The sequence below is a fragment of the Vulpes lagopus genome, chromosome 4 (assembly GCF_018345385.1).
Source record: "Vulpes lagopus strain Blue_001 chromosome 4, ASM1834538v1, whole genome shotgun sequence".
Taxonomy (NCBI): Eukaryota; Metazoa; Chordata; class Mammalia; order Carnivora; family Canidae; genus Vulpes; species Vulpes lagopus.
The window spans coordinates 92,101,382-93,254,814 of record NC_054827.1 but is presented as its reverse complement, the minus strand read 5'-3'; the positions used below and the strand labels follow the sequence as shown (position 1 = coordinate 93,254,814).

The following is a 1,153,433-nucleotide window of genomic DNA, read 5'->3' as shown; positions in this document are numbered from 1 at the left end:
TTAGAAATAAGAATATTTCTGAAGGCCAGAAAATATTAAGCCAATCACACTTTAGTGTTATTAGGTTTAATAAATACCTCTCATCTGGTTTGATTTATGCACAAGACACCTGCTCTTAAAGAAGGAAGGAGGAAAGTGAACTAGACTATCCTAGAGGAAACCAGATGCACTGAAGACAAGGGTCATCAACTGGAAATGTCAGCAGAGCAGGACAGCAAGAGAAAATCCAAAGTAGTTCAGCCTTCAAGAGAGCTAGCATTTTTTTTCACTCCCAGGTTATACGGTCACCCTTGTGTTTCCTGAACATCAACAAAATTTCTTTCAGTCTGTTGTTCCCTGAGAATACTTCATTCCAAGCCATATTTTACCTTCGATGCTTCAATTCAGTGTAATGGGGCTGGACTGATGAGCTGGTGTAGCAGCTTGCTGCCCAGAGCCCCAGAGACAACATCCAGATCAGCGACAATGACAACAACAACAAAACACATTTAGTTTCTCTTTTAAAAATCACACCACAGGCACGCGAGAGACTTCATGTCATTGATCTCTGTTGTTTTTCCCCTAGTCCACTCATCTGGAGTGGAGTGTGGCAGAGAGTGCTCAACTAACAAGGAGCTTCTCTTTTTACCTGGTGACTGCTCTGTGTGATTGTTTCTCTGCGAAGTGTGAAACTGTGAGCCGAGCTTTCCATTGCAAGTCATAAATGTCTGTCACAGGCAAACTTAGGACCGCATGTTTGCAGAGTGCTAAGATAATTGAGGAGGCATGATACCAGGTGGTGGAGAAGCAGGTGTCTGTGCCTTTTTTGCTGGGTTCTCACCTGCACTGTGTGATGCTGGGAACATTATATTACATCTCTGAATTCTAGATTGCTCAGTTGCTAGAAGAAAAAGAAAGAAAAGAAGGGAGGAAGAAAAAGCTAAAATGAGGGTTATAGTGCTGTTCAGGGTTGTGTGGATAAATGAAATTGCAAGAAAAGAAAAAAAGCAAAAGGGCAACCTCGATAGGTTACATAGTTCTTATTTTCTATAACTATGGCATTCATTTATTTACGCTGCACTCCTAGAATCTTAAGATACGTTCAAGGTTTATACATGTCAGATTTAATTATTTAAAAAAATCTATTTTTAAACAATTAAGAAACACCTATAAAAATGAACACTTTCTAAAATAGGTTATGTAACAATTTCCACACCTTGGAAAGCACCTGTGCATTAGTTTGTACTGTTAGGCTAACTAGTTTGGGGGCATATCTGACTAAAAAGAATGCTTTTCCTGCCAACACTGAATTATAAAGGCTGTATTGTATTAGAATCCTTAAAAAATAAGCCTTCACATAGCTGCAGAGCTAAATTTGCAACTTGAGCAAGCACCCAGTAGAGCACATATGCAGCTGAATTTATTAAAATGTCAGGCAAAGCTCATGGGCACCTCCACCCAATGCCCACCTTCCGCTCCTATGGCTACCCTATGTACCTCAGGCAATGTGCAGAAGTTCACGTCAAGTTGCTTGGAGATGTAAAAATATAATGACATTTATTTGTACTTGTATTCAACTTTAATAGCAAAAAAAAAGAGTTACTGAAATCTTCGATGTATTTTATGCAGTGAAATTTCATAAAATATTTCTGTTATCCCTGTGAAGCTATAATATCATCTTGAAACACTGTACTGTAAGCATATAAACAAGGCTCTCTGTTTCTTTCAAAGATGAAATTCAGGGAAATAGATTGAGACCTGACAATGAAAATGTATTTTTAGCGTAAAGTTACCATTTGATAGGTGAGGGAATGGAACACACCAATGAAGAAAATCTCATTAAAGTATATGCTAGTGACATTGCAGCAGGTATTTATATGAGCTCTCATTGAACAACTATTACTATTGTCTCATAAATATAGTTCAGAGAAGCACCTAAGCATGCATACATGGCAGTGATGGCAAATTGTCTTCTCCAGTACTCTTCCCTCCTTTTTCCTAAGAGAGAGAATCTGGCTCTTTGCTGGCCACAGACCGCCATATAAAGACTACATTTTTTGACCTTCTTTGTACTAGATGGGGTCATGTAAGCAGAAATTTTACATGGCAGATTCTAGGAGCACCTCTGCCATTTCTTGCCTTTTTTCTTCCATCCTACGGCCTGAAACATGAATGTGGCTGCTGGAGCTCTGACAGAAATTCTGCTCAACTGAGGAATGGTGCAGCAATATCTCTGCTGGGTTTGTGGAACCACCTTACTAGCCTTGGGCTACCTATTAATGAATTCTTTTGTACTGAAAAAAAGTAAGTTTCTGTCTTGTCTGAGGCACTATTAGTATGTTTTTTGGTCACAATCAGTTACACAAAATCCTAATTAATATAGATGTCAACTCACTTGAGGACAGAAATTATGGAACATTTTCAGAGTTCTGGTGACATCCAACCGAAAGCTATAGATCACTTCACTTGGCTTAATTGTTATTCTATATTCTGGGGGCTGAATATGAGGAGGACTGCTACTTTTAAAACAAGTAATATGCATAATATAATTAATACGACACAATAGGAAAAAAAATACTAAATTTCAAGATCAATTTTTAACACACTACCAAAGTGGCATCTAGTGGCCTCTGTGCTGATGGAATAGTTACAATAGCAGAAAAATCTGCAGGTGGGGTAGCTCCTGTAATGTAAAAACCAAAACGTTTTCAAGAAGTCCTTGTAAAATAGAGCTACATCTTGTGTGAGAATTGCATTCTCGGGGTACCTGAGTTGCTCAGTGGTTGAGCTCTGCCTTTGGCTCAGGTTGCGAGCTTGGATGGAGTCCCACATCGGGCTCCCCACAGGGAACCTACTTCTCCATCTGCCTGTGTCTCTGCCTTTCTGTGTCTCTCATGAATAAATAAAATCTTTTTTAAAAAACTGCATTCTCAAGTTAGTATTTCTGACAAAAAATCCCATGTAGTCAGTACTACCCTTAGAATTTTTATAAAGTTAGGATATATATTGTTTGGGGATACAGCTCTATTCAAATTTCTGGGCAGTCAAAATATTCCCTGTTTATGTTTATAATAAAATCCCTAATTGTAAGTGAACTAGTAGGGAGAAAACTCTGAACTTCTTCACTTTTCTTCAGGGTTTACTTCAGATTTGTGTATTAAATCTCTAAATCCCAGTACACAATAAGATATTTGTTTTGGTGAAGATTAAATAAAATAGAGGAAATTGCATTTCAACATATAGCTAGATTCAAAGTCAGCTTATGACGCACTAAGAACTCAGGAAATCAGCTTTCTGTACTGCTTATATACCCTCCAGGTTGGGTATGTTGGGGCAGGTACCAACATCTTTCAAAAGAGCATTGCTTATTTTCCATACACAATGTCAATTTTATTAAGGGTATGTTTTATTTGTCTTGTGTTTTTTGTTGTTTTCTTTTTCTTTTTCTTTTTCTTTTTCTTTTTCTTTTCTTTTCTTTTCTTTTCTTTTTTTTTTAAGGGAGTAGGTAGGGGCAGAGGGAGAAGGAGAGAGAGAGAATCTTAAGCAGGCTCCATGCCCAGCACAAAGCCCACTGCAGGGCTCAATCTTACAACTCTGAGATACGACCAGGAGTCAGGGTGCTTAACCTACTGAGCCACCCAAGTGCCCCAGGGTATGTTTTTTAATTATAAGCTTTTCAAAATTATTTGTAATTATGTACACAATGAATTCCAGAATTTTACTTTTTTTTATGTCCACGTTTATTTGCAAGATGTTGGTATGAATAATTCACCATATATGTGATTGATAGAGCATATTAGTTCATTGTTTTTTATTTTTATTTTTTTATTTTCTTTTTAATTGAAGAATAACATGTAGTAAATTAACTATTTTAAAAAATATATAATATGGTTTGCACTGGTTTTGTTTCTTGGTGCTATTTTCAACCTACTGAACGAACTCAATCTGTCGAGGCAGGAATGTAGTTGTATCCTGTGGATATATCTCAGGGATAAAATAAAACTCTAAGTTTGGACTGACATGAAAAATAAATATGATATGACTCATTTGTTGCTTTAAAGGTTTGACAGAAGTGAACAATAAAGAATTTTTTAATTTGAAATTAATTTTTATTTGTAACAAAACATTATGGGGAAACAATTTAAAAAGTCACATAGTGCTGGGCACCTGGGTGGCTCCATCAATTAAGCATCCACCTTTGTTTCAGGCCATGATTGCAGGGTCCTGGGCTTGAGCCTGGCTCTCAGCAGGGAGTCTGCTTCTCCCTCTCCCTCTGAGCCCCCCTTTCCTGGTTCGTGCTCTCTCTCTCAAATAAATAATTTTTTTAAAAAAATCTTTTAAAAAGCCACATAGTACTAAGAGTCATAAAAAAGCATCAGTCTCCTGTCCCCATCAGATATTCAATGACTCCCCACAGGCAAAAATTTTCAATTCTTTAGCTGTTCCTTCTGATATTTATCTCTATGAGTGCAGAGAACATTGGCTATTGCTATTTGTTGGTTCAGCAATTCCAGACATATCATTGGATTTTTTATTTTGAGAGATGAAGATTTGGGTTCGTTTAGTCCTTTCCTTGCCCATCATACTGTAAAACATTTTGGTAAAACCCCTACATATTTTTTCTTGACAAAATATAAATATTATTTACTTTGAGCAAAATAGCATTCTATGATTATATTTTATTCCATGAATGGCTATTTTTTTCCTGGAGATAATTGACTTAAGTTTACATTTACTTCTCTTTGAGTATTTAAACTTTATGCACCATTAAGGAACTCTGAAATTGTTTCCTAGGCAGTCCAGCCTCTTAGATCATTTATCAGTTGTATTTTTGTTCTGGAGAAATGCTCCTTGAAGCCTCTGCCATGCTACTAATCAGAATTCTTTGCTCCGTGGGTGTGACACATAGTTGATGTGGCTGTGCTGCTATTCAAGACTTCGCTTTGACTCTTCCTTTTATTGGATTCTCAGTTTCTTGACTCATGCTTTCCCCTCTTCTGATTTACTCCTGCATTTTGGTGAGACACATCTTCCAATTGCTTCCTGAGAAACGGTGCATGGGAAACAACTTCTGAAATTTTGCATATTTAAAAATATTTTTATTCTACTCTCATATGTGATGGATAGTCCTGTGGTTCTTTAATTCTAGGTTAAAAATAATTTTCTTTCAGCACTTTAAAGGGAAAATATTATTTTATTGTCTTCTAGTTGCCAGGGTTTGTGGTTAAGTCCAAGCCTATTCTTATCTTAGCCAGGATGAGTGCAGCCTATCTGTCACAAAAATTCAGCTGTTATAGAAGCATGCAACCTTGCACTGCAAAAGAAAAGTAGCTGTCTGGTCCCTGAACACCTTATTACACACTCAGGGTCAAAACTCACCTTCTTAGGATTATTTCATGGCACATGGCAGATGAGAAACTCATCTGAATAAAATTCAAAAAGATGTATAAGGCTAACTACCCAGAAGCGACCCAGAGTTTGGAAAGTGAATTAATTCCACATACCAGTCTTAGATCTACCCTCTTCGGCAAGATAGTTTCGATACAAACAAAGTTAGACAGTATGATCTTAGTTTAAGTTGCGTAGAACAGGTAATACTGACCTATCACTCACCTAAAATAAAAAGAAGATGGTAAACGTTTCCAGAAAAGAAAACAGCAACTACTAATGATTAGGAATTCAACATAGATGGCTAACTAATGTCTTCCAATGGGAAAATTTATAGACTTTATTGTACTGTATTTTATTTTTCATCCTACTTTTCAATTGTTAAAATAATACACACTAAATGCAGAAAAACCCAGGAAAGAAATTTATTCTTGTACCAGAGATGATAAATATTCATATTTAATACCTGTTACAGAGAATTGAATGTGTCGTTCCTCACTTTAAGAATGTATCAGGAGCATCTCCTCATGTCACTAAATGTCATCCCACATATTATATAACATGATTTTTGATGGTTGCTCAGTATTCCAGTATATAAACTTGCATTATGTTTATAAGCTTGTTCTTAGGACTTCCACTTTTGTTTTTGTTTTTGCCTTTGCTATCATAAGTATTGTGGTATCTGGAATGGCTCAAGTCTTATAAGTCTATAAATGAAAATGGAATTGCACTAACATTAGTTGTCAAAGTATGATGTGTCACAGCCCCTTTCTGCATGATTTAATCCCACTAGTTATTTCCAGAAGGCCCTGGAGAAGTCTTATATAAAGGGATAAGTCAATAAATGTCATTCCCTTTGTGTGCATCTTCAAGGGATTACCAACCACAGAAATTTAATGAGGGGTCTTGACTCTGTTGCTAATGCTGGTACCTTCTGGAGGGATGTGCTTCTCAGCTGGCCTACACTGCACCTCGGTAGGTCCTTTACAATACTGCAGACTCTACTATCACAATGATCTGCCAAAGAAGGGACAGAATGTGCTTTTTCCCACTTTGAGATGGAATTTGTTTTCTAGGTCCTAAGGCAGCAATGTTTATACCCAGAGTCTCAGTGGGCATTTCTTGAAAACAGTCCTTCAGCTTCTGACTTGAGGGCAGTGGTTTTTCAGCCTGGTTGTACATCAGAACTTAATACAGGACTTTTAGAAGATAGAGATGCTCAGCTCATACTTCAGATCTGATGATATACTTTCCCAAGTAGAACCATAGGATGTGCATTTCAAAGTTGATTAAAGTACATCTGTTTTGTTGTATGTAGTAGATCCTGTTGGTTCTCCTTATAAATCCTCTGTCCTGGAATTATAGCCCTCCCTGAACTTCTGCAAATGCTGTGGTTAACAGCTTATACTTGTGATCTTACCCAAGGAAGATTTACCTTCTTGCCCAGAGATGCCAAGGAAGCAATGCCAGTTCCATAGAAGTTTTATTAGAGAGTACATGGATCCCTGTCACAGGCTCTAATTCTGGGAAATTTGATCTAAGACAATGTGTAACAAGGCTACTCTTCTAGGGGCCTATGAGCAGTCCATGGAACTGGTGGAGGGACAGACATAATGCTATTTCAACCACTGGTCTGATTTTTCTCCTTCTCCAGAGTACTCCTATCAATGAGCATGCACACACACCCCTGCTTCTACACACATGTACACACATAGAAGTATTTCAATCTCTTTTTAACAGAAAAACAAGTCTCATGCATATTAATTCATCTACTACTTCTTGCTGCTACATGTATTGACCTATATTGTTGGACATATTATTTTTTATTTCCTAAGTATCAATAACTATAAATGAAATTGCTGGTCTGATAATAAGACTTTTGATTCACATTGCCGATGGTTTCTCTGAGAGTTAATTCTGATTTACTCTGTAAAAACTAGTGTACAAGGTTCCTAGGACTACCAGTTTTCTACTCTAGTTTCTCTGGGAAGAGGAGGAGTCAGACAGAATATGGTGATGACAGTCTATGGTTGTAAAAATGGAAGTAAATATAGGTAGGAATCACCCTAGAGGCATGGGGGTGGGGAGAAGATTTGATAAATCTTTAGGACAAGGATGATAGCATGTAAAATGACAGATTCTTAGTTTGAGATGGAGGGACTTGGATGTTATCCATGCTAAGATGAAGAATGTATGTTCTTTGAGGGATATTGCTTAGATTTTTTTTTCAGTCACCATATTCTAACTGTACAAGGAGGAAAAGGACTGATGTAATTGAGTTCAGTCCAAGACCATGAGCTCAGTCATGCTACTATGAAATGCACTGGTAAAAGGAAGAGAAGAAATAGCCTTGCATGGAGCAAACACTCTTTTCTCCTTCTTCCTTCGAATATTTTTCCTGTAATTTTCTTTGGCATTGAATTGTAAGGGCAGATATAATTCAGTGTATTTGTGATTTTGTGAGATTTGGGCATAGATACAATGAGTAACTTTATATATAAATCCTTTTGCTCTAGAGGGCTTCAAGTCCGCCCATTATAACCTTCTACTTACTACATTGGTAAATGAATAAAGCAATTCCAAACACCTATTTTGCTAATAGAAGCCACCTTCAAGGGAGATCAAGAGGTAATGTGGGTTCTCTGATATTAAGGAGTCTCTATTCTGTAAGATTCTCATTATCTGAGGATTTTTTAAAAAGATTTTATTTATTCATGAGAGACACAGAAAGAGAGAGGCAGAGACATAGGCAGAGGGAGAAGCAGGCTTTATGCAAGGAGCCCGATGTGGGACTCGATCCCAGGACTCCAGGATCACGCCCTGAGCCTAAGGCAGACGCTCAAACACTGAGCCACACAGGCATCCCTATCTGAGGATTTATATACCTAGGTTTTTGAGAAGAAATGAAAAACTGGAAAAAAAACTTAAAGAACGTAATAGGAATTCTATCCATCTTTGCCTTAATTCTCATGAGAGCAGAAATCTAGGAAAACCTACTCATGAATTACTATTCTTTTGGATCTAGGCCTTGAAGGCACATGGAATAGTTTATTAAAATTTAGCCTGGAAATAGGTTAATATAAAAAGATTCATTATTTGTATACTCTCCCTCTGCAAACACTTTTTCCAAAACATCTTTTTAAAAGGTTTAATATAGTGCTCGCTTCGGCAGCACATATACTAAAAGGTTTAATATGGCCTAAGAATCACAGAAAGCCAGATGCATGCAGGCAGATAACACTTTCTGCTCAGAAGTGGTCACAATCAGGGCATTGTGTAGAGCAGGAACCTCAGATATGGCTGCACAAACACCCTCACAGAGGTGCTGAATCATCTTGGAAAGCCAGAGAGGAGCTCTGTGCCAGCAACTCCCCTAAGCTGCCTTCAAAACTGGCCTTATTAAATTTCTGCTGGGTAATTTGCTCTGGGGATCTCCTGAGTTACTTGAATGGATAAAAATAAGCTGTCAACCTGTGAGCTAACTCTAGTTAGTAGAACAGGGTTCCAGTGGATTCTGCTTCTGCTTTCAGCCAAGTTCACTCGGGGTTAATGTGATGCTAAGGCTCCTACTTGAACATCCTAATGTGATGTTCAGGCTCCTAAGGCTCCCGCCTGAACCACAAACTCCTTCTCACTTGCCCTGTCTAGTTCCTCCTGTCCCTTTTTTAGGTAAAAAGGTTATGTTAATATAAATAAGAAAAAAGACTAATATATTATGTTTCCATCTTTTCCCGCGGAGACCTGACAGGGCATAGTTCTTCAGAAACTGTAGGGCTTGCGACTGGTTTTCCTCCTTTGATTTGATCCCAACATCCCACTATATTTGAGCCTTAGTCACTGAGGTTCTAGCTATCGTCCCAGGATGTTCTTCTTATCCTGTGCAGGTCAGTGGCTGTAATGCACACTTGCTGGATCCAGGTACTGTCTGGATTTATACATGGAAACTGCAAATTAGACTAAACTAGAAGAAGAATGATAAAAAGAAATAATAATTAATGATAAGAAATGGCCCTAACTAGATGTAAAATAACAATAAAACATGTCAGCCCTTGAGCTGACATTCTCACTGAGGTCAGATAACAGCCAGTAGATTATACAGTAGGTTATGGTAGACATAACTGTCTCTGTCCGCTACAGAGAGACTTCCCTACAGGGCTCCCTGTAGGGACACCTAGAAGGGAGTCCAGGTGAGGACACCTGGAACCTCTAAGTGGTGAGGACACCTGGAAGGGAAACCAAATGGAGAGTCACAGGTCACTCTTGTCTTTGAGAATACATGCAAGGTCTCACAGGAGCTGTGCTAGAGCCACACTAAGCCCTGAGATCCCATGCCTGAGAGCAATACTGTGGGCCTAAAGCAAGGCCAGTGTCTCTCCCATCCTTCCCTGCCTGCTGAGGGGGATAAGAAAACACATCTAAAATAGTTGTTGGGTGCAGAAGACTGGGGAAGGGACCAGGCTGACAATTATGCAGTTACTGGAAGGGGGGCTTCAATGAGGAGAAAAGAAAGCAGGAAAATTATTGTCCTGCCACTAAACAACAGTTCTTGAGTTCAAGGAAGAAAGGGTAAAAGGAAAGGAAGAGAGGAGAGGCAAAACAGTAAAGAGCAAAGAATAAATAGAATGGCACAAGTGAGCAATATGAAAGATGGTTATGGAGAGTCTTTTCATAGTAGAAGGAGAGTAAGGAGAAAGCCACTTAACCTTGCCACCTACCTTTTTGGATTTGGAATTGGAGAAGTGGTGGCATAAAATTCAATCCAATTAACAGGATAAAAGGGGATTTACTATATGCCAGATGCCATGTTTCATGCTCTAAGGAATGAGAAAAGGAAAGAACAGTGCCTGCCTGTGGGGGCAATGGCAATATGGCAAGAGAGAGACCTATTCAGAAGGAATAATAATTCCCAACCCACTGAAGTAATACCCATGATAAAGATACAAGAGGGCAGCAGCATGGGGACAGAGGAGAGCAGAGAAATGAATGCTCCCTTAGGAGCCTCATAGAGCAGCTGTGAGTATGACCAACCAGGACACAGAGCAGATACAGAAGAAGGGAACGACCCTCAGATTAAGGAGAGAGTCTGAGTAGAATGAGGCATGGAGCTGGGGAAGGTGGCCTGTTTTTGGAGTAAGGTGAATTCTCATTCAGTGGTAAGGCTGCCAGGGAGGGCGAGGCCAAGGTTGCAAGGTCAGGCTGAGAGGGCTGGATCTGATAATGCACAGGATGGGAACATTAAAAAAGAGATTGACGAAATCACAATTGTGAATGTGAATCTCGAAGTATTATGCATGATGTATCAAAGAAAGCAGAGACTGGAGAGAGGGAGCATTGCATGGCAATCTCCCAGGTGTTGTTTGGATTTATGCATATCTTACAAGCATAGGCACTGCCTTTGTACTGACAAGGATGTTTTTATAGTGAATAGTCTTAGAAGAGAGGTAATGTCTCTCTTTAGAGCAAAACCATGCAGACCCACTGTCACAGAAGATTCAGTTTCTCTAAGATCAGACTTTTCTTTCCTCTAATGCAACCCACTGCCTATGCAGGAATCCGTGGGTGTCTATCTCAGTGCCCTGGTAGAACGTGGAAATAAGGGGAACTGGCAGAGATATGTTGCTTATGTTTTCTGTGCTGTGAGAAATAAATCACTCTGTTTCTGACTCAATAGTCTACGGTGTCTGCCATAATCTATGAAACCATGGCAGGCTAACTCATCACCTGCATGTAGTGTAAAACTCTCAAATTGTTCACAATTTTCAATGGAGGAAGTACTGTGAAGAAGCTTTTTCAGTAATCTAAATGGAGAGTGCTTGTTTTAGGGCAAAAATAGAATTTTATTTATTTTTGTGCCAGGAACCTGACATTTACATATGACTGATTATTTTATTTTATTTTATTTTATTTTATTTTATTTTATTTTTTAAAGATTTTATTTATTCATGAGAGACACAAAGAGAGAGAGAGAGGCAGAGACACAGGCAGAGGGAGAATCAGGCTCCATGCAGGGAGCCCAACGTGGGACTCGTCCCGGGACTCCAGGATAACACCCTGGGCTGAAGGTGGCACTAAACTGCTGAGCCACCCCGGCTGCCCCTGACTGATTTTATAATGTCTAGAAAATACTGTTTCCTTACTACAAACAGCCTGACCCAACCCCGTTCACTGTGGTCAGTTCGTCCCATACTTTTTTTTCCTGAGTCTCACCTGCTAGAGTCTCAGAAGGGAAGTATAGCTCCAGGACAGGATGGGTGCCAGGGGTTCCTATCCTGCAGAGAGTATTTTTACACTTGGTGTTTGTTTTCAGTGTGCCTAAATGATGCCTAAATAGCTGTCCTAAAATGTCTTCCCTATTGTAAATATTCTGGATTCAGCCAGTAGTCTATCCTATCCTAATTAATCAGTAAATATTTACAGCCTGAAAGTGAAATAAAGTAATTAAAATTTTAAAATAGAATAAGTTAGGAAATTCTTGTCTTTAATCATCTACCTCAATTCCAAAGATAGAGTTGTGTTTGAAGTTCTTTAATTTATTGTCTTTATGCAATGTGACAGATTCTAGCTAGATATTTCTAAGTGGCTCTGCCACTCACTGTGTAATCCTGAACCTCCGTGTTCTCACTATGAAGTGGGACTTGATTATTTTTAAGGTCTTTTCCAGGACTGGATTCCAAGAAGCCCAGTTCATGGAACTGAATAACGTTATTTCCAACTTCTTTTCCTCTTGAAAAACATAGCCAGAAAAGTTATTTTATTTGGAAAGAAGGAAAGATGAGTGAGTTGAATATGTATGTTAAACAAGTTTCTTAGTTAATTTTGCTATTAACAGCTTTCTGGTCCCTTTCTTCACTTTGAAGGAAAGCCTGAATGAGAGGGTAGCAATTCTTTAACTTTTGAGTAGCTTCATAGTATCTTCCATCTTTTTTCAAAGATGACAAACAATGGGTTTCGCTAAGATTCTTTCACATGGGCATAAAAATGGTGATAATCTCACCAAAATATAGAAACATAGTTTGAGTAATGAGACTTTAGTTGTCATCTTTATTACTGCAACTAGTGATTAGCTTTTATTGTCAGCAAGAAGTGTGAAAAATCAGATAGGAAGATTCCTCATTGTTGGAAGGAATGCCCTACTAATCATGATTGCACACACAAAAAAAGGCACCTCATCGTGGTGTTTCTTCTGCCAAGTGTAAAGATGGGCATATGGCCATGAGCTTAGTTAGTTGGATCACTGTGTGATAGAGGCCAAGATCATGGGTTTAAGTCCAAAATGGGCCAGTCATCTCTTTTCTCTTCTGCCTAACTAGACATCACACCCTATTGATGGCATGTCAGTTATTACTTCATACATGATAGTAAAAAAGTAATCAAGTCCATTCTGCTGCTGTGAGTTCATAATGTCTTTATATGCTACTACAATTTACTTCAATAATTGCTAATTGCTGCAATGTGCTTGTAGGAAAGTTTGGCCTGATATCTATTCTGGAGAAGCTTATCATCTTGAATGGAAAAAGAAACTCATATTTTCTTTAAAAAGTGTTTTCAAACTATTCATATGTATGTTCATGATCAATGGCTTGATAATTTTTATCAACTATTTTGATAGCCAACTATTTTGAGCCAACTATTGTTTACCTAGAGAAAATCATCTTCACTTCCCACTAAGCTGGGATATCAGCCTAAAAGTAGAATCTGTGTATGATTATGTTCCTGGAAATATGCTGTCATGAATACCCACTTACATAACATTTGGATATTAGGACAGTCTTCTCCCTCTGCTTTTTTTTAAAGATTTCATTTATTTACTCATGAGAGGCATGGTCAACTAATATTCCACAAATAGGAAAGACTATCCACTGGCAAAAAGACAGTCTCTTCAATAAATGGTGCTGGGAAAATTGGACATCCACATGCAGAAGAATGAAACTAGACCACTCTCTTGCACCAAACACAAAGTTCAACCCCAATTTCATGAAAGATCTTAATGGGAGACAAGATTCCATCCAAATCCAAGAGGAGAATACAAGCAAAACCCTTTTTGATCCTAGCCACAGTACCTTCTTGCAAGATACATCCATGAAGGCAAGAGAAACAAAAGCAAAAATGAACTATTGGGACTTCATCAAGATAAGAAGCATTTGCACAGCAAAAGATACAGTCAACAAAATTCAAAGACGAACTTCAGAATGGAAGACTATATATTTACAAATGATGTATCAGGTAAAGGGCTAGTTTCCAAGATCTATAAAGAACATATTAAACTCAATAGCAAAGAAACAAACGATCCGATCATGAACTAGGCAAAAGACATGAACAGAAATCTCACAGAGGAAGATATAGATAGACATGGCCAACAAGCACATGAGAAAATTCTGGCATCCCTGGCCACCAGGGAGATACAAATCAAAACCAAAAGGGATACCACCTCACACCAGTGAGAATGGGGAAAATTAACAAAGCAGGAAACCACAAACATTGGAGATGATTCAGAGAAAGTGGAACCCTGTTGCATTTTTGGTGGGAATGTGAACTGGTGCAGCCACTCTGGAAAACTATGTGGAGGTTCCGCAGAGTTAAAAATACAGTGGCCCAACGACCCAGCAATTGCACTGCTGGGGATTTACCCCAAAGATACAAATGCGATGAAATGCCGGGACGCCTGCACCCCGATGTTTATAGCAGCAACGTCCACAATAGACAAACTGTGGAGGGAGCTTCAGTGTCCATTGAAAGATGAATGGATAAAGAAGATGTGGTTTATGTATACAATGGAATATTACTCAGCCGTTAGAAACGACAAATACGGGATCTCTAGGTGGCGCAGCGGTTTGGCGCCTGCCTTTGGCCCAGGGCGCGATCCTGGAGACCCGGAATCGAATCCCACATTGGGCTCCCGGTGCATGGAGCCTGCTTCTCCCTCTGCCTGTGTCTCTGCCTCTCTCTGTGACTATCATAAGTAAATTTAAAAAATTTAAAAAAAAAAAAAGAAACGACAAATACCCACCATTTCCTTCGACGTGGATGAAATGGAGGGTATTATACTGAGTGAAATAAGTCAATCAGAGAAGGACAAACAGTAATGGTCTCCTTCATTTGGGCAATATAAAAAATTGTGACAGGAATAAAGGGGAAAGGAGAAAACATGAGTGGGAAATACCAGAAAGGGAGACAGAACATGAGAGACTCCTAATTCTGGGAAAAGAACCAGGGGTGGTAGAAAGGGAGGTGGGCGAGGGGGGGGGGACAGTGAGACGGGCAGCAGGGGAGCACATGAAGGGATGAGCAATGGATGTTATTCTATATGTTAGCAAATTGAACACCAATATAAAATAAATTTAAAATTTTTTTAATTTATTTATTTATCATAGACGCAGAGAGAGAGGCAGAGACACAGGCAGAGGGAGAAGCAGGCTCCATGCTGGGAGCCCGATGTGGGACTCGATCCCAGGACACCAGGATCGCACCCTGGGCCAAAGGCAGGTGCCAAACCGCTGAGCCACCCAGGGATCCCCTAAAAAAATTTTTTTTAAAAAAGAAGATGCACTTGTTGTGCCAGCTGGGTGGCAATTCCTTGCAGGCTAGGACAAGCTTCTCCAGAGGGCTATATAGGTTTCAAATCTGCTTTTAATATATGATGCTGTTACTCCCATAGCACACATTCACAGGTGCAGAAATCAAGGCCTGGAACTGGAAGTGGTACCGCTCACTATAACCCTTCATGATCTACTTGCAAAATGTTTAATTTCTGTTCCCATGGTTTTAATTTCTGCTGGCCTAGAGGTCTCAGTTACAAAGAGAGACACAAAAACAATCCCACTGATCTGGAAATTGAAACTGCTGCCTGGCCACTTTGAGCTCTTCATGCCTCTGGATCAATAGGCAAGGAAGGAAGTTACTATGCTGGCTGGGTGATTAATCCCAAATTCCAGGGAGAAATTGGATGAGCTCCACAATGGAGGTTAAGAAGAGCATGTGTTAAAATCAGAGGATCACTTAAGACATCTTTTAGTATTACCTTCATGTTTTCATTTTCATTTCCTTCCATGTATTTTTAAGTTTCTACTTTAATTTCCTGGTTAACCCATGCATAATTAGCAGGAGGATATTCTTTAACCCCCATGTATTTGTGGTATTTCCAATTTTTTTCTTGTGGTTGACCTTAAGATTCATATCATTGTGGTTGGAAAATATGCATGGTATAATCTTAATCTTTCTGTACTTGTTAAGGGCTGATTTGTGATGGGGTATGTGGTCGATTTTGGAGAATGTTCGATATGAACTCAGAAATACGGTGCATTCTGCTGTTTTAGGAAGAAATGTTCTGAATATATTTGTTAAGTTAAAAAAGCAAAAAGAAAAGAACAGAAATGATAAATACCCCCCATTTGCTTCAATGTGGATGGAACTGGAGGGTATTATGCTGAGGGAAACAAGTCAATCAGAGAACGGCAACCATTATATGGTCTCATTCATTTGGAGCATATAAAAAATAGTGAAAAGGAATAAAGGAAAAAGGAGAGAAAATGAGTGAAAAGATAAGTTGAGGATGACAGAATCTGAGAGATTCCTAACTCTGGGAAAGGAACAATGGGTAGTGGGAAGGGAGGTGCTTGGGGTGTTGGGGTGACTGGATGACAGGCGCTGAGGGGGGCACTTGACGGGATGAGCTCTGGGTGATATGCTATATGTTTGCTATGTGTAGGGATTTACACATCAAAACCACAATGACATATCTCTTCACCCAAGTGAGAATGGTGAAAATTAACAAGACAGGAAACAAATGTTGCAGAGGATGTGGAGAAAGGGGAACCCTCTTGCACTGTCGGAAGGAATGTGAACTGGTGCAGCCACTCTGGAAAACTGTGTGGAGATTTGTCAAAGAATGTTAAAAATGGAACTGCCCCATGACCCAGCAATTGCACTGCTGAGGATTTTTATTTTATTTTTTTATTATATTTTTATTTTATTTTTTTTAGGATTTTTAAATTTATTTTCTATTGGTGTTCAATTAGCCAACATATAGAATAACACCCAGTGCTCATCCCAACTAGTGCCCCCTTCAGTGCCCATCACCCAGTCACCAACACCCCCCACCCACCTCCCAATCCCCCACCCCTACTTCGTTTCCCAGAGTTAGGAGTCTCTCATGTTCTGTCTCCCTTTCTGATATTTCCTACTCATTTTTTCTCCTTTCCCCTTTATTCCCTTTCACTATTTTTTCTATTCCCCAAATGAAGGAGACCATATAATGTCTGCCTTCACCGATTGCCTTATTCACTCCTCATAACACCGTCCAGTTCCATCCACGTCGAAGGAAATGGTGGGCATTTGTTGTTTCTAATGGCTGAGTAGTATTCTATTGTATACATAAACCACATCTTCTTTATCTATTCATCTTTCGATGGACACCAAGGCTCCTTCCACAGCTTAGCTATTGTGGACATTGCTGCTATAAACATCGGGGGGCAAGTGTCCCAGCGTTTCATTGCATCTGTATCTTTGGGGTAAATCCCCAGCAGTGCATTGCTGGGTCATAGGGCAGGTCTATTTTTAATTCTTTGAGGAACCTCCACACAGTTTTCCAGAGTGACTGCACCAGTTCACACTCCCACCAACAGTGTAAGAGGGTTCCCCTTTCTCTGCATCCTCTCCAACATTTGTGGTTTCCTGCCTTGTTAATTTTCCCTATTCTCACACGTGTGAGGTGGTATCTCATTGTGATTTTGATTTGTATTTCCCTCATGGGCAGGGATGCAGAGCATATTCTCATGCACTTGTTGATGTGCTTGTTGGCCATGACTATGTCTTCCTCTGTGAGATTTCTGCTCATGTCTTTTGCCCATTTCCTGTTTGGATCGTTTCTTTCTTTGCTGTTGAGTTTAATAAGTTCTTTAGAGATCTGTGATACTAGCCCTTTATCTGATACGTCATTTGCAAATGTCTTCTCCCATTCTGTAGGTTGTCTTTTAGTTTTGTTGACTGTATCGTTTGCTGTGCAAAAGCTTCCTATCTTGATGAAGTCCCAATAGACCATTTTTGTTTTTCCATCACTTGCCTTCATGGATGTATCTTGCAAGAAGTTACTGTGGTCAAGTTCAAAAAGGGTGTTGCCTGTGTTCTCCTCTGGGATATTGATGGACCCTTGTCTCACATTGAGATCTGTCATCCATTTTGAGTTTCTCTTTGTGTATGGTGCAAGAGAGTGGTCTAGTTTCATTCTTCTGCATGTGGATGCCCAATTTCCCCAGCACCATTTATTGAAGAGACTGTTTTTTTCCAGTGGATAGTTTTTCCTCCTTTTTCGAATATTATTAGTTGACCGTAAAGTTGAGAGTCCACTTCTGGATTCTCTATTATGTTCCATTGATCTAAGTGTCTGTTTTTGGGCCGGTACCACACTGTCTTGATGACCACAGCTTTGTAGTACAACCTGAAATCTGACATTGTGATGCCCCCAGCTATGGATTTCTTTTTAATATTCCCCTGGCTATTCGGGGTCTTTGCTGATTCCACACAAATCTTAAAATAATTAGTTCCAACTCTCTGAAGGAAGTCCATGGTATTTTGATAGGGATCCAGTGTCTGGGTGACTCACATGCCTGGAGGCACGAGGGTTAAGAGGGTTCCCAGTCTGAGGGATCCTGGTAGATGCTCTGTTCTGGGGACTGAATTTCTCCGTGTCCTGCTGTGTTCGAGGGTTTGTGGTGTATGGGCTCCTGGTCAGCCAGGAACCTGGAGCATCCATTTGTCCACTAGTGAGCTGGGGCAGGCAGCTCGTGGTCTGAGGGCCCGTGTTCCAATGACCCCCACCGTGTCCAGTGATGTGGTGACTCCTTGCCCCAGGACTTACTTGTTCCATACAATCCCTTCTCTGCTGGGTGCCTGGAGGCACTGCAAGCACTGTACACATGGGGGTGGGGTGGAGGTTTATGGCATTCATGTGCCATGTACTGAGCTGGGTTAAAGAGCCCCAGAGAAGCAGTGAATGCGCTGGGTTCCCTCATGACGGGGACTCACAGCTTTCCTGTGTTGAGTGCCAGGTTGACCCCAGCGGTGTCGGAGAGGCATTCCCTCTGCCTGAGTACCCATGGTACAGATTCCCGGTGTCCCCCTCCCTCAGTCCACATGGGAATATGTCCTGAGCAGCCAGGGCAACCTCTCAGTTAGAAATGGGAGCAGGAGTCACCTGCTGTGGGTTCATGGACTCTCAGGACCACAGAGGGGGATGAATGGATGTGCAAACATGCAGGTGGAGCCCAAAGTCTTGGCAAGAGGACTGGGGCAGGAGGGTGGTCCAGGGGCTTGCCATGGGCATGGGCAGAAAACAGGACAGACAACCTGAGGGAGGGCAGGGAGATTGGTGGCTGAAGTGCCATCTCTGTCATCACGGGCACCTGCGTGGTTGTCATGCTTTTATATCAACCCAGGTGCATCAGAGTGCCCTTCTGTGATGTCACTGCCGTGCCCCGACCAATCATGCATGCTCTCGGAGGGGCCTGGTTCAGGTGGCCAATCACCATGCAGCTCAGGTGGCCAATGTCAGATGGCTTTCTCATTGAACTTCCTGATACCGTTGCCTAGAAACAATTTTAAACAGAAAACAGTGTAGGAGGGGGCAAGATGGCAGAAGAGTAGGGTCCCCAAGTCACCTGTCCCCACCAAATTACCTAAATAACTTTCATATCCTCCTGAAAACCTAAGAATTCAGCTTGAGATTTAAAGAGAGAACAGCTGGAATGCTACAGTGAGACGAGTTCACACTTCTATCATGGTAGGAAGACGGGGCGGGGGAAGAAATAAAGAAACAAAAGGCATCCAAGTGGGAGGGGTCCCACGGGGACGTGGGCTAAAGCCACGGTGAGTGTCCTCAGGACAGGAAAGCCCCATCCTGGAGAATCAGGGGTTTCACCAATCTTTCCGGAAGTTGGAACAGGATCCCAGGAGGGGCGGGGATGCCCTCAGCCTCCCTGGGACACTAACAGAGCACCAGCGCCCCAGGGAGGGCGGGCCCCACACCCGGCGGAGCTCCCTAAAGGGCTGCAGCGTGCACCCACGGGGACCCGGAGAAGCTTGGAGGCGGCTCAGGCAGCGGCTTCGCTGGGAGGGAGCTTCGCAGCCCCGGGCACAGCTCGGAAGTGGCTCAGACAGAGGCTCCGTACAGGTGGCTGCACTGCCCTATGAAATGCTGAGAAGGGTCTCAGACAGAGGCCCCCTATGGAGGGGTTGTGCGGCCTGGAGCAGGATTCCTACAGCTCAGGCATGGGAGCACAGTGTGCCAGGGATACAGCCCAAGATGCAGCACACCCCCCAGACAGTCATAAGCCAGGAAAGCACAGGACAGCAAGGACACTCTTGCAGCCGGGTAGCCCGGAGCTGTGCAGATCAGCGGCCCCTGCACCCAGAGCATCCAGGCTTCTGCAGACTGAGAGCTCCATAGCTACTATGGGAGCTTACTCCAGGGCTCCAGAGCTGGCCGCCTCTACTGTTGTTGTTCCTCCTGGGGCCTCAGAGGGTAAACAACCCCCACTGAGCCTCACAGTGGCCTCAACGGATAAAGAGGTTAAACATCTTTCACTGAGCCCTGCACCAGGGAGTAGGCTGAGCTGCTCCCCCTAGTGCTAAAATCCGAAAATCAGCGCAGGAGGCCTCTCCCACAGAAGACCAGATAGAGGGACAGGGGAAAAACAATTGTCCAAGAAGCACTGGAAAGTTCCAGGGGAAGCCGAGGGATTTATAGTATAGAAAATGAGAGGATACTCCCCGCCTTTTTTTGGTTTTTTAATTTCGGTTCGCTTCCCCCCTCTATTTTTTCTTTATTCTCTTTTTCCTTCTTTTCTTTTCTCTTTTTTTTTATTTGGGCCATTTATTAATAACAAATTTATTTTTTAATTGGTGTTCAATTTGCCAACATACAGTATAACACCCAGTGCTCATCCCGTCAAGTGCCCCACTCAGTGCCCATCACCCAGTCACCAACACCCCCCACCCTCATCCCCTTCCACCACCCCTAGTTCGTTTCCCAAAGTTAGGAGTCTTCATATTCTGTCTCCCTTTCTGATATTTCCTACCCATTCCTTTTCCCTTCCCTTCTATTCCCTTTCACTATTATTTATATTCCCCAAATGAATGAGATCATATAATGTTTGTCCTTCTCCGACTGACTTATTTCACTCAGCATAATAACCTCCAGTTCCATCCATGTCGAAGCAAATGGTGGGTATTTGTCATTTCTAATGGCTGAGTAATATTCCATTGTATACATAAACCACATCTTCTTTATCTATTCATCTTTTGATGGACACCGAGGCTCCTTCCACAGCTTAGCTATTGTGGACATGGCTGCTATAAACATCAGGGTGCCCGTGTCCCGGCGTTTCGTTGCATCTGCATCTTTGGGGTAAATCCCCAGCAGGGCATTTGCTGGGTCATAGGGCAGGTCTATTTTTAACTCTTTGAGGTACCTCCACACAGTTTTCCAGAGTGGCTGCACCAGTTCACATTCCCACCAACAGTGTAAGAGGGTTCCCCTTTCTTCACATCCTCACCAACATTTGTGGTTTCCTGCCTTTTAATTTTCCCCATTCTCACTTGTGTGAGGTGGTATCTCATTGTGATTTTGATTTGTATTTCCCTCATGGCCAGTGATGCGGAGCATTTTCTCATGTACGTGTTGGCCATGACTATGTCTTCCTCTGTGAGATTTCTATTCATATCTTCTGCCCATTTCATGATTGGATTGTTTGTTTCTTTACGCTTTAGTTTAATAAGTTCTTGATAGATATTGGAATCTAGCCCTTTATCTGATACGTCATTTGCAAATATCTTCTCCCATTCTGTAGGTTGTCTTTTAGTTTTGTTGACTGTATCCTTTGCTGTGCAAAAGCTTCTTATCTTGATGAAGTCCCAATAGTTCATTTTTGCTTTTGTTTCTTTTGCCTTCGTGGATGTATCTTGCAAGAAGTGACTGTGGCCAAGTTCAAAAAGGTTGTTGCCTGTGTTCTCCTCTAGGATTTTGATGGAATCTTGTCTCAAATTTAGATCTTTCATCCATTTTGAGTTTATCTTTGTGTATGGTGAAAGAGAGTGGTCAAGTTTCATTACTCTGCATGTGGATGTCTTATTTTACCAGCACTTCCTCCTTTATCAAATTGAAGAGACTTCCTCCTTTATCGAATATTAGTTGACCGTAAAGTTGAGGGTCCACTTCTGGATTCTATATTCTGTTCCATTGATCTATGTGTGATTTTTTTGTCCCCCCCTTTTTTTCTTTTATTCTCTTCTCTTTTTTCCTTCTTTTTTAAATTCTTTTTTCTTCTTTGTTTTTGTTTTCTTCTTTCTCTTCTTTATTTTTCTCCTTTTCCCAATACAACTTGTTTTTGGCCATATTGCACTGAGTAAAATGACTGGAAGGAAAAACTCACCTAAAAAAAATCAGAAACAGCTCTCTCTCCCACAGATTTACAAAATTTGAATTACAATTCAATGTCAGAAAGCCAATTTAGAAGCACAATTATAAAGCTAGTCGTGGCTCTCAAAAAAAGCATTAAGGATTCAAGAGACTTCATGACTGCAGAATTTAGATCTAATCAGGCCGAAATTAAAAATCAATTAAATGAGATGCAGTCCAAACTAGAGTTCGTTACGATTAACGAGGTAGAAGAACGAGTGAGTAACATAGAGCAAAGTTGATGGCAAGGAGGGTAACTCGGGAAAAAAGAGAAAATGACTAAAATGTTATGAGGATAGGGTAAGGGAAAAAATAGCCTCAGAAAGAAAAATCTACGTTTATCTGGTGTTAACGAGGGTACCAAAAGGAACAGAGGTCCAGAATAGGTATTTGAACAAAACATAGCTAAAAACTTCCCTAAATTGGGGAAGGAAACTGGCATTCAGATGCAGGAAAAAGATAGATCCCACCCCAATGTCTATAAAAACCGCTCCACACCTGGATATTTAATAGTGAACCTTGCAAATTTGAAAGATAAAGAGAATTTCCTGAAGGCAGCAAGAGACAAGTACTCTCTAACTTTTATGGGGAGAAGTATTAGCATAACAGCAGACCCCTCCAGAGAGACCTGGCAGGCCAGAAAGGGCTGGCAGGATATATTCAGGGTCCTACATGAGAAGAACATGCAGCCAAGAATACTGTATCCAGCAAGGCTCTCATTCAGAACAGAAGGAGAGGTAAAGAGCTTCAAAGATAGGCAGAAACCAGAAGAATATGTGACCACGAAGCCAGCTGTGCAAGAAATACTAAATGGGATTCTGTAATAGAGGAAGTCCAAAGGAACAATCCACAAAAACAGGGACTGAATAGGGATCATGATGACACGAAATACAGATCTTTCAATAGTAACTCTGGACATGAATGGGCGTCATGACCCCATTAAAAGCTGGGTAAAAAAGCAAAACCCATCTATTTGCTGTCTACAAGAGACTCATTTTAGACATAAGGACACCTACAGCCTGAAAATAAAAGGTTGGAAAACAATGTACCATTCCAAAGGTCATCCAAGAAAGCAGGGGTAGCCCTCCTTAGGTCAGATAAACTAACTTTTATCCCAAAGACTGTAGTAAGTGAAGAGGGACACTATATCATACTTAAAGAATCTATCCAACAATTGAAAGATGAATGGATAAAGAAGCTGTGGGCTATATATACAATGGAATATTACTCAGGCTTTAGAAAACATAAATTCCAACCTTTGGTTTTGTTTTTCTTTTTTTAAGATTTTATTTTTTTTTTTTACTCATGAGAGATACACAGCGAGAGAGAGAGGCAGATACACAGGCAGAGGGAGAAGCATGTTCCATGCAGGGACCCCATCATGGGACTCGATCCCGTGTCTCCAAGATCATGCCGTGGGCTGTAGGCGGCGCTAAACCGCTGGGCCACAGGGGCTGCCCCCCCCCCTTTGGTTTCGACGTGGGTGGAACTGGAGGGTATTATGCTGAGTAAAATATGTCAATCGGAGAAGATCAAATATTATATAATGTCATTCAATTGGGGAATTTAAAAAATAGTGAAAGGGAATAAACGGAAATGGAGAAAAAAATGAGTGGGAAATATCAGAAAGGGAGACAGAACATGAAAAGACTCCTAACTCTGGGAAACGAACTAGGGGTGGTGGAAGGGGAGGGGGGCAGTGGTGGTGGTGACTGGCTGACGCGACTGACGTGGTCACTTGATGGGATGAGCACTGGGTGTTACTGTATATGTGGGCAAATTGAACACAAATAAAAAATCAATTAAAAAAACACTATTGTGCTGTTTTAGGGTGAAATGTTCTGAATATATTTGTTAAGTTAAAAAAAAAGAAAAGAAACGACAAATTAGCAGCATTTCCTTCGACATGGATGTAACTGGAGGGTATTATGCTGAGTGAAATAAGTCAATCAGAGAAGGACAAACAATATATGGTCTCCTTCATTTGGGGAATATAAAACATAGTGAAAGGGAATAAAGGAGAAATGAGAAAAAAATCAGTCAGGAAAATCAGCAAGGGAAACAGAATATGAGAGACTCCAAACACTGAGAAACGAACTAGGGGTGGTAGAAAGGGAGGTGGGTGTGGGGTGGGGGTCACTGGTTGACGGGCACTGAGAAGGGCACTTGACGGGATGAGCACTGGGTGTTATTCCATGTGTTGGCAAATTGAACACCAATAAAAAATAAATTTAAGAAAAATTAAAAATAAAAGATCAGCTGTAGTGCCATATATGTTCCAAGTCAGCTTCTAATGTATGACGTCGTTTCTCCCATAGCTCACATTCACAGGTGCAGGAATCGAGGACTAGAACTGGGAGTGGTATTACTCACTATAACCCATTCATGATGTACTTGAAAAATGTTTACTTTCTGTTCCCACGATTTTATATTCTGCTCGACTAGAGGTCTCAGGTTCAAAGAGAGAAGCAAAAACAATCCCACTGAACTGGAAATTGAAACTCGTGCATGGACACTTTGAGCTCTTCATGCCTCGGAATCAATAGGCAAGGAAAGAAGTTACTATGCTGGCTGGGAAATTAATCCCAAATACCTGGGAGAAATTGGATGAACTCCATAATGGAGGTTAATAAGAGTATGTGAGAAAATCAGAGGATCACTAAAGACATCTTTTGATATGACCTTCATGTTTTCATTTTCATTTCCTTCCATGTATTTTTTAATTTATGCTTTAATTTCCCGATTAACCCATTCATTATGAGCAGTAGGATATTTTTTAACCCCCAGGTATTAGTGGTATTTCCAATTTTTTTCTTGTGGTTGACCTTAAGTTTCATGTCATTGTGGTTGGAAAATATGCATGGTATAGTCTTCATCTTTTTGTACTTGTTTAGGTCTGATTTGTGAACTGGTATGTGATCTATTCTGCAGAATGTTTCATATGCACTCAAAAAGACTGTGTCTTCTGCTGTTTTAGGATGAAATGTTCTGAATATATTTGTTAAGTACAAAAAAAATAATAGAATAGAATAGAAATGACAAAGACCTACTACGTGCTTCGTTGTGGATGGAACCAGACGGTATAATGCTGAGGGAAAATACTCAATCGGAGAAGGGCAATGATTATATGGTCTCATTCATTTGGGATAATAAAAAATAGTGAAAGGGAATAAAGGGAAATGGAGAGAAAATGAGTGAAAATATCAGTTGACGATGACAGAATATGAGAGACTCCTAACTCTGGGAAACGAACAAGGGGTACTGGAAAGGTTGTTGCTTGGGTGGTTGGGGTGACTGGATGACGCACGCGCAGGGAGGCAGACGTGATGAGCCATGGGTGATATGCTATATGTTGGCAAATTGAACTCTTCTCATTTAGGACCCTGAATGTATCATGCCAGCCATTTCTGGCCATCCAGGTCGCTGGGGAGAGGTCTGCTGTTAACCTACTACTTCTCCCATAAAGTTTAAGGGATCCCTTGCATCTTGCTGCTTTGAGGATCTTCTCTTTATCTTTGGAATTTGGAAGTTTCACCATGAAACATCAGGGTGTTGAAAGGTTTTCACTGAGTATAGGGGGGAATCACTCTATCTGCAGGATCTGCATGCCTGATTCCTTCCCCAAGTTAGAGAAGTTCTCGGCTATGATTTCTTCAAATACACTTTCTGGTCCTCTGTTCCTTTCGGCACCCTCTGGAACCCCCTTTAAACATAGATTTTTCCTTCTGAGGTTATTCATTTATTTCCCCTAACCTTTCCTCATGGTCTTTTGTTTTTCTCTCTTTTCCTCTGCTTCCTTCCTTGCCATCAACCTGACTTCTATGTCACTCACTCATTCTTCTACCTCATTAACCTCATCGTTAGGACCTTCAGTTTGGATTGCATCTCATTCAATTGATTTTTCATTTCGGCCTGATTAAATCTATATTCTGCAGTCATGAAGTATCTTGAGTCCTTATGCTTTTTTCTAGAGCCACCAGTAGCTTTATAATAGTGCTTCTGAATTGGCTTTCTGAAATTGAATTATAATCCAAATTTTGAAACTCTGTGGGAGTGAGGACTGTTTCTGGTTCTTTCTTTTGAGGTGAATTTTTCCTTCTAGTCATTTTGCTCAGTGCAGAGTGGCCAAAAACAATTTGTATTGGGAAAAGGAGAAAAAGAAGAGAAAGAAGGAAAGAAAAAAGAAAAAAAGAAGAGAAAAAGAGAGAAGAAAAGAAAAAAAACGGGGTGGGGAAGCAAACAGAAATCAAAAAACAAAAGACAAAAAAACAAGGGGGAGTATCCTCTGATTCTGTATAATGTAAATCCCTCTACTTCCCCTGGAACTTTCAAGTGCTGGTTGGTCAATAATTTGTTTCTCCCCTGTCCGTCTAGCTGGTCTTCTGGGGGAGGGGCCTGCTGTGCTGATTTTCAGTTATTAGCACTTGGGGGCCTGGTTCAGGGCTCAGTGAAAGATGCTGAAGCTGTTTATAAGGTGAGGCCACTGTGAGGCTCATTGGGGGTTGTTTATCCTGTGAGGCCCCAGGAGGAACAACAACAGGTCTGGAGCCCTGGAATCATTGGGGGTTGTTTATCCTGTGAGGCCCCAGAAGGAACAACAACAGGTCTGGAGCCCTGGAATCAGCTCCTGCAGTAACTACGGAGCTCTCAGTCTGCAGGGCCCTGGATGCCCTGGGGGCGGGGATGCTGATCTGCTCAGCTTGGGGCAGGAGTGTCCTTGCTGTCCTGTGCCCTCCTGGCTTCTGCCTGTTCCCGGGGAGCACCAGATCCTGGGCTGTGTCCGCGGCGCCCTGCGCTCTCGCTCCCGGGCCTGCGCTGTTGGATTCGCGCTCCTGGCTGCGCAGCCCCTTCTAAGCGGAGCCTCTGAGGGAGCCGCTCCCTCGCTGCAGAGCCTCTGCCAGAGCCGCTTCTGAGCTGCTCCGGGGCCGCGCCGACCCTCCGTGCGCCTGGGCCGCCCAAGCTGCCCTCCCTACAGCTCCCGTGGCCGAGCAGCATCCTCCCCCCGAAGCCTCCACCAAGCCGCCTCCAAGCTGCTCCCGAGTCCAGCCAGGCGCGCTGCAGCCCTTTAGCATCTCTATCTTTGGGGTAAATCCCCAGCAGTGCAATTGCTGGGTCATAGGGCAGCTGTATTTTTAACTCTTTGCGGAACCTCCACACAGTTTTCCAGAGTGGCTGCACCAGTTCACATTCCCACCAACAGTGCAGGAGGGTTCCCCTTTCTTCACATCCTCTCCAACATTTGTGGTTTCCTGCTTTGTTAATTTTCCCCATTCTCACTGGTGTGAGGTGGTATCTCATTGTGGTTTTGATTTGTATTTCCATGATGGCAAGTGATGCGGAGCATTTGCTCATATGCTTGTTAGCCTTGTCTATGTCTTCCTCTGTGAGATTTCTGTTCATGTTTTTGCCCATTTCATGATTGAGTTGTTTGTTTCTTTGCTTTTGAGTTTAATAAGTACTTTATGGATCTTGGAAACTAGTCCCTTATCTGATACATCATTTGCAAATATCTTCTCTCATTCTGTAGGTTGTCTTTGAGTTCTGTTGATGGTATCTTTTGCTTTGCAAAAGCTCCTTATCTAGAGGAAGTCCCAATAGTTCATTTTTGCTTTTGTTTCTCTTCCCTTGGTGGATGAATCTTGCAAGAAGTTACTGTGGCCAAGTTCAAAAAGGGTGTTGCCTGTGTTCTCCTCTAGGATTTTGATGGAATCTTGTCTCACATTTAGATCTTTCATCAATTTTGAGGGGTTTTTTTGTGTGTATGGTGTAAGACAATGGTCTAATTTCCTTCTTCTACATGTGGCTGTCCAATTTTCCCAGCACCATTTTTTGAAGACAGTCTTTTTTCCATGGATAGTCTTTACTGCTTTGTCAAATATTAGTTGACCATAGAGTTGAGGGTCCATTTCTGGATTCTCTATTCTGCTCCATTAATCTATGTGTCTGCTTTTGTGCCGATACCACACTATCTTGATGACAACAGCTTTGTAGGACAATGTGATATCTCGCATTGTGATGTCCCTGGCTCTGGTTTTCTTTCTTAATATTCCCCTGGCTATTCGGAGTCTGTTCTGATTCCACACAAATCGTAAGATGATTTGTGCCAACTCTCCGAAGAAAGTCCATGGTATTTAGGTAGGGATTGCATTAAATGTGTAAATTGCCCTGGGTAGCATTGACATTTTCACCATATTAATTGTTCCAATCCGTGAGCCTGGAATATTTTCCATCTCTTTGTGTCTTCCTCAATTTCTTTCAGAAGTGTCCTGTAGTTTTTAGGTTGTAGATCCTTTGGTTAGGTTTGGTTAGGTTTATTCCTATCTGTCTCATGCTTTTGGGTGCAGTTGTAAATGGGATTGACTCCTTAATTTCCCTTTCTCGGTCTCACTGTTAGGGTATAGAAATACAACTGATTTCTGGGCATTGATTTTATTTTTTATTTTTTTTTTATTTTTATTTTTCATTTATTTATGATAGTCACAGAGAGAGAGAGAGAGAGGCGCAGAGACACAGGCAGAGGGAGAAGCAGGCTCCATGCACCGGGAGCCCGATGTGGGATTCGATCCCGGGTCTCCAGGATCGCGCCCCGGGCCAAAGGCAGGCGCCAAACCGCTGCGCCACCCAGGGATCCCTGGGCATTGATTTTATATCATGCCACACTGCCGATTGGCTGCATTAGTTCTTGGATCTTGGGCAGGAGTCTTTTTGGTTGTTTAGGTACAGTATCATGTCATCTGCCAAGAGGGAGAGTTTGACTTCTTCTTTGCCAATTTGAATGCCCTTTATTTCTTTATGTTGCCTGATTGCTGTGGCTAGGACTTCTAGTACTGTGTTGAATAGCAGTGGTGATAGTGGTCATCTCTGTCTTGTTCCTATATTCGGGGAGAGGCTTCCAGTGTTTCCCCATTCTGAATGATATTTGCTGTGGGCTTTTCATGATGGCTTTTAAGGTGTTGAGGCATGTTCCTGTTGGACCCTGGCTGACGGGTGCCAACGTGTCCCGGTGGACGCCCCAGAGACTCAGACCCCAGACAGGCAGATGCAATTAGCAAGAGGGTTTATTGAACGTTTGCGCAAACGGGCTCTCCGCCTCCGAGGAGGAAAAGAGCCCCGATTAGCAATTACAGGTATTTTTTAAAAGGCAAAAGGAAAGAAACCGCCTAAAGACAAAAGAACCGCGGGAGTCGCATAGCATCCAGGTCGATTTCACAGAGGGTCAACATGAACCTATTCAGGGACATTCCAATCAGAGTGTGGAGGGAAATGGTTTTCTTATTGTAAACAGAATGCTTTTAGTTGCTAAAATTTCAGGAAGGCGCCTGGATGGGCTGCCTCTGGATTAGGGCTGGCCCTACTTACAAGGGGGGAGGTTTCTTCATTCCCTCTATCCCTACACTCTCAAGAGTTTTGATCAGGAATGGATGCTGTATTTTGTCAAATGCTTTCTCTGCATCTATTGAGAAGATCCTATGGTTCTCATTTTTTCTCTTAATGATATGATCAATTACATAGATTTCTTTATGAGTGTTGAACGGGCTTTCCATCCTGTGGATAAATCCCACGTGGTCATGTGAATAATCTACTTAATGCACTGTTGGTTCGTACTGGCTCGTATCTTGTTGAGAATTTTTACATCCATGTTCATCAGGGATATTGGTCTGTTATTCTACTTTTTGGTGGGGTCTCGGTCTGGTTTTGGAAGTAAAGTGATGTTGGCCTCATAGAAGGATTTTGGAAGTACTCCTTCTCTATTTATCTTTCGGAACAGCTTTAGTAGAATAGGTATGGTTTCTCCTTGAAACGTTTGATAGCATTCCCCTGGGAAGCTTTTGGCCCTGGACTTTTGTGCATCAGAAGTTTTTGATGACTGCTTCAATTTCCTCTCTGCTTATCGGCCTGTTCAGGTTTTCTGTTTCTTCCTGTTCCAGTTTTGGTAGTTTGTGGTTTTCCAGAAATGTGTCCATTTCTTCTAGATTGCCTAATTTATTGGTATATACCTGCTCCTAATAAGTTTTTAAGATCATTTGTATTTTTTTGGTGTTGATGGTGATCGCTCCTTTCTCATTCATGATTTTACTAATTTGAATCTTTCCCTCTTCATTGAAATAAGGCTTCCTAATGATTTATCTATCGTATTCATTCAAAGAACCAACTCCTGGCTTTGTTCATCTGTTCCACATTTCTTCTGGTCTCTATTTCTTTGAGTTCTGCCTGAATCTTTATTAACCCTCTTCTTCTGCTGGGTGTAGGATCTATTTGCTGTTTTTTCTCTAGCTCCTTTAGGTGTAAGGTGGGCTTTTGAATTTGAGTTTTTTCCTGTTTTTGGATGGATGTATTTCCTGGGTAGCATTGCGATGTATTTCCCCCTCAGGAGTGCTTTTGCTGTATCCCAAGGATTTTGAACTCATTTATCTTCATTCTCATTAGTTTCCATGAATCTTTTTAAATCTTCTCTAATTTCCTTCTTGACCCTTTCATCTTTTAGCTGGATGGTCCTTAAGCTCCACGTGTTTGAAATCCTTCCAAACTTGTTCCTGTGATTTAGTTCTAATTTCAAAGCATTATGGTCTGAAAATATGCAGAAGATGATCCCAATCTTTTGGTATCACTTGAGACTTGATTTGTGACCCAGTATGTTGTCTAATCTGGAGAAAGATCCATGTGCACTTGACTCGAATGTGTATTCATTCAATTGTGTTTGGATGCAAAGTTCTGCAGATATCTGTGAAATCCATCTGGACCAGTGTATCCATTAAAGCTCTTGTTTCTTTGATGATGTAGTTATTAGAAAACCTGTCGATTGTAGAAAGCGCTACATTCAAGTCACCACATATAAGTGTATAATTATGTAAGCATGTCTTAACTTTCATTATTAATTGATTGATATACTTGACAACTCCCACATTCGGGGTATGAATATTGATGATTGTTAGGGCCTCTTGTTGGATAGATCCTTAAGTACGATATAGTTTCCCTCTTCATCTCTTACTACAGTCTTTGGGATAAACTTTAGTTTATCTGATCTAAAGCTGGGTACTGCTGCTTTCTTTTGAGGACTATTGGAATGGTACGTGGTTCTCCAATTTTTTATTTTCAGGTTGTATGTGTCCTTATGTCTAAGTTGAGGCTCTTGTAGACAGCAAATAGATGGGGTGCTTTTTTATCTAGTCTCAAACCGCAGCTGTGCTTTTTGATGGGGTCATTAAGCCCATTCACGTTCAGAGTTACTAATGAAAGATATGTATTTAGTGTCATCATGATACCTATTCAGTCACTGTTTTTGTGGATTGTTCGCTGGACTTCCTCTAGACAGAATTCCCCTTAGTATTTCTTGCAGAGCTGCTTTGGTGATCACATATTCTTTCATTTCCTGCTTATCTTGGAAGCTCTTTTTCTCTCCTTTATTTCTGAATGAGAGCCTTGCTGGATACAGTATTCTTGGCTGCATGTTCTTCTCATTTAGGAACCTGAGTCTATCCTACCAGCCCTTTCTGGCCTGCCAAAGCTCTGTGCACAGTTGTGCTGTTATGCTAATCCTTCTCCATAAAAGTTAGAGATTTCTTGTCTCTTGCAACTTTAAGGATCTTCTCTTTATCTTTGGAATTTGCAAGTTACACTATTAAATGTCGAGGTGTTGAGCGTTTTTTATTGATTTTAGGGGGGTCAATCTCTCTATTTCCTGGATCTGAATGCCCGTTTCCCTCCCCAAATTAGGGAAGTTTTCAACTATGATTTGTTCAAATACATATTCTGGGCCTCTGTCCTATTCGGCACCCTTGGGAACCCCCAGAAAATGTAGATTTTTCCTTCCAAGGCTGCCATTTGTTTCCTTTAAACTTGCCTCATGAGCTTTAAGTCATTTTTCTCTTTTCCTCAGTTTTCCTCCTTGCCAACAACTTGTCTTCTGAGTCACTCACTCCTTCTTCTACCTCATTAACTCTCATCGTTAGGACCTCTAGTATGGATTGCATCTCATTTAATTGATTTTTAATTTCGGCCTGATTAGATCTAAATTTGCAGTCATGAAGTCTCTTGAATCCTTCATGCTTTTTTCGAGCGCCACCAGTAGCTTTAAAATTGTGCTTCTGAATTCGCTTCCGACATTGAATTGTAATCCAAATTTTGTAAATGTGTGGGAGAGAGGACTGTTTCTGATTCTTTCTTTTGAGGTGAGGTTTTCCTTCTAGTCATTTTGCTCAGTGCGATGTGGCCAAAAACAAGTTGTACTGGATAGAAGTGTGAACTCTTGTCACACTGTAGCATTCCAGCTGATCTCTCTTTAAATATCAGGCTGAATACCTATGTTTTCAGGATGATTTGAAAGTTATCTAGGTAATTTCGTGGGGATAGGTGACTTGGGGACGCTACTCTTCTGCCATCTTGCCCCCTCCTCCTCTGTTTTCCATTTAAACATGGTTTCTAGGCAACGATATCAGGAGGGTCACTCAGAATGCTCTCTGACATTGGCCACCTGAGCTGCATGGTGATTGGCCACGTGAAACAGGCCACCCTGAGAGCCTGCATGATTGGCCGGTACATGGCGGTGACATCACAGAAGGGCACTCTGATGCACCTGGGCTGACATAAAAGCATGGCAACCTCACACCTCTGTGACGACAGAGATGGCACTTTAGTCACAGATCTCCCTGCTCTTCCTCAGGTTCTCTACCCTGTTTTCTGCCCCTGTCCATGGCAAGCCCACTGCCACCCTCTCCTCCCCCAGGCCTCTGGCCAACACTTTGGGCTCCACCAGCATGTTTGCACCTCCTTTCATCATCCTCTATCTTCCTGAGAGTCCAAGAACCCACAGCAGGCAACTCCTGGTCCCATTTCCCACATTGAGGTTGGCCTGGCTGCTCACAGATATATTCCCATGTGGCCTCTGGGAGCAGGACACTGAGAATCAGTACCATGTTTTCTCAGGCAGAGGGAAACCTTTCCCACACCTCTGGGCTCACCACAGTGCTCAACACAGGAGAGCTGTGAGTCCATGTCCTGAGGGAGCCCAGAGCACTCACTGTTTCTCTGGAGCTCTCCAACCCAGCTCAGCACAGGGCACATGAATGCCTTAAACCTCCAGTCCACCAGCATGTGTACAATGCCTGCAGTACCTCCAGGCACCTGGAAGAGAGGGGATAGTATGAAATAAGTAAGTCCTGGGTGAAAGAATCAACACATTACTGGACACGGTGGGCTTCACTGGAACACGGGCCCTCAGGCATGAGCTGCCTACCTTAGCTCAATTGCAGAAAAACGGATCCTCCAGATCCCTGGCTGACCAGGAGCCCACAGACCACAAACCCTCGAACACAGCAGGACACTGAGAAATTCAGTCCTCAGAACAGAGCACCTACTAGGAGACCACAGACTGGGGACCCTCTGAACCCACGTGCCCCTGGGTATGTGAGTCACCCAGACACTGGAAGGACCAGGAACCTTCATAGCACCAGCTCTCCAGCTGAGCCCAGAATAAGGCAAGTGGGGCCAGGAAACACTGGGTTTTCAGAGTGCCTGAAAATCATGAGCCCTGCATCCCAGATTATCATTGGGAAAATGAGGCACCTGCATAGTGGGATCAGCATGTGCCTTGGACCTGGAGACCAACATCACAGCTCAGCTATACTCACTTAGGCCCCTGGTAAGGGGGCTCCCCTTGTGATTTGGACTTGGGGTTACACATCCCAGACATGGCTAGGCCAAGCAGGCCCCTGGAATGCAGGCTCACCATGTGCCATTGGACCCCTAGACTAACAGCATATGTCAGCACTAGGGAAAGCTGGCCTCTGCTTAAGAAGAATTCATGAGATTGAGAAAACTCTCACAGGACTTATCAAAGAAAAGATAAAGAATCCAAACAAATAAAATAATATATGAAAGAGGTGGATCAAAACCAACTCCAAATAAATGCAATCAATTTTAAAGAATATTATGAGCAATTATATGCCCCCAAATTAGGAATCTGGAAAAAGAATGGATGCTTTTCTGGAAGCTTATAAACTATGAGAACTAAAACAGGAAGAAATTGAAAACCGGAACAGATCCATAACTAGTAAAGTAATTGAATCAATAACTTCCCAGAAAACAACAGTCCAGAGCTGAATGCCTCCCAGAGAATTCAACCAAACATTTGAATAAGAAGTAATACATATCTGAGGTGGGACAAGATGGCAGAAGAGTAGGTTCCCCAAGTCACCTGTCCCCACCAAAGTACCTAGATAACCTTCAAATCATCCTGAAAACCTACGAATTCGGCCTGAGATTTAAAGAGATAACAGCTGGAATGCTACAGTGAGAAGAGTTCATGCTTCTATCAAGGCAGGAAGATGGGGACAAAAGAAATAAAGAAACAAAAGGCATCCAAGGGGGAGGGGTGCCGCAAGGAGCCGGGCTAAGGTCGGGGCGAGTATCTCCAGGACATGAAAGCCCCTTCCTGGAGAAGTAGGAGTTTCACCAATCTTCCCGGACAGAAAGGCACTCCTAGTGAGTTAGAGTGGGATCCCCAGAGGGGCGGGGATGCCCTCAGGCTCCCAGGGCCACTAACAGAGCACCTGTGCCCCAGGGAGAGCGCGCCACACCCCGGGCAAGCTCCCTAAAGGGCTACAGCGCACCCACGGCTGGACCGGGGGAAGCAGCTAGGAAGCGGCTCAGCTGGGGGCTCCTCGTAGAGGGGGCTGCGTGGCCCTGGGAGCAGTTCGGCGGCGGTAGAGGCAGACGCTCTGTGCAGAGGGGGCTCCATGTCCACGGGAGCAGTTCGGTGGTGGCTCAGGCAGTGGCTCGGCACAGAGGGGGCTGCGGGGCCCCAGGAGCAGCTCGGAGGCGGCTTGGGCAGAGGCTCCGTGCAGAGGGAGCTGCGTGGACGGGAGCGCTATTCCAACAGCAGAGGCCCGGGAGCACAGGCCTCCGGGGACACAGCCCAAGATCCGGCGCTCCCGGGACCAGCAGAGGCCGGGAGGGCCCAGGACAGTAAGGGCACTCCTGCCGCCAGGCAGCCCTGAGCTGATCAGATCAGCGGCCCCTGCCCCAAGAGCATCCAGGCTTCTGTAGACTGAGAGCTACATAGCTACTGCGAGCTGACTCCAGAGCTCCAGAGCTGGCCGCCGCCACTGTGGTTGTTCCTCCTGGGCCTCACAGGATAAACAACCGCCACTGAGCCTCACAGTGGCCTCACCAGATAAACAGTTTAAACATCTTTCACTGATCCCAGCACCAGGCAGGGGGCTGAGCAGCTCCCCCAAGTGCTAACACCTGGAAATCAGCACAGCAGGCCCCTCTCCCAGAAGATCAGCTAGACTGACAAGGGAAAAACAAATTATTGACCAAACAACACTGTAAAGTTCCAGGGGAATTCAAGGGCTTTACAATTTACAGAATCAGAGGATACTCCCCCTTGTTTTTCTTTTTCTTTTTTTGTTCTTTTTGATTTGTGTTTGCTTCCCCCCTTTTTTTCTTTCTTCTTTTCCTCAATTTTTTTCCTCTTTTTTCTCCTTTCTTTTTTTCATTTTTCTATTTTCTTTTTCTTTTCTTCTTTCTCTTCTATCTTTTTCTCCTTTTCCCAATACAACATGTTTTGGTCCACTCTACTCTGAGCAAAATGACTAGAAGGAAAAATTCACCTCAAAAGAAAGAATCAGAAATACTCCTCTCACTCACAGAGTTACAAAATCTGGATTACAATTTAATGTTAGAAAGCCAATTCAGAAGCACTATTATAAAGCTACTGGTGGCTCTGGAAAAAAGCATAAAGGACTCAAGAGACTTCATGAGTGCAAAATTTAGATCTAATCAGGCAGAAATTAAAAATCAATTAAATGAGATGCAATCCAAACTAGAGGTCCTAACGACAATGGTTAACAAGGTGGAAGAACGAGTGAGTGACATAGAAGACAGGTTGATGGCAAAGAGGGAATCTTAGGAAAAAAGAGAAAAAACGACTAAAAGATCCTGAGGGTAGGCTAAGGAAAATAAATGACAGCCTCAGAAGGAAAAATCTACATTTACCTGGGGTTCCCGAGGGTGCCGAAACGGACAGAGGTCCAGAATACGTATTTGAACAAATCATAGCTGAAATCTTCCCTACTTTGGGGAGGTTAACGGGCATTCAGATCTAGAAATAGAGCGATCTCCCACTAAAATCAATAAAAACGTCTCAACATCTTGACGATAAATAGTGGAACTTGCAAATTCCAAAGAAAAAGAGATCTTTAAAGCAGCAAGAGTCAAGAAATCTCTAACTTTTATGGGGAGAAGTATTAGCATAACAGCAAACTTCTCCACAGAGACCTGGCAGGCCAGGAATGGCTGACAGGATATATTCAGGGTCCTACATGAGAAGAACATGCAGCCAAGAATACTGTATCCAGCAAGGCTCTCATTCAGAATAGAAGGAGAGATAAAGAGCTTCCAAGATAGGCAGAAACCAAAAGAATATGTGACCACGAAGACAGCTCTGCAAGAAATACAAAGGGGGATTCTGTAATAGAGGAAGTCCAGGGGAACAATCCACACAAACAGGGAGTGAATAGGTACCACGATGACACTAAATCCATATCTTTAAATTGTAACTCTGAACGTGAATGGGCTTAACAACCTCAGCAAAAGGCACAGCTGCAGTTTCAGACTGGATGAAAGAGCAAAACCCATCTGTTTACTGTCTACAAGAGACTCATTTTAGACATAAGGACACCTACAGCCTGAAAGTAAACTATTGGTGAACCATGTACCATTCCAATGTTCCTCAAAAGAAACAAGGGTAGCCAATCTTAGATCAGATAAACTAAACTTTATCCCAAACTCTGTAGTAAGAGATGAATAGGGACACTATATCGTACTTAAAGGATCTATCCAACAACAGGATCTAACAATCATATATTTTTATGCCCCAAATGTGGGAGCTGTCAAATATAGCCATCAATTAATAACCAAAGTTAAGACATTCTTAGATAATAATCCACTTATACCTGGTGACTTGAATGTAGCGCTTCCTACAATCGACAAGCTTTCTAAGCACAACATCTCCAAAGAAACAAGAGCTTTAAATGATACACTGGACCAGATGGATTTAACAGACATTTACAGAACTTTCCATCCAAACACAATTGAATCCACATTCTTCTCAAGTGCACATGGAACTTTCTCCAGATTAGACAACATACTGGGTCACAAATCAGGTCTTAAAAGATACCCAAAGATTGGGATCGTCCCCTGCATATTTTCAGACCATAATGCTCTGAAATAAGAACTAAATCACAAGAAGAAGTTTAAAAGGATTTCAAACACATGGAGGTTATGGAACATACTGTTAAAAGATGAAAGGATCAAGTATGAAATTAGAGAAAAATTATAAAGTTTCATGGACACTAAGGAGAATGAATATACAACGTTTCAAAATCTTTGGGATACAGCACAAGCAGTCCTGAGGGAGAAATACATTGCTTTATGAGTATTCATCCAAATACTGGAAAGGACTCAAATACAAAAGCGAACCTTGCACCTAAAGGAGCTGGAGAAAAAACAGCAAATAGATACTACACACAGCAGAAAAAGAGAGTTAATAAAGATTCGAGCAGAACTCAATGAAATAGAGACCAGAAGAAATGTGGAACAGATGAACAAAGCCAGGAGTTTGTTCTTTGAAAGAATTAATAAGATAGATAAATCATTAGCCAGTATTATTAAAAAGAAGACACAGTAGACTCAAATTAATAAAATCATGAATGAGAAAGGAGAGATCGCTACCAACAACAAGGAAATACGAACGATTTTAAAAAAACATATTATGAACAGCTAAACGCCAATAAATTAGGCAATCTAGAAGAAATTGACACATTTCTAGAAAGCCACAAACTATCAAAACTGGAACTGGAAGAAATACAAAACCTGAATAGGCCAATAAGAGGGAAGAAATTGAAGCAGTCATCAAAAACCTCCAAAGACACAAAAGTCCAGGGCCAGATGGCTTCCCTGGGGAATTCTATCAAATGTTTAAAAAAGAACCCATTCCTATTCTACTAAAGCTGTTCAGAAAGATAGAAAGAGATGGAGTAATTTCAAACCCGTTCTATGAGGCCAACATCACCTTAATTCCAAAACCAGACAAAGACCCCACCAAAAAGGAGAATTATAGGCCAATATCCCTGATGAACATGCATGCAAAAATTCTCCACAAGATATTAGCCAATAAGATACTAAAATACATTAAGAAGATTATTCACCATGACCAAGTAGGATTTATCCCTGGGATGCAAGGCTGGTTCAAGACTCGTAAAATAATCAATGTCATTCATCACATAAGCAAGAGAAAAACAAGAAAAATATGATCCTCTCAATAGATACAGAGAAAGCATTTGACAAAATGCAGCATCCTTTCCTGATCAAAACTCTCCAGAGTGTAGGGATAGAGGGAATATTCCTCAACATCTTAAAAGCCATCTACGAAAAGCCCATAGCAAATATCATTCTCAATGGGGAAACACTGGACGCCTTTCCCCTGAGATCAGGAACAAGACAGGGATGTCCACTCTCATCACAGCCATTCAACATCGTACCAGAAGTCTTAGCCTCAGCAGTCAGACAACTAAAATAAATAAATGTATTCAAATTGGCAAAGAAGAAATCTAACTCTGTCTCTTTGCCGATGACATGATACTCTACGTAGAAAACCCAAAAGCCTCCACCCCAAGATTGCTAGAACTCATACAGCAATTTGGCCACATGGCAGGATATAAAATCAAAGCCCAGAAGTCACTGGCATTTCTATACACTAACAATGAGACTGAAGAAAGAGAAATTAAGGAGTTAATCCATTTACCATTGCATCCAAAAGCATAAGATACCTAGGAATGAAATTAATCAACAAGGTAAAGGATCTATACCCTAAAAATTATAGAACACTTCTGAAGGAAATTGAGGAAGACACAAAGAGATGGAAAAATATTTCATGCTCATGGATTGGAAGAATTCATTTTGTGAACATATCAATGATACCCAGGGCAATTTACACGTTTAATGCAATCCCAATCAAAATACGATGGACTTCCTTCAGAGACTTGGAACAAATTATTTTAAGATTTTTTGTTGGATCAGAAAAGACCCTGAATAGCCAGGGGAATTTTAAAAAAGAAAATCATAGCACGGGGCATCACAATGCCAGATTTCAGGTTGTACTACAAAGCTATGGTCATCAAGACAGTGTGTTATTGGCACAAAAACAGACACACAGATCAATGGAAATGAATAGAGAATCCAGAAGTGGACCCTCAACTTTATGGTCAATGAATATTCGACAAAAGAGGGAAGACTGTCCACTGGAAAAAAGATAGTCTATTCAATAAGTGATGCTGGGAAAATTGGAAATCCAGATGCAGAAGTGTGAAAGTAGACCACTTTCCTGTACCATACACAAAGATAACTAAAAATGGATGAAAGATCTTAAGTGAGACAAGATTCCATCAAAGTCCCTAGAGGAGAACACAGGCATCACCCTTTTTCAACCTGGCCACAGTAACGTCTTGCAAGATTCATCCATGAAATAAAGAGAAAACAAAGCAAAAATGAACTATTGTGTCTTCATCAAGATAAGAAGCTTTTGCACAGCAAAAGATTCCGTCAACAAAACTCAAAGACAACCTACAGAATGGGAGAAGTATTTCCAAATGACATATCAGAGAAAGGGCTATTATCCAAGATCTATAAAGAACTTATTCAACTCAACAGCAAAGAATCAAACAATCCAAACAGGAAATGGGCAAAAGACATGAACAGAAATCTCAAAGAGGAAGACATAGACATGGCCAACAAGCACATGAGGAAATGCTCAGCATCACTTGCCATGAGGGAAATACAAATCAAAACCACAATGAGATACCACCTCACACAAATGAGAATGGGGAAAATTAGCAAAGCAGGAAACCACAAATGTTGGAGAGGATGTGGAGAAATGGGAACAATCCTACACTGCTGGTGGAATGTGAACTGGTGCAGCCACTGTGGATAACTGTGTGGAGGTACCTCAAAGAGTTAAAAATAGATCTGCCCTACTACCCAACAATTGCACTGCTGGGGTTTTACCCCAAAGATACAGATGCAATGAAACGCTGAGACACCTACACACCGATGTTTGTAGCAGCAAAGTCCACAACAGCCAAACTGTGGAAGGAGCCTCGGTGTCCATAGAAAGATGTAGTTTATGTATACAATAGAATATTACTCATCCATTAGAAACAACAAATACCCACCATTTGCCTCGACATGGATTGGACTGTAGGGTATTATGCTGAGGGAAATAAGTCAATCTGAGACAGGCAATCATTATATGGTCTCATTCATTTGGGGAGTATAAAAAAATAGTGAACAGGAATAAAGGGAAAAGGAGAGAAAATGAGTGAAAAGATAAGTTGAAGGTGACAGAATCTGAGAGACTCCTAACTCTGGGAAAGGAACAATGGGTAGTGGGAAGGGAAGTGCTTGGGGGTTGGGGTGACTGGATGACGGGCGCTGAGGGGGGCACGTGAAGGGATGAGACCTGGGTGATATGCTAGATGTTGGCAAATTGAACTCTTCTCATTTAGGATCCTGAATATATCCTTCCAACCCTTTTTGGTCTTCCAGGGCTCTGTGGAGAGATCTGCTGTTAACCTAATACTTCTCCCCATAAATGTTAGGGATCACTTGTTTCTTAGTGCTTTGAGGATCTTCTCTTTATCTTTGGAATTTGCAAGTTTCACCATGAAATGTCAGGGTGTTGAACGGTTTTTATTGATTTTTTGTGTGTGGGGATCTCTCTATCTTGAGGATGTGCATGCCTGTTTCCTTCCCCAAGTTAGGGAAGTTCTCGGCTAAGATTTGTTCAAATACACTTTTTGGTCCTCTGTTCCTTTCGGCAGCCCCTGGAACCCCCTTTCAACGTAGATGTTTCCTTCTGAGGCTGTCATTTATTTCCCTTAACCTTTCTTCATGGTCTTTTTATTTCTCTTTTTTCCTCAGCATCCTTCTTTGCCATCAACATGTCTTCTATGTCACTCATCGTTCTTCTACCTCATTAACCTCATCGTTAGGACCTCCAGTGTGGATTGCATCTCATTTAATTGATTTTAATTTTGGCTTGATTAGATCTAAATTCTGCAGTCATGACGTCTCTTGAATCCTTCATTCTTTTTTCTAGAGCTATCAGTAGCTTTATAATTGTGCTTCTGTATTGGCATCCTGACATCAAATTGTTACCCAAATTCTGTAACTCTGTGGGAGAGAGGACTATTAGTGATTGTTTCTTTTGTGGTGAGTTCTTCTTTCTAGTCCTTTCACTCAGTGCAGAGTGGCTAAAAACAAGTTGTATTGGAAAAGGGATGGAAATAAAGAAACCAGGGGGGGAAACAAAAAACAAAAACAAACAAACCAACAAAAAACAAGAAAATTTTCAAAATTTAAAAAAACATAACCAGGAGGGGTCTCCTCTGATTCTACATACTGTAAGTCCCCCAACTTCCCCTGGAGCTTTCCAGCGCTGCTTGGTCAAGAATTTGCCCTTCCCCTTTCCTTCCAGCTGGTCTTGTGAGGGAGGTTCCTGCTCTGCTGATAGTCAGGTGTGAGCACCAGGGGAGCTGCTCCACCCCCTGCCAGGGGCAGGGCTCCCTGGGAACTGTTTATCCTGTGAGGCCCATGTTCCCTGGCCGCCCCGCTCTGACCCAGACACAATGTGACATAGGGAGAAACAACACTGGCAGCAGCCAGCTCTCCAGCCCGAAAGTCAGCTCCCACATTAAGTCCTGCAGCTCCCAGTCTGCGGGAGCCTGCAGCCCCGGGTGTCGGCGGCACTGACCTGCACAGCTCGGGTGTGCCCAGTGGCAGGAGCGTCCTCAATGTCCTGTGTCCTCCCGGCCCCCGATTGCCCAAGGAGATCGCCAGACCCTGGGCTTTGTCACCCGGGGCCCTGGGCTCTGGGGCCTGCGCCGCTGGAATCGCTCTCCCAGGGCCGCACATTCCCCTCCTCGCAGAGCGGCTCCCAGAGCCACCACCTGAGCTGCTCCCGGGATCCGATGGGTGCGCGCTCCAGGCCTTTTCAGAGCTCGGCCCATGGTGTGTGGCACGCTCTCCCCACCTCCTCTGTTAGTGACCCCAGGAACCTGGGGCTCCACTGCCCTTCGTGGGATCCTGCCTGAGTTCCCTGTGAGTGCCTTTCCATCCGGGAAGATTGGTAAACTTCCTGATTCTCCCGGTCTGGGCTTTCCTGTCCTGGAGTGTCTCCTGCCCTGCCTTACCCGGCTCTTCCTGGGGGTTCTCCCCTCACACGCTGGAGTCTTATTCTTTATTTTTTCGTCTTCCTACCTTGATAGAAGCACAAACTCTTCTCACTGTAACCTTCCAGCTGTTCTCTCTTTAAATCCCAGGCTGAATTCGTAGGTTTTCAGGTTGATGTGAAAGTTATCTAAGTAAGTTGTTGGGGACAGGGGCTTTCGGAATCCTACTCTTCCGCCATCATGCCGACAGCCTTGGCTCTCATTATCTTGATGTCCTATTTTCCCATTCTATTTACACAAATATGTTGTTTTATCTTATTTTAAGTTACTTGTTAAAAATTTGAATTCAATTTGCCAGCATATCATAAACCATTAGTTTCAGATGTAGCGATCCATAAATTATCATTTGTGTGTAACACCCAGTGCTCCTCACACCACGTTCCCTCCTTGATGCCCCTTACCCAGGTCCTGATCCCCCACCCACCTCCCCTCTAGCGACCCTCAGTTTATTTCACAGAGTTAAGAATCTGTCATGGTTTTTCTCTCTCTCTCTGATGACTTCCCATTCAGTTTTCGCTCCCTTCCCCTATGATTCTATGCAATGTTTCTTATATTTCACATATGAATGAAACCGTATGATAATTGTCTTTCAATGACTGACTTATTTCACTTTCTGACTAATACCCTCCAGTTCCATCCATGTCAATAGAAGTGGTAAAGATTCATCCTTTCTAAAGGCTGAGTAATATCCCATTGTAACTATAGCCCACGTCTTCTTTATCCATTCATCTGGCGATGGATATGTGGGCTCGTTCCACATTTGACCATTGTGTACATTGCTGCTGTGAACATTGGGGTGCAGGTGCCCCTTCTTTTCATTACCTCTGTATCTTTGTGGTAAATACCCAGTAGCACATTTGATAGGTCATAGGGTAGCTCTATTTTTAAGTTCTTGAGGAACCTGCACACTTTTCCAGAGTGGCCGCTCCACTTTGCATTCTCACCAACAGTGCAAGACAGTACCCCTTTCTCCACAATCTGGCCAAAGTTTGTTGTTTTTCTGTCTTGCTTATTTTAGCCATTCTGCCAGATGTGAGGTGGTATCTCATTGTGGGTTTTGTTTTGTTTTGTAATTTCCTGATAATGAGTGATGTGGAGCATTTTTTTCATGTGTCTGTTGGCCACGTGTTGTCTTCTTTGGAGAATGTCTGTTCGTCTCTTCTGCCCATTTCTTCATTGGATTACTTGTTTTGGGTGTTGAGTTCCATAAGTGTTTTATAGATCTTGGATACTAGCCTTTCATCTCCTATGTCATTTGCAAATGCCTTCTCCCATTTTGTAGGTTGCTTCCTAGATTTGTGGACTGTTTCCTTTGCTTTTTATCTTGATGAAGTCCCAATAGTTCAGTTTTGCTTTTGTTTCCCTTGCCTTTACAGACATGTCTTGCATAAGTTGCTATGGCCAAGGTAAAAGAGGTTGTTGCCTGTGTTTTCCTCTAGGATTTTGATGGATTTCTATTTCACCTTTAGGTCTTTCATCCATTTTGAGTTTATCTTTGTTGTGGTGTAAGAGAATGGTCCAATTGCATTCTTCTGCATGTGGCTGTTCAATTTGTTGAAGAGACTATCCTTTTTCCGGCGGATACTCTTTTCTGCTTTGTCGAAGATTACTTGACCATAGAGTTGAGGGTCCATTTCTGGGTTCTCTATTCCATTCCTTGATCGATGTGTCTGTTTTTGTGCCAGTACGATAACATTTTGATGATGACAGCTTTGTCGATGACATGCAGAAAAAACCTTAGGCAAAATACAGCCTGAAGTCCAGACATTGTGATATAACCAGCTTTTGATTTCTTTTTCAACATTCCTATGGCGAATTGGGTTCTTTTCTGGTTCCATGCAAAACTTAGAAATATTTTTTTCTGATCTGTGAAAAATGTCAATGGTATTTTGATAGGGACTACTTCGAAAGTGTACATTGCCCTGGGTTGCATGGACATTTTCAAAATATTGATACTTCAAATCCATGAATATGGAATGTTAATGAATCTCTTTGCTCTTCCACAATTTCTTTTATAGGTGTTCTGTAGTTTTTAGTTACAGATCCTTTACCTCTTTCATTATGTTTATTCCTTGGTATGTTATGGTTTCTGGTGCAATTGTAAATAGGATCAGCCCTTAATTTCTCTTTCTTCTGTATCATTCTTGTGTCTAGAAATAAAGCAGATATCTGTACATTGATTTTTTTTATCCTGCCACATTGCTGAAATACAATATGAGTCCTAGCAGAGTTGCAAACTCTCGTGTTTTCCAAATAAAATATCATGTCATCTGAGGAAAGTGAGATGTTGACTTCTTCCTTGCCACTTTGAATGCCTTTATAATTATTTGCATTTATTTGGAGTTGGTTTTGATCCACCAATTTCATTTATGATTTTATTTGTTTGGATTCTTTATCTTTTTTTTTGATAAGTCCTTTGAGAGCTTTCTCAATCTCATGAATTCTTCCTAAGTAGAGGCCAGCTTGCCCTAGTGCTGAGATATGCTGTTAGTCTAGGGGTCCAATGGCACATGGTGAGCCTGCTATCCAGGGGCTTACTTGGCCTAGCCATGTCTGGGTTGTGTAACTGCAAGTCCAAAATCACAAGGTAAGCCCACTTACCAGTGGCCTAAGTGAGTACAGCTGAGCTGTGATGTTGGTCTCCAGGTCCAAGGCACATGCTGATCCCACTATGCAGGTGCCTCATTTTCCCAATGATGAGCTGGGATGTGGGGCTCATGATTTTCAGGCACTCTGCAAACCCAGTGTTCCCTGGACCCCCTTGCCTTTTTCTGGGCTCAGCTGGAGACTGGTGGTATGAGGGTCCCTGGCCCCTTTAGTGTTTGGGTGACCCACATGCCGTGGGGCACCTGGGTTCAGTGGGTTCCCAATCTGAGGGCTCCTGGTAGGTGCTCTGTTCTGGGGACTGCATTTCTCCATGTCCTGCTGTGTTCGAGGATTTGTCGTTTGTGGGCTCCTGGTCAGCCAGGGATCTGGACGATCGATTTGTCCACTACTGAGCTGGGGCAGGCAGCTCATGGTCTAAGGGCCCGTGTTCCAATGACCCCCACTGTGTCCAGTGATGTGGTGACTCCTTGTCCCAGGACTTACTTGTTTCATAATACCCCCTCTCTGCCAGGGGCCTGGAGGCACTTCAGACATTGTACACATGGGAATGGACTGGAAGATAGGGCATTCATGAGCCCTGTGCTGATCTGGGTTGGAGAGCTCAAGAGAAGCAGTTAGTGCCCTGGGCTCCTCAGGACATAGACTCACAGCTTTCCTGTGCTGATCCCGGTGTTGTCCCCAGAGGTGTGGGAGAGGCTTTTCTCATCTGCCTGAGTATCCATGATACTGGTCCCCAGTGTCCCACTCCCACAGGCCACATGGGAATATGTCCGTGAGCAGCCCGGACAAACTCACAGTGGGAAAAGGGAAGAGGAGTAGCCTGCTGTGGGTTCCAGGACTCTCAGGACCACAGAGGTGGATGAAGGGAGGTGCAAACATGCAGGTGGAGCCCAAAGTTTTGATGAGAGGCCTGGTGCAGGTGATGGGACAGGGGGCTTGCCATGGGCAAGGCAGAAAACAGGGAAGCAAACTAGAGGGAGAGCAGGGAGATCTGTGGATGAAGTGCTATCTCTGTCGTCACGGGGGCCTGCGTGATTGCCATGCTTTTATATCAGCCCAGGTGCATCAGAGTGCCCTTCTGTGATGTCACTGCCCTCCTGCGGCCAATCAGGCAGACTCTCGTTGTGGCCGGTTTCAGGTGGCCAATCACCATGCAGCTTAGGTGGCCAATGTCAGACGGCTTTCTCAGTAACTCTCCTGATATTGTTGCCTAGAAACCATGTTTAAAGGGAAAACAGAGGAGGTGGGGGCAAGATGGTGGAAGAGTAGGGTCCCCAAGTCACCTCTCTCTACCCAATTACCTACATAACTTTTATATCATCTTGCAAAGCTAGGAATTTGGCCTGAGATTTATTTTTTTTAATTTTTTTAAGATTTATTTATTTATGATAAACATAGAGAGAGAGAGGCAGAGTACAGGCTCCATGCCAGGAGCCCGACGCAGGACTCGATCCCGGCACTGCAGGATCACACCCTGGCCAAAGGCAGGCGCTAAACCTCTGAACCATCCAGAGATCCCTGGCCTGAGATTTAGGAGAGAACAGCTGTAAAGAAAAGAGTTCACGCTTCTATGAAATACAACTTCTTTTTGGCCACTCTGCACTGAGCAAAACGACTAGTAGGAAAAACTCTCCTCAAAAGAAAGAATCAGAAACAGCTCTCTCTCCCAAAGACTTACAAAATTTGTATTACAACTCAGTGTTAGAAAGCCAATTCACATGAATAATTATAAAGCTACTGGTGTATCTAGAAAAAACCCTAAAGGATTCAAGACACTTCATGACTGCAGAATTTAGATCTAATCAGGCCAAAATTAAAAATCAATTAAATGAGATGCAATCCAAACTAGAGGTCAGAACGATGAGAGTTAACGTGGTAGAACGAGTGAGTGACATAGAAGAAAGTTGGTGTCAAGGAGGGAAACTGCGGAAACAAAGAGAAAAATGACTAAAAGATCATGGGGATAGGCTAATGGAAATAAATGACAGTCTCAGAAGGAAAAACTGCGTTTACTTGGGGTCCCGAGGGTGCCGAAGGGACACAGGCCCAGAATATGTATTTGAACAAATCATAGCTGAAAACTTCCCTAATTTGTGGCAGGAAACAGGCATTCAGATCAGAAAATGGATAGATCCCCCCCTGAAATCAATAAAAACCACTCTACACCTGGACATTTAATGGTGAAACTTGCAAATTCCAAAGATAAAGAGAAAATCCTTAAAGAAGCAAGAGAAAAGTAATCTCTAAATTTTATGGGGAGAAGGAAGAGCATAACAGCAGACCCTTTCACAGAGACCTGGCATGCCAGAGAGGCCTGGCAGGATATAGTCAGAGTCTTAAATGAGAAGAACATGGAGCCAAGAATACTTTATCCAGCAAGGCTCTCACTGATAATAGAAGGAGAGATAAAGAGTTTCCAAGATAGGCAGAAACTGAAAGAATATGTGATCATGAAGCCAGCTCTGCAACAAATACTAAGGGGGATTCTGTAATATAGGAAGTGCAAGGGAACAATCCAGGGACTGAATAGGTATCATGATGACACCAAATCCATAGCTTTCAAAGGTAACTGTGGACGTGAATGGGTTTAATGACCCCAGCAAAAGGCGCAACTGCCAATTCACACTGGATAAAAAAGCAAAACCCATCTCTTTGCTGTGTACAAGAGACTCATTTTAAAAATAAGGACACCTACAGCCTAAAAATAAAAGGTTGGAGAAAAATGAACCATTCCAATGGTCCTCCAAAGAAAGCAAGGGTAGCCATCCTTAGATTAGATAAACTACATTTCTACACAAAGACTGTAGTAAGTGATGAAGAGGGACACTATATCATACTTAAAGGATCTATCCAACAAGAAGACCTAACAGTCTTCAATATTTATGCCCGGAATTTATGCCCGCAATGTGGGAGCTGCCAAGTATATCAATCAACTAATAACCAAAGTTAAGGCCTACTTAGATAATGATACACTCATACTTGGTGCCTTGAATGAAGCGCTTTCTACAATCACCAGGTTTTCTAAACACGACATTTCTAAAAACAAGAGTTTTAAATGGTACACTAGTCCAGATGGATTTCACAGATATTTACAGATCTTTACATCCAAACACAACTGAATACACATTCTTCTCAGGTGCACATGGATCTTTCTCCAGAGTAGACCACATACAGGGTCACATAACAGGACTTAACTGATACCAAAAGATCGGGATCGTCCCCTGCATATTTTCACACCATAATGCTTTGAAATTAGAACTAAATCACAAGAAGAAGTTTGGAAGGATTTCAAACATATAGAGCTTAAGGACCATCCTGCTAAAAGATGAAAGTGTAAAGCAGGAAATTAGAGAAGAATGAAAACATTCATGGAAACTAATGAGAATAAAGATACAACCATTAAAAATCTTTGGGATACAACAAAAGCAGTCCTGAGGGGGAAATTCATCGCAATATGAGCATCCATCCAAAAACTGGAAAGAACTCAAATTCAAAAGCGAACATTGCATCTAAAGGAGCTGGAGAAAAAAACAGCAAATAGATTCTCCACACAGCAGAAAAAGAGAGTCAATAAAGATTCGGGCAGAACTCAATGAAAGAGAGACCAGAAGAAATGTGGAACAGATGAATCCAGGAGTTGGTTTTTTGAAAGAATAACGTAGATAAATCATTAGGCAGCCTTATTAAAAAGAAGAGGGAAAAATTCATAAAATAATTAAATAATTCAAATAATAAATAATTCAAATAATAAAATAATTAAATAATTCAAATTAATAAAATAATGAATGATAAATGAGACAACACCACCAACACCAAAAATAAAAACGATTTTTAAAGCTTAATATGAGCAGCTGTATGCTAATAAATTAGGCAATCTTGGAGAAATGGACACATTTCTGGAAACCACAAACTACCAAAACTGGAACAGGAAGAAATAGAAAACTGAACAGGCCTATAACCAGGGAAGAAATTGAAGCAGTCCTCAAATCCTACCAAGACACAAAATCCAGGGAAGATGCCTTCCCAGGGGAATTCTATCAAACGTTTAAAGAAGAAACCATACTTCTTCTACTAAAGCTGTTCTGAAAGATAAAACGAGATGTAGCACTTGCAAACTCCTCCTATAAGGCCAACATCACTTAAATTCCAAAACCAGACAAAGACCCCACCAAAAAGGAGAATTACAGACCAATATCCCTCAAGAACATGGATGGAAAAATTCTCAACAAGATTCTAGCCAGTAATATCCAACAGAGCGTTCCCTTTCACTATTTTTTCTATTCCCCAAATGAAGGAGAACATATAATGTCTGCCTTCTCCGACTGCCTTATTCACGCAGCATTACACCCTCCAGTTCCATCCACATCAAAGGAAATGGTGGGCATTTGTCATTTCTAATGGCTGAGTAGTATTCAATTGTATAAATAAACCACATCTTCTTTATCCATTCATCTTTCCATGGACACCGAGGCTCCTTCCACAGCTTAGCTATTGTGGACATTGCTGCTATAAACATCGGGGTGCAGGTGTCCCAGCATTTCATTGCATCTGTATCTATGGGATAAATCCCCAGCACTGCAAATGCTGGGTCGTAGGGCACATCTATTTTTTTTTTTTTGGCAGATAAATTTTAATTCTTTGACGAACCTCCACACAGTTTTCAAGAGTGGCTGCACCAGTTCACATTCCCACCAACAGTGCAGGAGCGTTCCCCTTTCTTCACATCCTCTCCACAATTTGTGGTTTCCTGCCTTGTTAATTTTCCCTATTCTCACACGTGTGAGGTGGTATCTCATTGTGGTTTTGTTTTTTTTTTTTTTTTTCATTGTGGTTTTGATTTGTATTTCCCTCATGGGCAGGGATGTGGAGCATATTCTCATGTGCTTGTTGGTCATGACTATGTCTTCTTCTGTGAGATTTCTGCTCATGTCTTTTGCCCATTTCCTGTTTGGATCATTTCTTTCTTTGCTGTTGAGTTTAATAAGTTCTTTAGAGATCTGTGATACTAGCCCTTTATCTGATACGTCATTTGCAAATGTCTTCTCCCATTCTGTAGGTTGTCTTTTAGTTTTCTTGACTAAGAAAACTTTTTTCTTGCACTTTTTTCTTTTTTCTTTTTGCTGTGCAAAAGCTTCCTATCTTGATGAAGTCCCAATAGACCATTTTTGTTTCTCTGTCTCTTGCCTTCATGGATGTATCTTGCAAGAAGTTACTGTGGTCAAGTTCAAAAAGGTGTTGCCTGTGTTCACCTCTAGGATATTGATGGACTCTTGTCTCACACTGAGATCTTTTATCCATTTTGAGTTTCTCTTTGTGTATGGTGCAAGAGAGTGGTCTAGTTTCATTCTTCTGCATGTGGATATCCAATTTTCCCAACACCATTTATTGAAGAGACTGTATTTTCCAGTGGAGAGTTTTTCCTTCTTTATCGAATATTATTAGTTGATCATAAAGTTGAGGGTCCACTTCTGGATTCTCTATTATGTTCCATTGATCTATGTGTCTGTTTTTGGGCCGGTACCACACTGTCTTGATGACCACTGCTTTGTAGTACAACCTGAAATCTGGCATTGTGATGCCCCCAGCTATGGATTTCTTTTTAATATTCCCCTGGCTATTCGGGGTCTTTGCTGATTCCACACAAATTTTAAAATAATTAGTTCTAACTCTCTGAAGAAAATCCTTGGTATTTTGATAGGGATCCGGTGTCTGGGTGACTCACCTGCCTGGGGGTTAAGAGGGTTCTCAGTCTGAGGGATACTGGTAGGTGCTCTGATCTGGGGACTGAATTTCTCCATGTCCTGCTGTGTTCGAGGGTTTGTGGTGTATGGGCTCCTGGTCAGCCAGGAACCTGGAGCATCCATTTGTCCACTACTGAGCTGGGGCAGAGAGCTCGTGGTCCAAGGGCCTGTGTTCCAATGACCCCCACCGTGTCCAGTGATGTGGTGACTCCTTGCCTCAGGACATACTTGTTTCATACAATCCCTTCTCTGCCGGGTGCCTGGAGGCACTGCAAAACACTGTACACGTGGGGGTGCGGTGGAGGTTTAGGACATTCCTGTTTCCTGTACTGAGCTGGATTGGAGAGCTCCAAAGAAGCAGTGAGTGCTCTGGGTTCCCTCAGAACCAGGACTCACAGCTTTCCTGTGTTGAGCCCCGGGTTGACCCAAGGGGTGTCGGAGAGGCATTTGCCCTCTTCCTGAGTATCCATGGTACCAATTCCCAGTGTCCGGCTCCCACAGTCCAATGGGAGTATGTCGGTGAGCAGCCAGGCCAACCTCTCAGTGGGCAATGGGAGCAGGAGTTGCCTGCTGTGGGTTCGTGGACTCTCAGGACCACAGAAGGGGATGAATGGATGTGCAAACATGCAGGTGGAGCCCAAAGTCTTGGCGAGAGGACTGGGGCAGGAGGGTGGTCCGGAGCTTGCCATGGGCATGGGCAGAAAACAGGGCAGACAACCTGAGGGAGAGCAGGGAGATCTGTGGCTGAAGTGCCATCTCTGTCATCACGGGCACCTGCGTGGTTGTCATGCTTTTATATCAACCCAGGTGCATCAGAGTGCCCCTCTGTGATGTCACCACCATGCCGCAGCCAATCACGCAGGCTCTGGGAGGGGCCTGGTTCAGGTGGCCAATCACCTTGCAGCTCAGGTGGCCAATGTCAGATGGCTTTCTCATTGAGCGTCCTGATACCGTTGCCTAGAGACAATTTTAAATGAAAAACAGAGTAGGAGGGGGCAAGATGGCGGAAGAGCAGGGTCCCCAAGTCACCTACCCCACAAAATTACCTATGTTTCATATCCTCCTGAAAACCTATGAATTTGGCCTGAGATTTAAAGAGACACCAGCTGGAATGCTACAGTGAGAAGAGTTCACGCTTCTACAAAGGTAGGAGGACGGGGGAAAAGAAATAAAGAAACAAAAGGCATCCAAGGGGGAGGGGCCCCGCGAGGAGCCGGGCTGAGGCCGGGGCGAGTGTCCCCAGGACAGGAGAGCCCCGTCCGGGAGGAGCAGGAGCTGCACCAATCTTCCTGGGCGGAAAGGCGCCCGCAGGAGTTAGAGCAGGACCCCAGGAGGTCGGGGATGCCCTCGGGCTCCCTGGGACACTAACAGACACCTGTGCCCCGGGGAGAGTGCGCCAAGCTCCCTAAGGGCTGCAGCGTGCAGGGAGGACCTGGAGCAGCTCGGAGGGGATCGGGCAGGGGCTCCGCGGAGGCGGCTGCGGGGCGGGAACGCGAATCCAACAGCGCAGGCGCCGGAGCACAGGGCGCCAGGGACACAGCCCAGGATCCAGCCTCCCCCCAGGACCGGCAGAGGCCAGGAGGGCCCAGGACAGCAAGGACGCTCCTGCCCCGAGCTGAGCAGATCAGCGGCCCCGCCCCCGAGCCTCCAGGCCCTGCAGACGGAGAGCCCCCGAGTTATTGCGGGAGCTGAATCCAGGTTTCCAGAGCTGCAGCAACCACTGGGGTTGTTCCTCCAGGGGCCTCACGGGGTAAACAACCCCCACTGAGCCCTGCACCAGGCAGGGGGCAGAGCAGCTCCCCCAAGTGCTAACACCTGGAAATCAGCACAACAGGCCCCTCCCCCAGAAGACCAACTAGACGGACAAGTTGCAGGGGAAGTCAAGGGACTTAAAGTATACAGATTCAAAAGATACTCCCCCGTGTGGTTTTTTTTTTCTTTTTGATTTCTGATTGCTTCCCCCACCCTTTTTTCCCTTTCTTCTTTTTCTTTCTCTTTTTCTTTTTTTTTCTTCCTTTTTTCTTTTTTCAATTTCTCTTTTCTTTCCTTCTTTCTCTCCTCCCTTTTTCTCCTTTTCCCAATGCAACTTGTTTTTGGCCACTTTGCACTGAGCAAAATGACTAGAAGGAAAACCTCACCTCAAAAGAAAGAATCAAACAGCCCTCTCTCCCACAGAGTGACAGAATTTGCTTTACAATTCAATGTCAGAAAGCCAATTCAGAAGCACTATTATACAGCTACTGGTGGCTCTAGAAAAAAGCATAAAGGACTCAAGAGACTTCATGACTGCAGAATTTAGATCCAATCAGGCAGAAATTAAAAATCAATTGAATGAGATGCAATCCAAACTAGAAGTCCTAACGACGAGGGTTAACGAGGTGGAAGAACGAGTGAGTGACATACAAGATAAGTTGATGGCAAAGAGGGAAACTGAGGAAAAAAGAGACAGACAATTAAAAGACCATGAAGACAGACTAAGGGAAATAAACGACAGCCTGAGGAAGAAAACCCTACATTTAATTGGGGTTCCCGAGGGCGCTGAAAGGGACAGAGGGCCAGAATATGTATTTGAACAAATCCTAGCTGAAAACTTTCCGAATCTGGGAACGAAACAGGCTTTCAGATCCAGGAAATAGAGAGATACCCCCCTAAAATCAATAAAAACCATTCAACACCTCGACATTTAATAGTGAAGCTTGCAAATTCCAAAGATAAAGAGAAGATCCTTAAAGCAGCAAGAGACAAGAAATCCCTGACTTTTATGGGGAGGAATATTAGGGTAACAGCAGACCTCTCCACAGAGACCTGGCAGGCCAGAAATGGCTGGCAGGATATATTCAGGGTCCTAAATGAGAAGAACATGCAACCAAGAATACTTTATCCAGCAAGGCTCTCATTCAAAATGGAAGGAGAGATAAAGAGCTTCCAAGACAGTCAGGAAGTGAAAGAATATATGACCTCCAAACCAGCTCTGCAAGAAATTTTAAGGGGGACTTTTAAAATTGCCCTTTAAGAAGAAGTTCAGTGGAACAATCCACAAAAACAAGGACTGAATAGATATCATGATGATACTAAACTCATATCTGTCAATAGTAACTCTTAATGTGAACAGGTTTAATGACCCCATCAATAGGCGCAGGGTTTCAGACTGGATAAAAAAGCAGGACTCATCTATTTTCTGTCTACAAGAGACTCATTTTAGACAGAAGGACACCTACAACCTGAAAATAAAAGGTTGGAGATCCATTTACCATTCAAATGGTCCTCAAAAGAAAGCAGGGGTAGCCATCCTTATATCAGATAAGCTAAAATTTACCCCGAAGACTGTAGTGAGAGATGAAGAGGGACACTATCTCATACTTAAAGGATCTATCCAACAAGAGGACTTAACAATCCTCAATATATATGCCCCAAATGGGAGCTGCCAAGCTGCCAAGTATTTAAACCAATTAATAACCAAAGTGAAGAAATACTTAGATAATAATACACTGATACTTGGTGACTTCAATCTAGCTCTTTCTCGATAGGTCTTCTAAGCACATCTCCAAAGAAACGAGAGCTTTAAATGATACACTGGACCAGATGGATTTCACAGATATCTACAGAACTTTACATCCAAACTCAACTGAATACACATTCTTCTCAAGTGCACAGGGAACTTTCTCCAGAATAGACCACATACTGGGTCACAAATCGGGTCTGAACCGATACCAAAAGATTGGGATCGTCCCCTGCATATTCTTAGACCATAATGCCTTGAAATTAGAACTAAATCACAAAAAGAAATTTGGAAGGACCTCAAACACGTGGAGGTTAAGGACCATCCTGCTAAGAGATGAAAGGGTCAACCAGGAAATTAAGGAAGAATTAAAAAGATTCATGGAAACTAATGAGAATGAAAATACAACCGTTCAAAATCTTTGGGATGCAGCAAAAGCAGTCCTGAGCGGGAAATACATCACAATACAAGCATTAAGAATACATAAGTATTAATAATACAGAATTAATATTGTGAAAATGTCAATGTTACGCAGGGCAATTTACACGTTTAATGCAATCCCTATCAAAATACCATGGACTTTCTTCAGAGAGTTAGAACAAATTATTTTAAGATTTGTGTGGAATCAGAAAAGACCCCGAATACCCAGGGTTATTTTAAAAAAGAAAACCATATCTGGGGCATCACAATGCCAGATTTCAGGTTGTACTACAAAGCTGTGGTCATCAAGACAGTGTGGTACTGGCACAAAAACAGACACATAGATCAATGGAACAGAATAGAGAACCCAGAAGTGGACCCTGAACTTTATGGTCAACTAATATTCGATAAAGGAGAAAAGACTATCCATTGGAAGAAAGACAGTCTCTTCAATAGATGGTGCTGGGAAAATTGGATATCCACATGCAGAAGAATAAAACTAGACCACTCATGAGCACCATACACAAAGATAAACTCAAAATGGATGAAAGATCGAAATGTGAGACAAGAGTCCATCAAAATCCTAGAGGAGAACACAGGCAACACCCTTTTTGAACTCAGCCACAGTAACTTCTTGCAAGATACATCCACGAAGGCAAAAGAAACAAAAGCAAAAATGAACTATTGGGACTTCATCAAGATAAGAAGCTTTTGCACAGCAAAGGATACAGTCAACAAAACTCAAAGACAACCTACAGAATGGGAGAAGAAATTTGCAAATGACCTATCAGATAAAGTGCTAGTTTCCAAGATCTATAAAGAACTTATTAAACTCAACACCAAAGAAACAAACAATCCAATAATGAAATGGGAAAAAGACATGAAGAGAAATCTCACAGAGGAAGACATCGACATGGCCAACATGCACATGAGAAAATGCTCTGCATCACTTGCCATCAGGGAAATACAAATCAAAACCACAATGAGATACCACCTCACACCAGTGAGAATGGGGAAAATCAACAAGGCAGGAAACCACAAATGTTGGAGAGGATGTGGAGAAAAGGGAACCCTCTTACACTGTTAGTGGGAATGTGAACTGGTGCAGCCACTCTGGAAAACTGTGTGGAGGTTCCTCAAAGAGTTAAAAATAGGCCTGCCCTACAACCCAGCAATTGCACTGTTGGGGATTTACCCCAAAGATTCAGATGCAATGAAACGCCGGGACACCTGCACCCCGATGTTTATAGCAGCAATGTCCACAATAGCCAAACTGTGGAAGGAACCTCGGTGTCCATCGAAAGATGAATGGATAAAGAAGATGTGGTTTATGTATACAATGGAATATTACTCAGCCATTAGAAATGGCAAATACCCACCATTTGCTTCAGCGTGGATAGAACTGGAGGGTATTATGCTCAGTGAAGTAAGTCAATCGGAGAAGGACAAACATTATATGTTCTCATTCATTTGGGGAATATAAATAATAGTGAAAGGGAATATAAGGGAAGGGAGAAGAAATGTGTGGGAAATATCAGAAAGGGAGACAGAACATAAAGACTCCTAACTCTGGGAAACGAACTAGGGGTGGTGGAAGGGGAGGAGGGCGGGGGGTGGGGGTGAATGGGTGACGGGCACTGAGGGGGGCACTTGACGGGATGAGCACTGGGTGTTATTCTGTATGTTGGTAAATTGAACACCAATAAAAAATAAATTTATTATAAAAAAAGGAAAGAAACTACAAATACCCACCATTTGCTTCGACGTGGATGGAACTGGAGGGTATTATGCTGCGTGAAGTAAGTCAATCAGAGAAGGACAAACATTATATGGTCTCATTCATTTGGGGAATATAAAAAGTAGTGAAAGGGAATAAAAGGGAAAGGAGAGAAAATGAGTGGGAAATATCAGAGAGGGAGACATAACATGAGAGACTCCTAACTCTGTGAAACGAACAAGGGGTGTTGGAAAGGGAGGTTGGCGGGGGGGGCGGGTGACTGGGTGTTGGGCATTGAGGGGGGCACTTGATGGGATGAGCACTGGATGTTATGCTATATGTTGGCAAATTGAACTCCAATAAAAAAAAATGAAATTAAATTTAAAAACCCAAACCCTACTCTTACTACTATCTCTATTTCTACCCATAAACCTATTTGTATAACTATTTTTACATTTAACTGTACTCCTACCTATATCCCAGTGGTGTACCACTGCCACTACCACTACCCCAGTGCCTATTCCTATCCCTATGTCTAAATTTATGCCTACCACTATACCATCCATAACCCTACCCCTAACCTTACCTCACAATTAACTGTATCCTTACCAATACCCTATGCTTAAACCTACCCCTACCCCTAACCCTACAATATCACCTACCCTACTACTACACCTATCCCTACACCTATCCCTACTCCTACAACCCATTGCCCAGGCCTAACCCTTCATCTACTCTTAACTCTTCTTTTACCCCAACACTTACCGCTAACCCTACCCATAATGGTAATCCTACCCCTACCCCTTAACTGACTCCTAAACATACCCATACACATCCCACTGCAACTAACCCTACACCAACCCTTACCCCTACACCTAACCCTATGCCTACCCTTAATCCTAGCCCTACCCATATCCGTACTTCTACCCCTATCTCTACCACTAGTCCTACCCCTAACACTACTCCTACCTTATCTCTGAACCTAATCCTACCCCCAACCCCAAACTCTATCTCTGCCTTTCCTGATAAACCTATCCCTAAATCTACCCCAACCACTACCCGTACTCCAACCCTTACTCCTACCACAGGTCCTAATGCAAAAGCTACCACTAACCCTACCCCTAATCCTAAACCACATTTATACCTACCCCTGCCCCTACACATACCCCTAAGCATACACCTAAATCTAATCCTAACCCTGCACCTACCCCTAACCCAATCCTTCCTCCAACTTGTTCGACTATTCCAACCCCTTCCACTAAATCTATTCTACTCATACACCTAAACTTGCCCCTACAGCTACCCTACTCTTACCCATACTCCTACTCCAAGACTATCCCTACCTCTAACCCTGTTACTACCATGCCCCTAACCTTACCTCTACACCTTGCAAACCCCGACCCCTACCCATAACCCTACCCCATTCCCTACCCCACCCATAAACCTACCCCTAGACATGCCCCTAACCCTATCCATACCTATAACCCATACCCCTACTCCATATATCCCTACTCCTACATCTACAAGGAACCATAGTCCTACCCTTAACCTATCACTCCCATATCCCCACTGTTAACCCTGGTCCTACAGCTTCCATTAATCCTACCCCACCCCCTACCCTACCCCTATTCATATCTATACCCATACCCCTACTCCTAATTCTACCCCTACATTTTAACCTACCCAAACCCCTACCCCTACCCTACCACTAACTCTACTCCTGTGCTAATCCTAACAGTATCCCTAATCCTAACTCTACCCTGATGCATAAAACATCTAACCCAACTTCTACACATATCCGTAACCCTATCCAAACTCCTATCCCAACCCATACTGTTACTCCATCCCTACTCCTAACCATATACCTATCACTAAACATTCTTCCCCCACACTTTACCCCTTCCCCTATTCCTAGCTTTATTCTTACCCTTAAAACGACTCCTATCCTTACCAGTACCCCTACATATAAGCCTAACCATAAAACAACCCTTAACCAACCCTAATATTACTCCTACCCCTACCTTACACCTACACCTACCTCTGACCTTACTGCCACCCTTATCTCTAAGCCTATCCCTACCCCTACCCCCTACCCCATATATGACCCATACCTCAACAGCTGCCTGTAACCCTACCTCTACTCCAAACAATAGCCCTACACCTATCCCTGAGCCTACCACGAACACTACATCCCCAACCCCTAACACTAACCTACACCTATCCCTATCCTTACTCTTACCGATAACCCAAGAAATAATACTACTCCTAGCCCACCTTAAACCTACTGTAACCCTACCCCTACCCAAACCACTACAGCTACCCATATCATTACCTATACCCATATTCCTACCACTACCCTTAACCCTAACCTTACCCCTTACCTAACTCTACATCGACCTGTATCTGATCCTTACACTTATGTCTACCCCTCTGCACCCCTAACCCTAATAACCACTACTTCTACTCTTACAATATCTCTACCACTACCACTACCACTAAACCTACCCCTATCCTTTCCATGATCCCTACCTCTCAATCTACCACTACACCTACCACTACACCTACCACCTAAGCCTACCCCTATACCTAACACTAATGCTAGTCCTAACCCTACCTCTAACCCTACTCTGAGCCCTAACCCTACCATTACCCTTAAAACTATCCCTACACATAACCCTAGGCCTACACGTATGGCTACTCCTATCCATACACCTTCAGCTAACCCAATCACTAACATTTCCTTTATCTCTAACCCTAAGCATATACCTACAATTTCCCCTACCCCTAAACATACACAGCCCTTTCCTTACCCCTAACCCTACCCTAACCCTACCTCTACACAAGCACCTACCTGTAACACTAACCCTACCTCTAACCTTAAACCTACCCCTAACCTTATCCCTATGTCTACACTTACCCATACCCTAACCCTGCTGCTTTCCATACCCATAGCTCTAACCCATAGTTCTAACTCTACAAATACTTCTACCCATAACCCTACAATGCCCCTTCCCCTGTACCTAAAACTAGCCATACCCCATCCGTAAAACTACACCTACACCTAAACCAAATCCTACCCCTACCACTAACCATACATCTATCCCTACCCCTACACATATCCCTACCACTACTCTAACCCCAACACCTAACCCTAATCCTACTCCTAACTCAACCCCTATCCCTACCCCCTACCTCTAATGGTATTCAGAACCCTACCCCTAACTCTATATCTAACTGTACCCTTAGACACCTATACCTACCCCTAACCCTCCTCCTACCCTTACCCCACCAATATGATTAAACCCACCCCTAGAACATTAACAAGGCAGGAAACCACAAATGTTGGATAGGATGCGGAGAAAAGGGAACCTTCTTACACTGTTGGTGGGAATGTGACCTGGTGCAGCCAGGAAAACTGTGTGGAGGTTCCTCAAAGAGTTAAAAATAGATCTTCCCTATGACCCAGCAATTGCACTGCTGGGGATTTACCCCAAAGATACATATGCAGTGAAATGCGGGGACCCCTGCACCCTGATGTTTCTAGCAGCAATGTCCACAATAGCCAAACTGTGGAAGGAGCCTTGGTGTCCATCGAAAAATGAATGGATAAAGAAGATGTGGTTTATGTATACAATGGAATATTCCTCAGCCATTAGAAACGACAAATACCCACCATTTGCTTCAGCGTGGATAGAACTGGAAGGTATTATGGTGAGTGAAGTAAGTCAATCGGAGAAGGACAAACATTGTATGTTCTCATTAATTTGGGGAATATAAATAATAGTGAAAGGGAATAGAAGGGAAGGGAGAAGGAATGTGTGGGAAATATCAGAAAGGGAGACAGAACATAAAGACTCCTAACTCTGGGAAACGAACTAGGGGTGATGGAAGGGGAGGAGGGCGGGGGGTGGGGGTGAATGGGTGACGGGCACTGAGGGGGGCACTTGACGGGATGAGCACTGGGTGTTATTCTGTATGTTGGTAAATTGAACACCAATAAAAAATAAATTTATTATAAAAAAAGGAAAGAAACTACAAATACCCACCATTTGCTTCGACGTGGATGGAACTGGAGGGTATTATGCTGCGTGAAGTAAGTCAATCAGAGAAGGACAAACATTATATGGTCTCATTCATTTGGGGAATATAAAAAGTAGTGAAAGGGAATAAAAGGGAAAGGAGAGAAAATGAGTGGGAAATATCAGAGAGGGAGACATAACATGAGAGACTCCTAACTCTGTGAAACGAACAAGGGGTGTTGGAAAGGGAGGTTGGCGGGGGGGGCGGGTGACTGGGTGTTGGGCATTGAAGGGGGACTTGATGGGATGAGCACTGGATGTTATGCTATATGTTGGCAAATTGAACTCCAATAAAAAAAAATGAAATTAAATTTAAAAACCCAAACCCTACTCTTACTACTATCTCTATTTCTACCCATAAACCTATTTGTATAACTATTTTTACATTTAACTGTACTCCTACCTATATCCCAGTGGTGTACCACTGCCACTACCACTACCCCAGTGCCTATTCCTATCCCTATGTCTAAATTTATGCCTACCACTATACCATCCATAACCCTACCCCTAACCTTACCTCACAATTAACTGTATCCTTACCAATACCCTATGCTTAAACCTACCCCTACCCCTAACCCTACAATATCACCTACCCTACTACTACACCTATCCCTACACCTATCCCTACTCCTACAACCCATTGCCCAGGCCTAACCCTTCATCTACTCTTAACTCTTCTTTTACCCCAACACTTACCGCTAACCCTACCCATAATGGTAATCCTACCCCTACCCCTTAACTGACTCCTAAACATACCCATACACATCCCACTGCAACTAACCCTACACCAACCCTTACCCCTACACCTAACCCTATGCCTACCCTTAATCCTAGCCCTACCCATATCCGTACTTCTACCCTTATCTCTACCACTAGTCCTACCCCTAACACTACTCCTACCTTATCTCTGAACCTAATCCTACCCCCAACCCCAAACTCTATCTCTGCCTTTCCTGATAAACCTATCCCTAAATCTACCCCAACCACTACCCGTACTCCAACCCTTACTCCTACCACAGGTCCTAATGCAAAAGCTACCACTAACCCTACCCCTAATCCTAAACCACATTTATACCTACCCCTGCCCCTACACATACCCCTAAGCATACACCTAAATCTAATCCTAACCCTGCACCTACCCCTAACCCAATCCTTCCTCCAACTTGTTCGACTATTCCAACCCCTTCCACTAAATCTATTCTACTCATACACCTAAACTTGCCCCTACAGCTACCCTACTCTTACCATACTCCTACTCCAAGACTATCCCTACCTCTAACCCTGTTACTACCATGCCCCTAACCTTACCTCTACACCTTGCAAACCCCGACCCCTACCATAACCCTACCCCATTCCCTACCCCACCCATAAACCTACCCCTAGACATGCCCCTAACCCTATCCATACCTATAACCCATACCCCTACTCCATATATCCCTACTCCTACATCTACAAGGAACCATAGTCCTACCCCTTAACCTATCACTCCCATATCCCCACTGTTAACCCTGGTCCTACAGCTTCCATTAATCCTACCCCACCCCCTACCCTACCCCTATTCATATCTATACCCATACCCCTACTCCTAATTCTACCCCTACATTTTAACCTACCCAAACCCCTACCCCTACCCTACCACTAACTCTACTCCTGTGCTAATCCTAACAGTATCCCTAATCCTAACTCTACCCTGATGCATAAAACATCTAACCCAACTTCTACACATATCCGTAACCCTATCCAAACTCCTATCCCAACCCATACTGTTACTCCATCCCTACTCCTAACCATATACCTATCACTAAACATTCTTCCCCCACACTTTACCCCTTCCCCTATTCCTAGCTTTATTCTTACCCTTAAAACGACTCCTATCCTTACCAGTACCCCTACATATAAGCCTAACCATAAAACAACCCTTAACCAACCCTAATATTACTCCTACCCCTACCTTACACCTACACCTACCTCTGACCTTACTGCCACCCTTATCTCTAAGCCTATCCCTACCCCTACCCCCTACCCCATATATGACCCATACCTCAACAGCTGCCTGTAACCCTACCTCTACTCCAAACAATAGCCCTACACCTATCCCTGAGCCTACCACGAACACTACATCCCCAACCCCTAACACTAACCTACACCTATCCCTATCCTTACTCTTACCGATAACCCAAGAAATAATACTACTCCTAGCCCACCTTAAACCTACTGTAACCCTACCCCTACCCAAACCACTACAGCTACCCATATCATTACCTATACCCATATTCCTACCACTACCCTTAACCCTAACCTTACCCCTTACCTAACTCTACATCGACCTGTATCTGATCCTTACACTTATGTCTACCCCTCTGCACCGCTAACCCTAATAACCACTACTTCTACTCATACAATAATCCTTCCTACCCACTACCACTACCAAAAAACCTAACATAGAACCTGTGTACCTATCCCTTTCCATGATCCTACCTCTCAACTACCACTACACCTACCACTACACCTACCACCTAAGCCTACCCCTATACCTAACACTAATGCTAGTCCTAACCCTACCTCTAACCCTACTCTGAGCCCTAACCCTACCATTAACCCTTATAAACTATCCCTAACACGTATGGCTACTCCTATCATTCCACCTTCAGCTACAACCACACTCACTAAACATTGCCATTCATCTTCTTTACCTAAGGTTATACCTACCATTTCCCTACCCCGTAAAAACATACACAGCCCTTTCCTTACCCCTAACCCTACCCTAACCCTACCTCTACACAAGCACCTACCTGTAACACTAACCCTACCTCTAACCCTAACCCTACCCTAACCCTACCTCTAACCTTAAACCTACCCCTAACCTTATCCCTACCTCTAACCTTAAACCTACCCCTAACCTTATCCCTACCTCTAACCTTAAACCTACCCCTAACCTTATCCCTACCTCTAACCTTAAACCTACCCCTAACCTTATCCCTACCTCTAACCTTAAACCTACCCCTAACCTTATCCCTACCTCTAACCTTAAACCTACCCCTAACCTTATCCCTACCTCTAACCTTAAACCTACCCCTAACCTTATCCCTACCTCTAACCTTAAACCTACCCCTAACCTTATCCCTACCTCTAACCTTAAACCTACCCCTAACCTTATCCCTACCTCTAACCTTAAACCTACCCCTAACCTTATCCCTACCTCTAACCTTAAACCTACCCCTAACCTTATCCCTACCTCTAACCTTAAACCTACCCCTAACCTTATCCCTACCTCTAACCTTAAACCTACCCCTAACCTTATCCCTACCTCTAACCTTAAACCTACCCCTAACCTTATCCCTACCTCTACTTTATCCTTACACCTACATCTACCCCTCCATAACCGTAACCCTAACCTACCACTACACCTACCACCTAAGCCTACCCCTATACCTAACACTAATGCTAGTCCTAACCCTACCTCTAACCTTAAACCTACCCCTAACCTTATCCCTACCTCTAACCTTAAACCTACCCCTAACCTTATCCCTACCTCTAACCTTAAACCTACCCCTAACCTTATCCCTACCTCTAACCTTAAACCTACCCCTAACCTTATCCCTACCTCTAACCTTAAACCTACCCCTAACCTTATCCCTACCTCTAACCTTAAACCTACCCCTAACCTTATCCCTACCTCTAACCTTAAACCTACCCCTAACCTTATCCCTACCTCTAACCTTAAACCTACCCCTAACCTTATCCCTACCTCTAACCTTAAACCTACCCCTAACCTTATCCCTACCTCTAACCTTAAACCTACCCCTAACCTTATCCCTACCTCTAACCTTAAACCTACCCCTAACCTTATCCCTACCTCTATCTACCCCTACCCTAAAATACTATACCTACCCATATCTACAGCCTTACGGTTATTATGTCACTATACCTTACTCACCTTATCTACTTAACCAATATTATACCCTATCCTACTACCTAACTAACCTACTCTAAAACTTATATTCATACCCTTACTCCCATATCACCCTACCCCTAACATATCCTAAACCTATCCCTACCACTACCCTTACAGCTAACCCTAAACCTACTCCCACCCCTACCTTTAACCTTAACCCTACCCCTACTCTTAAACTTACTCCTATGGCTAACCCTAACAGTACCCCTAACTACTCCTGCACCTACCCATAAAATTTACCTGCCCCTACTTTTAAACATAATCCTATGACTTACCCTAACAGTACCCCTAAGTACTCCTACCCCTTCACCCATCCCTACTCCTACCCTTACATGTATCACTAACCCTACTCTTACCTAACAGTATCCCTACCTTTACTTTTACCCTTAACCCTCCTACTACCCCTACCCCTAACAGTACTCCTAAGTGTAAGACTAACCTTACCAGTACCCTCACCATAACCTACTCCAATGGCTACCTCTAACCTTACCTCATCACCTACCCCTAATGCCCATACCCTTAAATCTACTCATAACCCAACCACTACCTGTAGCTCTACCCCTACTCCTAACCCTACTCCAACCCCTAGCCCTACACCTACCCATAACCCTTCCCCTAATCCTTCACCCTCAAACCCCTAACCTAACCTACAACTATTGCTATCCCTATGCGTACCCATACACTAAGCAATAATCCTATCCCTACACCACTGTAAATTCGCTCCTACACCTACCCATAGCACTGCACCTAAACTATCCCTACCCCTATCCATACCCTTAAACCTACCTTAACCCTACACCTACCTCTACTTGATCCTTACACCTACATCTACCCCTCCATAACCGTAACCCTAACCTACCACTACCCCTACTCTTTCCAATCCCTACCCCTACCACTACACCTACACCTACCCCTGATGGAACTCATAACCCTATCCCTACCCTTATAACTAAAACTAACATAGATCCTACCCCTACCCCTACTCCTAACCCTAACCCTACCCATATCCTTAAACCTAACCCTACACATAACCTGATGCCTACCACTATCCCTATTGCTACCAGTATCCCTACACCTAACCCTATCCTTATACTTTCCCCATCCCTAACCTCAACACTATTCCTACAACTACCCCTACCCCTAACCATACACTGTCCTTTCCATACCACTTACCTTACCCATAACCCTGTCCCTATACCTTCTACTACATCCTAATCCACCATCTATCCCTACCCTTGCCCATCCCCCTACTCCTAACACTACACCTATACATTCCCCTGCTCATCACCATACCACAACCTCTATTTCTACCCTGAACCCTACACATATCTATACTTCTACCCTTAACCATACCCCTAACCCACCAGTAACCTTAGCCCTACACTTAACCCTTTCCCTACCTCTAACATACCCATAGTCCTAGCCCTAACCCCTGCCACTACCCCAACCCTAGATCTATCCTTAACAATACGTCTACCCATAGCCCTACCTGTGCCCCTACTCCTACACCTACCCCTAACCCTATGCGTATCCCTATCAATAACCCTATACTAATCCTACAACAACCCTATCATCCCCCTATCCCTATCCCTACTACTATACCTACCCCTATTTCTACCCCAACCTTACCCCTGTACCTACCCTACCTCTAACCCTAACCCTACCACCTCCCATACCCCCAGCTTTAACTCTACAACTATTTCTACCCATAACCCTACACTTCCCCTTCCCCTACCCATAAACCTAGACATACCCCTACCCCTAAGTGTACCCCTACATCTTAATCTACACCTACTATTACCACCACCACTACCACACCCATAACTGTACACCTAAACACAACCCTTTGACTACTCATACCCCAGCAACTACCCCCAATCCTACTCCTACCCTTACCCCTAAACTTAACCCTACACCTACCCCTAATGGCACTCCAAACCCTAACTCTATACCTAACTTATCCCTAGCTCTACAACTACCCCTAACCTTATCCCCATGTCTACCCTTACCCATAACCCTAACCCTACCACTTCCCATACCCATCACTCTAACTCTATAACTACTTCTACCCATAACCCTACACTATCCCTTCTCCTACACCTATGTAGCCATGCCCCTATGGCTAAAACTATCCCTACACCTAATCCTAATCCTACCCCTACCACTATATATATATATGCTTACCCCTACCCCTATTTGTATCCCTATGACTACCCTTACCCTAACACCTACACCTAACCCTACTCCTACACCAACCCATAAACCTAACCTTATCCCTACCTCTAACGTACTCCAAATACTACCCCTAAATTTATACCTAACTATACCCCTACCCCTACCCCTACCCTTAACCCTACTCCTACCCTTACCCCTACTAATACCCTTATCATTAAAACTACCCCTACATAGTGGAAGGGGAGGTGGGCGGGGGGGATGGGGTGACTGGGTGATGGCCACTGAGGGGGCACTTGATGGGATGAGCACTGGGTGTTACACTATATGTTGGCAAATCAAACTCCAATAAAAATATTCAAACAAACAAAACCCTACAAATAACCTTATGACTACCCCTACAAATACTCCTACCTGTATTCCTAAACATACCCCATCCCTCCCCCATCCCACCACTAACCTCATTCCAACTGCCAAGCATAAGCCTTCACAAACCCCTCCCTAACCCTAACCCTACCCATAACACTACCCATAAAACTTCCCTACCACTACCTTGCCACCTACCCCTACCCCTACTCCTACCCCAATCCCTAACACTACCCACATCCCTTTCCCCACCCCACCCATACACTAAGTGCTATCCCTACCCCAACCTTACCCCTACCACTACTTCATTCCTTAACCCTATCCCTACCCTACGTGTAACCCTACCACTACAACTAACGCTAACCCTAAACTACAACTACCCTTATCCCAAATCCTATCCTTACCCTTATTCCTACTTCTACACCTAACCCCATCCCTATCCTTAACCTTAACCCTACTCCTACTCCTACCATATAACCTAACTCCACAATTACACTTACCCTTAATCCCATTCTTACTCCTATCACTAGCCCTACCTCAACCTTACCCCTACTCCTACATCTACTCCTAAACCTACCCCTACCTATACACCTGACCCAACACCTACACTTAGCCTTACTCCTAGTTCTAAATGTACTCCCACCAATAACCTAATCCTATACCTACCCTACACCTACCCCTAACCCTACTCCAAACCGTAACTCTAACACTAATCATATCCCTACTCCAAAACCTCTCCTACCCCTACTCACCCCTACTCCTACCTCTACCCTTAATCCTACTCTTAAAACATCCCTACCTGTAACAGTAGCTGAAGGACTAGCCAATCATCTACCTTGGCTCCTGACCCTACCTGTTAACCTGTAGGAGTAGGTACTCCTACAGCTAACCCTTCCGCTACACCTCCCACAAACCTATACATGCACCTACCCTTATCCCTACAACTACCACTACCCCTACTCCTATCCCTACACACACTACCTACTCCTACCCTAAAACTACACCTAACCCTACCCCAAAGCTTACTCCTATCTACACCCCTAAAGCTATTCCTACCCCTTCCTCTATATGTTCACCTAACCCTAACACTGCCCCTATACATAAAGCTACCCATAAACTTAAACCTACTCCTAACCCTACCTTTACACCTAACTCAACTCTCCCCCAACACTTACGACTACCCTGAATCCTATCCCTAAACATACATCTACCCCTACACTTAAAGCTAATCCTACTCCTATCCCTACCCTTACCCTTACTGCTAAACTATTTCTTAAAGTTTTTATTCATTTATTCCGAGGGAGAGAGAGAGAGAGGCAGAGAAAGAGGCAGAGGGAGAAACAGGCTCCTTGCCAAGGGAGCATGATGTGGGACTCAATCCTGGGACTCTAGGATCATGCCCTGGGCTGAAGGCAGGCACTAAACTGCTGAGCCAACCTCTACACCTGCTCCTAACACCACCCTTACCACAGGCTTACCCCTCCCCCTAACCCTGTAGGAGTAGATCTTCCTATAGCTAAGGAAGATCTGAAGATCTACACCTACACCCCTACACCTCCCACAAACCAACACATACAACTATCCCTAACCCTACAACTACCAATACCCCTACCCCTACTCCTACCCCCTACACACACCCTACTCCTACCTTAGCACTATACATAGCCCTACCCTAACCTTACTCCTACCATTATGGTTTAACTTACCCCTACCCGTACACCTAACACTTACCCTAACCCAAGCCCTGGCCCTACACCTTCAGCTCTCCATAACCCTAAACCTACTCCTAACCCTACATCTACACCTAACTCAACTCTCCCGCAACATCTAAAACTACCCCAAACCCTATCCCTATGTTTAGGGATCCTCCATCCCTATCCCAACCCCTAAAGCTAATCCTACCCCTACCCTTATACTTACTGCTACACTATTCTTTTCTGCTACACTTACCTCTACTCCTTACTCAAACCCAACAGCTAGTTGTACCCTTAACCCCAACCCTAACCCAAAGTACCCCAACCCTATCCATAACCCTAACCCTACCCATACATGTACAACTACTGCTCCTTCACCCTTACCCCTAAAGCTCCTCCTACCCCTAACCCTACACCTACCTCTACACACTCCTTAATCTACCCTTACCCCATCCCTACCCCTACCACTAACCTTACCCCTTCCCCTACACTCACTCCTACCCCTATACCTACTCCTACTCCTACCACTACACCTACCCCTAGCAATACTCCTCCACATACCCCATTTCTTCCACTACATGACCCTTATGACTTATCGACTCTTGCCCCTACAGTCACACTACTTTCTAACAACTTGCCCTACCCCTACCCCTAACACTACATTTTCCCATACCTTAACCCTACCCATACTCCTATCCCAACCCATACCCCACCCTACCCCTTCCCCTAACCCTACCTGTAACTCTACCCTGCCCCCAAAACCTACATCTATCCCTGCCCCTACCAATACCTGTACTCCTACCCTGACCCCTACACCTACCATTAACTCTATGTATATCCCTACCCCATCACTACTCCTACTCCTACCCTTAGCCCTACCTCTACACCTACTCCACTATACCTACACCTACACCTACCACTTCTACTACACCTATCAATACCCCAACTCTTACCCCAAAACCTACCCCTACCCCTGCCCCAATCCATAAACTCACTCCTATACCTGGACCTACCCCTAAACCTAATCCTACAGCTTCCGCTAACCATACTACTAATCCTACCCCCTAACCCTATGCTTGCCCTACTCTGACACCTAAAACTACCCTTACACCTAAACCTAACCCTAACTTTAACCTTATGGCTGATCCTACCTCCACACCTAACCCTCACACTTTCCCTTCCCTTAACCCAACCACTACACCTACCTCTATCTCTACATCTACCCATAAACCTACTCTTACCCTATAACTACCTCTACACCTAACCGTACCCCTACCTCGAACCCTACCCATACCACTACCACTTCCACTACCCCAGTACCCTTACATCTAAACTTACTCCCACCTCTGTTTCTACACCATCTGTAACCCTACACCTAACCTTATCTGTACAATTATCCCTATCCCTACCAATACCCCTATGCTTAACCCTACCTCTAAACCTATCACTAAACCCATCTGTAACCCTAAATGTAACACTACCCCAATCACAACTTTAAACCTACTCCTAGCAATACTCCTATACTATGCCTACTGTATAGCACTCTTCCATTTTAGCATCACACCTCCTGGTGACATAGTATCTAACTCCCTTATGTGAGAGGCTAGTTGAAAGCTGCATTCAAGCAATGCTTGTTTCTCAGAGTAAGTAGATTGCATTTCCAAGGTGCCTACACACCTCCTATTGAGCTTGGTTCTAACTCCCTCATGTGGGACCCTAGTAGAAAGCTGCATTCAGGGCAGCCCAGGTGGTTCAGTGGTTTGGCACTGCCTTCAGCCCAGAGTGTGATCCTGGAGACCGGGGATTGATTCCCACATCGGGCTCCCTGCATTGAGCCTGCTTCTCCCTCTGCTGTCTCTCTCTCTCTCTCTCTCTCTCTCTCTCTCTCTCTTCTCTGTGTATTCTCATGAATAAACAAATAAAATCTTAAAAAAAAAGAAAGCTGAATTCAAGAATGCTTGTTTCTTAGTGAAAGGTAATAAAGAGGAAAGGATAAAAAATGAGTGGGAAATATCAGAAAGGGAGACAGAACATGAGAGACTCCTAACTCTGGGAAACGAACAAGGGGTGGTAGAAAGGGAGGTGGGTGGGGGGTGGGGGTGACTGGGTGATGGGCACTGAGGGGGGCACTTGATTGGATGAGCACTGGGTGTTATGCTGTATGTTGGCAAATTGAACACCAATAAAAAATAAATGAAAGAAAAGAATGCTTGTTTCTCAGAGTTAAGAACATCACATTTCCAATGTGCCTTCACACTTACTGTTGAGATAAATTCTAACTCCCTTATGGGAGAGGCTAGTAAAGCTCATACAAGGCATGATTTTTTTCACAAATAAGTACAACGGATATACATTTAACTTCCACACTGACTTTAGACATGGTTTCCAACTCCTTTACATGAGAGTCTAGTTTCAAGCCTCATTCAAGGAATGCTTGTTTCTCTGAGTTAACTACGTCACATTTCCATTGTGCCTACACACCTAAAGATGAGATAGCTTCTAAATCCCATACTGGAGGGCAGCCCCAGTGGCGCAGTGGTTTAGCGCTGCCTGCAGCCCAGGGTGTGATCCTGGAGACTTGGGATCGAGTCCCACGTTGGGCTCCCTGTGTGGTGCCTGCTTGTGTCTCTGCCTCTCTCTGTCTTCTGTCTCTCTTTCTCTCTCTCTCTCTCTCTCTCTCTCTCTGTGTGTGTATCTTTGTGAATAAATAAAAATATTTTTATTTTTTAAAATATTTTATTTATTTATTCATGATAGTCACAGAGAGAGAGAGAGAGAGAGAGAGAGAGAGGCAGAGACACAGGCAGAGGGAGAAGCAGGCTCCATGCAGGGAGCCCGACGTGGGATTCAATCCTGGGTCTCCAGGATCGCGCCCTGGGCCAAAGGCAGGCGCCAAACTGCTGCGCCACCCAGGGATCCCAATAAAAATATTTTTTAAAAAATAAATCCCATATGTGAGATGCCAGTTGAAGTTTCATTCACAAAATGCTTTTCTCTTGGAGTTAAGTAGATCATCACCTTTCCATTGAGACTCCACACCTACTGTTGAGATAGCTTCTAACTCATGTATGTGAGAGCTTAGTTGAAAACTAAAAATCAAGGAATGCTTGTTACAGAGGGTTAGGTACAGCGCATTTCAAATGTGTCTCCACATCTACTTTGAGATAGGTTCTACCTCCCTTATGTGAGAGGCAAGTTGAAAGCTGCGTTCAAGGACTGTTTGTTGCTGAGAGTTCAGTACAGCACATTTCCATTGTGCCTCCATACTTGCTATTGAGGTAGGTTCTATCTCGTTTACATGAGAGGTTATTCAGCAGTTTAAAGTTGCATTCAAGGAAAGCTTGTTTCTGAGAGTTAAGTACAGCACTTATGTTTCCATTGCACCTCCAAACCTACTGTTGAGATTGGTTCTAACTCCTTTATGTGAGAGGCTAGTTATGAAGCTGCATTCAAGAAACACTGGATTCTCAGAGGTAGGTACAGTTTTTCATTGCAATTCCATGACGACTGTTGAGATATGTCCTAATTCCCTTATGGGAGATGATAGTGGAAAGCTGAATTCAAGGAACGCTTGTTTCTCAGAGTTAACATTACCATTTCCATTGCACCTCCTTACCTACAGTTGAGATGGGTTCTAAATCCCAGTTGTGACAGGATAGTTGAAAGCTGCATTCAAGGAATGCTTGTTTATGAGAGTTAAGCACAGTTCATTTCCATTGCATCTCCACTTACTTGTTGAGATAAGTTCATAACCAGTATGTGAGAGGCTAGTTGAAATTGTAGACAGGGAATGGTTGATTCTCAGAGGTAAGACAGGACATTTCCAATTAACCTACTGTTGAGATAGTTTCTAACTCCCTTACATGAGAAGCTAGTTGAAAGCTGCATTCAGAGAATGCTTCTTTCTCAGAGTTAAGTACAGCTGACTTCTATTGAGCATCCACACCTACTGTTGAGATAGACTCAAGCTCCTTTTTCATAGAGGCAAGTTGAAAGCTGCATTCAGGGATCGCTAGTTTCTCAGAGATAAGTATATGGAATTTCCATTGAAAGTTAATGCCTACTGTTGAGATAGGTTCTAACACCCTGATGTGTAAGGCTAGTTGAAAGCTGCATTCAGGGATCGCTAGTTTCTCAGAGATAAGTATATGGAATTTCCATTGAAAGTTAATGCCTACTGTTGAGATAGGTTCTAACACCCTGATGTGTAAGGCTAGTTGAAAGCTGCATTCAAGGAAGACTTGTTTCTCAGAATTCAATATATCACATATCCATTGAACATCCACACCTACTGTTGAGAGAGGTTCTAACTCTCTTATGTGAGAGACTGGTTAGCAAGCTAAGTTTAGGATGCTTGTTTCAGAGAGTTAAGTATATTACACTTCCATATCACTTCCACAAGTACTGTGGAGATAGGCTCTAACTCTTTTGTGTAAGTCAGAGGCTAGTTACACCTGCCTTCAAGGAAACTATTACACAAACTTGAGTGTATCACCTTTCCATTGCACCTCCACACATACTGCTCAGATAGAGTCTAACTCCCTTCCATGAGAGGCTAGTTGAAAACTGCATTCAAGGAAGGCTTGTTTCTCAGAATTCCATAGATCACATTTCCATTGAACATCCACACCAACTGTTTATATAAGTTTTATCCATTATGTGAGAGGCCAGTTGAAAGCTGCAATCAAGGAAATCTTGTTTCTCGGAGTTCCTTTGAGCACAGTTCCAATGGGCTTCCACACCTACTTCTGAGGTAGGTTCTAAGAGAGTTTAGTGGAAAGCTGTATTCAAGGAAGGCTTGTTTCACAGAATTCAAAATATCACATTTCCATTGAACGTCCACACCAATTTTTGAGATAGGTTCTAACTCTCTTATGTGAGAGGCTAGTTAAATCTGCATTCACCATTATTTGGTTTCTCAGATTTATGTATATCACACTTCCATTGCACCTCCACACCTACTGCTCTAATACAGTCTAACTCTCTTATGTGAGAAATTAGTTGAACACTGCTCTCAAGGAAGGCTTGTTTACATGAAGCACCTTTCCAATGGGCCTCCTCACGTCCTTCCGAGGTAGGTGCTAACTCACTTATACGAAAGGCTGGTTTCATATGCTTTCATTCATGGAATTCTTGTTTCGGAGAGTTAACTATAGCACATATCCATTACACCTCCACACCTACTGTTGAAATAGTTTCTATTTCCCTTATGTGAGGACTAGTTGAAAACTAGTTGAGGACTAGTTGAAAATCAAAGAAAGTTTATTTCTCAGTGTTCCCTACAGCACATATCCAATGGGCCTCCACACGTACTTCTGAGATTGGTTGTAACTCACTTATATGAAAGGCTAGTTGAAGGCTGCATTATAGGAACACTTGCTTCTGACAATTAAGTATAGCTCAATTCCAGTCTAGTTGAACACTGCATTCAAGGAATTCTTGTTTCACGGAGTTAAGTATATCGCATCCATTGCATCTCTATGCCTGCTATTGAGTTACATTCCATCTCCCTTATGTAATAGGCTTTTAAAGGATGCATTCTGTGAAAGCTTGGTTCTCAGAGTTAAGTACATTTCTTTTTTTTTTTATAGAGATTTTATTTATTTATTCATAGGGACAGAGAGAGAGAGGCAGAGACACAGGCAGAGGGAGAAGCAGGCTCCATGCAGGGAGCCTGACGTGGGACTCGATCCAGGGTCTCCAGGATCACTCCCTGGGCTGCAAGCAGCACTAAACCGCTGAGCCACCGGGGCTGCCCCAGTACATTTCAATTCCATTGTACCTCCACCTTGACTGTTGAGGTAGGTTTTAACTCCCTTATTGAGGAGGTAGTTGAATGCTGCATTCAAGGAATGCTTGTTTCTCAGACTTCAGTACTTTGCATTCCCAATGTGCCTCTACCTGTACCATTGAGAAAGGTGAGAGGTTACTTGAATGCTGCATTCAAGAAATAATTGTTTCTCAGAGCTACCTCTAACCCTACTCCTACACCTAACCCTACCCCTAAAGCTACCCTAACATCTACCCTACCCCTACTCCTGGGCCCTACACTTAACCCTATGCCTGCCACTACCCATCCTCCACCCCAGCCCTTCACCTACTCCTAACTCTTCTGCTACCTCAACCACTACTGCTACCCCTGCCACTAATCATAATCATGGCCCTACACCCACTCTAACACGGACCTCTAGCCTTACCCCATCCATACACTTACCCTATACCTACCCCTGCCCCATACTTCTACCCCTACCCCTAAACCTACCTGTACCTCTACATTAAACCTTACCCCTACCCCTACCCCTCATCCTACCAATACTCCTACCACTAATCAAACACCTAACCCTACCCCAACCCTCAAGCTAGCACTAACCTTAACCTTAACTCTAACCCTTCCCCTATCCCTAACTCTACCCCCTACTCCTAACCTACTCCTCAGCTACATCTACCCCTACCCTTACACCTACTCCTACTCCTGTCTCTACCATTACCCCTACCCCTACCCCCAAACACTATATCTATCCTTACTCCTACTCCCTATAGTCCCTCTAACCCTACACCTACCCCTAACCATACTCTTACCCCTACCCTTAACTCTACCCCTACCGCTACCCTACACCTAACACTACACCTACCCCTATCCATAAGCCTAATCCTACCCCAAATCCCCCACCCCTAACCCTACCCTGTCCCTACCCCTAGCCTTCCCTGTACAACTAACCCTACTCCGACCCCTACACAAAGCCCTACTCTTACCCCTACTCCTAACCTTACCCCAACACTAACCCTCTTCCTAACCCTACACATAGCCCTAACCCTACACCTATCCTGACCCCTACTCATATCCCTAATCCTACACCTACTAACCCATCCCCTAAGCCTACACCTACACTTGGTCCTACCTCTCCCCAACACTATGCCTAGCCCTAAACATACCCCTACCATTACCCGTATACCTACCCGCATACCTATCCCTACAACTACCCATACACATACCACTACCCCTACCCCTGACCCTAAAACTAACCCTACCTCTACCTGTACACCTTCCCCCTACCCATAATCCTACCCCTAAAGCTATCCCTACCCCTACGACCACTGATACCCCTGCCACGACTCTTAACAGTAACCCCAATACCTAACCCTAGCCCTGACACTACCCCTACCCATTCTCTAAGCCTAACCCTAACCCTAATCCTAACCCTAAAGCTAACACTAACACTAACCCTACCCCTACTGCTACCCTTACATCTAACTCTACCTCAAAATGTAAATCTAAACCTATCCTTACACCTATTCCTACCCCTACCCCTAACCCTAACACTAGCCCCAACAATACCCCTACTACTACCCTACCCTTAATTCTAACTATAACCCAAACTCTACTGCTAACCTTAACCCTACACCTACCCTTACCCTTATCCTAATCCTAACCAAAACCACACCCTAACCCTGACACTAACCCTACCCCAACCCTAACCCTCACCCTAAACTTAAACCTACTCCTACTCCTACTCCTAACTCTAATTCTAACCCTAACTCTACCCCTAACCCTATGCCTATGCCTACCGATAACACTACTATAATTGTACCCCTAACCCTAACCCTATCCATAACTGTAACTCTACCCATAATCCCTAACCCTGCCCCTAAACTAACTTTACCACTAATCCTACCCCTACAGCTATCCTTAACCTTACCCTAATCCTACCCCTACACCTACCTCTGCCCTTAACCATAACCCTAACCCTAATCTAGCCCTACCACTAATCCTACACCTACCACTACCCCCACCCCTAACACTAACACTAACCCTAACCCGACCTGAACACCTACTCCTAATGCTACTCTTCTCCCTAACTGAAATCCTAACCCTAAACCTACTGCTATACCTACCCCTAACCTGTACCAACCTAACACTTGACCCACCACCACTGATACTCCAACCCCTAGCCCCAACCCTAGCCATAACCCTAAATCTAAACCTAATCCTAACCCTAATGCTACCAAAACCGTACCACTATCCCTAACCCTAACTCTACCCATACCCCTAACATAATCCTAACCCTAAACTACCACCACCCCTCCCCAACAGCTACCCATCCCCCTCCCCCTCAAAGTACCCACAACCCTAATCCTATCTCTAGCCCTAGCACTACTACTACCCATAACCCTACTCCTACCCCTAACACTACTGCACTCCTAACCTTAACCCTACACCTACACCTACACTTACACCTACACCTACACCTACACTTACACCTACACCCACTACACATCAAAATTTACACCTAGGGCAGCCTGGGTGGCTCAGTGGTTTAGCACTGCCTTCAGCCCAGGCCGTGATCCTAGAGACCCGGGATCTAGTCCCATGTCAGGCTCCCTGCATGTGTCTCTGCCTCTGTGTATGTGTGTGTGTGTGTGTGTGATGAATAAATAAATAAAATCTTAAAAAAAAAACCTTACATCTAAACTTAACCTTACCATAACCCTAACCTTACCCCTATGACTACCCATAACCCTACCTTAATCCTACCACTAACCCTCCCACTAACCCTAACCCTAACCCAAACTCTACCCTAGTCCTACCCCTACCCAACCCTAAACTAAACCAAATCTAACCATAACCCTAACCCTAACCTGACACCTACCCTTTTCCCTACTCCTAACCCTAATCCTACTCCTACACAACCTCTACCCCTACCCCTAATATAACCCTACTACTAATCCAACATCTACCACTACCCCTAACACTAACCCTAACCTGCACCTAAACATACCCCTAACTCTACCCCTACCCATCCCCATATCTTTACACCCACCAATACCCCTATCCCTACCCCTAACCCTGACACTAACCCTACTCCCTAACCTTAACATTACCGCTACCTAAACCAACCCTAAACATAACACTAACCCTAACCTAACCACATCCCTACCCCTACCCTTACCCCTACTCCTAACCCTACATCTAGCCCTAAATATAACCCTAATACTAACCCAAACCCAACCTCTAACCCATCCCTAACCCTACACCTGCCCCTACCCCAAACACTAATCCTAAACCTATCCCTACCCCTAATCCTACCACTAACACTAACCCTAAACATAATCCTAAACCTAAGAATACTATAACCCTATCCCTTTACCTGTCCCTACCCCTAACCCTACCACTAACCTAACATTAACCCTAAACTAACACCATCCCTCCCTCTACTGCTACCCCTCTCTCTCCCCTAAACATACCCAAACCCTAATACTAACTCTAATCCTATTCCTAACCCTACTCCTACCCCAACCCTAACCTTAATCCTAACCCAAACACTAACCCTACACCTACACCTACCCCTAACCCTAACCATACCTTTACCCCATCCTTACCCCTAAACCTAATACAAAACCTAACCCTAATGTAACCATAACCCTAACCCTACCACTACGCATACCCATTCCCTAATGCTAATCCTACCCCACACCTTCCCCTAAGCCCTACACCTAATCCTAACCCTAAACCTACCCCTACACCAACACCGACCCCTAACACTAACCCTAACCATACTCATGCTCCTACATCTGCCCTTATCCTAACTCTAACCCTACCCTTACTGCTTCCCAATCATAACCCTATTCCTAAAAGAAACCCTACTCTAACCCTAGCCCTACCCCTATCCGTACCCCAATCCTAATCCTCACCCTAAACCTGACCCTATGACTACACATACCCCTATCCCTACCTCTAACCCTACCCCATGCCTACACCTACACAATATCTACCCCTATACCTTATATCTACCTGTAAGCCTAACCCTAACCCTTATCCTAACCCTATCCCTAACCATTTTCCTGCCCCTACTGCTACCCCTAATCCTACCTGTACCCCTACGCCTCCCCAACCATACCCCTGCACATAATCCTTCCCTAACATCCCTAACAATAACCTAACCCAAACCCTAGCCCTAACCATAACCCTACCCCACCACTAACCCTAACCCTAACCCTAACGCCCAATGTATTAGTAGGTTGAGCCCTTGGGAGGTGATCAGGTACTAAATGGTAGCCCTCATGAATGGGATTAGTGCCCTTATAAAACAGGCCCCAGTGAGCTCCCTTGCCCCTTTCACCATATAGGACACAATCAGAGAAGTCTGCTCTAGGAAGAAGCCCTTCACAAACCCCATGCTGGCACCCTCATCTTGAATTTCAGCATCTAGAATTGTAAGAAGTAAATTTTTGTTGTTTAGAAGCCATCTGTTTTGTAGTATTTTGTTACAACTGCCCAAATGGACTGACAATGATGTATTGGCTATTACTACAGTAATAAAATGTAATAAACCACATGAAAACCTAGCAGATCACTAAAAGAAAAATACAGAGATCTAGGTTTCTGGAATGGTTATATACAATACCAGGCAGAAAGCTAGTTCAGGAGCGCCTGGGTCGTTCAGTCAGTTAAGCATCTGGCTTTGGCTTCAGGTCATTGTCCCAGGGTTCTGGGATCCTGGGTAGGAGAAAGCCTGCTTCTCCCAGTCCCTCTGCTGCTCCCTCTGCTTGTGCTGTCTCATTCTCTGTCAAATAAACAAATAAAGTCTTTTTTTTTTTAAGTTCGTTCGAAGGTACAGATTTAATTATGAATAATAAAGACAATACGCCACCTTTGGTCAACAGGGATACCTTTGGTCAACAGGGATTATAAAGCCGCTTTGGCTGTTCCCAGAGAGGAAGCAGGAGCAGCGCTCAGCCTGTCTGCCTCTGCCAGACAAGCCTCTTTGCTGACACTTCCTGCAGTGTGGACCCCGTAGTGTCACCTGAGTAGACAGAGTGAAATAGAGATAATTAAGATCAGCTCTAGGAGAACCTGAAGCTGGGATAAGGATAGACAATAAGGGGCCAACGGTACCTGAAAAGGCAGGTGCAAATAAGATGAAAAGTAGTGCTCTCCAAATATCAGAAGTTAAACCACCAGCCAAAGTTAGGCAAAGAGTATTTTTAAAAATATTTTATTTATTTATTCCTGAGAGACAGAGAGACAGAGGCAAAGACAGAGGCAGAGCGAGGAGCAGGCTCCCTGCAGAGAGCCCAAGGCGGTACTGGATCCCAGCACAGCGGGATCACCACCTGAGCTGAGGGCAGACGCTCAACCACTGAGCCACCCGGCGTCCAGGGAGAGGTTATTAATGTGATAAACAATAAAGGCTAAGTTTTTGAGGACGCTCCTAAAAGCACCCAGGAAGGAAAGGAAAACCCAGCCTGAAACACGCAGGAAACACCGGCTCTGATTCTCAAGGTGGCAGGAGTGCGAATTCTCGCGACAGCATCCTGAGCCTCTCGGGAGCGTAAAACCGCGGGAGTGTGAACTCTCGCGAGAGTGGGCGCAACCTCGCGAAGACGGGTTGTGGTCGGAGCTGGAGCGGTGTGTTTCGGCGGGTGTAACTCTCGCGAGAGCAGGCTCACTCTCCCGAGGCGAGTCGCCGCTGGGGGCTGCGCGGAATGTCTCGGCCCGGGCTGTCATGGGGTCCGCAGGACGCACAGCAGGAGCGCGACGTTCGCCAGCTCGTTCGCCATGTGGCAGGCCTTCAGGACGAGGCAGACCCCAACTTCCAGCTAGCCCTGCACTTTGCTTGGTCCAACTTCAGGTAATGGGGTGCGGCTCCTGGGCGAGCCCGGGGACCGGAAGGGGTCTCGCGGTGCCCGGGGCGCGCGGCCCGGTCCCCGCCCCGGCGGAGCTCTGGCGCTCCCTTTGCCGGGGCATCTTGGTGCCCTGAGGCTGTCTGCTTCCCTGTCGTCTGATACGCGCACGCCTGCAAGGGCGGCTGTGTTGGCCAGGCAGGGCGGTGAGGTTGTGAGGCAGAAGTGTTCTTACGGATTCCTCTCTCGAGCTAAGCCAGATTTCTCTTACCTTGGTCTTCTTTTTTTCTCTCTCTCCCCAAAATGCACAGCATAATACACTGGATAGCTTTTATGTTGTTGACTGTTTCTCTCCTCTAACCTTACTTTCAGCTACAATCTAAGTTCCACAAGGGTAGGGATCTTGGTCTGTTTTGTCCATTTCTTACCCCAACACCTAAATGGTAATAGATAAAGTGGTGTTCTACTCAGCCATTTAGAATTAGATATGTTATTTAGTACCATAAGTTATTTCTTTTAAATACAAATTGTTGTCTTTGACACTAAAACATGGAAAACAAGAGTTGAGTGAGCTCTTCTACAATTTTATAATACTTTATCAGAAAAATGAATAATTAATGTCTGCTGCCTTTTTTTTTTTTTTTAATTGTGGCCATGTTCTAGGCCCTAGAAATTCAGGTCAGTGAGACATAGCCTCTATCCTAAAGGAAAAGAGACAAAAGTTAATTACATATGATGTAGGATAGGAGTTTTTAACCTGAGAGCCTGAAGATAGAATTCAGGTGTTAAGAATTTGGACAAGAAAAAAAATTACACTAACCTCTAACTAAAAAGTAGCATTTTCTTAAATTACAAATGAAAGCAACAAGCAATACTGGTTTACCTATGACTATGTCAAAGGTAGAAATCACATAGTTCACATCATAAAGTTATGGCAGATTTTTCTAAATATTTTTTATTCTTTAATGTGAGTTATGGATCCACTGCTAGATCTTGTTATTTAGTGCTTTAATAAATAGGTCTCTTATTACATCACAAACATTAGAAAAATTCATAACTACATTTCAGTATACTTGGTTTTCTTTGTATTTCAATTTATGGTTTAAAAGTGTTATTCGGAGAAGAGATCCCTAAATTTCACTGGGCTTCATTCACTATGGTATAAAAAGATTAGGAACCCTGCTCTAGAGCATTATGGGAAGATGAAGGAATCAGAGGACAAAAGAGGCTAAGGCTGACCTGTGCTTGAGCAGCCTCCTGAGACTACTGAGTGGCTATTTGCTTGGATGATAGAGATGACTTGAGAGGGATCCAGTCCTGGAAATATATTGCTGAATTTAGGGTATCTGTAGGGCTATGGAGGGCTCTGAAACTAGTCTACTTAGGTATATGGCAAGATTCATATAAGAATTGCATTTTACCTTTTAGATTTCATCGTTTCTTGGATGTTAACAGCCACAAAGTAGAAAAGACAATAGAAGGGTAAGTTAGTTTCATATATGTGTGTGTATATATGTACATATTCAGAAATTTATGTATATTCTTGTAGATATTTTATTATAACTATCAGTTTATTTATATTTTAGAATTTATGAAAAATTCATCATTCATTCTGATCTCAGCAAAGCTGCTAGTTGGAAGAGATTAACTGAAGAATTTCTAAATGCATCACTACTGAGCATAAAGGAAATAAAGGTAAGCCTTATATTGTGACATTTCATGTATATTTTATTGTTTCCAATCTATTATCATCAACTTGTTTCTGTTACTGTTTGAGCATTCTGTTTTATAATCATCTGCTAATTGGAGCAGAACCTTCTGGAAATTGACTTAAGCATTGTCATCAAACCCAGTGTGCCTCAGGCTTGTGATCAGTGAAAAGGCACGTTCTTTTTTGTCTTCTAAGCTGAACCTACTATGGAAATTGAAATCGACTGGCACAAATAATAGCACTGTCTGGCTGTCTTAAAACTTTTAAATGGCTTTTCAGCACTTGGTAATAATAGCTACTTATATATTGCTAACTAGATACCAGGTGCTGTTCTAAGCACATTCATATATTCAGCTGAGGGTCTCTAAGATCACCCATAGACTTGATGATTCACTAGAGGGATTCACAGAACTTTTAAAACACTGCTATCCTCACTGTTAGGTTTATTATAGTAAAAGGATACAGATTTAAAATGAACAGAGGGAAAAGATACTTTGAATAAAGTTCAGAAGAAACCAGGTGTGCCTTCCTATTGGAATTGTATGAGAGTGCACTTAATTCTAACAGTGGCAATGTATGACAACATATGCAAAGTGTTTGCAAACCAAGGAAGTTCACCTGAGCCTTGGTGTCTAGCATTTAGTTGGGGGTCAGTCACATGGATGTGCAGTACACATGTGCTTGACCATAGTTCTTTAGTCTCCAATCCCTCTGAGGTCAAACCAAGGACCTCAGGCATAAGAAAATGCATTCACCATAAGTCACATTGTTAACATAAACTAACTAATCAAACTGATACTACATGACCAAAGGAATCAAACTGATACTGCATGACCCAAAGCATACAGAAGCACTCTTAGCAGGATATTCCAAGGGCTCAGAGATTCTCTCAGGAGCTAGTAAAGGACCAGTCTGAGATGATTAGAGTTTGGGCAACTCAGGCTTCCTGAGTATATCCTTTATTTCACATATATATTCATTCACCCTCACAATAAGCACTATGAGATATTCTATAATTGTTAGGCTTTCTCTTTATCTACACTGTGGGAAGTGGTAAGGAAGAGAGCTTCCTTCCTCATAAGGAAGAGAATTTTAGATAATTTTTGAAACTATCAATTTAAGGAAAGGCTATAAAAAGTATTTCTGGAAACGAGAGCTCTACAGTACTTTGAATCCATGCCCTAAGGATTAAAAACACACTTCGGTATATTATTCCTGAAAAGACCATTTTGAAAGAGAGGAAGTAAATCTTTTTTTTAGATCTTTTCTTGATTTTTTTATATAGTTTCTTGTATAGACTGTAGAATTTAATAACCTAGATCCAATGGCAGGGAACCTGGGTGACTCAGTCAATTAAGCATCCGACTCTTTTTTTTTTTTTTTTTTTAAGGGAGAGAGAGAGAAACAGGCAGAGGGAGAAGTAGGCTCCATGCAGGGTGCCCGACATGGGTCTCGATCCCAGGTCTCCAGGATCACGCTCTGGGCGGAATGCGGTGCTAAACCACTAAGCCACTGGGGCTGCCCTAAGCATCCAACTCTTAATCTCACCTCAGATCTTGATCTCAGGGTCATGGGTTCAGGCCCTGTGTTGGGCTCCACACTAGGCATGGAGCCTACTTTTTATTTTTTTAAGATTTTATTTATTTTAGAGAGAGAGAGAGAGAGAGAGAGAGAGACAGCAGGAGTATGGGTAGGGGGAGAAAGGGACAAAGGCAGACTCTCCACAAGCAAGGAGCCTGATATGGGGCTCAATCCCAGGACTTTGGAATCATGACCTGAGCTGAAGTCATGCTTAACTGACTGAGCCAACCAGGTGCCCCAGGCAAGGAGCCTACTTCAACAACAACAACAACAAAAGAAACTGGTGCAGCCACTAGTGAAAACAGTATGGAAATTCTTCAAAAACTTAAAAATAGAATTACTATACAACCTAGCAAGTGTACTACTAGGTATTTATCCAGAGGATACAAACATAGTGATCTGAAGGGGCACCTGCACCCCACTGTTAATAGCAGCAATGTCCACAATAGCCATACTGTGGAAAAAGCCCAGATGTCCATTGACAGGTGAGTAGATACAGAAGATGTGGTATATATACAATGGATTATCATTCAGCCATCAAAAAGAATGAAATCTTGTAATGATGTGGATGGAACTACAGGGTATTATGCTAAGCAAAATAAGTCAGTAAGAGAAAGAGAAAACATGAAAATAAGAGAAGGGAAGGAAAAGTAAAACAAGATAAAAGTGGAGAGGGAGATAAACCATAAAAGACTCTTAACTATAGGGAACAAACTGAGGGCTGCTGGCGGGGAGATGGGCGGGGGGATGAGGTAACTTGGTGATGGGCACGTGAAATAACGAGCACTGAGTGTTACATGCAACTAATAAATCACTAAATTCTACCCCCTGAAAATAATAGTACACTATATGTTAACTAAATTGAACATAAATAAAAATTATGTAAAAAGATGACATAAAAATCAAATTAACATATATTTTTAAAAAGATTTTATTTATTTATTCATGAGAGCTACAAAGAGAGGCAGAGACATAGTCAGATGGAGAAGCAGGCTTCCTGTGGGGAGCCTGATGCGGGACTTAATCCCAGGATCCTGGGATCACGCCCTGAGCCAAAAGCAGACACTCAACTGCTGAGCTACCCAGGCATCCCAACTTATATTTTTAATGTTAAGTAAAATTGTTCATATCTTCTAAATGTAAGTGCCAGAATCCTAACTCTAAGCAGTGTTCTTTTTCTTTACTACAATTAGTAATTTTGGTCAAAGCATGATGTATATAGCTGGTTGGTAGGCTGTGTTTAGACCATTAGTGCTGATTTGTAGTTCAGTGATAACCCAATTGATGAGTGTCTCAGGCTCAAGCTCCTTTATAGAAGTTACTCAAAAAATGAATAAGGTATAGGAGTGGGGAAATGGCATCATTCATGTCCTCCTCCCCTGACGAAGAGCTGCTTTTCTGCATCCCTACAGTGCTACAGGGCAATAGTTATAAACCTTGGCCAGGTAGGGAGGTCTGCAAAGGCGCATTGTGTGCCCTTTCCCTGTACACACTTTATTCGTCATTCACCTTTCACCTCATTCAGGTGCACAGAATCCAAAATAGATAATAATCTGATACTTCCAATTCTTACTGAACATAATAGGTTTCTATACTGAGAGATATTTTCTTTCAGTATTTATATTTTAGACTTTTAATTTTTCTTTCCACTTTTTAAATTTATTTTTACACTTTTATTTATTTATTTATTTATTTATTTATTTATTTATTTATTTATTTATTTATTTTTGGAGTTCAATTGCCAATATACAGCATAACACCCAGTGCTCATCCAATCAAGTTCCCCCCTCACTGCCCGTCACCCAGTCACCCCCACACCTCGCCCACCTCCCTTTCCACCACCCCTTTTCATTTCCCAGAGTTAGGAGTCTCTCGTGCTCTGTCTCCCTCTCTGATATTTCCCACTCATTTTATCTCCTTTCCCCGTTATTCCCTTCACTATATTTTATATAAAAATTTATTTTTTATTGGTGTTCATTTTGCCAACATACAGAATAACACCCAGCGCTCATCCCATCAACTGCCCCCCTCAATGCCCGTCACAGAATCACCCTCACCCCCCGCCCACCTCCCCTTCCAACCCCCATAGTTCCTTTCCCAGAGTTAGGAGTCTCTCATGTTCTGTCTCCCTCTCTGATATTTCCCATTCATTCTTTCTCCTTTCCCCTTTATTCCCTTTCCCTATTTTTTTATATTCCCCAAATGAATGAGACCATATGATGTTTGTCATTCTCTGATTGACTTCATTCACTCAGCATAATACCCTCCAGTTCGATCCATGTCGAAGCAAATGGTGAGTATTTGTCGTTTCTAATGGCTGAGTAATATTCCATCGTATACATAGACCACAGCTTCTTTATCCATTCATCTTTTGATGGACACTGAAGCTCCTTCCACAGTTTGGCTATTGTGGACATTCCTGCTATAAACATCGGAGTGCAGGTGTTCCGGAATTTCACGGCATCTGTATCTTTGGGGTCATTCCCGAGCAGTGCAATTGCTGGGTCTTAGGGCAGATCTATTTTTAATGCTTCGAGGAACCTCCACACAGTTTTCCAGAGTGGGTGCACCAGTTCACATTCCCACCAACAGTGTAAGAGGGTTCCCCTTTCTCCGCATCCTCTCCAACATTTCTGGTTTCCTGCCTTGTTACTTTGCCCCATTCTCACTGGTGTGAGGTGGTATCTCATTGTGGTTTTCATTTGTATTTCCCAGAGGGCAAGTGATGCGGAGCATTTTCTCATGTGCTTGTTGGCCATGTCGAGGTCTTCCTCTGTGAGATTTCTGTTCATGTCTTTTGCCCATTTCAGGATTGGATTGTTTGTTTCTTTGCTGTTGAGTTGAATAAGTTCTTTATAGATCTTGGAAACTAGCCCTTTATCTGATACCTCATTTGCAAATATCTTCTCCCATTCTGTAGGTTGTCTTTTAGTTTTGTTGATTGTTTCTTGTGCTGTACAGAAGCTTCTTATCTTGATGAAGTCCCAATAGTTCATTTTTGCTTTTGTTTCTCTTGCCTTCACGGATGTATCTTGCAAGAAGTTACTGTGGCCAAGTTCAAAAAGGGTGTGGCCTGTGTTCTCTAGGATTTTGATGAAATCTTGTCTCACATTTAAATCTTTCATCCATTTTGAGTTTATCTTTGTGTATGATGTAAGACAATGGTCCAGTTTCATTCTTCTGCATGTGGATGTCCAATTTTCCCAACACCATTTTTTGAAGAGATCGTCTTTTTTCCAGTGGATAGCAGGAAAGGCTTTGTCAAACATTAGTTGACCATAAAGTTGAGGGTCCACTTCTGGATTCTCTGTTCTCTTCCATTGATCTATGTGTTTGTTTTTGTGCTAGTACCACACTGTCTTGATGACCACAGCTTTGTAGTACAACCTGAAATAAATCTGGCATTGTGATGCCCCCAGATACGGATTTCTTTTTTAATATTCCCCTGACTATTCGGGATCTTCTCTGATTCCACACTAATCCTAAGATGATTTGTTTTAACTCTCTGAAGAAAGTCCATGGTATTTTGACAGGGATTGCATTAAACGTGTAAATTGCCCTGGGTAGCATTGACGTTTTCACCATATTCATTCTTCTAATCCATAAGCATGGAATATAATTCCATCTCTTTGTGTCTTCCTCACTTTCTTTCAGAAGTTTTCTGTAGTTTTTAGGGTATAGATACTTTACCTCTTTGGTTAGGTTTATTCCTAGGTATCTTATGCTTTTGGGTGCAATTTTAAACGGGATTGACTCCTTAATTACTCTTTCTTCAGTCTCATTGTTAGGGTATAGAAATGCCACTGACTTCTGGGCATTGGTTTTGTATCCTGCCATACTGCCGAATTGCTGTATGAGTCTAGCAATCTTGGGGTGGAGTCTTTTGGGTTTTCTATGTATAGTATCATGTCATCAGGGAAGAGGGAGAGCTTGGTTTCTTCTTTGCCAATTTGAATACCTTTTTTTCTTTTTGTTGCCTGATTGCTGAGGCTAGGGCTTCTAGAACTATGTTGAATAGAGGGGTGAAGGTGGACATCCCTGTCTTGTTCCTGATCTTACGGGAAAGGCTCCCAGTGTTTCCCCCATTGAGAATGATATTTGCTGTGGGCTTTTCATAGATGGCTTTTAAGATGCTGAGGAAAGTTCTCTCTATCCCTACAATCTGTGAGTTTTGATCAGGAATGGATGCTGTATTTTGTCAAATGCTTTCTCTGCATCAAATGAGAGGATCATATGGTTCTTGTTTTTTCTCTTGCTGATATGATCAATCACATTGATTGCTTAACGAGTGTTGAACCAGCCTTGTATCCCAGGGATAAATCACTTGGTCATGGTAAATAGTCTTCTTAATGTATTGTTGGATCCTACTGGCTAGTATCTTGTTGAGAATTTTTGCATCCAGGTTCATCAGGGATGTTGGTCTATAATTCTCCTTTTTGGTGGGGTTGTTGTCTGGTTTTGGAATTAAGGTGATACTGGCCTCATAGTATGAGTTTGGAAGTATTCCGTCTCTTTCTGTCTTGCTGAACAGCTTTAGTAGAATTACTATGGTTTCTTCTTTAAACCTTTGATAGAATTGCCCTGGCAAGGCGTCTGGCCTTGGACAGTTGTGTCTTGGGAGGTTTTTGATGACTGCTTCAATTTCCTCCCTGGTATTGGCCTATTCAGATATTCTGTTTCTTCCTGTTCCAGTTTTGGTAGTTTGTGGTTTTCCAGAAATGCATCCATTTCTTCTAGACTGCCTAATTTTTTGGTGTAAAGCTGCTCATAATAAGGTTTTAAGATCATTTGTATTTCCTTGGTATTGGTGGTGATCTTTGCCCTTCATGATTTTATTAATTTGAGTCTTTTCTCTCTTATTTTTAATAATGCTGGCTGATGGTTTATCTATCTTATTAATTCTTTCCTGGTTTTGTTGGTCTCCTGGTTTTGTTGATCTGTTCCAAGTTCTTCTGGTCTGTATTTCATTGAGTTCTGCTCGAATCTTTATCAACTCTCTTCTGCTGCTGGGTTAGGATTTATTTGCTGTTTTTTCTCCAGCTCCTTTAGGTGCAAGGTTAGCTTTTGTATTTGAGTTCTTTTGGATGGATGCTTTTGTATTTGGTATTGGTTTTGTTTTTTTTTTTTTTGTATTTGCTTTTGGTTAGCTTTTGTATTTGAGTTCTTTTTGGATGGATGCTTGTATTGAGATGTATTTCCCCCTCAGAACTGCTTTTGCTGTATCCCAAAGATTTTGAACAGTGGTATCTTCATTCTCATTAGTTTCCATGAATCTTTTTAATTCTTCTCTAATTTCCTGGTTGACCCTGTCATCTTTTAGCAGGATGGTCCTTAACCTCCACATGTTTGAAATTCTTCCAAGCTTCTTCTTGTGATTTAGTTCTAATTTCAAAGCATTATGGTCTGAAAATATGCAGGAGACGATCCCAATCTTCTGGTATTGGTTCAGACCTGATTTGTGACCCAGTATGTGGTCTTCTCTGGAGAAAGTTCCATGTGCACTTGAGAAGAATGTGTATTCAGTTGCGTTTGGATGTAAAGTTCTGTAAATATCTGTGAAATCCGTCTGGTCCAGTGTATCATTGAAAACGCTTATTTCTTTGGAGATAATGTGTTTAGAATACCTATCGAGTGTAGAAAGCGCTACATTGAAGTCACCAAGTATAAAGGTATTATTATCTAAGTATGTTTTTTGTTTTTTTTTTCTAAGTATGTGTTAATGTGGCTATTAATTGATATACTTGGCAGCTCCCACATTCAGGGCATAAATATTGATGATTGTTAGGTCCTCTTATTGAATAGATCCTTTAAGTATGATATAGTGTCCCTCTTTATCTCCTACTACAGCCTTTGGGATAAACTTTAATTTATCTGATATAAGGAAGGCTACCCTGGCTTTATTTTGAGGACCATTTGAATGGTAAATTGTTCTCCAACCTTTCATTTTCAGGCTGTAGGTGTCTTAGGTCTATAATGAGTCTCTTGTATACAGCAAATAGATGGGTCTTGCTTTTTTATCCGGTCTGAAACCCTGTGCCTTTTGATGGGGTCATTAAGCACATTCACGTTCAGAGTTACTATTGAAGGATATGAGCTTAGTGTCATCATGATACCTATTCAGTTCCTGTTTTTGTGGATTATTCCATTGGACTTCTTCTTTCTGTTACAGAATCCTCCTTAGTATTTCTTGCAGAGCTGGCTTGGTGGTCACATATTCTTTCAGTTTCTGCCTATCTTGGAAGCTCTTTATCTCTTCTATTCTGAATGAGAGCCTTGCTGGATAAAGTATTCTTGGCTGCAGGTTCTTCTCATTTAGGACCCTGAATATATCCTGCCAGCCCTTTCTGGCATGCCAGGTCTCTGTGGAGAGGTCTGTTGTTAATCTAATATTTCTTCCCGTAAGAGTTAGAGATTTCTTGTCTCTTGCTGCCTTAAGGACCTTCTCTTTATCTTTGGAAGTTGCAAGTTTCCCTATTAAATGTCGAGGTGTTGAGTGGTTTTTATTGATTTTAGAGGCGGATCTCTCTATTTCCTGGATCTGAATGCCTGTTTCCCTTCCCAGGTTAGGAAAGTTCTCAGCTATGATTTGTTCAAGTACATATTCTGGACCTCTGGCCCTTTCAGCGCCCTCGGGAAGCCCAATTAAACATAGATTTTTCCTTCTAGGCTGTCATTTATTTTCCTTAACCTATTCTCATGATCTTTTAATTGGTTTTCTCTTTTTTCCTCAGTTTCCCTCCTTGCCATCAGCTTGTCTTCTATGTCACTCACTCGTTCTTCTACCTCGTTAACCCCAGTCGTTAGGACCTCTAGTTTGGATTGCGTCTCATTTAATTGATTTTTAATTTCTGCCTCATTAGATCTAAATTCTGCAGTCATAAAGTCTCTTGAATCCTTTATGCTTTTCTCTAGAGCTACCAGTAGCTTTATAATTGTGCTTCTGAATTGGCTTCCTCACACTGAATTCTAATCAAATTTTGTAACTCTGTGGGAGAGAGGATTTTGTGATTCTTTCTTTTGAGGTGAGGTGTTTCTTCTAGCCATTTTGCTCAGTGCATAGTGGCCAAAAACAAGTTGTACTGGAAGAAGGAGAAAAAGAGAGAAGAGAGAGAAAAAAAAAAGTAAAAGTGCGGGAAGCAAACAGAAAACAAAAAACAAGGGGGAGTATCCTCTTATTCTATATCCTGTAATCCCTCGACTTCCCCTGGAATTATCCAGTGCTGCTTTGTCAACAACTTGCTTTTCCCCTGTCCGTCTAGCTGGTCTTCTTGGGGAGGGGCCTGCTGTACTGATTCTTAGGTGTGAGCACCTGGGAGAGCTCCTCAGCCCCCTGCCTGGTGCAGGGCTCAGTAGGAGTTGTTTATCCTGTGAGGCCCCAGGTGGAACAAGAACAGTGGCGGCGGCCAGCTCTCCAGCCCTGGAGTCAGCTCCTGCAGTAACTACCACAGCTGTCAGTCCGCAGGGGCCTGGATGCTCCGCAGGTGAGGGCCGCTGATTTTTTTTTTTTTTTTTTTTTTTTTTTTTTGTGAGGGCCACTGATTTACACAGCTTAGGCCGCTTGGTGGCAGGAGCGTCCTTGCTGTCCTGGGCCCTCCCGGCCTCTGCAGGTTGGAGCGCCTTATCTTGGGCTGTGTCCCCCAGTGCCCTAGGCTCCAGGGCCTGCGCCACTGGAATCACGCTCTCGGCACCCCCCCTCCCCGCCCCCCGTGGGCGTGCACTGCAGCCCTTTAGGGAGCTCGACCTACGGTGTGTTGTCCACTCTCCACGAGGGCACAGGTCCTCTATTCGTGCCCCTGGCAGCCTGAGGGCATCCACGCCCCTCCTGGGATCCTGCTCCAACTCCCTGGTAGCACCTTTCCACCCGGGAAGGTTGGTAAAGCTCTTGCTTCTCCAGGCCTGGCCTTTCCTGTACTGTGGGAGCCCTCGCAGTGGGGCCTTAGCCCGGCTCCTCATGGGGCCCCTCCCCCTTGGATGCTCTTTAATTAATTAATTTATTTTTTTCCATCTTCCTACCTTGATAGGTAGGAAGCATTCTCACTGTAGCATTCCACTGTAGCATTCCAGCTGTTCTCTCTTTAAATCTCAGACCAAATTCATCGGTTTTCAGGATGATTTGAAAGTCATCTGGGTAAATTGATCCGGACCGGTGACTTGGGGACCCCTACTCTTCCACCATCTTGCTCTTTTCACTTTTTATTCCACTTTTCTCTGTGGAATAAAAGTTCTTTGTTAAAGGAATTTTAGTCATCTAAGCAGGTGAGAAATTATCAGAAAAGGGCAACTCCTTGACTCTTATTAGTGATATATTTCCTAAACATTCCTAGGAAAGTTTAGCAAGTGTTTAGTGTGTCCCTGGCATCATACAAGGTGATAGGAATACAGAATAAACAGGACATGATAATCACTACCCAGATAGTTTTTTATTTTTATTTATTTATCTTTTCAGATAGTTTTTTAATAGTTATTTAATTATGATAAACGTTATGAATACATATATAAGGTAGTACAGATGGTCCCTGACTTTCAGTGGTATACAGGCAATTCACATTCCGTAGAAATTCAGATTTTGAATTTTGATCATTTCTCAGGTTAGTGATATGCAGGGGGAGAGAGAAAGTGACAAGCAGACTCCCCACTAGCAAGGAGTCTGACATGGGGCTGGATCCCAGGACTCTTGTAATGCTGGACAGTGATAACAAGCCACAGCCCCCAGTCAGCCAGGTGTTCATGAGGGTAAATGACCAATACACTTAAGAGCCACTTTATACCTATACAACCATTCTATTTTTCACCTTCAGTACAGTACTCAATAAGTTACATGAGATATTCAGTACTTTATTATTAAATAAGCATTGTGTTAGATGATTTTGCCCAACAGTAGGCTAATATAAGCATTATGAGCATATTTATGATAGAATAGGCCAAGGGTGCCTGGCTGGCTCTCTTGGTACAGTATGGGACTTTTGATCTTGGGGTTCTGAGTCCAAGCCTCATGTTGGGTGTAAAGATTACTTAAAAATAGTGTAGGCCAAGCTATGATGTTCAGTAAGTTAGATATATTAAGTACATTTTGGACTTAAAATATTTTCAACTTACAATGACTTTCTTGGGATGTAACCCTATTGGAAGTGTGGAAGAAAACTTGAACACAACATAGAATAGGAAAAAGAAAAAAAAAAAAAAAAGAACAGAATAGGAAGAGTTCACCTGGTCTTTCAGCATCAGAGACTTACCTCCTTGAATTTAACCCATCTCTTCTTTCCAGCATAGTTTATGACAGCCCATTTGGGGTGTTTTTATTTTTTGGTAACTTTTAAACATGGTTTTGTTTTATTTTGTTTTTTAAGATTTTATTTTTACTTGTTTATTTTAGAGACAGTATAAGTAGGAAGAAGAGCAGACCAAGGGGAACAAGCAGACTCTGTACCAAATGTGGATCCAGATACAGGGCTTGATTCCACAACCCTGAGATCATGATCTCAGCCAAAATCAAGAGTCAGATGCTTATCCAACTAAGCCATCCAGGCACCCCAAATATGGTCTTTTAAATATCATTAAAAAAAAGAAAAAAAACTTTAAGAGTTAAGTTGAAGAATAGTAAGTAAACTCCAGTGTATCCTTTGCTCAGGTTCACTAATCAGTCTCTTTTAATCTGGAATACTTCCTCAGCTTCTCCCCACCTCCCCCCTTGATCTTGACATATTTTAAGAGCATAGGCCAATTATTTGGTGACTTGTCCTCAGTTTTGGTATTTTTGACAGTTCCTCATTATGATTCAGGTAATGCATTTTTGACAAGTTCTTTATATGTACACATTTGAACTATAAATGAGATTAGAATATATTTAGATATAATTCATGTTTTCTAAAACTAGAAAAAATATTGGGGACATAACTGACATGGGGTTTTCTTTTCTTAAACTAGTTTTGAAAGTTCTCACCAACCTCAGTGATTGATAATATTTATATTTTGTTTTCAAGACAGATGCACATTATTCCATACTGTCACTTCTTCTGTGTCTATCTGATTCACCTTCAAACAGCAATTATGTGGAAACACCAAGAGATAAAGAAGTGGGTACGTTGCCAAATGTTTAATATATAACAAAAGCAAAAACAAAAAGAGTGACATTGAGATTTTTAAAAAGTTGTAAAAATCTATGAGACTAAAACATTTCTGTTGGTTTGAATACAATTGCAATTGCAAATCCTCTGTTAAAATTTAAATTCTGACTTAGTTAACTTTCAATTATTTGAAGAGAAAAGTCACTTTTGACAATAAGTTAAATTTTAAAATGTGTTAGAATATCAATTAATTGAGTGTTTCAGTATTTCTGAATTTCCATTTCCTGAGTGCATTTTATTATTATTTTTTTAAGAACTCATTTATTTATTCATGAGAGACAGACAGAGGCAGAGACACACAGGCGAGGGAGAAGGAGGCTCCGTGCAGTGAGCCTGATGTGGGACTTGATCCCAGGACCTGGGATCACACTCTGAGCCGAAGGGAGATGCTACACCGCTGAGCCACCCAGGCGTCCCACCTGAGTGCATTTTATTTTGAGTTTTGTTAGACTTTTTTCTTATAGTTTTGGGGATTTCTCCCACATAATTTTGATAAAGCTGATTAAATTCTTCTGTTACATTTTAGAAAAGAAAGATGATTTTGACTGGGGAAAATACTTGATGGAAGGTGAAGAAATTGACCTTGGTCCAAATGTAGACACACCAGTAAGTGGCAATAGTTTTACTATTGAAAATATGAATATATGTCAAGTGATACATTTTTTATGATTCCTTTCACCTTAGAGCAACTTAACTAAAACAAGAACGCTGTTCACTAAATGAGAGTAGTTTATATTCAAAGATTTATTGAGATTTTGCAGTGAGTCAATAGTACTAGGAAGTTGAATAGAATGAATGTTAAGTATCCTTTATAGAGCTGTGAATCTTGGGGGTTTTGCCATCAAAAATAATTTCATGTTATAATAGTAACTTTGAAGACATTTAGAAAAAAGTGTCATTAGATATATGTTTTGCTCTTCTTTGGAAGTTTTCTTAATCTTTTTTTTTTTTTTTAAGATTTTTTTTATTCATGAGAGACACAGAGGCAGAGACACAGACAGAGAGAGGAGCAGGCTCCATGCAGGGAGCCTGATGTGGGACTCGATCCCAGGACCCCAGGATCACGCCCTGAGCCGAAGGCAGATGCTCAACCAGTGAGCCACTCAGGCATCCTTTTTTTTTAAGATTTTATTTATTCATGAGAGATACAGAGACAGATAATCTTTTCATCTAACTAGTTCTAGTCACCGTACACTCTTAAGGGTAAAATATATTTCCATTTTGTATCAGAATTGGTCTGAAGAAAGTGAAGACGAAGATGATCAACAGCCATTAAGTAGAGAAGACTCTGGGATTCAGGTGGACAGGACACCGTTAGAAGAACAAGATCAAAACAGAAAACTGGGGCCTCATATCAGCTGGAAAGGTACTGTGTATTCTCAGATGTTGGCATCATTTTCTTGTAGTAGGACAGGCTCATTTTGGGAATCAGTTCTATGTAATTTAAGATATTGGTAAGTTCTGCCATCCTCATAATCTTTAAACCATTAGTAGATCTATAGTGTCTAAGAAGTGATACTATGATACTACAGAATTAATATGAAAAGAGATTTAGAGTAAAATCTGTTCTCTTTTTTATAGTTCTAAGAATTTTAGTAGCCCTAAATGTTTCAGTTTGTTTTTTATTGGAAAAGGGTTGACTTTGCTAAAGTTAGCTAAATAAAATGAAAAAAGATCTATATGATTGAATTTTAAATTGAAATGCTTAAGTTTTAGTGAAGACTATGAATGAGTAGACTCTAGAAAGGACTGGAAGCAGTTTAGAGGCAAGATGGTGGAAGAGTAGCAGTCCTCACCACACCTGGCCCCACCAACTTACCTGGATAACTTTCAAACCATCCTGAACACCTACGAATGCGACCTCAGATTTAAAGAGAGAATGGCTGGAACCCTACAGAGAAAAGGGTTTTCACTTCTAACAAGGTAGGGAGGTGGGGAAAAAAAAAAAAAGAATCAAGTTGGGGGGGGGGGGCCCACCAGGAGCCGGGCTAAGGCTGAGCGGCGATTACAAACTGAGACAGGAAAGTCCGGCCCTGGAGAAGTGAGAATCTTAAAAATCCTCACCAAATTAATTCTTCCCAGACAGAGAAGTCCTCAGCAGGGAAATTGGGCAGAACTGCAGGAGGGGCAGGGATGCCTCCATTCTCCCAGAGTCACTAATAGAGCGCACTGCACACTGAGGCCAATCTCAGTAAAGGGCTGGAGTACGCAGCCGGTGGGGCCTCAGGGAAAAGCTATTGGGTCAGGTGGCAGCTCTGGACGGAGGGGTCTGTGCCCTGCTGCTTTCAAGAGCTGCGGCCCAGGAGTGCAATCCCAACAGAACAGGCCCCAGATCTCAGATTGCCGGGGAGGGCATAGGATAGCAGGAGCCCCCAAGCTGTGTAGGTTAGCGCCCCCCCCCTACCCCGCCCCAGGAGCATCTAGGCCAGTGCGGGCTGGGACTGCAGTCATTACTGTGGGGAGCTGACTCCAGAACTGGAGACCTGGCCACCCCCAGTGTTATTGTTCTTCCCGGTATCACCTTGTGCCCGGGAGAGGTGGGGCCACCATGGAACAGAGACCTAAGGAGGTAAACCGCTCCCACTGAGCCCAGCACCCAGCTGGAGGCGGGACATCTGCCCCAGGTGCACACACCTGAGAGTCAGATTATATTATTAATATAATATAACTAATATTATATTAATATTATATATTAAGTATTATACTTAATAGTATAGTATCTCTACTAATCCCTAGTATTAAAGTAGAGGGTACCTCCTTTTTTTTTTTCTTACTTTTTCTAGTAGAACTCGTTTTTATATCAGACTAAAATTTTCCAGTATTTTTTCTCTTTTCCTACCTTAACTACAATATTTTACCATCTCTTCATTTCTAAGTTTCTTCCTTTCTGACTTTCATGTTTCTACAATAACATGTCTTAGATGTATTTTTCACTTCCAGATTCCCTTCAACATATTCAAATTTAATTTTGGGAGATATACAAGATACGATTTTGTTTTCTGTTTTTTGTTTTCTTTGCCTCATTTTGTTCTACAATGGTGGAAGTTAATACCTTCTAAACCATGACCAGCATGCACCCAGAACCAAGTGGAATACCTTGCTGGTTCATTCTGTGAGATTATATTCTCTCTTAATTTCTCTTCTGCCCCTCTCACGTATATTGTTTCTGTGTTGGTGGTCAATGTTGGGGCTTTCTACAAGTATTGCTGGTTTATACAAATTTGGGACTGAACATCTTTGGACATACAGAACTTAATACACTCAGAACCAAGAGGATCACCTCAATAGACTACATTCTCCGTCCACTACAGCTTAACTACCACAACCTCCCAGTACCCCCCTTCGTTTTTTATTCTCTTTATTTTTCTTTCTCTTTTTTTCCTCTTTAATTTTCTTTTTTTCTCTCTTTTTTTTTTCTGTTCTTTGGGATTTTTGGCATATTGTTTTTTACTACATTGTTTTAAAATTTGTTTTTCACCTTAGTGGTCCTTTTGTTTTATTTTGTTCTGGTCTTTGTTTTCTTTTTCGGGTCTCTGACCGCGTTAGAATCATCTAGGGTGAAATTTACTTAGGTCATGGTTGATATTCTTGACTCAGCTCACTCATACAGCCAGTCTGCACTGAGCAAAATGACTAGAAGGAAGAATTCACCACAAAAGAAAGAACTGGAAACAGTACTCTCTGCCATAGAGCTACAGAATATGATTTGATGTCAGAAAGCCAATTCCAAAGCACAATTATAAAACTACTGGTGGCTCTGGAAAAAAGCATAAAGGACTCTAGAGACTTTGTTACTGCAGAAATTGGATCTAATCAGGCCAAAATTAAAAACAGATTAAATGAGATGCAATCCAAACTGGATGTCCTAACAAGTAGGGTTAATGAGGTGGAAGAAAGAGTGAGCGACATAGAAGACAAGTTGATGGAAAGGATGGAAGCAGAGGAAAAAAGAGAAAAACTACTAAGAGCTCATGAGGAAAGGCTTAGGGAAATAAATGATAGTCTCAGAAGGAAGAATCTACATATCATTGGTGTTCCAGAATCGCCAAGAAGGCCAGAGGGCCAGAAAATATATTTAAAGAAGTCATAGCTGAGACTTCCATAGTTTGGGGAGGGAAATAGGCATTCAGATCCAGGAAATAGAATCCCCCCATAAAATCAATAAAAAACACTCAACACCTCGACATTTAGTAGTGAAACTTACAAATTCCAAAAATAAAAAGATGATCCTTAAGGCAGCAAGAGACAAGAAATCTCTAACTCTTATGGGGAGAAATATTAGATTAACAGCAGACCTCTCCACAGAGACCTGGCAGGACAAAAAGGGCTGGCAGGATATATTCAGGGTCCTAAATGAGAAGAACCTGCAGCCAAGAATACTTTATCCAGCAAGGCTCTCATTCAGAATAGAAGAGATAAAGAGCTTCCAAGATAGGCAGAAACTGAAAGAATATGTGACCACCAAGCCAGCTCTGCAAGAAATATTAAGGAAGATTCTGTAACAGAAAGAAGTCCAAGGGAACAAACCACAAAAACAGGGACTGAATAAGTATCATGATGACACTAAGCTCATATCTTTCAGTAGTAACTCTGAACGTGAATGTGCTTAATGACCCCATCAAAAGGCACAGGGTTTCAGACTGGATAAAAAGCAAGACCGATATATTTGCTGTCTACAAGAGACTCATTTTAAACCTAACCCTGAAAATAAAAGGTTGGAGAACCATTTACCATTCAAATGGTCCTCAAAATAAAGCCAGGGTAGCCTTCCTTATATCAGATAAATTAAAGTTTATCCCGAAGACTGTAGTGAGACATGAAGAGGGGCACCATATCATACCTAAAGGATCTATTCAACAATAGGACCTAACAATCATCAATATTTATGCCATGAATGTGGGAGCTGCCAAGTATATCAGTCAATTAATAGTGAAAGTTAAGACATTCTTAGATAATAATACACATGTACTTGGTGACTTGAATGTAGTGCTTTCTACAATCGACAGATCTTCTAAGCAAAACATCTCCAAAGAAATAAGAGCTTTCAGTGATACACTGGACCAGACGGATTTCACAGATATTTACAGAACTTTACATCCAAACGCAACTGAATACACATTCTTCTCACGTACACATGGAACTTTCTCCAGAATAGACCACATACTGGGTCTTAACTTATACCAAAAGATTGGGATCATCCCCTGCATATTCTCAGACCATAAAGCTTTGAAATTAGAACTAAATCACAAGAAGAAGTTTGGAAGGATTTCAAGCACGTGGAGGTTAAGGACCATCCTGCTAAAAGATGACAGAGTCAACCAGGAAATTAGAGAAGAATTAAAAAGATTCATGGAAACTAATGAGAATAAAGATACAACTGTTAAGAATCTTTGGGATGCAGCAAAACTAGTCCTGAGGGTGAAATACATCGCAATACATGCATTCATCGAAAAACTGAAAGAACTCCAGTGCACAAGTTAACCTTGCACCTAAAGGAGCTGAAGAAAAAACAGCAAATAGATCCTACACCCAGCATAAGATGAGAGTTAATAAATATTTGAGCAGAACTCAATGAAATACAGACCAGAAGAACTGTGGAACAGTTCAAAAAAACCAGGAGTTAGTTCTTTGAAAGAATTAGTAAGATAGATAAACCATTAGCCAGCCTTATTAAAAAGAAGAGAGAAAAGACTCAAAGTAATAAAATCATGAATGAGAAAGGACAGATCACCACCAATACCAAGGAAATACAAATGATCTTAAAAACTTATTATGAGCAGCTTTACGCCAATAATTTAGGCAATCTAGAAGAAATGGGCGCATTTCTGGAAAACCACAAACTACCGAAACTGGAACAGGAAGAAATAGAAAACCTGAACAGGCAATAACCAGGGAGGAAATTGCAGCAGTCATCAAAAAACCCCCAAAACAACAGTCCAAGGCCATATGGCTTCCCAGGGGAATTCTGACGAATGTTTAAAAAAGAAACCATACATATTCTACTAAGGTGTTCGGCAAGATAGAAAGAGATGGAATACTTCCAAACTTGTTCTGTGAGGCCAGCATCACCTTAATTCCGAAACCAGACAAAGACCCCACCAAAAAGGAGAATTATAGACCAATATCCCTAATGAACATGGATTGAAAAATTCTCAACAAGAAACTAGCCAATAGATTCCAACAGTACATTAAGAAAACTATTCACCATGACCAAGTAGGATTTATTCCTGGGACACAAGGCTGGTTCAACACTCGTAAAACAGTCAATGTGATTCATCATATCAGCAAGAGAAAAACAAAGAACCATATGATCCTCTCATTAGATGCAGAGAAAGCATTTGACAAAATACAGCATCCATTCCTGATCAAAACTCTTCAGAGTTTTGGGGGATAGAGGGGACATTCCTCAACATCTTAAAAACCATCTAAGAAAAGCCCACAGCAAATATCATTCTCATGGGGAAGCACTGGGAGCCTTTCCCCTAAGATCAGGAACAAGACAGGGATGTCCACTCTCACCACTGCTATTCAACATAGTACTGGAAGTCCTCACCTCAGCAATCAGACAACAAAAAAGACATTAAAAGCATTCAAATTGGCAAAGAAGTCAAACTCTCCCTCTTCACCGATGACATGATACTCTACATAGAAAACCCAAAAGACTCCACCCCAAGATTGCTAGAATTCATATAGCAATACAGCAGTGTGGCAGGATACAAAGTCAATGCCCAGAAGTCAGTGGCAATTCTGTACCCTAACAATGAGACTGAGAAAAGAGAAATTAAGGAGTCAATCCCATTTACAATTGCACCCAAATGCATAAGATACCTAGAAATAAACCTAATCAAAGAGGTAAAGGATCTATACCCTAAAAATTACAGAACACTTCTGAATGAAATTGTGGAAGACACAAAGAGATGGAAAAATATTCCATGCTCATGGATTGGAAGAATGAATATGGTGAAAATGTCAATGCTACCCAGGACAATTTACACATTTCATGCAATCCCTATCAAAATACCATGGACCCTCTTCAGATATTTGGAACAAATTATCTTAAGATTGGTTTGGAATCACACCATCTCCAGATTTAACGCCAAGAACACACTGTATCTGCAGATGAACAGCCTGAGAGCCGAGGACACAGCTGTGTATTACTGTGCAAGTGACACAGTGAGGCGACTTCAGTGTGAGCCCAGAATAAACCTCCCTGTAGAAGGGGATTGGGACCACCAAAGCATGCACACTCATCACTTCTGTCTTGAAGGCCCAGGAGCAAGTGCAGATGGAGGTTCTGGGCAGGTTTCCTGTCAGGGCCTGGGTTTCCTCTACATGGAGCAGTTTCCCCCAGGGAGCCTCGATTTTTTTAATTACTTTTTATTGCAGTTCAGTTTGCCAACATATATCACCCAGTGCTCAAGGGGCCTCTGTTGACACCAGATGCTGTGTGTACCAATGCAGTGTCTCACGTGATAATTTGCTTCATGGAAAAAAAACAAATATTCTTATATGCACACACACACACAAAAAGATTGATGTGGAATCATAAAAGATCCCGAATAGTCAGGGGGAATATTAAAAAAGAAAACCATAGCTGGGGGTATCACAATGCCAGATTTCAAGTTGTACTATAAAGCTGTGGTCATGTGTGGTACTGGCACAAAAACAGACACATAGACCAATGAAACAGAATAGAGAATCCAGAAGTGGACCCTCAACTTTATGGTCAACTAATGTTCGACAAATCAGGAAAGACTATCCACGGGAAAAAAGACAGTCTCTTCAATAAATGGTTCTGGGAAAATTGGACATCCACATGCAGAAGAATGAAACTGGACCATTCTGTTACACCATACAAAAAGATAAACTCAAAATGGATGAAAGATCTAAATATGAGACAAGATTCCATCAAAATCCTAGAGGAGAACATAGGTAACACCCTTTTTGAACTTGGCCACAGTAACTTCTTGCAAGATACATCCATGAAGGCAAGAGAAACAAAAGCAAAAATGAACTATTGGGACTTCATCAAGATCAGAAGATTTTGCACAGCAAACGATACAGTCAACAAAACTAAAAGACAACCTACAGAATGGGAGAAGATATTTGCAAATGAGGTATCAGATAAAGGGCTAGTTTCCAAGATCTATAAGAACGTACTAAACTGAACAGCAAAGAAACAAACAGTCCAATCCTGAAGTGGGCAAAAGACATGAACAGAAATCTCACACAGGAAGACTTAGACATGGCGAACAAGCAGAGAAGAAAATGCTCCACATCACTGGCCATCAGGGAAATACAACCAAAACCGCAATGAGATACCACCTCACACCAGTGAGAATGGGGCAAAGTAACAAGGCAGGAAACCACAAATGTTGGAGAGGATGTGGAGAAAGGGGAACCCTCTTGCACTGTTGGTGGGAATGTGAACTGGTGCAGCCACTCTGGAAAACTGTGTGGAGGTTCCTCAAAGAGTTAGAAATAGACCTGCCTTACGACCCAGCCATTGCACTGCTGGGGATTTACCCCAAAGATACAGATGCAGTGAAACGCGGGGACCCCTTTACCCCGATGTTTCTAGCAGCACTGTCCACAATAGCCAAACTGTGGAAGGAGCCTCGGTGTCCATCGAAAGATGAATGGATAAAGAAGATGTGGTTTATGTATACAATGGAATATTACTCAGCCATTAGAAATGACAAATACCCACCATTTGCTTCAACAAGGATGGAACTGGAGGGTATTATGCTGAGTGAAGTAAGTCAATCGGAGAAGGACAAACACATGTTTTCATTCATTTGGGGAATATAAAAAATAGCGAAAGGGAATACAGGGCGAAGGAGAAAAAAATGAGTGGGAAATATCAGAAGGGGAGACAGAACATGAGAGACTCCTAACTCTGGGAAACGAACTAGGGGTGGTAGAAAGGGAGGTGGGTGGGGGTTGGGGGTGACTGGGTGACGGGCACTGAGGGGGGCACTTGATAGGATGAGCACTGGGGGTTATTCTATATGTAGGCAAATTGAACACCAATAAAATATCAATTTATAAGAAAAAAGAAAATATAAATACTCTTCTTTTGCTTCAATGTGGATAGAACTGGAGGGTATTATGCTGAGTGGAATAAGTCAGTCGGAAAAGGAAAACATGGTCTTATTCATTTGGAGAATATAAAAAATAGTGAAAGGGAATAAAGGGGAAGGAGAGAAAATGAGTGAAAACATCAGTGAGGGTGACAACATGAGAGACACCTAACTCTGGGAAACGAACAGGGGGTTGTAGAAAAGGAGGTGGGTGGTGGGTTGTGGTGACTGGGTGACGGGCACTGAGGGGGCCACTTGACGAGCTAAGCACTGGGTGTTATGCACTATGTTGGCAAATTGAACTCCAATTAAAAAAGTAAAAAAAAAAAAAAAAAAAAAAACAATGGTATTCAGCAACACCTCTGACCTGGAGGGAGTTTTAGGTATTCCTCTGCCATTTGGTGGACCTTCTAGGGTAGTGAATGGGTTTCCATCAATTTTAGTCTAGTTGTCCTTTTATCTGCAGCTTTTTTTGTGTGTCCTACAGCTGACAAATCTTGAGGGACCAAATTGGTCCCTCAGTACTCTGTCTCCCCACTGCACAGCATTTGGAGTCAGGTTCCTGTCATGACCATGTTTCTGTCTCTCCTACCCCTCTCTGTGTGGTTCCTCTGTTGTTTGTTGTTCAGTCAGCCCTCAGTTTTTTGTCAGGAGGAAGTGCTCCATATGTAGTTGTACTTTTGGTGTGTTTGTGGGAGGAGGGAAGTTCAGAGTCATCCTATACCACCATCTTGGATGCCTCTCCCCGTTAGTTTTTTTTTTTTTTTTTAAATAATAAATTTATTTTTTATTGGTGTTCAATTTGCCAACATACAGAATAATACCCAGTGCTTATCCCGTCAAGTGCCCCCCTAAGTGCCCACCACCCAGTCACCCCCACCCCCCGCCCTCCTCCCCTTCCACCACCCCTAGTTCGTTTCCCAGAGTTAGGAGTCTTCATGTTCTGTCTCCCTTTCTGATATTTCCTACCCATTTCTTCTCCCTTCCCTTCTATTCCCTTCCACTATTATTTATATTCCCCAAATGAATGACAACATATAATGTTTGTCCTTCTCCGATTGACTTTCTTCACTCAGCATAATACCCTCCAGTTCCATCCACGTTGAAGCAAATGGTGGGTATTTGTCATTTCTAGTGGCTGAGTAATATTCCATTGTATACATAAACCACATCTTCTTTATCCATTCATCTTTCGATGGACACCGAGGCTCCTTCCCCATTTCGGCTACTGTGGACATTGCTGCTATAAACATTGGGGTGCAGGTGTCCCGGCGTTTCACTGCATCTGTATCTTTGGGGTAAATCCCCAGCAGTGCAACTGCTGGGTCGTAGGGCAGGTCTATTCTTAACTCTTTGAGGAACCTCCACACAGTTTTCCAGAGTGGCTGCACCAGGTCACATTCCCACCAACAGTGTAAGAGGGTTCCCCTTTCTCCGCATCCTCTCCAACATTTGTGGTTTCCTGCCTTGTTAATTTTCCCCATTCTCACTGGTGTGAGGTGGTATCTCATTGTGGTTTTGATGTGTATTTCCCTGATGGCAAGTGATGCAGAGCATTTTCTCATGTGCGTGTTGGCCATGTCTATGTCTTCCTCTGTGAGATTTCTGTTCATGTCTTTTCCCCATTTCATGATTGGATTGTTTGTTTCTTTGCTGTTGAGTTGAATAAGTTCTTTATAGATCTTGGAAACTAGCCCTTTATCTGATACCTCATTTGCAAATATCTTCTCCCATTCTGTAGGTTGTTTTTTAGTTTTGTTGACTGTATCCTTTGCTGTGCAGTAGCTTCTTATTTATATAGATGATCATTATTTGCAAACAGTTTTATCTCCTGTCAAAAATTTTTTTAAGAGTTATTTATGTATTCATGAGAGACACAGAGAGAGGAGGAGATACAGGCAGAGGAAGAAGCAGGCTCCCTGCAGGGAGCCCATTGTGGGATTCTATCTCAGATCCTGGGATCACATGCTGAGCGGATGGCAGATGCTCAACAGCTGAGCTACCCAGGCATCCCAGTCCTGTCAATTCTTGTATCTTGTATTTTCTTTGCAACACATTAGTGGTGTCTGTTCTGGCCAGGCCTTTAGTCTGAAGAGAAAGCATCAGCAGTGAGAGCAGGTTTCCTGGATTTGTTCTTCTGAGAGGGTTACATCTGAAATTCCTCCATTAAGTGTGATGGGTTTTGTTATAGGTTCTGGGTATGTGGCCTTTATTGAGTTAAGGTAGTTCTATTCCTGTTTTTCCAGGAGTCTTTAGTCATGAATATTGAACTTTATCATACATTCTTCTCTGTGAGATAATCCTATACTTTTTCTCTTTTGTTCTATTTCTACATTGATAGATTTTGTGATAGTGAATCATCTTTGAATTCCTGAATAATTATTCTCTTATTAATGATTAATGAATTAATGATTCTCTTATTAAAGTAGTAAAAACTACTTTTTTTTTTTAATTATTATTTATTTACGATAGTCACAGAGAGAGAGAGAGAGAGGCAGAGACAGGCAGAGGGAGAAGCAGGCTCCATACACCTGGAGCCCGATGTGGGATTTGATTCCGGGTCTCCAGAATCGCGCCCTGAGCCAAAGACAGGCGCCAAACCGCTGCGCCACCCAGGGATCCCCTAAAAACTACTTCAAAAAAAAAATAAGCTCTATGCTTAATGTAGGGCTCCTGCGAACTCAAGACCCTGAGATCGAGAGTCACATGATCAACAAACTGAGCCAGTCAGGTGCCCCTAGGTTAGCTGTTTTTAATTTAGGATTTTTCATTTTTATGTCATTATTATTTCTTCTTATGTAATTATCTGGTTTAGAAGCAAATTTATATTAGCTTTATAATCCATTTAGTTCTTTAAAGCTTAGTCCCAGTCCTAAGGGTTTGGGGGGATTCATGAGAACATCTTTGATTACCATTTCAATTTCTTTCATGATTATTGAACTATTTGAATATACTGTCTGTGTTTTCTTATTCATAGTTCATTTAAAATAGAGTAATTTTTCTTTATAGCCAATGATATTTAAATTTTGAATATACATTTTATATGTATGTGTGTGTGTGTATACTGTTCTTAAGGATTTTTTTTTTTCTGTTCTTAAGGATTCTTTTAATTTAACTTTTGTTAACATACAGTGCAATATTGGTTTTAGGAGTAGAATTCAGTGATTCATCACTTACATACAACACCCAGTGCTCATCACAAGTGCCCTTTTTAATACCCATCACCCTTCTGTAGAGCCCGTCCCCAACTCCTTTCATCAGTCCTCAGTTTATTCTCTATCATTAAGAGTCTCTTATGGCTTGTTTCCCCTCTCTCCTTTTTTTCTTTTCCCCCTTCCCATATGCTCATCTGTTTTGCTTCATATCATAAGAGTGAGATCATATGATATTTGTCTTTCTCTGATTTATTTCACTCTGGCTCCATCTATGTGGCTGCAAATGGCAAGGTTTCATTCTTTTTGATTACTGAGTAATACTCCATTGTGTATGTATACCATATCTTCTTTATCTGTTCATCAGTCGATGGACATTCGGGCCCTCTCCATGGTTTGGCTGTTGTTGATAATGCTGCTGTAAACATTGGGGTATATCTATCCCTTTGAATCTGTATTTTTATATCCTTTGGTTAAATACCTAATAGTGCAATTGCTGGATCAGAGAGTAGTTCTGTTTTTAACTTTTTGAGGAACCTCCATACTGTTCTCCAGAGTGGTTGCACCAGTTTGCATTCCCACCAACAGTGTAGCAGGGTTCCCCTTTCTCTGCATCCTCATCAACATCTGTTGTTTCTTGTGTTGTTAATTTTAGCCATTCTGACAGGTGTGAGGTGGTATTGTGTTGTGGTTTTGATTTGTATTTCTCTGATGGTGAGTGATGTTGAGCATCTTTTCATGAGGCTGTTAGCTGTCTGGATGTGTTTTTTTGTGGAAATGTATCTATTCATGTCTTCTGCCCATTTCTTAACTGGATTATTTGGTTTTTTGGGTGTTGAGTTTGGTAAGTTAAAGGGCTTTTTTAAATTGCATATTTGAATGGAGTCGTAAATCCAGAATTTTGGGATAGCTGCTCCAGTATTTTTTGTTAACTCTCATAACTTAAACTTATTAAATATTCTTTTAGTAGATGAGATAGATGGCCAGAGTTGGCTGGAACAGCATGTGGTTCATCAATACTGGACAGCCAGATCCTCAAGATTTCCTCATAGTTTACATTTGTACTCCAATTTAGCTGCTGTCTGGTAAGAAGCTAAGTTTTTCACTTAATGTGTTAATTGAAGAAACTTTGATGTTTTAATATTTGCTGTTGATTTGTGGCTTATATCAAATACTTCCCTGAAATTTAAACTTGTTTTTTTTTTAACAATTCTAATTGAACATAGTTTTCAGTTATTTATTTTAAAAATGAGGTTATTATTTAATTATAGTCTGTTTTTTTTTTTATTTATTTTCAAAGCTAATGGATTGGTATGAATTAGCCCATTTGATTTCTGTTTTAATGCACTTATTGCAAAAGTACGGTTACTATTTTTCTAAAACAGTGCATAGTTTTAAACACTTGGTTAAATCAATAATGAATATAATAATTGGAATTGTTCTGAAAATACTTCTGAAAGAATTATAATTGACATGTAGAAATGAGTATGGAGGGCATTTAAAGCATGTTATTTGTTTATTGATTACTGGTTAAATTACCACCTAATGCATATGTTACTAAACATAATTTTACTTCATGAGAAACCTTTACATTAACATTTGATGTTTGCTATCTAATAGGGACCAACACTTGTATAGCAGTGACCCGTTATATGTTCCAGATGACAGAGTTTTTGTTACTGAGACACAGGTTATTCGGGAAACCTTATGGTAAGACCTATTAAACTAATAGTGTAGAAGATTTTGTTACTGAGAAGCAGAATTTTGGTTTTTTAAGGAAAAGTATTCATGGTTTTTTTCACATTCATACTAGAAACAGGCCATTAGGTTTAACCCGAAACTGTTTCTAGTAGGCACCTAAGTGTAAATGGGGGGACTCAGGAAACCCAAACTTCAAATTTGATTGTGGAGATTGTGGGAATTTGATATGTTTATTTTTTTTTTCATCTTAAATCATTTAGTATGCTATTAAATTAGATTAAACCAGTATTTTTTTAATTACTGAGTTCAAAGAAAGGCTCCTAGTTTGCTGCTAACTGCTCTTAATAGGCAGAGTATGTCAGTGAGATCCTGTTTCTTTTACCTGGAAACCAGGAACCTAAGAATTTAGATTGTGGAAAAAAAAAAAAATTTAGATTGTGTTCCCATAAAAATGAAAATGAGAAATGCAGCATGTAGTGCTGATACTGCTGAGATTTTCAGGTTTTGATCCTCTGCCACAAAGTATAATATTGACATTCTTAAAAATGGGAAGACTTATTTAGGCCATCACACAGATGAGGAAATGCTTTGACAACGCTGTCTTGACTTCTAAGATGATGTTGAAATGTCTTGAGTCTTATGGTAATCAGATAAAAAGATTGATGCCCTCTATTTTCTAATTATCTGCTCTCTTTGCCCCAAACCCCCAATTCTGAATCTTTCATTAAAATTTTTTAAGCAGTGTTTGCAATGACAAGGATGGAGCTAGAGTGTATTATGCTAAGTGAGTAAGTCAGTCAGAGAAAGACAAATACCATATGATGTCATTCATTTGGGGAAATTTAGGAAACAAAACAGGTGAATGTGTGGGAAGTGAGAAAAAAAGAGAAGGAGAAAGGGGGAGGCAAACCAAAAGAATTCTTAACAGTAGAGAACAAACAGGGTTGATGGAGGGATGTGGGTGGGGATGGGCTAATAAGGAAGGCACTTGTTATGATGAGTGCTGGTTATTATATGCAAGTAATGAATCACTAAATTTTACTCCTGAAACCAATATTATACTTTATGTCAGCTAACTAAAATTTAAATAAAAATTTAGAAGAAAATATTTTTAGGCATTACTGTAATGAATATTTTTGTAGGCTTATCTCTTTTATTTCATTTTAGGTTACTTTCAGGGGTGAAAAAGCTCTTTATATTTCAGTTGATAGATGGAAAAGTAACTGTGAGAAACAGTGTTACAGTAACTCATTTGACACATGTAAGTTATTTGTATTTATTGTAATTAAAATTAAATAATAGGATTTAAATCTTTTTTTTAAGATTTTTAAAATTTATTTATTCATGAGAGATAGAGAGAGAGAGAGGCAGAGACACAGGCAGAGGGAGAAGCAGGCTCCATGCAGGGAGCCTGACGTGGGACTTGATCCCCGGTCTCCAGGATTATGCCCTGGGCTGAAGGCGGCACTAAACCACTGAGCCACCCGGGCTGCCCAAATAATAGAGTTTATGTAAACCATAGTTCTGTAACTTTAAACCATTTTGCAGTATCAAAATTAATTATTAAATACACTTGAGATCCAAAAGGCAAAATTAAATTGTGCATGTTTATAGTGCTAGAGAATTCTTTAATAGTTTGTTATATTCACATTTAGTTTCAATTTATGTTTTCTCCTTTTTATTTCTGTCAATTCTGTATTGGGAAGCTGTGTACTATAAATTTTTTGTTTTTAGTACATTTACTTACCTTATATGTGTTTTTAAAAAGTGTAAGCCACAATTCTGTATTCTGTAGAAATTAATGCTTACATTGTTTCCTTGGAGTATAAAACTATTCATTTTATTTGTCGTCTACTAAGCACACTGTTTAAAACAGTGACCCAAAGAAACCAGTCGTGAAATAAATATTTTAGTGAACAAATATGTATTTGAATGTTTTTTGAGGACTTCAAATGTTTGCGGTTTGCTTCTATTATAGAGTTGTTTACGATCAGTGCTAGAACAAATAGCAGCATATGGCCAGGTTGTATTTCGACTCCAAGAGTTCATCGATGAAGTCATGGGGCATAGCTCCGAAGGCATGTTACCTGGAAATGGTTCTCTTCCCAAGAAGTTGACTGAAGCTCCCTTTAGGACATACCAGGCTTTCATGTGGGCCCTATACAAATACTTCATTAGTTTCAAAAAGGAACTTACAGACATTGAGAAGTACATCATCAATAATGGTATTTAAATATCCTTCCTTTTTACTTCTAAGACACATAAGTAATATTTAGAATGCCATCTAGGTTATTAAATTATACAAAGTTTGTAAATTCTATGACAAATAAGTAATATTCATGATCATTTTAAATTTGTATTAAACCATTCATTCTCTAAAAATCCAAATAGTACAGAAAGTTTACAGTGAAAATTATTCTTCCTGTGCAAGTTCTCTAGCCAAGTACTCAGTTCCCTTCCCCAGAGACAACCAAGTCATAAGTTTCTTTTGCATTCTTCCAGAAATAATATATATTTTTTGAGATTTTATTTATTTATTCATGAGAGACACACAGAGAGAGACAGAGACACAGGGAGAGGGAGAAGCAGGCTCCATGTAGGGAGCCCGATGTGGGACTCCATCCTGGGATTCCAAGATCATGTCCTGGGCCAAAGGCAGGCTCTCAACCACTGAGCCACCCAGGCATCCCCAGAAATAATTTAAACACATGCAAGCAATACATATTCATATATACATACCTGGTAGTCTGTTAACTTCTCTCTTCAAATTATTTTTTTTTCTTTTTTCTTTTTTTAGATTTTTTTTTAATTTATTTATTCATGAGAGACACAGAGAGAGAGGCAGAGACCTAGGCAGAGGGAGAAGCAGGCTTGATGCAGGGAGCCCGATGTAGAACTCGATCAGGAACTCCAGGATCATGCCCTGGGCACGAAGGCAGACGCTCAACCACTGAGCCACCCAGGCGTCCCTCTCTTCAAATTGTTTCCTAATTTGGGTTTTGAGGATTAAACCATACAAAAATGTAAAGAGCTTCCTCATCTTTTTTACAAATTGAGTATTTAGTTGTGTGAATGTACATTTAGGTTGTTTCTGATCTGCTATTGTCAATAGTGCTACAGTGATAACTACTTACTTAATGTGAAGCAAGCTATAGTATAAATTTTTTTTTAAGATTTTATTTATTCATGAGAGACAGAGAGGCAGAGACATAGGCAGAGGGAGAAGCAGGCTTCCCACAGGGACCCTAATGCAGAACTCAATCCCAGTACCACGGGATCATGACCTGAGCCAAAGGCAAATAAATGCTCAACTACTGAGCCACCCAGGCATCCCTGTAGCATAAATTCTTAATGGAATTCCTAGGTTAAAGAGAATGTGATGGCATATGTGATTTTGATACGTATTCCACATGGTTGCCTGCAATGTATATGATTACCCTTGCCAACAGTGTGTTATTAAACCAGCAATATATATGAGTACCTGTGTCCTCACACTCTTGTTAACAGTGTGTTATCAACAGTGTGTTATCAAACAGATTTAAAATGGTAACCAGCATTTTTGGCTTCCCCCTGCCCTCTACTTTCATTTTCAACTACTGCAAAAATATAGTACCCAGACATCCCAGGTTCCCATCACCCAACTTCCTCCAATAATTCCCACCTTACCATTATTATGGTATGTTATCAAAACTAGGAAATTGACATTGGCACATTACATTTATTGTTCTGCAGACCTGACATGAGTTTCAGCAGTTTTGCAGGCACTTGCTATTTTGTGGGGAGGGGAGTGGTATCTTCGTGTATAGTTCTGTGACACTTTATCACGTGACAAATATCACATATATTTGTAAATCCACTTCCATCTTCAGGATACAGAGCTCTTCCATCTCCATGAAAAAACTTATTCTTGCTCCCCTTCGTAGGAACCATCTCCTCATTAATATAATAGCCCACTGAAGTCTTTTTTATTTGCCCAGTGTAGTTTTAATTTGTATTCTTTTATTATAATTGAGGTTGAATATCTCTATATATTTAAGAATCACTTTTATTTCCTTTCCTTTCCCCTGAACTGTGAGTTCCTTTATATATTATTTATCTTCTGAGTTTTCTTTCTTTAGAGAAATTAGCTCCTTATGATGGGAGATTAAAATCCACCACGCCCGGGCAGCCCCAGTGGCTCAGCGGTTTAGTGCCGCCTTTGGCCCAGGGTGTGATCCTGGGGTCCCAGGATTGAGTCCCACGTCGGGCTCCCTGCATGGAGCCTGCTTCTCCCTCTGCCTGTGCCTCTGCCTCTCTCTCTGTGTGTCTCTCATGAACAGATTAAAAAAACAAAATCTTAAAAAAAAATAAAGTGCTTTCTTTAAAAAAAAAAAAAAAAAAATCCACCATGCCCTAGTTTGCCATGTCTTTCCATAAGTGACTTAGCATTTATATCCTTTTCTGAATGCAGATATTCTTCCTTGCTAAAGGGTTTGATTTTTTGATATTTTGCAGACACCACAATAACTCTTGCAATAGTGGTGGATAAGTTGTCACCTCGACTGGCTCAGCTCAAAGTTCTGCACAAAGTATTTAGTACTGGAGTAGCAGAAGTTCCACCTGACACTCGAAATGTTGTTCGGGCATCTCACCTGCTCAACACACTGTACAAGGCCATTCTTGAATATGACAATGTTGGAGAAGCTTCTGAGCAAACTGTATGTAAGACCTTCATCCTAAGTTGTGTGACTCCCTTCTGTTCAGCCAAAGTAGTGGTAGATAGCCTGTCATAGCTCTTTGTAAAAATACTGCTTAAATCATGGTGTGTCATAACAGTTGTTCAGAGTTTTGTTTTGTTTTGTTTTAAAGATTTTATTTATTCATGAGAGACACAGAGAGAGAGATAGAGAGGCAGAGATACAGGCAGAAGGAGAAGCAGGCTCTATGCAGGGAGCCTGATGTGGAACTCAATCCCGGGACTCTAGGATCACGCCCTGGGCCAAAGGCAGGTGCTAAACCAATGAGCCACCCAGACCCAGATGTCCCTGTTCAGAGTTTTTAAATAAGCTTCTAAAATCAGCACTACAGGAAACTGGCTTCTTGGCTTTAATCACAGAGATTATGGGGAGGATGCGGCAAGGGGAAAGCAAAACGTAAAAAGCAAGATGTGAAAAACATCTAGCTGACTTATATAGATGTTTGCAATTACTCTTCAATAAAAATACAGATTATATAAGGTATCTAGAGTAGTCAAATTCATAGAAACAAAATAGAATGGTGGCTGCCACAAACTGGGAAGGGAGAAGAGGGAAGATGTTTAATGGGTGCAGAGTTTCAGTTCCGCAGCATGCCCAAGAAAAACATTCACAACAATATGAATATATTTAACACTACTGAACTGTACACTTAAAAATGCTTAAGATAGGGGCACCTGAGTAGCTCAGTTGATTATCTGCCTTTAGCTCAGGTCATGAGCCCTGGGTTGGGCTCCCTACTCAGGGGAGTCTGCTTCTCCTTTTCCCTCTGCCTCCCACCTTGTCCTTGCTCTGTCTCTCTAGTGCTCTCTCTCTCTCAAATAAATAAAACCTTTCAAAAATGCCTAAGATAGTATTTTTTGTGTTACATGTTTTAATTTAAAATTTTAATACATACCATTTTAAAATTTTTTTAATTTTAAAAAATACAAATCTAACGGAAACTATAGTCTAGAAAGCTGCAGGTTTGTTTGGATACACATTTTAGGTGTTGTTTCCTAGTACGTTGATGTAACTTTGTTTTCTCACCATTTTGGTCCTACAGTTCAGTATAAAATAGTTTTATTTCTTTCAGCTATGCAATTTTTTTCCTACTGGGAAGTATAATAGAATGAAATCATTTCTTCATTCTTTTTTTTTTTTTTTAAGATTTTTATTTATTTATTCATGAGAGACACAGAGACAGAGGCAGAAACATAGGTAGAGGGAGAAACAGGCTCCCTGCAGGGAGCCTGAAGTGGGACTCGATTCCGGAACTCCAGAATCATGCCCTGAGCCAAATGCGGAGCCACCCAGGCATCCCTCATTTCTTCATTCTTAATGGACGTTTTGCTAATAACATGTTTTAGATAGGGTAGCTGTTCCTCAGTTTGTACTATCCAACTTAAGACTGCTCTTGTAACCCTCTTGTAACTTTAATTCCCAAGAGAGTCCTGGTATGGACTACAGATGATATGGTCATCTTATCTTTAGGTGAGTTTTCATAAGGATTTTATAAAGTATGTTTTGGATTTTTAATTTCTTAATTTCTGTCAAAAAGCAGAAATCCCATCACTTTTTAAAAGGTATTTCAGAGGGATGCCTGGGTGGTTTAGTTGGTTAAGCATGTGACTTGATTTCGGCTCAGATCATGATCTCAGGATCATGAGATCAAGCCCCACTTTGAGCTCTATGCTGGGTGTGGAGGTAGCTAAAGATTCTCTCTCCCCTCTCTCCCTGGACCCACCCTTGTGTGTGCACTCTCTTTCCCTTTCTAGAAAAGAAAAAAAAAAAAAGTATCAGAAATATTTAAACTTCATTTTATCCAGGGACAAGGAAGTTCTGAGAATTGACTGTACACTCTGCCCTCAGGTCTCGCTTCTGTTCTCTCTCTGGGTTGAAACAGTACGACCCTACCTGCAGATTGTGGATGAGTGGATCGTGCACGGACATCTATGTGATGGTGCTAGGGAGTTTATCATCCAAAGGTCAGGTCCTCCACACAGCTTGGGAGATGTGGGGAAATGCTTGCACCTCTTTTCTCTCACAGGAAAATCATACACTTTTGTTGGTTCAGGTGATGCTGAGGGAGACTAGTGCAAGTGACAGAGCTGTGTTTTTATCATAAACAAGTTCTTTTGCATTTTTGTAGATGTTAGGTACCCAAAAAAAGTTCCAAGTTTTATGTAAATTTATACCTTTTCTTAGCAAATTCTGTTTTTTAAATGATAGTGCTTATGATTGGCTGATACTGTAAAAGGCACATTGCTTCCCATAAAATGAATTTAGGTAATATCAAATGGCTTCAGTTAATTCCCATTTTAAATTATCTGTAGGATAAAAGATATGAATATGTTACAGAATATGCCTCTAATATGGTATTTATCCAAATTAGCTAGGGGTTTCTTTGATTACCCTCCTTCATATAATATTTAATAAAGCAAGGAAAATCATAAGTCACTTGTTATGATTTCCCCTTCAGTTAATTGATTTTTCTGAATAGAATCATATACACTGCTATATACAACTCTCTTAACTCAGTTTTAAATTAATGCACTCTGTTTAGATGTATGATTTTTATGGATAGCTATCCATTTAACTCATCAAGAAGGAGAGCATTAAGTTCTTACAGTTCTGAAAAGGTAACCTTGTTTATGCAGTGCTCATATAAATTAGCAGACCTTCTCTAACTAAGTCACGTCTGTCATTTTGTTTTTTCATTGATCTTGCATGATAATTTTGCGAAAATAGGATTCTGGATGTTCTTAGAGGGTGATGAGTGACTTGACCATTGTTTCATTCCAATTTAAGAAACTTTCTAGTTAGTTAAATTTTACCTATGCCATTAAGAGTATTTATCTACTTTTCTATGTTAAACTGAAGTCAGATAAACCTCTGCCCCATTTTGTGCTTCATTTTACTAATAATTGATAAAACTGTTTTGGAATGTCTGGACAACATGCCTAAGCTAGAATAGATGTACTCTTGTTTTTAAGGCTGAAAAGTTGAAATTTAAAATTCTTTTGAATCTCTACAGAAACAAAAACGTTCCAGTAAATCACAGAGATTTTTGGTATGCCACTTATACACTATACAGCGTATCAGAAAAGACAGAAAATGAAGAAAAAATGAGTGATAATGCTAGTGCAAGTTCTGGAAGTGACCAGGGGCCCTCCAGCAGGCAGCATACCATGGTGTCCTTCCTCAAACCTGTCCTTAAGCAGATAATTATGGCTGGCAAGTCAATGCAGCTGCTGAAGAACCTGCAGTGTGTGGAGAGCACCACATGCCAGGACACAGCCAGAGGTAGGTAGCAGTTTCCTTCTTCATATATCTTTCAGCATTCAGGCAACTCTTCTCTCTTCACTCTTGTCATCCTGAGATAGATATGTAATTATTTTGTAGTTTGAAAATTATCAAAGCCTTTTACTTTTGTGGAAATTACCACCTTGATCAAATTACTACTCCTGATTGAAGAATATCCTCAATGGAAATTTTCAGCACTGTGTTTCTAATTTTCTTCCATTTCTTAATACAGTGCAGCATTTAGCTGTTGAAGACCATAAATATAAACCCTGGTGGATAGGAATTTGGTGGTTCAGTGGTTCAGACATGATCATAGATCTTGAGAAAATTTTGATATATTTATGGCCTTTTTTTTTTTTTTTTTTTTACAATTTAAGTAATGAAATACTTCAGGTTTTATCAACTGACTTAAAAAGAATTGAAAGTATATATGTGACCTTAATTGTTTGTAAATTATCTTAGTTTTACATTTCTTTGTATTATTTGTATTTAAGTAATATTTCACTTTGTGGAACATTTCCTTTTTGACTCAATAATAAAATGTAATGAGCTTCTAGGGTCACTGTCAGAAGTGTTTTCCCCAAAGAAATTATGACTCCAATTAGTATTATCATAGTGCTATCCACTATGGTGGTTAACTTAACTGTTAAGCATCCAGTTTATGGTATTACTCTTTCAGAAAAAATTAGCTTATGCTTTGAATGTTTCTGAGCTTTGCGGTTGTCTAATAGAATATAAAATTATTTAGTTCTACCATACTGTAGAAGTAAAGAAACAGGGATAGACTCTCATAAGCCAAAGGAAAAATACCAAGCTATATTAAGATAAAACTATTTAGGGCCCCTAGGTGGCTCAGTTGGTTAAGAATCTGCCTTTGGGGGATCCCTGGGTAGCGCAGGGGTTTGGCGCCTCCCTTTGGCCCAGGGCGCGATCCTGGAGACCCGGGATCGAATCCCACGTCGGGCTCCCGGTGCATGGAGCCTGCTTCTCCCTCTGCCTATGTCTCTGCCTCTCTCTCTCTCTGTGACTATCATAAATAAATTTAAAAAATAAAAAAATAAATAAAAAAGAATCTGCCTTTGGCTCAGGTCATGATCCCAGAGTCCTGGAATCGAGTGCTGCATTGGGTTTCCTGCTCCGTGGGGAGTCTGCCTCCCTCACTCTGTCTCATGAATAAATAAATAAAATGTTTAAAAAAAAAAGATAAAACTATTTAGTATTTCTTAATGTTACTATCATTTACCAGAACATAGTTCACCATACATCTTTCTTCATGTTTCAGATGCAGAAAGAAAAAGCTTGTATACCCTGTTTCTGGAATCTGTACAGTCACGCCTTCGACATGGAGAAGATTCTACTACACAGGTCTTCACTGAGCAGCAGGCAACCAAAGAGAACCTAATTAAGATGCAGTCCATTGCTGAAAGGCATCTGGAACTGGATGATGTTCACGATCCACTGCTGGCAATTAACTTTGCAAGGTGATACATACCTGCAAGATATTGGATGATTTAAATAAAATCTGTGCAATATTTAGTAACCATTTATTTCTGCAAGGTGGGGCTTTCCACCCTTAAAAACCTTTGTAGCTCATCTTTTCTAATGACTGAAATGCAAAAGGACATTGTATTCAGTTTGGCCTCCTTGTTTATGAAAGTCCACAGGCTTTTCGATGTGCCCTATATCCATGGGGAGTTGCCATCACTCATACAGAAGATACTTCTGAACATCTGGGTTATGTGCAGGCATCAGACACAAACACACACACACATACCCTGCTTAAAATGCATCTTGACCCTTATGTATTTTTAGCACCCTGTTGTCTAATGGCCATTTTTCACTGCCTGCGGCCCAGTGATTAAAAAGATCTACTCAGTACTTGACCCTTAAGGAAGAAGGGTTGAAATGGCTGAAAAACTGTTTTTGTGTAAAGAATATTTTGGGGGGAAGTTTCTTTCTGTAATATTTGGTAACTTTAAAGGTAAAAATGGGACTCTGGAGTTTTGATTAAGGGAATTCTGTTGACAACAGCTCATAAAAAGAGACTCACATTTTTATCTTAAAGGTTATATTTAGAACAGAGTGACTTTCATGAGAAGTTTGCTGGTGGAGATATATGTGTGGATAGATCATCAGAATCCGTGACGTGCCAGACTTTTGAGTTAACACTGAGATCTTGCCTCTATCCTCATATTGATAAGCAATATCTAGAGTGCTGTGGAAACCTCATGCGAACTCTAAAAAAGGATTACAGGTATTAAGGGAGTAGTTTTGTGTTGGAAGTAGGTTATTGTACTTTAAAACAGTTGAAATTATTTTGAAATCTGTATTTCAAGTTAATAGAGTAACTAATGGGTACATGATAAACAGTTTTCTTCTGAGAGAATCAACTATCAGTGTTTCATACCATTATATTGCAAAATTTAATCCTTTGTATCTGAGACTCTGTCCTGAAAGAAATACAGAAAAAGCTTGTTGCACAAAAATGCCCATCAGAAAGTTAGCTGTCAGAGGGAAGAACATGAAATTACTTAGTAATGGATGATTAGTTCTTTAAATAATGATACATCCATAAATATGATATAGCCGTATAAACTATGGCATATCCATGTCAAGTATAAACTTTGTTTCATACAAATTATGTTTGTCCAGGGATGCCTGAGTGGCTCAGTGGTTGAGTGTCTGCCTTTGGCTTAGGTCATGATCCTAGAGTCTCAAGATCAAGTCCCGCATTGGGCTCCCCACAGAGAGCCTGCTTCTCCATCTGCCTCTGTCTCTGCCTCTCTTTGTGTGTCTTAAATAAATAAATAAAATCTTTAAAAAAGAATTATGTTTGTCCAGAGTTTGAAATAATATAAAATGTTCTTAAAGCTTAAAATGCAGGATATATAATATGATGGGAAGTATATTTTTTTAATGCATAGAAAAAAGGGCTAGAAAGAAATACCCCAAGAATTAACAGTAGAAATTCACTATGAATAGCAGGATTTGGACTAACTTCAGTTTGTTACAGTTTTTTGACTTTTCCCATCTTTCTACAATGTAATAGGAAAGTAATTTATTTCTTTCTATTAAAAACAAACATATACTATTTTTTTACTTAAAAAGTCTTTAAAAGGTGTTAACATTTCTATTTTTTGTAAATGTAGGTTTTGTAAACCTGTTTTAAAATTAGTAGTGTACAAAGCCTGGTCCTAATCCAGAATTCAGTCTCAAGAGTGCAAGATCTTTGTGTGTTTATTTTCTGTTTAGGTTGGTTGAATACTTACAAGCCATGAGAAATTTTTTCTTAATGGAAGGTGGAGATACCATGTATGACTTCTACACATCAATTTTTGATAAAATAAGAGAAAAGGAGACCTGGCAGAATGTGTCTTTCCTTAATGTGCAGCTTCAAGAAGCAGTAGGACAACGTTATCCTGAAGATAGTTTACGGTAAAACATAAGACCTTTTAGTCTAAATAATATAAAATAATCCATGTGTAACACTTCTGCTGTGAATTCTTAGGTATGTTATTTAATCCTCGCGCTCACGCTATGAATTTTATGAGTATTATTTTTCATATTAGAAAACTGAGGCAGAAGGTAGCTAAATGACTTGCCCACTAAGGAGACGATGAGATGGAGCCAGGTAGGCTGTCAGTCTGGTGGCCTACCCTCACAGCCCTGAAGTCCTTGTCCTCCAGCCAGCTGTGCTTGGCCTCCTTACACAGGAGTCTTAGGTGATGTTCTGAGACCTGCCGACGCCTGAGCTCCAGGCATCACAGACTTTCACTTCCACCACAGGCTGTTGGTCAAACCTAGTCACGGGTCAGCCTGCGTTCAGGGTTGGGAAATGGTTTCTACCACTTAATAGATAGAGTTGCATGTTTTCAAACTGTTATGTCAACCCTGGTGGTCTAGTGGTTAAGATTCGGCTCTCTCTTACCCTCAACTGTAGAGCTGATCAAGCCTGTCTCAGTGCCTCTTGGTCTGTCTGCTGAACGTTCAGCTCACCCAGGTCTGTGGGTTGGTACCACCAAATCTTTGTGAATCTAATACACTGCTTGGTAGTCTTTTTTCTCTTCCGCATCCCTGCTCGGTTCTCTTACTTCTTTTCTTCACATCCTCAGAGGTCCTTCACGAATAGCAGTCATAATAATTAACATTACATGTCATTTCCTCATAGCCATGCTAGATTACCAAGCTACTACTTAGTAGATTATTCTAATTTCTTTTATTTTTGTGTCATTCTTTTTTATTACCTTTAATTCCTCCATAAAAACAGAATTTTCGTGAGTTATGTGCCCAGCAACCCCCATGGAAAACAGGGAAAGTTGTTTTTCACTATTAGCAGAAACTCATAAATTTGTTATATTTAAAGTCACAGTCTATTGCAGCTTTTCTTTTTTTGTTGCTCAGACTCCCATTTTTTACCCAAAGGCACCCCTTCATATGACCCTAGTAATCTGAGAGAGTATCTTTACTTTCAGGGCTAATTGGATGTGCAGGCTGGTCCTGTGCACCTCCTGCCTTAGGCTTGTGCACCTCTCCCAGAAGCACTGGGCCCATCTATTTGGTAGCTTAAAAACACCTTTATCTGGGTGCCAGAGTATTCATCAGTATTGGATTGTTAGTACTTCTGGGGTTTCTCAGTGGACAGAGTGATGAAATATGTAGGAAGAAAAAAATTAATCATAATTTCATATTGGTATTTCCAATTTATATTAAAGATTAGTTTTCAACTCTTTGGTTTTCCTTTGTACTTCGTCTCTTGAGTGCTTACTAACACATTGATGTAACGAATGGTTTTTTAATTCTATAATAAGTAATAGTTCCAAAGTAATAATAGCCCACTGAGAGCTTAAATTAAGGTTTGTGATTCTTTTCTTCCTGTACTGTCATCAGAATACTGTATTTCAGGGCCACTTGGAATAATTCTCCATATGATTATGCCACCAGCTTAATATAAGGTCAAGTTCATTTGTTTTCATTTATTTCCTACTTTTAGGAATTGCTTTGTTTTTTTTTTCTTGATTGGCTTTTGTTTCTTAATTATGTAAACAGCTGTATATGTCTTAAGTTAAAATCACTGGTACAGTGGCACTTCTAGGGAGAACTGTCTTCTAGTCCTGTTCCCACCCTTTTTCTCCCTTTCCTTTAAGTAACTGTTTTTATTAGATTTTGTTTTATCCTTCAGGTATTTATTTTTTGGAATCAAAAACATGTGTCTGTATTCCATTTCCTCATTGCCTACTATACAAAAGGTAGCATGCATTGCCCACTCTGGCATCTGGTTTATTTTTCTTATGTTACTAATGTGTCTCACATCCACTCCATTTATAAGCTAGAGAGCTTGTCCTTACTCCTTTACAGCTGTCTGGCTTTCCACTGTATTCTGTCATTTGTCCTGTTGGTGGGCATTTGGGTTTCTGTTCTGCTGTGCGTATATGCAATGACTAACAAGTCTTGTACATCTTGCTTCATATTTTTGCCAGTGTAACTTTAGAGTATATTCCTAGAATGGGATTGCTGGGTAACAGGGTAAATGTGTGTGCAATTCTGCTAGCTACTCCAAATTTCTCTTCATATGGGCTGTATTTTTTCTGATTCCCACCAGCAATATGTAGAGTGGCTTTCTCCACAGTTCTCACCAACAGACTATGCTGCCAGAGTTTTGGAATTTTGCTGATCTGATGAGAAATGGTATCTCCGTATAGTTTTAATTTACATTTTTCTAATTATGAGTGACTTTTATCATTTTCCCGTATATTTATTTGTAATTTTTTTAAAGATTTTATTTATTTATTCATGAGAGACACACAGAGAGAGAGAGAGGCAGAGACACAGGCAGAGGGAGAAGCAGGCCCCATGCAAGGAGCCTGATGTGGGACTCGATCCCTGGGACTCCAGGATCATGCCCTGGGCCAAAGGCACGTGCTAAACCATTGAGCCACCCAGGGATCCCCTATTTGTAATTTTTTTTAACAAAAACTGTATATATCTTTTCCCACCATTTCTGTTAGTATCAGATTATTGGTCTCTAATTCTCTCCATTTTTAGAAACTATTATATTATATATGTTTCCCAAATGACATTTGTCTTTTCATTCTGCTTACATTTATAATAATTTTTTATTGTTTTGTCAGGTAGATTTTTTTTAGTTTTATTATTTATCAGTCTTTTCCTACTTTTAGATTTTGAGTTGAGAGTCAGGATAAGTTTTACTTTTTCCAGATTACAAAGAAAATCACCCATCTTTTCTCCTAATACTTAGATTTTTTTACATTTAGATATTGATCCATTTGGGATTTATCCCCCTAAACACATGAGAAATAGGTCTAGTTTTATCTTTTTTCCAAATGATTAATTTGTTCCCATCAGTTATTAAAAAAATCCACCTTTCCTACATTTATTTGACATGCCCTTTATCATTAAATTTTCATATGTACTTGAGTATCTTTCTAGATTTTCCATTCTGTTTCTTTGTTCTATTTATTCATGTGTTAATAGCATCCTGTTTTAATAATAAAGTCTTTCCTGGCTATTCTTGTTTGCTTGTTTTCCCAAATGTACTTTATCATCAACTTGTCTAGCTCCACCAAAACAAAATATTTGATGGTATTTTTATATCAAATATAAAGAGATTGCATTCTAGTCATAGATTAACTCAGGAGGAATGAGCCACCTGGGGGACCTCTTTTGCTCTGGCTTCCAAGCTTCCATGTGTTCTAGGCAGCTGTCTGCCTCCTCAGGCTTGCTGAGTCTCCTTCTCAATTCCAGCGTCATTGCCAGTGCTACTCCCCTGCCCTGCACAGTGCCTCTGTCTTAAAACTCTCACACATCACTGCTACTCTTTCTATAATCTCCCTTGGGCCCCTTGCTTTCCACATGTCCTTGGCATAGCTTCTTTCTCTACTGCCTCAGCACTCTTACCAGGGGCAATTCCAGTCCCTGTTAATGGTTTCAGCAATGCCTTATGACCTGCAGATCAGTACCTTTAGCCCAAGTGTCTGCTTGTGACTCCACTCAGATGTCTTGTGTCCAAAACGGAGCACTTCATCGTCTCATCCCAAATCATCTCTTGTCTCTTCTAGTTGAGCACCATTGTTCATTCCAGTGCCCAAAGGAAGTGTGTGGCTTGCTCTAGATTCCTTCCTCTTTCCTAAAACTCCTACACCTTCCTAATTGTTCAGTCCTGCCTCTTAGATAACATTCCCCCTTACCTCTGGGTGCTCACTCAAGAGCTCCTCTCTGACACCTCCTGACTATCTCTGTGTCTAAGCTTCACTCCCTTCCATTTAACCCCAACAGGGTCACCAGAGTGACTACAGTAAACCAGCAGTTCCCTCCACCAGTTGTGTTCAGTCTCCTTATTGGTGCCTCATAACAGATGGGCTGAGCTTCTCATAAGAGGGCAAGCTTTTACTACCTGGCTCATTTCCCAACCCCATTTCTAGTTACATGTACCCATATAGACACATCATGTTCTCTCTCCTACCACACTTTACATTTCAGGGATTTAGAGTATTTCTGGTTTGCCAAAGAGCTGTATACTCTCCCTGCTTCACAGCTTCCTCCAGTTATGAGCTCTTCCATTTGCATGGCCTGGCAGTGGCCTGTTCTACGTAGTCCTGCTTGGCCTGGATTGGCGCAGCACCCTGACCCTGTGTCTGCTCTGGGATTTGCTCTGGGCTATGAGCCTGTAGAAGGGAAGGGATTGACTTTTCTTTCACGTGCTTGGCATGGTGACTGTCAAGGTATCCAGTAAGTGCCAACTAAGTACTTAGTGGATGCACATGTAATAGACTTACAAGCTAAAAAACATTCTAACTAGTGCCTATGACATGGAATGAATTGCCTAATTTATAAGTCACACGCTGTGCTTGCCATCTCTGGTTGTAAGGCTGCCTCCCCATCTGTATTACACTTAAACCTTCCATGGTCTGCATCCTTGTTTCATCACTTGATGCCTCTGTAATTGTGGGAGTGTTACACCATTTCCCAGTCCACTGAGAGAACTCTGAGGATTTAATGAGTAAGGGCACTTAAGTGCCCATGTGGTGCCTGGTGCAAGGACATTTCCATGTACATTTGTTGCTTTCAGTTGAGAGTCACATTCAAACCAATGTTAGGAAACAGTGGATGCAGCAGTGTGTATATACCTTTGCTTTAGAAACAGATCCCATTCCTGTCAATAGACTTGCACACACACTCTCCAGGGCAAGGAGAGCAGTCTGCCTCCACTGCCCTCAGCAAAGAGTCTATCTTCTGAGCCTGTTGCCTGAATTTTATCAGAATTAAGCACCCAGGGCATCCTGGGTGGCTCAGTGATTTAGCACCACCTTTAGCCCAGGGCCTGATCCTTGAGACCCCGGGGTCGAGTCCCACATCAGGCTCCCTATGTGGAGCCTGCTTCTCTCTCTGCCAGTGTCTCTGCATCTCTCTCTCTCTCTGTGTCTCTCATGAATAAATAAAATCTTTTAAAAAATTAAGCACCCAGCCAGCGTATTACCATTATATCTTCTTCCCTGACTTCATCTTTTTCCTAAATAACTTACTACATCTAAGTATCTCTTCTCTTTCATAGCTAAACCCATTATTTAAAAACTTTGCTCCTCTTCTAAAACCAAATTCCTATTCTAGAATATATGCTGGAAAACCTTTATTGAAATATTTGCATTCCTTTTATGAAATGAGTCTTCTTTGAAATTGCTGTGGATGTTAAAATGCTAATGGTTTTTAAACAGTATTTTTATTTGAGCATAGTACTTTCACAAACTAAAGCTGAAATCTATTTTTCTAGTCTGTCTATATCTTATGAAAATGTTGACACAACTAAGAAGAAACTCCCTGTTCATATCTTAGATGGTCTCACCCTGAGCTATAAGGTATGTGCTGATACACTTTATAAGAACATTGTTTTCTGTTGAAATTACAACATGCAAGTAATAGATTACTTTCTACTCTAATTTTTTGTTTTTGTTTTCATAGATCCCATGGCCTGTGGATATTGTTATAAGTTTGGAATGTCAAAAAATTTATAATCAGGTGTTCCTTCTCTTATTGCAAATAAAGTGGGCAAAATATAGTCTGGATGTTTTACTATTTGGTGGTAAGATTTGTTTTCAACAGATAAGTTATAATTGAATTTTAACCCTGAAATAAAGAAGGGGGTGATCTTTGGTCATTTTTTATGTATACATAAGTGCCCAAATCACAAGTACTTACAGCAACAGTTTTATAGATGTCAAGATTAACTTCCCTGAATGAAATACCAGAGAATTATACTGCAGTCCATCTGAATTATAACAGCTTGATTAGGAATTTAGCTAGAATTGGGATGAGAACTGGGTGTTATTCTATATGTTGGCAAATTGAAAACCAATAAAAAATAAATTAAAATAAAGGAATTTAGCTAGAATAAGTACTCTTTAATTACACAAAAATCTTTAAAATGACCAGATATTGGGACTTTGCATTTACATGACAGTGGTAATCAGGATGATAAGGGGAACTTTTCACTGTCTTACCTACCTTCCAGAGACACTAGTGTGCCTCCTGTAGTGTGCCCTTTGCAGGTTGGTGACCATATCAGAAGTCCCATCCCTGTGCAATGGCACAGGTGGGCCTTGAGTAGATGTTCTTCCCACCTTCTCTGCTCTTTCAATCCTATATAGAACTGGCAAGTACTGCTGGAAAACCACAACTTAGAGAAGGACTTTTATGTGAACAAGATACAACTGCTCGGTTTGCACCACAAAAGGAGCCAGTAAGACAGCAAATTCATCGTATGTTCCTCTTGAGAGTGAAGCTCATGCACTTTGTGAACAGCTTACACAACTACATCATGACCAGGGTTTGTGCCTGGACTACTTGTGATATATTTATAAGTAAAGAGCCCAGAGAATACTTGTAGACAATAAGTAAGAAAATAGCACATATAAAATATTTGATCATAAAATAACAAGGCAGTGGGGGGAAATTTTTTTTTAAACATGCCACAACATGTGTAACCAGAGATTCCTGTCCCTGTTGTCCGGTAGCCTCCTCTTTTGTAATTATCCAGGTATATCCAGAGCTCCTCTTTTGTAATTATCTTCAGAACTTGAAATATATAGCCTTTTAAGCTTTATCAGTGATGACAGATCTGTCCCTGGAAAATGGCTTCAAATTTTAGTAACAGCCAAAAATCTGTCAGGCTAGTATGGTGTGTAAAGAGGAAGATGCAGCCAGATTATGTATTTTTTCTTTAAAAAAAGAAGCAACTGATTATGAAGTAAATGAAGCTGCTTTTCTTTCTTCCTTTTTTTCCCAAGATTTTTAATTTATTTATTCATGAGAGACAGAAAGAGAGAGGCAGAGATATAGGCTAAGGGAGAAGCAGGTTCCCTGAGGGGAGCCTGATGTAGGATTCGATCCCAGGATCCCGGGATCATGACCTGAGCCACAGGCAGACTTTTCAACCACTAAGCCACCCAGTTTCCCCTGAAACTGCTTTCCTTATACATCTTAAAAACAGGTCTAGAGGAAGTTTGGAATAGGAGTTCAGATATTTGAACAATAGCAGTATTTTGGAAGACAGTACTTATTTGGGATTTAAAATGGCTGCTTTAAAAAAAAACTCATTTGTACATAAGTTCTGAAAATTCAACTTATTTGGAAGAAGTGAGGCTTTGAAGCCTGTGTTTTAGACATGATGCATATGGCAGAGGTGCTTTCTGCTTACCACGTATTGGCCTTCAGAGGCAGCCTTAAACCCTTAATTACTGAGAGTAAATGGTAGGAGTTTTTAAGTTTTTACTTGTTGTTTTCTCGTTAAACATCTATCTTCCTTTTAAAGAAAGATCATTATAAAAACAGTGAAACTTAAAAAAAACACATAAGTTGGGGATCCCTGGGTGGCACAGCGGTTTGGTGCCTGCCTTTGACCCAGGGCGCAATCCTGGAGACCTGGGATCGAATCCCACATTGGGCTCGGTGCATGGAGCCTGCTTCTCCCTCTGTCTATGTTTCTGCCTCCCTCTCTCTCTCTGTGTGACTATCATAAATAAATAAAAATTTAAAAAAACACAAGTTTAATTTACCTGATAATTGTTTTTTTAAAAATCAATGCATTTTGTATGTGGTTTGATGTACTTGCCCCTGGCCACCAGGAGCAACCTGTTAGTACAAACTAAGGCATTCATTTACTGTACAAGTGGATTTCCTAAAGAACTGACCTCCACCATTATTCTAGGATAAGAATGCCAGCCTTTAAAGAAGGTACTTCGGAGCACCTGCGTGGCTCAGTGTTTGAACTGAATTTGGCTCAGGTCGTGAACCCAGGGTTCTGGGATGGAGTCCCACATTGGGCTCCCCACAGGGAGCCTGCTTCTCCCTCTGCCTATGTCTCTGCCTCTCTCTCTGTGTCTCTCACAAATTAATAAATAAAATCTTTTTTAAAAAAGGTACTTTGTAAATTTTACAGATGTAACTATTGAAGAAAATTTGAGAGGAGTAGAAGAGGTTGATAAACAGTTTTGTGTCTAGCACACAAGTCCTCAAAGAAGTCTGCTGATTAAACTTCATCTTTCTCTTCAAGATTCTTCACAGTACAGGACTGGAGTTTCAACATCAAGTTGAAGAAGCCAAGGATTTAGATCAATTGATTAAGATTCACTATAGATACTTGTCAACCATCCATGATCGATGTTTGCTAAGAGAAAAGGTACGTGAGATGTTATCTGCAGATTTGGCCACTGAGGCAGGAGTGAAGCTGGCCAAGGGAAGTTGTCTATCTGCTTCAGAATTTAACACTTACTAAGCCTCTGTTCTGCAGAGTTTCAAATTTGTTACAAATTTGTGCCATATTACTAGAAATTGTGTCTGAGAGAAGCAGATGAGAACTGCATTGTGATCATCTGCACACTGCGCTTGTATTCAATTGGAAAATTCTGTCTGCAGTTGTGGAATGATACAGTGCTTTAGTCAGGAAGTGCATCCAGCTAGCAAGAATATATGGGATAAGTCCATTGGATTACTTGCTCCCTTTTGTGGATGAATTTAAACGGCCATCCCAGGAAATGGTCTCTTGCTCTATTGGTCAGCTCTGTTGCTAATATTCCCTGTATCTCATTCCAAGTGCACTTATTCATAGTCTGGCACCCTTCCATATTATACTGAAGGCTGTCATTGCACTGATGAGCTTTTTCTGTGACTCATGTAGATTAAATGAAAGTGTTGGTGTCCATGTCCAAACATAGTTATAGAGCCTGTATTTTGTCTGTGGTTTTTATCTCCAGGTCAGTTTTGTGAAAGAAGCCATCATGAAGGTATTGAATTTGGCTCTCATGTTTGCAGATGGTTGGCAAGCAGGTCTGGGGACGTGGCAGTAAGTAGCTTGTGGAACCTCTGCATTGTGACTATTTCAGCTTTCCTTTTAAAACAGGCTTTATGACGACTGCTTGTCTATGAGGGCTCACTGAAGAGTGGGGTCACAAACCTTTAGATCTGGGGCTAGAGACTGGGGCCTGGCCATTTTCATTCTCATCAGGGCTGAAAGCCTTCAGGGAGCAAAACAGCGCCACCCGGTGGCGTCTGGAGCCCCTAACCCTGATCTCAGCCCACTGACAAGGGAGGTGGAATTCGACCACCATAAGGGCACCTCAACATCAGCACAGCAGGTGCCTCCACCAGAGAAGCAGCAGAAACAAGCAGTTAACACTGAGTCCACCAACCATAGAGATCTACAAAATTCAGCTCTTGGAGAAATCACTATATAGCATTGGTGATTTTTTTTATTTAGTTAGTTTTTCTGGTTTTTTACAGCTATTTTCGTATTTTTTCAATTCTTTTTTTATATATACATTATATATGTATATATTTTTTATCTTTGCTTTCCATTCATTGTATATTTTACTTTATTTTCATATACATACATTTTTGTTTCTTATGTTGGGATCTAGTTTCTTTTCATTTTGTTTTTTTTTTTTTAAAGATTTTATTTATTTATTCGAGAAAGAGACGCAGAGACATAGGCAGAGGGAGAAGCAGGCTCCATGCAGGGAGCCTGATGTGGGACTCGATCCCGGGTCTCCAAGGATCACACCCTGGGCTGAAGGCAGCGCTAAACCGCTGAGCCACCCGGGCTGCCTGCGATCTAGTTTCTTTTAACAAGCAGACCAAAATAATCCCAGGAGATAGTATTTTGTTTTGTTCAGTTTGTGTCTGGTTTGATGATTTTTTTTCTTATTTTGCCTTTTTGTTTTCTTCTGGTTTGTTATTTTTCTTGTTTTTCTGGTATTGTGTTTTCTTCTTTTCTGGACATAATGATCAAATGGAGAAATTCACCACAAAAGAAAGAACAGGGGATACCACTCACTACCAGGGATTTAATCAATATGAATATAAGTATAGGATAACTGAACTAGAATTTAAACGATTGTAAAGATACCAGCAGGGCTTGAAAAAACTATAGGAGATATTCAAGAATCCTGTATGGAGAAATAAAAGTGAAAATCTAACAGCCCAACTTAAAATGCTATTACTGAAATGCAGTAAAAAATAGAGCTCTAACAGCAAGGATGAATGAGCCAGAGAAGTCAGTGACATAGAAGACAAAATGATGGAGAATAAAGCTGAAAAGAAGAGAGAAAGCTACTGGATCATGAAGGGAGACTTTGAGAACTCAGCAATTCCATAAAGCAACATAATATCCAGATAATATGGGTCCCAGAAGATGAAGAGGGGTGGGGGACAGAAGGTATATTTGAACAAATTCTAGCTAAGAACTTCCCTAATCCAGGAAGCACAGAGGAACTCCCCCCCCCGCCAATCAATAAAATTAGGTCAGATATCAAATACTTCAACGTAAAATAGTGAAGCTTGCAACTTTCAGAGATAAAGATAAAAATCCTGAAAGCCATTTGGGACAAGAGGTCCTTAATCTACAAGGGTAAACACATAAGGCTGGCAACAGACCTGGTCAAAGACCTGGCAATCTAGAAAGGACTGTCATGATATATTCAGGGTTCTAAATGGGAAAACTATGCAGCTAAGAATATTTCATCCGTCAAGGTTTGTCATTCAGAATAGAAGGAGAGATAAAGAGTTTTCAGGAAGGGGGCACCAGGGTGGTTCAGTTGAAGCATCTACCTTCAATTCAACCATAATATTGGGGTCCTAGGATTGAGCTCCACATGAGGCTCTGCTCAGCAGGGAGCCTCTTCTCCCTCCTCCTCTGCCTGCCACTTCACCTACTTGTGCTCGTTCTCTCTTTTTCTGTCAAATGTATAAAACTTTTTTAAAAAGTTTAAAGAACAAACAAAAGTAATTTGTGAACACTAAACCAGCCCTGGAAGAAATATTAAAGGGAATCCTTTGAGCAGAGAGCCCCAAAGTAACAAAGACCAGAAAAGAACAGAGACAATCTACAGGAACAGTGACTTTACAAGTAATACAGTGGCATTAAGTTCAAATCTTTCAGTAATTATTCTGAATGTAAATGAACGAAATGTTTCAATGAAAAGACATATGGTATCAGAATGGATAAAAAAATAAGATCCATCAATATGCTGCTTATAAGAGAGACTTATTGTAGACCCAAAGATACCTCCTGATTTAAAGTGTGAAGATGGAGAACCATTTATCATGCCAGTGGACATAAAAAAAAGAAACCTGAAGTAACCATCCTTTTATCAAACAAACTAGATTTTAAACCAAAGATTTCAATAAAAGAATTGGTATACTATATATCATAATTAAAGGGTCTATCCAACAAGATTTAACAATTGTAAATATTTATGCCCCGAACTATGGAGCAGACAATTATATAAACAGTATACTGTTAATAATAACAGTATTAAAGAAACACATTGATAGTACAATAATAGTAGGGGACTTTAACACCCTGATCACAGCAATGGACAGATCATCTAAGAAGATCAACAAGAAAATAGGAGCTTTGAAATGACACACTGGACCAGATGGATTTCAGTTTATATCCAGAGCATTTCATCCTGAGGCAAAAGACTACACATTCTACTCAAGTACACATGGAACATTCTCCAGAATAGATCACATACTGGGTCACAAATTAAAATATCAACTGGTACCAAAAGATTAAGATTATACATGCCTATTTTCAGACCACTTTATTTTTTTTTAATTTTTTTTTTATTTATTTATGGTAGTCACAGAGAGAGAGAGAGAGACAGATACATAGGCAGAGGGAGAAGCAGGCTCCATGCACCAGGAGCCCCATGTGGGATTCGATCCCGGGTCTCCAGGATCGCTCCCTGGGCCAAAGGCAGGCGCCAAACCGCTGCGCCACCCAGGGATCCCCAGACCACTTTAAAACGTGAACTCCATCACAAGAGAAAATTTGGAAGCGACACAAATACATGGAGGATAAGGGGCATTGCTACTAAGAAAGAACTGGGTCAACCAGGAAATTAAAGAATTTTTTTTAAAACATGGAAGAAAATGAAAACATCATAGTTCAAACTTTTGGGATGCAACAAAGATGATTATAACAGGAAAGTATATAGCAAGACCGTACTCAAGAATCAAGAAAAGTCTCAAATACACAACCTAAACTTAGACCTAAAGGAACTGGAGAAAGCACGGCAAATAAAGCGTAAATCCAGCAGAAGAGAATAAAGATTAGAGCAGAAATCAATGATCTATAGATTTGAAAAAAAAAAAAAAACATATTAGAACACATCAACGAAACTATGAGCTGGTTCTTTGAATTAATATTGATAAACACCTAACCAGATTATCAAAAGAGAAAGAGAAAGGACCCAAATTAATAAAATCGTGAATGAAAGAGGAGAAATCTTAACCAACACTGAAGAAATACAAGCAATTATAAGAGAATATTATGATCAACTGTATGCCAACATACTGGGCAATCTGGAAGAAATGGATGCATTCCTAGAAACATATAAACTACCAAAACTGAAACAGAAAGAAATAGAAAACTGAACATATCCACAACCAGGAAAGAAAGTGAAGTAGTAATCAAAAATCTCCCAACAAACAAGAGTCTAACAAATAAGAGGTAAGCCTCCCAGCAGAATTCTACCAAACATTTAAAAAAGAATTAATACATATTCTGAAGCTATTTCAGAAATTAAAAATGAAAACTTCCAATCTTGCAAAAATTCTCAACAAGATACTGGCCAATATGATCCAATAGTACATTAAGAAAACTATTCACCATGACCAAGTAGGATTTATTCCTGGGACACAAGGCTGGTTCAACACTCGTAAAACAGTCAATGTGATTCATCATATCAGCAAGAGAAAAACGAAGAACCATATGATCCTCTCATTAGATGCAGAGAAAGCATTTGACAAAATACAGCATCCATTCCTGATCAAAACTCTTCAGAGTGTAGGGATAGAGGGAACATTCCTCAACATCTTAAAAGCCATCTACGAAAAGCCCAGAGCAAATATCATTCTCAATGGGGAAGCACTGGGAGCCTTTCCCCTAAGGTCAGGAACAAGACAGGGATGTCCACTCTCACCACTGCTATTCAACATAGTACTAGAAGTCCTAGCCTCAGCAATCAGACAACAAAAAGAAAGGCATTCAAATTGGCAAAGAAGTCAAACTCTCCCTCTTCACCAATGACATGATACTCTACATAGAAAACCCAAGACTGCACCCCAAGATTGCTAGAACTCATACAGCAATTTGGTAGCGTGGCAGGATACAAAATCAGTGCCCAGAAATCAATGGCATTTCTATACACTAACAATGAGACTGAAGAAAGAGAAATTAAGGAGTCAATCCCATTTGCAATTGCACCCAAAAGCATAAGATACCTAGGAATAAACTTAAACCAAAGACGTAAAGGATCTATACCCTAAAAACTAGAACACTTCTGAAACAAATTGAGGAAGACACAAAGAGGTGGAAAAATATTCCATGCTCATGGATTGGCAGAATTAATATTGTAAAAATGTCAATGTCACCCAGGGCAATTTACACATTTAATGCAATCCCTATCAAAATACTATGGACTTTTTTCAGAGAGTTAGAACAAATTATTTTAAGAATTGTGTGGAATCAGAAAAGACCCCAAATAGGGGAATTTTAAAAAAGAAAACCATAGCTGGGAGCATCACGGTGCCAGATTTCAGGTTGTACTACAAAGCTGTGGTCATCAAGACAGTGTGGTACTGGCACAAAAACAGACACATAGATCAATGGAACAGAATAGAGAACCCAGAAGTAGCCTCTCAACTTTATGGTCAACTAATATTCGATAAAAGAGGAAAGACTATCCGCTAGAAGAAAGACAGCCTCTTCAATAAATGGTGCTGGGAAAACTGGACATCCACATGCAGAAGAATGAAACTAGACCACTGTCTTGCACCATACACAAAGATAAACTCAAAATGGATGAAGATCTAAATGTGAGACAAGATTCCATCAACATCCTAGAGGAGAACACAGGCAACACCCTTTTTACACTCAGCCACAGTAGCTTCTTGCAAGATACATCCACAAAGGCAAAAGAAACAAAAGCAAAAATGAACTATTGGGACTTCATCAAGATAAAATGCTTTTGCACAGCAAAGGATACAGTCAACAAAACTCAAAGACAACCTACAGAATGGGAGATCATATTTGCAAATGACATATCAGATAAAGGGCTAGTTTCCAAGATCCATAAAGAACTTATGAAACTCAACACCAAAGAAACAAACAATCCAATCATGAAATGGGAAAAAGACATGAACAGAAATCTCACAGAGGAAGACATAGACATGGCCAACACGCATATGAGAAAATGCTCTGCATCACTTGCCATCAGGGAAATACAAATCAAAACCACAATGGGATACCACCTCACACCAGTGAGAATGGGGAAAATGAACAAGGCAGGAAACCACAAATGTTGGAGAGGATGGGGAGAAAGGGGAACCCTCTTACACTGTTGGTGGAAATGTGAACTGGTGCAGCCACTCTGGAAAACTGTGTGGAGGTTCCTCAAAGAGTTAAAAATAGACCTGCCCTACGACCCAGCAGTTGCACTGCTGGGGATTTACCCCAAAGATGCAGATGCAATGAAACGCCGGGACCCCTGCACCCCGATGTTTCTAGCAGCACTGTCCACAATAGCCAAACTGTGGAAGGAGCCTCGGCGTCCATCAAAAGATGAATGGATAAAGAAGCTGTGGTCTATGTATACAATGGAATATTACTCAGCCATTAGAAACGACAAATACCCACCATTTGCTTCAACGTGGATAGAACTGGAGGGTATTATGCTGAGTGAAGTAAGTCAATTGGAGAAGGACAAACATATGTTCTCATTCATTTGGGGAATATAAATAATAGTGCAAGGGAATAGAAGGGAAGGGAGAAGAAATCTGTGGGAAATATCAGAAAGGGAGACAGAACATAAAGACTCCTGACTCTGGGAAATGAACTAGGGGTGGTAGAAAGGGAGGTAGGCAGAGGGTGGGGATGACTGGGTGACGGGCATTGAGGGGGTCACTTGACGGGATGAGCACTGGGTGTTATTCTGTATGTTGGCAAATTGAACACCAATAAAAAAATAAACTTATTATTAAAAAGTAAATAAGGAATTTAAGAAAAGGAATATTACTCAGCCATTAGAAATGATAAATACCCACCATTTGCTTCAACATGAATGGAACTGGAGGTTATTAAGTGAAATAAGTCAATCGGAGATGAACAAACATATGCTCTCATTCATTTAGGGAATATAAAAAATAGAAGGGAATAACGGGGATAGGAGAGAAAGAGTGGGAATTATCAGTGAGGGTGACATAACATGAGAGACGCCTAACTCTGGGAAATGAACAAGGGATGGTGAAAAGGGAGGTGGGCGGAGCATTGGGGTGACTTGGTGACCGGCACTAGGGGGGACACTTGATGGGATGACCACTTGGTGTTATGCTATATGTTGGCAAATTGAACTCCAAGAAAAAAATAAATAAGAGGATGGGATCTTTCTGCTAATATGTACTCATGGACTTAGAATGAAAACTCAGGCCTTTGTTAGCAAAATAAGCTTAAATTGACATCAATTAAAATATAAATACAATCTAATTAAAAGATAGAATTGGTCTACTTTATACCTTTACAAAATAACTGTTAAATGCCGTATGTTTCTGTATTGTAGTGGACTAAACCCTCTGAGTCTAAATAAAGATTCATCCTTTTTTAAACAAATGGGGGATCCCTGAGTGGCTCAGCGGTTTAGTGCCTGCCTTTGGCCCAGGGCGCAATCCTGGAATCCCGGGACCCACGTCAGGCTCCCGGCATGGAGCCTGCTTCTCCTCCTCCTGTGTCTCTGCCTCTCTCTCTCTCTCTCTCTCTGTCTATCATAAATAAATAAGTAAATAAATCTTTTTTAAAAATAAATAAATAATCATAATTGCAGCAAAAATAAAAGTCTTACTTGCTTTATTATGACTGTCTCAAAGTGTGTAAAGCACCTTTTTCTCTCCGTATCACTGTGAGGTAAAGGAGAAAATAACACTGCTGCATATGCTTGTCTAAAATTGAACTGTTTCAATTTCTTCAAAAGTAAATTGTTAGAAAAATAACAGGAGTTAGGAGGGCTATAAAGCATTATTTGCCATTATAGTTTATGGAAATTAACTTACAGACTTAAAGCAAAAGAATGAAAAATTTCAAAAGCAACTTTAAATTTGAGTACTGACTGGTTTTTTTATTATATTAAAATGTATATAATATATATAAAATATAAAATTATATTAAAATATTAAGGATTTTCAAGTAAATGATACTGTGGCTATGTTTGAAAAAGGGTTTTATCTTTAATGTATACACACTGAAATACTTACGTCAGAATGCTGTCATGCCTCAAATTTGCTTCTAAGTGTGGTAGGGCTGGCTGCGCATAGAACTCCTTGGTGGTACGTGCCTGCTGAAGCTGGATGTGGATATGCGAATGTCCTCTGGGCTCTCTTTCTATGTATGTTGCCTATTGCCCGTAATAAATTTTTATTATTTAATTTAAAGATTTTATTCTTTATGATTTATTTAAATTCAGTTAGTTAACATATAGTGTATTATTAGTTTCAGTGGTAGAATTTAGTGATTCATTATCCTCTATAACACTCAGTGCTCATTACATCACATGCCCTCCTTAATGCCCAGCACCCAGTGACCCCATCCCCCCCCCAGCATCCCTCAGTTTGTCTCTTAATGGTTTGTCTCCCTCTCTGATTGTCTTATTTTTACATCCCGTTTTTTAAATAATTTTAAGATGTAGGGTTTTATGTCTTTAATGTAGTCTTTGTTTCAAAAGAAGGTATGTAAATGAAAATAAAGAAATGTGTAATGGGAAAGGGAACATCCCCAGTCATCTCAGCTTCAGAATTCAGTACCACCTAAAAGGACGTTTTATGTCCTAATGACTTTTTCTTCAAACATTTGGAAAGCTTGTATTTTAAGGTTGGGCAAGAAATTATGTATTTCTTTAGACTTTGGCAATTAAACTGAAGTACATCTGGAATTCCTCTAAAGATATTTTGTAACCTACTCATTAACCCTTTATATACTTAAATTGAAATTTACTTTCTTTCCTAGAATGGAATCTATAGAGAAAATGGAGTCTGATTTTAAAAACTGCCATATGTTTCTTGTAACCATTTTAAACAAAGCTGTCTGTAGAGGATCCTTTCCCCATTGTGAGTATACCATGTTAAATTATTATTGCTTTTGTATTTTCTTGTAGCTAAGTCTGCATGTTATTATTTTGGTACTAATCTCATGAAGAATTAGAAATTTTTATCTATTCAAACTTGGAAAGTCCCTCAGCAGTTGTGCCATGCTTTGACTTATTTTTTCAGAATTACAATGTGGTAAATGAATATCAGATGCTTTTAATTTTTTTAAAGGTTTAGAACTATTATTAAGTAAACCAGAATAGATCTCAGTCATACCCTACTATTATGTGTAGTATGTTTCATCTGTAGAAACAGGACTAAGTAGTATCTTTGCATAGCTTTTTTTTTTCCAGAAACGTATGGGTTTAATCTCTTCCCTTTTTCTGTGTATTCTAATTGTAATATACTAATTAAGAGTAGCTGAACATTTTTAAAAACACGTGTTAGAGCAAACATTAACCTATTTGTCCATTTTGCATTGGGTTATTGTTTCACAAAGAGGATCCATTCATAGGTTAGAACATAGCATTTTGTTATGAACTGACTCCAGATTCTATGACAGAGGAGACAATCGTGATTTGTTCAGTGAAATGCAAGATGTTTTGTTTTCAGCATTAAAATCTTAAAAATGAAGTAAACCTTACTTTTTCAATTTATATTTAATAAGCCTTATTTTCAAATATTTAAACCTATTTGTAACCTTATTTTTATTATTTCCACAGTGGAATCTCTTGCACTGTCACTCATGGCTGGAATGGAACAAAGTTAAATATCTTTAATGTAGTAAATACCTAAGATTGATATTTATACAAATATAATTCCACCACATGCAGCTGAGGAATCAGAATCTCTGTTCTGATTCATTTTAAAAACTATTCTCTACTGTCTAGACAAGTACATTTGCAGATGTTTTCTTTGGAAATTACTGGATAGTATACAAGGTTATGTATATAAAATTTTATCAATAAAGCAAAGTGTATATAAGCTGTTTATACTTATATATTTCCTACTGTAAGATACATTTTTGGTATCATACCTTTAAATGTGAATTATATCATTTGCAGTTACTGCTATTAAAAAGAGGACATTTTAAAATCTTCTATTCTCCTTTTGCTTGGTTGCAGAAATTCTTACATAGTTTTTCTTTGTTTCTGTTTTTATTTTTTTACGTCTTATTTAAATTCAAGTTAGTTAACATATAGTGTATTACTAGTCTCAGAAGTAGAATTTAGAACTATTATTAAGTAAAGTAGATGGCAGAATAGATCTCAGTCATACCCTACTATTATGTGTAGCTTTTGTAACTCTTCCTTATCAGAGGATAGACTTTTTTAGCAATTTCAAAAGCTTCCAGGAGAGTGCAGGTGTAACAGTTCAAAATACCATGTGAGGCAGACAGATGTTTTATGGGCTAAATCAAAGGGAGAAGGTAGCTGTTTCATCTGTAGAAACAGAGGACTAAGTAGTATCACTTGCTTGTAACACCCAGGGCTCATTCCATCATGTGCCCTCCTCAATACCTATCATGCTCCTATCCAACCTCCTCACCTACCTCCCCTCCAGCAACCCTCAGTTTGTTCCCTATAGTTAAGAGTCTCTTATGGTTTGCCTCCCTCTCTGTTTCCCTCTTATTTATTTTTCCTTCCCTTCCCCTATATTCATTGCTTTTGTTTCTTAAATTCCACAAGTGAAATCTTACAGTATTTGTCTTTCTTTGACTGACTTCACTCAGCATAATACCCTCTAGTTCTATCCACATTGGTGCAAATAGCAAGATGCCATTCTTTTTGTTTTTTTTTTTTTTTATTTTTTTTTTTTTTTATTTTTTTTTTTTATTTATTTATGATAGTCATAGAGAGAGAGAGAGGCAGAGACACAGGCGGAGGGAGAAGCAGGCTCCATGCACCGGGAGCCCGACGTGGGATTCGATCCCGGGTCTCCAGGATCGCGCCCTGGGCCAAAGGCAGGCGCCAAACCGCTGCTGCCACCCAGGGATCCCGATGCCATTCTTTTTGATGGCTGAGTAATATTCCAGTATGTGTGTGTGTGCGTGCGCACACACACACACACACACACACACACCATGTTTTTATACATTTGGCTGCGCCAGTTTGCATTCCCACCAGAATTGTAAGAGGGTTCCCCTTTCTCCACATCCTCGCCAACACATGTAGTTTCCTGAGTTGTTGATTTTACCCATTCTGACCAGCTTTTAGTTTTATTGATCAGTTCTGGTTTTTATTGTTGTTTCTATATCTTTTTTTCCAAACATTTATGTATTTATCTGAGAGAGAAAGTACAGTGGGGAGGAGCAGAGAGAGAGAAAGAGAGTCTTAAGCTGACTCTGCACTGAGCATGGAGCTTGATGTAGGGCTCAATCGCAAGACCCTGAGATCAGGGCCTTAGCCTAAAACAAGAGTTTTGGTTTAACTGTGCCACCCATGCATTCCTCTATACCATTTCTTTCTGCTCTATATTCTCTTCTGCTGGCTTTATGCTTTATATGCTGGTCCTTTTCTAGGATTAGGTTGTATATTTGAGACCTTCCTTGCTTTTTGAGAAAGGCCTGTATTACAGTGTACTTACCTCTTAAGGCTGCTTTTACTGTCTTTGTTTTAAAATGTAGTTTGAAAAAAAAATAAAATGTAGTTTGTCTGATGTAAGCATGGCTACCCTGGCTTTCTTTTGAGATCTGTTAGTATGATAGTTGGTTCTTCATCCCCTCAGTTTCAATCTGGAGGTATCTTTAGATCAAAAATTAGTCTCTTCTACGCAGCATATCGATGGGTCTTGTTTTTTATCCATTTTGATACTTGTGTCTTTTGATTGGAGCATTTAGTCCATTTTACATTCAGAATGATTGTTGAACGATATGAATTCAGTGCTGATGTACAGGGGTAAAGGAGGACAGTGGGCAGAATGGTGTTGCCCTGCTCCCTCTATCCCTGAGCAGGGAGTTCACACCCACCACTCCTGAGGAAGCTCTCACAGAAGAGCAAAGAGTCACCTCTCTTCTGCCCCAGCTTCCATCAGATCCCTGGCTTCACCCTCCCGGCATCCAAGCTGTCTGCCTGCCAGGTTGCACAACACTTCTGTATTTTATCTCAGGCATGGAGTTGGGTTTCAAAACTCCACCAACTTTAAAGATCCCTGAGGTGCAGACCCACATTGTTCCTCCGGAGAAGGGTCTCCCCACACTTTTGCCATCTGCCGGTTTGTCCCAGAAATCAGTTGTGACAGCACAGCCATTTGGAGTTTATGGTAAAGATCAGCAAATAGATAGCACCATGGCTTGCTGCCCTCAGCCTTTGTTCCCATGCAAGGGAATAGCACAGCCAATGGTGCCCTTGGAGCAGTTGTACCCGCTCTCCCAAATGCCTTGAAGTGGGAAATTGAGTCCTGAGACCATGGTGCCTGCTCCCAAGCCTCCAAACCTCCTTCCCACCCATAAGGAACAACCCTGGTAATGTCACAGACATCCAAAACTTTAGAGTTTGTGCTCTACTGCTTAATAGTACTTGTGGTAGTCAGCCCCTTTCCTTTTCCTCCCACAATGGTTTAGGGGAAGAGTTTTTCTTGTGCAATGCCGTGCATGCTGATCACTGTTTCTCTCTGTCTCTCTTTGTCTCTCTCTCCAGTCTCCATGATCAGGCCCCCCCTCCCAACGCAGCACCTGTAGGTCTTTTCTCCCCCAAGTCAACTCTCCACAGCTCCTACCTTCTATGATTTTTGGTTTTTTCTACCCCTAGTGCAGTTTGGCTCTATCACTCCTCAGATCAATTTCTTGGGTGTTCAGGATGCCTGGGTGGCTCAGTGGTTGGGCCTCTGCCTTTGGATCAGGTCATGATCCCAGGGTCCTGGGATTGAGTCCTGCCTCGGACTCCCTGCAGGGACCCTACTTCTCCCTCTGCCTGTGTCTCTGCCTCTCTCTGTGTCTCTCATGAGTAAATAAATATAATATTTATTTTAAATAAATAAATGATTTTATATTTACTCCCGAGAGTAAATATAAAATGGGTGTTAAATGATTTTATATTTATCTAATTGTGTTCGAGAGATAAGGCAAGTCTAGGGCTCCCTACCCCACTCCTCCACCGTCTTAACTCCTCTCTGCAAAGGGATTTTCTTTTCTAATATTTTTATTTATTCATGAGAGACCTAGGCAGAGGGAGAAGCAAGCTGTCTAAAATAAAGGAAATACACAAAGGATAGGGCTTCAGATAATCAAAATGCCATTTAGGATGTATTATTATAAACATGGACATTCCTATGTCTGATGGTGAAGATGACAAGGTGTAATATATTGATAATTATGCCCTTTTTATGATGTATTTGTTTCTTTATTTGTGCTCTTCACTGCACTGTGAGATCCTTGGGAACACGTCTGTATATGACCATGTTATGGTCAGCATCTGTCATGGGGCAAGGTGTACAGTAGGTGCTCAGTGTTTGTTGACTGAGTGAGTACCTACAACAATGAAAAATAGATTATCTGTGTCATGAACCTATACATCTTCATATAAACCAGGATCGGAGTTCCATGTTGTATTCCAGCATATGAGAGGAAGTGCAGTTATGCCCTTGTTTTTGTATGCTGGCTTTTACAAGTCAGTCAGCTTCTTTGCATTGAATTAGGACATATGTTGAACTTTAAATTAAGTTTTCCATTTACTGGCTTGTAGATTGACTTTCTCTTTTTATTTTTTTAAATTTTAATTTTAAGTAATCTCTACACCCAATGTGGGACTCAAACTCAAAACCCTGAAATCAAGAGCCACATGCTGTACCAACTGAGCCAGATAGGCATCCATATTTCTATTTTTATTTTTATTTATTTTACTTTTTTTTTTATTGGAGTTCAATTTGCCAACATACAGAATAACACGCAATGCTCATCCCATCACGTGCCCCCCTCAGAGCACATCACCCAGTCACCCCCACCCTCCGCTTACCTCCCTTTCTACCACCCCTAGTTCGTTTCCCAGAGGTAGGAGTCTCTCATGTTCTGTCTTCCATTCTGATATTTCCCACTCATTCCTTCTCCTTTCCTTTATTCCCTTTAACTATTTTTTATATTCCCCAAATGAATGAGACCATATAATGTTTGTCCTTCTCCTATTGACTTATTTCACTCAGCAAAATACACTCCACTTCCATCCATGTCGAAGCAAATGGTGGGTATTTGTCGTTTCTAATGGCTGAGTAATATTCTATTGTATACATAGACCACATCTTATTTATCCATTCATCTTTCAATGGACGCCGAGGCTCCTTCCACATTTTGGCTATTGTGGACAGTGCTGCTAGAAACATCGGGATGCAGGTGTCTTGGCATTTCATTGCATCTGAATCTTTGTGGTAAATCCGAACAGTGCAGTTGCTGGGTCGTAGGGAAGGTCTGTTCTTAACTCTTTGAGGAACCTCCACACAGTTTTCCAGAGTGGCTGCACCAGTTCACATTCCCACCAACAGTGTAAGAGGGTTCCCTTTTCTCCACATCCTCTCCAACATTTGTGGTTCCCTGTATTGTTAATTTTCCCCATTCTCAATCGTATGAGGTGGTATCTCATTGTGGTTTTGATTTGTATTTCCCTGATGGCAAGCGATGCAGAGCATTTTCTCACGTGCATGTTGGCCATGTCTGTGTCTTCCTCTGTGAGATTTCTGTTCATGTCTTTATCCCATTTCATGATTGGATTGTTTGTTTCTTTGGTGTTGAGTTTCATAAGTTCTTTATGGATCTTGGAAACTAGCCCTTTATCTGATACGTCATTTGCAAATATCTTCTCCCATTCTGTAGATTGTCTTTGAGTTTTGTTGACTGTATCCTTTGCTGTGCAAAAGCTTCTTATCTTGATGAAGTCCCAATAGTTCATTTTTGCTTTTGTTTCTTTTGTCTTCGTGGATGTATCTTGTAAGAAGTTAGTGTGGCCGAGTTCAAAAAGGGTGTTGCCTGTGTTCTCCTCTAGGATTTTGATGGACTCTTGTCTCACATTTAGATCTTTCATCCATTTTGAATTAATCTTTGTGTATGGTGCAAGAGAGTGGTCTAGTTTCATTCTTCTGCATGTGGATGTCCAATTTTCCCAGCACCATCTGTTGAAGAGACTTTCTTCCAGTGGATAGTCTTTCCTCCTTTATCGAATATTAGTTGACCATAAAGTTAAGGGTCCACTTCTGGATTCTCTATTCTGTTCCATTGATCCATGTGTCTGTTTTTGTGCCAGTAGCACACTGTCTTGATGACCACAGCTTTGTAGTACAACCTGAAATCTGGGATTGTGATGCCCCCAGCTATGGATTTCTTTTTTAATATTCCCCTGGCTATTCGGGGTCTTTTCTGATTCCACACAAATCTTAAAATAATTTGTTCTAACTCCCTGAAGAAAGTCCGTGGTATTTTGATAGGGATTGCATTAAACGTGTCAATTGCCCTGGGTAACATTGACATTTTTACAATATTAATTCTGCCAATCCATGAGCATGGAATATTTTTCCATCTCTTGTGTCTTCCTCAATTTCTTTCAGAAGTGTTCTATAGTTTTTAGGGTATAGATCCTTTACCTCTTTGGTTAGGTTTATTTCTAGGTATCTTATACTTTTGCATGCAATTGTAAATGGGATTGACTCCTTAATTTCTCTTTCTTCAGTCTCATTGTTAGTGTATAGAAATGCCACTGATTACTGGGCATTGGTTTTGTATCCTGCCACACTGCCAAATTGCTGTATGAGTTCTAGCAATCTTGGGGTGGAGTCTTTTGGGTTTTCTATGTACAGTATCATGTCATCTGTGAAGAGGGAGAGTTGACTTCTTTGCCAATTTGAATGCCTGTCATTTCTTTTTGTTGTCTGATTGCTGAGGCTAGGGCTTCTAGTACTATGTTGAATAGCAGTGGTGAGAGTGGACATCCCTGTTGTGTTCCAAATCTTAGGGGAAAGGTTCCCAATGTTTCCCCATTGAGAATGATATTTGCTATGGGCTTTTCCTAGATGGCTTTTAAGATGCTGAGGAATGTTTGCCCTATCCCTACACTCTGAAGAGTTTTGATCAGGAAGGGATGCTGTATTTTGTCAAAGGCCTTCTCTGCATCTATTAAGAGGATCATATGGTTCTTGTTTTTTCTCTTGTTGATATGATCTATCTCATGGATTGCTTTACAAATGTTGAACCAGCCTTGCATCCCAGGGATAAATCCCACTTAGTCATGGTGGATCAACTTCTTAATGTACTGTTGTATCCTATTGGCTAGTATCTTGTTGAGAATTTTTGCATCAGGGATATTGGGCTGTAATTCTCCATTTTTGGTGGGATCTTTGGTTTTGGAATTAAGGTGATACGGGCCTCATAGAACAAGTTTGAAATCTTCTCTCTCCTTTTTAATAAGGCTGGCTAATGGTTTATCTATCTTACTAATTCTTTCAAAGCACAATGAGATACCACCTCACATGAGGGAGAATGGGGAAAATTAACAAGAGAGGAAACCACAAATGTTGGAGAGGATGTGGAGAAAGGGGAACCCTCTTACACTGTTGATGGAATGTGAAATGGTGGAGCCACTCTGGAAAACTGTGTGGAGGTTCCTCAAAGAGTTAAAAATAGACCTGCCCTATGACCCAGCAATTGCACCGCTGGGGATTTACCCCAAAGATGCAGATGCAATGAAACGCCAGGACCCCTGCACCCCGATGTTTATAGCAGCAATGTCCACAATAGCCGAAATGTGGAAGGAGCCTCAGTGTCCATCGAAAGATGAATGGATGAATGTCCACAATAGCCAAACTGTGGAAGGAGTCTCGGTGTCCATCAAAAGATGAATGGATAAAGAAGATGTGGTTTATGTATACAATGGAATATTACTCAGCCATTAGAAATGACAAATACACACCATTTGCTTCAACGTGGATGGAACTGGAGGGTATTATGCTGAGTGAAATAAGTCAATCGGAGAAGGACAAACATTATATGGTCTCATTCATTTGGGGAATATAAATAATAGTGATAGGGAATACAAGGGAAGGGAGAAGAAATGGGTAGGAAATGTCAGAAAGGGAGACAGAACATAAAGACTCCTCACTCTAGGAAACGAACTAGGGGTGGTGGAAGAGGAGGAGGGCGGGGGGTGGGGGTGACTGGGTGACAGGCACTGAGGGGGGCACTTGACGGGATGAGCACTGGGTGTTATTCTGTATGTTGGCAAATTGAACACCAATAAAAAATAAATTTATTATTAAAAAAAAAAACTAGTTTGGAAGTATTTTCTCCCTTTCTATCCTTTGGAACAGTTTTAGTAAAATAGGTATGGTTTCTTCTTTAAATGTTTGATAGAATTCCCCTGGGAAGCCAAGTGGCCCTGGACTGTTATGTCTTGGGAAGTTTTTGATGACTGCTTCAATTTCTTTGCTGGTTATTGGCCTGTTCTAGTTTTCTGTTTCTTCCTGTTCAGTTTTGGTAGTTTGTGGTTTTCCAGAAATGCGTCCATTTCTTCTAGATTGCCTAATTTATTAGGATATATATATATATATATACATATATATATATATAAAATGTATCTGCTCATAATATGTTTTTAAAATCGTTTGTATTTCCTCGGTATTGATAGTGATCTCTCCTTTTCCATTCGTGATTTTATTAATTTGACTCTTTTCTGTCTTTTAATAAGGCTGGCTAATGGTTTATCTATCTTATTAATTCTTTCAGAGAACCAATTCCTATTTTTGTTTATCTGTTCCACAGTTCTTCTGGTCTCTATTTCATTCATGGGGGTGGGGGGGAATCTCTCTATCTTCTGGATCTGAATGCCTGTTTCCCTCCCCAAATTAGGGAAGTTCGCAGCTATGATTTGTTCAAATACACTTTCTCATCCTCGGTCTCTTTCGGCACCCTCTGGAACCCCAATTAAATGTAGATTTTTCCTTCTGAGGCTGTCATTTAATTCCCTTAACCTTTTCTCATGGTCTTTTAATTGTTTTTCTCTTTTTTCCTCAGCTTCCTTCCTGGCCATCAACTTGTCTTCTATGTTATTCACTCGTTCTTCTATCTCATTAACACTCAATGTTAGGACCTCCAGGTTGGATTGCATCTCATTTAATTGATTTTTAATTTCGGCCTGGTTAGATCTAAATTCTGCAATCATGAAGTCTCTTGAATCCTTTATGCTTTTACCAGAGCCACCAGTAGCTTTATAATTGTGCTTCTGAATTGGTTTTCTGACATCGAATTGTAATTGAAATTCTGTAACTCTATAGGAGAGAGTGCTGTTTCTGATTCTTTCTTTTGTGGTGAGTTCTTTCTAGTCATTTTCCTCAGTGCAGAATGGCTAGAAACAAGTTGTACTGGAAAAAGGAAGGAAAAAGGGGGAAAAAAAACAAGGAGGGGTATCCTCTGATTCTAGATACTGTAAGTCCCTCGACTTCCCCTGGAGCTTTCCAGCGCTGCTTGGTTAAGAATTTGCTCTTCCAAAAAATGAAAGAAAAAAAAAAAAGAATTTGCTCTTCCCCTGTCCTTCCAGCCGAATTCTCAGGTGTGTGCACTTGGGGGAGCTGCCCTGCCCCTGCCAGGTTCAGTAGGAGCTGTTTATCCTGTGAGGCCCCTGCTCCCTGGTGGCCTTGCTCCTCCCAGGCATAGGGAGACCCAGGAGGAATAACAACACTAGTGGCTGCCAGCTCTCCAGCTCTTGAGTCAGCTCCTGCAGTAACTACTGCAGCTCCCAGTCCACACTGGCCGCGATGCTCCTGGGGGTGGTGGGCACTGGCCTGCACAGCTCAGGGTGCCCGTGGCAGGAGAGTCCTTGCTGTCCTCCTGGCCTCTGCCTGTCCCAAGGGGAGCGCCAGATCCTGGGTTGTGTCCCCCGGTACCTTGGGCTCCGGGGCCTGTGCTGCTGGAATCCTGCTTCTGGGGCCGCATAGCCCCCTCCATGCGTAGCCGCAGCCTGAACTGCTCTCAGGACTATGCAGCCTCTTCCACAGGAGCCACCACGTGAGCTGCTTCCAAGACCCCGCCGGGTGCGCACTCCATCCCTTTATGGATCTCGGCCCTCAGTGTGTGGTGCACTTTCCCCCAGGACGCAGGTCCTCTGTTAGGGACCCTGGGAACCTGGGGGCTCCACTGCTCCTCCTGGGATCCTTACCTAGATCTCTGTGAGCGCCTTTCCATCCGGGAAGTTTGGTAAAGTTCCTGCTTCTCTGGGCCTGGGCTTTCCTGTCCTGCGGGCTCTTGCCCTGCGCCTTAGCCCGGGTCCTCGCGAGTTGCTTTTTTTATTTATTTTTTTTCTGTCTTCCTTTGATAGAAGCGCGAACTCTTCTCACTATAGCATTCCAGCTGTTCTCTTTTAAATCCCAGGCCGAGTTCGTAGGTTTTCAAGATGATTTGAAAGTTACCTTGGTAAGTTGGTGGGGACAGGTGACTTGGGGATCCTACTCTTCTGCCATCTTGCCCCCCTGAGCTTCCTACTTTCTATTTTTAAAGTCGGATTTATTGAGGTAAAACTTGGGTAAAAGTTATTCTTTTTAGGGATGCCTGGGTGGCTCAGTCATTTAAGCATCTACTTTCAGCTCAGGTCATGATCCGGGGGTTCTGGAATTGAATCCCACATCAGGCTCCCTGCTCAGCAGGGAGTCTGTTTTTCCATCCTGCTCCACCCCTCCCTCCTATTTGTGCTCTCTCTCTCTCTCAAGTAAATTAAATAAATAGATAAATAAATAAGCAAACAAACGTATTTTTAAAAAGTTATTCTTTTTAGATATGCAGGTCTATGAATCCTGATGTACCCACCACTCCCTCAAAATAGAGGACCATTTTGTCATCTCCAGAAGTTCATGCATGCCCCTTTGTGTCAGTCTCCTCCTTGAGCCCCAGCCCTTGGCAACACCTTATCTGTTCTCTGTCATATTATGTTGATTTTCCAGAATATAAGGAACCATACATTATGTAGCCATTTAGGGATGGATTAACCTAACACTGTTTTTGAGATCCATCCAGGTTGTTACAAGTTTATGTCTTTTCATTGCTGAACAGTATTTCCTTGTATGAATTGGCGCTGTTAATTCATAGACCAGGTGATAGACATGTGTCTCTGGTTTTTGGCCTTTACAAATAAAGCTGCTATAAACATTTGTGTGCAGGTTTTTGTGTGAACATAATTTCATTTCTCTTGGGTAAATGCTAGAGCTGGAATTGCTAGGCCATGTAAAGTGTATTTATAATATTATATAAAAAAGAAAACAACAAAATCTTTTTCCAAAGTGGTTATACCATTCTGTATTCCCACCAGCAAAGTATGAAAATTCCAGTTGCTTTACATCTATGTCAGGTTTTGATACTGTCACTTTCTTGTTTTATTTTGCTGTTTTAATAAGTGTGCAAATGGTATGTAATTGTGCTGAATTTAAATTAATGTTTTTTAGTAATCTCTACACTCGGTGAATAGCTCAAACTCACAACCCTGAGATCAAGAGTTACATGCTGTTCCAACTGAGCCAAGCAAGTGCCCCTAATTGTGTTGAACTTTTTAAAATATTTACTTTTTAGAATTGAGGTATAATTTACACAGTAAATTGCACAGATCTTAAAGCTATATATGTTTTGACAAATGTAGATACTTGTGTAACAAAAAAAGCTACAGAACATTTCCATTACCCCAGAAAGCTCTCCCTTACCCTTTTCAGGCACTATGCCTGCCCAGAGGCATCTACTGTTCCAGTCATCAATATACATTAATTGTTTGTTGTTAACTGTATATAAATGGAATCATATATCATGAATCCTTTTAAGTCTGGCTTCTTTTTTATCAATATAAAGATCTTGAAATGCTTATTATGTGTGTCAGCAATGTATTACTTTTTAAAAAATGGACTTTTATTTTTTAGGGCTGTTTTGGGTTCACAGCAAAATTCACTAAGGAAGGTACAGAGATTTCCCATATACTCCCTGGCCCTACGCATGCACATTCTCCCCTACTATCAACATCTGTACATCATGTACAGAGCTATGTACATTCACTATAGTTGATGAACTTATATTAACATATTATCACCCAAAATCCATTCTTTACATTAGGGTTCACTTTTGGTGTTTTGTTTTGTTTTTTAAGATTTGATTTATTTATTCATGACAGACACACGGAGAGAGGCAGAGACACAGGCAGAAGGAGAAGCAGGCTCCATGCAGGGAGCCCGATGTTGGACTCAATCCTGGGACTCTGGGATCATGATCTGAGCCAAAGGCAGACGCTCAATCATTGAGCCACCCAGGCATCCTCACTTTAGGTGTTATACATTCTGTGGTTTTTGACAAGTGTATAATGACTTGTACCCACCATTACAGGGTCCTACAGAATAGTTTCACTGCCCTAAAAATCCAGTGTTCCATCTATTCATTCCCCTCTCTCTCCAACCTCAGATCTTTTTATTGTCTCCACAGTTTTGCCTTTTCCAGAATGTCATATAGTTCGAATCATCCAGTTGTTCTCACACCATTTGTTTAAAAACTTTCCTTTCCCCATTAAATTTTTTTGATATTTTAGTTTTTTAAAAAATAGACAATATAAGTCTACTTCTGGACTCTTCTATATCATTAATCTATTTGTCTATCTTTTTGCCAGTACCACACTAATCTTGATGACTGTGGCTTTATAGAAAGTCTTGAAATCAGGTAATGAAAGTCCTATAATATTGTCTTTCAAGATTGCTTTGATTATTCTAGGCCCTTTTTATATTCCTATAAATTTTAGAATCAGCCTGTCATAGAATGCCTGCTGGAATTAATTTGGGTTGTGCTGATTTTATAGCTCAGGTGGGAAGAACTGACATTCACATAGAATCTTCTAATTCATATATATGGTATATCTTCATTTTGGCTCTTAATCTCTCTGAGCAATGCTTTATAGTTTTCAATATAAAGGTCTTATGGGTAGAGGAGGGGCAAGATGGCGGAAGAGTAGGGTCCCCAAATCACCTGTCCCCAACAAATTACCTAAATAACCTTCAAATCATCCTGAAAATCTACGAATTCGGCCTGAGATTTAAAGAGAGAACAGCTGGGATGCTACAGTGAGAAGAGTTTGCACTTCTATCAAGGTAGGAAGACGGGAAAAAGAAATAAAGAAACAAAAGGCCTCCAAGGGGGAGGGGCCCCGCGAGGAGCCGGGCTGAGGCCGGGGCCAGTGTCCCCAGGACAGGAGAGCCCCGTCCCGGAGAAGCAGGAGCTGCACCAACCTTCCCGGGAGGAAAGGCGCCCGCAGGGAGTTAGAGCAGGACGCAGGAGGGCGGGGATGCCCTCGGGCTCCCTGGGACACTAACAGACACCTGCGGCGCGTGCAGGAGAGTGCGCCGAACTCCCTAAGGGCTGCAGTGCGCATGGCGCGACCCGGAGCAGCTCGGAGGGGCTCGGGTGGCGGCTCCGCGGAGGTGGCTGCGGGGCGGCAGCGCGAATCCAACAGCGCAGGCGCCAAAGCACAGGGCACCGGGGACACAGCCCAGGATCCGGCCTCCCCCCGGGACCGGCAGAGACCGGGAGGGCCCAGGACAGCAAGGACGCTCCTGCCCCGAGCTGAGCAGATCAGCGGCCCCGCCCCGGAGCCTCCAGGTCCTGCAGACGGAGAGCCCCGGAGTTACTGCGGGGGCTGAATCCAGGTTTCCAGAGCTGCTCCCGCCACTGTGGCTGTTCATCCTGGGGCCTCACGGGGTGAACAACCCCCATTGAGCCCTGCACCAGGCAGGGGCAGAGCAGCTCCCCCAAGTGCTAACACCTGAAAATCAGCACAGCAGGCCCCTCCCCCAGAAGACCAGCGAGCCGGACCAGTTCCAGGGGAAGTCAAGGGACTTAAAGTACACAGAATCGGAAGATACTCCCCCGTGTTTTTTTGCTTTGTTTTTTGCTTTTTGATTTCTGTTTGCTTCCCCCACCCTTTTTTTTCCTTTCTTTTTCTTTCTCTTTTTTCTTTTTTTCTTCCTTTTTTCTTTTTTCTTTTTCTCTTTTATTTCCTTCTTTCTCTCCTCCCTTTTTCTCCTTTTCCCAATACAACTTGTTTTTGGCCACTCTGCACTGAGCAAAAGGACTAGAAGGAAAACCTCACCTCAAGAGAAAGAATCAGAAACAGTCCTCTCTCCCACAGAGTTACAGAATTTGCTTTAGAATTCAATGTCACAAAGCCAATTCAGCAGCACTATTATAAAGCTGCTGGTGGCTCTAGAAAAAAGCCTAAAGGACTCAAGAAATTTCATGACTGCAGAATTTAGATCTAATCAGGCAGAAATTAAAAATCAATTGAATGAAATGCAATCCAAACTAAAAGTCCTAACGACGAGGGTTAACGAGGTGGAAGAATGAGTGAGTGACATAGAAGACAAGTTGATGGCAAAGAGGGAAACTGAGGAAAAAGGAACAAACAATTAAAAGACCATGAAGATAGATCAAGGGAAATAAACGACAGCCAAGGGAAAAACCTACGTTTAATTGGGGTTCCCGAGGACGCGGAAAGGGACAGAGGGCCAGAATATGTATTTGAACAAATCCTAGCTGAAAGCTTTCCGAATCCGGGAAGGGAAACAGGCTTTCAGATCCAGGAAATAGAGAGATTCCCCCCCTAAAATCAATAAAAACCATTCAACACCTGGACATTTAATAGTTAAGCTTGCAAATTCCAAAGATAAGGAGAAGATCCTTAAAGCAGCAAGAGAAAAAAAGTCCCTGACTTTTATGGGGAGGAATATTAGGGTAACAGCAGCCCTCTCCACAGAGACCTGGCAGGCCAGAAAGGGCTGGCAGGATATATTCAGGGTCCTAAATGAGAAGAACATGCAACCAAGAATACTTTATCCAGCAAGGCTCTCATTCAAATTTGAAGGAGAGATAAAAGAGCTTCCAAGACAGGCAGGAACTGAAAGAATATGTGACATCCAAACCAGCTCTACAAAAAATTTTAAGGGGGACTCTTTAAGAAGAAGTTCAGTGGAACAATCCACAATGGATGAGAGATCTAAATGTGAGACAAGAGTCCATCAAAATCATAGAGGAGAACACCCTTTTTGAACTTGGCCACAGCAACTTCTTGCAAGATACACCCACGAAGGCAAAAGAAACAAAAGCAAAAATGAACTATTGGGACCTTATCAAGATAAGAAGCTTTTGCACAGCAAAGGATACAGTCAACAAAACTAAAAGACAACCTACAGAATGGGAGAAGATATTTGCAAATGACATATCAGATAAAGGGCTAGCTTCCAAAATCTATAAAGAACTTATTAAACTCAACACCAAAGAAACAAACAATCCAATCATGAAATGGGCAAAAGACATGAAGAGAAATTTCACAGAGGAAGACATGGACATGGCCAACATGCACATGAGAAAATGCTCTGCATCACTTGCCATCAGGGAAATACAAATCAAAACCACAATGAGATACCACCTCACACCAGTGAGAATGGGGAAAATTAACAAGGCAGGAAACCACAAATGTTGGAGAGGATGCGGAGAAAAGGGAACCCTCTTACACTGTTGGTGGGAATGTGAACTGGTGCAGCCACTCTGGAAAACTGTGTGGAGGTTCCTCAAAGAGTTAAAAATAGACCTGCCCTACAACCCAGCAATTGCACTGTTGGGGATTTACCCCAAAGATTCAGATGCAATGAAACGCCGGGACACCTGCATCCCGATGTTTATAGCAGCAATGTCCACAATAGCCAAACTGTGGAAGGAGCCTCAGTGCCCATCGAAAGATGAATGGATAAAGAAGATGTGGTTTATGTATACAATGGAATATTACTCAGCCATTAGAAACGACAAATACCCACCATTTGCTTCAACGTGGATGGAACTGGAGGGTATTATGCTGAGTGCAGTAAGTCAATCGGAGGACAAACAGTGTATGTTCTCATTCATTTGGGGAATATAAATAATAGTGAAAGGGAAAAGAAATGTGTGGGAAATATCAGGAAGGGAGACAGAACATAAAGACTCCTAACTCTGGGGAACGAACTAGGGGTGGTGGAAGGGGAGGAGCGCGGGAGGTGGGGGAGAATGGGTGATGGGCACTGAGGCGGACACTTGACAGGATGAGCACTGGTGTTTTTCTGTATATTGTTAAATTGAACACCAATAAAAATTAAATTATAAAAAAATAAATAAAGGTCTTATGTATTGTATTAAATGCATTCCTTTAATATTTTCAATGTTACATTTTACGGTCTTTTATCTTCTAATACTATAAGAATTTCAAACATGCAGGAAAGTTCAAAGAATTTTATAATGAACCCACCACCTAGTTTTATCTTACAAATAAACCACTTCACTACATTTGCTTAATTAAAATTTTTCAGTTTGTTTAATAAATACTCTTTTTATATTGACCTTGAATCTTGTGAACTTATTAAATTCATCTATTAGTTTTACTAGTTTGAGATTCCTTTGTATCTACAATATACACAATTATGTCACTTAGGAATAAATACATTTTACTTCTTATTTTCCAATCATTGTGTCTTTTATTTCTTTTTCCTGTTTAATGCACTGGCTGGAACCTCCAGTATCATATTGCATTGAAGTGTTGGGAGCAGATAGGTTTGCCTTGTTCTTGACCGTAAAGCATTTGATCTTTTACCAGTAAGTATGATTTTTTAAAGATGTTTTTTATTAGGTTGAGAAAGTACTTTTCTATTGCTAGTTTGTTGAGAGCTTTTATTGTGAATGGTCGTTGGCTTTTTTTCATATACTACATCTATTGAGACAACTAGATGGTTTTTGTCCATTGTTAATATGTCGATTAAACTGATTCTCAAATGTTGAACCAAACCTGCTTTTCTGGGATAAATCATCTGTGGTAAATTCGATTTACTTAAAGACTTGATTTCATTAGGGAATTGGGGTCTATCTTATGAGAGATGTTTTTCTGTAATTTTCTTTTCTTGCAATCCCCTATAAATTTCTGTTATCAGCATTATGCTGGACTCATAACATATTTTCCATTCAGAATGATCCAGTTTTCTGGAGCCAGCTCTTCTGGGATCAGAGGGGAAATGATTGTTTTGTTTTGTTTTTTATTTATTTATTTACGATAGTCACAGAGAGAGAGAGAGAGAGAGGCAGAGACACAGGCAGAGGGAGAAGCAGGCTCCATGCACCGGGAGCCCGACGTGGGACTCGATCCCGGGTCTCCAGGATCGCGCCCTGGGCTAAAGGCAGGCGCTAAACCACTGCGCCACCCAGGGATCCCGAAATTATTGTTTTTATTACCATGTAGGTTACATTCATCTTCCAGTGGAGTGAATAGAGCCTCCACCCCTCCACCCCTGACAGTCACCTGACTACAAAACAGTACAGGATTGGCTCCTGGGAATACAAATAGGCTCTCTTGCTTCTCATTGATCAGCCCTTATTATGGTCCCCCTCCCCATACCCAACCTGAGTAGGTCCTTAGTAATAAAGCAGTAGCAAAAGCTCTGCAGTTACTAACTCTGTATTGGATGAGTCTTCCCTTGCTTGGACTGAGGACCCATGTCCCAGAAGTTAGGCCACTATTTTTAAGATATTTTTTCTGGCACATTCACTCTGTCCTATCGTTCTGGTTATCAGTTACACATACATTAGACCAACTTATCCTCTATGCTGTGGATACTTTTTCATTTCCAGTCTCTCTCTTCTTAATTTTTAGTAACATGTCTTCAAGTTTATTAACCTTTAGTCAGAATGGTGTTTTAAATTTTAGAATTTCTTATGCAGTTCTAAAGGTTCCTTTTTTTTTATTTCTCATTTCTGTCCTGAAATACCTATTTTGTTTATTTATTTGAGAAAGTGAGTGGAAGAAGCGAGTAGAGAAGGCCCGAGCAGGAAGCCCTGTGTAGTCCTCAATCCCAGGATCCCAGGATCATGACCTGAGCCAAAGGCAGGCACTTAATCAACCAAGCCACTCAGATGCCCCTGAAATAACTGTTTTCTTTGCCATGTATGCCATCTATTCCTGAAAATTCTTCAACCCACCTATAATTTTTTAAAATAAATTTTATTTATTTATTCATGAGAGACAAAGAGAGGCAGAGAGAGAAGCAGGCTCCATGCAGGGAGCCCTATGTGGGACTCAATCCCAGGACTTCCGGGATCATGTCCTGGGCCGAAGGCAGATGCTCAACTGCTGAGCCACCTAGGCGTCCTAACACACCTATAATTATTTCAAAGTACTTGTCTGCTAACTCTGAGTCAACTATTGGTTTTCTTCTATTGGCTATTTTTCCTCAATTATGACATTTTTTTTATATGTGTCATACATGTCTTTAGGTTTTGAGATTTTATTCCAGATGTCTATGAACATTGGACACTGTAGTATAAGATTGTTTTCCCAGAGAATACAAGTCTGTCCTTGCAATATTGTGATTTTTAACAAGAAATACATATATTTGGTCTTTGTCCTATTCCTGGCAAAGAGGTCCTAAAACCCTTGGGATTTCCTGTAATGTGAGCAATAAATGTGTCTTTTGTTATGTTAATGAGATTACTTTTGTAAAGTTCCTGGGTAACTTACCTAAGGATGAGGAACCAGGTAAGTTACCCAGGAACTGGTGTGATTAGAGGGTTGGAACTTTCAGTCTCACCTCCCAGTTCTGGGCAGGGGGAGGGGCTGAATATTGAGTTCAAATACCAATGGCCAAGATTTAATCAATCATGCTTATGTAACAAAGCCTTCTTAAATACCTAAAACCAACAGGGTTTGTAGAGAGCTTTTGGGTTGGTGAACATATGGAGGTGCTAGGAATGTGGAGTGCCCAGAGGGTACAGAAACTCTGCCCCGTCCCATATATCTTTTGTGCCACGCATCTCTTCCATCTGGCTGTTGAGGAATTATATCCTTTCATGATAAATTGGTAATCTACTAAAGGAAAATGTTTCTCGTGAGTTCTGTGAGCTGCTCTAGCAAACTAACCAAACCCAAATAGGGAGGGGGTTTTTGGAACTTCTGATCTATATCTGGTGAGTCAGAAAAAGTGACAATCTGGACTTGCAATTGGTGTCTGAAGTGGGAGTGGGGAGGCATTCTTGTGGGGTTTAGTCCCCACAAAAGCTACTTGCAGATAAATAGTGTCAGAATTGAACTGGAGGGCAGCCAGCTGGTGTTGGAGAATTACTTAATTTAGGGAAAAAACACACATCAGAATTGGAATATAGAATCTGAATCCTGTAGTTTGTGACAGGAAAGGATTCCTCAGATTCCTTCTAGACTTGGGTTGAATTGCAGCTGGACTTCAGCTTTAATTATATTGAATTGACCTGGATTTCCAGACTCTAACCTCCACTATCACTACCTTTTTATCTCATGAGTAATTGAAGTAGGAAGGATTAAGCTGCATTTTCAGATGCTTTTGGTTAACCTTTGGATTTAGGTTTGTTAGGGCTCCAGAATGCAATCACTCTGAGAACACACAGGACTATAGTCCCAGGTTTCTATTTACTGCGACCTTATCAAAATTTGGGGAGGATTGAGGGAGTGGGGTGGAATTGTTGGAACAAGTGATTGATTTTGTATTTGCAATTTTCACATTCTAATCCATCCTAGCAGAACACATTGCTTGTCAGAGGCTCGATTGATTTCTTCTCATCCCAGTATATTCCCTGCACCGATGGCAGACTAGGTCCTACTGCCAACCCACACATTCACCATTCATCCCTCCTAGGGTATGGAAGTTGCAAAGCCTTTCACTTTCTTATAAAGGACTTATTTCTCTCTGGAATTCAGTTCAAGTTTTCTGTATGGACAGTCTGCACTAATCCCACAGAAAAATATAAATTGTATTTTGTCTTTTCTCGTAACCACAGGAGTGAAGGTCTTTAGTGTCTTTTGTATCCTAACCCAAAGTAGAGAAGTAATGTAGAACATTTTCTGAGATAGAATTTGAATCAACTCTCAGACAAAATTTTATTTCAATCAATTTTATTTCATCTGGGAAATAAAAATAAGTAATTCTAGGACACCTGGGTAGCTCAGTTGCTTAAGCATCTGCCTTCTGCTGAGGTCATGATCCCAGGGTCCTGAGAATGAGGCCCTTATAGGGGTCCCTGCTGAAGAGGAAGCCTGCTTCTCCCTCTGCCCTTGTCCCCCCCCACCACCACCCACGCATGCTGGCTCACTCACTCTCAAATAAAATCATTTTTTAAAGTGAGTAATTGTAGATACGTTATACCTCAGCATTTCAAAAAGGCTAAAACAAAACAAAACAAAACAAAACAAAAAGGCTAGAACTGCAAATACCTTAACCAAGTTCTCAGCCTCCTAACAACTAGATTATGATATGACCATGTAAGAAATTTGCTTGCCCTCTGCCTCTTCTCTTCTTCCCTCCTGTGGGCAGTCCTGCCACGCAGGTTTGATCATGGAAACAAGGGCAGCATCAAAGGCAGTGGCAGGACAAGCCATAAGGAACCTGCATTCTGAACAACATCATGGTGTGGAGCCACTCATCCACCCTGAACGACCCTCTGATCTCTGCACTATATACTACTTTCTTCACAGAAATGGGTTTTGGTCTGTTACAAAACTTGTAATATTTGACCTATTCTTATGATTTTAAGAGTTTCCAAGGAAATATTAGCAAGTTTAAATTGGAGAAAAAGGGGCATCTGTGTGGCACAGTTGGTTAAGTGTCTGACTTTAGCTCAGGTCATGATCTCAGGGCCCTGGGATCAAGCCCCGAAATCAGGCTCCCCAATCATCAGGGAGTCTGCTTGTCCCTTTTCCTTTCCGTCTGTTCCTCCCCCGCTCATACGCATGCACATGCTCTCTTTCTCTCAAATAAATACAAATATTTTTTAAAATAAAATGAGAAGAATACACTGTAACCATCACCACTTAGTTTCTCTGGGAAGCAGCCTCCAAGATGGAGTTAGACATGCAGACTACCAATGGAAAGAGGGGAAAGGTAGACTGGCCAGAGAGAAAACCCAGCCTGCAGTATAGGTCAACAGAATTAACCAGAATTAACCCATCAGTTTATCTTGTTTGAAAAATTTGCCACAGCTCCAAATATTTTCAGCAATTACCACCAGTCAGTAGCCATCAACATCAAGACAAGACCCTCCACCAGCAAAAAATCATCACTCACTAGAAGAACAGATGATGGTTAACATTTTTTTAGCAGTAAAATCTTTTTGTCTTTTCTAAAGATTTTATTTATTCATAAGAGACACAGAAAGAGAGAGAGAGAGGTAGAGACAAGCAGAGGGAGAAGCAAGCTCCATTCAGGGATCCTGATGTGGGACTTGATCCTGGGTCTCCAGGATCAGGCTTTGGGCTGAAGGTAACGCTAAACCACTGAGCCACCCGGGCTGCCCAGCAATAAAATCTTTTAAAATTAATATGTTTTCATTATATGGTCTTATTTATTTGAGGAATATAAATAATAGTGAAAGGGAATAGAAGGGAAGGGAGAAGAAATGAGTAGGAAATATCAGAAAGGGAGACAGAACATGAAGACTCCTAACTCTGGAAAATGAACTAGGGGTGGTGGAAGGGGAGGAGGGCGGGGGGTGGGGGTGAATGGGTGACAGCCACTGAGGGGGGCACTTGACGGGATGAGCACTGGGTGTTATTCTGTATGTTGGCAAGTTGAACACCAATAAAAAATAAATATTATTTAAAAAATTAAAATGTTTTCTCTGTAATGTATGATTCTGGGTGATATAGAAAATAAAATGATGGAGAATAAAGAAGCTGAGAAAAAGATAACTGCTAGATCATAGAATAATTCGAAGAATAAGTGATGCCATAAAGGAAAACATTATTATGATAATTGAAACCACAAAAGAAGAGGAAAGAGAGATGGGGGCATAAAGTATAGTGGAGCAAATTATAGCAGAGAACTTACCTCATCTGGGAAAGGAAACAGGTATCCAAATCCAGGAGGTACCAAGAATCCTCCCTCAAAATCAATAAAAATAAGCCAACACCCTGAAGGATAATAGTGAAACCTGCAAGTCTCAGAGACAAAGAGAAAATCCTGAAAGCAGCTTGGGACAAGATGTCTATTGCACACAAGGATAGAAATATTAGACTGGCAGCAGACCTACTCAGAAAAAAACTCAAATACATGGAGGCTAAAGAGCATTCTACTGAAGAATGAATGGGTCAACAAAGCCAATTAAAGATTTTTTTAAAAAAAATTCATGGAAACAAATGAAAAAAACTGTCAAAAAAAAAACTGTCCAAAACTTTTGGGATATAGCAAAGGTCCTAAGAGAGAAGAATAGAGCAATATAAGACTTTCTCAAGAAACAAGAAAGGTCTCAAAACCACAAACTAACATTACATCTAAAGGAGGTAGAGAGATGGAGGCAAAATGGTGGAGGAGTAGGGTCCTCGTTTCACCTGGTCCCCCAAACTTACCTCTTAACTTTCAAACCATCCTGAAATTCACCTACAAATTCAATCTGAGATGTAAAGAGAGAACAGCTGGAATGCGACAGAGAAGAGTGATCGCTTCTGACAGGGTAGGGAGGTGGAGAAGAGGAACAGAGGGGATATATCAGAAGATAAATGGCGGAAGAGGGAACCTAGGAAAGCAGTGCAGCACACAAGCAGGACCTTTAGAAACCTGCACCTAAGAGAGTCTTCTGACTGAAAAGTGCTCAGTGGGGAAATAGGGCAGAATCTTAGGAGGGGCAGTGAGGTTTCAATGTTCCCAGAGACACAGTAAGAATAGAGGCACCAGGAAGACAGCACACTGGAAAACACAGTCAGATCTCCCTAAAGGGCTCAAACACGGCAACCCCGTCAGGGCATCTGGGAGAAGTGTGCTGGGTTCGAGGACCAGCAGCTGAGCTCTCTTTACCCAAGAGAGAGAGTGACCAGAAGCGGACTACCCTCTGTTCCCTCCGAGACAGGTGGAACTCGGGAGGGCACAAGACAGTGAAAGTTATGCCTCTCGGCACCCTTCAGTCTATACAGATCAATGCCCCGTGCCCACCCCCAGGAGGATCTAGGCCAGTATGCACTGACAGACTGCAGTTCGGTGCATGCAGGGACCTCTTGGCTCCCAGGCTGGAGATCTGGCCACAGTCATTTTAATTTTCTTTCTTCTCTCTTTTCACCTGGGAGAGGCAGGGCCACCAGGGAACAGGGGCCTCATGGAGTAAACAGTTCCCACTGAGCCCGGCACTCAGCAGGGGGTGGGGCATCTCCCCCAGGTACACACACCTGAGAATCAGCACAGCAGGCCCCTTCCCCAGAAGAGGAACTGGAAGGACAGGGGAAGAGCAAGTTCTTGACTGAGCAGCACTGGAAAGCTCCAGGACTGAGGGAAAATAGTATATAGACCTCCAGGTTTTTTTCCTTATTTTTCATTTATATTTCAGGTTAAAATTTTCCAATATTTTTTCTCTTTGCCTGCCATAACTACAGTATTTTATCAACTCTTCATTTTTAAATGTTTTCCTTTTTGACTTCCATAATTTCCAATTATGTGTCTTAGATAAATTCTTCATTTTTGGATTCCTATCAGTGTATTCAATCTAATTTTTCTAAATATATAAATTATGGGGGGGGGTGTCTTGTGTTGTTTTATAATTCTGGAATTTAGTATCTTCTAACATATGGACCAAACTACACTCAGAACCAAGTGGAGCACGACATTGGTCCATTCAGTGAGATTATATTCTCCCTTCCATTTCCATCCCCCACTTTTATCTTGTTTCTGTTTCAGGGTTGCTGTTGTGTCTCTAGGTAAGTCTTACTGGTTATATAAATTTGGAATTCAGCACCTTCCAACATACAGAACCAAATACATTCAGAATCAAGAGGATCGCCTCCTTGTTCCACTCTGTGAGACTATATTCTCTCTCCCCTAGCACTTCCTCCCCACCCTTTTTAAAATTAATTTCTACTATTTTTTTAAAAATGTTTTTCACTTTCATGGTCTTTTTTTTTTTTCATTTTTTTAATTTTCTTGTCCCTGGCCCCTATAGAATTGTCTAGGGTATAGTTTACTTAGGTCATGGTTGATTTTTTTTTTTAAGATTTTATTTGGGATACCTGGGTGGCTCAGCAGTTGGGTGCTGAGGTCATGATCTTTGGCTTTGGCTCAGGTCATGATCTCAGGATCCAGGATTGAGTCCCGCATCGGGCTCCCTGTGAGGAGCCCTCTGCTTATGTCTCTGCCTCTCTCTCTCTCTCTCAGTCTGTGTCTCTCACAAATGACTGAGAGAGAAAAACGATTAAGAACCCATGAGGAAAGGCTTCAGGAAATAAAGGATAGCTTGAGAAGGATTAATATTCGTCTTATTGGGATTCCAGACGAGGTAAAGAAAGAGAGAGGATCACAAAGTATATGTGAACAAATCATAATCAATGGAAGGAAACAGACATTCATATCCAAGAGATAGAGAGGAGCCCCCCACAAAATCAAAAACCGATCAACACCCCAACATATAAGAGTGAAGCTCACAAATTTCAAAGATAAAGAGAAAATCCTAAAAGTACCTTGAGACAGGAGATTCCTAACTTATATGGGGAAAAATATCAGATTAACAGCAGACCTCTCCACAGAGACCTGGCAGGCCAGAAAGGGCTGGCATGATACATTCAGCATCCTAAAAGAAAAAAAAAATGCAACCAAGAACACTCTATCCAGCAAGACTCTCATTCAGAATAGGAGAGATAACAAGCTTCCAGGATAGACAGAAACTGAAAGCATATGTGACCACCAAACCAGCACTGCAAGAAATATTAAGGGGGGACCCTATAAGTGAAGGAGGGAGCCCAAAGAAACAATCTGCAGAAACAGGGACTGTATAAGGTAATACCATGGCACTAAATTCATATATTTCAATAGTTACTCTGAATGTGAATGATCTAATCAAAAGATACAAAGTATTAAAATGGACAAAAAAGTAAGACCCATCTATTTGCTATCTACAAGAGACTCACTTTAGGCCTAAGGACACCTTCAGATTGAAAATGAGGGGGTGGAGAACCATTTACCATGTAAATGGTCCTCAAAAGAAAGCTGGGGTAGCAATCCTCATATCAGATAAATTATATTTTAAGCCAAAGACTGTAGTAAAAGATGAAGTATATCTTACTTAAAGGGTCTATCCAACAAGAAGACCTAAAAATTATGAATATATATCCCCCTAATGTAGGAGCTGCCAAGTATATTAATCAATTAATAACCAAAGTAAAGAAACACATAGGTAATAATACATTAATAGTAGGAGACTTCAACACACTCAGCAGGCACACCCAGCAAAGAACAGATCTTCTAAGCAGAACATCACCAGTGAAACATGGGCCTTGAATGACATACTAGACCAAATAGATTTCACGGATATATGCAGAACATTCCATCCTAACGCAGCAGAATACACATTCTTCTCAAGTGCACACGGAACTTTTCTCCAGAATAGAACACATATGGGGTCACAAATCAGGTCTCAATCAATACCAAAGTTTGGGATTGTCCCCTGCATATTTTCAGACCACAATGCTTTGAACCTAGAACTCAAATCACAAGAAGAAATTTGGAAGAAATTCAAACACCTGGAGGTTAAAGTGCATCCTACTAAAAGATGAATGGGTCAACAAGGAAATTAGAGAAGAATTAAAAAGATTCATGGAAACTAAGGAAAGCACAGCTGTTCAAAATCTTTGGGATACAGCAAAGGTGGTTTAAGTGGGAAATATATTACAAGCAAAAAATTAGAAAAATCTCAAATACACAAGCTAACCTCACACCTAAAGGAATTGGAATAAACAGCAAATAAAGCCTCAACCAAGCAGAAGAGAGATAATAATATCAGAGCAGAACTCAATGAAATAGAGACCAGAAGAACTGTAGAACAGATCAATGAAAACAGGAGTTGGTTCTTTGAAGGAATTAATAGGATAGATAAACCCCTAGCCAGATTTATTAAAAAGAGAAAAGACTCAAATTAACTAAATCATGAATGAAAGAGGAAAGATCACAAGCAATACCAAAGAAATGCAAATGATTTTTAAAATGTATTATGAACAACTATATGCCAACAAATTAGGTAATCTGAAAGAATGGACGCATTCCTGTAAACATACAAATTGCCACAACTGTAACAGGAAGAAATAGAAAACCTGAACAGGCCAGTAACCAGCAAGGAAATTGAAGCATTCATCAAAAAACTCCCAAGAAACAGAAGTCCAGGGCCCAATGGCATCCCAGGGGAATTTGCCAAACATTTAAAGAAGAAATAATACCTATTCTACTGGGGCACTTGGGTGGCTCAGTGGTTGAGCATTTGCCTTTGGCTCAGGTCTTCATCTGGGGGTCTTGGGATCGAGTCCTAAATCAGGCTATCTGCAGGGAGCTTGCTTCACGCTCTACCTATGTCTCTGTCTCTCTCTCCTTCTCTCTCAAGAGATCAAGATTACCTTGATCTCAAAACCAGATAAAGGCCCCACCACAAAAGGAGAATTACAGACCAATGTCCCTGATGAACATGGATGCAAAAATTCTCACCAAGACACTAGCCAATAGGATCAACAGTACATTACGAGAATTATTCATCACAACCCTAGGATGCAAGGGTGGTTCAACATTCATAAAACAATCAACGTGATAGATGACATCAATAAAAAAAAAAAAGACAAGAACCATATGATCCTCTCAGGAGGTACAAAGAAAGCATTTGACAAAATACAACATGCATTCCTGATTAAAACTTTTCAAAGTGTAGGGTTAGAGGGAAAATTTCCCAGTATGATAAAAGCCATTTCTGAAAAGTCGACAGCGAATGTCATTCTCAAGGGAGAAAAACTGAGAGCATTTCCCTTAAGATCAGGAACACTCCAGGGACATCCATTCTCACCCCTGTGTTCCTAGCCTCAACAATCAGAAAACAAGAAATAAAAGGCATTCAAATCGGCAAAGAAGTCAAACTCTCCCTCTTCACAGATGACATGATACTTTATGTGGAGAACCCAAAAGACTCCACCTCAAGATTGCTAGGACTCATACAGCAATTCAGCAATGTGGCAGGATACAAAATCAATGCCCAGAATCAGTGGCATTTCTAAACACTAACAATGAGACAGAAGAAAGAGAAATTAATGAATCAATCCCATTTACAATTGCACTCAAAACCATAAGATACCTAGAAATAAGCCTAGCCAAAGAAGTAAAGGATCTGTATGCTAAAAATTATAAAACAATTATGAAAGAAATTGAGGAAGATGCAAGATGGAAAAACATCCCATGCTTCCAATCCATATTGGAAGAATAAATATGGTGGAAATGCCTATGCTACCCAGGGCAATTTACATGTTCCATGCAATTCCTATCAAAATACCATTGACATTTTCACAGAGGTGGAACAAATAATAATAATAATCGTAAAGTTTGTATGGAACAAGAAAAGACTCCGAATAGCCAGAGGAATGTTGAAAAAGAAAACCAAACTGAGGGCATCACAATGCCGGATTTCAAGCTGTATTACAAAGCTGTAATCATCAAGATGGCGTGGTACTGGCACAAAAACAGACACATAGATCAATGGAACAGAAGAGAGAACCCAGAAATGGACCCTCAACCCTATGGTCAACTAATCTTCAACAAAGCAGGAAAGAATATCCACTGGAAAAAAGGACAGTCTCTTCAATAAACGGTGCTGGGAAAATTGGACAGCCACGTGCAGAAGAATGAAACTAGACCATTCTCTTACACCATACACAAAAATAAACTCTAAATGGATGAAAAGCCTAACTACAACAGGAATCCATCAAAATCTTAAAGAGAACAGAGGCAGCAACCTCTCCAACTTCAGTCATAGTAACTTTTTGTGAGACAAGTTTGTAAAGGCAAGGGAAACAAAAGCAAAAATGAACTGTTGGGACTTCATCAAGATAAAAAGCTTCTGCTCAGCAAAGGAAACAGTCAACAAAACTAAAATTCAACCTACTGAATGGGAGAAGATATTTGCAAATGACATATCAGGTAAAAGGTTGGTATCCAAAATGTATAAAGAAGTTATCAAGGTCAACACCCAAAGAACAAGCAATCCAGTCATGAAATGGGCATAAGATATGGACAGATATTTCTCCAAAAAAAACATGGAAATGGCCACCAGATCCATGAATTATGCTCTACATCACTCAGCATCAGGGAAATACAAATCAAAACAAAATAAGATAGCACCTCACATCAATCAGAATGACTAAAATTAACAAGACAGAAAACAATAGTTGTGGGTAAGTATGCAGAGATGGGAACCCTCGTGCACTGTTGGTGGGAGTGCAAGCTGGTACAGCCACTCTGGAGGTTCCTCAAAAAGTTGAAAATAGAGCTACCCTATGACCCAGCAATTGCACAACTGGGTATTTACCCCAAAGATACAAATGTAGTGCTCCATAGGAACACCTGCACCCCAATGTTTATAGCACAAATGATGGACAAAGCCTAGATGTCCATCGACAGATGAATGGATAATGAATATATGTTATATATGTACAATGGAATACTCAGACATCAAAAAAATCAAATCTTGCCATTTGCAACGATGTGGATAGAACTACAGGGTATTAGAGTGAAATAAGTCAATCAGAAAAACAATTATGTGAAATCACTCACTCATATGTGGAATTTAAGAAACAAAACAATCATAGGGGGAGAGAGGAAAAAATAAAACAAGATGAAATCAGAAAAGGAGGCAAACCATAAGATACTCTTAATAGTAGGAAACAACTGAGTATTGATGGAGGGGAGAGGGGTAACTGGGTGGTGGACATTAAGGAGGGCATGTAATGTAATGAGCACGGGTGTTATATAAGACTGATGAATCACTGACTTCTTGCAATGACTTCTAACACTGAAACTATATGTTAATTAATTAACTTAAATTTAAAAATTAAATAAATTTAACATATATACTGGGTTTTTTATTTTTATTTTTTAATAAATTTATTTTTTATTGGTGTTCAATTTACCAACATACAGAATAACATCCAGTGCTCATCCCGTCAAGTGCCCCCCTCAGTGCCCGTCACCCATTCACCCCCATCCCCCGCCATCCTCCCTTTCCACCACCCCTAGTTCATTTCCCAGAGTTAGGAGTCTTTATGTTCTGTCTCCCTTTCTGATATTTCCCACACATTTCTTCTCCCTTCCCTTATATTCCCTTTCACTATTATTTATATTCTATACTGGGTTTTTTAGACTCAATCCTATTACTATTACACACTTAAAAGATACAGTATAGTATAAACATAACTTTTATATTCACTAGGAAATAAAAATTAATTTGACTTGCTTTATTGCAAAATTTGCTTTATTGCTGTGCACTGGAACCAAACCTGTTATTATCTTTGAGGTTTGTCTGTATAAAGAACTTTACCAGGGGCAGCCCAGGTGGCACAGCGGTTTAGCGCCGCCTACAGCCCAAGGTGTGATCCTGGAGACCGGGGATCGAGTCCCACATCAGGCTCCTTGCATAGCCTGGAGCCTGCTTCTCCCTCTGCTTGTGTCTCTGCATCTCTCTCTCTCTCTCTCTCTCTCTCTCTTAAATAAATAAATAAATAAATAAATAAATAAAAAGAACTTTACCGGAAGAGTCAGCCTATCATCATTTAAAACTCAAATCCATCATGACTGCTAAATGGAAGATTTTTACTTAACAGGACCAGATCACAAGAAACTTCACATACCTTACAGTTGTAAGTAAGTAGTTGCTATGCTATGCGAAGTATTTTCTTGAGACCTGGAAGTAGTTGTTCATTCTGTGACATCTGAGGTTCCCCCCACCACCACCAAATTTCTTCCAAAACCTCAGAGTAAAGCCCCATATCTTAGTTGACTCCCAGGAAGAGTTGTTCCCAGGCTTTGCTGTCTGCATGCTTAAAATACTGATGCTGTGAGATGACTGAAATTGTATCTTAGGTAGGCAGGAATCCTAGTTCTCAGCTCTGAGTTTACTTGGGGTCCAGTGGTTTCTTTTATTTTATTTTTATTTTATTTTTTTTCAGTGGTTTCTTTTAAAAGTAAGTGGTATAAATAGTGTTGAATCACTAGTACTAGAAACATGCCAAGAAGTCTACAAAGAAAATTTGGAAATTTTAATGAGGAAGCATAATTTTACTTAAGATATTACTGTCTAGCTCACAAAAATTGCTCAGAAATGTCAACTAATGTTATGTACCAACAACTGACCTAGGTCAAGTCGGACTTTATACTTACTGATATTGGTTAAAGTTATTTTCCATTTTTAAACTTCACAGTTACATAAAAATCCATTTTTAAGACAGCCTAATCTGTCAAACTTTAGAGAAGACAGCATGTAAAACTTTATTTAAGAGAGAGGAGTTACAATGGTGGAGAAGTAGGGGGACCCTGGGTTTTCCTTGCCCCTTGAACAAAACTGTGTTGAGGTCAGATCACTTGGAACACCCAGAAAATAACTCTGAGGATTGGAAGAAAGATTTCCTTGGTGGGAGGGAGACAGTGTGACAGGTGTGAGATATGTGGAAGTAAATTGGGGTGGAGAAAAACGGCCACACCATGGAAGGGATGGGGCCCTTTCCACAGAGAGAAAAGGGAGAGAAAGAGTAGTTGAGACAGTATGGCACTGGGTCCACATAAGGAGGAAACCTGTCTGTACCACCAACTGGTAAGAACTGAGTGTCACAGGGTTTTTGCAAATAGTGTGTAGAGCTCAGACTTTGGAATTTCGGAAGTGTTAAACTTTTGCCGGAGCAGAGCTGTGGCTCCTGCACAAAGTGATGCAGGGATCTCCTGAGTTGCATAGTAGAGAACATTCCCCCTCCTGGAATACATTTGGAAGAGGGTATATTGCCCCTCCAAGGACAAAAGACCCCGCAGGTGCCAGCAAACAGCCTTTCATTGGCAGTGTGCATAGAGGGTGGCTAATCTGGTCAATGCTTTTTGCAGTGCTACAACATACATTCTGTGCATTATGCAGGCATGGGACTGTTTTTCTGGGACAAAGGACACTAGACACAGCATGGCAGGGAAGCTGTTCTCCAGAGAAAGGAGCAAATCTGCAAGGTGGCCAGTCCTTTAAGATTTGGAGTTTTGAATCCAAGCACGTGCCAAAGATAAAACACGAGAGGTGTGGCACCAGGTACACTAACAGCATTCACTTTTCTGGGAGGGCTTCCTGTACAGCAGAGAGGTATGAGATCCCTGGTCCAGGGACAAGAGTGGGGTGGCACCATTTTCCCCTCCCAACCAACATGGTCCAAATATAGAGAACTACACAGTGTCTCCCCATAGAAGTGGGAGCTCCTTATACCAAACCTCATCCCCCAGTGCCTGGAAAGTGCATATTTACTGGAGCAGGACTAACTCTGAACCAGCAAGTGGTCCTCTCCCTCAGAATACCATCACAGGCAGCAACCTGCATGCACCAAGTCTACTGATCATACAGTGCTTCAAATCATCACCTGCAGTTCTGGTGGAACTAGGACCAAGCTGTATTTTTTTTTTTTTTGCTTTGAAATAAGGCTATAGTTTTTTGTTTGTTAGTTTTTCATTTCCTTCTCTCTCTCTTTCTAGAGATAGAGGAAAATATATATATATATATATATTACCATATATATAAGGGATCAGATTTCTTTTTCCTTGGAATCAGGCTATTTTTTGATTGTCAGTTTAGGGTTTGTTGTTGTTGTTGTTGTTGTTGCTGCTGCTGGTGCTGCTGCTGCTGCTGTTCCTTTTCCCTTTCTCTCTCCTTCTCTCTCTCTTGGATCAGGCTTTTTTCCTTCTTTTCTTTTTCCAGGCTTATTTCAACAAATAAAGCACACCTAGTTAAAATTCCAAAAACTCCACAGTGCAAGCAAGGGGAAACTATGCAGAGTATTGACCAGTGGGAAATAACAGCCAAAATGCAACAGCAGAGTGCTTGCAGAATACAACAGAAATTCCTAAAGTACCAGGCCCTGGACAGTGTATGACACCATTCCCCCTTATTAAAAAGTTTGATTGATTTATTTGAGAGAGAGAGGAGGGAGAGACAAAAGGAGAGAGAAAATCTTGAGCACACTCCCCAATGGGAGCCCAACATGTGGCTCAATCCCATGATCTTGAAATCATGATCTGAGCAGAAATCAAGAGTCAGACACTTAACAGACTGAGCCACCCAGATACTCGAACCCCATTTTAATATAGTATTATTCTCAGATGCAGGTAGCAAGTTTTCATGACAAGCAAAAGACAGAAATTTAGCCAAAATGACAAGATGGAAGAACTCTCCCCCAAATGAAAGGTCAAGAAGAAATCACAGCCAGGGACTTGCTGAAAACATACATAAGCAACATATCTGAACAAGAATTCAGATCAACAGTCATGAGACTACTAGCTGGGCTTGAAAAACATTCATTTCAATAAATTATAGCTGAAAACGTCCTTAATCTGGAAAAGGAAACAGGCATTCAAGTCCAAGAGGCACAGAAAACTCCTCTCAAAAACCAATAAAAAGAGATCAACACCATTACATATCATAGTGAAAATTGCAAAATACAAAGATAAAGAGAGGATTCTGTAAGCAGCTAGGGACAAAAGGTCCTTAAGTTACAAGGGTAGGAGTTAGATGGTGGAGGGGTAGGGGGACCATAAGTTTACCCATCCACTTATTCATCCTTTGAATACAACCAGTTATCAAATCATTCTGAATACCTGATAAATCAGAGGCTTCAGAAAAATGTTGCAAGTCTACAAGTAGAAAAGTGATCACTGTTTGGAAGGCAGGAGGTGCAGAGACTTGAATCCAGTGTGATACAGCTGAGGATACAGTGGTGGGGAGGGGGACTACTTAAGGAGGCTACCACAAAGTATTACAATCAATGGAGCACAAAATCAGAACTTTTAGAAGTCTGCTACAATGGGAGAGATGACTGGCTTAAAGGTGCTCGAGTGGTGAAATCCCAGGTCTGACAGTGTGGTCTCAGGATTCCCTGGGTCCCAGAAAGAAGAGGGTGATGCCTAAGTGCATCACAGTTCTCAAGCATAGTATCATAGAAGCCAGTTGAGAACAGCAAGTCTAGGTGCCTGCTTTCTGCTCCATGTTGCCATAAATTGTGAACTGCGGCACGGTCACATGACTGTTTTATATGGATGGCTCCAGCAAAAGGCAGAAGCATGGCAAGAACCTCCCCAGAAGGAACAGTGCAGGACTGGCCAGAAGAGTCTCTAAAACTTGGAGTTTTGAACCTCAGTGGCATGCCTGAGATAAAAATGCTCAGACACATGCAGGGTGAACACAGAGTTCTGATGGCAACTGGGGAGGCAAGAGTTATTGACTGGTCTTCTGTGAGGGTTCACTGAACAGTGGGCAGTGCAAATTTTCAACTCCAGGGCTAGAAAGCAGGTGCCACTAGATTCATCTCACCTATCAGTGCTGAAAGCCTTCAGGGAGCAAAATATCACTATCTAGTGGTATCTGGAGCTCCTACACCAAGTCATGCCTCCCTGCAACCTGGAGGTGCACTTCCACCCAAGAATCAACACAACAGGCCCTTCTCCTAGCAGACCAGCACAGACAACTCACTTCCAGTGAGTTTACTGATCATAGAGGCTTGCAAACATTCAGCTCTAGGGAGAAACAGCATCTAGCATTCTTTGTATTTTTATTCTTTAGTCATTATTTCAGTTATTTTCTTATTTCATCCTTTTTTTATTCTTTTTTAATTTTTATTTTATATATACTTTATAAATTATTACTATTTTGTCTCCTTTCATTGTTCTTTTTTTATATATAGATGTAAATATAGTTTTCTGATTTTGGGGTTCAGTTTTTCTTTTAATTTTTTATTCAAATCCAATTTAATTAACATATACTGTATTATTAGTTTCAGAGGTAGAATTCAGTGGTTCATCAGTTCATACAAAACCCAGTGTTCATTACTTCAAGTGCCCTCCTTAATGCTCATCACCCAATCACACTATCTTGCCACCCACTTCCCCTCCAGCAACCCTTGGTTTGTTTCCTATAGTTAAGAGTCTCTTATGGTTTGCCTCCCTTTCTGTCTTCCCATTATTTTATTTTTCTTTCATTTCCACTTTATTCATCTGTTTTGTTCTTAAATTCCACTATGACTGAAAACATATGGTATTTGTCTCTCTGACTTATTTCGCTTATCATAATATCCTCTGGTTCCATCATATCCATTGCAAATGGAAAGATTTCATTCTTTTCAATGGCTGAGCAATATTATATCTATCTATCTATCTATATATTCTTTATGATATCCAGTTTTGTTTAACAAGCAGACCAAGACATACCCAAGGATCCAGCTTTTTCTATGTGTGTTTTGTTGTTCTTCTTCTTGTTTCAGTTGTTGCTTTTTTTCTCTCCTCTTTTAATTTCTGGATAAACAGAATATGGAGAAATTCACCTCAAAAGAAAGAATAGGACGTAGTACTCACTGCCAGGGATTTAATCAATACAGATATAAGTAAGATGTCTGAACAATAATTTAAACCAATGATTATACAGATATTAGCGGGGCTTGGGGAAAAAAGCATAAAAGACACTAGAGAATCCCTTACTACAGAGCTAAGAGAATGAAAATCTAGTCAGGCCAAAATTTAAAATGCTATAATTGAGATGCAGTCTCAAGTGGAGGCCATAAAATGAAAGAAGCAGAAGAGTGAATCACTGACATAGAAGATAAAAATATGGAAAATAATGCTGAAAAGAAGAAGGAAAGAAAACTATTAGATCATGAAGGTAGATGTGGGATGTTTTCAGCTTTTTTTTTTTTATTGTTTGAAACAAATTTATTCTGAGAATAATGCACAAAAGTAGAGGTTGAGGCTACCTTTGGGAGGCTTCCCCCCTCTTTTCCTCCCCCTCCTCTCTGCCTGCCAGGGAGAACACAGCTGAAGGAAACATGGAATCACAAACAATGATCAACTCTAAAGACAAAAGGTTTGGTCCAAAAGAACTCAACATAATTAATCCAATTACTGTGAAGAGCTTCACTGAGTAGGATTAAGATATTGCAGATGTAGTGTTTCCACAGGGTGGCTCTTCAGTGCACCAAGGGGGCCTGCTTGAGCGAGATGAGGACAGAGCGCATGCGGGAAGTTGTTTTTGTTTTTTTGTTTTTTTTTTTTTTACATCCCAGAAAGAGCACCTTTACTAAACAGAAAGACAAAACGTGTCAGGAACCCGACCAAATACACAAAGCAGCAGGTGAGATTCCTGATCGAAAAGACTCCCAATGGAACATAAATAGATTCCCCCTCGACGTACACGTATTTCACAGGAGCGTGTACATATATATGTAATATATTAAAAGAAATTTGGTTTCTACCACAAGAAGTTATTCAGAAATAATAAATCAACATCTGAGATCAGGGAAGGTGCACATTATGAACCAGGCATGCACCCCCTCCTGCACACCTCCCCTCTGTACACTATGTACACTTGCTGGGAGAGGGCTGGGGCAGGCGCCTCTCTCTGCCCCGGCCCCTAGACCCAGCACATCCAGTGTTTGTAGAAAAGTGTGCCAGGGAGGGCAGGTGTCCATGTGGCCGAAGCCCAAGGCCACCGGCCACCTGCCTGGAAGGCGTCCTTGGCCTTGGGGTGAAAGGGAATTTCTTGGGACCCCAGGAACGGCGTGGGAATGCTCCTGGTTTTCAGCAGCAACCCTAATTCTGGGGTCGACCTGAGGTCCTTGAGCTCTTTGTAGTTTGGCCAGTCTGGACTTCTCTTAGGATCAAATGGCTTTTAGGAAAAGGGCATGGAGTTTCCAGAGCCACTAGGGCTTGGCCATGTGAATGTGTGTTTGCACAAAACCGTGCACGCACACACGCAGGTGTGTGCTTTAAGAGAGGTCGACAAGTTGCAAATGAAGCACTGGACACGTGGGTCTGGGCTGCAGCTTTCCTAAAGAAGAAATCAGAAGCTCCTTCTGGAGAGAGTCGCAAGTTCCTCAAAAAGATGGAGGATGATGAGGAGGACTCAGAAGATTCAGAAGATGATGAAGACTGGGATACGGGTTCCACATCTTCTGACTCTGACTCAGAGGAGGAAGAAGGGAAGCAGGCAGTGCTGGCTTCAAGGTTCCTTAAAAAGGCCCCCACCACAGAGGAGGACAAGAAGGCAGCTGAGAAGAAGCGGGAGGACAAAGCCAAGAAGAAGCACGATAGGAAATCTAAGCGCCTGAATGAGGAAGAGGAAGACAATGAAGGCGGGGAGTGGGAAAGGGTCCGGGGTGGAGTGCCCCTCGTTAAGGAGAAGCCAAAAATGTTTGCCAAGGGAACCGAGATCACCCACGCTGTTGTCATCAAGAAGTTGAATGAGATCCTACAGGCACGAGGCAAGAAGGGAACAGATCGTGCAGCCCAGATTGAACTACTACAGCTATTGGTTCAGATTGAGTCTGAAAACAACCTGGGGGAGGGCGTCATAGTAAAGATCAAGTTCAATATCATCACCTGTCTCTATGACTACAACCCGAACCTAGCCACGTACATGAAGCCTGAGATGTGGCAGAAGTGCCTGGACTGTATCAATGAGCTGATGGACATCCTGTTTGCAAACCCCAACATCTTTGTTGGAGAGAACATCCTGGAGGAAAGTGAAAACCTACATAATGCTGACCAGCCACTGCGTGTCCGTGGCTGTATCTTAACCTTGGTGGAACGAATGGATGAAGAATTTACCAAAATAATGCAAAATACTGATCCCCACTCCCAAGAGTACGTGGAGCATCTGAAGGACGAGGTGCAGGTGTGTGCCATCATCGAGCGTGTGCAGCGCTACCTGGAAGAGAAGGGCACCACCGAGGAGATCTGTTGAGTCTACTTGAGGCGCATCCTCCACACCTACTACAAATTTGATTACAAGGCCCACCAGCGGCAGCTCACCCCCCAGAGGGCTCCTCAAAGTCTGAGCAAGACCAGGCAGAGAATGAGGGCGAGGACTCAGCTGTGCTGATGGAGAGGCTGTGCAAGTACATCTACGCCAAGGACCGCACGGACCGCATCCGCACGTGTGCCATCCTTTGCCATATCTACCACCATGCCCTGCACTCCCGCTGGTACCAAGCCCGGGACCTCATGCTCATGAGTCACCTGCAAGACAATATTCAGCATGCGGACCCACCAGTACAGATCCTGTACAATTGCACCATGGTGCAGCTGGGCATATGTGCTTTCCGCCAAGGCCTGACCAAGGATGCTCACAATGCCCTACTGGACATTCAGTCAAGCGGCCGGGCCAAGGAGCTTCTGGGCCAGGGGCTGCTGTTGCGGAGCCTGCAGGAGCGCAACCAGGAGCAGGAGAAGGTGGAGCGGCGCCGGCAGGTGCCCTTCCACCTACATATCAACCTGGAGCTGCTGGAGTGTGTTTATCTGGTGTCTGCCATGCTCCTGGAGATCCCTTACATGGCTGCCCATGAGAGTGACGCCCGCCGACGCATGATCAGCAAGCAGTTCCATCACCAGCTGCGGGTGGGGGAGCGGCAGCCCTTGTTGGGTCCCCCTGAGTCCATGAGAGAACACGTGGTTGCTGCCTCCAAGGCTATGAAGATGGGCGACTGGAAGACCTGTCACAGTTTTATCATCAATGAAAAGATGAATGGCAAAGTGTGGGACCTTTTCCCTGAGGCTGACAAAGTCTGAACCATGCTGGTTAGGAAGATCCAGGAAGAATCACTGCGAACCTACCTCTTCACCTACAGCAGTGTCTATGACTCCATCAGCATGGAGACTCTGTCTGACATGTTTGAACTGGACCTGCCCACTGTACACTCCATCATCAGCAAGGTGATCATTAATGAGGAGTTGATGGCCTCTCTGGACCAGCCAACGCAGACTGTGGTGATGCACCGCACCGAGCCCACTGCCCAACAGAACCTGGCCCTGCAGCTGGCTGAGAAGCTGGGCAGCTTGGTGGAAAATAATGAGCGGGTGTTTGACCACAAGCAGGGTACCTATGGTGGCTACTTCCGAGACCAGAAGGACGGCTACCGCAAGAACGAGGGCTACATGCGTCGGGGTGGGTACCGCCAGCAGCAGTCTCAGACAGCCTACTAATGGCCTCGCTTCTGTGCCTCCGGCCCAGACCATTCAGCCTTTAAGTCGTAGACCACATCCTGAGTTATTAAAGTTCTGTTTAAAGTTAAAAAAAAATTTTTTTTCAGGTTCATCTCTGTTTATTGTTTTCAAAACAAAACTAAAAATCACCACTCAAAATGTTTGAGAAGAGTGCTCAGCTCCATCACAGTTAAAAGCTTTATGTAATTTGCAGCCAGAGCATCGAGGACTGGTGGTCACCAACGGGAGCTTCCAGCATGGCCCGGACAGGGCCTGGGGCCTGGGATGGCCACTCCCGCCCCGGGAGCTCCAGCTCGGTCCTCTGCACGTGCCATCCAGGGGCACCCACAGAGGACAAGGACAGCTCAGCCCCCACCGGGCTTGCCAGTTGCCCATCCGGCACCTCCCTCCCCCTCCAGAGGTCCCAAAACGTCCACAAACAAAGGCGTCAGGCAGGTTGAAGCCCAGGTGCTAGTGCTGTCAGGCTGAAGGCCAAACCACAGCTGGGCTGCCTGCATGTTCTAGAAGGGGGAGCTCCCAGCTCCGGGCTCAGAGGCGGAGAAGAGATCTGGTTTTACCTCGGATAGAGGTTTCCAGTTTGTTTCCTCATCTCTTCCAGACATCTGTTATCGCTGTGGTGAGTCTGGTCATCTTGCCAAGGATTGTGATCTTCAAGAGGATGAAGCCTGCTATAACTGCGGTAGAGGTGGCCACATCGCCAAGGACTGCAAGGAGCCCAAGAGAGAGCGGGAGCAATGCTGCTACAACTGTGGCAAACCAGGCCATCTGGCTCATGACTGTGACCATGCTGATGAGCAGAAGTGCTATTCTTGTGGAGAATTTGGATACATTCAAAAAGACTGCTCCAAAGTGAAGTGCTATAGGTGTGGTGAAACTGGTCACGTAGCCATTAATTGCAGCAAGACAAGTGAAGTCAACTGTTACCGCTGTGGCGAGTCAGGGCACCTTGCACGGGAATGCACGATTGAAGCCACAGCTTAATTATTTTCCTTTGTCGCCCCTCCTTTTTCTGATTGATGGTTGTATTATTTTCTCTGAATCCTCTTCGCTGGCCAAAGGTTGGCAGATAGAGGCTACTCCCAGGCCAGCGAGCTTTACTTGCCGTGTAAAAGGAGGAAAGGGGTGGAAAAAAAAAAAAAAACCGACTTTCTGCATTTAACTACAAAAAAAAAAAAGTTTATGTTTAGTTTGGTAGAGGTGTTATGTATAATGCTTTGTTAAAGAACCCCCTTTCCGCGCCACTGGTGAATAGGGATTGATGAATGGGAAGAGTTGAGTCAGACCAGTAAGCCCGTTCTGGGTTTCTTGGATATGTTCCCATGTAGGAGGTAAAACCAATTCTGGAAGTATTTATGAGCTTCCATAAACAACTTTAATTTTAGCATAATGATGGCCTTGGATTGTCTGACCTCAGTAGCTATTAAATAACATCAAGTAACATCTGTATCAGGCCCTACATAGAACATAGAGTTGAGTGGGAGTAAACAAAATAAAAAGATGTGTGTTAATGGCTGTGCAAGAAAAATCGGGATAAAGGCCTAAACAAGAACAACTTCACAGCGTTGATGCTGGATATGCATAAGGTGATGGCAAAGGTTTAGAACACATTTTTTTCAAAGTCTAAATCTAAAACCCAGAGTAAACATCTATGCTCAGAGTTAGCATAATTTGGAGTTATTCAGGAATTGCAGAGAAATGCATTTTCACAGAAATCAAGATGTTATTTTTGTATACTATATCACTTAGACAACTGTGTTTCATTTGTTGTAATCAGTTTTTAAAAGTCAGATGGAAAAAGCAACTGAAGTCCTAGAAAATAGAAATGTAATTTTTTTTCTCTATCAAATGTGGTTTTTATTTCAACTGAAATAAATCCATAAAGCAAAACTATATCCATATTATAGGAGTCCCAGAAAAAATAGAGTGGAGGAAAGAGGGCAGAAATTTTACTTAAACAAATTATATAGCTGAGAACTTACCTAATCTGGAAAAGGAGACAAGCATTCAAGTCCAAAAAGCACAGAGAACTCCCCTAAAAATTAACAACATATAATAGTGAAACTTGGATGCCACAACATATAATAGTGAAACTTGGAAGTCACAAAGATAAAGAGAAAATTCAGAAAGAAGGTTAATACAAGAGGTCCTTAACCTACAAGGGTAGACATGTAAGGCTGGTGGCAGGCCAGTCCACAGAGGCCTGGAAGACCAGAGAAGACTAGCATGATATAGTCAATGTGCTAAATGAGAAAATTATATAGCCAAGAATATTTTATCTAGCAAGTGTGTCATTCAGAATAGGAGAGATAAAGAGTTTCCAGGACAAACAAAAAATAAAGATATTCCTGAACACTAGCCCAGCCCTGCAAGAAATATAAAAGGGGACCCTTTGAGCAGAAAGACGAAAAGGAGCAAAGACCAAAAGAGAGACAATCTCTAGGAACAATGAATTTACAGGTAATACAATGGCAGTAAGTTCATATCTTTTATTAATTACTCTGAATGTAAACGAACTCAATGTCCCAATAAAAAGACAGAGGGTATTAGAATGGATTAAAAAAAAAAGACCCATCAAGATGCTGCTTACAAAAGACTCATTTTAGATCCAATAACACCTCCAGATTGAAAGTGAGGGTTGGACAACCATCTACCTTGCTACTGGACATCAAAAGAAAGAATAGCCATCCTTAGGCAAACTAGATTTCAAACCAAAGAGTGTAATAAGAAATAAAGAAGGACACTATTTCATAATAAAAGAATCTATCCAGCAAGAAGATCAAAGAACTATAACTATTTGTGGCCCTAACTTGGGAGCACCCAAATATGTAAACCAATTAATAATAAGATTAAATAAACACATTGATAATAATACAATAATACTCTGATAATCTTTTAACACCTTACTCATAACAATGGACAGATCGTCCAAACAGACCATCTAAGCAGATCTACAGGGAAACAAAGGCTTTGAATGACACATTAGACCAGAAGGCTTCACAGACATATTCAGTGCATTTCACTCTAAAGCAGCAGAAGCCACATTCTTCTCAAGTGCACATGGAACATTCTTCAGAATAGATCACAACTGGGTTACCTAATCAGGATTCAACTGATACAAAAAGATTGAGATCATACCACACATATTTTCAGACCACAGCACTATGAAACTTGAAGTCAACCATAAGAAAAAATTTGGAAAGACCACAAATATATGGAGGCTAAAGAACATCCTACTAAGGAATGAATGGGTTAACCAAGAAACTAAAGAAGAATTTTTAAAATACATGGAAGCAGATGAGAATGAAAACATAACAGTCCAAAACCTTTGGGAAGCAACAAAGACCATCCTAAGATAGAAGTATGTAGTTAATCCTGGTTTTCCTCAAGAAATAAGAAAAGTCTCAAATATACAACCTAATCTTACACTTAAAAGAGGTGAAAAAAGAACAGCAAATAAAACCTAAATCCAGCAGGAGAAGAGAAATAATAAAGATTAGAGCAGAAATCAATGATATAAAAACAAACAAAAAACAATAAGACAAAGCAATGAAACTAGGAGTTGGTTCTTTGAAGGAATTAACAAGATTGATAAACCCCTAGCCAAACTTATCAAAAATAAAAGAGAAAGGACCCAAGTAAATAAAATCATGAATAAAAGAATAGAAATCACAACCAACCCTGAAGAAAAAGAAACAATTTTGAGAGAATATTATGAGCAGTTATATACCAACAAATTAACAATCTGGAAGAAATGGACAAATTCCTAGAAACTTACAAACTAGCAAAATGGAAACAGTGCATTTCACCCTAAAAAAAGTATAAAACCTGATCAGACCCATAATCAGCAAATAAATTGAATCAGTACTCAACTATTTCCAAACAAACAAGAGTCCAGGACCAAATGGCTTCCCACAGGAATTCTACCAAACTTGTAAAGAAGAATTAATACCTATTCTTTTGAAAATATTTTTAAAAATAGAAACGGAAAGAAAAATTCCAAAGTCATTCTCTGAGACCAGCATTACCTTGATCCCAAAACCAGAGTCCACCAGCATGGAGAATTACAGACCAATATCTCTGATGAACTTAGATGCAAAAATTCTCACTGATACTAGTTAATTTGATCCAACAGTACATTAAAAGGATTATCCACCACAACCAAGTGGGATTTATTCCTGGGGCCACAGGGGTGGTTCGACATCTATAAATCAATCAATGTGATAACCGACATTAATAAAAGAAAAGATAAAAACCATATAATCCTCTCAATAGATGCAGAAAAAGCATTTGACAAAATACAGCATTCTTTCTTGATAAAAATTTTATGTTGTGTGAATTTCAACCCAATTTAAAAAACTGATCCTAAATTTTAAAAAGTACTAATTCAAAATTTTAGAAAACTGCTCTATTAATTGATAGTTCTGATTTTTTTGTCATTAATATTTTCCAAGCATATTTATATTTAAGCAACATTATCATTGTCGATACATCTCAAATTGAAATTTGACTTGTAACTACAGTCACAGAAATGCAACATTTCAGAAAGATTAATCTGGGAGTAGCATGCAGAATCAATGAAAAGGAGAGACAGAAATTTCATGTAGCTGATTATTCCAGTTATGGAGATTGGAATGAAGAAATAAAGACTTTGACGATGGTAGTGATATAGTCAAGGACCTTGAGAACAAGCCTCTATATACCCAGGGCATTCCCTGCTGGCTGTTACTGCTTTTCTGGCAGAGCAGAGCTGGAACCAAGAAACAAGGCCAGACTAGTTCTAAGTGATCTGAGACAGGATGGTCACCAAATCTGACTTTTCTTTGATTTTTCCTCTCATTTTTTTTCAAGTTTGATCCAAATATTTGAAAAGCATTTACATATAGTAGATAAATGGTTATGAAATAATACCAAACCAAAACATTGACAGTGATTAGCATTGGGTGATAGAATTATAGGCTATTTCTATTTTCTTCTTTATTTTTTTATAAATTTATTTTTTATTGGTGTTCAATTTGCCAACATATAGAATAACACCCAGTGCTCATCCAGTCAAGTGCCCACCTCAGTGCCCGTCACCCAGTCACCCCCACCCCCCACCCTCCTCCCCTTCCACCACCCCTAGTTCGTTTCCCAGAGTTAGGAGTCTCTCATGTTCTGTCTCCCTTTCTGATATTTTCCTCTCATTTTAATGTTAAAAATCACACTCAAAGGTGGAGAGTTAACATGTAAATGAAACCTACAATTTATGAAGAAGCATGTTCTGTCAACTACAACTGTATGCCCAATTCCCTATATTCCCCACCCCTACATGCTTACACAGCACTCCTTTCCCACCTCAGCCCCTTTAAAACTTTCTGTGGCTATTTTTGGAGGAGCGAGTCTGACACCTCTGTCTTGATTATGCCTCACCCCTTACCTGTAGCTGTTGCCCCAATAAAATTTGCCGGTGCCTTTCAACTTTGAGCTCAGCCTTTCTACTGTTGCTGAATCCAAGGTCCCAAGTCTGGGTATTTTAGTATGATGAGTTTTGATGTAAATAATTTATTTTGATGAAAATAATTTTGCAGATGTAATTAAAGTTCCTAGTTAGTTGACTGTAAGTAAAGGAGAATATCTTTGTGGGCCTTACTTAATCAGTGGGAGACCTGTAAAAGACGCTTAGACATTCTCTGACCTAGAATGTATCAATCAGATACAAAAAGAGTATGTGTTTTTTGTTAGTTTTTTATATAAAATTTTTTTATATTTTAAAAATATAAAAAAATTTGTTAGTTTTGTTATATAAAATTCTTTTTGTTAGTTTTGTATATAAAATTCAATTTGCGGGATGCCTTGGTGGCTCAGTGGTTGAGCATCTGCCTTCAGCTCAGGGTGTGATCCCAGAGTCCCAGGATTGAGTCCCACATCGATCTCCCTGCATGGAGCCTGCTTCTCCTCCCTCTGCCTGTGTCTCTGCCTCTCTCTGTCTCTCATGAATAAATAAATAAAATATTTAAAATAAATAAATAAATAATAAAATAAAATTTGATTAACATATAGTGTATTATTAGTTTCAGAATTAGAGTTTAGTGATTCATCACTTGCATATAACATCCAGGGTCATTACATCAAGTACCCTCCTCAATGCCCATCACCCAGTTACCCCACCACCCACCCACCTTCCCCACAGCAACCCTCAGTTTGTTCCCTATAGTTATGAGTTTCTTGAGGCTTGTCTCTATCTGATTTCATCTTATTTTATTTTCCCTTCCCCTGTGTCTGAACTAGACTCTTAGCATGTTGCTCTGCATTTGTTCTCCCTTACTTAGCTGGCACTTCCTTTGCCAATTACCTGTGAACACCAAATTCAGCTTTTGTCTGCTTGTGATCATCTCTTTCTGACAGTATGTGAACAACAGCATTGGCCCGTGCTCAAGAATTCCCAGCTAACTTTCCCTCCTGATGGCCTGTCCTACACATTTTGGACTTGTTTAGCTCCAGTCTGAACAATTAGGTAAGCAAATTCATTGTAATGAATCTTTTAACCTAGGTGTTATATATGCACATATATCTCCTAGTGTTTCTGCCTTTCTGATTTAACTCTGATTGATACATATTTTGATACTAAACATGGCTCCAAAGAAACAGAATCTTAAGATTAAATTCTCTGAATTGTTTTCTGGGTTATCTGGAATTGGTTCTCTGGTGAGATTTTTTTAAAGATTTTATTTATTCATGAGAGACACACAGAGAGAGAGAGAGAGAGGCAGAGACATAGGCAGAGGGAGAAGCAGACTCCATGCAGGAAGCCTGATGCAGGACTCGATCCCGGATCCCGGGATCATGCCCTGAGCCAAAGGCAACCAACCATTCAACCACTGAGCCACCCAGGCGATCCACTGGTTAGATTTAAAGGCACTAATAACCCTGATTATGACTCTGTAATCCATAGAATCATGTGGCAGGACAGTTACTCAAATTTCACTGCTGGATATCTATAATTGAATAACGTTAGTAGGTGAGTTTCTAGGTGCCCAAGTGCTTGTTAGAATATTTCAATAAAAATAAAGAATAAAATGGAGTTAAATGATTGCTCCTAACTGCACAGAGAAATTGAGGAAAGGAAAGTAAAGAATGAGCCAAAGGGACATCTGTAATAGTCCCCCCTGAGATAGTTGCGTTGAGAGGCACTGATGATCTTTGTCAGGACTTACACCCCCAAACTGCTCTTTCCATCTAAACCTATACACTAGACTCAAATCTCAGCAGAATTTGATTACAAATGGAGGATGAGGAGAGGAGTCAAGAATGTGTCCTCATTTAAAAAAGAAGAAGAACAAGACCTCATTATATGGCTTCAGCAACTGGATGAAGAGTGGTACCCTTCCATGAGATGGTGATAAAAGTGGCTGAGCAGATTTGTAGCTTGGGAGGCAGAGGTGAAAACAGTTTTAAAGAATGTTTGAGTCCAGTGCCTGCAAGACAGAAATATACAAGAGTAAGTTTGACACAGGTCTGGCCAAGAGAAATAGAAGGAAAGGATGCAAAAATATTTCAATAAGGAAAATGTTTTCTGGATGCAAATTGTCTTTTTCCAAAGTTTTTCACAAGAGACACACCTTATCTGCCATTATGGTATTACACACAGCATTCTTTCTGATCAAGGAACTCACTTTAGAACAACAACAAAAACAAAATGGGCCTGTGCTCATAGGTTTAACTGATTCTATCATGTTGCCCATCATCCTAGAGCAGATGCCTTGATAGAATTTACTTAGATTATTTTTAATTCATTTCATCAACATTTTAAACTTTTCAGTGTACAAGTCTTTAACCTCTTTGGTTACATTTACTCCTAAGTATTTTATTCTTTTTGATGCTATTGTGAATGGAATTGTTTTCTTCACTTCCTTTCCAGATCGTTCATTGCAAGTGTATATAAATGCAATTAATTTTTAGATACAGATTCTGTATCTTGCAACCTTGCCAAATTCATTTACTAGTTCTAGTAATTTTTTTAGTGGAGTCTTTAAGATTTTCTACGCACAAGATTATGTCATTTGCTAAGAGAGATGGTTTTTATTTTTTCCTTTCCAATGTGAATTCCTTTTCTTTTTTTTCTAATTGCCTTAGGTAGAATTTAAGTACAATGTTGAATAGAAGTGATCTTACAGGGAAAGTATCCAGTCTGTATGGGGATGTCTATAGATGCCTTTCATTGTGTTGAGGAAGTTCACTCCTATTCATAGTTTGTTAAATGTTTTTTATCATGAAAGGTTATTGGGCTTGATCAAATGTTTTTTCTGTATCATTGAGTTGGTTGTGTGATTTTTTGTATTAATCTATCAATAGTGATGTTAGTTGATTTTTGTATGTTTAAATATTTGCATTCCTAGGATAAATCCCATTTATCCCACCCTTCTACTTCCTAGCTCTATGGATTTGACTACTCTAGATAACTCATGAAAGTGGAATCATACAATATTTGTCTTTTTGTGATTGGCTTATTTCAGGTAGAATTTTGTCTTCCTGGTTCATCCACATAGCATGTGTCAGAATTCACATTTCTTTTTAAAGATGAATATTATTCCATGGTATATATATACCACATTTTGTTTATCCATCTGTCAATGGATAGTTGGGTTAGTTCCACCTTTTGACTATAGTAAAAAAAAAAAAAAAGCTAATATAAACGTGGTTGTACAACTATCCCTTTGAGACGCTGTTTTCAATTATTTTGCATATATGTACAGAAGTGAAATTGCTAGATCATATGATGATTTTATGACTCATTTTTTGAAGAGCCTCCGTATTGTTTTTACAGTGTTTGCACCATTTTACATCCCCACGTATGGTGCACAAGAATTCCAATTTCTCCACATCCTCATAAAACTTGTTATTTTCTCTTTTTATGGGTTAGGGAGTGGGAAGACCAGGTGGTTATTTTGGTAATGGGTGTAAGGTGTAATTTCATTGTTGCTTTGATTTGCATCTCACTAATGATTAGTGATGTTGAACATCTTTTCCTGTGCATATTATGCATTTGCAGATCTTTTTTTTTTTTGGAGAATATTTTTTCAACTCCTTTGCCCATTCCTCAATTGAAGTTTTTTTAATTTTTTAACTTAAATTCAATTTAATTGGGGCATGTGGGTGGCTCAGTTGGTTAAGCCACTGCCTTTGGTTCGGGTCATGACCTCAGGTCCTGGGATAAAGTCCCACACCAGGCTCCCTCCTCAATGAGGATCTGCTTCTCCCTCTTCCACTAACTTCCCTCACCACCCCCAACTCATACTCTTTCTCACTCTTTGTCTCTAAAATATATAAATAAAATATTTTCTTTTTTTAAGATTTAATTTATTTATTCATGACAGACACACAGAGAGAGAGAGAGAGAGGCAGAGACACAGGCAGAGGGAGAAGCAGGCTCCATGCCGGGAGCCCAATGTGGGACTCCATCCCGGGTCTCCAGGATCACACCCTGGGCCAAAGGTGGTACTAAACCGCTGAGCCGGGGGATCCCTGGGTGGCGCAGCGGTTTAGCGCCTGCCTTTGGCCGAGGGCGTGATCCTGGAGACCCGGGATCGAATCCCACGTCGGGCTCCCGGTGCATGGAGCCTGCTTCTCCCTCTGCCTATGTCTCTGCCTCTCTCTCTTTCTCTCTCTGTGACTATCATAAATAAATCAAAATTAAAAAAAAAAAATAAATAAACCGCTGAGCCACCGAGGCTGCCCATTATAAATAAAATATTTTCTAGAAGTTAATTCAATTTAATTAACATATACTGTATTATTAGTTTCAGAGGTAGAATTTAGTGATTCACCGGTTGCATATAACACCAAATGTTCATTACTTCAAGTGTTCTCCTCACACACCCACCCACCCCCCGGCCCCGGTGCTGGAATATGTTATTCTCTGAAGTTCTATGTAATATTTAAATTCTGGGGAAAAAAAAAAAAAAAAGGACAAGCCATGTAATTTTTTTTTTTTCCAGAGTCTTGCTGTCAGCTGTGGAAGTATGTCAGAACCTCTACAAAAACCCAAATCATCTTGAATCAGGGTTCATCATCCCAACACGTCCCTGCACCTTTGCTGATTTAATGACACTCCCCTGAGGTCCAATACGGGGACTGCGGATTCCCCACTGCAGTACTCAGTGGCTTGAAACAACAACAATAAAATATTTGTTATGTTTCTGAGGACACAATCTCCTGGGCAGGGCTGGGGTGGGGCAAGGATTGTCTCTGCCTCCCCCTGCTTTAGGCTTCAGCCTTTGGAAGCTGGGGCAGGATGTATCTGAAGGCTCGTCCACGTGCCCGGCATCTGGGCTGGGGAGACACAAGGCATAGCGGCCTCTATGCGGTCTCTGCAGCACGGTGCCTTCGCAGTGGCTGGTTTCTCAGATAGTGGCCCAGGGCTCCCAGGATACGTGTCCCAAGAGAGACAGCAGAAAGCCAGCCACGGAAGTCACAGAGTATCACTTCCCTGCATTTCCTTCATCATGAGCAGGTCACTGAGGTCTCATATTCAGGGAGAAGGAAACTAAACTTCTCCCCCAGTGGGACGAGTGTCCAAGGATGTACGGGTAATTTTTAAACCATCCCTTTTCTTTTGTATCTGCCAGATTCTTATATACTCCCTCAAGTGTTCTCCTTAAAGCTCCTTGCCTAGTTACACCACACTCCACCCACTATCCCTCCAGCAACCTTGTTTGTTTCCTATATTTAGGAATCTCTTATGGTTTGTTACCATCTCTATTTTATCTTATTTTATTTTTTCGTCCTTTTCTCTATGTTTATCTGTTTCGTTTCTTAAATTCCCCATATGCTCACCACAAAGAAAGAACAGGAGAGAGCACACTCTGCCAGGGATTTAATCAATTTGGATATAAATAGGATGACTGAACTAGAATTTAAAACAATGATTAGGGCAGCCCCAGGTGGCTCAGCGGTTTAGCACCGCCTTCAGCCCAGGGCATGATCCTAGAGACCCGGGATCCAGTCCCATGTCAGGCTCCCTGCATGGAGCCTGCTTCTCCCTCTGCCTGTGTCTCTGCCTCTCTCTCTCCTCTATGTGTATTGTCATGAATAAATAAATAAAAATCTTAAAAAAATAAAACAATGATTATAAAGATACTAGTGGGGCTTGAAAAAGCATAGAAGACATTAGAGAATCCCTTATTATAGAAATAAAAGAACAACCACTGCATCACGAATGGAAACTTCAAGAAATCAGCAATTCCATAAATTGAAATAACAACCAGATATAGGGCTCCCAGAAGATGAAGGGGGTGGGGCAGAAGAGTTATTTGAACAAATCATAGCTAAGAACTTCCCCAAGCTGGGGAAGGAAACAGGCATTCAAGTCCAGGAGGCACAGAGAACCCCCCAACCAATAAAAATAGGACATCTCAATATACAATGGTGAAGCTTCCAAATTTCAGAGATAAAGAGAAAATCCTGGAAGCCACTCAGGACAAGAAGTCTTTACCTACAAGAGTAAACACATAAGGCTGGCAGCAGACCTTTCCACAGAGAGCTGGCAGGACAGAAAGTGCTGGCATGATATATTTAACATGCTAAATGGGGAAATTGTGCTGCCAAGAATACTTTATCCAGCAAGGCTGTCATTCAGAATAAAAGGAGAGAAAGGTTATTTCCAAGATAAACAAAAACTAAAGGAGTTTGTGAACACTAAACCATTCATGCAAGAATTATCAAAGGGGGGGAATTCCTGGGTGGCTCAGCGGTTTGGCACCTGCCTTTGGCCCAGGGCTGATCCTGGAGACCCATGATCAAGTCGCACATGGGGCTCCCTGCATGGATCCTGCTTCTCCCTCTGCCTGTGTCTCTGCCTCTCTCTCTGTCTCTCATGAATGAATAAATAAAATCCTAAAAAAATAAAGAAAAGAAATATCAAAGGAGATCCTTTGAATGAAGAGAGACCCAAAAAGTAACAAAGATCAGAAAGGAACAGAGGCAATCTATAGCAACAGTGACTTTACAGGCAATACAATGGCACTAAATTTATATCTTTCAATAATTACTCTGAATGTAAATGGGCTAAATCCTCTAATCAAAAGACAGAGAGTATCAGATGGATTTTAAAAAAGAACCAACACCAAGGAAATACAAACGATTTTAAAACACATTATGAACAGCTATACTCCAATAAATTAGGAAATCTAGAAGAAATGGATGCATTCATGGAAAGCCACAAACTACCAAAACTGGAACAGGAAGAAATAGAAAACCTGAACAGGCCAATAACCAGGGAGGAAATTGAAGCAGTCATCAAAAATCTCCCAAGACACAAAAGTCCAGGGCCAGATGGCTTCCCAGGAGAATTCTATCAAACGTTTAAAGAAGAAATCATACTTATTCTACTAAAGCTGTTTGGAAAGATAGAAAGAGATGGAGTACTTCCAAATTCGTTCTATGAGGCCAGCGTTACTCTGATCCAAAACCAGACAAAGACCCCACCAGAAAAGGAGAGTTACAAAGCCCCATGTCCCTGGAGAAACTGGGGATAAGGGGGGGGGGGGGGGGGGGGGGGGGGGGGGGGGGGGGGGGGGGGGGGGGGGGGGGGGGGGGGGGGGGGGGGGGGGGGGGGGGGGGGGGGGGGGGGGGGGGGGGGGGGGGGGGGGGGGGGGGGGGGGGGGGGGGGGGGGGGGGGGGGGGGGGGGGGGGGGGGGGGGGGGGGGGGGGGGGGGGGGGGGGGGGGGGGGGGGGGGGGGGGGGGGGGGGGGGGGGGGGGGGGGGGGGGGGGGGGGGGGGGGGGGGGGGGGGGGGGGGGGGGGGGGGGGGGGGGGGGGGGCAAAAAATTGCTAAAACCAATACAGGAATTCAGCAAAATCACGGATATAGAATCAACACACAGAAGTTTGCTGCATTTCTATACAACAACAATGAAGCATCAGAAAGGGAAATCAAAGAATTGATCCCATTTGCAATTGCACCAAAAACAATGATACAGAGTACAGAATCTAGAAATGGACCTTAACTCTATGGTCAACTAATCTTCAACAAAGCAGGAAAGAATATTCAATGGGAAAAGACAGTCTTTTCAACAAATGGTGACGGGAAAATTGGACAGCTACAAGCAGAAGAATGAAACTGGGCCATTCTCTTACACCATACACAAAGACAAACTCAAAATGGATGAGAGATCTAAATGTGAGACAAGAGTCCATCAAAATCATAGAAGAGAAACAGGCATTCAAGTCCAGGAGGCACAGAGAACCCCTCAACCAATTAAAAATAGGACATCTCAATATACAATGGTGAAGCTTCCAAATTTCAGAGATAAAGAGAAAATCCTGGAAGCCACTCAGGACAAGAAGTCTTTACCTACAAGAGTAAACACATAAGGCTGGCAGCAGACCTTTCCACAGAGAGCTGGCAGGACAGAAAGTGCTGGCATGATATATTTAACATGCTAAATGGGGAGACTGCCATGTACTCTTAAATAGAACTGGAAAATCATTCTCAACAAACCGGATGACATTTGATAACACAATATACATGCAGAAATGGCCACAATGCCTAATTGAGAAATCGTGTCTAAGAGAGAAAAAAGATGGGCACAAATACAGGAAATTACTCCATTAGAAATGAGCACTTTGATATTAAATTTTCATGTAAACAAATGAAAATGAAATCATGACTGTTCAGAACCTTTGAGATGCAGCAACAGCGGTCCTAAGAGGGAAGTATATAGCAATACAGGACTTCCCCAAGAAATAAGAAAAGTCATGGGATCCCTGGGTGACTCAGTGGTTTGGCGCCTGCCTTCAGCCCAGGGCATGATCCTGAAGTCCCAGGATCGAGTCCCACATTGAGCTCCCTGCATGGAGCCTGCTTCTCCCTCTGCCTGTGTCTCTGCCTCTGTGTGTGTGTGTGTCTCTCATGAATAAATAAATAAAATCTTAAGAAAAAAAAAGAAATAAGAAAAGTCTCAAATACACAATCTAACCTTACACCTAAAGGAGGTGGAAAAAGAATAGCAAATAAAGCCTAAGCCCAGCAGGAGAAGGGAAATAGTAAAGATCAGAGCAGAAATCAGTGATAAAAAAAAAAAAAACTAGTAGAACATATCGCTGAAACTAGGAGCTGGTTCTCTGAAAGAATTAATAAGATCTCTGAAAGAATTAATAAGGCCAGACTTACCAGAAAGAAAAGAGAAAGGACTCAAATAAATAAAATCATGAGTGAAAAAGGAGAGATCACAACCAACACCAAAAAAACCACAACTATAGGGCAGCCTGGGTGGCTCTATGGTTTAGCGCTGCCTTCATCCTGGGGCCTGATTCTGGAGACCCAGCATCGAGTCCGGCATTGGGCTCCCTGCGTGGAGCCTCCTTCTCCCTCTGCCTGTGTCTCTGCCTCTCTCTCTCTCTCTCTCTCTCATGAATAAATAAATAAAATCTTTTTTAAAAAACCCACAGCTATAAGAAAATACTATGAGAAATTATATGCCAACAAATTAGGCAATCTGGAAGAAATGGATGCAATCCTAGGAACATATAAACTACCAAAACTGAAATGATAAGAAATAAAAATAACCTGAACAGACCCATAATCAGCAAATAAATTGAAGCAGTAATAAAAAATCTCCAAACAAACAGTGTCTAGGGCCAGATGGCCTCCCAGTGGAATTCTACCAAACATTTAAAGAAGAATGAATATCTTTTCTTCTGAAACTGTTTCAAAAAATAGAAATGAAAAGAAAACTTTCAAACTCTATGGGACCAGCGTTACTCTGATCCAAAACCAGACAAAGACCCCACCAGAAAAGGAGAGTTACAGCCCCATGTCCCTGATAAACTTGGATACAAAAAATTGCTAAAACCAATACAGGAATTCAGCAAAATCACGGGATATAGAATCAACACACAGAAGTTTGCTGCATTTCTATACAACAACAATGAAGCATCAGAAAGGGAAATCAAAGAATTGATCCCATTTGCAATTGCACCAAAAACAATGATACAGAGTACAGAATCTAGAAATGGACCCTTAACTCTATGGTCAACTAATCTTCAACAAAGCAGGAAAGAATATTCAATGGGAAAAGACAGTCTTTTCAACAAATGGTGACGGGAAAATTGGACAGCTACAAGCAGAAGAATGAAACTGGGCCATTCTCTTACACCATACACAAAGACAAACTCAAAATGGATGAAAGACCTAAATGTGACAGGAATCCAGCAAAATCCTAGAGAGGAACACAGGCAGCAGTCTCTTTGACCTCAGCCATAACAACTTCTTGCTAGACACCTCTTTCTAAAAGCAAGGGAAACAAAAGCAAAAATTAACTACTGGGACTTCATTAAGATAAAAAGCTTCTCCACAGCAAATATACAGTCAACAACACTAAAGGACAAATACGGAATGGGAGAAGATATTTGCAAATGTTTTATCAGATAAAGGGCTAATATCCAAAATGTATAAAGAACTTATCAAACAACACTTAGAAAACAAAAAATCCAGCCAAGAAATGGGCAGAAGATATGAACAGGCATTTCTCCAAAGAAGACATAGAGATGGCCAACAGACACATGAAGAAGTGCTCAACGTCACTCAGCATCAGGCAAATACAAATCAAAACCACAAGGAATACCACCTCACACCAGTCAGAATGGCTAAAATTAACAACTTGGGAAACAACAGATGTTGAAGAAGAGGAAAAAGGGGAACCCTGTTACACTGTTGGTGGATGCAAGCTGGTGCAGCCAGTCTGGAAAACAGTAGGGAGGTTCCTCAAAATGTTAAAAATAGAAGTGGCTCAGGGCACCTGAGTGGCTCAGTCAGTTAAGCATCTGCCTTCGGTTTGGCCATGATCCCGGAGGCCTGGGACTGAGCCCTGCTTTGGGCTCCTTGCTAAGCAAGGAACCTGCCACACCCTCTCCCTCTGCCATTCCTCTTTGCTTGTGTTCTCTGGCTCTCTCTATTTCTCTGTCAAATAAATAAATTCCAAAAAAAAAGAAGACACTCTGACCCAGCAATTGCACTACTAAATATTTATCCAAAGGGTATAAACATAGTGGCATATGCACTCCAGTGTTCATAGTAGCAATGTCCACGATAGCCAAACTATGGAAAGAGCCCAGATGTCCCCTGACAGATGACTGGATAAGGAAGATGTGGTATATTATTTAGCCATCAGAAGAATGAAATATTACTGGTTGAAATTATGTGGATGAAACTAGAGTATATTATGGTAAACTAATAAGTCAATCAGAGAAAGACTAATATCAGATGATTTCACTGATATGTGGAATTTAAGAAACAAAAGAGATGAACACAGAGGAAGAGAAGGAAAAATAAAGATAAAAACAGAGATGGAGGCACACCATAAGAGACTCTATAGTTAAGGGGACAAACTGAGAGTGGCTGGAGGGGAGGTGGGGGCTAAGTGGGTGATATGTATTAAGGAGAGCACTTGTTTGGATGAGCACTGAGTGTCATATTTGGGTGATGGATTGCTAGATTCTACTCTGAAAATGGGTACTGCATCTTATAAGTTTCGATATGTTGTGTTTTCATTTTCATTTGTTTCAAGATATTTTCTAATCTCTCTTTTTAAAATGATTTGTTTATTTTAAAGAAAGAGAGAAAGCACAAGAGGGAGGGGCAGAGGGAGAGGGGGAGAGAGAATCTCAAGCCAACTCTGTGCTGAGCACAGAGCCCAACATGGGGCTTGGTCCCACAATACTGATTTCATGACCAGAGCCAAAACCAAGAGTTGGATGCCCAACTGACTGTGCCACCCAGGTGCCCCTCTAATTTCCCTTTTGACTTTTTCTTTGACTCATTGATATTTGAATGTGTTTTTTATTTTCATATATTTGTGGATTTTTCCATTTTCATTCTGCTATTTTGGCGGGGGCTTGGTACAGTGTACTTTATTGATGGTACATGACAAGGTAGGGCTCCTCAAACCCCTTCTTCAGACAGTATAGGATCGAAACTGTGTAGGGCTTGGGAGATTATCAGTGTGTTGGGGGATGAGTTGGGGCTAGAACTTCCCAGCAGCTGAGCACCTCTCTCTTTCTCTTGCTCTTGGGAGGGCAGGTGGACTATAAGGTCTACCACCTATTTGCTATAGCCAAATTCACTGTCATACCAGGAAATAAGCTTTGACACAGTGGTCATTGAGATTAATGCCAGTCCTAGCATTGAAAGGGGAAGAGTGTGTGTCACTCTTGAAATCACAGGAGATATCCTGGCCCTCAGTGTGGCCCAGGATGCCCTTGATGGGACCCTCTGATGCCTGCTTCATCACCTTCTTGATGTCGTCATATTTGGCAGCTTTCTCCAGGCAGCAGGTTAGATCCATAACGACATATTGAAGGTGGGGACGTGGAAGGCCATGACATTAAGCTTTCCATTCAGCTCAGGGATGAACTTGCCTACAGCCTTGGCAGCGCCAGTAGAAGCAGGGATGATTTTCTGGACAGGCCTTCAGCCATCATGCCACAGCTTCCCAGAGGGACCATTCACGTTCTTCTCAGTGGCAGTGATGGCATGGACTGTGATCATGAGTCCCTCCATGATTTCAAAGTTGTCATGGATGACCTTGGCCAGAGGGGCCAAGTAGTTGGTGGTGCAGGAGGCATTGTGGACAATCTTGAGGAAGTTGTCATACTTTGCATGGTTCACACGCATCACAAACATGGGAACATCAGCAGAAGGGGCAGAGATGATGACCCTCTTGCCTGTACTCATCAAGTGAGCCCCAGCCTTCTCCATGGTGGTAAAGACCCCAGTGGACTCCACAACATACTCAGCACCAGCATCACCTTACTTGATGTTGGCAGGATCTCGCTCCTGGAAGATGGAGATGAACTTTTCATTGATGGTAAGTTTCCCATGCTTGACCATGTTGTTGAATTTGCAGTGGTTGGAATCATACTGGAATATGAAGACCATGCAGTTGAGGTCAATGAAGGGATCACTGATGGTGACAATACCCACTTTACCAGACTTAAAAGCAGCCCTGGTGACCAGGCGCCCAATACAGTCAAATCCATTTACTGCAATCTTCATCACTGTGTCTTAGGGACATGGCTGGCACTGCACCAGAAGATGCCACTATCTGATGAACAGGGAGGATCAGAGAGCTCCTTCTGGTATTGATTTCTGGTTTCATTCCATCATAATCAAAAAAGATGTTTTGTATGATTTCAATCTTTCTAAATTTTTAAAGACTTGTTTTGTAGCCGCACATATGGTCTATGCTGGAGAAATGTTTCCTATGCACTTAAGAAAAATGTGTATTCTGCTGTTACTGATTTCAGTGTCTGTTTGTCTTTTAGGTCTGAGTGATTTAAAAAACTTACTACAAAGCTATAGTGATCATAACATACAGTAATCATAACAATGTGGTACTGGCATAAAGACAGACATAGAGACCAATGGAATAGAATAGAAAGCCCATAGAGAAACCCTCCCATATATGGCCAAATTATTTTTGACTAAATAAGGAAATAGAATACTTGAACAATATGTTCTTAACATATTAATTAATAATAGTTTTAAAAAATCCTATTCTGATGATTCCAACATCCCTGCCATATCTGAGTCTGGTTCTGATGCTTCCTCTATCTCTTTAAACTGTGTTTTTTGCTTGTTAGTATGCTTGTGATTTCTCTTGAAATACATATATGATGTACTGGTGATGCTAGCAGGCTGGTCCAGAGATCCAGAGGGAATCCTGCAGACCAGCCAAGAGGTCTGTGCATATGGAAATCAGCAGGAGGTGAAAGCAGAGTTTATCAAAGATCTATAGAGAGTGCAGATACAGAGTGTCTGGGGGACCCATCAAGGAAAGGAAGGAGTCTTTGGAGTCTGGGTTTTTTTTACTGAGGACAGTGGTCCAATGTCCATGTCCTCTTAGATATCCAGGAACAGATTAGAACAAAGATGAGGGCCCAGGTGTTATTCCTTGGAGCCAGGGGTCTTGGCGTTGAGATGTTTATCTCTGGTGGTGTGGAATACACATATGATCACTTCATCTGGTCATTCTCACCTGGTCCTTCCTTAGATGCTATCTGTTCTAGAGAAATCATTAGCTCCTTGTCCCTTACAAGGAGGACATATGCTATTTGCATTACAAGGCATGTGTCAAATGGGATGGAGATGCCTGTCCTAGCAAGGATAGAAGCAGGAAATGGAGAAAAAGCAGATTTTTATTGAGCTCTTCATTTTCTCTGTCTTCTTGGGTAAGAGGATCTGTGGTAAATAGACTTTTATTGATATGGCATTAAGATGTAGGGGGAGGTTAAACATTGCATAGTTAATGAAATTATGATTAGTTCTCAGTTTTCTAGTGATGCAGTGTCCCTGGGCTGTGAACTTCACAAGTGTTTCTCAGTTTCCCCCCTCCTTCAGGTGGGACAGGATGGCTAGAGAGGCTGACATTGAATATTTCCCTTCATGCAGGTTGGTTATGCTTTGATAGTACCTGAATGAGTTAGGGTTTGTGATATAGTTCTTTTAAAGGCAAGCTTTGTTAAGAACATAGTGCTCTGGCATATTTCAAAATGGTTCCTTTTTTCTTTTCCCCTGCTGGAAGCACAGGCGATTTATCTCCATTCTTTGCTGTGAGAACATGGTAAGGCTTCTAGAGATAAAAATCACAAAATAGTAGGCACACCTATTTAAGACAGGAGCTCTCCTGGAGTTTTTTCATTTTAGGCCAGTCTACACTGAGCCTCCAGCAGTTTATCAGATTCAGCTTATCAGTTTCCCTACCCAGATACTGGTTCCCCGAGAGGCTTCTGCTCATGGGTTTCTCTTTAGGTATGTTCTGATTCTTTGTATCCACCTGTCCTGTCTCTCTGATTGATAAGTCAGCAGTTTACCCTGTGAACTTACTTCAGTTCTCAGAAGAGTTGTTGATTTTCAGTTCCTTTAGCTTTTTACTTGTTAAGATAGAATGACAGGTTTCAAACTCCAGATGTGCTAGATCAGATACTGGATTTCTAGAATTTCTGTCTCTGTCAAACATTCTCATTTTGTTCATATATTGGCATATAAAAATATGTTCTTATTTTGTTTTCCTGACTTCCTTTAGATCTATATATGTGTTCTTAGTCCATTGAACATATTTAAGGCAGTTGGTTCAAAGTCTTTGCCAAATAAGTTTGAAATCTGTATTTTTTTTTAATTTATGATAGTCACACGCACACAGAGAGAGAGAGGCAGAGACATAGGCAGAGGGAGAAGCAGGCTCCATGCACCAGGAGCCCGACTTGGGATTCTATCCCGGGTCTCCAGGATCGCGCCCTGAGCCAAAGGCAGGCGCTAAACCGCTGCGCCACCCAGGAATCCCTGAAATCCAATTTCTTTAAGGTCACTTTCTGGAGATTTATTTTGTTCCTTTGAATGGATCATGTTTTCCTGCTTCCTTGTATGCCTTGTGATATTCTGTTGAAAACTGAACATTTGAAAAAACTGATGTTTCTCCCAGTTTCTGTAAACTGACTCCATACAGGGGAAGATATTCATTGACCATTGCAGAATGAAGGCTTAAGTTCTTTTGGTCACATATCATTCTTGGGCCTGTGTGTATGCTTTTTATTTCCCCCCTAATTCTCTGTATACATAGCTGCTTTTTAAAAGTCTTATTTTCCTAAGAGTCTCACCCTGCTTCTCCTCAAGGCCTTAGATGTTCTATTGTATTCCTCTGCCCATAATTAATATCTTGCCCCCAGGTACCCAAAAGTCCCCTGCAGCTCTCCACCATTCTCTGGCATCCACCACTGCTTTCATCAGCTTCCGATCTGATATTCAAACTAATCCACTATTTCTGTCACCACTGTAAGCCAGGCAAGACAAAAACCAGTCCCTCCAGTAACCCCTAGACAAGTCAGACCTTTGCAGACAACTCCCACTTTTTCCCTTTCATCCTTCTGGTCCCTACCGTAAGTCGAGCAGTTTCCTCCTAAATCCATGCCAGGGAGGGAGTAGGCAAGGGTGATCAAAAGTGCCATGAAATTTTGTTTGGAATGTTTTGAATGCAACTTTTTCCTGCTTGTGTGTTTGTTGCTACAAATGCTTTTTTTGTTGTTGTTGTTTCAGAGAGAGAGAGTGAGCACACACAGAGAGAGTGAGGGGAGGGGCAGAGGGTGAGGGAGAGAGAATCTTAAGCAGACTCAGAGCCCTGTGTGTGGCCCAAGGTGGGGCTGGTTCTCATGACCTGAGATCATGACCTGAGTGGAAATCAAGAGTCAGTTACTTAACTGAGGGAGCCTCCTAGGTGCCCTCCCTTTTTTAAGTAGGCTCTATGCTCAGCATAACCTATGGAATCACCCAGGCACCCCATGTTGCTGTGGGTTCTTTACTGGTTTATAGAACATTCGTAAAGCTACTTTGGTCAATATTGTGTTTGTGGTTCTGTGGGAGAACAAGGGCCTAGGGTTTCCTACTCTTGCCATCTTGCTCATACTAACCAATATGTTATCTTTTTTATTTTATTTTTAAAAGACTTTATTTATTTATTCATGAGAGATACAGAGAGAGACAGAGAGAGAGAGAGAGAGAGGCAGAGACACTAGAAGAGGGAGAAGCAGGCTCCATGCAGGGAGCCCGATGCGGGACTCAATCCCAGGACTTCAGGATCATGTTCTAGAATGAAGATAGGTGCTAAACAGCTGAGCCACACAGGGATCCCCCCTTTCTTGTTTTATAATACGTGTATTTCATATGTAAACTTTGCCTTTGAGCAGCCATTTAGCAGCAACTTGCAAATTTTGATGCTGTTTTTTCATTATTAATTCAGCATATTTAAAATTTTCCATTGTTGGGACGCCTGGGTGACCCAGGGGTTGATCATCTGCCTTCAGCTCAGGGCGTGATCCCGGGTCCAGGGATCAAGTCCTGCACAGTCTCCCTGAGACGGAGGAGCCTGTTTTTCCCACTGTCTGTGTCTTTGCCTCTCTCTGTGCGTCTCTCATGAATAAATAAATAAAATATTTTTTAAAAAAGTTAAAACTTGCAACCCCAAGGTCAAGAATCCCATGCACTTTTGACTCAGCCAAACAGGTATCCCAGTTAATTACTTTCTAAATTTTTCTGTATCATAACTAATTTCATGTTTCTGTATTCTATCAATTACTAAGAGAGGATAGGATCTCTCATTATGACTGTATACTTACATGTTTCTTCTTTTGCTTTTTAATGACTGCTTCAATTACCTCCCTGGTATTGGCCTGTTCAGGTTTTCTATTTCTTCCTGTTCCAGTTTTGGTAGTTTGTGGTTTTCCAGGAATGTGTCCATTTCTTCTAGATTGCCTAATTTATTGGCATATAGGTGCTCATAATATGTTTTTAAAATCGTTTGTATTTCCTTGGTGTTAATAACAATAAAATAATAAATAATATTATAATTATAATTAATAATTATAATATAATAATAAATAATAAATTAATAAATAATAAATAATAATAATTTTTATTGGTGTTCAATTTGCCAACATACAGAATAACACCCAGTGCTCATCCCGTCGAGTGTCCCCCTCAGTGCCCGTCACCCAGTCACCCCCACCCCCCACCCACCTCCCCTTTCACCACCCCTAGTTCATTTCCCAGAGTTAGGAGTCTTCATGTTCTGTCTCCCTTTCTGATATTTCCCACACATTTTTTCTCCCTTCCCTTATATTCCCTTTCACTATTATTTATATTCCCCAAATGAATGAGACCATATAATGTTTGTCCTTCTCCGATTGACTTATTTCACTCAGCATAATATCCTCCAGTTCCATCCACGTTGAAGCAAATGGTGGGTATTTGTCATTTCTAATGGCTGAGTAATATTCCATTGTATACATAAACCACATCTTCTTTATCCATTCATCTTTCCATGGACACCGAGGCTCCATCCACAGTTTGGCTATTGTGAACATTGCTGCTATAAACATCGGGGTGCAGGTGTCACGGCATTTCATTGCATCTGTATCGTTGGGGGAATGACGTATCAGATAAAGGGCTAGTTTCCAAGATATATAAAGAACTTACTAAACTCAACACCAAAGAAACAAACAATCCAATCATGAAATGGGCAAAAGACATGAAGAGAAATCTCACAGAGGAAGACATAGACATGCACATGAGAAAATGCTCTGCCTCACTTGCCATCAAGGAAATACAAATCAAAACCACAATGAGATACCACCTCACACCAGTGAGAATGGGGAAAATTAACAAGGCAGGAAACCACAAATGTTGGAGAGGATGTGGAGAAAAGGGAAATCTCTTACACTGTTGGTGGGAATGTGAACTGGTGCAGCCACTCTGGAAAACTGTGTGGAGGTTCCTCAAAGAGTTAAAAAATAGAGCTACCCTACAACCCAGCAATTGCACTGTATCCCAAAGACTTTGAATGGTTGTATCTTCATTCTCATTAGTTTCCATGAATCTTTTTAATTCTTCTCTAGTTTCCTGGTTGACCTTTTCATCTTTTAGCAGGATGGTCCTTAACCTCCACGTGTTTGAAATCCTTCCAAACTTCTTCTTGTGATTTAGTTCTGATTTCAAAGCATTATGATCTGAAAATACGCAGGAGACGATCCCAATCTTTTGGTATCGGTGAAGACCTGATTTGTGACCCAATATGTGGTCTCTTCTGGAGAAAGTTCCATGTGCACTTCAGAAGAATATGTATTCAGTTGCATTTGGGCGTAAAGTTCTGTAAATATCTTGAAATCCATCTGGTCCAGTGTATCTTTGAAAGCTCTTATTTCTTTGGATATGTTGTGCTTAGAAGACCTATCGAGTGTAGAAAGTGCTAGATTGAAGTCACCAAGTATAAGTGTATTATTATATAAATATGTCTTAACTCTGGTTATTAATTGATTGATATACTTGGCAGCTCCCATGTTCGGGGCATATATATTGATGATTGTTAAGTCCTCTGGATGGATAGATCCTTTAAGTATGATATAGTGTCCCTCTTCATCTCTCACTATAGTCTTCAGGATAAACTTTAGTTTATCTGATATAAGGATGGCTATCCCTGCTTTCTTTTGAGGACCATTTGAATGGTACATGGCTCTCCAACCTTTTATTTTCAGGCTGTAGGTGTCCTTCTGTCTAAAATGAGTCTCTTGCAGACAGCAAATAGATGGATCCTGCTTTTTTATCCAGTCTGAAACCCTGTGCCTTTTGATGGGGTCATTAAGCCCATTCACGTTCAGGGTTACTATTGACAGATATGCGTTTAGTGTCATCATGATACCTATTCAGTCCCTGATTTTGTGGATTGTTTCCTTGGACTTCCTCTTTCTTTTACAGGGTCCACTTTAATATTTCTTGCAGAGCTGGTTTGGTGGTCACATATTCTATCTGTTTCTGCCAATCTTGGAAGCTCTTTATCTCTCCTTCTATTCTGAATGAGAGCCTTGCTGGATACAGTATTCTTGGCTGCAGGTTCTTCTCATTTAGGACCCTGAATATATCCTGCCAGCCCTTTCTGGCCTGCCAGGTGTCTGTGGAGAGGTCTGCTGTGAATCTAATATTTCTCCCCATAAAAGTAAGAGATTTCTTGTCTCTTGCTGCTTTAAGGATCTTCTCTTTATTGTTGGAATTTGTAAGCTTCACTATTAAATGTCGAGGTGTTGAGCGGTTTTTATTGATTTTGGGGGGGGGGGAATCTCTCAATTTCCTGAATCTGAATGCCTGTTTCCCTTCCCAGATTAGGAAAGTTTTCACCTATGATTTGTTCAAATACATATTCTGGCCCTCTGTGCCTTTCGGCGCCCTCAGGAACCCCAATTAAATGTAGATTTTTCTTCCTCAGGGTGTCACTTATTTCCCTTAATCTAACCTTATGATTTTTTGTTTGTCTCTTTTTTCCTCAGTTTCCCTCTTTGCCATCAACTTGTCTTCTATATCACTCACTTATTCTTCCACCACGTTAACCCTCGTCTTTAGGACTTCTAGTTTGGATTGCATCTCATTCAATTGATTTTTAATTTCTGCCTGATTAGATCTAAATTATGCAGACATGAAGTCTCTTGAGTCCTTTATGCTTTTTTCTAGAGCCACAAGTAGCTTTATAATAGTGCTTCTGAATTGGCTTTCTGACATGGAATTGTAAAGCAAATTCTGTAACTCTGTGTGAGAGAGGACTGTTTCTGATTCTTTCTTTTGAGGTGAGGTTTTCCTTCTAGTCATTTTGCTCAGTGCAGAGTGGCCAAAAACAAATTGTATTGGGAAAAGGAGAAAAAGAGAGAAGAGAAAGAAGAAAAGAAAAAGAAAAAAGAGAAAAAAGGGGGGGGAAAGAAAAGAAGAAAAGAAAAAAAGGGGGTGGAAGCAAACAGAAGACAAAAAACAAGGGGGAGTATCCTCTGATTCTGTATACTATAAATCCCTTGACTTCCCCTGGAACCCTCCAGTGCTGCTTGGTCAATAATTTGTTTTTCCCCTGTCTGTCTAGCTGGTCTTCAGCGGGAGGGGCCTGCTCTGCTGATTCTCAGGTGTCAGCACTTGGGGGAGCTGCTCAGCCCCCTGCCTGGTGCAGGCTCAGTGAATGTTGTTTAACCTGTTTATCCTGTGAGGCCACTGTGAAGCTTAGTGGGGGTTGTTTATCCTGTGAGTCCCCAGGAGGAACAACCCCAGTGGCGGTGGCCAGGTCTCCAGCCCTAGAGTCAGCTCCCACAGTAACTATCAGAGCTCTTCGTCTGCAGGGCCTGGATGCTCCCGGGTGGGCCGCTGATCTGTTCAGCTCGGGACTGGAGCGTCCTTGCTGTCCTGGGCCCTCCAGCCTCTGCCTGTCCCGGGGGGAGGCCGAGGGGAGGCCGGATCCTGGGCTGTGTCCCCGGCACCCTGTGTTCCCGGGCCTGCGCTGTTGAATTTGCGCTCCCGGGTGCACAGTCCCGTCCGCGGAGCCGCCGCCCGAGCCCCTCCGAGCTACTCCGAGCTGCTCCCGGGTCCAGCCGTGCGCGCTGCAGCCCTTTAGGGAGCTCGGCGCACTCTCCCCGGGGCACAGGTGTCTGTTAGTGTCCCAGGGAGCCTGAGGACATCCCCGCCCTCCTGGGGTCCTGCTCCAACTCCCTGCGAGCCTGTTTCCACCCGGGAAGGTTGGTGCAGCTCCTGCTTCTCCAGGACGGGGCTCTCCTGTCCTGGGGACACTCGCCCCAGCCTTAGCCCGGCTCCTCGCGGGGCCCCTCCCCCTTGGAGGCCTTTTGTTTCTTTATATCTTTTTCCCCGTCTTCCTACCTTGATAGAAGCGCGAACTCTTGTCACTGTAGCCTTCCAGGTGTTCCCTCTTTAAATCTCAGGCCGAATTCGTAGGTTTTCAGGATGATTTGAAAGTTACCTGGGAATTTGTTGTGGACAGGTGACTTGGGGACCCTACTCTTCCGCCATCTTGCCCCGCCCCTCTTCTTTTGCTTTTATTTTTCCCAAGTATGCCAAAGCTTATTTGGTGTACACATACTTAAAAAATATTTTTCTTAAGGAGTTGATCCATTTATCTTTATCAAAGTTCAATTTCTTTTTCTTTCTCCCTTTCCTTCCTTCCTTTCTTTCTTACTCTTTCCTTCTTCCTTCCTTTCTTTCTTACTCTTTCTTTCTTTCTTTCTTTCTTTCTTTCTTTCTTTCTTTCTTTCTTCTTTCTTTATTTCTTTCTCTTCTTTTTTTCTTTTGTATATATTTTTTAGTTCAATTTGCCAATGTATAGCATAACACCCAGTGCTCATCCAGTCAAGTGCCCCCCTCAGTGCCGACACCCATTCACCCCCAACCCCTGCCCTCCTCCCCTTCCACCATCCCCAGTTGGTTTCCAGAGTTAGGAGTCTTTATGTTCTGTCTCCCTTTCTGAAATTTCCCAAACAATTCTCCTCCCTTCCCTGATATTCCCTTTCACTATTATATTCCCCAAATGAATGAGACCATATAATGTTTGTCTTTCTCCGATTGACTTACTTCACTCAGCATAATACCCTCCAGTTCCATCCACGTCGAAGCAAATGGTGGGAATTTGTTATTTCTAATGGCTGAGTAATATTCCATTGTATACATAAACCACATCTTCTTTATCCATTCATCTTTCGATGGACACCGAGGCTCCTTCCGCAGTTTGGCAATTGTGGACATTGCTGCTATAAACATCGGGGTGCAGGTGTCCCGGCGTTTCATTGCATCTGTATCTTTGGGGTAAATCCCCAACAGTGCAATTGCTGGGTCACAGGGCAGGTCTATTTTTAACTCTTTGAGGAACCTCCACACAGTTTTCCAGAATGGCTGCACCAGTTCACATTCCCACCAACAGTGTAAGAGGGTTCCCTTTTCTCCGCATCCTCTCCAACATTTGTCGTTTCCTGCCATGTTAATTTTCCCCATTCTCACTGGTGTGAGGTGGTATCTCATTGTGGTTTTGATTTGTGTTTCCCTTATGGCAAGTGATGAGGAGCATTTTCTCATATGCATGTTGGCCATGTCTATGTCTTCCTCTGTGAGATTTCTCTTCATGTCTTTTGCCCATTTCATGATTGGTTTGTTTCTTTGCTGTTGAGTTTCATAATTTCTTTATAGATCTTGGATACTAGTCCTTTATTTGATATGTCATTTGCAAATACCCTCTCCCATTCTGTAGGTTGTCTTTTAGTTTTGTTGACTGGTTCTTTTGCTGTGCAAAAGCTTCTTATCTTGATGAAGTCCCAATAGTTCATTTTTGCTTTTGTTTCTTTTGCCTTCGTGGATGTATCTTGCAAGAAGTTACTGTGGCCGATATTCAAAAAGGGTGTTGCCTGTGTTCTCCTCTAGGATTTTGATGGAATCTTGTCTCACATTTAGATCTTTCATCCATTTTGAGTTTATCTTTGTGTATGGTGAAAGAGAGTGGCCTAGTTTCATTCTTCTGCATGTGGATGTCCACCTTTCCCAGCACCATTTATTATTGCACATGAATATCTTTTTTCCAGTGGATAGTCTTTCCTGCTTGGTCGAATATTAGATGACCATAGATTTGAGGGCCCATTTCTGGAATCTCTCTTCTGTTCCATTGATCTATGTTTTAGTTTTTGTGCAGTACCACACTGTCTTAATGATCACAGCTTTGTAGTACAACTTGAAATCTGGCATCATGATGCCCCTGGTTTTGGTTTTCTTTTTCAATATTCCCTGGGTATTTGAGGTCTTTCCTGATTCCAGACATATCCTAAGATGATTTGTTTCAACACTCTGAAGAAAGTTCATGGTATTTTTGTAAATATTGCATTAAATGTGTAAATTGTCTTGGGTAGCATTGACATTCTCACAATATAATTCTTCCAACCCATGAACGTGGAATATTTTTCCATCTCTTTGTGTCTTCCTCAATTTCTTTAAGAAGTGTTCTATAGTTTTTAGGGTATAGTTCCTTTACCTCTTTGGTGAGGTTTATTCCTCGGTATCTTATGTTTTTGCGTGCAATTGTAAATGGGATTGACTCATTAATTTCTCTTTCTTCAGTCTCATTGGTAGTGTATAGAAATGCCACTGATTTCTGGATATTGGTTTTTTATCCTGCTGCACTGCCAAATTGCTGTGTGAGTTCAAGCTATCTTGGGGTGGAGTCTTTTGGGTTTTCTATGTACAGTATCATGTCATCTGTGAAGAGGGGGAGTTTGACTTCTTTGCCAATTTGAATGCCTTTTTTTCTTTTTGTTGCCTGATTGCTGAGGCTAGGATTTCTAGTACTATGTTGAATAGCAGGGGTGAGAGTGGACATCCCTGTCGTGTTCCTGATTTTTAGGGGAAAGGCTCCCAGTGCTTCCCCATTGAGAATGATATTTGTTGTGGGCTTTTCGGAGATGGCTTTTAAGATGTTGAGGAATGGAGGAGGGGCAAGATGGTGGAAGAGTAGGGTCCCCAAATCACCTGTCCCCATCAAATTACCTAGATAACCTTCAAATCATCCTGAAAATCTACTAATTCGGCCTGATATTTATTTTCTTTTAATTTTTTAAAATTTATTTATGATAGTCACACACAGAGAGAGAGAGGCAGAGACACAGGCAGAGGGAGAAGCAGGCTCCATGCACTGGGGGCCCGACGTGGGACTCGACCCCCAGTCTCCAGGATCGTGCCCTGGGCCAAAGGCAGGCGCTAAACCGCTCTGCCACCCAGGAATCCCTCCGCGTGAGATTTAAAGAGAGAACTGCTGGAATGCTACAGTAGAAGAGTTCGGCTTCTATCAAGGTAGGAAGACGGGGAAAATAGAAATAAAGAAACAAAAGGCATCTAAGGGGGAGGGGCCCCACGAGGAGCCCGGGTAAGGCCGGGGCTAGTGTTCCCTGGACAGGAGAGCCCCGACCCGGAGAAGCAGGAGCTTCACCAATCTTCCTGGGTGGAAAGGCGCTTGCAGGGAGTTAGAGCAGGACCCCAGGAGGGCGGGGGTGCCCTCAGGCTCCCTGGGAGACTAACAGACACCTGCGCCCTGGGGAGAGCACGCAGAGCTCCCTAAAGGGCTGGACCGGGAGGAGCTCGGATGGGCTCGGGTGGCGGCTCCCGGAGGGGGCTGAGCAGCCAGGAGCCCGAATCCAACAGCACAGGCCCCCGAACACAGGGCGCCAGGGACACAGCCCAGGATCCGGCCTTCCCCGGGACAGGCAGAGGCCAGGAGGGCCCAGGACAGTAAGGACGCTCCTGCCCCAAGCTGAGCAGATCAGCGGCCCCACCCCGGAGCATCCAGGCCCCTGCAGAGGGAGAGCTCTGTAGTTAATGCGGGAGCTGACTCCAGAGCTCCAGAGCTGGCCGCCACCACTGGTGTTGTTCCTCCTGGGGCGTCATGGAGTAAACAATCCCCACTGAGCACTGCACCAGGCTGGCGGCTGAGCAGCTCCCCCAAGTGCTAACACCTGAAAATAAGTACAACAGGCGCCTCCCCCAGAAGACCAGCTAGACGGACAAGTTCCAGGGGGAAGTCAACGGACTTAAAGTATACAGAATCAGAAGATACTTCCCCGTGTTTTTTTGTTTTGTTTTGTTTTGTTTTTTTGCTTTTTGATTTCTGCTTGCTTCCCCCACCCTTTTTTCCCTTTCTTCTTTTTCTTTCTCTTTTCCTTCTCTTTTTTTCTTTTTTTCTTCCTTTATTCTTTTTTCTTTTTCTCTTTTCTTTCCTTCTTTCTCTCCTCCCATTTTCTCCTTTTCCCAATACAACTTGTTTTTGGCCACTCTGCACTGAGCAAAATGACTAGAAGGAAATCCTCACCTCAAAAGAAAGAATCAGAAACAGTCCTCTCTACCACAGAGTTACAGAATTTGCTTTAAAATTCCATGTCAGAAAGCCAATTCAGAAGCACTATTATAAAGCTACTGGTGGCTCTAGAAAAAAGCATAAAGGACTCAAGAGACTTCATGAGTGCAGAATTTAGATCTAATCAGGCAGAAATTAAAAATCAATTGAATGAGATGCAATCCAAACTAGAAGTCCTAACGACGAGGGTTAACGAGGTGGAAGAAAGAGTGAGTGACATAGAAGACAAGTTGATGGCAAAGAGGGAAACTGAGGAAAAAGAGACAAACAATTAAAAGACCATGAAGACAGACTAAGGGAAATAAACGACAGCCTGAAGAAGAAAAAAAATACGTTTAATTGGGTTTCCCGAGGGTGCTGAAAGGGCCAGAGGGCCAGAATATGTATTTGAACAACATTCCTAATCTGGGAAGGGAAACAGGCATTCAGATCCAGGAAATAGAGAGATTCCCCCCCTAAAATCAATAAAAAGCGTTTAACGCCTTGACATTTAATAGTTAAGCTTGCAAATTCCAAAGATAAAGAGAAGATCCTTAAAGCAGCAAGAGACAAGAAATCCCTGACTTTTATGGGGAGGAATATTAGGGTAACAGCAGACCTCTCCACAGAGACCTGGCAGCCCAGAAAGGGCTGGCAGGATATATTCAGGGTCCTAAATGAGAAGAACATGCAACCAACAATACTTTATCCAGCAAGGCTCTCATTAGAATGGAAGGAGAGGGGGATCCCTGGGTGGCCCAGCGGTTTGGCGCCTGCCTTTGGCTCAGGGCGTGATCCTGTCGACCCGGGATTGAGTCCCACGTCGGGTTCCCAGTACATGGAGCCTGCTTCTCCCTCTGCCTGTGTCTCTGCCTCTCTCTCTCTCCCTCTCTCTCTCTGTGTGACTATTGTAAATAAATAAATAAATAATTTTAAAAAAATGGAAGGAGAGATAAAGAGCTTCCAAAATAGGCAGGAACTGAAAGAATATGTGACCTCCAAACCAGGTCTGCAAGAAATTTTAAGGAGGACTCTTAAAATTCCCCTTTAAGAAGTCCAGTGGAACAATCCACAAAAACAAGGACTGAATAGATACCATGATGACACTAAACTCATATGTTAACTAGTAACTCTGAACGTGAATGGGCTTAATGACCCCATCAAAAGGTACAGGGTTTCAGACTGGATAAAAAAGCAGGACCTATCTATTTGCTGTCTACTAGAGACTCATTTTAGACAGAAGGACACCTACAGCCTGAAAATAAGAGGTTGTAGAACCATTTACCATTCAAATGGTCCTCAAAGGAAAGCAGAGGTAGCCCTCCTTAGATCAGAGAAACTAAAATTTACTCCGAAGACTGTAGTGAGAGATGAAGAGGGACACTATATCATACTTAAAGGATCTATCCCACAAGAGGACTTAACAATCCTCAATATATATGCCCCAAATGTGGGAACTGCCAAATATATCAACCAATTAATAACCAAACTGAAGAAATACTTAGATAATAATACTCTTATACTTGGTGACTTCAATCTAGCTCTTTCTATACTCAACAGGTCTTCTAAACAGAACATGTCTAAAGAAATGAGAGCTTTAAATGATACACTGGACCAGATGGATTTCACAGATATCTACAGAACTTTACATCCAAACTCAACTGAATACATAGTCTTCTGAAGTGCACATGGAACTTTCTCCAGAACAGAACACATACTGGGTCACAAATCGGGTCTGAACCAATACCAAAAGATTGGGATCGTCCCCTGCATAATCTGAGACCATCATGCCTTGAAATTAGTACTAAATCACAACAAGAGTTTGGAAGGATCTCAAACACGTGGAGGTTAAGGACTATCCTGCTTAAATGTGAAAGAGTCAACCAGGAAATTAAGGAAGAATTAAAAAGATTCATGGAAACTAATGAGAATGAAGATACAACCATTCAAAATCTTTGGGATGCAGCAAAAGCAGTACTAAGGGGGAAATACATCGCAATACAAGCGTCCATTCAAAAACTGGAAAGAACTCAAATACAAAAGCTCACGTTACACATAAAGGAGCTAGAGAAAAAACAGCAAATAGATCCTACACCCAGCAGAAGAAGAGAGTTAATAAAGAGTCTAACAGAACTCAACGAAATTGAGACCAGAAGAACTGTTGAACAGATCAACAAAACCAGGAGTTGGTTCTTTGAAAGAATTAATAAGATAGATAAACCATTAGCCAGCCTTATTAAAAAGAAGAGAGAGGAGACTCAAATTAATAAAATCATGAATGAGAAAGGAGAGATCACTACCAACACCAAGGAAATACAAGTGATTTTAAAAACATATTGTGAACAGCTATATGCCAATAAATTAGGCAATCTACAAGAAATGGACGCATTCCTGGAAAGCCACAAACTACCAAAACTGTAACAGGAAGATATAGAAATCCTGAACAGGCCAATAACCAGGTAGGAAATTGAAGCAGTCATCAAAAATCTCCCAAGACACAAAAGTCCAGGGCCAGATGGCTTCCCAGGGGAATTCTATCAAACGTTTAAAGAAGAAACCATACCTATTCTACTAAAGCTGTTTGGAAAGATAGAAAGAGATAGAGTACTTCCAAATTCGTTCTATGAGGCCAGCATCACCTTAATTGCAAAACCAGACAAAGACCCCACCAAAAAGGAGAATTACAGACCAATATCCCTGATGAACATGGATGCAAAAATTCTCAACAAGATACTAGCCAATAGGATCCAACAGTACATTAAGAAAATTATTCACCATGACCAAGTAGGATTTATCCCTGGGACACAAGCCTGGTTCAACACTCGTAAAACAATCAATTTGATTCATCATATCAGCAAGAGAAAAACCAAGAACCATATGATCCTCTCAAAAGATGTAGAGAAAGCATTTGACAAAATACAGCATCCATTCATGATCAAAACTCTTCAGAGTGTAGGGATAGAGAGAACATTCCTCAACATCTTAAAAGCCATCTATGAAAAGCCCACAGCAAATATCATTCTCAATGGGGAAGCACTGGGATCCTTTCCCCTAAGATCAGGAACAAGAAAGGGATTTCCACTCTCACCCCTGCTATTCAACATAGTACTAGAAGTCCTAGCCTCAGCAATCAGACAATAAAAGGACATCAAAGGCATTCAAATTGGCAAAGAAGAAGTCAAACTCTCCCTCTTCGCCAATGACATGATACTCTACATAGAAAACCCAAAAGCCTCCACCCCAAGATTGCTAGAACTCATACAGCAATTTGGTAGCGTGGCAGGATACAAAATCAATGTCCAGAAATCAATGGCATTTCTATACACTAAGAATGAGACTGAAGAAAGAGAAATTAAGGAGTCAATCCCATTTACAATTGCACCCAATACCATAAGATACTAAGGACTAAACCTAACCAAAGATGTAAAGGATCTATACCCTAAAAACTATAGAGCACTTCTGAAAGAAATTGAGGTAGACACAAAGAGATGGAAAAATATTCCATGCTCATGGATTGGCAGAATTAACATTGTGAAAATGTCAATGTTACCCAGGGCAATTGACACGTTTAATGCAATCCCTATCAAAATACCATGGACTTTCTTCAGAGAGTTAGAACAAATTATTTTAAGATTTGTGTGGAATCAGAAAAGACCCCGAATAGCCAGGGGAATTTTAAAAAAGAAAACCATAGCCGGGGGCATCACAATGCCAGATTTCAGGTTGTACTACAAAGCTGTGGTCATCAAAACATTGTGGTACTGGCACAAAAACAGCCACATAGATCAATGGAACAGAATAGAGAACCCAGAAGTGGACCCTGAACTTTATGGTCATCTAATATTCGATAAAGGAGGAAAGACTATCCACTGGAAGAAAGACAGTCTCTTCAATAAATGGTGCTGGGAAAAGTGGACATCCACATGCAGAAGAATGAAACTAGGCCACTCTCTTTCACCATACACAAAGATAAACTCAAAATGGATGAAAGATCTAACTGTGAGACAAGAGTCCATCAAAATCCTAGAGGAGAACACAGGCAACACCCTTTTTGAACTCAGCCACAGTAACTCCTTACAAGATACATCCACGAAGGCAAAAGAAACAAAAGCAAAAATGAACTATTGGGACTTCATCAAGATAAGAAGCTTTTGCTCAGCAAAGGGTACAGTCAACAAAACTAAAAGACAACCTCCAGAATGGGAGAACATATTTGCAAATGACGTATCCGATAAAGGGCTAGTTTCCAAGATCTATCAAGAACTTATTAAACTCAACACCAAAGAAACAAACAATCCAATCATGAAATGGGCAAAAGACATGAAGAGAAATGTCACAGAGGAAGACATAGACACGGCCAACAAGCACATGAGAAAATGCTCCTCATCACTTGCCATCAAGGAAACATAAATCAAAACCACAATGAGATACCACCTCACACCAGTGAGAATGGGGAAAATTAACATGGCAGGAAACGACAAATGTTGGAGAGGATGTGGAGAAAGGGGAACCCTCTTACACTGTTGGTGGGAATGTGAATTGGTGCAGCCACTCTGGAAAACTGTGTGGAGGTTCCTCAAAGAGTTAAAAATAGACCTGCCCTACAACCCAGCAATTGCACTGTTGGGGATTTACCCCAACGATTCAGATGCAATGAAACGCCGGGACACCTGCACCCCGATGTTTATAGCAGCAATGTCCACAATAGCCAAACTGTTGAAAGAGCCTAGGTGTCTATTGAAAGATGAATGGATAAAGAAGATGTGGTTTATGTATACAATGGAATATTACTCAGCCTTTAGAAATGACCAATACCCACCATTTCCTTCAATGTGGTTGGAACTGGAGGGTATTATGCTGAGTGAAATAAGTCAATCAGAGCAGGAGAAACATTATATGTTCTCATTCATTTGGGGAATATAAATTATAGTGAAAGGGAATATAAGGGAAGGGAGAAGAAGTGTGTGTGAAATATCAGAAAGGGAGACAGAACATGAGAGACTCCTAACTCTGGGATATGAACTAGGGGTGGTGTAAGGAGAGGAGGGTGGGGGGTGGGGGTGAATGGGTGACGGGCACTGAGGGGGGCACTTGATGGGATGAGCACTGGGTGTTATTCTGTAAATTGGCAAATTGAAAACCAATAAAAAATAAATTTATTATAAAAATAGTAATGGATGCTGTATTTTGTCAAATGCTCTCTGTGCATCTATTAAGAGGATCATATCGTTCTTGTTTTTTCTCTTGGTGATATGATCTATCATGTTGATTGTTTTATGAGTGTTGTACCAGCCTTGTGTCCCGGGGATAAATCCACTTGGTCATGGTGAATAATCTTCTTAATATACTGTTGGATCCTACTGGCTAGTATCTTGTTGAGAATTTTTGCATCCATGTTCATCAGGGATATTGGTCTATAATTCTCCTTTTTGTTGGGGTCTTTTTTTGGTTTTGGAATTAAGGCGATGCTGGCCTCCTAGCGGGGCCTCTCCCCCAGTTGATTCTTATTTATTTTTTTTCCATCTTCCTACCTTGTTAGAAGCGCAAACTCTTCTCCCTGTAGCATTCCAGCTGTTCTCTCTTTAAATCTCAGGTCGAATTCATAGGTTTTCAGGATAATTTGAAAGTTATTTAGGTAAGTTGGTGGGAACAGGGGACTTGGGGACCCTACTCCTCCACCATCTTGCCTTTCTTTCTTTCTTTCTTCTTTCCTTCCTTCCTTCCTTCCTTCCTTCCTTTCTACTTCTTTCTTTCTTTCTTTCTTTCTTCTTTCTTTCTTTCTTTCTTTCTTTCTTCTTCTTTCTTTCTTTCTTTCTTTCTTTCTTTCTTTCTTTCTTTCTTTCTTTCTTTCTTTCTTTCTTTTCTTTCGTAAAGATTCATTTATTGTAGAGAGTGAGTACAGGTGGGGAGCTGTGAGCACAGGTAGGGCATGGCAGAGGGAGAGAGTCTTCTAAGCAGATTCCTTGAGGCCAAAAGGGGGCTCCAATGTGAGCCAACATAGGGCTGGAAGAGGAGCCAACCTGAGGCTGGAGGGGGATCCATGGGTAGGGGCTCCATCTCATAGCCCTGAGAACAGAACCTGAGCCAAAACCAAGAGCGCAGAGCTTAACTTTCTATACTACCCAGTCTCTTTTCATTTCTGATGTCTCTTTTCATTTCTGGTGACACTTTGCCTTAAAGTCTTTGATATTCGGGATCCCTGGGTGGAGCAACGGTTTGGCGCCTGCCTTTGGCCCAGGGCGCGATCCTGGAGACCCGGGATCGAATCCCACATCAGGCTCCCGGTGCATGGAGCCTGCTTCTTCCTCAGCCTGTGTCTCTGCCTCTCTCTCTCTCTCTCTCTCTCTGTGACTATCATAAAAAAAAAAAATTTAAAAAAGTCTTTGATATTCAAAGCATCATAGTCAGTAGCCAGTGGAACATATGCTTTCTTCTCTCCATCATTGGATGTTTCCATCAAAACTGGGATCATTTAAACTGGCTATAAATCTAAATATAAATTTTTTTCAACATAAAAAAGTCTTTTTTTTATAAATTTATTTTTTATTGGTGTTCAATTTGCCAACGTATTGAATAACACCCAGTGCTCATCCCATCAAGTGCCTACCTCAGTGCCCATCACCCAGTTACCCCTGCCCCCCGCCTGCCTCCCCTTCCACCACCCCTAGTTGGTTTCCCAGAGTTAGGAGTCTAAAAAAAAAGTCTTTGATATTAACATAGTCACTCCAACTTTCTTAGGATTATTATCTAAGCGGTATATGTTTTCCGTCTTTTCAATGTCAACTTCTTTGATCCTTATATTTAAGGCATGTCTCTTTTGTTATTTTTAGAAGATCTTATTTGAGAGAGAGAGAGAGAGAGAGAGAGAGAGCATGATGGGGGCAGGGACAGAGGGAGAAGCAGACCCCCAGCTGAACAGGGAGCCAAACTGCGGCTGGAGCCCAGGATCCTGGAATCATGACCTGAGGCAAAGGCAGATGCTTAACCTACTGAGCCCTCCAGGAGCCCCTAAAGCATGTCTCTTCTATATAGCACATATTTGGTATTTGTTTTATTCAATGTGACAATTTATCTTTAATTGGAGTATTTAGTGCATTTACATTTAATGTAATTGCTAATATAGTTGGATTTAAGCTTAATAGCTTGCTGTCTATTACTCCTTATCCTCTGTGCTGTTTGCTTCTTTGCTGCCTTCTTTGGAGTAAGTGTTTTAACATTCTACTTTGTTTCCTTTCTTGGATTTTTAGCTATGCTTCTTATTTTTTATTAGTTGTTTTAGGAATTAAAATGTTCTTAAAACCTCACAGCACACCTTGATATTATATTCTATCCCTTCACCTACAGTGTAAAACAAAACAAAACCCTTTGGAATCTAACTTGGAGTCTCAGGCAGGGGCAGAGGGAGACAGTAATCTGACTGAAAATGCGTGGGCTGGGAACCAGGAAGTCAAAGCCCATGTTCTGTAGTTGTGTCAGGGACCTCCGGGAACCTCCATAAAAGCTCGTAACATTTAGGCAACTGGTAGATTTTGGTCTAGTCAGGATCCTTTTGCTGTGACTTTTTGCAGTATCCAGGGGACAGATGCAGTAAGCAAATGTGTTGTGGTTTCCGCGGTCTAGTGGCCAGATTAGAATACTTGATGCCCATCATTACTGCTCTTCATTAGGACCAGAATGCGAATGCGGGTGGGTGGGTGAAGGGGAAGTGGGTCGGTGGGGGGGGGGGTGGAGTTTAGGGCAATTTTTTCTCCTAAACACGCGTGTGAGAAACTCACCCCATTCACTGCTTCCGTACAATCTGTCACTTAATTGGCCTCCCTAAAGACGGATTTTGGGGACCTGTTGGAGACGAGTTTTCTTGTCAGCCATTCCCACAAGTTTGCACGCGCGTTTGCCCCCGGCTCACGGGCGATGGCGCTGGACGACGTGATCACTTCGGGGGCTGCGTCGGTCTCCACTCGCGGCCGACTGGGTGCGGCGTGCGCGTGTGACTCGGTGCCCAGCCGCCAGCGGCTTCCCGCGGGAGGGGCGCAGGTGCGCCCTGCTCACCTGGCCGGGGCGTCGGCGGCGGGCGCGCTGCGCGACCCGGCCCGCGGCCCACAGGTGCTTCCGCCGCTCAGTACCTCGGCGGCGTCGGGGAGCCCCGGAGGCCCTGCGGACCTGCTCCCCCAGGAGCCGGGCGGTTCTCACGGGCGGGCCCGCCCAAGCCGGCCGGTGGTCCTCCGAGACGTCCTGGGAAGCGCTCCGGGCGGCCGGGGCCAGTCCGTCGCCTCGTTGCCGCCCGAAGAGGCTGGGCGCGCTGCCGCGTGGGACCCGGGGGCGGCGGGGGCGGCGGCGGCGGCGGCGGCGGGCCGAGGCTGAGGCCGACGCGGAGGGAGGAGCGCCGGGAGGAAGAGGCCGAGCCGGAGCGCCCCCGCCCCGGGAGGAAGGGGAGGAGGCCGGGCGTTTCCTGGCGCATTCCCGGCGCGCCCGGGTGACTCACCCCGCAGGAAACTCCCGGGCCCGCCGAGACCAGCGAGCCGCCGCCGCCGCCGCCGCCGCCGCCGCCGCCGCCGCGGACCAGGTGAGGACGGCTGCTGTCCCCGCCGCCCTGCGGCCCCCACGGCGGCCCTCGGACCCAGGGGGCACGGAGGCGGCGGAGCCCGGCCGGGGCTGCGCGGGCGGCGGGGCTGCGCGGGCGGCGGGGCTCGGGCTCCCGCGGCCTCGCTCGCTCCCTCCTCCGCGGCCTGCCTGGCTCCCTCCCTCCCCGGGGGGCCTCCGGGCCTCCGCCCTGTGCGCGCCCGGACACCCGCACACTCTCGGCCCCGCCGCAGGGGCCCGGGGCCCGGGGCCCGGGTCCCGACCCCCGGCACGTGGCGGAGCTCCAGGCGCAGGGCGTGCCGGTGTTTCGGGGTCATTGTTGGAAAGGAAGGCGCCGGCCGCCGGCCCCGACAGCGGGAGACAGAGTCGCCCCGGGCCCGCCGGCTGCGGCCCAGGGCAGCGCGGACGCTGGCGGAGCGAAACCATTTTGCAGATTCTTGGAAATGAGTTGTGGGCTTTGTTACGGGCCCAGTGCTGTTAGGTGCGCGGCACTGTTCCGCACAGCCGTGCTGAATTGTGTATTTTAAGCCTGAAATGAGTGCATTTAGTTTGCAGCATATCGTGGATGTAATAAACACGGTGAGAGTCACCTGGAAATGGGGTTTACGGAGCGTTTTTTAAGCTGGGAGAGGCGCCCAGACCGTGTCCACTCTGGTGTTACTCTAAACACTACAGGTAGCAATTGCTCATTAATCCCAATGTTTAAAAAAATAAATAAACCCAGTGTTGGGTGACCTGTTTCTGTGGACTGAGACCTGGCAGTGTTTCTTCTCAGCAGTAGAGGGTGCGTGTGCCGCCTTGGACAGTTTTGCTGCTTCGTGGGCCCAGTGGAATTCCTTGGCCTTTTGGTAATAGTATTCGTTAAAAGGTTCGTGATTGAAGTAGCGGGGATACCCGGTACTGTTTATCAGATTGCTGTGCTTGCCGCTTGGTCACCAGCTGGTGATGGTGCCAGAAAATCCTGTCCAGGTTCATCAGCCAGAGGTGGCAGTTTCTGAACGCCCAGTGCTTGTGCTTGGACCACTGAGGGTGTCCTGCAGCTCATCCGTGGTTCTCCGCGGGAACCTTACATGTGCAGACTCAGAACTGAAGTCACTATTTAAATAGACGTGAGCCACAGCAAGTATGCGTTTGCACGACTTCAATAGGAATTTGGTGCTAATGTTTGGTTCCCTGCTGCCTTCTTCCCCCACACCATCATCTCTGTGACAGAGGCAAACATAATTGTGGTGGAAAACATTTCCTATTTTAATACATATGTTTGTGTGCTGATAGGTCGCTCAAAGAAAATTTTTCAGGTTTTTTTCTTTTCTTTCTTTCTTTTTTTTTTTTTTTTGTATAGGTGTTTATTTGGATTTATTTTTAAATTTCCATATAGTAAAATTTGCTTTTTGGTGTATGGTTATGAGTTTTGACAAATACATAGTCATGGAATTACCATCACAGTCAAGATAGAGAACAGTTCTGTCACCCCCCCCCCCCAATTCCTTCAGCTGTCTCCTTTTAGGCAGCCCCTCCCACATTCTCAACTCCTGGCAACACCTGAGTTCTCCATTCCTACAGTACTACTTTTCCCATATGAGAGGTCTTTGTGGCTTAGTTCACTTAGCTAATGCGATTTGAGAGTAACCGTTTTCTAGTTTGTCCCTGAGGGGCAAAGGCACAAAGTTTTCAAAAGTATTCATTTAGGATACAATCTGAGAGATTCAAATATGTTTTTAAAAAAGATTTACCCGTTTATTTGACAGAGAGAAAGCAAGCACGCATGTGCGAGTGAGGGGAGAGGCAGAGGGAAAGTATCTCAGGCAGACTCCCCACCTAACTGGGAGCCCCAGGTGGGCCTTGATCCCAGCACTACAGATCACCACCAGAGCAGAAAGCCAGAGTTTGGAGTCTGTTTCTACACCCACGGGGCCACCCAGTTGTCCCTCAAATAATACTTTTAAATCATGAGAAAAATTATAAAACTCCCACTTATTAAAAAAATTGAAACAGTACAGAACTATGTATAGTAAAAGTGAAATTCCCTCTAATTTTGTAGTACTATATAGCCTTTTCTGTGCATACACATAATTTTTGTTCTTTTGATAACAGATTATATTGCATATATCATAGCTTTTCACCTAGTGATTTTGGCCCATTGAAAGATCTTGAAGTGGGGCACCTGGGTAGCTCATTCAGTTGTGTTTGCCTTCAGCTCAGGCCATGATCTTGGGGTCCTAGGATTGAACCCCACAAGGGGCTGCCCGCCTAGTGGGGAGTCTGCTTCTCCCTCTCCCTCGGTCATTCCCCCTGCTCGTGCTCTCTCGCTCAGCTCTCTCTTTCAAATAGATAAATATATAAAATCTTAAAGATCATGAATATCTTCATTTTCCTTCTTTTTCTTTTTTTTTAAGATTATTAAGAGAGAGAGGGATCCCTGGGTGGCGCAGCGGTTTGGCGCCTGTCTTTGGCCCAGGGCGCGATCCCGGAGACCCGGGATCGAATCCCACATCGGGCTCCTGGTGCATGGAGCCTGCTTCTCCCTCTGCCTGTGTCTCTGCCTCTCTCTCTCTCTGTGACTATCATAAATAAATAAAAATTAAAAAAAAAAAGATTATTAAGAGAGAGAGAGAGAGAGAATGAACGAACGTGCTCAGGTAGGGTGAGGGGCAGAGGGAGAAGACGCCCTGCTGAGCAGGGAACCCAGCTTGGAGCTCAATCCCAGGACCCTGCTATCATGACCTGAGCTGAAGCAGACACTTAACCGAGTCACCCTCCATTCTTTTTAATGGCAGTGTAGTGTTTCATAGTATGGGTATATTGTGATTTATTTGATCAGCCTCTTGTTTATTGACATTATTGTTTCACATTTTTCACCACCGTAGTCAGTGCTTTTGTTTATATCTTTAGTCTTTTTTTTTTTTTTTTTAAAGATATTTTATTTATTTACTTGAGAGAGTTAACGAGAGAGCTCAGGAGCAGGGAGGAGAGGCAGAAGCAGGTTCCCTGTGAGCAGAGAGCCTGACATGGGGCTTGATCCCAGGACCCTGAGATCATGACCTGAACCAAAGGCACGTGAATAACTGACTGAACCACCCAGGTGTCCTTGTTTTTATTTTTATTTTTATTATTTTGGTTTCTGGAGTAGAATTCAGTGATTTGTCACTTATATATAAGACCCAGTGCTCATCACAAGTGCCATCTTTAATACCCATCACTCATCTATCTCCCTCCACCAACCCTCAGTTTGTTCTCTAGCGTTGAGTCTCTTATGGTTTGTTTCCCCCCTCTCCTTTTTTTCTTTTCCCCTTCCCGTATGTTCACCTGTTTTCTGTCTTAAATTTCACATATGAGATCATATGGTATTGTCTTTCTCTGACTGACTTATTTCACTTAGCATAATACTCTTTAGTTCCATCTACATTGTTGCAAATGGTGAAATTTCATTGTTCTTGATGGCTGAGTAATATTCCATCCTATGTATGTACCACATCTTCATTCATCAGTCGATGGACATTTGGACTCTCTATAGTTTGGCTGTTAATGTTGCTCTAAACATCGGGGTGCATGTACCCCTTCGAATCTGTATTTTTAATTTTTTTATTATTATTTTTTTGAATCTGTATTTTTATATCCTTTTGGTAAATACCTAGTAGTGCAATTGCTGGATTGTAGGGTAGTTCCATTTTTAATGTTTTTTTTTTAATTTTTATTTATTTATGATAGTCACACACACACACAGAGAGAGAGAGAGAGAGAGAGAGAGAGAGAGAGGCAAAGACAGGCAAAGACATAGGCAGAGGGAGAAACAGGCTCCATGCACCGGGAGCCCGACGTGGGATTCGATCGTGGGTCTCCAGGATCGTGCCCTGGGCCAAAGGCAGGCGCCAAACCGCTGCGCCACCCAGGGATCCCTCCATTTTTAATGTTTTGAGGAACCTCCACACTGTTTTCCAGAGTGGCTGCACCAGTTTGCATTTCCACCAACACTACAAGAGAGTTCCCCTTTCTCTGCTTCCTTGGCAAACCTGTTGTTTCTTGTGATGTTGATTTCAGCCATTCTGACAGATGTGAGGTGATATATCATCAGCTTTTGGTTTGCATTTCAAGTGATGGCAAGTGATGTTGAGCTGATTTCATGTGTCTGTTGGCCATGTGTATGTCTTCTTTGGAGAAATATCTGTTCATGTCTTCTGCCCATTTCTTGACTGGATTTTTTGGGTTTTGGGTATTGAGTTTGATAAATTCTTTATAGATTTTGGATACTAACCCTTTATCAGATATGTTATTTGCACCTGGGTGGCTCAGTTGGTTGAGTATCAGACTCTTGGTTTTGGCTCAGGTGATGATCTCAGGGTTCTGAGACCCAGACCATGGCTCAGGCTCCACACTCAGCATGGAATCTGTTGGAGATTCTATCCTCCACCACCACCCACCCCCACCGCCTTTCCCCTCTGGTACTCCCCCAACTTGTGCTTTTTCTTTCTGTCTCTCAAATAAATAAATAAAATCTTAAAAAAAAATGTTGTTTGCAAATGTCTTCTCCCATTCTGAAGGCTGCCTTTTATTTTGCTGATTGTTTCTTTCCTTATGCAGAAGTTTCTTATTTAAACGAAATCCCAGTAGTTCGTTTTTGCTTTTTTTTTTCTCTTGCCATATGTCTTTTAAGAAGTTGTTATAGCTAAGGTCAGAGAGGTTTCTGCCTGTGTCTCCTCTAGGCTTTCTGTCGTTTCCTGTGTCACATTTAGGTTTTTCATCCATTTTTAATTTATTTTTGTGTATAGTGTCAGAAAGTGGTTCCATTTCATTCTTCTGTATGTGCAATTTTCCCATTTGTTGGGAATACTGTCTGTTGAAGAGACATTTGTTGAAGAGGCTATCTTTTTTCCATTGGGTATTCTTTCCTACTTTGTTGAAGATTAGTGACCATAGAGTTGTGGATCCATTTCTGGGTTCTCTATTCTGTTCATTGATCCATGTGTCTGTTTTTGTGCCGGTACCACACTGTCTTGATCATAGCTTTTGTAATATAGCTTGAAGTTTGGAATCATTATGCCTCCAGTTTTTTCTTCTTCAGAATTGCTTTGGCTATTCGGGGCCTCTTGTGTTTCCATACAAATTTTAAGATTATTTGTTCCAGCTCTGTGAAAAATACTAGTGGGATTTTGATAGGGATTGTATTAAATGTGTAAATTGCTTTGGATAGTATAGACGTTTTAACCATGTTTGCTCTTCAAATCCATGAGCATAAATGGAATGCTTTTTCCATTTCTTTGTGTCCTCTTCGATTTCTTTCATGAGTTTTCTATAGTTTTTAGAGCATGGATCTTTAACCTCTTTAGTTAGGCTTATCCCTAGTATTTTATTGTTTTTGGTGCAGTTACAAATAGGATTGATTCCTTGATTTTTTTTTCTGCTGCTTTGATATTGGTGTATAGAAATGCAGCAGATTTCTGCACATTGATTTTATATCCTGCAACTTTGCTGAATTCAGGTACTAGTTCTAGCAGTTTTTTGGTGGAGTCCTTCAGGTTTTCTACAAAGCATATCCTGTCATCCTCAAATAGTGAAAGTTTGAGTTCTTCTTTGCTGATTTGGATGCATTTTATTTTTTGGGGGTCTGATTGCTGAGGCTCTGACTTCCAATAGTATGCTAAATAGCAATGATGAGAGTGGACATCCTTGTCTCATTCCTGACCCTAGGGCAAAGGCTTTCAGTTTTTCCCCCACTGAGGATGATATTTGCTGTCAGTCTTTAGTATATGGCCTTTAGGATGTTGAGGTATGTTCCCTCTATGTTGAGGGTTTTTTATCAAGGACGGATGCTGGGGCAGCCCCGGTGGCGCAGCGGTTTAGCGCCGCCTGCAGCCCAGGGTGTGATCCTGGAGACCGGGGATGGAGTCCCGCATTGGGCTTCCTGCCTGGAGCCTGCTTCTCCCTCTGCCTGTGACTCTGCCTCTCTCTTCGCTCTCTCTGAATGAATAAATAAATAAATCTTAAAAAAAAAAAAAAAGAATGGATGCTGTATTTTGTCAAAAGCTTTTTTTTTTTTTTGCATTTATTAGGTGGATCATACGGTTCTATCTTTTATTAATGTGGTATATCACATTGATTGATTTGCGAATATTGAACCAGCCTTGTAGCCCAGGAATAAATGCCACCTGATTGTGGTGAATAATTTTTCTAACGTACTGTTGTGTTCAGTTTGTTAGTATTTTATTGGGAATTTTTGCATCCGTGTTCATCAGGGATGTTGGCCTGTAATTCTTCTAAAAAGAATTTTTAAAAATTAAAAAAAAAAATTTTTTTAAGATTTTTTTAAAAAGAACTTGAGGTCTTTGCCCAGTTTTGGAATCGAAGTAATGCTGGCTTTAGAGAATGAGTTTGGAAGTTTTCCTTCCATTTCATTTTTTGAAACTGTTTGAGAAAAATGAGTATTATTAACTCTTCTTTCAGTGTCTGGTATAACTCCCCCGGGAAGCCCTCTGGCCCAGGACTGTTGTTTGTTGGGAGATTTTTGATTACTGATTCAGTTTCTTTGCTGATTATGGGTCTATTCAAGTTTTTTATTTCTTCCTGTTTCACTTTTGGTAGTTTGTAAGATTCTAGGAATTTGCCCATTCCTTCCAGGTTGCAGTTTGTTGGCATGTAATTTTTTGTGGTATTCTCTTGTAATTGTTTTTCTGTTTATATTTCTGTGGTGTTGGTTGTGATCTCTCCCCTTTCATTTATGACTTTCTCTATTTGGGCCATTTCTCTTTTTGATAAGTTTGGTTAGGGGTTATCAATTTCATTAATTCTTTTGAAGAACCAGCTCTTAATTTCATTACTCCATTCTACTGTTTTGTTTTTTTGTTTCCACATTGTTTATTTCTGCTCTAAGTTTTACTGTTTCTTTTTTTCTGTTGGCTATAGACTCTATTTGCTATTTCTGTTCTGGCTCCTTTAGATGTAAGTTTTGGGTGTGTTTGAGTACTTTCTTGCTTCTTGAGGTGGGCTTGTATTGCAATATACTTCCCTCTTAGTATTGCCGTTGCTGCCTCCCAGTGTTTTGGAATATCATGTTTTCATTTTTGTTTTCTTCCATGTACTTCTTAATTTCTTCTTTAATCTCTTGGTTAACCCATTCATTCTTTAGTAGATATTCTTTTTTTTTTTTTTTTTTTTAGTAGATATTCTTTAACCTCCATGATTTGAGGTCTTTCCAAATATTTTCTTGTGATTGACTTCAAGTTTCCTAGTATTGTGGTCTGAAAATACGCATGGTATGATTTCAGTCTTTTTGTACTGATTGAGTCCTGATTTGTGCCCCAGAATATGATCTATTCTGGAAAATGTTCCATATGCACTTGAAAAGAATGTGTATTCTGCTCCATTAGGATGAAATGTTCTGAATATTTCTTTTAAGTCCATCTAGTCCATTGTGTCATTCAAAGCTTTTGTTTCCTTGTTGATGTTTTATTTAGATGATCTGTCTACTGTTGTATGAGGGTGTTAAAGTCTCTTACTATCATTATGTTATTATCAATGAGTTCTTTTTTTTTAAGTTTTATTTACTTATTATTTTTTTAAGATTTTATTTATTTTATTCATGAGAGACACAGAGAGAGAGGGAGAGGCAGAGAGACACAGGCAGAGGGAGAAGCAGGCTCCATGCAGGTAGCCTGACTTGGTACTCAGTCCCTGGTCTCCAGGATCACGCCCTGGGATTAAGGCAGCGCTAAAGCGCTGAGCCACCCGGCCAGCCCTGTTTACTTATTTTAGAGAAAGTGCGAGTGAGCAGGGAGAGGGGCAGAGGGAAAGAAAGCCTCAAGCAGACTCCTGCTGAGCACAGAGCCAGATTCGGGGGCTTGGTCCCAGAACCCTGAGGTCATGACCTAGGTTGAAATCAAAAGTCAGCCCTTTAACCAAGTGAGCCACCCAGCACCCTTACCAATGAGTTTATGTTTGTTTTTAATTGAGTTATATTTGGGTGCTCCCAAGTTGGGGGTATATTTACAATTATTATATCTTCTTGATGGATAGACCCCTTAATTGTGATGTAATGTCCTTCATCTCTCATGTCTTTGTTTTAAAATCTGGTTTTTCTGATTCAAGTATGGCTACTCTGGCTTTCTTTTTGACGTCCATTAGCATAGGTGGTTCTCTGTTCCCTCACTTTCAATCTGACAGTGATTTATGTCTAAAATGAATCTCTAAGAAATAGTGAAAGGGACTATAAGGGAAAGGAGGGAAACTGAGTGGGGAAAATTAGAGAGGAAGACAAACCATGAGAGACTCCTAACTCTGGGAAACAAAGGGTTGTGGAAGGGGAGGAGAGTAGGGGGATGGAGTGACGGGATGATGGACACTAAGGAGGGCACTTGATGGGATAAGCACTGGGTGTTAGATGTTGGCAAATTGAATTTAAGTTTTTTTTAAAAAAAGGGAAAAAATCAAAGACACACAAAATAAATAAAATGATTTTATTTTCTTCTTTTCTTCTTTGCTCTCTTTTCTTTTAAAGATTTTATTTATTTGAGAGAGAGACAAAGATAGCTTAAGAGAGCACAAGTGGGGAGAAGAGAGGGGAGTAGGCTCCCCACTGAGCAGAGAACCCAATGTGGGGCGTGACCATGGGGATCATGACCTGAGCTGAAGGCACTTAACCAACTGAGCCAGGTGACCCTAAAATGAGTCTCTTGAGGCAGCATGTAGATGGACCTTTTTTTTTTTTTTAAGATTTTATTTATTTATTCATGATAGACACACACAGAGAGAGAGAGAGAGGCAGAGACACAGGCAGAGGGAGCCTCACGCGGGACTCGATCCCAGGACTTCAGGATCGCGCCCTGGGCCAAAGGCAGGTGCCAAACCACTGAGCCACCCAGGGATCCCCTAGATGGATCTTTTTAATCCATTCTGATATCCTGTCTTTTGACTGGAACATGTAGTCCATCTATATTTGGAGTAATTTTTGAAAGATACAAATTTAGTGCCATCGAGTTGGTGTTTCTGATGAGGTTCTTGGGTCCCTTCTATCCTTGTTGCTTTTGGTGATTTCTCCCCCCTCCACCTAAGCAGTCCCTCTTAAAATTTCTTGCAGTGTTGGTTTTCTTGTCATGAACCGCTTTAGTTTTTGTCTGGGAAACTCTTATCTTTCCTTCTATTCAAATGACAACCTTTTGGATAAAGGAGTCTTGGCTCTGTATTTTTTTTTCCATTCAGCACATTAAATATTTCCTGCCATTTTATCTGGCATGCCAAGTTTCTGTGGACAGGTGTGCTACAACCCTGATCTGTCTTCCCTTGTAGTTTAAGGACTTTTTCTGCCTTCTTTCAGGATTGTCTCCTTGTCTATGTATTTTGTGAATTTTACTATTATTACATACCTTAGCTTAGTTGGCTTTTGTTGAATTTAATGGGAGTTCTCTGTGCTTCTTGTATTTTGATGTCTGTGTCCTTCCCCAAATTAGGGAAGTTTTCAGTTATTTTCTCTCCATTTTTTGGGACTCTGATATTTTTATTATTTTTATTATTATTATTATTATTATTATTATTATTATTATTTAGCTTATTTGAAGATTTTTTTTGAGAGACAGTGTACCTGTGCAAAAGAGCATGAGTGGCGGGAGGCACAGAGAGACAGACTCCTTATTGAGCAGGGATGGGAGGCTCAATCCCAGGACTCTGGCATCAAGACCTGAGCCAAAGGCAGATGATTAACGAAGTGAGCCACCCAGGCCCTATTACAGGAAAAACAGAGCATTTGAACAGACTGATTACCAACAATTAAACTGAATCAGTAATTGAAAAACTCTCAACAAATGAAAATCCAGAACCAGACAGCTTCTGTTACTGTCTTATTAGAACTAAGACAGTACTTTACCTTCTTTATCACTGATTTGCTTCTCTGCTTTTCCAACCTTGTTTTTATGGCCTCCATTTGCATTTGTATCTGCATCTTGGTTATAGCATTTTTGATTTCAGCCTGACTAGATTTTAGTTCTTTTATCTCTGCAATAGGAAATTCTCTAGTATCTTCTATGCTTTTCTATGCCTAGCTAGTATCCTTATGCTTGTTGTTTTTAAATTGTATTTCTCTAGTATCTTCTATGCTTTTCTATGCCTAGCTAGTATCCTTATGCTTGTTGTTTTTAAATTGTATTTCAGACTTATGTCAGTGTTGACTAAATCCCTGGCTGTGAGTTCTACTTGCTTTTCTTTCTTTTGGGGTGAGTTTCTCTGTTTTGTCATTTTGTCCAGAAAAGAAAAGAAGGAAGGAAGGAAGGCAGGCAGGCAAAAAAAGAAACAAAGAATAAAGACAAAATAACTAAATCCTGGATGTATTTTGGTCTTCCAAGAGATGGTTGCTTTTTGTAGACGTGCAGTTTTGTTCTCTTGGACCTCCTATCAATTTTTTGGGGTATTCAGAATGATTTGATAACTATCTACCTGTGTTCGAGGGACAAGATGCACTTAGGACCTCCCTGCTCCTCTGACACTTAACTCCTGATTTCTTAGGATTTTTGCATCTGTGTTCCAGAGATATTGTCCTGTAGTTCTCTTTTTTAATAGTGTCTTTAAAAAAGAAAATAATCAGCAGCAGATGCCCTTTTTGTTTTTTAAGATTTTATTTATTTATTCATGAAAGACAGAGAGAGAGAAAGGCAGAGACATAGGCAGAGAGAGAAGCAGGCTCCATGCAGGGAGCCTGATGTGGGACTCGATCCTGGGATTCCAGATGTCCAGGGCCAAAGGCAGGCGCTCCACCCCTGAGCCACCCAGGCATCCCTAATAGTGTCTTTATCTGGTTTTGCTATCAGGGTAATGCTGGCCTCATAGGATGAATTTGGAAGTTTTCCCTTCTCTTCTGTATTTTGGAATAATTTGAGAAGAATAGATTATTAACTCTTTTAAGTGTTTGGTAGAATTCTCATGTGAAGCTGTCTGGTTCTGAATTTTCATTTGTTGAGACTTTTTGATTACTGATTCAGTTTTATTGCTGGTAATCACTCTGTTCAAATGTTCTGTTTTTCCTGCTTCAGTTTTGGAGGTTTTATGTTTCTAAGAATTTATCTATTTCTTCTAGGTTTTCCACTTTATTGGCATATGGTTTTTCATAGTATTCTGTTGAAATCATTTGTATTTCTGTAGTGTCAGTTATTATTCTCCTCTTTAGCTTGTGATTTTGTTAGAGTCCTCTGTCTCCCTTCCTCTTCTTTTTTAAATGAGTCTAGCTGGAAGTTTATCAGTTTTGTTGATCTTTTCAAAGAACCAGCTCCTAGTTTCATTTATCCATTCTATTGTGTTTTTTGTCTGTTTCATTATCATTTATATTTACTCTAATCTTTATTATTTCCTTCTTTCTACTGGTTTTGGGTTTTATTTTCCTTTTTCTGGCTCTTTTAGGTGTAAGGGCAGGTTGTTTGAGATTTTTCTTGCTGCTTGAGACAGGCCTGCATTGCTACTATAAACTTCCCTCTTAGAACTGCTTTTGCAGCATCCCAAAGATTTTGGATTGTAGTGTTTTTATTTTCATTTGTCTCCAGGTATTTTCAAAAATTTCCTCTTTGATTTTCTGGTTGACCCATTCATTGTTTATTTTATTATTATTATTATTTTTTAATTTCTTTTTTATTTATTTATGATAGTCACACAGAGAGAGAGAGAGAAGCAGAGACACAGGCAGAGGGAGAAGCAGGCTCCATGCACCGGGAGCCCGATGTGGGATTCGATCCCGGGTCTCCAGGATCGCGCCCTGGGCCAAAGGCAGGCGCCAAACCGCTGCGCCACCCAGGGATCCCTATTATTTTTTTTTTAAAGATTTTATTTATTTATTCATGAGACACGCGCACACACACACACACACACACACACACAGAGGCAGATAAAGGTAGATAGAAAAGCAGGCTCCATGTAGGGAGCCCGATGTGGGACTCGATCCTGGGACCCCAGGATCATGCCCTGGACTGAAGGCAGACGCTCAACCACTGAGCCACCCAGGCGTCCCCACCATTCATTGTTTAGTAGCATGTTATTTAACCTCCATATATTTGTGCTAACCAGATTTTTTTCTTTAAAAAAAATTTTTTTTTTATTTTTATTTATTTATGATAGTCACAGAGAGAGAGAGAGAGAGAGGCAGAGACAGGCAGAGGAAGAAGCAGGCTCCATGCACCGGGAGCCCGACGTGGGATTCGATCCAGGGTCTTCCGGATCGCGCCCTGGGCCAAAGGTAGGCGCCAAACCGCTGCGCCACCCAGGGATCCCTAACCAGATTTTTTTCTTGTGGTTGATTTCTAATTTTATAGCGTGGTCAGAAAAGATGCATGGTATGACTTCAGTCTTTTTGAATTTGTTGAGATTTGTTTTGTGGTATAATATGTGATCTGTTCTGGAGTATGTTCTGTGTGCACTTGAAAAGAATTGTAACCTGATGTTTTAGCATGGAATGATCTGAATATATCTGTTAAATCTATTTAGTCCAGTGTGTCAGGCAAAGCACTGTTTCCTTGTTGATTTTCTGTGTGGAAGATACTGCCATTGATCTGTAAGTGGGGCATTATTAAAGTCCCCTATTATTATTGTATTACTATTCATTAGTTCTTTTATGTTTATTATTAACTATTTTATATATTTGGGTGCTCCCAAGTTGAGGGCATAAATATTTACAATTGTTATATCTTCTTGTTGGATTGTTCCCTTTTATTATATAGTGTCCTTCTTTGTCTCTTGTTACAATCTTTGTTTCAAAGTCTTTTTTGTGCACAATAGTGTTGTTACCTTGGTTTTCTTTTCACTTTCTTTTGCTTTTCTATTCCTTTCAAAATTCATGTCTTTAGGTCTGAAATGAGTCTCTTATTGGAACCCTATAAATGGGCCTTGTTTTTTCATCCATTCCATCACTCTGTATGTTTTGATTGAAGCCTTAGTCTGTTTACATTCAGAGTAATTATTGATAAGTATGTACTTATTGCCATTTTGTAACTTGTTTTATGCTTGTTTTTGTAGTTCTCTGTTCCTTTCTTGCTATTTTCTCTCATGGTTTACTGGCTTTCTTTAGGTATATACATATGGATTCCTTTCTCTTTATATTTTGCATATCTATTATTTGTTTTTGATTTGTGATTTCATTAGGTTTATATATGACATCTTAGGCATATAACTATCTATGTTAAATTGATGGCTGCTTAAGTTTGAACCCATGCTTTACTCCTCTTCCCCCAGCATTTTAGGTATATGGTGTCATACATTACATCCTTTTATTTTGTGAATCCCTTGCCACCAGCGTCATTGTATAGATATATTTAATTTTCCTGCCTCTATGCTTCCTACTTTTCTTACTCCTACTTAAGGTCTTTCCTTTCCAGTAAGAGTTCTCTTGAACATTTCTTGTAAGGCTGGTTTAGTGGTGAATTACTTTAGCTTTTGTTTGGGACTATTCTGAATGATTGTCTTTCAGGATAGTGTATTCTTGGTTGCAGGTTTTTGTTTTTTGTTTTCCCAGCATTTAAATACATCATGCTACCCTCTTCTGGCCTGCAAAGTTTATCCTGAAAAATCCACTGACAGCCTTATGAGATTTTCCTTGTATGTAAGTGTCTTCTTTTCTTTTGCTGCAATAATTTTTTTTTCTTTTCACTACTTTTATTACTTCAATTTCTGTGTCTACCTGTGGACCTTCTTGGGTTGTTTTGCTGGTGGCTGTTTGTGCCTCCTGGATCTAGATTTCTGTTTTTCTTCACCAGACTTATGAAGTTTTCAGCTATTTTTTTTTTAAGATTTTATTTATTTATTCATGAGAGACACACACAGAGAGAGAGAGAGAGAGAGAGAGGCAGAGACATAGGCAGAGAGATAAGCAGGCTCCATGCAGGAAGCCTGATGTAGGACTCGATCCCAGGACTCTAGGATCACGCCCTGGGCCAAAGGCAGGTGCTCAACTGCTGAGCCACCCAGGCATCCCTCAGCTATTATTTCTTGAAATAAATGTTCTGTTTCCTCTTTTCTTTCTTTTCCTTCTTGATCCCTATAATGAGAATGTTATTACACTTGATGATGTCATTGAGTTCCCTTTGTTGTGACTTTTAATTATTATTTTTCTCTTGTTCAGCTTGTTATTCATTATTATGTCCTACAGGTTACTGATCCATTGTTCTGTTTCCTCTAGTCTACTATTTGTTCTCTCTAGTGTATTTTTAATTTCACTTATTGAATTCTTCATCTCTAATTGGTTCTTTTTATGTTTTCTATCTCTTTTCTGAGGGTCTCCTTGAAGTCCTCCACTTTTTATCAAGATCAAGTCCACTGAATATATTTTTTCTTTCTTTCTTTTTTTTTTTTTTAAGCCTAGTGAGTATCTTTATTACTTTAAATTCTCTATAAGGCATATTGTTTATTTCTGTTTTGTTTAGGTCTCTGGCTGTGGATTTTCTGTTTTATCATTTGGGACATATTCCTTTGTCTCATTTGGTCTAACTTTCTGTGTCTGTTTCTATGTGTTAGGAAAGTCAGCTATGTCTCCTGTTCCTGAAAATAGTGGCCTTATGAAGAGGAGGTCCTGAGATGCTCTACAGTGCAGTGTGTCCTATTCACCAGAACCTGGTGTTTCAGAGGTGTCTCCTATGTGTGTTCCATTTGCCCTACTGTTGTGGCTGAGCTGCATTTGCCTTCAGTACGGTCATATGCCGTGGCTCTCTGCCTGTTGTGGTCAAGTTTTAGTCCTTTTGTTGTTAATGGGTTAGTCTGGGGCTCTCCCTCTTTCTTTTTTAAAAGGATTTTATTTATTTATTTATTTGAGGGAGGGAGAGAGGGAGGGGGAGAGAAAACACAGGTGAGAGAGCAAACACAAGTGGGGGGAACAGAGGGAGAAAGAGAAGCAAGCAGGGAGCCCAATCTGGGGCTCAATCCCAGGACCCCAAGATCATGACCTGAGCTGAAGGCAGATGCCCAACTGAGCCACCGAGGCACCCCTAAAATGTTTTCTTAATACCTTTTTTGGTTGTTCATTGCTAAATATAGAAATGCAACTGATTTTTATGTGTTGCTTTTGTATCTTACAAAAAGCTTATCTTCAAAGCTTATCTTCAGCTTTGCTGAATTCATTTATTGATTAGCTCCAACAGTTTATATGGAATCTTTAGGATGTTTTGCATATAAAATTATATTCTCAGCAGTTTCATGTATTATAAAGCTGTGTTAAGTACATATGTGTTTATAATTGTTAAATCTTGCTGAAGGATTGGAACTTTTATCATTTTTTAGTATTGGTTTTTGTTTTCAGTTCTCTTTTATTTCATTTTATCTATTACTAGTAAAGCTACTTTTGTCCATTTTTGGTTTCTCTTTACATGTTGTATTTTTTTCCATGCATTCAGCTTCACCCTGTTTTTAACTTTAAAATATGTCTCTCGTAGCATATAATTGGTTCATTTTAAAAAATTCATTGTGTCAATACTGCTTTTGGATTGTCTAGTCCATTTACATTTCATATAAATACTTAACATGGTAGGGTTTATATCTACCATTTTGTTATTTCTCTTCTTCATATCTTGTATCTGGAGAACATTTGCCTGCAAGCGGGGGCCTTAAGCACAGAAACTTCACAGGAGTTAGTGGAGAACCTGCCCTGTGAGTGGAGTGTAAAATGTCATCTCTGGCCTAATTTCAGGTTATCTAATAGGATTGCAGAGCATTCCAGGGATAAGATTTGCATTTGTATGAATTCTGTGCTTGGTGGGATCTTAGAACATGGTCTCAAGGAAATACAGATGTGTTTTTTTATTTCTGTTGGTTTGAGCCTGGTGTGCATTTGTGCTGTTCAGCTGAAGTTCATTAAGCATTCATTTAACTCCTTGCTCCCTGCACCCAGCTTTATCATGACTGCCTCATCTCTGTGCATGGCTGTGAGGATAGAAATGACGGACTTTGAATGTGGCTTTCAGAATTTTTAGTTGTGAATAAAACGAATGGACAGTGATAACTACTGTGACCTAGAAACCAGCATATTTGTGATTTGTATTTGTATCTCAAATATTCCACTAGCCAAGCTTGTTAGGCCCAGTTCATCACTCTTCCTTGGGTACATATTACTCCACAGTGGAGAATGCCCAATGCTTAAGAGAACAGTGAGTTCCCATCTAGGATCCTGATTTGATGGCCAGAATTTTGTGCTCAGAGCTAGCATGATCATTTCTTTTTTTTTTTTTTTTTAAGATTTTATTTATTCATGAGAGACACACACAGAGAGAGAGGCAGAGACACAGGCAGAGGGAGAAGCAGGCTCCATGCAGGGAGCCCGACGCGGGACTCGATTTGGGTCTCCAGGAGAGGACCCTAGGCGGAAGGTGGCGCTAAACCGCTGAGCCACCCAGGCTGCCCGCATGATCATTTCTTTGCCCATGTTGTCTTGGCCAGGACAGTGGGGATGGGCATGTATTCATCCTTCAAGATATTCTTCAGAAGAAGGTACACTTGGCTTCAAAGAACCTTGTAGCTGCGAGTCAGAAATAGTGATGAGGATTTGCATTGTATTTAAATCCCTGACCTACTCAAGCTATTTATTTTAAATAATTTTCTTCTTACTCCACAAATCCCACCTAGAAGAACCAGTCTTCACAGAACCAATGAGCTCTAAAACTACCTGGACTCTTGATTCTTTGGGAGAAGGTATCCCCAGAGATCACTAAATAACTTGTGTGTTAAATAAAGTAAACTTATGCATGCATGTGATCATTCCACAGGCTCTGGAAAGTCAGCTTTGCTGCTGCTCTGGAGACTGCACTCATAAAGTTTTTGTACAGGGGCAGCCCGGGTGGCTCAGCGGTTTAGCGCCACCTTCAAACCGGGGCCTGATCCTGGAGACCTGGGATCGAGTTCCACGTCAGGCTCCCTGTATGGAGCCTGCCTCTCCCTTTCCCTGTGTCTCTGCCTCTCTCTGTCTCTGTCTGTCTCTGTGTGTGTGTGTGTCTCTCATGAATAAATAAATAAAATCTTTAAAAAAATAAATAAAGTTTTTGTACATACAAGCTGTATTTTTTCCTTTGCATTGTTGGACATGGGGTGTGAAGATGGTCCAGACAGATCTCAGCTGATCCAGCCAGCTAAGGAACTCAGAAGAGTTGACCTGGCCTTCAGCCAGGCATATTCCCTCCTGGGGCTAATAGGTCATAACAGGTTCTTCTAGGAGAGCTGGTAGGGCAGTCTAGTGGGGGCATGCCCTCCGATTATTCTAAATGAAATCACGACTCTCTTGAGGCACAGAGTTCTAAGCATACTCTCAAATACACCATCTTGGGTAGCAGTGCAGGAATGCACATGACCTATGCATAAAGGGAGAATTCAGAGGGAACTTGAGACTTTCATACTCAGAGTCTGCAGGAAGGGTGTGTGTGGCCACAGTGCCCAGGACCACCCCTACCCAGTCTGTAGGGCCCCTCCCCCCACTTTCCCCCTCCTCCCCCTAGGCTGAGTCACATGCTAGCAATGGGACAGTACAGCACATCTCCCTTCCTGCCTTGACCTTGTGGCAGAATGGGGGCAACAGAGATCCAAAAGCTTCTCAAATGCAGTCACACAGAAGTGCAGGGCAAGGAAGTCACCAGGTGTGTCTAAAAAACACATTTATAGCAACATCTAGACTGGCATTTGACCAAAAACCGTGTAATACTATAGTATAGCCAAGTTATCACATAAAGTTAACTATCACATTTTTTTCATTTAATTATATTTAATTTTCATTTAATTTTTTAAAACTAATTTTCATTTAATTTTTCTTTTGTGTTTTAATAATTTGCCTCTAGATAATTGGCTCATCCAACGAGGTTGGATGAGTGTGTGCAAAGGGTGGACATGGGACCGGGGAGGTCCTTGACCCCTGGAACTGACACCTGAGTAAAGGGAGAATCAACATCCCCCCACTACCCTCCATCAGGAAAAAGGAACACATCCTTTCACATACGTCACTGTCAGACCATGCACGTGATATGTGGGAAGCTGTAACCCTCTCCGCATGCACATATGGCATCCCCCACACCAGAAGTGAACAGAGTGGGGTGAGTCCACTTGGGGATGCCTCTGCCAGAATGGCCAAGGACTGGGACAGCTACCACAGGGGATGTGACTTCACACTCTTGCAACACTCTCCAAGCTTAAGAACTGGTTTGTTCCTGATAATTGTAGCCCCCATGCTGGTTCATAGCCTCTGCTTATTCAGCCGGCAGCTCCCAGAAAGGAGTGATGGGGTAGCACTGTTTCATCCCCTATCTCCACCCATATGCCAAGTTGATGTTTCTAAGTACCTCATGTTGCTTGGAAATTCAGCTTAAATAAATTATACACACTCAGTATTTCTCTTTTCATCTTTTATCTAGTTTATTAACTCCTCTTGCAAAGAAGAAGAAAAAGAGCAAAAACAATGATTTTGAAAAGCAGAGCATTTCATATCCCTGTCATTTTCATCTGCTTGCTCCATCCCTAAAGTGACTCTGAGCATGAGCTCCTGTTGGTGGCTTATAAATGTAAATTGTCTCTGATTCTGGTGGGTAAATCATAAAACATGTGCAGTCAATAACAGATACTAGTTTGAAAGGATGTGACTAGAATGTAGGAGACAGTGTTGTATGTGCTTGTTGGTTGTGGTGGCCTTTTGCTGGCTGTTTTAGAGCTTCCCATGCCTGCAACTTGCAGTGAGGCCAGTTGTTAGGTGTAGTGGGTGCCGGTACTGCTGGTACCCCTGATTTCCTCCCATCTACGGTATATTTGCAGGAATGAAGCCTTGCCAAGGGGCTTGTGCGTTAGTCCATTAGGGCTCTTTTAACAAAGTACTACAGATTGGATGTCTTAACGACAGAAATTTATTTCATTCAGTTCTGGGGGCTGGGAGTCGAAGATCAAGGTGTTGGCAAGGGTGGTTTATCTTGAAAGCCACTCCTTGGCTAGTAGATGGCCATCTTACCTCTCTCCTCACATGGCCTTTTCTCTATGTCTGTCTCCTAATTTCTTATAAGGGCACTAGCCATGTTGCATTAGAGCTACACTTGAGGTGTAGCTCATTAGGCTTGAGGTCATGACCCTGAGCTGAAATCAAGAGTCGGATGCTTTACTGACTGAGTCACCCTGTGCCCCTATAATGATTAAATTGAAAAAGGAGCCTTTTAAGAATATGTATAAATGAGATGCTACTTGTATAAAAGAAAAAGATATAACTCATTTTACCGTAATTAGTCCTGTAAAGATCCATTCATAAGAGGTCTAAGGTACTGGGGATCATGGCTTCCACATATGGATGGGGGGGACCATTTCAGCCCATAGCAGCTCATTTAGTTAAAACTCAGTGTTAACAGTAGCACTCCTCATTCCATAGGCCGGGCCCTCAATGATGGGGCACCTGTGAGCCCTCAGAGCTGTAGGCTCCCACTGCTCCTTGAGGACAGATGACAAGGAAAGGCTGGAGCGAGGTGAGTAGCTATTAGAGCAGCTGAATTCCTTGTCTTTGTTAGGTAGAAATGTAGTTGCTCCACTGTTTTCTTCCATCATTTCAAAGGATTATATAATGCACCCCATATATATATATATATATGTAATGCACACTTGTCCTGAAATGGTTTCTCAAAGTGTGGGTCAGAGATTCTTACCTTAAAATCAAGGCAAGGGGTTGGGGGAGAGGTTGCGGGGGGCTCTAACACTACCTCTAAAGAATTGGGTTTGAGGTCCGAGATTTGGCATTTGTGCTCAGCCTCCCTGATGATTTTCTGCTGTGTTTATTTACAGCCAGCTAATACCTCAGCTCTGTGGGGACTCTTGGGGAGTTGAGTTGGAGGAACCTACTCAGGATTTTATAGTTTTCTTTTCCTAAGACTTTATTTATTCGTGAGAGACACAGAGAGAGGCAGAGACAGAGAAGCAGGCTCCATGTAGGAAGTCTGATGTGGGACTCGATCTCGGGACTCCAGGATCACACCCTGAGCCAAAGGCAGATGCTCAACCGCTGAGCCACCCAGGCGTCCCGATTTTATGGTTTTCTGAATAAAGTATTGACCTTATAAGCTTTTTAGCAGACTGAAAATGGCTGATTGCAAAAGCTCTTACCTTTTCAAGACTTTTAAATTACCACAGGAAAAAAGGAATTAAAACTAAGCTGGAAGGAACTTAAGCATTTTAAAAGGTGGGGAATGGCTGCCAGGCCATATACCTGGGCTGAGGACCCTTTGTGTCTACAGGCAAAGCCACTAGCTGCTGCCTCATCACCCACAGGGATGAGGGACTTGAAATCTCACATATATGTGTATTAAACTGTTCATTGTGGCAATTCCAAAATGTACAGACACAGAAAATAGTGTCAGGAACCCTCAACAGTGATCTCCGTTCGTCTTGTGACACCCCTACACATGCACTATCCTTGCAACAAATCCCAGATGCAGCATTTCATCTCATTCACAAATGCTTTAGTGCATATTCCAAGGGATAGAGTTCTTTTTAAAAACATAAATAGTGTTGGAATTTTGCTCCATTTTTCTGGGTCAGAAGTGGAAATAGTTCTGCATTTCAAGATCTTTCACTATTTTCTTTAAACTTTTATTTCAGATCTTAAATATCTGGGAAATATAAAATTATTGAGTAATTGAAACTCAAAATTTGAGGAGTGCCTGGGTGGCTTGGTGGTTGAGTGTCTGCCTTCAGCCCAGGTCATGATCCTGGGTCCTGAGATCAAGTCTTGCATCAGGCTGCCTGTGGGAGGCCTGCTTCTCCCTCTGCCTGTGTCTCTGCCTCTCTCTGTGTCTCTCATGAATAAATAAATAAAATCTTTAAAAAAACCACACACACACACACACACAGACGGAGAAAATTTTTTTCCACCAATTTGAGGCCCTTTACCCTGAAGCACATCATTGTATTTCTCCTAAGTATAATAATATTCTCTTACATACTCATAGGACAATGACCAGATTTGGACCTTTTATAGCAAGTTTGCCAACCCCTGCCCTAGTGAATTCATTACACATGTATTAACATACAAGATTTTCCTCATAGTTCATGATAATAAAAACCCTTCTTATCAGCTCAGAAGATTGGGCCCATAGTCTGTGGTCTGTTTGTTCAGTGGAATAGTATATACCTGTCAAAACACTTCAGAGCAACTTGTGATTGTGATTGCCTCTTAGTGATACAAGAGCAGTGAAAAAAGTCAGACAGGGATCCTTGGGTGGCGCAGCGGTTTGGCGCCTGCCTTTGGCCCAGGGCGCGATCCTGGAGACCCCGGATCGCATCCCACGTCGGGCTCCCAGGGCATGGAGCCTGCTTTTCCCTCTGCCTGTGTCTCTGCCTCTCTCTCTCTCTCTCTGTGACTATCATAAATAAATAAAAATTTAAAAAAATTATTAAAAAAAAGTCAGACAAATATATATAGCATGATATTCCTTTTGTAATTATAAAATTTACTTTTTTGTGTGTTTTAAAGATCAATTGATTGACTTTAGAGAGAGAGAGAGGGGTCGAGGAGGAGGGGCAGAGAGAGAATCTCAAGCAGACTACCAACTAGGTGAACAGCTCTACAGAGGGCTTGAGGTCATGACCCTGAGCTGAAATCAAGAGTCGGATGCTTTACTGACTGAGTCACCCTGTGCCCCTATAATGATTAAATTGAAAAAGGAGCCTTTTAAGAATATGTATAAATGAGATGCTACTTGTATAAAAGAAAATGGGGGATCGATGCTTGGTTAGTGTCTGCCACGGATCACTTGCAAGTCCCTAGCTTTTGTTGTGGATGGTGGTTCACCTGTGGTTATGGCATTATTAAACATAACTAAGTTGAAAGTAGATCAGGTTCTAAGAACTATTGTGCAGCTGAGGTCCAATAAAAGAACTGCTAACATTAATCAGCTTACTGAACTTTCTGTGGATCTCGACATTACTTTCAAGTTAGTGCTTGAGGATTAACTGTTGCCTCAAACTGTTTGCCAGATGGGTAGCGTTTGACTTATGGTAATGGGTCAGCAGTTTGCTGAGATGGGGGCTGTGCACTAGAAACTGCTTCCTTCTCTGGGCGGGGCTGGTGGAGTTCTTCTCCTGGGTAAATTTAGAAATGAAAGAGGAAATTCCAATGGGTAAAGGCTGACAAGGTTGATAGGATAATATTTTAAAACTGAAATTTCAGAGGAAAATGTGGCATAGAAAGAAAGGCATGTAGCCTGATCTGGGAAAAATGTTTGCAGCAACTTTCACATGGCTTTAATGTCCGTAATGTCAGTGTTATACTGAGCGCCTTACACATTGATAAGGAAGATGCCAACACTTCAAAGGACAAAATAAGAGGAAAACAATCAAGCTGGCAAGTCACACAAAGAAAAAGAAAAAAACCCAGCGGGTTACTGCATAGGGATTGTGTTCAACCTTAATAAAAATAACAGGAATGCCTATTAAAAGAACATTTAGATACAGTTTCATCTGTGGGAGAGTACCTAACCTCAATCTACCTGCAGCTTTTAAAAATTGAGATATAATTGACATACAACATTATATTAGTTTCAGGTGTACAATGTAGTGATTTGACATATGTATATACTGCAGAATGATTACCACAGTAAGTCTAGGTAACATCCATCACTTCACATAGTTACAGAAACATTTTTTTCCTGTGATGAGAACTTTAAAGTCTATTCTCTTAGGAACCTTCAAATATGCAATACATTATTATTAACTATAGTCACCATGCTGTGTAATATATCCCCAGGATTTATTTATTTTATAATCGGAAGTTTGTACCTTTTGACCACCTTTATCTTTGTCATGCATCCTGTACTCCCTGCTTCTGGCAACTACCAATCTGTTTGCTCTATCTTTGAACTTGTTTTTTTTTTTAGATTCTACACATACGTGAGATTGTACGGAATTTGTCTTTTTCTGCTTTATTTTGCTAAGCATAATGACCTCAAGATCCATCTGTGTTGTTGAAAATGACAAGATTTCCTTCTTTTTTTATAGCTGAATAACATTCCTTCGTGTGTCTACATATATACACACATACCATATCTTCCTTCATCCATTGACAGGCACTTAGGTGGCTTCTGTGTCTTGGCTATTATGAATGATGCTGCAGTGAAGATGGACTGCAGATATTTTTTTGAGTCAGTGATTTGTTTCCTTTATTTCCTTTCACTCAGAAGTGGGATTCCTGGATGTGGCCCCCACCCCGAGCCCCGGAGACTGCCACGGTGGGATGTATTTTACTAGAAAAAGTATACTCAGCTGGACATACTGTGTTCCTTTACTGTTTTACACAGGCATTGGATTCTGTGTGAAAGAAGGACTACTGCATTCACACGAGGAAACATCCAGTAATTCATTAGTAGACCATGCTGTCTCTCTGTATCCCAGACCATGAGGAAAACAACCACTTCACTAAGGAGAGTCTGTCCAATCTAAACATCTGCCAGATGGCAGTATATCAGTTTCTGTGTTCTTGCCCATCTATGTGACTGCATTTGTGGTGAAGAAACTCAGTCATTTTAATTCACAAAAGCTTTAAAGCCATTCTCAAAAGCAGAACTAGTCTCTTTGACAGCCACCTCAAAAGAACCATGGTACTTACCGATGTGCCCCTGGTTTCTAGCATTTCCATTTTCCCAAGGGACCCACATGGGGCCCTGGGAGTGGGAGAGCACAGTACGGATATGTCAGGCTGGGCCTGGGTGTTAGGTTGCTGAGGAAGGGTGGCTGTAAGGAGGGCCCCTGACTTTACCTCAGGGATTGAGACTTCAGTCTGTGGAATACTGGGCCCATTCTTTTATTGATTGATTGTTTTAGCATCTGAGTAGTTTCTTCATAGAAATCTCAGGAGGCGAGCCAGTATATAAAATAGCTAAAGGTGGGGTTGCTTTCCTTTGTGATCACGGAGTACCCCAGAGTTTCATGGAACAGGATTTGAGAGACATAGCTGTTGGTAGCAGTGGCCATGTGGATATGAGCAGAAGAGTAACATGATGAGAGTTGTACTTTCTACAGTTCAAAGAAGTGAGGAAGGAGAGTGGCAGACATGAGTGCAGCTTCGGAGTGCCACAGACAGAAGAGTGGCTGGTCCCACTGAGTGGGGTGGGAGCAGGAGACCTACAGCATGACACACAGCTCTGGTCTTGGGAAGACCCTGTGAGTTGGAGAACCGTGTCCTGAAGGGAAGAGCCCAGAGGCTCAAGATTTCCAAGCATGCTCCATCTCAGACTTCACCTCATTGTGATTTTCAAGCATACTTGATTTTGTTTCTTTGTCAAAGCAGCATTTCTTTTGACGTGATCATCAGAGACTAGTGCTGCTTTTGAGAATGGATTTGAAGTTTTTGTGCATTTAAAACAATCTAGTTTCTTTAGCCACTCAAGCTTGGCTAGAAAATGATGTTTTGTTTTTAATTAGGAGCTTTTTGCCTGATGATACAGCAGCCTCATCCCCACCCTTCCAACTACCCCCTTAATCTGGAGAAGTAAATTGGAGTCCATGCTAGTTGGTGATACAGAAAAAAAGTTGTTTTAATTTTTTCTTTCCAAGTTTTGTTTAAGTTCCAGTTAGTTAACATACCGTGTATATTTAGTTTCAGGTGTACCATGTAGTGATTCAACACTTAACATACATCTCCCAGTGCTCATCACAAGTGCTCTCCTTACTCTTACTCTTACTTTCTTGGTTAAGAGTCTGTTTCTTGGTTTGCTTCTCTTTTTTCTTCCCCCATGTTTGTTTGATTTCCTAAATTCCACATATGAGTGAAATTATATGGTATTCTCTGACTGACTTATTTCACTTAGCATAATACTCTCTAGCTTCATTCATGTCATGGCAAATGACAAGATTTCATTCTTTTTCATGGCTGAATAATATTCCATTGTACATATATACAACTTCTTTATCCATTTATCAGTCAGTGGACGCTTGGGCTGTTTCTGTAATGTGGCTTTTGTAGATAATGCTGCTATAAACAGAGGTGTGCATGGATCCCTTCAAATTAGTATTTTTGTATCCTTTGGGTAAATACTTAGTAAGGCACACTGTTTTAAAATGTGGGAGAGAAAGGCAAGGTTCAATAAAGTATGCTTCTCTTCCTCACATGATTTATTTTACATGTGAACAGATTGTGTAAAAATATGGGACATTTCTACTTTTCTGGGAGGTGCCTTTATTTGCATATAGAAAAGAAAGAAAATCAGTATCCATCTTACACACGTTAGCAGAGTCATTTCATAGTTTCTTGTTTGGTTATGCTGTGGAGTCTGATGAGCAACATACTTTCAATTTGTAAAATAAAAGTTTAGAAATACTGAGAAGACTGCTCTTGGTCATGTTGACTCAGGGTGGAAGCAACACATGCACAGCACTCTCACTGTGGGTGTCACAGGCAGGACACATGAATGGGCACCAAAGTTATCAGCTCTGCATTTCCCTGCCTATGGTTTCACCATGTTGGTGTTCACTTGCCCTGACAGTTCCTAGTGCTTCATTCCTTCCTTTGGGCATCCAGGTGCTAGCTATGGCTACACATACTACTTCCTGCCCCTCCAGAGCTTTGCGGTCAGTTTGTAATCCTGTTTGCGACCTGGTTTAGCTGCCACCCTATCTTATGGACAGTGAGACCTAGCACTGATTCCTGGCCCTTGGATGCTTTATATTTATTAATAGGCACGTACTTAGCAGAACAGTTGTAATTTCATTTCTGTTTTTGTGGACAATAATTTATCTAGGTCAGACCTTGCTTTGATAAAAGTTACAGATCCGTGGAACTATGTGTTGAGTTCCTTTGTGAGAATGTGAGATATATTCGAGTTAAATGTTTGATTTGCTTAAGATTTAAATTTGGAGGCCAGAAGTAACTAGAATCAGTTTGCTTACTGTTTATGTTTTAGGGTTTTTCTCTTGGTGTTTTGTTTTTAAAGATTTTATTTATTTATTCATGAGAGACACACAGAGAAAGAGGCAGAGACATAGGCAGAGGGAGAAGCAGGCTCCATGCAGGGAGCCCGATGTGGGACTCGATCCGTGGACTCCAGGATCACACCCTGGGCCAAAGGCAGATGCTAGACCGCTGAGCCACCCGGCTGCCCCACCTCTTGGTGTTTTTAAGCCGTCCTTCTACATGAGTCACTCTCCTCAAGCTGATGTCCGTTCAACTTTTATTGGCATTTATTTCCTTTCGCTCTTTGTTTTTATTTTTTTACCCTGGTAGATGAATGTCCTTCTTCCAAATACATGCAGATGATTTCACCCAAAAGTATTTTCAGATGTTTTTTTGTTTGCAGAAAATGCTAGGGGAATGATGATAGAACAGAAATACAGCTCTATGGTCATAGCAGTTTGTCCTCCAATCTGCTAAAATGTAAGGCCTCCCTCCCTGGCCTGAGTCTGGCTCCAGGCTGGCCTGGGCTGGCCCCAGAGGGCAGTGCAGGTTGAAGTTGTCTGGGCTCAGAGGAGGCCTTATGTGGAGACTTCACATCAGCTCTGTAATACTGCCCCTTGAGCCCTGCCATCACACCAAGGTACTGTTGAGGATCTGAACCAGGTGAGCAGATGCCTCCATGCTATGCTCTTAGGGACCTTGGCAGGAGTGTCTGGATTGTGGGTCCCTTCAGGAGCCCCTTGTCACCAACCCCTGGTACCTGTCTTCTTGCTTTACCTACAGTGCCCATCTCACACCTGCCTTACCTTGCTCCTTTGTTTTGTCTTGTCTCTTCAGTGGGTTTTCTGACAGTGTTCCATTTTCCTAAGGGTACTGGCTTATTAGAGACATACTCATAACCAGTGTGTGCGTGTGCGCACACACACACACACACACACACACACACACCATACGTACTTTTTTTCTTTCCCTTTTAATTTCTTGGCACCACCCATGCTGCTAGTTGAAAATCAGTCTCATGCTTTAATTTCTATGAATTCTTTGCAGCTTAAGTGTTCTTTTTTCCCAAGACCATTGAGTTATATAAGGACTCATTGTCTGTTATTACCTTTTTATGGAACTGCCCGCAAACAGGGGGCTTCCCTTTCTTCCTTCCCTGGATGCTACCCAGAAACAGGGAATATGATTACATCATATATTTTTAAGCAAGTTCTCTTGTGCAGTATTCTTTGCTTCAAAGTGTGTGGTGACTATTACATTTATAGAAATCCTCTGGCCTTTTCCCTTAGATGCTCACGGAGGCCCTGTCTCCTGTTCCCGTACTCCCCTGGGCAGCTCTGTCTGGGGTTCCAGCTCTTGCTGCCCCTCAGGCCTAGGCTGCTTCCTAACACCCTCACATCAGCTCTGTAATACTGCCCCTTGAGCCCTGCCAAGGGCTCACCCTTTGTGAAACCCGCTTTTTTGTTTGCCTCTGGCCTTTATCCAGGTAGACACAGTGCCTGGCAATGGAGCGGGTGATTCTGTCCCTGCTCTGGCCATGGGACCTCTGAACCTTGCTCTGCTCATCTGTTGGGATGGGATGGCACCACCGTGAGGGTGGCTAAGAGGACAGCTTGTTGAGAAGATGCAGGGTGAATTTGAGGCTGAGGGGCAGACATTGCCAGGTGAGGGAGAAAGGAGGTCAGCAGCTTTGGGGGCCTTCAGCATGTCAAGTAGGCACAGCCTTTCCAGTGGGCAGCTGTGAGGCTCTCCAGCCCAGTGTTGGGAACCCCAGCCTCCTGACTGGGGGAGGGTGACCCCACTGTGGTTGCTTGACCCCACCTAGGGTCCCCTGATGCTCACCTGTGGTGGCCACCTGAGGTGCATGGGGCATGATCCTTGGGCTCTAGCTCTGGGTGGGAGATGAAAGGAAGGGATGCCCCTAGTTTGCACTGGCAGCGTTGTGTGAGAGGGATTTATGTATACCAGTGTGGTGGTCCATCTTGTAGCGGGAGAGTGAAATCTGCAGTTAGATACCTCTTACGGAGGCAAATAAATGCCAGCAGGATTTTGAAGACCCTGCCCTGCATAGACCTGAGCCTCCATTCTGCATGAGTCTGTTCCTGGTAGTGAGCAGGAACCTGTGGTTGCTTGAGTCCCAGCTGAGACACAGCTGGTGCCTGTGTCCTGGGAGTGCCTCACCCAAGGGTAGGGAGTATGGGGCATAGGAGGAAGAAGTACCTCGCTAGGGTCTCCCTGGCTGAGAGTGTTCTAGTGTGTCACACACAGCAGGGCTTTCCCTCCTATCTCCAGCACCCCTCCTCTCCATCTTGAGCTCATGGGCATGAGGTCCCCATGCCAGGGTCATGCCCTAGGGGTCCTGTTGAGCAATCAGCACGGCACCTTCCCCACACAGGCTGAGTGAAGAAATAAGCTGGTTGAGTGGGGCACACGGCACAGTGTGCAGGCTTCAGAATTCAGGCGACTGGCCAGCTCCCAGCCACTAATGTTGACACCAGAGCATAGGTGCCCCTTGAGCCAAGGGGATCCCTGTGAGTGATTCAGGGGTATTCGAACAGTCACTGGAAGAGCAACAAAGTATATTCAGTAAGTCCTTTGAAATCTTTATTTTAAAAACTGTTAAATGTACAAAATCAGTTTGTTGATGGTTTGTTAAAATGGCAGTGGTATACCTTAACGAGCTGTAGAGCTTGGACATGAACCTGAGGGCTGGGAACCACTGCGGGTAGAATCAGTCAGTGGGGCAGCCTGGCTTGACAGTGTATGCTGATTATGTAAACCAAGGAGTCAGTTCACTGCAAGGGGAGGTGGGGGACCACACTCTGGAGGTGCCTGTGCTAGCTCTTTGAGAATGAGGTTTGGGTGGTCCGCTGGCCCTTGTTGCACTCCTAGCCATCTGCTTTTTGTGCACTGAGCATATAGTTTTATATGAACAAAAAACACCAGTACATGGTAGACTTTAGCAGCCAGTTGGTGCAAGGGTACAGGGATCGTTTTGCGGCAATTTTGTGTGACTCGTTCTTATTAGCTCTGTGTTGGTTTGCTTGGGATGCCAGAACAAATACCACAAACAAGGTGGCTTGAGCAACAGGAATGTATTGTCTTATGGTTAATGGAGGCTGAAAGTTTGAGATCAAGGTGTCAGCAGGGCTGGTGCCTTCTGAGGCCTCTCTCCTCAGCTTGCAGATGGCCACCTTCTCTCTCTCTTCCCCTTGTACTTGTGGTCAGAGGCCATCCTGCTGTGAACAGGCCTTGAGTGGTGCACATCTCTTTACATGTTCATGTGAATTGCGTTGGTGGAGACAGAAATGTGACTTGAGTTGTTAAACTGTAAACTCTCCCCTGGCAGCATGGGCAGGATTGAGCACTATTCCAAAGAAGTCATTTTCATTATGCTTTTGGGCATTGGCATTGTCGAAACTGGTTACAAAGTCTTGTCACTCCCTCAGGTGCAGTAGACGCTCTGCCCCACAGGTCATGTGCTGGCTAGGCAGATGAGGTGCCCTTGTCCTGGGGACACAGGCTTTCTCTGGCTGGTGGCAGCATAGGCAGTGAGGGGGGAAGGGAACCAGAGGCCACTGGGGCAAGTGTCATGCCCGGAAGAAAGCCCAGTGGGCTTGAGAGGATGTGGCAGGAAGGAGTGAGGTCCTGCAGCGACGAGGGCGGCCAGAGTGGTTACAATGAGCATGGACATCATTTCTAGAGTTGTGTGTCCATCATGAGCGTAGGGTCTGTTGGTGGCACTTAGAGATGGAGAAAAGTAAGTAGATTTGAAAGAAATCTTGGAGGTAGAACTGTGAGGTATTAGAGAACAAGTCAGGACAGAGACTTTGGAGAGTAGGACCCAGAGCTGACTATTCACAGGTTTCCTTAATGTGGTTGAGGGGAAGGCTGTGCAGATATGCATTTGTGGACGATGCACAGGGTGGAGAGACATGAGAGTGTTTGTGGGGCCCTGGGGTATGTGTGTGCATGTGCTCATGGCAACTGCAGCACTCTATGGGGGGGGGTGGTCTTTTAGGGGGTGTTTATGACAGGAAAACATAAAATACGAAAATGTGACAAGGGGAAGACAGCAGGGAGCTACAGCAGGGCCTTGGCCATTGGCCTACAGGAAGCTGAAAAGGTGCTGCAGAAACATGTTCAACAATGGTGGTTTTTTTTTGTATATAGAATTCCCTTATAATTAATACTTGTTAGAAAATAGAGTTTGACATTACTTACAATTATATCAACATTCATAGAGTCTGAACATCATAGGCATATGGGTGTACTATCACCACAAGATGTCTTTACTTCCCAAGTATTTTTTTTTTTCTTCCCAAGTATTTTTAAACTTTAGCTATGAAGGTCAGTTACCAGAGCCAAATTTGTTCTTGACAAGTAGAATTTTTATGTCCATTCAATCAAAGAGTCTCTTACATCTTTCTGGGCCTATTCATTTGCAGATAGGAGTAGAAATTGTAACTGGGTTCCTCATATCTCTCATTTACATGTGATGCCCATCTTCATATGCTGTCCAATTTCTTTAGGATAAAAGGTACGACTCACAGCAGGGCCACATAGATAAGAAAGTTCTGTATGGACGAGATCACATCCTCATGCATCTTCCGTTTCATCTCCTCTGGGTCCAGCTTCAGTGCAAGACCCTCGATCCGGAACATCACTGCTTTGCTTCTCCGCCTTGCAGCTGCCACATTCTGCTCTCCTCAGAGGCTGCCTCATGTTCAACAATTTTAACTTTTTTTGTTTGTTTGTTTTTTAGTTTTTTAAAGATTTTATTCATTTATTTGACAGAGAGAGAGCACATACTGGGGGAGCCGCCGAGGGAGAGGAAGGAGCAGGCTTCCCAGACCACCCCAATTTTAACTGATATACTGACAGTTGTTTTGAACTCCCTTTCCACCTCTTCCTGTATCTAACCACCAAACCCTTTTTATCTGCCTCTGTGATATATCCCAGATCTGTAATCTTTTGTCCAACATTACTACTTCCACTTGAACTTAGATAATCAGGATTTCTTGCCTGGATTCCTGTGTCAGCCTTCTTTGTACCTAGTCTCCCTATCACATAAGGGTTGTCCCTTTCCATCTATCTTTCCTATCAGTAACCCAAATTACCTGTCATATGAGAAAGTTAAATATGTATATATTACAGAGAGCAGTATAACAAACCCAAAATGACTGTTGTTAATATTATTTGTAATTTTTTATGAAGCAAATATGACAAAGTTGTGTCATTCCCTCCATAAGGGCAAACACCTTCTTATACTCTCCTGATCCTATACTGAAATGTATCCTTGGTATATTTTTAACATCTTTTTAAAAATTATTTATTCATTTATTCATGAGAGACACAGAGAGGCAGAGACACAGGCAGAGGAAGAAGCAGGCTCCCTGTGGGGAGCCCAATGTGGGACTCTATCCCAGGACCCCAGGATCACGCCCTGAGCCAAAGGCAGACGCTCAACCACTGAGCCACCCAGACGTCCCAACACTGTGAACTTTTTTATGAAAGTTGGAAGAAAAAAGCAGCATACAAAACAGCTTGTATCATAACATCTTTCTGTGGGGGATGAGGGGGATTATGGATTTTTTTCCCTTGTCCATATTTTCTAATTTATGTACAGTAAACATTGCTATTTTTTTCTCTTGATTTTTTAAAATTGTAACATCAGATTTACCATTTTGACCATTTTTTAATTGTGCCGTTCAGCAACATTGAGTGCATTCATTCACACTGTTGTGCAGCCATCACCATTGTCCTCTCTAGAACTTTTCCCATCTTCCCAGACAGGAACTTTTTACCTATTAAACACTAACTCCCATTTCCACCTCCTTCAAACTCCTGACAACCCCATTCTACTTTCTCTCTATGACTTTGACTACTCTAGGTACCTAACATAAGTGGAGTCATACATTATTTGTCCTTTTGTAACTGATTTCACTCAGCGTAATGTCCTCAAGGTTCATCTGTGTTGTAGCATGGGTGAAAATTTCCTTCCTTATTTCCTTTCTGATTAATAATATCTCATTGTGTGTATCACACAAATATTGATATTTTTATATGAGGAAAGTGTCTTTACTGATTTGAATTAAGTTGAGCATTTATGTTTTTCCCTGGATGTGACCTAAGTGTGTCATGGACCCTGTGCGAGCCTCCTGCACCACTCTTCCCCCACCGAGGGTGATCTTGGCCTCTCTTGGGCAGAGGTAGGGAGGAAGAAGGGTCTTGTGGGTGTGGGCAGGAGGCCAAGGTGCCTGGTCACATGGGCAGTTAGCCTGACCATTTCCTTAATGGCCAGTTGCATGAGTGTTGTGGGGCATGCAAGGGCTGCAGGAGCCCCCAGGCCTCTTGTGGCATGTCACACGGCGTGGGTTCTGGCCATGCAAAGGCCTAGTGTGGGACTCAGAGCTGGATCTGTAGGATGCATGTTGTCTGGCCATCTGGTGCTTCAGAAGACGTCGCTGGGACTCCCCACACTGCAGAGCAGTGGCCAGGGTGAAGACCAAGCCCCTGCTTTTCTGTGCTTCGCTGTCCTGGGCTGCTTCTTTCATGAGTATGTGGAACAAGAAGTCCTGATGATAGAAGGAAGTTGATGATGGAAGTTTTTAAAAGGCCATCTTCCTTGTTTACAAAAGGACCAGCTATTTTGAAAAATTATCTGCTACATTTTATTTATTTATTTATTTTTAAAATTTATTTATTTATTTATTATAGTCACAGAGAGAGAGAGAGGCAGAGACACAGGCAGAGGGAGAGAAGCAGGCTCCATGCACCGGGAGCCCGACGTGGGATTCGATCCCGGTTCTCCAGGATCGCGCCCTGGGCCAAAGGCAGGCGCCAAACCGCTGCGCCACCCAGGGATCCCTACATTTTAAATTTATAGTTAGAAACACACAAAACAGATCTGTTGTTGAGAGGAGTTTTGTGTGAATGCCAGTTAGGCCCATTAGGTCCCACTGTCTTTGCTCCATGTTCTGGCTGATTTCCTGTCAAGGACAGAAATGTCACTGTCACCAGTGCACTTGTGGATTTACTTTTCCTTTCAGTGTTGGCCTGTCAGTGGCCTGTCTCCTGTCAGTGTTGGCCTGGTGTCATCTGAAGCTGTCTCTTGTCAGATGCATCCATGTTGATCATTGTTCTGTCTCCCTCTGTCAGTATGTGGTGCACCTTGTTATTCCTGGTAGTCTTCTTGCTCTGAAGTTTACTATTCACACAGCTATTCCAGCTTCCTTTGGCCTGGTGCTTGCATGGTTTGTCTTTTTCCCTCTTACTTTCAACTTATGTTGTTATATTTGAGGTGAGTTTCTTGTAACTGGCGTATAGTTGAGTCAGGATTTTTTCATCCTTTCTGACAATCTCTGACTTTTAATTAATGTGTTTAGACTTTTTAAAAATCTTTTCTTTTCTTTTCTTTTCTTTTCTTTTCTTTTCTTTTCTTTCTTTCTTTTCTTTTCTTTCTTTCCTCTCTCCCTCTCCCCCCATTCCTTCCTTCCGTCCTTTCCTTTCTTTTCAGAGTGAGCAGAGGAGGAGATCCTGCTGAGTGAGACTGATCCCACTGAGACACACAGGCACCCCTGTTTAGACTGTTGATGATCAATGTAATTACTGATATGTTTGGATATCACGCACACTTTGTGTGGTTTTTTGTTTTTTGTTTTGTTTTGTTTTGTTTTGTTTGCTTGTAAACAGTAGAAATTTATTTCCCACAGTTCTGGAGGCTTAGTAGTCCAAGATCAAGGTGTTAGGGTCCCAGCATGGTCATGTCTGGTGAGGGTCTGTAATATTCTGATTTTTATATATTTGATCTTTATCTGTTTCTGACAGAGCTCCTAAAACTCATACAATTTCTTAAGTGATAAGGAAGATACTGATATTCATAACAAACCTCTTTCAACCATCCCTGAGTTTATGGTAATGAAGTGACTTTTGGAAAGCCCCTTAAGAAGGGCACTGATTATCAGGAGACCTAGTATGGGATTAGAGGGTTGGAACTTGGCATTCCACCTCCCTGACCTGGAAGTTAAATCCTTTGCCAATGGCCAGTGATTTAACCAGTCATGCTCATGTGGGGCAATCCATAAGGACAGGGTTCAGAGAATTTCTGGATTGATGAAATATTTGGAAAGAGTGTGGAGCACTCAGAGAGGGCACACCCTTTCCCCATATAACTAGCCCTATGCCTCTCTTCCCTGAGTTATATATCCTTTATAATAAACTGGTAATCTAGAAAGTAGAACATTTTCCTGAGTTCTATGAGCCATTCTGGCAAATTAATTGAATCCAAGGAGGGGGTCATGGTAACCTCTGATATATGGCTGGTTGGTCAGAAGCACAGTTGACAACCTGGAATTTTGATTGGCGTCTGAGGTGAAGGGGAGTTTGTCTTGTAGGACTGAGTCTTAGACATGTGGGATCTGATGCTATCTGCAGGTAGATAGTGTTAGGATTGAGCTGAACTATAGAACACCCAGCTGGTGTCCAAGAATTCCTTGGTGGTGTGGGAAAAAAAGTCACAAGTTGGAATTGGTCACAGAATCAGAGGAACCGTTTTCAGGTTGCAGACACCAACTTCTCATTGTGTCCTAAAATAGCAGAAAGAGGATCCCTATTTTTTCATTACTCTGCTTCCTTTTCCTGCCTTTGTTAGATTGTTTGACATTTTTAGCATTCTAAATTTATTATATGTGATCTTTTCATAGTTATATTGCTTTTCATAGTTTCATTTATTAGAGCTGTGAGCTGTGAAGGAAATAATCTAGTCTTTTTGCTCACTGTTTAACCTTTGGATTGCTTTTTGCTTTATTCTACATGTCCCAAGTTTCCTTCTTGTAGTACTTCCCTTTTATTGAAGAGCTTTGATTTGCCTGTTGTTTATGAATCCTCTTTATTTTCCTTCATCTGAGATTTTTTTCTTTGTCAGAGAGAGAGAAAGAGAAAGAGAGCACCAAGCAGGGAGAGTGGCAGGCAGAGGGAGAAGCAGGCTCCCCTCTGAGCAGGGAGCCCGATATGGGACTTGATCCCAGGACCCTGAGATCATGACTTGGGCTGAAGGTGGACACTTAACTGACTCAGCTACCCAGGTGTCCCTCATCTGAGAATTCTTATTTTACCTTCATTCCTGAAGGGTATTTCACTTGATGTAGGATTCTCTGTTGACACTTCTTTTTCTCTCAGACTTAAAAAGTGTCATTCTACTTCCTCAAGTCTCCTTGGTTTCTAAGGAGAAATCCACAGGCATTCAAATTGTTCTGTAGATAATAAGGCACTTTTTCTCTGTTTCTAACACATTCTTTTCTTTTTGTGTTTCACCAGTTAATTTTTAAAAAGAATTTTAGTTGACACAGTGTTATACTGGCATACAGTGATAAGTTCAGCAATAATTTGTATTGCTGTAAACTTGTATAAACAAGTTTATAGATTATGCTGTGTTCACTATAAGTATAGCTACCATCTGTCCTGATGTATCACTATTACAATATCATTAACTGTATTCCTTATTCTTTGTCTTGTGTTCCTGTGACTTAGTCATTCAATTTTTTTTTTCTTTGCTTTAGTTTATAACAGTTTGACTATGATGTGCCTGGTGTGGATTTCTTTAGATTTATCCTGTTTGGAATCCATTAAGCTTCTTGAATTCATACATGAATGATCTGCCAAATGTGGGAGGTTTTTGGCCATTGTTTTCACCCAGTTTCTGCATCCCTTCCACTCTCATGACACAAATATTAGACCATTTCTCTTGTCCCAAAGATCTTCGGAGGCTCCTCATTTTTTTTCCAATCTTTTTTCTGTTGTCCGGATTGGAGAATTTTTATTATTGTCTTCAAGTTCCTTTGAATTTTTCTTTCCTTTGCTCTTGAGCTTGTGTAGGGAGTTTTTGTATAGTATTTTTTAGCTTTAAAATTTCTAGTATTTTCATTTGGTTCTTTATGTGGTATCTTTTCTTCCCTGGTTTTTGATTTTTTTCTTTCAGTTTGGGAGTGTTATTATTGTTTATTAGAGCATTTTTATAATCATTGCTTTAAATTCTGTTACATAATTGTAATATCTATGGTAATATCTGGGTTTTTTCATTGTCGGTATTTGTTAATCATCTTTTCTTTGTGTGCTGGGTAGTTTGGCCTGCAGCTGAACATTTTGGATATTATGAAATGGAACTCTAGGTCTGAAGTCCTAGGAGAATGCTATTTTTTTTTTTTTTTTTTTAGCAGGCAAACCACCTGGTTCAATGTAGGTTGTGGTTCTGACACCTCCTTCTCTGGGGTGTGATTCAATGTCAGTTCTGTTCTCAGAGCCTCTAGAGTGCCATTTGGGTCTGTCCTGTTTGTGCCACCTGTGGCCATCTGGGAGCTGGCTGTGACCTCAGGGGTTGGAGTGTGAGAGGATCAGATTCATGCATTTACAGCTTAGGGGTGGGCCCAGAGTTCATTAGCAACTTTATAATCTCATTCTTCTGAGATTCTTCCTCTCCATACTGTCCCTGGGGCTTTCCGGTGCTCTGGGGTTCCCTTTTTGGTTTTCCAGCCAGTAGCTGGGGGTTTAGTAACTCTCCTCACCATGCACTTCTACACTGACACCTTGTCTGGTGCCCAGTGTTGGGAGGAGCAACTGAGGGTTTCTTCCATTTAGTGTTCTCACCAGCCTGCCTGCTGCTCTTTCCTTTACACAATGCCTATAGCTGCTCCGCGTGTCCGGAGTCAGGGCTGCTTGGTGTATTGTGTCTGAGGATGGAGCTGCTACTCCCTGTATCCCATCCAGGGTCAGAGCAGCATTCTGAAGGAGGCAGGCTTGGAATGTGCTGTTTCCTCTCCCCTGGAGCTGCCACAGATGTTTTTAGATGACATCCACCCCCTTTTTGTGCTTTCTTGCACTGGCCTTGGAGTTTGTGCTGTCAGGCCTGTGCTAACAGTCCCCTCCCTCTTTCATGTTGACCCTTGGCCCCCACCTTAGTAGTCCCTACAGGCAGTGGCTGGAGGAAGAAGGGCTCTGACCTTCTCCATCTCTATTCCTTAGTGTGTTGCCTTGCATAGAAGAACCACTTGGGAAATGTCCATCTGCAGGGAAGCACTCTTGCCCCCTTGGAGGTTGGAGGCTGTGCTGGCTTCCTTGGGGCAGACAGTGGTGTTGAAGAGGACATTCCCTCTGCAGGGAAGCACTCTTGCCCCCTTGGAGGTTGGAGGCTGTGCTGGCTTCCTTGGGGCAGACAGTGGTGTTGAAGAGGACATTCCCTCCTCTGGCCCAGTGAACAGGTTGTCAGACCCTCCCAGAGAGCCCAGTAGGGACGATGGCTCCAAGGTGGGAAGGTGGGACAGGAAGCAAAGGTATGTGTGGTGGTTCATGTGCCACTGTGACACAACTGGAGGCCAGGAGAGGCTACATCATGACTTCTTTGCCAGCAAGTCCTAAGAGAGACAACAGACCCAAGGGATTGGTCATGACCACGTCAGCCATCCCCATTGCCCAAGAGAGGGATCAGGCAAGTGGGGGTCTGATTTCCCCACCTTGGATGATTGTCAGTATCTCCACCCTTCCTCACAGTGCAGGTTTGTGCTGTGTTTTGTTCTAGGCCAAGATGGCGGCCCAGGTGACACTGGAGGATGCACTATCCAATGTGGACCTCTTGGAAGAGCTGCCTCTGCCTGACCAGCAGCCCTGCATCGAGCCCCCACCATCCTCACTCCTCTACCAGGTTTGTGCTGGGTAGCAGTGGGTTGTACTGCCTGCAGTACTGACCTCCACATGATGGTTTTTCTCTTCTTTCAGCCAAATTTCAACACTAACTTTGAAGACAGAAATGCATTTGTTACTGGTATTGCAAGATATATTGAACAAGCGACTGTTCATTCTAGCATGGTAATTCCTTCTGCATGTTTTTGTTTTCCTTGGGGGAATACTACTAGTGATGGCAAATATACACTTTTTGGTGTTATCTTAGTATGATATATACTAAGGAAAAAGAGAAGAAAGTGGATGAAAATGCCTTATGTTTTTAGAGAAGACTTTGTTTTCTTTATTATAAAAATGATACATATTCTTTCTGAAAATTGAAGCAAGAAATTGAGCAAGAAAGCTTCTGTCAGCATTTTGAGGGAGTCCATTCTCTCTTATCATTTATACCTGTACTCATGCATGCAGTTATATACGCAACTGTGATTCAGATTGCATGAATGAATTGTGTTGCCATTACATATTTTAATGATTTCATGAACTTTTCATATGACATATGTCAAAATGTGCCAGCTAAAGTAATATTTAATAGCTATCTATTCCATTTTGTAATTTCCACAATTTAATTATTTTTGCATGTTTAGTTTCCCTATTTTCTTTGTCATAAAAAATACAATAATGAATATTTTTCCAAACACATCATTATTCCCATTGGCTAGATTTGTATAAGTGAAGTTACTAGATCAAAAGTTGTAAACATTTTAAAGCATCTTAAGAACATAATGAAATTGTAGTTGACATTTTTACAACATCTCTGTGCTTTTTACCATTTTTACCAAAGGAAACAATGTGAAAAGAGTAAACACTACAGCAGTTAAAAAATTATGGCAGTCCTCTTTGCATGGATATTGTTCTCTGGATTTTAAGTGCTACAGAAATACTTGCAGCTTTTCCTCCTACACACTAGGGATGATGGAGCTGCCTCAGTCTTAGGAGCCCAGAGGCTCTCTGTAGCATGGTGGTAAGGCCTTGACCCTGTGCGCATCTGCGCTATGCTGGCATCTGTGCTCAACTTCAGATCTGCACTGCCAGCAGGTTGTTTTGGATAGAGCAGAGTTGAGGAATAGCGGCTGTGGCAGGTGCCAAGGTTTGTGTTGGCTCCTCTCCAGCCCACAGAGCCATGGGGGTGTTTCCGGAGGTCATTATGGCCACAGTGCTACACTGCAGCATCACCAACTTCTTAGCTGCCTCGTGGCATGCAGGTCCTGGTACTTGTCTGTCCCTCAGAGTGAGAGTCAGGAGAGTTTATGCCTCTGGATTTTAGCAACAAGGCATCTCCGTTTTTATGATTGTTTTCCTGCTTGCCTCTGATTTGCCCTGTGTACCCTTACAGAATGAAATGCTGGAAGAAGGCCAAGAGTACGCGGTCATGCTGTACACCTGGAGGAGCTGCTCTCGGGCCATCCCACAGGTGTCCCCACCCCAGCCAGGCGCACCCATTCTTGCTGACCATGCCCCTACCACAGTCAGACAGTGCTCTTACCCTTCTGCCCCCCATCTCAGCCTAACCACACCCCTACTCCACCAGCCTACCCTCCCTCCCACATCCCACCCCACAGCAGGCTGGGACTGCAATGACCTAACAATGACCTTCCCTCTCACTTCTAGCTAAGTTGAAGCCTCTTTATGTCATACTTGTTTATTCCTAGGTGAAATGTAATGAGCAACCTAATAGAGTGGAGATTTATGAGAAGACCGTCGAGGTCCTGGAGCCTGAGGTCACAAAACTGATGAATTTTATGTACTTCCAGGTAAAACAGTGAAGTAATCCTAGGACTTTAATGCAGATGAGTAGGAATCTGGCCCACTTTGACATATCACCATGACTTCTGAACAAAGTGCATGTGAACGAAAGCAGCCAAAACAACTTCTGAGATGAAAGAGAACAAATTCCTTTGTCAGTCTACAGCTTTACTGGCCCTTTCAGAATAAATACCTCTTCTGTGTTTCACTACTCTTGTCTCTGAGAGTGAATTTGTATTTCCTTCATGAAGACTGCTTTCTGTCAGTTCCAAATATGTTTGTCTTTCTGCCAATTTATACTTGTGACTCATCTAGTTTTTCAGGTGTTTTCTTCTTCTCACTCCCTCCTGCTGTCACTTGGGGGTCCTTGCCCTGCCTTGGCTACTCTGACCCATTGTTTACATGGAGTTGCCACAGGAGGTGGACTTGCTGGCTTTTTAAAGATCTACTTTGAACATGTAGGGTTCTTATTATAGATTTCTTTAGCAAAGGTGAGAAGATAGAACTTATTAGGAGATGAGTGTTTGCTTTATCTTCAAGGTTGTCAAGAGGAAACATTTCTCTGCGCACCCCTTCCTTTTCATCTCTGCTAAAACATCTGTTGTAGACCTTCTGTTGGAGGTTTTTCTCAGTAACTTTGCTTGAATAATCAACAAAATTCTTTTACTTTAGGGATGTAGTTGGTAAAGTGGAAAGTTAATGATGATTGTTACACAACAAAAGCATGTGGAAATTACTTTTGTAACAAATAAAATTTGTTTTATAAAAACAAATCTCTTTACCTGAGCTGTAAATGTCCACTCTTTTGGGTGGGTATTTCATCAAGGAGTGACAGTGAGTCCAGCCACTGTGCTTGAAGCTGGGCATGGAGTTAGCCCTTCACTGACAGCAGCCTTTTTTGCCTTTTCTTCCTCTGCTTAGAGAAATGCCATTGAGCGTTTCTGTGGGGAGGTGAGGCGCCTATGCCATGCGGAAAGAAGGAAGGACTTCGTGTCTGAAGCCTACTTGATCACGCTGGGGAAGTTCATTAACATGTTTGCTGTGCTAGATGAGCTTAAGAACATGAAGTGCAGTGTGAAAAATGACCACTCGGCTTATAAGAGGTGAGCTTTGACCTTTCCCTCTATGTCCTTGCAGAGAGTGCCCCCGTAGACAGGGTGGTTCCTGGTTAGCTGCATGCTCTGCACATGGTAGGTATGCATCCCATACGTGCTGAAATAATGTCACTGTTTGGTAACAGTTATTTGACAGGCTCAGGACTCTTTGAATACACACTCCTAGGTGCGTAAGGGTAGCTGGCAGATTATGAGTATGGCAATGCATCATGGTGCGTCCTCATAGGCATGTGTACATTGTGGTTTCATGAAGCTAGAGTGGGATCTGATTATCCTCAAACATTTGTTGAGGAGCGTGGGTGCTCAGCACATGTGGTAAGACAGAAGTACATAAGACCAGTCCCTTTTACAGAGGGTTAGGGGCACTGCAAGGCTTTTGGCTCAGTAGGCATCTTCCTGAGGGCACAGGCAGGTTTGCAGCCTGAGAGCAACACCTGTGCATGTCATTTCCTGGTTACACATTCCTAGAAGGTACACACCATCACAGCAGTGGGCAGAGCTGGTCTGTAGACTGTCATGGGATAACACTGAGCTTCCAGCTCCCTGAGACTAGCTCTTCTCCTGGGAGACAGGAGAGAACTTACGGAGAAGAGAATTGGAAAAGGTGGGTGTGGCATGATAGTCTGCTTCTAGAAAATAGTGAGGGTCAGTTGGCAGGAAGATGGAGGGTGATCAGTCAGAACAAAGCCAACTATCTTCTAATAGACTTCTTTATAAAGTATGTGCTTTAAAAAAAAGAAAGTCTGTGCTTGATACTGTTCAATGCATGAATGCAGGAATGAGATGCTGACTTTTGTTTGTTCTGCTAGATAAGGACTCTTGGTTGTGAAATTAAATTTGATGAGGTTTTCCTTTGCATCAGAATGGGCTGGCATTTATACTCAGAAGGGGTTATACTATTATACTGTTAGCTGTCGCTATATTGTATCTGAAATCATATAACTTTTGCCATGTCTTTAAAATAAAATCTACGTGGGATGTGGTGCCAAACTGAGATTTAGGATGAGTTAGCAGTGGGAGTTGGACTAGATCACTTAGAGTTGAAGCCTCACAACTGATGAGGGGATTCCACAGTGTTCACACCCCAGGGGTCCTGCTGGCTGGCTGCTCTGCTGTCTTCATGTGTTATCTCATGGTCCAGGATGGTTGCTTGAACTCCAGCGATCATTTCTTCATTCTAGTCAACAGGGAGGAAGGAGAATAGAAGGGGCCATACTACCTTTTATAAGTAAACTTCCAAGTTCCTTGTGCTATTTTTTGTTGTATCTCATGGCTCAACCATTAGTCACATGGAGATGAGGCACATTGCTATAGCATGGAAATTTGGGGTTTATTTCTAAGGAGGCACAGAGGAAATGACTGTTGGTATAGGATATCAGTCTTTACCATGAGAATTTTTCTTCAATAAAACCCCCAAGTTTTTAGGTAGCAGACAGGTCCTTATGTGGACAGTTTCCACGAAACTTTTGGGGGGGCTGCCCTAGACGTGCAGGAAGCTCACACCCATGTTTACATTGCTTTGCAAGACTCAGACACTCAGCATGTACCTTACAGTTTTATTGTACCTAAGTGTACAGATAATTTTGTGTGTGCTGTTCCCTCTTTCCTCACATCTGCTTTGTGGGTAGACAGATGGACAGTCGTTTGTTACAGGTGTGATAAGTGAGCTTCAGGAGAGTGCAGGGGGTTAATCCAAGATCAACTAGCCTATTAGTGGAGGAAATCGGGATTCTGTCTCTGACCATTGGCACCAAAACTGGGTGTGGCGCCTGACTTGTGGGAGGTGTGGTAGCCTAGGTGATTCTTGGCGGAGACACTGGATGGTGCTAACCATCTCCCTTACCATATTCTAGGAGTCAAAAGGGGAGGCAGTCTTTCTCAGACTTGAGAACAGGTCGCTATGGGGAGAAACCAGTATTATTAGGTACCTGGCAAGAAGGCCCGTGGTTGGCACTGCCACATCTGAGGAAATCTTTCAGCTGTGGACAGTGGGGTGGTGAGCTGTCCCGGCTGGGACAAGAGTGACCTGGAGTCCAGGGTAGAGAAGCTCGAGGAGGCTGAAATTACAACCAGCTTCTAAGGCCCACATTTTTACATTTAACTGTAGCCAGATAAATAATCTGGATTATTTTATGCTTTTTTTTTTTTCTTTTTAAAATCATTAAGCACATTGATTAACTCTTTTTTTTTTTTTTTTTGCTTTCAAAGAGCTGCTCAGTTTCTACGGAAAATGGCAGATCCACAGTCCATCCAGGAATCACAGAATCTGTCCATGTTCCTGGCCAACCACAACAAAATCACACAAGTAAGGCTTGCGCTCTTGCTGCTCTAGCTGATGGGGTGCATGACTGGGGCCACGGCCAGGAAGCCAGGAACAGTCTATGGCATGGATCTCGCATTCTGTGTTTTAGTCTCTGCAGCAGCAGCTTGAAGTGATTTCTGGCTATGAAGAGCTCCTCGCCGACATCGTGAATCTGTGTGTGGATTACTACGAGAATAGGATGTACCTGACACCCAGTGAGAAACACATGCTTCTCAAAGTACGTGTGTGGGCATGGCTGCTTGCGTAACTGTGGAGAGAAGAGGCTGTGTTTTGACTACGATCTTTTTGGTAGCCTTTTCTTATTCTCATGCTTGCCACTGTGTGTGTGCGCATGTGTTTATACACAGTATCCTCCGTGCACTAGCAGCTCTCACCACATTCGTATGACTGTCTCAGGCTTGACCTCAGTGCCAGTTGAGATCATATGCCTCCCCCTGGGAAGGCATGCTCATGGGTGAGGAGGTCTGGGGTGGGGGCTTTTCTTAGCATCAGCTTCTTGCAGCAGAGGATACATCAGATTCTAATTGTTCAGGATGTGATTTCTAGGAATTAAGAATATGGCGTCTTCATGATTATGGTAGACTTTTCTTGGTCAAGAACATGACCATTCACCATATTGGGGAGGTCTGTGATATTTCTTACTGGGAAGAGGGAGGAGAAGGCAGTTCTGCCATTGCATTTGCTTTGCTTTCCACCTTTGGGGAGGATAGCCTTGAAGAACCTTGTGCTAGGTGTCCAGTCAGCCCAAAGCCTTCCCTGTAAGAGTGGGCCCAGTCCCAAGATCTCTTCCTGTAGGAGAGCACCATGGGTGAGTTGGTGCTGGAGGACGCTGTAGTGGACCTCTTTGTGATGGTGGAAATACTCTATGTGTGCCATCTGGGGCAGGAGCCCCTGGCCATGGATGCTTATGGAAATCCACATTTAGTATTGCATTTGCTTGACGAGAGGTGGAGATGGTGTTTGTGCCTGGGGAAGACATTAAAATAGCCACAAGAAATGACACACATAGAAGAATAACTTCATATGAAAGGATATCTATTTATTTATAAGGAACTTTTAAAAGTGCTTTTTGGGATCCCTGGGTGGTTCAACAGATCCCTGGGTGGTTCAGCGGTTTAGTGCCTGCATTTGGCCCAGGGCATGATCCTGGAGTCCCAGGATCGAGTCCCACATCAGACTCCCTGCATGGAGCCTGCTTCTCTCTCTGCCTGTGTCTCCACTTCTCTCTCTCTCTCTCTGTGTGTCTCTCATGAATAAATAAATAAAAGCTTTAAAAAATACATAAATAAATAAAAATAAAAGTGCTTTTTGAAAGAAGAGCAAACTATCATTTTAATTTATGAACTATAGCAATAGAAGAGCTTTTGGGTAACTAAACTTGCAGTTCTGAGTTTTATGTGCCATTTTGTGATTTTCAGGTCATGGGGTTTGGTCTATACTTGATGGATGGGAGTGTCAGCAACATCTATAAACTTGATGCCAAGAAAAGAATAAACTTATCCAAAATTGATAAGTACTTCAAGGTGAGTTACGTTTTTTAGGTTAAGTGTATCAGTTTGAATTTGGGGAGGTAAGCCTCTGTGACCCACATCTGGAAACGTGGGCATAGGCAGTGGGAAAGGGGGAAAGCACTGGCTTCCATCTGCAAAGGCCACTAGTCTCCTTCCTGTTTTGCCTCAGCTTTGCCTGGGTTTGAACCTTTGTGTGACAGGATCTTTTGCATCTGGCTGCTTTCATTTGTTAGATTCATCCCTGGGAGATGCTGCATCTGTTGTCCTTAAGTTTCCATTGTGGTATCCATTTTATGATTAGATCTCAACTTATCCATTCTGTTGTGACATGGCATGAGGTCATTTCTGAGTTTGGCTGGTACGAGCAATGCTGCTTTGATCTATACAGGTTTTTATTGAACATGTATATGCCCAGGGCTAGGATTGGGGGCCATAGGCATATATATTCAGTGTTAGATACAGCCTCACAATTTCTCACATGGGTATGCTGATTTGCATTGCAATGTTGCCTCCGTCATAAAATAGGTGTCTGTAAGGGTGTGACTCTGTCTTAGGTTCTCTGTCCTGCTCCGCTGGTCTCCATTCCTGCTCAGGACCACCCTGTCTTTGTTGCTATAGCTTTCCAATAGAACAGATCTGCTTTATCAGGAGGCTTTCAAGTTATGTTCTTCAGATTGTCTTGGGTGTCATGCCTTTACCATTCAAAATAAATTGGCTTGCTGATTTCCGTATGCACACGTACTCACTACCCATAAACCATTTTTCTTCTTGGAATTTGTTTGGGATTCCATTGAATTTATAGATCAGTTTAGAAATAAATACTAAGCATTCCAATGTATGACCAATCTATGACCTATGGATATAGTTCTCCATTCTCTTAGAACTTCAAAACTTTCTCTAGAATTTTGACAGTATTTTTGTTTAGAGGTCTTTACCATATTTTGTTGGATTTGTTCATATTTTTAGTTCTTTTGATGCTATTGCAAATTGTTTCTCTTTAGATTTTCATTTTGTTACTAGCATATGGAAATGAAAATTGTTTTTTATGACAGATCTAGCAACAAGGTAGGTTAATTTTAATATTTGAATTGGTTTTATGAACATTGGTTCTTAAATTGTGTTTTGTCCTTCTTAACGTGATTGTGTAAGTTGCTTACAGTTTTTTTTTTCTAGTAAATGATTTACAGAGATAGTATTCAGCCCATAGTAATTACCAGCATTACTCTTTTTTTTTTTTTTTTAAAGCATTACTCATTCTTGTGACTATGTTTGGTGACTGAACACACATAATGACCTTATTTTTTTTTTTTTTTTTTTGTGTGTGTGTTCTTTGAATATAGCAGCTCCAGGTGGTTCCACTATTCGGGGACATGCAAATAGAACTGGCAAGATACATCAAGACCAGCGCCCACTATGAGGAAAATAAATCTCGGTAGGATGACAGTGAGCTGTCCAGTTGGAACATTCTGCAGTGTTCTCATTGTGGTTTATAACACTTATCTATCTAGAGAGAACGCCTTTGACATTTTTAACCATCTGGAACCAAATGCCCCATACAGTAGGCCTTGTTACTTGTAACTGCTTACATTTAAATTCACTTTAAAAGTACAGTTTATGTTAAAAAAAAATAAATAAATAAATAAAAAATAAAAGTACAGTTTATTTTCTTGGTTAGAACATTCACATTTCAAATGTTCAGTAGTGGCTACTGTGTTGGACAGCACAAGTACAGAACTTTTCCATCATTTCAGAGAGTTCTATTGAATAGAAGTGGCTGAGAATGTACCAGCTTAAACAAGTGGTGTGCCAGAATGCTTAAAGACTAGCCCTGCTGGGGAAGGGGATATTTGCATTTACATTACAGAGGATGTACAACTAACATACCTGAGGGCCAAATCCAGCCCAGGGCTGTTTCTGTAAGATCTCAGTAGCTTTGAATGGTCTTTCCATTTTTAAAGGGTTTTTTTTGTTGTTATTTTTCCTTTTCTTATTTTTGAAGAAGACAATGATTGTGTGACAGAGACCATATAGCCCACAAATTCTGAAGTATTTACTGTCTTGGACCTTTGGGGAGAAAGTTGGCCAGCAACTGGCTAAAGGATCCATAGCTCGCAATTACAGATGATAAAAAACACACCATACTCTTTTTTTGGATTCCACATAGCCAGTTGGGTCTTGCAGGATGCTTTGGTTGATCCTTGCCAAACACTTGTACCTGTTGCCAGCTTCCAGTTGCAGTTTAGCCATAATTTTGAAAAATGCAATTACCTCCAGTCTGCTTACTAAGGGTCGCCAGTCTTTTTTATTATTTTTTTTAATGCTGAATTGTGAACACTTTAAGACTTGGTAGGCCACTTGTGGTATCTGTCATATATTCTTTTCTGTTGTTGTGGTTTTGTTTTTTTAGACGTACCATCTTGTATGATGCTAGGGCGATACAAACACAGGTTGTATTTGGCCTGTGCTGTAGTTTACTGAGCTCTGTGCTAGCTTATTTCATAATAAATCTCCCATTAAATTTGATATGCTATCCAGTTAGGTGACTTCTCATTCTCCTCTAAGTTACATTCATTAAACTGGAACCTGTTTCTACTTTAGCACCAGTTCAGGCTCTGATTTGAAGCAGTGCTCATTTCCATGGTGTAAGTCCTCTCACCATGATGGACCTGAAGCTAAGGATGTGACCACGCTAGTAGCATGCCATTCCACAGTGTGTCTACCCTAACAAACACAAATGAACTCTAGGTGATAGGTCATGGTAAAACCAGTAAGAGAATCAGGAAACAATGAGTTTTGCATACTTACTTCTGTGTTTTTGATATGATTTATTGTAAGTCAATAGCATTTAATTGGTGATAATAGCTGTGTTTAATAGCCACCTTGGGACTTGCTTGAGCATGTAGCCATCGGCTTTGATGGCCCTCCCCGGCAGCCCCGGCAGCCCTACATCAGCATTTGGATCCAGATGGGGAGCCAGGGAGTGTGGTGTCAGCAGTCAGGTTCTGGGCTCTAGGGCTTCACCTGAGGTGGACACACTCTTTAGGGCCTGCAGGGACACAGGTATCCTGAGGGTGGAATCCAGTGTAGGGTCTAGGCGACAGGTACTCATTGCAGACTCAGGGGGCCTGCTTTGGATGATGGCCAGCATAATCCTTGCATCATCCTACAGAGGAATCAAAAGGTAAGAAAGGGACGCTGCTTCAGACGTGTATCCATTAGTTTGAAAAGTGGTAGCCTGCATTCATTCCCCTCAAAGCAAAGAGGACCCGCTTGTTAAAAACATGGCAAGGGTGTCAGTGCTGAGTGTGAGGGAGCAGAGGTCAGAGCCCCAAGGCCCATGCTTTCTGTTTGAGAGCTCCAGCAGATTGAATTGTTAATAAACTTCTTTCCCACTAAATTGACTGTATGTTTGCTGCTGAAATGATGCGTTGTGCAAGTAAATAGTTATGATAGCACTGTTTAACCTGTCATTGAAAACAATGTCCATTTCCAACTCCCGGTAAGGATAACTGTTGTTTCTGGGTCTTTGGCTGACTTATTTTCTAATATAACATGTGAATAATAAAGAAATATTAGTTCCTATCAAATCTGCAGTATGTGTTAAGTTAAGGGGCCCTTGCAAGTGTGGTGCAGTATCCTATATCCAGTAGCAACTCTCAGCTTTTTTGAAGGTACTTGGCTGGTTAAGCAGAAATTACGACTCCTTTTCCAAGACACATATATGAGAAGGTAGGACAGTGACCCTGATTCAGGTAGATGGGGCTGGCCTGGCTATTTATTTGCAGAGAATTCATGTTCTCTCCAAGCCTCTTATCTCCTCGTCAGCATGCAGGACCAGTAGTCCATCCTGTGTGCCTGCTGTACATGTGTCCCCAGCCCCCCAACATTGTGATGCCTAAGTCTTATGCAGGCCCCCCCTTCACGTAATACATTTCCCCTTTCCTGCCAGATGGATGTGCACATCATCCAGCAGCAGCCCACAGTATAACATATGTGAACAGATGATCCAGATTCGGGAGGATCACATGCGCTTCATTTCAGAGCTTGCACGCTACAGCAATAGTGAGGTAAGTGAGCCTTCTATGCCCGCCGGTGCTGGTACCTAAGGCCAGAAACCATGGGCTAGGTGGGAGTTTATGTCCTGGGTGTCCAGAGAGCCTGGAGTTGAGGGTAGGAAGAAGTACTGTTTCCTCAGCTGTGGGTCTTTTTAATTCCTTCCAACTTGGCAGCTGGGTTTTCTGTGTTTTTGTTTGGGCTGGTCACATTCTCCCTACCTGCAATGCATAGTTCCAGGCTAGCCCCTCCAGTGTATGGGATGGACAGGATGGGGAGGTCTGAGTGCAGAGGACCTGTGGGGATGTCATTTCTCACATCTGAGCAGGCAGGGAGTAAGGTCGGTGGTATGGGTGCTATGCACAGTCTTAGAGGGACCTGGGGACTTGAGTCTGCATACACAAGTCTGGTTTTTGAAATTTTGGTACCTCGGGGTTCCCAGGAGGATCATTGACATTTGGAGGGACAACACTGTGTGTTGGCCCCACCCGATGCAGAATGATGAGCTCCCCTGTCCTCTGCCCAGCAAACACGAGCCATCATGTAACCAGAATGACTGGAAGACACCCCAGATGGCTCAGAGCACACGCTGGCTCCCAGCCGACCCCTCATCGACCCCTGGTGGCCCATTCCCCAGGGACAAGGTGCTAGCTACTGCTTCCCCAGCTGCCAGCACAACCCACAGGATAGAGACAGAGGCAGGGGCTGTGCTGAGAGAATTGTAAACCAAATATGCAAGATGCTCTCAGACAACATACAAAGGTGATTTCTACCCTTAAAATAGGTGTACTTAACAGCATGTGTGGCGCCTGTTTCCCTCTGCTGTCTACTCTAGTACCTTTATAATTAAGATGATAGTTTTATTTTATTTTAAAGATTTTATTTATATTCATGAGAGACCCAGAGAGAGAGGCAGAGACAGAGGCAGAGGGAGAAGCAGGCTCCATGCAGGGAGCCCATTGTGGGATTCAATCCCAGGACTCCAGCATCATGCCTTGAGCCAAAGGCAGATGCTTAACCACTGAGCCACCAAAGTGTCCGAAGATGATAGTTTTAATAAGAAAAAAAAGAGATCTATCTTTGCATGCCCTGCTCATTTATTTTTAAACAAGTTTATGGAGATTTAATCCACATATCATATCGTTCACACATTTAAAATGTATAATTCAGAGGTTTTTAGTTTATTCATTGTATTGTGTAACTACCACCACAGTCCATTATTGGAATATTTTCTTACCCTAAGAGCAACTCTGTACCCATGTGCTTCTGATCTGTATATGAATCAGAGGTTCCAACCACCCTCTCCTTTGGGGTTCCCTTGTGTCTTACAGAGATAAAGGCTCTTTTTAAACATGACTATAATACCATTATTACACCTAAAAAAATCAAGAATTCCTTAATATCAAAGTCATTGTTCAATTTCCTCTGTTGACTCACAAATTGTTTTTCCAAGTTGATTTGCCTCAGGATCCAAATAAGTTTTACACAATATAGTTGGTTGGTGTGTCTTTTTGAAGATGTGTCCCTTGTCCATCTTTCTCCCTGTGGTGTCATTTGGCATGACCACTGTCCCCTATTAGGTCTGGAGGCCTACAAATACCCACCATTTGCTTCAACGTGGATGGAACTGGAGGGTATTATGCTGAGTGAAATAAGTCAATCGGAGAAGGACAAAAATTATATGGTCTCATTCATTTGGGGAATATAAAAAATAGTGAAAGGGAATAAAGGGGAAAGGAGAAAAAATAAGTGGGAAATATCAGAAAGGGAGACAGAACATGAAAGACTTCTAACTCTGGGAAACGAGTGGTGGAAGGGGAGGTGGGCGGGGCATGGGGGTGACTGAGTGACAGGCACTGAGGTGGGCACTTGACGGGATGAGCACTGGGTGTTATTCTGTATGTTGACAAATTGAACACCAATAAAAAACAAATTTATTTAAAAAAAAAAGTCTGGAGGCCTGATGAGAGACTCCACTTCCATCCTCTCAGTTCCCCTGGCCCTTTGTTGATCATGCTGCAGACTGCTCAAGTGTCTGGCTGTCTCTCTCTAGAGTGTGGACACCCGTTGTCTACTGCCAAATGTATAAATTCATTAGGGCTGCCACATGATGTCTTCTAGTCCTTTCACTCCTTTTCAACTCCTCCTCACAGCTGAGCCTTGCTTTGCAGTGTGATTCCTTCAGGGGAGACAGGTCAGAGCAGAATTCCTTTGCTATGTGTATCAGTTTTTCAAATAATTGATTTTCTAGCATCATCTAAGGTAACAAACTTTCTGGAGTACTGATTTGAAGGCAGTCTTTTTTTTTTTTTTTTTTTAAGATTTTATTTATTTATTCACGAGAGACACACAGAGAGAGGCAGAGACATAGTCAGAGGGAGAAGCAGGCTCCATGCAGGGAGTCCGACCGATACAGGACTCGATCCCAGGACCTCAGGATCATGCCCTGAGCCCAAGGCAGGTGCTAAAAAGCTGAGCCACCCAAGGATCCCCTGATTTGAAGGCAGTCTACTTCAGTTTTTATCTTTTTATTTTTTCCCCTTTAATGCTGAGAATGCTGGTTCTTAATGACTACAGCATGTCTTGGTATACACTTAGTCTTAAAATAGCAATACCAGTGCTGCTAATAACAATATAATTACTAGAAACAGTATAATTATATATTATAATATATAACAGTACAATATTATGGTAATATAATTACTAAAAATTGTTTTAAGATTTATTTTGTAAGTTAATTTTGTCCTTCGATTTTTTCCCTCTAGGTATAGAGATCAAATCATTGTTTTTCTTTCATTTTTTCTTTTTTAAATCATTGTTTTTGAAAGTCACTTGAAGTGGTTTGTTTTATGTTGGTCTCAGGCTATTGATAATGGTGCCTGAAGGACTCAGCTGTTTTGGCAGCCTCCATAGGGGACTGATATTGTGGCTGGACAGTCCCTTGTGGTTTCTACTATGCTGGCAAGATACTCTCAGCAACAACCATCTGGGAACTCTGGGAAAAAGAGGCTTATTGCTCACAAGTTCTAAGAGGGCGCATGGCACCCCTCGAGCCACATGGTGAAGTGACAGGTAGAGAGGAAGTGTGGATCTGAAACTGTGCCTTTACTGGGGTCTAGTGTGGGCTTCCTAGGATTTCATGGGTTTATTCTTTATTTACAAATTTCAAACATAAGAGCAGGAATTAGGGTACTAAAGTGGGGTCTCTCAAGTGATAAGTTATCCAGAGCTTTCTAAAATGGGAGCTTCATAGATGGGGCCACCTGGCTCTTTATCTACTTGTAGAGCTGGGACTGTGTGTATTCTAGATGATGTCTTTGAAATGGATGCCTCGGCAATCAAAAGCTTAATTCCAGGCACTTACACTGTAATCAAAAAAGCTTATTGTCAGGTACCTGTGCTACATTGTTCCTCTGTGCAGTCATGAACCCAATTCAGTACACACTTTTAATTCATGGTTTCATTTTGCTTTTGACTTTTAGGGATTGCTTTTATCCTGTAATTTAATTTTTATGTCATAATTATATAAAATATTTATGTGGTTCCAAAGTCAGATGTACAAAAGGAGGTATGTGTCCTTCAAAGGAGCCCACCTTCTTTCCACCCTATGCCTTCCTGCCTTTTAGGTAACCATTCTTTTTTTTTTTTTTCTCAAGACTGATTTTATTTACTTATTTATGTTTGTTTATTTATTTATTCATTCATTCATGAGAGACAGAGAGAGAGAGAGAGAGAGAAAGAGGCAGAGGGAGAAGCAGGCTCCATGCAGGGAGCCTGACGTGGGACTCGATCCTGGGTCTCCAGGATCAGGCTCTGGGCTGAAGGCGGCACTAAACTGCTGAGCCACCTGGGCTGCCCTAGGTAACCATTCTTAAGTATAAGTTTTCATTTTTTGATATAAGCAAATGCACATAACGCGCATGTTTTCCTTTATTAGCTAAGTAGAAGCGTAACTGTGTACATAGTTCTCTTAACCCCATCCCAGAGCTCCCCTCTAGCACAGTCTGCAGTGACATTCTCTTCTTTGAGAGCTGTAGAATGTCCATTGTCAGGACTCTGATGTTCCCAGCTGGTTGCTTAAGTAAAGGCTCATATGCCCCCATCATTTCATAATTTTGCAAATGTGCGTTTCCTGGAGATTCCTAACAGGTTTGCTAGGTCATGGGGTGAATGCATAACTGTTTTTTCTAGATATAGATTGACCTCTTGATGTTCCTGTGGTGCTCTAGGTTGTCACAGGGTCAGGCCGCCAGGAGGCTCAGAAGACAGACGCTGAGTACCGGAAGCTCTTTGACCTGGCGCTCCAGGGCTTGCAGCTGCTGTCACAGTGGAGTGCTCACGTGATGGAAGTGGTAGGCACTCTATTTGCTTTTACAGGAAATGCAGGTCTGAAAGAGCACCTATCATCAGAGTTGGTTAGAAGTGTTTTTCTTCCCCAAATTATCAAGAAATTGACTAAATGATATTTTTTCTGCATTAACTTTGGACTTTGTATCAAGAGCAAATTGGCTTTTTTAATCTTTGACCCTAGAAATAAAAATCTGTATCAATTTAAATGTTTCTTAGATGGCTCAAATTACATTTCTTTTAAGTTTGTTACAAATAAAGGGCCTCATCTTTTAAAACATATAGATAGAATTTGTACCATTATGATAATTTTTAATTCTTATCTTTTGAAAATGTTTTCCCTGTGGAGTTCTAGCCATTGGTTTCTTTTGTTTAGCATTACTAAAATAGTTTCTGATGCCATATGAAGATTTGAATACCTAGAAGTCAGAAGATTTTCCCTTTTGTTGTTTATTTTGACCAGATTAAAATTATTAAAAAAAATTTTTAAAAAGATTAAAATTATTAAAGTAGATGAGTATATGATTGTTTGAAAGGCTGATTTTTTTTTTTTTTTAATGGTGATGAAATACCTAGCCTTAGATATTCAACACAAAATATCCAGGACATTTTTGCCTATGTATTTATTAAACCTGAAGTCACATGGCCAGAATGTTTTGCAGTTTTATGGAGATGGACTCTGTGTGTGAGTGTATATGTGTGTAGTATATGTGTGAGCATGTGTGTGTGTGATTCTCAGATGCAGCTAACATTGGTTGCTGTGATGATGGTCATGTCAGTATGACCAGAATATAAGCATTTTGTATCCAGTGTGAATGTCTCCCTCTTTGTGACCACACCAGTATTCATGGAAACTTGTGCACCCAACGGACAAGTACTCCAACAAGGATTGCCCTGACAATGCTGAGGAGTATGAGCGTGCCACCCGCTACAACTATACCAGTGAGGAAAAGTTCGCCCTGGTGGAGGTGCGGTTTGCTTTCTTTTCCTCCTTTGGCTCTTGCAGGCTGTCTTCCCATTCAAAGCAAAGGCAAAAACCTGAGTAAAATTCAATGCAACAGTTTTTGTATTGTTGCTTCTGTATAGGGAGCCCTTTGCACCTTTCTTAGTGGTCAGCAGAACAGTAAAATAGGATTTGGGTTCCTGGTCTCTGCATCAGTGGCTCCCCTGGGTAGCTCATGAGTGTTTGGGAGGGGGGAAAATCTTCTTGGTGTGGGGACAGAAGAGGAACAAGATGCCACCCTGGCGCTCTGAAAGAGAGAGGAATCCCCCCATGTTTCCAACCATTGTCACCGAGCCCTTTGCTCTCCCATATGTTGGCTTTGGCTCCTTCATGAGCCTTTTTTATGAATAGAAGTTCTTAATTTCAGTGCCATTGAATTTCTTCTCTTTTGTAGTTGGACTGTATCTGGTTTAAGAAAATTTTGTATACACTAAGGTTATAAGATATTCTCCTCCACTGCCTTCTAGATGTTTTATTATTCTGCCTTTCACATTTAGATCTGAAGTTCACCTCAAGTTAGTTTTTCTTTCTTTTTTTTAGTTTATAATTTAAGTAATCTATACCCAACGTGGGGCTCGAACTCACAACCCCAAGATCAAGAGTCACACTCTCTTCTAACTGAGCCAGCCAGATGCCCCTGAAGTTAGTTTTTAAAATACTTCTGCCTCCATTGCTCTATGTACCTTTATTGTCAATTAAGTGACTACTCATGTATGTGTCTGTTTTTCCCACTGTTCTAACCCATTGGTCAGTTGGTCTATGCTTGTTCTTATGCCACTCTGTCTTAATGAGTATAGTTGATTCTGTGTCTGGTAAAGCAAGCTTTTCTATCTTCAAGAATTCCTTGGTTATTCTTGCCTTTTGTATTTTCATATAAATTTTAGATTATCTTTCATATCTCACAGTGAAACCTGTTGAAGTTTCTTATGGGGATATGAATAAATCTGTAGGTCATTTTAGGGGAGAATTGATGTTTACCTGGTATATCCCTCCATTTATTTAGATTTTTTTTTTTAAGATTTTATTTACTTATTCATGAGAGACAGAGAGAGAGAGAGAGAGGCAGAGACTCAGGCAGAGGGAGAAGCAGGCTCCATGCAGGGAGCCCGATGTGCGACTCAAGCCCAGGACCCTGGGCTGAAGGCAAACACTCAACCGCTGAGCCACCCAGGCGTCCCATATTTAGATTCCTTTTAATTTCACTTTTATAATCTGTAAAACTTCTTAAATCTTAAAACTCTTTTTTTTTTTTTTTTAAGATTGTATTTATTCATGAGAGATGCAGAGGAAGAAGCAGGCTCTCCACAGGGAGCCGGATGTGGGACTTTATCCCAGGATCCCAGGATCATGCCCTGAGCCAAAGGCAGATGCTCAGCCACCGAGCCACCCAGGCATCCCTGAATCTTAAAACTCTTAAAACATTTCACCATATGATGTGTTTGCTGTAGGTTTCTTATAGCCGACCTTCATCAGATTAAGGAACTTGCCTTCTATTGCTTGTTTGCTAAGAGATTTTATTCTGAGTTTATATTCTGTTAAACACTTTGCATCCACTGAAGTACTTCTGTGACTTTTCTCTTTTATTCCTTAATGTAGTGAATTTACATTGATTGTAGGGCAGCTGTCTCCCCTGCTCCACTTTTTTTCTTTTTTTGAAACAGGTTTCATGTTAAGGTAGCCTTGCATTCCTTGTATAAAATTGACTCAGTCATGACAGATTATCCTCCTTGTATATTATCGGATATAGTTTGCTAGTATTTTTGCTTAGGATTTTTATATCAAACTTGATGAATGAGAGTGTCTTTTACTATTACTTTTTTTTTAAAAAAAGATTTTATTTATTTATTCATGAGAGACACACAGAGAGAGAGAGGCAGAGACACAGGCAGAGGGAGAAGCAGGCTCCATGCAGGGAGCCCGACGTGGGACTCGATCCCGGGTCTCCCAGGATCATGCCCCGGGCCAAAGGCAGGCACCAAACTGCTGAGTCACCCGGGCTGCCCATACTATCACTTTTTTAAAAAAAGATTTTATTTATTTATTCATGAGAGACAGAGAGAAGCAGAGGTGGAGGGATATGTGGGTCTCAGTCCTAGGACCTCAGGATCATGACCTGAGCCAAAGGCAAATGCTTAACCAACTGAGCTGCCCAAGTGCCCCTATCACTTTTTAAAATAAATCTTTTATTTTAAAATATTTTTAGATTTACAGAAAAATTGCAAAGATGATAGTTTCCATATATTCCATACCCGTTTTTTTTTATTATTGACATTTCACATTAGTATTGTTATAATTAATAAACCAATATTGATAATTATTCCTTTTTTTAAGATTTTATTTATTTGAGAGATAGAGGGAGCATGAGTGGGGAGGAGAGGGAGAAGCTGGTTCCCCATGAGCAGGGAGCCTGATGCAGGGCTCTATTCCAGGTCCCTGGAGTCATGACCTCAGCCAAAGGTAGACATTTAACAACTGAGCCACCCAGGTGACCTTGGTACATTGTTGTTAACTAAAGTCTAGACTTTATTCAGATTTCTTCAATCTTTCCATAATGTTTTAGTTCTGATCTAAGATCCCACATTACATTAAGTCATCATACCTCCTTAGGCTCCCCTGGGTTGTGAGTTTTTTATACTTCCCTTGTTTTGGAAGACCTTAACAGTTTTCAGGAGCACTGGTCAAGTATTTTGTAGAATGTTTCTCAGTTGGTATTTATTAACTTTTTTTTCATAATCAGACAGGCATTATAGGTTTGAGGAAGGAGGACCACAGAGGTGAAGCATCATTTCCATCACATCACATTGAGGGTACATACTGTCAACAAATTCATCGTTGTTCGTATTGACCTTGATCACCTGGCCAAGGAAATATTGTCAGGTTTCTCTATTAGGAAGTTAACCTCCACCTTCCCCTCACTCCTGCTTCCCCCTTTTTATAGTGTACTCTAGAGAAGGAAGTCACCGCACACAGCCCACACCTGTGTAGTGAATAACATTACTTTTTTATAACCTTCCATTCTAGTTTCCTGAGTGCTGGCTTCATAAAGCAGCTCATCGAGGACTCTCTTCTTTTTGTATTGTCTAGAGTGGGTTGAGTAAGGTTCATGTTACTTCTTCCTTTAATGTTTGTTAGCATTTACTGGTGAAGCTTTCCCTTTATGGGATGGTTTTTGAAACATTCAATTTTTTTACCATGTGCATTTTCTATTTCTTTTTTTTATTATTATTATTTATTCGTGAGATACACAGAGAGAGAAAGAGGCAGAGAAACAGGCTTCCCGCAAGGAGCCCAATATGGAACTCCATCCTGATCCCAGGATCACGCCCTGAGCTGAAGGCCCAACCACCGAGCCACCCAGGCATCCCAACATTTTCTATTTCTTTTTTTATCAGTTTTATTAAGTTGTATTTTCAAAGAATCTTTTAAAATTTTCTGATATTTGTCATAAAGCTTTCCATAATAAGTTCTCATCTTATTTTGGTAACAGCTTTTTTCTACACAGTATACAATTCATTTGTTTGAAGTATAAAAATTCAGTGCTTTTTAAAAATATATTCACAGAATTATGCAATCACAGTACAATGTAGAGCATTTTTGTTATGTCAAAAAGAAACTTCACACCTATTAGCAATCACCACCAATTATTCCCTCCCTTCAGCCCTAGGGAACCACCAATCTGCTTTGTGACTCTGTAGATTTGCTTATTCTGAACACCTCATAGACATGAAATCATACAGTATGTGGCTAATTGTGATTGGCTTCTTTCACTGAACATAATGTTTTCAGGGTTCACACATGTATCAGTATTTCATTCTTTCCATTGCTGAATTCCATCCCATCATATGAATGTATCACATTCTATTTATTTTTTAGCTGATTTTTTAATTTGCTTGTTTCTACTTTTCCACTATTATGAATAATGCTATTAACTTTTGTGTACTGTTTTGTATGGATGCATGTTTTCATTGCTTTTGATGATACACCTAGGAGAATTCCTGGGTCATATGATTACTCTGTTTAACATTTTGAGAAACTACTACATGGGTTTTCTGAAGTGGCAGCACTGTTTTACATTTTTATCAGCAGTGTATGTGGGTTCCACTTTCTCTGAATCCTTGCTAACACTTGTTATTATCTGTCGTCTTGGTTCTAGCCATCCCACTGTGTGTGAAATGTATCTCATTATGATTTTGATTTCCATTTTCCTGACAATTAATGATGCTGAGCATATTTTCATTTGCTTATTGGCAATTTATATATCTTCTTTGGAGAAGATATAGAACAATTGATTGAACAATTGGATTGTTTATCTTCTTACTAAGTTCTTTATATATTCTAGATAAGAGTTCCTTATCAGACATATAATTTGCATCCTTCCATTCTGTAGTTGTCTTTTTACTTTCTTAATGGGGTCTTTTGAAGCATGAAGTCTTTAACTTTTATAAAGTTCAGTTTACCTATTTTTTTCTTTTTCTGCTTGTGTTTTTGATATTGTTTCTAAGAAACCATTTCCCAATACAAGTCCTGAAGATTTACGTTTTCTCCTAAGAATTTTATAGTTTTGCCTCTTTAAATGTGTGATGCATTCTGAGTTAATTCTTTAGATGGTGTGAGGTAGGGGCTGTGTTAGAAGTTTCCAAAACTGCCCTCAGGCTTGATTTGCTGGAATGACTCATAGTAGCTGTTCTATTCAAGATTATAATTTATTACGATGAAAGGACACGGATTTAACTTAGCAATAAGACATGTGGGTGAAGTCTGGAAGAAACCAGGTGCAAACCTCTGGGTATCTCCTGCAAGTGCAGCTATGCAGGATATGCCTAATTTCCCTGTCAGAGATGAGTGAGGACATGTAGAAAGTGTTGCCAACTAGGGAAGTTTACCCAAGATCTTAGTGTCCAGGTTTTTTATTGGTGGTCAGTAATGTAGGCGCGCAGCACACCTGCATGATTGACTTCAGCTACTCAGTTCCTAGGAGTTGGCCAAGGGCCAGTCCTGAAAACAGGCCCTTCTTGGGAATATGCAGGGTTTGATCATCTCAGGGCTCAGAGTTAACCCTTTCCTACACAGGAGACCAACTTCATTATTTTGCATATGGATACTATTTGTTGAAAAGATAATATTTACCTATTGATTTGTTTTCACACCCTGTTGAAAATCAGTTAACTGTAAATGTGAGGATTTATTTCTGAACTCATATTTCCATTCCATTGATCTGTATGTTTATTCTACACTGATACAGTCACATAATATCTTAATATCTGTAACCTGTGTGATAATGCTTCCCTTTTCATTCTTGGTTGCTCATAGTTCAGGCCTTGTCTGTGTTTCTTTTGATTAGTCTTGCTTGAAAATTGTCAATTCTATTATTCATTTACTTATTTTTTTTTAAACAGCTTTATCTTTGTTGATCATCTTCTATGAGGTGCTTGTTTTCTGTCTTGTTAATTTTTACTTTTCAGTATTTATTTCCCTCTCGTTTGTGAGGAGGTATATTTTCCTATTCTTTTTACAGATTTGTGATGATGAATATCAGATAATTATTGTCAGAGTTTTTGTTTCCTAATGTATGCCTCTGAAGCTCAAAATTTACTTTTTAGCATACCTTTTCCTACATCCTGTAAATTTGAATATATAGTATTTTGATTTTCATTCATGTTGATTTGAATTTGAATTCAGTTCAACTTGAATTTGAATTGGGGCATGCTTTTGTTTTCAAATTTCCTTTTTTTTTTCCTCATTAGAAAGGCAACACAAAGGGCAGCCCTAGTGGCTCAGTGGTTTGGCGCTGCCTTAGGTCCAAGGTATGATCCTGGAGACCCAGGATCAAGTCCCATGTCGGGCTCCCTGCATGGAGCCTGCTTTCTGCCTCTGCCAGTGTTCTGTCTCTCTCTCTATGTGTGTCTCTCATGAATAAATAAGTAAAAATCTAAAAAAAAAAAAAAAAAAAAAGGCAACACAGAACCATCAAACAAATCCCTAAAGCAAACAAATAGAACATAGGAGCATGCGTTGAGGACATTGTAGTGTCTGTGATGCTGTCACAAAGATGAACTTTAAGCATTTTAGTGTATTTTCTTCCAGGCTTTTTTATGCATATGAATTCAGCATACTATTACTGTTTAATGGATGGGATTTGGGCTACAAAATCTTATAACTTTTTTTTTTCTTTTCCAGCTAATAACATATTTGCTTTCAAGAATCTTTTTTATTCTTTTTCTTTTAAAATCCTTCATAGGCGGGGTATGCCCTTATGCATTTGGGAGTGTTCTGAGTGAGTTGCCAAATGCCCGTTAGCTCCATGCCAAGCTGAGCAGATCTGCCCCTGCCCTTGAAGGCTCTTATGGTCTAATGGAGTTGGACCCAGGCACAGGAACAGCCACTGACAGAGCTAAGCTCACTGCTGTTGGGAAGAGCTACAGGGCAGCAGCTTCAGAGCAGAAACATAGGAGGCCGGGGAGAGGTGCTATGCACTAGAGGGAGGCTGCTTCCAGGTGCAACTTGGCATCACCCAAGAAGGCTACATCTCCTCTCACCCTCCACCACACTGAGAGCCGTGTGTCCCCTTGCAGGTGATCGCCATGATCAAAGGCCTGCAGGTGCTAATGGGCAGGATGGAGAGTGTGTTCAACCATGCCATCAGGCATACCGTCTATGCTGCACTGCAGGACTTTTCCCAGGTTACCCTCCGGGAACCACTCAGGCAGGCCATCAAGAAGAAGAAGAACGTCATCCAAAGGTCAGCCTCAGTATAATACCTCCCTGTGAGCTCAGAGTCTGAAATTGTAGAATCAGCTTAGGTTTAAAAAACGGTATAGTTATATTTTCATAAATATGCTCAGCACATTTGTCTTCAACCTCCAGACATTCACTTCTGGTGAATTTCCTCTAAATGTAATGCAATGGGGGATCCCTGGGTGGCGCAGCGGTTTAGCGCCTGCCTTTGGCCCAGGGCGCGATCCTGGGGACCCAGGATCGAGTCCCACGTCGTGCTCCCGGTGCATGGAGCCTGCTTCTCCCTCTGCCTGTGTCTCTGCCTCTCTCTCTCTCTCTCTCTCTCTCTGTGATGACTATCATAAATAAAAAAATAAAAATAAAAAAATAAAAAAAAATAAATGTAATGCAATGAATCCAGTTATTCACCTGAGCAATGCGTAATAAATCAACCACAGACTGTCTGAACAATGGAGATGCGGGAACAAGGGTGTGTTTATCTCTGGCAGGAGAGTGTCTCAAAATCTGATGATTCTAATTGCCAGGCTTGTGGGAACAGGAAGCCCAGCATCACGTTTCTCAAAGTGTATCATACTCAGTATTTTTGTTTCTGATCCTTTTGGCCTGACCAAGTGTGTTGGTCAGAAACTACGACACTTCTTTCAGAGATCCTGCAGTGATCTTGAGCTAGTTTTCTCTTAATTTTAGCCTTTTAAGGTTGTCTTTCAGAAACATCTGTGTGAAATGAAGCTTACCGGGGCTTGTGTGTATTGATTTCATTTTTTTGCTTTCTAATTGATATGTTTGACATCTGGCTTGGTATGAGTTTTAGCATTAATAAAATTGATACTCTAAATCTTTCCATTTTGCTTATGTTTGCCATCATGGGAGGCTCACCACATGGGAAATGTGAAGTATAATCTAAGAGTAACTCAGGTTTTAGCCAGAACTTTCCCATGAAGTGATAGGATGGGCACATGGGTATGTCTGCCCAGTGTGACACCTATGGAGGGGTCTCTGTATGGTGGAGCCTGTTGGAGATGAAAACATGTTCCAAATGTGTCTGAGACAAAGGCCCGGTCCTCGCACTTGGGTTGGTGACATGTTCCTGTTAGAAGTCAAGGAATCAGCCAGTGGAGGTTGAGTTTCCGCTCCCTAGGTAAATATTTATGGTCTGTCCCCAGCTGCCCTTTGCATGACTCAATATTCAGGAAATATAGCATCACTTCCAGGTTAATCGATGCAAACTGCAGCTAAATCAGACCTGGGGCTATAGTAATGTCCCCCAGAGAATGTTCTATTCAAAATTTCCATTACCATGCCCCTCCACTGCCCTCAAAGGAAATCACGTGTGAGAATCAGCTGTCCTAAGAGTGAAGTGCCAGCAGAGGCAGTATTGTGATTGTAAAAGTCTGGAGGTGCCTCACTCATGACTTGAAGGGGCTGTTTAGTGTCCTGCAGGCCATCAGAAAGACCGTGTGTGACTGGGAGACAGGGCACGAGCCCTTCAATGACCCAGCCCTGCGGGGTGAGAAGGATCCCAAGAGTGGATTTGATATCAAAGTGCCGCGGCGCGCCGTGGGACCTTCCAGCACACAGGTTCTCATCCTCCCTGCTCCCCTGCTCCCCCTGTTCCCCTGACTGGGCTAACCCTGAACTGAGGCTTGGTAAGCAATGCTAAGAGTAAAATGCCACAAGTCTTGCCTGTGCCTTTTCTGCTCCTCTGTTCCCTGCCCAAGTGAATCTGGAGCATTAGCCAAGACATCCTTGTGATTCTCGGGTTTGATCGTTTGCATGCAGAACTTAATTTAACTGCATCAACTCCCATTGGAAAAATGTGGGTGAAAGTCTCTGTGTCCATTTTACACTGTGTTTCTTGATGGGTGTTTAAATGTACGGTTATACTTTTTATATTGGGCCTAAAATGATAGTTTCTGAAGATAAAACTTGTAGGAATGTAAGAATGTAGCTTCTTTGTGTCCCTGGTCTTAAGCCACCACTGCTGTTCTCTCTCCCAGCATGCTCCGAGTTCCCTGTTGCCCAAAAGGAGCTTTCTTCTGACCCTCATATCTGATTTAATATGTCCTTCTGCTTTTCTCTTCCTGTTTTGGGACTTAGTATTTCTAACTCATTGTTCTTCTGTTGGGGGCTTTTATAATCTTTCCTGCCAGTTTTTCGGAGAACTGCCAGCAAAGCATGTTGGTGGCTCTGTATGAAACCTCTCAAATGTCTAGGAGGAAGGCATTTGGCCCACTTAAGGACAACACTTGTCCTGGGTCTGTCCAGTGTGCATGCACCCACCCACCCTCTGTTCCCATGTGTGCCTCCCCACCCCATGATGTGTGTGTCCTGTGACTAACGGCTCTCTCCCAACTCTCCCCCCATCTGTCCGTGTCTAGCTGTACCTGGTGCGCACCATGGCGGAGTCCTTGAGCTCTGCCGAGCTGCTGAGGCAGCTCAAGTCTTTGGGCATGGAAAGACTCTTGCATGTGGTAAACGCGTTTCTGAGGCAGTCCTACACCTATCCGCCTCTTTTAACCTTTGGTGGTAAGACATCATTTGTTTTTCTTGTTGATGTTTATGGCACGGAGATGAATTGCTCTGCTACAAATTCCTTCTCTCAAGCAGCACCAACTTGGCTACTTAGATGGGTGCCTAAGACCACTTGGAGGAGCTGGCATAGTGGTAGGCTTACTGCTCCAGCCTGGCTCTGGTCAGGGCATAGCACAGTAGTCTTCCTCTTGTGGTTTACATAAGTTTGGTGTAACTAATGTGCCATGTATATTTTCTCCCCCATAAATGTTTCCTTGGATAATGCAGCTTTACATGGTGAGAACCATGCTAGAGTCCCTCATTGCAGACAAAAGTGGTTCCAAGAAAACCTTGAGAAGTAGCCTTGAGGGGCCCACCATATTGGACATAGAAAAATTTCATCGAGAGTCATTCTTCTACACTCACTTGATAAATTTCAGTGGTAAGAGATACTGCTGACCAGCGTTTGGCCAAGCATGTTCTAACACTGCTAATACCATCTAGAATGCTTCTGCTGACCATCCCCTGCTCTGGTCCCCTCACATACCCAGATGGTGACCTGTGTTGTGACCTATGTGACATTCCCTCACCTTTAACTGCACATCCGGCCGGGGCCCCTCCCTGTGGTGTGGCCCTTCGAAAGATGAGGGCCTTGGGCCTGTGGCTGCTCTGTGGCTTGAATGCAAAGTCTTTGTAATCCGTATGAGGTCAGAAATACAGACAAATGTAATCTGTCACCTGGCTCAAGAACAAGATAGTGATAAGTATCAGAAACAGCCCCCATGAACAGTGGTATGTGGAAGGTGGCAGTGACCTTGACCAGGGCACTGGTGGACACCCTAGGTTCTTGTGGAGTGCTGCAGCAGCTTGCTTAGGGCAGGAAGCCTCTATTTTGGCTGCAAGTGCTACAGGTTTGGAGTAAATAGCAAGGCCTTTGCTTTTCATTTGTCAAATGATAGAGACAGTTTTTTAAAATTTGTTTCTGTTTTGCATTAGATAGACTTGTCCTGAATAGCATGTAATGCTGTATCTTTATCCTAAGTAAAAAAAGATAACGTGGTTTTTATTTCTCCTTTTAAAAAGACATATTTTTCCCTTTCAGTCCCTCAGAGAGGCTCACAGGATTGACAGGGTCCCATTTACGGGTGGTGGTGTCCGTCCCAGGCCAGCAGGGACCAGATGCTGACTTTGTTCTTTTCATAAGTGAGAATGTGCACGGTCTAGGGTGGCTTTGCTTGCAGCCACATCATGGTTGTCTTATCTTTAGTGTGAGGTGCCACGTGACCCCTCCCTGTTCACGTCCACTCCCGCATGGCTCACAGCTGAGATTAAAGGAGCCAGCACCTCCCACATGCCCCACCCTGTCCTCGATCATCCTGCTCAGTCTTTTCTGCCTGCAGAAAGTTAACGTGATGTCATTTGAATCCTCCCAGAAACACTCCAGCAGTGCTGTGATCTTTCACAGCTGTGGTTCCGAGAGTTCTTCCTGGAACTGACAATGGGCAGGAGGATCCAGTTCCCTATCGAGATGTCCATGCCGTGGATCCTCACAGACCACATCCTGGAGACCAAGGAGGCATCAATGATGGAGTGAGTGCCCTGCAGACCCATCTTAGCTCTTCGTGGTGACCAGGGTCCTTATGGTATTTGGGAGATGGAGGAGGGAGCTGGGTTGTTTGCAGCGTTTCATCTGAAGTTGTCATATTTGGGATAAGACTTCAGGGATTAATACGAGTAACAGATTTCTTGGCTTTAGACTCAAATCAGGGACTCAGGCAGCAGAAGTCCTTAAGCCCCACGTGTCAGGTGCTAGTGAGGCCCTGGGGACTCAGGTAGGGGTCAGCAAGAGGAGATGTGGTTTGGCATCTCATGTGGCATAGCCTCTGAGCCAGATGAATTTGGGAGAGGAAGCTTTCTTTTCAGGTCAGTGCTCAAGGCCAGGACAGGGTGTGATAGACTTTAAAAATATGAGGTCCATGAAGGTAAGTTAATAGAAAAGGAGATGTTTTATGAACAGATTGGAAACTGACCCAGCAGGCTCTTTGGCACACACAGCCTGTGCACGTCAGTTCTTGAGTGGCAATCAGAAGGATGACCTTCCACTTTCTCTGGAGTGGCCGTAACATCTGCTCTGCAGCATTGGGGAAGGTGTGAGGAGCCTGGAGGACTAACACAGAGGCTTTGGCATGCATCTGTGTTGTGTTTTTGGAGTTGAGCTTGACCTCACTGCTCACACAGCCTTCCTGCTGTGAGCTGGGAGGGACCTTGTACTCTCAGAGGGACCTTACTACTGGAGACCACTTGGCTGCTGCCTTTTGTCCAGTTATGGGGCCAGGGGAAAAGGGCTGTTGGTTATGCTGGACATGGTTGTAGTCAGCTGTGGGATTCTGGACCTGTATATGTTCTTCTTATCAGAAAGTTCATTCTTAGAAATAAGAAAATAACTTCTTTTTGTGGTTATAAAAAACACTACATTCTGTGGTGAAAAACTTTGAAACATAAATAAGTGAGAAGATGCCCTGATAGACCCTCTAGGGGCCCTGGGCATGGCCAAGTAAATGTATCCCATCTGTGGGACCATAAGGCTTGGTCCATTAGGGACTGTGGCAGGAACCCCATTTGGTGTTTGAAAAGATTGTTTTTCCTCATGTGAGAGGTCAACAATGAATATTAACTTTCACTGAGAGTGTGGGAAGTGAGAGTCAAGAAGGCCCATGTGGAAGGCTAGGCTGACCACTGCCCCCTCTGCAGGTACGTCCTCTACTCCCTGGACCTGTACAATGACAGCGCCCACTATGCCCTCACCAGGTTCAACAAGCAGTTTCTCTACGACGAAATTGAGGCAGAGGTGAGGGCCTAGCACCTTTAATAAATTTTAATTTCCATATTCTGAGTATACGAGGAAGCAGATTTTCTCTATAATACAAGGAGGTTTAAACAATAGAATGAACTTTTGGAATATTTTGGAGCGAACCCTTCTATTTGTACTTTCTTCTCTGTATCTGTATCTGTGACCATTGGGGTCTCTGCATGTCATAAACACCTGTTTCCTCACCTGTCTTCTGTTATGAACTTAGTTTAAATCAACTCCTATTTTATTTTTTTCATTTTAGCTTTTTATTTTTGCATATTATAAGTAATGCTTTGATGAACTTCCTTGCAGCTAATATTTGAGCTGTGTTTGATTTCTTTTTTTTAAGATTTTATTTATTTGAGAGAGAGAGGTAACAGGAGAGAGCACGAGCAGAGGGCGAGGAGAGGGAGAAGCAGGCTCCCCACTGAGCACAGATTTCCCCACTCAGGGCTCTGTCCCTGGACTCTGAGATCATGAGCTAAGCCAAAGGCATATGCTTAACCAACTGAGCCACCTAGGGGCCCCACATTCGATTACTTTTTTGAGGACAAATTCCAGCAAGTAGAATTAAATCTGTGTACATGCAGCTAAGGAGATAAATCTTATTTTCTAGCTTAAGATTTAAGAGCATTTAACCTCAACAAATTGCATTGTGCATCTAGATTTCCTTCTCTGCCTCCTCACAAAACCACTAGAACATGCTTCTTCAGGGAGATTCATAGACTCCTGGGCCATGTAAGGTAGGCATATGGCAGAAACCTGCAGGTCCTGGGATGACTCCCTTTTGAGCACATGATGTCTTTATCAGTTTTGGGTGGGGAAGCCAATGCCATTTGCAAGGGAGGATACAGTTTTGGGGATGGAGTCACAGGATATAATCCATCCTATGTCTCCTCCCTGACCTAAGTGCCTAGAGCAGCTGGCCATGTTCCAGGGGAGGCCACATGCAGCTCCTGGGATACACAGCCTGGTGGCAGGAGCAGAACCCAAATGCAATGTCTATTAACTACTGGGAACACATGATGAAGAGACTTTTTCATATTCCTTTGTCATTAAGAGATAGGGAGCATTTTTCTCCATTGGTAAGAGAGGTTCTGGTATAATTTTCAGTGTCTGTGTAGTGCTCACTTCTGGACATACCATAATGCATTTAATCTGTTTTTGGACAATGAGGTCATTTCTTATTTCTCTTTTCTAATAAGAGCCTTTGTTAGTTGCCTTAACAAAAGATTTTCTTTTAATTTTATATTCCCAGAACTTATTTATTTTATAACTGGAAGTTTGCACCTTTTGATCACTTTCACCCATTCTATCTATCCCTACCCCTGCCTCTGGAAACCACTAGTCTGTTCTTTATGCATTCTTTTTTTTCTTTTTTCTTTTTTTTAAGATTCCACATACTAAATGAAATTGTACAGTATTTGTCTTTCTTTGTCTGACTTATTCAGTAGCATAATGCCTCAGGGTCCATCCATGTAGTTGCAAATGGCATGATTTCCTTTTTATGGCTGAATAAACTCCATAATATATATATCCATACACCATAATTTCTGTATGTGTTCATCTTTTCCTCCATCAGTGGACACTGAGGTCGTTTCCATGTCTTGGCTGTTGCAGACAATGCTACAATAAATATGAAGGTGCAGATATCTTTTTGAGTTAGTGTTTTCAGTTTTTTTGGTTAAAATACCTAGAAATGGAACTTGCTGAATCAAAAGATTTTTTTTTTAATTGTCTTATTTGATCGTTAGGAAATAGAATTCTAACATGTCCTTTCTTTTTCTTCAGGTGAATCTATGCTTTGACCAATTTGTTTATAAGCTAGCAGACCAGATATTTGCATATTATAAGGTTATGGCAGGAAGGTGAGTTTGTGGTTTATGGACCACATGATTTGGACATGAAATCTTGGGTAATTGGATCTGACATTTCCATTAAAATTCACAGCCTATGAGAAATGTCTTCTCTTCCTCCATACTAGTTTGCTTCTTGATAAACGTTTACGATCAGAATGCAAGAATCAGGGGGCAACAATCCATCTCCCACCGTCTAACCGCTATGAGACACTACTTAAGCAGCGGCACGTGCAGGTAAGTCAGACCTCTCTGGGGCATGGTGAGACATGGAGCTGGCATTGGAATGGTGAGGTTTTCTTAGAGCTTATTGAGTTTGAATAGATGTCACGCAACTTCCTTATGTGTTGAGAATTTTTTTTTTATATGAGAGAGAGAAAGTACAAGTGGGGGACAGAGGGAGAGGGAGAAGCAGATTCCCCACTGAACAAGGAGCCTGACTCAGGGCTCGATCCCAGGAACCCAAGATTACGATCTGAGCTGAAGGCAGACACGTCACCAACCGAGCCACCCAGGTGCCCCAAGTGTTGAGATATTAAAGACATAAAAGAATACTTGCAATGTTCTGCACCCTGCCCTACCCTGCTCTGGTTGCAGGGGAAGACATGGCCCCAGAGGGTTGAGTCCTCTCCACATACCCAAAAGTTGGGGCTTTTTTAAGAATGAAGGTGAGAAACATTTGTCAGCTGAGTGGTAGAGAGGAGCTTTTTCTTGGCCAGCACAAAGAATAAAAATACAGTGCTTATTTTTTATTTCCTTACAAATAGTACATATCATAAATTAGAAAAATATGGAAAAATATAGGGAAAATTCCACTTAATTTTACAGATAATGACCAGTCACATTTTGGACATTTCCCACCAGGATCTTGTTCATATTTTTATGTTACTGAGATGATATTGAGGCACACTTACATTATTAGGACTCTGAGATAGGGAATAACTTTCTCTTCCTCATTCCTGTAACACTGTGTAGGTCAGGCATGCACAAGGTCTCTGTGGTGGCAGGTGGTCACGCATACCATTTTGAGGGTTTCCTCACTAACAGACCCAGATTATCCTGGCTGTTTGGTGAAATTTGGGGTTTCTGTTCATGACATAAGTGTAAATTCAGTGCAAAGGATGCTGCTACAAAAGCTCTTTATGGTTTTGACCTAGAGAAATTTCAGCTCTAGGAAAGTAGGGTATTTGATCATGACAGTTGATCAAATTGATTTAAAATATTTACATTTTGTATATTATTTATTTGTCTTCTCTTTTGAAATTGGATTCTGGGAGAATATATATGTTTTGTTGTTGTTGTTCCTTGTTTGTATTTTATTGTTCATTCTTTTTGCTTTCTCCATCTTCCAGCTCCTGGGCAGATCCATAGACCTTAATCGCCTGATTACTCAACGTGTCTCAGCAGCCATGTATAAGTCTCTGGAACTGGCTATTGGACGATTTGAAAGTGAAGATCTGACATCAATAGTTGTAAGTATTCTCCCTTTTGTCAGCCTTACCAGATTTGTGGGAAACTGGTCAAAAGGGTTGGAGCTAATTTTAGTTTTGACCTTACTGATAAACTGAACCATAGGAATTCATAGGAATCAAAAAGTACTCACTGATCGAGCATGGCTTATCCTGAGTATTTTTTTTCAGTGTCTGCTCTTAATAGTCACAATTCTAAATTGGCTTGAAAGAACAATTAATTCTAATCTTGAATAAGTTACACCTAACTATGGGAAAAGAATAAAAAAAGAAAAATTTTAAAAATCAAAAAGAAATGAACACAAAAAGGATTTGAAAGAAAATGATACAGAAGATAGTAAAGATCTAACATACATATAGGGGCATGCATACATTGAGAAGAACCAAAGCAATAGAATGGAACAAATATTAAAAGTTGTATTTCAAAAAAAAGTTGATAAAATTTAAGACATGCTATTATCAACAATAGCCTAACTATGGAGAGAGCCCAAATGTCCATCGGCTGATGAAATGATAATGGAGATAAATAAATAAATAAATAAATAAATAAGTGCGTGCACAAACACACAATGGAATATTAGTCATCAGAAAAATGAAATATTGCCATTTGCAATGATGTGGATGGACTTAGAGTGTATTATGCTAAGTGAAATAAGTCAGAGAAAGACAAATACCATATTGATCTCACTCATGTGGAATTTAAGGCAGAAAGCAGATGAACCTATGGGAAGGGGGAAAGAAAAAAAGGAGAGAAGGAAACAAACCATAAAAGACAATGCTAGAGAACAAACAGGACTGATGAAGGGAGGTCAGGATGGGAGGTGGGCTAGATGGGTCATAGGTGTTAAACAGGGCACTTGTGATGAGCACTGGGTGTTGTATGTAAGTGATGAATCACTGAATTCTACTCCAGAAACCAATATTGCATTGTATGTTAACTACTTAAAATCTAAATGAAAAAAGTTGTATGTAAAAAAAAAATTAAGGAGTACCTGGCTGGTTCAGTCAGTTAAGCATCTGCCTTCAGCTCTGGTCATGATCCCTGGGATCAAGTCCTACATTGGGCTCCCTGCTCAGTGGGGAGCTTGCTTCTCTCTTTCCCTCTTGCCCTCCACTCTGCTATGCTCTCTCATGCACTTTCTCTCAAATAAATAAATAAAATATTTTTTAAAAAGAAAGACATGCTATAAAATATATATTAAAAGCCTATGACGTATGCTTGGGAAAACTGACCCAAAGTGGCCAACACCAAGGAATATTGAAGTAAAAGTATTAGATTTTAAAGGAAAAGAAAAAGTCCTCTGGATATCTGAGCAGAGTGATCAGAGAAAGAAAATTTGTTCTCAGAGCTTTGCCCATAGCAATTCATACCAGAAGCCAAGGAAAGGAAACACAAATTAAGGATTTTGTGCTAAGCCAAATCGGTCTTCCAAGAATGAAGTCCACAGACAAATGATAGTGAAGATGTAAGAACTCAAGGAAGACTGTACACTCCTAGAGAAGCAGCTCTGGATGAGTGGTGGGTGTGAACAACTTGGTTTGAGCATTTCCACGTAGGGTGAGCAGTGCTCCTCATATTCTTTTACAGAATTAAAATATTATTGACTTGGATATCTTACATTCTTTGTCTTCGTATTTGATCTTTTAAATCTAATGTGTAACTGACATGCACAGTGCACCTCAATTTGGACCAGGCACATTCTCATTGCCATATGTGGCCAGTGGCTGCTGCTATGGATAGCGGAGACCTAGGAATGTTTATGGGCAAACTCTGAAAGCTTGGAAGGCCATCTGTGAAAGTGCTTGCTGACTCTGCTTCATAGCTGTGGTTTTGGGTAACTCCAGGCACATGAGGCTGACTCAGGCTGAGGCTTGAGGACACACAGTGCCCCAGCAAGGGCAGAGGTGGATACGTCCCAGTGGTGTGTGCCCTGTGGGTGGTTGGAGGCTGGGGGGCGGGGAGGGGGATGCAGAGGGGACCTTAGTGGAGAAAGGATGATGGCCCTGTGGGGGTGACCATAGTAAAGAGGGGTGTTTCAAAGCAGTGGAGAGGACATAATAAATTTAGGTGTAAGAAGCAAGCTGCTGTGACCTACTAGATCCCCACTGTGTATTCTTGGCCTACTCCCCAGCCTTACCTTTGTGTGTCCTGCTATCTTCTGCCCAGCCTGCTCTGCCCCAACCATGGCACTGCCCACGTGGGGAATGGAGGCCGCTGTGTTGGGCCCATTTCCGTTCTCATACCCATGTTTTTGTGGTCCTGTAGGAGTTGGATGGCCTCTTGGAAATCAACCGCATGACCCATAAGCTGCTAAGCAGGTACCTGACGCTGGACAGCTTTGATGCCATGTTCCGGGAGGCCAACCACAATGTGTCAGCACCCTATGGGAGAATCACCCTCCATGTCTTCTGGGAACTCAATTATGACTTCCTGCCCAACTATTGCTACAATGGCTCCACTAACCGGTGAGTGTGTACCTCATGAATAGTTCTGGATGCCCTTGCCAAAGGGTTCTTAAATGGGACAATCTCAAGGCTCTGCATCATCCAGTAGGTTGCTGTCCCCTCCCCTGTTCCCCATCATCTCTCATGTCCAGGTACTCAGGCCCTCTTAGTCTCTTTTTGCAAATGTAGCCCTAGGCCAGCCTGTGGGCATGTCTGAGGCTTTGCATGTGGAGATTGCACAGCAGGCCAGTGTTCCTGTTTGGGGCATTTGCTTGTAGCTCAGGGCGGGATCTCATGGGGCATGTGGACAGCAGCTACAGCTTACAGTTGTAAGTCTACCTGATGTTGGGATGTAGTCACTGACTCTACTTGTCATCCATTCTGGGATGTTGGGGTGTATAAAGATCCATCAGCCACCCTCTCACCTACCTATCCTTTCAACAACACAAAGTGGCTAATTAGGTGAGTGCCATGGTTGATAGCAACATTATTTCATGTGGTTCAGCTTCATATGGCTCAGATCCTGGGATGCCTTGCCTTGGCTGCTGTGCGCTGGGCAGCTGCCTGTTGGAGGTTTGTTCCATATGTCTTTAGCTCGGGTCCTGCTGTATGTCAGCATATACCAGGGACATTTATCTGTATCTGTGTGTGTGCATGTGTGTATTATGACTGCTTTTTAAAAATCATTGTCTTGGGGCAGCCCTGGTGGCTTAGTGGTTTAGCGCCGCCTTCAGCCCGGGGTGTGATCCTGGAGATCCAGGATCGAGTCCCACACTGGGCTCCCTGCATGGAGCCTGCTTCTCCCTCTGCCTGTGTCTCTGTAACTCTCATGAATAAATAAATAAAATCTTTAAAAAAAAAAATTGGCGGGGGAGGGGCAAGATGGCGGAGGAGTAGGGTCTCCAGGTCACCTGTCCTCAGCAAATTACCTAGAAAACCATCCAATCATCCTGAAAACCTACGAATTCGGCCTGAGATTTAAAGAGAGACCAGCTGGAATGCTACAGTGAGAAGAGTTCGCGCTTCTATCAAGGTAGGAAGACGGGGAAAAAGAAATAAAGACACAAAAGGCCTCCAAGGGGGAGGGGCCCCGCGAGGAGCCGGGCTGAGGCCGGGGCGAGTGTCCCCAGGACAGGAGAGCCCCGTCCCGGAGGAGCAGGAGCTGCACCGACCTTCCCCGCGGAAAGGGGCTCCCCGGGAATTGGAGCAGGATCCCCAGAAAGGCGGGGATGCCCTCGGGCTCCCTGGGACAGTAACAGAGGAACTGCGCCCCGGGAGATGCGCCGAGCTCCCTAAGGGCTGCAGCGCTCGGCGGGACCCGGAGCAGCTCGGAGGGGCTCGGGCGGCGGCTCCGCGGAGGGGGCTGCGGGGCTCCGGGAACAGCTCGGCGGCGGCGGCTCGCGCAGAGGAAGAAGCTCCGCGCGGAGGGGGCTGCGCGGCTCCGGGAACAGCTCGGAGGGGCTCGGGCGGCGGCTCCGCGGAGGGGGCTGCACCGCCGGGAGCGCGAATCCAACAGCGCAGGCCCCGGAGCACAGGGCGCCGGGACACAGCCCAGGATCCGGCCTCCCCCGGGACAGGCAGAGGCCGGGAGGGCCCAGGACAGCAAGGACGCTCCTGCCTGGAACTGAGCAGATCAGCGGCCCCGCCCCGGAGCCCCCAGGCCCTGCAGACGGAGAGCCCCGGAGCTACTGCGGGGGCTGACTCCAGGGTCCCAGAGCTGCCCCCGCCACTGTGGCTTCCTCCCGGGGCCTCACGGGGTGAACAACCCCCACTGAGCCCTGCACCAGGCAGGGGCAGAGCAGCTCCCCCAAGTGCTAACACCTAAGAATCAGCACAGCAGGCCCCTCCCCCAGAAGACCAGCGAGACGGACCAGTTCCAAGGGAAGTCAAGGGACTTAAACTACACAGAATCGGAAGATACTCCCCCGTGGTTTTTTTTTGTTTTTGTTTTTGTTTTTTTTTTGTTTTGTTTTGTGCTTTTTTTTTTTCTTCTCTCTTTCTTCTTGATTTCTGATTGCTTCCCCCACCCCCCCTTTTTTTCTTTTTTCTCCTTTCTTTCTTTTTCTTTCTTTTTCTTCTCTTTTTCCCCTATTTTTTTCTTCTTTCTCTTTTTTCTTTTTCTCTTTTTTTCCTTCTCTCTCTTTTTCTCCTTTTCCCAATACAACTTGTTTTTGGCCACTCTGCACTGAGCAAAATGACTAGAAGGAAAACCTTACCTCAAAAAAAAGAATCAGAAACAGCCCACTCTCCCACAGAGTTACAAAATATGGATTACAATTCAATGTCAGAAAGCCAATTCAGAAGCACTATTTTACAGCTACTGGTGGCTCTAGAAAAAACCATAAAGGACTCAAGAGACTTCATGACTGCAGAATTTAGATCCAATCAGGCAGAAATTAAAAATCAATTAAATGAGATGCAATCCAAGCTAGAAGTCCTAACGACGAGGCTTGACGAGGTGGAAGAACGAGTGAGTGACATAGAAGACAAGTTGATGGCAAAGAGGGAAACTGAGGAAAAAAGAGACAGGCAATTAAAAGACCATGAGGATAGATTAAGGGAAATAAATGATAGCCTGAGGAAGAAAAACCTACGTTTAATTGGGGTTCCTGAGGGCGCGGAAAGGGACAGAGGGCCAGAATATGTATTTGAACAAATCCTAGCTGAAAACTTTCCGAATCTGGGAAGGGAAACAAGCATTCAGATCCAGGAAATAGAGAGATCCCCCCCTAAAATCAACAAAAACCGTTCAACACCTCGACATTTAATAGTGAAGCTTGCAAATTCCAAAGATAAGGAGAAGATCCTTAAAGCAGCAAGAGAAAAAAAGTCCCTGACTTTTATGGGGAGGAATATTAGGGTAACAGCAGACCTCTCCACAGAGACCTGGCAGGCCAGAAAGGGCTGGCAGGATATATTCAGGGTCCTAAATGAAAAGAACATGCAACCAAGAATACTTTACCCAGCAAGGCTTTCATTCAAAATGGAAGGAGAGATAAAGAGCTTCCAAGACAGGCAGGAACTGAAAGAATATGTAACCTCCAAACCAGCTCTGCAAGAAATTTTAAGGGGGACTCTTAAAATTCCCCTTTAAGAAGAAGTTCAGTGGAACAATCCACAAAAACAAGGACTGAATAGATATGATGACACTAAACTCATATCTATCAATAGTAACTCTGAACGTGAACGGGCTTAATGACCCCATCAAAAGGCGCAGGGTTTCAGACTGGATAAAAAAGCAGGACCCATCTATTTGCTGTCTACAAGAGACTCATTTTAGACAGAAGGACACCTACAACCTGAAAATAAAAGGTTGGAGAACCATTTACCATTCAAATGGTCCTCAAAAGAAAGCAGGGGTTGCCATCCTTATATCAGATAAATTACAATTTACCCCGAAGACTATAGTGAGAGATGAAGAGGGACACTATCTCATACTCAAAGGATCTATCCAACAAGAGGACTTAACACTCCTCAATATATATGCCCCGAATGTGGGAGCTGCCAAATATTTAAACCAATTAATAACCAAACTCAAGAAATACCTTGATAATAATACACTTATACTTGGTGACTTCAATCTAGCTCTTTCTACCCTGGATAGGTCTTCTAAGCACAACATCTCCAAAGAAACGAGAGCTTTAAATGATACACTGGACCAGATGGATTTCACAGATATCTACAGAACTTTACATCCAAACTCAACTGAATACACATTCTTCTCAAGTGCACATGGAACTTTCTCCAGAATAGACCACATACTGGGTCACAAATCGGGTCTGAACCGATACCAAAAGATCGGGATAGTCCCCTGTATATTCTCAGACCATAATGCCTTGAAATTAGAACTTAATTACAACAAGAAATATGGAAGGACCACAAACACGTGGAGGTTAAGGACCATCCTGCTAAAAGATGAAAAGGTCAACCAGGAAATTAAGGAAGAATTAAAAAGATTCATGGAAACTAATGAAAATGAAGATACAACCGTTCAAAATCTTTGGGATGCAGCAAAAGCAGTCCTGAGGGGGAAATACATCGCAATACAAGCATACATTCAGAAACTGGAAAGATCTCAAATTCAAAAGCTCACCTTACACATAAAGGAACTAGAGAAAAAGCAACAAATAGACCCCACCCCCAGCAGAAGAAGAGAGTTAATTAAAATTCGAGCAGAACTCAATGATATCGAGACCAAAAGAACTGTGGAACAGATCAACAGAACCAGGAGTTGGTTCTTTGAAAGAATTAATAAGATAGATAAACCATTAGCCAACCTTATTAAAAAGAAGAGAGAGAAGACTCAAATTAATAAAATCATGAATGAGAAAGGGGACATCACTACCAACACCAAGGAAATACAAACGATTTTAAAAACATATTATGAACAGCTGTACGCCAATAAATTAGGAAATCTAGAAGAAATGGACGCATTCCTGGAAAGCCACAAACTACCAAAACTGGAGCAGGAAGAAATAGAAAACCTGAACAGGCCAATAACCAGGGAGGAAATTGAAGCAGTCATCAAAAACCTCCCAAGACACAAGAGTCCAGGGCCAGATGGCTTCCCAGGGGAATTCTATCAAACGTTTAAAGAAGAAATCATACCTATTCTACTAAAGCTGTTTGGAAAGATAGAAAGAGATGGAGTACTTCCAAATTCATTCTATGAGGCCAGCATCACCTTAATTCCGAAACCAGACAAAGACCCCACCAAAAAGGAGAATTACAGACCAATATCCCTGATGAACATGGATGCAAAAATTCTCAACAAGATACTAGCCAATAGGATCCAACAACACATTAAGAAAATTATTCACCATGACCAAGTAGGATTTATCCCTGGGACACAAGGCTGGTTCAACACTCGTAAAACCATCAATGTGATTCATCATATCAGCAAGAGAAAAACCAAGAACCATATGATACTCTCATTAGATGCAGAGAAAGCATTTGACAAAATACAGCATCCATTCCTGATCAAGACCCTTCAGAGTGTTGGGATAGAGGGAACTTTCCTCGACATCTTAAAAGCCATCTACGAAAAGCCCACAGCAAATATCATTCTCAATGGGGAAGCACTGGGAGCCTTTCCCCTAAGATCAGGAACAAGACAGGGATGTCCACTCTCACCACTGCTGTTCAACATAGTTCTGGAAGTCCTCGCCTCAGCAATCAGACAACAAAAAGACATTAAAGGCATTCAAATTGGCAAAGAAGAAGTCAAACTCTCCCTCTTCGCCGATGACATGATACTCTACATAGAAAACCCAAAAGCCTCCACCCCCAGATTGCTAGAACTCATACAGCAATTTGGTAGCGTGGCAGGATACAAAATCAATGCCCAGAAATCAATGGCATTTCTATACACTAACAATGAGACTGAAGAAAGAGAAATTAAGGAGTCAATCCCATTTACAATTGCACCCAAAAGCATAAGATACCTAGGAATAAACCTAACCAAAGAGGTAAAAGATCTATACCCTAAAAACTATAGAACACTTCTGAAAGAAATTGAGGAAGACACAAAGAGATGGAAAAATATCCCATGCTCATGGATTGGCAGAATTAATATTGTAAAAATGTCAATGTTACCCAGGGCAATTTATACGTTTAATGCAATCCCTATCAAAATACTATGGGCTTTCTTCAGAGAGTTAGAACAAATTATTTTAAGATTTGTGTGGAATCAGAAAAGACCCCGCATAGCCAGGGGAATTTTAAAAAAGAAAACCTTAGCTGGGGGCATCACAATGCCAGATTTCAGGTTGTATTACAAAGCTGTGGTCATCAAGACAGTGTGGTACTGGCACAAAAACAGACACATAGATCAATGGAACAGAATAGAGAACCCAGAAGTGGACCCTGAAATGTACGGTCATCTAATATTCGATAAAGGAGGAAAGACTATCCATTGGAAGAAAGACAGTCTCTTCAATAAATGGTGCTGGGAAAATTGGACATCCACATGCAGAAGAATGAAACTGGACCACTCTCTTTCACCATACACAAAGATAAACTCAAAATGGATGAGAGATCTAAATGTGAGACAAGATTCCATCAAAATCCTAGAGGAGAACACAGGCAACACCCTTTTTGAACTTGACCACAGTAACTTCTTTCAAGATACATCCACGAAGGCAAAAGAAACAAAAGCAAAAATGAACTATTGGGACTTCATCAAGATAAGAAGCTTTTGCACAGCAAAGGATACAGTCAACAAAACTAAAAGACAACCTACAGAATGGGAGAAGATATTTGCAAATGACATATCAGATAAAGGGCTAGTTTCCAAAATCTATAAAGAACTTATGAAACTCAACACCAAAGAAACAAACAATCCAATCATGAAATGGGCAAAAGACATGAAGAGAAATCTCACAGAGGAAGACATGGACATGGCCAACATGCACATGAGAAAATGCTCTGCATCACTTGCCATCAGGGAAATACAAATCAAAACCACAATGAGATACCACCTCACACCAGTGAGAATGGGGAAAATTAACAAGGCAGGAAACAACAAATGTTGGAGAGGATGCGGAGAAAAGGGAACCCTCTTACACTGTTGGTGGGAATGTGAACTGGTGCAGCCACTCTGGAAAACTGTGTGGAGGTTCCTCAAAGAGTTAAAAATAGACCTGCCCTACGACCCAGCAATTGCACTGTTGGGGATTTACCCCAAAGATTCAGATGCAATGAAACGTCGGGACACCTGCACCCCGATGTTTCTATCAGCAATGGCCACAATAGCCAAACTGTGGAAGGAGCCTCGGTGTCCATCGAAAGATGAATGGATAAAGAAGATGTGGTTTATGTATACAATGGAATATTACTCAGCCATTAGAAACGACAAATACCCACCATTTGCTTCAATGTGGATGGAACTGGAGGGTATTATGCTGAGTGAAATAAGTCAATCGGAGAAGGACAAACAGTGTATGTTCTCATTCATTTGGGGAATATAAATAATAGTGAAAGGGAATATAAAGGAAGGGAGAAGAAATGTTGGGAAATATCAGGAAGGGAGACAGAACATAAAGACTCCTAACTTGGGGAAACGAACTAGGGGTGGTGGAAGGGGAGGAGGGCGGGTGTTGGAGGGGAATGGGTGACGGGCACTGAGGTGGACACTTGACGGGATGAGCACTGGGTGTTTTTCTGTATGTTGGTAAATTAAACACCAATAAAAGTTAATTAAAAAAAAAAAAATTGGCTTTGGCTTTGCTGCTGGGTCTGAGCATCCCATCAGGTATTGGTTGAATTGTTACTGGCCCAGAGTTTTGTGTCTCAGGGTGCTGATGAGGACTAGAACTGAGGACAGAAAGGAGGCCCTCCTGTGGTCTGATCAGGTCTGCTATTGCCAACATCAGAGCCCCAAGGGTAGATTTCTCTGTGGGGAGGCAGGCCTGTTCCCAGGTGCAAGGGGCTATGCCATCACACTGGCTCCAGGTGGCTGACATCCAGTCTCAGGCAGCAGTAGTGGAGATGTGGCCATGGGTTTCAGAGCCACAAATGAAGGAGCCTTTGTCAGCCTCCTCCAGTTAAGGGTCTTCTGAGCCTGGATGGGCACAATCCCCTAGAACCAGACTTTATGGACTACTCATCCCTGTTTAACTTCTTTTAAGACACCCAGTTTCCTGAAATAGGTATCTTCCGAGTTAGAGTTTGGATTAACTGAAAAAATATTTTTATTACATTAAAAATGTATCGTAATTATAGAAAAGCTAGAAATCATATATACATATATAGGGGAAAGAATTAAATCCCTAGAAATTTCCTTCATCAAAAAAATGGGTCTGTCTTCTGCAGTTTTTGCCATACAGTCAGATATACTGTATATTTTTTATTTTGCTGAAATGGGTGTTGTTATGTATACTATTACATACACATTCTTACCCCATGTGATATATCACAAGAAGGGTCATTCTGGGGCAGCCCCAGTGGCGCAGTGGTTTAGTGCCGCCTGCAGCCCAGGGTGTGATCCTGGAGACCCTGGACCAAGTCCCACGTCAGGCTCTCTGTATGATGCCTGCTTCTCCCTCTGCCTGTGTCTCTTCCTCTCTCTCTCTGTGTGTCTATGAATAAATAAATAAAATCTTTAAAAAAAAAAAAAAAAAAAGAAGGGTCATTCTGTGTTAAGATCTATATATACTTTTCTCCCTGAAAATCTGTTTAAGTCATGGCTGATGTTTGTAGGTCAAAGAGCTGTTTTGGTTAGTCCATTTGAAACCTTTGGAATTAATTTGTTACCTTAAATCATTTTTGGCTTGTCTGGTGTCTCCAAAGGTAACATGCAACAGAACCCCACTGTCAATGGGCTGAAAAAAGATGTTCCAATGAGGTCAGAATCAGGCAACACAGGGAGCTGTGATGTTTTTTGTTCTATTTTAGAATTTTTTTTTTTTTTTTTTTTTTTTTTAGCTATCTAGCATTTCTTCATCCTTTAAGGGATATCCCAGAGATCTTGCAAAAGGAGCAATTAAAGGTATTCCCTGTGCCTCCTTTATGCTTGCTGCATGTAGCACCCACTTGGCCCTGGTGTCCTTGGTGAGGTTCAGTGGGCTGAGCCCTCAGAAGTGACATGAGCTACTTAGAAGGACTGCAGAGGAGGGTCAGCTTTACACTACAATGAAAAGTCAGCATTTGCCATAAACTCTTGTGATAAATCGCTGTATTTTCTGAAAGACGCAGACATCTGAACAAAAGTTGGGTGAGAAGTGTGGAGTTAGGGAAATGGATCTGATTCTGAGTTCAAGCCTACCTAGGTGGGCCCTACCATGTGGGTGCCCTGTTTGGGGCTATTGACGGGGAACAGGCGGCAGGAGCCTCACTATCAAAGGCCAAGTTGGCAGGGCTCAGGTCAGAAAGCTGGTGCTAGTAATCCAGTGACCTACTCGAGGGTAAAAACCTCCAGGCGTGTGTCCGTTAAAGGACCCTGTGCAAGGAGCATTGAGGCATCCAATATATAACTGAAGAGAGAGGCCCTTGTTTCTTGAGACCACACGACACAATGTTGAATGCAGATGACTCCAAGCAGAAAGGACAGCACCGGTGCCTTCACATGCTGTGGCATATTTTTCCCATGGCCCACGCAGTGCTGTGAACATCCCTGTTTGCAGGTTGAGCACAAAGCCCACAGAGGCTGAGAGTGGATCCCACCTGTGTTGCAGGAGGCTGCTCTGCCCACCGAGGCTCCTGGAAACTGAACTGGAACCTGAGAAGACAGACAAAACTGTGTCACTCAGTATTTTTTTTTTTAAAGATTTTATTTATTTATTCATGAAAGACAGAGGGGGGAGGTGGGCAGAGACACAGGCAGAAGGAGAAGCAGGCTCCATGCAGGGAGCCCAATGTGGAACTTGATCCCGGGTCTCCAGGATCACACCCTGGGCCGAAGGCAGGCGCTAAACCGCTGAGCCACCCAGGGATCCCCCGTCACTCGGTATTTTGATTCCATACTTGAGGGTTTTCTAAGAGCTGCTTGAGGGAAACCTTCATTTGTTCTTGGCGTATCTACTGTTTTTGCTGCTTATTTTTGATTAGGAATTTTGCTGATAGCTCTGGGAAGTGGTTTAGGGTGGCCTGTGACTTAAATTTAACCTATACAGCTAATAGTTGTATGAAAATGCTATAGCTCTGGAAATAGGCCAACAGTTGGGATCAGAGTTAGGCTTCAGAGAGGAAGGCCATGGAAGAAGCAGTGTGTCCTCAGTGCAGTGTACCATGAAGCCAAGGGCATTATTTTGTCCCATTTCCAGTATGTTAACTTCTGCCCCTTTGTTAGGATGGTGGCTATCAGGTTTCAGTTCTGGCTTGTTATCAGTTGTCATTATGGTGCTTGAACAATGATTTCAAACTTCATCTTTCCGTGTATATTACTTGGCTTTCTGCTATTTGTGTTAACATTTGTTTGTTTACTATAAGTAAGGACTCAGGGATTCTAACTCAGCATTAGAATCTGTTCTATCATGACTTGGGTTTGTGGCTCAAGTTGGCCCCATTTTGGCCAGTGAGAGCCCCTTCTACCAGATTTTCTCTGTCTGCATCATTTTAGATGCTAGTAGAGCCAGGAAGCATGGCTCTACTTCCTGCACCACAAGAAGTTCCAGGTTCATCTTCTATTTCTCTTGCTCTGTCCTTGTGATTTGTCATTTCTACAGGATTCCTTAGAGTGGAGACTATTTTAGAACTAGGCTTACTATTTAAAAAGTAAGTCTGGGTGTTAGGTATGCTTACTGCTATTGGAATATCATTGTTTCTAGACCCTTTTGATGTTCAGAGCTAGAAGTACCAGATGTGTGCTGTATTAGGTTCCTCTAACAAACTATCACAAACCATGGGGCTTCAAACCACAAAAATTTCTTTTCTCAAAAATTTCTAATTCTGGAGTCTAGATATCCAACATTAGAGTGTCCACAGGGCCATGCCACTTCTCTGAGACTTTTGGAGAACCTTCTTTTGCCCCCTCCCAGCTCCAGGTGGCAGCTAGCAGTTCTCAGCCTTCTTTACTGTGCAGCTCTCTCGTTCCAGGCCCTGCCTCTGTAGACATGTGCTGTTGCCCTGTGTGTGTCTCTTTTCTTACAAGGACTGGAGTCATTGGATTAAGGAGCCGCTCCTCTTCAGCATGACTTCACCTTGACTAATCACAGCTGCAGTGGCCATGATCCCAAATAAGGATCACGTCCAAGGTGCTGGTCATTAAGACTTCAGATTTTCCCTTTGGAGACATAAACCAATAAAATGCATGCATGCACGGCTCCTCTGTAGCTGTTTACATATTATAACCGTGAATTCACACTAGTACCTTCAGTTCCAGTTCAGCACTGCAGGTGTCATTCTTGTTCTCTCCCTCCCTTTCCATTTCTGTAACTCCTTTCTACACTGAGAATCCTGTTTCATTATTCTTGGTTCCTGGATGTAAATAGTCTTGGTATATTTACTCTCTTGCTCAGTTCTAAAAAAGCAGAAAATGGCTTCAAAATTATTAATGCTTCCTACACAAGCCTACTAAATGGAATTCAGTATTTGTTGCCAATGCTTTTGTCTTTACATTGGGTGGGGGGCGGGGAGAATGTGTGTGTGTGTGTGTGTGTGTGTGTGTGTGTGTGTGTACGTGGTTAAAAATTGTTCGGAAAAAATGTGGTTTACGTATGCAATGGACTATTACTCAGCCATTAGAAATGACAAATACCCACCATTTGCTTCAACGTGGAGGGACCTGGAGGGTATTATGCTGAGTGAAATAACTCAATTGGAGAAGGACAAACATATGGTCTCATTCATTTGGGGAATATAAATAATAGTGAAAGGGAATAGAGGGGAAGGGAGAAGAAATGGGTAGGAAATCTCAGAAAGGGAGACAGAACATGGAAGACTCCTAACTCTGGGAAACGAACTAGGGGTGGTGGAAGGGGAGGGGGGGGTGACTGGGTGGCGGGCACTGAGGGGGGCACTTGATGGGATGAGCACTGGGTGTTATTCTGTATGTTGGCAAATTGAACACCAATAAAAAATAAATCTATTATTACAAAAATAAATAAATAAATAAATGAATAAATAATGAATAAATAACTAAATAAATAAAAATTGTTCCGAAAAAAAATAAAAATTGGGATAATGGAGGAATAGGGTTTGGATTTACTCTTTTGCCCTAAGCAAGTGAAAAATTAGACAAAATTTATGAAACCACTGTTTTCAGGCATTGCTTATTTCCCTGAGGGAAAGGAAACAAAAGAAGTGAGCCCTAAGACTTCCCTGGCTTTCTGCCTGGAAGCACTTCCTGGGCCTCAGTGTGGAGGGAGGGTATCCTAATATAGCCTGGAAGTCTTTTTTTTTTTTTTTTTAATTCTTTTAGTTTATTTTTTTTATTGGAGTTCAATTTACCAACATATTGCATATCACCCAGTGCTCATCCCGTCAAAGTACCCTCCTCAGAGCTATCACCCAGTCACCCCAATCCCCCGCCCACCTCCCTTTCCACTACCCATTGTTCATTTCCCAGAGTTAGGAGTCTCTCATGTTCTGTCACCCTCACTGATATTTTCACTCATTTTCTCTCCTTTCCCCTTTATTCCCTTTCACTATTTTTTATATTCTCCAAATGAATGAGACCATATAATGTTTATCCTTCTCTGATTAACCTATTTCATTCCGCATAATACCCTCCAGTTCTATCACGTTGAAGCAAATGGTGGGTATTTGTCATTTCTAATGGCTGAGTAATATTCCATTGTATACATAAACCTCATCTTCTTTATCCATTCATCTTTCGATGGACACCGAGGCTCCTTCCACAGTTTGGCTATTGTGGACATTGTTGCTATAAACATCGGGGTGCAGGGGTCCTGGCGTTTCACTGCATCTGTATCTCTGGGGTAAATCCCCAGCAGTGCAATTGCTGGGTCGTAGGGCGGGTCTATTTTTAACTCCTTGAGGAACCTCCACACAGTATTCCAGAGTGGCTGCACCAGTTCACAATCCCACCAACAGTGCAAGAGGATTCCCCTTTCTCCACATCCTCTCCAACATTTGTTGTTTCCTGTCTAGTTAATTTTCCCCATTCTCACTGGTGTGAGGTGGTATCTCATTGTGGTTTTATTTTTTTTTTAAGATTTATTTATGTATGTATTTATTTATTTATTTATTTATTTATTTATGATAGACATAGAGAGAGAAAGAGGCAGAGACACAGGAGGAGGGAGAAACAGGTTCCATGCAGGGAGCCTGACGTGGGGCTCGATCCGGGGACTCCAGGATCACGCCCTGGGCCAAAGGCAGGTGCTAAACTGCTGAGCCACCCAGGGATCCCCCTTATTGTGGTTTTAATTTGTGTTTCCCTGATGGCAAGTGATGCAGAGCATTTTCTCATATGCTTGTGGGCATATCTATGTCTGCCTCTGTAAAATTTCTGTTCGTGTCTTCTGCCCATTTCATGATTGGATTGTTTTTTTCTTTGCTGTTGAGTTTAGTAAGTTCTTTTTTTATTTTTTATTTATTTTTTTATTTATTTATGATAGTCACAGAGAGAGAGAGAGGCAGAGACACAGGCAGAGGGAGAAGCAGGCTCCATGCACCAGGAGCCCGATGTGGGATTCGATCCCGGGTCTCCAGGATCGCGCCCTGGGCCAAAGGCAGGCGCCAAACCGCTGCGCCACCCAGGGATCCCGAGTTTAGTAAGTTCTTATAGATCTTGGATACTAGCCCTTTATCTGATATGTCATTTGCAAATATCTTCTCCCATTCTGTAGGTTGTCTTTTGGTTTTATTCACTGTTTCTTTTGCTCTGCAGAAGCTTTTTATCTTGATGAAGTCCCAATAATTCATTTTTGTTTTTGTTTTTGTTTTCCCTGCCTTCATAGATGTATCTTGCAAGAAGTTGCTGTGGCCAAGTTCAAAAAGGGTGTTGTCTATGTTCTCCTCTAGGATTTTGATGGATTCTTGTCTCACATTTAGATCTTTCACCCATTTTGAGTTTATCTTTGTGTGTGGTATAAGAGAATGGTCTAGTTTCATTCTTCTGCATGTCAGCCTGGACGTCTTACTTGGTGGAGGAGATAGATTGGAAACTGAGGAAGCTGAAACAGTTGACACTTACAGGGGAGATTTGCAGGGCGGGAGAGGGGAGAGCTGCGTAGAGAAGCAGCTCCTGAGACCAACTCAGGGCCCTTTACTCTTTGCTCAAATATTAAACTGTATGGTGCATTGGTGAAACTCCACAAGGATAATAAAGAATAACTTTTTAGAGCTGTAAGCTATATAATTCACAGAATTAGAAGCCATTTGAGGCCCTGCCAGTAAGAATGGGGAAACCTCACTGAATACCTACCCATTTGACAGAATTGCCAGAGGGCCTAGTACTAGCCCTCAGGTACTGACCACTAAGCCACCCTAATTAGGAAGGGGTCCAGCTGACTTGGGAGCCGTTTAACAGCCTGGTCAAAATAACTCAACACTTTAAGGGTTAACAACAAAATCCAGACACCTGATGCTGCAGGCCACTGACCTGCCCTCAGACATGCATGTTGATTTCATGCGCTGGTGGTATTTTGCCAATTACATCCTTTTTTATTTTTTAAAGTGTAATATGTGTCAATCAAGTTCTTCAGATTTAATAATTAGCAAATCCTTATATTTTTCTTAATGATGGCTTCTTTATAAAAGTTTACATGTTTAAATGAACCATTCTGATTTGAGAGTATTAGCCAAGTTTGACATGTTTCCTTTAAACTCCAAGCATTTGATTTTCAGTATCCCCTAGTCCATTACGAGAGTGGTTATAAGCACTGAATTTCCTCATTTTCCCCTTGCCTTGAAAATAGTGATTTGAGTGATGACTTGACTGCCTGTGCCTGCCTTCCCACTCCTGTCCTCGAGGTCACTGCTGTGCCCAGAGGCCCAGCAAGGCTTGAGTGCTTGTTCATTACCACTTGTCAAAGGACTGATTTAGGCATGAAATGGTCCTGGTGCAAAGATACAGATGCAATGAAACGCCGGGACACCTGCACCCCGATGTTTCTAGCAGCAATGTCCACAATAGCCAAACTGTGGAAGGAGCCTCGGTGTTCATCGAAAGATGAATGGATAAAGAAGATGTGGTTTATGTATACAATGGAATATTACTCAGCAATTAGAAACGACAAATACCCACCATTTGCTTCGACGTGGATGGAACTGGAGGGTATTACGCTGAGTGAAATAAGTCAATCGGAGAAGGACAAACATTATATGGTCTCATTCATTTGGGGAATATAAATAATAGTGAAAGGGAATAGAGGGGAAGGGAGAAGAAATGGGTAAAAAATATCAGAAAGAGAGACAGAACATGAAGACTCCCTACTCTGGGAAACGAACTAGGGGTGGTGGAAGGGGAGGAGGGCGGGGTATGGGGGTGACTGGGTGGCGGGCACAGGGGGGCACTTGACGGGATGAGCACTGGGTGTTATTCTGTATGTTGGCAAATTGAACACCAATAACAAATAAATTTATTATTATAAAAAAAAAAAAGAAAGAAAAAGAAAAAGAAAAGGTGCTGGTGCCCATAGACCAGACTCTGTCCCGGAGTTTGGAGACTGTGCTTATGTGGTAGAAGGACACAGGTGTTCTCACTCTCTTGATGAACTCTGGATACATGTACTATGCTTGGGAGTATTTATATCTCATGGTATTTGATTTCTTAGAATTTTCCTACGTGATGATTACATCAGTTAACTGGAGGAAGATGTAACTGATGGGTAATGAAAAAGTTTTGAATTTTAAAGAACTACCATTAAATTTGTTTTCTTTTTTCTTTTTATCCTTTTTTTGTTTAGATTTGTTCGGACAGTATTACCATTTTCTCAAGAGTTTCAAAGAGATAAACAGCCTAACGCACAACCCCAGTATTTGCATGGATCAAAGGTAGGTTCTTTTGTGTTTATGTTATGATTTTTTTTAAGTTCACAATGAAGCACATTTTCAAGTTTAGTTTAAATCAGGTCAGTTGCGATGATTTAAACCTATCATGCCATATATGAAAGAAATGTTATTGTTTTCTTCCATTAGCACCTTCCTAAAAAGTACTGTAGTGCTAGGACAGCACTCTAGCCATCTGGTGGGTGTCAGGCTGGGCCTGGCCTCACTCCTGCCCCTAAAATCAGTGAGTTTACCAGCAGAGTTAAAGTTTTAAAAATAGCAAACCAGGCAAATGTGTGGAATAGGCTCAGGGCTCATCTCTGACAGAGGGTCAGAATATCTTGTCCAGGTGTGATGCCATGAAAGGAGAGGTGAGGTGAGAAAGGAGGGGCATGCAGAGGACAGTTGACATCCAGAAACCGCAGGCAGACAGGCTGGCTGAGGCCACAGAACATTGTCCAGTAAGGTAAGACAGGTGTCCAGCCTGAGGATGGCTGCATTTGCAACAGGTTAAGAGTATTAAAGGTTAGTGTAGTTAGTATTTAAAGCATTCTTACAGTGTGATAAGAAAAGATGTTCTATACTAAAAAGGAGACAAATGGAATGAGCAGATATTTCCAAAAATGTAGTAAAAGCTAGAAATAGATATCTAGCCTCACCAGTGATTGAAGAAAAATAAATGAGTGCATATGAACCTGTATGATTCTAGGAGACCATCTGCAATGCTTATCAATATTTAAATGTTCTCACTTGTGGGAAGCTGGATAGGCTAAGGAATGAATCAAACAAGTATAATGTGAGGTCCATTAAGGGGGTGGTCATACAACATTGTCATAAAAAATATGGAAGCAGCCCAACTGACCAGCAAGAATATTCCAATATCTGATTGTCTAGTGGAATGCAATACAGTTGTTAACAAATAATTACATAGATCTTATGATAGTTGTGGGACCTGTATTTTATTAAGTTAAAAAAAATCAAACTCCAAACAGAATGATCCTAATTACAAAAAGGTACATCCAGAGAAAAGATTATTGGCATACTAAACAGTGGCTGTCTTTGGGAGGGCTGAGTCTGAGAAATGTCTTTCTTTTCTGAATTCTGTTTATGATGTGTTTGCATTGTTCTCATTTGGGTTTTAAGTTGCCCTGTCCAATGTTGGTGTGAGTCTCAGTCTTCACAGGGCCCAACCTGTGTAGAGAAATGGGGCCTGGCCCCCTTCCCCAAGCATGGACACTAGCCCCTGTGGTCTCAGAGCCGTTAACGCTGAGCCTTTGCACTGCTGATTAATTTTGCTCTGAAGCTCTGAGGGGCTGAGGTTTGAGCAATATCTTCTCTGTGTTTTTTGCATGTTCTGCTCACAGGTGCAAAAATGTGTCTATTAAAATAATGACATAATAATGACATCTTCAGGTCCCTAGTGGTGGCTCTCAGGAGAGTGTCAACATGTCACTCTTCCCTTACAACTAGTCTTTGAAGACACAGGTCCTTGGCTCACCCTCCTCCTCTTCTCCAACTTCTCCAGGCTCATGATGTCATCTCCTTTCAGCTGCCCACTTCTGTCTTAATCACAACATCATAGCATTTTACAAACTGATGTGTCCATTTAAAGTTTTCATCCTGTCAGCCAAGAAAAAATGATAGATGTCTTAGTGGGACAAGCCAGAGGGCTAAGTAGAGGATATATATGGGGAAACCAGAGTTGGCAGAAATAGAAACTTCCTGTGTTTTGCAAGGATATGTGGAATTTCAAGCTGAAATTGCTGCCAACTCTGTGTTCTGCATTTGAGTGGCACCATGTTCTCCGCATGGTGTATGGAAAGGGCATGTCCCTGTGAACAGGTGTGCTCCTAGGATGCTGTGACAGAGCATGGGTTGGGTTTTGGAGAGGCCTTTTTCTAATGAGATCTGGATGCTGAGAAGAAACCAACCTTACTGAGGACCCTGAGGGCCAAGACTGTGTCACAAGATGGGGGTAGATGAGGGTGAATGGCAGGCAATTTAGGGCCAAGGTGGTTGGGGGGGGGTGGGTGGTCAGGAAGTGGACACAGAATGATGGCAGATGGAAAGATGTTACTCTAGTCCCAGCAAGAGGTGGTGTCTTGGACCAAGTAGCATTGACAGAGATGAAGAGAAGTAGATGGGTTCAATATCCAAAAGGATATTTTGGAAGTGGACTTCACTGGACTTGCTAATGCCCTGAAGATGGAGGATGAGAGAAAAAAAAAAGACCCAAAGATATTTCCTAAGTTTCTGGCAGTTGGTGAGTAGAGGTGTCAGTTTTTGAAGTCAAGGAGGGCTAGATTTAGGGAGGTTAAAGGGAAGAGGCCTTGATCCCTAGGGCCTGTGTCCTCTCCTCTTCCCAGGTCTGTCCATGCCACATGGCACAGACCTTGCTGTGAGTAGGGGAGGATGTTGCCCCACTGAGTATCTCTTCTGGTCACAGCCAGGCTGGCTTCACAATTTACTCAACTGAGGCAAGGGTTGTGGGAGTTGTGAGAGGGTGCAAGGTATGGGTTGGAGTATCACGTTACCCCACTTGGTTAGGGTCAGGACTTTTGCTGCCGTTTTAAGCCTCGTGTTGATGACAAGAAGTGAAGAATGCCAGGCGTCATTGTTCTGTCTGCTGTGTTCTAGGATTGAGCATCATTTTAAAAAATACTAAGTAATGTGTTTTTCTGTAGGCAACAAGTTACAGTCATTGTCTCAGGATTCACTCAGCAACTGTTTCCTATGCATGCGCTGTGACTTGGGCTGTGCCTGGCTTCAGTCAGGGAACATGGTTCTTGATGCAGCAGGATGTGAGTGCAGGCCCTGCTCCAGAGAGGCCTGAAGTTGTTGGCTGGGTGTTGGGGTGCAGACAGGCACCAAGAGCCAAATACGCCTGGTCTGAACAATGGAGGGCACCCTAGCAGGTTTGGGAGCATGACCAGTGGGGCAGGGAAGGTGGAAAGGAGGCTAAAGCTGTTGAGACACAGGCCAGGGACCCCTAGACTCCTGCCTTTTTCCCTCCTTCTGCTTGGCCAAAGATTTCTCACCTGCAGAGGAGTCCCCAGTGGTACCTGCTTCAGAGAAGGGAGGTGGGAGATGAAAACACCTGGCTCAGTGCTGCCACTGGGAAGTCCCTCAGGTCAGACAGGTGATGCTTGTGGTGGGACATGAGGCCCAGACAGTTAACAGACTCTGTCTCATACCCACCCCCAAGTGACACCCAGACTCTGTGGACCCCAAGAGAAGCCTGTTGTCATGCTCTGTGAGCTCCTGGTTGAGTGGAACTAGCTTGCCTAATAGCAGGTTCCCTTTTAATCTCAGTGTAATCAAGGCCAGGACACAGGTCAGGAGTTAGGGGACCCCTGACCTACAACACGACACCTTTTAATGCCTCTAACCCATTATTTCCCAGTTTTTTTAAAATGTGAAACTTTCATTTCTGTCTTCTTTCCTCTCACTAATAGATGGCAGCTTGAACTTGACTGTGGTAGGACCATGCCCTTGGAAAATGGAAACAAACTATAATTCTGGCTGGTGTATTAGTGCAGGCTGCCCATCTCCTCCACTCCTCTAAAAAGGCATGAGGTGGACAATTTCTTTTGGTGGGGTGCAGAGAGAGGGAATCTCAAGCAGACTCTGTGCTGAGCACGAAGCCTGATGCAAGGCTCTCATGACCCAGAGATCATGACCTGATCTGAAATCAAGAGTTGGACACTTAACCAATGAGCCATCCAGGCACCCCAAGGTGGATAATTTTTTAAAGAATTAGAATGTAGAGGCACCTGGGTGGCTCAGTCAGCTCAGATCATGATCTCAGGGTCCTGGGATCGAGCCACATCATTGCAAACGGCAAGATTTCATTTCTCTTTTTATTTAAATTCTAGTTAGTTAACATGCAGTGTAATATTAGTTTCATGTGTACAATGTAGTGACTCAAGACTTCCATTCAACCCCCAGTGCTCATCACAAGTGCACTCCTGAATCTCCATCACCTATTTAACCCATCTCCCCACCCACCTCCCCTCCAGTAACCATAAGTTTGTTCTCTTAGTTGAGTGGTTTTTTTCCCTTATGTGCATCTGTTTTTGTTTCTTAAATTCCAGATATGAGTGAAATCAAATGGTATTTATCTTTCTCTGACTGATACTTTAGCATACTCTCTAGCTCCATCCAAGTCATTGCAAATGGCAAGATTTCATTCTTTTTTTTATGGCTGAGTAATATCCATTGTATATATATGCCACTTCTTTACCTGTTCATCAGTCAGTGGACATTTGGGCTCTTTCCATAATTTGGCTATTGTTGATCATGCTGCCATAAACATAGGGGTGAATGCATCCCTTCGACACAGAATTTTTGTATTGTTCGGGTATACCCGGTACTGCAATTGCTAGGTCCTAGGGTTTTTCTGTTTTTTACTTTTTGAGAAACCTCCACACTGTTTTCCAGAGAGGCTGCATCAGTTTGCATTCCCACCAACAGTGTAAGAGGGTTGCCCCTTCTCCACGTCCTCTCCAACATCTGTTGTTACCTTTGTTGTTGATTTTAGTCATTCTGAGGGATGTGAGGTGATACCTCATCGTGGTTTTGACTTGTATTTCCCTGATGATAAGTGATGTTGAGCATCTTTTCATGTGTCTGTTGGCCACCTGTATGTTTTCTATGGAAAAACTGTTCATGTCTTCTGTCCATTTTTTAAACTGGATTATTTGATTTTGGGGTGTCAAGTTTTATAAGTTCTTTATATATTTTGGATATCACCTGTTTATCAGATATGTCATTTGCAAATATCTTCTCCTATTCTGAAGGTTGCCTTTTAGTTTTGTTGTTTCCCTCACTGTGCAGAAGCTTTTTGTTTTGATGATGTCCCAATAGTTTATTTTTACTTTTGTTTTCCTTGCTTCGGGAGACATATCTAGTAAGAAGTTGCTGCAGCTGAGGTTAGAGGTTTCTACCTGTGTTTTCCTCTGGGATTCTGATGGTTTCCTGTCTCACACTTAGGTTTTTCATCCATTTTGAATTTATCTCTGTGAATGGTTTAAGACAGTAGTCCAGTTTCATTCTTCTGCTTAATGGCTGTCCAATGTTCCCAACAACATTTGTTGAAGAGACTGGTTTGGTTTTTTTTTTTTTTTTTCCCAGTGGAAATTCTTTCCCATTTTGTCGAAACTGAGTTGACCATATAGTTGAGAGTCCATTTCTGGGTTCTCTATTCTGCTCCACTCATGTGTGTCTTTTTTTGTGCCAGCACCATACTGTCTTGATGATCACAGCTTTGTAATAGAGCCTGAAGTCTGGAATTGTGATCCATCCAGCTTTGGTTTTCTTTTTCAAGATTGCTTTGGCTATTTGGGGTTTTTGTGATTCCATATGACCATGTGCATGACAAATATTTCTCTATCCCCTTATTTCAATCTGCAGGTGATTTTAGGTCTAAAATGAGTCTCTGAAGAAATGTGTGGGAAATATCGGAAAGGGAGACAGAACATAAAGACTCCTAACTCTGGGAAACGAACTAGGGGTGGTGGAAGGGGAGGGGGGTGGGGGGGGGGGGTGAATGGGTGATGGGCACTGAGGGGGGCACTTGACGGGATGAGCACTGGGTGTTATTCTGTATGTTGGTAAATTGAACACCAATAAAAAATAAATTTATTATAAAAATAAAATGAGTCTGGTAAAAAAAAAATAAAAAATTTAAAATAAATTAAAATTAGTCTCTTGTAGGTAGCATATAGATGAGTCTTGTGTTTTTTTAATCCATTATGGTAGCATTTGTCTTTTGATTAGAACATTTAGTCCATTTATATTCAGAGTAATTATTGATAGACCTGGGATTACGACCTGAACCAAAGGCAGCCGCTCAACTGCTGAGCCACTCAGAGGCTTCATGGCGTGCCATTTCTATGAAGAGATCTGCTGCTAACCTTATGGGTCTTCTGCTTTTAGGATTTTTTCTTTATCACTATATTTTGCGAATTTAACTACAATATGACTTGGTATTGGCCTGCTTTTATTGATTTTGATGCAGCTCCTCTGGTTTTTAAAGCCAAAATTTATGGGGATTAGTCCTTCCTGTGTGAGCTTCCTGGTGCAAGGGTCTATTTCTCTGCCCTCTTTACAACGTGCATCCCCCTCCTCTCATTGGCAGCTTCACTCTGCCTTTCTGATCTTCCTAAGATTTCAGATGTCTTCTTCCCTATATTTCATTGTGGAGATTTTTCTGCCATCTTCAGATTGCTCTCCATCTTAATAACTTGGAGGTGGATGATATCTTGGAGGTAGGATGGGGGTGAGCTCAGGGTCCTCCTCCTCCACCATCTTCCCAAGCTCCTGAGACTATTAGATTTCATTAATTTTTTCATGGTTTTCTTTTGAAACACTAGAACATACATCCAGAAGGAGAGGAGCCCCCATGAATCACTACTTGTACATCCAATATAAACAAGTTTTCTGCGTGCTTAATTAAATGCCCCAGTGCGGGCAGCCCGGGTAGCTGAGTGGTTTAGTGCTGCCTTCAGCCCAGGGCCTGGTCCTGCAGACCCGGGATCGAGGCCCATGGCGGGCTCCCTGCATGGAGCCTGCTTCTCCCTCTGCCTGTGTCTCTGCCTCCCTCCCTCTCTCTCTCTCTCTCTCTGTCTCATGAATAAATAAATAAAATCTTTTAAAAAAAAGTAAAAATAAAAAATAAATGCCCCAGTGGTAGAAGACAACCTTATCAGTAGGTAACATTCTAAGGGCTGAATTCCCAGGAATTGCAAGCAGGCCTCCTGAAGATACTCAAGAGCTGAGCATCCAGGCCTGCTGTGCTGATTCTTCAGTCACTTTTCTGATGATGTGGTTTTTGGTGTATGTAGAGTAAATATTTAAGACAGTGACAAAGGGGGCAAGGAGAAGATTCAGGGAACCTAAGTGGAGGTGAGGTTGATAACACTTCAAAGTGGTAAAATGTTGATAATTGGATTGTTATAACTTACACAACATATAAGACCTAGAACAACCACTAAAAGATGTGTGAAGAGATTTTTTTCTAAGATTTTATTTATTTATTTATTCATGAGAGAGAGAGAGAGAGAGAGACAGGCAGAGGGAGAAGTAGGATCCCTGCGGGGAGCCCAACGTGGGACTCAATCCCAGGACCCCGGGATCACGACCTGAGCCAAAGGCAGATGTTCAATCACTGAGCCACCTAGGTGCCCCTTTTTAGATATTCTTGAAACTTGATCAAGCATAGTGGAATCTAGAAAATGTTTAAGTGACTCAGAAGAAGTCAGGAAGACTGAAACAGACCCTACTTAGATATCAATAATTACATTATATATAAATCTGCTAAATGTAAGTGGTCTTTATACAGTTAAAATACTGAGGTTTGGCAGAGTGGATTTAAAAAACATGGTACAATAATAAAGGTACTTTATTGTGTCTCTCATGAATAAATAAATAAAATCTTTTAAAAAAAAAAAGAAAATTAAAAGAGTTGAGATCATACAGAGTGTGTTTTCTGACCACACTGGACTCAAACTAGAAATCAGAAAGAAGAGAAGAAAATCTCCAGAGACTTGGAAATTAAAACATTCCTGCATGACCCATGGATCAAGATGAAGTCTGAAGGGAAATTTTTTTTTAAAGACACCTAATTAAATGAAATGCAAATATATCAGAATTTATGGGATGCAGCTGACAAGCGCTGATAGGAAAACACACACTGAATGCCTGTTCGGAGTCTCCCTGCTGGGTGCATCCATGTCCTTAGACAAGATTGGAGGTCCCCTCCTATAGGAGGCCACCCTCATAACATTGCCACCTACTCATCTGGTGGGGGCTGCTGTCCCCAGCTCCCTGTGTGTCCCTGAGAAGACAGTTCTCACTGCTCCATCAGTGTCTGTCTTCAGATGTCTCCCCTAGGAGACTGGGAGCAACTCTGAGGAGGCAACAGTGAAGATGTGTTTATTTCTCATTCCAGGACCTCAAAATGGCTTCTGTAGAACTGGCAGTTGGATAAATCTTTGAAATTTGTCTTATTTTTTCTAACAAACCTTTTTTTTTACTTGGATTTTTTTTATTATTATTTTTTTAATTGGAGTTCAGTTTGCCAACATACAGTATAACACCCAGTGCTCATCCTATCAAGTGCCCCCCTCAGTGCCCATCACCCAGTCACCCCATCCCCGCCCCCCCCCCCCCCCCCCCGCCTACCTCCCCTTCTACTACCCCTCGTTTATTTCCCAGAGTTAGGAGTCCTTCATGGTTTGTCTCCCTCTCTAATTTTTCCCACTCATTTTCCCTCCTTTTCCCTATAATCCCTTTCACTAAACTTGCTTGTCATTTCTTTTTGTTGAAGACACAAATACTAGTAAAAGCAGTCTAACAAATTCTCTGGGATTCTCCACCTAAGGGCACTATATATTGAATGCATATTTGGTGCATTGTATGCACCAAATCTTGTATGCATAGTAACCACATTGAAAACTCTGAAGATTTCATCAGGCACTTAACATTCTTTATCCCCCAGGCTTTGAACTTGGCCTACTCTAGCATTTATGGCAGCTACCGGAACTTTGTTGGGCCTCCGCACTTCCAGGTCATCTGTCGGCTGCTCGGCTACCAGGGCATTGCAGTGGTCATGGAGGAGCTGCTGAAGGTTGTGAAGAGCCTGGTATGTTTCCCTCAGTGTGCTTCCTTTACGTGGTCTAGGGTTCTCTACTCAATTCAAATGTTGGAGGGAAATAAAATATTCAGCCACTCCACTGAGCAATTCTGGGATACGAACTGAGTGTTGTACAATTCACTCCATTCTAACACTATGTACCTGGAGATATCATCAGATCCCACAGTTTAAGGGCTCTGACCCACAAGGCTTCCCCACACCCACCCTTCCACTCAATATCAAGTGTAATTTGTCACTTGTACCTCTGGACCCACTGGCTATAAATCAGAGGTTTCTGCAGCCCCCTCCTAGCAATCTGCTAGGGCAACTCACAAAATTCAGGGAACTACTCAATAGATTACCAGTTTATTACAAAGGATACAAATCGACAGCCAGATGAATCAATACATAGGTCAAGGTCCTGAAGAAAAGAGCTTCTGTTCTCGTGCTCTTTGGGGCATGAGACAGTGACCTATGGAACTGTTCTGGTTTCCCAAACTCCACCCTATTAGGTTTTTAATACATAGGCAGGATTGATTAAATCATTGGTCTTTGGTGACTAAATGAACCTCAGCCCCTTCCCTATCCCCAGCAGTCTGGGGGTAGGACTGAAAGTCCCAAATCTAACCATGGGGTTGGTTCTCCTGGCCACCAGCCCCTATTGGTGAGTGCTTTCCAAAAGTCACCTCATTAACAAGAGACACCTTTAAAGTCTCTTTGGATAATTTGAAAGGTTTTAGGATTTCTGTGCCAGGAACAGGAATAAGACCAAATATATTGCACAGCCTTGAATTCACTGGGGTGGAAAAGCCTGGTCCCTGTTATTTTACCTATTCAGAGACAAGTATCAAAATACAGCTTGCTTCATAAGAAAATGTGGCCTTTATATGCAGACATAGTCTTCCCCACCTCCTTTTATAAAGGACCACTGCTATTGCTTGTTGCTCAAGAGAGACATGAAGCCATTTGGGAGAGACCATGTTTCAGCTGGCGAGCATCTGGGAGGGGACAGTTGTACAAACACTCCTGTTTCTGTTTGTGAAATAAGAGGTTTCTTAAAACACAGATCTCCAAGAAACACTTACACTGGGGGAAACAGAGGAGAGTGTGTTGTCCATGAGGAGTTCTGAGCTGTCTCTGGCAGGGCTGCAGCAAGGGGCAGATGGGCTCCACTGAGAGGCAGTGGTCCTACTGTTGTTCAGAGATTCCTGTTACCCAGGGATGGCTGGTCCCCCTGCAGGGCTGATGGTGTGTGCCCCTTTTCCGAGTACCAGGGGTTAAACTGTGAATAAAGGATTCAGACACTCATCTGTGTAACTTCAGATTGAGGTCAGAAGTTAATGTGCCGAAGTCTTTTAGTTAATTAAGTCCTTTTGGAAAAAGAAAAATGAGAAAATGGTATTTGTACGCTATCATAGATTTAGTTTTCTGTGTTATTTCTGTTAACTAAGAAAGAACTTCATAAAATCTTAATCTTTAATCTGTTTCCATTATTTTCATCATTTTTTTAAAAAAAAGGTTTTATTTGAGAGAATGCATGAACAGGGGGAGGGACAGAGGGAGAGGGAGAAGTAGACTCCGCACAGAACTGGGAGCCTGATGCGGGGCTCTATCCCAGGACCCCAAGATCATGACCTGAGCCAAAGGCAGACGCTTCACTGAGCCATGTAGGCGCCCCGATTTTAATCATCTTTCTGTGACTGTGCCCATTTCTTTAGGATTCTTTATTGCCAAATATAGACTTTCAGGGCATTTCTGTACTTGAAGCTGAATTTATGGCCACAATAATTAAAGTGGCAATCCATCAAGGAGATGGTATGATCATTAACAATGCAAAGCAAAAGCTGACAGAATTCTAAGAAGTTGACAAATTATACAACCTTTTTGGATCAAAAATCAATTAGGATATATAAAAGTTGGATCTTTTGACACAGCCATGACTGCATAACCCACTCAGTCTCTGCTAGGACCCCAGCTACAGCCTTTGCCCCAAAATACATAACTTGGAAGGTGTTCGGCACATGCCGAGCCCAGTGTTGGAGCCTCATCAAGTCCATACGAGGAATACAGAAACCACCCCGTGCGGATGTTGTTTCCCAGAGCCCCTGTGTTGGCCAAAGTTGGATGCAACTAGAGCAGGTCCTCACCGTCCTACTGTCACACTTGAGATCACTTGCCTCCTGAAAGGGGATTGTGTTTGAGAACGTAAATTTGGTTAGTCCTATAAAGTCACCCTACCCTGGTAGACATTTTATTTCTGTGGATCAGATTTCCTTTCCCTGTGGAAGTAATTCTCAGTCCTGCTCGTTGCCATGTATTTTACTAACAGACTCCTTTTTAAAAGCCCCATACACCACTCACAACCTCTGGGGTGGTGGCGGCCAGTGGTTAATGCAGCCTGTCTCTCCTGCAGCTACAAGGCACAATCCTGCAGTACGTGAAGACACTGATGGAGGTGATGCCTAAGATCTGCCGCCTGCCTCGGCATGAGTATGGCTCCCCTGGTGAGTGCGGCCCCTCCCTGGGGGTGAAGCATGGAGGAGACAGCATAAGTGTTCAAACTACAGTGCATCAAACAATTCAGACTTTACTGAAAAGGATAGGATCTGCTTTCCCTGGGTGGGAGGATGCAGGGCACCTAATTAGAGTCTGATTATTTCCGGTAGAATGAACAAACCGCCTTTCAACTGGGAGCAAGCGTGTGGGAAGTGTGCTGGTGGCAGGGAGGCAGTACCCATTAGTCACCGATAGGTGATGGGGCTCTGACATTGTGAGGCCCTGACTATTGTACAGCACTGGGACCTTGAAGATCACCAACTGGGGAGAGGCAGGGCACTGAGCTGCCAGGTCCAACTGCCCTGGGGATCCTTGCCAAATGGCAGTTGGGACCTGACATGTTGGGATGAGGAATTTGAAACCTGTTATATCTCTAACTTTGTTCTTCTTAGAGTTATTTTGGCTATTCTAGGTCTTCTGCATGACCAAATAAATTCTAGTATCAGCTTGTGGATTTTTGGCTGGGTCAGCATTTGAATGTATAGATTAAATATTAACCTTCTTTCCAATTCTTAGGCCTGGTCTTTTGTGCCTTATCACAATGTGCAGGATCTCCAGGACAGTGATTAAAATGTGTTGTCTTGCTCTGGAGCTCAGGGAGAAAGTATGTAGGTTTTACCACTGAGAGTGACATTAGCTGCAGGTTCTTTGTAGATGTTCAGATTAAGTATGTTCCCTTTTATACCTATGAAGGGATGCTGAATTTTCTCAAAACCATTTCTGTTTCTGCTGGAGATGATGGTGTGGTGTTTCTCCTTTATTCTTGCAATGTGACACCTCCTCAGAAGATACAGGGTTGAGAGAGAAGCTTTGGAGCTGAGGCCCAAGGCCCAGGTGATGCACAGACTACTGTTGCAAGAAAGAGGTTGGGTTTGGGGGACATGTGACCATCTCCGTAGCAGGCACAATGGCAGCATCAGAGGATGTTTCCTGGCCAGCACAAGTGCCCCGAGCCACAGACCCCAGGCTGTGCCCCCACCCTCCCCAGTCTCCCCATTCACTCTCTGTTACCATAGGTATCTAGAGTTCTTCCACCACCAGCTGAAGGACATTGTTGAGTATGCGGAGCTGAAGACAGTGTGCTTCCAGAACCTGCGGGAAGTGGGCAATGCCGTCCTCTTCTGCTTGCTCATTGAGCAGAGCCTGGTGAGTGCCCAGCCCATACAAGCCCCAGGCCATGGATTCCCCATAGGTGACAGGAAAAGGTATTTTTTAGAGATCTGATTTAATGGGGGTAAAGGGAGTAGGTATTATAAAGCACCAGTGTGTGTGTGAGAGAGAGAGAGAGAAAGAGAGAGAGAGAGAGACACTGCATACAATTTAATTGAATTTGTCTCCTGTACCTGAAAAACAGAACAATGTAGTTCATCATTTAAGAATGTTTTACTATGTGAGTGCTGTGGAATGTTTTATTATGTTGTTTTTAGTACGTCTAAACAAACATGTGACATATATGTAAGGTATAAAGCTCTGCTGCCCGGGAGAGCTGTTTGCATGATGCAAAGTTCTGTATCTGAGACTGTTGAGCACTTACAGTGTAGCTCAGTGTTACTGAAAAACTGATTTTTAAAGTTTGTAGAATTTTAATGTTATGTTTAAAAATCTACAATGTCCCATGACTATTGCAGTGGACAGCATAATAAAGCAGATGCCAGAAGCTTAGCAATACTGAGAAATTGCACCAGGGGACACCTGTTCTCTCCACTGATTGGCTCCTTGTGGTATTGAGCTGTTCCTCAGTCCCCTCACAAAAACTGACTGTTTGGAATTGGAAAACCTAGTGACTGTAACAGAATCTCTTGTGGCCTTACTCAGGTCTTCTCTCTGTGACTAAAGAGGTGGGCAGCTTCATTTGTTGCTTGCTCTTCCTATTCTGTTAAATCCTCCACTGTGTCTTGTGCCCATTCTTCTACAGCTTATTTATGGAAGTTCTTTGTATATCCTTTGTGTGTTACACATATTACATAGACTTCTCCCTGTTTGTGGTTCGTCTTTTCACTCAGATAGTGGTGACTTTATACACACACACACACACACACACACACACACACACACACACTGATATTCTTGAGCGTAGTCTCTTTTTTGGTATAGTCAGCACTTTTTGTATGTTTTTAAAGAAGTTCCTTTCTACCTAAGAGTTATAAAGATTTATATTTTCATCTGAAGGTTTTAAGTGTTGCTTTTTACATTTAAGTTCATAATTCTTCTGGAATTGTTTTTTTTTTTTTTTTTTGTTTTTTGTTTTTTTTTGTCTGTGATGTGGGAGTAGATGTTTCTTTTTTTCTCCACGGGGTTAATCAGTTGTCCCTCCTCCAGTGGCTGAAAGACCCCTCCTTTCCTTGATAATCTGTAGTGTCACCCTGTTATCTGCCAGCTTTCTGTGGATTCACTGGTCAACATCCAGGTTTTCTGCCATGACCCATTGGTCATATGTCTGTCTATGGCATAACTACACATTGTCTTATTCATTATACCTCTAACTTAAATCTTGCTACCTTGCAGGACATGTTCCCTTACCATATTCTTCTTCGAGGGTATGTTGCCTCTTCATATATCTTTGCTCTGCTCTGAAAATATCAGCTTGCCAAATATATTGAAAAAGCATACTGACATTTCAGTGTTAATTGGTTGCAGCTCTAGGCGTATTTGGGGAGATCTTTTGCTATGTTGTTTCTTAAAGCAGTCTCTTGTCTTCAGGACCCTGGGAGCTTGGCAGGGGCAGGATCATGTCTTGCAGTGACTGGGACCATGGTACCCATATGCACTTCAGGACATAGCATTCAGACTGCCATGCCTCTAGGGGCTGAGCCACTGGATCGACCTCCTTCACCCAATTAAAAAAAAATATATATATATATATATATATATATATATATATATATATATATATATATATATTGTCAGATAGTCCAAGGTTGGATGTGGATACATCTGGGAGCTGATGGCCTCCTATCAGGACGTGTGTCTTCTGACTTTCCCCTCTGTTGCTGTGTTCCTGAATAGACTCTTTCCATGTGGTGACAAAAAAGGAACCATAGGCCATCTGAAAGTCAGCATGGACTCCTAGTGCCACCCTTTCACACAGCAGGAGTGACAGCATGAGGTGGAGGACCCACCAGAGTCACCAAGTTGGCTGGGCAGTTCTGCAAAGAGCAGGCAGACTGGCCTTGGAGGCAGCAAGCAGCTGACATCCAGGGCAGCCTTGCTCCAAGAACATGTTAGGGAAAACTGAATCTTCTACTGGAATATCTGTGAATTTTTTTTTTAAAGATTTATTTATTTTAGAGGGAGTGCGTGTGACTAGGGGGAGGAGCAGAGAGCTCCCTGCTGAGTGGAGCCTGACACAGGGCTCAATCCCATGACCCTGAGATCATGATCTAAGTCAAAATCAAGAGTTAGAAAAAACAAAGAAATCAAGAGTTAGATGCTTAACCAACTGAACCACCCATGCACCCCAATATTTGTGAATTTTTAACAACCAAATAAGTTAGGAAGAATTACTTAATTTCTTTTTTTAGGATTTTATTTATTTAGAGACCAATAGAGTACAAGTGGGGTGGAGGGAGGAACAGAGGGAGAGGGAGAAGCAGACTCCCTGCTGAGCAGGGAGCCCGACATGGGGCTGGATCCCCAGACCCCAGGATTATGACCTGAGCTGAAGGCAGACACTTAACTGACTAAGCCACCCAGGTGCCCTAGAAAGGATGACTTAAAATCATAATCTCTTACCATGAATTTTAAATATTTAATATAGGAAGATTCCCTTCATGTGTGATTTTGCCTGAACACCAACATGAAGTGCATTCTTGTCCACATGTGTCTAAGTCTGAAGGTGCCATTAATCTCTGGCTTTGGGTTATGGCAGGGAGCCCCAAGTTTTGCTGAGGGAAGACTGCCTTAGTGGAATTGATTTAGTGGCAGGGCACCATTAGGCTGATTTTTCCTCTGGGCTACCTGTGCTTTAAGGAAATAAGATAAACTATCAAAAGCTTTTCTTCCTTACAAAAAAGAAGATATCAAAAGGCCTTGTATAGACATAAAGAATTATAGAACCATAGGGGTTTGATACTGGAAGGGCAGAACTCATCTCTTGTCAGTTCAAAGGAACAGACTAAACCCACCATCAGGGCAACAATTGGACACGCATTGACTTTTGGATGGAGTGTGATGCTGTATTAGAAACTTAGGAAAAGAGGGATCCCTGGGTGTTTCAGTGGTTGAGCAGCTGCCTTCGGCCCAGGGCATAATCCCGGAGTTCCGGGATCGAGTCCCACATCGGGCTCCCTACATGGAGCCTGCTTCTCCCTCTGCCTCTGTCTCTGCCTCTCTCTCTCTGTCACTCATGAATAAATAAATAAAATATTTAAAAAGAAACAAACAAACAAACAAACTTAGGAAAAGAGAAATCTGAAACCAAGGTGATCTTTGCTGCCTAGATTTTTAAGTTATGCCTGTTGTGCATATCCCTCACGACAAGGAAATCCCTTGTTACAGTTGTTCAGCACTCTTAATCTCACTACAATCCATTGGGGATTGGTGCCTCAATAGTGGAGGGATCCTGTAGGCCTCAGGGGCCTGGTGAGTGCTGGGTCTCTAGTGCCCAGTTGACACAGATCCCCCTTGTCTCCTCCCTTCTGAGATCAGGCTTGTGTCTTAGGTATATACTCTTGTGCTTAGCTCCTGCAAGCACAGTACTGGGCACACAGGAAAAAATGTTATAAATAGTTGTCAGTTGATTTGAAAACAGACTTTGGCTTATGAGCATATGAATATTTCTGAAACAATGAAAAAAAAAAGAGCATCTACATCTTAGTCGAATACAACAGATGCCGGGACCCCTTGCCTGGGACATACTGAGCACCATGCATGGCTGTCTTGTGGACACAGTTGCCCTGCCCTGCAGGGATGTGTGTCACCGCCCCTCCTCACCCCTTCTGCTCATTATCACCCCTTTGCTTCTCCCTTCTCTGGATTCCCGTGTTAGTGCACTTGTGCAAGTGTTGAAAAGCCACCCTTTCTGTGTTGGGCAGGTCTACTCCCAGGTCTGGCCTGAGATTGGAATTTGGTGGTGTTGCTTTTGTCCTTCTGGAAGTTGGAGGTGGTATTTCCCATAGTTTCACCAAGTGAAATTCTCCAAGGTGGAAGATGGCATGGCTGTTCTACTCTGTCTCAGATGGTTATGCCCAAATCCCATCAAACTCAGGGACAGGTTTGAAGAATCCAGACACTGATCTCTTCTTGATGCTTATTTTGGTCTCTCTGATGAAAGTGGTAAAAAATACATTTTAATATTTGAGTAAGTTCCCACTATTATATGTACACAGACACAAACATACACACACACACTCTGAAATACTACTCAGCCATCAAAAACCATGAAATCTTGCCATTTGCAACAACATAGATGGAACTGAGGGTATTAATGCTAAGCCATGTCAGTCAGAGAAAAATAAATATCAGATGGTTTCACTCGTGGAATTTAAGAAAAAACAGATGAACAGAGGGGAAGGGAGGAAAAATGAACAGAAAAGGAGACAAACCATAAGACACTTAACTTTAGGAAACAAATAGGGTTGCTGGAGGGGAAGTGGGTAGGGAAATAATGGGATAACTGGGTGATGGGGATTAAGGAGGGCACTTGATGTAATGAGTACTGAGTGTTACATGCAAATAATGAATCACTACATTCTACTCCTGAAACTAATAATACACTATATGTTAAGTAAATTGGATTTAAATTAAAAATTTTTTAAACCCCAAAGAACCTAGCCTGGAAAGTTTGATTATGTAGTTTTGGGGGGGTTTTGTTATTTGTTTTTAGTTTATGCATGTGTGTATTTAATAAACTTTTAATTTTAGAATAATGTTAATTGCTCATTTGCTTTAAATGCTGGATTTATAGCTATCCTCAATTTTTCTAGTTTGGTTTGGGAGCAAAAATTTGAGCGCATTGATAATAGCACCTGGAAGCAGCACAACTGGATGAACCACCCCTCTTGAGTGGTTTTGCTGGCCTGCAGGCTCCTTTACTGCTTGCAGAGCTCTGTTTCTGTGTGACTCTGCCCTTAGCATTCCTACGTGGCAGCTGTCATCCCTTAACCAAGTCTACCATCTGCCATCCATTGGCCTGACCACTTTCTTGCAGTCAGCCACCTTCCAGCTGCCCCCCTACACTCTGTTGGTTCAGGCCGGCCATTTACTACTCTCCGTGTTACTTTTTTCACTCAACAGTAAGTAGGTCTGGAGATCATTCTACATTAGGAAATGGTGACATTTCTTATCCTTTTTGTAGCTGCAATAGTATTCCATTGACATTGCCGTCTTTTATGTGTTTACGTAGCACAGAATCATCTGATCCTGTCCCTTTTTTAATCTTGTTTCTCTCTCCTCCCCCAACATCTTCACCTCGAATAGAAAGCCGAGGGGAACGGGTCCTGGGTACACTAGCCCAGAGGAGGTTTCATATATTCATATACATATATTCTGCATGAGGAGCTCATGCTTTGCTGCTGGCCTCAGGAATGGAAGACAGGGTATAGAGGGGTCAGTCTGCTTCTGGAGTGTCCTAGTAGAACAGGTGCACTAGATTTATGTTAGTTGATAATAGGACACTCAATAAGTACAAAGTGTCTTCTCTTTCTCTTGGTCTTAGCTTAACACTCAGTGCCACCATCTGGGGAGATTCTCAGAAGGGAAAATATCACCAATTGATCTATATCTTAACTTTCTGAAAACAGTTTCTTTTAGTAATTTGTATTATTACTGTGGAATTACAAGATTTCAAGATGGGCATAACGTAGGAGGCCTGAAAGAGAGCTTATTCACATCTTCTGGTGAGCACACCAATCTTTAGGGCCCTTCTCTGTTGTTCAGGGCCCTTAGAATCTGGAAAAATGCCTTGTTCTTTGGGTTTATGGTAAGTTTTTAGGAGTTCTGCAACCCCTTGATATTGGAGGGTAAACTTTCCCTCTATACTGCAATATTCTGGAGAATGGATCTTCTGTAGGGTTTTTATTACCTCTTTATTTTTTTGTTTTTTAAGATTTTATTTATTTACTAATGAGAGATAGAGAGAGAGAGAGAGAGAGAGGCAGAGACACAGGCAGAGGGAGAAGCAGGCTCCATGCAGAGTGCCCGATGCGGGACTCAGTCCCAGGTCTCGAGGATCAGGCCCTGGGCTGAAGGTGGCGCTAAACTGCTGAGCCACGGGGGCTGCCCCTATTACCTCTTTAGAGGTGTTACAATCCAAAAGCAATATTCAGTGCTGGTTTTTACTCATGTCTGGATTTACATACAATTTAAAGATCAGTTCTTCAGGTGTAGTACCCACATGTGGTTGGTAACTACAGTGTGTAGCACAAACAGAGAATATTTCCATCATCCCAGAGAGTTCTACTGCACAGTGCTGCTTAGAATATTTATTTTACACTAAATGGCAAAGATCTTGTTTTTAGCACCATACTTATCTGTTTGTCTTTGTGATGAGGTAAACTTCCAAATGCAACCTTCTTTTCTTTTGCTCTAGTCTTTAGAAGAAGTGTGTGACCTGTTGCATGCAGCTCCATTTCAGAACATCTTGCCGAGAGTCCATGTGAAAGGTGAGTCTCTGACCAGGGAGTTTAGACTGCCCTTTGCAGTGGTGACACTTCGTCCTTCTGACCAGAGAATTTAGTGCCAGTTTTGTTTGAGTTTGGTGCCTGTTCATTCATAACTGGAGGTAATTGGTAATGTAACATGGTTAAATTAATATTGAATAATTGAAATAGTAAAGGCTGAAATGATATGTCTTGGATGTGCTTCAAAATAGCTCTCATAAAAAAAATAGCTCTCATGCTGTCCCATAAATACTCAACATCTATGAAACAAGAGTGTCATGAATTGATACTCGTGCAGCAAATGGGTACAGAGGGTTTTGTACTCTTCTCTGATTTTGATTACATTTGGTATTTTCATGTTTTAAAAAAAGAATATTGAACAGAAAATCAGTTCAGTCATTTTGAATTAAAATATCAAGCCAGCTCTGTAGTGTTCAGAGATAATCTGTATAATGTTCATCTAAGAAATCTTTCATTTGTTTCTTTGACAAAATGAAACTTTGGCAGTTGTTTTTTTTTACAGAGGAACAGAAATTAAAATATTTTTTCCACTGCAGAGGGAGAGAGACTTGATGCCAAAATGAAAAGACTAGAATCAAAGTACGCCCCGCTTCATCTTGTCCCTCTGATTGAAAGACTGGGGACCCCTCAGGTAATGGATACTCTGGCAGCTGTCACTGTTGCAAGCTTGGTATCCACATCAGGCCACTGGTGGGCTGGAGCTTCAGCTTACAGGCTCTGGGTGACCCACCCTGGAAAGCATCATGAAGTCAGATGGGCCTTTAGGCCTTGGTGTCTCTAGTGGGGTTCTTTTTATTTTTTTTATTTTTTTTATTTTTTTTATTTTTTTATTTTTTCTAGTGGGGTTCTTAATGGGACTTTGTCACGGGGTGGTTGGGAAGTTTGAGCTAACATGTGCAAAGGGCTTCAGACATCACCAGCACATAAAATGTACACAGTAAATGTTACTTGTTTTTTTCTATCTCTTCATGAAGAGGACTTTTTTCATAAGTTTTTAATAACAGAAGAAAGTGGGAGTCTCATATAGGAGGCAAGGTGTCGGGGTAGACCTCCATGATTTCATATCAACTTAAGCTAGATCAGGGTTTCTCAGTCGCAGCACTATCCCCAGTTTGGACCAGATAATTATTTGTTGTGATGAATTGTCCTATGAACTGTAGGATATTTAGCAGTATCTCTGGTACAACAGCCTCATGGAGGTATAACATAGAAGCAGCAGTTTGAAAAACACCTGGGTCAACTGAAATAGTCATTTGCTTATCTTTGAGTGTGTCCTGGAGGGACAGAGATCCTTGGGAGACTTCTCCGGGAACAAAGGAGCCATCAGGCACCATTTCCAACCCCTGCCCCCCAGCATGAACACATGGTCACCTACAGTAAACAGTACCGTGCTGACACTGACTATCTGACTTGCTAACACTGCTGCCCTGCTCCCGTGTGCAGTGCTGCAGCGGATCTGCACTCTCCAGACAGGTCTGCTTCAATCCTGGCACAGCAGGAACTCTCTTGCAGAGGATTGGTGCTGTGCAAACTTTGCTAACACTGTCATACATGGCTCCCACTTCTCACCATTGTAGCTCTGTCTCCCAATGCACTCTTGGCCAGAGCCCATCTAGAGTGGTACTACAGGCCTGGCAGTGTGAGAGCACCTCAACAGGGACCAGCACCACTTTAAAGTGACTCTTACCCTGGAGAGAGGGAAAGAAAACCACACACACCAGTCAGAGGGCCCAGTAATGGGCTGGGGGCAGACAGCTGGGCTGGCTGCAAGCCTTGCCCACAAGTGAAAGCTCAGGGAAAGCACAGTGTAGTTTGGTGCTACCATATCTCTGGCAAATACCTAGTCCAACTTAGCTCAAGCTGTAGATGGCACGAGACTGGCCTACTAACACCACAGGGACCAAGCGCTGGCCACAGCAGGCAAAGAGAGCCACTGCAGACAGCTAGACTAAGGAAAAAGCATCCTAGCCACAATAGCAGGGCATGCATAACACATATAGGAGACACCCCTGAAGTGCTAGGTTCTGGTGAACAGGGGACACTGCATGGTGGTGACCTCTTCTTCATAAGGCCACTACTGTCGAGCAGGAGACATAGCTGATTTTCCCAACATATAGAAACAGAGAGTTAAAGAAAATGAGGAGAGAGAGGAATGTGTCCCAAATGAAAGACCAGGACAGAAATCACAAGAGACTTAAGCAATTGGAGATCAGTAATATGCCTGATAGAGAATTTAGAGTAATTATCATAAAGATACTCATTGGGCTTGAAAAAAAGAGTAGAAGACAAGAGTGAGACCCTTTACAACAACAATAACAACAACAAAGAACCAATCAGAGATGAAGTACACAATAAATGAAATTAAAGTACACTAGATGGGCAGCCTGGGTGGCTTAGCGGTTTAGCGCCACCTTCAGCCCAGGATGTCGGGCTCCCTGCATGGAGCCTGCTTCTCCTGCCTGTGTCTCTGCCTCTCTCTCTCTCTCTGTCTCTCATGAATCTTTTAAGAAAATAAAATGCACTAGATGAAATAAATAGTAGGCTAGAGGAAGCAGAAGAATCAATCAGTGACCTGGAGAACAAAGTATTAGAAAGTAGTCAAGCTAAGCAGGTAAGAGGGAAAGGATTATGCAAAATGAGAATAGACATAGGGAACTCAGCAACATGATCAAGTATAACATTCACATTATAGGGATCCCCGAAGAAGGGAGAGAAAAGGGGGCAGAAAATTTATTTGAAGAAATAATAGATGAACACTTCACAAATCTGGGGAAACAAAAGTCCAGATCCAGGAGGCACAGAGAGCCACCAACACAATCAAGCCAAAGAGGTCCACACCAAGACACATACTACTTAAAATAGCAAAAAGTAGTGACAGAGAATTTTAAAATCAGAAAGAGAAAACCATTATATGCAGGGAAGCCTGATAAAACTATCAGTAGATTCTTCAGCAGAAAGTTTGCAGACCAGAAAGGAGTGGCATGATATACCTGTTCAACATACTGAAAGGAAAAAACCAGCCAAGAATACCCTGTCCAGTAAGGCTATCATTCAAAATAGGAGAGATAAAAAGTTTCTCATACAAACACAAATTAAAGGAATTCATGACTACACCAGCCCTACAAGAAGTGTTGAAGGGGACTCTTTGAGTGGAAAGGAAAAACCATAAGTAAGAGTAAGAAAAATAGGAAGTGCAAAAGCAGTAAAAATAAACATATCTGTAAAAGTCAAGGGATATACAAAATAAAAGGGTGTAAAGTATGACACCATATACCTAAAATGTGGGAGAAGACAAGTAAAGAATGGGTTCAGACTTAAGAAACCATCAACTTAATATATACTGGTTTGTGCAGAAGATGTTATGTACAAACCTACTGGTAACCACAAATCAAAAACCAGTAACAGGCAAAAAATAAAGAGAAATGAATCAAAGTATATCACTAAAGAAAGCTGGAAAACTGAGAGAAGAGAGCAAGAGAAGAAAGGAAAAGAGATAAACTACAAAAATAAGTACAAAACAACTAATTGGCAATAAATATGTATCTATCAATAATTTGAATGTAAATGGAGAAACTCTCCAGCAGAAGACATGGATTGACAGAATTGATGAAAAAACAAGACCTATCTATATGCTGCTACAGGAGACTCATTTCAGACCTAAAGACACCTGCAGATTGAAAGTGAGGGGATGGAGAAACATTATGCAAATGAATATAAAGGTAAAGCTAGGGTAGCAATATTTATATTGGACAAAACAGACTTTATATTGGACAAAACAAAGACTATAACAACATACAAAGAAGGACACTGTATAATCACAAAGAAAACAATCAGAAGATAAAACAATTGAAAATGATTATGTACCCAACATGAAAGTACCTAAATACATAAAGCAGTTAATAACAAATGTAAAGTGAGAAAGCAGCAGTAATACTGTAATGGTAGGGGCCTTTAACACCCCACTTACATCAATGAACAACATTCAAAGAGAAAATCAACAAGGACACAGTGGCTTTGAATAACACACTAGACTAGTTGGATTTAACATATATTCAGAACATCCATCCTAAAACAGCAGAATACACATTGTTTTCAAGTGCTCCAGAATAGATCACACATTAAATGCCCATAAAACAAATCTCAACAAATTATAAAAGATTGAAGTCATGCCATGCGTCTTTTCTGACCACAATACTATGAAACTAGGAGTCAACCAGAAGAGAAAATCTGGAAAGACCACAAATAACATGATACTAAACAATAAATGGGTGAACCAAGGAATCAAAAAAGAAATAAAAAATTACATAGTGACAAATAAAAATGAAAACACAGTGGTCCAGAGTGTTTGGGATGCAAAAAAGTGGTCTGAGAGGGAAGTATATAGCAATGTAGGCTTACCTCAAGAAGCAAGAACAATCTCAAACAACCTACCCTTAGGTCTAAAGGAGCCAGAGAAAGAGCAGCTACAAAATCCAAAGCCAGCAGAAGGAAGTAATATTATAGCAGAAATCAATGACATAGAACCTAAAAAAACCCAAAACAAAACAATGGAACGGATCAATGAAACCAGGAGCTCTGTGTGTGTGTGTGTGTGTGTGTGTGTGTGTGTGTGTTTAGAGATTTATTTATTTATTCATGAGAGGCAGAGACCTAGGCAGAGGGAAAGCAGGCTCTCCACAGGGAACTCGATGCAGGACTCGATCATCCCAGATCCCACGATCACTCCCTGAGTTGAAGGCAGATGCTCAACCGCTGAGCCACCTAGGCATCCCAGGAGCCGGTTTTTTGAGAAAAAAATCCACAAAGTTGATAAACTGTTAGCTGGACTCATTTAAAAAAGAAGAGAGGAAGGACTCAAATAAAATCAGATATGAGAGGAGAGACCACAAAAATACAAACAAGTATAAGAAAATATTATGAAAAATTATATGCCAACAAATTGGGCAAGCTTGAAGAAATGAATAAATTCCTAGAAACATTTAACTTCCCATACCTTAAGCAGAAATAAATAGAAAATTTAAATAGACCAGTTACCAGCAATGCAATTGAATCAGTAACCAGAAAACCCTAAGTCCAGGAACAGCTTCACAGGTGAATTTTGCCAAACATTTAAAGAAGAGTTAATATCTGTTCTTCACAAACTATTCTAAAAAATAGAGAAAGCTTCCAAATTCATTCTATGAGGCTAGAGGCACCTTGATACCCAAACTAGATAAAAACACCACAAAAAAGAGGAGCTACAGGCCAATATCTCTGAACATAGATGCAAAAGTCCTCAACAAGGGCAGCCCCGGTGGCCCAGCAGTTTAGCGCTGCCTTCAGCCCAGAGCGTGATCCTAAAGACCCGGGATCGAGTCCCACGTTGGGCTCCCTGCATGGAGCCTGCTTCTCCCTCTGTGTGTGTCTCTGCCCACCCCTCCCCCCCCCCCCCCGTCTCTCATGAATAAATAAAAAAAATCTTAAAAAAAAAAAGTCCTCAACAAAATATTAGCACACCAAATTCAACCAATACATTAAAAATCATTGACAATCAAGCGGGATTCATTCCTGGGATGCAGGGGGTGGTTTATCCACAGATAAATCAATGTGATAAATCAACAAGAGAAAAGATAAGAACTATATGATCATGGGGCACCTTGGGTGGCTTAGTCGGTTAAGCGTCCTACTCTTGATTTCAGCCCAAGTCATGATCTCAGGGTTGTGAGATCAAGCCCCATGTCAGGCTCTGCGCTGGACATGGAACTTAGCTTGATTCTCTCCTCCTCCCTGTGCCTCTCCCTGCCCCCACTCTCCCTCTCAAAAAACATCAAACATGTCGTTTCAGTAGACGCAGAAAAAGGGTTTGACAAATACAGTACCCATTCGTGATAAAAACCTTCAACAAAGTAAATTTAGAGGGAACATACTGCAACATAATACAGGCCTTATATGAAAAACCCACAGTGAACATCATACTCAATGGTAAAAAACAAGAGTTCTTGCCCTAAGGTCAGAAACAAGATAGGATGTCCACTCTCAACACTTTTATTCAAGATAATTACTAGAAGTCTTAGCCACAGTACTCAGACAATAAAATGAAATAAAAGGCATCCAGATTGGTAAGGAAGAAGTAAAACTTTCACTATTTGCAAATGACCTGATCACTATATATACAAAATCCTAAAGACCCCACCAAAAAACTACTGGAGCTGATAAATGAATACAATTGCATTCTGTACACTGATGAAGCAGCAGAATGAGAAATTCAGACAATCCCATTTACAATTGTAACAAAAATAGTAAGATATCTAGGAGAAACTTAACCAAGGAGGTGAAAGACCTATACTCTGAAAACTAAAAATATTGCTGAAAGAAATTGAAGATGACACAAATGGACAGATATATCATGCTCATGTATTGGGAGAATAAAAATTATTAAATATCCATATTACCCAAAGCAGTCTACAGATTTAATGCAATCCCTGTCAATGTACCAAGAGCATTTTTCACAGAACTCGAACAAACAATCCTAAAATTTGTATGGAAACCCTGAGTAGCCAAAGCAATCTTGAGAAAGCAAAACCAAGTGGGGGGTGTCACAATTCCACACTTCAAGTTAATGCTGCAAAGCTGTGGTAATCAAAAACAGTGGGGTACTGGCACAAAAATGGAGATCAGTGAATAAACCCAGAGGCAATCCCACAATTATATGATTAATCTTTGACAAAGGAGCAAAGAATATGAACTGGGGAAAAGTCTCTAAACAAATCGTGTTGGGAAACTTAACTACATGCAAATATAGAGACCTCAACATGAGACCTCATTCCATAAAATCCTAGAAGAGAACACAGACAGTAATGTCTCTGATGTTGGCCATAACATCTTTCTAGATATGTCTCTTGAGGCAAGTAAAACTAATAAAAATAAACTGTTGGGACTTGATCGAAGTAAAAATCTTCCACATAACAGAGGATACAACCAACAAAACCAAAGACAACCTGCTGAATAGGAAGAGATATTTGCAAGTGACATCTGATGAAGGGTTAGTATTCAATATATTTAAAGAATTTTAACTCAACACCAAAAGACATCCAATTAAAAACGGGCAGAAGACATGAACAGACATTTCTCTATAGAAGAAAGACACCCAGGTGGCCAGTAGACACATGAAAAGAGTTCAACATCAATCATCATCAGGGCAATGAAAGTGAAAACTACCATGAGGTATCACCTCACATCTGTCAGAATGGCTAAAAGCCCAAAGACAAGAAACCAGTGTTGCTGAGGATATTGAGAAAAAGGAACACTTGTGCACTGTTGGTGGGAATGTGTACTGGTGGATCCACTCTGGAAAACAGTATGGAGTTTCCTTAATAAATCAAAAATAGGATAATAGGGTTATAAGATCCAGTAATCATACTGCTAGGTATTTACCTAGGAAATACAAAAACACTAATTTGAAAGGTTGTATGCATCCCTGTGTTTGTTCAACATTATTTATAAAAAGGTAGATTATGGAAACAGCCCACATGTCCATTGATAGATGAATGGATAAAGAAAATGTGGTATGTATACACACACACATACACACACAGTGGAATATTATTCAGTCATAAAAAATGAAATCTTGCCATTTACAACATGGAAGGAACTAGAGAGTATAATGCTAAGTGAAATAAGCGAATCTTTCCATATGATTTCACTTAAGTGGAATTTAAGAAACAAAGGAACAAAACAAGAGACAAATCAAAAAACAGACTCTACAGAGAACAAATTGATGGTTACTAGAGAGGAGGTGGGTGGGGTGTATGGGTGAAATAGGTGAGGGATATAAAGAGTACTTAATGAGCACTGAGTGATCTATGGAATTGTTGAATCACTGTCTTAGACACCTGGAACTAATTATAATAATGTATGTTAATCGTACTGGATTTAAATTTAAGAAAATTTTTTGAAAAAACACAGTGTCCCTGGCCTCTACCAAGTAGCTGCCGTTCCTCTCACTCCAAGCTGTGACCACCAGAACTGTCTCCACACATTGCCACATTTCCTCTGGAGGCAAAATCACTCCCAGTTAAGAACAGCTATACTAGGCAATTCTTGACTGAAATACATTTAATCTAAGACCTATATGCTTATTTCTAAAAATCTTCTTCTGCTAATTAAGATAGTTTTCCAGTAAGTCAGAAACGAATCTGAGTAGTTTGGTTTCAGCAGTTTCTACCCTCCTGCCATGGCTCATAACGTTCTGTCCTTCCTGCAGCAAATTGCCATAGCAAGAGAGGGGGACTTGCTGACAAAGGAACGTCTCTGCTGTGGCCTGTCTATGTTTGAAGTCATCCTGACTCGGATCCGGACCTTTCTGGATGACCCTATCTGGCGTGGACCTCTCCCCAGCAATGGAGTCATGCATGTGGACGAGTGTGTTGAGTTTCACAGACTGTGGAGTGCCATGCAGTTTGTCTACTGTATTCCTGTGGGAACACACGAGTTTACAGTCGAGTAAGTATGTGCTCAGTGGATGGGGAAATGGGAGCAGGCTAACACAGAAGACTGTGTTCCTCTGGAAGTTTGATGAGCTGCTTCAAAGCCACTTAAGTGGAGGTTCTTATGTGATGCTCAGGAGGTGACATGGGGAAGTTTCCTTCACCCATGGAAACATAGGCACACTGAGTATGTCCACAGACTTCACATCACCTGCTCCTCAGCGTTCCCGTCCTGGCCGGTTCCAAGTAGATTCCTTGATCATTGATGTTTGGACACAAATTTGTAAGAGTTTATAATCTTTTGTTGGTTGTCCATTGAGCTTGCTACTTCCTGTTTGTAGGCAGTGCTTTGGCGATGGGCTCCACTGGGCTGGCTGCATGATCATCGTCCTTCTTGGGCAACAGCGCCGCTTCGCTGTCCTGGATTTTTGCTACCATCTGCTTAAAGTCCAGAAACATGATGGCAAAGATGAGATTATCAAAAATGTGGTATGTGGAAGATTCACAAAATCATCATATTTGTATTTATAAAAAAAGTTCTTTTGGGGGGAATGTTTTTATCCCAGTATGTAAGGTGACAACTGAGCTTTCTTTTCATTTCCAAAATGAATCTAAATCTACGTGATAAGTAAATCAGTCAGGCAGTTAAAGTACTAATTGTTCAATTTTCTTTCTCTTTGTAGGGTACTTAGATCTGCTTCATATTATACAACCTCATGGGATCTGCATTTTCAGATTATTGGCATACTATTCCAGTCTTCTGGCTTGTCAGTGAACTGTGTGTGCTTTGTTTTGTCTGTTTGCTTGTTTTGGCTGCCTTTAAGATCTTTTTCCCTTTGTCATTTTATGGATTCTTTGTAATTGAATTCTAGAGAATACTCAGCCTTATCTTTCCAAATATTTTAGTCTTTCTTCCATTCTCTATTTTCTCCTCTTTTAGGACTGCAATTACATCCTTCTTAACATTCTTCTGGCTCCCTTATCCTGTTAGTTTTCTAATTAGTTTCCTGATCCACAACAGATTGCCACAGACTTAGTGGTTTAAAACTGATGCTCATTCTCTCAGTTCTGTAGGTCAGAAATCTGGGTAGAGCATGACTCAGCTGGGTCCTTCATCATCTCAAGGCCAAATTCAGTGTATCTGCAGGTCTGTGTTTCTGTATGCAGCATCTGGGGATGAATCTGCTTCCAGGCTCATTCAGGGGGATGGCTGGACAAAGTCCCTTGCAGATGGACTGAGGTCCCTATTTCTTCCTGGCTGTTAGCCCACATCTCAAGTCCTACGTATGCTTCTAGTCTTTCAACTTTCAACTTTCCTTTCCACCATACCTCCTTCTCTTCTATGATTGAGTTCACCTGGAAAATCCAGGGTACTTTCTTCATTTTAAAATTTATCATCTTAACTATGTTTTTAAAGTCTGTAGGTAACACGTTCGTAGGTTCTGGGGATTGGGACATGGATGTCTTCCAGGGGCCACTCTACGTCCCGTATCTCCATTTTCTTGTCTCTCTAGGCTGTTCCCAGAGTATTGTATTATTCAGTAACTAATTTACTTCAGCTCTGTCTAATCTGTTTTTAATTTTGAATATAAGTTCATATTTAAAAGTTTAATTTGGTTCTTCAAATCTTAGTGGTGATAATTTTATCTTCAATGAATTTTTATTTTTATACATTTCATGTATTTTATATCATGTTATTCTAATATCTGAAGCCTCAAAGACTTACCTGAAAATCTGAGGTGTTTTGTGTGTTAGGTTTATTTGCCAGCTCTTGTCCAATTGAACTTAATTTGGATTGCCTTTTTTTTTTTTTTAAGATTTATTTATTTGAGGGAGAGAAACTCAAGCAGATTCCCCACTGAGCATGGAGCCCAACGTGGGGCTTGATCTCACAACCCTAAAAAATCATGACCTGAGCCAAAACCGAGTTGGGCACTCAACCAACTTTACCACCCAAGCACCCCATGGATTGCTTTTCTCCCAAGATTATTTTTTTAAAGATTATATATTTATTCATGAGCGACAGAGAGAGGCAGAGATACAGGCAGAGGGAGAAGCAGACTCTATGCAGGGATGGAGTGACTCAATCACTCGGATGTGAGACTCAATCCCAGGTTTCCAGAATTAGGCCCTGGGCTAAAGGCCAGCGTTAAACCACTGAGCCACCCGAGCTCCCCTTTCCCAAGATTTTTATTTGCTTCTCATCTCCATGGACTGTTACCAAATGGGGTCACCTAGTCCTGGCTTTATTGGGAATCTCTACATATAGTCCTGCTTGCTTGCAGCCTAGGCCATCTCATCCCACTGCTGCTGATAGCATCTGTCCCTGAGGAGGTCCTGGCTTCTGCTCTGCCTCTTGCATAAACAAAACCTACAATGCTTTTTTTCAGTGTTTTCCTGTGTATGTGTGTGCACATGTTTTCTTTATACCAGGAGGGTCTGTCAAAGCACCTGTCCACAAGAGCTGGAATTTAAAACTCTGAAGATTACTGGTGTTTCCCTACTGACCATATTATTTTCACCTTTATATTCCCAATTTTTAGTACACAGCAGGTTCTTAATACCTTTGTATTGAATGAATAGTAGGCCTCTAAGTTGTATAGGTAAACCTGTAGTCAGTAGCATAAAACCAGTAATGTAAATGCAAAGCATATTCATTGTCCCAATAGGTACATTAAAGACACGCATGCTAGTAGGTAGTTTGCTATAATTTTTATGAAAATGTGAAAATCCTGCCATTTTGAAACATAAAGGCACACTTTTTTAATAGTAAAACATTCTAATTTTAACTGTTACAGCCGTTAAAGAAGATGGTGGAAAGAATTCGCAAGTTCCAGATTCTAAATGATGAGATAATTACTGTCTTGGACAAGTACTTAAAGTCTGGTGATGGGGAAAGCACGCCTGTGGAGCATGTTCGCTGCTTCCAGCCACCTATACACCAGTCTCTGGCCAGCAGCTGAGGACAGGGACATCATGTTTTTGAAGAGTCCCAGTACTGACTGCATTTAGTAACTGTAAGGGCATGTTTTTCTTATCATAAACTATTTAGCAAGATTTTTAGGGACTATTTTTCAGTATCTCTGTGCCTGTTAAAAGGGGGTACTTTTCGATTAAAAGCTTAATTTTATAAAATTGACCTATTTTTCTAGACTAAAATTGTATATGCTTTTGGTAATTAGCCAAGTCTGAGAATATTGGCCGCTGATTGTTGCCATCATGTTCTTAGAGAATTATTTTCCATTTTTCCATGGAATGTTCCAACAGCTAGCTATGTCAGAGTGCTGCTGAGTACATCCATTTATTCCTTAGCAAAAGGATCAGTATGTTTGGGTAAAGATCTATGGACTTAAGAAACTATCAGTTCATTGTAATAAAATCCACTACCAATTAGAATTAAACTTAATGATTATTTAGCTTTTGTTTAGGGATTTTTCTGATGGTCTTTTATGAGTAACCTTTTCTAAGTCATTGTTCCCTTCCCTTTTGTGTCAGTGTTTCAGAAAATAGTGAACTTGATTCCTTTGCTTCTACTAAATCCAGTTGTGACAAAATCTTAATTTTTAAGGTATGATTTAAATAAGGTTACAGAAATAAAACTAATAAAAAGTTTTGTGTTTATTCTTTTATTGTTGTGACACTGCTGTTATTCCCTGCTTTGGGCAAGAACCTTTATCTGCACAGACCTGGCCCAGGAGATAAGTCTAGGTCACCCGCAGCCTTGCAAGAAGGTCATGATAGGGAGTAACTGCCTTATGGCTTTGAAAACAGAACCCTAAAATCCAGCAGCATCATACATGCTACTAAAAATAAAGTGTAAACTATTTAAACTTGAATATGAAATAGAACTGTTCTTTACAAAAAGTTACCTTAAAATGTTGCTTTTGGTAATATGATTAACTCTAGGGGCAGCATTCTGACACAGACTGAGGTAGTATCCACTCACCCTATACTGAAAGTAGAAAATATGAGTAATTAATGGCTAAATTTAAGTAGTAATTCATATTACTAAGTTCTCTAAGACTCTATTATACATTTTTGGTTTATAATTAACATTTATGTACAACTTCAAGTACTAAAGATGTTGAATTAAGAATTTATTAATGTATGCATGCTGAGTGCAGTAGCACATTCATACCCATGGGAGGTGAAAATTGGTTCTTACTCTGTTATGTACAAAGTACAGATATACAGTACCTAAACACATAGTATATCTGTGATACTGATTACATGGGGGAGACAGGAAAAGAAAACATGTATAAGGGCTCAGAGGATTAAAAATTGCTGGGGAAAGGGAAATTTGTGTCATGAAACTTGGAGACCATTAACTCTGCCCTGATAAAGCCAATGGAGAGCTGTGTGATGGGACACTGGTGCCATCACCACAGTAATGCTCTGGCAACCCCCAGACAAGGACAGTGAGGCACGAGTGGTAACTGGTTACACAGTAGGGGTCAAGCTGTGTGACCTTGAGGAGGAGCAGCAGAGTGGGACCAAGTCCATGTTCTTCCTGCTACACACGTGGAAACGGTGTTTTTTAAGGCCAAGTAACTGCTACGATGATAGGTTCTGAAGCTGAAGTCCATTATACTAGTCTGCTTTTTTGCACACATTTGAAACTTTCCATAAACATTTTTTTCATGGACATTTTTAGGAGACCAAAATACATACTGGTCTGAACAAACTAAAAGTAAACTACTGAGTACAAAGAAACCATATTTTACAAACAACTGTATTCTAAGCATTCAGACTTAGAAACGAACTGTTTCAATTTGTCTTTTTATTATAACATGAGCTAAATTTAAGAAATTAGCCTTTTGACTTTATTTCCCAGAGTTGTTAGAAGATCTAAATGACAACATAACTCATTATGAAAATATACTGAAAAGTACAAGGACTGATGTAAAATGGTAGTCAAGGTTCCAGGTACCAAGGGATTAGAATAAGTGAAGGATGAAACCAGTCAGGCTATATAGCCTGACAGATGCAGGATGTGCTGGTTTAGCAAGGTGCCATCAAGGAGTAGGAAGACCATCAAATGTGTGCTGTTAAGTCACAGCGTGAGAAACCTCTCCAATGTGCAACTTCTTTTTTTGTTTGGTAAATTGAGTTTTTCTTCATTAAACTTAGGATTTCTTTAAGCTAACATTTCAAAATTAATTCATCAAACAGGAGTTATTTTAATAGGTAAGGTAAATCATAGGATAACCAATTAGAAAAATGTTCCTTTTTAAGTCAAAAAGCCTTCAAATGGTCAGGGACTGATGAGTGAGGATGGCAAAATGTACATTTCAGATTTTCAACACCAATGTAAAAATAAAGCATTTTTATAGACTTAAAACTGTCAGTGCATTTGGATTTTGATGAAAGAAAATTTAAAATACCTCTACAATAATACAATGTTAATAGAAATTGGCCATGTACTGAGGTCATTTTAGTGAGCTACCATCATGTAAATATAAGAAAAATAATTTCTTGGTCCAAATCAGTGAAACTTTAAAAAAGATTGTCTCTCGAGAACAATGCTTTTTCAGACACATCCTGATATTCAAAATCACTTTTATAAGACAATTACAGATTAACTTTTTAATTATATTTTTCTTAAAAAGCTGTGAGATTTCCATTTCTTCGGGAGATATTTTCACCACTGTGCTGTTCAATTCCACAGGTTAAGCTTTCTTCATTATTATTCAGAACTTCATACACGTTAGAGAGATTGCCATTCATTGTTTTTTCATCTTTTCGAAAAGACACAGGGAGACTTGCTAGACTAAAGCTGACGTCTTTAAAGGCATGCAACAAGAATATTCCCACAATGATTGTAAAGAAGCCACTCAGAGTACCAATGACATCATCAACAGGCATATCTTGCCACTCTTTAAAAAGAATAGCTGAACAAGTTAAAACTGATGTTGTAAAGAATACGTAATATATCGGAGTCACAATGGAAGTGTTGAATATATCCAGGGCCCTGTTCAGGTAATTAATCTGTGTGCTCACACAGACTATAAGGCTCAGCAGCAGAATCCAGGCCAGGGGATGTCGCAGCACAGGCTTTCCAGCAAACAGCTCTTTGATTGCAATGCCCAGGCCCTTAACACAGGAGACTGAAAATGCTCCAATTACAGAGCAGATTGTTATATACACAAGAATATTTGTCTGTCCATGGCGAGGTCCCACCACGAAGATTAATATCAATGACACAATGACCACAAGTGTTGCAAAGACCACAAAACCTGGAGGCAAAGAAAAGTTGTGTTTAGCCAAATGCAGAATAAAAAAAAAAAAACCTGAAAATCCAAAATAAATATTAACTCAATAGGAAGGAGAAAAGGAGTGGCCTTAAAATAAATACTAGCTTTCTCTTGCTATCCTAGCAAAAGTGCATTCATAAAAATTTTGTTAAAATTTTTTAAAAACATTTTACTTATACATTTGAGAGGGAGAGTGAGAGAGAACACACGGGGGAGGAGCAGGTTCTCCACCTAGCAGGGAGCCCAATACGGGGGCTTGATCCCAGGTCCCCAGGATCATACTCAGGATCACAACCGGAGCCGAAGGCAGATACTTAAGTAAGCCACCCAGGCTTGCTTACACTCATAAAAGTTTAGTTAGATGTATATGCTGGACAATTATACCATGTTTCATATTCATAAACTATGTCATAGAAATATTATTAGAAATAATTATTAGAAATAATTAGGTCATAGAAAATGGAGATCACGTTGATTTGCAGCCATCTACACTAGAATATCTTGCTACTTTCCACCCATTGGAATGCTCTTAACTCCAAGAATGGAAACAATCAGAAACTAGTGGACAGAAATTATGAGATGACCTTGAACACTCAACAATTTATAGATGATAAAAATAACAGTTACAAATCAAGTTTGTCCTAAAAGCAGTACATTTTTTAAGTATTTAGAGAAAACCACTGGGGTAAATAGCAAATCAGTAAGAATCAAAAATACTGTTAGGGTTCTGGTTCAATATGGAGAACTGAACCCAGCATAGTAAGAGCCAAAACTGTGTAGCATCATGGGCCAGGCACTTTTCTCAGCAATTTGCACTGATTTATTCCTTACAACTACCCTATAATATAGATACTACCATCTGCTAAAATGCCACAGAAGTCAAATGAATTTATTCTGTTCACTCCTTAAAGTCTGCTAATAAGTAGTAACAGGACTCTTAAAGAAACAGACACACAAAAGCACGAATGGATACAGGAGATGACAGCAACAACATTATGGAAGCCAGAAAACAGAAGATAAACTCCTAACTGATACAGCACATCCACGAAAGCTGAATCCCACCCACATCAGCAATGATAAAAGATGGGAAAGTAACTCAGTTTGCAGCACAGAACACTACAAAGGTACAATGTAACTCTAGAAGCAGGGTAAAGAACAGACAAAAACAGAAGACCTGGCTGAAAATCTATTCAGCATTAAGACCCCAGGAACTCTGCTCAGCTCTGAGTATCTGACTGACTGTTCTTCCTGCCACAGCAAACTGGAGGACTCTGGCCAGGTGAGTGTGTAGGTGCCACACTAAAATAGGGGGCTAGAGTAAGGTCTAACTCCCTTTTTCCCATCACCTCCTAGGACTCAGGCAGGACACTCTGCTGGGAATGTGATATGCCTGACTTTCAGAAGGCAGCCAAGAATCACTAGGAGAGGCACCAAAACTAACAGAAAAACACAAAGCCTTTGTTTGCTCTATGCAGAGGAAAACTTCACAACAGATAAATCATCATCCTACAAAAACATTAAAACAGTAAAACTACCATTAACATCCTCAAAGAGACAATGATGAGGCCAGAACGTGAAAGGCCAAAATCTGGAGAAAAAGGTAAGGTGAAAACTCACCTTTCTCCCTTGCAATAACTGCCAATTCCAGAGCAGGAAGTAAGGAGGGACATAAAAACCAGCAGAAAGTGGTGACCTAGGGCTTGTGGAAGTTTCAGTAGACTAGGTAAAAATAAAAACTTGGAATCTGGGACTGTCTAGGCAGCTGGGACACCAGGGCCAAGATTCTAGAAAGGCAGGAACTAAAGAGACACTGAGTCCCAATTTCTGTGTGCAACTCCCCCTTAAGGCATTTGTGGGCATAAAGCTATACATGCCCACGTCTGAGAAGCCAAGTGGACAGCCTGCTGAAAAAGCCAGGGAGCTGAAAAGACACCTGCAGTCTTGGAATGCCAACACGAACACTGCCATTCAAAGTTCACCCAGGTGGAGGGTCCCAGTAAACATCCTAGGCTATCAGCTGAGAGAAAGAAGAGCTATGATTAAGACTACAGGCATAATGGAAAGAAATCAGCCCCAACAAAGATTGAAGCAATATTTCAAGTTAAAGGTGACTTGCTGTATTCATATCTCACTGACAAAAGAAATTTTGGTTCTCTCTGAAGGAATTAAAAAAAATCACTTAGAGCCTTTATACTTTTTAATAATCTATATCCAGCATTTAATCAAAACTGCTCAAAGACAAAACTAAATGACTGAAAACAAAAGCAAAAACAGAGCCCACAAATAATCCTGATACTGAACTTTGCAGAAAAATTTTAAAATAACCAGGACTCTGCAGGGACTTGCTGCACAACACATGTGGTTGACAATAATGTACTATACATCTGTGAAATATTGAGAGGGTGAATTTAATGCTGTGGGTTTTTTTTTTTTTTTTTTTTTTGACACACACACACAAAACCAAAGAACAAAAGCTCTTTGGAAATTAAAAAATGTAACAGAAGAAAAAAATTCAAAAAAAGGGCTGGAAGACAATACTGAAGAAATCTCCCAAAAGGTAGAGCTAAAAGGGAAAATGGTAAAAACAGGGGGGTAAATATATATATAAAACAAAAGTCACTGTATGGTTCAGGAGGTCCAGTCAACGGAAGAAGAAGAAGAATTTCACAGAAAATAAAGATGAACAAAGGAATAAAAGACAAATTTCACAGAATAAAAAATGAATTTGATATCCTAGAATAAGATGCACATTTCCAAATTTAAAAAATCTATCAAGTACCTAGCACAATGAATAAAAATTAGCCCACATGTAGTTACCTCAGTGGAAAATTTCAGATGATTGAGGGCAAAGAGGACATCCTAAAGGTTTCCTAAAAACAAAATATGGTTAACATATAAAAGATAATTAACTGTGTTTGATTTCTTAGCAGCAGGAAGTGAGAAGACAATGAGGTCACATTGATTAAAGACAGTTTTATATATCCAAGGTCTCATCTCTTCTGTGCCTGTCTTGTCTCCTACAACAGTGGCTCCAACCAAAATGAAGGAGCAAACCCAGGATTCAAAGACAAGAAAAAAATAGAAAGTGAAGGGGATCTTTCATGATGCTGATGAGGGAAAATCCACAGTGACAAGTGTGCTGGTGGCCTCAAGATACCAATCTAGACCAAGGCCAAATAAGACTCTGGGAGAAATTTCCAGAAGATATGAAACTATAGAATATCTAATGTGTTTGAAATTACTGAGGGTAGAATTAAGACCACTGGAGAAGAATTTCAGGATGGCTTGATAAACTCATAGAAAAGTGATCAAACAAGATCATGATCAGTTAAGAAAAAAGTCAAATAAGGAAGGGAAGGTAACTATATCATAGGTGTAAGCTGGGTATAAAAGTGATATAGTGCTTATAAATAAATCATTTAAACAAAAAAAAGTAGATACAATAGATAGTGGATATAACAGATGATGCCTAAAGCCAAAAACAGTAGCAGCAATGTAAGCAAGTTATTTAAACACATGGTTAAAGAACAAAATAAACAAGGGTTAATTAAAGGCTGCTATGGGAGGAAAATGATCACTTGTTTTTCATAATAAGTAATGGCAAACAACTTACCTCTTGCACATAAAACTTTGGTTAAAATAAAAACTAAATTAAAAAGTAAAATAAGGGGATCCCTGGGTAGCTCAGGGGTTTGGCCCCTGCCTTTGGCCCAGGGCGTGATCCTGGAGTCCCGGGATCGAGTCCCACATCGGGCTCCCTGCATGAAGCCTGCTTCTCCCTCTGCCTGTGTCTCTGCCTCTCTCTGTGTCTCTCGTGAATAAATAAAATCTTTAAAAAATAATAATAATAAATAAAAAATAAAAAGTAAAATAATAAACTCATAAAGCTTTTTTTTGTTTCTTACCTGGATCCCCCAGCTTGTGAGACATTTCATTTAAAGTCTCAATCTCCTCTTCTTTTGGAGCATGAATGACCATAACTGTAGATCCTAGAATACTTAGCAAACATCCAATTTTCCCATGAAGATTAAGTCTTTCATTTAGAAAGTATGAAGAAAGAATGGCACTACAGTGGGGAAGGGGATGGAGAACATTAAAATTAATCAACCACTTTTCTCATTTTTAAAAATCAACACAACTCAATTTAAATTACTGAAAAACTACAACACTATGAACTTGTAAAGATTCTTTGGCTTCACAACAAGGTAAAGAAAAGGTGCATTCAATCATAAAATGAAATGTTTCCAGCAAATTAATGATTTTTTTTTCTAGCACTTGTAGTTTATTTTTTATGACACTTTTAATTTTTAAAATATTTTCTTTAAATTCAATTTGCCAACATATGGTATAACACCCAGTGCTCATCCCGTCAAGTGCCCCCATCAGTGCCCGTCACCCAGTCACCCCACGCCCCCGCCCACATCCCTTTCCATGACCCCTTGTTCGTTTCCCAGAGTTAGGAGTCTCTCATGTTCTGTCTCCCTCTCTAATTTTTCCCACTCATTTTTCCTCGTTTCCCCTTTAATCCCTTTCACTATTTCTTATATTCTGTATGAGTGAAACCATGTGATGATTGTCCTTCTCTGATGGACTGACTTCACTCAACATTAATACCCTCCAAGTCCATCCACGTCAAAACAAATGGTGGGTATTCATCGTTTCTAATAGCTGAGGAATATCCTATTGTATACATAGACCACATAATGAATTCATCATACACTAAACCAGTATAGTTCTATATTTCTACTGTAGAAAATCAGCATGAAATTTAACAATAAATGGAGCTATGGTAGAAACTTATAACCTAGGAATATATGTCCAAATCAATGCTTAAATTTGCTCAACTTTAATTTATCCATACTGGTTTGTGCATCTTTCCTATGTGTTCATGTAATTCTAAATTATTTGCCTGTTAAATTAGCAAGTTTTAATACTTTATAGCCAAATGTATCCATATCTAAAAAATATATAATGTAAACCTATAAATATGGCATAACATACAGAAAACTAAGGGTAAAAGACATGTATCACAATAAATCTTTATATACTACAGATTATATATCATCTTGAAAAATTATGTAACCTGCATGTAATATCGATTTTTACACACACACACACACACACACACACACTATATTCGGGGGAAACAAAGATTTTAAAAAACCTATCAATCAACTTTGAGAATAGTAACCAAAACCCAAACTTCAATATAGTCTTAGCTGTTTGGGCTAATCATTAAGTAACAGAAAAAAGGGCAAGTCTTAGACTGCTCCTTCCAAAGGAAGACCCCAGAGCACTTCGGAGGCATATAATACCCTTGCGCCAATCATTGATTTTCTGTAGGTATAGAAATTGATTTATCACCAATACACCTACTGAAGTGTACATGTCTCATATGATATTGATAGTGACGAGTCCAACTTAAAATTTTTAAAAATTGTAATAAAAACTCCTGCTGGCTCTGAAAACAAGACAAAGCACAGAAGCATTTTCTCCTACAAATTGATAGCATGCCTATGCACAAAAGATAAATTACTACACAGCTTAAAAATAATTCTCAAGATTGTTTCAATGTAAATTATGGTGAGCATGTATAATCAAATGGCACTAAGGCTGTATAGACGAATATACTGACTGTTCTTACACACAAAGCATCCTTACCTTACTAGGACGCTGAGAGCTCCTAATGGAGTCACTAGGGTGGCTGGAGCAAAGGCATATGCAGCAAAGTTGGCCACTTCACCTGCTCCCACTTGGAGAAAGAAAAGAAAACTCAGAACAAGTCACTCAAAATGGAAATGCCCACATTTTATTTTCATATACAGTTGACCCTTGAACTGGAATTTGAACTTTAAGTGTCCACTCATGTATGGATTTTTAACAGCACTATAAATGTATTTCATATGATTTTCCTATCTACAGTTGTTTGGAATATAGTATATAATACATATATAAAATGTGTGTTAATCAACTATTTATGTTATTGGTTAAAGCTTCAGGTCAATAGTATGCTAATATTAAAGTTTTGGCAGAGGGGATCCCTGGGTGGCGCAGCGGTTTGGCGCCTGCCTTTGGCCCAGGGCGCGATCCTGGAGACCCGGGATCGAGTCCCACGTCGGGCTCCCGGTGCATGGAGCCTGCTTCTCCCTCTGCCTGTGTCTCTGCCTCTCTCTCTCTCTCTCTCTCTGTGTGACTATCATAAATAAATTAAAAAAAAAAATTTAAGGTTTTGGCAGAGTCAAAAGTCATATGCAGATTTTCAACTGCACAGGGGGTCAGGGGCCCTAACTTCCATATTGTTGAAGGATCAAATGTATATTTTTTAAAATGCTATTTCATTGTATTTAGTAATTTCTCTATTTTCTCCTACCTATTCAATAAGGGTTCTCCTGTAAATTATTATTAGAATAGAATTCAAACCAATTAGAAATACAAATCCGAAAAAAAATACAAATCTGTAATTTTAATTGAATAGATCTAATTTATGCTTACATATAGATTTTTAAATTTTTTTTAAAAACTTATATCCTATTATAACAGACACAAATTAATTAAAAGCAGCTAAAACTGGTGTGAAACACCTCTCCCAAGTCTTTTTCACTAGTTTTTTTTTTTTTCTTTTTTTTTTTTAATTTATTTTTTAAATTTTTTTTTTTTTTTATTTACTTATGATAGGCACACAGTGAGAGAGAGAGGCAGAGACATAGGCAGAGGGAGAAGCAGGCTCCATGCACCGGGAGCCCGACGTGGGATTCGATCCCGGGTCTCCAGGATCGCGCCCTGGGCCAAAGGCAGGCGCTAAACCGCTGCGCCACCCAGGGATCCCTAGTTTTTTCTTTTTTAAAAAACCCAACTCTTATATTCAAAAGACATCATCAGATACTGATTTGAAGTAATTAAATTTTTGGACATGAACCTTCTGTGGGTTAAAAATATTAGTCTTTTTTAAAGTATTATGTAATTTGCCTCTTCACTCTTTTAAATTCTTCCTAAAAGTTCTCAATTTTAATGTCAAATTTTAAAATATTTTTCTTTGTGGTTGGTATTTCATACAAACTGTATGAGAAATCCTTTTTATTTTTAATTTTTAAATTCTACCAGTTAACAGTGTTAATATTAATATCAGGTGCACAAAATACTTAAGGCTTGAATTTGACAATTCTATACATTATTTGGTGTAGGATCTGACAATTCTATATATTATTCAGTGCTCATCCTAAGTGTACTCTTAGTCCCCTTCACCTATCTCACTCATTTCTTTTATTAGAAATCTTTCTTGAAATTCTTTATCCCCTAAATTCTTTAGTGTTCCACCTTTCACATTTAAGCTTCTGAACCACTTGGAGTTGATCTGATGTTTGGAGTGAGTAGAAATCAAATTTTATTTTTTCCACATGGATTGTTACAGCAACATTTACTGAAAAGCACAGTTCCCTATTTCAATACCACCTTTGTAATAAATATACTGTCGTGTTTTACGGTTCTCCATTCTACTGGTTTATGTATTTTGGCACAGTACCATACTGTTTTAATTAGTGTAGCTTCAGAGTAAATCTCTATATCCAGTAGAACAAATCCTTTCACCTCTTCAGAATATCTTTGCTTAGGGAAACAAAAGCAAAAATGAACTTTTGGGACCTCATCAAGATAAAAAGCTTCTGCACAGCAAAGGAAGCAACCACAAAACAAAAGGCAGCCCAGAGAATGGGAGAAGATATTTTGCAAATGAAATATCTGATAAAGAGTTACCACCCAAAATCTATAAAGAATTTAACAAGCTCAAACTCAACACCCAAAAAACATAATCTAGTTAACAAATGGGCAGAAGACACGGATGGGCACTTTTCCAAAAATTCATCCAGATGGCTAGATACTTGAAAAAATACTCAACATTACTCACCAGGGAAATCAAAAACCATAAAAACCAAAAGAGATACTTCCTAGCACCTGTCAGAATGGCTAAAATTAATAACACAAACAACAGGTGTTGGGGAGGATGTAGATAAAGGGGAACCCTCTTGCACTGTTGGTGGGAATGCAAACTGATGCAGCCACTCTGGACAAGTTCGGAGGTTCCTTAAAGAGTTAAAAATAGAACCACCATACCATCCAGCAATTGCACTCCTAGGTATGTTCCCAAAGGCTTGGAAAAACAGATTCAAAGGAGTACGCCCCCTGTTTACAGCAGCATTATCTACAATTGCCAAACCATGGAGAGAGTCCAACTCCATCAACTGATGAATGGATAAAAAAGATGCAGTATATACATATGATGCTATATTACTCAGTAATATAAAAGAATGAAATCTTGCCATTTGCAACAACATGAATGGAACCAGAGTGCATTATGCTAAGTAAAATAAGTCAGAGAAAGACAAATATCCTATGATCTCACTCATATGTGGAATTTAAGAAAAGAAAAAAAAAAGAGATGCGCATATGGAAAGGGAGGAAAGAAAGGAGAGAGGGAAACAAGCCATAAGAGACTCTTAATGATAGAGAATAAACTAAGGGTTGATGAAGGGAGGTGGGTGAAGAATGGGCTAGATAGGTGATGGGTATTAAAGAGGGCACTTGTGAAAGGGAATATAAGGGAAGGGAGAAAAAATGTGTGGGAAATATCAGAAAGGGAGACAGAACATAAAGACTCCTAACTCTGGGAAACGAACTAGGGGTGGTGGAAGGGGAGGAGGGCGGGGGGTGGGGGTGAATGGGTGACGGCCACTGAGGGGGGCACTTGACGGGATGAGCACTGGGTGTTATTCTGTATGTTGGTAAATTGAACACCAATAAAAAATTAATTAATTAAGAAAAAAAAAGAGGGCACTTGTGATGAGCACTGGGTATTGTATATAAGTGATGAATCACTGAATTCTACTCCTGAAACCAATTTTGCACTATATGTTAACAAACTTTAAAATTTTTAACTTAATTGCTTTGCTTTACTTGGACTTCTGTATTACCATATAAAATTTAAATCAACTTACCATGTACTACATAATCACCTAGTTTTAAATGGAACAGCATTTAGCTTGTCACTATGGAAGAAATGATTTTCCAATAATGAATCTTTCAATTCATAAAAATAAAACACCCCTCTATTTGTCTTTTTCTCAGTAATTATTTCATTTTCTCGGTAGGTATCTTTCCCATCTTTTGTTAGATTTATAATTAAATGATTCCTGTTTTTAAAAATTATATGCAAATAGTACCCTTTTAACATTTCATTTTCTAATTGTTGCTTACAATTCAGCTAAATTTTATATGTTGACTTTGTATCTAACACTCTGCTAAATCTTATTTTGTAATTTGTCTGTATATTCATTGGAATTTTTATACTCATAATTATACAATCAGTATAATACAAGTTTACATATTTCTTTTTTTTTTTAGATTTATTTTTTATTATTCAGATAGAGAGAGAGAGGCAGAGACACAGGCAGAGGGAGAAGCAGGCTCCATGCAGGGAGCCCGACGCGGGACTTGATCCCGGGTCTCCAGGATCACACCCCAGGCTGCAGGCAGCGCTAAACCGCTGCGCCACCAGGCTGCCCAGTTTACATATTTCTAATTCTATTCCATCCCCTTGCCTTCCTACACTGGTTAGAAATTCTTTTAAAAATACTGAAGGAGTAACAAGAGGTCATTTGTTTGTTCCCAGTTTCAAAAAGAAAGCCTTCAATATTTCTTTATTCTGGTGTTTATTGTGATTGTTTTGGCTTTTTTTGTCTTTGAAATCTTTTGTCACATTAAGGAAATTTCCTGAAATTACTTGTTTTAGGGGCACCTGGGTGGCTCGGTGGTTGAGCATCTGCCTTCAGCTCAGGGCGTGATCCCAGGGTCCTGGGATTGAGTCCCACATCAGGCTCTGCACACAGGAGCCTGCTTCTCACTCTGCCTATGTCTCTGCCTCTCTGTGTCTCTCATGAATAAATAAAATCTTTTAAAAAAATTACTTATTTGAGATGGTTTCTTTTTATTTATTTTTTTTTTTAAATTTTTTTTTTTTAATTTTATTTATTTATGATAGACACACAGTGAGAGAGAGAGAGAGGCAGAGACATAGGCAGAGGGAGAAGCAGGCTCCATGCACCGGGAGCCCGACGTGGGATTCGATCCCGGGTCTCCAGGATCGCGCTCTGGGCCAAAGGCAGGCGCCAAACCGCTGCGCCACCCAGGGATCCCGAAATTACAATGGTTGGTTTTCCAAAGTTATGCCAACTTTGCATCCCTAGAATATACCTAATTTGTTCATGATGTGCTCTCTAAAATAAATTTTTAAAAAAACTATAAACTTTCATTACTTCAGTAATATGTTCAAAAGTTAGGATATTTTGTATTTGGCACCCACATATTGTTTTCTAACGTAAACACACTTTTAAAATATTTTCTAGTTTTCATTCTGACTTCTTTGAACCATGGATACATTAAGTGTATTTCTAAATTTCCAAACATGGGGATTTTTATGTAATCTTTTTGTTACTGATTTCTATTGTAATTATAATGATCTGTGAAAATACTCCATTAAATCCTTTGAAAAATTTAAGACTGGCTTTATGATCTAGCAAAAATAGTCCATTATATAATATTCTATTAGCCTTTGAAAACAATGTAGACCAGGTTAATTTGGTTAAATTTATTATTCAAATATTCTATAGCCTTAACAATTTTACTTTGCTTCTCCTATACTGAGTGTTACATTAATATTGTACCATATGATTTTGAATTTACTTCTGTTGCTCTGTCAACTGCTGCTTTGAATCTTTCAAGGCCATATTTTATTTTATTTTATTTTTTTAATTTATGATAGGCACACAGTGAGAGAGAGAGAGAGGCAGAGACATAGGCAGAGGGAGAAGCAGGCTCCATGCACCGGGAGCCCGACTTGGGACTCGATCGCGGGTCTCCAGGATCGCACCCTGGGCCAAAGGCAGGCGCTACACCACTGCACCACCCAGGGATCCCCCTCAAGGCCATATTATTAAATAGTGTTGGAACTGTCAAAGCTTCCCAATGAGTTGAAGTTTTTATCTCTACAAAATAAGCCTCTATCTCTAGTATTGATTTTTGCTTTGAAGCTTATTTTCTAGTATATTCAGCAATCTCAACCTTCTTCAGGTTGCTTTTCCATCTTTTTCTTCCAGCCATTCTATATCCTTGTTTTCTATGTGCATCTTGTAAAAGATGTTTTTGTTATTTGTTTTTATGATTCCAATGCAATAATCTTATACAGGCTCTCATTCTTAGTAGCACCTGACTTTGACCCTTAATTAGCCTAGTTCAAAAGTTCACTCTATCTCTCAGATGCCTGCTCTGAAGTCTGTAATTACCTCTACGGCAAAAATGTCTTCAGTTTATCCTTCTGAGCTCCACACCCTTCCCTGATCTTGGCTAGGTAATTCATTACACGTTTGCTGTTTCATGCTTTGGAAAGGTTGTTTTTTATACTCTATCCAGCCTTTTAACTTATCTTCAATAAATCTTACCAGTTCTACCCTCAAAACACATCTAGAATTCTACCACTTAACACACTCACTACAACTACCCTGAGTCCATACCATCATCTGATTTTTGCAATAGCCTCCCCACTTGGTTTTTCTGCTTTGCTTCTGCTTCTATGTGGTCTATGCCCCAACAAAACAGCCTGGGAGATCTTATTAAAATCTAAATTAAATGTCAATCCTTTATTCAAAAGTCTCCAATGACTACCCACACATAAAGTCCTTTCTGTGACCTACAAAGACCCACAGGGTCCAGGCCCTCATTATTCTCTGAATTTATCCCCCGCTACTTCCCCTACATTCACTCCCTTACTATTCTTGCCTCTTTAATGTTACCTTCACGATTTAATAATCCAGTACTGTATTTATAATAAAGCACTGTAAAATTTGACAGTTTAAAACAAAAGCCATATTTTCTGTTGGTCAAGACTTCAGAAAGAGATCAATAGGTACTTCTCAGGATTTTTTAAGAGGTCTAGAGACAAAGATATAAGTTGGGGCGGCAGTCATCTGAAGGCTGGATTGGAGCTGAAGGACCAACCAAGGTGGCTTAGTCACATGACTGGCAAGTTGGTACTGCCTATAGCCTGGGGACCTTCTATAGGCTGCCTGAGTGTCCTAACACCACTGCAGCTGGTTTCCCTCAGAGTTAAAAATCCAAGCAATCAAGGTAAAACCACAATACCTTTGGTGACTTAGCCTTAGAAGACACACATCATCACTTCTTTTGCATTCTATGATCACACTGGGTCAGCATTAATTCAGTGTGAGAGGGGATTATACAAAGGTGTGAATACCAGGGGGCAAGAATCCTTGTAGGCTATCTTGCAAATTGCCTATCACATTTCAACAGGCTAGGCATGGTCTGCCTCATGGTCTTCACATTTACTGTTGTCTCCTGCTTAAAATGTTCCTCCCCGAAATATCCATATGGCTAGCTCCTTTACATCTTTTATTCAGATACTAAGTTCTGCCCTAGTCCCCCTTCTTAAATATAAGAGAACTGTCTTAGCCTCCCATCTAAAACGTAAGCCTGGGGATCCCTGGGTGGCTCAACGGTTTGGCGCCTGCCTTTGGCCCGGGGCACAATCCTGGAGTCCCCGAATCGAGTCCCACGTCGGGCTCCCGGCACAGAGCCTGCCTCTCCCTCCTCCTGTGTCTCTGTCTCTCTCTCTCTCTTTCTCTCTCTGTGTCTATCATAAATAAATAAATAAATCTTTTAAAAAATAAAAATAATAAAAATAAAATGTAAGCCTATCCTTCACATTACATCCCTTCCCTACTTTACCAATGTATAGCATATACCACTAACACACATTTTAATTAACGCGAGTTTGTTTGCTTCCATCTAGAATGTTAAGGCTCAGAGGGATAAGGATTTTTTTCTGTTTGAAGTTTTATGTCCAGCACCTAGAATAAAAACTGGCATACCAGAAATGATCAATAAATATTTGTTGAAGAGTCAAATCAGTCTCATTATTTTAACTGCTCTTAAGCTTACATAGAATACTTTCAAGGCTCAGTGTCTTATTCATTTTTTATTTTGTACCTTTTTAAAGGTAATCATTAAAATAAGCACACTTATCAAATGTATTATCTCCTTTCCAATTTGGAATGAAAATCATGAAGAAGGAATTAAAAACAGGATATTTTTCTAGGACTTTTTTAAGTTACCTTCTTAAACTGAGATTTTTTTTTTTAAGGACTTTTTAATTATTTATTTATTCATGAGAGACACAGAGAGAGGCAGAGACAAATGGCAGAGGGAGAAGCAGGCACCTCACAGAGAGCCTGATGAGGGACTTGATCCCCAAACTGGGATCACACCCTGAGCCAAAGGCAGAATGGTCAACCGCTGAGCCACCCAGGTGTCCCTTAAACTGAGAATTTTAAAAAACATATAGCTCTATCAGACATTTTAATTAGACAGGTAAAAGAAAGTTTTCTTGGGCAGCCCCGGTGGCGCAGCAGTTTGGCGCGGCCTGCAGCCTGGGGTATGATCCTGGAGACCCGGGATCGGGTCCCTCATTGGGCTCCCTGCATGAAGCCTGCTTCTCCATCTGTCTGTGTCTCTGCCCCTCTCTCTCTGTGCCTATGAATAAAATAAAATCTTTAAAAAAAACAAAAAAAAAGAAAAGAACATTTTCTCACTCAAATTAAACTATTAAAGTGCTAGCTTCAAAAAATTTACTGGATTAAATTTTACATATTTTGAGTATTATTCATTAAAAGAACAAAGGTGGGGATCCCTGGGTGGCTCAGCGGTTTGGCGCCTTGCCTTTGGCCCAGGGTGCAATCCTGGAGTCCTGAAATTGAGTCCTGCGTCAAGATCCCAGCATGGAGCCTGCTTCTCCCTCTGCCTCTCTCTCTCTATCATAAATAAATCTTAAAAAAAAAAAAAACGGTATTAAAAAAATAATACATAAAAAATAATAAAAAAAAAACAAAGGTTTATTTAAAGTTTAAAAAAATGCTAGAGGCAGGGGCACCTGGGTGGCTCAGTGGTTGAGCATCTGCCTTCAGCTCAGGGCACGATCCCGGGGTCCTGGGACAAGTTCCGCATCAAGCTCCCTGAGGTGGCCTGCTTCTCCCTCTGCCTATGTCTCTGCCTCTCTCTGAGTCTCCCTCATGAATAAACAAAATCTTAAAAAAAAAAAAAAAAAGTACTAGGGGCACCTTGGGTAGCTCAGTGGATTAAGCAGCTGACTCTTGATGTTGGCTGAGGTCATGATCTTGGAGTCCTGGGGTTGAGCCCCATACCAGGATCCGCACTCAGTGGGGAGTCTGCTTCGGGATTCTCTCCCCCAACCCCCGCCCTTCCCTTTGCTTATTCATTCTGCCTCTCTCTCCCTAGAACAGATAAATCTTTTATTAAAAAAATTAAATAATAGGGATCCTTGGGTGGCTCAGCGGTTAAAGCATCTGCCTTCAGCCCAGGGTGTGATCCTGGAGTCCCAGGATCGAGTGCCATGTCAGGATCCGTGCATGGAGCTTGTTTCCCCCTTTGCCTGTGTCTCCACCTCTCTCTCTCTTTTTCTGTCTCTCATGAATAAATAAATAAATAAATAATCTTAAAAAAATAAATAATAAAATGTTCTAGTAATATGAGGCTGTATTAGTATATGCAAATATCTTAATATACAACCATAGTATTTCCTTGAAATATTCTCTATACATACTTGATAGCAATCCAGCCCACCACAACCATTCTTTAAGATATGCATGGCCACCTTGACCTGTGAATGAAAAAATATTTCACTTTTTTGGAAGATTATCAGACTTTAAAAATTTATGACAATTATTAGCAATGACAGATTTTAAAATAGCTCATTTGTTGATTATTATTATTTTGAAGATTCCATTATGACCATATAAGGGGATTTCTAAGATATTTTTACGATTATCTTGGAAAAGGAAATGAGGATTAGGACAATGTTAAAATGTTTAGGTTTGCACTACACTGTTGAGTGAAGGAATTATGTCAATCCTTATATTCATAAGGTCTATACTTCATTCTCTTGTTTGCAAACTCAGCTTCAAGCAAAGAAAATGAACCAATAAGAAGCAACCCGACTTCAAGTAAGTTAGCTTTATTGTGGATAAGAAATAGGTGTGGTTATGAGGCAGTAACCATAGAGAAAGGAGTCTTATATGACCATACATAAAAAGATTGAGCATTTCATCACAGGCTACAGCTGCCAGGGGATGCTCATCTTCCTTTTCTACTTGACTTTCCTCCCAACCAAATTAATAAAATCAGGAAGCAACTGGTACTTCAGCCATTGTCAAAAAGATAAGGCCAACGTAAATGAACCCTTTGACAGGCATATCCATCATGGACAATGAGAGTGCTTGCCTTAAGACAAGAATAGGAAATACACTTATTCAGGTAACATACTAATCCTTTCTCTTCTGCCCACTAACCTCTAATAGAGGCTACTATTTTAAGATTGATTAGCTCTGGCCATTAAGATGGCACAGCAAAGAGGGAGAAGGTGATTTTTTTTGTATTGCCAAAGTAGGTCATGTCATGAATGCACTAAATGAAGTGAGAAGGGGGTTTAATCATACTGAATATCCTCCAAGGTCCTGTGACTTGTCAACAGTTTCTGGGTAAACCACCAATATAACCCTTCAGTAAATCAATGAACAGAATACTCTTCAACTGCAGTAAGCCTTCTCTTTCCTTCCTGCTAATTTGAGATCATCAGGAAAAATATCTTAAGGTATAAGTAAAACTTCTATTATCCTAGACAAAAAATCCTAGCCTTCAGCCCGGAGCCAAAGTTGACTTGAAAATACAGTTGTTTGGGCCTAAAAAAAAAAAAAAAAAAAATCCTAGCCTTCAGTAAGATTCTGATTCTATTCATAAATCCTTATTTCCTTCTCTACAGTCATACCAAAATTTAAAGATAAGGCTGGATGCTAAATGGGGAATGGTTCCTATTTCAACTTGGATAATTGCAGGAATGAATAATTAGCTTATTTTGACATTGTCTCACTTTTTATTTTTCTCATTACAAAACTGATGTCTGGGGTGCCTGGGTGGCTCAATCAGTTAAACATGTGGCTTTGGCTCAGGTCATGATCCCAGGGTCCTGGAATCAAGTCCTACATAGGTCTCCCTGCTCACTAGGGAGTCTGCTTCTCCTTCTGCCCCTCCCCCCACCCGTGCTCCTATGCATGCAAACCCGCTCTCAAAAATAAATTAAAATCTTAAAAAAAAAAAAAAAGCAAACTCCCCACCCCCAAATTAAACTGACATTTGATTCTCTATAAGCATTTACAAAGCTTGCAGAGTTAAAAGTTTCAAATATACTAACTAGGAATAAAGATGTGATTGTCATCAAAGAACCTAAGTACATAAGCACACACTGATGTCATTTCAGTCACATAGGGCACAGCCTACCTGCTCTCATGGAGCCCTTCTTGGCAAGTCGCAGAAGACCTTTTTTTTTCAAGATGAAACTCCCACCAATGAAAACGCTGGAGCTCATAGCCAATCCCAGACCAATGTAAAAATCATATTTTCCACGCCCCTGGATCATTTCGTTTGTTACTAAAGAAGTTCTTGTGAGTCACATTGAGCACAAAACAGAGAAGCCACTAGTGCTGGAGGCAGGACTATGTAATCTTCAAATCTAAATGCAAAATAAAACAAAATGAGATTTTTAAAAGCAATCATGATCATCCCCATGCAATTCAAATTTTACTCCATTTCTCTTCTCATAAAGGAGTATTTTCATTACAACCATTGATAATATATTTACTATTTATAATTTACTGCTGATGTATTATATTTCTCATAGTTTTGTCAAAAGATGGGATCGTGATAGAAAGCTATACTTAAAAACCAAACTCACAGAATCAAAGAACAGACTGATGATTACCAGAGGGAGAGTGACAGAAATGGGTGAAGGTGGCCAAAAGATAATAAGTTTTAAGTTTGGAGATGTAATGTACAGTATGGTGACTATATTTAACTATATATTGTATTATATATATTTGACTACACTGTAATGTACAGTATGGTGACTATAGTTGACTATATATTGTATTATATATTTGAAAGTGGCTAAGAGATCTTAAAAGATCACAAGAAAAAAAATTGTAATTGTGATGTTAACTTATTGTGGTGATCATTTTACAATATACACATATATGATCACTATGTTGCATACCTTAAGCTAATACAATGTTATAAGTCAAGAAGAACTCAAAACTGAAAAAATAAAAATAAAACTACTTTTATATGCTAATACTAAATTTAAATTTTAAATCAGTTTTATAAACTCCGGTTTCATATTTAAATAACATTTGAGCATCAGCCTTTGGGTCAGGGCATGATCCCAGGGTCTGGGATTGAGTCCTGCATCAGGCTCCTTGCAGGGAGCCTGCTTCTCCCTCCACCTATGTCTGCCTCTCTCTGTGTCGCTTGTGAATAAATAAAATCTTAAAAAATTCTACAGGATGAAAATATATAAATCTAGTTTATAAATACATTCACCAATTTCACATGTCCTTTTTGAATAATCTATACCGGGAAACTCAAAAGAGTTTTCTTACACATACACTTTCTTCTTAGAAATCTATGTAAACAGACAGTAATTTATTTATTTAGCCTATTTAGGGGCATGCAGAGAGAAGCTGGTTTTCACATTATTTTGTTAGCAGAGGATGATGATTCTGGCAGACAGATGTTTGCCAAAGTACAAGTGTGATACTGGTAGACTTTTCAGGGAGCATGAGGGCTATGGAACTAGAAAGGCTCAAGCCACAAGAGCAGAATGGAAGCAGAGGCTTCCCAAAGATTATACATTATTTTCAAATGGCCAATTCATGACCTCTGCTGATAAATGAACTACAGCAAAGTGTAGAAAGTAGAGGAAAAAATATTACTTAGCAATAAGGTTTATGATTGGTTATAACCAACTTTCTGGTATTTTCTTTTTTTTTTTCTTTTTAAGAATCAGCTTTATCTTTTTTAAAGATTTCATTTATTTATTCATGAGAGACACAGAGAGAGAGGCAGAGACACAGGCAGAGGGAGAAGCAGGCTCTAGGCAGGGAGCCCATTGTGGGACTCAATCCTGAGACTCCAGGATCACCCCCTGGGCCAAAGGCAGGCGCTCGACCCCTGAGCCACCCAGGCGTCCCTGGTATTTTCAGTCCCACAATTTAACTTCCAAGTTCCAGAACTAATCTGCAATTCAGTCAGAATCCTCACACATTAACTCTTGCTAACTAGCCAAGTTTTTCCATCCTTCAAGTTATGAGATTCTGGCCTTTAGCAAAAGCAACTTAACTTCCTATCCACACAGTCCTTCAATTAGTTTACCCATTTACTCAAACAGTATTTACCAAACATATGCTGTGCTAAGTAAACTCTATGGATTAAATAGTGATAGCTAAATTTTAGTCTTCAGTGGGGAGACAGACAAAAGGCAGTTAAATAATGGGTGATAATGTTCTGTAATAACGGTGAAAAGTATTCACACTCCAAACAAAGGGGCCAGTGTTTAGATTTGCCTGTTGAGTCACATGATGGTTCCTGGAACACTTCCTAAGGTACAGTCCTTCCCACCCCAATGGCTTAGAACATGGCCTCTAGTGGCTTACTTTGGCCAATAGGAGGTAGGTGTAAATGACAAGAATGCCAGTTCTGAGTGCCCCTTTGCACTCTTCCATCACCACGTGCAGAGCAAAAAACAGTCATCCCTGCTGATCTAAAGACCTTTGAGCAAAATCAAAAATGCTTATTGCTACATGCCACTGGGATGGCTAACTTGTATACCGTAACAGGCTTATTAAAGGTAAATGTAAAATTCCCATCAGACTTCTGAAAAACCAAAACTTGTCTGCAGAAATGGGGATCAGTGGTAAAGATAGGTGGTAGGCACATCCAGGGGTTCACTGTATTATTCAGTCTACTGTATATACAATGTATGTTTAGACATTTCCATTATTAAGGTTTTTAAAATACATGCTGCAGTGATGTCAAGACAGAACCTACTAACGAGGAACCTGGGTGGGGCAGTCTGTTGGGTGGTCTCAACTCAGGTCTTAATCTCAGGATCATGAGTTCAGGCCTCACGCTGGGCGTGGAAAGAGAGAAGGAAAAAGAGGAGGGGTGAAGATAAAGAGAAACGGGGAGGGAGGGAAGAAAGTAGAGAGGGAGGGAAAGTGGGAAGGAAGCAGGGAGGATGGAACGAAGGAACAAACAAACTACTAACAAGTTCTAAAGACAAAGTCACCCCACAATCTAGAAAAAGATAATACTGAAACATGGAAGGAAGGTAAGACACCCCAGTCAAGGATGTGCTGTGAGTTTTTTAAGTATCAGGCACATACGATATGGGTGTCCACCTGACACCTTTCCAGAACTGAGCTCTTTTACTAGGGATTTGGAAAAGTATCCCCAGTCTTTTTAATGCACTCCTAAGGCAAGAAAATGCATTGAGGAATGTCCTAGGTGGGGAATTTGAAGACTCAGTCCTGCCTCTAACTGAGTACATGACCTGGGTGAGGCACAACCTTAACAGACAGATACACTAACGAAGGAAGCTAAACAATCTATTAAGTTATTATGGTTTTTAAATTTAAAATAAAATAAACTATAGTCTCTTTATGTGCCAAACATTGGCAACCTCAAGCTTCAACTTTATTTTGCCTTTGGAATAATTCTAGGGCTGCCTGGGTGGCTCAGTGGTTGAGCATCTGCCTTCCGCTCAGGGCGTGATCCTGGAGTTCCTAGATGGACATGGGGCTCATGTAGAGAGCCTGCCTGCTTCCCTCTCTCTCTCTCATGAATAAACAGATCTTTTTTTTTTAAAGGAATAATTCTAAACCACGAAAATCAGTATATAGAGATGTAAACATGCAGAGAATCTGGAACAAAATGGTTAGCAGTAAGAATTAGGTCTATGAAGTATAAAAAGATTATGCCAACAACAAATATGCTTACAGTTTTTCCCACCACACTGTAAATGACCAGTTATTTTAAATGTCTATGACCCAGTCTCTCTCACTAGACTGCCAGTTCCTAGGCTCCTACACAAGTCACCTTTTTAATCCTGTGCACCTAGCTATCTGGCAGTCTCAAACTATGTCTTTATATATTTCTGGGTTATTACAGATGAATGGAATAATTATAACAGGCCTTAAAAGTAAAGCTGCCATCATTTAGATCAGCATCCTAAAATGTAACAACTATTTTACAGCCCATAAGCTTCAAAAGTGTAGAAACTAGTTAAAAGTATGCTGGGAAGTAACAGTACTATATACAAGTAAAAATGCAAAGGTAAAGTAAGAAAGTCTGGGGAAAATAGGAGTAAAGAAACCCAGCTACCAAACACTTCAGCCCACTCTGTATTCCAATGAGCCTGGGTCACCTAAAAGTCTTGAAAGAACCCCTTAATGTAAAATCAACTCCTTTAAAAGCACTATCATTACCAAGCAATGTTCTTAATCATGCAAATTATACTGAGGAAGTGACAACTTAAAAGTTCCCAGTCCATAAAACATCCCTATAGAAAATCTGCAGAGAACCTAATGTGTAGTCTCCATATCCTGGAATCAATGAAATGTAGCTTTGTTATCTCCAAATGTGATATCCAGAAATAAGTCAGGTTTATCTACAGTTCCAATCCCAGAATAGTGATTGCCTCACAAATCCAAATTTAGACTTTACTTACGTAAGCTTGACTTTCAAATACGAAATGCGTAATTATTTAGTAATATTTATTTAATTTATTAACACTTAATTAAAGACAATGACTTTGGTTCTCTGTGCTGGTTTTCCCACAAAAGACACTCCTTTATAGTGGCAAATCTGATTTACAAGGTATTACAGAATTAAGGTTGTTTGTTCTCTCATGGAACTATACCAGTGTGGTGGTGGGCAGGATGGGGGAGGGAGGGCGATACAGAATTTGCAAATCCTCAAGTTTATAAAGCAGTCTTCATCACTAAACTAAGTAAATGAATTTTCTCATTTGTTTGAAAATACGACATCAGTGTGAATGTCCTAAAAGTTACGAATGAGTTTGTTTCACTATTCTCAATTCTGCTCCCACTCTGTAACTATAAAGGTCAATCACAGCTGGGAGAGCTTGAAACAGATTATTTTTTTTATTTTTAAGGATTAACTAAGAAGTAGGGCCAGGTTTAAGGATAGCTAAACAAGAAAACTTGCTAAATTTCACTTCAACTGTGTTCCTAAGCCAGAGATGACAAGCTTCAGGTGGTAACCTGCCCATTTACCTCTCAGAGGGACACAAGTGGAAGGTCCCACCCCACACTCCTCCCCTCCAGGCTATTATTAGTTCTTATATGTGGCCATCTGATCAATAAACATATACAGGGCAGCTCTAATATGCCAAACTTTGGAGTTATAAAGATCATTGTAAGTCTCTATCCTCAAGGATTCCACAGCTGAGTGAACTGAAAATTCTGAAGATGACCCATTTTAATTTTAAACATACTTTTAAAGGCTCCTAGAATTATCAGCTTCTTTCTAAATTTTAATTTTCACAACTTACTTTACTAATGTTTATGAATACTTAACGTTAACTTTCATTAAATACAAGTTATGTTGAAAATGAAGTAAATACAACCTAAAACTCTGAAATTGGCCTACCTTCTCCTAAAACAGAATGCATAACTTAAGATAGGAAAAGACAGGGGTCTCTGGGTGGCGCAGCGGTTTGGCGCCTGCCTTTGGCCCAGGGCGCGATCCTGGAGACCCGGGATTGAATCCCACATCGGGCTCCCGGTGCATGGAGCCTGCTTCTCCCTCTGCCTGTGTCTCTGCCTCTCTCACTCTCTCTCTCTGTGACTATCATAAGTAAATAAAAATTAAAAAAAAAAAACAACACAACCTTATAAAGGAAAAGACAGACTAGTATTCTAATATCTATAAAATAAACTGAAATTAAGATTTGCTTTGCAAAATGACTAATAGGCAACAGTTACCAAAGTTAGATATTTTTTTAAAATATACCAACAGGGATCCCTGGGTGGCGCAGCGGTTTGGCGCCTGCCTTTGGCCCAGGGCGCGATCCTGGAGACCCGGGATCGAATCCCACGTCAGGCTCCCGGTGCATGGAGCCTGCTTCTCCCTCCGCCTGTGTCTCTGCTTCTCTCTCTCTCTCTCTCTGTGACTATCATAAATAAATAAAAAAAAAAAAAAAAAAAAAAAAAGGGATCCCTGGGTGGCGCAGCGGTTTGGCGCCTGCCTTTGGCCCAGGGCGCGATCCTGGAGACCCGGGATCGAATCCCACGTCAGGCTCCCGGTGCATGGAGCCTGCTTCTCCCTCCGCCTGTGTCTCTGCTTCTCTCTCTCTCTCTCTCTCTGTGACTATCATAAATAAATAAAAAAATAAAAAATAAAAAAATAAAAATAAAAAATAAAATATACCAACAGAAGTACATTTACAGCTTTAAACTTGTAGCATTTTTGACATTTCATTTTCACAAAAACTTGAAAGATATGTGGTGAGGGCTCCATAATGAGAAAACAGGCACAAAGATGTTAAGCAACTTCTTAAGCAGCTGGTGGGTAGCAAAACAGGACTAGAATTCAGGTCTCCCTATTCTCAGCCTTTTGTCTTTCCAACTGGAGTCTCCATTTAGTCCCAGAGGTGGAACACAAGCAAGTTGCAGCTCCAATCAGTCTCTCCGTATAGATCATGGACTTCTTTCCAAACTGCTCCTCGTATTCTGACCGTGGCTTCTCCATCCTCATTACTCACACTGGATACAAGGGCCAAGTGTGCCAGGTGGAGTCTACCTTTGTGAAATACAATCTTCCACTTCCATGTCTCTCCCAATCCTAATCCAGCTTCAACACAGGATGCTGTCACACTGCTCTATAAAACACATCTGTGCCATCTCATTCTCCTGCCACCCGCTGTTTACGGAAAGTTCAAATTTTGTAATCTGCTAAAACCTTTCACTATTTGTTCCAAACCTAACTTTTAATTTTATCTTCCAATACAGTATTTCACGTACCCTGTGTTCCACCTGAGGTCAACACAGTGCTGCCGTTCTTACTCTATTTCCTCCTCCATATCTTTGTTTCCATTATCCTTTCATTTTTAACAAGCCAATTTAAAAAATATCTCGACAATGAAGCCCTGCTTGAATTCTATAAGCCAGAGCAATCAATCTTTTCTGAATTCCCTGGCCTTTACCCACACTTCTCTTTGGACACTTTTCAGGCCTGTATTACCGTTATTTATGTATACGACTTATATCCCGTTCACTGTGGACAGGTGCTTATCTCATTTACTCAACCAACTAACGGCTGAATACATACTATGCTCTAGGAATGGGGATATGGCAGTGAGTAAAAAAGACCAAATCACTGCCTTCATGGAGTTTCCCTTGTGTTGGAGGCAGAGCAAGACAATAAAAATAAATAAGAACATTATATTGGAAGGTGGTAAATGCTATCTATGGTTAAGGGCACTGGGGAATTGGGTAAGGGACTTCAATTTTAACCAGGTTGGTTAAGAGGCCTAGTGGAGAAGAGAACATTGAGCAAAGGCTTGAAGGAGGAAAAGAACAAAGCAGACAAAAAATGCAAAGATATGAACAAGTAGGCAGTTTTCTAGAAAAAGAAAGGCCACTGTGGCTGACGCTGAGTGAACAACGGTAGGTAGGATACCACTGCGAGATATTTTTATATAAAAGAAATATCCTGAAACAAGTGTAATTCTTTTATTTCTAATAGTAATAGCTACCACTTATTGAACACCTGTGAAGCACTGTTCCGGGTAGCTGATATACATTAATTCTAATACACACAATGAGGTATCATTATCTCCACCTTACAAAGAAACCAAACCTCCAAGGCATTAAATCGCATGCGAGGGCGACAGAGAAAGTTACACAGCCTGAAGTGGAACCTAAGTGTCCACTGGACTCCATTTCTATAGGGGCTGCCCACAATGAATGAAAACTTTGGAGTTCTTTATTTATTTATTCATGAGAGACACAGAGAAGCAGAGACACAGGCAGAGGGAGAAGCAGGCTCCCTAGAGGGAGCCTGATGTGGAACTCAATCCCAGGACCTTAGGGTCACAACCTGAGCCAAAGGCAGAGGCTCAGTCACTGAGCCCCCCAGGCAAAGGCCAAACTTTTGGAGTTCTTAATATTTACTTCTGTTTGGTTTCCACAGCTTTAATTTTTTATTTAACTTTTAAATAGTTTTTAAGTTAATTTTTATTTAATTAAAATTTTTTTTTCCAATCTCTTATTTAGCCAATCATTATTTTTAAAAGCAGTACTTATAAATACTACAGAACCTGCATCTCCAACCCTAACTTAGCAACATTAGTTATAAATTAAAATTTTAACTTACATGTAAATGTAATATGGTCTCATGAAAAAAAAGGCTGGAAGCGGTTAGAGATGACTTATTCACTCTCATTTCCTTGTAAATAACACTCTTTATTCTCATTTAAAGTTTTAAACCCTGGCAGAGTAGCTCTGGCCTGGAAAGAAGAAAGTACAGAGGTAGGCAAAAGCACTGCATAGTTACTAACACTTTCAAACATGTGGCTACTAGTGTCCATACTCCTTTTACTTACCAACATGAAACCTACTCGTCCAACCACACAACACACTGCTTCAAAAGACAGTTTACTGCAATGAAACATATCTCTATTCTCTCATGTCTCCTAAATGAACTGAAAAACCTAGCGAAGAAATTAAAGAGACAAATACGAAACTAAACGTACACAGAGTCATGTACACTTGTAGTAGGAAGAGGGAAACAGGATTAAATGACTCTACAAAGTCAAGAAATTATAAAACAGTCGTGTTCAAAATGTCACAGCCGACTGCTGAGGCTTGCTCCGTCGTTGGCGAGGATCTCGGCGCATCTGAGACCATCTTCTACAAACTCACCACAGAAGGAAAACTACGTGGAGGAGCCCGCGAACGCGCGCCAACCCCCCCCCCCCCCACCCCGCCCCGGGCCGAGCCGGGCTTCCACGGGACTGCACAGGGATTCCTCCATGCAGGACCCAGAAAAGCCCTTCCAACCCCGAGCTCACTTGTCCCCAGAGCGGAGAGGAGCCGCCCTGACGGCCCCTGCCGCCCCGACGCCGGCACAGCGGCCCAGCGCCAGCCCCGTCGCGCTCACCCCGGGCGGTGGCCGGCCATGCGGCTGCCTCTCCACTCTCTGGCCCTCGTCACCTCCGCTTACACGCCCACACAGGCCGCACGGGCCGCCGCCTCTCGAGCTCGCGCGGCCTGGGCCTTCGTCGCCGTACAGAAAGAAGCGAGAGCATTCGGGGCTGCAGCCGTGCGCGCCGCCTCCTCCATGGGGGAGCGCCCAGGGGAACCTGCCCCGGACGACCTACGACGACCGCCGCAGCCGGAACCCAGGGCCGCCGCCGCCGAGAGCCCGGGCGCGGCCGACTGACGCCAGAGGCGCCGCGCACGCGCAGAGCGGCGCAGCGGAGGCCCCTCCGCCGCGAGCCTTCGTATGGTTTCCGGTTCCTTGAGGCGGCCCAGGTTCCGGGGAGCCGGGGGAGCCGGGGGAGGAGGGCGGAGGGCGCGCGGGGCGCGGGGGGCGAGCTTTGCAAGGAAGCTCACCAACCGGTTCATCAAAGTAAAAGTACCGTGTGCCGCTTTCCTGAACTGCGAATTCCCACGTGTGGTTAGCCTGTGAAGCTGCCTTTTCAGCAATCTCCCCAGCGGTCCCCTAGGAAAAGGGAGCTCCGAGGGGGCCAGCGGGGGCCAGGGTTGCGCCTGGGACCGGGGGCCTGGTGGTGGACGCGGAGGACTGGCTCACAGCAGGGCCCTTTCGTAACTCAGACCCGAAAGAGGAGCTCGGGGGCGACTTGGTTTGGTAAAGGCGCTTCTGGAGACACTAGGAGCGGAAATGCGTTTTCAGGAGATACATAGGAAACCCACTGTTCGGCTCTCCTGCGTTGGCTTCTCCAATGGAGAGCGTCCTTAAGACCCACCATCATCATGGTTTTCTCTAAAGATTTGTGTATTTTAGGGACAGCTCCCTCAAGGCAGAGGGTGCGAAGGAGAGAGAGAATCTCAGACTCCCACTCAGAGGGCAGCCCATCCTGGGGCTTGGTTTCAGGATCCTGAGATCATGACCTGAGCTGAAATGAACAGAAAGATAGCTGAACTGACAGCCTCCCAGGCACCCTGGTTTTCTCTAAAATGAACGAAGGCTCAGTTGGCTGAGCCTCCAACTCCATTCAGGCTCAGGTCATGATCTCAGCGTCCTGGGATGGAACCCCACCACCTTGGACTCTGTGCTCAGAGGGAGTCTGCTCGACAATTCTCTCCCTCTCTCTCTGCCCCTCCTGCAACTGGTTTGCTCTACCTCAAAATAAACATATCTTAAAAAAATAATAATAAGGGATCCCTGGGTGGCGCAGCGGTTTGGCGCCTGCCTTTGGCCCAGGGCGCGATCCTGGAGACCCAGGATCGAATCCCACATCGGGCTCCCGGTGCATGGAGCCTGCTTCTCCCTCTGCCTGTGTCTCTGCCTCTCTCTCTCTCACTGTGCGCCTATCATAAATAAAAAAAATAAAATAAAATAAAATAATAATAATAATAATAATAAAATGGGCAAAGACAGTACTCATCTTTAAGACGTGTGTGTGGTAGAGAGGAACAAGCCAGATCAGGTGTGAGGCCTGTTAATATCTTGGTTGGAGGTTCTAAGGTCCTTTGGGTATGTTCTGGTTTCTGAATAGACACTGGTATACGAAATGTAAATAATGTTGGGTGGGAATGTTTTTTAAGTGAATGCTTGTTGAACCAGAAAATGCCAAATATAATTTGCTCTTTTCAGACTCATCTGATTAGCCAGCAACCTCCAGTTTTGTTATAGGTGACTATGCAGCTACTAATTAACTTATTTATTTTTTGCAGCTACTAATTTAAAAGCTTTTTAATCTTCTGTGAGCTGGTAACCAGGCAACCATACATTTAGAACTGGCTCAGAAGACTTTTTTTTGCTTAATTATTTGGTCTCAGCCAAAGTCTACCTAGGTAACATAGTCAAGTAAAGAATTACATATTGAAAGATGGTTGGCATGTTAGTCTCTGATGATATAGTAGATTGATGAAAAATGGCTCTAATTCTCTACCCATCCATGTGCCCATGCATTTTGCAAAGTGACTTTGTGGTTCCACTTCATCCATTGATTCTGCTGAGGCCTTGGGACTGTTTTTTGGCCAAGAAGATGTAGTGGTTCCCAGACTAAATTATGCTAAGAAACCTAAACTAGTTTGCTGGAGAAAGAGACCACGTGGAGCAGAGCAACTTGCAAAGCTACCCAGATGAACCATACTATGTCCAGATACCAGAGACTGAGCCAACAGACTAATATGATTGGTTGAGGTTCACGAATATGCACTGTTGGTCCAGACATATGAAAAACACTAAATGATTGTTGTAAGCCACCAGTTTTTATATAGATGGTATGTAGCAATAACTAACAAATGCCATCATACCTATAGGAGTTAGATGATCACAATGAAAATAGTGGTTAGTTTGTATGAAAAGAATGCTTAGAAATTATGTTAACCTAAGGAATTTGCTTACAGGTCTTTTCTGCCAGTATTCTAATCATCCCAACAAAGCCCTGTCTCATGTACTCGTATTTCTCTCTTTGTTGTAGCTCAGACTCCTCTCACATTTATCTGGACTTCCCACCTGACACTTAAGAGTCATGTTACACAGTGCATTGTTTTTAAAAGTGTATATAATAGACCTGCTAACATTATGTAGGCTCCTTAAATGCTCAGACCACTTCTCCAGCATATGATGTTACACAACTTATATGTGAGTGTTCAAGCAGATATTTTTAAATTTTTAAAAATTTGTTTCCTTCTCGTATACTGCTGGTGGGATCATAAAATAGTGTAACTTCCTTGGAAAACAATTTGGCATGTCCTTAAAAAATTAAACATATGTCAACCATATGACCAGCTATTCTACTGGTAGATATTTACCCAAGAAAAAGGAAAGTATATATCCATTAAAAGACTTGTAAATTAACATTCGATAGCAACTTCATTTGTAATGGCCAAAGGAATGGAAACAACTCAAATGCCCAACAAGAAAGCAACTGTGGATAAAAGCAACTGTGGTATATCCATATAATAGAACACCATTGAACAATAAAAGGGCATAAACTATTGATATATGCTATAACATGGCTAATTCTCAAAATAATTTCAGTAAGTGAAAGAAACCAGACAAAAAGTATATAATAAACAATTATGTTTATATAAAATTCTAAGAAATGGAAGGTGTATATAGCAACAGAAAGTAGATGGCTGACTGGGAGTGGAGAGGACAGTAAGGGCAGAGGGATTACGGTGTGGCAAAAGGAAACTTTGGGGTGATGGATATGTTCACTGTTTTGCTCATGGTGATACTTTATCCTATAACATCATGCAACATACATCAAAACCTACTAAGGGTATATTTTACATATGTGCAGTAATAGAATATGTCAATTATACCTCAAAGCTGTGAAAATCTTTGTTATAGAAGTATAAGCAAGACTTCTTTAATACAGTATTTTTAAAAAATCATGTATTAGTAAACCAAATAGTTTCTCATGTACAAAGTGTTGTTCACTTGCTCTTCTGTGCTTTGGTTTTGTTACTATAGAGGCCAGCCAAGAGCATGAGAAAGCATAACAGATGATTATTTTTTCTTTAGCTCAACTCCCTATCACTGAATTTCCCTTTCTCCTTCTGAAGTGAATAGTGGCAACCTCTAGCATATTATGTATTTTTTTAAAGTTTTTGCTCAAATTCCAGTTAGTTAACATACAGTGGATTATTAATTTCAGGTGTACAATACAGTGATTCAACACTTCCATATATCACTGTGTGCTCATCACAACAAGGGCCCTCTTTAATCCTCTCCTTAACCTGTTCCTCCGCCCATCTTCCCTCTGGTATTTCTAGCATTTTAAAAGATTAGTATTATATAAATGTTTTCCAATTAATACTGTTAAATTTACTCAGGATCGCAGATGACTTATAAATGTAGTAGGGCATTTTCCAGAACATTTGTTGGAAGGAGAGAGGAGACCTCTCTGAAAAAGACAATACTAACTTGCAGTAAGTTTAAGTAGAACACTAGAATATTCATTAAAAGCCAGGAGTTGGCTTTTAATAATTCTCTCACTTGATGGAATGGTGAGTGGAGATGGTAGACAGAATAATGTTCCTCCCCCAAAGATGTCCATAGTCCTAATCCTTAGAATGTGTGACTATGTTGCCTTATAGGCAAAAAGGACTTTGCAGGTGTTATTAAATTAAGGGTCTTGAGATGGGAAGATAATCCTTAATGTCTAAACACGTCCCAAATTAATCACAAGGATCTTTGTAAGAAGAAGGCAAAAGTGTCAGAGTCAGAGAATGAGATATGACAATGGAAGAAGGGTCAGAGAGATGCAACATTGCTGGCTTTGAAGATGGAGAAAGGAGAATGAACCAAAGAATATGCAAGGTCTCTACTGAAAAAGGCAGAGAACAGATTCTCACCTAGAGCCTCCCACACCTTGATTTTAGCCCAGTTAAATCTGTGTTGGATTTCTGACCTCTGGAACTGTAGGATGATACATTTGTGCTGTTTTAAGCCAAAAAGTTGATGGTAATTTGTTAGGGCAGCAATAGAAAACCAATACAGCAAATAAGCACACCAAATCAGAGTAAGGAGGACAATTGAGATCCCACACATCATTAAAAATAAAAGGATTCCATTAGTTTGAATTCTCCATCCTCCATCCCTTTGTCTGAGTTATTTTATATGGATTTGTTGTGTTATTTGATTGGCATCCCTCTTATCCTCCTTGCCATGATACAATTCCAGTCTCAACTTTCAACTGGAATTAGTCTGTCTCTTTTGAACTACTAATACAGATAGAAGTATCTTTTTATTTGTTTCTTGACTATGCCTCAGCTCTCCAACACAAAAAACTCTTATGAAACTACCAGGTAAGTTTGGAAATATGGTGTACTAATGTGATTAACATTAGAATAAAGATGCTAAAAATGTCATGCCTCAGACCCATCAGACAGGGACATGACTCAGCAAGAGAGGAACTAGAGCGTAAGTTCCTCGCAACCAACCAGGACAAGTTTTTGTAGAATTAGGCACTTAACACACTTCACAACTCCAAAAACATTGGTGGTTTTTAAAATGTTTGTTCCTTGAGGCAGCCTGGATGGCTCAGTGGTTTAGTGCCGTCTTCAGCCCAGGGTGTGATCCTGGAGCCCATGGATCAAGTCCCATGCCTGGCTCCCTGCATGGAACCTGTTTCTCCCTTTGCCTGCGTGTCTCTCTCTCTCTCTCTCTCTCTCTCTCTCTCTCGGTCTCTCATGAATAAATAAATAAATAAAAATAATAAATAAATAAATAAATAAAATGTTTGTTCTGGGGACACCTGGGTGGCTCAGCGGTTGAGCATCTGCCTTCGGCCCAAGGCATGATCCCAGAATCTCAGGATCGAGTCCCACATCAGGCTCCCCGCATGGAGCCTGCTTCTCCCTCTGCCTATGTCTCTGCCTCTCTGTGTGTCTCTCATGAATAAATAAAATATTTTAAATAAAAAAATATAAATAAAAAATAAAATGTTCCTGATTTCTGTATAGGTACACTTTGATCAAAATGTAAGTAATTAGGGATACCTGGCTGGCTCAGTTGGCAGATCATGCAACCCTTGATCTTAGGATTGTAAGTTAGAGCCCCACATTGAATGTAGATTGTTTAAAAATAAATATATATATATATATATATATATAAGTAATTAAATCCTTTTGGAAAGAGCCTCAAAAATACATAATTTTTGCTCAAATAATTTTTCTTTTTCTTATTTTGAGCAGGGGGGGGTTGTGGAACAAAAGGAGCAGAAGAGAGAGAGAATCTTAAGCAGGTACCATGCTAGGTGTGGAGCCTGATGTGGAAGTTCATCTCCTAACCCTGAGATCATGAGCTGAACCAAAATCAAGAGTCAGACACTAAACCGACTGCACCACCCAGGCATCCAATATTTTTTTCATTTAATAAAGTGAGTTATAGGACACTAATAAAGATTAATGACAAGATTTCTGATGACACAGTATTAAAATGTGTTATGATTCTCTAATTTTCCATGTGCTTAAAATATAATAAAATGTTATGTATAACATATAAAAGGTATTAACATTTAAAATATAGCTGATTTTCCTTAATACCATCATTTTGTTGTATCAGAACATAATCACTACATGGTTAACTCCTTCACATATCATGGATCTGCTCCCTAAGATGTGCACAGGTAGACATTTTCTATATCATGATGGGGACCTGGGCTATTTGTTTCTACAAAGAAAACGGGACACATTTAATTAAGGAATTAGGATGATATGGAATCTGAGACTACAATATTTCAAGTTGTGGGTAAAAAAGAAAAGCAACAAGTGTTCAGCTAGAAATAAGTTATTTTATTTTAAAACACATACAGATTAATAAATATTATTGGAAAACTTAATAAATAGCCTTTTATATTTACATAAGGCAATTACAACATGCTATGACTACTTCTATAAAGCAAAATATAAGCAAGTCTTAGCCATTGATAAATGTGTGTATGTATGCTAACTGGAAGCTCCCCTGATACATTTACAGGAAAAAAAACCTACACAATCAATCAACATGTTACATTTTTTAATCTAGTCATCGTTTCCTTCATGATTATATTCCATTTTACAAGAAAGTAATAGTTGTCATTTAAAAAGGCAAAAACACTCAGGAATGCTACTGAAGAACAGTACCCTTAAATGATTCCAAAGTGCAAAAACACTGACATGGGGGTAGGGGCCAAATTATTATGTTCCGACAAATAAAATAGTCTGAACTTTTCAACATGACCTTTTGGTACTAGTGGTTTAGGAGCTCCTGACATTTACCTGGTGTCAGGTAGTTCATGTCAGGGATGAACTGCTTGGAAGCAAGAAGTTCAGCATCATTCTTACAAATCTAACACAACAGGATCAATCTGGTTCACAGGTCACTGAATCTTTTGCAGCACATAAACCTAGGCAGAATGTCAGAAAATCTCATCACACCATCAGAATGTGATTTTTCAGTGCAACTTTTAAAGTCCCTGTTTAATTTCCATATTTTATAATAGAATATACAAACCCTTCCTTTTAAAACAAAAAAAGGAAAATTAAAGCTTCATGGAATCATGCAAACTTTACACCCAGCACTCCCTTTGCTTACGCAGAGCTTGAAGCTGCCTATCTATAGCACAGTCCTGAGCAGACTCAGATGGTGCAGCTGAATTTCCACTGCCTCACTCCAAAGCAATCCTGCATATAACATTCGTCTGAGGCTACCAGCACATGCTAACAGTGTGAGCGCTCTAAAACAGGTGATTTGGAGAACCATCTCACCCCTTTAGAGGTAGAGAAACTGAGGCACAGAAAGGTTATGTGACTCACCTATAGTTGCACAATTCAAGGAAAAATAGAGAAAAGAACAAATATGTCCTTCTCCCTGGCTCATGCTCTGGGCCCTAGACTATGTTTTTTTATCATGTTGGGTACGTTTGAAATAGATTTATTTACATGATCATTGTTCTACTGAGTATCAACTTTTTACTAGACAACATTTTTTTTATGTAACATAAAGTTACATTTTTAAAAATATAATTATCTTGTTGCATTTAATAGCATGTGAGAAATGTGTATGAAAATAAACAAGTAGTGAAACAGGCCAAATTCTCATTCTCATTCCTATAATTCTTAATCTTTTCAAGTATACAATGGAGGTATAAGAATCTGGCCAGATGGGAAAAATCACCTAAAAGCTAAAGGACCGATCCTTAAAATTCATCACCAGTACAATTGTGAGGTGGAAGTGAGGAATACAGAAAATTGAGGTATTTTATATGATAAACTGTTTCATGGTGTGACTGGTGTGCAACTTGATCTTTTCTCTTTCTAACTCAAGTTAAGACCTCTAACTATGAATATGAGTAAAACATGAAAAAATAACACAGACATGTCCTTGGGAAGAAGGTCGATACTAAGTTGTAAATATTACGTTTTTTGGTCCCTGAGAAGGCGGAACACCAAGATTCCATCTAATCCTGCTCAATGGGTGAACTGCTTCCTTGGTGTCAAACACAGTGAGAAGGACAACTCCTTCAGACCACTGGAATCAACCAGGCAACTGTGAACTGATCTAAACTAAAGCATTTTTCTCTCCACAGTTTCCTACTGGGTATGAGAGGCCTAAGTAAGGATCAAGTAGACATCAGAAAAGAGCAATGGACATGGCTCTGTAGACAGTCGGAGCACTTTCTCTGCTCTTCTAGATTAGGTGAGAGGTATCATCTCTCAACAAGAACTAGGCAGTTCATCAACACCTTGGTCTCCATGGACCAAATGCTTGTCCATACCTAGGAGACAATGCATCTCAGTGCTTTACAAATGTCTAGGAACTAGCTTCTAGAAGTGAGCACAGTATTTACAAAGAGAGGAGCTGTCAAGGAAGAAGGAAGAGGGGTAACTACACACATTAATAGTATTCTCTTCTATCAGACATGAAACCCAAAGAAAAAGAACAAAGACCAACCTACTACAGCTGGCATGAACTTCTGGAAATAAAATTGAATGTAACAAATTGGCTTGAAAAGGAGGAATTGAAAGAATATATCTTATTGCTGAACCAACAGCAGCAAAGTATATTTCACTAATGTTCTAATATGAAAATACCATAGTGACATCTGACTGAAGAACCATGTGTGGCAAGTAGCAGACGGCCCTTCCTCTCCAGAACCTTCTCTACAGGCATGAAGTAGTCCTCCAGAACAGCAAAATGCTCAGGGTGGTCTTAGTGCTGGGTTTGGGTTAGAATCCTTAATAGGCCTCAATGAGCAAAATAAGAAAGCAATCTTTTTAAATGTAAAGATTCAGATGAAAAACACAAAGCATTGTCCAAGTAGTAGAGCAGAGAAATGACTTAACTATTGCATTGTAGAGAAGCCTTGAAAACAAATAAACAGTAGGTATTTTTCTCTTACTTTATCAGAGATAAAATCCAAAGAATAGTATAATAATGAAAATGTTCCATATATATTTACTTTTAGAGACCAATGAGACCCGTTCCCATTCTAGGCCCTCCTCTAAAACTCTCATTTTGAGGCTTTTTTCCTTGCAATTCCAAATGAATTATGAAAACATGAATTTGTAAAACAAAAACAAAAACTATTAAATCAAGTTATATGCTCTATGTCAAACATGAAATTAGGCTATTAGACTGCTGGTCATGTCAATTATTTTGAGACCAGAGTTATACACTTAAAAATTCAATCATTAGAACTTTGTTCCACTGGAAGGAAAGCTGGACATCCTACCAAAATAATCTGCTAATCTGGGAGAATCTAACTGTTCCAGAACAAATCACCCTTAAGAGACCAGCTATTACTACTTTCAGATTTTGTTTTACTCTAAAAAATCGGAGGTGATCATCCAGAAAATATCACCTCTGAATATCCATGGTATAATTATGAATTAAAATATGATGAGGAACACTAATAAATGAATTTAAACTTAGCTTCACCTATACATTGTAACAAAATAAACAAGGTAATTTCCATAATACATATGAACTTTCTCAGTATACTTGTGTTACCACATATATTCTTTTAATATCTTAAACTGTTTATCTAGGAAATTATTTTTATGTTCAAAAGTATACTGACATTACCATGTGACATTTTTGAGAGCATAGTTCAGTAAATTAAGGCTTGCATTCCTAAAAATACCTGATAATAAAAAAAACAAACCTTCAAGAGCTGACAAAAAGAGTGAGGGACTCTTTGAGTATTTATTAACTATCAGTTAATATAAGATTAAAAAAATGTTTAAACAGTTTTGTTGCTGCTCTCAGTTCACTAATCCCTGACAACCCACATTATCATATGTGCTTTTAATTCATAAGGTGTTCTTCACTCTATGTTAAACTATCCTCATTTTATTTAGCTTTTTTTGTTTAATATTTTAGGGAACAATTTCTTTGGCCTTTAGAGATGTTCTTTTTGCCTGAAAAAACATTTTTCCCTTAGTGAGTAACTTCAATTGGTTATTGTTAAATTTGATATTCTAGTTCACCAAATCACCTCACCCAATCCCATCTTCCAACCTGACATAGTTCACTATTTAGATAAAACACTGCACATGAAGTACATGATATCTTAATGAAATAATTTGCATCACTTTATGCTTTGCTCCCATTTAATATACACAGAAAGTTACTAAAAACAGATGATCTCTTTGATCCAAATACTGGCATAATTCGTGGCTACTTTGCATTTCAGAAGCTTAATTAGAGGTTGGGTGAAGAACTCTAGGGTACTCTGCCTTTTCAAACAACAGGGAGATGGCTAAGTTAATTGCTTTTCTTTTTCCTAGAAATTCTTTTGAAAACTTAGTATATGTGTTCTAATTTGCAGAAAGTCTGAACTACACTGTGTCCTTTAACCTGTTCCTGTATTATAGGGAATTCGATATATGTACTATTGAACAGTTACTCTCTCAACTAACACCCTGTCAAGTAATTTATTTCTTCTCAATGGCCACAATACTCACTGAAAGAGAACATGGATATATTTGATACTGGGTCCGAGGTACACAGACTGAATGCAAATAAAAATACCTTATGTTACCTTAAGTCAATTGTCTTTAATTGGATAATAACTTCATGCTAAAAGGGTCAATTTGCTCTTCTGTGTCTTTCACATTGACTTTCTTCCAACAAATGACTATATTGTTATTTCTAACTGCTTTACACATTTATATTTAGGATAGTGAAATATTAAAGTATAATCAAAGAGTTATTCTAATCTAAAGGAATATACATGTATTAATCATCAAATTAAGTGAAGAGTTCAAGTGATAAAAGGCACTGAAATTGATTTGAGCTATTGAAAGTCATCCTATAAATGGAACTCTGCATCATGTCCACCTATTCTCTATTTTCAATTAAAATATCTTGGAGTAGGGGGTGGGAGAGTCAGCTCATTAGAGGATTAAAAACAATTAAATGTATATACTTCTTATATGGATGAGGTACCTGAATGTTATACATGCCTAATGCAAAATAACACCACTACAGACACATTTACTATATACTCAGACTTCAAGACAACAATTTCTCCCATTTCCAAAGTAATCTTCTAAGTAAGAGTATCTGCGCCCCTGCAAAGACTAATCAGAAAGAGCCCATCTTTATTTTGTACTAAATAATGTTAAAATATTTTAAAAGCAAAGAGTATTCATGAAAGCTTCCAGGTTAATGGCAAAGAACATGAGATTCCTCTCATCGGAGAGAGATGATGCCCAGGCAACCATTTAGCAACTTCAGACTGCAGAGGGCTGGGCCCCCACCCTGGTGCTGAGTGATGCTCCCCACTGTCCATCAGACCACCCATTAATATGCAAGCAACTTTAATACCATTGATTAGGGTCTCTTCCACTTCATATCAAATTAGGGCCAGAAACAACATCCATTTCCTATTCTTGAGCCACTCAACCCCTGTTGGGTTCTAGTCTGTTTTCATATTAGATTTGTTCATCTCCCCAAGGTTGAAATTGAACTCTTTGAACACCTGTATAAGGACAATCCCAACAGAGACGGTGGTGAACCCACAGGCCATACCCAGGAAGTCCACTAGGCCCACATTGCTCCATTCCCGAAAGAGGATGGCCGATGCTAGCAGGACAAGGGTGGTGAACACGACGTAGTAGATGGCCCCAAACACAGAGGAGTCGAAGCACTCAAGCGCCTTGTTGATGTACCTGAACTGGACGATGATGCTGCAACCAAGCACAGCCAGGAGCACCAGGCACAGGCAGAGGGCCCGCTGACTAGATGGGTTGTTGTGGAAGATATCTTGGGCCGCCAGCCCGATGCCCTTGGTAGAAGGCACAGTGAAACTCCCCAGCAAGGAGCAGATACTGATGTAGACCATGATGTTGGTGGGCCCATGGGCGGGCGCAATCCAAAAGATGAGCAGCAGCAGCATAAGGAGCACGATGCACAGATAGCCCACAAACACTGGAAAACAGATGATTTTCTTACTTTAGAGTCAGTTCAACAAGACCCAGGCAGATAATCCTCCTGTACATGTGGCCAGAGTGGGAGGGTTCTTAAAGAACATGTGAGAAAAGCTGCAGGGGAATTTATGTTGGTGATCAAGGGCAATATACAGCAGATGAAGGCCATAAGGCCCTGGGATATAGAGATGGTTTCACACAATCAAAAATCATCCCCTTCTCCTCAAAACTTCTGAATGTCTCCTTGGACTTATAAATGAAAAATATGCTTGTAATTATCAGAGCCTAGAACCCAGTTTATATATGAAACAAATTTTTGCATATATTTAATATGCACTGAATATTTCAGAACTTCATCAAGAGTTATTCTCCATTTCAGAGGATCCCATTGCTGATGGCAATACCCTAAGTATTTCAGTTAATAACACAACACACCATGAGTCTGTATTTGCAACTGCCAGGGTCTCAGCGACTCCACATGGAGTGAGGTCTGCTGGCTTTAGTATGTTTTCTATAGTCGTACTTGAGCATTCTATTTTTTATTTTTTTAAGACTTTATTCGTCTACTCATGAGAGACACAGAGAGAGGCAGAGACAGGCAGAGGGAGAAGCAGGCTCCCTGTGGGGAGCCAGATGTGAGACTCAATCCCAGGACCCTGGGATCATGCCCTGAGCCAAAGGCAGACACTCAACCACTGAGCCATCCAGGTGCCCTCTTAGCATTCTATTTTATTATAAAGTACCAACCTGCCATTTCTCCGTTTCTTTCATCTTATAGTTAGGGCATCATATTGAAAATGTGCTTTGAAATTACATGTACAAGGAGGTTATAATTTTCAATTCAATATGAGTTAGTAAAGGAGGTACTAGGAGCTGGGCCTGACAGGGCAAGGAACAACGTGGACATGCACCAGGCAGGCTGTGGGAGTCCCGTCTTCCCTACAGGTAAGAAAAAGGAACTATGGAGCCTTGTTCTAGGAGAGGATTCAGGAAGATGACCTTAAAATTTCTTCTGAGGCAGGGCACCTGGGTGGGTCAGTGGGTGAGCAACTGCCTTCAGCTCAGGTCGTGATCCTGGGGTCCTGGGATTGAGTCCCACATTGGGCTCCCCACAGAGAACCTACTTCTCCCTCTACCTTTTTTTTTTTAAGATTTTATTTATTTATTCATGAGAGACACACACACACAGAGAGAGAGAGAGAGAGAGAGAGGCAGACACAGGCAGAGGGAGAAGCAGGCTCCATGCAGGGAGCCTGACGTGGGACTCGATTCCAGGTCTCCAGGATCAGGCCCTAGGCTGAAGGTGGCGCTAAACCGCTGAGCCACCCGGGCTGCCCCTCCTTCTGCCTATGTCTCTGCCTCTCTCTCTGTGTCTCATGAATAAATAAATTTAAAAAAATTCTTCTGAGACAATTATTTGACAAAAAAATTCATTCTGGTTTTTTACATTTAGAAGAATTTTTTTTAAAACTAGAAACCTCCTTAACTTAATAAATTAAGTGGATGGGATGCCTGGGTGGCTCAGGGGTTGAGTGTCTTTCTTTGGCTCAGGCCATAATCCAGGATTGAGTCCCACATCAGGCTCCTCGCAGGGAGGAGTCAATGTGCCTCTGTCTGCCTGTGTCTCTGCCTCTCTCTTTCTGTGTCTCTCCTGAATACATAAATAAAATCTTCTGAAATAAATATATAAATAAATAGATAAATAAGTAAATAAATAGGATAGAATAATATCAATTTATATTCCAAGTTAAAACAAAGTTTTTCATGTTAAAAACAAAAATCTTTTTGCTACCATACGTTTATATCAAATTGTTATGGTAGTATTCAAATTAGACATATATTTTGTAAAAGTTAGGACCTGAATACTGACAACATCCAGATTTATCAAAAAGTAATAGGCCTTGGGACACCTGGGTGGCCCAGCGGTTGAGCATCTCCCTTCGGCCCAGAGCGTGATCCTAGGGTCCTGGGACGGAGTCCCACATCAGGCTCCTCGCAGGGAGGAGTCAATGTGCCTCTGTCTGCCTGTGTCTCTGCCTCTCTCTTTCTGTGTCTCTCATGAATAAATAAATAAAATCTTTAAAAAAGCAAAAAAACAGCAAGAGGCCTTGAAGCATCCAGGTGGCTCAGTCATTAAGAATCTGACTCTTGATTTCTGCTCAGGTCATGATCTCAGGGTTTTGAGGTCGAGTTCTGAGTCAGGCTCCACACTTAGCGGAGAATCTGCTTGAGATTCTCTTCCCTCCTCCCTCTGTGCCCCCCAATCAAAAAAAAAAAAGTAAGATATATTGTTCTGAAACTTAAATACAGTAAATCCTTCAGGACATTCATATCCAGTTTACTGATTTTTTCGTGTCTTTGTATTCTCATTTCTCATAGTTTTAGAAATATTTTCACTTTTACAGGGTGAAGTAAATGAAACAATACCAAGTGTTTAGGGACAAAATCTAATAGAAAAATACAGTCTTAGCTAATTTCATTATAAATCCTTTTTCAAATTTTTACAGATGTTTCTGTTGCAATGACAGTCACTGCCAATTGAGAGCTATAAAAGAGTGGTCAGTTTTTTTTGTGACCTAGAGATGTCTATATTTGGGATATTCATGTGGATGCAATTTTGTGCTGCCACCTTTCTAAAATTGTTTGTGAGCAACATAAGATGGTCTACTGGTAATAATTTAGAAGAATCTATATTTTAAGCCAGTATAATTTTGTAAACTGCGGTTTTTTATAGCATTTGTCGAAAAATGTATCTTAAAAATATCTAGAAAAAATAAAGAGAGATTTCTATGGGAGATCCAAAGATAAATCAAATTGAGTCTCAGCTGTCAGCTTCACATCAGAGGGAAGTACAGAGGTGTGGACACACAGTGGTCCTGAGGGGAGCATGGCCCACAGCAGACCCTAGCAGGACTGACACTAAGAGGGAGAGACAGCAGGAATGTGGAAAGGAGGTAGGGTGGGAATATGGGAGGTAGGGAGAGGTAAGAGGCGGTGGGAGGAGACATGCGGAGTGGTCATGGGAGGTAGGGCGGTGGGAAGGCCACAATAAGCTACAAGTGGGTAAGTGTGGGAGGGAGGCAAGAGGGGATGAGCCAACTGTGGCAGGGGCAGATGATGAAGGTACCCATGCACAAGGTCTCTGAGGTCCAGAAGAAAGCAGAAGGGGTCCCAATCTCCAGGGAGCAGGAATGCAAGGTCTGGAATGCAGGGACTGCCAGATCTCTTCCCACACCTCGGGCAGCATGAGTGGGGATGCTACAGCCTGCAGGGCACAACAATGGCCACTCATAGGCAAAAAAGAACAGAGGGTCTGGGAGAACAGACCATGAGTAAGCCAACTCCAGCCTAGGACTGGAAGAATCATACTGACAGCCAAGCTCTCTTGCACCTTTGCTAGAAAAGAGTTACCTGGGTTAGTCAGCTTCTCTTCCAGCTCAGCCTGAGTGGTCACACTCTCAGATTTTGGGGAGTGGATAATCAGCACAACAGAACCTGCACAGCTTAGCAGACACCCCAATTTGCCCAAGATATTGAGCTTTTCCTTCAGAAGATAAGAAGCTAAAATGGACCTTTGTTTTAAAAAAAGAGAGAGAGAGAAATCATTAAAATTTAAACCATACTATCTGATCTGTTTCTACTAATTGTACTTATTTTGGAAAAGCCCTATTTTCTTGACAGCCATATTTATTTTTAATTTAGTTTTTAAGAGCAGAAAAGATTGGGAGTTTATTGAAATTGTTACTTAAACACAAAAGATTTCCATACCAATTCCATGCAGTCAGTACATAGATAATGACTCTTAACCTATATTACTATATATTATTTTGGTAGATAGAAAATATACCAGGATAGAAAAATGTTTATTATTCATAAAGATGAAGTTTCACAATTAAATAAAAATACTGCTTCCTTATTTTTAAAAGCAGACAATCAGGGGGCCTGAGTAGCTCAGTTGGTTGAGCATCTGACTCCTCCTTTCAGCTCAGGTCATGATCTCAGGGTCATAAGATTAAGCCCCACCTCGGGCTCCCCACTCAGTGCAAGTCCGGTTGAGATTCTCTTTCCTTATGCTTCTCCCCCTGATTGCTCTCTCTCTCTCTCTCTCTCTCTCTCTCTAATAAATAAAAAAAAATAAAAGCTTTTAAAAAGTTTATACAAAAACTAAAAGCAAACAAACTATGTTAATGGGAAAGTAAGTTATAAAAACTGTTAAAATAATTACACATCATTCATGATGAAAACACAAGTCAAAATGAATTGAGAAAATGCAAAAAAGACGAAAACCCAAAAATGCAGCAGTAAATGCATTACAATTTTATAACAACCCAAACTATTTTTTGAGGAGGGGGAGAAGGAGGGCATGTGGGGAGGCGGAGAGAGAGGGAGAGAGAGAGAGAGAGAGAGAGAGAGAGGGAGAGAGAGAGAGAGAGAGAGAGAGAGAGAGAGAGAGAGAGAGAGAGAGAGGGAGGGATCCCTGGGTGGCGCAGCGGTTTGGCGCCTGCCTTTGGCCCAGGGCGCGATCCTGGAGACCCGGGATCGAATCCCACGTTGGGCTCCCGGTGCATGGAGCCTGCTTCTCCCTCTGCCTATGTCTCTGCCTCTCTCTCTCTCTCACTGTGTGCCTATCATAAATAAATAAAATCAAAAAAATTTAAAAAAAAAAAGAGAGAGAGAGAGAGAGAGAGAGAGAATATGAATCTTAAGCAGGCTCCACACCCAGCACAGAGTCCAACATAGGACTCAATCTCACAATGCTGAGAACATGATGGGAGCCAAAATCAAGAGTCAGATACTTAATTGACTGAGCCACTCAGGTGTCCCCAATACCCTAAAGTTTTAAAATGTGGTCACATTACTTATATAATGCAAAAAAAAAAGTATTCCTTTAAAAACACCTATAATCTTAAGGTTGGTTGGTAATACGTTTTTATTTCCCTGTGTAACATCAGTATACAATCTGAATTGGAAAACCTCGGCTTTTAGTAATCATAAGACTAGTAATAGTCACTTTGTTGTCTATGGCAAAGGCCCTCAGGGAACACAAATATCCATCAGGAAGGCACACTAGAATTAGATATACTGCATTATTTCCTTCTTAATGCTCATTTTACAGATAAATAGTCTCAGAAAGGATTAGCACTGAACCCAAACAACAAAACTAATAAGAGGTGAAATCATGGTGATAACATATCTATAAAGCTAAAGCTCCATCTTTTCCCTTATACCACTTTGTGTCTTTATCCCTAGACAGCCTAGTCCTCAAGGAAACCTTTGCAATGGACTTGGGGAAATAAACAAAATCATTAAAAAAACCAACAAATAATATTAGACTACACAACTGGGTGTTAAACTGAGGGGTCAGACATAGCTGCACATAGGTGGAAACCAGAGGACTGGGAGGCTCTCAGAAGTAAGCCTGGGATCATGGGCAGGCTATGGGCAGTCTATGCCAAAGTGGAAAATGGCTGCCATGCATGAAAGCAGAAAGGAAAGAATGTTGAAAAAGAAAACCATAGCTGGAGGCATCACAATTCCAGACTTCAGGCTGTACTACAAAGCTGTGATCATCAAGACAGTGTGGTACTGGCACAAAAACAGACACACAGGGGATCCCTGGGTGGCTCAGCGGTTTTGCGCCTGCCTTTGGCCCAGGGCGCGATCCTGGAGTCCCGGGATCAAGTCCCGCGTCGAGCTCCTGGCGTGGAGCCTGCTTCTCCCTCTCCTCTGCCTGTGTCTCTGCCTCTCTCTCTCTCTGTGTGTCTATCATAAATAAATAAAAATAAGTTTTAAAAAAAACAGACACACAGATCAATGGAAGAGAGAATCCAGAAATGGGCCCTCAACAGTATCCTAATTAACTATAACAATATTCTAATTAATTATTCTAGTCAATTAATATTCAACAAAGCAGGAAAGAATATCCACTGGAAATAGGAGAGTCTTCAATAAATGGTGTTGGGAAAATTGGACAGCCACGTGCAGAATGAAACTGGACTATTCTCTTACACCAGACACAAAGATAAACTTGAAATGGATAAAAGACTTATATGTAAGACAAGAATCCATCAAATTCCTAGAGGAGAACACAAGCAGCAACCTCTTGGACCTTGGCCACAGCAACTTCTTGCTAGAACGGCTTCAAAGGCAAGTGAAACAAAAGCAAAAATGAACTATTGTGACTTCAACAAGATAAAAAGCTCTGCACAGCAGAGTCGACAAAACCAAAAGACAACCTAAAGAATGGAAGAAGATATTTGCAAATGTCTTCTCAGATAAGGAGCTAGTATCTAAGATCTATAAAGAACACACCAAAAGAAGAAAATGGAGGAGGAAGAGAAGGAGGAGGAGGGGGAGGAGGAGGAGGAGGAGGAGGAGGAGGAGAAGGAGGAGGAGGAGGAGGAGGAGGAGGAGAAGGAGAAGGAGGAGAAGGAGAAGGAGGAGAAGGAGAAGGAGGAGAAGGAGAAGGAGGAGAAGGAGAAGGAGAAGAAGAAAAAAAAGAAGAAAAGAAACCCAGAAAATCCAAGTCAAGAAATGGTCAGAAGACAAGAACAGACGTTTCTCCAACAGACACATGTAAAAACGCTCAAGCGTTTTCAGAGAAATACAAATCAAAACCACAATGAGATACCACCTCACACCAGTTAGAGTGGCCAAAATTAATAGTACAGGAAACAAGTGTTGATGAGGATGCAGAGAAAGGGGAACACTCTTGCACTGCTGGTGGGAATGCAAACTGGTGCATCCAATCTGGAAAACTGTATAGAGGTTCCTCAAAAAGTTAAAAATAGAGCTACCCTAAGACCCAGCAATTGCACTACTGCGTGTTTATCCAAATGATACAGTGATTTGAAGGGGCACATGCATCCCAATGTTTATAGCAGTAATGTCCACAATAGCCAAACTGTGGCAAGAGCCCTAATGTCCATCAACAGATGAATGGATAAAGAAGATGTGATGTGGTGTGTGTGTGTGTGTGTGTGTGTGTGTGTGTGTGTGTGTAAAATGGAATATTACTCAGGCATCAAAAAGAATTAAATCTTGCCAATTACAACAATGTGGATGGAACTAGAGGGTATTATGCTAAGTGAAATAAGTCAGAGAAAGAAAAATATCAGATGGTATTACTCATATGTGGAATTTAAGAAACAGAAGAAATGAACATAGGAGAAGGGAAGGAAAAATACTATGAAATCAAAGAGGGACACAAACCATAAGAAACTCAACTACAGGAAACAAACTGAGGGATGCTGGAGGGGAGGTGGGTAGGGTGATGAGATAACTGGGTGATGGGCATTAAGGAGGGCATGTGATGTAATGAGCACTGGGTGTTATATGCAAGTGATGAAATCACCAAACTCTACCTCTGACACTAATAATGCACTATATGTTATTCAATTGATTTTAAATTTTAAAAAAGACTAGAAATAGTAAGTGTTGGCAAGGAGAAAAGGGAACCCTCTTGCACTTTAGGTGGATTGTAAATTGGTGCAACCACTATGGAAAACGGTACACGGGTTCCTCAACAAATCAAAAATAGAACTATCATATGATCCAATAATTCCACTGCTGGGTATTCACTCAAATAAAATGAAAACAGTAATTCAAAAATATATTTGTGTACTTCAATGTTTTCTGCAGAATTATTTATCACAGTCAAGATAGAGAAGGTACCTAAGTCCTTATCAACAGATGAATGCATAAAGAAGGAATGGTATGTGTATATACATACACACACACACACACACACACACACACACACACACAAATATTATTCAATCATAAGAAGAACAAAATCTTGCCACCTGTGACAACATGGATGGACCTAGAGGGCACTACACCAAGTGAAAGGAGTCAAAGAAAAATACTGTATCATGTTATTTACATGTGCAATCTAAATCACAAAATGAACAATAACAAGACACACAAACCCCCGAAGGCTCATTAATACAGAGAACAATCTGGTGAGGCAGGGCTGTGGGGAGATGGGTGAAATAGGTGAAGGGGATTAAGAGGTACAAACTTCCAGGTGTAAAATAAACCATGGAGTTGAAAAGTAGAGCATTGGAAATATGGTCAAAAGGACTGTAATAACTGTATGGTGCCAGATGGTAACTTCACTGATCGTGATGAGCACTGGGTAATTCATAGAAATGTTGAATCACTTATGTTGTACACTCGAAACTAATATAACATTGCAGGTCAAATTTAATAAAAATAAATTATTGTAGTTTTCAGTGTACAGATCACCTTCTTGATTATATTTATTCCTTAGCATTTTATTTTGTTGTTAATGCAGAGAAACACAACTGATTTCTATATCCTGAAACTTTACTGAATTTTTAAAATCTGTTTTAATAGATTTTTGGTTGAGTTTTTACAATTTTCTATATTTAAGATCATGTCATGTGCAAACAAAGACAATTTTAATTCTTATTTTCTGATTCAGATGCCTTTCCTTTCTTTTTCTTGCCTAAGTCCTCTAAGACTTCTAGTACTATGTTTAATAGGAATGGTGAGAGAGGGCACACTTGTTTTTTCCCCATCTTAGAGGAAAGTTTTCAAACATTCACTGCTGATTATCTTAGCTCTGAGCTTGTCATATAATGGCCTTTATTATATTGAGGTATGTTACCTCTATACCCAGTTTGTTAAGGCTTTTTTGTCATGAGTGCATATTGACTTTTACTAAGATTTTTTGCATCTACTGAGATGACCATTGAATTTTGATTTTTCATTACATTAATGTGGTATATGACATGTATTGGTATTCATATGGGTTTGGTTTTTTTTTTTAAGATTTTATTTATTCATTTCATGAGAGACACACAGAGAGAGAGAGAGAGTGAGGCAGAGACACAGGCAGAGGGAGAAGGCTCCATGCAGGGAGTTGGACATGGGACTCGATCCCGGTCTCCAGGATCACACCCTGGGCTGCAGGCGGCGCTAAACCGCTGAGCCACCAGGGATGCCCAGTATTCGTATGTTGAACCATACTTCCATCTCAGAGATAAATCCAATGTAATGATAATGTATGTTCTTTTTAATACACTATTAAATTTGGCATGCTAATATTTTGTAAGAATTTTTGTTGATGAATTGAGAATATATTCATCAGGGATATTGGTAATTAGTTTTCTTGTAGTGTCTTTATCTAGCTTTGGTATCAGGGAAATGCTGGCTCATAAAATGAGCTTGGGAGTCCTCTCCTCTTCAATTTTTTGGAAGTTTGAAAAGGATTAGCATTAATTGTTCTTTAAACATTTGGTAGAATTCACCCATAAAGCCAACTGGTCCTGGACTTTTCTTTATTCGGATATTTTTTATTGTTGATTCCATCTCTTTACTTATCATTTGTCGGTTCTGATTTTCTATTTCTTCATGATTCAGTCTTTGGTAGGTTTTATATTTCTAGGAATTTATCTCTTTCTTTAAGGCTGTTCAATTTGTTGCCATATAATTGTTCATAGTAGTGCTTTATGACCCTTTGTATTTCTGTTGTATCAGTTGTTATGCCTCCTCTTTCATTCCTAATTTTGAGTCTTCTCTTAATCTAAAGCCATATCCATTTTATCTTTTAAAAATGGTTGCTCCTAGTTTCTTTAATCTTTTCTATTGTTCTTCTGATCTCTATTTTTTATCTTTCTTATTTCCTACCTTTTACCTATACTGGGTTTAGTTTGTTCTTTTTCTTCATTCCTTAAGGTGTAAAGTTAGGTTGAGATCATTTTTTCTTAAATTAGGAATTTATCACTATAAAATTCTCTTTTAGAATTGCTTTTGCAGCATCTCATAGGTTTTAATATGTTGAATTTCCATTTTCATTTGTTTCAAGATTATTTTATTTCTCTTTAAATTTCTTCTTTGACCCTTGATTGTTTAGGTGTTGTTTCATCTTCACATACGTATAAATCTGCTCCTTTCCTGTTACTGATTTCAATTTCAATACCATTAAGGTCAGATACTTGTTATGATCTCAACCTTCTTAAACTTGCTAAGACTTCTTCAGAAACCTGTAATATTATCTATCCTGGGCAATGTTCTATACGCACTTGAGAAGAATGTGAACTCTGCTGTTGTTGGATAGAATGTTCTGTGTATGTATCTTAGATCCATTGGGTCTAAGTATGGTTCAAGTCTCATGTTTCCATTTTGATTTTCTGTCTGAATGATCTATCAATTACTGAGTGCGATACTGAAGTCCCCTTCTATTATTGTATTGCTGTCTTTTCTTCCAGCATATCTGTTAGTATCTGCTTAATATATTTAGGTGCTCTGATGCTGGGTACATATATACTTATGATTGTTAAATCTTGATGGATTTATCATTAGATGGTGAGTTTCTTTGTCCTTTATTACTGTATCTGCCTTAGTCTATTTTGTCTAAGTACAGCAAGTGGTGCCTAGGTGGCTCAGTTGGTTAAGCATTTGCCTTTGGCTCAGGTCATGATCTCCAGGTCCTGGGACCAAGCCCCGCACTAGGCTTCCTGCTCAGCAAGGGGTCTGCTTCTCTCTCTCTCTCTCTCTCTCTCTCTCTCTCTCTCTCTCTCTCTCTCCCCCTCCCCCAATGCCCCTCCCCACTGCTCATTCTCTCTCTCTCTCAAATAAATAAAATCTTTTTAAAAATTAGTCTAAATAGGGCAGCCCGGGTGGCTCAGCAGTTTAGCACTGCCTTCAGCCCAGGGCCTGATCCTGGAGACCCGGGATCGGGTCCCATGTCGGGCTCCTTGCATGAAGCCTGCTTCTCCCTCTGCCTGCCTCTGTCTCTCATGAATAAATAAATAAAATATATTTTTTAATTTGTCTAAATACAACTATCCCAGCTTCCTTTTGGCTTCTACTTGCTTGGAATAGCCTTTTCCATCCCTCTGCTTTGAGCCTATGTGTGTCCTTAAAGATGAATTGCGTTTATTGTAGGCAGTATATTGTAGGGTCCTGTTTTTTAATCCAGCTAGCCAGTCTATGTCTTTCGATTGGAGAAATCACACCACTTGCATTTAGAGTAATTACTGATAGGTGAGGACTTACTAATGTCATCTAATTAATTGTTTTCTGGTTGTTTTTATAGTTCCCTTGTTCCTTTCTTCAACATTTGTATCTTCCTTTGTGAACTGATGATTTCCCGTAATGAAATACTTTGATTCCCTTGTCTTTATCTTTTATGAATCTACAGCAGGCTTTCACTTTATGTTTACCATGAGGTGTACAGAAAACACTTTATACCTATAACAGTCTATTTTACAACAACAAAAATTTTATTTTAATATCATACAAAAACTCTTTTTACCATCTGCCTTTTGTTTTTGCTATCATGATTTATAGCTTTATATATTATGTATCAACAAAGTATTGTAGCTATAGTTATTTTTAATACTTTTGTCCTCTAACCTGCATACTAGAGTTAGTATTAACACACCACCATATTACAGTAGAATATTCTGAATCTGACTAAATGCTTAACTTCACCAGAGTGTTATATATATATATATATGTATTTTTAAAAGGTTTTATATATTTATTCATGAGCCACACAGAGAGAGAGAGAGGCAGAGACACAGGCAGAGGGAGAAGCAGGCTCCATGCAGGGAGCCTGACGTGGGACTCCATCCTGGGTCTCCAGAATCATACAGTGGGCTGCAGGTGGCGTTAAACTGCTGTGCCACCGGGGCTGCCCCAGAGTGTTATATATTTTCATGTTCTAAGCACCCTTTCATTTTAGGTTGAAGAATTTTCAGCATTTCTTACAAGGCAGGTCTAGTGGTGATGAATTCCTTTAACTGTTGTTCATCAGGGAAAGTCTTTATCTCTTCTTGAAATTTTTAATTCCATTATAGTTAACATACAGTGTTATATTACCTTCAAGTGTACAATATAGTGATTCAACAGTTCCATACTTCACCCAGTGCTCATCACGAGTACACTCATTAATATCCATCATCTATTTAATCCATCCCCCCCACCCACATAGCCTCTGGTAGCCATCACTTTGTTCTCAATGGGAAAACTTAGCAGCAAAAGAATGAAACTGGATAACCTTCTTATACCATATACTAAATTTCATACACAAATATGAACTAAAAACAGATTAAAGGCCTAAATGTGCAACCTGAAACCATAAAAATCCTAGAAGAGAGCATAGGCAGTAATGTTTGTAACATAAGCTGTAGTAACATTTTTTTAGATATGTCTCCTGAGACAAGGGAAACAAAAGCAAAAACAAACTTTTGGGACTACATTCAAATAAAAAGCTTCTGCACAGTTTTTATCTCTTTTTAATTCTGAAGAACTTTGCTGAGTAAAGTATTCTTGCTATATGGTTCCTTTCTTTCAACACTGAATATACCAGTGCTCCATGGTATACCATGTGCTCCTGGCCTACAAGGTCTTTTGTAAGAAATCTGCTGATAATATGGGAGTTTCCTTATGTAAGATAATTGTTTTCTCTTGTTGTTTTTTTTTTTCTTTTCTTTTTTAAAAGATTTTATTTATTTATTTATTTGAGAGAGAAGAGAGAGAGAGAGAGGGAGATAGAGGCAAGACTCCTCTACTGAGCAGGGAGCCCAATACGGGGCTTGATCCCAGGACTCTGGGATCATTACCTGAGTCAAAGACAGATACTTAACCAACCCAGGTATCCCTCTCTTCCTGTTTGTTTGGGTTGGTTCTATCTATCTATCTATCTATCTATCTATCTATCTATCTGAAAGAGAAATAGAGAAATAGTGAGAGGGCATGAGTGGGGGCAGGGAGAGGAGAAAGCAGGTGCTCCACTGAGCAGGGAAACCTGTAATGAGGCTCGATCCCAGGATCCTGAGATCATGACCTGAGCTGAAGGCAGGTACATAGCCAACTGAGCCACTCAGGCACCCCTCTTGCTATTTTTAAAATACTCTTTTCAACTGTCTATTGACAGTTTTATTATATTCTGGTGACGATTCTTTTGGATTAAAATTTTGGGGTGACCTACGAGTCTGAATGTAGAAAAATCTCTCCCCAGGTTTAGGAAGTTCTCCACCACTATTTATTTAAATATGTTTTCTAACCTCTTTCTCCCTCTTTTTCCAATAGTAGTACACTGTTTTCATGAAGGTGCCTCATTAGTCCCATAGTCTTTCTTCATTCTTTTTGCTTTTTCTCTTCTGATTAGATGATTTCAATTGATCTGTCTTCTAGCTAACTAATTCTTTCCTCTGATTGGTCAAGGGTGCTGCTCAAGTTCTCTACTGAATTCTTCAGTACATCAATTGCACTCTTCAGCTCCAAAATCTGTTTGGATCTTTTTTAGGTTGTCTGTTTCAAACTTCTCATTTTGTTGTTATTTTCCAGATGTCTTTTAATGTTTATATGTGTTCTCTTGCAGTTCTCTGAGCATCTTTAAGAGTACTATTTTGAATTCTTTGTCAGGCAATTCCTGGATCTCCATTTCTTTGGGGCTAGTAACCAGAGGTTTACTCTATTTGGAGGTGTCATATTTCTCTGATTCTGAATGATCCCTGTAGCTTTGTGTAGGTATATGTGCATTTGAAAATGCTGTCACCTCTTCCAGACTTTAGAGACTGACATTAGTAAAAGAAGACTTTTACTTATGGATGAGAGCACAGTGGAGCATGCTGTGACTTGGGGGTTAGTGTTGGAGGGTACCAAGAATGGGGGTGTGTGGCAGCACTAGGTCTGGTGGGGTATGTCTCTTCAGCTCAGGCTGCTGGGGTCATCCACATTGACAGCAGTGGTGCTACTGGTGTCCTCAGGAGTGCCTCTAGGTCCAATGAAAGGGATCAGGGCAGGCAGGGGTGATGGCCAGAGCTGGTGTGGACATGGCTGGTTGCAGGGTCCAGTTGCAGACACATACATAATGCTCAGGAGTAAGATAAGCAATAAAGACCAGGGCCAACCACAAGCTCACTGTCAGCTACAAGGGCCCTGGCTGTTGGTGTGGCTGCACACTCTTTCCTTGGGTGTATGTGCTACAGTGTAGCAGTCATAGTGGTCAGGCTGGAAGTGTACAGGTGCATAGGTGGAGAAGCTAGCTGCAGGTGAACATGGTGTTGCAGGGCAGTGACAGATGTGAAGCCCTGATAAGGCCAATAGGTTGCTGCAGAGACCCTGACTGTCAGAATAGTCTCTCGTGGCTGCAGAGAAGTACTCTCACCTGCATGTACACTGAAGTGGAAATTGGTAACAGATTTCAGGTCTACAGTATGGAAGGGCACAAATGGAGAGGCTAACCCTGAACACAGAGTCAGCTGTAGGAGTAGGCTGATGTCTACTCATACAGCTATAGAGTTCTGGGACTGGATCCTGATCTGGCAAGGGTGGGATGGGAAATGGAATGAGGAGGGAGGGATTCTGATGCTAGTATCATTAAATGTGAATACCCCTGGGGCATAAGCTGATGAAATATCCAGGTGTCCATGGTAACTGTGCTGGCCACTGACTTCTTCAGTGGCAAAATCTGCTGGGTTTGTCTACAGAGCAGATGAGTGAGCCGGAGTTGCTCTCCCTGAGTGGCTGCTACTGGTATCCCTTCTTTTCTTCCTTGTTCCTCCTAGCGACCTCTGTCTCAGCTTTTGCAGTGTGGGTGGAATGAAACCAAAGCAGGACCTTGGTGCAATGTCCTGAAAAGCTGGTTGCTCACCCTGCCCCTCCTTCCTGGCAAAGGAAACACTTTCTGGTTGAGAAGTCCCTCCCCACGCCCTGGTGCTGTGCAATGTCAGCTTGGGGGAAGCAATGATACAGACAAATAGAAGTTGTTTTCTTTCTGTTTTTTTGTAGTTATTATCGGGTTTTTGTTCCACAGTACTGCTAAAGTTTCTTAAGCAAACATAAGACCTCTCCCAGAACTATTTTTCTTCATGGATAACTGTCCAATTATTGATCTTTGAGAGGGGGACAGAGGGTGGGGTTCCCATACATAACACTTTTGGTGACATCACCTTTTTTACTGGCTTTTCACTTCCTTGAAGACATTCTTTAAAGCACAAAAGTCTTAAATTTAGATAATGCCCAATTTATTTATATTTATATATCTTTTTTGCTTGTGCTTTAGGTGTCAAATCTAGAAAAATACTGCCTAATCCAAAGTCACAAAAATTTATACCTTTTCTTCAAGGGTTTTATAGTTTTAGCTTTTGAATTTGTGTACTTGATCCTTTTTGAGTTATTTTTATATATAGTGTGAGGGAGGAGTACAACTTCATTTGCATGTGGATACCCAGCTGGATCAGCACCACTTATTGAAAAAACTACTCTTTCCTTACTGAATTGTCTTTAACCATTGGTTAAAATCTGTTGACAATAAATGTTAGGGCTAATTTCTAGAATCTCAATTTTGTTTTATTGATATATATGTCTATCCTTAACCCAGTACCACACTCTTCCGATTACTGTAGTTTTACAAAATGTTTTGAAATCAAGAAGTGTAAGTCTTCTAATTGTAAGTCCTCTTATTTATCATGAATGTTTGGGCTATTCTGGGTCTCCTGCATTCTTTTTAAAGATTTTATTTATTTATTCATGAGAGACACGGAGAGAGAGGTAGAGACACAGGCAGAGGGAGAAGCAAGGCTCCCTGCAGGGAGCCTGATGAGGACTTGATTCTGGGACCCCTGAGCTGAAGGCAGATGCTTAACCACTGAGGCACCCAGGCATCTCTCTCTTGCATTTCTGTATGAATTTTAGAAGCAGCTTATCAATTTCAAATAAGTCAGCTAAGATTCTGATAGTGCACTGAATCTGTAGATGAGTTAGTATCATCTTAACAATATTAATTCTTGTTAATATGTGAATATGGATATATGATATGTGAATTACAGTTTTCAGACTGAGTTTTGTGCTTCTTTTTAAAAATGAATTCTTAAGTATCTAGTTTGTTTTGGTAATATTTTATAACTGAATTGTTTTCTTAATTTCATTTTTGTCTTGCTCACTGCTACTGTATACAGATAGAATTGATTTTTGTATATTGATCTTACATCCAGCATCCTTACTGAACTTATTTGTTCTAATAGTTTCTTAGCAGTTCCACAGAATTTTCCATATGCAAGATCATGTCCTCTGCTAACAGAGATAGTCTGACTCCTTCCTTTCCAAATCAAGATGTCTTTTAATCCATCCTCATTCCAATTTGCTTGCCCAACTATATTGGTTGGAACCTTTGGTACAACGTGAATATAAGTGGCAAAAGCAGATGCCTTGTTCTTGATCTTATGGGGAAATCATCCAGTCCTTAACCTTAAAAATGATATTTGCTGGGGGCTTTTCAGAGGTCCTTTGCCAGATTAGGAAGCTACCCTCTATTTCTAGCATTTTTTAAAGTAGGCTCAGCCCCCAGTGTGGGACCCAATGCAGGGCTTTAACTCATGACCCTGAGATCAAGACCTGAATTGAGATGAAGAGTCAGATGCCTAACCAACTGAGCCACCCAGTTGCCCTCCTATTTCTAGCATAATGTTTTCATCATGAAGGTGTATTGAATTTTATAAAATGATTTTTTTGTGTGTCTATTGAGATATGTTTAACCTTTATTCTATTGATGAAGTATATTAACTGATTTACTTTGACCCTAAATCTACCTTGCATTCTTGAGAGAAACCCTATTTGGTCATGGTGTGTAAGTCTTTTTACATATTAATGAATTCAATTGGCTAGTATTTTGTTAAGGATTGCTCCATTCATATTAATAAGAGAATTGGTTTGTAGTTTTCCTTTCTGGTGATTTCTTTGGTTTTGTTACCAGGGTAATATTACCCCATGGTGTAAGTTGGGAGGGCTCCCATTTCTCCTATTTTTTTGGAAGAGTTTGTGAAGAATTCTATTAATTCTTTAAATGTTTCAAAGAATTCACCGGTGAAACCACCTCTCCCTGAACTTTTCTTTGTTGGAATTTTTTTCATTACGAAACCAATCTTTACTTGTAGGTCTATTCAGACTTTCTATTTTTAAAGCATTTTCAGTAGTTTGAGTTTTTCTAGGAATATGTCCATTTCATCTAACTTATCCAATTTGTTGGTATACTGTGTTCATCTTATTTGCTTATAATTCTTCTAATCTCTGGAGAGTTGATGGCAATATCCCCTTTCTGTTCTTGATTTTAGTAGTTTCAGTCTTCTCTGTCAATGTAACTGAAAGGTTATCAATTTTGTTGGGTCTTTTCAAAGGACAATATTTGGGTCTGCTTTTTGCTATTGTATTTCTAGTTTCTATGTCATTTATCTCTTCTAATCTTTATTATTTCCTTCCTTCTATTTCCATTGGGTTTAGTTGGGTCTCTTTTCCCAGTGTCTTAAGATGGAAAGTTAGATTGTTGATTTGAGATCTTTCCTTTTTTTTTTTTTTAATGTAGGCATTTACAGATATAAATTTCCCTCTGCATATTGCTTTAGCTGAGTCATGCGAGCTTTGGTGTGTTTTCGCCTCATTTTTATTCATCTCAAAGTATTTTCTAATTTCCTGTGTAAGTTCTTTTTTGACCCATTGGTCTTTTAGCAGCAATTTAATTTCCACATATTTGTAAATTAAAAAAAAATTCACTGGTTTTGCTTTCTGATTTCATTCTATTATAGTCAGAAAGTACTTTGCATGGCTTCAATCCTTTCACATTTATTGGTGATTCTTTTTTATGGCCTAGCATATGGTCTATCCAGGAAAATATTCCTTATACACTTGGAATATGAATTCTACTGTTGTTGGCTGGAGTGTTCTCCAGATGTCTATTTTGTCTAGTTGACTTACAGTGTCATTCAAGTCTTCTATTTCCTTCTTGATCTTTTGCCTAGTTTTTCTATCCATTATTGAAAGTTGGGTTTTGCAAGTTGTAACTATTATCATTGAATTGTCTGTTATTCGTTATTCTATCAGGTATATTTCATATATTTTGAAGGTCTGTTTTTAGGTGCATATTTGTTTATAATTGTTACATCTTCCTAATGGATTGACTCTTTTGTCATTACAAGATGTCTCTATCAGTAATATTTTTTTGTTTTATAATCTATTTTGTCTGATATATAGCCTCTCCAACTTTCTTACGGTATTGTTTGCATAATATATTTTCTTTCCTTCCTTTTACTTTCAATTTATATCTTTGAATCTAAAATGTCTTGTGTAGACAGCATATAGCTGGATCTTTATCCTGCCTGACAATCTCTGCCTTTTAAAAAAAAATGATTTTATTTATTTATTTCAGAGAGACAGAGAGAGAGAGAGAGAAGCAGAGGGAGAGGGAGAGAGAGCACCCCAAGCAGATTCTGCACCAAGTGCAGAGCCTGATGGCACGCTCGATCCCACCACTCTGAGATCATAACCTGAGCCAAAATCAAGAGTCAGACTTCTTTTCTACACATCTCATGTTTTTCTGTTCCCAATTCTTCACTTACTGTCTTCTCTTACATTAAGTAAATCTTTTTAGTGAAACATTTTAGTTCCTTATTTTTTTCACCATACTTTTTTGAGTAACTTCTAATGGTTTCTCTAGAGTTTATCAGAATACATTTTAAATTGATACTAAATTAACCCTAGTGAGATATAATGCTATTCCTCTATAGTTCAATTTCTACTTCCTTCCTTTTGCACTATTTTTTGTGATATTTGGGTCTTTTACAAACCAAATAATACTTTATTATAATTATTACTTTATAAAATTTTATATATGTTTTTTAAAGGTGAGAAAAGAAAGAAGAACACGTACGTATTTATAGTTTGTTATATTTACCAGGTATCCTAACATTCTTATTACTTTTGAAATATTTATTAAATATACAGGTATTTATTACATCTGGTTGCTTATGTGCATTTTATTGAAAATGAGGGTTAATATTAGTGGAATAAATGTAGTTTCTTTTTTTAAAAGATTTCTAAAAATTTATTTATAAGAGACACAGAGAAAGAGGTAGAGACACAGGCAGAGAGAGAAACAGGCTCCATGCAGGGAGCCTTTTGTGGGACTCGATCCTGGGACTCCAGGATTATGCCCTGGGCTGAAGGGAGGTGCTCAACCGCTGAATCACCCAGGCATCCCAATAAATGTATTTCTTTATGAAAAAAATTGTCAGGTTTTCCCTTTGTCATTTTATTTACTGGGATTTTCATACTATTCTCATCAATTTAAGAAATTCTTTATGTCATAGCTTTAATTACTGTAATATTTATTTAAATCTTTTTTCATTTTGTTTTTAATGTAGAATGTTAAACTTTTCATTATTACATCAAACTTTAGAAATTTCTTATCCTTTTAAGATCTGAAAGACATTTTTTCAAGTTGTAAAAATAGAAATATTTTTCTTATACATAGGCCATAAGCCAAGCTAACCTTTTTTTCCTGTTCTTTTACAGATTCAACCTCCATAATACATATTCTAGGTTACACTAGAGATGCAGGTTTATTTAGTGAAAATAAGAGACAGAGAATGTCTATAGTTATGTGCAACAGATAATTGGGCACATTAACTGACTGAGTTTACCACAGCTTTACAAAGAACACTCAACTCTGCATTATGAACAGGACAATATACTTCAATATATCACTTCAGTCATGCACTGGAACACTGGAATAGTATCAACAAACCATTGGTTGTATTTGCCTCTCCACATTTGATGGACATTCTATATATAATATTTAATTTACTTAGATTAGATCATATTTTGATGGTGCTATGATTTAAACTGATGTTCCTACAAAATTGTTTACCAGTTTTCCCAACACTATTTACCTAAATAAAAAAATTTCTCTTTTAGAATAGAGACATGAAAATTAAATGCAGTCATTTAATCCCAATACTAGACTGGATCTTGTACTAGAAGAAAAAAATGATGGTACAAAGGAAAAAAAAATGGCATAAAAATAATGGCATAGGGGATCCCTGGGTGGCTCAGCGGTTTGACACCTGCCTTTGGCCCAGGGTGCGATCCTGGAGTCCTGGGATCGAGTCCCGCGTCAGGCTCCCAGCGTGGAGCCTGCTTCTCCCTCTGCCTGTGTCTCTGCGTCTCTCTCTCTCTCTCTCTCTCTCTCTCTATGTCTATCATGAATAAATAAATAAAATCTTTAAAAAAGAAATAATGACATAAATGGCAAAAAATAAAGGAATAAAGGATAATGACATAAAATAAGGATATAATGGGTCATTTAACAAAATTGGAATACAGAAGACAGATTAGATACATGTAATACAACATTAAATTTATTGACATTGATCATTGTACTGTGGTTATTAAAAGAATATCTATAGTGTTAGGAAACACAAATTGATGTATTTAAGGGTGAAGAATCATGATAGATGTAGTCTCAAAGGATAAACAAACATACAAAAAACAAAGCAAACACCACATTTATGGTTCTCAACTGGGGGTGATTTGCACACCCCCAAGGACATTTGCAATGTCTGGACACATTTTGGGTCGGTACTACTGACATCTGATCGGTGGAGTCCAAAGATGCTAAGCACCCCACAATGGACAAATCAGTCCTCACAACAAAGAATGACTATTCTCAAAGGTCAACCGTGTTGAAGTTGAGAAATCTTTTTTTTTTTTAAGATTTTATTTATTTATTAGAGACACACAGAGAGAGAGAGAGGGAGAGACAGGCAGAGGGAGAAGCAGGCTCCATGTAGGGAACCTGACATGGGACTCGATCCCGGATCTCCAGGATCACACCCTGGGCTGAAGGCGGCGCTAAACCGCTAAGCCACCAGGGCTGCCCCAAAGTTGAGAAATCTTGATACAGAGAAAGCAAATGATGGAGGAAGTGGGATAAAAATCAACAGTAGGTGTGCATTGGTGAGGAGTATATGGATGTTGTTTTGATCATTCTTTTAGGTTTTTATTTAAATTCCAGTTAATTAATATATTAGTTTCAGGTGTACAGTATAGTGTTTCAATACTTACATACTACATTTCGTGCTCATTACAACAAATGTACTCCTTAATCCCCATCACCCATTTAACTCATCACCTGTTTTGATTATTCTTAATCTTGTAACTTTTCTGTAATTTGGAAATTATTTTCCAATAAAAAGTGTTCTTAACTTCTTTTCAAAATACTATATTGTGATGATTACTTTATCATACACTGAATCATTAGAGAAAAGTAGACCTATCTGGGGACTCCCTAGTCTATTTCTAGTCTATTCTATCTTCTATATTTCTAGTCTGTCTCCTGAAGACTTTGAGCAGTGAACATTTCTGGTGAGGTGACTTAATTGTCAAAGTCCACGAGAATAGTTCTTTGGAACTTAACTAGGCAAGATATTTTAATATATGCATATTAAACGTTCAATGTGCAAAGACCCCAGCGTCAGATGATTTATTTACCTGATGTTTTTTCAGAAGAACAAATCAAAGAGTGAGGCTGGGCTCTGGGAAGCTAAGGCAGTGATTCCCTGAAGTGGAATTGCATCACTCATGCAATCCAAGTTCTTCAGGCCATCCAAACACAAAGCAACATTATGCTACATGTGATATTAGTCTGCTGTTTAGATAAGGACGACATTCTACATATTTTCAACGTGGAGAAAACATATTTGTGCTTTTTAGGCTACAGACTCTTAAAGCCTAATTGACTTTAAAGTACAATTTAAATTTATCTATCATAGACCCACCACTTCTCTGAAAGGATTTGGGAGTCTGTCTAGAATACAGGAGAATGCCAATATATAAATGAGTTAGAAACTTGGATTTTATTTCTTTTATTATATCTGTTTCTTAATAATTTCTTCAAAGGTAAAACAGAATATAAATAAGCTCATAGAAGGATATATGTTGAGCTATTCAATTAATAGCTCATAAAATCATTTTTGTAGGTAACTCAAATGTAATACAAAGACTCCACTTGTAATACATAATGGCTGGCAGCCTTCACGTCCCCAATCCTACCTTCCTCCCTTAGCCCCACATCTGGGCAACGTGATAAGAAAACCTGCTCATAGTCTCAGACCCTAGTGTCCTCAGTCCATTAGTATTGGCAAAAATTTAACTGAGTGTGGAAACCTTCACCCCATTCACTTTCTAACTGCAATAAAAACCCAAAGCCCCTCCATCCTCATTTCCCCCTGGACGTTTAGACCACAGAAGCCCTTCTCCTGGACATGGGGATTCATCTGCTGTTAACTGTTACGAGTTATAAATTCTATTTTATACCCATTGGTGCCACCTCCACAATTTCCCAGAGTGGAGTGAGAGATTTGTTCAGTGTTTGGTAGGGGATGCTAGGCATACAAATAAAACACCAACTGACTAGTTTTGCTTAGTGATTTCTCAGAATCACTTGCTAAGGCACCAGGAACACCCTAGTTTCTAGAAGTCTTTCAGGATAAAGACAGGAGAACAACAGAATCACATTCACTCATGTCCATGCATAAGTTAGGGTCTGAAATATACTAAAACAAAGTTCTAAGAGAAGGGTAATAATTCACAAAAATCATTTCGAAGGGATAAAATTAAACCACAGAGTAGAATACTGAAGACCTAGCTTCAGTTACAATTTTGCTTTTATTATTTGAACAAAAATACTTAAAATGAAAAGTTTTTTAAAATCTAAACTGCACATTAAAAATCAAAACACAGAATCCCAGTTCTCACCCAAATGGCACTCCAAGGGCACCCAGTGGAGTCACCAGGACTGTGGGGACCGCTGTGTAAGCCAGGAAGTTTCCAATCTGGCCAACAGCCACTGTCAAGAGAATCACAGGATATCACTTGCAATTACAGCTCACTTTTAGCAATCATCACAGAGTTTAATTTGGCAAGGCTCTGCTCTGAAAGGGCTCTTCTTTTCATTTCTTGTAAGGATGCAAATGTGGGGCAATGTTTGCATAATTAAGGGTCCTGAAAGCAGAGGAAAGTAGGCCCTACAGCATCACGGATCCAATCATTCAGAAGTAGTTTCAGCCCTCTGTGGAAATTCCAAAACTAAATGGCAGTGATTGACAGTGGATGCAACAAAGTATATTTCCACTCTTTCCGTAACACATTCTTGTCTTAAGACTAATCATGTAGAATCTCCTGTGTCCTTTCAATGGCCTGGAATCTACTCCAGTATAGAGTACTAGGCCACAGTGACATGCTGCTGGCACACCAAGTGGAAAAACTGCTGCCCGCACAGGACTGCACTGGGACTGTATCAAGACAGAGCTTTAAGATGAGCTCCTCAATAAAAGGAAACATCATCTGCTAGACAACACCTTGCCTAAAAGACAATGTGTGACAAATAAACCTCATGATATTTATGAATTTTCTAACACAATTTTTCTTTATATATGTAGGGCTCTGAACTCCAATCTTATTATTTTTATATGATAGCACATAAACCTCTGTGTGTGACCTCTTTTATATGCTATTACATGATCCTGTACTTAAGGCTAAGTGAAGAAACTCTCCTTTGTAAAACCAATTATGTTCAACAAAATATGAAATTTCACCAAATATCAACAGCCTGACTACAGGTGAGTAAGCAGAAGCTGTTTTAATTTCTTTGGGCCCAGGACAGTCAGACCTGGACTAAATTCAGAACTAATTGCAGGCAGCAGGAACTCTACCTCCTCCCTCCCTCCAATGCCTCCTACATTGGTCTTCAGCCCAAAGATTGGAGCTGTACTCATTCCACCCCCTCCAGTCCAACCAGAGGAATGACTGATCTTAAGAAAGAAAACACACTTTTCACCACACTAGGTACTTACTTGCAATTGTGCCTGCCCACCACACAATGTCTGTTAAATAGGAGGTACCTATGAAAGAGATAAAAATGTGAGAAAAGTATAAAGCAAGGGGTTTACAAACTACATACTTAAAAAGGAGTTTTTAGGGACCCCTGGGTGGCTCAGTGGTTGAGCGTCTGCCTTCTGCCCAGGGCATGATCCTGGAGTCCCTGGATCAGATCGAGTCCCACATCAGGCTCCCTGTAGGAAGCCTGCTTCTCTCTCCGCTTATGTCTCTCTGTGTCTCTGTGAATAAATAAATAAAATCTTTTCAAAAAAGCAGTTTTTACATGAAAATAAAACTAAAAACAATGAATGCCATACTGCTTATTTACTCTTTAAGTTATTCTATAAATAGCAGCACGAGTAACCACTAAAAGTGGCAAATTCAGATTTTTTTTTTTTGCAATGAACACAACCTGACCCAAACAAGTAAAACCTTTATAAAAAATTATTTTTTGGCTCATGATGCCACCCAGAGACACACATATTCTTTGGCATGTAGTTTATGTTGAAGTCCAGTTCTCTCATGCACATTTACTGCAACCCATTTATACGATAATTTTATGAGCATAGGGTTCAATGATTTGATGCTTAAATAGGTTACTCAATTTTCATAATTTAGAATTTATAGGGGCAGCCCCCGGGTGGCCCAGCGGTTTAGTGCTGCCTTCGGCCCAGGGCGTGATCCTGGAGACCCGGGATGGAGTCCCACGTCAGGCTCCCTGCATGGAGCCTGCTTCTCCCTCTCTCCTGTGTCTCTCCCTCTCTCTGTCGCTCATGAATAAATAAATAAAACCTTTTTTAAAAACTTAGAATTTATGATTTAGCTCTTTTTCAACCATTTGGGCAGCAGACCTTTTCACTCACTCAGTCATTTGACATTTTACACAGTCTCTTGTATTGTTAGGTTACCCTAATATATCCCCATGCAGTCAGGCAGAAACATGAACAGGTGCCCAGGCCTTCCCATCACATGGGTCCCTCTTCCTGCCTGTATGACAGGAACCTGCAGCAAGATGGTCTCCTGAACTCTGAGACACATAGTTACACAATTTCAGATATGTCAAAATGCTCATCTGACAGGTTTCTTCAGTTCAAACTAAAGTACCTAATTCTAATAGTGAAAGGGATCCTAAGAGAAGGGGGGGGGGTACTGAGTGGGGAAAAATTAGAGAGGAAGACAAATCATGAGACACTCCTAACTCTGGGAAACGAACATTAAGGAGGGCTTTTGTTTCCCTTGCCTTTGGAGACCTGTCTAGCAAGAAGTTACTGTGGCTGAGGTCACAGAAGTTGCTGCCTGTGTTCTCCTCTAGGATTCTGGTGGATTTCTATCTCACATTTAGGTCTTTCACCCATTTTGAGTTTGTGTGTGTGGTGTAGAAGAATGGGCCAGTTTCATTTTTCTGCTCATGGCTGTCCAATTTTCCCAACACCATTTGTTGAAGAAACTGTCCTTTTTCCAGTGGATATTCTTTCCTGTTTTGTCAAAGATTAGATGACCATTGCATTGAGGGTCCTTTACTGGGTTCTCTCTTCTGTTCCATTGATCAATGTGTCTGTTTTTGCGCCAGTACCACACTGTCTTTATGATCACAGCTTTGTAATACGGCTTAAAGTTCAGATTGTGATGCCTCCATCCAGTTTTGGTTTGCATTTTCAACATTCCTTTGGCTAGTTGGGGTTTTTTTTCTCATTTCACACAAATTTTAGGATTGTTTGCTCTAGCTCTGTGAAAAATGCTGATGGTATTTTAACAGGGAATGCTTTGCATGTGTGGATTGCTTTTAGATACCACAGACATTTTGATAATATTTGTTCTTCCAATCCATGAGTATGGAATGTTTTTTCCATTTTTTGTGTCTTCCTCAATTTCTTTCACAAGCATTCTATAGTTTCCAAAGGACAGATCCTTTACCTCTTTGGTTAGGTTCATTCCTAGGTATCTCTTTGGTTTTGGTGCAATTCCAAATGGGATTGATTCCTTAATTTCTCTTTGTCATGCTTCTTTGTTAGTGTACAGAAATGCAAGTAATTTCTGTGTACTGATTTTATATCCTGCCACCTTGTTGAATTCCTGAATCAGTTCTAGCAATTTCTGGGTGGAGTCCTTTGGGTTTTCTACACAGAATATCATATCGTCTATGAAGAGTGAAAGTTTGAGTTCTTTGCTGATTTGGATGCTTTTTATTTCCTTCTGTTGTCTGATTGCTGAGGTAGGACTTCCAGTGCTGTAGTTAGCAGCAGTGGTGCGAGCAGACATCTGTGTTGTGTACTTGATCTTATGGGAAAAGCTCTGTTTTTCCCCATTGAGGATGATATTCACTGTGGGTCTTTTGTAATGGTTTTTATGATATTGAGGTATGCTCCCACTATCCTTACATAGCATATGGTTTTTATCAATAAGAATACTGTATTTTGTCAAATGCTTTTTCTGCATCTTTGACAGAATCATATGATTCTTATCCTTTTATTAATATGAAGTATCACACTGAATGATTTGCAGATGCTGAGCCACCACTGCAGCCCAGAAATAATTTCCACACAATCGTGGTGAATAATCCCTTTAATATACTATTGTATCGTATTAGCTAGTATCTTGGTGAGAATTTTTGCATCCATGTTCATCAAGGATATTGGTCTACAATTCTCCTTTTTAATGGGGCCTTTGTCTGGTTTGGGAATCAAAGTAATGCTGACCTCATAGAATGAGTTTCAAGTTTTCCCTCTATTTCTATTTTCTGGAATAGTTTCAGAAAATAGATTTTATGTCTTTAAATGTTTGGTAAAATTCCACTGGGAGGCCATCTGGCCCTCAACTCCTGTTTGTTGGGAGGTTTTTGATTACTGCTTTAATTTCTTTACTGATTATGAGTCTGTTTAGGTTTTCTATTTCTTCCTGTTTCAGTTTTGGTAATTCGTATATATCTAGGAATGCATTCATTTCTTCCAGATTGCCTAATTTGTTAGCATATAACTGCTCATAATATTCTCTTATAATCGCATTTCTTTGGTGTTGGCTGTGATCTCTCCTCTTTCATTCATGATTTTATTTATTTGGGTCCTTTCTCTTTTCTTTTCGATAAGTCTGGCTAGGGGTTTATCAATATTATTAAATCTTCCAAATAATCAGCTTTGTTGATGTGTTCTACTGTTTTACCAATTTTTATATCACTGATTTCTGCTCTAATTTTTTAAAATTTATTTATTTGAGAGAGAGATTGCACAAGCAGGGGGAGCAGCAGGCAGAGGGAGAGGGAGAAGCAGGCTCCCTGCTGAGCAGGAAGCCTGACTTGGGGCTTGATCCCCGGACTCTAGGATCATGACATGAGACAAAGGCAGACACTTAACTGATTGAGCCACCTAGGCAACCCCATGATTTCTGCTCTAATCTTTATTATTTCCCTTCTCCTGCTAGATTTAGGTTTTATTTGCTTTTTTTTTCCAGCTCCTTTAGATAGGTTAGGTTACATATTTGAGACTTCTTGTTACTTGAGGAAAGCCTGTATTGCTATACACTTCCCTCTTAGGACCGCTTTTGCTGCACCCCAAAGCTTTTGAACTGTTGTGTTTTCATTTTCATTTGTTTCCATGTATTTTTTAAGTTCTTCTTTAATTTCCTGCTTGGCCCATTCATTCCTTGGTAGATGTTCTTTAACCTCCAAGTATTTGGGACCCTTTCAAATTTCTTCTTGTGGTTGACTTCAAGTTTCATAGTATTGTGGTCTGAAAATATGCATGATATGTTCTCAATCTTTTTGTACCAGTTGAGACCTGATTTGTGACCTAGTATGTGATCTATTCTGGGGAATGTTCCATGTGTGCTCAAGAAGAATGTGTATTCTGCTGCTTTAGGATGAAATGCTCTGAATATATCTGTGAAGTCCATGAGGTCCAGTGTGTCATTCAAAGCCCTTGTTTCCCTGTTGATCTGCTTAGATGATATGTCCATTGCTGTGAGTGGGGCATTAAAATTCCCTACCATTGCTATATTATCATCAATGAGTTTAAGTTTGTTATTACTTGATTTGTGTATTTGGCTACTTCCAAGTTAGGGACATAAATATTTACAGTTGTGAGGTCTTCTAATGGATAGACCTCTTTAGTATGATATAGTGTCCGTCTTCATCTCTTGTTATAGTCTTTGTTTTACTTATTTATTTTTAAGGATTTTATTTATTTATTCATGAGAGACACAGACAGAGATGCAGAGACATAGGCAGAGGGAGAAGCAGGCTCCCTGCAGGGAGCCCAATACAGGACTCGATCCAGGACCCCGCGATCATGTCCTAAGCCAAAGGCAGGTACTCAACCACTGAGCAACCCAGGCATACTATCCACCCCCTCACTTTTAATCTGTAGGTGTCTTTGGGTCTAAAATGAGTCTCTTGTAGACAGCATATCAACAGGTCTTGTTTTTTTATCCATTTTGATACCCTATGTCTCCCAATTGGAGCATTTGGGCCATTTACATTCAGAACAGTTATTGAAAGATATTAATTTAGTGCCATTATATTAGCTGTAAAGTCATTGTTTCTGTAGATTGTTCCTTTCTGGTCTATGTTACTTTGGGGCTCTCATTTCATTCAAATGATCCCCTTTAATATTTCTTGTAGAGCTAGCTTAATGCTCACAAATTCCTTTAGTTTCTGTTTGTTCTGGAAACTCTTTAGCTCTCTACTTTGAATGACAACCTTCCTGAAAGAAATATTTTTAGCTGCATATTTCTCTCATTTAGCATCCTGAATATATCATGCCAGTCCTTCTGGCCTGGACAGATCTGCTACCAACTTTATGTGTCTATCCTTGTAGGGGGGACCTCTTGTCCCAGGCTGCTTTCAGGATTTTATCTTTCTCTTTGAAATTTGTAAGTTTCACTATTATATGTTGAGATGTTGACCTATTTTTATTAATTTTGGGGGGTTCTCTGTGCCTCCTGGACTTCAATGCCTGTTTCCTTTCCCAGATTAGGAAAGTTTTCAGCTATATTTGTTCAAATCAATTTTCTGCCCCTTTTTCCCACTTTTCATCTTCTGAGATGTCTAGAATATAGATATTATTTCACATTATGGAATCGCGGAGTTCCCTAAGTCTACCTTCATGATATCATAGTTTTGTTTCCCACTTCTTTTCAAATTTCTTATTTTCCATTATCCTGTGTTCTGTATCACTGATTCACTCTTCTGTTCCGTTACCCTCATTTTTATGGTCTTCACTTGGGGCCTCTATGCAATAGCATTTTTAATTTTGGTCTGACTAGATTTTAGTTCTCTTATCTCTACAGTAAGGGATTCTCCAGTATCCTCTATGCTTTTTTATGCCCAGTTAGTATCTTTATAGTCACCGTTTTAAATTCTAATTCAGACATCTTATTAATATCTATTATTGGTTAAATCCCTGACAGTGAGTACTGCCTTCTGTTCCTTCTTTTGGGATGAGCTCTGTCTCTTCATTTTCCAGAAAAGAAAGGAAGAAAATGAACAAAAACAACAACAACAACAAAAATACCCTAGATTCTGGGTGTGTTTTGGTCTGCTTGTTAAAAGAAACTAGATCCCAAAATAAGAAAGAGAAAAACATATATGTGTGTGTATATATATCACATATACACACACATATATGAAAATACAATGAAAGAAAACAAATTAAAGAATATGTACAGTATACATAAAAAGTAAAAAGGAATAAAAAATTGAGAAAATAAATGAAAAAATACTAAAACACTAAAGAATAAAAATACAAAGAATGCTATATACTGTTTTCCCCGAGAGCTGAAGGTCTTCAGTGCTCTAAGATCAGTAAATTTGGTAAGAGCAAACTGTCTGTGCTGATCTTCTGGGGGAGGGGTCTGTGGCACTGTTTCTCTGGTGGATTTACCCTGTGATGAAAATGTTTTTCCTGGGCACAGGGAGGCAGAGCTTGCTGTAAGTGGCTGCACACTCCACTAGGTGGTGCAATTTTGCTCCCAGAAGGCTTTCAGCACTGATGAGGGGGATGAAAATGGCTGTGCCCTCTAGTCCTGGAGCTGAAAATTCACCCCCAAAACACAGTCTTCAGTGAGCCCTCAAAGAAAAGCAATCAATCACTCTGTCTCCCCAGTTGCCATCAGAACTCTGTACTCACCCATCTTTGTGATCGAGCGTTTTTGTTTTTTTTTCTTTTATATCCTTGAATAGTTATTTATAGAGATGAATCTTCTAGCTCCCAACTTGATTATTAGAGAAATACAGAATTCTAGGATTTGCATCAAAGTATTCCAGCTCCATTTCCCACCCAACCCCCATCACAAAGGAAAAGTTTGGAGTGGGTCATATAAGACTGTCAAAATGCTGACATATTTTGGGGCACCTGAGCAACTTAGTGGTTGAGCATCTGCCTTCAGCTCAGGTTGTGATCCTGGGGTCCTGGGATCAAGTTCCCCATCTTGCTCCCTGCAGGAAGCCTGCTTCTCCTTCTTCCTATGTCTCTGCCTCTCTGTGTCTCTCATAAATAAATAAATAAAATTAAAAAAAATGATGACATATTTTGAAGTGATCTTAAGGGTAAACAAAGATTCGCCTTATTTTCCTTGATGGAGCGTTTTTATCTCAGGTATGCTACTGAGTTTCAAAACTTGAAATTTTAGGGACTCCCATAGCGTGGCCCTGCCCTGTTCCTCTTGGGGCAGTAGGGGGGGTGCAGGGAGGTGCTCACCACACTTCTGCCTTTTGTTGGACTCCTCCCAGAAAACAGTCACAGGACGACACCACAGTTTGCAGTTTATGCCAACACAGAGCATAGAGCTGACACATAGACTTACTGTTCTTTTTTCTTTTTTTAATATTTTATTAATTTATCCATGAGAGACACAGAGAGAGAGAGAAGCAGAGACACAGGCAGAGAGAGAAGCAAGCTCCATGCAGGGAGCCCGATGCGGGACTCGATCGCGGGACTCCAGGATCATGCCCTCAGCTGAAAGCAGATGCTCAACCGCTGAACCACCCAAGTGACTTACACTGTTCTCAGGTGGCTTCCAAGCTCCTAGGTCTGGGAATTCTTCGCACTCAGGCACTACTAGTTCTTCCTGTGACCTAGGGCATCCTGAGACCACATTGTCACACCTGGGATTCCACAGCACTCACCTCCTGAGCACTTCTAAGCCAGGTACATGCCCCACTGTAGCAGACTTCTAAAAGTACTGATTTTGCACTCTGCTGTTTAAAATACTCGTAGTAGCCTCCTTAAGCAGGTTCCCTCCCCCACCACCATATCCTCAGCTATATCACACTGGATTCAAGTCTCCACACCTCCTATCTTCCAAACGTTGGTTACTTTTCTACTAGTAGATTTGCAGCATTTGTTTTCTCAGATCTCTAATTGGTTTATTGGATGTTCAGAAAGATTTGATAACTATCAAATTGTATCCAAGGGAGGAGATACCCTTAGGGTCCCCCTACTCCTCCAACATCTTAACTTCTCTCTCTGTTGTGTTTCTGTACACCAATAATGAACTACCAGAAAGAGAAATTAAGGAAATAATCCCACTTACAATAGCATCATAAAGAATAAAATATCTAAGAATAAATCTATCAGACATTGATGAAAGAAATTAAAGATGACACATACAAATGAAAAGATATACCCTGTTCATGGATTAAAAGAATTAATATTGTTAAAATGTACATACTCAAAGCAAACTATAGATTCAAAAATCTTTATCAAAAATATCAGTGGCATTTTTCACAGATATAGTACAAAGAATATTAAAATTTGTATGGAACCACAAAAGACCCCAAATAGCCAAAGTATTCTTGAGAAAGAACAAAACTGGAAATGTCATGCTTTTTTATTTTAAACTATACTACAAAGCTATAGTAATCAAAACAGTATAGTACTGATGTGCAGGCACACTGACACACACACAAATTTAAAAAATAGAATAGAGAGCAAGTTATACTGATGTTTACATGGTCAATCTACAACAAAGGAGACAAGAGTATACAATAAGGAAAAAAGTCTCTTCAATAAATGGTGTTAGAGAACTGGTCAGCTACATGCAAAACAATGTAACTAGACTACTTTCTTACACCATTTACAAAAGTTAACTCAAAATGGGTTAAAAAAAAAAAAAAAATGGGTTAAAGGCCTACTGTAAGACCTGAAACCATAAAACTCCTAAAAGAAAACATATGCAGTAATTTTTTGGACATCAGATTCCACAACATTTTTCTGGATATATCTCTTCAGGTAAGGGAAACAAAGGCAAAAACAAACTATTGAGACTATGATATCAAACTAAAAATCCTTTGCACAGCAAAGGAAGTAGTCAACAATACAAAAAGGCAACATGATGAATGGGGAAAGAAATTTGCAAGTGACATACCTGATAAGGGATTATTACTATCTAAAATATATAAAGGGATCCCTGAGTGGCTCAGTGGTTTAGCGCCTGCCTTCAGCCTAGGGCTTGATCCTGCAGTCCCAGAATCGAATACCACATCAGGCTCCCTGCATGGAGCCTGCTTCTCCCTCTGCCTGTGTGCCTGTGTCTCTGCCTCTCTCGCTCTCTCTGTGTGTCTCTCATGAACAAATAAATAAAATCTAAATATATATATATATATATATACATATATATACAAAGAACTCATACAACCCAACACCAAAACAACCCCAAATAATCTGATTTTAAAATGCACAGAGGATATGGATATTTCTCTAAAGGCGACATACAGCTGGCCAACAGACACATGAAAAGATGTTCAATATCACTAATCATCAGGGAAATGCAAATCTAAACCACAGTGAGGTATCATCTCACATTTGCTATAATAGCTATAGTCAAAAAGAGCAGAAATAACAAGTGTCAGTAAAGATATAGATAAAGGGAATCCTCATGCACTGTTGGTGAGAATGTAAATTGATGCAACCACTAGGAAAAATTTTACGATGTTTCCTCAAAAAGTTAAAAACAGATCTACCATATGACTCAATAACTCCACTGCTATGTATTTACGTAAAGAAAACAAAGATATTCATTTCAAAAGCTATATACACTCATGTTTACTGCAGCATTATTTCCCATATGGAATTTCCATATTATGGAAACACCTAAAGTCCCCATTGACAGATGAATGGATGAAGAAGGGGGTGGGGGGTAGATACAGACATAGATACACACACACACAGTGGAATCTTACTCAGTCATAAGAATGAAATCTTGTCATTTGTGACAACATGGATGGACCAGAGGGTATTATGCCAAATAAGGTAAGTTGGACAAAGAAAGACAAATACAGTGTGATCTCACTTACATGGAATCTAAAAAACAGAATAAAAGAAAACAAAATAGAGCAGACTTACAAAAAGAAAGAACAAACTGTTGCCAGAAGGGAGAAGTATGGAGGGATGGGCAAAACAGGTGAAGAGGATTGAGAAGTACAAACTTCTGGTTATAAAATAAAGGAATATAAAGAATAACAGGGAATATAATCATTTATACTTTAATAACTTTGTGTGGTGACACACGGTAACTAGACTTCTCATGATGATCATTTTGTCATGTAATCACTATGTTGAAACTAATATAATGTTGAATACCATTTTCAATAAAATAGTTCAATAAAAATATATACAGTACAAAATTACTAAAGGAATTAACTTACAATAGAAATTTTCACTTTATGCAAATAAAATGATAAATGAGTATATAAACAGAAAATACATGAGACAAATACAACAAAGTGGCATATATAAATCCAACTGTAATAATTAAAATATTAAACAGAAGTTGGTATAATGTCATTCAAGTCTTCTAATCCTGGGTGATCTTCTGCTTAGCTTTTCTACAAAAATCTTTTAAATTTTTGAACCTAGGATACTGAAGTCTCCAACTACTATTGTTTTTCTATTTTTATTTTTTTAATTTTTTAAAAGATTTTGTTTATTCATGAGACACACATAGAGAGAGAGAGACAGAGACATAGGCAGAGGGAGAAGTAGATTCCCTGAGGGGAGGCCAATGCAGGACTTGATCCCCTGACCTGGGATCATGCCCTGAGCCAAAGGCAGACACCCAACCGCTGAGCCACCCAGGTGTCCCTATTTCTTTCTTTATTATGTTAGTTTTGCTTAATGTATTTTGAGACTTTGTTGTTAGGTACATATTGATTTATAATTGTTACGTCATCCTGATAGATGGAACATTTCACTGTTATAACATGTTTTTTGTTTTTAATATATTTTTGTCTTAAAAATCTACGATTTTCATATTAGTATAATCACTTCAGTTCTCTTTTGTGTATAAGTAAATATTCTTATCCATTAATTTAAATAATTGTAAATGTATGTCATTCTACAACATTTTGAAGCTCATTTTTATGGCAGATGCACATAATAATCCACTCAACGTTTTAAAATTTATCTATGATGTAGAAAAATTTTAGAGACTTTAAAATCAAGGAATCACAATCTTTCGTAGGGAGAAACACAGAATGCTGGGGGCAGGGAACACCAACTTTTTTTATTCTAACGAATATAGTTTGGTCATCAGTGCTTATGGAGTCAGGGATAGCCATCATACCAGTTGCTGGAATGTGAGTGACCCTCATGAAGTGAAAACTGGTCCAAGGATGCCAGTGGCCAATGCAATGAAAACCCATGGGCTCTCCTCTTTCACTGCTACGTTTCCCAGCACCATTGACGACCATGTAGCACATGCATTTGGAAGTTTGAAAAAAAAATATGTTACTAAAATGGGGAGAAAGCTGGTACCAAAGGATGGCGAAATGACAAAATTTTGGTCACCCTTTTGTCAAAGGAGCTCCAAATCTCTCAGTCCCTCTCATTCATATGCTCTAGGAGGAGCCTGTATTTGATGAAATCCAAAAGCTGTTTAGAGCACACTCACGTTTAAAGCCAATATTAAGCAAAAATCTTTCTGCTTCCATGGACACTTAATAAATCATATTTTCTATCTGGATACCCATCCTGCTACAAATCAAGGTGAAGCTCCTCCAGATGGTCTCCAAAGGCCTCAAACCAGGAGCATCCCTTGTGCTCTGCCCTGAAGGAGGTCCATGGCTCTGCTTACCCATCCACCTGTGCACAGCTTCTTCATTGAGCTGGCTGCCACAGGTTCCTTCCTCCTTCTGTAGCCATGAGTTCCTCAGTGTTTGCATTCCATAACAGCCCTCAATCTCTATCATAAATAGATATTTTTCTCTATGTTCTAAACCCAGTTGGTTTCTTCAGGTTTCATCTTCAAACATCACTGTATCTAAAGATCCTAAAGTCACTCACCTGATAACCTCAGGAGGCACTCATTCAAACCTCTACCCACACTCCGTTTCCCAGCTGATAGCCACGATACTTCAAGCCCTCTGGGCTCAGCAAGAACAGAGTGCCACAAAATTATAGAATAGAATATGGAGGATTTTCTGTTTGTTTGCCTAAACTCATCTGTCCTCTCCTCCACTCCCAGGTGGAGATACCAAGAGCTAAATTGCAGGGGGTTTGTCTCACACTGGAAAACTTGGGTGCTAACTGGGGGTTGAATGCCTGTTTATAACAGTTGGACTATAAAACAAAGAAATGTTGTACAAATACAAAAGAGACTTGCCAGGATGAGAACATCAGTTGGCAGGGACACTGTCCAACTATGGACTTGTGGCTTTTAAAACATTTCATTTTTAGTTATATAAGTGCATCACAAACATCCTTAAAATATGACTTTCTAGCACAAAAACACAGATAGCCATCTAGTTTATTTACTTTCTGAATTATATCACAGAAAAATTGCTTCCATTTATGTGTGCTCCTATAGTAACAATAGAAGTTGCTGCAAACAGCAAAGCTAGAGTCCATCACTATGTCCTTTACTAATTAAGTAATGCCTTGACTTTAAAACTGTGTAAAAAGAGGCCACAGTTTTCATAGGGTTATTTAAAAAGGACTAGGAATAAAGAAATTTTCTTTCCAAACACCAACATAGCTAGATGAGGGTATTAAGTAGAATCAATTTGAGCACTAGTATTCATTGACTTATATGTGGATTTAATACTTTAAATCATTTTGTATATCAATTATTAAATATGTAGACTTATTTTCCTAAAGAAATAGTTTGGCAGTCTTGAAAAAGAGGAACAAAGCTGTAGGACTTCCACAATCTCACTTTAAGATTTATTATAAAACTACATAATCAAGACAGTATGGTACTGGCATAAGCATAGACATATACAATGTAACAGAACAAAGTTAAAAAATATATCCACACGTGTACAGTCAAAGCACGGACCAGAACAGCAGTATAATTCAATGGAGAAATCTCTTTAATAAATGGTGCTACATCAACTGGATAATGATAGGGAAAATACTGAACCTTGATTCATGCCTCAGCTATATGAAAAAGTTAACTCAAAATAGTTTACAGGCCTGTAGGTAAAACTAAAGCTATAAACTACTAGAGGAAAACACAGAAGGATGCCACCATAACCTGAGTAGAAACAAAGATTTCATAGGCAGAAATCAAATCAAAAAGCACAAATGACATAAAAGAAACAAAATAAAATTATGCAGGTTGGAAGATGGTGGTATGACCCTAGCTTCCCCTCATCCCACAACTACAACTAGATAACTATCACATCATTCTAAATACCTCCAGAAATCTACCTGAAGACTAGCAGAACAAACTCCACAACTAAACGTAGAGAAGATGCCACATCACAGATGGTAGGAAGTGCAGAGATATGTTTTGAGAGAGAGACTGTGGCCATTGTGTTATGGAGGGAGCTGCAGTCGCAGAGAAGGCTGAGAGACGGGCTAGCATATTGGGGATCCTGCAGGGAAAACAAATCCCCACAGCAATTGGTTTGGAAAGAGAGAGAGGCCAATGTTATTGAGTTCCAGCAATCAGCCCAGCTTAAAACCTGGAGTTTTAAAAGCCAGCATCCTTGGCTGAGATAGAGACTGGAGGGCATCCTGCTGGTCTTAGAGAGAAGGCAGGCAACAACCCATAGACATACAATGTGGAAACAAGCAATCCGAAAAGCACCTAGGACACACAGTGGGGAAGGTTACTTACTCCTTTCAGAACTCATCCTAGAAAGACAGTGTTCACAAAGGGAACCCTCCAAGAATAAAGGAACTGCTGGTGCTACTTCCCTCCCCTGCCTCTTATAAGCACAGGGCCACCTGCAGGAACCAGCACAGTGCTAAAACTAACTTGCTGGCACCAAGCCCCCCCCCCCCCGCCCCACTGCAGTGGAACCACTCCTCTCAGTCACCCTTACCTCAGTCCCAGTGCGGCAGGCCACCCTCAGAAGACCAGCCCAAAACCCTACTCACACTATGCCTCCTCTATCTGAGAGGTTTTGCAGAGCCTCAGTTTAGGTAGTGGTGGTGACAGATCTCATTTCATAAACAGACTAGAACACACCTGGTGAAAATGTCCACATTCAGGCCAGGGACTCAACACTGCCCACAGCCTCTGCAGATGACTGGCCTGAATGATAAAACAGCTAGGGCATAAAGCAGAACATATGCAGCACACACTAGAGATACTCCTGGAAGTGCCAGACATTGGGCAACAGAGGACATCACACTGTAGGGTACTATATGTTGTGGTCTTCACAAGGCCATTAGGTGCACAGAGACTCAGACAAAATGAAAGGACAGAGAAATTTATCCCAAGGGAAAGAACAGGACAAGTCATGGCCAGAGATTTAAGCAAAACAGATATAAGGGACTAGCCTGATAGAGAATTTAAAATAATGATCATAAGGATACTCACTGGACTTGAGCAAAGAGTGAAAGACATGAGTAAGACCCTTAACACAAAAATAAGTAATGACATAGAAGAATGTGAAATAAGTCAGTTAGAGAAAGACAAATACCATATGATCTCATGCATATGTGGAATTTAAGAAATAAACAGATGAACATATGGGAAGGGGGAAAAGAAAAAAAGAAGAGAGAAAAAGAAGCCATAAATGACCCTTAATGACAGAGACCAAACTGAGAACTGATGGAGGGAGGGAGGGGGACGATCAGCTAAATGGGTGATGGGTATTAAAGAGGGCACTTGTTGTGATGAGCAATGGGTATTTATGTAAGTGATGAATCACTGAATTCTACTCCAGAACTCAATATTGCACTATATGTTAACAAAACTTGAATTAAAAAATAAATTTTAAAAAAGGCAACATAGCAGAGATAAAGGGATCAATAAACAAAACAAGAAACAAGCTTAACAGAATGAACAGCATGCTAGAAGGAGCAGAGGAATGAATTAGTGACCTAGAAGACAGAATAATGGAAAGTAATCAAGCTGGAAAAAAAAAAAAGAATTATGCAAAATAAGAATAGACTTAGGGAACTCAGTGACTCCATCTAACATAAGAACATTTGTATTACATCAGTCCTAAAAGAAAAGGAAAAAAAGGGAGCAGAAATAGAATTGAAGAAATAATAGCTGAAAACTACCTACTCTGGGAAGGAAACAGATATCCAGATCCAAGAGGCAGAGAAACCCTTACAAAATCAACAAAAGCAGATCCATATCAAGACACCTTATACTTATATTGGCAAAATATAGTGAAAAAGAAAAAAGTTTTAAGTGTAAAACAAAAGACAGTAACTTACATGGGAAACCCATAAAGCTGGCAGGAGATTTTTCAGCAGAAACTTTGCAAGCTGGAAGGGAGTGGCAAAACGTATTCAAAGTAATGAATAAGGAAAAATCTGCAATCAAGAATATTCTATCTAGCAAGGCTATCATTCACAATGGAGAGCTAAAGAGTTTCCCATATAAACAAAAACTAAGAGTTTGTGATCATTAAACCTGTCCTGGAAGAAGTATTAAAGAAGACTTTTTAGGTTGAAAGGAGAAATAAAAAGTGACGGTGTAAAAGTAGAACACCCTAAAGCAGTTAAAATGAATGTTTTGTAAAAACTCAAGGAACTCACAAAAAAAGACATAAAATATAATAACATATAGCTTAACATGGAGAGAAGAGTAAAGAATGGGTTCAAATTTAAACAACTATCAATTTAATAAACATTGCTCTAAGCGCAAGAGATTATATACAAACCTAAAGGTAACCATATATCAAAAGCCGTTACTAAACATGCAAAAAATAAAGAGAAAGAAAGTATATCATTAAAGAAAAATCAGCAAACCTTGAAATAGAAAAAAGGGATCAGAGAAAATCTTCAGAAACAACCCCAAAACAAATAAAATAACAATAAATACATATATATCAATAATTACCTTGAATGTAAATGAATTAAATGCTTCTATCAAAAGACACAGGGTAAAAAAAAAAAAGACACAGGGTGATAAAATGGATTTTAAAAAACCAAAATCCATCTATATGGGAGAGAGACTCATTTCAGATCTAAAGACACCTTCAGATTGAAAGTAAGGGGATGGATATCAAAAGAAAGTGTGCAAAGAATGCTTATATTGGACAAAATAGACTTTAAAACAAATAGACGAAATAGACTTTAAGACAAAAGCTGTAACAAGAGACAAAGAAGGCGACTATATAACGATAAAGAATATAATCCAACAAGAATATACAATTGTAAATATTTAAGCACCTCGCATGTCAGCACTGAAATACATAAAAGTTAATAATAAACATAAAAGAACTAACGGATAATAATACATTCACATCAATAGACAGATCATCTAAACAGAAAATTATGGAAAAAGTTATCTGAATACTGGAAGGATTGGTTTTAACAGATAAAACCATCATGAAAAAAATATATATATATATACACACAGTAGGATACACATTCTTTTCAAGTGCACACGTGAAACATTCTCCAGAATAGATCACAAAGATACTCAATATTGGGGCACCTGGGTGGTACAGTTGGTTAAGCAACCCAACTCTTGTTTTCAGCTCAGGTCATCATCTCAGAGTTGTGGGATTAAGCCCCCCATCAGGCTCCATGGTCAGCATGGAATGTGCTTGAGATTCTCTGTCCCTCTCCCCTCCTGCTTGTGCACTCTCTCTCCAAAATAAATAAGTTTTTTTAAAAATGATATTTGAGGGGATCCCTGAGTGGCGCAGCAGTTTGGCGCCTGCCTTTGGCCCAGGGCGTGATCCTGGAGACCCGGGATTGAATCCCACGTCGGGCTCCTGGTGCATGGAGCCTGCTTCTCCCTCTGCCTATGTCTCTGCCTCTCTCTCTCTCTCTCTCTCTCTCTCTCTGTGTGTGTGTGTGACTATCATAAATAAATAAAATTTTTAAAAAATTTTGATATCATACAGTGTCACGGAAATGCAAATGAAAGTCATGAGATACCACTATACGCTCACCAGAAAGGCTAAAATTAAACAGGTGACAATACAAAATGTTGAAAAGAATGCAGAACATCAAAAACCCTCATATACTGCTAATGAGAATGTAAAATGGTACAATTATAGTGGGAAAATGTTCAGTAGTTTCTTAAAATTTAATTATATACCTACTTCATTAACCAACACTATTACTCCAAGGTATTTACTGGAAAGAAATGAAAACATTATGTTTTTAAAAGACTTAAAAATTTGGAAACAACCAAAATGTTCATCACCAAAGAATGAATAAGCAAAGTATGGTATTCAAACAATGGAACACTATCCAGCAACATAAGAAATGTACTTTTGATACACACATCGTGATGAATCTTCAAACCATGATGAGCCAAAAAATAAGTTAGACATAAGAAAATACATACTGTATTAATCCACTTATATGAAGTTCAAGAATTGGCAAAATTAATTCACTCTATGCAAATAGGTATCAGAAGAATGGGTATTCTGGTTTGAGGAAGACAAAATGAAAAAGGACATAGGGAACTTTTTAGAGTTATGGCAATAATCAATTATTTTACTGGGGTGTCAGTTACACAGGTATATTTATTTCTCAAAACTCATTAAACTGTACCCTTAAGATTTGTGCAGTTTACATAATTATACTCCAGTGTTTTTTAAAAGAAGTAGTTCATAAACAATACATAAAAATTTCCAGGTTAGCCCACACACTGTTGACCATAATACATTAACTGCTGTGATAAAGTTTCACTGTTTCTTCAGAAAATGAAATTCTGTGCTTCAAAGGGAAAATGAATGTGGTATATATTAACACATTCTCCTTTCTCATCCTACTCCCTCCAGGAAGCTCAGTCAATAGTTGTATTCTATTTCCTTACTCTGCTTACCTATTAAGTATTTATTAGAACCACTATGTACACAGTCCTTAGTGAATACAAAGACTTTAAAAGACTTCCAAGGCATGGTTTCTGCCCTTAAAGAGCATCTACTTTCTCCCTGATACAACTGCAAGGCTTTCTCTCCCAGAGATGGAGGCTGCCCCTGATGCACCCTGAGGGCAGAGAAGCCAATGTGGTTGATTCCTGCTTTCATGACAGGTAGATGTCAGATATTTATACCTGTACCAGTGTGATCTTTTGATGTGAACAGAACAATCTACGATAATGAGCTCTCAGTCATGATGACTAGAATGAAACTGCAAGAGATAAGTCAAAACTGTGGAAAATGAATTTGGGGTATACATGTTTATATTTCCACTACATTTAAATATGAGCATGCTTCCCAGGCATTGCTGGTGGGATTGAAAATAGATATGATATTTCTGGAAGTCAATTTGGCTATATATGCATACACACAGTTTATAAGAACATCGCTTTTAAACTTCTACTGCAAGGGAGATACTCAAAGGAAAGAACCCACAAAGATTTACATGCAAGGATAGTCAATGTAACGTATTACATTAACAAAGAAACTAGACACACCCATGTCCTACAAAAGGAGAATGGTAACAGCCACTGAATATATTTTCAAAGACTATCTAATAACATGGGATGAGCTCATGACAGATGGAACATAACCACAAGATATAAACTGACACACACACAGCACAGACACATGTATGTTCTGCTCCATTTTAGAAAGTACATAAAGAGATGTACTACCTAAAAGCAGTATTGGGCCAGAACTGGATCCTGATTCTAAAAGATAAAGTGAGGGAAAATTTGAAATAATCACAGAATATTACACACTGACCATGAGAATATTAAAGATTAACTGTTAATCTTTAGGTATAATATATTATGGCTTTGTCGAACCAAGGGATATTTGCTGAAATATCTAGAGGAGACAGTATGCTGCCTGAAGTTTGGGTCAAAATTCCCAGTGGGCTGAGGGTGAGGAATGACCCTGGGGGACAGATGAAGTAAGATGATTGTTGAAGCCAAGTACAATGAGGGCCCATTACACTGTTTTTTCTATGTATGCGTTTGACACTTTCCATAATAAAAAGCATTTTTTAAGATTTTAAGGATATATATATTTTTTTGAATATCTGTTGGGTGGTGGTCATTACTCTATACCCTAGATATGTGTTAGATATATTTTGTATGTAGAATTTTTCATTAAAATTCTACTTTGAAAGATAACTATTTAATGTGACTAGAAAGAAATACACCCTAACTATAAAAAGTTATCTCAAGTTGAAGAGATGATACTTTTAATTTTCCTATTCATAGTTTTATGTACTTCCCAGATTTTATTTTATTTTATTTTATTTTATTTTATTTTATTTATTTATTTATTTTTACTTCCCAGATTTTAAACAATTACCAACAACTCTAGTCAGGAAGAAGGTGCTTTTTAAAAATATGATTATGTCTGGGAATTTATGATATATTCTGCTGAATCACCCCAAAGAGTTCTGACTGGACATGAACAGCCAGGCAAACCCTCTGCCTAACTGCCGCTCCTGGGTCGAGGGCACTGCCTCTCAGGCTGTTCCAGGCAATATCTAAATGAGGTCAGTTTACAGTCACAAGTTCCTGGGCCAGAATTATTAGGGAGTGTGGACTGAGGGAGTGTGGGATTGTGCATATTACTTTTTGGAAAGTGGTATTTAAGTTTGTATTCAAAGTCCAGTTAGTTACTGTACAGTGTAATATTTGTTTCAGGTGTACAATATAGTGATTCAACGCCTCCATACATCACCTGGTGCTCATCACAAGCAAACTGCTTAATCCCCATCACCTAGGAAGGGGAAAAAAAAATGAGTGGGAAATATCAGAAAGGGAGACGGAACATGAGAGACTCCTAACTCTGGGAAACGAACTAGGGGTGGTGGATGGGGAGGTGGGCAGGGGCTAGGCGTGACTGGGTGATGGGCACTGAGGGGGCACTTGATGGGATGAGCACTGGGTGTTATTCTATATGTTGGCAAATTGAACACCAATAAAAAATAAATTTAAAAAATCCCCATCACCTATTTAATGTGAAAAGTGGTCTTTTCTAGTCCCTCACAGTTGAAATGATTTTTTTTAAAAAGATGATTGCGGGGATCCCTGGGTGGCTCAGTGGTTTGGCACCTGCCTTTGGCCCAGGGTGCGATCCTGGAGTCCCGGGATCGAGTCCCACATCGGGCTCCCGGCATGGAGCCTGCTTCTCCCTCCTCCTGTGTCTCTGCCTCTGTCTCTCTCTCTCTCTCTCTCTCTGTCTACCATAAATAAATAAATCTTTAAAATAAAATAAAATAGAAGATGATTGCTTACTCATTAAGGACTTAATTAAAAGAATGAAAATATAAATACCGTTATATTTTATACTATACCTATAAATATTTTTGAGGAAGAAATACTGTGTCCAACAGGTCCAATAAGACCAAGGGGTATTTTGCTTATATCATATGAAAATAAGAATAAATTATTTTTAAATATTTTATTTATTTATTTTGAGAGAGAGAGTACACAAGCAGAGGAAGGGGCAGAAGGAGAGGGAAAGAGAATCCCAAGCAGACTCTGTGCTGAGAGCCCACCCAGGGCTCAATCCCACAATCCTGAGATCATAAGTGTGTGCCTGGAGATGGAAGAAGAGGCAAGGAGAAAGCACACATGCCTCTCATAGCCATGGAACACACACCCTGCAGAAACAATGCACAGAAGGCTTATGACAGCAAGCAGAATGCCTGAATACCAGTTTCCACTCTCACTCACCTTCTAAGTGTCTTAAGAGTGTGACTACACCTCTAGGCTGTACTCCTCAGCAAGGAGACTATGAAATCTGAAAAGGATTTTTCTATTATGTAAAATATATATAAAACTTACCATTTTAAACCTTGTTAAGTGTGTGATTCTATGACATTAAGTCACACTGTCGTGCGACCATTATTACCACAAATGATCTCCAGAACTTTTTCATCTTTCCAACCGGAAACACTGCACCCATTAAACACTAACTCTCCATTCTCTGCTTCCTGCAGTCCCTGCTACCTCCACCTTACTTCCTGTCTATGAATTTGACTAGATACCTGAGTAAAATCATAAAGTGTTTGTCCTTTTCTGACTGGTATATTTCACTTAGCATATTGTTCTCAAGGTTAATCTATATTGTAGTACACATCAGAATTACAATCCTTTTTAAGGCTAAATAACATTCCCTTGAATGTATATACCACAATTTATTTATCCATTCATCTATCAATGGATATTTGAGTTGTTTCCATGTTTTGTCACACTACATCCTTTTGTTCCTGCTATAACCACGGATGTACAAATATTTGTTCAAGATCCTGCTTTCACTTCTTTTAGGTCTATACCAGAAGTGGAATTGCTAGATCATATAGTAATTCCAATTCCATGTTTAATTTTTTGAGGACTTGCCATGCTGTTTTTTCTTTTCTTTTTCTTTAAGATTTTGTTTATTCATTCATGAGAGACAGAGAGAAAGAGGCAGAGACATAGGCAGAGGTAGAAGCAGGCTCCCTGCAAGGAGCCCAGTGTGGGACTGGATCATGCCCTGAGCAGACGCTCAACCATTAAGCCACCCAGGCGTCCCACCATATTGTTTTTTTATTTATAGCAATTGCACCATTTTACATTCCATGAACAGTGCACAAGACTTCCAATTTCTCCACATCCTCACCAGTACTTGTGATTTTATGTTTTTGTTTTGTTTTTACAATAGCCATCCTAATGGGTATGAAGTGATATCTCCTGGCTTCGATGAAAGGGATTTTAAAAAGATCAGCTGGTTCATCCTAGTCTAGGGCATTCTACATACAGCAACTCACTAGGCAATTCTCCAAAGCCTCCAGCAAATTCAAGCACATGACTTTCCTGAAACTGTTTCCACAAAGCCTGGTCCAGGGCAGGATACCACCTTCATGCTATCATACTCCCTGGCCATCCTCACCTATATGCACAGGAATTCTAAAAGCTGTAACTGGCTTTCCACAAATGTTTTCACACCCAATGGTTACCTTGTTTCTCTCACTTAAGCCCTGCTTTACCTGGATTCTAACACTATAAATGTAAAAATGATCTGTGGTCCCTCATGTCCTCTTCCCATGCAGAGTCCTTCAAAGGTTCCCCAAGAGTCAGGCAGTCCACTATGAGCTTGTGTTGTGCTCCTGGACTATCTGGGTACTCCATTCATTGGGAAAGTCCTTTCAAGGTGTGTGAAAGCCTATAACAGAGGAAGCCTTGCCCCAAAACCCACAGGAGAAGGGCTGAGACCAGAGCTTACCTCTCCTGAAGGTAAAACTCCAAAGAAATGCTCTCATGTGGCAATTCATTTAAAATTGAAACTTTCAGTGAGAGTTTTTTTATAATGTAGGAAACTGACTGTCTTTTTTATGCAAGAACTTGACTTCCTACTTCTTAGCTATTTTCTCTTTCCTCCTAAATCCTCCATTTCAGGCGTTTCATAATGGACAGTTCTGCTGCTTGTTATCAGAGGTGGGAAAAAATTTTAGGGAGAGTAGATTCTAAAACTGCACATCTTCAATAACTACAATAGTTAGTGTCTGGCACATAATAAGAGCTTCATGAAAATCTACTGAACAAATCAAAACTAAATTTATCAAAACAAATGGATACGTTTCTTCCATCAGGATGAACAACTCAGCTAAACTGAATCTGTCGCAAGTGGATAAGTGGGAAAGTATGGAATTAGCAAATATTACACTTTCACTTTTATTAATTTAAAGGGATGTTATGTAGTTATAAATAACTGTATCAATCACGGCCAGATTTTTTTCTAGTTATTTTATTTTCTTATTCATTAATTCCCTCAAATACATAAGCTGAGCTAAAATAACTTTGGTTTTACTCAATAATTGTTTTTTTTTATTAACTAAAGTCTATATTAAGGTTTCGTTAGATTTTCCCCAATATCATCATGTGTCCTTGGACTTCTCCTGTCTGTGACAATCTCTCAGACTTGACAACCTTAGCAAAGGACTGGTCAGATATTTTGCAGGCTGTTCCTCTATTCATGTTTGTATGATGTTTTTCTCATGGGGAGACTGGGGTTGTAGGTTTTTGGAAGGACCATCACAGAGGTGGAGTTCCCTTCTCACACATCTTACCAATGGGCACATGTGTTGTTTATTTTTGAGTCACAGGGCAGCCCTGGTGGCTCAGCGGTTTAGCGCCGCCTTCAGTCCAGGGTGTGATCCAGAGATCCGGGATCATGTCCCAAGTCAGGTGCCCTGCATGAAGCCTGCTTCTCCCCTCTGCCTGTGTTTCTGCCTCTCTCTCCCTCTCTCTCTCTCTCTCTCTGTGTGTCTATGAATAAATAAATTTAAAAATCTTTAATAAAAAAATATGTTTGAGTCACAGCAAACACTTCAGACACTCCTGAAGCCCATCAAACTGGCTCCCTGAAAACTCTGCCACTGCGAGTTGTGTCTTCATATCTGTATCCTAAGGAAATTGCATTTGCTTTGATTTAGATTTTATGTAAATTTCAGTGTTTTCACTCCAAACTTGAGTTCTTTAAATGAATATCCACGATTTTATATTTTCATTTGAGATTACAGGTCCCTTTTATGTCTTTACTGGAGGGGCTCCTGGCTGGACCATCTAGGACACTCTGAGAAAGTTTCACCTGTGTTCCAGAATCAGAACTATTAAATAAGTTTACTTATTCTCAACCCCACGGCTTGGTGGTCTCATTTCCCCCAAAGAACTCTTAATACCGCTCTTATTAAAATACAGCTAACAACCACAAGATTCTGTCTCTCTGGGAGCAGCATTTCTTTTCCGTTTCAAAGCATGCTATATCTCGCATTCAGTAAACTGTCTCAGGCCTCTCTTAGCACAGAGGAATGTCAGCAGAGAACTGCGCTCCATCTCTCACTTTCCCACTCCTAAGCAGTGGGGTTTGGTAGTGAATCCACCGGGGGAATACTCAGTTGGCCCATTTTTTGCTTATTTGAGAAATCTGCTTTGCGCTTTCTTCACACTGAAGATCACTTGTGGTCAGACGGCTCGAGCCTCAACCAGAGAGGCTTAACCAAGGACCCCAGGAACAGAAGCTCGAGAAAAGCAAAGCCCCGCTGCCTAACCCTGAGGCTGCGCGCCTCCGCGGCCCACCTGCCCCGCCGCGGCCTGTCCTCCCGCAGTCTGGCGGGAGAGGGGCGCAAACCGGCGGGGCTCTGCCTCCCGAGTGCGCGGCGGCCGGGGCCACAGCCCGCGCGGAAGGCCCGTGGCTCGCTGCAGGCAGGCGCCGCGCCTCCACTCCTCGGGGCTCCTCTGAAAGAAGAGGCTCCCCGAGCAGCGGTGAGTGCGGGCCACAGCGGCGCTTGGGCTCCAAGCGGAGGGCGGCTGGTAGGCGGCGCGGCCGCAGAGGGAGCGGAGGGTCTGGGCAGGAAGGAGGAGTCAGCGGAGCAACACTACCGGCCCGGCCCGGGGCGCCGCAGCCGATGCCGAGTCCCAGCGGCCAGGGCCCGGGCCGCCTCCGGGAATGCGGGAGCGCAGGGCGCGGCCGCGGGGGGACGCTCGGGACCCGCCCGGGACCCGCCCGGGACCCGCCCGGGCCGCCGCCGCGCTGCAGGTGGGCGTGCAGCCTCCCGCCGGGCGCCAGGCGCTCCGCCTACCGCCGGCCCGGCCCCGAGGGAGGACCCAGGCACCCCCCGACCAGCAGCCGCGCCCCTTGCCTGCGCCCGGCGGCGGCTCCCTGCACCCCCACCTCCACCCGAGCACAGCCCGCGCGGCCCGCCCTACCTCGCCGCTTGGCGCGCACGATGCCCTTTTTTTGAAGCACGAACGTGGACCCATTCACCAAACTCGACACGACGGCCACGCCCAGGCCGAGCGACACGGCAGCGGGGCTCGGGCTGCGGGCCCCCTCCCCGGCCGCCGCCGCCGCCGCCGCCGCTGCAGTCCCCATTCCGCCCGCGCCCGCGCCCGCCCTCCGCGCCTGCGCCTGCGCGCCGCGCCGGGACCCGAGGTGGGGGTGGGGGACGGCCTCGGGGATCCGGGGCCGGCGCCCGGGGAGGGTGGGGTGAGCGTTCGGAGCGTCCTGGGGCGGGCGCGGGGGGGGGCACGGCGGCCCCGGCGCGGGGGGTGCCCTCGGCGAGCGGGGAGACCGGAGGAGCGACCGTGAGGAAGGGGCTGAGGGAGGGAGTCGTAAGAGGGGGCGGTGCTGGGAAAAGGGAGTGGGCGCTCGAGGTAGGCTGGAGGTGAATGAAAATACAGGAACCCCACTTAAGTTTTATCTCAGATAAATCATTTTTCAGCAAGTGTTCCATGCACCGCTTGGGACCAGGAGGGGCCGGCAGGACGCAGGCAGGACCAGGAGGGATCAGCATCCCCGCCAGGGCCTGAACCCTGGACCACCGGCTGAAGACCCTCGGCCGGGACGGCGGGCTGGCGTGAAGCCAAGCGGTCGCCACAGTGCAGCAGTCCAGCTTGCAACCGTAACACCTAATTTCCTAATTTATTTTCAATAAAATATATCAAGATAAAGGGAAGCGTGGAAAACAGTACTAGTTATTTATTTAAAAATTCCACAGTCTCTAGCCTGATTATTATTTAGATATTTTCCCTCAGTATATATACTTTTACATAATATCAAATTATAATATACAAAATATCCTTTTTTACTTAATGTCATAATCAGTTTCCATGTTGCTACATAATTTTTATTTTATTTTTTTAGAGATTTATGTATTTATTTATGATAGAGAGATAAAGAGAGAGAGAGAGAGAGAGGCAGAGACACAGGCAGAGGGAGAAGCAGGCTCCATGCCGGGAGCCCGACGTGGGACTCGATCCCGGGTCTCCAGGATCGCGCCCTGGGCCAAAGGCAGGCGCTAAACCGCTGAGCCACCCAGGGATCCCCATAATTATTATTTTAATGGCAGTATAATTTCCCATAAAGCTAATTACTGTAATTTGTCCGGCCATTTAGCAATTGTTGGTTGGTTGGTTGTTTTGGCTACCAGTTTTTTTTTTTTTCTATTGTAAATGATGCTGTAATAAACATCTTTATAAATTTTGAAAACACTCAGTTAAAGAGTATAAATCTACATCTACAGCATTATTAGTTTGTGGAGCAAACTCAAATAGTATATGAAATCATATACTATTCCCTATGAAACTTTTATGCTGAATGAATCTAGCCCATTGTTTATTCTTTTTTGTTGTAACATACAATTGACCTTTGAACAATATGGGTTTGAACAGCTTGGGTCCACTTATACTCAGATTTTTTTGTTACAATATAGTACTGTAAATGTATTTTTCTTCCTTGTGATTTTCTTGATGTTTTCTGTAACTTACTTTATTGTCAGACTATAATATATAGCACATATAATATATAAGATATGTGTTAGTCTACTGTTTATGTTATTGGTAAGACTTCCAGTTAACAGTAGGTTATTAGTGGTAAAGTTTTTAAGGAATCAAAAGGTATGCAGGGGTGGGAGGGAATCCCTGTGTGGCTCAGCGGTTTGGTGCCTGCCTTTGGCCTGGAGCCTGATCTTGGAGTCCCGGAATGCACTCCCACGTCGGGTTCCCTGTGTGGAGCCTGCTTCTCCCTCTGCTTGTGTCTCTGCCTCTCTCTGTCTCTCATGAATAAATAAATAAAATCTTTATTTTTTTAATTTTATTTATGATAGTCACACAGAGAGAGAGAGAGAGGCAGAGACACAGGCAGAGGGAGAAGCAGGCTCCATGCACCAGGAGCCCGACGTGGGATTTGATCCCCGGTCTCCAGGATCGCACCCTGGGCCAAAAGCAGGCGCCAAACCGCTGCGCCACCCAGGGATCCCTAAATAAAATCTTTAAAAAAAAAAAAAAGGTATACACGGATTTTCCTGTGTGTGTGTGTGGAGGGGTGGTCGGTGCCCTTAAACCCCACATTGTTCAAGGGTCCGTTGTATATAACATAAAACTTGCCATTTTAGACATTTTTAAATGTACAGTTCACTGGCATTAATTATATTGACGAGGTTGTACAACCCTCACCACTATTTCTAAAACTTTTCCATCATCTGAAACAAACTCTGTAGCTATTAAGCAGCCATCCCCACTTCTTACCCCTACTCCTTGGTAACTACGAAACTACTTGCAGTATTGAATATTCCCACTCTGGATATTCCATCCAAATGGAATTATACAATATTTCACCTTCCATGACTGGCTTATGACTTAGCTTGGTTTTCATTTGGTTCTAAGTTTCATTCATGCTGTAGCATGTGTCAGAACTTTATTCGTTTTTATAGTTGAGTATTATTCCACTGTATATACATACAACATTTTGTTTATCTGTTATTTGTTGATCGACACTTGAGTTGTTTCCACCTTTGGCTTTTGTGAATGATGTTGCAAAGATGGGCATGAAAGTAGCTGTTTGAGTAACTGACTTAAAATGTTTTAGGTATAGTGTACTTAAGAGTGGAATCGCTGAGTCATATGCTAATTCTATATTTAGTTTTTTGAGGAACTCCTAAACTTTTCCATAGTCTCTGCACCATTTTACATCCCCACCAGCAATATACAAAGGTTCCAATTTCTCCACATTCTCACCAGTACTTGTCATTTTCCATTTGTCTTTTTTAAAAAATAGCTTCCTAATAGGTGTGAAGTGGTTGCTTATTCTTTTTAAATATACCTGTGAACATAAGTGAGGTTTCCTGATATAAGCAATAACTTCTATCATAAATCTCAGCAGAAGCAAGCAAATGAAAGCAGCAGCAACAACATTGCCAGCATAATAATAATTTACCTTTCTAATAATGCCGTATTATTTAATATACATATATTTTAAATAATGCCTTTAGAGCTTTTGGCAAAAAGAGTCATGCTCATTTAAAAATAAATAAATAGGGATCCCTGGGTGGCTCAGCGGTTTGGCGCCTGCCTTTGGCCTCGGGCGCGATCCTGGAGACCCGGGATCGAATCCCACGTCGGGTTCCCGGTGCATGGAGCCTGCTTCTCCCTCTGCCTGTGTCTCTGCCTCTCTCTCTCTCTCTCTCTCTCTGTGACTATCATAAAGAAATAAAAATTTAAAAAATAAATAAAAAATAAATACATAAATAAATAAATCAAAACTCAGTGAATTCAGTAAATGCCAGAGAATATAAAAACCTCACCCCAGGGCAGCCCGGGTGGCTCAGCCATTTAGCACTGCCTTCAGCCCAGGGTGTGATCCTGGAGACCTGGGATTGAGTCCCACATCAGGTTCCCTGCATGAAGCCTGCTTCTCCCTCTGCCTGTGTGTGTGTGTGTGTATGTGTGTGTGTGTGTGTGTGTGTGTGTGTGTTTCTCATGAATAAATAAATAAAATTTAAAAAAACCTCACCCCAAATTCAATCACCTAAAATAACTATTATTACCATTAAGAACTCCACTCCATGGGACGCCTGGGTAGCTCAGTGGTTGAGCATCTGCCTTTGGCTCAAGGCATGATCCTGGGGTGCAGGATCAAGTCCTGCATCAGGCTCCTTGTGGGAAGCCTGCTTCTCCCTCTGCCTGTGTCTGCCTCTCTCTGTGTGTGTCTCCCATGAATAAATAAATAAAATCTTCAAAAAAAAAAAAAAAAAAAGGAACTCCACTCCAAACATTTTTCCAGATGAGTATTTGGGTAAAATGATAGACATTTATCAAATGGGAAGGCACATGTAGTATTTTAATTCAAAAGCAAAAAATGTATATTACTTGGATTTAATTAACATTTTATAAACTGGAATAAAAATGGAGTGTCCACTGAAGTTGAGATAAATACTATTCTACCACAAGAGACTAGTTCCTAAAAGACGCCTCTAAAATTGTCAGTGAAAAACATTAGGCAGTGAAACACATTAGGCAGTTACTAGGTTTCTCTTAGCTTTTGAGACAGTATCACATGACTCCTTGCGATGACCAATGAGGAAATCAGCTCAGTTACCATCCCCTTGCAATTTTTTTTTTTTTACTTTGTCAAGGCATAAAACATTTAGAGGCTACCTTGTACTCGTAATTCTTTATTTGTATAATCTTAAAGATTTTATTTATTTATTTGAGAGCGTGAACGAGTGAGAGAGAGAGAGAGAAAGAGAGAGACCACGAGCAGGGAGAGAGTGAGAGTGAGAAGCAGACTCTCCACTGAGCAGGAAGCCCCATGCAGGGCTTGATCCCAGGGCCCTGGGATCATGACCTGAGTCGAAGGCAGACATTTAACCAAAAGAGCCACCCAGGCACCCCTATGTTTATATAATCTTAAATATATATTTAACTGGGTTCATTATTCAAATCATCCTTTAGCCAATTTTTTCCTATCTTTCAATTCACAAGAAATTTTTCCAATGAACATATATTAAAAATAAGCAACCATAGGTGTTAGAATCTTTGAGTTCTTTAGTTAAGGAATGTTTACTTGAACCACAAAATGAACAAATTTAATATTTTCAAGACTGTACTTTCTTTCCCAAAAACATTGCGGACATTGTCTCACCTTCTGGCATTAAATGTTAAGAGTCTGAGGTCACATTTAACACAAATGGGGTATGAATAATGTTAAAGAATGATTGTTAATTTTGTAGGGTGTGCTAATGAAATTGTCATTATATTAGTATCTTTATTACAGACAACCACTGAAGTATTTACAAGTGAAATGATTATGTTGGGGATTTGCTTTTTAAATTTTCATAAGGAAATAAAAGGAGTGCGTAAGCATATGTGTAAATGGATTGATCAAGCACGTGACACCTGTTACTACCTCCAGGCAAGAAAGAGTCCTACTGCATGTTGGATAGCAAAATAGGGTATGGATACCTGCCACCCAGAAGAGTAGTCACAAGATGTCTACTCCCTCCATGCTTTATAAATGCTAGGGTCACCAAGAGAGACACATTTCACTAGATAGAATGACACTTTACTCTCACACAAATCAGTTTCAACGTTTTAGTCTATCATGGTCAACAGGTCCCAGCCTGTGGCCAATGCAGGGCAATGATCTACATTCACCCCTCTTTTGATTCAAGCTAAGGACCGCATTTCATCCCTGCTGGGAATGGATATAGTAGTGGGGTTGGCCACATGACCTGCGACACACATGCTCAAGCAGAACAAAGGAATACACAGAATCTGAAACAGGGAAAGAATGCTCCACAAGGTGATAGCAGCACAGGCTGCCAAGGCTCTTTAGGGCTTGAAAAAGAAGTATTCTAGGCCTCTACCCATTCCCATGCAGCCAAGCAGGGGTCAGAAGACTGCACGCATGTGATTGCCTCTCCCATCAAGATTAAAAGAGTAAAAATAGTAGCAGGAAGTTGCTAACTAATTAAGTTGGGCAACAAGTACAAAGTATATGAGGATTTCATGCTATTCTCTCTTCATGTGTTTGAAAACATTCTTTCTTTAAGTGCCCTCCATGCCTAGCATGGAGGCCAATATGGGACCTGAACTCACAATCCTGTGATCAAGACCTGAGCTTAGATCAAAAATTGGATGTTCAACTGACTGAGCCACCCAGGCCCCCAGCAAACATTCCAGTAGAAGTATTTGTGGTGGGTTTTTTTTTTTCTCTGAAGTCAGTCTGATTTTCAAAAAAATATTTTTTATTTCTATGTTTGAGAAGAGTTTAAATACGAATAAGGAATCAGGAAAGATTTAATAATGTTTTTTCTCACCGGCCCAGCGCCTGCTTCCCCGCCCCTCTCCTGCCTCGGAGCTGGGGAGCAGGCAGCGCTGGCGGCGGCGGCAAGGGGCGGTGCACAGAGGGCGCAGCACGGGGGCCCGCGAGCCTGGGCGCTGCTTTGCCTCTCCCCGGAGGCGGCGCCGCGTGGAGCGTCGGGGGAGCCCCGTTCTCCCGACAAGGAACTGGTGCTAGTATGTGGTGACCCGTACCATCTCATGCCACGTGCATGCCACGTACCTATCTTCAACGAGTGCTGCGGCACTGCGCCTGGCCCGTGAGCTGCCCGGGGAGCAGCTACAGCCGTGCGTGGTGAGACCCTCCTACAAAGTGATGTACGAGACAGTGACGGCGCGTGAGTGGAGGCGCGGCCCTGGGCACTCCGGGGTGAACTGTGAGGAAGGCTCCTCTGGCTTCGTGGACCCCGGGTGGTCAGGCCATGCGACCGATGGCATTTCAGCCCACAGCCTTTTCAGGTTGCCTCAACTGCAGCAAAGTGTCAGCTGACCAAGCGACTGAAGGTACTGGAGGGCAAGGTGGCAGCGCTCATTGTCACTGAGCAGTTAGTGCTCCCAACCCCTGCTGCCGACCCACTCTGGGGCTCCCCAGCAGCTCAGGGCAGCCCTGGGGATGGAGGCCTCCGAGGGCTACCCAGAGTCAGAACAGGAGGGCCCCACTGCTCCCTTGAGATGATGGAGTTGGTGGCCAGGGGCTTCCTGGGCCCACTGGCCCTAAGGGAGAAACTGGTAGCCGAGGCCCAACAGAGATGAGAGGCCACCAGGTCCTCAAGGTCCCCCAGGAAGCCCTGGCCAGGCTGGAGCTGTGGGCACCCTGGAGAGAGGGGACCTCCAGGCACACCAGGGCCTCCTGGCCCCCCTGGACACCTAGCCCCTGTTGGGCCACCTCACATCCGGAACACCCAGTATGGGGACCCATTATTGTCCAACACCTTCACTGAGACCAGCAGCCACTGGCCCCAGGGACCAGCTGGACTCCCAGGACCTCCAGGGCCCATGGGTCCCCCTGGACTTCCTGGTCCCATGGGCATCCATGGGAGTCCTGGACACGTGGGACCCCCAGGCCCCACTGGACCCAAAGGAATCTCTGGCCACCCAGCAGAGAAGGGAGAGAGAGGACTGCATGGGGAGCCTGGCCCCCAAGGCTCCATGGGCAGCTGAGAAAACCTGACCCCAAAGGAGACCCTGGGGAGAAGAGCCAGTGGGGGGAGGGGTTGCACCAACCACAGGAGGCTTTGAAGATTTTAGCTGAGACGGCTTTAATCTTGGAAACAATGATTGGGCTCTATGAACCAGAGGGGCCAGGGACAGGCCCTGCTGGCACGGGCACTCCCAGTCTCCTGTGGGGCAAGAGGGGAGGAAATGCGGCCAACTACGCAATCGTGGCTCCCAGGAGCCGCAAAAAGAGAGGCTGAGGGTGGGTCGGCCCTAGGGGCAGACCAGGCCAGTCTTCCCTTCCCAGCCTGAACTTTGCCAACTGCCTCCAGGGAACGCCCATCCATATTTATTAATGTCCTCAGGGTCCCTTCTGTCACCTAGGCCTTTGGGATGGGCAAGTCTTGGTCCTGACTCCCCATGTAAGCCAAATAGGAAACTGAGAAAGGACAGTGGCCTGAGAGGGAGGGGCAGCCCAGGCAAGAGGTGAGGCCTTGCTCAGAGCCCTGTGCCTCCACCTCCCTCTGTGAAATAGGATGATGCAGGTCTGCAAAGAAGGGGTGGTGGGTTCAAGTCTTATCAGCTGCCCAAGCCTCGGGGCCTGTAGGCACTGAAGGGAGCCAGGAGTTGGGGCTCTCCTGGGCCCTTGGCACCTGCAGGGCTGATGGGGAAGGGCTCACCTCCCCTTCCTTCCCAGCTAAACCTTGGGGAGCCCAACATACCCCTCCTCTCCTTGATTTCTGGTGCTGGGTCCCCACCCTGAGCTCAATAGTCAGGACGCTGGGGATTCCTTGCATAGGTCCTGCCCCCGAAGCCCCACCCCCTCCCATGTCCCATGTAGGGGTGGGGGCATGGAGAGGGAGGGGCTCCCTGGAAGTAGACATCTCCAGCCAATAAAGGCCCCCAGTCTGTTGTCTCCTTGAAAAAAAAATGTTTTTTCTCTTTTATTATAAAATATTTCTAATGTATATAAAGGACAGAGAATAACATTTTTATTTTTATTTTTTATTTATTTTTTTTTTAATTTTTATTTATTTATGATAGGAACACAGTGAGAGAGAGAGGCAGAGACACAGGCAGAGAGAGAAGCAGGCTCCATGCACCGGGAGCCCGACGTGGGATTCGATCCCGGATCTCCAGGATCGCGCCCTGGGCCAAAGGCAGGCGCCAAACCGCTGCGCCACCCAGGGATCCCAGAATAACATTTTTAATAAGCCATGTACTTATCCCTTCAAATCTATCAAATCTTAATGTTTTAATGTATTTGCTTCCAATTTTTGAATGAAATATACAATAGTAGAGGCTCTCTTTTATTCCATCTCTCTTTCTTCTACCTGGCATCTGCAGAATTAGTTATTATCCTCAAAGCTCAATAACTCAATTAGAATATATCACACTGAACAATCTATCATTTCTACTAGTACATAGTATATCCTTTCTTTGTAGATTTTTTTCCTTCTTTCAGCAATTTTCTTTTTTAAAAAAAATGTATATATTTATTTGAGAGAGAAAACGAGAAAGAGAGCATGAGCAGGAGAGGGGGCTGATGGGGAGGGAGAAGCAGACACCCTGCTGACCAGGGAACCCAAGGCAGGACTTGATCCTGGGATCTCGAGATCATGACCTGAGCCAAAGGCAGACACTTAGCTGACTGAGCCACCCAGGTGACCCCAGCAATTTTCTACCACTGTGTTTTTAAATATCCCCAAGCTAACCCTCCCCTGCATATGTTCCATCAGGTGAGTTCTCTATTTTAAGGAAAGCAATTATCCTTATGTTGGATAGTCTTTTATGTTATGTTTGTTCTTTTCTTAATTATCTCAATATTTATCCTCTATGTCTATATATTGGTGAAATTCTATGTGTTTCATTAGCTCTGAAATTTTATTTTTCATCAAATCTGTTGTTTGCTATCCAGTCTTTGAGCTCTTCTTTCAATGATTTTTTTGTTCTTATTGAGCATTTGTGTCGGGGGTTTCTAAGACCACCCAGGAATTAGATGATTCACTTAGGAAGACTCACAGGACTGAGCATATAGTCATACTCATGACTATGATTAATTACAATGAAAGGATGCAAAACAAAATTAGCAAAGGGAAAAAGTCCATGGGAAGAGATCCAGAGGAAACAAGGAGCTTCCAAGAGTCATCTTCAAAAGAAGTCACATGCATGTGCTAAATTCCTTCAACAAGCTATGATAATATGCCTGAAATATTGTCTGCCAGGGAAACTTGCCTGAGCCTAGGAGTCCAGGATTTTATCAGTTATCAGTCACATTAAAATTCAAGATTCGGGGCAGCCCCGGTGGCGCAGTGGTTTAGCGCCGCCTCCAGCCCAGGGTGTGATCCTGGAGACCTGGGATCAAGTCCCATGTCAGGCTCCCTGCATGGAGCCTGCTTCTTCCTCTGCCTCTCTCTCTCTCTCTCTCTCTCTCTCTGTCTCTCTCTCTCTCTGTGTGTGTCTCTCATGAATAAGTAAATAAAATCTTTAAAAAAATTAAAATAAAATTCAAGACTAATGGAAAGCACATGTTCAGCATAAACAATATTGTTTGTACAAATAGGTTAGGCACAGTGAGCCACTCTAATCAGTTAGGGAAATAAATAATAATGGAGTAGTAAGTGAACTCTTTAAATCTACATTTCCAGATGCCACCCCAAGGCAAACTTTGCAAACAAGCCTAAGTACAATGGTCCCACAGCTGCTATGCTCTTTTCAGAACAGCATCCTAGAATAAAATTCTTTTTTTTTCTAGAGTAAAATTCTTATTGCGGAGTTTACTCTTATTCCTTGGGTAATATTTCTTCCAGAATGGTTTCTTCATCTATTTATTTATGTTTATCTACACATCTGTGTGTCTTTATCTTTTTCCAGTTGTAAGTTTGTAATAATAGCTTCTCTGATTCAGAAATCAACTAAAGTCAAGGAAGCATGCCCAAAAAAGTTTTTGAGTAGTTAAACTAGATACTAGATACCACAAAGCCAAGAGATTGATTCTATTAATTTTATTTTTTTAAAGGTTTTATTTATTTATTCATGAGAGACAGAGAGAGAGAGAGAGAGAGAGAGAGAGAGAGAGAGAGGCAGAGTACACAGGCAGAAGAAGCAGGCTCCATGCAGGCAGCCTGATGCCCTGGGCTGAAGGTGGCACTAAACCGCTGAGCCACCAGGGCTGTCTGATTCTATTAATTTTAAAAGCAGGAGAAACTCTTAAGTCTCACCCAAAAAGGCTATTTAATCTAATTTACACACAAAATTCATAAGCTTTAAATTTTATTAGAACTTCCCAAACAATTATCCGGTGGAAAAAAATGTTGATAGGCTATGGACAACTGGGTAACCATGTAGCAAAAATTAAATTGGATCCATTCTTCAAACTTATAGAAAGATAAGATCCAATAAGATGGATTCAATGTTAAAAAGAGCCTCATTTGTTTGGTTTTCAGATTCTGCATATAGGTGAAATCACTTTGCATTTGTCTTTTTCTGTCTGACTTTTTTCACTTAGCATAATACCATCCATGTTGTCACAAATAGCAAGATCCCATCCTTTTTTATGACTAATGTTTCATTATGTATATATAAAATAGAATCTCTAAATCTATATTCCCACATAAATATATATATGTATGCATATGTATATATATATATTCCATCCCACATCTTTATTCATTTATCTATATTTTCAAGACCCCTCCCGGCGCGCTGCAGCCCTTTAGGGAGCTCGGCCAGCAGTGTGTGGCGCGCTCTCCCCCGGGGGGCACTTCCTCTGTTAGTGACCCCGGGAACCTGGGGGCTCCACTGCCCCTCTTGGGACCCTGCCGGAGGTCCCTGCGAGCGCCGTTCCATCGGGGAAGATCGGTGAAGCTCCTGCCTCTCCGGGCCTGGGCTTTCCTGTCCTGGGGGCTCTCGCCGCGCCGCCTTAGCCCGGGTCCTCGTGAGGGCCCCTCACCCGCTGGATGCTTTTTTATTTGTTTTTTTTCTGTCTTCCTACCTTGATAGAAGCGCGAACTCTTCTCACTGTAGCATTCCAGCTGTTCTCTTTTAAACCTCAGGCCGAATTGTAGGTTTTCAGGATGATTTGAAAGTTATCTAGATAAGTTGGTGGGGACAGGTGACTTGGGGATCCTAATCTTCTGCCATCTTGCCTGCCCCAACGTTGAGCATTTTTTTCCTGTCTGTTGGCCTTCTGTATGTCTTCTTTCAAAACAAACAAACAAAAGGCAAAAACAGATCCATAAGTGCGGAGAACAAACTGATGATTGCCAGAAGGGAAAGAGTGGGGAGAAGGGCAAAATAGGTGAAGGGGAGTGAGAGATACAGGCTTCCAGTTATGGAATGAATAAGTCATGGAGATAAAAGGCATAGCCTAGAGAATATAGTCAATGGTATTGTAACGTTGCATGATAGATGGTACCTACACTTGTGGTGAGCATAACAACATATAGACATGTCAAATCACTATATTGTACATCTGAAACTAATGAAATATTGTGTATCAACTATACCTAAATTTTATTTATTTTTATTTTTTAAAGACTTATTTATTTATCCATGAGAGACACAGAGTGAGAGAGAGAGGCAGACACAGGCAGAGGGAGAAGCAGACTCCATGCAGGGAGCCTGACGCAGGACTCGTTCCTGGATCCTGGGATCAGGACCTGAGGTGAAGGCAGGCACCCAACGCTGAGCCACCCAGGCATCCCTATACTTAAATTTCTTAAAATAAAAATTAATAAATAAATTTAGAGAAGGAGACTCAGTCAACATCATGATTGCAGCCCTTTACTATTCTAAGCAGAGGATCCAGCTAACCCATACTCTGTCTATCTCAGAAACTGTGAGATAATAGATACTTTTTTTAAGACTTTAAGTTTGTGATAATTTGTTAGTAACCATAGATAACTAATGCAGCCACCTAGTTTCTTTGTGGCATAATTTAATTGGTTCCTTAATTCTCCATATTTTCTATAAATTGAATTTATTTCTAGATTTGATTGGATTACATTTCTACCTTTTAATATTAAAGATATGACATATATGGTGTTAGTGATTTCTATTGCATCAAATCTGGAGGCACTCAATGCCTGATAAGGTCAGTTGGTTCAGGTAGTGAGAACCTGACCCCTCCATGTAAACTACCCTATCATCCTTCCAGCTACTGGTTTCATCCATGGATGATCTTTAATTAAACAAATTAGTTTAATATGGTAAAATGATGATTTTAAAAAGTCAATCAGGTTTCTTCACTTACTAACTGGAATCATTCTTAAATGTACAGCTTCTATCTATATCTATATAATATTTTATATATTTCTATTTCTATCATCCCTCCTACCCAAATGAAAATATAGAGGATTTCCAGGACCCCAGAAGTTCCTTCCTGAAAACTACCAAACTTATTCTATGAAGCAAGCATTACCTTGATCCCCAAACCAAAGACCTCACTGTTTTAATTGAAGAATTACAGACCAGTATCCTTGATGAAAATGGATGCCAAAATTCTCACCAAGATATTAGGCAGTAAGATTCAACAGTACATTTAAAGGATTATTCACAAGCACAAAGTGAGATTTATTCCTGGGCTGTAAGGGTGGTTCAACATCTGCAAATCAATCAATGTAATACACTACATGAATAAAAGAAAGGACCCTCTCAATAGATGAGAAAAAACACTTGACAAAGTACAGCATCCTTTCTTGATTATAACTCTCCACAGTGTAGGGATAGAGGAAACATACTTCAAAATCATAAAGCCATGTATGAAAAGCCCACAATGAATATAATTCTCTAAGGTCAGGAACATGACAGGGATGTCCACTCTCATCACTGTTGTTCAACATAGTACTAGAAATTCTAGCCTTAGCAATCAGACAACAAAAAGAAATAAAAGGCATTCAAGTTGGCAAAGAAGTCAAACTCTCACTTTTCACATCGATGGGATACTTTATGTGGAAATCCCAAAAGACTCTAACCAAAAATTGCTAGAATTCATACAGCAATTCAGCAAAGTGACAGGATATAAAATCAATACACAGAAATCAATTGCATTTCTATACACTAACAATAACACAGAAGAAAGAGAGATTAAGGAATCAATCACATTTGCAATCACACTAAAAACTATAAGATACCTAGGAATAAACCTTAACCAAAAGATTAAAGGACCTATATTCTAAAAATTATAAAACACTTATGAAAGAAATAGAGGAAGACACAAAGAAATGGAAAAATCCATTCCATGCTTGTGGATTGGAAGAACAAATGTTAAAATGTCTATGCCACCCAGAGCAATCTATACATTCAATGCAACCCTATCAAAATAGCATCAGCATTTTTCACAGAGCTGGAACAAATAATCCTAAAATTTGTATAGAACCAGAGAAAACCCTGAATAGCCAAAGGGAAATTGGAAAAAAACAAAAACAAAAACAAAAACAAAGCATCACAATCTGGACTCCAAGCTCTATTACAAAGTTGTAATCAATCAAGACTGGTATGGTACTGGCACAAAAACAGACATATAGGTCAATGGGATAGCATAGAGAACTCAGAAATGGACTCTCATTTCTATGATCAACTCAACTTCAAAAAAGCAGGAAATAATATCCAATGAAAAAGACAGTGTCTCCAATAAATGATGTTGGGAAAATTGGACAGCCACTGGACCACTGTTTCACTACCCACAAAAATAAACTCAAAATGGATGAGAGACCTAAATGTGAGACAGGAATCCCTCAAAATTTTAGAGGAGAATATAAGCAGTAACCTCTTTGACCTCAGCTACAGCAACTTCTTGCTAGACACGGCTCCAAAAGCAAGGGAAACAAAAGCAAAAATGAACTATTGGGATGTCATCAGGATAAAACACTTTTGCACAACAAAGGAAACAGTCAACAAAACTAAAAGGCAGCCTTCAGAATGGGAGAAGATATTTGCAAATGTTTTATCAGATAAAGACTAGTATCCAAAATGTATAAAGAACTTATCAACCTCAACCCCCAAAGCAGAAAATCCAGTGAAGAAATGGGTAGATGACATGAACAGACATTTCTCTAGAGAAGATGTACAAATGACCAATAGGTACATGACAAAATGCTCAACATGACTAGGCATCAGGGAAATACAGATCAAAACCACAATGAGATCCTACTTCACACTAGTCAGAATGACTAAAATTAACAACTCAGGAAATAATAAATGTTGGTGAGGATGCAGAGAAAGGGGAACCCTCTTACACTGTTAGTGCGAATGCAAACTGATAACAGCCACTCTGAAAAACAGTATGGAGGTTCCTAAAAAAGTTAAAAATAGAGCTATGACCCAGCAATTGCACCACTAGGTATTTACCCAAAGAATACAAATATAGTGATCCAGAGGGGGCACCTGCACCCCAATGTTTATAGCCGCAGTGTCCACAATAGCTGAACTATGGCAAGAGCCCAAATGTCCATCAACAGATGAATGGATAAAGAAGATGTGGTATATACATATACAACAGAATACTACTCAGCCATCAAAAAATTGAAATCTTGCCATTTACAATTATGTGGATGGAACATACTAGAGAGTAGTGTGGTGAGCAACATAAGTCAATCAGAGAAAGACAGTTATCATGATTTCACTCATGTGGAATTTAAGAAATAAAACAGCATCATTGGGGAAGGGAGGGAAAATAAAACAAGACAAAATCAGAAAAGGAGACAGATCATAAGAAACTCTTAATCATAGTAAACAAATTGAAGGGTACTGGAGGGGAGGTAGGTGGGGGGATGGGGCAATTGGGTGATGGGCATTAAGGAGGGTATGTGATGTAATGATCCCTGGGTGTTATATGCAACTGATGAAACACTGAACTCTATCTCTGAAAATAATGGTAAAGTATATGTTAATTACTTGAATTTAAATAAAATAAAATAAAAATTTCCTTTCTGATCTATAACCCTCCCTGGAGAATATCACTATTCTGATTTATTGAAGTTTGGCATTCTTGAAATTCATATAAGTGAAATACAGTGCATTTTCTCTTATAGTTGGTTTCTTTCCCTCAACCTAATAGATGAGATTCATCCTTGTTGTTGAATGTTTCGCTACTTCATTCCTTTGTGTGGGGAGGGGGCGGGGGGTGTAGTACTCCATTAGGTGAATATAACACAATATAACTCCATTAGGTGAATATAACACAAACACAACTTCCTCTTGTTAATGAACATTTAAGTTGTATCCATCTGGAGACTATTATGAATAAAAAGGGCTGTGCACATCCTTATACAAGTTTTTCTGTGAACACATGCATTCACTCCTCTTGTGTATACACCTAGGAGTGGAATTTCAAAAGGTAGGCATATGTTTAGCCTTAATGAAAAACATGTTTTCCAATGTGGTTATACCACTCTATACTCCCACCAGCATTGTTTGACAGTTCTGGTACAACCACACCTTTCTGATACTTACATTTAATCTCTTAACTTTTAGCAGAGATAAAATAATGGAAATATCCAGAATAATATGCATGCTCCTGAGGAACACTCAGGAGAGCATTGATTTTGTTCATGTAATTCTGGTACTGGAAGCCATGACGTGGCCAGAATGAAGCAAGAAGCCTGGCAGACCCCTCCCAATAAAGTGCATGTCCCTTTGGTGAGCTATGCATCCCATACCCTCAAGTCCCAGGAGGATGAGTAGGGATTGAGAAGTTTCCTTCTGGACATGCTGTTTCTTCTGGGCTTTTTCACCCCTGGGCCTCTGAGCCAGAGAGAGAGAACTCTGACACCCAGTGGCCAGAAGTAGTGTCTCCTGCCTCACCCTCTATGAGGCGCCAGTCCTTTGGCTCCTCTTTCAGGAATTCTGAAATCCATAGGTCCTTGATATGATCATTTATTAAACATGACTTAATGCAAAGTCTCCCAGCTCTGTAGGATGGGTCTCAGTGAGGGGAGCCAGCACCTAGAAGGTGTCCTTTCTTGAAGGACTTTGAAGTCTTTGGGCCTCCAGGTCTTGTGACTTGGGTGATGTACCCCAGAAAAAGCCTTCTGGGCATGTGGTGGAGCCAAGTGGCTGAGAGGCAGTGTTTGTCCCCGTCCTAAAAAACACTCATGCAAGTTTGAGAGGAGGGCTTGGGGCTGTGCAACTGAAGTTAGAAGCATTTTCAAATGGAGCTAGCTATGAGCAAGGCTGAATGGAAAAGAGCGAGGTCCAGTATCTCTGACCTTGAAAGAAACAAAGCCTTTCCAGGTGTAGGTCTAGGTGAGTCTTGGGCATCTACTCTATAATTTCTAACAATACCCAGAATACTGGCCCCCAAACCAACTAGTGAATTTCTAGAAAAAAAAGGGGGCCTTGGGAAGATCTGTTCTAAATCAACACATGCATTATGTATTTTATACAAACTGTGGGCTTCATAGTGTCTAGCAGCAGTCTGTTCAGAGGTCATGGCAAGTGGATTAGATTTTTATTTTTTTTAAGTTTTTTTTAAAATTTATTTATGAGAGACAAAGAGAGAGAGAGACGCAGAGACACAGATAGAGAGAGAAGCAGGCTCCATGCAGGGAGTCTGACGTGGGACTCGATCGGGGTTCTCCAGGATCACACCCTGGGCTGAAGGCGGTGCTAAGCCACTGAGCAACCCAGGCTGCCTGAGATTTTAAGTGCAATGGGAGTCATGGGGTATGGGCTTTAAGGCTTTAGGAACAGAAAGTTGAATATATTTTAGGGTGATATGGGAAAATTGAAAATGAGGTTTTGAGTTAGATTCATTAAAATTTGGGGGGGGGGATCTCTCACATCCATAACTTTTAGCATTTCTGCAGAGGTGAGTAAAAGAAAGAAGAAAGAATTCTTGGTGCCAAATGATTGTGCATAGCTATCAGTTCTTTTTGTTTTTATATTTTGTTTATTATAAAATATGACACATTTGGAAAAGTACATAAAATAAATGCATAGTGCAACAAAGTATTCTAAAGTGAATTCCCAAGTAACCACTAACCAGGCCAAGAGGAAGATCTGCATGGTTGTTAGCTGCCCAGCAGAACCTGACTGTTCCTGCTTCACAGCTTCCTCCTCCCATTCTAGAGGGAAATATTCTCTTGGTTTTCTTCCAGAGCTTTATATCCTAAGGGTATTTCAAGGGTTGGAAAACTATGGCCTGCAAGCCAAATCTGGCACCCAGTCTCTAAACAAAGTTTTGATGGAATATAATCACACTCATTTCTTTGTACTTTTGTACTGTTTCTTTGTACTGTTTATAACTACTTTTAGGCTACAAGAGCAGAGTTGAGTAGTTGCTGCCCGGATGGCCCAGATGGCCAGTTAAGCCTGAAACATTTTCTTTCTTTTTTTTTTTAAGCCTGAAATATTTTCTATCTGACTCTTCAGAAAAAACTGGGGGCTCCCGGGTGTAGTTTATGATTTGCCAAACTTGCAGTTTGCTGCCCCCTGGTGTAGTGATTGCTCTAATGCTATCCTCCAATTGGTAGGAGGATTGGCTGCTGGAAATTCACTGCTGTCCACTTCTCTGGCTGTTCCGTGGGAGAAAACCCACCAGAGAGTCACCTGATATGCTTATAAATGTAATTGTCTTTTAATTTCATTTTTAAATTGTTTATAGCTAGTGTATAGAAATGCAACTGATTATTAAATATCTCTCTTGTATCTTGCAATCTTGCTGACTTTATTTCTTACTTCTTACCTCTAGTAAATTTTTAGTAGACTTCTAAGGTTTCCTACATAACACTCATGTCATCTGCAAAAGAAATTTTTTCAAAAAGATTTTATTTATTCGACAGAGAGAGAGAACAAGAGACAGCACACAAGCAGGCAGGGGGCAGGCAGAGGAACTCGGAGAAGCAGGCTCCCAGCAGAGCAGGACCTGAGAGCTGAAGGAAGATGTTCAACCGACTGTTACCCAAGCACCTCATTTGCAAAAAGTTTTGGTTCTTTTTCCTTCAAGGTGCCTTTCATTATTTTTCATGCCTAATTACACTACCTAGAGTCTCTGAATTTGTCTTCTGAATTTCAGTCTTCTGAATGCTGAATTTGTTGAATAGCTGTAGCAAGAGCAGAGATCCTTATCTTATTCTTGAAAGCTTTCAGTATTTCAATGTTAACTATGATGTCAATTTTTTAAAAGATTTTATTTATTTATCCATGAGACACACACACACACACAGGGAGAGAGAGAGAGAGTGAGAGAGAGAGAGAGAGAGAGAGAGGCAGAGACATAGACACAGGCAGAGGGAGAAGCAGGCTCCATGCAGGGAGCCCGATGTGGGACTCGATTCCGGGTCTCCAAGATCCGGCCCTGGGCTGAAGGTGGCGCTAAACCGCTGGGCCACCCGGGCTGCCCTGATGTCAAATTTTTTGTAGAGCCCCCTGTCAGATTGAAGAAGTTCCCTTAAACTTCTAACTTGTTGAGTGATTTTTAAAAAATCACGAATGGATGTTAGATTTTGTTAGATTCTTTTTCTGAGTATGTTGAGATGATTATGTGTTTCCTTCTTTTCCTATTAATATGATGTTTTACATGGATTGATCATCCTGTGTTGAAACAACTTACATAGTATAAATCCCACTTGGTCACAATATATAGTCTTTATATATATAGTTGGGTTTGGCTTTTCAGTATTTTGTTGATAATTTTCGCATCTACATTTATAAGGGATGTTGGTTTGTAGTTTTTTTATATCTGATATCTTTGTCTGGTTTTGGTATTGGGGTAATATTGAACTCCCAGAATGAGTGGGGAAATGTTCCGTCTTCTATTTTTTGAAAGAATTTGTGAAGAGTTGGTGTTAAATTTTCAAATATTTGGTAGAATTCACCAATGAAGCCATCTGGTTCTGAGCTTATCTCTGTGGGAAGTTTTTTTGAATGTTAATCAGTCTCTTTATTTTTTATAGATCTATTCAAATTTTCTATTTCTTCTCAAATCAGTTTTGGTGTTTTTGTCTTTCTAGGAATTTCTCCATTCCATCTAGGTCATCTAATTTGTTGATAGGTAATTGTTCATAGTATTCCCTTTTATTTCTGCAAAGTTGGCAAATAACATCCCCAGATCTATTTCTAATTTTAGTAAGTTGAGTCATCTCTGTTTTTTTGTTGGTCTGACAAAAGGCTTGCCAATTTCTTTGATTCTTTCTAAGACCAAACTTTTGGTTTTGTGATTTTTTTTCTATTGAATATCTATTCTTTCTCTCTCTCTCTTTTTTTTTTAAAGATTTTATATATTTCATGAGAAATATAAAACAGAGGGAGAGGCAGGCTCCGTGCAGTCCCGATGCGGGACTTGATCCCAGGACCCCGGGATCACAACCTGAGCCAAAGGCTCAACCACTGAGCCACCTAGGTGCCCATGATTTTGTATTCTATAACTTATTCCCACTGTAATCTTTATTATTAATTCCTTCTGCTTGATTTGGGTCTATTTTGGTCTTTAGTTTGCTCTTCCTCTGGTTTTTAAGATGGAAGCTTAGATTATTTATTTAAGGTCTTTCTTCTCTTTTAAATGTAGGCATGCACAGCTATAAATTTCCCTGTAAGCATTCCTTTTTCTGAATGCCATAGATTTTGATATTTTGTGTTTTCATTTTCATTCATCTCAAAAGTATTTTCTAATTTCCCTTCTGATTTCTTCTTTGACCATTTATTAAGAGTAGATCTTAAAATTTCCACATATATTTACTTAACCAAATTTCCTTCTATTAATTTATAATTTCAATAGAATTGAAATTACTTTGTTAAATTTCAATCCTTTTCACTTTATTGGTGCTTGTTTAATGACGTAACATATGGTCTATCCAGGGGAATGTGCCATGTGCACCAAGGAGGAATATGCGTTCTGCTCTTGTTGTTGAGTGGTATGTTCCTTCTTTTTTTTTTTTTTTTAAGATTTTATTTACTTATTCATGAGAGACACACACACAGACACACACACACACACACAGACACACACACACAGAGGCAGAGACACAGGCAGAGGAAAAAAGCAGGCTCCACACAGGGAGCTCGATGCAGGACCCGATCCCAGAACTCTGGAGTCACACCCCAAGATGAAGGCAGACTCCCAACTGCTGAGCCACCCAGGTGTCCTGGGTGGAATGTTCAGTAGATGTCTGCTAAGTTATCTATTATTTAAATAAATAAATAAATAAATAAATAAATAAATAAATAAATAAAATCTTAAAAAAAAAAAACCTAAGTGTGTCTTTTACAGATAATATGTTGCTGGTTTATGTAGGCTTCCAACCCCCCTTTTAAAATCCATTCAGCCAGCATCTGCCTTTATTTTTTCTTTAATTTTTTAAAGATTTTATTTATTTACGAATGAGAGACACAGAGAGATAGGAAGAGACATAGGCAGAGGGAGAAGCAGGCTGCATGCAGGTAGCCTGATGTGGGACTCGACCCTGGTACTCCAGGATCACGCCCTGAGCCAAAGGCAGATGCTCAACCACTGAGCCATCCAGGTGTCCCTAGCATCTACCTTAAGATTGAAGAATTTAATCTGTTTATATTTAATGTTATTACTGATAAAGTAGGAGTTAAGTCTTTGATTTTGCTATTTTGACATGTCTTATGTCTTTTTGTAATTCTATTTCTCAGTTATTGCCATTTTGTGGTAAATAAATATTTTCTAGTGTGTTGTTACAGTTTCCTTGTTATTCTTTTGCCATATAATTTTCAGATTTTTTTTTTTATTTGATACCTTGGAAGTCACAGTTAGCTTCTTTTAGTTCCCTAGGCTTCAGTAAGGGCAATTACTCCCGTGACATAAAGGCCTTGTTTCTTCTGTTTTTTTTTGTTTGTTTGTTTGTTTTTGTTGTTGTTGTTTTTTGAATGCCAAGTTATAGCTTCTGAATATGAGAAAGTATTCCTAGGGTCCAAATCTTATATCCTTTTCTTGTTATTTCTTTGATGTCTGGGATCTGACTATTGGCAACTCTTCACTGGACAACAAGGCCTTATCTACTTTTTTGGTAGATTCAATGTTTCTAGGTTCTAATGAAAAGCAATTTGTCACAACACCTGGGCTTGTTGCCTTTGCTTCTTGGATACAAGGTCTGTCAGTTTTGTGGGCATTTTTCTTCCAATTTTTTATTTAAATTCTAAGATAGTTAGCAAATAGTATAATACTAGTTTCAGGAACAGAATTTAGTGATTCATCACTTACATGTAATGTTCAGTGCTCATCTAACAAGTGCCCTCCTTTTTTTTTTATGATAGTCACAAAGAGAGAGAGAGAGAGAGAGAGAGAGAGAGAGAGAGGCAGAGACACAGGCAGAGGGAGAAGCAGGCTCCATGCACCGGGAGCCTGACGTGGGATTCGATCCCGTGTCTCCAGGATCGCGCTCTGGGCCAAAGGCAGGCGCTAAACCGCTGCGCCACCCAGGGATCCCATAAGTGCCCTCCTTGATAATCACCACCCACTTAGCCCATTCCCTTCCAACCTCCCTCCATTAATTCTCAGTTTGTTCTCTATCATTAAGAATCTCTTATGGTGGGGATCCCTGGGTGGCTCAGTGGTTTGGCTCTTGCCTTCACTCCAGGGCCTGATCCTGGAGTCCCGGGATCCAGTCCCACATCAGGCTTCCTGCATGGAGCCTGCTTCTCCTGTCTGTGTCTCTGCCTCTCTCTCTCTCTGTGTCTCTCATGAATAAATAAGTAAAATAAAAAGAATCTCTTATGGTTTGCTTCCCCCCCTTTTCTTTTCCATACATATGTTCATCTGTTTTGTTTCCTAAATTCTGCATATGAGTGAAATCATATGGTATTTATCTTTCTCTGATTGACTTATTTCACTTAGCATAATATACTCTAGGTGCATCCATGTTGTTGTAAATGGCAAGATTTCATTCTCTTTGACGGCTAATATTCCATTGTGTATATATACCACGTCTTCTTTATCCATTCATCAGTTGATGGACATCTGGGCTCTTTGCATAATTTGACTATTGTTGATAATGTTGCTATAAACATTGGGGTACATGTACCCCTTCATAAGTTCTGTAAGTTTTGAATATGAGCAACAATGTCTTAGTCTGTTTGGGCCACTGTAACAAAAAAAAATCCTCTGCTTGTGTAAACTTATAGACATCATAAATTTGTTCCTCATCACTCTAGAGGTTAGAAGTTGAAGACCAAGGTACTGGCAGATTTAATGTCTGGTGAGAGACCACTTCCTCACAGTTGGCTGTCTTTTCACTGTGCCCTCACATAGTGGAAGAGGCAAGGGAGCTCTGTTGGGTCTTTTTTATTAGAGTACTAATTCCATTTATGAAGGCTCCCACCTCATGACTAAGCATCTCCCAAATGCTCCATCTCCTAATACCACCATATTGGGTAATGGGAATACTTGGCTCTACTCAGAACCAATAACTTGGGATGCAGAACACAGAGAAAACAAGGCCTTTATGTTCTGGAAGTAATTGCTCTTACTTAACGCCTAGAGATTGAATTACTTTCAACATATGAATTTGGGAGAGACATCAGTATTTAATCTATAGCAAACATGGAGGGTTTCTTTTATTCTTTTTACTCTTCTGTGTCTAGGATCAATTTTGGACAAGTATTAAGGCAAGAAAGCTTTATCTCCTCTTTGTGTTAGATCCAGAATGCGTAGATTCTGAGGATGGGCAACTATCCAGGATATCAAGACATTAAATCCTCTGTTTGGTAGAAATCTAATATATATGTTGTGAGAATGGGCAAGTACTTCTAGTTGCTCTGGACTTTTCCTCACTGCTTTCTTACTCAAAGGTCCCTAGAACATAAACAAGTGGAGCCACTCCTGGGAACAACAGGCCTTTCCCTTTTTACTTCTTTACATCTCAGATCTCTAGGTTCCAAGTATGGACAACAACTTTCACTACAGTTAGGTCTTGTTCCCTGTTTATTGGCTTATACACCTCTAATTTCTGAGTATGTATACCTCTTTCAAGAGTTCCAAAGCCATGTCTCCACAGTTTGTTAGATCCCAAATTGGTAAGATTCAATTATGGGTACTAACACCTGAGGGCACTAAGACCTCATTTCCTATAACTGTTAGACACAAGAGAGACTAGTTATGGGACCAAGGTCTTGTCCCTTCTCTTTGTTATACAACAGTTCTTTCTGTTGCAAGTATAACTAACTCCTTGTCTCCTCTGCTTATTGGATCCCAAGTCTTGGTTCTGAGTATGGGAAATGGCTTCCAGGTCAGCAAGGCACTGCTTGTTGGATTAAATACCTCTAGTTTTCTAATAAGTATACCTACTTCCAGGGCTTTAAAGCTTGTTTCTGCTGCTTGTTAGGTCCCAGATGTGTAGTGTAAGTGCCTGACAATTATTATTTTTTTTGTAAGTGCCGGACATTAAGCTCTTAACTGCTAAGGCATCCATTTCAAAGATATACATCTTATATAAATATATTGCCAGCTATGTGACACAGTACCAGCTATAAAACTAGATAAAGAGCCAGGCTGTCCTACTCATGATGTTTCCCTTTTAAGAAGCTCATAGTGACCTAGAAAACTGACTGAGGGACCGTGCTTTTCCTCCCCCATGTTTTAATTCCTGCTCTTATGTTGTAAATTTACCAATAGTGAACTTGTGAAACCCTAGGCACCCCACCCTCAATCCAATAAAGTTAGTACCCCAGGTTGGCTCATACTTTATCTCTCTCTCTTTATCTGTGACCTCACTATGAAGCCCTGAGCATGCAGTGTACACTCCAGGACCTGTGAGTAATAAACCTTGTTTTTATAAAGTTCCCTGATTCTTGTTGCCGAAGAGTGTTTTCCAATCATTTTAAAAACCACAAGCATCTGTCCAGCCACAATATTGGCTGCAGTTGGAGAAATGTCTGTGGGGGCTGCCACAAGTAATATGGGCCCAGGTGAGTCGCCCAAGAATTCCTTAGCTGAGACCAGCATAAAACAAAATGTCTAGGATTCAACTATGAGAACATACTTCCTAGGCACCCAGAACTTTTCCTATATATTTGTGGATCCAACGTCTGTAGGTTCGAAGTATAGACAGCTACTCACAGGGTACCCAGGGCTGACTTCCTCTCTTATAGGTACCAAAGTCTAGGTTCACAGTAGAGGTACAAATCCCAGCATGCAAAGACCTGATTTCCTCTGCTTGTTGGATCTTAGGCCTCTGGGTTAAAAATACTGGCCATAATTTGAGACTAAGGCCTTGTGTGTATTTGTATAGCAGGACTTTAGATTCTTTTTTTTTTCCCTCTCTCTCTCTCATTAAACTTTTGTTTTAATGGGTCTCAAAATTCTGTGACAGATTTTTGGTAAAGTTTCTATTAAAAAGTACTGATTTTATTTTATTTTTTTTATTTTTTTTTTTTTAAAAGTACTGATTTTAAAAACTAATAACTTAAAACTGCCACACACACACACACACACACACACACAACAAATGGTCCACAAAACATTCTCCTTTCCTTCTGAAGGTTTTATGATGCATTATTATCATTAACCAGTCTTTTACTATTAAACTTAAATGGCCAATTGACACAAACAGTTCTGAGACCAGACTGGGGTGGCAGGTATTGGGGATAATATTCATTTAGCCTTCTGAGCTTTCTGGGCAGACTTGGTGACTTTGCCAGCTCCAGCTGCCTTCTTGTCCACTGCTTTGATGACACCCACAGCAACTGTCTGTTTCATGTCACGAACAGCAAAATGGCCCAGAAGAGGATAGTCAGAGAAGCTCTCAACATACATAGGTTTGCCAGGAACCATATCAACAATGGCAGCATCCTCAGATTTCAAGAACTTGGGACCACCTTCCAGCTTTTTTCCAGAATGACCATCTATCTTCTTCAGCTCAGCAAACTTGCAAGCAATGTAAGCTGTGTGACAATCCAGCACAGGTGCATATCCAGCACTGATTTGGCCTGGATGGTTCAGGATAATCACCTGAGCCATGAAGCCAGCTGCTTCCATTGGTGGGTGGGTCATTTTTGCTGTCACCAGCCACATTGCCATGACGAACATCTTTGATAGATATGTTCTTGACATTGAAGCCCGCGTTGTCCTCAGGAAGAGCCTCACTCAAAGCTTCATGATGAATTTCAACAGACTTTTACTTCATTTGTAACATTGGAGCAAAGGTGATCACCATGCCAGGCTTAAGAACACCAGTCTCCACTCTACCCACTGGGACAGTACCAATACCAGGTAGATGCAAGGGCTTTTTGTAGATGTCCCGGAGAGGCAGATGCAAGGGCTTGTCAGCTGGACAAGTTGGTGGCAAAATGCAATCCAGAGCTTCAAGCAGTGTGGTTCCACTGGCATTCCCATCTTTACGGGTGACTTTCCATCCCTTGAACCAAGGCATGTTAGCACTTGGCTCCAGCATGTTGTCACCATTCCAACCAGAAATTGGCACAAATGCTACTGTGTTGGGGTTGTAGCCAATTTTCTTAATGTAGGTGCTGACTTCCTTGACGATTTCCTCGTATCTCTTCTGGCTATAGCGTGGTTCAGTGGAATCCATTTTGTTAACACCAACAATTAGTTGTTTCACGCCCATAAGCCAGAAGGGCATGCTCATGGGTCTGCTCATTCTTGGAGATACCTGCTTCAAACTCACCAACACCAGCAGCAACAATCAGGACAGCACAGTCAACCTGAGATGTGCCTGTAATCATGTTTTTGATAAAGTCTCTGTGTCCTGGGGCATCAATGATGGTCACAAAATACTTGCTGGTCTCGAATTTCCACAGGGAGATATCAATGGTGATACCACGTTCACATTCAGCTATCAGTTTATCCAAGACCCAGGCATACTTGAAGGATCCTTTTCCCATCTCAGCAGCCTCCTTCTCAATTTTTCGATAGTTCTTTTGTCAATCCCACCACATTTGTAGATCAGAAGGCCAGTAGTGGTAGACTTGCCCGAATCTATGTGTCCAATGATGACGATGTTGATGTGAGTCTTTTCCTTTCCCATTTTGGTTTAGGTTTAGTGGTGGTTTTCACAACACCTGTGTTCTGGCAGCAAACCCATTGCGAAAAGAGGAGGGCTTTAGACTCCTACTGTGGGTTACTACTTTTAGCTTAACAAGGCCTATTCTATTCTGCTCGTTGGATCTCTGGTGTCTAGAAACCAATTTTGAGCAACAAGGCCTGTGTCCTTCGTGTTTCATCCCAGGTCTCTATTCAAGTTTGGGAAAATACTCCTGGGGCACCAAGACCTGGTCAAATCTTTGTTAAAAATGAGCTTCTAGCTTCTGAATATGAGCCACTAATCACCAAACATTAAAACTTAACAAATATATGCTTGTTGGGTGCAAAGTCTCCAGAATTAGAAAAAGAGAAACCATGTCTAAGGCATGAAAGTGTGTTTTCTTCTCCTAATTGGATCCCAGGTCTCTAGGTTCTGGATATGGGCAATTACTTTGAGGACACTATACTTTTCCTCCTCAGTTTATGGGATTCCAGGTAACCATGTCCTGAACATGGGCAACTACACTCAGTGCATCAAGACCTCACTTCCTTTGCTTGATGGATTCTGAATATTTATGTGCCAAGACCACATCTCCTCTGCTTGTTGGAATCCTGGTATCTAAGTTCAGATTATGAAGACTATTTCTATAGCACCATAAAGTTGCATCCTTTGCTCTTTGTTTTCCAGGTCTCTAAGTTTTGAGTGCATATATTTCCAAGGCATAGAAGCTCGTCTCCGTACTTTATGGTTCCAGTTTTTAGGAAGCAGCAGAACTCAAGGCACAACATTTTTGTGTCCCCCACTTATTGGACTCCAGGTCTCTGGATTGCAAAAATTATTATATGCTCTTAGGGCACTAGATATATTTTCCTCTGCTTGTCAGATATCATATCTTTAAGTTCTGATTATGAGCAAATAATCTCTAGGTACAGAGGCATAAGTTCCTCTGGTTGTTGGACTCTAACAACAGATCTCTAAGTTCTACTTCCTAAGTGTAAGAACCTATTCCTAGGGCATCAAAGCCTCTTCCCCTTGATGGATCTCATTTCTATGATTTAGAAAACTCTTTCAAGGATATAAAGCTATCTCCTTTGTTTGTCACACTGTGGATTTCTCAGGTAAGTATGGACAACTACTCACATGTGTCCTCTCCTTGCTGGATTCCAGGTCCGTATGTTTTCAATAGTGGCAACTTCTCCCCAGGCAAGGAAGTCTGATAGATTCTGCTTTGTGGATCTCAGGTCTTTAGAATCTGAGAGGTGGCAAGTACACCTAGGACACAAAGTTTTCTTCTCTGCTTGTTGGATCTCAGGTTCTGATTATGGGAAAATACCCCAGCACTAATGCATAGACCCCTCTACCTTTTGGACTCCTAGTATTTATTCTGGGGGTTGACCACTACTTTGTAGGGCTCTGAGTCTTTGTCTCCACTGCTTGTTTGACTTTATGAGCTGAGGTTCCAAGTATGTGCACCTATTTTCAGGGCACTGAGACCTTTTCTCCTCTGGTTATTGGATCAAAGTCTTTCTAAGGCCTTGCTTCTCTGCTTATTGAAAACCAGTTCCCAGGTTCTGTCTAATACCCCCACACACAAAGGTTATGTTTCCTCCCTTGGTTGGATCTCATGTCCTTGTTCCAACTACGGACAACTATTACCAGGGCATTATAGCTATCTCTACTGCTTGTTTGAATCAAGTTATTTAGGTTCAGGTGAAAAGGATCCTATATGTCTAGGTTCCAAATAGGGTTACCTACCACTCAGGTGTCAAGGTCCTGTCTCTTCTGCTTGTTGCATCCCTGGCCTCTTAATTCTAAGAATGAGCCTCTACTCCATGGGCAACAAGACCACATTTCCTGTCCTTGGTAGATCTCAGGCATCTATAACTTCTCCAAAGTACACAGCCTTGTCTTCTCTGCTTGTTGGTCCTAGACTTAGGCTCCCAGCATAAGCAATTATTCTCTGTGCTCTAAGTCTTATCTCTCAAATTTGGGTTCCCAGGTATCTAGATTTCAAATATGGGCAATGACTTTTATGTCACAAACACTTTTTCACTCTATCATTGCTTTAGCTCTCATTTCTATTTGCATTTGATCCTAGAAATATTCTTGAGATCTTTTAACTTGGCTATATTTCCATATGTCTAGATGTTTATAGTGGTAGTGTTTTCTTTTCCTCAAAAAATCTATTCTGTCATATTTCCACTAATCAAATTTTTCTAGGTAACTAACATAAATGTTTACACTCCATTTTTTGTTCTGAAGTTTTATTTATTTTTAGGATTATAATTTTATTTTTGTATGTTTAGAGAATTAAAAAACACAGACAAGCATAACTAAGGGAATAATAATATCATTTCCCACTGCCCAAAGTTTATCAGTATTAATTCCTTAGAACATACATTTCCAGATCTTTTTCTATGCATGCACATATACATACATATACTCTTTTGCTAAAACATCTCCTCCTATAATTCTGTTTTGCAACTTGTGTTTTCCCCATCAGTGATAGCCACCTATTCAGTATCTATATATATTCACATAATTTAAAATCCAGATTTTATTCAGATTTTTCTCATTGTCTTCCAAGCAGCCTTGAAAAATTGTCAAAAGTATCCAAGCCAGGAATCTGCATTTATATTTGGTCTCTTAAATTGCTTACCTCTTAATTCTCTTTTTATCTGAGACTCTTTCTTCACACCATTGACTTGTAAATGAGACTAGGTCAGATTCTTTTCTTTTGATGACTTTAGCATGTTCTTCTGTTCCTTGTTTCTAATAACTCAAAGGTTATAAGGACCTAAGGATTTAGCTTAATGAAAGCACTTTTTAAAAAACTAAAATGTGTCATGGTGATATTGTGCACTTAATATTGTATCAGAAGACTCAAAATATCTGGTTAACTCTTCTAAGTTGTGCTAAGAGTGGCCACTGAAATTAGGATGATGTCAGTCAGGACAATTAAGGCTTTCCCCTTGTGGCAAGAAAACCATCTGGATGGTGTTGCTGTAGTTCCTAGTTCCTCATCAACCATTTACCTAATGGTTTAGCAGGAGTTGCCTGAATCAATGTTATTAGAATTTACCAAACAATGATTCCTTAAACATATCATTATTTCTACATTTATTATGAGGCTTGTTCTGGAAAGCATATCATCAGAATAGGTAGAAATATGCTGCAGTAACAAAAAACTCTTGAGGGGGATCCCTGGGTGGCTCAGCAGTCTAGCGCCTGCCTTTGGTCCAGGGCGTGGTCCTGGCATCCCGGGATCGAGTCCCACATCCGGCTCCCTGCATGGAGTCTGCTTTTCCCTCTGCCTGTGTCTCTCCCTCTCTCTCTCTCCGTCTCTCATGAATAAATAAATAAAATCTTAAAAAAACCCAAATAACTCTTGCATATTAATGACTAAAATAAGGTTTAGTTCTTGGTCATGCTATATGTCAAATATAGGTTGGTGGTAAGACCTCTGCTCTTACAAACACTGAGGCACTCAGGTTGATGGAGGCTCAAATTCAACACCTGCTCCCATGATTGTCATAAAGAAGAGAATGTTAGAAGGTTTCACAGTAGCAACTTACTGCTTTGGTCTGGAAATGATACATATCACTTCTATCCACAACCACTGATACCACCTTACTTCAAGAGGAAATAACAATCTTCCCATGTGTCTGGAAGGAAGAGGAACTATTGTTGGCACTATTACTGGTTATTGAACAAATTACTTTTTGCCTGCCACCTACCATACATTTTCCCCAACTGGATGAACAGTCCAGGAGGTAAGCAGTGATATCCTTACTCCATAGACAAAGAAAGTGAGGTTAAAAGATTTCTACAAGGTTACATAGGAAATATCAAACTCAGAATTCAATCCATGTCTTTATGACTACAGCTTACAGAGGAATCTTTTGGTGGGATGGTGGGATGAGAATATCTTCTTTCCTCTAGTCTTTCCCTTAGAGATAAGTCTTGGAGTTTGGGATCTCCTTAGGTTCTGGATAATCCTAGGTATAACTGCAGCTAGGATGAGGCCAAGGAGAATGATGATGATAATGATAACCTATATTAAGATGTTACTAGGCACTGTACTAAGTATGTTGTATCAATTGCCTCAATCTTTGAGGTAGCTGTATGAGGTAAATACCTTTAATGTCTTCATTTTAGAATAAGGCTAAATAACTTAGCAAAACTCACAAAGCTAGTAAGTTCAGAAACAAGATTTGACACACACATTTTGACTACAAAGCTTTTCCTCTTAATCATTGCAAACCCGATCAGTCAGTTCTGGCTTTGCCTTAGACTCTATTAATAGAGATAAGCAAATTTTAACAGATAAAAGTGTCTTTTATTTGAGACACTAATACATTTTATTTGAGAATGCATCAAACCTATAGCTTCTGCTGAAGGACTGGGTCCAAGTAGATGTTTTGTATTACATGACTCTCTTCCTGGCTCTGGTGACTAACCCAATGATGGACACTTTTCTCACAAGAGAGAGACCTTCGGTGTCCTGGGAATAGCCAAGGAGATTTTCTCTCTTAGGGATCAGGAGTTGGGGCATGGGGTTAGGCAAATAGTGGTGGGCCTTTGAGTCATGTACAAATAGATTAAAGCCAGATAAATTTATGGAGAAAGATCATTCCAAGAAAAAAGAATAGCAAGTGCAAATGTCCTGAGACAGAAACATGTTTGGCATATCGGAGAAGTAGCAAGGAAACCCATGGATTTGTAGTGAATTGGGTGAAGAGGAAAGTGGAAGTAAATGAAAACAAAGAAGGAGCCAGGAGTAGATCAGGCCTCACCTTCGATATTATTTGATGTATGATGAGAAACTAGTGCAGGGTTTTCATCAGTGAGAGAGAGAAGCTGAAACATATTTGAAAAGTATAATACTGGCTGCTGGGTGGAGAATGGATGATAGGGCACAGTAATGGAAGCAGAGGGTGCAGTTAGAAGGCTCCTGTATGGGCCCAGGTGAGAGATGAAGATACTTTGGTTCACATTATTGAAGAGGTGATGGGGAGTAGTCTAATTCAAGATAGAGCCAATGAGGTTTATTTTTGAATCGGATGTTCAATGTGAGAGAAAGAAAGGAGTCAAGGATGATTATAATGTTTTTGGCCTGAGTAACTGGGTAAATGGTGGTCTATTTACTGAGAGGAATAGGGGATGTACAAGGGAGATTCTACATTTGGCTTTGGACCTATTAAGTTTGAGATATTCTTCCAAGTGGGTTATTGGATATAGGACTATGGAATTTAGAACTGGAGATCTATATATCTTATGTCCTCAATTCTGAGATACACATTTTCTATATACTATCATCTCTAAAATCTGGTTACATCCCATTATCATTGAGGAAAAGATCCAGACATTACCAGGGCAGAGTCCTTATCACAAGCAGTGCCTTCTAAATTTGTTGTAGACTTCAGTGGAGCAAATTATAATTTTACAGCTACATATCACACAGCATTTTATATGGTCTATTATGTAGTTAAATAGAAGACAATATTTGTATGTTTCAATATTTCTATGTTGCTAATGAGCAATTAGCTACATATCCCATAGGACTTAAGCATGACACACAAACATACATATGATATAGTGCACATGCAAGAACCATCTTCAGTTATTGAAATAAACCTGTATTCTCTTTGGAAATCATTTGTTTGAATTTGGTATCATAGTATCATTTTTGTGCATCTGTGTATTTTTCTATTTATAAGACTGTAAAAGTGAAGTGTATTTTCAGTGAACTTTGTGCCAATTAAGCTTATAATTAAAAAGTGGTCTACTCAAAAAAAAAAAAAAAATAAAAATAAAAGTCTGAATATCATCAAAACCCATCAAGTTTGTCCCTTTGAAGAATTCTCATGGTGAAGACCACCCCAAATGCACCACACAAGAGATGCCACTAAGAACAGTGGGAGCAGGGGAGCAAGCAAACGCAGTGGTCCTAGGCTAGAGAGCACCGCCGTCCCCCTCCCCACCCACAGCGACACCCAAATACTGGAGTAGGAGTGGGTCCAGACATGTTCATTTGTTTCCTTTTGCTGCTGGAAAAACTCCCACAAACTTAAACATCGCTCTTGTCAGCTCAATAAAACACAAATTTGTTATTCATAACTTTAGTTCAGAGTCGAAAACGTGCCTCCCTGTGCTATCAGACAAGTTGTAGTTGAGACATAGTTATGACATCTTCTTTTGACACCTTTTAGTAAGATAAAGAAAATAATGGCATCATTGCATCATAGATTTAATACAAGATATCAAACTTGGGAGTTATTAGCATATTGAGAGCCATAAGTTAGATGACCCTTACTACCTGGGGAGTGTTGATAAAGAAGAGAGCTGAGGAATAAGCTTGAGTCATTCCAATATGGCAAGATCAGGAAAATAAGCTTGATGAGGGATTTCCAGTCACAGAGGAGGAAACTGGGAAAATGTGAAGAAAATGTCTCATTTATGAAGTTTGTGAGCAACTGTGAACATACTACTGAGAGTGTACACGTGGTGAGGCCTGATGAATGATGTGAAATTTGGCCAAATGACAGTCATTGGTAACCTCTGCAATAGTATTCTGGTGAAGTGGTAGGAACAAAGCTTGGCTGTGGTGGTTTAAGTAAGAGTGAGATGAAGTAGAGATCATTTGACAAATAAAAAAACCCAGAGAAATGGATGGTTTCTGGAAAGGATATGTGGAGTTCAAAGGAAGGTCTTTAAAGCCAGGATCCTCAGCATATTTATAAGTTGACAGAACAGGTGCAGCAGAGAAGACATTGATGAAAGGGTGGAGGGGAGGCAAGGCAGGGACTAACCCCTGAGTGGCGTCATTGATAGGTGAAGGGGTGGACCAAGAGCACTAAGAATATTGTCTACCCATAAGACAATGGGAAGCTTTATCCACAGTAACAGAAGGGAAGGAGAAAACTACAAACATAGTTATGGAGGCAATTTTAATGGTGAGAATAGTTTCATCAGCTAGAGTGTTCCCAGTTATAATATCTGCTTATTAATTACTCCTAACAACAATAATCTTGTGGATGGACACAAGATTGGGTCAATGATGCATGTATAATCTCCAGGGCCACCTTCATCCTTCTACTTTGTTGCCACCAGCTGGCTGGCTTTTCTTCCTTAGGCCTGTTGTATCCTTGGTATCAGATGGCTGTGCAACACCAGGGGAAGGGGAAGGTCTGTGGCATAGATATGCAGTTGTGTGTCTCAGGAGTTCAGCCACATACTGAGTGGAGTAGATTCACCCAGCATTGAGGTTTGGCAGGCCAGCACAATGGAAAGAAAGAGGAATAAGTGATTACAGATTATGGCCAAGCCATATGCTGAGCTGCAAAATCGACCTTGGCAAAAAAGGAAAGTGAAGATGTGAGTTGAGACTTCTAGAGGAGTTGAAGTTTGTTTGCATAACTACTAGAGGAAGTGAACTAGGAGATAAGGTGCAGTGATCAAAGAGTCAGCAGCTCACAATTGTACTCTCAAAGGTAATTTCATGAACAGAACAGATCCTGGTGGTGAGTGCTCAGGTGGAGCAGGAAGCATGATGGTTAAAAATAAGGCCATGAGGAACTGAGAGACAGAGGTACTGAGTGGGTGGCTCCTGTGGTAGGAAAGGCCCTGAGAACAGGCCAGTAGTAGCAGTGGTATAAAGGTCATGAATAGGGTACTTAAATCTTCAATGAACATGGAAAGTGATGGATGTTCATTGAAGATTTAAGTACCCTATTAAATCTTCAATGAACATGGAAAGTGATGGATGGGGGATCCCTGGGTGGCGCAGCGGTTTGGCGCCTGCCTTTGGCCCACGGCGCGATCCTGGAGACCTGGGATCGAGTCCCACGTCGGGCTCCCGGTGCATGGAGCCTGCTTCTCCCTCTGCCTATGTCTCTGCCTCTCTCTCTCTCTCTCTCTCTCTCTCTGTGACTATCATAAATAAATAAAATTAAAAAAAAAAAAAGAAAGTGATGGATGGTGCCGTGGATTATTGCAATTAGGATCAGAGAGTGGTATAGTCTGATATCAAGTGTCTTAAAGAAGTTCAGTTGTGTTTTGTTTTTAAGTGAAGTGGAGCAATAATAGTCTAAAAGTGGCAGGAATCTGCTTCACGTCCTAAGATGTAGGCATGTGGAAGAGTAATAAGCTATGCTTTCCTCAGGGGACTGCAAGTTTTCATTAGAACATAAGAACATAGTATAAGAATATGCCTGTAAATTCCACAGGGTTCAGGGGTGAGGGTTAAGGAATAGATAAGAAATAGGGACCTAAAAATAAAGATAAGTCTAGGGATAAGAATTAAGTTTAGGGGAATCCCTGGGTGGCTCAGAGGTTTGGTGCCTGCCTTTGGCCGAGGGCGTGACCCTGGAGTCCCCGGATCAAGTCCCGCGTTGGGCTCCCTGCATGGAGCCTGCTTCTTCCTCTGCCTGTGTCTCTGCCTCTCTCTCTCTCTCTCTCTCTCTCTCTCTCTCTCTCTCTATATATATATATATATATATATATATAGTGAATAAATAAATAAAATCTTAAAAAAAGAATTAAGTTTAGGAATATATGAAGCTTTAAATTTACTCATCTTTTTTGGGTTGTCATTGCCTGTGCTTTTGCAGCCATATCTAAGAAATCACTGCTAATCCAATGTCATATAACTTTCCCTCTATGTATTTTTCTAAGAGTTTTATACTTGCAGGTCTTCCATTTAAGTTTGATGCATTTTGAGTTAATTTTTATATATGGTTAAAGGTAAGCATCCAACTTCATTCTTTTGTATGTGGAAATCCAGCTTTCCCAGCACCATTTATTGAAAAGACCATCCTTTCACCATCAATGGTCTTTGCACCCTGTCAGAAGTCAATTGACCAAATATATGAGTGTTTATTTCTGGGTTCTGGGTTTTATTCAATTGATCTAAATGTCTATCCTTACGGAAGTACCACAGTTTGTTTTCTGTAGTTCTCTATCAGGAGATAGGAGTCCTTCAACTTTGTTCTTTTCCAAGACTGGCTTGTATGCAGGTTTTCATAAGATGTCCATTAGCAGGTTCCTTTCTCTTCTTAGTTTGCTGAGTTTTTATGAGATGTTGATTTTTGTCAAAAGCATTTTCTGCATCTATTGAGATGGTCTCATGGTGAATTATGCTTCACTTTGAATTTAAACCAATCTTGAATTCTTGGGATAAACCCCAGTTATAATGTATTATTCTTTCCAATCTTGCTGGAATCCTTTGGAAAAACTTGGCTAAGAATTTTTTTTAAAGATTTTATTTATTTATTCATGAGAGACACACAAAGACAAGCAGATACATAGGCAGAGGAGAAGCAGGCTCCCTGCAAGGTGCTGGATGTGGGACCCAGTCCCAGACCCTGGGATCACACCCTGAGCCAAAGGCAGACTCTCATCTGTTGAGCCACCCAGGTGTTTCTGGGCTAAGAATTTTTATATATAATGTTCATGAAGGATATTGATCTTCATTTTTCTCTCGATGTCTTTTTCTGGTTTTGTTATTAGGGTAATGCTGTGGTTATAGAATGAAAAATTTCACTCCTCTTCAATTTTCTGGGAGACTTTATATAGAATTGGTGCTATTTCGTTATTAAATATCTGGTAGAACCAGAATTCACCACTGAAACAATTTGGCTCTGGAAATTTCCTTTTTGGAAGGCTTTTAACTGCAAATTCAATTTTTAAAGTAGGTATAATCCTGTTCAGGTTATCCATTTTGTTTTGGTAGTGTATGACTGTTGTGGAATTAGTCCATTTCATATAAATTTGTCAAATTTGTATGTGTAGAATTTTCCTAGTATTCTCTTATCTTTTGAAGATTTTGTTTTTATTTTATTTTTTTTAATTTTAAATTTTTATTTATTTATGATAGTCACAGAGAGAGAGAGAGAGAGAGAGGCAGAGACACAGGCAGAGGGAGAAGCAGGCTCCATGCATCGGGAGCCCGACGTGGGACTCGATCCCAGGTCTCCAGGATCGCGCGATGGGCCAAAGGCAGGCGCCAAACCGCTGCGCCACCCAGGGATCCCAGACTTTGTTTTTAATATCTACACCCAATGTGGGGATTTAATTTACAACCCTGAGATCAAGAGTCACATGCTCTACTGACTGAGCCTGCCAGGTGCCCCTCCCTTACTCTCCTTCTTAAGTCTGTGGGGTTTGTAGTGATATCTTCTCTGGGAATCCTGATATTGGTAAACTGTCTTTTCTCTCTCTCTCTCTCTCTCTCTCTCTCTCTCTCTCTCTCTCTTTCTTTTTTTGGCAGCCTTATCAAATATCTTTTTAAAAAAGTAATTACTTTTATTTTTAAAAGATTTTATTTATTTATTCATGAGAGACACACAGCGAGAGGTAGAGACACAGGCAGAGAGAGAGAGAGAAGCAGGCTGCCTGACTGAAGCCAGATGGAGGACTTGATCCCAGGAACCCAGAATTAGAACCTGAGCAGGAAGCAGAGCTTAACCACTGAGCCACTCAGGCGTCCCAAGGATTTATTTATTTTAGAGAGAGAGCCATAGCAGGGGGAGCCATGGAAGGAGAGGAAGAGAGAGAATCCCTGCTGACCCTGGCAGCTCTATCTCCTCACCCTGAGATGGTGACCTGAGCCAAATCAATAGCCAATACTTAACCATTGAGCCACCCAGGCACTCCTATTTTTTTTTCCCCAAAGCACCAGCTTTTAGTTTCTTTCTCTTTTCTTTCTTTCTTTCTTTCTTTCTTTCTTTCTTTCTTTCTTTCTTTCTTTTTCTTTCTTTCTCTTCCTTTTCTTTTCTTTCTTTCTTTCTGTCTGTCTTTCTTTTTTTTTTTTTTTTACCAGCTTTTAGTTTCAATGATTTTCTCTATTGTTTTTCCATTTTCATTTATTTTTCCTCCTGTATTATTTCTTCTCTCTTCCTGCTTTGGAAGTATATTGCTTTGCTTTTTCTAGTTTCTTGAAATGGAAGCTAAGGTCCTTGATTTTAGACCTTTCTTCTTTTCGAAGAAAATCAGTTGTTATAAATTTCACGTTCATCACTGTTTTGGTCGCATCCCATAAATCGTTATATTTTTATTTTTGTTCAACTCAAATAGTTCTATTTTCCTTGAGATTTCTTCTCCGACCTGTGAATTACCTGGATGTGTACTGCTTAATTTCCAAGTGTTTAGAGATAGTCCTGTTATTTTTTATTTTTGAAGCATGGAGCCCAATACCGGGCCTGAACTCCCCACCATGAGATCAGGATATCAGCCGAGATCAAGAGTCGGAGGCTTAATCCACGGAGCTACCCAGGTGCCTCCTGTGAGCTCTTACTGATTTCTAGTTTAACTCCATTATGTCTATGACTTTAGTGGTTTTGTCCCTTAGGATTTGCTTTAGGGTGGTACTAGAAGTAGATTCCTCCTCTGAGGCCCCTGCTGCCAGCCGCGCCAGGAATTGTACTTAAGCTGTTAGCAGCTTTCAAGGGGGTATCCGGGAGGAGGCTCAGCTTGGCTCGAGTGTCACCAGAACCTACGCCCACCGCACCCCGAGGGCTCCCAGTCCAGCACAGCAGCTTCCGCGCGCTCCACCCCGCCCGCAGGGCTTCGCGAGCACTCTGTGGACCGCGACCCGGAGCGCCTGCGTGCGGCGGAAGTTCCGCCCCCACGCGCCTGCGGTTGGCCCTGCCCGCGGCGGCGGAAGTCCCGCCCCCTAAGCGCCTGCTGTTGGCCCTGCCGGCGAGGGGTGAAACCCTCAGAGGAAGATGGGCCGGATTGAAGGAAGGAGGCGGGGAGGGAGGAAGGGCGAGAGGGATCCTCTTCCCCATTGGCTGTCCCGGTGGAGCAGCCTCGCTGTGATTGGCTGGCCATCAGGGCGGTAGTCCGTGTCGGTCCGCCCCTGGGGTCGCGAGAGATACTGGGATCCCCAGGGCCGGCGGCGGACCCAGCGGCGGCTCCGAGGCTCTGTCCGCGCGCCGCCCGCCGGAGGCGGCGGGGCCTTCGCGTCAGGTCCTCGTGCCGGGGGATTGCGGGGGCGGCCAGCCGTGGGGCGGTGCGGGTCGGAGCCCGAGCACGGCCAAGCAGCGGGCGGCGGGCGTTGGTGCGGCCGCCGGACCTGGGCCTGCGCGGATCGCCCGCGCCGCGCGTCTCGGGCTGTGTTTCCATTTCGGAGTCATTATTGTTTTGGATTTTTCCGCAGATGTGACTTTGGGTGAATTTGTTTCACGCACCACTTGCTGGTACGGGATAAAGCGGCAGATGCAGGCTACTGTCACTTGTCGGGCTGTGGGCGTCCGTGTGTGGAAGGGACGGGGTGACATTGTGGCTGGGGCTCCCGTGCCGGTTCATGCGAGGGCCTCGCCCACACAGTGCAGGCGCCCGGCGAGTCCCGGTGCCATACCTGTGCTGGCCGTAGTCTGCTGGTCCTCCCCGCGTCCCTCGCCGGCTCTCTCTTCCTTTCTTCTCTCCTCCCCTCCCCCACCGTCTCTCTTCTCTCATCCTTCCCTTCTTTCTGCCGCATTAAACCTTCGGAAGGCTCTTTGTACCACTCTGAGAAGCTTCAGGTCTTCCAACATGTATGGTTTACCTGCAGGACTGACAACTGGGAGGAACCTGGAGGAAAGATGCCCTCTGATTCTTTCTGTTTGGCTGCCCAGACTCGACTCGATTCCAAATGGTTGAAAACAGACATTCAGGTAGGGTTTGACATGCTTTTTTCTTGGTGTGTTCCTGCCTCCATATTTAAATTTCTGGTTAAGGCTTTTTATGGGATAAGTAACAGGATGCGGATCGGATCTCGCCTATTAGAGAAGCAGGTTTATTTCCTATAATTTAAAACGAACCATTATCATGTCAGTTTTTATATAGATTGTGTGTGCCTGCATTTTAATTGCACTTATGTGTAAGTGCAAGTAACTTGAGATCTGGTTATGGAAACATTTGTTCTATTATTTTAAGAGGTCTGTATTATTCTTAACCATTTCTTGTTGACTGTTTAGTGATAGTTTTGAGAGGTTCAGTTATTTATGAGGGGAAGAAGTAACATGTAGTAATTATGTCCTGAAGAAATGGCCTCATTTATGGGACCCTATATTTGCGTTTCTAGGGAGACAAGAGTTCAGTTGAGCTGTATTTTTATTTTTTTAAGATTTTTAAAATTTATCTATTCATGAGAGACACACAGAGAGAGGCAGAGACACAGGCAGAGGGAGAAGCAGGCTCCATGCAGGGAGCCGGATGTGGGACTCGATCCCTAGACCGTGGGATCACGCCCGAGCCAAAGGCAGACGCTCAACCACTGAGCCACCCCGGACTCCGAGCTGTATTTTTAGTATTTGGAACTGGTCTTATTAAGAGGCGTGTTCAGGTGTTTTCACATAAAGAATGTGTTGTCCTTAGACTTTCTAACGTTTTGATTTAATAATGTAATTGTAAGCTTGTCCAGAAATTATCAATTAAACAATAGCAGTAATGTTTCTATAGACTTTATTTTTTTATTTTTATTTTTTTTTACTCCAAGTTAGTTTCCTTTGCAAATGATTTGGAAAAACTACTTTCGTAACTCTGTATTAACAGCAAAAAGAAGGGTCTGAAATATTTTGTACTGTAAATTGCTTCTTCTATTTCCAGAGATTAACCCATTTTAAGTATTTCTCAAGTAATCTCTACTTTTTTCAGTATAATCTTACATAGTGGATAACGGTTTATCAAGAGTCGTATATTCTGTAAGCACTTGGTTGTAGATACTTGCAGTGAAGTATTATCACCCCTCTTTTTCTTTCTTCTTTTTTTTTTTTAAGTGTTGAGTCTCAGTAGGTGTGAGAGCCAAGTGCTTAGAGCTATGTTTTGGATTTTGGATTGTTATTAATGGGGTAATGTTAGATTAAATCACAAAGATTTGGGTCAAGAATTGGCATAGTAGTTACTCATTTGGTTTGTTGTTGTTTAAACATTGCCTTTTATTTAGCAATTACCTTTTGTTTTCCTTTGTCTTTTTTAAAGTGGGGGTAGGGAGATGTGAGATGAGTAATTTCTTATTTCGGAAATCTTGAGATTCAAGCAAACTGATTTTGAAGCTTGTTTTTTGTTTTTTCTTTTTATATTAGTGTTTGTGTATTTTGCAGAACTTGAAGTAAAGAATTTTATCTCATAAAGTTTTTCTTTTCTTTTTAATAATTGAATAACTGCTTAATATGAGTTTTAGCCTGTGAGCTAAAACAAATTTAATGCTGAGTTGAGTTCCTTGATGAGTCAGGCAGATATAAATAAAAAGAAACACTACTTATGCCTTAGAGTGCTTACTGTTTCACTTTTGATTTATTTAGTGTAATATACAGTGGCCCTTTTTGGACATTTCAGATATTAGTCAAAAGTCATCCAAGCTCATTCTAGGAATATGTGAAGAGACCTAGGTTTTGGAGAGTGCACCAGAGGGAAAATGTGTTGTGGCTATTGAAGCTACTTAATATGAAAAAAATGATTGCTGATGTTGGTTTTATATAGTTTCTCCAGCATTGCTTGTTAAATATGAAGAACAAATGTTGTTTTAGCGTAAGAAATCCTTCCTGCAGACACACGTTGCAGATGCAAGCCTTATACTACAGGTTTTACCCTTACCCTATTGGGGATGTCTCTCCCAACTGGAACGGGAAGTGTCCCATTCCTTAGGTAGGGCTTATGTTTGTGAACAGAATTGACACCTGCTTAATTTATATTATGTGGGTAGAAACATGTTTCTTAGCCTTGGATTTAGCAGATCAATTTTCTGTGGCTATTTTTGCTTGAAATGCCCGTGAAGGTTTTGGTGACTTTAGAAAGGAAATATTTTTGGAGGCTGTGAAAACATGTGTTTATTACACATGTGTATATTATAAAGAACACAGACACTGATCGTAGACTTTCTTGTTTGTAGATTTTTTTTTTTTTGTTTGTTTGTAGATGTTTAAATGTGTCAGGCCTAAGATGTTGGAACAAGCTGCCTCTAGTGGAGTGCCAATTATATGGCAGGCGTATATCTGTTTTTTTTTTTTTTTTAATTTTTAATTAATTAATTATTTATTTATGATAGTCACAGAGAGAGAGAGAGAGAGAGAGAGAGAGGCAGAGACACAGGCAGAGGGAGAAGCAGGCTCCGTGCACCGGGAGCCCGACGTGGGATTCGATCCCCGGTCTCCAGGATCGCCCCCTAGGCCAAAGGCAGGCGCCAAACCGCTGCGCCACCCAGGGATCCCCCGTATATCTGTTTTTTACATACATAATGCTTTTTACTTTTTCAACACTCTTTTCAGATTGTTGTGTGGAGTACGTTGAATTGCCATTTCCTTTGCAACTGTCTTGAAGAGGCTATAAAAGGCAGAGCTAACATAATAACTGCTGTTACCATTTTAATATTTAAAGTAAAAGTTCTGTCTGATGTGATTGGTAGTTTCTCAGTGAACCAAAAAGTCTATTAAGCAAAGGAAGTATAAAAAATGGTATATGATACATTAAAAGGTATGGTATATGATACCTTTTTATTCTTAAATTATAAATGTACATTTATTTGCTAGTCTTGATGTAGGGCTAAGGGTGTGTCTGAGCACCGGTCCAAGAATGGTGTTATCTTTTTCTTGCATAATCTGTACTCAGATGAATCTCCTAGAGTTTCTATTTTTGGGTTCTTTGAAGAGGAGCATGAAATTAGATATGTATGATGCAATTTTTTAAAAACTTATTTTGAAATAGTTTATAGATTCACGGGAAGTTGCAAAGGTCACTGTCACTCTTCATCCAGATTTTCCCAGTGGTTACATCTTATATAACTATAATACAGTATCAAAACCAGGAAATTGACATTGGTACAATGTGTGCATAGTTCTGTGGCAATCCTGTTATCATACCACAGAGATTTCCCTCTGGCCCACTGTATAGTCACACCGTCCTTCTCCCACCCTCTTTGACCCCTGGCAATCACTAATCTGTTTTTTTGTCTTTTTAATTTTATCGTTTTGAGAATGTCATATGGTACATGACCTTTTGAGACTGGTTTTGTTCACAGTCTAAGACCCTTGAGGTGCATCAAAGTTGTCGAGTACATTAATAATTAAACTCTAATTATTTGTCTCTTCTAATCATTAATTTGAAATGAGTCAAGATAAAAGTTAAATTTTAAAATTGAACTTAAAATTATTAAGTGTATATATTGTTACTTTGTGCTTAGAAATATCAGTAGATTAAAGAACATAAATGTGATCATCTTGGTAAATTCTATTTTCAGGTTTTCCAGTTGACAGATGAGATAAATAATAAAATTTAGAAATAAAATAATTTTATAAATATAGGTAACTTAATATTCATAATGACATCTTCTGATTACTTTCTTATCTGTAGAATAGGTAGCATAGCTCACTTTTTTATTCATGATTTTGGTTATTTGTATTTTTTCTAGATTTGAATTAATCTTGTCAGGGCTTTATATGTTTTGTTAGTCTTTTTAAAAAAACTAACTTTTGGTTCTTAGAAAAGACTCATAATATTTATAAGGGAAAGTTAATGAGGTTACCATCAGATTTGACCACAAGACTTTTTTGCAGAAGAAGATTCAGTAACATATTTATGGCTCCCAGGAAAAAAAAAATGTGAGTAGGTTATGTTCTAGGAAAGCTGACTTTTTAGGTAAAAAGGACACAACTCTATCAATGAACAGATACTGTTCCCATGAGCTCTTCCTAAGGAAGTGGGTAGAGGAGGATCTTTAGATGATTCAAAGACTATAGATTGACATGAAGACTGATGGTGACATTGCACCTATAGTTATGAGTGGAACAGAGTAAATGAGTTTTAAACAGGAGAGAACATATTATATAATAGCTATATGATTAGGTATGGTACATTATAGTATAAATGTTCTGCAATATCTAATCTATTAGTCCTTTTGAAGTTTTCACTTTAGGTGTTGTATTTTTCATCTCTGAGTGTTCCATTTGGGTCCTTTTCATATCTGTCATTTCACGTGTCATCGGATTCATTTTTTCCTATTTGTGAGCATCTGGACGTTGTCTATAATAGAGCCTTGAACGTTCTTGTCTCGTAATTCCATCATCTCTGTCACGTCTGGATTTATTTCTGTTGATTGGTTCTGTCATTTCCATTGATTGATTGCTCTGGTTGTGGAGTGTTTTCGCATGCCAGATGCCAGGTAATTTTTTATTGAATGCTGGATGTTGTAAATATTACGTTGTTCTGTGCTGGATTTTATTTCTTTAAAGAGCATTAGTTTTGACTGGCATTCCATCTAAGTTTAAACTTTTTCAAACCTTGATCCTCAGGTTTGCTTGGCTGATCTAGTACAACCTCTGGTCATGTGCTCATTTATCTGCCTTATTAAGGCAGTCTCTTCCTTAGGGGTCTTCCTAATGTTTGGTGTGCTGCGAGGTCCTTTTCATTCTGGTTGGTGGAAACCCAGGCTTTTCTGTGACTGGGAATCCTGGGGGTTCTGCCTTCTACTTTCTAGTGCTTCTTTCCCCAGCCTTGGTGGTTTTCTCAACCCATGCAGAAATCAGTATTCAGTCCAAGACTCAAGGGTCCCCTTGTTCCATCTCTAAAGTTCATTCTTTTTCTGCAGATCCCCCTTCACTTGTATTCTTGTCATCTTAACCTTCTTATAGCTAGCTCATCTGTCTCCTCACCTTAGCAGAAACTTGGTCTTACAAGATCCTTTGAGGCTCTGGGTGATGATTTCCTCCTCTGGAGAGGATCTACCTACCAGTCAAGCATCACTAGCAGTCCCAGGTCACTGCAGAGCAGTTGGGGGCTGCAATTTTTTCAAAACTGGGCTTCTTTCCTAGGAAGGCCATCTGCTTCCACCTTATCCCTGCTTCTGGTGTGGCCCTTCGAAGTTTCACTCAAAGCATGGTATGTCTACCAGGCTTTCCCCCATGAGGACCCTGGCTCCAGCAGCTCTGCTCAGCTATTGGTCTTAGCCCTGCCCACAGAATGGTAGATGCCTCTCAAAGGATCAGCCTTAGGTTCTTTTGGCTATACTTCCCTCTTGGGGCTCAGACTTGCTGCCTGATGTCTTAAAACACAGGTACTTTATGTTTCTGGCTGGCTTCCCCAGTTGCTCTAGAAACCTGTGTTTAAAATTTTTTTGGAGTTGGTATGTTGTCCTGTGTTTAGCAGTTGCTTAGTAAGTGTTTTTCTGCAAGGCTACGAAAAAAAAGCCAGATACCTTTATTTGAGTGTCTGCAAGTACTTGAACATAAGATTACATTTCAGGCATATCTTAAAGATAAGTAAAATAAACATTTTCTAACTATAAGTTAATAAAAATGTCATTTAACCATTTGGCATATTCTGTTTTAGATTATATTCCATAATTTTTTTTAAAAGATTTATTTATTTATTTATTCATGAGAGAGAGAGAGAGAGAGAGAGGCAGAGACACAGACACAGGCAGAAGGAGAAGCAGGCCCCATGCAGGGAGCCCGACGTGGGACTTGATCCTGGGTCTCCCGGGGCTGCCCTCATTTTATTTTTTAAAAAGATTTTATTTTTAAGTAATCTCTATTCCACATGGGGCTTGAATTTACACCCTGAGATCAAGAGTCATATGCTCAACTGACTGAGCCAGCCAGGCACCTCCTGAAGTAGTCATTTTAATAGATATTTTAAGGGTTGGCTTGCCCAATCCGGTTTAGTGTTCAAGTATTAGTAGCACCAATGTGGGGGATTCAGGGGCTCTCCCAGGCCCTTTCCCTGCCTGTTGTGGTGTTGGTGAGAAGAGAACAAGCTTGGGAGTTAGGCCTTTTCCCAAATTCTACTTCTCATAGCCTCAGAGTTGTGTGATCCTGGTCAAATAACTGAGCCTCAGAGTTTCAGTTTACTGTCCCTCAGAACTAGACCTGTTAATACCCCTCTTAACTGTCTGCTTTTCAGGGTGAAAATAACTTTAGCTGCTATGTCATTGTAGGGATAAACTAAGACTGTGAGAGCAAATTGGAAAAGGAATGTAAGACCAAGTAAAGTAATGAGAAGTATTTGGATTCTGTACTAAAACAGTTAAAGAAAATTTAAATCCTGTCATCTGTATCATCACCCTTTGGTTACTTTTTTATGTAAGTTAGCTGTTAAGGAAGACAAGCTAATAATAGGTAGTTGTACAGATAGTCTTAAATTGACAAGTTGCTGATTTTTATTTCCTGTACAGGCTGTTCTTACAATGCTGTGATTGTTTTCAATTTCCTGGCTTTTTCTTTGGGATTCTGTGCTTTCCTTCCAGTGCCCTGGAATTCTTTCCTGTAGGTTCACCTCTTTCATGCCCTCTCTTTCATGCCTTTCTCCAGAGAGGGTTGCTTTGTTGCCTTAGTTCCTCCTTCCTTGAATCCTTTAAGATGCCCAGACCATTGTGCTTTAAATGGTGGTCACTCAGGTCCATGGCTCATTTACATCCTTATGTCCTCAGTTCATATGAGACTTCTATAGTATGTGTCCCTCCAGATACCCAGTCTACACTTTCCACACAGGAGTTCGCCTTCTTTTCTTCCTCTAGACATGGTAGTAACATTTCTTGTTTCCACATAAACTGGGTTTCTCCCTTGGCTTATTCTTAAAGTACTTCATGTTTGTTTTTCATTTTTGTAGCTCTAAACACCAGTGTTATTCAACATGGACTGTATCCAAAAACTGATACAGTCACCTTGTGGGTAATCCCAATATGCAGGTGGGGTGAAGGATGTTGGTTTGGTTACACTCTCCTTGGGCGTTTGGCATTTTCTCCAAGTTGTGCTCTCTATCCCATTTGCTGATGACTCACAGATTTGAATTTCTAGTCCTGACACTCTGTTAAGATCTGGATTTGTATTTGCAGTGTGTGTGTGTGTGTGTGTGTGTGTGTGTGCGCGCGCGCACCTATGCATATGACTGTACACATGTGTACTTGGGGGGAGGATCACCATGTTCATGTTAATAGTGCAAATCTCAGTGGTTAATACTAAATAGTTCTTTCTCATCTGAATCTATTCTTTTCCCTACCTCCTTTTCATTTTTCACATCTACTCTGTCTCATTTGATCTGAAGTGTCTTTTAAGTACTTTACTTTCCTTGTCTTCTTTTAGGCTGTCATCCTTTTTTGGGGAGACTCTTGGCAGAAGCCTCCTAAATTATTTTTTGTTTCTAGTTTGTTCCTTTGTCTCCATCCATTGGACTGAGTTATGCCTTAAGTTATGAGCATTTATTCCCTGGACCACCTAAAGGTGGCATGTAACTGCCAGAGTACAGTACACTTGAGGCTGTTTAGTCTGGCTGTTTGCCTCCCAGCCTTAAGTGGTTGTGTGGGAGCTGGACTGAACTGCAGCAGTATTAGCCCTCTTCTTACCTGAATGAGCAGATGAACCAAGCCTTTCCATTCCCTCATTAAAACATCAGAGATGCTGAATGTTTGTGGCTCACTCTTACTTTTCCCCCTGCCAGGTGATACTTTTATCAAAAGTCATGTTTTAGTTTTAAGTATGTTTATGGCAGTTACCTTGTTAGTGAGGCGAACAAATAAGAGTCCTGAAAGAAAGCTGTTGCTTCTGTGAAAACTAAGTTGGATGCTGATTGGTTCTGTTGCTATGTTATAAATTACCACAAATTTAGCAACTTAAAACAACTCATGTTTATTCTTCCAGTTTCTGTGGGATCAGAAGTTTGGACAAGGCTTAGCTGGGTCCTCTGCTTTGAGTCTAGCAGGCTCTATGCAGTCAGGGTGTCAGCCATGCTGTGTGCTCTCACCTGGGGTCTCATTGGGGTCCTCTTTGGCAGAATTTAGTTCCTTGCAGTTGGAGACCTGAGTCATGGTCTCCTAGATGCTGCCCCTCTGCATATGTAGTTCATGGCATCTCACCTTTTTTTGACTGTAGAGAATGTCTCTTCTGGATGGCTCCATTTTCTTAGGAGCTTTCACCCGATTAAGTAGGGTCCCAGAATTATCTTCCTTTTGATAACTAGAAATCAACATATGTGGGGCTTTAATTATATATAAGAAGTTCGTTGACCTTTGCCGTAGGTAGAAGTAAAACCTGGTCACAGGTGTGATGTTCCATCTTATTCATGGGGCCCACTCACACTCAAAGGGTATTCCACAGGGTATGTGTGCACCAGAGGATTAGGATCTTGAGGACTGTCTTAGAGTTTTGTTTACGATGCATGCTTTGGATAAAATTGAGATGCTAAAAAAATTACTTGTACAGGTTAGGTAAAAGAGAACTATAAAGGATTAGGGAAAATATCTTGAAAGTCTAGAGTTCTATACTGAGATTGCTCACAGAGTACTGTTTAATTCTTGGTACTTTTAAAGAAATGGAGGGGTGCCTGGGTGGCTCAGTCAGTTAAGAATCTGCCTTTAGCCCCCCGTCATGATTTTAGGGTCCTGGGATTGAGCTCTGCTTCGGGCTTCCTGCTCAGCAGGGAGTCTGCTTCTTCCTCTCCCTGCACCCACCTCTCCCCCCCCCCCCCCCCCCGCTTGTGCTCTTTTCCTCTCTCAGATAAATAAATACATACAATCTTTGAAGAAAAAATAAAGAAATGGAGACTTGGAAATAGTAGATGCTTCCTAAAGGTGGTGCATGCTGGAATGATGACAAGGAATGAGTTAGTGGACTTGTAAACAAAGAGAAAGTGCTGGCCTTTCATTAAAAGATGGCCAAAGAGATGTGCCTTTTTTAGTGTAAGGTGTATTGTGTTTATGATAAGAGGGCTTCTGTTGTACCTGCAGTTTTCAGAATGGAGGCCTTCTCTGGGTGTCCACCAGGCCCCTGCCCCTTGTTGGCTGCTTGCTCTGGGAAGCCTGTTCTGACTCCTGAATACTGACAAGTGAGAGCATTTTTGCTTTTTGTTTTTTATCTTTGAATATCATTGTGGACTTGTGTTTTTATTTATTTTTGCAGTCCACTGCAGTTTTGTATTTTGATGCTCAGAATTGTTTTAAATTTAGCCAGCAGGGTCGCCATAAGGCTTTAAACTTTTTTGGTTCCAACACAAAATATTCCAGGCTCATCTTGTTAACCCTGACCCTTGAATCAGCCTTTTCCCCCAAGAGCCCAGGTTTTGTTCACTGGGAAGTGAGACTTGAAAACTGGTATCTGGGTGCTGAGAGTACTTATTGCTCTCAAAGTGTTATTCATTCTAGATTCTTTCCAAAGACAAGCAGATATATTCAAATATAAACTCATATTAAGAATTCAAATTTACTTTATTCTTAAAAATGTCCTTGATTCTTAAATCTCTTTTACATCTAAAAACCTTTTTATCTAGTAACACTAAACTAACTGTTGTAAATATGTTTTATTTTATGAACATTGCTGTATCATGCCATATATATGAGATAGTTTTAATATATATTTTTAAAGATTTTATTTATTTATTCATGAGAGATACACACACACAGAGAGAGAGGCAGAGATACAATACAATACAGGCAGAGGGAGAAGCAGGCTTCATGCAGGGAGCCTGATGTGGGACTCGATCCCAGGACTGCAGGATCACACCCTGGGCCATAGGCAGGCGCTAAACCGCTGAGCCACCCAGGGATACCCCTAGTTTTAAGATTTTAATGTTAATACTACAATTATCAATAAGACCAATGAGTAAAGTTTAAGATTTTTTTTTTCCCCATAAAGTATATTTGACTAAAGATGTGTAATTGAAAGGCTCCTGAAATACTTTTCTTTGTGATAAACATAAATTAATTTGCTTGTTACCAGTTGTAGATTTTGCTTTTTTATGATTTAATTTTAATTTTTGAAGATGAAAATCATTTATGTGTTTCAGAAGTAAAAATATAGTTTACTCAAAATCTTGCTTTCATAAATCTCTACTGCTGTGTAGCCCTGTCACAGTTGTCTTATCATTAGTAATCATTATTATTTGTTTTTGGTTTATCTTTCTAGAGCACATATGTGTTTCTTTTTTCTCGTATCTTATGTAGAAGTTAGCATCATTTATATACTATTATGCGCTGTGCCTTTTTCATTTAACTATTTTTTGGGATGATTTTCATTAAATGATGATTGAATATATGAAAGGAAATGAGATTTTTTAAAAATCATAATCATTCTTTAAGAATTGCATTGTATGATCATTCTGTAAGTTAATGTTATTTATCATTACTAGCTTGCATTCACAAGAGATGGGCTCTGTGGCTTGTGGAATGAAATGGTTAAAGATGGAGAAATTATATATATGGGGACAGAATTAAACCAGAATGGAGAGCTTCCTCCTAGAAAAGGTAAGGACCTTTTACTAGTAGTTCTCATTTTGTAAAGATCTTTATAAGTTGTATTTTATAGAAATTTTGTAATGTGCAATAGGAATAGGAGTGTCTAAATATAACTCTTGAAATTTTGTTTTCACTGGAGATTGTTGTCTGCATTACAGTAAACATTATGAACTACCTGGATTTCATTGCTCTTTGTAAATGAAGGTCTTTTCATTGCAAAGCTACCTTGCTGTGGTGTCCTTCTCAGTTAATATTTCTTTTTAAGTTTTGTAATATATCTTGCTTCAGCTAACTGTAAATAATGATTATTATAAGATTGAGTGGAAACAATGATTTCTGAAATTTTTCCTGGCTCTCCTATGGCAACATATAAAACACTTTTTGGAAGTCTTTCACCCATGGATTGGACTTGGCCCCTTATTTGATTTAATCTTGTATTTTTCATAGGGAAATACCAGCAAATACTCTTGTTTAGGCCTATTGTTATGAAAAGTCAACAAGACTGTCATTCAGTTGTTCTTGACTTTGGCCATGAGTCAGAAACTGTTGAGGCTTTAAAAAGAAATGGATGTCTGTACCCCTCCACCAGACCTGTAGAATCTGAAAGTCCCCTCTTGAGATCTGCCAAAATTTGTTAGTCCCACTATTTGAAAGTCATGAAGGTGGATAAAAATAGTACTTTAAAAGTAGTTATTTTTCTCTTTGTAGAATGAATTGAGATAGTGTCCATTTGAAAATACACTGGAAAACATTAGTATATTTTTTTGGGTATAGCATGTAATAGTTTTCTTTTTTTCCCTGATAATTTCATTGTTAAAATTTCCATACACCCAGAACAACTGAACTATCTACATAGTGAGCAGCTGCAAACCCACCCCACAGATCTATCATAAGTGTTTTTTTTTCGCTTGTTTATTTCAGGGATCCCTGGATCTCCATTCTTCTGTCCATTGGTGCATCTTACCCCAGCTCCCCTAGATACTTCATGCATATTATTTGATTGAGTTCAGTTTAGTTTTTTGTCTTTAAGTAAACTGTATGCATAGTGAAATGCATATATTTTAAATTTAACTGTTGCATGAGTTTTGACAAATGTAACTGTGTAACCTAAATATTATATCTCACTCAGAAAGTTCCCTTGGCTGCCTTCCTGGCCCATCCTTGACTCCACTTTGCAGAGTCAACCACTGGTCTGATCTTTCTTTACTGTTGATTAGTTTTGCCTGTTCTAGGATTCATGTAAATGGAATCATGTAGTAGTGTTTTCCTTTGTGTCTGGCTTTTTTCACTCAGTGATGTTTTAGTAGTTTCAGTGGTTCATTATGTATGTTTAAAAAGTTTTCCAGGGATACCCGTGGCTCAGTGGTTGAGTGTTTGCCTTCAGCTCAGAGCATGATCCTGGAGTCCCTTCAGGGAGCCTACTTCTCCTTCTGCCTGTGTGTCTGCCTCTCTTTCTCTGTCTCTCATGAACAAATAAATAATATCTTTAAAGAGAAGAAGTAAAAATAAAAAGTTTTCCATCACTTCTTCACAGCCCTCTAGTATTTGTTAATGAATTAAACATTTCCCAAAATGTTTTTCATCAAACACTAGTTGTGAAAGATACTCTGAGAAAAACTATTTACATTTCTTATTATATTTGATGAATATTTTTTTCTTTCTCTTTGAAAATCATGTGGTTAGAAAGCAAAGCCTAATTTTTTTTATGTAAGTCCCAACTGAATAGTTTTTTGGGGTCTTGGGTATTCAGTAGGTTTCTATTTTTGGTTTGGCATGTTATGTGCTTTTTATTGTTAGAAAATATTTTTCACAGATAGGTTTATATATACCAAATTCCATTTAGAAGGCTATGTACATTGTATGGTGGTGATATTGTAGCTGATTGTGAGGAATGTACAGATTAGAGTAGTAGTTCCTTAGATACAGTTTTCTTTGCTGCATCTTTAAAGATTACTTTCTTTGGGAAAAGGATCAGTTTCTTTCTTCCACAAGCAGCCATCTTAGGATGAGTTTTTATTATTGTCAGTAAAATCCTTTAGTGGTTTATTTCTGGGAAATAGTGACTTCTAATAATTTCTGCTTCACGGGAGCTAAGCTTTCTTTCTTTGGTAATCACATCTAGAATTTACTGGCCCTACTGGATGAGGAAAGAAAGCTGCCTCCCAGGTAGTATGGTTTTGTGTTTATTTTGGGGGGCCTGCCCCTCAAAAAAGACTGGATTATAGTCTTAACATTTTTTTAGGTGAACGCTTCTTATTAGCACCCCATTTAAGGTTTGTATTTATTATTTTGTGCGAAAGTACGGGAGAGAATATAAAATATAAAAAAAGAAAAGTTAAAGAGGCTACTAAAGTTATGCTAAGCTTATTTTTGTCTAAGGCTGGCCTTGCATGAAGAATTTAAGCATGAGCTGATCATTTATTATAAACCTTTTCAGTCTATGCAGATAGTAGAACTAATATTACCCAGTGCTTTGTGTAGCTGTTACATCTTTTCTTGAAGATATTTTCTCATTATTTCCTTTACTCCTTACTCTACCAAGAAACAGAAGCCACAGTTTGCACAAATAACAGAGGTATAGCTGGAAATTGAAGCCAGGCCTCTTGAGGAATTTTCACTGCTAATTTCTATTATACTACAAATGTAACTTATTGACATCAGGATCAACTTTTTGTGGTTCCATGGAGATTATGACTTTATATTGTAAATAAGTGTGGTAATTGTTTTGAGGTTTTTGTATGTGTGGTATGTGTGGTGTCTAGTCAGGACTCTGTTTTATTTAAAAAAATTTTTAAAAAGATTTTATTTATCTGTCTTAAAAAATAAAGAGAGAGAGGCTGAGACGTAGGCAGAGAGAGAAGCAGGCTCCCTACAGGGAACCCTATGTGGGACTGGATTCCAGGTCCCCAGGATTACATCCTGGGCCAAAGGCAGATGCTTCAACCACTGAGCCACCCAGGCGCCCAGGACTCTATGTGTTTTAATTTTAAGAGTTCAGAGATAAGTTTTTTTTTGAACATGAATGTTTCCATTATATCCTGTGCTGATGGGCAGCATTCCTGCCGGTTTTATAGCTTTTCTTTTTTATAGCGTTAAATGTGGGCTTTCTCCCACAACAACTCATGATTATTTGGGCAAAAAATCATCCATATACCAAGGTATGTAACAGAGGACAAAGACCCTGTGATGTTACCCACATGTGGGGTTGGGAGCATTTTAGGTGTGGAGTGTTAGTTGAAATTTGAGCAACAGTTATGGAGATTTGGTCTGGGCTCCAGCAATGGTGGTTTTTGGGGTCATATAAGAGAAGTGGGCACTGACCTCTAGGTGGAGGACTGTGAAAAGCAGAACTGGCTGTAGGTGTGCAGTGATAACAGAGAACAGTGAGCAGTGAGCAGGAAGCAGCAGAAATGGGTTGTGCCAGACTGGAGTGAAATGTACTCTTTTTTTTTCCAAAAATTTTTTTTTTAAAATTCCATTTATTTATTCATGAGACACACACACACACACACACACACACACACACACACACACACACAGAGGTAGAGACACAGGCAGAGGGAGAAGCAGGCTCCATGCAGGGAGCCCGATGTGGGACTCGATCCCGATCTCCAGGACTATGACCTGGGCTGAAGGCGGCGCTAAACCGCTGAGCTGCCCGGGCTGCCCAAAATGTACTCTTTTACGTGCCCTATTGCATCTAAATTTTGGGAAGTATGTCTGAGGATGCAGTGGACACACTCTCCAGGTAATATACCCTGTTCCCAGGATACCCTAGGATAAGAATACAATGAAAAGCCACTTCAAGAGGGCCATGAATGTTAGGAAAATTAATCAAGACTCTGTCCTCCTGCAGCAGGAACTCAAAGAATTAGATCCTGATTCCTTAGCTGAGGGTTCTCAACCTTTGTTGCTCTTTAAAATCACCTGGAGGGCTTGGTTAGACACCTATGGGTGGCCCTACTTCTTGAGTCTCTGATTCCTTAGAGTTGTGATGAGGCCTGGGAATTTACATTTCTAAAACATTTCCAAGTCCTGCTGATGACACTTGCTTTTCAAAGACTGTCTCATGTTTGAATAGGCACAGTCTGTTGCATCGGGAGTTAGAGACATAGAGGAATGGAAAAAAAGCCTCCTCATGAGTGGCTTAGGAAATAATATTTAAAAAAAAAACAACCCAACCATATTCCAAAGCAAATGACCATAATTAGATTTCCCTCATAAATTTATTCTGTCCTCCATAATTAATTCTTGTTTTGGATCTTGAGTCCTTGCTGGAAGGCTTAACTCACTTCTGGGAGACAGCCTGGTGTCTATTGGAAGGGGTGATGTCAGCTTCTGCTGGAGTCTGTTCCTTACAGGACTGGCAATTCCACTGAGGCTCTGTGTTTGTTCGAGTTTGTTCATGTTTGTTGAAGACCCATTTTTGGCCTTCAACTTTAGAAGGAAGCAGATAAGACATAAAGCTTTGGTTAATTAGTTATACTTAGTATCAGAATGGACAGGACTAAAATTCTTGGCAGAGTGGGCTTCATAGCTGTGCATGAGGATTTGGTTATTGTCCACCCTGGGGGTTAACTCACAAGGGCAGGGAGGCATAGACGTATCTCTTGGGACCTGGAAACTGCAGAGTGTTTGTTTACATAACATTTTACATGTATGAAATTAATCTAGGCACCTTAATTTTCTCTTTCTGATTTGCTAGCTCTTCCCATATTATGGACCTGGAGCATAGGGAAACTTTAATGAAATAAGGAACATCCCAGCTCTAGAGGCATAATTTTATGTTCAGCCTTCCTCCTGCTTGTGAGCATTTCATCATGAATTCTGTTATGTGGGAACCCATGTTTATTATTCTGGTGATTGGAAAGTGCCAAAGACCATTTGGATGTAAAAAAAACACCGTGGTGATTTTTTAGTTCGGAATTTAGGGTCTGATTCTGGGAAGAAGGTATCAAACAGCCTCCAGAGGAGGCTGACCTGGGCTTGAGAGAGAGTAGCTGTTCTGTGACTTTTCCAGGCTGGCATGGAAAAATGGTTACAGAGAGGAAGCTCAGTCCGGTAGGAAAGGGCTTACACTTTGTTTTTTTGAACAACTTTGTGAAATCCGACACATTTTTGAAGGTTTTGTAAACCAAGGCAGATAAAGTTCACTTTCCCTGGAATCTTATTTTATTCTTTACATTTTATTCTATCTGCTCACTTGCTCCTTACCATCTTCTTTCATGTTCTGGTGTAACTAGACATTTTTCTTTAAGATAAAAAATGCTATCTTTTTCCCTTGATAGAAGCATTCATGATCTTGTATATATATTTATATTTATTTCTTTGCCACATTTTTTTCTGCTTTAATAGCAATCATCCATGTATTACTTAAAACTTTTATCCAAATTAAGTAATTTCTAGTTCAGGTAGTCTGTTTTTTTCAGACATCAAATACATGTTTTTCCATACCAGTTCTGTAAATCTCTTACACCAATTGGGTGTCTAGCAATTCAGTTCAATTCTAATAATTATTAGAATTAGTGCGGGACTTACGAATTTACGTCTTAGTCCTACAAGACTGCCTTCTTTTTAGATGCCAGCTGCAAATGTGATACCCAGACTTCTCACACTTTTGCCTGGGTAACTACAATTTCAGGGGTTCCATGACTCCCTTGTTCAATAATTGTCTAGAACCACTTGCAGAATGCAGAAAAACACTTTACTTATGTTTATTAGGTTAATAAAAAAGATACAACTCAGGAATAGGCAACTGGAAAAGATGCATAGAGCAAGGAATGGAGGAAGGGGCTTGGAGCTTCTTTGTCCTCTTTTGGTGCCTCTACCCTCCCAGTGCAACAGAGTGTCCACAACCTGGAACCTCCTCAGTCTTATAGTTTCAGAGTTTCTGTAATTTAATTTCCAAGCTGCCTCCCTTCTTGGAGGTCAGGAGATGGGACTAGTAGCTCTTACTCTGTAATCACTGGTCCTTTCAGTGACCAGGCTACACTGAGACCATCTAGAGGTCCTTCCCTGAGTCAGCTCATTAGTATAAACTCTGGTAGGCTGGAAAGGGGTTTTTTAAGAATAACAGGAGACATGCCTATCAGTAAATTCTAAGACTTTTAGGAGCTCTGAGACCAAATATATATTTTTATTATACCATACATAAAAAAGTGGGAAGTAGGTGTTAGAGCATTTGAGCAGAGCTCTGGAGTCTGCATTATAAGACCCCATTTTGCATGTCTAATGAGCAAAAAGAACATGCTTATTAAGAGTTGCAAAGTTGAGGGTGCCTGGGTAATTCAGTTGGTTAAGTGGTTGACTCTTGATTTCAACTTAGATCATGATCTCAGGGTTCTGGGAGTGAGCCCCGCATTGGGCTCAGTGCTGGGTGGGGAGTGTGCTTGAGGATTCTCTGTCCCTCTGCTCCATCCCTACTCATGTGCTCTCTATCTTTGCTCTCTCTCAAATAAGTAATTCTTAAAAAAAAAAAAAAAAATTGCAGAGTTGTTTTTGCTATTGAAGTAGCAATCTGAGAGAAAAGTATATGTGCTTGTATTTATTAACCTGGTGGCTGCTGACTTAGAATTCTCTCTTAGCATTTGTTCAGGGGTTCACAGATTAGCTATTGATTAAATCAGTTTAATATTGTGATGTGTCTCTAAGTTAATGAAAGACTTGAATATTGTTAAGCTCATATACTACAGAACAATATAATTTTTGTTATAAAAAAGTCAGAATTTTATAATTCAGTTAGAGTGAGCCTATAATCGTATATTTTCACAATTTTAAGCATGTGGAAGTCATGTCAGATTATCTAATAAGTAAAACTCATGTAGGAAGTTTAGAAAAGTCAGATTAACTAGGCCCTCCCTGAGAAAACAAGCCCAGGGTTGATGAAACATGTATGCTCTGTTTTATGCCATTTTGATAGCACATCAGGGAATGGAGTTAGAGCTATTTTTAAGTAGAATTATTCAGTCAGTCTGATTTCTGCAGGAATTCACTTGCATTACGTGATTTTGAATTCTATGTGTAAACATGCTTCTAATTTAGCAGTTTCTAAGTGATTTTTTTTCTAAGCAATTTTTTCTTTTCCTTAGCTTTATTGAAATATAATTGATATATTAAAATTGTGTAAGTTTAAATCATCAAATTATAGTGTGATGATTTCAATGCCCACATATATTGTAAAATGTAAAAAATATATTGTATATATTGTATATGTATTTTACATTAAAATGTAAAAAATATATTGTAAAAAGCAACCCAGTAAGGTTGCTTAATACCTTGATCGTTTCACATAATTACTGTTTTTTTGTGTGTGGTGAAGACATTTAAGATTTACTCTCTTGGCCAGTTTCAAGTATACAAGACTCTACTGTTTTTTTTTTTTTTAAGATATTATTTATTTATTCATGAGAGACAGAGAGAGAGGCAGAGACACAGGCAGAGGGAGAAGCAGGTTGCATGCAGGCCGCCTGACGTGGGACTTGATCTGGGGTCTCCAAGATCACACCCTGGACTGAAGGCGGTACTAAACCGCTGAGCCACCCAGGCTGCCCAAACTCTACTGTTAACCATTGTCATGGTATGCATTAGCTTCCCAGAACTAATTCTTATTGTAACTCCAAGTTTGTACCCTTTGACTGACATCTCCCCATTTCTCTCCTGCAGCCCCTGGCTACCACCCATCTCTTCCCAATGAGGTCCCCTTTTCTAGATTCCACATATACGTGGATCATACAGTACTTGCCTTTCTGGGACTTACTTCACTTAGCATAATGTTCTAATCATCCATTGTTGTAAATGGCAGGATTTTCTTTTTTACAGCTGAGATAATATTCCATTGAGTTTGTGTGTGTGTGTATATATGCAGAGGGGGAAGCAGGCTCCACGCAGGAAGCCTGACGTGGGACTTGATCCCAGGTCTCCAGGATCACGCCCTGGGCTGAAGGCGGGCACTAAACCACTGAGCTACCCAGGCATCCCGAGTCTGAAATATTTTTAATCATCCAAAGTTCCACCATAGTCTCATTCACCCAAAACAAATCTGGTCAGCATATTGTTGTCTGGCCTTGCAGTTGGCTATGAGGTACACAGACCCTGGGACCTCTAGTGGGGTGATGCTGCCTTTACTTGCCCAGGGCTCTGTGTGAGATATGTGCACTGTGCACTATCTGGATGGTAAGAAATACATTTCAACAAACTTAAGATGCCTCAGTAGTAAGATGTGCTGTTATGTATCACAGGAGAAAATTCACTGCTCATGCATGCATCTGATGTATCCCACTTGGCATGCTGAACTTTGCAAAAGGTACATCTTGGGACTGGTGAAACACACACCTGATTTATGCGGTTGAAGTTTATTATTATTATTATTATTTTTTAATTTATTTATGATAGTCACACAGAGAGAGAGGGAGAAGCAGGCTCCATGCACCGGGAGCCTGACGTGGGACTCGATCCCGGGTCTCCAGGATCGCGCCCTGGGCCAAAGGCAGGTGTTAAACCGCTGCGCCACCCAGGGATCCCTGAAGTTGATTATTAAGTTGATTTATGGTGTACAGAGAATAATACCTGGCACCCAGTCTATGCTACTTAATAGTTTGTGCTTCTCCTAGTGGTGTTTAAGTGCAGGCAGGAGTGTCGATGTCCTCTTTCTTTATGAGTTCTCTTGTCTCTGAATCTCCGAGCTGAGTACCTAGGATAAATGATGTCCATGTTCCCATGTTAAATAAGTAGCTTGTGAAGGACATGCCTGCCTAAGAGACTGAAACTCCTGTTTTTGATTAGAGGGGGTATAGCAAGAATGAATTTAAATATTTATTTATTTATTTATGATTTTATATATTTATTCATGAGAGACAGAGAGAGAGAGAGAGAGAGAGAAAGAGAGAGAAAGAGAGAGAGAGAGAGGGGCAGAGACACCGGCAGAGGGAGAAGCCAGGCTTCATGCAGGAGCCTGACGTGGGACTTGATCCTGGGACTCCAGGATCACGCCCTAGGCGGATGGCAGATGCTAAACCGCTGATCCACCCAGGGATCCCCCACATATTTATTTTTAAATTCAGTGTTAGACCTTTTAAACATTTTTATCTTATTAGAAATGTTTACACTGATGCCCAGAATATAGCATTCAAAAGCTTAGACGGAGTTTTCAGTAAAGAATGAATTCCTTCCCAATCCATTTCTCCAGACACCTGAACTTTTTTTTTCCTTCTTAGTGGTATTATTACTAGTTTTAGAATATTTCCAGAGAGGATATATAGACATATAAGTACATATATGAAACATACACTTCATTATAGGTAAAAATTAAAGTCTTCCAGGATAAGAAGTATACTAGAATTTAGGAGAAATGTACAAACGTATCATAGAGTCTAACCCTCAGTCTTTGGCTTGACTTTAGTTTATCTTTCTTTGGAAACTGTAGATTTACTCTTCCTGAGCCCATCTGCATTGAGTTGAGGAGAGATTAGTGAGTGGGAGAGAAGCACAACCCAGACTGTAGTGACCCTGTGAACTATGGGTGGGCTGCTTGGGGCCATGCATCATCCTGAGCAGTGCTGTGGAATTGTAACTTCCTTTTTGTTTTCCACATCAGCCATTCAGATCCTTTTCCACACCATAGTCTTTGGAACTTCTTTGAAAAACACTCTCCTCCTAGAAGACGTGGTGAATTGTGCAACATGTGGATTATTCATTCATTTGCTCATTGATTCACAGACTCATCCAACTCGTTGGGGTCCTCCTCTGTGAGTGAGGGTTCTTGTAGGTGCTAGGGTGTGGTGGCGAATGAGCCGGGTATGGCTCCTACTTCCTGGAGCTTACATTTTAAGTGGGACAACCAGTAGAAAACAAAGTGGCAGCAGAAAGAAGACAGATATGAAGAAAACAGAATAGGATGATTCAAGAAGCTTCTAGGGAAGGTGTCTGAGATCAGGTGCCAAGGCCCTGTGCCATAGTCACATCCCCTCACCCTGCTATACCTTGACATTAATGTTTCACACCCTGCCTGTACCTCTGTAATAACCGTGATCTGTGAGGACAGGCTTTTTATTTCACCATGGTACCGTACCTCAGCACAGAGTAGAGTACTGGCACCCAGGAGGGATCCGATAAGTAATTTGTGTGTGTTGTGAGTTAGTGTGTACTCTTAGCTTCAGGCCTACTAGAGGTGTACCAGTTCCCTGGAGGAAGATGGGACACTGTCCTTTTATGTGTCATTCAGGTAGATGCTTTAAGCTTTTTTTACTTTACCTAACCTACTGAGTATTTTTCCTTAATTTTATTTCTCTGTCTTTTAAAATCCCATTGATTTGATGGATCATTTTTTTCTCTTTTACTTGAGAATTAAATTTTCCTGTCAAATGAATATAGGCATCTTTGTGTTTAATCTGCTAAAACCTGTAAATTCTTTGTAAGACTACCATGTTATGTGTATTATGTTACTAATAATGAGCTAGGCCTAATAGATATTGCACTGTATCTTTATAATGCAATAGGACTCCAAGGGAAATTTGAATGGCCACTTCTTTGTGTTCTATTAGAAAGTTTTCATAGCTAAAATCTCTTAAAATTGTACTTCTTAATAAATAGAAAAAACTTTGGTGTCATACAAAAACATATACAGTATCCCTTTTTAGCTAATGTTTGATTAATTGGGACCCTTAGTGTAATAGTTCTATATCAGCTTTGCTAGGCCATAGCTGGTGCCCAGATCCTTGGTCAAATATTAATCTGGATATTTCTGTGAAGGTGTTTTTTAGATGCAATTCACATTTAAATCCATGGACTTTGAGTAAAGCAGATTACTCTCCCTAATATGCATGGGCTTACTCTAATCAGTTGAAGAGCCTGAATAGAAAAGAGACTGACCTCTTCCAACAAGAAAGAGTTCTGCCTCCAAATGGCCTTTGGATTCAAATTGTAACATAACTGTTTCCTGGGTCTTGAGCCTGCCAGTCTGCCTTGCAGATTTTGGATTTGCACTTCTATAATTGTAGGAGCCAATACCTTAAAATAAATGTCTTCTCTTTCCAACTGTCCCTTTCTGTCCCTCTCCCTACACATTCTTTTGGCTCTCTTTCTGTGGAAAACACTGACTAATGCTTAGTTACACATAGTTTTCTCCTACAATCTATTTTTGAAAAGCATATGATAGTGAACAAGTTTTCTTAAAGGTAATGATTAAGGTAAAAACAAAATACAAGTGAACCTCCTTGAGCATTGAAATGCTGGTCTTCCTGATGGTGGCCCAGGGCTGTTGCAGGTATGCCCCTCCCGCTGTGTCTTGCTACCTGCCCTAGGGAGCCACACTGAAGAGGTGCCTCCTACCTCTGGGCTGCTGCTGCCCTGTGCCTGAAACCTTCACACCTTGGCACTCCGTCTGTAGGTCCTACAGATAGTGATTTGAATGGAAATCACTTTGTTGTAAAAACTTCCTCACTGTGACTGGACAGGACTGTCTGAAAGTCCTGAGGTCATCTAGTCCTAGTTCCTTTTCTCAGGGACCAGGTAGCGGAACTCTTCCCCCCTTCAGTCCTCCGGGTAGGTTGCTTTGGGTTCTTAGGAAGGTCAACTCCCCCACTTTCCCCATCTCCCCAGTTTTCCATGATTTGTGATTTGTTTGTGCAGTTTGTGTTCTGTTTATTATCTCTCTGTAAAACTCCATAAAAAAATACTGAAACTAATGTGATGATGTCTCTGAATTGGTCATGTTAATTTTTCTTATTATTTAATTGTTTTTAATTATTCTTCTCTGTTGTTTTCTTAGCCTCTAGTGACATCATCCTGCCTTTGCTGTTGTGAATGTTCTCATTTATGCTCCTGAGAATAAAACTTGAGGTGTGCTTAGTGATGCTTGTATAAGGGGCTAAATAAATCAGATTTGTTTAAATTTGTGTTTAGTTTCTCTAGTCAAGATAGAGGATTATTTGTTGCAGATGCAAATTTGTTGTCCTCTCACTCTTGATACATTTCCTCAAGTCTTAATGGCCCAAGGCCACGTTCTGCTCATCTGTGGTTGCCCATCACTGTGGTTTTGCCATTTTGAGAGCTGTCATATAAATGGAATTATACACTATATAACATTTTATTTAATTTTTACATTTTTTCAAATTTTATTTTATTTTTTAAAATTTAAATTCAACTAATTAACATATAGTGTATTTTTAGTTTCAGAGGTAGAGTGCAGTGATTCATCAGTCTTCTGTAAGACCCAGGGTTCACTACATCCCCTATCCTTCTTAATATCCATCACCCAGTTACTCTATCCCCCCACCCCAACCCCCAAACCTTCCCCCGCTCCAGGAACCCTTAGTTTGTTTCCTATGACTAAGAGTCTCTTATAGTTTGTCTCCTCTGATTTTGTTGTCTTTTATTTTCCCTCTCTTCCCCTAGGATCCTCTGTTTTATTTCTTAAATTCTACATATGAGTGAAATCATGTTATAATTGTCCTTCTCTGATTCACTTATTTTGCTTAGCATAATATTCTCTAGTTCCATCCATGCTGTTGCAAATGGCAAGGTTCATTTTTTGATGGCTGAGTAATATTCCATATATATATATGTAGATATATATATCCATATATGTATATCACCTATATTCTTTATCCATTCATCTGTGGATGGACATCTGTGCTCTTTCCAGAGTTTTGCTATTGTGAACATTGCCCCTCTAAACATTGAGGTACAGGTGCCCCTTCGATCACTACATTTGTATCTTTGAGGTAAATACTTAGTAGTGCAATTGCTGGATTCATGGGTAGCTCTATTTTCAACTTTTTGAGGATCCTCCATATTATTTTCCAAAGAGGCCGCACCAGTTTGTATTCCCACCAACAGTGGGATACTAGCCCTTTATCTGATAAGACATTTGGAAATATCTTCTCCCATTCTGTAGGTAGTCTTGGTTTTGTTGACTGTTTCCTTTACTGTGTAAAAGCTTTTTATCCTAAAATCACAATAGTTCATTTTGCTTTTGTTTCCCTTGCTTTTGGAGTCATTCTAGCAAGAAGTTGCTGTGGCCAAGGTCACAGAAGTTGCTGCCTATGTTCTCCCCTAGGATTTTGATGAATTTCTGTCTCACATTTAAGTCTTTCATCCATTTCGAGTTTATTTTTGAGTGAGATGTAAGACAGTGGTCCAGTTTCATTCTCCTTCCTGTAGCTGTCCAGTTTTCCCAACACTATTTGTTGAAGAGGTTTTTTTCATTGGATATTCTTTCCTGCTTTGTTGAAAATGAGTTGACCATAGAGTCCATTTCTGGGTTCTCTATGCTGTTACATTGATCTGTGTGTTTGTTTTTGTGCCAGTACCATACTGTCTTCACGATTACAGCTATGCAATAGAACTTGAAGTCCAGAATTGTGATGCCACCAGGTTTGATTTTCTTTTTTAACTTTCCTTTGGCTCTTCTGGTTTTATACAAATTTTAGGGTTATTTGTTCCAGCTCTCTGAAAAATGTTGATGGTATTTTGATAGGGATTGCATTGAATGTATAGATTGCTCTGGGTGGCATAGATATTTTACCAGTATTTGTTCTTCCAATCCATGAGCATGGAATATTTTTTCCATTTCTTTGTGTCTTCCTCTATTTCTTTCTTGAGTGTTCCATAGTTTTCAGAGTACAGATCCTCTACTTCATTGGTTAGACTTTTTCCTGGGTATCTTATGGTTTTTGGTGTAATTGCAAATGGGATCAATTCCTTAATTTCTCTTCTATCTCAGTGTATAGAAATGCTACTGATTTCTGTGTATTGATTTTATATCCTGTGACTTTGCTGAATTCCTGTATCAGTTCTCGCAATTTTTGGGTGGAATCTTTTGGATTTTCCACATAGAGTATCCTGTCATTTGTGAAGGGTAAGAGTTTGGCTTCTTCTTTGCCAATTTGTATGCTTTTTATTTCTTTTTGTTGTATGATTGTGGTGGCTAGGACTTTGGTATTATGCTGAATAATACCGGAGAGAGTGAACATTCCTGTCGTGTTCCTGACCTTAGGGGAAAAGCTCTCCGTGTTTCCCTGTTGAGGATGATATTCAGTGTGGGCTTTTCATATATGATGTTGAGGTATGTTCCCTCTATCCCTACACTGCAGAGAGTTTTTATCATGAAAGGATGCTGTATTTTTTTCAAATGCTTTTACTGCATCTATTGAGAGGATCATATGGTTCTTTTCCCGTCTTTTATCAATGTGGTGTATCACATCGATTGATTTGCAGTTGTTGAACCACTCTTACAGCCCAGGAAAAAATAATCTCACTGGATCGTGGTGAATAATCCTTTTAATACACTGTTGGATCCTGTTGGCTAGTATCTTGGTGAGAGTTTTTGTATTCATGTTCACCAAGGATACTGATTTTGTAATTCTCCTTTTTATTGGGGTCTTTGTCTGGTTTTGTGATGGTAATGCTGGCCTTGTAGAAAGAGTCTGGAAGTTTCCTTCCATTTCTGTTTTCTTTTTTTTTATAAATATTTATTTTTATTTTTATTTATTTATGATAGAGAGAGAGAGAGAGAGAGGCAGAGACACAGGCAGAGGGAGAAGCAGGCTCCATGCACCGGGAGCCTGACGTGGGATTCGATCCCGAGTCTCCAGGATCGCGCCCTGGGCCAAAGGCAGGCGCCAAACCGCTGCGCCACCCAGGGATCCCGCCATTTCTGTTTTCTGAAACAGCTTCAGAAGAATAGGTATTCTTTAAATGTTTAGTAGAATTCCTCTGGGAGGGCGTCTGGTCCTGGACTCTTGTTTGTTGGGCGGTTTTTGATTACTGCTTCAGTTTCTTTGCTGGTTATAGGTCTGTTCAGGTTTTCTATTTAGTCCTGTTACAGTTTTAGCAATGTATATGTTTCTAGGAATGCATCCATTTCTTTCAGATTGCCTACTTGTTGACATATAGTTGCTCATAATATGTTCCTCTAATTGTATGTCTTCAGTGTTGGTTGTAATGTCTCCTCTTTCATTCATTATTACATATATATTGGGTCTTTTTCTCTTGCTATGCTATCTTTTTTTTTTTTTTTTGGATAAGTCTGATGAGAAGAAGTTTATTGATCTTACTAATTCTTTCAAAGACCAGCTCCTAGTTTTGTTGATCTGTTCTACTATTCTTTTGGTTTCTATTTCATTGATTTCTGCTTTAATCTTTATTAGTTTTCTACTCTTGCTGGATTTAGGCTTTATTTGCTGTTCGTTTTCCAGCTCCTTTAGGTTTAAGATTAGTTTGGGTATTTGATGCCTTTCTTGTGTCTTGAGAAAGGCTTGTATGTACTTCCTCTTTGGACCTCCTTTGCTGCATTCCAAAGGTTTTGAACAGTTACGTTTTCATTTTCATTAGTTTCCATGAATTTTAAAAATTCTCCTTCAATTTCCTTTTATCTTTCAGTAGGATGCTCTTTGGCCTCCACGTATTTGAGTTCTTTCCAGATTTCCTCTTGTGATTGAGCTTTGAAGCATTGTAGTCTGAAAATATGCATGGTATAATTTCAGTCTTTACGTACTGATTGAGACCTGATTTGTGACCCAGTGTGTGATCTATTCTGGAGAAAGTTCCATGTGCAATTGAGAATGTGTATTCTTTTGCTTTAGGATAAAATGTTCTGAATATTCAAGCCCTTGTTTCCTTGTTGATCTTCTGCTTGTCTAATATAAGGATTACGTCCCCAGTTTCTTTTGTTGTCCATTAACCTGATAAATGATTTTCCACCTCCTCACTTTCAATCTGGAGGTGTCTTTGGGTCCAAAGTGAGTCTCTGATAGAGAGATATTGATGGGTCTTATTTTTTTTAATCCATTCTGATACCCTGTGTCTTTTGATTGGGCATTCAGCCCATTTACATTCTGAGTAGTTATTGAAAGAGGAATTTAGTGCCATTGTATTACCTCTAAAGTCACTGTTTTTGTTGATTGTTTCTTTTTGGTCCACGTTACTTTTGCGTTTTTTTTTTTAAATAAATTAATTTTATTGGTGTTCAATTTACCAACATACAGAAAAACACCCAGTGCTCATCCCGTCAAGTGTCCCCCTCAGTGGGTCCACGTTACTTTTGAACTCTCTCTTCACTTAATGGATCTCCTTTGGTGCTTTAGTGATCACAAATTCCTTTAGTTTCTCTTTGTCCTGGAAGTTTTTTTTAAACCTCCTATTCTGAATGACAGCCTTGCTGTCAAAAATATGGCTGCATATTTTTCTCATGTAGCACTCTGAATATATCATGACTGTCCTTTCTGGCCTGCCACATTTCTGTGGATTGGTCTGCTGCCAGCCTTATGTATCTGCCCTTATTGGTTAAGGGCCTCTTGTCCTAGGCTGCTTTCAGGATTTTCTCTTTGTGTCTGAGATTGGCAAGCTTCATTGTTACATGGTGAGGCATTGACCTATTTTTATTGATTTTGAGGGGGTTTTCTTTGCCTCCTGGACTTGAATCTATGTTTCCTTTATCAGATTAGGGAAGTTCTCTGCTATAATTTGCTCAGATATACTTTCTACCTCCTCCTTTCTCTTTTCTTCTGGCATCAAATTATTCTAATGTTGTTTCATTTTATGTTATCAGTTATCTCTTGAATTCTCCACTCATGATCCAGTAGTTGCTTATCTCTTTTCCTCCAGCTTCTTTATTTTCCGTGGTTTTGTTTTCTGTATCACTAATTTGTTTTTTTGTTTTTTTTTTTTTTTAGAATTTTATTTTATTTTATTTATGATAGTCACATAGAGAGAGAGAGAGAGAGAGGCAGAGACACAGGCAGAGGGAGGAGAAGCAGGCTCCATGCACCGGGAGCCCGACGTGGGATTCGATCCAGGGTCTCCAGGATCGCGCCCTGGGCCAAAGGCAGGCGCCAAACTGCTGCGCCACCCAGGGATCCCTCTGTATCACTAATTTGTCTTTTGCCTCATTTGTCCTAGCAGTTAGAGGATTCTTTTTTTTTTTTTTTTTTTAATTTTATTTATTTATTCATGAGAGACAGAGAGAAAGAGGCAGAGACACAGGCAGAGGGAGATGCAGGCTCCTTGCAGGGAGCCCGATGTGGGACTCTATCCCGGGTCTCCAGGATCATGCGCTGGGCTGAAGGCAGGTGCTAAACTACTGAACCATCTGGTCTGTCCAGAGGATTTGCTTTTGATTGCATCTCATTAATAGACTTTTTGATGTCAACCTAATTAGATTTAAGTTCTTTTTTCTTCCTCCAGAAACAGGTTCTCTGCTGTTTTTTATACTTTTTTCAAGCTCCAGCTAGTATCTTTATAATTGCTATTCTGAACTCTAGTTCTGTCAACTTAGTTATATCCATACTAATTAGGCCCTTGGCAGTCAGCGCTGCCTCTTGTTCTCTTTTTTTGTGGTGAGTTTTTCTGTCTTGTCATTCTGTCTAGAGAATAATACTTGAAGAAGAAAACAAAATACTAAAATAGCAACAATGACCCCAGAGAATTATATACTAAACAAATCATAAGAGACCAGAAATCGACAAGAAAAAAAAAAAGAATATAATCAGCTGAACACAACAGAGTAACACACTAGATCTTGAGTGTATTTTGGTCTGTTAGGAAACTAGATCCCAAAATTGTAAAGAAAAATGACTTCTATATACACAAAAATAAAATTAAATATAATGAAAGAATAGAACTGTAGCAGTGAAAATTAAAAAAAGACGTAAAAAAAAAGAATGTAATCTGGCAGGTGAACAGAACAGAGCAATATGCTGGATTATGGGTGTATTTTGGTCCATTTCTTAGAAGAAATGACATCCCAAAATTGAGAGAAAAGAAAAAAATATACACAAAAATAAATACAATAAAAGGATAGAATGTAACTGTAAAAATTAAAATTAAAGATTTAGACTTTATAAAATAAGAAATTAATTGAAAAGCTAAATGAAAGTATTAAAATTGAAAGCCTAAAGAATCATTAGAACAAAACCACGAATTCTATGTACTATTTCCACCTAGCACTGGAGTTTTGCAGTTCTGTGTGATAGGTAAACCTGGTCTTAGCTGGTTGTTTTTGCTGATCCTCTGGGGGAGGGGCCTGTTGTGCTCATTATCAGGTGTCTTTTCTGAGGTGGAATGGCACCCCTCTTGCAAGGAGGTAGGGCTGAGTATAGGCTGCTCCACATTGTTCTTTGTGGCTTTTGTTCCTCAAAGGCTTTCTGCACTGCTTTAGAGGATGAAAATAAAAGTGGTGGCACCCCAATCTCCAGGAGCTGAAAGATCACAGCTCCCACTCTTTAGTGCAACCTCAGGGAAAAGCAAACACTTTTGTCTCCCCTAGTCCTCTTCCACACTTTGTGTTCACCCAGCCTGTGACCATGCATTTTTATCACAGGCTGTTTCCAGTCTCCAAACTGCAGACTCTTATGGCATGCACCCCATGCCACTCTTCCTGAGGGAAGGAGGAAGGTCTCAACTAGGTTCTGCCCCTTGCCGGGCCCCTGCTCAGAGAGTGGTTGCTCAACTGGCCCACAGGCCCACAGTTTGTGCTTTGTGGCAACACTGAGCTGAAAGCCAACTCCTGGGCTTCTAAAAGTTCTGATTTGTGCTCCACTTGTATATCACTTTTCAGTAGCTGGCTTACAGAGCCTCCCTTCCCCTGCAGTTCATTTTCTGATACCCTCACATCAGATTCACTTCTCTGTACCTCCTGCCTTGTAAAAAGTGATTGCTTTTCTAGGTGTAGAATTACACAATTCTTTTCTTAGATTTCTGGTTGAGTTCATAGATGTTCAGAATGATTTGATAGCTATCTAGCTGAATTCCAGGGACCAGACAAAACTAGGGTTCCCTACTCCTCTGCCATCTTCCTCTGAATCCCCATTATATAGCATTTTAAAATTGGCTTCATTTACTCACTTGTTATATCTTTAGGATTCATTTACATTGTTGTATGTATCAACAGTTCTTTTTTTTTTTTTTTAAGATTTTATTTATTCATGAGAGAGACAGAGAGAGAGAGAGAGAGAGAGAGAGAGAGAGGCAGAGATACAGGCAGAGAGAGAAGCAGGCTCCATGCAGGGAGCCGGATGCAGACTCGATCCCGAGACTCCAGGATCACACCCTGGGCCGAAGGCAGGCGCTAAACTGCTAAGCCACCCAGGTATCCCCCGTATCAACAGTTCTTTTTATTACTGAGTAATATTACATGATTTGAATGTACCACGTTGTAGTTATCCATGCACCTACTAAAGGACATTTTGGTTGTTACCTTTTTTTGATAATTATAATACTATATTGAACATTTCTATACAAATTTTGCATGAGTATAGATAGTTTCCATTTCTCTAGGATAAATATTTAGTAGTGTGATTGTTGGGTTTTATGGTATGTATGTTTCATTTTATACAAAACTGCTGAATTGTTTTCCAAAGTGGCTTTATCATTTTGCCTTCCCTCTAGAACTGTGTGTAGTGCCTGTTTTTCGGTATCCTTGTCAGCACTTGGGTATTATCAGCACTTTTAATTTGGACTATTCTTACAATTATGTAGTATGAGCTCATCATGGTTTTAGTTTGCATTTCCTTAATGACACACGATGTATATCTCTTCTTTGTTGAAGTTTCTGTTTACATCTTTTTATTAATTGGTTAATTAGGTTGCTTGTTTCTTTTTTTTCTTTTTCAGTTTGAGAATTTTTTATGGTTTGTATTCTCATTACAGATCTTTTCTCAGATACAAGATTTATAAATATTTTCTCTCAGTGTAGTACTTTGTTCTTTTCTTTTATTTATATTTTATTTTATTTTATTTTATTTTTTTACTTTGTTCTTTTATTCTCAATGTGTATTTTATAATTTTTCTTTTATGGATTGTGCTTTTGGTCTCATGTCTAAGAATTATTTTGCCTAGTGTTTAGTGCCTGGTAATAAAGATTTTCTCCTATGTTTTCTTCTAAGAGTTTTATAGTTTTTATAGTTTTTCATTTTATCATTAGATCTTTGGTCCATTTTGAGTTAATTTTTGTATAAAGTATAAGGTTTGGGTTGAAGGTATTTTTTTTTTTTTTGGGGGGGGTTGAAGGTATTTTTTATTTTTCATATGGATATCTAGTTTTTCTAATACTATCCTTTTTCCATTGAATTGCTTTTGTATTTTGTAAAAAATGAATTGGCTCATTTTGTACATAATTCTTCCTGTTTCATTGATATGTGTTTGTCCCTTTATTAATGCCACCCTGATTACTGTGACTTTGTAGTATTAAAATTGATTCCTCCACCTTTATTGTTACTTTTTGTAACTTTCATTTATTTTGCTCATATATAAATTTTACCATCAGCTTATTTAATATCTGCAAAAAGTCTTTTTTTAATAATAAATTTATTTTTTATTGGTGTTCAATTTGCCAACATACAGAATAACACCCAGTGCTCATCCCATCAAGTGCCCCCCTCAGTGCCGGCCACCCAGTCACCCCCACCCCCCACCCTCCTCCCCTTCCACCACCCCTAGTTTGTTTCCCAGAGTTAGGAGTCTCTCATGTTCTGTCTCCCTTTCTGATATTTCCCACCCATTTCTTCTCCCTTCCCCTCTATTCCCTTTCACTATTATTTATATTCCTCAAATGAATGATACCATATAATGTTTGTCCTTCTCTGATTGACTCACTTCACTCAGCATAATACCCTCCAGTTCCATCCACGTCGAACAAATGGCGGGTATTTGTCATTTCTAATGGCTGAGTAATATTCCATTGTATACATAAACCACATCTTCTTTATCCATTCATCTTTCGATGGACACCGAGGCTCCTTCCACAGTTTGGCTATTGTGGACATTGCTGCTAGAAACATCGGGGTGCAGGTGTCCCGGCGTTTCATTGCATCTGTATCTTTGGGGTAAATCCCCAGCATTAATATCTGCAAAAAGTCTTGATGAGTTTTTGATTGGCATTGTGCTAAATCTATAGATCAGTTTGGGGAGAGTTAACATTATTACTATGTTTTGTTTTTCAGTTCATGAACATAGTATATCTCCGTTTACTTAGGTAGTGTTTTATTTTTCATCAGAATTTCACACTTTACAACATACATTTCCTAAGTGTGTTGTATTTTGTTAGTGTGTACCTAAGTATTTACCTCTTTTGGGCTATTGTAAATGTTTAAAATCTTTTTTGATTTCCAACTGATATTTCCAACATAGTATATATCTTCTACATCGTATCTATTATGTAGAAAAGAGTATGTAGATGCTACTGTGTGTTCTATTTTTATGTGTTGACTTTCTCTCCTTTGTTTTTGCTATACTCACTAGGCAGGTTTTTTTTTTTTTTTTTTTTTTGTAGATTTCTTGGAATTTTGTTGAAGATAATCATGCAGTTTGTGAAGAGGAACAGTTTTTATCTTTTCTTCCAATTTTTCTTGCCTTACTGCATTGACTAGGACTTCTAGTACAGCACCAAATAGGGATGAAGAGAATGGGCATCCTTGCCTTATTCTTGATCTTAAGGGAAAAGCATTCTGTTTTTTACCATAAAGTGTGATAAACCATAGGGTTTTGTAGAGACTCTTGATCAGGTTGAGGAAGTTTTCTTCTATTCCTAATTTGTTGAGAACTTTTGTCCTGAGTGGATGATGTATATAGTCAAAAGCTTTTTATAGATTGATAGTATCAAGTATCAAGTGATTCTTACTTCTGTGGGGGGATTATTACACTCATTGATTTACAAATATTGAATGAGCATTGTATTCCTGGGATAAACTCCTCATGTTTATGGTGTATTATTCTTCCTATATATTGTTGGATTCAATTTACTGATATTCTGTTGAGAATTTTGCATCTATGTTCATGAGGTATATTTATCTATAGCTGTATTTTTTGTAAGATTGACTTTAAGATTTTTTTATTTATTCATGAGAGACAGTGAGGGGGGGGTGGGCAGAGAAACAGACAGAGGGAGAAGCAGGCTCCATGCAGGGAGCCTGACGTGGGACTCGATCCTGGGTCTCCAGGCAGCGCTGAACCTCTGAGCCACCTGGCCTGCCTGTATGATTGACTCTTGAACAACATGGGTTTGAACTATGCCTGTCTGCTTCTTTGCAAATAGTTTACAGTACAGTACTGTAAATGTATTTTTTTTATGTTTTCCTAACATTTTTTTTCTGTAGCTTATTTTATTGTAAGAATGTAAGATATAATACATGTAACATACAAAACGTGTATTAATTGGCTGTTTATATTATCATTAAGGCTTCTGGTCAACAGTAGGCTATTATTAGTAGTTAAGTTTTGGGGAAATCCAAAGTTACGTGCAAATTTTCAACAGTCAGGGAGTTGGTATCCTAACTCCCTTGTTGTCCAAGGGTCACCTGTACTCTTGTTTGTCTAGTTTTGGTGTTAGAGTAATACTGGTTTTGTAAAAGGAGTTGGGAAATGTTTCTCCTGTCATTTTCTGGAAGAGATCATGTAGAATTGGTATAAATTTCTTTTGTAAATATTTAGTAGAATTCTCCATCGAAACTTCCCAGGTCTTGAGATTTCTATTTTGGAAAGTTTTAAATTCTGAAGTAAATTTCTTGAATAGTTACCATACAATTTAGCTTAACCAGTTCTTCTTGGGTGACTTTGGGTAGTTTGTGATTTTGAGGAACTGTTCTGTATCTAAGTTGTTATTTATGTATTTAGGGTTGGTGTATTCTCTTATCCTTTTAATATCTGCACAGGCTATAGAGATATACCTCCTTCATTCTGGATATTAATTACTACCTTTTTTCCCTCTAGTAATCTTGTATAAGGTTTATTAATTTTATTGATCTTTCAACAGATCAGTTCTTAGTTTCATTGATTTGTTTCTGTTTTTGTTTTCAGTTTTATTGGTTTCTGCTCTTCATTATTCCACTCTTTCTGCTTGCTTTTGGTTTATTTTGTGTTTATTTTGGTTTATTTCTCTTTCTAATTTCTTAAGGTAGAAGTTTATTTTTATTTTTATTTTTTTTAAATTTTGTGGATGTTTTATTTATTTATTTTTTAATTTTTATTTATTTATGATAGTCACAGAGAGAGAGAGAGAGAGAGGCAGAGACACAGGCAGAGGAAGAAGCAGGCTCCATGCACCGGGAGCCTGATGTGGGATTCGATCCCGGGTCTCCAGGATCGCGCCCTGGGCCAAAGGCAGGCGCCAAACCGCTGCGCCACCCAGGGATCCCTTAAGGTAGAAGTTCAAATTGTTGACTTCAGACCTTTTTTTTTCTTTGCTAACATAAGCTTTTAATAATACAGATCTCCCTGAAAGTACTATTTTAATTGCACCCTACAAATTTTGATGTATTTTCATTTAATTTTTAAAAACTTCTCTTGAGGCTTCTCTGACCTGTGCATTACTTTGAAATGTGCTGTTTAATTTCTGAGTCTTTTTGCATTGTCTACTTATCTTTCTGTTATTATTGTTTTCTGGTTTAATGCCACATGGACAGGACACATGCTTAGTTGAGTGATTTCAACTTTTGTTAAGATTTGTCTTATGACCCAAGATGTGGTGTGTCTTGGTGAATAGTCAGTGTGTACTTCACAGTTCTAGAGGCTACAATTCTGAAATCAAGGTGTCATTCTTTTTAGAATGCTATTTTGCTGTAATTGGGTGGCTCAATGTGTAAAATGTTGATTGTATCCTTTTGGTTGATGATCATGATATTCAGTTCAGGCCTACTCTAATGACTTCATCTTAATTTGATCATCTGAAAAGATCCTATTTGCCAGTAAGGTCACACTCATAGATACTAGACGTTAGGACTTGAAAATCTTTTTGGGGGACAAAATTCAACCTGTAATAGGTCCCTTATTAAGCCAATTTGTAATTGCTAAATACTTAATTTCAATTACTTATTTATTGTGTCAGAGCATCCATGTCCACTATGGGATATTTCAGGGCAGTAGTTGCTATGACCAGGGAGAATTTAGGCAAGACTGTAGTTTTGATAGTTAAGGCATTTGTTCTCTAGGTTATATGTAGTAATTTTCCTAAGGTTATAGGGGGCACTTTTTAAAATTTAGTGGGATCTTCAGATGTAAATGTAATTTGAGCCCCAGGATTTACTTAAATCCACGAAGGTTTTCTGATTGGTGCATTTTAACAGATACTGAAGCTGAGTCAGTACCTGTATCATAGAGGCACAAAAGCCCATCTGTCTTTTTGTTCTGTAAAATTTTTCAGTAAACTTTGAAGTTCCATTTGGGTCAAACTATGGACCTTTATTTATTTCAATTTGATTTTTTCCCCCCTCTAAGAGCTTCCGTATATATTGTCAGGGCTGTTGGCTTCCCCATGGCAGAGGGCTGCTTTATAAGACCCTGACTTACATTGGGCTTGAATTTACCCCTTTGTTGTGCCCACTGCGGTCCTGGGTGTTTTCTCTACAGTCAGGGTCTTTGTTGTGACAGAGGCATGGTAGTAGAGTGGCTGACACGGTGAACTGGTGCAGGGCCCACAGCTCAGAGCTGAATGCTTTGAAACTATCCTCTGCTGCAGCCTTGCCTTTTCTTCCTATGCAGGCCTCCTTTTCTCTCTCTTTCTCTCCTCCTTCCCTCTCTCCCTCTCCAAATGTTGTCAGTATTTTGAATTTCTAACCTTGTAGAGTCCGGGCTTTCATTTTCTGTCTCTGTCCAGTCACTTATAGTGGGGATCTTCTGACTGGTTATAAGGAGAGATTTGGGGTCCTGGTGACCTGCCTCTTCCTCTGTGGAATGCTAGTCATTCTCCCTGGGGTTGGGATCCACATCTAGTAAAGTCATTTTGTTTATGCCTGGTTAGGAGCAAATGTGGTGACATATGGAAGCGGAGGCCAAGTCTTCCATACAGACACTAGAGTTCGCTTGTCACATAGCAGGCTGAAGGTGGGCTGCTGAGCTTTCACTCATGGCAGAATTAAAGTTTAGAGACTTTGACTGACCTTCTCTGCCTAATTACTTATAAAAGATTGAAATTGGAGAATCAGGTTTTCATTCCAGGACGCTTGTCTCATGCTTGTGCAAAAAAGCAAAAATTAGCAAATCCGTCTTGTTAATTAAAAAACTCAATAACAGGGGTGCTTGGGTGGCTCCCTTAATGCCTCCATTAAGTGTCTGCCTTCGGCTTAGGTCATGATCCTGGGATTTGGGATTGAGCCCTCCATCAGGCTCCCTGCTCAGCGGTGAGCCTGCTTCCTTTGTCCCTCACCCCGCTCGTTTTCTCTCTCTCTCTCTCTCTCTGTCTCCCTCTCTCTTTCTCTCTCTCAAATAAAATCTAAGAAAACCACCTCAATAACAGTTATTTCATTATTCAGTTTTTCACAAAAAGAGTAATTTGTAAAAAATATAAGTGCAAAGTTATTTAGCCTTTCCTCTGACTTGTCTTATTTTTTTTTAAGTTTTATTCTGTGTGGCCTTAATTTGTTATATTAAGAGTGGCTGTGGTATCTAAAACCACTGTTGTTGTTTGGTCAGTTGCATTTACATTTTGTTAGTAAAGTTTTATTTCCTGTGTCAGTGGTCCTTTATCATGGCTGAATATTAGAAATACCTGGGAATTAAAAATGCTAGTGCCTAGGTCCTACCCCAGACCAACTGAATCAGAATCTTAGGCAGTAGAGCTCAGTTTTGGTATTTGAGGGGTGTGTGTGTGTGTGTGTGTGTATGTGTATCCCTCACCCTGTGCTTCTGATGTACACTGAAGGCTCAGAACCTGATTCCAGAACCTGATTCCAAGCCTTTTTCTATGACTTCAGCAAATCAGTAGAGCTTAATTTAGAGGTGCTGTGTGATTTTTATATTTGTAATATATAAAAATTTAAGTATTACAAAAAATAATCTTTTTTTTTATACAAAAAATAATCTGTATTTAATGCACAGTTGGATATTTCTGTAAATAAGAGAGGTACTGTTAGTCATCGCTGTGGCAGGAAGATGAAAGAATGGGACACATGAAGTGTGCCAGTGGCTAAGGCCCTTTCTTTAGCTTCAGGAGCTGAGGGTTGAGTTAATTATGCTTCACAGTTCCTGGTACACCATTTCAAATCCATCTTTTAAATGTTTTCCTTTCTAATATGTTTGTGTATCATTAGGAAACATGCTAATGTTAATGATGCATTTTTAGTTTGTGTAAATGGAATGTGATTCCTTAGCCCGAGTTTCTTCCCTTTGCCATTTAGTACTGTATTTTTAAGTGGTATTCATAATGCATTGGACTGCTGTGGGTTTCCATCCTCTGAATCCCCCTAATTGTGGGCCTGTATGGGAGTTCTGTGAGCATAGCCAGGGATTAGAGGACCTTGCATGTAATTTGGAGGCACTTGTTGGCTGTTTAGTCTGGCTGTGTGAGGTCCACCCCTTTGGCCAGCTATGCCTAAATGTTTATGTGCCCAGCTCCACATAGCCACTGACATTTGACATTATTTAATTATCAAACAGATCATTGAAGGCAGGCTTACTTTCTGGCATGCGTTGTTCTAGGCACTTGGGATTTATCAGTGAACAAAACCAGATGAAACGGGAAAAAAATCCTGTCTTGGAGCTTATATTTTAGCTTTCTAACAATTGCCAATTTGGTGAATGTAAAGTAATATTTCATTGTTTTAATTTATATTTTTCTAAATAGAATTGGAGTATCTCTTCATATCATTAGTCAATTGGGATTCCTTCTGTTTGATATCTGATACTTCTCTTATAGAATGCAGCAGTTTTTTGATATTTGTCACTTGTTGGTTTTAGTTATTTTTAGATACTTCTTACTGTTTGTAATTTGATAGAATCTCTTCCACAGATTAAATGTATATGTCTAATTATTTCATTAAGAAAATAATGAGCGCCTTTGAGGATAGGACACATTTATACTTCAAGGTTTAGGTTCTGTCTTTATTTGCATTATAAGGAGTTTCATGACATTTGTTCTTGACTGAAACTCTATTTTTTAATCTTATTTTATTACTTTTTAAAAAAGATTTTATTTATTTATTCATGAGAGACACAGAGAGAAAGAGACAGACAGAGACATAGGCAGAGGGAAAAGCAGGCTCCCCACAGGGAGCTTGATCCCCGATCCTGGGGTCATGCCCTGAGCTGAAGGCCGCTGAGCCACCCAGGCATCCCTATTATTTTACTTTTTAAAAGATTTTAAAATAAATGTATTTGAGAGACAGAGTGCAGAACAAGAGAGAGAGAGAGAGACAGCGAATGCGTGCACGCGCGCAAGTGTGCGCTCAAGTACAAGCTGGGGAGGGGGGTTGGGGGTAGGGTAGAAGCAGACTCCCCACTGAGCAGGGAGACTGATGTAGCTGCATCCCAGGACCCTCGGATCATGCCCTGAGCCCAGGTGCCTCTTGACTGAAACTTTAAATTGTCGGTGGCACAAAGTCACAGTTTCCAACTTTTTTGTGTGTCCCAAAGCTCCTGAATTATACTTTGTCAGTGATAGTGGTCCTGTATGGCAGTGGTTCTCAGTTGATGGAATATGGCAATATATAGAGTTAAAAATGGTTTTTGAATCATGCTCCCATTTCACATCCTCTGTTCTTTTTGGACACAGCAATTGGGGATCACTGATAAAAGCAGTTCACATGAAATTCAATTAGGTAACATCAAGGACTAAGTTTATTAGTTGTGAAATGTGGTAGGAAATTGATGGAATATTTTAGAAGACCTGCTTCAAGGAAGAATTTGAATGATATGTAAATTTTTTTTTTTTTTAAGGTTTTATTTATTTATTCATCAGAGACACACAGAGAGAGAGAGAGAGAGGCAGAGACACAGGCAGAGGGAGAAGCAGGATCCATGCAGGGAGCCTGATGTGGGACTCGATCGTGGGACTCCGGGATCACGTCTTGGGCCAAAGGCAGGCGCTAAACTGCTGAGCCTCCCAGGGATCTCTGTGAATTTCTTTATTAAAGGATTGCTAGATCATTTATTATTACTTCATAAAACACAGTGTACTTTTTGTGGTAGTGATTCATATTATTTTCCTGTAATCATCAAACATTCAACTAATGATGTAACTTAACCTTTCCATTTCTGGGAGGGACATTTGCAAAGAGACTGACAAGTGGATGCTACAATTTGAAAAGGAATTTATAGATTTTTTAAAAAAATTTATAGATTTAAAAAAATTTTTTTTTTTTCCAGATGATGGTGTTGATACTCAAAGTGGAACAAAGAAAGAAGATCTGAATGACAAAGAGAAAAAAGATGAAGAAGAAACTCCTGCACCTGCATGTAGGGCCAAATCAATCCTAGAGAGCTGGGTGTGGGGCAAGCAACCAGGTATTATGAACTGAGATTCTGGTACTTTGGAAAGCTTGATCTGGCACCTCTTTTCTAGATACCATAGATGGATTTTGTTGTTGTTGTTACTGAATTTTAAAAGTTTAACTTACATTTTTTCATATCATGTTAAACTCTATATACATACAATTTTTAAATATACAGTCAGGGACATTAAACATGTTCACATTGTTTTGTAATCATCACCACCTTCCATTTCCAGAACCTTTCATCTTCCCAAACTGAAACTCTGTACTTATTACATGGTAACTCCTTTTTCTTCCCTTCTCTTAGCACCTGGAAACCACAATTTTATTTTCTGTCTTTAGGATTTTGACTAGTCTAATTATCTGGAGTAAGTGGAATCATATAGAGTATTTGTCTTTTTTTGGTCTGGCTTATTTCATTATTTAGCATAATGTCTTCAAGGCTTATCCATGTTGTAGTATGTGTCAGAATTTCCTTCCTTTTAAAGGCTGAGTAGTATTCCATTATATGTATATATAACATTTTGTTTATCCATTCATCCATGGATGGGTATTTAGGTTGCTTCCACCTTTTAGCTATTTTGAATAATACTGCTATGAGTTAATATAGAAGTTCTTCTTTCAATTATTTGTGTATATACTTAGTAGTGGAATCGCTGGATCTATGGTAATTCCAAGTTTAATTTTTTAAGGACCTGGCAAACTTTTCCATAGTAGCTACACTATTTTATATTCCTACCAGCAATGTATGAGTGATCCTGTTTCTCTGTGTCCTCATCATCATTTGGTGTTCTCACTTTTAAAACATTTTTAGCTGTTTTGTTAGGTGTGGAGATACCTCATTGTGGTTCTAATTTGCAATCCTCTGTGGTTGTTTACCATCTGTGTATCTTTTTTAGTGGACTACCTGTTCATGTCTTTTGCCCGTTTTCTAGTTAGGTTTTTTTTCTTTACTGTTGTGTTTTTGGAGTTCTGTACATATTCCAGATATTAGTCCTTTATCTTATATATGGTTTGCAAATAATTTGTCTCACTTCATAGCTTATCTTTTCATCCTCTCAACAGTGTCTTTAGCACAACAAAAGGTTTAAAATTTTAATAAATTTCAATGGATTTTGCTTCCTCCTCTTCCTTCTCCCTCATCTTACTTGGCTTCTTCTTCCTCCTCTTCCTCTTTGCCTATCCCTAGAACCTGAAGATTTTTCCCTATTTTTTTTCTAAAAGTTTTGTAGTTTTATGTTTTACATATATGTTCTGTTCTGTTTGAGTTAAATTTTGTGTGCAATATGGGTTTTAGGTCAAGTTTTTTTGTCTGTTTATAATAACTAATTGCTCCAGCATCATTTTTTGAAAAGGCTTACTGTCATTCAATTGCTTCTGCACCTTTGTCAAGAATTAATTGGGTATGCTTGTGTGGTCTATTTCTCATTTTTCTATTCTGTTTTACTAATCCATGTGTGTATCTCTCTGCCTACACCACACTCTTCGTGTAGCTAAGAGTAAGTTTTAAAATCAGACTGGTTTTTCCCACTTTCTTCTTTTTTTCACATTATTCAAGCTATTCTAGTTCCTTTGCCTTTCCATAATAAATTATTTCTATATAGTTTTCTTGTATTCTGCAACCTGGCTGAATTGACTAGGAAGTTCTTTTTTTTGGATTTTCTAAATAGACCATCTGTTTTATTTCTCCCTTTTCAGTCTGTGTGCCTTTCATTACATTATCTTTCCTTATTGTTCTGGTTAGAACTTATTTACCGTGTTTCCTAAGAGTGGTAAGAACAACTTTACTTTATTCCTGATCTTAGGGGGAAAACTTTCAGTCTTTTCATTATAATATTAGCATAGGTTTTTGTAGATGCTTTTTATAAAAGTGAGGAAATTCCTGTCTATTCCAGTTTCCTGAGAGTTTTTATCAGAAATGAGGTGTTGAACTTTGTCAAGTGTTTTTTCTACGTTACTTGATTTGTCATGTGATTTTTTTTTTTCCATTTCATTTGTTAATATGAAGGATCTGATGTTTGACTGCTAAACCAGCTTTGCATTCCTGGAATAAATACTAGTTGTTGGTGATGTATAATTCTTTTTATATATTGCCTAATTCTACTTACTAATATTTTGATAAGGATTTTTGTGCCTATATTCACGAGAACAGTATTCTGTAATTATTTTTTTTTGTACTGTCTCTCTTTGGTTTTGATACCATGCTAATATACTAGTTTCTTAAAATGAATTGAGAGTATTTCCTTTTCTATTTTCCAGAAAAGACTATTTAGATTCTGTGTTAATTCTATTTTAATATTTGCTTACTTTCTCCAGGGAAGCAATCTGGACCTTGTGATTTCCTTTCTGAGATTTTTAAAATGATCAATTCAGTTGTCTTTTTAATAGTTGTAGGTCAACTTAAATGATCTGTTTTATATTTGCTGAGTTGAAGTAGTTCGTATTTTTTGGGGAATCAGTTTATTTTGTCTAGGTTGTCTAATTTATACATGTAGAGTTCTACCTCTGTAATTATATGTAGTTCCTGTTTCTTTCTTGATAGTGGTAATTTGTGTCCTTTTTTTTTGGGTGTGTTTTGTCAGTTCTGTTTAGAGGTGTCAATTCTATTGATTTTTTGAAAGAACCAGTTCTTTATTTCATTGGTTTTTCTCTATTTTTTTTCCATTTTCATTTTCATTGTTTCTACTTTTAATTATTTTCATCTTTCTGCTTACTTTTTGTTTTATTTTGCTAGATTTTTCCTATGACCCATTTAGTACTATACATTTCTCTCACTTTATTTGCATTTTAATTCAGGTCAGTATATTTTTGCTTCCCTGTCTCTTTGACCCATGGATTATTTCAGAGTGTGTTTAGTTCCTAAGAGTTTGGTGATTTTTCCCAGTATTTTTCTGTTACTGATTTCTACTTTGTTTCCATTGTTTTGGATAGCATATTCTGTATGATTTCACTTCTTTTAAATTTGTTGAGGTCTGTTTTGTGCCGGGATATGATCTGTTTTGATACTTGTTGTGAATGATTGTGTATTCTCCTGTTGGCTGGAGTGTTCTAAATGTTGATTAGATGCTGTTGGTTATGGTATTGTTGCATTCTTTTATATCCTTACTGATTTTCTTTCTCCCTTCTTTCTCCTCTCAGTTGTTGAGGGAAATGTTGAGGTCTCCAACTCAGACTATATAAATGTTTATTTCCTCTTTTCAAGGATTTTTTTGTGTGTGTGTCACATATTTTGCAGTTTGGTGTATGCACATTTAGAATTGTTATGCTTTATTGGTAGGTTGGCCATTTTCTTATTTTTTGTTGCTCTTTATTCCTAGTAATTATCTTTGCTCTGACATTTATTTGATATAAATATACCCATTTTTGCTCTCCTTTGTTTACTGTTTGCATACTTTTTGTTTTTTCTCTTCATTTACTTAAAAAAAATATTTTTTAAAAGTAGGCTCCAAACCAAGCATGGAGCCCAACGTAAGGTTTGAACTCCTAAAAAAAAAAAAAAAAAAAAAAAAAAAATGAACTCCTAACCCTGAGATCAGACTTGAGCTGAAATCAAGAGTCAGATTCTTAACTGACCAAGCCACCCAGGCACCCCCATATCCATTTACTTTAATTTGCTTATTTGAAATCATTTTCTTATAGATGGCAGAATTGGGTCATGTTGTTTTTTGGTTCACTTTACCAACGTGTCTTTTAACTGGTGTATTTAGACTGTTTGCATTGAATTTCATGTAATTATTGATAAATTAGAGCTTGAGACTGCTGTATTATGATTTCTGTTTGCTGTTTTTTTCATTTTTGTTTTGTTTATGCTGCCTCCCTGTAGTTTACTTGAGCATTTTTAGAATTCCATTTTGATTTATCTATAGAGTTTTTGAGTTTATTTTTTGGAGTAGCCTTTTTAGTGGTTTGTCTAATTAATACATTATATATACATAACTAAGCAGTTTCCGGTTGTGTCATTTAACTAGTTTGATTGACATACAGAAACCTTACTTCCCTTTATGTCTCTTTATCCTTTTCTGTTCATATGATTGCCACAAATATTTCTATTGGTATTTATAACCACATTTAGCAATATTATAATTTTTGGTTGAAGCTTCAGACATGATTTAGAAAAGTCAAGAGATGAAGAAAAGCCTATTGTATTTACCCATGTGTTATTTACAGTGTTCTTCCTTCCCGAGTGCCAAGGTTTTCCTTTTATTATTTCCATTCTGTTTAGAGAACTTTCTTTAGCCATTCTTTTAGTGTAGGTCTGCTGATGACAGATTTTCTTTTCCTTCATTTGAGAATGTTTGATTTTTCCTTTCATTCCTGAAGGACATTTTTGCTAGATTTAGGGTTCTGGATAGACGATTCTTTTTTTCATCATTTCAGAATATTTTGTTGCTTTTAGCTGTTGTCCATGGCTTCTTATAAAAAATTTGCTATTACATGAACTGTTATTCTACCACAGTTAAAGTGGTTTTTTTTTTTTTTTTTTTGCTGCTTTTAAGATTTTTTTTTGTTTTTAGTTTAATTATAACGAATCTTCATGTGGATTTCTTTGGGTTCATCCTGTTTGGAATTTGCTCACCTTCTTGAATTTGTAGATTTACGTCTTGCTAAATTTGGGAATTTTTCAGTCTTACTTCTTAGAATACTTTTCAACCCCATCCCATTCTTTAATGACCAGAGTTCAATGAGAAGAATGTTAGATCTTTTGTGACATTCTCACAGTTGCCTGTGACTGCTCATTTTTCCTTTTTATAAAATGAGATATAATAGATATATAACATTGTTAGTTTCAGGTGTGCATTGTAAAGATTTGTTATTTCTGTATATAGCACAATGATCATCACAGTAGTTCAGTTACAATCTGTCATCATATATAGTTAAAAAATTTCTTTTTCTGTGATGAGAACTTTTAAGATCCACTCTCCTAGTAACTTTCAAATATGCAGTGCGGTATTATTACCTATAGTCACTGTGTTGAACATTACACTCCTATGACCTATGTTATAACTAAAAATTTGTACCATTTGATCCCCTTATCCATTTCGCCTTCTCCTTCAACCACCCCATCCCCTTGCCTCAGGCAACCAGCCTGTTCTCTGTATCCTTAAGCTTGGTTTTGTTTTTTAGATTCCACATACAGGTGAGAGCAGATAGTATTTATCTTTTTGTTTTTGCATTTGAAAAATTTAAATTCAATTAACATATAATGTATTATTGGTTTCAGAGGTATAGGTCAGTGATTCATCAGTCTTATGTAATACCCAGGGCTCATTACATCACATGCCCTCCTTAATGTCCATCACGAAGTTACCCCATCCCCAGACGACTTTTTTTTTTAAGATTTTATTTATTTATTTATTTATTTATTTATTTATTTATTTATTTATTTATTTATTTATTTATTTATGAGAAAGAATGAGCCCGAGCAAGGATAGGGGCAGAGGAACAAGCAGACTGGGGGCTTGATCCCAGAACCCTGAGATCATGACCTGAACTGAAGTCAGAGGCTTAACGCAGACGCTTAACTGACTGAGCCACCCAGGTGCCCCTTATGGTATTTATCTTTTTATGTCTGACTTATTTCACTTAGCATAATGCCCTCAGAGTCCATCTATATTGTTACAGATGTATAGTATACATATATACTATATTTTCTTTACCCATCTGTCCACAAATGGACATTTAGGTTGTTTCTATTACTTGGCTATTGTAAGTAGCAAATGCTGCTCATATTGCTGAAATTTTAATGCTGAAAATGGGGATGCATATATCTTTTCAAATTAGTGTTTTTGTTTTCTTCAGATAAATATCCAGAAGTAGAATTACTGAATCATATAGTAATTCTATTTTTAATTTTTTGAGAAACTTCCTGTTTTCCATAGTGGCTGCACCAGTTTACATTCACAACAACAGTACACAAGTGTTCCTTTTTCCTATATCTTAACCAGCACTTGTTATTTCTTGTCTTTTTGATACTAGCCATTCTAAAGAGGTGAAGTTATATTGAATTATTGTTTCAATTTGTGCTTATTTGATTAATGTTGTTGAGTACCTTTTCATGTATCTGTTGTCCTTTTGTATGTCTTCTTTGGAAAACTATATATTTAAATCCTCTTCTCATTTTTAATTGGATTGTTTGTTTTTTTGCTATTGAGTTATAGGAGTTGCTTTTTAAAAATATGTTTTGGATATTGACCCCTTATCCATTATCAGATGTATTCATTTGCAAATACTTTTTCATTTAGTAGGTTGCCTTTTCGTTTTGTTGATGGTTTCCTTTGCTACACAGAAGCTTGTTAGTTTGTTGAGTCCCACTTTGTTTATTTTTGCTTTTCGTGTCAGATTGAAAAAAATCATTGCCAAGATCTGTGTCAGGAGGCATACCACTAATGTCGAATTCTAGGATTTTTATGGTTTCAGGTCTTATGTTCACATTTTTATCCATTTGAGTTAATTTTTGTGTGTGGTGTAAGATAGTGATCCAGTTTCATTCTTTTGCATGTGCCTGTCCAATTTCCCCAGTACCATTTATTTACGTAAGAGACTGTCCTTTCCCCACTCTATATTATTGGCTCTTTTGTTGTAAATTAATTGACCTTATGTGTGTAGGTTTATTTCTGGGCTCTCCATTCTGTTCCATTGATCTCTGTGTGTTTCTATGCTGATGCCATACTGTTTTGATTACCATATCACAGTAACATAGTTTGAAATTAGGGAGTGTGATGCCTATAGCTTTGTTCTCTTTTCTGAGGATTGCTTTGGCTATTTCGCCTTTTGTGGTTCCGTATAGATATTAGGATCATTCTGTTTCTGTGAAAAATGCCACAGAAGTTTTGATAGAGATTTTGCATCTGTAGATTGCTTTGAGTAGTGTGGATATTTTAACAATATTGATTCTTCTAGCCCATGAGCACGGATTATCTTTCTGTGTATTTACATCATCTTCAATTTATTTCATCAGTGTCTTCAGCTTTTTATAGGTTTTTAACCTCCTTTGTTAAATTTATTCTTAGGTATTTTATTCTTTTTGATGCAGTTATAAATGGGATTTTCTTGATTTCTCTGATAGTTCATTATTGGTTTATAGACGTGCATCAGATTTTTGTGTATTGACTTTTTTATTCTACTTTTTAAAAATTTTTATTTTTAAATTTAAAATCAGTTAACATAAAATTAATATGTAGTATTAGTTTCAGAGGTAGAGTTCAGTGATTCATCAGTTGCATATAACACTCAGTGCTCATTATATCAAGTGCCCCCTTTAACATGTATTCTCCTACTTTACTGAATTTGTTTATTAGCTCTAACAATTTTTTTTGGTGGCCTCTAGGGTCTTCTAAATATAATATCATGTCATCTGCAAGTAGTGAAAGTTTTATTTGTTCCTTGCAATATGGATGCTTTTATTTTTTTTTCTTGTCTAAATGCTCTAGTTAGAATTTCTAACACTATGTTGAATAAAAGTGGTGAGAGGACATCCTTGTCTTGTTCCTGATTTTGTAAGAAAAGCTTCTAGCTTTCCAGTGTTAAGTCAGTGTTAGCTGTGGGCTTGTCATATATGGCCTTTCTTATCTTGAAGTACATTTTATCTGTACCTACTTTGTTGAGAGCTTTTATCTAAAATAGATGTTGAATTTTGTCAAATGCTTTTTCTGAATCTATTGAAGTATCATATAATTTTTATTTTTCATTTTGTTAATGTATATCACATTGATTGATTTGTGGATGTTGAACTGTTTTTGCATCCCTGGGAATAAATCCCACTTGATCATGGTGTAGCATCCTTTTAATGTATTGATGAACTCAGTTTACTAATATTTTGCTGAGGATTTTGGTGTGTATGTTAATTAGGGAAATTGGCCTGTAACTTTTTTTTTTCTTTCCCCTATCCTTATCTGGCTTTGGTATTAGTAATTCTGGTCTCATAAAATCAGTGGGAAGTGTTCTCTCCTCCCCAGGTTTTTGGAGAAGGGTTGGTATTAATTCTTGTTTGAATGTTTGGAAAATTCACCAGTGGAGCCATCTGTTTCTGGATTTTTTTTTTGTGTGTTGTTTATTACTGATTACATCTTTTCATATTTTCTATTTCTCATTCAGTTGTAGAAAGTTGTATATTTCTAGGAATTTGTCAGTTTCTTCTGGATTGTGAGTTTGTTGGTGTATAATTGTTCCTAGTAGTTTCTGACGATCTTTTGTATTTCTGTAGTATCAGTTGTAACATCTCTTGGTGACCTTAGCTACAGGTTTGTCAGTTTTATCTTTTCAGAAACCATTCTTGTTTTCGTTGATGTTTTCTATTGTCTTTTTATTATTTATTTCATTATTCTCTGATCTTTGTTTTTTTCCTTCCTTCTACTAACTTTATCCTTAATTTGTTCTTCTTTTTGTAGTTTCTTGAAACATAAAGTTAGATTATTTGAGTTGTATCATGTTTATTGATGTAGGCATTTATTGTCATGACCTTCCCTTTTAGAACTGCTTTTGCTGTATCCTGTAAGTTTTGGTATGCTATATATATATATATTTTTCATTTGTCCAAGGTGTTTTCTGATTTCTCTTTACTTCTTGGTTGACCCCTTGGTTGCCAAGTAGCATGTTGTTTAATCTTCACATATTTGTGAATTTTTCAGTTTTCTTGTAATTGATTTCTAGTTTCATACTATTGCAGTTGAAAAAGTTGCTTGATGTGATTTCAGTCTTATATTTATTGAGGCTTTTCTGGTGGTCTAATATATGATCTCTCCTGGAGAATTTCCATGTTGACATGAGAAGAATGTGTATTCTGTTGTTTTTGATACATATACATCTGTTAAGTCCATCTGGTCTGATGTGTAGTTTAAGGCAGTATTTCCTTATTGATTTTACTGATGAAAGTAGAATATTAAAGTCCCTTGCTGTTACTGTACTGATGTCTTTTCTTTCTTTAGGTTTGTTGGGATGTGCTTTATGTATTTATTTGTTCCTTTGTTGGGTATGTAAATATTTATAAATGTTATACCTTCAGAAAAAAATGTTATACCTTCTGTTGGGTGGACTTCTTAATCATTTTTTATCATTATGTAATGCTTTTCATTTTCTTTGGTTCTTATACAGTCTTTATTTTAAGTCTGTTTTGTTTGCTACAAGTATAGCTATACCCACTTTGCTTTGGTTGTCATTTGCACAGAATATCTTTTTTCATCCCTTTACTTTCAGTCTGTGTGTGTCCTTCCATCTGAAAGTGAATCTCTTGTAGGCAGCTTATAGATGGATCTTGTTTTTTTTTTTTTTTTAATCCATTTAGCCATTCCATGTCTTTTAGAGAATTTTCTATGTATGTATACTAATTATTGATAGGTATGTGCTTATTGCCATTTTATTAATATTTTTTCTGGCTGATTTGTAGTTCCTTTCTTCTCCTTGCTTTCCTCCTTTGTGGTTTGATGGCTTTCTTTATTTTTATGCTTAGATTTCTTTACCATTATCTTTTGTGTATCTGCTATAGGTTTTTATTTTATGGTTAGCCTGAGGCTTACACATTCATAACAGTCTAAGTTGATAACAGCTTAAGTTTGAAAGTATTCTAAAGTTCTAAATTTTTACTCTCTCCCCCATGCTTTATGTTTTGATGTCATAGTTTACATCTTTTTATCTTGTGTATCTCTTAACTATTATACTTGTACTTACTTTTACTAATTTTGTCTTTTGACTTTTATGCTAGGTTTATAAGTGATTAATCACTTACCTTTACTGTATATTTATCTTTCTTTTTCTTTTTTTTTGAGATTTTATTTATTTATTAATGAGAGACACAGAGATAGAGGCAGAGGCATAGGCCGAGGAGAAGCAAGCTCCTCCCAGGGAGCCTGATATTGAACTCGATCCTGCACCCCAGGATCATGCCCTGAGCCAAAGGCAGATGCCCAACCACTGAGCCCACCCAGTTGTCCCTATATTTTTCTTTCTTTTTTTTTTTTAAATTTTATTTATTTATGTATTATAGTCACACACACACACACACACACAGAGAGAGAGAGAGAGGCAGAGACACAGGCAGAAGGAGAAGCAGGCTCCATGCACCGGGAGCCTGATGTGGGATTCGATCCCGGGTCTCCAGGATCGCGCCCTGGGCCAAAGGCAGGCGCTAAACTGCTGCGCCACCCAGGGATCCCTATATTTTTCTTTCTAATGAGATTTATACTTTCATATGTTTTTTTTGTTACTAATTAATTCCTTTTCTTTTCCAGGAAAAGGGCTCTTGTCCAGGCCTTCTTGATGGACTGCCACAAGACTGGCAGTTGGTGTTTATCTTTGTTTGCCCTTCAAAGGTTGGGGATTAGCAGCTTTATAGATAAGGGCAGTCCTAATGGTAAACCTTCTGCATTTGTACCAGAACAGTGCAGTTTTTCTAGCCTTGCCTGCCTTAAGTCCTAGTGCTCACTTCTCCTCCTTAGTAATAACTGCTGTTTGTGGCATTTTTCCCCCCCCAGAATAGGACAATTTCATTTTTATTAAAAACCTGTGCAGGGATCCCTGGGTGGCGCAGCGGTTTGGCGCCTGCCTTTGGCCCAGGGCACGATCCTGGAGATCCGGGATCGAATCCCACATCGGGCTCCCTGCATGGAGCCTGCTTCTCCCTCTGCCTGTGTCTCTGCCTCTCTCTCTCTCTCTCTCTCTCTCTCTCTCTCTCTCTCTCTCTGTGTGACTATCATAAAAAAACAAAACAAAACAAAAAAACAAACCTGTGCATGCACAGTGACTCAGTGACTTTCTGAATGGCATTTTGAGACTTTGTCTACTTCCTCTTGATTGACAAGCTGCTTTTCCTGTTGACATTTTTTAAGCCAGACCTCTTTTTGAAATTATCAAACCATCTTATTGGCATTAAATTCTCCAACTTTTGATCTTCACCTACACTTTGCTTTAGGTTGTCATTGGAAAATGGCTTTGCTTTTTCTTTAATCACATTAGAGTCTCTATAGGTGTTCCTTTCTTATAGCAATCCTTCACCCGCATAAAATCGGCATTTTCAATACCACATAAAAAGGTATTTCACAGAAAGTACAATGTTTTTGTGTCTGCTGGTGTAGCTGCTGTGTCAGTTTCATGAATTTCCTCTTTTTTTTTTTTTTTAACATCGGTTCTTACACTGGATTCATTTATCTTGAAATGACAGATAGTCACAGCTGTAGACCTCAGTCTATGGTATTTATCAAACAGTTCAACCTTTTCTTATAATGTCAAGAATTTTCTCTGCTTCTTGGGAGCACTTCCAGATCATGAGTGACACTCTGTAGGAGTCCCATAGTTTTATTCAAGGTTTATGATATTGCACTAAACACAGTGAAAAGATATATGAGAACTACTAGAGATCATTTTTTACTGCAGTCTGCAATTTACTAGACAGGTGCTCATGTGGAGATGGTTAGCATCTCCTGGTGTTGTAAGCCGATATTTGCAATCCTGGAGCTCACTACAAAAACAACAGGAGTGGTTATGAAATTGTTATAGTAGTATGTTACATTAAGTATGTACTGTGGTTAATTTTATGTTCTTGTGATTTAATACTGTATCTTTAGATTTGTTTACATTTCTTTCAACCTTGTAGGGACTGTAAGTATTTGTCATAAGTATTGATAAATTTTAACTATAATAGATTTGTGTATATTTTGTGGTAGCAAATGATAAAATAGACTAGTAGTTACATGTATTTTGTCCATTCATGACATACCTAACTTCTTAATTTTTTTTATATTTTTAGGTTTTGTGATTTGTCTGTGAGTTTTTTCAAATTGTTGCAGATCTCCAAAAAAATTGCCAATATATTGAAAAAAATGTGTGTATAAGTGGACCTGTATAGTTTAAGACTGTGTTGTTAAAGTTTAGTGTAATTATTTTATCTTCCTCTGAAATATTCCAGTAAATGTATTACCTTTCATGAGTCATGTGTGCTAGGCAATTTTATTGAAACATTTTTATTTTGAGTTTGGTTATATAACATGAATATAATGGGTAGAGATTTTCTCTGTGTGTAGGAAATATGCTGCTGATAAGTATTGACTTTACAATTTTGTGTTAAAACCTTTAATAGTGCTTCAGAGAGGCTACATACCATGGTGGCTAACAGTGGTCTGTCTCATGTACTGTAATCCTCTGGGTCACCTTGAGTAAATTCTCTGTGCCTCAGTTTCCTGGTCCTTAAAATACATGTACAATATTATCTCTTGATGGGGTAATATCATGTGAGACTATGAGAATTACCTTGTATGTGTAAGGTGCTTAAAACCATTTTTGGCCCATATTAAGTACTCAAGTGTAGATACTATTGCTATTATCCATTTTATTAACATTGTTCCAAACTATATGGAAGATACTGAGAGGTCGAGTATTTTCTTCTCTTGTTTTCTAGATGTGAATGAATTGAAAGAATGTCTGTCTGTGTTGGTTAAAGAACAGCAAACTCTGGCCATCCAGTCAGCCACTACTACCCTTTCAGCCCTGAGACTCAAGCAGAGGCTGGTTATTTTGGAACGGTATTTCATTGCCTTGAATAGAACTGTTTTCCAGGAGAATGTCAAAGTTAAGTGGAAAAGCAGCAGTGTTTCTTTGCCTCCTGTGGACAAAAAAAGGTAATAATATAATGAAGAAGGAATCCTGATACCAGCTAAATATAAAATACAGGTTGTTTTGTTAAGGCAAGTTTAAGTTTGACTTGCAATATACTTAGGATATTTTATTTTAAAGATTTATTTATTTATTTATGATAGAGAGAGAGAGAGAGAGAGAGAGGCAGAGACACAGCAGGAGGGAGAAGCAGGCTCCATGCTGGGAGCCCGACGTGGGACTCGATCCCGGGACTCCAGGATTGCGCCCTGGGCCAAAGGCAGGCGCCAAACCGCTGAGCCACCCAGGGATCCCCCAGGACATTTTATTCTTGCTTTCCTTTTTTGTAGTTTCATATAGTCTGGAGAATGGCTTTGCCCATTTGCTCAGAATAACAAACTGTGCTTCATAATCTGTGCCATTATTTAAAAACCCTTTTCTTTCGGTAAAGAAACTGTGGAAGCCAGCAAAGGTGGAGACAAACATGTCTAGATTTTTGAAAATGGTGTCTGAACATTAACATTCTTTTTGTCTTATTTTGCTACTGGGTAGGGTAGAGTAGTCAGATCATGATATTTAGTGAGGAGCTAGTTTAGATGTTTATTTTTTTCTTCCTAATGTGATTTTCTAATTCTTTTATTGTAAGAGATGCTTTCAGGCATATAGTTTTTTAATATATTGGTATACATTGGCAGATTTTCTGAGACATTAACTAGAATGCTTAAGGCTTTATATAAAGTTTTGTTTTTCCGAATTGTGGCTGTCTACCACAGTTTTGTTCTCAGAAGGCTTGACTAAGATATTTCTAGGTATAACCCATATTTTATGTAGCAAAAAGAGTTGGTTTTATTTGATTGTAATACTGACTTTTATTCCCTATGGAGCACATGAAATGTACAGGGGCAGAAAGAAGCAGTGGGCAAAAAAACAAAAAACGCGAAACACCTTATTATCTTGCTGCATGGAACAATAAGTGCTAAATGAAGCATTTTTCATGTTTTGTTTTTCTTTTTAAATCTAGCTGAAATCAGATTACATGTTCTATATTTGATAGTTTTAAGGTAAACCAAGTGACAGAGGATTCCTACACATGTGATGATAGCCAGCAGCACGGTTCTTTCTTTCCTTCTTGTCTGGAAAGTGAGTGGTCCTTTGTGGTGATCACTGATCATAGAGGGGTTCTGCCTATGGAGGTGGTAGGTTTTAAGACTCTTTAAGCACTTTTATGTGTTTGTTAAATGAGACTGAATATTCTGAGATGCAGAAGTGACTGAGACCCCAACTGATTTTTCTCTGTGCTTTTTCTTTGTGGTGACATAAGTGTTGATGAAAATTGAAATCTACCTTTCACTAGGTCAAGCAAATTCCTAAAATTAAAAAAATACGTATTTTGAGATGATTGTGGGTTCATATGGAGTTGCAAGAAATAGTACAGATTCCTTATACCCTTCACCTGGATGTGAGGGTGATCTGGCTGCGACATCTGTCACCCCATTGATCGCCAGGGTTGATTTGGCTGATCTGGCTGGCTAGGCGGGTGTCCCGTTCCTCCCTCACCGCTCCATGTGCGTCCCTCCCGAAGCTGCACGCTCGGTCGAAGACGACCATCCCCGATAGAGGAGGACCGTTCTTCGGTCAAGGGTATACGAGTAGCTGCGCTCCCCTGCTAGAACCTCCAAACAAGTTCTCAAGGTCCTTATACCCTTCACCTACTTTCCTCCAGTGGTAGCCACTTACAAAACTATGGTTTACTGTCACATTGAGGATATTGACTCTGATCCAGATGACTTCTCTCACTCAGATTTCCTCAGTTTTACATGTTCTCAACTCGTGTGTGTGTATGCGTGCCTGTGTGTGTACAGGCACATATGCGTGCCTTTCCATATGATTTTATCACAGGTGTGGATTTCTGTTACCAGTGCCATAGAGTACAGGACAAGGAGCCTTTTTATAATGACACTCACTTCCTTTCCCTTGCCGCCTTCTGTCTCCTTGGGTAGCCCCTAGTCTGTTCTTGATGTCTGTTCTGTAACCTTGGCTTATATCAGTCAGTGTTATCTCCTTGAGATTTTTCCAAGTAGTTGGCATGTATCATCATTACATAGATTTCTATGACATGGTTGAATTTCATTTTGTTTATTCATCTATTGAAGGACACTCAGTTACTTAACAATTTTGAGCATTATGAATAAAGCTGCTATGAATATTTGTGGGCAGGTTTTTGTGTGAACCTAAGTTTTATTTTTTGGAATAAATGCGCTGGAGTTCAGTTCCTATGTCTTATGTTTAGGTTTGCAGAACATTGCCATGCTCTTTCTAGAATGGCTGTACAATTTTACAGTCTAATCAGCTATGTATGAGTGGTTTAGTTTTTCCACATTCTTGTCAGCATTTGGTGTTATTACATCTTTGTTTTAGCTATTCTGTTAGTGATATGTTCTACATTTTTATAGATTTCTTTTCCTCATTTCTCAACTTACTGGTTAGTGGTGGGTTTTACCTTTTTTGTGGAACTAGCAATGGGTTGGATGGTTGACTGGTGTGGATGGGCATGGATCCAAACTATTTGTGTGTTAGTGTTTCTTGAGTATTTGTAAAACAGAGAGTGACTTACACTGTACAGATTTAGGACTGTTGGGCTCTTTCTCCAGGGCCAAGGTTATGATTGCCTGAGGGGAGCCCCAGTTTCATGCTTCTCTTGAAGCAGTTTTCTGGTGAGGGCTCCTCGTACCTCATCTGAATAGATTCAGCATATGTGTTGCTAATTTAAAGATCATTATATTTCTTATTCAGAAATAAAGTGTAAGTTTCCTTATTCCTGTCTCGTAGGCACTCAATTCCTTCATTAAAGGCAGTTATTAATTAAGGTTTTTTTTTTGTGTGTGTCTTCTCATGAGCTCCCCTCCTAAAGCTCAAGATTCATAGATATATACATACTAGCTGCCTCTGTGGGGTCCCCACGTTCTTCCCTACTAATTTTATTTGACATCTCTATGGATGATCATTCCATATCATTACCCATTTAAAAAAAAATATTTATTCATGAGAGACACAGAGACATAGGCAGAGAGAGAAGCAGGCTTCCCACAGGGGACCCCAGGATCATGCCCTGAGCCAAAGGCAGATGCTCAACCGCTGAGCCCCCCAGGTGTCCCTCATTACCCATTTTTAAAAGCAAATCTAGTAAGTTTGAAGGATACTGTATATAGTAGAAATATTCAGCTGTGTAAAGTTGAAAATAAAAGTACTTGCTAAGCATGATTAAGTTTATATTGTATACTTTTTGTATTGTAGTTTGTTTTTTAGAATGATTTTTATTATATGCTGTTTGTATAACTTTTTAAAAACATGCATATCTTGTTAACTTTATAAATATAAATGGTAAAAAACTTAAAGGATTCATGAGAATGATAGGCACTAAATTCAGGAAAGGTTAAGCTCAACAGGATAGGGGCAAAAGAGAATAGGAGACATACATGGATCTCTATTCCTCGTCATCACATAGATCTAAAAGAGTCCAAAGTATAGATTCCATAGCCCTGGGTGCAGTCTCAGGCATTTGTCATATTCTTTGTGTGTTCTTCAATCACCTTACCTGCCTTTTCTTTACTACATGCCATTTAATCTCCCCATTTATGTATTTATGTCTATTTTCTGCTTACCCTGTGTTTCTCTCTAATAATATCAGCTCTCAGATTATTTTGTGAATATTTTTGCAATTCACTTAAAATTCTAAATGTTTTCTTAAAGTAAAAATTTCCATTACAAAGGACATTTGATAAGTTTTTAAATATGAAACTAAAAGTCACACAGTGTCTTCCTGCTGTCTGAAGAAATCCATTGATCACATTTTCATATAAATCCTTCCATATTATTTATCTTATTTTAGTATTTGCACATTACTCTGACTGACCAGTTATTACAACTCCCATATGTGTTGTCCACAGTTCCCGGCCCACAGGCAAAGGAGTGGAAGGACTTGCAAGAGTTGGATCCCGAGCAGCTCTCTCCTTTGCCTTTGCCTTCTTACGCAGGGCCTGGCGGTCAGGTATGTAGGCCTAGAGTGTTCTGTTAACCCCAACACATCAGGAGACTTGGGTGGTCTTCTCAGTTCTGCCACCACATGTGCTTGGTCTGATCCCATATGCTCTCTGTGCCTCATTTTTTTTTTGTTTATAGAATGAGGGGCTTAAGTCTGTTTGATTTTTCAGGTCTGTTCTTTAAAAAAAAAAAAGAAAAAAAGCGCATATGTGTGTACATCCCAGGTGAACCACTGCAGTGCATCAATGCTGATTTATTTTCTAGGAGAACAAGAAGTTAGAATTGCTCATGGGCGAGTTGAACTGACTTTGGGGCACTTGTATTAAGTTTTAATCTCTTGAGTTCTTAGAGTATCTTGTTGAGAGAAAAGTGAGGGATTGAAAATGTGACAGTGGCATACTCTCACATGGAGGAATAGGAGGCCTCTCTGGGAAAGTGGGGAGGGCTTTACTTGTCAGTGCTGCTTAAGGAGTGGGTGGCCTCCTCTGATACACGTGTGTGCCCAGGGGAGGATGCAGATCTCTGCAGCGAGCTGTTGCAGGAGTCCCTGGATGCCTTGAGAGCTCTGCCTGAGGCCTCACTCTTCGATGAAAGCACTGTGTCCTCTGTGTGGCTGGAGGTGGTAGAGAGAGCAACCAGGTTCTTGAGATCCGTCGTGACAGGGTAAGTTCTTTCTTTTCACATCTTACTGCGTGAATGATCCTAACATGCTTCAAAGTCTCATCTCACTGGCTTCTCTTTAGAGCAGGTTTGTGCTGTTTCCAGCTCACCCTTAGCTCTGTGATTCTAGATCTTAGTTTTTAGGTTTTCAAATATTTGCTTTTGAATCTCTGATTAGACCCAGGATTAGACCCATATTGTATTGAATCAGGTGGAAAATGAAAGATGTTTTTATAATGTATTTTTTCAGATATTTTATGATTTGGGAATTAGTCATTCATAAAATGTTTGAGCACTTATTGTGTGCTTCTTGGTGAGAATGTGAATGCTGTCATTCTGAGTGATGGGTGTTGTTTTAATAGACAATGTAGGACTAAATAACCACCCAAGATCAAAATGTTTAAACCTGCATCTGTTCATTTTAGTGTAAAAATATTTTGAACGTGAATCATTTTTCTGTAAGGAAAGTCATGAACTTTGGTCTTAGGTGCTATATGTTTTTGTTAACCATTTTTAAATTTATTTTTATTTTTAAAATATTTATTTATTCATGCAAGAGACCGAGAAAGAGGCAGAGGGAGAAGCAGGTTCCATGAAGGTAACCTGACGTGGGACTTGATCCCGGGTCTCCGGGATCACGCCCTGGGCTGAAGGTGGCGCTAAACCGCTGAGCCACCCAGGCTGCCTCGGTTTTTAAATTTAAAGAAAAATGTATATAGTCAATATATAATTCGGCAGCAAAGGCATAATTAGAGCAAAAGTGAATCTTTTCCCATTCCTTTTGCCTAAGGTCACTGCTGTGTCCTTTCGGTATTCAGGGAGGGACACCCGAGGTCTCTATGCCAACAGGCCATGAGTTCCCCTCCCTAGCGTGCTGATGAAGGCATTGCAGCAAGATTTAGGGCCGTGGGCCCTGAAATAGGCTTCGAATTTGATCCTTGAACCCTGTGGGGATTAGAGGTGCTATCCCCCACACAGTTTAAAATCCATATAGCATACTGTGAACTGGAAGCCTGACCGGTAACATAGACAGTGGATTAACAAATATGTTATTATCTGTATTATATACTGTATTCTTATTATACTATCTAATCTTAAACTTTTTGGTGTTTCTAGGCTACATAGTTCATCTGTGAGTTTTTTCAAATTATTGAAAATCTCCCCCAAATTTTTCTATATATATATATATATATATATTGAAAAAAATCTGTATAAGTAAACCTGTGCAATTCAAACTTGTTCAGGGTCAACTGTAGTTTCAAAAATTCAACTGTAATGGTGATATCAGAAGGTCCTCTCTTCCCCATCTTGGGTTAAGAAGACTTGTTATTTATCATTGGGGAAAAGTTGAAATATTTCTTTGATCAGAGAAAAATACACATAGACATTTTGCTTGTGTTTGCCAGGTGGTTTTAGAAGTTGATTTTTCTACGTTTACATAGAGGGATGTTAATATTCTAATAGCCTTACATGTCATTGAAAGTGGAAACATCTAAACATTTTTCTACCCATGATTTGAATAATGATAAAAAGAATTTTATGCTATGGATGCTGGAATGTTTTCTAATATAGTCATAGTATCTGAATTAATCCGTTCAATAATGTTTACAAATTAATTGTATACTTTAAAATCTCGGATTAAATTTTTTTTTTTCGGATTAAATTTGAGTATTAAGTCTCAGAAACTTGATTCTAAATATTAAAAATATACATGCTGTTTTTAAGATCACATGTTACTTTGTTCTTGGGTCTACTGTTTTCAATTCAGGGATGTTCATGGAACACCTGGTACCAAAGGGCCTGGAAGCATCCCTCTGCAGGACCAGCACCTGGCCCTGGCCATCCTGTTAGAGCTGGCTGTGCAGAGAGGCACGCTGAGGTGAGGAGAATCACAGGCTGGGAGTATGTCAGGGAAATGCTTCTGTATCTGAACATTTGTTTCATTTTATGGTTATTTCATTGAATCATTTGTGATTATAGAAAACGTGTGGTGTTCTGTAATCAAAGAACCACTTCCTAGGACTTTCTCTTCTGTCTAACCTGGGTACACGTATGTTTTCTTCACTTTTTTTATGTTCAATTTTCTAGTAATGTAGGAGCTGTTTTTTTTTTTTTTTTTTTTTTCCCTTTGAATTTTCCTCAAATGATCTTTATTCCATCAGTTAAGGTCCTAGAAGTTCCCTTTAGAAAGTGCTGTTTGAGGGATACCTTGGTACCTTAGTAGGCTAAGCGTCTGACTCTTGATTTCTTTTCTTTTCTTTTTTTCTTTTTTAAAGATTTTATTTATTTATTCATGAGAGATACAGAGAGAGAGAGAGAAGCAGAGACACAGCCAGAGGGAGAAGCAGGTTCCATGCAGGGAGCCTGACGTGAGACTTGATCCTGGGACTCCAGGATCATGCTCAGCACCGAAGGCAGGTGCTAAACCACTGAGCCACCCAGGGATCCCCTCTTTTCTTTTTTTTTTTTTTTTAAGATTTTATTTATTTATTCATGAGAGAGAGAGAGAGAGAGAGAGGCAGAGACAGGCAGAGGGAGAAGCAGGCTCCATGAAGGGAGCCTGTTGGGGTACTCGATCCCAGGACTCCAGGATCACACCCTGGGCCGAAGGCTGGTGCTAAACTGCTGAGCCACCCAGGGATCCCCTGTCTCTTGATTTTGACTTAGCTCTTGACCTCAAGGTTGTGAGTACAAGCCCCCGTATTGGGCTCCATTCTAGATGTGGAGCCTACTTAAAAAAAAAAAAATTGTACTGTTTGAGTTTCTTTTTCTTTTCTTTTCTTTCTTTCTTTTTTTTTTTTTTTTAATACTGTTTGGGTTTCTTAAATGGTTTTATATTTCTTATCCTCAGAAGATGGATATCTTTGCTAAAATCTTGGTATTTATTCAGTGATTTTACTGCCAGGAATTATTTTTTTGGTATTACTTTAGTGGTATCCTTTCAAATCTAAAGTATTTCTGTTTTATTTCGCTGTTTGCTTTTATTTTTGACAGACCATGGTGATAAAAACTAATCTGTTTTGCTAGAGAATAAAGATATTTTCTCTTTCAGCCAAATGTTGTCTGCCATCCTGTTGTTGCTGCAACTGTGGGACAGTGGGACACAGGAAACTGACAATGAGCGGTCCGCCCAGGGCACCAGTGCCCCCCTTCTCCCTTTGCTGCAAAGATTCCAGAGCATCATCTGCAGTAAAGATGCCCCTCATATAGAGGGTGACACTCACGTAAGTATCATAACAAGATTTTGCATTTAAGTAGCTACCTTGATTCAGTTTTTCTAAAAGAGTTATTTAGCCTTTTATAAACAAGATGGGAGTGCACATCTGTGGCAGTAGTTGTCTCTAGGGGAGGGTGTGTATTTGGTGATTACAGCAGTGAGTCAGGTGTGGAACAGGTATGGGCTATCATGGGGTGAGTTTCAGTTGCTGTGGTAGAGTATCACACAAGCACGTAACCTCTGTGTGTGTTCTGGATTGTGTGTACCTAGTAGGAAGAATGTATTTCTTGACATGTATCAGCTTGAACTTTTAGAGAGATTCCTCTGCTGCTTTTTTTTCTTTCTGCTGTACTGGAGCCTTGAGCCCTTCACGTTCGTGGGTTTAGTGCTTGTGTATTTCTAGCGGCCTGGAAACTTGGTTTGGCTGTGCTTTGGCTGTGATGGGGAGTGAGTTTAAGATGCTGAGGAAGATGTAAAGAAGTCATGCTTATGTCCGTGAAGGAGTTAGTTAGAAGGCATGAAAATGGGTAAAAATTCGGACAATATTTCAGGAACAAAGTGTGAGAGTCAAGCAGGTCCTTTTGGGCACTTGCAATGATAATGTGGGGAGGTAGCACAAGGACTTGAGGCTTAGCTTGTGTGGGATAGAATGTGTGTTTAGTTCAGAGGACCTGCTTTACCATGAGGTTGCTTAGTGGTTTATGTTTATTTGTTTTGACCCAGCTTGGAGAAGTCAGGTAAGTCTTCCTCTTTCATGCTCTTCCATATACCATTTATGGAGAAGGCCTCAGATCAGTGAGTACCAGCTGGATTGCAGCACAGAACTAAGTCTGACATACACACATTTTAAAATAAGATTTATTTATTTATGACAGAGAATGTGTGTGTGAGTGCATGAGTGCGTGAGTGCAGGGAGAGGGGGTGGGGAGGGAGAGGAGAAATGAGAGAGAAAGAGAGAGACAGACAGACAGACACTCAGTCCACTGAATGCAGAGCCCAACTTGGGGTTTGATCTCACAACCCTGAGATCATGACCTGAGCTAAAATCAAGATTCAGAAGCTTAGCTGATTGAGCTACCCAAGTGTCCCTGATCTGCATACTCTTAAACACATACTAGAAAAAGAGCGTTGAAAATAGTGGCCTACTTTTTGTTGGCCCTTCCTGTGTGCGGGGCATTGTGTGGAGCATGCCACCTAAGTCATCACTGTGTTTAGTCCTAGAACAGTAAGGCTGGTCACAGAGAAGGGCCTGCCTAGGTCCTGGGTCTGAACTCTGGGACTGCTGCTTTTTAGAGACACAAGTTTGATCTTAGAGGTCTTTTCTACAAAGGCCATCATTCCATTATAAAGTTAATTTTTCTATCACTTGGCAGTCTTTAATGGGAATAAGGCTACTCTGCTTTTAGAAGAATTATATTTGTTACTTTTTTTTTTTTTTTATTTGTTACTTAATGTGTGAGTAACATTAGGTTACTCCAGGGTGGGTGGCATTTAGGTTAAAATAAGTGGTTTTGGTTTGCAAAACCAGGTTAAGGTGCAGTGCTGTGTTCCTAGGAAGCTTGCTTTGTATTCTGAGGGCTCTTGGAGGGTTGAGCCTACAAAGTGTCTGTGCCATGTCATTGACCTGAGTGTAGTATGCACATGGGTAATAGATGTGCAAAATGTGCAGGCACTGCTGTGTGTAGTGTTTTATAGCAAATGTGTAAATATGTAGATGTGTAGTGTCACTGCATCAATAACACTTCTCATTTGATGACCAAAAGGAGTAGATTTACAGATAATGCCTAACTGTTGAGTACCAAAATATAAAGAATGGTTAAGGGCTAATTGTATTACTTTAATTTTTCCACCATTCTCAAGAAGCCTGTTTACTTTTCTTCTGTAGCTTTTGTCTGGTCCTCTGAGCCCCAATGAGAGTTTCCTGAGGTACCTTACTCTTCCACAAGACAATGAGCTCGCCATTGACTTAAGACAAACTGCAGTTGTTGTCATGGCCCATTTAGACCGCCTGGCTACTCCCTGTATGCCACCTCTGTGTAGCTCACCAACATCTCATAAGGTACGTGTGATAGCAGTGTTTCTTCTTTGTATGTTGTATAGTTAGTAGCACTCTTAGATTCTCACTCTGTGCTGATATGGAGACTCAGTTTCTCTGGTGTTGGGGCTAGAGCTGGCTTATAGCTTTTTAAATCTTGTATATGGTTTAAAGTGTTATCAATGATCAGAATGAGTGATGAGCAAGCTGAGGTACACAGGGATTTAGGATCCAATCCATTGTCCCAGTTCTAGAATCAGGAGATGTGTCCCCAGAGAGCTCTCCTTTATCCAAACAACTGCATGCCATTCTGCTTTCCTCACAGAGGTTCCAGTGCCATTTTTGTAAAGTAGGGGCTCAGACCATGAACTGTCTTGATGCTGCTAAGAGCAGTGATAACACTAGTCCACATGTATGAAGAGCCTGCCATGCAGGCCCCTTGAGGACTTCCCACATGTAGTTGCATCTGATCATCACAATACTGCCCCAGTGTATTGATTAAGAAGACTGTCATTTGGGATGGCAGTGGATTTTTCCAGGGTCACACAAGAATTTGGATTTGTATCCAGGTTTTCCTAACTTTTAAATTTATCATGATGTATATTTTAATTTCATTTTATAGTCATAGTCATTTGTTTCTTTTCCAACTAAGTATATTCACATGGTTCAAAAATCAAAATTAAGTGCAAAGATGCTGTTACTTCCTCCTTCCTGTCCTCTCATCTACTGGTTTTACACCTGCTGCTTTTTACTTCTCTAGTCTCTCACATATCCTTTCAGCATTCTCTGGAATAAATGTTATTGGTAGCATGTCGTAGCTTGTTCTTTTCACTACACAGTATATACTGAGGAGCTTGCTCTATTAGTAAACAGAACTTTTTTTATTTTAAAGCAACTCGGTATTCCATGTTTGCATCTATCATGATTTTTGTTTGCATGTAAACTGCTTTACTTTCTCTTGCTGTTTTTAAAATTCTCTTTTGACTCTCTTATTTGCTTTGTGTCTTGATGCCAGACCTCTTTGGGTTGGTTTGGTTGGGGGCTGGCTCTCTGTGGCTCCCAGATCTGGATTTTTCTTTCCTTCCCTATATTCAAGAAGTTTTAAGCTATTATCTCTTCAGTCTTCTGCCCCCTTTTCTCTCTCTTCTTCTGGGATCCCTATCATGTGACCATTATGCTTGACAGTGTTGCGGAGTTCCTTGGGGTCCGTTCTCATTTTGCGTATTTTTTCCCCCTCTCATTTGCTCAGCTTGATTACTTTCCATTACTCTGTCCTTCAGGTTGTTGATCTGTTCTTCTCCCTCCTCTTTTTTGCTATTTATTCCTGATGGTGTATTTTTAATTTCACTTAATGAGTTATCTCTAATTGGTTCTTTCTTAGGTCTTCTATCTCTTTGTGGAGGGTCTCATGGAGGTCCTGCACTTCTTTCTCAATTCTATCAAGTATCTTTATGAGCATTACTTTATATTTGCTATCAGACATATTACTTATCTCCATTTTGTTTAGGTGATTTTGTTCTGCTCTTTCATTTGGGACATGTTCCTCTGACTCCTCATTTTGTCTAAGCTGTGTCTTTTCCTATGTGTTAGGAAAGTTAGCTATGTTTCCTGCACTTGAGAGTAGTAGCTTTATGAAGAAGGGGTCCTGTAGGGCCCCACAGTGCAATGTCTTCTTTTCACCAGAAAATTGTGCTTCAGGATGTCTCCTATATGTGTTGCTACGGGAGTATCCTACTGTTGTGGCTGAGCTCTGTTTGCTTCAGTCCAGTTTGTGATGGTTCTCTGCCTGTTGTTCAGAGTCTGGTGCCTGTGGTGTTAGTGGGCCAGTCCAGGGATGCCTTGGGTTCAAGTCGAGCCAGACCAGGTAGCACCAAACTTGTACGTACTTGCCCTGTTTTGGTCCCTGAGAAACTTTTATTGGTGGATGGGGGCTGTAGTCAGACTAACTGCCTGCCTCTAGCCCATTGCTGGGGTCGCGGTCAGACTAGTGTGTGGTTATCTTCCCCTCTCCCTGGAGCAGGACTCACTTTGGAGTGGTGTTGGCCCTTGTCTGGGCTGCTTGCACACTGCCAGGCTTTGCTTTGATGGGATCTTTGATGGGATCTTGTCCAGAGCTTATCCAAGGGGATGGATCTGCTTTGCTCTGGCCTCTTGTTTATGTCTGTCTGCAGAAAGTCTCTTCTGCCAGTCTTTGGGCTGCTTTCTGGGTTATTTATACCCATGGTGTTCTCTAGGTGGCCACACTGTACAAGGTGAGCCCTGGGTCTTCCTACCCTGCCATCTTCCTCTTTATATTTCTCTTTAGTGGTTTCTATTAAAATGAAATGCTGTGGAAGAATTAATTACCTGTTCAGTTACTTCATCTTACCTGTTAACTAAGGTAATATGGGATGTTATGAGTTATTTTGGTATTTCTTTACATGCTTTGTTTTTATCCTGTGGTATTTCAGTGTTAATCATAGCATAAATTTTTCTTTCTTTTGACTAAGAAGAAAATATTCTTGCTACCATAAAGAAAATGTTTACTTACGTTGTTATCTTACAGGGATCATTGCAAGAGGTCATAGGATGGGGGTTAATAGGATGGAAATACTACGCTAATGTGATTGGTCCAATTCAATGTGAAGGACTTGCCAACCTGGGGGTCACGCAGATCGCCTGTGCAGAGAAGCGCTTCTTGATCTTATCGAGGAATGGCCGCGTGTACACGCAGGCCTACAATAGTGACACACTGGTGGGTGTTCTTGGGCCCAGATTGCTTGCCTTTGTGGATACTTTTCTACTATAGTGCTGCAGAGTTCTAGTCTTTAAGACATTGGGTTTCTGAAGATTTAGAAACACTTGTTCATTGTTTTATTATTTTTATTTAATAATCTTAATAATCATTGTCAAGATTTGGGGGCAGAATTTCTTAGTTGTTAATATTGGGAACTCCTTACAGTAACACTTATTATTGCTTGTCATGATTCCATTTGTATACTAATTTTCCACGTGTAAACTCAGTCAACTATGGGGGGAGTTAGTAACAGATGAGAGAATTTGGCCTCATGGGGATAGAGCATGTTCCTGTTAAAGGAAGGTGCTTTTCACCTTGACTTGTGAATTTCCGTTATGTGGAGGTGGCCTAGTCATGTCACATCACTTGGAAGCTGCCTACTCCTCTGTTGGTAATGGGCAGGTCATCTGGACAATTGGATGGCAGCCTCATGTTCTTTCAGTTCGAGGAGGGTTTGTTAAAATGAGATACATCAGTGAGAAGAGTCATGTTGTTTTTGTTTTCATTGTCCTAGGATTGCTTACTAATTTTTTTCCTGTTTGTACTGTTCTAGGCTCCACAGCTGGTCCAGGGTCTTGCCTCCAGAAACATTGTAAAGATTGCTGCCCATTCTGATGGTCACCACTACCTGGCTCTGGCGGCCACGGGAGAGGTGTATTCCTGGGGTTGCGGGGATGGTGGACGACTGGGCCATGGGGACACTGTGTATGTATGGCCCTTTCTTGTAATTGACATGTTCTCTCTTTGAGTTGCTCTATCCAGAATAGGTGGAAAAGAAAAGTGTGGCTGGGTTGTTTTCCATTTGCTCTGACATGTAGGGCTAGGATGGAGAAGGCTGTCAAGATATGTCAGCCCCTGAGTGACACTATGGGAGTTCTGCCCACAGCACAGAGGGTGACATTAGTTGGCCTTCATGTTCTTCTCTCCCATATTCAAAATTTCCAGCTTTGGTACTCCTGTTTTAACTATACATACCAATACCCCACACGGTGGAGTTTCTTTTTTTTTTTTTTAAATTTTTTTTTTTTTTAAATTTTTATTTATTTATGACAGTCACAGAGAGAGAGAGAGAGGCAGAGACACAGGCAGAGGGAGAAGCAGGCTCCATGCACCGGGAGCCCAACGCGGGATTCGATCCCGGGTCTCCAGGATCGCGCCCTGGGCCAAAGGCAGGCGCCAAACCGCTGCGCCACCCAGGGATCCCCACGGTGGAGTTTCTTAAAGCAAATCCCACATTACTTATTTCTTTATTCAGAAATACTTCAATATGTCTCTATCAGATAAGATCCTACTTTCCTTAGGCCATTCCATTTTCATAGGTACAAAACTCAATAGTTTCTTTTTTCTTTTTCTTTTTTTTTAAGATTGTATTTATCCATGAGAGACACAGAGAGAAAAGCAGAGACCTAGACAGAGGGAGAAGCAGGCTTCCCTGCAGGGAGCCCGATGCAGGACTCGATCCCAGGACCCTGGGATCACAAACTAAGCCAAAGGCAGATGCTCAACCACTGAGCCACCCAGATACCCCTCTGTAGTTTCTTACTGTCCTATTTTGTAGAAGCTTTTGATTATTGTGAGAGACTAGGAGTGAAACAAAATGGTGGGTTTGTAAAAATGGAGAATTCCCACAGCTGCCACAGAGTGGTGGGAACCCTTTTATATGTTTCGGGTTTGAGTAGGGAGCCTGATGGAGAAAAACTTAGGCTTTAGGTTAAAATTGAAGATGCAACTCCACGTCAAGTGGGTTAGAAGTATGAACAGCCGAGTTGAGAGGTGTCTGGCGTATTCTAACTGTGGTGGGATGGAGGTGGGCCCCCCCTAGGTAGAATCTCATATTGTCAAAAAAGCTGAGCAATGTCTGTTATGTGTTAGCATTCAGCAGAAATATCCTAAACTTGACAGTGTTGTAAGGGATTCAGACAAATGTGGTAAAATGATTGTTAGAAACAAAGGAATGCTAATTATGGAATTTAGAATTTTTTTTTTTAAAGAATGATTGTTATTCTCAGACTAGAAGGGAGTGAGATGGATGAGGCACCGAGGACTTGAAAGATGGAGATACAGGCTGGAGACATTAGTTTTTGGCTTCCTTTATGTCATTTGTAATTTGTACTAAATTACAAAGCACAATTTTTTAATTAAATAATACTCAGTTGAGATTAAGTGCTAGATGCTAGATTAAGTAACTTGTCCATTGCTTGAGAAGTTGAGGGAAGGGAAAAAAATCAGTAGAGATGTTAGGAGTTGGAGGGAAACTTTGGGAGGTTGAAACTTGAGCTGAACAGGAAGGAGAGGGCAGCCTCAGTGGCGCAGTTTAGCACTGCCTGCAGCCCAGGGTGTGATCCTGGAGACCCGGGATCGAGTCCCATGTCGGGCTCCTTGCATGGAACCTGCTTCTCCCTCTGCCTGTGTCTCTACCTTTCTCTGTGTGTGTCTCTCCTGAATAAATAAATAAAATCTTTTTTTTTTTTTTTTTTTAAAAAAAAACAGGAAGGAGAAGTGGTATGAGAGTAGGTTTGTTCAGCTCTCCTTGTGCCTGTGTATGTCCCTTCTTCTGTGTGCGTTTATTTATTCACAAAGTAGTAAACCATGTCTTTGGAGAGGATAGACTTGAGTGTTGTCAATCATTTTCTGGATTATAAGCATAGGGCATTTTACTAGTTTTGAAATGAAGAGCCAACTACTAAGACTTCTACCTAATTAGCCCATACTTCCTCTTTTCATTTGTAAAATACAGATTGAGTGTGATTAGTAAACCTTGCTCCTTCATTCTTTCCTCATTTATTTAACAAATGTATAAATTTTAACCATCTGTATGAGGTTTACAAATCCATTAGTTTTAAATTTGATGAGTTTCAGTAAATGTGTGCACATGGGGGAACTGCCACAACTGAGACAAAGAACATTTCTGATGCCCCTGCTACTTTGGACCCCTTTGCAATCATCCCCTACTCCCTACCTCCAGTTTCTGATCTGGCCTCTGTCACAAGTGGTATTTTATCTCTGGCTCTTTGACGTATCAGGATCCCTGAGTTTCAGCCAAGTTGTTGGGCCTGTCAGTAGGTGCTTTGTGCCTGTTGCTGAGTGGTCTGTCAATGGATGGGTCACTGTTTTGCACCACTGTAAACAATGCTGCTCTAGACTTGATTTTACAAGTCTTTAACAAACCTGTTCTGATATTCCTGCTGCATACCATGTTTGGCATTGGGTGCTCAATTAACAAACAGTCATGGAAGTGTTGGGTGTTCGAATTCTATGTTCCTTAGTTACTTCATAAGGCACCTGAAAGGCAAAACTGTTCTGACACTCTGCCAGGTTATTCAGATAGTAATTTTCTTTGCTATCACTAATAGGATCTGTGTAAAAGGACATTTACATTTGTTTTCTTTCTCTCCACAGGCCTTTGGAAGAGCCTAAGGTGATATCTGCTTTCTCTGGAAAGCAGGCTGGGAAGCATGTGGTGCACATCGCATGTGGAAGCACATATAGTGCGGCCATCACTGCCGAAGGGGAGCTGTACACTTGGGGCCGAGGGAACTACGGCCGACTAGGCCATGGTACATTTGCTCTGAGCCAGCTTGAGCATGCAGTGGGAGGTTATTTCTTTTGAGGGACTTAAAATAACAATTGTCCTATCTGTTTGAAGGCTCCAGTGAAGATGAGGCCATCCCGATGCTGGTAGCTGGGCTTAAAGGATTGAAGGTCATTGATGTGGCATGTGGGAGCGGGGACGCTCAAACCCTGGCTGTGACAGAGAATGGTACGCAGTGCTCATGCTGCCCTGGGCATGTTCTTAGGATGAGGAGTGCCGCTTTCCTAAAAGGAGTGAGCTTTGAAGAATAGTGGACCTCATTTGGCTTACCCTTTGTCCATCTTTAAGTGGTGTGCATCTCAGTGTCTTAACTCAGAGGTTAAGAAGTTATATGACTTTTAATTTCTGTTGCCCAGAGTCAGAGAGCTAGTTAGCTGCTATATCCTTCCTATTTGGGCATTTTATGATAAAAAATGAGAGTTACAGTGGAATAATTGACATTCTGAATTGTTTCTGGTTATTATTATTATATTTCCTAATTTCAGCTACCTTTGATTCCCTGTAGTAAATCCTGCTTAGTCTATGTGGATTCTAGTATGATGCTACAATGTTGACTTGTTTTTAATTTTACTTTTGTATTTGTGTTCATTACTGAGATTATACTCATTTTGCTTTTCCTTTGAGGATACATTTAGTGGGTTTGATGGTTAGAATCATAGTAATTTGGGGGGGTATTTTTATTTTTATTTTGACTTTTTTAAAAAATTAAATTCAATTAATATATGTATTATTAGTTTCAGAGGTAGAGGTCAGTGATTCATCTTATGTAATACTTAGTGCTCATTACATCATATGCCGTCTTTAATGCCCATCATGCAGTTATCCTATCCCCCCAGCCTCCTCACCTACAGCAGCCCTGAGTTTCCTATGATTAAGGATCTTTTAGGGCTTGTTTCCCTCTCTGGTTTCATCTTGTTGTATTTCTTCCTCTCTTCTGCTATGATCCTCTGTTTCTTAATTTGTTTCTTAATTTCCACATATGAGTGATCATATTGATAATTATCTTTTTTGATAGACTTATTTTGCTTAGCATAATACCCTTTAGTACCATCCACATCATTGCAAATGGCAAGATTTCGTGTTTTTGATGGCTGACTAGTATACCATTGTATATGTATATACCACACCTTTATCCATTTATCTGTGGATGGACATCTGGGGTCTTTCTATAGTTTGGCTATTGTGGACGTTGATGCTATAATTATTGGATTGCAGGTACCCTTTGTATCACACTATATTTGTATCTTGGGGTTAAATACCCAGGTTGTAGGGTAGCTCTATTTTCAACTTTTTGAGGAACCTCCATACTGTTTTCTTTTTTTCTAAAATTTATTTATTAGAGACAGAAGGAGAGAGAGAGAGAAATAGGCAGAGGAAGAAGCAGGCTCCATGCAGGGAGCCTGACGTGGGACTCGATCTGGGGTCTCCAGGATAATCCCTGGGCTGAAGGTGGCACTAAACTACTAAGCCACTGGGGCTGCCCCTCCATACTGTTTTCCACAGTGGTGGTACCTGTTTGCATTTCTACCAACATTGTAAGAGGGTTCCCCTTTCTCTGCATTCTCACCAACACCTGTGGTTACCTGACTTGTTAATTTTAGCCATTCTGACTGCTGTGAGGTGGTATCTCATTGTGGTTTTGATCTGTGTTTCCCTGATGCCAAGTGATGTTAAGTGTTTTTTTTTTTTTTTTCTTATGTCTTTTGGCCACGTGTATGTCTTCTTTGGAGAAATGTCTGTTGAGGTCATCTGACCATTTTTTGACTGGATTTTCTGTTTTTTGGATGTTGAGGTTGGTAAGTTCTTTATAGATTTTGGATACTAGCCCTTTATCTGTTAAGACATTTGTAGATATTTTCTCCCATTCTGTAGGTTGACTTTTAGTTTTGTCGACTGTTTCCTATGCTGTGCAGAAGCTTTTTATCCTGATGAAGTCCCAATAGTTCAAAAGCAAAAATTTGCTTTTGTTTCCCTTGCCTTTGGAGACCTGTCTTGCAAGAAATTGCTGTGGCCAAGGTAGAAGAGGGTTGCTGCCTGTGTTCTCCTCTAGGATTTTGATAGATGCCTATCTCACATTTACGTCTTTCATCCATTTTGAGTCTATTTTTGTGTATGGTGTGAGGAAATGGTCCAGTTTCATTCTCCTGCCTGTAGCTGTCCAATTTTCCCAACACTATTTGTTGAAGACACTGTCTTTTTTTCCATTGGATATTCTTTCCTGCTTTGTTGAAGATGAGTTGACCATAGAGTTGAGAATCCATTTCTGGGTTCTCTATGCTGTTCCATTGATCTGTGTGTCTGTTTTTGTGCCAGTACCACACTATCTTCACGATTACGGCAATGCAATAGAACTCGAAGTTTGGAATTGTGATGCCCCCAGATTTGGTTTTCTTTTTCAACAGTCCTCTGGCTGTTTGAGGTCTTTTCTGGTTCTATACAAATTTTAGGGTTATTTGTTCCAGCTCTGTGAAAAAAGTTGATGGTATTTTCTTTAGGGATTGAATTGAATGTGTAGATTGCTCTGGGTAGCATAGACATTCTAACCATATTGTTTTTCCAATCCATGAGCATGGAATGCTTTTTCTATTTCTTTATGTGTTCCTCATTTCTTTCATGAGTTTTCTGTAGTTTCCTGAGTAAAGATCCTTTACCTCTTTGGTTAGACTTATTCCTAGGTATCTTACGGTTTTTGTTGGAATTGTAAATGTGATTGATTCCTTAATCTCTCTTTCTTTGGTCTCATTGTTAGTGTATAGAAATGCAGCTTGACTCTGTGGATTGATTTTATATCCTGCCATTATGCTGAATTCATGTATCAGTTCTAGCAACTTTTAGGTGGAGTCTTTCTGGTCTTCTGCATTCAGTGTCATGCCATTGTGAAGAGTGAGAATTTGACTTCTTTGATGATTTGGAGGCTTTTTATTTCTTTTTGTTGTATGATTGTGGTGGCTAGGGCTTCCAGTACTATGTTGAAAAAGAGTGGAGAGAGTGAATATCCCTGTCGTGTTCCTGACCTTAGGGGAAAAGCTCTCAGTGTTTCCCTGTTGAGGACGATATTTAGTGTAGGTTTTTCATATATGGCTTTTATGAGGTTGAAGTATGTTCCCTCTATCCCTACACTGCAGAGAGTTTTTATCATAGAAGGATGCTGTATTTTGTCAAATGCTTTTTCTGCATCTGTTGAGAGGATCATATGGTTCTTGTCTTTTTTTTATTGATGTAACATGTTGATTGATTTGCAGCTGTTGAACCACTGTTGCAGCACAGGAATAAATCCCACTTTGTACTGGTGAATAATACTTTTGTTTTTTGTTTTTTGTTTTTTTTTTTTTTAAATTTTTATTTATTTATGATAGTCACACACACAGAGAGAGAGAGAGGCAGAGATACAGGCAGAGGGAGAAGCAGGCTCCATGCACCGGGAGCCTGATGTGGGATTCGATCTCGGGTCTCCAGGATCGCGCCCTGGGCCAAAGGCAGGCGCCAAACCGCTGCGCCACCCAGGGATCCCTGAATAATACTTTTGATGTACTGTTGGATCTTATTGGCTAGTACCTTGATGAGAATTTTTATATCCATGCTCATTAAGGATATTGATCTGTAATTCTCCTTTTTGGTGGGGTCTTTGTCTGGTTTTGGAATCAAGGTAATGCTATTCTCACAGAAAGTGTTTGGAAGTTTTCCTTCCAGTTCTGTTTTTTCTAACAGCTTCAGAAGTGTAGATATTTTTCTTTAAATTTTTATTTATTTATGATAGTCACACAGAGAGAAAGAGAGAGAGGCAGAGACACAAGCAGAGGGAGAAGCAGGCTCCATGCACCGGGAGCCCGACGTGGGATTCAATCCCGGGTCTCCAGGATCGCGCCCTGGGCCAAAGGCAGGCGCCAAACCGCTGTGCCACCCAGGGATCCCTAGAAGTGTAGATATTAATTCCTCTTTAACTGTTGACATAATTCTGCCTGGAGGCCATCTGGTCCTGGACTCTTGTGTGTTGGAAGATTTTTTTTTATTACTGCTTCAATATCTTTGCTGATTATGGATTTGTTCAGGTTTTCTATTTCTTCCTGTTTCAGTTTTGATAGTTTATGTATTTCTAGGAATGCATCCCTTTTCTTCCGGATTACCTAATTTGTTGATGTATAGTTGCTCATAATCTGCTCTTATAATTGTATTTCTTTGGTGTTGGTTGTGATCTCTCCTCTTTCATTTATGGTTTCATTTATTTGAGTCCTTTCTCTTTTCTTTTTGATAAGCCTGGCTAGAGATTAATCGATTTTACTAATTCAAAGAACCAGCTTCTAGTTTTGTTAATCTGTTCTACCTTTCTTCTGGTTTCGGTTTCATTGATTTCTGCTCTAATCTTTATTAATTTTCTTCTCTTGCTGGATTTAGGCCTTATTTGTTGTTCTTTTTCCAGCTCCTTTAGGTGTAAGGTTAGGTTGCATGTTTGAGACTGTTCTTGTTTCTTGAGAAAGGCTTGTACTGCTATGTACTTCTCTCTTAAGACTGCCTTTGCTGCATCCCAAAGGTTTTGAACAGTTGTGTTTTTATTTTCATTTGTTTCCATAAATTTTAAAAATTCTCCTTAATTTCCTGATTGACCCATTCATCCTTTAGGAGGAAGCTTTTAACCTCCATGTATTTGTATTCCTTCCAATTTTTTCTTGTGATTGAGTTCAAATTTTATAGCACTGTGGTTTCAAAATATGTATGATATAATCTCAGTCTTTTCAAACTTGAGACCTGATTTGTGACCCAGTATATGATCTATTCTGGAGAAAGTTCCATGTGCCATTGAGGAGAATGTGTATTCTTTTGCTTTTAAAAAAAATACTCTGAGTATATTTGTGAAGTCCATCTGGTCCAGTGTGTTATTCAAAGCTCTTGGGATCCCTGGGTGGCGCAGCGGTTTGGCGCCTGCCTTTGGCCCAGGGCGTGATCCTGGAGACCCGGGATCGAATCCCACGTCGGGCTCCCAGTGCATGGAGCCTGCTTCTCCCTCTGCCTGTGTCTCTGCCTCTCTCTCTCTATGACTATCATAAATAAATAAAAATTAAAAAAAAAAAAACAAAAAACAACAACAAAAAAACAAAGCCCTTGCTTCCTTGTTGATCTTTTGTTTAGATGATCTTTCCATCTCTGTGAATGGGGTGTTAAAGTCCCTTACTATTATTGTATTATTATCAACATGTTTCTTTAATTTTGTTATTTATTTGCTTATATATTTGGTTGCTCCCATGTTAGGGGCATAAATATTTACAGTTGCTATATCTTCTTGTTGGGTAAGCCCTTTTGTTATGATACAGTGTTCTTCATCTCTTACTATAGTCTTTGGTTTAAAATCTAGTTTGTATGACGTAAGGATGGCTATTCCATCCTTCTTTTGATGTCCATGAGCATGGTAAATGGTTCTCCACCCTCTCACTTTCAATCTGGTTGTGTTTTGGGGTATAAAATGAATTTCTTGAACATGGCATATTGTTGGGTCTTACTTTATTTATCCATTCTGATACCTTATATATTTTGATTAGAACAATTAGTTTATTTACATTCAGAGTACATTTTGAAAGATGTGAATTTAGTGCCATTGTATTACCTCTAAAGTCACTGTTTTTATAGATTGTCTCTGTTCCTTTCTGGCCTTTATTACTTTTCGGCTCTCTGCTCGCAGGATCCCCCTTTAATTTTTTTTGCCTGGGTGGTTTGTTTGTTTGTTTATTGATTGATTGATTGCATGGGTGGTTTAGTGTTCACAAATTCCTTTAGCTTTTGTTTGTCCTGGAAACTTTTTTTTTTATAGTTAATGGAGTATTTATTCTTTATTAAGTAATAGAGTACAACTATTCTGTGTGTGAAGTGGGTTTGAAATATTGTCCCACTTTTATATATCTAAGACTGAAACTGAAGTGTTTTAAATCTCATTCCATGCTCTCCCACTTTTTGTTGACAATATTTATCTATCAGAATATGGCTAAAATATGACTAAAATGTATCATACTTTTTTCCTTGATCATCTTGTGACTTCATGATATGTGAAAAAACAGCTTCTTTAAGAGTTAAAGGAAGCTCTTCAAACATGCTTATAATTGATATCTAACAATTTGTTTGCTGATCTGTCCTGGAAGCTTTTTATCTCTCTTTCTATCCTGAAAGACAGCCTTGCTGGATAAATTATTTTTGGCTGCATATTTTTCTCATTTAGCACGTGGATTATATATATCATGGCCGCCCTTTCTGGACTGCCAGGTCTTTGTGACCAGGTCTGCTGCCAGTGTTATTTGTCTACCTTTGTGGGTTAAGGGCCTCTTGTCCCAAGGTACTTTTAGGATTGTTTCTTTGTCTCTGAGATTTGCAAACTTCATGAGGTGTTGATCCATTTTTATTGATCTTGAATGGCATTTTCTATGTTTCCTGGACTTAAATGCCTGTTTCCTTCCCCAGATTAGGGAAGTTCTCAGGTATAATTTGTCCAAATGAACATTCTGCCCCTTCATCTTCTGAGGCCCCCTATTATATGGAATTATGTTGCTTTATGGTGTTGCTGAGTTCTCGAAGGCTCCCTTTGTTATCCAGTAGTTGTTATTTTCTTCTCTTCTACTTACGTTCCTTATTTTCCATCGTTTTGTTTTCTATGTCACTGACTCCTCTGCCTTTTTCATCCTTGTTGTTAGAGACTCCATTTGTGATTGCATCTCAGTAACAGCATTTTAAATTTTGGCCTGATTAGATTTGAATTTTTTATTTATACCTTAAAGGATTCTCTAGTGTCTTCTATGCTTTTTTCAAGCCCAGCTAGTATCATAATAATTGTTAGTTTACATTCTAGTTCTGACATCTTATATCTGTTTTTGAGTAAATCCCTGGCAGTGAGTACTACCTTCTGTTCTTTCTTTTGGGGTGAATTTCTCCATCTTGTCATTATGTTGAGAAAAGAATAGAAGAAAATGAGAGAATAGACAAAAATAACAAGAACAACAGAAAAAAAATGCAGAAGTAAACAAAAAGCAAACAAAGTAAGAAAAACTCAAGAAGTAAAACAATAAAACAACAAACTAGATCTTGGGTGTATTTTGGTCTGTTTGTTAAGAGCAACCAGATCCCAAAATATCAAGGAAAGATAAACTCATATATATACAAAAATAAAATAAAATACAATGATAGGCAACCAAAATAAAATATATATGTATGTGTGTATATGTATATGTATGTATATTTGTGTTTTGTATATATAATATATTTATAAAAATAAAAATTAAAAAAGAATTAAAGAATTGAAAAAATAAGAAAGTACCTGAATGAAAGTAAAACTGAAAGACTAAAGAATAGAAAGAACTCCACAAATGCTATATAGTGTTTTCCTCTAGAGCTGAAGTTCTGCAGATCTCTGTGATTGGTGAACTTGGTGTTAGCTGGTTGTTCCTGCTGGTCTTCTGATGGAGGGCCTGCTGTGCTGATGTTCACATGCCCTTGCCTTCCCTGGTTGAATTTTTCTTCCCTTATAAGCGGCTCCAGATTGCACTGTGTGCACTGTTTTGCTCCTTGAAGGCTTTCAGCACTGGTTGGGGCAGGCAGGGGATGAAAACGGCAGTGCCCTTATCTTTGTCTCCAGAGTTGGAAGTTTGTGCTCATCGCTCTTCAATGAGCCCTCAGAATAGCAGTCAATTACTCTGTCTCCCTGGTTTCTGTCCGAACTCTGTGTTCACTCAGCCTGTGACTGAACTATTTTATCTGAAGCATATGAGTGAGTTTCGAATCTCCAAATGTTATGGATTCGTGAGGTATGGACCCATGCTGTTCCTCCAAAATTCCCTCCAGGTTGGAGGGCCGTCTCAACAAGCATCTGCCTTTTGTGCTGAGACTCTGCCCAGAGAATGGTCGTGCGAACATGCAGCAGTTTGCAGTTTATGGCAACCCAGAGCAGAAGGTTGGCACCTAGACTCATTGTTTACAGCTGGCTTCCCCACTCCTATGTCTGGGAACTCTGTCACACTCAGCCACCTCCATTCTTCTTTTGACCCCTGGGATCCTGAGATCCATGCTTTCCCATGAAGGATTCCACCCTGCTTTGCCACCTCAGCACCTTTAATCCAGTGATGTCCCTCACTGTAGCAGACTTTTAAAAGTTCCGGTTTTGTGCTCTGCTGCTTATAATACTTTGTTGTAACCTCCTTAAGCAGGCTCCCTCTCCTCCACAGTTTCCTCAGATATATCACCCCAGATGCCAAGTCTTCCTACTTCCTACCTTCCAAAAAGTGGTTGCTTTTCTATTTGTAGCATTGTAGCATTTCTTTTTCTCAGATGTCTCCATGATTTTGCAGGTGTTCAGAATGATTTGATAACTAGCTGAATTCCAGGGATCAGATGAGCTTAGGGTCCCCTATTCCTCCACCATGTTAAACTCTCCTCCTCCCTGGGAATTTCTTTAGTGAGAGGACAAACATCATTTCAGGCATCTTCATGTTCACCTAGGCCCCTTCTCCTTCAAAGGGAGAGACATTTCTTTATAAGTCTTAGAAAAAGATGGTTTCATCAGTCATCTTAAAGTTCTCTTCTTCTGGCATGAAGCTTTCCATTTGACATCTTGTTTTTATGTGTCCAATGTTGAATGATTGATAGATTTTATAAACCTCTTAAACCAAGAAGTGTTTTCTTAAATAAGCCTTATTAGGATTTGTTCTTGAATTCTTTGTGTGAAACTTTATGTATATAAAACTGTGTTGTTTTGACTTAATTGCCTTGATTGGAAACTGCATGCTGTTTACTTCACAGCGGTGTTTCTTTGGTGCAGATGTCGTATAGGGAAATGTCCCTGCTACATTATGGTTTTTTGAGATGACTGGTAGAAGCATCCTGTCCTGTGCGGTCTGGTTCTAGGGTGACAGGGTCACTGAAAGCATTGGAGAAAGTGGGAATTGCCAGCTGGGCTGTGTGAACAATAGGCATTTTGCAAAACATTTAAGTGCATGTGCATATTCTCTGATATTTGTGTATGGGTTTACCGAGTTGAGCATTGGTGTGTTTATGTCATTGACTGCCTATTAGTGTATCATCTCCAATTTTAGTTCAGGGATTGGCTGTTTTTTCAGATAGACTTGTATTGGAATGCCACCTTGCTTATGTATTGTTTGTGGCTGCTTTCCTGTGACATTGGAACAATTGAATATTTGTGACAAAAACTACCTTGTCCACAAAGCCTAAAAATACTTACCATCTGAACTTTTTGTTAAAATTTGTTGATCTTTAGTTGTTTATCTAAAATAGAGCAAGAACTTAGTCACTTACAGAGCAATTTAGTTTCTTTTTTTTTTTACATTTCTTCTCATTTCTCTTCCTCTACAGTTTTTACCTGTTTTTTTTTTCAAAAATTCATATTTTTTTTGCATTTTTACAAAGCTTTTAGCTTAGTTGTCAGTTTAAAAAAAACCAACCACATTTTTGTAATTTACTTTATTCCTTTATTTAATATTTAATTAGATTATACTAACCAAATGTTATTGGAAAAAAGTGCTGTCATGCAGCTAATTTGTGGTGGGTATGACAGGAACACTGTGGAGGCAGACCTGAGAGACAGTGGCAGAGAGCTGCAACTGTGTATGATGGGCCATAAATTTATGGTATTTTATGGAGGCACTGGAGCTGTGTTCACTACTTGGTTGATCTGAACCCAGTCATTGAACCCAAACCAGTTAGAGTCAGGACTTTATAATTTTTTTTAGCTAAAACAAAAAGAAAACCCAGCTATCCTTTTCTTAATTGGTTCTGTATTAACCTGAAGTATAAACTAGATTTCATTTGGTTAGTAGTCATCTATATTGTGTTAACTGTATATATTAGTGGTCTAGATTTGTTATCAGTTATATTCAGTATTTGCAGCCACTTAAAAGTTGCGTTAAGATATACAGTTATTTTTACTTAAATATAAATATATTTGTATTTTTTAGGTCAGGTGTGGTCTTGGGGAGATGGTGACTATGGGAAATTGGGCAGAGGTGGTAGTGATGGATGCAAAACACCAAAGCTTATTGAAAAACTTCAAGACTTGGATGTTGTGAAAGTTCGATGTGGAAGTCAATTTTCTATTGCTTTGACAAAAGATGGCCAAGTTTATTCATGGGGAAAAGGTGACAACCAGAGACTTGGACATGGAACAGAGGAACATGTTCGTTATCCCAAACTCTTGGAAGGCTTGCAAGGTGAGTGAAAAATGTAAACTTTTAAAACTTTTTGAAGCTTTTTCTTTAGGAATTTTTTAAAGTTTGCAGGTTTTTCTCTTTTTTTACATAATATTTTATGAATGACTCCTCATTAGAAGGCTTTTACCCATATTTTCATAGGTATAGATAATGAATGGAAAGTGGTTTTGTTTCTGTTAAAAATGGCATAGAATTATTCTCACCAGATTTCATTTGAAACTTATTCAGTTTTACTAATATTGATAAGTCCTTTTTTGGGCTGGCATCTATTCATTACTAAGTAAGCGGGTGTTAGTGAGATTAACTTCTGTTGGTGAGGTCATCTATAGTAGACATTGCTAAGATGATGGATATGCATGGTGCTGTGGGACCACAGTGGGAGATAGGATTAGTGTGCTTGGAGTGGTCTCATTTGAGCTTATCCTTGATGGGTAAATCCTGCTTGTCTGGTTACAAGCGCATCCAGCATGCATTCTAGATAGAATGGGAGCCAAGGCATGTACTTGTGCTTTGCAGATGCCTTCTGAATTGTGGGAAAAGTTGGTGATTGGTGTATCAGGTGGCCTGTAGTGCTAAAGGGGGTTGGCAAACTGTTTTTTTTTAAAGGAGTAGACTAATAAATATTTTAGGTTGGAGTACCATATGTTGTATGTCTCAACTACTTTCTTCTTCTGTTGTAGCCCGAAAGGAGCCATAGATATAGACATAATAGATAGATATAAACATGGGCCTGTCTGTGTTGTAGTACAACTTTATGCATAAAAATAGTCCTTGGCCTTTGTTTGGCATAAGGGATAAAATTTGTTGAATCTCTGAGCTGGATTCTACTTTATGTTTTTGCTTTTTTTCAAGGGAGTTTGGAAGTGAGGCTTTTACATGGGACTTGCTAGTTTCTTTTCTCATCATTTTCATTTTATAACATTAATACCTTGGGGTGACTGGGTGCCTCAGTTGGTTAAGCATCTGACTCTTGGTTTTGGCTCAGGTTGTGATCTCAGGGTCATGAGATGGAGGGACTGTGCTTGGTATGGAGTCTGCTTGAAATTCTCTCTCTCCCTCTCCCCTTTCCCCACTTATGCATGCATGTGATCTCTCTCTCTCTCTCTCTCTCTCATATATTTTTAAATTGGAGTTTGATTTACCAACATACAGTATAACACCCAGTGTTTAGATAATCCCATCAAGTGTCCTCCTCAGGGCCCGTCACCCAGTCACCCCATCCCCCTGCCCACCTCCTCTTCCACTACCCCCTCCCTGTTCACTTCCCAGAGTTAGGAGACTCTCATGTTCTGTCACCCTCTCTGATTTTTTCCCACTTACTTTCTCTCCTTTCCCCTATAATCCCTGCTACTATTTTTAATATTCCCCGTATGAGTGAAACCATACGATGAGTGTCCTCCTTTGATTGACTTACTTCACTCAGCATAATATCCTCCAGTTCCATCCATGTTGAAGCAAGTGATGGGTGTTTGTCATTTCTAATGGCTGACTAATATTCCATTGTATATATAGACCACATCTTCTTTATGCATTCATCTTTTGATGGACACCGAGGCTCCTTCCACAGTTTGGCTATTGTGGACATTGCTGTTATAAACATTGGGGTGCAGGTGTCTTGGCTTTTCACTGCATCTGTATCTTTGGATAAATCCCCAGCAGTGCAATTGCTGGGTTGTAGGGTAGTTCTACTTTTAACTCTTTGAGGAACCTCCACATAGTTTTCCAGAGTGGCTGTACCAGTTCACATTCCCACCAATAGTGCAAGAGGGTCCCCCTTTCTCCACATCCTCTCCAACATTTGTTGTTTCCTGTCTTGTGAATTTTCCCCATTCTCACTGGTGTGAGGTGGTATTTCATTGTGGTTTTGATTTGTATTTCCCTGATGGTAAGTGATGTGGAGCATTTTCTCATGTGCTTGTTGGCCAAGTCCATGTCTTCCTCTGTGAAATATCTGTTCATGTCTTTTGCCCATTTCATGATTGGATTGTTTCTTTGCTGTTGAGTTAATAAATTCTTTACAGATCTTGGATACTCTCCCTCTCTCTCTTAAAAAAAAAAATCAATAAAATACTTGAAACATATTAATACCTTGATGACAAGGTATTATGGTGTTTATTATTTTCTAAGTTTCTGAGATAAGTTGTAGGATAATACCACTGGTTGTATGCTATGGAGCTGTGTTTGAATTTCATTAACCTTCTTGTTTATATTTTTTTCACTTAGTAAAGGAAATCTGCTTCCTCAGCTCTATTTATTAGATACAGAGATAGCTTACTATGAAAGCATTTAAATGACTGATGGTACAGTTATTTTGGCCCGTGTCAACTTATGATAGGCTCTTAAGAAAGAACTGTTCTCCTTCTTCTAGTAGAGTTTTGCAGCTGAATTATATTTTATGTCTGTTTTCAGACTACAATCTAATTATACTAAAAATTAATAACAAGGATGGTTGGAAAACCCCCAAATACATGGAGATTCAACAGCAAACTTCCAAATAACTCATGGTCAACGAAAAAAATCTTAAGAGAAATTTTAAAATATTTTGAAATAAATGAAAATATAAATAAAATTTGTGGGATGCAGTGAAAACAGTGCTTAGAAGGCAATTTATAGCATTGAATGTATATTAGAAAAGAAGAAAAATCTAAGTAATCTTTGTGTACAGAAAAGAAAACCATTAACAAAATGTAAAGGTGGGGCATCTGGGTGGCTCAGTTGGTTAAGTGTCCAACTTTTGATATTGGTGAGATCAGGGTTGTGAGATTGAGCCCCACACTGCGGTCTGCACTGGATGTGGAGCCTGCTTAAGATTTTCTTTCTCCCTCTGCTTCCCCTGCAGTCCCTGCACACTTTCTCTCTCTCAAAACAACAACAAAGTAAAGGCAACCTATAGAATGGGAGAAAATATTTGTAAATCATATCTCTGATAAAGGGTTAATATCCAAAACATATAAAGGACTCCTGCAGTTCAATAGCAAAACACACAAAAAAACTAACTCAAAACCAGTTTGATTAAAAGTTGGCCAGAAGACCTGAGTAGGCATTTTTCCAAAGATGACTTATAGATGGCCAACAGATACATGAAAAAGGTGCTCAGAATCATTAATCATCAGAGAAATGCAGATCAAAACCACAAGTGAGAAAACACTTCATACCTGTTTGAATGGCTACTATCAAAAAGACAAGAAATAGAAGTATTGATGAGGATGTGGAGAGAAAGACACTCTTGTGCACTGTTGATAGGAATGTAAATTGGTATGGCCACTGTGGAAAACAGTAAGGAGGCTTCACCAAAAATTAAAAAAAGAACTGCCGTATGATCTAACAATTCTACTTCTGGGTGTTTATCTGAAAGAAGTAAATATGCTAACCCAAAAAGGTATTTGCATCCTCATGTTTGTTGCAGCATTATTCACGGTAACCAATATCTGGAAACAACCTTAGTGTCCTATTGGTAGATGAGTAGATCGAGAAATGTAGTGTATACATATGATGGAATATTATTCAGACATAAAAATAAGGTAATTCTTCCATTTGTGTTAACATGGATGGATATTAAGGGCATTATATTAAGTAAATAGGTCAGATAGAGAAAGAGAAACACTAGATCATCTTACTTATATGGGAATCTAAAAAATACTGTCCCCAAAACTCCCCCCAAAACCATAGATGCAAAGAATAGATTGTTGGTTGCCAGAAGTGGAGGTTGGGGGTTGGGTGAAAATGGGTGAAGATAGTCAAAAAGTACAAATTTCTAGTTGTGAAATAAGTCCTGGGGATATAATATACAGTGTGATGTATAACAGTAATTAATTGCACTTTATTGAATATATGAAATTTGCCAAGAGAACAGATCTTAAAAACTCTCATCACAAGAAAAAAATTGTAATTATGTATGGTTATGGATGTTAAAATATATATCAATAGTTTCCACCTTAGACAAGTGGATAAAGGAGAACAGATTAAATCCAAAATAAGAAGAAGGAAAGAAATAATGAGAATTAGAGAAGAAACCAATGAAATTGAAAACAAAATCAATAGAGAAGATCAAGAAACCAAAAGCTGATTCTTTGAAAAGATTAATAAAATCAATACACCTTTAACTAGGCTAAGAAAAAAAGGAAAACAGGACACAAATTACTAATGTCAGAAATGATAGAGAAGACCTCAGTACAGATCCTATAAACATTGTAAAGATGATAAAGGAATACTAAGAACAACTCTCTGTCCACAAATTTGGTAACTTAGATGAAATGAACCATTTCTTTAAAAGACACATTTGCCAAAATCATACAAGAAATAGACAAACTGAATAGGCTTATATCTCTTAAAGAAATTGAGTCATTAATTAATAACTTTCCAAAACAGAAAGCATGAGGCCCAGATGGGTTTACTAGTAAATTCCACCAGATGTTTAAGGAAGAAATTTCTCTATAATCTTTTTTCAGAGGATGGAAGCAAAGGGAATATTTTTTTAATTCATTCTGTGAGGCCAGCATTACCCTAATACCAAAACCAGACAAAAATATTATTAGAAGAAAATTACAGACCAACATCTCTCATGAATATAGATGCAAAAATCTTGAACAAAATATTAGCAAATAAAATTCAACGGTGCATAGAATTAAACATCACTACCAAATTGAATTTATTCTACGTATGCAATGCTGGCTAGTTCAACATTCAAAAACCAGTTCAATGTAATCCATCAAATCAAGAGAAGAATAAGAAAAATCACTGATCATATTAGTAAATGCAGAAAAAGCATTTGATAAAATCTAATACCTGTTCATGATAAAAAAAAACTCCGCAAACTAGGAATAGAGAGAGAATGTGATTAATTTGATAAAGAATATCTACAAAAATTCTACAGCTAACATCATACTTAATGGTCAGAAATTTAATGCTTTCCCATTAAGATCAAATATAAGGAAAAGATGTCTCATCTCACCATTTCTTTTTAAAATCATATTAGAAGTTCTAGCTAATGCAGTTAAACAGCAAAAGGATGTTAAAGGCATATAGTTTGAGAAGGAAGAAATAAAACTGTCTTTGTTCACAGATGACATGAATGTTTATGTAGAAAATCTGAAAGGATCAACAAAAAAGCTGGAAGTAATAAATAATTATAGCAGAGATGCAGGATACAAAGTTAATATATCAAAATTGACTTGGTATATACTGTAGTTCCTGTATACTAGTAACTAAGCAGTGGAATTTGAAATAAATACAAAATACTGTTTACATTAGTATTAAAGTGAAATAGGTGTAACTCTAACAAAATAAGTACAAGACCTACATGAGGAAAGAGAAGAAACCAATGAAATTGAAAACAGAAAATCAGTAGGAGAAGATCAAGGAACCAAAAGCTGATTGTTTGAAAAGATTAATAAAACCAATGAATAGGTAGGTATAACTCTAACAAAATAGGTACAAGACCTATTTGAAGTCATAGATGTAATTCTAACTAAGTACAGAACCTATATAAGGAAAATTAAAAAAACTGATGAATGAAATCAAAGGAGAACTAATAAATTGAGAGATATTTTTTGTTTATGGATAGGAAGGCTGAATCTTGTCATTTTTTTCTGTCTTGATCTGTGGATTTAGTGCAGTCTCAGTCAAAATCTCAGCAAGTTATTGGGGATATTGACAAGCTTATTCTATATTTTATGCAGAGAGGCCAAAGACCTAAGATAGCTAACACAGTATTGAAGGAGAAGAGCAGGTTGGAGGACTGACACTACCCAACTTCAAGATTTAATATAAAGCTACAGTAATCAAAACAGTATGACATTGATTAAAATATAGACAGGTCATTGGAACAAGATAGCTCAGAAATAGACCACTACATATAGTAATTGATCTTTGACAAGGGAGCCAAGGCAATAAAGGAAGTTGGAACAAGTAGACATTCACAGGGAGAAAAGAAAAGTGAATGGATAATTGATAATGGAGGATGCTATGCATGTGTTGGGGTGGGAAATATATGGGAAATCTCTCTGCTTTTTCCTTAATTTTGTCATGAACCTAAAAATATTCTAAAAGTAGAAAGTCTCAATGAGGCAAAAAAGAATATACTTTGTATGGTTATACCTTAGGACAGGAGAGTAAGATTTACTAATTAAAATGCACTTGTCGGGATCCCTGGGTGGCGCAGCGGTTTGGCGCCTGCCTTTGGCCCAGGGCGCGATCCTGGAGACCCGGGATCAAATCCCACGTCAGGCTCCTGGTGCATGGAGCCTGCTTCTCCCTCTGCCTGTATCTCTGCCTCTCTCTCTCTCTGTGTGACTATCATAAATAAATAAAAATTAAAAAAAAATAAAATAAAATGCACTTGTCTTTTTCTGAATGAAAATCTGAATAAGGAGACAAAAGTAACTTTTTTTGTACTAAGGTAATTTTCAGACTTTAGATCTTAATAAATTGTAGCTAATGAAACATAATGAGTTTTAATAACATACATGAAGCAGATGAATTATGTATAATATTAAGGCAATTAACTATCTTTTAGAAGTTGACATTAAATACCTCCTGACCTGAATGACCTGTAGCAGAAGTCAGGTGTGAAGCTGTATTGTGTCACTCTTTCCTCCTAGGGAAGAAGGTAATTGATGTGGCTGCAGGCTCCACCCACTGTCTGGCTCTGACTGAGGACAGTGAGGTCCATAGCTGGGGGAGCAATGACCAGTGCCAGCACTTTGACACCTTGCGTGTGACCAAGCCTGAACCCGCTGCACTGCCAGGACTGGATACCAAGCACATAGTTGGAATTGCTTGTGGACCTGCTCAGGTACCGTGTAGCTAGTGTGGAATAGATATGTTGTGGAATTTAGGCTTCCTGTCCTCCACTGTTGGTATGTAGAATAACCATTGATATGTGTGTGTGTGTTGTCCTTAGATCCGGTAGTTGTAGTGAACTCACATTACTTACTGGAGTTCATGTTGATTCCCTGGGGTTTTCTTCAGAAACGGTTATGTTGGCCGAACATGGAGACAGTTTTATTTCTTCTTTTCTCTATATTTCTTTCCCTTGCCTTATGCACTGGCCAGGACTTCCAGTATGATGTTGAAGAGTGGTGAGAAGGCAGGGTACATCCTTGTTCCTGATTATAGTTGGAAAGCATTTAGTCTTTCACCATTTGCTAGGATGTTGGCTCTATGATTTTTTTTAGTAGATGCCTTATTATCAGATTAAGGAAATTCCCTTTAACTCCTACTTTTTTGAGAGTTTTTCCTGATCCTGAATAGGTACTGAATTTTGTCAAATGCCTGGACCCTGGGATCAGGCCCTGACCCAAATGCAGATGCTCAACCACTGAGCCACCCAAGCATCCCAAAAATTGTTTCTTTAAGAGATAACAGAACTATTTAGAGTGTTTCTTCTTGAGTGAGTTTTCCTGGTTTGTGGCACTCAGGGGGTTGTTCTGTTTCATCTAAGTTGTCTGATTTTTGTGTATAACGTTTTCCTTAGTATTCATTTACTAAACTTTCAAAGTCTTTGGGGTCTGCAGTAATACTGTATTGGTAATTTTTGTTTTATTTTTTTTTGTCAGTTTGGCTAGAGACCATTTTATTGATCTTTTTAAATAACTAGATTTCAGTTTAATTTCCTCCTTTAGGGCAGCCCTGGTGGCGCAGCGGTTTAGCGCCGCCTGCGGCCCCGGGGTGTGATCCTGGGGACCTGGGAATGGATCCCGCGTCAGGTTCCCTGCGTGGGGTCTGCTTCTCCCTCTGTCTGTGTCTCTGCCTCTCTCTCTCTCTCTCTCTCTCTCTGTCTCTGTGAGTAAATAAATAAAATCTTAAAAAAAAAAAAATTCCCCCTATATATTTCACTGGTTTATTCTCTTGTCTTAATCTCCCCCCCCTTCAGCTTGCTTTGGATTATTTTTATTTATTTATTTGTTTGTTTATTTGTTTGTTTGTTTTCTTCAAGAGGAAGCTTAGGTTAATTTTAGACCTTTCTTCTTTTGTAATATTTAATCACTTGATGCTATAAATTTCCCTCTGAACAGTCCTTTAATGCACCAATACATTTTGATAATTTTCATTTTTGTTCAGTTCAAAATATTCTCTAATTTCTCTCAAGAATTGCTTTATGACCTATGGATTATTCTGTGATTTAATTTCAAAGTGGAGATTTTTCTGTTACCATTTTGTTACTGATTTCTAGTTTAATCTTACTGTGATTAGAGAACAAACTATCTGATTTTAATTCTAGATTTGTTAAGATTTATGTTATGTCTCAGGATATGTTTTCTTAACTGTTCAGTGTGTGTGTTTGTTTTTTTTAATTTTTTAATTTTTATTTTTTTTTCAGTGTGTTGTTTGAAAAGAGTTATGTATTTTGTGGTTGATGTATTTTGCTGATACTGGGTAAAGTGTTCTATAAATGTCAAATCCAGTCATTGATGGTATTATTCAGTTCTACATCCTTTTTGATTTTCCGTCTGCTTGTTCTGTCCCTTTCTAGGAGGGTAGAATTGATATTTCCAAGTATAATTATGTACTTCTCCATGTCATTTTTCAGTTCTATCAGGTTTTTTAAAATATTAATGCTTTTGGCCATTAAAAAAAATTATAGTCAACTCTACAGTGGTGTTGAATATATTCATGAGATTGTATAACCATCACTGCTATTCGTCTCCAGACTTTGTCATCATCCCAAATAGAAATTGTACCCATTAAACAGTTGCTCTCCATTTCTCCTCCTCCGGTCCCTAGTAACCTCAAATTTACTTTCTGTTTCTGCAGATTTGCCTATTCAAGATACCTCATATAAATGGAATCACATAATATTTGACCTTTTATGTCTGGCTTGTTTCACTTATTTGGCATAAGGTTTTCAAGGTTGATCCATGTTGAAGCATGATTCAGGATTTTATTCTTTTTAAAGGCATAATAATATTCTATATGTATATCCCACATTTTACTCAGTCGTTTCTCCTTCGATGGACACATGAATTGTTTGTACTTTTTGGCTGTTGTGAATAATACTGCTATGAATATTAGTGTACAAATGTCTATTTGAGTCTCTACTTTCAGTGTTTTTGAATATATTTCTAGAACGGGGAAGGCTGGATCATCTGGTACTGATGAAGACGTTGAGGAACTGTCAAACTTTCCACAGCAGTTGCATGTTTTTTACATTCCCACCAGATAGACACAAGGGTTTCAGTTTTTCCACATTTTTGTTCACACTGGCTACTTTCTGCTTTCCTTTTTTGTTTGTTTGGAGCCATCCTAGTGGGTGCAGAGTGGTATTTCACTGTGGTTCTGATCTGCACAGATCTTTTTACCTAATAGAAAAGATGTTGAGCATCTTTTCATGTGCTTATTGACCATTTATATATCTTCTTTGGGGAAATGTCGATTAAGTCCTTTGCACCTTTTTTGAATTGTGGTTTTTGTTTTCCTTTCTTTTTTGTTCTTGATATATTGTGGCTATTAATCCCTTATCGAGTATATGATTTACACTATTTTTTTCCCTTTCTTACCTGTCCTTTCATTCTGTTGATAGTGTCCTTTGATGCTCACAAGTTTTAAATTTTGATTAAGTCCATTTTATTTTTTCTTATTTTGCCTATGCTTTTGGTGTTATATATATGTATATCTCTCTCCAAGAAATCCACTGTCATGTAGATTTTACCCAGTATTTTCTTCTAATTAGATTCATGGGAATTTGCCAATGTCATAGGTCTTGTTTACTGTAGCTGTATAAGAAGTTTATATTCTAGTTCCTTTGCCTTTCCATATAAAGTTTAGAATACTTAGCTCTATTGGCAAAAACATCTTGCTTGGACTTTAATAAGAATTGTGTTCAACCTCTTATCAGTTTGTGGAGAATTGCCAGTTTTGCTATATATACTCCTTCAATCAGTGAAAATGGTACGTCTAAACATTTATTTACATCTTCTTTGATTTCATTTATCAGCATTTCCAGTGTATAAATCCTTTACATGTTTTGTTAGATTTACATCTTTTACTTTTAACCTGCCTGTCTCATATATAGTGAGTTTCTTAGTCACTATTGTATAGGTGCTTTTTTTTTCTTTTTTTAAGTTCTTGAGCCAATCTGTCTTTTAATTGGTATATTTACTATAATTTTTGACATAGGTATAGTTCTTCCATTTTATTGTTTGTCTTTTGTTTGTTTTCTATTACTTATTTCTCTATTGTGCTTTTCCTGCCTTTTTTGGAGCATATGAACATTTTTTTAGTATTCCACTTTATTTTGAATTTGACTTTATTTTTTTATATAGGTTTTTTTTTTTAGTGGTTGCTGTAGGTTTTACCATATACATACTTAACTCTTTGTAGGCTACTTAGAATCAGTATTTACCATTTTAATTGGAATGTAGAAACCTGTTGTTTAATTTTCAAGTACTTGGAGATTTTTCTATTTTTTTTATATCTAGTTTTTATTGATGTCTAGTTTCTATTGTTGGTTTCTAGCTTAATTTTACTATGTTTAGAGAACATACTCTGATTTCAGTTCTTTTAGATAATTATTTTATGATTAAATATTCTAAATATGACTGTATTCTGTTGCTGAGTGTTGTATAAATGTCAATTTATTCTACTTCATTGATGATTTTCTATTTGTTCTGTGTTAGTAGGAGGGTAGTTTTGCTATCTTTATATATTTGGATTTAGTCTATTTCTTGTTTCATTTCTATCAGTTTTTACTGCCATATGTTTTATAGTTCTGTTATTAGGTGCACATAATTCAACATTGTTCGGTCTTCTTGGTGAATTGACCCATTTATCATTTATCATTATATAAAGTTCTGTCTTTAGCCCTGGCAATTTCTTTCCTCCAAAGTTTGCTGATATTAGTATAGCTATTTTCTAATCCTTTACCTAGCCCTCTTTAATCTTTATATTTAAGGTAGATTTCTTTAAGGTTGATATCATATTTAAGTTTTTTTTTTTTTAATTAATTTTTATTGGTGTTCAATTTACCAACATACAGAAAAACACCCAGTGCTCATCCCATCAAGTGTCCACCTCAGTGCCCGTCACCCATTCCCCTCCAACACCCGCCCTCCTCCCCTTCCACCAGCCCTAGTTCGTTTCCCCGAGTTAGGAGTCTTTATGTTCTGTCTCCCTTCCTGATATTTCCCAACATTTCTTTTCCCTTCCTTTATATTCCCTTTCACTATTATTCATATTCCCCAAATGAATGAGAACATACACTGTTTGTCCTTCTCTGATTGACTTATTTCACTCAGCATAATACCCTCCAGTTCCATCCACGTTGAAGCAAATGGTGGGTATTTGTCGTTTCTAATTGCTGAGTAATATTCCATTGTATACATAAACCACATCTTCTTTATCCATTCATCTTTCTTTTTTTTTTTTTTTTAAATTTATTTTATTTTATTTATGATAGTCACAGAGAGAGAGAGAGAGAGGCAGAGACACAGGCAGAGGGAGAAGCAGGCTCCATGCACCGGGAGCCCAACGTGGGATTCGATCCCGGGTCTCCAGGATCGCGCCCTGGGCCAAAGGCAGGCGCCAAACCGCTGCGCCACCCAGGGATCCCTCCATTCATCTTTCGATGGACACCGAGGCTCCTTCCACAGTTTGGCTATTGTGGCCATTGCTGATAGAAACATCGGGGTGCAGGTGTCCCGACGTTTCATTGCATCTGAATCTTTGGTTTTTGTACATCTTGACAACTTCTACTTTTTTGTTTGGAGGTTTAGACCATTTAAAGTTAATGTATTTGGGCAGCCCGGGTGGCTCAGCAATTTAGTGCTGCCTTTAGCCCAGGGCCTGATCCTGGAGACCTAGGATCCAGTCCCATGTCAGGCTCCCTGTATGGAACCTGCTTCTCCCACTGCCTGTGTCTCTGTCTCTCTATCTCTGTCTTTCATGAATAAATAAATAAAACCTTAAAAATAAAAGCTAATGTAATTATTTATAAGTTGGATTTATTTCTACCATTGTTTGTTTTTTGTTTGCTTTTTTATATTTCTTTGTCTTTTCCTGACTTCTTTGGGGTTATTTGAATAAGTTGTAGTATTCCTTTTTAACTTACTGAGTTGTTTCTTTGTGTAGTTTTTTAGTGGTTGCTCTAGAGATTAAATATACCTGATCTTTCATTATTATTATTATTATTATTATTTTTTAAAAGCACTTGTTAGCATTTAATGAACCTCCCCCTATGTGGCTTCAAGCTACTAGAACGCAGGCGCCCCCCACGCCCTTTATCTTCTCCTCAGCTCTTGTACTGAAGAATTTGGCCTTCACCATGACAGGCTGTTTTGGGAGCTTTCCCTTTCCCAAAACTTTGTAGTAGCCCCATCGCACCACATCGATAATAGGAGCAGCTCCAGTCTTGTTTTTGGCAGCATTTACCCGTGTCTGCTCACTAAGGTCCACAGTTTATCAAGGTTGACAGTTGGGCAGAAGCTCTGGTTCCTCTTTAAGTGGTAATGTCTCATACCGACTTTTCCAAAGTAACCTGGGTGATATTTGTCGAAGTTGATCCTGTGATGATGCATGCCACCAGCATTACCCCGGCCTCCTGGGTGCTTCCGGTGTTTGTCGATGCATTCGTGGCCATGGCTCACGTGGCCCCGAAGTTTCCGGGTCTTCCTCAGTCTGGATGGCATGTTGGCGGCCCAGAGGAAAAAGCCTGGTCTTTCATTATTTACTTACAGTTACTTTTAACTGTTCAGGTGGATTATGATCCTCTTTGTCATCCATTAAAGTGCATCAGTAATTTTGAGAGTGAAAGGATTTTCAACTTTTTATCTTTTTATTTCTGGCACAATGAGTTTGGGTCCTAAAATGAGAGAGAAAATTGGAATCTGATAGTATATAAACTAGACAGCCATGAAAGTACATGTGCATTTAGGACAATCAGAGGAATGAATAAGTAGTAATTTAAGGCATGTTTGTGATTCATAATGATGAATATCTCCTTTAATGCAATCCAGTTGCTGAATGTGTGGGTTCATTTTAGGTTCTTATGATTCTTTCATAGAGTTTTGCTTGGTCATCTTGTTCTGAGTGGTCCATTGGCCTCCGTGTCCCTTTCGTGGTAGACATCTGCTCAATGACTTTTGAGCAGCTGGACCTCCTACTACGGCAAGTGAGTGAGGGGATGGATGGTACTGCTGACTGGCCCCCACCTCAAGAGAAAGAGTGCATGGCTGTGGCAACACTGAATCTTCTACGACTTCAGGTATTAATGATTTCCTTTCCTCTCTCTCCCTTTGTTAAGTGTCTTAGGTATTTGTAATAATGTTTATGTATATTTATTTATGTATATATGTTTATTGTTCTTGTGTGTGGAGAAACAACTGGGTGAGACAAAAGATGATTGAGAGACTAGCTGGATGTGCTAGCCAATCTCTCTTCTGGAATGTGAAAGTTCAACTCAGTAAGCTTGGACTCCCTCTGGTAGTACCTCCTCCACTTTGTCACAGGGAAGGTTAAGGTTAAAAGTCAAAATAAGAAAAGATACACAGGGCAGCACGGGTGGCTCCACGGTTTAGCGCTGCCTTTGGCTCAGGGCTTCATCCTGGAGGCCCAGGATCTAGTCCCATGTCAGGCTTCCTGCATGGAGCCTGCTTCTCCCTCTGCCTCTCTCTGTCTCTCTGTGTCTCTCATGAATAAATAAATAAATCTTAAAAAAAAAAATAAAAGAAAAACTACAAAAATAGTTTTCTTTCTTTTTCCCTATCTTTGTTTCTTTTTATAAGTAAAACTATATCTGAAATCCTTGGTCATCCTGTTTCTCTTGGTAATAAAATCCTATGAATGTCAAGAGACTAGTTTTTCTTAATAATTTTTCCCTTTGTAATACAAGGATTTCTATGTAACCCATCATCTTTGCCTTTGCTCTCTCCTTTTTGCCTTAGTTTCTTTTTTTTTTTTTTGCCTTAGTTTCTAAAAAGCACATAGATGAATGTAATGTTTAGTTGCATTAATCGAATTATCAGAAGTTTGGAGAGTACTTCTCTCTCCCAGAAGTCTATAGGAGCTCATTTATTAGTACTACTGTGGTCCCTTTCATGAATCTACCCAATTGTCACTTTCCCATGGTTTGTAGCAGTGTTGCTATCTGGTCATTGCTATGGTAAAAGACCTTGTACATGTCTCAGGCTGGATTCCATATACCATATACCTGGTGCCATAGTTTTTCTCTTGCTTTATTCCATTTTTTAGGTCCTTAAGCTTTAGTTCTATCATTTAAAAAATTCACTTAACAAAGCTTAATTCTTAAAAAGCATACAATTTGAGAATCTTTATTCATTAGGTGAATTTAATATTTTAATAGTTATTTTGATTCCTAATGTGTTTGAATTTAGGTGTTCTGATTAGTTTTGTGTAAGTTTATTCTTCATTTTCTTATTTCTTGATAAAGTTTCCAAAATAGTTTTTTTCTTTTCAGATACCTTTAATTGTTTGAAGTTTTTCAGTTTGATTTCTGGACATTCATCATGTTTTAAAAAAATTTAATATTTGTTAATTCCACAAAGTGTTAATTTAACCAGCACTTCTCTTCCTGAAAAACATAGGGGTTATAGGGATGCATCACACCTAAACTCCCCTTTCCACTTTCTGTGTTTTAATTGTCAGATAGACTCTTACTACACTGGATCCAGAGTACACTGATTTTTATGTGTGTGTTTGCCCTTAAAAGAAAAACACTCCCAATTGCCATATGTAAGATACATTGCTGATTTAAGACATGAAAAGAAATTTTCCTCCAATTGATTAGTATCAGCATCATCATTTTTAAAAAGATCATACTTACTTGGATAGAGGCTGTTTTTTTTGGTTTTTTTTTTTTTTTTTTTTTTAAAGCAAATTTGTCATGGTTGCTTTTATCCTCCCCCTCCTGGGTATCTCCGTCATACATTTTGTCATCAAGGTCTGTGAGTTAGAGTCTGGAAAATCTGTTTGCTTGAATGCTTCTTAAGATAATTTAACAGGACTTAGCTTTTTAGGTTATGTGTTTAGTTTACTGGCAGTTTGATGATGCTCTGTCTTCTGATTTTTATTGTTGTTGATGAGAATTGTTATATTAGTGTAATTATCTCTTCGTAGCTAATTTGCCTTTTCTTTTTGGTAGCCTTTCAGATTTTTTTTTTTGTTTGTTTGGTAATTTTAACTTACTATGTCTAGGTGAGGATTTATTTTTGTATGTATAACTTGAGATTTTGATTCTCATTAAATTTGAGATTACATGTTTTTGTTAAGTATTGAAAAGTATTCACTCTTTACTATTGAAATTGCACTCTTCTTTATCTACTCTTCCCCTTGGAGAGTCCTTCTCTATGTATACTGAACTTTTCTCATTCTTCCGAAGTATTACAACTTTTTTGATATTTTTAAATCTTTTTATCTTTTAAAATGTTCACTTTCTGTCCTTCCATTTTGCCTTCTGGTTTTAGTGCTCTCTTTTAGTTCACAAATCTTTTAGGTGATTGTTCCATATTTTTGAGTTGTCCATTTATTTAATAAATACTTGTATGATCACGGCACTACAGGTATTAACTTGTTAAATCCATGTGCCCCCTTCTGAGAAGTAGGACTCCTGATGTGTATTGCACAGATGAGGATGTACAGAGAAGTTCAGTTATGTAGCCCAGGTAGGGTATCCGTGCAATCATGGAGGTTCAGGGTTGGAACCTGGGTCCAGGCTTTTCACACTTCTGCCTGAAGGTTTTTATTCTTGTAGCTGTTTTTCTCATTTTTAGAATTTATATTTGGGTCTTTTTCAAGGCTTTCATTTTGTTCATTATGTTCTTCTGGGTTTTGTGCCTTCCTTGGTCTCTAAGAACATTTATTATTTTTAAAGATTTTATTTATTTATTTGAGAGAGAGAGAGAGAGTAGGGGGTGGAGGAGAGGGACAGAGAGAGTCCTAAGCAGACTCCATGCTGAGCTCAGAGCCTGACACAGACCTCAATTTGACAACCCCACGATCACCACCTAAGCCAAAATCAAGAGCTTATCTGATTGTGCCACCTAGGTACCTCAGAACATTTACTTTTTTTATGGAGTCATTCCAGTGTTTATATTGCTCCCTTACTGTAGGAACTTGAGTTCTGTCTCTTAGAAGAACTTTGTCTTTGATTCTCTCCTGCGACTTAGTGTGGATTGTCCTTTCCAACTGTAGTACCACTTTTAGAGGAGGTCTTGCTAGGGATATCTCTTTGCCTTTGGCTCTGGTGATGTTCCCAAAGGGAAGTTTTATATTTATGTCTCTGAAGTGTCATGATTTTCAGGTTCTAGATGTTTTGGTGTTCAGTTCTTGACTCATGGATATCTATACCTGGAAGATTGGTATAAATTTAATTTTACATCTGCTCACAGACCAGGCCAGGTCTCTGATTTCTTGTGGGGTCTCTTTCTACCCAAAGCCTTCAATGGGCAGTGTTGCCTTCAAGTTCTGGTTGGTGATAGACAGGTGATCTTCAGCGGCTTCTGCAGGAACGTCAGGCTCAGTGGGCTGTCATGAGTAGTTTGAATCTCCTACCTGAAGGAGGCTTTGATCTGCTCTTAGAGCCTAGAACCTCTTAGCTCCTGCTGTCTCTCTGAGTTCTGGTATGGCCCTCAAAGAGCTTCCTTTGATTATACTCAGCTTGGCTGTATAATCTTTTAATGGTTTTTTGGTTGTATTATATTCACTCTTTCTCTGTGTTTGGTACAGAGGGTTGGGGGTATGGTAGAGGTTACTCTTTAACCTCTCTGTTGATGCTAAGCTCTTTCATATATGTATTTAAAGTGGGTTTAAAAAATTCCTCATAAAAGTACCTTACCATCAATTCTCAACTAGTATGGGTAAAATTTTTTAGTCTGTTTAAGAAAATTCATATATCAGAAGTTTTTCTTTTATTATTTGAATAAAACTCAATTTGAGGTATTATTTAATCTTTAATAAGATTTGAAATCCCGTTGTTTGTAGGGCTTCTAAATTAAAATTGTTTTTCTCTTTTCAGTTGCATGCTGCCATTAGTCACCAGGTTGACCCAGAATTCCTTGGTTTAGGTCTGGGCAGCGTCCTCCTCAACAGCCTGAAACAAACCGTAGTGGCCCTGGCCAGCAGTGCGGGCGTGCTGAGCACTGTACAGGCAGCTGCCCAGGCTGTGCTCCAGAGTGGGTGGTCCGTGCTTCTGCCCACTGCTGAGGAGAGGGCCCGGGCACTCTCTGCCCTCCTGCCCTGTGCAGGTGGGCTTGGGTGAGGAGCAGGGTTGGGGATGGGGTGAAGGGTTGGGAGCAGGAGAGGGGACCAGGAGGGGTTGATAATTACCTCACTTGGCAAAAGTGCTTTCCCTTTCCAGTTTCAGGCAATGAAGTTAACATAAGTCCAGGTCGTCGATTCATGATTGATCTTCTGGTGGGCAGCTTGATGGCTGATGGAGGGTTAGAGTCGGCCCTAAATGCAGCCATTACTGCAGAAATCCAGGTATGTTTCTGGGAGTGTGTATGTGAGCTGCCTGAGGTGATTTTTACCTGTCAATGAGTTCAGATTGAAATACTATATTCATGTGAGGAAATAACAACATTTGCCAAAAGGTTGCCCTGAAAAACTGAAACATAAAGCATTTAGTAACATCCAAGTATTTCCTATTAATTAAAGCTTTTTTTTATCTTGCTAGTTAAAATAATTTATTGAGATATTAAGTATGATAAAATATACACACTTTGGTCTATTTAAATCAATGTGAGAGATACTATAATCATGTTATGAATCATCATCATGAAAGTGCTGACTTTACTTTCCATCATTTTAGAAAGTGCTGTTGTGCCTCTTTGCACCCAAAGTTAGGACTCCCCTGCCTCTCCCAGATTAAATTAGTTTTGCCAGTTTTGAATGTCATATAGTATATATGGAATCATATAGTATATGTGGAATCATATAGTATATACTGTTTTGTGTCTGCTTTATTTTGCCTTTGATAATTTTCAAACTCAACTACATTGTTTTTACCATTGAGTATTTTATTGTATGATTATGGCACTATTTATCCATTTTGCTGTTAGTAGACATTTGATTTTTTTTTTTTGACACTTGATTATTTTTGATTCTCTAAAGCTGCTTTGATCATGCTGTGTATGGTTCTTTAGTGAACATATGTTTTTTTTCCTTGGGTAAATACTTTGACTTATAATTTGCTAGATCTTAAGGTGAGTATGTTTTTATAATTTCCCAAAGTGGCTATGACATTTAATTTGAACCATCCTGTGTGAGAGTTCTAGCTCTTTCTTGACCTCACCAACATGAGACATGTCATTCTTCATATATTTAGCTACTCTGGGTGGGGTAGTGTGGTTTTTAATTTTGCATTTTTATGTACTTAATGGTCATTCATAGCTCCATTTGTTACTTTCATAGTGGCAGAAGTTTTTAATTTAAAAACTAACACTGATGAAATTAGATGAAGTAAATATATTAAAAATGTCTTTGAAAGCATACCTAAATACTTTGATTAAATTGAAAAACCATAGAAGAAATCATATAGATAGCATTAGGAGCAGTGACAGTTCTTGTGTAGTTGTGTTTTCCAGATACTGTGCTGTGTACTTTAATTTTCTCTGTTAACTTTCTCAATTGCGTTGAGTGGAAAAAGTGGTTTAAAGTTTCATTTTATAGATGTGAACATAAGTACCACAGAAGTATGTGATTTGCTAAGGTGTCGAGACAAGTGAGTGGCAGGCTTGCTGACTCCAAGCCTTTTTTTTCTTTATCTTGCCACACAGCTCTGTATGACAGCTTGCCTGATGGGAGCAGTGATAGTGAACAGCTTCAGGCAGTCCACATGTGGCTCAGACAGAAACCTTGACATGACACAAGTGGGATTTTTCGAACCTATTAATTAATTTTTAAAATTTTATTATTATTTATTTATTTTTCTTAGTTTCAGGGGTAGAATTCAGTGATTCATCATTTGCATGTAACACTCAGTGCTCATTACATTAAGTGCCTTTCTTAATGCCAGTCACCTTCTCTCTACCCATCTCCCCTCAATAGACATTTCTCCAAGATGACATACACATGTCCACCAGACACATGAAAAAAATGCTCAACAGCACTCAGCGTCAGGAAAATACAAATCAAAATCAAGAGACACCACCTCACACTAGTTAGCATGGCTAAAATTAACAAGTCAGGAAACAACAGATGTTGGTGGAGATACAGAAAAAGGGGAACCCTCTTATACTGTTGGAGGAATGTAGACTGGAAAACAGTATGGAGGTTCCTCAAAAAGTCAAAAATAGAGGTACCCTACAACCCAGCATTTGCACTAGTAGGCTTTTATTTAAAGGATATAAACATAGTGATTTGAAGGGGTATCTGCACCCCGATGACAGTTCCAGGAGCACATGGGTGGCTCAGTGGTTGAGCATCTGCCTTTGGCTTAAAGGTCATGATCCTGGGGTCCTGGGATTGAGTTCTGCATCAGGCTTCCTGTAGGGAGCCTGCTTCTCCTTCTGTCTATGTCTCTGCCTCTCTGTGTCTCTCATGAATAAATGCATAAAACCTAAAAAAAAAAAAAAAAAAAAAAGCAGCAGTGTCCACAAATAGCCAAACTATGGAAGGAGCTCAGATGTCCATCAACACATAAATGGATAAAGAAGTGGTGTATATATACACAATAGAATATTACTCAGCCATCAAAATGAATGAAATTTTGCTATCTGCAATGATGTAGATAGAGGGTATTATGCTAGGCGAAATAAGTCAATTAGAGAGGGACAAATACTATATGATTTCACTCATGTGGAATTTAAGGAACAAAACAATTGAACATAGGGGAAGAAAAGGAAAAATAAAATAAGATAAAAAGATGAAAATCGAGAGGGAGGTAAACCATAAGTGATGCTAAACTCTACAACCTATTAATTTAGTTAGCAAATGTTTATTCTTCATTTCCTTTTGGGGGGATTGTTGGAGGGGAGATGTTGCTGGGCTCCAGAGGCTATAGAGATATATAGATTGTGATCTATATAATAACTAAGGTACCTAAAATAAAAGAAAATTAAGGGCCATTTATTTTAAAACAAAATTATTAGTAATCTACAAAAAGGCATAAACAAAAATCTCATCATTTAGGAATTGCTACTATACCAATATCTGTTATTAACAGTTTTGGTATATAGTCTTCCAGACTTCTGAAGATGCAGATGTTTACCGATGATACTGATTACAGTGCTAGAATTAGTCTCAGTGGCTTATCAGTTTGCATCCTTTTTACTCACCACGTTGCCATGTCTTCTATGTTGAATATTTTATTATACTCATTTATTCTGTTGCTTTGGGGAAGTCTGTCATATGGAAAGGGAATTCCTTCTTGTTTTTTTTTTTTAAACAACCTTTATTGACCATTTATGTTTTAGATATTTTTACTACTATACATAATTATTCTTATAGATTAGAAGTCATTGAGTATAAGAATGTTTATTAGGAAAATGTTCTGGAAATGAAATTGTGCTGGGTCAAAAGCATGCATATTTTTGATCTTTCTGATTCATGTTGTCTTCTTATTCTTAAGAGTGGGAGGCCCAGTTACAATCCCACCCCTGAAATTGGGTCTTCATCCCGACACCCCTCAGGACTGGGAAAGGCTATTCATGTTTAGACTGTTCTGGCTTTTGTCATTAGAAAATAAGGCCCAGAAAGAGAACTTTTTTTGCTTTTTCATAGTAAATTTGGTCACTAGAACAATGCTTGGCATGTCCTCAAGAATATTTATTGCATTTAACTGGCAAAGATACCTCCTATTTTTTTTCTTTTTAATAATAGCTTTATTGATATCTAAGTCACATACTCTAAACTTTACTGTTTTAAAGTGTATAATTCAGTGACTTTTTTGTATATTCGCAGAGTTGTGCAACCATTATGACAACTGTCAGAACGTTTTCATTACTCCGGATGCCGCTTAACAGTCATTTCCCATTCCCTACTCCTTCCTAGCCATTGATGGCTACTAATGTACTTTGTGTATCTGAAAGATTTTCTGGCACTGAACTTTTCATATAAATGGATTTATACAATCTGTGACCTTTTGTGTCTGGCTTCTTTTTATAGCCTAGTGTTTTTCAATGCATATTTATGTTGTACTTCATTTTTAAAAATTGCTAAATAATATTCCTTTGTTATGAGTATAGCACATTTTGTTTATCCGCTCATCAGCCAATGGACATATAGTCATCTCTACTTTTAAGTTATTATGAAAATGCTGTTATGAACATTTGTGTATAGGTTTTTGTGTGGACATATGTTTTTTCTTATAGGTGTATGCCTAGGAATGGAGTTGTTTAGTTTTATGGTAACTGTATGTTTAATGTTTTGAAGAATGGCCAGATTTTTTTTCTTAAGTGGGATTTCCGTAGGAATGTATGAAGGTTCTAGCGTTCCACATCCTTGTCAATCCTTGCTACTGTCCAGCTTTTCTATTATAGCCATCCTAACAGGTGTGGATATCTCTGATGACTAATGATGTGGAGCATCTTTTCATGTGCTATTAGCCATTTATATATCTTCTTTGAAGATATGTGTATTCAAATCCTTTGCTCATTTTTAAATTGGTTTATTTATCTTTTAATTGTTGAGTTATAAGAATTCTTTTTGTATTCTGACACATGCCTCACGAAGAATATATCCTCTCATTCTTGGGTTCATGTTTGCAAAACAGATAGACTGTGCATGTATGGGGCAGATCATTGGGTATTTTTGAGATCAGGAGTGAAGGTTTTAGGTACTTCCCAGAAAGAAAGCAGCTAGAGACCATCAGCCGTGAAAGCCTGGACGTTGGATTTGTAGGATAGTCGGTTTAGAAGCTGAGCACCTGAATAATGGGATTTCAGACAAGCTGGGATGGGCCAGTGTCATCGGGTGGTTTGTGAGTTAGTGCACAGAGGCTGGGACATCTAGGCTGGGAGATCGGGGCTTAGCTCATGGTGCCTTCACCCTTGCTGCTAAGATAACTGGTAACCAGTTTCTATTTTATGAATTACAGGATATAGAAGCCAAAAAAGAAGCACAGAAGGAAAAAGAAATTGATGAACAAGAAGCCAGTGCCTCAACATTTCACAGAAGTAGGACTCCATTGGATAAAGATCTTATTAATACAGGGATCTATGAATCTTCTGGAAAACAGTGTTTGCCTTTGGTTCAGCTCATACAACAGCTTCTTAGGTAAATAGTATTAGATATATTTTTACAGGATTATTGATTTTCACAGTGAAATAGTGAGATCTAGCACTAGGATCTGAAAAATGTGTTTGGGTGTTGAGGAAATACTCTGAAATTTATCTAAAATAGGTTTTGGGGTAAAGAGCAGACTTTTTTGATTTTTTATTTTAATTCTAGTTAGTTAATATACAGTGTTCTTAGTTTCAGGTGTAAAATAAGGTTAATTCAGCAGTTTTATAAACTACCCTGTGCTCATCACAAGTACACTGTTTAATTTCTATCACCGATTTAACCCATCACCCTGCCCCCATCCCCTCTGGTAACCATCAAGTTTGTTCTCTGTAATTAAGAGTCTGTTTTTTTATTTGTCTCTCCTTATTTCCCCCTCCACTCATTTGATTTGTTTCTTAAATTCCACATATGGTTGAGATTATACAGTGTTTGTCTTTTTCTGTCTGACTTATTTTGCTTTGCATTATTTTCTCTAGTGCCATTCATGTCATTGCAAATGGCAAGATTTCTTTTCCTTTTTTTTTTTATGGCTGAATCAGTATTGTGTGTATATGCCACATCTTCTTTATCTGTTCATCATTGATGGACTTTTGAGCTACTTCCATAATGTGGCTATTGTAAATAATGTTGCTATAAACATAGGGGTGCACGTATCCCTTTGAATTAGTGTTTTTGTATTCTTTGGGTAAATACCCAGTAGTGTGATTGCTGGTAGTTCTATTTTTAACTTTTTGAAGAACCTCCACTGTTTTAAGAACAGACATTTAAATTACAGATGAGAGGATAGGTTAGAGTATGTGAGGTAGAACTAGAGATTTTAAAGATTTTCACACAAGAGAAAATTGGAGTTTATGAGATAAACAGGAAAAGATTCTTATTTTCATGAGTAAGCAGTAGATGCAAATGAAAATCATGATAATTATTATTTTTTAAACTGTATCATTACCTCATTGACTTGTTAGGCAGATGGATAAATGATAAGTGAATGTTGTCTTTAAGAGTGTCACATCTATATGTAAAATGCAGCTTTGAACAAAAATAATGACATGGTTTCCCACACTCCCACTGCCCCCCAACGGTCTGTTCAGAAGTTTTCTATCATTTTGGACCATTCCACACAGCTTTTAGGAGCACATTTGTAAAGCAAAGGGCATCATTATATCTTTTGTAACTTCTGTCTTCTCTGCTCAGTTTTGACTGAGGTTGTCTTTATTGCAGACACATCTAACACATATTTGAGGAAGGAAGCCAGCTGTAGGTCATCTGGGTGTATGATCTGTATTTCTGATTTTAGTTTATGTCGTGATTTCTTAATAGCTTTTTTTAAACAGATATAATTTTAATTTTGCAATCCTCTTTCCCCTGCATAGGAACATTGCTTCTCAGACAGTAGCCAGATTGAAAGATGTTGCTCGTCGGATTTCATCATGTCTAGACTTTGAGCATCATAGTCGTGAAAGAACTGCTTCATTGGATTTGTTGCTGCGCTTTCAGCGCCTTCTTATCAGTAAACTTTACCCAGGAGAAAGTATTGGTCAGACCTCAGATATTTCTAGTAAGTTGCTTAAAATTAAAATGTCTTTGTGTATTTTGCTTTCTGATGTAGGCTTTTTGACATCCCTATTCTACCTTCCCAGAAATGTTGTTCTTATACTGTTAAATGTAACGATTTGGGGCAACTTCAGGTAGGTAAGTGTAATATGTGGAATGAATCATCATTGGAAGAAGGGTGGGTCTCAGTTATAGCACTGGTTTTTGAGCTGCTGGACATGAGACTAAGTAAGTCTCCTGGAGGGTGTAGGTTGCTCACCTATGGAATTGAAATAATATCGGAGGAGGTCTATGAGAATTAAAATAGGATGATACGTAAGGGCTCAGCTCTGTGTATGACATAGAGTAGAGTACTTTCCATAAGCTCCAAAAGTAGTAGGTGGCTCTCTGTAAGTTGGCTTTCTCTGTCAAGGATGGAAAGGTCTGCTGCTTTTGTTAATATTTTTATAGATAGTATATTTTAAAATATCTTAGTTCCTGAAAGAGTTAGGCATTTGTAGATGATAGAAAATTTCAGGTTGAAATAAGTGAACTTACTTCTAAAGAGGTGCCCATCTCAAAGACATAAAGTCACAAGGACTGAAGAGTCATTAAGAGCCATTTAGGAAGAAAAGTTGAAAGATTTTATAAGATTGAAAAATGCCTAACATTGTTCATTGGGAGTAATTTGCAAGTGTTAAGACTTGAATTTTGATGACATTTGTATTGGATATAAGATTTTAAAACTATATAAATTATGACTTTAGTTTTTATACAACGTTCATACTTTTTTTTTTTTTTTTTAAGATTTTATGTATTCATGAGATACACAGAGAGAGAGGCAGAGGCTTAGCAGAGGGGGCGAAGCAGTTTTCTTGCAGCGTTCCTGTAGGGCTTGATCCCAGGACCCCAGATCATGACCTAAGTCAAAGGCAGATGCTCAACTACTGAGCCACCTAGGTGCCCCTATACTTTAGTATTTATACCCAAAGTTTCTAGGTAGTACAGTGTATAAAAATTGACATAACCAAATTCACTGTATCTCAAACTATGTGATCTAAAAAGAGCCAGGGATTAAGGGTTAATAGCTTCTGTTTGAGATTATTATTATAGGTAAAAGATGTATAGATGAAGGTGAAAGAGTAATTAATGCAGTTTATTTACAAAGTAAATTTTAATGGTAAAAATGAAAAATTTTAAATCTTTCTTGAAGGTCATGAGCTTATGGGTGTCGGTTCTTTACTGAAGAAGTACACAGCCCTTTTGTGCACACACATTGGTGATATACTGCCTGTGGCAGCCAGCATTGCTTCTACCAGCTGGCGACACTTTGCAGAGGTGGCCTGCATTGTGGAAGGGGACTTCACTGGTACCTTTTTTATATCCTACCTTCAGATATGTGTTTATTTTCATAGATTGAGGAGACTTAAAATTTATCCTTTTCTGATAAACCTGCATGCCTTTGCCCCATACATTTTCTAATCCTATTGGCCTTTTTTCTTTTGTTTTTTCACTTGCTGACAATTCTTTTGTTAAGCAACCTGCTGCAGGAGTTGTGTCACTGTATAAATGTTATTAGTGATTTAGAGTTATATCACCATTATTAACATTTTAATAATGAGGTCACTAGTAATTATCTAATTTTATTTCAGCAGCATAAAAATTACTTGCCCCTTTCAGGACCTTAATAAATTCCAGTGTTGCTTAATATGTTAGTTAATTCTGTGACAGTAGAGCATTATTATTGAGTGCTTTTTTTTCCTGATAATAAATTTAGTTTTCTGGAAACAGTTTTCTGAATATAAAACTAGTTAATACTTCTATGTTGAAATAGTGTTTTTGAAAAGCATTCTTGTAACTCAGGGTTCCATTTGATACTTTTATCTGTTCTTTCAAAATGAAAGATAAAATAATCTTGTAGAGATGTGCTAAGAGACAAGCATTCCTTATTTTGTGATTTATTAGAATTGTGTGAGCTTAAAAGTAGTTTTGTAGGATACATGCTTTATTTAGATCTTAATGCTTTTTTTTTCTTTCTTTTAAAATGTAGGTGTTCTCCTTCCAGAGCTAGTAGTTTCTATAGTGCTTCTGCTCAGTAAAAATGCTGGTGTCATGCAGGAGGCTGGAGCTGTCCCTCTGCTGGGTGGCCTTTTAGAACATCTGGATCGGTTCAACCAGCTGGCACCAGGGAAAGAAAGGGATGACCATGAAGAGTTAGCTTGGCCTGGCATAATGGGTATGGCTGCTTAGCTTACAGAACTTCCATTCAGGAGAGTTCTATCTTAGCTAGCCTATTCCTGCCTTTTTAGAGTACTTCACAGAGACCCAATTTTTGCCATTTTCACTGATGGTAGTATAAGTGGAAAATGAGGATAATCCAAATCAGAAGAGATTTAAGTTATATTTAAGGAAGATTTTTTCTTAATAATGGTTGTTACTTTGTGAAATGGACTATTTTAGAAAGTTCTGGAAACCCTTTCTTGAGTGGTGTCTCCAGAAGGTACTGTCGGAAGTGATTAGATATGGCTCAGCTTGGGAGGCAAACATCAGTGTGGGATGACTTTCTGAACTCATTCTATCTGACATTACAGAGTTATGGAATTCCCATAGTCAGCTGAGCACTTGGTCTATAGTGCTTACCAAATTAGAATATAACTTGTTTTTTCAAAGTTTCTAGCTTTGACATTTTTGAACCTAAGTCTGCGTTACCATATGTATGGTTCTGACTTTCTGGACTCAAAGAATTAAATTCAATTTTTTGGTTCAACTTTTATTTTATAGGAAAGCTCAAGGAATGTGGGCTTTTTCTTCTCCCATTATAAACTGTCATATTGTAACATGGGAGCTTCAAGTAAGAAGTAACAACTGTGCTGAAGAAAATAACATTAGAATGTCAAGCATAGTTTTTAACTTTTTATATCACTAATATTTTTAGTACCATTCTTCTACTTTTGTGAACTTAAATGTTACTTTTGTCTCTATACTCACTATGGTTGAGGGCATTTAATCTGATTAGTAGTTTAAACTCATTAATTTAAAGACATTTTTTGTGTGCGTGAAATAAAACACATACTCAAAAGTACAGAGAACAACGCTGTGATTGATCATAGAGAAAATAATTTAACATCCATCCAGATTAAGAAATTGAATGTTGGCGGGACCATCCTACACATCAAAACTGCTTTTTGTCTTCTGAAAGATTCCCCTCTCTGATCTTGTGTGGTCATTGGTCTGCTGCTTCTCTTGATCATTTTATCAGACAGGCATGTACCCCTTAACAATTTAGTTGTTTAAACATTCTTATGTCTATTTCATGGTAGTTTATAGGGTATGCTTTAGTACAAATGCCAGGTTTCCATAGTGATTGTGCTGATTTTCATCTCCATAGAATATGAGAGTTTTCACCGTTCCACTTTGTTGCCAAGAGGTCAAATGTCATTTTTTCTGTAGGTCTTTTGTCCATGGGGTCATCATACTAGCACTTTTGGGTGAAAGGACTGTCCTTGATCACTCTTTGGGAGTATGTACCACTTTTGTCTAAATAAGTTGACTGCCTCTGTCTGTTTCTGATCTTGCAGCTTCCCTCTTTGACTTCTTGCACTTTGATAGCACCCTCTAGTGCATTGTTGAATGGAAATGGGATAGTGGGCAACCTTGCCTTGTTCTTAGGAACAGAAGAAAAGCTTTCCAAATTTCATACATGAAGTATGAAGTTTGTTAAGGGTTTTCTTTGTAGAAACCTTTAAATATTAAGGATGTTCTCTTTTATTCTGCTTTACGTAGAGGTTTTAGTTGTGAATGGATATTAGATTGCATCAAATGCTTTTCTGCATCTCAATGATCATTTAACTTTTCCTCTTTTTTCTATTAATATGTGAATTATTGATTTTTTGTGTGTGTGTGCTGAAACCCGGGATCAAACCAGGGACGAATTATTGATTTTTCAAAAATTAAATCAGTTTTCCATTTTTGGAATAAAACTACCTAGGTTATATTGGTCATATTAATATACATTATTGTTTTTTTTTCCCCTGACATTTTGCATCTGTATTTGTGAATTGCAGTTTTATTTCTTTTTAATGCTATGTAGGTTGCTTATAATCACCACTCCTTCACTAACAAAGAAGCTGTAAATTAGGAACATGGGAGCTTCCCATGCAGCCTCTCAGTTCGTTTATGATCTGTCAGTTGAGAATGTTAGCTAGTTGGGAGAAACTTTCTGATGGATCCGATAGTACAAAAACATAATAGAGTTATGTAAGTTTTGATAAGGCAGTTGTGTTAGTCTCTTAGAGTTATGCTCTTCTTTTTTTAGAAGGGTATGTATAAGATTGGTAGAATTTGCAAGATAATCATCTTGATCTGTAGTGTTCTTTATGAACAATTTCTTTTGATTTGAGGATGGTGAGGTAGAGGAAACCCCCCCCCTTTTAAACTATGATAAAATAAACCTAACGAAATTTATTGTAACCATTTTAAAAAAGTTTTCAGTTCTCTGGCTTTAGATACTTATGTTATTGTGCACCATCACCACCATCCAGCTTCAAAACATTTTCATCTCCCCTCAATTGAAATTCTATACCCATTAAACACTAACTTCCCATTCTCTACTCCCCCTCAGCCCTGGCAACCACCATTCAACTTGAATACATGAATTGCATTACTCTAGGTAGGTCATACAAGTGGAATCATATAGTATTTGTTCTTTGGTAATTGGTTTATTTTACTTAGCATGTCTTCAAGGTTCATCCTTGGTTGAAATTTTTGGTTGCCAGTTTTAAAATTGTATCTATCCCTTAAAATTGTTTTAAAATTGTATCTATCCCTTCCAGATGAACCTCTGCTCTCTCCAACTGCAAAATACCAATGTATACAGTTAAGTGTTGTGTGTTTTATCATATGCAGAAAAGAATGTTCTTAGAAAATTTTACCTGTTTTAATAGGCACTTTCTGATGTTTTCCACATCTACTGGCTCCTCTTTAAGGGCAAACTCAGCAATTGTACTGAGGAGTGCAGACTGTGGATAAATTCTGCTTCAACCATTTGTATTTGTGCACACCTGTAACTGTACTCATCATTGGCTGCCATTTGACACTTGGGTTGTTTCCACTTTTTGGCTGCTGTGACTAATGCTGCTATGAATATAGGTGTGCAAACATCTATTTGAATCTGTGCTTTCACTTCTTTTGGATATGTAGCTGACAGTGGAATCGCTGAGTTATATGGTAATTCTATGTTTAACTTTTTGAAGAACCCCACCATGATGTGTTCTGTAGTTCTATTCCATTTTACATTCCTATAAGCAGGGTACAAGGAAGGGTTCTAATTTTTCACATCCTTGCCAACATTTGTTTTTTGTTTTGTTTTGTTGTTAATAGCCATTCTAATGGGATGAAGTGGTGTCACATTGTAGTTTTGATGTGATTTTCCTTAATGGTTAGTGATTTTATCTCTTCTTGTGCCTGTTGACCGTTTGCATATTTTGGAGAAGTCTATTCAAATGATTTTCCAATTTTTGAATCAGATTTTGTGGTTGTTGAGTTGTAGGAGTTGGTTATAGTTTGTTATATATTCTGGATACATATAATTTACACCTATTTCTTCTCTGTGTGGATTGCCTTTTCAATTTGTTGATAGTGTCCTGTGTTGTTTAATTTGATAAAGTCCAACTTACCTGTTTTTTCTTTTGTTCCCTATGCTTTTGGTGTCTTATCCAAGAAATCATTGCCAAGTCCTATGTTATAAAAGTTTTCTCCTGTTTTTTTTTTTCTAAGAGTTTGATGTTTTATAATTTTAACTCTTTAGCTCTTTGATCTATTTTGTTATTGTTTGTATATAGTTTGTATATTGTCAAGTGTCCAACTTGATTTATTTGTAGTTGGATATTCAGTCTTCATAGCTCCATTTGTAGGAAAGATTGTCCTTTCTCCATTGAATGGTTGTGGTACTCTTGTCTGAAATCATTTGACCATATATATGAGGATTTATGTCTGAGCTGTGTATTTTGTTCCATTGACCTAAATGTCTGTCTTTTTTTTTTTTTTTTTTAAATGTCTGTCTTTATGCAGGTGCCACACTGGTCTTTATTATTTCTTCTTTCTTAGGGTTTAATCTGATGTTTTTCTAACTTTTAAAGAAATGAAAACACAGATAGTAGGGAGAATAGGCTAATTAACCTGGGTTTACCATTACCAACCTCTCCTGCACTTATCTTATTGATTGATTGCATGAATGATTGAATCATCTTAAGCATATCTCTTTAAAACATTTTGACACATACTACCTGTTAATGATCAGAACTTTTTTTGGTGATGAAACCATAATGTTATTCTGTCCAAATTAATGATTCTTCAGTGTAACATGTAATCCATGTTCAATTTTCCTGCATTATCTAAAAATGCCTTTTTGTTAGTGGTGGTTTTTTCTTTTTTTTAATTTAGAGTCAAGTTCTAAACATGTTTTGCATGTTACAGTTGGTTGATACCCTTCCATTCTCTATTTCCTTTAATAGTATAACTCTAGGCCTTCTCTCCTCTTTGGTCATACTATTTATTTGTCAAAGAACCAGGGCATTTGTTCTGGAGAATTTTACATATCATGATTTTGGTTGATTGCTCTCTCTTCTTTTGGTCTAACGTCTATTGGTTATACTCTCTAAATAGCTGGTTATATGTATAGGGTTGATGAGATTTGAGTACAGATTTGGGTTCAGTTTTGGTTAGAGTGTGTCTGAGGTCATGATGTGTGCTTCTTGTTTCATTGCTTCTGAGGCCTGTGATTCAGGGTGACCCCACCTTCAGTTCTGTTTCCATGGACCAGGGAGTTCATATATATAGTCTTACCTATATAATATCCCCTAGCAGCCTTGCTCTCACAATTTGCACAGCTTAGGACATGATCCTAACTGGATTTCCCTCCTCAATCATCTCCCCTTATCATTTCTCAAATATTGAGTTGGTGTCCTAGTGCTTGCAAAGGTGACCAATGAGGTTTCCTCCCTCTCTCCCTCCTTTCCTTCCTTCATATTGTCTCTTTTCTTTTTTTTTCCTTTGTATCATTATGAGCTCATAAAATTTTATTGATTTGATATTCACTAAGTTTTTAGCTTTTCTTTTTTCCAATCATATATATTTAAAGGTATAAATGCCCTCAAACATTTATTTAGCTATATAAGTGTTGTTCTATAGTATTTTTATTATTGTTCATTGCATTTTTTTTCCATAGTCATTTTTTTCTGGGAATTTTGGATGATTTATGTTTCATAATTTTCAAATTTGTAGAGAATTTTTATTTTTGTTACTTATTTGTAATTTAACTGCATTATAGTCAGTGCACATACTCTGTAACTTTATTCTTTGAAATTTTTAAGATTTATTTCATTGCCTGGTATATGGTCAGATTTGCAATTCATGCTACTCAGGTGATGTTGTTTTTGGTATTTGTTTTATAAATTGTTACATATCTTCAGTGCATTTTTGCTTGTGGTATTAGTTATAGTTAAACCCATAGCCATTATGGTTATGGATTTGTCTGTTTCCATTTATAGTTCTTTTGCATGATTTGTTCTGATTGTTTTATCTATTGATTCATTGATTTTGGTTTCTGTATATACAGAGTCTTTTTTTACAGGTCAGAACTGTAGAAATAATGAGGAGGTGACACAGATACGCAAAGCTGATTTGGAGAACCACAATAAAGATGGAGGCTTCTGGACTGTGATCGATGGGAAAGTGTATGATATAAAGGACTTCCAGACACAGTCATTAACAGGAAATAGTATTCTTGGTAAGGCTTCACTTTCCACTTCATGGTTAAAAGTTGTAACGTACCATTTTGAGCAGAGCATTTGGCTTTTAAGTGATTAGTTGAGTTTTGCTCCAGCCTCTATACATTTTAATCTGCTGGTAACTCTGATGTCTGTCCTATCAGTAAATTCAAGCACATTTGAAGAATTTCTCATCATTGTGCATTTTTTGTTTGTGTTTTTTTCAATACTTGTTGGAACTTGTTTCAAGTCCTGAGTTGGCCCATGCAGCTTTGGGGGAGAGTGAAAGATCATTATACTTTGATAACCCTCACTTTGAAGTTAACCTGCCTTATCTATTTCCTACTTGACCTTCCTTCCTTCCTTCCTCCCCTCCCTCCGTCCCTTCCTTCCTTCCTAAAGATTTTATTTATTTATTTGACAGAGAATACAGAGGTAGTAGTAGAGGGAGAGGGAGAAGCAGGCTCCCCGCTGAGCAGAGACTTGCCCAAACATGGGATTTGATCCCAGGACTCTGGGATCCTGATATGAGCCAAAGGCAGACACTTAACTGACTGAGCCCCCCAGGAGCCCCTCCTACTAGACATTTCTAATGTAGGTGTCTGGGCAAATAGCATTGAAGTAATATTGCTTTTGTTCTTTTTTGCTTTAGCTCAGTTTGCAGGGGAAGACCCAGTGGTAGCTTTGGAAGCTGCTTTGCAGTTTGAGGATACTCGGGAGTCGATGCATGCCTTCTGTGTTGGCCAGTATCTGGAGGTGAGGCTGTGTGCAGTAGGCCTCATCATGGATGTCAGGGGAGAGAGATCCTCTCCGTATATCTGTGATAGCTGGTTTTTGCCCTGAAGTACTGATAGCTGGGCCTTTTGATGTGGGGATGGATGTCATTAAGGGACACATATGAAGATATGAAGATCTTTAGAGATTTCTTTGTAAATGGATTTACATTTTTTCATGTTAAGATTTACAAAGTATTGGTCTTGAAAAACCATTTCAAAAATTGTTAATTTGTTGTAAAGGTGGACACTTTTCCACACATAAAAAAGTAGGTAACCTTTGGTCTACAGTTTCATTGTAAACTTATGTAGAAATTTGAAATGCCTTATTATCTTGGTTAGGTTTTTTTGGGAAGAGCTATCTAGTCGCATAACTCTTTAGAATAGAAGTATGTCCTACATATGCTTGAGCTTTGGAATTTATATATTGGGATTGGTTTTCCAGGTATGAATCCAGAAGTAATAAAATTTATTAAGTGCCACTTAACGCTTTCATGAAGGGGAAGGTTATAAATTATCATTTAATACAACTGGCAGAGTTTATTTTCATTTGAACACTTTTCTAATTGGGTTTCCTTTTTGTTAGCATAAATTTATTTCCTCTGCATATGTGGTCATAGTTCACTACGCACAGCAATTCTTGTTATATTTTTGGCTTTTGGGGGTTATTTATGCATGTAACAATTCAGTATATGTTCTGAAGTATTGTTACAGTCACTCTGGAAACTTTGACTTTGTAAGGAATTCTCTAGCTAATTTGTTTATATGAGCTTTGATTTTATCACCAGTAGAACTGTTTGTTTACTGTCTGCTTTGTAGGGTGTGTGTGGTTTATATCTTCTGTTATTTTGGCAGCAGCATGAGCTCACTATAATAGGATATAGAAGGAGGGTGTCCAGAGCATCTGCTTCTCTTCCTGATGAAAGTTTGTCTTGTTTAGGGATATTAGCTGTTGCTCTTTTTGGTTTTATGTTTTTAATTAACCCTATTTTCTCAGACTCATAATGAAATTTATCTTTCCAAGCCTGACCAAGAAGTTGTTACCATACCAGATCTGGGAAGTCTCTCTTCACCTCTAATAGACACAGAGAGGAATCTGGGCCTGCTTCTCGGATTACATGCTTCCTATTTGGCTATGAGCACACCACTGTCTCCAGTCGAGATCGAATGTGCCAGTAAGAAAAATTTTGCTTTCTGCTAACAGCTACTTTAGCTGAGCTGTAAGTGCCATTTAGAATAGGAGAAGAAGAATCAGCACAGTTGTTGGTGAGTAAAAATAAGATAGTGAGATTAAGAGACTAAGCCAAGTAAATAGAAATAGCTGTTAGTGGCTTTCATTTGCTCTCATGACCTGTGACAGCAGGGGAAGCTAACAGGTGCATCGGAAGATTGTGCTATGTGCTCTGACTTTTGCTTCCTGTGACAGATGTGCTTAACTGGGCTGTCGTTTCTATGTGATATGGATTGGTTATTTCTGTTGGTAATGGCATTCTGTTTTAGGATTGTGTTTTTACTAGACTCAAATACATTTTGGGATTTGTAATCTTTTTAATCACCTTAAGTGAAAAAATTTCTCCATTTAAGGTGGATTAAAGTTCTCTTTGTGTATTTGTACATTTCTCAGTCTACCAGCTATTCAGCAAGTATCTGTTGAGTAACTTAGAATTACCATATGAGGTGCTCAATACATTAGGCATGGAATTAAACATATCTCTGCCTTTAGGTGCTTTTTATGTGATGATGAGCCAGATATTATCATAGATCAGTACGCAGTGTGGTAGAGGATAAAATGGAGACATTTATAACTGGTTCTGATGGGGAGGAAAGCCACATCAGAGGTGGAAGAATCATGAAATTGGAGTCGCAGCAAACTGGCTGTATGAACCTTGTGGGCAGAAACACATGTGTGAGGGACATTGTTGAGAAAAGTGGGGCTTCTAGTTGTTCGTGTATGTATACTGTCAGGAGAGAAGGCTAGTGGGCAGTGATAGCCATGGTACCTGGTCAGCTCAGCCTTCTGGAGCAAGCCTTGGTGTGCATGCTGGATGTTCTGCTTGTAGAGCCTTTGGGGGTGGCGGGGAATGGACTCATCCTCTCCCTCAAAGACTTGTAGTACTGTGGGGAAGATAGGCTTCTTCTAAATCAGCAAGGAGGGTGGGAAATGAGAAGAGTCAGAGTAAAGAACAGAAGATGCTATGGGCTCTAGTGAATGAGGGCCTAACCTACTCTAGGGCATCAGAAGCCACCTTTAGAGCAGTATTTTTGAGTGATTAGAAAGAGTTTTAAATGTAGAGATCTAGGGAAGGTCATCATCAGATTTGTGTTTTAGAATTAATGTGGCACTTTGGAGAATGTTTGTGAATGCTCTAATATCTAAATTTCCATTAAAAGAATGTTGAGTACATCCCAGATTTAATTGCTTGGATTTTGGAGGACTATTCTGATAGCACAGATCATTGAAAAAGACTTGTAGCAATGTACAAACTGACTTCACTTTTTTGATCAACCTTTCTTTACTCCAGTTATTATAGCAGTTAGAATGAGCACTCACATTTGCACTGAGGGATAGCATGTTCTTAGAGTCTGGCCATGCTCTACACAGGTCTCCTTTATAGTCGACTGGATTTCCAATCTCCCAAGCATCTCTCTTACTAAGATCCCATGTTATATGTTTAGTAGTCTGCCATTTTTATTACTAGATTATGCTCTAGGGAAATATGGCTTGCCCTGACTGTCTTTGTAGATCCCTTCTCATGTGCTATTTTCCTACCTGGATGCTCAGTGTTTTTGTCTTTATCTAAATCTCAGCTCAGTTGTCACTTCCACAGCAAATTTTTTACTGAATCTTCGAATAGTGGAGGTCTTGCTGCAGACCACTGTTGTACCCACTATAGTACTTTGTAGCATACAGTTATCCCAGTTCAAGTTGAATGATTACTCGTGTAAGTGTTCCCCAAATGCTACTCTCCCTGTTAAAATGCAAAGTCCCAGTCTTCACACAGTATTTGTGGTACCTATCAGCTCCATGCTTGACCAAGTGTCCGAGTAGATGTTGGACTGGAACTATTCTACTGCGTTCTGACACCATGCTTACAGTGTAGTGAAGAACCAGAACTGTTTTCATACAGATACAGGGAAGTATAAGCTAGTTTCTGTAAATATGATAGATAATATGACTCTTTAATATGGGTGATGCTGAATTTCTCCTCCTAAATCAGCTATTCAGTTCCTTATCTTTTATTTCAATATTTATTTCTGAATAGTGCACACTCAAGTTTCTTTTTAATGTTTGCATATGTATTTTCTAGAGTGGCTTCAGTCATCCATCTTCTCTGGAGGCCTGCAGACCAGCCAGATCCACTATAGCTATAATGAGGAGAAAGACGAAGACCATTGTAGTTCTCCTGGGGGCACTCCTGCCAGCAAGTCTCGACTCTGCTCCGACAGACGGGCTCTGGGTGACCATTCTCAGGCCTTCCTGCAAGCTATTGCTGATAATAACATACAGGATCACAATGTGAAGGTGAGTGAGGCCTTCGTTTACTTTAGAACTTTGATGTGTGAATACCTTTATGTTTTTTGGTTGGCTTAGCACAGACTTTTTTTTTTTTTTTTTTCTTAGCACAGACTTTATTTACATATTATTTGTGGGGCTGATTTTGAGGTAAAAGGCTGGTTTGGTACAATATGCCAGTGATGTTTTAGAAGCATTGCTGATTACGAGTATATCAGAAATTGTGGCATGTAGTTTGGAATTCGTAATGGCATGTTAGAGTAGCTCTGAAGTTACCTCCAGCTGTTTCCATTACAGGACTTTTTGTGTCAAATAGAAAGGTACTGTAGGCAGTGCCACTTGACCACACCAATCACATTTCCTCCTGAGCATCCTGTGGAAGAGGTTGGCCGCTTACTCTTATGTTGCCTTTTAAAGCATGAAGATTTAGGTATGAAGCTTGATATCTTAGCTATACTGTAAATTTTTTGACTGACGTGCAATATGCATTCATTCTTACCTTGCCCCTTGTTTAAAATATCTTTTGTAGGTCACGTGGCATTATCTTTAGTTCATGCAGGAACACTTGGTATAGAGCAAGTAAAGCACAGAACATTGCCTAAATCAGTAGTGGATGTTTGTAGAGTTGTCTACCAAGCAAAATGTTCACTCATTAAGGTAAGTACATTTTTATTCTCTTCTGTGCTCTGCAGACAGTTGGTAAAATATTTGGTATCTTTTCATGTTTAACTTTGTAGACGCATCAAGAACAGGGTCGTTCTTACAAGGAAGTCTGTGCTCCAGTCATCGAACGTTTGAGATTCCTCTTTAATGAATTGAGACCTGCAGTTTGTAATGATCTTTCTATAATGTCCAAGTTTAAATTGTTAAGTTCTTTGCCCCGTTGGAGGAGGATAGCTCAGAAGATAATTCGAGAACGAAGGAAGAAGAGAGGTAAGAATGTAAAAGGCAGGTAAGTGCTGTCAAAGTTGTGCTTTTCTGCCATACAACTGAGTCTGTGATTTGAGTGAAGCTATTCGCTACTGGTCAGTACATGTGGATTTTCATGACTGCCATCATATTTGTTATGTGTATTTATGATTAAATATACAGATCCTGGGGATCCCTGGGTGGCTCGGGGGTTCAGCACCTGCGTTTGGCACAGGGCATGGTCCTGGAGTCCCGGGATCAAGTCCCGCGTCAGGCTCCCTGCATGGAGCCTGCTCCTCCCTCTGCCTGTGTCTCTGCCTCTCTCTGTTTCTCTCTCTCTCATGAATAAATAAATAAAATCTTTAAAAAAAAAAAGAAAAGAAAAAGGTAAAGCATTTAAAAAATATATACAGATCCTGCTTATTTTTCCAATATCAGATCATGATGCTAGGATTGAAGGTGTTATGATTTGGTAACTAGTAAATTGATACTGAAAAAGGTAAATACTATAAGCTTTGTTAAATTGATGGGGAAAAGGAAGTATTCTTTTTTTTATCACTTGTCCTGGTAAATGAAATATATGGCAGTGTTTAATTTTTCAGTTAATACTGCCATTCTTGTAAAGAAATGTTTTCCTTTGGAAGTATTGAGTATTCTGATACATGGAGAATTGTTATAAAAGTAGCTAGAAGAGGAGTTACTAATATTTTCAAGAAGCAGATATGTAGTTGCTGGGATATAGAAAAGATTTTTTGCATTAAATGACCAGAATTTGAATAAAAGTACATAAAATACTTGGAATTAGGTTGATTATAAATATGTCTACAGAAATTTTTTTTCTTTTTTTTTCTTTTTTTTAAAAAGATTTATTTATTCATGAGAGACACAGAGAGAGAGAGGCAGCGACACAGGCAGTGGGAGAAGCAGGTTCTTGCAGGGAGCCCGATGAGGGACTCGATCCCAGATCCTGGGATTACACCCTGAGCTGAAGGCAGACGCTCAGCCGCTGAGCCACCAGGCATCCCGGAAATTTCTGATTATATTCTTATGAATTATACTGATTTATTCACAGATCAGCTTATTAAACAATATTAATTAGTTTTTTTAAATTACTGAGTTTTTGATGCACATGAGCAATGATGTCATGAAAGATTAGCTTGTGTTAGAAGCCATCCTGAATTGATTGTTCTTGAGCAAACTGTTAAGCCACAACAATTGCCTGAATCTGATAGATGCTCTAGGTCAGGAGATCATGGTAGGAATGCTTCTGAGATCTTTGGAGCAGAGGCACAGGCTTAGGAGACTGCCATTGCAGCGTGAGGGAAGATGATGTCCTCACCACCCGGCTCTCACCTCCACAGATTCTGAGCCCACATTGTTACCTCTTAAAGTTTCTTGTTTTGGGTTTAAATATTTAGTTGTGTTATGTTTGAAGCTTTTTTTTTTTTTTAAGAAATTTAAGTAACTTATAAATGATTAATATTGCTGGTGCTGTATTAGGGGCACCAAGAGCACCCTTAAATTTGATGATTCACTGATATATGGCTCAATAGGACTCAGAAGAGCTGTTATACTCATAGTTATGGTTTATTACTTTGTAAGGATACAAGTTAGAATTAGTAAAAGGAAAGGTGCATTGAGAGAAATCCAAAGGAAACTGGGCCTAAGCTTCTAGTGGAGCTGTACAGAACCATGCTTAATTCTCTCAGCAGTGAGAGACCATATGTATGAAGGGCTGTCAGTCAGGGATTGGTGAGCCTTGGTGTTCAGGATTATTATTGGGATCAGTCACATAGACATATATGGGCCTGCATGGTTGCTCTTAGTTACTTAAGACTCAAGTCTCCACAGTGTAAACAGATAATACCATACGTCCCATTGTTAGCATAAACTGTGTGATCAGACTGGAAAATATGGCCCCAGACCTCAGGTATACAGAAACTCTTATCAGGCAGAAGAACATGCCAAGGACTCAGAGTTCAGTTCATAGGAGCTGGCCAAGTGCTGAAGGGACAGTCTTCGGAATTTGTAGGGTTTGGGCAACCTAGACCTGCTGTGTTAAGTGTTTTACTGCCCAGGTCTATTGTTAATTACATTGTTTATTATATGCTGAGAAGAAATAGACTAAAATTCTTTTTTTTTTTTTTTAATTTATTTTATGATAGTTACAGAGAGAGAGAGAGAGAGGCAGAGACACAGGCAGAGGGAGAAGCAGGCTCCATGCACCGGGAGCCTGACGTGGGATTCGATCCAGGGTCTCCTGGATCGCGCCCTGGGCCAAAGGCAGGTGCCAAACCGCTGCGCCACCCAGGGATCCCTAGACTAAAATTCTTAAAAGGGAGTAAAAATATGGAAGCAACAGCACATATCACATTGCAAATTCAATAGAAATTTCCCTAATTAAAGAGACTGACATAATAAAAGACATCTAGTTAATTCACTTGCACAGTGATGATAGGTTCATTGCCCTGGTTCAGAGTGGGCCAGCTATGGTCTGAGGAAAAATGCAGCCTGCTGCTTGCTGTCTACTGCCCGTGAGCTAAGACTAGTTTTGCGTTTTAAAATTGTTTTAAAAAAATAAATAAATAAAATAAAATTGTTTTTTTTTAAAAATCAAAAGAATAATAAGTTTAATAAATGGAAATTATATGAAGTTTAAATTCCTGCATCCATGGTTAAAATTAGCTGCTTTTCATTCTGCAACAGCAGGATTGAGTATTTGCAATAGACTGAATGGCCTGCAAAGACTAAAATATTCACCATCTGGCTCTTTAAGCAAATGTTTGCTGATTCTGGGCTTCCCTTTCTGTAGGATCTGCCCTATCATAGCACTCTGTCTTTCTGTTCATGATGTGAAATGACCACATTATTATTGAATGTCATGTGAAAATAATGATAATTTTTACTAGTTTTTCAGTTGACAGTGATATTTGCATATTTGTTTTAGTAAAATATTCAGGTGCTTTATTTAACTTTATGCAGATTTAATATATCGTAATTTAAAATTATGTTTAAATGATTTTATAATTAATGATGTTTTTAATCATAGTTCCTAAGAAGCCAGAATCTACTGATGATGAAGAAAAAATTGGAAATGAAGAGAGTGATTTAGAAGAAGCTTGCATTTTGCCTCACAGTCCTATAAGTGTGGACAAAAGACCCATTACAATTAAATCTCCTAAGGTAAAGCATTTACTATGATTTTGAGGCTGGCTAAATAAAAACAAAGCACCTACAAAGGAATCCACAAGTATTTTATTCTTCATAGAGAGTGTAGCATGTTACTGAAAGTATAGATGACAGCCCCAGTCACACCGAACACACTTGATTTATGGTATCCTGGTCAGACTGATAGCTGGGAAAGTGTTTCCTTTTACATTTAGAGGTACATTGTATCATTATTCATTTACCATTCATTCATTGAATGTACTTTTTGCTCCAGAAGCTGTCCTGGTCTTAGGCTATTAATATGGGTGGTAATTTAACTTTGTCTATTCCAAACTAAGTAAATATAGAGATTATAAATTCATTTATAAGCCTATTTATGGCATAGGTATTTTTGCCATACATTACGTATTAATATAAAGTATTTTACTAATTTTAACCTACTTATATGTATTTTTATTTAATTTGAGTAAGTGTTTTAGAGTACATGTTAATAAGCAAACTAATGGTGAAAATGGTTTTCCTTTGTCAGGATAAATGGCAACCACTGTTGAGTACAGTTACAGGTGTGCACAAATACAAATGGTTGAAGCAGAATGTTCAAGGTCTTTATCCACAGTCTGCACTCCTCAGTACAATTGCTGAGTTTGCCCTTAAAGAGGAGCCAGTAGATGTGGAAAAAATGAGAAAGTGCCTATTAAAACAGGTAAAATTTTCTAAGAACATTCTTTTCTGCATATGATAACACACACAACACTTAACTGTATATATTGATATTTTGCAGTTGGAGAGAGCAGAAGTTCGTCTGGAAGGGATAGATACAATTTTAAAACTGGCAACCAAAAATTTCCTACTTCCATCTGTGCAGTATGCTATGTTCTGTGGATGGCAAAGACTTATTCCTGAGGGGATTGACATAGGGTAAACTTCAGAACATTTTTTTTTATTAATTAAGGGAAATTGTGGCAACAAAGCATTTTTTCTATTCAAGTTAAAAATCTGGCAATATTAATAATATTCTCTATCTTTCTTTGAAAGGGAACCTCTTACAGATTGTTTAAAGGATGTGGATTTGATCCCACCTTTTAATCGGATGCTACTGGAAGTAACTTTTGGCAAGCTATATGCTTGGGCTGTTCAGAATATTCGAAATGTTTTGATGGATGCAAATGCCAAATTTAAAGAGCTTGGTGAGTTAAAAAAAAAACATCTTCTTAAAAGGCTGTATTAAGAATGCTGTTGAAGTGATGTCAGTGATCACATTAGCATTATTTTACAGTTTGGCTCTTAATTATAAGTTGTAGAAACTCGCAAATGCTGATTTTTGCTCTTTGAGAAGACTTTAATAACTGTACATTAGAATAATAATTTTTTTAAGATTTTAATTATTCATGACAGACACAGAGAGGCAAAGAAGAATAATAATCTTTTTTTTAAAAAACTTTTATTTAAATTCAGTTTAGTTAATATGTAGCGTATTACTTGTTTCTAGGTACATGAGAATAATTTGCTTTAAGCTTTCTGAAATTTTAAACAAAACTTTCAAAATTCAACAGAGGACATAATCTTCTTGTGTATCACTGATGCCATAAGCCCTAAAGTTTGTATCCTATATTAATACTTAATTTCTTGGGTAGTTTAAGTACCTGTAGGGAAATGCTAGGATTGGTCTTGTGGAAGAGAAGTGAAATATGATTGTTGTATTTGAAATGAATAAGCCACCAAGGCTATTCAGAGGAGCAGTGTGATAAGGTTTGCAGACAACTAAAAATGGGTATATGTGGATTGATGGTGGTAGGATTATTGCAAAGCAGTGCCTGATGTCCATGCTTTTTGGAAATACACTGAAAAACAGAAATTTTAAAAAATTGCTACTACTTTCTGCATCATGTATGTTTTTATATCCACGCACAAGAAATTTATGTGAGTGTCCATGCTTTTTAGGTATCCAGCCTGTCCCCCTACAAACCATTACCAATGAGAATCCATCAGGACCAAGTCTGGGGACAACCCCACAAGCTCGCTTTCTCCTGGTAATGCTCAGCATGCTCACCCTGCAGCATGGAGCAAACAACCTGAACCTCCTGTTGAACTCAGGCATGCTCGCCCTCACACAGACAGCACTTCGGCTTATTGGTAGGTTGGCACTGCTTTAAGTCATTTGTGAAAATGTCAAGATTTTGCCTTCATGTCTTCTTTCTTTATAATTTCAAAATAAAAGTGACATAAAACTTACCCTCTTAACAACTTTTAAGTTTATCATTCAGTAGCATTAAGCACATCTACAATGTTGTATAAGCATGCCATTATCTAGTTCCGTAACTTTTTTGTCACTTCAAATAGCCACACCCAGTTAGTGATGATTCCTGATTTCCCACTCGCTCAGCTTTTGGCAACAACAAATCTGCTTTTTATCTCTGTGGATTTCCTTATTCTGGATATTTCATATAAATGAAATACAATTTTTAGCTTTTTGTATCTGGCATATTTCACTTAGCATGTGTCAGTACTTCATTCCTTTTTATGGCTAAAAAATATTACATTGTGTGAATATACTACAATTTATTTTCCTTTCATCCATGGTTGGACATTTGACTTGTATCTGTCCACTGTGAATAGTGCTGCTAGGAACATTTATGTACAAGTTTTTGTTTGAACACCTATTTCTAATTCTTTTGTTCTATATCTAGGAGTGGAAGTGCAGGGTCATATGGTAATCCCTACTTTTGGTATGCTAAGGAACCCCCAGTCTTTTCCATAGCATTCCATTTTCCATTCTCCCCAGCAATGGAAGAGGTTTCCAGTTTTTCTACATCCTCACCAACACCAGTTATTTTCCTTTTGAGAGGTGGGGAGGCAGGAATTGAGTCCATCCCAGTTGATGTGAAGTGGTATCTCATTGTGGTTTGATTTACATTTTGCTAATATAAGACCTTAAACATCTTTATACGTGCTTGTTAGCCATTTGTCTGTCTTTCTTGGAAAACTTTTTTTTTTTTTTTTAAGATTGTATTTATCTATTCATGACACAGAGAGAGAGAGAGAGAGGCAAAGAGGCAAAGACACAGGCGGCAGAGGGAGAAGCAGGCTCCATGCAAGAAGCCCAATGTGGGCCTCAATCCCCAGACTCCAGGATCACACCTCGGGCTGAAGGTGGCGCTAAACCGCTGGGCCACCAGGGCTGCCCTCTTGGAGAACTTTCTATTCAAAACATTTGCTCATTTTTAAATTAGGTTATTTGTGTTATTGAGTTGTAGGAGTGCTTTATATATTCTGGATACTAGACCATTATCAATTAAATGATTTGAAGATACTTCCTCCCCTTCTATGGGTTGTATTTTGTTTTACATTGATGCACAGAAGCCTTAAATATTGATGAAGTCCAGCTTACCTGTTTTTCTTTTGTTGCTTGTGCTTTTGATGTTATGTTCAAGAAACCATTGCCAAACCCAGGTCATGAGGATTACTCACTGTGTTTTCTTTTTAAAAATTTTATAGTCTTAGTTCTTATATTTAGGTCTTTAGTCTATTTCTAGGCAATTTTTAATATGGTGTGAGGTAAGGACTCCTTTTATTTCTTTTGGTTATCTAGTCGTCCTAGTACCATTTGTTGAAAAGACTTTTTTTCCCAAGGTCTTGGCCCCCTTGTCAAAAATGATTTGATTATAAATATTTTGGTTTATTTCTAGACTCTATCTTGTTGGTCTGTATGTCATTATGCCAGTACCACATTGTTGTGAACACTAGCTTTGTGGTAAGTTTTGATATCAAAAAGTGAGTTTTCCAACTTTGTTTTTTTTTCTCAAGATTATTTTGGCTCTTTCGGGTCCTTAGGATTTCTATATGAATTTCAGGGCTGGCTTTCTCGTGTCTGCAAACAGTAGCTGTTGGGGACTTTCTAGAGGTTGTATTGAATGTATAGATTGCATTGGGCGAGTATTGCTATTTTAACAAATATTAAGTCTTCCTTTCCATGAATGTGGGATGGCTTTATATTTATTTAGGTCTTCTTTCATTTCTTTGAGCAGTATTTTATGGTTGTATTGTTATCAGGCCTCAAAGAGTGAGTTAGAAAGTGTTGCTTCCTTTTCTATTTTTAGAAGAGTTAGAGAATTGGTATTAATTTTTCTTTGAATGTTTGGTAGCATTTACCAGTTAAGCCATCTGGTTCTGGGTTTTTCTTTGTTGAGAGGTTTGATAATTGATTCAGTATTTTTATTTGTTATAGGTCTATTCACATTTTATATTTCTTCTTGAGTCAATTCAGATAATCTGTGGTTCCTAGGAATTTATCCATTTCATCCAGGTTGGCTAATTTGTTGGTGTATAATTGTTCATAATACTCTTTTAGAGTTCTTTTTATTTCTGTAGAATCAGTAGTAGAGTCCCTGGTTTCATTTCTGTTTTATTTTTTGTCATCTTTTTTTCTTTGTTTAATCAACCTAAAAGTTTGTCAATTTTGTTGATATTTTCCAAAAAACCAACTTTTGGTTTTATTGATTGTTTTATTTTTTTAAATTCCCAATCTCTGTTCTAGTCTTTATTATTTCCTTCTGTCTACTGAATTTGGGTTTACTGTATTCTTATTTTTCTAGTTTCTCCCAAGTGTAGAGTCAAGTTACTAATTTGAGATTTTTCTTCTTTTTTAATGTATGCATTGATAGACAAAAATTTCCATCTTAGCACTGCTTTTCTGCATCCCATACGTTTTGGTATGTTGTGCTTTTTTTTAAATTTGTCTCAAAAATATTTTTAAATTTCTCATGATTTTTTTTTTCCTTTGGGCAGTTAAGTGTATGTAATTTAATTTCCATATACTTGTGAAATTTCTAGTTTTCCTTGTTATTAGTTTCTAGTTTCATTCTGTTAGAGAGTGTAATTTGTATGATTATAGTATATTTTGATTTATTGAGATTTATTTTATGGTCTAGCATGTGGTCTATCCTGGAAAATGTTCCATGTACCTTTGAGAAGATTGAGTATCCTGCTCTCTTTGAGTTCTGTGTATATATATATCTTTAGATGTGATTGGTTTATAATGTTCTTTGCCTGAAATCTGAGATACTGTAAGGCCAGTGTTCCAATCCAAGTAAAAAAGCAAGGCTTTCCTAAGCTCTTTGATCTCGTCAATCTTTGTGTCCACATGACCTGTTCAAAAATATGCATCAGGCTAGAAAACAATCAGCCTCTGAGTCAGGCATCTGGTTTCTTAAGACCTCATTAGTGATTTAAAATGCTTTAGAAAAATAATCTAGAAATTTCCATCTAGAAATTGACTCTCTTTTTATGTCATCTCCTTTTTTTCCAGAGAGGTAAAAGTCGTAGCACAAATCATTAATTATGGGAGCTTTTGTTTAGAGTTTAAATTTGAACCTGCCTACTGGCTGCAGAAAGCAAAGGAGTTGTATATCATGAATACATGTCTATATTTACCACTCTCCTTGATCAGGATGATTTTTTTCTTTCATATAAGAAATTATAAGCATATAAAATTTTATATTAATTTTATGTATGCATCCAGATACAAGAGCCATAAAATACAAAACCACTTAAAAAAAGATCCCCTTTTTTCTTATTGCAAATGTATTCAAACACTTTGCAATAAATTTGGCATTTACAGGGTTAACATTATAGCTGCCAGAGGAGATCCTAGCTGGAATGCAACTCTGGCCCTCTTGGGGCCTCACTGAGGCTCCAAAGAGTTGGGCTGAAGAAAAGAATTTTTTTTGCCCCAGTAAAGCTGGGGAAAAGCTTTACCTTATCCAAAGCTTTACTCCAGCCCTGGGAACTGACAAGCCTTTTTTCTCCCTTTTGATTGAGAGAGGATCATGCACTTTGTACATTTTCACCCACCCAAGCCACCTTTGGGAATGTTTGTGCACCTTTTCCTCCCATTTGGAAGAGTGAACAAAAACTGGAGGAGTTACTAGGGCTGTGCTTTTTTACCCCCTCACATTAGCCAGCAAGGCCAAAAGCAGCCAGGGGATCTAGCATGCTGACTCTTGGGGTTAAATTGACTATTTTAAAATCCATTCATAAATTTTACTTCTTGCAGCTCATAGCTCAACTTCTGTTTTATACTTGTGGATGATTTCACAACAATCAGGAACCAAATATTCATCATGCTCCACCCCTTCATTCTTCCTTTTACCAAACAGGGCTTTTGCAATATTTCAGCAAGTTAGGGTTGTTCTAGAGAATCCTATGCTGCCATCCCTGTGCCAGGGTCCCTAAGACCACGCCCAGATTCAGTGATTTGTGAGGAGGCCTCAGCAGTCATACTGAGGCCTAAGATTGACTGCAGTGAAAGACTAGAAACCAAAATCAGTGAAGGGAAGAAGCACTTTGGAAAAGTCTGGGAGAAACTGACCTAAGTCCTCTGCTACTGGAGTCATACAGGATGAACTTGATTCTCTCAGCAGAGAATTGTGACTACATGGGTGAAATGTCTACCTGGGAAGTTCATGAGAGACTCTGTACCTAGAGTTTGCACTGGGGCAGGTCAAGTAGGCACCTCTGCCTGGCACATAAATCAAGTTCTAGACCCAGAGTAAGAAGCAAATTTCAGCAGAGACCACATTGTACAAACAGTTTAGGCACTGTGAGGCCTCTTGTCCATTAGGGAATGGTAGGAGGAGCCCTTCTGAAATCCAAGTTTCCAGAGGCCAGTTAAGGACTGCCTTGCAAGCAGTCTTTCCTAAGGATGGCAGTATCAGGCCTGCTATTCTTAGCTTTTTTCTGTGTGGTACTATAATTAAAGTTGGTAAGTTTCTCATTGTTCGACAGACAGGTGGTTATATTTTGTTTTTCTATTCTAATAAAAATATGTGATGAGTGTTTTTCTAACTTAATCATTTTGCTTTTTTTTTGGAGAGGGGAGCATAATTACTAGAAGTAGAGTAAATGTCTCTGTTTTATATCTTTTATATCTTCTGATATATATTTATATGCTTGGTTCTTTTACATTTTTAAATTCCCATTAATAAATCTTTCATGGTATTTATTATATTGATAAAGTACTACAGTATACACTATAGGTTCTTTAAAACTGTCATCATCAGTACTTACTAAGTTTTGAATAAGTGGATTAAGATTAGGAAATTGTAACTACTTACTAGCTCAGCTGTTGCATTTGATGATCTGATAGGTCCTAGTTGTGATAATGTTGAAGAGGATATGAATGCTTCTGCCCGAGGAGCTTCTGCTACAGTTTTGGAAGAGACAAGGAAGGAAATGGCTCCTGTGCAGCTTCCAGTTTCAGGGCCAGAACTGGCCGCCATGATGAAGATTGGAACCAGGGTCATGAGAGGTGTTGATTGGAAATGGGGTGATCAGGTACTCAGATTTGATTTTAAACACATTAGCCACACATTAGTCACCATCTTTACTTGCATGCTGTTAGTGAGTGGAAATTGGAATAAATAACTTAACTTAGGGCCTGTGCAGTTGACAAAGGATGTAGTTCGTGATATAGTTTCTGGGCAGGTGAATGAGGTCAAAACAAGCAGAGATAAACAGTGGCTGTAGGGGCACCTCGAGCAGAATCAAGTCTTCAAAGGGTGGTGGCTGTTTTCAGAAAATTCCTTGGCTTGGGCTCAATTTGAGGGGCAGCCCAGAGCAGGAGCAAGAATAAGCAGGAGAGATCAAACCTCATCTTAGTAACAATGTTTTGAAAGCTGTGAGGACCCAGGTGTTCCTTCTCGGAACTGATGGCTATGTGCCCATTAAGTGCCCCAGCCTTGTAGTTTCAGGTGTGCTAGTTGGGCAGTGGCCATTTCTGTTTCTCCTCATAGCACATCTTTCCTAAGCTTCTGTCAGGTCTCACAAGGTAGAGATCATGGGGGCTAGTGCCTGTGTCATTACCTTGGTCACTAGCTAAGGAAAGAGCTCGCCTTCCTGCAGTGTGGTAGTACTCTTGCCATCTTTAACCTCAATTTTAAGCATGGGCCTCATCAGAATCATCTCAGAAGTGTTCTGGAACAGATAGCAGCATCCTAAAAACAGCTTTGAGTCATAGTGTCCTGCAATAGATAGTAGTAGTCTAAAAACAGCTTTTACTCATAGAAGTGAGAGATGGAGTTTCCATTCTAGCTAGGTTCCTGATGAGATGCAAGTAATTATTTCAGGTTTCTGGTGTTTCGAAGCCCTATGGGGGATCAAGGGAGCCAAGGAATAGGACACCAGGACTAGGCTGGAAAGCCTTATCTCTGCATTGGCTTAGGGAGAATGCTGATTGAGACGATGCTTTTTCCCTGCTTAACTCTTGGTAAAGGAGCATAAGCAAGTTATTTCCTGATGTTTGATTTAAGGTAATGATGAGAGCTGTACATGTTGTGAATAGGTTTGGAGCAGTCTGTGGCACAAAGTCTGTACACAGTGACATAGCAGTCCTTACAGGCTTTGTTTGTGTGACAGAACAGGCATATGCCTTCTTTTTTTCTTTCTTTTTTTTTTTTTTAATAAATTTATTTTTTATTGGTGTTCAATTTGCCAACGTATAGAATAACACCCAGTGCTCATCCCATCAAGTGCCCCCCTCAGTGCCCCCATCCCCCACCTGGCATATGCCTTCTTTTAACTAATCTTTGTTTTGGCTTCCTCAGGATGGACCTCCTCCTGGTCTTGGCCGTGTGATTGGTGAACTGGGTGAGGACGGATGGATCAGGGTCCAGTGGGACACGGGCAGCACCAACTCCTACAGGATGGGGAAGGAGGGGAAGTATGACCTCAAGTTGGCAGAGCTGCCAGCCTCCACACAGCCCTCAGCAGAGGACTCGGACACAGAGGATGACTCTGGTCGGTACCTTGGGGCTGTTTAGTCTGGGGGCAACCTGGCAAGCTGTATGCTAATAGCAGCTGGCCATCCTTTTCATCTGGGAATGAGAACAGTGTCAGACTCAGCTACAGACAGTGGTCTGTAGTTTTGGACTTGCCCCTGAAGTTTCAGTGTAAATAAGCCCCAGGTGATTCTGATGCAGGAGTTAAAAGCATGCCTCTCATAACTGGCAACCTAGCTGGATTTGACTCTCTTACTCCCTTTGGAGACAGTCAGAAGGGTTTGGTAATGCAGTGCTTGCTATGTCTTTACCTCTGGTGGACCTTGTTGGTTGGCTCAGAACCTGTGTGTGAGATAGTGAGCCAGCGCCTGGTGGACTAGAAGTAGTGTGGAGATAGTACTGTCTTGCCTTGAAGAAACTAGAGGTGAGAATTTGGAGTGAACCCAGTTAAATCCTATCTAAGGAAATCCAAGGTTGTGGGAGGAGGACATCATGACATTTTTAGATGTGTCCAACAGACCTTGTATGAATGAAGCTTCCCATGGCTCATCTCAGGAAACCAGGGCTGATTCCTGCGGCTCAGGTGCTGGACTTTGGAAGTCATTTGTATGGTCAGGAGAGGCCGAGCTCAGTAGAGAATGGATGGTGTGGAGAGTGGAAAAGGCTCTGCTCAGTCCATGTCACTTGTAGGGGTCTAGGTCCCCTCTGATGTGAACAGGTGATGCCTGCTTTTTTGGGCCGTTGGGAGTAACATATGTGAAACCTAGAGTCACACATAATATGGTCAGGACTGGCTTTGTTTTCAGTCAGGGAAATCAGGGCCTGAGCAGAGCTAAGTGAAAGAACTGTGGCTTAGCTATTCTGTGCCTCCAAGTCAATGCTGTGGACACATGAGCCTCTGGTTCCCCTCCCTGGCTCAGGCACTTCCATCTTTATCCAGGGCATAGCTACCTTGTCAGCAGGCAGCTTCTGACATTTTTTTTTTTTTTTTATATTTTATTTATTTATTCATGAGAGACAGAGAGAAGCAGAGGCACAGGCAGAGGGAGAGAAGCAGGCTCCATGCGGGGAGCCCAATCCTGGGACTCTAAGATCACACACTGGGCTGAAGGCAGGAGCTAAACTGCTGAGCCACCCAGGGATCTCAGCTTCTGACATTTGATAAGCTGTCTTTCTAAAAGAATAAATCTTTGAAATTGTGTGTTTCTGAGCTATATGCAGAGATTGTTTTTAAAATATTAAACTCTAATTTAAAAGGATTATTTTGCTTGAGGAAGGTAGAGACAGAGATAATTAGGGTGTTTAGTGCATCCTGAATCCCATCTTTTCTTGTAAAAAGCCACTTTCCTTTCCACTGTAACAATTGTGATATGAAATTCCTTAAAAGACTGTGTTATTAAAATCTCTTAAATTACATGCAGGGACATTTTCCAGTTCTATTTGGGAGTATAGGTTCTTATTTTGATACTTTTTTCCAGAAGCTGAACAAATTGAAAGGAACATTCATCCTACTGCAATGATGCTTACCAGTACTGTTAATTTATTGCAAACACTTTGTCTCTCTGCTGGAGTCCACGCTGAAATCATGCAGAGTGAGGCCACCAAGACCCTGTGTGGGCTGCTGCGAATGTTAGTGGAAAGTGGAACGACGGACAAAACATGTATGCAATGAATAGTTGTGGGCTTGCCTACAGAGTCCTGGGACTATGTATTTGTGTGTGTGTGTGTGTGTGTGTGTGTGTGTGTGTCTGTGTCTGTGTATGTAAGTGGGTGTGTCCATGGGGGTGAGTGTGCATGTGTACTAGAGTCCTAGGCCTTCTGTAACAACTTACTGCAAATTTGGTTAGTTTGCTTGGGGTGCCACATCAAAGTATCATACACCTGGGTGGCCTAAATTTTTTTCTCCATGTTCGAGAGGCTAGAAGTTCAAGATCAAGGCGTCAACTGGCTGCTTCATTCTGAGAGCTGTGAGGGAAAGACCTGTTCTAGGCTTTTCCCCTAACTTCTGGTAGTTTGCTGGCAATCTCTGGCATTCCTTTGTTGTAGATTACTGCCTTCATCTTCACCTATGTGTCTTATCTGTCACCAAATCTCACCTTTTAATAAGGATACCAGTCATAATTGGATTAGGGGGACCTCCCCCCCCTTATCTAGTTCAACCTCTTCTAAACAAATTACATCTTCCGTGGCCTCATTTCCAAATAAGTCGCATTCTGAGATACGAGGGTTTAGGACTTCAACATACTGGTTTTGGGAGCAGGAGGACAGTGTTCAGCCCATAACAGAATTATAGAACCTCAGAGTTTTGGAGACCAGAAGTCCAAAATCAAGGTGTCAGCAGAGCTGTGTTCCCTTCGGAGACTTCAAGAGAGGATCCTTTCTTGTCTCTTCCAGCTTCTGGTAGCTGTAAGGTGTCTTAGCTTGAGGCTAAAGCACTGTACAGTCTGCCTCATTTTCACACAATGGGCTGACTTGTGTCTCTGTGTCCTTTTCTGCCTCTTATAGAGACTTTCATTGGATTTAATGTCTACTGTGATTCAGTATAATGTCCTCCCAATCCTTAAGTACATCTACAAAGAGTTTATTTCCAAATAAGGCCAAATTCTGAGGTTTTGGGTGAACATGAATTCTGGGGGATACAGTTCAGCCCACTGAAATGTTTGTATGTGAATGTGTACGTGTGAAGAGAATGACTTGATGAGGTGGGAGGAACCAGTGTGTGTGTGTAAGTGTGAGAGTGCTTGTAAGTATGTGACTGAATCTGGGTGTAAGTGTGAGAGGTTTTTTTCTGAGTAAGACTGGGTATTTGAGTGTCTACAGGTTTGAGTATGAAGTGGCAGTGTGAATGTGTGTGAGTAGCTGGGTGTATCTGTTTATGAGTAATCATGAGTGATTGTGTGTGAATTTATCAGTGACTATGAGAATGAGTGTGTGTGATTGTGGTAGGGTGTGACTGTGTGAAAGTTGATGTGTTTGTGTGACTGAGCACAGGCATTTACATGTGTCTGAAGGAGGTGCCCCTGGGAGCCTGGAGAGCAGGAAAGCTGGGCCCTGGCAGGTGGGCCTCTGCTAGGAAAGAGTGGAAACCCGGGGTGACCATGAGCAGAGAACTGGAAGCCAGGAGAAGCAGAGAGGGTCAGTTGTATCAAATTGGATAAACCTCACGAAAACCTCCCTTGTCTTGTTCTATTAATGCAGACTTCTTAAACTTGGATTGGAAATGTACGGTGCAGATGAAATGTAAACAAGATCATGGGAGATATTTAAAACACATATGAGGTTATAAAAAATATACAAGATTCACTCTTAATAATTACTATTTGAATATTGAGTCATTTTCTTATTGTCTAGAAATAATAAGTACCTGAAATGCTTTAACTGGTTTGAGTTACTATAAAGGTTTTAAAAGTGTTGTAAAATGCTCCTTGAGCTATTCTCCCACTGCTCTCACTTTGAGTGACATGGTAATATATTTGTGAAGTAGGTTGTTTTTGAAAATAACATGGTAGGTAAATTAAAAGTGTAGATTGTACGGAGTGTTTATTTCTAGAAATTTGGTGCCAAGCTAGTCTGTTTCATTCTGGCAGCTTCCCCAAACAGGCTGGTATGCCGGGAGCAGCACCGGAGCTGGTGCACGCTGGGCTTCGTGCGGAGCATTGCACTTACACCACACATGTGTGCTGCCCTCAGCTCCCCACAGTGGATTGCCCTGCTTATGAAGGTTGTGGAGGGACATGCACCTTTCACCGCCGCCTCACTACAACGGCAGGTAATTATACTGCTGGGCTGATCCTGCTCAGTGTGAATTTTGGGACTGTAGGACCCCCTTAAGAGGTGGCATCAAGATACCAGTCCTCCCAGTCATTATAATTAGGTGCCTGTACTCAATAATGAGTGCAGAGAAGGACTAGGACCAACCCAATGTAGATTTTCTAGTGTAAGAGGCTGAAGTTTTTTATTATTTTAAATTAAGTCACTAAACTGTACTTGACTTTTTTTTTCTTTGAAGTGATAAATCCTGCCAGCTGCTCTTAGGTGCTTCATAGAAGTTGTAGTATAATTGTCTTTAGAAGAATTAAGCTGAAAATAATTATTTTTTAATTCAATAAATATTTGCATCTGTAATAAAGCTTTTTTTAAAAAAATCCTGATAATCTATATTTTTAATTAACTTGGGTATAATCTAATTTTAGAAAAATGAATATCTGAATTTTCTCATAATTAATTGCATTATAGGAACAAAAAAAAGAAAAATCTGTTATTTCTTAATCTACAATCACAGATAGTGGTTTTCTTTAATGTTTGCCATTTTAAATTGCCTTTTATCAGATCTTAGCTGTGCATTTACTGCAAGCAGTGCTTCCATCATGGGACAAGACTGAAAGGGCAAGGGATATGAAGTGCCTTGTGGAAAAGCTGTTTGGTTTCCTGGGCAGCTTACTTACCACCTGTTCTTCAGATATCCCATTCCTCAGAGGTGGGCAGCTCTCCTTATTTGTGTGAACTGATGAAGTGAACAGGGAACCATGTAGCTCCTCTCTCATACTTCTCTTTCAGAATCTACTCTGAGGCGGCGGAGGGCACGCCCACAGGCCTCTCTGACTGCCACCCATAGCAGCACCCTGGCAGAAGAGGTGGTGGCACTGCTGCGCACACTTCACTCCCTGGGCCAGTGGAACGGACTCATCAACAAGTATATCAACTCTCAGCTCCACTTGGTCACCCGCAGCTGCACAGGAAAGCCATCAGAGGGGGTGGGTGCCACTTTTCAGAGCTGCTAACTTTTCTCTGTCAAATGTTGATTTAACTTTTAAATTATCTAAGTTGATGTGTATTTTGTTTAAAGATATTTTAAAACATATTCAAGTGGAAATAACTATTGAAGAAACTAGTATAAAAATGGCTTAGCTGTAAATGTGTAAGAAACAGGCAGCTCCCCTGGGCTCTCTTCTTCAACCCAGCTGTCTGTCTGCATTAGGCCCTGTTAGAGGACTACTTACCTGACTCTGAAAACCCTGAGGTTGGGGGCCTCATGGCAGTCCTGGCTGTGATTGGAGGCATCGATGGTCGCCTACGGTTGGGGGGACAAGTCATGCATGATGAGTTTGGAGAAGGCACAGTAACTCGCATAACTCCGAAGGGCAGAATCACTGTACAATTCTCAGACATGCGGATGTGTCGTGTTTGCCCGTTGAATCAGCTGAAACCAGTAAGTGAACTTGTGTTCAGTTAATTGATAATAAGGCAGAGGAGTTTTTTTTTTTTTTTTTAAGATTTTATTATTCATGGGAGACACAGAGAGAAGCAGAGACATAGGCAGAAGGAGAAGCAGGCTCCCTGCAGGGAGCCCATTTGGCACTTGATCCCGGGACTCCAGGGCCATGCCCCTGGCCAAAGGCAGGTGCTAAACCACTGAGCCACCCAGGAATCCCAAGGCAGAGGAGTTTTATACTAGAACTGGGTTCTGACATCAGTGCTGGAATGAACTTGATTTTCATAGTTCATGTCTACCATCTAGGAGGCTATGCAACCCGAGGAAAGCCATCTATCTTTTCTTAATTTGTTTTGTGCCACTGTGATAAATAGGGCCTGTCTCATGGTGTTACATGGATTAGTAGTTCATGTCTTATTTTAGCCCCAAAGACATAAAAGGTCATTAGCAACATAGAAGGTACTTCTAAGTATGTTTTTAGTTTTAATTATTTTAAAATTTTGAAGTTTTTTTTATTGAAAAACTCAACTTTTAAAGAAATTTAAAAGTAATTCCTTAAAAAATGACTTTTCTTCATGTAGAAAATGCTTATTAATTGTGTTGAGTGACGTGACTTATGTAGCAGCTATTGTCATCTTAAATTTATCAGGGATATATAGGGAATGTGAGTGATTTATATTTGATGTGATCTAAGTGTAATCAGGCTGTATCTTTCTGTAAAATACTGTTTTTGATTATTACAGAAATGAATATACATGTTGTAGAAAATTAGAAATGCATAGAAAATGCCTGAGAATTATGCCCTGACATAATTATTGTTGACAAGTTGTTAAAGAAACAAATTAATTTAGGTTATTTTCACATATATATGTCTCTGTTTTGCCTTGATGTCATCATTTAAAATGATTATTCTCGGATGTAAGAAGACTTACGGATATGTGTGATAATTTCAGAATTAAGATTCATGGTTATGATAATTTTTAGAACATTTCATTTGTTCATTTCATTGGACAGTCTTTGATGGTTTCTGTGTTCTTGCTTTAGCTACCTGCCGTGGCATTCAGCGTCATCAACCTGCCCTTCACAGAGCCCATGCTGTCTGTCTGGGCTCAATTGGTAAACCTCGCCGGAAGCAAATTAGAGAAGCATAAAGTAAAAAAATCACCTAAACAGGGTTTTGCAGGTCAGTACATGGTGCTTCATGATGAATTAGGTACAGTCTTACCTGGCATTGCCTGTACAATGTTTTGCATTTTGTCAGAGTAAGTTCCTGTCATTGCCAAAGTCTTTGGGTTCCAATGGATTGACCATTTGCTAAGTTACAGTGGGCATGAAACCTTGAGCATGGTGATAAGAGTGTATAATACAAAGAATGACACCATGGTGGGAGTGGCTCCTGAAGAACCCCAGACTTCTCCCCATGCCTGTTCTCCAGTGCTGGCATTTATTCTGAACAAGCTTTGGAGAGGAATCTGTGTTCTCTTTCCCTCTCTGTTAGCCCTCCAGCCATGACCCTTTAGCATTTTGGCTCTTGACCTCTTCTCTGCCAGACCCAGTAAGGCCTGTATGTTTGAACCTGCCTTGCTTCATATCTGTCGACATTGGGCTAAGACCAAGGTCACCTCTGTTGAAAGCCTTCCTTCCTTTGGTCTGGAATACTGCTCCCTTAATTTTCCTTACACTGCCCCTTGCATGTTCTTTGAGAGTTCTCCCTGATTATTCTTTGCACATTGGAAATTCTTATGATTTTCTCCATAACTTCAGGTTCATTGTGCTCACTCTTACTGAGTTATCTCTCCCTATTCCTGTGATTACTGCTGCAGTATTTATGACAGCAATCACCTTTAACTCTAGATATCCAGTTCACATATCTGACTGGAGGGCTACATGCATGTACATCGTAGCATGTTCAGAATTCCACTAACCTTGTCCCTTAGTTCCCATTCCCCATCATAGTGAATAAACTTGTCTGTCAGGCAGTTAGGCTGGATGCCTGAAAGCCACCTATCCTCCTCCATCCTCTTCCATCTTATATTGCTATACTGCCTTCTGTGGCCTCCAACAAACATGTCCTGCCTTGGAACCCTGTTATACAACTGTAGTCCTGCTGTGCTTGTAGTCTGCCTACACTTTTGTGGCAGCTATCTTAGTTTCCTCCTCAATTGGCTGTCAGGCACCTCTGCAGTCATTTTTTTTTAGATAAGGCCTCAGGGAGTGCTATGATCTTGTTGAGTTAGAGAACCGTATGTTGTGAGTGTCCAACAAAATTGTCTTGGAGAAGTTCTGGCAAGAAAATGTGGAACTACTTTGTTTGAAATGTAGGTATCTGGTTGAAATTTCAGCAATGTGGGAAACATTTGATTATGCTAATACCTAACAGATCTGTTAAACCATTTAATTTTCACCCCAACCCATCAAAGTAGTTGCGTGGGGAGCAGGAAAAGGGAAAGACCTGGGGAGGTAGAGGATGCTTATCTAGAAGCACTTAGTCATAGCACTGGAAAAGACAAGTCCTTCATTACTGACAGTATTTGGGATGGCCAGCTGTTTCCCACAGAACCGGGCATTATTTATGCCACTTTGCAGCCATGGCACTGTGGTGCAGAGAACAAAATATCTTCCCCAAGCTGGACAGCTGGTGAGAAGAACCCAAGCAGGATGTGTCATTTTCGCTAAGTCCTTTTCTCCCACAGGACAAGTAGATCTGGACTTGCTGAGGTGCCAGCAGTTAAAACTCTACATCCTGAAGGCGGGCCGTGCACTGCTTTCCCACCAGGACCAGCTCAGGCAAATCTTGTCTCAGCCAGCTGTTCAGGATGTTATAGCTGCTCACACAGGTATCTTTTTAAGGAGTTCATATAGATCTGAAAGGAAGGCAGGTACTCCCATAGAAAACAGATAAAAGACTTGAATAAGTAGTCCATAAAAGGGGAAACAGATGGCTTCTAAATGTATGAGATATGCAACCTGGCCAATAATCAACAGGGTGTAAATGGCAGTGTCATTGTCTTCTAGTACAAAAGATTGATGACATCTGGTAAAAGGGAGGGGGAAAAAAAAAACAGTGCTGTCCCGCATCGTTATTTAAAGTGTGGCTCATGGACCAGCAGCATTGATGGCACATAGGAGCATATTAGACACGCAGACTCTTACGCTGTACCCCAGACCTAAGAAATCAGAGTTTGCATTTTAATAAGGCCTTCAGGTAGTTTATACATGTATAAAGTAGTACTGCTTTAACACATTGCTAGTGGAAATCTAAGTTGGTACAACTATATAATGGGCATTTGAGGAAATGTTACACTTTAAAATGCATATACACACATATCTATATCTGTATCTCTCCATTGACATGTGGGTTATCTTCTGGAAATTTATCACATTAAAAGGCATGTAGATATGTGTTTAAAGCTGCTCATTATGGCTTCTTTGTTGGTATTGCTTTTAGGTTGAAAACTAGGGACACCTAAATGCCCATTATTGGATGGTGTATCCACATAGTGGAATACCTTGACACCAGTCACAGTGATGATACTTACATATGTTCATTGCCATGGAAACATGAACATGATAAAATAAAAAAGCACATTGCTTTGTATATCTCTTTGTAGATACACCATAGATTCCCCCTTTATTTTCAGCTGACTTTATTTTCTTATACTTCTCTATATTGTTCCAGTTTTCTAGAATAACCTTATATCATTTTAAGTAGGAACAAAACCCCAAATTATGAAGTATGTTTTTGATCATCTACTATTAAGGGACATGCTAAAGTATTATGGGGAACAGGATAATCTACTTATGGTTCCAAACTCTGTGGGGTCAGAGTGAGAAGAGGAAATGAATGCAGATGGCTCTTTGCAGCGTATGATGCCAGTGCACTGTGAAATGTGTAATTACACTTCCACGGGTGTCATGGGGACTCTGATGGCTGAGGGCTGCGGAGAGCAGCTTCTGAAGGGTGTGGCAAACACTAGGTGCAGTGTGATGAGGAAGCTCCATCCTGGTGGAAGAGACAGTAGGGACACAGACATATCAGTGAGTGTTGAAGTGCTTCCCTTTCAAGGAGCTCAGGTTTATTGATGAACGTGAGGCAAAAGCTGGAGAGATCACCTGAATTCATGTGATATAATGCCTTGAATCCCAGGGTAAAACTTAAGGCTAATTTAGGACTGTAGTGGGGATTCACATGATAAGGACTGATAATTCAGGATGATAAATCTACTAGTGTGGTATAGCAAGTATTTGAAAAAGAAAGGCCATGGAGATGAGAAAATTGTTTTTGTATCAAGGGATAAGGTGTCTTCTGGGGGAAGGCATGAAAAATGGAAAGAGGGTTCCAAGAGATACTGTGATAGTGTAGTCTTTTTATCATCAAGATAAGTGCATGGGAAACCAGTGAAAAGTCAAAGATGGCTGACGTTTCAAGCTTGAGTTACAGGGAGGGCAGAGGGGAGTGCCTTTGACAAAAATTAGAAAGTCCAGTGGAGTGTGATATGTCTTGTTTTGTTTCTTAATCTTAAGAGTGTATTGTGAATTTAACTTTAATGTGAGTATAAGGTAAATCTAATTAAAGTACAGATTTATTCTGTAGAGACCTTAAAGGTAAGCCGCAGTTGTAAAAAATCAGGAAACCAGAGCCCAAGGAATTTGGTTGGTTATTCTTTGGTCACTCTGGTGAGTAGTTCTGGATGGGACTGAATCAGGGTTACATGCTTGGGACAGAGTAGGGGCTCCAGACAGAGCTGTGTAGAGCAGGGCTTGACAGGTTACCATGGCCACCTGTTTTTATATAGTTTATGGAAACACAGCCATGCCCACTTGTTTACATGTCATTGTACTCTTCAGTGGCAGAGTTGAGTAGCTGTGATAGACATAGGGCTGGTCAGGTGGAAGTGTTCACTCTTTGTCCCTTCAAGAGAAACATTTTCCGGCTCCTGATCAAGAGGGTTAGTTGAAGTTGTCACTAGCCAACCAGCAAACTCAAATGATGAGTTGGCTCAAGGCAATGGGACTCAGTGGGCCCAGGACAAACAGGAAGTGCTAAAGCTTACCCAAAGCTACTCAGATTAAAATAGGCAAAAATATTTTACTCTGACCACACAACATATTTGGGATTGGTGTCAATTTATGTTCTGAACAAAAGTTAGCAGGAAAAGCCAGGGCTAAACATACAAACTTGAGAGTGTCCATAGAAGGGGAAGAGGGTTTCTAAAGCAGTGAGTATGCATCAAGAAAGAGAAAGTATAAGAACTAGACCAAAGGCAAAAATCAGGGAGTAGCTTTTTTGTTGTTGTTGTCTCTGAGGTCTCTAAAGAGACAGATGAACTAATAAAGGACAGATACCAAAAAACCAGGGAGTGGAAAATTCTTTAAAAGAGTAGTTTTTGATATCTGAGCCTTGAAGATTTTGATGGTCCAGTGCTTTTTTTTTTTTTTTTTTGTCCAGTGCTTGAAGAGGTAGAGCTCATACTCAATTTGACACGTTCAGTGCACTATCTTTAATGGTAAAGAGATGTTAGGAGTTGAAATTATAATGTATGCATATTTTGTTTTTAAATTCAGATGATGGAGCAGCTGCATCCCCTGACCTTGGGGACATGTCTCCTGAGGGGCCACAGCCTCCAATGATCCTCTTGCAGCAGTTACTAGCCTCAGCCACCCAGCCATCTCCAGTGAAAGCTATATTTGACAAACAAGAGCTAGAGGTACAGTAACAGCCTCTGCAATTTTAATCTGGTACATTAAATTAGGAACAACTTTTTTCACAGATGTGTGTTTTCTTAAGGATATATTCTGAAATATAAATGATATGCCAAAATAATTCTTATGACTAGCTAGACTTTAATCATGTTTGTCATGGAACATTGCAGTACTGGTTAGAAGATGTATGAGTTGAAGTTTAACCTTATTATTTTAAAAAATATATTTTTTATTTACTTATTTATTTGAGAGAGAGCAAGAGCAAGCTGGGACAAGCTTGACTGCACTGAGCGCGGAGCCCGATGTAGGGCTCATGCTCACCACCCTGAGATCATGACTGAGTTAAAATCTAGAGCCGGATGTCTGACTGAGTCACTCAAGTGCCCTGAAGTTTAACCTTATTTTGAACATATGTGAATTATATGAAACAGTTAATGAGATTCAACATGGTTCAGATGCTCAAATATTTATGGCGTGATCTTTTTTCAGGAAATATTGTTATTGAAGAAGCTCCATTAGACCTAGGAATATTGCACTGGCATGCTTGTTCCATTCACTCCAAGGGCTTTCTTGGGCATGCCCTATTGCTGCCCGACTCTCCGTCCTTGTCCTGTTGTGGAACACATGTTCTGTGCAGTATAACTTGGGGTTGGGGCTGTGGGAATGTTCTCATAGTAGTGACATGTGACCAGGTCTAAGAGTGATGGGGACTTTTCATGGCCTTTAGCATGAAGGATTAGATGTTTCTAAAAATCCTTTTTTCGGGACACCTGAGTGGCTCAGTCAGTGAAGTGTCTGACTTCGGCTCAGGTCAGATCTTGGGGACCTGGATTGGATTGAGCCCCACATCAGGCTCCCCGCTAAGAAGGGCATCTATTTCTCCCTTTCCCACTGCTCCTTCTCCTGCACGTGCTCTCTCTTTCTGAAATAAATAAATAAAATCTTTAACAAAATAAAAACCCTTCTTTCTATATAATACATAAAAAAAAAAACCTCTGGGTAAAATCTCAGAGACAAAAACAAAACCTTGAGTGCTCAATTTGGAAGGCAGAATGTACCCTGATAGAAATCTTCAGAGACCAAGACTCCAGGGAGTTGGGATCCTGAGTCAGGAAGCATCTGCTTCAGGCTGATGGGAGGGCTGACAGCAATCCCATAGTGAGCTAGGAAGAAGGTGGAATGCAAAGGGAGAAGGCAAGAAATGTTGGGCATGAGGATAGGGAGCAGTACCTTCTTTGAAATGGCCTGAATGCCAACTACTTGTTTGTTAGATCTGAAAACCACTAAGATGAGAGCTCAGATCAGGGAAAGAAAGTGGTCATAGTGTGGCAGCATTTCTAGTCACCTATAGAGATAAAAAGAGGACACTTAGAGCAACTAAAGAGTGAATTGGGCAGAATGCAACCTGGAATCACCCTGGGAGGTGCCCAGTGTTAAGAGGAAAGACGTAGAAGGAAATGTAGAGTTATCCTTTAAGAATTGGGAAGGACTTTTGTAGCAAAGAGAGATCTTTCATTGTTTTGTCTTCATTGATTCTAATGGAAATTCAGCCATCATTCTTTTTGTTCTGTATGAAATGCCTTTCCCCCCCTCTGGCTGCATTTAATATTTCATAATTTTTTGTTTTGTTTTGTTTTCTGCGGTTTGGCTAAGATGTGTATGTATTTTTTTGCCCCATCCTCTTGGGATACACTTAACTTACTTGTATCTCTGGCTTGATATTTTCCCCTGCCACCAAATTTGGAAATGTGTTAACTATTTTTTCCTGTTCTGTTCTCATTTTGTTCTTTGCTAAGAAAGATTATTAAATGAGTTTCTGTTTGTTTTGTAGGTCTTTTTCTTTTAGTTAATTATCTTGGATAATTGTATTGGTTTGTTTTCAGGGTCAGGCTGTCTGCTTTGTGGGGTCTTAATTTGCCATCTAAGAAATTCTTTATTTTGTATTTTCAGATCTCATATTTCCATTTGGATTCTTACTTTATACTTCTATAGCTCTCCTGACAGTTTGTATCTCTCCACTCTTTATTTTTTACTGTATGTATATTTACAACATATTCCTGATAGTTATATTAAATTTCTTGTTTGGTAATTTTAACACCTGGGCCAGCTGTCAGTCTGCTACTATTTGGGTGTTTTTTTTTTCTGATTATAATCAGTTATTGGTTTTGCTTCTTCACATATCTACAGTTGTTAATATATTCTAAATGTTTTAGATACTACATTGTATTGGCGCTGTGTCCTGCAGCATTTTCTGGAGAATGTAGCATTTTATTCTCATAGATAGTTCATTATCTGACCTTTCTCCTCAATCTTTTGGAGACTTGGCTCTAGAATTTTTGTGGTGGTTTTTGTTTTGCACTTAGGCCTTGGTTTCTGTATTCTAATTCCTCAGGAGTTAGAATCTTTTCCAAAGGTTCAGTGGAAACCTCTATACTTTGACCAATTCTATCTAACTTGGTTGGACTGGGGCCTCAGACTGTCTCCCTAACACTGGGCAGCTATAGAATCCCTCTAGCCTTCCAGCAATTCCTTACGCTTGGTTCTTCAGGGTCTCACAAATGCTCAGTTTTGGAATAAGTCAATAATTTGGGATAGTCTGTGTGCACATTTTATGATTTCTCCCTCACTTCTAATTGCTCTGGCAAGACTGAATTCCAGCCTCTGACTGTAGTCTAATAACACTGCCCTGTCTGCTTGCTTACTGGCTTCCCCCATGGTCAAGGGTTATACCTTATTCCCCCATGGTCAAAGGTTATACGGCCAAGGCTTTGGCTGTTCTCCAGGACCTTCAAACAGTTTTTGAAAATAGTTTGTCCAGAATTCATAGTTATTATCAGTAGAGGCTTAGTCCAGTGCACTCTCACTCCCCTTTACCAGAACTCCTGGTTCAGTCCAGTTGAGAATTGTAAGCTTTCAAGATGAAGCCTGTCACTTATGAGTTATTCACACTTCACAGCAAACCCTTGGTTTTTGATACTTCCTAAGCTTAAGCCTTAAGGGAGTTCTCAGTTTCTTCTTAATTTCTTCCTCAAATGCTCAGTTTATAAAAATAGTAAGTCATAGGCCCCCTGAGAGTAACTGGAGATGAGGAGCAGAAAGTTCAAATAGTTGAGGGAAAGAGTGTGTACTGGAGGTAGGGAGTCCCAAATGTAGACTCCAGAAATGCATACATTCATTGATTGATTATAATTTGTTTCCCAATCTTCTTTATTTACTTTTTCTTTTTTTTTTTACCATGTTTAACTCTCAGCGGTTTTTTTTTTTTTTTTTTTTTTTTTTTTTAAACCCATGAATCGTTAAGAGTTGATTTGATGGTATATGAGATAATTCTGTGTCCTCTCTGGCTTATCTTAGGAAAAGAGCAGGAGACTGTGGACACTGCCTGATCATGGGGAAGGGGTCAGGGACTCCTTTCTCCCCATCCAGCCCCACTCACTCTGCATTTAATTTGCTCAGCTTGTTTCCCACTCAGAGTGGCTGTGAAGTTTTCTTGAATGGACATTGATAATTGGCTAATTTACTGTGTGCTGTGTATGCTGAAGCAGGAGTTATTTGACCATCACATCTTTCCTCTGCATTAAACTATGAAAGTTGTCATGGTGTTAAGACGTTTTATCCATTCATTTAAAAACTGTGAGTTTTCCATACTTCTGTATTGCATTTCATAGAAGTTCAAAAATATTATTTTTTTATTTTAAAAGGTTATTTATTTATATATATATTTTAAAGATTTTATTTATTTATTCATGAGAGACACAGAGAGGCAGAGACATAGGCAGAGGGAGAAGCAGGTTTCTGCAGGGAGCCTGATGTGGCACTCGATTCCAGGACTCCAGTATCACGCCCTGAGCCGAAGGCAGATGCTTAACCGCTGCTGAGCCACCCAGGCATCCCCTTTATTTACTTTCTTAAAGTAGGCTCCAGGGTCACCTGGGTAGCTCAGTGGTTGAGCATCTGCCTTCAGCTCAAGGCGTGATCCCGGAGTTCTAGTATCGGTACTGCATCGGGCTCCCCACAGGGAACCTGCCTCTCCCTCTGCCTGTCTCTGCCTCTCTCTCTGTGCCTCTCATGAATAAATAAATAAAATCTTTGAAAAAAAAATAAAGTAGGCTTCACCCAAAGTAGAGTTTGAACTCATGACTTCACCATCAAGGGCTGCATGCCCTACAAACTGAGCCAGCCAGGGACCCCAGTCTCTTGACTTTTATAAACCTCCCAGCTCCATTCTCATTTGTCCAGGCTGCGGCGCTGGCTGTGTGTCAGTGTTTGGCTGTTGAGTCTACTCATCCATCGAGCCCAGTGTTTGAAGACTGCAGCTCCAGTGAGGCCACAACTCCTGTCCCTGTGCAGCATGTTCGCCCTGTCAGAGCGAAGAAGCGCAAACAATCACCTGCCCCTGCTCTGCCTATTGTGGTTCAGCTCATGGAAATGGGATTTCCTAGAAGGAACATAGAGTTTGCACTTAAGTCACTCCCTGGTGCCTCTGGGAATGCTGCTGGCTTGCCAGGTATATAATTTTCCTTGTGGGTGCTTCACTCAGTGTGCCCACACATTAGTTTGTAGATTTATCTTGAAATGCTAATGTCAGCAGCCTGCAGGCAGGCTGGTACTGTGGATCCTCACTGAGTGCACGGTGTGTGCTTGCTTGTAGGAGTGGAGGCCTTGGTTGGGTGGCTGCTGGACCATGCTGATGCGCAGGTCACAGATCTCTCGGATGCAGACACAGGGTCTGAAGAATGTTCAGATGAGGAGGTGGTGGAGGATGTGGATGATGTAGCCTACGCTGTGGTCAGTGTCTCCTGTGTGGTTGCCCCACTGCCTGTGTTAACCTGTCCTGTGCTCTGGGTTTCCTGCATGCTGTTCCAGGGGCCTCTCTGCAGTTCTGCTGTGCATGTAGTGAACCTGCTAAGTGCTAACTGGGTTTTCTGTGCCTTAATTACTTTAGTTTCGAAGCAGACCCTTGTTCCAACATCTAGTGATGTTGGGTAGAATATACTATATTTAAAAAACATGTTTTATATGACATAATGACTTCTAATTTAAGTAAATCATTTCATGGGATTAATGTGGAAATGTCAAATTTTCTATAGTTGTATCTTTTTATATTTGTTCTGCTTACTATATTTAATATTTTTAAAATGAATTTTATAGTGAAAATACAGCATAGTATTTCATACTTTATTTTTTAATATTACATACTTTTTTAAGTAGGTTTATCTGGGTCACAATTTTTAAAAAATATATTTATCTTTTATAGTCTACTGGTGCTGTTGTAACAGAGAGCCAGACATACAAAAAACGAGCTGATTTCTTGAGTAATGATGATTATGCTGTGTATGTGAGAGAGAATATTCAGGTGAGTAAATGTTTAAGCCTGGAGCTTTGCTCAGATTTTCAGTCAGCAAATGTTTGAGCATCTTAGAAAGTCAGAAGCCTGGTGGGGGAGGGCACAGCACCCAGCAGCAGGGAGGCCACTGTCACTGGAGCAGAAGACTGAGGAGGAACAGAAGATGAATACACAAAGAGTGCCAGAGCCAGACACACAAAGGTGCTTTCTGTACAGTGACATGGCACAGAGACATGTGCTTCTCAATTATTCCTATTTTGGACACTTTTAAAAATATATTTTTGCTTGTTTTTCTTATATCATTCTTACTTCCATCTAAGTCTTAAAAATCTATTTAGACTTTTTTATATAGTCCTTTATGTATCTTCAATCCTTTATTTTCTTGTTTTAATTCTTTTCTAGTTAGTACTTCAGAGAAAATACCAGAAATCATCTCCTTTCATCTGTAAACATGTCAGTATTTATTTGTAATAGATAAAGGATCCCCCCCCCCCCCCCCGCCCCCGTCAAGTAAGCTGTATTCCCAGCATGGGGCTTGAACTCACAACCCCAGTATCGAGAGTCTTATGTTCTACTGGGTGAGCCAGCCAAGCACTCTGATAAAGGATTTGTTTTTAGCTTAACAACATTACTGTTACCTAATGTTAACTAACAAAATATATAATAATTCCATAATATCATCTTATAGCCAATGGTTGCTCAGATTTTCCCAGTTGTCTCAGAAATTGCTTTTTGAATTTGAATATAAACAGGGCCATACACCTTACGTTTGAGTGATGTCTTTTTGAAGTGTCTCTTAACCTGGAACAGTTTTCCCTCCTTTTTTCCCCCTCCTTTTCATGTCATTTATTGTGGCTAAACTTTGTTGGATCACATATTCCTCCCTCCTCTGCATCTCCTGTAAAATCAGAATAAGGTCTGGTGGAATGGGGGGAGTTGTTGGACTCAGGCAGTGTCTTAGACACAAATGCATGATATGGATCAGCATCCAGTGTTGTTGGTTTGGTCTGGTTAGTCTACTCCCATCTGTTAAGAAGTAGTCTATCCACTTTGGTGCTTTGATAGCCATTTGTGTCATCACCCAGACTCATCATGAGGGGTTGTACAGTAGTGGTTTTCTAACTTTGTCATGGTTTCCAAATTTATTAGTTAAATTTTTTTCTTTCAAGACTTCTTTTTATTTATTTATTTTTATTTTTTAAAGAGTTTTTTTTTTATTTTAAGATTTATTTATTTATTTATTTATGATAGAGAGAGAGAGAGGCAGAGACACAGGAGGAGGGAGAAGCAGGCTCCATGCTGGGAGCCCGACATGGGACTCGATCCCAGGACTCCAGGATTGCGCCCTGGGCCAAAGGCAGGTGCTACACCGCTGAGCCACCCAGAGATCCCCGAAGACTTCTTTTTTAAATCAACTGTAGCTACTCTTTGTAATATAGTTTATGTAGGAAAGGCAGAATAAATGCTTCTTTTGTTTTTGTTTTGCTTTGCTTTATCAATTTTCAGAATGGTGAATTGGTGCCATGGAACTTACAAAGGTGACTGAGAAACTTTGCTTATTATCATTGTGTTGAATTTATTGGCTGATATGGATCTGATGTGTTTCAGCTATTATTCCTGCTGATCAGGTTGTTCTTTTGAGTGAACACTTTGATCTTTCTTTGAGAGTTCACTTGCTTTATGACACAAGTTGATCCATGTTCATCTTATATATTTCCTGCCCCAGACATTGAGCCAGCCAGTTTTCCTAAAGAGCGGTTCTGTTTAGTGTAAAATGACTTGAGAGTACATCCTTTTTTAGAAATAGAATAATGCTCCTTATAATTGTTCATCTTATCTATACAGTGAATTGGATTTTTACTTTAATTTTAATCTTAGGTGGGAATGATGGTTAGATGCTGTCGAACATATGAAGAAGTGTGTGAAGGAGATGTGGGCAAGGTTATCAAATTGGATAGAGATGGATTACATGACCTCAATGTGCAGTGTGATTGGCAGCAGAAAGGAGGCACTTACTGGGTTAGGTATATTCATGTGGAACTTATAGGTGAGCACATTCTTGAGTAAGTTCTTCTGCTTTTTCTGAAGTAGAGAGAGTTCTCAGGAATAAATACTAATTATAGTTTACTTATTGTAATCTCTAGGCTATCCTCCACCAAGTTCTCCTTCTCACATAAAGATTGGTGATAAAGTTCGTGTCAAATCTTCAGTCACCACACCAAAATACAAGTGGGGATCTGTGACTCATCAAAGTGTGGGGATTGTGAAAGGTAATATTATCCAGGCAATAAAATTCCAAATGTTAACTTTTTATCAGCTAATGTATTATACTCATTTTTTTGTTGTTCTTCAATAGCAAAGGAAAACAAGTCTGGAGAAAGTCTATGATATATAAATAGCATTTTTTTTTTTTTTTTTTTTTTTTTGCTTCTCAGTGGTCTCTAGACCAGGAACACACCTATAGTTGAACCCAATCAAGTTTATTAACTCACTACCACTCGGGAGGATGCATATCCTCAAAAATGGGATGTCTCCATAGTGGGTATAACCAGGGACTAATGGGGTTTGCATTGGATATTTTGGGGGAGGATTCAAGGGAATAGGGTAATTCTAAGAATGAGTGTTTTAATAAATATTAATCTATAAGGCAGAAAAAATGGAATTAGGATGAAGTTAATGGTTGTCAAGGAAGCAGTTCATACTAACCAAGATTGGGGAAGAAAGGTTTGGGAGGGTGTCTGGTTGTGTTTGTGGTTTGGATTAGATTTGAACTTGATCAGACTGAGTAAAGAGTGGTTTTGCTTTTGTATTGATCTATCACAGTCCCGGGTAACCTTGTTTGATGTTGGTGTTCTGTAAACTTGTTCAGTCATTCTGCCAAATGGCCTATATGTCAGTGAAAACCCCCTCAGTCGGGAATTGTTTCTCTCTCTCTCTCTCTCTCTCTCTCTCTCATGCTCTCTCTCTGCTATATAAAAATTTAGGACTAAATTTAAGAAATGGAAATATGCAAATAGTGGGGGTTAGGAACTGGAAACAAAATTCTTTTCAGTTTATATTTAATGTGCTATTATTGAGATTTCAAATCAAACACATGGTATACTTTAAAAGATGTGCTGTGTCCATTTTAACAATTGCATGAGAATTAAAAATGCATGTGTTTTTATTTTAAACTCTTCCAAGGCCATAAAGAGATCCTGTTTTGTTTTGTTTGAACTTTGTACAAAACTCTCTTACTATTGAATAGTTTGGATTAGAAAGACATGGTCATAATAGTGGTGCTTCCCAGTGTGGGGGAATGCGAGAATGTCTCAGGTTACATAAGAACGAATGGCTTATTTAACATTTTACTTTAGTTTAACATTTCTCTTAAGACGTTCTTAAAAGCTTTATAAATTAAAACACCCATAAATTTTAAAAATGAGAACTTGGTTCAGAAGTTAGCGTTTTGAGTAGCAGAGTGTACTTACCAAAGGACAAGAGATCTCTTAACATTATTCTTGTGATTTTTATTTCCTAATACTAAATGGAGTTTTTAACTTGATGTAATTAAAAACAAAGAAACATTGTAGAAAATGTCAATCATACACAGAAATAGAGAATATAGCAAAATGAGCCTCCATGTGCCCATCACCTGGCTTTAATAGTTGGCAACCCCTGGCCTAAGTTAATTCCTTCCCTTGATTATTTTGAAGTCAATCCCTGATTGACATCATGTGTTAGTTCATCCATAAGTATCTTAGTATGTCTCTCTAAAAGAGAAGTACTCTCTGTAAAACATAAATAACTACAATATAATTATCACATGATTAGATATAGTTTTAATTTTAACATAAGTTTTTTTCCTTGGTGACCAAGATGTTTCAGCAATTTCTATTGTGTTCTAGCTTTCAGTGCAAATGGAAAAGATGTCATTGTTGACTTTCCTCAGCAGTCACACTGGACTGGGCTGTTGTCAGAAATGGAGTTGGTGCCTAGTGTTCATCCTGGGGTTACGTGAGTTAATTTTTATATTGCTAGATTTGTTTGGGAGGAATGGTTTTCTTTGGGATTAAATTTAATAAATTACCTTAATTTGGGATCCCTGGGTGGCGCAGCGGTTTGGCGCCTGCCTTTGGCCCAGGGCGCGATCCTGGAGACCCGGGATCGAATCCCATGTCGGGCTCCTGGTGCATGGAGCCTGCTTCTCCCTCTGCCTGTGTCTCTGCCTCTCTCTCTCTCTCTCTGTGTGTGACTATCATAAATAAATAAAAATTTTAAAAAAAAGATTTAAAAAAAATAAATAAATTACCTTAATTTAAGAAATGACCATATTTTTTTTCTTACTAACCCAATGGTTGTTTTAAAAATAGGTGTGATGGCTGTCAGATGTTTCCTATCAATGGATCTAGATTCAAATGCAGAAACTGTGATGACTTTGATTTTTGTGAAACCTGTTTCAAGACCAGAAAACACAACACTAGACATACATTTGGCAGAATAAATGAACCAGGTATGGTAGAATGGTTATGCTCTTTTTCATTAAAATATTATTGAAATCATCATTGTGCACACACATTATTTAGTTTGGTCTTTAAAGTTTATCTTTATATGGTGAGCACTGCACGGTGTACACAATAAAACAGGAAAGATGGTCTTACACACTTGAAACCTTGCTCTTTTTTTTTCAAGCAATGAGGGTCTATGGAAATTAGAATAACATGGTTTGTTTGGTTGTATTTCCATAAAGAATATTAAAAGGGTCTCAAGAAACTAATAAATGTTTTGTTGCATTGGGTGTAGAATTGGATAGATGGAGAGAGTCTGCATGTCTTTTATTATATCTTTTTTTTTTTATTGTGGCAGAATATGTACAACACAGAATTTGCCATTTTAAATCACTTTGAAGTGTGCAATTCAGAGAATGTTGCACAACCATTACCACTATGTATTTCCAAAACTTGTTGATGACTATAGGCAGAAACTGTACCATTAAGCGATAATTCCCCATTTTCCCCTTTCCCAGTCCCTGGCAACCTCCAGTCTGCTTCCTGTGTCCATAAATTTGATGACACTGGGTGCCATGTATAGGTGGAACCAAAATTTGCCTTTTAGTGTCTGGCTTATTTTACTTAGGATTATGTCTCCAGGGCTTATCCCATGTTGTAGCATGTGTCAGAACTTCATTTCTTTATGGCTTAATATTTCATACATAGCACATGTTGTTTATCCATTCATCTATTAACAAACATTTGGATTGTTTCCACCTTGCAGCTATTATGGATAATGTTATTGTGAACATTGGTGTACAAATCTGTTTGAGTTCGTGTTTTTAAAATTGGGAGTGGAATTATAGGCTCATATGGTAGTTCTTCGAGGAATCACCAAAATGTTTTCCACATTGGCTCTACCAATTTTATATTCCCACCAGCAGTATATAAGGGTTCCTCTTTCTCCATGTCCTCACCAACATTTGTTATTTTTCATGTTTTTAAAAATTATACCCATCCTAATGGGTGAGAAGTATTATCTTATGATTTTGATTTGAGTTTCCCTAATGACAAATGACATTGAGCCTCTTTTCATGTCATTTTGGCCATTTGTGTATCTTTTTTTTGGGGGGAGGGGGGGATATGTGTGTAAGTCCATTGCTCATTTTTGAACTTTTGATGTTAAGTTATAGGAGTTCTTTAAATATTCTGTGCATTGAACCCTATCAGATGATTTGCAAATATTTCATTTCATCCCATTATTTGGGTTGTTTTTTCACTTTCTTGATAGGATTCAGTGATGCGTAAATTTTTAATTTTAATGAAGTCCATTTTATCTGTTGTGTCTTTTGTGGCCAGTGTGTTTGGTCTCCTATTTGCTTTCAGTGTCCATTTAAGAGACCATTGCTAAAGGTCATGAAGATTAGCACCTGTTTTTCTTTCTAGGAGGTTATAATTTTAGCTCTTAAACTTAGGTTTTGGTCCATTTTGAGTTAATTTTTGTACATGGTATAGTGTAAAAGTTCAATTTCATTCTTATACAAAATGTGTGCTTCCAGTTTCCCAACACTATTTATTGAAAAGATTGTCCTTTCACCATTGAATAGTCTGGGCACTCTTTTTGAAAATCAATTGACCATAGATGTGAGAATTTATTTTTGGGTTTGCAGTTCTGTTCTTTTGGTCTTTTTGCCTATGCTTATGACAGTAGTGAACCATGTGTTGTGGTTATGTTAGCTTTGTAGTAAGTTTTGAAATTGGGAAATGTGAATCCTTCAGATTTTTTTTTTTTTTTTTCAAGCTTGTTTTGGCTATTTCCTTTGAAATTCAGTATAACTCTGGGGATGGATTTTTCTACTTTGGTAAAGCAGTATTTTTATAAGAATTGCATTGAATTCATATGTTGATTTGGGCAGAATTGTTATTTTAATAATATTAAGTTCTCCAATCCATGAGCAAGGGATATCTTTTCCATTTACTTAGACTTTCTTTCAGCAGTTTTTCTTACAGCAATGTTTTGTGATTTTTCAGTGTACAAGTCTTGTGCCTTCTGGATTAAATGTATTGCTAAGTATTTTTTATGCCATATTAAATGGAATTCTTAATTTCCCTTTTGGAATGTTTGTTGCTAGTATATAGGTATATACACTACACTTCAATACATTTTGTGTGTTGAATTAATATCCAGCAACTTGGCTGAATTTATTTATTGTCACTGACAATTTTTTTTGTGTTTGTTTTTTCTACATATAAGATCATGTTATCTATGAACCAAGATGGTTTTACTTCTTCCTTTCCAATCTGAATGCCTTATATTATTTTTCCCTGCTTTAGCTAGTTCTTCTAGTACTAAGTTGAATAGAAGTAGAAAAAGTGGGCATCCTTGTTTTGCTCCTGAATTTAGGAGGAAAGCTTTCATTCTTTCACATTGAGTATAATGTTAGCTGTGGGTTTTTCCATAAATAGCCCTTCAATCAAGTTGAGGAAATTCCTGTCTAGTCCTAATTCGTATTTTTTTCTTATCTTATGTGGGAGATTTGTAGAATCTAGGATTATATCTCCTTTTCAAGGCTAACTTAGAATTATTTCTTTTTTTTCTTGATGGGCCTGCTGTGGGTTTATCAGTTTAATTAGTCTTTTCAGAGAGACAAATTTTAGCTTTTTTTTTTTTTTTTTGCTATTTCTTGTATCTTTATTATTTCTTTTTCCTATGGAGTTTGGGTTTAGGTTGATTATTTTCATCCTATCTTCTTGAGGTTAGTACTGTCTCATTTTCTCACTGTCTTTTCTAATACATAAATTTAAATTTTTTAATTTGTCTTTAAGCAAATCTTAAGGTGTATCCTGCAATACTGCTATGTAGTGATATTTCATTATTTCAGGTTATTTTTTAAATTCCATTAAAATTATTTTTTTGTATTCATTGGTTGTTAAAGTTTCAAACATATCAGAAATTTTACTGGTTTCTGCTTTGCATTCAGAGTATGTGATTTACCTTTGACACTTTGAAACTTGTATATGGTCATATAATTTCTATATGCTGAGATTTTATAAATGCTTTATATGTGCCTAAAAGAATGTCTCTTGCAGTTCTGTGGTAAAGTTAGTGTTTGCTTAATGTATCTTTATTTATTTACTTAATTTTAAAGATTATTTATTTTAGAGAGAGAAAAGAGAGCACTGTGGAGGGGGAAGGGGCAGAAGGAGAGGGAAAATCTTAAGCAGACTCCCTGCTGAATACAAGTCCTGAGATCATGACCTGAGCTGAAATCAAGTGTCTGTCCTTTAACCAGCTGAGCCACCAGCTGCCCCTTAGTGCATCTTTTTTTAGCCTTTTACCCTCAATCATTCTGTATTCTTGTAAATTTTATAATTTCTTATAAGTTGTAAATAGTTTAAAATTCCAGTATGATAATGTTGGTTTTTTTTTTAATGTTGGTCTTTTATATGGATCATTTAGGTATTTACATTAAGACAATTACTGATGTATTTTTATTTAAATTGAAAACTTCTCAGTGTTTATTTGTCCTTCCTGTTTTCTGTTCCTCTTTCTACATTCCATCTTTCTTTTTTTATTGTTGTTAAAGATTTCATTTATTTATTTTTGTGAGAGAAAGAGAGAGCTTGCATATACAAGCGAGGACAAGTTGGGGAGAGGAGCAAAGGGAGAAGAAGACTCCCCACTCAGCAGGAAGCCCAATGTGGTACATGATCCCAGGGACCTGGGATCATGACCTGAGCTGAAGGCAGATGCTTAACCAACTGAGCCACCCAGGCACCCTACATATCATCTTTCTTTGGATTGATATTTTTTAAATTAGTTAACACTCCAGCACCCCCTCCCTCCCATTTTGGCTTAGAAATTACACACATTTTTAGTATATATTTCATCTATATGAGTAGTATATTTGTTACATTTTTAGTATTATTAATAGTTACTCAAGATATTAAAACATCCACCTTTTGACTTACCAAAATCTAATATTTAGTATTTTTACTTTCTTTTAAGCAATGCAAGGACCTTAGTTCTCTTTAACTTTATTTAGCCTCTAATTTAAATTACCATGTTCTTATTGTGTTTTACAATTTTATACATGCACATTTTTAACCATATAATATTGTTATATACAGCCAGTATGTTAGATTCTTTCACATAACCTAGTATTTCAATTTTTTTAGTTTTTCTCTATCATTTTTTTCTATCATTTTTCTCTTGCCTGAAGAATAGCCTTTAATACTTTCCTTAATGCATCTGTGGTTATGAATTACATTTTTGTGTGTATGAAAATTTCTTATTTCTTCTTCATTCGAGAAGAATGTTTTTGTTAGGAATTTTCTTTAAAAATGCTATTCCATTGTTATTCGGTTTATAATATTTCTGTTAAGGTCAGCAGGAAGTATAGTTATTGCTCCATTAAAGCTAATCAGTTTTTGTATTTCCTCTTAGCTGTTTTTGAGATACTGTTTTGTTTTTACCTTACACAAATTTTACATGTGCATAAAAGTGTGTTTCTTTTTATTTATCTTCCTTGAGGTTAGCAGGACTATTTACTTTTATTTTCTTTATTTTTTTTCTAGCTTTGTTTAACTATAATTGAAGTATAACATTGTGTAAGCTTAAGATGTACATTGTGATGATTTTATATATATATGTATAATATATATATTGCAAAATAATTATCACAATGAGGTTAGTTGTTAGTTAACAGATCCATCACGTGTGTGTTTTGGGGAGGTAAGAACATCTAAGATCTACGCTCAGCAACATTCGAAACAGAGCTTTTTAAATCTGTGGCTTGATATCTTTTGTCAGTTCTGGAAATTTTTTAGTCAGTATTTCTTCAAACATCATGTCCTGTTTTCTATTTTTGGGATTCCTTTCACCTGTGTCTGATCTTCTCTCCATCCTGTAAGTCTTTCAGTTCTCTGCTGAAATATTCAGTGACTTATATTTTCAAATCTAAATAAGTATGGTTATTTTAAAACCTGTGTCTTACAACTCTAATCTGGAGACTCTGTGGATCTCTTTCTGTTGTCTCATACTTCTAGTAGTTTTTTTAGTCATGTTTTCTAGTCTCATATGCCATTATGTAGTGGACATTATATTTAAAAAATTATTTCTTGAATCAGTTTGTGGCCTAAGATATTCTCTAGAGATTATGGGGGGAGAGGGTTGGTCTTCTAGATAATTGAGATAAATAACTATCTGGGCTCACCTCAGTCTAGTGTCATTGATTGAGAGGATTTCATGCTAAGCCATAATCTGTAAAAACAAACAGCACTGCACAGTTTACCCTTCCTCTGGGGATTTTCCCTGTTGGGATCCCAGCCCAAAATGCGGGCTTTTTTTTATGGCTATCCCTTTCTCTCCTGGTGGGCTCTGGACTCCAATTCCTGGTCCTCCCCTCCCTTCCCCAAGGCTTTCAAAAGTAGTATGATTTTTTTTTTTTCCTTTGTAAGTTCTCCTAACTGGCAGTTACCATCAGCGAAGAGTAGCCTCGGATATATACGGCATTGCTCATCTAGACATCTCTTTGTCTTAACCTTCCTCAGATTCTGGTCTTATAATTCTTTACCATCTTGTTATTTCTGATACTTATATGATTTATTCATCTTTAAGTATTTTATTTGCCTCCTCTAGTTGTCCTCTGTGGGAGGATGAAAATCCAGGTTTGCTGTTCATGGAATTGGAAACTTTACAGATTTGTTTTTGCTTTGCATTTGTAACAGCATTTTTTAAAAAAGATTTCATTCATTTATTTATTTTAGGGAGAGAGAGCATATGCATGCATATGCGCATGTGAAGGGGGAGGGAGAGGGAGAAAGAGAATCCTAAGCAGACTCCATGCTGAGCACAGGGCTTCATCTCAACCTTGAGATCATGACCTGAGCAGAAACTAAGAATTGGATACTTAACAGACTGGGCCACCCAGACGACCCTGTAACAGCATTTTTAATAAGAACATTTTTTTGTTAGCACTGTTAATAAGAATGTTTTTTGTTAGTATCCCCTGCCCCCCTTGGCTTCTATGTATCCCTCCATCTGGAAGTACATACGCTGTTGTTACTTGAGAATCAAGTAGAGTAAATCATAGCATTCTATGAACTTCATTTCATAAATTGGTGTAAATTACACTGGGCTTTTTGAAGCTGTTTCAGGTATTTATTAGTTCTGTTTATCTGAGAGTGAGTGAGCTAGCCAGAGGTGAAGGAGGGTTGTGAGGAGGGGCAGAAGGAGAGGGAATGAGAGAGAATCTTTTTTTTTTTTTTTTAAGATTTTATTTATTCATAGAGACAGAGAGAGGCAGAGACACAGGCAGAGGGAGAAGCAGGCTCCATACAGGAATCCTGACGTGGGACTCGATCCTGGGTCTCCAGGATCACACCCCAGGCTGCAGGTGGTGCTAAACCACTGCGCCACCGGGGCTGCCCTGAGAGAGAGAATCTTAAGCAGGCTCTCTGCTAGGCTTGCTCTCTCAAGCCTGAGATCATGACCTGAGCCAAAATCAAGAGTCAGACACTGAACTGACTGAGCCACCCAGGTACCCTTATTAGTTCTTTTTAATTTGAAAACTTAACTATTTTCTTGAAGTAAGAAGCTCTTCACCGTTTAGTATTCTTTATTTCTTGGTTGGGAAGGTTTTGCTCTACATGTATTAACACCACCATTTTTTGACCACCATTAAATAGGACAGTCTGCAATATTCTGTGGCCGTTCTGGAAAACAGCTAAAGCGTTGTCACAGCAGTCAGCCAGGAATGCTGCTGGATAGCTGGTCCCGGATGGTAAAGAGCCTAAATGTGTCATCCTCTGTGAACCAGGCTTCTCGTCTTATTGATGGCAGTGAGCCCTGCTGGCAGTCATCTGGTTCGCAAGGAAAGGTAGGTGTTCCATTGGGATACTTCCAGAAATGCTTCTATTTAGATGATTTTATCTTCTAAGCTTCAAAATGAACTTTGAAAAAAACCTATTGAGTTATATTGTGATGGCACCTGTCAGTACTGATTTTGTATTTTAGTTCAGAATTATTTTTAAAGCAACTGAGTAATATACCATCCAGTTTTTTTTAAGATTCTATTTATTTATTCATGAGACATATACAGAGAGAGGTAGAAACATAGGCAGAGTAAGAAGCAGGCTCCATGCAGGAAGCCTGATGTGGGACTCAGTCCCCAAACCCAGGACCACGCCCTGAACCAAAGGCAGGCACCCAACTGCTGAGCCACCCAGGTGTCCCTATCCAGTTTTTATTGTCAGAGATTTTTAATGATATATGTAACAGATTTTATCTAACTGACCAATTGATACAGTGTGTAATAGGGTGCAGTTGTTTTCTGTTACTTTCCCACATAAAATGTATGAGTTCAGATTCTGCTTCTGGAAAGCAGTTTTTCTAACATATCTGAACAAATAGGTGTTGCTCTTCGGAATGTTATAATTGCATGCAAGTGTCTGAACTTATGGTCCAGCTTGGAGAGAGGGGCTGTGTTTCCATCTTGACTCTAGTATTTTTTATAACCCACCACTTGATGAGTATAAAGGCCCCTCCCCCCCCAGATCAGGAGTCTATAAACACATCATTTCTGGGTTTAGAGTGAGACTTTCCTCTAATAAGTAGTGGAGTGGAATACTCCTCTCAGGCCATATTCTGTATTTATTTATTTATTAATTATTTTTTTATTAATAAATTTATTTTTTATTGGTGTTCAATTTGCCAACGTACAGAATAACATCCAGTGCTCATCCCGTCAAGTGCCCACCTCAGTGCCCGCCACCCAGTCACTCCCACCCCCCTCCCCCCTCCCCTTCCACCACCTCTAGTTCGTTTCCCAGAGTTCAGTCTTCCATGTACTGTCTCTCTTTCTGATATTTACCACTTATTTTTTCTCCTTTCCCCTTTATTCCCTTTCACTATTTTTTATATTCCCCAAATGAATGACCATCATATTATGTATTTAGAAAATCTCATGTAGATTTGAGCTTTGGTGATACTATTTTCATGGCTAAAATATGGCTGAATTTTATAAATTGAGAATACATTTTTTTGTTTTTTTTTTTTAAAGCATTGGATTCGTTTGGAGATTTTCCCAGATGTTCTTGTTCATAGATTAAAAATGATAGTTGATCCCGCTGACAGTAGCTACATGCCTTCCCTTGTGGTGGTGTCAGGTAATTGAATTAGTTTATTCAGCATCTTCTGTCATATGATACAACCACCTTTGTCTGATTTCTTTATCCCCTTTCCCCCCCCACCCCAGGTGGAAATTCCCTAAATAATCTAATTGAACTAAAGACAATCAATATTAACCCCACTGACACAACAGTGTCCCTTCTGAATGACTGCACAGAGGTAAGTAGGTGTTCTTTTTTGATAGTTTGCAAATGACAATGGAGATGACTTTTTTGACTGTCTCTATAATAACATTGAGGCTATTTTCCCCCTAAATTAAGTAATTACATTTTAAAATTTGACAGGTACATAACTTGAATTTTCTATTTATCAGATCAGCTTGAATAGGAAACAAAGTAAGTCTCATTCTCACCATCTTAGTAAGAATTGAGGGTAAAGCTCCTAGCAAAATTGTTACCAGGCACTTCAGAATACTCTTTGTAACCAGGACAGGATTGTTTTAATTGTGTATCTACTAATGTGTGATGGTTTTTTCTAACTGCACATGTGACACTAATACTGCTTTTTTGTTTTCATACCTGTTGACATCAAATGCTGAGCTATTGATCTGTTTTGATGCATTATAAGGTAATTTTCAAGATTGAATACAAGCTTCTTACAAATCTTGAAAATGCTATCTGAGAGATCAGTGAAGGTTCTTTTATGTAGTACCTCTACAATAAGGAGCAGTGAGACTTTCAATCTTCCCATAAATTTTTCTACTGAGATGTCAACACTATTTTAACAAATTAAATATTCTTCAAATAATAGCATCCATACTATTGTCTCATGAGGACTTACTTAATTGGTATGATAGTGGATAAAGATATTAAATAAAGAATTTTTATTGATCTAAAGTTAAGTATAAGTAAGTTTATTTTTAAATTATTAAATGTAGTTAGCCATTCATTATTATTATTAGGCTGCCTGCATAAGGCTGTCTGCATTTGCCTGCAGACAAATTCAAGGTGGTCCCAGTGTGTTACTTAAAACAAGCTGATACATAGCCATTAGGTTTGTAACTTGTTTCCAGTCTATGGGAATGTACCAACTCCTTTTCCCAAGGCAGAGAATCGATGATCTGACCTTTATTTCCAATCTTCAATAAATAGAATTATAGAACATCCTTAATTCTTGAAAGTCATTGAACTATTTTATGATATACCAATTAGTTAATTAATAATTATTACCAGTGGTGTTAATGAATAAACTGGTAAATTATTAAAATGAAAGATAATATTGAATTTTTCTGAAAAAGATACTATTGAATTTTCATGCATTTTATTGTTAACTCATTATTAGGTAACTGAAAGCAGCTTGTCTAAGGTCTTAATTATACTTCTAATGTATTTGTACTTTAAAAACTAGAGTTAATTAAATCAGTAACTGAGATTATTGTTCATAAAAGGTATATTGTCCAATAAATTGTCACATGACGTGTGAGAAATATGAAGCATTATGAGTAATTGGAAAACTCATGACCCACTCTCCGTTGCTCCAACCAATTTAAGAACTAGAATATTATCATTCATGGGAAGCCACTGGACATTCTAGCAGTCTTTCCTATAAAAATGGCTTATTATGGTAATTTTTTAACATAACCAAAAATAGAAAGTATACTGACTCCCCTACAAACCTTTGACCTATCTTCAGCAATCATCAACATTTTGTCAATTGTGTTTCATTGTCTCCTTTTGTAAGTCTATTTTTACATTCCTAGAATGTTTAAAAGCAAATCCGAGATACGATCTTATCCATATTGTGTACTTCAATATTAATCTCTAGCAAGGACTGAGAAAATGTAACCGCAATGCCATTATCACAGCTAACAGTTATTCTTTAATATCATACAATATTCAGTCAGTGTATACATCTTCCCAATTATCTCATAAATATTTTTTTGCAGTTAGTTTATGTGCCTGCACTTTGTACTTCATTTAAGTCTTGATTCTCTTGGTTTTTTTCTTGCTAAAGAAGGAAATTGGTTTTTCTTTTCCTGTAGCATTTTTCATTTTTTAATTTGTCTTTTGCATCCCAGTGGTTTTGTTCCCACCTGTGCTTCCTGTGACATCATAGGTAGTAGATCTTGAGGTTTGATCAAATTCAGTTGAAGCAATAGGAAGTCACTTGAAGTATATGTGCTTCATGCTGCATTACTCTTTGTTCATAGGAAATGAAAGAATAGAGGAATACTGTAAATGCCAAGTAGTAGGATATGGGGCATTCTGCAGGACAAAGAACTATCCTTAACAAATGAATGTCAAGGCATAAAAGAGAGAGGTTGCATCCTATTTGGATCTTGATTTGAATAAGCCAACAATAGAAAAATGTTTATGAGAGGATCAGAAAAGTTAATCACTGGTAGCATATTAGATCTGTGAAATTATTGTTTTAGCTATGATAATAGTAATGTGGATATGTTTTTTAAAAGCCCATACTTGTTTGATACATACAGAAGTTATGAGACAACATGCTGCCTGGAATTTTCTTATTATAATCCATATATGAGCAAAATTGCTTATATGTTGATCACTTGGAACTATGTGATAGTGTTGCAGTATACATATTTTTATTCTAAAAATTATGAAGGTGCTTAACTATCTGATATTTAATCTCTTTCCTAATACATCTTGATTCAAGGAAGCTTTTTTTTTTTTTTTTTTTTTTGAGAGAGTGAGAGTGGGAGAGCCCATGTGCGTGAGCATGCAAGTGAGGGGGTGGGGGTGGTGGACAGGGGCAGAGGGAAAGAGAGAATCCCAAGTAGGCTTCACACCCAGTACAGATGTGGGGCTCAATCTCAGGATCCTGAGATCATGACCTGAGCTGAAATCAAGAATCAGATGCTTAACCTACTGAGCCACACACGTGCCCCTCAAGAAAGCTTTAAGACAAAAAGTTTCTAGTCATCCAGTAAGGCTATCATAGTTTCATTTTAGTAAGAAAATAAGTGTGAGACCAATGCCCTGGGTAGACATACTTGGTGATTAATGACTTCTTTTAAACTGTCCTCAAACATGACGGTATTAATTTTGCCTAACTTGCTTGATATTTCCAGAACTTAAGTAAAAGAGCTCTAGTTTTCTATGCATTCCATGTCTCAAATGTACTGCTCCCAGTTTAAGTATTTCATGTATTTGATTCTAAAAAGTCTGTAGCTTACTGTTTTTGTGTCTAGTATCACAGGTATATTGAAATTGCTATAAAGCAGTGCAGGAGTTCGGGAATTGATTGTAAAATCCATGGTCTTATCCTGCTGGGACGGATCCGTGCAGAGGAGGAAGATTTGGCTGCAGTTCCTTTCTTAGCCTCAGACAATGAAGAGGAAGAGGATGAGAAAGGCAACAGTGGGAGGTGAGAGCCATTTGTTACTGGTGGTGCTCATTCCTAAATTCTCACTTTCAAAAGTGAATATTTAATTAGACTGTATTCCATAATGAGAATAGTTTTATGTACTCAGGTAAATTTTAGTTTTTAAAACTTTAATTTTAGGAGAATGTTTAATGTAGAAACATATTGTATTTAGATAAATATTAAAAAGAGGAAATAAAAATGTTGGATTTTTTTTTCTACCTGAAATATTGCAGCTAATATTTTGGTATATATACTTGTAGTTTTCTTTTTATCTGTCCCTAATTGTGTTTTCCTTTGAAATGGATATATGATATATATTTTACAGTTTTCTTTGCTAAAAATTTTACTGTTAACTTTAAAAAAGTTTATGATGATAAAATACATTATACATAAAACTTATCCTCTTAGCTATTTTTTTTTTTTTCTTTTCTCTTAGCTATTTTTAACGGTCTGGTTCTGTGACATTAAGTACATTCACATCATTGTGCAATTATGGGCAACATTCATTTGCAAAATATCCATATCATTAGTCTTCTCTCATATAATTTTATTGAGCGCAGTATTTCATCTTATGACTATGTTCTCATTTTCTTAATTTGATAATTTGCAAGAGTGCTATAGTGATAACTATTACCATTTTCCTTCATCATCCATCTATTAAATACCTATTGTGGGCTAAACTGTTCTACATCCTGTGAATGCTGTGGCAAATATGCAAAATAAGATAAGACAAACTCACACACATCAAGAGTGGCTTTCGATTGTGTAAAGTGCATGAAGAAGTTCATAGTGCTTTAAAAATCTAGAAAAAAGCATTGATTTGTCAGGAGAAAAAGGAAAACTCCCTCTAAAGGCATACTTTCAGGAAAAGTCAGAGTTTTCAAAGCAGAGGTATTTTTGGCAAGCAAATAGCATATACCAAGGATGAAGAAAGATATCTGCCCAGTTTCTGCATGTTTGCTCTTTTAAATTCTGTTTATAGAGGACTCATATGTACGGGGGGTTGTGTTCTGGGTCTTGTTCATGTCCCAGCAGAAAACAATGTAGATGATCTCTCTTCCTCAGATAAGTTGTATTTTCATAGCTAGATGGCTAAAAGTAAATTGCTAAGTCAAACGATATGCAAAATCAGTTGAATACGTGTTACTATTGTTCTGCTGCTGTAGCCTGGTCTTTGCAGATACACAAAGGAGGCAGGTACCATGCTAGCTGAGTTCTTCTAACCACTGCCTTTTGCAGTAAGTGCTTTTCTTTTAGAAATAGAGGAGTGCTGCCTCTCACTGCTATTAAAGCACATCCTTTTAGTCATGAATGAGTGGCAACTGTGATAATAAGTGAGACTATTCTAGGGTTCTGTGATCTTGGGTTTGGATTCTGTCTTGTTTTATTTTGGAACATTTGCATTAAAACTGTAAAGAAAATAGTATATATTATGTAACATTACCTCATCTAGAATATATGTTGCACTGTATATTATGATTCAAACTGATGGTATCTGTGTACATTAAAGGAAAATACCAGTTCATTTATATGAATCATTGAGATTTCCAAGAGAAAGGATTATGGCTTTGCATATTTTTATTCAGTAGCTATGAAAATGAGTTGGGTGAATATATACATGTACTGTATATGTGAGATAACTAAAAAAGTTTGAGCTTTACTCATTGATTAAGTTTTTACAAATATTGAATACATTAATAGAAGAATTCTGGGTATTTGAATGTAATGTTTTTCTTTTTCTGTAAGACCAGCTAATGATTTCAAGGTGGTCCAAACACCCACAGGGTACACACCCAACTGGGGTATGCCCACACTGACTGCCTGCTGGCCTCCTTTCTGAAGGGTTGGTCATTACATGGTACCAATTACTACATATTTTGAGTATCACCCTTGGTGTTCCATACATACTTTTGACTAAAAATGTGTTACAGGGTATGTCAGGTATAGATGGTCCCAGATTTATGATAGTTTGACTTGCAAGTTTTTTTTACTTTACAATAGTGCAACAGTAATACACATTCTTTAGAAACTGTACTTTGAATTTTGATCTTTTCCCAAGTTAGAAATATGTGGTACAATCCTCTTGTAATACTGGGCAGCAGCAATGAGCACCCATCCATGAAATCATAAGGATAAATAACCAATATATTTATTATAGCCATTCTTTAATACTGTTTTTCACTTTCAGCATACTATTCAAGAAATTACATTAGATATTCAACACTTTATTATAAAATAGGCTTGTGTTAGGTGATTTTGTCCATCTGTAAGATAATGTAAATGTTCTCAGCATGTTCAAGATAGGCAAGGCTAAGGTTTGATGTTGAGTAGGTTAGGTGCATTTTTAAAATGCATTTCAACATGATTTGGGTGGTACATTTTCAACATGATTAGGTTAGGTGCATTTTTAAAATGCATTTCAACATGATTTTTTCAATTTATGATGAGTTTATTGGGGTATAGCACCATTGTAAGTAGAGGAAGATCTGTAATTACAGTATATATATATACTTGCTTTCTTGTGCCTGGTATCAGATGAAAGAATTTTCCTACATTTTAGTACCCAAGCCATAAAATTTTGATTCTTTAAAGTAAACATTCATTAGTATATAATATGGTAAAAAAAATCTTACCTAGCTAGAACCTAGTCTCTGGAGCCTTTAATTGTCCATCCTAGTTTATAAAAAGAGAACAAAAGCAATTGAAAAGCCAAAAACCTCAAACACAGATTCCTTAGTACTGGCATCAACTAACAATCAAGAGAATAACACTATGTACTTAATGATCTCAAGTTCGAGAATTGGAGTGCTTTGTTGACTATACTTTGAACTTATTGAAGGCAGGTTAAGAGATAGAATGAGCAAGGTGGTAGGAGCCAACTGCCAGAGAGAGCTATGCTTCAGAAGCCTTGGGGTACAGAGCAGACTCTCAGGAGAGAAAGGATGTAGGGGACCTCTAGCCCAGCTAGCCTTATGGTGGGCAGAGGGTGTGTAGCCAGAAAATTGCATTTTGCTTTGGGACATGTATTTGTGTTAGAGTACCTCAAAAGTCGTATGGCTGTGACTATTTTATTAGTTCTTTGAGGGAAAGTATGACCAAACAGATGTTTAGATTTAGGGACATTGCCACAGTGCCTGACCCAGTGGTGATTCCTGAGGCCATTTAATAATTAATATTCTCAGCATTTAACATCTGTAGTAGCTGTGTGTTGAGGCATTGGGTGGGAATATCTGTGAGTCAGTAAAACAGCTGGTATATAAGAAGAAAAGAGAGCTGCATAGTCATAGAAAGGTCTCCACTGAAAACACTAGAGTTATATTATTAAAAGGTAGCATGCTGTTATCTAGAAATTTTGACCCTCTGGCACACTAATTTCTTCTAGGTTTTGTTTATTTTAGTTTTAATTTATTTAAGTTTTACTAAAAAAGAACTTTAAGAGTCTTATAATAACCAACAATTTTGCTTGCTTGAGGTTGCTTTCCTTTTTGCTTAAAAAAAATATTTTTATGTTCAATGATCTCTATTTCTGTCTTTTTTGTTTGGTTAGCCTTATTAGAAAGAAGGCTGCAGGGCTGGAATCAGCAGCTACAATAAGAACCAAAGTGTTTGTGTGGGGACTGAATGACAAGGACCAGCTGGGCGGCCTGAAGGGCTCTAAGGTATCCTTCTTCTGCCTGTAGTTTCTGTGTTACCTGTCATCAAATGATTGAGGATGAGCTTTGTTGGTACATTTTTCCTGGAGACTCAATAATAATCAGACCTCTTTTGAAGTTTTTATGATGGCTTACCTTCTATCAGTTGTTTTTTAAATTGACTTTTCTGAAGAAATCCTTCATAGACATCAAAATTTAGTTTCTTTTAAAGCCCCTGTCCTTGGAAAATAGTGCACTTTATTATTATTTTTTTAAAATTTTATTTATTTATTCACGAGAGACATGGAGAGAGAGAGAGGCAGAGACACAGGCAGAGGGAGAATCAGGCTCTCTGCAGGAAGCCCGATGTGGGACTTGATCCTAGGACTCTGGGATCACGCCCTGAGCCAAAGGCAGATACTCAACCACTGAGCCACCCAGGCGTCCCAGTAGTGCACTTTGGATGTAGTTGTATTTACTGCTGCTCAGTAAACTAGAAAATACATTTTTGAAAATATTCAATAAGTATATAGATGAAAATTATAAACAGTAATTATATTTATCTTGCCTTCAAAACAGTAAGCATTTTTGCTTACCATGAACAAAATAATGTATAAAAAATGCCATAGTGGTATGAAGATGAGCAAGATATTTAAAGAGTAGATAGAACAAATGATGCCTTTGAACTAGAGTTGAATTAATCATCCGTTATGTTACTTAGTGTCTCTTAGCTGAGGAGCCATAAAACAAATTCCTCCATGAAGTTTTAGTGCCTGGAAACGGTTTCTCTTCAGTGAGTGTCTCTGTTTCCTTTTAGTATTCTGTGAGACTTTTACCCATGGTAAGATCCCTTATTGCCTGCATTTTTAGGAAAGTTAGAATTCATTTTAAATCTCTCCTTTCAAGTATAACAAATTTTCTTCTTTATTTGAAAGGCCTTGAATGCATTTGTGTTTTAAGGCCCCTAGACTCCATTTGGAGGTGAGCCAGGGGCAGTAAAGTCTGGGACTCTCAGTTGTGATAGTGTGGGGCTCTCTAGGTGATCCTGAGCACATGGCCCTTTGTTGGAGTTTGCATGTGAAGGATAGATTTGGCATTCCATGTTTGGGATGAAGAGTCTTTCTTGCACTGTAGTGGTGACTATCTGATCATTTCTGGGATTCATAAAGGGTTTCTTAGACAAGGGCTTTAAGAATTTTAAATTAAGTCACACCCATCTACAATGGCAAGTTGAAGCATTTAATTTCTTAGAGATGTCAGAATCAATAAGAATGAGCAGCACATGACCTGAAATAAAGCATAGTTTACTAGACTATGCTTGGTTTTATCTTTACATTATGTGTATTTTATTTTTCACCTTTTATTATGGAGCTGTTCAAACATAGCAGGTAGAAAGAATAGGGACCTGAGCCCTCATATTCCGGTACCAGCTTCAACAGTTAACAGTAAAGGGTCATATTTTTTGTCTTTATTTTATTTTATTTTACTTTTTATTTTTTAATTTTTTAAAAAGATTTTATTTATTTATTCATGAGAGACACAGAGAGAGGCAGAGACATAGAGGGAGAAGCAGGCTACTTGCAGGGAGCCCGATGCACTACTCGATCCTTGAGCTGAAGGCAGATGTTCAACTACTGAGCCACCCAGGTGTCCCTGTCTTTATTAACTTCTTTTATACCCCTCCACCCCCCATTTAAAGTATATCTCAATGTATCATTTCATCCTTGGAATACTCTGGTGTATCTCTAAGAGAAAAGAACTTCTTTGGTTAATATAATCATGCAAATTAAAAGTAATTCCTTGTATCATCTAGTAAGGTTACTTGTAATTTTAAAAGTGTAAATAAAATGATCTTTTTCCTTCTTTTGCTTAACAAAAAAATCCCGTTCTAGATAAAGGTTCCTTCGTTCTCTGAGACACTATCTGCTTTGAATGTAGTACAGGTGGCTGGTGGTTCTAAAAGTTTGTTTGCAGGTATGATTCTTATACTAAAAATTTTTTAAGTTATACTTACCATTAAAAACATAGTTGTTATGTTGTGAAAAGTGAGTCTTGTCTTTGCTCTTGTTCTTTGCAGTGACTGTGGAAGGGAAGGTATATGCCTGTGGAGAAGCCACGAATGGCCGACTGGGACTGGGCCTCTCTAGCGGGACTGTGCCTATCCCTCGGCAGATCACAGCTCTTAGCAGTTATGTGGTCAAGAAGGTGGCCGTTCATTCAGGTACCAGGCCAGAGTTGGCACTTGTATGCAATTAAGCCTGTTGTTCATGCTTTGTAAATAACTGTGGCCCTTAAATAATTTTCCCTAGGGTATCCTTGCATTCTTTTTTCAAGTTTAATTATTAAGATTAAAAATTGGGTAATGTAAATCTCCAGGTGCCTAGAATTTAATTATTGTTGCTACATAAGGCTTTGTAGAGATCAGCAGTTGTTGGCATTCCGGGTGTATGGGGACTACCACTCTCTAAGATGTGAGTTTTCAGTCTCAGAGCTATGGTCTCTGTCTGGCTCATGGCATCTTTGAAATACTTAAGATGCTTAAATATTGTTATTTTTCTGTAGAAGGAGCGTATAACTTTCATCAGGTTTCCAAAGTGTCTGTGAATCCCAGTGATAAGAAAGATTCTTTGAAAAAAATCACATACCCTCAATTTAGGAAACCTTTACTAAGATTTATTTCAAAGCACTATGCAAGGCCTGTGAAGAATGGAACCAAATTAGGTACAAAGTTCAGTTAATGCCTGCACCGAACATATTTAGATTTAACCCCATATAAAAGCAAGTCCAAACAGCAGTGGCTTAAACATGATAGATTTTCACTTTTCTTCCCTGTAAAAGTCTGGGGTTGGGGTCCAGGGCCAGTATGGTAGCTCTGTGCCCATGAGGAGCACAAGTGCAGGCTTTTCTTTCTTTCCACCGTCCTTGACAGATGGCCATGCAGCTTTGTCTGGGTGAGCACATACATATATTTCCTCTAGCTCACTTAGGTCCTCTAAAGTGCTTTTCAGGATGCCTCGCTCACTTCTTTTGCTTCTTTGTCATGATCCTCTCTGGGCAAGAGAGTCTGGGAAGTATAGATTTTAACTGAGCATATTGTTACTCTTGTTAGTATGGGTTCTGTTGGTAAAGAATAGGGCAGAATGAATAATGTGGGTGACTGAGAGCCCATGAGTTGGCTGGGAGCCCATCCCCACACTGGTGAAGAACATGACCATGAAAGGGTGAGTATAATGCTCTCACTATACTGAATGATGGTGCTTTTGCTTAAATAACTCCACAGTTGGTGTACATTTCTCTCAGGCTTAATTGCCAATGCATTTGATAATTTGTCTAGTCATAAATGTACTTATTTTTTTCTTTCTCTCCATCTGAATTTTGATCTTTTGTATATTTAACATACAGGAACCCCATTATTAAACATGGCACTATTTTGCTGCTTCTTTGCAAGTAAAATTCATTCTAGGATTTAAACTTTGTAGTTTAATAAAAGTTCACTTTATATATTTGTCACCCTGAAAATATATAATTGATACTATCTACTCATTTATTGCATACATATTCATTGAACACATGCTGCATGTCAGGTGGAGTAAGTAATTATGCTATGAACTTTTTGTAAACCATCTTTGGCAGCCCATATCTGTGTGGATGTTGCAGGTGGCCGGCATGCTACAGCTTTAACTGTTGATGGGAAAGTGTTTTCCTGGGGTGAAGGTGATGATGGCAAACTTGGACACTTCAGCAGAATGTAAGAATATTTTCTTTATTACTTGCTTATAAGAAATGGTTACTGATAATAGTGAATATCTTTTGGTTGTTAATTTGCAGAAAATTAAATAGGATAGGTCATTTTTGAAAATGGAACTTAAAAATATATTTGTTAGAAATATCTATAAATGTGGGGTGCCTGGGTGGTTTAGTCAGTTAACAGTCTACCTTTGGCTTAGGTTGTGATCCCAGAGTCCTGGTGGTATCTGGTGGTGTCCGGTGGTGGGGTAGGGGGGATGGTCCCTGCTCAGCGGGGAGCCTACTTTTCCTTTTCCTTCCTACTCTCACTTTCTCTTACCATCTCTGTCTCTCTTTCAAATAAATAAAATCTTTAAAAAAAATCTATGAAGGTGATTTGGCCTCACATGATCTGTTTTAATGTTTGATAGTTAAGTTGATCTACGGATATTGTTTTCTTTAAATGTGAATTAGTGTAGATGTCCTTTTTTCTTCTTTAAAAAAGACTGACTTGATTATAGGGAATATTATTTAATCTTACTTTAGGAACTGTGACAAGCCACGGCTTATAGAGGCCCTGAAAACCAAGCGTATCCGGGATATTGCCTGTGGGAGCTCGCACAGCGCAGCCCTTACATCCAGTGGGGAGCTGTACACCTGGGGCCTTGGCGAGTACGGCCGGTTGGGACATGGGGATAATACAACACAACTGAAGCCCAAAATGGTGATTATACACATATTTGTTGCTTACAGAAAGAAAGCTTACCATCTGCTGATTTCAAAAGAAGATACGCTTTGAGTCTAGGAAAGTTCATAGACATGTGCATTATTGGCTTTCAGTCTGTGGAAAAAATTTCCCTTGTTTTCTCAGTGCCTGTGCTTGATTCTGTTTTTAAATTTGTAATTGAATAGGTGAAAGTCCTTCTTGGTCACAGAGTAATCCAGGTTGCATGTGGAAGTAGAGATGCACAGACCCTGGCTCTGACGGATGAAGGTGAGCTCCTGCCTCTGTTTCTGGGTGGGTAGGAACATCATGAAGCGCTGGCCTGAAGTATACATTTTTTAAACCTAGGTTTAGTATTTTCCTGGGGTGACGGTGACTTTGGAAAGCTGGGCCGGGGAGGAAGTGAAGGCTGTAACATTCCTCAGAACATTGAGAGACTGAATGGACAGGGGGTGTGCCAGATCGAGTGCGGAGCTCAGTTCTCCTTGGCTCTCACCAAGTCAGGAGTGGTGTGGACATGGTATGTAAACTTGCTGTCACCCATCAATGTGTCTGAGTCCATGTGAAACAGTGGTGGGCCTCTGTCCCATGCCCATCCTGGAGGGATGGTTAAATATTCATTTTCATAATCATCCAGGCATCTTCTTTCTTTTATTTATTTCGAGTTGGGATTAGTGACAATATCATAATAAGAAATTTTTCATTATAACTGGGTCATTTGCCAAAGAACACTAGAGAAATTTTAGCCCAGCTTGTCTTCCCTGTTTAGGTGAGGTTTACATAGAGGATTTCTTCTTTCCTATCATGCCAGGAGTCTAGTTATCAAATGGGCAGAAAGCAGACTTCTGATTTCTTTGGTCTTGAAAAAGTTCACGTCTTTCTTGTGAAAGCTTATTTTATTAAATTTAAAAGGAGTGGGGCATCCAGCTGACCTTGTTACCACAAGGTGATGGGCCTTAGCTTGAGTATTATGACTCAGAGGCAGCTTGAGGAATTCTAATTCTACATCAGTAACTTAAATGTTCTATAGCACACATTAAGAATCTTGCTATAGAATTAATAAATGAATTTGAACTAATGATATACTATTTTATAACATAATTTCAGAGCCCCTGGGTACTGTGTGATGTTAATGAGCTGGCTCTACTGCTGTAAACCATTAGTGTTTTTCTGTGGAATGTTACTAGATGATAACCATATATTAAAATTTATACTGTTGACCTCCTTGCAGGGGGAAGGGGGATTACTTCAGATTGGGCCATGGCTCTGATGTGCATGTGCGGAAGCCACAGGTGGTGGAAGGGCTGAGAGGGAAGAAGATTGTGCATGTGGCTGTCGGGGCCCTGCACTGTCTGGCGGTCACAGATGCAGGGCAGGTAAGCTGAGGTCACAAGTCCTTGTTTTGACAGTATAATTCATGATGAAATGCAATGAATCTTAGTGCTTACAGAATGAGGAGGGTAGGCAATGCTCATTTTGTTCTTCTGCGTATCTGCTTAATTGTCAGCATGCTCAGAGGTACCTGGTAAAGGGTTGCTGACTGACATATGTTGTAAAGTGCTGAGCTTTCCTGCTTGAAAGTCCACCTGGAAATGTAAAAAGATTATTGTCATTGAAAGGGCTCCTACTGCTAAGGTATTAGCAGTGTTTTTTACTTTAGAAATTGATAGTTGATGGAAAGATAAATATGTCATTTTAGAAATAAAGTCATCTGTGACAAGTATTATTCTGCTTTGAGAGTCCATGGATGCTATATTTTTAAAAATTTACTTATGACAACAAATTAGCACAGTGGTTTTCTTTATTTTTCAAATTTTTATTTAAATTCTAGTTAATAGTGTGTAATTCTGGTTTGAGGAGTAGAATTTAGTGAATCATGACTTATATATAACACCCAGTGCTCATCATAATAAAGAGCATACTGTTTTTTAATCAAAATGAATCAAAAATGAGTTATTCCTTCTAATTCTGTAAAGCCAAGAAGTGAATTACATGAAAAGTGAGCATGCTGTTTTTGATCATTTTTCTTTGCAAAATAAAGGAAAAAATAAGTATTGAACTTAGTTGAAGAGGAGAATCTCCCTGCTTCCTAAATCAAAACAGAACAGATGAATTCATTGGGTTGATTTTAAGTAAATACTTATTTTTAGTTATTGGAAAGAATTTTGAAGTAAATTTAAAGAAAATGTTCTCAAATGTTGAAAAATTCTCTTTTTGTTCCCTGTAACAGGTTTATGCTTGGGGGGATAATGACCATGGGCAACAAGGCAATGGCACGACCACAGTTAACAGAAAGCCCACACTTGTGCAAGGCTTAGAAGGCCAGAAGATCACACGAGTGGCTTGCGGGTCTTCACACAGTGTGGCATGGACTACCATTGATGTAGCAACACCCTCTGTCCATGAGCCTGTCCTCTTTCAGACTGCAAGAGACCCTTTAGGTGCTTCCTATTTAGGTAACATAGATTTGTATTTAGTATGAGATCCTTCTGTATGGTATAGCAACATCATAGATAGAGTATTTAATAACACCACCAGATCAGAGGTTGTAGCACTGTGTTAACTGTGTTCTGAACCAAGGCCACAAAATAATCTTTCGTTTTTGCATGCTGGCATAAAAATTTTAAAAAGAAATATGATGCTGATTCTTATATTATGATCAGGTCAACTCTGGCAGTGCTGTGTAATAACTATTTGACATATATAAGCACTGTGCTGGGCTACTTGGTATTTTTAACAGCTCTATTCAGATATAATTGACATACAACAAACCGTGCATATTTAAATTGTAGTTTCCATGAGCTTTGACATGGGTGCACCTGTGAAAGCATCACTGCAGTCAAGATAAGTGAACATATTCATATTCTTTGTACTCCTTCTGAGCTTCCCTTCCTCCCACAACCACTGGCTTGCTTTCTGACACTGTATCAGTTTGCATTTTGGAGAATTTTATATAAATAGAATCATACAGTATGTACTTTTTAAATCTCACTTTTTAAATTCAGCATAATTATTTTGAGATCATCCATGTTGCATGTACCAATAATTCATTCTTTTTTTATTGTCGAGTATATTTCATTTATGGATATACTGCAATTTGTTATTAGTTACCTGTGGTTGGACTTTGAGGTTATTTCCAGTTTTGGCTATACAAATGCAATTGCTATGAAAATTCATGTACAGATCTTTATATGTACCTACAGTTGCATTTTAGGGTAAATACCTAGGAGACATGGTTGAATTCGTCTGTAGCTGTATTTTTATCTTCTTAAGAATCCTACAGACTGTTTTTGCAAAGTTGTTGTACCAAAGCTCAAGCTCCTCCATATTTTTGTCTACACTTGGTTTGGTTTCTTTATAATTTTAGCCTAGATTTGTGTAGATGTGTAATGGTATCTCATTGTGGTTTTACTTAGCATTTCCCTGATGACTAATGATGTTGAGCATCATGTGTATTTACCATCCAAATGTGTTATTTGTTGTGTCTATTCCTATCTTTTGCTTATATTTAGAACTAGCTTGGGGGATGCCTGGGTGGCTCAGTGGTTGAGCATCTACCTTGGTCTCAGGTTGTGATCCTGGGGTCCTGGGATTGAGTCCCACTCGGGCTCCCTGTGAGGAGCCTGTTTCTCCTTCTGCCTATGTCTCTGCCCCCCTCTGTCTGTGTCTTTCAGGAATAAATAAATAAAAATCTAACCCCTCCCCCCCAAAACTAGCTTGTTTTCTTATTATTGAGTTTTAAGTGTTCTCTATATATTCTGGGTACAAGTTTTTTGTCAGATATGTGACTTGTACATATTTTCTCCCAATGTGGCTTGTCTTCTCATTCTATTCACAAGTGAATTTTAAAGATCAGAAATGTCTAATTTTGGTAAAGTCCAGTTTATCCTTTTTTTTTTTTTAATAAATTGTACTTTTGGGGGGTTATATCTAAAAAACCTTTGTGTACTCAAGGTCATAAAGATTCATTTCCTGTGTTTTCTTATGTAAGTTCTGTAGTTTTAGGTATTTAGTCTATGGTTTTTTTTTTTTAATTTTTATTTATGATAGTCACACACACAGAGAGAGAGAGAGAGAGAGAGAGAGAGAGGCAGAAACATAGGCAGAGGGAGAAGCAGGCTCCATGCACTGGGAGCCCGACGTGGGATTCGATCCTGGGTCTCCAGGATCATGCCCTGGGCCAAAGGCAGGCGCTAAACCGCTGCGCCACCAAGGGATCCCCTATTTAGTCTATGTTTGATCTTGAGTTAAATTTTATATATTGTGTGAGATGTGTATTGAAATTCTTTTTGGGGGATGTGTGTGTGAATATCCAGTTGTTTCAGTTGCATTTATTGAAAAAATAAACCCCTGTCCTTTTTCTGTTCATTGCCTCTTGCACCTATGTCAAAAATTAGTTATCCATGCATGTTGTAGATCTATGTCTAGATGTTCAGTTCTGTTTTGTTGACTTATTTTTGTATTTTGATGCCAATAACATTATTTTGATTACTATAACAAAAAACCTAAATTTAGGCTGTGGTAATTCTTTAACTTTGTTCTTTTTTAAATGCCATTTTGAGTATGAGAATCAGCTTGTCGATTTTATGTAATAGCCTGCTTGGGATTTTGATTGCATTGACTATAGGTCAGTGGGGACAGCCTCATAATATTGGATCTTACAACCCATGGATGTAGCATTTCTTTCCATGTGTTTAGGTCTGTAACTTTTCTCAATAATGTTTTATATTTTCACTTTATAAGCCTTGTGTATCTTTGTCATAATTATTCCTGAGTATTTTATATTGTTCATACTGTCATAAATGGCATTTAAAAATGACTTTTGTTCCTTGCTTATTTAGAAATATTCAGGTTGCTACTTGCTAGTATATAGAAATACAATAGATTTTTTTTTTAAGGGAACCTCATCTTTCTTTATTCTAATAGAAATACAATTTTTTCCCCTTCTATTACTCGTGAGGGGACATTTAGTCTCCAGCACCATCTGCTTTTTTTTTTTTTTTTTTTAATTTTTATTTATTTATGATAGTCACAGAGAGAGAGAGAGAGGCAGAGACACAGGCGGAGGGAGAAGCAGGCTCCATGCACCGGAAGCCTGATGTGGGATTCGATCCTGGGTCTCCAGGATCGCGCCCTGGGCCAAAGGCAGGCGCCAAACCGCTGCGCCACCCAGGGATCCCCCATCTGCTTTTATAATTAACTGAAATGTGGTCCTCTGGCTTTACCATTTATTAGCTGTATGAACTGGGGCAAATTCCTGAGTGTTCCTGTGCTGTTTCCTTTTCTGAGGTAGATGGAACAAACTGAGGCTTGACTGAAGTCTTGTTCTTTTCAGTTTATGTTAAGTAGGGGTTCCATGTTGATCTGCTTAATTACAGCTCTTTTCATTTCACATTATGTCTGTACATTTTGAGACTGCCCTTTGCTGTCAGCACAATACTCTGGAGAGTCATCCATGTTGTTGCGTGTTTCAGTAGTTCATTACTTTTATCACTGTGTACTATTCCATGGTTTTAACTATTCAGACACTGAAGGACATTTGGATTATTTCTGGTTTGGGGCTATTAGAATGAAACCTGCATGAATATCAGTGTACAGGTTTTTGAGTCTGTCTTGCATATCTGGAATAAACTCCCTTTGGTTTTACAGCTTTTAGGTTTTTTTTAATTGTTTATCTGCTTTTTAGCTGTCCTCATCTTTTAGCTCTTTATGCTCACTTTAAGTTTATTTTGCTATTGTCTAGTTTCTTGATCACCTCATTGATTTGAGGACTTTTGTTTTTCTTAACATAAACTTTTAGTACTATAAATTTTCCTCCCAGCACAGCTTTCGCTATAGCTCACAAATTTTTTATATATTCTCTTTCTTGTATTTTTATGTATTCTTAAAATTCCCTTTCTCAATAATATTTTATATTTTCTCACTTATGGGTTTTGACTTACAGGTTATTTTCTTTGTACTTTGTGGGATTCAGTTTGCTAAAAAATTCTTTAAGAACACATCTCTTTGTTCATGATGGATAGTGGTCTTTTCTTCTTTAGTAATGCCTCTGTCTGGTTTTGGTATCAGGGTAATGCTGGCTGTATAGAATGATGGCAGTAAGTGTACCCCTTCTTTTCGTTTTCCTTTTAAATTTGTGTATAATTGGTCTTCTTTCAGTAGAATTCATTAATGAAGCCATCTGGGCCTAGTGTTTTCTTTGTGGGGTTTCTTCCTGTCTTTTAACCACAGATTTAATTCCTTTAGTAGATAAAGTTTATCTATTTCTTTTCTAGTATGATTTATGTCTTTTTTTAAATAATAAATTTATTTTTTATTAGTGTTCAGTTTGCTAACATACAGAATAACACCCAGTGCTCATCCCGTCAAGTGCCCCCCTCAGTGCCCATCACCCATTCACCCCCACCCCCTGCCCTCCTCCCCTTCCACCACCCCCAGTTCGTTTCCCAGAGTTAGGAGTCTTTACGTTCTGTCTCCCTTTCCGATATTTCCTACCCATTTCTTCTCCCTGATTTATGTCTTTGATAGGAGTTGCCCTTTCATCTGAGTTGTTGAATTTATTGGCATAAAGTTGATCTCAGAATTAGCTTATTTTCCTTTTAATATTTGTGGAATCTGTAGTGATGTAATTTCTCTTATTCCTTATATTGATAACTGTATCATCTTTTCCAGTTTGTCTAGAGGTTTATCAACTTTATTTTTTCAAAGAAATTTATACTTGATTTTTCTCTATTGTTTTTCTGTTTTCTGTTTTACTGATATGTGCTCTGTCCTTGTTAATTCTTCTTTTGCTTTAATTTGTTCTAGTTTCTTATATTAGAAGCTTAGGTCATTGATTTAGGATCTTCCTATTTTTCTAGGATAGCCATTTACTTTTCTCTCCTTGGTTTATTGACTTTACTGTCATTATGTCAATTATCTTCTTTATCCCCTTGCTTTATTGTTTTAAAAATTTTTTGTTTTAATTTCTTGTTTTAAAATTTAATTTGTCTGATATTAATGTAGCCACTCCAGCTTTCTTTTGATCAGTGCTATATAGTATATAAACCATGCTATTCCATGTACCATGATAAAAATCTTTTTTATAATTTTATTTTTAATCTATTATGCCTTTGTATTAAGAAAAGCTTACCTGTAGGCACCATAAGTTGAATTTTGATTTTTAAAATTTGCTCTGACAACTTCTAATTGGGAATGTTTAGTCTACTTAAATTTAATATGATTATTATATTTTTAAAATCTATTATCATGTTATTTGGTTTCTGTCAGTCCTCACTGTTCATTTTTCTCTTTCTGCCTGCCTTTGAATTATTTTTTATATTTTTCTCCTTTGTTTTCCATGAGTGCTAACTTCCTGTGTTATCTTAGTGATTGCCTGATGGTGTATGTTACACACCTTTAACTTATTATAGTCTAATATTAGGTGATATTACGGTGATATTACAGTATTTCACATATAGTATATGAATCATATAAAAATAGCCTCTGTGCTAATTGTTGTCACACATGTCTTGTATGTTGTAAACTTCACAACATTTTAAAATTAATTTTCTTTAAACATAAGGTTACCTATTCAAATGATTTGAATAATAAGAGAAGAAAAGAATGTCTCTACATTTACTCATGTAGTTACCTACCATTTCTAGTGCATTATTTTCCTTCTACTTGAAGAACTACCTTTTTAATGTTTTGTAGTACAGATGTGCTGAGAATTTTTCCTTTCAGTGTTTATGTCTGAAGTAGTCATTACTTTGCGTCATTTTTGCAATATATTTTAGCTGGGTATAGGTTGACAGTTTTTTTCTTTCAGTACTTTAAAGAAGTCCCACTGTCTTCTGACTTGCATTGTTTTCATTGAGAACAATTCATTGAGAATTTGCTGTTGTTTTATCTTTGTTCTTCTGAACATAAATGGGTCTTTTTTTTTCTGTTTTAAGACTTTCTCTTTATCCCCCTGATTTTGAACAGTTTGATTACAATATATCTTGGTATACTTGTGCTTATGCTTCTTGGATCTTTGGGTTTATAACTTTCATGAAATCTGGTAAATTTTCTGCCACTATTTCTTCAAAAACATTTTCTTTCTGTACTTTTTGGTCTCCTCTCTCTTCCGAACTCTAATTCTATATAATAGATCTCTTGAAGTTGTCCCACAGATAACTGATGCTCTGTTTATTTATTTATTTTTACTTCTTTTATCCTGTTTCATTTTACAAAGCTTCAATTGCTGTGTCTTCAAATTCATTGGTCTTCATTTTCTAATGTGCTGTTAATGTCACCAAACTATTTTAATTCCAGATCTTGTAGCTTTCTCTCTAGAAATTTGATTTGAATATTTTTATATCTTCCATATCTCTAGTTCTTATTTTGAACATATATAATACAGATATAATGAGTGTTTTACTTTCCATGTTTATTGATTCTGACATATGTGTCAATTCTGGGTTGTTTAGATCCACTGAGTTTTCTTCTTATTTATGAATTGGGTGGTATTTTCCTGTCTTCCTGCCTACTTGGTAACTTCTAGTTAGATGCCATACATTGTGAATTTTACTCTGGATGTTGCTAGAGATTTTTGTATGTCTGTAAATCTTCTTTAGCTTAGATACAGTTAGGTTACTCTAAAACATTTTGTTCCTTTTGGGTTTTGGCTTTGGATTTGTTTAGTGGCTTCCGACCTGATAGTAATCTGGGGCTAATTCCAATGAATAATGAGGTCTTCATGTCTGGCTGATGGGAGCGAGTGTTGTGCTGGTCCCTCTGCATTCTTCCAGCCTATGTTCTGGGCCTCCGGTCTTTTCATGTAGTTCTTTCTTTGGCTTTGGGATGTTCCCTCTCTTGTAGGTTACCCATCACCTTTTGCTACATCTTCAACTGGGGTGAGTGAGAGTACCTGTACAACTCCCAGGCACTTATCTGGGTAACTCTCTCTTCTCTGCTTCTGTTCTGTGAACTCTGCCCACGTTGGCCTTCCTGCCTCTGAGCTGTGCCTCCTTTACTCAAATAGACCACTGGGCTCTACCTGATTGGCTGAGGCCTGTGAACTCTTAGGGCAGTGATGAACTGGATTATGTGTCCAGTAAGACTGTTTATTGTTGAACATCTTGTTTTCACTCCATTGTTCTGTTTTGTTTGTTTTTTTTTTTATCTTGCATTTCAGTGGTAAGTAACTAGAGGCAGTTGCTGTATTTTCATAGCCTTTGTTTTCAGTTAAACAGCAAAGCTTTGATGAAAGTAACTTCTTTATATAAGTATAAATAGGTTGTTGTTGTTTTTGTTTTTGTTGGAAGACTATTAACCTAATACTTTTAATCTGTGAAATAGCAAAGTGCAGATTGCAGTGTGTTTTAGAACAAAACTGAAAAAGTCAAATAGGAATAGAACAAACTCTGATCTTTAAAATTGATCCCAAATACTATTTTCCTTTTCCAGGTGTGCCTTCAGATGCTGATTCTTCTGCTGCCAGCAATAAAATCAATGGTGCAAATAATTCTAAGCCAAATCGCCCTTCTCTTGCCAAGATTCTCCTGTCACTAGATGGAAATCTAGCCAAACAGCAGGCCTTATCTCATATACTTACAGCATTGCAAATCATGTATGCCAGGTAGGTTTGTTGGCTAACTTTTGAAATCCTAACAGTTATTTAAACTGAGTTTTCTATTTTTGGTTGATGAAATGTATCAGAAAATGTGTTATTATTGTCTTTAAATACTGTGAGTTTTAGGTCATATACCCTTAGATAGTGAATGAGGATTTTTTTTAAAACAGATTTATTTATTTTAGAGAGAGAGAGAGCGTGCAGCTTATGCACAAGAGCAGGTGAGAAGGCAAAGGGAGAGGAAGAGGAGATCTCCCAACAGACTCCCTGCTGAGCATGAACCCCTCCCTCCCCCCCCCAAGAACATGGGGCTTGATTTCATGACCCTGAGATTACAGCCTAAGCCAAAATCAAGAGTTACATACTTAACTTACCGAACCACCCAGGTGCCCCTGTGCTTTTTAAAATGAGGGTTGAAATATGAATCAGAAATCCAAATTGGGAGTGCCTTGTGGCTCAGTTGGTTAAGTGTCCAACTCTTGATTTTGGCTAAGGTCATGATCTCAGGACGATAAGATTGAGCCCCAAGTGAGGCTCTATGCTGAGTGTGGAGCCTGCTTGAGATTCTCTGTCTCCCTCTTCCACTGCTCCTCTTCTACCCCTGCTCTCTCTCTTTCTCTTTTTCTGTCAAAAAAGGAAATCCAAATTTAAAAACATTTTTCTTTATGGCTCTAAGCATTACTATTTGAGGGGTGAGAGGAAGAATTAACTGATACAATATATAGTGATGTTTAAGACCATTTGTCATCCCCTTCACTCACACCCTTGATAAAGCAGAGTTTTGATAGTGCTTTTTCAATATTTTGCTGCTGTTTCCTCAGTCTGAGTTAGTTGCCCATCTATCATGTTATGGACCTAATAAGTAGAAATAAATTACACAGGAAAATTAGTTCGAGACCAAAGGCCAATTCTGTCATTGAGAGGACATTTAGTCTTTGCTGTCTTGTGTGAGGCACCCTTGGTACACAGGTTTCAGTAAACATTAGTAAACAAAAAATTATCCTTAGGCTCTAACAACAATCCTAGAAAATTTCTCAGGGGAATCTTGGGGGGTTTATACTCGTCTAATTTTTATTTTTTATTTTATTTTTTCTTTTACCTGTCATCACTATGGTTATTCAAATAAATAAAATCGTAAGTAAACATATAGCTTTTAGCTGACGAATATTACTTCAGGATTTTCCCAGAACTGCTTTATATATATCGTATAAAAATGAGGGAGTCATTCAGTAAGTGTGTGTCCATCTTCCTGACTTTTCTATCCTGCAGTAGTGAAGGGCGGTTCACCACAGGCCTGGCTTTCTCTCCTGACAGAGATGCAGTGGTTGGGGCCCTCATGCCAGCTGGCATGATGGCCCCAGTGGAGTGTCCTTCATTCTCCTCCTCGGCACCTCCTTCTGATGTGTCTGCTATGGCCAGTCCTGTCAATGGAGAGGAATTTGTGCTGCCTGTTGATATTGAAGACAGACTAAGTCCAAATCCATGGCAAGAAAAGAGAGGAGAGGTAAAAATAAATAATAAAGCAATAAAGCGACATTAGATCAAAAAGGAAAAAGTAGCTACTTTGTGTTTAGGGAAGTATAGGGTATTCTTTCACTTAATTCAGAGTGCTTTTGTTCCTACTGCTCTGATTTTTGGCTTGAGTTAGAAAATATTTAGTTTCTAAAGGATCTTTTTAGACTTAAATAGAAATAGATTTATTCTTTTAAGAAGTTGGTAAATGCAAGTCCACAGTCCTTTATCTGCAGTTCTGAAACCTTAAAGCTCTGAAAGCCAAGAGTTTTTCTAACTTATTTTGGGGAAAAACTCAATTTGAAGAGATGTGAACTCATTTTAATCTCCTCCATGTGATCTTTTGTGAATATTAATACATTTTCATGTGAATATGAATGTGTTTTGACTTTTCAGGGCTACCCTGTACCCCACTGGAGCTGGTGATGCAAACACCTTGTTTAGCTCTATAAAATATGGGACATTCCAGTTGGCCTAAGGGGTTTCGGATAAGGCTTTTTAAAGTTGTGTGGGAAGTGTGCCACACTGCTGAGTTTTTACTCTTGCTGTATACTTTTAAACTAGATGATCTCTTCTGAGGATGCTGTGACGCCCTCTGCAGTGACCCCATCTGCTTCCTCAACTTCTTCTCGACCATTTATCCCAGTGACGGATGACCCGGGAGCTGCCAGCATCATTGCAGAAACTATGACAAAAACCAAAGAGGTCAAGCAGATTTCTTCTTTAGCGTTCTATTCTGAAATTAATTAATTAATTAATTAATTATTTATTTATTTATTTATTTTTATTGGAGTTCAATTTGCCAACATATACCATAACACCCCCGGTGCTCATCTCATCAAGTGCCTCCCTGAGTGCCCGTCACCCAGTCACCCCCACCCCCTGCCCACCTCCCTTCCTACCATCCCTTGTTCATTTCCCAGAGTTAGGAGACGCTCATGTTCTCTCTCCCTTTCTAGTATTTCCCACTCACTTTTTTCTCCTTTCCCCTTTATTCCCTTTCACTATTTTTTATATTCCCCAAATGAATGAGAACATATAATGTTTGTCCTTCTCCAATTGACTTATTTCACTCAGCATAATACCCTTCAGTTCCATCCACATTGAAGCAAATGGTGGGTATTTATCGTTTCTTTTCTTTTCTTTTCTTTTCTTTTCTTTTCTTTTCTTTTCTTTTCTTTTCTTTTCTTTTCTTTTCTTTTCTTTTCTTTTTTTTTTTAATATTTGTTGTTTCTAATGGCTGAGTAATATTCCATTGTATACATAGACCATATCTTCTTTATCCATTCATCTTTCGAGGGACACCGAGGCTCCTTCCACAGTTTGGCTATTGTGGACATTGGTGCTAGAAACATTGGGGTGCAGGTGTCCCAGCATTTCACTGCATCTGTATGTTTGGGGTAAATCCCCAGCAGTGCAATTGCTGGGTCGTAGGGCAGATCTATTTTTAACTCTTTGAGGAACTTCCACACAGTTTTCCAGAGTGGCTGCACCAGTTCACATTCCCACCAACAGTGCAAGAGGGTTCCCGTTTCTCCACATCCTCTCCAACATTTGTTTGTTTCCTGCCTTGTTGATTTTCTCCATTCTCACTGGTGTGAGGTGTTATCTCATTGTGGTTTTGATTTGTATTTCCCTGATGGCAAGGGATGCGGAGCATTTTCTCATGTGCTTGTTGGCCATGTGTAGGTCTTCCTCTGTGAGATTTCTGTTCATGTCTTTTGCCCATTTCATGATTGGATTGTTTGTTTCTTTGGTGTTGAGTTTAATAAGTTCTTTATAGATCTTGGATACTAGCCCTTTATCTGATATGTCATTTGCAAATATCTTCTCCCATTCTGTAGGTTGTCTTTTAGTTTTGTTGATTTTCTTTTGCTGTGCAAAAGCTTCTTATCTTGATAGAATCCCAATAGTTCATTTTTGCTTTTCTTTCTCTTGCCTTCATGGATGTATCTTACAAGAAGTTACTGTGGCCAGGTTCAAAAAGGGTGTTGCCTGTGTTCTCCTCTAAGATTTTCATGGAATCTTGTCTCACATTTAGATCTTTCATCCATTTTGAGTCTCTCTTTGTGTCTGGTATAAGAGAACGGTCCAGTTTCATTCTTCTGCATGTGGATGTCCAATTTTCCCAGCACCATTTATGGAAGAGACTATCTTTTTTTCCGGGGGATAGTCTTTCCTGCTTTGTTTAATATTAGTTGACCATAAAATTGAGGGTCCACTTCTGGATTCTCTATTCTGTTCCATTGATCTATGTGTCTCTTTTTGTGCCAGTACCATACTGTCTTGCTGACCACAGCTTTGTAGTGCAACCTGAAATCTGACATTGTGATGCCCCCAGCTGTGGTTTTCATTTTTAATATTCCCCTGGCTATTCGGGGTCTTTTCTGATTCCACACATTTCTTAAGATTTGTTCCAATTCTCTGAAGAAAGTCCGTGGTATTTTGATAGGGATTGCATTAAATGTGTAAATTGCCCTGGTTAGCATGGACATTTTCACAATATTAATTTTTCCAATCCATGAACATGGAATATTTTTCCATCTCTTTGTGTCTTTCTCAATTTCTTTCAGAAGTGTTCTGTAGTTTTTAGGGTATAGATCCTTTACTTCTTTGATTACGTTTATTCCTAAGTATCTTATGATTTCGGGTGCAGTTGTAAATGGGATTGACTCTTTAATTTCTCTTTCTTCACTCTCATTGTTAGTGGATAGAAATGCCACTGATTTTAGTGCATTGATTTTGTATCCTGCCACACTGCTGAATTGCTGTATGAGTTCTAGCAATCTTGGGGTGGAGTCTTTTGGGTTTTCTATGTACAATATCATGTCATCTGCGAAGAGGGAGAATTTGACTTTTTCTTTGCCCATTTGAATGCCTTTTATTTCTTTTTGTTGCCTGATTGCTGCGGCTAGGACTTCTAGTACTATGTTGAATAGCAGTGGTGAGAGTGGACATCTCTGTCGTGTTTCTGATCTTAGGGGAAATGGTCTCTGTGTTTCCCCATTGAGAATGATATTTGCTGTGGGCTTTTCATAGATGGCTTTTAAGATGTTGAGGAATGTTCCCTCTATCCCTATACTCTGAAGAGTTTTGATCAGGAATGGATGCTGTATTTTGTCAAATGCTTTCTCTGTATCTATTGAGAGGATCATATGGTTCTTGTTTTTTCTCTTGCTTATACGATGAATCACATTGATTGCTTTATGAGTGTTGAACCAACCTTGCATCCCGGGGATAAATCCTACTTGGTCATGGTGAATAATCTTCTTAATTATTGTTGGATCCTATTGGCTAGTATCTTGTTGAGAATTTCCTGGTTGACCCTTTCATCTTTTAGCAGGATGGTCCTTAACCTCCACGTTTTGAAATCCTTCCAAACTTCTCCTTGTGATTTAGTTCTAATTTCAAAGCATTATGTTCTGAAAATATGCAGGTGACGATCCCAATCCTTCAGTATCGGTTAAGACCTGATTTGTGGGGGATCCCTGGGTGGCTCAGTGGTTTAGCACCTGCCTTTGGCCCAGGGCGTGATCCTGGAGTCCTGGGATTGAGTCCCACGTCGGGCTCCCGGCATGGAGCCTGCTTCTCCCTCCTCCTGTGTCTGCCTCTGCCTCTCTCACTCTATGCCTATAATTAATAAATAAATAAGTAAATAAATAAATACATACATACATACATACATACATACCTACCTACCTACCTGATTTGTGACCCAGCATGTGGTGTATTCTGGAGAAAGTTCCATGTGCACTTGAAATATCTGTGAAATCCATCTGGTCCAGTGTATCATTTAAAGCTCTTGTTTCTTTTTGTCCTTAGAAAACCTGTCGATTGTAGAAAGCGCTACATTCAAGTCACCAAGTATAAGTGTATTATTATCTACGTATGTCTTAACTTGGCTATTATTGATTTATATACTTGGCAGCTGCCACATTCGGGGCGTATATATTGATGATTGTTAGGTCCTCTTGTTGGATAGATCCTTTAAGTATGATATAGTGTCCCTCTTCATCTCTTACTACAGTCTTCGGGATAAACTTTAATTTATCTGAAATAAGGATGGCTACCCCTGCTTTCTTTTGAGGACCATTGGAATAGTACATGCTTCTCCAACCTTTTATTTTCAGGCTGTAGGTATCCTTATGTCTAAAATGAATCTCTTGTAGACAGCAAATAGATGGGTCTTGCTTTTTTTATCCAGTCTGAAGCCCTATGCCTTTTGATGGGGTCATAAAGCCATTCACGTTCAGAGTTACTATTGAGCGATATGAATTTAGTGTCCTCATGATACCCTGTTTTTGTGTATTGTTCCCTTGGACTTCCTTTGTTTACAGAATCCCCTTTAGTATTTCTTGGAGAATTGGCTTCGTGGTCACATATTCTTTCGGTTTCTGCCTATCTTGGAAGCTCTTTATCTCTTCTTCTATTCTGAATGAGAGCCTTGCTGGAAAGTATTCTTGGCTGCAGATTCTTCTCATTCAGGATCTGAATATATCCTGCCAGCCCTTTCTGGCCTGCCAGGTCTCTGTGGAGAAGTCTGCTGTTAATCTAATATTTCTCCTCATAAAAGAGATTTCTTGTCTGTTGCTGCTTTAAGAATCTTCTCTTTATCTTTGAAATTTGCAAGGTTTACTATTAAATGTCGAGGTGTTGAGCGCTTTTTATTGATTTTAGGGGTGGGATCGCTCTATTTCCTGGATCTGAATGCCTCTTTCCCTCCCCAAATAGTGAAGTTCTCAGCTATGATTTGTTCAAATACATATTTTGGGCCTCTGTCCCTTTCGTCAACCTCGGGAACCCCAGTTAAACGTAGATTTTTCCTTCTGAGGCTGTCATTTATTTCCCTTAACCTATCCTCATGATCTTTTAATTGTTTTTCTCTTTTTTCCTCAGTTTCCCTCCTTGCCATCAGCTTGTCTTCTATGTCACTCACTCGTTTTTCACCCTCATTAAACCTCTTCGTTAGGACCTCTAGTTTGGATTGCATCTCATTTAATTGATTTTTAATTTCTGCCTGATTAGATCTAAATTCTGCAGTCATGAAGTCTCTTGAATCTTGTATGCTTTTTTCTACAGCCACCAGTAGCTTTATAATAGTGATTCTGAATTGGCTTTCTGACATTGAATTTTAATCCAAATTGTGTAACTCTGTGGGAGAGAGGGCTGTTCTGATTCTTTCTTTTGTGGTGAGTTTTTCCTACTAGTCATTTTGCTCAGTGCACAGTGGCGAAAAACAAGTTGTACTGGAAAAAGGAGAAAAAGAGAAAAAAGAAAAAAAAGAAATGATAAAAAAAGGGGGGAGTGGGAAGCAAACAGAAAACAAAAAACAAGGGTGAGTATCGTCTGATTCTATATACTGTAAATCCCTTGTCTTCCCCTGGAACTTTCCAGTGCTGCTTAGTCAGGAACTTGCTTTTCCCCTGTCCTTCTAGCTGGTCTTCTGGGGGGGTGGGGGTGGGGGGCTGCAGTGTTGATTCTCAGGTGTGAGCACCTGGGGGAGCTGCTCAGCTCCCTGTCTGGTGCATGGCTCAGTGGGAGTTGTTTATCCTGTGAGGCCACTATGAGGCTCAGTGGGTGTTGTTTATCCTGTGAGGCCCCAAGAAGAACAGCAACAGTAGTGGTGGCCAGCTCTCCAGCCCAGGAGTCAGCTCCTGCAGGAACTACCACAGCTCCCAGTCTGCAGGGGCCTGGATGCTCTGGAGGCGGGGGCAGCTGATCTGCACAGCTCAGGGCTGCCCAATGGCAGGAGCATCCTTGCTGTCCTGTGCCCTCCGGCTTCTGCCTGTCCCATGGGTAGCGCCGAGTCCTAGGCTGTGTCTCCTGGCACTCTGGGTTCCGGGGCCTGCGCTGCTGGAATCGTGCTCCTGGGCCTGGCTGGCACACGCTGCAGCCCTTTAGGGAGCTAGGCCACGGTGTATGGCGGGCTCTCCCCTGGGGGCGCAGGTCCTCTGTTAGTGCCCCTCAGAGCCTGACTGCATCCCTGCCCCTCCTGGGATCTTGCTCCAACTCCCTGGGAGCGTCTTTCCTCTGGGAAGATTGGTGAAGCTCCTGCTTCTCCAGGACGGGGCTTTCCTCTCCTGGGGGCATTTGCCTCACCCCGGCTACTTGCGGGTCCCCTCCCCCTTGGATGCTTTTTATGTCTTTATTTTTTTTTCCATCTTCCTACCTTGATAGAAGCATGGACTCTTCTCATTGTAGCATTCCAGCTAGTCTCTCTTTAAATCTCAGGCCGAATTTGTAGGTTTTCAGGATGATTTGAAAGTCATCTAGGTAAGTTGGTGGGGACAGGTGACTTGGGGACCTTACTCTTCCGCCATCTTGCCCCCTCCCTCTGAAATAATCTTAAATGCCACGAAAGTTGGAGAAGTAGTACATAGAAATACAACACATTGTATTTCCATATCCGATTCCCCTGGGTTCTCCAGTTGTTAGCATTTCTGAACCATTGCTGGGGAGCTACAACAATCCCCACTTATTCTCAAGGCTTCAGTGTGTATTTCCTTAATGTCAAGGTATTAACGTTGATCCAGTATTACTTTGTAATCCACAGATCTAATCAGATTTTGCTCATTGTCCAATAGTATCCTTTATAGGTCTAGAACCTGTCTCAGGATCGTTCATGTGTTGTCTCTATAGTGTTATGGAACATTCTTTAATTCTTCCTTTTGATGGATATCACAGGAAGGTTGTAGAGTTCTTTTCCGTGTATCCCATCGGGTGTGTGCATTGTTGATTTGCTGCATTACTGGTGATAGTAATTCTTATTGCTTGGTTAAGAGTGTCTGCCAGGTTTCTACCCCGGAACTTAATACAAGTGTGTAAGTAAGTATTCAAGGGGAGATATTTGAGACTGTAAATAGGCATTAGTGCCTTGTTCCTTATCATATTTTACTTACCACTTTTTAGTATCTATTGATGATTTTAGCTGAATCCATTATTACTGTGGTAGCTGTCACATGGTGATTTCTCAGATTTCATCATTCCTTTTTTAATGTAATTTTCTCTCTTCTTTTGTGAGAACTTCCTTTCTCTTTTTTGTCTATCTATGTAGGTATAGATTCTTGGGATACCATTTCACTCAAAAAATGACATCCATTTCTATTATCATTTGACACCCAAATTGTCTCAGACATGGCATCATTGCAAGCCCTTTTTGGCACAACAGCGTGTTCCAGACTTACTTTTGCTTACCCTGCCCCTGCTCTGGAAGCATCCATTTCTCCAAGTAGCCCTGGTTCCTTATAGGCATCATCCAGATTATTATACCCCTATATTCTTGTCATTTCAGTTTTTATTTGATTCATGAATTATGGCAAAGTAATTTTCATATTAGTATTAGGTTAGTATTAATCACATATATTGTATGTGGTTAATATATTCCATTGAATGCTTTTGCTGCTTTTTAGTGAGTGAGATTCTGTAATGTTATCGTTTCTGACCAACTTGATTTAACAATTCCTTGGGTCTCCATGCAGAGGTTGGAGCAGAGTCTGTTTTTTTAAAGGGAGAAACTAGGGCAGCCCTGGTGGCTCAGCAGTTTAGTGCTGACTTCAGCCCAGGGCATGATCCTGGAGACCCAGGATCGAGTCCCAGGTTGGGCTCCCTGCATGGAGCCTGCTTCTCTCTCTGTCTGTGTCTCTGCCCCCACCCCCCTTTGTGTGTCTCTGCCTCTCTCTCTCTCTCACACACACACACACACACACAGACACACATATAAATAAATAAAATATTTAAAAAATAATAAAGGGAGAATCTGTTCCTAGCCTGGAGAGGTGTGGTTTCCGGGGCTGCCTAAGTCAATGAAACTTATACTTTAGATATGTCCCATTCCCCTTAAGTTTCCTAAGTGGGGCTTGTGCTTCCTCTTGCTTGTATTTACGTATTCTTTGAGTTTATGGTTAAACTGGTTACTGTTTCTTAATGTATCATTCCTCATTTTAATTGTTGGACTTTTAGGATGTTGAAAGCCAAAATAAAGCATCAGGCCCAGAACCTCAGTCGTTGGATGAGTTCACCAGTCTGTTGGTTGCAGATGACACCCGAGTCATGGTGGACTTGCTCAAGCTATCTGTGTGCAGCCGGGCAGGTGACAGAGGCCGGGAAGTGCTTTCAGCTGTGCTGTCTGGCATGGGTACCGCCTACCCACAGGTAAGCCACACAGTGCATGCTGTGGGCCTCCTCTCCAAGGAATGTGCTATTGTTGACATCATACCTTATCTTGTACTTGATTTTATTCTGAAGATAGCAATTTGGAAGGACTCCTTGTAAGCAAGTCCTTTCTGTCAATATGCTGCGCTTGTCCTCCCAGTGTGCCTGTGGGTATCATTTTGGTACTTTTTGCCATTTAGAAATTTTTAATTTTTATCAAGTCAGATCTACCAGGTTTTTTTTCAATTTATTTTTTATTTTTTTAATTGATGTCTTCTGGATTTTGTATTACGCTGAAAAAAATGCTTACCTACATGACATTATGTAAGGAAATTTTCCCAAGTTTCTTCTAGTTGTTCTTGTGATTTCATTTATTATATTTATATTTTTCAGCCATCTGGGATTTATCTTTTTTAATATTAAAAAAGATTTATTTATTTTGGGGGTGGAGAGTGTGAAGAGTCAGGGGGAGAGTCAGAGGGAGAGAATCTCAAGCAGACTCCCCTCTGAGCATAGAGCCTAAGATAGGGCTCCACCTCATGATCCTGAGATCATGACCTGAGCTGAAACCAAGAGTCAGAAGCTTAAATGACTGAGCCATCCAAGTGGCCCATCTGGGATTTATCCTGATATAAGGGATCCCTAAGGTAAGGATCCAACTTACTTTTTTCCTAGATGGCAAGCATGTTGTCTGACACCAGATTATGGGATAATCTATCCTTTTCTCAATAATTTGAAACTATTTTAATCATTTTAAATTCCTGTATATATTTGAGTCCATTTATGGACTCTTTTCTATTAAACTAACTCTTTATGGGCTAATACTACAGTGTTTTAACTATGATAGCTTTAAGTAGGTTTTTATATTTGGTAACACTAGATCTAATAGGATTTTCTGCTGTGATGGCAATGTTCTATAGCTGAGCCATTCATTGTGATAGCTTCCAGTCATGTGTAGCTGTTGGCCTCTTAAAATGTACCTGAGGAACTGAAGTTTTCACTTTATTTAACTTTAATTAATTTAAATTTGTATAGCCACATGACTATGTGGCTGGTTTGGGATATAAAGTCAATATTGTATCAGTATATCTTAGAAATTGCATTGATCAGTCCTAAATTAAGGACTTCTGTGTCAGTAGCCTTGCTCTGCCTTTTTAGACCTGGCCACATCAGGGAGTCTGATGCCATGTGCTCTGTACAGATGTGTAATCTGTGTTTCTCTGGGTCCCATATCACTACCACCCAAATGAGAGGGTACTTAAGTATGGTTGAGTCGTCTTGAAAATAGTAAATGGTTTGGTAGTTAGTAAATCATTTGGGGCTTGTTGCCACAAGCAAAAGTTTAATTTTTTTTTTTCTTTACAAGTTTATTGCATTTGTGAGAGGAAAGGATATGAACGAGTACATGTATTTAAAGTAACAGTGCCCAGCATTTGTTGCACACATAACTGCCAGGTCCATTTCTGGTATGTTCTTAGTACAGAGGGTAGATGTTGGTGTTCTCTCTTTACAGATAAGGAAACTGAGACTCTTGAGAGGCTGTTTCTGGCTCATAAGCACCTAGGTTGCTGATGGGTGGGAGAAATGGTATTGGACGCTGAGAGCTCTGAGGGCAGACCCACATCTATAACCCCTGTGTCATCCTCTCCTGAGAAGCTTGTTGGTCTCTCTGATGGGTTTTGCAGAGGAAGATTGTGCAGCCCAAAAGACCCCTGATGGGCTATTCAGTAGGTGTTCGGTAATACTAACATCTCTGTCTCAGTGACACACACCCAAACCAGGTTCAAGGGGAGACAGAGGCAAAAATAGGATTGTCTTCAAACTGTCCTGACTATTGGCAAGATGCTAATCCTATGTCCTATCCTGGCCTAATATTTGGAATTCTTAAAAGAGAGATGTATGAATTTATAGTCCTAATACCTGGATGGCAGTGATACTAGTTTGTCATTAATAAAAAACTGTTTAATAAGCTAATCTGTTACCTACATATGAAGAGAAATAGAGAAAAAAAATAATTCCTGAAAAGTATGGAAGACAGAATAGTTCTTTTTCTGAATTTAGAAAATTTGTATGTTGTTATTGCTATATTAACCTATTCTTAATTTAAAAATAGAAATCAAGGAGTTTATAATCACCAGTTTTGACCACTTGTATATGAATCACTAAACTTTTTTAAATGAAATAAAGACATCATGGATTGTTGAAGGAATATGGTATGGGGGTTGACCTTTAATGTCCTGAATCAAGAGAAATCCCCGTTTATGTTTGTATTTATAGCTCCTCGTTCCAGATATTCTGCTGCTGTTTGTCCTGGATGGCTTGATCATTCTTCTCTATTCCTATCTGTTCCTGCTCGTCCCCCAGTGTCTTCTTGGATCTTGGTCATTTTATCACCTTTCTGGTCCTTGATATTTTGTTCCTGAGGAAGATTTTTCTTTTCTTGGAAGTAATCTTGTCTTTGTGTAGAAGGAAACTGTTATCACACAGTTTCATCAGTTGGCACGTGTTGAGTGCCTTGTATATGTCAGGCACCTCCCACCTATGTACTTACATATTTAGGCACCTCTATGAGCTGTGTTCTATTTTGATGTTATAGGCAAGGGAACCAAGCCCTGATTTAAACTAGATTTCACAAATTCCCAAGTCCTCCACTTTGCCACCCTGTGCCTGTGGAAAGATCTGGAGCAGGGTGAGCAGGAGTAGTATCCTGACTTGATATGTGTCCCTGCTTCCTCCACCAGGTGGCAGATATGTTGCTGGAGCTTTGTGTTACTGAACTGGAGGACGTAGCCACAGACTCACAGAGTGGCCGCTTGTCCTCTCAGCCTGTGGTGGTAGAGAGTAGCCATCCCTACACGGACGACACTTCTTCCAGTGGCACAGTGAAGATACCAGGTATTCAGTGCTGGCACAAGGGGAGGAGGCTTTGGGGGAATCTTTGCCTTTAGAATGGCTTCATCTCTGTAATTACATCAGTGGAAGTAACCATCACCATTTAATTGAAAAGAACCTACGGAATTGATTTAGAATTATTTCCTCAACTTTTCTAAAAAACACTTTTTTTCCCTCCAAATAAAAAACGAATATAGAAAACCCTGCAAAGCGAATGTTTAGGTTAACAATTATTAGGTGGATACCTTAGTCACCAAAACTCAGGTCTAGAAGTAGTCCTGTGCAGTTTCTAGAAGCCCTTCTTGTGGTCTCCACTAAACTAAACTGATTGCTGTCCTGATTTGGAGATAAGACTGACTTGTATTTCTGGACAGTTTATATTAACCAAGTGTGCTTCCACTTCTTAAATCCCTTTTTAATCAATAATTTCTATTTTTTTTAAGTTTCTTATGGTAACCTTAGTTTCTTCCTTTATTTTTTTTCCCTTTTTCTCAATAATCAATCTGTTGAGGAACCTGGGCCTTTGACACTTTGGGCTTCCCTGCAACCTGGATTTGCATACTCTTGCTGTACTTCAGCCTGTTCTTCAGCCTCGTCTTTCTGCAAATTTGCCCTGATTCAGAATTCCAGGTAGTTCAGTCCCATTGGCAAGACCATTGGTGATTATGACCTAGCATCTAGAAGTACCTGGTGCCTCTTGTCTTTCCAAATGTGATGTTAGCAGCTACCGATGCTGATGCTTGGAGCCTGAGGCCATTACTCCACTGGGGTTGAAAACGCTGCTATTCTAATGGTTTCATTTCTTTCTTACTTACATACTTTATAATACTTTATATAGAGGCACCAGGTACTCCCAGATGCTTTAGTTGGTTACCCAGGGGTGCTGTTTGCGTAAGCAAGAAGGGATTAAAAGCTTAAGTTTTTTTTCCTCCTATTTTTATTTTTAAGAGGATGAATTGTTTCCCTATCATTCTCTGAAGGTGACCAGTTAGTTTTTTCCTTTTATATCATTGTGAACTCATGGATTTTAAACTCATTGTGAATGATGGGCTTTGGTAATTGTGATTATGATCCTATTGAAACTCAAATTATCTCATCTCTAGACATCAGGAACCTCTTCAGTTTGTCTCTGGAAATGACTTTGGTGGTCCGTTGGTAACCTCTGTGCAGTATGATGTGACATGATGCTTTAGGCTTGTCATGTAGTTCCTGCCCTCCACCTGGAATCTTCCTTTGGTGACTTTTAGTGGTTATGGCATTTCAGATTACTGGGCTGTTATTCTATTCTATTCTGTTCCTAGATCTTTTCAGTGACAGAGATATGATGAATGGTTGGGCAGTCCACTGACTGGCTTTTTTCTTTTGAGTCTATACTGATACATTAGTTCAATCAGAACTGCAAGATTTCTACTTTAACCTCTGCTGTTACATCTGTTTTCTTCTATACTGAAAATCCTCTTTAGGGGATAACAGAATTAGAATAACTAATAGTTACTCATTTACTTTATCTCAAAACAACGGACTCAGGATTCAATTCTTGTATAAACATGAATAGAGTTCTGAAAATAGTCTAAAAATTTTTTTGGCCTATGCTGTCTTCTTCCTTCCAACTTTATTAACATGATTATACTTATGTCTACCAAAGCATAATAGCTATTATATACAATCCTTATGTCGAATCTTCATTTAGTCTTAGTTTTACTCTGTTTAATGCTTCTTCTAGCCCTTTGTCTCTTATTTCATTAGGATTAACTGAAGCTCACTTTCTAGTCAGTTATTCAGCAGGGCTCAGAGGATAGCAGCCCTGGGATCATTTGTCCATGACAGTTTGTGCCCAAACTTGAAAGTTAGCTTTTCTTGGTAGTAAGTCTTTGGATCACATATTCCTCCCTTCTGATAGTGTGATGGCAATAATCTATTTCCTCCCTGTATATGCTGTACTTTCTTTCAGTAATTTTACTAGAATATGTTTTCATGTTAGTTACTGTAGGCAATATTCAAAGATAAGGGATGTGTTCCTTTAAAATGTAGTTTTAGGTTTTTTTTCTGTGTATTACAGTTTTTATAGTTTGTATCCTTTAGTTCTCTCATGGATATGTGGTCATCATTGTGTTTTGGATACCTTTTAGAATCAGTGTTTACTACTTCTCTCAAATACCTTTCTTTTTCTTCATTTCCTCCTTCTGTTTGTGTTAAAGCACCATCTGTTGTGTTCATTTGCTCTTATGTTCTTTCTAGTTTAGTCTATATTTTGTAATTTTTTTTGGTGATTTTTTACCGAATCTTACTATTTAATATTTTGGTTGTCCTAATTCTAGCTTACATTGTTTCTTTCATATTTTGATAATTTTGTTAATTTTTAAAAACTTTTTTAGAAGTGGTAGATTATAGTGGTAGATTATTGATTTTTTTTTTTTTTTTGGAGGGCACATCTTTCTGGCCTGCATTCATTGAAGGGATGTTATTCTGTTTCTTATTTTCTCTTTTTTAAGGTAACTTTATATTGGATTTGACCTTGATACTTTTATCTTGCTCATTTTTATGTAAAAATTTTTTTCATAACTTTTAGAAAAGTTTTCTTAACTTTAAGCTATTACTTTTTCATGATAGAAATTTAAAAGGCAAAAGGTATTTCTACTGAGCATATTCCTACCATGAGAATCTGGTGTTTCTCTCTTACTTCATACCCACTCCACCAGCAAATCTTAATCATTTCTACTTTAAAAAAAAAACTTAATTCCAATATAGTTAACATATAGTGTTATATTAGTTTCAGGTGTACAATATAGTGATTCAACAATTCCATTCATCTCTCATTGCTCATCACAAGTGCACTCCTTCATTTCCATCACCTATTTTACCGACCCTCTGACCCACCCTCTCTCTGGTAACCATCAGTTTGTTTTCTGTAGTTAAGAGTCTGTTTCTTGATTTTTCTCTTTCCCTCTCTTTTTTCCCTTTGCTCATTTATTTATTAACACATATAAGTACAATCATATGGTATTTGTCTTTCCTGACTTGTTTCACTTAGCTTTGTACTCTGTAGCTCCATCTATGTCATTGTAAATGACAATATTTCATTCTTTTTTATGGCTGAGTAATATTCCTCTGTGTGTGTGTGTGTGTGTGTGTGTGCGCGCGCGCGTGTGTGCGCGTGCATGCACAAACACACAAATATACTACATATTTATCCATTCATCTATCTGTGGACACTTGGGCTGCTTCCATATCCTGGCTATTTTAAATAATGCTGCTATAAACATCAGACTGCATGTATCCCTTTTACTTAGTGTTTTTATATTTTGGGGATAAATACCCAGTAGTGCATTTACTGGATCGTAGAGCAGTTCTGTTAACTCTTTGAGGACCCTCTATACTGTTTTCCAGAGTGGCTCTACCAGCTTGCATTCCCACCAGCAATGCAAGAGAGTTCCTTTTTGTCCACATCCTCACCAATACTTGCTGTTTCTTATATTTTTTAGTTTAGCCATTTTCACAGGTGTGAGTGATACTTCATTATAGTTTTGATTTGTGTTTCCTTGATAATGAGTGATGTTGAGTATCTTTTCATGTGTCTGTTAGCGGTCTGTACCTCTTCTTTGGAGAATGTCTGTTCATGTCTTCTGCCCATTTTTTTATTGGATTATGAATGTTGAGTTTTATAAGTTCTTTATATTTTGGGTACTAACCTTTTATCAGGTATGTCATTTGTAAATATCTTCTCCCACTCTATCAATTGCCTTTTAGTTTTGTTGGTTATTTCCTTTGCTGTGCAGAGCTTTTTATTTTGATGGAAGTCCCAATAGTTTATTTTTGCTTTTCTTTGCCTCAGGAGGCATCTAGAAAAATGTTGCTTTTCTGATGTTAGAGACATTACTGCCTGTGCTCTCTTTTAGGATTTTTATGGTTTTAGGTCTTTTATACATTTTGAATTTATTTTTGTGCCTGGTGTAAGAAAATGGTCCAGTTTTGTTCTTTTGCATGTAACTGTCCAGTTTTGCCAACGCCATTTATTGAAGAGATTGTCATTTTTCCATTGGATATTCTTTCTTGCTTTGTCGAAGATTAGTGAACCATAGAGTTGTGGGTCCATTTCTGGGTTTTCTGTTCTCTTCCACTGATTTGTGTGTCTGTTTTTGTGCCAGTTCCATATTATTTTGATCACTACAGCTTGGTAATATAACTTGAAGTCCAGAATTGTGATGCCTCTAGCTTTGTTGTTCTTCTACATTGCTTTGGCTATTTGAGGTTTTTGTGTTACCATATAAATTTTAGGATTGTTCTAGTTCTTCAAAAAATGCTATTGGTATTTGGATAGGGATTATATTAAACCTCTAGATTGCTCTGGGTAGATAGATTTTAACAGAATTTATTCTGCCAATCCATGAGCATGGAATGCCTTTCCATTTCTTTGTGTCTTGAGTTTCTTTCATCAGTGTTTTATAGTTTTCAGAGTACAGGTCTTTCATCTTTTTGCTTAGGTTTATTCCTAGATATCTTATTATTTTTGGTGCAGTTTTAAATGGGATTGATTCTTTAATTTCTCTTTCTGCTGCTTCATTATCAGTGTAAAAAATGCAACAGATTTCTGCATATTAATTTTGTATTCTGTAATTTTACTGAATTCATTTTTCCATTCTAGTAGTTTTTTGGTGGAGTCTTTAGGATTTTCTTTTCTTTCCTTTTTTTTTTTTTTTTAAGATTTTATTTATTTATTCCTGAGAGACACAGAGAGAAACATAGGCAGAGGGAGAAGCAGGCTCTTCACAGGGAGCCCAATTAGGGACTCGATCCCAGGACCCTGGAATCATGACCTGAGCCAAAGGCAGAAGCTCAACCACTGAGCCACCCGGGTGCCCCAACTGAGCCACTCAGGTGTCCCTCTTTAGGATTTTCTAAATAGAGTATTATGTCATTTGCAAATCAGAAAGTTTTACTTCTTCCTTACCAATATGAATACCTTTTATTTCTTTTTCTTTTTTTTTCTTTTTTATTTTTTTAAATTAATTTTTATTGGTGTTCAATTTACCAACATACAGAAAAACACCCAGTGCTCATCCCGTCAAGTGTCCGCCTCAGTGCCCGTCACCCATTCCCCTCCAACACTCGCCCTCCTCCCCTTCCACCACCCCTAGTTCGTTTCCCAGAGTTAGGAGTCTTTATGTTCTGTCTCCCTTCCTGATATTTCCCAACATTTCTTTTCCCTTCCTTTATATTCTCTTTCACTATTATTTATATTCCCCAAATGAATGAGAACATACACTGTCCTTCTCCGATTGACTTATTTCACTCAGCATAATACCCTCCAGTTCCATCCACGTTGAAGCAAATGGTGGGTATTTGTCGTTTCTAATTGCTGAGTAATATTCTATTGTATACATAAACCACATCTTCTTTATCCATTCATCTTTTGATGGACACCGAGGCTCCTTCCACAGTTTGTCTATTGTGGCCATTGCTGCTAGAAACATCGGGGTGCAGGTGTCCCGACGTTTCATTGCATCTGAATCTTTGGGGTAAATCCCCAACAGTGCAATTGCTGGGCCGTAGGGCAGGTCTATTTTTAACTCTTTGAAGAACCTCCACAAAGTTTTCCAGAGTGGCTGCACCAGTTCACATTCCCACCAAGAGTGCAAGAGGGTTCCCTTTTCTCCGCATCCTCTCCAACGTTTGTTGTTTCCTGCCTTGTTAATTTTCCCCATTCTCACTGGTGTGAGGTGGTATCTCATTGTGGTTTTGATTTGTATTTCCCTGATGGCAAGTGATGCAGAGCATTTTCTCATGTGCATGTTGGCCATGTCCATGTCTTCCTTTGTGAGATTTCTCTTCATGTCTTTTGCCCATTTCATGATTGGATTGTTTGTTTCTTTGCTGTTGAGTTTAATAAGTTCTTTATAGATTTTGGAAACTAGCCCTTTATCTGATATGTCATTTGCAAATATCTTCTCCCATTCTGTAGGTTGTCTTTTAGTTTTGTTGACTGTATCCTTTGCTGTGCAAAAGCTTCTTATCTTGATGAAGTCCCAATAGTTCCTTTTTGCTTTTGTTTCTTTTGCCTTTGTGGATGTATCTTGCAAGAAGTTACTGTGGCCAAGTTCAAAGAGGGTGTTGCCTGTGTTCTCTTCTATGATTTTGATGGACTCTTGTCTCACATTTAGATCTCTCATCCATTTTGAGTTTATCTTTGTGTATGGTGAAAGAGAGTGGTCCAGTTTCAGTCTTCTGCATGGGGATGTCCAATTTTCCCAACACCATTTATTGAAGAGACTGTCTTTCTTCCAATGGATAGTCTTTCCTCCTTTATCGAATATTAGATGACCATACATTTCAGGGTCCACTTCTGGGTTCTCTGTTCTGTTCCATTGATCTATGTGTCTGTTTTTGTGCCAGTACCACACTGTCTTGATGACCACAGCTTTGTAGTACAACCTGAAATCTGGCATTGTGATGCCCCCAGCTATGGTTTTCCTTTTTAAAATTCCCCTGGCTATTCGTGGTCTTTTCTGATTCCACACAAATCTTAAAATAATTTGTTCTAACTCTCTGAAGAAAGTCCATGGTATTTTGATAGGGATTGCATTAAACGTGTAAATTGCCCTGGGTAACATTGACATTTTTACAATATTAATTCTGCCAATCCATGAGCATGGAATATTTTTCCATCTCTTTGTGCCTTCCTCAATTTCTTTCAGAAGTGTTCTATAGTTTTGAGGGTATAGATCCTTTACCTCTTTGGTTAGGTTTATTCCTAGGTATCTTATGCTTTTGGGTGCAATTGTAAATGGGATTGACTCCTTAATTTCTCTTTCTTCAGTCTCATTGTTAGTGTATAGAAATGCCATTGATTTCTGGGCATTGATTTTGTATCCTGCCACGCTACCAAATTGCTGTATGAGTTCTAGCAATCTTGGGGTAGAGGCTTTTGGGTTTTCTACGTAGAGTATCATGTCATTGGCGAAGAGGGAGAGTTTGACTTCTTCTTTGCCAATTTGAATGCCTTTAATGTCTTTTTGTTGTCTGATTGCTGAGGCGAGGACTTCCAGAACTATGTTGAACAGCAGTGGTGAGAGTGGACATCCCTGTCTTGTTCCTGATCTTAGGGGAAAAGCTCCCAGTGCTTCCCCATTGAGAATGATATTTGCTGTGGGCTTTTCGTAAATTTCTTTTAAGATGTCAAGGAAAGTTCCCTCTATCCCAACATTCTGAAGGGTTTTCATCAGGAATGGATGCTGTATTTTGTCAAATGCTTTCTCTGCATCTAATGAGAGTATCATATGGCTCTTGGTTTTTCTCTTGCTGATATGATGAATCACATTGATGCTTTTATTTCTTTTTGTTGTATGATTGCTATGGCTAGGACTTTCAGTACTATGTTGAATACAAGTGGTGAGATTGGGGGCACCTGGTTGGCTCAGTAGGGTAAGCATCCAACTCTTGGTTTCCGCTCAGGTTATGATCTCAGGGTCATGGGATCCAGCTCCACATTGAGTTCTGCTTGAGATTCTTACCCTTCTCTCTCCCCCTCTGCTCTTTCCTTCACTTCCCCTCCCCCACACCCCTGGTCTGTCTGTCTATTTAAAACCCCACTTTTTTTGAGAATGGACATCCTATCCTCGTCCTATTGCTGATCTCAGGGGTACAGCTTTTGGTTTTTCCCCATTGTGTATGATGTTCACTATGGGTTTTTCATATATGGTGTTTATTATGTTGAGGTATGTTCCCTCTAAACCCACTTTGTTGAGGGTTTTTATCATGGATGGATGTATTTTGTCATATGCTTTTTCTGTGTTTGTTGAAATGATCATTAAAAAAAAAATCTTCTCGGGATCCCTGGGTGGCGCAGCGGTTTGGCGCCTGCCTTTGGCCCAGGGCGCGATCCTGGAGATCCGGGATCAAGTCCCACGTCGGGCTCCCGGTGCATGGAGCCTGCTTCTCCCTCTGCCTGTGTCTCTGCCTCTCTCTCTCTCACTGTGTGCCTATCATAAATAAATAAAAATTAAAAAAAAAATCTTCTCTTACTGATGTGCTGTATCATATTGATCGATTTGTGAATGTTCAACCACCCTTGGATCCCAAAATACCACTTGATTGTGGTGAATGATTTTTTTTTTTAATGTATTGTTGGATTCAGTTTGCTAGTATTTTTTTGAGGATTTTTGCATTTGTTTATCAGAGATACTGCCCTATAGTTTTCTTCTTTTGCGTGGTGTCTCTATCTGGTTTTGCTATCAGGGTAATCCTGGCCTCATAGCTTGGAAGTTTTCCTTCCTCTTTTATTATTTGGAATAGTTTCGGAAGAATAGGTATTAACTGTTCCTAAATGTTTGATAGAATTTGCGTGTGAGGCTAACTGGTCTTGGATTTTCATTTGTTGGTGTTGTGCCCAAGATTGCGAATCCGAGAAAACCACCAAGGAGCCGACACCGATGCAAGTACATGAGGGTTTATTAACAAGCTTGAGCTTGGGTCCAAGTATACCCGACACAGCAGAGCAGGGACTTGGACCCTGAGGTGGGTTACAACTGGGTTTTTATGGGCTGGTCTAGGGGTAAGGTGGGGTTTTTCAGTAAGGGTGGGGGTGAGAATCTCCAGTAAAGAGGTCTCACAAGCTCTTGCTTCCTTATTCTGATAAGGGCGTGCTGTGTGATTTTGCCTGTAGCCGAGGTAAGGTAGAGTTCAGTACCTGGCCGCAGTGGCCTGGTCACAATGGCCTGAGATGGCTACCGAAGCTACAATGGCTGTACTTGTGCCAACGTTAAACTTGAATGGCCCTAGTTTTCTCGGCCCCCACAGTTGAGAGTTGTTATTTTGTTTTTTTTTAAAGATTTTATTTATTTGAGAGAGAGCGAGAGAGAGCATAGACATAAGCAGGGGGAGTGGCAGAAAGCAGGAGAAGCAGGCTCCCTGCTGACCAGGGAGCCGGATGTGGGGCTTGATGCCAGGGCCCTGGGATCACGACCTGAGCTGAAGGCAGATAACCACCTGAGCCACCCAGGTGCTCTTCTGTTGGGAGTTTTTTGATTACTGATACAATCTCCTTTCTGGTTATCAGCCTATTCAAATTTTCCATTCTTCCTGCTTCAGGTTTGTTAGTTTATAGGTTGTAGGAATTTATCCATTTTTTTCTTGGTTGTCTAATTTTTTGGCATATTGTCTTTCATAATATTTCCTTACAATTGTTTGTATTTCTATGGTGTGGTTGTTATTTCTCCTCTTTCACTTGTGATTTTATTTATTGGGGTCCTTTCTCTCTCTCTCTTTCTCTCTTTTTCTTTGGTAAGTTTGGCTAGAGGTTTAACAGTAATGTTGATCTTTTCTAAAAACCACCTCCTGGTTTTGTTGATCTATTTTTTTTTAGTTTCTGTATCATTTATTTCTGCTCTAATCTTTAATATTTCCTTCCTTATGCTGGTTTTAGGGTTTGTTTGTTCTATTTCTAGCTCCTTTAAGTATAAAATTAGGTTGTTTCTTTTCTTTCTTCTTGAGGTAGGCCTCCATTGCTAGAAACTTTCCTCTTAGAACCATTTTTGCTGCATCTGAAAAGTTTTGGACCATTGTGTTTTCACTTTCATTTGTTTCCAGGTACTTTCTGATTTCTTGGTTAACCCATTCATTTTTGTAGCATGTTGTTTAACCTCCATATATTTGTGTTCTTCCCAGATTTTTTCTATGGTTGACTTCTAGTTTCATAGCATTGTGGTCAGAAAAGATTATGAATGGTATGACTTTGATCTTGAATTTGTTGAGACTTATTCTGTGGGCTAACATGTGATCTCTTCTTTTTTTTTTTTTTCCTTTTCATGTGATCTCTTCTGGTGAATGTTCTGTGTGCTGCTGAAAAGAATGTGTCTTCTGCTGCTTTAGAATGGAATGTCTTGAATGTATCTGTTAAATCCATCTGGTTCAGTGTGTCATTCAAAGCCACTGTTTCCTTGTTGTTTTTCTGTTTAGATTATTTGTCCATAATAATCTAAGTTAAGTGGGTTGTTAAAGTCCCTACAATTATTATTATTATTATTACTACCAATTAGTACCTTTTATGTTTGTTATTACCTCTTTATGTATTTGGGTTTTCCCATGTTGGGTGCATAATTGTTATATCTTCTTGATGGATTATTCCCTTTATTATTATATAGAGTTCTTCTTTGTCTCTTGTTATAGACTTTGTTTTGAAATCTGTTTTGTCTGATATAAGTATTGGTGCTATAAGTATTGGTGCTCCAGCTTTCTTCTGACATCCATTTGCATATAAAGTTTCACCATCCCCTCACTTCAGTCTGCAGGTATCTTTAAGTCTGAAATGAGTCTCTTGTAAGCAACATATAGATGGGTCTTATTTTTTTATCCACTCTGTCCCTGTATGTCTTTTGATTGGGGCATTAGTCGTCCACTTACATTATTGATAGATACATATTTATTGCCATTTTGTTACTTGTTTTGTGATTGTTTTTGTAACTTTTTCTCTGGTAGTTTTCTTTCTCTCATGGGTTGCTGGTTTTCTTTTGTGATATAGTTGGATTCCTTTTCTTTTTATTCTTTGCATATCTATTATCGGTTTTTGATTTGTGGTTAGTATATAACATTTTCTGCATATAGCTGTCTGTATTAAGTTGATGATTGTGTAAGTTTGAACCCATTGTTTATTCTTATCTCCCCCAATGTTTTAGGCGTTAAATTTTACACTTTTTATTTTGTGAATCCTTTGATTGATTTTAGTTGTGGTGTTTGTTCAGCCATTCTTTGGGTCCTTTTGTGGGTTATTTGCTCTGATATGAGTGTTATCTAGTTTTATCTGTGGAGTGAATTTAGGGTCCTCCTACTCTGTCATCTTCCCCAGAAGTGCCTATTTTTTCTGCTTTAAAAATATATTACTAACTCAGTCATTTCTCTCCAACTGCTGGCCTTTCTGGGCCCAACCAGCTGGTCTCACCCAGTTTATTATACTAATACCACATACTAGCTGGCTGACTATGTATCTACCTCCACTCCTAATCTCCTGTGTGCTCCAGAATCATCTCCTTACAGGACATTCGGAGATACTCCCTTAAAATCACCTTGAAAACCATCTCAGTCAGAATATACTGGTCCTCTGCTTAAATCCCACCAATATACCCCTGTAACTTAAATAGGAAGTAAACTTCTGACTGTGATCTGTATGACTTTACATGAGCCCTGGTAACCTCTTTAATGTATTCCTTCCTCCCTCCTTTGTCTTTCTTTCCTGGCCCCTTTACATCATCATCGTTGCCAGCCCTGTAGTATATTCTAGGTTCTGGCTTTTTGTCTCACTTTGTATTTGCCATCCGCCTGAAATAGTCTTCTCCTAGGCAATTACTTATAGATTTCTGATCATATCTCCCTTGTTCAGATAATCCTTTCTGATGTAACCACCATATGTAGAAACGGCCTTTCCCCAATCTCATTTCATACTCTTCCTTCTTCAGAACAGTTAATACCCTATGACATTTAACAGACATCTTCTGTTCCTTATACTAGAGCAGAGACTGGCTAAAATCAGTTACATACATACAAATCAGGGTGAGAGTGGAAATCCTTTCCTTGTTTCAATAAGGTGAACATGTTCAGTCTGTCAGCATTATGTCCATTAACTATAGATTTTTAAAATTTAAATTCACTATGTATAATTTGTACAAATGTACATAAAGTACATACTTAATTTCAGATGTAGTGTTTTGTACAAATGTACATAAAGTACATACTTAGTTTCAGATGTAGTGTTCAGTAATTTATCAGTTGCTTATAACACCCATTGCTCATCACATCATGTGCTTTCCTTAATGCCTGTCACCCAATTATCCCATCCCTCCACCCAACCTCCCCTCCAGCAACCCTCAGTTTGCTTCTTATCGTTAAGAGTCTCTCATGGTTTTTCTCCCTTTCTGATGACTTTCCCTTCAGTTTTCCCTCCTTTACCCTATGATTCCCTGCATTGTTTCTTATATTTCACATATGAGTGAAACCATATGATAATTGTCTTTCTCTGATTGCCTTATTTCGCTCAGCACAATACTCTCTAGTTCCATCCACATCGATGTGAATGGATAAAGATATACACACACACACAATGGAATATTACTCAGCCATCAGAAAGGACAAATACTTAGCGTTTACATTGACGTGAACTGCAGATTTTTTTCATAGATGCTGTTATCAGCTTGAGGAACTTTCTTTCTGTTCCTAGTTTTGGGGGTAGATTTTATGAGTGGATGTTAGATTTAGTGAAATGCTTTTTGTGCATTTTGTTGTTTACTCAATATAGCATATTGCAAATATCATGTTTTTAGTATTAAACTCACTTTGCATTTCCTGAACAAATCACAGTTGTTCACAATGTGTAATCTTTATTATATGTTGCAGGATTTGGTTTGCTAATATTTTGTTAAGGATTTCTGCATCTATTTTCATCAATAGTATTACTTTGTAGCTTTAACTTTGTATTTTAAAATTTATTTATTTATGTAGCTTTCCTTTCCTGTGATAGCTCTGTCTGGTTTTAGTATCAGGACAATACTGGCCTTAATAAATTGGGTTGCAATGTATTTTCCTCCCCCTCTGTTCTCTGAGTTTGTGTTGGATTGGTATTATTCTTCCTTAAATAGCTGGTAGAATTCACTAGTGATGCCATCTGGGCCTAGGCTTTTCTTTTTGGGAAGATAAATCTTGTCAGATGTTCTATTTCTATTTTAATCAATTTTGGTAACTGTCTTTTTGGAGTTTGTTCATTTCATCTAAGTTATATAATGTATAGTTATTTATAGTATGCCTCACAACTCTTTATATTTCTATAGGGTTAGTTGGTTCTATGAAACAACACACTCCCATGTACCTCCTTTACTTTCAATACTCAACACTCCTTCACTTCTGACACCAGATGTGTGGGTTTTTCCCACACATCAAGCAATTCTGTGACACCAGATGGCTATCCTAAAATTTACATCCTGACACCATCTACCTGGAGATAGTGTCCAATCACACAGGTTAAGGGCTCAGTCCCACAGCTTCAGATGTCAATCACAAATCTAGATCATCACCTGTGCTTCTGACTGAATTGCTACAAATCAGAGGTTTCCCTGGCTACCTTCTTGGGTTTGATTAATTTGCTAGAGCAACTCACAGAATTCAAAGAAACAGTTTCTTATGTTAACCTTAAAAGCAAAACAGCTGTTATTTTACCAGCAAGTGGATTATTTGAGAATAACATAGGAATTGCAGTTTGGCACAAGCAAATCATAGCAAAAGCTATAGATAAATTCACAGAACAAAGGAGAATTATTCTCTTTTATAGAGGAAAGGGGAGAGCTTCAAGGGGCTCTTATAAACAACAATTCCATTGGAGTAAACTACTTATTCAAGTGTAATGGCTTTTCTTTGGCTGAGTTGTGATAGTCTTAATGGCTGGGCTATTACTGGAAGAGTAAAAAACCTTGCTTCCTGCTGGGGTGGTCATGTACAATCCTTTTCCTATGGGGAATGCAGGATACCTCTCTTCCTGTGGCAGTTTGCAATTGATGAAGAATTGGCCTCTCAACTTCATTTGAAATGAAGTGTCTTTTATTCAGCTTCACACTTAGGTTTACAGTTTATTATAAAGTATATTATAAAGGGTGCAGGTGTATAGCCAGATGAAGAGCTACAGAGGATGAGGTCAGGAAAAGGTATGAGTACAGGAGCTTCTGTGGAACTGGGGTGCACCACTCTCCCAGCATGTGGAAACTCATCAAATCTTGCCATTTAGGGGTTTTTATGAACCTTAACCTATAATACCGCCTCCACACTCCCTCCCTTTCCCAGAGATCTCTTGGTGGGATTGAAATGTCCAGCCTTCCAGTCACTTGGTCTTTCTGGCTGGTGACCAGCCCCATCCTGAGGTGATCTAGGGACCCCACCTTAAGTTAGCTCATTAGCATAAGCTCATGGGGGCTCTAAATGACAAAAGTTACTTCTTACAAGAAATTTCTAGGGTTTTAGGAGCTCTGGGCCAGGGATGAGGACAAATACCAAATATAGAACCTATTATAGCATAGTATTGATGTCCCTTTTTTTTTTTCTTCCTAGTTTTTGATCATTTGTATCTTCTATGTTTCTGTCCCCTACCCCCACCATCAGCCATCTTAAAAGCTTATTAATTTTGTTGATCTTTTTAAAGAACTAACTTCTGGTTTCATTGATTTGGTTTTTCCTTCAGTTTTTCTGTTTTTCACTGATTTCTACTCTAATCTTTATAATTTTCTTCTACTTTTGTACTCTACCTAGTACAGTATGTTTTTGCTTTTTGTTTTGTTTTGTGTTTTTTTAAGGTGGAAGCATAGGTTATTGAGACTTCCTTTCTAATAGAGTTTGAAGTGACAGATTTCCTAATAACCACTGCTTTGGCTATACCCCTAAATTATGATAGTGCTGTGTCTACATTTATTGATCAGCCTAAAATACTTTGTAGTTTTCTTTTTGAGATCTCTTGTTTGAACCATGGATTATTTGTAAGTGTTAAGTATTTGGGGATTTCCCAAATGTCTTTCTCTTTGTGATTTCTGATTTATTCCATTGTAATTGTACAATTATGATTTTATTCATTCAGTCATATGTTGAATGATTTTATATCTTTTAAATTTATTAAGACTAGTCTTTTTAGTGTTACCATTTTAATTCCTATTGATTTTCAGCCACTTTAAGTATTTGCTTTAGGGATTAAAATATACATTTAAATTTATCATAATTTACTTCATGGTAATACTTTAATTCTGATAAAGCATAGTAACTTTGCTCCAGCACAGTTCTATTTCCTCTTCTTCCTTCTTGCTGTTATTGGCACATATATTCATTATATGTTACAAATTTGTGCAACATACTTGTAACTGTATGTGTTACGTGTGCATGTATATATGGTATAATACTGCATTATGCCAGGAATTGCAGACTTTCATGTCACAAAATCTTATTTTGAATTTTTCCCAGCCATTTGATAATATACAAACTATTCTTAGTTCACAGGCTATGCAAAAATGGGTGAGATGATGTGGCCTGTCGGCTATAGTTTCCTTAGCCCTGCTTTAGGTAATCTTTTAAAAATATAAAGAAAGAAAAGAAATAAAGTACTTATCTTATCTTTTAAAATACATATTTCCCATTTCCAGGGTTCTTTTTCTCTTCTTATGGAATCATGTTTCTATTTGATATCATTTTGTTTTAGTTTGAAATACATTAAATGGTTTTTCTAAAGCATGTTTCCTAGTAATGAATTCTCTCAGTATGTGTTTATCTGGGAATATTTTAGTTTTGCCTTCACCTTTTGTTTTTTGTTTTTTGTTTTTTTTTATTATTTATTTATGATAGTCATACAGAGAGAGAGAGAGAGGCAGAGACACAGGCAGAGGGAGAAGCAGGCTCCATGCACCGGGAGCCTGACGTGGGATTCGATCCCGGGTCTCCAGGATCGCGCCCTGGGCCAAAGGCAGGCGCCAAACCGCTGCGCCACCCAGGGATCCCTGCCTTCACCTTTTGAAGGATAATTTTGCTAGATATAGAATTCTTAGTTGATAAGATTTTTTTCCCTTACAGTGTTTTAAACATGTCCTCCCACTGGTTTGTGGCTTCCATTGTTTTTCAGGAGAAGTCAGCCATTTATGATATTTTGTACTTCTAGATGTTTTGTGTCTTTTTTTCCCCCTTGCTTTTTCTTCCCTCTCTTGCTGCTTTCATGATTTTCTCTTTGTCTTTGGTTTTCAGCAGTTTCAGCATAATGTGTCTGGGTGTGGATCTCTTTGTTTATCTTACTTGGGATTTATTAATTTTGAAAATTGTAGATTAATGTTTTTCATCAAATTGGGGGGTTTGGCTGTATGTGTTTACCTTTTCTGCCCCCCTTTTTTCTCTTTCCTCTTTTTTGGGAGGAAATTCCTATTATATATATGTTTGTATTCCTTGATGTCTCCTAGGTATTTGAGACTTTGTTTATTTTTCCTCAATCTTTTTTTCTCTCATTTTCTAGATATTGTAAGGTAGAAATTATACAGTTCTCAATTTGACTGGTTCTTTTTTCTGCCATTTTTAATCTGCCATTTTGCCCATCTAGTAAATTTTTCATTTTGATTATTACACTTTCCGACTCAGAAATTTCCTTTCAGGAGCACCTGAGTTAAGCTCAGTCAGTTAAGCCTCTGCCTTTGGCTCGAGTCATGAACCCAGGGTCCTGGGATTGGGCCCCATATTGGGCTCCTTGCTCAGTGAGGAATCTGCTTCTCCCATTCCCTCTGCCTGTCACTGTGCCTACTTGTGCTCTGACTTTCTGTCAAATAAATAAAAATCTTTAAAAAGAAAATTCCTTTTAGTACTTTCCTCATAGTTTCTCTCTATTGAGATTCCATGTTTATTAAATCATTGTTGTCATGTTTTCCTATGTTATCTTTTCTTTCTTTTTTTAAAAAATTTTTAACATATTTATTTTAATTGCTTTAAAGTTGTTTTCTAAACCTAGCATCCAGACCATCAGAGTCCACTTTTATTGACTGATTTTATTCCTGAGTATGGCTCACACTTTTCAGTGTTTTTGCATGTCTCAATTTTTTGTTGAAAAACAGACATTTTAGATAATGTATCATCTGGATTCTGATTTTTTTTGGTTTTTTTTTTAAGATTTGTAATGACTGCTGGGTTATTTTTGTTGTTTTGTGTATGTACTTGTTTTATAAATGCTTGGAATTATCTGAAAGCTGTTTTCTCAATAGCATATAGCCTCTGATGTCCTGGCTTCACTCTTCTCATTTTTGTTTTGTAGTATGACTTCTATGGTTTGTTATGCTCAAGCCTGTTGGTCTCCACTTCTGCTGTTGGATCTCACATATGGGAGCAGGAAGGGCATAGAATTCAGTGTTTTGGCAGTTTTCCTGTGAGCGTGCATCCCAGTTTTTCCAGGCCTCTATGATTCCTGCAGTAGTCCTTCTGTTCTCTCTGTATTTTATGATTTTCCTGTTAAAATTCTGGCTTGTTCTGAGATCTGATACCTAGTGAAACTGGGCTCTCAGGCCAGTGGAGATGGAGGCTTTCTTATTGATCCTTTTATTGGCAGTGTCCCTGGCATGCATTTTTTTGTTCCCTTTTCTGTATCAGTCAGCTTCCCCTGGAGGCATGGTCTCATTCTAGTAGAACTGTCCTCCAGCTTAGATAGAAACATATCCAGGCAAGAACACCATAGGCACTCACTGTCTATAGGCAGTTTTTCCATAAATAAATTATTCTCAATTTGTTGTTTGCCTTTTATTTTCAGGCCCCTGGGATTGTCTTTTATAAAATTTTGTAAGGTTTTATAGCTGCTTTGAAAGAGGATTTGCTAACCTCTTCTCTCCACCATAACCTAGGTCCTGCCCATCATTAATTCTTTTGTAAGCTGACATGTCCCAAAGAAGACTCTAATGCTAAATGTTTGATGAATATTTCAAATGGTATTTTTAAAAAAGATTTTATTTATTTATTCATGAAAGACACAGAGAGAGAAAGGCAGAGATGCAGGCAGAGGGAGAAGCAGGCTCTAGGCAGGGAGCCCAATGTGGGACCCGGTCCTGAGACCATGGATCACGCCCTGAGCCAGGAGCAGGTGCTCAACCGCTGAGCCACCCAGGCATCCCTCAAGTGGCATTTTTAGGAAAGATTTTTTCTATTTGCTTGAGAGAAAGAGAGCATACACACAAGCAGGAAAGCGGGGCAGAGAGGTAGAGGGAGAAGTAGAGGCTACAGGGAGCCTGATCCGGGACTTGATCCCAGGACCCCAGGATTATGACCTAAGCTGAAAGCAGACACTTAACCAACTGAGCCACCCAGGTGCTCCTCAAATGGCATTCTAAATGTATGTGTATAAGGGGAGTAATAAAGCTCAGTCTGGCAATGAAAATTCACCCAGAACTGAGAGCGCAAAATGAATTGGTCAAGCAGAAGTATCCTCTTGGGCTTTCCATCACAGGTGAAGTCTTCTGTGGGAGACAAGGTGGGAGGAAAGGTGTGTACAGTCTTAGATCCTTGTCTTTGAGTCAGTTCTTTCTGCCTTTCTGTTTTTCATTAGCAGTTAAACATTTTAGTCTCACTGTTTCTGTGTGGGTGTGTTGTGGCTTATGACCTTGTCTGTGGTATGTCAGTTGGGAGTAATCACTGTGTGTTTTGTGCTCACTTCACCTCCAGGTGCAGAAGGACTCAGGGTGGAGTTTGACCGGCAGTGCTCTACAGAGAGGCGCCACGACCCTCTCACAGTCATGGATGGTGTCAACAGGATTGTCTCTGTGCGGTCAGGTGTGAAGGGAGGTTGAACAGGATGCTGCTTGCCTTCATAAAACAGAACTGTTAATTTACTAAACAAAATGCTACTGCCTCATTCTTAATGTGACACTTAAGGAAGGGACTGTGAGCTATTTTACTACAAAATACAGTAGGTTTTATCTATCTCTTCCTAGTACTTTCAAAATATATAATTATGCTAGTGGTTTGTTTACCTCATTAATGATGGGTGGGATTACAGGGTAACTGTTGGATCCTTGGGACACAGGTTGTCTGGGAAGCTCAGTTTCATCCAGAGAGGGATGGTACTGTAAGATATGTGGGAGTACCAGGCTTTTGCAAGGTAAAGGTTGATGAATGAAAAAGGTCCCTAAAAGGATTTAATTTATAGTTGATTCATTGAGGGCTGGGCTCAGGTTTTTGTAAAATTGCACCCCAGTGAGGAAAGCTGGGGCTCTTTCTCCAGTTTCCTGGGTAACTGCCATCATATAAGACCTTCCCCTGGAAACCTCTCTGCAGCACACACCCTCTGAGTGTGTGTGCTGGCTGACTCTGCAGTCCTCTCACAGTGTGTTGTACTTGTGTGTGAGTGTTTCCATCAGGGCAGTGCTTAGCTATCCTTGGTTTCCCTAGTACTTGGTATAGTGTGTATGGAAGGACAATATGTATTTTAAATGTTATTCACTAGGAGTAGTGTGAACTCAAATTTGGGAGAACTTGGGTTGGAGGAGCCAACTGTTCTTCTGATACTGTGTGAATAATTTTGCTGTGTATCCAAAGAAGTTTGTGTTGATCACACAATGGAGTGAACCCAACCCCAGGGCATACTTTTCTCTACTAGGCCGAGAATGGTCTGACTGGTCCAGTGAGCTACGCATCCCAGGGGATGAGTTGAAGTGGAAGTTCATCAGTGATGGGTCTGTGAATGGGTGGGGCTGGCGCTTCACAGTCTATCCCATCATGCCAGCTGCAGGTAAGTGAGGGAGCTCCCACCATTTAAGTCTTGATGACTTAAACAAGGTAGACATACAAACCATTTTCATTTAGTACTTTGTAGTCGGCCTTCTCCTGTTGTGTTGGGAGCCAGCCCTACCCAAGGCCCCACTGCAGTGATGATCAGAACTGCCAAAGAGCCACCTCAGCAGTCCCTTTTTTAGGATGTTAGCAGTGCATAATCTAAAGGGAAAGGAGTTATTGCTGGTTGCACTTCTTAAGCTGTTTAATTTTCAGATAAAATGTCAATGTACAGAGTGTAGTTATGTGACATAGATAGTGACAGTACCATAGGCAGCCCTCTAACCACGGCATGAGGTCCACTTGGTCAAATTTGTGCAGGTCTCCTTGTGGGGTAGCCCTCATGCTGTCCAACATGGGAACATTTACAGTGCTCATTTCTCAGGCCCTAAAGACCTCCTTTCTGATCGCTGCGTCCTCTCCTGTCCATCCATGGACTTGGTGACATGTCTGTTAGACTTTCGGCTCAATCTCACCTCAAACAGAAGCATTGTTCCTCGCCTTGCAGCGTCGCTGGCAGCCTGTGCACAGCTGAGTGCCTTAGGTAAATAGCACCTTTATTATCATGTCTGTTGTACTTGGGAAAAATGGTCAAGCTTCTATTATTTTCTGTCTGCTCATTTCAGCTGCCAGTCACAGAATGTGGGCCCTTCAAAGACTGAGAAAGCTGCTTACAACCGAATTTGGACAATCAATTAACATAAACAGGCTACTTGGAGATAATGATGGGGAAGCAAGAGCTTTGGTATGGAACATTAAATTACAGTTTATAGATGTTTGGCTTTTGGGATAAAATGTTGCTTGAATAATTTAATCTTTTAAATCAATGAGAAGAGTTTGGAAATTCTACATAAGAATAAGGCCACCTTTGTCTCATCTAGACTCCTTTATGTTGCTCCATATACTGAGTGCAGGTTGGCCTGTGATTTTTGGAAACAGATGTGTCAATGGCTTTGAGCATAAGATTGTGTCTGTTGACTTCTCAAGGAGTCTGGTTCACAACATCCCCTTTATTTTGCTCTATGAGGTACTTACTAGTAAAAGGATACTTGATCTTCACCATCTTAAGAGATGGAGCTTTGTAAGCCAGAAAGGGGCCAGTTCTCTGTGAGTGGCTAATACTGAAATCAAGACCAAGCATTCTGAGGTGAATTTTCAAGCTCTTGTTATTAAAAATATTTGAAAATACCAATACACATTTTTTAAAGAAAATAGTACCAACATAACAAAACATTTGACTCACACAAAACACCTACTCTACACTTTGGATTGCTTTACTATAATGTATTTTTGTTATTTTCTTAGAGTTTTACAGGTAGTGCTCTTGCTGCTTTGGTAAAAGGCCTTCCAGAAGCTTTACAAAGGCAGTTTGAATATGAAGATCCTATTGTAAGAGGTGGCAAGCAGCTGCTCCACAGTCCATTCTTTAAGGTAATGCTTATCTTAATATGATGAGAGAGTTGGTTGGCTAGGAGAGCCCAGAGAGTGGTCATGTGTAGTGCATCACTTTTCAGGCCTCCTTGAGAACAGGTGTGTATTGCTGATGTTAAATATAAAAAATGTCCATAAAGGACTATGTGACCTAATCCCTTAATACTTTAACCAAGTATTAGTGTACTATGAGATTCTTGACTTAGGCAGCAAGTATTGTAGTGGTTGTCAGATCTGAGGTCCTGTGTGTCAGGGGTGTCACTAGGGGCTAAGTAAGAATAATCCACATCATTGGTGATAGTAAAATACTTGCTTGGGACATGGCCTGGAGTAAGGAGATCTTGAATTAAGACTTACAGAAACCCTGTAATGTGTCTGTCCTTATTATGCAATGTTGGTTAAGTAGAATGTTAGCTGTATTTCTGAGCTTCCTTGTGGTGTTAATTTTTGGTTGCGCAGGTCCTAGTAGCTCTTGCTTGTGACCTGGAACTAGACACTCTCCCCTGCTGTGCTGAGACGCACAAGTGGGCTTGGTTCCGAAGGTATTGCATGGCGTCCCGTGTTGCTGTGGCCCTGGACAAAAGAACACCATTACCACGACTTTTTCTTGATGAGGTATTGCATGTTATTTTGAAATCACTTTTGGAATGTAAAAACATTTTCCTTACTCAGCTGTGGTATAAAAAAGATATCAATATTATGAGACACAGTAACATTCTCTTACAAAGTAATACTGTAAAGAAAGGACACAGGTGAAAATGAATACATTGTGAATTTTAATAATAGTATATAATGTATTTAATAATTAATATAGTAAAGATATAATGGTATTATAAAGATATAATAGACATTTTCAAATATCTTACATGTGATATAATCATACTGGTTTTGGTTATTAACTATAAGATCACAATGTCAATGATGGCATTCCCTCAGGTTATTGGATGGGGATTACTCCTGTTTCCTCACCTTAATATTATTTGTTTTATTCTTGAGAGATGAGTGTTTGATTGATAATCTCATAATAATCTTGTCTAGGTGGCTAAGAAAATTCGTGAGTTAATGGCAGACAGCGAACACATGGATGTTCTCCATGAGAGTCACGACATTTTTAAAAGAGAGCAAGATGAACAACTTGTGCAGTGGATGAACAGGTTATTATATCAGAACCAAGAGTAATATTATGTACTGGAGAAAGGTGTTTCATGTGCAATTTTTTCCCATGTCAATTGTTTACTGTTTGTTGTAGGCGACCAGATGACTGGACTCTCTCTGCTGGTGGCAGTGGAACAATTTATGGATGGGGGCATAATCACAGGGGGCAGCTTGGTGGCATTGAAGGTGCAAAAGTTAAAGTTCCCACTCCTTGTGAAGCCCTTGCAACTCTCAGACCTGTGCAGTTAATTGGAGGAGAACAGACTCTCTTTGCAGTGACAGCTGATGGAAAGGTAAGTATGTGTTTTCTGTGGCATACTGTGTTAAAACTAAGCTACAGCTATGGCTAGAGTGCACAGTATATGTAAGGGTTCTATATTGAAACATTATCTCAAAGTTAATAGTACTTGTGTATGGTGTGCTGGAGGCAGTTATTCTATAAATATTTCTGTATGATCTTCAGTGTGTTCTATAACTTTATAGTTTTTTATTTTGAAATCCAACATACAGGGCAGCCCCTGTGGCGCAGTTTAGCGCCGCCTGCAGCCTGGGGTGTGATCCTGGAGACCCAGGATCAAGTCCCATGTCAGGCTTTGTGTATGGAGCCTGCTTCTCCCTCTGCCTGTGTCTCTGCCCCTCTCTCTCTGTCTCTATGAATAAATAAAATCTTTAAAAAAAAAAAAAGAAATACAACATGCATAAAAAGTATACTATTTGTATATCGATAATACCTTAGGGTAATTCTTCTTTGTTTGCTATTACAGTGCTCTTTTAAAAACTAATTGCTGCTAGTATGATGAAGTGGTTGATATTTATAGATTGATTTTATGTCTAGTGACCTTATTCTACTCTTTCCTTTGTATATCTCAGGATTTCTTGTATCTTCCTTATAGAGAGTCATAATCTATAAATGAATTTTGTTCCTTTTCAGTTCACTTCTCTTTTATTTTTTTTTCCTTTTGTGTGAAGAAAGGAAGCTCATTGTGCTGGGTAGAAGTTATGGTATAATATTGGACAGGGGTGGTGGTCGTGGGCTTGTCTCGTCTTAATCCAGGCTGCAAAGCAAACACTGATCGAACATTTTACACACTTACTGTGAGGTTTGGGTAGATGCTCTTTATGAGATGAAATTCCTGTGGATGTTCTCTCCTTTGGTGGATTAATATTGTGAAATAGAGTAATTGGTTTTCTTATATTAAACCCCCTTGCATTCTTTGGAGAAACTCAGCTTGGTCAGGATATGTTTTATTTTTTGGTTTGTGTTTGTGAATATTTTGTTTGGGATTTTTAGGAGCCTGCTTCTCCGTCTGCCTATGCCTCATGCCTCTATGTGTGTGTATGTGTGTGCGTAAATACATACATACATACATACATACATACATACCAGTATGGAACAACATTTAATTTTTTAAAAAATATTTATATATTTATTTATAATAGACATAGAGAGAGAGAGAGAGGCAGAGACACAGGAGGAGGGAGAAGCAGGCTCCATGCCAGGAGCCCGATGTGGGACTCGATCCCGGGACTCCAAGATCGTGCCCTGGGCCAAAGGCAGGCGCTAAACCGCTGAGCCACCCAGGGATTCCCCAACATTTAAATTTTTATAGGAGAGATATTTGATATACATTTGGAAAGGCAGTCTGATTTTTTTTTTTTTTTTAGATAATGATAAAGCTTGTGTCCTGAAATAATTACCCACTTAGAGTGAAAGTAGTGTATTCTACTGTGTGATTTATATGCTGCCTTGCTGAAATGTTAAATATATCTTTCCTATGAGCGTTTTTTATCAAGGATTTGTTCCAGGGAAAAGATCTTTTAGAAATATATTTTTGTGAATTTAGGATTTCTAATACTCTATTTCTTTCATCTTTAGAGTTTTGATAAGCGTACAAAAATTAAACACTCCTGTGATTTTTAATTTTTATTTTCCTCTATGGTAAACATGTCTAGAACACTGATTGAACTTGTTAATTACTGAAATATAGGGATACTTGGATAAAAACCTGATATTTACATTTTTCTTGTCTTAGCTGTATGCCACTGGATATGGTGCAGGTGGCAGACTAGGAATTGGAGGGACAGAGTCGGTATCTACTCCAACATTACTTGAATCCATTCAGCATGTGTTTATTAAGAAAGTAGCTGTGAACTCAGGAGGAAAACACTGTCTTGCCCTCTCTTCAGAAGGAGAAGTTTACTCTTGGGGTGAAGCAGAAGATGGGAAGTTGGGACATGGCAACAGAAGGTATTATGAGAAAACATCATTTTTGGTGTTATGATTTCCTTTTCTTGTTTTTATTCTTGTATAACATATTGGCAGCTTATTTTTCAAAACAACATTTATAATAATTTACTCAAGTTAAATGCTAATGACTCGTTTGACAGAAATAAGTTCATGTTCCAATGTATGGGCTTGTCTACATGACCCTTCTATTTGAGGGGAAAATGAATTCTGATTTTTTTGATTTTTAAGTACTAAGGATGTTGAGCTTTTCTTAGTCCTTCTCCCCAAGTTCCCTTCCTCTGATCCTGAGTAACTCACTGAATCACAGTTGGTATTTTGGTAGCATATGTGAAACTAAAGCTGTAAATACAGAGAAAATAGAAGGGGACACACAAATGAAAGTCTTTTTTTAAACAAAACAACCAAACCCTCTAACTTTTAAAAATTAATGGGAACTACCTGCCCAGTTGGCATAACAAGGACCTTCATATATGAAATAACTTAAAACACCAGACTAAATATATGAAACAGCAGCCCTAAAGGCATTGAATTAGAGGCAGTAAAGTTACATATCAGGATCTGCAGAGGTGAATACTGACAGTCACGGTGTGTGAAGAGAATAACTGAGAGGCTAAGGAACAAACCACCCAAAAGGATTAGAAGGAATGGTCTGCAGAGCTCTCACAAAGGGCAGATGATAGAGGTTGCTTCCAAAACCTCATCATTCCTAGGGCATTGGGTAGAGGACTAAGAATGATGTTGTACAAAAGTTGGGGGGCAGGGAATTAAACATAGACTGTGTTGCTCTGATCCAACCAACAAAGCTTAAAAGCAAGGCCTGAACAGATTATACTGTTTATAAGGAACCATAACCTCAAGAATATCTTTACGAATACAAACATACCAAGCACCAGTAAGATAAACTTCACAGTGTTCTACTCCGATCAGAAATGATCAGTAATATGCATCTCTTCAATAGTGTTGGGGAAATTGGATATTCAAATGCAAATAATGATTGGATCCCTGACTTACACCGCTTACAAAATTAACTCAAAATGGATTAAAAACTTAAATGTAAATATAAGACCTATAAGAAATTGTAAAACTGCTGGAAGAAAACATAAAGAACTTCCTTGACATTGGTGTTTGCAATGGATTTTTGGATATGACATTAAAAGCACAAGCACCAAAAGCAAAAATAAACAAGTGGGACTGGATCAAACTAAAAAGCTTCTGTATAATAAAAGAAACAATCAACAAAATGAAAAGTCAATCTTTAGAATTAAAGAGAAGATATTTGCAAACCATGTAACTGGTAAGGGATTAATGTAGAAAATGTATAAGGAACTCATACAACTTAATAGCCTAAAAATAAAACAAAACAACCCAATTAACAAATGGGCAAAGGACCTGAATAGACATTTTTTCCAAAGAAAACACACAGATGACCCATAGGTATATGAAAAGTTTGTCAACATCACTAATTATCAGGAAAATGCAAATCAGAACACAGTGAGATATTACTTCACACCTGTTAGAATGGCTATTATTGAAAAGACAAATAGGAAGTGCTGATGAGGATGTGGAGAAAAAGGAAACTTTGTACCCTGTGGGTAGGAATGTAAGTATAGAGTAGCCACTATAGAAAAACATAGGAAAAGGTAAAAAAACAAAACAAAAAAAACTACCGTATTATCTGCTGATCCATTTTCTGGGTATATATCTGAAGGATATAAAATCCTTGTCTTGAAAGGATCTGCACTTCCATGTTCAGTGTGAATTGTTTATAATAGCCAAAACATGGAAATAGGTGTTCAGCAGATGAATGAATAAAGAAAATGTGGGGTGGAGAGTGTGTGTGTGTGGAATATTATTCAACCATAAAGAAGGAAATCGTGGTATTTGTGACAATTTGAATGAACTTCGAGGACATTATGCTAAGTTAAATGAGTCAGAGAAAGACAAAGCACTATGATCTCACTTATATGTGAAGTTGAACTCATAGAGTATATTGGTAGTTGTCAGGGGTTTGGAGTTGGAAGATTGGGAGATGTTGACAGAGTATACTAACTTCCAGTTATAAGATGAATAATAAGAATTCTGGGGATTTAATGTACAACGTAGTGACCATAGTTAATAATACATTTTATTGTGTCCTTGTAAGTTGGTAAGAGAGAGTAGATTTTAAATGTTCTCACCATACAAAAGAATTATTATGTGAGGTGAAGGATGTATTAACTAAACCCTATTGTTGTAATCATTTTGCAATGTATACATGTATCAAATCATATCGTATACCTCAAATTTATATAATTTTATATGTCAGTTATATCTCAAAGCTATAAAAATTTTATCAGGCATGCAAAAGAGCAGGAAAATATAGCCCATAAAAGGAGAAAAAAATCAGTCAATTAAAACTGACCCAGAAATGACATTACTGATAGAATTACTAGGTAAGAATATTAAAAACAGTATTTTAACCACATGCCTCTATCCTTAAGAAACTTGAGGAAAAACTTCCAACATGTTAGAGACTGAAAGATATTTAAATGCTTTAAACAAAATCCTAATGATGAAAAAAAATGTCTGAGGTGAAAAGTACAGCACGTGTGTTTAATATAGATTGAACATTGCAGAAGAAAAGATCAATGAACTTGATGACATAACAATAGAAACTGAAACACAGAAATGAAACACTCATACATAAAATGAACATAGCGTCAGTGAGTTGTGGATACGCAGCGTCAAGTGGCCTATTATATAAATAATTTGGAGTCACCAGAGGAGGATGGGAGGATTTTGTGAAATAATGACTGAAGAAATGTCTAAATTTGATGAAAACTACAAATTCAAGAAGATAAAGAACTTCAAGAATAAGAAACATGAAGGAAACTTACCAAGGCACCTCATAATCAGATTGCTCAAGACCTTTGATAAAGAAGAAAAAATCATAAAAGCAGCTAGAGGGAAAATATATGTTACAGAAAAAATGGTAAAGGATGATAGCAAATTTCTTACAGAAAACAGTGCAATCTAGAAGACAGTAGAGGACTGAAAGTCAAAAGAACTGTCAACCTAGACTTTTTACTCTGTGAAAATATTTTTTCAAGAATGAAGTTGATTTATTCAGACATACAAAAATTGAAAGAATTCAACACCTGCAGATCTGTACAACAAAAACGTTAAAGGAATTCATACAGAAAGAAAATTGTATCAGATGGAATCAGGGTTCTATAGAATGAATGAGGAAATTGCTACATGAATTAGTATCATGACTTTCTCCTTATTGTGTAAATACCTTCGAGAGATAATTGAATATGAGATAAATGAATTGAGACACATAGAAGTAAAATATATAGCAGTAATATAGAGGAACACAGCAGCAACACAGAGGTTTGTGGGGTAGGAAATAGAAATATGCTGTTGTGATGTTCTTATACTATACATGATAAAGTACATGCCTTCAGACTAAACTGTAATGTATTATACACACCCTAAAATAAATATTAATATAATCTAACAAAAAGCTTTACCTGATATACCAACAAAGAAATTAAAGTGAAGTCATAAAACATAATACTCTTAAAAAAGAAAAAAAAGAGTGAGCAGATAGGACAAATAGGAAAAGATAATAGCAAGATGTAGATATAAATCAAAATATATTAACAATCACATCAAATGTAAGTGATTTAAACAGTCCAATTAAAAGGCTGAGTTTGTCAGAATGGGTATAAAAGCAAGCTCAAACATGCTGCCTGAACTAATTTAATTAGACACATCAATAGATTAAAAGTAAAAAGACAGGGACGCCTGGGTGGCTCAGCGGTTAAGCGTCTGCCTTCAGTCTAGGGCGTGATCCTGGAGGCCCGGGATCGAGTCCTGCATTGGGCTCCCTGCATGGAGCCTGCTTCTCCTTCTGCCTGTGTCTCTGCCTCTCTCTTTCTGTGTCTCTCATGAATAAATAAAATCTTAAAAAAAAAAAAAAAAGGGTAAAAAGACAAAGATATATACCATGCTTAACACTAATCAAAAGAAAGCCGGTATGCTTGTATTAATATCATACAAAGTAGATTTCAGAGCAAAGAATATTGAGAGAGAATAAAAGGGGTCAGTTAGTATTGATGAAGTGATCAGTTATCAAGGAGACATAATAATCCTAAATGTTTACACAACCAATGATAGACCTTTTAAATACATGAAATTAAGCAAAATGATAGAGTTGTGGGGAGAAATAGACAAATCCACAGTAACAGTTGGAGATTTTCATACTCTTCCCTCAATAACTGATCGAACAAGTAGCTAGAAAATCTTTCAGAAGACTTCCACAACTCTGTCAAGCAGCTTGATCTAACCACCATTTATAGAACACTCGATTTAGCAAAAGCACTTTCTTTTTAACTCCATATGGAATAACTGCCAATATAGACCATACTTTGGGCCAGAAAACAAATCACATACATCAAGAGTACTCAAGTCAGGGCAGCCCAGGTGGCTCAGCGGTTTAGCACCACCTTCAACCCAGGGCGTGATCCTGGAGACATGGGATCGAGTCCCACATCGGGCTCCTTGCATGGAGCCTTTCTCCCTCTGCCTGTGTCTCTGCCTCTCTCTCGGTGTCTCTTCATAAATAAATAAATAAAATCTTTAATAATGAAAAAAAAAGAGTGGGGATCCCTGAGTGGCTCAGCCGTTTAGCACCTGCCTTCAGCCCAGGGCATGATCCTGGAGTCCCGGGATTGAGTCCCACATTGGGCTCCCTGCATGGAACCTTCTTCTTTCTTTGCCTGTGCCTCTGCCTCTCTCTCTCTCTGTCTCTCATGAATAAATAAATAAAAATCTTTAAAAAGAATTACATAAAAAAAGAGTACTCAAGTCATATAAAATCATAAAAGTATATTCTCTGACCCTAATGGAATTAATTAAAAACCAGTAACAATAAAATCTCTGGGACAATCCTCTAAATACTTGGAAAGTAAATAAAACAGTTTAAAATAACTGGTCAAAGAAGGACTCAGAAGTAAATTAGAAATGACTTTGACCTTAGTGAAAATGTAAACCGAATATAAAAATTCATTTGGGCCAGCAAAAGGCAGTACTTAGAAGGAGATTTATAGCATGAATGCCTGTTTTAAAAATTTGTAAAAGAAACATGGTCTTTAAATAATGACTTCAGTTTCTACCTTAAGACTAGAATAAGGGGCATGTGGGTGGCTCAGTCAGTTAAGCATCTGCCTTGGCCTCAGGTCATGATCTCAAGGTCCTGGCATTGAGCCCCTGTATCAGGCTCCCTGCTTAGCCTGTGTCTCTGCCTCCCTCTCTCTCTCTCTCTCTCTCTCTCTCTCTCTGTCTCTCAAATAAATAAATAAAATCTTAAAAAAAAAGAAACTAAAATAAGGACAAATGCAACCTAGAATTAGAAGAATAAAGGAAATAAGGAAGATCAGAATGAAAATCCATGAAAAAGAAAATAGAACAGTAGAGAAAAATCAAAGAAAACAAAAGTTAGTTTTTTGAGAAAGCATAATCTGTAAAACCACCCTTTAGATTGGTTGAGAAAAAAAAAGATTATACAAATTATAGCAATATCAGGAATAAAGGAATTTTATCACTACAGAATGTACAGTTAATGAACAGTGAGGTATAATGAACATCTTTATGCCAACAAATGCAACTTTTTAGATGAAATGGATAAATCCCTCAAAGGACACACTTTTTAAGGCTCACTCAAGAATAAACAGGTGACTCAAATAACTGTTTATTTAAGAAATTAAATTTCCCACAAATAATCTCCAGAAACCGGTGATATGATTTCTAACACATGTGTTAAGTAACAGATAATACCAATTTTTAACAAACTATTTTTAGAAAATTGAGGAGGGAATTCTCCCCAGCTCTCTTTTGTGGACCACTCTTATATCAAAACCAGACTTAGACATTAGTAGGGAAATACAGACCAATATCCTTCATGAAGATAGATGTAAAAAATTCTTAACATTTTAGAAAATCAAATCTGACAATATGTGAAAGGATAATACACCATGACCAAGTGAGTTTTATGTCAGAAGTTACATAATTGTTCTTAAACATTGGAAAATGAACCAAGTGCAAAGGGAAAAATCCTGCAATTATCTCTGTAGATGAAAAGGGGGGATAAAAGCACTTGACAAACTTCAGTATCTGTTTATGATAAACAACTTTCACCAATCTAGGAATAAAAGAGAACTTCTGTAACATCCTAAAGGGCATCTCATCATAGAGCTAACACAATATTTAATAGTGACAGACTGAACTTCTTCTAACTTCAGGAACAAGACAAAGACATCTCCTGTCAAGATTGAACATTGTACTCCGAGACAAGCAAGTGTAGTACAGCAGTATAAAGAGATAAAAGGCATTCAGAATGGGAAGAGAATTAATGCTATATTACATGTATTTTATATAGAAAATCTTTGGTATCAACAAAAAGGCTACTAGAATTTATAAGTAAGATTAGCAGGGTTGCAGGATAGATCAATAAATGAAAGGCAATTGTGTGTCTTTATACATATGCAAATGTAATCAGAAATTGAAGTTTAAAAATATTATTTATATTCCCCTCAAAATTGATAGTAAGGAGTAAGGAACAGATTTGACCAAAAAAAAAAAAAAAAAAAAAAAAAAAGCCTGGATAACTTATAGGCAGAAAACTATAAAATATTGGTGGGAGAAATTTTAAAAGACCTAAAATGGTAGAGGAGAGGGTACTGTGTCCATGGATTAAAGACTCAATATTATTGATTTGTCAGTTTTCCTCCACATAACGTATGGGTTCTACCCCTTCCCAGTCAGAATGTCTGTAGAAATTGACAAGCTGATTGTAAAATTCATATGGAAGTACAGAGTACATAGAATAATCAAGACAACTTTGAAAATAAGGAGCAAAGTTGGAGGACTGACAGTACTTCAATCCTCATTTTAAAGCTACAGCAATAAAGCCAGTGTAATATTGTTGTAAAGAGTAAGATCAGTAGAATAGAATAGAGTCTAAAAATGTACCACAGGGCAGCCCGGGTGGCTCAGCGGTTTAGCGCCGCCTTCAGCCCAGGGCGTGATCGTGGAGACCCGGGATCGAGTCCCACGTGAGGCTCCCTGCATGGAGCCTGCTTCTCTCTCTGCCTGTGTCTCTGTCTCTCTCTCCTCTCTGTTTCTCATGACTAAGTAAATAAAATCTTTAAAAAAATATATAAAAAAAAATGTACCACGGGATCCCTGGGTGGCTCAGCGGTTTAGCGCCGCCTTCAGCCCAGGGCGTGATCGTGGAGACCCGGGATCGAGTCCCACGTGAGGCTCCCTGCATGGAGCCTGCTTCTCTCTCTGCCTGTGTCTCTGTCTCTCTCTCTCCTCTCTGTTTCTCATGACTAAGTAAATAAAATCTTTAAAAAAATATATAAAAAAAAATGTACCACGGGATCCCTGGGTGGCGCAGCGGTTTGGCGCCTGCCTTTGGCCCAGGGCGTGATCCTGGAGACTCGGGATCGAATCCCACGTCGGGCTCCCGGTGCATGGAGCCTGCTTCTCCCTCTGCCTGTGTCTCTGCCTCCCTCTCTTTCTGTGTGACTATCATAAATAAAAATTAAAAAAAAAAATGTACCACAAATTCTCAATAATGATTGTGGGAAAAAAAGAAGCTTGATTTCTCCCTTATAACTTCCAAAGCACAGTTTACATAAATACAGACAATTTATTAGAGAACAGAGCCTTTTCAACAAATGGTCTTGAACAATTGAATTACCATATAGTTAGCAATGAACTTCTTGCACCATAAAGAATGAACTCAAAATGACTCGTAGTTATAAATGTAAAACCTAAATCTAAAAACTTCTAGAAGAAAACATGAGAGAAAACCTTTGTGACTTAGGTCAGTTAAGGATTTTTAGATAGAACTCCAAAAACATGATCCAGTAAAGAAAAATAAGATAATTCGGACTTCATAAAAATGTGAACTTCAGGCGTTTTAAAGACACATTGAAAAGACATGCTACAGATTGGGAAAGCACTATTTGTAATCCTACGTCTGGCTGAGATCTTATATTCAAGGTTATTATAAAGAACTTTGAAAACTCTAAACAAGTTTGTTATCAGTGCTTGCTACATTGTAGGCTATTGACATTCATAAAATAAAACTCCTTAAATGAAATGTTGATTTATAGTAAGGATGGGCAACATGTTTGGGTAAAGAGCCAGGTGTAACAAATATTTTAGGCCAGCCACATACAATCTTTGTTGTCTATGCTTCTTTCAGTTTTTGTTTTTGTTTTTTAACAACCCTTTAAAAAAGGTAAAATTCATTCAAAGCTATTCGGCCTTTCAAAAACAAGCCATGGGCCAGACTTGGCCCACATTTGGGCACTAGTCTCCTGGCATCTGATTTAGACTGAAAGTCTCTGCTTTCTAATGTTAGGGTGGCTGGTATAAAAGAAGACATTTAGGACATTATGAAATTTTGAGTTCAGGTCTGAATGATTCTTTTTAATTAACAATTGATTTGAGAGGTGTACATTGAACAAATGAACAGCAAACAAAAAGCCTAGCATTTAATACTTTTAAAATATTTAAGAATAAAACTATTTCAGTTCTTTGGTGACCTTTTTTTGCAGTCCATGTGACCGCCCTCGAGTCATTGAGTCTCTGAGAGGAATTGAAGTGGTTGATGTTGCTGCTGGTGGAGCCCACAGTGCATGCGTCACTGCAGCAGGGGACCTCTATACTTGGGGCAAAGGCCGGTATGGCCGCCTCGGACACAGCGACAGTGAGGACCAGTTAAAGCCAAAGCTGGTGAGAAGGCACCTTGAAAAGATGCTCAGAGGCCTGGGGCAGTTCCTCATGCCCTCCCTGGTGAAAGTAGTGGGGGAGGCTGCTTGCCATTGTCATTATGTCATTATGATTTTTATAAGTCAAAAGTATTTTCTCTTATTTCCTTTTAGTTTTAGAGTTGATGTCCTTAGCCTCATTACTTTACAAATAGGTTTGTATTCAGTGGGTCATTTAAACAGGAGAGTATTTGAAATATCCTTTTATTTATACTTTATTTATATTATATATATATATGTATGTTTATACTAATACAACTTGTCATCTAGTTAACTGCTTTGGCTTCTAGAAGGCCCACTGTATTTTGGGTGAGGCAGCGAATAAGACTTTTGGTGTGGTAAGGCTGGCTCACTGGGGATGCTGATGCCTGCCTCCTATAGTTTAGATTTATTTGGTTCAAACAGATGAATGTGTTTGCTGTCTTATCTTAGAGTATTATTAAATTTGCACACTCTTTGTAAAGGCTTAAAACAGGCCTCCCACACACAAAGAGTGTCAACAGCACATTAGAGCCTTTCCTGGTGTGCCTGGGTGCCTTGGTTAAGTGTCCAACTCTTGATTTCGATTCAGGTCATAATCACAGGGTCATAAGATCAAGCTCCATATCAGGCTCTGTGCTTAGTGGGGAATCTGCTTGAGATTCTTTCTCTCCCTCTGCCCTTCCCCCTGCTCTCAAGTACTCTCTTTTTCTCTCAAATAATTAAATAAATCTTTTTTTAAAAATAAGAAAAATAAAGCCTTTCCTTAGGTAAACCTCCTTTCTACTGCAATCAGATAACCTTGATTCTTTTTCTCTGAAGGTGGAGGCACTGCAGGGCCACCGTGTGGTTGACGTTGCCTGTGGCAGTGGAGATGCCCAGACCCTCTGCCTCACTGATGATGACACTGTCTGGTCCTGGGGGGATGGGGACTATGGCAAGCTTGGCCGAGGAGGCAGTGATGGCTGTAAAGTACCCATGAAGGTATTTGTGTCTGCACAGTGGGAGAAAGGCACCTTTCACAATGATCTTGAGGTTCCAGGTCTGTCTGAGAGCTCTTAGAGCCCTCTTGGCCCTTCCAGGAGCACGCAAGCTCACTGCCCCGTTCAGCTCTGCATGTTTCTCAGGAGTATTTTAACCTCATCTTTACCTTTTTTGCAGAAAATATAATGGGTATTTGAGTAAAAAGTGAAAAGCCCAAAGGTATTGAGGTATTTTAAGTCTTGGGAAATTTATGTAATTTAGTGAGACTTGGGGTTTTATGTAGTATGTAGACCTGTTTGAGGAAAAGGATAACAAGTTGTTCATGGTCTTTTCAATTTACAGAGTTTTGTAGCAGTGGATTTAATAGTACTTGCTGGAAGGGTTGCATCTAGCTTAGCCAGAGGCTGATTTAAATGGACACCCTGTGACAAGCCAAGAGATAAGGTTACAAGGCTGGGTTAGTGGATCAGATTGCTTTTCTCCATGTGACCATGACTGAACAATTTTTTTAACTTTGTGAGACTGTCTTGCCCTTGTGAATGGGCAGTTGGCAGAGATTAAATTCATTGATGTGTTTAGATCATGTGCTGACTAATGTGCTGCCTTCAGTGCATGAACACGACAGGGCCATTTAGCTGAGGTGCTTTGCTGTGGATTTGTTGTGGTGTGCTGTGAAAGAAAACTAGAAACTGTTCTCTGCATGGTGTTCAATCTTGTTAAGAATCTGGGCCTGTATGTGTGTGATAGAGATCTCCACGGTGCACAGGCAGCCCTGGAGGGCAGCATTCTACTAGAGACCCCCTCAGATTGGACAAGAGCCTAGGCTAGAACTGCATAGCTTTTCTTCCCAGAGCTATACTGTCCAGTACAGTAGCTGTTGGCCATATGTGGCTATTTAAGTTTAAATTTAATTCAGTTAAGAGTAGGTAAAGTTAAAATTTACTTCTGTGCTCACACTGGCCACCTTTCATGTGCTCAGGAGCTGTATGTGTCTAGTGGCTTCCTTATTGGGCATTGTGGGCACAGCACATTTCCATCACTGCAGAGAGTGGTTTTGGCTGGTGCTGTGTGGAGCCAAAACCTGGTTGAGATGTCCCTGGAGGCACCCCTGTGCCTTGGGTGCTGCTGGAGAACCAGAAGCTCAGGGCTTCCTCCTTGGTCTTATCATCTCTTGTTCCTTTTCTCTTGCTGGTGTATGATATTTTAACCATGTTACAGGTTACTTAGTGTTTCCAAATTTATGAAAAAATTGGTGTGGAGTTTCTTACGCCAGGAAAGTTTAGACACAGGCTTTGCACTTTCAGGGGTTAGGATCTTGAGGAGATGGAGGTCATTGCTGATGTGATTGTGACAGAGCTGAAGGTAAGGAGAGAACTAGGAGAATTGTTTGTTTTGATTAATTTAAATTTAAAATAAAATATGATTTTAAGTTTGAGAATGGTTAATAGGATAATAGGACATAGCTTGCTGAGTGAGAAAAGGTGATGACTAGGTGAGTGAGCCCTAGTGAGGCCTGGATCCCCAAGTGTACAGGGGTAGAGGTGAGTTCCAGTATTGGCCTGACCAAGGTCATATTTAATTTAATTGATCTAGATAGAGAGATAGGGCTTGTCTAAAGGCCAGAGCCCTGGTTCTCTTGGCCAACTGTCCTCCCCATTAATTGCGGCTCCTCTCCTGTGGGCCTGTAGGTCTGAGAGGGCTGGAGGGCAGAAGAGAAGTACAGGACTTGCTGGAGAATGGGACCATCACACCACAAAGAGAAATGGAATTGGGAGGGTGGATTATGGGGGGAAATGATCACAGACCTTCAACTGTAACATGTCCATTTGTAGTGCCACATGCTGAGTCTCATTATGCAGAGCATGGGCTTGGGCCGAGTGCCGCATATGTGCCTTCAGAGCCGGGCATTCCTGCTCCTCCTAAGAACACTTACTTGGTTAAGTGGAGTAGGATTTTTTTTTTTTTTTGGAGTAGGATTTTAAGTTGTATGAAATATTTGACCTGAGTAAGGGTTTTCAGAGTTCCTTATTAGATTTAGTTTAGTCTCTGTGTGTTTGCAGCAGTCAGCAAAAACCTTGATTCAGTCTAATTGAATCTTTTTCCCTTCTAGATTGATTCTCTTACAGGCCTTGGGGTGGTTAAAGTAGAATGTGGATCCCAGTTTTCTGTTGCCCTTACCAAATCTGGTGCTGTTTATACTTGGTATGTAAGATTCTGTTTGTTTAATTGCACCAAACCCAGATTGCTAAAGTGAAGTTACATTAACTGACATTTCATAGATTGGGATGTAACTTCTGTAGCAGGCCTTTGTCCTGAAGTATGGTGGTTAAGCTGAGGGGGGTTGGGCAGGGTGGTAAATGACAGGGCCTTGCACTCATAATTCTATATTTCCTTCTGTGCAGGGGCAAAGGTGACTACCACAGGCTGGGCCATGGATCTGATGACCATGTTAGAAGACCTCGGCAGGTCCAGGGGTTGCAAGGAAAGAAAGTCATTGCTATTGCCACTGGCTCCCTGCACTGTGTATGCTGCACTGAGGATGGTAAGTGGCAGGCCCAACGTTGTAACACAGAGGCCTTTAAAATCCAGGAGGTCTGCTCAGGGATAATATATATAGCTGTAAGGAGTGGGGAGTAATTACATTATATCTGAGAATTTCTGTGATGAGTAGGGCTTTGGCTCTTGTCATCTTCAGCCCTGGTGCTAACACTTGTGAGTGTGTTCTGTTTCACGGCTGAGCACAACAGAGTGGATAGAGCACATCTGATACTGCTGTCCTTACGAAGGGGTGCTTGCAAGGTGGCCCTTAGCTGGCCTCTGGGAACCTCCCTTCCCTAATTGATAAGAGGCCTTGCTGTGCCTAAACTGCAGAGTGTGGTCTCTGGTGGAACCTAGGTATATGCCAGGCAGAAATGCCCATGTGACAGCCATAATGAAAACCCAAGTCTCTAATAAGCTTACTTAGTAAATGATACTTTATGTGTGTTGTCACAACTCATTGTTCAAGGAATTAAGCTTGTCCTGTGTAATTCCACTGGCATAGCATCATTGGAAGCTTGTACCTGCTTTCCTCTGGACTCCCCCCCCTCCCCCCCATGTGCCTTTTCCCTTTTCTTGATTTTTCTTCATGTCCTTTCACTGTTACTGTAGCTGAGTATGACTATATGCTGAGATCTGAGAGTTTACCCAGTGAATCAGCAAACCTGAAGGTAGTCTTGAAGACCCCTGCACAATGGCAAAAGGGACTGTACAGATGGAATTAAGGTTGATAATCAGCTGACATTACAATATGGAAATTATCCTGTGTTATTAGGTGGGCTGGTTTAATTACACAGACTTTTCACAGCAGAAATGGAGGCGGAGGAGTCAGAGAGATGAGGCAAGAGAGATTTTTCAAAGTGTGAAAGGTCTTGATCCACTGTTGTTGCTACAAAGATGGAGGAAAGAGACCCCATAATGTGGGTAGCCTCTGAAAGCTAGGAACAGCTGTCAGCTGCCAGCCCACAAGGAAACAGGACCACGGTCCTCCAAAGAATTTTATTCTTCCAACAGCCTGAATGAGCAAGGATATGGGTTCTCCCCTAGAGAGAGCATCCAGAAAGGATGCAGCCTTCTGATACCTAGTCGCTAGCCTAGTCAGACTCATGTTGGACTTCTGACCTACAGAACTGAAAGAACTGTGTAAGCCAGTAAGTTGTGGCAATTTGTTATGGCAGTAACAAATTTTCTTTTCCCCTTTTAAATCCTTTGTTTTTTCCCTTTTAAATTTTTTCCCTTTTAAAGTTTTTTCCCTTTTAAATCCTTTGATGAATTATACAAATATGTACCCTTTAATTGTTTCATTGATGGAAGAGTTTCATAAATAGATAACCAATTTTAATGGCCTATTGTGGACTGACATTGTAGTTCTTAAGAACTTATAACCTAGGGATACCTAGGTGGCTCAGTGGTTGGGCATCTGCCTTTGGCTCAGGTCGTGATCCCAGGGTCCTAGGATGGAGTCCCATATTGGGCTCCCCACAAGGAGCCTGCTTCTCCCTCTGTCTATGTCTCTACCTATATCTCTGTGTCTTTCATGAATAAATAAATAAAATCTTAAAAAAAAAAAAGAACTTAGAACACATTTTTTATTTGCTTTATTTTTATTCTTTAAATTTTTGAAGCACATCACACAGAGAACAGTCGGAAGTGCAGTACAAAGACCTTTTTTTGATCTGTGAGAGTCAGGTGCTGCCCATCACCCTGAACATTTTTTTTTCAAGATTTTATTTATTTATTCATGAGAGACACACACACAGAGAGAGAGAGAGAGAGAGGGAGGGAGGCAGAGACATAGGCAGAGAGAGAAGCAGGCTCCATGCAGGGAGTCCGATATGGGACCCGATCCCGGGACTCCAGGATCACGCCCTGGGCAGGCACTAAACCACTGAGGCACTAAACCACTGAGCCACCCAGGGATCCCTACCCTGAACATTTGAGTGTGTATTTCCTACAAACAGGGACACTACTAAACAATCTCAGGCAGCCCGGGTGGCTCAGTGGTTTAGTGCCGCCTTCAGCCCATAGCCTGATCCTGGAGACCCAGGATTGAGTTCCACATCAGGCTTCCTGCATGGAGCCTGCTTCTCCCTCTGCCTGTGTCTCTGCCTCTGTGTGTGTGTGTGTGTGTGTGTGTGTGTGTGTGTGTGTCTCATGAATAAGTTAAAAAACAACAACAACAACGAAAAACAGTCCCAGCACAGCTGTCCATTTGGGAAATTCACATTTGGTTATTATTGTACCTGATTATCATACCCATTCATATTACAACACAGGTTACATTTAGCTGAGACTTGTTCTTGTCTCCTCTACTCTGAGGCAATCCTTAGTTGTCTGAATATCATTCTTTGATACTCAGTCTTCCTAAGTTTTTTGGATTGTGAAATGTTTGAAGATTATAGGCTTGTTATTTTGTAGAACATCCCTCAATTTGAGTTTGTCTGATATCTCCTCAGTAGATTCAAGTTGCTCACCTTTGATCTTAATTCATGCTGTATTCTTCATTCTTAATTCATCAGGTGACATGCAGTTTCTTTTTGTCTCATTACCAGTGGTGATAACTTCAATCACTTGATTAAGGTCGTGGCTGCCAGACTTTTCCACTATGAACATCCCTTTTGACTAATAAGTATTTGGGAGGATATTTCAAAATGTTTAAATATCCCTTTCTCATTGAATATTTTATTCTCATCAGATGTTTGTTTTTTCACTTACATCTATGTGGGACTCATGGTTTCCTACTTTATTTAATGGATTATATGTAATCTGTTACTGTTACTGACTTTGATGCTCAAATTGGCCTTATTAAACTAGTTTTATTTGTTGGTGTGTGCTCATCATTCATTGAATACTTCCTTGCTTTGTGGCACAATAAGACACCCTGTCGTCTTCTTGACTCCTCGTGGCCCATGCCTAGCATTGACCATTTCCCCAAGGAGACCTAATGTCTTTAGAGGAGAATGGTTTTAGAAGACAGAGCAGATTGATAGCTGTGCTCATTGCTTTTGGAATGTCAGTGCTCCCAGGCCTCCTCAGTGCACAGAGCCAGGGAATACATATGTAAAAAGTATACAAATTTGTATCTGTGTTATTTTTGTATTTATGTTACGTATATTGAATATCACACATTCGTACCAGGACCCCAGGTTCCAATTCTGTACCATAGGGTTCATTCTAATTTTCTCTCTTTCCATACTTACAACTCCTTTCTCTTTTGGTGAGAATCCTGGATTTCATTATCCTTAATGTAGTGATTCAGTCACTCTGCCTGCATGTGACCAGTATCCCATCATTGCCTTAGCCCTCTCCCCTGAATGAATCCTCATCCATCTCGGGGTGTGACTGCCCACTCTGGGCTACCCACACACATGGGGTACTGGTCTCTGTGCTTCAGCTAATTCTCCACACTGGGACACCCCCCCCCCCATATATGGAGGTTTTTGTCACTTGTGGACTGTGATTTTCTGTATCCAGCTGTACATCTGCAGAGAAATCCTCCTTTTCTTCCTTGTGCTATGATACCTGCCCAGTGACTTTAGGATTGAACTGTCCAGAGTGGGAAGGGGCAGGACACAAGCATGCTGCCCTTGATCATGCAGACATCGCACTTTACAGAGTGCTTCGTGTGGCTGCATGGCTCCCTGAGGAGTCTTTGTGGATATGGCAACTAACCTCATTTCTATTTTAGTCACTGAGTGACCTTACCTTTAGAGCAGTTTTCTTAGTGGTGTTTCATGGTTGGGATATAGCATAGTACACTGAAAAACAGGATTCTCATCAATGATGATTTTCATGTTTAGGCTATAAATAACTATAGGAAGAACTATGTTTCCTTTAAAAAAAGAAGTTGTGTTTTTTAAAAAACTGATTTTTTTCCCTCCATTCAACATAAAAAAATTAATTTGTCCAATTAAGGATATTACAATCTGTTTTACCGTTACTTGTTCTGATTAAGAACTGCTGCAATGATATGCTTAGTCTTGTAAACAAATGCTATTGGATTTTTAAGACCAGAGTCTTGTGCCTCTTGTCCAGCAGGGGCTATCAGGAGTTTTGAAAAGTGTGCTGTGTCTTTGGATGCTGTGATTAGAGACATGTAGGTCACACATGAAGTTAACATTCAGACAGTTGGCCATCAACATCCCATTGAAGGGAGTGATGATTGTGATGGGAAAATGGTGGTGGTTGTGCATTCATTAGTCCTAGTATACAAGTTCTTGTTCTAAATTCACTTTATTTAGGAGAAGTTTATACGTGGGGTGACAATGATGAGGGACAACTGGGAGATGGAACTACAAATGCTATCCAGAGGCCTCGATTGGTAGCTGCCCTTCAGGGTAAGAAGGTCAACCGCGTGGCCTGTGGCTCAGCACACACTCTTGCCTGGTCAACCAGCAAGCCTGCCAGCGCTGGAAAGCTTCCTGCACAGGTCAGTACTGGTTGGACCAGGTCGGCTAGGAGGTATACAAGTAGCGAGGAAGTCACTATCTGTGTATTGAATTATGCATGTAAGCCACACTCACACTTCATTTTCCATTATGTATTTTCAGAGGTGTTCCACTGAAAATAATTCAGGTTCATAATATGAAAAACAGTACTTTTAAGAACCCTAATATTCACTGTAACCAACATCCCATATATGTCAGTGTGTCACTTTCATTCTAAATCTTATAAACTATACAACACCATTCTGATAGTACAAGCTGCACACATTCCTTAGTAAATATATTTCTGTAGACTAATTTTTTTAGCATTTTTCTTGATTTACACTGCCTGACTCAAGCAGTCAGACTAGCCAGAATATCATTCTAAAAACAATGAGGGTTTTTAACACCAGACTCAGAAGTCACGATGCTTTTCTGTTTTCAGAATTCATCTATAAACTATGGCTTATTTGTGCATTTGGCATCTAAGCTGACTTAATGCAATCTCAACGTTTCAGGTTCCCATGGAATACAATCACTTGCAGGAAATCCCCATAATAGCATTGAGGAATCGGCTGCTGCTGCTACATCACATCTCAGAGCTCTTCTGCCCCTGTATCCCCATGTTCGACCTGGAGGGCTCTCTAGATGAAACTGGACTTGGGCCTTCTGTGGGATTTGACACTCTACGAGGAATTCTGATATCCCAGGGAAAGGTAGCAATCTTTGCTGTAGGCAAAACTAGTATTTTCAGTAGATTTTAATCCAACAAAAATCCCCAAACTGGGAATATGTAGAATATAGCTTATTCAGCAGATGTTCATTGAGCATCATGCCAGGCTGTGTTCTGGGTGCACAGACTACAATGAAAAACAGACAAAAATATCTTTCCTTTTAGAGCTTACATTAAAAATTAATAGTGTGGTACAGCATTTTCCCCAAAAAGGTGGGGTGGTTTGCAGAACTAAACCTTCTTGGCAATATTCTCTGCCTGGCTAGCCTTGAGACATTATGGCAAATCCCCACTGGCAGTAGGAAGGAAGAATGAGCTAACTTCTTCCCCAGGGATGTGCAGCAGAGGGTGCCAGATATTCTAGATTATTTAGATGAAACTTCAGTACCACGCAGGATATGTAGAGATTCCTTGTCAAAGGATAATTTAACAGGCTGTGAATAGAATCACAAATGAGGACATCTAAAAATCACCAAATTTTGACTCATCGACATTTGTAATTGAGCTTTATAGAAATAGGATGCCGGATTCAGGAATTAAGTTTCTGGCAAGCAGATTGATGGGATTTTCTGAAAGAACCATTGTGTCATAGGGGAAATATTTGTGCCAAATAAAAAAGCATAGAGATCAGATTTGAGAACTCCTGATAAGTTTATGATTCTGAGACTTATTTTGTGACCTAATTTGTTATCATTGATTATGGTCTTTTTAAATTTTTATTTTATTATTATTTAAGATTTATTTATTAGAGAGAGTACTCACACATGCACAAGTGGGAGAAGGAGCAGACGGAGTGAATCTCAAGCAGACTCCATGCTGAGCATGGACCAGCACTTGGGGCTTGATCCCATGGCCCATGAGATCATGACCTGAGCCGAAGAGTTGGATGCTATACTGACTGAGCCACCCAGGAGCCCCATATGGTGTTTTTTCATGATAATAAAATCTACATGTTTTGGAGTCCTGTCCAAAGCAGATTTTCCCCCCCTCGGGATTGGCTTTATTTGCACTTAGCTGAAGGGGACTAGTATACACATTTTATTTTCATGTGTAGTTTAGAGATAAGTTGACATTGATAAGGACTGTGGTAATGGTAACATCTCTATGATGATGGAGAACAGGAAGAAATTGTGTGTAGGTAACACTGATATGAAACTTAACTCCAAACATATTTTAAAATAAAAAAATACTGAAGTATTTAATAATAATAATAAAAAGTAAAAATAAAAGTAATAAAAAGTTTTACCATGTTTTTAATCTGTTCGAATAAAGGTGATAATAGGCCACTAGGGGAAGAGGCCTTCCCTCATAGGGAGAAAACCAAGCAAGGGGCAGGATGTGTCCCACATAGACTGCATGAGTGCTCTGCAGGCTGTGAGTACGGGGGCAGGACAGCAGGAGTCTAGCAGATACCCTCAGTGGCAGGGAATGTGTAATTGGCCTCTGTTCTGGTCCTGGGTGGGAAAGGATCACATTGTTGGAAAATTTGGGGAGTGGGTGTTGTTTGTGACCATGGAGATTTATTACCAGGATTCTATTCAGAGCACAGACGCAAGAGAGTGCCATAGAAGAGCCAGTCTGGGTAAGGCCATTCAGAGAAAAGAAATGCATATCCCTGTGGAGGAGAAATTGCCCTTGGCTCTGCACTGAGCAGTTAGTAAAGCAGAGGTTGTCATGGTAGGTGGAGGGCCAGAGTAGCTGGTAGGTATTATATAAGGTTACATGGTGACGGACGGGTACACCTCTGTGAGCCCCTTTGTGCTGAGATGGGTTCGCCTCTGTGGGCTGCTTTCCTCTATGATACCCTCACTAAATCTTCTGTACTTCTGAGGCCACTTCCTTGGGCTGTTTAGGACTCATACCCTTTCTGCTTTCAGAGGTTGGAGTTCTGAGCTGGGAGAGGGGCCTAGACCCTGTTGCAGGTACCTTGTACTCCCCCAGCCACCCTGTCTCTGGACAAGGGTAAGGTCATCCACTTGGCAGAGACCTGCGACTCCCACTGACCCTACCTCCTTTGAATCTCTTGAGTCCCCTTCCCTACTCCTGTCCTCACTGTTGCTGCCTGTGTCCTACTCCATATGAGCATGGCAGGCCTGCCTCTACCTGGGTGACAGTGGGCCCCACTCTCTTTTCTTGCTGTCTTGCCTTGGGTATTCCAGGTTTCTTTCAGTATATTGAACCTATATATATATATATATTCCTCCTTCATTGGTCTCCCCATCTTCACCCCAAGCCTGGCTTGGCCTACAGGACTTCCTGGCCCTGCTGCTGTTTTGTGGTTTTGTTAGAACTGTGACACTGAGGGATAGTGTTTAATGTTACTCTTGCCACTCATGCTGTTGTAGTCTGGGAGCCCTTGGTTTTTTAGTCAATCTTGTGGGCCTGACCTGAGTCCTAAGACCAGATGTGTGCCAGACTCTGGCCTTTCTCATTCTGTCCCCAGAGTGTAGTGGGCTACTCTTGCCTCCAGATGGTGAGTAGATAGCACTGGGTGAGTCTCTGCATAAGTTTGTGCATGGGTTCAAGGCCATGCCCCTGACACCAACTCACAATTCAAAAAAGAGTTTGTAATTACTGTTCTTAAGAAAATTTGACTTTTAGGAAAGGATATTTAAAACAAAACGATGACATGGTTTATCTGTGGGGTAATAATATTTCCTATATCAGATTCTAAATTTTGTGTGTCATGTTTTAGGAGGCAGCTTTCCGAAAAGTGGTACAAGCAACTATGGTGCGAGATCGCCAGCATGGTCCTGTGGTAGAATTGAACCGGATTCAGGTAACAGTAGAAATGGTTCTGAGTCTGACACTTCTCAGATGGGGTGGTTTTATTGGGAGTCATGGCCCCAATGGGGGAAGAGCAAACTTTCTCATGTGCCCTTGCTTTAGAGAGCAAGATGCCACCTATCTGTGATATTCTGTGGTGTTGAGGGTTCCAATTGGGAATATAAATTGTTTTCTTTATAACAGAAGAAAGAAAGACTTATTTCAGATAATCCAGAAGTATGCATATGGATAAGCAACAAGGGAAAGTAAAAAGGACCATATTTCTAATATGTAGTGATAATGACTGCTGACATTTGGAGGTGTGTTTGTTATAACTGAAACTGGATGCCTCTCTTTTGTAATTTGCTGTTTCTTCCTCTTCTTACATTGTAAGCACCTCTTCTTGCCTTACAGTGGGACTGTTGGATTATTTTTGCTGACCAGCTATCCCATGTTTTCTTAGTTTTCTGTTAGATTTCTGCAGGGGGCTGGAAGTCTGTGCCCTTTCCTGGGATATAGAGCAAGGTTTCTCAGCACAGCCCCAACCCAAATATGTCTTCAGTTGCCCTCTTTGTATTAGGTTCTGAGAAGCAGGGCCAGTAGAGTTGCTCCATACCTCAAATTGTCCATGAGGGCAGTTCCCATTCCCACCAGCCTCATACCTGTTCTGGCTCCGATAGCTTTCTTTGTCCACTTAATAGACCAGAATCACTAATACTGTTCTCTAGGACTGGAGGAATGAAAAGTAGGCCATTTCTGAATTAATACTACTGCCAAATATAGATAAGCTTACTGTTTAAAAAATGAATTAAAAAGAAGAGAAGGGCAGCCCAGGTGGCTCAATGGTTTAGCGCCGCCTTCAGCCCAGGGCATGATCTTGGAGACCCAGGATTGAGTCCCACATCAGGCTCCCTGCATGGAGCTTGCTTCTCCCTCTGCCTGTGTCTCTGCCTCTCTCTCTCTCTGTGTATTCTCATGAATAAATAAATAAAATCTTAAAAAAAAAAAAAAAAAACGAGAACTTGAGCACTGATGATGATATTGTGTGCACTTGACATTTAACATGCAAATGAATGCCCCCACCTCTTGGAACAGAAACAGAGTTAGGAAGAACAAATTCTTTGTTGCTTTATATTAACACATGATTTTTACCCTGATGTTGGTTACATGATTAAATGTTTCTCCAGAGTTGTTCTTGGGGGCATTTTAGATTAAGACACAACATCTTGTCATTTGTTGGAGAACACATGTGACCACACTGAAGGAAGTAGTCTCTTCACTGACGTCAGACTCTTTAATGCTAAGCTTGAAGTCAGTCAGCCCATTCTACAAACAAATGCACTGTTTAATTAGGTTTATAAAAAGGATTTTATTTCCCCACCTTGGGGGATCATTTTTATTTACTCTACATTACTAGGTATTAAACACTGAAGTTTGTAAGTGAGGAAAGCTCAACTAACACAGATGGTTGGGCATTCCTAGATCACATGCCTGCCCCAACAACATACAGGTGCCTAGTCAGGGCCAGCAGCCAGATATGGGTCTTCATATCTAGGGCTTTTGGCATCACTGAGCTTGGTGACCTGGAACGCAGGTTAGGCATGCCTTTTCTGTCTCGATCTCATCTCAGATTTTGTACTCATCGTGTTTGGATACCTCTTTTCCTTCTCGTCTTTATGTTCCAGCATAGCACCTTGTGTTACAAAAATGTTCAGTACGTGTTTGAAAAAATAGAATGGATAAAAGGATAAATTCATATTAGCATTTTTAAAAGGCACATAAACAACCTTCAGTGCAGCATTCCATGGCTGCTCCAGTTTACCCAGTGGCCCTCTGCTACCAGAGCTAAGTCCTCTTCAGTTCAGATTTCATATTTCCCTCCGAAAGCCAGAAAGATCTTCCACAAGGTTGGACATAGAATTGGCTGCTTTTTTTTTTTAATAAAAAATAGAATACAGGGTGAGAGTGGGAGGTATTCCATGAGTCCAAGTTGAATTCAAGATACCAGTTGATCCAGAAAAGTGTGTCAGCTTCCCCATGGCCACAGGTTGTTTTGGGCATCAGTTTTCTTCCATAGGGATGCCATTGTAGATATTCTCATACCATTTGTGCAAACTGTTCTAGAGACACTAAAACATAGACATGTTCCTGGAGGTTTTCTTTGTTTGATTATGATTTAGTTTTATAACAGAATCTGAAAATCATTGTACATAAATTTGTTTAATTTAAAATTTATTGCAGAATTATTGAGCATGTACATTTCTGAAAATTTGGAAAATTCAGATTAAAGGCAGTTAAAATGATCTATATTCCTACTATCCAGAAGTAGCCACAGGTACACAGGTTACTGTCTTTGCGGAGTCAGCTATGTTCTTATAGCCATTTAAATCCTTTGGAAGGATTAAGAACATTAGTCTGTTAATTGGTATTGAAATGGAGATGACGTGACAGTGAGAAGCTGGATCTGCGTCTTGTTTCTTATGGGTGGACACATCGGTCTTCCTTTCTTTAGCTTAGTTTCCCCCAGGGATATTCAGTACCTTAAAGAACTAGAGATTTAATTTAAATCACATTGGTGAACGTACAGTCAAAACGTGTGGCACAAACAACATTTCATTCCATAGGAAACTATTGTCATTATTCATAAATCTTGTTCATGATTATTTGTGTGTAAGAATTAGCTATTTAAACTCACCCTAGAATTTACTAAGAAGTTAAGGATTGTGGGACGCTTGGGGGGCTCAGTGGTTGAGTGCCTGTCTTCGGCCCAGGGTGTGATCCTGGAGTCTCAGGATTAAGTCTCACATTGGTCTCCCTGCATGGAGCCTGCTTCTCTTTGTGTGTCTCTGCCTATCTTTCTCTGTGTCTCTCATGAATAAATAAATAAAATCTTTAAAGAAAAAAAAGGATTGTGAGAGTTCAGCTGCAGGAGACAACAGAAAAGTACATTATTATGAACATTTTTTCCTTTAACTTTTCAGTTTGCCATTATTTTAGACTGAGCTTCTCAGGTTATTCTGAAGCACTGTATAGCCCACAAAACTGTAGGGTTACTGAGTCCATACCAGGTGAGGGCCTTGAGTGTTCTTTGATCTGTTTGAAAATCTTAGCTTAGGATGAAAAATACAGGTAGGAAAAGTGATTATACTTGGGGGAGATGCAGTGACCACAAGGGTTGGAGTAGGATACATGCAGATGAGTAAGGAGAGTGAGGAAGTTCTGTTCTGGCTGAGATGGTGTTTCCAGGTTTGGTCTCAGCCATTTGGTTTGAAGCTCAGAGTGCTGATAGTCTGTGAAGGAGGGCTGCTTTTGGAGTTCCTGGCATCTTATTCATGGAGGCCAAGGCAGTATGTTAAAGTGATTGGCTATGGTTAAAGTTATGAAGTGCGGGGATGAATCATATTGTAGTTACCACATGGGCTGCCACTACACTGTGAATGGCCAGCTGAGGTCTGTGATTTCTTGAGGGAATATTTACTTAAACACAACCAGACTTGAGGGGTGCTGTGCTGTGGCAACATGCTGCATGCATTCAGGTGAGCAGGGGCCATACCTCCTATGATTATAGCAGAGTTTCCATTGGCACAGCTGTTCAGCAGGCATCCTGTGTATGAATCCTGAGCAGATAAACATACAGTGTCAAGTGAGGGGAAAAGAATGTGAGATCAGTCTTTGAGGTTCTCAGAGGGTTTGTGTTCCAGAAGTGAGGGACATGAGGTGCCTCAAGGGAAGCGTCATAAAGAAATGAGGCTTAGCCTAGAAGCTCTTCAGTCTTGTACAGGTGTTACCTGTGGGTTTTGCTTTGTTCTGTTGAGAGATTGCAGCGGCATCTGAATGCTGCTGTCTGTGGGCTCCTCTCATGACAGCTCATCAGGTCTAGCAGCATGTGCTAGCTGGACTTCTACCCTGGTGACCAGGGTAGAAGAATAAAGGGTAACAAAGGGTGAGTGGCTATAGGGCTTATTGTTGCCATTGGTGTCCCAGGACTGGTTACCTGTGGAAGATAGTTAGCTGTGTGCTTTCTTCCACTGCAGCTGTTTCATATTTATTTCTTTTCTCCTCTCTAGGTCAAACGTTCAAGGAGTAAAGGTGGCCTCGCAGGGCCTGATGGGACCAAGTCTGTCTTTGGGCAGATGTGTGCTAAGATGAGCTCATTTAGTCCTGACAGCCTCCTCCTCCCTCACCGCGTCTGGAAAGTCAAGTTTGTGGGTGAGAACTTGTATGCACTCATGGACCTGTGGTCCTGAGGGTTGGCAGTCTGAGCCTATAGAGTAATGCAGTGGGCATTAGAGGGAGAGCTGAAAAGGCCATCTAGCTGCACCCTGCAGGGCTTTGCTGGCATGACTATGAGTTGCTGACTCTTCCTTCCCTCAAGGTGAATCTGTGGATGACTGTGGCGGTGGCTATAGTGAGTCCATAGCCGAGATCTGTGAAGAACTGCAGAATGGACTCACTCCCCTTCTGATCGTGACGCCCAATGGGAGAGACGAGTCAGGGGCCAACCGAGACTGCTACCTGTTCAGCCCAGCTGCCAGGGCGCCTGTGCACACCAACATGTTCCGCTTTCTGGGTGGGCCTTCTTGCATGGTCATGATACCTCAGTTATGTGGCTGTGTGTGCCCACTTAACTTAATGTCCATTCTGTCTTGAGAATAACAGATATTTTGAGTATTTGGTTTTAGGTTTGAGAATAACAGATATTTTGAGTATTTGGTTTTAGGTTTTCAGTGTGCAGCCACAGGGACATGCCAAGACTAACCATCAGTGAGCAGCTGGGTGGCAAGGGCCAGAAAGTATCTTTGGCTCTCAGAAGATCTGAAATACCGTGTTTCTGCAGTTTAAATGTATCTGAAGCTTGAGATCAGACCTGAGGGGGTTTTGGTAGTTGGTCAGTTTCTCCCTCCTGTTCCATAAATATCTGTGCTGGGTGCTCCTTTGCCTCTCCAGGTACTGTACCCACCTTGCTTAAGAAACTCCATCTGTTTGTTTTGCCTGGGTCTTATCTCAGATTGGGGAATCTCAGGAATGGGCATTGGTCTCTCTGTGGCCTTATACCTATTGGTAGGAAGAGGAGAAGAGTTAAAAACTAGGCCCATAGGAACAAAAGGAAACAAAGAATTTAGAATAGGACAAAATGTTTTGAGGATGGACCTGTCTCCATGAATTTGAGTAGCACTGGTTTAGAGGCCCGGTGTAGAGCTAGTGTCTGGTGTTGATGTTTTATCATTGATTTCAAGTATCTCCTGTTACTTGTGCCTTGAATGAACAGGTGTGTTACTGGGCATTGCTATCCGGACTGGGAGTCCCCTGAGCCTCAACCTGGCCGAGCCTGTCTGGAAGCAGCTGGCTGGGATGAGCCTTACCATTGCAGACCTCAGCGAGGTAACCACCAGGAACGCAGGGATGGGGAAGTGTGACACCTAGACTACTTCCCAGTAGCAAAGAAGGTCTGTGGATATAAGGCCAGTTTGCTTCTACAACTTGATAGACCATCTATTTTGTGGTGTTTTGCAACTTGAAATCTTGTCAGATAAGAGAGTTCACCAGTTTTCCTATGGAGGAGCAGAGCTTGCGAGTGGCTGGGTGGTGGCTTGGTTTTCACGTGGAGAGACTTGACTGGTTGACCACACCCAGCATCTTCCCTCTGGCCATCCTCCCTTGGTACCATGATTATAGGATGGGATTTGTCTCCAACCAGTGGCTGTGAGGACTTCCTTGAATTATAGGCTCTTTTCTCAGCTCCTCCCTAGGTGAAGTACCTTCTCACTGCTGGTCTCTTTTATTTCCTGGCATGTATAATGAATGCACCAATAGCCTTAAGGTATGCTCAGTGCAGACTGAGGTCCCCTTATGGCTGAACATCTCAAGTGTGAACTGCAGTCAGAGGTGTGGTAAGGACCCTGACAATATATGGACTCCCTTTTTTCCCTTAAAAGGTTGATAAAGATTTTATCCCTGGACTCATGTACATCCGTGACAATGAAGCCACATCAGAGGAGTTTGAGGCCATGAGCCTGCCCTTTACTGTGCCAAGTGCAAGTGGCCAGGACATTCAGCTGAGCTCCAAGTACACACACATCACCCTGGACAACCGTGCAGAGTATGTCCGGCTGGCAATAAACTACAGGTGTGTGGTCATCTGCCCTCCATTGTTTTGATGGCAGTAAATGGCAAAAATAGGAAATAGTTTGCTTGGATGGCTGCATTTTTCAGAAATACCTTACAGTAAAATGCTGATGGACTTAGTTCCAATCACTACTGATCTGTAGTCATCAAAGCTTATCTTGTAATCCGAGTCAGAGTAGTCATTCTTGCCTGAGATTCCTGGCTCTGACTAGAAAACCAAGGTAGATAGAATTGTCCTGTTTTGGGAGCTGTCCCGGCAGAAGTCACAAGACCTGTGGGTGCCCCTCTGTGATCTGAGCTCTCCTGGGCAGCACTGTGTTACCTGCCTGGCCCTCACACCAGCGAGCTGCATGGTTGCTGTGTGGCAGGTCAGCAGTACCACCAATATAGTTTCTGCTACTCATTGCTGCTTCCACCGACATTACAGGTCCATACAGTGGACCTTGTTCTCCAGAAGCACCTGGCCAGGTGTTGTGGTGAGACTGCACATTGGGTGGACTTTGCTTGCTGAGTTCTGGTTGTGGGTGGTCCCAGCAAATGTGCTGTGCTGTCCCTCTGTGTTCATTTCTGCCTTGTGCCCTAACTCTCCTGTCATGAGGGCCCTAAATGCAGTATCTGCTTCCAGAGGGTTCTTACTGTGGGTGCTGTGGAGCCTGGTTCTCTGATGATGCACATCTAATTCTGGCTCCCTCCTAGGTATGCAATAAGTATTAAGAATTGTGGGATGCCTGGGTGGCTCAGTGGTTTAGTGCCTGCCTTTGGCCCAGGGTGTGATCATGGAGTCCTGGGGGTCAAGTCCCACATGGGGCTTCCCGTGGGAAGTCTGCTTCCCTTTCTCTCTCTCTCTCTCTCTCTCTCTCTCTCTCTCTCTCATGAATAAATAAATAAAATCTTTAAAAAAAAATTGTGTCTTGGAAGCTGTATGTAGTTTTGAAGATTATCTTCTATGTACCAGTGTAGGTAAACTTAGTGGGTGAGAAGTTTCGTGATGCCATCTTTATAAGATACATGCTGTGATCATCTGTGTGTAAGGCTTGGTATGAGCAGGACAAGATCTACGTTACCAAAGATAGAAATGTAAAGTGAGTTTTTTCTTTCAGACTCCATGAATTTGATGAGCAGGTGGCTGCTGTTCGGGAGGGAATGGCCCGAGTTGTGCCTGTCCCCCTTCTTTCTCTGTTTACCGGATATGAATTGGAGACAATGGTATGCCCCTGAGTGCTACTGCCCTGGACTGACTTTTGCAGATTAAGCCACCAAATCAGTGCCACTAATTAATTTCTTGGTTAAATCTTGCACTTAATTTACATCTGAAATATGCTCATGCCTGTTAAGTGAAGTGAAAACATGTTTGAAAAGTGGATGTTTCCTGCCTGCCTCCTCCCTCCCTCGAAACCCCCCATCCTGGACCAGAGTGGAACACAGGGTCAGGTAACACGTCCACCTGAACACATGGAACCTGTCCTCGCAGTCATCCACTCTGGCTCTCACCCACATCCTGCCCCAAACAGTCCTTGGTAGAAAGAATGATTGTACGGAATTAAAAAGTCAAAAATGTCAGCCGGCTTTGACAGTATGCCCTCCTGCAGGTGTGTGGGAGCCCGGATATCCCCCTGCATCTCTTAAAGTCAGTGGCAACATACAAAGGGATCGAGCCTTCTGCATCCCTGATCCAGTGGTTCTGGGAGGTGATGGAGTCCTTCTCAAACACAGAGCGTTCCCTCTTCCTTCGCTTTGTGTGGGGCCGAACGAGATTGCCTAGGACCATTGCCGACTTCCGGGGCAGAGACTTTGTCATCCAGGTGCGGTTGTGGGGGCATGCTCCTTGCACATGATCTTGCAGCAGATTGGAAATTGGGACACTTGTGTTAGGTGGTTTTTCCTTCTTCCTGGAAATAATAAAAAGCATGTCCAACTTTGATTTGATTGCTCAAGATTTTATATTTATAGGTCTTAGGTCTCACTTTCTACTTTTGGAAAATTAATCTGGCCACCACCAAAAGATACTGCTATTATGTCAGCGTATTTGAGATTTTGCACACACGTGTCATTTAAAGCATATATTTGATTCTCTGGTGAAATTAGGTAAATTAAGTAATATTGCTTACTGAGAAAAATAAGAGCACCCATCAGATTGAGAACAAGAGTTTTGCTTTGAGTTCTAACTCTGGTCCAATGGTCAGAAACAGGCTTGGTTTATCTGCTGAGTCATGGGGTGAAGTGTCTCAACCTTCCTCGCCCTCCTCTATCCTGAGGCATCACGTGTGACTTTCCAGGTAGCAATACTGTGGTGATGGAGGACTTCCTTGGAGGGGCAGATTGGGGTGGAGAGTCCATTCTCCCTGCGTGCTTGAACATATTTAGGAATGGGCTCCTTCCTGAGCACAGCCTGACTTCAATCTCTGACTGGGGTTGCAATAGTGGTTGTCAGAGAGATCTTTGAGAGCAACATGTAGGTTTTCTCTCCAAAAGTAGGTAATTCCTGGGTTTTGTCCACAATTCTTGTTGGCTTCATAGTGTCTTACCTGTAGTAGTTGAAAAGGGGCTAGTGGGTTCAAGAATTCCCCATGTGAGTGTGTGCTGAGCCTGCATCCTCTGCCTGCCTTGTGCCAGGCCCTGTTCACAGCACTGATTTGTCAAAAGTAATTGCCACTGTAACCAATTGCTATTTTTGACTATAAGTCCTAGGAATTACTGAGTTGCTCCTTTTAATTTATAAAATTGGCTAGAGTATTTGTTTTCTGATACTTTGTTATTCTTAGTCAAATATTATTTTTGTGAGAATCAAGAATCTAATGAACCTAATAAAATAGATCACAGCTTTACCTGTCCTTACACATAGTCTCTGATTATTTAACATTTTTTCATTAATAGGTATTGGATAAATACAACCCTCCTGACCACTTCCTTCCTGAGTCCTACACCTGCTTCTTTTTGCTGAAGTTGCCTAGGTACTCCTGTAAGCAGGTACTGGAAGAGAAACTGAAATATGCCATCCACTTTTGCAAATCGATAGACACAGATGATTATGCTCGCATAGCCCTTACGGGAGAACCAGCTGCTGATGATAGCAGTGATGACTCAGAGAATGAGGATGTGGATTCATTTGCTTCAGACTCTACGCAGGATTATTTAACAGGACACTAAGATGGAGAAATGCCATTCATCAAGACACCAGGAGCCTAAGCAAGGAGGCAGAGTACTGCAGTTTAGACTGCAGGAGGTAGTATGTTTGATGAGAAATATTAGGTCTCTAAAATGCATGGGGGTGGGCAGGGAGACTGATCACTCATGATTGAACCATGAATGGAATAATGATTGGAAAATCAGCCTTCATGTGGGGCACTATGTGGACACTAACATTTATTTTTGAGACTTAAAAGGGTCTTCTCACCCATAAAATGCTGCATTACATGTAGGACTTCTGTGTTTACTACAATATGTAAATGTTTATATAAATACTGAATTGCAGCATTCCCCAAATGAATAAAAAGCCTTTTTACTTGTGGGTGCAATAGATTGTGTCTTTTTTCTTTTTTTTTCTTTCCAAGTGTTGTGCATTGTGTTGATTGTACATTGGAAATACTGTGTAATGATTAAATCGTATTATAAATATTTCGATTAATATTACCCTGAATTTGTTTATTAAAAGTTTTTTGAACATTAAATGATCAGTATTACTTGAATGCATCCATAGGTTATTTTAACCAAAACCAAAACTGAAACAAAAAGGCCATTGGTCTCCCTCTTCTCCCCAGGTGCACATTTTAACATATATGGTATGTAACTTGAATTGAGGCCTTTCTGTGAGCAGTATCTATCATAGAAAGTGTACTATATATATAATGTTTATGTTCTGTATATCCCTAAATTTTAAATCCCTATGAATAAAACATCTGTCATAAAATTGTAAGCTGAATTTTCTTACCTGGTTAGATTAGCACTGGTGGATGTGCTACAGCCAAAAAATAGTCCTCGATAAGGCATTAGTTAAAGACATTCCAATCTAGTGCAGACTTTTTTTTTTTTTTTAAGATTTTATTTATTTATTCATGATAGAGACAGAGAGAGAGAGAGGGGCAGAGACACAGGCAGAGAGAGAAGCAGGCTCCATGCAAGGAGCCCGACGCGGGACTCGATCCCGGGACTTCAGGGTCGTGTGCTGGGCCAAAGGCAGGCGCTAAACCGCTGAGCCACCCAGGGATGCCCTAGTGCAGACTTTTTTATTGCAAAAACCAAACTCACTGTGGTGATGAAGGAGGAATGGGCATTAAAAGAATGGGAAGGTTAAGGGGAGTGGCTGGCATGGGGAGCTGGGACCTGGAGCCTTCAGGGTCTGTTCCTCTGTCCTCCCCCTCTGCCTGTCCTGGTTCCTGCCCCATTGGCCTGAGGTCAGGGGGATGTTTCTGGTCTTGTTGGCCATGAGGTAGGATTTGAGAGCTGCTTGTTTTAGTTTTGTGTGTATGGTAGGTTCTCAGCAAAGGAAAGAACTGAGAATAGGGTAGGAAATTTGGCCAACAGGTCTGGTGCACTAGAACTTAAGGTAAACTAGATTGAGGCAAAAGGAGGTATTTTATGTTGGGAAACTGTTTCTTTATTCAGGGACACAATGTTTTGCATTAGATGACCAAAGTGAGGAAGTTTCTGGTAATTTATCCATGATCAAATTGGTGAATACCCAGATTAGTCTTTTATTTTTAACTCAGCTCAAAATCTCTATAATCTGCGAGGTGTTTTTTTCTTTTTTCTTTTTTTAATTGCCAACCTTTTTGTTGTCAGCTTTTGCTGCATAACAAACTTCCCCAAAGTTTGGTGGTATACAGGATGCAGCATTTATTTCTCTCATGCATCTGGCCTGGCTAGTCTTGGCTGAATGGCTCAAGACAGTGGGTTAGGCAGGGCTCGGCTTTACATGCCTTTCTGACTACCTAGGGCTAGAGAACAGGTGAGGCCACATTCTGTGGGCTAACCCCAAACCAAGTGGGCTGACAAATGATTTTTGCTTCTAGAAGACCAGTTCTCAAAGTGTTGTTTGAGGACCCATTGGTTTCCCTTTTGTGGTGTCTCATGAGGTCCTCCCTTTTCCAATTCTATATCTACATGAGACCAAATTTATTTCATATCCTGTAGAAATGGGACTCCAGCTATCATAAACCAGATAATAAGGTTAATAAACATGTTAGTGCCATTCTCCTCACTAAATTATTTTAGTTTTGGAAAATAATTTTTAAAAATAGTATTCTTGTTAATAAGTCACGGATTTGATGGGGCACCTGGGTGGTGCATTTGGTTAGGCGTTTGATTCTTGGTTTTGGCTCAGGTTGTGGAAGTTGATATACTCCATCGTTCAGATTCCAAGTAAAAACTTAGGAGCTGGGATTGGCTTCCTTGAGCATGTCTCAGCCCTGGGACTGGGCTGACTGTAGAGCAGTGCAGGGTGGTTGTGTGGTGGGTAGCCCCTGCTCCATCACTTGTCCCATGACCTCAGGAGTGACTGCTAGCTCTGTGTTGTTGCGGGACACTGGACCGAGTCTGACAGGTCCACTTCTGGAAGACACATTTCACCTTCTACAAATGGCAGCACTCACCCCCGTGGCTGTTTGAGTACTAGAGAATGTGGAGGCAGTACCTGGCTGACAGGTGTTCAACAATAAACACTAAGGTGAGTTACTCATTTTTACCAGCATGCAATACTGCCCAGCAACAAGGTATGTTGGAGAGAGCTTCCTGAGTCCATGTATGTGTAAACCGTCTTGACTTGCAAAACTAGCCAAGATACTTTCATCTGGGGACAGTGGAAGAGAAGAGAGAAGTCTGAGGTATGGGCAAGTGGGCTTTCACATGCTAGCTGTTTGCATGTAGGGCCAAGCGCTGGGGTCGGGACCTCCTGCACATTGGATCTACAGGCCTGGGCAGGTCGGGAACATGGCATATGAGACCCCTGGGGCTTCAGTCTGCTCTGTGGACTGGGGTCTTCTGACCCTTCTTAGCTCTTAATCTCAGTACAGCACCGATAAGGCTGATTAATCACTCCTTTTTTTTTAATAGGTAAATACTTCATAACAAGGTTCTTTGCTGGGACAAGTCTCTTAGAAATCCTGATAGGCTCAGTAAGAGGGCTATGAATCCTGGGCATGGAGATGCTGGGGACACACGGCTCCATCTGTGAGTGTGTCCATCCTGGGAGGCTAGGCTCTGCCCTGCCAGAGCTTCAGGGTGCCAGACAGGCTGCCTGGGGCTCATGCAGGCACTCGGGACCTTAGGAATAGGCCAGGAGGGATTACAAATTCCCACCATATTAGCCTTAGGCCCTTCTAACCACAGGGCCATCCACAGGGAAGTTCTCTGCCCCTTTGCAGATCTGAAAGGGAGTCCATGACTATGGCTCACCATCCCCTGGCTAGGCAGCCTCGCACTACTCTAAGAAGGCATAAGAGGATGTCCCAGTGCTGTCATCGCTCCCTGGCTGCAGGCTGCATGGGGTGGGTCCCTGAGATGTCTGCTTGAGTACAGGAACATGGAAGCATAGGAGGTTTGAGAACTGGTTCCACCAGCTCTGCCACATGGCAGGGTCTTTTGGTCCATGGATAGGTGAGCTCTGCTGTGCGCAGTATATACCACATACTGTAAATTCTGCCATCAGGCCAAGAATGGTCCCTGGCCTCCTGTGCTTGGTCTTGTGGGCATTGCAGTGACCCCGATCCCAGCTTTGCACTCTGCTGTGCATGTGCATCCCCTACGGAGGCCTCAGTACCCAGTTGGCTTGGATGGAAAGAGGCCCTTGGAAGGAGCATGATTTCTCAAAGCAGTAATGCCCCAGTCTCCCTGCAGAGCACAGGAAAACTTGTAGTTGACATACTGGTACTACAGGAGCTGGCACAGGTACAGGACCCTGGGCATTGCCCCCTTGCCTTACCAGGGCTGGAGTGGGCTCAACCTACTGCTGGTGGGGAGCCTCAGGGTCACGGTCCTCATGGGTGAGCAGGTGTGAGGAGGTGTGCCCCAGGGAACCCTGGCTGGTGGGCCCCACCCCAATCACTTTTCAAAGATTTTTTTCCCCCATATACAATGGAATCTACATAGTGAATTTTCTCTAGCTCATTACATTAAAAAAATAGACATTTATTAGAGCAATTTTATATTTGTAGCAAAATTAAGCAGAAGGTCCAGAGATTTCCCTTATACCTCTTGTTCCCACACAGGCATAGCCCCCACCAGAGTGGAAAATTTGTTGCAATTGATGTATTTATCATAGTAGTTTCACACAGAATAGTTTTACTATCTTAAATACCCTCTGTGCTCTGTGTACTTTTCCTCTCTCCCCAAAACTCTTGATCTTTTTTTTTGTCTCCACAGTTTTGCCTTTTCCAGAATGTCACGTGGTTGGCATCTTTTTAGATTGGTTTCTTTCACTTAGCAATGAATTTAAGGTTCCTTCATGTCTTTTCATGACTTGATAGCTCACATTTTTTAGTGCTGAATAGTATTCTATTGTCTGTATAGTCCATTGACTGACTATACTACAGTTTGTTTATGCATTCATACACTGGGGGATATCCTGGTTCCTTCCAAGTTTTGGCAATTATGAATAAAGCTGCTATAAATATCTGTGTGCAGGTTTTTGTATACATAAGTTTTGAACTCATTCGGGTAAATAGCAAGGAATGCAACTGCTGGATTATATGATGAGAGTGTGTTTAGTTTTGTGAGAAACTGCCAGATTGCCTTCCAAAGCAGCTGTACCATTTTGCATTCTCACCAGCGATGAGAGTTCCTATTGTTCCACAGCTGATGACATTTTAAACTGCCTTTAAAGTGCAGACTTGAAGGCCAGAATTCCTCCTATGGTTTGCATCATGCCTTCATTGTTCCCTCCTACATCTTTGGCTAGGATGCAGTCTGTGGCGATTTTGAACATGGCTCTAATGTTCTTTGGCATTTTTCTCATCAAGAACCATCAAGTTCTTTTTCCCACACTAAGATGTGTGTTTCCCATCAAGACCCTTTGAACCTGGCCTCTGTGACTGCTTGACCAATGGAGTGTGATGGAAGTGACATCTGCCAGGCCCGGGTACAGGGCTGAAGGAAATGGTGGCTTCCAATTCCTGTCCCTTGGGCCTCAGCTACCATACTGCAAGGAAGTCCAAGAATTAGTGAAGAAGCCACGTGGCAGGGCAGGACACCTGATGCTTCCACTCCCCAGTCTCAAGTTGCTTCTTCCAAATTAACTCTTTCCATGGTGCTGGAGTTCCAGACTCACAGTATCTGGGAGCATGATAAAATGGTTGGTATTTTTGCCACTAAACTTGGGGCGGTTTGTTACTTAGCAGTAGATAAAGGGAACCTACGTGAGTCTGCATTTGATTTTTCTCTCTCAGGTCACTCAGCTGCACTAAGAGACAGAAGAAAGATGCCTTAAGTTGTCTGCCCAGTGTCCCCTCTCTCCTGCATCTCCTAGGGGCCAGTGCAGAGGCTGGGCTGAGTTGAACCATCTGTGGGCAGCAGTGGGTGAACAGAATATATAGTGTATGCAGTCAGAGCAGGCAAAGGCTGGTGGCCAAAGAGGCCTGCACAGTGGGAGATCACAAGGACCCCTGAGAGAAGGTGGGATTTTCAAAGGGGAGTTGCAGACAGATTTCCTTGTGAAGTTGGGGTGGAGGACTGATGGAGATGGCTTTGAATCACATCTGTCTGTTGGTAGAAGCCAGGGGCACTTCACTGGATCATCCACAAACATAAAATATGCATATCCACACATCTATATAAAACCTACCACTACTTATATAATGTAAGCAAAGGGATTTTATTACAGATATATCAATTTATACAAGTACTATATACTTGAAAATAGCCACCTTTAGTATTTTATGACTGATGCTGCTTTTTGCTAAGAACATTTAGAAAGCCCTTATTCTGTAGTTTTCCTCAGGAATTTCCTAAGTCATCCAAGAAAAGTGTGACTTTATAGTTAGATTTTGGTGAAATCTTCCTGCCCAGCTCAGGAATCACCACATCATTTCTGAGACTGCCCCGGTCACTTCTGACTGAAGAAATTCAGAACCTTTCCATGGTACAGCACCAGCACCATGAATTATGTTGTAGGTTTTCAGTATCATTATCTGCATCCAATCCTCATTCCTGACTGCCTAAATCCCTCCCTAATTGGACCTGACTTCAACAACCAAGATGTTGGGTTGGCAGTGACTAGAGATGGAGAGCTTGAAACTTGGTCCGGCGTGGAATCCTGCTCTGTGTGGGCTGGGACATGTAGATGCCAATCTTTGGCAGGTGGGATTTCTTCCATAACTTAGGCTACATGAACCTATTCCTGGAGCAGGGGCAGTTGATCCCATCACAAGCATTTAACGGCTACATAAAGAACATGGAGCTTGTGATGAAGAAGGAAGGAGGAAGCATGCAGTCAGCCCTGCTGGCCAGGCTGAATCAACAGGTAAATATTAGTAACACAGGCATTAGGTGCTATATGTTTGGCCATAGTTGCCCTCTATGTGCTTCATGATCCTCCTTTGTACCTGTTGACCTGCACACCAAAGCTCCCCAGGTGTGGATGCTATTCTGTAAGGGTGACAGCAACCCAGGAACTTCCAACCATTTAAGGTGCCTACACCTTCATTATCTGGGCCCCCTGTGACACTTTCTATCCTGTATTGGTGTTTCTTGAGGTGTTAGAGGAGTATGCTCAGGCTCAAGGATGAGCATGGATACATCAGCATTTCTGCCGTGGTCACAGGCTCCACAGTACCCTGCCCCACATGGATGGAGTCCCCAGGCACAGCACACGTGAGTTGTGTCCACACATGACATGCATAGTAATCCAATGTGGGGTGTCTCAAATGCTGTACTGAAACTTATCTCAGACAACATGGGCTTTCTAGTGGTCGTGGCTAACCCCAGGCCTGCAGTGCAGCAGTGTCCACTGTGCTCCAGGAGGTCCAGAGGTCCTTTAGACCTTTGTACCCGCTCCTGGGTAACCTGACCACACCCTGTCCTTTGCAACGTGCTTGTTATAAAGTCTACTATGCCTCCCAAATATCTAGCATAGCCAGACTCCACAAAGAAACAATTCTCCCAGAGAGATTTATAGAGATATTTCCCAGAACTTCTTGGGTTTGTCTGCTACGTGGTGGAGGACCTAGGAGCCTCTGAATTCTTGACAATCCTTAGGCAGTGATTGTGGGGCTAAGGCCCACTTCAGCTGCCTGGCCCACTGCAGGCCTGTGTGTCTGTGTCTGTGTGTAGCTTATGTGTTCGTGCTTCTGTATGTCTGTGCATGTGTGTTGGTACGTGTGTATTTATGTGTCTCTCTATGTGCTGTTTGTATTTCTGTGTGTGTCCCTGTTTCTGTGTGTGGTTAATGTGTCCATAGTGTAGGCATGTGGCATGTGTGTGTCTGTGTTTGCATATTCTGTTCTGTGTGTGTGTGTCTACGTGTGCCTGTCTTAGCTTGTGCGTGTCGGTTGTAGTTTATGTTATCTATGTGTGCGTGTGTCTGTTTAGTTTATGTGCCTGTGTGTCTGTGTGTCCGTGCATGTGTGTGTCTCTGTGTTTATGTCTCTTGGTGTGTGCTGCCTGAGAGTAGGAGAGCTTTCCAGTGTTACATGTCCAGAAATGTAACACTTGCTGCAGCCCTGGGCTGGAGAGGGAACAGGCCGTGAGAAAATGCTGCTTGGGTTTATCAGCAATATCTGAGAACTCTTAAAATGCAGAAGAGAAAAAAGGCAAAATGTTCACTCAGGGAATGAGGGTGGCTCAGCTGCCTTTGGCCCAGGTCGTGGTCCCGGGTCCTGGGATCAAGTCCTGCTTTGGGCTCCCCGCAGGGAGCCTGTTTCTCCCTCCGCCTGTGGCTCTGCCTCTCTGGGTGTCTCTGTGTCATGAATATATAAAATTAAAAAAAAAGAAAATATTCAGTCAGTTTACGTTTTCCCAATTCCTGCTCCCAGGGAACCACCTGTTACCAGGCCGGGCAATGGGCACAGCGTCTGGCCTTTCCGTGAGGGCCTTGCTCTGGCAGCAGCTCCCAGGGAGCGAGCCCCTTCCCTCCGCAGGCCCTGTCGACCCCGCGGGTGGCCCCGGGCCGGGGGCGTGGCCCGAGGTGCCGTCAGGGGGCGTGGCCGGGCGGGGGCGTGGCCGGGCGGGGGGCGTGGCCTAGCGGGCCCGCCGCGCTCCAGGCCGTCCCGCCCGCTGCCCGCGCGCGGAGCTTCTCGCAACCCCGCTTTCTGCTCAGCGGTCGCGTTGCGGAGCGGTCCGTGTGGACCGCGCGGCTGCGGTTCTGGAGGAGGATCGAGGGTGCAGGCCGGTGGGGAGAGGTGAGGCGCCGAGCCGTGTGCTCCGGGGAGCAGCTGGTGTGCGGTGTGCCTTGACGGGAGGCGAGCGCGTCGGTGGGAAGGTGGGCGGCCGCAGTGTGAGCTCCTCCGGGTCCGACGGCGTGGCTCCCGACAGGCAGGCTCCCGACCCCCGGCCTCACCCCGGACGGGCCGCGCCGCCCTGAGCGCAGCGTGGACGGCTGCCCGAGCGGCCTGAGCCCCAGCGCTGGGCTCACACGTGAGCGCGAGTCAGGCGTCCCCGCGGTGGAATGCGCCGGGGTGGGGGGTGGGGGTGGGGGTGGGGGGTGCATGTTACACCGCGACCCGCAGGGCCCATTCCGCGCAGGCCGCACACACTGGAAGGGTGCACTTAATGTCCGAGCTCCTTCCACGGACGTGGACATTGAGCACAAGCTTCGCTGAGGGTGGACGTTTCCGTGCCTGCAGACCAGGCCTGGACCAGGGGCGCGGCAGGGGCCCGGCATCGCACCACAGACGCCTGGCTGCCCGAGAAGCCCCCGGGTGACCCTCCGAGCACCGACCTCAGGATGCGACAAGGCCACAAAATGCAGTGACTCCGAGGAAGAGCAAACAGGAGGCTGTTCTCAGTTGTGGGCAGCCTAGGACATGCCATCCCTGAGGTTGGCATATAGGGGTGGCACACAGTTTGCTTCCCAGACTCCAAGTCCGCTGGGGCAGGACCTGTGGGGGCTGCGAATCCGAATGCTTCTGGTGGTACCAGCTCTCATAATTGCTAATGAGGATTATATCTCATTAAAAACAAGAGAGGTGAAAGTTTTAGATGAACTGTAAAGGACTGCACAGAAAATGCTTGTTATGGCAATTTAGTTTACAAACACTTGAGTGCAGTTGTTCATATCAGATGTAAAGTGAAACTGATTCAGGGCCATAAGTTTTACTATACTGATGAAAAGCAAATACTGATACTGTACTGACCTTTGAGAAGGTCAGGACGCCTTTGAAGTTAGCTGAGGTCTGAGGAATTGTGGAGGTAAGGAAAGCTCTGGCTGGAGGTTCAGCAGTGCCTACACCTGGGACTCCTGGGAAGGGTTTTAAGCTAGAGGAAAACATGGTGCGATGTGTATTTTGGAAAGATCACTGTGGTTGGGTGGTAGCTAGCGGAGTCTGGCCCCCTGAGAGGTGGCTGCAGAACCAGGGTCAGGGGGCACTTCATGGTAAAGGGTCTGTAGGGTGAGAACAGCCCTCAGGCTCTGGGTTTGTGATGGGTGCATCTAGAAGGATGGTAGGACTAGTCACAGGCCCTGAGAAAGGGCCAGAAGTAGCCTGAGACCTCCACAGAGGTAGTCGAGCACCTCTGAGACATCAGGGGAGACAAGGAGGAAGCTGCACATAGTGATCTGGGCTGCAGAGGGGAGCTGGGGGCATCGCCTGCCCACCAGAGAGATCTAAGCCTCTTGGGAAAGGGGAGAGGAGTAGGGCCTTTTAACTTTGGGGTATGGGGGGCTGTGGGTTGTGGTGGGGAGGAGTTAGGCGTGCAGTGGAGACACAAAAGGCCAGAAAAGGGTAAGGATTACGTAGAGGCTTGAAGGCTCAGGGGAGATGACCAGCAGAGGAGGGACTAGCCACTGTGCAGCATCTTTCCTATGTATATAGAAGAAGAGACCCCCAAAACCAGGTCTCTCTGGTTAGCTCCTGTGGGCAGCTTTCCCATGCCTCCTGCCCCCACTCCTGCCCCGCACCCTTGGAGAGTAGGCTACTTTCATCCAGTCGCCCATGCTACCGGAGTGGCCCAGGCCCGCGTGAAGTGGGGCCCAATGTGGTGGCCTCTCTGGCCACTCAGTGGTGAGGTCACTGCTCTGGCCGCACCGCTGTGGGTTGAGTGCCCCAGACTGCTGTGCCCTGCGAAGCAGGAGTCACGCTGCACAGAGACGACAGTGAGGACTAGCCCCAGCACAGGTCTGTTTTCTGAGGGGCAAAGGATAGTTTCAAATTGGTTTGCATGGAGGATGAAAGTCAACAGCACAGCAATACAGGAATAAGGGGAACAGCCTGAGATGCAGGTAGAAGAGATGGCCTCTCCCCGGAGTGTAGGCTGGTAGCTGGGCCTGCTGTGAGAGCGGGGGTCCTGCCAAGGGCAGGATGTGGCCCAGGGCGGCCCAGTTCCCGCCTGCAGCAGGGACAGCATCGCCCCTGGAGGCCCCTTGGGCATGCTCCTGAGTATAGCCCACTCGTCACCTTCCTTGGGCACAGCACAAGAAGGGCACCTCTCCTCACAGGCTCAGTCAGAGACTGTTTAACACGAGAGCATAAAAGGGATTACAAACAATGCTGTTGGGTTGAAAATTCTAGAATATTCTACTCAAATTCATGTGTTGCAAATCCTATCTGAAAGGATATTGGGTCAGACTGTGCTGTCCTGGTGTGGGGTGGAGGCACAGCCCACTCTACTACTCACAGCAGAGACACATCTGTCTTTTCACTGGGTAGCTGAGAGGGCAGTGACCCCTGGGGCTGGCCTGTGCTGGCCTCCTCGCCCAGGGCCTGTGCCTATCCCTTCCCAGGCTTCATCAACTAGAAAAAGTGCAATGGACTCAGACACCACTGACAGAGCCACACCCCTGCAGACACAGCTGCTCCCTGCGGAGACAGCCCCCTGGACAGCTCCGATCTGACTGTGAGGCTTTGGGCCTGAGCAGGGCTTCACGTGGAAAGGAATATTCAATGACTGGAGTGTTTTTTTAGGACCTTAGACTGTCCACAAGAGGAAAGGATTAACTTGGAGCAATTTCTGTTTAATAACAAGATTTTCACAGCAGCCAATATACATCTTTCTTTTTCTCTTTTCATTATTGATGTCGAGTGATTAAAGAACTTGAAGAAAAATGTTCTTAAAATTTATGAAGGTACTATATTCCAAACGCTGATTTATGCATTACTGCAAAACCAACATGTTGGTCTTCATTCAGTAATTCCATTTGTCTAATTGGCATGTCAGTGCAGAGGAAGGCACCAAATCCTCAGGACAGGAGGCAATGGGGTAGATCTAAAAGATAGGTATTTAAGTACAGCTTGCTGGGCTGAGGGGCACCGAGAACAGGTTCCTGGGACCCCAGTGGTACTCATGCTTCCTGTCCCTCAATCCTCCACCAGCCCATTTGCACCAAACCTTAGCTCTGCTCCATAAATGCCAGCAAACTCTATTATGCCCACAAAACCCCAGCCAAGTTCTGCTGTCAAGAGCCATCAGGAGGGGTGGGGGTGCCCAGGCCTGGCTTTAGCATCTGGGAACACACCTTATGGATCCCCTTTGTAATATCTCAATTGTCCCAGTCATCCCCTCAGGTCTGAGCACCTAACAACAGCTGCTGGACCACGTTGAGAAGGGCCCAGAATTCCATTCTGTCTCAGCAGGGGCAGGTCTCCTGCCTCTGTGCACTGAGCCCTGACCTTTGGCCACTCTTGTACCAAGAACCATCCTTCCATTGAGCCCACATCTGTGCTGTGGGCACATCTGCAGGGGAAGCAGCAAGGCCAAACGCACAACCCAAAGCAGGGTTGGTGAGCTTCAGCTATGCCTTCAGGCATGATATGGGCAGGGTGTCAAGCCTGTCCTCCCTTTGCAGGATGGGTCTATATGGGAGGGCCCTTGGAGGACCTGGAAGGATGGGGAAGTGCTGCTACAAGACCTCTGGGGAAGGAAACAGAGCCAGAGAACATACTCAGGACCAGGTAGAAAGACAGGAGCATTCCGTGGGGTTTTATGTGTCAGCCATAATATGTTTTTTCTTTTCTTTTCTAAAACTCTGTGAGAATTTGATCATTTCGGTATGAATCTTGCTCAGAATGAAAGCCATGGCTCAGTGATAGTGTAGGCCTGGCTGGCAGAGGGGCACTGCCTCTTCTTTGTGGAGTCTTAGGGGTGAGCCCTAGGTTTCTGTCTGCAGGTCAGACATACGGGACTCAGTGGGAAGAGACCAGGATGAGACTGTGGATCCAAGGGAAGTGCAGCCTCAGGTTAGAGTGCTGGGGGCATTCCCAGAGGTTGGTCCATGGCCTAGGATGTTGGGAGAGTCCCCCCCAGAGGATGGACTGTGGCCTGGGATACTGGGGGGCATTCCTAGAGGATGAGTAGTGGTGTGAGGAGTTGGGGTCCCCAGAGGATAGACCGTGAGACTGGAGTGTTCCAGCCACCTGGTGAAAATTCATGAACAAGTGCAAGCAGGAGGATTTGGGATGTGTTGAGAAGAAATGATTAAGAAAGGTAAGGGAGAGAGACCTCGGGGTGAGCATAGCCCTTGTGAGCCTGAAAAGGTGGCCAGGAGGTGAGCTGAACAAGAGCAGAAGCATCGGGCACTGCTGAGCCAGGGGGCAGGAGGAGGCGGTGGGCAGGAGACTCAGCTCAGAGCTAGTTGGATCAAATGATAGACCTCTCCAGAGAGTGGCCAATGTCTAAATTCAAGATTGAGCTCTTCTAGGGAGGGTGGGCCTAAGGTGAAGGCTGGGAAGAGTGGAAGGAGCCACCAAAGGAGAATGAGGAAGAGCTAGAGCCTCAGTGAGCCCTGAGACTAAAAGAGACGGCAGTGCAGGGAAGGCCACTGAGAACCTGAGAAAGGGCCAGAGCGTGGATGTTATTAGAGATCACCCTGACTAGATTGTTTCCTATCAGTTTCTTTTTTTTTCAAAATATAAATTATTTGTTTGGTCACAGAATCTAGGGCCGGACACTGAATAGAAAGAACATTTAGGAAAGGCGATGGGCCGGCAGCAGGGGTCCAGTCATTGCCTGCCACCATCCCCAGCCCATCCCCGCCCCCGCCAGGTACAGAGTGATGGCCGAGGGCTGAGCTCAGTTATATTGTCCCGTAAGCTCCACTCTCCTGCTCTGGGGAGGGACCCCACTGGGATCTGTCCAAGGACAGCAAACCATGCTGGTCTGCAGGGTTACCACCCTGGCCTTTCGTCTGTGTCAGGGCAGGCAGCTGGCAGCGGCAAGTGCAGGCAGGGGTCACGCAGAACATAGGATTTCTCATCTCCTCTATATCCGGAGGCATTTGTCCTTCCCGCCACTTGCCACTCTCTGGCCATCTGGACTCCAGTCAACAGCATATACCTCATCTGCGTGGCCTGGCAGATCTGCTGCCAGCTTCTGGGCCTTCACATCCCACACCTTCAGCGTGCTGTCGCTGCTGCCACTGACCAGGAGCCGGCTATCGGCTGACCAGGCGATCTGATACACAGCAGCCACGTGGCCACGTAGGGAAGCCAGGTACTTGCCCGTCCTGCCGTCCCACAGTTTGATGGATTTGTCGAAGGAAGCGCTGGCAATAATGCGGGAGTCAGGGGAGAAGAGCACAAGGTTGGTTGAAGTGAATTCAAGAAAGGAGACATGAATACAGTGATTTTAAGAAGTTTTGCTATAAAGGACAAGAGAAAAATTGCATAGTGGCTGGAAAACTGAAGACAGAGAGGTTAAATTTTTTATTTTGAGGTAATTGTAGATTTGCTTGTTCCAGTTTCCTCCAATGGTAACATCTTGCAAAATTATGATACGGTATCACAACAAGGATATACACATTGACACAGTCAAGATAAAGAATTTCCATCACTGCATGGACCCCTCATGTAGCCCTTTTACAGCCACACCCACATCCCTTCTGCCTGCACCCCCTGCCTCACCCACAGCAACTGCTAATTAATATGCTTTCCATCTCTGTAACTTTGTTATTTCAAGAATGCTATCATACAGTGTATAACCTTTTGGGATTTGCTTTTCTTTTTCTCCACCCAGTGCTTTCACTCTGTAGAGCCATCCAAATTTCTGCATGTTTCACTAATTATGCCTTCCCAAGGATGAGTAGGATTCCGTGGTATATAGATGTACTCTAGTTTGTTTAACCACTCATCCAGTGACATTAGGTTTGCTTCCAGTTTTGGACTACTATGGATAGAGCTTCTGTGAACATTCATGTATAGGTTTTTGTGTGAATGTTTCATTTATCTCCTGGCATGAATGTCCAGGAGGGCAATTGCTAGGTTATATTGCTAGTTGTATGGTAGTTTTTAAAGAACCTGTCAAAGTGCTTTCTAGAGGGTTTATACTATATTTTATTCCCACTAGCACTGTGTGAGGGGTCCAGTATCTGTATCCTCTGCCAGCATTTGCTGTTGTCTCTATTTTCTTACTTTTATCTATTCTCATAGGTGTGTAGTGACATGTCATAATTATAGTTGTAATTTGCATTTCCCTAATGGCTAATGATGTCGAACATTTTCTCATGTGTTCATTTACTATCTGTATATCCTCCTAAGTGATTCTTCTTGTCTTTGCACGTTTTCTTATTTGATATTTGTTTAATTTTTCAATTTTTCTGGCAGCCCCAGTGGCGCAGCAGTTTAGCGCCGCCTGCAGCCCAGGGCCTGATCCTGGAGACCCGGGATCGAGTTCCATGTCAGGCTCTCTGCATGGAGCCTGCTTCTCCCTCTGCCTGTGTCTCTGCCTCTCTCTCTCTCTCTCTCTCTCTCTCTGCATCTCTATGAATAAAAAATAAAATCTTTAAACAATTTTTTTCAATTTTTCTTACTGTTAAGTTTTGAGAATTCTTTATTACTATTTAGAAGTCATTTTTAAACATTTCAATGTAGTTAACATACAGTGCTGTATTAGTTTTCTGTGTACAACATAGTGATTTAACAATTCCATACATCATCCTGTGCTCATGACGGGTACACTCCTTAATCTTCATCACTTATTTCTCCCATCTCTGGTAACCATCCGCTTGTTTTCAATAGTTGAGTCTTTTTCTTGTTCTCTCTTTCTCTCTCTTTCACCTTCGCTAATTTTTTTTTGTTTCTTAAATTCCACGTATGAGTGAAATTATATAGTATGTGTCTTTCTTAGACTGACTTTTTTGACTTAGCATATACTCTCTAGCTGCATTCATGTTCCAAATGGCAAGATTTCATTCTTTTTTTTTTTTATGACTGGATAATCATTGCATATATACTACTTCTTTATCCATTCATCTATAGATGGACACTTTGGCTGCTTTCATAATTTGTCTATTATAAATACTGTTGCTATAAACAGTGGGGTGCATGTATCCCTTTGAATTAGTGTTTTTGTAGTTAATGTGATCACTGGATCTTAGGGTAGTTCTATTTTTAACTTTTTAAGGAAACTCCATACTGTTTTCCAGAGTTGTTGCACCAGTTTGCATTCCCACGAACAGCACAGGAGGGCTGTCCACAGCCTCACCAATACTTATGGTTTCTTGTGTTGTTGATTTTAGTCATTCTGACAGGTGTGAGGTGATATCTTTTTTTTGGGGGGGGGAAGAATTCTTTTTTTTAAAGATTTTATTTATTTATTCATTAGAGATGGAGAAAGAGAGAGAGAGAGAGAGAGAGAGGCAGAGACACAGACAGAGGAGAAGCAGGTTCCATGCAGGAAGCCTGACGTGGGAATCAATCCTGGGACTCCAGGATCAAGCCTTGGGCCAAAGGCAGGCACCAAACTGCTTAGCCACCCCGGGATCTGTGAGGTGATATTTTATATTAATTTTGACTTTTACTTTCCTGATGATGAATAATGTTGAGTGTCTTTTCATATGTCTGTTGGCTGTCTGGATGTCTTCTTTGGAAAAATGTCTGACCAGTCCTTAACTGGATTATTAATTTTTTTAGTATTGAGTTTGTTAAGTGTTTTATAGATTTTGGATACTAACCCTTTATCAAATATGTCATTTACAAATATCTCCTCCCATTCCATAGGTTGCCTTTTAGTTTTGTTGATTATTTCCTTTGCTGTGCAGAAGCTTTTTATTTTGATGTAGTCCCAATAGTTTATTTTTGCTTTCATTTTCCTTGTCTCAAGAGACATATCTAGAAAAATGTTGCTATAGCCTATGTCAGGGACATAACTATGTTGTCTTCTAGGGTTTTTGTGGTTTAGGTCTCAAATTTAAATCTTTAGTCCATTTTGAATTTGTTTTTGTGTATGGTATAAGAAAGTGGTCTAGTTTCATTTTTTTGTATGTAGCTGACCAGTTTTCCCAACACCATTTGTTGAATAGAACAACATTTGTTGTTCACCATTTGTTGAACTTTTTCCCATTGCATATTCTTTCCTGGTTTGTCAAAGATTAATTGACCATATAATTGTGGGCTTACTTCTAGGTTTTCTATTCTGTTCCATTTGTATATGTATCTGTTTTGTGCCAGTACCATAGTGTTTTGATGACTATAGCTTTATAAAATACCTTGAATTCTGGAATTGTGAGGCCTCCAGCTTTGCTTTTCTCTTTCAAAATTGCTATTTTGGGTCTTTTTTTTTTTTTTTTTTTTAGATTTTATTCATTTATTTATTCATGAGAGACACAGAGAGAGGCAGAGACACAGGCAGAGGGAGAAGCAGGCTTCTGTGTGGGGAGCGTGATGCGTGACTCACAACCTGAGCCAAAGGCAGACGCTCAACCATTGAGCCACTCAGGTGCCCTCTTTTATGGTTCTGTATAAATTTTAGGATTATTTGTTCTAGCTCTGTGAAAAGTGCTATTGGTATTTGGATAAGGATTGCATTAAATCTGTAGATTGCTTTGAGTTGTATAGACATTGCAACAATGTTTATTCTTCTAATCCATTAGCATGGAATGTCTTTCCATTTCTTTCTGTCATTTTCATTTCTTTTATCAGTATTTTTAGGTATCTTACTATTTTTGGTACAATTGTTAATGGGAGTGATTCTTTGATTTCTCTTTCTTCTGCTTCATTATTGGTGTATAGAAAGGCTATAGATTTCTGCACATTGATTTTGTATCATGACTTCACTGAATTCATTTTTCAGTTCTACTAGTCTTTTTGGTGAAGTCTTTAGGCTTATCTATAAGGAATACTATGTCATCTGCAAATAGTGAAAGTTTTACTTCTTCCTTACTGATCTGAATGCCTCTTATTTCTTTTGTTGTCTGATTGCTGAGGCTAAGACTTCCAGTACTATGTTGAATACAAGTGGTGATACTTATTACTGACCTTAGGGAGAAAGCTCTCAGTTTTCCCCCATCGAGTATAATGTTTGCCGTGAGTTTTTCTTATATGACCTTAATATATTGAGGTATATTTCCTCTAAAACTACTTTGTTGAGGGTTTTTATCATGAATAGAGGTTGTACTTTGTCAAATGTTTTTTCTGAGTCTATTGAAATAATCATATGGTTTTTCTCTTTTCTCTTATTGATGTGATGTATCACTTTGATTGATTTGCAAATATTCAACCACCCTTACATCCTGGGAATAAATCCTACTTGATCATGGTGAATGATTTTTTAAAGATGTATTGTTGGATTCTGTTTGCTAGTATTTTTTTGAGGATTTTTGCATCTATGTTCATCAGAGAGATTGGCCTGTAGTTGTCTTTTTTTGTGGGGTCTTTATCTGGTTTTGGTGTCAGGATGATACTGGTCTCATAGGATGAGTTTGAAAGCTTTCCTTCCTCTTCTGTTTTTTGGAATAGTTTGAGAAGAATAGGTATTCTTCTTTAAATGTTTGGTAGAATTTGTCTATGAAGCCATGTGGTCCTAGACTTTTGCTTATTTTTTTTTTTAGGGATTTTATTTATTCATGAAAGACACAGAGAGAAAGGCAGAGACATAGGCAGAGGGAGAAGCAGGCTCCAGGCAGGGAGCCTGATGTGGGACTCGATCCTCAGACTGCGGATCATGCCCTGAGCCAGGGGCAGGTGCTCAACCACTGAGTCACCCAGGTGTCCCTGCTTATTTATTTTTATTTTTTAAAGATTTTATTTATTTATTCATGAGAGACACACAGAGAGAGACAGGGACACAGGCAGAGGGAGAAGCAGGCTCCATGTGGGGAACCCTATGTGGGACTCGATCCTGGGACTCCAGGATCACGCCCTAGGCTGAAGGCAGACACTAAACCACTGAGCCACCCAGGGATACCCTAGACTTTTATTTATTGAGAGTTTTGAAATTACGGATTCAATCTCTTGCTGGAACTGGTCTGTTGAAATTTTCTAGTTCTTCCTGCTTCAGTATTGGTAGGTTATATGTTTGTAGGAATTTATCCACTTTCTTCTAGGTTCTCCAGTCTATTGGCATATAGTTTTTCATAATACACTCTTAGAATTGCTTGTATATCTGTGGTGTTGGTTTTTATTTCTTTTTCTTCATTTGTTATTTTATTTATTCCTGTCCTTTTATTATTTTTTTTTGTTGAGTCTGGCTAAATTTTTATGAATTCTGCTTATCTTTTTGAAGAACCAGCTGCTGGTTTCATTTATCTGTTCTATTTTTTTTTTTTTTTTAGTTTCTATATCATTTCTTTCTGCTCTAATCCTTATTATTTTCTTCTTTCTGCTGGTTTGGGGTTTTGTTTGTTCTTCCTCTAGCTCCTTTAGGTGTAAGATTAGGTTGTTTATTTGAGATTATTTTTGCTTCTTCAAGTAGGCCTGTATTGCTATGAATGTGCCTCTTAGGACAAGTTTTGCTGCATTCTAAAGGTTTTGGATTGTCATGTTTTTTTTTCTTTCCATTTGTTTCTATGTACTTTTTGATTTTTTCTTTGATTTCTTGGTTAACCTATGTTATTTAACCTCCATGTATTTGTGGTCTTTCCAGATTTTTTTCTTGTGGTTGACTTCTAGTTTCATAGCATTGTGATCAGAAAAGGTGTATGGACCTCAATCTTATTGTGTTCGTTTAGGCCTGTTTTGTGGCTTAATATGTGATATATTCTGGAGAATGTTCTGTGTGCACCTGAAAAGAATCTGTGTTCTTCTCTTTTAGGATGGAATGTTCTGAATATATCTGTTAGATCCATCTGTTCCACTGTGTTGTTCAAGGCCATTGTTTCCTTGTTGGTTTTCTCTTTAGATGATCTGTCCATTGATTAAAAAAAAAAAAAAAGCCTTCTACCATTACTGTGTTACTATCGATTAGTTCCTTTATGTTTATTATTAATTGTTTTATGTATTTGGGTGCTCTAAAGTGTCATGCCAAGTATTTACAATTGTTAGATCTTCTTGGTGGAGTATTCCATTTATAATTACATAGTGTCCTTCTTTGTCTGTTGTTAAGTATTTCTTTTAAATCTATTTTGCCCAATATAAATATTGCTACTCTGGCTTTCTTTTCACACCATTTGCATGATAAACATATCTCCATCCCTTCACTTTCAATCTGCAAGTGTCTTTAGGCCTAAAATGAGTCTCTTGTAGATAGTGTAGAGATAGGGCTTGTTTTTTCTATCCATTCTGTCTTTTTGATAGGAGCATTTGGACCATTTACATTCAAAGTAATTATTCATGGATATGTATTTATTGCCATTTTATTACTTGTTTTATGGTTGTTTCTGAAATTTTTCTCTGATCCTTTCTAATTTTTATAGTTTGCTGGTTTTCATTAATGATATATTTGAATTTCTTTCTCTTTAATTCTTTCACATCTATTAGTGGTTTTTGATTTGTGGTTACCATTAGGTATGTGTATAACATATTCTGCGTAGAACAGTGTACATTAAGTTGATGGTCACTTAATTTGGAATCCATGTTCTTTACTTTTTCCCATGTTTAAGGTGTATGGTGTCATATTTTACATCCTTTTATTTTGTGAGTTCTTTGATTTTCTGCAGAAAGTTTTTAAACTGCTTTTGTGTTTGCTACTTTCATACTGTCACTTCTGATTTTTCATTTTTGCAAAGAGTCCCCTTTAGTATTTCTTGCAGAGCCAGCTTAGTGGCTGTGAACTCCTTCAGTTTTTGTTTTGGAAACTCTTTATCTTTCCTTCTGTTGCCTGCATATATTCCCCATTCGGCACTTTGAATATATCCTGCCACTTTCTTCTGGCTTGCAAAGTTTTTTATGAAAAATCTGCCTATTGCCATATGGAGGGTTTTCTGTGTATGTAACTCTTCTTTTGTATTGCTGCTTTAAAATTTTTTTCCTTATCACATTTTACCATCCTAATTATAATATGTCTTGTGTGGATCTGCTTTTTAAAAATTTTGTTGGGAGTTCTCAGTGCCTCCTGAATCTAGATATCTGTTTCTTTCCGTAGATTAGGGAAGTTTTCAGCTATTATTTCTTTAAATAAATTTTCTGCCCTCTTTCTTTCTCCTCTTCTTCTGGGACTCTTATAATGTGAATGTTATTACATCTCATGTGGTCACTGAGTTCCCTACGTTTATCATCATTTATCTTTCTTCTGTTCAGCTTGATTACTTTCCATTACTCTGTCTTCTATATAATTAATGAATTTTTCTGCCTCTTCCAGCCTGCAGCTCATTCCATCAGGCATGTCCTTCATTTCATTTATTGAACTGTTCATTTCTGCTATAATATTTCTTACCTCTATGTTAAGGATTTTGTGGATGTCTTCCACTCTTTTCTTAAATCCAATGAGTATCTTTATGATCATTACCTTAAATTCTTTATCAGATGTATTATTTATATCTGTTTTGCTTAGATCTCTGGCTGTGGTCTTGTCCTGTTCTTGCATGTTTTCAAATTCCTCTATCTTCTCATTTTGTTTGTCCCTGTGCCTGTTTCTATGTTAGGAAAGTCAGCTCTATCTCCTGTTCCTGAGGGTAATGGCTTTATGAAGAGGTCCTGTGGTGCCTTGTTGTCTAGGGCCTGTCGCTTCAGGGAGTCTCCAGTGTGTACTGTGTGCTCTCTTCTATTGTGTCCTGGTCTCTTTATGCTTTAGGCCAGTGATCTGCAGAGGCTCTCTGCCTGTTGTGCACAGTGTTTGGTTCCTGGCCTTAATGTACTGAGGTTTAACTAGGAATGCTCTAGTCCACTTTTGGGGGGTAAGATTTTATATATTTATTCATGAGAAACACACAGAAAGAGGCAGATACATAGGCAGAGGGAGAAGCAGACTCCCCACAGGGAGCTTGCTGTAGGACATGATCCCAGGACCCTGGGATCACGACCTGAGCCAAAGGCAGACACTCAACCACTAAGCCACCCAGGTGCCCTCCTGTAGTCCACTTTTGGACTGAAACCTGTTGACACTGCTGCCAGAACCAAGGTCCTGCAAAACTCCTGGGCTGGGAGGTGTGGTGTAAGCAGGGGTTTTGATTGGTCTTCTGGGAGAAGGGCCTGCTGTACTGGGACTGAGGCAAGCATGACTGGGAAGGGTGACTCCTCCCCTCCCTGGGGGGCAAGGCTTGATGTAAGCAAGTGAGGTAGCAAGTGTTAGTGCTGTACTGGTTCCTCCTGTGCTTATGCTGGGGGGGGGGGGGGAGGCAAATGGTGCCTCCCAATTCCTTAAATTGAATTGGTGAATTCTGATTCTGCTAATGCTCTCAGATATATGCTCTGAGATGAGCAAATAACCTCCCCTCTGTGGGCCTGAGGCACTTTCAGATTGCTGTTTCCACACTGTCCACATGCTGTTTCCCTGCCTTTTCTCTAAGAGCAAACCAATGTCCTTTAGTCTCTGTGAGCCAGTGCTGCTAACCTTTAAAACTCCAGGCTTTAAGCCCCACTAGTTGCAAGAACTCATGTAGATTGGCTCCTCTCACTTTCCAAGCCAGTTGCTTTGGGGATTTGTCTTCCCTTTGTGGACTCCCCACCACAGCAACAGTGATCTGTTTCTCTCCCAGACTAGATCTCTGTATTCCTACCTTCTTTGATGAGGCCTCTTTTCTACCTTTAGTTGTGAAGTTTGTTCTGCCAGTCTTCAGGTTGATTTGTGGGGTATTTAGGATGATTTAATGGTTATTAGTTGTATTTGTGGATCTAACTGAGTTTAGGGTCCCCCTATTCTGCTGCCATCTTCCCTCCACTGAGAGTTCTTTATGTTTTCAGGATATTACTTTTTCTGAATAGTGATGGGCAAGTATTTTCTCCAAATTCATGGCTTGTCTTTTCATCCTCCTAACAGTTATTCACAGAGCAAAAAAATTGTAACGTTGATTAAGTCCAGTTTAAAAATTGTTTTCTTCTTTATGGATTGTGCTTCTGTTGCCAAGTTTAATACTTTTTGCCTAGCCCTAGATCCTGAAGAATTTTCACGGTGTTTATTTTTAAAACTTTTATAGCTTCACATTTTACACTTAAGTTTGTGATCCATTTTGATTTAACTTTTATGTAAGTTATGAGACATAGATTAAGGTTCTTTTTTTTGGCTATGGATATCTAATTGCTCAAGCACCATTTGTTGAACAGGTTGTCTTTCTTATGTCAAATTGCTTTTGCACCTTTGTCGAAATCCACTGGGCATATTTGCATGTGTCTATTTCTGAATCCTCTGTTCTGTTAATCTGTGTGTATATATGTCTGCTCATTCTACACACTATTGGTTACTGTAAAATAAATCATGCAGTTTGGTAGATAGGTCCTCCCATTTTTTTTCCAAATTGTGTTAGGTATTCTAGATCATTTGCCTTTATATATAAATTTTAGAATAATCTTGTTTATATTTATAAAATATTGTCCTAGAATTTGATAGGAATTGCATTAAATCTGTATATAAATTTGGGGAGAATTAACATTTTTACTATGTCGAGTCTTCCAATTCATCAACACGATTTAGCTTTCCATGTATTTAGGTCTTTGATTTCTTTCATCAGTGTTTTCATGGTTTCCAGCATATCAGTCAATATCTGTCTTGTTAGATGTACGCCTAAATATTTAATTTTTTATCAGTTGTGAATTGTATTGTATTTTTAATTTTATTGTCAACATGTTCATTGAAAGTATATGGAAATGTAGATTTTTAAAATAGTTCTCTTGTATCCTGTGACTTCGATGAACTCAGTTCTTTGAGGGTTTTTGTTTTGTTTTGTTTTTTTAGGTTACTTGGGATTTTATTATGTAGAAAATCATACCATTTGCAATTTGGGACAGTTTTATTTCTTCCTTTCTGTTCTATATGCCTTTTCCCCCTTTTCTTGCACTATTGCACTGGCTAGAACTTCCAGTAGTATGTTGAATAGGATTGATGAGAGTAGACATCCTTGCCTTATTCTTGATCATAGAGGAAAGCTTCAAGTTTCTTAACATTAAGTATATTGTTAACTGGTTTTGGTAGATATGCTTTATCCAGGTGAGGAAGTTCTCCTCTATTCCAGTTTTAAGTTTTTATCATGAATGGGTACTGAGTTTTGTCAAGTGTTTTTCTGCATCAGTTTGTATGATCATATGATTTTTCTTCTTTGCCTCTTAATGTGGTAGATTAGATTGATGTTTTTATTAGCTTTATTGATATATTATTAACATATCATATAATATGTCCATTTAAAAGGTATAGTTCAGTGGTTTTTGCTATATCCAATGAGTTGGATGACCATCACCACAATTTTAGAGCATTCTTACTAACCCAAAATGAAAGCCCATATGCATTTTCACCCCTTCTTTTCCTTAGATCTTTCTCTCCTCCCCAAATGGCAAATACTTATCTACTATCTGTTTCTATAGATTTGCCTATTAAGAAGATTTCATATACAAATGGAATCAGGCAATGTGTGCTCTTTCTTTTGTGACCGGCTTCTTTCACTTGACACTTCTTTTCACTTTCACTTTGACTCTTCAAAGTTCATCCATGTCATAGCATGTATAAGTACACTGTTCGTTTAATTGTTGAATTCATTCAGGATAGATGTTGAATCCTACTATCATATGGATATATCACATTTTGTTTACCCATTAATCTGTGATAGACATTTGGGTTGTTTTTATTTTTTTATTTTAATTTTTTTATTTTTTATTTATTTATGATAGGCACACAGTGAGAGAGAGAGAGAGGCAGAGACACAGGCAGAGGGAGAAGCAGGCTCCATGCACTGGGAGCCTGACGTGGGATTCGATCCCGAGTCTCCAGGATCGCGCCCCGGGCCAAAGGCAGGCGCCAAACCGCTGCGCCACCCAGGGATCCCTGTTTTTATTTTTTGAGTGTTGTGAATAAAGCTTCTATAATATGTTTTTGTGTGGGCAAGTGTTCCGTTTCTTTTGGTTATCTATGAAGAAGTAGAATTCCTGATTAATACGGTAACAGTATAGTTAACATTGATCAGTTTGTGAATACTGAACTAGTTTTGCCTTTCTAGAATAAACTATACTTGGTCATGGTGTGTATTCTATATTGCTGGATTTCCTTTGCTAATATTTTAAGGATTTTTAATTTGTAGTTTCTTTCCCTTATTCCTTATCCTTTTCTCTTTCTTTTCTTTTCTTTTCTTTTCTTTTCTTTTCTTTTCTTTTCTTTCTTTCTTTCTTTCTTTCTTTCTTTCTTTCTTTCTTTCTTTCTTTCTTTTCTTTCTCTTTCTTTCTTCTTCCCTTCCCTTCCCTGCCCTTCTCCCTGCCCTTCTCCCTGCCCTTCTCCCTGCCCTTCTCCCTTCCCTTCTCCCTTCCGTTCTCCCTTCCGTTCTCCCTTCCCTTCTCCCTTCCCTTCTCCCTTTCCTTCTCCCTTTCCTTTCCTTTCCTTTCCTTTCCTTTCCTTTCCTTTCCTTTCCTTTCCTTTCCTTTCCTTTCCTTTCCTTTCCTTTCCTTTCCTTTCCTTTCCTTTCCTTTCCTTTCCTTTCCTTTCCTTCTGTCTGATTTTGGTATAAGGGTAACTCTAACCTCATAAAATTAATTGGGAAGTATACCTATCTTCTGTTTCCAGAAGAAATTGGGTAGAATTGGTGTTAATTCTTTTTCAAATGTTTGGTAGTGGCAAGATGGAAGAGGAGTAGGGTCCCTAAGTCACCTGTCACACCAACTTCCCTGGATAACTTTCAAATCATCCTGAAAACCTACGAATTCGACCTGAGATTTAAAGAGAGAACAGCTAGAACCCTACAGAGAGAAGGGTTTTTGCTTCTAACGAGATAGGAAGGCAGGGGAAAAAAAAAAAAAGAATCAACTGGGGGAGGACCACCCCCTGCGAGGACCCGGGCTAAGGCCAGGCGGCAAAAGCCTCCCGGGACAGGAAAGCCCAGTCAGTCCCGAAGCAGGAACTTTAAAAATCCGCCTGGGACTCTTCCCGGACGCAAAGGCGCTTAGCAGGGAGCTCGGGCAGAGCGCAGGAGGGCGCTGGAGCCTCCAGGCTCCCGGAGCCACTAACTAGGCAGCCGCCCGGGGAGAGCGCGCCCCCCGCCCCTCGCCCCCCTGCGGCCGAGCTCGGCGAAGGGCTGCAGCGCGCCTGGCGGGGCCTCGGGAAGCTCCTGCGGCGGCTGGGGCGGAGGGGGCTGGTCCCCGCTGGCTTCGGGAGCCGCGCCCGGGAGCGCGATTGCAGCAGCGCAGGCCCCGGAGCCCAGAGCCCCGGGACACAGCCCAGGACCCTGCGCTCCCCCCAGGACAGGCGGGGGCGGGGAGGACACAGGACAGCGAGGACGCTCCTGCCGCCAGGCACCCCCGAGCTGCGCAGATCAGCACCCGCAACCCCTGGAAGCACCCAGGCCAGTGCGACTGGGAGACTGTGGGAGTCACTGCAGGAGCTGACCCTAGGGCTAGAGAGCTGGCAGCAGCCAGTGTTGTTGTTCCTCCTGTGTCACCCTGTGCCTGGGATGGAGCAGGGCTACCAGGGAACAGGGGCCTCACAGGATAAACAGCTCCCACTGAGCTGTGCACCTGGCAGGGGGCGGAGCAGCGTCCCCAGGTGCACACCCCTGAGAATCAGCACAGCAGGCCCCCAGAAGATCAGCTGGAAGGACAGGGGAAGAGCAAGTTCTTGACCAAGCAGCGCTGGAAAGCTCCAGGGGAAGTTGAGGGATTTAAAATATATAGAATCAGAGGATCCCCCTTTTTTTGGTTGTTGTTGTTGTATGTTTTTTGTTTTCTTGTTTTGCTTTTCATCCCTTTTCCAGTACTTGCTTTTAGCCACTCTGCACTAAGCAAAATGATTACAAAGAACTCACCACAAAAGAAAAAATCAGAAACAGTACTCTGCCACAGAGTTACAGAATTTGGATTACAATTAGATGTCAGAAAGCCAATTCAAAAGCACAATTATAAAGCTACTGTTGACCCTGGAAAAAAGCATAAAGGATTCATGCCAAAAGAATCTATCCAACAAGAGGACCTAAAATCATGAATATTTATGCCCCTAATGTGGGAGCTGCCAAATATATCAATCAATTAATAACCAAAGTAAAGACATACTTAGATAATAATACACTAACTGGTAGACTTCAACATGGCACTTTCTGCAAATAATAGCAAAGCACATCTCCAAAGAAACAAGAACTTTAAATGATACACTGGACCAGATGGATTTCACAGATATTTACAGAATTTTACATCCAAACGCAACTGAATACACTTTCGTCTCAAGTGCACATAGAACTTTCTCCAGAATAGACCACATACTGGGTCACAAATGAGGTCTCAAGTGATACCAAAAGATTGGGATTGTCCTCTGCATATTTTCAGACCATAATGCTTTGAAACTTGAACTCATGCACAAGAAGAAATATGGAAGAAACTCAAACATGTGGAGGTTAAAGACCATCCTGCTAAAAGATGAAGGGTCAACCAGGAAATTAGAGAATTAAAAAGAGCCATGGAAACGAATGAAAGTGAAGATATAACTGTTCAAAATATTTGGGATACAGCAAAAGCAGTACTAAGAGGGAAATACATCAGAATATAAGCATATCTCAAAAAATTGGAAAAACAAATACACAAGCTAACCTCGCACCTAAAGGAGCTGGAGAAAGAACAGCAAATAAAACCTACACTAAGCAGGGGGATCCCTGGGTGGCGCAGCGGTCTGGCGCCTGCCTTTGGCCCAGGGCGCGATCCTGGAGACCCGGGATCGAAACCCACGTCGGGCTCCCGGTGCATGGAGCCTGCTTCTCCCTCTGCCTGTGTCTCTCCTTTCTTTCTCTCTATCATAAATAAATTAAAAAAAAATAAAAACATTAAAAAAACCTACACTAAGTAGAAGAGAGTTAATAAAGATTCGAGCAGAACTCAATGAAATAGAGATCAGAATAACTGTGGAACAGATCAACAAAACCAGGAGTTGGTTCTTTGAAAGAATTAATAAGATAGATAAACCATTAGCCAGCCTTATTAAAAATAAAAGAGAAAAGACTCAAGTTAATAAAATCACAAATGAAAAAGAAATCACAACCACTATCAAGGAAATACAAATGATTTTAAAAACATGTTATGAGCAGCTATATGCCAATAAATTAGGCAATCTAGAAGAAATGGACGCATTTCTGGAAAACCACAAACTACCAAAAACTATAACAGGAAGAAATACAAAACCTAAACAGGCCAATAACCAGGGAGGAAATTGAAGCAGTTATCTATAACCTCCCAAAGCACAAAAGCCCAGGGCGAGAAAGCTTCCCAGGGGAATTCTAGCAAACATTTAAAGAAGAAACAATACCTATTCTACTAAAGCTGTTTCGAAAGATAGAAAGGGAAGGAATACTTCCAAACTCGTTCTATAAGGCCAGCATCCAAAGACCCCACCAAAAAGGAGAATTATAGACCAATATCCCTGATGAACACAGATGCAAAAATTCTCAACAAGATACTAGCCAATAGGATCCAACAGTACATTAAGAAGTTTATTCATCATGACCAAGTGGGATTTATCCCCGGGATGCAAGGCTGGCTACACACTCGTAAAGAAATCAAAGTTATGGATCACATCAACAAGAGAAAAAACAAGAACCATTTGATCCTCTCAATAGATGCAGAGAAAGATTTTGACAAAATACAGCATCCATTCCTGATCAAAACTCTTCAGAGTGTAGGGATTGAGGGAACATTCCTCAGCATCTTAAAAGCCATCTACGAAAAGCCCACAGCAAATATCATTCTCAATGGGGAAACACTGAGGGCCTTTCTCCTAGGATCAGGAACAAGACAGGGATGTCCACTCTCACCACTACTATTCAACATAGTACTGGAAGTCCTAGCCTCAGCAATCAGGCAACAAAAAGAAATAAAAGGCATTCAAATTGGCAAAGAAGAATGCCACTCTGCAAAGATGTGTCACTCTTTGCAGGTGACATGATACTGTACATAGAAAACCCAAAAGACTCCACTTGAAGATTGCTGGAACTCATGTAGCAATTCAGCAGTGTGGCAGGATATAAAATCAATGCCAAGAAATCAGTGGCATTTCTATACATTAACAATGAGACTAAAGAGAGAGAAATTAAGGAGTCAATCCCATTTACAATTGCACCCAAAGCATAAAATACCTAGGAATAAACCTAACCAAAGAAGTAAAGGATCTATACCTTAAAAACCACAGAATGCTTCTGAAAGAAATTGATGTAGACAGAGATGGAAAAATATTCCATGCTCATGGATTGGAAGAATTAATATTGTGAAAATGTCCATGCTAACCAGGGCAATTTACACATTTAATGCAATCCCTATCAAAATACCATGGACTTTCTTCAGCGGGTTGGAACAAATCATCTTAAGATTTGTGTGGAATCAGAAAAGACCCCGAATAGCCAGGGGAATATTGAAAAATAAAACCAGCGCCTGGGGCATCACAATGCCAGATTTCAAGTTGTACTACAAAGCTGTGATTGACAGTGTGGTACTGGCACAAAAACAGACACATAGATCAATGGAACAGAATAGAGAACCCAGAAATGGTCCCTCAACTCTATGATCAACTAATATTTGGCAAAGCAGGAAAGACTATCCACCGGAAAAAGGACAGTCTCTTTAATAAATGGTGCTGGGAAAAGTGGACATACACATGCAGAAGAATGAAACTGGACCACTCTCTTACCAGACACAATGATAAACTCAAAATGGATGAAAGATCTAAAGGTGAGAAAAGAATCCATCACAATCCTAGAGAAGAGCGCAGGCAACACCCTTTTTGAACTTGACCACAGCAACTTTTAGCAAGATACATCTATGAAGGAAAGGGAAACAAAGGCAAAAATGAACTACTGGAACTTCGTTAAGATAAAAAGCTTCTGCACAGCAAAAGAAACAGTCAGCAAAACTAAAAGACAACCTACAGAATGGGAGAAGATATTGCAAATGACATATCAGGTGTATGTATATCCACGTATACTTGCTATAGTATCCAAGATCTATAAGAACTTATTAAACTCAACAGCCAAGAAACAAACAGTCCAATCATGAAATGGGCGGAAGACATGAACAGAAATTTCACCAAAGAAGACATAGACATGGCCAACAAGCACATGAGAAAATGCTCCACATCACTTGGCATGAGGGAAATACAAATCAAAACCACGATAAGATACCACCTCACACCAGTGAAAATGGGGAAAATTAACAAGACTGGAAACTACAAATGTTGGAGAGGATGTGGAGAAAAGGGAACCCTCTTACACTGTTGGTGGGAATGTGAACTGGTGCAGCCACTCTGGAAAACTGTGTAGAGGTTCCTCAAAGAGTTAAAAATAGACCTGCCCTACGACCCAGCGATTGCACTGCTGAGGATTTACCCGAAAGATACAGATGCAGTGAAAGACTGGGACACCTGCACCTCAATGTTTCTAGCAGCAATGTCCACAATAGCCAAATTGTGGAAGGAGCCTCGGTGTCCATCGAAAGATGAATGGATAAAGAAGATGTGGTTTATGTATACAATGGAATATTACTCAGCCATTAGCAAAGACAAATAACCCACCATTTGCTTCAATGTGATAGAACTGGAGGGTATTATGCTGAGTGACGTAAGTCAATCGGGGAAGGACAAACATTATATGGTCTCATTCGTTTGAGGAATATAAAAAGTAGTGAAAGGGAATAAAGGGGAAAGGAGAGAAAATGAGTGGGGAATATTAGTGAGGGTGACAGAACATGAGAGACACCTAACTCTGGGAAACAAACAAGGGGTAGTGGAAAGGGAGGATGTGGGAGGATGGGGTGACTGGGTGATGGGCACTGAGGGGGCCACTTGACGGGATGAGCCCTGGGTGTTATGCTATATGTTGGCAAATTGAACATCAATAAAAAATATACATACATACATACATACATACATATTTGGTAGTATTTTCAGTAAATCTTGGTCTGGAGGTTTATATTTTGGAGTTTAAAAATTCAAAATAATCCTACTTAATAATTACAGGATTATCCAAATTATTTATTTTATAATTGAGTGAATTGTACTCATTTGTGCTTTTGGAGAAATTGGGTCCTTTTCATCTGAGTTGCCACATTTATGTACATAGAGTTGTTTGTATTCCATTATTATCTTTTTGGTGTCTGTAAGTCTTTAGTGATATTCCCCCACTTCATTCCTGACAGTGCTCATATCTATTCTCTTAGTCTTAGGTAATATCTATTCATGTCAATCATGCTAGAAGTGTTTGTCAATTCTGTTGATGTTTGCAAAGAACAGGTTCTTTGCTTCATTGATTTTCTCTGCTGTTTTTCTGTTTTCTATTTCATTGATATTTGCTCTTATGTTTGTTATTTTTTTACTTGTACTTTTTTAAGGGTTACTTTGCTCTTCTTTTTCTACATTACTGAGATGAGAGTTTAGATTATTGTTTTGAGGCCTTTTCTTCTTTCCGATGTGAACATTTAATGCTATAAACTTCCCTCTTATCACTGCTTTGGCTTTGTTCCACAGTTTGATATGCTGTGTTTTCATTTGTTCAGCTCAGTATAATTTTGATTTCTCTTGAGACTTCCTCTTTGACTTCTGGATTATATAGAAGTGTATTGTTTAATTTTCAGATATGCAGATTTTCTGCTCCAAATCTCTAATTTGATTAGAATGTAGCTGTAGAACACACTGTGTCATTTCAGTTCTTTTAAATTTTTGGAGGTTTGTTTCATGTCCCAAGTCATAGTATATTTTGGTATATATTCTATGAACACCTAAAATGAGTGTTCTGCTGTTATTGGGTGGAGTGTTATATAAATATCAACTAGATCCTATTGGTTGATGGTGTTATTCAGTTTTCCTATGTCCTTGCTGATTTTCTGTGAAGTTGTTCTACTAATTGCTGAGAGAGACATGAAACCTCCAGCAATACCACTGTACATGTTTCTTTCTACTTTCAGTACTGTTAGTTTTGCACCTCATATTTTGCTGTTGTTTGGTAATACACATTTAAGTCTTAAATGTCTTTCTGGTAAATTGACCCTATTATTATATAATCTCTGTGTTTACCTAGTAATTTTCTTTATTCTGAAATTTGTCTTATATCAATATAGCCACTTGTGCTTTCTTTGGATTAATGTTTGAATAATGTATCCTTTTCCATTCTTTCACATTTTAGCCTATTTATATTGTTATTTTTGAAGCATATTTCTTGTAGACTGCACATAGCTGAATTATGTTTTATAATCCACTCTGCCAACCTTTTTTAGTTGTATTCAATGGAATTTTAATATATTAGGGTTGAACCAGTTAGTTGGATGTATTTTGTAATTCTATTTTGATTTATCTCTAGTATTTTTAAATATATCTTTTTTAAAGCTTTTTCAAGTGATTTCTATAGGTGCTAAATTCTATATACATTGCTTGTCATGGTCTCATCATGTTATCATTTTATCAGTTTGAGTAAAATTTGAAAAACCTTACCTCACTCTACATCCTTTTAACTCCTCCATTTGTAATAAAATTGTCTTAAATATTTCCTCTAAACGGAGAGAAAATGAGTGAAAATATCAGTGAGGGAGACAGAACATGAGAGACACCTGGGAAATGATCAAGGGGTAGTGGAAGGAGGAGTGGGTGCGGGGTTTGGGTGACTGGGTGATGGGCACTAAGGGGGGCACTTGGCGGGATGAGCCCTGGGTGTTATGCTATATGTTGGCAAATTGAACTCCAATAAAAAAATTTAAAAAATAAATATTTCCTCTACATATGTTGATAATTACATCAAAGAGTGTTAGAATTTTTTCATCAAAATCAAACAGAACTTAGAAAAATTTAGAAAATCCAAGAGAAGAGGGAAATTGTTGGTTTTACCTGTGCTTTTCTCGTTTCCATTGTTCTTTGTACCTTACTGATGCTCCCAAATTCCTTCTTTTATCTGTCCTTTTGTGTTTTGATAACTTCCCTTAGCCATTCTTTTAGGATTGTTCTGCTGGCAGCAAATTCTCTTAGTTTTCTTCCATTTAAGAACATCTGATTTCACCTTCATTCTTTTTTTTTTTAAATATTTTATTTATTTATTTATTTATTTATTTATGGGAGAAACACACACACACACACACACACAGAGAGAGAGAGAGAGAGAGAGAGAGGCAGAGACACAGGCAGAGGGAGAAGCAGGCTCCATATGGGGAGCCTGATGTGGGACTGGATCCGGGGACTCCAGGATCACGCCCTTGGCTGAAGGCGGCCCTAAACCACTGAGCCACCCGGGCTGCCCTCACCTTCATTCTTGAATGATATTTTCACTGGATAGAGGATTCCAGGTTTACAGAAACCATGGATGCAGAAGAAGTGGCACAATATTTCTTCAAGAAACGAGAGAAAAGAACTGTCAACCTAGAATCCTTTTGTTTCATTTCTCTTGTTCTTTTATTTCATTTCTTTTTTCATTTTGTTTCAGTTCAAGTGTCCTTTTTAATACCCATCACCCATCTAGCCCATTCTTCACATACCTCCTCCCATCAACTCTCAGAACCCTTTGTTCTCTATCATTAAGGGTCACTTGTGGCTTATTTACCTCTCTCCTTTTTTTCTTTTTCCCCTTCCCATATGTTCATCGGTTCTGTTTCTTAAATTCCACATATGAGTGATATCATACCATGTTTCTCTTTTTGTAACTGACTTATTTCACTTAGCATAATACACTCTCACTCCATCCACATAGTTGCAAATGGCAAGATTTCATTCTTTCTCATCGCTGAATAATACTCCATTGTGTATATATACCACATCTTCTTTATCTGTTCATCAGTCAGTGGACGTTAGGGCTCTCTCCATGGTTTTATTATTATTCATAATGCTGTTATAAACATCTGGGTGTATGTATCCCTTCAAATCTATTTGTGTATCCTTTAGGCAAATACCTAGTAGTGGAACTGCTAGATCATAGGTTAGCTTTATTTTTAGCCTCCAAACTGTTTTCCAGAGTGGCTCCACCTGTTTGCATGCCCACCAAACAGTGCAAGAGATTCCCCCTTCTCCACATACTTGCCAACATGTGTTTTTTTCGTTTGTTGTTGACTTTAGCCATTCTGACAGGTTGAGGTGGTATTGTGATTCTGATTTGTATTTTCCTGATGATGAGTGATGTTGAGCATCTTTTTATGTGTTTGTTAGCCATCTGGACGTCTTCTTTGGAAAAGTGTCTCTTCATATTTAGATCTTTATGATCATTTAGGTCTTTCATCCATTTTGAGTTTATTTTTGTGTATGGTATAAGAAAGTGGTCCAGTTTCATTCTTCTACATGTGGCTGTCCAATTTTCCCAACAACATTTGTTGAAGAGACTCTCTTAGTTCATTGAATATTTCTTCCTACTTTGTCAAAGATTAGTTGACCATATAGTTGTGAGTCCATTTCTGGGTTCTGTATTCTGCTCTGTTGATCTATATGTCTGTTTTTTGCCAGTACCATACTGTCTTGGTGACTACAGCTTTGTAATATAGCTTGAAATCCATAACTATGATGCCTCCAGTTTTGTTTTTCTTTTTCAAAAATGCTTTGGCTATTCAAGGTCTTTGGTGGTTCTGTACAAACTTCGTTCTAGCTCTGAGAAAAATGTTGCTAGCATTTTGATAAAGAATGAATTGAATTAAATGTGTAGATTGCTTTGGGTAGTATAGAAATTTAGAAAATGTTTGTTCTTTCAATCCATGAGCATGGAATAGTTTTCCATTTCTTTGTGTCCTCTTCAGTTTCTTTCATCAGTGTTCCGTAGTTTTCAGAGTACAAGTCTTTTTACCTCTGTAGTTAGATTTATTCCCAGGTATCTTATGGTTTTTGGTACAATTGTAAATGGGATTGATTCCTTGATTTCTTCTTCTGCTGCTTCGTTATTGGTGTCTGGAAAGGCAACAGATTTCTGCACATTGATTTTATATCCTGCAACTTTGTTGAATTCATGTATGAGTTATAGCAATTTTCGGTGGAGTCTTTTGGTTTTTCTACATAGAGTATCATGTCATCTGCAAATAGTGAAAGTTTGACTTCTTTACCAATTTGGATGCCTTTTATTTCTTTTGTTGTCTGATTGCTGACACTATGACCTCCAGTACTGTGTTAAATAGTAATGATGAGAATGGACATCCTTGACTTGTTTATGACTGTTGGGGAAATGCTCCCAGTTTTTCCCCACTAAGGATGATATTTGCTGTCAGTCTTTAGTATATGGCCTTTATGATGTTGAGATATGTTCCCTCTATCCCTACTTTGTTGAGAGTTTTTATTAAGAAAGGATGCTGTATTCTGTTGAATGCTTTTTTGCATCTACTGAATCATATGCTTCTTATCCTTTCTTTTATTAATGTGGTTTATCACATTGATTGGTGAATGTTGAACCACCCTGGCATCCCAGAAATAAATCTCACTCAATCATTGTAAATAATTCTTTTAATATACTGTTGAATTCTGTTTGGTAATATTTTGTTGAGAATATTTGCATCCATGTTCATCAGGGATATTAGCCTGTAATTCTCCTTTTTAGTGAGGTCTTTGTCTAGGTGTGGAATCAAGTTAATGCTGGCTTTGTAGAATGAGTTTGGAAGTTTTCCCTCTGTTTTTATTTTTTGGAATTTTTTTCAGAAGACTAGGTTTTAATTCTTCTTTAAATGTTCGGTAAAATTCTCCTGGAAAGCCATCTAGCCCTGGACTCTTGTTTGTTGGAAGATTTTTGATTACTGATTCAATTTCTTTGCTGGTTATAGGTCTGTTCAAATTTTCTATTTCTTCCTCTTTCAGTTTTGATAGTTTGTATGTTTCTAGCAATTTGTCCATTTTTTCCAGAGTACCCAGTTTGTTGGCATATAATTTTTCTTTTTTTTTGGCATATAGTTTTTCATGGTATTCTCTTGTAATTGTATTTCTGTGGTGTTGGTTGTGATCTCTCCTTTTTCATTCATGATTTTGTATATTTGGGTCCTTTCTCTTTTTTTTTCATAAGTGGCTAGAGGTTTGTCAAATTTATTAATTCTTTCAAAGAACCAGCTCCTGTTGATCTGTTCTACTGTTTTTAAATTTTCTATATCATTGTTTTATGCTCTACTTTTTATTATTTCCCTTCTTCTGCTGGCTTTGCACTTTTTTTTTTTTTGCTTTCCTTTTCTAGCTCCTTCAGGTATAAGGGTAGGTTGTGCATTTGAGACTTTTCTCAATCCCTGGGTGGCGCAGCGGTTTGGCGCTTGCCTTTGGCCCAGGGCGCGATCCTGGAGGCCCGGGATCGAATCCCACATCAGGCTCCCGGTGCATGGAGCCTCCTTCTCCCTCCGCCTATGTCTCTGCCCCCCTCTCTCTCTCTCTGTGTGTGACCATCATAAATAATAAATAAAAAAAAAATAATCCTGTAGGTAACTGTATATACTCAAGTCTCCCCAGTGGTTGCCAAAAAAGAATCTTATAAAAAAAAAAAAAAAAAGGTAGGCCTGTATTGCTGTATACTTCCTTTTTATGACTGTCTTTGCTGCATCTGAAAGGTTTTGGACTGTTGTGTTTTCATTTTCATTTTTCTTTTGTGTATTTTGTCATTTCTTCTTTAATTTCATGGTTAACCCATTCATTCTTAGTAGGGTGTTCTTTAACTTCCATGTATTTGTAGTCTTTCCAATTTTTTTGGTGGTTGACTTCAAGTTTTATAGTGCTATGATCTGAAAATATGCATGGCATGATCTCTTTTTGTACTTGTTGGAAGTAGATTTGTGACCCAGTATGTGACCTAATCTGGAGAATGGATGTTCCATGTGCACTAGAAAAGAATATGTAGGGGCACCTGGGTGGCTCAGTCAGTTAGGCCTCTGACTCTTGATTTTGGCTTGGATCATGATCTCAGAGTCATGGGATAAAGCCCTACGTTGGGCTCTGTGCTAAATGAAGAGTCTGCTTGAGATCACCTCTCTTTCCTTCTCCTGCCCTTCCCCGCTGCACACACACACTGTCTCTGTCTAAAACGAATAAATCTTTTTTCAAAAGGAAAAGAATGTGTATTCTGCTGCTTTGGGATGAAATGTTGTGAATATATTTGTTAAGTTCATGTGACCCAGTGTGTCATTCAAAGCCATTGTTTTCTTGTTAATTTTCTGCTTAAATTATCTGTCCATTGCTGTAAGTGGGGTGTTAAAGTTCCCTACTATAATTGTATTATTATCAGTGAGTTTCTTTATGTTTCTTATCATTGATTTCATTCATTTCAGTTCACCCATGTTAGGGGCATAAGTATTTACAATTGTTAGATCTTTTTGATGGATAGACCCCTTAATTATGATATAATGCCCTTCTTCATCTCTTGTTACAGCCTTTGGTTTAAAATCTTGTTTGATATAAGTATGGCTACCCTGGCTTTCTTTGGTATCCATTTATATGACTAATATTTCTCCACCTCCTCATTTGAATCTGCAGGTGACTTTAAGTCTACAGTTAGTCTCTTGTAGGCATCATATAAATGGGTATTGTTTTTAAATTCATTCTGATACCCTGTGTTTTTGTTGGAGCATTTAGTCCATTTACTTTCAGAGTGATTGTTGAAAGATATGAATTTAGTACCATTGTGTAACCTGTAGAGTTGTGTTTCTGGTGATGTTCTCTGGTCCTTTCTAGTCTTTGTTGCTTTTGATCACTTTTTTCTCTCTACTCAAATCATCGCTCTTAAAATTGTTGCAGGGCTGGTTTAATGGTTGCAAATCAGTTTTTGTTTGGGAAACTCTTTCCTTCTATTCTGAATGACAGCCTTGCTGGATGAAGAATTCTTGGCTACATATTTTTCCCATTCAGCACATTGAATATTTCCTTCCACTCCTTTCTGGCCTGCCCAGCTTTGGTGGACAGATCTGCTGTGAACCTGATCTATCTTCCTTGTAGGTTAAGGACTTTGTCCCATTGCTGCTTTCAGGATTCTTTCCTTATCTGTGTATTTTATGAATTTGACTATTATATGCCTTACAATGGTTGACTTTTGTTGAATTTAATGGGACTTCCTTGTACTTCTTGGATTTTCATGTCTGTGTCCTTCTCCAGATTAGGTAAGTTTCGAGCTATCATTTGTTCAAATAAACCTTCTGTCCCTATATCTCTCTCTTAATTTTTTGGGACTCCTATGATACAAACATTATTATGTTTTTTTTGTATATTTTTTATTGGAGTTTGATTTGCCAACATAGTATAACACTTAGGGCATCCCATCAAATGCCCTCGGTGCCCGTCACTCCCCTTTGCTACCCCTCGTTCATTTCCCAGAGTTAGGAGTCTCTCATGTTTTGTCACCCTTTCTGATTTTTCCCACTCATTTTCTCTCCTTTCCCCTATAATCTCTTTCACTATTTTTTATATTCTCTGTATGAGTGAAACCATATAATGATTGTCCTCCGATTGACTTACTTCACTCTGCATAATACCTTCCAGTTCCACCCACGTCAAAGCAAATGGTGGATATTTGTTGTTTCTAATAGCTGAGTAGTATTCCATTGTATATATAGACCACATCTTCTTTATCCATTCATCTTTCGAAGGACATCAAGGCTCCTTCCACAGTTTGGCTATTGTGGACATTGCTGCTAAAAACATTGGGGTTCAGGTATTTCAGCTTTTCACTGCATCTGTATCTTTGGGGTAAATCCCCAGTAGTGCAATTGCTGGGTCATAGGGTAGCTCTATTTTTAACTCTTTGAGGAACCTCCATACAGTTTTCCAGGGTGACTGTACCAGTAAACATTCCTACCAACAGTGCAAGAGGGTTTTAATAAGTTACTAATTTCCCTAAGTTTAGCTTTATGGTCCATTACATTACTTTACCTCCTCTTTTCAGCTTCATCATTTTCCATAAGTTAATCTTCTATGTAACTTATTTGGTTCTCTGCTTTGTCCTCCCTCATTTTCATGGCCTCCACTTAGGATTACATTTTAGTTATGCCTTTTGTAATTTCAGCTTGACTGGATTTTAGTTCTTTTATAGTAAGGAATACTAGTAAGGAATTCTTTTGTGTCTTCTATGCATTTTTTCAAGCTTGGCTAGTATCCACACAATCGTTTTAAATTCTAGTTTTGACATTTTACTTATGTCTATATTGATTAAATCCCTGGGTGTGAGCACTATCTCCCATTCTTTCTTTTTGGGTGAATTTCTCCATCTTGTCATTTTGTCCAGGAAAGAAAAGAAAGGAAAAGAAAAAATAACAACAAAACCACTACCACCACCCCCTGCCAAACCCCACAAAAAAACAAATCCTAGATCCTGGGTGTATTTTGGTCTGCTTTTTAAAAGAATCTAGATCCCAAAATATGAAGGAAAAATAAAATAAAATACGAAGCAAAAATACATAAAAAATAAAATAATTAATAAAAAAACTGAAAAAATAAGAAAACAAATGAAAAAATTATCATAAAAAATAAAGAATAAGAGCACAAATTAATATGGTGGCACTCCACTCTCTAGCCCTGGAGCTGAAAATTCACACCCCCTACTCTTCAGTGAGCCATCACAGAAAGAGCAATCAATCAGTCTTATCTCTCCAATTTCATTAGAACTTTGTGTTCATCCTGCCTGTGTCTGAGCTTTTTTATTTCAGATGTGTGAGTGAGTTTCAAAACTACAAATTTTAGGGACTTTCAAGAAATGGGCCTGCACTGTTCCTCCTAGGGAGGATCTCCCTATGGTTCTGCCATTTTCTGGGCTTGTGCCAGGAAATTGGTTGCATGAACACACGGTGGTTCAGTTTATGGCAGTATAGAGCAGAAAGCTGGTACCTAGACTCACTGTTCTCACCCATCTTACATGGTCCTATGCCTGGGAACAGTGCAGCCCTAGGCACTACCCATTCTTCTTGTGACCCTGGGGATCCTCAGACCATGATGTCACACCTGGGATTCTATCCTGCTTTACCCCCTGAGCACCTTTAAGCCAGTCATGACTCCCACTGTAACAGACTTCTAAAGTTCTGATTTTTCACTCTGCTCCTGGATGTTCAGAATGATTAGATAACTATCTTGCTGTATTTGAGGGACAAGACAAGGTTAGGTCCCTTTAATTTTCCACCATCTTAACTTCCCCTAGAGATGTATCTTTTTAGTGTTTGCAGGTATCACTTTATGTTTCTATGGTGGCCGGAAGGATTCAGGAGAGAAGAATTGCAGCAACAGTCTGAATGGATGAGAGTGACTGGGCTCCAGTGTACCCAGTAGGGTTGCAGGCAGGTGTGTACTTGAGAGGCTGGACATTTTATTCTCATTCCTTTTAGTTTTTTCAGTGTGTCCTGGGACTTTTGCTCTTGGAGACATTCATCACCCTCATTTGACTCAGCTGTGAATCTCAGTTTCTGGCTCCTGCTTGGGCCCCCAGGTCAGCATTTTCCTGCTGAGTTTGGCCAATGGGAAGCTCTGCTGGGAAGTGAGGGAGGTAAAGGGGGGGGGGGAAGCTAGTTAGTACTTCTCCCCATTCCACCATGCTTTGGGGGCATCTTTTCTGGGGCTTCAGATTCTTCCAGAAAGGCTCAGTGTAGTTTCTGCACTCCCCTTCTCCCTCTGCTCCTTAACTATGGTGGGGTGGAAATTTTCCTGCTACTGGTAATCTTCTGGTTAGTATCTTACCATGTTCATCTCCTGTGTAACCAGTGTCTATGATTATGTATTCTGGGAAGCTTCTCTTTCCTTCTTGGGCCCTGCCTGATTCAGTTAGTGAAGGAAGGAAAAGGCAAAGGCAAAAGCTGAAATTGAAAAGGAGAGAGAACATAGGGGTGTGTAAGGAGGGAGGTAGAGGAGAACAAGAGTGAAAATTGCCTTGGGAGATATGTTAAAATCACTGGGAAGTTCTAGGACCCAGTAGGAACACTGCATATGGAAGTCACATGAGACCGTTACAACCACAGAGGGTTCTCTATGGCTATAGTTAGCTGCTTGGATGGTGCCATAGGGCAGGAAAGCCGGTGTTTTGAGTTTTGCCATGGGTGGCAGACAGACCCCAGATAGCCCCCATGATGCACATTGCCTGGTGGTCGTGCCTTTGTGAGATCCCCTCCCCTGACCTGTGACTGGCTTCTAACCAAAGAGGATGGATGGGATGTCACTCCTGTGGTTGTGTTGCATTATGTAAAAATTTGCCTTGCTAGTTGACTTACTTTGGAGACTCTCATTGTTGTGATGAAGTGAACAGACATGTTTGGGGAGTCCACATGGCACAGAACTGCAGGAAGCCAGTTGAAAGTGAGGGTGGCTTCTGAGAGCTCAGTGTGGTCTCTAGCCAACAGCTAGTAAGAAGCAGGGCCCTCAGTCCTATAGCATCAGGAATTGAATTCTGCCAACACTGAGTCATCTTGGAAGCATATTTTTTCCCCTGGTTGAGCCTCTAGATGAGAACACAGCCTGATGACACCTTGAGATCCTGAGCAAATGATCCAGCTAAACCTGACCCAACCCTGGACCCACAGAAACTCTGAAATTATAAACATGTTATTTTAAGCGACCATTTTTGTAGTAATTTGTTACGCAGCGATAGGAAACTCACATATCAGGTGAGCTTGACAGAATGAGTTGGGGCAAATAAGAGGAGAGTATTTGCTGGACTGTGGAATCTCAGCTGGGCAGGGGGTGGGGATAAGGGAGGTTTGGTTGAAGTGGAAGCAGACAAGCTCCCTGCCAGTGAAGTGATCACATAACTGAGAGCCCAGGGGGTTGGAAGTATCATCTCTGTAGATGTTGAAACCAAAATATAACAGGAATTATAGAGAGCTTTGGGTTATAGAGATAAGAGAGAGTGAGACCATAAGTTAGGACTCAAGATTTTTAAAGAATGAAGAGATATGACTAGGAAGATAGACAATTGTATTAAGAGGTTGGCATGTTGTATGAAGCAGCTGGAGTACTTTAGGGAGGGGAGAAGATGGCAGTGGGGAATCAGGAGAATACCTTTCCAAACTCTCAGCAGAACTAATTACATAATTTGTGGAACCCTGTGAAAAATGAAAATGTGAGGCTTCTTGTTCAAAAAGCAGGAAAAAATGTTAATAATACTAAAACATAAAGCTTTTTCCTTTCTTTCATAATCTTTCCTGAATTGTCACCATATTTTAAAAATTGCTTAATGTCATTATTCTAAGTAAGGAAAAATTACAAATCTAAATTATTAGCATGAATGTCATCATTCATCTTTATTGTGAAGCATCATTTTAAGTGCAGATATGAGAGCATTTAACTTATAGGTGAAATCAGGAAAGTTGTACAATTTGTATTTTGCAGTTCTTACATGCATGTGGACAATGGAAACATTGCATGAAACTAACTTAAATGTGTTTACTGTACTTTTTGATACAGGCACATTCTACCAACACTCTGCCTTCTTCTTACTGATGAGTGAGTCATAAAGAGTGGTGGACCCATTCCACTTATAGTTATGTACATTGCTTTACAATGTTACAAATCCTGCTCAACCAAAGCTCACAATAAGTGTTGGCTTCTTAGCAACTCTTGATATCAAACCATGCTGCTGCAAATCAAAGGTCATTGCTGGGGTCATGGGATGCTGGCAAATGTAAAAGATTTAAATGGTAATGGTTAAAAATATAATCCAAATAGTAGGACCTCATAACCTTTCATTTTTACTTTGAATTAGTTGAATTACTTTCAATGAGTAATTGTTTTCATTTTTATAATAGGTATTATTTTCCCATTACAAAAGTATTGATTTGCTGGATGCGAAAACCATAAAACCATAGCATAGAAGCAAAGGAGAAAGTTTCCATTACCCAGAGGTAGTCCTGTATTGGAGGCAGGGTCCTTTTGGTCTTCTGTTATATGCATATGCTATATATATATTTATTTCAAGAAAAATAGCTTATCAGTTTTTTCTGTATCCTTAATATTTCCCACTATCAATCAGTATCCCTTTAGAGCATTTTTAGTTGCATAGTATTACATACTATGCACATATTACAACTTGCTTTACTAACACTCTCTTGTTGAATACTTAGGTCATGGCTAGTGTGAAATATGCTACAATGTTCATCCTTGGAAAGAGTGTACACTGTTTCCCTGTGCTATTAGAATGCTGAAGCACTGGAAGGGCCTCATTATAACAGGCCAAAAAACAACAAGGGTAGAAAGAGACTGAATGGATTCCGTATGGATTCCCCAAGGCGCAAACAATATTCCCAGTTTGTTTTCATCAACAGTGCTTTCTTTCTGGCTGACCTCGTAAGAAGAGTGACAACGGAACATGCATCTAGAGAACAAAGGTCGGCTGACCTCTGGTGTGCTGGAGATGGAGCTACATCAGACATCTGCTCCCATGTGTGCTGGTTTAGGAAGATCAGAGCCAGCAGAATCAGCCACCAGCAAATGCGGGCTCCAGCCGAGAGTGAACAGGGCAGAGCCGTCAACCTCCTACCCCAGCAGGGCAGCTGGGCAGAGCCGCTGGGCTTCTGTGGACCGGGACTTTAATTCATTCCTCACAGAGAAGAGGTGAGTTTCTGATAGTTTTTTTTTTTAAGATTTTATTTATTCATGAGAGAGAGAGAGAGAGAGAGAGAGAGGCAGAGACATAGGCAGAGAGAGAAGAAGGGACTTCTCTCTCTGGGATGTGGGACTTGATCCTGGGACTCCAGGATCACACCCTGGGCTGACGGCAGACACTCAACAGCTGAGCCACCCAGGCATCCCAGTTTCTGATAGTTTTATCCTGTAAATGTGGATTTCACAAATATGGGATTTTCCCATGAACATAGTACTCCTATGTTTTGTGGGAAAATTTTCAGATATTATGGAAGAAATACAAGACTCTTTCTAGTAATTTCTTGACCTATTTTGAGTGAATGCTCTTTCTAAAATAGGGCTAAGAGAACTCCAAAAGATAATAAAAATAGAGTTTTTAGCATGAATTGGCATTTACTATATTATTTAAGGCACTAAAAATATTATGACTTAAAAAGCATATATATTTATATCTTAGCATGTGCTTTATTCCTACAAATATGTTAAATGAAGCAGTTGAATACTGTTTTTCATGTTAGAAAAATCTAGATTTACATAAAAAGTACTTTTTGATAAACTTAAATATTTACCAAAATACAGCTAATAAATAGATATAAAAGCATCCTGTTTAAGTGTCTGTTCATACCCATGTAGGGACATATTGGTTACCCTGCAGATGTGGGTATCCTTGTTTCCACAGGCAGTAAGTCCTGCTCTGGGCAGTTGCTCAGCCAGAACCTGACCCAAACAGTGCCAGTGTCGAATGTTTAAAAAGGCAAAGCATCGCAGAAATGCGTACAAGTGTAGATCCTCACCACCTGCCATGATCCTCTCCCCTCCTCTTCTCTAGGGTAAGACCTATCCCAATTTACGGGTGGTCTCACCAGTGTTCAGGTTCATACTTCTGTTTGTTTATGTATCATTAAATAGTTTCTGCTCTTGTTTTGTAAATGGTTAAACATTGCTTTTTTTTGTCCATCTTTTTGAGATTTGTCAGTCTGGATGCCTGTAGTTCTTGTTAATTCATTTGGACTGCTCACATAAAATGTCAGTATATGAATGTACCACAGTTTACATATCTTCTCCTATAAGTAGCTATTTAGTGTCTCCCACACTCCTTAGGTTTTTGCTATTAAAAACTGCCTACAACACTTTTTCTCCATAGGTTTTCTAGGGTATAAGTTGGGGGATTCTCTAGAGTATCTCTCTTCTTGAGAACAAATGTTGGTTCCTAAAATGTACGCACCTTTGGATTTACTAGATGGTACCAGATTAATAATTGTATAAATTTACTCTCCCACATTCCCAGCATTTGGTGCTGGCGGACTTTAACATGAGAAGATATGATACATGTGATATACTGTGTCATGGTTTGCAAGGAAATTTGCATTTCTTGTCCAGGAAAGCACACCTTTTTCTTACATGTTTATTAGACAGTTGGGTTTGTTTCTCATAATGTGCCACCTCATACATTTTGGTTAACTTTCTAATGAGTTGTTTATATTTTTCTGTGTTTCGGTTTTTTAAAATAAAATTCTTATATTAACTCTCTTTGGTCCTGTGTTGCAGTATCTTCTTCAAGCCAGATGATCATCTTTTCTCTTTATTTATGATTTTTTTAAAGATTTTTATTTATTTATTCATAGCGACACAGAGAGAGAGAGAGAGAGGCAGAGACCCAGGCAGAGGGAGAAACAGGCTCCACGCAGGGAGCCCGACGTGGGTCTCGATCCCGGGCCTCCAGGATCACACCCCAGGCTGCAGGCCGCGCTAAACCCCTGCACCACAGGGGCTGCCCTTTATTTATGATTTTTAAAAAAGATTTGTTTATTTATTTTAGAGAGAGAAAGAGAGCAAGAGCGTGGGTGGAAGGGGTAGAGGGAGGAGGAAAGAGAATTTGAAGCAGATTCCACATTGTGCATGGAGCCCAATGCAGGGCTCAATCTCATGACTCTGAGATCATGACCTGAGTTGAAACCAAGAGTCAGATGCTCAACCGACTTTGTTTCCAGGTGCTCCTATTTATGTGTCTGTGTTTTTTTAAGTAAAGTATTTAATATGATTATATTTGTTAAGTCTTTCATGGTTTTATGCTCTTTTTGGGGGTTAATATTTTTAAGTTCATATATTTTTAAGAACTCTCTTTCCTATCTGATTTAATAAATATTTTCTCCTGTTTTCTAAAAGTTGTAAACTTTTATAAGTCCTTTATACCTAGCTCCTTTACCTACTTGGAAGTTATTTTTAAGTCGCCCTTCCTTCCCCTCTCTCCCTTCCTCCTCCCTTCTTTACTGCTTAAAAAAAATACATACCAAAAAAAAAAAGCCCAGTAAATTTTTAATACAAATTTTGGGTCTGAAGTGCATGAATAATTAAGAGAGGGCACCCTTGGAAGGTGAAGGAGTACCTCCAGAATTTACGTGTGGAATTGGCTTAAGGCAGACTCTGTGGGGAAACGGGGACTGGGGACCTTCTCTGGAAGCTGTGTTGACCTGTTACATCAGCTATCTCTTGCCACAATAACGGTGCAGACCCCAAACATAAACTTCATGTGGGTAGTAGGGTGGTGGTTTAACCCCCTTCTGCCAGTGTAGGTGTGACTGCCAGCTGAATTAGGGGTCCCGTGGGTCCCCTGCCTCTCATTCTTCCAAAGGAATCATCATTCAGGAATGGAAGCTGGTCCTAAGCCTCTGCCACTTCACGTGGGCTAACATCTCATCAGCAGACTGAAGGTCAGAGATACATCTTGTGCTCTGAGGGTCACCAGATAGAATGCAGGTTGCAAATGTGAGTTTCAGATAAAAATGAACATTTTGGGGGAATTTCTTTTTTTATTTAATTTAAATTATTTGCCAACATATAGTATAACACCCAGTGCTCATCCCGTCAAGTGCCCATCACCCAGTCACCCCATCCCCCTGCCCGCCCACCTCCCCTTCCACAACACTTTGTTTATTTCCCAGAGTTGGGAGTCTCTCATAGTTTGTCTCTAATTTTTCCCACTCAGTTCCTCTCCTTTCCCTTATAATCCCTCTCCCTATTTTTTATATTCCCCGAATGAATGAAACCATATAATGTTTGTCCTTCTCCGATGACTGACTTCACTCACCATCATACCCTCCAGTTTCATCCAGGTTGAAGCAAATGGTGGGTACTTGACGTTTCTAATGGCTGAGTAATATTCCATTTTATATATAGACCACATCTTCTTTATCCATTTATCTTTTGGGGGACACCGAGGCTCCTTTCACAGTTTGGCTATTGTGGACATTGCCGCTATAAACATTGTGGTGCAGGTGTCTCGGGGTTTCACTGCATCTGTATGTTTGGGGTAAATCCCCAGCAGTGCAGTTGCTGGATCATAGGGCAGGTCTCTTTTTAACTCTGAGGAACCTCCACACAGTTTTCCAGAGTGGCTGCACCAGTTCACATTCCCACCAACAGTGCAAGAGGGTTCCCTTTCTCCACATCCTCTCCAACATTTGTTGTTTCCAGTCTTGTTCATTTTCCCCATTCTTACTGGTGTGAGGTGGTATCTCATTGTGGTTTTGATTTGTATTTCCCTGATGGCAAGTGATGCAGAGCATTTTCTCATGTGCTTGTTGGCCATGTGTATTCCTTCTTTGGTGAAATTTCTGTTCATGTCTTTTGCCCATTTCATGATTGGATTGTTTGTTTCTTTGCTGTTGAGTTTAATAAGTTCTTTATACATCTTGGATACTAGCCCTTTATCTGTTAGGTCATTTGCAAATATCTTCCCCCATTATGTAGGTTGTCTTTTAGTTTTGTTGACTGTTTCTTTTGCTGTGCAGAAGCTTCTTAACTTGATGAAGTCCCAATAGTTCATTTTTGCTTTTGTTTCCCTTGCCTTCATAGGGGATGTAGCTTGCAAGAAGTTGCTGTCCCCAAATTCAAAAAGGCTGTTGCCGTGTTCCCCTCTGGGATTTTGATGGATTCTTAACTCACATTTAGATCTTTCATCCATTTTGAGTTTATCTTTATGTCTGGTGTAAGAGAGTGGTCCAGTTTCATTCTTCTGCACATGCCTCTCCAATTTTCCCAGCACCATTTATGAAGAGACTGTCATTTTTCCAGGGGATAGTCTTTCCTCTTTTGTCGAATATTAGTTGACCATAGAGTTGAGGGGCCATTTCTGGGTTCTCTATTCTGTTCCATTGATCTCTGTGTCTGTTTTTGTGCCAGTACCGCACTGTCTTGATGACCACAGCTTTGTAGTACAACCTGAAATCTGGCATTGGATGCCCCCAGATATGGTTTTCTTTTTTAAAATTCCCCTGGCTATTCGGGGTCTTTTCTGATTCCACACAAATCTTAAGATAATTTGTTCTAACTCTCTGAAGAAAGTCCATGGTATTTTGATAGGGATTGCATTAAACGTGTAAATTGCCCTGGGTAACATTGACATTTTCACAATATTAATTCTTCCAATCCATGAGCATGGAATATTTTTCCATCTCTTTGTGTCTTCCTCAATGTCTTTCAGAAGTGTTCGTAGTCTTTAGGGTATAGATCCTTTATGTCTTTGGTTAGGTTTATTCCTAGGTATCTTATGCTTTTGGGTGCAGTTGTAAATGGGATTGACTCCTTAATTTCTTTCTTGAGTCTCATTGTTAGTGTATAGAAATGCCACTGATTCCTGGGCATTGATTTTATATCCTGCCACACTGCCAAATTGCAGTATGAGTTCTAGCAATCTTGGGGTGGAGTCTTTTGGCTTTTCTATGTACAGTATCATGTCACCTGCAAAGAGGGAGAGTTTGACTTCTTCTTTGCCAATTTGAATGCCTTTTATTTCTTTTTTTCTGAGTCTAGGACTTCTAGTACTATTTTGAATAGCAGTGGTGAGAGTGGACATCCCTGTCTTGTTCCTGATCTTAGGGGAAAGGCTCTCAGTTCTTCCCCATTGAGAATGATATTTTCTGTGGGCTTTTTATAAATGACTTTTAAGATACTGAGGCATGTTCCCTGTACCCCTACACTTTGAAGAGTTTTAATCATGAATGGATGTTGTAATTTGTAAAATACTTTCTCTGCATCTATTGAGAGGATCACATGGTTCTTATTTTTCTCTTATTGATGTGATTTATCACGTTGATTGTTTTATGAGTGTTGAACCAGCCCTGCATCCCGGGGATTAATCCCACTTGGTCACGGTGAATAATCCTCTTAATGTACTGTTGGATCCTATTGACTAGTATCTTGTTGAGAATTTTTACATTAGTGTTGATCAGGGATATTGGTCTATAAATCTCCTTTTTGGTGTGGTCTTTGGTTTTGGAATTAAGGTGATGCTGGCCTCATAGAACGAGTTTGGAAGCATTCCATTTTTTCTATCCTTTGGAATAGCTTTAGTAGAATAGGTATGGTTTCTTCTTTAAACGTTTGCTAGAATTCCCCTGGGAAGCCATCTGGCCCTGGACTTTTGTGTCCAGGTGTCAAACACCTGGGAGGTGTTTGATGACTGCTTCAATTTCCTCGCTGGTTATTAGCCTGTTCAGGTTTTCTATTTCTTCCTATTCCAGTTTTGGTAGTTTGTGGTTTTCCAGAGATTCATCCATTTCTTCCAGATTGCCTAATTGTTGGCATATAGCTGCTCATAATATGTTTTTAAAATCATTTGTATTTCCTTGGTATTGGTTGTGATCTCTCCTTTTTCATTCATGGTTTTATTAATTTGAGTCTTTTCTCTTTTGTTTTTAATGAGGCTGGCTAATGGTTTATCTATCTTACTAATTCTTTCAAAGAACCAACTCTTGATTTTGTTCATCTATTCTACAATTCTTCTGGCCTCTATTCATTGAATTCTGCTATAGTCTTTATTATATCTTTTCTATGTGGGTTAGGCTTTATTTGCCATTCTTTCTCCAGTTCCTTTAGGTGCAAGGTTAGCTTGTGTATTTGAGTTTTTTTCCATTTTTTTTGCAGAAGGCTTGTATTTTGATTTCCCTCTTAAGATCACCTTTCCTTTATCCCAAAGATTTTGAACGGTTGTGTTTTCATTTTCATTCGTTTCCATGAATCTTTTTAATTCTTCTCTACTTTCCTGGTTGAGCCTTTCATCTTTCAGCAGGATGCTCTTTAACCTCCATGTGTTTGAGTTTCTTTCACATTTCTTCTTGTGATTGAGTTGTAGTTTCAGAGCATTGTGGTCTGAAATATGCAGGGGACAATCCCAATCTTTGGTATTGATTGCGATCTGATTTGTGACCCTGTATGTGGTCTATTCTAGAGAAACTTCCATGTACACTTGACAAGAATGTGTATTCATTTGCATTCAGATAGAATGTTCTGTATATATCTGTGAAATTTGTTTGGTCCAGTGTATCATTCAAGGGCCTTGTTCTTTGGTCATGTTCTGCTTATATCTGTCATTTGCAGAAAGTGCCATGTTGAAGCTCCTACTATTAGTGTATTATTATCTAAGTATGTCTTTACTTTGGTTATTAAATTGATTGATATACTTGGCAGCTCCCACATTAGGGGCATAAATACTTGTGTTTGTTAGATCTTCTTGTTGGATAGGCCCTTTACGGATTATATAGTGTCCCTCTTCATCTCTTGCTACAGTCTTTGGTATAAACTTTAATTTGTCTGATATGAGGATTGCTACCCCTGCTTTCTTTTGAGGACCATTAGAATGGTCAATGGTTCTCCACCCCTTCATTTTCAGGCTGGAGGTGTCCTTAGGTCTAAAATGAGTCTCCTTGTAATAAATAAATAAATAGATAGATAGATAGATAGATAGATAAATAAATAAATAAATAAATATCCTTAGGTCTAAAATGAGCCTCCTTGAAATAAATAAATAAATAAATAAATAAATAAATAAATAAATAAATAAATAAATAAAATAAAATAAAATAAAGTGAGTCTCTTGTAGATGGCATATACATGAGTCTTGCTTTTTTTAAATTTTTTTATATATTTATGATAGTCACAGAGAGATAGAGAGAGAGGCAGAGACACAGGCAGAGGGAGAAGCAGGCTCCATGCACTGGGAGCCCGACGTGGGACTCGATCCTGGGTCTCCAGGATCGCGCCCTGGGCCAAAGGCAGGCGCCAAACCGCTGCGCCACCCAGGGATCCCGAGTCTTGCTTTTTTATCCAGTCCAATACCTTGCATCTTTTGATGGGATCATTTAGCCCATTCACGTTCAGAGTAACTATTGCAAGAAATGAATTTAATTACCTATACACTTCCTGTTTTTGTGGATTGTTTCTTGGGGCTCCCTCTTTCTTTTACAGAGTCCCCTTAATATATCTTGCAGAGCTGGTTTGGTGGTCACATATTCTTTGAGTTTCTGCCTATCTTGGAAGCTCTTTATCTTTCCTATTCTGAATGAGAGCCTTGCTGGATAGAGTATTCTTGGCTGCATGTTCTTCTCATTTAGGACCTGAATATATCCTGCCAGCCCTTTCTGGCCTGCCAGGTCTCTGTGGAGAGGTCTGCTGTTAATCTAATATTTCTCCCCATATAACTTTGGGTCTCTTGTCTCTTGCTGCTTTTGGATCTTCTCTTTATCTTTGTAATTTGCAAGTTTCACTATTTAATGTCGAGGTGTTGAATGGTTTTTATTGATTTTAGCTGGGGATCTCTCTCTCTTAGATCTGAATGCCTGTTTCCTTCTCCAGATTATGAGAAGTTCTCAGCTATGATTTGTTTCAATATACTTTGTGATCCTCTCTCTCTCTCATCCTCTTCTGGAATCTCAAGTAGACATTTATTTTTCCTTTCAAGCTATCATTTATTTATTTCTCTAAGCTTTTCCTTGTGGTCTCTTAATTGTTTTTCTCTTTTTTCCTCTGCTTCCTTTCTTTCCCTCAACTTTCCTTCTATGTCATTCACTCTCTCTTCCATCTCATTAACCCTAGCAGTTAGAGCATCCAGTTTGGATTGCATCTTAGTTAAATGTTTTTAATTTTAGCCTTATTAGATCTCAATTCTGTAGTAATGAAGTCTCTAGAGTCCTTTATGCTTTTTTTCCAGAACCACCAGTAACTTTATAATTGTACTTCTGAATTGAATTTCTGACATGTAATTGTAGAAATATGAAAGTCAAAAATGAAAAAAATGTAAAAACAAAGAGTTGGTGAAGTATTGTAGTTAAGCTGGGAAAAGAGAAAAAATATTGGAAAATTTTAACCTGATATAAAAACAAGTCGTAATGAAAAATAGGGGAGGGGGACCCTCTAGTTCTATTTTCCCTCAGTCCTGGAGCTTTCCAGCGCTGCTTGTCCAATAAACTTGCTCTTCCCCTGTTCTTCCAATTGGTCCTTTGGGGGAGGGGCCTGCTGTGCTGACTCTCAGGGGTATGTGCCTGGGGGAGATGCCCTGCCCCTTGCTGGGTGCTGGGCTTAGTGTGAGCTGTTTATCCTGTGAGGTCTCTGTTCCCTAGAGGCCCTGCATCTGCCAGGTGCAAGGTGAAATGAAGAGAGAAAAATTTGCCGGCAGCCAGATTTCCAGCCCTGGAGTCAGCTCCCCGTGAGTAACTAACCTCAGTCTCCCAGTCTGCACTGGCTCAGATGCTCCTGGGGCCGCACGGGAGCACTGATCTGCACAGCTTGGGGGCACCCAGTGGCAGGAGAGTTCTTGCTGTCCCCTATCCTCCCCACTTCCACCTGTCCTGGGGGAAATGGAGAATAGATGGCTGTCTTTGGTGACTTTGGATCCAGGGCCCTGGATGCCACTGGACCTGCACTTCTGGGGACCACCTCTTCCAAAGCTGCATCTGTCCATTGCCAGAGTCTAGGGTGAAGGATAGCCAGGGCCAGCCTGAGTTACTAGTGGGCTTCTCCCAAATGCCCCAAGGGCTGTGGCGCACCTGCCCTTACAGATATGGGACTGTGGTTTGTGGTGAGGTTTGTCCTGGGCACCACTCCTCTTATAGTGTCTCCAGGGATCTTGATGCATCACTGCCTCTCTTGCAATTCTGCCCATTTTCCCTGCTAAGCACTTTTAAGTCAGGGAAAGCTCAGGCTTGGGTTTTTAAAGTTCTCACTTCTCCAGGGCTGGGCTTTTGTGCCTTGGAGGCTTTCACCCACTCCACTTTAGCCCTGCTAGTTGTTGTTCCCCTCCCCTACTTTATTTCTTTATTTTTTCCATCTTCCTATTTTGTTAGAAGCAAAAACTTTTCTCTCTGTAGTGTTCCAGCTGTTCTCTTTTTACCTCAGGTCGAATTTGTAGGAGTTCAGGATGTTTTGAAAGTTATCTAGGTAAGTGTGTGGGGCCAGGCGAGTTGAGGACCCCTATGCCTCCACTATCTTGCTAGTCACCCCCCTAAATTGAATCTTTAAAAAAGACTCTTTCCCAAACTTAATTGCCTTGACTTATTTCTTGATAAGTAATTGACCATAAATGTAAGCAGTTATTTCTGTACTCTCAGTTCTGTTCTGTTGTTCTATATATCTGTATATATGTCAGTACTATACTATCTTGATCACTGTAGCTTTGTAGTATGGTTTTAAAAAGACCAACCATATTGAAATGTAAGTTACATACCATATAATTCACTCATTTAAAGTGTACAATTCAATAGTTTTTGCATATTACATGAATTGTTAGAAATTGTCTTCTTTAATGACTAATTATGTTAAATATCTTTTCATGGGCTTATGCCATTTATATATTTTCTTTGAGAAATGTCTGTTGAAGTATTTTGCATTTTGTTTACTTGGATTCCTTCCCCTCCCCCACCATGTGTATTCTGCTGTTGTTTTGCAAAGTACACTATATTTATGAAAATGAGTTATAGTGTTGTTCAAGCCTGCTGTATATTTACTGATTTTCTATGAAGATATTCGAAGCATTTTTGAAAGTGGGATATTAAAATCCCCAACTATTATTGTGGTGCTATTTCCCCTTTAATTCTGTCAGTGTTTGCTTCATATATTTTGAGGGTGGTGTTTGGTGCATTAGTTATTTACAATTTTTATATCTTTTTGAAGAATGGACCCTTTCATCAATATATAATGCCTTCTTTTTTCTCCTTTAATAGTTTTTAAATTTAATATTATTTTGTCCGCAGCTCTCTTTTAGTTATGGTTTGCATGGAATATTATCTTCTATCTTTTTATTTTCAGCATATTTGTGTGTTTAGATCTAAAGTGAATCCCTTGTATATAGCATATACTTGGTTCTTATTTTTTAATTTACCCTCTCAGTCTTCCTTTTTATTGGAAAATTTATGTATATTTATATAATTACTGATAAGGAAGGACCTCTGCCAATTTGCTATTTGTTTTCTGTATATCTTATGTAATTTTTGTCTCTAATGGAGAAATATCTCCATTACTGCATTTTCTGTGTTTAACTGATTTTTTATAGTGACACATTTTGATTCTCTTTTCATTTCCATTTTTACAGACATTTTTTTGTGATTACATCAGGGTTACATCTAACATCCTAAAGTCATAGCAATCTAATTTGAAGTGATATTAAATGTACTATTTTACTCATAACACTGCTGACACCAAATGAAAGAATTTTCCTTTCTGACACCAACCAATTACTCCGATTCTGTGCAAAAACCATCTGGGTGTCCAACAGTTCAATTCAATTCTAACAGTATCTATCTGGAGTTAGTGTCATATCCCACAAGTCCCACTGTGCCATCCCCACTTCAGATGCTAGTTGCAAATCCTGAGCCTCCTGTATTTCTATCTGATTGACTACATGTTGTGAGTTTTCATGACCTCCTCCTCAGGTTTGATAATTTGCTAGAATGCCTTGCAGAACTCAGGGAAGACCTTACTTATGCTTACTGGTTTATTGTAAAGGAAAAGGAACAGCCGGATGGAAGGGATGTACAGGGCAAGATATGGGGGTGGACATGGCATAGGGCGTCTCTGCACTTTCCAGGTGTACCACCTTCCCAGTAACTTGATGCATTTACCAATTCCAAAGCTCTCCCAACCTCTCCTTTAGTTTAATATTTTTTAAAAAACAGAGATTCCATTATAGAGGCATGACTGATTAAATTATTGGATATTGGTGATTGAATTCAATCTCCAGCCCTCCTCTTCTTTCTTTACACTGAGCTGGACTTCCTCTGAGTTAGGGATCGTCATGAGGTAAACGTTTAAGTTTTTCTCAGGAATTTTCTGAGCATTTGCCTGGCTTTGGTATATGTGTGTCTTTCTAAATTCCTTTGTATACATGACTGCTTTTGAATGTCCTAATTTCTCAGAGACTCCTACCCCAGTTTCTTCCCTGGCCTTAGATGATCTATTCTGTATCCCCACTTATAATCTCTTGCCCCAGGTGTTTGTGGTCTTGTAGTCCACCTTGAAGCTTTTATGAGCAGTGCCTGCTGATTTTCCCATTTGCACTGTGAGGTATGTGAAACAGAGATGAGCACCTTTCATCATGCATGAATCTTTCAAGTAGCTCTGAGACAACTTAGAATAAACATATTCAATATGTCTTAAATGAAGTGTTTCCTGCTTCTAGTTTGAAGGGTTGGGGGAACTTAGAACAAGACTGCCACCAGGTTAAAACCCAGATCACCTCTACACCAGGGAGGGCATGGGTCAAAGGCAAGTAAAATGCCCCCAAACTTTCCTACCCTTTTGAAGATGGCTTTTTATTGTTTGGGCTTTTGCTTCATTGCTATAAACCTTTGACTATTTTCCAGATCTCTTACAAATTTGGTTCAGAAAGCTTCTGGTCCATTCTTCCTTCTTTCCCTCCTCCTCTTTCTTTTAATGTTTCTGTGGGGGAATGGAGGTTTAGAGCTTCCCAGGTTGCCATTCTTCTCTCTTCTTTATTCTGAAGAGTCATTTTACTGTCTGTAGAATTATTGGTTGATAGACTTTCCGCACATGCTGTTGAGCCACTCTAGTGAAATTTTTATTTCATTTGTGGTACCTTACAATTATAGAATTTCTGTTTGTTCTTTTCAATACTTTCTCTTTATTGATATTCTCTATTTTGTGAGACATCAGTTTCATGCTTTCGTATAGTTCTTTAAATATGGTTTCCTGGGACACCTGGGTGGCTCAGTTGGTTTAACATCTGACTCTTGATTTTGACTCAGGTCATGACCTCAGGGTCATGAGATCAAGCCCCATGTTTGGCTTTGCACTGGGTATGAACCTGCTTAAGATTTTCTCTCTCCCTTTCCCTCTACCTCTCTTCATGCCTCCCCACCCCATCCTGCCTCGTGCTCTCTTCCTCAAAAAAGCCAAAAAACAACTAAATAAGTAAATATGGTTTCCTTTGGTTCTTGAACATGTTTAAAATTGCTGATTTAACGTTTTTGTTTAGGAACTCCAATATCTGACCCTCTTCAGGGATGGTGCCTATTAACCATGTTCCCTCTGTATATGGGACATACGTGTCTTTCCATGTCTCATAAGTTTTTGTTGAAATTGGATATTAAATTTTTTAAAAAGTTAAAAAAAGAATTTTAAGTCTGTATCATTTATTGTGTTGTTGACATGGAATTCTCTGTTCTGTTAGCTTAGTGAATTGACAGAGAGATTCTTTTTCTAAAAATTTAATTTAACTCATTTAATTTTTTAATTTAAATTTTGTTAGTTAACTTATAATATATTATTGCTTTCTGGAATCGAATTCAGTGATTCGTCATTTACATACACCTAATGCTCATCACAAGTGGCTTCGTTAGTACTCATCACCCATCTAGCCAATCCTCGACCCACTTTCCTCCATCAACCCTCAGTTTATTCTCTTGGTTAGGAGTCACTTACAGCTTGTTTAACTCTTCCCTTTTTCTCTTTTTCCCCTTCCCATATGTTCACTTGTTTTCTTTCTTAAATTCCACACATGACAGAGATATTCTTAAATGTCTAGAGCTCAGAAGTCTCCTGCCTTTGCCAAGGGGCTGTGTGTACATTTTGGGATAAACCTTCAACATTCTGTCAGGCATTCTGCCTTATTCTTCAATTCTTGATTGAGCAAAGTTTCAAGGTCAGTCAGAGATGATAGCTTAGAGCCTTCTTGAACCTGTGCATAGCCCTGGAAATGCACGTATCCTTACACATTCATGTGGATTCTAGATTCCCGAGAATATGGTGGAGCTTTTCAAAATCCCTAATGCCGGGGATCCCTGGGTGGCTCAGCGGTTTCGCGCCTGCCTTTGGCCCAGAGCGCGATCCTGGAGTCCCGGGATCAAGTCCCGCGTCGAGCTCCTGGCATGGAGCCTGCTTCTCCCTCTCCTCTGCCTGTGTCTCTGCCTCTCTCTCTCTCTATGTCTATCATAAATAAATAAAAATAAGTTTAAAAAAAAAAACCAAAACAAAATCCCTAGTGCAACTAGCATATAAAAGAACCAGCTTTAGAACTCTATCAAACCATCAACAAAAAGGCAACCTACTGAATGAGGAAGGTATTTGCAAATGATATATCCCTAGGGGTTAATATCCGAATATATAAAGAATTTATGCAACTCAATACCACAAAAACCCAAACAACTCAAAAAATGAGCCAAGGACCTGAGTAGACATTTTCCCAAAGAAGACATACAGATGGCCAGTAGACACATGAAGATACTCAATATCACTCATCATAAGGGAAATGCAAATCAAAAACTACAATGAGATGATCACTGTAAACCTGTCAGAATGGCTAGTATCAAAAAGACAGGAGATAGCAAGTGGTGAGGAGGATGTGGAGAAAAAGGAACCTTTGTACACTGTTGGTGGGGATATAAATTGGTACCATCACTGTGGAAAATAGTTTGGAGGTTCCTCAGAAAATTAAAAATAGAAATACCATATGGTTCCATAATTCCACTGAGTATTTACTCAAAGAAAACAGAAACACTAATTTGAAAAAATATATGTACCCCTATATTTATTGCAGCATTATTTACAATAGCCAAGATATAGAAGCAACCTGTGTCCATGTCCATTTGTAGATGAATGGATAAGGAGGATGTGATATATATGCACTTATATGCATACACATCCCCCAAAGAAGAATGAGATTATGCCATTTGTGACCTAAAGTGTACTGTGCTAAATTATATAAGTCAGACTGAGAAAGAGAAATTCTATATGATTTCACTCATATGTGGAATCTAAAAAAAGTAAATGAATAAACAAAAAGCATAATTAGACTTATAACAAACTGATAGTTGCCAGAGGGGCGGGGGGTGGAAGTGGGGGGCAAAATGGATGAAGGGGAATAGGAATTATAGGCTTCTAAGTATGGAATGAATAAGTCATGGGAATAAAATGCACAGCATAAGAATATGGTCAATGGGGGAGTCCCTGGGTGGCTCAGTGGTTTAGCGCCTGCCTTTGGCCCAGGGCCTGATCCTGGAGTCCCGGAATCGAGTCACGCGTCGGGCTCCCGGCGTGGAGCCTGCTTCTCCCTCTGCCTGTGTCTCTGCCTCTCTCTATCTCTCTCTATGTCTATCATGAATGAATGAATAAATAAATAAATAAATAAATAAATAAATAAATAAATAAATCTTAAAAAAAAAAGAATATGGTCAATGGCATTGTACTAGCATTGTATGGTAGCTACACTTGTGATGAGCATAGCATAATGCATAAGTTTGTTGAATCACTAATGTTGTACACCTGAAATTAATGTAATATTGTGTGTCAACTATATTCAAAAAAAAGAAAAAATATTCAGCCTTTTCTTTTTCAGTAAATGCTCCTTGGATTGTTGCAGATTGGCTAATTTCTAAAGTTCTGAAAATATTATTTTGACAATTTTTTTTCTGTGTTTCTGTTCCTCTTATGGAGGAGAAAATTTTTACCAGTTCTTGCTCTGCCATTCCTACTGTTACCTCCTGTTGATTTTATTTGAAAATGTCATCTCATAAGGATATTTTTGACATACTAAGTGGGAGTATTTTTCTGTCCCTGCAAGGGTACAGGTAGTTTGGATTTGGCTTAGAACAAGCAAGTCAGAGAATCCTTGGGTGGTTCAGTGGTTTAGCGCCTGCCTTTGGCCCAGGGCATGATCCTGGAGTCCCGGGATTGCGTCCCCCATCAGGCTCCCTGCATGGAGCCTGCTTCTCTCTCTGCCTTTGTCTTTGCCTCTCTCCCCCCCCTCCCCCTGTGTCTTTCATGAATAAATAAATAAAAATCTAAAAAAAAAAAAAAAAAGAACAAGCAAGTCATTGCTCACTTTTGTATTTCAAGCTAGAATTTAAAAATTTATCAGGGTGATAGCTTTGCAAGATTGGCAGTGAAGTGCTGGTCTGGTTGGGCACATCACTGCTTGCATGGCTCCACTGAGGGTAGTATGTCAGCATTGCTTGAGGAAGTGCCCACATGTGTGCTCTGAGATAGAATCCTGGTCTTCAATCCTGAGCAGACCTACAGCTCCCACTTGCTAGCACACCTGATGGGCCTCACAGAGACCAGAAAGGTAAAATTTGAAGACTTTGTAGGGGAGATAACACTAAAAGAGACAGCACGAGAAGCTTGCACAGTGTCCCTAGGGCATGGTAAGCTGCCCAGTTGTGATGAGGGCCAGGTGGGTGTGTGCTTTTTCTCAGAACCTTTCCATTATGGGGTGCAATTGTGTGTGTGGCATTTCTTGGAAGGGGAACATCTCTCCCAATCAGGAGTTTGAACCTTCAGTTGAATGAATATAAATATAAAAATAGACTGTTTAAAATAAGAGGAGACTGAGCAACTACCAGTTGGCATCCCTTTCTCCCATTATCAGAGGCACAAGGGGGCCATTTATAAAACATGAGTTAATTAATTACTTAACATGTGAAAATGACATGGTGGGTATTCCGACTCTGTTCAAACATTCTTCCTTGTCAGATGGTATTTGTTCTTCCCTCTCTTGGGTCAATATGATGGAAAATCTGCAAGACTATTACTGGGAAGCAACAAGCAGTAAGTCTTTAAAAATTAGTCTCCTTTTCACATAGTTTTATGTAGAATATCACTTAATCTCATTAGTTATTCAGATTCATGAATAGTTTAAGCTTATCTTTCCTCACTTTAGGTTTATTTCTAGACTTTCACATTATTTTATTTTTAAATAATTTTAATTTTACAGAAATGTTACAGAATTATATGAAAAACTCCTATATACTCTTCATCTAAAAACTCCAGTCAAGGTTTACCAACTCTCCAAATATGTCCTTCCTTTATAAGCAAAGAACTCAATTCAGAAGCCATATTGCATTTTGTTGTGATATTATTTATCTCCTTCAGTCTAGAACATTTTTTAAATCTCTTCTTAACTTTCATGATATTGCCTTTTGAAGATTAAGGTCTAGTTATTTTAGTTCATGGCATGCTCTCCAAATCCACTACTGCTCAGCCAGGAAGCTGAGGAGCCAATAGTTTCTTTCTCTTGTGAAACCAGTAGTGTGTCCTTAGGAACCTGAACAGCACCCAGGTGGGGCTCAGAATAAAGGGGTCCACCCAACATTCAGGCCTACTCTCTGAAGCCCCTCCAGAATCACAGCTGAGGAGCAGGTATTTTACCTGGCCTTGCTGCCAATTGTGGCTTAGCAGAGTCCTAAGGGTTGATGGCCAGGGGCATGAACAATTGCACCATCCCTTCCATAGAGTCCAGGGTCAAGCAGGTACATAGGAACTAGGAAGGCTCCAAAGGGTGTCACCAAGAGTCTCTATGAGGGGCTTGATGAGGATGAGTTGAGTATCCAGCCAGAACACAGACACTCAGGACAGTGGGGAAGTGTGGTCACCCCCTAATAAGAATGAAAAGTCATGGATTCACCCCTTAGGAGTAATATCAAATACATAAGCTCAGGACAAGAGAGGCATAGTTTAGTGACAGCCCAAGTGATATGGACACAGAGCACTGGTTCCCACCAACCACAGGACATAGGCAGAGCAGGTAACAATTCAAAAGTGAATGAGGTTTAAATATGGTCGAAACTCCAAGGGCAAGTGACACAGAGTGGCAAAAGTAAGGGAGGTGAAAGGTCCTAGCACTGGAGCCTTGAAGGCCAGCATGAGGAGAGAAAGGACATCAATGCTACTTGCTGTGACCACTGCACATTGGATAGTACTAGAATTCCTTCTTGAATACAGGGGAATAGTTCAGAGTCAAACATTCTCAGAGAGATCAGAAAGGAGGACACTGACTTCCATGACCCCAAAATGACAATGAATGGTGCTCCTCTTGCAGGCCAGTGGGACTAAAAGAGATAAGAAATGTAACATGCCAAAGTCCAGCCCAGTTAGACATCTCTAACTCTTCTTTTTAAGCTGTCCTCCTTCTATTCTATCCTGACTTTTATATTATCCTTTGGTCCCAATTTAAAAAATAATTTTTCTTTTTCTTGTGTTAAAATGCTATTTTGGGTCACACTCAGCCTGTCAATAGTGACGTTATTAGCTAGCAATGTTGGAGGCACTCACTTGGCTCCATATTACTTCTGTCAGCCCCTTACAGACATTTCCTTGATTGTAGCCAATGTTAAGGCCAGACTCACCATTGTGGTTCTTATGACCGCAAGATACACCTCAGCAACAACCATCAACTTTGAAAAAGCAAGAACTAGAGGGTATGCTGCATGTCTGGAGCCAAAACGTAAGGTTGAAGGTCAACAGAGAGGGAGGGAGTGTGGACCTGGGGCTCTGCCTTTATTAGGGTCAGGAGTGGGGTGCTTAGGGCTATACATATTTACTTTTTTATTGGTTAATTTAAAATGGAAGAGCAGGAATAAAAAGGAAGAGAAAAGCAAGTGGTTAGTCAAATGGTCAGTTATGTAGATCAACCATAGCTTTCTAAAAATAAAACGCCAGGACACCTGCACCCCGATGTTTATAGCATCAATGTCCACAATAGCCAAACTGTGGAAGGAGCCTCGGTGTCCATCGAAAGATGAATGGATAAAGAAGATGTGGTTTATGTATACAATGGAATATTACTCAGCCATTAGAAACGACAAATACCCACCATTTGCTTCAATGTGGATGGAACTGGAGGGTATTATGCTGAGTGAAGTAAGTCAATCGGAGAAGGACAAACATTGTATGTTCTCATTCATTTGGGGAATATAAATAATAGTGAAAGGGAATAGAAGGGAAGGGAGAAGAAATGTGTGGGAAATATCAGAAAGGGAGACAGAACATAAAGACTCCTAACTCTGGGAAATGAACTAGGGGTGGTGGAAGGGAAGGAGGGCGGTGGGTGGGGGTGAGTGGGTGATGGGCACTGAGGGGGACACTTGACGGGATGAGCACTGGGTGTTATTCTGTATGTTGGTAAATTGAACACCAATAAAAAATTATTTTATTAAAAAAATAAAAATAAAAATAAAAGGGGAACCTGATGGATAGGGCTACCTGGTCCTTTAGCTAGTTGTGTACCTGACAATGTATTTACTTGAGGTAGATGTCTTTGAAATGTATGCTTTTTCAATTAAAAGCTTAATGTCAGACACTTACATTACAATCAAAATTAGTTGTCAGCACTTATACTGCAAATACACATAACAGAAAATTTACCATCTTAATCATTTTTAAGTGTGTAGGTTAATGGTATTAAATCCATTCACATTGCTGTGCAGCAACCGTCACCATTCATCCCCATACCTCTTTTTATCTTGTAAAATGGATTCTGTACCCATTAAACAACTTCCAATTCCCTTCCCTCCCTAATCTCTGGCAACCACCATTCTACTTCTATCTATGAATTTGACTTCTCTAGGGACAGACAGCATGTAAGTGGAATAATACAATGTTTGTCTTTTGGTGATTGGCTTATTTCACTTAGTATGATGTCCTCAACCGTCATGTTGTGGCATTTTGCAGAATTTCCTTCCTCTTTAGGGCTGAATAATATTCCAGTTTAAATTTGAAATCCTATTATATCTTTCTATACTCTTGTAAGCCTCATTAAATCTTTTCTAGGGATGCCTGGGTGGCTCAGTGGTTAGGTGCCTGCATTCGGCTCAGGTTGTGATCCCAGTATCTGGGATTGAGTCCTACACGGGCTCCCTGTGAGGAGCCTGCTTTTTCCTCTGCCTGTGTCTCTGCCTCACTCTCTCAGTCTGTGTCTCTCATGAATAAATAAATAAATCTTTAAAAAATTCTCTTCTGGAACAAGAGAAACCAATGAAAAAAGCCTTGGCTTCCCAATTTCATGATAGGGAACAGTTTTTAAATCTCATTGTTTTCATTTTTTCTGTGTGCAGCATTTTGGTCACTAGGACTATTACTATATATCCAAAGGAGCAAGGAAAATAAAATCACAAGTAGAGAAGTGACATAGCATCATTTAACCAGGGCAACCACTGTGGGCCTTTCATGCTGGGGAAAGCCTGGGGTTGGCCTTGCTCCACTGAACCAAGTAAGTCTCCCAGTTTACTATTTAAGAGGGATCAGAATGTGGGTCCAGAACCAGGGCAATGCAATGGCATGAGGATGCTGGACCTGTGGATGTCCAGGTCCACTAGGGTTTTGGAGGCCAGCTTGCCCCTGATCAGTACTTCTTATACCTCTGGAGGTGCAGAGGAAGCAACCTTACCCCAACATCCCTGCTCTTCTTCTACAGAGGAGAAGAGGCAAATGAAAGAGGATAAGCTCATAAAAAAAGGGGATAAAGACCTCATCATAGAAGAAGGAAGATTTTCAAAGTGCAAAAGAGATGAGGACAGCATCTGGCCAGGTTTGGCCCCTGGCTTCGACTCCTTCCTGGTGGGCCATAGTGCATGAGGTCTGAAGCTCTGCCCCTCATCAGTGGAGAGATGGGGTGCCCCTCCTAAACACATGAGTTTGCCTTTGGCATCTAATTGGATACATATATGTGAATAACACTTTCCAAATATTAATTTTTCACCCTTGGGTAGACCTTCAAGCTTGGAGGATCAGAATTCCTCTTGTTCTTCAGGACCTCATGGGTTCTTAAGAAAATGTCTGTTGCTCCAGTAAGGGATGCCAGATGGGACTTTTGTGGGTTAGGGCACTTTGCTGCAGCACCTAAGTTCTGGATGGAGTGCCACGTGACACTCCTATCCCCTGCCACCCCAGGATGATACACCCCATGTATAGCAGCTATTTATAGATTTGTGTCTTAAGGCCCATCCTGGAAATGTCAATTAGATTTACCTGGGGAGGGGTCATTTTGTTCAATCTACTTTCCTCTCTGACTTGACTTCTGAGTGTCTCAAGAAAAAAATCCCTCTCCTCTCTTGAGATAAAGGTTTTCTTTCTTATCTGTGCTTTTGTAGCAATGGCCATTTATATCCTCTGTCTTGTTCTCAGGTCCCTTATACCCCAGGGAAAGTTTCCTCTCTCTGAGTGTAGGGAACATGATTCATGTCTGCCCCTCTACTCACCTGGCATAGTAAATGCTTGATAAATATTTGAATGTAGGAGATGTGTATGTGTATTTCTGAGCCAGTTATTTTGGGGAGTAGAGTATAACAAGACCATTTCTAGTCAGGGAGCAAGTATTCTGAAAGTGCAGGAAGTGTTATCCATGGTCCTTGTATGTGCCGAAAGCAGACTGCAGTGGTGATGGTAGTTGGGTAGCAACTGGGTGTCTTGAGGGCTCCACATCAGGGCCTGGAGCCAGGGTAGACACCGATGGATTGTAGAGCCTCCAGATAGCAGAGCTTTATTGCCATAGTTCAGCATGACTGTGATTCATGAGACCTTCACTGCCTTGCTAGCCTTCTGAGGTGATCTCAGTCTTACCCTCTGTTTAGGTCAGCTTGAGCTGCTATAGCAAAATTCCACAGACTGGGTTGCCCAAACAACAGACATTCATTTCTCATAGTTCTGGAGGCTGGAAGTCTGAGATCATGGTTCTCTGTAGGCTACCGGCTGCTCCAGCCCCCAGGAAAAGGTTTTCCCTTCTGGTCTTTCACTCAGGGAGGAAGGGCTTGGATTGTGTTCACCCTCAACCTCACCTAGGTGAAGTAGGGCATGAGGTAGAGCCAAGAACTGGGATGGGGGAGAGGTGCTCCCCACCATCATGGGACAGACAGCCAAGCTGGGGCAGCCATATTTCCTCTGTCCTATCCTCCACTTATTTTGAGATTGGAGCAGGCAGTCTGCAGGTTTCTGCAGAACTTGGGCATGTTCAGTAAGTGGAGAGTACCTTGAAGGGCTTCTTCAGTCCTGCAACCCTTCTGGGGACAGCATCAGGTGATGCAGGCAGGCTGAGCATTAGTGGTTTGGTGATCTGGTAGTGTCCTCTCTCCAGTTGTCCACCTGAAGGCCACTGTCCTCCTGACTCTGCTGAGAGTTTATATTGGGTGCTGATAGGATGCATGCTTTGTTTGTGGTGGAAGTTAATCCTCCTCTTAGGAAAATGTCATGTTAGGTTACAGTCTCATTAGCTGGGGGTCGACTCACTTTCCACCAAGCATGACCCAGGTGTATAAGTCTGTGGAGGGACACAAGCTTCAGTAGAGCCCCAGTGATAACAGTGCTCACTGGTCAGGTGCCCCTGGTGTTCCACCCATCCTTAGGCCATCCCAGCAGTCCTGGGATGAGAGGCGATGCCAGTATTACACTCGCAGCCTGTGTGCCATGGATTAGTGGCCACTGGTGGCCATTGACAAGATATAGGTAGGAATCTGCCCTGAAGGTCAGCACATGTCCTTAGCCACTGCCACGAGGGATTGGGTCAATCAAAATAGGTGTGGGAGGTACTATAGGCATCAGAAAACACAGTGGGGCATGTCCCCTTCCTGACCCCTCAACCCACAGGAACCACTGCAGTCACCTTTAGAGGGCCACCATATATATATGGGGATGCCTACGTATACACACATGTATACACACACATACACACTCACTTGCATGCATTCATATACAGACACGTATTTATACATGTATATGTATGTACATTTTATACGTGTAGATATATACATACAAACATGCACATAGTTATACATTTACACATATACTTGAATACACATGCATGTGTGCGCACACATTCACATATGCACATATTTATACACATACACATACATTAATCACATATATACATATTTGTATGCAGTATATACATGCATACTTATGTATAATAGACATGTATATACAAATGTTTACATACATACACATACATATACATACACACTTATTGATATATATCTCACATGAGCTCAGTTGTTTCTATCAGTCTGAACAGTTGTGAGTTTAGAAGAGGGTGGACCAGGAATGGTCTGCTTATCTGAGGGGTGGTTGAGAGCAGACCTCAGTGCCCTGCAACCTGGACTCAAACCCAGGGATGCTACTTATACCACGTCTCAGTGTCCTCCCCCCTATTTTAAGGTGGATGTACCAGTAATCCCTGCCTGGTGGTTACTGTGAGCATTGTGAGACATAAGCAAAGTGCTCAGGTTGGACCTGGCTGGTTGTAAGAGCTCTGAATATGATCTTGACCTGAGGTGGACCCCCCCTTTTTAGGAGGAACCTCATGGGCTGCAGGTGGTGTGTTTGGACTCTGGAGACCTTACAGCAAGAGTCCTGACTTATTTCAAATTCCAAAATGTAATATTTCTCAGTTTGGAATTTTGTCTACGCTTGTGAGCTTTCTTAATTTGGCATGTATACATCTGTGAAAGATGGAGAAATAGTATTGTAGCATTTTATAGAGGTATTATTTGCCTTGCATCATCTATTCACAGTTTATAGATTATACGATGGGGTGGAATTACTTTGGGGGTTTATGGATTTATTTTCATGTTCTCCAATCAACTCTTACTGATTGCCATCTATAACTGGCAGATTAACATTTGGTCAATTAGCCCCAAAGCCAACAGTGCTCATAGTTAGACTGCAGTTGGGCACTGTGTGATTCCAAGTTTGGAAGGGTCATGAGCAGCCTATCAGCAAGGGCTTAATTATTTTTCTATGTGAATGTAATGTAATTAGAACAAAGCTGAGAGTGTTAGTAGTTTACAAGTGTCTAATGAGCTATTTCCTTCCCCACTCACATTAGCTGGGGGAGTTAATTAGGTCCATCTGGTGTATAATCCACAGTATCTCTGATATCTGTGATTTTATAAGCCTGTGGCAGACATGGACTCTGGATTCATAAGGGGAGTTTGGTGCCTGAGCTCAAAGAAGAAATTTAGTGAAGTAAGGGAAGGGTGATACTGAGCTGGGCAGAAGACTGCTTTTTAGGGTCTGTGCTGCAGGAAGCCGAATCTCAGGGCTCAGGGTGAGCAGCGGGGGGTGAATGATCTGGACCACTCTTCATCCCAGCCAGCTCTGAGATGGGTTTCTGAGAGCCATCCCAGCTCAGTGGGATGTGACCGGCATCAGGTAAGAGGTCTCCCTCCATCTCGGTGAAGTAGAGAGGGCGTCAGTTACAAAATTCTGGCTTTAATTCTCAAAGTGTGTTCTGGAACACTCTTTAGAACAGCGCAGTAGAGGGTACACGGCTTTGGCAAGGGTAGCGTGGGTACCCCCACGCTATATGGGGGTATATGTGGACCAGAGCTGACGGAAACCACGCAACCCCCACATGAGCGGGCCCTGCTCTCCATCGCCTGGCTGGTGCCACTGAAGCCTGTTTGTCCACCATTCAGAGGCTTCTCTGGAGCTTGGCCTCCTACCTCCCGGGAAGGTCCTGGAAGACATTTGCTTCTGAGATCAGACTTACTCCGAATTAATAATAGGATAGGATCCAGGCAGAGCCTTCTTCTAGATATCATTTTGAAAAATAAAAAGTGGTTGGGCAAATGTCTTTGCCGATATTTCAACGGCGCTTGCTGCTTGCCTAGAAAGTTCAGCCGCTGCGGAGCGGTGGAGCTGGCCGAGAGGGAGCTCGCTGGTCAGGTCGGCTAAGCTCGTTGCTCATTTCCTCCGGACGCCAGCGCACCACCGTGACTTTCACTGTGTGTGAGGCCTGCGCAACCAGCTCGCGTCTTCTGGGAACACCTTGCCCGAGTCCACAGACCCCACCCTGGCCTGCCTCCAGCCGCGTGTGCCCCAGCCGGCGCGCTCCGCCTCGGCCCTGGTAGAGGTCTGAGGGCCGCCCCCCCCTCAGCCGGGCCCTGGCCAGGTGCGCTCCTCAGTGGGCCTGATCCTGCCGGGGCCCAGGGCCGCCCCACCTGCAGCACTGACAACCTGTCGGGGTGGGGATGGGCCTGAGGGTAGGGGCGTGAAAGGGGAAAGGCGGAGCTGCGGAGCTGCGCTGCGCAGGGCTGGATGGGGCCAGCACTGGTGCGCTCTGCCCCGGGCCTGCAGGAGAGGAGCCCTTACTTCCCAAGTGTCTGCTCCTGCCAAGGCGTTTATCTGCGTTGAACATATTTCTGTGGTGGCTGTGGATCTTAGTCCTTAGCTCAGAAATACCTCATTGCTTTATTTTTTAGCATCACCTGTTTTTAGTTATTCAGTCTTGCACAAGCGACTTTTCTATTATCTGCTCATCTAGAAGATGGGTATAAAAATGCAAGCTTATATAGGTTATAACGTTTAAACCGTTTTTTAAAAAAGATTTTATTTATTTGAGAGAGAGCCAGCAGGAGCGAGGTTGGTGGGGAGGAGGGGCAGAGGGACAGGGAGAAGCAGACTCCCCACTGAGCAGGGAGCCCATGGTGGGCCTGGATCCCAGGATCCTGAGATCGTGACCTGAGATGAAGGCAGACACTTAGCCTACTGAGTCACCTAGGCATCCTCGTTTATACTAGTTTTTAAAATTGTTTTGTTATACAATATATAAAATTAAAGTTGCAATTTTAACCATCTTTAAGTATACAATTCAGCGATACTAATTACATTGGTAATATTGTGCAAACATCATCACTAATCCTAAAACGTTTTCATCACTCTCTGCAGGAGCTCTGTATCCAATAAGGACTAACTCTCCCATCCCCTTCTGTGGACCCTAGGAACCTTTAATCTACCAGATATTTCCATATCTTCCATATCTTCCAGATATTTCATATAAGTGAAATCAAGCAATATTTGTCCCTTCATGTCTGGATTATTTGCTTAGCCTAATATTTTTAAAAAGTTTGTTCATGTTGTAGCATGTATTTATGCTACATAAAAAAACATTCCTTTTTATGTTTTTTTTTAATGGGCAATTAACATCCTATTGTATGAATATACAAAATTTGTTTATCCATTCATCTATTGGTAGACATTTGGGTTCTTTCCACATTTTGCTATTGTGAATATGCTTCAATGAACATTGTCATACAAATATCTGTTTGTGTCCCTGTTTTCAATTATTCTGGATACATTCCTAGCAGTAGAATTGCCAGGTTATATGGTAAATCTATGTTTGACTTTTTGAAGACCCACCAAAATTCTTTTCACAAATATTTACACACTTTATATTACTATTTGTAGTGTATTTGGGTTCCAGTTTCTTCATTACTAGCCAACAAAGGTTGTTTTCTGTTTTTTGTTTTTTTTTATTCTAGCTATCCTAGTGGATATGAAGTGATATCTTATATTAGTTTTGATTTGCATTTCTCTAATTATGTTGAGAGTCTTTTCCTGTGCTTCTATCTTCTTTGGAGAAATGTCCATTCAAGTCCTTTGCCCATTTAAAGACTGGATTGTCTTTGTTGTTGAGTTGTAGGAGTTCTTTATATATTCTGGGTATTAAACCCTTATCAGATATATATGATTTGCAAACAATTCATCCCATTCAATAGGTTGTCTTTTCACTTTCTTGTTAATATTCTTTGATGCACAGAGAATCTTCAGTTTTTAAATTTATTTTTTTCCAGTTTTATGAGATATATGTGATTCAGAATTTAATTTTGATGAAGTCCAATTAGTTTTTTTTTCTGTTTGTGCTTTTAATGTCATATCTAAGACTACATTGCCAGATGCATTTACCTATCATGTAGATTTGCCTCCATGTTTTTTCCTAAGATTTTGATGGTTTTGTAGGTCATGTAGACTTACCTCCATGTTTTTTCCTAAGATTTTGATGGTTTTATCTAAATATATACTTAATGTTGAGGTAATTATTTTATAAGGTAGGAGAGGTCCAACTTTATTGCATGTGGGAATCTAGTTGTCATAGCCCCATTTATTGAAGAGACTGTTCATTCTCTGTTGAATAGTCTTGGCACTGTTGTAAAAAGTCAACTGGCCATAAATATATTGGGTTTATTTCTGGACTCTTAATTTTTTTCCACTAAATTTATATTTCTATCCTTATACTACACTATTCAGATTACTGTAGCTTTGTAGTAAGTTTTGAAATTAGGAAATGTGAGTGCCAAAGAAACCCTTTTCTTTCTTAAGATGTTTTGGATTTTTGGGGGCCCCTTGAAATTGCATATGAATTTGAGGATTGGATTTTCCATTTCTGCAAAAATGGCAATTGGAATTTTGATAGGGATTGCATTGAATCTGTAGATTGCTTTACATATTATTGACATTTTAACATTATTAAGTATTTCTAGCCATGAGCGTGGGATGTCTTTCCATTTATTTAAGTCTTCTTTAATTTATTTTGGCCATATTTTAGTTTCCAGTATACAAATTTTTCACCTCCTCAGTTAAATTTATTTCTAAATAATTTTTTCTTTTGGATACTATTGTAAATGGAATTATCTTAATTTATTTTGCAGATTGTTCACTGCTGTTATAAACAAATACAACAAATTTTTGTGTTGCTATTGCACCCGCAACTTGCTAAATTCATTTATTAACTCTAGGTGTTTTCTTGTGAGTTTTCTGGGATTCTCTAGATATAGGATCATGGGATCCTGTTATCTGCAAATGGAGATAATTTTACGTTCTCCTTTCCAATTTAAATATTTTTAATTCTTGCCTAATTGCTCTGGCTAGAACTTCCAGTATAATGTTGAATAGCAGTGGTGAAAACAGGCTTTCTTGATTTAGCAGGAAATCTTTCAGTTTTCCACCATTGAAGATGATGTGTGTTTTTCACAAATTTCCTTTATCATATGGAAGAAGTTCCCTTCTATTTTTAGTTTTCTGAGTGCTTTTCACCCTTCTCCCAGAGAACTTGTACTTAAGATGGAAGATGACAAGAAGACATAACCACTGAGGAACAGTGGCTCAGACTGCGTTGTTCCCTGGAGACTATCAAAGCTAAGAGGAGATGTAGTTGGAAAGATTCAAGGATGATACCATGAGCAGATGTTGATACCAGACTGGAGAGTCTGAGATTCATCCTCTGTGCCAATGTTTCTCACAGTGTGGTGCCATTTCAGAATGTCTTGGGTGTTGTAAAATTATAACTCCTCAAATCAGAATCTATGGGAGAGTCCTGGGAAATTGTTTTGAAGCAGAGTCCCAGATAATTTGATTGTAGGCTTATAATTGGAAGCCAATGCCATGGGAGGAAAGAATGAAATGAGAATGGCAGGAGGAGGATGTGCTGGCAAACTTGGGAGTGGTACTCTAACACTCTTGGAATTTTCCAGAACTACACACCTGATAATTCCAGGATCTGAAGTTTAAAAAGAGGGTGGCGAGAAGAAAATCTTTGAGCAGGTAGATTTTAGGAGAACATCAATTAATTTTCAGGCATGGTGATTTGAAGTGTGAGCATGGCCAGCCTATAGTTTCCTGTCCTAGGGAGACATAGTCTTGGCAGTATCCCATCCATTGTGCTTGGTGATGGGAGATGCTAAAATAATGCTAGCTTCGCTCACCCCATGGAATTGATGGTTTTCCCTGGCTTTAATCATGTGAGATAGGGCACCTGGGGAGTTCAGTGGTTAAGCATCTGCCTCTGACTCAGGTCATGATCCTGGGGTCCCGGGATCGAGTCCTGCATCAGGCTCCCTACAGGGAGCCTGCTTCTCTTTCTACCTATGTCTCTGCCCCTCTCTGTATGTCTCTCATGAATAAATAAAATCTTTTAAAAAAATCACGTGAGATGTTATAGCTGATCTCATTTTAAGCTTGCGGTTGCCAGGTGCTATGCTGGGTATTGGTCTCATGGTTTATTTGAGGGGGCAGATATATATATACACAAGTGTGCAAAATGTGCAATAAATGACACAACAGAGGTGAATGCAAGGTACAGCAATGGCAGAGGGAGGATGATCTCCAAGTCTCTTGGAGGAAAATGGATCTACACAAAGGAAAAAGAGTGCCAGGGAATGCAAATGGCTTTAGTCAATATATACATTTTTTTCTTATTGTCCTTAAAAGATAATTGATCATTTAAAAAATAATAAAAATGTGGTATGTGTCTTATAATACATGTTTAAAGTATGACAGAAATAGCACAAAGGTTGGGAAGAGAGAAATGGGAGCACATTATTTTAAGTGTACCATTGTGCACTATAGATTATATATAGTTACATACGTGGATATGCATGTATATATTATTTTATATGTCATATAGGAACAGGTTAATATAATTTTAGGTTAGACTGTAGGAAGTTAAATATCTATACTCTAAATCCTCAAGCAACAACTACACTAACAATTATAGCTAATAAGCCAGCTACAAATGGGATAATATGGAATCATATAAAATACACAGCTACTGCAAAATAAGGCAGCAAAAGAGAAAAAAAGGGGAACAAAGAATATATAGGCAAACAGAAAGCAAGTAGCAAAATGATAGATTTAAACCTAAATATACAATAATCACATTATATGTGAGTGGACATATACTGTCTGTATAAAGGAGCCTGCCGTAAATATAAAAGTGCAGATGGCTTAAAGGTAAAAAAGATGGAAAAAGACATTACAAGAAAAGTGGAGTGGCTATGTTAATATTAGAACAAGTAAGTTAGAACAAAGAACATTATTAGGAATAAAGATAGCCATGTCATAAAGGGGTCAATCTATCAAAAGGGCATAAGTCTTTTTTTAATAGTAATTGTGGTTTTTTAAAAGGGTTTTATTTATTATTTGTTAGAGAGAGAAGAGAGAGAACAAACAGGCAGAGGGAGAAACAGGCTCCTCATTGAGACGGAGCCTCCTGTGGGGCCTGATCCCAGGACCTTGGGATCATGACCTAAGCCCGAGGCAGATGCTTGACTCACTGAACCACTCAGGCACCAAAAAAAGGCATAATTCTTAATGTTCATAGACTTAAGAAGAAGAGCTACAAAATATATAAAGCAAAATTGATAGAACATAAGAAATAGACAAACCCAAAATCATAGTTGGAGATTTCAGGACCCTCTCACATTAACTGACAGAAACCAACGCACCCCTCACCCCAGCCAGGGTTCAAATGCATGTCATACATGGGGGAGAGAATTGTGGTTTACAGAGAAATTTGACACAGTCCATCATTCTCTGTGGTGTCTCTAATCAATGTGTCTGCTCCAGGGCACCAGGATGAGTATCTCTATCCAGATAGCTTTCCAAGAAGAGCTTAGGAGATACAGTAAAGTATGTAGCTAGAAGGGTCTAACTAGGAACATGAGATAGGGACTAAATCTGCCATCAGCTTCATGTACACTTGACTATTGTATTGATTTCAAATTAGAGGTTGGTCAGAAAAATTTGTTAAAAATAGACTTACTTTTTCTTTCTTTCTTTCTTTTCTTTTTTTTTTTTGTATAATTTTCATTGGAATTCGATTTGCCAACATTAGTATAACACCCAAGGCTCATCCCGTCAAGTGCCCCCCGCAGGGCCTGTCACCCAGTCACCTCGTCCCCCCGCCCACTACCCCTTGTTCATTTCCCAGAGTCAGGTGTCTCTCATGTTCTGTCATCCTCACTGATATTTCCCACTCATTTCTCTTCTTTCCCCTTTAATTCCTTTCACTATTTTTTATATTCCCCAAATGAATGAGACCATATAATGTTTGTCCTTCTCCGATGACTGACTTCACTAACCATAATACCCTCCAGTTTCATCCAGGTTGAAGCAAATGGGGGTACTTGTCGTTTCTAATGGCTGAGTAATATTCCATTTTATATATAGACCACATCTTCTTTATCCATTTATCTTTCGATGGACACCAAGGCTCCTTTCACAGTTTGGCTATTGTGGACATTGCCGCTATAAACATTGGGGTGCAGGTGTCTCGTGGTTTTACTGCATCTGTATGTTTGGGGTAAATCCCCAACAGTGCAATTGCTGGGTCGTAGGGCAGGTCTCTTTTTAACTCTCTGAGGAACCTCCACACAGTTTTCCAAGGTGGCTGCATCAGTTCACGTTCCCACCAACAGTGCAAGAGATTCCCCTTTCTCCACATCCTCTCCAACATTTGTTGTTTCCAGTCTTGTTCATTTTCCCCATTCTTACTGGTGTGAGGTGGTATCTCATTGTGGTTTTGATTTGTATTTCCCTGATGGCAAGTGATGCAGAGCATTTTCTCATGTGCTTGTTGGCCATGTGTATTCCTTCTTTGGTGAAATATCTGTTCATGTCTTTTACCCATTACATGATTGGATTGTTTGTTTCTTTGCTGTTGAGTTTAATAAGTTCTTTATACATCTTGGATCTAGCTCTTTATCTGATAGGTCATTTGCAAATATCTTCCCCCATTATGTAGGTTGTCTTTTAGTTTTGTTGACTGTTTCTTTTGCTGTGCAGAAGCTTCTTATCTTGAGGAAGTCCCAATAGTTCATTTTTGCTTTTGTTTCCCTTGCCTTCATAGGCGATGTAGCTTGCAAGAAGTTGCTGTCCCCACATTCAAAAAGGCTGTTGCCGGTGTTCCCCTCTGGGATTTTGATGGATTCTTAACTCACATTTAGATCTTTCATCCATTTTGAGTTTATCTTTATGTCTGGTGTAAAAGAGTGGTCCAGTTTCATTCTTCTGCACATGCCTCTCCAATTTTCCCAGCACCATTTTTGAAGAGACTGTCATTTTTCCAGTGGATAGTCTTTCCTCCTTTTGTCGAATATTAGTTGACCATAGAGTTGAGGGGCCATTTCTGGGTTCTCTATTCTGTTCCATTGATCTCTGTGTCTGTTTTTGTGCCAGTACCACACTGTCTTGATGACCACAGCTTTGTAGTACAACCTGAAATCTGGCATTGGATGCCCCCAGTTATGGTTTTCTTTTTTAATATTCTCCTGGCTATTCAGGGTGGTTTCTGATTCCACACAAATCTTAAGATGATTTGTTCCATCTCTCTGAAGAAAGTCCATGGTATTTTGATAGAGATTTCATTAAATCTGTGAATTGCCCTGGGTAACATTGACATTTTCACAATATCAATTCTTCCAATCCATGAGCATGGAATATTTTTCCATCTCTTTGTGTCTTCCTCAGTGTCTTTCAGAAGTGTTCTATAGTTTTTAGGGGATAGATCCTTTACCTCTTTGGTTAGGTTTCTTCCTAGGTATCTTATGCTTTTGGGTGCAATTGTAAATGGGATTGACTCCTTAATTTCTCTTTCTTCAGTCTCATTGTTAGTGTATAGAAATGCTACTGATTTCTGGGCATTGATTTTGTATCCTGCCACTCTGCCGAATTGCTGTATGAGTTCTAGCAATCTTGGGGTGGAGTCTTTTGGGTTTTCTACGTACAGTATCATGTCACCTGCAAAGAGGGAGAGTTTGACTTCTTCTTTGCCAATTTGAATGCCTTTTATTTCTTTTTGTTGCCTGATTGCTGAGGCTAGGACTTCTAATACTGTGTTGAATAGCAGTGATGAGAGTGGACATCCCTGTCATGTTCCTGATGCTAGGGGAAATGCTCCCAGTGTTTCCCCATTGAGAATGATCTTTGCTGTGGGTTTTTTGTAGATGGCTTTTAGGATGCTGAGGAATGTTCCCTCTATCCCTACACTCTGAAGAGTTTTGATCAAGCATGATGCTGTATTTTGTCAAATGCTTTCTCTGCATGTATTGATAGGATCATATGGTTCTTGTTTTTTCTCTTGTTGATATGATCAATCAGATTGATTTCTATTTGTTTTCAAAGATTTTATTCATTTTTTCATGGGAGACACAGAGAGAGAGAGAGTGGCAGAGACACAGGCAGAGGTAGAAGCAGGCCCCATGCAGGGAGCCGGATGCGGGATTCGTTCCCGGGTCTCCAGGATCACGCCCCGGGCCGAAGGCAGGCGCTAAACCGCTGAGCCACCCAGGGATCCCCAGATTGATTTCTTTACGAGTGTTGAACCAGCCTTGCATCCCAGGGATAAATCCCACTTGGTCACGGTGAATAATCTTCTTAATGTACTCTTGGATCCTATTGGCTAGTATCTTGTTGAGAATATTTGCATTTTTGTTCATCAGAGATATTGGTCTGTAATTCTCCTTTTTGGTGGGGTCTTTGTCTGATTTTGGAATTGAGGTGATGCTGGCCTCATGGAATGAGTTTGGAAGTATTCCATCTCTTTCTATCTTTCAAAACAGCTTAAGCAGAATAGGTATGGTTTCTTCTTTAAACGTTTGATAGAATTCCCCTGGGAAGCTCTCTGGCCCTGAACTTTTGTGTCTTGGCTGGTTTTTGATGACTGCTTCAATTTCCTCCCTATTTACTGGCCTGTTCAGGTTTTCTATTTCTTACAGTTCCAGTTTTGGTAGTTTGTGGTTTTCCAGAAATGTGTCCATTTCTTCTAGATTGCCTAATTTATTAGCGTATAGCTGCTCATAATAAGTTTTTAAAACCGTTTGTGTTTCCCTGGTCTTGGTGGTGATATCTCCTTTCTCATTCATTATTTTATTAATTTGAGTCTTTTCTCTCTGCTTTTTAATAAGGCTGGCTAATGGTTTATTTATCTTATTAGTTCTTTCAAAGAACCAACTCCTGGTTTTGTTAATCTGTTCTACAGTTCTTCTGGTCTCTATTTCATTGAGTTCTGCTCGAATCTTTATTAACTCTCTTCTTCTGCTGGGTGTAGGATCTATTTGCTGTTTTTTCTCCAGCTCCGTTAGGCACAAGGTTAGCTTTTGTATTTGTGTTCTTTCCAGTTTTTGGATGGATGCTTGTATTGCGATGTATTTCCCCCTTCAGGACTGCTTTTGTTGTATCCCAAAGATTTTGAATGGTTGTGTCTTCATTCTCAGTAGTTTCCATGAATCTTTTTAATTCTTCCTTAATTTCCTGGTTGACCCTTTCATCTTTTAGCAGGATGGTCCTTAACCTCCACGTTTTGAAATCCTTCCAAACTTCTTCTTGTGATTTAGTTCTAGTTTCAAACCATTATGGTCTGAAAATATGCAGGCGGCGATCCCATTCTCTTGGTATCGGTTAAAACCTGATTTGTGAGTCAGTATGTGGTCTGTTCTGGAGAAAGTTCCACGTGTACTTGAGAAAAATGTGTATTCAGTTGCGTTTGGATGTAAAGTTCTGTAAATATCTGTGAAATCCATCTGATCCAGTGTATCATTTAAAGTTCTTGTTTCTTTGGAGATATTGTGCTTAGAATATCTATTGATTATATAAAGTGGTGTGTTCAAGTCACCAAGTATAAGTGTATTATTATCTAAGTATGTCTTTACTTTGGTTATTAATTGATTGATATACTTGGCAGCTCCCACATTTGGGCATAAATATTCATGATTGTTAGGCCCTCTTGTTGGATAGATCCTTTAAGTATGATATAGTGTCCCTCTTCTTGTCTTACTAGTCTTTGGTATAAACTTTAATTTTTCTGATTTAAGAATGGCTACCCCTGCTTTCTTTTGAGGACCATTTGAATGGTAAATGGTTTTCCAACCTTTCATTTTCAGGCTGTAGGTGTCCTTAAGTCTAAAATGCATCTCTTGTAGACAGCAAATAGATGGATCTTGCTTTTTTATCCAGTTTGAAACCCTGTGCCTTTTGATGGGGTCATTAAGCCCATTCATGGTCAGAGTTACTATTGAAAGATATGAGTTTAGTGTCATCATGATACCTATTCAGTCCCTGTTTTTGTGGATTGTTTCTTTGGACTTTCTCTTTCTTTTACAGAGTCCACCTTAATATTTCTTGCAGAGCTGGTTTGGTGGTTACATACTCTCAGTTTCCACCTATCTTGGAAGCTCTTTATCTCTCCTTCTATTCCGAATGAGAGCCTTGCTGGATAAAGTATTCTTGGCTGCATGTTCTTCTCATTTAGGACCTGAATATATCCTGCCAGCCCTTTCTGGCCTGCCAGGTCTCTGTGGAGAAGTCTGCTGGTAACCTAATATTTCTCCCCATAAAGGTTAGAGATCTCTTGTCTCTTGCTGCTTTAAGGATCTTCTCTTTATCTTTGTAATTTGCAAGTTTCACTATTAAATGTCAAGTTGTTGAAAGCTTTTTATTGATTTTATGGGGGGATCTCTCTATCTTTTGGATCTGAATGCCTGATTCCTTCCGAAGTTAAGGAAGTTCTCAGCTATGATTTGTTCAAATACAGTTTCTGGTCCTCTGTCTCTTTCAGGGCTCTCTGGAACCCCAATTAAACGTAGATTTTTTCCTTCTGACACTGTCATTTATTTCCCTTAACCTATCCTCATCATCTTTTAAGTGTTTTTCTCTTTTTTCCTCAGCTTCCTTCCTTGCCATTAACTTGTCTTCTATGTCACTCACTCGTTCTTCTACCTTGTTAACCCTCGTTGTTAGGACCTCCAGTTTGGATTGCATCTCATTTAATTGATTTTTAATCTCAGATGGTTAGATCTAAATTCTGCAGTCATGAAGTCTCTTGAATCCTTTATGCTTTTTTCCAGGGCCACAAGTAGCTTTATAAATGTGCTTCTGAATTGGCTTTCTGACATTGAATTGTAATCCAAATTTTGTAAGTCTGTGGGAGAGAGGACTGTTTCTGATTCTTTGTTTTGTGGTGTGTTCTTTCTAGTCATTTTACTCAGTGCAGAGTGGCTAAGAACGAGTTGTATTAGACAAAGGAAGAAAAAGAAAAAACAAAAACAAGGAGGGGTATCCTTTGGTTATATATACTGTAAATCTCTCGAGTTCCCCTGGAGCTTTCCAGCGCTGGTCTGCCAAGAACTTGGCTCTTCCCCTGTCCTTCCAGCTGGTCTTCTGGGGGAGGAGCCTGCTGTGCTGATTCTCAGGTGTGTGCACCTAGGGGAGCTGTCCAGCATCCTAGCTTAGTGGGAGCTGTTTATCCTGTGAGGCCCCTGCTCAGTCCCAGGTACAAGGTGACACCAGGAGGAACAACAGTGGTGGCAGCCAGCTCTGCAATTCTGGAGTCAGCTCCCACAGTAACTACCACAGCTCCCAGTTCGCAGGGGCCTGGATGCTCCGTGGGCGGGGGCGCCGATCTGCACAGCTCCTTGCTGTCCTGTGTCCTCCTGGCCTCCGCCTATCCCGGGGGCGCCCCAGATCTTGGGCTGTGTCCCCCCCGCCCTGGGCTCCGGGGCCTGCACCGCTGGAATCGCGCTCTCCGAGCCGCACAGCCCCCTCCGCGGAGCCGCCGCCCGAGCCCCTCCGAGCTGCTCCGGGTCCCGCCGTGCGCGCTGCAGCCCTTTAGGGAGCTCAGCGCACTCTCCCCGGGGTGCAGGTGCCTGTTAGTGTCCCAGGGAGCCCGAGGACATCCCCGCCCTCCTGGGGTCCTGCTCCAACTCCCTGCGAGCCCCTTTCCTCCCGGGAAGATTGGTGCAGCTCCTGCTTCTCTGGGACGGGGCTCTCCTGTCCTGGGGACACTCGCCCCAGCCTCAGCCCGGCTCCTCGCGGGGCCCCTCCCCCTTGGATGCCTTTTGTTTGTTTATTTCTTTTCCCCCCTCTTCCTACCTTGATAGAAGCGCGAACTCTTCTCACTGTAGCATTCCAGCTGGTCTCTCTTTAAATCTCAGGCTGAATTCGCAGGTTTTCAGGATGATTTGAAGGTCATCTAGGTAAGTTGGTGGGGACAGGTGACTTGGGGACCCTACTCTTCTGCCATCTTGCCCCGCCTCCCCAACATCATTTGTTGAAGAGACTGTCTTTTTCTATTGGGTATTCTTTCCTGCTTTGTTGAAGATGAGTCGACCGTAGAGTTAACTACCAGTTTCTGGCTTCTCTATACCAGTTGCATTGATCTCTGTGTGTGTGTTTGTGCCAGTACCACACTGTCTTCACGATTACAGCTGTGCAGTAGAACTTGAAGTCTGGAATTGTGATGCCACCAGCTTTGGTTTTCTTTTTTCAACATTCCTTAGGGGAAATAATTCAGATTGGATCTTAAATACATCTGATTGTCTTTACATTTAAGTAAATCCTAAAATTGTTCTGGTAAATCTCAGTAAAAAAGACTTCCCCAAGACTTTGGGTATACTGTTAGCCTTTTTTGTGTGGTTAGTAATATCCATTCATATTTAATAATTCTTGTGTTAATTATACATCTTCTGGTAAAAATTTTAAACAGTATCTAGAAATTCTTTTATATTGAGTCACACCATCTATAACAAAACTAGTTGTTTAAACAAAGGTTAACATGAACTCCCACATCTTTTTTCAGTTGAGGGTTATTTCCAAGATTAGTGGAGTATAAATAATTAAGATTTTGTAATGTTGGTAAACAGAAAGTAAAATGACGATTTATTTGTAAATAATGAATTTTTAAAATTCCTTTTTTTCTACTACAGCATAATGCACAGGACCTCTTGGTTTGGTGATTCATTTGAGACTTAAGTGGTCTTGTAATACCTGTTTTATCCTTCTGCTTGCTTGATTTTAAAGGCTTTGAAAAATAAATGTTTCTTCATTTCCTAGACCAACCAGGAATGATAAGTGGAAATAATCAATTATTTGAAAATATTATGAGATGCATATTTTAAATATATTATGAAAATGTGTTATTTTCATCCTGTATTTCAAGGTTTCAGTACAGCTTTCCTTCCATGTTATTATTCTTGAATTCCTATTTTCTACCTGATCATCTCCATGCTATTTCTTTTCTGTGCATAACTTCCCTTCTATTAAAGTTGATAAGTTCATTCTTCTTTTAAAATAGTATACAATATTTTATATAGACAAAATAATATGTATAATATCAGTAAGTTATTTTTTAAATTTAAATTCAATTAGCCAACATATAGTACATCATTAGTTTCAGATGTAGAGTTCAGTAATTCATTAGTTGCATATAACACCCAGTGCTCATCACATCATGTGCCCTTCTTAATGCCCATCACCCAGTTACCCCATCCACCACCTACCTCCTCTCCAGCAACCCTCAGTTTGTTTCTGAGCATTAAGAGTCTCTTGTAATCTTCTCTGATTTCTTTCCATTCCATTTCCCCTTCCTTCCCTATGATCTTCTGTGCGATTTCTTATATTCCACCTGTAAGTGAATAGCAGTAAATTATGACATTTAATTTTCATAAACTAATTGACACCTCTTTTGCCCTATCCTTTTGCTTCCTAATATGAAGAATACTTTCTGAAATTGTGTATTTATAATTTCTGTGTGTGTGTGTTTGTGTAAATATACCTCTCTATTTATTCTATCTAAAACCATGTAAATGGATCCTAAAAAATGATTATTTAGTGTTGCTTGTTTTTGAGCTTTATAGAAATTATATCATGTATGTATTCTTCCATGAATTCTTTTCTTCAGTCACCATTATGTTTCCAACACTTACCCATCCATATTGCGTTGGTTAGCTGTAGTTCATCCAGTTTCACTGCTGTGTAAAATTTCATTTGTGTGAATATACCATTGCATGTTGATTTTGTGTCCTTCAACTTTGCTGAGTTTGATTTTATTAGTTCTAGGTTTCTAGTTCTAGTTTTATTAGATGACCATGTGGGTTTTTTCCTTTATTCTGGTAATGTGGTGTGTTTCATCAATTGATCTTCATATTTTGAACCATCCTTGAATTCCAGGAATAAATTCCATTGGTAATAATGTATAATCCTTTTTATATACTGCTAAATTGACTTGATAGTATTTTGTTGAGGATTTTTTGTATTAGTGTTCATCAGGAATATTGGTCTGTAGTTTTCTGCTCTTGTAGTGTCTTTGGTATTAAGGTAATGCTGACCTCACTGAATGAATGTCCCCTTCTCTTCGGTTTTTTAGAAGAGTTTGAGGAGGTAAAGTTAATTCTTCTTTAAACATTTGGTAGAGTGCTTCAGCTAAGCAATCTGGTTTAGGGCTTTTTTGTTTTGTTTTGTTTTTGGGAGTTTTAATTACTGATTCAATTTCCTTCATAACTGCAGGTCTATTCAGATTTTCTTTTTCTTCATTACCAGTGTTGGTAGGTTGTGTTTAGCTTGGAATTTGCCCATTTTATCTAGGATATCCAATTTGTTAGCATATAGTCATCCATAGTATACTCTTGTAACCTTTTTTATTTCTGTAAAATTGGTAGAAATGTTCCTTCTTTCATTTTTGATTTTGGTAATTTGAGTTTCTCTCTTTGCTTAGTCAATCTATCTAAAGGTGTGTCAATTTTATTGATCTTTGTAAAGAACCAAATTTTGGTTTCCTTGATTTTTCTCTATGGTTTTTCTCATCTCTATTTTATTAGTCACTTCTGTAATCTTTATTTTCTTACTTCTGTTGGCTTTTGAGTTTAGTTTATTCCTCTTTTTCTAGTTTGTTAAGGTGTAAAGTTAGGTTGTTGATTTTAGATCTTTCATTGTTTATTTTTATTTATTTTTTTTGATCTTTCATTGTTTAAATGTAAATACTTACAGCTATAAATTTCCCTTTTACTACTCCTTTTGATTCATCCCATACATTTTGGTATGTTGTATTTTCATTGTCATTTGTCTCAGGGCATTTGTCTCAAACTGTATTGGTTTGCTAGGGCTGTCATAACAAAATAGCACAGACAGGGCACTTTAAACAACAGAAATTTATTTCCTCATAGTCCTGGAGGCTATAAGTCTAAGATCAAGGTGCTGGCAGGGTTAGTTACCTCTAATGCTTCTTGGCTTGCAGATGGCTGCCATCCTACTGCTCCTTCACATTGTCATTGCACATGAGTCTTTGGTGTCTCTTTGTATGTCAAATTTCCTCTTTTAATAAGGACACCAGTCAAATTGGATTAGAATCCACCGTAATGGCCTCATTTAACTTAATCCTGTATTTAAAGATATTTCCAAATACAGTCATATTATAAGGTACTGGGGGTTAGAGCTTCAACATATGAGGGGATTTTTTTGTTTCTGTTTTTGTTTTTTTGATGGTGGGGGACACAATTCAGCTCACAGCAAATATTTTCTAATTTCTCTTATTTCTCCTTTGACCCATTGGTTGACTGTTTTGTTTAAATTCACATATTTGTGAGTTTTTCATTTTCCCTTTTATTATTGATTTCTAGTTAATTCCATTGTGATTGGAAAAGATATGTTGTATGATTTCAGTCTTAGAAAATTCATTAAAATTTGTTTTATGGCATAGCATATGTCTATCCTAGAGAATGTTACATATGTATTTGAGAGAAATGTGTAATTTTGCTGCTGTTGGGTAGATTGTTCTGTGTAGGTCTTTTAGGACCACTTGGTTTGTAGTGTTGTGTAAGGGCTCTAGTTCCATATCTTTTGTTTGATTTCTAACCATTATTGAGAGTGGGGCATTGAAATCTCTAGCCATAATTGTAGAACTATCTACTCCTGTAATTATGTCAGTGTCTGCCTCATGTCTTTTCGAGCTCTGACGTTTGGTGCATAATTGTTATTGGTAGCATATAGTTGAATGATGTTTTTTTTTGGTTTTGTTTTGTATCTGTTTTAGTCCCTCTGCTTTTTAATTGATGAGTTTAGCATATTTATACTTAAGGTTATCATTCCTACAAAAAGAATTACTTTTGGTGTTTTGTTTTATGTTTTCTATATGTCTTATAGCTTTTTGTCCCTCATTTCCTTCATTACTGCCTTCCTCTTCTACTACCTTTCTTTATGTTTAGTTAAATTTTTGTAGTGACATGTTTTGATTCCCTTCTCATTTTTTTGGTGTATGTTTTATTATATTTTCTTTGTGTTTACCATGACAATTAGGTATGACATTCTAAAGTTATAACAACCTAATTTGAAGTGATACCAACTTAACTTCAATTGCATAAAAAATCTCTACTTCTATATAGTTCTGCCCCTTTTTATTATTGATATCAAAATTACATTTTTGTACATCGTGTATCTATTAACATAGATTTATAATTATTTCTATGCATTTATTTTTTAAATCGTGCAGAAAATAACTAGTAGGGGTGTTAGGCTAAAGAAATGGGAAAGAGCCCTCATGTTTTCTACTTCTTCAGTCACAACTGATTACAGACATAGCCTCTGAGCAGCCTGGGCTATAGACTCTCTTTTTTTTTTTTTTTTGCAGTTAATTAAACTTAAAAGCCTAGCCATGCTTGGACAGAGCAAACACAGACTCTCTGAAGTTCTGACTATATTTCGGTGAGGAATTAGAGTCTCCTTCCAACTCTCCAAAAAAAAAGGTCACATGAGTAGGTGGCAGCTTCCCTGCTTGCTTTCCTTCCTCAGATTTGCTTTCTGTCAATGGACACACTTGGCTGTTTTCTGTGTGAGCACTTTTGGGGCAAACCCAGCTTTTCCCAGCCTGCTAGTTTGCTTTTTTCCTTCTGGAAAAGTAGCTTCAACAGTTAATACAGTATGAGAACAGGAAGAAACAAGAGTCAGAGCGAGAGAGGGAGGGAGAGAGGAAGGAAATGGCAGCATTTTGCACTCCTTGTCATTGGCTCTACATTCCCTGCCAAGCAGTGCTGTCTTCTGTGGCTGCATTAATTGTGTCTACATGATACAGGGCTTGAGAAAGACTGAGAGCCAACCTCTTCCTCTACCACTGTAACCAAACCACTACCTCTCCAATGTGTCCTTTGCAGTAGTTATTGCCTCTTGTCTGGCGTTTAGAAATGTGAATCTTCTCAGAAGTTTTAATATATTTGATATTCCATATTTTTAACAGTCTTAGATACTTTAAAAAATGACGTAAGTAACATAGGACTACAAGGCATTTGGATCAAGAAGGAACTAGGGTGTCTGAGCTAAGAAAACTGTTATTGACAGGGGGGAGGGCTGGTAGGTATTGCCAACACACTGTATCTATCTTGCAGGTTGGCGTAGATGGGTCTTATTTACAATCATGGCAATAAGGTTTCTTGACAATGGTGGGCCTGAATCAATTCTAGCTGTTTGAAATTTACTGCTTAAGAATCTAAAATGTGGCTAATACCCAGGGCTTTAGGGACAGGGATTTTTTTTCTCTTCCATAACTGAAAGGTATAGTAAGGCTTTCTGTGGTCCATAAGCACCAAGACACTTCTTGCCCAGGGACTCCATTTCTAGGAATCTGTCCTAAGGAATTTTTGGAGGCACACAACTTATCTATTAGGACTCTCATAATGTTTGTTACTTATATTAATAAAAAAGAGAAATTCCTTAAATTTCTAACAACAGATGGATGGTTGAGCCTAATGTGGTGATCCATGTAATGGACTATGATGCCAACATGTAAATCACATTGTAGAAGAATATTTAATAACACAGAAATGCTTATGACATATCTAAATTAAACAATTAGAGGATGAAGCAATTGAATATGTCTGGACATGTGTATATTTGAAGCTGACTTTAGAAATATTCATTTATATGTAGAAAAAAAGACTGAAAGGAAGTTCTTTATTTTTTAAAGTATAATATTAGTTTCAGGTGTTCAATATAGTGATTTAACACTTCCACATAACACCTGGTGCTCATCACAATGAATACCTCACCACCTAATCCTTGTCACCCATTTAACCTATCCCCTACCCGCCTCCCCTCTGGTAACCATCAGTTTACTCTCTATAGTTAAGAATCTTTAAATCTTAACAGGTGGTATCAGTTACAGAATTATATACAACCATTGTATCTATTATCCTCTTCTGTCGTTTCCAATTATTGAAATAAGTATTGCCCACTTATAAGTTTAGAGGCATATATGAATTTTGCACATGTATACACAGAGTTATTGAGACACCAGGGAAAACAGATACTGTTTAATTTTGTGAATTTTGAAAGCACCTGGGCTTAGATGTGAAGTCAGAGAAATGTCAATGAGATTTCTTTTTTAGAAGGATAAAAGGTTAGGAATAATATAGATCTCATCAATATTATCTACGTTAATTAAGTCAGAAAGAAAAATGACTGGAATATGTTTCTTGTGCAATCCTGAATCTTCTCTATGTGCAGTTTGTGAGTTATCTGTCTTCCAGAACAGCAGGTCAGGGATCTTGTAAAGTACCAGGAATGTTACTTCTCTTCTAAGCTTCTCTTCTTTGCAAAAAAGAAATGGACTTGGAGCAATGGAAAATAATGTCTGGACAGTATTAAATTAAATTAAAATTTGGAATAGGTTGAAGTTTCTGTGAAATTTCCTGGCAAAATTTATTTTATTTTTGGGTTTTTAGAATTATAAATTTTACAATGCTTAGAAACTACTCTCTGTACACTTAACTACGATTATAAAATACTATGCATACACAAAGTGCAGTAGAAACGTTAGTGAAATCAGCCAGATATGCCCATCTCAGAGAAAATAAAATGTACTTTTGTCTTTCCCCATTTCCTGTTTTCCTCCTTCGTGGGCATAAGGTGAATTCTCAGATTGCACAATGTGGTGCTGCTGTGAGCTGTGCTGAGAGCCTGTGGATAGTACTTTGTAAGGAGCAATAGCATCTCTACTGTCTTGGACGTTCTCTGGTCTTCAGAGGGTCAGTGGTGATTCTGAGCACATTTTTGATCTAATAGTTTAGAAAACTGTTTCATTGAGTCAAAAAGACACCTCATGCAAATAAGCTATGATTACTGGGATTTAACTAAGTCATTAAGTACTTAAGGATAAAACAAGATGGAAATAACATGGCAGCCATTCATAAGAGGCTTGCAGTATAATAGAAATAATTGAATTGAATTGAAGCCAAGCTATGGTTATTTACATCTCCTAATTTTGTGTGACTCACTTTAGTGAGTCTTCCCTTTTAATCCACATTATACAGATGAGAAAATGGAAGCTCAGGGTGGCTAAATAATGTGAGTGAGGTCACCTCTCCCATACAAACCATCTCAGGGAGTAACAGAAAACAGTGGATATTAGTTGTCTTATTGAGACATTTATCTAAATATGCCTGAGGCCCTTCTTCATTTACAATTATCAGACATGGAAAATTTAAATTCCCAACTAATTGTTTAAGCCAGTTTGAACAGCTAAAGTGCACTAATTATTAAGTCCCTCAAGTGGAATTTATCTTTTACCACTATGCTCTCATCTATGTGAGTTAGGGCATATATTCTATACTTGTTTCTACTGTTCTTCTCCCTGGCTATTAAATCTCCTGAGAACAGAGTCTTTACTCCTCTGTGTTCCCCATTAAAAGTACCCAAGGCTGCCCAGAGGTGGCACTCCGAGAACACTTGCTGGCTCAAGACAGACTCCCTTCCTGGCTTCAGTACGGAGTGGTGGGTATTGTTGGATGCAGCTCAGAACCCTAGTTTCATTTGTCCATGAGACCAGAGTCCTGTTGTCTGTCACAGGTGTGTACTTGAATGAGGAGAAAGGGGTGGAAATATTTTTTTTTCCTTTCTCTGCATTTATGATCTCAAGTACTATTATTCCCCCAGGTGAGTGTTTCATGGCACCCTCAGCAGCTCTTCGTGGCCTGGGCTCCTTTAGGAAAGGCAATGTCCTTGTGTATAAAATGACATGTTCCAAGTAATTAGGAATGAAAATGATTTCAGCAGCTTTTTGTGAAAATCTGGTTGCATTTAAACATTATTATGTGTCCTCGAATGATGTGAAGATATATGCTTGTGGGCTCTCTTGTGCCTGTGCAATCATTTCCATCTTGTGAAAAGCTCCTGATTTGGATAAGTTTATGGTGGCCTTTCCTCTAGTGCAGACCAGCACAGTGGAAGGGGGTCCCCACACAGTGTGAACCTTTGCTTTGCTTCCCTTGTGGCTTCCATTCCCCTGAGATACCCCTCCTTGCCATTTTATCATTTCACTTTGACCCCATGGATCCTGACTTCTGCTGGTTGGTCTTTGATAAGAAGCCAGGAGGATATCTTAAATGTGTGGTATTTAAATACCGTGATCTTAGAAAGTAGACTTTTTAGAGTATAGAAAGGTTCATCAGACTCTGAATGGTTTTCTTCATGAAAGTTCTGCATGGAATGGCAAAGGTGGCTGGAATCTACTGTTAATGCTAAACAAAGCCTAAAAGTATCAGTCCTACAGCATCTGGTCTCATATATGAGTTTCTGCTTTGCATTGCCAACATGGTTTATGCTGGAGAGGAGAGTTGTTTTTAATTGTATCTCCTTAAACTCCAGCTTTTTACAATTCAAATATAACTTATGTTCTTGGACATAGCCGGACCCCCACCATTTTTGTGTTGGTAATCACTTTACTTTCACTGTGTCTTTCAGGTCTCACTCTTCTTTACTTCCGTTCTTCAACTCCAGGTCAAAAGACCTCTACTTTACAGAAAATACCCCTTTGCTGAGAAGTTCCTCAAAAGAGAAAGGGTGAGTTTTCCCATCCCCTTCTTATAAAATTAAGAAATCTCTGGGCATTGCCCTTGACACTTATGCTGGAGAACTTCTTCCTGAGATACAAATTTTTGCCTGACATGTTTGGTCTCTGCAAAATTCTTGTCAACTCAGTGTGGTATGTATTCATGATTCTAGTAGTTGTAGTCTGTGGCTTATGAGTTTCCAAATAACATTGAGCATATCCCTGCAATGATTAAGTAACACGTGTACATTCATGCATGTACACAGCTCTGATGAGCTGTGTTACCAGGCCAGGGCTTCTCAACAAGGGGTGAGGAAAGCACAGTCCAGAGATCTTTTTTGCTGTCCCAGCTGGGCAAGGGGTACTATCTATTGGCATTTAAGGGTAAAGGCCAGAGATGCTGCTTAACATCCTGCAAAGCACCGGAAACATCCCCACAACAAAGAATGATTTGGCTCAAATGTCATTAGTGATGAGGTTGAAAACGTATGATTTAAGAGGAACCTCCACTTCCTGCAAGTTTGAGGGTCCCTTTGGGGACAAACAGGATGATTCTGGAATCTCTGAGCAGAGCTGATCTGGAGGATAACTCTGTCTCCTAGGATGAAGGGCCCTGGCCCAGATATCCACTCTCATTTCTTTTTCCTTTTGCAGACAGACTTCCAGAAACCTGAACCACCTGCTTAGTGTCTCCTGCCTCCTCACACATCACAAACTTGGGGCATTGTCATGGCACATGTCATTTCCTGCTGTCTGACCCTGAGCACCTGCATCAGCAGGAAGGCTACTGTGTAACCTGCACTCACCTCCCTCCTATCCTTTTAGGAGCTGCCCACCCTTTTTCCAGGCTTGTCTGTAACCATGGGGGTGGGGCTTCATACTTTCTAGAGTGTATCAGAATTCTTTGAGGTATTTGTATGCCATGTGGATTCCTAGCCTCACTTGCCAAAGACTCACCCTCATTTAGATAACGTGTAGGAATGTGGACTTATCACCTCCCAGTGCAGGGACAAGCTGGCTCCCTCCAGGAGATTCCTGATGACAAGTTGTCTTCCTGCAAAAGTTCCCACTGAGCCCTTTGACTAGACTAACTTCCTCCCCTTCTGGCTCTCCAGAGCAATCTCACTCAACTTCAAAAGAGCTCAAATGTCACTTCCCTTGTGAAACATTGGTGTCCCCCTCACAATTCCCTCAAGAATCCATGCTTTTTCTGTGCTCTCAAATACCATATTCATGTCCATACTTCAGAACATGCCCTATGTTCCATAGCCTGCCTCTTCTTCATCTCACATCCCAGTGTCCATTACAGCCCCTACATCCAGGAGGATTACTTATTTTTTTCTCCATCTCTACTATAAGTAAATAACTTCAAAAACAAACACTTCAAATATCAGTTCCTTTAATGTTTTCCTTTGAATTACTTGGTAAACCATTAAGGTTATTTTAGAACTCATGTTTCATTGAAAAGCACATGTGTAGGCATTTGTCCTGGGGATGTGGAGCGTAGAAACATTCCCTGGGATTCTAAGCTGAACCTCATGTTGAAAACCACTATAGAGGAACAGAACATGGGTCAGGTTTGCTTATAGAATGTTTTCCTCTTTTCAAGATTTTTTTTTAAGATTTTATTTATTTATTTATTTATTTATTTATTTATTTATTTACTTATTTATTTATTTATTGGCAGAGTCACAGGCAGAGGGAGAAGCAGGCTCCATGCAGGGAGCCTGACATGGGACTCGATCCCAGGTCTCCAGGATCACACCCCTGGGCTACAGGTGGCGCTAAACCGCTGTGCCACCGGGGGTGCCCTCTTTTCAAGATGTTGAGGGCAGGAATGTGCAGCCTATGATACAAGGGTCAGAACATGCTGTGCATCTGCACTGACCAGCATAGTTGCTACTTGTCACAGGTATTATTCAAAGCTAAATTAATTAAAATGAAATACAATTTAAAATTCAGTTCTTCAGTTACACACTTCAAGTTGCCAGTGATCATGTGTGACCACCATACTGGATAGGACAGGGAACATGTCCATCATCACAGTAAATTCTATTGCACAGCAGTGTTCTAGATACACTGGCATTAGCTTTCTTCTTGCCACTTCTATTTTTTTTTAATAATAAATTTATTTTTATTGGTGTTCAATTTGCCAACATACAGAATAACACCTAGTGCTCATCCCGTCAAGTGCCCCCCTCAGTGCCCGTCACCCATTCACCCCCACCCCCCGCCCTCCTCCCCTTCCACCACCCCCAGTTCATTTCCCAGAGTTAGGAGTCTTTATGTTCTGTCTCCCTTTCTGATATTTCCCACACATTTCTTCTCCCTTCCCTTCTATTCCCTTTCACTATGATTTATATTCCCCAAATGAATGAGAACTTACAATGTTTGTCCTTCTCCGATTGACTTACTTCACTCAGCATAATACCCTCCAGTTCCATCCACGTTGAAGCAAATGGTGGGTATTTGTCATTTCTAATGGCTGAGTAATATTCCATTGTATACATAAACCACATCTTCTTTATCCATTCGTCTTTCGATGGACACCGAGGCTCCTTCCACAGTTTGGCTATTGTGGACATTGCTGCTAGAAACATCGGGGTGCAGGTGTCCCGGCGTTTCATTGCATCTGTATCTTTCGGGTAAATCCCCAGCAGTGGAATTGCTGGGTCGTAGGGCAGGTCTATTTTTAACTCTTTGAGGAAGCTCCACACAGTTTTCCAGAGTGGCTGCACCAGTTCAGCCACCAACAGTGTAAGAGGGTTCCCTTTTCTCCCTTCTTGCCACTTCTAAAAGAAGTTTCCTTGGTTCCAGTTTTAGTTATAGTTATACTTGTTCACCAGCTGAGGGGGTTGTAATATTATTATTCACACATGTAATATTATTCACATATTATTATTATTTCCTGGTCACAAAACTCTTTATTTTCAGTATTAATCAGTTTGTAGCACTGTCAGCATCATTTGTTATTGTTACATATTAGTTTGACACAGGCTAATTTGCATCTTTGGGCTTCTCTTTTTGAGTAAGACTATTTTTTTTCTTGTTGTAAACCAGTTTGAAAGCAATTATGGGTGTTCAGGAGAATCACAATGCCCTCTTGAGCTAGCTGGGCTTTTTTTTTAAAATAAATTATTTTTTTATTGGTGTTCAATTTACCATCATACAGAATAACACCCAGTGCTCATCCCTTCAAGTGCCCCCCTCAGTGCCCGTCACCCATTCACCCCCACCCCCCGCCCTCCTCCCCTTCCACCACCCCTAGTTCGTTTCCCAGAGTTAGGAGTCTTTATGTTCTGTCTCCCTTTTTTTTTTTTTTTCTGTCTCCCTTTCTGATATTTCCCACACATTTCTTCTCCCTTCCCTTCTATTCCCTTTCACTATGATTTATATTCCCCAAATGAATGAGAACTTACAATGTTTGTCCTTCTCTGATTGACTTACTTCACTCAGCATAATACCCTCCAGTTCCATCCACGTTGAAGCAAATGGTGGGTATTTGTCATTTCTAATGGCTTAGTAATATTCCATTGTATACATAAACCACATCTTCTTTATCTATTCATCTGAGCTAGCTGGGCTTGATTATTTTCTAAAATCATGGCCTGTTATGTCAGTAGTGTGATCCAAATATTTCAAGTAATACATGAAAATTTTGGGCTTTAGTGCAACCTCACTAGAGTCAAGTGCATCTGAACTGATGAGGTTGTTCAAAAGGCCAGAGATTTAACTTTTAAGAAAAGTTTGTGATTCCTTTTGAATCATCTTTCTAGACAGAGGTTCAATTCTTGGACAGCACTAGTCCAGCTCTGATGTTCTCCACTCCTGCTCATGATCGTGTATAGTCTGGGTGGAAAATCCAGCCTATAGCTGGATAGCTCTGTTACAGAAAGAACTACATAGAGGAGGAAAGGCCTGCATCACTTATTCTGCTTCAGGACAAGTGTAACAACTAGGTACTGAATACTCCAACACAAGCAAAGAGAAAGCAAATACTGAAATGAGGTGGAGTTGGTCTGGGCCAGAAATAGCTTTATTGGGAAGTTCCAAACTCAGAACATGCTGATGTTTCTTGAGTGTCCACAAATCATATGTGTGACCTCAAATGATTTTCTTTAAGCTAGGTGTTCTGTGATGTCCAGAAAGATCCATTTCCACCAGTTTCACAGCAGTAGAATGTCTGTGCTCCTTTTAAAAACCAGAATTGATTCCACATTTCATACTTACCACTGAAATGAAATCTTATTTGGAGATGCTACTATTTCTGTGAAAATAACCTAACAAACCTTGCTTTCCAGGTCATGGTGCATGCCTATTTGCCATCCAGAGTTCATCACTGCTGAAGAATCCTGGGGAAACAGCTCAGCTGAGTGGGAGGGAGGATCCCTGCTGAGCAAAGACTTGGCTGGTTCCTTTGGATCTTCCTCCCAAGAGAAGTGGGAGCTTCTGGATAATGCTTGCATCAGATTCCGTCTTTTGAAGCTGAGGTAGGAAGACTTGGGGTGCTAGCACTGGCACAGGGTGATGGTTGCCCAAAGCATTCTGCTTGCCTGGGACGGGGCGAGGCGGCATCTCACCCTCATTACATCTTCCCAACCAACAGACTGAAGGTGAAGAAGAGGGTTTTTGCATTTGGCCAGGCTGCACTTTTCTTGGAAGGTTATCTAACCTTTTCTCCCGGCCCTAGAAGATATGTAAGGTGGCACTGCTAATCAGCATGGAGGCTGTATAAGGCTATAGGAGAGCCCAATTACAGACCTAAATGACTAACATCCTACACTCCTTCTTGTTTGTGTTGCGGGGGTCTTCATGGCATGACTTTGGTTTGCATATAGAATCAGTTCACTTCAGGAGTCCCTGTGGTGTTTTAGAAGCTGATTACTCCTTGCAGTTGGCAAGTTGTTAGAAAGGGTTGGTTTTAGCACCAGGACACATTCTTCCAGAAGCTGCGTTGTCAGGCCTGGTGTGAGCTGGGACCCTGAGGCTGTGCATCTGTGAGGAAGGAGGTTGGAGGTTGTGGTGGTGGAAAGGCTCTGCTTGCACATGTGGAGGAGGGCTTAGCGTGTATGTGGGAAAGCTGAGGGCATTATGTCAGACCATGTGAGCTGGCCAGTCAGAGCACTTCTCTTCCTGCATTGTCTGCTGGGCTTCCACATTTATTTAAAGGAAAGGTTCTTTTGAGAGTGACTTGTTTGAAAGTGGCATCTCTAGGGACAGAATAAAGCTTGAGAACCAGGACCACCAGGTCCTCATTCCAGATATTCTCTGAGGTAGCTGTGGGACCAGCAGAGCCAGACACATCTGTGCAACTGTTTCCTTGTCACATTGTTTCCCTCACTATACAGCTTTGCATGGGCTTCTACTAAGATGATCTGTAGGAAAGCTCATGGATAGGTGAGAAGACACTCTGTAGCTCTCAGATAATTGTGTTATTATTTGTCTACATCAGGAGACCTGTCTTTTCTGAAGCTGTTTGAAGGCCTGATTAGAAATGTACCTAATTGCATGCCCAAAGTTCACCTGTTTATATGCAGAGAGGCCCACTCTCAAATGTTCCGTTGATCTTTCTAGCAATCTTGAGAGGTAGATGGAGGAAGGAACTTCAGGGAGGATAGTATTTTGCCTGAGGTAATGCAATTTATAAGCTGAGGCGGGTAGGCAGGGATGTGACTCCCATAGCCCCACCTGTACTTGACTATGGAGATGTTTCCCAACATGATTCCCAGCCATGTGTTGCTTTTTCATGATTACTGGTCTCAGCTGCCTGCATAGATGTGACAAATATTTGGCCACAAAATGTGCTATAAAATTATGTAAATTGTGTGAAAGTGTGTGAATTCGGTTCTGGCTCCATGGACCATCATGATGGTAAGCCCTGACACTGCTAACACCCTCCTCAACTGGTTGGTTCACAGCTCCAGAGGATGACATTCTTCAACTGTCCTACACCATGGGAAAATTAAACCAAGTAAATTTGAGACATTACCTTCTGTAGTTGCTTTATCTTCTAGGATTCATGGAATAGTTGCATTGAGCTTGCCACTGAACTAAAAGACTTAATGTCATTCTTTTTAAAAGGTCTAAAATGTACCGTGTATGATCATTGAGGAAACTTGTAAAACATATTTTCGGTTGTCAGCTCTGCTGTATATGTCAGCAGAAAAAAATTTTGTATTTGGAATAGTTAAATTAATGATTCTTGCTTTAAAAAAGAAGTATTTTGATTCCCATTTGTTTATTACTTTTTTTAGTATAATGACACAGTGTTACATTAATTTCAGATATACAACACAGTGTTTCAACAAATGTATGTTATGCTATCTTCAGGTGTCGCTACCATCTGTCACCATGCAATGCTCTTAAAATACCACTGACTAGGGCAACACTGGGTGGCTCAGCGGTTTGGCGCCGCCTTTGGTCCAGGGAGAGATCCTGGAGACCCGGGATCGAGTCCCATGTTGGGCTCCATTCATGGAGCCTGCTTCTCCCTCTGCCTGTGTCTCTGCCTCTCTCTCTCTCTCTCTGTGTCTCTAATAAATAAATAAATTTAAAAAATACCACTGACTATATTCCCTATGCTGTGTCTTTTATTCCTAGTGTTTTGTTTGTTATATAACTAGAAGACTCTATCTCTCACTCCCCTTCACCCATTTTTCCCATCCTTCTACTCCCTCCCATCTGGCAACGGTTAGTTTATTCTTGTATTTATAGGTTTGAGTCAGCTTTTGTTTATTTATTCATTTGTTTTGGTGTTTTTTAGATTTCATATATGAGTGAAATCAAATGGTATTTTTCTTTCTTTGACTTATTTCACTTAGTATACTACCTTTTAAGTCCATCCATGTTGCTACAGATGGCAAAATCTTATCGTTTTTATAGCTGAGTAATACTCCATTATATGTAAATGTAAATATAAACACATGTATACAGACACAGACAGACATACACACATGCACCACATCTTCTTTATCCATTCGTCTGTTGATGGACACTTGGGCTGCTTCCATATCTTGGCTATTGTAAATAATGCTTCAATAAACATAAGGGTGCAATATCTTTTTGAATTGATGCTTTTATTTTCTTTTGGTAAATACCCAGTAGTGGAATTATTGGGTCATATGCTATTTTTATTTTTAATCTCTTGGGGGAATCTCCATACTGTTTTACATAATGGCTGCACTAATTTACATTTCCACCATTAAGGCATGAAGGTTCGGTTTTTCCATATCCTTAACAACACTTTTTATTTCTTGTCTTTTTGATTCTAGCGATCCTGATGGGTGGTACATCATTGTAGTTTTGATTTGTATTTTTCTGATGATGAGTAATGTTGGCCATCTGTATGTCCTCTTTGGAAAAATATCTGTTTTTTTTTCTTTGTATATTTTTTTATTGGAGTTCGATTTGCGAACATATAGCATAATACCCAGTGCTCATCCCGTCAAGTGCCCCCTCAGTGCACATCACCCAGTCACCCCAACACCCTGCCCACCTCCCTTTCCACCACCCCTTGTTCGTTCCCCAGAGTTAGGTGTTTCTCACGTTCTGTCACCCTCACTGATATTTCCCACTCATTGCCTCTCCTTTCTCTTTAATCCCTTTCATTATTTTTTATATTCCCCAAATGAATGAGACCATATAATGTTTGTTCTCCGATTGACTTACTTCATTCAGCATAATACCCTCCAGTTTCATCCAGGTTGAAGCAAATGGTGGGTATTCGTCATTTCTAATGGCTGAGTAATATTCCATTGTATACAACCACATCTTCTTTATCCATTTATCTTTCAGTGGACACCGAGGCTTCTTTCACAGTTTGGCTATTGCGGACATTGCTGCTATAGACATTGGGGTGCAGGTGTCTCAGGGTTTCACTGCATCTGTATGTTTGGGGTAAATACCCAGCAGTGCAATTGCTGGGTCGTAGGGCAGGTCTATTTTTAACTCTTTGAGGAACTTCCACACAGTTTTGCAGAGTGGCTGCACCAGTTCACATTCCCACCAACAGTGCAGGAGGGTTCCCTTTTCTCTGCATCCTCTCCAACATTTGTTGTTTCCTGCCTTGTTAGTTTTCCCCATTCTCACTGGTGTGAGGTGGTATGTCATTGTGGTTTTGATTTGTATTTCCCTGATGGCAAGTGATGCGGAGCATTTTCTCATGTGCTTGTTGGCCATGTGTATTCCTTCTTTGGTGAAATTTCTGTTCATGTCTTTTGCCCATTTCATGATTGGATTGTTTGTTTCTTTGCTGTTGCGTTTAACAGGTTCTTTATAGAACTTGGATACAGTTCTATATGTGATATGTCACTGGATACAAAATCAATGCACTAAAATCAGTGGCATTTCTATACACTAACAATGCACTAAAATCAGTGGCATTTCTGATATGTCATTTGCAAATATCTTCCCCCATTCTGTAGGTCATCTTTTAGTTTTGTTGACTGTTTCTTTTGCTTTGCAGAAGCTTTTATCTTGATGAAGTCCCAATGATTCATTTTGCTTTTGTTTCCCTTGCCTTGATAGATGTATCTAGCAAGGGGTTGCTGTGGCCAAGTTCAACAAGGGTGTTGCCTGTGTTCTCCTCTAGGATTTTGGTGGAATCTTGTCTCACATTTAGATCTTTCATCCATTTTGAGTTTATCTTTGTGTATGATGTAAGAGAATGGTCCAGTTTCTTTTTTTTTTTTATGGTCCAGTTTCATTCTTCTGCATGTGGATGTCCAATTTTCCCAGCACCATTTTTTGAAGAGACTGTCCTTTTTCCAGTGGATAGTCTTTCCTGCTTTGTCGAACATTAGTTGACCATAGAGTTGAGGGTCCACTTCTGGAATCTCTATTCTGTTCCATTGATCTCTGTGTCTGTTTTTGTGCCAGTACCACACTGTCTTGATGACCACAGCTTTGTAGTACAACCTGAAATCTGGCATTGTGATGCCCCCAGCTATGGTTTTCTTTTTTAAAATTCCCCTGGCTATTCGGGGTCTTTTCTGATTCCACACAAACCTTAAAATGATTTGTTCCAACTCTCTGAAGAAAGTCCATGGTATTTTGATAAGGAGTGCATTAAATGTGTAAATTGCCCTGGGTAACATTGACATTTTCACAATATTAATTCCTCCAATCCATGAGCATGGAATCTTTTCCCATCTCTTTGTATCTTCCTCAATTTCCTTCAAAAGTGTTCTATAGTTTTTAGGGGATAGATCCTTTTTACCTCTTTGGTTAGGTTTATTCCTAGGTATCTTATGCTTTTGGTGCAATTGTAAATGCATTTACTCCTTATTTTCTCTTTCTTCAGTCTCATTGTTAGTGTATAGAAATGCCACTGATTTTAGTGCATTGATTTTGTATCCTGCCACACTGCTGAATTGCAGTGTGAATTCTGAATTGCAGTATGAGTTCTAGCAATCTTGGGATGGAGTCTTTTGGATTTTCTAAGTACAGTATCATGTCATCTGCAAAGAGGGAGAGTTTGACTTCCATGCTGATTAGAATGCCTTTTATTTCTTTTCGTTTCCTGATTGCTGAGGCTAGGACTTCTAGTACTATGTTGAATAGCAGTGGTGAGAGTGGACATCCTCATCGTGTTCCTGATCCTAGGAGAAAGGCTCCCAGTGCTTCCCCAGTGAGAATGATATTTGCTGTGGGCTCTTCATAGATGGCTTTTAAGATGCTGAGGAATGTTCCCTCTATCTCTACACTCTGAAGAGTTTTGATCAGAAATGGATGCTGTTTTTTGTCAAATGCTTTCTCTGCATCTATTGAGAAGATCATATGGTTCTTGTTTTTTCTCTTGTTGATGTGATTTATCATGTTGATTACTTTACGAGTGTTGAACCAGCCTTGCATCTGGGGGATAAATCCCACTTGATCATGGTGAATGAACTTCTTAATGTACTGTAGGATCCTATTGGCTAGTATCTTGTTGAGAATTTTTGCATCTGTGTTCATCAGGGATATTGGTCTGTAATTCTCCTTTTTGGTGGGGTCTTTGTCTGGTTTTGGAATTAAGGTGATGCTGGCCTCATAGAACGAGTTTGGAAGTATTCCATCCCTTTCTATCTTTCAAAACAGCTTTAGTAGAATAGGTATGGTTTCTTCTTTAAATGTTTGCTAAAGGTCCCCTGGGAAGCTATCTGGCCCTGGGCTTTTTGTTTTGGGAGGTTATTGATGACTGCTTCAATTTCCTCCCTGGTTATTGGCCTGTTCAGGTTTTCTATTTCTTCCTGTTCCAGTTTTGGTAGTTTGGGTTTTCTAGAAATGCGTCCATTTCTTCTAGATTGCCTAATTTATTGGCATATAGCTGCTCGTAATATGTTTTTAAAATCGTTTGTATTTCCTTGATATTGGTTGTGATCTCTCCTTCTTCATTTGTGATTTTATTAATTTGAGTCTTTTCTCTTTTGTTTTTAATAAGGCTGGCTAACGGTTTATCTTATTAATTCTTTCAAAGAACCAACTCCTGTTTTTTTTAATCTGTTCTACAGTTCTTCTGGTCTCTGTTTCATTGAGTTCTGCTTGAATCTTTATTAACTCTCTTCTGCTTGGTGTAGGTTTTATTTGCTGTTCATTCTCCAGTTCCTTTAGGTGTGAGGTTAGCTTGTGTATTTGTTTTTTCCAATTTTTTGAGGGATTCTTGTGTTGCAATGTATTTCTGTCTCAGGACTGCTTTTGCTGTAGCCCAAGATATTGAACAGTTATATCTTCATTTTCATTAGTTTCCATGACTCTTTTTAATTCTTCTCTAATTTCCTGGTTGACCCTTTCATCTTTTAGCAGGATGGTCTTTAACCTCCACATGTTTGAGTCTCTTCCAAATTTTTTCTTGTGCATGACTTCAAGTTTCAAAGCATTATGGTCTGAAAATATGCAGGGGACAATCCCAATCTTTTGGTATCGCTTGAGACCTCATTTGTGACCCAGTATGTGGCCTATTCTGGAGAAAGTTCCATGTGCACTTGAGAAGAATGTGTATTCAGTTGTGTTTGGATATAAAGTTCTGTAAATGTCTGTGAAATCCATCTGATCCAGTGTATTATTTTAAAGCTCTTGTTTCTTTGGAGATGTTGTGCTTTGATCTGTCATTTGCAGAAAGTGCCGTGTTGAAGCCTCCCAGTTAGTGTATTATCTAAGTATGTCTTTACTTTGGTTATTAATTGATTGATATATTTGGCAGCTCCCACATTAGGGGCATAAATATTCATGATTTTAGGTCCTCTTGTTGGATAGATCCTTTTGGTATGATATAGTATCCCCCTTCATCTCTTACTACAGTCTTTGTGATAAACTTAATTTATCTCATATGAGGATGGCTACCCCTGCTTTTCTTGAGGACCATTTGAATGTTAAATGGTTCTGCAACCTTTTATTTTCAGGCTGTAAGTGTCCTTAGGTCTAAAATGAGTCTCTTGTAGACAGCAAATAGATGGATCTTGCTTTTTTATCCAGTCTGAAACCCTGCGTCCTTTGATGGGATCATTTAGCCCATTCATGTTGAGAGTAACTATTGCAAGATATGAATTTAGTGTCATCATAATACTATTCAGTCCCTGTTTTTGTGGATTATTTCTTTGGGCTTCCTTTTCCTTTCACAGAGTCTCCCTTGCAGAGCTGGTTTGGTGGTCACATATTCTTTCAGTTTCTGCCTATCTTGGAAGCTCCTTATCTCTCCTTCTATTCTGAATGAGAGCCTTGCTGGATAGAGTATTCTTGGTAGCATGTTCTTCTCACTTAGGACCCTGAATATATCCTGCCAGCCCTTTCTGGCCTGCCAGGTCTCTGTGGATAGATCTGCTGTTAATATAATATTTCTCCCCATATAACTTGGATCTCCTGTTTCTTGCTGCTTTAAGGATTTTCTCTTTATTTTTGTAATTTGCAAGTTTCGCTATTAAATGTTGAGGTGTTGAATGGTTTTTATTGATTTTAGCTAGGGACCTCTCTATCTCGTGGATCTGAATGGCTGTTTCCCTCCCCAAATTAGGGAAGTTCTCAGCTATGATTTGTTCAAATATGCTTTCTGGTCCTCTGTCCCTTTTGGCACCCTCTGGAACCCCAATTATACATAGATTTTTCCTTCTGAGGCTGTCATTTATTTCCCTTAACCTATCCTCATGATCTATTAATTGTTTGTCTCTTTTTTCCTCAGCTTCCTTCCTTGCTATCAACGTGTCTTGCAGGAGTCAGCTCCTGCAGTGACTCCCACAGTCTCCCAGTCGCACTGGCCTGGGTGCTCCCGGGGGTTGCGGGTGCTGATCTGCGCAGCTCGGGGGTGCCTGGCGGCAGGAGCGTCCTCGCTGTCCTGTGCCCTCCCCGCCCCCGCCTGTCCCGGGGGGGAGCGCAGGGTCCTGGGCTGTGTCCCGGGGCTCTGGGCTCCTGGGCCTGTGCTGCTGCAATCGCGCTCCCGGGCGCGGCTCCCGAAGCCAGCGGGGACCAGCCCCCTCCGCCCCAGCCGCCGCAGGAGCTTCCCGAGGCCCCGCCAGGCGCGCTGCAGCCCTTCGCCGAGCTCGGCCGCAGGGGGGCGAGGGGCGGGGGGCGCGCTCTCCCCGGGCGGCTGCCTCGTTAGTGGCTCCGGGAGCCTGGAGGCTCCAGCGCCCTCCTGCGCTCTGCCCGAGCTCCCTGCTAAGCGCCTTTGCGTCCGGGAAGAGTCCCAGGCGGATTTTTAAAGTTCCTGCTTCGGGACTGACTGGGCTTTCCTGTCCCGGGAGGCTTTTGCCGCCTGGCCTTAGCCCGACTCCTCGCAGGGGGTGGTCCTCCCCCAGCTGATTCTTTTTTTTTTTTTTCCCCCTGCCTTCCTATCTCGTTAGAAGCAAAAACCCTTCTCTCTGTAGGGTTCCAGCTGTTCTCTCTTTAAATCTCAGGTTGAATTCGTAGGTTTTCAGGATTTGAAAGTTTCTAGGTAAGTTAATGGGGACAGGTGACTTGGGGACCCTACTCCTCTGTCCTTTTGCTTCACCCCCTCTGGAGAAATATCTGTTCGTGTCTTCTGCCCATTTTTAAATTGTTTGTGTGTGTGTGTGTGTGTGTGTGTGTGTGTGTTGTGTGTTGAGTTATAGATGTTATAGAAGTTCTTCATATTTTGGTTATTAAACCCTTCAACAGATGTATCATTTGCAAATGTCCTTTCCATTTCAGTATGTTGCCTTTTGTTTTGTTGATGGTTTCCTGCCCTATGCAGAAGCTTTTTTTTTTTTTTTCAGAAGTCTTTTAGTTTGATGTAGTCCCAGTAGTTTATTTTTGCTTCTGTTTCACTTGCCTTAGGAGATATATCTAGAAAAATGTTAATATGGCCAATGTCAAAGAATTTACTGCCTATGTTCTCTTATAGGAGTTTTAGGGCTTCAGGTCTCTCATGTAGATCTTTAACCCATTGTGAGCATATTTTTGTGTATAGTGTCAGAAGAAATGGGTAGGAAATATCAGAAAGGGAGACAGAACATGAAGACTCCGAACTCTGAGAAACGAACTAAGGGTGGTGGAAGGGGAGGAGGGTAGGGAGTGGGGGTTAACGGGTGATGGGCACTGAGGGGGGCACTTGACGGGATGAGCCCTGGGTGTTATTCTGTACGTTGGCAAATTGAACACCAATAAAAAATAAATTTATTATTAAAAAAATTCTTGAAAACAAACAAAAGAAAATAGTCCAGGTTCATTCTTTTGCATGTAGCTGTCCAGTTTTCCCAGCTTCAATACGTGGAAGAGATTTTTGTCCCATTGTATATTCTTGCCTCCTTTGTTGTAGATTAATTGACCACGTAAGCATGGGTTTATTTCTGGAGTCTTTATCCTATTTCATTGATCTACATGTCTGGTTTTGTGCCAGTGTCTGTTTTTGTGCCAGTACCATACTGCCATACTGTTTTGATTACTATAGTTTTGTAGTATATTTTGAAATCTGGGATTGTGATACCTCCAGCTTTGACTCCCATTTAAGTAGGGGCTGTTGAATCATTATTTGGAAGTGTGAAATTTATCAAATTTGGAAGTGTGAAATGATTATTTATCAAAGTGTGAAATGATTATTTATCAAATTAATTAAATATAAAAGAATGCAAAATAAGACTTTACCATTTTGAAAAGATCAGAAAGATATTGAAAAAGATATCCCAGTATAGACCTCTGTATTCTATAAACATATTCCAAGCACGGGCTATGGACCAAGTACCCTTCCACATACAGTGACAAAGCACAGACACTTTAATGCCTGCTCTTGAGGGGTGGCCAGTGATAGAGCACACCCCAGGGCTGGACAGTGATAGTGTCATTGGAACATGGGATCCAGTGGGCCTGGGGAGGTGATATGAGCAGAGATGGGACTGGAAAGACTGCAGAAGGTGGGCTAGACCCAGATTCATGTGGGCCCTGAGAGCCACAGTTAAGAAAGGTGGGCCAGGACACCATCAGGAGACCTCAGAGGGGGCCAAGAGCATGGCCTGATTGTTACATTATCTCTGAAGAGATTCTTAAAAGACTCTGCTAGTACAGCAAGTCATAGCACTGCAATTTCTTTTTTGAACTGTTTGATTATATCTTAGTCAGTATTTCTATATTTGATGATAAAATCCATATTTCCACTTTCCAGAAAACTTAGGCAAATATAATTGATAAATATTAATCTGAGAACCCAGATAAGGCTTGTTTCCAGGAAACTCCACTTTTAAAAAGCTAGTAAAGAGTCTCCAAATTTGAATTTTAGCATCTCCAGTGAGAAACATGTGCAAACACTCGAGGTTACTTTTTCTCTCCTTTGTAACCTTCACCAAGCTGCTTTTCATGAGGCCATACATTTAGAAGTCAGCAGTATCTTCCTTCATACCATATTATGGAAAGAATTCCTAACATGTGCTTTGAGATTGATATTACCTAAAGCTTCAGAGAGGTGTCTGAGGTTTGGCAGTCTGGGCACATGCAAATAAGACTGCCCTCGGTGTGACTTGGGGCCTACCTTTTCTCTTACAGGTGCTGCATACGGTGGCTGAAAGTTGCAAGCCTGTTTGTATTTGTGGTGGTGTGCTCTGTGAGTATCACAGAGCTCTGCTGATGGGTCAGCAGAGCTCCTGGGTGCCTTGGGCTGGGTAGCAAGGCATCTAACATATAGGGCTCACGCCTTTCTTTGGAGGAGATGCTGAGGGGATGTGGGATTGTGGGCTGAGGTTGGTGACGGAGGCCTCTCCTTAGCAATGGTCCTCTGATGTGATAAAACAGAAGCCCTGGGGACCTGACTTTGATATGTAGAAGGCAGTTAGCTTCATCCTTTGGGTCTAACTTTCCACCTGAAAGCAGCTTACCAATTCTGTTTTCAACCATGCAATAAATTGTCTTTATTTGTGTTGGGACATGTCCAATATCATGAGTGGCCCCAAGTGGCCCCATGTGTCTTACTGCCGGCATTTGTGTAGGGTGTATTCTAATGTGGCCCTAGCTAGAATCACATTGTGGGAGCTCAGAATATTTTGCCAAGTGAATGAGTGTGAGATTCTTTTTTTTTTTTTTAAAGATTTTATTTATTTATCCATGATAGACATAGAGAGAGAGAGAGAGGCAGAAACACAGGCAGAGGGAGAAGCAGGCTCCTTGCAGGGAGCCCGACGTGGGACTCGATCCCAGGACTCCAGGATCACGCTCTGGGCTAAAGGCAGGCGCTGAACCGCTGGGCCACCCAGAGATCCCCCGAGTGTGAGATTCTTTGTGCTCAAGTGTGCATATCTCTGTGTGTACACATGTATGCACATGCCTGACTGTGTGTGTCTGTGTGTGCACATGTGGATGTGAAGTCCTTTGTGCCTGCTGTGTGTTTGTGTGTCTGCATGCCTGTGTGGGACATGTGGGGCATTTGTGGTCTGTGATCATTTAGAAGTTGCGTCTGTGTTTGGGGTCTTATTTCTGGGTATGTACCAATTTTCAGCATTGGTATGACACTTTGCATCATTGTTGGGAGACTCCAGTGGGTGGCTGATGCATGCTGGTGTGATAACACATGAGATTGTGAACAAGGATGGAGTATGTGAATGGTGTTTTCATGACTGTGCTATGTGGACTTCAGGACATGTTGGTTGTGCCTCTTCTATGCAGGCAGCCTATGGTTATGGACATGCTGAACCCTGCATGACTGGAAACTACATATGATCACGTGTGGCTGTGAATATTTGGTTTTCATTATCTGCATATGTGGGCATGAGTATCAGGACTCTTTGTATGTGTGCAGTTTTGTGCATGAGAAGAGTCTCCTCAGTGTAACATATAGAGAACAATATTGCATCTTGAGCAGTGAGGGTAGTTCATGAAGTCAATATTGGCTGAATTTAATTGAATATCTGCAACCCTTTAAAAACCCACAAGGGGGGGGGAAGCAGTGACCCAGAGAAATTATGCATGAAATAAGGAACAATCACAATGAACTTTGAAAACTTCATGTTTTTACTTTTTTAGCTGCCAGTTTGCCTCTCTACTTCCTATTCACACAATTGTGTGGTTCTAAAGCTTTGGCTGCTTAGCAGGGCCTGGTAGGTGGGTGCACTGGGATTTCCAAAAAGAAAGTCAGCGTGGGCCAGGGCTTTCCTGAGTTCCTGAGGATTGACCTGAACTCTGTGTCTAGTCTTCACCCTTCTTCTGGGATTTAAAGTTTTGGTGATTTGAGAAATTTGTTTTGAATGTCTATAACCTATCTTATAATCACTTCAGTGTCTTTCTGGTAAGGTATAATGTGCTCTGCAAATTCCATAAACACATACTTTAACCATCACATGGGTTGTTTCCCCTTTTCTCCAGTATGGAAAAGTCATGTTTACCTCTCTCTGATGATTTAATTTTGTGGCCAAGTGGTAAATAAGCAAATATAAAAAATCAAGATCCATTGTAGTGGAGAATAGTATACTGAATCAGAATTTTATCTCTTAATATCTAAGAAAAGATATTTAGAGTGAGCTGGTGAATGTTGGATACATCAGTCAATGCCATTATCATACCCATATTTTCAACTTTTGTCAAAATTATTTAAATCCTATTGTTATCCTGCCACAAATCTATCATTAAATGTTTCTGATTGTTACAGATTTTATTCAGCCTGTATCCAGATCAAGGAAAGTTCTGGCAATTGTTGGCTCTGTCACCACTGCAAAGCTACTGTATCCAGTCTATACTGAGATGGATAGTTTACAAAGAGACACCACAGAACTATTTTAGCTGTTGCTAAAGGTCACAGCATAGGTGATCACCACTCCACCTGTGCATATTTTGTTCCTTCAGGACATTTGATGAAAGATGGGCCAGTGCAGAAGGAGAGGGGAGCACCAGTAAGACTATAATGGGTGGTTGGTGGTGACGACAGCCAAGTGGCACATTCTAGTTAGGGCCTGACTTGCCTGGGCTCTTGCATCTCTGGTTTATACTCTGTCCCCACTTCCTTTTGCATTTCAGTTTAGGTGGTTTCTACTGACCTGTTTTTAAGTTCATTGCTTCTTTTTCTTGGCTGTGTTATCTGGGCATGATGATTATTGGTTTCTTCATACTGTGTTTTCTCTTGCCTTTTTGTAGGCCTCATAGTTTGTCACTAGAACCTGGATGTGTTGTATAGGATAGTAGATATTGAGTGTATTAGTCAACTTGAACTGCCATGAGGAAATGCCACAGTCTTGGAGTAGCAGACACTTACACTCACAGTGCTGGAGGCTGGACATCCAGAGTCAAGGTGCTGGCCAACTTGATTGCTGGTGGAGATCTCTTTCTGGCTTGCAGATGACTGCCTTTCTTGCCATTGCCATGCCGTGTGTGTATGTGGGGAAAGAGTACATTCTCTGGTGGATGTTCTTATAAGGTCACAATCCTCTCAGATCAGAGTCCCACCCTATGACTTCATTTAACCTCAGTTATTTCCTTAGAGGCACCATCTCCAGATACAGCCACAATGGGTGGCAGGGCTTCAACATATGATCTTGTGGTGGAGATAAGCATTCAATCCATAGCACTGTGGGCTTTAGTTGAGAGTCTGTGTAAATCTAGTCAGAGGTCAGCTATGTTGCAGTGTGTGGTTGCCATGGTAGCCTGTAGCATCCCAGACACTTGGAATTGCTTGGCTTCTTTCCTGCTGTCTGCCAGGCTGTGCACTCTTCCTACTTCCCACAAGGGGAAGCTGCCGTGCCCTTAGAGTACCAGATTTGATGCACTTCCCCAGGAAATTAAGGCTGTTTCATGAGTCTCCTAATTTCTCCATCTTCTTTGTGGGTACGTGCTAGGGTTGTGGAGCAAAAGCTCATATAAGAAAATGTAAACACCCCAATCATGTGGCTGCCAGAGCCTTGCTACTGTCACAGTAACCCATTCTTGACCTTGAACAGGTAAAAAATTTTCTAATTTATTTTTTAAGATTTTATTTATTTATTCATTAGAGACTCAGAGAGAGAGAGAGAGAGAGAGAGAGAGAGAGAGAGAGAGATACACAGGCAGAGGGAGAAAGAGGCTCCTTGCAGGAAGCCCAATGCAGGACTCGATTCCAGGACTCTGGGATCCTGCCCTGAGCAAAAGGCAGACGCTCAACTGCTGAGCCACCCAGGTGTCCCCAAAATTTTCTGATTTAATTTTGCCTGCTTCTGTGTATGGTAGGAACACCTGTCTTAGGGAAGCAAACATTTGGCCCTGTTTCTCCCCACAGTCACCTGTCTCACTCTAGATTTCAAATTAAATGTTTCTGATGCAACCTCATTCTTGACAGAATGTCATTAACTTAACATCTGTCTAGCCTAGAGTAGGAGTGGTGTGATCCCCTAGAAGATGGATCCTGCCTTCCTTTCATGTGACCTCACTGCAAATGATCAAAAGCTGCTGCCTAGGCTGACCCCAGGGCTTGGAGGGATCTTATCCAGAAACAGTCTTCATTGAGAAGCAGATAGGGAGGGCAAAATATTTGCGGGTTGCTGAGTGATTACTGTACTGTGGCAACTCCTGTATAAACCTTATCAGTCAGCAGAAATCCTAAGTAAACATAACAAGTAAGAATAATAACGGGGTAAAATCAGATGATAATAAATAAGAGTCTTATTTATCCCACTTAGAACTGTGCTATGTCACTTTTACTCCACAACACTGTAGATGGTCTTCCTTCTAGAGCAGTCCAACTCTTTCCTGGGACTTGAATGAGCCCAAGCCCATCCTAATGGCTGTCAGGCAAATGGTTTTACTTAGCAGCAAGAGTAACTGGGGAGTTCTTGCTCTTGTTTCCTGAGCAATGTGCATATTTGGATGAAGAGAGAGAGAGAAGTACAAGAGACGGAGAGAGCTGTGTGAAATGATAGGGATGCTACAGAGTGGTTCTTGTATGTCTGTGGATCTGTTAAAGAAAAAAAAGTGTTCAGTGACACTTGTTAAAGATGGCAAGTCACATTTTATTCAGGACCTTAGTGATACTTGTAGAGACTACTGCAGTGAGGTCTTGCAATGGGGAGAGATTGAGCTTGAAAAGTGGTACTTTAAAGCCAAGGAGCAGGGTAGGAGGCAGAGGACGAAAAACTATGAAGAGGAAATGTCATGGGTGATAAGAAATTCTGGCCAAACTGACCTCACAGGATTCTTGTGGAAGGCAAGCCAGAGTGAACAACATCCCGAGGGAATGGAGGAGCATGAGGAACCTGATCAAATATTGAATGTGATTAGATATGAAAAATGGAGATTCTGACTAAATCAACCTGACAGGATTCTTATAAAACTGACCTTGTAGAGAGGAGTACCGAAGCCCCAAAAGTCAGAGCTTAGTCTTAGAGAAGAAAGTTCAAAGGAGCGTGACTAAAGTTTGGCCAAAGAGAGACTCTGTCAATGATTAACCTTTATAAAGGCTGATTTAAGCTTCCCAGGGGGGGTCTTTAGAAGATGTACATTGTTCTCAATAGATTTTCCAAACAGACTACATTTCTGAAAGCTCACCGACCCTCTCCCAGGACCCTAGGCTGAGAACTTGCTGTGTTTGTGAAAGGAGAGATCAGAGGTCAGAGGTCCCCATCAGATGCCCACGGAGAGCCAACTGCTGCTGGTATCTGCAAAAGGTAGGGGCAGAGTCAGGGGAGGCTAGTCTGTGTACCAGAGTTTGGACCTTTGAAGGTGATTCTCAGCAAAGGGGTGTTATTGTGCAGGTCTGAGGCAGAAAGTGATTCAGGCCTGGTTTTAAAAAGCAAGTAGTGGTCTTCTCTTTGTTGACCTCATGAGTGAAGAGCCCCACTGTTTTTCCTTCTTAACTTCTGGCCAGACCCCAGGGGTGTGTTTTGGTGGCAAGTGCTTTTGGAGAAATCCTTTCTATCCTTTAGCTGGAGAATAACAAAGCTGCCTTTTCCCCCATGATGTTGTATTTGTAACAGACAGTAGGGCTTTGTCACCTCAGTAATTTCAGGGCTTATTTTAGCAACTTTATGAAACAGGAAGTGGCTGTGATTGCAGGCACCTGATGTTCTTTTTCCCTGAATTGTTCTCTGTGCTTATTATGGGGGACACCTGTCCAAGGCTCCTAGGTCATTAGACAGATGAATAATGGTCAGCAAGCCAGATTATATATAAGCAAGTTAATTAGGCTTGCTCACTGGCCTTCCTCCCTTTCCACCCTCCCCCCATCTTCTTCCCTTCCTTCCCTTCTTTTCCCTTTGTTTCTTGACATATGGTCCATTTTCCATCACACCCTTCATAGTAGCCCTGGGCTTTCAAAGTACACAAAGAAAACACTATACATGTTATAGGATTTTTTCTCCTGTTCTTCTCTTACATCCTAAGCTCCTTATACTACCTCATAATTATGTTGTCCAATGATAGTCACTAGTCACATGTGGCTCTTTAAATTTAAATTCATGTTAATGAAGTAACATTAAAGTTTCACTTCCTCATTTACACCAACCACATTTCAAGTGCTTAATAGCCATATGTGATTAGTGGCTACCATATCAGACAACATGGATATAAAACATTTCTATTATCACAGAGAATTCCATCTGCCAGCATCACTCTAGAAATTAAGGGCAATTATTCATCCATTTGGTCCCAAATGCTGGAGAAAATACATCAGCACTAGGAGGATTATTTTTTGATGAATTTATCAATCTTAAAAGTTTTTTTTTTTTTTTTAATTAACTTTTATTGGTGTTTAATTTACCAACATACAGAAAAACACCCAGTGCTCATCCCGTCAAGTGTCCACCTCAGTGCCCGTCACCCATTCCCCTCCAACACCCGCCCTCCTCCCCTTCCACCACCCCTAGTTCGTTTCCCCGAGTTAGGAGTCTTTATGTTCTGTCTCCCTTCCTGATATTTCCCAACATTTCTTTTCCCTTCCTTTATATTCCCTTTCACTATTATTCATATTCCCCAAATGAATGAGAACATACACTGTTTGTCCTTCTCCGATTGACTTATTTCACTCAGCATAATACCCTCCAGTTCCATCCACGTTGAAGCAAATGGTGGGTATTTGTAAACTAAAAGACAACCTACAGAATGGGAGAAGATATTTGCAAATGACATATCAGATAAAGGGCTAGTTTCCAAAATCTATAAAGAACTTATTAAACTCAACACCAAAGAAACAAACAATCCAATCATGAAATGGGCAAAAGACATGAAGAGAAATCTCACAGAGGAAGACATGGACATGGCCAACATGCACATGAGAAAATGCTCTGCATCACTCGCCATCAGGGAAATACAAATCAAAACCACAATGAGATACCACCTCACACCAGTGAGAATGGGGAAAATTAACAAGGCAGGAAACCACAAATGTTGGAGAGGATGCGGAGAAAAGGGAACCCTCTTACACTGTTGGTGGGAATGTGAACTGGTGCAGCCACTCTGGAAAACTCTGTGGAGGTTCCTCAAAGAGTTAAAAATAGACCTGCCCTACGACCCAGCAATTGCACTGTTGGGGATTTACCCCAAAGATTCAGATGCAATGAAACGTCGGGACACCTGCACCCCGATGTTTCTATCAGCAATGGCCACAATAGCCAAACTGTGGAAGGAGCCTCGGTGTCCATCGAAAGATGAATGGATAAAGAAGATGTGGTTTATGTATACAATGGAATATTACTCAGCAATTAGAAACGACAAATATCAATCTTAAAAGTTTTATACTTTATCAAATGACATTGCTCACATTTTTATCAAGAAGGTGAGTCTAAAGAAACCCCATTTTCTTACCTCCATTCAACTAAACAAAAGTTGTGTCAAAGAAAAATTGTATCACATAAACAGGTAAAGAAAGCTTTATTCAAGACTATTGCAATATGGGGAAGATTTAACTCCAAATACAACAGGGTAAACTGGGAATCTACAGAAGGGTAAGGGCAAGGGTGAGGATGGAAAGTTACCAAGGGAACATGGTTGGGCATCAAGAGTGAAGGGATTCTGAAAAAAAAAAAAATGAGTGAAGGTATTCTTTGTAAACTGGGCTCCTCAGGCCAAGGTTAAGGCTTAATCAAGAAGAGGACTCAGAGGACTCAAGTTTGGTTAAGGAGGGGGTCCTGACCAGTGTTGAGCGAACTTGGCATTTGATTGGCTCTGTAGCAAACTGAAGGGTAAGTCCTAGAGAACTCTATAGTTTAGATAGAAATGAAGGCCCATTTTCAGGCTCTTGTGAATTTGTTTCATGTCCAGTGTCCAGTAGCAGCACATTGCCTGCTGTTTAGAAGTGTTTTGGTCATGTGTTTTTCTCCCCACCACACACAGGCTGCCAAGACAGCTGCCCGCACTGGGACAACCAGAGCAGAGTCAATGGTTATACTCATTAGAAGTACAACAGGAAGATGATTAACCAGGAACTCAGACGAGGGATGTTTAGGGGGCTCACAGAGTGAGAAGAAAGTTTATGGAAGGCATCTCAAGTTAGCTCTTGCAATATGGCTTTGATTTGGGAAGTGGTAAAGGCAGGAACTAGAGAAAGGAGGCAATTTCTCTCTGGCTTCTCCATGCCCCTGGATCTGGCAGAGACTCTGGTCTAGGTTTGGAGGATTAAGCTTCAAGGATGATGCTGCAAACAAATATTATTGATGGAACAAGTATTCGTTGGGGCATCTAATATGGTCAGAACTACATTAGTTTCTAGAGAAGTAGAGAAATGAATAAGATGCAGTTACTCTTCTTGAGGAGTGAGACCAGCTGGGGAGAAAAATTTAAAACAACTGCAGTACGGCGTGAGCCCAATCTACAGAGGAACACTGGAGGAAGCCAGAGGATCTACTGGAGTGGTGGATGACAAGGAAACATATAAGGAGAGGAAAGCTTGAGTGAGAACTCAAAAGATGGTAGAAGTTCTTCAGATTTGGGGAAGGCATTTGAGGCAAAGGCAGAGGACTATGTGTTATGAGCATGGCAGACAGTTCAACATGGCTGGAAAGCAAGGATTGAAGCTGCCTGCAGGGGTGAGGCTCAGTTAGAGGCTCCGGTTTTCAGGGATCTGGAAGTCACAGTTGACACCAGAGCATCCCAGTAGGCTTTGAATCCTAAGTGCATGGTGGGCATCTAGAAAGAGAAAAGGAAGGGTGGAAGTACCTGTTGTCCTGTGTCTATATGATTTTGTGTGCATTCCATTTAGTTGGTTAATCATAGGGTGCTTTGTTACATGATTGTCTTCACAACAGGGTATGAGATACCCCCTGACCCTCAGGACAAAGGTCTTATTTTATTCATTCATTTCTTGGAACCCAATAGATGCTCCAACAACATTCGTTAAATCTAAGGGTGAAGCCACTGCTTTTCCAATGTTGGCCTCAAGGTGGTGCTGTTCTGTCTTTTGGGTTTCTGCAAGGTCTCTAGAATCCTTTCTGAATTGAAATTCTCTCTACCCTGTAGTTTGTATTCGCCCTGGGGAAAGACCAGGACAGGAGTAATTTTGGCAGAAACAGCAGTGTCTCTTTGCGCCTTTTCTTAATACATCCTGCCTAATGTGTGACTTCCGTTTTCCATTTGTCCTTGATGGAACCCAAGTAACAGCATAGGTGTGTGGAGAGGCTTTCCAACCAAGTGTTGGGGATGGTTGCTCATTCTGGGCTCTCATGATGGACAACAGGGCTGATAAAGCACTTTCTTTACCAGGATGTTTTATTTGTACAATTTAAACCAGTACACTGTGCTGGAGGAAATAGATAATGAAAAAAGCATTAACCATTCATTGGCCCTTGACAGTCAAAGCTAATCTTGTGTACATTTTGGCAACAGTGAAGTTCTGCCTTTTCCCTTAGTCTGTTTTATAAACAACCTGTTTCTTCTAGGGTTTTTTTTTTTTAAAGATTTTATTTGTTTATTCATGAGATACACACAGAAAGAGGCAGAGACACAGGCAGAGAGCGAAGCAGGCTCCATGCAGGAAGCCTGACGTGGGACTCCATCTGAGGACTCCTGGATCACGCCCTGGGCCAAAGGCAGGTGCTAAACTGCAGAGCCACCCACGTGTCCCTCTTCTAGGGTTTTAAGGCAGATTAAGGGAATTGGCTACTGAATCCTCCTACGATCAGTGAGCTCCTGCTAAGTCTTTTGAGATCTCATATAAAGCATAAATTTTTTTGAGATTCATTTTTCCACCTACAACAATTTTCTCTTCTGGATCAAAATGACTAGGCTAGTCACTGTTAGAATCCCTGTCATGACCCCCAGAACCTTGCAGCAGAGAAAGGAGCTGGCCCAGAGCAGCAAGAAAAGGGCTGAATAACATAGGCTCCTATGTTTGTGTAACACCCAAATGCAGGATGTAGGAGCTAAGGGGAGGCCTACAGTGGGGGGTAAGTATCAAGGGAATTATATTCTGTAGGAGAAAAGCCTCTTTATCTGATAATTTTTCCCTGATCAAGAGCCCTTAAGACATTTTGAAGAAATTTCTCTCTTCACTGCAGTGTGTGTCACTTATTTAGCTGACTTCAGAATTCTTACTTTCAACTCTCTTTGTGATTTCTCATTCTAAAAATAGAGACCTGGAACCTAAAGGATTTGGGCATGGATGTGGATCAGTGTGTCTCTTCATTTATGCAACCATCTTGTCTTCTAGCTCACTGTGGGTCTAGGAGCTTAGGCAATTTGATGCTGCCTGCAAAAAGTGGAAGCAGAGATAATGGCAGGATGGGGAGACACCACTTTGAGGTTTAAACAAATAATTTGAAACACACAGGATCAGATGTTGCAAAACCAACTGCATGTCAGGAGTGAGGTGCTAAAGAGATACGGAGTGGCCAAGGGCTGCAGTACAGTAGAAGGAAACAGCCTGGATGTGTATTTCTGTGTGCATTTTCTGAGGAGGGTACTCACTGGGTGGATGGTGGGGGGACTTCAGGCCTCAGGACTTCCTTGCTTTGTGGTTCACCTTGACTTTGCCTCAGCTTCAAACCTCACCAGCCACATGGACTCCACACTGCTCCAGGTGGACCTGGCAGGGGCACTGGTGGCTGGTGGCCCAAGTTATACCAGCAGAGAAGAACATGTCGTGGTGGAAGTGACCCAGGCTGATGTTCCAGGCTCCAGGCGGCGGCGGCCACAGCAGGTTATACTTATAAGTTATTTGAAAGGAATTGTAAAAACTCATTTACTCTCTTTATAAATCGAGTTTCCTTTTGAGTAGATTTGATGGGAAGCCATAAGGGAATGGCACTATTATTAGGCAAGCCCCATCTTTTGCTTTGTCTTTGAAATTTTCTTTTCTCCTTTTGTCTAAGACAACTCTTACATTGTAGTAAAATCAAGCTTGTAAGTTTTTAAATTCAGATTATTTTACTGGACAATTCAGGGAAATATTATATATTTGAAAGTGGTTCTCTGTTGTTAAAGCACAATTAAACCTGGGCTTTCCTATGGTACAGAAGATATTTCAACAGCACAGTTCCTTTGGGCTTGGGGACACTTGGCTCAGACTTGCATAGTTTCCCAAAGCTTCTGCTTCCATAGTGGTAGACTCTTGTGCTTAGCATCTTCTAGACAAAAACCGTTTTCTCCCATCCTTCCAAGGCAAGGAGAGGCAGCAGTGGTGTTGTCACCATGGCCCAGAGTCCAGACAAGGTCTGACAGTCCTCTGTGCGTCCTGACCTGTCCCCCAAGTCCTGGGCTTGATGACTCCCCAGGATTATCATAGTGATTTGTGTATGAAGTTCAAGGGTTTTCCCTCTTATAATCAATAAAAGGAACCCTTACTGGTGCACAATGCTGTGTCATCCAAAATGGTGCACCTCTCACATTTTCCTGCCTTGCAGAGCAGGGTCCACAGAGCAAAGGCCTCAATATGAATGAGGCTGCAGTTTCATGGGTGATAGTCTGTGCTGCACCAGTGTTCTAACCAGTTGCCTTGGCTGTGGTCTTCGGATGTAAACTTGGCCTCCTTGTGTGCAGTGCACAGTTGGCTGGCAAGGATTTCTTGGTAAAGGCGAGGTGGGCACACATCTGTCTGCTCTGTCTGTGGGTCTGGTGTGGAGGAAGATGTGACCTTTTGCAGCCTGCAGACATAGGTGCTGCCCAAGAGGCAGTATTGAGCTATTCTGCTCTAATGAGCACATTCATGCCTTGATCAATTTCAGAGTTCCTATTTTCATTTGCTTTATGATTAGTGGGCAGCAAAGCTCCAGTCCTCCATTAAAGTTTCCTTGGTCCCTTGGCTACTTAAGCCAGGCCTTCGCTTTCTGCTCACATCTGGCCCCCCTCCACTGATTTCTCCATTATCCTGCTTAGAACAGGAATATGTGGGGTAGATTTGCCTGCAGCAAAGGAAGCTTCGTCCTTGGGTCCTACGTCCCATGGGGTCCTGTGACATGGGTATGGGTATGGAGAGCTTTCTTCTTCCAGCTTGCAGGCAGGAAGCAGTTCTAAGCAAGTACTTCTTGTGAGTTGCCTCAGAAGGCTCAGAAGATCCCAAGTCTCTCATAAAGTGCAGTGATTTTTTTCTCCTTATAAATCATATTTACTTCTATACCTTTGTGCCTTTTACACTAATTCTGTTTTTGTACTCTGTATTCTTTTTTTTTTTTTCCTTGAAGCCATCTACATTGTGGAAATTGCCAGTCCCACACAGCTTGTATATGCTCTAGTGTCAGGGATGTGGGAGCTGTATAAAAAGTCCTTGCTGTTCCTCTTTTTCTTCTTTTCTTCTTCTAAACTAAGAATAGTGCTGAATAGTGCTGAATAGTGCTGAATCCTGGGTGATGGTTCAGATTCAAAGCCTTACTGTGATACTACATTTCAATTTTTACAGGTCACTCAGAATTGGACAGTATTTTTAAATCCAAGAAAAAGTGAGCGCTTGGTGGTGAGCAGGACCTTTGAGATGCTGAGCAGGTGGGTCTGAAGTGATCAAAGATCTTGGGGGAGGTCTTTTGGAACATTCTCACTTACAAAGTTTGGCTCGTGGGACTCCAATTTCTGGCACAAATAGGCAGATCAGCTTTGCGGTCTGGATGGGATGCTCCAACTGTACAGTCTATGAACATGAAGAATGTAGTAGGGCATCATTAACCACAAGTGTCAGGAAATGAGGATTGATTATAGGGTCCATTCTGAGGCAAATGGTATTTTATAGTTGATGTTTTAATTTCATTAATATTATGAAGCTCTACAATGGGGAATTCTAGGAAATTTTAGGATTCTTTCTCTTTTTCTTCAATGCCACTCCATATTGAGTTTGCTAAGCCTGCTATAACAAATACCACAGACTGCATGACTTAAACAGTAAAAGTTTATTTCCTCAAGGGTTCTGGAAGGTTTGTCTCTTCAGAGTACTCTCTCCTTGGCTTCTTGTCCCTATGTTTTCACGTGGACTTTTCTGTGTGTGTGTGTGTGTGTGTGTGTGTGTGTGTGTGTGTGTCCCAGTCCCTTCTTATAAGGACACCAGTCACACTAGTGACCTAATTTTAGCTTAATCATCTCTGTAAAGACTCTATCTCCAAATATAGTCACATTATGAAGTATTGAGGGTTAGGGTGTCAACATCTATATTTTGTAGGGACACAGTTCAGCTCAGAATAGTTACTGACTAAATTTTTAGAAAAGTGCTTTAGTTTCACCATGCCACATACTGTTGATTACTTGGATGTTTCTTGTTCCAGGTACTTTTCCCAAATATCTATGACAACCTGTCTACATGTTCTCAGGTTGAATATGGCCTTTTTTGAATCTCCATCATGTGAGAATGGTTGTATTTGCTATTTTTAGCAGGCAAAGCAGTCAGTGTGTGATGAGGAGAGAGAAAATTAAATGGCTAGAACCAGTATGAAAGTCCTTGCTCCCTGTTAATTGTTGGAGTGGCACCTGCCAGGTGAGGGCTGAGGGGCCCACATCAGATGGACCTGGCCACAGGGAGGCTGTGTCTGCATCTCAACTGCTCATATGCACTTAGAACTCCTCGTCTGCCAGGTTAGACTTTGGGTTAGATCACTTTGGGGTCAGTTTGAACTCTGGATGACTTGTGTTGGAAAGGACACCAAGGAAGCAAGCATTAATTGTTGACATAGAGATTGGTTTCCCTTACCAGTGGTGATATCTTTGCTTCATTCTGCAGAGATACTGTTTCTATCAGCATTCGAGCCTCCCTCCAGCAGACACAGACAGTTCCTCTTTTGATGGCTCATCATTACCTCCGTGCAAACATAGAAACACAAGTGACTATTGCTGTGGTCATCCTTGCTGGGGTCTACATGCTGATTATATTTGAGGTAACTTTCATGCCAGCTCTCTAAGACTTATCTGGGCTCACAGGTAAGTATCTTTCAACATGTGGGTGCTCCAGATGGGCTCAGTTCTGCTTTTAATCAAACTGTGATGGCATCTTTCCTAAAAAGGAAGATTTCCATCATTCTAGGTAGAATATTGATCTTACTGGAATATTAGCTGAATCTTGGCAACTGACACATGCAAGATGAGTTTTAATGGGCCCCTGCAAAAGTTTACCTGAGAAAACTGTATATGTACATGATTTTCTCACCCTCACTCTGCCGTTCACTTGAAGTGTGATGCTGAGGGGGTAAGTGTTGAACCTCTCTGAGATGCACATTAAAATGCCCCCTATTTGCTTCATAAGATTGTGTGTATTATAGGGAATGAAGATACCTTGGGCTATATGGGGGGAGGAATTATTATTTGTGATGTGTATCAACTCAGCTAATGAACCTTTTCATAAGTGATCTCATATCTTATAAATTTCATGTTTCTGGGAAACTAAGTGCGGCTCTACCTTTAATAGCATGCAACAAAGTACAGACACTGCCTAGGTGGGCTGGTCCATTGTTAATTTAATCATTAAACCAGGTGTACAGCAACACGTTCATGGGAATCTTGGCTCTAGTAAGTTGAGCTTAGCAGGTCCGTAGAGGATGTGATTCTGAAGATGTACTTCTTCATGAGTATAGGATAAGTATGGGAAATGCCTTGGAGTTGTCAAGGAAATGGCCTGCAGAAGTGGCCAGGAAATTCCAGAAGATTTTCTTTCCATGGTTGTCTAGTCTACCTGATGAGAAATGTTTGCTCCAGTAAGTTGAGCCTAAAATTCCAAGATCCAATCATTGATTTAGTTGTTAGATCTCTTATGTCTTTTTAATTTCAGCATAACTCTATTCTTTACATTATTTTCCTTTTTACCTCTCAATGAATATTGTGTTTCTGGATTTCTTTGAACACCTATACACTGTGATCTTCTAGAAAGACTCAGAGATTCAGAGGCAGCTGTGCCCTGTCTGGGCTGTGGTTTATTACCATGACCAGCAGTGGGAAAAACCTTATCAGAGAATCTGGGAGAGCCCAGGAGCAGGGTTCCTTTCGCTTAAGAGGCCACATAGAACATGCATCACATGCCCTCCTTAATGCCCATCACCCAGTTACCCCATGCCCCACCTATCTCCCCTCTAGCAACCCTCAGTTTGTTCCCTATAGTTAAGAGTCTCTTGTGGTTTATCTCCCTTTCTGATTTCATCTAATTTTATTTTTCCACTCCTTCCACTATGTTCATCTGTTTTGTTTCTTAAATTCCACATCTGATACTTGTCTTTCTCTGACTGACTTGTTTAGCGTAGCATAATTCCTTCTAGTTCCATCCACATCATTGCAGAAGGCAAGATTTAATTCTTTTTGATGGCTGAGTAATATTCCACTGTATGTATGTGTGTGTATGTATGTACACACATCCATACATACACACACATGACTTCTTCTTTCTCCATTTATCTGTCGATGGAAATCTGGACTCTTTCTGTATTTTGGCCATTGTGAACATTGCTACTGCAAACATTGTGGTGCAGGTGCCCCTTTGAATCATTATGTTTGTATCCTTTGGATAAACTTGTAGTACTACAATTGCTGGGTCATAGGGTAGCTCTATTTTTAACTTTTTGAGGAACCTCCACACTGTTTTCCAGAGTGGCTGCACCAGTTTGCATTCCCACCAATAGTGTAAAGGAGTTCCCCTTTCTCTGCATCCTTGCCAACATCTGTTGTTTTTGGAGTTGTTAATTTTAGCCATTCTGACTTATGTGAGGTAGTATCTCATGGTGGTTTTGATTTGGATTACCCTGATGCTGAGTGACGTTGAGCATTTTTTCATGTGTTTGTTGGCCATTTTTTAAAAAAGATTTTATTTATTTGAGAGAGCAAGAGAGCAAGAGTTCTTTGAGAAAGAGTGAGCAGAAACAGGGAGGCGCAGGAAGAAGTAGACTCCCTATTGAACAGGAAGCCCAACACAGGGCTCAATCCCAGGACACTGGGATCATGATGTGAGCCAAAGGCAGATGCTTAATTGACTGATCCACTTAGGCATCCTTCTGTTGGTCATTTATATATCTTCTTGGAGAAATGTCTGTTCGTGTCTTCTGCCTATTTCTTGATGGATTATTTGTTTGTTTGTTTTTGGTGTTGAGTTTGAAAAGTTCTTTATAGATTTTGAATACTAGCCCTTCATCTAATTAGTCATTTGCAAATATCTTCTCCCATTCCATAGATTGCCTTTTCAGATTTCCCAACTGTTTCTTTTGCTGTGCAGAGCTTTTTATCTTGATGAAGTCCCAATAGTTTGTTTTTGCTTTGTTTCTCTTGCTTTTGGAGACCGGTCTAGCAAGAAATTGCTGTAGCTGAGATCGAAGAGGGTTGCTTGCCTGTGTTCTCCTCTAGGATTTTGATGGATTCCTGTCTCACATTTAGGTCTTTCATCCATTTTGAGTTTATCTTTGTGTCTGATGTAAGAGAGTGGTCTGGTTCCATTCTTCTGCCTGTAGCTGTCCAATTTTTCCAACACTATTTGTTGAAGGCACTGTCTTTTTTCCATTGGATATTCTTTCCTGCTTTGTTAAAGATGAGTTGACCATAGAGTTGAGGGTCCATTTCTCGGTTCTCTATTCTGTTCCATAATCTCTGTCTGTTTTTGTGCTAGTACCATACTATCTTGATGATTACATCTTGGTAATACAGCTTGAAGTCTGGCATTGTGATGCCCCCAGGTTTGGTTTTCTTTTTCAACATTCCTTTGGCTATTTGGGTTTTTATTGTAGTTCCATAGAAATTTTAGGATTGTTTGTTCAACTCTGTGAAAAATGTCCATGCTATTTTGATAGGGTTTGCATTTAATGTCTAGATTGCTCTGGGTAGCATAGACACATTTCACACATTTCATTTATTGTGAAAATTCACAATATTTGTTCTTCCAATTCATGAGCCTAGAATGTTTTGCCACTTTTTTGTGTCCTCTTCAATTTCTTTAATAAGCGTTCTATAGTTTTCAGAGTACAGATCCCTTACCTCTTTGGTTCCCAAGTATCTGTGGTTTCTGGTACAATTGTAAATGAGATTTATTCCTTGATTTCTGCTTTGTTGCAAATGACTTCTGTGCATTGATTTTGTATCCTGCAACTTTGCTGAAATTTTGTATCAGTTCTAGCAATTTTGGGGTGGATTAATTCAAGTTTTCTATATAGAGTATGATGTCTTCTGTAGAGAGTGAGAGTTTGACTTCTTTGATAATTGGTTGCCTTTTATTTCTTTTTGTTGTCTGATTGCTGAGGTTAGGACTTCCAGTACTATGTTGAACAATAGTGGTGAGAGTGGACATTTCTTTTTTTTTTTTTAAGATTTTATTTATTTTTATTTATTCATGAGAGACACAGAGAGAGAGAGAGAGAGAGAGAGAGAGAGAGAGGCAGAGACACAGGCAGAGGGAGAAGCAGTCTCCATGCAGGGAGCCCGACATGGGACTGGATCCCGGGACTCCAGGATCACACCCTGGGCTGAAGGCTGCGCTAAACTACTGAGCTACCCGGGCTGCCCGAGAGTGGACATTTCTGTCATGTTCCTGACCTTAGGGGGAAGAACTCTCAGTTTTTCCCCATTGAGGATGATATTTGCTGTGTCTTTTTTTTTTGCTGTGTGTCTTTTATACATGATTTTATGATATTGAGGTATGTTCCCTCTTTCCTTAGCCCAGAGAGAGTTTTTTTTTAATCAAGAAAGGATACTATATTTTGTCAAATGCCTTTTCTGCATCTGTTAAGAAGATCATATGGTTTTTGTCCTTTCTTTTATTATTATGGTGTATCAGACTGATTGATTTGTGAATGTTGAATCACTCTTGCAGCCCAGGAAGAAATCCCATTGGTCATGGTGAATAATGCTTTTAATGTACTGTTTTTTTTTTTAAAGATTTATTTTTTATTTATTTATGATAGACCTAGAGAGAGAGAGAGAGAGAGGCAGAGACACAGGAGGAGGGAGAAGCAGGCTCCATGCCGGAAGCCCGACATGGGACTCGATCCCGGGACTCCAGGATCACGCCCTGGGCCAAAGGCAGGTGCCAAACTCCTGAGCCACCCAGGGATCCCCCTTTTAATGTACTGTTGGATCCAATTAGCTAGTATCTTGGTGAGAATTTTTGCGTCCATGTTCATTAAGGATATTGGTCTGTATTTCTCCTTTTTGGTGGAGTGTTTGTCTGGTTTTAGGATCAAGGTAATGCTGGCTTCATAGAATGAGTTTGCAGGTTTTCCTTCCGTTTCTATTTTTCTGAAGTTTCAGAAAAATAGGTATTAATTCTTCTTTAAATGTTGGCTAGAATTCCCCTGGGAGGTCATCTGGTCCTGGACTCTTGTTTGTTGGGAAATTGTTGATTTTTGCTTCAATTTCTTTGTGGGTTATGGGTCTGTTCAGACTTTCTATTTCTTCCTGTTTCAGTTTTGGTAGGTTACATGTTCCACGAATTTATCCATTTCTTCCAGATTGCCTAATTTGTTGGCATATAAGTGCTCAGCATATTCTATTATAATTGTTTTTTTTTTTTCTATTATAATTGTTTAAAGTTCTGCAGTGTTGGTTGTGATCTCTCTTCTTTCATTCATGATTTTATTTATTTGGTCTTTTCTCTTTTCTTTTTCATAAGTCTCGCTAGGGGTTTATCAATCTTATTAATTCTTTCAAAGGAACCAGCTTCTAGTTTCATTGATCTGTTCTACTATTCTGATTTCTATATCATTGATTTCTAATCTTTATTATTTTTCTTCTCCTGCTGGGTTTAGGCCTTATTTGCTGTTCTTTTTCCAGCTCCTTTAGGTGTAAGGTTAGGTTGTGTGTTTGAGTCATTCCTTGTTTCTTGATAAAGACCTGTATTACTCTGTATTTCCCTCTTAGGACCTCCTTTGCTGCATCCCAAAGGTTCTGAACTGTCGTGTTTTCATTTTCATTTGCTTCTATGTATTTTAAAAATTCTTCTTTGATTTTCTGGTTGACCCATTCATCCTTTAGTAGGATATTCTTTAATCTCCATGTATTAATGGTCCTTCTGAGTTTTTTCTTGTGATTGACTTTAAATTTTAAAGCATTGTAGTCTGAAAATATGCATAGTATGATCTCAGTATTTTTGTACCAGTTGAGACCTGATTTGTGACTCAGTATGTGATCTATTCTGGAGACTGTTCTATGTGCACTCAAGAAAAATGCATATTCTGCTGCTTTAGCATGAAATGCTCTGAATATATCTATGAAGTCCATCAGGTCCAGTGTGTGATTCAATGCCTCGTTTCCTTGTTGATCTGCTTAGATGATCTGTCCCTAGCTATGAGTGGGGTATTAAAGTCCCCTACTATTATTGTATTATTATCGAGTTTCTTTAATTTTGTTATTAATTGGTATATATATATATATTTGACTGCTCCCAAGTTGGGGGCATAAATATTTACAATTGTTAGATTTTCTTGTTTGGTAGACCCTTTATTATGTAGGGTCCCTCTTCAGCTCTTATTATAGTCTTTGATTTAAAATCTAGTTTGTCTGATATAAGAATGGCTACTCCAGCTTTCTTTTGATATCCATTGACATGATAAATGGTTCTCCACCCCGTCACTTTCAATCTGTGGGTGTTTTTTTGTCTAAAATGAGTTTCTTGTAAGCAGGATATCGATGAGTCTTATTTCTTTTATCCATTCTGATATTCTGTATCTTTTGATTGGAGCATTTACTCCATTTACATTCAGAGCAATTATTGAAATATATGAATTTAGTGCCATCATTTTAGCTATAAAATCATTGTTTTTGTAGATTGTCTCTGTTCCTTTCTGGTCTCTGTTACTTTGGGGCTCTCTGCTCACAGGATCCCCTTTAATATTTCTTGCAGGGCTGGTTTAGTATTCACAAATTCCTTTAGTTTTTGATTGTCCTGGAAAATCCTTATCTCTCCTTATATTTTGAACGACAGCCTCCCTGGATAAAGTATTCTTGGCAGCATACTTTCCTCATTTAACATGTTAAGTATATCATGCCAGTCCTTTCTGGCCTGCCAGATCTCTGTGGACACGTCTGTGGCCAGCCTTATATTTCTACTCCTGTAGATTAAGGACCTTTTGTCCTGAGCTGCTTTCAGGATTTTCTCCTTATCTTTGAAATTTTCCAGGCTTCACTATAATATGTTGAGGTGTTAACCTATTTTTATTCATTTTGATGGGAGTTCTCTGTGCCTCCTGGACTTGAATGGCTGTTTCCTTCCCCAGATTAGGGAAATTCTCAGCTAAAATTTGCTCAAATAAACCTCTGTCCCTCTCTCCCTCTCTTCATCTTCTGGGACTTCTATTACTTTGTTTGTGGAGTCATTGGGTTCTCTAAGGCTTCCTTCATGATCAGTAGTTTTCTTTCTCTCTTCTTTTCAGCTTTCTTATTTTCTATCATTTTATCTTCTATATCACTGGCTCTTTCTTCTGCTTCATTCATCCTCACTTTTAGAGCCTATCTTTGGGACTGTGTCTTGGTAATATCATTTTTAATTTTGGCCTGACTAGCTTTTAGTTCTTTTATTTCTACCATAAGAAATTCCCTAGTGTCTTCTGTGCTTTTTTCAAACCCAGATAGTATCTTTATAATAGTTGTTTAAAATTCTACATCAGAGATCTCACTAATATTAGTATTAATTAAATCCCTGTTCTTTCTTTTTGGATGAATTTCTCTGTCTTATCATTTTGTCCAGAAAAGAATAGAAGAGAGAAAGATATAACAACAACTAAATAAACCAGAAATAAACAAAAACAAAATGAAACAAGAAAAAAGCAAATAAGAAACAAAGCAGAAGAAAATAGAAAACTGGATCCTGAGTATGTTTTGGTCTTCTTGTTAAAGTAAACTAGATTCTGAAATAGGAAAGAATGAAAAACATATATACATAAAAAATAAAATGAATTAAAATAAAATACAATGAAAGGAAACAAAAAATATATGTTGTATATATAAAATAATATTAAAAAGAATAAAAGTGAGTTGAAAAATAAGAAAGTAACTGAAGATTTAATTCTGAACCACTAAAGGGTAAAAGAAAAAAAAAAACAAGGAATACTATATATTGTTTTCCCCAAGAATTGAAGTTTTGCAGACTTGTATGATCTGCAAGCTTGGTTGAGCCAGTTGCTCACGTTGCTTTTCTGGGGAGGAACCTGTTGCGCTGATTCTCAGGTACACTTGCCCTATTGTAATTGGATCTTCCTGCCAGGAGGGCAGGCTCAGTGTAAGCAGCTCTGGATTCCACTATGTGATGCTGTTTTGCTCTCTGAAGACTTTCAGCACCAGTGGGCCAGGATGACTATGGCAGCACCCCACTTTCTAGCTGCAGAGGTGAAAGTTCATGCCCTTTACTCTTCAGTGAGCCTTGACAGAAAAGCAGTCAGTTACTCTTATCTCTTGGTTTCCACCTGAACTCTGTATGCACCCAGTCTGTGATTGAGTGTTTTTATCTCAGGCATGGGACTGAATTTCAAAATTCTTCATAGATCCTGAGCCGTTCCTCCTGGAGGAGGAAGGTGGGCGGTCTTGCCAGTCTTCTGACTTTTACTGGACCTCTGCCAGGAACACAGTCACACGACCTCACAGCAGTTTGCAGTTTATGGCAACACAGCAGAAAGCCGGCACCTAGACTCACCATACTCAGCTGGCTTCTCCCTTTTTATGCCTGGGAACTTTGCTGCAGTCAGGCGCCCCTGTTCTTTTTGTGATCCCAGGGATCCTGAGACCATGCTTTCCCACCTGAGATTTCACCCCACTTCGCCAGCTGAGCACCTCTAAGCCAGGGATGTCCCCCACTATAACAGACTTCTAAAACTTCTGATTTTGTGCTCTGCTGCTTAAAATACTTTGCGGGAGACTCATTAAGCAGCCTCCCTTCCCTTCACTGTGTCTTCAGATATATCACCCCGGATTCAAATCTTTGTTCCTCCTACCTTCCAAAAAGTGGTTGCTTTTCTATTTGTAGAATTGCAACATTTTTCTCATATCTTTGATTTCATAGATATTCAGAATGATTTGATAACTATCTAGCTGGATTCCAGGGACCAGATGAACTTAGGGTGCCCTACTCCTCTGTCATCTTAATTCTTCCCTCCACCCTCAGACTATTTATAAGTCGTCAAGTGAACTGGTGCCTCTTAGGATAGGCACCTCTGCTCCTCTACTGCTCTGTATTATAATGTACTGGTACATTATCTGTTAAAAACCTTCTTTGTTATTTTGAAATAATTTCAGATTCATAGGGGGTTGTAAAGAAATGTACAAGGAAGTCTTGTCATACTTCTCCAGTCTCCCTCAATATAAACATGTTATACAACTACAATTTAATAATATCAAGACCAAGTAGTTAACATTGGTACAATCCTTTGAGCATATTCAGATTTCAAGGATTATACATACACTTCTGTGTATGTGTTTGTGTGTGTTTGCATGTATGGTTATGTGCAACTTTGTATGTATAGTCTTGTGTAACCACCACTGCAATAAAGATACATGAACTACCATCACCACACTCCCTGTGATAGCTCTGTATAGCCACTCATCCCCTTCTCCATCATCCCTAAGGCCTGGCAACTATAATTTGTTCTCCTTCTTTATAATTAGGTTATTTCATCAATGCTTTGTAATGGAATAATGTAGTATATGTCCTTTTGAGATTGGCTTTTTTTTCCACTCAGCATGATTTCCTTGACGGTCATCCACAGAGTTGCATACATCACTAGTTTGTTCCTTTTTATTGCTCAGTAATATTCTGTGGTATGGATGGAATGGTGTGTTTAAGCATTCATCCCTTGAAAGGTTAAAATAATTTTTTTCCTTGTTGGGCTATCAAAAATAAGGCTGCTATGAACATTTAAAAATATTTTTAAAGACATTTTAATGTCCAATTTTAAATGTTCTTTATATATTCTAGAAAGAAGGACTTTGTTGGTTATGTAGTTTGCAAACACTTTATATTAGTTCAGTTTATAAATATTTTCTTTCATAGGTGATGCTTTTGGTGTCAAGTTTAAGAACTCTGCCTAAATCTAGATCCCAAAGATCTTTTCCTATGTTTTTTCCTAAATTTATGTTGTCTTAATTTTTACATTTGAGTCTGTGATCCATTTTGAGTCAGCCATTGCTTAAGGTGTGAAGTTTAGGGGAGATTAATTTTTTGATCTGTGGTACATTTTTAAATTTATGAGTCTCCAGCACTATTTTTTGAATTGCTTTTGCTCCTTTGTTAAAAATTAATTGGACATATTTGTGAGTATATATTTTTAAATTCTCTATTCGTTTCATTGATTTATGTGTGTATTCTCCCAACAGCACCACAATATCCTGATTACAATAGATATATCATGAATCCTGACACTGAGATGAATGATCCTCTCACTTTTATTTTTCAAAATTTTATTGGCTATTCTATGGCCTTTGTCTTTCCATATATATTTTAGAGAGGTCTTCCAGTCAATCAACATTGTATGTTTCTTCATTTATTTAGATCTTTGATTTCTTTTATAATTTTTCATCATACTGATTGTGTACATATTTTGTTAGGTTTACACTCAAGTATTTCCTCTATTTTGGGGAGAAATAGTAAATGCTATTGTGTTTTTTATTTTTGTTTATATTTTTTTCATTGTCATTAGATTTAAATGCGATTGATTTTAATATGTTGATCTAGTACCCTGTTATTTTATTGTTAATAAAAATACTAATAATATTTTTACTTATTAGTTCTTAAATATTTTTTGTATATTGTATGGGATTTTCTATGTATATAATCATGTCATTTGAAATAGTAACATTTTTTTTCAAATCTATATGCATTTATTTTTCTTGCTTTATTGCAGTAGCAAAAACAAGAGTAGTGAAAGTAGATATATTTGTCTGTTTCTGATCTTAAAGGGAAAGCATTCAGTCCTTCACCATTAAGTATGATGTTAGCTGTAGGTTTTGTAGATGCTGTTTATGAGACTGAGTACATTGCTTTCTTTTCCTGGAATACTGAGACTTTTTGCTATAATTGGATATTGAATTTTTGCAATGACTTTTTTGTGTCAGTTGATTTCCTTCCTAGCTGTTTGATATGGTAGATTATAATCATTTATTTTAGAAATTTGGACCAGCCTTGAATACCTGGAACAAATCTTTCTTTTCTAATGTGAATATTAATTGGTATAACCTTCCCTCTCTGCACTTCTTTAGCTGCTTTCTACAGATTCTGATAGATTATATTTTCATTTTCATTTAGTTCTCTTGTTTATTTTATTTCTAAAATATCTTCCTTTGAAACTCCCTCTTTGACCTATAGATTTAGAAGTGCGTTTTTAAATTTCCAAATGCAGGCAGCCCTGGTGGCTTAGCGGTTTAGCACCGCCTTCAGCCCCAGGCATGATCCTGGAGACCCAGGATCCAGTCCCACGTTGGGTTCCCTGCACAGAGCCTGCTTCTCCCTCTGCCTGTGTCTCTGCCTCTCTCTCTCTCTCCCCCTCTTTTTCTCTAATAAGGAGAAAAACTTAAAAAAAATTTCCAAATGCTTGGAGATTTTCTTGTTTTTCTGTTACTGAACTGGTTCACTTATGGTCAGAGAACTTACTCTATATGACTTCAGATCTTTACCATTTGTTGAAAAAAATTCGTTTATGCCCCAGATTTATGATCTATTTTGGTGAATATTCCATGGACTTAAAATAATATGATTTTCCCCCTGTTTTGTAATACCATTAATGTAACTGGTAAATAGAAACCATGTATACTTAGGCCAAGCAATAACTTAAGAAACTCTAAAACTGCAATTTTGTTCTGTCCATAATTTGATACAGAAGGTGGAGCATGTTACAGAGGTGTTAGGAAAATGGCATGCTTGACTTTGTGTTTCTGAAACTCCTGTGCTTCCAGAATCCCCATGGGGCATCCACACACTATAAGCAGAAAGCTGGATGCATACCCAGCCCTATGAACTTTCTAGAAGCAGAGTCAACATTGTAGCATTTCTAGGATCTACTGTAGGAGTCTACTCCAGAGGTAGAGTTTGCCTTAGGTAAGAATTCAGAAGTTGTCTTAAGTCTTTGAGTAGAGCTATTTTCCCAGAACCTGAGGTATCTAAACTCTGTAGACAGGAGTGCTTGGGCCATGCTGCTGCCATCTGTACCCTCACTTAGGGAGAGTGAGTCTTGGGGTGGCCTGGAGATCTGTCCATCTCTCCTCCCTCTCTGCTGCTGACAGCTACTCTGTACATGCTGTACCCTCCTTGATCCCTCTAGGCCTGCTGTGCTGTAGCTGTGTCATATTATCACTTTCTATTGTGCCATCTAGTTCACTCATTATGTGAGTTGTATGTTGTCTCTGGTTTTGTTTTGTGTTGGTTCCTGATGTTTCATACACCACCGGGCACAGAGTAAATAATGTTTCCAGAGTGTCTTTAGATATTTGACTATATACAGAGATCCTACTCTGGGTCTTATCTAACCTAGATACTAGGTTATCTAGGGTACCACCCACCTCTGACACCTGAGTGACTGTGTGGGACTGAAGCATCAACCAGGGTTCCCTTTGGCTTTTTAATTGCTTGATGGGGTGAAATCATTTCAGGAAATTATTTAGGTTATTTAAACTTCTTGCCCTACAGCTAATCCTGATTGGCACTTTCTTACCTGAAGATTTGGAGTTGTATTTCTCATCCTTGTAAAGTAGCTCTTGTTGAAAGCCCCAAAGAACAAAATCGGACCAATCTTCCTAATTCTTGAAGTTTGCATCTCTAAAGCCCATGCAGGGCTTTAGGAGATTTCCCAATGCAGCATTCTAAAAATTCCATTATCACAGCTAAGGCTTTTATGCCCTTATACTGTATAAAAGCATATTAAAACAGTGTGATGCAATCTTAATGACAAATATTTAACAATATAAAGGAAATAATACTTTTCCCCCATGTGCCCTCCATCCAATGCCTAGAATTATGTTTTAGGAAGGATTGTCATGACAGGTTCCTTTCTTCTGGCAACAAGCAGTCTTTTCTTTCCTTTTCACTCACTTTATCTAATTGAAGCAAAATGATGCAGCCTCTGTGTGAGATCATGTGTCATTGCCCTGGGTCCTTTCATATTTAGTCTAGGAGTTCATGAAGCACTTGGTTTAAAAATTATCTATGAAATGAAATTCAAAACAAATGAATAGAGAACACCTTTATTCTTCAGGGGGTCTTACTTTCCAGAAATGGGAGGTGCATTTGGAGAGAGGCAAGAAGCTGCATTTCACAATGCAGTGTACATACCACCATGCCATTTTTCAATGAAAACCTCAAACTCAAGCCTTCCGGATATTTGTCATTGTATTTGTAAGGCTGTAATTTAAATTATAGCTGTGGCTGGACAGCCGTGGTGGTTCAGTGGTTTAGCGCCACCTACCACCCAGGGCGTGATCCTAGAGACCCAGGATTGAGTCCCACGTTGGGGTCCCTGCATGGAGCCTGCTTCTCCCTCTGCCTGTGTCTCTGCCTCTCTCTCTCTCTCTCTCTCTCTCTCTCTCTCGAATACATAAAATCTTTAAAAAAATATATAGCTGTGGGCAATGGCTCTGCCCCCTTAATCATTTCCCTTTGCAAGCCCATTTTTTTTTTTATTGCCCAGAAGTTAGTATTGTGATTCACAGAACATATTGCTTCTAGTAGCGTCTAGCAGACTCTGTCTAGCAGCCTCCATTACCTTGTTAGAGAGGTAGCTATCTTTCTCTTCTTTGAAATCAAAGACTTCAGAACTGCGAGAGCTGGTGGATTATGTAATACAAGCCCTTTACTTAATGACAAAAATGCTGAATTGCAAAGACACTTTTGTAATCGAAGGAGTTGGGATGGGATGTGGGTCTTCCAACCACAGTTGGCCATGCTGCTTACATTTCTTCTGACAAGCTCACAATGTCATATTTCATGGTTTCTCAAAGAAATTCCTTAGAAAAAATTCCAGTATTTTGTAGATTTATCTACAATTCTAGTAATTTAGTAATCTAGTGCTGGAAGTGTTCCAGCCCTGGAACACTTACAGCCCTCCTGATTGCTCTATGTTGCCCATGCCCTTGACTGTTCCTGGACACGCAGCCTGTGAACTGAATTGTCTGGTTTGAAGCTAAATCAAGTTAAGAGGTGTGTGTGTGGCGGGAGGCAGTGGGGTGGAGGGGGGGAAGATGAAGGAAGCCAGTGCGTAAAGAGGGCTTTGACTTCAAAGAAAATAATGATGCTTTTGATACCCAGCAATGTTGGACAAACAGGTACAGGTCTGAAAATTCTATGTGTGTTAATAAGATCCCCACTATAATCCACAAGGTGGGCTTTATTATTATCCCCATTTTATAGACCAGGAAATTGAAGCTCAGAAAAGTTAAATTGCTTGCTGGTAAAGATGAAGTAGGGGCTCAATCCTTGATGAACTGGCTTTGGAACTCATGCTTCTCCCCTAGGCAGAACTGCTTGTCAAGGAGCAGGAAACAGCAGCAGCCAGAGCAGGAAAAGCTACATCAGGGTGAATGAATATCTATTATGTACCCACCATGGTCTAGCTTTGTGTTTGCAAATATTATATTCTTTAATTCCAGAAAGATATGGTAGGTTAAATAAGCTCCCCCCACCCCAACCTCAGACATGCATGTCCCAATCTCTAGAACCTGTGAATATATGACCTTATAAGGTAGAAGAAACTTTGTAGATGTGCTTAAATTAAGGACTTTGGGAGATTAGCCTGGATTATCCAAGTGGGCCCATTTCTGTGAAAGTGAAAAATCTTTCCCAGTTGTGATTAGAGGGAGACATAACTATGGAATAAAGGTTATAGAAAGGTGATGTGAGGGCTTTTGACCCACTATTTATGGCTTTGAGAATGGAAAAAACAGGCACAGGTCATGGAGCATGGGCAGCCTCTAGAAGCTGGAATAGGTGAGGTGATGGATTCATCTGTAGAACCCTCAGAAGGAATGCTGCACTGCTGACTTGTTGGGTTTCGGACCTATCAAAGTATAAGAGAATAGATCTGTGCAATTTTAAGCCATCTACTTTGTGACTGCAGCCCTAGGACTAACATAGGAGGTCCCCATGAGGGAGATGTTATGTTCTTGTTTTATAGCTAGAGAAACCTTAGAGAGGACAACTTGATACAGATCTCACCTGTGGTAAGTGGCAGAGGCAAGATTGAACTCATGTTCTTCCATGGTCAAGCCCCTACTCTGAGAAAGGGAGTGGAGGTATCAAAGGATATCACATTGCTGAGCTTCAGTGTGCAGCTGAAAGTAGGTGCCCCAGCCAAGCTGCCTCCTGACCCCAGTGTCTCACACATGTGGGTGATGCAAGGGGGTGAATGCCCTTGTATATATGCAAGAAGAAATCTGAAGTTCATGGGCAGGGACTTGCCTTGTCCTCCAGTTTGATGATCAGTCAGGACTTTGTCTGTAATCAAAGACCTGGCTGCTGTGAGATGGAGGGATCAATTGGAAGGACATTTGGGATGAGTGTGTACGCATGTGTAAGTGAGACTATGTGTGAGTGAGAGTGTGAGGAGGCTGTGGAGCATGTCTGTGTGTGCAAGGGTGGGTATGTGAAACTGTCAGTGCTGTGTGGGTGCGCAAGACTAGATGTGAGTGTGAGACTATGAGTGGATGTGTGGGAGTTTGTAAGACTGTGTGTGTGTGTGAGTTAGTGATGGTGTATGCTTGTTTGTGTGTGTGCTAGAATGTGAGACAATGTGTGTTGAGTGTATACACCAGATAGATCCCCATGCTACGTTGTCTTCATGTCACTGGCTTGCCTCTGGAGCCATGACTAAGCTGGGCTGGGGCAAGAGTTGGAGAGTCTGACCTGTTTTTTGCCTGCACCTGGCAGTTTGGAGAGTTGATTCCCCAGAGGCCTGGATACCCTCAGGATTGGGAACACACAGACCCTACTACACAGGGAGTGTCCACATCCAAGTCCTTGCCCAAGTTCCATTCCTTCCCCACATGACCTCTTCCAGAAGATAGAGCCAAGATTCAGGGTGCAGGAAGCACTGCCATACCATGGGGGAGGATGAGAGCCACAAGGGACAACTGGCATCAGGGTGGATGAGCTGGGGGTTGGGAGAATCATAGGAGCTGTGGGGTGTTTCTCTCCCGTCAGGTCTGCTTTTATGGTCTAGCTTGGGCAAGTCTCTTGATAAAACAGTACATTTTTGTTGTTGTTCTTCAATGTTATTTTATTTGCTGACAATGTGTTATTTAAAAGATTCTGTTTTGGTATTTTACAAGATACTTTTCTTTTTCTTATTTTTTTCCTTTTTTTCCTTTTTGCCATTTTTAGAGCACCCACGCTCTATAATGAGCAGATGTTTTTTTGAGATTTAATTGACATATTACGTTGGGTAAGCTTAAATTGTATAACATGTTTGATAATTTATATATTGCAATATTTATATATTGCTAATTTATGCTAATAAGATAAGTCAAACAGAGAAAGACAAATTACTATATGATCTTACTTATATGTGGAATCTAAAAAAGCCTAACTTGGGATCCCTGGGTGGCGCAGCGGCTTAGCGCCTGCCTTTGGCTCAGGGCGCGATCCTGGAGACCCGGGATCGAATCCCACATCAGGCTCCCGGTGCATGGAGCCTGCTTCTCCCTCTGCCTGTGTCTCTGCCTCTCTCTCTCTCTCTGTGACTATCATAAATAAATAAAAATTAAAAAATAAATAAAAAAATAAAAAAGCCAAACTTGCATAAAAAGAGTAGAATGATGGTTACCAGGGCCTGGGAGATAGGTAAATTGGGGAGATGTTTGAGGGTACAAATATATAAATATTGCAATATGATTATCACTGTAGCTTTAAACAACACCTCTATCACTGTTACATAATTCTCAATTATCTTATGTAGTGATAACAATTAAGATTTAGTCTCTTAGCAACTTTGAAGTTTATAATACAGTATTATTGACTATAATCACTATGCTGTGCTCCAGGTCTTATTTATCCTCAGTTGTCAGTTTGTACCCTCAAACATCTCCCCAATTTATCTATCTCCCAGGCCCTGGTAACCATCATTCTACTCTTTTTCTGCAAGTTTGGCTTTTTTAGATTCCACATATAAGTGAGATCATATAGTAATTTGTCTTTCTCTGTTTGACTTATTCCATTAGCATAAATGCCCTCAAGGTCCATCCATGTTGTTAAAAATGACAGGATTTCCATTTTTATCATGGCTGGATTGTATTCCATTATACACACATACACACACATATGCACATACACCACATCTTTTTTATCTATTTATCCTTTAATGGATGGCTAGTTTTTTTCCCATATTTTGGCTATTATGAATAATGCTGCAATAAACATGGGGGTGCAAATAATTTTTTGAGATCCCATTTTTTATTTCTTTTGGATATATACCCAGAAGTGGAATTGTTGAATTCTGTGATAGTTCTATTTTTATTTTTTGTGAATCTTCCATACTGTTTTCCATAGAGGCTAAATCAATTTACATTCCCAACAGTGCATAAGGATTCCCTAACAAGTATAAGGTGTTTTTTAATTTGCATTTCCCAGATGATTAGTGATATTGAACCATCCTTCCATGTACCTTTTGGTCATTTGTATGTATTCTTTGGAAAATGTCTATTCAGCTCCTCTGCCCATTTTAAAATCAGGTTGTTTTTTGTTATTGATGAATTCCTTTCAGCATTTCTTGCAAGGCAGGTCTAGTGATGAACTCCAGTTTTTGTTCGGCTGTTGTTTCTCTCTCATGTCTTTTAACACTTTGAATATGTCATTTACTCTTTTTCTGGCCTGCAGGATTTCTGCTGAGATATCCTCTGAAAACCTAAGGGGATCCTTTGTGGGTTATAATCTTTTTTTTCTCTTTTAGGAAGCTTTTAGGATTCTCTTTAATTTTTGAATTTTGATGGTTTTATTATAATGTGTCTTAGAGAAGTTCTTTTTCTTTGTTTTTTTTTTTTTTTTTTACATTTTTAAATTTAAATTCAATTTGCCAACATACAGTATAACACCCAGTGCTCATCCCATCAAATGCCCCTCTCAGTGCTTGTCACCCGGTTACCCCATCTCCCTGCCCACATTCCCTTCCACTACCCCTTGTTCATTTCCTAGAGTTAGGAGTCTCTCATGGTTTGCCTCCCTCTTTAATTTTTCCCACTCATTTTCTCTCCTTTCTCTTATAATCCCTTTCACTATTTCTTATATTCCTTGTATGAGTGAAACCATATGATGATTGTCCTTCTCTGATTGACTTATTTCACTCAGCATGATACCTCCAGTTCCATCCACATCAAAGCAAATGGTGAGTATTTGTTTTTTCTAATGGCTGAGGAATATTCCATTTTATATAGAGACCACATCTTTATCCATTCATCTGTCGAAGGACATCAAGTCTCCTTCCACAGTTTGGCTATTGTGGACAGTGCTGCTATAAACATTGGGGTGCAGGTGTCTTAGTGTTTCACTGCATCTGTATCTTTGGGGTAAATCCCCAGCAGTGCAATTGCTGGGTGGTAGGGCAGATCTATTTTTAACTCTTTGAGGAACCTCCACACAGTTTTCCAGAGGGGCTGCACCACTTCATATTCCCACCAACAGTGCAAGAGGGTTCCCCTTTCTCCACATCCTTTCCAACATTTGTTGTTTCCCGTCTGGTTCATTTTTACTATTCTCACTAGTGTGAGGTGGTATCTCATTGTGGTTTTGATTTGTATTTCCCTGATGGCAAGTGATGTGGAACATTTTCTCATGTGCTTGTTGGCCATGTCTATGTCTTCCTCTGTGAGATTTCTGTTCATGTCTTTTGCCCATTTCATGATTGGATTGTTTGTTTCTTTGCTGTTGAGTTTAATAAGTTCTTTTTTTTTTTTTTTAATTAACTTTTATTGGTGTTTAATTTACCAACATACAGAAAAACACCCAGTGCTCATCCCGTCAAGTGTCCACCTCAGTGCCCGTCACCCATTCCCCTCCAACACCCGCCCTCCTCCCCTTCCACCACCCCTAGTTCGTTTCCCAGAGTTAGGAGTCTTTATGTTCTGTCTCCCTTCCTGATATTTCCCAACATTTCTTTTCCCTTCCTTTATATTCCCTTTCACTATTATTCATATTCCCCAAATGAATGAGAACATACACTGTTTGTCCTTCTCCGATTGACTTATTTCACTCAGCATAATACCCTCCAGTTCCATCCACGTTGAAGCAAATGGTGGGTATTTGTCGTTTCTAATTGCTGAGTAATATTCCATTGTATACATAAACCACATCTTCTTTATCCATTCATCTTTCGACGGATATAAGTTCTTTATAGATCTTGGACACTAGCCTTTTATCTGATAGGTCATTGGCATATATCTTCTCCCATTCTCTAGGTTGTCTTTTAGCTTGGTGACTGTTTCTTTTGCTCTGCAGAAGCTTTTTATCTTGTCGAAGTCCCAATAATTCATTTTGCTTTTGTTTCCCTTGCTTTCATAGATGTATCTTGCAAGAAGTTGCTGTGGCCAAGTTCAAAAAGGGTGTTGCCTGTGTTCTCCTCTAGGATTTTGATGGATTCTCATCTCACATTTAGATCTTTCATCCATTTTGAGTTTATCTTTGTGTCTGGTGTAGAGAATGGTCCAGTTTCATTCTTCTGCATGTGGATGTCCAATTTTCCCAGCACCATTTATTGAAGAGACTTTTTTCCAGTGGATAGTCTTTCCTGCTTTGTCGAATATTAGTTGACCATAGAGTTGAGGGGCCATTTCTGGGTTCTCTATTCTGTTCCATTGATCTATGTGTCTGTGTCAGTACCACACTCTTGATGATCACAGCTTTGTAGTACAACTTGAAATCTGGCATTTTGATGCCCCCGGCTTTGTTTGTTTGTTTGTTTGTTTTCTATATTCCCCTTGGCTATTCAGGGTCTTTTCCATTTCCACACAGATCTTAGGATTATTTGTTCCAACTCTCTGAAGAAAGTCCATGGTGTTTTGATAGGAATTGCATTGAACATGTAAGCTGCCCTGGGAGAAGTTCTTTTTCATTGAGATATCCAAATCTCTCCCCAGGTGTGGGATGCTCTCAGCTATGATTTCCTTAAATAAATTTTCTTCCTCATTCTATTTTCTTTAGAACTCCAATTATTCTATTTGAACATTTGGTGGAGTTTCATAGATAATGTAGGCTTTCTTTGTTCTTTTTCATTCTTTTATCTATGTTCTTTTCTGATTAGGTCATTTCAGAGTTTCTGTTTTCTAGGTCACTTGCTTTATCCTCCATTGGACTTACTTTGCTGCTGATGCATTTTCTCTGTTGCATTTTCATTCCCTTCATTAAATTCTTTAGTTCCAAAATTTGTTTGGTTCTTTTTTTAAGATTGACTATGTATATGCACAAATCATAGAGTTCCTTTTTAGGTATTACCCAAAGAGTATGGAAATAATTTTCTGGCCTGGCATATGTTGCACAAAATTATAGATTCCAGAGCTTAGGCATCTCAAGATGTCATCTGGTATAGTGTTCAAGCAAATAAAAAAAAGAAAACTGACTCTGGTTTTAGAAATTAAATAAGGTCTCACAACTATGGGCTGTGAACATGAGATCATGCCAAGGTCAGACCAACACCAACTGATCCACAGCCCCTATTCCAGCATCCTTCTCAGACCCCACAGCATTCTTCCAGCATCCTCCTGACACCCCACAACTCTGTTCCAGTATCTACCTCACACCTCACAGCCCCCTGTTCCAGCATCCTCCTCACAACTCACATCCCGCTGTTCCAGCATCTGCCTCACACCGCACAGCCCGCTTTTCCAGCATCCACCCACATACCACAACCCCCTGTTCCAGCGTCCTCACACAGACCAGCTGCTGTTCCCGCATCCTCTTCATACCTAGCAGCCCCCTGTCTCAGCATAACCTCACAATTCACAGCCCCCTTTTCCAGAATCCTCCTCACACTGCACAGCACCCTAGTCCAGCATCCTCCTCTCACTGGGCAGTCCCCTGGCCCAGCTTCTCCTCACACCACAAAGCCCCCTGTTTCAGCATCCACCTCACACTGCACAGCCCCCTTTTTCAGCATCCACTCACATACTACAAACCCCTGTTCCAACGTCTTCTCCACACCTCACAGTCCTGTGTTCCAGCATCCACCTCATACCTCACAGACCCTGCTCTAGCATCCTCCTCAACCCCACAGCCTCTCTTCAGTCCCCTCGTCCAGCATCCACCTTACACTCCCCAGCCCTGTTCAGCATCTGCCTCAGACGACACAGCCCCCTGTTCCAGCATCATCCTCACCCTTCACTTCTGCCTGTTCCATCATCATCCTCATACCCCCTTGATCCAGCATCCACCTCACCCCTCACAGATCCCTGTACCAGCATCCACTTCATCTCTCAGGCCCCTGAGCCAGCAGGCTCCTTACATTGCACAACCCCTGTTCTAGCATCCTCCTCACACTTCAGAGCCCTCTGTTCCATCATCCACCTTACAACCCACAGTCACTTGTTGCAGCATCCTCCTCACACCCCATAACCCTGTTCCAGCATTCGCCTTCCACGCCACGGCCCTGTTTGAGAATCTACCTCATCCCTCACAGCCTCCTGATCCAGCGTCCTCCTGACATTTCACATCCCCCTGTTCCAGCATACTCCTCACACCCCAGGGTCACCTGGTCCAGCACTCTCCTCACGCCTCATAGCCTCTTGTTCCATCATCCTTCTCACACCTCACAGCCCCTATTCTTGCATCCTCTTTAACACCCCACAGACCATGTTGCAGCATTCTCCTCACACTTCGCAGTCCCCTATTCCAGAATCTTCTTCGCTCCACACAGCCCCTGTTACACTATTGACCTCACACTGCAGAGCCCCCTGATCCAGCCTTCTCCTCACACCTCACAGTCCCCTGTTCTAGCATTATCCTCAGACCCCACAGCCCCGTGTTCCAGCATCCACCTCACATCCCACAGCCTCCTGTTCCCACATCCACCTCACACCCCACAGCCCCCTTTTCCAACATCTGTTTCACACCACATAGCCCCTTGTTCCAGCATCAATTTCACAATGCATAGCCTCCTGTTGCAGCATCTTCCTCATACCTCATTCCCCTGTTCCAACATCCACTTCACACCTAGTGCCTCCTGTTTCAGCATCCATCTCACACACCACAGCCCCCTGTTCCAGCATCCTAATACCCCCCAGCCGCATGTCCCAGCATCCACCTCAGTCTTCATAGCTTCTTTGTTCTAACACCTCTCTCAGGCATGTGTCCAAATCTCCAAGCTCATCAGGTACATTTTTGGCATCTTATTTATCACAGGTAACTACTTATAAAAATTTCTCTGCTCTATAAGTTGAGTTGCCATTTTCCCCTACTCTTTATGTCAATTTTCTTATGGACTACTGCCCAGCCTTGAAAGCCTTGCTACAGATTTTAGGTTTTTTTTTTTTCTGTAGCATCTTACTTCTGGACCTATTTCCAAGCTAGTAAATATTTTCTGTGTCCATACCTCTTCCAGACCTCCCACTGTATTACAAACCACTGCTTTCTGCTCTGCTGTGACCTGATGGCAGGACTGTTGTCTGCACAGCACTTCTGAAGCTCTGCTCAGGTTGGCATTTGTCATCCTTGCTCTTGTGCCCTCAGTGGACTAGTGGGGCTGGGCATTGACTCCCCGATAACCTGCGGCCCCTCTTAGGGTGCATGTTCTCTCATCTCTCCCTTCTGGATGCATCTTGAGAGGGGAATCTCAGTGGCAATTATGGTTTTTGAAATATTGCAGCAAGGCATATGTGTATCTATGTTTAACCAGCATCTCCTATGCCTGTTGACCAACAGGGTCTTCTGTTGAGCTAAGATTATCAACACTTCAAGGAAAGAACTCAAGATCTTTGAAAACTTAGTGTTCCATCCATCTTCCATGTCATATGAGACTCAGTAGAGCAATGGCTGAAAGTACTACTTGTGAGAAGGGAGCCTGACAGGTGGTGTGCATGGTGAGAGGTCATGGCAGATTCTAACCACTCAAGGATCATTCAAGTCCAATGTGATTAATCTAGGACAGAGTGAAGCAGAAGGCAGAGAACACTGATTCAAAGTGAAGATAATGTTTAGGTTCCAAGGCACTGGTTCTAATGAAGACCTAGATCACTGTAGTGTCCTTTGATAGTGTTCACTCTTTCCATCTCTCTCCCCTTCTCCTCCCTCTCTCTTATCTTTTTCTCCTTCCTTTTTCTTTTTTCTTATATTAGTATAAGGCTACATTGTCAAAATAGCAGAATATGTAGTATTTTTTAATGTAATTGAATAATTGACATAACAATATAATTGAGTTAAGCCCTTGAGTAGATCATAAGAAATGCAGTTAAAGTGGAACTTTATCTTCATCCATGCAATCTACTTCTTTTTTTAAATTTATTTTTATTTTTTTTCAATCTACTTCTTAATACATTAAAAGTGGCTTCCTACATTGACAGAGGCTCTGCAATTAGCATGACACCTGTCAAGGTTGTTGGAACTTGCAGGGACCAGAATAGTTTATCAACATTTTGAAGCAACTTTGCCTATGTTATTTGTAAAAATAATAGTTAAAAAGGCACTACATCACATAAAGTGATCTCTGTGAGCACTGTTGAGAAAAGTTGCATTTCAATGTGGATTTTGAACTAAATTTCAGGTTTCTGTAGTATATCACACTTAATAGGCAAAGTATAGAGATACATTGCTGTTCATGAAAGCTGTTTCTAAAATGATTTGTAACCTCTGAGCAGAATGCATTTATCTTCAGACTTCATTAAATTATGAATAGTGCTTTTATTTATTGTCTTTCATGAAGCTTTCAGTGATTTTAATGTCAAGTGCGGTAAAAACCACTTCTGAAAAAAAAAAAAAAAAAAAAAAAACCACTTCTGACCAATTAGAAAAATGTTTTATATAATGCTTTTCAAAAATAGAAAAAAATAAGACAAATGTAACCTGCCTTGGAATCATGGTGAGAAGGAAAAGAGCTTTGTTTATATCTTGGCAACCTGCCTCCTTGGGTTGGATGCGGGGAAATTAACATACACTCAGGCTGCTGAGAACTCACTCAAGGCTCCCTGCTGTTTTGAAGTTTTTTTTTTTTTTTTTTTTTTGATCTGCAACATTTTCCTTTAATTCTTTCTTACTGTTCTTTTTCTTTCTTATATACACACAATCAAAGCCAGAAAGATGTAGTTTTTCGGTTTTTTGTTTTTGTTTTCAAATTGTTTTGAATGAGAAATTAATGTAGTTTTGGAATATAGGTGAGGTTTGGTGGGGTGAAGTCTGGAGCCTGATGACCAATCAAGAGTTCTTGAGACGTCTTTGGTGCAAAATGGTGCTTTTATTAAAGTGCAGGGACAGGACCTGTGGGCAGGACAAGCTACTGCCCGGGGATTGTGAGGGGTGGTTGATTATATGCCTGGGAGCTGGATAAGGAAAAGGGAGATTTCAAAAGAACTTTCATATGCTAAAGAGGACCTACAAGGTGCTGAAGGCTTTGCCTTTGTCAAGTTAAGGTAGTTTCCCCCTCTAGTAAGGCATTAACATTAAGACGGTTGGGAATTTCCTTCTGGAGGTTAGGTTATGCTAAGAATGCTTTTTTCTTGTAAATCACTTGTAAATCAGGCATTTTGTAAACTGAAGGAGATTGGGTCTATAATTTAACTGTTTTTCCTTTCTGTTAGCTTTAGGGCAACCAAGAGTACCTGAGGAATATCACACACATCCCACCCAGGAGTGTTGGTGGTGGTGGGGGGTGGGGGGATGGAGGGGAGGTGCAGGGTGTGAGCTTGTGCTTTGTCCTCAGCTACCCTTCTGTCCCCCATCAGAATGAAGAAATTAAACCCAAACTCTCTTGACCATGGCCCAATTGCCTGGCCCTGACTACTGGCACTTCCTCTCTTTCCCTTCTGCCCCTGACACTGCAGCCCTTTTTGGCCATGGGCACCTATTCAGAACTGTCTCCCCTCCTTCCCTGGGTGTCCTGTGTTCTGAGTGTGTCATTTTTTCAGGCCTCTCTGTCCCAGGACCTCACTCTGTTTACCAAATACTCATTTCTTGTTTATGGGAACTGGTCTTTCATGGCTGAGTTCTCAATGCTGGGAGCAGTGCTCAGTGTTCTATTTTGCTCTGGAATTTTCTGATTAAAGTAAGCATCTTGTTATGAAAGCTCCTTATATTTTGACAGCATTAATTTCAGCTTTCCAAATTTAGGAGGATATTGCCATAGAATTCTGGAATGAGAAAGGATCTTTGGGGTCATCTCATTTGACCTCATATATTCTTTTTCTTTAAAAAATTATTATGTTGTACCCAAGATCGCAAATCTGAGAAACCGCCAAGGAGCTGACACCGATGCAATCACAGGAGGGTTTATTTACAAGCTCGAGCCTGGGTCCAGGTATACCCGACGCAGCGGAGCAGGGACTTGGACCCTGAGACTAAGAGGCTTAGCAACTTTATAGGGGCCAGTGGCCAATGGGATCGCAGAAAGTTGCACAGACATGCTGGTCCACTGAGCCGGATTTCTGATTAGGGTGTGTCCTGGTCTTTGATTAGGGCGGGGCAGTGCCCTAAATAATAAGCAGGTCAGCACAAGGCGGGTGCAGCCCAAAATAGAGTCAGTCCTGCTCTGCTTGTCCAGGGGTAGGGGATTTTGTTCAATTTCCTGGGTCCCACATTCCCCCCGCCCCCCTTTTCAGAGGATCCTATGCAGGACCCAATCATGGGTCCAGGTTGCTCTCAGAGTGAACCAGAGGAATGATTAAGCCAGGATTCTCACCAACCTTGTTGCTGTTCTCTCTCTTATTTACATTAAAGGCCACATAACCCCCCCCCCCCAACCCTTTGTTGTAAGAAGACTAATTCTAATCTTCTTTTTCGAAGGACGACCTCGGACTAGGGAGTCTTAGAGGTGGGAAATAAGTGAGAACGGTACAGTCTTAGCTTTAGGGGATTGTCCTTGTCTGGTTGGCTTTTCCATTCTGTAACAAAGTCTGTGAGAACCGTGTGTGGGTCAGCTGGCCGGACGTGTGTAGTGGACCCAGGGAGTAATCCCGTCGACCTTGAGAACGGTGGGAGTGGTCAGGATCACAAGGTAGGGTCCCTTCCAGCGAGGTTGAAGTGTCTGGTGTTGGCATCTCCGCACATATATCCAGTCACCTGGCTGATATTGATGGGGGTCCGGCGGTGGCCCAGTCTTGTAGAGGGCTCTCAGCTTAGGCCACAGCTGCTCATGGGTTTGTTGTAACATTTGGAGGGAGAAAACAAGTTGGTGGTTATCAAATTCAGCAAGCACCTCAGGTTTTAAATTGGGGATAACAGGTGGAGGAAGACCGAACATGATTTCGTAGGGAGTCAGTCCCATCTTATATAGGGCGAAGGGGAGGAGAGTCACCCAGTCCCCGCCAGTCTCCAGGGCTAATTTAATTAAGGTCTCCTTTAATGTTCTGTTCATCCTCTCTACCTGTCCTGAGCTCTGGGGCCTATGTGCACAATGTAATTTCCAATCTGCCCCAAGTACTAGTGCCACTCCCTGTGTTACCTTAGATACGAATCCTGGGCCGTTGTCTGACCCAATTCTAATGGGAAAACCATACCTCAGTACGATGTCTTCCAGCAGTTTCTTGGTCACGATCTGTGCCGTTTCATGTTTGGTGGGAAATGCCTCTGTCCATCCTGAAAAAGTATCTACAAACACTAGTAAATACCTATACCCATATTTTCCAGGTTTCACCTCAGTGAAGTCCACTTCCCAGTAGGCTCCTGGGTGGTCCCCTCGGAGCCGGGTGCCCGGGTTGGATCCATGGGCAGAGGCATTTGTTAATTGACATGCGCGGCAGCTTGCCACAGTCTTCGATCTTTGCTCGAGTCTTTAATAGTGATCTTTGCATGTCGTATGAAGTCTTCCATCTTCCTTGTTCCCATGTGAGTACTCCGATGCATTTTGGATAGGACTCGCCATCCTAATTCCTCTGGCAAGATGATGCTGGAGTCTGCGGCCCTCCACCAGCCACGCAAGCACTAGGTCATAGGCAAGCGTTTGATCCAGTGTAAGTCAGCATCAGTATAGTTGGGGGAGTCAGGCAGGATCGGTGCCCCCGGATCAGGTAGCGTGGTAGCTAAGACCTGGGTCACCAGAAGGGCCATCTCTTTTGCTTTTAAATCGGCTCGCCGGTTTCCCTTGGCTACTGGTGTGTCTGCCTTTTGGTGCCCTGGACAATGGATGATGGCTAGGGCCTTGGGCAGCCAGAGGGCCCTCAGGAGTTCAAGAGGGCTCACTCAGGGCCCTCAGGAGTTCAAGAATCTCCGTTTTGTTTTTAACAGTCTTCCCTCTGCTGTCAGAAGCCCTCTCTCCCTGTAAAGGGCTCTGTGGATGTGAGTGGTGGCAAAGGCGTACCTGCTGTCGGTGTAGATGTTTATTCGTTTACCTTCCCCCATGGTCAGCGCCTTGGCCAGTGCGATCAGTTCTGCCCGTTGAGCCGACTCCATGGTTACGGCTGCCCCCGCATATCTGAGTCCTTCTTAGACAAAACTGCTGTCGTCCGTGTACCAGGTGGCGTCCGCATTCGGCAGTGGCTTGTCCTGGAGATCAGTTCTGATTCCGTGCACCTGGCGGACAGTTTGTGGCTGTGGGATTCTTAAGACGGTTTCCTTCCGCGCATCTGTCAACCATCTTTGTCCATCCTTTAATTTGTACCCAAGGTAGCTCACCTCTGCTCTGTACATCTGGGCTTTTCTAGCTGAGGCCCGGTATCCTAGGGCCGCTATGGTCTGGAGCAAGTCCCTGGTGCCTCGCAGGCATGTGTCCTGGTCCTTCACCTCCAACAGGTTATCATCTACATATTGTAATAAAGCTAAATGAGGGGATTTCGTTCTCTTTCCTCGGTGGTGAAGAGAACCTGCAAGAGCTGTTGGCAGTCATGTCAAGTAGGCTGGTGGGTAAAGAGAACAGTATCTAAAAGCCCGATTAGATCTCTCGGATTATCAGAACGGAACGGAACAGCTTGGAATGGAACTCACCCAAGTCTTCGTGTAAGGCCTCATTCGAAGATGATCAGTGAATTTTTGAATCCTTGTGGCAGTCAAGTCCAGGTGAGCTGGCCATTGATGCCTTTCTCGGGGTCCGTCCATTCAAAGGCGAAGAGGTCTTGGCTCCTGGGTGCTAAAGGCAGGCTGAAAAAGGCATCTCTTAAATCTAATACTGTATTCCAAGTTTTGTCTGGAGGCAGGGTGGAGAGGAGGGTGTATGGGCTTGGGACCATAGGGTGCATATCCTCTACTCGCCAGTTGACTTCCCTCAAGTCCTGGACTGGCCTGTAATCATTAGAGTGTGGTTTCGGAACCAGCAGCAAGGGAGTGTTCCATGCCGCTTGGCAGGGCCTTAATATGCCCGAGTCCAGTAGTCGCCGTATGTGGGGTGTGATCCCCTCTCATGCTACTAGAGGCATGGGGTATTGGCGGACCCTGACAGGGTCTGCTCCCGGCTTTAGTTCTATGTATATGGCCAGTCGATGCTGGGCCAGCCCAATTACCCCAGTTTCTGCCCACACTTGAGGAAATTCCCGCAGCCAACGGTCAATGTCAGTCATTGGCACTGAGGGCATTTGGTGGAGACGATATTCATCTTTTAAACTCAGGACAAGCACCTGAATCGGGTGCCCCTTCTTGTTTAGGACTTTTGCCCCTTTGAGGTGAAAGCAAATTTGTGCCCCCATCTTGGTGAGTAAATCCCAACCTAACAACGGGTAGGGACACTCAGGGATGACCATGAAGGAGTGGGATACCCGGCCCGTTCCGAGATCCACAGTTCTTCAGGTAGTCCATGAATATTGTTTGGTGCCCATGGCCCCTTGCACCCATGAAGTTTTGTTTGCCAGTTTTCCTTGGGGTTGTAATAAAACCGAATGTCGTGCCCCAGTGTCCACTAGGAATTCAACAGGTTGCCCCTCCACTTTAAGAGTTACCCTGGGCTTGGGGAGGGGTGCCGAACCCTGACTCCCCTAATCGTCCAGGTCCTCCATTTCTAAGATCTTGGCAGGGGCCTTAGATCTTTTGTTAGGGCAGCTTTTCACCCAATGGCCCTCCTCTTTGCAATAGGCGCATTGGTTGTTGTTCATCTTAGGGTACTCCCAAAGGGGACCAGGGCCATCCTCCTTACCTGTCTCTGAAGCCAGCTTCTTGAGGTGCCTCCGTCTTTCCCATGGGTCATCCAGGGTTGTGGCCAGCAGGATCTTGGCCAGATTTCGGGTCTGCTGGTCACTTAGTTTGGTTTGTTGTTCTTCCGGACTTTCTCAATTATTATAGACTCGTTCTGCCACTATCACTAAGTCCTGCAAGCTCTTCTCTCCCAGTCTCTCTACTCTTTGTAATTTCTTTTTAATATCTGGAGCGGCCTGGTTAACAAAAGTCATGATAATTGCAGCCTTTGTTTCCGGGGCTTCTGGGTCCATAGGGGTGTATGCCTAAAAGCCTCTATGACTCTCTCTAAGAAGGCTGCTGGACTCTCATCCTTACCCTGCCTCACATCATAGACCTTGGCCAGATTGGTAGGCTTGTGTGCAGCAGCCTTGAGACCTGCCATTAGAGTCTGGCGGTAGACCCGAAGTCTCTCCTTACCTTCAGCTGAGTTGTAGTCCCAGGTGGGGCGGGATAAAGGGAAGGCAGCATTTATGAGGTCTGGGTTTTGAGTCCGCTGTCTGTCCTCTCCCAGGAGAGACTTCCAGGCTTCCACCTGAATTCGTTCTCTTTCCTCGGTGGTGAAGAGAACCTGCAAGAGCTGTTGGCAGTCATGCCAAGTAGGCTGGTGGGTAAAGAGAACAGTATCTAAAAGCCCGATTAGATCTCTCGGATTATCAGAGAACTTTGCATTTTGGGTTTTCCAATTATATAAATCACTGGTGGAGAACGGCCAATATAACATTAGCTGTTTGCCAGTCTCATTGGGAGGCCCCATGGCGCAGAGAGGAAGGGCGGTGGAGTCGGCCAGCCCCGCATTCGGAGGTGGGGCCGTCCGGTGGGTCCAACCGCGTGTCCCTGCTGCTGGCCCGCGCACTCTCTCGTCAGGGAGGGGTGGCGCCCCTTCTGCAGCCCCCGATGCCTCCAATGGAGGGGCGGAAGCGGGAGGGATGCCCAGTAGGGCAGCGGGAGAATCAGGTCCTCTGGGGAGGAATTCTAGAAGACCAGATGAAGGGGTGCTTCGGGCATAGAGTCGGTCTCCTTTTTGGCTTTCTGCAGGGCTAGAATCTCTGTGGGTCCTGCTTTGGGGGGTAAAAATGGTTTTAGCCAAGGAGGAGGATTCTCCATCATGTCCTGCCAGATCAGGATGTAGGGAACCTGGTCAGAGTGGCCGTCCGGTTCGTCCCTGAGGATCACAGTCTTAACCTGTAAGATAATACGTAGGTGAAAAGTTCCTTCCTGGGGCCATCCCATGTCAAAGGCCATTCTGATATACAATAAAGTTGGAATCTCTCTCTCCGTATGTCTATGCTCAGAATACGAGCTCTTTCCCTAATATCCGAGAAGTGAGAGAGCATAATAGATAGGGGTGTGGTTTCTGTCTCCCCCGTTATGTCCCCAATCCACACCAAGACACAGATAGTAAAGACGATTAACAAGGACACAACAACACAGACAAATGCATAGTTAGCAAGGACATAGTAACACAGACAAACGTGCAAACAGTTAACAAGAACACGGTAACAGACAAACGTTCCGAGCGGCCGCGGAGACAAAATAGAAAGTAACTGAAGGGCTGGCAGCCGGCCCTCCTTACAGATGAGGACCCCCGTCCTCCTTACAGATGAGGACCTTCGTCCTCTATACAGATGAGGACCCAGGACCCCGTCCTCCAGGCAGGGGCAAGGGACATCTCCTCAGACCCCGGTCGACCGCCCACCAGCGCATCCGCCTAAGCCAATGCTGACCCAATACAGCTTGGAATTCCTACAGGTACAGTACAGTTTAGAGCTCTCAGAGAATATGCGCGCAAAAGGTGGAAAAAGTTGAGTGCACTCACCACGCGTGAAAACCTCCCAATGGGGTCCTGGAGGTTTCTTGGATCCCGGACGAGCCCCTAAATGTGCCCAAGATCGCGAATCCCAGAAACCGCCAAAGAGCCGACACCGATGCAATCACACGAGGGTTTATTTACAAGCTCGAGCCTGGGTCCAGGTATACCTGACGCAGCGGAGCAGGGACTTGGACCCCAAGACTAAGAGGCTTAGCAACTTTATAGGGGCCAGTGGCCAATGGGATCGCAGAAAGTTGCACAGACATGCTGGTCCACTGAGCCGGATTTCTGATTAGGGTGTGTCCTGGTCTTTGATTAGGGCGGGGCAGTGCCCTAAGTAATAAGCAGGTTAGCACAAAGCGGGTGCAGCCCAAAATAGAGTCAGTCCTGCTCTGCTTGTCCAGGGGTAGGGGATTTTGTTCAATTTCCTGGGTCCCACAATTACTATTATTATTATTATTATTATTTGCTTTTTTATTATAAGTGATATGGTGACTGGGATCCTAAATTCTATCCTTGATTCCTTGATTTAAGTTTAGCAATGACTTGGGGGGAGAGAAGTGTTGTGCCCAAGATTACGTATCCGAGAAACCACCAAGGAACCGACATCATACCGATGCAAACACACGAGTGTTTATTTACAAGCTCAAGCTTGGGTCCAACTGTACCCGACACAGCGGAGCAGGGACTTAGACCCCGAGGTGGGTTCCAGTTTAGTTTTAAGGGCTGGTCTAGAGGTGGAGGAATTCCTCAAGTTCTGCTTACATTTTGATATGGGGCCTTCAAGGGCATGGAGCTCTGTTCTCATTCTAATATGGGGCTTTCTAGGGCGTTAAGCTGTAAGCTGTTTTTTTTCCTGTAACTGAAGTAATGTAAAGTTCAGCTCTTATTCACAGGGGCCTGGGATGGCTGTACTTGAGCTAACGCTGAACGTGGAATGGCCTTAATTTTCTCGGCCTCCACAGAAGCAATGCCTTTTTTTTCTAATTAAAATTTTAATTTTGACATAGGTGCATATTCACATGTAGTTGAAAGAAATACAGTGATTCCCCGTACTCTTAATCCACTTTTCTCCAAGGGTAATGTTTTGTAAATGTAGGGATGGGAAAAATTTCCCTTCTTCTCTCCTACATTTTTTTTGGCTAATCTTTTAGGGTTCCTAGAGCCAGTTCCAACATGAGAAACCCCCACAACATCAAGGAATTCTCAGGCATTCTACTGGTGCCTGAGAACTTAACTCAATTATGACACTATTTACTCATTGGTAGCGTCAGACTCCATAGGTGAAGCATTCAGTGCCCTCCCCTAACTTCAGAAACCAGCCGGATAAGCCTTAGGTTTCTGACTGACTGGCAACAAGTTAGAAGTTCCAATAACCTCCTCCTTAGGTTCAATTAATCTGCTAGAGTGGCTCACAGAACTCAGGGAAATGCTTACGTTTACCAGTTTATTAAAAAATGTGAAGAGATCACATGATGAAGTTTTGGAAAATAGGTGAGGTCCAAAGCCAATGATCAAGAAAGAATTCTTGAGACATCTTTGGTGCAAAATGGTGGTTTTCTTAAAGCACGGGACAGGACCCAGGGACAAGGAAGAGCTGCTGCCCCCACCTGTGAAGGGTGGCTGATTATATACCTGGGGGCTGGGAGGGGCTTGGGGATAGCATACTCTCTAAGGAATATTTGGAAGCAAGGTTTCCAGGACCTTGAGGGGTCTAGCTATTGTTGGAAAAAGGTCACTTTTTACCATCTAATAAAACCTGAGTCATGAGACCCTTCAGATGGATATCTGTGGGCTATGTGCTTGGGGGATGATTGCCAACATGTATCTTGGGGGTTTAGAGATAAAGGAAATTTCTGAAGGAATTTTTATATGTTAAAGTAGACTTACAGGCTCCTGGGGGTCGGGCTTATATTGCCTTTTGCCTTTAGCAAAATATGAACATTGAGGCAGTTGAGTCCATAGAGGAATGTCCCTCTGCCTGTTTCAAGGACTTGTCAATGTGCTGCCTGGGGCTCGTGCTTTGTCCTCAGCTAGCCCTGTGTTCCCCCATCAATACATAGGGCAAGGTCCCCAAGGAAAGAGCTTCTGTTCTCATGGAGCTTGGTGCCCAGCTTGGTGGCATGTGGAAGTGTTCTGGTTTCCCAAGCATGGAAGCTCTCTGAAGAAAAGGACCAAAAGATATCCTCTTGGGTTTTTATGGAGGCTTCTTTACACAGTCATGATTAAGTAAGTCATTGATTTTTGGTTAATTCAGCTCTCTAATTAAGGAAGAATTAAAAAGATTCATGGACACTAATGAAAATGAAGATACAACCGTTCAAAATCTTTGGGATGCAGCAAAAGCAGTCCTGAGGGGGAAATACATCGCAATACAAGCATACATTCAAAAACTGGAAAGATCTCAAATTCAAAAGCTCACCTTACACATAAAGGAACTAGAGAAAAAGCAACAAATAGACCCCACCCCCAGCAGAAGAAGAGAGTTAATTAAAATTCGAGCAGAACTCAATGATATCGAGACCAAAAGAACTGTGGAACAGATCAACAGAACCAGGAGTTGGTTCTTTGAAAGAATTAATAAGATAGATAAACCATTAGCCAACCTTATTAAAAAGAAGAGAGAGAAGACTCAAATTAATAAAATCATGAATGAGAAAGGGGACATCACTACCAACACCAAGGAAATACATACGATTTTAAAAACATATTATGAACAGCTGTACGCCAATAAATTAGGAAATCTAGAAGAAATGGACGCATTCCTGGAAAGCCACAAACTACCAAAACTGGAGCAGGAAGAAATAGAAAACCTGAACAGGCCAATAACCAGGGAGGAAATTGAAGCAGTCATCAAAAACCTCCCAAGACACAAGAGTCCAGGGCCAGATGGCTTCCCAGGGGAATTCTATCAAACGTTTAAAGAAGAAATCATACCTATTCTACTAAAGCTGTTTGGAAAGATAGAAAGAGATGGAGTACTTCCAAATTCGTTCTATGAGGCCAGCATCACCTTAATTCCGAAACCAGACAAAGACCCCACCAAAAAGGAGAATTACAGACCAATATCCCTGATGAACATGGATGCAAAAATTCTCAACAAGATACTAGCCAATAGGATCCAACAACACATTAAGAAAATTATTCACCATGACCAAGTAGGATTTATCCCTGGGACACAAGGCTGGTTCAACACTCGTAAAACCATCAATGTGATTCATCATATCAGCAAGAGAAAAACCAAGAACCATATGATACTCTCATTAGATGCAGAGAAAGCATTTGACAAAATACAGCATCCATTCCTGATCAAAACCCTTCAGAGTGTTGGGATAGAGGGAACTTTCCTCGACATCTTAAAAGCCATCTACGAAAAGCCCACAGCAAATATCATTCTCAATGGGGAAGCACTGGGAGCCTTTCCCCTAAGATCAGGAACAAGACAGGGATGTCCACTCTCACCACTGCTGTTCAACATAGTTCTGGAAGTCCTCGCCTCAGCAATCAGACAACAAAAAGACATTAAAGGCATTCAAATTGGCAAAGAAGAAGTCAAACTCTCCCTCTTCGCCGATGACATGATACTCTACATAGAAAACCCAAAAGCCTCCACCCCCAGATTGCTAGAACTCATACAGCAATTTGGTAGCGTGGCAGGATACAAAATCAATGCCCAGAAATCAATGGCATTTCTATACACTAACAATGAGACTGAAGAAAGAGAAATTAAGGAGTCAATCCCATTTACAATTGCACCCAAAAGCATAAGATACCTAGGAATAAACCTAACCAAAGAGGTAAAAGATCTATACCCTAAAAACTATAGAACACTTCTGAAAGAAATTGAGGAAGACACAAAGAGATGGAAAAATATTCCATGCTCATGGATTGGCAGAATTAATATTGTAAAAATGTCAATGTTACCCAGGGCAATTTATACGTTTAATGCAATCCCTATCAAAATACCATGGACTTTCTTCAGAGAGTTAGAACAAATTATTTTAAGATTTGTGTGGAATCAGAAAAGACCCCGAATAGCCAGGGGAATTTTAAAAAAGAAAACCTTAGCTGGGGGCATCACAATGCCAGATTTCAGGTTGTATTACAAAGCTGTGGTCATCAAGACAGTGTGGTACTGGCACAAAAACAGACACATAGATCAATGGAACAGAATAGAGAACCCAGAAGTGGACCCTGAAATGTACGGTCATCTAATATTCGATAAAGGAGGAAAGAGTATCCATTGGAAGAAAGACAGTCTCTTCAATAAATGGTGCTGGGAAAATTGGACATCCACATGCAGAAGAATGAAACTGGACCACTCTCTTTCACCATACACAAAGATAAACTCAAAATGGATGAGAGATCTAAATGTGAGACAAGATTCCATCAAAATCCTAGAGGAGAACACAGGCAACACCCTTTTTGAACTTGGCCACAGTAACTTCTTGCAAGATACATCCACGAAGGCAAAAGAAACAAAAGCAAAAATGAACTATTGGGACTTCATCAAGATAAGAAGCTTTTGCACAGCAAAGGATACAGTCAACAAAACTAAAAGACAACCTACAGAATGGGAGAAGATATTTGCAAATGACATATCAGATAAAGGGCTAGTTTCCAAAATCTATAAAGAACTTATTAAACTCAACCCCAAAGAAACAAACAATCCAATCATGAAATGGGCAAAAGACATGAAGAGAAATCTCACAGAGGAAGACATGGACATGGCCAACAAGCACATGAGAAAATGCTCTGCATCACTTGCCATCAGGGAAATACAAATCAAAACCACAATGAGATACCACCTCACACCAGTGAGAATGGGGAAAATTAACAAGGCAGGAAACAACAAATGTTGGAGAGGATGCGGAGAAAAGGGAACCCTCTTACACTGTTGGTGGGAATGTGAACTGGTGCAGCCACTCTGGAAAACTGTGTGGAGGTTCCTCAAAGAGTTAAAAATAGACCTGCCCTACGACCCAGCAATTGCACTGTTGGGGATTTACCCCAAAGATTCAGATGCAATGAAACGTCGGGACACCTGCACCCCGATGTTTCTATCAGCAATGGCCACAATAGCCAAACTGTGGAAGGAGCCTCGGTGTCCATCGAAAGATGAATGGATAAAGAAGATGTGGTTTATGTATACAATGGAATATTACTCAGCAATTAGAAACGACAAATACCCACCATTTGCTTCAACGTGGATGGAACTGGAGGGTATTATGCTGAGTGAAATAAGTCAATCGGAGAAGGACAAACAGTGTATGTTCTCATTCATTTGGGGAATATGAATAATAGTGAAAGGGAATATAAAGGAAGGGAAAAGAAATGTTGGGAAATATCAGGAAGGGAGACAGAACATAAAGACTCCTAACTCGGGGAAACGAACTAGGGGTGGTGGAAGGGGAGGAGGGCGGGTGTTGGAGGGGAATGGGTGACGGGCACTGAGGTGGACACTTGACGGGATGAGCACTGGGTGTTTTTCTGTATGTTGGTAAATTAAACACCAATAAAAGTTAAAAAAAAAAATAAAAAAAATAAAAATTAAAAAAAAAAAATTCAGCTCTCTACCCTCTCTGGAGGTTGGGGAGTGAATCTAACAGTTTTAATCCTCTAATCGCATGGTTGGTCCTCCTGGCAACCAGCCACTGCCCTTGAGTGTGGTCCAAAAGTCACCTTCATTAATGACAGAACACCTATTTCATTTGTTTATTTATACTTATTTATTTAAATTTTTGATTTAAGTTCCAGTTAGTTAACATATAGTTTAATATTAGTTTCAGGTGTACAATATACTGATTCAGCACTTCCATACCACACCTACTGCTCATCACAGCAAGTACACTCCTTTTTTTTTTTTAAGTTTTTGTTTAAATTCTAGTTGGTTAGCATACAGTGTCATATTAGTTTCAGGTGTACAATTTAGTGATTCAGCACTTCTGTATAATACCTCATCAACACAAGTTGATATATTATATATATAATATATGTATATTATATATATATATGCTCATCATCACAAGTGCACACCTTAATCTCATTTTACTTTAATAGCTCTGAAATATTTCTAGGAACTGTGATGAAGACCAGATATATCTGAGGAATGAATGTTGGTCATCCAAATGACAAAAGATATATTTTTTATCATCATTATATCACAGTTGGTTTGATTATTAATTTGGCAAAAGATAAATAGAAGAAAACAAACTAATTTTGTACATATAGGAGCCCCCCTCCCATAGGAGATTTAAAGAGAAATGACCAAGTAGGCAGCTTTTATGGTTTTTAGACAAGGAAACAATAAATTTGTGAAGAATTGACAAAACAAAGGGTCTTGAGTAATAGATTAGTGAAGTAACAAGGTTTGTTGATATAGTCTTCTCAGCCCTAGTTCCCTGTTTCTGGAGGTGAGGATGGCATCTGCCCTCCTACCTTCTGTTGAGATGTCAGATACAAAATGATGACCTTATCAAATTTGGCTGTGCCCTTTGTGTTCTCTCCTGAATAAACTTTCTCATTTCTTTCAGTTTGGATAGGCTGAGAATTTTAAAGTTCAGCTTCCTTTCTGATTAACAATTCCATATTTTTTTAAAACATTTATTTGAAAGAGAGAGAGTGAGCATGAGGCAAAGAGAGCATGACAAGCAGACTCCCTGCTGAACAGGGAGCCCAGTGTGGGACTCAAGCCCAGGATGCTGGGATCATGACCTGAGCTAAAGGCAGACACTTAACTGACTGAGCCACCCAGGCACTCCAATTCCATCTTTAAGTCATATCTCACTTCTCTCATTTTACTCAAAGCATTGAAGAGTAACCAGGCAGCTCCTGAAACTTTTTGCTTAGAAATCCTCAGCCATCTAATTAGCTAATGTCATCCCTTATCAGTTGTCCCTTGCACAAATTAGGATACAAACAATTGAATCAACACATTGAAACAAATGAATTGCCCTCCTAGTACAGGGAGAGTACCTTTCACATACATAGGTTTTTTTTTTTTCTCCTCGGACAGTTCTCCTCCTTCTGAGACCTCACCAGAATTGCTTTTAATATCATTAGCAGCAATGTAGGCTTTTCCTGGTGTATCCCCCCAGACTCTTCTATCCTCTACCCATTACCCAATTCCACATTTTTAGGTATTATAGCAACATCCTCACTTCTCAGTACTACTATAACAAAATGCCACAAACTGGGTGGCTTATAAATGATGGACATTTTTTCACAGTTCTGGAGGCTGGAAATGCAAGGTCAAGATGCCAGCTTGTATCCTCATGTAGTGGAAGGGGCAAGGGATCTCTCTGGATCCTCTTTTATAAGGGCATTAATCCCATTCATGAGAACTCCACCCTCATTACCTCCAAAAGCCCACCTTCTAATACCATCACTTTAGGGATTAGAAATTCAATATATGAATTTTGGGAGGACACAAACATCTAGACACATGCAGCAACCACAGCAGCATGATACAGTTTTAGAACATTTCATCACCCCAAAAAGACTCCCATGGCTCATTTGTGATCAGTCTCTATTGTTACCTCCAGCCTTAGGCAACCCTGATCTTTCTGTCTCTCTAACCTATTCTGAACAGTTCATTTAAATAGAATGACACAATATACAGTCTTTTGTGTTTGACTTCTTTCACTTTGCATAATGTATTTTGGGTTCATTCATAACATAGCATGTATCAGTAGTTCTATGTTGTAACTTATACTACTTTTTATTATCCACTTACCGTGAATAGACATTTGGAATGTTTCCAGTTTTTGCCTCTTTTGAATAATGTTGCTATGAACATTTATGCTTTTGTGTGTATTGTTAAAAGATACATCAAGGCATAGTAAATTTTTAAGAGTTTATTTGAGCAAAAATTAGTTTGAATTGGCCAGTGCCAAACTGGAAGTACTTAGGGAGTGCTCTACCAACAGGAGCTATAGGAAAGACTTTCACAGAGAAAAGGTGGAGGAAGCATAGTAAGGAAATGATTTGATTAGCTATAGCTTAAGGGTTTGCCTTATTCAGGAAGCCTAGTTGACTGTTTATGATGAGTTGTCTTTAGATTTTGATTTCTTAATCTTGAGGCATTTATTACAGGCCTAGATTTTGGTTTGCTTATGTAGGATGAAAAGGTGTTAGAGCCACATTTAATTTAATATTTAATGGCCTTATTTAATTAATTTAATAGGACATATGTTTTCACTTCTCTTGAGTAAATTTCTAGGAGTGGAATTTCTGGTCATATGGTAATTTATTATTTAACTTTTTAAGAAACTGCCAAACTTTTCCATGATGACTGCACCATTTTACACTCCTACTAGCAATGTTTGAGGGTTCCAGTTTCTCTACATCCCTGCCTTTCTTCATATTTTGTTTCAGAAATTCCATGCCCATTTGAATTATAATTAAATAGAAAAAATACTTTCATGATTCAATGAAAATACTGAAGTCTCAATTAGATTAAGCATTTGACTATATACTTCTGGTTTAATAACAGTCTCAGTTAATTGGTCAGAATTGATTTATGTTGTGGAACTAATGGTCTAATTGCCTAGGGATTATATGGTAAATAATTAATGACGATTTACTGCAGCCTTCCTTATAGAACATACTTTAGCCTTCTGCTTCTACTTCTGGGTCATCTAATAATTCAGGAAATGAAATCAGCTTTCTTTAGAAGGCAGACTGGTGCTGTATGTGTCTCTGGGGTATCTAGACTCTGAAAGAACAAGACCCATGATTTATTTATTTTCTTATAGATATAGTATAGAATGGCTGACATTAACAGATACTAATAGCAATATAGACTTTTGTGCATTTTAAACCTCTATGGACTGAGATAAAATAATTTCCTGTGTTCCTTTCCAGATTGTTCACAGAACACTGGCAGCCATGTTGGGTTCCCTTGCAGCATTAGCAGCGCTGGCTGTGATTGGAGATGTAAGTTGTAATGTTTTGAGTCAATGGCTTAACACTCGATAGAGTGTGAGATTCAAAGACAGTCCAGGAATTAGGCATTACTGGTGATTTTCATTCCTTTATATACTATTTCCACATTTATCCCTCAGGAACCCTACTAGAAGCATGAACTAAAAACTTTATCACCATTGATGAGTATTTTTCATTTGACTTTATCATACACACTTTTTTTATTCCCTATTTTAGCTGAGGAAAGGCTCATCATAGTCATTCATTGGCTAGGGCTATATAGCTGAGTGGCGTTAGAGTTGACTCTGGGTACTGTCAACCCTTGGGATCTAAAGGGGGCCATCCTGCATGGAGCAGAGGTAGGAAATGATGAGGTTAGGGTTTTGTCTTGCAGATACCAGGAGGTCCCTAGAGATGCATGTTTGGGGGTGGATGGCACCCCATCAGTGTCTGTGCATGGCTTGTCTGGCAGAAGTATAGGCGTGAATGTAGGAAGGCAGGAGAGGCCAAGCACTCACTGGAGATGGAGGCCTGCCATTGTTTGAGGAGCAGTGCTGGAACTGAACAAGGTGGGAGCATACAGAACTGGATTTGGGGGATCCCTGGGTGGCGCAACCGTTTGGCGCCTGCCTTTGGCCCAGGGCGTGATCCTGGAGACCCGGGATCGAATCCCACATGAGGCTCCCTGTGCATGGAGCCTGCTTCTTCCTCAGCCTGTGTCTCTGCCTCTCTCTCTCTCTCTCTCTGTGACTATCATAAATAAATTAAAAAAAAAAAAAAAAAAAAGAATGTTAAAAAAAAAAAAAAAAAAAAAAAAAAAAAACTGGATTTGGAAACAACTTTATAGAATTCACAGGAGTGTTTTGCTAAGTGCTACTACAGACCAGTCAGTCAACCAAAGAATAATAACTGGCTTAAAAAACTATGTGGAGCCATGCTCAGTTATTTATTTTACTTTTCTTAGTTAGATCTTATATAAACAATACTAACTCTAGGGTAAAATGTCCCAGAGTCCTAAAACTTATACATAAACCACTATTATTTTTATTTTAATTAACTTTAAGGAGTAGTATAATAGTAGTTATTTTATTTTTATAAAATTTTAATGTGGCATACAGCCTGGACTGTGGGTATCTCCCTGGGCCACCCATAGTCCAGGTTGGGAGTCCTCTCCCAACAACCAGACTTTCACACTCCATGTTCCCAGTTCCCCATGACCCCAGCCTTCTCTACTCTGCAGAATTGTTAGAAGATGAAGTAAGAGTTGATAGACAACTGGTGAGTACGACAAGTGTGTCCTTTAGTTATAGCCGTCTTGGCCTCGTGCCCCAACACCAAGGAAGGCATCTAGGGACCTCAATAACCTCAGGGGTCAATCCTATAATTCAGGCTAGAGTTCTTTATGGAGTTGCCAGGGACAGGATTTAAGAAATTTGCTTTTCTTATTATTAAATGCATAGACTTGACATTATTATGCCTTGGATCACAAGTGATTTTCATCAGTGATATATTCTAATTTCAAAGGCAAGGGGATGGTATGATTTTTGACTCTGGCCCAATGAGTGGGGTTGCCATAAAGAGCAGCACATTTTTTACAGCTTATCACCAGGAGGAGGATGCCCAAGATTAATTGGAAATTTGTGCTTTGATTGTAGAGACCCAGCCTGACCCATGTGGTGGAGTGGATTGATTTTGAGACGTTGGCCCTACTATTTGGCATGGTAATTACAATCCTCCCAGTGGGACATGGTTCCAAGCCTGTGTAACCCAGCACCTTCTCTTTTGCTGCTACTGTGGATAATCTTTTATTATATTAAAAACATTGTACTGCTTGACAAGTAGGGCTTGATTAAGAAGTATTAGTGCAGGTCTAGACAATTTTTCCTGTGGAGGAATAGAATAATTAGTGCTCTGGTTAGTTAGGTGGAGAATTGCAGTCACAGGCCTATCTGATAGTTGAATAATATTGCCATTTAGAAAATTTAGCAAAGTTTTTGAGTTACTTCCCTTAAAATATAAAATGGAATATTCTAAATAAGTGAACCAAGTAGTTTTGGTGATTGGAAAAACACTGTAATTACATGGAAAAAGGAAGAAATTGTCCCTGAGTAATAGTTCGTGTGTTGTAAACTGATTTAACTAGAATAAGTGAAATCTGATAAGGGCCTGGACAGCAATGGGAATGTTGCACATGTTCTTGAACAGACCCCACAACAGCTAAGTAGCCTAAAGGAGGATTTTCCCTTTCTGGTCAAAAAATCCTACTCTGTGTAAAGCAGCTTACTATATTTCCTCATTTTCCTTGGTAACATTTTATCCCCCCTGGTAGTCATAACAGAAGGCCATGCTGCTATAAACTTCAATATGATCCAAACTAGCTGCCTCCTCTAGAGTGTAAAGAGATAGATCAGTGCTCTGAACTCAGGCTTTATAGAGAAGTTCATAATCATGTTGGTCCTGAAAAGTATATACTAGGGCCTGGGCATTTGGAAAGAAGAAGGAAGATGTCTCATAAAATAGGTTAAAAAACACTTTAGGTGAGTTGTGTATTAGCTTGCTGGGGCTGCCATAATAAAGTACCACATTTAACAAAAGAAATTTATTTCCTCACTTCTGGAGGCTGGATTTCTGAGACCCAAGTGTCAGCAGTGTTGATTCCTTCTGAGGCCTCTCTACTTGACTTGCGGACGATCATCTTTCCCCTGTATCTTCACATGGTCTTCCCTCTGTGTGTGTCTGTGTGCTCATCTCTTCTTATAAGGATACCAGTCATACTGGATTAGAGCTTCACTTTAACTTATTCTGAGGTACTGGGGTTAGGATTTTACCATATGAATTTGTGGGGGAAAGTGGCACAATTGAGCCCATAACAAATGGTTTAATTTTTTTCTCAGTTGAAGTCAGTTCAGCAAGCTTCTAGGATTCTAGAAATTTGGAGGTGGAAAGATAGTCTATATATCCAGGCTGCTCCCTTTACCTCTTTATTTCATGGCAGTCAGCCACCGATGGGGCCACTGACCCCAATTCCTGAGTCTCAGTCTCTTCTGGATAGTTTTGGCAGCAAATGTGTGGACTAGCTTCCACAAAGGAAGACAACACAGGACCTACTCATTCAATTCAGTTTATGTGAAGCGTTTATTGTTGAGTGAAGCACCACATTCTATAGATAGGTGGCCATTTGGGTTAGGATGAACATTGATGGTTACTATAGACAAGGTGGATATTTGTACTGAGCCTAAACTGATTTTTGGAAATTTTCATTTTGTATAGTATATTTAAAAGACTATATTGAGCCTACTCTTTTCTAAGTACTTTAATTTACATAATTTTACTGAATTTTTATAACAGCCTTACAAGGAACAAAACTTTAGAGGTGAGGTAAGAAAGCTAAAGTACAGAAAATTAAAGAATTTTGTTTGGACAAGATTTAACTACTTCTAAGCGGCAGAGTTAGTACTTGCACATGTATCTTCTCATTCCAAGTTTATACATTGGTATATTACCATCTTCAGAGATGGAATAAAGAATCTTCCAGAAAGTTCAAGCTGGTTGAAATGTCTGGTTGATTAGATATGTAATAAATGGCACATTACTTTTCGTTATTGTCTCTATGTTATCACTAGAAAGAAGCACAAGTTCTGGGTTCAGATAGAACCAGAGAATAATCATTTCAATGTAACTGCTCTTATTTATGTGTTTTGATCAGATTGGTGATGAAAATCTGTTTAACTATTTTAGGAAACAAAATATAACCCAGTTTAAAAACCTTAAAGTGTTTAATTGTTGTTTATGTGGACATGTATGTGCAGAAGGCCACATTCCGGCTCATTTCCTCTGCTGCTTTTAGCTTTGTGACTGTGAGCAAGTCATCTTCCTTTTCTGTCCCCTGGTGTCCTGGGCTATATAATAGAGAGTAATGAGGGGGACTTGGGCGGCTTAGTTGGTCTGGCTCTTAGTTTTGGCTCAGGTCACGATCATGTGTCCTGCATCAGGCTCCACACTGAGCACAAAGTCTGCATGTCTCTCTCCCTCTGCTCTCCCCCTGCTCTCTCTCTCCCTCAAATAAATAAAATCTTAAAAAAAAAAAAAAAGAGTAATGATAATATCTGATGTTTCTTGTGAAGATTAGGTGGAATGATAGTGTACCTAGGGTATATATCCCTGGATAAAAATATAGAGCTGCACACCTGCTAATAAGAGCCTTCATTCAGGAAGTTAGTAAGTGGACTACACTCAGCAAGAGAGCAGGAAGCTTCATGAAGTGACAGCTTTCATGCAGAGGCCAGAGCTGAGATTTGCAACTGATCACTCCAATGTCCTTTCAGGATGGCTCATTGCTAAAAGAGTCTCCTTAACTCCTTTTTCTGTTTTTCCCTACAGATGATCTTAGTAGCTATATTTTCGGAAACTGGATTTTTTGATTATTGTGCTGTAAAGGTAGGTTTGATGTGGCATTTAATATTTATGTATTAATTAATTTTTTGCCATGATGTATTCAGTTAATAAAACTACCATTTAAAGCAAATATTTTGGGATCCCTGGGTGGGTCAGTGGTTTAGCACCTGTCTTCGGCCCGGGGTGCCATCCTGGAGTCCCGGAATCAAGTCCTGCAATGGGCTCCTTGCATGGAGCCTGTTTATCCCTCTGCCTGTGTCTCTGCTTCTCTCTCTGTGTCTCTCATGAATAAATAAAAATCCTTTTTAAAAATAAAGCAAATATTTTAAAGTTCCATTCTCCTTTTCAAAATCACAGCTGTTAATACAGGGTACAGTTGCTGTGCAGAATTAGATGGCTCTGAGCAACTTTCATTTTCTCAGTAAACTGAAGAAGGAAATCAAGGAAAGGAGTATTTGAGTTGAATGTTTGTGTCACATTGGTTAAATTGGCAAGTTGAAAGCTACATATCAAATATTGTTTTGCATTTTAGAGCATCTAAATATTTCAACTTCTGATTACTTGCTTTTTGGTGAAATAATTTCAATGATTTCTTTCTAGTCATTGAACATCTAAATGTTCACTTTTATAACTGGAATCCTAGAGAATCTACCAGCACGTTCTAATAGCCAGACTCCGCTGGTGCTATATCACTCAGGGTTGGTGAGAGGAGATCTTGCCATGCTGTGCTAATGTGAAAGCTGATGTTGTACTTGATTTTTTTTTTTGTTTTGGAACTGGAAAGTTCTTTTAAAAAATTATTTACTCATCAAAGTCTTTGCAAACTCTGAAAGATAGAACCATGCTATGATTTTTGCCATCTTTGTGTATCATCTTGCACCTTCAAATATCTGGCCTCTTCCTCTCAATATCTTTTTTATTTATTTATTTATTTTTATTTATTTATTTTTTTATTGCGAGGGCACGGGAAGGGAGGGTCGGGGTAAAGGCCATTGCCACAGTGTCTGATAGAGGGGCCTGCACCCGCCCCGCCCCCCGCGTCTCTCAATATCTTGATACTGAAAGTCCCAAAATCTTAAGTTGCCAAGTTGCCAACAATCTGCAGGCTTAAGGGTCACAGCCCAGTCTGTCTAACCAAAAGGTGGTTGCAAAATACTGGATAATGTTAAAGGGATACAGTGCTATCACTTTGTAATCAATGAACCCTCACAGGGGACTGTGAGGAGAATCAGAGGGAAGGAGTATAGTCCAACATGGATTCAGAATGTCCAGGAACAAGGTATCACTCCCTCATCTTAGCAAATGTAGGAATCCATGGGCTGAAGTTTCAATCCACCATGGAGTGTTTTCTTGGACTCCTAGTTCTTAGAATCCCTATGAAAAATCACATTTATTCTATAACCCCACTGATCCTGACCTGTTCTATGTGTGTGTATATTTTAGACATACCGACTATCTCGAGGAAGAGTGTGGGCCATGATCATCATGTTGTGTCTCATTGCTGCTGTCCTGTCTGCCTTCCTGGACAATGTGACCACATTGCTGCTTTTTACTCCTGTGACCATAAGGTATGCAGAGTGGCCCTGCCTGGGCGTTAATCCAGGCTCATGGTGGTATGCTCTGACTTCTCAATCTAGCCCCTGCTTTCCCTTTGCTGGTGTGCCCTGGTCTAGCCTATGTCCCCCAGGACCGTGATGCTCAGTGCTTTTGGCTATGGCTATGGTTTTGGCTATGGGTATAACTATGACAGCAGCAGTGGTGGCCACAGAAACATCTGTAGGAGTCAGAAGACTCAGGCTTTGCTGTCCCAGGATGAGGGACAGAGCATTAGTTGCCGGGAGTTCTTGTCCATTAGGCTGATCATAAGTGTAACAGAGCACAGTGTAGGAGCTCTTGCCATGTGGGCAGGAGCATGTAGCCAGGGACTGGGGAAGGTGGGGCAGCCATCTTGCTCTCACCAGGCTCCTTGGAGTGTTGTGGGATCTGGCCTGACAGTCTCACAACCCTGAGGTCATTACCTGAGCCAAAATCAAGAGTTGAGGGATCCCTGGGTGGCTCAGTGGTTTAGTGGCTGCCTTTGGCCAGGGACATGATCCTGGAGTCCCGGGATTGAGTCCCACGTCGTGCTCCCTGTGTGGGGCCTGCGTCTCCCTCTGCCTGTGTCTCTGCCTCTGTCTCTCTCTCTCTTTCTCTCTCTCTGTCTCTCATGAATAAATAAATAAAATTTAAAAAATCAAGAGTTGGGCACTCAGCTGAATGAGTCACACAGGTGCCTCCTTTTATCCATACTTAATGTTCTTTGTCTTGAAGATGGTTCTCCAGCATATCATGGTTTTTCCCTGCTTGGACCCATCATGTCCTGGTACTTGGCTGATCCTAGGGAAACAGATACCCCCTGGGAATTCAGAGGAGCAAGCTACATAATGAAAGGCCCTAGACAAGTCCCTTTAGCTACATTGATCTGGGTTGTGCCTAACCCAAGCTACTGTTTTGAGGATTCTGTTGGATAAAAGACCCTCCTGGACTTGAGGCTGGAGATATAGCAAGTTCAAAGTGATCAATAAGGGACTACCTCCAGGGCTTAGGACTAATTCTAGATAATGACTTTGGCATTTGAAGACTGATGACTCTCAGAGGCAGAGTAAATTGGAGCCTGGGTGGGGGTGGTGGGGTGGTCGTGGTGGTGGGGTGCAGCCCCATAGGTGCAGCCTGCAGGGTGCAGAGTTGGTCTCTTGCCCGAGCTTCTGCAAACTTGGCTGCCTCATCACTCCGGCATGTAGGCAGGGGTTTGGGGTAAGGGGACACTTGGACACAGCTTTCCTGCAAAGGGAATGTAGTACCTCCTAGTATGTGAGGTTCTTCTGAGAGCAAATGAATGCTGGAATGAACATGTTTTAAGGGTGCTGGGAACAGTAACACATACTGCTGATGAAAGGCACCAAACCTCGAGGAGACCTCAGGGGGCATAAGGCAGGCCACACTCATCTCCTCCAACTGAGGCAGCTCTGTTGCTGTCACTGGTTTGGAAACCATAGTATCACCTGCATGTGCCAGGTCCCAGAGTGTTGGTACACTCTCTAACCACAGCTCCAGTGAGAGTGGGCTTCTAGGGGGCACCCATATTCCTGTCATCTTCTCAGCCTTGCTGGAATTTGTTTATATCCTCACTGTTCCAGGAACTAACTTTGTAATTTTATGTGAGAGTAGCAATTCCATTTATTAGTCTAAAAATTATATCTTTCAGATTCAAGTGTTAGTGTGCTTAGATTCACTATTTATATTACCATATTCTTCATGACTTTTTGAGCTTAATAACATTCTTTTGCCTTTGTCTGGAGTAGCGTTAGTCTTCACAGTTAAACAGCTAGGCCCATTTACATAGGATGCCATCTCTATGCTTGCTCTGGCATTATTGATTAGTGTACCCTAATTATTTTCTTGCTGGAGGCAGATCCTGGGAGCTTCCCCTGCTGAGAGCTGCTGCTGCTGATGGTGATTGGGGTCTGATCCTCTTTTTGGGCTTATTCCTGTCCCTGGTCCCTGGATACCATTCCATTTTCAGCTTCCACATGGCTCTGTAGGCTGATCCTCCCACAGATATGCTGATGGTTATGCTTTGAGCTGGGAGATGGTGGGAAGGACCTCTGCAGCACCTTAGAGACCCAAGGCTTGGTTGGTATCTATATGGAAATGGACATTGTGGATGAGCAGGTGTGGTGGGCTATGATATGTTTCCCAAACCTTCTTTAAGGCAATTTTTTCAACTTTGTGCTCACTGGATCCACCTAAAGAGCTGTAGAATGCTGCTGCCCAGGCCTACTCCCAGGGCTTGGTGTGTCATGGGCTGAGCAGTAGGAATTTTCACAGGTTCCCAGATAAATCTAGTGTGCAAGCCAAGATAGGGAACCACAGCCATAGAGTGTGTGCTACTTCCCTAAGGAAGAAGTCCATGGGTAAGTAGTTAGAAGGAAGGGGTGAGGAGACACATTAGGGCTTCAGCATCTGAGAAAGGGAAGGTGGGTAAGGAATTAGGCTGGTAGGCTTGGTGTGAGCTACTGAGTGGTGCTGCTTTGTGTGCTGCCCCACCCCGACTCAGAGGGGTCTGGTGCCCAGCATCCATTCACTTGTGCCAGGGCCTGTACAGAGGGAGGTGTGCTCCTTCCAGATCTGGGGGGGGGGGGGGGGAAGGGAGGAAGGTACATTTTCTTTTTTTTTTCTTATAAATTTATTTTTTATTGGTGTTCAATTTACCAACAATAGAATAGCACCCAGTGCTCATCCCATCAAGTGCCCACCTCAGTGCCCCTCACCCAGTCACCCCCACCCCCCGCCCACCTCCCCTTCCCCCATCCCTAGTTCGTTTCCCAGAGTTAGGAGTCTTTCATGTTCTGTCTCCCTTTCTGATATTTCCCACTCATTTTTTCTCCTTTCCCCTTTATTCCCTTTCACTATTTTTTATATTCCCCAAATAAATGAGACCATATAATGTTTGTCGGAAGGTACATTTTCACACTGATGGTTCACATGGGTGGCCAATTAACTTTCAGAGAAATGCACTTCTGAGGATCAACTGTAGCTCTGTAAACATTGTTGTTTTTGTTTATCCCCCAGCATTGCACTTCCTACAGGTGTGTATGTGCCTCCTCTGTACAAACAAGTGCTTTCAAAATATTTAGATTGCACATGGGCCTGTCACAACTGAATAGCATGGCTACTTTTACTTTCCTCCATTTATGACAGATTATGTGAGGTGCTCAACCTTGATCCAAGACAAGTCCTAATTGCAGAAGTGATCTTCACAAATATCGGAGGAGCTGCCACTGCCATAGGGGACCCACCAAATGTCATTATTGTTTCCAACCAGGAGTTGAGGAAGATGGTATGTACCAGTGTAACAGGATTGCTTTCAACAAATATAGATCCCAGCTTACTTGCCCATTTAACATTCTACCCAGTGTGGAAGCTTTTATTAGAAACCAAGCTCTTCTCTATCACTTCTTCATATTAAATGCTATTGGTTATCTCGAGAGGGGAAGTTAGGTGACTGATCCTCCAGTGTAGAGTGAAGTGGTCTGGTGATTGGATTACGTGATCTACTTAGCCATAGTATATTTATATTAATGGGAACTGAGGTTTCTTCCAAGTAATATTAAGGATAAAATGATCTGTCCCCTTGCATTTTTCAACTGTGGTGGATGAATTTACTGAAGAATTTAAGATTTTTTTAAAGAGTCATAAAATGAAGGTCTTTAGGAATTTTTTGAAAGTTCTCATAAATATTAATATATTATTTATACACTAAAGTAAAAACCAAGTATTAGAGAGTTAAAATGGTATTTTATGTATCTTAAAAGAGTTAAAATTATATAATTTTCATTGTCATTTTTGGTCATTTGAATTTTCTCAATATCTCTTCTGTGAAGTATTAGCAAAAATGCTTCCAAATTAGTAACATTTATTATAGATGATATGTTTATGTGTGTGTCTGTGAAGTGTGTCAGTGTGTTTGTGTGTGTGTGCTGTCTTCTATAAAAATATTTAAGCCTTTGTGAGTTCATGGCTCTGAGGTGTTGGTAGCCATCTTGTAGGCCCATGGTACTCCAGAGATTCAGGATATAACTTAGGTGGCTTTGTCTAAACTTTAATACTCCCTAGTTACCCTAGGAAATTGGCTGGCAACACTTACCAGTGTTGCTTCATGAACTGAGCAGTATGCCCATTATCATGTTACCCTGCAGCACATCAGAAGGTGGCAGAGCCCAGCAATCTATTCCAGGGACACCTATCATCCAGGATAGGCATCATACACATTGGAGAGAACAATTTTAGAGAAAAATACTGTTTTATTTTTATTTTACAGTGATACATCTATTGTAGAAAATATAATTTGCACATACAAATTTTAAAAAGTATTGTAATCTCACCATTCAGAGATAAATCCTCTTAATGCTTTGGTGCATCTAGTCTCTTTGTATGTGGATACACATGGGTAAAAAAAGATAACACAGCTTCTTCTCTGGCTAAAGTAGAGTAACAGAGACTGGATTTACTCTCTTGCCTTGCTTGAGATATCCCAAAAGAAAATTAATGAAAATCCAAACAAAACAAAACAAAAGAACACCCCCCCCAAAACCAACCCCCCCCAACAAAGCAAAACCAGACAGTGGTAAGGAAGATACTGTATATCAGGAAAAAAAGACTGATCTCTGAGAATTGGGAAACAAATGAGGTGAATCCTATAATTGCCCCAGTTTACTGCCTTGAGAGAGTTTCCAGGGTATAGTATAGGAATCTGATGATTCCTTGAGTGGGGAGGATAGGACTGAAAGTATGTAGAAAGCAAAGCTAAGATGGTTTATTTGGTGAATTTTATAAATATTTATGGAAGAAATAATGCTATAATACCAATTTTACATACAGCTTTACAGCTAATTGAAGAAGATATACTTTCCAGCTCATTCTATGAGGCCCTGTTACCTAAACCAGACAAAACCAGTATAAGAAAACTATTAATAAATATTTCTTATGAACACAGATTTTTAATTTTTAAAAGTAAAAATTTAATAATAAGCATATCTAGTTTAATGATATATAAAATGAGTAATACATCATGACCAAGTAGAATTTGTAATATTTAAAAAGCCAATCAATGCAATTTACTAACAAACTACATGAGAAAATTCATATGATCATCTCAATAGATGCAGAAAAATAACTGGTAGAATCAAACATCCATTAGTGATTGAAATCTCTCAATAAACTAGAAAAATAAGAGAACTTCATCAGCCTAATAAGGAGCATCTATGGAAACACTATAGCTAGTGTCATACTTAAATGTGAAAACTGAATGCTTTCTTCATTAAATCAGAAACAAGACAAAAATGTCTGTTCTCACCACTTCGATGTAATATTTTACTGGAGGCTCTAGCTGATACAATAAGGCAAGAAATACAAGGCATCCATATCAGAAACGAAGACTTAAAAAGTTTTTATTTGCAGATGACATGACTGTCCATGTGGATAGTCTGAAGGAATCTGCAAAAAAGCTTCTAGAAGTAATAAGTATATTTGACAAATGTGCAATACAATATCAATATAGAAAAATTAGTGATTTTCTATATTCTAGTAATAAACAATTGGAAATTAGCATCAATATATAAAATACTTTAGGGTAAATCTGACCAAACATATGCAAGACCTATATGCTAAAAACTACAAAACATTGCAGAGTAATTAAAGAAGATCTAATTAAATGGAGAGAGATATTTTGTTCATGGATCAGAAGACCCAATGTGGTTAATATATCAGTTCTTCCCAGATTGATCCACAGATTTGAGCAATCCCTGTCAAAACCAAAACCAAGGGTTGTTGTTTTTGATAGCAATTGGCAAACTGATTCTAAAATTTATATGGAAATTAAAGTGTTCAGAATGGCCAAAATATAACTCTTTTTTAAAAAATTTTTTTTTCAAAATATAACTCTTAATGGGAAGAACAAAATGGGAGAGCTAGTGCTACCTATCTCCAATACTTCCTATAAAAGCCACAATAGCCAAGACAGTGTGGTATTGGCATCACTGCAGGTGAATAGGTAAAAAGTAGAGAGTCTGGATACAGACCCCCACATAGGTGAACAAATGCTTTTGACAAAGGTGGAAAGCCAATTTAGTGAAGAAAGGATTATTTTTTTCACAAATGGTCCTAGAACAAATATGTAGGAAAAATATGTAGGAAACAAATATGTAGGAAACAAATATGTAGGAAAAATGAGCATCAGCCCACGCTTCCCACTTTACCCAAAAATTAACTAAAAAATGGCTTACATACATAAATATAAACTCTAAAATCTTAAAAGTTCAAATAGAAAAAATTTGTAGTAGAATAGATATAGAAATAGTCCAAGTGAGAGTATGACTACTGTATTTCATTAGGCTGTTTTTAGAAATTTCAGTTTCTGTTATTCATCTCTTCTTTTTTCTTCTTCTTGTTACAACATATTAATGAATTAATGCAACAGCTTAGCTGTCCCTGGCCAGGATCACATTAGTATAAATGTAAAATCCCAAGGATGATGCCTTTCTTGGGCATAAACCGAGTTAACCATGCATTATTTTAAGCCCTCCCTTAGGACTCCCTTGGAATCCTCTCTCACCTAAATCCGCTCTCACCTAAGCAGTGGAATGTGACCCAAGAGTCCTGGGCCTCTACCAAGTCTATAGACAGCTAAAGAAAAAGAGCAGTCCATCAGACTATTCCCATATTCCTCCATTATATGCTGACATGCTGTTGTACATATCCAGAATTTAAATATGGTAGTAGGGGACAAAGGTGAATTTTTTGCAAAAATACACAGAGGGCCCTTAAGGTGAGCACTCACTCTGCATGAGACTCAGCCGAAGCTCTTCACACAGCTTTGTGCCAAAGTGACATCCTCTGGGAACTTGGCCTTACGGTTCTCCTTAATTTATTGAAGATGGAGTTCCTTGTCTTCCACTTAATGATTTTCCTTGAATTTTGGGATTAAAATGTATCTTACAGGAAATGTATCTAATGAATGTCCTTTAATGGATAATCAAGAGTGGTTTTAATTTATTTTATTGTAGCTTAGAGATAAGAGAATACTTATTTGTATAGAGAATGCAAATGAATTCATAGTTCCAGGGATAGTGTCTGCAGCAGAGATTAATTTATAAAGCCTCATTACCAATGACAGCACAACCATACATTTTTGTGCACATTTATTTTGCATTATTTTGTTGTTCATCCAGGAAATGAATTAGAAAGAAAAAAGATTATAAAATAAAAATTGTGAAATTAATTTTTAAAATATTCATGAAGAAAGTTAAGTAGTTTAGAGAAGTAATAAAAACAAACAAATCAGTACTGGACTTTGGAACAGTAAAGAAATTCTTCCACATTCTCTGAGGATTAGGAAGATAATACAGGAAGTTAGGAGGAAAGTTCTTCCACCATATCTTTTCCACACCCTGTTCACTCCTCCCAGATTCCTTGGGATGGTTCTCTACTGGCAGGTTTTCCAGTACTGAACACATAGGTGGGGAAGACTTCCAGGGTCCTCCTACACTATAGGATTCCATGACCAATAGTGTGTTGTCCCTTCATCTCCTAACAGGCTAATGGGGATATAATCCTCCTTTGCTAGTTACATTTACTCCTTTATGCCTGTTCTAGGGAGACTCACCAGTGGTGAACGGGGCTATTGCTTTTTGTTGTTGTTTTTGTTTTTTTGTTTTTTTTTTTAGAGTAGTGAGGGGCCAAGGGAGAGAGAGAATCCTAAGTAGGCTCCATATCAAGACCCTGAGATCATGACCTGAGCTGAAATTAAGAGTTGGATATTTAGGGATCCCTGGGTGGCGCAGCGGTTTGGCGCCTGCCTTTGGCCCAGGGCGCGATCCTGGAGACCCGGGATCGAATCCCACGTCAGGCTCCCGGTGCATGGAGCCTGCTTCTCCCTCTGCCTGTATCTCTGCCTCTCTCTCTCTCTCTCTCTCTGTGACTATCATAAATAAATAAAAATAAAAAAAAAAAGAGTTGGATATTTAACTGACTGAGCCACCCAGGCACCCCTTAACTATTTTTTAAATAATAGTTGAAAAATTTGTTTAGGGGAGCCATGTCCCTGTACTTCTGAATGACAACTCACAGATCAGAGGAAGGCTTTTCCAACGGTGCCCCAGAGATGTGTACACTGGGATGTTCCCTTGGTTTTCCCACCATGTGCTATCCATGCTGGGGTGTTCTTTTGCTGCTCTTCACCATGATTTTCTTCTACTTAATCAGCTGACAACTTTGATGGTATCACTCTCTGCTGCTTCCTGGTCTTCCTTCTGGTCACTTCCACTTAGTCTCTGTTGTGGGATTTCTGCTTCCACATGGCTCTTCAATTTCTGTGGGTCTTGGGGTTCTGCTTTTTTGACCATCTTTCCTCTTGGGTCAGCATTCTGTAGTGGAGCTTATGCCCTCTATGGCTTGCTGTTTTCTGTGTACTGGGATCACCCACTTCCACATTTCTGCAGAACATGGAAGGTTTGTGCTTCCTTCAGATGCATGTATTTTATGACTTCTCCTCCACATACTCGAAGTATCCCTCACATGCAGGATGTCCCACATCAGATCCCTCCTGTTATCATATCCACTCATGTAACACCGGGGGTCTTCTCCTTGTTGAGTCTCCAGACTTGATTCTATCTTCAGATTATATCATGATATTTACTAAAATATTCGGTGGATTCAGCTAAGCCCTACTATAACTCAGTTGACTGTTCTGACTTGTTCCAGAGTTAGTCTGAGGGTATCTTCCCTAGAAGGTGATATTGGTGCACCAGAAGTAGCTCAGCTGGATTCCCCTTGGATATATGTAGTTTATGCAGCTATGGATGTTCTAATCTGATTTGGGGGGAATCCTGTTTTCATAGTTTTACATGCCTCAAATTTTGGCCACTTCCACTATTGAATGAGGGCTTTGTGAAAAAATTAAGCAGAGAGTATCTGAGTGGAGAAAAACCAAAAAAGTACAAAATAAGACTGAAAGGGGCAAAATAGAACCAGCACCCTGCAAGAAAAGGCTGCATTTAAGCATTAGATTGATGCAAGTATAATAGTGGGTGGTTTTGTTACTGAGGACGTTAAGGAGAAAAGTGTAGGAAGGTACAGAGGCTTGTAAAGCAGGGAGGCCCAGATACATGCACCTAATAAACTTAGTGAAAATATTTACATCCCATGATACATTGCATCTGCCTATATTATTTCTTAAAATTTTCAGCTGGGATTTTCCCACACTCTGCATTGTTCTCACTTAATAATTCCACCCATTACAACTCTACTAGCAACCATATACTTCCCCTCAAAGCTGTGTTTTGTTGTGGAGACCCACTCTGGAGCCCCTTAGTCCTTTTCTTTCTTTAGTCTACCCATCACTTGTTTTTTCAATTGTCCCATCATTTCTAACAGGACAAAAAATTATAGTTAATATGTGCAAAAAAGGGCCCAGAATTACTCAGGATACAAGCACCTCTGCCTTTGTGGGGACCTTCCTTCAAACAATATTAATTACATTCAGGGATCACCTGTATAAGCACAGAGTAAAAGACAGACAAAACCAGCCAATGATGCTGTTGACTTAATCCCTGACAGATTAAGCTAGTAGGGGATTTTTATCCCAAAGCAGAGACGTCCTCAGCAGCTGACCATGACAAATAGTTCTGCAGAGGGGCAAAGGAAGTATGAGGGGAGGGAGAAGCACCTGCCTGGGACCTTATGGCCAGAAGGGACATTCTGGGCCTCCTCACTCCTAATGGCCTTTGGCCACCCTGCAGAGGGCTGTGCTCATCAACCAAGGATGTTCTTTCACATTGACAGCAGGGACTTATTTTTTTTTTAAGATTTTATTTATTTATCATGAGAGACACACACAGAGAGAGGCAGAGACACAGGCAGAGGGAGAAGCAAGCTCCATGCAGGGAGCCTGACGGTGGGACTTGATCCTGGGTCTCCAGGATCAGGCCCTGGGCTAAAGGCGGCACTAAATCGCTGAGCCACTGGGCTGCCCGATAGCAGGGACTTAAATGAAATATTAAAAAGACACATCTTACCTGGAAATAGGCAGTTATTGCCACATAGTTTTAAGTTTTGCCTCCGTCTGTCTTTTTTCATCCTGGGAGAATGTGTCCATCCAGTAGTGAAAGTAGACCCAGTTAAGGTTGAGATTGTCTGTGATAACCTGTTTTTGTTTTCTCCTAAGGTTGCTTGTTATTCAGGTAGGACTTGGTTTATTGATATGAAACAAAGCTTAAACATTTTCAAAATTGTAGAGAAGAGTCCTTGTTCTTTTGTGGGTTTTATGCTGGGCCCTGTGGCCCTCTAGCTAACACCCACTACTCTGACATGCCTGCCCCTGCTGGGTCTTAGTGCTCAGCTTTCCCTGGATCTCTCATTTGGAAGATCCTGAAGTGGGAACCATGCCTATACAGAGGAGAATCCCATTTGTCATTTAATTTCCCCTTTCCTATTTCCAGGGCCTGGACTTCGCAGGATTTACTGCACACATGTTCGTTGGGATTTGCTTCATTCTCCTGTTCTCCTTCCCACTCCTTAGACTTCTTTTCTGGAACAAAAAGCTTTATAACAAGGAACCCAGTGAGATTGTTGGTGAGTATAAGCAGCATCTCATATAGCCTCAGAGTTTACTATCATAATAATTTTTTTTTTTTTTCCGGAGGACGTTGCCACAAAAAAGGCAGGAGGTTTCTTACATTTAGAACATCAGGGAAATGTCGGTCACTGGGATGCTGCATACTCAGTATGTTCCTGTCTGCCTCCTGGTATGCTCTGTGCTTTCAGGGACTTTAAATCCATGGCCTTTCTTTAATTTTCTTTAGGGTGAAATCTGGGAAGCAGTGGCCATTGGATATAGTTCGTATACCATGACATCATTAAACCACATGTATACAACACAAATAGCAAAGCATGTAGACTAGTGTTCAAATATGTTATACTTTGAGATTAAATGTGATTACAAAAATAGTAACATAATCCAGCACAGAGGATATTGTACCATGTTTTTTTTTTTTAAGATTTTTAAAAATATATTTATTCATGAGAGAGAGAGAGAGAGGCAGAGACATAGGCAGAGGGGAAAGCAGGCTCCATACAGGAAGCCTGATGTGGGACTTGATCCCGGGACTCCAGGATCACACCCCGGGCTGCAGGCAGCGCTAAATTGCAGCGCCACCAGGGCTGCCCGACATTGTGCTGTGTTTATCAAGAATATATTGATGAGGCACCAGCCAGCAGGAAGAGGGTTCATGACCATCTTTTGTCTTTGTATTTTTCTTACTTAAAAATTTTAGTAAATGTTTTATTGAGAATATTACTGATCCCTATATATTAGAAGCAATAGATTATCTGGGAAACAGCTATCCTTTTCTCAGCCAGACCCTGTACAGGACATTGTGCAGGTTGCCTGGGTAACAGAGCATAACTGGGTGATAGGAACACAGTGACAAAGGTGCATTTCCTTCTTTGTGATTTCAGATGGTGTGGTGTCCTCACAGAGCTCATAGATTGTATATTTACCTCTCTCATCCTGTTATTCCTGTATCCTTGTACTGGATAGGACTTCAAGTTTTCTTGATCTTTAGTAAGATAAAAAAAAAAGTACTATTTCTTTATGAAAAGCTGATGATCTAAATGTATTCTTATCAGTCCTCCTGTTCATCAGATGGTGACTGTACAAAGCAGATCTGCCTTTCTTTCATGCGTGACTTTTGTATTCAGAGTTTGACTATTTTTGTTCTAGTTTGGAAAACATTGTCTTATATACCCTCTCAAGAGTCATCTATATAAACCAAGCTTGTTCTTAGTAAAATTTAGTCACCCACCTCTCCCAGAGAAATGGAATGATAAGCAGAAATTTCTATGTTAGGCAATACTTATTAATCACATGCACAAAGTATTGGAGCATCCTTGTGGATATAGAAATGGTACTTTAAATATTTTTATTTTTTTAAGATTTCATTTATTCATGAGAGACATAGAGAAAGAGAGAGAGGCAGAGACACACACACACACAGAGAAGCAGGCCCCATGTAGGGAGCCTGATGTGGGACTCAATCTTGAGACTCCAGGATCACGCCCCTGGCCAAAGGCAAGGCACTCAACTGCTGAGCCACCCAGGTGTTCCTAGAAATGATGCTTTAAACATGATCAAGCAATAAGGAGTTTCTGAGTGCCCACTCAGCCTAGTCCCAAGTGAAGGGGATGTAAGTGCAGGACAAGTGGGCACACTCCCTGTGCTTCAGCTGTTCATGGGGCAGTTGGATTGGCATGGTCCCCACCCATGGACCTGATTTTGGGGGGGGGGTAAAACCCAGCATAGGGTACAGGAGGGAAGAGCAGGTGCACACACAGATTTTGGGGGCCAAATAGAATAGTTCTATTGGCTGCAAGGTTGAAATAGCTTCCTGCTGATGTAGCATAGTTTGCTTATTTTGGAGAAAGATTGTATTTCCCTGATGGCATTGATAATTCCATATCTCTGATGGTCTATAGAGCAGGATGTGCCTTTCTTGAGAAAAAAAAGAGTCCCAGATCCTTCTGTTCTCTTACAGCTTTATAATGGAGGAAACTACATATAATCCCATTACTTCCCTATTTTGAAGAAGAATTTAGTCAAAACTGACTTTTTTTAAAAGATATTTCTGGCGGTGAGATGCCTTGATCCATTTTTGCCATTGACCAATGTATTAGTTTTCTAGGACTGCTGTAACAAAGTACCACAGACTGATCAGCTTAAACAACAGATGGATTATTTCCACAGATGCTAAGAGTACTTCATAGGCCAGAAGAGGTGGCTTATTTCTTCACAGTCTTGTAGGCTGGAAGTCCAAAATCAAAGTGCGTGCAAGGTTGATTGGCTCAACCAACCAACCAAGTGGAGGAATCTCTTCCAGGCCTATCTCATTGGCTTTTAGATGGCCATATTCATGTTTATGTGACATTCTCCCTGTGCGTGTTTGTGTTCACATTTCCCCCATTTATATGGACACTAGTCATCTTGGATTTGTGACCACTTTAATGATTTCACCTTAACTAATAACACCTGCAACAACCCTATTTTTGAATAAAATCACATTCATAGGTCTTGGGGATTAGGACTTCAATACATGAATTTGGGTGGGGGACATAATACAATCCATAAAACCCATTGAGAGATATTCAGAATGTTTTGCCATCAACTAGTATGTGTAAAATCTGATAACTTAATATTTAGTTTTAGTTTTCTGATGGAAAGGGTCACACCAGTGGAGAGCTAAGGAAACTGTGATCACAATGGATAATCAGTCAATAACAATTTGATTGTGCAGGTGTAGCTGTATCTCAGTGGAGAGTTAGAAAGTTATCTTGTCCTGTTATGCTAGCTTCTCCCCCAACTTCCCTGATGATCAGAATGACCTGAGAACAATTGTTATATGTTTACATTACCAGGCCCACCCCCAGGAATTCTGTGCTGTTAATAAGCTCTTCTGGAGAATGCTATCTTGACATGAATTTAGGATACACAGATTTAGAAGTATATGAAACAAATCTGTATAATCAACTTCTCCACTCTTCCTGAGTAAGGAGTTGAGAAACATTTGAGGGAAGTGGGAAGAAATGGTTGGGACTTGGATGATGCTGAAACCCTATGCCAATGCCAAGACAAGCTGTAAATCAGCACAGAGCTGTGCAGTCAGGGCAATTGCTCTGGGCCACTGTGGGTCATAGGGCTCTCCAATTTTAGCATGCTTATTATAACTGCAGTTTCCCAGGCCCTATCCTAGAGATTTGGGTTCAGTGAGTCTGTAGTGGCATCTAGAGCATTTGTCAGAACAGGTTTGGTTATGCTGCAGTAAAAAAAAAGTAACCCTGAAATCTCAGTGAATTGCAAAGCACTGTTCTTTTCTTCTCTTTGGCTTCATTGCCCCTGTGCACTGGGAGTACCCTGCTTGTCATTGGTTCTCAGAGCCCTGAGCTGTTGATCATCAAAGTAGAGAGAACCGCTTGTTCCGCTCCATTCTTGACCGATATGGGATGCCTCTGTTCATAGCTTGTCATCTTGATTGTCACTAGGCCCCACTGGTCACGGGGCCAGGATGAATCAACCTAGGAAGGGCCCAGAATGGAAAAGAACATGACTGAGTAGCCTGGGTGGCTCAGTGGTTTAGCACCACCTTCAGTCCAGGGTGTGATCCTGGAGACCCAGGATTGAGTCCCGCATCAGGCTTCCTGCATGGAGCCTGTTTCTCCCTCTGCCTGTGTCTCTGCCTCTCTCTCTCTCCCCCTCTCTCTGTCATGAATAAATAGATAAAATCTTTCAAAAAAAAAAAAAGGAAAAGAACATGACTTATTTGGCAAAAAAGCACAAATAACCACCAGTCTGTCCTCCTGTTCACCAAATATCAGCTTAAGTTGCTTCTTGTTTATATTTTGTATAGAATTTTTGTGTCTGGGTACATTAGGGATACTGGTATAGAGTTTACTTTCTTGTAATGTCTTTTTTGCTGTCCTCATAGAATGAGTACAGAATCACACCCTCCTCTTCAGATTTTTGGAAGAGATGGTATAGAATTGCTGCTACTATCCCCTTAAATGTTTGTTAGGACATTTACAGACCTGGATGTATGTGTGTGGGGTGTGTGGGGGAAAGGTTTAACTACAAACTCAAAATCCTTCATAGACTTAGGGCTAGCTATTACGATTATCCTATTTCTTCTTAAGTTATTACTGGTAATTTGTATCTTTTAAGGAGTTTATCTATTGTGTTTTTAAAAAATATTTTATTTATTTATTCATGAGACACACACACACACACACACACACACACAGAGAGAGAGAGAGAGAGAGAGAGAGAGAGAGAGGCAGAGACACCGGCAGAGGGAGAAGCCAGGCTCCGTGCAGGAGCCCGATGTGGGACTTGATCCAGGGACTCCAGGATCATGCCCTAGGCTGATGGCAGGCGCTAAACCACTCAGCCACCCAGGGATCCCTGGAGTTTATCTATTGTATCTCAGTTGTTGAAAGAATTATTCTAAAGTTGTTCATAATATTCTTTCATTATCCTTTTAATGGATATTTCTGATCATGTAATCTCTCATTTCTGATATTGGTAATTTGTGTCTGCTTTTTTTCTGATTGGTCTAGTTAGAGTTGATTAATTTCGTTGATATTAAGGAAACAGCTTCTGATTATAAAGATTTTCTCTACATTTTTTTCTCTTTTAATGATTTCTACTCTGATATTTATTTACTTCTGCTTACTTTGGGCTGATTTATTTTTCTTTTGCTAGTTTCTTAAAGTAGAGGTTGAGATTATTTTATATATACTTCCTTTTCTAACACAGGTGTTCAGTGCTCTAAATTTCCTTCTAAGTACTGTTTCAGTGACCTGCCACCAGTTTTCATATGTTTTATTTAATTTCCATTCAGTTCTAATTACTTTCTGATTTCCCCTTTGATTTCTTTGATCCTTAGATATTTTAGATGTGCTTATTTAGGAAATATTTAGGTATTTTGCAGTTACCTATATCAGAGACTATATGTGGTAAAACTCGAATCCTTTTAAAATTCTTAAGATTGTTTTATGGCTAGAATTAAATGTTTAGCCCTATAAACATTCCATGTGCAACAGAACAGAATATGTATTCTGCTGTTTTGGTGGGGTTTTGTCAGTACGGTCAGTTAGGTCAAGTTGGCTGATAATGCAACGAACAGGTCTTCTGTATTTGATTTTTCTATCCATTTGTTCTATCAATTATCAAGAGATGGAAATAGAAATCTCTAATTATGGTTGTGGATTTGTCTATTTCTCTTTGCAGATATGTGATTTTTGCTTTATATATTTCAAAGTTCTGTTACTGGGGTACATAAACATTTAGGGTTGTTATTTCCTCTTGAAGAATTAACACTTTTGTCATTATAAAATAACCTTCCTTATCCATAATCATGTTCTTGCTCTGAAATCAATTTTGTTAATGTAGCAATTCCAGCTTTCTCTTCACTAGTGGTAGTATAGCATATCTTTTCCATCCTTTCACTGTGTCTTTATATGTAAAGTGCATTTCTTGCAAGTAGCTAGCAGTTGAGTCTGCTTTTTTATCCAATCTGACAATCTCTGTCCCCTAATTGGTATGTTAGATTATGATTCATGATATGGTTAAATTTAAGTGTATCATCATGTTTTCTATTTGTGCCTTCTTTTCTTTATCCCCTTTTCCCTAATTTTATGCTTTCTTTTGAATTAATTATTTCAAAAATATTTCATTTACCTCTTCTTTTTTCTGTTACATTTTGGCTATAGTTGTGTTTTGTGAGTTTAGTGATAGTTATACCACTAACTTCAATTGATATTATACTGCTTAACACAAACAGAATCTTGTAATAGTAGAATTCCATTCCTCAACTCCTGGCCTGGGCATCTTCCCCTCAGATTCATCACTTGGAGCTGGATGACCCTCCTCTAGGCTTTCTGGCAGCCACCACCTCCTGGGAGAGAGAATATATCCCACATGGTAATGTCTTCGCCTGTTTTTTTTTTTTTTTCCAGGTATACAATAACCTCAAGTAATGCTATAGGAGCTTCATTGAGAAGCTCAGGAAGATAGGGGCTAGAGGTAATCAGAGAGGTGGAGATGAGACATCTAATGATGTCTCCTGGTCAGAGGCCAGTATGGCAAAGGTAAGAGCTTATACAGCAAGATCAGAGTTCACAGTAGTGCTTACCTTTTGAGGATCTTGATCTTCCCTAAAGATCTTTGGCTTTATTCTGCAAGCCATGGGGAATCAATGGATATTTGAAAGAAGGAACCTATCTATCTGTCTGCCCACATTTATCCATCTTTCTAGATGTATCAGTCTAGATAGATTTATATTCCTAGAAGATAGGTAAGTAGGAACATAGATAGATTTCTCTTTATATCTACTTATATAACTATCTATTTATGACTAACCATGGGTGGATTGGTAGGAAGTGACTCCAGTCAGAGGTTACTGAGGAACAATCAGAATCACCATGTGTGAGAATATGAGGCCTAGATAAGCTGGTGACCTGGGGTAGGAACAGGTGGATCCTATAAGAACCATACCAGTTTATCCCAAACTCCATTTGTGACCAGTATTGCCCTGGCTCATGTTTACTTATGATAGAGCTTATATTTCTTTCTATCTTGTTAGAGACTCATCTTGTAACTTATAAATTTTTCTCCTTTAGCATCTAGCATGTTATCTGACACCTATACATGCCCAGTAATGTTCACCCAAAAATAGTGGAGAGTGGCACTGATAAGACCAAAATGACATTTCAGGCTCATGTACCTGGAAGATTAATGATGTCATATAAAAATGAAGAAAGTGAGGGGAGAGAGTTTTGTAGGGAGAAGATAGAATGTTTATCTTTGAACCTTGGCAGCACAAGCAGCAGAGAACAATATCAATTAGCCCACTGAAACCAGGGTCTTAGAGCTTAGCAGAGATCACAGGGTAGGGAAATGGTAGAAGTGTGGAGGCAGCCTGGGAACTGAGGAGCAAATACACTTGGGTAAACTGAGTTCTGGGTGCAGGCAATGAGCTTCTTTTCATTTGGCAAAATCTCTCTCTCAACTAAATTCCCTGCTAGTTGATAATGTCTTTCATCCAAAAATTAGGAGAACAAAAAAAAAAATTAGAACAAAAGTACAGTACCTGAACATTAATGCATGGGTTTTGCTGAGGAGAATAGCTCCACCTGTTTGATTTGATGGGTTAGAAGGCAGCTAGGCTCTGGGTGTGTATGAGGGGGCTGAAGTCGTCTCAGGAGAGGACACCTGCAGAAAGGAGCCTGGGGACCTGACAGAGCATTTTCACAGAAGCAGCAGTGGCTCCCAGGCTCTGCTTCTCCACACACAGATAGGGAGAGGACTCCCAGCCTGTACCCCATGGATTAGCCCCAGAAACTAGCAATGCTCTTGTTTAGCTCTTTAAGTTGATCAGCCACTTGGAGAAGTGTCTATCACCAGCATGCCTTGAAAGACTGGCTGGAAAGTCTCTGTACTTTATGGATAGCCTTTCTTTCTTTCTCTTTTCCTTTCTTTCTTTCTCTTGCTTTCTTGCTTTCTTGCTTTCTAATGGATGGGCTTTGAATGATATCTTCTGTGTAATGTGGTTCAGAGCATTGGGTGAAACACTGGCACTATGTGGACATCCACTGAGACAGCATAGTCTCATCTTCCTTTTTTTTTTTTTTTTTTTTCATCTTCCTATTCTTGTCCCTGTGTGGTGTTTTTGGCTCATTGTTTCAGGAGCTTAGTTTTTTCGGTTTTCTCCTCCTCCTGCTCCTCCTTTTAATGTTGAGTTTCTTATGCTGCAAAGTAACAATATGTACTGAATGAAAGCACAATCCATATCTTAGTACTAAAAGCTTTTCATCTTTGTAAGGCTGAGGCTTTAGAGAAAATCATGTGTTAACTGAAATGGTTTTAGTGCCCCTATCCTCTGTTGATTCTCTTTTGTGAGTCTTGACACACGTTATTTGCAGTCTGTGTTTCTGCCTAGCTCATACTTGTTTTCTCAGCATTTGTAACAGGTCTGTCATATAGTAGGTGGTCAACACTTGTTTACTGAATAGAAGGGGCATAAAAGATGGTATTTTCCTAGTCATTGAACCCACAAGTACGTGCTACTTCACAGGATTTGGATAATCACTCTGCCATACACCTCTTCTCTGAGCTCATTGTCAAGTGCTCCTGCTTGAGAAAGGGATCTGTCTTTTAATTTCATCTTGAACTCTTGTAATATGTGGTATAGTACTTTGCACATAAGAGGTGATTCATAAAAATACCATGCTTCCTTGTATTCTTTTGGTGGATATTTTGATAAATTTATGTAGCATCTTTAACTGTAAAATAGAGGTTAAATGCAAATTTTCATGAAATATTTTGATACTTTAGGAGTCAATAGATTGACAATTCCCTTTTTCTACTCTTCTATACCAGAAGATGCCTGAATTCATTTGTGGGTGAAATTTGCCTCATTATATTAGCTTGAGCATTTCATAAAGTTGTCTATGTCTCTCGGCTGTGTTCTTTCATGGACAACAAGCTCAGTTTGTAGGCCTAGTCAGAAGGGAAGTCATTCCCTACCTCCTGCTTTAGCTACATGCCCTCCTGCTGAGAATTACACTTGTATTTCCAATGTTCACTAGATCTGTTTCAATGATTAGGCAATGCCTGGATTTTAACTGAGGGACCCAAACTTCTGGCTGCAAGAAGTAATTTCCTGGGAGGGGAAAAGGTTCTTAGGGGCTAGCATTGATATGTATATTCAAGAATTTATCTTTTACCCAAATCACATTACTTTGCATCCATGGTAATTTTTTAATGTGGGCTTTGTCTCCTGGTTCCATTACAATAACATGAATGCTAAGAAGCTATTGCTTTGATTTGGCCCTTGAGACATATGTGCATCATCAGGTATGTTTTTCCTGGTCTTGGAAGATGGTGAGGAGGGTGGAATGCCTGCTGGTGTCTGAGGTTGTGGGAGACTCAAGCCTCATCTTTCCTTTCCTACAGAACTGAAGCACGAGATCCATGTCTGGCGCCTGACCGCACAGCGCATCAGCCCAGCCAGCCGAGAGGAGACAGCGGTTCGGGGCCTGCTCCTGGGGAAGGTGCAGGCACTGGAGCACCTGCTGGCCCGAAGGCTGCACACCTTCCACAGGTACCAAGCCAGGGCCCTGCTAGGACTACTCTTTGTTGACACGTTCTCTATAACTGTAACTCTACCTTTATGCCAGTGGGTACGTTTTGGGCAGTATACACTGTGTAAGTCTCTTGTGGTACATTATTTTATCTAACCCTTACTAGAATTTCTGGGATAGTTTCAGGATGAGAAAACTGAGGCTCAGAGAATTTGACCAACTTGTCCAGGATTACACAGCAAGGAAAAAGTGACACCAGGGATTGAATCCACACTGAACCCCTGCCTGTTGCACTTCCACACATAACATTTGTTGCATAATAAAAATAAAAAACAGGGATCCCTGGGTGGCGCAGCGGTTTGGCGCCTGCCTTTGGCCCAGGGCGCGATTCTGGAGACCGGGGATCGAATCCCACATCGGGCTTCCGGTGCATGGAGCCTGCTTCTCCTTCCACCTGTGTCTCTGCCTCTCTCTCTCTCTGTGACTATCATAAATAAATAAAAATTAAAAAAAAACAGCATAACAAATGAATCTAACAAAATACTCTCCTAGTAATTGATTTTCAGGTACTTCAAAAAATAATTAAGTCCTTCTCAATTCATTTCCTGTCATTTGCTTTCAATCAAAGCTGAGATGTAAAAGGTAATGGAGTGGTGAGTTTTTCCTTCCAACTCTGATGAAATGCTGACTTCCAACCTGTCTTCACTTTGGGAGTGCTGATGGGGAAAGCAGGAGCATGTCCACCTCTTGGAACATTGAAGCATTACTGCTACAGAGCTGGGAACTGGGCAGAGATGAGAAATCTGTCAAGGCAAGGGAAGTTTGAATCCTTGTGAATGTAGTGTAAATGATCTTGCATGTTGCACTTTGCTGGAACCAGCCCTGTGTTCCCAGGCTGAGGACAGGAGCTGGGTGTGGTGCCAGCGCCAACTCTTGAGAATCATCCAGTATGGCTGTCTCATAGCCTGTTCTGTTTGTGGGGGGAAAGGGCCACAGGTGAGCCCCGTGGTGACTCACTCTCTCCAGAGAGGCAGCCAGGGCAAAGCAATGTCTCAGCTCTATCCCAACTCCACCAGGTGGCACTGGGTAAAAACGTCCTGAGGCTCCAGGAGGACCCTGAATTGCAGGCCAGGGACCAACTTCAGCAACAGGCAGAGATTGATTGATTGATTTTCAATTCATTTAGCCATCATATAGTACATACTTAGTTTCTGATGTAGTGTTCAGTAATTCATCAGTTGCATATAACACCCAGCGCTCATCACATCGCATGCCCTCCTTAATGCCTGTCACCCAGTTACCTCGTCTCCTCACCCACCTCCCCTCCAGCAACTCTCAGTTTGTTTCCTATAGTTAAGAGTCTCTCATGGTTTTTCTTCCTCTCTGATGACTTTCCATTCAGTTTTTTTCTTAAAAGGAGAAACTTTGTAAATTAAAGATGCAGGAGTAAATTGCTCTAAATGTATTGAGCGATTGACCCATTGACTTTCAAGCTTCAACATCCTTTGTCTGCTGTGAGGTGTATCTCAGGGTTACAAATGTGAGGAAACATGGGCTCCGAGGTTCACCAGTTTCTATCAGCTCATCCTGTGTTGTTCACAGATAGAAAAACTAGGGCCTGAAGATGGTAGTGGCTTTGCAAAGCCACACAGCCACTGAAGAGCTGAGTAGAATGAAGATGATCTAAGGCAGGTGATGGCCCTGCAGGTCTTGTTTTTACATATTCTTTTAAAAAATTGTCCTCAGGATTCACCTGGGTCTGCTGTGATTTCTTTTAGGGTATATTCTGGCTGTGTGATCAGCCTCCTTTGATACTTATGACATGCTAGTGCTCATTAAAATTAAATTCTCCACTGTTCTAATTGATAAAAATCACCACCAAAGCAAGTGGTATTTCTTTTACTATTTTTTTCCATTAGTTTAGTTATAAATATAGCATGACCTCGTTTTGAAAAAAAAAAAAACTGTAGAAAAGTAGAAAGTAAGAAGAGATATACAAAAGTAGCGTATCATTATTCCCCTTGTTCACATTTTGGTCAGTGTTCTTCTGATGTTCTCTGAACTCATGCTCACACATACATATGCCTTCACATACCTCATTAACATTCCATTCATTTCCTGTGTTACTTTTCTTTGGAAATATAGATGGAGTATCTTTCCCAATCCATAAACCCAGCTCCACTGGTCACCTTCTGTGACTAGGTGTGCACCATTACGTGACTACTTCAGGTGTGACTTAGTGGGTGGTATCTGGGCCAGAGGTCCATGCTAAATGTGCTGCTGGTTGCTGCCCTATATCACTATGAAAATAATGAGTCTGCCTTTTTCTCCTTTAGACAAATCTCACAGGAAGATAAAAATTGGGAGACCAATATCCAGGAACTACAAAAAAAGGTATTGTGGTTTCTTCTCTTAAGGGTTTCTGATTTACCTCTTGTTTCACACAAAGTTAAGACTGAAAGTAATTTCTCTTTTTATTCCTGTAGTTGTATGTAAGGCATAAGTTATTTCTAATAGTTAATGGGAAAATCATTTCCCTGACATGGTAGGCTTACTTTGTCCAGAAATTGAAAAGTCAAAATTTTTCTAGCCCTTTGAGATTGGATGGCCCTTCCTATGGTTAATTTGGCTGCAGAGAAAGTTGCCTGGGTGCCTGAGGCTCTTGAAGATCTTCTTGATCCTAAAAGGCAAGTCTTGTGGTTCCCATTGTGTGGATGAGATTGTGGAGACTGACTCAGGTGAGGCATGCTGTGTGAGATGGAGAAGTGTTTGGGACAGAGATGAAGTGTATGTGTGTGTTCTTCATATGGTTCTCCTTCTGGTGGACTCTGACTTTTGGGTCCTATTGCTAATTTTCCTGCCTTCACAGACTTTCTTAGTGTAGCTGAGGACACATAGTGCCCTTCTCCTAGCCACTCCTAGCCGAGAAAACTCTGCTCCAGATCTGCTTTGAGATATTTGTATCTTTGTGAACTTTTGAATCCAGGTAGTTTCTTTCCTGGGGGGGCAGGGAGAGGGTGAGTATCCACTTTCTTATTATGGTAAGAACATTTTGTCCCTTTTTAAAGGAAATTTGGATATGAGGTCCTGGTGGGTAATATGTTCTTTGGGCCTGTCTTCCCAATCTCCGAGATGGTTAGGGTTAGGAAAGAAGGGTGTAGCTATGACACTTTTCTGGACCCCAGGCTTATGCAGACACTGCCTGCTTTGCTAGACCGTGTAGTGCTAGCTGTGAGTTAGGGAAGAGATTGTGTACCTCTCCGTGTACCTGGTGGATAAGGATTGAGGAGAGGTGGAAGGGACAAGCAAGGAGCTTATAATATGTAAGAGTTCTTACTGTGATAGCTTCTGTAGCCAAAAGGAGAAAATTTGACAAACACCCAGAATAACAGATAAGCACAAACTTTGGATCATTCCCACTTATCCCAGGCAAGTGATGCTAGAATATTCTTTGACTTGCCTGCTCCCTCCGTTTCCAATTCTGGAACTGCCCATGAAAATACCCATTTTCTATGATTAACATGGCTATACAGAAGTTATGTAGTGTTTCCCCTCACAAGAGGTGAGATGCCATGCCCTTTTCTTCCTAATTCACCATCGCAGACTCATCTGGCAAATTGGCCTTCCTTGGAGGTGGGAAGAGGAAGATGAATTGGCTTGTGGCCAGTTGAGCCACAAGCTTAGGCAGTAGGTGAGGAAGGAGGACAGATGTTCAGGAGATGGCCCACATGATCGGTGAGCAGGGGGCTGGGGACTACAGCCAGAGCCAGTGTAAACTGGAGGAATATGCTTGTGGTTTTTATGGCAGCATCTCTAACTGCATGACCAGAGAAATCCAGAGAGAAAAATCTATACCTATACACACATCTGTCTCTCTCTCTCTCTCTCTCTCTCTCTCTCTCTCTAACTATACCTGTATCATCTATCTCTAACTCTGTCTCTATCTCTATCCATGTGCATACCCATAAGTATCTGTCTCTGTCTCTCCCTATATCCATATTTATACCCATAGCTATACTTATATCTAATTCTAGATAGACACAGATGTAGACAGACAGATGTGCTAGTGGGACTATGTTTAAGAAAGGACATGACACAGTTGTTAGTTCACATGGTGGAGTACGATTCATACAGGGGCCTGATTGGTGGGGCAGGATTACTCAGTGCCCTTCTGTACAGGTTTTCTGGGACTGTTCTCCCTTCCCTAGCTCCACACAGCTGTGGCCTCAGAGCCCAGCAGCCTCTGGAGACCTTGCCCTATCTTGCCCCTGTAGCTCAGATCCACTGCAACGAGGTCTGCATCTCTGAGGTTAATGAAGGTACTATAGAGCCCTCTGGCACCTCCCCTTAGCCATGAACAGCTTTTGAGGCTCCAATGGATGTCATTTTGGTGATTAGGGCATTGCCAAGTGCCTTTTAGGGTCTCTGTGAACATGAAAGGATACAGTAAGTGGGAGTCATGTTATTGTAAGAACATGTTAACCTCAGTGCCACCATGAGCAGGGATTTGTGTAATAGGAGAATAGTTGAATTAAAAGGATATGAGCATGTAGCACCTGTGGAAATGCATGGCCAGATCCTTGGAAGTCATATATTATTCCTCAGTGATTGGCCAAGATCTCACCTACTGCTTGTGGTGAGGCTGGGAGCACTTTCTGCATCATGTTGAGAAGCTATTTAGCCAGGTGTTTTATATATATAAAGATTTTATTCACTTATTTGAGAGGGAGAGGGAGAGAGAATGGGTAGGGAGAAGGAGCAGAGGGAAAGGGAGAAGCAGACTCTCCACTGAACAGGGAGCCACATGGGGCTTGATCCCAGGATCCTGAGCTGAAGATAGTTGCTTAACAGAGTGACCCACCCAGGCACTCCTATACTATATTTTAAATTTATTGTGTTTATTTTTTTATACAGGTTTTGAATGCTGTAATCCCAAATCTATACAGTCTTCCTTGTAATGAATTACCTTATCATCTTCCTTCAAGTTCAAGAAGTTATATTTTTAATCTTCAGGAGAAATTTGTAGTAATTCAAGTTATGTAGGATGATGGACATATTGCAGGAAATAGAAGATAGTACCCAGTAAATGAGTTGCATTTTCCTCTCTCACAGCACAGGATATCAGACAAGATTCTGCTCACCAAATGCCTGATGGTGTTGGGATTTGTTATCTTCATGTTCTTTCTCAATTCATTTGTCCCTGGTGTTCATCTTGATCTTGGTGAGTCTAATTTTTTGTTACCGTATGTTGATAGGTTTTGCAATTGCTGTCATAGTCTGGAAGGTAAGATTTCAAAGTTTGTTCCTAGAAATGGGTGAGGAGGGCTGATGTGGAGTATGGCTAGCCTTTGATGGAAAGAAGGAAACTTTTATCCACTACCTCTCTTTTTATTTTCCGGAATAGAGAGAGAGAGAGATAGAGAGAGAGAGAGAGAGAGAGAGAGAGAGAGATGCATCTCCAGCCCCTAGTGTCTCAGTGCAGGGGTTCTCAGCCCCTTCATGGTTTAACACTACAGGAAATATGAAGTAGAGTAGGTATTATTATCTCTTTCATACTTGATAACCAGATCTTTAAACTGTTGCTTGAGAAGCACCCCCAGAAGAGACAAGAGGTCCTATCAGCAAGGACACAGTCCTGTAGTTTGTGCAACTTGAGGTTTAGATGAAGGACTGAACAAGCCAGAGGAGTGCAAGAAGTCTGTCCCCCATGGTGCATCTGTTTTCCCCATAGCGCAGAACCCCTTCTCCATCCTCTCCCTAGGTTTCTCTTCTGTTGCTTCCTCAGTGCTATGGCTCTCACTTTCTGTTTTCTCAAGCCCTGTGTTGAGGTTGCAGGGCCTGTCCCCACCTGAGATATGCTTATCTCGCAGAATGAGCTCACCAGATGTCTTCTTGACCCTGACATTTCTCCACTCTTCATCAGTATTTTACACATTCCTTAGGTTTTTCTTACTGATTTACAGTTATCTATATTGGTGCTATTACAGCAAAACAAAATCCAAATCATTCCCAAAATGCACCTCACATGTATGTACAGGTTTATATGAGAAAGGTAAATTTGAAGTCCTATCAAGGAGTATTTTCTTTATAGCCAAAAGATTTATGGTTTTCCCTCAAGAGGAAGCTCTGTTAAGATATGTTAACTATTTTTTTTTAAGATTTTATTTATTTATTCATGAGAGACACAGGCAGAGGGAGAAGCAGGCTCCCTGTGGGAGCCTGATGTGGGACTCAATCCCAGGGCCCCGGGGTCATGAGGCAGATGCTCAACCATGGAGCCACCCAGGTTCCCCTGTTAACTATCTTTTTATAAAAATTTGTTGTACTGCAACATTTGAAGAAGATAACTTCTATAGAAAGCAAAGCCTCTTCACTTTGTAAAATAGATGGATAATGTGAGCAAGCTTCAGTTATTCACAACCACATCATTGCTCCTTTGGATCTAGGCTACTATTAGGTATATTAGATTGTAGATTAATTTCCCTTTTCTGTCATATGTAGAAAGACACATTGCTAATGTCTTATACATAGTACACGATATACATGCTTTTGACTGGGTGTCCAGCTTTATATCATGTGTTCACAACCTCTCAGAATTTATTTCCTTAAATAATCTCAAATCCAATTTGCCAGGCAGCCTGAGCTGAGTTCTAAGATGACAAGTATTCTTTATCCACACCTGAGAGCCAATCCACATAGAATCCTGATGTATTAAAGAAGAATGCCAAAGAATGCCATTGTAAAAGCCACAATGCTTTTACATTTTACATTGTAAAAATGTCATGAGTTTTAATTGAATTTGGTGTATTACATCTAGAAATTATTGTGCAATGTAATTATTTTGAATAATGCTGCAGACATAATGTAATTTTAGCATTATAAACCTTTAAGAGATGTTACCACTGGTAATTAAGCAAATACAATAAAATACAATAAAACTGGTGTTTGTGGGCAGAAGGGTTCCATTAGATAATTCTTTTGGTTATTTTCAGAATATTTTGTTTCTAATTTTATTTGGAATCACACTTTAAAAGAACATAGCATGTATTTTAAAGACTAAAAGATATGGGAGTTTGCATGCAATTTTGTCAGCATTTGGCAGCAATCACTGTATAAATAACAATACTTTAAAAATTTAAAGTCACATCTTTAACTATATGGACTTTTAAAATCTTGATTACTGCAAAACTTTTTATTTTAGCCTGAGAACGCTTTTTACTAAGATGTTGCACCTCTCTTTGCATGGTTGTTAAATCTGTGACCCAGGGGCTTCTTAAATAAGAAGCTTTTAAATCTCGTATTTTCAGTTAGGGTTGGTGAAGAAATTATTTTATTTGGGGATCCTGGAATACATAACCCATATATTTTCATTCATCATGATGAAAGAGTTGAATTGATGAGGAGAAAAGTTCAATTAGCACATATTTTAAGTGGAGCATAGTTTCCTTATAGTAACCCTGCTAATGGGAATAGGAGCAAAATTGATGCAAGATTTTCCCAGTGCTACAGTCAGTAGATGTAACTTTGGTGATTTGCTGTTTTGAATGTGATGTGCTGTTTAAGTTGAGCATAATGACTACATGCTGTCATATAACATCATGAAACACATGACATTATATAAAACAGCATGATATATGATAAAGTGGTGTCATATAACACTGTGTACAATGTGACATCACATAATTACCATATGGTGTCATATAACATCAGATTATGCCATGTAACAAAACATAGCATCATCATAACACATTCCTTCATTTAAACATCATAACTTAAACACAACATTAATTCTCATTCTCCTTTTCTTTCTTATTTTTTAAGTTACCATAGAGAAAAATGGACTTTTCCTTTTGGTACAAAGTTTTATGTATTTTAACAAAGATACAGATTTGTGTAACCATCACTACAATTGGAATACAGAACAGATTCATCACCCCCAAAAACTTCAGTGTTACCCTTTATTAGTTGCCCCCTGCCTTAATCCCAGCACATCCTGATATGTTCTCTGTCACTATAGTTTTGTCTTTTAGAGAAGGTCTAATACATAAAATCAGATTTTTTGCAATTTTTGGAATTGGGATTGGCTTCTCTCACACAGCATAAAACCTTTCAAATTCATCTAAGTTGCTTTGTATATCAATAGTTCATTCTTTTTGTTGCTGAGTAGTCTTCCATGGTATGGATACATTTTGTTTATCCCATCACCCATTGAAAGACATTTGAATTGTTTCCAGTTTTTGGTGATTGTGAGAAGACCTAGTCTAATTATTTGTGTACATGGTTTTGCATGAACTTAAGTTTTCACTTCTATTGGGTAATTACCTATGTGTGGGTAGGTATCATGTGCTAGGTGTATCTTTAGCTTTAAAAGAAACTGCTGCACCATTTTCCAGACTGGCTATAGCAGCTTATGCTCCCATAGCAATGCTTGGGAGCTCCAACTACTCCACGTGTTTGCCAGCATTGGACATGGTTAAATACCTACCTGGAATTCCAAGCACCTTCTACATGCCTTAGATCTAGAACTCACGTGTTATTATAATGGTTTGTTTGTGTCTCTGTCTTAAAGTATCCTCCTTGCCCCAGGTAGACTCCAGGGCATGGTCCATGTCTGCTAAACTTTTCTCTCTTCAGTGCCTTGTGTAACTGCCTACAGTTAATAGATACAAGATACAGGGTACAGAATGCATGAACAAACTTCTTATTGCTTCTTATAGATTCTAACTTAATTATGAGAATTTTAGACATGGCTGACTCAGCGTGGGTACTTTAGAGAGTAAAGCCTGGGCAAAGGCTTGTGTGTGGGTCTTTCATTGGGAAATATAATTCCAGGGAAGAGAAGTGAAGGATAGGGAGGCAGAGTAGTGCTAGTGAAATGTGATAACCACTACACCGTGGAAACATGGAAGCGGAATAGTGAAAAGAGAAAGCCAAAACAAGGCTACATAATCCTCTGGCCACTGATGTGGGCCACCGGTAACTCTATCCCATAGGGTTGTCTGAGAAGAAGTATGGAATATGTCTCAGGTCTGTCCTGGAGTTGCATGGAGAGGGGGAGCATTTACCTATTGGCTCGTTCCTCACTATGGAATGCAAGCTTGCATATATATATATATATATATATATATATAGCTTTAACTTTTTGAGGAACCAATAGACTGTTCTCCCAGCACCTTAAATTTTATATTCCTGAGAGCATTGGATGAGGGTTCCAGTTTCCCCACATCCTCACCAACACTAGTTATTGTCTATCTTTTTGATTATATCTATACTTCAGGGTGTGAAGTAGTGCCTAATTATGTTAATGAGATGGTTAATGGCTAATGTTGTTGATCATCTTTTCATGTGCTTGTGGCCATTTGTTTATCTTCTCTGGAGAAATGTCTTAAAATACTTTACCCATTTTTAAACTGGCTTGTCTTTTGGTTGTTGTTGAATTATAAAGTTCTTCAGATAGTCGGGACCCTAGTCACTCATCAGATATATGATTAGTAAACATTTTCTTTTATTCTGTGGATTTTCTTTTTGCTTGATGGTTTCCTTTGAAGCACAAAAGTTTTTATTTTGACGAAGTCCAATTTATCTATTTCTTTCTTTTGTTCCTTGTGCTTTTAGGGTTATATCTAACAAACCATTGCTTAATCCAACATCATAAAGTTATGTACTTCTGCTTTCTTCTAGAGTTTTAGAATTTTGGATCTTCCATTTAGGTTACGATCCATTATTTTTATATATGGTGTGAGGGAGGGATATTTTTTTTTTAAAACTTTATCCCACAGTTTTATTAAAGAATAATTGATACATTGCTGTATAAGTTTAAGGCATACAGAATGATAGTTTGATTTATGTGTATTGTGAAAAGATTACTACAGTATGTCCAGCTAAAATTTATTTTCTCATGTAGGTACAGTAAAAACAAAAGAAAGAAGAAAAAAATAAAATTTCTCCTGTGATGAGAACTCTTAGAATTTACTCTCTACGATTTTTGTATATACCATACAGCAGTGTAGCTATAGCTTCATGTTGTACATTAGATCCCTGTACTTATTTATCTTATAATGAATAATTCAATCTCTTTAGTCAAATAGATATATTCAGATGTTTTATTTCTTCTTCAGCCAGTTTCAGTAATTTGTGTCTTTCTAGAAATTTGTCCACTCTATCTAGGTTATCTAATTAAAATTTTTTTCCATAGTATTACAGGCATACCTCAGAGATATTGTGGGTTTAGTTCCAAACCACTGCAATAAAGCAAATATCACAATAAAGTAAGGTAAATGAATTTTTTTGGTTTCCCAGTGTGTATAAAATTATGTTTACACTGTGGTCTATTAAGTGTGCAATAGCATTATGTCGAAAAAAAAAGTGTACGTACTTTAATTTAAAAATATTGCTAAAAATGTCAACCATCATTTGAGCTTTTCATGGGTCATGATCACTGGTCACAGATTATTATAACAAATATAATAATAATTTTTTAAATAATAATTTAAACACTTGAAATATTGTGAAAATTACAATAAGTGACACAGAGACATGAAGTGAGCAAATAATGTTGGAAAAAATGGTGCTGATAGACTTGCTGGATGCAGGTTGCCACATAACTTCAATTTCTAAAAAACAGTGTCTGCAAAATGCAATCAAGTGAAGTGCAATAAAATGAGGTTTGTCTGTATGTTATAATCTTTTTAAACTCATTTAAGTTCTCTGGTAATGTCCCTACTTTTCTTGCTCAGTCTAGCTAAATGCTTGTCAATTTTGTTGCTCTTTTGGTTGCTGACTATCTCTATTATCTTTTGATTCTTTGTTTCATTTATTATCATTTTCGTCTTTGTTTCCTTCCTTCCGCTTGCTTTAGGTTTAGTTTGTTCTTCCCCCCAACCCCCCAGTCTTAAAATGGAAGATTAGATTATCCGCCTGAGATCTTTCCTCTTTTTGAATGAAGGTGTTTACAGCTATAAATTTCCCTCTTAGTGCTACTGTGATGCATCCAAAATTTTTGTTTTGTGTTTTCATTTCCATTCATTTCAAGTATTGTCTAATTTTATTATGATCTCTTCTTTGACCCATTGATTTAAAGAGTGTGTTGTTTACATGAGGAAGATTAATCCCCATGTGGTTTGGCTTAAAAATCAGAAGGGCTAAATTCTGTGAGTTTATAAAACCAGTGGTACTTGGAGCCTGGAGCTTTAAAAGTTTGCTGAGTCAGCACAAGGTAAGCTGGAGGGTGAGAGATAGCTGGGTTGCTCCCTTAAAGAGACAGTAGCCTATGTGGAGAGGCAACATGAAAATGATACTTTATACAATGCTGGGGGAAAACAGGAGACCTGTTCATACTAATTTTGGAGTATGTTGGGGGACTTCTTTGAAAACAAAGGAACTGGCAAGCACTATTTTCCTCCCCCAGTCTGTAGTATAAACACAGAGCCACCCTGTGAGAGCCCCAGATGCATAGATACTTGCTAACTAATCCTCTAGCAGCGTACCACATGCATGAGTTCTCCTGAGGACTAACTTACTCTAAGCCTACTAGCCTTGGCCCTGGGTTCAGGGCAAATTTTGTTAAAGCTGCACATGCTCCACAATCAGACTTGGTACATAGCTTCTCCAGGGTACCATGTACATCCTCAATGGTGTCCAGTCAAATGCCCCTACCACTACTCTACACTGCACCTAGTCATGCACCTCGAGCTGCCCTTACATGCCACACTCAGCCATGTGCCCCCAGCCACTGAATCATGACATGCCTAGGCACCCTTGCATGGGGCACCCAGCTGTGTACCCCTAGCAACATAGCACACAGTGGTCAATCACACACACCAGCCACATTTGCATGCATGCTGCACTCAGCAGCCAGGTACATAGCTGCCACCACCCATCCACCACACTGCGCACCCAATTGCACACCGCCAGTCACCCTCAAGTGCTAGGCCCAGCTGTGCCCAGCCTCGTGCCTCTGGCAGCCTGGCATGAAGCCCTGCTTTCATAGTGCTTCGAGGGATACAGGGTAGGAGTAGTGGACTAGTGAAAACTTTGCTATACTGCTGCCCTGTTACCAAGTTCTCTGACAGGCACACCTCCTCAGAGCTGGCCTGCCAGGTGGTATCACTAATACCACAGAAAGCAAGCACAGCTCACAAGTCAGAGAGTTGGTGCAGATGACCACACTGAAAGGAAAAGTGACTCTAGGCACAACAGCACAGGGTAAGTAACACACATAGGATACTCTCCTTAAGTGTCAGGTTCTGGTGAACAGGGAACATACCACTTTAGGGACCCCAGGACCTCTTCATAAAGTACTATTTTCAAGAGCAGGAGACACAGCTGGCTTTCTTAGCACACAGCAGACACAGAGTTACACAAAACGAGACAGAGAAATTTATCCCAAATGAAAAAATAGGACAAGCCCTTGGGCAAAAATCTAAGTGAAACAGATCTACATAACATGCATGAGAGAATTTAAAGCAATAATAATATACTCCCTGGACTTGAGAAAAAAGTGGAAGACATCAGTGAGACTCTTTTAACACAGAGATAAAGAATAACATAGAGATAAAAGGCACAATAATCAAAATAAGAATTTGATGGAAAAACAGCAGGCTGGAAGAAGTAGAGGAACAAATTAGTTACCTAGAAGACAAAGTAATGGAAAGTAATCAAGCTGAACAAAAGGGAGATATAAAAATTATGCAAAATGTGGGATCCCTGGGTGGCTCAGCTGTTTAGCGCCTGCCGTTGGCCCAGGGCATGATCCTGGAGTCTTGGGATCGAGCCCATCAGGCTCCGTGCATGGACCCTGTGTCTGTCTCTGCCTGTGTCTCTGCCTCTCCTTTCTCTGTGTCTCTCATGAATAAATAAATAAAATCTTTTAAAAAAAAGAATTATGCAAAATAAGAATAGACTTAGAGAACTCAGTGACTTCATCAAATGTAATAACATTTGTATAATAGATTCCCAGAAGAAGAAGAGAGAGAAAAGTTGGGCAGAAAATGTATTTGAAGAAAAAATAGCCAAAAACCTTCCTAATCTGGGGAAGGAAACAGATATCCAGATCCAGGAGCACAGAGAACTCCCAACAAAATCAAACAAAATCACAGCAAGACATACTGTAACTAAATAGGCAAAATATAATGATAAAGAAAACTTAAAAGCAGTGAGACAAAAGAAGTCACTAACTTACAAGGGAAAATGTAGAAGGGTAGCAGGAGATTTTTAACAGAAACATTGCAAGCCAGAAGGGAGTGGCATGATATATTCAAAGTGCTGAATAGGAAAAGGCTGCAGTAATTAATACTCAATCCAGCAAAGCTATCACTGGGAATAAGAGAATGGTCTCCAGATAAACAAGAGCTATAGGAGTTCATGACCACTAAACCAGTCCTGCAAGAAATATTAAAGGGGACTCTTTGAGTGGAAAGGAGAGAACACAAGTAGCAATATAAAGATAGGAGACACAAAAGCAGTAAAAAAGTGAATATTTCTATAAAAAAATCAGCCAAGGAACTCATAAATTGAAAGGATGTAAAATATGATGACATATACCTAAAATGTGGGGAAGAGAGGAGTAAACAATGAATTCAAACTTAAAATGACCATCAACTTAATATAGACTGCTATTTGTAAAAGAGGTTAATATACAATCCTAATGGTAACCACAAATCAAAAACCACTAATAAATATGAAAAGAATAAAGAGAAAGAAATCCAAATATATCACTAAAGAAAATCAGTAAACCATGAGAAAGGGAAAGACAATAAAGAATAAGAAAATCTTTCAGAAATAACCACAAAACAAATAATAAAATGGCACTAAATACATATCTATCAGTAATTATTCTGAGTGTAAGTGGACTAAATGCTCAATCAAAAGACATAGGGTGAGAGAATAGATAAATAAGAGCCATCTACATGCTGTCTACAAGAGACCCATTTGAGACCTAAAGACACCTGCAGATTGAGAGTAAGAGGATGGAAACTTTTATTGTGCAAAAGAAATGTCAAAAGAAAGCTGGAATAGCAATACATATATTAGGCAAAGTAGACTTTATATTTTTTAAAATATTTTATTTATTTTTTCATGAGAGACACACAGATAGAGGCAGAGACATAGGCAGAGGGAGAAGCAGGCTCCCTGTAGGGAGCCTGATGCAGGACTTGGAATCATGACCTGAGCCAAAGGCAGATGCTCAACCACTGAGCCACCCAGGCATCTGTAGAGTAGACTTTAAAACAAAAACTGTAATGAGACAAAGAAGAACACTATGTAATAATAAAGGGGGCAATCCAACAAGAAGATATAACAATTGTAAATATTTATGCACCCAAATACATAAAACATTTAATAACAAACATAAAGGAACGAATTGATAATAATACAATAGTAGTAGCAACCCACTTACATCAGTGGGAAGATCATCTAAAGAGAAAATCAACAAGGAAAAATGGCTTTAAATGACACACTTGACCAGATGGATTTAACAGACATACTTAGAACATTCCATCCTAAAACAGTAGAATACACATTCTTTTTTTTTTTTAATTTTATTTATTTATGATAGGCACACAGTGAGAGAGAGAGAAGCAGAGACATAGGCAGAGGGAGAAGCAGGCTCCATGCACCAGGAGCCCGACGTGGGATTCAATCCCGGGTCTCCAGGATCGCGCCCCAGGCCAAAGGCAGGCGCCAAACCGCTGCGCCACCCAGGGATCCCTAGAATACACATTCCTTTCAAGGGTACATGGAATATTTTCCAGAACAGATCACATATTAGCCCGCAAAATAAGCCTCAACAAATTCAAGAAAATAAAAATCACACCATGTGTCTTTTCTGACCATAATGCTATGAAACTAGAAGTCAACCAAGAGAAAAAAACCTGGAAAAACCACAAATACATAGACATTAAATAACATACTGCTAAACAATGAATAGGTCAACCAGGAAATCAAACAAGAAATAAAACAGTGCATAGAAGCAAATGGAAATGAAAACACAACAGTCCAAAACTTCTGGGATGCAGTGAAAATGGTTCTAAGAGGAAACTTTACAGCAATACTGGTTCACCTCAATAAGCAAGAAAAATATCAAACAACCTACCCTTGCACATAAAGGAGATAGAGAAAGAAAACAAAACCTAGAGTCAGGAGAAGGAAGGAAATAATAAAGATTAGAGCAGAAAGAAATAATATAGAAACCAAAAAGTCAAAGAGAACAGATCAATGAAATGAGGAGCTGATTCTTTGAAAAATCAACAAAAATTATATACTTCTAGCCAGACTTACCAAGAAAAAAAATAGAAAGGACTCAAATAAAATCACAAACAAGAGATGAAAAATATCAACCAACACCACAGAAATACAAATAATCCTAAAAGAATATTATAAAAACTACATACCAACAAATTAGACTACCTTGAAGAAATGGATAAATTCCTAGAAACATTCAAACTACTAAAACTGAAACAGGAAGAAATAGAAAATTTGAACAGACCAATAACCAGCAAAGGAATTGAGTCAGTAATAGAAAAACAAACTTCCAACAAACAAAAGTCCAGGGCCAGATGGTTTTACATGTGAATTCTACCAAATATTTAAAGAAGAGTTAATACCTATTCTTCTTAAACTATTCCAAAAAATAGAAAAGAAAGGAAAACTTCCAAATTCATTCTATGAGGCCAGCATTATGTTGACACCAAAACCGGATAAAGACACGACTAAAAAAGAGAACTACAGGCCAATATCCATGAGAACATAGATGCAAAAACTCTTAACAAAATACTAGCAAACCAAATTCAACAATACATTAATAAAAAATCTTTCACCAGAATCAAGTGAGATTCATTCTGAGTTGCAAGGGTAGTTGAATATTTGCAAATCAATCAATGTGATACATCTTGTCAATAAGAGAAAGGATAAGAACTATATGATCATTCCAATAGATGCAGAAAAAGTATTTGACAAAGTACAAACATCCATTCATGATAAAAAAAAAAACCCTCAACAAAGTAGAGTTAGAGGAAACATACCCCAGCATAATGAAGGCCATATATGAAACACCCACAGCTAACATCATCCTTCATGGAGGAAGAACAGAGCTTTTCCTTAATGATCGGTTGTTCCTGATCACAAGGATGTCCATTTTCACCAGTTTAATTCAACATAGTATTATGAGTCCTAACTACAGCAGACTAAATAAATAAATAAATAAATAAATAAATAAATAAATAGGCATCCAAGTTAGTAAGGAAAAGTAAGACTGTCACTATGTGCAGATGACATCATACTATATATATAAAAAAACACGACACGAAAATAATACTAGAACTTATAAACAAATTCAGTAAAATTGAATGATACAAAGTCAGTGTACAGAAATCTGTTGCACTTTTTTATACAAATGATGCAGCAGAAAGAGAAATCAAGGAATGAATACCATTTATAATTGCACCAAAAACTATAAGACACCTAAGAATAAACCTAAAGGTGAAAAACCTGTACTCTGAAAACTATGACATTGATGAGAGAAATTGTAAAGGATACTAATGGAATGATATTTCATGCTCATGACTGGAAAAACAAACATTGTTACATTTTCTATACTACCCAAGGCAATCTACACATTTAATGCAATCCTTACCAAAATACCAGCAGCATTTTTCAAAGAACTAGAACAAAGAATCCTGAAATTTGTATGGAACCACAAAAGATACCAAAATAGCCAAAATAACTTTGAAAAAGAAAAGCAAAGCTGGAGGCATCACAATTCCAGATTTCAAGTTACATTACAAAGCTATAGTAATTGAAACAGTATGGTACTGGCACAAAGATAGACACATAGATCAGCAGAACAGAATAGAAAACCCAGAGATAGACCCACAATTATATGGTCAATTAATCTTCAAGAAAGCAGAAAGAATATCCAATGGGAAAAATACAGTTTCTTCAACAAATGGTTTGTTAAAACTGGACAGCAATATGCAGAAGAATGAAACTGGCCCCTTTCTTACACCATCCCCCCAAAGAAATTCACCATGGATTAAAGACCTAACTAAATGTGAGACCTGAAGCCATCAAAATCCTATAGGCAGTAACTTCTTTGGCATTGGTCACAGAAACTTCTTTTTAGATATGCCTCCTGAGGCGAGGGAAACAAACAAACAAACAAAAAAAAAAATTCAGGCTACTTCAAAATAAAAAGCCTCTGCACTGCAAAGGAAACAATCAACAAAACTAAAAGACAACCCATGGGATAGAAAAAGATATTTGCAAATGACACATCTGATAAAGGGTTAATATCCAAAATCTATAAAGAACTATACAACTTAATATCCCCAAATAAATAATCCAAATAAAATATGGGCAGAAGACATGAACAGACATTATTTCAAAGACCTGTGGATGGTCAACAAGCACATGAAAAGATGCACATCATCACTTACCATCAGGGAAATGCAAAGCAAAATTACAATGAGATATCACCTCACGCCTATTAGAATGGCAAAATCAACAACACAAGAAACCACAGGTTTTGGTGAGGATATGGAGAAAAAACTTCTTACGCTGTTGGTGGGAATGCAAACTGGTGCAGCCACTCTGGAAACCACATGGAGATTCCTCAGAAAGTAAAAAATAGAACTGCCTCATGATCCAGCAATTGCAATCCTGGGTATTTAACCAAAGAATACAAGAACAATAATCCAAAGGATACATTCACCCCTATGTTTACAGCATCATCATTTATGATAGCCAGGGTATGGAAGCAGCCCAAGTGTCCATCAATTGATGAATGTATAAAAAAGTGGCATATATGGTATATCATTTGATAGGAAAAGGATGAAATCTTGCCTTTTGCCACAACATGGTTGGAGCTGGAGTGTACAGCTTTTACCAGGATTCTCATTGTTTTTGCTTTTATTTATTTTTTTTGGAGGAGTAGACTTTGGCGGTTCTTACCCCTATTTTTGAGGTATTTGCTATTTTCACTGCCATCATTCAATGGTTAAGTTTTTAAGTGGCTGTAATTATAGATATTTATTATGTCATCATCAACAAAGACTACTTCCTTTCCTGAGGGTTGTGATTTTTGTCTTTTAATCATTGATGACCAGCAATATCTCTCTTTGGTGAGAGATGCTACTGAAAACCTTGATTATCTGGCAGAGATTGGGCTTCCAGATAACTTGGTAAGAAAAAAGTCAAGAGGAGAAGAGAACTTTAAGAATGTAATAATACATGGGTTCCCAGCCTGGTTCCTCCTTTCAGTGGAGATGGGAGGCTAGTCCAGGTGGGGAAGCCACGGGGATTAGAGAGACAGGAGCCCTGCTGAGGCTGAGTATGCAACATTTTCCAGTCCTATGGGTGGCTTTCCAGGGATTTCAGGGGACCCTCCTGACCACTCTGTCTTTAAAATCATCCCATGCCTGTTCCTGATAGCTGGATCCCAAAGTAATTGCCATATTGAAATGTTCTTCTTACTAAGTCACATGTGACACTGTTTTCTCATTTATTTGGCAATTCTAATTTTGGTTTACAGTAATTACAACCTTCTTATTTTGCTATAAAAGTAATCAATCTGCTACAAACCAAAAAAACAGACTCTAAACTATATAGAACAAACAGATGGTTACCAGAGGGGTGGTGGGAGGGAGGATAAGTACAGTAGGTGAAGGAGATTAAGAGTGCACTTATATTTATGAGTACTGGGTAATATATGGAATTGTTGAATCACTGTATTATATATCTAGAATTAATATAACATTGTATATTAACTATACTGGAATTAAAACTAAAAAAAGTAATTTGCTGCTGACTTTGGAGCATCTTTACTGATTTGAATGAACTACAGTTTTCAGCACAGTGCAAACATTGCAAAATACTGGATGAAGAAGGCTAGTTCTTCTCCTTTATTGGCTTAAAGCCACAAGAATGATTGGAGCATAGTAAAGCATTTCACAAGGCTTGTTTTGGTTCTGATTCTCCAAACATGAATATTTACTATTATTGTTTGTGATCTTCCCCTTCTGTTAGCTCTAGTGTATCTTGAATGATGCAGCCAATATCCTCCATTGACAACGAACAGGTCAAATGATTGGAGTAGAGCAATATAATGACTATTCATTCCTTTATTTTTTTTCTTTCCAATTGGGTCACATAGGTTTATGCCTAACAATAAGGCCAGTGAGGTTTTTAAAAGACTGAGTAATTTGACAAAGAACCACAGCACACCTTTTTTAATTATTGGAGTTCGATTTGCCAACATATAGTATAACACTCATGCTCATCCCATCAAGTGTCCCCGTAAGTGCTTGTCACCCAGTCCCCCAATCCCCCACCCATCTCCCCTTCCATAACCCTTTGTTTCCCAGAGTTAGGAGTCTCTCATGTTTTGTTACCGTCTCTAATTTTTCTCACTCATTTTTCCCTCCTTTCCCTTATAATCCCTTTCACTATTTCTTATATTCCCTGCATAAGTGAAACTATATGATGATTGTCCTCTGATTGACTTACTTCACTCAGCATAATACCCTCCAGTTCCATCCATGTTGAAGCAATTGGTGAGTATTCATCATTTCTGAGGGCTGAGTAGTATTCTATTGTATATATAGACCACATCTTCTTTATCCATTTATCTGTCGATAGACACCGAGGCTCCTTCCACAGTTCGGCTATTATGGACATTGCTGCTATAAACACCGGGGTGCAGGTGTCTCGATCTTTCACTGCATCTGTGTCTTTGGGGCAAATCCCCAGGAGTGCAATTGCTGGGTCATAGGATAGCTCTATTTTTAACTCTTTGAGGAACCTCCGCACAGTTTTCCAGAGTGGCTGCACCAGTTCACATTCCCTCCAACAGTGCAAGAGGGTCACCCTTTCTCCACATCCTTTCCAACATTTGTTGTTTCCTGTCTTGTTCATTTTTACTGTTCTCACTGGTGTGAGGTGGTATCTCATTGTGGTTTTAATTTGTATTTCCCTGATGGCAAGTGATACGGAGCATTTTCTCATATGCTTGTTGGCCATGTCTATGTCTTCCTCTGTGAGATTTCTGTTCATGTCTTTTGCCCATTTTATGATTGGATTGTTTGTTTCTTTGCTGTTGAGTTTAATAAGTTCTTTATAGATCTTGGATACTAGCCCTTTATCTGATATGTCATTTGCAAATATCTTCTCCCATTCTGTAGGTTGCCTTTTAGTTTGGTTGACTGTTTCTTTTGCTGTGCAGAAGCTTTTTATCTTGATGAAGTCCCAATAATTCATTTTTGCTTTTGTTTCCCTTGCCTTCATGGATGTATCTTGAAAGAAGATGCTGTGGCCAAGTTCAAAAAGGGTGTTGCCTGTGTTCTTCTCTAGGATTTTGATGGATTCTTGTCTCACATTTAGATCTTTCATCCATTTTGAGTTTATCTTTGTGTCTGGTGTAAGAGAATGGTCCAGTTTCATTCTTTTGCATGTGGCTGTCCAATTTTCCCAGCACCATTTCTTGAAGAGACTGTCCTTTTTCCAGTGGATAGTCTTTCCTGCTTTGTCAAATGTTAGTTGACCATAGAGTTGAGGGGCCATTTATGGAATCTCTATTCTGTTCCATTGATCTATGTGTCTGTTTTTGTGCCAGTACCATACTGTCTTGATGACCACAGCATTGTAGTACAACCTGAAATCTGGCATTGTGATGCCCCCGGCTGTGGTTTTCCTTTTCAATATTCCCCTGGCTATTCGGGGTCTTTTCTGATTCCACACAAATCTTAAGATAATTTGTTCCAACTCTCTGAAGAAGGTCCATGGTATTTTGATAGAGATTGCATTGAATGTGCAAATCACCCTGGGTAGCATTGACATTTTCACAATATTAATTCTTCTAACCCATGAGCATGGAATATTTGTCCGTTTCTTTGTGTCTTCCTCAATTTCTTTCAGAAGTATTCTGTAATTTTTGGGGTATAGATTCTTTATGTCTTTAGTTAGGTTTATTCCTAGGTATCTTATGCTTTTGGATGCAATTGCAAATGGGATTGACTCCTTAATTTCTCTTTCTTCAGTCCCATTGTTAGTGTATAGAAATGCCACTGATTTCTGGGCATTGATTTTGTATCCTGCCACATGGCTGAATTGCTGTATGAGTTCTAGCAATCTTGGGGTAGAGTCTTTAGGGTTTTCTACGTACAGTATCATGTCATCTGCTAAGAGGGAGAGTTTGACTTCCTCTTTATCCATTTGAATGCCTTTATTTCTTTTTGTTGCCTGATTGCTGAGGCTAGGATTTCTAGTACTGTGTTGAATAGCAGTGGTGAGAGTGGACATCCCCGTCGTGTTCCTGATCTTAGGAGAAAGGCTCCCAGTGTTTCTCCATTGAGAATCATATTTGCTGTGGGCTTTTCATAGATGGCTTTTAAGATGCTGAGGAATGTTCCCTCTATCCCTACACTCTGAAGAATTTTGATCCGGAATGGATGCTGTATTTTGTCAAATGCTTTCTCTCCATTTATTGAGAGGATCATATAGTTCTTGTTTTTTCTCTTGTTGATGTGATCTGTCATGTTGATTGTTTTATGAGTATTGAACCAACCTTGCATCCTGTGGATAAATCCCACTTGGTCACGGTGAATAATCTTCTTAATGTACTATTAGATCCCATTGGCTAATATCTTGTTGAGAATTTTTGCATCTGGGTTCATCAGGGATATTAGTCACAGCACCTTTTAAAGCAAGGATCTTTTAAGATGTGTTATTGGTTTATTTAAACAAAATCACCTGTGAACTATTGTTGAATGACTTAGGTGTTAGATATGATTTCATCATGAAAATTATTTATATCTGCTTAAATGGCTATTACTTACCGTTTTCTCTTTGGTCATTAACGTTGACATCCCAAGGGGCCTTAATATTTATTAATGTTGTTTTCTATGTAAAATTATATTCTCCTCTTAGCCTTAATAAAAAGGGCAATCTGCATATTTGCTGTAGGTAATGAAATCTGGAGAATGCAGATGCCTACAGAATTTCAGAAGTATTGGAATGAAGAGATAATTTCTTCTGAGGTTCTGGATAGCTCTAACTTTGGAGTTATATTGCTAGGAAGAATATATTGTGTCAAAACTTTCACTTGCTTTTCTGAAGTAATGCTGCAGTAGTGTTTCAGTTTCTTCAGGATCAATAACTTGAACAAGAATTTAAATAAATCCTGTGAGTTTAAGGCTGTGTCCATTTATTTCTAGGGCTTGTAATCATAAGAGGACCAGTTTTCTAAACGCTCATTTGTGGAAATTAGGTGTTCTATTGTTAGTGGGTGACACAGTTAATTGGAATAAAACTCAACAACTGAAAACATAACTGGCCTAACTTTTCTTTCTATACCCTGTCCATTTGATATTTTCTCAGGCCAGAGGTATCAGAATAGGATAGGGTATGTTGGGTATGCTTGGTAAAACATTGATCCTGGCATCTCAGAAGCTTACCACTAGAAAGGATTTTGTCTTGCTGGCACCATATGTTCAGTTCTGGCCAGTGTGGGTTATTGGTGGACAAAGACACTAAGATTTTGTGATACCACCATAGCAACACAGCTTCTAAGGTCACCTTGGCAAAGGAGACAGTAGGTAGTCCTTAAATGCCAGGGTCAAAAGGTACATCTCTTGTGCTCACAGCTCATTGGCTAGGTCAATCTTATGTCTCTACCTAACTCCATGGGGATAGGGAACTTTTCTTGAGGTCCAGTAGGGAGAAGAGAGTCAAGTGTGAGGTGCTCTGGCAATCCATTCACACAGAATACAACTACTGTAGTTGTGCACTGTGTGGGCTGTATGGCTTGAGGCAGCAGCCCAATTCCAGTGGATCAAAGGAAAAGCCGCACTCAGGATAAAATGCTGCCCTCTTCAGGGATGGCCTAGAAATTCTATCATGTCATATCATATTCTGAGAATTTACATCCCTGTTTAATGCAGATAATTGTTCCTTCATTGGCTTCTTAATCCAGTATTTTCTAGTGAGAGGCTATGAGAGGTACTGGGGATACAGGGCATAAGGCACTGTCTCTGACAATGTGCAATGCCCTGCCAGCACTGGCCCACATTTCTGTTAATAAACTGGACTCCTTTAACAAAGTTAAAATGCAATAATACAGAGTAAGAATTCTCAAACTGCATTCAGAATTCTTTCCTCATGATTAATTGTTTTCATGTAAGAATTCATGCATTTTTCATGCCAGTCAGAATGGCTAAAATTAAAAGTCAGGAAATGATAGATGTTGGTGAGGATGTGGAGAAAGGGGGACCCTCTTACACTGTTGGTGGGAATGCAAACATGCAGCCACTCTGGAAAACAGTGTGGAGGTTCCTCAAAACATTGAAAATAGAGCTACTCTACGACCCAGCAATTGCACTACTGGGTATTTACCCCAAAGATACAGATGTAGTGATCTGAAGGGACACCTGCATCTCAATGTTTATAGCAGCAATGTCCACAATAGCCAAACTGTGGAAAGAGCCCAGACGTCCATCAACATATGAATGGATAAAGCAGATGTGGTATTACAAAGAAAGAAAGAAAGAAAGAAAGAAAGAAAGAAAGAAAGAAAGAAAGAAAGAAAGAAAGAAAGAAAGAAAGAAATCTTGTCATATGCAATGATATGGATGGAACTAGAGGGCATTATGCTGAGCAAATGAGTCAATTGGAGAAAGTCAATTATCATACAATCTCACTCATGTGGAATTTGAGAAACAAAACAGAAGATCCTAGGAGAAGGGAGAGAACAATAAAACAAGATGAAATCAGAGAGGGAGGCAAACCATAAGAGACTCTTAACTCTAGGGAACAAACTGAGGGTTGCTGGAGGGGAAGTGGTGGGATGGGTTAAGTAGATGATGGACATTAAGGGGGGCACTTGATGTAATGAGCAGTGGATATTATATGAGACTAATCAATCACTGAGCTCTACCTCTGAAACTAATAATAAACTATATGTTAATTCACTGAATTTGAATTAAAAATAAAGTAAAAAAACGAAAAAAAGAATTCACTCATTTTAATCATTCACAGTTTTAATCCTACTCTAAATATCTAAGGGGCATAATGTTCACATTTTTAAGATCTCTGATTTTTAGATTTTTTTTTGCTTTTTAAGATCTTGCTGGTACTAGAAGTTCAATACAAAATGTTAGCAGAGTCTTGTTTTGAGTATCGAGTACTGCTTATTATAAACTATGCCAAATCTCAATAACTTAAAAAAGTAGATGTTAGAAAAATCATATGATTTTGAGCTCTAAAAAAATAAAAATAAAAACAGGTGACAAAAGCATAAGATAGGACTCCTTCTTGATGGCATTCTTAGAAGTTTGTCCTGAAGTTCTATTTTATGTCAGTATTGACAGTCATGAATAGGAAGCTCCTCAGAGACTGCTTGATTTTCAACATCCTTCAAAGATGCTTAAAACCACAGATTAGCTCCAATGCTGAGTTAAGCTTTATTTGGCTCATCCATAGCCTCAAACAAAGAGTGTGGGTTTACCTCAGAGACCCCTATGAACCTTGATGTCCAACACTAATATAGCTGTCACCATAGTTGTCATAGCTGTTGTCATGACAATTGTATGTGGACCTTCTTTCTATGAGACCCTGTACAGTCACATGTCCAGTTCACTATTCCTGAGCCCATAGGGCTATCACAGAGACCCACAACCCACATGCATTGTGTTGATGGAGCTGTTCTTTCTGCCCATCCCAGGTGTTTATCGTACCACTATTTTTGTCTGACATTGTGAGTGAGCTGTCATTCAGGGCACAGCCTGGATACTTGGTACATAGTACAAGCATATATGAAGGACAAGGATTCTTCCTTTGTGTATGTTTTCATTAGAGGCCTTATTATTTGGAAAAGCTTGCCACTCTCTGAGCAGAGTTACCCCTGGATTACCTGAAAATTTTAGTTGCCACCTTTTAACAGCATATTTGTAGGGATGAACCATCTTCTTTCCCCTATGCCTACCTCCTCCCTCAATTTTATCTTTTGGTTTTGAAGGTGGGATGGAATGAATACAGAACAAAATGACAGTTTTTTTCCATTTTTACTGAAGGGAAGCTGGGGTCAGTCCACCTTATCTAGTACACAGTGGATCTGGAGGCTGGCACTCAGGCTGGAGTGTAAGGCTCTGACATTTCTTTGCAGGGAGGTAGAGAATGTTGCTGAGATGGAAAAGTGATTTGGCTGTCAACTCAACCTCTTTCAGATCTCAGGTGACATATCTGTCTTGGCAAGTTGGTACTCCCTTCTCCTTGTTTCATGTGCTTCTAGAGCTGCATATTTGGTTTAAGAGGACCTAAATTTTGTAGAGTTCAGTGGCCTCTGTAAACTAGGAGTCTTTAAGTATCTTCATGAGAGCATATTGTGTCATCAGAAACATTGCCATACAATTCAGTTTTTCAATTCTAAAGGTTGATAACTCCAATTACCTTAAAAATAGAAACTTCTCTTTCTTAAAAGGCTATATTGAGTGAAAATGAAGTCATAGAGTGAAAATATATGTGCAAAACATATTTTTGTTACATTTGGAAATTATATCCAAAATATAAGAAGAAAGCTGCAAATTTTTAAGAGAATGATAGGACACCCAATAGAAAAATGGGCAGGGGGGATCCCTGGGTGGCGCAGTGGTTTGGCGCCTGCCTTTGGCCCAGGGCACGATCCTGGAGACCTGGGATCGAATCCCATGTCGGGCTCCCGGTGCATGGAGCCTGCTTCTCCCTCTTCCTGTGTCTCTGCTTCTCTCTCTCTCTCTCTGTGTGACTATCATAAATAAATAAAAGAAAAAAATATTTTAAAAAAAAGAAAAAGAAAAATGGGCAGGAATCCTGAATAGACACTTCACTAAAGAGGATACTGAAATGACTAAAATTACCAAAAGCATATGAAAAGGTGCTTAACCTCATAATTCATCAATACCTGATTGAACTATCAGTTAAAGGTTGTCAGCATGGTTGCAGATAAACTGATGTTTGAAATTCACCAAACTACTTAATGTATAATAGGATAATATACTTTCAGTGCCCTCAAGGCTATGACCTTACAGCCATTTTACATAGCACATCCCTCCTTCTATAGAGTTGAACTTTTTCCTGAGACAAAAAGTAGCCACTTTGGTTGAGGCTTTACTTGGTATAGGCTTTTGTTTCCAGGTAACATGTCTGTGGAAGACTTAATTCTGAATAGAGATATAGATATTACTGGAAACTATTTTTTTGTATTATACTCTGCTTTATCAAAAAAGTAAAACATTAAAATTGTGCTACAGGAAAAAAAATGTGATTTTAAACCACAAGATATCACTATATCCATACCTAAATGGCTAAAATCTTAGACTTATCAACCAACACTTGCCAATAACAAGTATTGAGAGAATGTATGGCAACAGGAAGTGTCATATATTGCTGATAAGATTGCAGATTTGTACAAAGACTTTGGAAAATGATTCGGCAGCATTTACTGAGGTTTAGGACAATGCATACTATTGCCCAGGAAGTTTGTTCTTAGTTATATACGCAACAGAAATGTATACATATGCACACCAAAAAAATATCTGAAAGTGTTCGTATCACCTCTATTTATAATAGCCTCAAGCTGAAAGCAATTCACATATCTGTCAACCCTAGAATAATAGATAAATAAATTGTGGGATCATCATACAGTGGAATACTATCATATATAAAAATAAATGTTTAACTGCAACTGCAACAATCATAGACATGTTGAGCAAAAGAAAAGTCTGATAGGAAAGAGTGCATTCTAAATGACTCCATGTATAAAGAAATCATGAACAAGCAAATCTACTCTGTGGTGGGAGTGGAAGGGAAAGTATAGGAATGGGAGGAAATCTAATTGGACTTTTGGAATGTTGATAATGTACTGTTTCTTGCTGTGAGAGGTTACATGGATATGTTTCTTTTGTAATTGAGCTATATGATATATTTAAAATCAATGAATATTTCTGTGTGTATGCTATGGTTCAATTAAAAACCTTATAAGATGGTTTAATAAATATATTCATTGTATCGATCAGAGTCCCACCAGAAAACATATGGTCTACTCCAATTTGGTAATTTGAATAGGATTAACTAGTGGGGCTTTTTACCAAGGTGTGAGCAAGGTAGCGTAATCCACAAAGGATAGGGAGATGTTTGGGATGCCTGGGTGACTCCGTGGCTTCAACTCAGGGTGTGATCCCAGGGTCTGGGGATCAAGTCCCATATCAGGCTCCCAGCATGGAACCTGCTTCTCCTTCTACCTATGTTTCTGCCTCTCTCTCTTTTTCTCTCTCTGTGTTTCTCATGAATAAATAAATAAAATCTTTAAAAAAAAAAAGCAACAGAAAAAGGGGTAGGGAGGGGTTCCAGAGCCAGGGTCTGTGAGTGTGTGTGTGTGTGTGTGTGTGTGTGTGAGAGAGAGAGAGAGAGAGAGAGAGAGAGAGAGAGAGAGACCAAGACAGACACAGAGAAACAGAGATGAAGACAGAGAGACAGATGGTGTGGGAAGAAAGGTAAGAAGAAAGAGAGAAAGGAGGAGAGGATGGAGCTTCCTAAGAACTAGAAGGATGTGATGACAAGGCTACCTTGAGAAAAGCTGTGAGACCTTTAGTGAAAGGATCCTGTAGGGAGGGATCCAAAGTAATGAATACCTGGAATCCTCTCTCACCCTGACTCTATCTCCTACTGGGGCTCCCCTTTGGCAGAGACCAGTTGGAATCCTGGACATGAGAACTTTTTTGATGGGGTCCATACAAGTTAGCCTCTCGGACAGAGAGTTGGATCATGGACAAGAAAAGGCAACTCAGTAGGGTCTCCTGCAACTACATTCACCTGTCACTATTGGTGGACACTCTAAGGCAAAATGCTTAGAATTAAAATCACTCATGTTTCGATCACCTTCATTCTTTCCAATCTCAGCTCTTTTAAACTATTGACTTGATGTAATCATTGCGTTTCCTAAGCCTGATTGGAAGCCACATGGAAGCTCCCAGGTTTTGAAAAGAAGCCATTAGCTTCACTCTGAGCTTTGATGTCACAGCCAAAGACAAAATCTTGGGTGGTTCGCAGGCACTACCCTGAATTGAGTAGGGAGAGGGCAGATCTGGAGCCTAGTTACCCTAGCTGTAAGCATAGCTCTGATCCTCAATTGCTTGATGTATGTGGGTACCTGCTGTGCCTCACTATTCCCTATAAGGTTGCTGTGAGAACTGAATCACTTAATATGGACAGAGGTCTTAGAAACAGGGCCTGGTACACAATTGAATGTGATGTGAATGAACAGTTTATGCTGATTGCTAAGCAGCTCAGGAAAATACAGGATAATAAAAAACAATCTTGCTTTTGCTGGATTTTGAAGGAAAGCTAGAAAGAAGAGAACTTTTCTCATGAAAGGAAACATGTGCAGGCTATATAGTAATTGCTGGTAATGAGGTTCTTCCTCCTTTTGGTGCCAGGCAGTTGTCTTTTGCATGGCTAACAGAATGTAACCTATTGGTGACTCAGTTTACTGTAACTTTCTAATCCAACTCATCCTATGCTGCCTCTCCTGCCTGCTCGCCCAACTGTGAACTATGAGCTCCTAAGAGGAGGCATGGAGCTTGCATCTTGGAGACTCAATGCTTGGGTAAACGATAGGTTCAATAGTAAGTAAGTCTAAAACCACTATTTATTTGTGATAAATCTTATGTGGCCTATTTTATGGCCAATACACATTGAGGCACTCGCCAAAGGGAAGCAGGCTGAGTGGCTTTTACTTTATCCAGTGCACATAGCCCTTTTGCGAGGTTCCTTGGTGTAAAGGATAAATATGAGGTATATAACTGTTGAGATACTCTCTGGATATGCATCCTGTGTGGCTTAAGATATATGGGTTAGTTCATGTTAACTGTAGGTAATAGATTTATCAGAATAGTATTGCTTTTGATCAAAGGTCCTGAAAAAGGAACATGGACAATATGTTTTTTATAAAAGATTGAGAGGTTTCAGCTATGACAAAATTAAGTTACATTTCTGAGTATATAAAACAAACTATCGGGGGCAGCCCCGGTGGCGCAGTGGTTTGGCACTGCCTGCAGCCTGGGGTGTGATCCTGAAGACCCTAGATCGAGTCCCACATCGGGCTCCCTGCGTGGAGCCTGCTTCTCCCTCTGTCTCTCTCTCTCTCTCTCTCCCTCTCTCTCTCTGTGTCTATGAATAAATAAATAAAATCTTTAAAAAGAAAAAAAAAACAAAAAAATCCCAAACTATGTTTTGGAGAGAGGTTTCATAAGTGGAATTACCACATTTATTTGTAAGCAGAGAAAGCATTCCATCTAAAGACTGAGCAGATGAGATGAATCCAACTTGATGGAAAGAAATTCTCACATTGAATCCTGGTTTTGCCCCAAGCAGGCTGTGTAGCCTGAAGAAAACCAATTAATCTTTGGAAGCCTCAGTTTTTTTTACAGGGTAGGCTGTGAGGTGACCAGCACACGCTCATGTCAGAGAGGCTGCTTAGTGAATTGTGGAAGCCCTGTCCTACTTTCCTTTGAATCCTGTTGCCCAGGGCCTTCGGAATGTGAGGAAAGAGTGCCATTTAGCTTTTAGTTCTGCTCTGAAACTTGGCTCTGTTGGAGATTCAAATGAGAAAGTACAGAGCCACGTATCAAAGGTTTCATTTTAAAGAATGGTAAAACTCTTGGTGAGAGATTAATGCCCATTCAAGGAAGTAGTTGATAGAAGCTCCACAGGTTAAAGACAGCTTGGATAAATGTTGCTTTTTATTCTTATTCATCCTTAGTTGCGTGCACTTTTAATTTTTAGAAGAATCTTAATGGTACATTGTTAGTATTTATAATAGAATGCAAAGCTGGAAATTGTGATGTCCCCATCAGCAGTCTTTCTTCCAGCACCCTATAAAAGAATCCACCACTTTTTCCCTTACTGCTTGCTGGCTGTCATTGAGGAGCTAGCGTGGAATGAGAACAGAATGGAACATTTCTGATAGTGATCCATGGGAACTTTTAGTGTTAGAAAGTGCCCTTTTGACTCCTCAGTAATGGCACCAGGTATTACCAAGCAGGTAGGCTCATGTGTAGGCAGTTTGATTAGTACTGCTGGCTGCAGACAATGTGATTAAAATTATGGAAGAAATTGAGATTTTGCAGGGACAAGGTGAAACTTCAATCGTAGGTTATTGCAGGGAATTTTTCTGATATGACAAAGCTTTATGATTATAGAATCTATTCTGAAGTTGGATTGATGAGTGCTATGACAGGAGTTTGGGCTGGAAGAAAATTCAGACCTCTACAAACTGATAAAAGAAAATAGAACTGTAGAAAACATCCTGTTGGAGCTTCCATCTTCCTGTCCTGACTGAAATTTCTGCTAGGATCATGAACAATAACTTGTGTTTTTACTGACTCTTAGAAAATCTTATGGGCATGTGGCAGAGCAAGCAATGGGATGCTATTTCTGGCTTGTAGAAAAGAATAATCTAGGGAAGTGCAACTGGCAATTTTTTTTTAACCGGGAATTTAAAGAAATTTGGTATCTTTAGAAGTAAAATCAAAGAATCAGCCATCAGATATAATGGAACAGGTAAGCAATTCTTGTCTTTTAGTACTGTGGTAAGTGTCCTGGAAAATTTAGAAAACCGTAACAAAATCTAGTCAGGCAAACAAAGCTACATGCATGGAAAAATCAGGCTACTCTGGCTCCTTTGCTTAAACAACTTCAGTGACTTCTCTGTTTGCAGAATGAGGTCCCAACACCTGTGCATGCTATTTAAAGCCTTCTGATCTACCTAATGCACACTAAATGGCAATGCCCTACCCAACCAGACATTTTTACTCTTGTATTTTTTTTATTGTGATAAAAAATCTATCACATAAAATCTGCCATTTTATCCATTTTTAAGTATACAGTTCAGTGGTGTTAATTACATTCACAGTGTTGTGTAATCATTACCATGATTTATTTCTAAAACTTTCTATCACCCTAAACAGAACATTTGTAACTATTAAACAATAATCTCTCATTCTTTTTCCCTATACTTCCAACCCCTGGTAATCTCTAATCTATCTTCCATCTCTATGAATTTGCCTATTCTAGATATTGCTTATAAGTGGAATTACACAATATTTGTCCTTCTGTGCCTGGCTTATTTAAATTAGAGTAATGTTTTAATGATTCATCCATGTTATAGCATATATCAGAACTTCATTTCTTTTTTATGGCCGAATAATATTCCATTTTGTGTTTATGCCACAGTTTGTTTACCCAGTCATCTGCTGATGGATACTTGGGTTGTTTCTGCTTTTCTGGCTATTGTAAATAATGCTGCTGTCAACAGTGGTATCCAGGTATCTGTTTAGTTCCTAATTTCAGTTATTTTGGGTATTGGAATTGATAGGTCGTATGGTAATTTCAGTCATTGATCAATTTGGAGTTAGTTTTTATAAACAACGTGAGGTAAGGCTATATTCCTTGTCATATATGGTCCATGAAATTTGTCCATGAAAGCTGTTTCTTAGTGTGTTCAGCTAGTGTTTTGATAAAAATGTCCTTGAAAGCCAGGAGCTAAAAAACAAAAAGAAGCAAACAAAAACAAAGAGCACCTCCACACTTAGTCAGGATTGCACTAAGACTAGGCATCAGCCTGTGGTGATATCTTAGGGAATTCTCCACCCTTCTGTGGGCATGGATCTTTCTCTGGGCATGTATGTGGCTTTCTTTATTCCCCCAAATACATGGCTCCTTTTGAATGTCATAATTTTCCAGCTTTTGTTCCTTTGCCTCAGGTGGCCTATTGTGTGTTTCAACCATAATCTTTTCCTCAGGCCTTTGTGAATTATTAGTTTGGCTGGTATTTTTGAACAATGCCTGCCACTTTTCTGCCCTGAGTTCTAAATTAGTTGAAACAGAAATGAATGCTTTACATGAGTCCTTCAAGTAGCCTCCATTCAGATTAGAACAAAGACAGTAATTTATGAACAAGGTCTGCCCTGTTCCCTCTGAACTCATACTGGGCTGCCTCCATGGCAAGACCATGGAATTGTGGATAGGGGATAGGGGATACGACAAGTAAAAATGCCACAAAGCTTTCCTACCATTTTGAAATTGTCTTTTTCTTGATTCAATTTTTTGGTTGCTATAAGCTTTTGTCTCTTTCTCTCTCTCTTTTTAAAGATTTTATTTATTTATTTATTCATGAGAGAGACACATGGGGGGCGGTGGGGGGAAGGAGGGAGAGAGGGGTGTGGGGAGAGGCAGAGACATAGGCAGAGGGAGAAGCAGGCTCCATGCAGGAAGCCTGATATGGGACTCGATTCTGGGATTCCAGGATCACTCCCTGAGCCAAAGGCAAATGCTCAACTGCTGAGCCACCCAGGCATCCCACTTTTGTCTCTTTTTTAGAGTTCTGAAAATTTGGTTTTAACAGTTTCTATTGATTTTTTTTGTTTCAAATTTCTATTTAAATTCTAGTTAACATATAGTGTAATATTGGTTTCAGAAGTAGAATTTAGTGATTCATCACTTACATATAACACCTAGTGCTCATCCTGGTAAGTGCCTTCCTTAATACCCATCACCCATTTCTGTTGGATTTTTGATATAGGACCTAAGCTTGGAAATGCCCATCTACCAGTTTGTTGATGTCACTTTGATGTCTTTCTTCCTTCATAATGTCCTGTCCTTGGATATACTTTACCTTTATCTTGAATGCCCTTTCCGTCTTTACTTGGAAAATTTATTCATCCTCTAAGATCTTGCCTATCACCTTTTTGTGTGTGAAATCTCCCAGTCACCACATTTTTCCTCTCTGTGGGGGCATCCTAATGGTTTGTATGTTACTTACATCAAATACAACTGTTTGATTACTATGTGTGTTCTCTGCAGAATGACGAATCCCTTAAAATTCACTATGGTTTCTTGCCTACATATCCACCCATAACCTTTAAGCTCAGAGCCTGACACAGAGCAAGCATCCAAGAGTGACATATAAAAGAGCTCAGGGTAAGAAGGCTTCCAGAGAAGACCATATGAAGAGGAGTTTTCTCTAACACTATGTGAAAACTGATCTTGCAAGAGTAGAGAAGACAGATATAAGGAAGGATAATATGTACAAGGTACTACAAGAGATAGTTTGGGTATATCTTCAAATTCCAGAGGTCACATGCAGTAACTGTTGTTTTCCAGAATTGTCTATACTTAAGCCCTCAAAGGTAGGATAAGGGTAATAGAAAGAATTGGAATCAATCAGCATATATAAACTTTTTAAAAGTTTTTTATTTAAAAACTTCGTTAACATACTAATAATTTAGTATGTTGATAATTTCAGGCATACAAAATAGTGATTCAACACTTCCGTATAATACCCAGTACTCATCACAAGTGCACTCCTTAATTCCTATCGCCCATTCAACCTATTCCACCACTGCCCTCCTTTCCTATAACCACCATATAGGTTTTCTATATAGTTTAGAGTCTGTTTCTTGGTTTGCCTCTCTCTTTTGTATATCTTTGCTTGTTTTGTTTCTTAAATTCCACATATGAATGAAATCATATGATATTTGTCTTTTTCTGACTGATTATGCATAGTATAGTACATTCTAGCTCTAGCCATGTCACAGCAAATGACAAGATTTCATTCTTCTTGAGGACTAATATTCAATTATATATATAATATATATATATAATATATGATATATTTGATATGTATATATCAACTTCTTTGTCCATTAATCTGTAGAAGGACATCTTGGCTCTTTCCACAGTGTGGCTATTGTGGACATTGCTGCTATGAACATTGGTGTGTAGATGCCCCTTCCTTTCACTACATCTGTATCTTTGGGGTACATACCCAGTAGTGTAGTTGCTGGATCATAGGGTAACTCTATTTTTAACTTTTTGAGGAGCTTCCATACTGTTTTCCAGAGTGGCCCCTCCAGTTTGCATTCCCAACAATCTAAGAAGATTCCCCTTTCTCCAAATCCTTGTCAATATCTATTGTTTCCTGAGTTGTTCAGCCATTTTTTTAAAAGATTTATTTACAATAGACATAGAGAGAGAGAGAGAGAGAGAGAGGCAGAGACACAGGAGGAGGGAGAAGCAGGCTCCATGCCAGGAGCCCGACGTGGGACTCGATCCCGATGGTGCCCCGGGCCAAAGGCAGGCGCCAAACTGCTGAGCCACCCAGGGATCCCTGTTCAGCCATTTTTGACTGGCATGAAGTGGAACTTTTTTTTTTTTTTTAAGTGGGACTTTATTGTGATTTTGATTTATATTTCCCTGATGCCAAGTGATGTGGAGCCTTTTTTCATGTGTCTTTGGCTATTTGTATGTCTTCCTGGAGAAATGTCTGTTCATGTCTGCTGCATGTTTCTTGACTGGGTTTTTTGCTGTTTTAGTTACTGAGTTTGGTAAGTTCTATATAGATCTTGGACACTAGCCCTTTATCTGATATGTCATTTGCAAATATCTTCTCCCATTCTGTAGCTTGTCTCTTGTTGACTGTTTCTTTTGCTGTGCAGAAGCTTTTTATTTTGATAAAGTCCCAATAGCTCATTTTTGCCTTTGTTTCCCTTGCCTTTGGAGATGTGTCTAGCAAGAAGTTGCTGTGGCCAAGGTCAAAGAGGTTGTTGCCTTTGTTCTCCTCTAGAATTTTGATGGATTCCTGTCTCATACTTAGGTCTTTCATCCCTTTTGAGTTCATTTTTTGTGTACGGTGTGAAGAAATGATCTGGTTTCATTCTTCTGCATGTGGCTCTCCAATTTTTACAGCAACATTTATTGAAAAGATTGTGTTTTTTTCCATTGGATATTCTTTCCTGCTTTGTTGATTAATTGACCAGAGTTGAGGGTTCATTTCTGGGTTCCCTATTCTGTTCCATAATCTCTGTGTCTGTTTTTGTGCCAGTACATTCTGTCTTGATGATTAGAGCTTTGTAAAAGAGCTTGAAGTCAGGCATTGTGATGCCATCAGCTTTGGTGTTTTTTTTTTTTTTTTTATTCCTTGGGTTATTCAGGGTCTTTTCTGGTTCCATACAAATATTAGCATTATTTGTTTCAACTCTGTGAAAACTGTCCATGGTATTTTGATAGGGATTGCATTGAACATGTAAATTGCCCTGGGTAGCATAGCCATTTTCACAATATTTATTCTTCCAATCCATGAACATGGAGTGTTTTTCCATTTCTTTGTGCCTCAATTTCTTTCAGAAGTGTTCCATAGTTTTTAGAGTACAGATCCTTTTCCTCTTTGGTTAGGTTTATTCCTGTGTATTTTCTGGGTTTTGGTGCAATTGTAAATGGAATCAATTCCTTGATATATCTTTCTTCAGTTTCATTGTTAGTATATAGAAATGCAACGGATTTCTGTGCATTGATTTTGTATCCTGCCATGTTGATGAATTGTACGGTTTCTAGCAATCTTGAGTGGAGACTTTTGAGTTTTCCACACAAAGTATCATGTAATCTGTGAAGAGTGAGAGTTTGACTTCTTCTTTGCCAGCTTGAATGTGTTTTGTTTCTTTTTGTTCTGATTGCTGAGGCTAGGACTTCTAGTACTATGTTGAACAACAGTGGTGAGAGGGGGCATCCCTGTCATGTTCCTATTCTTAGGGGGAAAGCTCTTGGATTTTTCCCCATTGAGAATTGTGTTTGCTGTGGGCTTTTCATAAATGGCTTTTATGATACTGAGGTATGTTCCCTCTATCCCTACACTATGAAGAGTGCTAATCAAGAAAGGATGCTGCATTTTGTCAAATGATTTTTCTGCATCTGTTGAGTGGATCATATGATTCTTGTCTTTTATTAATGTGGTCTATCATGTTGATAGATTTGTGGATGTTGAACCATCCTTGCAGTCCAGGAATAAATCCCACTTGGTTGTGGTAAATAATCCTTTTAATGTACTTTGGATCCTATTGGTTGGTATCTTAGTGAGAATTTTGGCCTCCATGTTCATCAGGGACATTGATCTATAATTCTCCTTGTTGGTGGGGTCTTTGGCTTAGGAATCAAGGTAATGATGACCTCATAGAAAGAGTTTGGAAGTTTTCCTTCCATTTCAGTTTTTTGAAACAGTCTCAGAAAATAGATAAATTTTAATTCTCCTTTAAATGTTTGGTAGAATCCCCCTGGGAAGCCATCTGGCCCTGGACTCTTGTGCTTTTTTTGAAGATTGCTTCAATTTCCTTGCTGAATAAGGGTCTGTTCAGATTTTCGCTTTCTTCCTATTTTAGTTTTGGTAGATTATAGATTTCCAGGAATGCATCCATTTCTTCCAGGTTGCCTAATTTGTTGGCATATATTTGCTCATAATATATTCTTAAAAAATCATGATTTTTAGGGAAGTTCTCAGCTATGATTTGCTCAAATATACCTTCTGCACCCTCTCTCCCCTGCTGCATCCTCAGGAATTCCAATAATTCGGATGCTTCCACCCCTCCCCCCATAGCATCACTTGGAGCCTTTCTTCATGGGCTGTTAGTTGTTATTCTCTTTTCTTCAGCTTCCTTCTTTTCATCAACTTGTCTTCTAGGTCACTTATTCTCTCTTCTGTCTCATTTACCCTAGCTGTTAGAGCATCCAGTTTAGGCTGCATCTCAGAGTATTATTCATTTTAGCCTGATTAGGTCTTATTTCTGCACTATGAGATTTTCTAGAATATTATGCTTTTATCAAGCCCAATTAGTAACGTTATAATTGTTATTCTGAATTCCATCTCTTTCATTTTACTTAAATGCATATCCATTCGATCTGTGGCAGAGAGCATTACCTCTGGTTCTTCCTTTTGTTGTGAATTCCTCCTTTTAGTCATTTTGTCCAGTGAAGAATGGCTGTACAAGTGAACAGAATAAAAAATATCAACCATGACCCAAGTAGAAATACAAGGTGGTCAGGAACTAGAAGAAAAAAGAAAAAAAGACAAAGAAAAAGAAAAACAAAACAAAACAAAAAAAAGAAAACAAGGGAGAAAAAGAAGAGGGGAGAGAGAGAATATAATCTCATCAAGTGGACAATACAGGGTTATCCACTTGGTCCTGAGTGTATTTAGGCCTATGTGTTAGAGGAGACACTAAATTCCAAAATTATAAAGACAGCAAAACTTTATATATATATATAGTACATATACAAAAATTAAAATTGAGTATAGTGAGAGGAATCCAAATTGTACATGCTATACATCTATAGCATGTAAATATGAAAGTTTAGAAAAAGACAAAAACAGAGTTGATAAAAAGATACTAATTGAAATGAGAAAAAAGAAAATAAATGGGGAACTTTAAACTGAAAGATAAATCAAAAGGAAGAAACCCTCCAATTTTATTTACTGTTTTCCCCTAGCAGTGGAGTTTTCCAGCGCTGCTTGGTTAGTAAACTTGCTGTTTACCTGTTCTTCTAGCTGGTCTTCTCAGGGAGGGGCCTGTGGTGCTGATTCTCAGTGCCTGTGCAGGGGTGGAGTTGCACCACCCCTTGCTAGGGGGCCGGGTTCAGTGGTAGCTGTTTGCTGCATGTGGCTTTTGTTCCCTAGAGGCTTTCCATGTGTCTGTAGCGGGTAAAAATAAAAATGGCCACTCCCCAGAGCTGAGAGATCCTGGTGTGTGCCAAACTGTGCAGACTCTATGGTACCTATCCCCTCAGGTCCTCCCCAGGGGAAGGTGGAAGGACACTGATTTGTGTAATTTGCAGGCCTCTCGGAGACGGAGCTTTCATCCGCTGTGTGCACATCTGCTCTGCCACTCCTGGAGGAAGGAGAGGGTCACTCTGTTTATATTGGTTGCAGGGCCCTGTCATGAAGAGCATTCGCCATTGGAGTGTGCACCTGCTCCATCTCTCCTGGAGGAATGTGGAGGGTTACTACATTCCAGTCCCTTGCAGGGATCTAACAAGGAGAGCAGTCACCCCAGCTGGCTGCACTTTGAAGTTTATGGCAAAGGAAGCTGAGAATCTCCCTTCCTAAGCTTACTGACCTAAAACTATTTCCCCTGTCCAATGCTTGGGAACTCTGTGGGCTCAGGCACCCTGTTCTTTCTGTGCCTCCAGGAATATTGAGAACCCCACTGTCCCACCTGTGATTCTACCCCACTTCATCACTGAGTACCTTTCAGGCAGGGAAGTATCTCACAGAAGCAGATTTCTAAAGGTCCAGGTTTTGAGCTGCATGGCTGTATCACTTTCTGGTAGCCAGCCTCCAGGAGAGGCTCCCTCCCCCCACTGTTTACCTTATGATATATCTCCTCTATTTCTCTTCTCTGCCCTCCTATCTTGCAAAAAGTGGTCACTTTTCTACTTATAAAGTTGCAGCCATTCTTTCCTTACATTTCAGGTTGAATTCATAGGTGTTCAGAATGATTTGATAGTTATCTAGCTAATTTAAGGGGACCAGATGAAATTAGGACCCCTATTCCTCCCTTCTGCCCATTTTTAAATTGGATTATTTAGTTTTTGGGTGTTGAGTTTTATAAATTCTTTATATAGTTTGGTTACTAACCCTCTATCAGATATAGCATTTGCAAATATCTTCTCCCATTCCATAGGTTGCCTTTTAGTTTTGGTGATTGTTTTCTGAACTGTACAGAAGCTTTTTATTTTGAAGTCCCAATAGTTTCTTTTTTACTTTTGTTTCCCTTGCCTCAGAAGACATATCTAATAAGAAGTTGCAATGACCAATGTCAAAGAATTTACTGCCTGTGTTCTTCTCTTGGATTTTGATGGTTTCAGGTCTCACATTTAGGATTTTCATCCATTTTTGTATATGGTGTAAGAAAGAGGCCCAGTTTCATTCGTTTGCCAGTTGCTATCCAGTTTTCCTAACACCATTGGTTGAAGAGACTTTTTTCCATTGGATATTCTTTCCTGCCGTGAAGGTTAAATGACCATATAGTTATTGGTTTGTTTCTGGGTTTTCTGTTCTATTCTGTTCATCTATGTGTCTACTTTTGTGAAACATATTGTCTTGATTATCACAGGTTTGTAATATAACTCGAAATCCAGAATTGTGATGCCTCCAGCTTTGCTTTTCTTTTTCAAGATTGGCTCTTTGGGGTCTTTTATGTTTCCACAAAAATTTGAGGAGTGTTTGTTCTAGCTCTGTGGAAAATGCTCTTGGTGTTTTTTTTTTTTTTTAAGATTTATTTATTTATTTATTTATTTATTTATTTATTTATTTATGATAGACACAGAGAGAGAGAGAGAGAGAGAGAGACAGGAGGAAGGAGAAGCAGGCTCCACGCCGGGAGCCCGACATGGGACTTGATCCCAGGACTCCAGGATCGCGCCCTGGGCCAAAGGCAGGCGCCAAACTGCTGAGCCACCCAGGGATCCCCGCTCTTGGTGTTTTGATAGGGATTGCATTGAATCTGTAAATTGCTTTGGTATAGTATAGACATTTTAACAGTGTTTGTTCTTCCAATGCATGAGCATGGAATACCTTTCCATTTCTTTGTATCATCTTCAATTTCTTTTTTAAAAAATATTTTATTTATTTATTTATTTATTTATTTATTTATTTATTTATTTGAGAGATAGAGAGCAGAAGCAGGGGGAGGGGCAAAGGGAGAAGGAGAAAAAGAAACAGACTTTACTGGGGCTTGATCCCAGGACCCTGAGACCATGACTTGAGCTGAAGGTAGCCACATAACTTACTGGGCCATCCAGATGTCTCTTTAATTTCTAAGTGTTTTATAGTTTTCAGAGTATAGGTCTTTCACCTCTTTAGTTAGGTGTATTACTATTATCTTATGGTTTTTAGTGCAATTGTAAATGGGATTGATTCCTTAATTTCTCTTTCTCTGCTTCATTATTGTAAAGAAATCAACAGATCTCTGTACATTGATTTTTGTATCTTGTGAGTTTACTGAATTCGTATGTCAGTTCTAGCTAGTTTTTAGAGTCTTTTGAGTTTTTTTACATAGAGTATCATGTCACCTGCAAATAGTGAAAATTTTACTTCTTTCTTGCTGATTTGGATGCCTTTTATTTCTTTTATTGTCTGATTGCTGTGGCTAGGACTGCCAGTACTAGGTTCAATAACAATGGTGAGAATGGACACCCTGTCTTGTTCCTGATTGTAGAGGAAAAGTTTTCAGTTTGCCCCCACTGAGGATGATCTTAGCTGTTTTTTTGTAGATGGTCTTTATTATGTTGAAGTATGTTCCCTTTAAACCTGCTTTGTTGAAGTTTTTTATTTTTTTAATCATTAGTCGATGTTGTACTCTGTCAAGTGCTTTGTCAAGTGCTTTTTCTGCATCTATTGAAATGATTATATGATTCTTATCATTTCTTTAATTGATGTGAAATATCACACTGATTGATTTGTGAATATTGAACCATGCTTGAAACCCAGGAATAAATCCCATTTTATCATGATGAATGATTTTTTTTAATGTAATGTTGGATTCGGTTTGCTGATATTTTGAGAATTTTTGCATCCATGTTCATCATGGATATTGGTGTATTACTCCCTTTTTTAGTGGAGTCTTTATCTGGTTCAGTTTCTTGTTAATGCTGACCTCATAGAATGAGTTGGAAGTCTTCCTTCCTTTTCTGTTTTTTGGGGAATGGTTTGAGAAGAATAGGTATTAATTCTTCTTTAAGTGTTTGATATAATTCACCTGTGAAGCCATATGGCCCTGGATTTTTGTTTGTTGGAAGTTTTTTGATTACGGATTCAATTTCTTTGTTTATGTTTTCTATTTCTTCCTGTTTCACTTTTGGTAGCTTATATTCTTCTAGAAATTTATCCATTGATTTTGTTGGGTTTCTTTGTGCCTCCCTGATCTGGTTATGTTTTCTTCCCCAGATTAGGGGAGTTTTTAGTTATTATTTCTTCAAGTAAATTTTCTTTCCTGCTTCTCTCTCTCTTCTTCTTCTGGGACTCCTAAAATATGAATGTTATTACATTTCACAGAGTCTATTCTCATTTTATGTAATTTTTTTCCTGTCTTTTGTTCAGCCTGATTATTTTCATTACTCTGTCTTCTAGGTCATTAATTTATTCTTTTGCCTCTTCCAGCCTACTATTTATTTTATCAAGTATGTTTTGAATCTCATTTATTGCACTCTTCATCTCTGACACTTTTTTAAAAAATTTTTATTTACTTATGATAGTCACAGAGAGAGAGAGAGAGAGAGAGAGAGAGAGAGGCAGAGACACAGGCAGAGGGAGAAGCAGGCTCCATGCACCGGTAGCCCGATGTGGGATTCGATCCCGGGTCTCCAGGATCACGCCCTGGGCCAAAGGCAGGCGCCAAACCACTGCGCCACCCAGGGATCCCATCTCTGACACTTTTATCTCTGTGTTGAGTCTCACTGATGTCTTCCACTCTTTTCTCAAGTTCATTGAGTATCCTTATGGTCATTGCTCCACCAGGGATGTTACTTATATCTGTTTTGCTTAGATCTCTGGCTATAGCCTTCTCCTGTTCTTTCATTTGGGACAAATATCTCTATCTTCTCATTTTCTCTAAATCTCTGTGCCTGTTTCTATGTGTTATAGAAGTCAGAGGTGTCCTTTGTTCTTGAAGGTATATCTTCTTATGAAGAAGATATCCAGGATTGCTCTACCTTGTAATGTCCCTTGTTCCCCAGGGCCTGGTGTTCACTAAGCATGTCCAATGTGTGCTGTGTACACTCTGCTTTTGTGTCCTTGCCACTTTATCCTCCAGGCTAGTCGTTTTCAGAGGTTCTTCTTGTCTTTTGTGGGCAGTGTTTGGTCCCTGAGCTGAATATGGCATATTTTAACTAGTTGTATTTTGGTCTGCTTGTGAAATGAGACCTCTTAACCACTGCTGCTGGAACCATGGCTGTGCCAAACTCCCAGGTCAGGAGACATGGGGTATGCAGAGGTTTGTGTTTGTCTTCTGGGGGCAGGGGGCCACAGGTGCTGGGACAGAGGCAAGCATAACTGTGAAGGGTGGTTTCACTAATTTTGGGAGGCATAGCTTGGTGTAACCAAGTGAGGTAGTGAGTGTTAGTGCTGCTCTGTGTCCTGTAGGTGGCTCTGTGCTAATGTTGAGGGATGGGGAAGGAAAATGATGCATACCAGTTCCTTTGCTCCCAAAGGGGTAACTTTCCATGAGTACTGCCTCTTTTGGCATGCTCTGGGATGAGTAAATAACCTCCCCTACTCTGTGCCCCAGGCACTCTTCAGATAGTCTTTTCAATGCTGTATGTCGGCAGGATGTTTGCCTCACCTTCTTTCCAAGGGTGGCCCCAATACCCTCCAGGCTCAATCCCAGCCAAGTCTACTGAACTTTAAAATTTCAAGCTTTAAGTCCTGCTGGCTACAAGAACTCACAAAATTCAGGCCCCCTCTCTTTCAAGCCAATTGCTATGGGGATTCCTCTTCCTAGTGTGGGTTCTCCCATGTGGTTGTCTGTCTCTTACCCTTCTCCATGACTGTGGCTTCCTCCCCACCTCATTGACCATGATATGTTTCTCTCCCAAGCCTGTCTCTGTACTTCCTACCTCGTCTATGTGACCTCTTCTCTATCTTTAGTTTTGGAGTTTGTTCTGACAGCCTTCAGGTCGATTTTGGGGGTATTTAGGATGATTTGATAGTTATCTAGTATTCATGGGATGAGATGAGTCTAGGGTCCTCCTACTTTGCTGCAATCTTCCCATCACCAGTTTCTCCCCGGGCAATCTTTGATCTGTTTTCTGTTACTATAGATCAGGGTTTGGCAAACTGTTTTGAAAAGGGCCAGAGATAGTATTTGAAGCAATGTAAGGCCATATACAAATACTGCTGCAAATACTGAATGCTGCTGTGGTAGTGCTAAAGCTGTCATAGAAAAAATATACAAAAATCACTGTGGATACATTCCAATAAAAATTTATTTATAAAAACAGACAGTGGGGAGGTGGGGCAAGATGCTGGAATAGTAGGATTCCCCAAGTCACCCGTCCCCACCAACTTACCTAGAAAACTTTCAAATCATCCTGAAAAACTATGAATTTGGCCTGAGATTTAAAGAGAGAAGAGCTAGAATGCTACAGAGAGAAGAGTTCGCACTTCTATCAAGGTAGGAAGACGGAAAAAATAATAATAAAGAAATAAAAAAGCATCCAAGGGGGAGGTGCCCCCGGCAGGAACCAGGCTAAGGCCTGCGGCGAGTGCCCCCAGGACAAGAAAGCCCAGGCCCGGAGATGCAGGAGCTTTACCAACCTTCCCAGAGAGAAAGGCACTAGCTGGGAGCTCAAGCAGGACCCCAGGAGGGGCAGAGGAGCCCTCAGGATCCCAGGGAGCACTAACAAGGAACTGCGCCCTGGGGGAGAGCGTGCCACACAGCCAGAAAGGGCTGGAGCGCATGCCCAGCAAGGCCCCGGGAAGAGCCCAAGCGTCAGCTGTGGTAGTTACTGCTGGAGCTGACTCCAGGGCTGGAGAGCTGGCTGCTGCCACCACTGTTGTTGTTCCTCATTGTGTCACCTCGTGCCTGGGGCTGAGAAGGGCTGCCAGGAAGCAGGAGCCTCACAGGATAAACAGCTCCCACTGAGCTATACGCCTGGCAGGGGGCTGGGCAGCTCCCCTGAGAATCAGCACAGCAGGCCCCTGCCCCAGAAGACCAGCTGAAGGGACAGGAGAAGAGCAAGTTCTTCAAGCAGCACTAGAAAGTTCCAGGGGAAGTTGAGGGATTTACGGTATATAGAATCAGAGGATACTGATGGCTCTAGAAAAAAAGCACAAAGGATTCAAGATACTTCATGACTCCATAATTTAGATCTAATCAGGCCAAAATTAAAAATCAATTAAATGAGATGCAATCCAAACTGGAGGTCCTAACGATGAGGGTTAATGAGGTAGAAGAACGAGTGAGTGACATAGAACACAAGTTGACGGCAAGGAACGAAGCTGAGGAAAAAAGAGAGAGACAATTAAAAGATCATGAGGATAGGTTAAGGGAAATAAACAACAGCCTCAATAGGAAAAATGTACATTTAATTGGGTTTCTCGAGGGCGCTGAAAGGGACAGAGGACCAGAATATGTATTTGAACAAATCATAGCTGAGAACTTCCCTAACTTGAGAAGGGAAACAGGTATTCAGATCCAGGAGATAGAGAGATCCTGCCCCCCTAAAAACAATAAAAATTGTTCAACACCTCAACATTTAATAGTGAAACTTGCAAATTCCAAAGGTAAAGAGAAGATCCTTAAAGCAGCAAGAGACAAGGGATCCCTAACCTTTATTGGGAGAAGTATTAGGTTACCAGCAGACTTCTCCACAGACCTGGCAGGCCAGAAAGGGCTGGCAGGATATATTCAGGGTCCTAAATGAGAAGAACATGCAGCCAAGAATACTTTATCCAGCAAGGCTCTCATTCAGAATAGAAGGAGAGATAAAGAGCTTCCAAGATGGGGAGGAACTGAAAGAATATGTGACCTCCAAACCAGCTGTGCAAGAAATAATAAAGGGGACTCTGTAAAAGAAAGAGGAAGTCCAAGGAAACAATCCACAAAAACAGGGACTGAATAGATATCATGATGACACTAAATTCATATCTTTCAGTAGTAACTCTGAACGTGAACGGGCTTAATGACCCCATCAAAAGGCGCAGGGTTTCAGACTGGATAAAAAAGCAAGACCCATCCATTTGCTGTCTACAAGAGACTCATATAGATGTAAGGACACCTACATCCTGAAAATGAAAGGTTGGAGAACCATTTACCATTCAAATGGTCCTCAAAAGAAAGCAGGGGTAGCCATTCTCATATCAGATAAATTAAAGTTTCTCCCAAAGATGGTAGTAAGATATGAAGAAGGACAGTATATCATACTTAAAGGATCTATGGAACAAGAGGACCTAATCATCATCAATATTTATGCCCCAAATGTGGGAGCTGCCAAGTATATCAATCAATTAATAATCAAAGTTAAGACGTACTTATAATAATACTACTACTACACTTATACTTGGTGACTTGAATGTAGTGCTCTGTACAATCGACAGGTATTCTTTTTTTTTTTTTTTCAGGTCCCCGGTTTTTAATGGAAAGCTCGAGTTGGGGACAGGCTGTTCCATGGAAGTGGCTGGGAGTGGGTCTCCACGCCAGGGTCTATGGGGCCAGAGGGATGGCGGGGGCGCACAGTGAGCCTACGGTGGGGGTAACCCCCCCCCCAAAAAAAAAAAGCAGAGCAAGGTCTCTGAGCTCAGCCCCAGTCAGCAGCCCCAACCGCCGCAAGGAGCCTCAGCTTCCCCGGTTTGACGAGGCTGCTCCCGGCAGGAAGCTTAACGGGGCTGCCCCCTGGAGGCCGGCTTCCGCAAGACCACGCCCTGCACGGGGCACATCCCTCTAGGCTTGCTCACCTTCCGCCCATCCCACCTCCCGCCATCACTCTGGACCCATGGGAGCTGGCCCAGCCTGCCAGGGACATGGGCCTCAGTTTCCCTAACGGCAAGGGCCACGTACCGCCTACTCAAGAGCTTTCACCAGGGCCTCTTGGCCTCCATGCAGATTTGGATCTCAGCCCTGGAAGCCTCGTCCGCTTTCCCTGACAGCTCCGAATGCGCCTTCTCCAGATTCATCTTGGCTGCCCCCATGTCCAGCATGTCTAGTGTCACAGCCTCTTCAGCCAGCAACTGCACTGAGGAATCAGCGTTCACCGTGACTGAGCCACTGCTCACGAAGTATTTGGAGATGGTGCCGTCTTCGGCGTGGACAACCACCAGCCCAGGCCGTAGGACCTGCAAGGTGGGCACGTGCACCGCAAGGATGCCAAAGGCTCCCGTCTGCGTGGGGACATCTACCTCGACAGGTCTTCTAAGCACAACATCTCCAAAGAAACAAGAGCTTTAAATGATACACTGGACCAGATGGATTTCACTGATATTTACAGAACTTTACATCCAAATGCAACTGAATACACATTCTTCTCAAGTGCACATAGAACTTTCTCCAGAATAGACCACATACTGGGTCACAAATCAGGTCTTAACCGATACCAAAAGATTGGGATTGTCGCCTGCATATTTGCAGACCATAATGCTTTGAAATTAGAACTAAATCACAAGAAGAAGCTTGGAAGGATTTCAAACATGTGGAAGTAAAGGACCATCCTGCTAAAAGATGAAAGAGTCAACCAGGAAATTGCAGAAGAATTAAAAAGATTCATGGAAACTAATGAAAATGAAGATACAACCATTCAAAATCTTTGGGATATAGCAAAAGCAGTCCTGAGGGGGGAAATACATTGCAATACAAGCATCCATCCAAAAACAGGAAATAACTCATATACAAAAGCTAACCTAGCACCTAAAGGAGCTGGAGAAAAAACAGCAAATAGATCCTACACCCAGCAGAAGAAGAGAGTTAATAAAGATTCGAGCAGAACTCATTGAAATAGAGACCAGAAGAACTGTGGAACAGATTAACAAAACCAGGAGTTGGTTCTTTGAAATAATTAATATGATACATAAGCCATTAACCAGCCTTATTAAAAAGAAGAGAGAAAAGACTCAAATTAATAAAATCAAGAATGAGAAAGGAGAGATCACCACCAATACCAAGGAAATTCAAACGATTTAAAAAACTTATTATGAGCAGCTATACGCCAATAAATTAGGCAATCTAGAAGAAATGGACGCATTTCTGGAAAACCACAAACTACCAAAACTGAAAAAGGAAGAAATAGAAAACCTGAACAGGCCAATTTCCAGGAGGAAATTGAGGCAGTCATCAAAAACCTCCCAAGACACAAAAGTCCAGGGCCAGATGACTTCCCAGGGTAATTCTAGCAAACATTTAAAGAAGAAACCATACCTATTCTACTAAAGCTGTTCGGAAAGATAGAAAGGGATGGAGTACTTCCAAACTCGTTCTATGAGGCCGGAATCACCTTAATTCCAAAACCAGACAAAGACCCCACCAAAAAGGAGAATTATAGACTATATCCCTGATGAACATGTATGCAAAAACTCTCAACAACATACTAGCCAATAGGATCCAAGAGTACATTAAGAAGATTATTCATCATTACCAAGTGGGATTTATCCCCGGATGCAAGGCTGTTTCAACACTCCTAAAGCAATCAATGTGATTGATCATATCAGCAAGAGAAAAAACAAGAAACACATGATCCTCTCAACAGATGCAGAGAAAGAATTTGACAAAGTACAACATCCATTCCTGATCAAAACTCTTCAGAGTGTAGGGATAGAGGGAACATTCCTCAGCATCTTAAAAGCCATCTACAAAAAGCCCACAGCAAATATCATCCTCAGTGGGGAAACACTGAGAGCCTTTCCCCTAAGATCAGGAACAAGACAGGGATGTCCACTCTCACCACTGCTATTTAACATATACTGGAAGTCCTAGCCTCAGCAATCAGGCAACGAAAAGAAATAAAAGGCATTCTAATCAGCATGGAAGTCAAACTCTCCCTCTTCGCAGATGACATGATACTGTACATAGAAAACCGAAAAGACTCCACCCCAAGATTGCTAGAACTCATACAGCAATTCAACAATGTGGAAGGATACAAAACCAATGTCCAGAAATCAGTGGCATTTCTATACACTAACAATGAGACTGAAGCAAGAGAAATTAAGGAGTCAGTCCCATTTACAATTGCACTCAAAAGCATAAGATACCTAAGAAGAAACCTAAGCAAAGAGGTAAAGGATCTATCCCCTAAAAACTACAGAACAATTCTGAAAGAAATTGAGGAAGACACAAAGAGATGGAAAAATATTCCATGCTCATGGATTGGAAGAATTGATATTGTGAAAATGTCAATGTTGCCCAGGGCAATTTACAGATTTAATGAAATCTCTATCAAAATACCATGGACTTTCTTCAGAGAGATGGAACAAATCATCTTAAGATTTGTGTGGAATCAGAAAGACCCCGAATAGCCCATGGAATATTAAAAAAGAAAACCATAGCTGGGGGCATCACAATGCCAGATTTCAGGTTGTACTACAAAGCTGTGGTCATCAAGACAGTGTGGTACTGGCACAAAAACAGACACATAGATCAATGGAACAGAATAGAGATTCCAGAAGTGGATCCTCAACTTTATGGTCAACTAATATTCGACAAAGCAGGAAAGACTATCCACTGGAAAAAAGTCTCTTCAATAAATGGTGCTGGGAAAATTGGACATCCACATGCAGAACAATGAAACTAGACTATTCTCCTACACCATACAGAAAGATAAACTCAAAATGAATGAAAGATCTAAATGTGAGACAAGAGTCCATCAAAATCCTAGAGGAGAACACAGGCAATACCCTTTTTGAACTTGGCCACAGCATCTTCTTTCAAGATACATCCATGAAAGCAAGAGAAACAAAAGCAAAAATAAATCATTGGGACTTCATCAAGATAAGAAGCTTCTGCACAGCAAATAAACAGTCAACAAAACTAAAAAACAACCTACCAAATGAAAGAAGATATTTGCAAATGACTTATCAGATAAAGGGCTAGTATCCAAGATCTATAAAGAACTTATTAAACTCAACAGCAAAGAAACAAACAATCGAATCATTAAATGGGCAAAAGACATGAACAGAAATTTCACAGAGAAAAAAAAAAAAAGAAATTTCACAGAGGAAGACATACACATGGCCTTAAGCACATGAGAAAATGCTCCGCATCACTGGCCATTGGGGAAATACAAATCAAAACCACAATGAGATACCACCTCACACCAGTGAGAATGGGGAAAATTAACAAAACAGGAAACAACAAATGTTGGAGAGTATGTGGAGAAAGGGGAACCCTCTTGCACTGTTGGTGGGAATGTGAACTGGTGCATCCACTCTGGAAAACCGTGTGGAGGTTCCTCAAAGTGTTAAAAATAGATCTGCCCCAGACCCAGCAATTGCACTGCTGGGGATTTACCCCAAAGATACAGATGCAGTGAAACTCCGGGACACCTGCACCCCGATGTTTATAGCAGCAGTGTCCACAATAGCCAAACTGTGGAAGGAGTCTCGGTGTCCACTGAAAGATGAATGGATAAAGAAGATGTGGTTTTTGTATACAGTAGAGTATTACTCAGCCATTAGATATGACTAATACCCACCTTTTGCTTTGACGTGGATGGACCTCAAGGGTATTATGCTGAGTGAAATATGTCAATTGGAGAAGGACAAGTATTATATGGTCTCATTCATTTGGGGAATATAAAAGTCAGTTTAAGGAAATAAAGGGAAAGGAGAGAAAATGAGTCAAAATATCAGTGGGGGTGACAAAAATTGAGAGACACCTAACTCTGGGAAATGAACAAGGGGTAGTGGTAGGGGAGGTGGGCAGGGGGTGGGGGTTCCTGGGTGATGGGCACTGAGGGGGGCACTTGGCGGGATGAGCACTGGGTGTTATGCTATATGTTTGCAAAGTGAACTCCAATAAATGAAATTTAAAAAGGAAAAAAAATCATTAAAAAAAAAACAACAGACAGTGAGCCAGATTTGACCAATGAGCTATAGCTTTTCAGACCCTACTATTTGCATTTTTAAGAGTTTTATGTAAAAGGGTTGTGTAATTAGTAATATTTCTGTCTGGACTCTTAGCATAATTATTATGAGATTCATCCATGTGGTAGTGTACATCAATATTTCCTTCCCTTTTATTGGCTGAATAGTATTCTATGAATTGAATATGCCACAACTCATATATCCATTTACCTGTTGTTGTGCATTTGGTTTGTTTCTAGTTTTTTACTATTAGGGCTGAAACTATAATGAATGTTTGTGTTCAATTCTTTCTTTCATCATAAGATTTAATTTTTCTTGAGTTAATACCCCAAAGTGGAATCGTTGGATATTTGGTAGACTTATGGGCAATGTTTTTAAAAACTGCAAGACTGTTTTCCAAAGTGGTTGTAATATTTCACAATTCCATCAGCAATATATGAGAGTTCCATTTCTCCAAATCGTTGTCTACAGTTAGACTACACTTAGTCTACACTTAGTGCTTTTTGTTTTTACACATTCTAAGGCATGCAGTAAGGTATGTATGATTTTGCTTTGCATTTTCCTGATGATTTGTGATATTGAGCATATTTTCATATGCTTATTTGCCATCCTTATATATTTGGTGAGGTGTATATTCAAAACATTCTCCATTTTAATGGAGTTGTTTGTTAATGTTGAGTTTTGAGAATTTTGAGGAATATATTCTGGATATGAGGAGTCCTTTATGAGATAGATAATTTCCAAATTTCTCTCCAACTCTGTGGCTTGTCTTGAGATTTACGTAACAGTGACATTTGAGAAGTGTGAAGTCAAATTAATGAAAATTTCCTTTTGTAGATCATGCTTTTAGTGTTGTATCCAAGAAAACTTTCCCAAAGACTAAGAGATTTCTATATTTTATTCTAGAAGTTTTATAGTTATAAATTTTACATTTAGACTTATGATCCACTTAGTTAACTTTTGCATATAATTCAATGATCAGATCAGAGTAAAAATCTTTTTTTTTTTATATGATTATCCAATTCCTCCAGCAGCATTTGTGGAAAAACTACTATTTCTTCACTGAACTGTCACTGAACCTTTGTTGAAAATCAATTGGCATGCATGGGATTACTGAGTGGCTCAGTAGTTGAGTGTCTCCCTTCGGCTCAGGGTGTGATCCTGGAGTCCCAGGATTGAGTCCCACATTGGGCTCCCTGCAGGGAGCGTGCTTCCTTCCTCTGCCTATGTCTCTGCCTCTCTTTCTGTTTCTCATGAATAAATAAATAAAATTTTATTTAAAAAGAAGAAAGATAATCAATTGGCCATGAATGTAGGAGTGTATTTCTGGATTCTCTATTGATCAGAGTGACTATATACTATTGCAATACTACACTGTTAGACTATTGTAGCTTTATAATAAGTCTTGGTGTGAAATAGTGTGTATTATTCAACTTTGTTCTTCTTTCTCAAGGTCATATTGGCTATTATAGGTCCTTTGCATTCCCACATTAATTTCAGAATCAATTTGTTAATTTCAACACAAAAGATGCCTGGGATTTCTAGAGAACATCCTTAGAAAAACCTTTATATAGAAGACCTAAATAAATGGAGATATATACCACATTCATAGATGAGAAGACCTTACGTTGTTAAAATGCTCTTTCCAAATAAATCCATACATGGTCCCTTAAAGGTGTTTAACTCTTAATTCCTGATGTTTACTGCCTGTATGTGTTATGTTGTGTGGCAAAGGGACTTTAATACAAGATTTTCCTGGATTATCTAGCTGGGCCCAGTGTAATCACATGGACCCTTAAAGGTAGAAGTGGAAGACAGAAGAGTAGGAGAGATAAGACAGAAGAAGAGAGGCAAGAGAGATTTGAAGTGTGACAGGGATTTGACCTACCATTGCTGGCTTTGATGATATATGAAGGTAGGGGTCATGTCCTAGGGAACGTGAGTGGTCTCTAGAAGTGAGAACAACTCCTGGGTGACAGCCAGTGAGGGAATTGGGGCCTCAGTCTTACAATGCAAAGAATTGAATTATGTCAACAACTTGAATGAACAAAAAGCATATTCTTTCCTAGAGCCTCCAGAAAAGAATTCAGTCCTGCCACCACTTTGATTTTTGTCTTGATGAGGTTCTAGTCAGAAATGTAGCTGAGCCCACCATACTTCTGACCTAAGAAAATTGTTATATAAGGAGTAGGTTTTATTTTGAGCCATACACGTGTGATAATTTGTTATGGCAGGTGTAGAAAACTAGTACTCTTTTTTTTAAAAAAATATTTATTTTAGAGAGAGAGTGAGGTAGAGGGCAGGGATGGGGCAGGGTAGAGAATGTAGCCTGACATAGGGTTTGATCCCATGACTATGACCTGAGCCAAAATCAAGAGTTGTGCACTTAACTGCTGAGCCACTTAGGCACACCAACTAGTACTCTTTTTATGTCTATAGAGTTTATAGTCCTGTCACTGTTTTTATTGTTGATCTTGGCAAATTTTGTTTTTCATGTTTTGTCCTATTCAAATTGGCTAAGCTTTATCAACCTTTTTGGTTTTCTCTAAGAACCAAATTGATGTCATTGCTTTCCTCTAATATTTCCTATTTCACTGATTCCTGCTCCAATCCTTATTCTTTCTTTGGATATATATTTTCCTTGGATTATATTTGCCCTACTCATTAAAAAAAATGAGCAGACCATTTGAACAAAAAATTTAAAAAAGAAGATCTATGGGTGGCAAATAGCTATATGAGAAAACACTCAACATCATTAGGCATTAGAGAAATGCAATTTGAAACTACAAAAAATACCCTTCATACTCATTGGAGTATGAAATTTGATACTTCTTACTCATTGGAAGGTCAAACATTAAAAAAAGGCTGACTTAGTGTTGAAAATCTAGGGGAACAGAATTCTCATATACTGTTGGTGGGGTGGTAAAATGTTACAACCATTTTGGAAAACAGTTTCAGAATTTCGTAAAACATAAAAATTCTATAATACTAATCTATCATATAATCAACTAATCCATTTCCAGTTATTTATTCAAGGGAACTGAAAACATATGTACATAGAGATAATTGAAAATGACATTTAATAGCACATTCGTTTGTAATAGTCAAATAATGGAAGCAATCCAAATGTCCCATCAACAGTGAACAGATATGTACATCATCCCATAGCCATCCCATGGCATACTCCTAAACAATAAAAAACAATGAACTATTGATCCACAAACCAACATTGAAGAGTCTTAAAATAGTTGTGTTGAAATGGAAGCAGACAAAAAAACACATACTGTATGATTGTATTAATAGAAAATATAAACTAATCTGTAGTGAAAGAAAATACATGAATAGTTCCTGGGTGTAGGATGGGGTTACAGGGGAGTCAGAGCGGATATAAGAATGCAGACATTAGTAAACTGTTGAGGGCAGTGAATGTGTTCAATACCTTGATTTTATTATTGGTTTTGTGGGTGCATTAGCCAAAATTTAAATTATACATTTTAAATATGTTCAGTTTGTAGAATATACTTTTTTTCAACAAGGAAAATAATCAGAAGATTATAAACTCAGTGTGTTAACAATTGAACTACATCTATGTCTATATGTGCACTTACTTCTTTTTCAGGATGGATTGCTATTCTGGGTGCCATCTGGTTGCTAATTTTAGCTGATATTCATGATTTTGAGATAATTCTACACCGAGTGGAATGGGCAACTCTTCTATTCTTTGCAGCACTCTTTGTTCTGATGGAGGTAAGACTTTAGAACTTTTGCAATGTAATCTTTTCCTGACATTTATACTTCCTGTTTTAATGAGAAAAGCCCGTCTGTAAGTCTTTCCACATATTCACCAAGATGAAAATGCTGGAGGTTGTGATTAGAATATTTTAAGTTAAAGCAGCTTTTATCTCAGCCACCTAAATATTTCTTTTCTTTTTTTTTTTTAAGATTTTATTTATTTATTCATGAGAGACACAGAGAGAGATGGAGAGAGGCAGAGACACAGGCAGAGGGAGAACCAGGCTCCATTCAGGGAGCCCTATATGGGACTCCATCCCAGGTCTCCAGGATGACGCCCTGGGCTGAAGGCAGCGCTAAACTGCTGAGCCACCCAGGCTGCCCTCCACCTAAATATTTCTGATAAATTTTTTTGGTTGCTTTTAAAAAAAAATTATCTTTGTGATTTGTAAACTTCTTCAAATTTCATTTGCTATAAAGTAGAATTTGCTCTAAGTTGGTTGTAGAGCTGAATGATTTGTTACAGCTAATTGACAGAATAATATTATATTGATGATCTATTTCATTATGTGTAATACCTTAGTAAATATTCTGTTATCATGGAAAAGACTACATCAAAGAGAAGAGTGAGTAAAATATATTGTTCTAATTATGGTTTTGGTTGTTGCAAAATTTATTCAAAAATTAATGACATTATTGTTCATTCTTGAGACTTATATGATGAACTTGTATCCTCCTCAAATACAAGGTTAGCTGATATAGAAAAATACTACTCCCTAAAACATATCCTCAAGCACACCAAAAGTCTCACATTAATTACCTTAATTTGCTGATGACAGACCCATTTGGTTTTAATTCTTCTCTGGATTAAAACTTTGACACTCTCCCCCACTAATTTTCTTTAAGCTAGGTCCCTTGAATTTTTGTAATTTGTCTTTACTCATAATGAATTGTGTGGATGTAATCAAGTGACTCCTTTAGTTCTCCAAATCTCTCAGGGAGTTGTGGATTTTATTCTAGGTCCTTGGTTCCCTAGTGAAAAACTTCACCTTTTTTCTTTTGGGTATTCTCTCACACTAACACACAGAATATGGATGGGGAAATTCTGGTTACTGTTTTCATGATTGGATTTTGAAAGTCTCTGCCTTGATTACATGTTTACTCCAGGTATAAATTGCTATCTCATTTGGATTTTTGGGTATACTTTCCCCAATTTTATGCTTCACTTTGTTGTGTTGGTGGAATAAATAATGGAATTTTTAAAGCAACTTTATTGAGATGTAATTTATGTATCATAAAATTCACCCATGTTAAATTTACAATTCAGTGATTTTTAATTTTCAAAACATTTGCATCATCTAGAAAGATCCCACATGTTCTTTTACAAATAATTCTAGCTCTCAACTTCAGCTTTAGGCAACTACTGATTTTTTTTTTTATTTCACTATGTGGATATACTATGTTTTATTTACCCATCACCATCTGATGAACATTTGTATTTCCAATTTTGAACATTATGAATATTGCTGTCATAAATATTTGTATATAAGTCTTTGTGTGTATTTATATTTTCATTACTTTGAGGTATATGCTAGGATTTATCATAAGTTTAGCTTCTTAAGAAACAGCCAAAATGTTTTCCAAAGTGGCTATATACATTTTACATTCTCACCAGCAATATAATAGGATTCTAGTTTCTCTACATTCTCACTATCACCTATTGCCTTTCTTTTTAATTATTAGACATTCTAGTAGGTGTGAAGTGGTATCTCATTGTGATATTCAAGATCATGTTATTAGTCATTTTTATATGTTCAGTAAATTTCTATTCAAACTTTTTACCACTTTACATTTGTTTTTTTAAAAATCATAATAGTCCTTTATATATTCTGTATATTAGTCTTTCATCAAATATATGATTGGATTCTGATTGTACTTTGCCATTATATAGAAATACGATTAATTTTTTTTTTTTACGATTAATTTTTATATTGATGTTTTATCCTGTGACCTTATTCAATTCATTTACTAATCTAGTAGTTATTTTTGGATTCTTTAGAATTTTCTTCCATATCATTTGCAAATAAAGACATTTTAATTTCTTCTTTTTCTGATCTGGATGCAGCTAACTAGCTCACATTCTCACCTTCCTCTCTTTCCTATTTTCCCTTCTTTCTTTTTCTCTTGTCTTGTTGGCTAGAACTTCCAGTTCAGTGTTGGATACAAGTGGTGAGCATTGACATCCATGCCTTGTTCCTGAGCTTAGGGGCAAAGCATTCAGTTTTTCATTATTGTGCATAATGTTTGTTGCAGGTTTTTTTTTTTTTAAATAGCAGCTCTTTATCAGGTTGAAAAAGTTCGAATATATTCCAAGTTTGTCATGAATTTTTAACAGAAATGTATATTGGATTTTGAAAAATCCTTGTCTATCTATGGAGATGACCATGTGATTTTTATCCTTGATTCTATTAATTTGAATCTATTAACATGGCATACTATATTAATGAATTTTCAGATGTTAAATATATTTTGCATTCTTAGAATAAATCTCACTTGGTCATGGTGTATAATTGTTGAATTCGTTTTATATATTCATGAGGGATATGTCTTTAATTCAGTAGTGTTTCCCATCACTTCAGTTTTGTGGTCTAGTATTTGGTCTTTCCTGGAGAACATTCCACTTATGCTTGAAAAGTTTGTGTCCTTTGCTGTTGTTTTGGTGGAATGTACTATTAAATGTCAAATATGTCATGCTTGTTAACAGTTTTAAGTCTTACACATCACATGTGTGGTTCTATCAATTATTGAGATTGGGATATTGAAGTCTTCATTATTGCTTAATTGTGTATTTTTTCTTTCAAGGGTATTCATTTTGTTTTATGTATCCTGAGGATCTGTTGTTAGGCACATATATTTTAGAATTACTTTATCATTCAATGAATAGAGCTTCTTTCATTATTAATAGTCCCTCCTTTTCTTTAGTAATATTTTTGTACTGGGGTCTATTTTGACTGATATTAATATAGACACTTTAGTCTTTTGTTTACTGTTTGTATGGGATATCATTTTTAAAAAAATCCAGTTTGGCAATTTTTCTTTTGATTGAGATGTTTAATCCATTCATATTTAATAAAATTATTTTATTGTTGAGTTTTTATCTGCCATTTTGCTATTTGTTTTTGCTATCTCATTTCTTTTTTGTTCCTTTCTTTGTGTTAAATAAATATTTTCTTCTGTATTTAAGTTCTCTTCATTTCTTTTTTCTTAACCATATTTTAAACATTATTTTCTATGGTTAGAGTAGGAGTTAAGATATGCATCTTAATTTATTACAGTCTATATTGGATTAATAATAAATTACTTCGAGTAATATATAGAAACCTCCCTCCAATATGGCTCCAGTTTCTCATCTTTTCTTTGCACTTTTATTGTTACATATGTTATATCTTTTTTATATGCCTAACATAGCTATATCATTATTATTTTATGCAATGTATTTTAAATAAAGAGAAGAAAATAAAAACATTCATACAATCTTTTATATATGTATTTGCCTTTTCCATGGCTCTTTCTTTGTATATATTTAAGTTGTCATATGGTATCAGCCTGAAGGAGTTCCTTTAGTATATCTTGTAGAGCAGTTTGGCTAGGAACATATTCTCTTAGTCTTTGTATGTGAATGTCTTTATTTTGCCTTCATTTTCAAAGGATAGTTTTGCTGGATCAATATAGGACTCTTGGTTTATAGTTATTTTTTCTTTCAACACTTCAAATCTGAGCTCTCTGGTCTCCATTACTTCTTATGGGAAGTCAGCTGTTAATCATACTGTTTTTCCTGTTCTCCTGTTGCTGCTTTTGAGACTTTGTCTTTGTCTTTCAGTAGTTTGACTATGATGCATCTAGGTGTGGGTATCTTTGTATTTATTGTATCGTGTTCTTTTGAGCCTTTCAGATCTGTAGGTTAATTTTTAAAAAATCAACTTTTAGTATTTGAATAGTTTATTATTATTCCTTCAATTATACTTTTGTACCCCCTTTTTCCTCTTTAAATTATATTATTATCCTCTCTCTCTGAGACTCCCATCATAGTGATGTTTGTTTGCTTGATGGAGTCCTAAAGTTCTTCATTGTGCTAATATTTCCTCATTGTTTACTCTTTCTGTTCTTTAGAGCAATAATTTCTTTTGATAAATTATAGTTTTCTTCTTTTTAAAGATTTTATTTATTTATTTGAACGAGAGAGGGAGAAAGCATGAGCAGGGAGAGGGACAAAGGGAGAGGGAGAAGCAGACTTCTTGCTGAGTGGGGAGCCCAATGAGGGGATTAATTCCAGGACCCTGAGATCATGATCTGAGTCACACACTTAACTGATTGAGCCATCCAGGCACCATGATGAATTTTAGTTTTCAGTGAGTCTTTTAATGTCCTCTCAAATTCGTTGTTGAGTTCCTCTGCTGAAATTTTCATTTCACTCATGCTTTTCAATTCCAAAATTTATTTTATTTTATTTTATTTATTTTATTTTTTTAATTGGAGTTCAATTTGTTCAATAGTTGGAACATATTTTTAATAAAAATTCATTCAGCCAGAATCTACCTTTTATTCCATTTACATTTAGTGTAAATATTGAGAAGGTAGTATTTCTGCATAATATTTAAAATTTACATTATTCTTTATGTCTATTTTTGTCTGTTTTCCTGATATCTCTGTTAAGGTGTTCGTTGATATCACAGATAGGTGTTAGTTCTTCATTGATTATCAAATTATTGCTCTGTTGTTTTTGACACTTCCTGAGTCATAAGTCTCTCCACAGTATGATCCAGTTACATTTGCTTCCCTTTGCAAGGGCAGTTTTTGAGATTTGTTTTTAGGTTTGTTCTGAGTCAATGAGGCTTCTTAGCTGTGTCTTTCCCTAGCTCCCTCTGTTAAGCTAGCTAGCATATAGTTTGTCTTGTTACTCTCATGGAGCTATCAGTCTCCTCTTAATTGCTTATCATCAAGTTTTTATTGTTTTTGAGAAAACTCTGAGGCTTGAACTTTCCCCACACTGTTTTAAACCAAGTCATTTCCTTAAGGGAGAGTTTCAGAGTTCTCTTTTCTTATGGCCTGCTTCTATTCCTGGACAAAATCTCTGAGTCACTGCTGTATAGCTAAGGGCAGGGACAGTGGCTTGTTTCTCTTGGAGTGATACTTCTGCTTTATGAGTAGGGCACTGCATGGGGGCAGTAGTCTCTGGTCTTCTAGGCTTGCTTCTCCTGGTTTGGAACTTACACCATGCAAAAAGGGTCCATGAAGACAGTCATGGTTCTAGTATCTTTTTCTGATGCACTTTTTCAGATTTCCACCCTATGAGTAGGCCTATGTGGAGGAGGAGATCTCCTAGTTTCTTGGCCAAACTCTTCTGGAATTAGGCTCTGTAACAGGGAACTAAGGAGAAAGAATGCTGGAGGCCTATTCCTCCCAGGGTGGTATGGTAGTTTTTTTCACTATGAGTTAGGGAGAAGGAGCCCTATATTCTTGAACATACTCATAGTCTCCATTATGCTGAGTCCAGAGTGGGAAATGCTTTATATTTGAAGTGCCAATGATTCTTGTTCTTATGAACATCTTTCTTAATAAATATCTCATCACTGGGTGCATGCCCTTAGGACAATTTCAGGAAAATTTTGTAAAAAAACAAAACAAAAAAACAAAACAAAAAACAAAAATAAAACATTTTTTTTCACCACATCTGGTTGTTCTTTGGGAAATAGACTTGCAGAGCTCCGTATCTGGCCATTCTGAAGTTAAGCTTCCCCACATTTCTTTTTACTTGTTTCTTTATTTTTTTGGTCCTTCTAAGGTCAATAATTGGTGATTTCCAAAGGTAGTAATAATTCTGAAACGACATGAATACATTAGTAGTTGAGATTTCCTTGAGGAGTATTTAAAAGTTTATCTCACTCTAATATAACAAAATAGTTTATGGGAAAGTAAAACCAATTAGCATTTGACCTGGAATTTTTCACAAATATGATGCTGACGGGTGTGATGAGGTATCTCATTGTGGTTTTGATTTGTATTTCCTGATGCTGAATGATGTAGAGCATTTAATTTATGTGTCTGTTGGCCATTTGAATGTCTTCTTTAGAGAAATGTCTGTTCATATCTTCTGCCCATTTTTTGACTAGATTTTTTTTTGGGGGGAGGGGTGTTGAGTTTATGAGTTCCTTATATATTTTGGATATCAGCTCTTTATCTGATAAGACATTGGCAAGTATCTTCACCCAACAAAAGGTTGTCTTTTAGTTTTGTTGACTGTTTCCTTGCTGTGCAAAAGCTTTTTATCTTGATGAAGTCCCAATAGTTCATTTTTGCCTTTGTTTCCCATTCCTTTGAAAATGTGTCTAGCAAGAAGTTGCTGTGGCCAAGGTCAAAGTGGTGTTGCCTGTGTTCTCCTCTAGGATTTTGATGGATTACTGCCTCATAGTTAGGTCTTTCATATATTTTGAGTTCATTTTTGTGTATGGTGTGAGGAAACGGTCTAGTTTCATTCTTCTGCATGTGGCTGTCCAATTTTCCCAATACCATTACTGAGGAGACTTTTTTCCATTGGATATTATTTCCTGCTTTGTCAAAGATTAGTTGGCCATAGAGTTGAGGGTCCATTTCTGGATTCTCTATTCTGTTCCATTGACATGTGTCTTTGTGCCAGTACCATGCTGTCTTGATGATTACAGCTTTGTAACAGAGCTTGAAGTCTGGCATTGTGATGCCTCCAGCTTTGGTTTTCTTTTTCAGTATTCCTTTTGGTTATTTTGGTTATTCACAGTCTTTTCTGGTTCCATACAAATTTTAGGATTATTTGTTCAAGTTCTATGAAAAATGTTGATGGTCATCTGACTTATTACAATGAATATAGTCTATGTCTGATGAAAATGAATGATTAGGATACAAATCCTTAAAAAAAAACTAGACAAATTCTCCCAATTCAGTGCTCACATGCAGAAAATACTTGGTTTTTATCCTAGGATACTGCTGCAGAATGAATATAAGGTTACATAATTGCCTTTTCCAGTATCATTGTTACAAAATCAATATACCCAGTTTGGTTCCCCTAATTGCCTTCAGGAAAATAAAAGGCAATTAAAGGGAATGCTGTACACTATAAAGAAGGTATAAGAAAAAAATAAAGGATTAAGTAATCCAAAATATCAAAAAAGATAAATATCATATAGCTCTTTTTAAAGAGCCATTTTTATGCTCATATCCTCAATTACATGAGTAGGTGTAAGACTTAAGGTATTAAGAATAGCGTGGTCCCAATTGATTCAGCATAAGATGTAGGATAGGAGAGGGGTGGGTCTACAGTTCCCATCAACTCCTAGAATGCATGTTGAGGACTCTACCAACTTACAAATGCCTCAGATATTATAAGTATCATTCTGGCCTCAAAGAAGTTATAGGAAAATAAAATAAATGCTAGGAATTTAGGTACCAGCTAAGGTACCTAAATATACACAAAGAAAAAAATACCAGAAACATCATCATATTTGTGAAAAATACCAGGTCAATATGCTAGTTGGTTTTACTTTTCTGTAAACTGTTTTGTTACATTAGAGTGAGATAAATAAACTTGAAAGTACTCCTCAAGGAAAACTCAGCTGCTAATGTATTCATGTTGTTTCAGAATTATTACTACCTTTAGAAATCACCAGTTATTGAAACTTATTGGAAAGAGCTCAGATGTGTATACACACAAGCACACACACACACACACACACACACACACACACACAAATATGGAATACTACTCAGCCATCAAAAAGAATGAAATTTTGCCATTTGCAACTATGTGGATAGAACTAGAGGGTATTATGCTAAGCAAAATAAGTTAGAGAAATGCAAATATAATATGATTTCACTCATATGTGGAATTTAAGAAACAAAACAGAGGATCATAGGGGAAGAGAAGCAAAAATAAAATAAGATGAAATCAGAGAGGGGGACAAATCATAGGAAACTCTTAGTCATAGGAAACTGAGGGTGGCTAGGGGGGAGGTGGCTGGGGGAATGGGGTAACTGGGTGATGGACATTGAGGAGGGCAGGGGTTGTAATGAGCACTAGGTCTTTTTTTTTTTCTGCGTCCCTAGGTTTTCCTTTTTTTAAGATTTTATTTATTTATTCAGGAGCGTGCACACGCATGTGAGAGAGAGAGAGAGAGAGAGAGAGAGAGAGAGGCAGAGACACAGGCAGAGACACAGGCAGAGGGAGAAGCAGGCTCCATGCAGGGAGCCGACATGGAACTCCATCCTGAGTCTCTAGGACAGGACCACACCCCTGGCTGAAGGCGGCGCTAAACCGCTGAGCCACCCAGGCCTCCCGAGCACTAAGTCTTATATGCAACTGATGAGTAACTAAACTCAGCCTTTGTAAAGTAATAAAACCGATGAATCACTCAACTGTACCTCTGATAAACTAATAAAAAGTCAGAATATAATTTTATAAAAGTTATTTCTACTGATTTTTAAAAATATCTGGCAATTATGGAAATATAATAAATTTTTACTCAGAAAAAGCAAGTAGGGATTTCACTTGTGCACGAACTTAATAAAACCAGCAAGGTTGCTGTATTTGTTGTGCCGAAGATTGGGAATCCGAGAAACCACCAAGGAGCCTACACCGATGCAAAGACACGAGGGTTTATTTACAAACTCGAGCTTGGGTCCAGGTATACCTGACACAGTGGAGCAGGGACTTGGACACGAGGCTAAGAAGCATAGCAGCTTTATAGGGGCCGTGGCCAATGGGATTGTAACACACACAGAAAGTTGCACAGTCATGTCGGTCCGCACGCAGGTGGCCAATTGAATTACATTTTACCCTATAGTATCCGTTTGAACTGGCCTATCACTCTGGTCAGAATTGGTGCACGGAATTACATTTTTATGAGCCGATTTCCGGTAAGGGTGTGCTCAGCGGCTTGACTAGGGTGGGGCAGCGCCTTAAGCAATAAGCAGGTCCTGTGGGGGTCATACAGGAGGTGGTGGGTACAGCACAAAATGGAGTTAATCCTGCTCAGCTTGTCCAGGGGTAGAGGATTTTTATTAAATGTCCTGGGTCCCACAGTATTCTCTTTTTTATTTTATATTTTTTTTAAATTTAAATTTTAGGTTAATGCAATGCAATATTGGTTTTTGTATTAGAACTTAGTGATTCATTACGTACAACACCTAGTGCTCATCATATCAAGTGCCCTTGATAGGTATTAACCCATCACTCATGTAGCCCATTCACCTACCCCCCTTTCTTCATCAAAAGTCAGTTTGTTCTCCATCATGAACTCTTATGGCTTGCTTCCTTCTCTCCTTTTTCTCTTTCTCCCTTCCAATATGTTCATCTGTTTTCTTTCTTAAATTCTACATATGAGGGAGATCATATGGCATTTGCCTTTCTCTGAGTTATTTCACTTAGCATGATATACTCTGGCTCCATCCATGTTGTTGCAGATGTCAAGATTTCATTCTTTTTGTTGGCTGAGTGATACTCCATTATATATATATATATAAAATATATATAAAAATTTATATATAAAAATTTATATATAAAATATGTATATTTTATATATATAAAAAAATATATAAATATATATATATTTGTAAATATATATTTTATATATAAAATATATATATAAAAGATTTCATTCTTTTTGGTGGCTGAGTGATACTCCATTATATATATATATCTATAAAATATATATAAAAATTTATATATAAAATATATATATTTTATATATATAATATATATAAAATATATTATATATTATATATATTATATATTATATTATATATTCCATATTATATGTGCCAAATATACCATTCCATATATATATATATATATATATTTTATAACATACCACATATTCTTTATCCATTCATTAGTTCATTAGTTGATGGACATTTGGGCTCTCTCCATATTTTGGTTATTGTTGATAACATTGCTTTAAAACATGGAGGTGCATGTATCACTTCAAATCTGTATTTTTGTATATTTTGGGTAAATACCTATTAGTGAAATTGCTAGATCTATGTAATTGAGGTTAACAGGCTTAAGACAGTATAATGTTTAAGAGAGATTTTCATCTTCAGTTTCTTTCATCAGTGTTTTATGGTTTTCAGGGTACAGGTGTTTTATCTCCTTGGTTAAATTTATTCTGAAGTATTTCAATTTTTTTAGTGCAATTGTAAATGGAATTATTTTCTTAATTTCTTATGTGCTGTTTAGTTATTAATGTATAGAAACACTACCAATTTCTGGGCATTATTTTTTGTTCTGAACTTTACTGAATTCACTTATTACTTCTAAAAATATTTGGTGGAGTATTTAAGGCTTCAATATATATATAGTATGTCATCTTAAAATAGTGACAGTTTAACTTCTTCCTTACCAATAAGGATGCTAATTACTTCTTTTTGTTGTCTGATTCCTGCTAACACTTGAATAAAAGTGGGGAAAATGGACATCTTTGCCTTATTCCTCTCAGGTTTCACCATTGAGTATGATATTAGCTACAGGTTTTTTATTGATGGCCTTTATTTTGTTGAGATATATTCCCTCTAAACCCATTTTATTGAGTTTTTATCATGAACAGATGTTGAATTTTGTCAAGTGCTTTTTCTGTATCTATCGAGATGATCATATAATTTTTATACTTTGTTTTGTTGATATGTATGGTGCATTGCTTTGATTGACTTGTGAATATTGAACCACTCTTGCATTCCTATAGTGAATCTTACCTCATGATTATGATGAGTAATCTTTTCAACGTATTGTCAAATGCAGTTTGCTACTATTTTGTTGATGATTTTTGCACTTACTCATTAGGGTATTGGATATAGTTTTCTTTTTTGTGCTGTGTTTGGTTTAGGTATCTGTGTAATGACCTTCTGGAATGTACTTATTTTTAAAATTTATTTAAATTCAATTAAATAAATTAAATTGCATCAACATATAATGTATTATTGGTTTCAGAGTTCGTAGTCAGTAATTCATCATCCTTATGTAATACCCAAGGCTCATTATATTAGATATTCTCTTTAATGTTAACCACCCAGTTACCTCATCCCCTACCCTCTTCCGCTCTAGCAACCCTCCGTTTGTTCCCTAAATTAAGAACCTCTTATGGTTTGTCTCCTTCTATGATTTCACCTTGTTTATTTTATTCCTCTTCTTCTTTATGATCTTCTGTTTTGTTTCTTAATTTCCATATATGAGTGAAATCCTATGATAATTGTCTCTCTCCAGTTGACTTATTTCACTTAGCATAATATCTTCTAGTTCCATCCAAATCATTGCAAATGACAAGGTTTCATTTTCTTGATGGCTGAGTAGTAGTCCATTGTGTATGTGTATCTATCTATCTATCTATCTATCTATCTATCTATCTATCTATCTATCTTTATCCACTCATCTGTTGATGGACATCTGGGCCTTTTTGCATAGTTTGGCAATTGTGAACATTACTGCTGTAAACATTGGGGTGCAGGTGCCCCTTTGGATCAAGGTATTTGTATCTTTAGGATAATACATAGTAGTGCAATTGCTGGGTCATAGGAAAGATCCATTTTCAATTTTTTGAGGAATTTCCGTACTATTTTCCAGAGTGGCTGCACCAGCTTGCATTCCCATCAACAGTGTAAGAGGATTCCCCTTTCTATACATCCACACCAACATCTGTAATTTCCTGACTTGTTAATTTTAGGCATTCTGACTGGTGTGACTAGATATCTTGTTGTGGTTTTGATTTATATTTCCTTGATGCCAAGTGATATGAAGCCTTTTTTCATGTGTCTCTGGCCATTTGTATGTATTCTTTGGAGAAATGCCTGTTGATGTGTTCTGCCTATTTTTTGACTGGATTTTTAGTTTTTTGGGTGTTGAGTTTGATAAGTTCATTGCAGATTTTAGATACTAGCCCTTTATCTGGTATGTCATTTGCAAATATCTTCTCCATTTCATAGGTTGCCTTTTGGTTGTTTTGACTGTTTCCTTAAAATTGATTGTTCTTAAAATTGTTTGTATTTCCTTGGTGTTGATTGTGCTCTCTTCTCTTTCATTCACGATTTTATTAATTTGGGTCCTTTCTTTTTTCTTTTGGTAAGTCTGGCTAGAGATTTATTAATCTTATTAATTCTTTCAAAGAACCAGCTCTTAGTTTCATTGATATGTTCTACTCTTCTTTTGATTTCTATTTCATTGATTTCTGCTCTGACCTGTATTGATTCTCCTGCTTTGTTTCGGCTTTATTTGCTGTTATTTCTTCAGCTCCTTTAAGGTATCAGGTTAGCTTGTATATTTTAGACCTTTCTTGTTTCTTGAGAAAGTCTCATATTGTCATATACTTAGTTCCCTTTTAGGATCACCTTTGCTGCATTTCAAAGATTTTGAACAGTTGTGCTTTCAGTTTTGTTTCAGTGAATTTTTAAAATTCTCTAATTTCCTGGTTGACCTATTCATTGTTTAGTAGGATGCTTGTTAGCCTCCACATATTTGAGTTCCTTCCAAATTTCCTCTTGTGATGTGTTTGAGTTTCAAAGCATCGTGGTCTGAAAACATGCAATGAATGATCATAGTCTTTTGGTACCAGTTGAAACCTGATTTATGACCAAGTATGTGATCTATTCTGGAGAATGTTCCATGTGCACTCAAGAAGAATGTGTGTTCTGTTGCATTAGTAAGGAATATTTTATATATATATATATATATATATATATATATATAATCTGTGAAGTTCATTTGGTCCAGTGTTTCATTCAATGCCTTTATTTCTTTTTTTCCTTAAGATTTTATTTATTTATTCATGACACACACACACACACACACACACACAGAGAGAGAGAGAGAGAGAGAGAGAGAGGCAGAGACACAGGCAGAGGGAGAAGCAGGCTCCATTCAGGGAGACTGACGTGGAACTCGATCCCAGGTCTCCAGGATCACACCTTGGGCTGAAGGCAGTGCTAAACCGCTGAGCCACCCGGGCTGCCTCAATGCCCTTATTTCTTTGTTGATCTTGTGCTTAGATGAACTGTTCATTTCTGTGAGTGTGGTGTTAAAGTCTCCTACTATTATTGTATTCCTATTGATGTATTTCTTTAATTTTCTTATTAATTGGCTTATATAGCTGGCTGCTCCCATGTTAGGGGCATTAATATTACAATTGTCACATCTTATTGGATAGAGCCTTTCATTACGATATAGTGTCTTTCCTTATCTCTTATTACTGTCTTTGGTTTAAAATCTAATTTGTCTGATATGAAGATTACTACTCTAGCTCTTTTTTGATGTCTGTTATGATAAATGGTTTTCCACCTCCTCACTTTAAATCTAGTGGTGTCTTTGGGTCTAATATGAGTCTCTTGTAGCCAGCATCTGGATGCGTCTTGCTTTTTTTTTTTTTTTAATCCAATCTGATACCTTGTGTCCTTTGACTAGAGCATTTAGTCCATTCATGTTCAGATTAAAGTTCATTTGGTCCAGTGTTTCATTCAATGCCCTGTCTCTGCAGATTGTCTCTGTTCCTTTCTGGTCTATATTACTTTTGTGCTCTCTCTTTGCTTAAAGGATCCCTTTTAATATTTCTTACAGGTCTGGTTTGATGATCATAAATTATTTTAGTTTCTATTTGTTCTGGAAGCTTTTTATCTCTCCTTCTATTTTGAATGAGATCCTAGGTGGATAAAGTATTCTTGGCTGCATATTTTTCTTATATACCATCCTGAAAATATGTCAGTCCTTCTGGCCTGCCAGGTCTCTGTGGATAGGTCTGCTACTAGTGTAATGTTTCTACCCTTCTAAGTTACAGACATCTTGTCCCAAGCTGCTTCAGGATTTCCCTTTGTCTCTGAGATTTGTAAGTTCCACTATTATAAGTCTGGGTGTTGGCTTATATATATTGATTTTGAGGGGAGGGGTTTTCTGTGCCTCCTGGACTTGTATGCCTGTTTCCTTCCCCATATTAGTGAAGTTCTGTGCTATAATTTGTTCCAATATACCGTCTGACCCTCATTCTCTTTCTTCTTCTGAGATCGCAATATTCTAATCATGTTTCCCTTTATGGTATCACTTACCTCTCGAATTCTACGCTGGTGATCCAGTATTTATTTATCTTTCTTTTTCTCAGCTTCTTTATTCTCCATCCTTTTGTCTTCTAGATCTGTAATTCTGTCTTCTGCCTCATTTATCCTCAAAGTTAGTCTCCATTTTTTATTTTATTGCATCTCATTGATATCCTTTTTGATTTTGACTTGATTAGATTTTAGTTTATTTCTCCAGAAAGGGGTTCTCTAGTGTCTTCTATACTTTTTTCAGGCCCCACTGGTATATTTATAATCGTCATTCTGAACTCTAGTTTTCTGACATATTACTTATGTACATACTGATTAGGCCCTTGGCAGTCAGTACTGCCTCTTTTTCCCCTTTTTGGGGTGGGTTTTTCTGTCTTGTCACTCTACCCAGAGGATAGATGAAAGACAGAACAAAATACTAAAATAACAACAATGACCCCAGGGAAATACACACTGAATAAATCAATAGAGACCCAAAATCAAGGAGGGAGAGAGAGAGAGAGAGAGAAAATATAATCAAACAGGTAAACAGAATGGAGCAATATACTGGATTGTGTGTGTAGTTTGGTCCATTTGTTATAAAACTAGATCCCAAAATCATAATGAAAGAAAAACTTATATGTACACAAAATTAAATATAATAAAAGGATAGAATATAACTGTAAAATAGTTAAAAGACAAAAACAGAAGGAATATAAACAGATGACTAGAACAGAGCAATACACTATATCCTGAATGTATTTTAGTCAGTTTGTTAGAAAAAGCTCTATTTCAAAATTGTAAGGAAAGAAAAACATATAAACAAAAATAAAATACATTGAAAGTATAGAATGTAACTGTAAAGATGAAAATTAAAAAAGACTAACAAAACAAAAAACAAAAAAAAAAAGAAAAAACAAAATAAAAGCAAATATGATCAGACAAGTGAAGAGAATAGAGCCATACATTAGATTCTAGGTATATTTTTGTCTGTTATAAGATCTTGCGTCCCAAGATTGTAAAGAAAGAAATTAAAACAAAGATGAAATTAAATACAATGAAAGGGTAGAATGTAATTGTATAAATGAAAAGATTTTAGAAACAGAGTAGCTAAAATAAGAAATTGGTTGAAAAGGGAAAGAGAAAAAAATTAAAATCGAAAGACTAAAGAATTGTGGGGGGGGAAAAATCCCATGAATTCCATATGCCGTATTCTCCCAGTCCTGGAATTTTGCAGTTCTCAGTGTTTGGACTTGGTCTTGGCTGGATGTTCTTACTGATTTTCTGGAGGAGGGGCCTGTTGTGTTGATTTTCAAATGTCTTTGCCCCAGGTGGAATTGCATGCCCTTGCCAGGTGACCAAACTAAGTAAACTGCTCCAGATTGCTCTAGATGGCTTTTGTTCCCTGTAGGCTTTTGGTGCCACTTTAGAGGACAAGAGTGAAAATGGCAGCCTCCCAATCTCTAGTCCAATCTGCAAAGGATGAGAGCTAAAAGCTTGGGCCCCACGCCTCAGCGCACCCTCAGGGAAAAGCAGTCAATCATTCCTGTCTCCCTGGTCCCTGTCTGCACTCTGTGCTCACCCAGCCTGTGACTGAACATTTCTATCTCAGGTGTGCCACAGGGTTCAAGTCCCCAGACCCTGCAGACTCCTTGCACGCATGTGGGTGCCACTCTTCCTGGAAGAGGAAGGGGGTCTCCCCTGTTCTGCCCCTTGCTGGGCCCCTGCTTGGAGAGCAGTCCCACCGTCTGTGCCCTGGTTCATGGTTTGGAGCAATTAATTCCAAGCTGAGTTCCTGGGCTCGCTGATTGCAGCTGGCTTTCCTGCTCCCATACCTGGGAATTCTGCCACACTCGGACACCCCCAGTCTTCCTGTGGCCTTGTGGGTCCTGAGACCACACAGTCCCACCTAGGATTCCATCCCTGCTTCACCACCCGAACACCTTTCAGGCAGACATCCCTCCCTTACAGGAGCAGACTTCCAAAAGTTCTGTTTTGTGCTCACTTTTAGGTAGCCCGCTGCCGGAGCGCCCCCGCCGCGGCTTATCTTCCCATTTGTTGCCTCTGATTCACTTCTTGGTACCTCCTACCTTGCATAAAGTAGTCGTCTTCCTATTTGTAGAGTTGCAGCTATTCTTTTCTTAGCTCTGTTTGAGTTCACAGGTGTTCAGAATGATTTAATAGCAATCTAGCTGAATTCCAGGGACCGGAGGAAACCAAGGTCTCCCACTCCTTCCTGGAATGTACTTAGAAACTTTTCTTCCTCTTTTATTTTTTGGAATAGTTTGCAAGGAATAGGTATTGACTATTCTTTAAACACTATGTAGAATTCATCTGTGAATCCATCTGGTCATGGACGATTATTTTTTAGTAATTTTTTGATTACTGATTTCAATTTTGTTACCAATAATTGGTCTGATCAGACTTCTTTTTCATTGAATTTCTGAAGATTGTATGTTTTTGGGATTTTATCTACTTCCATGGCATATAACTTATTGTAGTAGTCTCTTATATTCCTTTGTATTTTCTGTGGTGTCATTTGTTACTTTTACTCATTCATTTCTGATTTTTTTGAGGTCTTTTCTCTTGATGAATCTGCTAAGGTATATCAATTTTTCTTTTCGAAGAACCTGTTCTTGTATTCATTTACTTTTTTCTGTTGTTTTCTCAGTATCCATGTGCTTTATTTCTGCAGTGATTTTTTAAAGTTTTTATTTAAATTCCAGTTAACATGCAGTGTAATACCAGTGTAATATCAGTTTCAGGTGTACAATATGCTGATTCAATACTTTGGTACAACACTAGGTGCTCATCACAAGTGCACTCCTTAATCCCCATCACCTATTTAACTCACCTTCCCCACCTCCATTCAATCAACCATCACTTTGTTCTTTACTGTTAGTAGCTTTTATTCTTGGTTTGTCTTTCTTTTCCTTTTTTCCCCTATGTTGTTTGTTTGTGGGTGAATGTATCTCTTCAAATTAGGATTATTGAATTCTTGGGTAAATACCCAGTAGTGCAATTACTGAATCATAAGGTAGTTCTATTTTTTTAAAAGATTTTATTTATTTATTCATGAGATACATACAAAGAGAGGCAGAGACATAGGCAGAGGGAGAAGCAGGCTCCTGCAGGGAGCCTGATGCTGAACCCCATCCCAGCACCCTGGAATCACGACCTGAGTCAAAGGCAGACGCTCAGCCACTGAGCTATACAGGTGCCCTGGTATTTCTATTTTTAACTCCTTAAGGAAGCTTCACACTGTCTTCCAGAGTGGATGCACCAGTTTGCACTCCCACTAACAATGCAAGAGGGTTCCCCTTTCTCCACATCATTTCCAGCACCTGTTGTTTCTTGTGTTGTGGATTTTAGCCATTCTGACAAGTATGAAGTGATATCTCATTGCAGTTTTTATTTGTATTTCACTGGTGATGAGTGATTTTGAGTTTTTTCATGTGTCTGTTGGCCATCAGTATGCCTTCTTGGAAAACTGTCTATGTCTTCTGACAATAATTAATTGGATTTTTGGGGTTTTTTGTGTTTAGTTTTTTAAGTTTTTACATATTTTGGATACTAACCTTTTATCAGATACATCATTTGGAAATATCTTCTCCCATTCCATAGGTTTTATTAATTGTATCCTTCATGGTGCAGAAGCTTTTTACTTTGAAAATCCCAATAGCTTACTTTTACTTTTGTTTTTCTTGCCTCAGGAGACATATCTAGAAAGAAGTTGCTATGGCTTATGTCAAAGAAGTTATTGCCTGTGTTTTCTTCTAGGATTTTTATGATTTGAGGTCTCGCATTTAGATCTTTAATCCATTTTGATTTTTTTATATGTCTGGTGTAAGAAAGTGGTCCAGTTTCATTCTTTTGCATGTTGCTGTCCAGTTTTCCCAACACTATTTGTTGAAAATACTGTCCTTTATCCATTGGATGTCCTTCCCTACTTTGTAAAAAATTAAATGATCGTATGGTTGTGGATTGGTTTCTGGGTTTTCTATTCTATTCTGTTGATCTATTGTCTATTTTTATGCCAGGACCATACTGTTTTGATCACTACAGCTTTGTAATATAACTTGAAGTCCAAATTCTGATGCCTCCAGCTTTGCCTTGCTTTTTAAAGATTCCTTTGGCTATTTGGGGTCTTTGGTGTTTCCACACAAATTTTAGGATTGTCCTAGTTCTGTGAAAAATTCTGTTTGTATTTTATAGAGATTGCATTAAACATGCAGGTTGCATTAAACATGCAGGTTGCTCTGTTTGTATTTTATAGAGATTGCATTAAACGTGCAGGACACCCTAACCTATGAGCATGGACTGTCTTTCCATTTCTTTGTATTATTGTAAATTTCTTTCATTACTGTTTTATACTTTTCAGAGTACAAGTCTTTCATGTCTTTGGTTAAGTTTATTCATAAATGTCTTATTTTTTTGTGCAATTTTCAATGGGATTGGTTTGTTATTTTCTTTTTGCTGCTTCATTATTTGCTTAAAAATTCAATAGATTTTTGTACATTGATTTTGTATCCTGTAACTATACTAAATTTGTGTATCAGTTCTAACAATTGTTTGGTGGAGTCTTTTGGTTTTTCTATATAGAGTATCATGTCATTTGCAAATAGTGAAAATATTACTTCTTTCTTGCTAATTTGGATGTCTATTATTTATTTTTCTTGTCTGATTGCTGTGGCTAGGATTTCCAGTACTATGTTAAATACAGTGGTGAGAGAGGGGGCATCTCTGTCTTATTCCCAACTATAGAGGAAAAGTTCTCAGTTATTCCCCATTGAGGATGATATAGCTGTGGGTTGTTCATACGTAGCCTTTACTATGTTGATGTATGTTCCCTCTAAACTCTACTTTGCTGAATGTTTTCACCGTGAATGGATGCTGCATTTTGTTAAATGCCTTTTCTGCATCTATTGAAATGATCATATGGTTCTTATAATTTCTTAAATTGATGTGATGTGTCATGTGGATTCATTTGTGAATATTGAACCATTCTTGCAACCAAGAAATAAATCCCACTTGATCGTGGTGAATTATTTTTGTAATATATTATTGAATTCTACTGTACAGTATTTTATTGAGAATATTTGCATTTGTATGTTGGCCTGTAGTTCTCTTTTTTAGTGGTATCCCTATCTGGTTCTAATATTGGGTAATTTGGAAGTTTTCCTTCCTTTTCTATTTTTTGAGTCATTTTAGAAAAATAGATATAAACTCTTCTTTAAATATTTGTAGAATTCACTGTAAAGCCATCTGGTCCTAGACTTTTATGTGTTGGGAGATTATTTTATTACTTATTCAGTGTCTTTGCAGATTATCAGGGTGTTCAAGTTTTCTATTTCTTCCTGTTTCAGTTTTGATAGTTTACATGTTTCTGTGAATTTATCCTTCTCTTCCAGGTTGGCTAATTTGTTGGCATGTTGTTTTTCATAATATTCTCTTATAATTGTACTTCTGTGGTATTGTTATTTCTCCCCTCTCATTTGTGATTTTGTTTACTTGGCCCTTTCTCTCTTCTTTTTGGTAAGTTGATCTAGAAGTTTATCAATTTTACATTTTTTTTCAAAGAACCAGCTCCCAGTTTCATTGATCTGTTTTATTCTCTCTTTTTAAAAAATATTTTATTTATTTATTTACAAAAGACACACACATGCGCACGCGCGCACACACACACACACACACACACACACACAAAGGCAGAGACATAGACAGAGGGAGAAGCAGGCTCCATGCAGGAAGCCCAATGTGGGACTTGATCCCAGGACTCTAGGATCACATCCCGGGCCAAAGGCAGACACTCAACCACTGAGCCAACCAGGCATCCCAATCTGTTTTATTCTCTTTTTATTTTCTATATCATTTATTTCTGCCCTAACCATCATGATTTTCTCTTTTTGCTGGCTTCACGCTTTATTTGTTACTCTTTATCTAGCTCCTTTAGGTGTAATGTTAGGTTGTTTATTTGAGAGTTTTCTTGCTCTTGAGATAGACCTCTATTGCTATGTACTTCTCTTAGGGGTGTTTTTGTTACATCCCAAAGGTTTTGGACTGTAATGTTTTCATTTTCATTAGTTTCCATGTATTTTTAAAAATTTCTTCTTTGATGTCCTTGTTGAAGCATTCATTGGTTAGTAGCATGTTGTTTAACCTCCAGGTATTTGTGATGTTTCCAATTTTTTTCTTGTGGGTGACTCCTAGTTTTACAACTTTTTCTTGTGTTTGTCACTTTCAGTCTCTCCTTTCCACTCAAAAAGTTCCCCTTTAGTATTTCTGCAGGGCTGGTTTAGTGGTCATGAATTCCTTTAGTTTTTGTCTGAGAAACTCTTTAATTCTTCTTCTATTCTGAATGATAACCTTACTGGATAGAATATTTTTGACTGCAGCTTTTTCTCATTCAGCACTTGAATATATCATATCTTCTGGCTTTCCAAATTTTTGTTGAGAAATCTCCAGGTAGGCCCATGGGTTTTCTGTTGTAAGTTAAGGATTTCTTTTGTCTTATTGCTTTTAAGATTCCTTCGTTATTACTATATTTTGCAATGTAATTACATATGCGTGGTGTTGGTCTGCTTTTATTGATTTTGTTGGGGGGCTCTCTGTGTCTCCTGGAGCTGAATGTCTGTTTTGTTCTCCAAATTAAGGAAGCTTCCAGCTATTATTTCTTTAATAAATTTTCTGACCCCTTTTCTCTTTCTTCTTCTGTGACTCCTATAGTATGAATATTATTAGATTTGATGGAATCATTGAGTTCCCTAGGTCTGTTCTCATGTCGCATAATTCTTCTTTTTCTCTTTTGTTCAGGTTCATTAATTTCCATTACTTTGTTTTCTACTTTCTCTTTATTCCTCTTCTTCTTGAACCCTGCTGTTCATTACATCCAGTCTGTTTCCAATTTTGATTATTGCACACTCCATCTCTGATTGATTCTTTTTCAACTCTTTTCAACCATCTCTGTGGTAAGGATGTCATTGATGTTTTCTATTCTTTTCTCAAGCCCAGTTGAGTATCCATATGATTTTCTATTCTTTTCTCAAGCCTAGTGAGTATCCATATGATTGTTGCTTTAAATGTTCCATCAGACATGTTCTACTTAGTTCTCTGGCCATGACCTTTTCTTGTTCTTTTATTTGAGATAAATTCTCTGTCTTTGCATTTTGTCTAATTCTCTGCCTTCTCCCCTGTGTTAAATACCAGTTATGTCTTCTGCTTTTGGAAATAATGGCCTTATTTTAGAGAGGTCATGAAGTACCTAGGGCCTGGTGCTTCAGGGATTATGTCTTGTGTGTGCTGCATATGCTCTGCTATTGTGTTTTGGCTGCTCTGTCCTTAAGGTCATTTGTCTTTAGATATTCTCCTTGCCTGCTGTGGGGAGTGTTTGTTCACAAGCCTGATATGGTGAGTTTTAACTAGGCATGCTCTGGTCTGCTTGTGAAATGACACCACCTTCGTGAGAACTGAGGCCCTGCAGAACTCCCTAGTCAGGAGACATGGTGTGAGGAGGGGTTTGTGCTAGCCTTTTGGGGGAAGGACTCACCCTGCTGGGACTAAGGCAAGAGTGACTGAAAAAGGCAGTCCTACCAAAGTGTGGGGCTTAATGTAAGCAAGTTAGGCAGCCAATGTCAGTGCTGGCTGCTTCTGGCAGGTGGCTCTGTTTTATGCTGAGTGGCAGGAGAGGGAAATGGCACTGGCCAGCATCTTTGTTCCTGGACACATGTTTCTGTGAATGCTGCCTCTCAGGGCTGTGCTCTAAGAAGAGTGAATATTCTCCCCACTCTGTGCCCTAGGCACTCTTCAGGTTACTGTTTGCCTGCTGCTGTTGTTTGTTTTGTCTCCAGCAGCAGCACGGTGCCCCTGGGCTCTACCAGCCAAGCCTGCTGCCTTTCATACCAGGCTTTAACCCCAACTGGTTGTAAGAACTCATGAAATTTAGTTCCTCTTGTTTTCCAACCAAATGCCTTTGTGGAAATATTCTTGTGCATTCTCCTGTATGCTCCTCTGTGAGTATGACTTCTTCCCCTCTGCAGCATCTGCAGTCCATTTATCCTCTAAACCATGTCTCTGCACTACCCACCTTCTTTGATGTGGCCTCTTTTCTCCCTTTAGTTGTTGAATTTGTTCTGATAATCTTCAGGTCAATTTCTGGGGTATTTAGGGTGATTGGATAGTTATATAGTTGTGTTTTTAGGGTGAGGTGAGCCTAGAGTCCCCCTATTCTGCTGCCATCCTTCTCTCTCCATTAATACTTGCTTTATGTATTTAGGTACTCCAATGTTGGGTACACAGATATTTGCAATTGTTATCATCTCCTCTTGGATTGATCTTTTTATCATTATGTAATGCCTTTCTTTCTTTGTGTCATATTAGAATCTTTGTTTTAAATCTTTTTTGTTTGGTTTAGATATCAATAACCTGGCTTTTGCCATCCCTTCACTTTCAGTCTGTATGTGTCTTTAGGTCTAAGGTGAGTCTCTTGCAGGCAGTGCAAAGATGGGTCTTTTTTATTTTTTAATCCATTCTGATGCCTAATGTCTTTTGGTTGGAGCATTAGGTCTTTTATATTTAAAGTAATTATTGATAGGTATATATTTATTGTCATTTCATTTATTGCTTTCTGGCTATTTTTGGAAGTATTTTCCCTGTTATTTTTTTTCTTTTGCTCTCTCTCTCTCTCTCTTTCTTTCTTTCTTTCTTTTTTTTTTTTTTTGTAATTAATGAGTTTCTGTAGTATTATGTTTGAATTTCACCCCTTAATTTATTGTGTATCTATTATAGATTTTAGGTTTATGGTTACCATGAGATTCATACATAACATCCTAAGTATATAGTAGTGTATATTAAATTGTTAGTCATTTAAACTTTTGTTTACTTGGGAAACTCTATCTTTCCTTCAATTTTGAATTCTAACCTTGCTGGGTAGAGTATTTTTTGTCATCAGTGTTTCCCTTTCAGTACTCTAAATATATCATTCCATTTTCTTCTGGCCTCCAAAGTTTCTTCTGAAAAATCAACTGATAGCCTTGTAGGATTTTTCTCGTAAATAACTTTTTGCTTCTCTCTTAGTGCTTTTAAAATCCAATCCTCTTTATCTTTAATATTTGACGTTGTAATTATTATATACTGCAGTGTGGACCCTCTGATTCATCTTGTTTGGAAATGGAAATTTCTGTGTTTCTTGAATCTGGATGTCTATTTCTTACCTAGGTTAGAGAAGTTTTTGGCTATTATTTCATTAAATAAGTTTTCTGGCCCTTTCTCTATTCTTTTTCTGTGACACTTATAATGTGAATATTTGCTTGATGTTGTCCAAGGTATCCCTTAACCTATTCTCCCTTTTGTTTTCATTCCTTTTTTATTTTGCTGTTCAACTTGGGTATTTTCCGTTACTTTGTCTTCCAGGTCACAGATACATTCTTTTGCATCCACTAATCTATGGCTGATTCCCTCTAGTGTAGTTTTATTTCAGTTATTCTCCAATTCTGGTTACTTCTTTTTAAATATTTTCTTTATTGAAGGTTTTGCTGAGTTCTTCCACTCTTTTTTCCAGCACCATGAATATCATTATGATCATTTAAATTATTTATCACACATTTTGTTTATGTCAGTTTTATTTAGTTCTTTTTCTGAAGTTTTATCTTTTTGTTGTTGTTGTTGTTGTTTTGGCACATATTCCTCTATCTCCTTATTTTGCTTGAGTTTCTCTGTTTGTTTCTGTAGATTAGGCAGGATATCTACTCCGAAACTTGAAGGAATAGTTTTGTGTATGATCATCCCCTCTGTAGGGCTTGACGACTTTTGCTGGCTGACCGGTCCTGTAGCTGTCCAGTAGGAGCCCTGGAGGGGCAGGTATAGCCAACATGGGTACAGGTCGATGTGGTCCCTGGGCTCTAATGCAGTGGGTGCCCTGGCAAAACAGCTAAAGCTGGCGTGGGTACAGGCTGGTGAGTACAAGAATTCGTATTCTGTATTTCAGGGTATAGAGTTAAATATAAATTCATAATATTTTCTTTATAGATTATGTTGCTTGAATATTTTATTTCCTTACTTTTTGCCCATGTGATTGGTCTTTTAGTAGATGTGGTATATTTGTCTTCAATTGTTGTGTTTAGGTTTTGGAATCTTTGCAGATACTGTAGGTTTGCTTCATAAAGGCAGTTTCTCTGTTATTCAGTGCATTAGGGATTCATAAATGTTATATTTGCATTGTGAATTGTGGCTTTGAGCATGAAAAATGTCCTTTTATGTCATATTTACCTTGTCAGCTACCTCTCCCTTTTTGTTTGTTGTTTCTATTGCTTGGTGTAAGCAAGCACCTGCTCTTCTCACCTGCTCTTTTACTTTTAGTCTTTCAGAATCAGCTTGTTTTAGGCATGTCTCTTGTATACATCACAGAGTTGGGTCTCATTTTCTGCCAAATTGAAAGCGTCATTCTTTTGGTAGATGAGTTAAGTACATTTACATTTATTGATATGACTGACAATTTTAGTATTAATTCTGGCATATTTTTAAGTATTTGTATTTTGTTGCATTAGCTATGTACATTTCTCTAAAAGATGTATGTTCCTTGTTCTTGTATTATTAATTTATTTTTGGTATTTGGGAAGTTTTGTATTGGTTACCATTGTGTCTAAATCTTTTAAAATGCCAATAATACCCAATTTCCTTTTTAACCTTTGCTATCTGGCTTTTCATTTTTTTCTCAATACTTTTATTGCCTACCTATTATCTATACAGCAGTAAGATTTTTTTTTTCTATTTTCTACAACCTGTGGACCAAATCTGACATGATACCTGATTTTTCAAATAAAGCTTTTTTGGAACATAGTCACACTTACTGATTTATTGTTTATGGCTGCTTGTGTATGATGTTAGCAGTTATATAGTTGCAATAGATACCTTTTGGCCCACAGAGCATAAAATATTTATTTTCTGACCCATTACAAAAAAATATATCCCTGCTCTAGATGGTTCCTTACAAAGGGCTGAAAGGGTGCTGACATTCCTAATTTCTTGCATGTTGAAAATTGTTTTTCTATATTCTTGATATTTTAAAGACAAGTTGGCTGGATTTACATCATTTATTTATTACCCTTTCTCTCACTAATTTTTAAAAAGATACTGTTCCATTATTGCCTTGTTTTATATGTTGGTTTTGAAAGGTGTAATGCCAGTATAATTCTGTTTTTGCCTATGGGTCTTGATGATTTTCTATTCTTTGAAATGTAATAGGTTTATTAGAATGTGCTAGAGCTTTTATTTTTTAGTTTAGTTTTTTTTAAGCTAAGATGAATGAGCTGAAATATAGTGGTGTTTTATTCTCTTTAAAAAGCATTGTTAGAGTTTGTTAGCAGAAATATGATGAGAAAATATTGGAGACAAGAAACCTGATTATTTATGAATAGAGGTTAGATGAAGAAAGAGGTGTAAGATTTCTCAATACAATACAATTTGTATTCTGTTTTGTTTTAAACTATAGGAATGTATTATATGGCAAAAGTAACCTTACATTTGAATGAAAAAAAGAACTAAAGTGTTAGTCATATCAGAGTAGTCCTGTACTGACATTTAATTTTCTTGTGCATACATATTTTTATCTGAATGCCTTTGTTTATGCTTTTATTTTGAAATTTTTAAATTTAAATTCAACTAGCCAACATATAGTACATCATTAGTTTCAGATGTTGTGTTCAACAATTTATCAGTTGTATATAACACCCAGTACTCATCACATCAGATGCCCTCCTTAATGCCCATCACCAAATTGCCCCACCCCGCTATTCCCTTCCCCTCCAACAACCCTCAGTTTGTTTCTCATACTTAAGAGTCTCTCATGGTTTTTCTGTCTCTCTGATGACTTCCCCTTTAGTTTTCCCTTCCTTACCCTATGATCCTATATTCCACATATGAGTGAAACAATATGATAATTGTCTTTCTGTGTTTGACTTGTTTTGCTCAGCCTTTGTTTATACTTTTAATTCTTCTATCTTTTAAAGCATTTCTTGGAAGACTTGATTTCTTATTTGGAAAGGAACCAATACTTATTTTGTTTCACAGTACTTAAGACCAATTTGTATTTTACTTGTAACAGAGATTTTCCACACATAGCTTCATTTTCCTAAAATAAATTGCAGTCAATAGTTTTAAAAATCTTTTTTTTGAGAATGTCAGAATTTTAAAGTGCAGATGAGTGGAACAGGAAATTACAAGTGGAAATCATTTGGCAGTGATTTTGAAACTGCTGAGAATCTGAGATCCAAGAAATGTCAGGGGCAACATCTTTTAGCCTTTTTCTACTTTTCTGCATTTTTTACAAGTTTCTCGGGGCAATATTTGCATAATTACTTTTCAGAGTTGATGGTTCCTTTAATTTCATGGTTTCTTACAAAATATTTTTCCTTTAGTGAGGCCATTACAAACTACCTCTTGCAAGTGCTAATGGGAATATTAATCCTAGTTTAAATACCATTTATAAAGCTTTCAGGCGTTAAAGTGCTCCCTCATTCCAATTTTTTAAGGCAATTTGATAAGATTTCCTACTTTCCATTTCAAGCTTATTCTTTTTTTCTGTTTTATGCAACTCAATATCAGTTTTAAACTCTCAGTCACTAGTAAAAAACCTGAATATCTGCTAATGAAGAAGCACAGAGATTTTAGTTTTAAACATCAATTCCATTTCACTGTTTCATTTTTCTTCTTTAGAGACTCTGATAAGCAAATATTCCTTTATTTCTTCTTTTCCATTTCTACTAATGTCTTCGTGACCCCTTTTGCTTATTTATTTATTCAATTTATTCTCTTGGTTGTTTTGATGCCTTTCTTCATTGCCCCTTATTATTATGTTTTCATTTATGTCTACTGTCCCTAGGTACCTTACAATTTTTACTCAGTCTTTATATTTTTCTTTTATTTTGTTCTTCTGGTCATTCAACTCCCTTGTTTCTCCCTGTCGTTTATCCATTTATATTTTCTGTTTTTGAATTTCTGATTTTAAGATGGATGTTTGTATTTTGATTGATTGATTTTTTTTTTTTTTTCATTTTAGAGAGAGAGATCAGGGAGAGGGGCAGAGGGAAAGGGAGAGTCTTAAACAGATTCTGTGTTCAGCATGGAACCTGATGTGGGGCTTGATCTCATGACCCTGAGGTCACGACCTAAGCCAAAACCAAGAGTCAGTCACTCAACCAACTGTCACCCAGGTGCCCCAGTGTTTGTATTTTTAAATGCCTGCTGGAGCATATTTATTCAGTTTGAGATATGGACTTGAAGTTTTTCTGTTTCGTAGATGTTTTCAGAGCGGAATTTTCCCAGTGATATGTGTGAAATTCCAACTCCTGATTTTTTGGGGGGTTGGGGGTAGCTCTATGTGTAACTTCACTTTTCTCCTATAAATTTAATGCTATTGGATTTGCTTTTCTTTTGTTTGCTTAGCTTTTTGTTTGTCCTGTGTTAGTGATTCCTACATAATGGTGCCCTCTCTGTCAGCAGAGAAAGTTCAGGTACTTTTGATTAGTGGGACCCCACTTTTGCCTTCTTTTTTTTCTTTTTATCTTAACTAAATTACCAAAAGAAACTTCTCCCTAGAAGCTCCTGGGTGGCACAGTGGTTGAGCCGTCAGCCTTTGGCTCAAGTGGTGGTCCTGGGGTCCTGAGATCAAGCCCCACATGGGGCTTCCCACAGGGAGCCTGCTTCTCCCTCTCCCTATGTCTCTGTGTCTCTAATGAATAAATAAGTAAAATCTTTAAAAAAAGGAAAAGAAGAAATTTCTTCCTTCCTCTGTGTTCTTTTCTCCCCTAGAAGTTAGGCATTCCCACGAGGGCTCACTAAGTGCTTCTGCCCCATTTCATGGAGCCTCACCAGGACTCTTCTCCATAGTAGCTTCTCGTGTGCTGCACCATCACCCTGGTCCTTTGCTAGCCCCCTTCCTTTCTTCCCTTTGGTTAGTCTTTCTAAAGCCTCATGGGGGAGGGGAGAAGATAGAGTGCTGCTATTTTTTCTTCTTATTTATAAATATTTTGCACTTCTGGTGTTCTTTATCTTCAAGTAATGTGGAAGTTCTGGTTTTGTAGAGGTTTACTTTTCCCTTCTTGTTTATCTTATCTTTTGGGGTGGAAATTTTGTGAGACAGGCAATTATTATTATACCACAGCCATTGTCCTAGCTATTCACAGTGCCAACTTCTAAAAGGAAACCACTATAAATCAATCAATAAACACCATGCTGGGATAGTGGCAGATCATATGTGCAGAGATTTTACATAGTTTTTCTACCCCAACAGGCTACATAGGTGAGAAGAGTGTATGTTAGCGGAATGGATGGGAGGATGAGGAGTCAGTATTTTGACTCCTGGACATGTCCTTGTTACTTTGCAATTTGATATTCCCCATGAATGGGGAGATGGGTCCTTGGCAGTTGAAAGGACTTGAAACTCATATATACTGATCTCTGATGATCAGGGGGGGCACTTTACTGCATGCTTCATATACTAAATGCCCTTGTCACTGCCCCACCTTGGGCTCACACACCCAACCTGCCTGTAGGACTAAACTCCACCTTCTCATCTCTGGGAGCTGAAATTGTGGTAGCCTTAGCACTTCCAGTCTTGGCTTGCCCTTATTCCCACTGACTTCCACGGCAGAGTCCTCTGAAATCACCCTGTTTCTGGGTCTTGGATGAATACCAGACTCTGCATTGTGCAGTTCCTCCATCTTTCAAGGACATCTGAAGCATCTCTTTTGGGAAGACTTCCCAAGATTTTAACATTCCAATGTAGTGAGGGATCCCTCCTCTCTGATCCTAAGTTTCCAGTCACATAGCAGTGCTTGCATCTCTGACTTCCCAGTGTTTCTTTGAAAGACCACTCCTGCCTGGAAAGCAGAGCCCCTGCTTCACCCACCTGTTCTCTAGCAGTGGGCCTGTGCTTGGTCATCTTGGGGCTTAAGTGGAAAGATATTGAAAGAATAAATACGGGAATTTATACAATGTCCTTGCTAGCTGGTGTTAATGGCTGTGGCTCCAGGAGGAACAGTATCTCTACAAAGACTCAGAGTCTAAGAAAAATTATCAAAAGTTCAAAAATAGGAGAAGTAAAACCAGTAATGACCAAAGTAGTAATCAGTAGAAGTTTATTGTGCATATGAGCAGCAGCCAGTCCTTAAGTAGAGGCTCTCTCTTTCTTCTCTCAGCATCTAAGGTGGTTACCCTCCATTCTAGGGCCCCTCCTGGGCTCAGGGCATATGTCTCACCTGTACTGGTTGAGTGAATTTGAAGTGCTGAGCACTGGGGGTGGTGTCATTTGGCTCCTGTCATCCTCAGGACATAAATCCTTGTCTAGGCTGTAGTCTTTGTTATAGGTAGAAGAGAAAAACTATATGTATTTGCCCATGGCCACTCATATAACTTCTGCTGCCTTCAAGAAACAAGAATGAATGATACTTGGATAGAATAATATGGTAGGAAGTACTGATAATGTTCTTAGAAAAGGTCATTTAAATTAAATACATTTATGAAGAAGAAGCAGTGCCTCTGGATACTAGGTAATCATTGCACTCGCTGAGCAGACTCAGTTGGTAATAAATGGCAGAAACTCTTGAGAAGTCTAACGGATGTATGCTAACTCCAATACAATTGGATCAAGAGATCAAAGGATATTTGCCCTCCCCCCTAGTATCTGGGCTCTGCTTAGCTTTATTTCCAAACAGGCCCTTCCCAGGATGGTAGGGAGAAGCTTGGCTCACAGTCTGGTATCTCAGGAGAGAGATCTTCTCCCAGTACTATAAACACCCCCCAGGGCACTGATGCTCCATCTACCAGGAAGGAGTTTATAGTTTACAGGAAGGGATGAAGGCTGACTTCTAAAGGGAAGAACTGACGTTTTTCGGAAAAAGAATGTGTATATCTATGTTTGTCAGCTTTACTTGGCAAAAACACTTAACCAAGAAACATTATGATTTGGTGGCTCAGTGCCTGCTCAGGGAGTCCACCACACTGTCCGGTTAAGGCCTTACCCACAGTAAGCTGGCTCTTCCCACAGTCAGGATCCCCTTCCTGGCCTTCAGATTAAGGTTACTTCCCCGGGTCATTCCTCAGTCACCAAGTTCATAGTCTATTTTCTTGGTGAGTCTTTACACCAAAATTATTGTTTGTGTGAGGTCTGCCTCCACAGGGATGGATGGTAAATGTTGGGAATGTGTTCTTGGAACCCAGACATAGTACATGCTTAGGAATGTTTGAGGAGTGGAAGATTTACTGTAAGATTGACAGTTTGATCTCTTTCAGATTTTTCTTGGATTTTTTTATAATGTCACTGAAGCAAACTAAGGACTATATTTCTTTTTTTTTTTTTTTGGTATATTTTTTATTGGAGTTTGATTAAAATTCAGCAGTTTATACTTCAATTTGGGGAAGAGAAAGCCTTTAAAAAGTAAACATAATTAGTCAATTTATAATTATGGCCTCAATAAGTTCCATTTAAATGTAATGTACCGGGCAGCCCGGGTGGCTCAGTGGTTTAGCGCCACCTTCAGCCCAGGGTGTGATCCTGGAGACCCGGGATCGAGTCCCACGGCGGGTTCCCTGCATGGAGCCTGCTTCTCTCTCTGCCTCTCTCTCTCTCTCTCTCTCTCTGTGCCTCTCATGAATAAATAAATAAAATCTTAAAAAAATAAATAAATGTAATGTACCAAGCATGAGCAAATCAAATCATAGATATATTTTAATGCTTCTAAAGTTATGAAATCATCTAAGCTTCATAAGAAGAAAGCATTTCATATATTTTAATTTTTCTTGAAAGTCCCTATTTGTCAAAAAATAGTACAACAGTTTTTCTTTCATGAATTCAAAGTTTGCAAATATTATATAGCTGGAAGAACTCAGAGGGATTCTCATGCTCTCCATAGTTGTGAGTCTTTGTCTGCAGGAGTCCACTGGGTCTCACCGATCATAGACTTTTCATTGCAAGAAACATTAGAGATTATTTATTTGAATCCTTTAATTTTATGAATAAAACCCAGGTATCAAACACATCAGATAGCACTCCCTGTGGCCTTTCTAGTCACAGTGACTCTCAATAGGCAGCTCCAGCAGCTCCCTGTCCCTCCTATATCCCTCAGTCTTTGAGCAGAATACACTGTAAATCTTGTACCCACAACTTCATGAAGCTGTCAGGGCCACCCCTGAGAAGGCAGGTCTAAGTCTACTAAACAGCCACATTCTGCTACTGCACTGTTTTTTTTTTTTAATATTTTATTTATTTATTCATGAGAAACAGAGAGAGAGAGAGAGACAGAGAGCGGCAGAGAGAGAGAGAGACAGAGACAGAGAAAGACACAGGCAAAGGGAGCCTGATGTGGGACTCCATCCTGGGTCTCCAGGATCATGCCCTGGGCTGAAGTCAGCACTAAACCGCTGAGCCCCTGGGCCACCTGCACTGTTTTTTGTTTTGTTTTGTTTTCCTTTGTTTTTAAGATTTTATTTATTTATTCATGAGACACACACACACACACAAACAGAGAGAGAGAGAGAGAGAGAGAGAGAGAGAGAGAGGTAGAGACACAGGCATAGGGAGAAGCAGGCTCCACGTAGGGAGCCCAACGTAGGGCTTGATCCGAGTCTCCAGGATCAGGCTGTGGGCTGAAGGCGGTGCTAAACCACTGAGCCACCCAGGCTGCCCTGCACTGGGTTTTTTATCCAGGATTTTTGTGTTCTCATTTGGGAGGGACCTGCACCACCATCTGCAGCTTCTCTTAGGGGACGGTTTACAGAGCACAACTATTCTGGTCCTGAAGCCAAGTCAACTTTAGCAAGGCCCCAGTCTCCTTATGGGCAGGGGAAACATGTCCTAGTGTTCTATTCCATCCTCCCCTCCCCTCCCCCGACCAAGTCTGAAGTGCTGTTTAGTCTGGCAGTTGTGGCACTGACCTTGGCCTGAAGGCAGTGTCCAAGCTATCTTCATGCCTGGCTGACCTCCAGGTGAGTGTTTCTTCCACCCCCCTGCTTTCTGTGGGCATTCCTCTTCATTTCCTCCTCTTCCAAACCCTGGCCTTATATTCATCTGTACAAACAAGGTGCTGAGGCAGAGACAGTAGGCTTTCTTTGCAGCATCAAGTGGGGCAGACTGGTGCTTCCTTAGCCTTCCTCTCCCTCTGATGATACAGCCAGTAGAGGGATTTACCACCACCTTAAGATGTAAAGCTTGGAACTAAGTTCCAGTGAACCTACAACAGGATCTTACCTTGAATTGTCCAAATCCTACAAGGCATTGGCTATTAGTTTTTGATGTTAGCAAGACATATGTGTGTCATAGACTTACCCATTGTACTCAAGTTTCTCCACCAAATAAATGATAGGATTTTAAAATTTTAATTACTTAGCCTTATTTTTATTTCCTTTCCTCTATAATAATTTCTGTATGTTATCAAACATGGATTTGCAATGCAATTAAGTGTAACTAAAATTTGGTATTAGACATTATGATAGTTAAGTAACATAGATTGTGAACTTATGCTCCAATTATGATTCTAAACTATGGGATACTATTCCTGTGTGGACAGGGAACTATTTTTATATTATTTTAAGATTATTGCCATTACAATGATTTCAAAATGAGAAATGCAACTTTTAAAATCTCCTGAGATGATTACCTGATATTGGATATCTAGGTTTGCTTGTTCAATTTTTGTTTCATCATTTAAGTACATGCAGTGGTACATGTTGTTCTCATGGTGGCATGCATGTGGCAATTTGAAATCCCAACCAAGCAAGATAAAACTTTTCCAATTGCCTCAACTACCTGCTACATTTGATTCTGAGAGGCATGTTTGCTAGGGCCTTATCTTCTAGACGTAGAACAAAAAGTTTGATTATGGAAATGTTTTTTTTTTAGGTATTTAAAATAATAGTTTTTTTGAAAAAAATTCAAATTTCAGAATTTTAACTTTAACTCAGTACTGCTCTGGTACTGAGCAGCCTGGATGACTCAGCGGTTTAGCGCCTCCTTCAGCCCAGGGCCTGATCCTGGAGACCCAGATGGAGTCCCATGTCAGGCACCCTGCATGGAGCCTGCTTCTCCCTCTGCCTGTGTCTCTGCCTCTCTCTCTGTGTGTCTCATGAATAAACAAATAAAATCTTTTTTTTTTTTTTTAAAGGTACCTCTCACACTTATTAAAGTTAGGAAATTTAGATTAAAAAGAAAATGCCTATGCATTAAGCACCATTGAGAATCATAAATATTTTATTATACAGCCTATTTTCTATGTGTTTATTTCTTTTTTAGTATATGTGCTGCTGAAGCGAGCACATATGTGTTTATTTCTTAAAATTAAATTTTTTAAAAATTAGAATCATTTATGCATGTGCATACATTTATAATAAAAAAATTTTCCACATTACAATTATACATATTCCCTAATAACCTGCTTCTAAACTTTTTCATGTAAATATATTGCTATATCATTTAAACACTGATGATGTTATGTCATATGGCTGTGCCATACTCAGCTTTCTCCTTTTAGGTGACATTTTGGATATTTTCTACTTTTTTCCCACCTGAACTTTTTTGACACTGGGTGATTCTTTTTGGCTCCTCTTGGTGCATAGGGTCTCAGCAAGAAAGAGATTATGTACTTGAAAGTCAAGGGTTTGGGGGAAGAATGGGTGTGTTAAAGTTCCGCACCAGATAAGAACAGAAGTCATGACTGCATGGCCCAAAGGGGTGAGGGGAGAACTGGGATTTGCAGCTCTGGAGAGGGCTGCCCAGCCATAGATTGTAGCAGGATGCTGTCTAATAGTTTGCAGCCTGGCCAGAAAGGAGCCAGGAGGTTAAATACCGTGACCCTGTTCCTTCCACCTGCCAAGTTCTGCCCTTGTGTTCCATGGCCAGATCCACATAAGACCAGAAGATAGGAGAGCTTGACTGAGAAGAAAATCACCTGCCCCAACACAAGAGTCGCATAATATCCCATCAGCTCCTGTGCAGTGTAGGGTGATGTTGATTCAGTTATCCTCAAAATGTTAGCTACTCTAGTACTCTTTATATATGGCAATGGTGAATAAAGGGCAGAGACCAGGGAAGAAGCACTGAAATACCATAATACATACCCACTTTAGTACCAGCTTCTATAGTGGACATGAAGTCTGGATTGTTAATCAGTTTCCTTCTCTAACACCATATTTGCCTTACCCTGCCACCACTTCAGCTATGTGGATTTTATTCACTGTTGAAGGTGACCCAAACCTTCATTCCCATAGGACCGGAGTCCTTGGTGGTCATGTCTTCATTAGAGTACCCAGGTGTCCATACACTAGGACTAACAGAGTGCAAGGAAACACCTAGGTGAATGCCTCAACTTATGGACAGTTCTCCTTGCCCCTATGAGGGAACAGCAGCCCTGCTCCCTCTGATAATTAATTGGGACTAGTTGTCCTGGATAGCAGAGGGACTCCTCTTGTCTGCTTGATGGTTACAGCATATGCGGATCCCAGAAAGCCACAGGATGTTCTCAGCTTCCAACATAACAGGACTTTCACGGTCCCTGTTAGTTGCATTTCCTGAGCTCAAGATTGTAGAGACAGGGAACAAAAATTCATGAACTAGGTTGTTGGGTATAATAGGAAGAAGGTCCTCTCCCATCTCTACCCTTTGGTTCCTGCACTCATGCTTTACGGTAAGTATGCAGGAGATAGTGACATATATACATTGTTCATTTATTTAAAGCATATACTGCATAGCATAGGAGGACACCCCATCTTTGAAGAGTTTTGGGTTGCAGCAGGTAGTGCAGCTGAACCTTCAGCAGACCACCATTCTGTTGAGTACAGTGCTTCTGGGTAGTGGAGCACATGTTAAGACCAGTGGATTCTGGTATGATGTACTTCCTTCACTGTAATAGGAATTCCTGTCAAGGGAACTGGGGAGGAAACTAAGGATTTAAAGTGAATTCTTATGCTGAGTGAAATAAGTCAATCGGAGAAGGACAAACAGTGTATGTTCTCATTCATTTGGGGAATATGAATAATAGTGAAAGGGAATATAAAGGAAGGGAAAAGAAATGTTGGGAAATATCAGGAAGGGAGACAGAACATAAAGACTCCTAACTCGGGGAAACGAACTGGGGGTGGTGGAAGGGGAGGAGGGGGGGTGTTGGAGGGGAATGGGTGACGGGAAAAAAAAAAAATAAATAAATAAATAAATAAAATCTTTTAAAAAAAAAAAAAAAAATAAAGTGAATTCTTTAAGTCAATAAATGGGGTTGAAGCCTTGCAGGATGAGAAAGGATGTTCTTATCTGTATGTGTGTGTGTGTGTGTGTGTATATATATATATATATATATATATATATATATATATATATATATCTTTTCAAACAAATCACAAGAGCATTTTAAACAACAGAGATAAGATTCTTTACAGTTGTAGAGACCAGAAGTCTGAATTCAGTTTTGGCAGGAGGTTTCAGAGGAAGTCTAAACTCAGGGTGTTGGGGCAGCCTCAGTGGCTTAGCGGTTTAGTGCCACCTTTAGCCTAGGGCATGATCCTGGAGACCCAGGATTGAGTCCCATGTCGGGCTCCCTGCATGGAGCCTGCTTCTCCCTCTGCCTGTGTCTCTGCCTCTCTCTCTTTTTGTCTGTCATGAATAAATGAATAAAATCTTTTAAAAAAATAAATAAACTCAGGGTGTTACTTCTGAGGCTTCATGGGAAAATCATATGATTTTTCTCCTTTAACTTATTAGTCTGTTTGGTTACATTGGTATATTTTCAAATATTAAACCAGTCTTGCATACTTGGAAGAAATCTCACTTTGTTATGGTATATAATTATAATGGTTTATATAATATGGTATATAATATATATAATAATATATATAATGTTTTTTCATATATTTGTAAGTTCAGTTTTTAACACTTTACTGGGAATTTTTGTGTTTAAGTTCATGAGATACACTGGTATGTATTTATTTTTTATACTATCTTTGTATGATTTCAGCTTCATAAAATGAGTTGTAAAGTCTTTCTTATATTTTCTGGGAAAGATTGTATAGAATTGGTGTTACTTTCTCTTTAAATGTTTAGTAGAATTCTATGGTGAAACTATTTAAACCTGGAGATAGATAGGTACGTAGGTAGATGGATGGATAGATAGATGACAGATTTTTTTGTTCTTTCTTTTTTTCTTGATTTTAAATTATGAGGTTGATCTTTTTAAAGGTTAAAGAGATATTCAGATTATCTATTTTAACTAAGTTAAATTTTTGTATTTTGTGTTTCTTGAGGAATTGGTCCATTTCTTCTTAGTTTTTGAATTTGTGGGTGTAAAGTTATTGATAGTGTTCTTTTTTTTTTTTTTGATAGTGTTCTTTTTAAAAAATATTTTATTTATTTGAGAGAGAGAGAGAAGGAGAGTATGAGTTAAGGGGAGGGGCAAAAGGAGAGGATGAGAAGTAGGCTCCCCACTGAGCGTGGAGGCTAATGTGGAGCTCCATCCCAGAACCCTGAGATCATGACCTGAGCCAATGTCAGACACTTAACCAACTGAGCCACCTGGGTGCCCTGATAGTATTCTTTTACTATTTTTTTTAATGACTACAGTATCTTCAGTGAAATTCTGTATTTCATTCATGATCTTGGTAATTTGTATGTCTCTATTTGTATATTGTCAGTTTTGTTATAAGTTTGTCAGTTTTATTGATTCTTTCCAAAGAAAAACCTTCCCCCCAACCATTGTTTTTATTGTGTTTGTATTTTAATTTTGTTGATTTTTGCTCTGATCTTTATTATTTCCTTTCTTCAGCTCCATTTTGGTGTCCTTTGCTCATTATTGCTGGGTTTTTGAAGTAGGAATTTAGATTACTGATTTGAAAGTTTTCCTCTTGTCTAATGTCACATTTAGTGCTATGAAATTCCCCCTCAGTTCTGCTTCAGTTGCATCCTATGTATTTTGATATGTTGTATTTTTATTACCATTCAGCTCTATGTATTTTAAATTTTACTTTGAGGCTTCTTCCTTGACTCATGTATTATTTAGAAGTATGTTGTTTAGTTTTCATATGTTTTAGAGATTTTTCTCTTGTCTTCCTGTTACTGATTTATTTTATTCCATTATTGTGGTTGGAGAATATAGTCTGTATGATTTCCATTCTTTAACATTTGTTGAGGTTTGTTTTATGACTCAGAATATGGTCTCTTGGCAAATCTACAAGGGTTTGAAAACAAAGTGTATTTTGTTGTTGGCTGGAATGTTCTATATATGTGAATAAAATGTTTTTGGTCCAGGGTTGTTTAGTTTTTCTGTATCTTCAATGATTTTTATATCTAGTAGTTCTATTAGATGCTGGAAGGGGGTTGTTGAAGTCCCCAACTATAAGCATGGATTTGTCTATTTTTTCTTTTAGCTCTATTGTTTTTTTTTTTTTTTGCTGTTTTATTATTCCTTGTGTATACATTTAGAATTGTTATGTCTTTCCATTGAAGTAATACATTTATCATTATTTAATGACCTTCCTGGTCTCTACTAATTTTCTTTGTTCTTGTCTAGCTGAAATTAATATAACCACTTAATTTTTGTGTGGTGATATTTTTTCCTGTCATTCTACTTTCAGTCTTCCCATATTATTGACTTAGAAATGATTTTTTTGCAAATAGCATGTAGTTGGGTTAGTTTAAAATTTACTTAAAGTAGAACTTATATCTGGCACTTAAATTATTTATTTTCTGTTTATTTCTTCTGTTTCTAGTTTTTGTTTCTCTTCCTTTGACTTTCTTGAACTTTTTGGGGTTATAGCTTGATTGATTTATTTTTAGAATATTTGAGTATTCTCTTTGTATAATTTTTGTAGTGGTGGCTCTGAGAGTTACAATATATATTTTTGACTTAGTAGAGCTTAGTGAAGTGTGACAATCTCATTTCTATTGATATTTCTTTAACCTACTCTGTGTTTGACTATCATTATCTTGAGTATCAGATGATATTATAAATTTTGATTTAGTTATAAAATATGATTTATAAGACCCATGAAAAAAAAAAACTAGCCTGTTGTATGCACATGTTTCTACTCTATTGTTCCTTTTTCTGATACCTCAGAATTCTCTTTATAATTTCCTTTGTGCTTGAAGAACTTCTTTTAAGCAATATTTAAGGGTAAGTCTGCTAGTAAATTCTTTTAGTTTTCCTTCATTTAAGAGTATCCTTTATTTCCTTTTAATTCTTGAAGGATCGTTTCACTGGATATAGAATGTATAGTTGACAGTTCTTTTCTTCAATCTCTCAAAATATTATGTATCAGTTCTTCCTGGCCCTCATGGTTTCAGATAAGAAGTTTTCTGCCATTCAAATTGATGCTCCCTTATAGGTAATACATAATTGTCTGGATGCCCTCTCTCTCTCTCTCTCTCTCTCTCTATATATATATATATTTGGTCTAGTTTTCATAAGTTTATGGTGTGCCTTGATGTGGATCTCTTTGGGTTCATCCTGTTACCATGTTCCTGGGGTTTGCTCAGGTTTTTGAATCTACAGATTTGTGTCTTTTGGGTACAGGCATGTGTCTTTGCCAAATTTGGTGGATATTTCTGCTTTTATTTCATAAAATACTTTCTCAACCCTATCCTCATTCTTACCTTGGACTCCAATGACATGGATACTAGATTTTTAAATTTTATAATCCCACAGTTCTGAGGCTCTATCACTTTTTTTCCAATTTGTTTTCTCTCTATTGTTCAGATTGGGTGAATTCTATTGATCTATCTTCAAATTCACTGATTCTTTCCCCTGTCATCTCTACTCTACATTGAGTCCATACTATGAGGTTTTTTGTTAAAGATTTCTTTTAAAAATTACTTATTTATTGAGAGACACAGAGAGAGGCAGAGACATAGGCAGAGGGAGAAGCAGGCCTGATGCAGGACTTGATCCCAGGATCCTGGGATCACAACCAGAGCCAAAGGCAGACACAACCACTGAGCCACTCAGGTGCTCCAAAGATTCCTGTTACTGTATTTTTTAGTTCTATAATTTCCATGTGGTCCTTTAAAAAAATAAGCTCTGTTTCTCCACTTTGGTTTTCTTTTATTTTTTTAATTTTTTTTCAAGAGAATTCATAATTAAATATTGGGACATTTTAAGATGGGTTCTTTAAAACCTGTTTAGGTAACCCAGCATTTGATTTATCTCAATGTTGGTGTCAATTTGATTGTACTTTGTCATTCAAGCTGTTTATTATTGTTTTGTTTTGTTTTGGTTTGGTTTCTAATATGAGAGGTGACTCTTGGTTGTATCCTGAATATTTTATCCATTATTTTAGGGGAGTCTGAGTCATACCAAAATCTTTTATTTTAGCAGGCAGTTATGCTTTAAGTTTAGCCTTCAGGTTCTGGCCTATGGTCTATGGTTCCCATGAATTCAATTTTCAAAGAGGGGGTGGAAGGGATTTTCCCAGGTTGGGCTGCCTGGGTTTCTCTGTTGGGAAGGGGGAGTCTCAGGTCTATAGGAATGAAGAGGCCTCCTGAGTGGGTGTTTGTTATAGTGGGATCTGCTTTCCTGTGGGGACCTCAGAACATTTCTTGGGCCATGCACTGTGATAGGATACCTCTACCAGTGTCCCATAGCTGCTCTAGGTATCTCTTTGGCAGAGAAGGGGTTTCAGGCCTGGTGTTCAAAGGACTGAGATCCCAGCTTTGTGTTGTAGTGGCACCTTCTGTAGGATCTACATGCCTACGAGGTACTTCTCATCAGGGATGGACAGCTTTCCTGGCCACCTTTGTTGGCAGTGCTTGATAGTGTTTGTTAGGGGATCCCATTCTACCTGGAAGAGGAACAAGCCCACATGGCTGCTTTCTCTTGCTGTGTTTGTGGGGAGGGAGGGTCAGAAAAATGTTGGTTCTTGGTGATGGATTATGATAATGATTCTTCCTGTTCTGAGGTACCAAACCAGTTTGCTTTCATATCAGCACCTTTAAGAGTTCTCCTTTAGTTGTCTCTTGATTTATTTCCAGGGTTTATAGTTGTGCTTAGCAGATATGAGGAAGTGGAAGGGGGTCTGTACCATTCTGTTTGGACAGAAGTCTCCTGAAATTGCTCATTCATTTATTTTTAATCTCTGTCATTTTGTTTTTAGTTGGTTTCCAGTAAAGAACATATATTTGTTTGTATATAATTTTAAACTGCTCGCTGTTATGTCCTATATTTGATATATTGTTTTATTTCCTTGGTATTTCCTTTTCTGATCTATTGATGAAGTATATTGTTAAAACACATTTTTATCTATTTTCTCATGTATTTTGAAGCTATCGATATTTGTCTTCTCTTAATTATTGGCTTAAACATTAAAATACATAGCTAAGCCTATCTATTATCATAAGAATAAAATAAGAATTGGTTATTTTAGGGATTTGAGAGACATTAAGTAGATTTATTGACTTTTCAGGTGGTAAACTTTGGTTTGAGAATCTTGGAGATACTGCTTCCATTTTTGCCCTGTGATATTGAAGAGTTAGCTTTTAAATGCTTCTTAGATTTTTCTGGAAAACCTTTTGAACAGCAGATGTCCTTCTATACTGCTGCAAGTACCATTCATTTTCTTAGAATTTTGACAACAGTGACATTTGGGGTTTTCATAGCAGTGTGTTGTCCTTGTTGCACTTGAACTGAAATCCAAAGCCTCAACCATAGCTTATTAAACATGAATGATCTGGCTGCAGCTGCCACTCACACATCATTTTCCATCATGCATTCATTTGTTTACTGAATCCAGGACCCAATGGCCTCCTTATTAGGTGAAAGTGTATTTGTACTTGTCAGTTCTACCTGGGTGCTCCTCCTAAGCATGCTGCCAGCTGCTTAACAATGCCTGGCACATAATAGGCACTCAACAAATATTTGTCAAACAAATAAAGGGATGAATGGGACTGAGCAATGTGGACTATTGCTTTATGAGGAATTTACATTTATAAAATACTTATGTTTATAAATGAAACTTTGTGAGTATAATAGTCATTCACAATTATCACAGGTGCTGTGTGGAGAGTGGCTCTTGGCTGGATTCATCTAAGAAGATTTCTTATGGGGATATTTTCATCAGAATCTTAAACCAAGAAGGAAGAGGAAAAAATTGTAATCTTTAGGCAGTATTAGGAAGCTTTGGGGATTTCTTGGTTCCTAAGCAATGAGTTATCCTTTTAAAGCATATTCAAGCTTTGGGTCCATTTCCTTCCTTGGGTGTCCAGGATGTTTGGAAAGTCTTCCTGTGCATCTAAATTTTTGGTGTTTGGAAAGTCTTCCTGTGCATCTAAATTTTTTGGTGTCATTGGGACATCTTTAGCTATGCCAAAAGTCTGTCACTGAAAATAATGATAGCCCTAATAATAAGTGGGATAAGAGCTCTAATTTATAGATTTCATGTAATAATTTCATGTTAATAACTCATGCCAAATTCCAAAGCAAGCTCCACTGCAACATTCCAAGTTCTCTTTGCTATGCATCATTTTCTTGTATATAAGTTACTTTTTGGCATGTTACCTTTACTCATAAACCCTGAGGTTTATAATATAAAAGTCACATGTTTCTTATATCCTCAACTGTCTTAAGAAATGTTAAGATCAAATGAGAAATAATATAATGTGAATTAGTGAAAGAGTGTTCATTCACTGGAAAAATTAATTTTGAGGAGTGCTGGCAGAGATCACTGCTGCCTACACCTGAGGAGCAGAGATTGACCACCAACATATTCAGATTTACAAATTCAGAAATACCAATGGTTTATTCTTCTTGCCTTTGGGGAAAAAATAACAAATATTGAAACACTCCCTTAAAAAATAAAACTAAGCAAATGAAAACACAGGAAAACAGCACTATTACTACCAAAAATACTTAATAGAATTTTAAAATTTAATCTTATTCCTTTAGTTTAGTGTTTTTTCAATAAGAATTCAAGTTTCTTCTAATATATTTCTTCTGTGGAATATAAAAAGAGATTGAAGTTGTTTTTAAATTATAAATACCTTCAATAGACCTCTGATTCCAGTGTGAGAGAACAACATAAGAAGTTTATTTTTAGAGAATGAGTGGTTGTCTAGCTTTTCTGCCAGGCACCGAACACAAGGGTCATTTACAAACAAGATTATTAGTGAGTTCACTGGGAAGATACATGCATAATTCTGTGGAAAAATAGACACACAGGTATTTTCATTTTTGGATGTTTGCAGCAAAAAGGATTTACAATGAGTTCTTTATCAATTTCAATAATCTGTTTCTAACCTAATTGTGACATTCTCTAAAACATAGTGCTGTAATTTAAGTTCAGTTAAAATAACACCAATTATAATGTATTCCAAATGTTTATGAACATAGCTATCTCTCAGCTGTTACAGTGTCAAAACTTTCAGTATATTTTAGAGTTTTTAAAATCAGGATGTGTGTGTGTGTTTGTGTGTATGTGTGTGTGTTTGATCAGGTCAGATTTTGATGGAGATTATTTTAAAATAAGATAAGGTATCATGAAAAAGGAAAAAACAGCAGGGAAAGGTAGATAAGTGGGTATTTGATAAACACCAAAGAGCACATGACTTTTTTTTCTTTTTCTTTTTTTAATTGAAATTCGATTTGCCAACATATAGTATAACACCCAGTGCTCGTCCTGTCAAGTGCTCCCCTCAGTGCCCGGCACCCAGTCACCCCGTCCCCCTGCCCACCTCCCCTTCCGCAATGCTTCATTTTGTTTCCCAGAGTTAGTAGTCTTTCATGGGTTGTCACACTTTCTGATTTTTCCCACTCAGTTCCCCTCCTTTCCCCTATAATCCCTTTCACTATTTTTTATATTCCTTGTATGAGTAAAACCATATAATGTTTGTCCTTCTCTGATTGATTTACTTCACTCAGCATAATACCCTCCAGTCCCATCCACGAAGCAAATGGTGGGTATCCATCGTTTCTAATGGCTGAGTAATATTCCATTGTATATAGAGACCGCATCTTTATCCATTCATCGAATGACATTGAGGCTCCTTCCACAGTTTGGCTATTGTGGACATTGCTGCTATAAACATTGCGGTGCAGGTGTCTTGATCTTTCACTGCATCTGTATCTTTGGGGTAAATCCCCAGCAGTGCAATTGCTGAGTCATAGAGTAGTTCTATTTTTTAACTCTTTGAGGAACCTCCGCACAGTTTTCCAGAGGGGCTGCACCACTTCATATTCCCATCAACAGTGCAAGAGGGTTCCCCTTTCTCCACATCCTCTCCAACATTTGTTATTTCCTGTCTTGTTAATTTTCACTGTTCTCACTAGTGTGAGGTGGTATCTCATTGTTGTTTTGATTTGTATTTTCCTGATGGCAAGTGATGCGGAGCATTTTCTCAAAGCACATGACTTTCTGTATGACCTCTTGAATACTGATGTACTTGTACTTCCACCTTGGTACAACTGATGGTCATGGGACTTTTAAGCATTTCCTTCAAATCTTATAGGATTCAGTTTGACTTGCATCCTTCTCTCTTTATCCAGAGTTGCTGTGTGACTCACGTTGACCTCTGTTACCCTGCAGAGGGCTCTAGCTATGCCCCTGCCTATGTCCCTGGATGGTGATTATGGGTGCACAGATCAATTGCAGAGAATTTGGCAGAGGAGAAATAGCATATTTAATCTATTTTTAAATCTATAAGTTAGCTGAAGGAAGAGTATTTTAACTGAGTTACATACATAATACGAAAGAATATTGAATTCTAGTTCTTTTGGGGGGGTATAAACCTATTAACATTTATTCCTCTCTCTGATTACAACTGAAATTCGGGACAAAATACAAAAACTAAGTATACATGGACTCTGAAAAATAAACAAAACCAAGTAGATTGTAGAAAGGAGTTAATACTCTTGGAGAAGTGACCGTCTTGGTTTTTTTTTTTTTTTTTTTGTCTGATTTCCCTCCAGGACAGGTAGGCCTCATCATGGCATGGCATGGTGGCATAAATGCCTAGCACTCACATAGTATCCTCACCTTTGCACCCAGAGGAGCAGGGAAAGTAGCACCTGTGGGCTGGAGAATGAGGGAATTTCAAAAGAAAGAGCCAGGGAATCCCACACCTTAATTGCATGCATGAGCATGTACAATTATGAACGATGCATGTGTGGTACAGTCCCAGACCAGCCTAGTGAAGGCCTAGAGAACTATCTGAGATTAGAACCATTCATACAAGTCTCAAATTCCTGTATGCTGGACAGGCACAAACCAACATAGCAAGTTTAAAGAATTCAACAGAAACTTGAACCATCTGCACAAGTTTCCAAGTGCTGTGAAATCAGCATATGTGAGACCGAACGAAACTACCATGGGAAATATGAATTTGAAACACTACCCATGGATGGTAAGACGGAAACTGTGATCTGAACTTAACTTCTAACTGAAAAGGAGAAGAAAAGATTATCTCCAGAAGATTATAACAGGACCCAGAGTCTCCATATCTTAACATTGACAGTGTCCAGGAGATGGTATCAAAGAACTCAACATACAAGAAAGAGGAGAATGTAAACAATTCTCAAGGGGGGGAAAAAAAACAATAAATAGATCTTAATCCCAACATGATCCAGATATTGAAATGACCAAAGAATCTAAAGTAACTGTTATAACATTTAAATGAAGTAAAGAAAAATAAATTTGAAATGAGTGAACATAGGAATCTTTAGGAGAGAAACAAATTATAAAACAGAAGCAAATGCAAAGGTCAGGACTTAAAAACATAACACTTTCATTAAAAAAACTTTGTGGGTTGAATAGCAGAATGAATATGACAAAGGAAAAGGTCAGTGAATTGAAAATAGAACAATATATATCATCCAGTATGAAAGGTTTGGTAGAGTTAAGTGTTACATATTTATTTCATTTCCATATTATAAAGGAGTTCTTATTATATACTTCTATTTTAACTTTCATTTTTCAATGAAGAGATCAGATGCTTCGAACTGAGTTATTAGGTAGAGTGTTCAAGTATTTTCAATATTTTCCTTCATGTTGTCTTACACTGCATACCATATGCCTTGATATATGGGATAATTATATGACACTAAATATATAAATAGATAGTTTATAAGGACATATCAAGGTGTGGACATGGTACTGTGTACGTGTATGTCTGTATATGTACGTGTATGTATATACACATATATAATCATCTTTATTTGATATCCAGCAGGAAGTTTTAATCTGGTTTAGACCTGGCTTTTCTTTGAATCAATATATGAATCAATATTTCATTATAAAATGAAATAAAATAGTGACTACATTTATGTTTTGCAAATTAAAAATTTTATTTATTCATGGAATATTGTAAATTCAAAATGTGATTCTTATCAGGAGGTCGGGGCTGATTTTGTGGCATCATTGGCACTGCCTGGAGACATTTTCGGTTGTCACACTGGGGAGTAGAAGCCAGGGATGGTAAACTTCCCACAATGTATAGGACAGCCCCCACAATGAAGAATGATTCAGTCCCTAATGTCAACAATGCTGACTAGATTTGTGAACAGATGTATCTAAATAGACTTGTCCTTATGATTTTGTTGATATAATAGTAAACCTGGTTGCAAATTGTGATTAAAAAATTTGCATTCCACAGCCTTTAAACAAAGACTAACAAACAGCTGTACATGTGGATGGAGAAGTTGTAAACTTGTATTTAAACATGTAAAGCTGATGTTTTCGATATTTATAGTCAGTCAGCATGGTGACATCACAGTGAAAAGGCCATATTTGAGAGGTGCAAGACACCTGAGTCACATGCATGTCTGGTTCCCTCTTGGTACTTACTGTCCAGGATGCAGTGGGCAACAATTGATGCCTTCCCTCGCTGCGCCAGGGTGGCAGCCTGAGCGTAACAGCTCTTGCATTTACATCTCCTCCATCCAGTCTTCTTTCCTACCTTTTTATAGACATAATTTTTTCAATTACTGAGAAAAGTAATTTTTTTCTAGTACTGAGAAAAGAGTCACATGCTTCAGGTAAATAGACCTTTTCTTTTTTTCTTTGACAGTCATAAAAACCATACATTTTCTTTGATTTTTCTAAAACTCTGTGATGTTGAACTTCAAAAAAGAAATTTGAAATGCAAGTTATTTGAAAGATCTTCTATATGGAGTGACATTTCACTATATACAGTTGAACAGTGCTCCTATACACTGACCCTAAAGAGATGGCATTCCATTCAAATTTAAATTTAATGTGGACAGTAACACAAATCAATGAGAAATTCCTGCCTGTGGTATTGTGCTTCTCAGTGAATCTTCATTGTACCTATCTGATAGTAAATTATTTATAGACTGTATATTTGAGTCTGATCCTTTATAAGACATGAGAGCCTGGACCTGCTTTATGTTCACTTATTTTCATTTTATAGACCTGTTTTTTGAAAAAAAAAAAAAGCATATATTCTCAGTTTTAAACTGATTCTCATCATATATCCATTTCTTCTAGGCACTGGCACATCTCCACTTAATAGAATATGTCGGAGAACAGACTGCTTTGCTGATAAAGGTACATTAAATACTGCAACAGAATGTGCTTCAGCCACTGTTACTTTGATTTTGTAAAAAAAAAAAAAAAATCTGGTAAGAATAAGTCACAAATTATTTAAAAATTACAGCATGGAAACTTTTTTATCCTGTGTAGCCTAGAGATGAAGTGAGACTTTTTCCAAAGAATATACAATTGTAGATGCCTACAATTTTGCTATTAGCCTTTAGGAGAGTGGTAGACACCAGTGTTAGTAAATGAATGCACAGCCCCAGAGGGCTCTGTTGGGAGATCAGGTCCATGTAACCAGTATGTGCTGCCAGCAAGAATGGGACCATCTGGCTCCCCCCCCCCGCCCCCGCCCAGGAGCTAATTGGCTTGGGTATAGCTGGGAATCACTCTTCCCAGTTTCCTGGAGACCTAGCTGAGGCTCCTAGTATTAGCCAGGAAAGCCCAGGCTGGTCCTGTTTGCACATCTGGGACTGCCTTGGTCTTCTCCTTTGTGAAAGGAAGGACTGACAGCTCTGTGAGCCTCACATGTCCTACCATCACATCTGCAGTATGTGTGATTTATCAATGCCACTGTGATACATAGCACTGCTATTATCTGCTCCCTTCCAGATGGTCCCAGAGGATCGGCGCCTCGCAACTGCCATCATCCTGGTGGTCTGGGTGTCAGCCATTGCATCTTCCTTGATTGACAACATCCCATTCACTGCAACCATGGTGAGTTGCACTCTTCCTCCATGTTATGAGGACCTGACTTTCAGCCTGGACATGACCTGGGCTCACTCTTCCTTCCAGAGGAAGCAGAGAATGAACCTTGTCCCCTTGCTGCACTCATAGCTATGGTAGAAAGGTGGCAAAGCTTGGGTCCAGCTGGGCCAGGGGTGCTTAGTCCACACTGCAGGCTGGAATCCATGGGCCTGCAGTGGGCAGTATATCAATGCCACTGTGAGTCAAACTAGTTGTTTCAGGGTTAGTCAACTGAAAGCTACCATACCTCATGGAAAAGACCGTCTGTTTTTTTTTTTCTTTTTTAAAAAAAATTGTAAGACACCAAAGACAGGCTGGTTGAAGGCAAACATGAATTATTCCCCATGAATACAGAAGCCACCCATGTGTGGCTTCTTGCACTTGGCTTGGGCAGGATTTTGAGTTCTTTGTGTGGTCCTGACTGCAGCTGAGATTGGGATACACATTGAAGGCCTTATACAAGGCTGGCAAGCCCTGTTTCTGCTGTGTCTTCTGCCATCACTGATAGGTATTGGGCAGAATTGTGAATCCCTGGTGTGGCAATGTAAAGGCAGGAATGGGGGCTTGCATACAGGAACTGGGAGTCCTGTCATGAACACCTGAGGTCCCAGGTATGCTAAGCATGAGTGAACATTCCTCATGCTTAGACTTGGACAGGGGAATTTTCTCTGTTCTTGTGACCTTGACAGCCCAACCATACCCCTGCTCAACAGCCTGTGCAAGGAGGCTCCTGGCAGTGAGTAGGGCAATGCTCTCTCTCACAGGACCTTAGGCTGACCTCACACTCAATGTCACTCACTCATTGCTGGGATCACAGTGTCTGCAGGTTGACACTCAAGTTACCTAGCTATTATTCTTCCATGGCCTGGACTTGTTAATTTTGAGCTAATTCTGTGGCTGTTATTATTTTGTCATGAAGTACTGAATTAGAGAAGTTGTACAGAAGTTGTTGAATGTCCTGGTTTGTACTCAGCAGGCACTATCATGACTGTGACTGTGATTCTGTGGCCCCACAGAGCACCAAGGGCTGCAGCATTTCTCAAGCAGACTAAGGCAGCTCGGCCCTGGGCTTCTGACATGCCAATTCAGCTTGTATGTGCCTTCTATTCTCAGATGAGGTGGTCCCCAGAAGACACAGTTGTGTGCAAACCCATGAGGCCACACAGTGTGGCCACAGTAAACCTTGATCAGTCCCGAGGGGTCTGCATGTTCAGGAAGTTGCTACACCCTGCCTCCTGGGAGGCTTCTAGTTTCAGGACCCAGATCCTGTCTGGGAGTAGATGAGAGGGTACCTCTTGTTAGAAATTTTGGCTCCTCCATTTTCCAAAAATATGACATTTTCAATGTTTTCATTTTAACAATTAATTTTAACTTACCTAAAATTTAAATTTAAAAAATCGAGAGAATCACAGAGGATAATATAGTATCTGTATGCTCACCACCACAAAATGAGGAAGTTAAAACATTGTATTCTCTTTGCTTGGGTTTTCTTGTTTATTTTTAAGAAATAAAGTATTATATAGATGAACATGACATTCTCTGTTCCTTCCCTTAACCTCTAGGATTGTGTCCCTTCTTCCCTGTGCTGAGGGGACTACCCTAATGCATCTGGGGCATATCCATTCATGTGATAGCACACTAGGGAAGGTAACAAGGGAAAAATCTTGGTTTATGTGAATCAACATGGACAGACACCAAATGCTGAGAGACTGAAAATACAGCTATTGCACAAATTGGCGTGCAGCTTTCTAAAACTCCCAAATCTCTGTTCTATGACTCAGCAGGTATCCACAGTAGCTGCATCAGAGGAGAACATGGAGAGTCATCTAGGTTTTCACCTTAGTCTGGAGGGCCCAAACAGGTCTGGTTTCTGGGTTGGATTTTAGGTTTGTGAGATTCCCATATTCTCAGCTTTGCTGTTTTCCTGGAGGCTAACCAAGGAGACCTAAGAAAATTCTGTGGAAGTACTATTAGGTCAAAACAGGGGTAGAGATAGGTTTGCCTGCTTGTGGCCATTATATATGCAGTGAAAACATTGGAGCTGCAACCCATGTCCCCACTGCCTAGCATGCAGAGGACAGCCTGTGTTTCAGCCAAACTTCATTCTGCTGTGAGAACACACTCTGGCCAAAGTCATTCCCCAGGTCAACAGGATACATGTCCATGGAAATTTTAACATGTGTGAAAATGTAACTAAAAAGGGTCAGAAATGTGACAGATACATTCAGCATTTCCAATGACGAGGAATGCTGGTAGACGTGATAATGGGGAGACTGAGGTTGTGTCTGACAAGGCTGTGAGGCATCTACTCAAAGTTTCTTTAGAGAATTATGAGCATGATTCCAATATTTCAAGTCAGTGAGTTGGAGAGACAAAACAAAGTCCATCTTTTCCTGGGTGATGTCTTCTCCCCAGAGTGTGTCTTTGGGTTGGCAATCATTCCTCCAGTATTCATACTGTCAGCTGTGAGCTGAACTCAGCAAGTAGGAAACACTATTCACATTTGTTCGTGACATTTCTCTTCTTCCATCGGTCAGAGAGAACACCAAATAATTCAGGAAATGCAGAAGACTTAATTTCTAACAGGCAGGATCATGCTATTGAATTTTTACTAATCTCAAGTATACAGGGTCGAAAAAACTAGGTTGTAGATGGGCTCTTTAATTTGGATTTTTAATTTGTCTGGGTGGAGCTTCACTGAAAATTACAACAAAGCACAGCTGGGTTTTGAAGAGCACCCCAGGGTTTTTTTGGGATTAGCTTTGCTTCTTTAAATTTTCCTTATTCCATGGGCTCTCCCCTTCATTTTAACTTTTGCTTATTTTTAATGGTAATACTATTAAACAATATTTAACATTATTAGGTCAACTTAATATTGATACTGCATCATTATTTAGGGCAATCAGAATAGACATGGAGCCTCTGAAGGAGGAAGTGTGAAGCCCCCTCTCTCCTCTTACTCTGTGTCACTGTTACTTGCTTGGGGCAGAGTGGGACCCAAAGGGGAGGCACTGGGGTTGGATGGTGACTACCCATCAACTGGTTTGGAAATATTTCCTTTTTGTTTTGTCTTTAATTTTTAATTAATTAACTAATTAATTAATTGGTAAGTAGGCTCCACATCCAGCATGGAGCCCACTGTGGGGCTTGAACTTATGACTGTGAGAGGTAATACCTGAGCTGAGATCACGAGTCATATACACTTAATAGACTGAGCCAACCAGGAACCCCTTTAATTTTTATTTTTTTTAATTGAAGTATAGCAAACAGTGTTCTATTAGTTTATGCAATATAACGATTCAACAATTCCATACACATTATTCAGTGCTTATCACTTGAAGTGTATTCTCTCTCTCTCTTTTTTTTTTAGTATAGTTGACACACAATGTTACATTAGTTTCAGGTGTACAACATAGTGATTTGACAAGTTTACACATTATGCTGTGTTCACCACAAGTGTAACTACCATCAGTCCTAACATATTTCTGTTATTATATCACTAACTGTATCCTTTATGCTGTGCCTTCTATTTCAGTGATGTATTCATTCCATAACAATAGCCAGTATCTCTCACTCCCCTTCACCCATTTTGCCCAACCCCTCCTCCTCCCCTCTGGCAACCATCAGTTAATTCTCTGTATTTGTAAGTCTGATTCTACTTTTTGTCTTTTTTTCTTTTGTTGTTGTTTTTTTGGGGGGATTCCATTTATAGTGAAATCATATGGTATTGTCTTTCTTAGCCTTAATGAATATTTCCATACTATGTAATCCCATTGACATCTGTGCCTCACCTTTCTTCCCCTTCCTGTCTACTGTTGACAAGGAGCTGCGGGAGCCAAGGTGAACTCAGACCTGTTTTCATAGGCAGTTTTCTCAGGTCCCCAGTACGTTGTACTAGAGACTGTTGGAAACCTGCAATACATTGCTGATGACTGAGAATTCCCTGACAGCCTTTCTCCATTTAAATCTTTTCAGCCTCATTTGCTTGAACAGGAAGAATTCTTAGGCTATTTTCAAGTTAAAATGTGATTATTCTTGTCCTGGATGTTGATTTCAAAGGATGGTAATTTATGCACATAATTTTGTGGGTTGTCTCTGACTTCTTGGATCCTCATCATTATCTGTATTATCATTCAGGCTTGGTGTGGAAGTCAGTTTTTCATGGCTTGTTCTCATCTACCTTCTTCCTGTAGGTCTTTGTCATCTCCTCCTTGCTACCTGCTAGGACAGAGGGCAGACTGCCATAACCCTTGACAAAGAAAATGCTTTTTTGGGGGGGTAAAAGTCAGAAGCATTTCACATGTGCTTTTGTTGTTTATATAGCCTCATTTTGTTTTTGCTCATCCTGTCTTAAAACACCCAGGATCAAAATTATGTGCAGGGTTGAACCTCGTCCAGCAGATTGCAGTTAGGTTTAATAACATGAGCACTTAAAAAAAAAGAACATAAGCATTTGTAGCAATTAACAGTTCAGGTTCTGGAGAAGGTGGGTCTGGGCTTGAATCCCAGCTCTATCATTGTACAAGCTGAGACTGCACTGGGTTAGAGAAACAAAAGTGACAGCAGCAGAGAGATGCTGTTTCCCCTTTAGGTTGGCAGAGCTTCTGCAGTTTAATCACTGTGGTACTGGCAGGCTGTCAGGTTGCAAGTCAGCCCCTTGGGGTAGTGCCCAACTTCTTTGGGAGGGGCTCCCCTACTTCCTAAAGAGAATGGCCTTTGAGAGGCCCTGCAGTGCCCAGGCTGAGGGTCCTTCACCTTCCATGACTTGAAGACTGGCCACTACAGTGCCAGATCCTAGCTCCATGACACTGCACAAAAATCAAGTGGCACATGTGGGGCACCAATACCCTCAGAGAAGATTGATCACAGCATGTCCCAGAGACATAGGAAAACAAACAAGAAATTATAAGAACACTCAGGGAGGTTTTAAGCATTGAACAAAAAATACTTTCTGGAACTAAAACCTATGACTTTTTAAAAAATATTGAATAATTAATTGAAGAAAAGTCAGTGTTGGACCTGAGTGAGTGGATTTGAAGCCAAGTGAAAGTGCTAACTAAAAGTACAGAGCAAAAGTACAAAGGAATAGAATCATGAAAAAAGATAGGATTTGGTGAGACCCAGGAGACCTAGCATGGTAATGATAAGAGTTCCAGGAAGAAGAAAAGGAATGCATTACATTGACAATGTGCAACCTCTCCATCTCAAGTGGAGTCTGGGTGTCAGCAGCCTTGGAGCTTCTACAGATGCATGTCTTGGCTACCCAGACTACCAATTCAGAACCTGCACATGGACAAGATGTGACCACCTGCACATGTGCACTGGAGATGTGCTGGTCTGGTCCAAGGCCCCATCTGGGGGTGTTTCCCTACCACTATAAATATGAACCTGCCACTGCAGAACTACAATTCCACCCCCTCCATTCTCAGGATCTCCTGTGAAGATGCAAACTGTCCTTGGTATTTACCTGGGGCACTTGTTAAATTGCATACAAAAGGAATCCAGCCAGGAGTGGGTAATTCTTCAGAGGCCCAAGCACGTTCCCATCTAACAGAAATGGCTGGGACAAATCTCTAGATTGAGTGTCCAAATTTAATGTCTCACCTGGGGACAGTTGGCAGGTATCAGCAGCAAAATGAGAAATCAGCAAGAGTGCTAGCTGGGGATAAGTGAACACTGACCCCCAGTGGTGGTGGGTTTAAGGAAGGCAGGTGGTAGGTACAGGGAGGATTGGTGTGGTGAGTAGAGGGAGAGCAGGTGTGCTGGGCACAGGGAGTGGTAGATGCAGAAAGGGAACGTGATATGGGCTTAGAGAGAGGGCAAGGTACTCTGGGTCAGAGGGAGGGCAATACCTGTCTGGTTGTGATGCATCGTCTCCCTACAAGGAAGTAGGCTTAGTGTGTGAACTTACTTGATTAAAAAAAAAAAAAAGCAGGTATCACTATATTTCTCTGAAAAATTCTCAACTCTCGAATGTTGACAGTAAATTCAAATTTCAAAAATGATCCTGCTGGCTTCTGCTGTTTACATTCTTTCACAGAATAGCCTCTCCTCTTGGAGCCCACTGTGTGATATTACACAGGGATGTACTAGAGCAGCTGTCCACCTGAAAGTGCCATGCCTGCCCCTTTGCATTGCCTCATGTCCCAGGACAGCCCCTTGCCCTGTTGTTGGCTACCTGGGCCACCTCATGCCCTCTCTGAGCATCTTGTGCCATGCATTTTTTTCACCCCTGTAAGGGACAGCCTAGCCAGCCTCCCTTTGTTAATTCTCCTGCCACTCTGTCAGGAGCCATCCTTCCTAGGGTCCTGGATCAGAGGCCCATTGTAGGCGTTAAAGGTCAGGCAGCAAGGCATGTGTCCTGCTCAGATATATGAAAAAGAGCTTTATATGTGTTTTTGGATGAAGTAATATTGCAATATTTGAATATAAGTGTATAGACTTAAAAATGATGGAATGCTTTTGTTTAATAATGTCAACATATGCTAGCAATTACATTCTGGGGAACTACTTTTTTTTTAATTGGAGTTCAGTTTGCCAACATACAGCATAACACCAGTGCTCATCCTGCCAAGTGCCCCCCTCAGGGCCCATCCCCCAGTCACCCCAACCCCCCACCCACCTCCCTTTCCACTACCCCTTGTTTGTTTCCCAGAGTTAGGTGTCTCTCATGTTTTGTCATCTTGGGAACTATTTTAAATTAGGATGACAAACTTTACATATTAACTTAAAATATATGAGCTAGCCACTTCCCCCCCCCCCCAGAACTCCTTGTAGGCATAGCTGAGGTGAACAAGTCAGCAGTGGGCACTGAGCTGGTCTTTTTTGTACAGAGCCGTGTGTGGGGATGTTGCAAGTAACATTGCATGGGGTGAGGTGATGGCTGTCCTAGGATGACTCTGTAGCAATATCAAGAAGATAATTGTTTTTTGCAGACCCAAAACCAAACTAGAAGTCTCAGGGGAATGTAGAGCATCTTGGCTTGGCATACCAGGCAGTGTGTGTAGGCCTAGTAGGCATCCCAAATGGGCCCTGGAGTAGGCAGCAGTCCAACCTCACCTGCATTCCTTCCTGTGTAAAGGATCTCTGGGGCTCAGCTGGGAGCAGTCCAAGCAGAACCTTTCCCAACAACTGCATGATTTTCAATATCTACTGGGCCATGATCCAGGAACCATCCCTCCTCCCTCTCTTTGCATGGACCCTAGGACATCCATTATCTAGGACTGAAAGCAGCTCACTTTGACAATGTATGGAAGATCTGGAAATTGATTCCCTTAATACTACCCATGTGCTTTAGCTCCCTTAAAGTCTTTGTGTACCTGCAAAGGGAAATATAACTCAGTTCTGGACCCTGCCCTAGGGTTTGTTGTTGTTGATAACTTTGTTACTCAAGTCAACAGCCCTTCCAGCTGACCCACCCTCCTCTAGACTCTTTCCTCTTTAAACACCTACCTGTCATGGCTATTATTATTTCTGTGTATTAATTCTTATCTCCCTTGCCTCTATTTGGCTTCACGGTCATTGGCAAAGCACTACCCATGACCAGGTTAAGCCTGTCTCCTGCCTCCCCACCCTACATGCACAGACAATGGAGAGAGCAGCAAGCACCTGCATTGCCATCTTGCCTCCCAGCCACAGCACTTCCCTCATGATTCCTTACTGCTGCCAGCCACACAACTTCTCCCTGGGCCTCATCTGCCCATGACTCTTGACTCTAGAACACCTCTTTTCTCTTTTTGAGCCTCCAGCGCCCTGCCCTCCCCTTCCTTCCTCACAGTTGATGACCTTGCTTCCCCTTTGTGACAAGATAAAAGCAGTCATATGGGAGGTTTTACAAGTAATGACCACTGTGGCTGCCCAGTGCATCCTACCTTCCTTCCAGTTAAATGGAAGGGATTCCTAGTCTCAGTGGAGGCCACCCCTGCTACCTGGCCCCAAAGCCACAGTTCTTTCCTACATAATTTATTTCTCACTCTCCACTACATCATCCTCATCAGGTTCTAAACATGCTGCCATCTCTCCCTCAGTGAGCCATGCGTCTCTATGGCTCTCTTCCCTTTCCTCTACTTCCTTTAACAACCAACTCTGTGAAAGCACCGTCTATCCTTGCCACCCTCATCTTGTTGTAATCCCTCTTTATTTTTCTCTTGACCCCACTGCAAGACCTCATGATATTCACCCTTGTGAGAAATCCAAATGATGCTCCTGGTTCTCTTCTAACCTGGCCTGTCAGCAGCACTTGGTAGAGGCAGCCTCTCTTCCCCTTGTGATCCTTTTCCTGTTTGGCTCCTCAAGGTTCTCCTCCTACCCATGCAGCTGCTCCTCTTTGGTCTCCTTCCACAGGTCTTCTTCACCTTTCAGCTCCCAAATACTGGGCTCAGTTCTGACCACTTCATTCTCTAGACTCATTGCAAGTGGTCTCATACAAGCTCATGCTCTAAATTCCACTCTACTCCTTGGCTTCTCTGCAGATCCTGGGGTCAGGTATCCAATTGCCCCTCTCACCTCTCCACCTGATTCTGTGCTTCCCCAATCCTCCTCACTTCCATTAAAATTTCATTTTCTCAGTTTCTCAGGACCCCAAATCTTAGAACCAGACTGAGCCCTTGCATGTTTTTAACAGCATACAGCCAGCTGCCCTTTGAAGCTTCCTAATATGGCCAATTCCCATAGTCTTCACCACTGCCCCCGGATCCTAGCCAACATTCCCCACTTGTGTATTGCAGTCACCTCCAAATTGTTTTGTTTCTACTCTCGCTCCACCCTTAAGTGTCCATTCTTCCCTGAGGAGTCCCATTACACTCAACACAATTCAGTCTTGGAGTGCCTACAAGCTTTCCAATCTGATCACCATCACCTCTGATTTCACTTCCTATCATTCTTCCCTTTATCCACTTAGCTCCAGCTACACTGGCCTCCCTAGCTTTCCTTGGACGTGTCAAGCAAACTCCTGCCTTAGGGCTTTCGTACTTCCTATTCTTTCTGCCTGAGATTTTTTACACAGATCATTAGGAGCTTGGTCTTGCCCCCCTTTTATTAAGTTTTTAAAAAATATTGCCCAGTGCAAAAGTGATACCCCCTCATCTCCTTTTTGCTTTTTAATCCAAAGCACTTAATACCACCTAACATTGTGTATTTTACTTGTTTTGATCTGTTTAGTTGTTTAATATTTATTTTTAAATCAAATTATACATTCATATAGTTTAAAGTGCTAAATCAGTCTAGAATACTTATTTTAAAAATAGCCCTTTTGTATAACTTTTATCTCATTTCTTTCTTGTGGAAAACTTTATCATCATTTGCTGCTTTTTAATTTTATTTTTTGTTTCTTGAATGATACTATCTGTGTATCTGCTCCTTTTGTGGCTTTGTCTTCTTTTGCCAGAACCCTAGCATCTTTCCATGTGTATCATGTTTGGAGAGGCAATGGCTTCCTTAAGTTCAGGCATTTGGTGCCAGATTTCATAAAGGATATTGGTCTATAGTTTTCTTGTAACATCTTTGCCTGGCTTTGGTATCAAGGTAATGCTCACTTTATAGAATGTAAGGAAGTATTGCATTCACTTCAGGTTTGGGGATAGTTTGAGAAGGATTGGTGTTAATTTTTCAGTAAATATATCTTTTAGGGATCCCTGGGTGGCTCAGCAGTTGAGCGTCTGCCTTAGGCTCAGGATGTGATCCTGGGATCTGGAATCAAGTCCCACATCTGGCTCCTTGCAGGAAGCCTGCTTCTCCCTCTGCCTCTCTCTGTGTGTGTCTCTCATGAGTCCCACCTGATGCGGGACTCAATCCCAGGACCCTGGGATCAAGACCTGAGTCAAAGGCAAAGGCTCAACCACTGAGCCATCCAGGTACCCCTCATTAAATATTTTTAATTTAAAACATTAAAGCATTTCTTAAATGTTTTGTAAAATTCACCAATTTGGAAGTGTTCTCTTCCCTTCAGTATTTTGGCAGACTTTGAGAAGGATTAGCATTAATTCTTGAAATCTTTGGTAGAATTCACCAGTGAAACCATATGGTCTTGAGTTTTTTTCTTTTTGAAGACTTTTCTTTATTGATTCAATCTCCTTACTAAAGGGCAGCCAGTGTGGCTCAGCAGTTTAGCGCTGCCTTCAGCCCAGGGCCTGATCCTGGAGACTCGCGATCGAGTCCCATGTCAGGCTCCCTGGATGGGGTCTGCTTCTCCCTCTGCCTCTCTCTGTCTCTCTCTCTGTCTCTCATGAATAAATAAATAAACTCTTTAAAAAAATATCCTTACTAAATATGAGTCTATGCAGATTCTCTATTTCTTTGTGATTCAGTCTTGGCAGGTTGTATGTTTCAAGAAATTTATCCATGTCTTCTCGGTTGTCTAATTTGTTGTCATATAACTGTTCATGGTAGTCTCTTACGATCCTACGCACGTCTGTGGTTTCAGTCGTGATGTTTCCTTTTCTATTCTTATTTATTTGAATCTTATTTTTTCTAAGTCTAGTTAAAGGTTTGTCCATTTTATTTATCTTTTCAAAAAAGTGGATCTTAGTTTCATTGATATTATATATATATATACACATATATATACACACACATATTTAAATGTACCTATATCACAGTATACATCTTTTAATCTTGTGTATCCTTTAATAGATTGTTGTTGGTATAGTTATTTTTAATACTTTTGTCTTTTAACCTTTATACCAGAGTTAAGTGATTCACATTCCACCATTTATAGTATTAGAGTATTCTGAATTTGACTCTATACTTACATTTACCAGTGAGTTTTATACTTTCATTTGTGTTTGTGTTACTAATGAGTAACTTTTCAGCTTGAAGTACTTTCTTTGGCATTTCTTGCAAGGTGGGCTAATGGTGATGAACTTCCTTAGTGTCTGTTTGTCTGGGGAAATCTTTATTTTTTTCTTCATTTCGGAAGTACTGCTTTGCTGGCTGCTTTGCCAACATTCTTGGTTGGCAGTATTTTTCTTTCAACATTTTGAATATTCTTTTGTGGACTGCAAGTTTTCTGCTGAGAAATCCATTGATGGATTTCTTATAGGATTTCTTATAGGATTTCTTATAGGATTCCCTTGTATGAGAGAAATTATTTTCTCTTGCTGCTTTTTGAATTCTTTGTTTTGATTTTAGGCATTTTAATTATAATGTGTCTTAGAGAAGAATAGGTGGATTAAAATTTTTGGGTGATCTGTTAGTTTCATGAACTTGGGTATCCGGATCTCTCCCCAGCTTTAGGAAGTTCTTAGCGAATCTGAGAAACCACCAAGGAGCCCACACCGATGCAAGCGCAGAGGGTTTATTAGCAAGCTCAAGCTTGGGTCCTAGTATACCCGACACAGTGGGGCAGGAACTTGGACCCTGAGGCTAAGAGGCGTAACACCTTTATAGGGGCCAGTGGCCAATGGGATTGTAACATACGCAGAAAGTTGCACAGTCATGTCGGTCCACACACAGGTGGCCATTGAATTACATCTTACCCTATAGTATCCATTTGGGCTGGCCTATTATTTTGCTCAGAATTGGTGTGCAGTTTTGGCGGGCACAAGTCGGGGTTACATTGTTATGAGTCGATTTCTGATAAGGTTGTGCTCAGCGGATTGACTAGGGTGGGGCAGCGCCTTAAGCAATAAGCAGGTCCTGTGGGGGTCATACAGGAGGTGGCAGGTGCAGCACAGAATGGAGTTTGTCCTGCTCTGCTTGTCCAAGGGTACTGGATTTTTGTTAAATTTCCTGGGTCCCACAGCCACTCCTTTCTACCTCCCTTTTTCTGGGACTCCAAAGATACATAGATTGTTTCCCTTGATGGTATACCATAAGTTTCATAGGCTTTCTTCATTTCTTTTCATTCTTTTATTTTTTTCTCATCTGGGTGATTTAAAATGATTTGTCTTTGAGTACCATGATTATTTGTTCTGCTTGGTCCAGTTTGCTCTTAAAGATCTCTATTGAATTCTTCAGCTAAGTCATTGTACTCTCCAGCTCCAAAATTTCTATTTCATTCTTTTAATATTTTATTTCTCTTTGTTGAACTGTTTGTTCTAGTTTTGCTTTTCTGTTTTTGTTAAGTTGTTTGTTCCCTTATAGCCCTCTGAGCATTTTTAGAACAATTATTTTGAATTCTGTGTCATACAATTCCTGGATCTCTATTTCTTTGGCATCAGCTGCTGAAAATTTACCATGTTTCTTTGGAATTTTCAGATCCCTCTAGACTTGTGTAGGTTTGTGTGCATTTGAAAAAGCAGTCACTTCTTCCAGACTTAATGGACTGAGTAAGGAAAGACCTTTACCTACAGGTAGGGACAAGCTGGACTGTGCTACTATACCTGGGTATAGTGGTGGAGGGCATGAAGTGTGGGGTCAGTGGAAGCTCTGGTTCTGGAGTGTATGGTGAATTGTTGGTTCATTCAGCCTGCTGAAGTCCACAACATTGACACTATCACTGTGTGATTCTTGGTGACTACCGTGGGTGGTCTACAGAGGCTACAAATGCTTTTGTGGTCCTCAGCATTGCCTCTACGTTTTTGTGGCTAGGGGCCAGGGTTGGCAGAATTGGTGGTTGGAACTGATTATGTGCACACACTTTGTTGCAGGGGGCAGCTGCAGGTGCCTGTGTGGTGGCAAGGACTAGTTGCAAATACACACGTAGTGGTAGGGGTCAGGACCAGCAGTGAGGGGTGGGGCCAACTGAAGTTGCCCTGCTGTTATAGAGGCTCTGGTTGTCTGTGTGTGCTACCATGGCTGCTTGTTCTTGTCAGAGGTACACAACAGTAGAGGCTAGCTTTAGGAGGTGGGTAGGGGCATGCAGGTATATAGCTGGAAGGGCTACCTGCAGGTGAGCCCAGTGGTACAGGCCACTAACAGGAGATAGGACCAAATGTGGACTCACAAGAAGCTATGTGGGACCTTGGCTATTGGTATGCACTACTGTGGCTGCAGGATCTTGTCATGGGTGTGCACATGGCAGTGAAAGTCAGTGACACATGTCAGACTAACAATACAGAGTAGACAGCTGGAGGGGTTACTGAGCACATACACAGAGGTGAGGGTCAGCAGCAGGGGTCTAGGCTTGTGTCTTGCATTTGCACAACTGCAGCAGCCTGGGCTGGCTACTGATGCAGTTTCTGGGCTGTGGGTGAGGCTAGCATAGAGAAAGTGAGGAGGGATTCAGGTGGCTGGTGTCAGGAAACACAAATACCTAGGGGGCAAAAACTGATAAATCTGCAGAGGGTTTGCAGCAACCATGCTGGCCAGTGGTGTCTTCAGTGGTAAAAGCTACCAGGGTCATCTGCAGACCAGGTCACTGGGAACTGCTGTCTGTCCTGCTGTGTAGCTGATACTGGCAGGCCCTGGTTTTCTTCCTTGTTCATAGCCATGTCTGTAGATCTCAGGTTTGCCAGGTCTCTGGATGGGGTGAAACTGAAGTACGTCCTCATGTGGCGTCCAGAAATTCTAGGGAAGTAGGTTGCTCAACTGTTTGTCGAGAACTGAGCATTTTGAGTATTATCTTGTAATACCCTTTAGATTTAATTCTCCCACTCCTCAGGGATTGCTAAATCTTGCTCATTGAAAGGCTGGAGCCTTTCATTTCTGACTTTTCCTAACTTTTTTTTTTTTTTTTTTTTTTTGCTAAGTGTGCATTTCTTGTGAGTGGCCATTGACGTTTCTCTTCTGTTATCTCTACAATAAACCAGTATTTTGAAAAATAATTTCTTAAGTGTTTGGCTCACAAAGTTGGGCAGGGGGTGGGGGACCAAATAGTTTCATGAAATCTCCTGGAAACTGCTTAATCCCTCAGGGATTAAAACAGTGGCCAGTATCTGTGTCGATCTCTCAGGGTTTAAAAGCAGTAGTCGGTAATTAACACACATACCCAGTTTTTGGAGGACAAGATCCTTATTGTCTGCCTTGCTAGCAGGAAGTTACACATAAATGTGGTTTTCTGCCACAGGGCTGGGAGTATGGCGAATGATAACCAGTATAAGAAAGGCAAAATTAAACAGCTTCTTCTTAATCTCTTCCCTGGCTCCTGCAAGTGTTGGTTCACAATCCAGATTTCCAAAATAATTAAAGGCATACCTCAGAGACATTGTGGATTTGATTCTGGACCACACAACAAAGCAGATATTGAATCAAATGCATTTTTTGTTTTTTCAGTGCACATAAAAGTTATGTTTACCCCATTGTATATTGTAGCTTATTAAGTATGTGATAGCATTATCTCTAAAAAAAAAACAATGTACATTCCTTAATTTAAAAATACTTAGGGGGGGAGGGGCAAGATGGCGGAGGAGTAGGGTCTCCAGGTCACCTGGTCCTCAGCAAATTACCTAGAAAACCATCCAATCATCCTGAAAACCTACGAATTCGGCCTGAGATTTAAAGAGAGCCCAGCTGGAACGCTACAGTGAGAAGAGTTCGCGCTTCTATCAAGGTAGGAAGACGGGGAAAAAGAGATAAAGAAACAAAAGGCCTCCAAGGGGGAGGGGCCCCAAGGAGCCGGGCTGAGGCCGGGCGAGTGTCCCCAGGACAGGAGAGCCCCGTCCCGGAGGAGCAGGAGCTGCACCAACCTTCCCCGCGGAAAGGGGCTCCCCGGGAATTGGAGCAGGATCCCCAGAAAGGCGGGGACGCCCTCGGGCTCCCTGGGACAGTAACAGAGGAACTGCGCCCCGGAGAGTGCGCCGAGCTCCCTAAGGGCTGCAGCGCTCGGCGGGACCCGGAGCAGCTCGGAGGGGCTCGGGCGGCGGCTCCGCGGAGGGGGCTGCGGGGCTCCGGGAACAGCTCAGCGGCGGCGGCTCGGGAAGAGGAAGAAGCTCCGCGCGGAGGGGGCTGCGCGGCTCCGGGAACAGCTCGGAGGGGCTCGGGCGGCGGCTCCGCGGAGGGGGCTGCGGGCTCCGGGAACAGCTCAGCGGCGGCGGCTCGCGCAGAGGAAGAAGCTCCGTGCGGAGGGGGCTGCGCGGCTCCGGGAACAGCTCGGAGAGGCTCGGGCGGCGGCTCCGCGGAGGGGGCTGCGGGCTCCGGGAACAGCTCAGCGGCGGCGGCTCGCGCAGAGGAAGAAGCTCCGTGCGGAGGGGGAGGCGCGGCTCCGGGAACAGCTCGGAGGGGCTTGGGCGGCGGCTCCGCGGAGGGGACTGCACTGGGAGCGCGAATCCAACAGCGCAGGCCCCGGAGCACAGGGCGCCGGGACACAGCCCAGGATCCGGCCTCCCCCGGGACAGGCAGAGGCCGGGAGGGCCCAGGACAGCAAGGACGTTCCTGCCTGGAACTGAGCAGATCAGCGGCCCCGCCCCGGAGCCCCCAGGCCCTGCAGACGGAGAGCCCCGGAGCTACTGCGGGGGCTGGATCCAGGGTCCCAGAGCTGCCCCCGCCACTGTGGCTTCCTCCCGGGGCCTCACGGGGTCAACAACCCCCACCGAGCCCTGCACCAGGCAGGGGCAGAGCAGCTCCCCCAAGTGCCAACACCTGAGAATCAGCACAGCAGGCCCCTCCCCCAGAAGACCAGCGAGACGGACCAGTTCCAAGGGAAGTCAAGGGACTTAAACTACACAGAATCGGAAGATACTCCCCCGTGGTTTTTTTTGTTTTTTGTTTTTTTGTTTTTGTTTTTGTTTTTTTGTTTTGTTTTGTTTTGTTTTGTGCTTTTTTTTCTTTCTTCTTGATTTCTGATTGCTTCCCCCACCCCCCCTTTTTTCTTTTTTCTCCTTTCTTTCTTTTTCTTTCTTTTTCTTCTCTTTTTCCCCTATTTTTTTCTTCTTTCTCTTTTTTCTTTTTCTCTTTTCTTTCCTTCTCTCTCTTTTTCTCCTTTTCCCAATACAACTTGTTTTTGGCCACTCTGCACTGAGCAAAATGACTAGAAGGAAAACCCCTCAAAAAAAAGAATCAGAAACAGCCCACTCTCCCACAGAGTTACAAAATATGGATTACAATTCAATGTCAGAAAGCCAATTCAGAAGCACTATTTTACAGCTACTGGTGGCTCTAGAAAAAACCATAAAGGACTCAAGAGACTTCATGACTGCAGAATTTAGATCTAATCAGGCAGAAATTAAAAATCAATTAAATGAGATGCAATCCAAGCTAGAAGTCCTAACGACGAGGCTTGACGAGGTGGAAGAACGAGTGAGTGACATAGAAGACAAGTTGATGGCAAAGAGGGAAACTGAGGAAAAAAGAGACAGGCAATTAAAAGACCATGAGGATAGATTAAGGGAAATAAATGATAGCCTGAGGAAGAAAAACCTACGTTTAATTGGGGTTCCCGAGGGCGCAGAAAGAGACAGAGGGCCAGAATATGTATTTGAACAAATCCTAGCTGAAAACTTTCCGAATCTGGGAAGGGAAACAGGCATTCAGATCCAGGAAATAGAGAGATCCCCCCCTAAAATCAACAAAAACCGTTCAACACCTCGACATTTAATAGTGAAGCTTGCAAATTCCAAAGATAAGGAGAAGATCCTTAAAGCAGCAAGAGAAAAAAAGTCCCTGACTTTTATGGGGAGGAATATTAGGATAACAGCAGACCTCTCCACAGAGACCTGGCAGGCCAGAAAGGGCTGGCAGGATATATTCAGGGTCCTAAATGAAAAGAACATGCAACCAAGAATACTTTACCCCGCAAGGCTTTCATTCAAAATGGAAGGAGAGATAAAGAGCTTCCAAGACAGGCAGGAACTGAAAGAATATGTAACCTCCAAACCAGCTCTGCAAGAAATTTTAAGGGGGACTCTTAAAATTCCCCTTTAAGAAGAAGTTCAGTGGAACAATCCACAAAAACAAGGACTGAATAGATATGATGACACTAAACTCATATCTATCAATAGTAACTCTGAATGTGAACGGGCTTAATGACCCCATCAAAAGGCGCAGGGTTTCAGACTGGATAAAAAAGCAGGACCCATCTATTTGCTGTCTACAAGAGACTCATTTTAGACAGAAGGACACCTACAACCTGAAAATAAAAGGTTGGAGAACCATTTACCATTCAAATGGTCCTCAAAAGAAAGCAGGGGTTGCCATCCTTATATCAGATAAATTAAAATTTACCCCGAAGACTATAGTGAGAGATGAAGAGGGACACTATCTCATACTCAAAGGATCTATCCAACAAGAGGACTTAACACTCCTCAATATATATGCCCCGAATGTGGGAGCTGCCAAATATTTAAACCAATTAATAACCAAACTCAAGAAATACCTTGATAATAATACACTTATACTTGGTGACTTCAATCTAGCTCTTTCTACCCTGGATAGGTCTTCTAAGCACAACATCTCCAAAGAAACGAGAGCTTTAAATGATACACTGGACCAGATGGATTTCACAGATATCTACAGAACTTTACATCCAAACTCAACTGAATACACATTCTTCTCAAGTGCACATGGAACTTTCTCCAGAATAGACCACATACTGGGTCACAAATCGGGTCTGAACCGATACCAAAAGATCGGGATAGTCCCCTGTATATTCTCAGACCATAATGCCTTGAAATTAGAACTTAATCACAACAAGAAATATGGAAGGACCACAAACACGTGGAGGTTAAGGACCATCCTGCTAAAAGATGAAAAGGTCAACCAGGAAATTAAGGAAGAATTAAAAAGATTCATGGAAACTAATGAAAATGAAGATACAACCGTTCAAAATCTTTGGGATGCAGCAAAAGCAGTCCTGAGGGGGAAATACATCGCAATACAAGCATACATTCAAAAACTGGAAAGATCTCAAATTCAAAAGCTCACCTTACACATAAAGGAACTAGAGAAAAAGCAACAAATAGACCCCACCCCCAGCAGAAGAAGAGAGTTAATTAAAATTCGAGCAGAACTCAATGATATCGAGACCAAAAGAACTGTGGAACAGATCAACAGAACCAGGAGTTGGTTCTTTGAAAGAATTAATAAGATAGATAAACCATTAGCCAACCTTATTAAAAAGAAGAGAGAGAAGACTCAAATTAATAAAATCATGAATGAGAAAGGGGACATCACTACCAACACCAAGGAAATACAAACGATTTTAAAAACATATTATGAACAGCTGTACGCCAATAAATTAGGAAATCTAGAAGAAATGGACGCATTCCTGGAAAGCCACAAACTACCAAAACTGGAGCAGGAAGAAATAGAAAACCTGAACAGGCCAATAACCAGGGAGGAAATTGAAGCAGTCATCAAAAACCTCCCAAGACACAAGAGTCCAGGGCCAGATGGCTTCCCAGGGGAATTCTATCAAACGTTTAAAGAAGAAATCATACCTATTCTACTAAAGCTGTTTGGAAAGATAGAAAGAGATGGAGTACTTCCAAATTCGTTCTATGAGGCCAGCATCACCTTAATTCCGAAACCAGACAAAGACCCCACCAAAAAGGAGAATTACAGACCAATATCCCTGATGAACATGGATGCAAAAATTCTCAACAAGATACTAGCCAATAGGATCCAACAACACATTAAGAAAATTATTCACCATGACCAAGTAGGATTTATCCCTGGGACACAAGGCTGGTTCAACACTCGTAAAACCATCAATGTGATTCATCATATCAGCAAGAGAAAAACCAAGAACCATATGATACTCTCATTAGATGCAGAGAAAGCATTTGACAAAATACAGCATCCATTCCTGATCAAAACCCTTCAGAGTGTTGGGATAGAGGGAACTTTCCTCGACATCTTAAAAGCCATCTACGAAAAGCCCACAGCAAATATCATTCTCAATGGGGAAGCACTGGGAGCCTTTCCCCTAAGATCAGGAACAAGACAGGGATGTCCACTCTCACCACTGCTGTTCAACATAGTTCTGGAAGTCCTCGCCTCAGCAATCAGACAACAAAAAGACATTAAAGGCATTCAAATTGGCAAAGAAGAAGTCAAACTCTCCCTCTTCGCCGATGACATGATACTCTACATAGAAAACCCAAAAGCCTCCACCCCCAGATTGCTAGAACTCATACAGCAATTTGGTAGCGTGGCAGGATACAAAATCAATGCCCAGAAATCAATGGCATTTCTATACACTAACAATGAGACTGAAGAAAGAGAAATTAAGGAGTCAATCCCATTTACAATTGCACCCAAAAGCATAAGATACCTAGGAATAAACCTAACCAAAGAGGTAAAAGATCTATACCCTAAAAACTATAGAACACTTCTGAAAGAAATTGAGGAAGACACAAAGAGATGGAAAAATATTCCATGCTCATGGATTGGCAGAATTAATATTGTAAAAATGTCAATGTTACCCAGGGCAATTTATACGTTTAATGCAATCCCTATCAAAATACCATGGACTTTCTTCAGAGAGTTAGAACAAATTATTTTAAGATTTGTGTGGAATCAGAAAAGACCCCGAATAGCCAGGGGAATTTTAAAAAAGAAAACCTTAGCTGGGGGCATCACAATGCCAGATTTCAGGTTGTATTACAAAGCTGTGGTCATCAAGACAGTGTGGTACTGGCACAAAAACAGACACATAGATCAATGGAACAGAATAGAGAACCCAGAAGTGGACCCTGAAATGTACGGCTATCTAATATTCGATAAAGGAGGAAAGACTATCCATTGGAAGAAAGACAGTCTCTTCAATAAATGGTGCTGGGAAAATTGGACATCCACATGCAGAAGAATGAAACTGGACCACTCTCTTTCACCATACACAAAGATAAACTCAAAATGGATGAGAGATCTAAATGTGAGACAAGATTCCATCAAAATCCTAGAGGAGAACACAGGCAACACCCTTTTTGAACTTGGCCACAGTAACTTCTTGCAAGATACATCCACGAAGGCAAAAGAAACAAAAGCAAAAATGAACTATTGGGACTTCATCAAGATAAGAAGCTTTTGCACAGCAAAGGATACAGTCAACAAAACTAAAAGACAACCTACAGAATGGGAGAAGATATTTGCAAATGACATATCAGATAAAGGGCTAGTTTCCAAAATCTATAAAGAACTTATTAAACTCAACACCAAAGAAACAAACAATCCAATCATGAAATGGGCAAAAGACATGAAGAGAAATCTCACAGAGGAAGACATGGACATGGCCAACATGCACATGAGAAAATGCTCTGCATCACTTGCCATCAGGGAAATACAAATCAAAACCACAATGAGATACCACCTCACACCAGTGAGAATGGGGAAAATTAACAAGGCAGGAAACAACAAATGTTGGAGAGGATGCGGAGAAAAGGGAACCCTCTTACACTGTTGGTGGGAATGTGAACTGGTGCAGCCACTCTGGAAAACTGTGTGGAGGTTCCTCAAAGAGTTAAAAATAGACCTGCCCTACGACCCAGCAATTGCACTGTTGGGGATTTACCCCAAAGATTCAGATGCAATGAAACGTCGGGACACCTGCACCCCGATGTTTCTATCAGCAATGGCCACAATAGCCAAACTGTGGAAGGAGCCTCGGTGTCCATCGAAAGATGAATGGATAAAGAAGATGTGGTTTATGTATACAATGGAATATTACTCAGCCATTAGAAACGACAAATACCCACCATTTGCTTCAACATGGATGGAACTGGAGGGTATTATGCTGAGTGAAATAAGTCAATCGGAGAAGGACAAACAGTGTATGTTCTCATTCATTTGGGGAATATGAATAATAGTGAAAGGGAACATAAAGGAAGGGAAAAGAAATGTTGGGAAATATCAGGAAGGGAGACAGAACATAAAGACTCCTAACTCGGGGAAACGAACTAGGGGTGGTGGAAGGGGAGGAGGGCGGGTGTTGGAGGGGAATGGGTGACGGGCACTGAGGTGGACACTTGACGGGATGAGCACTGGGTGTTTTTCTGTATGTTGGTAAATTAAACACCAATAAAAGTTAATTAAAAAAAAAATAAAAAATAAAAAAATAAAAAATAAAAAAATAAAAAAAAAAAATAAAAAAAAAATAAAAATACTTAGGGACCCCTGGGTGACTCTGGAATTCCGGGATGAGTTCTGCATTGGGCTCCCTGTGGGGTGCTTGCTTCACTCTCTGCCTATGTCTCTTCCCCGGCCCCTCTGTGTGTCTTGTGAATAAATAAAATCTTTGTAAAAATACTTAATTACTAAAAATGCTAACCAGCATCTGAGCTTTCAGTGAGTCATAATCTTTTTTGCTGGTAGAGGGAATTACCTACATTTTGGTGGCTGCTGACTGATCAGGGTGATAGTTGCTGAACGTTGGGGCAGCTGTGGCAATTTCTTAAAACAAGAAATCAATGAAGTCTGACATATCAATGGACTTTTCCTTTCATGAACAATTTCTCTGTAGTGTGTGATGCTCTTTGATAGCATTTTAGCCACAGTAGAGCATCTTTCAAAATTGGAGTCAGTCCTCTCAAACTCTGCTGCTGCTTTATCAACTAAATGTATGTAATATTCTAAGTCCTTTGTTGTCATTTCAACACTCTTTACAACCTTTTCACTAGTAGATTCCATCTCTGGAAACCATTTACTCTGCTTATCAGTAAGAAATAATTTCTCATCTGTTTAAATTTCATCATGAGGTTGTAACAATTCAGTCACATCTTCTGATTTTAGTTCTCTTGCTGTCTCTACCCCATCTGCAGTTACTTCCTCTATTGAAGTCTTGAACCCCTCAAGATCCATAAGGGCTGGGACAGCTTCTTCCAAACTCCTGTTCATGTTGATATTTGGACCTCTTCCCATGAATCATGAATATTCTTAATGGCATCTGGAATGGTGAATCCTTTCCAGAAGGTTTTCAATTGACTTTGCTCAGAGCCATCAGAGTAATCACTATCTATGGCAGTTATGGTTTTAAAAGATGGTTTCTTAAACAGTAAGACTTAAAAGTTTTTCTGTATGTTGGTAAATTGAACACCAATAAAAATTAATTAAAAAAAAGATAAAAAAAAAAGTTGAAATGATTTATTGATCTATGGGCTACAGAATGGATGTTGTGTTAGTAGTCATATGTACAATATTAATCTCGTACATCTCCATCAGAGCTTTTGAGTGACCAGGTGCATTGTTCATGAACAGTAATATTTTGAAATAAATCTTTCATTTTCTGAGTAGTAGGTCTTGACATATTCACTAAATAATTTTGTAAACAAATGTGCTATCACCCAGGCTTTGCTATTCCATTTACAGAGCACAGGCAGAGTAGATTTAGCATAATTCTTAAGAGCCCTAGGATTTTTAGAATAGTAAATGAACATTGGCTTCAACTTAAAGTCAACAGATGCATTATGCTGTAGGAAGAGAGTTAGTCTGTCCTTTCAGCATTGAGTTTTCCTTTCTACCTATAAAAGTCCTAAATGGTGTCTTCGTCCAGTAGAAGGCTGTATTGTCTACATTAAAAATCTATTCCTTAGTGTATTCACCTTCATTAATTATCTGAGCCAAATTTTCTTTTTTTTTTTTTTTAAAGATTTTATTTATTCATGAGAGAGACACACAGAGAGAGAGAGGGGGACAGAGACACAGGCAGAGGGAGAAGCAGGCTCCATGCCCGGAGCCCGATGTGGGACTCGATCCTGAGACTCCAGGATGAAACCCTGGGCCAAAGGCAGGCGCTGAACCACTGAGCCAACCAGGGATCCCCTAGCTTTTGGTTTAAAGTGAGAGATGTGCAACTCTTCACTTGAACACTTAGAGGCCACTATAGGGTTATTATTTGACCTAATTTCAATATTATTCTGTCTTAAAAATTGGGGAGGCCTGAGGAAAAGGAGAGAGATGGGAGAATAGCTGGTTAGTGGAACAATCAGAACACACACAACATTTATCAATTAAGTGTACCATCTTATATGGATGTGGTAGGTCTTGGTGCCCCAAAGCAATTACAATAGTAACATCAGAAAGATCACTGACCACAGACCACCATAACACAAATAATAATGAAAAAGTTTGAAATATTGTGCAAATTACCAAAATGTGACACAGAGACCCAAGGTGAGCAAATAGTGTTGGAGAAATGGCCTGCCAATTGACTTACTCCATGCAGGGGTGTCACAGACCTTCAACTTATAAAAAAAAAATGCAGTATCTGTGAAGCACCATAAAATGCAATAAAGAAGGTTTGCCTGTATTGTTTTTTTTTAATTTTTATTTATTTATGATAGTCACAGAGAGAGAGAGGCAGAGACATAGGCAGAGGGAGAAGCAGGCTCCATGCACCGGGAGCCCCACGTGGGATTCGATCCCGGGTCTCCAGGATCGCGCCCTGGGCCAAAGGCAGGAGCCAAACCGCTGTACCACCCAGGGATCCCGGTTTGTCTGTATTGTAATGGATTGAATTGTATCTCCCCAAAAGTTAGGTTAAAGTCCTAATCCCAGGTTCCTGAAATTGTGACCTTATTTGGAAATTGAGTCTTTATAGAAATAGTGAAGTTAAAATTAGTTCATTAGGATGGACTCTAATACAATATGACTGGTGTTCTTATTAAAAGGGGGAATTTGGAAGCACAAGCAGGCATGCAAAGAAGGAAGAACATATGAAGACACATAAAGAGAATCTGGCCATGTCAACTGGAATGAGGCACCTATAAGCAAGGATTATTGGGAAGCACCAGAAACTACATGAGGCTGCAAGGATCTTCTAGAGTTGCCAGGGAAAGCATGGTCCTGCTAACAGGATTTCAGACTTCTGGTCTTTGTAACTGTGAGACAATGTGTTGCTGTTGTTTCAAGCTACTTGGTTATGGCAGCCCTAGGAAATTGATAATAGTTACTTCAGACAGTTGCTGACTTCAATAATTGTTTGGGTGGAATGGTGGATGGATTTCTGAAGCTTCCTACTCTGCCGTCCTCTATGACATCCTATTTATTTATTTATTTATTTATTTATTTATTTACTCTGATATAAGCTCTATGAGGACACAAAATTTTGTCTCTTATGTGAACTCTTATGTAGACATAGCATTAACAGACAAATACTGCAGCACTAACAGACAAATACTGAGACATTAACTCAGTCTGTTAATGCTGACTGAGTTTCCCAGTTAGATCTATTATGCTAAATCTATTGAATGCTTTAAGACACAAAGGAACGTGGACAAGTCAATATGGTCCCACCCTGGTGGAGAAGTGAGGTGTGTGTTAAATGTGATGATGGAAGTAAGTTCAGCATAATGTGATATAAAGCATCAGCCACTTTGGAAAAGCCAGGGGAGGTTCCAGAAGACAGATGGCCAGTGCTGTGTGAATTTGTGCTTTGTTTACTCCTCCAAAGAGCCAAAACTTCAAGTTTGAAACTCTCTGTGACAGCATTTGGGTTCATCATGAGACAACAAAAGCAAAGATTGAAACATGCAATGAATATTGCTCAGGGCCCCTGTGCCAGGAGTTTCTGTGTCTGCATCAGAGAGATTTCCCAGGATGTTTTCTCTTCCAATAAATATTAGGGGGGGGGGAACGTGAGCTTTTTAAAATGCTCCTTGTGACCCAACAAATATTAAGGGCTCTTTCTCAGACCTTATAAGGCAATTCTGGATACTTGTAAGCAGAGCTGGCAGAGCAACATGTGGAGAAGGCTGGTAGAGAGGAGTGTGTGCAGCAGGTGCATAGGTCTGCATGTTGCCTGCAGCCTGCCGGTCAGTCTCTGCTGGGGCAGATGGGATCTCCTCAATGTGTCCTTCCTCTGGGGCCCCCATAGGACAGCAGTATTTCCTAGGGCATACTTTTCTCATGGCCGAACCTGAAGCTCCAGAGTAGCTTGCAATAACATGGGATGCTTTCTTCTAGTCCACTTACCTTTCATTGGTCAAAGCCCAGTGTCAGTGGGGTGGGGAAGTGGATCCTTTTGCCCCATTGGGGCCACTGCAGAGGCATGCATGTGAAGTCCTACTGCAGGGATAAAGAACTAGGGACTGATCCAATTTTCCTAATTAAACAATTAGGCATTACTTTTTATGATGTCAAGTGACCTGCTCTCCAGCAGAGCATAGTTCTGCTGTCCTTTGATTCTCTATAGCAAATGAAATCATGTGTCATATATCTTCACATTGGTTTCGGCTTTCTGCTTTTGACTTTGGGAAATCCTTTCTGAATGGGTTACCATTGGAACCCTCCTCACCTGCTCTTTAGAGATGTACACACAAGGCCCTGGGGCAGCAGATTCAATGGTCCTTCCGTAACATCTTGTCTTGTGTGCTGCCCTGAGGAACCTAGCAGTGGCAATATGGACCAACATCCCCCCCAAGCCAGCTGGAAGCAGGCCTCATGGCTACATCCTCCCCCTGGCTACATTCTCCAACATTAGCAACATGATCCACAAGGGGACATGCTTTTGGAACACAAATTCCTTACAGAAACCTCACAGCTGCTGCATGTTTCTTTGATAACAATAATATGAAATTCATCTTTGTCAGAAAGGTACACTGGATCCTAGCATGATTTACTAGAGTACTACTTTCTAGTTATTGAATCTGATACCTATTATCATATGAACATCAGCAGGGTTGGGAAGACTGCACAGAGAGCAGTGCTGAGAAGTGGTTTAGCACATGGTTGCCATTGTGCAGTTTGGAATCAGAGAACTGTGCTCAGGTTCCAGTCTGATCACTTATAAGATATGTTTCTCTCCATACCTTGATTTCCCCATCTATCGATTGAAGGATGACAAATAGACCTGAGGGATGTTTGAGGATTAAATAACATGATATGTGCATGGAGTTAGTATAAGACTTGGTCCACTGCAAGGCTAAGAAATTTTGGTTAGATGGTAAGAGTCATGGTCTCAGCCACTAGAGGTTCTACAGGACTTTATGTCACTTAGGATCCACAACAGAAGTTAGGGCAGTTGAGGAAAACCAGGATTAGCTAGTTGGTCATATGGCTGGAAACAAAAACATCTCCATGGACTCAAACTCAAGGTTCTGTGGATTCTGAAGTTTACTTTGTTTTCCTGTTGAACATCCTATGCTTCTTACAGTTTGATGAAAAAGTGCTTTAGATTTTGTAAATCAGTCACATTAGGGAAACTCTTCTGGGTTTCCATGTATTTGACTGTAGTGTTCCTTTCCTTTACAGATTCCTGTGCTCCTGAACCTCATCCAAGACCCTGAGGTCAGCCTGCCTGCACCACCGCTCATATATGCTCTGGCCCTTGGAGCCTGCCTGGGAGGTAAGGGGGTGTGATGCATTCACAGAAGTTACCTCAAAGTGGTAGTTTATACATGGTGGTTTACATGAAGGTAAATTAAGGAGAGTTTGGATGATTTCCTGAGTCAAAAGCCATCTTCAGCTTTTACTGAAGCAATTCTAGAGCTCTTCTATTCCTCTGTAAGCTTGTCACTTCCCGCCCTCTGCAGAACTTCCCCTGACATTCTAAGACTGCAGCCTGAGGATGATCATTACTGAAATCTCAAAGTGAACGTGCTCCCACGTTGCACCCATACTTCACCCACACAGATGTGGCTTGTGTTTAGAAACAGATTTTGAATCAGAAACCATCTTCAGTGCAGTTTCTTATTTCCTCCATAAAGGGTTGGGGGGAAGATGAATCAGTAAATAAAAATCTAGAGACTCTAACTTAAGACTGAAAAAGGATGAAAGATTGTTCTTTTTTGGACAGGGGAATTGTCCTTTAGAGAATTTAAGAAGTAAATTAGTGAAAGTATCAAAAGAGACTAACCTCTGGTAAGCAAACAAGGGTTTTGATAATCTTTTGAGGGAGCTTGTGTTAGAGTCCTTCTCATATTTAGGAGGCATAATCACCTTAGGGAACACAAGAGGATTTTGGAGAATCTTAGATAAACACACCAGATACATTTAAAGTTTTTATTCTTATATCCAGGCATGCTTAGGTAATCCAGCTTGCTTCATTTTTTGATTACTCTCTGACTATGAAATCAATAACTCTCTGTTTAGTTTATCTCTTTGTTTATAAAGGGGGATTAATATAATTCAGTGAAGTTGCTATGATTTCTGGAGGGAGCTAATTCATTTAATTCAGCAACTTAGACTTCGATTACTTATGAGACTATAGATCTGGTAAAATGGCCCCCATTTAAGCATTAGCCCCAGGAGAAGCAATAACTGTATTCACAGCTACATTTAACATCAGTGATAGAAACAGAATCTAGGGGCACCTGGAAATATGTCTGTTATGTGGGACTTTGTTCATTAAACTTTACTGAGCATCTGCTGTAACCTGAATTCTGCTTTTGAGTGGGGAGATAGTGACCTAAGCTAAGGTTACACCTGAAACAGATGTGTCCTCTCATGGAGGAATGCAGAGTACTTAGAGGTCCCAGACAGAGCCTAGAGGGAATCTCAGGGAAAGTCCTCCAGAGAGGAAAGCCTTGAGCTGGGTCTCAAAAGGTGAGAAGCCTCTTGGGCTAGTGCTGATTCCCCAGAACATGTAGAATGAATGTGGGTGGGATTATCAAGGACAGTAGTTAACATAGACCATTTACATGACTAATAACCTAAAATACATATAAATGCCTTTTGACTGAGGCACCTTTGAAAGCAGGGATTCAGCTGTAATGAATAATAAATGTATTAAGGCTTTGAATCTTTTTAACCTAGTAACTCTGGTCATTGAGTGACACTTGTTCCTGGATTGCTGTGTGTGTGTGTGTGTGTGTATGTGCGTGCGCGTGCCCGTACATGTATATGCATATGCATTTGTGCATGTGCACGGGTTTCATTTCCTGGGTTGGGGCACAATTGTAGGCTGGGGCCACTAGACCTTGTGCCCCCCTTTGTACCCACCTCAATCTCAGACTGGCCTGCATCTTGAATGGTGCTGGCTCTGACCTGTCCCCTCCCTTGTTGTCCATGGCTCTTGAAGCTCTGGCCATCTGAATGGAACAGTAAAGTTCAGCTCCAGGTTTCTGCACTGTTCCTCTTGGAGCTGGAAGATTTCACATGAAGTTGTACAGAAACAGACAATGATGGATGGATGGATGACCAAGATTTTTGGCCCCTAGCTAGATTCCCTTCCTGCCACCTGGTAGTTACAGGGACAGCTGCTGATACCCTGCTCTTCACTAAATGGTACGCAGGGAGTGGGGGGGGGGTGGCAGAGGGTACACTGAGGGCTGGAAGGGGACAACAGCCACTGGGTGAGCCGTTAACGGTTTATACTATTGTTTACTCTTCTGTGATTAAAAGTGCTTCAACCCTCAAAAAAAAAAAAAAAAACCAGGGTCAACAGAGCCACCCGGGGCTCTGGGCAAGCCTGCCCAGTTGTGCTGAGTGTTAACTTTACACTTACTCTGTAAGGGATCCTCTTTCATCAACTCAGAGTTTGGAATTACTTTTTTAAAAATTGTGGTAAAATGTACATGGCACACAATGTACAATTTAACTATTTTTAAGGATGTACAACATAAGCAGCCATTGGAGAAATGTAAATTAAAACTACAGTAAGATATCATCACATATCTGTAAGAATGGCTAAAATAAAAAAATAGCAAAAACACCAAGTATTGACAAGGATGTGGGGAAACTGGGTCACTTATACACTTATCATTGGAGCTATAGAGTGGTCCCATCACTCTGGAGAACGGTTTGGCAGTGTTTTAAAAAACGTAACCTGCAACTACCATAAAACCCAGCAATTGTACAACTGGGCATTTATTCTAGAGAAATGAAAACTTATGTTAACTCAAAACCTACGTAAAAATGTTGATTTGTGATAGCCAAAAAGTAGAAATAAACCAGATGTCCTTCAATAGTAAATGACTAAAAAAACTGTGGTACATCCCTACCACGGAATGCCACTTGACAGTAAAAAGAAAGAACTAAAGGGTGTTGTGCTAACTGAAATAAGAGAAAGACAAATGCCATTTGATTTCACTCATATGTGGAATTTAAGAAATAAGACAGATGAGCAGGGGAAGGGAAGGAAAAATAAAATAAGATGAAAATGGAGAGGGAGCCAAACCATAAGAGATGCTGAACTCTGGAAATGAACTGAGGCTTTCTGGAGGGAAGGTGAATGAGGGGGATGAGGTAATTGGGTGATGGGTATTAAGGAGGGCACTTGGTGTAATGAGCACTGAGTGTCATATGCAACTGAAAATCACCAAATTCTGCCCCTGAAATTAAAAATATAGTATATGTTAATTAATTGAATTGAAATAAAGAATTTTTAAGAAAGAAACAGTAATCAGTGAGACTTAATAGGTAATAGGTACCACTTCCCAGGTTATGAGGTATTCAGGAGGCTGAATGACTTCCTGCAAAGGGGTGATTGAAAGGCAAATCTGGGGAAGGATCTCAGGCTATGAGGCCATATCCCAGTGCAGAAAAGGCTTTTGGAGGAATAGCAATCTCCATCGTGCCATCTGTGTTATATTCCTGAAAAGGTGGCTAGGAGTCAGATATACAAAAGCTGAACAACTGCCTTACTGAGCGAAGTCAGTCCAGCCCTTGCTCATTTCTCTGCCTCATATTTTTTCTAAGGAAAGATTTTGAGCCATGGGGCTCTTCACTCTACCCCTCTCTCCAGCCCTCTTCATCATGCAGCCAGAAGACCAAGATTCTATCCCTTTCCTTAGATCTTTGAAAATCTCCCATTCCATTTCCCGGATCCAGAAGTGCTCAGGAACAAATTTACCTACTGAGCCAGTGTCCCCTGGCAACAGGCAGGAAATAGAAAGGGGCTTTCTTTTTCTGACAAGTGGTCTGTTGCAGTTGAGGAATTCATACCAATTACAGTATGACAAGATACTATTGATCCAGGCAATAGGATTTTAACTAGAAATAAGGGGCTATTTTTTTCAATCATTAATCCCTAACAGGAGAAAAGAAAAGTGTTGCTTTTTAGTTTTAGAGTTCACACAGGTTGCTGAATGTACCCTGGGCCATGTGTTAAGCTCCATGCTATCCAGAAGCAGGGCTTACCATGTCAAGTTCTGGAGTATCAGTGCTTGGAGATTACAGGGAAAACACCACCCAGGCACTGAGGTACATGCTCTGCAATGGAGGCTGGCAGGACAGGACCATCTGAGGATCATGGGCATTCCTGTAGGGATAGCTTTGGCAGACTTTGGGAAATAATTGCAGGGAAGGATGGCTCACCAAGGTGTGGAACCTCATTAGCAGGTCTCCTTACTGATAGCAGGAGCCAGCTGGCTGGCAGGGTGAAGGGATGGATATGTTGGTGTGACAGAACCAAAAAGAGGCTGAGTGAGGCCATCATTGCTGTGGAATTTGTACATTACGACCTTCTTAAGACCTTCAGACGACCTGCATGACTGTCTACGGAAAGGCCTTGGGCCTATGTCATGCACATTGAGCTTTTCCCTCTCTGATCCTCCTCTGGAGTCAAAACAGCTGGCTCTAGTCCTGGGCTCATTACTTCCCAGCCCCAACATTTCACCATGTTGCCTTTCTGTGCCTTAGTTTCTTCATAGGGACACTGGGGATCCTAGGGGTCATGGGGAAGATGAGGTACCACACCTTTAGAATATTTTCCTGAGGAGACACTGAGCAGACATCTGGTCTTGTCATTCTTTTTTTTTTTTTTTTTTTTTTATTTTTTTTTTTGGTCTTGTCATTCTCAAATTGTTCTCTAGCAGAACTCACTCCACACTGAGGCCTGCATATGTCCCCTTGCCTTGTTGAAGCTGGCTGTGCCTTCTCATTCTCTTGGTCCCTCCTAAATCTCCTCTTCCTTGGGGAAGCCCTACTACCTGGCCATGGCCTGGTGACCCCAGCCCTCAGAGCATTTCTCTTGGCCTCTCTGATCTCATGCCTGCTATGCATCTCCTACCTCTCTAGGAAGTAGAGTCCCATGAGCCCCATGAGCCCCAAAGGATATGAGCTGATTTGTTCACAGAGAACAGCCTGCTGGGGTAGAAGGGAGAGCTGCCAAAGGTTGGGAAGTTAGCAAGAAATGAATGGAAATTAGGAAGGGGGTGGAGACAGATGTTAGAACTGAAATGAAAATATAGACTCAGCTCTAGCAGGTGTCTGAGACAGGAGGTCTCAAAATGGTCCTGGAATCCTAAAATCACCTGCATGACCTTTTCTATCATTACCATAACACATAGACAAACTTTATCTATTCTCTCATATTTCTTGTACTCCAGATAAGGGTAGCTCACTGGGTCTCTACTTGGTCTCATGAGGCCAAGATCAAGGTGTCCCCAGGCTCTGCTTCTTCTGGTAGCTCTGGGATGGGTCTGCTTCTGAGCTCACTCAGATTGTTGCCAGGATCCAGTTCCTTACAGTTCTAAGACTGCATCCCCATCCCTTGCTGGCTGACAGCTGGGCTGCCTTTGGCTCCTGAAGGCCTCTCTCGTCCTGGCACTTGGGCCTAAATCTCAGAGTTAGCAACACTGTGTAGAATCCTGCTCATGGTGGGAATACCTCCACTTCCCTTTGGGGTATCTCCTGGGATCCCTCTAGCCCTCTGGGATCTCTTGGACTCCCCACTCCATTTCTTCCACTGAAAAAAACAAAAACAAAAACAAAAACAAACCTAGTCTAAGTCTTCTTTGGAGGAAAAGCAGAGAGAATAAGATGAGGCTTGAGCTTGCCTTCATAAGCCTTTGCACAGGCAGTCTGGGCTGCGTGCCTGACAAGTGGTTGTGTTGCCAGCTGTGTGTTTCAAGGAGAGGGTAAAGACTGCGAGGAAGAAGGGGAGCAGGAGCATGTATTCAGCTGAGTGTCATTTGCACTGACAGATCTTCTACAAGATCCTCTCCTGGGGAATAGGCCCCAGTCTGTGTGTCTCTTCCAGTAGAGAAATCCAGAAGTCCATGTTACTCTGAGATTATTTATTCTGTACTTCTCTCCACACTCAGTGCTCCAGAAGACCCACAAATAATATGTTGCTGGGTTCTCAGAAAAGGCGGCACTTAGGGGCTCAGTGTATACAGCCTATATTTCACCCTTGGTCCTCCTCCTCCTGCTCTGTTCCTTATGTTGTCCAATTTCAGAGAGGCTGCTCCCTTGTGCCAATATGCAGTAGGCAGCTCCAGATTTGTGCCTCACAGCTCAACAGTCCTTAGGAAACAGAGTCTTTTCCTGAGTAGTTTATGCATACATGTCAAAACTGAGTAAAATAGGCTGAGCCTAAGTTATATGCCTATTCCTGAACCCTGATCTCTGTGATTGGGAGTTAGAAGATGCCGATTGTTTCACCAAGCAAATTCACCCTTCCCTGAATGAGTCACGTTGGTTGCTGGCCTTGGGCCACATCCCTCACCATAAGGCCTCACCAGTATGTATGCACATGCAGGTTACAATTCCCCACAGATCATGTACCCACTGTTAAAAAAGGCTCACACAGAGAGGCATTTTATTATCCTGGTTGTTTGCATACATCTTTCCATCCACAGACCGTGTTTACTGGTGGTTGTCTGGGCCTGGAGTCCTGAGGAAGGTGGTTTTTTTTTTTTTTTTTTTTTTTTAATTGATTTATTTATTTATGATAGTCACACACAGAGAGAGAGAGAGAGAGAGAGAGAGAGAGAGAGAGAGAGGCAGAGACACAGGCCGAGGGAGAAGCAGGCTCCATGCACTGGGAGCCCGATGTGGGATTCGATCCCGGGTCTCCAGGATCGCGCCCTGGGCCAAAGGCAGGCGCTAAACCACTGCGCCACCCAGGGATCCCCAGGAAGGTGGTTCTTATCTGAGATCCCATTCTACTGCTCTGAAAACATCTGTTCTCTCCTATGGTTGTTAGTCTGGCTTACATTTTCCTCTAAAAGATAGATGCCACTATGTGCCACAGTGATTTGCCAATTCTCCTTAGCATTTCCTGTTTTCTACCACATAAAGCAGTTGTAGTCTTATTTGTAAACGGATTACAGTATTTACAGTGAACTTATTTTCTGGTTGTCAGTGTTTTATTTCTAACAGATATTTGCAAAGTAATCACTTTGATAGTATATGTAATCATCAAATCAGAATCCTATGAGATGATACAAATATCACAGAACAAAAAAGAATAGAAGGCTACCACCAAGATAAACTGAGATTTATTTTACATTTAAAATTTTGATTCCAGGGAATGGGACACTGATTGGAGCATCAGCAAATGTTGTTTGTGCAGGAATTGCAGAGCAGCATGGATATGGATTCTCTTTCATGGAATTTTTCAGGTACTTTAAAACTCATTTTAAATTTCTCTTTGTTTAATCCCTAAACTCACTTAATTAAAAAAAATAGCAATGCAAACTGTTAAACACTAGGATAAGCAGGGTAAGCATATTTTTAGCAATTAGAGATATGTTAGTGTCGGTGAACTTAGCTAAAAAAACCACACACATTAAAAATTTATTGCTGGGATTAGCTTCATAACACAGAGCATGATTTAGATATTCTGAATAATTCAGATTGAGTCTAGGGGTCAAGAAATGGTTGTGGGCTTGCTGGATGGTTTATGTTGTTTCCTTGAAAATTCCAACAGTGATTTGTGCCTTTGACTATCTATGACTGTGGTGCTTACTGAGAGTCTGAAGATCCCCTACCAGACTGCCCAGTGAAAAAGCCTGTACTTGAAAGGACCCAGGAATATTGCAAATAGGGAACAGGCACTCATGTGTAGGCACCTATCAGGAGGGCATGCAGAGATGACGCCCAGCACGGGGAAGAGCCACCATTGCTTGCTCCTGCAAAAGAGAACGTGCTCCAAGAGAGCAGAGTCCTTGCTGGGGTCCTAACTCCCTGCATGCCTGTTTTCATATGACACCATTGTACTTTGGAAGCATATGAATGGACAGAATAGGTACTGGTGGGCCCCATAAAATGGTGCTGCTAAAATGAACTGACATTCATTTGGTGTTGAGCAAGATTTCTGTTGAAGTTCTTACACTGTCAACTCACAGATCAGGTATGCATAGCGATGATTCTCAGAACCAACCCTGCTTAAGATTTGGAATAGCAGCTCTACCTGAGGGGCAGCGTGACCTGTATCCTGTGGAAGCTATGACCTCAGGCTTCTGCAGGGCACTACTTGGCTGGGTTGGGCTTGAGGATAAAACCTCACTTGTCATACCCAGGTAAGAATCAACATCAGTCTTTACATATAGCACTGAATTTTGGCAGACTTATTATACTGACCATTTCTGTTGTTCACGAGTCACAAATAGTTCTTGACAATTTGATGGGACACTAAAATTAATTAATTGATACTCCTGGAAGACTTGGGCATGGGATGGAGGGACAAGGCTGGACAGTGAGCCATGGGATACTAACATGAATCTTTTGGGAGGACTCTGACACGTTGTTTACCCCACTGCTGAAACAGGATCTAAAACTTAGCAATTGACTGCCACTTCCTATTTAGGCATCATCAGTGTCTGCTAAGCATAAAAGGAGTAATCCTATCACTTAAGAGTTTTCTTTTTAAAAAAAAATATTTTATTTATTTATTTGAAAGAGAAAACACGAACAGGGAGGAGGGGCAGAGCAAGGAAAAGCAGACTCCTTGCTGAGCAGGGAGCCCAATGCAGGAACTCGATCCCAGGACCCGAGGATCATGACCCGAGTCAAAGGCAGACACCTAACCAACTGAGCCACTCAGGTCCTCCAGACAAAAGTTTTCTTAATGAGAACAGCATGCACTATAGCAAATACAGCAGTGGTCTTAGCAGTATAACTTATCATCTCATCTTTGCTGCAGAGGCAGTAAGGATTCATTCCTGGAGCACAGCTAGGAAAGCGGGCTCAGAGGCAAGCAACCTAAGAGGGACAGCAACAGGAGATATAAACTTGAATCCCCAAATTCCAGGGCTTCCTCATTTGGAATGGATTCCTAATTTCTGCTAAGTTGGAAGGCTGTCATTAACATATCCCTAGTCTCCTCTTTGGTTAGCCAAAGTCTTCTAACTGGACTCAACAATATACTCACATGGCCACTCAACACTGGTTGGTCTCACAAGGAGGCTTGAGAGGCCTCGTATTAATATCGTAAAAGATTAGAGGATTTTTAGGGCAACAATAAATGCTGGTCTGGGGCGCCTGGGTGGCTCAGTGGTTGAACGTCTGCCTTTGGCTCAGGTTGTGATCCCAGGGTCCTGGGATCAAGTCCCATATTGGTCTCCTGCAGGGAGCCTGATTCTCCTTCTGCCTATGTCTCTGCCTTTCTCTCTGTGTCTCTCATGAATAAATAAATAAAATCTTTAAAAAACAAAAAATAATACATGCTGGTCTGATATTTTCTTAACTTTGACATAATAACCAGGAATATGGAAAGAACCCATGTGTCTACCAACAGGTGAATGAATAAAGAAGATGTGGTGTGTATATAACAATGGAATATTATTCAGCCATTCAAAAGAAAGAAATCTTGCCATTTGCAATGACATGGCTAGAACTAGAGGGTATTATGCTAAGCAAAATAAGTCAGTCAAAGACAAATACCATATGATTTCATTCATATGTAGAATTTAAGAAATAAAACAGATGAACATAAGGGAAGGGAGGAAAAAATAAAATAGGACGAAAACAGAGGGGGAGGCAAACCATGAGACTTAACTCTAGAAAACAAACTGAGGGTTTCTGGAGGGGAAATGGGTGGAGAGATGGGTAATTGGGTGATGGGCATTAAGGAGAGCATTTGATATAATGAACACTGGGTGTTATATGCAACTGATGAATCCCTTAATTCTGCCCCTGGAACTAATAATAATAAAAATAATAATCAAGACATCTACCTGACTGAAAGGGTTAGTGTGCAGCCACTCAGATCATGCCCAGAGCTCAGAGTTCAGCTCCAGTGGGTGATATATTGCATGTACTGAACTTTCCAAGGTAGGCCTTATATTTCTATTCAATATGTGCATCTTGTGTGCAGAGTGACAGTGGCAAAAGCTAGGTACTGTGGAAGCCTCAGAAAGACTGGGGCAAGACTGAGAGCTCCTCCAAAATTACATTAGCTAGCAGCCTTAAGAATTGCATCCACCTTCTTAGATGGAGGGAAAATGTCTCTCTGGTGAGTAGTGTTTAAGAGCCATATCTTATTTCTGTATGGTTCCACCTCTGATCATTCTTCTTGTCAAGTCCTTGCTGTTCAGAAACCAAAGCAGTATGGTCATTAAGTGGTCATCTAACTGTTCAGTCCTTATTTGCATAAAATTCTTAGTTTGCAGTTGCAAATGCACTAAATTGACTTTAATCTACCTCATTTCAAAATTTCTTTCACAAAAGATGGCTTCCTGTGATATACAGTGCAAAATGTTGACTTACTATTTTGTTTTTTAAAAATTACTAATTTTTTGACTATATAAGTATATATTCCAAGGGGAATATAAAAGAAAAAGAATAAAATATAAAAGTAACTTGTGATTTTGCTGCCATGAAATAACCACTGAAATTTGTTGCATTTTCTTACATTTTCCCTTCCTCTCATGATACACATAAACTTGTTAAAATTTTTTATTTCATTGTGTCTTACCTTTTATTTTTCATAATATATTGTGAACATTTTACCAGGCCACTAGTTATTCTTTCCAAATGGAATATATTTATACCTATAACATGTAGATATATCACTATTTTAGTTTTGTTGGTCATGTAGATTGCTTCTTATTCCTTGTTATCATAATCAATTCTGTTTTGAATATCTTCGCAGATAAAACTTTGCTTCATTCTTGTTTATCAATGATAAATTTCCCGACATACAGTTGCAAGCCAAATGAATTTTTTAACTAAGTTTTTCATTTTAATTCCATTACAGTTAACATATGATGTTTTTAGTTTCAGGTATACAATATAGTGATTTAACAATTCTATACGTTATTCATTACTCCTCATGATAAGTGTACTCTTTAATCCTAAGCACCTATTTCACCTATCCCCCGACCCATCTCCCCTCTGGTAACATTCTCTTTTGTTTTGTAGTTTGTCTTTTTTCCCCTTTGTTCATTTGTTTTGATTCTTAAATTCCACATATAAGAGAAATCATATAGCATTTGTCTTCCTCTGACTGACTTATTTCACTAAGCATTATACTCCCTAGATTCATCCATGTCATTGCAAATAGTAAGATTTCATTCTTTTATGACTGAATAATATTTCATTGTATATGTATACCACATCTTCTTTATCCATCCATCTATTAATAGACACTTAAGCTTCTTCCATAATGTAGCTATTGTAAATAATGCTGCTATAAACATAGGGGTGCACATATCCTTTTGAATAGTGTTCTTGTATTCTTTGGGTAAATATTTAGTAGCATGATTACTGGATCGTATGTTAATTCTATTTTCAATTTTTTGAGACACCTCCATACTGTCTTCCCTAGGGGCTATGCCACTTTGCATTCCTACCAACAGTACACAAGGGTTCCTTTTTCTCCACATCCTCATCAACACTTGTTTTTTTGTGTATTTTTTTTCTTGTGTTTTTGATTTTAGCCATTCTGACAAATATGAGGTAATATCTCATTGTGGCTTTCATTTGCGTTTCCTTGATGTTGAGTGATGTTGAGCATCTTTTTATATGTGTTGGCCATCTGTATGTCTTTGGGAAAATTCTGTTTATGTCTTCTGCCCATTTTTTAACTGGATTGTTTGTTTTCTGGGTGTTGAGTTTTATAAGTTCTTCTTATATTTTGGATACTAATGCTTTATTGGATTTGTCCTTTGGCATTTACTAGGTTGTCTTTCAGTTTTGTTGGTTGTTTCCTTTGCTGTGTAGAAACTTTTTATTTTGATGCAGTCCCAGTAGTTTATTTTTGCTTTTGCTTCCCTTGCCTTTGGAGACAAATGTAGAAAAAGTTGTTATGGTTGATGTCAGAGAAATTACTGCCTGTGCTTTCTTCCAGGATTTTTATGGTTTTGTTTCTCACAGGTAGGCCTTTAACACATTTTTGAGTTTATTTTTGCATATGGTGTAAGAAAGTGATTCAGTTTCATTCTTTTTTGTGTAGATGTCCAGTTTTCCCAACACAAACTGGTGAAGAGACTTACCTTTTTCCCATTGCATATTCTTGCTTCCTTCATTGAAAATTAATTGACCATATAATCTTAGGGTTTTGTCCTGGCTTTCTATTATATTCCATTGAGTACCATACAATTTTTGTTACTACAACTTTGTAATATAACTTGAAATTTGGAATTATTATACCTCCAGCTTTTTTTTTCAAGATTACTTTGGCTATTCAGGGTCTTTTGTGGTTCTATCTAAATTTTTTTTTTTTGGTTCTATCTAAATTTTAGGATTGTTTGTTCTAGCTCTGTGGAAAATGATGGGGATTGCATTAAATCTACAGATTTCTTTGGGTAGTATGGACATTTTGACAATATGTGTTCTCTATTACATGAGCAGGGGATATCTATCTTTCCAATTGTTTGTGTCATCTTCAATTTCTTTCATCAATGTCTTATAGTCTTCAGAATACATGTCTTTCACCACCGTGGTTAAGTTTATTCCTAGGTATTTTTATTTTTTAATGTAATTATAAATGGGATTATTTTCTTAAAATGTCTTTCTGGGGCCTTACTATTACTGTATAGAAATGCAGCAGATTTCTGTGTATCCTGTGACTTCATTGAATTCATTTATCAGTTCTAGTCAGTTTTTGGTAGTGTTTTTAGAGTTTTCTATATAAGAGTATTGTGTCCTTGCAAATAGTGAAAGTTTTCCTTCTTCCTTACCAATTTGGATGCTTTTATTCTTGTCTGATTGCTGTGGCTAGGACTTCCAGTACTATGTTGAATAAAAATAGTAAGGTGGACATCTTTTTCTTGTTCCTGATCTTAGGAGGAAAGCTCTCAGTGTTTCCCTATTGAGGGTGATGTTCACTGTCAGTTTTTCATGTGTGGCCTTTATTATGTTGTGATAGGTTCCCTCTAAACCTACTTTGTTGAGGGATCTTATCATGGAAGGATGTTGTACTTTGTCAAATGCTTTTTCTGTGTCTATTTAAATGATCAGTTTTAAAATCCTTTCTCTTATAGATGTGACCATATTGTGATGTAGCACATTGATTCATTGATTGCTTTGTGAATATTGAACCACTCTTGCAACCTAGGGATAAATCCTACTTGATTGTGGTGAATGATTTTTTTGTAATGTATTGTTGGATTCACTTTGCTAGTATTTTGTGGAGGATTTTTGCAAGTATGTTCATCAGAGATATTGACCTGTAATTTTCTTTCTAATGTCTTTATCTGGTTTTGGTATCAGGGTAATGCTGGCCTCAGAGAATGAATTTGGAAATTTTCCTTCCTCTTCTATTTTTTGAAGTAGTTTGCAAAGTATAGGTATTGATGCTTCTTTAAATGTTTGGTAGAATTCACCTGTGAAGCTATCTGGTCCTGGACTTTATTTTCTTGGGAGTTCTTTTTATTGCTGACTCAATTTCATTGCTGATAATCAGTCTGTTTAAATTTTCTGTGTCTTCCTGATTTGGTTTTGGGAAGTCATATGTTTCTAGGAACTTCTCCATTTCTTCTAGGTTGTTCAATTTGTTTATATATAATTTTTCATAATATTCTCTAACAGTCCCCTGTATTTCTGTGGTGTCTGTTGTTAATTCTCCTCTTTCAGTACTGATTTTGTTTTTTGGAGTCTCCTGTCAGTTTTTTTTTTTTAATGAGTCTAGCTAAAGGTTTACCAATTTTGTTGATTTTTTCCACACCCAGCTCCTGATTTCATTGATCTGTTCTATTTTATTTTTAGTTTCTATTTCATTTTTTTCTGCTCTAATCTTTATTGTTTCCTTGTTTCTACTATTTCAGCATTTTGTTTGTTGTTCTTTTCCTAGATCCTTTAGGTATAAGTTAGTTTGTTTGAAAAATTTCTTGCTTCTTGAGGTATGCCTATATGGCCATAAACTTCCATCATAGAACCCTCTTCGAATTTTCCTGCTTTTGCTGCATCCCAAAGATTTGGACTGTTATGTTTTCATTTTCATTTTTCTCCATGTATTTTAAAAATTTCCTCTTTTATTTCTTATTTGACACATTTGTTATTTAGTAGCATCTTATTTAACCTCCATATATGTGTGCTCTTCAGATTTTTTCTTGTGGTTTGTAGTTTCATAGCATTGTGGTCAGAAAAGGTGCATGGTATGACTTTGATCTTTTTTTTAATTCGTTGAGACTTGTTTTGTGGCCTAATATGTGATATCTATTCTGGAGAATGTTCAATGTGCGCTTGAAAAGAATGTGTATTCTGTTGTTTTAGATTGGAATGTTCTGAATATAACTTAAATCCAGCGCCCAGTGGTCCAGTGTCATTCAAAGCCACTGTTTCCTTGTGGATTTTCTGTGTTGATGATTTATCTGTTGATGTAAGTGAGGTATTACAGTCCCTTTTTTTAATTATATTACCATCGGTTACTTCCTTTATGTTTTTTATTAACTGCTTTATGTATATTGGTGCACCTATGTTGGGTGTACAAGTATTTACAATTGTTGTATCTTCTTGTTGGATTGTCACTTTATTATTATGTAGTGCCCTTCTTTTTCTTTTTTATAGTCTTTGTTTTAAAGTCTATTTTGTCTGATATAAGTATTGCTACTCTGGCTTTCTTTTGTCTTCCATTTGTATGATAAATGTTTCTCCATCCTCTCACTTTCAATCTGCAGGTAGCTTTACGTATGAAATAAATCTCTTGTAGACAGTATTGTAGGTGGGTCTTGCTTTTTTATTTTTTCATCACCCTATGTCTTTGATTGGCATGGACCACTTACATTCAAAGTAATTATTGAAAGATATATCGCCATTTTGTCACTTGTTTAATGGTTGTTTTCATAGTTCTTCTCTGTTCCTTTCTTCTCTCGCCCCTTTTTCTCACAACAAGCTGGCTTTCTTAGTGATATACCTGGATTCCTTTGTCTTTATTTTTGCAGATCTATTTCTGGTTCTTGACTTGTGGTTACCATTAGGTTTGCAAATAGTAGTCTTCTGCATATAGCAGTCTATATTAAGTTGATGGTCATTTAAATTTGAACCCATTCTTTGAATTCTTCACCCTGGCACATTATAGGTATATGATACCATATTTTGTGAGTCCCTTCACTGATTTTTGCAGATATACTTATTTTTCTGCTTTTGTGCTTTCTACTTTTGTTACTCTTACGCATGGTCTTCCTTTCCATCCAAAGAGTTCCCTTTAACATTTCTTATAGGGCTGGCTTAGTGGTTATAAACTCCTTTAGTTTTTGTTTCTCTGGGAAACTATTTTTCTCTCCTTCTATTTGGAATGATAGCCTTGCTAGATAGAGTATTCTTGGCTGCAGATTTTTTCCTTTCAGTACTTTGAATATATCATGCCACTCCCTTCTGGCCTGCAAAGCTTCTGCTGAGAAATCTGCTGATTGCCTTATGAGGTTTCCCTTGTAGTTAACTCTTTTATTTTCTCCTGCTCCTTTTAAAATTATCTCTTTATCACTACTTTTAAAAATTATTATATGTCTTGGTGTGGACCTCTTTGGGTTAATTTTGTTGGGGACATTCTGTGCCTCCTGGATCTGGATTTCTGTTTTCCTTACCCACATTTAGGAAGTATTTAAACTATCATTTCTTCCAGCAAATTATCTTCTCCCATTTCTCTCTCTTTTTCTGGGGTCCTATAATGCAAATGTTTTTACACCTGATGGTGTTGCTGAGTTCTTTAAGTATATTCTCATTTTTCACAATTTTCTTTCTTCTCACCTGCTCAGCTTACTTCCCATTCTCTGTCCTCCAGGTCACTGAGTTGTCTTCTATTTCCTTTAGTCTGCTATTTATTACAGTTAACATATTTTTAAATGCATTTATTGTGTTCTTCATCTCTGATTGCTTCCTTTTTATCTCTTTGTTAAAGGTCTCACTGATATCTTCCACTCTTTTTTTAAGTCCAGTGTGTATCTTTATGATGAATATTTTAATTCTCTATCAGGCATATTGCTTATTTCCATTTCTCTCTTGCAGTGATTTTGTTGTTTTCTTTCATTTGGGACATATTCCCCGGTCTCCTCATTTTGTCTAAGTCTCTTTGTTTCTCTGTGTTAGGAAAGTCAGCTGTGTTTTCTGCTCTTAAAAGTGCTGTCCTGAGGTTCCAGGGTGGCTCACTTGGTTTGGTAGCCATCTTGATTTTGGCTCAGGTCTTGATCTTGAAGTCTTGGGATCAAGTCCCACACTGGGCTCTATGCTAAGTCTACTTGAGAATTCTCTCTCTCTCTCTCCCTCTCTCTCTAACCCTCTCCCTGATTGCATGCTCTCTCTTTCTCTCTAAAGTAAATAAATAAACCTTTTATTTTAAGTGGGGTCCTTATGAAAAGAGGTCTGTAGTGCCCTGTGGTGCAATATCCTCTATTTACTGCAACCTGGTGCTTGGGGGTATGTCCTGTGTGTGTTGTATGAATCCTGCTATTATGGCTTAGCTTTTTCCTTCAGCCAAGTTGTCTGCAGTAACTCTTTGCCCTTGATGGGCAGTGTTTGATGCCTGTGGTGATAATGAGCCAGTCTGGGGCCACCATGGGCTTGAGTTGACTCAGCCCAGGTGCTTGCCAGATATGTAGTAGCGCCAAACTGCTTGGTGCTTTCCCTATGTTGTCCTGAGAAGCTTTTGTTGGTGGGCAGGGCTGCAGTCTAGGGCTGCAGTCTGACTTGTGTGTGTTTATCTTTCCCTCTCCTTGGGGCAGAAGTCACTTTGGAAGGTTCTGGCCCCTGTTGGGACTTCTTGCATAGTGCTAGGTTTGTATCACTGCTTTGGATGGGCTCCAGGCAAGAGTTTATTGGTTGGTGGAGATCTGCACATGTGTGGCATGCAGTGTTAGCAAGGTTTTCCTGCTGGTCCTCTGTGAAAGGACTAGGACCAAGGCCAGCCATATTGGAAGGGGTAGATCCACATGTGCAGAGGCAGAGCATGCAGTTTTAGCAAGGTTTGCCTGGTCCTCTAGGGGAGAAGACCTATAGTGCCAGGACTGAGGCAGGCCTGACTGGAGAGGGCAGATCTACTGAAGCAATGGGGAGGGGGCATAAGCAAGTTAGTTAGCAAATGCTGGTGCTATACTAGTTCCCACAGGTGGCTTGTGTTTATGCTGGAGAATGGGGTTAGGGAAATGGCAGCTGCTGGCTCCTTTTTTCCTGGAGGAGTCTCTCAATGGTCTCTGTCCTAGACATGCTCTGAGATGAGTAACTCTGCCTCCCATATGTTACAGATGTTTTTCAAGCTACTCTGTGGGCCATTTGTTGTGCTGTATCTTTAAGAGCAGGGACTCAGTTTCCTATAGCCTTTCAGGCTTTCCTGGATCTCAGCTCGCTGGTTTTTTAACTTCCAAGTTTTAAGTCCCGCTGGTTGTAAGAACTCATGAAATTCATTCAGCCCTTCTGGTTTTCAAAGCCAAATGTTATGGGGATTCATCTTCCCCATGTAGGCTCCCAGTGTAATAGTTTATTTCTCTCCCTATTCTGTACCCAGGGCATCTCCCTCTGGCAGATGGCCTGCTTGCTATCTGTTTAGCTCCCCACCACATCTCTGCCCTTCTGACCCTCTTTGATGTGGCCTCTTCTCTTCCTTTTGTTCTAGAGGGGTTTGTTCTGCCAGTCTGGGTGGTTCTCTGACTGATTTGTTATCTAGCTACATCTGTGGGAGGAGGTGAGGTTAGAGTCTTCCTACACTACTTACTTCCCAGCCTCTCCAAACTTTTTCTTTCTTAATGGCAAATTATGAAGTGTTTCACAGTCTTTGATTTGATGCAATATAGTACAGTTTTTCAGTCTAAGCACATTTAAAATAAATATGACTGGAAGGAAAAGTACCAGGTAGGCAGTCAGGAGCTCCTGTACTGATCAATGAATTAAATGGTCATGTCATTTCCTTCACTAGGATTTCACCTTCTCTTCTGGGAAGACAGGATGAAAGACAGCCTTGGGGTCTCAGTGTCTGTGGCTCCTCCTCTGGCTGTTGCCTGGCTTGTAGATAACACTTGCTACCAGGATGCTCTCTCTGTGAGATCTGGCTGCAAGTGCAGCGTGTGAGGAGCTGAGGCTGAAGTGCCTTTAATTTTACTAAGATATGCTCTGGATTTGCCTGTTCATATTAATTTTCTCAGGTATCTCATGGGCCCTTCTTGCATGTAGAAGCAAGTCTGTTTTTTTCTTTTTTTAGTTTCAGAAAGTTTTGGATCAGTTTTAAGTGTTAATATTAATTGTTTCATAGATATGTTCTTGTTGGATATACTTGACTTGTCTTCCATTTCAACTGCCTTCCCTTGAACTGATCTTATACTTAATTTATTTTTACTCCTTTGTTTGCTTTCCTTCTTTCTTCAATGTCCCTTATTAAATTTTCACTTGATTGTATTTTTCTGGGACACTTTATAATTTAATCTTCATTTCTGATGCAATTTGGTCTTTTGCTTTATCATTTTATTTCTTCGTGTTTTTGCCTATTTCTGGTTTTAGCACTTAGGTTTTGATTTAAGGTGTTCTTTTTGTTGCTTCCCCCCCCCCCCAGATATTTCTATGTGCTTATTTAATATATATAATTCATTATAGATTGTAATGCAGGGGTTTTTTTTCTAGTTCATGTTTAGCCTTTTGGAGAAATTTTTATCAGTTTCAGTATTTAGGTTTACATGTTCTGTTGTTTTCTTATGAAAGCCTTATGTAGGTGAAATCTGCTTTCATCCACACACTTTCATGGATGGATTTGGCCATTGGAGTCAGTTTGAAGATTCTTAGTTCAAGACTACCCTCTGTGGTCAGTGCCATGGACTGTAGTTTTTTAAAGAATGATTTTATTTTGTTTATTTTTTTTGAAGGTGAAGGGATGTCTATCAATTTTTGGTTCTTTTTATCTTATAAGATTATTTCCTCTTGCTACCTTTCCTCTTCTCCTCCCAAACTCCAATGAGTAATCCTGCCTTCCTCTCTGCTGTCTTCTCTCCTAGCCAGGATATGTGCCAAGGCCATACCTGTTACCCTGTGCATGTTTGCATTCTTTCTCCATTGTCTCTACTGTGATTGAGTGGGGTTATTTTTCAGTATTTTAACATTTAGGTTGGACTTTCTTTTTATGGTTGTTGTTACTCACTCAATACTAGGAATTTATTGCTTCTTTTCTTTTTTGTGAAGTTTTCTGATTCCTCCAGCAATTTGTAGAGACCTAGGGCAGGGGTTTGAGATCCAATTTTGCTGGAAATTGGTGTTCATTTCTTTGCTGACAAGTAATATAAAGATTATGGTGCTCTCTGTCTTCTAGTTATGTTGAAAGTGTGGTGTCTATGTGGTTTTATTTGTACTTCTTACCGATCTGTAGAATTTATTGTAAGCTGTGTGGAGAGCTTAGGATTTTGGTGGCTGTTGTCACACTGGCCACCAGAAGCCCTCCACTCTTCTTGAAGATAGTGGTATCACTCATTTCTCCCTTGTGATCTTCTGTAATGACTGCAGAGGGTACAATAGAATTTTATCTTGTTCTCTTTGGAGGGGATTATTTTATGAATGATGATTATGCTCATGTTGGATTCTCTCACTGAGCAGGAACATAGGCTCCATGGGACACTCCTCCATGGGACACCCCTCCATGGGATGACCCTCCTTGGGGTGACCTTCCATGGAGCACCTCTCCATAAGGCAACCTTCCTTGGAGCACCCTTTCATAGAACACTCTTCCATAGGTATTCCTCCATGGAACACTACTAGACAATATACATGGATAAACTAAAAGTTATTTCATCAATTGATGATGCAGATTTTTACTATTTCTTTGAATTTAGAGACACAAGAGGATTAATTTTATTGTGGAAATTAGCCTTGATATGTGTTTTAAATCATTTGCTCTTTTGTTTGCTTTTGAGGTTTATTGGAATACAGCTAACTATTGTGAGACTTTTTTTTTAAATGAATAAGTTGGAGAAAAAAATGAACAAATTAGTAAATTAAATGAAAGAGAAAAAATATCCAGAGAATAAACTATTTAGAAACTAGTATTCTAAAAGCAACACTTGAAAATATCTTGGCTTTGTTTAGTGTGACTCAGAAGGATCAAAAACATTGATTACTATTAAATTAGCACAAAGTTTTTTGGCCACCATATTTTATAAAGTGCTAATTCTACATCTTTTTTGAGGTTTATACAGGTAGAAATTTATATTTTATCAAAGGTCAAAACTGGTACTAACTTAATATTATATTTTTAGGTTAATATCTATGTTAATTGTAATGCTATAAACTCACTGAACTAGAATTCAAATAATTTCTTTCCTTGTGAGAGTTAAAATCATGAACGTGAGATCAGTATTTTTCTGAATGTAAATTACAAGTCAGTCTCATCCATACATTTAGTTTGTTAAAAAAAAAAAAAAGGAATTATTTTCATGTAGCTCTCTCCTGTTTAGAGCAGAAATGGCCCTCAGATTTCTCTGCTCAGGTGGATCCTTTTTGTGTCTAAATGCCCCCAACCCCTCACTCTCCTACTCTTATACAAACATTAGGAACCTCTTCTCCTGTTTTTTTCCTAAGACATAAGACATAAAATCTTCAGCCTTAGCATGAAACCAGCTGAGTAGATTAGCATGTTCTCAAACACTTCGAAGCAGTGATCCTGAGTATGGCTACTATAAGGGGGCAGGAGTTGGGCAGGTTCAGAGTGTTAGAGGGCTGTTTGAGACCTTTGAAGATAAAAGAGTTCCACAAAGGTCAAGAACCCACAAGAGCCCAAGATATATAGTCAGAGGATGCCATGAAAGGTGGGGCAAAAAAGGTTCTACTAAGCATTTATTGATTTTACTTTCCAGTTTTATGGAAGCAATGGCCCAGTTTTTTTTTTATTTATTTTTATTTTTATTTATTTATGATAGTCACAGAGAGAGAGAGAGAGAGAGAGAGGCAGAGACACAGGCGGAGGGAGAAGCAGGCTCCATGCACAGGGAGCCTGATGTGGGATTCGATCCCGGGTCTCCAGGATCGCGCCCTGGGCCAAAGGCAGGCGCCAAACCGCTGCGCCACCCAGGGATCCCGCAATGGCCCAGTTTTGATTTGGAGTAACCACCGTTCCCCCACTAATGCACTTTCCAGGAAGGCATGCCCCAGAGTTGGAGGAGGGATACAAGGCAACAAAGGAACAATTGAGGAGTGGCATACAACTTAAGTCAGATTGATCAGCCCCCCAAGTGGTCGAGTTGTTGGAGAAGGGAAGTTCCTTCCACTAGATGCTGGTAATGTGGAAAGTCCAAAGATGTATCGCGATTCCTAGAAGCCCAAGACTGGGCTCTGAGCCTAGAGGAACCAGATCCAGCGCAAGGATCTTGATAACATCATCTATTCCTGTCATTATGGCTGTATAACAAGTTATCCCAAAATGTAGTGGCTTCAGGCAATAGCAATAATTATTTTGTCCTTTGTGACCATTTTTGCAGGATTTGAAAGAGCCAGCTTGTTTCTGCTCCCCTCAGAATCATCAGGGGCTGCTCAAAGGCCAGAGACTAGAATCATGTGAGGCTTGCTTACTTACATGTCTGATGGCTGGGCTGTGGAGAACCAAGGACTTAGGGGCTGAAATGGCTGAGGTGTCCTAGGCATTTGTCTGTAACTGTATGTCACAGGCCCTGCCGAATTCGGAGGAAGGAACCTTCTAATAAAGGAGTAACCATGTCACATGGTAAGAGGAACATGTGGGATCGACCATGTTGGTGCAGCCAGATTTGGACAATACAAGGTGCCATGTCATTTTATCTACCCCCAGTCTTGTAGTTCATAACATCTCATAACTCACTTTTTGTTCTAGCCATTCTGCTTTAGATTTTCTATCACTTGTAACTATAAGAGTCCTAACCGGTACAGAGGCCTAAAGATATGTCACCACTTTGTGATCATTTTCAAGAATTCATACTAGTATAGTTGTTTGAATCAGGTGAGTGATTTGATCACAAATTTGTCCCTTGCTTTCTGTATTCCATTATCTATATAAGGTTCAAGTTCTTGTTGAAGATGCTTTATCAAGAGCCAGGCATTTCTGCCATTGAACCTTCTAGATTTGTGACAATGAGTTGCCCATTTTGGCTTATTGCATGGTTCACTTTCTGGGGCTGATGGCCAAGTCATGTAGGACTGGTATTTCTCAGAACAATGTGCTGTGCAATACTTTGTCTCTACTATGACTGTACTTCTGACCCTTACCAGGAGCCACTGGTTACTATAGAAGGCAGATTGAGAAGCTGATTCAGCAAAATTCTGCTGCCACAGTGAATGTTTTTTTTTTTGTCCTCACACCAATCAGTTCTCAACTCTCTGACACCAGCTGGGTATTCTATAATTCAGTTCTTTCTAACTATCTGGAGTTAACACAGACTCACAGGTTTTAGGGCCCAATATACAAGGCTGCCTCTACTTCAGATACCACTTGCAGATATCAGGTCCCCAGGTTACCCACACTTCTACAAAGTTGGAGGTTTCTACAATCTCCCTCTCAGGTTCAATAATTTGCTACAGTAGCCCACAGAACTCAGGAAAGCACTTTAATTACATTCACCAGTTTAAAGGATACAAATGATCAACCAGATGAAGAGGTATATAGGGCAAAGTCTGGAGGAGTCCCCAGTCCTGGTGCTTCTGTTCCTGTGCCATGGGGGGGTATGCCATCCTCCTAGTGCATAGATGTGTTTACCCACAGTAGTTCCCAGAGTCCTGTTGTTTAGGGTTTTGTTTTGTTTTGTTTTGTTTTTAAGATTTTATTTATTCATGAGAGACACAGAGAGGCAGAGACATAAGCAGAGGGAGAAGCAGGCTCCTCACAGGGAGCCTGATGTGGGACTTGATCTTAGGACCCAGGATCATGACCTGAGCCTAAGGCAGACTCTCAAACACTGAGCCACCCAGGTGTCCCTGTTTAGGGGATTTAATGGGACTTTTATTATGTGGACATGATTGAGGCCATTGGTGATTAACTCAGTCTTCAGCTCCTCTCCCCTCCCTGAAGGTTGGGGAGTGTGGCTGAAATTTCTAGTTTCAAATCAAACCTTAGTCTGTCTTTCTTTTTTTTTAGCTTTAGTCTTTCTGGTGATCAGCTCCCATCCTGAAACTATCCAGAGGCCTACAGAATGCCTCATTAGAACAGAGACACTTCTATCATCTTTATCATTTGTGAAATTCCAGGGTATTTAGGAGCTGTGTGCCAGGAACTGGGGAAAGAGACCAAATATCTTTCTAACTATTCATTATTAGGAAAAGGGCGTGGAATGTGCCTGCTGTGTGCAATGGTACATTAGCTGGTTGTTCACAGAGACAATGCAGTTTTGTATAGATTGTCCACCAAGGCAGGGATGAAATGTCTGCTAAGAAAGCCATTCATTGTCAGTGTTTCTTTATATGCTAAACTTTATTCTCTAAAATATAAAATTGAAAAATGATATCATGGAGTTTCCATGAGTTGTCTAATGGAAAACTTCCCTTTGTCTTTGCATTGATCAAATTTCCTACAGCTGAAAAGAAATCAAATGGGACTACTTGTAGCCTAAATGATTATATTAAAGCAACTTGTCTTCAATATATTATTAATTGAATTCCAACCATTACGCAATTCAGAAATACTGAGCAAATTAAAATAATTTAAAATGACTAAAAAAAGCATGAGACTTAAAAGGATGAACAAATAAATGTCTTGGTAGAATGGAATAAGGTGAGTTAGGGGTGGGGCAGACTAGTCCCAAGACAGCTTTAGTCATTTTCTAAAACAGTCTCCATAAACAAAATGCCTATTTTGTAACTTCCTGGAAACAACAATGGAGTGCAGTTCAGTGCTTATGGATGGCAGAAATGCTGTCCATTCCTCATGTATCCTTTCATGACAGCTCATTTATTGGTTAAATTTTTGAAGTAAAAGGGCGCTTGCTCTAAACTTCCCCTCTTAGAATATGCTATTTGGAAAGTAATAAAATAAAAACTTTTAATTATGAATTTAGACATTCATATTAACATAGATTCACATTCTTTACTTATAAAATGATGTACTTATGGACAACTAAAGAATTTATCTAATATTTAATCAGGCTATATTTCATGAATATTCATTGCATAAAGAACATAACATTAATTTATGTTTATCTGTTCAGTCAACACATTTATAACTACCAAGAAGTAGTCTCAAGTGGTGCGTAGGTAAAGCAGACAGCTATGGTCCTAGTGAGCTTTGAGTCTGTCCAGGTGAGGAGCAATACATACAACCAGGCATAGACTACTGAACTATCCACAATTTGATCAAATGCTGCTATGCTAAAAATACTGATTTTATGAGATAAGAAATAGCCCCAAGAAGGCAAATTGTGTATCTTCCCTGAGAAAGTGAAGCAACTACGATCACTTTGGTGCAGGGGGCTATAGGGAAAGTCCTTAAAGAGGCTGCTACTTGCCACATAGACTCAATGGAGAGAGACTAGGTTTATTCCAAGTGTGGTGGGAACGTACAGAGGGCTTTAAACAAGAAAGCAATGTGATGTGACTTTTATTTTGTAAAGACCACTTTTCACTGCAGTAAAGTGAACAGATTGGAGGAGTCAAGAGTAGCAACATTTCGAGACCATTTCGAGATGGGGTGGGGCAAAGTGTTTACCTTAGAATGGGAAGGTGGGGAAAGGGAGCAGGTTTGAGGTACAGTTCAGAAGTGGAATCAGCAAGCTTCATGATGACAAGAAGACATCTAACTGGCAGTGAGAAGTCTTGCAAAAACCTTAGGGGTGGGCTTTTAACATCAGTCATGGATGCTGTGGGAGGAAAAGAAAGAATGCAGAATGCACTGCTAATGCAGGACTCTTCATCAGATTAGGTTGGGCAAGAGGGAGAACAGAACAGCAAGCTACCAACACTGGATGGGCAATATCTGGGACCTCAGAGACAATAGGAGTCAGTGCTCCCCGACTTTCATCACTTTTTCATTCAGTGTGGGGCTTCTTTCATATGCTAGGGAATGGCCATCTACAGCTCCAGAGATGAAATGAAATAGGCTCCCTCTAACATCCTTTCCAAAATTCCCAGGGAAGGGCTCTAGATGATCTAACTTAGGTTAGGTGACACTCTTGGACCAAGGGCTGTGGCACCCAGGCCCAACTGTTTTCAGGGTGTATCTAGTGCTTGTTGCCTAGGCCAGTCACTGTGGTGACACATTCACCATGGGGGAGCAGGTGTGCCTCCCAGAAGAGGGGAGTGGATGCTGTTTGGGGAGTCACAACTGTAGGCATCCACCGCATGGGAGATGAGAAGGGCACTGGGAAAGTCCCTATCTGCCCCTTAGCATCAGACTCCCCAGGCACTGACACTGCTAATGCTTTTTACTATTGGTATTCCCTGGAAGAATCTTACAGCTCTCTACTGGGGCTTCCTGGCCTTACCAGAAGGGTAGACCCTCACTTTGATACAGCCTGCTTCCCTGAGCACCCTACAGTAAACAAACTTTCTTTTCCCATGGGGACACAGTGCCACCCTTTGATATAATAAGCTCCAATCTCTATTTGGATCCATTGCTATTTTGGTGATTTGACTGAGTCCTAGAGCCAGTACCATCTCTCTCTCTCTCTCTCTCTCTCTCTCTATCTCTATCTCTATCTCTATCTATGTATCTTTATTTAAAGACGGCTTTATAATAATTTTAAAATATTTTAAGACAAGTTACTATTTTTTAAAAATAATTGTTCATTCTGGATCATTCACTTTTCAAAGAAACTTCTGTTATTTAACTTATATTAAAAATTGAGATTCGATGGCTCAGCGGTTTAGCACCCGACTTCAACCCAGGGTGTGATCCTGGAAACCCGGGATGGAGTCCCATGTCGGGCTCCCTAAATAGAGCCTGCTTCTTCCTCTGCCTGTGTCTCTGCTTCTCTGTGTGTGTGTGTCTCTCTCATGAATAAATAAATAAAATCTTTAAAAAAATAAAGTAAAAATTGAGATTCTGATTAAAAATGACATTATACTAATAGAACATCCTTACTTTTGGAAACTTGATTTATTTTTCTATTTTATTCAGCTCTTGTTTTAATAAGATATTTTATCTTCCTTTAATAAGGTTTTGTTGTTCCTTCATATAGGTTTTGGACTCTTATGACTTTTTCCTAAATATTTTATTTTTTGTTTGGCTGTTGTAAATTTGGTTGTTTTAATTCATGTCTTTTGTTTACTCTTTATTCACAGCCTTGCAAAAACTGATGGCTTTGTGTTTATCTTGAATCTGGCTGATATTTTTGATTCTCTGATTTTTTTTAAAAACTAAGTTTTCTTGTATTTTCTTAGGAACACAGTCATATCATTTGTAAATGTGACTTTTCCTTTCTTCTTCAGAATTTATACTTTTTAAAAAAAGAATATTATTTTCATATTTTACTTATCAGAATCTTGAAAAGTAGTGTGCCAAAATAGTAGTTATTGCAAAATCCTTATTTTCCTGCTTTTAATGGAAATTGTGCATTTTACTGTTTAATTTGCTGCTGGTTTTTGCTAGTTTGTCAGTAGGTTTAGTCATCTTATACTTTTATTGTCATTTATTACCGAATTTTATTACACACTATTTGTGAATCTGTTGATATAATTATGTGATTATTTTCTTCCTTTAATTTATTTATGTAATGAATCATGTTTTAGATTTTCTAATATCAGAAAATATAATATAATATCTAATAATTCTTGTATTTCTGGAGTAAGTCTTATTTAGTACATTCCTTTTGCTTTTGAATGATTTTTTAAAATCAGAATTGTTGTATCTATATTCATAAGTAAATTTTGTCACAGCTTTTCTTTTTGAACTTTATTAGGTTTTTACAGTTTTACTAGCTTCATCAAATGAATCAGAGAGCTTTCCATATTTAATTGAACAGTGGAATTGTAAATTCATTTGAATGTGATGTCTTATATTTTGCTAGGAAATAACTTGAAACTCTATAGTCCTTATATCTATGGTCATGTCTCCCTTCTCTGCTGAAACACACACATAAACACCTCTTATAATTTTAAAATATTCTAGGACATTATTATATATATATATATGCATGTATTCTTTTTATTTTTCTCTTTACTGAAACTTCTCAGGAGTTTGTATTTGAGATTTCAGAAAATAGATTTTTGGCCTTTTACACTTTACATAGTTTGTTTTTATTTCTGTATTACATTGTTTTCTATTTTTATCCTAATTCACCCCTCATTTTAATTTAAATAATATTTATTGTGTTCTTTTGTTATCTTATAATGTTAAATATTTAATTTTCAGTCCTTTACAGGTAAAAGTAATGAAAAGGTCTGTATATGTCACTTTATAGGCCTTTTCTGTGTCCTATGAAGTATATTAAATGTTTTTCACTTTATCACTTTCTATATTATTTGCCATTCATTTTGATTTTTTTAAATTTAGGGGTTATTTAGAAGATTATTAATTAATTTTGTGATTTTAATCAATTTATTGCTATTTTCCTTTTTAATGTTATATAGGTAATACATTCAGATGGTTAAATAAATTAGAATAAGTAGTACATTGAGAAGTCTGATTCTCAGCCTATCACCATTTACTTCACTGTCTCCCAGCTCCCTTATGTCTACTTTAATTACTTTCTTATGTACTTTTTTCAGTCTACCTTTCTGCAGATATAGGAAACTCAAAACGTATATCCTTATTTCATCCCACTTTATTACACATAAGTTAGCACATGACGTGCTGCTCTGCATCTTGCTTTTTCCTCTTATTATTATATTGTAAGACCTCTCCATAGAGAATTTCCTCATTTTTTTGTGTATTTGTTTTAAGAGCTATACAGTAATACATGGTATATAGAACATAATTTATTTAAATAATTTTCTAGTGAGGAGTTAGGGGACACCTGAGTGGCTCAGCGTTGAGCATCTGCCTTTGCCTCAGGGTGTGATCATGGGGTCCAGGATGGAGAGAATCAGGTCCCTGAGAGGAGCCTGCTTCTCTCCCTCTGCCTGTGTCTGTGCCTCTCTCTCTGTGTCTCTTGTTTATAAAGAAATGAAATGTTTTTTGAAAAGGGAGTTAGGATAGTGGAGGAGTAGGGAGACCCTAAGCTTGTTTCATCTTTCAAGCACAGCTAGATAGTTATCAAATCATTCTGAACACCAAAGAAATCAATTGGAGTTCTGAGAGAACAAAAACTGCAAGTCTAAGAGTAGAAAAGCAACCACCTTTTGGAAGGTAAGAGGTATAGAAAGTTGACTTGGGGGAGATATAGTTGTGGATACTGGGGCAGGGAGGGAGCCAGCTTACAGAAGCTATCACAAAGTATTATAAACAGGAGAGTGCAAAATCTGAACTTTTACATCTGCTACCAAGTGGAAGTGCCTGGCTTGAAGGTGCTCAGGTAGTGAAGTAAAGCAGAATCCCAGGAGTCACAGTGTGGTCTGAGGATCCCCTGGGTAGCAAGAAGAATGGGTGGCACCAATCTGCTGTATACTTCCTAGGGATAATAGCAAAGAAGCCAGCTGAAAGCAGTGAGGTTTGTTGCCAGTTTTTTGTTCTGTTTTGCCATAAACTGCATACTGTGTGACCACTTTCCTAGGACCTGCTGGAAAATGGCAAAAGTGTTCCTCCTAGAAGAACAGCACAGGTCCATGCTACAGGAATCCCTAAAATTTGGAGTTTTGAAACTCAGTGGCATGCCTGAGAAAAAAAGCGCAGGCACAGGCAAGGTGAATGCAGGGTTCAGATGGAAACTGGAGACACAGCGAGGGTGATTGATTGCTCTTGTATGAGGGCTCACTGAAGCGTGAGGTGTGCAAACTTTCAACTCTGGGGCTAGAGAACAGGGGCCACCATGTTAATCCGGCCCATCAGCACTGAAAGATTCAGGAAGCAAAGTAGCACCACCAAGTGGAGGCTGGAGCCGCTTACACTAAGCCCCTGCATGCTGGAGGCACATTTCCACTGAAAGAAGTCAGCCTGAGAATCAACCCAGCAGGCCCTTTCCCCAGAAGATCAGCACAAACAACTCTGATCATAGAGTTCTGCAAAGCTTCAGCTATAGGGAAAATAGGATCTAGTTTCCTCTTTCCTTTTATTGTTTATGTTTTTATTATTATTTTTTCACTTTTTTCCTTATTCAATTCCCTTTTTAAATTTTTATTAACTTTTTAGTTTTTATTTTTATATACTACATCTATATATATTATTTTTTGTTTATTTTTGGGTTTCTTTTCTTTTTTATTTTGGGATCTAGATTCTTTTAATAAGCAGACCAGAACACACCCAGGATCTAGGTTTTCTGTCTTTTGTGTTTTTTTACCTTTTTTTTTTGTTGTTGTTGTTGTTGTTGTTTTTGTTTTTTCTTTCTTCTTTTCTTTTCTGGACTAAGTGATGAGATGGAGAAATTCACCCCAAAAGAAAGAACAAGAGTTAGAACTCATGGCCAGGGATTTAATGAATACAGATATAAGTAAGATGTCTAAACTAGAACTTAAAATAATGATTGTAGAGATTGAAAAAAAGCATAGAAGACAAAGAGCCCCTTATTGTGGAGTTAAAAGAACTAAAATCTAGTCAGGCTAAAATTAAAAATGCTTTAACTGAGATACAATCCCAAATGGAGGCCATAAAATCGAGAATGTACAAAACAGAGGAATGAATCAGTGATAAAGAAAATAAAATTATGGGGAAAATAAAGCTGAAAATAAAAGGTAAAGAAAGGTAATGGACCACGAAGGTAGACTTAGGGAACTCAGTGATTTATTAAAATACAATAACATTCATATCCTAGGAGTCCCAGAAGATGAAGAGAGATAAAAGGAGCATACAGTTTATTTGAATAAATTATAGCTGAAAACTTCCCTAACTGGAGAAGGACACAGTTATGAAAATCTAAGAGGCACAGGAACTCCCACTAAACTAAAAAAAAAAAAAAAAAAAAAAAAAAAAAAAAAAAAAAAAAAAAAGCTGACCATTGCCAAGGAATATCATGGTCAAATTCATAAAATACACAGACAAGGAAAGAATCCTGAAAGCAGAAAAGGAAAAAAAAAAAGTCCATAACCTATGGGGGAAAAGCAGGTCAGATTCACAGCAGATCTATCTACAGAAATGTGGCAAGCCAGAGAAAAATGCAGGAAATATTCAATGTGCTGAATGGAAAAAATATGCAGCAAAGAATTCTATATTCAGCAGTTGTCATTCAGAATAGAAGGAGAGATAAAACATTTCCCAGACAAAAACTAAAGGAGTTTGTGACCACTAAACCAGGCCTGCAAGAAATTTTAAGGGGTCTCTCTGACTGGAGGAAAAAGAATACCAAAAGCAACAATGGTTAGTAATGACCAGAGAACATCACTAGAAACATCAACTCTACAGGTAACATAATAGCACTAAATTCATATCTTTCAATAATCATTCTGAATGTAAATGGAATAAATCCTCCAATCAAAAAGATGTAGTATATCAGAATGGATAAAAAGCAAGATCCAAAAAAAAAAAAAAAAAGCAAGATCCATTTATATAATGCCTATAAGAAACTCATTTTAGACCTAAAGACACCTGCAGATTGAAGGTGAGGAGATGGAGAACCGTCAAAAGAAAGCCAGGGTAGCCATACTTACATCAGGCAAACTAAATTTTAAAACAAAGGTTGTAACAAGTACAGCACACAAGAGATGAAGAAGGGTTTTATATCATAATTAAGGAGTCTATCCATAAAAAAGATCTAACAATTATAAATATGCCTCCATCTTGGGAGCACCCAAATATAAAAATCAATTAATAATAAACATAAAGAAACTCATTGACAATAATACAATAATAGTAGGGGACTTTAACCTCTCCATTCACAGCAATGAACAGATCATCTAAACTGAATATTGACAAGGAAACAAGGGCTTTGAATAACACACTGGAGCAGTTCGACTTAACAGATATATTCACAACATTTCATCCTAAAGCAGCAGAATACATATTCTTTTTGAGTGCACATGGAATATTCTCCAGGGTGGATCACATATTGTGTCACAAGTCAGCCCTCAGAAAGTACAAAAATATTGATATCATACCATGCATATTTTCAGACCACAAGGCTATGAAATTTGAAGTCAACCACAAGAAAAAAATTTGGAAAGACCTCAAATACATGGAAGTTAAAAAACATCCTACTAAAGAATGAATGGATTAACCAGGAAATTAAAAATAAATTCAAAAAAAAAAATACATGGGAAGATGAAAACACAACAGTCCAAAAACCTTTGGGATGCTGCAAAGGCAATCCTAAGAGGGAAGTATATAGGAATACAGGCCCACCTCCAGAAGCAAGAAAAGTCTCAAATACACAGCCTAGCCTTATATCTGAAAGAGCTAGAAAAGGAACAGCAAATAAAGCATAAAGCCAGCAGAAGAAAGGATATAATAAAGAATAGGGCCAAAATAAATGGTATAGAAACAAACAAAAAACAACAGTAGAACTGATTAACAAAACTGAGAGCTGATTCTTCAAAAGAATTGATAAAATTTATAAACCCATAGACAGACTTTATCAAAAAGAAAGCGAAAGGACCCAAATAGATAAAATCACAAATGATAGAGGAGAGATCACAACCAACACCAAAGAAATACAAACAATTAGAAGAGAATATTGTGAAAAATTATATGCCAACAAACTGGGCAACCTAAAAGAAATAGGAAAATTCCTAGAAACCTGCCAAGCACCAAAACTGAAACAGGAAGAAATCAAAAACCTCAACAGACCCATAAGCAGCAAAAAAATGGAATCAGTAATCAAAAATCCCCCAACAAACAAAAGTTCAGAGCCAGATGTCCTCCCAGACTATTTAAAGAGTTAATACCTATTCTGAAGCTGTTTTCAAAAATAGAATAGAAGGAAAACTTCCAAACTCATTCTACAAAGTGAGCATTAACTTGATTTCAAAGACCCAACTACAAAACAAAATAACAGGCCAATATCCCTGATGAACATGGATGCAAAAATTGTCAATAAAAACTAGCAAATCAAATTCAACAGTTCATTAAAAGGGTTATTCACCATGACAGAGTGAGATTTATTCCTAGGCTGCAGGAGTATTTCAATATCTGCAAATCAATCAATGTGATACACCACATTGATGAAAAAAAAGGGGGGCGGGTAAGAAACATACTATCCAGTCAATAGATTTCAAAAAAAGCATTTGACAAAATACAGCATCCATTCTTGATAAAAACCCTCAACAAAGTAGGGATAGAGGGAACATACCTCAACATCATAAAGGCTATATACTAAAGACTGACAGCAAATATCATCCTCTGGGGAAAATCTGAGAGCATTTCCCTATAGTCAGGAACAAGACAAGGATTTCTACTCTATCATTATTATTTAACCTAGTACTGAAAGTCTTAGCCTCAGCAATGAAACAATGAGAACAAATAAAAAGCATGCAAATTGGTAAGGAAGAAGTCAAATTTCCACTACTTGCAGACAACATGATACTTTATGTAGAAAACCTGAAAGACTCCACCAAAAAATTGCTGAAACTAATACATGAATTCAGCCAAGTTGCAGAATATAAAATGTGCAGAAATCTGCTGCATTTCTATACACCAATAATGAAGTAGCAGAAAAAGAAGTCAAGGAATCAATCCCATTTGCAATTGCACCAAAAACCAGGAGTAAACCTATTACCTAACTACGTAAAAGATCTGTACTTTGAAAACTATAGAACACTTATGAAAGAAACTGATGAGAACACAAAGAAATAGAAAAACATTCCATGCTCAGAGATCGGAAGAACACTCATTGTTAAAATGTCTATGCCACCCAGAGCATTCTACACATTTAATGCCATCCTTATCAAAATGCCACCAGCATTTTTCATAGAACTAGAACAAATGATACTAAAATTTGTATGGAAACACAAAAGATCCTGACTAGCCAAAACAATTCTGAGAAAGGAAAACAAACCTAGACACATCATGATTCCAGATTTCAAGCTATATTACAGAGTTGTTGTCATGAATATGATTATGGTAAATTTATTCCAAAGTATATTTGTCCATGTAATATCAACGGTAAATGGCATTATATTTTCCATTATATCTTCTAACTGCTTGTGATTCCATATTTTAAAGCTTTTGATTTTTGGCTATTAATTTTACATACATTAGTATTTTATTAAATTAATGTTTTTACATTTAATTTTCTGGTGATAGTTCTACCTACTACTTCTAGTTTTAATATTTTCCTTTTTTTTTCTTTCCATCTAATTGCATTAGTTAGTTGCTAAAGTACAAGTTTAAAATAGCAATGATGTTAGTAGATACCTTTGTCATTTGGTAATGGCATATTTTTTAGTGTGATCTGGATTCAGTCTACTAATATTTCATATAGGAGCTTTATACTGATATTTGTAAGTGAGTTAATATAGTTTTCATTGTATACTCTGCTAGATTTTGGATTTAATGTTGTATTTCACAAAATTGAGAATTTTCTTTTTTTAGTTATTCTATGGAACAATTTGAATTGCATTGGACTTATCTGTTTTTCAAAGATTTGGTACAGTTTTCCCTGTGAAATTATTTGAACCTGATACTTTTATTTTTGGGGAGAAGTCATCTGTCTTACAATTTCTTTTCCCATACCTTCTTTGGAAATTAGTTTCTTTAGATTTTTAATCTCTTCCTTAGTCAGTTTTGTTAAATTATATTTCTATTCATGTTTTCAAATATATTTGTAGATAGTTGTGCAAATTAGTTTCATATGATTTTAAAAAGTTCTGATTCTCTTCTACCCTCCTCAGAGGTCGCCTTTGGGATCATCTGGCAAGCAGGTAAACATAGCCACCCCAAAATGGTATATATTTCCTTCAAAACCATGTATGCTATACCAACTGTTGTACCACCTTTTTAGAATGTAGGGAAGTAAAGTACATTCACTGGTACTGTGCATGCCCATGCTCACTCTCCCACACATAGAAGCTTTATTTTCTGTACATTTATGAGATTTATCCACAAATATCCATTTGCCCATCACCTGTTATGCTTGTGTCTTATCAAAGCATTTAAGGCACCTGCTACTTTATGCTCTGTAGGTCTTTAAAAGCTAGAGGTCTTGTGGAGTTGTGTTGGTCAAATTCTCTGAGGATTAAATTGTGGCATGGCTGAGATGCTTACTTTTTTTTCTTAAGGGTGTGAGAGTTATGTGTTTCCCCTGCTTCTGATAGAAAAACACCTTTGCAGACTCAAATACTGTGTGCTGTTTCCGAGAGACTATCAATTTTTTTTTCCAGTACGAAAATCTCATATAGAAGAGCAGCTCAATTAGATTCACCCTTTGGTTAAGATATTCATAATATACTATCTGTTTTCAGGAATTATCCATCTTCTGCACAAGCCAAAATGGAGAGCTAAGTGGAGATGTGATAGGCAAGTGCTTTTAGTGCCTATTATCTATAGATTAGAGATGCTAATGGAAGATGCTACCATTGATATTGGCTCTCTGATTTCAATAGGGATGATGCTGGGGATGTAGTACAGGTACAAAGACAGTATGGCCATATGAATATGGCCATATCCATAGTTCACATCTTCCGTCTGCCTCTGGACACTCCATGTTGCTTCTGCTGTAGATGCTGAGACCAGCCCCCAAAATAGATCCTTTTGGCCTCTGCCTCTGTGTATAGAGCTCAAGGTTTTGGGCAGGTCATTTAATGAGCAAGGCTTAGGCCATATGCTTTGTTTCAGTTGCGAGGGAGTCTGTGAAGTGAGCATCTGGACTCTAAATTCTAGGTGACCAGGTCCTTGGGTATGTGTTCCAATTATTTGCATTCCAAAAAGTGCCTTTCCTTTGTCCTGGTTTGTCTTTTTATCTATCTGTTCTAATGTCCCCTTTGTTACAGGTCTTATTCTTCCTTTACTTTAAATCAGTGGGAGATGCCCATTCACATGCTGTGTTGGTTGTTCTTCTAGGCTACCGCCTTCTCACATGAGTGCTGCAGTTCCTTTTGGGCCATGCCCAGCTCTGTGTTCTGTTAGTAATCTTACCAGCAGGACAGATTTGTCTTCAAGATAACGAAGCGGGGCAAGATGGCAGAAGAGTAGGGTCCCCAGGTCACCTGTCCCCACCAACTTACCTAGATAACTTTCAAATCATCCTGAAAACCTACGAATTTGGTCTGAAATTTAAAGAGAGAACAGCTGGAATGCTAGAGTGAGAAGACTTTGCGCTTCTATCAAGGTAGGAAGACGGGAAAAATAAAGAAATAAAAAAGCATCCAAGGGGGAGGGGCCCCGCGACGAGCCGGGCTAAGGCCGGGGCGACTGTCCCTAGGACAGGAGAGCCCAGGCCCGGAGATGCAGGAGTTTCACCAATCTTTCCCGACGGAAAGGGGCTCGCAGGGAGCTCGGGCAGGATCCCAGGAGGGCGGGGATGCCCTCAGGCTCCCGGGGACACTAACAGGCACCTGCGCCCCGGGGAGAGCCCGCCGAGCTCCCTAAAGGGCTGCCGTGCACACAGCGGGACCCGGGAGCAGCTCGGAGGGGCTCGAGCTGCGGCTCTGTGGAGGGGGCTGTGCGGCCGGGAGCACAGGGCGCCGGGGACACAGCCCAGGATCCGGCGTTCCCCACCTCCGGACAGGCAGAGGCTGGGAGGGCACAGGACAGCAAGGACGCTCCTGCCGCTGGGCGGCCCTGAGCTGTGCAGATCAGCACCCTCCATCCCCGGAGCATCCAGGCCCCTGCGGACTGGGAGCTGCAATAGTTACTGTGGGAGCTGACTCCAGAGTTGGAGAGGTGGCCGCCGCCACTGTTGTTGTTCCTCCTGGTGTCACCTTGTACCTGGGACTGAGCAGGGGCCTCACAGGATAAACACCTCCCACGGAGCCGTGCACCTGGCAGGGGGCTGGACAGCTCCCCCAGGTGCACACACCTAAGAATCAGCACAGCAGGCCCCTCCCCCAGAACACCAGCTAAGACAGGGGAAAAGCAAGTTATTGACCAAGCAGCACTGGAAAGTTCCAGGGGAAGTCAGGATTTACAGTATATAGAATCAGAGGATACTCCCCCTTGTTTTTTGTTTTCTGTTTGTTCCCCCCCCCTTTTTATTTTCCTTTTTTTTTTTTTCTCTTTTTCTCCTTTTTCCAGTACAACTTGGTTTTGGCCACTCTGCACTGAGCAAAATGACTAGAAGTAAAAACTCACCACAAAAGAAAGAATCAGAAACAGTCCTCTCTCCCACAGAGTTACAAAATTTGGATTACAATTCAGTGTCAGAAAGTCAATTCAGAAGCACAGTTATAAAGCTACTGGTGGCTCTAGAAAAAAGCATAAAGGACTCAAGAGACTTCATGACTGCAGAATTTAGATCTAATCGGGCAGAAATTAAAAATCAATTAAATGAGATGCAATCCAAACTAGAGGTCCTACCAACTAGGGTTAACGAGGTGCAAGAATGAGTGAGTGACATAGAAGACAGGTTGATGGCAAGGAAGGAAACTGAGGAGAAAAGAGAAAAACAATTAAAAGATCATGAGGATAGGTTAAGGGAAATGACAGCTTCAGAAGGAAAAATCTACATTTAATTGGGGTTCCCGAGGGTGCTGAAGGGAACAGAGGTCCAGAAACTGTATTTGAACAAATTATAGCTGAGAACTTCCCTAACTTGGGAAGGGAAACAGGCGTTCAGGTCCAGGAGATAGAGAGATCCCCCCCCCCGCCAAATCAGTAAAAACTACTCAACACCTTGACATTTAATAGTGAAACTTGTCTTCAAGATAACACTTAGCAAGTGAGCCAGTGTAGCCCTTCTCTAATTTATACATCTTGAGGGCTCTTCCAGCACCCTTAGTGTGTGGCAGACCATCAGCATTTGGCTTTTGCTATTATCTGATGCTAATCACAATCCCTGGCTCTGTCCGCATTTTGTGGAAGGTGGTATCCTTCTGAATTTGCTTTGACTTTAGTAAACTCACACCTACTTGAGTATGAGGTGGGTCTTCCTTCCAAAATGCAACTTAATAACAACCTTTGATAATTAATTACAAGATTTCTTACCATTTAATTTTTTAAAAAAATTAAATCAAAGCTTGATTTGTCACCTTCTTCAGCATTGTGTGGTTTCTGCTTTGCTGGCTCCTTTCAATTTCTAGGTTTATGTACTTGTCAGATGTGACAAGCTTATTGTCTTATTATATGTTTCAACATCCAGAAAGAATAGAGCTCAGTCTGATCTACTGATAAACTTGCTGTGAGATGGCCCTTATTCTCCCAGGGCTGGTTTGGGTTCTGTACAACTGTCCAATCACGTGCAGCAGGCCTCTCTCCTTGAGGATGTGAATCACATGATGGGAGAAGCACATTCCACACAGGGCTTCCTACTGAAAGTTCAGCTGAATTCTCCTATAAGATGTTTGTTAATGGAAAAGTCACAGAGTGAGTGTCTTATGTTTAAGTTTGGGACCCATCTGGTTAAATTTAAACACTTTCTTGCTACAAAGCGTCTCAGTTTTTAATATGCTAATACAGCTTGTGAGCTTAAGGGGACACTTAACTATACAGAATGTCCCAGGGTGCATCTTTTTTTTAATAATAAATTTATTATTTATTGGTGTTCAATTTACCAACATACAGAATAACACCCAGTGCCCCCCTCAGTGCCCGTCACCCATTCACCCCCACCCCCACCCTCCTCCCCTTCCACCACCCCTAGTTCGTTTCCCAGTCTTTATGTTCTGTCTCCCTTTCTGATATTTCCCACACATTTCTTCTCCCTTCCCTTATATTCCCTTTCAGTATTATTTATATTCCCCAAATGAATGAGAACATATAATGTTTGTCCTTCTCCAATTGACTTACTTCACTCAGCATAATACCCTCCAGTTCCATCCACGCTGAAGCAAATGGTGGGTATTTGTCATTTCTAATGGCTGAGTAATATTCCATTGTATACATAAACCACATCTTCTTTATCCATTCATCTTTCGATGGACACCGAGGCTCCTTCCACAGTTTGGCGATTGTGGACATTGCTGCTAGAAACATCGGGGTGCAGGTGTCTCGGCGTTTCATTGCATCTGTATCTTTGGGGTAAATCGCCAACAGTGCAACTGCTGGGTCATAGGGCAGATCTATTTTTAACTCTTTGAGGAACCTCCACACAGTTTTCCAGAGTGGCTGCACCATTTCACATTCCCACCAACAGTGTCAGAGGGTTCCCTTTTCTCTGCATCCTCTCCAGCATTTGTGGTTTCCTGCCTTGTTAATTTTCCCCATTCTCACTGGTGTGAGGTGGTATCTCATTGTGGTTTTGATTTGTATTTCCGTGATGGCAAGTGATGCAGAGCATTTTCTCATGTGCATGTTGGCCATGTCTATGTCTTCCTCTGTGAGATTTCTGTTCATGTCTTTTGCCCATTTCATGATTGGATTGTTTCTTTGGTGTTGAGTTTCATAAGTTCTTTATAGATCTTGGAAACTAGCCCTTTATCTGATACGTCATTTGCAAATATCTTCTCCCATTCTGTAGGTTGTCTTTTAGTTTTGTTGACTGTATCCTTTGCTGTGCAAAAGCTTCTTATCTTGATGAAGTCCCAATAGTTCATTTTTGCTTTTGTTTCTTTTGCCTTCGTGGATGTATCTTGCAAGAAGTTACTGTGGCTGAGTTCAAAAAGGGTGTTGCCTGTGTTCTCCTCTAGGATTTTGATGGAATCTTGTCTCACATTTAGATCTTTGATCCATTTTGAGTTTATCTTTGTGTATGGTGCAAGAGAGTGGTCTAGTTTCATTCTTCTGCATGTGGATGTCCAATTTTCCCAGCACCATTTATTGAAGAGACTGTCTTTCTTCCAATGGATAGTCTTTCCTCCTTTATTGAATATGCTGGGAGCCTTTCCCCTAAGATCAGGAACAAGACAGGGATGTCCACTCTCACCACCCCTATTCAACATAGTACTGGAAGTCCTAGCCTCAGCAATCAGGCAACAAAAAGACATTGAAGGCATTCGAATTGGCAAAGAAGAAGTCAAACTCTCCCTCTTGGCCGATGACATGATACTCTACATAGAAAACCCAAAAGACTCCACCCCAAGATTGCTAGACTCATACAGCAATTCAGCAGTGTGGCAGGATACAAAATCAATGCCCAGAAATCAATGGCATTTCTATACACTAACAATGAGACTGAAGAAAGAGAAATTAAGGAGTCAATCCCATTTACAATTGCACCCAAAGCATAAGATACCTAGGAATAAACCTAACCAAAGAGGTAAAGGATCTATACCCTAAAAACTACAGAACACTTCTGAAAGAAATTGAGGAAGACACAAAAAGATGGAAAAATATTCCATGCTCATGGATTGGCAGAATTAATATTGTGAAAATGTCAATGTTACCCAGGGCAATTTACACGTTTAATGCAATCCCTATCAAAATACCATGGACTGTCTTCAGAGAGTTAGAACAAATTATTTTAAGATTTGTGTGGAATCAGAAAAGACCCCGAATAGCCAGGAGAATTTTAAAAAGGAAAACCGTATCTGGGGGCATCACAATGCCAGATTTCAGGTTGTACTACAAAGCTGTGGTCATCAAGACGGTGTGGTACTGGCACAAAAGCAGACACAGAGATCAATGGAACAGAATAGAGAACCCAGAAGTGGATCAAGTGCCTTCCTTAATGCCCATCACCTAATTACCTCATCTCCCCACACCCACTTCCCCTCCAGCAACCCCTTAGTTTGTTTCCTGTAATTAAGAGTCTCTCATAGTTTGCCTCCCTCTCTTTTTGTATCTTATTTTGTCCTTCCCTTCCCTTCCACTATCTGTTTTGTTTCTTAAATTCCACAAATGAGTGAAATCATATGGTGTTTGTCTCTCTGTGACGACTTATCTCACTTAGCATAATACCCTCTATCTAGTTCCATCCACATGATTGGATGGCAAGATTTCATTCTTTTTAATGGCTGAGTAAAATTCCATTATCTATATGTATGTGTACACACACTACTGCATGCATATATATATTATATATATAATATATATTTATTATATATATATATATATATATATATATATATATATATATATATCTTGGTTCTGCCTTTGAATTATCTGGAACACTCATCCACTTCTCGTATCTCTTCCTCTCTTCCTTACAGCTGTGCCCAAAGCTCCTCTTTTTATACCCTACTTGTGGAAGTAATTGCTAGTCTACTCTTGCCCCCTTGTCCTCATTATATACACAATATTTTCAAAATGTCAATTTAAAAAATAGCTTTGCGTTGTATTAAGTACCATGCTTTGCATGAACATGACTACTCCTCATATATCTGTGCCTTGGTGCTGGTACTTCCTATGCAGAGCTCCTACCCTCACCGTATTTAGGCACCTCAGCCCAGGCCAGCCATCCCCACTCTCACACATCTCCTAACATCTCTCAATCCTGACCATGTTCCCAAGGCAGTGCTTCCAGATAGGTGCTTCTTCATGACATTGATGACAGGTGCAATTAAATAACTGTACAGAGTTGTTAAATGTTTGTGTGTCTTGCTAGAATACAAATTCAGTGAGATTTTGGGTCATGATCATGGTCACAGGAGAACTTAACATAGGGCTTTGTATATCCTGGATGGTAAGTAAATATCGCTGGAAGGAAGGAAGGAAGGAAGGAAGGAAGGAAGGAAGGAAGGAAGGAAAGAAAGAAGGCAGGAAGAAAGGAAGGAAGGAAGTGACTCTTTTAAGGAAATAGCCTAGTTCTAGCAATGATGTTTGGGATATTAGGTTCTAGGACACTAATGATTCCAAGGGTGATTTGTTGTCTTTCTTTGCCAAGGGAAGGACAGCCTTGGGCCCCTCCCCTTTCTGGTCTTCTCTCTGGGATTTTCTCAGGCATTTCCCCATATTTCCTGGGTTTCAGTTCACTCACCCAAGAAAGAAGAGGTTGAACCAGATGGTTTCTGAAGTCCTTTGTGGTGCTAGCATTTTACGATTCTATTTTTGTCAAAGCCCCTCAGGAAATAAAACTGCAGTGTAATAATGAAAATAAAAAAGAACATTCTATTTGAAAGTGCTGTAGGCAATTCCTTTTTTTATATTCCTAAGAAATGGTTCTATTTCCATCCACATGAAATTGGGCCATTCTGGCTCTCTACTTCACAAAGTCAAACTGGGTGACTTTTCTCCTTTAAGTTTCAAGAACACAATTTAGTAAGTACAAGGAATCTGATATTTTTAATATGGTTGATTTTTCATTCCTTATGTGCAAATGTTGCTTAAGTGTGGCTTGGGTTAAAATTCAGAATCAGTGAGCAAAATCGCAATGTTCAGCTTTCCAGACTTGATAGTAGATGAAGAAGGAGCATAGGAGTTTACCATTCTTCTAACAATTTCTGGGTGAAGATTGTATCTGAATTTGTTGGTGAATTCTTTAAGAAAAACTTATTAATTGCTACAGCTTTGAACATTTTGTTATATTCTGCCATAGTCTATTTTTACTTTTTAAAAATAGCTTTATTGAAATATAATTGATATACAATAAACCACAAATGTTTACACTATAAAATTTAAGTTCTAACATATTTACATCTGTGAAACTTCCCCAGTAGTTATGGTTAATACACCATCATATTTCCCCCAGACATTTCCTGCCTCTGCCCCCCCCATACTCAAAGAACTGCTAATGGGTCATGATCATGGTCAAAGGAGAACTTAACATAGGGCTTTGTATATCCTGGATGCTAAGTAAATATGGCTGGAAGGAAGGAAGGAAGGGAGGAAGGAAGGAAGGAAGGAAGGAAGGAAGGAAGGAAGGAAGGAAGAAAGGAAGGAAGGAAGTGACTCTTTTAAGGAAATAGCCTAGTTCTAGCAATGATGTTTGGAATGTTAGGTTCTAGGACACTAATGATTCCAAGGGTACTGGTGATTTGTTGTCTTTCAATAACAAAGTTTACTTTGCACTTTCTAGTTTTGTGTAAACGGAATTATACAGCATGTATTATTCATTTGCCTTGTTTCTTACACTAAACAAAATTGAGATTCATATATGTTGTCATGTGGATCATTGATTCTTCCCTTTAATTGATGAGTAGTATTACAGTCTAAGGATTTTTCACAGCTTATTATTCTTTTGAAAATTGTTATTATTTCCTGTATTTGGCTATTACAAAAAGTTGCTAAGAATATTCAGGTACAAGTTTTTGTATGGACTTATCTGTTCTTTGAATAAATACCTAAGAGTGAAATGATTGGATCATACTGTAGGTGTGTGTTTACATTTTTAAGTAATCACCAACCTGTTTCTCAAAATGGCTACATCATTTTTACATTCCCACCAGCAGTGTATAAGAATTCCCATTTCTTTTCATACCATACCATACATGTGTTATTGCCTGTTTTACTTATTACAGCCATTGAATGGGTATAAAATGCAATTTGTGTGGTTTTTTTTAGTTGTAGTAAAATACACTTAGCATAAAATTTACCAGCTTAACCATTTTTAAATGTATAGCTCAGTGACATTAAGTACATTCACATTGTTGTGCAACTATCACTGTCATGTATCTTCTGTGCTCTTCTCATTTTGCAAAACTGAAATGGTACCCCTTAAAAACCAGCTCACTATTCCCCTCCCTCAACCTCAGGAATTTCTATCTCTATTAATTTGACCACTCTAGGTGCCTCAATAAAGTGGAATCATACAACATTTGTCATTTTGTGGTTATCATTTCATGATGTGAATATATAATGTCCTCAATATTTTTAAAAAATATTTTATTTATGTATTCATGAGAGACCCAGAGAGAGAAGCAGAAACATTGGCAGAAGGAGCAGCAGGCTCCTCGTGGGGGAGCCTGATGTGGGACTCAGTCCTGGGACTCCAGGATCATGCCCTGAGCTGAAGAAAGATGCTCAACCACTGAGACACCCAGGTGTCCCAATGTCCTCAAGATTTATAGCATTGTTGTAGCATGTTTCAGAATTTCCTTATTTTTTAAGATTGAATGACATTCCATTGTATTTATATATCACATTTTGAATGATATTCCATTGTATTTATATATCACATATCACTCATCCATCAGTGGATCCTTGGGTGTCTCCACCTTTTGGGGAGTGATTATTGAATACAGGTAGTATTATTTCTCCATCTTTGTTGTTCTTTTGTTAGCATTGTTTGGGTTATTCTAAGTTATTTGCATTTCCATGTGAATTATAAAATCCGTTTGTCAACTTCTACAAAAAGCCTTGTGAGAGTTTTATTAGGATTGAGTTGAATTGATAGAAAAATTTGTAGAGAATTAATTTCCTGACCTATGAATTTTTCCAATCTCGGCCAAGGTACATCTTTTTATTTAGTCTTTTTTATTTCTCTCAGAAATATTGTGTAGTTTTTTAGTATACAAGTGTTTTATGTCTTTTATCAGGTTTATTGCAAAATATTTCATATTTTTGATGCTATTATAAAGGTTTATTTAAATTTTAATTTCTGATTGATAAAGTTATTTATTAACTGTAGTACTCCTTTTGTAGATTTCATCAAATTTATTATGTAGATGATCAAGTAAACACAATTTTACTTGTTCCTTTTCAATTTGTATTCCTTTTCCTTCTTTTTCTTGATTGGTTGCATTTACTGGATTACCTCCAGTAAAATTTTGAATAGATGTGGTGAGAGAGGATGTTGTCTTGTTCCTGATCTTTTTTTAAAAAAATATTTTATTTATTTATTTGAGAGAGAGAGAGTGAGCAAGGGAAAGAGTTAGGGCAAACAGGAGGAAGGGCAGAGGGAAAGGGAGAAGCAGACCCCACCAAGCAGGGAGCCTGATGCAGATGTTTAACTGACTGAGTCACCCAGGTGGCTGCATTGTTCCTGGTCTTACTGGGGAGTCACTTAAACATTCACCATTAAGTATGAGGTTGGCGGTGTGTGCGGGTATTTAGATGCAGTTTGTCAGTTTGAGGGATTTACCTTCTATGCTTGGTTCCTGAGAGTTTTTATTAAAAGGGCATGTTGGTCAAATGCTTCTCTGTGTCAGTTGAGATGACTCAGTATATATTTTCAGGTTGTTAATGTAGTGAATTATACTGATTTATTTTATTTTTTTTTATAAATATATTTTTTATTGTTGTTCAATTTGTCAGCATACAGAATAACACCCAGTGCTCATCCCATCAAGTGCCCACCTCAATGCCTGCCACCCAGTCACCCCCACCCCCCAGCCCACCTCTCCTTCCACCACCCCTAGTTCGTTTCCAAGACTTAGGAGTCTTTCATGTTCTGTCTCCCTTTCTGATATTTCCCTCCCATTCTGTAGGTTGTCTTTTAGTTTTGTTGACTGTATCCTTTGCTGTGCAAAAGCTTCTTATCTTGATGAAGTCGCAATAGTTCATTTTTGCTTTTGTTTCTTTTGCCTTCGTGGATGTATCTTGCAAGAAGTTACTGTGGCCGAGTTCAAAAAGGGTGTTGCCTGTGTTCTCCTCTAGGATTTTGATGGAATCTTGTCTCACATTTAGATCTCTCATCCATTTTGAGGTTATCTTTGTGTATGGTGCAAGAGAGTGGTCTAGTTTCATTCTTCTGCATGTGGGTGTCCAGTTTTCCCAGCACCATTTATTGAAGAGACTGTCTTTTTTCCAGTGGATAGTCTTTCCTCCTTTGTCGAATATTATACAGTCAACAAAACTAAAAGACAACCTACAGAATAGGAGAAGATATTTGCAAATGACGTATCAGATAAAGGGCTAGTTTCCAAGATCTATAAAGAACTTCTTAAACTCAACACCAAAAAAACAAACAATCCAATTATGAAATGGGCAAAAGACATGAACAGAAATTTCACAGAGGAAGACATAGACATGGCCAACAAGCACATGAGAAAATGCTCTGCATCACTTGCCATCAGGGAAATACAAATCAAAACCACAATGATATACTGATTTATTTTAAAATTTTAAACTATTCTTGCATCCTAGATAAATTCCACTTGGTCATGATATATTTCCTTTGAATATATTTTTGATTAGATTTGCAAAAATTTTGTTAAGAAATTTTTCCTGATTTCCTTTATTGTTTTTCTGTTTTCTAGTTCACTAATTTCTGCCCTAATCTTTGTTATCTTCTTTCTTCTGCCAAGTTTGTCTTATTTTTTTTCCTTCATCTTTTTCTGGTTTCTTAATGCAGAAGCTGATGTGATTGATTTGAGACTTTCCTAATTTAAGTGTTTTAGTGTTATAAATTTCCTCCTTAGGACTGCTTTATAGTCTGATAAATTCTGATATATTGTGTTTTCATTTTCATTCACTTCAAAGTACAGTACTTTCTATTTCTCTTTTAATTTCTTCTTTAACACAGGTTATTTGGAAATGAACTATTTAGTTATTAGACACTTGGGCATTTTCCAAGGATTTTCCTGTCATTGATATCTAATTTAATTTCATGTGGTCAGATAATATACTTTATATTCTCTTATACAAACCAGTGAGGTCTCATGGGGTCTGGCCCCTGCTGTCCAACCATATCTTCTACTATTTTTCCTCTCCTCACTCTAGTCTTTTTAAACTGTGTTTTGAACATCCTAAATCCATGGCTCCTGGAGGTCTTTGTCTCTGGGATTTTTGTCTACCATTCAGTCACACAACTGACTCCTCAGTTTTCTTAGTGTTCTGCTCAGTGTCACCTTAGCAAAAAGGCCATTTACCACTCAAATTACAATAGGAGCCCCTACACTTTCCCTGCCCTGTTTTGATCCGTAGCAATTTATACTTTTTGAAGTGCAGTACATATGTATTTGTTTGTTGTCTCTCTCCCCTAACTGGAATAAAAGGGCACTGAGAACAGGTATCCTCAAGTGCTCGCTGTTAGGCACCAAGGGTAGGAATAGAATGGAATGCTTACAGTAGGTGTTTAATACATATTGAGTGAATGAATGAATGTTGTCCACGGAGCCCCAGGGGTTGCTCTAGATTTAGCTCAGCCTGGTCCTTCTCTGTAAATGTACCCCTCTACCTCACCCATAGAATTTCCCTGACAACTACAAAGAGAATGCCTTCCATTTGGTACAATAATGAGAAATAGTCATGGTTTTTAAAGCTGCTTATAAAGAGCTTGTCTTGTTAAACAGTGTTTGGTTTTCTTAATATCCAATTGTAATACAGATCTGACCATACATGCAGCTGGTCTGTCTCTTTATCTAAAAGCCCATCTGGGTTCTTCTTAAGAAAACTATATTCCAAATGGAATTCTTTAAAGCTGCAGACTCCTTTAAAATTTTATTTATTTATTTTTTAAATCAAGTGGTTACATAGCTACATTGTGACTCAGTACTTACTGGTCTTTGTTAAATGCTTTGTAAATCCAAAGACTTACAAATTTTAAAGAAGAGCACAAAACCCTCTAACCAATCAATGTTATTTTAAATGTTGGAATCTGGGGTATCTGAGTAGTGCAGTTGGTTAAGCATCTGACTCTTGGCTTTGGCTTAGGTCAATATCTCAGCTCAGGTAGAGATCTCAGGGTCATGGGATGGAGCACCACCTTGGGCTCTGTGCTCAGCTCAGGTCTGCTTCAGCTTCTCTCTCCCTCTTCCTCTGTCCCCAGTCCAGATTGTGCTCTCTCTCACATAAGTAAATCTTTTATTTATTTATTTATTTATTTATTTATTTATTTATTTATTATAGTCACACACACACACACAGAGAGAGAGAGAGAGAGAGAGAGAGAGAGAGGCAGAGACACAGGCAGAAGGAGAAGCAGGCTCCATGCATCGGGAGCCCAACATGGGATTCGATCCCGGGTCTCCAGGATCGCGCCCTGAGTCAAAGGCAGGCACCAAACTGCTGTGCCACCCGGGGATCCCATAAATAAATCTTTTTAAAAAAATGTTGGCATTGGCATCCAGATGCACTGTTTGTGTAGTGATTACTAAAGACATCTTGAATCATCTTGAATGGGCCTACTGCTTTTTGTATGTTTATTTTGATGCCCAAAGATTTTTTTTCTTCGAATCAGTAAGACAGGATCAGAAAGACTTCCCTAATTTGAAGAGGGATAGAGAGATTACTTTACAGTCTTTCCTCCCTCACTGAGGACATCTCAGTCTTCGGTGTTCATTTCTCTGTCATAACTTCCTGCAACATAAAGGTTCTTTTAAGTCATGGTCACACAGAAAATTTTAGATAGAAGGCCAAATTGAGGATAAGGTCATATTACATTAAAAAACAAAAACATCTCTCCTACTGTCAAACTTTGTTGTACCATGGAGGAGAAAATATCACCCCAGATTGGGCATTTGTTATTGCACATGGGTCTTGGTATCAGGATGGAGCTCATCAAAGCCCCTTGTCAGCCTGTTGTGAACCGAACTGCTGGCCACAGCTTGGCCTTTCATCTTCTCCGAAGTCCTCTTCTCTGGCCTAGGCTCCCATCTCAAAAGACTTTTGCATCTTTTTTTCTTACCCAGTTAGTCATTAATTTAAACAAAACTTTTTTAAATTTTTGCTTTTTAATGCTTGCTCTGGCAATGGGGGATGTCTATAGTCCTGTCTTCCACCACTACACACCCCCAGGTCTGCACACCCCCTGTGGGCTAGCATGCCCTCCCTGTCCTTCAGTAGGCTGCCATCCTCAAGGAAACTTCCAGGCGGAGAGCTCACTCTGGCTGGCCTCCCCGCAGGGTGCCATTTCAGTCAGGCCTGGGCAAGAGAGTCAGGAACTAATCTAGCCTCTGAGTATTTCTGATGGACACCTGGGACACTCCTAGGAGAGCCCTTGTGTTCTGGTCACCCCTCAGTCTATCACTGTTGTCTCTTCATCCTACTTTTCAGCTGCTTTTTTATCAGGTTTATCATAGGCTGATTCCCTCTTATTCTGAAAAATATTTTTTTTCACTGAAGGTTAATCTCATCTTGAATATTATTACCCACTCCCAAACCAAACATAACAAATGAAACTTGAACCATTTCATTTTTGTACCAGAAACTTAAACTAAAACTTCATCATCCAAGGTGATGAAGGTGAATATTAGATTCCTTCCAAAGGGTGAGAATATTCTCAATAAGTATGAATGGTTTCTCTGTCTGGTTTCAGTTTCTGAAAGTACATAACACTCATGTCCTAGAAGAGAACCTAGATGCCCAGCTAGAAGACAGGACAATTTCAGGGGATCTCTGAGAGTTCTGATGTCCAAATACCATAGCTCTGAATTGCTGTTGATCCACATGAACTAAAGGTTGAAATTCCATCGTTAGAGTTATCCCTTAGATCAAAGCTATTCTACATTAGGGTAATATGAATAGATAAAATGAAGAGGCACACAATGTTTCACACACAGCTGATACTCAGCAAATATTTGCTGAATGACTAAAGAGAAATAATAATAGAGCTAATAATTATTGAGTGTGAAGTGGATTTTCCCCCTGGTTCCTCCTTGTGAAAGTAGGAGAATCCTCCCCATTCCCTGAGGAAAACAACCAGAGAAGGGTGTTGGGCCCTGATCAGTGGGGTCACTGGGCCCAGCACTCTGGCCCTAACACTTGAAATTAGGTCATGCAGAAGCAGGGGGAGATCGGAAACTTTGATGAGGAGTAGGGGAAGCATGGGGGATCCAGGACTGCTTTGCCTGGCATTTGCTCTTTGAGGCATTTTTTTATACAGTTTGGTACTACTAGTTGTTGCTTCCAAAGTGAGGTTAAGAAATGTCTGCAATAGAAAAAAAAATGTCTACAATAGTTGAGAAAGGGATATGATGTTGACAGATGATGCTTTTTCACATGACTCTTCTTTTAGCTCTATTAAAAATGTTGGGGGAAACTGATACTCAGGAGGATCTGCCCCACCTGGCACTATAGCAAGTGCCCAGAATGGCTACTTCCAAAAATCCCCAGACATCACAATGGCCCATTGTCAGATGAGGAAGCCGATACTCACAGTGGATAGAACTTGTTCATGGCCTTTCAGTGGCAAATGGCAGGGCTGGGATCTTCATAGCTCTGTCTGCCTCAAGTCCAAACTCTTTCTGCCACACTGTGCATCTTCCCATAGATGCTTTGGAAACACATGTATTAGTGGAAAATAATTAGTATGGATGTTCACGACTTGGTGATGTTCCAATAAATTTGATAGCAACTGTTGCCCATTCTTCAACCCAGGATGCAGATAGATGTGTGCATCAGCAGAGCACACACAATGGTCCTGTGGAACCATTGATGGCTTGGAGTATCTTTGTCCTTTCTGCCAGTACATAATCAGGTTAAGGATAGTATACAAGCAGTAAAGATTAAAGAACTCAATTAAAATACTGGAGAAGGCACAAAAAATGCATCTTTAGGGCAAGTACTGATTTTTTTTCTTAAATAGGAAAATGCAAGTGGTTTGAAGTTCATTCTACAGTGTTATAAATTTTATAAGTGAAACTCTCCTAAAGGCTATATCCCTGTCATTTCTGAAGTTCCTCTTCTAGTTTAAGCAGTGATGTATATGGAGATGTTGCTGCCAAGAGTAGCAACAAGAGCATGCAATGTTGGAGCCCTGTGGACAGTTTAACAAAGAGGCAATGCTTCCAGGCAGAGGTCTGCTTTCAGCAACCACTCTTCTCTCAGATCTGGGAAACTAGACCTGGTTCAAATTTCTAAAAGATCTCCTTGAAGGCCATGGGAAAGCAGAGAGACAGTTGTTGAAGAGATGAGACTGGTCCAGGGTGGAGTATTAGCTGAAAGACAGCAATGGTGAGGGATAGGCAGCCAACTACCTTGTGATGAATTAGTGATGTGGACAAAGGAGGGGGAAGAAGAGAACATTCAAAGAGGCTTCTGAGTTTGTAGCTTGAGAAACTGGGTCAATAGCAGTGTCATTTATTGAGACAGGAGAGCTCTAATGGTAGATAAATGACTTTAAATGGCTTGAAAGTTCAGCCAAAAATAAACACATAAGAATTTGTCCAAAACAGTTATTGTCAAAGGCTAGTCCACTCTGAAGAATGTTGTCTCTGTAAATTACGTAAAATACCACGTCAGATGAGGGCTCGGTGCTATGTGGAGCACAACAGTCTGAGGTAATGGAAATGTCTTAATTTAAACTCATTTTTCCCAGAGTGAAGTTTTTCCTAGGCACCAGTAAATCCAATGGGAGGTGGCCTTATCTTGCATTAGGTTAAAGTTCAGTCACTCTCCTGAATAAAATGAAAGGAAGCACCTCAATAGTTAACAAGCTAGAAACTAACTCCCCTGTGCAACATTTCCATCTGTTTTCCAATGCCATAGAAATGGTCTGCTCTGCTCTCTTTCTCAAAACAGTATATGAACTGCCTGAAAAAGTTGTTTTCAAGCTATATAATCTGAAAAGAATTAGCAATTGAAGAGACAAAACTACTAAAGTAGGCAGTTGTGCTGAGAACAAAGAACACATTTATGTTTTCATTGATCTTCTGAAATATGTCCTTCTGTGTGGAACTCAAGGTAAAATTGGCACTTCAAGGATGTAGGCACTTCAACAAGAATGGAGTCTTAGGACCATATTATTTATAAATGCATTTTCTACATCATCACTTGGAAGTGACAATATATATTTAAACATATCCCTGTGTATAGTTTCCTTTTAAGTTCCTGGCTCTATAGCACACTTTCTTTTACATAACATTCAGGGTGATATGGTGATGGACGCACTTTTCCTGAACTGAACCTGAACAGAATGAGGAAGAACCATGTGTAAAAGTTCACCTCTAAATTTCCAGCTCCAGAACTCACTGTTCTGGAACCCTCACATTTAGTCCCCCAGAGCTTTCTCAATCTGAGTATGGTTTCCTCATATGCCTCTTGGGTGAATGAGCTGCATGCCTTCCACATGGTGGAGCAGTGGATTCTCCTCCAGACACTTACAGGTCTGACAAGTGCAAACACCAGGAGACAGAACTACCCCAAGCTGCTGGACTCACATTCATGGAATTTCTTGGAGGAACACAGAAACTTAGGTACCTGGTACAAAGTATGTGCAGGAACTGGCTTGTGAGAGCTGATTGTTAAATTTTCAGGATTTTTGCCACCCACTTGTTAAACATAGTTGTTATTAAAAATTGAGTTATGTAAACTTAGGTTAAGTATACTAAAACAAAAGTAATAAATATTCAAAAAGCATATCTTCTAATTAGTTTACTACATTTTGCTATTTCTTTGTCCTTGAGGTTATTTATATTGTTTGATCTGTATGGTAGAAATATTATATAACAGTGCTGCAGTGATCCCTTCCCAGCTCCATGTTTAGTGACATCACATTTGTGCTTGAAATTACTCATGGTGGGAGTATTAACACCACTTATTTTTATCAGTACTCTTAGTGTATAAGGAGAATATTTTCTCTCTTGAAAAGCTTGGTGTATAAATCCTTATGCACTAAAAATCATGCTTTGTCATTTTAAAGTGCAGTACTAACTTCTAATCTAATTTCTAGTATTAAAAACATCTACCATTTTCTGAGTGGCTGCTTTGCTCCAGGCTCTGTATCAGGCACTGACCTGCATTATCTCATTTTTTACCTGTTACAATGGAAACCTGGATCCCTTCATTTAGATATTAAAGGTCCCTTCCGGGGGACCCTTGGAAGGGGAAGTGGGCGGGGGGTGGGGGGTGACTGGGTGACATGCACTGAGGGGGGTACTTAATGGGATGAGCACTGGATGCTATTCTATGTGTTGGCAAATTGAACACCAATAAAAAATAAATTTATATATATATAAAAAATAAAGGTCCCTTCCATCCATTTGCTTGCTATAAAATTCCTTTTAGTTCTCTATTTCTTTCAGACTTAACCCTCAGTCTGTATGTTAAAATGCAACAAAGCTAAAGGTCCAGAAATGGTGGTGGCCTTGTGACTCTTGCTGCACCTCCTTTGATATTGCAGTCACACCATGCTGTGCTCCTCCACTGTCCCGTGGAGGAGACCTTATGGAAAATAGCTTAGAAATGAATGGCAAGGCAGGAGATGCAGCTTCAAGCAGCGAGGGTCAAGGGAAATCTGACCTTGAGAGACTTTCACATTTGTTGAAGTTGGCATGGACCCCACCATTTCCAAGACAGGGTAGATGAAGCTACTAAGTCAATACTTCAAACAATTGGCCATATTTTGTTTATGTTTCTGGTATTTAAACATGGCAGCAATAGCCCCATTCTTGAATCAGCATGGAGATGAGGAAAATGTGTGGAATTCTAAATTGTTTTCTTAACCTACAAAAGGATAGGTGCTGTCAGTGCAACTAGAGCATGAAGAATGGTATGTCTGCTCAGCAAAGGAGATTGGTTTTGTGATTCCCTCTCAACACCAAATGGGTACATGAGGCTGGGCAGGGTGTAACTATAGTACTTTCTTTGGATTCTGTGTAAATAAGTGGTTGTTAGGCTGTTCTGTGTGAGTTTCAGATGTCCCAGCACAGCATGCCCAGGGCATCCCAAGGGTGGGCCAACCCTGGCCAGCAGAGACTGCTTTGTGAGCAAGGGTGGTTTCCTGGAAGCTGATGGAGGTTTAACCAGTACTTGCTGACACATACAGGGATGGGAAGTTGTCCTTTTATCTCCACTTTCATTAATACTGAATGAAAAAGGGAGCTCTCCTGTTATATTGGTGTACACAAGCATCAAGTCTAAGGTGCCAGCGTGTGTTCTGGGTAGAGCTATCTAGTTGTCAGGATGCTGAGGCAAATCTGCTCTCTTAACCAGCTACACTCCAAAGCAGATGGTTTCCCATAGGAAGAATATAGTTTGGAGATCATGTTATCCAATATAAAACAAGTCATAGTTCATATGTCATAGGTTGAAGATAACAAAAGTGTAAGCTTCTATAGGAATTTAAGGTAGTAAAAGGGGAAAAAAAGGCAGAATGCATGTGCCCCAGAGAGAGGCAGCTGGTGTGGACCTCCCCACAGCACCCTCTGGTTTGGTAATTGCCCAGGACCTGTCCTGAGGCAGGCTGTCATCATAGCAGTGGCCTCTGCTCAAACACAATGCCCGTGGTCCACACTGCGACTCAGGATGGCGGCTGGCCATGCCTCTAAAAGGTGACCAGCCACCTGGTGTCTTTCTGGTTTTCAGAGGGTTCCCAGTGCAGAGCTTCTGTGTCCAGGGGGGCATGAGTTCTCTGAGCTTTCCGCACACGTGGCTTTTGTTCCTCCTCCTGCAAGCAGGCTTTTTTGAAGGTCTGACCTACTAAGCAAAGATCTTCCTTCCTTGGGGAGGAATTTCTCTAGAAAACTAGCAGAGTCCTGGCCCCCAGAACCCCCTTATTTTATTGATGAATCCCCAAGGCCCACCTGATATACTTGTATGTGACTAACCTTCAGCTTTCATGGCCACTTCTGAGTTCTTTTTCCAGGAACTCTCCAGCCCCACAAAACCAATGAAAGAAAATGGGCATGGAAGGCATGTGGGAGGCCCAGACTGAGGGTACTTCCCCAGCTCACTCACCCATGGCCTTTTCAGCTCTACTAGAAAGCCCGGTTCCATGATAAGTAGTAAGCACACACTGCCCCTTTCACCTGCCCCTTTAGTATTTAGAAGGACAACAGATGTATATTATTCAATGTTGTATATATTTCTGGGAGTTTAAGCCAAGGCTTTCTGTTGCTTTTTCTGGATGCATATAGTGTAATCATATAATCCATTGAGCTCAGAGGCACAGCCCTGCTGGGAGCTGTGGCCCTGACTAGGCTTTTCCTTGACATTGTTTTCAATAATGACATTGACTGAATCATTAGATAATGATATGAACTCAAAAAAACACATCTGGCACATAGTAGGCATTATGCGAGAAATGTGTAATTCTTAGAGCTGGAACACTGAGAATCAAAGGTCAGATAATCCGCACAAACAAGAGGCTTATCTCATGCTTGTTTTGCTTCCTGCTACCCTCCTCAAGGCACTCATAGACAGCCCTAAGAGAAACAGTGCATGGAAAGGGAGTATAATCACACCTCAATGATGGAGCCTCATCCTTGCCAGGTCCCTCTCTCTCTACATTCAGTGTATTCCACAGACCCACCATGTATGGTGTGGGGTGCCAGAAGGGCTTACTCACCAAGTGTGTGGCAGTGATGAAATGTGGCAGTGTTTCTTCTTTCTTGAGTGCTGCAGAGGGTATCAGAGCCTATGGGTGGGTACATCCACTCATGCAGCCCACGAGAGCCCTTTCAACAATAATGCCACAGTCTATAAGAAAGGATACACAAAGGATGAGGCTCTCTTAGAATGAGCCAGAACTTCTGCTATGTAGGGTTGCCTCTCAGGGTTGCCTCTACAGACCCGTCCATCCTGTAAAATGATGTAGAAATGTACAGATTCAGCTATTCCTGTTCTTACCACCTTTGATTTCAGGATGCTGTGCTTCAGTGAAACTTGTCTGTTCTGGAGCATTTCAGGGTCTTCCTTTCCTGGAGGTGTAACAGTCACTGCTGAGTTGAAGGTGTATCTGTGTAGTGAAACCATCTCGTCCACTATGGAGGAACTCTACTGGTGTCAGAATCACAGGAACAGGAAGATCTGAGGGAATGTTTTGCTGAAAAGTGAGATGGGAACATGGGGAGGACTTTTTCACAGTGTAGGCACAGAGTTCTGCCTCCACACCAAATCTGCTAACTTGACTGTGTTCCTGGCTTTCCATCTTTTTATGTAGTTCTTCTTTCCCAGGACACAGAGGACTGACAGGTTACAGTAAACCATGAAAGCTCTTTGAGTGAATGAACAAATGAGTTAATGAGCACATGAGCATGAAGGACTGAATGATACAGTATCTGAGGTGATTTCCTGCTCTCAAATTCTATGATTCTATGCATGGAAGAATTAAAGCAAGGACTCATAACAAATCTTCATAGCTAAATAAAAATCTCATAAAAGTTATTTCAGTAAAAAAGCAGCAATTGAATTGGGATTTTATTTTTAAAACCAAATCTTGACCATCTTGACAGGAGAAAATCTCCAGCTAAGATTCATCTGCAATTATTTTTTTTTAAATGATGGAAAACTGTTTTCACATTATTTTTTTTTTTTTGCTAGGTCAGCTCATCGTTCTTACTAGTTGGGCATTGTAAACATCCCTGGTATAGATAACATTGTCGTTGTCAGATTTTAGCAGTAGTTTACTGAACACTCATAAGATATCACATAGATAATTTGCTATTAGCTTTATACTTTCAAAACCTGGCTGAGTTATACACAGTCTTAAATTTTTGGTCCCATTGGAAGAATGGTTCCACATTACAGGATGCCAGCTTTGAGTATCAGAGCCCACTGATCTGTGCTATATTAGTCAGTCCATTAGTTCTATCATGGTTCAGAGCCCACTGATCTGTGCTATATTAGTCAGTCCATTAGTTCTATCATGGTTCTGCTTCACTCAAAGCTGGTTAGATAAGAGATAAAGCAGCATTGTCAGTGATTATAAGAATGAGATTTACAGTTTTGTAAATAGTCCTGGGGAGCTGTCAGACCTGCAGATACCAGGACTGCCAAATGCCCTGGAAGCTCCTCCTGACACCAGTGCACTCAGCCAAAGAGCCACCTGGGACTTCAGTGTGAACATAAGCCAGCACAGGGCACCTCTCTTCTGCTCTGCCATCCTCTCCAGCCTTTAGTCGGCAGAGCAGACTCTACTCCTCTTCTGAATTTAGAGGAACCCAGCCAAGTTTTATTGGGCCACTGGAGATTCAGAAATAAATTAGTTTCTTTCCTTGGTGTACAGGGACTTGCACTATAATAAAGAAAGACAGGTAGACTCCAGTGTGATTACATACCAGCGTACAATAGAGATCTGCAGAGTTCAATGAGTTTGGACAAATATATATAGTCATGTAACTACCATCTTAGTTGAGACAATATTTCTCCCCAAGGTTCCCTGGCACCCCTTTATTTTCTTTTTTTAAATAAATTTATTTGTTATTGGTGTTCAATTTGCCAACATATAGAATAACACCCAGTGCTCATCCCGTCAAGTGCCCACCTCAGTGCCCATCACCCACTCACCCCCACCCCCGCCCACCTCCCCTTCCACCACCCCTAGTTCGTTTCCCAGAGTTAGGAGTCTTTCATATTCTGTCTCCCTTTGTGATATTTTCCACTCATTTTTTCTCCTTTCCCCTTTATTCCCTTTCCTATTTTTTATATTCCCCAAATGAATGAGACCATATAATGTTTGTCCTTCTCCGATTGACTTATTTCACTCAGCATAATACCCTCCAGTTCCATCCACGTCAAGGCAAATGGTGGGTATTTGTCATTTCTAATGGGGGACAATGGAATATTACCCCTTTATTTTCAATTCCTTCTCCCCTCTACTGGTAAGAACTCATCTGATTTCTGTCCCCATAGTGTTTCATTGTTTTGAGTTTTTGTTTTTGCTTGTTTCAGCTTAGAAGTATAAACATTTTTTAAATATTTATTTTAGAGTTGTTTTAGGTTCACATCAAAATTGAGAGGAATGTCTTCACTCAAGCACAGCTTCCCCCATTATTAAAACCCCTCACCAGAGCAGTGCATTTGTTATATTGATGAACCTGCATTGATACATCATTATCACCCAAAGTTCATAGTCTACCTTAAGGGCTACTCTTGTTATTGTACATTGTATGAGTTTAGACAAATTTATGTGTCATATGTCCATCATTATATTATAGTATTAGACAGAGTATTTTTCACTGCCCTAAAAAATCTCTATCATTGCCTCACCCCAATCCCTGGCAACAACCGATCTTTTTACTGTGCATAGTGTTCCTTTTCCCAGAATGTACTATAGTAGGAATCACACAGCATGCAGCTTTTTCAGTTTGGCTTCTTTCATTTGTAATAAGCATTTAAGTTTCTTCCATGTCTTTTCATGGCTTGATAGCTCATTTCTTTTTAACACTGAATAATATTACATTGTCTGGAGGTACCACAGCTTGTTTAGCCATTCACCTACTGAGAGACATCTTCCAGGTTTTGACAAGTATGAATAAAGCTGCTGTAAACATCCATGTGCACATTTTTGTGTGGATGTAAGTTTTCAGTTCCTTTGGGTAAATAACCAAGGAGGGCAATGGCTAGATTTTATGGTAACAGTATGTCTGGCTTTGTAAGAAGTTGCTAAACTATCTTTCAAAGTGGCTGCACTGTTTTGCATTTCCACCAACAGTGAATGAGAGTTTCTGTTGTTCCACACCCTCACCAGCATTTGGTGTTGTCATGTGTTGGATTTTAGTCGAACAGGTGTGTAGTGGTATGTCATATTTGCTTTAATTTGCATTTCCCTAATGACATCTGATGTGGAGCATAGTTTTATATGCTTATTTGCCATCTGCATATCTTCTTTGGTGAGGTGTTGCACCTCACAATTTTACTTTTTTCAGAATCTTAAAGAAATGGAATCTAGATCCTTCACTTCACATAATGCTTTTGAGATTCAACCATGTTCTTGCACTTATCAGTAGTTAAGTGTCTTTTAACTACTGAGTAGTAGTCCATTACATAGATGTACAGTTAGCTCAGAGGTGTTTCTGTGCATGTATGTTTTCATTTCTCTTGGAAAAATACTTAGCAATAGAATTGCATGGCCATGTGGTTTGCATACATTTAACTTTTTGGAATTGCTATATAATTTTGAATTCTGCCATTAATATATGAGAGTCCTAAATAGATTTGATTTTTAGCCATTCTGACATATGTGTAGTGGTAGGTGATTTGAATTTACATTTCACTAATGATTAATGATGTTGAACATGTTTTTTATCTGTTTATGTTCTTTGGTGAAGTATCTATTAAGATACTTTTAAAAATTGGATTATTTTCCTATTGTTAAGTTTTGAGAGGTTTTTATATTCTTAAGATGCAAGTTATTTTTCACATATGTGACATGCTAAATTTTCTTATCTTTTCATTTTCATAGTAGCATCTTTCCCAGACAAAAGTTTTAAATTCTGATAAAGTCCAATTTATGAATTTTTTTTTGTGGGTCATGCTTTTTGTGTTATATCTTAAAAATCTCTGCTTAGCACAAGGTCACAGATTTTTTTCTCTTAGATGTCCTTCAATAAGTTTTACATTTTATCTCTGGGCCTATGATCCATTTTGAGTTTGTTTTTGTGTATGGTATGATGAATGAGTAAATATTCATTTTTGTGACATATACAGCATCATTTTATTGAAAACACAATAATTTTTACACTAAGTCACTTTGGCACTTTTGCTAAAAATAAAACAAAAAAGACTATCCGTACATTTAATATGTGATCCAAGAAATATGACAGCCAGAGTAGGTTTTGATAAGCTTCTATGTATATTTTAAGGAACCACCATACTATTTTACATAACAACTGCACTGTTCATTTTACATTCCCACCTACAGTGCATAAAGGTTCCAATTTCTTTACATCCTTGCCAGCACTTGCTATTTTCTTGTTGCTAATTTATTTATTTTTGATAGTGATCATCTTTATACATGTGAGGTGATTGTCTTGTGATTTTGATTTACATTTCAATGATTATTGATGATGTTGAGCATCATTTTATTTTATTTTTTTTTGAGCATCATTTTATATGCTTGTTGGCCATTCATATATTTTCTTTGGAAAAATGTCTAAGTTTTTAGTGTATTCTTAAATATGGGTGTTTGTCTTTTTGTTGTTAGTTTGTAGTAGTTATTTATATTCTGTATATTCATCCTTGATCAGATATATGGTTAGAAGATATTTTCTGTTCTGTAGTTTGTCCATTTTTGCTTTTGTTACCTGTGCTTTTGATGTCATTTGCAATAAATGATTACAAAACCTAACATCATAAAGTTTTTTCCCTGCTTTTTTTTTCTAGGAGTTATATAGTTTTAGGTCTTACATATAAGTCTTTAATTTGATATAACTTTTGTATATGGTGTGAAGGGTCCAAATTCGTTCCTTTGCAATTGGATGTCTAGTTTTCTAAGCACCATTTGTTGAAGAGACTATCCTTTCCCCATTATGTAGCCTTTGGACTATTTCCAAAGATCATTTGATCAGAGGCTTATTTTTGGTCTCTTTATTCTTTAGTCTATTCATTGGTCTATATGTCTGTCTTTATGCCAATGCCAACATTGTTTTGATTAATTACTGTGGCTTTGTAGTATGTCTTAAAATCAAGATGTGTTAGTCCTTTTTCTTTTCTTTCTCAAAATTATTTTGGCTCTGAGATTCCATATGAATTTCAGGGTATTTTTTCCTATTTTAAAAAAAAATGCCATTAGGCTTTTGATAGAGATTGCATTGAATTTGTAGACCACTTTTGGTAGTCTGGACATTTTCACAACATTAATTGTAGCCCAGGAACACCAGATTTCTTTCCACTTATTTGTATCTTCTTTATTTCCACATTATTTTGTAGTTTTCTGTGTACAAATCTTTCACCTTCTTGGATAAGTGTATTTCTTCTGATGCTATTGTAAGTGAAATTGGGGAATTGATTTCATAATTTCCTTTCCTGATTGCTCATTAATAGTGTATAGAAATGCAAGTGATTTTTTTTTATATAGTACAAAGTTAGGGATCTTTATTCAGACAGTAAAGCACAGCAAAGTGGGAGGACTATGCTGTCTCCATGACAACAGAAAGTCTCCACTAAATGTAAGGGCCATAAATATAAGGCCCTTGGCTTTTATCAGGCAGACTCTTGCTGGTTCAGGAGAAACGTATTTTAACTTGATGAGAACAAAACTAGGCAGCCTGGCTATAGTGTAGAAGGGTGGCTGGCTGTTTGGTCAGTTCTTCTGGAAGTGCTTAGTGAGTATGTCCAGCAGCTCCTGCTTCTTCAACCCGCCCTTCAGCCCATACACCCTGCAGGCTTCCTTCAGCATGGGCACAGTGAGCTTACCCAGTGTGCCCTTGTTGACATGGGCCCTTAGCTCCTCTTCAGATAACTCCATCTTGGGCCTTTTGCTTCCACCTTCATCATCTTGTTTCTGCTTGGGAGCTTTTCCTTCAGGACTGTAATCTGGTGGGTAGACAAGCTCCTTAAACTCATTCACCAGGGAGCCGTCTTTTATCTATTGCTTCAATCTTAGGCAGTGTCAGATCCTCCACCTGCTCGGGGTCCGTCAAATCCAAAGCCAACACCTCCAGGTTCCTGAAGTGTTGCTGCAGCACTGGGTTCTCAAAGCTGTCACTTCTGTATTGAATCAGAGCTTCTGAACAATAGCCTTCATCTTGTCTATCTGCTCTGGGTTCACCATGACTTTTTCAGTAATGGGCACCTTGCGTTTATTGTCAGCATGGGGTAAGAAGACAAGCTGAAAGCCTGGGGGTGTCACATGAATTTTCTGGTCATCCAGCTCCTCTTCTTATGGCAACAAGGCCACAAAATAAGGAGGGATGTTCCGACGGGGTGTGGGGGGATGTATCTGCACACTGCCCTGACCTTATCCAGACACTTGGTGAGCAGAGCAATAAACAGGGTTGAGCTCCCATTCACCAACTACTCTTCAGGGTACACGAACAGGGAGGGCCTCAGGTAATGGTGCTTCTTCAGCATTATCAAGGGCTTGAAACTGTTGAGAATCAAACCTGATTCATCAAAGCGTTTCAGCCCTTCCGTTTCCTCTTTCTCTAGTACAATCTGACGATTCCCATAGTTCTGAGACCTCTTGGTGTCACTAGGCAGAAGCAAACTGCCCGTATTTACATTAAATGTCCGGGTTTTGGATTTCACTGGTTCATTGGTCTCCTGGTAAAGCCTCACTGGAGGAGGTCTGACAGCCTTCTGGACCATATTATAAATGCCGACAGTGAGTGCAGTATCTTTGCTGAGCTTAAGCTTCAACCTGCAGAGAACACGCTTCCGGGTCTCCTTGGCATGAACCTTCCTCAACAGGTCTTCTAGCTTGCTCAGTTTGTCAAAGTGAACCCCTAGGTCCTCATCCTCTGCTATGATGATGATATCTCGGTAGAATAAGGATATGTCAAAGCCCCCACATTTCTTCAAGTGCATCAAATCCAAGAAGATACCTGTGTCATGGAGATCCCCAGCTTTGATCCTCGCCCTGCTAGCTTTGGCACTGTCATTGCCATGGGGGTCATCTTCATTGGTGAACATCATGATCCTCTTATGGCTTATCTTGACCTGGACATCGCTAAAGAGGTTGGCACAGACACAGCACTTCACTTAGTGAGTAGTCAGATCCATGGCCAATTAGGTCTTGGAAATGTTTCCCCGCCTCCCCCTTAAACTGGTCAAGCTCAAGCACTCGTTTAGCACCTGGATTATCCATCTCCTGTAAGATGTAAATATTTTTGAAATTCACTGAATTTCTATCCTTCTCAGTACCATGGAACACCACTGCCAAGAGATCTTGATTACTGCTTATGATCTTACTGGTATACACACTCTGGGTACACTGGATGCTTATGTCAAAAGGAGTCAGTTCAACTTCACCCTGAGATTCAAACATGGCCCTAGAACCATCAACCAAAAAAAATCAAACTATCTCTTCCTGAATATGTATATTCTCCACTGGCTTCAAGGCCCTCTTCTTGCTCTTCTTCTTCATTGCTCTCGTTTTTTAAATAAGACTCCCAGCCTGACATATTGTTTATTGCTCACTGAGGCACAAGGAAGAGATAAATTTCTGCAAGCGACTTTCGCATGTGGATTTTGTATCCTGCAACTTTCCTGAATTCATTTATTAATTCTAACAGGTGTGTGTGTGTGTGTGTGTGTGTGTGTGTGTGTGTGTGAGTGTAGACTTGTAGACTTTAGAGTTCTTTATGTATACAATTATGTCATCATGATAATCATGACATCATCCTGAACAGAGATAATTTCACTTCTTGCTTTCCAACTTAGATGCCTTTTATTCCTTTTCTTGCATAATTACTTTGTCTAGGAGGAATTCTAGTACTATGTTGAATATAAGTGCTTAAAGAAAGGATCTTTGTTTGATTCCTGATCTTAAAGGGAAAGTCTTTAGTTTTTCAGCATTGATTATGATGTTAACTGTGGACTTCTTATATATGGCCATTATTATGCTGAGGTAATTTTCTTCTATTCTTAATCAGTTGAAAATCTTTATCATGAAAGAGTATTGAATTTTGTCAAATGCTTTTTCTGCATCAGCTGAGATGATAGTGTTTTTTCCCCTCTATTCTATTAATGTAGTATATTACATTGATTATAATGTAATTTTTGTATACTAAACAATCCTTACATTCCAGGAATAAATCCCATTAGTTATGGTGTAAAATGCTATTACTGTGTTGCTGAATTTGGTTTGCTAACATTTTATGGAGAATTTTTGTATCAATATTTACCAGGGCTAATTGGTCTCCTGTTTTCTTTTCTTGTAATATTTTCATTTGATTTTGGTATCAGGTTAATTCTGGGCCTCCCAAAGTTGGTTTGGTAATGTTCCCTCTTCTTCAATTTTTTTTTTTTTTGGAAGAGTTGACCAGTATTGATGTTAATTCTTCCTTAAATGTTCAGTAGAATTCTCCAGCAAAACCATCAGGCCAAGGGCTTTGTTGGAAGGTTTTTGATTAATGATTCAATCTACTTTCTAGTGATAGATCTCTTCAATTTTTGTCTTCATTATTTAGTCTTTAGATTGTATGTTTATATAAATTTAATCAGTTTTTCTAGGTTATCTAATTTGTTGGTTTATAAATATCTTTGGTAGTTTCTTATCCTTTTAATTATTGTAGGATCGATTTTAATGTGTCGTCTTTCATTTCTGATCTTTAAAATTTGAATCTTCTCTCTTTTTAATCTTACTTTTTGATATATTCCTTTATTGGACTTCAATTTGCCAACATATAGTATAACACCCAGTGCTCATCCAATCAAGTACCCTCCTCACTACCCATCACCCAGTTACTTCAACCCCCACCCAAATCCCCTTTTGCAACCTTTTGTTCATTTCCCAGAGTTAGGAGTCTCTCATGGTTTGCTCTAATTTTTCCCAATCAGCTCCCCTCCTTTCCCTTAAAATCCCTTCAGCTATTTCTTATATTCCCCGTATGAATGAAACCATATAATGTATGTCCTTCTCTGATTGACTTACTTCACTCAGCATAATACCTTCCAGTTCCATCCACGTTGAAGCAAATGATGTGTATTCATCATTTCTAATGGCTGAGTAATATTCCATTGTGTGTGTGTGTGTGTGTGTGTGTGTGTGTGTGTATTCATTTATCTTTTGATGGACACCGAGACTCCTTCCACAGTTTGGCTATTGTGGACATTGCAGCTATAAACATTGGGGTGCAGGTGTCTCGGCTCTTCACTGCATCTGTATCTTTGGACTAAATCCCCAGTAGTGCAATTTCTGGGTTGTAGGGCAGTATTTTTAACTCTGAGGAACCTCCACACAGTTTTCCAGAGTGGCTGCACCAGTTCACATTCCCACCAACAGTGCAAGAGGGTTCCCCTTTCTCCACATCCTCTCCAACATTTGTTAATTCCTGTCTTGTGAATTTTCCCCATTCTCACTGGTGTGAGGTGGTATCTCATTATGGTTTTGGTTTGTATTTCCCTGATGGCAAGGGATGCGGAGCATTTTCTCATGTACTTGTTGACCATGTGTATGTCTTCCTCAGTGAAATTTCTGTTCATGTCTTTTGCCCATTTCATGATTGGATTGTTTGGTTCTTTGCTGTTGAGTTTAATAAGTTCTTTATAGATCTTGGATACTAGCCATTTATCTTATAGGTCATTTGCAAATATCTTCTCCCATTCTGTAGGTTGCCTTTTAGTTTGGTTGACTGTTTCTTTTGCTGTGCAGAAACTTTTTACCTTGATGAAGTCCCAATAGTTCATTTTTGCTTTTGTTTCCCTTGCCTTCATAGATGTATCTTGCAAGAAGTTGCTGTGGCCAAGTTCAAAAAGGGTGTTGCCTGTGTTCTCCTCTAGGATTTTGATGGATTGTTGTCTCACATTTAGATCTTTCACCCATTATGAGTTTATCTTTGTGTCTGGTGTAAGAGAATGGTCCAGTTTCATTCTTCTGCATGTGGATGTCCAATTTTCCCAGCACCATTTTTTGAAGAGACTGTCCTTTCTCCAGTGGATAGTCTTTCTTGCTTTGTCAAATATTAGTTGACCATAGAGTTGAGGGGCCATTTCTGGGTTCTCTATGCTGTTCCACTGATCTATGGATTCATTTTTTGTGCCAGTACCATACTGTCTTGATGATCACAGCTCTGTAATACAACTTGAAGTCTGGATTTGTGATGCCCCTGGCTCTGGTTTTCTTTTTCAATATTCCCCTGGCTATTCGGGGTCTTTTCTGATTCCACACAAATCTTAAGATGATTTGTTCCAACTCTCTGAAGAAAGTCCATGGTATTTTGATAGGGATTGCATTGAACATGTAAATTGCCCTGGGTAACATTGACATTTTCACAGTATTAACTCTTCCAATCCATGAGCATGGAATATTTTTCCATCTCTTTGTGTCTTCCTCAATTTCTTTCAGAAGTGTTCTGTAGTTTTTAGGGTACAGATCCTTTACCTCGTTGGTTAGCTTTATTCCTAAGTATCTTATGCTTTTAGGTGCAATTGTAAATGGGATTGACTCCTTAATTTCTCTTTCTTCAGTTTCATTATTAAGTGTTTAGAAATGCCACTGATTTCTGGGCATTGATTTTGTGTCCAGCCACATTGCCAAATTGCTGTATGAGTTCTAGCAATCTTGGTGTGGAGTCTTTTGGGTTTTCTATGTATCATGTCATCTGTGAAGAGGGAGAATTTGACTTCATGTTTGCTAATTTGAATGCCTTTTATTTCTTTTCGTTTCCTGATTGCTGAGGCTAGGACTTCCAGTACTATGTTGAATAGCAGTGGTAAGAGTGGACATCCCTGTCGTGTTTCTGATCTTAGGGGAAAGGCTCTCAGTTTTTCCCCATTGAAAATGGAACTGTGGACTGATCTATTTTTAATCTTAGTTGAGCTAAGGGTTGTCAGTTCTGTTGATCTTGTAAAAAGTTTGCTCTTAGTTTTATTGATTTTTTTCTTTTTTTTTTCTCTGTTTCTCTTTTCTGTTTTTTTTTGTCTTTGTTTTTCTCTTTATTTCATTTGTTTGTGATTTAATTTTATTATTTTCTTCTTTCTGCTATTTATGTTTGTTCTTCTTTTTTCTAGTTCCATGAGGTGTAAAATCTATTTGTTAATTTAAGATCTTTGTTCTATTTTAATGTACTTTAAACTGCCTTCTTAGTGCTTTTATTACATCCCATAAGTTTTGGTGTATTGCATTTTCATATTCATTGTTTTAACACATTTTCTTTTTTTGTGTGTGTAGCCAGCCACATTTTTAAAAATTGTAGTCTAAGTAATATACAATGTTATGTTAGCTTCAGATGTACAACATACTGATTCAGCAATTCTATACATTTCTCTGCTCATCAAGATAAGTATACTCTTGATCCTTTTATCTATTTTACCCTTCCTCCCACCCATATTCCCTCTGGCAACTATCTGTTCTCTCTATTTAAGAGTCTGTTTATTCTTTTATCTCTTTTTTCTTTGTATGTTTTGTTTCTTAAATTCCACATGAGTGAAATCATATATTTGTCTGACTTTCTCTGACTGACTTACTTCACTTAATGTTATATACATTCCAGTTCCATCCATGTTGTTGCAATTGGCAAGATTTCATTCTTTATTACCGCTGAATAATACTCCATTGTATATATGTACCAACTCTTCTTTATCCATTTATCTATGGATAGCCATATCTTGGCTATTATAAATAATATAGCAATAAACATAAAAATAAAGACATATGTGCATATGTCTTTTTGAATTAGTGTTTTCATTTTTAGGGGGTGAACACCCAGTAGTGGAATTACTGGATCATATGGTATTTCTATTTTTAATTATTTGAGGAGCCTCCATACTATTTTCTACAGTGACTACACCAATTTGCATTCCAACCAACAGTGAACAAGGGTTAATTTTTCACCACATATTAGCAAACACTTATTTCTTCTGTTTTTTATTTTAGCCATTCTGACAAGTGTAAGGTATATATCATTGTAGTTTTAATTTGCATTTCTCTAATCATTTGTGATGTTGAGCATCTTTTCTTATGTCTGTTGGCCATCTGAATGTTTTCTTTGGAATAATGTCTATTCAGGTCCTCTGCCCATTTTTTAACAAATGATGCTGGGAAAACTGGATAGTAACATGCAACACTGGGCCACTTTCTTATGCCACACACAAAAATAAACCCTAAGTGAATTAAAGATGTAATATGAGATCTGAAATTATAAAACTTCTAGAAGAAAACATAGGCAGTAATTTCTTTGACATTAAGTATAGAAATATTTTTCTAGATATGTCTCCTCAGGCAAGCGAAACAAATGCAAAATTACTCTATTGGGGGCACCTGGATGACTCAGTGATTAAGCGTCTGCCTTTGGCTCAGGTCCTGATCTCGGAGTCGTGGGGTGGGATAGAGTCCCGCATCATGCTCCCTTCAGGGAACCTGCTTCTCACTCTGCCTGTTTCTGCCTCTCCTTGTGTGTCTCAAATGAATGAATGAATGAATGAATGAATGAATGAATGAATAAAATCTTTTTTTAAAAATTACTCTATTTTAACTACATCAAAATCAAGCTGAGTAGGGGAAGATACTTGCAAATATATTTGCCGAGGGGTGAATATAGAGAATATATAAAGAACTTACATAATTCAACACCAAAAAATAAATAATTTGATTTAAAAGTATCAGTGCATTTTCTAATTTTCCCTGTTATTTCTTTTTTGACCTGTTGGTTGTTCAAGAATATGTTGTTAATTTTCATATGCTTATGTATTTCTATGCTATTGATATTTCATTTCATTCTATTGTAGTCAGAAAAAATCTTTGATATTATCCAATGTCTTCTTAAATTTTTAAGACTTGTGACCTAACATGTGATCTCTCCTGGAGAATGTTCCATGTCACTTGAGAATGATGTCTATTCTCCTTTTATTGGGCAAAGTGTTCTGCATATATCTATTAGGTACAATTGGTCAGTAGTGTTAAGTCCTCTCTTTCCTTATTGCTCTTCTGTGTGGTTGATCTATTACTAAAAATGAGATATTGAAATATCCTATCATTATGTTGTTACTTTTATTTCTCCCTTTAATTTTGTCAATGTTTACTTCATATATTAGGGTGCTCTGCTGTTAAGTGCATATATAATTGTTACATTTTCTTGGCTAATTGATCTTATAGCATTTTACAGTGTTCTTATTTGTTTTGACAGTTTTTCAGCCTAAAATATTTTTAAAATTGAAGTGAAATAAAAGTTAACCATTTTAAAGTATACAATTGAGCAGCTTTAAGTACATTCATGATATTGTACAAGCATTAACTCTAATTCCAAAATATTTTCATCATCCCAAAATAAAACCTCATTCTCTTCAAGCATCTGTTCCCCATTTCCCTATTCTCCAAGCCTCTGGCAATCACTAATTTACATTGTCTCTATAGATTTAGGATGTAGGATTCTAGACATTTCCTATGAACAGAATCATACAACATGTGACCTCTTATGTCTGACTTCTTTCACTTAGTGTAATGTTTTTGAGGTGCATCCACATTATACCATATATCAGTACCTCACTTCTTTTTTATGACACATATTCCGCTGTATGTATGTACACAGTTTGTTTATTCATTCATCTATCTATGGACCCTTGTTTCTACAATTTTACTACTGTGAATAATGCTGCTGTAAATATTAGTGTACAAGTATCTGTTCAAGTTTGTGCTTTCAGTTCTTTTGGGTATATGCTCAGAAGTAGAATTACTGGATCATTTGGTAATTCTATATTTAGTTTTTGAAGATCTGTCATTGTTATCTATAGTGGCTGTACAATATTACATTCTCCCTAGTAGCATTCAAAGGTCCCAATTTCTCTATATCCTCTCTAATACTACATCTTTTTTTTTAAATATAAGAGAATATACATAATGAGTGTGAAGTGGTATCTCGTTGTTTTGATTTGCACTTCTCTAATAATGAGTCATGTTGAATATCTTTACATATGTTTATTGGCCATTTGTATGTATTCTGGGACCAAATGTTCATTCAAGTCCTTTGCCCGTATTGTATTAGAGGTGTTCATCGTTTCTTCGTGGAGCTGTAGGAATTTTTTATATATTTTGGTTATTAATCTCTTATGAGATATATGACTTACAAATATTTTTTTCCAATCCACAGGTTGCCTTTCACTCTATTCATTGTGCCATTTGATGCACAGGCATTTTAAATTTTGAAGAAGTCTTATTTGTTTATTTTTTTCTTTGTTGCCTATGCTTTCGGGGTCATATCTAAGAAACTATTGCCAAGTCCAGTTACTCCCAATGTTTTGTTTTGTTTTTTTTTCTAATTGGCTTATATTTTTAGATCATATATTTAGGCCTCTATTCCACTTTTGGTTAATTTTTAGTATATGGTGTAAGGTATTCTTTTGCATGAGAATATCCAGTTTATTCAACATCATGTTGTTAAAAGATTTTTATTTTCCCACTCAATGGTCTTCATGCCTTTGCTGAAATCATTTGACCATATATGTAAGGGTTTATTTCTGGGTTCTGTTTCTTTATATACTTTGTGATCTGAAAATTGAATATGTGAGAAGACAGCCACCTCTCCTAGGGTTTGTTGACTGACTCCATGCCAGGATAAACCTTCACTAATCAGTCTGACTTGGAGGCTTACTGTCTTCTAAGGCCATTCTGGGCATGCATCACCCCCTGGTTCTGTGTGTATGCTTTTTAAAAATTCTCCCCAACAGAAGGCCACTTTGAAATGCTTCGACTCCCTTGGAGTCTCACCTTTGCTTTTTCTTGGGTCCTAAGCTGTTCAGTTGTATTCCTCTATCAGTAATCTCTTATCCCATGTGTCTTAGAGTCTGTAGTCCCTTGTGGCTTTTAGGAGTTGAGTTGCTATTTCCTGCCATTTTCCCTAGCTTGAGACCTGAGCTGTGCCACTTTTAACAACTTGAATTTCAAGGTAGGTGTCATGGAGACCAATCCCTCAGGTAACTCCTAGACATGTTACAAGTTTCATCCTCTCTACTCTCTCAGATTCATGGAAGGGATCTCCCAAAATATATGACACCAGGGAGGCTGTGGAGCAAGTGTGAGTAAAAACACCATAACATTATTTACTGTTTTGAATGTGGCTTTTCCTTGATTGGTTGTTTGCTTTGTTGCCGTAGATCTTTGGCTGACTTCCAAAACTCCTATAAAGTTATTTTGCTTAGGTTTTAGTTCTTTATTCAGTGTTGCTGTGGGAGAACAAGGGCCCATAGCTTCCTAGTGCACCATTTTGCTCTACTTCATTCTTTGTTTAATGGTACAGTGACATTCTATTGTATAGATATACCAAATTTTTATTTATCTATTCATGCACTGATGGACATTTTTGTTGTTCCTGTTCCTGTTCCAAGAATTGCTATTATGAATAGTGCTACTGTGATCATGTGTGAATATACATGGGATTTGTTTGAATACCTGTTTTTTGTGTATTAATTCTTTTGTGTACATTCCTAGTTGTGGAATTTCCGATCTCCCTTATTTTTGAAATATATTTTTTGCTTGCTATAAAATTTTATGTGAATCTACTATAAAATTTTATGTGAACATGTTTTTCTTTCCAGTACTCTAAAGATGCTTCCCATCACCTTTGTGTTTGCATAGTCTGGCAAGAATTCTGCCATAATTTTTGTTTTGTTTTGTTTTTCAGTATATTATGTGGTTGTTTTGTCTGGCTACCTTAAAATATTTCTCTGTTTTTGGTTTTCAGCAGTTTGAATATGATACACGTAAGGTTTGATTTTGGTTGGTTTGTTTTTTAGCATTTATCCAGCACAGTGTTTTCCATGCTCTTTAGATTTATGGTTTGGTATTATTAGTTTGAGATTCTTGGATACTATTGTTTTCTGCCCCATTCTCTTCCCCCGCCCCTACTTCTAGGATTCTAGTTATATACATTAGATGACTTGGTATTGTCCTCTAATACTTGGATGCTGGTTATTATTTTGTTTTTTCTCTTCATGTTTCAGTGTGGATAATTTTTATTTGTTCAGTCTTCAAATTCACTAATTATTTTCTCATATTTGTCAAGTCTGCTGGTGAGCCTGTCAAAGCATTTGCATTGGATTCTTTCTCATAATTTCTATCTCTCCTCTCAAATTACCCATTGCTATTGTATGTTCACATTTTCCATTAGACTCCTTATCATGTTAATCTCAGTTATCTAAAATTTCTAATCTGAAAATGTCATGCCTGAGTCTGGCTTCATTAATTGCATCATCTCTTGAGAATGTGTTGGTTTTAGTATAGCTTATTCATATGCTTCAAATTTTTTTGTTGAAAGGTGGATGATAGAAACTAAGGCAAATATTCATTTATGCGGGAAATGAATGCACCTTTTCTGCTGTTAGGCCTTTTGTGTAAATATTTGATTTGATCTAGTCACTACTTGGCTTGGTGTATATCTTCTTGTTGCTTGATCACCTTCAGGCCCCATAATCCCCAATCCTCTAGTATTATCTTGTGTGTAAGGAGAATTTGATTTGTCAAAGTTTTTTTCAATGTCTTTTCAATCCTCATTTTTAGGTCTTTCCTGTAAACTGAGCTACAGAGAATCTCTCTCCATGGTCTTAATGTACAATACTATTATTCGTAACTCAACACTTATTCACCAGGTAGGAGTATGGTGGGGGTCTTCTTTGTTATTTGCATTAAGCTTTTATTCCTCAAGTAGACATTATGTCTCTGAGACTTAACTGTGTGGCCTTTTAGATTCCTTCCCCTCCCAAGCTGTGCTTCTCAGTCCATTCACTGTTCTTGCCTCACCTCCTGGGTTTATGGCTTTATGTCTGTTCCTTTCCCCTGGTTGAAATGAATTTTCCTTGGTGCCATAGGAGTATTGGTTTCATTTTGCCCAGCAGTTGTAGGTTTTGGTCACTGAGGAGATCATGGAGAAAGATCTGGGCCAGGTTTCATTCCTTCCAGCAGGAAGTGCTGATGTCTCTGCTAGGTCAGCACCACAAGGGGTGTTTTCTCAGGACTTGGCCCGTCTTCTTCTGTGAGCACTGGTTGAAGTCCATGGTGAAGAAGCTGCAAGTGAGTACAAAATCCTCTTCAGTCTGAAGTCCCCAATATTTCTATATCTTATTGTTATTTCGCATTCTGCTTTTGCCAATTTGTTGAAAGATGTTGACTGAGTTGTTTGTAGTAGTGGCTGGCCTTTGTCTGCAAGTGATCACACTCCATCTCTCCTTGCATGTGCATACCTTTCCTTAGGCTTCAGGTTGGTTAGCTGCTCCAACATCTCAGCTCTATGGAGGTTTGAGAAGTTTAGATTTCAGCTTGTCTGGATCTTTTTTGCTATAAGATTGGGAATGATGCTCTTTTTGCTTTCTTCTAACTGGAAGTCTTTTTTAAAAATTTTATTTATTTATTCATGAGAGATACAGAGAGAGAGAGAGAGAGAGAGAGAGAGAAGCAGAGACACAGGCAGAGGGAGAAGCAGGCTCCATGCAGGGAGCCCGATCTGGGACTCGATCCCAGGACTCCAGGATCACGCCCCGGGCTGAAGGCAGGTGCTAAATCACTGAGCCACCCAGGGTTTCCCTAATTGGAAGTCTTGGCATGGAAATTTAACTTTCCAGGATCGGAGTCACTTTGATATATTCATTAAATCAAAGTATACAGTATGGGGAAACACATTCCAAAAAATGACTAAATCCTCTCTTTATAACATTCCAGTAATTCATCTTCACATATATTTTCCAGAATGACTTTCACTTTTGGGTCCTGTTTTCATACTGTGCTTCTCACCTAGAATGCTCACCCATATCCTCCCAGAACACCAGTAACAGCTCATTGTTTAAAGTCCAGTTTGAAAAACACCTTCTTAATAAAATATTCATAGCTCATCACAGCAGAGTTTATTTTCTAACTGGCTGCATTTAAGGCATGATTATTAATGCCTCATACTACCCAGAACACTGTGTACATTTTTCTATAATCCCATAGACCTAGCCTAGGCCCTAGCATAATAAAACTCTAAGTGGGGATCCCTGGGTGGCGCAGAGGTTTGGCGCCTGCCTTTGGCCCAGGGCGCGATCCTGGAGACCCGGGATCGAATCCCACGTCGGGCTCCCGGTGCATGGAGCCTGCTTCTCCCTCTGCCTGTGTCTCTGCCTCTCTCTCTCTCTGTGTGACTATCATAAATAAATAAAAATTAAAAAAAAATAAAATAAAACTCTAAGTGATTTAATGAAAAAGGCTCAGTCAGAACCAGTTAAGAATAATTTTACGCATTGCATTGTGTTATTGTAGTTGTTTATGGATCCGTCTTCTTTATAAATTTATGAGATACTGAAGGCAAAATTTGTCTTATTTACAGCCCCTTATGGGGATAGTAGGCTTTCAATGTATGCTATTAAATGGACAGATAAAAACCTTCAAAAATGGGTAGTCAGTGGCATTTTCAAGGGACATAATGAGAAAAGGGAATGAGGAAGGATGTTGAATTAGGTGCCATGAAGCCTACCAGGGTCAACCATTTCCCAGTCCCAATTCTGCTAAGCATGACTCTTCAACACAGTGTCTACAAATCAATTTGTGGGAGGTTTTCTTTGCATATTATGTGGAATAGCTGGCTACCAGTACAACAAGAAAAGATGTGTAAAGAATTGATTATTTTTAGAAATGTCAACTTCTATGTGAGTTGATATTTTACTGTGGTTTTCAATTCTAACAACAAAATATAAAAGTTCTGGTATGTTCCTGATAACTGAATTTGTGATAGATTGCTTCTCAACTTGCATTAGAAAATAACCTTAGAGATGTTCTATTGGATACTTCACACACATATTTTCTTCTTTTGACAGCTGTATTCTGTTACAGAAGCATATACTCAAGAAGATCATACTATCTTTTTTTTTCTTCCATTTCATCTCATTGAAATTGCCCCACCAGTCTCAGTTCTAGATACAGACTTTCCAACTATAGCCCTAACTCACTCTCCTCAAGTGAGGAATGTAGACTCACTTGAGCACAGCCAACCTCAAGGGAGTGGTATTTTTGCCTGAAGTCTGTGGAAGGTGGCTCATCTCTGCAGACAAAGCATCATTTCCTAACTAGATATGAATTGACAAGACTTAGAGGCAAGGGTTAGATGGCCATAAAATAGGTTACTTGGAAAGCTGGGGGTAAGGGAATGGCAAATGTTGGATTTGGGACCTGTTGGAAATAATTCAGCTTTAATTTAAATATAAATGTTCTTTTTTTTAAGATTTTTTATTCATGAGAGACACAGTGAGCGAGAGAGAGAGACAGAGACAGAGAGACAGAGACAGACAGAGACACAGGTAGAGGGAGAAACAGATTCCCTGCAGGGAGCCCAATGTGGGACTCAATCCTGGATCCCAGGATCATGCACTGAGCCGAAGGCAGATAGATGCTCAACTGCTGAGCCACCCCAGCTCAGTTTTGGACATTATATATATGAAAATTTTATGGAGTATCTTGATATTAAAAAGGATAGGAGAGAGAGAGAAATACTGAGTAAGAGAAAGAATTGGGTACAATTCTCAATTCTTTGTCAAAATAGAATGTAAGTCACAATGGAGCAGAGACTTTTGTTTCCCCCCTCCTGAAAATGTATCTCTAGTACATGGAATAGTGTTGAGCATATTACGTAAATGCTCAAAAACATGTATTAAAATCATCAACTATAGAAAATCCCTTTATTACTCAGGCTTTAGTTTCTTCATGTGTACAATGAAGTTTTAGACAAGATCACCTCCAAAGTTATTTTTTAACTTTGCAATTCTAAGAAATTTATTAAAATTTAACATCCAATAACTTATTTTTAAGGTTTTAAAAATTGTCTTATTCTCTGATATGACATACAAGAAAGGATGAAGCAGTTATTTAAGATGGTAAAGTACACAAAATAAATAGATTTGAAGATCATAGGCTAGATCTCCTCACATTTGAAGATATCAGGAAATCAATACTAAGTAATGGCAAAATGGAAGTAAAAAATTATTGTAATCTTTGAGTGACAAAATGGTAGTGAAGCCAACTCTCTAAAGTGGGTACTCTACATATGTGGTCCAAGGACAGTCTGCTTTAAATATCTGAGGTAGAAAAGAGAATATGAAGGGGCTTGATATGTGCTGAGGGAAATATTTCCATATTGCTACAGGGAATAGAAATGGGACCTATGAGTACAAGGGGGATTTTTGACTCAATGAAGGGGAGGACTTTTAACAAACAGAGCTCACAATGGAATATTTTAGAAGGCAGCTAACTCTTGACTTCTGTACATGTAAGTTTGAGATTTGAGCACTGATGAAATGATGGAGGTGTGTTTGATGGACACAATCTGGTATTTCTTGAGTGAAATTTCTGAGAGGAGACACTTATCTTAAAATGGTGTAGAGAAGGTACTTTGATATAATGTCAGAATAATTCTAAATTAGACCAGAGCTTAAGCCCTTTTCCTCATGCTTTTGTACAAAGACACATATATGAATCATGGCCTCTTGGTCTTTCTTTCTTTCTTTCTTTCTTTCTTTCTTTCTTTCTTTCTTTCTTTCTTTTCTTTTTTTTTTTTTTTTTTGTAACTAAAGTGGCTAAAAATAGGTTTTGGCTCTTGATATTTCTCTAATTCTTGGTCCTAGAACTTTATTTCTCCCGATTTCTCTTTAAAGGATATCCTGCAGAGCACTCCTTGCTTGAAATAACTCAAGAAAAAAGGATTTCCAGGCCAGATTGTTTTGGAAACAGTGAATAATACATCCAATCCCTGGAAAACCACAGTCCACATTGGGTTATTAGATTTCAAGGAGCTCTATAGTTAATTACTTCAGTGACCTATGCTATTTTTTAGCCAGTGTTTATCAAAATGTATTTGGCCTTGGAATTTCATTTTGAATAACATCTGGAGACATGCAAATGAGCCCGTGTTGGAAACAGGATAGTCAGGCATGGTACCTCTCTCTGGGAGTCTTATAGCTGCAGCACAGGGAGCTTTTACAGGTTGTATGGATAGTATATGCTATTCTGATGGGCAACTGAGCTCCCTTGCAGCAAGCCAGAGCCCACTATCCAAAACAGGATGCTTAGGTGGCCAATTGTGGCTGGAGATGAGGGGAAGAACAGTAGTAACCTCTGGGCACAGCCCACCATCCAAGACTGGCTTGGGCTTGAACACCAGGAAGCAGGAAGTGGCTTGAAGGATTGCAGAGGCCACAGTTCACCTTCCCCTACTTTTCAGGGAATGGAGAGTGTAGCCATTTTGATACAGTACTTCCTTGAATACAATTAGGGTGGACAGTACAGTCAGAAACAATTTTAAATCCCTTTAAGATAAGGACTCTGCTGGGGTACTGGGGTGGGTCAATGGTTGAGCATCTGCCTTCAGCTCAGGGCATGATCCCAGGGTCCTGGGATTGAGTCCCATATTACCTCCTGACAGGGAGCCAGCTTCTCCCTCTGCCTATGTCTCTGCATGTCTCTCATGAATAAATAAATAAAATTAAAAAAAAAAGATAAGGACTCTACTTTCAGCCTTAATCCTGTCACTTTTGACACTTTAAATGTTGAAGGAAACCCCCAGAGCTTTAATGTCTAACAGTTCTAGATGATTTCTGTCTCACTTTCTGTTGCTGTTGTATTTGAGCCTCAATTTCTTCTGTAAGGTGGGGATGATGATATTTAATAATATCCAGGTTGTTTTTTTTTTAATTTTTATTTATTTATGATAGTCACAGAGAGAGAGAGAGAGAGAGGCAGAGACACAGGCAGAGGGAGAAGCAGGCTCCATGCACTGGGAGCCTGATGTGGGATTCGATCCCGGGTCTCCAGGATCGCGCCCTGGGCCAAAGGCAGGCGCCAAACCGCTGTGCCACCCAGGGTTCCCCGACTTTGGAATTTTGATAGAGATTGTATTGAATCTGTAGATTGCTTTGGGAGTATGGATATTTTAATAATATTAGCTCTTCTAAACCATGAGCACTGGCTATCCTTCCTCTTACTTGTGTCTTTTTAAATTTCTTTTATTACTGTCTTAATTTTCAGTGTGCAGGTCTTTCATCTCCATGGTTAAATTTATTCCTAAGCATTTATTCCTTTTGATCTGAATGTAAATGGGACATGTATTAAATCATTTTCTTCTAGCCATTTTTCTAGACATTTTCTTTATTTCTCTTTCTGATTGTTATTAGTGTATAGAAATGCAACAGATTTTTATATATTGATTTTTGTAACCTGAAAGTTTACTGAATTAACTTATTCTAATATGGTTTTTTTGTGGAGTCTTTAGGGTTTCCTGTACATAATATTATGTAACCTACAAATAGTGACAGCTTTATTTTTTTCCTTTTCAATTTGGATGTCTTTTACTTCTACTTGCCTAATTGCTCTGGCTGGGACTTCAGTACTATGTTAAATAAAAGGGGGAGATCCTGTTCTTATTTCTGATATTAGAGGAAAGGTTTTCAGTTTTTCACCTTTGAGGATGATGTCTGTGGGCTTGTCATATATGATATGTATTATGTTGAAGTATGTTGCCTCTATACCCACTTGATTGAGAGGGGATTTTTTTTTTTATTACAGATCAATGTCAAGTTTGTTCAAATGCTTTTTCTGAATCTATTGAGATGATCCTATGATTTTTATCCTTTATTTGTTTTTTTTGTTTTTTTTGTTTTTATTTTTTTTAATTAATTTTTATTGGTGTTCAATTTACCAACATACAGAAAAACACCCAGTGCTCATCCCATCAAGTGTCCACCTCAGTGCCCGTCACCCATTCCCCTCCAACACCCGCCCTCCTCCCCTTCCACCACCCCTAGTTCGTTTCCCCGAGTTAGGAGTCTTTATGTTCTGTCTCCCTTCCTGATATTTCCCAACATTTCTTTTCCCTTCCTTTATATTCCCTTTCACTATTATTCATATTCCCCAAATGAATGAGAACATACACTGTTTGTCCTTCTCCGATTGACTTACTTCACTCAGCATAATACCCTCCAGTTCCATCCACGTTGAAGCAAATGGTGGGTATTTGTCGTTTCTAATTGCTGAGTAATATTCCATTGTATACATAAACCACATCTTCTTTATCCATTCATCTTTTGTGGACACCGAGGCTCCTTCCACAGTTTGGCTATTGTGGCCATTGCTGATAGAAACATCGGGGTGCAGGTGTCCCGACGTTTCATTGCATCTGAATCTTTGGGGTAAATCCCCAACAGTGCAATTGCTGGGTCGTAGGGCAGGTCTATTTTTAACTCTTTGAGGAACCTCCACACAATTTTCCAGAGTGGCTGCACCAGTTCACATTCCCACCAACAGTGTAAGAGGGTTCCCTTTTCTCCGCATCCTCTCCAACATTTGTTGTTTCCTGCCTTGTTAATTTTCCCCATTCTCACTGGTGTGAGGTGGTATCTCATTGTGGTTTTGATTTGTATTTCCCTGATGGAAAGTGATGCAGAGCATTTTCTCATGTGCTTGTTGACCATGTCCATGTCTTCCTCTGTGAGATTTCTCTTCATGTCTTTTGCCCATTTCATGATTGGATTGTTTGTTTCTTTGGTGTTGAGTTTAATAAGTTCTTTATAGATTTTGGAAACTAGCCCTTTATCTGATATGTCATTTGCAAATATCTTCTCCCATTCTGTAGGTTGTCTTTTAGTTTTGTTGACTGTATCCTTTGCTGTGCAAAAGCTTCTTATCTTGATGAAGTCCCAATAGTTCATTTTTGCTTTTGTTTCTTTTGCCTTCGTGGATGTATCTTGCAAGAAGTTACTGTGGCCAAGTTCAAAAAGGGTGTTGCCTGTGTTCTCCTCTAGGATTTTGATGGACTCTTGTCTCACATTTAGATCTCTCATCCATTTTGAGTTTATCTTTGTGTATGGTGAAAGAGAGTGGTCCAGTTTCATTCTTCTGCATGTGGATGTCCAATTTTCCCAGCACCATTTATTGAAGAGACTGTCTTTCTTCCAATGGATAGTCTTTCCTCCTTTATTGAATATTAGATGACCATACATTTCAGGGTCCACTTCTGGATTCTCTATTCTGTTCCATTGATCTATGTGTCTGTTTTTGTGCCAGTATCACACTGTCTTGATGACCACGGCTTTGTAGTACAACCTGAAATCTGGCATTGTGATGCCCCCAGCTATGGTTTTCTTTTTTAAAATTCCCCTGGCTATTCGGGGTCTTTTCTGATTCCACACAAATCTTAAAATAATTTGTTCTAACTCTCTGAAGAAAGTCCATGGTATTTTGATAGGGATTGCATTAAACGTATAAATTGCCCTGGGTAACATTGACATTTTTACAATATTAATTCTGCCAATCCATGAGCATGGAATATTTTTCCATCTCTTTGTGTCTTCCTCAATTTCTTTCAGAAGTGTTCTATAGTTTTTAGGGTATAGATCTTTTACCTCTTTGGTTAGGTTTATTCCTAGGTATCTTATGCTTTTGGGTGCAATTGTAAATGGGATTGACTCCTTAATTTCTCTTTCTTCAGTCTCATTGTTAGTGTATAGAAATGCCATTGATTTCTGGGCATTGATTTTGTATCCTGCCACGCTACCAAATTGCTGTATGAGTTCTAGCAATCTTGGGGTGGAGGCTTTTGGGTTTTCTATGTAGAGTATCATGTCATCTGTGAAGAGGGAGAGTTTGACTTCTTCTTTGCCAATTTGAATGCCTTTAATGTCTTTTTGTTGTCTGATTGCTGAGGCGAGGACTTCCAGAACTATGTTGAACAGCAGTGGTGAGAGTGGACATCCCTGTCTTGTTCCTGATCTTAGGGGAAAGGCTCCCAGTGCTTCCCCATTGAGAATGATATTTGCTGTGGGCTTTTCGTAGATGGCTTTTAAGATGTCAAGGAAAGTTCCCTCTATCCAAACACTCTGAAGGGTTTTGATCAGGAATGGATGCTGTATTTTGTCAAATGCTTTCTCTGCATCTAATGAGAGGATCATATGGTTCTTGGTTTTTCTCTTGCTGATATGATGAATCACATTGATGGTTTTACGAGTGTTGAACCAGCCTGTGTCCCGGGGATAAATCCTACTTGGTCATGGTGAATAATTTTCTTAATGTGTTGTTGGATCCTATTGGCTAGTATCTTGTTGAGAATTTTTGCATCCATGTTCATCAGGGATATTGGTCTGTAATTCTCCTTTTTGGTGGGGTCTTTGTCTGGTTTCGGAATTAAGGTGATGCTGGCCTCATAGAACGAATTTGGAAGTACTCCATCTCTTTCTATCTTTCCAAACAGCTTTAGTAGAATAGGTATGATTTCTTCTTTAAACGTTTGATAGAATTCCCCTGGGAAGCCATCTGGCCCTGGACTCTTGTGTCTTGGGAGGTTTTTGATGACTGCTTCAATTTCCTCCCTGGTTATTGGCCTGTTCAGGTTTTCTATTTCTTCCTGCTCCAGTTTTGGTAGTTTGTGGCTTTCCAGGAATGCATCCATTTCTTCTAGATTTCCTAATTTATTGGCGTAGAGCTGTTCATAATATGTTTTTAAAATCGTTTGTATTTCCTTGGTGTTGGTAGTGATCTCTCCGTTCTCATTCATGATTTTATTAATTTGAGTCTTCTCTCTCTTCTTTTTAATAAGGTTGGCTAATGGTTTATCTATCTTATTAATTCTTTCAAAGAACCAACTCCTGGTTCTGTTGATCTGTTCCACAGTTCTTTTGGTCTCGATATTATTGAGTTCTGCTCGAATTTTAATTAACTATCTTCTTCTGCTGGGGGTGGGTTCTATTTGTTGCTTTTTCTCTAGTTCCTTTATGTGTAAGGTGAGCTTTTGAATTTGAGATCTTTCCAGTTTTTGAATGGATGCTTGTATTGCGATGTACTTCCCCCTCAGGACTGCTTTTGCTGCATCCCAAAGATTTTGAACGGTTGTATCTTCATTCTCATTAGTTTACATGAATCTTTTTAATTCTTCCTTAATTTCCTGGTTGACCTTTTCATCTTTTAGCAGGATGGTCCTTAACCTCCACGTGTTTGTGGTCCTAATCACAAACTTCTTGTTGTGATTAAGTTCTAATTTCAAGGCATTATGGTCTGAGAATATACAGGGGACTATCCCGATCTTTTGGTATCGGTTCAGACCCGATTTGTGACCCAGTATGTGGTCTATTCTGGAGAAAGTTCCATGTGCACGTGAGAAGAATGTGTATTCAGTTGAGTTTGGATGTAAAGTTCTGTAGATATCTGTGAAATCCATCTGGTCCAGTGTATCATTTAAAGCTCTCGTTTCTTTGGAGATGTTGTGCTTAGAAGACCTATCCAGGGTAGAAAGAGCTAGATTGAAGTCACCAAGTATAAGTGTATTATTATCAAGGTATTTCTTGAGTTTGGTTATTAATTGGTTTAAATATTTGGCAGCTCCCACAATCGGGGCATATATATTGAGGATTGTTAAGTCCTCTTGTTGGATAGATCCTTTGAGTATGAGATAGTGTCCCTCTTCATCTCTCACTATAGTCTTTGGGGTAAATTTTAATTTATCTGATATAAGGAAGGCAACCCCTGCTTTCTTTTGAGGACCATTTGAATGGTAAATGGTTCTCCAACGTTTTATTTTCAGGTTGTAGGTGTCCTTCTGTCTAAAATGAGTCTCTTGTAGACAGCAAATAGATGGGTCCTGCTTTTTTATCCAGTCTGAAACCCTGCGCCTTTTGATGGGGTCATTAAGCCCATTCACGTTCAGAGTTACTATTGATAGATATGAGTTTAGTGTCATCATATCTATTCAGTCCTTGTTTTTGTGGATTGTTCCACTGAACTTCTTCTTAAAGGGGAATTTTAAGAGTCCCCCTTAAAATTTCTTGCAGAGCTGGTTTGGAGGTTACATATTCTTTCAGTTCCTGCCTGTCTTGGAAGCTCTTTATCTCTCCTTCCATTTTGAATGAAAGCCTTGCTGGATAAAGTATTCTTGGTTGCATGTTCTTTTCATTTAGGACCCTGAATATATCCTGCCAGCCCTTTCTGGCCTGCCAGGTCTCTGTGGAGAGGTCTGCTGTTACCCTAATATTCCTCCCCATAAAAGTCAGGGACTTTTTTTCTCTTGCTGCTTTAAGGATCTTCTCCTTATCTTTGGAATTTGCAAGCTTCACTATTAAATGTCGAGGTGTTGAACGGTTTTTGTTGATTTTAGGGGGGGATCTCTCTATTTCCTGGATCTGAATGCCTGTTTCCCTTCCCAGGTTAGGAAAGTTTTCAGCAATGATTTGTTCAAATACATATTCTGGCACTCTGTCCCTTTCGGCGCCCTCAGGAACCCCAATTAAACGTAGGTTTTTCTTCCTCAGGCTGTCATTTATTTCCCTTAATCTATCCTCATGGTCTTTTAATTGCCTGTCTCTTTTTTCCTCAGTTTCCCTCTTTGCCATCAACTTGTCTTCTATGTCACTCACTCGTTCTTCCACCTCATCAAGCCTCATCGTTAGGACTTCTACCTTGGATTGCATCTCATTTAATTGATTTTTAATTTCTGCCTGATTGGATCTAAATTCTGCAGTCATGAAGTCTCTTGAGTCCTTTATGGTTTTTTCTAGAGCCACCAGTACCTGTATAATAGTGCTTCTGAATTGGCTTTCTGACATTGAATTGTAATCCAGATTTTGTAACTCTGTGGGAGTGGGCTGTTTCTGATTCTTTTTTTTGAGGTGAGGTTTTCCTTCTAGTCATTTTGCTCAGTGCAGAGTGGCCAAAAACAAGTTGTAGTGGGAAAAGGAGAAAAAGAGAGAGAAGGAAAGAAAAGAGAAAAAGAAAAAAGAGAAAGAAGAAAAAAAGGGGAAAAAGAGAAGAAAAAGAAAGAAAAAGAAAGAAAGGAGAAAAAAGAAAAAAAGGGGGGGGTGGGGGAAGCAATCAGAAATCAAGAAGAAACAGAGAGAAAAAAAAGCACAAAACAAAACAAAAAACAAAAACAAAAACAAAAACAAAAAAAAGCACGGGGGAGTATCTTCTGGTTCTGTATACTTTAAGTCCCTTAACTTCCCTTGGAACTGGTCCGTGTCGCTGGTCTTCTGGGGGAGGGGCCTGCTGTGCTGATTCTCAGGTGTGAGCACTTGGGGGAGCTGCTCTGCCCCTGCCTGGTGCAGGGCTCAGTGGGGGTTGTTCATCCCGTGAGGCCCCGGGAGGAAGCCACAGTTGCGGGGGCAGCTCTGGGACCCTGGAGTCAGCCCCCGCAGTAGCTCCGGGGCTCTCCGTCTGCAGGGCCTGGGGGCTCCCGGGCGGGGCCGCTGATCTGCTCAGTTCCAGGCAGGAGCGTCCTTGCTGTCCTGGGCCCTCCCGGCCTCTGCCTGTCCCGGGGGAGGCCGGATCCTGGGACCTGGAGACCCTACTCTGCCGCCATCTTGCCCCTCCCCTATCCTTTATTTGTTAATGTGATGTAGCACTAATGTGCTAATAGATGTTGAGCTATCCTTGCATCCCTGGACTAAATCCCACTTGGTCATAGTGTATGATCCTTTTAATGTATTGTTAAATTCAGTTTGCTAATATTTTGTTGAAGATTTTTACATCTATATTCATCAAGAATATTAGCTATAGCACTCTGCGCTGAAGCCATCTGGTCTTGGGTTTTTGTTTTTTGGGAAGTTTTGATTACTGTTTCATTCTCCTTACCCATTACTAGTCTGTTCTGATTTTCTATTTTTTTCATGATTCAGTCTTGGTAGGCTATATGTTTCTGGAAATGTATCCATTTCTTCTAAGTTGTCTAGTTTGTGACATATAATTGTTCTTACTAGTCTCTTATGAGCCTTTATATTTTGAGTCTTCTCGGTTTTTTCTTAGAAGCCTAGCTAAAGCTTTGTCAGTTTCTTTTTTTTTTTCAAACCATATCTTCCAGGGATGCCTGGGTGGCTCAGTCATTGAGTGTCTGCCTTCGACTCAGGGTGTGATCCTGGGTCTGGGGATCAAGTTCCACATCGGGATTCCTGTAGGGAACTCTGCTGCCTCTCTCTGTGTGTCTCTCATGAATAAACAAATAAAATCTTTTTAAAAATCTTTCAGTTTCATTGATCTTTTCTATTGTTTTTCTGGTCTCTATTTCATGTATTTCTCTTCTGATCTTTATTTCCTTCTTCCTGCTAACTCCGAGTTTAATTTTTTCTTCTTTTTCTAGCATCCCTTTTTTTTTTTTTCTCAAGTAAGCTTTACTCCCAATGTGGAGCTTGAACTTAAATCCCAGAGGTCAGGAGTTGCATGCTCTATGGCCTGAGACAGCCAGGCACCCCTTCTCTTTTGAGTATCTTGAGGTATATTTTCTTGTTAGATTGATCCCTTTATCATTAAGAAATACCTTTCTTTGTCTCTATGTAGTCTTTGTCTTCAAGTTGACTTTGTTTGATATGAGCATAGCTATCCCAGGTTTCTTGTGGTTTTGATTTGATTTTCCATTCCTCCATCTTTATTTATTCTATGTGTGTCCTTACATTGGAAGTGAGTCTTTTGTAGGCAGAATATAGAAAGATCTTATTTTTTGGTCCATTCAGCTACTCTATCTTTTAATTGGAGACTTTGGTTCATTTACACTTCAACAGTAATTATTGATAGGTATGTACTTATGGCCAATTTTACTTCCTCTCTGGACGTTTTGTAATTCCGTTGTTCCTTTCTTCTTTTCTAGCTGTTTTCTTTTGTGATTTGATTATTTTCTCAAGTGATATGCTTGGATTCCCTTCCTTTACCTTCTGTGTACTTGCTATAGTTTTTTTTTTTTTTTTTTGCTTTGTGACTGCCATAAAGCTTACATTAAACAACCTATATTTATAACAGCCTATCTTAAGTTGATAACAACTTAAGTTTGAATGCATTCTAAAGTTCTACAGTGTTACTACCATCAGCCATGTTTTATGCTTTTGATGTCACAATTTACATCTTTTTATCAGGTATATCCATTAAGAAGTTATTTGTAGTTGCAATTATTTTTACTGCTTTGTCTTTTAAACTTCATACTAGCTGGATAAGGGATTAACCCACAACCTTTACATTACATTATTCTGATTTTTACTATATACTTACCTTTACCAGTGAGATTTATACTTTCGTATGTTTTTCTGTTACAAATCAGTAACATTTCATTACACTTTTCATTACAGCTTGAAGAAATCCCTTTCACATTTCTTTTTAAGACTGACCTAGCTTGTGTTTACCTGGAAAACTCTTTTTTTTTTTTAAAGATTTATTTATCTACTCATGAAAGACACACACAGAGAGGCAAAGACACAGGCAGAGGGAGAAACAGGCTTAATACGGGGAGCCTGATATGGGACTTTATCCCAGGACACTGGGATCACAACCCAAGCCAAAGCCATATGCTCAACTACTGAGCCTCCCAGGTGCCCTGGAAAACTCTTTATATCTGCTTCAGTTATGAAGGACAATTTTGCTGGATGGAGTATACTTGGTTGGAGGTGTTTTGTTGTTGTTGTTGTTGTTGTTTTGTTTTTTTAGTGCTTTTGTGCCACTGCGTTCTGGCCTGCAAGGTTTATGCTGAAAATATGCTTATAGTCTTATGGTGGTTTTCTTATACGTAACAAGTTGTTTTTCCCTTGCTGCTTTTAAGATAATGTCCTTGTCTTTAACTTTTGACACTTTATATTGTTTCTTGGTATGATTCTCTTTGAGTGCATCTTATTTGGTACTTTTTGGATCTAGATATCTGTTTCCTTTCCCAGGACAGGGAAGATTCAGCCATTATTTCTTCAAATAAGTTTTCTACCCCTTTCTCTCTCCCCCTTCTGGATGCCTTGTAATGTGAATGTTGGTCTACTAGATGTTTTCTCATGAGTTTTTAAAGCTATCTTCACTTTTTTCATTCTTTTCTCTTTTGCATTGACATGATATATTCTAAGTGCTGAAAGGAAAACAAAAACAAAAACTTACAATACCCTACCTGGCAAGGATATTTAGAATTGAAGGGGAGATAAAGAGTTTCCCAGACAAGTGAAAACTAAATGAGTTCATCACCACTAAACTACCTTTACAAGAAATATTAAAGGGATTTCCTTGAGTAGAAAAAGGCCATAAATAGAAATAAGAAAATATATGATGAAAAAAAGTCTTGCTGGTAAAGGCAAACATATATTAGAGGTAGTGGATCAAATACTTAATAAAACTAGTATTTCGATAAAAGACAATAATAGTAAAAATCAAGTATATCTATAATAATGAAGGGATACACAAAATAAAGAGATGTGAAATATGACGTCCATGACATAAAATGCGGGGGGAAGGTAGAAATATAGTGTTATTAGAATGCATTTGAACTTGTGACCACCAACTAAAAATATAGTAGTCCGTAGGTACTTATGTATGAACCTCCAGATAACTACAAAGCAAAAACCTGTAAGATACACAAACAATAAACAGAAAAGCATATAAACTTAACACTAAATGGCAGCCCCAGTAGCACAGCAGTTTGGCACTGCCAGCAGCCTGGGGCATGATCTTGGAGACACAGGATCGAGTCCCACGTCGGGCTCCAGCGTGGAGCCTGCTTCTCCCTCTGCCTGTGTCTCTCTCTCCTTCTCTCTCTCTGTGTCTCTATGAATAAATAAAATCTTAAAAAGAATAAATAAACTTAACACCAAAGAAAGTCAAAGACACAGGGATAAGAGAGAGAGAAGAAAGCAGCAGAGAAGAGCCACATAAGCCACCAAAAAACAACTAACAAAATGACAGTAAAGAGGAGGGGCAGATGGCGGAAGAGTAGGGTCCCCAAGTCACCTGTCCCCAACAAACTCTCCCTCTTCACTGATGACATGATACTCTATATAGAAAACCCAAAAGCCTCCACCCCAAGATTTCTAGAACTCATACAGCAATTTGTTAGCGTGGCAGGATACAAAATCAATGCCCAGAAATCAATGGCATTTCTATACGCTAACAATGAGACTGAAGAAAGAGAAATTAAGGAGTCAATCCCATTTACAATTGCACCCAAAAGCATAAGATACCTAGGAATAAACCTAACCAAAGAGGTAAAGGATCTATACCCTAAAAACTATAGAACACTTCTGAAAGAAATTGAGGAAGACACAAAGAGATGGAAAAATATTCCATGCTCATGGATTGGCAGAATTAATATTGTGAAAATGTCAATGCTACCCAGGGCAATTTACATGTTTAATGCAATCCCTATCAAAATACCATGGACTTTCTTCAGAGAGTTGGAACAAATTATTTTAAGATTTGTGTGGAATCAGAAAAGAACCCGAATAGCCAGGGGAATTTTAAAAAAGAAAACCATATCTGGGGGCATCACAATGCCAGACTTCAGGTTGTACTACAAAGCTGTGATCATCAAGACAGTGTGGTACTGGCACAAAAACAGACACAGAGATCAATGGAACAGAATAGAGAACCCAGAAGTGGACCCTCAATTTTATGGTCAACTGATATTCGATAAAGGAGGAAAGACTATCCATTGGAAGAAAGACAGTCTCTTCAATAAATGGTGCTGGGAAAATTGGACATACACATGCAGAAGAATGAAACTAGACCACTCTCTTTCACCATACACAAAGATAAACTCAAAATGGATGAGAGATCTAAATGTGAGGCAAGATTCTATCAAAATACTAGAGGAGAACACAGGCAACACCCTTTTTGAACTCGGCCACAGTAACTTCTTGCAAGTTACATGCACGAAAGCAAAAGAAACAAAAGCAAAAATGAACTATTGGGACTTCATCAAGATAAGAAGCTTTTGCACAGCAAAGGATACAGACAACAAAACTAAAAGACAACCTACAGAATGCGAGAAGATATTTGCAAATGACGTATCAGATAAAGGTCTAGTTTCCAAGACGTATAAAGAACTTCTTAAACTCAACACCAAAGAAACAAACAATCCAATCATGAAATGGGCAAAAGACATGAACAGAAATCTCACAGAGGAAGACATAGACACGGCCACCATGCACATGAGAAAATGCTCTGCATCACTTGCCATCAGGGAAATAGAAATCAAAACCACAGTGAGATACCACCTCACACCAGTGAGAATGGGGAGAATTAACAAGGCAGGAAACCACAAATGTTGGAGAGGATGTGGAGAAAAGGGAACCCTCTTACACTGTTGGTGGGAATATGAACTGTGCAGCCACTCTGGAAAAGAGTGGAGGTTCCTCAAAGAGTTAAAAATAGATCTTCCCTATGACCCAGCCACTGATGGGGATTTACCCCAAAGATTCAGATGCAATGAAACGCCGGGACACTTGCACCCTGATGTTTCTAGCAGCAATGTCCACAATAGCCAAACTGTGGAAGGAGCCTCGGTGTCCACAAAAGATGAATGGATAAAGAAGATGTGGTTTATGTATACAATGGAATATTACTCAGCCATTAGAAACGACAAATACCCACCATTTGCTTCAACGTGGATGGAACTGGACGGTATTACGGTGAGTGAAGTAAATCAATCGGAGAAGGACAAACAGTGTATGTTCTCATTCATTTGGGGAATATAAATAATAGTGAAAGGGAATAGAAGGGAAGGAAGAAGAAATGTGTAGGAAATATCAGAAAGGGAGACAGAACATAAAGACTCCTAACTCGGGGAAACGAACTAGGGGTAGTGGAAGGGGAGGAGGGCGGGAGGTGGGGGTGAGTGGGTGATGGGCACTGAGGGGGGCACTTGATGGGATGAGCACTGGGTGTTATTCTGTATGTTGGTAAATTGAATATCAATAAAAAATAAATTTTGAAAAAATGTCAGTAAGTACATAACTATCAATAATTATTATTTTTTTAAAATTTAAATTCAATTAGCCAATATATAGTGCACTGTTACTTTCATATGTAGGGTTCAGTTAATCATCAGTTGTGTATAACACCCACTGCTCATTACATCACATGCCTTTCTTAATGCCTATCACTCAGTTACCCCATCCCATCACCCACCTCCCCTCTAGCAACCCTCACTTTATTTCCTATGGTTAAGAGATGTCATGGTTTGTCTCCCTTTCTGATTTCTTCCCATTCAGTTTTCCTTCCCTTTCCCTATATACCCCTTTGCACTGTTTTGTATATTTCATATGTGCTTGAAACCATATGACAATTGTCTTTCTCTGATTGGCTTATTTCACTTAGCACAATACTCTCCAGATCTATCCATATTGATGTAAATCTTTTATTGGTGGTTTAGTAATATTCCATTGTATATATGTCAGATCTTCTATATCCATTCATCTGTACATGGACATCTGGGCTCTTTCCATAGTGTGGCTATTGTGGACATTGCTGCTATAAACATCGGGGTGCAGGTGCCCCTTTGGATCACTACATTTGTATCTTTGGGGTAAAACCTAGTAGTGCAATTGCTGGGTTGTAGGTAGATCTATTTTTTAACTTCCTGAGGGACCTACATACCATTTTCCAGAGTGGCTATATCAGCTTACATTCTCACCAACAGTTTAAGAAGATTTCCCCTTTCTCCACATCCTTGCCAATAATTATGGTTTCCTGACTTATTAGTTTTAGCCACTCTGACTGGTTTGAGGTGGTGTATCATTTTGGTTTTGATTTGTATTTCCCTAATGCCAAGTGATGTGGAGCATTTTTTTCATGTGTCTATTGGCAATTTGTATGTCTTCTTTGGAGAAATGTCTGTTCATATCTTCTGCCCATTTTTTTGACTGGATTTTCTGTTTTTTTGGGTGTTGAGTTTGATAAGTTCTATATAGATCTTGGATACTAGCTCTTTATCTGATATATCTTTTGCAAATATCTTCTCCCATTTTATAGGTTTCCTTTTAGATTTTTGTTTTGTTTTGTTTCTTTTTTTAAAGATTTTATTTATTTTTTTGAGAAAGATTGCAGAGAGAGAAGAGAGAGAGAGAGAGAGAGAGAGCATGAGCGGGGGAAATGGCAGAGGCAGAGGGAGAAGCAGACTCTTCACAAGGCAAGAAGCCCAATGCGGGGCACCTGGGATCATGACCTGAGCTGAAGGCAGATGCCTAACCAACTGAGCCACCCAGGTTTTGTTGACTATTTCCTTTCTGTGCAAAGGCTTTTTATCTTGATAAAGTCTCAAGTGTTCATTTTTGCATTTGTTTCCCTTATCTTTGGAGATGTGTTTAGCAAGAAGTTGCTGTGGCTGAGGTTGAAGAAGTTGTTGTCTGTGTTCTTCTCTAGAATTTTGATGGATTTCTGTCTCATATTTAGGTCTTTCATCCATTTTGAGTTTATCTTTGTGGATGGTGAAAGAAAACGGTCCAGGTTCATTCTTGTACATGTGACTATCTAATTTTCCCAACACTATGTGTTGTAGAGACTGTCATTTTTCATTGCATATTCTTTTATTTTTAAAGATTTTATATATTTATTTCATAGAGGGAAAGAGAGAGAACACAAGCAGGGAATCCAATGTGGACGTCAATTCCAGGACCATGGGGTCATGTCCTGAGCCGAAGGCAGATACTTAACCAACAGAGCCAACCAGGTGCTTCCCCATTGGCTATTCTTTCCTGCTTTGTCAAAGATTAGTTGACTGTAGGGATGCTTGGGCGACTCAATGGTTGAGCATCTGCCTTTGGCTGAGGATGTGATCCCGGGGTCCTGGGATCGAGTCCTGATTTGGGTTCCCCACAGGGAGCCTGCTTCTCTCTCAGTCTCTGTGTCTCTCATGAATATATAAAATCTTAAAAATATATATATATTAGTTGACCGTGGAGTTGAAGATCCATTTCTGGGTTCTCTATTCTGTTCCATTGATCCATGTGTCTGTTTTTGTGCCAGTGTCATCATACTGTCTTGATAATCACAGCTTTGTAATACAGCTTGAAGTCTGGAATTGTGATGACTCTCACTTTGGTTTTCTTTTTCAACATTCCTTTGGCTTTTTGGGATCTTTTTGGTTCCATACAAATTTTAGGGTTCTTTGTTCCAGCTCTGTGAAAAATGTTGATGGTGTTTTGATAGGAATTGCATTGAATGTGTAGATTGTTCTGGGTGGCATAGACATATTAACAATATTTGTTCTTCCAATCCATGAGCATGGAATGTTTTTCCATCTCTTTGTGTCTTCCTCAATTTCTTTCTTTAGTGTTCTGTAGTTTTTAGAGTACAGATCTTTTACTTGTTTGGTTACATTTATTCCTTTAGTACCTTATAGTTTTTGGTGTAATTGTGAGATCAATTCCTTAATTTCTCTTTCTTCTGTTTGATTGTTAGTTTAAGGAAATGCAACAGACTTCTATGCATTGATTTTATATCCTGCCACCTTGCTGAATTCCTGTATGAGATCTAGCAATTTTGGGATAGAGGCTTTTGGTTTTTCCACAGAGAGTATCTTGTCATCTGGGAAGAGGGAGAGTTTGACTTCTTCTCTGCCTATTTGGATGTATTTTATCTCTTTTTGTTGTCTGATTGCTGAGGCTAGGACTTCTGGTACTATGTTGAAGAGCAGTGGTGAAAGTGCACATCCCTGCAATGTTCCTGACCTTAGGGGAGAAGCTCTCAGTTTTTTCCCATTGAGAATAATATTCACAGTGGGATTTTCACTTATGCCTTTTATGATATTGCTCTATGTTCCCTTTATCCCTGCACTGTGGAGAGTTTTAATCAAGAAAGGATGCTGTATTTTTTCAAATTCTTTTCCTGCATCTATTGAGAGGATCATATAGGTTTTGTCCTTTCTTTTATTAATGTGATGTATCACATTGAATCATTTGCAGATGTTGAACCACCTTGGCATCCCAGGAAGAAATCCCACTTGGTCACTGTGAATAATCCTTTCAGTGCAGTGTTGGATCTTATTGGTTAGTATCTTGATAAGAATTTTTTACATCCATGTTCATTGGAGATATTGGTCTGTAATTTTCCATTTTAGTGGACTCTGGTTTTGGAGATCAAGGTAATGCTGACCTCATAGAATGAGTTTGGAAGTTTCCCTCCATTTCTATTTTTTGAAACAACTTCAGAATAATAGGTATTAATTCTTCTTTAAATGTTTGGTAGAATTCCCCTGGGAAGTCTTCCAGCTCTGCAATTTTATCTGTTGGGAGTTTTTTTGATGTCTCCTTCAATTTCCTTGCTGATTATTGGTCTGTTCAGGTTTTCTAGTTCTTTCTGTTTCAGTTCTGGTAATTTATATGTTTCTAGAAATGCATCCATTTCTTCCAGATTGTCTAATTTGTTCACATATAGTTGCCCATAATATGTTCCTATAATTTTTTTTTTATTTCTTGTATGTTGGTTGTGATCTCTCCTCTTCATTTGTGATTTTATTTATTTGGGTCCTTTTTATTTTCTTTCTGACAAGTCTGGCTAGGGATTTATCAATAGTATTAACTCTTTCAAAGAACCAGTTCCTAGTTTCATTGATCAGTTCTACTGTTCTTTTGATTTCTATTTCATTGATTTTTACTCTAATCTTTATTATTTCTCTTCTCCTGATGGGCTTAGGCTTTATTTGCCATTCTTTCTCCAGCTCCTTTAGGTGTAAGATTGGCTTTGTATATTTGGTATCTTTGGGTCTAAAATGAGTCTTTTGTAGATGGCCTATGGATGGTTCTTGATTTTTTATCCAATCTGACACCCTGTGTCTTTTGATAGGATCATTTAGACCATTTACACTCAGAGTAACTATTGAAAGATATGAATTTAGTGCCATTGTATTTAATGCTGTTACCTGTAAAGTTGCTGTTTCTGTATATTGTCTCTGTTTCTTTCTATGTTATTTTTGTGCTCTTCCTTTACGTAAAGTATCCCCTTTAGTATTTCTTGCAGGGCTGGTATAGTGATCACAATCTCCTTTAATTTATTTTTGTCCTGGAAGCTCTTTATGTCTCCTTCCATTCTGAATGACAGCCTTGCTGGATAAAGTATTGGCTACATGTTTTTTTTTCTTTTAGCACCCTAAAAAAATATCATGCCAGACCTTTCTGACCTGCCAGGTCTCTGTGGATAGGTCTGGTGCCAGTTTAATGTTTCTGTCTTGTAGATTAAAGACCCTTTGTCTCAAGCTGCTTTCAAGAGTTTCTCTTTCTCAATGAAATTTGTAAGCTTCACTAATATATGTCAGGGTGTTTATTTTTATTTATTTGGGGGGAAGTTCTCTGTGCCTCCTGGACTTGAATGCTTGTTTCCTTTCCCATATTTGGTAAGTTCTCAGCTATAATTTTTCAAATAAACCCTCTAGGCTCCCACTCTCTTCCTCTTTCCTCATATTATGTTCCCCTAATTATTCTAATATTGTTTCACTTTACTGTGTCACTGATCTCTCCAGTCCTCTCCTCATGATCCAGTAGTTGTTTTTCTCAGCTTCCATACTTTCCATCATTTTGTCTTCTATGTCACTCTCTTCTGCCTTATTTATCCTAACACTTAGAGCCTTCATTTTAGACTGCATCTGAGTAATACCATTTTTAATTTCAGCCTGACTAGATTCTAGTTCTTTTATTTCTTCACTAAGGGATTCTCTCGTGTCTTTTATGCTTTTTTTCAAGCCCAGCTAGTAGCTTTATAATCATTACTCTGAATTCTAGTTCTGACATCTTACTTATATCCATATTGATTGAATCTATGGCAGAGAGTATTACCTCTGGTTCTTTTGTCCAGAAAAAAAGAGGAGGAAAGAAAGAGAAAAAAAAAAAAAAGAAAACAAAAAGTAAAACCAGCAATAATAATATCAAGAGCAATAATATCTTCAGAAAGTAATTCTTGTTTATGCTGTGTATACTCTCCTCTTGTGTTTTGGCTGCTCTTTCTCACTGGTCATTTCTCTACAGAGTTCCTCCTTCTGGTAGGCAGTGTTTGTTCCTTTAAGTAGGTATGCTTTGATTTGTTTGGGAAGTTAAGATAGAAGCTGATGTTTTGGAGCTTTTTCTAATCAGTAGACTTGGTTTATGCTGGGGTTTGTGTTTGTCTTCTGAGTGAGAGGCCTACTGTGCTGGGTCACAAGCTGACTTACCCTCAGAAAGATGCTCCTACTAGCTCAGGGGGTGGGGTCTAATGTAAAGGGATTCCAGCCTCCACTAGAGGCACTGGATTTCTCCCTGGAGTCTGACTTTGCTCATGGGTGGGAGTAGGAGGTGGTGGTGGAGGAGTTAGATTATGGTGTCACCTCTTCCCTTTGTCCCTAGAGGGTAGAGCTCCCAGTAGCTGCTGCTCAAAAGCAAGCAATCTCTTGTGGCCCAGGCTCTCTTCAATTCCTTGGCCATCCCTCGGCATGCTCTGAGCCACAGATCTCTTCTATTTTATCTCTGGCCAGTGTGGCTGGATTCAAAACTCCAAGTTTTAAAGGGCCTGGTAATGTGCACACCCACTCCTGTCCCCAGTGGAGGAGGACCAGGGTGTTCCCAGAATCATTGCCTCCCTGAAACTCCTTTACTTAGTGCATGCCTTTACACAGTGAATGCACAGAGGCTAAAGTTTATTGTAATGCTCAGCGAAAAGCTGGAACCAAGCTATTAGCTATCTGTACTTGACTTAGTCTCCTACTTCCCTTTGTCCCAGAAAAGCCATAACAATGGCTTTGATTCTATTGTGGCAGACAGCAAAAAGCATTGGCCATGTTATCAGTGATCCACTCCAGCCAGCCCCAGAAAAGCAGCTGTAAAAGCATTCACAGAAAGGTTCAAGCCTATTGTGGCTCACATCTCAAAGTTAAGAGGGTTTCTCCCCTCTGCACTCCGCCCTGACCCCACTGCAGAGCTCCCCTTAGTGGATCCTCAGCTGTCCTCTTGTCTCCAGAGAGGACAAATATGCTTCTCAACGGCCCTCAAGAAAGGGGAGCAATCCTTCCCTGAGCAACACAGGGATCCACTTGCCCCATCTTATTGAGGAGTCACAATCTACTGCAATCTTTCTGACTTTCTCCCTCATCTTGATTCTGTTCTGTGAACCAGGCTTCTTCCCTTTCCCAGCACCAAGGCTTCCCAATCCTCCAAACCAGGGCTCCAAACCTTGCTTCTGCCAAATTCACTTGCTCCAGATGTGCAGATCATTTCTGTACTACTACGATCCTTTTCTTAGTTGTTCAAAATAGTTGGAGGTTGATTTAGTTGTATTCTGAGGGTGAGGCAAATTCAGAGTCTCCCTATTACTCTGCCATCTTGGAACCACCTCAATAATTATTTTAAATGTAAAAGGACTAAATTCTCCAATCAAAATACATAGAGTGTCTGAATAGATTAAAATAAAAAGACTCATCTATATGCCATCTACAAAACCCCACTTCAGAAATAAGACAAACACAGTCTGAAAGTGAAGGCATAGAAAAAGATATTCCATGCAAAAAGAAATGAAAAGAAAGCTGAAGTAGCAATGCTTATGTCAGACAAAATAGACTTTAAAACAAAGTCTGTAACAAGAGACAAAGAAGGGCATTACATAATGATTAATGATTCAACCCAACTGGAAAGTATAACACTTATAAACAACTATGCACCCAACATAGGAGTGACTAAATATATAAAGCAAAAATTGATACACATGAAAGGAAAACTTGATAGGAATACAATAATGATAGGAGACTTTAGTACTCCATTTACATCAATGGATAGATCCTCCAGGCAGAAAATCAGTAAGAAAGCAGTGTCAGATGGAGTTAATGCATATATATAGAGCATTCCATCCCAAAATAGTAGAATACACATTCTTTGCAAGTGCATTTGGAACATTTTCCAGAATATGTCACATATTAGGCCAAAAACAAGTCTCAATAACTTTAAGAAGAGTGAAATCATAATAGTAAGCACCTTTTCTATGAAACTAAACCAATTGTGAAAAGAACAGTGAGAAAAACCCACAAACTCATGTAGACTATGCAACATGCTACTAAGAATGAATGGGTCAATGAAAAAATCAAAGAGGAACTCAAATAATACCTGGAAACAAATGAATACAAACACACAACATCCCAAAGTGCATGGGATGCAATAAAACCATTTCTACAAGGGAAGTTTATAATGATAGAAGCCTACCTCAAGATATAATAAAAACATCAAATAAATAATTTAACTTTACACCTATAGGAACTAGAGAAAGAACAAAACCATAAATTAGTAGAAGGAAGGAAATTATAAAGATCAGAGCAGAAATAAATGAAATAGATACTAAAAAATAAAAAAAAACACTAGTGAAGGTCAATGAAACTAAGAGCTTATTCTTTGAAAAGAGAAACAAAGTTAATAAATGTTTAGCAAGACTCATTTAGAAAAAAGAGGGCTCAAATAAGTAAAATTATAAATGAAAAAGAAGTTACAATTGATACCACAGTTTAGGATTTACTTTGTACTAAATACAAAGGATTATAAGAGACTACTATGAAAAATTATACATCAAACAAATTGGACAAACTAAAAGATATAGATAAATTCTTAGAAACACATAACCTTTCAAGATTGAATCACAAAGAAATAGAAAATCTGAACAGATTACTAATAATGAAATTGAATCAAAAAAAGTCCTCTCAACAAAAGTCTAAGGCCAGGTGGCTTCACAGGTGAATTCTATCAAACATTTAAAGAAGAGTTGAAACCAATTATTCTCAAACTATTTCAAAAAATTGAAGAGGAAGATACTCTTCCAAACTCATTCTATGAGATAAGCATTACCCTAATACCTAAACTAGACAGACACTGCCAAAAAAGAAAATTACTGGCCAGTATCCCTGATGAACCATGTTGTAGAAATTCTCAACAAAATATTAAGGAACCAAATTCAATATTGGAAGAATCATTCACAATGATCAAGTGAATTTATTCCAGAGATACAAAGATTACACAGTATCCACAAATCGACATGATACACCATATTAATAAAATGAAGGAAAACAAAATGGATTAAAATCATATGATCATCTCAATAGATGCAAAAAAACATTTGACCAAATTTAGCATCCATTTTATAATAAAAACTGTCAACCAAGGTACAGAGTGAATGTACTCAACAAAATAAAGGCCACAAACCCGCAGCTAGCATACTGAATCGTAAAAAGCTTGAAACTTTTAATTCAAAATCAGGAACAAGATAAGGATGCTCACTCTTCAGAATTTTTAGTCAACATCATTTTGGAAGTCCTTGCCACAGCAATTAGACAAGGAAAATAAAGGCATACACATTGGTAAGGAGGAAGTAAAACTCTCACTATTTGCACATAACATGATGTTATATAGAAAAACTCTAAAACTTCCACCAAAGCATTAACAGAACTAGTAAAAATAAAGTACTTTAAAAATAAAATTAACCAAATAGATAAAAGACCTATACTTTGAAAAGTATAAGACATTGAAAAAAGAAAATGAATATGATAGGAATAAATGGAAAGATATACTGTGGTCATGGAGTAGAACTAATATTGTTGAAATGTCCATCCTACTCAAAGCAATCTACAAATTTAGTGTAATCTCTATCAAAATACCAATGGAATTTTTCACAATATTAGAAAAAGTAACCATAAAATTTGAATGGAACCACAAAGACTCTAAAAATACAAAACAATTTTGAGAAAGAACAATGCTAAAGATATACTCTTGGGTTTCAAAATATTATATAGCTATAATAAAATGGTATTGTACTGGCACAAAAACAGACACATCAACCAATGGAACAGAATAGAGAGCCTAGAAATAAAACCACACTTATATGGTCAATTAATCTAAAAAAAATGAGTAAAAAATATACAATGGGGGAGAGACAATTTCTGTAATAAATGGTGCTGGAAAAACTGGACAACTACATGCAATAGATTGAAATTGGACCCCTTTCATACACCAATTATCTAAGTAACTTCAAAATGGGTTAAAAACTTAACTGTAAGACCTGAGGCCTTAAAAGTTCTAGAAGGAAACATAGTAAAATCTTTGACATTAATTTCAGCAATATATTTTTTTTTTATCTTTCTCCTCCACCAAGGACAACAAAAACAAAAATAAACAAATGGGACCACATCAAACTAAGAGGCTTTTGCACAGTGAAAGAAATGATCAACAAAATGAAAAGTTAACCTAGTGAATGGGAGAAGATATTCACAAAATGGTGTATCCAATAAAGGCTTAAAATTCAAAATATGCAGAGAATTAATAATTCATATAACTGAATTGGTTAATATATAATATTAATATTATATATATTATATATAATGCAAATATATATAATAGAATTACACATTTCTACCTTTCTAACAGAATTCATATAACTGAATATAAAAAAATCTGATTAAAAAATGGGCTGAGAACCTGAATAGACATTTTCCCAGTGAAGACATACAGATGGCCAACAGAAAAATGGAAAGATGCTTAACATCACTAATCATTAGGATAATAAAAATCAAAACCAAAGTTAGATATCACTTCACATCTGTCAGAATGGTATCAAAAAGATAAGAAACAGTAAGTCTTGGTGAGGATGTGGAGAAATGGAAACCATTGTGTACAGCTGGTGGGAAAATAATTTGTTGCAGCCACTATGTAAAAGTATGAAGGTTCTTTAAAAAATGATAAATAGAACTACCATATGATCTAGCAATCCCACTTCTAGTTATTTATCTGAACATAATGAAAATATTAATCCAAAAAGACCTATGCACACCTATGTTCATCACAACTTATTTACAATAACCAAGATATGGAAGTGGCCTAAATGTCTATTGATAGATGAATGGATAAAGATCCATTCATATCGTTATAAGAAATATAAATATTATATATATGTTACATATATATACATATATATACATATACATATAACACTGAGACATAAAAAGAATGAAGTCTTGCCATTGCAACAATGTTACAAAGACAAAAATATATTATTTCACTTATATGTGGAATAAAAAAGAAAAAAAACAGAAATAGACTTGTGGATACAGAGAACAAATTGATGATTGTCAGGGCAGAGGGATGGGGGGATGAATAAAAGAGGTGAAGTGAATTAAGATTTATAGTCTCCTAGTTACAAAATAAATTAAGACATTGGAATGTAATGTATACCATTGGGAATATAGGCAATAATATTATAGCAATTTTGCATACCAATAGATGGTAGCTAGCCATTGTCGTAACTATTTTGTAATGTATATGAATTTCAAATCACAGTGTATAATATATATCGAAGAAAAGTTCTTGAGGGATCTACAATGTTCATTGAAAACAAGCTCTTGAGGGACTTTGCTTAAATAAAAGTGATTAAATTAAAAAGGAAGGAAACAGCAGCAATAATCAAAATATAACTGAAGAAAATATACCTGAATATTCAAAAAAGCACACACAAAAACTGACTTTGGAATGCACACCAAAATATGTTCACTATGTCACAGATAAAATTAACTAAATGATAATCATGCTATAACACAGCTTGTTAGTATTTTTAATAACAAAGATAAAGATAACATTTCTACAAGAATCCAAGAACCTTATGCACAAAAATAGAAAACAAAATTAAGAGGACTTCCAACTCCTGAATATTATTAAATGCCCAATAACAAAGTTTGGATAAGAAATGGCTATAACCTCAGGGTTCTAAGTTCAAGTTCGATCAAATTCCATTTATCTATTAAAGTTACAGAAACCTTTTTGTTCCTAACTAGTTGTGTGATCTTGGGTAGGTCCTAATACTACCTATCATAGTATTTTGTGGGGATTAGCTGAGCTAATGCATATAAATCTGGCTGCCTGATATGTTCTCACTCATGGATGTCATCTGCTATTGTATAATTGTTAGATTGTTCTCATATTCTTCATCATTATCATCATCAATGCATCAGTTGAGTCACCATTCAGGAACAAATCAATGCTGTCATTTCCTGAAAGTGGTTATTGAAATATACATTCCAGAATTAAGCACTTAAGCTGTGCAATTTGTGGTGAGAATATGATTAATCATAAATAGTAAGATCAATTAAATGCACATTACAGAAAAAAGATAATTAATGCTTATAAATAGACAAACTGAATTCAATAACCAGAATGTATCTAAACAGAAAATTTATATTGTAAATAGTTAAGAATTTAAGAAATGTAATCTGAGTCTACAATCTCATTTGAATTGAGGAAGACCACAAATGTTTTGAGGTAAAAAAACAAAAACAAAAAAACAAAAACAAAAACAAAAACAAAAAAACAAATGTGTTGAGGTGTTACGGAGAGAAATTAAAACTTTCTGTTTTATTTGTCTTGCATTGGAGGGTCAAAGGATACTGGTTTATTTATTTATCTTTTGTAGTTGAGGCCTATGGATTTATCTTTTTATTATTAAACACTTAGAAGTAACTATTAGTGAAATTTAATTTTTATTTTTTATTATTATTTTTTAAATAAATTTATTTTTTACTGGTGTTCAATTTGCCAACATACAGAATAACACCCAGTGCTCATCCCCTCAAGTGCCCCCTTCAGTGCCCGTCACCCATTCACCCCCACCCCCTACCCTCCTCCCCTTCCACCACTCCTAGTTCGTTTCCCAGAGTTAGGAGTCTTTATATTCTGTCTCCCTTTCTGATACTTCCCACACATTTCTTCTCCCTTCCCTTATATTCCCTTTCACTATGATTTATATTCCCCAAATGAATGACGTGGATGGAACTGGAGGGTATTATGCTGAGTGAAGTAAGTCAATCGGAGAAGGAAATTTAATTTTTAAATCACTGTATTTATAAAGGCAAATCAATGAAATTTATATAGCCAAAAGCATAATAAACAAAAAATGAAACAAATTTAAAAACATGAAACATAAACCAAGACTATATAAGGAAAGCCAAATATAGCATTAAAAGTGAAGGATCAGGGGCACCTGGGTGGCTCAATTGGTTAAGTATCTGACTCTTGGTTTAGCTCAGGTCGTGATCTCAGGGTCATGAGATCAAGCCCCTTGTTGGGCTCCACACTCAGCATGGTGTCAGTTTAAGATTCTCTATTTTCTCCTGTGGGCCCTCCCCACTCTCTCAAATAAATAAATATTTTTTTAAAAGTGACAAATCTAAAGTAGAGAATAAAATAAAATTCTAGATGAATTCTGCTTTAAAAGCAGAGATCAGGAGAGGTTAAAAATAGAACTGTGAATAAAGTAAGTCTGGCTGATACAATTGAAAAGATAATAAAGATAGAAACATACATAATGTAAAATATGGAAGTCTTCTTTAAAATATTCAGGAGATTCCTGGGTGGCTCAGCGGTTTGGTGCCTGCCTTTGGCCCATGGCGTGATCCTGGAGTCCAGGGATTGAGTCCCACATCGGGCTCCCTGCATGGAGCCTGCTTCTCCCTCTGCCTGTGTCTCTGCCTCTCTCTGTGTGTCTCTCATAAATAAATAAATAAAATCTTTGAAAAATAAAATAAAATATGCAGTCAGTAAAACAGAGTCAGTATAATAGTTTTTAACTGCCAAAATAGTAGCATCAAATGAACAAGATAAGTTGTCAGAAATAAAAGGAGAAATTAATATAAACTTCATTGTTATTGAAAGACTTTCATGTAACACTATCCATTTCTGAGAATTGAAAGATTAGTTATATGATTCTCTTTTTTTTTTCCTATAGAGAGTATACCTTCAAGAGCCCACAAAACAGCTACAAATATTCATTGTATAATAAGCTGTGAAGACAATCTTCATGATTTAATAACTGGATATTGACAAGCCATAGTCTGACAACCATGAATGATTTGCATTGCATTATAAGTTAAAAATAAGAGGAAAATGGTGATCCACTTTGCAAAAGATAAACCAAAAGAAATAATAATAGGAGTAATAGTAATTGTATTTTTTAATAGTAATTGTATTAATAGAATATACATTAGTAGTAACAAAAATAATAATTAACATTCACTATTTCAAGAGCATTTATAAAGTACTAGACCCTAATCATTGTTTTATACACTGTATCTTAAATTTCTTTGCAAAAATATTATTTCATAAGAAAATTAGTCTCAGGGAGGTTGGCTACTTGTTGAAGGTATGCAGCAAATTCAGTTCATAACACCAGGCTTTGCATGGCCCCCCACCCCCTATGTAAGTCATAGCAGCCGACTCAGCTCCAAAGAAAAAGGTAACATTGCAAAGTTCAAGGAAGGCCTTGGAGCTGTACTGGGAATCAAGTGTAGCCTTAGTTATTTTAATTAATTTTAAATTGAGAAAAAAATAAAACAGAAATGAAATAAAACAGGAAAGAAGGAGGAAAGAATCAAACAATACAAAGCCAAAACTAACTGAATTAGATTAAAAATGGAATAGAGGGGGCAGCCTGGGTGGCTCAGTGGTTTAGCACTGCCTTCAGCCCAGGGCGTGATCCTGGAGACCTAGGATCGAGTCCCATGTCAGGCTCCCTACATGGAGCCTGCTTCTCCCTCTGCCTGTGTCCCTGCCTCTCTCTCTGTGTGTGTCTCTCATGAATAAATAAATAAAATCTTTTTTAAAAAATGGAATAGGAGAAGATAATTGCAAATGACATATCTGATAAAGAGCTAATCTCCAAAATATATAAAAAACTTACAAACCTCAACACATAAAACCCAAATAATCTAGCTCAAAAATGGGCAGAAGAAATGAACATTTTTCCAAAAAAAGACATACAGATAGCCAACAGACGTGTGAAAAGCTCTATATCACTCATAATCAGGGAAATACAAATCAAAAGTATAATAAGATATCACCTCACACCAGTCAGAATGGACTAAAATTAACCACACAGGAAACAGTAGGTGTTGGCAAAGATGCAGAGAAAGAGGAACATTTGTGGACTATTACTGGGAATGCAAAATGGTGCAGCCACTCTGGAAAATAGTATGGAGATTTATTAAAAAGTTAAAAATAGAGCTGCCCTATGATCTAGCAATTGTGCTACTAAGTATTTACCCAAAGGATACAAAAGTACTGATTTGAAGGAACAGGTGCACCCTAATGTTTATAGCAGCTTTATCAGCATTGACCAAATTATGGAACAAACCCAAATGTCCATCAACTGATAAATAAAGAAGAAATGGTGGATATATATACAATGGAATACTACCCAGCCATAAAAAAGAATAAAATCTCGCCATTTGCAAGGACTTGGATGGAACTAGAGAATATTATTCTAAGGAAATAAGTTAGAGAAATACAAATGCCATATGATTTCACTCATATATGGAATTTAAGAAACAAAACAAATGATCATGGGGGAAAAAGAGATGTAAATCAAGAAACAGACTCTTAACTATAAAGAACAAACTGATAGAGGGAAGGTAGGTGGGAGATGGATGAAATAAGTGATGGGGATTAAGGAGTACACTTGTGATGAGCACCAAGTGTTCTATGTAAGTGTTGAATCACTAAATTCTACATCTGAAACGAATATTACACCATATGTTAACTGGAATTTAAATAGAAACAAACAACCCAACATACACACACACACACACACACACACAAGACTATAAACAGCAGAATTGGTAAGTCAAGAGGTGATTTTCTTTTTTTTTTTTGTAAGTGTTTTTGATGTTATAGTTAAAACTTTGGCTCAATCAAGAAAAGGAATGAAAGCAAAAACTAGGTACTAAGAAAGGGAATAAGGCTATGGAGGTAAAGATAAAAGTTATATTAGAAAATTACATAAATATGATAAAAATAATTTTTATAAAATTAATGTTTTTTTGGAAAAATATAAACCATCAAGGTTATTTTAAGAAGTAGTGAATCTGTATGGATGCTGTCTTCAAAATCGCTCATGCCCATTCTCCTCTTTGTTGGCTGTTTAATTCCTATTTTCTGTTGAACAACAAACTTGAAACTCATTTTTCTTACAAACCTTCTGTGTTCTCCTCAGCCCTTCATACTCACCAGTTGGGCACCAGCCAATGAAGGAGTTGTTTGCTTTCAGTGCTTTCCTTCAGAATCCTGAGTAGAGGCCTCTGTATAGTACTCACTATATTGTATTGTAAATTTGATTTTCTATATGCTCCCTTTCACTGTGGGCTACTTACAGGCAGGGAGAGCCTGTATTTCTCTTTGTATCATCCATGTATTAACCAACAGAGTGCAATGTACATAACAAAGGCATTAAGTAATTTAAGAGGGGTTGGAGTGAAATGAGGAACAATTAATTGTAACAAAGGAAGATTTGGGGGTATTTATAGGCCAGAAAAAGATGTCAGTCAGAAAGGAGGCATTAAAGGTGTGAGAGAAGAAGGCACTGGGTGAAGAAAGTTCTTAGAGGAGGGCGATGGAGATGCAGTCCAGAATTTGAGTCCAATACTCAATAGAGGGAAAAAAGAAAGATAAGGATAAAGGCTTGCTGGGTATAGTTGAGGAATGTTGCTGCTATTTAACCCAGATAAATATGATGTTCTTTAAAAAGTCAGAAGGGATAGATGCACCTCTATGTTTATGGCAGCACCATTTACAATAGGCACATTATGGAAGCAGCCCGTGTGTCAATAGATGAATGGATAAAGAAAATGGGATATACATATATCCCATTTATATATATGTATATATCCCATTTACGTATGTATGTGTATATATATTATTGTTATTCAGCCATAAAAAGAATGAAATCTTGCCATTTGTAACAGCATGGATGGAACTAGAGAGTATAATGCCAAGTGAAATATATCAAGCAGAGAAAGACAAATACCATATGATTTTATTCATGTGGAGTTTGAGAAACAAAACAAGTGAACAAAGGGAAAAAAAGACAAACCAAAAAACAGACTCTTAACTACAGAGAACAAACTATTGGTTACCAGAGGGACAGTGGGTGTGGGCGGATGGGTGAAATAGGTGAAGGGGATTAAGAGTACACTTCTCTTGAGGAGCACTGAATAATGTATTGAATTGTTGAATCACAGTGTTATACACCTGAAGCTAATATAATGCTATATGTTAAGTATGCTAGAATTAAAATAGAATTAAAATAAAAAAATAAAAGTCCGAAAGAAGGTGGTCATATTCCGAATATGGGAATATGGGAGAAGGAGCCAGGAAGGTATTGGATGTCTTCACATGATGCCATGTGTCTACAGGGCTGTCTGACTTTCCATTTATTTTCAGAGGATACCCAGTGGGTAAAGGGTCTTCCCCAACATGGAAGGGAGAAGCTAACTGACTGCAGATCTCATGGAGGGAGAAAGGAGAGTTCCAGCTCCACTGCTCACGCCCAAGAGCAGTGGTGCTGGTTAAGAGACGGGCTGGGGCTGGCAGTGGTGGGCACAAAGTATGCAAGAAGAAGAAAGAACAACACATAATTTTCTTGAATTCTTTCTCTTTTGCTTGCTATGAAAGTGGACACATACATTTCATAAGGTTGAACACATGAAAAAGAAACCACCCAAACTAGAATCTATTCTGACCGGGGAAAAATTATTACAATTTCATCCTCACATGCCTTTTTCTCCAAGCTTTGCCTTTTTCACTTTGATGCTTTACTCCTTACCATGACATCTATGCTGTTCCTTTGTCATCCTTTCTAGTCTTCAGCCACGTGAACTCTGCTGCTGGCAGCTTGACACCAGTGACAAGTGGTGATGGGGAGGGCTCTGAAGACACCATGAGCACCCCTCCCCCACTTAGTCATGCCTTCTCTTCTCTGTAGTTCTCCCTATGGGTCACCACTTTCTACCCCACCAGGAACCCCTCTCTCTTTGGGAAATGTAACCATGGGGCTTTATTTCCAAGATTCAGGAAGTTCCTTCAGGCTTTTTTCATGAAGAGGATTAGCTAATTGTCACCTGGAGAGATCCAGGACATGAAGTATGGGGCTGCTCAAATTTTAGATGAGAGATGAGGATAAGAAAGCAATTTCTGGGATCCCTGGGTGGCGCAGTGGTTTGGCGCTTGCCTTTGGCCCAGGGCGTGATCCTGGAGACCCGGGATCGAATCCCACATCGGGCTCCCACTGCATGGAGCCTGTTTCTCCCTCTGCCTGTGTCTCTGCCTCTCTCTCTGTCTGTGACTATCATAAATAAATAAAAAATTTAAAAAAAAAAAAAAGAAAGCAATTTCTCTCCTGGGGCCCTGAATGACCTGAAGACTGGTTAAGGGGCTGAAGAGTCTGATTCTCAAGATATCCATGGTCTATGGAAAGTGGGCAAGCTGTACATCCCTCTGATAAGCTCCCACAGTCCTATAAAAACAAAAGCTGTTCTGCTGAGAAATATGCATTACCTTTGTAGAAAGGCAACAATGAAATGGCTTTTGATTAATACCTATAGTCATGGTATGTTGTAAAGCCTTTTGGAAAGGAAAAATAAATAGAAAGAATGGTTTCTGTCTAAAACTCAAGTCGGAGACTTCATTAGCAAACATTTCCTTTTGCTGCAAACCAGGTCTCTCTTCAGTGTGTGGAATTCTGCCCTTGGTGCAGTGCCTGACCTCCTTCAGAAATGGCATGGTTCTGGGGCAGCTAGTTTCCCAGCAATATGGAAGCTTTGGTTCCTTGGAGTACTGTGTGTCATTACAATTACATTTTTAACCTAAAACTGAATGCAGCATTTGTCTGGGCATCCATCTGACATTTTGCATCTTGATTTGTGCTTTGACATTCAGGTGTTTTTGCTTCCTATAATAGAATGTGATGTTTGGAGCCAGAGTAAATTGAAAATAATCCCAGAGGGAAATGAAAGCATAATGTGATGCTGGATTTTGAGCAAATATGCTTTTCCTAAGCCTTTTGGTGAAGATACTGCTTTTCTGAGAGGCTAGAGAGCAAGACAAATGGATCTTCTGGGAAATGAAACTACTCTTGGTAAATGTGGACCATAAAAGTGTATATTCAAAGCACTACTGACAGTGACAGGAAGTTATTACTGCCCTATCTTCAAATAAATCTCCTTCCAGTAGACTCCTGCCTGGGCAGTAAGTGAAGCATTGAAACACCAATCAAGCTAACCACACTCCCACAGGAAAAAGCAGCAGGGGATTACCCCAGAAAGGAACATGCCAACTTTAGCAGTTTCAGCAGAAGGAGCTGCCCCATCCTTGTCTTTATCTATCAGTTTATTCAGGTGTGTAGCCACTGTTGTCAGTGCTGCCATCAAATTTGCCAATAAACAGTTTCATCATTTGTCCTGACCCCAACATTAGAGGATTCTTTATATGCATATGCAACTTACAAAATGTATAAGGAAAAAAGCCACCCTGATGAGTGCTCGCCCAAGGGATATGTACACAGAGGGTGGCAGACCCCTGTCAGCCTGTCTAAACCTATTCTTTCTGTGAAGGACTCATTCCAGCATATTCTCTCTGAAAGCTCCGTCCAGAGCCAGCATCCCCTGCATTTACTCAAGGTCATCAATCTGGATTTTCACATTTTCTAGCCAGAAGTTGTGAGACTCCTAGAGCTGTGTTGGACCACACAGCCTCCAGTCACTGGCACAATTGAGCCTTGAAATATGGCATGTTAAAGTAAGGTATTCTGTGAATAGAAAACCTACCCTGGATTTTGAAGATTTACTATAAAAAATGAATGTAAAATATCCCATTAGAGATTTTATGTTGATTATATGTTAAAATAATAATTTGAATATGTTAGATTAAATAAAATAAATTATTAAATTTATTTTCATTTGTTTCATTTTACTCTTTTTAATATGTAGCACTAGAAATGTGAAATTACATAGTGGCGCACAGTACCTTTCTCTTGGCTAATGGTTTGGGCCTACCTTTTATTTTGAGTGGGAGCTGACAAGAACATTTGAATGTTTCTTCACCTTCTCCAGGACTAAGTGTCTTTTGCTGTAATAGGGATGGCAGACATCTTTTGTAAAGGGTCACATAGTAAATCTTTCAGGCTTTTGTGGACCATGTGGTCTCTGTCACAACTACTCAACTGTTCTGGCTGTGGCAGACACAGCCACCCTAGATGGTAGAGCAGCCATTGATGATAAGTAAATGAATGGGAGAGAATGTGTTCCAATAAAACTTTATTTACAAAATAAAGTTATTTGCAAAAACTTTATTTGGCCTAGGCAGGGGGCCATTATTGGCCTGGGGGCTGTAGTTTATTGTTTCTTGATCTATAAAAAGGGGCAGTTTACCTAGGTGAATTCTCTTTGGACTGGAAAAGCACATTTTTCATTCATAGAATCCTTAGTCTATGAACTTTTATGGGGTCAAGGATATTATAGCACATACAAATACCTTTGTGAGTATTATTTTTCTTGGCATTCATAACCCACCTAGCGAATGATGGAGCTGGCATCTAAAATACTAGAGCTGGCATCTGATGTAAATCTTTTCTGTCTTCTGTCTCTCCATCTTCCCTTCTTTACCTCTCTCACTTCTCCTATTCCTTTTCTCCCTTCTCTCTCTCTTTTTGTCTCACCTGTCTCTCTATTTCTGTCTGTTTCTCTCTGTTTCTGTCTCTGTCTCTCTCTTCACAATGGTTAGGCTGGAGTTTGTACCTTGGGAGTTCCTTAATTAGGACACAGTAGGTGGTAATAGAATAGACTTAGGTTGATCTATTTTCCTGAAGTTCAGTGAACACTAAAATGTCTCCTCTGTAGTCCTGGATACCTTGTCTGAGGCTTGCTGTCATGTTAAATGAGCACAAAGGGGTGTCTTGTCAGTCTCTGTTCTGGTGGCTCATTGTGACCAGACACACTGGTCTAAGGGATTTACAGGGGTGAACTTATATAATCCTTGTAGTAACCTTAGTAACTAGGTACTATTATTACCCACATTTCAAAAATAAAGAAGTTGAGTCATGGAGATGCCCAACATCATGAAGCTGGACAAGAGCAAGGCCCTTAACTAATGTGTTGTGGTAGGAATATATACAAGTTTTTTGAAGCCAGAGAATATGCCAAAATATCATCTGCATTTTAGTGTTGGCATACTTTGTAAAATTCCTTAATATTTTTAAGCTTCAGTTTCTTCTATAAAATAGGGATAACATGTATGACTTGCCTTATTGTGTTTGGGAAGTATCAATGTCTATATCAATGAAACCCTTAGCATATAGCAGATGTGCACTTACTTCTGAGTGTTATATTGTCATTGTATGGTTTACTTATGCCCACAGGGAAGCAGAATGTATAGTGGTTAAAAGCATGGATTCTAGGGATCCCTGGGTGGCGCAGCGGTTTGGCGCCTGCCTTTGGCCCAGGGCGCGATCCTGGAGACCCGGGATCGAATCCCACGTCGGGCTCCCGGTGCATGGAGCCTGCTTCTCCTCGCCTGTGTCTCTGCCTCTCTCTCTCTCTGTGACTATCATAAATAAATAAAAATTTAAAAAAAATGTTACTCTTTAAAAAAAAAAAGAAGCATGGATTCTAGACTTAGACTTATGGGGTTGATTGTCTACACCACAGCAGATTTGCCAAGTTACCTGGATAAGTCTGCTTCCTTTTCCAAATCCCATCTGTACAGTGGGTGTGATGATACCAATCTCAAAGGCGATGTGAACAGTTGATGAGGTCATCTGTGTGAGGATGTCGAAGCCTGCTTCTCCCTCTGCCTGTGTCTCTGCCTCTCTCTCTCTCTGTGACTATCATAAATAAATAAAAATTTTTTAAAAATGTTACTCTTTAAAAAAAAAAAAAAGCATGGATTCTAGACTTAGACTTATGGGGTTTAATTGTCTACACCACAGCAGATTTGCCAAGTTACCTGGATAAGTCTGCTTCCTTTTCCAAATCCCATCTGTACAGTGGGTGTGATGATACCAATCTCAAAGGCGGTGTGAACAGTTGATGAGGTCATCTGTGTGAGGATGTCTACAGAGTTTAGACGCTAAGTGAACAGTCATTTTTCTGATGGTGTCAGAATGCTTGCACCAATCTCTAGGCAATGCTCCTTCTTGGGATTGGTTCCATCTTTGAGACACCAGTAAATCCCATTTAGAAGCACAGCAGAACCATCTATGAGGAATTTCCTCAGCTTGGACTCCCCAAGAGTAATGTCTTCTTTTTGTGGAATCCATCCCTTGCAGGTAGATTTGTTTCTGAAACATAGCCAGGTGTCCCAGCACCCAGGTTGAAGTATTCAGCATCTTACTTGACACTGATGCAATGTCACACAATCTCATATAGTGTCAAGAAGGTTTTACGTCTATTTGAAAGCTTGTGATGAGATCTGTGATGCCTGGAGTTGATCAGACACTTTTCCTGGGGGGTATTTTTCCAGAATTCAGTTATCAAGGCTGACCAATTTAATTGCAAACATGTTCAGCTATTTTAAAAAAACTAAGTTTACTAATCTCAAGAAATCTAGATAGTTTTACTGAAATCTGTTGTTTTGGTTTTCTGTTCTGTAAAAGAAATGTGGTCCAAAGAGAAGCTACCACCATCCTGAAAAGTGCAATTCTGGTTTAGAATTTAAGGAACTATTTCATTTGTGGATGCAGTTTCCATGTTAAAATTACAGCTTTGTGGGGAGAGCTTGCTGTGGCTCTTCCTGAGTAGCCACTCCCCATGCCCATGGCCGGGGAAAGGAAGAATGTCATAATCATTATTATTATCACTATCAAAAACTAGGCTCTTGCCAGTGAATTTTGAAGGCTTTTTGGGATAAAAACTTTCATCTTTGCAGTAATTTCCTCCAGTGACAATGCAGCATGGAGCAATGTCTGCAAAGTATGAATTCCAAATGTGAAGTGGAAATTGTTTGGGATTTACTAGCCAGGCTAGGGATTTGTGGGAGGCATATAATGAGGGAAGCTTTCATCTTCTCATGACTCCTTTGTATTTGTGCATACCTATACACATCTTGCATTTCACTGACTACTTAAGAAATTCCTGTTCTTTCCTAAAACTAGATATTACTTCCTAATCCTACCTCTGAAGCTCTCTTCAGTTTGAAGTATTAGGAACTTCAGAGGTCTATGAAATACGACCTTTCTGGGAAACCAGCTTTCTCAGAAGGACAATTGGAAGATGATGCAGAGATGACAAATATAATGATGTGATGACAAATGTCATAATGAGTCTAGATTTTATAGTACTTGTCAGATACCAGACACTACAATCCACTTTTCTTTGTATTTCAGGTTGGGCTTCCCAATGATGGTCGTCTCCTGCACAGTTGGGATGTGTTACCTCCTTTTTGCTCATGTTGTGATGGGATGGAATTAACAGATTACATCGTTTGAAGATTAGGGGAAACTTGACCCATCACCAACATCAATAGAAAACTGCCCCAAGACCACTTTTGGGAGAAGAAAAGGTGTTTACCATGAGCGTGCTTTGCGGTGGAGATCTTGGGCATCCACACCCATTCAGATGAATGCTGGAAAATCATGGAACATACAAAATAACTTACTAAAGACTCCACTATAGGAAAATATGTATATTTCAAAACACATCTTGCTATACTCTGTAAGAAAAGACACAATGCAGTAGTCTACCTAAATGGCTGTGCTGTTTAACTGTCAGTTTCCTAGGCCTTCTAGAATTTTTTCATGTAATCACTTTTCATGTTAAAATAATCAGCATTCAGATTGTATACTCTCCAATACACATTCTTCCTGGGAAAAGGAAGACAATTTTTAAAGAAACATTTTATGTATCAAAGAAAATAAACCGTCTTGACAAAAGGTTTAGAATTTGTTAGTATCCTAGTTTTTTAGTAGTTTACATTATGTAAAATTGCATTCTATCCATTTATGTTTTTCAATGGAGTTTTTAAGTCATTAATTACAAGTGCAGGGGGCACCTGGGTAGCTCATTGGGTTAAGTATCTGCCTTCCGGCTCAGGTCATAATCTCAGGGTCCTGGGTTGGAGCTCTTTGCTCAGTGGGGAGTCTGCTTCACCCTCTCCCTTTGTCCCTCCCCCTGCTTGTGCTCTCTCTCAAAAAGCTAAATGAAATATTTAAAAAAAATTTACAAGGGCAGAAATTTGACTTGTAAGAAAGTCATAAGTGCTTTTTAAATAATATTTTACATATTTAGCAGCCTAGAATAGTAATCTTCAGTTTTGAAGGTGGTACATGCTACTTCCATTGATTATATAAAATTGTGGTTAATACGCCCAGCTCTGCACTCTGCACAGGACTCCAGTGGTTCAGTTAATGTTTATTAAATGCTGTTCTTTTGAAATTAATGATGTACTATATGTTGGCTAATTGAATTTAAATAAAATAAAAGAATACGTGCTGTTCTTTTGTGGTAAGTTACATGTGATATAAAGATAATGAGAGCAAAGAGCAAGAGGGAGTGCCAATTTTTAGCTGAAGTCTCATCTACTTTGCTTGATCAGTACCTTTGCTAGACCCCAGACAACCTACCTCTTCTTCAGTTTTTGATTTACTGTGTGTGATTTCTTGAGATGAAAATGTTTACTGGGGACTCTGCTCAGAAGTGGTAGTTATATATAACATCTGATTTCAAAAGGTTTAAGATCCCCAGGGCACTAAATACTGGAAAATAGGAGACCTTTCTAGTTGTATTTCTCTCCCTGGCACTCTCAGGATGAATGTGCTCTTTCTACAGTTTAGAATCTATATTTGTTAAATGGCAACCTGTGTCTATTCTGAAAGGTGGGGAGTTTTTGAGAATATGCCCTTCATGAGCTATCTTTGAATTCTTTGACTGCAAAGGTGACATGAAGCTCCAATTTGTTTTAAAAGTCTGGTCTTGGTACCTGAAAGCTGCTATGTACACCTGACTTAGTGCTCCAAAGGGGCCCCCACCCACCTCCTTCCAGGGAAGAAGGCCTGACAGCTGTTCTAGCTATGCTCCCTTTTCACGTTGCCTTACTGGTGCCTAGATGTCCCCAGAGACTTTCACTAAAAGGTATTGTCTTTTCTTCTCTCACATATTTCCATGCCTAGTGGTAGTGTTGGTACTTGCCTTGTGCCTAGCTGCTGCTTCTAATTCATGGCTCTTGCTCTTCTTCAACATCTCCCCATGATGCAGCAGCCTCCATCTCTCCACCTCCCACCTCTTTTCATTGATGCCACCTTCAGTCATCAGTCACTCCTTCTCATTCTTAAATACCTTTGGCTCCTGACTCATTTCTTCCACTCCTCCTTACCCCCTCACCTTCTCAGCATTCCCCATTCAACATTCAGGCCTCATTACATTTGAACTTAGTCCCTGGTAACTGGCCCTTGAATTCTTCATCTCATATGTCTCTCTCTGACATTTCTGGTCTTCAGCTCCATATCACCACCCAAACACACATCCCCATTAATGTCTCTAGTTCATCAGCACCTCCCCTTTGCTAACTTGCCTTATCAGTTTTTTATCTGCTCTAAATTTAAAACCACTCTTAAATAAGCTGCCACTGTTCTCCCTTTTAACTCCCTTTCCTTCCTGTAATTTCCAATGTCCTTCCAGTTGGCTGAAGCCAGCCAGAAGCCAGAAGTGGAGAGGAACTGTTGATGTTGTTTATATAGGTCAGCTTCTGTGGACACAGAGTAGGACAAGTAGCATGGAAGTGGGTTTGGAGGAGCAGATGAAAGATACACTACTTCATCCACCAACTTTGCTCTTTGGCAAATGAAAAGTTCACATCTGCAATACAGAAGACATTGAAAGTGCCATCAGCTTTCCTGTGATCAGGAACAATGCAAGTTTGTCTATATTCCCTCCTGATACTGTCCCAGAATTAATAGGTAAATAATCCAATGCTTATTAAACCCTGTTTCACCATGATATGAAAAGACAACATTGAAGGGACAAACTGCAGCTTTCTTATAAATGTTGGACCACAAGTCAGTTATCCTTGTTAGAGTTGTTCTGATACCTCATGCATAAGCCCCTCAGGGTCACAAGACCATAAAGGCATGCTTTTATTGTATGAACTTACCATGAAAATCAAGATGAAAATCTATTTAGTCTTCTGATACATATGAGGATTCTGAACCTGCATTAGTAGTTGTATATTACCTTTGACAGGTGCCTTGCTCCAGATATACTCCCAAGGCCACATGCAGGCATGGGTGGAGAGAGAGGTGGCAAAGCAACAGACACAACTGCCATGGCAATCTGAGCAATTTCTTCCTGCAATTTATGTGCCTCCCAGACACGCTTGGGCCCAGTTTCCACTGCCACATAACAGAAGATCAACTTTATGGATCAATTGGTCAGATGGCACTTGGTTTATGATGCACAGCTCAACTTGCCTGGTCACACTATTTCCCACAATCAGGTCCTCAACATGCACCAGGGCCCAGTGGCAGCCAGAAGTTGCTTTTAGTGATGAGTAGTCGGAATAGAAAGGCAGGGATTTTATCCAAGTTCTCAGTGTCTGTACTGTGATTCTCACGTGAAGGTTTGCTAACATCTCCCCTCAATGTGTATACCATGGCAGAAGGCCCAAGTAGCAGGGCAGCTCGCACTACATCCTGGCCCTTCTGAAGGACTTTTGCTTGCTTTGGTCCTCCTCAGACCAGGGAGCCTCAGGAGGGTTAAAGCAGCTTCTCCAATCTATGTTGCCTTAAAAAAATCAAAAGTAGACCAAGAAGAATTGCATTTTGTCTATGTATGATTAGTGCAACAATTTGTCTATCACTTTGCAGAGACACTCTGCCATTTATATCAGGATGTTACATTTCTTTCTTTTTACCATCTTGGTATGAATGGGGAAACTTTCTAACATAATAGGGAACAAACTTGGAGATTCTGACAATTGACGTATGTATCCCAGGACTCATCCTGGAGCTGGAGAAATAACAGGATGGGTTTACCATTTTACAGGATCAACTATTGTATAGAATTAGCTCCAGAATGCATCTACCACTTGCCCTCCATAGGTCTCTACTTTGTGAATCAGAGGGGCATTTGGGTCACTGAAGATTGTAGAAAATTAACACCTACAGATGTAGATCTAGGTTATTCTTTTCACCAATAACACAAGTCCCCTAATAAATGGCCACAGATGGGCAGCCCCGGTGGTGCAGCGGTTTAGTGTTGCCTGCAGCTTGGGGTGTGATCCTGGAGACCTAGGAGTCCCACGCTGGGCTCCCTGCATGGAGCCTGCTTTTCCCTCTGCCTGTGTCTCTGCCTCTCTCTCTCTCTCTCTCTGTGTGTCTCTATGAATAAATAAATAAAATCTTTTAAAATAAATAAATAATAAATGGCTACAAATATCTTATGCTGTTTCACCGCATTCTTTTGAGGAAAGTATGAGGGGAGAGCCCTAAACACATCCTTGCCTGTTCTGCAGGGTTCTGTCTCAAAGAGACATAGCCTCCTTTCAAGGAACACATTTAGGTCTGGGAAGTAGCTGAAGTCATTAATCCTTCTTATGATCCTTGAGCTAAGATAGGGAAGAAGATTTTTTTCCAGTTTCATATGAGAAGATGCTCATATAATTCACTACCATGTATTCTATGATCAATTTGCCTTTTAGTATAGATCTCTGAAGCTTACAGTGGAAACTGTGCCCACCTAATTGCAGCAATGAAGCACTTCCTTGGCTTCTCCTGTCTTGGGATTCCATCATCCCAACTGGAAAAAAAAAAAAAAAGACTCAATTCAATTATTGTGACCCCTACTATCATCAACAGTCTTCAGAGGAGAGTCATCCCCGGGGTTTCCAAGGACACTGATGGCCTCCTCCACACCTGCTCTTGTTATGCTCTGAGGAAGGAAGTGACCAATGAGTTCTCTTGCAGGGAGTACTTGGGGCAAGCTGGGTAGGTCATGAATGATCAATCTGAGCCTTTGGACTCCTTTGTCTGTATGCCAAGGATTAACCAGTTGTGCATAGAACTGATGCCTCTTCCAAGTGCTCAAGCCAACATATTGAAATTTCAAATTCTAGGTGAGTGCACTGACTCAAGAATTTGGCCCATTAAAGCCTTATATTTCATCCTCCCTGGTGTGACAGCTATATATTTCTATCCTTTACATGCTCCCTAGACAGAATGGTGGAATTCTATAACATTTTCAATAGACAGGATAGTTTGTCTTGAAGTAGGCTTTCTACTTTTCTATCCAAAACATACTGATATCTTGTAAGACTCCTAGAGAAAAGAGGGTATTGGACATAAGTCTTGAGGCAAATCCACATCAGTTTAAGAGGCAGCTGACTCAGGTACAGGCATGAAATGGCTGTTAGTCAAGAAAGGCTGCTCTCCTGTTTATTACTGAGGGGGAACTCAGGAGAATTTAGGAATTAAACTTCTCAGTCACGTTTGAGTCTGATCATAGGCCCACACCCCACTGTCACAGTTCTGCTCTCTTCCCTCCAGCATCCTTACCAATCTTCATAGTCAAGTCTAGGTCCAGGCCTCAGCCAGATCTGCTGGATTACTTCCAAGCTGCCTTTAAAGTTTTCTGATCAACCACTCATGTTCTCAACTGGATATATACCCACAGCTTTCAACTTTTGTCCTGACCCTGTTTATGGTCTCCAGGGCTCTCAGGAAAAGCCCCAGGTGACCCCATACACCTTGGTGATTAAGCACCATAGCCAATTGGAATCCAATGTTTTGTCTTCCCTGTGACTTTCAGTGACAGTGTTGCTGTTGTAGCTGTGAGTAGCCTTGGTCCCATTCTCCCCTGGAACAAGAGTTATTCCTGCCTTCCTCAGAGATATGAGGAAAATAATTCCAATTCTCATTTTGGGAGGTTATTTCCTGGGGCTGCTCAGTTTATAGATTAGGTAGGGAATAGAGAGTACAATCAAATTGCAAAACATGAAAATAGTTTGATAAAAGGACTATTTGCAAAGTATGGGTGCAGTGTTAAGAAACTACAAAGAGGAAAGAAGTGCCTGGGGTTGATGACAAGTTGATAGCATTGTCACTCCTAAAGCTATGTGAAAATGGCTTCCCAAGAGGCCTATGGCTTGTGGTCAAGGGCTGCAGCCTGACCACTAGTCCTTGCAGGAGGGAATTAGGAAAACAAATACTGATTTCAATCTCCCTGTATTCTAGCTCCTGCCAATGATTCCCATTGTCTGAATCCAGTGAGAATTACAGGGTGTGGAAAACCATTTATACTGTCCATGTGGGCCAGCTTCTAGCATGGAGCAGGGTGGAGAAATGAGAGATAGGCCTGTGGGTCAGATGGAGGCGATGCAGCTCAGGAAGTTCACCTTCCTCTACTTCCTTTCCTCCAGGATTTCACACCTCCAGGATTTCACACTTCCTTTCCTCCAGGCCCTCACACTTCATTTGTCCCCACCCCCAATTTCACTTCATTGAGAACATAGAAGCATAGAAGCACTCAGAGAAGAACACTGTCTTCAGTAACCTTACAAGTCTGCATCTGGACCCAAACATTCTGTCTTACTTCATAAAATAAGAACAGTGACCTCATCAAAGGTCAATCCTTCCACGTTTGCTTTGAATCCTGTAACCCTCATTTCTCACAGGAATTTCACTGTTTCTGATGAGAAACTGTTCTCTGCATCATTTACCATATCATTCCCACCCACATACAAAAGTGATTTTGTAGATTTCATTCATTCACTCATTCATTCATTTGAAGATACAAGTGTGCCCTGCTTTTTGAAAGTTCTCATTAGGCACTTTTACAAAAGACCTACATTGGTACCTGTTTTTGATAACTAAAGGAAATCTGAAGAGGATTTTTGCTTTTACAAGGAAGGGTGAAAAGCAAAAATGGCATTCAGTGTTGGTTTTTCCGGGAGCTGTTAGAGAGTGCATGGCCTGAGCAGCAAGGTGGCCCTACAAGCTCCTAGTCTAGGAACTGTACCCAAGGTCTCAGCATCAAGCCACCATAGCTTTGAACTGTGTCTGTGAGAATCTGTGCTTTGTCTTGATTCATTTCATGCATCTGTTAACAAGATGTATCCTAAGGTACCAGAAAAACCTGAAGAGATTATTTTTTGGGCCTGAGTATGCTTAAAATATTTTCCATATAAATTAATGGTAATTGCTTCATCATTTTATGTCATTTTGGCTAATGAAAGTTTTCATAGGAATGCTCTGCTTTTGGATAGCGGAAAAACCTGTATTTACTTAATGTTTTTATGCTTTGGACAACTTCTCCGGATCCTAGAGATGAAATAGCAAGTGAATGAATGAATAAAAAATTCTAGGGATCCCTGGGTGGCGCAGCGGTTTGGCGCCTGCCTTTGGCCCAGGGCGCAATCCTGGAGACCCGGGATCGAATCCCACGTTGGGCTCCCGGTGCACGGAGCCTGCGTCTCCCTCTGCCTATGTCTCTGCCTCTCTCTATCTCTCTCTATCATAAACAAATAAAAAAAAATTTAAAAAAATTCTAACTACATGGGATTTATATTTAATCCCATTTTAAAAATCATTGTCTTCCTTCAGCTCCCATGCCATTTTTAAAACTTTTTGAAACAATTTTTGTCTATACCATTTATACTTTCTTTTCTCCACTTTACTCTCTTCTTATTATAACAAATACTTCAGGCATACAGAAATTAAAAAAAATATGAGTATCTGTGTATGCACTAACCAGTTAACTTGAAAAAAATACTGAATATCACCCAAAACTCTTCTCTGTTGCCCTCCCAAAAACACTCTCCTTCCCCACTGGTGGTAACTACAAATAGGTTTGATGCTTTTGTTCAACTTTATATAATCAAATTCTCTTGTAACATTACTCCCCAGCAGGGGTCCCGGGTCCTTCTGTCATTGTCACCACTCTGCCTGACTTGAGCTGGTGCATGGAATAGATTAAATAAATATGTCAGGCAATGGTGAGTTCTGGGAAGACAAATACAGTTGTAGTTTTAGATAGGCTAGTTGCAGACAGAACATCTGAACAGAAACATAAGTGATATCAGCCATAGAGAGGTCTGAAGATGGAGCACAGCACAGTACTCAAGAAGTGAGACCCCCAAGGCAGGGACATGCTGGGGTGTCATTGTACCAGCAGAATGAGCTAGGGGAAAAGGAACCCAGGTTCTGGCCCTGCAGGACTGTAGGCCAAGAAGACTGTAGATATTTGTTCATTGAAAGAAAAAAGTAGATATAAATGGAGAATGTTGACAGGAGGAGTGTCACATCGCAGCTGTCTTATAAACATGTTGCTGTCTCCATTTCTGTGTCAAAGACAAGAACTAGGCAAGTAAGGAGACTGATTTTGTTTAGGTTATAGCAATAGGGGAAATGCCCCAGTTCCAAAAATCAGAGTGCTTAAAAAGGATGGATCTGCTGTTTTTAGTGGGAAGTAATCATCGAATGGATGATTTGAGGTTGGGGTTGTTTTGAAAGGAGAAAACTCAGTTATCAGAACAAGAAATGCTTTTCTTTGTAGTCAGTGTCAATAGTAGTAATTAGTAAAAGTTTGCTGTGCACACACCAAGAAGTTTGCAAACCTGGAACACTCAAACTAAAATGTGGACTGAGGCTCAGGGGCATATTATCATAGAACAGCTTATATGATGAGCAGGCAGGGACTTCCCAGTCTTCACAGTGATTGGTTTTTATATTAAAATTTTCTTAAGTGATAGGGATTTGGTTACTGGTCACCTCATTCCAATATTGGGAAGCAGTTTAAGTTTTGCTTATGATTTCCAGAGACATAAACAAGAAATAACCTAGGTCAAGTTAGTCTTGAAAAAAAAAAAAAAGCCAAATTAAGCTTTGTTTGTATGACTGAACTGGCTCTTGGCTGCTCAGGGAATTTTTGAGGCTGGCCTCTGTTTTTTATTTTAACGTTAGCTAGTTTCAGGAGACAAACAGTTCTCATCTTGGCCAATCACAAGAAACAGTTTTAATCTTTGCTAATCAAACATGAAATGAAGAATAGGAAGTTAGAGGGTCTGTGTTTGACTTTGGCCGCTATGATTACACAGCTGCCAGGCCCCACATCATCCTGTTTCAATGCAGCAGCATTCAAGTAACTGAGAATAACAATACAAGCCCTGCATCATGAGCAGAAAGCTCCAACTAACAAGCCCCAGGGAGGGTCCCCACTGCATGGAAGACATTGAAGAGTACAACTGCCCAACACTAGCAGTGGTGCAGCTACGGCAGGACCCAGCTCACCGTGTTACTGCCTATGGAGTTGGAATTACCAGACATGAGGTGCTGGTTGGAATAATGCCTTACTCACAGAGGGAGAACACTTGGCAAGATCAGCATCTGTAGTGTGTGCTTGGTCTCCCATGTCATCAGGGTATTGGGCTACCTGTCCCCTCTCCTGCTGCAGGCAAAGACCTGCTTCCCTTCCTGCAAGGGCAGATATACCAGTGGGCTGAACAGGTGCATGTGGTATATACAGAACAAGGAAGTTCACTTCTCAGTGAAGTTCTCACTTCACCCATACACTTATGGGGTTGGGGTTACATAGTGCTGGTTGGAACAGTGCTTTACTCACAGAGGGAGAACAGACTTGGCAAGATCAGCATTCACCTGGGAACAGAGAATGATTTCTCCTAATAAGGATGGAGAATCCTAATAAGGATGGGGAATCTGAGTCAGCAACAACTTGATACCTGGCCTGCATCTGAGGGAAATTTTCTGGACCCTGGGCACTGAAGGGGGTAATGGCCCCCCTCCAGGGGGAGGGACACTATGGCTACTTCCTCAATAGGCACCTTAAAAGAAAACCAAAAAGAGCACAAGCCCACTGCAGAGATCATGAGAAGCAAATTCTTTTTGTGTGTCTCTCTCCCTGTCACTGGCCCTGGCCTGGCCCTTGGGCTCACTCCTCCTCCCAGGCCCAGAGTACTTGCCCCATGTCTAGCCCATTCCTTCCCACTCACTTCCATTCTTTCTGGATTCATCTTCAACCCCCTGCCAGTCTTCATTTTCCATGTAAAATTTCCAGAATCCTGTTTTTACTTTCTTTAAATCCTATAGCTCTTTTTCACATCTTATTTTAAGTGATTTATCAGCTTACTAAAAGACCACCTTCTCCCTCTCATCAGCAATACAAACAGTCTCAGTTGCCCAGGATAGGGTGGAGAGAGAGAGCTAGATTTAATCGCTGTTTTTAGTATTATTTGTCCCTATTATATGGCCTTTTTTTCAGCACTAAGGGGGACTAAAATGAGGCACAGATGTTGCTATTTGAATGGGCTGGGCCAGCTGCAGGGGGACTGGACTTTGCACTCTTTTTCACACTATTTTATGGATCCTACAGTGGTAGGAAATCAATGAAAACTTTCATGGGCAAAATGGATTTTAGGGGAAGTGTTTTTGAAAAAGGAAGCAGTCAGTAACAGATCAAAAGTAGAGACAGCACCAGCATGAAGATTGGAAAGGCAGTGCACTAACAGGCTGGCATCTAGAAGGACAGCAGGGGCTGCTGGTGTGGAGAGGGAAGTCCTGCAAGGGGCAAAGGGAAGTCAGTCTCCTTCCTGTCCTTGGGTCAATGGGATTCTTTTACCAGGCTCCACCAGGACATAATCTGTGCCTAAAGAACAAGGGTTTTTGATTGGGATCTACTTGCTGTATGCTGATGGGGCTCCTGGCCTTTGCCCTGTGGGCAGCAGGCTTGTAGCTGCTTGAATCAGCCACTCATAGCCCACTGGCCCCCAAGTGCTGGTAGACCCAACACCAGCAGACATCTGTGACATGCTCAGACCTGTATCCAGGCATCTGGACCCATTGCTGCTGCTCTGGAATAAGCTTCCTGAAAAGACGGGGAGGGCAAATGGAGAAATCTGACCTAAGGCTGTCAGGAGGCTCTCTGCCCTGGTGTTCAGAAGCAGGGAGTAGGGACATTGAAAAGCATTGTTGTGCGTTGGGTAGAGCTGATGTTCTTCAGGGCAGCCCGAAGTTGACTGGAATAAAGCCTGTCCTTGCCCTTTTCCTGGGAGCACAGCAGAATGTCAGTTCCTCTGGTTAGTCTCTGCAGCAGGGAACAGCTCAATCCTCTGTCAGGAGCCACTCACAACCCACCCAGATGGGGCGCAGGTGCTCTCTCCACTGCCTCATAGCACCACAGACACTGACAAGGCACTTCCGTCCCAGGCACGTAGCAGGAAGAAACTGAACCAAGGGGGTCAAAATAACCCTTTCGGTTGTCTACCTTGATACATTTTATACTCTGGGTGAATTAAGAGAAAGCTTTCCAGCTAAGTGCCCAATCTAATACAGCCTCGTGAGTTGTGTGCGGAAGAAACAGGGGGTGCAGCCAGCCGCTGCCCTCCAGGACCTTTCACCAGTGTGCATTCCCAGCAGCATATGTGTGTGCATATGTGTCTACTTGTATGTGTACACATGAACATTCACATACATGTATGCATATGCATTGTGGGAACTGGGCAGTAAACCTGGGCTTCACTCATCCTCCGGAATTTCTTTTTTAAAAATATTTTATTTAAATTCAATTAATTAACGTGTAGTGTATTATTAGTTTCAGGGGTAAAATTCAGTGATTCATCAGTTGCATAACACCCACTACTCACTTGATGTAGTGCCCTCCTTAATGCCCATCACCCAGTTACCCTACTCCCCACCCACTCCCCTCCAGCATTCCTCAGTTTGCTCCCTATAGTTGAGTCTCTTATGGTTTGTCTCCCTCTCTGATTTAATTCAATTTTATTTTTCCTTCCCTCCCCCTATGTTTATCTGCTTTGTCTCTTAAATTCCACATAGGAGAGAAATCATATGATATTTGCCTTTCTCTGACTGACTTACCCCACTTAGCATAATACCCTCTAGTTCCTCTGGAATTTCTCTGAAGTGTGCTCACTGTCCTTTGTGCTTCTTTTTAAACAGAATGCTCAATGTATCTATACATTGATATATTGTATAGATGTATACATCTACACATTATGTTATGTTACATTAGCATTAGAATCCTAAGTGTATAGGAAGCAGACCTTTAATTAATGCCAAACACTGGGCAGCCCAGGTGGCTCAGTGGTTTAGCACCACCTTCGGCCCAGGGCCTGATCCTGGAGACCCGGGATCAAGTCCCACGTCAGGCTCCCTGCATGGAGCTTGTATCAGATAAAGGGCTAGTTTCCAAGATCTATAAAGAACTTATTAAACTCAACACCATAGAAACAAACAATCCAATCATAAAATGGGCAAAAGACATGAACAGAAATCTCACAGAGGAAGACATAGACATGGCCAACACACACATGAGAAAATGCTCTGCATCACTTGCCATCAGGGAAATACAAATCAAAACCACAATGAGATACCACCTCACACCAGTGAGAATGGGGAAAATTAACAAGGCAGGAAACAACAAATGTTGGAGAGGATGTGGAGAAAAGGGAACCCTCCTGCACTGTTGGTGGGAATGTGAACTGGTGCAGCCACTCTGGAAAACTGTGTGGAGGTACCTCAAAGAGTTAAAAATAGACCTGCCCTACGACCCAGCAATTCCACTGTTGGGGATTTACCCCAAAGATACAGATGCAATGAAACACTGGGACACCTGCACCCTAATGTTTCTAGCAGCAATGGCCACAATAGCCAAACTGTGGAAGGAGCCTCGGTGTCCATCAAAAGATGAATGGATAAAGAAGATGTGGTCTATGTATACAATGGAATATTACTCAGCCATTAGAAACGACGAATACCCACCATCTGCTTCAACGTGGATAGAACTGGAGGGTATTATGCTGAGTGAAGTAAGTCAACCGGAGAAGGACAAACAGTGTATGTTCTCATTCATTTGGGGAATATAAATAATAGTGAAAGGGAATAGAAGGGAAGGGAGAAGAAATGTGTGGGAAATATCAGAAAGGGAGACAGAACATAAAGACTCCTAACTCTGGGAAACGAACTAGGGGTGGGAAGCCGTGTTCCCTTGCTTATTCAATTTCTTGGCAAAATTCAGTTATCTGACTTATAGGACTGAGATATCTATTTCTTGCTAGTTTTGAGCTAAAAGCCATTTTCATGTGGAATGATTGAGTCCAAGAAGAGAATCCATAAAATCCCCCATATTAAGATTTGTAATCATAATCAGGTCTGCAAATCCTTTTGCCATAGTCACAGGTTCTTGGTATCAGGGCATTGACATCTTTAAAGGATCATTATTCTACTTACCACAATGTAATATAAAAAAATATATAACAGCTGGGATAATGTCAGTGAAAATGGTGGAGTAGGTAACTACAAGGGCTCAACCCTCCACAGGAACACTGAAAGGATGAGAAAAATGGGACCAACTTTGACCTCTGGAAAATGGTCATAGGCTTATCAGTCAAGCAAGTGCTGAATCAGGAAAGAGGCAACATAAATGCTGTGGAGAGCTTTGCAGCATTCTACTTTCCCTTGCCCCACTTTTCTCCTAGCTGGGCAGCACTGTTGAAGACAGCAACCCACCTTGTAATGGTGGGGCCTTGGTTGTTGGCTCCAAATAGAGCAGAGAAGGCCTGTCTTTGTTTGACCTGTCCAGGGGCTACCTGAAAGACTGGCACAAGGCAACTGCCTTTGCTTTGCCTAATCAGAATTCTCCCAGGGTTGAAAGGTGGCTATGCAGAATGCATTCCTCAAAAATATTGAAAGGCAAATGAACCATCCCCTGATGACTGAAGCAAAATATTACAGTGGAAGCAAACAACAGATACATCCACCTCTGGGAGGAAAAGAGATTTTTTGGTGAATGAGACTACTAGAAAGTGTGTATACCAGGGAATTTAGAAGGTCACATACAGGCCCAGGGCAGGACACATGCTCAGGGCAGACCCAAGGAAACCCTACTGTTTTACCTTTCTCTGAGTTTTCAGCTCAGCTTGAGCAGATAGTGGGAAGACTAAGGCATAGTCATGAAAGCCCTGCTAAGTGTTGATGTGTCTCAACATAGAGATAATCTATAACAACTAGGAGAAGTATTTTGTTTTTGTTGTTTTTTTTTTTTGGCTCCAGGCATTCAGGGAACTGTCTATCAAAACATCAGATGACCACAAGCTAAAGGAAAAGAAATGTCAGACACCATGCATGAAAAAAAATACAGTTATTGCAGAAACAGCTTAGGAAAGTCAATAAACAGCTACAACTCAGAATAAGCAGTGAAAACAAGCATGAAAGCATGCAAGAGAAACAAGAAAGTGTGGCTTATATGTCACAGGATAACTTAACAGAAGTGTTCTGAGGAAGCATAGACATTGGATTTACTAGACAACATCTTTAAATTCACTATCTTAAATATGCTCAAAAAACCTAAAGGAAACGCTAGACAAAGAGATAAAGGAAACAGAGGACAATGTCTCATCAAGTAGAGAATATTAGTAAAGAGATAAAGAGGTACAAGGGAACCAGCCAGAAATCCTGGAGCTGAGAAGTACAACTGCTGAAATGAAAGTTCCCTACATACACATAATAAATACAAGAAAGAAAGAGAGAGAAAGGGACAGAAAGAATAGTTGAAGAAATAATGGCCCAAACTTTCCAAATTTGATAAAAGATGTGAGTCTGCACATCCTGGAAGCTCAATGAAATACGAGTGATAAATATAAAGAGATCCACAATAGGACATACTGTATTCAAATTGTTGCAAGCCCAGGACAAAAAGAATCTTGAAAATGACAAGAGAGAAGTGACTCATTACATACAAGGGATCCTCAATATGATTAAAAGCTGATTTCAGGGACACCTGGGTGGCTCAGCGGTTGAGCATCTGCCTTTGGCTCAGGGTGTGATCCCGGAGTTCCAGAATCAAGTCCCACATTGGGCTCCCTGCATGGAGCTTGCTTCTCTCTCTGCCTGTGTCTCTGCCTCTCTCTCCATCTCTCATAAATAAATAAAATCTTTTTTTTTTTTTAAAAAAGCTGATTTCATAGAAGAAACCATGGAGGCCAGAATGACATATTTAAAGTGTTGAGAGAAGAAAACTGTCCACTGAACACTATATCTACCAAAAGTAGGCTTCCAAAATGAAGACAAAATTAAGACATTTTCAGATAAACATAAGCTGAAGGAGTTTGTCACTAGTAGACCTATAAGAAAAGCCAAAAGGAGCTTTTCAGACCAAAATGAAAGAATAATAGATAGTAACTCAAAGCCATTAGAACAAATTAAGAACTATGGTCAAAGTAACTATATAGACAAATATAAAAGGCAATATTATTGCATTTCTGCTTTGTAACTCCTATTTTGGTTTCCTATGTGACTTAAAAAACAAATTCACAATATAAGAAATAGTGAAAGGGATTATAGGGGAAAGGAGAGAAAATGAGTGGGAAAAATCAGAGAGGGTGACAAAACATAAGAGACTCCAAACTCTGGGAAATGAGCAAGGGGTAGTGGAAGGGAAGGTAGGTGGGGAGATGGGATGACTGGGTGATGGGCATTGAGGGGGACACTTGACAGGATGAGCACTGGGTGTTATACTATATGTTTGAAAATCAAACTCCAAAAAAATATGTATATATACAAATTCATAAAGTAATAATTATAAACCTATTTTAATGGCACATAATGTGCAAAGGTATAATCTGTGACAATGCAACATGGATAGAGAGTTTGGGACAGATGGTCTGTATAAAGGCAGAGGTTTTTTTTGTTGTTGTTTTGTTTTTTAATTTTTTTTATTTTTTATTTTTATTTTATTTTTTTAAGGCAGAGTTTTTGTATGCTATTTTAGATAAATTGGTGACAAATTCAAAGTAGATTTTAATAAATTTAGGATATTTATTAAAAATGAATAAATAAATATATATTTTTAAAATAAATACAGGATATCTAATAAATTTAGTTGCTTTGAGGATATCCTCATAGCAACCACTGGGAAAGGAAGGACTCAAATTGTTAGACTAGAAAAATATCAATCAATTCAAAAGAATTGATTGAAGAATATTAAAGGAAATGAGGATAAAGTAAGATAAGACAGAAGACTAATAAAAATGGAAGACGTTTTTCCTTATCAGTAATTACTTTAGATGCAAATGAAATAAACTCATGGGGTGCCTGGGTGGTGCTTTCTGTTAAGTGTCAGGCTCTTGGTTTCAGCTCAGCTTGTGATCTTAGGGTTGTGAGATGAACCCCACATCAGGTTCCGCACTCAGCACAGAGTCTGCTTGGGACTCCCTCTCCTGCTGCTGCTCCCCCTGCATGCATGCTCTTTCTTTCTCTAAAAATAAATGAATGAATGAATACATACATACATGAATAAATAAGAAATAGGCTCAGCAATTAAAAGACATAGAAAATGCAAAAGGAAAAATATGATCAAACTATATGGTAACTATAAGAAATTCACTTTAGAGCCAAAGACACAAATTAGGTTGAAAGTAGGATGGAAAAAGGTACTCCATGCACATAATAACCAAATGATAGGTGAGGTAGTATATTGACATCAGACAAAAAACTATATCAAGAACTGTTATAAGAAATAAAGAAGGTCATTATAAATTGACAAAAGAATCAATTCATAAAAAAGATATAACAAATTTAAACCAAAATTTGAACCAAATGGAAGAGACTCAAAATATATGAAGGATAACACAAACTGCAGGGAGAAACAGACAATTCCACAATAACAGTTGGGAGATTTCCCCAGTGTTAATAATGGACACCATCTAAATCAATGATAAATAAGAAAAAGAGGCCTTGGAGAGTGCTGTGAACTAGCTACTCCTAGCAGACATGTATAGAACACTCCACCCAATGACTGTAGCATGTACATTCTCCTCCAGCAAACATGGAACATTCTCTCGAACAGACCATATATTAAGCCATAAAGTAAGCCTTAATAAATCTAAAAGGGTAGTGTCATATAAAGCATCTTCTCAAAACAAGATGGAATGCATCAGAAATCAATGAGATCAGGAAAACAGGAAAATTCAGAAATATGTAGAAATTAAACAACAAAGTGTCAAAAAATGAATTTGTCAAAGAAGAAATCACAGGGAAGTTAGAACATATTTTAAAATGAGTGAAAATTAAAACACAACATACCAAACTGCACTGGATGCAACGAGAGCAGAAATTTATAGCAGTAAATATATATATGCATGAAAAAAGAAAGACCTCAAATCAGTAACCTACCTTTACATCTCAAGGAACTAGAAAAGGCAGAGAAAATTAAAATCCAGCCTGGGCAAAAGAAGGCAATAATAAATATTAGTGGACATAAACCAAATAGAGAATAGAATAACCATAGAGAGAATCAATAAAGTCATAAGTTTGTTCTTTGAAAAGATCAACAAAGTTGAGAACCTCTAGCTAGAGGGACAAAGAGAGAGAAGATGCAAATAAATAACTTACTGACTTACAGAAATAAAAAGTATTATAACAGTACAGTGTGAACAATTGTATATCAACAATTAGATAAATCAATGAAATGACAAATTCCTAGAAACACACAAGCAATCAAAACTGACTCAAGAATAGAAAATATGAACATATCTATAACAAGTAATGTGATTGAGTCAATAATTAAAATCCTTCTAAGTAAGAAAATCCCAAGACAGACCAGATGGCTTAAGTTGTTAATTCTGCCAATTGCTTAAAGACAAATTAATACCAGTCCTTTTCAAACTCTCCTGAAAATTAGAAAAGGAGAAAGCACTTCCTGACTCCTTGTATGAGGCCAACATCACCTCAATACCAAAGCCTAAAAGGATGTCACAAAAAAGAAATTGCAGACCAATATAATTTATAAGTATAGATGTAAAAATCCTCAACAAAATACTTGGAAACCAAATCCAGCTGCATATTAGAAGGATTATATACCATGACCAAGTGGGATTTATCATAGGGATGTGAGGTCCATTTAATCTATGAAAATCAATATAATGTATGACCTTAATAGAATGAAGGGAAATAATCATATGATTATCTCCATTGAGCAATGTCTTGGATAAAGCTTTTTCATGATTAAAAACAAACTGAAACAGAAAGGAGCCACCCTTATGTTTATTACATTATTTATAATAACCAACATATGGTAACACCCCAAGTGTCCATTGATAGATGAATGGATAAGGAAGATGTGGTATATATGCACACAACTGGAATATTACTCAGTCATTAAAAAGATGAGATATTACCATTTGTGACAACATGGATAGAGCTAGAGTGAAATAAGTCAGACAGAGAAAGACAAATACCATATGATTTCACTTATACATGGAATCCAAAAAACAAAACAAACAAATATATCAAGTACAAACAAATATATCAAGTAAAAAAAAAAAAAAGCAGAAACAGACCTATAAATACAGAGACCAAACTGATGGTTGCCAGAGGGGAGGAGAATGGGTGTAGGGGAATGAGAGGTAGATGCCTCCAGTTATGGAATGAGTAAGTCCCAGGAATGAAAGGTACACAATAAGGCATATAGTCAATGGTACGGTGATAGTGTGGTGACAGCCAGTAGCTAAACTTGAACATAGTACAATTTATTGACTTGTTGAGTATATTATATTGTACACTTTAAACTACTATAACATTGTGTGTCGACTAGACTCAAAAAACAAAGAATAGGAGGGAGCTTCCTAAACCTGATAAAGACCACCATGAAAATCCACAGCTAACATTATGTTCAATGTTCAAAGGCTAAAGCTATCCCACTAAAATCAGTAACACAAGGATGCCTGCTTTTGCCACTTACATTCAACTCTCTATTGAAAGTACTAGCCAGAGCATCCATAATGGAAAGGAAGAAGTAAAACTATCTTTCTTTGCAGCTGAGATAATCTTAAGTAAAGAACATACTAAAGAATCCACAAAAAAAGCTGTGACATCTAGTACATTACCTCTTATAAATAAATTTGGCAACATTGCAGAACACAGGAGCAATACACAATTAGTTGTAGTTTTTATACACTAGCAATGAAAAATTTTAAAAAGAAATTAAGAAAACAATTTCATTTAAAAAGCATCCAAAGGACTAAAACATCTAGGAATAAATTTAATCAGCAAGATAAAAATGTTATACCTCAAAGTGAAAGACATTGTTGAAAGAAAGAAGTCTTAAATAAATGGAAAGATATTGTCTTCATTGATCTAAAGACTTAATATTTTTAAGATAGTGATTATAATTTCAAATAGAATTTTTTTCAGAAATGGAAAGTCTAATCCTCAAATTCATATAAAATTGCAAGAGGCCCAGAATAACCAAAACAATCTTGAAAAAGTAGAACAAAGTAGTAAGACTCAATTTTTCTGACTTCAGAATTTATTACAAACCTATGGTTATCAAAAGAATGTGTTACTTACATAAGATAGATATGGGATAGAACTGAGAATCAGAAATAAACCCATATATCTATAGTTATTGATTTTTGACAAATATCAAGACGATTCGAAAATGGTGTGAGGACATCTGGCTATCCGCATACCTCACAGTTATCTGCATGTGCCTAGTAAAATCTAATGCATGGGGGTCTCTCTCTTTCCCTGCTACCAATGCAGCCCCAAACTCAGTTACCCCTACCTAAACACTGGTGCTGCGGCTCACTGGTCTCCCCATCTCCTCCTTTCCACCCTTAAAATCCCATTCTATAGACTGAGCAGCCCTCTCAGCTCACTCAGTCCTTAGCCTCTGTTTGCCTTTTCATAGTATCAATTTATGTTTGGTTTTGTTAGCCTGTACTGGCCTCTGCTCCTGGGGTCGGATGAGATTTAGAGGCCAGGAGCAGTTTTTCTTGTTCATTCTGTGTCTGCAGGAAAATCTCTTGACCCACAGAGATATTTTGTAAGTCATTTTGAAGGAGTGAATGGTTCTAAGGGATCCATGAGAAAAAGAATCCCAAATTGGGCTGATCTAGGATGGAGGTAAAGGAGCAACTCAGAACAGACTGGCTTTGCTTCTTTCTACCATGGAGTGGATATTAACATCTCAAGTCTTTGTTTCCTCATTAACAGAATGGAGATCTATTATGTCATTCAAAAATGTATTCAGAGATTACTCTGTGTTAGAGTAATTCTAGATTCTGAGGCTCCTGTGAGGAGCAGGCAGTCAGTCAGTGCTCCTGCCTTCATGGAGCTTTGTGTCACTGGGAGATAAACAGGAAACAATGTGTGTATGTGCTGGGCATGTGCTGTCACCAGGACAGCTATGCTGAGAAAAGTAGGGCATACAAGGGAAAGGAAGTAACAGAGGATGGTTCAGCCCTGATGGTGTGAGGTGATCCCCGAGATGTGATGAAAAAGAAGCCACAAGAAAATCGGGGTCAGCTGTCTGGCCTGGAAGAGCAGTAACCGTGGGCCAGTGGGTGAGAACCAAGTCCAGAGGGCCAGTTAGGGAAGGCATGCCGGCCTCATAAATCAGAATAACATTGTGCCTATTGTGGGCAGAAGAGACCTGGGTTACAAGGTTGTTGATGGAATCCCAGTGGATCGGAGGAGTGCTGGTAGTAAGGAGGAGGTTGGACCAGAGACAGATTCTTAAACAAAACTGACAGGACCTGCTAAGTTTGAAAGTGTGCAAAGAAGATCACCAAGAGACTTGACTTTAGTCTTTGGGTGGATGGTGGTGCCCTTTTCCAAATCAGGGAACCATGGGATGTGGAGTGCAAGGGGGTGTCTATGACTCCAATGGGGTATGAAGCATCTTGATCAGGAAGAATGGATGGCCACTGGGGCTCAGATAAAGATAGGTGACTGGGGAGCTGTGATGCTCCCCAGAAGTGAGAGGCACTCTGTCATCCTTACCGATAGAAAGGAAAATATTATTACTGGGATCTTGTCTTGCAGACTCAAAGAATGAATCTTGCAGACACAGAGAGGTGAAGTGATAGGTCATTAAATTAAGGTGAGAAGAGAAAGAAGAAAACTCTCTAGAGTGAGAGGAATCCCAAATGGGTTGCCAGCTTTTATTGGCAGTCTTTTGTTGCAAACTGACTGGAAAGCTTGTGGCCTCGACAGTCTTGTGCCATCTTGGTTTGAGCAAGGACTATTGATAACATCCTTAATGGCTTACTTCTTCTTTGAGGTCTGGTCATTTTCTGTGCCTACAATGTAGCTGCCATAGAAAAAAATACCCCCTAACATCCAGGGCAAGGTGGTCTGGTTTGTTCCCTTATCTCTTGTTCTGCTCTATTTTAGAGTCTCCACCTGTCAAGAATAGTTCTGGAGCCTAGTCAGGTGCCTCCTATTTCTCCCTGTCTATATCTTAACCCTTTCCCTACTCATTATCTTTCTTCCCTAATGCAGTGGCCATGAATTAAAAACAAACTTCTTGTCTCCCTCACACTGTGGATGACAATGGTCACTATTTCCTGAACAGGAAGCATACAAAATGATTGAGAGCAGACGTGTGTGTGTGTGTGTGTGTGTGTGTGTGTGTGTGTGTCTGAACAGGTACAACTCTCTATGATTTCATAATTTATTGTTTTTTCAGCAACTGTCCACATTAAGTCACTATCTGCATTTGCAGAGGAAGTTACCAGGGCCCAGAGATGCAATGGCCTGCCCAGGAACATGGAACTTAGCAGCTGGGGACTCAGCTCTGATCCACAGGTGTGAGTGCACAGAGCATGCCAGGCCCACCAGTAGGCTGTGCAGCAGCTTGGCTTATCCCTCAAGGGACTTTCTTCCTGTCCTGCATCTGTGTCCTCTATCCAGAAGTATTCCTAAATGTTTTGGTTTTTATCCGATGTTAAAGATAGGTCAGTTGATGCCAAAGGCCTACATTTAATAAAATTCAATATAAAACTGTGAAGCTTCCAGACCAACAGGGGTGACATTTTTATGAAATGACAGGAGAGAGAGGTGTTTGGGGATCTCCTTTAAGAGATAAAGCTTATGACACCGCCAAAGTGAAAACTGCATCAAAGTTGAACTGCCTAGGAAGATTTTATTCCTGCTTTTGCCTGAGAAGAGAGACTGAACTCAGGTTTGCTGAAACAAAAGGTGGAGGTTGAGGGGTGGGGTTTGCAGTGCTGGAGTGAGTGGAAAGTGCTGGAGGATGTTATGGGGAGTATAACCGTTGTGGAGTTGAGCACATTGAGGGCTGTTTTGGTCAGCCTTTAATACATCTTGTAACAAAGGGAGCAGTAGTGGCTCGTCCAGTCTGTGCACTGGGCTAGCTAAGGTGGAGGAGGGGCTGTGAAGGGACGGTGAGGGGGACAGTGCATCTAAATGAGCTCACTGGGTTCGTGGCCATGCTGAGGAGCCAAGGTAGCCCAGGCAGAAGGCAGCTGAGCACCCCTTCATCTTGTGCTGCCTCTCTGCTACTCCTAATCCTTACAGCCTTCTACTCCAGAGCCTAGCCAGATCATCTCCCGGTACCCAGGGGCAAGCTGGCATAGTCTGCTCAAGCAGAGAATCAGCCAGGAGGCAGCAGCAGGTTTCTCTGCTCTTTTAAACCACAGGGAGAATGTCTGTACTCTACTAAGAAACATGAAAATCTCAGACACATAATCCCCCATTGCTGTGGAGGATAATGAGGCTTAATAAAGAAGATGAGGCATGGTCACAGTTTCCCCAGCCATAAACCTCTCTCCCTGGCAGCCAGCCAGGTAACTAGGCAATCACGCATATGTGTTTAGACAGGTTCCCAGCAGCCCTTGCATCTCCCTGGCCATCCACTGAAGTCAGCTGATCGGAAGTAGTCTATGGGAAGCACATCAGACCATTACAACTAATTCACCACTGAGAGGATAGCAGCTCAGGGATGATCTCATCAAGTATCTGAGAACAGGTTCATGATCAAGATGCTCTGGGGAAATGGTCTGTTAGGATTTGTTCAATTAGTAATTGACTTCCATGTTTCAAAAACTTATACTTAGATATAATATTGAACTGCTAGAAATATGCGTTGTAAAAATGTTGTTTCAGTACACACCATTGTTTTTTAATAGTGGAGGAAACCAAGAAAGATAAAATCAGGTCACAGCTATCTAGAGTACAAGTGAAAGGAGAGTAATCCAAATAAAATCTACACTAAGCATGTTTAAACAACAACAACAACAAGGGAGGTTCACCAATATTGCAAATGGCACTGCATGTTTTCCAAGCCATGCCCCCACTGGAATGTCTCCAAATGTCCATCAACAGTAGAATGGGTAAATAAATTGTGAAATAGTCATACAATGAAATACTACAGAGCCATGAGAATAAATGGCCTCTAACTATACATGCCAAGTGGATGAACCCCTAGACAGAGAGCACCTTCTGCATAATTCCACTTATGTAAAATATAAAAAATGAGCAAAGTACCCAAGCCATTCAAGTCAGGACCTGTGAGCCTGCATGAAGCTGTGTTGACCTCATGCTTTTTGCAAGTGTGCTCTGCTTACCAGGGAAGCTGTATATAGCCACCTGGCTCTATAGCATGAGTGTCCCTTGAGATCAGAAAGTAGAGGGAGCAGAGTGTCCCTGAGAAACTAGGATGACAGTCCCTGTGGTTTGTGAGTGCCTGGCCTCAGAAGTTGTCCTGTGACCTCAGTCTCTTGTCCCAGGTGGCCACACTGACAAGCATGGTACTTAGAGTTCACTGGGAAAAGCAAACACAAGAAATGCCACAGGGGGTGACACTACAGGTGGGAGTTTTGGCTGTTCTTTCCAAGTTTAATGTTGCACAAATAAAATGTTACATGTGGAAAAGTATCAACTTGTATTGGTTCCAGCTGAGGGTAATCAGGGACTGGAGAATTTCTGCCAAGTTTAGAGCAGGCTGAGAAATCTTGTTTTCCGTATTCAGGAGTAAATGAAAAATTTCCAGGCTTCAGTGTGTTGAACTCTGAAAAGAAATAAATTTTTTTCTTCTTCATCTTCATCTTTTTTTTTTTTGTGGTAAAATATACATAATATACATAACATAAAACAAAAAATTTTGTTTATATACATAACAAAATATATATAAATGTTAACCTGACTAGGTCAGGGGGATGTCCAGATATTTAGTCAAACATTTTTCTAAGTGTGTCTGTGCAGATGTTTCTGGATGAGAATAACATTTTTAAAAATATTTTATTTATTTACTTGAGAGAGAGAGACACAGAAGGGCTAATGACAGAAGGAAAGGGAGAAGCAGGGTCCCTGCTGAGGAGGGAGCCTGACATGGCAGTTGTCCCAGGACCCCAGGATCATGCCCTGAACAAAAGGCGGACACTTAACTGAGCCACCCAGGTCCCCCGAGAATAACACATGTTCTGGTGGAGTGAGTAAGCAGATGGCCCTCCCCAGTGTGGGTGGACCTCATCCAGTTGAAGGTCTGAATAGAACAAAAAAGCTAAAAGAGAACTCCTGCCTGACTATGATGAGCTAGGATATTGTTCTTTTCCTGTCTTTGAACTTGAGATGAACTATGGGCTCCTTTGGTCTTGAGCCTGCCAGATTTCAGGCTAAAACTTATATATCAGTTCTCCTGGGTCTCCAGCTTGCTGGCTTACCCCTTGCAGATCTTGGGATTTGTCACCCTCCCAAATCACACCAGCCAAGTCCTTATCGTAAATCTTTGTTTATCTCTATATTCATCCTATCGGTCTTATCTCTCTGGAGAACCCTGACAGATATGCCATCTTAACCATTCTTAAGTATACAGTTTCTGTGGCATGAAGTACATTCACGTTATCACACAACCATCACCATCATCCATCTCCAGAACTTTTTCATCTTTCCCAACTGAAATTCTGAATATAGCTTCTACAGCTGTGCTTTGTTATTCCAAGCAATATCCCCCTAAGGATCTGAGCAATATACCAGAATATACTTTAAAGGTAAGACTCTTTGTAGTTCAGCTGAAAGCACTCATTCATATATCTGTTAGTTCTTTTACTCAGGTATAATGAATATATATATAAGTATTCATATAAGTAGAGTTAACTTCAAGGTTGTTTTGAATAATTTAAACAAATCCTTTTGATGTAGGAATAAGTTAGGGGCATATGGGGCTAGGCAGGGAAAGATAGGAGAAAGGAACTAGAGTCAGGCTCCTACCCATCGCAAGAAAACAGATAAGACAGTAAAAACAAACAAACAAACAAACAAAAAACAAAACCTGGCTCCCTAGCTCCAAAATATTAGGGAGAGTTCCACTTTAATGGCTAATAAGTAATCACAAAAACTCACCAGACAACAAAGAAACATGTCATTAAGGTGTTATCAATAGTCCCTGTTCAAACCAAGATGGCACAAGAATCTCAAGGCCATGGGCTACCCTACTAGGCTCACAGAAATCCCAGATGTAGGGAAATGTTATGGAGGAGCTATTAACCAGAGAGAAGTGAACACCTTGTTTGGGCTCATGACATTTACAAAAACATCTTGTTTGTTATTATGATAGTTACAAGTCCACCATGTTTGTTCTAAATATCTGTTTAATAACTTCTATTGCTTTGCTCACTCTGTTGTCTGCAAGATTCATTCTTCAACTCTGTGAGACAAGGACCTAGCTCTCCTGTACCACTTTCAACTAACAAATAGCCCACATGTGTGTTTTAACTTAAAAAGTATTCTGAATTAATCATTAAAGCTGATAATGTTGACCAAAGTTTCCACTTAAACCTGTGCAGGGGAATTTTGGGAAGAAGATAATTCCAACAAACTTTACTAACGTTAGATATAATTTTAATTTTTAATATTTTATCCAAGAGAAAAAAATTTTTAAAAAAGGACAAGAGTTTTCATAACATTATTCTCATGAAAACCATCCCAAGTAACTCATGACCTTTTGCAGGTGGCCAGTGGTGGGGGTGGGGCACATGTGGTGGGTAGTCCACACAAATTAGCTGTCACTCTGTGTTTAAAACATAACCTGCTTTTTCATGATAGCAAATGGTGGCTGGTAGATATCTCAATCCTTTAAAAGTGAACTGAGCTGCCGGCTGTTTGGCTGAAAGCTGGGTTGCTATGGAAGCACCAACAGCCACATGCCCCTCCATAGAACCTTTTCCTATTCCAGCATAATAAAGCAGAAGCAGCTTTGTTCCTGGCACCCAGCATCTCTGCCCTCCCTGTACCAGCTGCAAAGAGTAAGGGTTTCTCATGGTGTATTTGGCAAAGAAATCGTGATGTCAGAGAAAGCAGTTAGAATTAGACCATCTTCTGGCCTTAATGATTCTCTGAAGGAATGTGTGAGATCTCATATCAGACAGGATGGACCTTGCTGGTTAAGCCTTATGAATAGCCAGGACTTTGGGATTCCCAGAGGTTGGAGTCCGTATTTCTCTTGCCTGGCTGAGCCATTCAGCAGAGCCCTCCTAGGCCTGCCTGGAAATAGCTGGTGAAAGGGCTCCCACAGAGGGAAGCACAAAGATGACAGACACAGAGACATGCCTGAACCTTTCCTGGGCCTATTGGAAGTGGGGGGAGGTGCACGTTCCTGAAACCTTCCCTTTAGGTCTCACTTAGAGGATGCATACACCTGCCTCTGTGTGGTTAACGGGTTGGAGTGCAACAATCATAGACTGAGTACATTGTTGTGCCCAAGATTGGGAATCGGAGAAACCACCAAGGAGCCGACACTGATTCAAGCACAGGAGGGTTTAACAAGCTCGAGCTTGGGTCCAAGTATACCCGGCACAGCAGAGCAGGGACTTGGATGCCGAGGTGGGTTACAGTTGGGTTTTTATGGGCTGGTCTAGCGGATTTTCAGAAGGGGTGGAGGAATTTTTTCATTCTGATATGGGGGAAAGGTTGGGGGAGTTTCTTAAGATCTGTTTTCCTTCCAACACAGGACTTTCTGTCTCTGGCAAGGGCATTTTGAGCTCTGTTTTCTTTCTGATATGGGACTCTCTGTCAAGGGCATTCAGCAGTTTTTCCTGTAAAGTTCAGCTCTTATTCACAGGGGCCTGAGATGGCTGTACTTGTGCTAACGCTGAACTTGAGGTGGAATGGCCTTAATTTTCTCGGCCTCCACATACATCCTCTACCCCTCAGCCGTCTGCATACTTTCTGCTCATGTCTTACCTTCAGACCTTTCCCAAACACTGTGAAGTGGGTGTTGTGGTGTCTCCCTGATTTCGTGGGAGACCCCAAATGTGGGGTGAACCAATCGTTGGAAGCTGGAGGCATGAGCAGAGAAAGCATTCACCTGAGGCCGAATGAAGGCCATAGAAGTTTACTGAATACAGCACAAGGGAGCGCTGGGCCGGACAGCAAGGGAGAAATTGGGTCACCTGGCAGTAGGTAGGGGCTGTTTTTAAAGAGGGATGGTGAGGAGGTCTGAGGATGTGTGGTAAGGAGGTCTGAGGTTGTGTGGAATTCTCCCTTTCTTAGTAACTGCGTCTCATTGTACGTGGCTCATCCCATGGAGGTTTTGAGGTGGGTCACCTGATGTTTGTATTCAGTCAGGCACTCACTGGGGGCACTTTGCCTTGCTCTACATTCCATTCCTAAAGCCTATGGCCTGAAAGTGGCTCTGTAGGCACAGTTGGTGTCACCCTACCATCTAATGAAGACTTTGAGGCTCAGAGAAACCACAAATGCCCCAGTCACTCATTAAGTAGCAACACTAGCATTTTCATCTCACATTCCTGCTCTGAATTTGCCTGTAGCACCACACATTCTCTTTCTGTACTTCCAGTCTAATGAAATAAGAAATATCCCCTCCCTGTTGCTTGGTTTGTGCTATTGTACCCTCCTGACTCCCTCCCCTCTGGCCAAATCTAAATGGAAGAAGGTTGCTCTTTTGCACTGGCCAGACTATGCTCTCCTTGGGGGCGCCTCCTCCAGAAGGTTCTCTGACAGAGGTCAGCATCAGCACCTCCCACTCCCTGATCCAAGTCAGCAGCATCACCTCCCTCTTCCTGGTCCAAGTAGGACACTTATTGTGCATGCTTGCATCTGGGTTAATGAGGTAACACTTAATGAGGTAACACTTCTACTGTTACTCCAGGGTTAGGTGGAGTGAAGCGTTGCTTCCAGGACAAGACTGAAAAATCCTTCAGGGAAGGGGTCACATCTTACATTTATTTTCCACACTCAATTCTCAGTGGGTACCAGTGACACAGACAGACCTTGAGCAGAAAGAGTCGGTTTTTCACTGGACCCCAAATGTAGCATAAATGTCTGTGTCCACAACCAAACAGATGAAGGCAGGGTGGGGTTTCTGCCCCTGTCCCGGGATCAAAAGGCCTGTGAGATGGTGCCCAGGGACCCACATACTCCTCAGCCCCGGGAGGTAGTGAGAACACCTCCTCAAGATAGTTATGCTAAAGATCAAATGGGCAAAATGTAAGAACCACAAAAGCCTTTGTAAAAAAAATATAAGTACCTAATAATTAGGTGAAAAAATATGTTTAAATCCACTTCAAAGAGGAAAGAGGTGTAGTGCGTGACACACAGTAAGCTCTCAATAAATGTCAGCTCCATTTGTTATTTCTTCCAACTGAAACATGCTGCAATATTCTTTTTTTAAATAATAAATTTATTTTTATTGGTGTTCAATTTGCCAACATACATACATAACACAGTGCTCATCCCGTCAAGTGCCCCGTTCAGTGCCTGCCACCCACTCACCCCCACCCCTCACCCTCCTCCCCTTCCACCACCCCCAGTTCGTTTCCCAGAGTTAGGAGTCTTCCATGTTCTGTCTCCCTTTCTGATATTTCCTACCCATTTCTTCTCCCTTCCCCTCTATTCCCTTTCACTATTATTTATATTCCCCAAATGAATGAGACCATATAATGTTTGTCCTTCTCTGACTGACTTATTTCACTCAGCATAATACCCTCCAGTTCCATCCACGTTGAAGCAAATGGTGGGTATTTGTCATTTCTAATGGCTGAGTAATATTCCATTGTATACATAAACCACATCTTCTTTATCCATTCATCTTTCGATGGACACCGAGGCTCCTTCCACAGTTTGGCTATTGTGAACATTGCTGCCAGAAACATGCTGCAATATTCTAAGTGAAGGGTGATGTGAAGGAAAAAGGGAAGGACCAAAGAAGCAGCAGTTGAGTTAAAAAAGAATAGAGACCCCTTTAGAGTCAATGGAAATGGGGTATGTGTCAATGTTCAAAGAGGCAAAATCCAAATGTGAGAAAGCCATCCTTGCGACTGTTCCAAGTTCAAGTGGAACAAATAAGGCTTACATGGATTTAGGCTCTACAGCTGTGTGATGTTAAATAAGTTACTTAACCTCTTTGGGCTTCTTGTTTTTCTCCTTTCTGAAAAGGATAATGATATATGCCTTGTACATCTCACAGGACAAGTCTGAAATGCCTTTTTAAAAATCTTATGAAATTGGCAGAGATTACAAGGAATTATTCTCCACTGTTAGGAGAACAGATAATTGCATGCTTCTTTTTGACAACTTGGCAAAATACATTGAAGACATTAAAATGTACAATTCTTTTGATCCAGCAAACTAATTCTGAGAACTTTCCCAGGAAACAATCAAGTAGAGATCAAGGTATTATTAAAAAGATGCCCACTATGTTGGTGGTAGGGAAAATTGAAAAATAACCCATACACCCAACATAAATAGTACTGCATGTATGCAATGAACTGGTAAGCAACTCTTAATATAAGTGCTTATTGGAAAGAAAAATCCTTAATGTAGTTTATTTAAAAAGGGGTTCACATAATATAGAGTATAATTTATTTTTTCAGAATAAATTATGGAAAGATTCACCCCAAATTGTTAACAGTTGTTTTCCTAGTCATTGGAACATGTGATCCTACAGATCTTACTTTTTTTTCTTTTTGCCATGAACCCATGTTTTAAATTGGGTAGAAACACATGCAGAAATATCTCATTAAAATAAACATTGAGTTATCACAGTAGACATGCCACAAGGCACAGGAATTCTCTGGCTGCTATTCTAGACAGATGGCCCCTTAAGAACCTTTTGGATCCTTTTTTGGATCTCCTCCAATGGTAACAGAGCCCTTCTTCACAAGCAACTGTCCTCAGCATCCTCCTCCCTGTGGGTGATACCTTCTGTCAGTCTCCCAGTTTCAGAGCCTGCCCTTCTGTTTATTTCCTCAATGCTGCTCCCCTCCAGAGCTTGGTTGTTGCCTTGTCTTTTCACCAGGCTCCTGGCAGGGGGTGCAGGAGGCTCTCATAGCTTCCCAGGCTCCATCTCTTCTGTCTGCACCTGAATGTTGTTTCAGGCATCTGATGCTGCTGGTTAGTTTTGTTCTTGAGACAGGTCTGTATGACCATGGTGACATCAGTGGTCATCAAGCCACTGCAGGCATAGTCAGGATGTCCACAGTATCTGGGAGGGCACACAGTCATATCCCAGTTCTCTTGTTTCCAAAGCCTGTGCATAATGCAGATGTTCTTCCATGTCTCATCCCATGGACCCCTCCATCCTTCTGCTGTCTCCTTTTGTGTCTCATTTCTCCTAGATCCTTCTCCCCGTACATCACAGGAAATGTGATGGCAGTATTTCTCTGGCAATGTTTCTGTCCTTTCCCCAGAAATTACATTAAAAATCAAAATGAACAGGCCTGGTCACAGTGATCCACTGTAATGTTCCATTCACCAGTGTCACACTGGATTCAGTCTTGTGAGGACCTCAGTAAGGGCACATCTCAATAGCTGTTCTAGAATGAACAGGGAGGCCCAGTCAACCATGTTCAGGTCTTGTGGGGGATAATATCCCTCTTTTTGAGCTCACAGCAACTTGAGAATGCTGATAGTGTCAGAAAGTCCCGTCTAGAAGACACCTGTTGAATTCTGTGTGATTCTGCATTCCCCACCTGGCTTTGCCCACAGAGCCTCTCAGCCCTGGGAACACACATGGCCATTGCAGTTGGGTGGATATGACTGCCCTCAGAACCCAGCCTGCAAGAAGTTTTAGCTGCACCTTGACTCATGCTGTGAATATCTGAAGTATTACTGCTGGGGTTGGCCAATGAAGTTCCCTCGCCTTCTCAAGAAAAGGTTGAAGCCTTCAAGGGGCCCTTTTCTCTGATCTTTGTGACCAAGCACAGTGATATCCTTGGCCATGACCCATACTCCTATATCCCCATCTGCCCAGTAGAATGCACAGAGAACCAGGGGCTCCTTTTGGAGTCAGCACCTAACCCTGACCAATACTGAATGGATGGTAGAAAAGAACAATGAAACAAAAGGTGTCATTAAACAGTTTGGAGAAGAAAACCAATGGAGCAAAAGATGGCTCCTGATTCTGCATCTACCCCTCCCTCCATGAAGACCTCCCTAGATACTCATCTGGTTCCCTTTCTGGCCTTGTAAAACAGAACAGAAAGAAATCATCCTTGGGATGGAGTGTACATATCTGCCCTCTGCACTTCCCTCTGTGATTGACCTGCCTGATCTGGTCTTACAGATAAAGCCTGTATTTCTACTGTGACACCAAATGCTAGTTTTTTCCAAGGCCATCCAAGTGAAGCAGGATCCTGCCTGCCACACATGGCTTTCCAGAACCATCTAAACACAGTGTTGCCCTATGTGTACAACCTCCTGAATTGCAAACCTGGCAGCTTATGGAAAGGAGGCCTTGATTTTTTTTTTTTAGATTTTATTTATTTATTCATAGAGACACACACACGCACACACAGAGGCAGAGACACAGGCAGAGGGAGAAGCAGGCTCCATGCAGGGAGCCTGACATGGGACTGGATCCCGGGTCTCCAGGATCACACCTCAGGTTGTAGGCGGCACTAAACCGCTGCACCACCAGGGCTGCCCGGAGGCCTTGATTCTAATGGAGATTGGGGGTATCCTAAAAATGACCAAATCTAAGGCTTTTTAACAGGCTAGCAAACGCAGCTGGATTCTCAGCCTGCATAGTGTGAATTGTTAAAGCATCATGAAAAATTATGCAGTCATTGCAGTATCAAAGAGCCAAAAATCAAAGCAGTTCTCTGTGTTTCTTTTGCAAGGAGAATTTCAAGAAGACTTTCTTGCAAATGGTGAAGCTGTTCTGCCCCCCAGGAGATGTCAGCTGCCCAAAGTATCTAGTGGCCTGGGGCATCACCTTGGCAACCAATGCATCCCCAGGTCCCCCAGGGCCTGTCAGATGTGTTCCTACCAGGGCACTCTGAGCTTGTTTGGGGGCCTGAAAGCTTAGCTTCCCCAGAACCTGTTCTTTTCATCTGAGGCATTTTCTTTATTATAATGCTCTTGTTTCTTTTTCTCAACAGGTACTTAGTAAGCCTCTACCAAGTACTAAGCATAGTTGTAAGTACTGGGGACACAGTTATGAACAAGAGGAAATGTTGTCTTTGTGGGGTTTACATTTCACTGCAGGAGGAGGCTCTCAATAAAAGAGAGGTTATGAAGGACACTTGTTATGGAAGAAAACAGCAGGGGTGGGGGCATGGAAGAGACTACATTCCCAGGTGATTTGTAGTTTCCAAAGAACTCTCACCTACCTTGCAGTTCTTCCTGGTACTGCATTCCTTATTTTTCCGATACAGATGTTACTCTTCCAGGCACAGGCATCAGCCTGCATTGCACTGAATGCTCAAGCTGCTGTGCCCCCTGTGTTCCTGCTCATACCTGGAGCTGCTCATCCTCCCTGCCTTGTGCCCTTTGCCATGTGTACCACTTAATTTTACTGCCCAGCCCTAGTCAACAGCCCACATTGAGTGCCAGGGGTTGAGTGCAGGATGGCCAGAGCATTTCAAAGGCAGGGCAGACTTAACCTTTGTTCAGATGGACTTAAAGTTCAAGAGGGAGGCCCCTTAAAGTAGTAGGGGAGATGCATCCATCAGCTCTTACTGGTCATGGAGGCAACACCTGCCACTGCTAAATGGGAAGGGCATGGGTGCACAGAGGGGGTGCTCTTACCCAGGCTTTGTGGTGTATACTGCATGGCTAGTCAGTAGGAGCTTCCAAGAAGATGCAATGTTTAAGCAGATAGTTCATCTCTTTTTAGAACTCAGTGAGTCTGTAGTTGGATGAACAAGGGTGTTGTAAAGGGATAGTGCAGCCTTCAAAAGTGCCCTCTCTTCTCTGGAGGCTGGCATCCCAAGATGTGGCTCTGCCCTTCCTCTCCCCCTTCCTATGACTAATGCTACTCCTTTCTTTGTAATACTTCTGTGTAGTGTTCTCCTCAAAAGCCTACAAAAAAGATTTTAATACTGTGAGAAAATAAAGAAGGGTCTTTAGAAAAGGATTTAGAGGCATGCCCTCACCAACCTTAATGACAAGCCAAAAGCCTAATTTCTTACAGACTATGCAAATCCTTTTGTGTGTCATGTTGGATAAGCCATCCTGTGTCTGCTTCTATGTCTGCAGAGGAAATGCACTCAAAGAGGATCATTTTTATTTTATAATACAGAAAAGTGTGTATCTGTAGTGTGCCACCCGTGGTGTGTGTGTGTGTGTGTGTGTGTGTGTGTGTGTGCACGCACACGCCTGCCTAGGGTGTGTGTTTGTAGCATGCATGTGGGAGGTATATGTGTATTTGTGGTTTGTAGTGTGGTGTCTCATGTTACAGGGATCAGGGAAATCAAGTGAGAGACATTCTGACATTTCCAAATGGCAGCGGTGACTTACTAGGTCTCTTTCAACATTTAGAGAGATTAAAAAAAAGAAAAACTTCCATGTTCTGTCTCCCTTTCTGATATTTCCCACAGAATATGAAAGACTCCTAACTCTGGGAAACAAACTAGGGGTGGTGGAAGGGGAGGTGGGTGGGGGGTGGGGGTGACTGGGTGGCGGGCACTGAGGTGGGCACTTGATGGGATGAGCACTGGGTGTTATTCCGTATGTTGGCAAATTGAACACCAATAAAAAAATTTATTATTAAAAAATAAAAATAAAAGGAAATATATGAAACAAAAAAAAGAAAAAAAAGAAAAACTGCCCTCTGAAGGCAGTTATTGGGCAGAAAGAATTCCACTTGAACAGATTCATTTTGAAGCATTTCATTTTGCTCTCCTATCAAATCTTTGTAATATTTTAAGTGGATTCCTGTTATTTTACCTTCTTTTTCTTTATCTTGGATTGGAAGACAGCATATTCTTCCAAAATTTTAAAGCCAACCAAACAAATCATGTGGGCAGCTACAAAGCAAGACAAGGTGAAGAAAAATAAAATGTGAGGTTTGAAATGGTTGAGAAAAGTTGGGATTAATAAAAATAGCAAAGCAAATAATGAGAAATTACAGTAATTGAAATCTTTACTATTTTACAAAGAATAATCTCAGGTTTCTATTCAAATAAATGACATTTCCCTCAAAGTCTCAGCAAGTATATCCTTATTTGTGCTGTTCAGGGCAGCCCATCACTTTCCTTATTTCTGTGGGCTGCCTGGACCTCCCTACTCCCTTTCAGCTCTGCATTAGCAATCCAGTGATCTATGCAGGTGAATCTGGCTGAAAGCTTTCAATCTCTTTCATCATTTAATTTTGTTTGAGTACTCTATTTCACTACCAGCCCTTTCCCTTTTCTTCTCTCCCTGTCATTTGAATTAACCAATAAGGAAGAATGCATGCAAACATGCAGATGCTGCTGCAGAGTCACAGTGAAGCTGCTTACATGTGTTGCTGGCCTGCAGGCAGACAGCTGTTTGAGAGCTTGGGAGTATTTACCAGCTGTGGACAAGAGTAAAAATTTGGTTTATAGAAAGTAGCTTAGTGCAGGGATCAGCACACTTTGTATGAAAGGCCAGAAAGTAAAATATTTTAGGCTCTGCCAGCCATTAGTGTCTTCACTGTGAGTACCCAATTCTGTTATGTAGAAGCATCATGGATGTAAATGGATGTGTGTAGCTATGTTCCAATAAACCTTTCTTAAACACTAGAATTTGAGTTTCATGTAATTTTCTTGTGTCATGAAATACTATTCTTCTTTTGATATTTATTAAACCATCTCAAAGTGTGAAAATCATCCTTAGCTTGAGGGATATGCTAAGAGGCATATCCCTCAATGGATTTGGATTTTTAATAGGTTGAATTTGGCCATGGGCAGCAGCTTGCTAGCACAGATCACAGAGGCTGGGGCTGCCATGCCCAAAAGCCCTGTTTCCCAGGCAGTTCTGCATCCTTCCTGCACTCAGCACTTGCTTTTGGGGTCCAGACTCACAGTAGGTCTCAGTTGATATCCAGTGAATCAAAGTGCGTCTAATCTTGTGCTTCTCTTGGTTTTGTCCTTCCCAGCCAGAAGCAATTTACTGCCACCAAAGTGCCTTCTCTTATTCTAATTTTATCCAGATCTTTCCCTGAGTGCACACTGTCAGGCTTGCAGACTGATACGTGTAATTACTGTATACAAGGTAGGCTGCTCATTAAGTGACAGCTTCAATTAAATGGCAGTTTCTCCTGCCTCAACAATACGTCTCTTGTGCAGGGTACAGCTATGTCCTGATGAACACTCGGTTAATTTCCTTTTTCTAGTTAAAGGCATTGTCTGAATGTAGGCAGGACTCTCACACTCAGATGAGCCAAACAATATTTTCACACAATGTTTGTTTCCAAACACCATTATGACTCTATTTGAGAAAAATGACTGAAGAACATAGTTAGCATCTACCCCAATGTCATGACATCCTGTGGGTGTGGTTCTGTCTATGAGATGTGTTGAGATAGCACCTAGCTCTCTGCTTTTCAAAACTCATTCATCAAGTGATCCATTGTGGCAAGGTATGGCCCGGGTCAATTCTAGGCATTTGTTTCAACATATCACTCTATGTACATTTCTGAGTCAGGCAATTGTTTATGTGTTGTTGTACTCCAAATAATTGTCAAGGATTTTTCTTTTCATGTAGCTCAATTCCTTTAAGGGAGGGAATGGTTTGGGCTTAGGAAAATACCATAGTAATGTCTGGGATGCAGGGTAAGATGCATAGGCATGGTAGTGACAGAGGAGGGGAAAAAAAGGAAGGGGATTAAAATTTATTTACTCTACAGTAAATCAGAAATGGAAGAGTAGAAGAGAAGGAAGAAGAGAAAGGAGAAAAAGGAAAATAGTTGAAGTGATATTGAGAGTCAGTACACCCAGTATGTAATTTTAGGTAGATTACTATTAATCTTCTCCATTTCCTCAGATCTTTTGTAAAGTACAAAAATCTACTACACACATCAAGGCTTTGGCTGCTTTTCCCCCCCTTGCAATAGTGAAGGAAAAGTGAGATCAATTCAAATCAAAGACAAGGACGGTGTTCCATGTCTGGGTGATACCAAAAAGAGGACACTCTACCATGGCTAATCCAGCAGGAGGAGGCAGAGGAAGCCTGCAAACTGGGTTTGCATATGTCATTTAATGAAAGAGAGCAAAGAGGTGCAGAGCCTGAGTGCTTGCTGAGGACCACAGCAGAACCAGGGACTCACCACTGTATTTATCAGGGACATAAATGGACTGCGCAGTGGGAGTGGAGCAGGAAGCCCACCACCTATATCCCATCCTGAAGTTGCTGAAGACATTTTCCAGGCTATGGCAGAAGGGACCTGAAGCCCATTACATGAGACATGTTGTCCTGTCCCTCCCTGTGGTAAATGAGGCCAGGAGTCTAAAACTGCCCTCCCCACAGCAGGCACAGTAACTGTTGCTGGTTCCCTGGACTGGGCACTACTGGCTCTTGTCTCACCCAGCTCGTTCTTGTTAGGACCTATTGTCCAGCTGCCATCTTACAGCTGGGCCAGTGTAAAACCAGGACTAGTGGAGGGGCAGCTGTTTCTGTGGGACACTGGAGATGGGCATGGAGCCAGGTGCCTGGGATACATCTGGCCTTCCCAGTGCTATAAGACTTCTTGCAGCTGTTACATTGATGTTCATATTTTGAGGTCAGCTAGGTTTTAAGGGATCTTCTGGATAAGAAGAATTCAGCTTAGCTAGAGAAAGGAAATAGAGGTCCATAGGAAAAACCATTTTCAATGATTTGGAGGTGCATAACATGGATGAAAATGGCCAATTGCTATTCAAAATCTACAGATAGGACAGAGCAAATAAATTCAATTCAGCAAAAAGAGCAAGGCCCTGGCTCTAGCTAGTGGAAAAGTAACTTAGCACTAAACAACAGTCTAAGTAAGGATCCTTAAGAACAGTAAGAAAGAACATTTGCCACAATATGTCCTAAGATAACTGATATGAAAAGTCTTCAAGAGTTGAGAGTACTCTCTAAGTACAGAGCTGTCCATGACACTGGACTTTCCTAAGGGTAGATGACCAGAATAGAAAACTTGGGGAAAAAGTCTAGAGCTCAGCACAGAGGCAGGCATATGCAGGCGATCTCTGTGGCAGCTGGTTGCTTTCCCTTTCCTTTTTTTTTTTAATTTTTATTTATTTATGATAGCCACAGAGAGAGAGAGAGAGAGAGAGAGAGAGGCAGAGACACACAGGCAGAGAGAGAAGCAGGCTCCATGCACCGGGAGCCTAACGTGGGACTCGATCCCGGGTCTCCAGGATCGCGCCCCGGGCCAAAGGCAGGCGCTAAACCACTGCACCATCCAGGGATCCCTTGCTTTCCCTTTCCATCTCTGAATCAATTCTTTCAGACTGGAAACATTTTCAAGAATGATAAAATAGTAAAATGTGAATATACACTTTTAAAAAATATGTATCTTTGGGTGGCTTGATGTGAGGGTAGGCAGTTAGAGTTAATACTTTCCGATAGGTTATAGAGATATAAATCATATCATGTGACTTATCAATACTCCCTTTGTTGTATTTTATTTTTCACTGCAGTAAAATAAACATAAAGTTTACCAGCCTAACCAGTTTTAAGTATATAGCTTTGCATTGCTGTACAACCATCACCACCATTGATCTCTAGAACACTTTCACCTTCCCAAAATGGAACTCTGTGCCAATGAAACACTAACTTCTCATTTAGCCCTCCCCCCAAGTCCCTGGCAACCTCCATTCTACTTTCTAACTCTATGAACATATCTACTCTGAGTAGCTCATAGAAATGGAATCAAACAGTATTTGTCTTTTTATGACTGGCTTGTTCAACTTAGCATAGTGTCCTCAAGATTGTTATAAGTAGTGGCATGTGTCAGAATTTGCTTCCTTTTTAATACTGAATAATATTTCATTGTGCATGTATAACAGATTTTGTTTGTCCATTCATCCATTGATGGACACCTGGATTACTTCTACCTTTTGTTTATTGTGAACAGTGCTTCTAAGAACATAGATATGCCAATATCTCTTTGAGTCTTTGCTTCTAT

General features: G+C 40.0%; 8 protein-coding genes and 7 pseudogenes across 21 annotated transcripts; 7 read left to right on the top strand and 8 right to left on the bottom strand.

Annotated features, from left to right (window-relative positions):
- The first annotated feature begins 79,758 nt into the window (after positions 1-79,758).
- Positions 79,759-136,980, top strand: TUBGCP5 (tubulin gamma complex associated protein 5). 4 transcript variants are annotated; one of them, XM_041753101.1, is made up of 23 exons: positions 79,759-79,988; positions 81,409-81,462; positions 81,567-81,675; positions 93,253-93,349; positions 93,923-94,002; positions 94,627-94,762; positions 106,602-106,716; positions 107,252-107,341; positions 108,500-108,593; positions 109,311-109,557; positions 111,827-112,029; positions 113,917-114,032; positions 115,082-115,350; positions 116,633-116,831; positions 117,416-117,604; positions 118,603-118,785; positions 124,136-124,220; positions 124,324-124,444; positions 125,010-125,188; positions 126,914-127,039; positions 127,614-127,702; positions 135,917-136,017; positions 136,719-136,980. In XM_041753101.1, the coding sequence occupies exons 1-23, from the start codon at positions 79,843-79,845 to the stop codon at positions 136,763-136,765; spliced, it is 3,075 nt and encodes a 1,024-aa protein (XP_041609035.1). In that variant the 5' UTR covers positions 79,759-79,842; the 3' UTR covers positions 136,766-136,980. The 4 variants fall into 4 exon arrangements, 3 of the variants coding, with proteins under 3 accessions (XP_041609035.1, XP_041609034.1, XP_041609036.1); XM_041753100.1 differs by having other exon boundaries at positions 106,599-106,716; XR_005987417.1 differs by lacking the exons at positions 125,010-125,188; positions 135,917-136,017; positions 136,719-136,980 and having other exon boundaries at positions 106,599-106,716.
- Positions 136,981-169,411: 32,431 nt separating this feature from the next.
- On the top strand, positions 169,412-174,093 carry LOC121488824 (eukaryotic translation initiation factor 3 subunit C-like). Its single transcript, XM_041751105.1, is given in 4 exon segments — positions 169,412-169,503; positions 171,081-171,148; positions 171,774-172,823; positions 172,826-174,093. Coding segments are annotated over 4 exon segments (2,382 nt in total). The 3' UTR covers positions 173,998-174,093.
- Positions 174,094-174,254: 161 nt separating this feature from the next.
- On the top strand, positions 174,255-175,472 carry LOC121488823 (cellular nucleic acid-binding protein-like). The gene is made up of 2 exons (XM_041751103.1): positions 174,255-174,449; positions 174,523-175,472. The coding sequence occupies exons 1-2, from the start codon at positions 174,255-174,257 to the stop codon at positions 174,997-174,999; spliced, it is 672 nt and encodes a 223-aa protein (XP_041607037.1). The 3' UTR covers positions 175,000-175,472.
- Positions 175,473-190,935: 15,463 nt separating this feature from the next.
- On the bottom strand, positions 190,936-192,074 carry LOC121488822 (annotated as a pseudogene).
- Positions 192,075-212,724: 20,650 nt separating this feature from the next.
- Positions 212,725-330,608, top strand: CYFIP1 (cytoplasmic FMR1 interacting protein 1). Its single transcript, XM_041751701.1, has 32 exons — positions 212,725-212,783; positions 232,128-232,221; positions 250,207-250,329; positions 250,404-250,493; positions 251,701-251,778; positions 252,017-252,118; positions 253,032-253,213; positions 255,434-255,530; positions 255,637-255,765; positions 256,967-257,071; positions 258,400-258,491; positions 261,009-261,126; positions 265,342-265,464; positions 266,302-266,427; positions 273,035-273,201; positions 274,628-274,775; positions 275,997-276,150; positions 277,142-277,298; positions 278,460-278,556; positions 280,351-280,427; positions 280,544-280,652; positions 281,768-281,887; positions 284,151-284,350; positions 299,641-299,728; positions 308,223-308,366; positions 310,771-310,865; positions 311,930-312,059; positions 318,442-318,514; positions 319,069-319,163; positions 326,775-327,013; positions 327,339-327,486; positions 329,796-330,608. Exons 2-32 carry the CDS (start codon positions 232,198-232,200, stop codon positions 329,958-329,960), a joined length of 3,795 nt encoding a protein of 1,264 aa, XP_041607635.1. The 5' UTR covers positions 212,725-212,783; positions 232,128-232,197; the 3' UTR covers positions 329,961-330,608.
- On the bottom strand, positions 243,005-243,298 carry LOC121489138 (annotated as a pseudogene).
- A 1,152-nt stretch (positions 330,609-331,760) lies between the features above and the next one.
- On the bottom strand, positions 331,761-358,693 carry NIPA2 (NIPA magnesium transporter 2). Of its 3 annotated transcripts, XM_041751698.1 has the most exons (7): positions 358,404-358,693; positions 357,618-357,750; positions 349,662-349,893; positions 347,932-347,988; positions 338,913-339,003; positions 337,157-337,317; positions 331,761-333,233 (listed from the first exon to the last, which is right to left on the bottom strand). In XM_041751698.1, exons 3-7 carry the CDS (start codon positions 349,798-349,800, stop codon positions 332,599-332,601), a joined length of 1,083 nt encoding a protein of 360 aa, XP_041607632.1. In that variant the 5' UTR covers positions 349,801-349,893; positions 357,618-357,750; positions 358,404-358,693; the 3' UTR covers positions 331,761-332,598. The 3 variants fall into 3 exon arrangements, with proteins under 3 accessions (XP_041607632.1, XP_041607631.1, XP_041607633.1); XM_041751697.1 differs by lacking the exon at positions 357,618-357,750; XM_041751699.1 differs by lacking the exons at positions 347,932-347,988; positions 357,618-357,750.
- A 6,033-nt stretch (positions 358,694-364,726) lies between these two features.
- Positions 364,727-418,248, bottom strand: NIPA1 (NIPA magnesium transporter 1). The gene is made up of 5 exons (XM_041753433.1): positions 418,073-418,248; positions 394,030-394,077; positions 392,933-393,023; positions 373,775-373,935; positions 364,727-370,364 (listed from the first exon to the last, which is right to left on the bottom strand). Exons 1-5 carry the CDS (start codon positions 418,236-418,238, stop codon positions 369,853-369,855), a joined length of 978 nt encoding a protein of 325 aa, XP_041609367.1. The 5' UTR covers positions 418,239-418,248; the 3' UTR covers positions 364,727-369,852.
- Positions 418,249-423,949: 5,701 nt separating this feature from the next.
- LOC121488821 lies at positions 423,950-425,400 on the top strand (annotated as a pseudogene).
- Positions 425,401-455,960: 30,560 nt separating this feature from the next.
- Positions 455,961-699,833, top strand: HERC2 (HECT and RLD domain containing E3 ubiquitin protein ligase 2). Of its 7 annotated transcripts, none has more exons than XM_041751248.1 (94): positions 455,961-456,284; positions 456,638-456,740; positions 465,779-465,876; positions 467,176-467,290; positions 495,350-495,487; positions 507,860-508,079; positions 512,001-512,101; positions 512,601-512,757; positions 514,523-514,633; positions 515,807-515,978; positions 517,857-518,030; positions 520,552-520,740; positions 521,336-521,487; positions 524,182-524,339; positions 524,429-524,542; positions 534,316-534,567; positions 541,167-541,360; positions 547,565-547,765; positions 551,534-551,762; positions 551,876-552,000; positions 556,556-556,734; positions 558,114-558,298; positions 559,487-559,642; positions 560,324-560,509; positions 565,889-566,059; positions 566,692-566,795; positions 567,837-567,987; positions 570,121-570,335; positions 570,624-570,756; positions 570,856-570,983; positions 571,064-571,259; positions 574,285-574,418; positions 574,933-575,106; positions 575,185-575,321; positions 575,439-575,590; positions 576,345-576,536; positions 581,548-581,735; positions 583,004-583,196; positions 584,656-584,838; positions 586,765-586,946; positions 587,507-587,654; positions 587,735-587,931; positions 588,156-588,386; positions 589,434-589,572; positions 591,083-591,226; positions 593,955-594,097; positions 598,332-598,599; positions 598,744-598,880; positions 599,350-599,448; positions 601,318-601,486; positions 601,584-601,709; positions 603,327-603,435; positions 603,792-603,931; positions 610,599-610,789; positions 611,972-612,077; positions 612,167-612,258; positions 615,254-615,429; positions 618,977-619,088; positions 620,954-621,035; positions 621,139-621,282; positions 622,719-622,809; positions 623,334-623,511; positions 623,700-623,781; positions 623,860-624,031; positions 624,743-624,887; positions 625,742-625,967; positions 632,944-633,115; positions 634,424-634,613; positions 635,186-635,326; positions 642,581-642,772; positions 645,514-645,667; positions 663,851-663,958; positions 664,785-664,916; positions 665,343-665,501; positions 665,584-665,702; positions 666,263-666,388; positions 666,848-667,003; positions 667,427-667,542; positions 667,638-667,836; positions 669,577-669,791; positions 678,407-678,584; positions 679,421-679,582; positions 681,693-681,784; positions 681,985-682,124; positions 686,362-686,549; positions 687,063-687,260; positions 689,973-690,056; positions 694,111-694,252; positions 694,419-694,613; positions 695,313-695,425; positions 695,980-696,170; positions 697,270-697,375; positions 697,759-697,971; positions 699,044-699,833. In XM_041751248.1, exons 4-94 carry the CDS (start codon positions 467,218-467,220, stop codon positions 699,314-699,316), a joined length of 14,400 nt encoding a protein of 4,799 aa, XP_041607182.1. In that variant the 5' UTR covers positions 455,961-456,284; positions 456,638-456,740; positions 465,779-465,876; positions 467,176-467,217; the 3' UTR covers positions 699,317-699,833. The 7 variants fall into 7 exon arrangements, with proteins under 7 accessions (XP_041607182.1, XP_041607181.1, XP_041607179.1 ...); XM_041751243.1 differs by lacking the exon at positions 465,779-465,876 and having other exon boundaries at positions 455,965-456,054; positions 456,245-456,284; XM_041751247.1 differs by lacking the exon at positions 465,779-465,876 and having other exon boundaries at positions 565,904-566,059.
- On the bottom strand, positions 546,685-547,213 carry LOC121488930 (annotated as a pseudogene).
- A 7,535-nt stretch (positions 699,834-707,368) lies between the features above and the next one.
- On the top strand, positions 707,369-1,116,790 carry OCA2 (OCA2 melanosomal transmembrane protein). Of its 3 annotated transcripts, XM_041751147.1 has the most exons (24): positions 707,369-707,496; positions 741,703-741,991; positions 786,131-786,229; positions 790,520-790,708; positions 801,180-801,237; positions 803,272-803,344; positions 811,553-811,713; positions 813,409-813,491; positions 814,711-814,864; positions 853,820-853,891; positions 855,535-855,600; positions 858,260-858,316; positions 859,718-859,842; positions 863,015-863,153; positions 870,310-870,442; positions 879,375-879,522; positions 881,839-881,896; positions 884,615-884,723; positions 932,536-932,663; positions 979,188-979,247; positions 979,848-979,952; positions 1,005,981-1,006,074; positions 1,012,924-1,013,017; positions 1,115,681-1,116,790. In XM_041751147.1, the coding sequence occupies exons 2-24, from the start codon at positions 741,747-741,749 to the stop codon at positions 1,115,763-1,115,765; spliced, it is 2,535 nt and encodes an 844-aa protein (XP_041607081.1). In that variant the 5' UTR covers positions 707,369-707,496; positions 741,703-741,746; the 3' UTR covers positions 1,115,766-1,116,790. The 3 variants fall into 3 exon arrangements, with proteins under 3 accessions (XP_041607081.1, XP_041607082.1, XP_041607083.1); XM_041751148.1 differs by lacking the exon at positions 786,131-786,229; XM_041751149.1 differs by lacking the exons at positions 859,718-859,842; positions 863,015-863,153.
- Positions 712,502-712,840, bottom strand: LOC121488820 (annotated as a pseudogene).
- Positions 924,910-929,140, bottom strand: LOC121489428 (annotated as a pseudogene).
- LOC121488886 lies at positions 1,065,476-1,067,297 on the bottom strand (annotated as a pseudogene).
- Positions 1,116,791-1,153,433: the final 36,643 nt, after the last annotated feature.

Coding starts and splice junctions, on each gene's coding strand:
- TUBGCP5 (XM_041753100.1), top strand. CDS start 79,843: ATGTCTCGGCCCGGGCTGTCATGGGGTCCGCAGGACGCACAGCAGGAG. Junction 93,350..93,922: donor ACCAAGAGATAAAGAAGTGG/GTACGTTGCCAA, acceptor GTTACATTTTAG/AAAAGAAAGATGATTTTGAC. Junction 106,717..107,251: donor TCCAATTTAGCTGCTGTCTG/GTAAGAAGCTAA, acceptor GCTATCTAATAG/GGACCAACACTTGTATAGCA.
- LOC121488823 (XM_041751103.1), top strand. CDS start 174,255: ATGGCCCGGACAGGGCCTGGGGCCTGGGATGGCCACTCCCGCCCCGGG. Junction 174,450..174,522: donor TCCACAAACAAAGGCGTCAG/GCAGGTTGAAGC, acceptor TGCATGTTCTAG/AAGGGGGAGCTCCCAGCTCC.
- CYFIP1 (XM_041751701.1), top strand. CDS start 232,198: ATGACAAGGAAAGGCTGGAGCGAG. Junction 250,494..251,700: donor CGACTGTTCATTCTAGCATG/GTAATTCCTTCT, acceptor GTACCCTTACAG/AATGAAATGCTGGAAGAAGG. Junction 327,487..329,795: donor ATGAGATTATCAAAAATGTG/GTATGTGGAAGA, acceptor TAACTGTTACAG/CCGTTAAAGAAGATGGTGGA.
- NIPA2 (XM_041751698.1), bottom strand. CDS start 349,800: ATGATCCAGGGGCGTGGAAAATATGATTTTTACATTGGTCTGGGATTG. Junction 347,989..349,661: donor GAAGGGCTCCATGAGAGCAG/GTAGGCTGTGCC, acceptor TTTCATTCACAG/GTCAAGGTGGCCATGCATAT. Junction 339,004..347,931: donor GTGGGCTGGATTGCTATCAA/GTATGTATAGAG, acceptor TCTTTCTCCAAG/TGGGAGCAGGTGAAGTGGCC.
- NIPA1 (XM_041753433.1), bottom strand. CDS start 418,238: ATGGGGACTGCAGCGGCGGCGGCGGCGGCGGCGGCCGGGGAGGGGGCC. Junction 394,078..418,072: donor CGTGCGCGCCAAGCGGCGAG/GTAGGGCGGGCC, acceptor TCTCTTTCATAG/GTACCTCCTATTTAACAGAC. Junction 370,365..373,774: donor AGAGAAGCTGACTAACCCAG/GTAACTCTTTTC, acceptor TCTGTTTTCCAG/TGTTTGTGGGCTATCTGTGC.
- HERC2 (XM_041751243.1), top strand. CDS start 456,669: ATGCCCTCTGATTCTTTCTGTTTGGCTGCCCAGACTCGACTCGATTCC. Junction 514,634..515,806: donor GTGCAGAGAGGCACGCTGAG/GTGAGGAGAATC, acceptor TTTCTCTTTCAG/CCAAATGTTGTCTGCCATCC. Junction 610,790..611,971: donor CATCTGGTTCGCAAGGAAAG/GTAGGTGTTCCA, acceptor TTTTTTTTAAAG/CATTGGATTCGTTTGGAGAT.
- OCA2 (XM_041751147.1), top strand. CDS start 741,747: ATGCATCTAGAGAACAAAGGTCGGCTGACCTCTGGTGTGCTGGAGATG. Junction 803,345..811,552: donor GTCACCACTGCAAAGCTACT/GTATCCAGTCTA, acceptor ACTTTGCCTCAG/CTTCAAACCTCACCAGCCAC. Junction 932,664..979,187: donor CACTCTTTGTTCTGATGGAG/GTAAGACTTTAG, acceptor CATTTCTTCTAG/GCACTGGCACATCTCCACTT.